Source organism: Nycticebus coucang, chromosome 1 (genome assembly GCF_027406575.1).
Source record: "Nycticebus coucang isolate mNycCou1 chromosome 1, mNycCou1.pri, whole genome shotgun sequence".
NCBI classification, from domain to species: domain Eukaryota; kingdom Metazoa; phylum Chordata; class Mammalia; order Primates; family Lorisidae; genus Nycticebus; species Nycticebus coucang.
The window spans coordinates 126371084-127400569 of NC_069780.1; the positions used below are offsets into that span (position 1 = coordinate 126371084).

Genomic DNA, 1029486 nt, shown 5'->3' on the forward strand with positions numbered 1-1029486 from the left:
GAAATTCTACCTTGCATCTTCTCAGACCACAAGGCACTAAAAGTGGAACTCAACTCCAACAAAAATGCTCAACCTCACACAAAGGTATGGAATTTAAACAACCTTATGCTGAATGACAGTTGGGTGTGGGAAGAAATAAAAAATTAACTTCCTTGAGTATAACAACAATGAAGACGCAAGTTATCAAAACCTATGGGATATAGCAAAAGCAGTCCTGAGAAGAAAATTTATCTCTTTAGAAGCCTACATTCGAAAAACAGAAAGAGAGCACACCAAGAAACTCACAAGCCATCTGACAGAATTGGAAAAAGAAGAACAATCTAAGCCTAAACCCAGCAAAAGAAAAGAAATATCCAAAATTAAATCAGAGATTAATGAAATTGAAAACAAAAGAATCATTCAGAAAATTAATGAAACAAGGAGTTGGTTTTTTGAAAAAATAAATAAAATAGATAAACCTTTGGCCAGACTAACTAGAAATAGAAAAGTAAAATCTCTACTAACCTCAATCAGAAATAACAAAAGGGAAATAACAACTGATGCCACATAGATACAAGAGATTATCTCTGAATACTACCGGAAACTTTATGCCCAGAAATTCGACAATGTGAAGGAAATGGATCAATATTTGGGATCACACCCTCTCTCTAGACTTACCCCAGATGAAATAGATCTGAACAGACCAATTTCAAACACTGAGATCAAAGAAACAATAAAAAATCTTCCAACGAAAAAATGCTCTGGTCCAGATGGCTTCACACCAGAATTTTATCAAACCTTCAAAGAAAATCTTACTCCTATATTTCAGAAATTATTCCAAAAAATTGAGAAGGAAGGAATCTTCCCCCAACACATTCTATGAAGCAAATATCACTCTGATACGAAAACCAGGAAAAGACCCAACTAAAAAGGAGAATTTCAGACCAATTTCACTAATGAATATAGATGCAAAAATTCTCAACAAAATCTTAGCCAACAGATTATAGCTTATCATCAAAAAAGTCATACATCATGATCAAGTAGGTTTCATCCCAGGGATGCAAGGCTGGTTTAATATACGCAAGTCTATGAATGTTATTCACCGTGTCAACAGAAGTAAAATTAAAAACTATATGATCCTCTCAATAGATGCAGAAAAAGCATTCGACAAAATCCAGCATCCTTTTCTAATTAGAACACTGAGGAGTATAGCCATAGGTGGCACATTTCTGAAACTGATCGAAGCTATTTATGATAAACCCATAGCTAATATTTTACTGAATGGAACCAAACTGAAAGCTTTTCCTCTTAGAACTGGAACCAGACAAGGTTGTCCTCTGTCACCATTACTATTCAACACAGTGCTGGAAGTTCTAGCCAATACAATTAGGCAACACAAGAAAATAAAGGGCATCAAATCGGAGGAGAGGAGGTAAAACTCTCCCTCTTTGCTGATGATATGATCTTATACTTAGAGAACCCTAAAGACTCAACCACAAGACTCTTGGAAGTCATTAAAAAATACAGTAATGTTTCAGGATATAAAATCAATGTCTACAAGTCAGTTGCTTTTGTATATGCCAACAACAGCCAAGATGAGATGTTAATTAAAGACACAACTCCCTGCACCATACCTCCAAAGAAAATGAAATACTTAGGAATATACCTAACAAAAGAGGTGAAGGACCTTTATAAAGAAAATTATGTAACCTTAAGAAAGGAAATAGCAGAGGACCTTAACAAATGGAAGAACATACCATGCTCATGGCTGGGAAGAATCAACATTGTTAAAATGTCTATACTTCCCAAAGCAATTTACCGATTCAACGCCATCCCTATTAAAATACCAACATCCTATTTTGAAGACTTGCAAAAAATGATTCTGCATTTTGTATGGAACCAGAAATAAACCCGTATTGCTAAGGCAGTTCTTAGCAATAAAAACAAAGCCAGGGGTATTACCATACCAGATGTTAGGCTGTATTACAAGGCTATAGTGGTCAAGACAGCATGGTACTGGCACAAAAATAGAGACACAGACATTTGGAATCAAATAGAAAACCAGGAAATGAAATCAACAACTTACAGCCACCTAATCTTTGATAAAGATTAGGGGGAAAAGATTCCCTATTCAATAAATGGTGCTGGGAGAATTGGATATCCACATGTAAAAGACTGAAACTGGACCCATACCTTTCTCCACTCATAAAAATTGATTCGAGATGGATAAAGGACTTAAATTTAAAGCACGAAACAATAAAAATCCTGACAGAAAGAATAGGAGAAACGCTGGAAGATACTGGCCTGAGGAAAGATTTTATGAGGAAGACTGCCATGGCAATAGCAACAATAGCAATAATAAACAAATAGGCTTTAATTAAATTGAAGAGTTTTTGTACAGCCAAGGAGACAACAACCAAAGCAAATAGACAACCTACCCAATGGGAAAGGATATTTGCATATTTTGTATTTTTTTTTATTAAATCATAGCTGTGTACATTGATATGATCATGGGGCATCATTCACTAGCTTCACAGACCGTTTACCAAGTTTCACATATACCCTTGTAAGATGCACCGCTGGTGTAATCCCACCAATCCCCTTCCCTCTACCCCCCTCCCCCCCCCCCTCCCTTTCCCCCTATTCCCCTATTCTTAGGTTGTAACTGGGTTATAGCTTTCATGTGAAAACCCTAAATTAGTCTCATAGTAGGGCTGAGTACATTGGGTACTTTCTCTTCCATTCTTCAGATACTTTACTAAGAACAATATGTTCCAGCTCCATCCATGTAAACATGAAAGAGGTAAAGTCTCCATCTTTCTTTAAGGCTGCATAATATTCCATGGTGTACATATACCACAATATATTAATCCATTCGTGGATCGATGGGCACCTGGGCTTCTTCCATGACTTAGCAATTATGAATTGGGCTGCAATAAACATTCTGGTACAAATATCTTTGTTATGACGTGATTTTTGGTCTTCTGGGTATATGCCCAGTAGAGGGATTACAGGATTGAATGGTAGATCTATTTTTAGATCTCTAAGTGTTCTCCATATCTCTTTCCAAAAGGAATGTATTAATTTGCATTCCCACCAGCAGTGCAAAAGTGTTCCCTTTTCTCCACATCCATGCCAACATCTCTGGTCTTGGGATTGTGTAATATAGGCTAGTCTCACTGGAGTTAGATGGTATCTCAAAGTAGTTTTGATTTGCATTTCTCTGATCATTAAAGATGATGAGCATTTTTTCATATGTCTGAAGGCCGCACGCCTGTCTTCTTCAGAGAAGTTTCTCTTCAAATCCCTTGCCCAGCCTGTGATAGGATCCCTTGTTCTATTCTTGCTAATGCGTTTGAGTTCTCTGTGGATTCTGGTTATTAAACCTTTGTCGGAGACATAACCTGCAAATATCTTCTCCCATTCTGAGGGCTGTTTGCTTGCTTTACTTACTGTGTTCTTGGCTGTGCAGAAGCTTTTTAGATTGATCAAGTCCCAGTAGTGTATTTTTGAAGCTGCTTCAATTGCCCGGGGGGTCCTCCTCATAAAATACTCCCCCATCCCGATTTCTTCAAGGGTTTTCCCTGCACTCTCCTCTAGTATTTTTATAGTTTCATGTCTTAAGTTTAAATCTTTGATCCAGTGAGAGTCTATCTTAGTTAATGGTGAAAGGTGTGGGTCCACTTTCAGTCTTTTACAGGTTGCCAGCCAGTTCACCCAGCACCATTTGTTAAATAGGGAATCTTTTTCCCACTGAATGTTTTTAATTGGCTTGTCAAAGATTAAATAAGGGTAAGTAGCTGGATTCATCTCTTGATTCTCTATTCTATTCCAGACATCTACCTCTCTGTTTTTGTGCCATTACCATGCTGTTTTGATCACTATTGATTTGTAGTATAGTCTGAGGTCTGGTAGCGTAATTCCTCCTGCTTTGTTTTTATTTCTGAGTAATGTCTTCACTATTCGAGGTTTTTTCTGATTCCATATAAAACGAAGTATTGTTTTTGCCAGATCTTTAAAGTATGACAGTGGACCTTTAATAGGGATTGCATTGAAATTATATATTGCTTTAGGTAGTATAGACATTTTAACTATGTTGATTCTTCCCAGCCATGAGCATCGTATGTTTTTCCATTTGTTAATATTTTCAGCTATTTCTTTTCTTAGAGTTTCATAGTTCTCTTTATAGAGATCTTTCACGTCCTTTGTTAGATAAATTCCCAAATATTTCATCTTCTTTGGCACTATTGTGAATGGGATAGAGTCCTTAACTGTTTTTTCAACTTGACTGTTGTTGGTATATATAAAGGCTACCGATTTATGAATGTTGATTTTGTAACCTGAGACGCTGCTGTATTCCTTGATCACTTCTAAGAGTTTTGTAGTAGAGTCCCTAGTGTTTTCCAGATATACTATCATATCATCCGCGAAGAGTGAAAGTTTGATCTCTTCTGACCCTATATGGATACCCTTCATCACCTTTTCTTCCCTAATTGCAGTGGCTAAAACTTCCATTACAATGTTAAAGAGCAATGGAGACAATGGGCAGCCTTGTCTGGTTCCTGATCTGAGTGGAAATGATTCCAATTTAACTCCATTCAATATGATATTGGCTGTGGGTTTGCTGTAGATGGTCTCTATCAGTTTAAGAAATGTCCCTTCTATACCGATTTTCTTAAGTGTTCTGATCATGAAGGGATGCTGGATATTATCAAAAGCTTTTTCTGCATCGATTGAGGGAATCATATGGTCTTTGTTTTTTAATTTGTTTATGTGCTGGATTACATTTATAGATTTACGTATATTGAACCAGCCTTGAGATCCTGGGATAAAATTGACTTGGTCATGATGTATAATTTGTTTGATGTGTTGCTGGATTCTGTTTGTTAGGATCTTGTTGAATATTTTTGCATCTATATTCATTAGTGATATCAGTCTATAATTTTCTTGTCTTGTTGGGTCTTTCCCTGGTTTGGGGATCAGGGTGATGTTTGCTTCATAGAACGTGTTGGGTAGTCTTCCTTCTTTTTCTACCTTTTGGAACAGGTTAAGTAATATAGGTACTAATTCCTCTTTAAAGGTTTGGTAGAATTCAGACGTGAAACCATCTGGTCCTGGGCTTTTCTTTTTAGGGAGGTTTTGTATGGTCGATTCTATTTCTGAACTTCATATGGGCCTGTTCAACATTTCCACATGATTCTGGCTAAGTCTTGGAAGGTGACGTGCTTCCAAGTATTGGTCAATTTCCTTCAGATTTTCATATTTCTGAGAATAAAGTTTCTTGTAATATTCATTAAGGAATATTTTTGGGTTTCTGAGGAGTCTGTTGTTATTTCGTCTTTGTTGTTTCTGATTGGTGAGATTAGAGATTTTACTCTTTTTTTCCTGATTAGGTTGGCCAAAGGTTTATCTATTTTATTGACCCTTTCGAAAACCAGCTTTTTGATTTATTGATCTGTTGTATTTTTCTTTTGTTTTCAATTTCATTTAATTCTGCTCTAATTTTGGTTATTTCTTTTCTTCTACTGGGTTTGGGGTTGGAATGTTCTTCCTTTTCCAGTTGCTTGAGATGTCCCATTAAGTTGTTAACTTCCTCTCTTTCCGTTCTCTTGAGGAAGGCTTGCAGTGCTATAAATTTCCCTCTTAGAACTGCCTTTGCGGTGTCCCAGAGGTTCTGATAGTTCGTGTCTTCATTGTTGTTTTGTTCCAAAAAATTGGTGATTTCTTTCTTAATCTCATCTCTGACCCAGCTATCATTCAGCATAAGGTTATTTAACTTCCATGTTTTTGTATGAGTATGCAGATTCCTATTGTTACTCAGCTCAAGTTTTATTCCATGGTGGTCCGAGAAGATGCATGGAATAATTTCTACTCCTCTAAATTTACTGAGGTTAGACTTGTGACCTAAGATGTGATCGATTTTGGAGTAAGTTCCATGGGCTGATGAGAAGTATGTGTATTCAGTTTTGTTGGGATGAAATGTTCCGTAGATGTCTGCTAAATCCAAATGTTGGATGGTTAGGTTTAAATCTAAGATTTCTTTGCTCAGCTTCTTGTTGGAGGATCGATCCAACACTGCCAAAGGAGTGTTGAAATCTCCGACGATGATGGAGCTGGAGGAAATCAAGTTGCTCATGTCTGTTAGAGTTTCTCTTATAAATTGAGGTGCATTCTGGTTGGGTGCATAGATATTAATAATTGAGATCTCATCATAGTGAGTATTACCCTTAACAAATATGAAGTGACCGTTCTTGTCCTTCCTTACTTTTGTTGGTTTAAAGCCTATTGTATCTGCAAATAAAATTGCAACACCTGCTTTTTTCTGATTACCATTTGCCTGAAATATGGATGACCATCCTTTCACCCTAAGTCTGTATTTGTCTTTTAGGTTAAGATGTGACTCTTGTATGCAACAGATATCTGGCCTGAGTTTTTGTATCCAGTCAGCTAACCTATGCCTCTTTAGAGGACAGTTTAAGCCGTTCACATTAATGGAGAATATTGATAAGTCTGGTGAAGTTTTGGGTATCGAGTTTTTCAAAAGTCCAGCAGCCATTTTTAATCCTTTCTCCAGTGTGGAAATTGGAGTTTGATCCGAAGTTTCTGAGTGAGTTTACTTTTGTGGTATAGGATTGGGTTGGTCATTATGGAGGATAGGTCTGAGAATATTCTGAAGAGCTGGTTTGGTTATGGCAAATTTCTTCAACATATGAATGTCATTGAAGTATTTAATTTCTCCATCATAAATGAAACTCAGTTTAGCTGGATACAAGATCCGGGGTTGAAAGTTATTTTGCTTTAGGAGATTAAAAGTCGGTGACCACCCTCTTCTGGCTTGAAAAGTTTCAGCAGAAAGATGTGCAGTCATTCTAGTATTCTTGCCTTTGAAGGTAATGGTTTTCTTTCTCCTGGCAGCTTTGAGGATTTTCTCCTTCATATTAACTTTAGTGAAGTTAATTATGATATGCCTTGGGGATGTCTTATTGGGGTTGAGTCGTGCTGGGGTTCTGAAGCTGTCTGCTATCTGAATTTCAGAATCTCTAGGCATGTCTGGAAAATTCTCTTTCATAATTTCATGCAGAAGGGCCTCTGTGCCCAGCGAGGCCACTTCATCTGTTTCTGGAACTCCTATGATTCGGATCTTTGCCTTCTTCAAATTATCCCAGAGCTCTCTGAGTGAGTGATCCGTTTTTGCTCTCCATTTCTCTTCCTCTTTGAGAGTTTGGGAGCATTCAAAGGCTTTATCTTCGATGTCAGAAATCCTTTCTTCTGCTTGCTCCATTCTGTTGCTGAGGGATTCTACTGTATTTTTCATATCTTTGAGGGCTGCAAATTCTTGCTTCAGTGTGTAAGTCTTTGGTGGTTTTGTCTTTAAATTCGTTAAATTCTTGAGACAACTTTTGAATTTCTCCTCGAATTCCTAATTCCACTTTGTTAATCTTGTCTGCAATCCAAATTCTGAATTCGATTTCTGACATCTCAGCCAGTTGTTTATGAATGGGATCTTCAATTGCATCTGCCATATCTTTCCTTGGGGGGGGGGTTGATCTATTCTGGTTATTCATGTTACCAGAGTTTTTCCGCTGATTCCGCCCCATGGTTGTTTTACTCCCTCTGATTTTTTCCCCTGGTGCTTTGTCGAGGGCCCGTACAGTGTTGTGGCCTGAGAAACTGGGGCCCTGTCTGGTGTGGTGGGGCTAAATGGTTCTGCCTTGTTTTCAGCTGGTTTCTGTTCCACCCTAGTGAAACAGATACTTTGGATTGAAGTCTCAGCTGTGGAGAAATATCAGCAATTAAGTCACCCCACCACCACCCCCGGCAAACAATTGGAAAAGAAAAATCAAACCTTCCTACCACTGTGCACCTAGGGCACCACCTGATTTGTCCTCAGGTGATTGGTTCAGTTCAAAAATGTCCAAATCAATTGTCTCAGTCTGCACCTGTCTCGGGTGAGAGAGTTTAAGAGGTCTCTGGGAAGTGGATCACAGGGGTCTGGTGACTACTCTGTTGTGGCTTGCTCCAGTGCTACGTGGAGTCAGGAGAAGCCACCCAGCCTATAAATCAGTCTGGGAAGGTTGCTGCCTCCTTCCCCACCTTGCACCACTTCACACCCAGTCACTGATAGCCCTGCAGTTGGCTGACCCAGTTGCCTGTAGTGAATCGGTACTCCAGGAGTTTGTACCTGCCTGAATCACAAGGAAGTCTGCCAGGCCACTGCGCTCTGCCTCTCTCCAGCAGGAGGAGGTGAGGCCTGACAACCTTGGGCGCTAGATGAAGGTTGAGGGGTTTTCACTCAGGTCCAGTCTCACCCCTGATTAATGTTACTGACAGAACAGAACAGAACAACTCTGCGTTTCCCCTGCAGAAGAGAAGCTGAATTGAGTTCCAAATCAGCTTGTCTTTGCTCTTGTATTGTCTATAGGCTGACGATCCCCAGAGGGCCAGGTGCATCTTAGGTTTAGTAAAGCGGACCTCTGGGTCAGCCCCACCCTGGGAGTTTCCCTGGTTTGCAAGTTTATGTTGCCTCAGGCAAACTCAGAGTCTCTGGTTGCCCAGGGAGACACGGGGTGTGGCTTCAGAATATTCTGTAGTGAGCCCTATTGCTAGCAAAAGAGGGCTGCTGCCTTATGGCTCAGGCGGTGTAGCTCCCCTCTGGCCAGTCGTCCTCTCTCAGCTCCATACCCCAGAGTCTGCACCGACAGGCTGCAGCCCAGCACTGTCTACACCCCTCGAGCAATCGCCCAAGAGTCTGGACCCCTGGGGGACAGGCCTCCAGACCTTAGAGCGAGAGCAGAGGGGAGCACGGAAAACGCTGGAAGCCTGGGGTTGCGGGCAGAGAACACACACAGCTTTACACAGTTTTATGCCTGGCCGTATTATCACCAAAAGATGGCTGTCGCACTGTGCCTCAGGGAACTGCCACTCTGGTGCAGTCCCCTCTCCGCCTACCAACTGGGACTGGCCTCCAGACCCCAGTGTGAGGGAAGGAGAGCGCTGGGAGCTCAGAATTCCAGGTAGAGACCATATACAGTTTTATGCCTGGCAGGAGGACGCCGTGTCACCCCAGTAGGGGAGGTAGGTCCAGTTTTTAGAGGGTCTCTCCCATGGAGTGTAGTGGGAGGACCTTTGAACTCTGCCCGGTTGTTTGTGGGGCACTCTGAGCCATTCTCATGGGGGAGGGGACTCCCATCTGCTTAGTGATGGATTTTGTACCTTTTGTTTGTATCCTTGTGGTCGCAGCTCGCCTCAGCGGGGTTGACGTGCGTTCTACAACCTTCTCTCTTAGTGCAGCTCAAATCCACCAGGTTACTTGCTGAATTTTTGTCCTTTAACTCTCCTTCTGAACTGGAGCCTCTGTGGAAAGCTGGCTTCAGTCAGCCATCTTGTCTCCAATATCCGATATTTGCATATTTTGAATCAAACACTTAATAACCAGAATCTATACAGAACTTCAATTAATTCACAAGAAAAAAACCAACAATCCCATACATCAATGGGGAAGAGAGATAAATAGAATCTTCTCCAAAGATGACTGATGAATGGCCAGCAATTATATGAAAAAATGCTCTTTATCCCTAATTATTAGAGAAATGCAGATTAAAACCACCCTGAGATATCACCTAACCCCAGCGAGAATGGCCCATATCACAAAATCTCAAAACTGCAGATGCTGGCACGGTTGTGGAGACAAAGGAACACTTTTACACTGCTGGTGGGACTGCAAACTAATACAACCTTTTTGGAAGGAAGTATGGAGAAACCTCAAAGAACTCAACCTAGACTCCCATTTGATCCTGCAATCCCATTACTGGGCATCTATCCAGAAGGAAAAAAAAGCCTTTTATTATAAAAACACCTGTACTAGGCGGTTTATCGCAGCGCAATTTACAATTGCCAAAATATGGAAACAACATAAATGTCCTTCAACCCAGGAATGGATTGGTAAGCTGTGGTATATGTATACAATGGAATATTATTCAGTCATTAAAAAACGGAGATTTTTCAGCATTTGTACTAACCTGGATGGAGGTGGAACACATTATTCTTAGTGAAGCATCACAGGAATGGAGAAGTATGAATCCTATGTACTCAATTTTGATTTGAAGACAATGACAATTAATGACATGGTGGGGAATGGGGAAAGGGGAGAGCAGACAGAGAAGGAGGGAAGGGCTGAGGGAGAGGAAAAGGAGAAAAATAAAAAAGAAAATAAAATGGTGACTAATTTTCACATAAGTTGGTTTTAATTTTGACCAAAGTATATTACTTAAACATTAATTTTTAACTCAACATGTTAATACGTTGTTTAGGATATTGTATCCTCATTTATAAGTGACATATGTTTGTAATTTCTCCTTTATAATAATATATTTTCTCCAACTTTAATATCAGGTGTACCCAGATCAAGTAGAATGATTTTGATGTACTTCTTCTTTTTCTACTGTCTATAAGATTTAGCATGATCTGTTTTTTGAAATTATCTTTTATTTATAAATATTAGTTGTCTATTTTTTGATACTTAAAAAAAATAAGAAGTTAACTGATGACTCCATACTGAATCTCAGAGTCAAAGCATTCTACAATAGACATACTCTTATTTGCTAATGTGAATGTTACTTTCTTTGCATTATTATTATTATTATCATTGCTGCATATTTCAATGCAGCAATTGTCTGATTCCTCTTCTGAATGTATTCATGTTCATTTGTTCTTTACAAGGTTTTTGTTTCTAATCCTTATCTTAAACATTGTTATTGTTATTAAATTTGAAGTCTTTTTAATTTTGTGAGGGCAAAAAAAGGAAACTTAATTAACATGTATATATAAAAATAAAAATTAAAATAAAAAAATACTGGTTACTAACACTTCTTTACAGATTGAGCAAATAACAATCGCAGACAAGGTGACCATTTAAGGAATATTTGTATAATACTTTGAATATTTTCCCATGCATTAACAATCACATGTTGTTCTCACAGAAACCCTATGAATTAGCTTGTTATTCCCAAATTAAAGATGAAGAAAGTAAGTCTCGCAGATGTGAAGAATTGCTCAAGATCCCTCTTATATTAGAGTAGAGCCATTTGTGAGTTTGACAAGAAGAGTGACACAATGACTATTGTTTAGTTACTATATGTAAAAATAATTGTTAATGTTTAAATATTTCCTATCTAGTTACTATGCCATACTTTGCTTGTTAAAACACACTACCTCACAATAAAATATTTATTGTATTTTCCTTATTCTGTATTATCTATTTGCACATACCCACACACATGCACACGCACACACACATTTGGAATAAAATCGAAATAATCTATCATTCCTGAGTTTGATTGTGGGAGAATAAGATTGATCATATTTATATCACTAATTTCATGGATGTGTAAATCCTGTATTTTAATTTTCATACATCTTACATTAAAAAGAATACATAAATCCATTTCTCAATCTCAATATCAAAAAGGGAAGGGAAGTTCTTGGCCTAGAAAAAAAATGACCATTAGTGCCCCAATGATGTCAGTATTTCTAGTATTACTGAATTAGGTTCATTTTTTTTTGCTATTTATAGTAAGTTGTATCTTTGAAGTATTTTTTCTAAACGTTCAGTACATTGTATATCAAATATTAGTTGTTGCAGACATTTGCTTCTGAGGGAAAAACAATCCATGTCAAATCCTGGTGAGATGAAATATGGCATAATATTGGTCTTATTAAAATAGCTGGCCAGAGAAACTTTTGGCACTCTTCATGTTGCAATTTCTAATCTCAAAAGGAGAATCTGAAGAAGAAGAAGAAAACAAAAGCCAAAAGAATAAAAGGTTAATTGCACAGTAAGACTTATCTCAAGAATATCAATTCTAGAATGAAGCCATCCACTCCTGTAATTGGGTGAGTACTACTTACCGCAAAGTCAAAAGCTTCCTAAATGATCGGGTAGGGCACTTGTTGGAAACTAATAAACAAGTAAGGTTTCAGCTCACTAAAGAGCAAAGCAAATTTTGCATCTGACAAGGGGGGAGGGGCAGCAAGGATGGGTCTAACAACAAAACATTAAATCCAGGCTTTGCTTTTTACCTTTGTCAGTCCACATTTCATTCACCCTGACAAAGTGGCTTCAGCATAACTCAGAGGTAGATTCAGCCCAACGACTGGCCCTATGATGCTCAGCCACGATGTGATATAGTTGACGTGCCTGTGAAACAAGTGAAAAACAGGCCATGCGAGTGTTTCCACTGTAGTCTTTGGATAAATGGTCGAAAATCAACAATATCAGAAACGAGGCTTTCTTTAAAGACGTGTGCCCACCACTTGGAGCCCCATCGTTTCTGAATGCCGGGCCCCTCCCTGCCCAGAGAGACTGTGAGCGTCATTCACTAAGGCAGGTGAAAGTGAAGTAAGGCACTGCGGCTCCTGACTTCCCCTGATGATTCTGATTTCACCCGTGAATTACATGGCCTTTAGTAAGGCAATGAGGTAAAGGTGCCTGGATTCCAATCCCAGTTCCACCACTTAACCAGCTGTGTGACCTTGGCCGAGTCACTCAACTCCTCTGTGCTTTAGCTTCCTCTTCTGTAAACCAGGTGAAATCATGATACTTAGCACATAGGGTGTTATAAAAATCCAATGTGTTAATCTATCTAAAACTCACCTAGCATACAGTAAAGATCAATAAGTGTTAGCCATTATTATCATTACCAAGAATATTTCCTTTTTTTGCATAGCTTTTACAGTCACATAAAAAGATTTACACCATTAAAATCAGAGAAGCCAATGCATCTTGCTGGTGTTTCTTACCTACTGATTTTCTGAGAATTCTTTAATATAGGAGTCATAAATTCATTCGTCTTGCAGGGATGAAGTACAAAAAAGGGCTGCCCGAGTAGTGGATGCTCCTGTAAGAATCACAGTGGGTCCAAGATTGAAAAAGTCAAAATAAATAATCCGGTTTACTCCTTTACAATCAATGTTTGTTTTAAATTCCAAGTTATTGAATTAATATGTAAGTCTATTTTGAAATATAATTTATAATCCGAACATGAGAAGAAGCTGGCATGCAGGAGCTATTCACTGATGAAGTGTTAATAGTATAGCTGAGTATAGTATAGTAAGGGGCATAGTTTAGCTTACATGATACAAACCACATATTTTATCATTCCCTCTGTTGGCTTGTAAGTATTATTCAGTTTTTCCTTCAAGGATGTTCACAGAGCCCAGTAGTCTGATCACCTGAACAGCGCACTTCATTCACCTCTTTGTCAATGGTAAAGGAACTAAAATCATTCGCATATTTTTTTACACAAATTTTGTCAACATGTTGTTTCAGGCATAATGTGTCTAGGACCAATAGGGACATGTTCAGTGAGTAGAAAGGGTGGGGCACAGTGTTATTCTACTGTCTCTCTCTCCCCAAGTTTCTCTTTTTGCCTGTTTCTCTCCTTCTGTCTTTCTCAATGCTCTAGGGCCATTTCTAAAAGTTAAGAGCTCCTATAACATAACTCCACTCCCTTTAAGGGAGTGACTGGATGGAAGGTATAGGTCAGACTGCTCCCAGATTAGGGATGGGGATGTCACTCAGCAAGCAATAGGGAGCCAGAGCAGGTTTCTAGGTAATGTGTCAAACTCTTCCAACACAAAAGCAATAATCAATGATACATTATTGATTATTTACATTGTGAATTAACCATTATGCCAGAAACTATAAACTCGAAGACCAGGAAGGTGAGCTAAGGGGTTAATGTCAGTTAAATACACCAGCAGGTGAAGGGGACCATGGGAAATTGGAGGGGGCCCATCTGCAGCCCTGCCTGCTACTCTGCTCCAGTCAACTGTGCCACATGGGAGTGCAAGTTCAGCACACCAGACCCGCCCACTTGCGAAAATAACCTAGAAGGCCCAAAGTTATTGTAAAACCTCCTAAATGTAAATGTTGGTTCATTTTTTTTAAACATGGGTAGGCCAAATATAACAGATTTCTAGGCTGGCTTTAGACTAGGGGCTGCTTAGTTTCTTCTCTTGGCTTCTGCTCCTGTAGCCAGCCCAAGGAGAAGCTGCACTCGGAGTTGGTCACAGGAAGAACTATGTGGCTGTCCCTGCTGCCTCACCCCTTGGTCTGTGCACACATCAGTGCACAAGACCCGGGAGGGGCAATTCCACTGTGTTGGTGACACTGCGTGTGGAGGTTGGGTGGGGGTGGGGTGAGGGAGGATTTACCCACTAGTTGCAGGTTGCTGTATGTATCTGGCATTTTTAGCACCATCTGCCATTTCTTTTCTCCCTGAGTGCCATCTCCAGTGTCTCTGCCCACTGACCTGACTCTTCTAGCAAGCATTCCTTTCATCTCTCCAGCTCTCTTCCCACCCTCATTCCCAGTCCTAACTGGGCCCCACAACACACCCAGATGGGCTGTGCCTACATGAAGTTCTCCTGTCCAACCTTGTCTGGTTTTCCTTGTCTGCTTTAAACTAATATTTATTAATTCAAGAGATATTCATAGATCATCAGCTTTCATGTGCCTCCCAGGAACAGTTCCAGTTATAGAGACTAGTGTACAGTTCAGATATGGATATAGAGACTATTGCATCACTAAGACAAACAGTTTCTGATCCTATGGACCTTAGATCTTAGAGCAGGAAACAGCCAATAAACACATAGAGCAAATAAACAAACACATAGAGCAAATAAACAAACAAACAAGATAATCCAGATCATAATAAGTGCTAGGAAGGAAACAAAACAGGGTGACAGGAATCTGGAGGGATGGTGGTGACGTTAGCTTTGGTGAGAACATTAGCTTTCACTGAAGAGGTGGCATGATGGACTGAATATGTCTTTAACTCCCCACCCCCAGAGTCATATGTTGAAATCCCATCTGGTATTAGAAGGTGGGGCACTTTGGAGGCACTAGGTCGTGGGGTAAAGCCTTTATGAACGGTAAAGCCCTTATAAAAGACACCCCAAAGATTTTCTCACCCTTTGCCCACCACAGGAAAGACACAGTGAGAAAACAGCATCTAGGAGACTGGAACCAGGCCCTCAGCAGACACTGGATCTGCCAGCAGATCCTGACCTTGGATTACACAATCTTCAGAACTGTAAGAAATAGTTGTCGTTTTAGCCTACCAGTTTGTGGCCCTTTTGCTATAGCAGCCAGACAGGACCAAGACAGGTGATATTTAATCAGAGATCAGAATAACAAGAAAAAAACCAACCATGAAGATTTCTGGGGACAGAATGTTGAGGCAGAAGACCCCAAGGGGAAACAAGCATAGGAAATGTGCAGGGAAAATGTGAAAAAAATTTAAATGTAGTCTAAGTTCTTTTTGGATAATGTACATACCCTGTTTCCCCAAAAATAAGACAGTGTCTTATTTTAAGGTGTGCTCCCAAAGATGCGCTAGGTCTTATTTTCAGGGGACGTCTTATCTTTCCTGTAAGTAGGTCTTATTTTTGGAGGATGTCTTGTTTTCAGGGAAACAGGGTAGCTACCAGTGGAAGGAATATAGAGCTATAACCCAATGTTAGTGATGTAAAGATGTGTTACCTTCTTTAATAAAATGAAACCCAGGCTTCTAATGCTGCATAGAATGGAAACATTCGTAATGAGAGGGATCAGTGCAATCTCAGAGCCTCCACTCTCTTCCAAACTCACTCACCTTTTGGTGTCTCATACCCAAGAGGTACATACACACTTAGAGTTCAGGGACCATTTTCTCAAAGCAGACTTAAGACCATGTCATGCTGTAGCTGCTCATTTGATGTTGCTAAGTAAAGACTTAAACTTCATTTTGTAAGTCACCTTTTGCTCATCCCACTGAGCAAATGGGTAAGAGCATGCATCACTGTTTGGGGTCAAGTCCTGTCCCATTGTTTAGCCAGTTGTGAGCTTTTGGGAAAACCATTCAGTCATTTTATGTCTCTGTTTCCTCATCTGGGGCTAAGGATAGCATCAGCCTCATGGATTGATTGTGATGTGTCAATGAGACAGTACCAGAAAAGTACATTGGACAGTGCCTGACACACAGCAAATACTTAGTTGGCTATTAATGTTCAACCTACTGATGTCTAAACAGACAAGGTAACAGCAAGACATTCAGAACATGATCTTACAATATCCTATAATAAAATCCACTATCAAAATCTAAAAGCAGAAAGTTCCTCTAGATTTTATAGCATATTAAGAACATCACTGATTAGTGTTTAAATGCTTAGAAATATTTTACAACTGATTATAATTGAAGGGAAGAGATGTCTGAATTAGTAAAAGGTCTAGGTCTATCTGACAACTAGAACTATCAATATATTTGTATTCAGGTTTAAAGCCAAATCAGTGGAAAATAATTTAAATGAATTTAAATTAAAATAAAAGCTTAGGCACTTCAAAAACACTTCAGTAATCTACCATATTTTAATATTCATTTTTCCTCAAACAACATAAAAACAGTGATATTAGCATTTGGGGTTATATTCCAATAAAATAAAATGCATGGTGATGCTCATGTGGAATACTTTTTAAAAGAATTGAGACTTTCATGCCCTAGGAGAGCTCTTAGAATAGCATGAGTATTTCTCTAATGCAGATTTAGGCATCTGAAAAAAAACTTTATCCTTTACTATATTGAGACCTTATGTTTATATTAAAAATGATGGTCTTTAAGAACCACACATTTAAATTTAAATTGGATTTTTAGAATTAAAATTACATTGTTTTGGTAAAATGCTTTTGGTTTAAAAGGATCAATCTATGATGTGTTGATTAGCTTAAAATAGGGATTATAAAATATACTTATGTAATCTTTTAAGAAAGATTTCTTCTATAAATAGCAGGAGTGGACTTCCAGCTGTGGCAGAATGAAGAGGTCGACAAATCCTCTCCCCAGAAACTAAGTATAAAACTGAACAAAATTGTCAAAAACAAAGCATTTCTGGGCTCTGGAAACCAACCAAGGGCAAATAAACCTCTGAGACGTGTTTAATTTATGATATGCTGCTAGAACTTCAAGTTAGAAACCAAGAGAATCTGCAGCCTTCTTGCCTAGAAATACTTCCATATCCCCCCACCCCGAACTCCAATCCCCACCCCACTCCCAGGTCCCATCAACAGTGAAGTTTTACCAGAGCAGGGCTGGCTGTAAGAACCAATACTTGTAATGCCAGAGGGGCTGACAGTGAAAGCTACTGCTAAACAGCACTGCCAATAAAAATAGCAAAACAGGTACTAAATGAAAAGGAAAAAAATAACACAGCTCTGCCTGCCAGAGGTTGAGGTCCCAATTGAGGCAAGCAGCACGCCAGCCAGAAGTTTCATGCGGAGATTCTGAAAATGAGATAGTCACAGAAGCTCTAGGTAAGTTCTCCAGGTATCCCTGGTTGATGGGAAAGGGATGAGCAGGGAAGATGTGATGGGAAGTAAAAGCTGAAGTCAACTTAAATAATGCCTGAATTTTGAGTTCCCAAACCACACATATGTCTATAAACAAGAGAAGGAAGCTTCACAGGCTTGAGGTATTTTCCGCTGTCCAATAATACCTCTGTTCAATTATTGGCTCACCTAAAAGCTATGCAGACATAGGTGAAAACCCTTGAGAAAGGTAGGTTAAAAAATAAAAATAAGAATAAAAAAATAGTAGAGATATCCGTGGCCACACTTACATAGGAGAAAATTATGCAGATAAAGCCTAGGGAAGTTATTAAAACAAATAATCAAAACAACAGCAGCAAGAAAAAGACAATCCTCAGGAGAAAAATTACAATCCTAAATTTCCACTCTATATTATACAAAATGTCTAGTTTTTAAAGAAACTTACGAGACATGCAAAGAAACCAAAAAGTATGATAATACAAGTACTAAGGGGGGAAGCAACTTTAATACAGACTGACCCCGAGATGGGCTCAACAGGAGATGAGTTAGTAATAGACAGAATTGCGGATTTAAAAAATATCAAGTATTTGTATCAGTAATTGTATCAGTATCAGTATTCCTATCTGAACAGAAACTATTCAATCTGAAGAAAAGAGAAAAATAAATGAAGAAAAATAATCTTCACAGACCTATGGATGGGACAACATTGCCTGTACTACATACATGTAGTAGGAGTCTGCAAAGGAGAGGAAAGAAAGGGAAAGGCAAAATATTTGAAGAAACAATATCTAAAATTTTCTAAACTTTAATGAAAAACAATCTACAGATCCAAAAAGTTCAATAAACTCTAAGTAGAAACAAAGAGAGATTCATGCCTAGACATATCATAGTTAAATGGTTAAATGACAGGCAAAGATAAGGAGAAAATCTTAAAAGCGGCAAGAGATAAATGACTCATCAAAAAAGAGGAATAATAATATCATAATGGCTGACTTCTCATTAGTCCAGATGGGAACAGAATGACATATTAAAAATACAAGGGGAAGAGAGGAACCCCACCAAAACTGTCAACCAAGAATTCTATATCCAGCAAAACCATCCTTCCGAAATGAAGAAAATATTAATATATTTCAAGGGAAACAAACGAAGAGAATTTCTTGCTGGTAGATTTGCCTTATAATATTACTAAAGAAAGTCCTTCAAGAAATAAAACCAGAGGTAACTCAAGTCCAGAGGAAAAATGAAAAGCCTCATAAATAATGAATATAAAAGACTGAATTTTTTGTTAATTTCTTTAAAAGATATAAGATGATATAAGCAAAAATCATTTCACTGTATTATTTGATTTGTAACATACATAAATATAATATACATGACACAATAGCATAAAGAAAGGGGGAAGAAATGGAAACATATTGAACAAAGTTGCTACATTTTAGGAGAATCAAGTCAGCATTAAGTTGTGCCTCTGCTGTTAGGATGTAAAGGTGTTTTTGAGAGTATTTGGAACCCCAAATCTCCTTCTTCTTGTGAAATAATTCCTTTAAATATGTTGTTAACCAGGACCACTCTTCTAGCAAAGTGTCAAAAATATCTGTAATAAACTAATACATGGTTAAATTATACAGGCTTCAACATCTAATACTTTTGAAAATGTATCAGTATCTCTTAGTTATGGCAAATTAGTCAAATCATTAATCACTTTTCAAATACAGATAGAAAATTAATTTTTAAAATAACAAATTCTTGTTTCTACATATATGGGACTACTGAATACAAGGCCTTGAGTTATAAAGAATGCAATAATGCATATATATATATATATATAATCCTTTATTCCTAATATGATTAGAATTTGTACATTCTCTCATTCATTCATTTAGCAAACATTAAATCTTCTTGTCTGATAATTTTAAATTGAATTAAGCCTAACTCAAAACAAAAGGTCTATAGTTCAAAAATGTGGTTAATCTTACAGAGAATAAGATCATGCTACACAACTTCCAGAATTCAAAGTTAAGTAGTGACCTGAGCTAAGTCTATTTTTTTCTGTCAATCTCAATTAGGTGAGCCTTCAAGCCCAGCAATTTGTATTCGGGTAGAGAATTTACAAATAATTTGAAGATGTGATCAGTGTAAACGATTGATCTGGATAATACCCTCCGAAAGCCATTTTTCTGCAATGGAGGTTTCTGAAGGCTTATACTATCAAGAGCGATTATCTGTGTTTTCTACTTTTTCCTTCGTCCAGAATGAGAGATGAAAGCAGTCTTTAGTTAGTTCAGGAATTATGTGTTAGAGTTGAAAAAAACATCTAAACTCCTACACCTTATTTTTTTTTAAAACACTTTTGTCAGAAGTGGAAGAACATCAAAACTGTCAGGATCTTTTTGGTGACATTTTTTAGATCAATTCAGGAGGTAAATTCGTGTGAAAGTGCTACCATCTGCTGTCAGTACTAATGAACTGAGCATATCTGCACTGAGAAAAATGCCCGTGATGAAATACATGCAGCTATAGGCTTACAGCTCAATAAACACTTCCACTGGAACAAAGTTCTGCTAAACGGTTTTCTGTGAAAATAGAAATGATGGGTCAGATTTCTATCTCTGTAACTCCAGAGAAGTTATATAGGCACATTTCCTTATGAAATTTAATTTAGCAATGGTTAAATGTCTCATAAAATAAGTCTGACATGAGTACTGTGAATTGGTTTTAGAACTATTAGATGTGACTATCACAAGGAAATGATAATACTATACCTTCATTCTTACATGCAATAAATATGATGAGTTACTTGGTTCATTTCTTAATTTTCTTGGCTCTCTGGGAGGGCACAAATATAATTTCACGTACTAAGCTTTCATCTAGTTTCATATTCAAGACTGATAAAATTTGCCTTCCACTCTGGGCACATTCCTTAGGAATAAAGCAGTATTTCCCTCATCCTGCCCCTCAAGCAGGGGATGGAAAATGACCACTGAGTCTCTCTATTAAGCACTGTACTAAGTGCTTTAAACGGCCACCCACCAGCCACAATATCCCTTTGGGGAAGGCTGTATTACAGCCACTTTGGAGAACAGGTTCAGAGAGATTTTGCTTGTTGCTGTCCAGGTAGCAAGAGGCAAAGCGTCACCTCCGATCATGGCTCGTGTGTGGGCTAGTTCCTGGCTTTCATAAATAAATCTATTTATTTACTTTAAAAAATATATGTTTTCTTAAAATTATAGTACAAAAAGTAACAGAAAAGAGCAAAGAATAAAAGCAGGATAATTCAAAATTGCTCAGCTCAGCTTTAACCATTGCCTAGTAAATTTCCTTTCAGACCTTTTTATATGTGGGAATTTATAGTTTCTGCTGCTTTTCATTCGCTGAGCAGATATTTATCGAGTGCCTACAATGTGCCATTCCCTGCCACGCGTCTTTTATTGATCCTCTCATTACCTTTGTTCTCTGTAACGAGAGAACTTTTTGCGCTCATCTTTATTGTTTGCCTACATATATGTTGTATGGATTTATTTTGTTGTTGCCATTTTTCTTAATGTTCCAGGGGCACTTAAAAAATTGTGCATAAAGAAATATGTCACATTAGATCAAGCTAATCATCTGTGCTGTCTGCATCCTCTCTGTCCTTGTTTGCTTGATCTATCAATGAGTAAGAGAAGTTCAGCTCTCCCCGCCGACCACTGATTCGCCCATTGCTGCTTATACTTTGTTGGTTTTTGCTTTCTATATCCTGAAGCTGCATTATTTAAATGCATAAACGTGTATCTTCCTAGGGAATTGAAATATTAATATGAAAGGATCACATTTATCTCTGATTATGTTTTCTGCCTCCCAAAAGGAGTCTTATCTGATCTTAATATAGCCACGTCAGCTTTCTATTTTCATTATGGATTTTATAAATTATTTGACTTTCAGTCTTTCTGTGTCCTATGTTTAAGGTATTTCCTGTAAAAAAGAACATGGATGGTTTTTTTTTTTATAATCCACCTTTACAATCTGTCTCTTACATGGAGTGTTTAGTTCATTTACAAGCTCAGTGATGTAATGTGGTTGCATTTCTTCCACCTTTTTGTGGACTTTTTACTCATTCTATTTTTCTTTCTTTTTTTAAATGTAGAGATACAGTGGAGAATTTTTCTTATTTCTTTTCCTTTTAATTGTTTGAAAATCATATGCTGTATTTCTAAACAAAGTTATCCTTACATTTCTAAGTAAGTATTTCACTCTAAAAATTTATAATTATTCAATATCTTTACTTCCCTCCCCCAAATTCATGTAAATTAGGGTGTTTAACTCTGATCATCTCTTCCAGATTTTTCTATCATGACTCAAATGTTTATTGAGATTTACTCATATTTTACTATTGTTTTTGCTCACCATTTCCCCCGCTATATCTATCTATAACAAATTTTTTTTTTTTTTTGAGACACAGTCTTACTTTGTCAGCCTGGGTAGAGTGCAGGAACCTTAAATTCTTGGGCTCAAGTGATCCTCCTGCCTCTGCCTCCCAACTAGCTGGGACTACAGGCGCCTACCACAATGTCGGGCTAGTTTTTCTATTTTTAGTAAGATGGGGTTTCACTCTTGCTTAGGCTGGTCTTGAACTCCTGAGCTCAAAGGACCCTTCCACATTGGCCTCCCAGAATGCTAGGATTAGGGTATGAGCTACCATTCCCAGAACGATATTCTTTATCATTGAAATATGTCCTTTAGAATACCGCTTAGTCTAGATCTGTACATAGTAAATGGTGCTATCCTGTGAATGTTTTATCTTGCTATCATTTTTTGAAAAATACATTTTTGTAGGTATAAAATTCTAAGTCACAATGATATTCTCTCAGCACTTGGATTGCATTATTCCATTTTCCTCTGGCTTCCCTTTTTTGGGGGGGTGGGACACAAATATAAGAGGGTCCTTATCTAACAAAAGCAATTAATGTAATCTGCTTCTGTGTACCCTCAATGAATCCCCAACAATAAAAAGAAAAAAATCAAAAAATAGAAATTTCCAAATTGTTATTTGTTTTTAAATGTGTTCATGATCATTTGAAAATGTGAAATGTAAGGTTAGATAATTAAATCTATAATTTCTCTCATTTGTTATTTCTTTTTAATGACTACATTATAGCTGAACATATTTATGGGTTACATGTGATATTTTGATATACAATGTGTAATAATCAAATCCAGGTGAGATATACATGACATTAAACATTAATCATTGCTGGGGCGGTGCCTGTGGCTCAGTGAGCAGGGCGCCCGCCCCATATACTGAGGGTGGTGGGTTCAAACCCCGCCCCGGCCAAACTGCAACAAAAAAAAAATAGCCGGGCGTTGTGGCAGGCGCCTATAGTCCCAGCTAATCGGGAGGCTGAGGCAAGAGAATCGCCTACGCCCAAGAGCTGGAGGTTGCTATGAACTGTGATGCCACAGCACTCTACCGAGGGTGACAAAGTGAGACTCTGTCTCTAAAAAAAATTAATCATTGCTTTGTGTGGGTAACATTCCAAATCTACAGCTCTAATTATTTTGAAATATATAATAAATTATTGTTAACTACAGTTGCCCACTGTGCTATGAAACACTACCTCTTATTCCTTCTATTTAACTGTATTTTTGTACTCATTAACTAATACCTCTTTATTTCCTACTCCTGTCCCAACCACTGGCATCCACCATTTTATTCTGTTCCTCCATGAGGTCAGTTTTTTTAGCTCCCACATATCACTAGAACACATTTGTCTTTCTGTGCCTCGTTTATTTCCTATAACATAATGTCCTCCAGTTCCATCCCTGTTGTTATAAATGATGGGATTTCATTTTTCTTTATGGAGGAATAATATTCCATTGTGTATACGTATCACATTTTCTTTATCCGTTCATCTGTCAACAGATGATTAGATTGATTCTATATCTTAGCTATTGTGAATAGTGCTGCAATAAACACGGCAGTGAAAACAACCCTTCAATATACTGATTTCTTTTCTTTTGGATATATACCCAAAGTAGAATTGCTGGATCATACAGTTATTTCTAGTTTTCTTGAAAAACTTCCATCTGTTTCCCATTGAGGCTGTGCTAATTTACATTCCCACCAGCAGTGTACAAGTATTCCCCCTTCTCCATGTCCTCACCAGCATTTATTATTTTCTGTCTTTCTGATAGTATTTTAACTGAGGCAAGCTGATATCTCATGGATTTGTATTTCCCTGATGATTGGTGATATTGAGCATTTCTGCATGTGTTTTTTGGTCATTTGTGTGTCTTCTTTTGAGGAATGTCTATTCAGATACTTTGCTCATTTTAACATTGGATCACTTATTTGATTGCCATTAAGTTGTTTGAGTTCCTTATATACTCTATATATTAATCCCTTGTCAGCTGAATAGTTTGCAAATATTTTTTCCCATTCTATAGGTTGGGGAACCTCCACTTTATTAACTGTCTCCTTTGCTGTGCAGAAGCTTTTTACCAATATTTACCTATAGTTTACCATTAAACTACTTGCTGTTCCCCAAACACACCATTCTTCCTCTCTCCAGGCTTTCGCACACGCTGTCCCCTCTGCCCAGAACATCCTCACTTCCTCCTTCGCCACAAATGCCCATTTCTTTCCTACAGATCTCAGCTTTCTTTTAACCCCCATTCTGCACCAATCAGCTCCCCTCTGTGTTCCCACTGCACCCATGCTTAAGCCTACTGCTAATTTCACACTGTTGTGTTGGGCATTTACTGTGTGCGAGAGTCTTCTTGTACTACTCCATAATTCCTTGAAAGTATTCTGATTACTCCTTTAATCTCAGCATCCAGGTCAGTGCCTTTTATCTAATAGGTACTCAGTAAATGTTTGTGGAAATAATACATAGACAAAGACAGCACACTGTGCCAAAGTAAATTATTACTGGCACATGCAGCCTACTTCATAAAGGGGAATATTTGTGTGTGGAAGGCACCAGTAGCCCCTAAGCCACTGTAAAGGCAGGAAAAGGACAGAACCAGTCTCTCTCCTTGGACAGCACCTCCTGTACATGTGTAGGAGTCCCCAGATAAGATAAAATAACAACATCAGTATAGCTGTTTTCTCAAACTTTCCTCCGAAGTATATTTAAGAACAAAGAAGAAGGTCTGTGGGCATGGTTAGGAATAATTCCCCCCTTGCCAGTTACTTTAAAAACTATCTATTGCAATTATGCAATATATTCTAAAATCTGTCTATTGATTTCCACATAAAATAGCACATTATTTTACTATTCAGAAAAGATTGATGCACCAAGATGCGTATTTTAATTCTATGAGTTAGCCTACCCTCTAATTTATCACTGTGTCCCCCCAAGGTATGTTACCCAAACTAAGAAGCAGAGTCAAACACTACTAAAAGATATAATAAACTTATACCTTCCACTTTTACTTATGCTTTTATTACTCCACGTGTTTTTAATTCATGCATTCAATAAACATCACTGAATACCTACTGTAGGTAAGAGACCATGCTAATCATCCATCCACCCACCTATCCATTTATTCAAGAGGTATTTATGGAATATGTTCTATGTGCCAGGCACTGTTCTAGGCACTGGAGATGTTAGTATACTAAACACAGAAGCATAGAGTTTACATTCTAGTCTCGAGTACTATGAAGATATAAAGTATCGACCCATTATCTCAACTCCTGGGCTTTATAGTCCAGTTTTACACCATTATGAAGAGTCCTGGATTGTACCTTGAGGGGAAAGGGTCCCCAAAAGTTTGTAATCACTCATTCCCCATCCCGTAGGATTTTTAAAGGAATGGAAATGCAGGTCCCTAGGGAGAGGAGCAGTTTCAGCTGGCCTCATGGTCAGGGGTGAGCAATAGGACTTCTAACTAGGAATAAGAAAAGCTAGTAAGAAAAATTCCATGGGAGGGATTTTTTTTCATCATTTAAACAAAGGTATGGAAAGGCTTCATACTTCCAAATATCATAGCAGTACTAGCAAAAAATGACACACTCCCCACTTGGTATAAGCGGAAGGCCCAAGGTGCCTGTAGGCCAGAGAGGGGCTCTCCAGTCAACTAAAGGGAAATCACGCGGCAGAGGTGGTCTAGGCCTGAGGCTTTGTGAGTGGAAAGATCCCTTCATCCTTGGCATGGCACTCATGGTGAGAGTTTCATGAGGGGATTCCTGGGACTTAATTCCTGTCTGTTCTTGGAAACACCACCCAATGCAGCAGGGTGTGTATGTATTTTCGTGAGATGTGAGAGAGCCTGAGTCCATTGATAGCTGCTTTCCTCTTTCCAGGCTTTGTCAGGGCATCTGCAATCCTAAAGGTTATGAAAATCACCATAACACATGATAGACCACTATTCTGGCCAATCAAAAGCCACAAATCCAGGAATACAGGAGTCTAAGAAAAGAGAGTTTACTTCTGATGGGAAGTGGGGTCAGCGAAGCCTTGTTAGAGATATAGTACTTAATCTCGTCCAGATCTTTAAAACCGGGCAGGACTCAGGGCAGGAGAACAGTGTGACCACAGTTTTCAGCCAGAAACAGTCTAGTCCAAGTTTAATGGAAAAGGATTTAAGTGAGAGACATATCGACTTCCACTTTTTAGGTAAAACCTAGAAGTTAGCAAATTTGGAGAAGAAAAATTATCAATTTTTGCTTGTTCTGTTTTATTTTGGTGTTGGTGTTGGTGTTAATTGATTGAGGCAATTCTTTTACAGTCCAACAATTCTCCAGAAATAATTAATAACTATACAAGACAAACAGGGAAGGTTTGGATGGCAAGTAATCCTATCTTACAGATTTGAAGAAAGAAGAAAAAGGGGAAAAGGAGTAAGCTCAGTCCAGATTTCTGTCCTTTATAGGTACATGAGGATATAAACAAAAAGACAGTTAGAACACATTTAAGGGAAAAAAATATGTGAGAAGTAAATGAAAGTCTCGCTCAAATACCCCAGAAGGTCAGCAAGTTTCTCCTCACTTCTGGGCCAAGCGGAGGAAGCCAAGTGAATCACACTCTTTGCTCCAGCTGCACCTGTCAACATCCTGTGGTCAATTAATTAAACAATGGAATTTGGGAAGGTGGTTTCAAAAACAAACAAAAATAAAAAACCCAAAAAACAGACCATCAAATTCATATGCCACACAGCCACGACCAGGCTTTCCAGGATTTTTATTAAAAATTACAGATATTGTACCAATAATGCTCAGATACCACCTCTTTTACTAACAAAACCTTTCTTTCACAGCACCAAAAAGAGGTCAGAAAGTTCTTCTCCCACCCCTGCATAAATCTACAAAGGGCTTCCTCCCTGGACTCCTGACAGTCCCAACCCCAGCCCCTCCTGAATTAGAGAGCAGAGTCTAAATAGATTTATAGAGTCAATATGGGTTGTTGCTTTAAGCAACACTATTAATATGCCAGAACTCAAAGTTCCCAAACTTATTCAGTTATCAATTTGTTGTACATAATTTAATCTCTCTGTATTTTGATACGCAAAATGGAAATAGCACTGCTGATACTTCACAGGGTGAAAAGGAGATAACCACCAAGACCGTTATAAAGCTTGCTGGGGGAAAAAGAGCTTATGTAAATGTCTATTAATTAAACAGTCACGGCTGCACAACTAGGTCAGGCATGATGATAAGAGTGAACAACCCACCCCAGTCACCAGCATCAAGAAGAATTTAATCTGAATAGCACTTGTTGCATTTTATAAAGAGTCTTAAATTGTAATATTCTGTAACATAACACAGAGCACCCATCTTCCAGACTGTCCTCAAAGAATTCTTTGATAGAGCATACACTTATTAGAGACAACAGCCAAAACAAAAACAGAAAGGGCAAGCCAATTACTAATGAAGAACTTGTAAAAAGCTAATCAAAGCTCTCATCCAGAGAAAATGAGAAAATCTGAGGCTCGGAATGATTTTGTATATTGATGAGATTTCATATAGTGTTACAGAAAGAAAAATAAAACAGATTTAAATGAAGACAAAAAGGACTCCTAGTCTCTGTTTAAAAGCCTCATTATGTTCTGTATCAATGTTTTTATTAAAATGTTCTGTTCTCATAAAAAAAAATACCCATTTTAAAAAAATACTTGATGGGAGGTGCTGTCAGGAGAGGTCACTGTCAGTTTCTCTCTTTCTCTGGTCAAAGCCGTGACAGGGATGGGGGAGAAGAGAAGACCTTTATTCAGTCCCACCTGAGGGTGACAGCAAAGATGTGCAATGGAAGACTCTTACCTGTTTTTCTCCACATCAAAGGAAAAAAAACAATTCTTTCGTTTCTTAGTTTGGTTTGAGAAAAGGAACCTAGTTTGAAGATGTGACAAGAAAATCCCAAGGAGAATGTCAGAGTAAAGATGAAGAAAGAAAAGAAAACTGTCAGGAGAAGTGAGGGATCTAAAGCAGAGCAGGCTCATCTAAGCGTGACCCCAGGACCGTGGGATGGCTTGGGGCTGCATGTCCACCACACAGAACTCTGCACTCCAAATGTGAGGTGGTGCCCAAGGTGCCCAGGCACAGCAAAGACTGAGCGCACCCGTGCCCCAAGGGGAGAAGACCAGCCTTCCCCACCAAGAACAGAGGGAGGGAAATAAGGTGTTACATCTGCAAAATGCAGATTTCTTGGGCCTCACAGGAATGTAGCTGCTATCTCATTAGCCCCCTTCTTTTTCTTCTCTCTGTATGCCTTTAAAATGCTAAATGTGGGCACTGTGGCTCATGCCTGTCATCCCAGCACTCTGAGAGGCCAAGGAAGGTGGATTGCCTGAGCTCAGGAGTTCCATACCAGCCTGAGCAAGAGCAAGACCAAGACCCTGTCTCTACCCCAAATTAAAAAATTAGCCAAGCGTTGTGGCAAGCACCTGTAGTCCCAGCTATTCAGGAGGCTGAGGCAGGAGGATCTCTTGAACCCAAGAGTTTGCTATGAGCTATGATGACACAGCACTCTACCCAGGGTAACAGAGTGAGACTGTGTCTCAAAATAAATAAATAAATAAATAAATAAATAAATAAAATAAAATAAAATGCTGAATGTTACAACCTTCCCTTTGACAAAAACAACTATAGCTTGTCTGTGGGCTTGTGATTTTTTTCTGGGTGCAAACTCAAAATCTTGGCTTAATAAACAAACCTCCATTGATTGAAGTTTTTGTCCCAGTCATTTATTTGGATTGACATTTTCCACTACATTACATAATGGTGACAATTTTGGCTTATTAAATCTATTTCTGAGATATACACTAAAACAGGAACATCACTTTTGAGCTAGGTATGTTGGTGAATATAGCAGTGAATTAGCAATTAGAAACTCAAGAATTTCAAGGACACATTTACAAAATGAGCCTAATTTATTGATAACCTGATATTAATGCCTGGTAACTATCACACAGGGAGTATTTATGGGCAATACAAATAAAATAGCAGTCCATTAGTATCATTACTTTTTAGAAGTGTGCCAAATCTAATTTTAAAGCAACAGAAAACCATACTGATGAACCTTCAAGATGATTTTTAAAAATACCATAATCCTACTCTTTAGATAAATATAATCAGTGTAAATATCTAATAAAAGAACTCCAGTTTACAGCCATAGCTCCTAACAGTTACATTTTTCTTTCCTCATTCTTACCAGCTTTGATAATAAAAAGATTTCTTTTACATAGTATTCCCAACAGATTTCCTAGTGATTTTGTTAAGCTAAAATTAGTTTTCCTCTTTAGAAGCTCTTTCAAAAGGAGCTCCATGAAGAAAATTCCTGGATGTGATAAACTCATTACAAAATCTGTGATTACTCTTCTAATAATGAAAAATGTTAGATCAAGATCTGACCTGTAAAAAGAACTGTGAGATATTTTCCCCACTTTCTGGAATGCTAATACTTTGAAGCTAAGTAACAAATAACAATGTGATACAGAGATAGATAGATTAGATTGATAGATAAATAGACATAACAGGCTATCTTAAGAAACCATACTTTTTAATGTATGTACATATAATAATAATACAATAGAATTTTCCAGACAATACTTATATTCTGGTATTTTGCAAGCAAGTATTAGCAAGAGGAATGAACTGACATATAAGGGCAAGAATGGCAATTTCTTATTTCTAAATATTATATTATGACTTTAAGCAATTTAATAATGTCAAGGTTAAAAATACACAGTTTAAACCCACTTCCTGATCATATCAATTTCTTACATTTCTCCTACTTCTGTTGGAATTTTATAGTTTGGATCAAGTTCAGTATTTTCTAGACAAGAAAGTCTAAGGGAGAGTCTAAGACACAGCAAGAAAACTAATACTAGGAAAGACAGCCTTTGCACATGAACTCCATGAGATGAACTTGAAGGTTGAGCTCCGGCCTTTCTGACCAATGATGTTCTATAAAGCTCACACCTGCTTCCCACCAGGTCACATTTGAGCTCTTTTTCCCTTCCTCTTAAAGGCTGAATTCTTCTCAAATTTTATATCTATCTATCTATCTGTCTGTCTATCTATCACAGTTATGTATAAGAAATACAGGGTTTCCTTAAAATTTAAATTTATGGACACCCTGTATATAATTCTGGAGTTCAATTTTTCCTGTTAACATTATTTTATATATACTTTCCTATATTTTGCAGAGTCCTCATATCTTTCTTTTTAGCTACATAGTTCTACACCTGGTTAATACATCATAATGGATTTAACATTATTTCACTGTTATACATTTAGATCATTTTCCAGTTTTATACTATTCTAAATTATGCACATATATATTCTTCCTTATGTATTATTTTCCTATAAAATTTCTAGAATGAGTAAAAACAGTAGGGATATTTATATGGCTATTGATCTGTATTATCATATTTCCCTCCAAAAAGATTAAACTAATTTATATTGCCACCACTACAAACTGCTTTACTCAGCCCTCACTGTCTTAATGTAAGAACTAAATCTCTTTTGAGGCCAGGCCCTATGGCTCATGCCTGTAATCCTAGCAGGCAGGTGGATCACCTGAGCTCAAAAGTTTGTGACTAGCCTAAGTAAGGTGAGACCCTGTCTCTAGTAAAAACAGAAAAACTAGCCTGGCGTTGTAGAGGGCGCCTGAAGTCCCAGCTACTCAGGAGCCTGAGGCAAAAGGATGGCTTGAGCCCAAGAATTTGAGGTTGCCGTGAGTTATGATGAAACCATGGCATTTCGCACAGCACCCTACCCAGCATGACAGAGTAAGACTCTGTCTCAAAATAAGTAAATAAACCCTCTTTTGAAATACTTCACAAAAACACTACATAGACGCCGTAAAGACTCTAGCCAACTAACACAGGCTTTATGCCACTTTTGATGTGACTGTGGGATGCAACTCTTGGGAATTACTGACTTAACACAGGAGAACGTATGGAGAAGAATTAGGGCTCAGAGTGGGGTTGGATGACTTTGTTGAATGCACATAGACATATTATGTCCCTGGAAGATGCTTTTCCAGGTTGGCCAGGGTAAAGGTTAGCAACTTTTCAAAAATAATTTGCCAAGGCTCAGGCCTGTGTTAGCTGATGTGTCTCCAAGACACTGGTACAATCGCCCTTTGGTATCCATGGGGATTGGTTCCACTACTCCCCACAGATTCCAAAAATCTACAGATGCTCAAGGCTGTGCTATGAAATGGTGTAATAGAGTCAGCTGACCGTGCTGGGGTCCCAAAGGGACCCATGAAAATAGGCCACAGCAAGTCTTATTAATTAAAGCTCGTCTTCTTGCTCAGAGTCTGCACCGGCTGGTATAAAAATGGTTACAGTTCTAACATTATCTCTCCTCCAAAAAGCTCCATTTTCCTTGGCTATGGTCTGAAAAATAATACGTGTATAAAGCAGCACACAAAATCATGTCTCTACGGTTACAACCATAGATATGTTGCTATGAAACCTGGCCAACTTGAAGCATGGCATGAAGTAAAAACGAAGTCAGAACTGTGCATGTCAAACTTGCATAAATACAATTAGCAGTAAACACACTTTAGGGCATGTACATTTTCTTCAACATTTTTTTTTAATAGAAAATGGTTCATTTCTAGCATGTTCCTCCTAAGAAGCCTATTTATTCTTCTTGTCCTAGCTGGGGCTCCTCCAGCCACAACAACTGCCACCTCCTCCATGAAGTGAAACTGACTGTATCCCCCACAGCAGCCCTGCCTTCCACTCCTGCCTCAGAGAGGGCCCCTCCCACATGCAGCTCAAAGGACAAATCCACCATCCTCTTCAAAGCCAAAGGCAAGGGCTCTCTCAGGAATTGCTAATCAGCTTGGGAGTAGGTGTGTTTGTTCGCCTGTTTGTTTAGTCAGAGGACAGTGGCCCAATCATAGCTCACTAAAGCCTTGAACTCCTGGGCTCAAGTGAACCTCTTGGCTCAGCCTCGCAAGTCACTGCCAATACAGGCATGAGTGACTGCACGTGGTAATACATGTGTTTTTTAGGTACTGACCTCTATGAAACTGGAGATATTTCAGTCAAGGCTGTCCACACAGAGACAAACCAACCTTCTGTCAAGGTAACCTCAGACTTATCTATAATATGCTTATTTTCCCAACTTGATAAGGAAAGTATTGTTCTTCAGCATAGCCACTACTCCGAAAACCATACATTATAAAGATAATTTTATACCTCTGCTTGCACTTACACCTTTACTCCTATAGTGTTTTACCCCCAAAGTCTTTGAACGTCCTTGCTTGAATACACATAAATTTTAAAAATACGTGTATCTATATACCCTAAGGCACAGAAGTTGATCTCTGATTTTTCATTAAATAGTTGCAGTACACTGTACATATTGGCAATTTTAAATACAACAATTATGTCATTCTTTTAAATGCATTAAATTGAAAATACCCACCACCACTCATTTAAAAATATATGAATGACTAGATATTTTACATTTTTCTACTGGCATTCATATCTCCCTCTGCTTCTCTCAAAGAACTTTATCCTAATGTATATTTTATGCATAAAAGATTTTTATTGATCATTTTCTTGTAACAACAAAAAATACACACACATATATAAGGAGTTTATGCTTTAAAATTTCCTGTGACCATTTTGTTCTAAGTATTAACTTAGACATCTGATTGAGTTGTCCTTGTAATTATCACTACACTTCAGTTAAAGATATAAATATATTATAAAATTTGATGAACAAATTAAAATGTTTTTGGAAATCAATAGTTAATAGCATATACTTTATAGTACATACTTTTTTCATACATGTATGAATCAACTTAATATTATAATGCCCTATTACTATTATTCTCATTTTATAGATTATAGGGAAACCTTAAATGACTCTTCAAGGTCACATAACTAGTAAGCTGCAGAACCTGGATCTACACACAAATTCTCCGGTCCACAGCCTGGGCACTTAACCACTACTATACATATTCCGACTTAAAAATATGGATTGGGATCTGGGGGTTCCAAATTGCTCCTTTGTTCAGTGCTGTGGTTAATATGTCACATTAAGGGATAGAAGTGAGATGTCCCTTTCTGTTGTATACTGGGAGAAAAACAAGTGGGGAGGTGAAAAAAGAAAATCTCAACCACAAGTGCCTTCTCAAGCAGGTGGATTTTTCTCAGAGGGTGACTACAGAAGTAGAAGACTCAAGCTGAGCAGTGGCTAACATTCATAGTCCTAGCTCTTTGGGAAGCCGAGATAGGAGGAGTGCTCGAGCCCAGGAGTTTAACAATGTAGTGAGCTATGATGATGCCACTGTGCTCCAACCTGGGCAACAGAGTGACAGCCAGGCTCTCAAAAGTCTTCATGAACACCCTAAAGTACACTATACTCTAGTTAGTCCACTCAGTGTCTTAATATGGGTACTATACAAATTAGAGGTCTTGTGAAGCATTTTTAATGCTTTTGGAGCAAAATTCAATTAAAATTTAAAGTATTTTAACCCTTGAATTTTATTTTAAAATGGCAGTTAATTTCAATATTTTGGAAGGACACAAATGTTAAAATGTAACAGGATAATAATAAGCATAACTCTAATCTACATGGTAGGTTTATAATGATTAGATGTAATGCATGAAAAGATACCAGGTCAGTATAATAGTGCCATGCATAAAATGCTTCTTTCAAAATCTTTATTTGCATTTCTATTACTGAAATCATTTCCTAATAATGAAGTTGCCATGGGAGAAACTCCATTACTAAGGAATCACTGTTATAGAAACAATGTTATTAAAGCATTGCTATGTACAGGAACTTTTATTAGGATGATACAAGTTATGTGTCATTGTAATAAAGCTTCTATTATAATCCTAATTGCATAAAGCTGTGTTTGAGTATAGCAATGCTAGAGCTGCAGGACTTTTAATAAAGTATCAAAATAATGCTTTGGTAATAGGATTGTTTAGAATACTAATACTTCAGGGAAGACTGAACTGACTAATGGATGATGTTTATTTCACTGATTATACACGCTCTTCCAAGAATTAAAAAGAGAAGGAGGAAAAGTAAAAAGAATTCTCACGTTATCTAGTAGCATGCAGTATGGAAATGTATGTGTTGAGGCATTTGTACCTCCTGCCTTAATATAACAACTCAGTATCTCCACTTACTAGGACAAGATAGCAAATCGCTAATATTGGCATTTATAAAAGCTTTCATGTTCAAATCCACAGAAAGCTTACAATCAAGAAGTTAACACAATTTGGCTAGGCACCTGTAGCTCAGTGGCTAGGGCACCAGCCACATACACCGGAGCTGGCAGGTTAGAATCTGGCCCGGGCCTGCCAAACAACCATGACAACTACAACTAAAAGTAGCTGGGTGTTGTGGCAGGTGCCTATACTCCCAGCTACTTGGTAGGTTGAGGCAAGAGAATTGCTTAAGCCCAAGAGTTTGAGGTTACTGTGTGTTGTGACATCATGGCACTCTACCAAGGGTGACAACTGGAGACTCTATCTCAAAGAAAAAAAAAAAAAAGGAAGTTAACACAGTTATACTATGCAAACATGCACACAGACGCATCATGGAAATTGTCTGTTAGAAAAAACATTAGAAAAATGTGAGGTTTTGCAAGTTGGTGGGGTGGGGGGATGAGAATAAATATGAAGTGACTTAGGGATTAATTCTTCCTCTTCCTCCACTAAAGGTTAGAAATTTAAATAGTATATGGACAAGTCACTCTAAAATGCTACTCTACGTTACATATAATGATCCTTCTGAGTTACAGCTAGAAATTAGTCTTGAACTTGGGTTCATGCTAGAGAATTTTAGTATATTTGTTCAAATGTTTGTTTTTGCATTTGCTCTAATGGATTCAGATATTCTACTGTTCCCTGTGGAAGCATATATAACGTTCACCACCAGAGACCGCCAGAGAGCCATCCATCACCCAGTAGGTGCAGAGACACTCATCAGACCTGCCACAGTGGGAACCAGAGGAAACAGTGTTCTCTGCCTCAGCTTCTGTGAAGGGCTTTGGCATGGGCTATGGCAACAGAGGCTATAACTTGTAGCTCTGATATTTTCCGACAGACAATGGGCCAAGACCATTTTAAATCTAAAGCTATTTCTGGCTTTCCTACATAGCAGCAGCTGGATTAACTTGGAATCTGCCTGGAAAGCAAAGCACTTTTACCTTGTGAGACAGCCGCTCCTTTCCATACTTCCTTCTTAAATTCTGCTTTGCAGATGTGATGATCTGCAAACAGCTGGGTGGGGTTAACTTAGAAACCAGGGAGTTCATCATCTCTCCTGACTCAGGTGATAAAGAGCAAATGTGAGCGTTCTATTTATTGGTCCCCGAATCTTTGTGTTACCCGAGAGGAGGTGGTAGGATTGCTTTGACTACACAGTCAGCTGGCCAAAGTTATTTTTCAGGATACTATTCTCTTTCATTAAATATGACTAACCCAAACTAATTTTCAATGACACAATGAAGATCTCTAATCATTTCCAGAACACCCACAAAACTTCAAATGTCTTTAAGTTGGGAATGTATTACATTGATAGAGTACAACAGCTTAATTATGTGATTGGTCCACTAAATATCTGCAAAACAAGGGCACCAAAAATATCTAAAGAAATTTCAACTTCCACAAATTGAACTATAAATTTAAAATCAGATAATTTTGAAAGAGACTTAATTTCAGCATTCCTAAGAGTTTGCAGTTTACAATACACAGATGTCCTTACTGTTAATATAAGGGGGCCAGGTGCTCCACGTGCCCCAATCTTTCTAATTAGGCCTTCCTTGTAACTTCCTAACTTCCTTTGTAACAGGAATAGTGTTCTTATATGAAAGTCTGACATTAAAGTAGTGAAGACGAAGAGGCTTGGATAAATAAACGCTGATTGAGAGGCTTCCCCTACTGATTCTACCTTCATAGCCCCTCATTCTTCCGCCTTCATCACAAGCATTTTCTTAGTATTCTCCCACCCTCAACACAGCTTTCCTTTAAACACCCTCTTTTCGCTGTCTGTCCTTGTGTCCCACAACAGGGCTCTCACAGCCTGACAGAGCCTCCTTCCCACTTTCCTTTGCTCCATTCTCTCCTGCCCCAGGCATGCCACTACCTGAGACTCATAGCCCCAGTTACCAATTTGATGTCATTCTCTTGCTCATAATTATTCTTAACTGCCCATTGGCTTATCAAGTACAGCTTAACCTTTGGGGGGCCTGGATCCCTTCAATATCCAGTGAGATCAGCTATGCAGCTTCACATAATGCACACAGGCTTTTGCTCATCCTTGTTCCACGGGGTTCACATAGTCCCCGAAGCCTGGAGATTTGCGACCCCTAGGTGAAAAACTCAAACATATGATAATGTTTAAACTGCATGGCCCTCTATTCAATTTCCATATTAGTTGGCGCTATTTTTCCAGCCTTATCATCTATCAGAGCACCTCTAATCACAGAAGAGTGAAGGCTTCATTAAGCACCTACCACGTGCCTAAGACTATTCTCAGCCTTAAATACACAGCAGGGAACATGACAACAAAGATTTTTGTGTTGTTCACATTCCATCTAGCCACAGTCGTCCTGTGTCTTTTCACATCCTTACCCGCTGCTGCTGTGTACCTCAAGGGTATGCAGGTCCCAGTTTTAGATGCTTCTCTGTGCTTGCATTTTATACCCTCCTCTTATTCTGGTTTGCTTCCTACTCCCAGTACACCTAGGGTTTCCTTACCTCTGTGCTGGCCCCCCATCTGGAATACTCTTTCATTTCTTTCCCCCTCTTCCAAATATTCTAAGATAATATCAAGCTTGCCAATCTCTCTCCCTAGCCCCCTTTTCTCCCTCTCTCAATCTTTCTAGGATTATTTCAGCTCACAATAAACAATCTCTCTTCTCATAATCTCTATCAGCAACCTATCACTTTATCATATACTGCTTGTAGCACCTATATAAAACTCTAAATACTGTCTTATTATATGACTTATCATTGGTTAATTCTTCTATGTAATCTGTGCATTACCGCCCCATCTTTGGAGAAAGGAGGCTATGTTCTCTAGATCTGTTTCTTGAATAGCGCTCTCTCTCTCATGGTGCCTTTTGTATACAGCACCACTACATCTCTATTTGTTGGCTATTGCTGATGAATTGCCAGAGATGATGCCACTGAGTGATGAAACTTATCTCCAACTTTCAGGGGTGATCCATAGAAATTTCAGAGAGTCTTTCTCTGCTTAGGGATTGATAATATGACCAAAGTGATGCACAACTTAGCAAACAAGCTAACCACTGTTATTCATCACTCTGACTATGAGACACAAGTGTGCAGACACTGGCATGTAGACAATATGTAACAAGACTGTTTATATTCCAAATAATCATTTTCTTTTGCCTAGATACTATAGAGATTGGATGCATTCTTATCTGACCCAACCTTCATGTTAATACCTGAATCGCAATCTTGGAAGGCAACAAGGGGCATCTTAAAATAAACACAAAACCAGATAGCAAATGATAATGGTAAACAAATGCAGCTTTGTTTGGTGCTATTAGTCACTGCAAATGTATCTGCTATCTCTTGTCTGCATCTGTAACTCTTGCCATCCTCTCCTCACAGAGTAAACAAATGTTGCTTATAAACTTCCCACATTGCTTGTCCTTGCAGGATTCTCTAACCTACAGACTTGCCTAAAAGAATTAAATGCCTTGTTAAAAGCAATTATGTGGCATACAAATTATCACATTTCTTCTTTGGATTGTGTCAGGGATAGTGTCTTAAGAATGATACATGTTTCCTTTGAAACCTAAAAGAACAGTATGCCCTGCTGGTTATCCCTCATGCACAGTTCCACTCCTCCCTCTTCAACCACACAGCTGACGCCTCTTTGAAATCCTCAAGCATGTCTTCTACCTTCCTGCACGGGGGGCAATCTCCATGTGGGTGGCTGCTTACTCTGGTGGCAGATGTCCACAAGGCTATCATCACGACCAGATGGTCTACCAAATCATGATTGTTGGATGGCAAAACAAATGAATCTATCTCCATTTAAATGTAACATTGTTTATTACTTGGAGCTTATATCTTCTACTGGCCACACAGTAGTGTTAAATGGTGACTACGTTTATTAACAACTTGATTATTAAGATTATTCATAATAGTAATAACTAATATTTGTTGTATGATAGCATACTATCACTATTATAAATAAATATTCTAAACTAAACAGTGTATATTTATTTATTGTATTTAATCCGTGCAACAACTTCATGAGGTTGTACTACTAGCATTACAACTTAACAGACGAGGAAAGAGAGGCACAGAAAGACTCGATACCTTGCTCCAGCTTTCACAACTAATTTGGAAAAGGCAAAATTTGATCTTGGAAGTTTGGCTCTAGATCAAATGCTCTTAACTATTATGTTATGCTACTTCTCATTTATTTAGTTCCCTTCTTAAATTGGGAAATTTGTGTATCACTAACTATATCCTGTCTTACCAGGACAGTGGAAAAATAGTGTCAAACATTTATCATGACTTCAATTATATGTTATTCAATGGGTTGGTTTAAAGGTAGGTCTGGTATTAATTAATTCTTGACTTTTCTTCCATGAATGCAGGGTACTTTTACCTTCACTACAAAATATGTTCCATGACATTGTATCACGGACTTTGTGATGACCAATAATCTACCTAAGTGTATCATTCCAGTTAAAACATGACAAAATCACCAAGAATGCTGCTGCTTTCTCTGTAACACTGGGGAAACAATATTCCCCAGATCAGCAGACATTTTTTTCTAACTTCTGTTTCTCTAACATAGGAAGAGATGCACCAATCAATATCACATTTTGACCTACTTCAAGCATGACCTCTAATGCAACTCTGAGCCAAGATTTTCTGTTAACACTTTCACTAAAAGACTAGCAAAATGTTTCTTTGGTTCATATTCTGATTACAGTGCAAAGTCAGGGATTCAGACTTGGAACAATGTCCTCAAAGGCTGCCAACCATCTGCATTCCCACTGTATTCCTCCAGCACACAACAGTGAGTCATTCATTCGGTACTTAGCATTTGCTTACTGCTACTGTTATTTTTACTAATTTCTAAATATATTTTTACATGCCTAAATCTCTCTCTCTCATTTTTGAGACAGAGTGCTAGAGGGCCAAGGTGTCATAGCTCAACCTCAAACTCTTGGGTTCAAGAGATCCTCTTGCCTCAGCCTCCTGAGTAGCTGAGTCTACAGGCACCCGCCACAGCACCCGGCTCGTTTTTCTAGTTTTAGGAGATGGGGTCTTGCTCTTGCTCAGGCTGGCCTCAAACTCCTGAGCTCAAGCAATCCTCCCGCCTCGGCATCCCAGAGTGCTAGTATTACGCTTGCCTGTATCTCACCTTGCCAACAGCTCATCCTTGAACCAACCCCACAGTGTGCATTCTGAGCCCTGTCAAATGGCCTGATGCTGCCCTAGCTCTTGGCTTCTCTGGCTGTTAGGAAAGATTCAGACTAAACAGATAGCGGCAACACCAAGATGTGTTGCCTGGGTCACGCTGTACCTATGATTATCTGATATCTGGTACCTAATCTGCAACCTGAAGGCAAAAACGTATATGCATGGTTTGGTTTCAAGTACTGTCAGATGCCCTTGGTTGCCTTCAAGGTGGTTAGTCCTCACTAATGGCAGAGATTACATGCTGCTAATGCATGTGACACAATACAATCCAAACCTAGCCCCTACCTGGACAGGAGGTTGCATTTCAGCCAGAGAGAACTATCCTGGAATAGCTTCTAGGCATGCCAAAGAGAGAAATGCAGAGACATCTCAAAGGCCCAGAAAACAGCCATGCTAGTGGGGACAGGGTAACCAGGACAGGTGGGAAGAGTATTCCAGACAGCGAGAACCACAGAAGCACAGGCCTGGAGGTGGGAAACAGCCTGGAGTATATAAGAGGATTTAAGAGAAAAGAGAGGAAGAAATTATGGGTATTGGGAGAGGCTTAGATCACACATTTCCTCAACCTGTACCAGCCCCTCCCAGTTCTTTTACCAAGACTTATAGATTTTTATCTCTTCTATTTCTCCCTAGTATTATTTCCCTCCTAATATTATTTCTTCTTCTCCATCCCTATCATTATTGGCTCACTGTTGTAGTCTTCTAACCAAAGAACAGGACTTCTACTATCTAAAAAGAAGTTGGAGAATCACTGCACATATAACAATAATAAAAAAAGTCACTGTGGTGTGTCCACTGCCCACCTATCCTGACCCACTCCCAGGTGCCCAGGCACGAGTATGAAGACTGAGTGGATAACATCCCCTGGCCATGCCTTTGGGACCCTGCCCACACTGCTTACTGCCTCTTCCCCTGCCCATGTGCATGACCCACAAACTCCCGTTCACCTGGAAGAGTCTTCCATCCACGAGGCCTTTGCTCATTCTTTTCCTAGCTCCTTATACACTATTTGGCTCTTATCCTACTATTTTGTAATTGCTTATTTATAGAGCAGAATATATGCTCTTTAAGGGCAAGGACCGTGTATGACCTGTGTTCTACTGCCAGCATTAAGCACAGCACTTACTCAGAATAGGTGCTCATGTAATGTCTGTGAATGAGAGAGAGAAAGAAGAAAACAATCTATCATTTCCACTCTCTCCCCAGATTTTAATATTAAGTGCAGAAGTAATAACACATGTAGATCCGTTAACAGTACAGTTAAAATCGGCTTGTCCACAAGTAATGTTAGTAATGGATGTGAGGCAAGCCTTCTCTCTGTGGCCGGTGGACCACAGCTAAAAGATTTTTGCTGGTGACTGTCCCAACAGTCCTCCTCAGAGGATGCGGGGGAGCCAGAGTTAGGCTGCTGGCCTGACTCCCAGCAACACGAGCCTCTGGAAAACTGGTTTGTGACAAATAAGAGAGAACTATTTACTATGAAGCTAATTTATAGCTTTCACATGAAGGCTATAACCCAACTATAGCACAAGACTATGGGGAAAGGGCCAAGAAAGGGGAAGGGAGCAGGGAGGTTAAGGTGGAGGGAGGGTAAGGGGTTGGGGCCACACCTACAGTGCATCTTAGAATGGATACAGGCAAAACCTACTAAATGCAGAATACAAATGTCTACATATAATAACTAAGAAAATGCCATGAAGGCTACGTTGAACAGTTTGATGAGAATATTTCAGATTGTATATGAAACCAGCACATTGTACCCCTTGATTGCACAAATGTACACAGCTATGATTTAACAATAAAAAATAAATTAATTAATTAATTTAAAAAAAGAAAAATAAAAAAGAGAGAGAACTATTTGGATTATAATAGCATTATATGCCATGATGATGTCTTTGTAGGACCTCGTAAACAGTCAGTGCCTATTAAATGTTTACTGTTAATACAGCTTTTCACTAAAAGAGAAGGGAATCAGTGAAACCACCTTACTAGCATACTAATTAATTCTCTGTGTGAAAAGCAGTGCTAATCTCCATTTTAAAGCATCAATCATGGAAAATAAACTGAAATGTGACCAGATTTTAAAATGCTACTTGTTCTAAAATCAGATATAAAAGAAAGCTTCCAGGATTCTGTAAGAGGAGATTGCAGTGTATACAGTAGTACAAAACCCCATTTAAACTCAATCTTCTAGAAAACTTTAAAATACTTTTTCTGGTTTGAAACCGTTCCCTAATATCACCCTTCATATGCTTCCCTTGTCTAAGAAGCTTTGCTCCATAGAAATTTCTCCCAATTTCTAAGCGAAATATTACAGAATTTCCCAGAAGCATTAGCGACGGTTCCTTAGCAACTGTTGATACGTCTCAAAACAACCTGAGACAATCTTCTCTGAGACATGTAGTCTCTCCCTCTCTCTAACAGAATTCCACAATATGGCACAAAAGATTCGTGCAGCTAAAAATAGCTTCCAACACACATTTTTAAAGTTGACGGAGTCTTAATGATTTAAGGCTTCCATATCACAATGTTGGTTAGGTGAGCCCCAACCACAGTATATCAAAGGGCTCTGTGCAGAGAGATTTTAGAATCTTTTTCTTTTTTAATCATACCATTAACACTTGTGACATGTCAGAAATAATGTTTATCGATTTTGGTGTTAGCACTCCCATAAATTAAGTGATGTAATGGACGGAATTATTGTGGTACTATAAAGAACGTGTCATTCAGATTGTTAACTACATATGAAAAAAGAACACAGAGACTCGGGATTCATGTAAAAATAGTCCCAGATCTGGATAGTAAATGGGAGATGAAGGAAACTGATATATTCCAGTGATGATGGGTCTATCTCTACCATTCCCTCCTGGCTGTTGAATCCAAAACAACTTGTTTAATAAGAGCAAGCTATTAATAAAATAGCAATGATCATTCTGTACAAAAAAAATGAAAATAATATTTATGAATTAAAGTTTATTCACCCCCAAAGAAATCAGTATAATAAAAAATATTAGGAATTGAGGGAAAAAAATTTTTGAATCTGTGACAGAAAAGAACCACATGGTACAGAAAGCCAAAATGGTTCCTAATCATCTGGGGGGGGTAGAAACTCCCATAAGGAACATGTTTCTGTCTCCAGCAGATGTGAGCCCGAGTCTAGCTAAAATCTGTGATTGTGGATTGGAGTAAGGATAGGTCGAGGTGAAATTACCACATAATAGGTTGAAAGAATTCCTCTGTATGTGAGCATGTGCGTGTGTGTGTGTGTGTTTGGCAAGAGAGGTAGATGTTCTGTTCTAACATTCCTTATGGGGATATTTTGAGAATTAAACAGGATAATGCATAAACTACTGCCAATAAATATTATGCCTTGTACGTATGTGGATGTGGATGTGTATACATATGTGTACATATATAGACACATACACATATATATTCCGCAATATGTCACAAAAGATTCATGTACTAAAAAATAGCTTCTGACACATACACATCTACTTCTGGTGGGTCATACGTGGAATAAGACTGTACTTATACCTCATCGTGTTATTATGTAATACATGAAGTAACATTACTATGTAATAAAAGTAGTGAACCAACTAATGCACATAAATAACACTAGTAAGTGATGAGTGCTTAGCAAATGTTAGCTGGGATTATCATCATCATCACCATCATTGTCATTACTATCATTCTTCCATTTTATACAGAAGGACATGAGTTTTCAGGGAAGTTAGGTAACCTACCCAAGGTCACACAGCTAGTAAGGGGCTGAGTAGAGAATGACATCTGTACCACTGCAAAGCTCACGACCTTCCCAATTTTACTATAGGTCTAAGCATTCTTACAGAGCAGTTGAGTATTCTCCATTCTTAGAGTTGTAGACTCAAATAAATCTAATGGAAACTCCTAATAGCACGAGTTTTATTGGTTAGACATATTGCAATAATGTATTGCTAGGCTAAGGTATTTCCTGGTCATAGGGCAAGTATCCAGAAGAGACTTTCGCTGCAGTGTTTCCAGTCTGTCATTGATCTCCTGTTCTACACATATCCAATTAGCATTCTTAAAGTCCCGCAAGTTGCTGAAGTGATTAATTTATGTTATAATATTTTAAAATAATAATATTACTGTAGATATTATTAATAATTCTACCATATCCTAACATCAAAATCCATTCATTAAAGAATCCATCAAATAAGTCTAGACATAAGTTAATAATATATGTCTATTCTCTGGTTTGGATAAGAAAAAAGAATGTTACTTGAAAATAAAAGGGCCAAAGATTTATTTTAGTTCATGATACATATAGTTAATAGTCGTAAGCCAGGGTGGCTCAGGGCCAGAGCAAAATTCACCAACTTGAACCTCTTTTGGTTGCCCTTCCTTTTCACTGTGAAGCAGACAAGGTAATAAGCAGTGGGGACATATCTAGGATCCAAAGGATATTTCTGCAGTTTCTATTTTCTAAATCATCAAGCTGTTCTTTAGTTTTATAAAGCAGTTTTTCAATTGTCAAAGATCTTTCTGCAGAAAGGCAATTTGATTTCTATCCTTGGCTCTTCGATTTTACATTCCATCATTGCTAAACATTGATTAAGCCTGCTGCAGAACACTCCCTTGTATTTGGGTCTTTGAATTCTCAGAAGGTCGTTATTTATTACAATGTAACATTCTGGAAATGTTTAAAAAATATGGCCAATGCAGGTGCTGTATTTATCAGTGTTAGTTAGCCTTTGCATTTTGTTTCAAGATAAAATGAGCTGATGTTTCTTACCAACAGGACATTTAGTTGAAATGTTTTTGTAAAACTATATAAAAATTAACATTCTTTTTCTAAGAATATCATCATTAAAAAACCTCAAGGTCTGGGAGCCAGCTTTCTAAAATGGCTCAGTAATCATTTGTGTGTATTCATTGCCTTGTACGATCTTGTCCCCTAGTGTGTGGGCTGGACCCAGTGACTTGCTTATAATAAACAGAATGTGGACAGAGTGATGGGACGTCATTTCCAAAGGCAGTGATGTCTACCTTACCAGCACTCTCTCTTGCTGACATTCTCTCTTGCTCTCACTTCCTGGTGCCAATGGAGCAAGCTACCATACTATAGAAGAATCTCATGTGGCAGCTTGAAAGGAACTGAAGCCCGCCAACCTTCCCAGGTAAGCCTTGAGATGACTTCACCCCAGAGAGAGACCTGGGACCAGAAGGACCCAACTAACCCCTGTCCAATTTCCTGGCCCACAGATGATAAATATTTTAAGCCACTAAATTTTGGTTAATTTTGTACACAAAAACACAGAAAAAATAAAAGTTCTAAAATAAATGTCATCATTCATGCTATTTAGCAAATATTTAACAAGAACCTCCACATGCAAGGCACTTATCTACATCCTGGGAACATAGTGGAGAATGAAACACACATGGTCCTTGTCTCCCAGGCCTAGCAGCAGATGGTCCTACACACTCTTGTCTGGCTAGCAGGTCTCACTGTTGTCCCACAGCTACTTTGACGAGTGGTAGCTGCCCTCAGACAAGAGAGCCCCTCCACCTTGAGAGATCCACTCTCCTGCAAGAAGGCCTTTAAAAAGCTGTAGCCTGGTCTGAAAAATTATTCCCTGTTCCAAGGGGCCTATAGTCCTCTTCTCAGACAAAAGAAGATCCTAGTCATATACTAGGTCTAACAATTAAGTTCACGAACTTGACACAGTGAGCTTACATTGGCAGCACTGTACAAACCACTCAGTAAGGCTTCATAACCTTGATATATCAGGGTCTCACAGCTGTGTTTGTGTCAACATGCTGCAGTGTCTTTCTGAGTGATGTTCATTATTGCTGTTGCGTGTTTTTATGTGCTGTTGCAAGAATGTCAGAGCTTAAATTAGAGCAATGAACAAACATTAAATTTCTTGTTAAACTTGGCAAGGGTGGAAGTGAAATCAGGAACACATTAGTCCTAGTTTCGGGGAATAATGCCATGAAGAAAACTACAGTTTACAAATGGATTAAACATTTTTTTGAGGGGAGAGAAAGAGTCACCGATGAAGAGAGGTCAGGGAGGCCAGTTATATGCAGAACTGATGAAAACATTCCAAAAATTCATTGAATTGTACATCAAAGTCATTGGCTGACTATGAGAAGCACAGTAGACCAAGTAAATGTTGACAGAAAAATAGGAAAATCTTAACTGAAAATATTGGCATGAGAAAGGTATATGCAAAAATGGTCCTGAAGAAGCTCACTGATGAACAAAAGCAAAGGAGAATTGAAGTTTGCCAAGAACTTTTGTAGTGACAAGACAATGGTTGGGGCCATATTATCACTGGTGATGAAACATGGGGGTACCAAAGTGACTCTGAAACAAAGTGTCAAAGTGCACAATGAATGTCAGCCAATTCTCTCTGACCAAAAATGTTCTGTCACTCCAAATCAAGACCTAAAACTATGTTGCTAACCTTTTTTGATATCGAGGAACTGTTAATTATAAATTTGTACCAACTGCAACTGGACAAACAGTTGACCAAGTTTTGTATTTGGAAACACTGAAGAAGCTGTGTGAAAAAGTTAGACAAAAAGGATCTAAACTTTCCACCAACAACTCACAGCTCTTGCATCACAACAATGCACCAGCTCACACGGCACTGTCTTTGAAGGAGTTTTAGCCAGTAAACCAATAACTCTATTGGAACACCCTTTCTACTCACCAGCCCCTGGACTTTTTTCTTTACCTAAAGAAAAGAAAATATTGAAAGGAAGGAATTTTGATGATATTCAGGATATCAAGGGTAATATGATAACAGCCCTAATGGCTATTTCAGAAAAAGAGTTCAAAAATTGCTTTGAAGGGTGGCCTGGACACTGGTTTTGGGGTATAGCTTCCCAAGAGAAATACTTCAAAGGTGTCCATAGTGATATTCAGCAATGAGGTATGTAGCATTTTTTTCTAAGAGGAGTTCATGAACTTAATTGTCAGGCCTCATATAGGCAGTGATACTGTAAACTCAAATTCTTCTACACATGGAGGTAAGAATGAGCTTTGAATACATTTTTCTTATATTAAAAAACCCTCATCCCATTAGCTTAATCATAATAGTAATTATAATTGGAAACCAATTATAATTGTTGCAACAACAATGCAACTGCAAATCTTTTGTAAATTAGTCGTCTTCATCTGCTTTTGCTAAATTATTCCTATCAAGCTTTCAAAATATCATGCATTTAGCTAATTATAATGCCTATTTTTTTATTCTAGCTTTACCTGCAAGAAAAGTTAACTATATTCACATCGCCTTCAGATTCTGTGGCACATTCAGTTAGAGGTAAATTTGTATTCTTGAAGATTGGTTATATTTTTTGAAAGGTCTTACATCATTCATATTTAAGTATTTGTGGATTGCGATATATTCTAAGTATCTGTACATTAGGAAAAGTTCAAAGATTATCACATGGAATTCTACACACTCGAGTAGACATTGTCCTCTTCTAGCTTCTGGCAGGACAATTAGGCAGAACACAGATACGGCAGGGAGGCAGAACTTCATAATTAAACTGGTGTTATCAATTCCAAATACTGGGAAGGTCCCTTAAAATACTACATCTATGGCACAAGGTAAAGAAAGAGCAACTCCGCTTTGAATAACCTTTAAAGAATGTGTCAACAGGAGTGAGAAATCAGCAGAGATCAGGGGAAAGTCCTCACGTAGCATAATCCAGGGCAGAGAATTCCTGGAGTATTCACCCCACACGTTAAGCACTTGATTTAATGGACAACATAAAAGACATCAACCCTATTCTCAGAAACCCTACGTTCTAGTAGACCAGATGATGAAGTGACTGTCTAATTGGCAGAAACACACATGGACTTGGCCACACCGGGTTGGATGCTACCTCTAAAATCATCTAACTCTTCTTACTGTGCTTCCAGACACACCAGATAATATTCCCATAATAAGGTGGCTGGTAATAATCTCTCTCAGTGCTGATCGGCTGACACAAGCTTTCCCATTCCTTTGGCAGTTACTATTTATAATTCTAAATTAATACATTGACATTCTAGTATTCTAGTCTTCCATATCAGTCAGTTAAGAGTTTGGTTAGCATTCTCTGGGTTTTGCCCAAGAAGCTATAAGATGGTCCCAGAAAAAGGCAAGTTACTCGCTAGGACTAGGAGAGGTAATTGAAAGCAGCTTTGGCAAGAAAGAGAGGAAAGGCCAAGACCATAGTCAGAAAGAACCAATTCTCAGTCCAGAAGATGATAATTGGCTTCAAGTCCAAAGGGTTAGTTTAAAACAGAAATCGGCATATGAGGAGCAAAGTCACTATCTTTGCATTAAACGAAGTTAAAAATGTCAGATGATATCTCAAAGTAGTTTTGATTTGCATTTCTCTGATGATTAAAGAGAGATATCATCTAACTCCAGTAAGACTAGCCTATATCACAAAATCCCAAGACCAGAGATGTTGGCATGGATGTGGAGAAAAGGGAACACTTCTACACTGCTGGTGGGAATGCAAATTAATATATTCCTTTTGGAAAGATGTATGGAGAACACTTAGAGATCTAAAAATAGATCTGCCATTCAATCCTATAATTCCTCTACTAGGCATATACCCAGAAGACCAAAAATCACATCACAACAAAGATATTTGTACCAGAATGTTTATTGCAGCCCTATTCATAATTGCTAAGTCATGGAAAAAGCCCAAGTGCCCATCGATCCACAAATAGATTAATAAATTGTGGTATATGTACACCATGGAATATTATGCAGCCTTAAAGAAAGATGGAGACTTTACCTCTTTCATGTTTACCTGGATGGAGCTAGAACATATTCTTCTTAGTAAAGTATCCCAAGAATGGAAGAAAAAGTATCCAATGTACTCAGCCCTACTATGAAACTAATTTATGGCTTTCACCTGAAAGCTATAACCCAGTTATAACCTAAGAATAGGAGGAAGGGGGAAGGGGAGGAGAGGGAAGGGTGAGGGCGGCAAAGGGAGGGTAATTGGTGGGATTACACCTGTGGTGCATCCTACAGGGGTATATGTGAAACTTAGTAAATGTGGAATGTAAATGTCTTAGCACAATAACTAAGAAAATGCCAGGAAGGCTATGTTAACCAGTGTGATGAAAATGTGTCAAACGGTCTATAAAACTAGTGTATGGTGCCCCATGATCACATTAATGTACACAGCTATGATTTAATTAAAAAAAAAAAGTCAAGAGGGGCGGCGCCTGTGGCTCGGTCGGTAGGGTGCCGGCCCCATATACCGAGGGTGGAGGGTTCAAGCCCGGCCCTGGCCAAACTGCAACCAAAAAAAAATAGCCGGGCGTTGTGGCGGGCGCCTATAGTCCCGCTACTTGGGAGGCTGAGGCAAGAGAATCGCTTAAACCCAGGAGTTGGAGGTTGCTGTGAGCTGTGTGAGGCCACGGCACTCTACCGAGGGCCATAAAGTGAGACTCTGTCTCTACAAAAAAATTAAAAAAAAAAAAAAAGTCAAGGAGTAAACAAAGGCAAAACATTCAGGGCTAAGTGAAATCAAAGACATTGCTAGTTTGGAGCCCTGAGAAGCTGGGAGGCCAGTGGGGGCCCAGTGAGAGTGGCAGAGGATAAGAAAAGGAGAAAAATCAACCCTATTTGGACCAATTTAAGTTTAAAAAATACCATCAAATTATCACATAGGCTGTTTAGATAAACTGGTCTGGAGTGCAAAGAGTTCCAGAGATGAATGCTTACCTTAGAGTCAGTGACATAAAAGGAATGACACTGAACCACCTAGGGAGAGAGAATGCACAGGAGAGACCAAGTGCAAAGACAGAGCCCTGGAACAGATCTGATAAAGAATCAAGAAAGGGGACTGTGAGGTCAAAGGGCATATGCATTTGCTGATTTTACCAATGAACTTCGTTGAGGTTGTATTATGTGTGTACATATTTACCCCCAGTAGCACAGTATGAGAGTGCCCTTCCCCCAAGCCATTCTCAATATATGAGCCTTCAAACTTTTATATATTTGCCAATATGGTAGGTTAAAAATGGCACTTCTGTGTAGTTCTAATTAGCATTACTCTTTTTTATGAGTGAGCTTGAGTGTCCTTTCTAATATTTAAGACACTTGTTGGTACCTGTCTGTGAACTGCCTGTTCATAATCCTTGAAGGGAAAGTAGCCAACAAAGGGGCTCCATCAGGGAGATACAACGGTGAGGAGAGAAGTTGTAAGCACAGGAGCCACGTCCTTGAGTGGGAAGGGTGTTTAGGACTCAGAATACAGGGGAGGGTTGGTGGTGGGAAGGGCAGGTCCTCTTTCCCCGTGTAGCAGTAGCACAGAAGGTGTAGGTACAGATGTCACAGGCTCTAGACCTGGTGCTGAGCAGACAAGGTGGCGTTCTTCTGATTATATCTACTCTCATTAGAAGGTATAAGTGGGGAAAGAAGAGCTTGGGCCCTGAGAGGGCAAGGTGTGAATATTGCCCCTGGAGAGTGGGAAGATGAATTTACTAGAGGAGTAAAATAGAATGGCTTGGCAGTTTTGTGTGTTCTTTATGATTGTGGTCATCTATTTGAAGGGCGCCTCCACAAGGAGGTCGTGTGATTCTTCTCCAGAGATGTTAAATTGCTTAGGAGATAGGCAAGGATACCAAGGGTTTGAAAGAGAATGACAATGAACGTGGGCCATGGAATCCAGACTAGGTGTGGAGGGAAGTGAGAAAGTAGAGGGGCAGAGGAGGTCCCAGTCAGAAGCAGAGGTTAACCCCTGGACTATAGGACTCAGAGAGGCTGGGGACTGCCAGCGTGGGAGGTGAGAGTGTAGGAATGGGGCAGCGCCTGAGAGCAACCAAGGGTGAGGGGCAGTTAGTCTAGCCTCAAAGGAGTTGGCGATTTTACACAAGGTTGAACTGCCCCTGAGCCTGAAATTGCAGGTGGAGATGTGTAGGAAGGGAAAGATGCGGGAGAAGCAGGATCCTCTAGACCCAGCCAGGGTTCAGCTGAGGACAACAGATCAAAGTCAATGAAAAGTCAGAGAGTGTAGGGAGCTTCTTCCCCAGGGCAAGGGAAAGTCAGAGAGTGTAGGGAGCTTCTTCCCCAGGGCAAGGGAAAGTCAGAGAGTGTAGGGAGCTTCTTCCCCAGGGCAAGGGATTGTAGAGAGCATAGCAAAAGTTCGGCAGAGAGGGGAGAAGTAGGAAACAGGATCAGGAGAGAGAAAGGACTACGGGAAAACTAGTAAGAACCCAGAACAATAGCTGGCTGAGTAGAGGCATTTACATCATAAGCAAAGAATGATCCAGAACCTGTAGAATATATATAATAAATAATAAAATCATAATGCAGTGTGCAATAAAAAGAAATGAGGCAGATTTCATAAAAGTGTACTATATAATGATCCACAGAATAGTAAATTCTTAGCAGATAATATTGCAACTGGTTCCCTTTGGACGTAGGTTTGTTTTAGAATCCCATTGTGCACTATGGAAATAAGTTGGTTCAGTGTTTTACAACTGGGAGCTATCTCACTGGAATTAAAACCCAGAAGTTTACTTTATGATGATAAGCCTCCTTATCTCTATAGGAAATTTTTAGTTCTAATTAAACTTGTAAATTAACCTAAATGGAAGCCCAGCTCATTTAATAGAATCCTAGAATTTCAAATTACATGCACACTCAGATGTCATCTAGTTCAACCAACCCTGTGAGAGACAGAGAGAGACAGGAGGGAGGAAGGAAGGGGAAGGGAGGGGAGGGAGGGAAGAAAGGAAATAAACTATATTAATCCTCCCCTCCTCCAAACTCGTCCATTTCCTCAGTCTCTTCTCAGCATGTATCCTTTACTCTTGTCCTGTCTAAAACCTGACAGCCCCTATGGACTCTGTTTCCCTTGAAGGTTTGTTAAATAGAAACTTGAGATGGGGCAGATGTTACCTCTTCCCACCTCCAATTCCAAAGCCCCACTCCCCCACTGCCTTCAAAAGCCCTGGCTTAAATGAGTTCCTGGTTCCTACCAGGAACTAGGACAGCAGGAAAAATTTTAACAAAATGTACTTGAAGGCATCCAGAGTTACAAAAACACTAGGGAATTGTAGGTCAAAAAATCAGGAGAAGAAGGAAGCCCAGAGAAGTGAGAGTCACATTTGGATGACTGCTGATTCTGTAAGTTCAGGGTCTACCCAGGAAGAAGGGCCCCAGTAAACACATAAGGATCTTGGATGGGATTTGGAAGGACGGCACTTCAAAATTAAGGGTACTGAAAACAGATTGGGCCTCTCAGGGAAAGAAACCCAGCTTTGAAACATCTCAATCCTCGGCTGGATTAACGTGATCAGAAATTGCTAGTGCCCCTAAGCTAGCTGCCTGCCTGAAGCAGAAGTAAATCTTTTCTGGAGAAAAAAATAACATTTCACAGAGCCTTAAATTATTTCTGTGAATTTTTTTATATGCACAACATCTGGCTCTATATAAAGAAAGCCATCAAGTATACTTATCTATGTGAAAAGTCTTGACTGAAACCCAAGAGAAAAAACAGACAATAGAAATAACACACAATCCAAATAAAGGAATTATCAGACATGGACTTTTTAACACTTTCATTTATGTGCTCAAGACAAGCTTGAGAATTTTGGTAGGGAACTAGAATTTTTAAAATGTACTAAATAAAAATCTTAGACCTGAAAATACTATATCTCAAGTTTAGAATTCAATGAGTCTTTCGGAGCATATTAGCAAAGATAAAATGAAAAGATTGGTCAGAAAAAGAAGTCCAGAAGGAAGCACAGAGAAATAAAAGTCAGTGAGGTGTGAGGGGCATAGCAGACATATGAGTTATGGGGAAGGGGTCTGACCTGTAATTGGAGTCACAAAAAGAGAGCATACTGAGACTAGGGCAGAAGCAGCATATTTAAAGATAGAAATGGGCCAGGCAAGGTGGCTCACACCAGTAATCCTAGCACTCTGGGAGGCTGAGGCAGGTGGATTGTCTGAGTTCAGGAATGAGAGATCAGCTTGAGCAAGAGCGAGACCCCATCTCTGCTAAAAATAGAAAAACTAGCCAGGTAGGTGTTGTGACAGGTGCCAGTAGTCCCAGCTACTCCAGGAGGTTGAGGGATGAGGATTGCCTAAGCCCAAGAGTTTGAGGTTGCTGTGAGCTATAATGATGCCATAGCACTCTACCCAGGGTGACAGAGTGAGACTCTGTCTCAAAAAAACAAACCCCCCCCCCAAAAATGGACACAAATTTTCAAAAACCAAGGAAAATTATCAAGCCACAGATTAAAAGGAAACTATACATGTCAGCAGGACACGTGGAAAGACCACAATTAAGAGGTATGTGTCTTAGACCTTTCAGACCCCTGTGACCAAAATGCCATAAGGAGGTGGTTTATAAACAACAGAAATTCATTTCTCATGGCTCTGGAGGCTGGGAAGTCTAAGATAAAGCTGAGGGCTTGCTTCCTGGTTCATAGACGGCTAGGTTTTTGCTATGTCTTCATAGCAGAAAAGATAGGCAGCTCTCTGAGGTCCCTTTTATTTAAGCTAAGGGCACTAATCCCATTGTGAGAGCTCTGTCCTCATGGCCCAATCACCTAAAGGCCTTGCCTTCAAATCCCGTCACAAGGGGGTTGTACAGGTATCAACACAATAACTTGGGCAGACACAAACATTCAGTCTATAGCAATATACAATAGTATTAAAAACCCAAGAAGTTAATCTTAAAAGCAGCCAGGAAAATAAAAAGAAGCAACCTTTAAAGAGGCCATAATTAGACAGATAGCTAGATATCTACTAAAGAAATCGAATTTCTTATTAAAAACCTTCCTGTGAAGAAAACTCCAGACCCAGATGGCTTCACTGATTAATTCTCTCAAACATTTAAAGAAGGAATAACACCAACAAAACATAAACTCCTCCAGAAAAAAGAAAAAGATCTCTTCCCAACTCATTTTGTGAAGGTAACATATGCTTGATAATCTAAAAGTGACAAGGACATTATAAGAAAAGAACATTGCAGGCCAGTTTCTCTTATGAATATGAATAAAAAAGTTGTCAGCAAAATGTTAACAAATGAAATCCAGGAATATATTAAAAGGATATTATATTATAAGCAAGTTGGCTTTTTTCCCCCAGAGGAATGCCTGTGGCTCAGTGGGTAGGGTGCCAGCCCCAAATACCAAGGGTGGCGGATTCGAACCTGGCCTTGGCCAAACTGCAACAACAACAAAAAATAAATAAATAAAATAAAATAAAATAAATCAGTGTAATTTACTGCATCAAAGGAGTAAAAAAGAAAAAATAATTAGATCATCTCAAAAGATGCAGATAGAGCATTTGATTTTTAAAAAAATCAACATCTCAAACACACTGAATAAACTAGGAATAGGAGAAAACTTTGTTCATCAGATAAAGAATACCTAGAAGAAAACCTAATGTACACTTCATACTTAAAATAGTGAAAGTCTTCCCTCTGAAATTGAGAGTGAGACAAAAAGGGGTGTAGCACACTTACGTGGATTCAGTAGTGCACTGGTGGCCCTGGACAAAACAAGGGCCTAAGAAAATACAACAGAAGATACACCAGTTTATATAAACAGAGTACTACAAAACAAGTTTAAAAATTTTTTTTTCTAAACTGAATTAATGGAAGGATATACTATAGCATATACTGGAAGAGTCAATTTTGCAGAAATTTCCACTCTGCTGAAACTGATCTCTAAATCTAAATTAAGAGTAAAGTCCTTATATGATTTTTGTGGAAATTAACAAGCTGCTTATAAAATTTAAGTGGAATTTTAAAGAGCCAAGAACAGGTAAGAAAAAGAAAAATTAAGATAGGAAATTTTCTCTAATTGCTTATCAAGACTTTTTATAAACCTGTAGTAGTAGAGATGGTATGGTATTGTCACAGGAGCAGAAAAATAAATGGACTAGAGAATCTGGAAACAGATCCAAGCATCTGTAGAAACTGTGTGAGTAGGGGACAGAGCAGTGTGGAAAGGACAATCTTTTTCATAAATAGTGCTGTGCCAATTGAATATCCATACAGAAAAAAATGAAATATGACCCATACTTCAGTTTTATGAACTAAAACCAGTTCCCAGTGGCTCATAGGTATAATTTGAATAACATAATAAGGCATCTAGGTAACAAAATTGTCCAATAGCATAATCAACAGCCACGTATACCTATTTTAAGTTATTAAAATTAAATAAAAATTAAAATCCAGTTCCTCATTCATACATTTCTAGGGCTCAATAAACACACATGGCTAGGGACCACTGCCCTGGACAGTGCAATGTAAACATTTACATCTCTGCAGAAAGTTCTATTGGACAGTGCTAGACACAGCCTATCCTCACAATTTGGGGGCAATTATCTCAAACACTCACCAAAACACAAACCACAGAGGAAGAGATTTATAAATCAGACTACATTAAAACAAAAGACTTTGGATAATCAAGGCACCATTAGGGAAATCAAAAATCCAACTACCATGTAGGAAAAATTATTTGCTATATATAAATCCATCAAAGAATTATACCCTAAATTTATGAAAAACTTCTATAAATCAGTGAAAAAGAAAAAAGACAGATCATCCAATAGAAAAAAAAAATGGTAGTAGGAACAAACAGTTTCTACATAATAAAACAGTATATCAACTTCATTAATTACCAGGGAAATAAAATTAAAACTATAATAACAGCAAAATAATCCAAAGGAGTGGCTAAATTTTGAAAGACTGACAATATCAAACAGTGGTCAAATAGGGAGCAAGTGAAACTCCTATACTGCTAAACGGAGCGCATATTGATAGAACAGTTTTAGAAAATTCTTTGGTTTTATCTAGTATACGTGCATGCTCTGTGATGCAGAAATTCTATTCTTGATACATACCCCCAGCAATGCATACATATATGTATCAAAAGACATGATCATAGAATGATCATAGCTAAAACTTGTGGCAGGGGACCCATGTGTCCATTAACAACAGAAAGATAAATTGTGGTGTAGTCATAAAATGGAATTCTATACTACATACCAGTAAAAATCAGTGAACTTCTGCTACATGCACCAACATGATTTTCACAAGCATAATATTGTATTTAACCAAAATTCAAAAGAATATAATACAAAGTATATGATTCCACCTGTATAAAGCTCAAAAAATAGGCAAATAATATAAGGCTCTAGACAGCAGGACAATGGTTACAGCTACAGAAAAAGAAGAGAAAGTGACTGGGAATCCTCTATTTCTTGACCTGCAAAGGTAGAATCATTCTGAGATTAGGATCTGTATACTTCTGACTTGTGTAATTTGGGGAGTATATATTATACTTCAATGAGAAAATGTTTTAAAAAATCAGCTCCTTTGAGGTACATGCCATCTGGCTGTGATACCTTCTTATTTTTTATTTGTTGTTATTTGTAGAGATAAAACTCACTGTCTCCCAGGCTGAAGTACAGCGCATGGTAATATATGTAGCTCACTGTAGCCTCAAACTCTTCAGTTTAAGCAACTATAGACATGCATCACCATGCCCAGCTTAATTATTTTATTTTATTTTTGTAGCTATAGGGTCTCATTATACTGCCCAAGCTGGTCTCTAACTCTCCTGGCCTCAACAATACTCTTATGTTGGCCTCCCCAGTACTGGGATTACAAGTGTCAGCCACCTTCCAATCCCCTCCCATTGCTATTATTTATTGTTCTAGCCTGTCCCCAAGATCATAGCTTTTGACTTGCACCCTTCTCTTCTACCGCATGCCCCACTATCATCCTAGGTGACTCCCCATGACCATGGGTGCCCCGTCCTTCACCACAGCCTCTCTGTCTTGACTTCCACTTCAGCTTAGCCCTCCAAGAGTCACACTCAGGAATGTATCAACCCCAGGGGTCACTCCCCCTCTAAGACCACTCTCAGACCAAATTATCCTATTTTCTCAGATCTTTTTAGTCAACTATTCTCTAGATTTCAATTCTTTGACTTCACGGGGACCTCTAGTCCATAATTTCTATGAGTTTACTTCCTCTTCTCCTTATTAAACATAGATTCTATACTTTGTCACCTCACCCACCTTGTTACCAATAGTCTCAACTTTCTCACCTACCATCTGTCCATCTTAAAACCTGGAAAATCCCCAATACCAGTGGACTCTTGATCTCGTCCATGCATTCAGGTTGCACTGCTTGAGAAAATCACATATCTTGTCATACCTCAAGTGGATCCTCCATGTCTCCTGCATGTCCAGATGTATTTCTATACTCTTCCATATCCCCATGGAAGGAAATCACTTTTTTTCATTCATTCTAAAACTCTGCAATCTCTCTCTGATAGCAGATGAGTTTCCAACTTTACAGAAAAAACATAAACCATAAAATGTTCTTCCTTGCCAAACTAAAAATACATCTAAATCCATAACCATGTTGTGTCCCTTTGGCCTTCCACTATTCCACCTTTTCTAGGTCTTTGCTCTTTCATTTCTTTTCCTCCCGTGTCTTCCCTCTCTACTTGCTTTTTCCTATCAATTTTTAAAATATTCAAGTCTTTTCCATCTTAAAAATATACAAATCAATTACAATGAAAAATAAAATTCTTTCTCTCCAAGCATCACCCTATCTTTCTCTCTTAATTCACGAAAAGATTATTTCTTCTGTATCTACTTCCTCATCTCCCCATTGAGGCATCAAACCACAACAATTTGCTTACTTAACACAAAAGACCGTGTTGTTGTTGAACCCAGTGAGCTATTTCAGTCTTCTTACCTGACTTCTCTGAAACACTGGACATGCTCACAGTGATAAAACCCACTCCTCCCTGGCTCTTCAATCTCCTGAGTTTCCCCCTACACTTGTGACCACCCTTTTTAGTACCTTTTGTAAGCCTTCTTCTTCTGTTCTTCTTTTAAATGATGGTAAAATTTTCATTTTACCTCTGCCTAGGGGACTGCATCTATTTCCATCGCTTGTATTACCATTTATTGCTAATAATTTCCAGCTCTCCATTTCTATTCCTGATATGTCTTATGAGGCTGTCTCAAGACACTTAGATGTCTTGCATGCTCTCTAAACTTGGGATCTTGAAAATCAAACTCATCCCATCCCTCATCTGTGAATTGTATCATCCATTGTCCAATTTCCCCAACACTGTCAAGTCCCCTCTTAAATGTACCTTTTTATTTCTAGTATCATTCTTCAGTCCAGCAACCCTCTACCCCCATCTAGGCCATTATCTTATTTTTCTTGGGTTATTTATTCTCTCTCCTAACTGGTCTCCTTGCTAACAGTCCTGTTCCCTTCCAATCTTCTCCATACTATAGCTAGAGGATACCATAAAGTTTGTTTTAAACACTTGTTTCCTCATTAAATGATAAGATTCAAGAGAACAGAGACTATGTTCATTTTGCTAACCTCAAAATTACTATAGTCTCTTGGAACATAGTAAAATTCAAAAAAGTAGATAAATAAATTGGCATTATTGACTCAATTTAATATGGATGTAATATAGAAATGGTTCCACAGACCTCTCAGGAATGCTGGGCCTCCTTTTGCTTTTCAGTGTATCCTAGAGTCTAGTACAAGTCTGATGGATATTATTGAATCAATGAGTGAAGATACAAACAAAATCTGAGGTAAAAGGGCTTTGGAAAGTGATACATAAAGTGCTACACAAATGAAATATACAAAAAATAGGATGGATGCAATGGCTCACGCCTAAAATCCCAGCACTCTGGGAGGCCAAGGCAGGTGGATTGTTTGAGCTCAGTAGTTTGAGACTAGCCTAAGTGAGAGCAAGACCCTGTCTCTAAAAATAGCCAGGTGTTATGGCAGGCACCTGTAGTCTCAGCTAGTAGGGAAGCTGAGGCAAGAGAATTGCTTGAGCCCAAAGAGTCTGAGGTTGCTATGAGCTATGACACCACAGTATTCTACCGGGGGCAAGAAAGTGAGACTCTGTCTCAAAAAAAGAAATACACACACAAAAAAGGTACTATTTCCCACAAGTAAAATAAGCCTAGTTTTCCACTTTAAAACTGTCACATCTACCCTACTGATTTTCTCTCTATCCGCTTCCCTGATTTATTTTTTCCGTAGTTCTTCTCCTGATCTGCTATACTATGTAATTATGTCCTTTGTTTATTGTTGTTGCCCCCATAAAGGGAGTAATTTTTATCTCTTCTGTTATAGAACACATAATAGGTGCTCAATATTATTAAATTAAATTGATTGTCCTGCTTGGTGCCCATAGCTCAGTGAGTGGTTAGGGCGCCGGCCACATACACTGGTGTTGGCAGGTTCGAACAGGCCTGCTCAACAACAATGACAACTGCAACAAAAATAGCCAGGTGTTGTGACAGGTGCCTGTAGTCCCAGCTACTTGGGAGGCTGAGGCAAGAAAATAGCTTAAGCCTGAGAGTTTGAGGTTGCTGTGAGCTGTGACGCCATAGCACTCTACCTAGGGCAACATAGTGAGACTCTATTTAAAAAAAAAAAAAAAAAATTGATTGTCCCTGGAACTGTGCTAGATAGTCAAATATTTATTTTATTTTTAGATCCCTTTATCTCCATTTTAGAAATTTTAGAAGGTGTTATAAAAGTTACATAATTTCCTTAAGATATAGCAGAATGTTGTCAGAAAGCTAAAAGACAGGAGAAACAAAAGCACAAGTAAGATGTATGAAAAAATTTGAAATATACCAGTTATCACAATAAAGGTAAACAGATTAAATTGCCAGGTTTAAAGACAAAAATATAGACTCTTAGGCCTTTTTAAGTATAATAGTATGAGCAAAAACTATATATATATCACTTAAAACTAAGGACATAAGACTTCTGGTGCTGGCTAACATGGAGTAAACCCACCAGAGCCTATCTCTCCCACCGACTAAAACTAAAAAAACAAAATTAAAAAAGTAACTACCCTACAACTGAAAATTTAACAATAGCAGACTGAGGAGAAAAGGCAAAACTCAAACAATCTCTTTGGAGAGTAAATTCTCTGGTTTTTCCTTTTTTATCTCCTGACTGACCCGAAGGCTGCCCCATTGTGGAACTGAGCAAGGAGTGCAGACAACAAAAATCCTGGAAGAGACCCCACTTCCAGCCAGAGAACCAGGAAAAGGGTTGAAGAGAGTGAAGAAGATCCCGTTTTCCTTTTGTTCTCTTTCTTCTTTCATAACTCTTCTCTGGGTGGGGGGCAGCTATAAAACCGCACTGCAATCAAAGCCTAAAACCTTGAGAAACACAAGTAAAACAAAATAAAACCAAACCAAAACCAAAACAAACAAACAAAAAACTAAAACTGTTTCTGTCTCAAAGGATTGGAAAAGGAAACCAAATAGCCTGAAGACTTTAGGAGAATGGCTTTCTTTTTTTTTTTTCCCTCTCTTTTTTCTTGTTGCTTTATCCAAAGGGTAGTCCTAGTCATAATGGAACTCATGCAGAATAGGAAGCTAAAACTCCAAGAAAAGCCCTTTCTTTCTAGCAAGAAGACCAGTAAGAGGAACTTCCGGGATGCAGAGAGTGTGAGAGAAATCCTGGGCAGCAGAGAGCTGGAGAGATGGATCCCCTAATTCTGGATACAGATACAAGTCCAGGCTTACCCCCAACCTGTGCCTGTGCAGAAGCTTTGTGTAATTAACTCCAATTTAAACTATTGTCCAAGTTTCGGTCGGACTAACCCCTGAGAAGTACATGCAAAGGAGAGATGCCAAGCAGTTTAGCAACTGTTCTGCAAATTGAACTGACTTTGGAAACACTACTCACAGAAGATGAGTCAGAATTTGCACTCTACACCTAAGTGGGTTGATGGCCTGCTACCACAAACAAACAAAATCAGCATTCTCTTTAGACTTTTAAAAGGACTCAGGGTCTAACAACCTGGTCAGTATGACCAGTATAGAATCCAAAATTACTTGGCAAAAAACAACCAGCAAGATCTGACCAATGCAAAGGAAAAGACAAGCAACAGATACCCATCCCATGCCCCACATGGTAAAGGTAAGCACTCTTGACATGAATGGAAAGCTAAAAGTTCACCACAAATACACAGAAACTTAAAAAAAAGGAACAAAATGGGAATTTTGAAAAATATGGTATCTTCAAAAAAAATCATTGGATGAGCTCAATAGCATAATGAGGATGACAAAGGAACCAGCCAGAAAATTTGAATATAGATCAGTAGAAATTATTCAATTTGAAAAAGAGAAAGAAAGATTGAAAAACTAAATGAGAAAAATTGTTGGGAATATATTAAAAAATCCAAGACTATTCATGTCTTCAAAAAAAAAAAACAAGGAAAAAAAATACAAACTATTGATCAGTATCTCTTATGAAAATGAATGCAAAGAGCCTCAACAAAATATCAGCAAATCAGAGCCAACACTATATTAGAAGTATACTATATTGTGAGCAACTAAGATTTATACCTGGCATGCAAGCCTTGTCCAATGTTCAAAAATTAATCAGTGCAATTCACAATATTAAGGTACTAGAGAACAATCATATGACCATTTCAATAGATGTATTAAAAAGCATTTGCCAAAATTCAAAATCTATTCATGATTTAAAAACGATTCTCAGAAAACTAGGAAAAAGGGGATTTTCTTTAAGGACATCTAGAAAAGTGTATCTAGAGCTAACATTATTTTAACAGGAAAAAACTGAACACTTTTCTTCTAAGAACAGGGAAAGATCAAGGAAAAAGAAAATCTCTAAATCTACACGTTTGTTTGAGGCAGAGTCTCACTCTATTGCACAGGCTAGAGTGCTATGGCATTGGCCTTGCTCACAGCAACCTCAAACTCCCAGGATCAAGTGATCCTCCTGCCTCAGCCTCCTGAGTCAGAGTGCCTGGCTAGTTTTTCTATTTTTAGTAGAGACAGGGTCTCATGCTTGCTCAGGCTGGTCTGGAACTCCTGAGCTCAAGTGATACCCCCGCCTCAGACTCCCAGATTGCCATGATTTCAGGCCCTAGTGAGCCATCCTGCCTGGCCATGTTTTTTTCTTCTTTTCTTTTGTTTTGCTGCTTTGTCTCAAGGGTAGTCTTAGTTGTATGGAACTCCACACAGAACAGGAAGCTACAACTGCAAGAGAAGCCCTGTCTTTCTAGAGAGAAGTCCTGGGAAAAGAGACTCTGGGATGCAGAAAGTGTGGGAGAATTGCTAGAGAGCTGAAGAAATGGATCTCTTAATTCTGTATACAGATGCAAGTCAGGCTCACCCTCCCCCAATATAGACATAGATATAGATATATAACGAGAGAAAAAGAGATGAGATTTATTTTAAGGACTTGGCTAACATGATTGTGGAGGCTTGGCAAGTCCAAAATCTGCAGGGTAGGCCGGCAGGGAAGAGTTGAATTTAGAGTCCAAAGAAAGTCTGCTAAAAGAATTCCCTCTTGCTCAGGGGAGGTCATTCAGTTTTGTTTTGTTTTTTTTCTTTTTTTGAGACACAGTTTCCCTCTGTTGCCCATGCTGAAGTGCAGTGGCATGACCATATCTTCCTGTAGCCTCAAACTCCTGGGCTCAAGCAATCCTAAACCTCATCTGAGTAGCTATGACTACAGGTGGGCACCACCACCTGGCTAATTTTTTTTAATGCTATTTAGAAATAGAGTTTTCCTAGGTTGTTCAAGCTGGTTTTGAACTCCTGGCCACAAGCAATACTCCTGCCTCAGCCTCCTCAGTCACCGGCATTACAGACCACGCCTGGAGAGGTCAGTCTTTTTCTCTTAGGCCTTCAGCTGATTGATGAGGCATAGCCACATTATGGAGGGTATCTGCTTTACTCAAAGTCTATTGGTTTGAATGTTAACCTCATCTAGAAAAGACCTCAAAGAAACAGCTATATAATATGTGAACAAATTTCTGGGTACATGGCCTAGTCATGCTGACACATTAAAAAAAAACTATCAGACTTCTCATCATTGCTATTTGCCATCATTCTGGAAGTCCTTGCTGGTGCAGTATGGCAAGAAAAGAAGGAAACAGAGTACAGGTTAGAAAGGAAGAAATAAACCTGTCTTTTTTCACAGATGGCAAGAGTGTTAATATAGAAACCCTGTCCTTGAAAACTACAGCAAAGGTCCTAGTACTAATAAGTGCGTTTAGTAAGGTCTCAGAAAACATGGACAATATATAAAAATTAATTGTATTTCTATATACCAGCAATGAACAATTGTAATTAGAAATTTTTAAAAATACTGAAAATCAAAAAAGATTGAAATATTTAGGTGAAAATGTAAGAAAATATACACAGGTTCTTTATGCTTAAAACTATAAAACATTAATGAAAGAAAGCAGATACACAAAAATGGAGAATTATATTTCGTTCACACATTGAAAGCCTTATTATTATTAAAATGTCAATTCTCCTCCAATTGACCATAGATCCAACACAGTCCCAATTAAAATCCCAGCAGGATTTTTTGAGGATGTTGGGAAGCTGATTTTAAAGTTTATATAGAAAGGCAAAGGGACTAGCAAAGGAATAGTTGACACAATTTTGAAATAGAACAAAGTTGGAAGACTTGTACTCTGATATCAAGATTTAATATAAAGCTACAATAAGCAAGACAAGGTGGTACAGGTGAAAGGATAGAAAAATAGATCAATGGAAAAACGGAGAGTCCAAAAATAGGCCCACTCAAATATGGTCAATTGATTTTTGACAAAGGTGCAAAGGCAACTCAATCAAAAAAGAACAGTCTTTTCAAAAAACAGTGCTAGACAAGTTGGACATTCATATGCAAAATAACAGGATAAAATGAACCTGAACTCATACTTCACAGCTTATATAAAAATTAACTCAAAATGAATCAAAGACATAAGCTTAAAAATAAAACTATAAAATGTCTAGAAAAAAATCTTTGTGATCTTGGATTAAGCAGAATTCTTAGATACAATAACAAAATTATAGTACATGAAAATAAATATTTTTAATCAATTGGACTTCACATAAATTAAAAACTTTTGCTCTTTGAAAAACACTGTTAAAAGAATAGAAAGAAGTCACATATGGGGAGAAAATATCTGTATATCACATATCTGGCAAAGGACTTATATCTAGAATATATAAAGAATTGTTAAAACCCAATAGTAAGAACATAAAATAATCTAGTTAAGAAATGTTCAAAAGATTTGAAAATACACTTCACCACAGAGAAGATACGAATGTCAAACAAGCTCACAAAAAGTCCATCATTGGTCTTTACGTAAATACAAAATAAAAACATACAATGAAATTTCTATACACCTATTGTTAAGTCTAAAATAAATAAATAAGCTACTAATATCAAGAGTGGGTGAGGATGTGGAGTAAATGGAACTATCAGAAATTTGCTGGTGAGTACATAAAATGGCTCAGTACTTTGAAAGATACTCTGGCATTTTCTTTAATTTACCATATGGACCAGTCATCTTACTCCTAAATATTTACCCAAGAGAAATGAAAACTTATGTTAATAAAAAAACCTGTGAATGAATGTTTATAGTAGTTTTATTCTTAATATCCCCAAACTGGAATCAACCCAAAGGTCTTTCAGCTAGTAAAAGGATAAACAAAATATTGTACGTTCATACAAAGGAATACTGCTCAGGAATAAAAAGTTACAAACTGTCCACATACATGGCAACACAAATGGACCTCACATGCTTCTGCTAAAGGAAAGAAGTCAGACTCCGAAGTCCACATACTGTGCACATCCCTGTCTGACGCTCTGGAAAAGCTAAAGCACAGGGACAGAGAACAAGGGTTTGGAATGGGAGAAAAAGCTGACTACGAGGGGTTGCACTAAGGAATTTGGGCAGAGGAGTGATGGAAGTGTTTTGTAGCTTGATTGTGGTGAATATTGCACAGCTGTGTGAATTTTTCAAAACTTCCTTACAGGAAGCTAAAGGTAAAATGATCATACACCAAACATTAAGTGATACCTCCACTGACAAAACAATGCTTTTCTTGGCATTCAGAAAAGTCAATGTGAAAAGTCAAGCAAAATAGCAATTAAGTAAGTTTCAAGCATGTCCCTACATCCCTAGTACTGTTCCTGTCGGGGAATTTTTCTTTTTTTTTTTTCTTTTTTTTTTCCCCTCTCTGCGAATTTTTCTATTAAAATATCTAACAAATAAATTTACACAAATAGCTAGAATTGGGCAGGTGAATTAAATGAAAATCTCCAGGGACATATACTACATTAACAGCTGAATCCCCTTAGTCAACATTTCCCAAGTCCAGTCTCTTCTTGGCTCCTAATTTTCCTCCTAATTTTCATTCTAAAATATGTAAAGACTTCTACTTTCCATGGATAGGCCATGTAACATCCTGCTTTAGCCAGGACCTGAGGAAAACAGTCATAGATCAAGAAATGGACTTTACTTCTTGTTAAACCCTAGCCCTTGGCAAAAGAGTTCTTAGGGCACAAGGACTCAGCTGAGATAAGTCACCTGAACTGCTGAAGGTGACATAGTAAAAAGACTCTGTACGGGTAGGCAAGTCATTTCATACACACACACACACATATACATATGAATTAAAGGGGCAGGGAGCCAAGGGGTTATCAAAGTAGAATGTAATTAATCTAGGAGAAGGTGGATGAACAGAAAATGGCTGAGAGTTTGAAGGGAAATAATCTAATTGGGATCAAATGACACATCTGAATGCCAAAGGATGGACATAGGCATAGGTCATATGCCCAGAACAAAAACCAAGCTTAGGTTGAAAGAAACTGAGAATCTTGATCTTGAACAAATTTCTTTTCATGATCCTGCTTGTATTCTCTGTGCCATCAAACTCAAGACTTACCATTTGTACCCATTTGTTGATAATCTTTAAAAATCCACAAAAAAAAAAAAAACAATTAGAGCTAGTGATTTTAGCAAGATTGTAGGATAGAAGATAAATAGACAAAAAATTAGTTGTATTTCTACACATTAGCAGTGAACAAACTGAAAATGAAATTAAGAAAATAATAGCACCAAAAGAACACAATACAAAGGAATGAATTTAATGGAAGAAATGTAAGAACAGTAACTGGAAAAACCATAAAACATTGTTGAAAGAAATTAAGAACAACTAAGTAAATAGAAAGACATTGTAATTCATGAGCTCATAGACTTAATCTTGTTAAGATGACAAAACTCCCCAAACTGATGTATAGCTCCAAGGCAAACCCATATAACAATTCCACCTACCTTTTGAGCAGAAATTGAGAAGCTGATCCTAAGATTCATATGGAAATGCAAGGGACTCAAACTAGCCTGAGTAGCTGGCACTATAGGCATACAATACCACACCCAGCTAATTTTTCTACTTTTAGTAGAGACAGAGTCTCACTCTTGCTCAGGCTGTTCTCCAACTCCTGACCTCAAGTGATCCTCCCATCACAGCCTCCCAGAGTGCTAGGATTACAAGTGTGAACTACCAAGCATGGCCTTGGTCAATTGATTTTTGACAAAGCTGCCAAGACAATTAAATGGGAAAAAGAATAGTCTTTATATATAATGGTTCTGAGACTACTAGATATTTACATGAAAAACAATGAATCTGAACTTCCTCATACCACATATAAAAATAAGGTAAAGTAGATCAAAGACCTAACTGCATTATAAAAGCTAAAACTATAAAACTCTAAGACTACATAGGGTTTAATCTTTGTGCCTTTAGGATAAGTAACGGTTTTACAGATAAGATACCTAAAGCAGAAAAATTAGATAAATTGTACTTCATCAACATTAAAACTTTTTTCCCATTTTTTATTAAGTCTTTTGTACATAGATCATAAATATATTTATGCCAATTTCAGTTGATTATTTGTACAAATTGGAGTGCTTATATCATACTAATCAGCTGTTGTGAAAATAAGAACACTATGAAGAAAGTAAAAGGACAGCCCATGGAGTGGGAGAAATTTTTCAAATCGTACATATGATAAGGGTCCACTCAACAATAAAAGATAAATAACGCAACTTAAAAATGGGCAAAGGACATGAATTCACATTTCTGCAGAGGATATATACAAATGGCCCATAAGAATATGTAATAACATAGAATTTGTAATAACATAATCTCTGCCTTCCAGTATGATCCCCTCCTGGAGCCCCCCTGGGACAGCCCTCACTAATCTATACTTCACTCCTTTAAAACTATCACACAATCACTGCTTTCTTTGAAATAGACCAGTTTAGGAAACCTCCTGTCTCAGTGACTGGTTGTTATGCTATACTTCAGATGCCTTCAGTCTTGTCTATTTTTGGCTGATAAGAGTTTGGGATGTTTAGGTAGGTCCTGCCAAGTTTGGAGATCGAGTGTTGTTTGTGGACAGAACAACAGGGGGAAATTTTTTTTCAAGGAACCAAGACTGAAAAGCCAGTGATGATGAGAGAGAGAGGAGGTTTGTGCGTCAAGAAGCCTTCACTCAAGTACCAAGGTCACGGGACCATAGGGGCCCACACAAGGGATACAGAGCAAGATGGCGTAAGTCCTTAAAATCAGGAAGGGATGCGACAAGAGTGAAAGCAGATTATGAACAAGCAAGGAAGAGGGGGCATCCTGGGTGACTTCCCTGAGCCACTGTGGTGTGCGTGCAGTTGTCCGTCCTTCTCTAAGGTACAAATGAGCTGGGTGAGCTAAAAGACCCAGAGCAAGGGAGTCACTGTCAGCAGCCCTAGACACCTCAGATCCTTCATTTTCAAAGTTAATGGGCACATTTTCTGGTTCTAGGGGAGTTCCAAAGCATACGTAGAGGGACAAGAGTCTGTATCCTATAAAGCGACAGAATGAGGAAATAAATTCAAATACCCACATCACTCTCTTCCTGGCCCCTACTGTTAGCTGCTAGAACTTGCCTCTGTTTTAAAGAATGAATCAACGGCTATGGGGTCTATGAACTACTTTTATTCAATCACTCAACAAAATAACTTTAGTAGATACAAAGGTAGGCCTGGCCACTTTAACTGATCTCAGTTAAGACCTGAAGTATTTTATTTTTTTCTGAGCAATTTGTTAGAACCTTATATGGACTTACTGATTCAGCTCTCTCAAAAGATATACCTGTTGGGACAGGAATATGTACACCTACATCTCGATAAAAAAATTCTCTTTGTTCAAGCCCCAATCAATGTTAGTTGCCTGTCTTTTCTAGGCAATATGCCTTCTAGATCAGCCATCTACAAACTTATTAAAGCAGCAGAACACATTTTGAAAATAAGACCTTTCAAGGAACCACAACTGTGTTTCTTCTTGCCCCACAGACCCTAACATATACCGTAACACACACAAAGAGCATCTCCAAGATACCTTTACTCACACACGGGGCTTTCCAGAACTCAAAATGATTCCAGATTAGCTGACAAAATAATTTCATGAGATGGCAGTACATGAAATGATAATGATTTGATCAAAGTTTCCTCAGTAGAAGACAGACCTATTATAAAAAGATTGGCTCCCCATGGTCCACACCTGTAGGGATAGTCCTCTTGATCAATGGGGAAAACATTCTGCTCAACTTGTATAAAGTTACTTCATAACTTAATTCTCCTAAAGCAAAGTCCAAAGGAGAAATTCACATATTCAAGAGACTGTCACTGTTGACCATTTAACCTTTCCTGGTGGTGATAAAGGCCCTAATGTCAAACATTCATATGAAGAAATTAAAATATAATTTTTTAAATGTGGGAAATAATTGCATTTTTGCTGATTATTTCTACCTGTGAAATAATCAAAAGAATCAAAAGTTATCATTTTACAGGACTCACCCTTAAACTTCACTTCTCCCTTGACAGTTGCTTGCAATTGGTTTGACTGCTTAAAGACTGGACCACAGACATGGGGGAGGAAAGCTTTAGGAAAGTTTAAATGGATTTCCATGAGCAACCTTCCAAGGCCTTGACTGTGCCAACTATTCTCTGGTAGAGGTTTTACACTGGCTGTATATAAACCAGTCTAAGTTTGAAAAACCTGAACTGCTATGCAAGGCTGTGAAGGATAGGCCACTGCAATCTCGGTTATTAAAGACTATTTGAATAAGGCCAAGAGCGGGAGTTGGGGAGAAAGCCTGGAAGAAAAAGAGCATATTGATTACAGGAAGCTACTTAGACATGTATTCAATTTAACTCCTTTCACCAACAAGTAGTTTAAAAAATTGAGTACAATCTTTATACTATTCAATTCTAGATGTACTGTAGGACTTGTTAAGATTTATTTCTATCTCAATGGGAAGCTGTAGGTTTACAGGCCACAGGGCCAATAACAACTACAGATTGCACAGCACAACTGCTAATGGTCTGGCTGGGAGAGTGGCTCAGTGGAGACCATTCTCACCACGGCCCAGATGGGCTACTTCTCCTGCGCGTGCAGTCTTGGGGCATACCTCCTGTGATTTGCAAACCCCATTCCATAATAAATAGTACATCCAGCCAGACAACTAAAAGTGAAGTCTGGAAGGAATTTTGCTACCAGAAAATTCCATTTTTTTTAATCCTCTTTTGAATAAGTATACAATTCTTTAATTAAGTAAATGTACTAAGTACTCTTTGTCAGCTTCCTCCTTAGTTAAGTTGTGGGTCTGGGCCCATGAATGCACTGGTCTAGGAAACATGAAGCTCAACAATTCTTGTATTGAACACTGAAGTGCTTTATTTTTTATACAAAACATAAATTATTTTTACTGCTTTTCCTTTCCTTAGTTTTGACAGCTCGTATTCATGATATCAACCATGTGCCTAGCACTATACCAAGCCTATAACATGCATTAACTCACTAATTCCCACAACAACCCAATGGAATAGTCCTCATAATGTTCCTCATGTGGAAATAATTTCCTATTTTGTAGAGCAGGAAGGTGAAAGGTCAAATAACTTGTCTTTGGTCACACTGCTAATAAAGAACCTGAATAAAGAAACCAAGAGTTTCTGACTTCAGAGCTAAACTCTCAACCTTTAGAAGAAACTCTCCTTGGGTCAAGCTATATAAAATGGTATCACTCAAGGTTAAGTTGTAAAAAACAATTAACTTTGTGTAGTTGAAGATCTCTGACTAGTTGAAACTCTCATTGGGAGGGCTGAATAAATAAATTCTAGATGATGTTCTAGGAAAAACTACCAAAGCAACACTGTAGAACTGGACACCATGGGATCTCCTGCCCCTGCTCAGGTCAGGAATCTGCCATTCTAGAATCACAGCCCACTCTCATGAACAAAAACCTGCCTCTTCTGCAGCCACGATCAGAGTCACACCACACCTGCTATTGATACAAATCACACCAGCACAAAGGATGCCCCCTCCTCTGCCTTTCACAGAGCTAGTGCCTGGACACGGCATCTCTGTGGAAGTCATGCAGACAACCTCCATGTCCACAGTGCTTCTAACAAAGTGCAGCTTCCACATACTTCTGCCTTCCAATTCCGCACAAATGCATCTAGTATGATGATTCTAAATCTAATTCAGACCCCCATTTGAGAGGGGCTGTGAGAACTGTGTGTTAGGTTTCCAGGAAGGGCACAGTGGGAGGGCAGAATGGAAGTTGAGTTTTAATCCAGGCTAGCCACAAATTCTAAGGATCTGGATGCCCTGCCAAGGACTGAGAGACTCCTGCTTAAAGGTACATTTTGTGCATCCACGAAAAGAGTCCAGAGTTTTCATCATATTCTCAAATGAGTTCAGGACTCAAAACTGGATCAGATCTGCTTTTATATAATGTCTTTAATATGCTATCCATTTTGAGAATAAGATTAGCATCAGGAGAGGAGGTAAAACATAGCAGTCCAGGACATGAGCTCCCAAACACAGCTATCTGAGTTTCAATCCTTAGATGTCTGACCTTTAGGACCTTACTTAATCTTTTTGTGTTTTGATTTCCCCTTCTCTAAAATGTAGAGACTAGAATTAACCTCATAAGGATGTTCAAAGATTAAGTGAATTAATATGTGTAAAGTACTGGGAAATGGTAGCCATCATTACTGGAATAATAACCTTTGGACAAGATAAATTCTATTCATAAGAGGTTATAAAAGACAGTTGCATTCTTGCCTAACATTTGTACATTTATTCACAAACAACTTCATAGGGCTTTTAAAAGGAGGGAAAACTTTTATTTCCTATGACAGCAAAGCATTCATCTTTATGGTGTGACCCGGTCTGCTTAAGGAATAAATTAGTCTCATGGCCAATTACTGCTGGGGGAACAGCTGAGACACAGCTCTGACAAATCCAAACTTGTCACTTTGGGGAGATATTTTTCAGGACCCCAAAATTTGTTCATAGTCCAAATAGTTGGAAAAAACTGTACTCACTATATATATATACATATATATATATATATATATATTTTTTTTTTTTTTTTTTTTTTTTGCAGTTTTTCGCTGGGGCTGGGTTTGAACCCACCACCTCTGGCATTTGGGGCCAGTGCCCTACTCCTTTGAGCCACAGGCAGTGCCCCCCAAATAGATATTTTTAAAGTATCTAAAATGTTTATTCTTCAAGTGTGTGGAGAGAGTACCATCACAGATACCTAATCCTGGCAGGTCTATTGAGATATAGTTTTAATCAAATACATCATTTTATCAGAATGTTGATGAGCAAAGAAAATGGATTCCTGGCCAGGGCTGCTGAGTGTGGGGAATTTGCACCATTATTCCCACATCTGTGTGGGCTTCTCTGGGGACTCTTGTTTCCCCATATCCCAGAGATGTGCACGTTAGTTTCACTGGGAGTCTAAATGGTTCCCACTGAGTGATGGAGGGTGTAAGAGTGAGTATGCCCTGCTATAGGGTGGCATCCAGGCCCCCAGGGCTGGTTCGCACCTGGGGCTCTGAGCTACTAGGAGAGGCTCCCTCTACTCATGACTCGCACCTAGAAAAAGGGGGTAAATAATTATTTTACTTCTTATCAATATTTCTTAAATGTATATATACCTCACACTTATTCAACATTCAATATCAGAAGTGTTTTGGTCCTTATTTAGAAGTTTGGTGATATTTTTGCTGCCAGAAATATGCCATACTGATATAAACTTAACTCTAGTTTATATCCACTAGCCTGTGGTAAAACCAGTTTTGTTATAAGTAATTTTGCTTAAAGTCACAGTTTCCTAAAACCTATCAAGAACATTAAGCGAAGACTTACTGAATTCTACACCAGTCTTACCTGAATAAGGTGGATGACTGGTAACTCCAGCCGACAAGAATCCTCCAATCCAAGACCCTACTTTCCATGCGTGAAGGAGAAGGACTTAAGGGCACCCATGGAATTCCGCTCTATCATTTATGCAAATCTAACCAATTTTACACAGTCCTCGTGGCAAATACTTCTGCAGGCCAATCTGGACAGCAAGAACAACACTCAGTATTGGTAAAAATATAAATCATACCCTTTAATTCTGACAATATGTCAACTTCCCCAGTGTCTAAAATGTGTGTGCCTCTTTCAGGTCGGGCTGGGTCCAGCTGGTTCCATGAGCGCCCAGCAGACTGAGGGAGAGAAAGAGGGAAAGAGGAGGGAAGGAGGAGGAGGATTCAGGGAGTAGGAGCTGGGAAGTGCTGCTGGGCCACAGCTGTCGGCCGCCACACACGATCAGCGCCTGCAGGACCTCCATAAGAGCTGCACCTGCCGGACCCCCCTGGAGGAGCTGCACCAGGACACACAATCGGCACCCAACCGACCTCCAGAAGAGCTGCGCCCACCCAGACCCTGGTAAGAGCTGGGCTGCAACCCATGACCCGTGCCTCCCGGGCCTCCCCACACCAGGACTAGAAACTCCGGGAGCCCGCAAACTGGCATCCTCCCTTCTGTACCCTCCCTGCCTCCACATGGGTGCTTGTCTGGCCAGGGACTCTGCTAGGCGCATGCCCTCCAGAGCCTTACCTGCCTCTGTGCGGAACCCTTCTCCTGGCCAGAGACTGCTGGAGACTTGGGCCCTCTGTGCCAAAGTCACTGGGCGCCAGACACTCCCAGAAACGTGTGCACCAACCCCTGCCCTGTTGCTGGATCTGGGTGTGTCACACTCTGGAGCTGCCCCCACAACCAGAACAACCTGGCTGGGGCAGCCCAAGAGGAGCTGCACAGGGTCACTCCCTACAAAGATCCAGCAACAATAGAGTGATCGCGCTGGGGTCTAATCTTGGAGAGACACCTCCCCAGCTGTGAAGATGGACAGAGGCAACTACAACGGAAATACTCTGGCAATATGAATTATCAGAGTAGATCAACACCCCCAAGAAACAATGGGGCAGAACAGCACAAGATCCCATGCACAAACAAATAGCTGAGATGTCAGAAATCGAATTCAGAATCTGCATAGCAAATAAGATCACATTAGAATTCCAAGCAGTAACCCAAAAGATGTCTCAAGAATTCAACTAATTCAAAGACCAAATGACCAAAGATTTTGACACATTGAGACAAGAAGCTACAGCCCTCAAAGATCTGAGAAACGCAGTCAAATCCCTCAGTAACAGAATGGAGCAAGCAGAAGAAAGGATTTCTGACATTGAAGACAAAGCTTTCAAATGCTCCCAAACTCTCAAAGAGGAAGAGAAATGGAGGGTAAAAACAGAACACTCTCTCAGAGAACTCTGGGATAATTTGAAAAAAAGCAATATTCGTTTTATAGGGATTCCCCAAAAGCGACAAAGTGGCTTCACAAGGCACAGAGTCCTTCTCCATGAGATTGTGAAAGTGAACTTTCCAGACATGCAAAGAGATTCTGAAATTCAGATAGTAGACAGTTTCAGAACTCCAGAATGACTCAACCTGAATAAGACATCCCCCAGACATATCATAATCAATTTCACTAAAGTTAATATGAAGGAGAAAATTCTGAAAGCAGCCAGACAAAAGAAAACCATTAATACAAGGGAAAGAATATTAGAATAACTGCAGATCTCTCTGCTGAAACCTTTCAAGCTAGAAGAGAATGGTCGTCGACTTTTAATCTCCTAAAACAAAATAAATTTCAACCCAGGATCCTATACCCAGCTAAACTGAGTTTCATTTATGACAGAGAAATTAAATACTTCAATGACATTCACATGTTGAAGAAATTTACCATAACTAAATCAGCTCTCCAGGATATTCGCAGACCTATCCTCCATAAAGACCAGCGTAATCCTCCACCACAAAAGTAAACCTACCCAGAAAATCTTGATCACATTCCAACTTCCACAGTCGCAAAAGGATTAAAAATGTCCACTGGACTCTCGAAAGGCTTATCAATATTCTCAATTAATGTAAATGGTTTAAATTGTCCTCTAAAGAGGCACAGGTTGGCTGACTGGATACAAAACTCAAGGCAGATATCTGCTGCATACAAGAATCTCACCTGACATTAAAAGACAAATATAGGATTCAAAAAATCCTTAAAGAATATTACAAGAAACTTTACTCTCAGAAATATGAAAATCTGAAAGAAATCAACCATACTTGGAAGTACGCCACCTACCAAGACTTAGCCAGAACGAAGTGGAAATTTGAACAGGCCTATCAAGTTCTGAAATAGCATCAACTATGTAAAATCTCCCTAAAAAGAAAGGCCCAGGACCAGATGACTTTACATCAGAATTCTACCAAACCTTTAAAGAAGAACTAGTACCTACATTACTAAACCTTTTCCAAAATATAGAAAAAGAAGGAATATTACCTAACACATTCTACAAAGGAAACATCACCTTGATCCCTAAAGCAGGGAAAGACCCAACAAGAAAAGAAAATTATAGACCAATATCACTAATGAATATTGATGCTAAAATACTCAATAAGATCCTAATAAACAGAATCCAACAACACATCAAAAAAATTATACACCATGACCAAGTGGGATTTATCCCAAGATCTCAAGGCTGGTTCAATATATGTAAATCTATAAATGTAATTCAGCACATAAACAAAGTAAAAAATAAAGACCATATGATTCTCTCAATTGATGCAGAAAAAGCCTTTGACAATATCCAGCATCCCTTCATGATCAGAACACTTAAGAAAATTGGTATAGAAGGGACATTTCTTAAACTAATAGAGGCCATCTACAGCAAACACACAGCCAACATTGTATTGAATGGAGTTAAATTGAAATCATTTCCAGTTAGATCAGGAAACAGGCAAGGTTGCCTATTGTCTCCATTGCTCTTTAACATTGTAATGGATGTTTTAGCCATTGTAATCAGGGAAGAAAAGGCGATCAAGGGTATCCACATAGGGTCAGAAGAGATCAAACTTTCACTCTTCGTAGATGACATGATCGTATATCTGGAAAACACTAGGGATTTTACTACAAAAATTTAGAAGTGATCAAGGAATACAGCAATGTCTCAGGCTACAAAATCAACACCCATAAATCTGTAGCCTTTATATATACCAACAATAATCAAGCCGAAAAAACAGTCAAGGACTCTATTCCTTTCAATATTTGGGAGTATACCTAACAAAGGACGTGAAAGGTCTCTATAAAGAGAACTATGAAACTTTAAGAAAAGAAATAGCTGAGGATGTTAACAAGTGGAAAAACATACCATGCTCATGGCTGGGAAGAATCAACATTATTGTTAAAATGTCTATAATACCCAAAGCAATATAGAATTTTAATGCAATTCCTATTAAAGCTCCATTGTCATACTTTAAAGATCTTGAAAAAATAATACTTCATTTTATATAGAATCAGAAAAAACTTCGAATAGCCAAAACATTACTCAGCAATAAAAACAAAGCAGGAGGAATCACGCTATCAGACCTGAGACTGTACTATAAATGGATAGTGATCAAAACAGCATGGTACTGGCACAAAAACAGAAAAGTAGATGTCTGGAACAGAATAGAGAACCAAGAGATGAATCCAGCTACTTACTGTTAGTTGATCTTTGACAAGCCAATTAAAAACATTCAGCCAATTAAAAAGATTCCCTATTTAACAAATGGTGCTGGGTGAACTGGCTGGCGATCTGTAAAAGACTGAAACTGGACCCACACCTTTCACCATTAACTAAGATAGACTCTCACTGGATAAAAGATTTAAACTTAAGACATGAAACTATAAAAATACTTGAAGAAAGTGCAGGGAAAACTCTTGAAGGAATCGGCCTGGGTGAATACTTTATGAGGATGACTCCCCAGGCAATTGAAGCAGTATCAAAAATACATTACTGGGACCTGATCAAACTAAAAAGCTTCTGCACAGCCAAGAACATAGTAAGTAAAACAAGCAGACAGCTCTCAGAATGGGAGAAAATATTTGCAGGTTATACCTCTGATAAAGGTCTAATAACCAGAATCCACAGAGAACTCAAACATATTAGTAAGAAAAGAACTAGTGATCCCATCTCAGTGTGGGTAAAGGACTTGAAGAGAAACTTCTCTAAAGAAGACAGACGCACGATCTACAAACACATGAAAAAAAACTCATCATCCTTAATCATCAGAGAAATGCAAATCAAAACTACTTTGAGATATCACCTAACCCCAGTAAGAGTAGCCCACATAACAAAATTTCAAAACCAGAGATGTTGGCGCAGATGTGGAGAAAAGGGAACACTTCTACACTGCTGTTGGGAAGGCACACTAATATGTTCCTTTTGGAAGGATGTTTGGAGAATACTTAGAGATCTAAAAATAGACCTGCCATTCTATCCTATAATTCCTTTACTAGGTATATACCCAGAAGACCAAAAATCACAATATAACAAAGACCTCTGTACCAGAATGTTTATTGCAGCCCCATTCATAATTGCTAAGTCATGGAAGAAGCCCAAGTGCCCATTGACCCACAAATGGACAAGCAAATTATGGTACATGTATACCATGGAATATTATGCAGCCTTAACAAAAGTTGGAGACTTTACCTCTTTCATGTTTACATAGATGGAGCTGGAACATATTCTTCTTAGCAAAGTATCTCAAGAATGGAAGACAAAGTATCCAATGTACTCAACCCTACTATGAAGCTAATTTATAGCTTTCATATGAAGGCTATAACCCAACTATAGCACAAGAATATGGAGAAAGGGCCAAGGGAAGGGAAGGGAGGGGGGAGGTTAGCATGGAGGGAGGGTAATAGGTAGGGTCACACCTACGGTGCATCTTAGAATGGGTACAGGGGAAACTCACTAAATACAGAATATAAATGTCTACATACAATAACCAAGAAAATGCCATGAAGGCTACGTTGAACAGTTTGATGAGAATATTTCAGATTGTATATGAAACCAGCACATTGTACCCCTTGATTGCATTAATGTACACAGCTATGATCTAAGAATAAAAAAATTAAATTAAAAAAAATAAAATGTACGTACCAATCAACTGCAAAACAAATGTACATTCCGGGTGGCGCCTGTGGCTCAGTGAGCAGGGCGCCGGCCCCATACGCCGAGGGTGGCAGGTTCAAACCCAGCCCCGGCCAAACTGCAACAAAAAAATAGCCGGGCGTTGTGGTGGGCGCCTGTAGTCCCAGCTACTCGGGAGGCTGAGGCAGGAGAATCGCCTAATCCCAGGAGTTGGAGGTTGCGTGAGCTGTGTGATGCCACGGCACTTTACCGAGGGCAATAAAGTGAAACTCTGTCTCTACAAAAAAAAAAAGTACATTCCAGCTATTCATCTGGAAATTTCAGTGTTAAATTGATATGTGACTCCAATCAGAAGCTTGATTGTCTGTAACACATTAAGAAAAATGACTGTGACCAGTGTCAGTGAGCATGTAGGGATATAGGTCTTTTAATTACTGGTAGGAAGAATTAGCATCCCTTTCTCTAAGATTGACATGGGAACATATAACAAAATCTTCTATAGGTGAATTCTCATTGACTCACCAATTCTACTTTTAAAAATTTATCCTCCCAAATAATTTGACAATTGCATAAGTTACATGTATAAGGATGTTCACTTAGAAATTTGTTCACAGTACAAATAGTTGGAAAGAACTCAGTGTTCACAGCATAAATTTGGTTAAACCAATTATGGCATGGCCTTATAATGGAATTCTACACACCTATTAAATGAAAATTTTATTTATTTATTTATTTATTTACTTATTTTTGGGATAGAGTCTCACTCTGTCACCTTGGATAGAGTGCTGTGGCATTCTAGCTCACAGCAACTTCAAACTCTCAGGCTCAAGAGATCCTCTTGCCTCAGCTTCCCAAGTAGCTGGGATGATGGGCATGTACAACTACACTCAGCCAGTTTTTCTGTTTTTGTTTTTTTGCAGTTTCTGGCCAGGGCTGGGTTTGAACCAGCCACCTCCGGCATATGGGGCTGGCGCCCTACCCCTTTGAGCCACAGGTACCGCCAGCCAGTTTTTTTCTTTTTAGTAGACTTGGGGTCTGGCTTTTGCTCAGGCTGGTCTCAATAAATGAAAAATTTAGACAATGGGATGAAACACTGGGATGAAAAGATGTCTGTGATGTAAATTTTGAAAACCAAGTGCATGCTTTGATTTCTTTGTGTATTGTCATATATGTGTATAATACATATGACATATGTATTATATATGAAGTTATATATTCATATATCTAACTTCTGTCAAACTATACACTGAAAGGTTAATAGTGTTAACTTTTATGTTTGGGATTATGAATAATTTTTATTTTCTTTATGACATTTTGTATTTGAGTAAAATTTTTTAGACTATATTGCTTTTTTATCACTCAGAAAAAAGTAAGAATGGAAGAAAAAGTACCCAATGTACTCACCCTTATTATGAAACTAATGTAGGACCTTCACGTGAAAGCTATAACCCAGTTACAATCTAAGAATAGGGAGAAGGGGGAAAGGGAGGGGAGGGAGGGGGGAGGTAGGTGAAGGGAGGGGGATTAATGGGATTACACCTGCGGTGCATCTTACAAGGGTATATGTGAATCCTAGTAAATGTGGAATGTAAAGGTCTTAGCAAAATAACTAAGAAAATGCTATGAAAGCTATGTTAACTAGTGTGATGAAAATGTGTCAAACGATCTATGAACCAAGTGTATGGTGCCCCATGATCATATTAATGTACACAGCTATGATTTAATAAAAATTAAAAAAAGAAAAAGAAATAAATAAAATAAAACCAACCCTGTGGAAAAAAAAAAAGTAATGGTTATAAAAACTTTTAAGCCCAGATGATACCACTTTTATTTGAGGACAGTCCAAGATAAGTACTGAGATTCATCTATTCAAATTATATAGAACCTCTAAGCTCCTTCTTTTGTATCTTGAATCAATGTAAGAATAGACAAACTCAAATGCCTTTTGAAGACAGGCAGGCAAAGTAAATATATAAAATAGACTCTATGAAGAACTAGAGCGAGGAGGCCATGATTAACTACAGAGCACACAGCCAGTCTAAAGGCATTCAAATTCAAAAATGTTTCAAAACACTCAAAATACATCTAGCGGCTGAATTTGAACAGTGAGCTGCCAGTAAGGACCTTTATAGTATAAACCTGTTTACCAGAGTACATTACTGTAATTCTCTCAAACAGCTACCACTGAACATCACCCCCCATCTCCTAGAATTGGTTTGAGTAGTATCTATAAAATAGATGCTTTTTCATATTTGTAGAATGATCTCCCTAGAATTTAATACAGGAAAAAAGTTTGTCCCTCCTGATGACCTTGTCTGCTTCCTTCCATAACAGAATGGAAGCAATGCACTTAATTGCCTTTCCCTTTTTATCATTTGTAATTCTAGAAAGCTGAAAAATTTCCTTAGACTAGTTTTCTGTTAAAATTGTCTTTTCCCCTCCCCTTTTAGTTCTTATTCTCTTGCTTTGAAGGTAATAGTGTGTATATATATATATATATATATATATATATATATATATATATATATATATATTCATGTATTATTAGTATATTAGAACATATATATATAGACTGCTTGAACTATTTTTTTTGAGACAGAGTCTCACTTTGTCACCCTCGGTAGAGTGTCATGCCATCATACCTCACATCAACCTCAAACTCTTGGGCTTAAGTGGTTCTCTTGCCTCAGCCTCCCAAGTAGCTGGTACTACAGGCGCCAGCCACAAGGCCTGGTTATTTTTAGAGATGAGGTCTCACTCTGGCTCAGGCTGGTCTCAAACCTGTGACCTCAGACAATCCACCTGCTTTGGCCTCCCAGAGTGCTAGGATTACAGGTGTGTGCCTTGAAATATTTTTGAAATTCAGTTTGGACAAAGGAATGCAGAACTAAATTAAATATTGAAAAAATAACATCAGCATATAAAAAATAATTGTAATGACTTGCACAAATACTTAATATATTTTGATATTATCTCTATTTGTTGACCAAATTTTTAACTATAAAATATGGACTACAAATATAAAATGAGGAGATTTGCAGCTGACAGGGAGAGAACCAGGGAATATTACAAGTAAAAAGAGAAGCTGAATGAGATAGAAAGTGGAAAGAAAAAAAAGTGCAATAATTTCCTGGTAGAATATATGTGTACAGCCAACTATTGCACCAAAACTAAAATATATGCTTAAGCATATACTCCATACTCGGGATCAAACCATACTTGAGTGGGTGATCAGCGGTGTCTGTGTTCAGTGTATCCTCTGGGACCTGGCCTGGCTTCTTCTGTCCCCCCAGGCTTTTCCGCCTGCCTCTAGTTTTACTGCCTACCTACCATTAACTTCTTTCTCAAAAACTGGAAATGAGAATATAAATATTCTTCAAACTTGAAGTTTTGGAACTAGATGTTTATTAAAAATTAAAAATTGATGGTAGGTAATTATCAAAATGAAATGTAATAAGATGAGTAATATTAAAATTAATTATTAAATATTTTAAATGGCATTTTATTTTTATATTTATAAGCTGGTCCTCTTTTAGAAATAGAAATTCTGAGGATCAATGAAATGCCAGGATATTCTTTAAAGAAGGCCTTTGTATAAATTCAAGGTATGTGCTGAGTCAAAATGTAACTTTGATGCTAAAAACTTAAGTATTCTTTTGCTCAGAGAGATATGCCTACAACAAAGAACACTAATCAGTCTTCTATTATTTAATGAAATAAACTTCAAATTAAACAAGTAAAACCCAAATATACCAGTATGTCCTGGTTATTTATAAGAAATCTATCTTGTTTAATTTAACTATGTATTTTCAACTCATTAAATTGAAATAAAACATCTTTAAAATTAATTTAATAAGATCAAAGGCATATAATAAATCTCCCCCTTTATTCAAATTCATTTAAATACTTAATTAGTGGTTAATAGTTAGAAAACTTTAGAAAGTAAAAGTGGGATGAGAAAAAACTGTTATGCCAATGCTTAAATAGCATTTAATATGCAGGTAGGACTTTCCACAAATACTGCAGGTTTTTAATGCCAAAAAAAATTAAGAAAAATAAATTACTCAGTGAAAGAATAATGAGAAAAAAGTTTCATGTACTTCTTTTCATTAAGTGAACTTGCTTAGCACTTCTGGTAATATGCACAGTTACTCCAAGATAAGCTGTTTTGTCTTTTTTTTTTTTCTTAAGAGACAGAGTCTCACTTTATCGCTCTCGGTAGAGTGCTGTAGCATCACAGCTCACAGCAACCTCCAATTCCTGGGCTTAGGTGATTCTCTTACATCAGCCTCCTGAGTAACTGGGACTACAGGCGCCCGCCAGTATGCCCAGCTAAGCTGTTTTGTCTTTTTAAGAGACAGGTCCTACTGGGTGCACTGGCTATGCCTATAAACCTAGCACTCTGAGAGGTCAAGGTGGGACGATGGCTTGAACTCAGGAGTTCAAAACAGCCTGAGCAAGAGTGAGACCCCATCTTTACTAAAAAGGGAGAGAAAAAAAAGAGAGAGGCATTATTGCAGGCATCTATAGTCCCAGCTAGTCAGGAGGCTGAGGCAGGAGGATTGTTTGAGCTCAGAAGTTTTAGGTTGCTGTGAGTGAGGCTGATGCCACAGTACTTTAGCCTAGGCGACAGAATGAGACTGTCTCAAAAAAAAAAAAAAAAAGAGAGAGAGAGAGAGACAAGCTCTTGCTATGTTGCCCGGGTTGGCCCTCCTGGGCTTGAGCAATCCTCCCTCCTCAGCCTCCTGACTAGCTGGAACCACAGCAAACACCACTGTTCCTGGTCATTCCACACATATTTGTTAATGAAAGGAACATCTAAGGAACAAAGAAAATCAATAAGATGTGGGGTTTTCCCCTAAACAGTAAAAGTGCAATGGAATATGAATGACAATGGACATTTCTAAATTGATAAAAAAAACAAATATGGAAAGTGAGATACTCTGACCATGTTTGGTACCCACAGCATCAGCACCCAATAAATATTGGAAGTACAATGCATGTATAGACTGACAATCATCCAATAATTACTAGTAGAGACAGAGCAAAATAGCACTGCAGGACACCAAGGTTAGGATAAAACAGAGAGCATACTCCTAAGACGAGAAAATGTGGTCGAATCACAGAATACGGTTAAAACATAAGAGGATTTCTACAAAAAGCCCACAAGACAGATACATTTACTGTGCTGCCATGAACCTGACCACTAAAGTGGCTGATTAATACCCAGAACTAATACCTAGAAATTCAGATTCAACAAATTAGCAGCAAATTACAGAGAAAACAATCACATGTTGTCTACAGTTCCATTTAAATAAAACTCTACCGTGAAAGAAGCCAGCAAAGGAGCTGGCAGTGATTCTGAAGAGGCAGCAGCAATCCATAAAGCCTTCTTAATTTTCTTGTCATTTAAGAATTAAACCACTTCCAGTTCACACCGATCCTACCAGGTGCACTAAATTGATGTCATTATGAGCCATCAGGAAATACCCACCGAGACCTATACCAACACTGAGAAGTTTTGTTAAACAGCTGTGTGTTTTAATTGATTTTTATTATTTAAAATAGGAACAGTTAAAAGTTAGTTATCGGATGTTGTGTAAAAGAGATGCCTAAAGACTCCAGGGAGACTGAGTTCAGAAGAAAGCCAATCACTGGAACTTCACTGGAGCACTTAACATTATTACTAGAGGAAGCACAATTAAATCATCAGTTTATCAGCCATCATTATAAATCACCAGGCAACAGATCAAGCTTCATTATTTAAAAATCCTTAACCAGTGACTTCCTGCATCATGGAGAGTCAAAAGCAATCTATCCACCAAAAGGTTCCTAAGGAGTTGATTTTTGTTGTGTTTTGATTTTTTTTATCCTGAGAAATTTATCATAGAAAGATCATGAAACTCAGTGAAATTAATTATCATATTTTTTCATGTTTTAGGCATGAGAAAATCTTTTAAAAATGAAATCAGTAGTATTTGGGATTTGCAAAATGTGTACTGCACAGGCTCCCCCCCCATTCCACTCCCTACAAATGTTAATGTGATTCTTGCACAGCACTCTCACAGTAGGATCAAATGAAGAATAATAATCAATGAGTTTCTTCCCACTTTTATCCATCCAGCCCTATTTATTAACTTGTACCTGCCTTCCCCAGACATATGGGATCAAAAACTAAATTACTGTAAAGTCTTGGTTTCCAAATTTAAGCATACACAGTTCAAGTGTTAAAAAGAACTTATTTAAAAGACCATAAGATACTGGTTGAGTTTCATACACAACTGTATCCCCTGAGTGCTGGGAAATGAAGCAGAGCTTGGAGAGAAGGCAACTCTGGAAAGACCGTTTCCCAGGAGGGGTGTGTGTGTGTGTGTGTGTGTGTACGTGCATGTGTCACACATGTGCATATATGTGCATAAAATAATGCAAGAGAATCTCTTGTGGTTTGAGAATTTGAGACTAGAGAGAAAATAGGTCTAGTACAGGGCCAGTCTCATTTTTTAAAAACATCTCTTCTATTATCATCATTTTTATGCAGCTGTAAAATATAGAAATGGCAGTGAGACTCATTTGGGCATAAAAGGACAGGAGACAGCTACCTGAGGTTTCTGTAGCCCTGTTGCGATGGCAGAAAAGAGCAGATGTAGCTAGCAAGGCCAGCTTGTTTATTAGAATAGGCACAGTGTCTAGGGTCTACCACATCTCTAGGAAGCCATGAAAATATTTTAAGTAATTTAAAAAAAAAAAAGAAAAGAACAAACTTTTAGGTTAAAGAAAACAATTTAATATGACTATAGTCAAATTTACAAAAGGCAGTTATAAAATACAAATTTTAATACTTTTTGATGGAAGAAAATGTGTCTGAGGCCCATAAAAGTCAGGATGTGGTCCCAAAATGCAAAAGATTGATATGAGAGAGAGAGGGAGGGAAAAGAGAGAAAGAAGAAAGGGCAGCAGAGGGCTGAGACGGAGACCTCGGGGTAGATGCACATGGGTAAGGTCTAGCAGTTTAGTATCTAGTCCAGAGTGAAAAAGGAGGATGGGTTAAAATCCTAAATCTGAAACAGTTTAATAGTCAATGGCTGAGAAAATCATTGAAGTGACTATGTATACATGAAAATAATAATGGTTATGACAATTACGCAACGTATTTACTTACTGCTTATTATGTGCTAGGAAATAGTCAAAGTGTTTTACATATATTGATTTATTTAGTCTCTTCACTGACTCTGTGTAGATGCAACCATTATCTCTAATGGAAAAACATATTAAGACAGAGACGCTGTAACCTGACCCAGAGCGTGCAGCTAGTGAGTGGTGGTGGCACACAGTCAAATCCACTCTGCCTGGCTCTTGCACTCACATACAGCCCTTCCATTTCCCAAAGGAACAAATCTTCCTTGGAAAATGGTTGACTCCAAGTCTGGGCCTGACTAGCACAACATAAATGTGCAATAACTTGTCACACCACAAAACAAGGAAGCCGTCGAAGCTACATGGGTCTACCAAAATGACTCAGGAGTCAACTGGTGAAGCAAATTAAATATCAATAAACATGATCATTACAATGAATTGAAATGCATAGGGCATTTATAAGGATACATTAAAAAAAAGTTCTTGGTCATTTTTGGAGGATGCTAGACAACCAACTCATTATCTTGAAAGCTGAGAATAGAAAAAATTAAGCAAATATCCAGTCTTTGCTATGCAATCTGTACTTCAGGTAAATAAGCTGCTGAGGGAAACTTTGTCATTATAGAAGTACTACAACTAATAATAAATAATAAATGACAGAATTAGAACATCACTATTGTGCATCCTCTAATGAATTAATAGGCCTAGGCAATGATCATTAACGGCTGCTAAGATTGCAACATAGAGTGACAACCAGATAGCATGTGCTTCCTGCTGCAAGTACCCAGAAACACGAAGTTTTCTTGCCACAAAACCAAACTTGAATTTGACTGAGCCTCAAAATCTAACTACCAGTTTATAAAAAAATACAGGGGGAAAAATACTGAACACACCACAGATATATGATTAGCCACATACATACATAAACACCTCCCTACACATACACATACCACATACACACAAAATCTAGAATGCAAAACACTACAGAATTAACAACCAGTTTCTTCAACAAAAAATTACCAGGAGGTGACGCCTGTGGCTCAGTGGGTAGGGCACCGGCCACCTACACCAAGGCTGGTGGGTTCGAACCCAGCCTGGGCCAGCTAAAACAACAATGACAACTGCAACAGCAACAACAAAAACAAATAGCTGGGTGTTGTGGCGGGCGCCTGTAGCCCCAACTACTTGGGAAACTGAGGCAAGAGAATCACTTAAGCCCAAGAGTTTGAGGTTGCTGTGAGCTGTGATACCATGGCACTCTACCCAGGGCGACAGCTTGAGACTCTGTCTCAAAAAAAAAAAAACAAATTACCAGGAAAAAAAGACAGGGAAAAATGATAATCTATATAGATTCAGTAAGTCTTAAGAGATGTTAAACATTTTAATATACAAATCTAATGGATTAAGACACAAATTATGAAAAATATGAACTGGGGAAATATAAACATCAATTGCCTATTTAATGATATTAAGAAATAATTAACAATTTTATTTCTGATAATAGAATTATGGAGCATTTTGAGTACTTTTTTTAATTAAACTTTTTATTTTGAGATAATTGTAGATTCACATTTAGTTGTAACAAATGATACAATGAGACACTTCATATCCTTTACTCGGTTTCCCCCAATGGTAACATTTTACAACCAAGATGTTGACACTGATTCAGTGAAGATCCAGAAAATTTTCACTGCCACAAGTTTCCCTCATGTTGCCTTTTATAGCCATACCCATTTCCCTCTCATGGATACCCCCTCTCTAACACTGGGCGATCACAAATTTGTTCTTTAATCTATAATTTTATCATTTCAAAATTGTTATAGAAGTGGAATCATACACTATGTAACCTTCTGGAATTTTCTTTTTGCACTCAGTATTATTCTCTGGGAGTCACTCAGGTTGTTAAGTGTATCAATAGCTGGCTCTTTTTTATTGCTGAGTACTATTCCAGAGTAAGAATGTACCACTGTCTGCTTAACCACCCATCCACTGAAGGTCATCTGGGCTATTTCTATCTGGGGCTATTATTATATGTAATAAAAGTGCTATAAAAATTCACACAGAACCCTTACCTTTTAAAGATACTTACTTAAGTATTTATGGATTAGATAAAATGATCTCTAGGATTTGCTTCAAAAAGCTCCAGACTGGGTAAGCCATGGAGAAAATAAGATTGCCATGAATTGATAAGTGCACTATTCTATTACCCCTACTTCCGTATGTGTTTAAAATTTTCCATGATACAAAGTTTTTAAAAGAAGTAATTAAAAAATCAAATCACTTATCTAATCATGCCACACCCACAAACACATACATCTTCAAGTAAAATTGAAAGTATGCTTTTTTATCTTGTGTCTTTAAGCCATGCAAAGATCACAGGAACTTTTGGCCTAAAAGAGACCAACATCTTGCAGTGATCATTATTATAATGTTCACTATACCAATTTAGGCAACCTAGGCATCTGTTAACTTTCTTTCAGAAGTTCTTTATTAGGCTGTAGGGTTGAGATAAAAGGTAGCCCATAATATTGCATAAAAGCAGGTAAGTAATCACTGTAATTAAATGTATGAGATTCAAGAGTGGCTCGTCTTCAAAATAGAGGGTTCATGTCTGACACGAACAGGTCCTTATCATCAAGACAAATGCCAAGAGAAAAGAAGTGTGATTACTAAATATGAAGAGCAACAAGCTATATGAGCACATTCAGGCTTGAAAATGAAGCAAAATGCATTTTATATTATGCAGAGGCTGCTTTTGTTTTTAAGCCACTCTGGAGGACAGGATATTATTATCATTTTCAGTCTGCAAGCTAATGACTCCTTAGTATAATTCTGCACAATGGGGTCTGCAATATGGCACCACCACCCCTGTCCCTTCAGCTTATTCTTCCCTAGTGCTGCTTTATATTCTGCCCTCTCCATCCCACTGAGGGCACATTATTTTTTCTCTACACAAGAGCTTACAAAAAATGAAGACCCACTCTCCTAAAGATCTCAAGTAAAGAAGAGGACATAAATACCAACTCACTAACCGATCTGAGATTAAGAGCCAAGACTTCCAAAGGAAATATTCACAATGACTTTCAAATGTCAAGTAGTACAATGGCCACAAACGAGTTTCCCTTGCTTGGTCTTTAATGACTCGACATGCACTGTGATGAGCAATTCTAAAGCTTAAATAAAGATTGTTATTAAAAGTGGGATGCCTGTCTATAAACAAAATCCCAATAAGACATATTCCAAAGAACCATCTAAATTATACAGTTGTGCACAGTGTGGTCATATCAAAATCCCTTCTATTACGTGACCCCGAGTCGTGGTGTTAGAAACAGTAATGTTTACTGTGATAGGAGTTAGTCTGTATTAGTCTGTACTACCAGACTATGACAGGTAGGAAAAACACAGTACCTAATGCGCTGTCTGTGTGACACTCGCATTCCTGTAAATTGAAAGACAATGAGTTCGAGGAGGCAGAGCAAGATGGCGGCTGTGTAACAGTTTCCTTGCATCTGGGCACTGTGAGTCTGGGGAGATAGGACTCCAGGCATCTCTGGCTGGTGGGATCTGCCTATCATCAGCCCTGTGAGGACACAGTGAGTCAGCGAGAGACTTCTGGACCCCAAGAGGAGGACTAAAACAGTGGAAAACCGGCAAGTGGTCGCGTGTGTTCAATCCGTCTAAACCCGCCCGCAACTTACACAGGCACGAGAACTTAAAGAGCAAGAGGAGGTGAAAGGAAAATTAGGGCAAGGAAACAGACAAAAGAAATCACTCATGAGGAAGAATCAGCAGAAAACTCCAGGCAACATGAAGAACCAGTCCAGAACAACCCCGCCAAGGGACCATGACGTAGATACTGCAGATGATTCCACCTGTAAAGAAACGTTAGGAATGACAGAAAGGGAATTTAGAATACACATGTTGAAAACAATGAAAGAAATGATGGAAACAATGAAGGAAATCGCTAATAAAGTGGAAAATAACCAAAAGGAAATCCAAAAACAGAATCAAATCAGAGATGAACAATATGAAGAATATAAAAAAGATATAGCAGAGCTGAAGGAACTGAAACAGTCAATTAGGGAACTTAAAGATGCAATGGAAAGTATCAGCAACAGGTTAGACCATGCAGAAGAAAGAATTTCAGAGGTAGAAGACAAAGTTCTTGAGATAACTCAGATAGTAAAAGAGGCAGAAAAGAAGAGAGAGAAAGCAGAACGTTCACTGTCAGAATTATGGGACTTTATGAAGCGTTCCAACATACGAGTTATAGGAATTCCAGAAGGGGAAGAAGAATGCCCGAGAGGAATGGAAGCCATACTAGAGAATATTATAAAAGAAAATTTCCCAAATATCACCAAAGATTCTGACACACTGCTTTCAGAGGGATATCGGACCCCAGGTCGCCTCAACTCTAACCGAGCTTCTCCAAGACACATTGTGATGAACCTGTCTAAAGTCAATACAAAAGAAAAGATTCTGCAAGCTGCCAGGAGTAAGCACCAGTTGACCTACAGGGGCAAATCCATCAGAGTGACCGCAGACTTCTCTAATGAAACTTTCCAAGCAAGAAGACAATGGTCATCTACCTTTAATCTACTTAAACAGAACAATTTCCAGCCCAGAATTCTGTACCCTGCTAAGCTAAGCTTCAAAATTGACGGAGAAATCAAATCATTTACGGATATACAAACATTGAGGAAATTCGCCACAACAAGACCAGCTCTACAGGAAATACTTTAACCTGTTCTGCACACTGACCACCACAATGGATCAGCAGCAAAGTAAGAACTCAGAAATTAAAGGACAGAACCTAACCTCCACACTGATGCAAAAAATAAAACTAAGCAATGGACTCTCACAAAATAAGATGAATAGAATACTACCACACTTATCAATTATCTCAATAAATGTTAATGGCTTGAATTCCCCACTGAAGAGGCATAGATTGGCTGACTGGATTAAAAAACACAAGCCATCCATTTGCTGTCTGCAAGAAACACACCTGGCTTCAAAAGACAAATTAAAGCTCCGAGTCAAGGGTTGGAAGACAATTTTTCAGGCAAATGGAATTCAGAAGAAAAGAGGAGTTGCAATCTTATTTTCAGATTCATGTGGATTTAAAGCAACTAAAGTCAAAAAAGACAAAGATGGTCACTTTATATTGGTCAAGGGAAAAATACAACAAGAAGACATTTCAATTCTAAATATTTATGCACCCAATTTAAATGCTCCCAGATTCTTGAAACAGACCTTACTCAGTCTGAGCAATATGATATCTGATAATACCATCGTAACAGGGGACTTTAACATTCCTCTTACAGAGCTGGACAGATCCTCTAAACAGAAATTAAACAGAGATATAAGAGATTTAAATGAGACCCTAGAACAACTGTGCTTGATAGACGCATATAGAACACTCCACCCCAAAGATAAAGAATATACATTCTTCTCATCACCCCATGGAACATTCTCCAAAATTGATCATATCCTGGGACACAAAACAAATATCAACAGAATCAAAAGAATTGAAATTTTACCTTGTATCTTCTCAGACCATAAGGCACTAAAGGTGGAACTCAAATCTAACAAAAATGCTCTACCCCACCCAAAGGCATGGAAATTAAACAATCTTCTGTTGAATAACAGATGGGTGCAGGAAGAAATAAAACAGGAAATCATTAACTTCCTTGAGCATAACAACAATGAAGACACAAACTACCAAAACCTGTGGGATACTGCAAAAGCGGTTTTGAGAGGAAAATTCATCGCTTTAGATGCCTACATTCGAAAAACAGAAAGAGAGCACATCAACAATCTCACAAGAGATCTTATGGAATTGGAAAAAGAAGAAAAATCTAAGCCTAAACGCAGTAGAAGAAAAGAAATATCCAAAATGAAATCAGAGATCAATGAAATTGAAAACAAAAGAATCATTCAGAAAATTAATGAAACAAGAAGTTGGTTTTTTGAAAAAATAAATAAAATAGATAAACCATTGGCCAGACTAACGAGGAATAGAAAAGTAAAATCTGTAGTAACCTCAATCAGAAATGATAAAGGGGAAATAACAACTGATCCCACAGAGATACAAGAGATCATCTCTGAATACTACCAGAAACTCTATGCCCAGAAATTTGACAATGTGAAGGAAATGGATCAATATTTGCAATCACACCCTCTCCCTAGACTCAGCCAGGAAGAAATAGACCTCCTGAACAGACCAATTTCAAGCACTGAGATCAAAGAAACAATAAAAAATCTTCCAACCAAAAAATGCCCTGGTCCACATGGCTTCACTCCAGAATTCTATCAAACCTTCAAGGAAAAGCTTATTCCTGTACTGCAGAAATTATTCCAAAAAATTGAGGAAGAAGGAATCTTCCCCAACACATTCTATGAAGCAAACATCACCCTGATACCAAAACCAGGAAAAGACCCAAACAAAAAGGAGAATTTCAGACCAATCTCACTCATGAATATAGATGCAAAAATTCTCAACAAAATCCTAGCCAATAGATTACAACTTATCATCAAAAAAGTCATTCATCATGATCAAGTAGGCTTCATCCCAGGGATGCAAGGCTGGTTTAACATGCGCAAGTCCATAAACGTTATCCACCATATTAACAGAGGCAAAAATAAAGATCACATGATCCTCTCAATAGATGCAGAAAAAGCATTTGATAAAATCCAGCATCCTTTTTTAATTAGAACACTGAAGAGTATAGGCATAGGTGGCACATTTCTAAAACTGATTGAAACTATCTATGACAAACCCACAGCCAATATTTTACTGAATGGAGTAAAACTGAAAGCTTTTCCTCTTAGAACTGGAACCAGACAAGGTTGTCCTCTGTGACCTTTACTATTCAACGTAGTGCTGGAAGTTCTAGCCAATACAATTAGGCAAGACAAGGAAATAAAGGGAATCCAAATGGGAGCAGAGGAGGTCAAACTCTCCCTCTTTGCTGACGACATGATCTTATACTTAGAGAACCCCAAAGACTCAACCACAAGACTCCTAGAAGTCATCAAAAAATACAGTAATGTGGGTGGCGCCTGTGGCTCAGTGAGTAGGGCGCCGGCCCCATATGCCGAAGGTGGCGGGTTCAAACCCAGTCCCGGCCAAACTGCAACAAAAAGATAGCCGGGCGTTGTGGTGGGCGCCTGTAGTCCCAGCTGCTCAGGAGGCTGAGGCAAGAGAATTGCGTAAGCCCAAGAGTTAGAGGTTGCTATGAGCCATGTGACGCCACGGCACTCTACCTGAGGGCGGTACAGTGAGACTCTGTCTCTACAAAAAAAAAAAAAAAATACAGTAATGTCTCAGGATAGACAATCAATGTCCACAGGTCAGTAGCCTTTGTATACACCAATAACAGTCAAGATGAGAAGCTAATTGAGGACACAACTCCCTTCACCATAGTTTCAAAGAAAATGAAATACCTAGGAATATACCTAACGAAGGAGGTGAAGGACCTCTATAAAGAAAACTATGAAATCCTCAGAAAGGAAATAGCAGAGGATATTAACAAATGGAAGAACATACCATGCTCATGGACGGGAAGAATCAACATTGTTAAAATGTCTATACTTCCCAAAGCAATCTACCTATTCAATGCCATTCCTATCAAAATACCAACATTGTACTTTCAAGATTTGGAAAAAATGATTCTGCATTTTGTATGGAACCGGAAAAAACCCCGTATAGCTAAGGCAGTTCTTAGTAACAAAAATAAAGCTGGGGGCATCAGCATACCAGATTTTACTCTGTACTACAAAGCCATAGTGCTCAAGACAGCATGGTACTGGCACAAAAACAGAGACATAGACACTTGGAATCGAACTGAAAACCAAGAAATGAAACTAACATCTTACAACCACCTAATCTTCGATAAACCAAACAAGAACATTCCTTGGGGGAAAGACTCCCTATTCAATAAATGGTGTTGGGAGAACTGGATGTCTACATGTAAAGGACTGAAACTGGACCCACACCTTTCCCCACTCACAAAAATTGATTCAAGATGGATAAAGGACTTAAATTTAAGGCATGAAACAATAAAAATCCTCCAAGAAAGCATAGGAAAAACACTGGAAGATATTGGCCTGGGAAAAGACTTCATGAAGAAGACTGCCATGGCAATTGAAACAACAACAAAAATAAACAAATGGAACTTCATTAAACTGAAAAGCTTCTGTAGAGCTAAGGAGACAATAACCAAAGCAAAGAGACAACCTACACAATGGGAAAGGATATTTGCATATTTTCAATCAGACAAAAGCTTGATAACTAGGATCTATAGAGAACTCAAATTAATCCACATAAAAAAAGCCAACAATCCCATATATCAATGGGCAAGAGACATGAATAGAACTTTCTCTAAAGATGACAGATGAATGGCTAACAAACACATGAAAAAATGTTCATCATCTCTATATATTAGAGAAATGCAAATCAAAACAACCCTGAGATATCATCTAACCCCAGTGAGAATGGCCCACATCACAAAATTTCAAAACTGCAGATGCTGGTGTGGATGTGGAAAGAAGGGAACACTTTTACACTGCTGGTGGGACTGCAAACTAGTACAACCTTTTTGGAAGGAAGTCTGGAGAAACCTCAAAGCACTCAAGCTAGACCTCCCATTTGATCCTGCAATCCCATTACTGGGCATCTACCCAGAAGGAAAAAAAATCCTTTTATCATAAGGACACTTGTACCAGACTGTTTACTGCAGCTCAATTTATAATCGCCAAAATGTGGAAACAGCCTAAATGCCCACCAACCTAGGAATGGATTAACAAACTGTGGTATATGTACACCATGGAATACTATTCAGCCATTAAAAAAAATGGAGACTTTACATCCTTCGTATTAACCTGGATGGAAGTGGAAGACATTATTCTTAGTAAAGCATCACAAGAATGGAGAAGCATGAATCCTATGTACTCAATTTTGATATGAGGACAATTAATGACAATTAAGGTTATGGGGGGGGAAGCAGAAAGAGGGACAGAGGGAGGGGGGTGGGGCCTTGGTGTGTGTCACACTTTATGGGGGCAAGACATGATTGCAAGAGGGACTTTACCTAACAATTGCAATCAGAGTGACCTGGCTTATTGTACCCTCAACGAATCCCCAACAATAAAAATAAATAAATAAATAAAATAAAATAAAATAAAAGAAAGACAATCAGTTCTATTAAAAACACTCAATGTACAGATTGGTTCATTTGGTTGTTTTAACAACTTAGGAGTTCTATCAGTGGAAAGAAATTGATTGGCAACATCAATTCTCTTAGGAAACTAAGAAAATTCAGCTAAATTCTAAATTTTATTCCTGTGTCATGAGTCAGAACAGAATTATAATACAGAAATGACACAGACCACCAGAAATTGAGCTATATAGGTTTGCATTTAGGAGATTAGTAATAGGACTGCTAGTGAAGGAAAAGGACTGGGCTCCAGTGCATAATGGAAAACGTTAATTGAGAAGGAGTTGAGAAAAAGCTGCAAAGTTAAGTATACATATATTTTTGGATTTTGGATACTGTCTTTCTCCATCTTTTGCCATCATCCCCGACTCTTACAACCAAACCTGGGTCCTGTGGATTTGTCTCTATAGCATACATTTTTGGACAGCTTGTGGTCATAAATAAGACAGTAGAAGTTGAAGTTCCTGCCATTTACCTTGACATACTTAAAGGTTAATCTAAAATAGTTTGCATTAAATAAAATGTTCTGGCCAAAAATCTTTAGGGCTGCTTTGCTTACATGTCCACATTACCTTTCTTCATAGCAACCACCTATGTCTGGTCCGCAGAACTTGGATTTCAAAGGAGGCCATTTTTGTGAGTTGAAATGGTTTCAGAGAAAGAAACACAGAAATGAATATGTAGGAAATATGCAGATAGAAAAAAGAGGGAAGGCATCAAACCTGGAACAAATTCCAAGAACACACTGCGCAAGGTACATACAGGGAGTGGATAGCCAAGTTTGGCAAGAGCAGTGTAGAATGGAGTAGAATAAAAAGGGAAAGTTGGAGCCAGGAAGTGGCAGCCACTCACGCCCAGGCAAGGCGCTCAGACCACATCCCCAGGGACCCTGGAAAGCTCTCGCAGGTCTGAGCATGGTAAGGAAGTACAGCAAGGGTTAAGAAGTATGACGAGAAGCAGGGAGGAAAGGAGCTGAAGATTGGCAATAGAGGCTTTACTAATTGTACCAGGGGAGGTCACAGGCTTCCTCTAGGAGGAAATAGTGGGAAGAGAAAGGAAAAGACTAATTTGAGAGGCAATGTGAAAGACACATACATACAAGTTGGTTTGTCCTCAATTAAAATCTAGAAAATGATCACTTGCAGTCAACTTATGAGAATTAAAACCTGGAAAATGGTCACTTGCAGTCAGTGTCAGAGAATTGCTTATGGGATGCTAAGAATTCTTATGTTGATTGGGAGGTAAACTATCATTACAATCAAACACATGAGAGGGCATAAAAATTCTAATGACTGACAGTCATTTTTAAAGGAAGTTTTCATTAAGCTTATTTGGAAAAAAATAAGATTTTTAATATAAGTAAAAATTTTTTTTAAGGAGATCATGATTGGTTGCAAGGTGATGAGTATTTTTAAATTTCTAAAATAATTAACTGCTGATTTTAGCAAGGGAGTAATGATGACTTATATGATTGATGGATCTATTTTCTCTATTTTTGCAAATCTACTTTTTCAGATCTATTTTTCTCTACTTTTGCAAATCACTATTGCAAACCTAGTATTAATCAAAAGTTCATTTTCTTTGCAAATGTACCTATGAGTAAAACTTGGAAACATTATAGATGACACAAGCTAAATCATGTATTTCTTAGTATATCTTGCCAACTCAGTTTATATTTTCCTTTACTTAATACATTTTTATTGAGCACCTACTCTCAGTTTTATACTGGTATGGGGTAGATAATGGAGAGAGAAACACAGTTTCCCTACATGGGGCAAACCCAAGAGATGATCCCAGACAAACGACGGTTCAACTCATGAATTTTCAACTTCACAATGGCACAACTGTGATACACCTGTTTCAGTAGAGACCATACTTCAAGCACCCATACAACCATTCTGGTTTTCAGTAGAGCATTCAATAAAGTATATGAGCTACTCAACACTTTATTATAAGATAGGCTTAGTGTTACGGGACTTTGCCCTACTGCAGGCTAATATAAGCATTCTGAGCATGTTTACGGTAAGACAACCTAAGCTATGATGTTTGGTAGGTTACTATATTTAATGCATTTTTGACTGAACAATATTTCCCACTTAACAATGAGTTTATCAGGATATAACCCCATCTTAAGTCAAGGAGCATCTATATAGCATAAAAGATAGACATTACTTTTAAAAAATCATCCAAATTTTAAATTATGGTAAGTGCTATCATAGGAAAATGACAGATACTATGAGAGCTTATAATAGGGAGAATAAGCCATGACTGGGCTGGGAAGGTGTTTTCAGGAAAATATCTTGAGCTGAAATCTGTAAGGATGTAGAGGAGTAAGAAACGAAAAAGTGAAGGAGAGGAAAACAGATGAAAAGATAAGCAGAGGGAAAGGACTGCACTCAATAAAATGAAAAACACTCTAACCTGCTGTGTGATAGTGTCCCACGGTCCCTGGAGCAGCCGTGTCTTATAGCACTCGTGGACTCCTTCCCATATGTCCTTCAGAGTTAAAGGTGTCCCATCTGTGAAAGTGCATGGTAAAGACCGAGTTAGTAATCCATGTGACACAATGTCAATCTATAACTCCTGGAAGAGTATTATAACTTTTAAAACAAATCTATACTACTTTGTATCTAAGGAATCCTATGTGAATTACGATTTTCTTCCTGAAGAGAGTTTAAAAATTTAGGCTTCTCTTCTTTGTATCTATCTAGCATTTAAATTATCTGCTCATTTATCACTTCTAGGAATTTTACAAAAAAATAACATCCAAAAGGTTTTAAAATGTGTTTTAGAGTGAACAGATAGACAGAAGCACAGGCAAAGGACCAGGCAAATAGACCCCCATCTTCACAGGGGAGCAGCAGGGCTGCCTCTGATGTCTTAGTGCTTCCTCTAGTCCTTAAAACAGGAGCCCCAACTCATACTTCCTTCCCTGTCTCGTGACTGAGCATCTGCAATGTCCAAATTGCTCCTGCAGGGTACCAGAGAGAATAGAAGGAAAACACACAATTTCCCCTACTAAAGAGCCTATCAGCACTGGGGAAACTATGACAAGAACATCAATAGCTAAAACACTAACTAGGTAGAGAGAGTGGTCTCTCCCCAAAGAAAAAACTGCACTTTGCTGACAGTCAAGAGGAGATATTAGCACCCAGTGTTAATGGGGCTATTGGGGGTGAAGGGACTTGAAAAGGACTTGGTGTGAAGAGATTAGTAAAAGCTTTGGTGAGGAATAATTCTCCTTTTATTGGTTTAAGTAGTTTTGATTATCCATCTCTATTTTGTAACCATCCAAATAATGGATTTTATGAAGACCACAATAGCACTTACAAAATACACAAGGTAAGTGGAAAACTAGGTATCTAAGATCTGAAAAAAAGCAGAGAGAGAGACAGAGTGCATGCTCATTACCTACAGATTTCAAACCACACACTAATGGAAAGAAGGTGTCTTCATGCTGGAATTTAGCACTACTTGGCCCATTGAGAGCTAAAAAGTCCTTAAGACTTAAGGTGTGCCTTTTCCTTAAGCAAATGGATATTACTCAAAGAAAACACATCAGTATACTGAATCACTAAATCCAAAGAAGTATTTGGTCATCAGATGCAAAAAAAAAACAAGATTGGGGGAATAATATATTCAAGAACTTCAAAAAGCCAAAAATCATTTTCTTTATTTAGACATATGGAGTTTAAGTAGAAATGTAGGGTGCCAGGGAAACAGCACTAGATTATCATTATTCATTAACTATTTTAAAAGCACTTGCAATGCCTCTGTCCACGCTGTTTAAATCCTGGTGTCGGTGCTTACTCTCTGCATGACTGCAAGTTACTTTGCGATTAACTTTACCTGAAAAAATGAAGATAACAATCCTTTTCAAATTTTGTTCTTGTGAGGCTAATGTAAATGAACAGGACCATGCTAGGTACACAATAAGAGCTTGGGAATTGTTAGGTTTCTTCTCCAAGTCCTCACTTCACTATTTCAGTAGTTCTCAAAGCTAAAAGATCCGTTTCTCGACTGTTATTTCTTAGAATTTCCCATGTTTCTATTCCATGCACATTGTCTTTGATACAGTAATATACAAACACCATACACAGGGCAGTCCTCATGTTTGACCTGAAAAATTGAACTTTTCCTCATCCTTTATTTTCAATAAATAGCCATAGAATATTTTGATACATTTTCAATAAGTATCTTCATCTTGGCATTTATCTGGTGGCAGGAGACCATTATCTTGTGATAAATAGTTTTATTCCATTGACATTTCCATGTCTGTAAAATGAACAAGATTTATTCATCCAATTAACATTTGAATGTCATGTTTAGCTACAAGTTAAAAACAAGCTGCCTTCAGTATGTGTGTTATATTGTTTTCTGAACACATTTACAGAATAAGGCCAAACTCTGTTCTTAACAGAAGCACTACGTATCTTCAAAATATGCTTGTGCGTGTGTGTGTACTAATGTTAGAAGAGGCAAATAAGATCTTACGTACTTCAGTGTCCAATAGCAAATTAAATAATCAAATTATAAAAAGATGACATGCTTTCAGAATGATTTTTATGTGTCAACGTTTGAAGAAATCAAATGCCTTTATTAGGATAATAAAATGTTAGAGCTTGTATAACTACTCATTTAATAAATAATCAACGAAGGTCTTGGGAAATATGTATCTGCCAAAATTCTGTAGCCAGTTAATGACTGAATTGAAGTCAGAAGCCAGATCTCAAAACTCACCAGTGCTCTCCTGCTATTCCGGGCTGCCTCTGAGGGCAGAGGCATTGCAAATGTGTTATAAATATTCACTGAATAATGACAAATGAAAGAATGCCTTCCTAAACTTTATTTCCTCTAAAAGAGAGAAAGCTTTGCAGACCTAGAAAAGAATGCTGGGTTTAATATCTGGTAATCAGTAATGATTTTAATTTTATTCCTTAAGATATTTCAGTCAACAATCTAAATATGGAGTAAATGGCTGGGATATTATCCACTGTCAAAAAACTGCACACTCTGCTGGAAACATTCATACAAAATGCAGTAATAAGCATCCTAGCAACAATGTGGAGAGACTCAGAACAAATGTTATAGAATTTTCATCAGATTTGATGCTAAAATTATGTGCAGTAAGTTTTCAGACAACACTGAATCTAGTGAAAAAATTGAACACCTTAGAGTATAGGAATTTAAAACCAATCTGGTCAACCCAATCTGTAGATTATCTTAAGGGAGTCAAAAATAATTTTCAAACATAAACATTGAATGTACTTCTACTTATGCCACAAAAATACATATTTCTTTTTATTTATTATTTTTTTGTGTGTGTGCTTTTTGGCCGGGGCTGGGTTTGAACCTGCCACCTCCGGCATATGGGACTGGTGCCCTACTCCTTGAGCCACAGGCGCCACCCACATATTTCTTAAATGACGGAGAATTTCTACAGTCTTCCCTTTTCTCATTGTTTATTTTTTTAAAAGACAATGCCACATTAGTAGTATTTAGGCTCTTTATGTCATTTAATAAAAACAGATCAATTAGTAGAAATGCATTTCTATGTATCATTGATTTTAACTTGATTCTAAAAATTATAGTAATAAAAATATTTTTAATAAATGATAAAAATGCACAACGAACTCATCATACTGATACTTTACCATGTGTTTTTTCTATTCCCTATACATGCTGCAAAACCAGAAACCCAAGAATCATTCTAGATGCCTCTTTTTTGACCTTCTATATTATGATGAAAAAAATGGCCCATTACTATATTCTAAATCTCTCTAGCAGCTGTGCTCTCCACTCCATTCCCACTGCACTGGAGTTTAAGATTCAAGCCTCCAACAGTAGCCTTTGTCAGGCCCATGTCCTCCAATGCTTGATCCTCATCCTTATTAGTTTCAAACATAAATCTGACCTAACTTTTCCCTTGTTGGGCACCATGCTCTATTCCTCCATGGGAAACATTTTGCAACTCCAGACCCTGGTGACTGACATGCTTTGCCATTCTTCCCCGCAAATCAGCCTTCGGTCAGACGGCAACTCGGTCCCACCACATGCTTGTACGAACCTTAATCCTTTGCCCTGTTGTACTTTTTTTATGACAAGTATCACCCTCTGAAATTATCTTGTTTATACATTAATCATTTCCAGCCTTTACAACTGGAATGCAAGCCTTGGCAAACTGTGATCACTGTGCAGGTACAGTGGCTCACCCCTGTAACCCCAGCTACTGGAGAGGGTGAGATGGAAGGATTGCTTGAGCCCAGGAATTTTAGTCCATCCTGAAATACAGGGTGTCCACAAAGTTTGTGTGCAATTTAAAATAGTAAACTATTGCTTTTAAATTACACACAAACTTTATGGACACATAAGAACACAGCAAGACCCCCATCTCTAAAAACAAAAAAAAACACAGATTATAGAAAAATTCATAAAAGTTATCATTATGGTTTTGCTGGTTATGTGATACTATACTAAGATGATGTACCATAATTTATTGGTTGGTCGCTAAATTATTATAAACTTTGAAATACCCTGTTTCCCCAAAAATAAGACAGTGTCTTATTTTAAGGTGTGCTCCCAAAGATGTGCTAGGTCTTATTTTCAGGGGACTTCTTATCTTTCCTGTAAGAGGTTTTATTTTCAGAGGATGCCTTATTTTGGGGGAAACAGGGTAATATCTGGCATAAGGTAGTAAAAGAGTAAGCCAAAACAATTTTTTTCCTTTGAATTATTTTCTTTTGATAAATTCCTTGGAGTGAAATTACTAAGTCAAAGTGAAAAATAACTGTTTTAATTCAAATCAAAAGAACTAATAATCCCCCCCCATATCAAAATTCTCTCTGGGGTAATGAGATAAAAAGTTAATTTTAGAAATAGATGTTTACATAATTTTGGCACCTACTATATGCCAGTTATTTTCTCTAAGCTTTCGTGACCAAAACAATGGTCCTTGATTTCCCGGAGGTGACGCTGTAGGAGGGGGTAGGCGGTAAACAATGAACATAGTACGTGAGTAAACTATATGTAAGTTGGGGGTGATACATACTATGGTGAAAAAGTAGAGCAGACTAGAGAATGCCAGCCAGGAGGGGACCTGCAATTTTAGACTTCAGTGAGAAAGTCACTGGGAGGCATAGTATTCCAGAGAAGAGGGACCAGCCAGTGGAAAGACCACAGAGGTGGGGAAGGGACGAGGGGTCACAAGCACTGTTTATCAGCTTTATCGGAATGTAATTCACATACATACAATCTACCCACTTAAAGTGTACAATTCAAAACTATTCAGAGTTGTACAGCCATCCCCACAATCAACTTTAGAACATTCTCATCAACCAAAAGAAAAAAACAAACCCAAATCCATGAGCAGCAGTCATTCCCCACTTCCATCCACCCAATGTCCTCAGTCCTAGGAAAGCACAAATTTACTTTCTGATATTATGAATCTATTTCCATTTGAAAGAAATGAAATCATTCAATACATGGTCTTTTGTAATTGGTTTCTTTCACTTAGCATAACGTTTTCAAGGTTCATCCATGTTGTAGCATGTATTTGTACTTCACTTCTTTTTATAGCCAAATTACATTTCATTGTGTTACAATAGCACATTGTATTTATCCACTCATCAACTGGTGGATATCTAGGTTGTTTCCACTTTGGGGCCATTATGAATAACAATGCTTATGAACATTTACCTACAAGTTTTTGCATGGACAAGTTATCTTCTTTTCCCTTGGGTATACACCTAAGCATGGAATTGATAGGTCTTATGGTAACTTTTTGTTTAACTTGTTGAGAAACTGCCAGACACTTTTTCCAAAATGGCTGCCCTATTTTACATCCCACCATCAGTTAAATAAGGATTCTGCTTTTTCTACATCTTTCCCAACCCTTAATATTATTTTTGCTTTTAAATTATATTCATCCTAGTATGTGTGAAGTGGCCTCTCATACTTTTGATTTGCATTTTCCTATTGCAAGTGATACTGAGTATATTTTCCTACTGTCTTTCATACTATTTTTCAAGATATTAGTCACTATCTTCTTTGGATAAGAGTTCAGTCAGATCCTTTGCTCCTTTTTTAACTGGGTTATTTATCTTATCATTGAGGTATAAGAGTTCTTTACATATTTTAGATACAAGTCCCTTATTAAATATATTTATTTGCAAATATTTTCTCCATTTCTGTTGGCTGTCTTTTCATTTTTGTGACAGTGTCCTTTAGGCACAAAAGTTTTTTTAATTTGATGTCGTCCAAGTTATCTATTTTTGTCTTTGGTTGCTTATGTGTTTGGTGTCCTGAAATCTTTGCCTAATCTGAGATCATGAAGAATTACTCCTATATTTTCTTCTGAGAAGGATGCTGACTTTTGAAATGAGCAATTATTGCAGGAATGTATGGGCAGTAAATGAGTGGTGTCATCTAAATTAGGTTTGACAAGAATTGAATTCTGTACCTCTCCCAAGAATCTGAAGAGAAAGAAAATTCTTATCGTCTTCATTGTATACAACATTTTCTGATGTTATTTTATTGTTTTCTTTATGTATCAGTTAGGGGTCTCACCCACCTCTAATGTGGACTTTGTGTGGGCAGGAACCTTGGCTGTTTGGTTCCCTCTATATTCCCAGGACCTAGGTCAATGCAGGAAATGCTGGACCTGTAAGATGGGGTAAGGTGGAGACGAAGCCTGGCATCATGGGAAGCCATAGCCATGTATAAGCTCAAGTTATGGGACACAGAAGTCAGAAGTCAGTAGCAGAAGCTGGCGGGCAGAGAGAGAAACATGTGGTTAGGTAGGGAAGGGCACAGACAAGAGACCAGGAAAGTATCTACCTTAGTGGAGTCCCTGACTGCAGTCCCAATTAGGCCTTGCCAAGCTTAATTTCTGTGAATTGCCTTTTTCTTCACAATAAGCCCTATTTTCCTCTCAACCCAATTTTATGAACCAACTTGAGGGCTTTTCTTATTCTTTTTAACCAGGGCATTGTTTTAAGAGTAAACTCTTCGAAAGAAGAAACTGATAGAAAAGTTGGTACATAACAGAGCATAACCCCCTGAAATGATACATCTAAAGCAGCTGTTCTCAGCCTGTGGGTCACGACCCCTTTGTAACAGTAAAAATACATCGCGTCATCACCACTGATAAAGGCTATTTTGCTTGAGATTGAGATGGCTTAACTGTATGGTTGTGACCTCCATGAGTAGCCTCTCTAAACTGGTCTGTGTCCCCAAATCTAGCCCACTTTGGAAAACAGAGGAAGGCAACAAGCAATTGTAATATCCTTGTCAAAATATATCCTCCCTTACAAGCCCATGTCTTGGCTCTGTCTCCAGGACCACTGCAAAATCTCTTTAGCATCTCTTTTCTCTTCTCTCCCCTCCTTTCTCCTCTCTCCTCCCCTTCTCCTCTTCTTTCCTCTCCATCATGCCCCACCTCTTCAGCATCTCTTGAGGGTCTGTGTTTGGCACCTCCTGCTAGTAGCATGCTAGGTCTTATGGGATTATAAGGTTGAAATTTTGAGTATTTAAAATTATATATAAAAACAGCACATTGTACCCCATGATTGCATTAATGTAAACAGCTGTGATTTAATTAAAAAAATGACCTTAAAGGGTACGATGTGTGTTCTCTTTCCCAAGACTCCATCACTGGTTTGCTAGTCATACTTCACACTTTCATGAGCAAACACAAGCACAAGATAGCTTTTGAGATGTTTTAAACAAAACGACTGACTTAATCAAGCAATGTCTTCAAAACCCTGCATGCATTATTGATACCTAAAATGCAATCAAATATGTTTGTGACTGTTAATTATTTCAAAAACAAAATAAAGTCTTTAGAAATCCCACTGAAGGGGTTGTACCTGTGGCTCAAAGGAGTAGGGCGCTGGCCCCATATGCCGGAGGTGGTGGGTTCAAACCCAGCCCTGGCTCAAAAAAAAAAAAAAAAAGAAATCCCACTGAAATAACTAAACTGGAATAGCCAAATACATAAAGAACCATCATATAGACACATACTGAAGACTTTTACACATTCCATCTATTTATAAAAACTGAAGACTCCAAACTTTAACCTCAAATTAAAATGTGGATATAAATACTTGGTGAAGCACCTGAAACACATTATTATTTGCCTACATGTTCACATCAAATTATCTTCAATCAGAAACTTTAAGCCATATTAAGAGAGTCTGTATTTTCTGTCTGGCCTCAGTCACAGGAGACATAAACATACTCAATCAACAATTCCCTAGTTTCAGACCCAAGATACTCGATGCACCAATTTTAACATGCTTAGAAATGTCATTACTCATGTTGAGGCTGAGAAGCTCAATAAAATCCTTTGATTACTTGAAAATCTGAAGTCAAAGCCAAAATAATTTTAGCAAGAACCTACAAAGTGAGCATGGCAACTGAGTTCATTTATTTACCAACTGTTTATTGAATACCTACTATGTGCCTACATTACCTGCAATGATAAAACACATTTAAGCTAAAGGAATGTTCTGTCAGGAATCTAAAATGTCAATGACAAAAGAGGAAGAGATATTAGGTGAAAAATAGAATAATTAAAAAGTACAATCTTTAGCAACTGCCAGTAGCATTTAATTTAACATTTTCATATAAAATCTCTCAATTGAATAATAACCCACATGTCAAGTAATCTATATATTACTCAAAATGTGCAGCTTTCTAAATTTAATTTCTCAGGGCTATTAGTTTTCATGAATCCAATAACAGCATGAGATATTGCACTAGCCACCACCTAACTCTAGTGTATGCACACTGAAATCACCTTTACCCTTATCATGCACAGTTTCACTAAAACTTTTTAACTCCTAAAATGAAGATCAGAAAGAGTATAAATTATTCAGAGTAAGTTTAAGAAGAATGTTCTGATGTGGTCCTAGGAAAGCGAGGATTTTTCACAATGAAATATGTTATTATTCAATATATTGTCTTCAATAGAGCTTTGAAGGATATAAAAATTCATGTCATACTCTACAGTAAGACAGAGATGGAGCTCCACCAAAGGAGAAAATTCATTTTTGCTTCACTGAGAAAATTATATTGTGATATGAAATGAGTGTAATTGTTCATGTACATTCATATTAGCTACCATCCTGGCTAATTCTGTTCATTTTTATTTATTCTTGCAAACATTTTAGCACTTTATATCTTTATTAATCTCAAGAAATCAAAATAAAATCCTCCAAATACAGATTTTTGGCAACTTCTCTTTACTTATATATAACACCAGTTAATTAATTTAACTCATGTATTTCTTAAATTTCAGTTATTTGGATGAAAGTGTTATGCAGTAAAAAATAGTCTATAGAGTTTGAGTTGCAGCTCCATAGTTTTCTCTGTCCCCTTGGATAAAGAATTTAAACCCTCTGAGTGCTCAGTGTTTCTGTCTGCACATCAGTTCCTACCTACTAATGTTATTATGGGGATCAAAGCACATAACTCAGCTAGCAGTACTGAAAGGAGCCACGTGCCATGCCGCATTTGATACATCAGCTCACAGTCCTCAAGACTCCATGAAACAGGTATTATTATTATCTCAATTATTTTTTTCAGATGGTGAATGAAAGAATAAAAACATAAAAGTTCAATAACCTTCCTAAGGTCACACAGTCAGTAAGGAGCAGAGCTAGGAGTCAGAACCAAGGCTTTCTAGTTCCAGATCCTGTGTTTTTCACCACTATGCTGTATGTGACTCTGCATATAGGCACTCTTTGTAAACTGTAAAGTGATACACACATGTTAACTGTGGTGGTGGTACTGGTGCTACAACTAGTCTCTACCAACACTACTTACCCTAAGAGTATCTAGAATTTTCTCCTTCCTGTTTTTCTCCCTAGGCCTGGCTTGCTCTGTCCCTCATCACTGCATGGTCAAATCCCATGTCCAGCCAAGGCTTTCTTGATCCTTCCAGGTCAAGGTAATCACAACTCTATGAGCCCTAGTGCCAATTTTTATCTTTCTTATTGGTCTTATCATACTGTACTTGTTACAGGGAATTTCAGACCTGTTTTGATACCTTACTAGACTGTAAGCTCCTTGAGAGCATCATGTATCTCTGATTTCCTTTATTGATTTCAGAAACATCTTCAAGCCTGTGCATAAATACAGTAGAATGTTTGTAAGTTGACCATTCAAGAGACTGTAACAAACTGGTCAACACACAAAGGTGAGCAACATGAGGAACCAGGCTACTGTACTGATATGCACAGGTGGGGTGCATGTCAATGAAAATTAGGTCAACTTAAAAAAGGTGGTCAGTGTAGGAAAGTGGTCAACAATGGAGGTTCTATTGTATTTTCTATTATTTTCAAATGGATGAATAGATGAAAAATCAACATTATTTCTAGACCAATTAGTACAATCTAAAGACTAAAGACTAAATAGTTACAATAAAATTCTTTGAATAAATGTTCTGCATTTATGTTTTTAAACACTCTCATAGTCATGTAAATCCATAGCATTAAATATACAGTGGATATTTGATTTCCCGGTATCCAAACAGGCTTCCAGTTTGGGAAAGAAATTTCAAAGGAAGTGGAAGGCAGAGCCCCAACTTCCCATCACTAAAGCTAAAGGGAGGCAGACATGCCCTCACCTTATCATTCCACTTCTATCAGTTGTCTACGATCTACCTTTTTCAGTAAATCCTTTTCTGTCGGTGATGGTCCAGTTAAATTTTTCCCAACCAAATAAACAGATAGTTTAAAAGTTGTGTTTAATAAGTATTTTCCAAATTTCATCCCTAATTTTTTTAAATGCTATATATTATCTAGTAATTTGGGGTAGAAAAGTTAACATAAGATGGTTTTTAATTACATGAGAAAGTATGTGTATTACAACCTATAACAGCACATGAGGGAGCAATTTTGAGTCATCTTAAACTGTCCCCACACTGTGTAATAATATGAGCAATGCTATAGCCTTTGCTTAAACACTTACCAAAGTAAAAGTACATATAAGACCATCTTGAGGAATCTCTGAATCAGAAACTGTTCCAAGAAAAGCAACATTGGGTCCACAAGATCCCTAAGACATCAACCCTGAGATTATTACTATTAATCAAGAAATCTGAAGACTATACCTCCAGACAGATATCTAAAGCCTAAGGTCTGCTGGTTCTGAAGAAGACACTATACTCTTAATCCTACCCATGGTATTCTGAAGTTTGAGCCTAACCTCTTGTCTGGTACTCCAGTACACAGACACTTGGACTCTTGGCTTCCCTCAAACTTCAATACCCCCCAAACATGGACCTATTACTTCTATACTAGCATTTTTATTATCCTTATTCCACCATCCAATTTGGTCCCCTTCCCCTGGAGAAGGTAGTCTTTGCCTTCTCAACACAGCACCTAACATACAGACTTTAATGACTTTAAAGGAAGAGAAAAGCAACAAATGAGGTATAAGTTGGGAGAGATTTGTTTCCAAATACCCATTGAATAGGGTAATGAGTTTGTGCTGTGCACACAGTAGGCACTCATGGATGTTTTAACGGATGTTTCAAATAGGAATAGTTTTGCTAATAATAAGCAAAGAGATGTTTCTACCCTAAGGAGGCACAAATATTCACCTATCCAGGGAAACTAAAATATAGCCTCTTACAAATTAAGAAAATAAATTTATTTACCTTTCATTTTTTTCTTCCAGGCCTCTGGGTCCATTTATAATCTCTTGCTTTTGTGTATGTAGTGTTTTTACTAACACAGGTTAGCATGAACCTTTTAGCTAATTAGCTATTTCTGTAGGTTTCTTGCACACTCCTTTAGTACCTTTCCTTTAGGACATTTTTAAACCAGGGCTTGATTTGTTCAATCAGATTCTTTTCCTATCACATGTTCTAACCCAGCATTCAACCTCTATCTTAACTACCCATAATGTTTCAAACATTTACATGGTTCAATAAATAATTCTCATTAAATTCCCTCTATTATTTAGACTTTTCAGTTTGAATATATTTGTATTAGTTAAATAATTTTTCATTATTTTTGTTAATAACTTTCACTGTTTGCTCATCATATCTCATTTCAATCTCTAGAATCTCTTTTTAATTCACCAAAATTCAAATTACAGTACATTGAGATTTTGGCTACATTTATTATCTATCTAAATATAAGTATAGTACAAATATAAATATATAAACTTTCTTAAAGACTCTTTACAATCAAGACTTTAAATTAAATTACATATCAAATTGTTCTCTATTTTCTTCTCATTGTAATAGTTAGCTAGAATCATTTTTGCCCCAGTCTTTAAGTCTCTCTGCTCCACTTTTTTCTTTCTGTGCAACAAGCTGCCCTAACTCTCACTGTATGGGGTCAATAGTAATTTTTCCTGAAAATACATTCTGCCAGCTCATTTTCTCTAAGAAGTTACTGTTTTTAGAATATAATAATGCTAGTAACAATAACTTTTAAAAAGCCAATTCCCTTTTTTCAAATTTCATTCTCATCATTCAATTATTCCTCTTTTCTTCTTGCTCAGTCATAACTTCTAGGAAATCCCTCCACTGGTTTCACGCACTTCTGCTCAATCGCCTTCACTTTTTCCTTAAATCCTCCAACCCCTTCTCACCCATTATCTCTTCCATAATTTGACCTCAATTTATCTTTTCAACCATTTCTTTTATAACCCATCCTAAGGGAACACCTACTCCAAACTAGCCTCTCACTTCTCAGAATATGTCATGCTCTTCCCAGCCCCTACAACTTGACACCCACCCTCCTCTCTTTTTACAGTCTTTTCTATCCTTTTTTATAGGACGTAATCCATGAACAGCCTTTGGACGTTGTTGGGCAGAGCTATGGATATTCTACTTTCAATCTTCACCTTCCTCCAATCCTCATTATTCCTGTTTTCCTATCACTGTTACTCCAAAGACTGCTTTTTGTTCCAAACCTTGAACAACCCTCTTCCTCCTGGATGTTTTATACAATGTCTTAACTCCAAACGTTCCATTATTCTGTCTTTCTCTTGGTTTGGTTCATGCTGCCTTTGAAAAGGAATTATTCTTTGATTATTTCTTTCACTCCTTTGGGCCTCTAACAAGTAGACAAATCTTTCACATGAAAAATGTGGGCTACGTTTTTAATTCTATACCCTGACTTTCTGGTCAATAATAGAATGGATCTCCAGAAAGGACATTCAGTTGCTAACTGGAAGAAATGCTTCCTTCCCTATTCCAAACCACCCTTTCTGACCAATTAAAGAAATATGTCAAAACAGTTCCCAAGAAGAACCCATACATCAGCCAAAGAATTAAATGTTTTGAAAATGAAAAGAACCACTGGTCCATTTTTTTCAGTAGAGAACAAAGGAAAACAAAAGATATAGGGAAGAGATAAATCAGAATTCAAGTAGAAATAAATATAGAAATCACTAGTTATAGTGTAAGGGGAGATTTTTAAGTCTAGGACTCTGGTGAAGCCAAAAGCCATTATGTGTATGCCAAAGGTTTTTACCGTATTTCTAACACCACCAGCTTTGCATCAAAGCTAAGACCCTAAAGGGAAAATGGGACGTAAAAGTGTTGTGGAATGATGAGAATGATGGAAAGTAGATAGAAGGCTTTTGTATGATATAAATAATTCTTTTTTTTTTTTTTTATTGTTGGGGATTCATTGAGGGTACAATAAGCCAGGTTACACTGATTGCAATTGTTAGGTAAAGTCCCTCTTGCAATCATGTCTTGACCCCATAAAGTGTGACACACACCAAGGCCCCACCCCTCTCCCCTTCCCTCTTTCTGCTTCCCCCCCCATAACCATAATTGTCATTAATTCTTTAATACAATGTGCTTTAAAAATAGTGACAGAGAAAAAAGCAGCATGCCCTTGAAGATGTCGATGCTCTGTGTGGAAATGGAGCTTCTAAACTACAAAGCACTATTCAGAGGCTGTTTACTATTATCCAGTGGAAGTGTGATCACCTCTCACCCACTGCTGGGAGGCAAATGGTATCAACCGTGTCCCACACGGAACAGAACATTGGGAAAGAAGGACTTCTTTCATCTCCTCTTTCTCTCCTTTTTAAGACAGAGTCTCACTCTGTTGCTCCAGGTAGAGTAGAATGCAGTAGTATCATCATAGCCCGAGCAACCTCATACTTCTGGGCTTAAGCAATCCTCCTACCTCAGCCTCTCAAGTAGCTGGGACAACAGACACCTGCCGCAATACCTAGCTAGTTTTTCTATTTTTATCCCCTCTAGAGATGGGGTCTTGCTCTTGCTCAGGATGGTCTCGAACTCCTGAGCCCAAGCAATCCTCCCCACTTGGCCTCCCAGAGTGCTAGGATGACAGGTGTAAGCCACAGCACTGGCCTTCTTCTCCTAAGTTCATGTCACTCCCTTGGGAACTAAGTGTAGAAATGAGAGGCAACCAGAAGCAGAATCTTGCCTCAACCTGGTTGTCTGCCTTCTAGGATCACATAAAAATATGTGTTTATAGAAGTGAAGCAGCTTCTCAGCTAGTTTGGATGCCCACTTGAGTCCTCAGGACATTCTATTTTTCATACTCCACTAACCCTACAGTTTCTAAAAAGTGTCAGACTAAAGAGTGAAGATATATAGATAGTTTAGGTGCTGGGTCTCCTGGAGACAACAGCATTACTTCTTCCTTAGAACTCATCAGGGCAGTTGGAACAGGCACCATCATATAGTCTCAGAGTTTGAGCTGTTTTCAAAATGGTGAGAAATTCCTCATTATTGGCTCATTTAATAAACACTCATTAAAGCTGTGTCACAGTTGAATAAGCTATATATGGCTTACCACCCACCGGGCCATAAACAATGCTTCTCATTTTGTAGATACTCAACATTAATTTCCTTTGCTTCTCCTTTTACCTTAAAGCCCTGCCTTCTATCTAACCATCTTATAGAAGACAAGAAAACAAGTAATTCTGATAGAGTGCAACTTGTGATACTGCAGACTGTGTGATATTATATGACATGACGTAGCAGTGAAAGGAACAAGGCATGTTAGCTAAATCTTGGGCAGTAGTTAACCTGGTGGACACTGGACCACATAGAGGAATAGGAGGAATTCATTGTCCAACGGATTTGCATCCCAAGAAATGAAATACAGATTTCTCCTGAAATCTAAACCAGCTGATACAAGAAAGAGTAATGTCTATTTAAATAGGAACTATTTGCTACTTAATTTGCTTTTGCTTTAAAAAAAAAAAAAAAAAGAGGGAGAGCACAGGAAGAAAATTCAGAATAAAGCACAGAAATTAATTTTTATTAACAATCAAATGCAAAAGAAATTCTAAATATCTGTCAAAAACAAGGCTAAGTGAACTATTTTTGAAGCAAAAAAAAAAAAGAAGACCCCTGGGCAAGAAATTTTACAGTCATCCTCTTTCTAGGTCGGAACTCTCTCAGAATGAGACAAAGAAAAATCTGGACCTGGAATAAGAGGAAGATATTAGGAATCCATTCACCATACTGACAAGAGATTTGTTTAACAAATAGATGATAGGCCAGAGTAATCAGATATCCCAGGAAAAGGCAATGGACTAAGGGGAATAAATGAAAAATTATGACTCCATAGTAAAGGGACATACATTTTTAGAATATTCATGAGGTTAAGTTTGGTAGAAGAAAAAGAAATTATTAGAATATATGATAAAGAAAAGAACCATTTTTCATGTTTCTCTACCAGAAAACATTTAATACTCTTTGCAAAAATTAAATTTGATTTTTTAATGTACCTGAACAAGAACTAAATGAATTCTGGACTGAAATGAATTTAAAAATTCCTAATGCCCATTCTGTACAACACAGAATGGAGGTGGGGGAATGAAGACTGCCTCATATAAATTTGGTTTTCCTTTACTAGACATAAATGAACAGCATCTTAAAATTATATAAACAAAATCTAAGAAGGCTAGTTTTCTTTTTTTTAAAGAATAGAAAATCATAAAGAAAGGATCACAGGAAGTATACTATCATTAAAACATAATTGGACTTGCAGGAACAATTACTGTGCTGTACTGTAAGGGGAGCTGTTGGCACATAAGAGCAAAGAACACGTATGAGCTCATCCGCCGGCCTTGGCAAGACCCACTTCCAGCTAGAAGCAGTCATGTTTCAACACCTCTGATTCCCTAATGCTGACAAGCTAAACAACTTGTTTTGTCTCTGGGAGCTCTTCTCTGGTGATTAACTGCTTATGGTGAATACTAATTATATGAAAGTACAGTATTGAAGAAGTGTCCTATTTCCTCTACCTGCAGCCACAACTTGTTTTTGAATCTAGAAGGTCCTAGTTAGAGCTATATTGCAACCAGAACCAAGAAAGACCTTTTCCTCCCCCTGCATAATAAATATAGCTCTTACTTTTTTGCACCCGCATAGTACATTTCACTGACAAGAAACCTCCTTTAACCTCTGGGCTCCAAACCAAATATAATTATAACACAATAAGTGTTTTTAAAGCTTGTTATTATATGGATAAATTTGCAGCAAGAGTTTCTGCATTAGTGAACTATCAGTGTCCTCAATTCCCCGTGTCCCATGTTGAAAATTTACCCTAAATTGTCAGTTCTTAAGAACTGCACCTCAGATTAAAATCTTCTCACTGGGGAGTCTATGAGAATTCGTTCTTGTGTTTTAAATCCTAAGTGCTTGTTAAACCGCCAACACTGCAAAATTAGAGACCATTAAACAATATAAGGCAGCAAGTGATTAAATCTACCAAATACACATTCAAAGCAGCTTAAGCTACTTTTTAATTAAAACTAAAATATCATTGGCTAAATTCAGATGTCTTAGCTATCCAGAAGAAGTTAGAAGGCTGTTCAAAATGCAAAATGCTACTGATAAGGCCAGACAGAAAAGGAGAAATAGGGCAGGGAGGAGGGCTGGACAGGGGGCTTATCGCAGGGCCCAGCCAGGGTGCCAGGGCGCCACAGCACTCACTGGGCTTAGGCAGTGGACTTTAGAGGGGAGTCGTGGCTTCACTGCAGGGGAGGATGCCATGTGGCTGCTGATTAAATAAGCTTTATTAGCAAAGGCCTCCAAGGAGACAGAGTGTTCCACCTTCTTGGCAGGAGAATGAGTTTAGTAACAGCATCGCAGGAAGCGAAAGCACTGGAGATGTATAGATGGCTGAAGGAAATGTTAGTGCTATTTTTAAATACAGCTTAAGCTAATTGATAAACATTTCTTGAAGTAATTATCAGCTATTGGGAAGGAGGCACGGGGGGCTTTTGAGTTAATGGGATCATTTGAGATTCAAAGAAATTTTTACTGTATAGTTAGAAGTAAATAAACATTGCAGCTTTAAGTTGTTCCTACTTGTTTGAAGTAAAGGAAAAAAAAGGGCCAGGGGGCTTAGTCAACTTCAGGCAGAAAGCCAAGAATCCGAAGATGAGACTTAAGGCTGGGATGATATCATTCACTCTGAAGTCTTGATACTCTTTCTGAAGCATGAGAAAATTTACTGGTAAAACCTTACCTCACCCACAGTTTTCTTATTTTTAACTCTATTTTTTTTTCCTCTAGAGAATAATTTTCCAAATATGCTTTCTGCCTTATATGTAAATGTTATGAATTTACTTTTAGCTTCAGACACAGTCTTACCTAAAAAGCTTGCCCTAAAGTAAAGTACAGGCACTTGGTAGCTACAGGAATATAAGACATGGTATTCATATTTAATCACTTTGGACGCCGCTGCTGCAGTCCCGGTCACTTCAAAATCATCGGAGGGTAGCTCTGAAGCCTCCTGCAAAAACAAAAGCAAAATGCGTTTGTCTATAAGAAAAGTATTAACATAGAGAGAAAAAAATGAGATTTTCTTCTTGCAAAATAACAGTTAAATAAACATTGGGCTATGAGGTAAGGAAAAGGGAGTTTCCCATATTAATGTTTAACATTTGAGTCCTGAGTAAATAGTAAAACCAGAAAACATTAGCATTAAGTAATTCCAGATTGTTTTTAAGAGACAAAGCAGCTCTGAGTAAAGAAACAGGAAAGGAAAAAAAAAAAAAAAAGCAAACAGATCTATTGCAACAACAACTCTGAAAAATCTTTACCATACAATTTTAGCAACAAGATGATAGCAATACATGCTACCTGTTTCCCTACCTGTGAAAGCTAAAAACATTCTAACAATTGAACAAGAGGCTGTGAAATGTCCCTAAAGATTCTATTGTACTTGCCAAAAGATGATTCATTGTGTGCTGAACAATTCCCAGTTCCACATTGAATAAGAAAGTTATTTTGCAAGAGGTCGAGTTTGTTAGGTATATTTTAAAACCTGAGATGATTCTGTTTTCTTTATTATTGTGCTATCATTGGTATATTTCTACAATAAATCTTGATTTATAACAGATTAGACGACAAATATTAATGTCAACTTAAACAGGGTTTTGTAAACAGAGATAATGATAGTCATCTCACTTCTCACCTTAATCATTCTTTACTGGTTGATTTTTTTTTTTTATAATGTGTGGGGTGTTTCAAAGAATGTATTTTAATGTTTAGAAGCAATTAATTGGACATGTTGAGTCAGAGTCTGGTTCTGTCCACATTCACTTAGTTACTGAGGTTGAACAATTTCCTTTGAAATTAGTACTAGCAGGAATGAAGCAGGTTGGTTTGGCTCGTTCTGATTCTCATTAAAACAGTAACAACAACAATGAACAATCAGAAAGAAGTACAGGAAAAATTTCAAACTTTATGAATATGAAATAAGGTTTCCTATGAAGATAAACAAAGCCACTGTCTACTTTCCAGATCTGTATCTCCTTTCCAGTTAATTTCTGTAATTCCCCACTCACAGTCAGTTCACTGGGAAGACATCACAAAGGATAAATCACAAGTAGAGATATTTACAAAATACTTTTCATTAAACTCCAGTAAACATTATCAATCAAACACAATCAAATAATCAGAGAGAAATCACTGAAATAAATATCAGGGAGAAATCACTGAAATAACAGTAGCAATAGAGAGGTTTTTCTGGGTTTTTTCTTGTTTGTTTTTAATTTTCATTAGGCAGAGATAATCTATCCCTTCTTTTACAGCAATTCTTTTAACCAAATTCCTTCTTTTTGGTCAATGGTTGAGTTGTTTGGCATTTATAATCTTTTTTCTTCTTCAACATTATGAAGGAATTATATCTTGGTGATAAAGTAGAATTACAAATACTGCAAAGTACATAAAAGAAAAAGTGAAATTCCCCTGATCCTAGCACTCCTGTACCTCAGATTTGTAACCACTTTTAGCAAGCCAATGTGCATTTTTCTAGACTTTTAAGTTTTTTTGGCACACGAACACATACACACCTCCTCCACACCCCCCTCCCCGTCTCAGATTAAATCCTGCTATATATACATATGCTCTCAGAGTGGATATTTCCACTCCTGGGCATCCTGCCACATGCTGCCATGTCAGTGCTATAGATTTAGCATCTTTTAATCCTTCACTATATTCCATTGTATGACTACATCATAGCTGCTTTTTGGTGTCTTTTTTTAACATTTCCATATTGCCAGATATTTTAGGTTCATTATAATTTTCTGCTACTACAAATAATGCCACAACGAATATCCTAGCACGTATGTCGACCTCTGTTTGCACACCATTATTTTTCTATGGTGCAGATTCCTAAAGGTAGACTCACTGTACCAAAAGGTATGTGCATTTTAAATTTCAAGAGAACTCAGAAAAAGGCCATATTAATTTATAATCCTCCCCACGAAAAAGTCTGAGAACACCCTTTTCCAATATCCAATAAATACTGAATACAATTTATTTCCAATGTTTGCCTGTTTGATATATTTTTAAATGTAGGTTTTTTTGGTTTTAATTTCTAGTTTCTTAATTACTAGTGAAGGTGAGGAATTATTCCTATATTCATTGATAATTTGTCTTTTCCCATAATTTGCTCATTCTTTACTTTCTGATACTTAGTTTGCCTTTTTCTTGTTGAATTATATAAACTCTTTGTATTTAGAAATAACTTACTATTAGAAAGAAATATCTATGTCTGCATCATAGAAGAACAGATGTACAAGGATATGTGTGACATATATACATACGTAATGAAAAACTTCTTTGTTTAGAGACAGAGTCTTACTCTGTCACCAGGCTGGAGGCTGGAGTGTAGTGGTCTACCCATAGCTCAAATGCCTGAACTCAATCAATCTTCCTGACTCAGCCTCCCGAGTAGCTGGGACTACAAGTAACTAATTCTTTTGTATTTTATAGAAATGGGGTTTCACTATGTGGCCCAGGCTGGTCTCAAACTCCTGGCTTCAAGAAATCTTCCCACCTGGGCCTCCCAAAGTTCAGGGATTACCACTGTGCCTGGCCTAACTTTTTCACTTAGTTTTCTTTCAACTCTGTTGATTGTACTTTTTATTACAATTTTTTGTTTTATGTAGTCAAATCTCTACACTTCTATTTATAACTTCTGGGTTACATATCTTCATTAGAAGGCCTCCTGCTATGCCCTACCTCCCTTTTAAAAATTATAAAAATGTTAAATTCCTTTATTATGTATAGACATATTTTTTAAATTAACATCTAGATCATTAATCCATCTGAATTTTGCTTTATGTATAGTGTGTGGTAAAACTTTTTCCCAATTTAAATAATCCATCTTTCCTCCATTGATTTTAAATATTGTCAATACCATAAATTAAGGGTGTGTGTCTGTGTGTGTCTGTCCGTGTGTGTTTATTCTCTATTCTTCTCTTGAGCTATTTTTCCTTTTAGACCATGATCACACTGCAATTCTTTAGTGTATATGAAATCTAAAAATTGGGTCATTAATTTCTGCAGAAAACTACATAAATAGACTGCCCAAGACCTTGTGCTGTTAGGGAAGATAAGATTTTGGGAAACAATATTCTTCACCCAAATTCCAATTAAGCACTCAGGAATGTGCTGGGTTGACCCCAGGTACTTGCAACTGGTGATCAATTAGACATAGTTATACGTTCTCCAATATAAGCAGGAGGTGTAAGAAATAAGGGGGAGGGGACAGAAAAAGGTTCTTGTAGAGCCGGTAAGAAGTCTTCTCTAGTCACTGTTCTTGCTGGCAGCTGAGTGCATTTGTGGCCTCTGAAAGCCAAGGGTGCTTGCCCTCTAATTAGGACTGCTACTGTGTCACCCAGTCTTGCTGTGGGCTCTGGGCAAACACATTTTTGTATCCAGTACTCATAGGAGATGAACCTGAATTCTTGACTTGTGTCTGCTAGGTTCTTTCCATCATTCTTAGTCACCTTCGTGATACTCATGCAAATATCATCCCTTAAAGTCATGCAATTTGGAAATCTCAGACTTGTATATATTTTCTGCTTCCCTTTACAGTTAAAAGTGCCAGATGGTTTTAGAACTTCAAGACTAAAGGTTATGTCTTACTCATTTTTTGTATTCTCAGAAACTCTAGTACAGAGCTGAGAACCCTAGTAAGCAACATGTTCTATTTCAGTCTGCTGTTTCCTCCCAATTAGGTATATTATAACAGACTACATGGGTAAATTCATCAGCAACCCTATTCCCACCCCAAAGTTTGAAAAGAAGTAAATGGAGAAGTAAAAATGCAAAATAAACATATATATGCAAAAGAAAATGCAAAAAGAACATATAAATGGCAAATAAGCACATGAAAATGACATCCAACATCATTAGCCATCAAGGAAATACAAATGCACAAATGTTCACAGCAGTTTTTTTCAGAAGAGCTAAAAACTTCAAATAGTTCTGGTGTCCTTCAACAAGTCAATGGTTAACCAAATTGTGGTCCATCCATACCATACTATTTAGCAATTAAAAGGAGCAAACTATTGATATACACAATAAACCGGATGAATCCGGATGAACCTGGGAATTATGCTAAGGGATAAAAGTCAACCCCAAAAGGTTATACAGCATATGATTCCACTTATATGAAATTTTTGAAATGAAGAAAGAGAGCAAATTAGCGTCAGAGGGTATGTGTACAGGAGGGGTAGAAGATCCAGTTATAAAGGAGCCATGTGGAAAATACTTGTGGTGATGGAATTATTCTGTATCTTGACGGCAGTGGTGGATACAAAGGCATACACATGTGATAAAATTGTACAGAAAGAAACACACACACACAAGTACAAGTAAAACCAGGGAAATCTGAACGATATCAGTGAATTCTATCAATTCACAAATATCATCCCTTAAATGATGATATCCTGGTGGTGATATTATACTGTAGTTCTGCGACAAGTTACCAATGGAAAAAATTGGGTAAAGGGCAGGTGGGACCTTTCTAACCATTTCTTATTACTGCATGTGACTCTATAGTTATCTCAAATTTTTTGTTTTAAAAATGGAGAGTGAAGAAACGGTGAGGCAATTTGAGGCTTGTTAAAAACTAAATAAAATTTCTAAGACCTAAGGGTGCTAGAGAATCTAATATCTGGGATTAATTTTAAAATAATACAGGAGAGGGGTAAGTGGATAGAAGTACAGAAAGGGAACACTGGTTGTACAGTGATGATTGCTGGGGTGGCTTGATGGGTCTCTGGGTGTTCACTATAGTGTTCTATCTACTTTGAGGAATATTTAAAATTTTCCAAAGTAAAAAAGTTTCTGATACCTTATTAGAGAATATAGAATCAAAGAACTCTAATAGTGAAAGAAACCTGAATCCTTCCACCTGGCCCAACACTCTTGTCTCGCAGATATAAACAAGGCCCAGAAATTTGGGGGTTTACCCAATGCCACGTAGGTAGGGTAGTACTCCCATATCTGCATATTCACTTTCTGTGGTTTCAGTTACCCATGGTAACCATGGTCTGAAAATATTAAGTAAAAAATTCCAGATATAAAATTCATGTTTTAAATTGTGTGACGTTCTGAATAGTGTGATGACATCTCCTGCTGTCCCTCCTGCCTGGACACGAATCATCCCTTCCTGCAATATAACCCATATCAAAGATGTTACCAGATCCTTAGTGACTTAGTAGCCAACTGGGTCATTAGCTCAACTGTTGCACTGTCACAGAGCTTGTGTTCAAGGAACTCTTAGTTTACTTAAAAATGGCCCCAAAGAGTACTGATGCTGGCAATTTAGATATACCAAAGGGAAGCTGTTAATCTCTTATTGTACCTAATTTATATATTAAAATTTATCATAGGCATGATAGCATAGGAAAAGACATATATGAGGTTCAGTACTGCCTGCATTTCTAAGAGTGAGGGTCTTGGGATAAATGCCCCATGGAAAACCAAGGGACTACTGTATTTAAGAGGCACAGGAAGGCGTGTAACTCATGTCTACTGACACTGAAATCATTGCTCTTTGCACTGCACTATGCCACTTCTTAGCTATTACTATACTTAATTTGGACTGATGTTCTGAACACCATTATGGTAACATTTGAGTTAGTTTGTTAATACTTTATATTTTTTCTTTTATTGTGTGATTTTTAAAAGATTTGGGTATATAGTAGTCCCTCAGTATCCATGGGAGACTGGTTCCAGTAGCCCCTAAAGGTACCAAAATCCCTGGATGCTCAAAATCCCTTGAGATGAAATGGCACAGTATTTGAATGTAACTTACACATGTTCTGCCATAAGTGACTGTCACACTTCATTTTTTTCTTACTGTATATTTTTCCAATTTATTTTCTATGACAGTGGAGGTCATGCTTTATGGGGGTGGGGGGTAAGTTCTGCCAAATATTTTAAATCATCCTGTATTACTTATAATACCTAAAAAATGTAAATTCTATATAGACAGTTGCTATACTGTATTACTTAAAGAATAATGATAAAGGAAAATGTCCGTACATGTTCAACATAAATGAAACCATTGAAAGCCTAACTACATTTTTGATCCCTGGTTGTTTGAATCCACAGATGCAGAACCCGTGGATACAGAGGGCCAGCTGTATTTAATTTGACATTAATTTGATATTAACAGGGAAGTCACAATACATTTATTTTCCTTAAAATGTTGCTATTTCATGAATATACCTGTGTTTAGAAAATTACATTCATTCAAGGAGCTAAAAGATTAAGTGCTTCACATTAATTATAGAAACCTTGATTTTATTGAATTCAATTAACAATAAGTTGACAGTGATCTCTCATTTAGAAAATCTGATATGAATTAAGCTTTACAACCAAATCCCATTAAATGGGAATCATGCTGAAGACACTTTATAGATATTTTATTGAAAGCAAACCAAATAGTGTATTGGGCTTTGGAAATGAGATCCATATCTCTATTTAACCCACAGGGAAAAGTAATTGAAGTTAGAAGAACTTTTCTTCTATCACTAATAATCTCTATAACTATTACTGAGCAAACATAAGTAATGAGCTTTATTCGAAATATCCCTTGAGGAAAAGAAAGTGGATTTTGTTTATCTTCTACAAGTCAGGTCTTTTAGTTCAAACCTCACAGTACTGGTCTAGAATTACAGCTAAAGAGCTGAACAGGGACAGAGGGGCAGGGCTGGTTCAGGGACAGTCCTTACCTGTGTCCATCGGTGGCCACGTAAACCATCTAGTCACGGTGAAGAGATAGGCCCAAACTTTTCAATTCTGGGGCAACAACCATTTAACCATGTCATTTAATGTTCGAAATTGATGAAGACTGATGAAGCCTTTTGATAAACCATTGAAAAAATCAATTCCTCAAGAAATAATTTTAATTATTAAAACATGTAAAGTGAATTATAAAAACCTGTGGAGCTTTAAGTAACCAGCTCCTTTTTTTGTTACATGGCTCATCATTTTACCCTGGGGATGGGGGATGGTCTTTTCACTGTCTTAATTCCTAGAATGACTTTTTTCATGATCTCTGTGGCTTCTGAGTAATTGTTTGTCACAAGAACCTTTGCAAACAGTATCATTCTCTCAGCAACTGTAAAGTTGTACCTGATACACAGAGAGGGCTGTCTGACAGCATCCAGGGCAATACTGGGACAACAAGGGGTGGTCACCAGATGACCCCAGGGATAGTATTGGTGAGGCTCCCCTTGTCCTGGTAATGTTATTGCTACTACTACTTATTTTTTTAAAGGGAAAAAAGAAGGTGCCATTCTTTGCTCTCCTTGCTAAATTGGAGGGGAGTGAATTAGCATCAGCATGGCCAATGTGGGTTCCCACTGAGAAGAATCTGTCGCCTGTGTGGAGACAGGATCCTCTTCTGCAGACTGGCATGCTCAAGGGCAAGGCAGGAGGGAGGGATGCAGAAGCCCGCCAGAGCACATCTGGCAGTTTTTCGGCATGTTTACAGCTGGCTCCCTTGTGCTTGTTATCCCTGTTTCTTTCAAAACCGCAGAGAAGATAGCAAGACAGCTAGTGCCTGAAGCTGGCAGCCAGCAAAGAGGCTGAGTGAGAGGTGGGACTGGACGAGGCCATCTCCTGCTGCACACCCCAGAGAACACAGCTTGTCTGGCTGGTTCCTACATCATAACAATATATGGAAAGCACTGTTTTCCTGGAAAAAATTGGAATGACTCAAAAGGACTTTTTAAAAGGCAAAGTGGTTCTTCTCAACTATTATACTTGTAAGATTTCTGCACAACTAAAAGCTAAAGAATAAAAATAAATAAAAATTAAATTTAAAAATTAAAAAAAATAAAAGCAAAAGACAACTAGCAGGACAAGGGACTTGACAATCAGAAATTCCTTACGTAAATCATGAGTAATGAATTTACTGGGTATTGTGAGCTGCAGAAATAAGTCAAATGTATTTTTCCAAAGTCACCCTTTATAATACACGTTACATAAGAAAACCAGCATCAGTTATAAGGTTTTATGGTTTTTCTAAGCCTATTCTTATGCATTATGTCATCTGTTCTTCCGCTCCAGAAGGAAAGCCCACGGTCACCCAGCAAGTTGGAGCCCAGGCACACACCTAAGCCTTCAGGCTCCAAGCCCAGGGTTCTTTCCACTCCACAACACCACTAGATTCTCAGAGGTGGGAAATGTTACGCAGATATATTCCTAAGCTCCAGCCCCAAAATGCTGATTCAGGAGTTCTGGGAAGTGTTTTAAGACTCCACCTTATAAACAGCTGTGAATCTGTGCGGGTGGTTAGCAGACCACTCCAAGAAGACTTGTCTCACATATACGTAAAGGGTGTACTTTGAGAGTCTTTACTTTTGTAGTGTATGAAACTATAAAACTAGGAAAGCTCAATCACCAAAACTGAAAATTATGCCAGTTTAGTCTGCCTTCGCTAGCTGCTTGTCTGTTTTCAGAGCACAGCCATCTCATTTGGGCTCCTCTTGGAGGAGCCTAACGCAGCTCCACTAACCTGGGACCTCAGTCATCACCCCGCTCTCAGCGCACTGCCTCTTACCTTTATCTCTCCCTATCCAAAAAATTCCTTCATTTCCTCCTTTTCCCTTCTATTGACTAATTAATCCTTGATAAAGTATTAAGGGCCACTGATAGCTTAGTATGTTACCCCTTTATCAATTATTATATTTGATAGCAGATTTGTGACTGATAAACCAAAACAAAAGGAATCTATTTTGTGTGTGTGTCAAAACCCAGGAAAAAAGCAGGGAAGTAATCTTTAATAGTGGGATTTGGGGTGCCAAAAGGAATAAATTTTGTGCTGTGTACATAACCATGAATGTGTAGGACTTGCCTTAGGGGGCATGCTAGATTACAACTCTGGGGCCAGACAATTCTTGTTATCTTGCTGCAGAGTAAATCAGTTTCCACTAGATTTATCCTTGCAGAAAACTAAAACCCAAGAGTCATCAGTTTTTATATAATATCCTTGCAAAAATACAAGTAAATTTATTGTCTTCAGATTTCTCTTCCCCATATTAAACAATCCTAGACCTTCTAATTTTTCCACAGATCTAGAAACTTTTTCCTAGAGGTCCAGCGAGTAAATATCTCAGGTTTTGGGAGCCATAAGGTCCTCGCAGTTGTGGCCTGAAAACCTCCACTGGCAACATGTAAACAAATGGTCATGGCTGTACTCCAATGAAATTTTATTTACAAAAACAAGCTGCAGCCTATAAACCCTAGTTTTCCTACCCCTGCACATCCATTTTAAGGCCTGCTTTAATTTCATTTTATTATATTTTTATAAGCAGTAAGTAGGAATTTTATTAAAGGACCTGTGTCTCCATTTGGTGAACACTTCTTTCCCCTCTTCCATTTTTTTTTTCCTATCTTAGGATGTTACATTAAATTTCCTGAGAGGATAAGAAATTCTGAACCTTAAAAGGGTGATGATAATTAAATCCAACGGGATGGAGTTTGGCTGAAGTCATTTTCTAAAGCAAGAGATAGCACTACACTAATTTAAACAAGTAAGATTTTTAAATGTCTTGATAAATAAACTGCAAATTCCTTCAGCATATGAATAAACTTCTACACTCAAATCCAAAAATAAGTAAATTTCACTGCCAAGGAGTGAAAATAGTGAGGTCCTGATAAATAGACCAAGAGGCAAGCGTTGCAGGCTTGTGGATCCTAAAGGACCAGCTCTCTCCCATGTGCACAAGAAACACCTCTCTAGGAATCAGCAAAGAGCTGCTCTGTTCCTTCCCTTTCCTCAAAACAGCCTTTGGATTACATGGATGTGAAAAGGAATTTATTTGTATGCTAGCTTGCTTTTCACCAAAAGAATCCCTTTAAGATTTCCTCAAGTACCTATCACGTGCCAAGCTCTACGCTCGGGCGGGGATGAAGATGTAGTTGTTGCTGTTAAATAACACCACATCAGCAGTTGTGAGAGCAAGATGAAGCTCTCATCTTCCTATTGGGATGCAAGAGGAAGCTCGAAAATCTCAAATAAAAACACCTGGATTTTATTTTATTTTTTTTTCCCTGATTTGAATACCCTTTTTTTTATCCTTTTTTTTTTTTATTAAATCATAGCTGTGTACATCAATATGATCATGGGGCACCATACACTTGATTCATAGAATATTTGACACATTTTCATCTCATTAGTTGACATAGCCCTCCTGGCATTTTCTTAGTTACTTTGCCAAGACATTTACATTCCACATTTGCCAAGGCTCACATGTACCCTTGTAAAATGCACCACAGGTGTGATCCTTTCAATCCCCCTCCATAGTATTAGTGAAAGTCAAAAACAGCACAGAATTTGGGGTGAAACTTGTGTTCAATTCCTGGCTCTGCCAGCGACAGGGTGGGCAGACCATTTAACTCTTCTGTGCCTCAGTTTCCTCACTTGTTAAATAAAGGCAATTTCACCTTACTTTTCTCTTGTAAAATGTGTTGTGTTAAATAAGATAATGTGTACAACCTACCTGGCACACAGTAAGTATTCTTTTTTTTTTTTCTTGAGATAGTCTCACTATTTCACCCTTGGTAGAGTGCCGTTGCGTCACAGCTCACAGCAACCTTAAACTCTTGGGCTTAAGCGATTCTCTTGCCTCAGCCTCCCAAGTAGCTGGAACTACAGGCACCTGCCACAATGCCCAGCTATTTTTGGGTTGTAGTTGTCATTGTTTGGCAGGCCCAGGCTAGATTTGAACCTGCCAGCTCCAGTGTATGTGGCTGGTGCTCTAGCCACTGAGCTATAGGCGCTGAGCCGAGTAAGTATTATAATTAATTCATTCTTTCATTCATCCAACAAATATTAAAGAGTAGGAGTGTGTGTAGGAGTGCCCAGAATAAGAGTTGTCTTGGGCCGCATATTAAATACACAAACACTAATGAAAATTAATTAGCAAATAAAAAAAGTGGTGTCATGATATCTGACACCACAGATAGCAAAAAAAGTCCCCACAAAATTAGCAGGCAGCCCACGGGCCACAGGTTGGACACCCTGCTTCAGACTGTAGACCAGGGAATTTTCAACTGGTGTGCCAAAAGAGGATCTTAGGTGTGCTGCATAGATTTTTAAACATCATTAATCAAATTGTTTTCAAAAAAGTTCAAAGCACAGTAAGTATATTCTTTTTTTTTTACTCTTTTTTTGAAACATAATTGAAGTGTGTCATGGAAGTTTGCCTGTTGATTCAAGTATGCTATGAGATAAAAAGGTTAAAAAACACTGATCTAGACCAAAAGTGCCCAAACACTTTTTAAAGGTCCAAAAGTAAATATTTCAGGCTTTGTGCATCATATACCTCTGGCAAAACCACTCAATTTTGCCAGTAGGTAGCACAACAGCTGCCTAGATAATACAGAAATTAATGAGTGTGGTTTTGTTCCAATAAAACATTATTTATGGACACTAAACTGAAATTATATATTATTTAAATGTCATGAAACAGTACTCTTTTGATTCTTTTTTAACCCTATAAAAAGTAAAAGCCATTCTTAGCTTGTGGGATATACAAAAATAAGCAGCACGCCATAGTTTGCCAACCCCTTTTCTAGACACCATCCTAGTGCCTGGGAACAGACAGTAGAACAATAACAGATATTATGCCCTGACGGGAGGAGATACGTGAAACAAATAATCACACAAAGAACTACAGAAAACGCACACAGTTCCCAGAGAATAGACAATTTTACCTCATCTATAAATTTGGTTTTTGAAATTTTGATTTTTTTGGCCAGCTCTTTCTAGTAAAAGCTACTTTTACTAATATTCTAATCACTCTTGACCAAGGTTTATTTTTAGTTCAAGGCTCATACCACCCACTCTGATAGAATTTTAGGAACTATTTTTGTCCAAGTTCACCAGAATTTGTCACCTCTGTCACTTCTGACCGCCCAAGCTTCTTCCTAGTAACTCTAGACCAGCCCACTAAAACATCTCTGCCCACACTTTGCTCTGTTCCCTATCTTCCCTTCTGCTTCCAGCAGTAACTTCCGTTTAAGAATGCCCCGCAGGTTTCTTTCTCAGGGTCACACATACTCATCTGTATATGTACATGCCCACTTGCATGCGTGCAGCCAACACAAATACACACTCATCCACCTAATTCTCACTGAGTTTCCGCTATGTGCCTGGCACAGTGCCAGCATTGGAGATGTGCTGGCAAACTGAGCACAGAGGATCCTTGCTCTCAAAGGATCACTGGAAAGATGGTGGGAGAAAAACAAATCATTACACAATTATTTGATCACAGAGTTCCATGTCCTATAAGATCAGAAGAATGCATCATAGGGGCCTTATCTGGCTGGGAGGTCATGGAAAGCTTTCTCCTACTATGGCACATACCTCTTAGAATGTCAGCAAGCGGGCAAGGTGGCACATGCCTGTAGTCCCAGCTACTCTGGAGGCTAAGGCAGAAGGATTGGTTTTGCTCAGGAGCTGGCACTGAGCCACAATAATGCCACTGCACTCCAGCCTGGGTGACAGAGCAAAACCCTGTTTCCAGAAAAAAGAGAACGTCAGCGAGGGCAAGGCTTGTGCACTCATGTATTGCAAGCATCGTGAAGAGTGCCTGGCAAGTACCAGGCATTCAACCAATATCTGCTGAATGAAATAAATAAATGGAATGAGTATAAACTACCTGTTGCCATTTCCATCCTATAGTATCAGAGGTCTCTAAACTTCTTCAATTATGATTCTAGGAGTCAAAAAATTTAAGCACTAATCCCTAATATGTATATATTTGCCTCTTGATCAATTATGAACATACATATTTCTCTAAAAGCTTGCAAACTCATCCTAATAAAGGTCCTACATACTTCTTCATTGCTAAGTATCACAGCCATCACCTTCCAACCACAGTTTCCCAAGGGGAACACCTCCAAGGTCACAGAGTGATATTCAGCAAGGAGGAAGGAGGAACACTACAAAAGTTTTGAGATACAAAAAAATTAAGAAACATAAAATAATTTTGATTACTATATTTTTTCAAAATAATTGCCAGAACATTCCATGCATTTTTGCCTTCTTGCAAACCATTTTTGAACACACTCTGTCTACTCATTTTGTTCAAGTTCTATAAGCTCATCTACAAGGCTTGAATCGCTTCTTCTGGGCTGGAGAACCTTCTGAGCATGGTGGCCAATTTTTGACCATAAGGAAGAAGAGATAATCCTATGGAGCCAGGTCAGGTCTACAGATGGATGGATGAGTCATAACTGTAACTTCTGTGGACTCCAGGAACTGAATGGTGATGTGGGCTGTGTGGGCAGATGCATTGTCATGGCGCAAGATGGTCCCCTGCAGTCCTGTCCTTGGCCACCATTCTGGAAGTTACTTAAAAACTTTCGGTAGGCGCACTATTGTGTGCCACTGAGCTGTGACAGTCCTTTGTTCTTCCAGAGGAACGGTTGCGACATGACCACTCTTGGAGAAGAAAGTCATCACCCTTTTCCTTCTTAGACTTCTGAGCCACTTCACTTTTGTTGGTAGTTTTTCATAAGGGGGAAAAATCCACACTCTTGACTGACACTTACTCTCTGGATCAAATTCAGGTTTCATCAGCAGCAATGATGTCAACAACGCATCTAGACTTGCCTCCATGGAACACCACCAGCATTTCTTCACATCCTTCACCACGAATGTGCTTTTGCTCACCTGTCAAGTGTGAGGCACCCATCAGGATGAAACTTTCCCGACTCAAAGATAGTGGTGAAGGATTTTGGATTCTGCTGGCAACCCATTCTATACAGCCACTTCAATGTCCTTACACATCACTGGCTTTAGTAAACCATTTTCTCCACCTTGGCGGTGTTTTCCTCAGTCACTGAGGACACCAGACACCTACTTCCCTCCTCATCTTTCAGTGAAGTTCAACCACCAAAAATTTGTAATGTGGGAAGGAATAAGGTCCCTGAAAGCAAGTTGGAAATGCTCAAGGCTTTGAGACTCCTTTTACCCACATATAGAATCATAGAAAATCACGGCATGGAAGTGCTCTCTTCCCAGGTCCATGGCTGACTCCGACTGAGTGCCCCCCAGACAGAAACAAATGAAGCTTCCTAGCAACATCAGGTGAATCTGCAAAGACATCATAGACTTGTGTTTTTTGAAAGCAAAATAATAGACCATAACAGTTCATCTTAAAACTTTTGTAGTGACCTTTGTATGTAACACTTTTTCTAGGATAAGTTCACTGACGTCATATATTATAAAACATGCTAAAATAGAAAAATGTAAACAATAAGACAAAGATGAAGGAAAAATATCTTGAAGGTCATTATTTAGGTTAGGGGATGAGCTTGAAGTAGCCCTCCCACCCAGCTCTTTGCTCTGAGCAGTAAAGGGTCCTTGGTTGGCCCTGGGCCTCAACTCCGCATTGGAGATTTTGTCCATTTTGCTCTCAGATTTCTGAGCCTGCAGTTGTAGTTGAATAAAGTTTCACAAATGTTAAGTTTATGGTACCACTGACAAATTAGGAGCTCAAAATGTTACAATGGAAGTAGCATGCCAATGAGCACACAGTCTCCTGGCTTTCCCTGGCTCCTGGCTCTAGAGTCAGTGCTGCTGAGCAGCCTCCAGTCCAAATCACAGCCTGGGAAACCAGATACCCAGACACCAAACGCCAGACCCCACCTCCAGGCCCAGCCCTGCCTTGGGCTCCAACCCTGGGAACAGTAGCCTTAATGCAAAGTAGACTCTCAAGAGCCAGAGGTAATTTTCTTTCTCTTCATGAAGAACCCCCATTCTAATCACACACAAGGTTCTAAATATGTAAATCTGATCTGTAAATAAAAGACTACAGAAATATAAATTCATTAATTATTGGTGTAGATAATTTTTTTTTTTTTGGCCAGTAATATTTTGTTGAGAGCAATTTGATTGAATATGCATTTTTGTTTGTTTCTTTTAAATCTTGATTGTGACATAGCATTTCAAAAGTTTGGCTTCACTTCTTTTTTCTCTTCTTTTGTTTTCTTTTTTCACTCTGTCACCTAGCTGGAGTGCAGTGGCATTATCATAGTTACAGCAACCTCAAACTTTCAGGCTCCAGCGATCATCCTACCTCAGTGTCCCAAGTAGCTGGGATTATAGGCGCCACATACCAGCATGCCAGCTTAATTTTTCTGTTTTTTATAGAGATGGGGGTTTACTCTTGCTCATGCAGGTCTCAAACTCCTGACCTCAAGCAATCCATCTGCCTCCACTCTCCCAAAGTGCCAGGATTACAGAATTCAGCAATAGTGCCTACCCTCCCCCCTCCCCATTGTTTTCTTTTTGATGGGTGATTTGAGTAGTTACAATGGATGAGAAAGATCTACAGGCCCACATGGAAGTTCATCACTGGCCATACTTAGTAAAAAATGACACTCATGTTTTAATCCTTTTCCTCTAGTGTGAACAGTTTGTTTTCACGTTCTGGATGATTTTCAGGGAGTTGCTTTTCAATGGTCACTTCATACTATCACTAGGCACAATTTCCACACAGGCTGAGGGTTACTGTTAATGACGTAAGAACAAATCCATATTACAAGTAACTTTCTTAATTTCAAATTTGGAGAGCCAAATTTTGAAAGATCTGAGTAGACTGCTGTTATTATACTCTACCATTTTTTTTTCTTCTGGAGTTTCCTTGCAGGAAGCTTTTAGAGCCCTTAGTCTGACAAGCATGTTATTATTCCAGTAAATACAGAGCACAGGTAAACGGTACGTGTAAGTTACACTGAGCTCCTTCCTATCATCTGGTACCCAGTTTCCTTTCAGATGCCTTCAGTAACACTTATGACAACTGATCTTCTGACAAATGAATGGAGGCGGAGATGCCAGCATGAATCCATATTTAAATGTTACTTAAGCTTAACTTTCCAAAAATCAAAGTAAATATAAATAGCACATCCAATGTTTTTCCCCACATCTCAGAGGATTGCTTTGCAAGCCCTCCGAAGGCGTCCCTCCACTTTAAAGACTATGCTGGTGACACAGACCTTTGTTAAACACAATTAAGAAGAGGGCAAAATTGATCTTTGGTATCCTCTGCATCTTGCTTTTCATAGCCTTGCTCTTCTCTTTCAACAGAAAGTCCTTAAATTCAGCCCGCTGATCTGATCTTTACAGGAAAGGGACCTGATAAACCCAAAACCAAATGTGACAGGCTGGATTTATTAATCCTACCAAGATTCTCTGGCTTTTAGGAGATGGTTCCTTGAACATGGAAATCTTAATGAGCATCACCAGCCAAGCAGTTTCTGTTACAGAGACCACAGCATAGAGGGAGGTGACAGTGGCACACACCCTGTGAGTGACAGCCTACATTTCTAAGGAAAGGCCAGCCCTGCTACTGACTGTGCAGCGAGGCTATGGACATCATCAGGGTCACATGATCTCTCTCAGAGGTGACAAATTACTCCTGGAAGGAGTGATATCTGATTTCCTAAGGCTGGACCCCCACGTCTCCATATTAGCAAGCTTGGGCATTCAACCACTTTTTCTACTTAAAATGCTAATGATAAATCAACATTCAACAGAAGTTTCCAAAGAAGAAAATAAAAGCAGTTTAGGCTGGTAATATTGAATTAATGTATTTTCCTGGTTACTTACAATGGCAAAGAATTATTTGCATAGCAAGAAAATATGCTAATTTTATTAAAATGCTCTTAGATAAGGCTTTTAGACTCACTTGCAGTACCCTAAAAATTACAGAGTGACTTGATTTGTTAGTTCTGACCTCTTTGGGATCATTTACTTGCACAGCTGCCACACTTTGGGGAGGGCAGGAACCAAATCCAGAACTGACTTGTTTCCTAAATGAATTGGGAAGTTGTTAAGAAGCATCTGCTACTTTATTGCGTTCATGTAAAAGCATTCCTGTGCCTCGATAACGGACTATTGAGCAGATGTTTTAGAGCACTATACCCACAGCAATACGTGTATCATAAAAAAGATAAGGAGCTACAACGTAATTAATGATTTCAGTTCTTACATAAATGAATTTTACTTTTTTAAAATTGGATTAAAAGTTGTGTCAAGAACTTCAACTTCTAACTCAAGCTTGCACGAAAGTGAATACAAAATCATTTACAATAATAAATACAAAAGCTCAGACTCAGCCTTAACACTCAACACGATGAAATCTGAGAGTACAAGAAAGACATCTCCAGACCAAATCATTCTCTCACTTTTCCATTGATCAGCCAAAGAATTTGCCACTGGAGATCAATTTCTTTGTGCCTTAAAGGCCTTCAAGCCAGGAGAATACGCATTTTCTAAGCGAATGAGGCAAACCCTTAAAATCATGATTAGCTAAATTTTTTTTTTTTTTTTTTTATTGTTGGGGATTCATTGAGGGTACAATAAGCCAGTTACACTGATTGCAATTGTTAGGTAAAGTCCCTCTTGCAATCATGTCTTGCCCCCATAAAGTGTGACACACACTAAGGCCCCACCCCCCTCCCTCCATCCCTCTTTCTGCTTCCCCCCCCATAACCTTGTCATTAATTGTCCTCATATCAAGATTGAGTACATAGGATTCATGCTTCTCCATTTTTGTGATGCTTAACTAAGAATAATGTCTTCCACGTCCATCCAGGTTAATACAAAAGATGTAAAGTCTCCATTTTTTTTAATGGCTGAATAGTATTCCATGGTATACATATACCACAGCTTGTTAATCCATTCCTGGGTTGGTGGGCATTTAGGCTGTTTCCACATTTTGGCAACGGTAAATTGAGCTGCAATAAACAGTCTAGTACAAGTGTCCTTATGATAAAAGGATTTTTTTCCTTCTGGGTAGATGCCCAGTAATGGGATTGCAGGATCAAATGGGAGGTCTAGGTTGAGTGCTTTGAGGTTTCTCCATACTTCCTTCCAGAAAGGTTGTACTACTTTGCAGTCCCACCAGCAGTGTAAAAGTGTTCCCTTCTCTCCACATCCACGCCAGCATCTGCAGTTTTGAGATTTTGTGATGTGGGCCATTCTCACTGGGGTTAGATGATATCTCAGGGTTGTTTTGATTTGCATTTCTCTAATATATAGAGATGATGAACATTTTTTCATGTGTTTGTTAGCCATTCGTCTGTCGTCTTTAGAGAAAGTTCTATTCATGTCTCTTGCCCATTGATATAAGGGATTGTTGGCTTTTTTCATGTGGATTAATTTGAGTTCTCTATAGATTCTGGTTATCAAGCTTTTGTCTGATTGAAAATATTTAGCTAAAATTTTTTAATCTTAGCCGAGATTTTTATACTGACAGCTCACAGCATGGGAGGCAGGGACAGGACCCTGGGTGGAGCAGTGAGAAGGAAAGACGTGTGCATCAGCATGAACAGTAGCAGTTACAAATTGGCAACACGTTCCTCTTACTCCAATAAAATGAACTACCCTAACATAGAATTTTAAAAGCATGAGAAAAGTGGTTAAATAAGCACATGGAAAGTCTACAAGAAGACTGTTCTTTAATCCAAGATCCAAGTTCTGTAATTAAAGGGCAGTGTCCATCATACTTAATGGTCTTAAGATTTACTATTTAAAATATTAAAACTTAGGGAGACTTCTAACTTGGGTCTTCCCCTTTGCCAGAAGCTCTGGTGCTTTTTACTCCTTCTGTATTCCTTTCTATCTAATAAAATTCTATCTTACCACCAAAAAATAAAATAAAATAAAATATTAAGACTCTACACCTTCCAAAACTCTCCTGGAAATCCAAAACCCAATCCAAGGTATTTTAAAGTATGAATATCTAAAGGTTTCAGTGTTTTTTTTAAAAGGTAGTCTCATTAAATTATCACACACACACACAAGTTCCACATCAGTCTCTCAAGCTCAGATGCTTCAGAAACCCAACCCAATAATTCTAACTGAGATCTACAATCACAAACATTAATTCATTCAATAAACATTTATTGAGCATACAGTAGACCTAGGACAGTGTACTGAGTAGATTAAAACATAACATGAAAAAGAAACTCCACAATCCCTTGTACAAGAATTGTGTAGTTGAGTAAGAAAGTTGTGTCATATAAATCATACCCACCAGTAACTATAACCCACAGCAGAATGTAGTGATGGCTGTCTGAGGTGGATACATGTCCCTGGGATTACAGATAAAGATCTCAATCCTAACTGAAAAGGACACAGGACATATCAGTTTAAAAGATGCCATTTAGCCTGAATAATGAACAATTCTAACTGACAGAAATGAACCACAGGTTATTCCAGGGAGAAGTAATGGCGAGACCTAAGGTGACGGACACTGACAGAAGCTCCTGGTCAACTTGGCAAGTCAACCTATTTGTCTAGAATGTAGCGTCATGTAGGAGAATTGAAATAGGATAGAATTGTTAGCCTGAAGTCAGATTGCAGAGAAGCAAAATATAGAATTTAAACTATATTTGACAGGAAGTGGGGATCCTAAAGAAGTAGTGGTGAGGCAGAATAGCCTCACAGATTAAGATGGCGGACTTTGGAGGCACTCCGTCTGGGGTTGGGAATTCACTGCATCATTTACTAGCTATGTAACATCACAAGATACTCAAACTCTCAAAGGTGGTTTTCTATTTGTTCACTGGAAAAGATAATGATAATGCCTGGTCCATGGAGTTGTTGATAGGGCTACATGACATAACCCATGTAAAACTCTGGTTAGCATGTGAGAAAAGATTAATGTTACATGATTATTATTAGTGGTATGGTAGAGTAACATGATTGATTAGAGCTTTGCTTTAGAAAGAATAATCTGGCAATTAACTGAGGCTTGATTGGGCATTAGAAAGAGATAACATAGTGAGATCAGTCAGAAGTCTATTTCAGTGAAATGACCCTAAAGAGAAGGAGTAAGAGTTTTTTGAAAAACTAAAATAAATGGGAGAGTATTGAGAAGAAAGAAATACATGAGAATAATGTTCCAAGAGAGTATTTATTTGTCTAAGCAAATTACTATTGCATGTAAAGGGCCAAAGAACAAGCCCATTAATTAGACGATACCATGGTTTGGGGCCTGGATACCTGGGAGAGGGTGGTGACATTCACAGTAAAAGGCACATTAGGGGCAGTACTATTTTGGAGATGCTGATTTAACACATACAGATCCTTTAGGGTACTGAATTTTTAAGTCAAAATTCTAAAGATAAAGACTATCGATATGGATTTAATAATATTTACCAGTATTTGAGCATTAACTGTGTGCTATATGTATACTGTAAACTATGCATGTCAACGTGATAAGCAAGTTTATAAGATAAGGCACTATTATTTTACCCAAACTGGGTCCTAAAGATCTTGGCTACACAACTTGTGTAAAGTCATGGTAAGAGGTAGAGCCAGATTTTTCTCCATGTATTTAAGTTAAAGCATTGATACATTTTAGATTTGACATCAGCATAAAAGGACTAACTGGAACAACTAAAGAAAATGAAATTTCTAATGAGAAAAGAAGATAAGCCCAAGGAAAAAACTTGAAGAATGCCATAGTTCAGAGATGGAAGAAGAGCCAGCAATGGGAAGAGCTCCACTGAGGAGAAAAAACAAACATGAAAATGACATGGAAATCACAGAAGGAAAGCTTAATTCAATAGACTCAGATGTCACTGAAAAATGAAATAAGATAGTCTAAAGAGGAAATCTGAATAGATGTTTCAGTGCTCATGTTTTCTTTCAAAAGAAAAATTTCAAAAACATGCTTGGAGAAAATGCAATATTGTAAAGAGTAGTATGAACTTGTGGTGAAGAAGTATTGAAAAGAGATAACTCTTGAGAAGTTACATAGAAAAACAGAAAGGTAACATACAGGTAGCTTGAGGGGATACAAACGTCAAATTAAGAGCTTTTAAAAATCTGGGTTTATCTGCATATTGAATAGAATGAGTTAAGTGGAGAAAAAGAAATCGAGGATGCTAAGAGATTCAGACTCAGTGATGCTCAGGAGATCAAGTAAGTGGCATAGGTGTACACAAAGGAGGGATGCTGCTTCTCCTGAGACAGGAGTGCTCGTACAGAGAAGCAATTCCAGACGATGTTCTAGTTTACGGTGCTAGTATGCTTAAAGGCAGCTGAAATAAAATCTAATCACTGAACCAGAGGTCAAATTGTCAGGTGAATTCTCCTTTTGATACAGAGCAGGGGTCAGCAAAGTTTCTCTGCAAAGGGGCCAATAATAAATATTTATTGAGTCTTTCTAGGCTTTGGTCTTTGTTACAACTGCTCTTCAATTCCACCATTACGGCATAAAAGTAGTCATAGACAATATATAACCACTTTTGTTGAGTTCCAATAAAACCTTACTAATAAAAACAAGCAGCTGGCTGGATTTAACACAGAATTTAGCTGACTCAGGGTGCAGAGAAGTGAGTTCCTTATAGACCAGTCCTCCTATAAATAACATATAAATTCTAGGGAGAAAACCTATTTGAGGGCTTTGGAGACTTAAGGTAGACAGATGTTGGAGAGAAATGAACACCTAGAGCAAATGGCTTTCATGCAGTTTGTTCCTGGAGGCAGCTGCAGTACCAGTGGTGGTGGCACTGGAACGGGGCGAGGTTGGGCAATGATAACTCTTGTCACCTTTCTGACTGGAAGTAACTGGGGGAAAGAGCCTAGAACTACGGCTGCTGGAGAGTCATGAGGAAGCCCAAGGAAAAAGAAAGAAAGAAAATACTATGGTTAAACTTAACCCACATCTCTGGCTAACTCCAGTACCATATATATGAGGGGCAATTTGAAAGTAGCTCGTAGCTAATGTTTGAAGAACTGATTTGAGATCTATGCCACTGCCCACTAAAGGCATGAGAATTTTGCAGTGTAAAGATTTTTGTTACACTCTTTAGAAGAATGTAACAAAATCAAGAAACTTGCCAACATAACAGCCACAGTATCCGAGATAAATTCTTCCTGTTGGGTAATTCCTCTACCTGACTAAAACCTCTGAGAAAAGATAACATAGATATCAGAAATACCAAACAAGTACTTTAAAACAGCTATTCAAGTATGTTTGGTAAGGAAAAGACATATATGTTCAGACTGACTTAAATATTGGACATGTCAGAGGACAACTAGGAAATGCAAAAAAAAGAATAGAAATTTTATAATTGAAAACTAGAAATATCTGAGATAAAAATCAGCAGATTTTTGTATCCTCATATTAACCTGAAATTTTTAAAAAGGTAAAAAAACTCAGTGGGTCTGATTAATAACAAACTGGAGATGACTGAGGAAAGAATAAACTACAGGATAGACGAATTGAAATCATCCCCCCTGAAGGAGAGAAAAAAACTAAAAGAAAATGAACAAAGTATTTTGGAATTGTGGGACAATTTGAAAATGTCAGAAATATAGACAATTGAAACCCCAGAAGAATAGCTGAGAGAAAGAGTGGGGCAGAAAATCAATATTTAAAGAAATGGTGGCAAAACTTCCCAAATCTGATAAAAGAAATACATTTGCTGACTCAAAAAGTTTAGAAAACCACAATATAAAAATATAAATAAATCAACACCTAGATACATCATAATCAAACTAACGAAAACCAAAAATAAAGAAAAAATATTGAAAGTAGCCATACAGTAGATGAGCTAATACAAGGGGAGGGATGGGGAATGAGGTAGCGGGGAGAAGGGAGGAGGGAAAGGAGTGGGGGAGGTCACAGTGTACGGCACACCTCTTGGGGGTGGGACACAATTATAAGAGGGACTTTATCTAACAAATGCAATCAGTATAACCTAATTCTTTGCACCCTCAATGAATCCCAAACAATAAATAAATAATAAATAAATAAGTAAATAAAGTAGCCATAAAAAATAATACATTACATATAGGGAAACAAGAATTAGAATTTTCTTTTTTTTTGAGACAGAGTCTCAAGCTACTGCCCTGGATAGAGTGCTGTGGTGTCATAGCTTGCAGCAACATCAAACTCTTAGGCTCAAAGGATCCTCTTGACTCAGTTTATCTATTTTTAGTAGAGACAGGCTCTCTCTTTTGCTCAGGTTGGTGTCGAACTCATGAGCTCAAGGAATCCACCCGCCTCGGCCTCCCAGAGTGCTAGGATTACAGACATGAGCCACTGTGCCCAGCCTAAGAATTAGAATTTTCATGGATTCCTCGTCAGAAACAATAAAGCCCAAATACTTCTCTACTTATTTTATGAGGCAATTGAATAATATCCTTAAAGAATCCTACATATGGTGAAAATATGCTTCAAGAATATAAATGAAACAAAGGTATTTTCTACTAAAGGAAAACTAAGGCAATTCATTACATCAGGCCTACACTATAGAAACAAGGAAGTTCCTCAAGCTGAAAAGAAATTATACCATAGGGAAATTCAGATGTCAATTTAGGAATAAGTTAAGAGCACTGGAAACAGTCAATATTTGGGTAAATATTAAAAACCATAATTTTATTTTACATTTTTAATTTTTTAATTAAAGATATGTATGACAGCTTAAAGCAATAATTATAAAAATGTTATAAAAAATTATAATAATGCATATGTATACTGACGTTTATAATACATATAACAACTATAATACAAAGGAAGGTGAGGAATATGATAAATGAACTAATATAACTGCAGGGTTTCTACATTTTAAATGAATTGGTATCAGATTAATTCTAAGTAGACTGCAAAAGTTAAGAATGTACATTGTAAAACATAAAGCAATCATTCATAAAATAATGCAAGGAATTATATCTAAAAATTCAAAGATAAATTAAAATGAAACTCTAAAAAATAATCCAAAAGAAAGCAGGAAAGGGGAAACAGGCAAACAGCAAATATAAAAAGACGGGGTAACATAAATTAATAATAAAATGATAGGCTTCAATTAATCATATTAATTATAACATTAAATGTTAATGCACTAAAATTTCAATTAAAAGGCAGAAGTTATCAGAATTGATTTTTTAAAACAAATCAGTCTTTCCCTACAAGAGAAAACTAAGTAGGTAGAAGAAGATAGATCATGTAAACAATAAGCATAAGAAGGTTGGAATAGATGTTAAAATCAGATAAAATAAGCGCTAAGATAAGGAATATTACTGAAGATAAAGAGGGATACTTCATAATGATAAAAAGGCAATTTTTCAAACAGACATCAATCATAAATGTATGTGCCTGAAAGAACCTAAAATTACTTGAAGCAAAAATTGACAGAATTAAAAGAAGAAGTAGATAAGTTCACAATCATACAAGAAATTTTAGTACCCCTCTCTTAATAGTTGATAGAAAAACAAAAGAAAGTTAGCCCAGACATAGAAGATTTATGATCTAATTTTTATCTATAAAATAGTATACTCCAAAACTGCAGAATATTGACTCTTGTTAAGTACACATGGTACATTAACCATGATAAACCATATGTTTGTCAATAAAATAAGTCTTATTAAATTTAAAAGAATTGAAATCTTACAAAGTAACTCTGACCAAAATGAAATTAAATTAGAAATCAGTGATAATGAGATATTTAGGAAAACCCTAAATGTTTTAAAATTTAAAAAAAATGCTTCTAATTTCTCTCTAAATGCTTATATTTAAAAACAAGGAAGGTCTAAAATTAGTGATTTAATTATAAACCTTGAAAAGAGCAAAATAAGGCGGCGCCTGTGGCTCAGTGAGTAGGGCGCAGGCCCCATATGCCGAGGGTGGCGGGTTCAAACCCAGCCCCGGCCAAACTGCAACAAAAAATAGCTGGGCGTTGTGGCAGGCGCCTGTAGTCCCAGCTGCTGGGGAGGCTGAGGCAAGAGAATCGCGTAAACCCAAGAGTTAGAGGTTGCTGTGAGGTGTGTGATGCCACGGCACTCTACCCGAGGGCAGTACAGTGAGACTCTGTCTCTACAAAAAAAAAAATAAATAAATAAATAAAAAAGAAAAGAGCAAAATAAACCCAAGGTAAATAAAAGGAAGGAAATAACAAAGATGTGAACTAAATCAACAAATAGAAAACAGACAAAGGAGAAAAAATAAATAAGAAAGCCAAAACTGATTTTTCAAAAAGATCAATGATAAACCTCTAGAAAGACTGATCAAAAAAAGAACAAAAATCACCAAACCAGAAATAAGAAAGGGATTACCATTAAAGATTCCATAGACATTAAAAGAATAAGAAAATGTTATGAACACTAGTACACCAAAAATTTAACAATTCAGATGAAATGGATAAATTCCATGAAAGAACAAGCTACCAAAGCTCACTAAAGAAATAATAGATACTCTAAATAGTTCTATATCTTTAAAGAAATTGGCTGTAGTTTAAACCCTCTCACAAAGCAAACTTCAGGCCCAGATGGCTTCACTGGTAAAACTCTATAGAATATTTAAAGAAAAAATATCAATTCTATACAAAATCTTTCCAAAAATAAAAGAGGTGTAAACTCTTCTTTATTCGTTTTCTGAGGACAAAATGACCTTGATAATGAAACCAGACAAAGAAAGTAGGAGAAAACTTTAAATCAATACCCCTCTCCCATCAACACATGTTAAGGCCCAGTCCCGAGTTGGCAGAAGCAAGCAGAGGGGAGGACAGTGATAAGGAGTTGGTTCCTACATTTGAGTTTCTCGCCTCCAATCTGCCTTTTACTCTCAGCATTTATGAAACATATTACAGTGCCTCCCATCTTTAAAGTTTACGAACTTTATTTCCCAAGGCCTTGTTTTCTCCACTAGCCACTGTCATAAGCCTATCCCTTTTTCACTCCATTCAGTGCCTGGACTTCCTCACCTCCTGTTCACTGCACAAGACAATCTGGCTTCCATCCTCAGCCCACAGACATGGCTCTCACTTTGGTAACCTCTCAGTTAGAACACATTCAAAGTATCAACCTGAAGGCATAACCCACTCTGCGGCCTTGCTCTCTGTGATATCATGCCCTCTTTCTCCCTCACTGAGTGTATCAAAAGTGTTGGGCCCCACAGGGAGTAGGCCTTGGTCCACCTCTCACCTACACACTCAGTAGGTGCTCTGTCCACTCCCACGTCTCTGACGTCACTTGGGTGCCAATGGGTCTTACTTCCCCCTCACTCACTCTCATGGCTCTGATGCTCCAATTCGGTGGAGTGGGTTTATTCACCAGCATTGTTCTGACAGCTCCCTGGGTGCTGAGTCTCATTCATCCTAATGTCTCTAACTTTCTGTGGTGATGGTCTCAGTCACTCGCAAGTCCCTTGATGATCACCTCTGTACACATGTTCTGACTTCATCTGGTAACTGATTCCCACACCTGTGAAGATGGTGCTCCCACACCTCTGGCTCTACCTCTGTGCTTCTGTTCTCACTCCTCACTCACCTCCATAACTGAGACAACCATTGTCTAGTCTGTCCACTAGACTATTGATCTCAGTCACTCCCTTGGCCCAAAGATTGCTCCTCCACCAAAAGATCTGACATTTCTAACTTTAACCCAGACCACTTCCTTGAATACCAGATCCAAACTAAACCAAACTTCCTATTTCATCAAGCAAGACTACTTGCCCCTCTCAATTCCATATTTTGACAATAGCTGGATGTCTAAGAATCACCCTAAATGTATTCCTTTCCCCTTTGACACCAGATTAATCACCAATTAAATGATTTTACCTCAAGTATTGCTGTAATCTATCTCCTCTTTCCATATTCACTGCTACTCCCCTATTTCAGCCCTTATTACCTCTTGCCTATAATATTAAAATAGTCTCCTTACAGATGTCCTAACTCACAACTCAATCACTTCCAATGTACCCTCCACACTGTCACCATAGTAATCTTTCTAACACATGAGAATGCAATTACACAAATGGAAATTCTTATTTCCAAGCATGGCATTTGATGCTCTTTGCTTGCAGAAGCCACCCTGCCCAGATGTGCACCCTATCTTCCACCTGTGTTACTAGCATACCTTGCTCCCATTCTGCACATACTTATAAGTTACCTTGCTCTCTCCTGACTACTGTGCTTTTACACATGAATCATCCCAATCAAGAAGAGCCCCCTCACCTCTCCACTTAGGAAATGCCTACCTACCCTTCCTGTCCAGGCCAAACCCCACCCATACTAGGAAACCTTCCAGACACTTTCTGGCAAACATGGACACTGCATCTCCCACACACTTATTGTACTAGTAAATATCTCCCTGACAGCAATTGTTTTATTGTATTTTCATTGTTTGCAAGTGAGTCTGTCCACTAGACTATTGGCTTCAGGAAAGAAATCGTGTCTCTAGTCTTCATAACTCCATACCTAATACCTGGCACACAGATGCTCAACAGATAACTATTGAATGAATATATGAACTAATTTAGGGGCTGGTTCCAACTCTCTCTTACTGAATCATCCATTTCTAAGCTCTATAAATTCCAGAATATGTACAGTAACAGTACATTCAGTTGTGGAGGGAGAATTATTTTGAAAGTGAAGGCATTAAAACTAAAAGAACTTATATTTTATGAATTTTAAGGTTCTCAACCACTGGGCTAAAGTTACAGGACAAGAAATTTGTAGAATCAGTGCATATACAAGTTGAGAAGATAACATGAGCCTATTCTGTGGCCAGTGCGGCTCAATGGGGATCATTGTGATTTTTTAAAAGGCCTTATGAGGTAGGGGTGTGTGTGTGTGTGTGTGTCTATAACTGAATCCCTTAGTTAGAATCTGTATTATTAAAAAAAATAAGAATGAGTCTCATTACTGCTCGGCCTTTTGTCCAAGATCAAGTGAAGAATGACCCTTAAAGCAAAAGAGACCACCCTGTGCAAAGGAAGAAAATTCCTGAATCCTATACATACATTTTATATACTCGTTACTATTTTCCTTTTCTTAGTCTAAAGTAAGCTATATTTGTTGGCATTTCTGGGCATTTTGCCCAGATTAGCTTTTTTTTTTCATCTGTTCAGTCTTTTCTGAGTATATTGTGACTGATACTTTTAAATGATAATTTAGCATTACCTCTTCATTTTTATGCCCCCTCCAAACTAGGATTATGACCGAGACCAAAAGAGGGTGTCAGGCAGGAAACATATTTTCTGTATAGTCTACAGATATTTTAAGTAAAAGACACATCAAAGTTAAATCCCAAAAAGCAATTTCCTTAATTAGCTTAATTAGTAATGACTGTGATCAAATCAAGTGTTATCAGTTCAAGAAACCCTTTAAACATGATAGGTTTCAATAACAAAAAAATGAATAACAGGTTATTAATTCCTATATCCCGCTCTGCTTTCAGTCCTCATTAGATGGCTTCAAGTCCTATTCTTACCAAAACAAATCCCAAGATTTAAATAGTAACACTGTTATTGATACTACTTTCTACAAACATGCCAAAAATATTTTTAACTGCTGGATATACTAAAAAGAATCCACAGAATATAAGGGGAATAAAACAAGAAGTAGATAGCCTATTTTTTTTTCATTATTTAAGACCTTTATTAACAGGTGCTTGCAGTTTGTTGACTTTTTTGAAAAAATCAAGTTGTAAACTTTTATTACAAATTAAAAATGAAATTCTTGAAAATCTCAACTTGACCAGATATGAAACAATTTAAAAACCTTTAAAGGCGTTATTGAGAAAAACCAGGCTTTTTTAAAAAACATGTTTGTTATTACCAAAAAAGACTTCTTTAGGTAAAAATAATAAAAACCCCATGCTGCATAGATAATGCAGATAGTTCTAGTTATCTGGTCAACGGCCAAAAAGCAAGCACTTAAGGTCTTCAGCTTCAATCTTTTGCTCATTTCTTATTGCTGGAATTTCATATTCGTTTCTTCTTGTTGGATGACTAAACCGGAGGATGGTAGAGATGGTAAGCCGGCATTTACTCAGCCCCGCCCTGCTCAGCCTCGGGAGCGGACGAATTCTCAGCTGGTGGATCGGCTGCTTTTGTCTCTTTGCCATCTTGTGGTTTAGGGTTTTCTGGGGGTCTGCGTCGGTAATTGAGGTTGCGACGGTACCAACGCTGAGGCGGCTGCTGACCTTGGGTCTCATCTCCTTGATTCTCTTTATCCTCTTCACTGCCCTCCTCTCTGGGCTGTCTTTGGCCAGGAGGGCCCCTGCGGAATCGTGGTCTATATCCCCGATACATATTCTGTCTTACTGGTCTACCTTGTTCTCCTGCACCCTGGTTGTCAGCACCCTCCATCACTTCTCCCTGCACAGGAGGGTTGGAGCACTGTGGTCGCTGCCCATAGGGTCTCCGCGTGTAGTAAGGTGGGAACCTTCGCCTGCGGCAGGGCCGGCGTTGTTGGGCCTGGCCTTCAGGAGCACGCTCCGATCCCTCGTTCTTTTCCCCACTCTCGCTATTCTGGTATTTCTGCCGGTAATTGCGTGGAGGACCCCTGCGACGTGGATAGCGCCTTATAATGGTTAAGGTCTGCTGCGTATTGACTGCCTTGAACTGGAATTCCACGAGGGCCTGTAACATTTGCTGCCTCCGCACCCTTTTCTCCTTCAACAACATCAAACTCCACAGTCTCTCCATCTCCTACACTGCCAAGGTACTTCCTGGGGTTATTCTTCTTTATGGCAGTCTGGTGTACAAATACATCTTCCTTGGTGTCATTCCTGTTGATGAAACCATATCCGTTTCTCACATTGAACCATTTTACTGTTCCCAAAACCTTCCTTGCGATGACCTTCTTGTCCCCGTGGGCAGGCGCCGCGGATGTGAGGCCGCCAGGGCCACCGCTCCCTGCGCCGCTGCCGGTAGTGCCGGGCTTGGTGTCGGCAGCGCTGAGGGCGGGGGCGGCGGGCGGCTGCTGGGTCTCCGCCTCGCTGCTCATGGTTGCGGTGATGGTGACTGGGGCCGGCTGCGGCAGCTCGGCTCCTCCCGATGTGTGATGGTAACTAGACCAGCGGTGGCGGTGGGGCTGCTCAGGGCTCTCCGGGGTCCGCTCTCCGCTCCCGCTACCGATCGAACTCTAGATAGCCTATTTTTAACCTAACCATTTCCTTTTGTTTTAATAGTGGTTTAAGGTTGGACTATTCTACAAGCTCCAACTTCTAATCGTAAAAAGCAGTCTTCTAAAATAAAGCAAAATATCTAACTTAAAAGAAAACTTAGACTACTTGAAAGCTTTGTAAATTATTTTAACTGTGAGCAGTTTGAAAATGTGTGAAGAGGACATGCATGTCCTATGTCACCTTCTTCATGGTTCCTAGAGAGGAACACAGGACTGAAGCTATCTATGACCACCACTGGGGTTCCAATAATCCCCCAAGTACAATGCCTTTTACTTAAAGCTGAGGAATTAACTATAAAAGAACTGGTAACATGGCCACTTAAAGAAAAAACACCCTAGGATTGTATAACCTTCATTCCTGGGTTCATGTTAGGGTAGTTAAATCCTACATTGCCGAATGTAATGTTATTTCACTCACTTAACAAATATTTTGAAGACAATATTTATAAGCAGAGTTCATAAGATTTCCAAATAAATGCAAAGCAATAAATATTAATCTTCCTGTACAAAATATTAGAACCTATTGTCTCCTGTCTTAAATCTTGGCTGAATAACAACCATTCCTTTAGGCCAAGTCCTTAGTCTTCTGGTCAGCCAAGCGAGACTGAAATGTTGCCTGGAAAGGAGAATATAATATCAACAAAGACAGTGAGATTTGTTAGACAAAGAAAATGGCTAGGGCTAAGAAAAATCAAACAGAAAAAAGTAAAAGCAGGACTTCTTTTTTTTTTCGGTTTGTTTGTTTGATTTTAATCTATCAGCAAAATTAATCCCTATCAAAAAAGCAGGGAAAGGGTTATTAGAACAATTCCCCTTAAATCACTTCCATCCTAGTCCAGGCAAGTTGGGCTAAATAAAAAATCTGAACAATTCTTTTAATAGTTTTTCCCCGCCTTTTAGTCCTAAACATATATGCAGTCCCAGCTAATCTGTGGCTTTTATTTTTTTCATGTATATCCCACAAGCTCTGAACTTTCTTCTGGGCTAATGGTGCCTGGGCAGATGATGACACTGTTGAAGATTTTCTTGGCACCTGGCGAAAAAACATGAGCGACTCTACCCTGACGACCAATGGGCCAGGGAAGTTTCTACTACACAAAACAACTGATGGGGAAGCAGAAGGTTAAAGATTTTATATGTAATTGCAATGAGTCAGTCGTTTTTGAAACATCAGGTAATTTCTAAATTTTGCTAATAATTAATCAACTAACCCAAATTTACTGATTATCTAGAGGGGATGCAGTACATACTGATGGAGTTTATTTACAAAGAAATCCATCATAGTCATGGGTTTCTATTTTCCAAGAAAGTTTCTTTTATCTGTCTTTTAATTCTTTTTTGCTAGTTGAATGTTAAGGAACCTAGTCTATTGCTAAAATAATTTGCTTTTCCAAAGAAAATGAGGAGAATAAAAGAAAGATTGTGATCTTTATTGTTGTTTTTAAAAATTCACGGGAATTCAAAATGCCTTACAAATCAAAGAATTACAGCTTCCCCATTCGATCACACACACAAGTATACACACAAATGTTATAATAATACCTTTTAATGCATTAACAATCATTTACAATGGCTAGAAATTCCCTTGTCTTTTAATTGCTTTAAAAGTGTTATCACTATTGAAAAGCAAAACTTATTCAAGTAAAAGGGGCAATGGACCATGAAAATGCTTAGAGAAAATAATTTAGGATACACACTTCATCTAAAAGTGAAAACTTATTTTCAAATTTTGTCTTCTCTTATAGTTCATAGTCCCGCAATATAATCTTAAGGCTTTATAAACTGAACCAGACTAGTAAAGAGGGAATTTTATTTGGATTTCATAGGCTTAAGATAGGAGGAAATCCCCACAGGTTAAAGTAATTTGACCATAGACATCTCAAACATAAATTCTGAGGCAAAAAAAAAAAAAAAGGATAATAAAAATTCCAGGAATCCCTGGCCTTTGTAAAACTCTTCTAGGGATTCAAATTTCCCAAATAATCTACCCTAAGACATACTCCTTGAACTCTCCCCCTTTCTTTCTGATGACAACACTATCCCCAGATTTTTCTCCTAAAACCTCAGTGGCTTTGATTTGCTCTTCTTTCACAATTTAGTTCTTAAATATTTGTATTTCCCAGAGTTGTCTTTAACCACTAATTAATCTCAAATTTCCATGGCTTCAGTTCCACTTATATTCTAAATCTGAATCTCTAAACAAGATCAAACTTGTGGAATTTAGACAGATGTATAGATCCAACTGGATGTCCCATGACATCTCAACTCAGTATGTCCAAAACACAATCCTTATCTTTTTACTGAAACTGCTCATCCCCATGCATTTTGTGTATTAGTTAAATGTATCAAAACTCATATAGAATAGTACCTGATTGTCAATAAAAATTTAGTAAATATGTTAAGATAGTTGGTAAACAACTATTAATTGAATATACATCCATATTAGTATAGGTGGACATGAGCCAGGTACCAGGGAAAGTAGATATAAACAAGAAAGAGAAAGTCTCTGCCTTTGTGGAGTTCAGTCTAATGAAAAAGCCAGACATTAAATGAATAATTGCAAGTGTAATTTTTTTTAACATTACAAGTGTAATTACAAACCCTGTTCAATCATCCAAACCAAAAAACTTGAAAATACCTTCAATATTTTTCTCTACTTCACCTTCAATTTCCAATTAACTCCCAAATCTTACTGGTTCCATTTATGAAATTTTTCTGATTTATTTCTTCTTCTCCATTATTATTGTTTTGCTCAGGGACTCATCATCTCTCTCCTTTAACTGGTCTCTCTGACTGCAATATCTCCTCCGTGTGCCCTGTCATGACACTGTTACCTTTCCATGGTACAGACATGATGGTGTCACATGCTCCTGAAAAACATTGGCCTGAAGAATAAACCCAAAATCCATATATTTATGGTTGTCACAGTCTAGCCTTCACTTGTGAATTTAATACATGCCCTGTACCCTAGTCTCTAGCCATATCACACCAGTATTCACTGAGACATTCCTTTCTAATACCCAGTCTCAGAAAAACAAAATTGGGTGAAAGACATTGGAGTCCTGATTGGAGTAAGATTGTGGAGGCCTGGTCAGATCATGTGAGGGAAACTCCTCTGGCCTAAGCTGCAATAGGTCAAGCACAGTGGTTGCAGTAGTAGTATACTGTGCGAGTGCCAGTAGATAGCTTAAAACCAGGCCAGTCATCCAAAATGGACCAGATATCAACCAGGATCCAAAGAACAAAGGCTACAGAACAAAAACATTTGAAACAGACAATGGAGAAATGAACCAGAAATAAACTTCAAAGTTAAGGACAGATGAATTGCATGGATTTTAAAAAATCTGGTTCTCACAGTTGCTAATATTAACATAACAGGAAATCTAATCAACCTTGATTTATTATCTGTTCTCAGTAAAAACTGTCTGTACCAAACCTCATTCTATCTCCTAACTAATGGTTTCTCCAGAATGTTCCCATTGTTCTTTGCATATGCTTCCATTATAACTGGCACACTCAATCCCACTCAGTTACATATCTGTTTACCACAATAAGAGCAGCACAATGTCTTATGCATCCTCTTATCCTCCATAAGAACATAAAATAAGTTATGAAATTAATTCTATAGGTAGTGACTTAATAAATGAACAAATGCATGTGGCAGTCCTAACTTGATGGTATCTGACAAATATAAGTACCTAAGTTATTAAACTTAGAAATTGGGAGGTTTTTGCTTTTGACTATAGAATAGTTTGGGTATAGGATGAGAAGCTTAACACTTTTTCTTGTTTTTAACTAAATTTTTCAGAAGTAGAACTTAATATTCAAATGGCCCAAAAAACATGCAAATAAATACGAGAAAAATGTTGCAATGCCAATATGATGTTTTAATAATGCTTTTTTTTTGTTTTGCTTCTATATAGTCATATCCTAGTGAGGTAATCATACAACACACATTCTACTGAACAGTTCATTCCTAAATACTAAAGGCTTATTTGCTAAAATTCTCTCTTCCCCCACTCCAGACATGAAATATAAAACATGAGTATATAAATATGAGTATTTGCAATATAAATGTAAAATGTATACTATGTGACCACTCATTTACTGATTGGAAAAATCTTGCTTAACAATAATCCTTATACTAGAAATGTAAGTGCAATACACATTAAGTGTAATAATATGTCATAAATTGTTTTATAAATCTTACTTTATAAATAAATAAAATTGTTTTTCTCTGCTTTTAACCAATAATCAACTGACTAGTTGTATTACTTAAATAATTATAACTATTATCTACCCATCTCTCAAAATTCTGAAACCCTACGGAACATAATTCAATGCCAACTACCATTTGGAAATGCGATATGAATTTGAAATATGTGGGTTGAATTAGATGACCTCAATAGCCCCTCTGGATAAAAGTTCTATGTTATTATAATTATTTTAGATTAAATAGAGATAATCAGACACAGTTGAACACGCATTTCACAATGAGATATGTTAATCTGGCCACATGCCAAGTCAGTTAAATTGTCCTTCAAGTATACAGCCATCTCCCAGCAAGAATTAACAGTCAACACCCTTAAAATTCTACACAAACTGTGTGTTCAGCCTTTATGCCTGTTGTCCTTTATGCCTTATCCACTCCAGACCTCTTAAAGAGCTTGATGCTTCTTTCTCTCTTCTTGAATCTGCTACTGCTGCCTCTCCTCAGGTTTCCTTCCCAAGCTACTGTTTTTCAGTCCTCAAATCTGGATCCAGTAAAATCCCACCCTGATCCAATTTGCCATAAAAGACCTTCCCCTCCACTGATCTATGTAGACATCTCGCCCACCAAATTTGGCCTTACCATAAAATAGGAAAATGTGCAAGATAACTTGTCAAAGTCATGGAGCAGGTAGAGTGTGGAACCAGGTGTCTAGAATATACAGTTTGATGTCATAGAAAATCAACAGAACTTAAAGCCAAGTGACTTGGATTTGAATCCTTTCTCTGCCATTTAATGGCTGAGTAAATGAGCTTGGACAGAAGGCTGCCTAAATGACCTACAAGGAGCTCTCTCAACACAATACTGTTTATTATGAAAACATTCTATCACACGCATAAGTATAAAACCAATACAATAAATCCCATAAGTCATCAGACAGTGCAAAAATTGTGACTGTTAGTCAAACCTGACTCATCTACTCTTTGGCCAATACTTTTTTCCTAAAGCAAACCCTAGTTATCATACTATTTCATCTGAAAACTTCACTGTTGTATTTTAATGATATGAACCTATTGATATTATCATACCAAAAAATTAACATTAATTCCATAAAATCACCTGCTACCCAATCCATGTTCAATTTTCAAGACTGTCTCAAAAATGTCTTTTAAACTTTTCATAGTGGTTTCCTCTAAACAGGACCCCTAAAAGTTCTATACATATCCTATGACTTTTTTATCAGATAAAAAAGGAGAAAGCTAATTCTGTGGTCAACTCTACTCAACATAAACCTCTAAAACAATGCTTTTCAATATAACAACTACTAGATACACCTGGCTATTTAAATGGAAATTTAAATTAATTAAAACTAAATAACATTAAAAATTCAGTTTCTCCGGCGGCGCCTGTGGCTCAGTCGGTAGGGCGCTGGCCCCATATACCGAGGGTGGTGGGTTCAAACCCGGCCCTGGCCAAACTGCAACCGAAACATAGCCGGGCGTTGTGGCGGGCACCTGTAGTCCCAGCTACTCGGGAAGCTGAGGCAAGAGAATCGCTTAAGCCCAGGAGTTGGAGGTTGCTGTGAGCTGGGTGAGGCCACAGCACTCTACGGAGGGCCATAAAGTGAGACTCTGTCTCTACAAAAAAAAAAAAAAAAAATTCAGTTTCTCGGTCACACTACCCACGATCCAAGTGCTCAACAGCCACCTGGGGCTAGTGATTACCATACTGGACTACAAAGATATAGAAAATTTTTCCCACCAAAAAAGGAACAGTCAAATTCATGTTGTCCCAAAAATCACCCTTAAAGTCACCATATAAAGGGAAAATAGAAAATTGTAGCTGAATATGCCTTTATTTACAAAATATTCTTTAAAAATTTTACAAAATATTCTCTATGTTGGCCACCTCTTTGTAGCAGTATATAATTTATTTAATTGCAGGAAATTCTAATGGCCAAGGCTCTTCTATTATAGATCCGAAAGAGACTTACTATGTACCACTCAGACTGCCTACTGCTTCACAGAACTTGGGAAACAAATCTCACTATAAACGCAAGCTGCAGGATCACTAGGGACTCAGAGTTATCTAAGACCAATTAGTCTATTCCTGGTCCTTAGGCATGGCTCCTAAAGAAGACTGACCAAACGGCCCCAACCTTCAAATGGGCTATGCTCCCAAAGTTTATTTGTAACCTATTTTGATCTTGAAACAATTCTATTCAGGTTCACAGACTACCCTTAAAACCCCAGTTAACTCAAACTATAACTGGAATTTTATACAATGAACAGTAGGAAAAAACTATTCTTGCTACTGTGGGCTACCCTTGAAGCTACATAATTATGCATAGTGTAATTTCTATGTACATGAAGTGTTCCTCAAGGTAGAGAAGAAAAGAGAGTCATTAGAAACGTGTTTAATTTCTCTCTCCCTTCTCCCCACATCTACCCTGGTAGAGAGTTGGTAGCAACAAGGAAAGCTGAAGGTTGAGGACACTTATGCTCCAGGAGAGCCCTCCCAGGCTTTTATTTGTAAGCCATTATAAATAAAAATCAGAGAACACCGAAGGTAATTCCCTATAACTTATTTAAGCAAACAACATAAAGGCTTTTCCTGATCATTAAAAAAGAGAGAGAGAGAAATATATATAATATAAGGCTGGTGTAAGTCCTTCAAATCTTAATAAAAAACCACAGAATAAAAAATTACTAGATTTGTCTATAATTAATTTTTAAATTATATATGCCAAACATACTGCAAACAAATTTAAGTACAAATAGATAAAATATTTGCAACATATAAAACAAAATACTAACGTTCTTTATGAAGAATCGTTCTTTGTAAGCGGTGAGCACCTTAAGAGAAAAATGGACAAAGAACAGGGATTAGCCATTTTTAGAAGAGGAAATATAAACGGCTAAATAAACAGGGGAATTCTCTAGTTTCACTGATAATCCAAGAAACACAAGTCAAAACAAAGAGATTATATTTCCTATCAAACAAACAAGAAGAAAGAAATTAATATGAACTGCCGATTTCTAGCACTCACTCTTGGGGGAGGCCTGCTAGAGTGAGCAGGGCCACTGGCACCTTTAAGGTACAGCTAGCATCTTTTCACCCCCAAGAGATAACTACAATACACTTGAAATAAGTCTTCATCCCACTGAAAGTGTGAACAGCATCCCATAAATGTAAAATATCATTCCCAGCAGATATAGTAGAGAATTTTATTAAGAGGATGGACATGAAAAACTGAGAATTTTGGTTTTGTATGTGATATTACTTTATTATGTTTTATATTAAGCTATTTTAAAGGCTTTTGAGACTGCGAGTCTGCGTCTTCTGTGCACTGCTTCTTAGCATTGACTCATTAAGTATTCCTCATCTGATTCAAAGCAAAATATGCTTCTGATCAAATATGCACTCACATGCTCTTTGGCAAGCTACAAACCAAATTAGAAAAATCATAAATCTGGTGCTAAATGTTCTGGAGGAATGGTATATGCTATACCTTCCCTATCAAAAAAGCACACATATGGATTGCAATATGTCAACAAACTGCATCTGTGACTTTTCTCACTCCTAATTTTAAAAATCATAGAAAGATCAATAAAATAAGCTATATTACTATATTTGGATTAATAACTAACAAACCTAGCTCTTCACTTCTCAAATGGAAATCACTTGAAAATACTTTGAAAGACACTCAAAATGTACTTGAAATGTACATTTTAATAACTATATCTGCATAAAAGTTAAAAATAAATACATCTGATACGCCAAGACTGATACCAATTTTAATATCACTAACCACTTACACAATATGGTTCTCCAAATGAAGTTTGCTATTAAATAGCCTATAAAACCAACCTATAGCTTTAAATATGTATGCACCTTGATTTAAGAAAATCTTCAGGTTTCCTATTTAAGTCAACATAACAAAAATGATCAGCCATCACTAACCTTTAACCATACATGTAAAGAGAATTTTCATGCCATAGTTTTGTCATTTCACATTACAATCATTTCAAGGGCTCTTAAGAATTACTGCATTAGTGCAATAAGTCATGTACATAAAACAAAATTTTTGTAATTCATAGAAATCAGAGTCTAAAAATGCAATTCTGTTTTGTTGTTATTGTTGTTGTTGTTTTGTTGGTGGTGGTGAGACAGTCTCGCACAGCCTGTGCCCTGAGCAGAGTGCAGTGGCGTCATCATAGCTCCTTGCAACCTCAGACTCGCATTTGGGCATCCTGCAGCCTTAGTCTCCTAGGTCACTGGGATTTTTTATTTTTTTGTTGAGTCAGGGTCTCACTATTGCTCAGACAAGTCTTGAACTCCTGAGTGCAAGCAATCCTCCCAACTCAGCCTCCTAAAGTGCTGAGATTATAGGCCTGAGCCACTGTACCCGGCTAAAAATGCAATTTTGTATATATGATTATTTAATAAAATTAATAAAATAGAGTTTTACAAAATGAGATTTAGGTACATATTTACCCTAAAAAAGAATAAATCTTTGAATTTCAAATTATAAAATACATTAATCAAAATACTAAACATAAGAAAAAACATTATAAATTACTCAAAAAAAATTGGGGGAAAAAAATCACAATCTTCATTAAGATTGAAACCATGGCCCAAGAGCAGTCTGCATAAGCAAGATGTCTACACAGGATAAATACAGCAGAAGATATCTGCAACATGAAATAGCTGCCAGGAGACCTTCCTGAAGAATTCTACTTAATGATGAAAACAAGACAATTAACATATGAATCAAAATTAAAATTCAGGGTTAGAAAATTCAGGGTAAAAATATCATGGTGAGGACTAATTCCAGTTAAATATATTCCAGTTAAATATAGAACTAGAATTAAAACAATTGTAGGACTTAGTTACAAAACTGAATGTAAATGTTATAGAGCTTGATAAGATAAAAATACTGTTAAAACAAACAAAAATAGTGAAGGGGCAGGAAGGTAAAGAATATGTAAGCATTTTTAAAAACAGATCCATGTACATGGTCTAAATAGAAACATGTGTGCTAAAATTATAACTCTAACCTCATTATTTTTATTATAATCCTTTTTTCTTAACTTTAAACAGATGTTCCAAACATATATACTATCTCTTGTGGTGAATAAACACTTATTTAGAAAATATATAATTCTTTTAGGTACCTTTAGCTTCTTTTGCTTTTTATAAATTAAAGTAAAAGGAAAATTTAAAGCTTTAAATTTAAAATAAGATAGTATGATCAGCAAATAGGAAGGAAAGAAGGGAGCACGGCAAGAAGGAATTAGAAAAGGGAGGAAATTATATTTCTGGTTATCTAATGTACTAAAGTGGTTATTTGTGGGCAATTTTAAAATTTCATTTATTATATATAGTGAATTTTAGTGAATTTTTTCTCTCACAAAAAAGTAGGCTCAGCGCCCGTAGCTCAGTAGTTAGGGCACCAGCCACATACACTGGTCTGGCGGGTTCAAACCTGGCCTAGGTCTGCTAAACAACAATGACAACTACAACAACAAAAAAGAATAGCTGGGCATTACAGTGGTTGCCTGTAGTCCCAGCTACTTGGGAGGCAGAGGCAAGAGAATCGCGTAAGCCCCAGAGTTAGAGTGATGCCATGGCCCTCTACAGAGGGTGACATAGTGAGACTCTGTCTCAAAAAAAAAAAAAAAAGTCTTGTAGTCTGACAAGATGCAAGGTAGAATTTCAATTCTTTTGATTCTGTTGAGGTTTGTTTTGTGTCCTGGGATATGATCAATTTTGGAGAAAGTTTCATGGGATGATGAGAAGAATGTATATTCTTTATCTTTGGGATGGAGTGTTCTATATACACCACAAAGCACTAAAAGTGGAACTCAACTCCAACAAAAATGCTCAACCTCACACAAAGGCATGGAAGTTAAACAACCTTATGCTGAATGACAGTTGGGTGTGGGAAGAAATAAAAAAAGAAATTATTAACTTCCTTGAATATAACAACAATGAAGACACAAGTTACCAAAACATGTGGGATACAGCAAAAGCAGTCCTGAGAGGAAAATTTATCTCTTTAGAAGCCTACATTCAAAAAACAGAAAGAGAACACATCAACAAACTCACAAGCTATCTGACGGAATTGGAAAAAGAAGAACAATCTAAGTCTAAACCCAGCAGAAGAAAAGAAATATCCAAAATTAAATCAGAGATTAATGAAATTGAAAACAAAAGAATCATTCAGAAAATTAATGAAACAAGGAGTTGGTTTTTTGAAAAAATAAATAAAATAGATAAACCTTTGGCTAGACTTAACTAGAAATAAAAAAGTAAAATCTGTAGTAACCTCAATCAGAAATGACTGAGGGATTGATGCCTGTGAATCAAATAGTGACTAATTCTCACATAAATTGGATTTAATTTTGACCAAAGTACATTATATTTAAACAATTTTTAATTCAACTTGTTAATATGTTGTTTAGGATATTGCATCCTCATTTATAAGTGATGTATGTTTGTAATTTCCCCTTTAAAATAATATATTTTCTTCAATTTTTAGATCAAGTAGAATGATTTTGAAGTATTTCTTCTTTTTCTATTGTCTATAAGATTTGGCATGATCTGTTTTTTTTTAAATTATCTGTTACTTTTATTTATAAATATTAGTTGTCTATTTTCTGAGACTTAAAAAAAATATAGGAAGAAGTTAACTGATGACTCCATACTGAACTTCAAAGTCAAAGCATTCTATAATAGACAGACTCTTATTTGACAATGTGAATGTTACTTTCTTTGCATTATTATTATTATTGCTTAATATTTCAATGTAGCAATTGTCTGATTCCTTTTCTGAATGTATTTATGTTTGTTCATTATTTATGAGGTTTTTGTTTCTAGTCCTCATTTTAAACGCTATTATTAAAATTTAAGCCCTTTTAATTTTGTGAAGGCAAAAAAATTAAACCTAATGAACACATGTATATGTAAAAATCTTTTAAAATTTTTAAAAAAGACAAAAAGAAAATAAGTGTTAGTGAGGAGATGGAGAAAAGGGCATCCTGTCAGGGAGAATGTAAAGTGGCACAGCCATTATGAAAAACAACATGGAGTTTCTTAATTAAAGATAGAACAACAATATGATCCAGCAATCCAAGACATACGGGACGACTGTCTGGAAAGGATCTAGCCCTGTTAATCCTATTTTTCCTATTCCAGAGAGCCTTCATGTATTCAAGGAAATAAAATCAGTATCTCCCCAGGAGCAGTGGCTCATGCCTGTAATCCCAGAACTCTGGGAGATGGAAATGGGAGGATCGCTTGAGGCCTGGTCAAACCCAGCCAGGGTAATATAGAAAGACCCCTTTTCTACAAAACATAACAAAAAATTAGTCAGGTATGATAGCAGGTGCCTAACTCCAGTTATTTGAGAGGCTGACATGGGAGCACAGCCTGAGCCCAGGAGTTAAAAAAAAAAAAAAAAGTAAAAAATAGCAATAAAGTAAAGATAAGTAATCAAGCTTACAAGGGACTTACATCTTTTGGAAATTATGAACATGAGTCTGATCCATAAACAATTTATCTGGATATCAACGTTATGGCTCAAACAGTTCAAGCTAAGAGGCTGATCTTTTGGGACCTTTTAACTTCTTACAAAAAGATTGCGTGTTGGAAGTGTACTTTGATTATAGTACACAACCAAAAGTTCTATGCATATTTAGGAAGTGTGATCCCCTGAGTCAACAAACTCAATGACCTCCCCTCAGTTCCCATCCTAAATTGTTGCCTGTAACAATTTACTCTGCTAAGGCACCCTTCTCTGCACTCTGGGTACAGGCTGTGCATCCTGCACACAGCAAGAATGCACGTATTTGCTGACGGATGAATGGGGCATTCTCCTACCCAGTCTCATCTCCGTCAGTGTCTGTGCAGGCTCCTTCCCACCCTTCTTCCCCTCCAATCTCCCACCTGTAAGCATCCCCCAATGGTAAGTCTCACTTCACTATCCCTCTTGGCCTATACATTTTCTCCAAAATATATCATCAACTCTCAAATTCTAGCTCTGGTTTCTCTTCTGCACTCCCAATCTAAAATTTGGAATATGTACCGGACATTTTTAGAAGAATGCCTTCCAACATAATCCAATTTGACATTACCAAATTGAATTACCTTTTTCCCCCAACCCTCCAGCTGTCTCCCATCCCACACCCCTTCCATCTCCCATGGGGGCAATGGCAACATCACTCCATTTTCTGGTCACATGGACTAAAAACCTGGGAGTTGTCTTCAACTTCTTCCTCTGCTTGTGTCCACATATTGTAAGCCTCCATAATGTCTCTTACGTGCATTGCATTCTTCCCATCAACACGGACACCATCTAATGCAAAAGCAGCACAGAATGTCGAAAGGAATTCACATTTGGACTCAGAAGACCTAGAATTTGAGGACCATCTCTGTTCTGAATTTGCTATGAGACTTTGTGCACATTACCTAACATCTTGAGTATAAATCTTTAAATCACAGGATTACCATGAAGAACAGGTATACATACATATATACATGTGAGATATATATGTTAAATATACATCTACATACATAACATATACACATATATAATGTATAAATATATTAAACATATTGTTGTATATACTATGTGTGTATATATGCACATATATAGGTAAGAAGGTGTCTGTATCTATACATACACACAAATATGTATATATGTGTGTGATAGGTATATACAGACATACAAATGAAAGGCATTTTATTGTTATTATTATTATTATTTGGGCTGTTATAATGTCTGACCTTATCTAGTATGAAAATGTCCAATCTTTATAACCTCTCAGTTCTCCAGGCAACCTTTCACACTGAAATAAGGATTATTTTCTTAAAACATCATTTTTGTCCTCCTAATGGTCTGCAATTTGCTCTGCTTTGCCAACAGAATAAAATCAAAAGTCCTCAGCATAGATTTTAAGATGCTCCGTTACTGAACTCTACCTTAGCTTTCTGACTTCACCTCCCACAGATTCCCTTTATCACCTCAGTCCCATCTAGCCTCAACCCTATAATTGCCTTTCCTTAAATACACCCTGTGTTTAAGCTGTCCCATACAGTCTAGAGTTTCCATTTTTGGAAACCTCTACTTCAAGGTCCAATTCAAATGTTACCTTCTCTAAATAATCTCTACTGGTTCTTGATTAAGAATTAAACCCCATTTTACCTTTATTATCCTTCTGTCTGATAAACACATCTTTACATTTCTTTCTCTCCCAACTAAATTATAAATTCTTGAGGAATAGAGACCGTGGAGATTCACCTTTGACTCTCCATTGTATATCCAGCCTTCTATACATTAAGCATTTAATGAATGTTTGTGGAATTGAACTGCATAAATAAGACCCTTTTAAGTCTTTTAATTTCAGAGAAGAAGCATATAGAAAATTAAAACTATACAGCAAAAATGTATAATCAATAAATGATGAGTTGTATCTTTTTAAATGCAAATGAAGGAAAGTGTTTTAAAAATACATTATTAAGCTTTAAAGTAAATAAAAATATTGTTTGGTGCTCCCTCTGCTGGCTTTGCCTCAGCATCTTAAGAATGTGGAACAATAACACCACAAAGACGTAAACAGATTCAGCTTATCTGTTCCCTTTACCTCCTGCAAATAGAGTAGAAATTTTCCACTGAATTCATTTGGAAATAATCTTATATGTAAAAAGGTTTATCTATGATATCTGTTTACAAAAAGACAAAACTGATCTTATAATTTTGATTATAATAATTCCAGACAGAATTCCTGTTTATACCTTTGTTTTCTAACTACTTACTTCATGTATAAACAATTTTAATTTCCAGCTAAAACTATTGAGAAACAAAGTAGGATAAGATCTTTTTGCTTTCTAATTAATCTATAAGCATTTTTTAAAACCTGATTAGGAACATAAGAGGTTAAATTCTCCTTGTGTTTCTAAACAGAGTTATTCTGAGTACCCTGAAGGCATTTAATTCCAAAACAGGAAGCCACAGAGAGGAACACTTGGTTACACTAATGTTATGCAGATCTTTTGGAGCATATTTCTCTAAACACTTGCTGAAAGAACCTTTTCTATACTGCATGCTACCATGTAAAGTTGGAGAAAGGTCTCACAATACTTCAGCCCACTTATTGCTCAAATTGCCCTTTATTACTTCTCTTTCATTCCTCCACTTTTCTTTCTTTAAAATGGTTTCCTGCCAAAGAGGTAAGAAAAATCAGTTTAGGGTTAGGAAATATTTATTCACACAGTATCATTAGGTTATTTTGCATCTATGTATGTAAGAGCTATGATGTGGATTATGACAGTTGCGTTTTTAATAAAATGATACAACAGTAAGATTAACTCAAGATCAAGAGAGGCTGTTAAAGATCAGTGTCTTTTCTGATAAATTCTGGTTTTACATGCTTTAAACTCCATTAGAAAACTTCTTTAATCTAAAGCATGTTAAATGAGATCTCACCCTTGTAGTTGAAACAAAGAACAGTAAACCACATGCAAGTGGAAAAGGCAGTAAAGTCTCAGTAACGAGGTGTGGATGCTGAAGCTACTCTGTTACTGAGCAAACCATACAACACTGTAGGCTCTGTTTCCTAACCTCTCAAGCAAAGATTCATACCACTGGTGATTAGCAAGCTGCTTTCCATGATACCCTAACTGAACAGGTGAACTTTAATTTACTAAAACATAAGAAGGTTAAAAAAAGAAAAGCAAACACTGCCAAAGTGGGTAAGCTTTTTACGTCCTATTTGATTTCATACACGTTAAATGCCATTTTTAAAAAGAGCTCTTTTTCTGAGTGTCTATCTTAGTTTATATTCAATTGTGTTTTAAAGAAAGTAAATGATTACTGAGCAATTATCCTTCTGTGCTGGAAATTAAGGTTTCATGCACATTCTTGATTATCCATAAAAATGAAGTACAATAATATTAAGAACAATAGACTAGTCAGAAGAAGCCAGATAGGAAAAATAGTCAATATATTTGGATCTGCTTATAGTTACTTTCAAAGAATTTTATGAAAATATTTATCCATTCTGAAGTTTCAAGCACTGAGAATTGGGCAGAAATCAGCTATGAGGTCAAAACAGTACCTTTAATCTATTCTGTATAGATAGCTTGGAGATTATTTTTCCTTAAGAAATCTCCATGAGAACAAGGATAAGGGTTTAGCCACTGTGGTGTGCTGCTACTGGCATTCTGTGCCAAAGTTCTTGACCATTAGCCTTCCAGTGACACATCAAAGACCGGTTGGTGAGTGGCTGCTCTGGGTCAGGTGGGTGACATAGAATAATGGCAGCCAGACACACAGGAGGGGGCAGCAGAGAGGAGAAGGATATACCTAGACTCACCCTGACTCATGCAGTACACGACAACCTCTAAAATGCTGAGTGTCTGTCTTTTGAGCAGAGCTGTCAAATCATTAGATTTGTTTTTGGAATTTCAACTCATGAATATGTCCTCTAATGTACAGAGGACATCCTCACTGAAAAGTACAATTCCATATATGACTGTGACAAAGAAATCCTTACATCCCAAAAGGTTAAATAGCAATTCTTCATCAAACCATGATTCATTTCTCTATTCCAAATAATAGAACAAGGTTTCAGAGCTGTAAATTAGCTGGCAGTTAGACAAAATCTTAAAAAGACATTTTGAAGTATGGGAGAAAATGTGATTCATTTTCAATTAACATAACATAAATTCAATGATGAATGAACACAAGAAACTTAAGAGGTGGTTTGTTGCAAAATGGGAACAGTAGTATTCAACAAAAGCTACACTGTTTACATTCCTAACAAGCTTACAGGCAATGTTAAGAAAAGCCATTTACCAGGCTCCACATTTGTTGATGTCATTATGTGCAAGTGACACTGACATTATTAGGTGTTACCATAATAACTCTATAGTATCAGTATATAACTTCTAGACTGATGCAGCATGAGTTCATCACAAAACCAATTCAGCTATTTTACTTTTATTTCAAAATCTCTACAGAATCAATAAATACTAGTAATTATTTTTTAATATTTAAATACTGTATTTTTTTAAATTTCAGATTAATATGAGCATACAAACAATTTTTTGTTTGCATTTGTTAGGTAGAGTCTCTATTGTAGTTGTGTTTGCATTTGTTAGGTACAGTCTCTATTGTAGTTGTGTTTCATACCCAGGAGATGTGCCATATGCCCTTACTTTGTGCCCAGAGAGAACACACAGATCCCCTGCCTCCTTCCCTCTCCCCCTTTCCTCCATCTTGAATTGAATTAAGTTTTTCTCTTGTGTAGGTATGTATTTGATCATCTACTGGCTTCATATTACTATTGAGTTCATTGGATACTTGCTTTTACGTTCTTGTGATACTTTACTAAGAAGAATGTGTTTCAATTCCATCCAGGTTTATACAAAAGATGTAAAGTCTCCATTTTTTACGGCTGAAGAGTATTCCATGGCATACATATAACACAGTTTATTAATATATTCCTAGTGTGGGTGCCCCGCTACGCCATGCCGACACCATGCGCAAGAAACAGCCGGGACACAGATTAGAAGTAAAATGCTTGCAACAGTTGGACTTCCCATAGGTGCAGGGAAGCCCCAAGTAACCTCTGCCATGGCCTTTTATTGAAACAGCATACAACAGGTGTGGGGGGCCCACATGCAAGGACTACATGCTTAATGATCCTAAGACTGATCTTATCTCATTAACGCATGCAGTTGCTTGAGGGCTTATCTCCAGGCTATAAAAAATCTCCATGGGGCGGGAGATTTTCTGCTCCCAGTGCCTCCCTCAAGAACCGCTGACTGCTCCTACTAGCCTGGTGCTCAGTCTCCTACACCTAGGTTGACAGGCATTTAGGTTGTTTCGCATCTTGGCAATTGTAAATTGAGCTCTGATAAAAATACTGGAAATTTTAAAACCAAAATACATCATATGAATATAACTTTATATTCCAGATGTTTCACCCCTAGAAAATCATGACAATAACAAAAGACCTTCTCTATGATAATTCAATATAAACTCATATATAGTTTCAACAAAAAAGCTTTTATTTGTCCCCCCTTTAGATCAAGAGAGATGAAAGAGTATTCTTTTTCAGATCCTTGCTGAAAAGTTAATTTAATGAAATTATATTTAAGAAAAAACTATGAGTTTTAAATTATTCTAACTCTTGGTTCTCTATCTTACCTTCAGCTAATTCCAATATGGCAACCAAAACTGTTACAGAATCTAGTCAGTTAACATTATTTCTTAGTTTAGCTGTAAAAACAAATGTTAAATCAGTTACATGAATGTTATACAGAAAAACAGATTACATGTATTAATTTTTATATTGATATTTTGCATAGAATTGCACAAAGTTTGATCCCAAAATGACAAAAATATTTTAGCACTACCTAAAAATCAACAGTTAATTTTGAAGAGAGGAAATGAGAAAATTTTTTTTTTTTTTTTTTTTTTTTTTGTAGAGACAGAGTCTCACTGTACCGCCCTCGGGTAGAGTGCCGTGGCGTCACACGGCTCACAGCAACCTCTTAACTCTTGGGCTTACGCGATTCTCTTGCCTCAGCCTCCCGAGCAGCTGGGACTACAGGCGCCTGCCACAACGCCCGGCTATTTTTTGGTTGCAGTTTGGCCGGGGCTGGGTTTGAACCCGCCACCCTCGGCATATGGGGCTGGCGCCCTACTCACTGAGCCACAGGCGCCGCCCAGAAAATTTTAATATAGAGTTCACCTACTTCACACTATGGAAAGACAACAGGCTCTTTCAAAATATTAGCAAGTAGGAAAATAATTATCACAATTACTGTAGAAAATTCTTTGGCACAATCTACTAAAGAGAAATATATATATATATATATATATATATATATATATACATACACATACAACAATGATCCAGCAATTCCACTCCCAGGTATAACCCAACCAGAATATATACAGATGTTCACCAAGAAAAAGACATAGAAGAATGTTCATAACAGTACTTCACACAATAACAAAAAAATGGAAAGAACTTAAGTACCTATCACAGTATGAACAAAATGTGGTATATTCACATGATGAAACTATACATAGAAAGCATAATGAACAAAAAACTACACACAACTTGGATGAATTTTACCAACAAAAGAGGTCAGACAAAAAAGAACATGCACTGTAGCAAAAATAATCTACAAATCAGTGAGTGGTGACTAGTGGTGAGGAGGTTGTGATCAAATGTGTCAAGAGGGAGAGAGTCCTAGGGTTCTGGCAAAGTTATGTTTCTTGATCTGGATACCAAATACAAGAGTGTAATCACTTTATGTAGGCTCACTGAGCTGTGTGTATGTGTGTGTGTGTATGTGCTTTCTCTTTTTTTAATTTTTTAATTATTATGTAATTATTATATATCTTTATAGGATACATGTGGTGTTCTGATACAGGCATACAAGGCGAATTAATCATATCAGAGTAACTGGGGTATCCATCACTTCAGGCAATTATCAGGTTGAGGCATGTTCCTTCTATGTGGAGTTTTTTGAGTATTTTATCATGAAGGGATGATAAATGCCTTTTTAGCATCAATTCAAATCATTATGAGGTTTTTGTCCTTTGTTCTGTTGATATGATCAGGCAGAAGTAACAGGAGAGCCACTGAAGCCCACCGCGGGCATACATTTGTAAGTTAGTAGTTTCAAAAGGAAAGGTAAATCCTGAGGGGGACAAGTAGGAAGCAGGCTAGGGAAGCCCACTGAGTTACGGACTTATAAAGCTACACATATGTGGTAGAAAAACAAGAGTCAGAGGGGCACGCAGGTTAATACACCAGAACCTCTGTAAGTTGACCACCTAAGGGACTATAACAAACTGTTAAATATACAAGGGGTCAACATAAGGAACTTGGCCTACTGTACTGATACAAACACATGATGCACATCTAGTCTATGACAGTTACGTCAACTGAAGGAGGTGGTTAATGTAGGAATGTAGTCAACTATAGAGGTATAACTTAAGAATCAATCCCTAAACCAAAGCCACAGAAAGAAGCAGCTAAACATAGAGGTTCATGGGATGAAGTGCTAAGACTTCTAAGTTTAATGGAATCCCTTCTATTTTAAGACTTCATTTCAGAATACAAAGGTAATCAACAATTGTTGATCTGTACATATCAGATATTGTACCAAAAGCTTTCCAAATAAATTTACATTTTACTAGATGGTGAACAAAGAAAGAGCTCAAACATATTTATTGAATTTAACTTGTCATAATCCTTACATGATAGATATTATTATCCTTATCTACAGATAAACGACTTGAGGCCTAGATGAGTTATTTTTACAAACTTTAAGAAATATAAATTGGCAGAAGGTTGGGCTTTATTTTCTTGGGAAAAGGTTGAAAAGACAGAAAGAAAAGAAGCAAGGATAATACCATCCTCCCATTTTAACATGGTTCCCTTCCTAAAACAAAACAAGTTGTTATCTTCAAAAAGCATGGTTCAATTAAGCTCCACAGTGCATATTATATTAGTTAAGAATTTCATCTGAGGATCAAATTAGGGTTCTTCAAAGTATTCATTTGAGTACAAAATGAAGCCAAGATCCCAAGAAAGAGGACTAACCAACTAGGATCCAAGGATTATTTCCACAAACAGCTGGTACTGTTCATGCTTAATATGTACTAAGTTAGGATATCCTCTGCACCTGGTGGTTTGGACATCATCTGCACCTGGTGGTTAGGACATCATCTGACCCTGGTGGTTAGGACATCATCTGACCCTGGTGGTTAGGACATCATTTGCACCTGGTGGTTAGGATATCATCTACACCTGGTGGTTAGTACATCCTCTATACCTGGTAGTTAGGACATCCTCTACACCTGGTGGTTAGGACATCATCTGCACCTGGTGGTTAGGACATCATCTACACCTGGTGAGAAGGATGCTCCCCGCCAAGACCTGCCCCAAACCTGTCACTTTATGTCTTGTACTATTAGAAAATTGAGTTTGGAGCAAAAATGCTTTCCAGAATTGTTCTCTATGAGTAACTAAAAGGAAAATACAGAAACAACAAAACTCATGTCTTTAAAATGTATACAGGACAATTTGTGTGGCTTGTATTTTTATGTGTTGGAAAAGTCATTTAAATCTTTAGAAGTAAAAAATTTAACAGTGTTTAACACTGCCTTGTTACTGATATTTGGTTTACCTATCTAGAATCTTGAAAATGAAGTTTCTTTTTTCTATGACTTTTTTTAATTTAGGAACAATAGATTTTCTCCTTCCATTCCTAATGAGTTAACATCCAATAACTATTGTTTTTAACTAACTAATGATATTATTCATGTCATAATATGACATAGGCCTATAAGTAGCAGAATATTTTCATTCCACTTCCTATAAACTTACGTTATGGGGAAACATGCTATAGTCAAAACTTACAAAAGAAAAATCCTAACACTAATAATGTCTATATCTATCTCTTAGTTATAGAATTGTGAATACAAATCCCAAATACACCCTATACCAACATCTGAAAACTTTCCAAAGAAACACATAATTCAAGCACCTCAGGAAAATTAAAATGTACCATAAAGTAAGACTAAAGCTATGCATTTCATGTGCCACAAATCTTAAAATGTTTCTGTCTTATAGCTATATTGAGTGAAATCTGGGTCAATCGATCAAATCTTTCATGTAACCAATTCAGTAATAAAAGTCATAAGGAACAGAACTTCATGTATCACAAAGACTGCTAAGTGTGTGACATCAGTATGTGTCCACGGAATCCTATTTCACTAGCGTCTTCCAATTAAAAGAATATGCTGGCACATTAAAACAAGTCTTATGGTACTAAGTGTTCACTTTAAGAAGCACTTGTCATTATTGATTGTAGTGAACAGAAATCATATTTTATCAAAATGTCTTATAAGAAAATTTAATCAAACTAAAACTCAGCATGGTCCCCCTCACATGTATATTAAAATAGTTTTGGAATATAGTATTGGAAAGAATCATACAAATCAGACCTCCCCCTAAATCCTCCCTGATTAGCAATTTCCTAGTGGCTTTTGTGTGTTCAATAACAGTGACATCAGTACCTCTAAAAAAAGCACATTCAATTTGGAGCAGATGAAACTATTAGGAAATTCTTCTCTATATTTAGTACAATGATACCTCTTTTTAACTTCTACCTACTGGTTCCATTCTGCCTTCTGAGTTTAGACACGATGCCTGCAGCTATTTGTTTCTTAATATCCACTGTCCTCCTTCTTCCCTAATTAAAAAAATCCTGGGCAATACACCTAACTGGAAAGCTACATTCCCAGCCAAAGGTGTAAGTAGAAACAGAAATTTTGGGAAGTCTTCTTAAAAAAGAATCAAGCTTTTCAGAATCCTTAAAAGTTCCAGAATAGAACTCAATATGATCCACTACATGTGATCTGACCAGTACAGAGAATAATTAACTTCCTTTTTTCCCCATGCCAAGACAGACTAATGTGTTAGGATCTTTAGCAGTCCTCATGACTAAGACTTATGCTGTGGTTAGAGGCAGCCACAAAAAATCTAATTTTTGTTTTGTTTTGTTTACCAAAAGTGCTATTAAACCAGACGTTCTCTGCCTTGTATGTGTTCAGTCATTTTCTTCTCTTTAACAAAAGCATCAAACTCAAGACTTCCTTCTATTACATTTTTTATAATAGTCTTTTTATTGTTCCACACAATGGAAATAAACTTTGAATCTCAATTACAGTATCAAATCTACTTAATTAACTTTCCCAGCTTTATCTTCTGCTTATTTGGTTAGCAAGTGTCCCACTAAGTCCTTGTCAAGGATGAAGACATGATCAAGGCAAAAGACAGAGCCTGTTAGTGATCCACAGAACATCTCTCTCCCAGTGTGCAGGGAGCATGTGGTCAATGCTCTGGGATGCTGGTTCAACCAACTAAGAGTTCCCAAAGCTCTCTTCCCTCTTCCAGGAATTCAGGGACAAGTAAAGGGCCACAGAAAGCCCGGGAGCAGAGTTTAGGAAGCCCCCTCCTCTACTACCACCATCTCTAGAGTGACTGGCGGTGTGAGTGGACACAACAAAGCTGGACAAGTATGCAGAAAAAAGGTGAGTGTGGGAAGGGAGCGAAAGTGATCATGCTCATTTATATAACACACATAGAAAAAAGAAATCATTGTCTTTTTAAAAAGAAAAAAAATCTCTTAGTACATTGAGCACAAGGTTGGGACTTGACTGGTGATTGATTGACAAAGCAGTGTAAATTCCATAACCATCTATTTGCATAGATATTGATTGCAGCGGGTTCAAAAGACTGATTATGCTGCTTTTCAGATTTGAAATGAATGGTCTTCTACCCTAGCCCTTCAGAAAAACCAAGATGGCAAATGTTAAAGGCCTTAAATATGCACATGTGAAAACATATTTACGATTCATGATAATTTATTGTGTGATGCTGTGCTAAATTAATATGCAGAGGAAGTCTGACTTGTGCTGATGGGATTATCTTCCTTATGATTATTATTGACTTTAGAAGAGCTACATAACTATTTTCTGAACAAAAGCCACAGTCTAACAATGCAAAACATTTGGACATTCATTACTGCTTAATTTCATGTAAGTTCAGTCACTATAAATAAGGGTCCTCTGTATTTACAAATGTCATTCTAAGTATTAAAAAGGATATACTGAAATATTTAAATATATATTTATTAATACTTATTTCTGATTAAAAATAATTATCCATAGTAACAAATACTTTATTATCAATTATGCCCACATCTCTCAAATAAGTTGTATCTTAGCTAAAATTATTCAATACTTAAACGATCAGATTAACTATTAAATATGTGTATCAATCTTTTATCCAATCAATGTACTTTTCAAATGTATCAAGCTACCATGAAATGGGGAACAGACTGCACCCATTCTTTTCCCTTAAGAGCTAAAGTTTTTTCCAATTGAATAACATAGTCCGGTTTGAATGAGTAATCTTGAGAAAATGTAAATGTAGATAAAGTTGCAGTATGAACCACGTTGATTGTTTTTTCTCTTCCTTTTGTTAGGGAAAGAAGAATTTGCAAATTAGTATGGTTTTGTCTACTTTTGGTTCATGGTTCATGTCAGTTCAAGTCCCTACTGAAATTTAAATGAAATTCAAGACATAATGCTATTTTATTGCTCTTATAAGGTTCATTTTTCTATTTAACTTCAATGCTGTCAACAAGTCTATATGTTGTGGTGAGCTGGACAAAGTCTCACGCAATTTGGTCAGGCTGACTTATTGGTAACCACTTAAAAGAGAACTATCTATTCAGTATTTGTGAACTCATATTGTTCTTGCAGCTGACTGACTGTTTCTATAAATCTTAATATTGAATGATCTGAAAAACTTTTATTGGTCTCACTAATAGTTATGTCTTTAGGTCAGATCAAGCATGGAAAGTCATAAACAATGATTGCTTCATATGCAGTGGCAGTTAAAACTAACATTTGCAAATAAACTTAAAAAGCTGGGTTCAATTTTTAAAAATTAAGTTCAAGAGTACCACATAGTCCATCTCTTCAGATCAGTGTTTTTCAATCTTTTTTATCACGCAGCACACTTGAACCTATAATTAAACTTCCATAGCATACTTAAATTAGGTTGATTTTTAAAAAAGCATTTAGATAAAAAGGATATACTTACTATGCTTTGAACTTCTTTCAAAAATAATTTAAATAATGATCTTTAAAAATTTTCACAGCACGCCTAAGATCCTCTCACAGTACACCAATTTGCCAAGGCACACTGGTTGAAAATCACCACTTTAGCTATTACGATATTAAGCTCAAGGAAAGATGTGACTTTCATTTTTATATGTTAAAGTTTATCAATTAATCTAAATAAAAATAACCACCGTCTTTACCCAGCTTTCACTTTTGAGAGCTGAGACTGTGTTGACCACTGTTAAATGAGACAGTCAGGATTATAGCAGAATCCAGACTCAATATCACAGTGGGATACAAGATTTCCTTGGAGCAACATTTCATCCTTTTCTATAGGGTATCTTTACTATTTGGGTATTTTTGTTGTCAAGCCAGTTTTAAAATGTCCGTTCTCTTCCTTCTAATTCTGCAGCTCCACACTCCAATTCCCTCCAAGGCCCATACCACTATGAACAGTTTCTTTCAGACAAATTGCTTTTGGGGTATGGTAAATGACACCCCAATTTATAAGATTGCTCTGGTTTTGTGAGCAATCTAAGCAATAATAAGAAAAAAATTCTGGGGCGGCACCTGTGGCTCAAGGAGTAGGGCGCCGGTCCCATATGCTGGAGGTGGCAGGTTCAAACCCAGCCCCGGCCAAAAAAAAAAAAAACTACAAAAAAAAAAAGAAAAAAATTCTGCTAAAGTAGAAATATATCCATTACTTTGCACCTTGCAAGACTGCCATCTTCAATTATTAAAATTGAGCTAATGGAAAATGACTTGAAGTATATTTTAAAATTAAATGAAGAAAATGATTCTGGTTTCTAGTTTGAGTTTAGTTTCTAAACATGGCTATTCCTGTTGCTGAGGTTAAAATCCTTGCAGCATGAACGTGTTGTGTGTTCTCCTGAGATTTCTTTGAGCAAATACTGTGTTATAATTTAAAGATGGTCTTAGACCTTTTGATAAACCTTTCCACATAATTTAAGCAATTGTAAAAAGGACTTTTTAAATACTTTGATATTTTACTACTGAATCATTTTAATTCTTTGACCTTTGATCTTTATTCAGGAATATTTGGGTTTGGCAAAAAAGAAGGTGTTTTTAAATATTAATACTAATATTTATAGGGATAAAGGTCATTACTATCCATAATAACAATAATAATACTTAGTATTTACAGAGCATTCTTCCTCAAGAAATAAAACTCCTTCCTTAACAACAACAAAAAAATCCATGGTAACTAAAAATTCTGTTATACAAAATTCATAAAAGATATTTTAGATATAACTGGCCATAATTTTGCAGGAGATTAAGTTTTGCTAAATTTAAAAATAGAATATATCATTGCTTCAAAAAGCATACAAAACTACTAAGTAAGTGGAGTTAATTTACCTTAACCTGAAGTAACATAGAAGACATTTTTTTGTAGGTAATTTGTAGGTGTATCTTTGTAAGTATTTCTTTGTAGGTAATTAAAGAAAAATGAATATAATAATATAAACATGAAAGATAATAATTAAAAGACAGAAGATAATTGAATAGATGATTTTACAAAAAGAAGACTAGGGCAGTGAAGAGGTGGCAGAACACACTGCCTTTCACATTTGGTGAAAGGCTATGGGATTACTAATTAATAATGATTTAGTTTGTTAAATAACGGCATTAGTGACGTGTTCATAGAAACTTTCACCTCATGATGAAATGCTAAATCACCAGGCTAGCTCACACTTCTCATCAGGATGCCAACAACAGCGAACAAATTTGACCACTGTGGACAGATGGGCCCCATTATAAACTCTCAAGACTTTACTAACAACGCTGGCTTAGTTAGTCCACAATCTATGAACCCCCTTCTTTCAACACCTCAGAGTCTGGCACAGGCTCTCATCAAGGAAATACAATAATGGAAGGTGAAGCCAAAAGGCCAGAGGGCAGCAAAAGAAATTGCAAAGGAGTGTGGATACCATGACTGGAAAAGATTGTGAAGCTGAAACAGCAATATTCCAATAAGGGAAAGGTTCCATTTTGAGCCCACCATGGATTTCAGTCATTTCACAGGAAACATGTATCTGAGAGACTTACAAGAGCTAACTTTTAAACTGTTCTACTAATAGCAAAAATGGTTTAAATTGACATCTGCAAAAAATTTAAACCAAAATCATCTGACAAAACAAATCTTAGAAATAGATCTGTGAGTGCACCTGCTTTCCTCACAGCAGTGCATAAAAATATTTCAAACTCAGACAGACTGTAGCACTGATGCTTTGAGTCTTTATTTGACTATAAAACAATATCTGTGTGATAACTGATGTGCCAGTGTTTTCATTTGAAAGATTAGTAATGTTCTTTGGTAACATGCTAGTTTCTGTTCTACAATATTAGTAGCAAGCAACTATATTCAATGCAAAGGAAAGAAGCTGGTGGAATTCCTACCTCTGTGAAGTCTCCAGAGCTAAGCTGGCACAGAGGTATAAAAGAGTATTGAGGCTGGGTGCAGTTGCTCACACCTGTATTCCCAGTACTCTGGGAGGCTGAGGCAGGCGGATCACTTGAGCTCAAGAGTTTGAGACCAGCCTGAGCAAGAGCAAGACCCTGTCTCTATTAAAAATAGAAAAACTAGCCAGTTGTTGTGGCTACTTGGGAGGCTGAGGCAAGAGAATTGCTAGAGTCTAAGAGTTTGAGGTTACTGTGAGCTATGATGAAGCCATAGCACTCTACTCAACATTTTTGAGTAAGACTCTGGCTCAAAAATAAATATATGAAGGAGTAATGAAATGCCTTCCTTTGAAGAGTTCAAGGTCATTAACACCTATTAATTTTCCTGCTAATAATAGCTCATTAAAAAAAAAAAGTAGTTTCTCTTGTTCTTCAAGGCCAGCTTATCCCTAGAAGTGAAGGGTGGTTAGAAACAAAAAAGCCTGAGAAATGCCTGTGAGGAAGTCACAATGTCGTAGCATGTGCAGTGAAACAAGCCTGTGCACCTGCCTGCATGAAGCCAGCCCTCCCCAGCCAGAACAGGGCTGTCAGCAGGAAAAGTGGTGGAACCAAACACACTGAGGGTAGAAAGGCCAAGAGGAACAATCAGCTCCAAGAACAGACACCACTCCCGGGTAAAATTAAATGAAACAAAATACTCTGTGATTCTCTTAATTGAAAATGAGGTTTAAGACAAAAATTGAGCTTAATTGAAATTAAAGATGGCAGCTTTCATACAGAGATAATTAGTATTTGCTAATTGTGCTATGATAATAATAAACTCATCCCATAAACCAAGCTGACTCTGTGCCTAGTAAAAACTATTCTTTCCTTTATTTAAAAAAATTTTTTTTCAAATAATCTATTCTTCATTGAGTGTTTATATTACTTGTGACATAAATGTAATAATCATATGATATGTTATTTGAACATAATTACTATAAGTCAAGACATTAAGTAATTTACCCAAGATTGCTCTCCCTATTATAAAAATACTTTTTCCCATTTTTCTGTTGGGATTATTTACCTTTTTCTTATTAACTTACAAGACTTGCTTTATATATTTGAGCTATTAATCCTCAGTCAGACACAATAATTGAAAATATTTCTCCATTTGTCATTTGTCTTTCAACATTGTTTATAGTGTCTTCTAAAGTATTTATAGTATTGTTATTTATTTTTAATATGGCAATATGCAAATATCACTTCCCAGCTAAAGTTATTAAGCATTTGAAGACTTCTATGCCCAGCAAAGAAGGAGAAATTGGGACTAGATTTATCTTGCCTCTTGAAACAACTAAAAACAAAAATACATGAAAGAATGATTTTTCAAGACATTGAACATCAAGCAACAAAGAACAGAGATTCCTAAGATATGAGAAACAAACAAGGTAAGTCCAGATTAGTACCTAGACAGTGTTCAGGACACAGTGTGGGAAGGCATAGCCTAGGCAGAGCCCATAGGGCTTCCTGAGTTGAGGAGACAGAGCTGGGAGGAGGTCTAGACAGCTGACAAAGAATCAGATGGAGGAGAGCTGCACAGAAAAAGAAGCCCCTCAAATATTCAGCTAAATACAGATTAGCTCATGTGTATAAGGAAAGGATCCAAGTCAAGAAAACAACTATCCACAAGAATTAGAGGAAACAATAGCTAAAACTTACTAATGCTGGGAATAATTGGGGTTCCCACCAGTCATAAATCATGGGGCAATGGGTAAAGTCCTCAGAAGATCTTTGCCTCAGTCATTGGGCAAAATTCCCCCTAGACAAAAGGCTGCTCTGGTCCCTCCTAATAAAGCTTAACAGCAAGACTTTTCTAAACAAACTGTATCCCAGAACAAAATTCAAAAATGTTTACAAGAATACAAAAATATCCGGCATTCAACAAGATAAAATCAACCAATGTCTGGCATCCAATAAGAAATTACCATGCATGCAAAGAAGCAGAAAATGAGCCATGATGAAGAAAAAAAATTATCAATTGGAACCAACCCAGAAATGCTTAAACAAAAGGGCATGGCTGTGTTCCAATAAAACTTTATTTACAAAAGTAGGAGGTAAGCCAGATTTGACTCATGGGCTATCAGTTGCCATCTCCTGAACTAGAGGAAAGGTTGAACATGTTAAGTAGAGACACGGAAGATTGTTTTTTAAAAAGAACCAAATGAAACTTCCAGAGATAAAAGCTATAATGTCTGAGAAAGGAATAAAGAAAAATTAGACATTGTAGAAGAAAAGCTTGGTGAATTTGAAGATGCAGTAAAAGCTATCCAAAATGAAACACAAGAGGAAAAAAAAGAGTAAAGAAATGAACAGAGCATCAGGGAGCAGAGGGGCAACATCAAATAGCCTAATACCTGTGGAACTGGAGTCTCCAAAGATTAATGGGGAAAGATAAATATGTTCAAAACTATAAGCCCGTATATATAACAAGTTCAAAAAATCCCAATAACAAGAAATTTGCAAAAAACTACACCAAGGCACATCATAAACAAATTTCTTAATGTCAGTAATAAAGCTATTACATTTCTGAGTTAGGATAGTACAAGTACAGTTACCCAGTTCAGACAAAGAGGTTATTACATAATCCAAATCTATCCAGATCTTCAGTTTCATGGAGCAAATAGCAAAAGGTTAGATAACAAAGGATTTATCTATAAATTTATCCAAATCTACTTGGTTCTTGTTTTTAGGCAGTGTTTGGATGTCAAAGCAATACTGAAGGAGACTGCTATGATAATAGTTTCCAAGGAATTATGCCTCACTATGTCTGCATTCCTTTGCAATGTGACATTGCTGCTCTAGAGATGGGATTTATTTATTCACCCTGGATATCTGGCTGACCTTGCAACTTGTTTTGATCAATAAAATGAGGCAGAAGTGAGTATAAGTTCTGGAGCACAGGCCTCCAGAAACCTTGTTGCTGTCTTCTGCCTTCAATCTTTTGGGACCCAGCCATCATGTAAAGAATGTTGGGCAAAACAACCGTAGGAGAAGATAATAACTTGGGAAAAGAGGTCACTGTCTCGTAAGCCCTCTGACCACCAACCCACCAGCAGCTTCAGAAGTGAGTCCAGGTGAGACCCACAGAGGAATTGTTTATCTAATCTACAGACTGTTAAGAAATAATAAATCACTGTTATTTCAAGTCATTAAGTTTTGGGATGGTTTGCTTCATAGCAACACATATCAGAAACATATTTTTGGGGGGTGGCACCTGTGGCTCAAAGGAGTAGGGCACTGACCCCATATACCAGAAGTGGTGGGTTCAAACCTGGCCCTGGCCAAAAGTTGCAAAAAAAAGTAAAAATAAAAAAAAATAAAAGAAACATATTTTTTGGTTATCAGTGCCATGCTTAAAAATCCCTGTTACTTCATATTATAAACATAGAAACTTATAATTTCTTCTGGTGCTTTTATACTTTAATTTTATACACTTAGCAGTTTAATTTGTTTTGGCATGTGAATGAATGTTGTATCTAATCTTGGAGTTATCCTAATAACATTTAATAAAAAACTATTCTTTCTCCCATTGATTTGAGTGTTACTTTTACCCTATATTAAATTCTGAAGACAGCTTACTGGGACAAATCCAAAAGAAAATGTTCAAACCGGAGGATGGGCAGAGGGAGGGTGATTGGTGGGATTACACCTGCAGTGCATCTTACAAGGGTACATGTGAAACTTAGTAAATGTAGAATATAAATGTCTTAACACAATAACTAAGAAAATGCCAGGAAGGCTATGTTAACCAGTGTGATGAAAATGTATCAAACGGTTTATAAAACCAGTGTATGGTGCCCCATGATCACATTAATGTACACAGCTATGATTTAATAATAAAAAAAGACAAAAAAAAGAAAGAAATACATATATATATACATAAAGAAATACATATATATATTCATATATATAATACATAAAGAAATACATATATATACATAAAGAAATACATATATATATTCATATATATAATACTGAAAAAAATAAAAAAAATTAAGTATGTTAAAAAAAGAAAATGTTCAAACCACCTTCAAATACAGGAAGTATTAATTAAATTAGTACTGTTTGTATAAAAATTCCATATTTCCATTTTAAGTATGTGTATGCATACTTTATTATACATGTTCTTCTTCCACATTTCAAGAAGAAAATCAGAAACATATGTTTTTCCAACATTTAGACATGGGAATAGTCTTATTATTCAGAAAGCTTTTTAGTACTGTGTTCACTGTAATATGATTTAACTGGTACTAATTAACCCTAGTCTTGTAATGTGGTTTCTACAGCTCCCTCACTATATATTAACCAAATGACCTTAAGTCAGCACTTACCCAACTGAAAATGCTTCTTGAAAAGCCTTCGCTATATAAGATAAAATTCAAGTCAAGTTTTTTTACATTGTAAAAACAGGGAAAATATTCTCATTAAATTCTAGGTAGGACTTTGTCAATATGCAGATCTCCTGTGAGTTTCTCAGACCTTTAATGTGAAATCTGTAAGGAGACATCTTAAGGAAATTACCATAATAGCAAGATCAAATCCTGTGCCCCTACCAACAAAGCATGCTCACGGTGTTTAAGACAATCTCTGTTAAAGGAGAAATCTAGGTCCTAACTTACAAGTATATACTCAAATGACTATTGTTGAATTGCCTCCTGATAGTTCTACCTCATTGTCCAATTTTCCCTTATTAGCATTATGGAAGCCATGGAATGGCAGGTGGGAAAGAAGCTTATAAAAGCAGAAATGGTAGATCGGAGTTGACTCTTAGACAGAGTCCCTAGAAAGGACAGCTTGCCAAATACAAATACCTCCTTACTCCTAGTATTGTTTCACAGGTGTGGACAGGTTGCCTGAAATCACATCAGAGATTCATTTCAGTCAGTAAGCTCTCTTTCTAAAATATACAAATATCTCTAAGATGTGTAGGAGCTCATCAAACATCATGGTTGTGTGAATTTATACTTTCACTGGAAATCACCTGTGTTGAACAAGTGAGATTTTCCTAATTATATTTTAAAAGCACCTCCATTCTCCTACTTGCTGGCTTTGAAATATAAAATCATTTTCAAATTAAACTTTTAATCTTGAGATAATTATGCAGAACACATGTAGGACACAGCATTTTGTAAGGGATAATACATATAGATCTGGCGCATCCTCTATCCAATATCCCCCAACGGTAACATCTTGCAATATTATAGTGCAAAATTATAAGGATGTTCATGTTGATAGTCAACATGCCCAGCATTTCCACCGTCACAAGACCCCTCTTGTTGCCCTTTTACAGCTACACCTTCCTCCCTCCTAATCTCGTCTCTTCTCCATCCCTGACCATCAGTAATCTGTCCTCCAATTTATTTATATTATCATTCTGAAATGTTATAGGAGTGTAAATGTAATCATTCACTGTGTTTCCTTCAAGATTGGCTTTATTCACTCAGCAAGGTTCTCTGGCAATTCATTCAGGTTATTGTATGTATCGATACTTTGTTCCTTTTTATTGCTGAACAGAATTCTATGGAATCAATGTGCCACATTTTATTTAACTACTCTCTCCTTAAAGGACATCTGCCTTTTTCCAGGTTTTGGCTATCTCAAATAAAACTCCTTTAAAAATCTGTGTTTAGGTTTTTGTATGAACATGAATTCTCATTTCTCTGGTACAAATGCCCAAGAGCATAACTGCTAGATCATATGGTAATTATATGTTTAGATTTTTAAGAAATGACCAAATAATTTTCCAGAGTGGCTATACCATTGTGCATTCCCAACATTCGAGTGATTTAGTTTCTCTGTATCCTTGCCAGCATTTGGTGCTATAACTGTTTTTATTTGGTTTGCTTTGGGTATAGTTTGGGGACTTTGTAGCCAATTTTGATAGGTATATATTATCTCATTATTGTTTTAATTTGCATTTCTCTAAAAGCTAATAATGCTGAAAACCTTTTCATGTACTTGTTATCTGCATATTCTTTTCAGTGACTCTTTTTGTCTTTTACACATTGCTGTATTGGACTGTTTCTTTTTATATTTTTAAGTTCTGAGAGCTCTTTATATATTGAATAAAAATATTCAATACTGGTCATTTGTGGCTTTTCCTTTCAACCTCTTAATAGGATCTTCTATAGATCAAAAGTTTTTAAGTTTGAGGTATTTGTGATTCTTTCCTTTAACGAACTATGCTTTTAGTCTCAAGCCTAAGAATTTTTTACCTAGCCCTAGATCCCATGATTCTCTCTTATTTTTTCTTACTGTAAGTTTTATAATTTTATATTTTATCTACGATCCACCTTGTGTTAATTTTCATATAAGATGTGAAACTGATGTCAGGGTTCATTTTTTCTTTATCCTGTGGATATCCATTTACTCCAACGCCACTTATTGAAATGGTCTCTTACCACAATTGGTTTTACGCGTTAGTAAAAAATCAGTTAGTCATATTTATGTGGGGCTATTTTGGGGTTCTCTATGTTATCTCACTGTTCTTTTTAGTCTATCACTAATCCCATAAAAGTTGATTGCTGTGGCTACATAATAAATCTTGGAATCAGGGAGAAAGATTCCTCCTACCTTATTTTTTTTTTTTTTTAGAAATGGTTCTAGTTATTTTGGTTCCTTTCTCTTTTCATAGAAATTTTAAGATCATGTTGTCTTTAAAAATTTTACAATAAATTTTATGGGGACTTTGATAGAAATTACATTAAACTTATATATCAATTTGGAAATGATGTCATTGCTCTGTTGGATATTCCAATCCATGAACACAGTGTGTACGCCGTTCATTTAGACCTCCTTTGATACTTTTATTAGCATTTCATCGTTTTCTGAATGTAAGTACTGTGCACATTTTGTTAGGCTCATACATTAAGTATTTTTGGCTTCTTTCTAGAAGCTAACTTTTTTTATTATTAAATCATATCTGGGTACATCAACGCAATCATAGGGTATAATGTGCTGGTTTTATATACAATTTGAATTATTTTCATCAATCTGATTAGCATAGCCTTCACGGCATTTTCTTAGTTATTGTGTTAAGACGTTTATATTCTACATTTAGTAAATATCACATATACCCTTCTAAGATGCACCATAGGTGTGGTCCCACCAATTACCCTCCCTTCACTCATCCTCCCCCTTTCCTCCCCTCCCCTCCCTCTTCCTCTTCCCCATATTCTTAGGTTATAACTGGGTTATAGCTTTCATACAAAAGACATAAATTGGTTTCATAGTAGGGCTGAGTACATTGGATACTTTTTCTTCCATTCTTGAGATACTTTGCTAAGAAGAATATGTTCCAGCTCCAGCCATGTAAACATGAAAGAGGTAAAGTCTCCATCTTTCTTTAAGGCTGCATAATATTCCATGTTGTACATATACCACAATTTATTAATCCATTTGTGGGTAATTGGGCACTTGGGCTTCTTCCATGACTTAGCAATTATGAATTGGGTTGCAATAAACATTCTGGTACAAATATCTTTGTTATAATGTGATTTTTGGTCTTCTGGATATATACCTAGTTGATAGAAGCTAACTTTTAATATTATTGTCTACATATTCATAGCTAGTGCACAAAAATATAATTGATTTTTGTATATTTTTCTTGCATCCCATGACCATATTAAACTAACTTATTAGTTGTGGAAGTTTTTTTGTAGGTTCCTTAGGAGGTTTTACATTTAAAATTCATGTCACATAATCTCAAAATAGGGACAGTTTTATTTCTTCTTTTCCACTCTGAACGTCTGTTATTTCCTTTTCTTGCCTTATTGCACTGGCTATACCTTCCATCATTATTTGAATATGAATGCTGAGATCTCCTTGACATTTTCCCAAATTTAGCGTAAAGAGTTCAGTCTTTTAACCATTAAGAATAATGTTAGATAGTTTTCCTCATCAAGTCGAAGAAACTTCCCTCTATTCTTATTTGTATCATGAACAGGTACTGAAATTTGTCAAACTCTCTTTCTGCATTGCTTACTATGATTATATGATTTTTCTCCTTTAGCCTGTTAATATGGTGAATTACATTGATTGATGTTTCCAATAGTGAACTAGCCACACATCCCTGGAATAAAGCACACTTGATCATGGTATATAATTATATTCTAATATGGCTGGATTCTATTTGCTAATATTTGTTCAGGATTTTTGCATCTATGCTCATGATGGATATAGGCCTATTCTTTTCTTTTCCTTTTTTTGTACTATCTTTGTCTTATTTTGGTATTAAAATTATATCATAATTGAAATATGATATTTTAATAATATCGCAATATAAATAATTGTGATATTTCATAAAATGAATTAGGAAATGTTTTCTTCTGTCTTCTTAAAGAGATTGTATAGAATTGGTACTAATTCTTTTTACGTTTAGTAGAATTCTCACTTTTGAATCCTCCTTTTTCCTTGCACCCTCAGGGTATTTCCCTAGGCCTTTCACTAAGCTTTCTTCAGGTTAGTCAACAGAAAAATGGAAATGATAAAACTTGCCCACATAGATATTTTAAGAATTAAAGACAGAGTGCTGGGAATAATACTTGTACATTACAGCAGGTGTCATTATTATTATGGTTACTCCCTCTATCCATCAGTCACCAAATCCTTCTAATTTTCCTTTCTACGTCATCTCTGGCATTGGGACTAAGATGAGGGAAGAGAGTCACCTAGGGCACAAAATTTAAGGAGGTACTCATTGTAGGTACATGTGCCTCTTTAGTCACACCCTAGTCCAAGCTCTGTTTTTCTCAATCACTTTTTTCTTCCCCAGCAAGTGCCTTAATTTAGTCCTTTATTCCTATATACTTGGATATTTCAACAACCTTCTAATTGTCGGTCTAACTGGAACCTTTCCCTACTCTAACACATCAATACATCTCCAAATCTTTTTGAAACAACTCTCTGTGTGTTCAAAAACAGTGAAGAGTAATATGATTGCTTAATATAATTAAAATACCTTAGGAGAAGACATAGGCATAGAATACTATATTAAGGTTGTTGCCTGCAAATAATAGAAACTGGTGCCAACTTGAGCAAAAAGTCTATTAAAAGTAGTAGCTCCCACAATTGAAGGAAAAACTAATCAACTATGCCTGGAAAGGAACCATGCCAGCTATGGGAACAGGGATGGAAGAAACTAATGTGTACTTCAGGGCACCACTATTGAAATGTATCAACGCTGACCATTATCTTTCTTTTTTCTTTATCTTTCTTTTCTTCCTCTCTTCCTTCCTTCTTTCCTCTTTCTTCTCTTTCTAAACCACTTTATTAAGGTATTATTGACATATTTTTAAAATATGTGCATATTTGATGAATACAACTTGATGAGTTTGAAAATAAGTATACATCCATGAAACCATCACCACACTGTACATCACAAACCTATCCAGCATCAGCCAAAGTTCCCCCAGCCCTCTTTTTCTATAATGATGATAAGAACACTTAACCTAAGATCTAACCTCTTAGCAAAATTTTAAGTATACCATCCCTGCACCACTCTGAGGTTAATCATGTGCTCACCCTAGGCCAGGGGAAGCCAGGGTGTTTTGACTATCTAACCAAAATAGTTTCCAGTTGGGGCAGAAAGAGGAAGATTCTGAGAAAAAGGGTTTTGATGGGTTCACCCCCTGTATCACCAGCATATAGAATAGTATCTGGAGTATTATATAAACTCAGTAAATATTTGCTGGGTGAATAACTGAGAAAATATTGACATGCATAATCAGAAAACTGGAAAATGAGTGCTAGACAGTAAAAAGCAACAAATGTCATCTACAAAAGCTCTCCACTATCTAGCCATACATAACATGGATCTGGTCCATTCAGTCAGATCCTCTAAGCCACATAAATAATAATTCCAATGCATAACACTTTTCAGTATTCTGAATACTTCAACATCACCCTTGGGCCTTTTATTCAATCAACATATAATCTATCCTTGGCAGTGCCTGTGGCTCAAAGGAGTAGAGAACCAGCCCCATATGCCGGAGGTGGTAGGTTCAAATCCAGCCCGGTCAAAAACTGCAAAATATATGTATATATATATCCTTCAGTCATTTGGGGTTTTGGTTTTGTTTGTTTTGTTTTTGAGACAAAGTCTCAGACAGACTGGGCTTGAACTCATGGGCTCAAGGGATCCTTTTGCTTCAGCCTTCTGAGCAGCTGAGACCACAGGCACATGCCACTGTGCCCAGCTACCATCCTTCAGTCTTCACCTTAGTATAAACCCTATCATAAAGCCTTCCTCAATAATTTAAAACCATGGTTTTATTTCCCTTCCTTGAAAATTTGTGTCACTACTGTGAATTTCCATTTGACTCTTGGTGTGTAAACCTTGTCTCAAAAACTAACATTGTTTTGAGTGCTGGTTCAAATACAGGATCTTATAACTCCCTAAATCTTTCCCCTAATGACTTAGACAAGCCCCTGACTCAGGGGATGCTCAACATTAACTCAAATGAAAGCAGTAGGCACTTATTTTAAAAAAATTTATTTTTTACATTGCAACTAAAACTCTTACAAATATTCAGCTGAAAGTATATTTTGGCTATATAGTCTTTGTACTTATAAAATGAATATGAATTTTAATTTTAAAAGTACACTGATACAGGGCGGCACCTGTGGCTCAGTGAGTAGGGCGCTGGCCCCATATACCGAGGGTGGTGGGTTCAAACCCAGCCCCTGCCAAACTGCAACAAAAAAATAGCCGGGCATTGTGGCGGGTGCCTGTAGTCCCAGCTACTCGGGAGGCTGAGGCAGGAGAATCGCCTAAGCCCAGGAGTTGGAGGTTGCTGTGAGCTGTGCGACGCCACAGCACTCTACCGAGGGCAATAAAATGAAACTCTGTCTCTACAAAAAAAAAAAAAAAAAAGTACACTGATACAAATATTACTAAATATCCAGTGAAAGGAGTATTATGTACTTATGAATGAATATTACACATTGTGGTAGCTAATCTCTTAGGATGCCTCTCCTTCCCTTTTCCCTCCTTGAGGGAACCCATGTGCATCCTGGTACACATGCCTTTGAATCCCAGTTTGTCCTGGGACTCACTTTTGACCAAGACAATGTGGCAAAAGGGATGCTGCATGATTTTCAAGGATAGATCATACAACACTCCGCAGCTGCCATCTGGGGCTCTCGAATCATGTGCTCTGAAGGATGAAGGCTACCAGCTAAGAAGCTCAACTGTCGTGAAGCCACTATGCCAGAGGAAGCACAATGGAGCCATATGGAGAGGCCAGGTAGAGAAAGAGAAACCCTACCAGCCTCAACCAGTCGTCCCAACTGAGATGCCAAATATATGAAGGAATAAGCCATCCTGGATGTCCACCCCAGTTGAGCCTTATGGTGACTCTAAGTCTCAGATTGTTATTTAAAGCCATTAAGTTTTGTAGGGGTTCTTTAGACAACACATACTTAAAACATAATTACTCAGGCACATGCAAAACGGAACTATAATAAACATATGTATTTTCTTTCAGTCACATCCCTAGAGATATTTACTATTTTATTCTTCTATTGTTGTTTTCATGGTATTATTTTGCTAATTTTATTGCCACTTTTAATTTTATTCCAGTATTTCATATTATAAATAATTGCCTTATTAACAGTAACCAGAAAACATTTCCTTTGTAGAATCCACTCAATTGTTCATTAAAATATGTAACATTTAAAACATTTCTGAAAATAGAAATAATATTTTGATTATTTTCTTTCTACATTAAGTAATACATAGTATTTATTCAATAAAGGTTGAGAATTGAATTGACAAGTGATGGGAAATCACCATTTGGCAAAAAATTCAATCACACATCTTTAACTGAATCCACCATCGACCTAGTTAAGAATTTTTTAAATATAGAAAGACTTCTTATTTGACATCTATTGTCATGGTTGTTTAAAATTCTTAAGCTTTTATTCTAATTCAATATTATCCATTCTAATCCGGTATGACTCCAAAATAGACCAATAATCAATTCACAAATCAAAATAAAAGTAATTTGGCATCTTAAATGCATTTTGAGGGCCTAATAGAAAATAATTAGAACTAAATGTAAGAATCCTTCGAATAGCTTTTAAACAAAAATGGAAAAACCTTTTCTAAAAGCCTTGTTCAAACTTTTTACCAAGTAAAAAAGCTTAACAGAGTAACAGTTTCTTAAAAAGTTTAGTGAGTACATATTGCAATTCTTTCATATGTACTATTAATATTTTAAAATTTTTTACTATATTGTTTATCTATTGTTAAACCCAGATTCTAAGAAAGCTTTGAATGTAATTATCTAAAACAATTATAAAATACATCTTTATTTACTACAACCCCAGTCTTCTTAATTTATTTCTATTTCATAAAAATAAACAGATTCTAACCATTTTGGTTAGTTTTCTTTTAAAAAATGAAACATTTACTAACAGATTAAAAAGTATTTTCATCTCAATGCATCATAGTATACTTTTAAAAGCAAAAAATCTAGAAGTCCATCAGCCAGAAAATATATTATTAAAGATATTTAGAATAAATTAAGCAGGCTCAAAGACTCTCAAGAGGGTCTTTAAAACGAAGCTGCCCATGAGACATAACGTTAATCAAGTAATTGAAAGAAAAAAAAAAAAACTCAGCCTGGCTAAGTGCCTGTTTACCAAGATATTTCTGGGTTCAACAAATTTTGAACATATAAGAAAATAGGTGTTTATGCATTCATGAATCACACTTCTGAAATTTTAACTACTTTCTTTAGACTTTCTCACACAGTTACTTCACTGAGTTCCAGAATATATGGACTATGATAAATCCTTATGGCTAGGGCATAGAAAAAAAAGCCAGTCTAATTTTATCTTTTTATCTTCATAAAACAGAAGTTTAGGGGCAAAGACTTAAAGTCTATCAAGAAAACTGAATCATTGGCTTAGTCCAGATATAAGTATAGAGCATCAACAAAATTGTGAAACAAAGCGAAAGAGACTGAGAATTTGAATTAAGTTATAAGAATGCAGTTAAAAACACATGAAGACTTACACAAGATGAAAGGCAAATAAAAGCAGAAAAGGGGGCCAAGTAAGGAGCAAAATTCAGAGTCCCCTTAGCAGGGACAGGTCAGAAATATCAAGTTCAGTTCCCAAAAGGTAAAGAGATTTGAATTTCCTGGATGGCAGAGCTCTTAAGACAGAAAGGGACTCTAAATGGTCTCTGCCAACTCACCAGGTTGCAATTGACAGGAGGTTCACCTTCCACCTTCACCTAACTGCAATGCCTGTATTACTCCCTAAACACCTCGCACCAAGGGTCATAATAGAGCTCTTACATACCTTCCAAGGCTTAGAATATCAAAGCAAATCATAATTGTGCATTTGTATGATAACTTCTTGTACAAAAAATAACTCCAAAAAGGTAAAATAATCATTTTATCTTCTAAGATTTCTGGTGTCTTCTTTGGATATAAAAATGTATACTAAAAGTCTTCACTGCATATTAAAGTAAAAAACAAAATGGAGAGAAACTATCACTCTAAGAAAGTACAGTAGATAGTGGCTAGACAAGAATGTATATCCTTTGTGTAATATAAATTCTAGAATCTCAGTATTAAAAAACCTTTGACCAACTGAGATACTTGGAAGATTATAATGGAAGAAAAATGAATGTAAAACACTTAAGTTAAAAAGTCAGTATTTTTCTATTGCTAAAACCCATGATCTCAAGGCAATAAGACCTTACTCCCCAATAATAATTTATCAAAAGAGAGTATTTCATTGCTTAGTTGTACTGCAGTCAGTGAAAGATCAGAACCTATAAGTACCTGCCAACAAAATACTCCAGATAAGTGCAAAATCTATGAAGTATAAAGAGTATATACCCCACAGTATAAAGAAAAGAAAATCTTACAGCTTTTTCTAAAGCATCAATCAAATCAGAAGGAAGTGCCACACAGGATTTTGCTTTATGAAGTGCTCGCTTCCTTCAAGGTCATTCATGATGGTGATGCAAAAATGTCTGCACTACTGTTGCTTTCAGACTCGGCGCGGGAGAACTGCCTAGGGTTCTCACTTAATGAGTTTACTAGCTGAGCTTCATCTTAATAGAAGCAGTTGAGTTCTGAAAAAAAAGAAAACGTTTTTTAAACTCAGCTCACTGCACTCTCTTTCATAGCTACAAAAAAAAAAGCAATACTAAGCAAAACTAATATATTATAATAAAAGCACTAATAAGCTCTTATTATAAAGCAATGGATACTAAGGTAAAATAAATGTGGCATGCTAAAAGCCACTAAATATTATTATTACAAATGCTAGTTTTTCTCATCATTCTGCTCAAAATCTATACAAAATATTTACCTTTCAACACTGAATCCCTATATTTGTTATTATTTTTTCTCACTGAAGACATCTATCATTTACTAAATCTCAAATCTTTAAAAGACAATCCAGGTGGCTGGGCACAGTGACGTATGCCTATAAACCTAGCACTCTGGGAGGCCATGGCAGGAGGACTGCTTGAACTCAAGAAACCAGCCTCTACTAAAAATAGAAAAATAAGCCTGGTATGTTATCACATGCCTATAGTTCTACTACTCAAGGATTGCTTAAGCTCAGGAGTTTGAGATTTCAGAGAACTGTGATGATGCTAGTGCATTCTACCCACAGCAATGGAAAAAGACTCTGTCTCAACAAAACAAAACAAAGTAAAAAAAAAAGATAATCAATTTACAAAGGCAAAACCAACGTAATGTAAAGCAGGATTAGAATTAGGCAGTCTGAAAATGTGGACTTAGCATATATTTTTGTAAAACAACCACAATGTACTTACACCTCAGCATTACAGAAAAAGGAGGACCATTGAGTATTCTTCATATATTTAATATATTATTCTGTTCTTTTGAGGGAATCCAATTTGGCCTATTCTGTGAATTTTGATAATATTGGCTAGCTTTCTAGTGTACCACTCATCACTGATGACATTCACATACAAGCGCTCTGGTTATACTTAAGTAATTCCATATTAAACTAGTTGCTCTGAGCATATTTCTATAATCAGAGGCCCTCAAAACTATTACCACAATTTATCTTTTCTTTGAAATCCTTTACACTCACAGGACAGGAACTACAAGGGCCACAATAAACCAAAGGTAAGTTTCAGAGAAGTTGCCAAAGGGGACTTCTGCATCCTCCTGTGACCCTGCAGGGTTCTAGAAGGAGACAAGAAATTATACTCCTCTCTTTAAGTATACTTCCACAAAAATAATCTAAATAATACTATCGAAAAGAATTTTATAATTTAAAAGGGCCATTAAAAATCTAAATAATAATACTCAATACAAATAATAATATTCAATACGTATAATTAAGAAGACCTAGAAAACCTAATACAAATCAGAAAATATCAGCAAAAATACTTTCAGTTTCCAACTCTCCTGAGAAGTGTGTCAGTATTTCCTAGGATGCTTTCCTTTATGCTTTGTAGTATCCTTAAGCACAGTACCTGATGTTGAACGCATGCTTAAAAATATCTGTTGAGTGAAGCAGTAAGGAAAAAAAAAGAAATTAAGAAAAATAGAGGCAGTAACTTCCTGAGTTAAACAGAGTATCATTCAGTCTGCAGAAATAATACCTTATAAATCACTTAAGTATATCCAGAAAGCTTAACAGTCCTCAAACTTTTTAAACAGGGGGCCAGTTCACTGTCCCTCAGACTGTTTGGAGGGCCGGACTATAGTTTAAGAAAAAAACTATGAAAAAATTCCTATACACACACTGCACATATCTTATTTTGAAGTAAAAAAACAAAATGGGAACAAATACAATCACATCACTGCATGTGGCCCATGGGCTGTAGTTTGAGGACCCCAGGCTAGCATATATGCAAAGATACGCAAAGACATTTCTGCTTTGAAAAAATATTTCAATAACAATATGTACTTTATTTATTCCATAGTCACATTTATTATTACTAAGTGATAAACTCTACAATAACATAAAGAGATATTTATAAATAAATATTGTTTATTAAAATAATTATAAATCTGCTAACTCTGATACACAATATGGTTCAAAACCTTCAGAACGCAAACAACTTATCTTGTATTTACCACTTAAATAACTTTTCTTAGTTAACCCAACCATATTGAAAACATTTAACTCCATGATTTAACATGAACGCTTGATGCTCATTCAAAATTTCCTTTACTTTCTCTTGCCTACATGTTTCCACGCACTGAATAATCCCCGCTCCACCCTCTCCTATGTCCTCCCAGCAAGCTCTTTATATCTTGCCCTCATGGTATTTTCCAACTGTCTGCCTTAAACAAAGAGTCCTTGCTGGCACTGGCTTGTTGCTAGTCAGTATTTAGCTCTCTCTTTCTGTAGCGAAGAGAGAGCAACCATCTGCTTCACACAGTTTTTCATTCCTATGATAGCTTTCTGCTCTTTCCTCTTCCAACTCAGAAACAGAAAGCCTGAGATAAAACAAAGCATCTTAGGTCCACATGAAGCCGCAGAACACCCAGGAGAGTTTCCTCCCAATCAGGAAAATGCTTCCGTAGCAACCAAGTTACTAAGGCCAATTAACCTCCCTCTTCTATCAATATTCGATTTACATGGAAGCCCTTTCGCTTAAGTCCTTCACTTTTACAAAGAGCTTTTTGGCAGAGAAAAAGGTGTTTCTGTCTTAAAGGAGCCAGGCCTTTTCTCCTGAATGTCTCTAAGTGTAATTTGAACGTAACATAGTGATTTCCTAACTCGATGTAACAGAAATAGGAATTTATAAGTAGCATTAAAATTAAGTGCAATCAACCAACACATACCTAAAGTGAGACTGAAACATTTCAGAGAGACCAGAGAGTGGATATCGCAAAGAAGAGATATGGAAAAGATGCTTTGTAGCTGCTGTTACTTCACGCTTGCCTTGCTGATTTACATCCTTCCATACGACCAACAAGGCCCAGGTAACCACTAAGTAAGCACAATCTCAGTAGAATCCCAAAGAAATGGTGAATGAAAGAGAGGAAACAGATAGTAACAAAATCAAGATTTCCTTTCAGGCAAGTCCAAAATTAAAACAAGTGAGGAACTAGCATTTCATAGTCGTGAACTATTTCAGAAGTAGTAAAAACTATAACACATTTAAAGAAAAAAGGAGGTTTTATAAAACTGTAGAAATGTGCAACAAAAAGTCCTGCCCCAAGGTTTCATACTATGATTTGGGGGTTACATTTTCCTAAGCCTCACAATTAAATTATTATACTATATTACAGTTAAGATAAAGAAAATTTGATGGAAATATTATACAAAAAGGTAATCATCTTCTGATGTTCATTTTCTAGGTCTTGATGAAGCAATGTTCTTTGTGGAATAATTTCAAAGTTTGTTTAGATTCCATATAGAATGTAACATGGAACTTCAAATGTATACTGTGATTTGTAATAGGCACTACAAGTCACCTGCAATAGTCTTGGTAGCAGCTTTCCAATATCAACATGCAATACTACCATATCTCAAAACAATTCTTGCTAACTATTACGATATGGAATTTCAAAACCAGTTTTGTCAGTTAACATTGGTAGGCCTCACTATGCCCTCCATCTGCCTTAAAGTTACACTAATCAAAAGGTACATTTGGAGAGAAGGGAACATTTTTGCATTGCTAATGGGACTGCAAACAACTACAACCTCTATGGAAAGAAGTATGAAGAAGTCTCAGAACCAAAGTAGACCTTCCATTTGATCCTGCAATCCCATCACTTAAGTATCTACCTAGAAGAAAAGAAATCATTTTACCACAAGGACATTTGCACTAGAATATTTATTGCAGCTCAATTCACAATCAGCAAGATGTGGAAGCAACTCATGTGCCCATCACCTTATGAATGGATTAACAAACTGTGGTGTATGTATGCCATGGAATACTATTCAGCCATAAAAAGTTGGAGACTCTACACCATTTGTATTTACCTGGATGGAGTTGAAACACATTCTTCTTAGTAAAATATCATAAGAATGCTAAGGCGCCAGCCACATATACCTGAGCTGGCAGGTTCGAATCCAGCCCGGGTCCGCCAAACAAAAAAATATCATAAGAATGGAAAGACAAGTATCCAATGTACTGATATAATATGAAACCAAAATATAAACAACAACACTCCCATACAAAAGAAAAACACAAGTACATTCTAGTGAGAGGAAGATGAGAGAAGGGAGAGGGGAGAGTGATTGGGGGTTCAAAACGGGAGGGTGTTCAGCACATCCCCTGGGTGAAGGGCTCAACTACAACTTGAACTTTACCTTAGAAATGAAAACAATGTAACATAAATGTGTAGCCTTCTATTAATTTAATATATTTTTTTTAAAAAGCTAGATAAGTAGGCTTGAAAATATGTAAAATAAGTATTCCAATAAGCTTTATATTAAAATAAACAGTCCTGGGGTCACAGTGTACTTCTTCAAATTTTTAACTTTTAATCTCTGATTGTATCAGGCTATAGAAATTAAATAAATAAATCTAACAAAAAAACAAAAATAAGATGCACATTTGTTATCTCTTGGATCCTATCATCTTATCTGACCCACCAAACCAGCCTGTGAGGATGGCATTGTAAACACATCCTCCTCCAGCTGTGGTGTCAGACTGAAAAAGAATTGGGAGAGGAAACGAAACTTGATCAAGCACCTACCACACATGTGTATTACTTTCTGGGCACTGGCCACGTGTTTTCTTTCATGATATTTAATGTACATCTGCACACGGCCCACCCATACCCTCAGCGCATAGTTTCTCACCTCCCAGGGCTTACAAGTATCCAGGGCCTCGCTTTACAGATGAATGATATGAGGCTCAAAGAGGTTCAGTAACATGTTCAAAGTCACACAGTTAAAATGAGGGAAAGTGGGGGTTTAAAGCCAAATTTGCCCAACTTTAAAGCTCTTGTTCTTTTAACTATGCCACACCACCTGCCACACAAAACGCCTGGCAGCCCCATTATGCTACGCTCCGAATCCCTTCCTCTGGTGTTAGCAGTTGCTAAGGGTCTAAGGTTATATTTCATGAACACAAATTATGAGCCATTACCAAATTCTGAAATCAACTGGTGGGCCTCAACCAGCATTTGCAAAAAACAAAATAGAGCAGAATATATTAACAGAGTAGATCAGAAAGAATAAGAATTTTTTCATGAACCTCAGCTTCAGGCATTATGTGTGCAAGGTACTCAGCCCTGATGTAAAATGGATTTCTTACTGTGGGTTTCTATCAAAAAATCTGAAAGCCACTTCAAGGGTGCTTTCGTACAGATCATGAGGAGACTTATCAAGGGCCTGGGAACTACTCAATGCTCGATTCTCTTTACTTAAATTTAGTATCAGAAAACACAAGACAGGAAGCCCCTTCTCAGGCAAGGCAGAAAAAGGTTTACCCAGAATCAGCACAGGAGGAAGATGCTGATTGTATAATTACACACCCCTTTGCAGCAGCTCCAGTCTATCAAATAGATGGTATGGTTTATTTTTTACAGCACTAATTATGTAATTATCCATAACATTAAATCAACTCCACCTGATTCAGTCTATCACAGATTTCCTGAAACAGTCATTTGTTTATTATTTTTAAAAAGCACACTAAACTACCAATCATATGTAAAAGTTTCAATGTGGGAGCTGGGTCAGATTTTTCTTGAAGAAGATCTTATGTCAAATATGATATTTTTAGTCTTTTCAGATAAATGGCAAATGAAGTTTCATTGTAATATCCCATGGAGCCTCTATAAACATCAGATTCAGAGAAGCATATTCTCAATATTTTCTTTGTTATTCGTAAAATATATATTATAGGACAGTAATGTCGCACATTGGACAGTTTCAATTTCTACAGAGTAAAACTCAGTTTTCTTTATAATACTCCTTCCAGTATGTCACTTATTCAGAATGATCCCCCTGAGAAAGCTGGGATCCCCCAAAGATACATGAGCTATGGATCTTGCACTCAAGGAGCAAGCCGTTAATTAGGGGAGATACAACCCTAGAGGATACAACTTCCACTCAGCTTCTTCCCAGCTTCATCTCGGATCAAAGCATTAACCCTCAGCCATCAACCACTGCCTGCAACAGATACGTAGCATTTGGAAAGACTCACCAGATATCCTCAAATAAGCAAGAGACAAAGAATACACAAACAAGGACCAGGACCAGGAGAAAGCATGCAAATTAGAGACACCATCTGCTTCTGCCAGTCCTACTACCTCACGGTTAACCCCTCAAACCCGTCTGACACAGTCAAGTACCACCCACCCACGAATGCAATGCAGATCCAACATGCTCCAAATTGGTCAGGGCAACTACCTAGGATCCTCCTCACTTTTCCCCCACCTAACCTCACTAAGGTCTCATCTCTGCCAGCATCAAATTCTCTGGGCACTTTTGGTGTTTAAATCTCAGCTTTCCTTCATGTCTTCTGACCTGGTCTGTCTTTCTGACTCTCAGAATTTGAAGAGGAATTCCAGATTCAGGAATATAACACACCAACACCTAACTAATTCCCCAGCTCAGCCAGCCTACTACTCCTCAGGAAGAACATCCAGATAAACCCTGCTGAAAACTCTGACCACTTAGCCCGATCTGAATTCTCAGCTCCGCATTCTTCGTGTTCTACCCACGGCACACGGCCCCAGGGATACCTTCTATTTCCCCCACCATGTACACTTCCTACAGCCATTCCCAAAAATGTAAGATGTAATATGTCATGGGAAAGGTACTACACCCTCCTGGCACTAAGGTTAATTCCAACACACCATGTCACCAAAAGAGTATGATTTGGAGGAGCACGGAGGAAGCTGGCATCCCACCTAAGAAAGCCAAGAATGTGCTGCTAACTCTCTCCTAACTCCTAACTCCTCAGAAGGAGAAGGCAGGACTGATTGATGGGTTCATAAGTCAGACAGAAGGACAGCTAGAGTCCACCCTTAGCCCCTAAGTTTCTTATTGCCAGATTCCAACCATGTGTTTTTCAGTTGATCCGATTTATGAGGATGTCAGCCAGGGCCCTCAGCTCTGTTGGAGGTAACTGCCCAAGACACTCTAATGATCAGCTCTATATTCACAGTTTCGGACGTGCTTTCTCATGCTCAGCCTCACATGTGCCCTTTGGATTCATCTTTATTTGCATGGGTTGACATCTGACATTCCCCCCAAAAGCCAATGAGGAGAGATTTTGTAACCATTACCACAGAATGATAGTTAAAATAACCTGTTAGAAAGGGGATAGTAAAAAGCATTTGTTGTCAACCATTTTTCAGAGACAAAAATAAGAGATCAGTTCAAGAAGAAAGAGCTTAATCCATAGCATTAAATGTTGCAATGTGGTCAGGGAGGATGGAGAAGTGATGATCACAAGGTAACTAGTAACTCACAAGGACATCATTCCATAGCTGGCCTTTGGTGAAATCAAAGGAAAGAGGTGAAGTTGTGGGAGTGACGAAACAGTGAAGGTACTATAGATCACTTCTTCATCAAATCAGGCAGTGAAGGAAAGGAGAGAGGGGAGATTATAGAAGAGGATTGGGAAATGACAATGTAGGTATAACATCAAGGTGTAGGGCCAGGTGCTATGGATGGAACTTGGTGGTGGTGTAGGCAATGCTGAAATAGCCAAAGTCAAGACCAGTGATACGGCAAGAGATATAAAAAAAAAAGGGGGCTGATGTCACTGAGGGCCTTAAGGCAAAAAAAGTATACATAGCATGTTTAGAGGAAGAGAAACATAGATAAAATAAGGAGGTTGTAACCGGAGAGGAAGATTTCAGAGTTTGAGATCACTGTTACCTTTTTCCCCTTTTGTTTCACATCTAACTTAAGGAAGGCTGAGGGTGAACTGTTTCATAAATAATTATTGGAGGGCATTTAACAACATCACTTTAGAAGAGGCAATAGTGACTTTTAACTACTTCATCTAAAAAAAAACTTGTTATTTTCAGATTAGTACTTTTCTTTTCCTTCATAATAAGCCAGGTTCAAGCAAATGAAACACGGAGACCAGATTTAGCTGCTGTTACCCTCTGACCCACCAGCCAAAAAGGTATTTTCCCAGGAAACCCTGCCAGCTTGACAGCCTTCCTACTCTTTTCAATGCATCCTGAACTGTAGTTGAAACAAACCTGTAATCTCTATCCTTAGGCTCCTATGAGGTTAGTTCCTATGAGGAACTCTCAATGCTTACCACAAATATCCATGACTAACAGTTTGCTAAGAGCAAACAATGCCTCTAAAATAGAAAATTTGCAAGTACCATATGGAAGAACATTATTAACATTCCCATATCCCATTTATGCAATAAAAAACAATATTGTTAAAACACTTTGATGTCTCCCTCTTAAAGACTTTTTCCTTTTGCTTTTTATTTTGAAATGTTTTACAATACAATCCTTGGTTATTTCTACTTACTTTAAGGTAAAATTATTATTCACCCTTAGGCACATAAATTCAGAAATAAGCTTTAAGAAAAGTAATAAGTAATTTCAATAAATAGAAAATAAACTGATAATGACAAAAATACTCATATTAATATTGCTAACTTTTAGTCAGGTTAGCAGTAGACAGGAGAGACGAAAAATTCCAGATAGCTCCAACCCAGAAAGATCAACAGACGTCTTCTGGCATTTATATGCCAGGCACTGTGCTAAACACTAAGGACACAGTGGTAAGGAAGTGATTTAACCATGTCAGCAAAGAGAGTCCAATGACAGCATTGAGAACTACTATTCCACTTGAAAATGTTTTGCTCCCTCCTCCTGAAATCATCTATTTGCATTTTTAATAAAAGCTGAGCATTTCAGTTATTAGCAGATGGAATGTTGAGGGCTATATATGGGCCACATATGACTTGTCCCTAGTTCTGGGCAATGGTTTATGGTAAAATAACACTCTTTGGAATGGCAAGTTTTCACCTGACAGTTAAAAAGAAAAAAAAGTTCTAATAAGTAGCTAACTTCATTCAACCTTCCAAAAAATTCAATAATTCTTTAACATCTGTAGATTGCAGTTTTTACCCTTAGACTCCATGTTTCTATTTTAACATTCAAATTCTTTAGATTATATAAGAAGATTGGTTTTGAACCCTGCATATAATATTATGCTAATAGATATTTCACTCCACAAATTTTATTTACTTATTTATTTATTTTAGATAGAGTCTACTCTATTGCCCTGGGTAGAAGGCATTATAGCTCAACACAACCTCAATTTCTTGGGTTCAAGCAACCCTCTTGCCTCAGCCTGCTGAGTAGCTGGGACTACAGGCACCCACCACATCACCCAGCTAATTTTTCTATTTTTAGTAGAGACAGGATCTCATTTTTGCGCAGGCTGGTGTCAAACTTCTGCGCTCAAGCAATCCACCTGCCTCAGTCTCCCAGAGTACTAGGATTACAGGCATGAGCCACTGAGCCCAGCCTCTATAAAATATTTTTTTTAATTGGCATTTTCAATTTAACTAAGAAAAATAATTTTAAATATGATTAATAAAATAATTTTGAAAACTCAAATATTTTAGATTCTATTTAATATTCTGTGAGATCAAATCTCATTGTAATATATTTTTTTTTTTTTTGTAGAGACAGAGTCTCACTTTATGGCCCTCGGTAGAGTGCCATGGCATCACACAGCTCACAGCAACCTCCAACTCCTGGGCTTAAGCGATTCTCTTGCCTCAGCCTCCCGAGTAGCTGGGACTACAGGCGCCCGCCACAACACCCAGCTATTTTTTGGTTGCAGTTCAGCCGGGGCAGGGTTTGAACCCGCCACCCTCGGTATATGGGGCCGGCGCCTTACCGACTGAGCCACAGGCGCCGCCCTTGTAATATATTTTAAGTTATGTATCTTTTTCCACATACAAGCTATCTAATTGGCTTAAAGAAAACAAGCCAAAGGGAGAGAAAAAAGGACTAAGTAGTGGCTTCACTTTCATTTATTTCAGATGTAATTATAAAATCAAGATATCCTGTTTAGAAATTCTCCATGGTAAAAGACCCACATAAAGTTTGAAACCCCCAATCAATCCATTAAGTGCCTTTTAAAAGCCATATCATGGGAAGCATCTCAAACTCATTAAAATAAATAGTTGGAATATATAATTAGGGCAATTAAAATAATGCACTAAATGACCTTCCTCAAAAGCAACTGATTCCTAATTTAGAGCTTTACAACTGGACATAAGTATTCCACATTGAAAGTTTGTGAGATTTCATACAGAATACCAGATCAGTATTCTCCCAAGGCTTTTCTACTAGCTTGATAAATAGAAAAAGAATTAATTTCCTATCTGGATTTATTCAACTTGATTTCTCTCAAAGAATAGATAATCTCTTTGTTTTGCTAAGAAGAAAAGAACACAGAGAATTTCAAAGATAGAAGTAACTTTAAGAAGCCACTGAGGTTATATACTCTCACTGAACCTAATACACTCTCTGAATTTTGCAAAGTGGTATTACTCAGGTTCCCGGGTCTTAAATAAGAAAAAACATTCAGTAGAATGTGAAGCATGCCCCTGTCTCTGTACAAGATTCCCTGGCTTCACAGCTGTACCCTAAATTGCATTAAGACCCCTAAGTCACAAATTCCACAAGACAATTCAAATAGTTTTAGTGCCACGTTTCTGTATTATGCTTTCTGACAAGTTCTAAGAAAGAGTAAACGAACACTTCTGTCACATTCTAATTAAGAAAATACAGTCTATATAATACATATTGTACCTAATGTAATAATTACCAATTTTTATTAGAATTGAAGATTTTAATCAGACATGACTTATTTTCAGAATACTCTATAACCTCCCCCATCAAACAGCATACCACCCTATAGTATGTATTTACACTTTATATTAAATAGACTTAAAATTTATTTTGTCTTTGAACCCTCTTATAACACTTTAAGAAACCCACAGAAGTGAGACTGGGGTCTGCCACAATTGATAATTATTTCCTTAAAAAATTCCATTTATCTATCATCATTAGAATCACCAATTTGATTAATAAATACTGAGAGAATACTACACATGCTTCCACTTGTATCTACACATGGAACATAACAGACTTTCTAGTATTTTAATGTTGCTTTAATAATTATATTCCCAAATACTAGAGGTAATCATGCTTCTTATTCATCCATTTACATTTATCAACATGTCTATACTTCAGTCTAAAAATAGCAGCTGCTTTACAGAGAAATTGTTAACACTTATTGAGAACTGTGGCTTGTCATTTATTCCATTATAAAAAAATAATATTCTGACATATGAGTCTATTTTGGACATACAAAATAGAATTTATCCTGGAAGCCACTTAATAAAATCCTTAGGGCAAATGAGTATATTCAAAGCCCTGGTTACCTCAGAAGATCATCATTCTCTGAATATGTTCTTTGGCAATTGAGATCATCTCCCGCTACTGAGTCTCTGTTTTATGCTCCAGGGAATTTACGATAGGGTGTTTTTTCATTGAGGTCCTGGATGTCTATAATATTCTACCTGCCCTTGTCTAAAGAAAGTCTCAGTTAGTGAACTACAAGGCCCTAGGACAAAAATCTTTTTTCCCATAGCGTACTATTGCTATTTTTATGACTCTATCATTTTCATAGTTTTTAAAAATGTAATCTGAAGGTGCAACCTGAGGCTCTAAAGTAACGAGGATAGTAAATGAATAAAGAAAATACTCTCAGTTGCCATCTCTGCTACTTCTGCAAAAGGTGGAACCATAGTAATCGAACTTCAGATAGAAGAACTCAAACTTCGATAATGTGAAAAAGATTGACCAACTTAACATAAATGAGTATGGGTATCTGAACTGTATCAATCAAAGGACAACATCTGGGCCACCTCTATTCTATGAAAATGATTAAAAATTTCATAAATAAAGAAGGTAGAGACAAAAAGGAAATGCTAAGTAATGCCATCTAGAACACTCATTATGTAGAAAAGACTTTCTCATACTTCTTTTTTCCAAACATTCATTAGTAACTTTTACTACTGTTAATAATCAATATCTATGTTGAATATTCATCCCACTGTTTCCTTTTATTGAGTGGATTGGTGCTAACATAATAGAAAACCTACAACTTAATACTTCACTTGAGTGTCTCTAGCCCTTATTAGCCAATAAGTTAATTTATTACAGAATCTTTATAAATATTTTTAAAGTTTAGCAATTATTTTGTTATATATATACATGTGAATTTTGAAGGTTAATGACCAATTTTTATCAAAAGGTTTTCTAATTGAAATATAGAGCTTGTGTTCCCATTTCTGTTCTCAAACCATCGTTTCATTCATATAAATAAGGCTTCTATAAGGACTATCCACAGTAAGCTTAATGTTCATTAAAACTGACCAATTTGTTTTGGTTCCACCCCACCCCCCCTTTCTTACTGCTGTTTAATATGAAGGTACAGAATCTTTGGTTACATTATTTGCATCTGTTAAGCAAAGTCCAAGTTGCGCCCTTTCCCCAGGAGGTGTGCCATATACCCTTCCATTGTGCCAGTTAACTGAGAGCATGTCAATCCTCATCCTCCTCCCCCCTCCTCTTACCCCCCAACTATGTTTAATTGTGTTGTTCTCTTGTGTGGGCATCTACTGGTTTCATATTAGTATTGAATACACTGGATACTTGTAAAGCAGACCAATTTTTAAATCATATTTTTCACTTCTGTTAGATGATATCTTAATTTCTCTAAGAATAGTCTTCAATTAAATCAAAAAAATCATAAATTAATAAAGTGACATAGTAGCACCAATGCCCATTTCTGAAAATAAGTGTCCCATAAAATAAGATATACCAAGAACCAGTGTTGATTATGTTTGCTTCTGTTGAAAATATTCACTAGGCCAGGCACAGTGGCTCGCACCTGTAATCCCAGCACTTTGGAAAGCTGAGGTGGGAGGATTGCTTAAGGCCAGGAGTTTTAGGTCAGCTTGGGTAACACAGCAAAAGTCCACCTCTACAAAAAAAAACAAAAACAAAACCTTAGTCTGTCATGATGGATAGCATGTGCCTATATTGCCAGCTACTTAGAAGGTTGAGACAGGAGGATCACCTGAACCCAAGATTTCAAGGTTACAATGAACTATAATCATGTCACGACTCTCCAGCCTAGATGACAGAGTAGTCCCTGTCCCTAAAAAAAAGGAAAAAAAAAAATCACTTATATTTATTTTAAAAATTTTAAATTGATATAATGGATTTCCTTTGGTCATTGATAAAGAAAAGATATTGTCCAAAAATTGCCAGGCTTGCTTCTTGCCTGTTATTTTACAAATTCAGAAGTGCCACAAGTAAAATCATACTAACTACTCTCAATAAATGTCTTATAAATGACTAACCTCTTAGAACTCCTGTTTCCCAAGGCCAGAACTAAAAGACAGCCCAATATTTTTAGTGGATTTCAGAGTATTATCTCATTCGTTTAACTACCATTTTAAATATCATTTAGAAAATCCAAAGAAGGTAGAGATTATGATTTTCACAAATGACTTCATTTTCCATTATATTTTGCTTTGATTTTTAAAATCCTATGATTACCTACATATCATTGCAGATAATCTCACAGGGATAAAAATCGTGAATCCAGCTATCTTTCTACGATCAAGACTGCTGGTTCAGGATAAAATAGGGAAGTCAGTTGATTTCCCACATCATTCAGGGCCAAATTTTTTTTAAAAAATTAAACAACTATTAGTTGAGGCATCCCTTTTGAATATCTTTAAGTAAGAAATGTGATGTATATATATGGAATTATTAGTCCTTAAATTCTAGAGACTTTTGAGGTCCCCTAACTCAGTCTTCTATACAATACAGGAATCCTTTCTCAGTACATAGTATATAAGGCCATAAGTTATAAACTGCTGGCCTAAGGACCATTTGTAGCTCATAGATATTATCTATCGGGCCTGCATGGGATTTATATTTTTTTACTTAAGTCAACACACAAAAGTCCAGATCTCTGCCTTCTCTTGAAAATTCAACTGGAACCACAAGCCTGCCAACCCTTTGCGGAAGGCTTACCTCTCTCCACTTCTCCACAGCCCCCTCCACTTCCATTGACCCACTTCACTCACTCATCATTTGCCTGTCTGCTTTGAGCAGCTGAGCATTGACGCCTACAACCAGTGTTCCACACAGAGGGTTATCCATGCTGTGGCTGAATGTCTCCACTGAAGTCAAGGATAAGACTTACAGCTTTGCAAGTTGACCAATTTCATTGTAGGCAACTCTAAATATTAGGGACATTTGTATAGAATAATTTCCAGACACTGGAACTAGTCCTATCCTCAGAAACATAGGATAGGATTTCCATAGGAAATTATTCTAGATACCTGAAGGCAACTAACCTTCCTTCCTCAGTTCTACTTTGACATCCCCAGAGCTCCAAAATATACCTCATAGTCATATGTTTTCAAGCATTCCCATTGCCATTGGAATGCTACTCTGCCTGGATGAATTCTATTTGTGATTTATTTTGTAACTATTATTTATGCATTAGAATAAACTAATGCATAAATGGATATCCGCAGCATGGATAACCTTCTGTGTGGAACACTGGTTGTAGGCGTCAATGCTCAGCTTCTCAAAGCAGACAGGCAGATGATGAATGAGTGAAGTGGGTCAATGGAAGTGGAGGGGGCTGTGGAGAAGTGGAGAGGCAAGCATTCCCCAAAGAGGTGGTAGAATAAACTAATGCATAAATAATAGTTACAAATTAAACCAATATTCTTCACATTTAATAATAATTTGGTTTCAGGACCACCTTTAAACTTTTAAAATTTATTGAAGATCCTAATAAACTTTATTTTAAGAGAGTTATAGCTATTGATATTTGTGGTATTAGGAATCAAAATTGAAAATTTAGAAATACTTAGTAATTCACTTCTGTTAACATAATAGCATATTTCTAGGAAAAATATAGTTTCTAAAATAAAACAGAGAAAAAAGTGGCAATGTTCATATTTTTTGCTTTTTAATTTTTTTATTTTCTATTTTAATAGATTTGGGGGGTGCAAATTGATGTCTGGCTTAACAGAAGACAGATGGACTTTGTACCTGCCTTTGCATTCAATCATTTGCAATACCTCACATCAGGTAGCCTCTGGAAAGCTTGAGGTGAATGAGAGTTAAAAATACAAACAACATCTCAACATTATTATAAAAATAGTTTTGACCTTGTGACCCCCTAAAAGGGCATCAGAGATCACCAGGGTTCCCAGACCATATTTGAGATCCACTTACTATTTGATCAATGTATTACAGCTTAAATTCCTAGTTTTTCCAGCATCTGTGGCATTCTTTCCACTTATCTTGAGTTTGTGGTTAATCAAAATCATAGCTCTTGCTTAAAAAGTTGTAATGAGGGAGTGGGGAGAGGGGAAGAGGGAGGAAGATGGGGGGTTATGGTGTATGGCATACTTCTTGGAGGTGGAACACAATTGTAAGAGGGACTTTACCTAACAAATGCAATCAGTGTAACCTAATTCTTTGTGCCTTCAATGAATCCCACACAATTTTTTTTAAAAAGTTGCTGTTAAGACAAGCCTACTCTTTTCATCTAAATTCAGACCTTACACATATATTTCTCCATAGATTGCATTTTGTTGGTTTCAGAGTATCTTTGATAGTGATGCTGTTGGTGACCTGACTAGATCCACCTTAAGGTGGGTGCACCCATCCAAACGCATCATGTGACTGTTGGCTAATAACTCTGAGCAGTGCCCTCCTCTGGGACATTACTCAGTAAAACCAGAGCCACCTAGTCTGGGAAGTGATGTGCACCAGCACTGCAGCTAACGACTGAGTAATAAGCCAACAATTGTCACAGAGTACAAATGGCAAGTCCCAGTGACACAAAATGAGACCAATTTTTTGGTACAGTGTGTGCTGTGGAGCATCCCAGAAGACCACACTAGCTGACAACACTTTTTCAACAGATTTTGTCCTTTTCTCTGTCCTGATTCCCCCACTTGGTATCACATAAGAACACACCCTCATAATTACTTGAACAGGAATCCCATCTTAAGTCTTTGCTTCTAGTAAACCCAACCCAAGATATTTTTATCCCATCAAGATGATTTCAGTATTGACTGGGGAGCATCATGCTAATCAATCTTTCAAAGTTGTTCAGCATCTTATTTATTCTGCACATTCTATTATCAAATAGTGTAGTCATTCTCAAAACACAGTACCTGGGCCAGCAAAATCAGCATTGTCTGGGAACTTGTTAGAACTGCAAAGTCTCAGGCCCTATTCCAAAAACCCTGAAATGGAGCCCCAGAAATTTGTTTTAACAGGTCCTCCAGGTGATTTTGGTGCTTACCAAAGCAATAACCTCATATAAACGTTAAGGTCATAAGCTCTGCAGTTAAACTTAATCACTTCCTAGCTGTTGTCCTCAGGCAAGCTTCTTAACTTCTGTGTCTCAGTTTCCTCATATGTAAAATGAAGATAATAAATGTATCTGTATTATAAAACACAATGAATTAATACATGCAAATCCCTTAGATCAACGCCCGAAGTTAGTGCTCAGTAAATTCAGGCTGATGTCTTTCCTATTACTGTTGCTATTCTTGTTATTATTACCAACTGTGTTTTCATCCACCTTCAGTAATCTTATCCATAAGTTAGGCATATTAATATCTCTTGTCATAGGGGTTTTGTGAGTAGCAAATGAGATAATAAAGCAACTGGCAAGATAAACTGGCACACAATACAGAGTCAATAATGGTCATTAGAAGTACTATTTTGTGAGAATTAAAATGTTAATACATGAAAGCATGAACACTGGCACAAGTGCTTGTTAAAAAGAATCTGTTAAAGTCATTGACAGAAATATCAATGTGAGCTAAGTACACAGAACTGCTGTATAACTTCACATAAGCCCCTGCCTCAGACTTGATATCCAATATCTACTCATTTGCTCACCTACATTCCTTTGGTATGGTTGTTCACTATCTACAAATACAATTAACTATCAACTTAATAGGAAAACATTAACAAATTAATGTAGCTCTTTGATCATCTTATTTTTAGGATCAAGAGACAAAGTATTTTACCTGAACTCAATTTTTATAATGCCAAAGACAGTAGTTACTAAAAGTTTATCACCCTTCAGTACAGAGTTGAAGAACTTTTGATAATTGATGGCTGAAAATGAAAAATAATGTTGTGGGAAATGGGCTGTGAGGAAGCAGGGCCCCAACATCCTAGGGAGATGTTCAAGGAATGACACCCCCCCGGCTGCTTCTCCTCCTTTAACAATATCCTTTTCACCTGCCAGAAGTCATATATCTCATGCATGCTTTCCTTATTAGAGGCAAGGACACTGCTTTTCCTCCATAAAGTTAATCTTTACCCGAGGTATTAAGATTTACCTTGTTAAAGGTACTTTATAAACAAAGTTGTTGCCACAGTTCGGTGCTGCTGCAGTCATCAGCTGCAGTCATCAGCTGCATCAGACCATCCCATCCTATCTTTTGTCTCTTGTCTTTCTTTCTCATTTCCACCATTTCCCACTCAGATTATTTCTCCATCTCCGTGCCGGTTCGAGAAATAATGTTGTTTTACACAATTGCTTAAAAGATCATGAAACTCACTAATTATCACAGAACTACTGGTAATTTTTTGTGACTGAGAGATTATAACCTATAAATACAATTATGGCTAAATTTGATAATTTTCACAACTCAGGGTTATACATCCCTTAGCTATTCTCAAACCACAAAAGGATGAGCACACTCAATCCTTTTCATGAAATTTGCTTAAATACCAAATTTTTATAATGTCAGACATCCATTGAATTTTTCAGACAAATAATAGGTGGCTGTTCATCATCTAATTACATTCTACCTAGAAAGGCATCTAAATTGTAATCATATTTTGTACCGATGTCACAAACTGTACTATTAAGATTAAAAAAATGAATTCTGAGGTATTTAAAAATGAAAAACTAACAAATCATCATACCTGTAATCATACTTCTAAATAAATAAAATTTATTAATAAATCTATAATGAAAAACAAACTTCAGAAAAAAATACAATTTTGTCCAATATTGATCTAGGAAAGTGAAACGTTCTAACAAGCACTGCAAATGAAATGCTTTAAATGCCCTAATTGGTCTACCACTATTTTTTAGAGTCATTCTCACACTCTCTGAGTTACTAGAGATAGTAGTTCAGTAATGGTTATCTTCCAAATTGGAGGTCATTCCCACTCTCTAAAGGGCAAGAACAGAATATGGTAAGAAAGGAAGTGTGACAGTCTCTGCTGCCCTCTTGCTCCTTCCTGTTTCTCCATTCACAACTTGCTTATTAAATTATTATGAGATAGCCATAAAAAGTCAATTTTATGAGCAATCTTATTAGTATTAATAATAACAGCACTTTATGTTTATGACATTCAACCAAAAGAAACTACCCTGTTTCCCTGAAATGTGCTCCCAAAGATGCACTAGGTCTTATTTTCAGGGGACGTCTTATCTTTCCTGTAAGTAGGTCTTATTTTCACAGGATGTCTTATTTTCGGGGAACCAGGGTAAGAAGTAGGGCCAGTATAAATGAAGTTTGCTCAAGGTTACTTTACTAGTAAGTGGCTGAAAGCACTACACAAAACAACTTCTAAATCCAAGTCTAGGACTCTCTCTTCTCATTATGATGTGGTTATAATCTGTGTAAATTAGGCAGTCTAAACTTACTGAATAACAAAATAATTAAAAACAAAACACTGGAGCTGACGGGAAGATGAAAGAAGGGCTTATCATTAGATTCCATTCTTGTGACAACTCAGAAATACAAACTACTAAAAACTCATTGCAAATGTCTCTTTTTAAAACATTGTTAGTTCTATGTTGTTAAAAAGAATGTTGTTTCGTAGAAACTAAACTCATTTGGAGTTTAAGTAATTCTAAGTAATTCACTTGATAACCCAGCTTATATCAAAACAAAGAGGTAGCTGATCTTTTAAGTGAGCTAGTTCTAAGAGTGATAAAATCTGGAGATTTAATCACATAATAGAAATTTCTTGGGGGGCAGAGACAAGATGGCTGACTGAGGCCAGCTTTCCACAGAGGCTCCCATCCAGAAGGAGAGTTAAAGGACAGAAATTTAGCAAGTAACCTGGTGGATTTGAGCTGCACAAAGAGAGAAGGTTGAAGAATGCACATCAACCACGCTGAGGTGAGCTGCGACCACAAGTATACAAACAAAACGTACAAAATCCATCACCAAGCAGACGGGAGCCCCTTCCCCCATAAGAACGGCTCACAGTGCCCCACAAACGAACGAGCAGTGTTCAAAGGTCCTCCCACTACACTCCACAGGAGAGGTCCTCTAAAAACTGGACCTACCTCCCCTACTAGGGTGCCATGGCATTCTCCTCCCAGGCATAAAACTGTATAAAACTGTATGTATTCTCTACCTACAACTTTGAGCTCCCAGCACCCCCCTCCACTCTCACTCTGAGGTCTGGAGGCCTGTCCCCGAGGAGTCCACATACTTGGGTGATTTCTCAACAGGTGTGGACAGTGACTAAACTGCAGCTGGTCAGTGCTGACTCTGGGGCATGGGAGTGAGGAGAGGACAGTCAGCTGAGAAAGAACCACATCAGAGCAGCAGTGCCCTGACGCGCAGAGCACTAGCTATCTTTAAGCAACAATAGGGCTCAATCCCGGATATTCTGAAGCCACACCTCCTGTCTCTCTGGGCAAACAGAGGAGGCGGGGCATCTACTCAGGTGGCAACCACCACAGAACAGATCTGGGAAGGAAAAGCAGGCCCCGTGAGTAAAGGGTTTGCCTGAGGCAGTACCAACATGGGTGGAGCACAAGGACTAGAAATGCACTCGCAGACCTGTGAAGTTCCCAGAGTGGGGCTGACCCAGAGGACCACTTTACTGAGCCTAAGACACACCCGGCCCTCAGGGGATCATCAGCCTATAGACAAAAGAAGACAGGAAGCTAAAACTGATAGGTAATCCAATACAAACCTGCAAGAGCAAACACAGGGCCTGAAGAGCAGGCCCTGGGAACTCAAAACAGCTTCACTTCTGCAGGAGAATATAGCAGGGACAGAAACAAATTCCCGCAAAATTGTTCTGTCCTGTCAGTAACATCAATCAGGGGCAGGGCTAGAACTCAGTGAACAACCCCAGCCTCCATCAAGCGCCCAAGGTTGTCAAGCCTCACCTCCTCCTGCTAGATAGATGCAGAACAGAGCGGCCTGGCTGAGCAAAAATAGATTTTATTGTCATTCAGGCAGGTGCAAACCCCAGGAGTATCGACAGGCAACTGGATAAGCCAAATGCGGCGCTAACAGTGAATGGGTGTGAAAGAGGTGCAAGGTGGGGAAGGAGGCATTTACATTCCCAGACTGATCTATTTGCCAGGTGGCTCCACCTGACTCCACGCAGCACTGGAGCAAGCCATATCAGAATAGTCAACAGACCCCTGTGATCCAGTTGCCAGAGACCTTTTAAACTCTCCCACCTGAGACAGGTGCTGACTGAGACAATTGATTTGGACCATTTGAACTGAGCCAATCGCCCGAGGACTATTCAGGTGGTGCCCTGGGTGTGCAGTTGTAAGAAGGTTCAATTTTCCTTTTCCAATTATTGCCTGTGGAAGGCAGGGTGACTTAATTGTTGGTATTTCTCCACAGCTGAGACTTCAACCCACAGTAACTGTTTCACTAGGATCGAACAGAGACCAGCTGAAAACAAAAAAGAGCCACTTAGCCCCAACACACCATAAAACAATCATGGGGCATAATCGGCAGAAAAACTCTGATAACATGAATAACCAAAATAGATCAACCCTCTGAAGGAACGATATGGCAGATGTAACTGAAGATCCCATTCATAAACAGCTGGCCGAGATGTCAGAAATCGAATTCAGAATTTGGATTGCAAACAAGATTTATAAAATGGAGGTAAATTTGGAATTAGAAATTCGAGCAGCAATTAAAAAGTAGGAATTAGAAATTCAAGGAGAAATTCAAAAGTTGTCTCAAGAATTTAACAAATTTAAAGACAAAACCACCAAAGATTTTGACGCACTGAAGCAAGAATTTGCAACCCTAAAAGATCAGAAAAATACAATAGAATCCCTCAGTAACAGAGTGGAACAAGCAGAAGAAAGGATTTCTGACATTGAAGACAAAGCTTTAGAATGCTCCCAAACTCTCAAAGAGAAAGAGAAATGGAGAGCAAAAACGGATCATAATCTCAGACAGCACTGGGATAATTCGAAAAAGGCTAATATCCGCCTCATTGGAATCCCTGAAAATGATGATGTGGCTTCGCTGGGCACAGAAGCCCTTCTCCATGAAATTATGAAAGAGAATTTCCCAGGCATGCCAAGATATTCTGAAATTCAGATAGCAGACAGTTTCAGAACCCCAGCATGACTCAATCTAGGTAAGACATCCGCAGGCATATCATAATTAACTTCACTAAAGTTAATATAAAGGAGAAAATTCTGAAAGCAGCCAGACGTCAGAAATGCATTACCTAAAAAGGGAAGAATATTAGAATGACTGAAAATCTCTCTGCTGAAACTTTTCAAGCCATATGTGGGAGGTCATCGACATTTAAACTCCTAAAGCAAAATAACTTTCAACCCCAAGTTCTGCATCCAGCTAAACTGAGTTTCATTTATGATGGAGAAATTAAATACTTTAATGACATTCATATGTTGAAGAAATTTCCCATACTGAAAGCAGCTCTTCAGGATATTCTCAGACCTATCCTCCATAATGACCAGCCAAATCCACTACCACAAAAGTAAACTCGCTCAGAAACTTTTGATCAACCTCCAACTTCCACAGTGGTGAAAGGATTATAAATGTCCACTGGACTTTAAAAACTCGATACCCAATATTTTAGCAGACCTATCAATATTCTCCATTAATGTAAATGGCTTAAACTGTCCTCTAAAGAGGCACAGGTTAGCTGACTGGATACAAAAACTCAGGCCAGATATTTGCTGCACACAAGAGTCATATCTTATCTTAAAAGATAAATATAGACTAGGGGTGAAAGGATGGTCGTGCATATTTCAGGCAAGTGGTAATCAGTAAAAAGCAGGTGTTGCAATTCTATTTGAAGACACAATATGCTTTAAACCAACAAAAGTAAGGAAGGATAAGAATGGTCACTTCATATCTGTTAAGAGTAATATTCAATATAAGATTTCAATTATTAATCTTTATGCACCCAACCAGAATGCACCTCAATTTATAAGAGAAACACTAACAGACATGAGCAATTTGATTTCCTCCAATTCCATAATAGTTGGAGATTTTAACACCCCTTTACCAGTGCTGGATAGATCCTCCAAAAAGAAGCTAAGCAAAGAAATTTTAGAATTAAACATAACCATTCAACATCTGGACTTAACAGACATCTACAGAACATTTCATCCCAAAAAAACTGAATACACATTCTTCTCATCAACCCATGAAACATACTCCAAAATTGAACACATCTTAGATCACAAGTCTGACCTCAGTAAATTTAAAGGAATAAAAATTATTCCTTCCATCTTCTCGGACCACCATGCAATAAAAGTTGAGTTCAGTAACAACAGGAATCTGCATACTCATACAAAAACATGGAAGCTAAATAACCTTATGCTGAATGATAGCTGGGTCAGAGATGAAATTAAGAAGGAAATTGCCAAATTTTTGGAACAAAACAACAAAGAAGACATGAATTATCAGAACCTCAGGGATATCGCAAAGGCAGTACTAAGAGGGAAATTTATAGCACTACAAGCCTTCCTCAAGAGAACGGAAAGAGAGGAAGTTAACAACTTAATGGGACATCTCAAGCAACTGGAAAAGCAACTTTAACCCCAAACCCAGTAGAAGAAAAGAAATAACCACAATTAGAGCAGAATTAAATGAAATTCAAAACAAAAGAATTATACGACAGATCATAAAATCAAAAACTTGGTTTTCTGAAAAGGTCAATAGAATAGATAAACCTTTGGCTAACCTAACCAGGAAAAAAAAGTAAAATCTCTAACCTCATCAATCAGAAACAACAAAGACGAAATAACAACAGACTCCTCAGAAATTCAAAAAATCCTTAATGAATATTACAAGAAACTTTATTCTCTGAAATATGAAAATCTGAAGGAAATTGACTTATACTTGGAAGCACGTCACCTTCCAAGACTTAGACAGAATCAAGTGGAAATGTTGAACAGGCCCATATCAAGTACTGAAATAGCAACAACCATACAAAATCTCCCTAAAAAGAAAAGCCCAATACCAGATGGCTACACATCAGAGTTCTACCAAACCGTTAAAGAGGAATTAGTACCTATATTACTCAACCAGTTCCAAAATGTAGAAAAAGAAGGAAGACTACCCAACACGTTCTATAAAGCAAACATCACCCTGATCCCCAAACCAGGAAAAGACCAAACGAGAAGAGAAAATTATAGACCAATATCACTAATGAATACAGATAAGAAAATATTCAACAAGATACTAACAAACAGAATCCAGCAACAAATCAAACAAATGATACATCATGACCAACTCGATTTTATTCCAGGGTCTCAAGGCTGGTTCCATATATGTAAATCTATAAGTATAATTCAGCACATAACAAATTAAAAAACAAAGACCATATGATTCTCTCAACTGATGCAGAAAAAGCTTTTGATAATATACATCCCTTCATGATCAGAACACTTAACAAAATTGGTATAGATAGAACATTTCTTAAACTAATACAGGCCATCTACAGCAAATCCACAGCCAATATCCTATTGAATGGAGTTAAATAGAAATCATTTCCACTCAGATCAGGAACCAGACAAGGCTGCCCATTGTCTCCACTTCCCTTTAACATTGTAATGGAAGTTTTAGCCACCAAAATTAGGGAAGAAAAGGCGATCAAGGGTATCCATATAGGGTCAGAAGAGATCAAATTCTCGCTCTTCACAGATGACATGATTATATATCTGGAAAACACCAGGATTCTACTACAAAACTCTTAAAAGTGATCAAGGATTACAGCAGCATCTCAGGTTACAAAATCAACATTCAAAAATCGGTAGCTTTTATATATACCCACTATAGTCAAGCTGAAAAAAACAGTTAAGGACTCTATTGCATTCACACTAGTGCCAAAGAAGAAAGCTGAAAAAAACAGTTAAGGACTCTATTGCATTCACACTAGTGCCAAAGAAGATGAAATATATGGGAGTTTATCTAACAAAGGACGTGAAAGATCTCTATAAAGAGAACTATGAAACTCTAAGAAAAGAAATAGTTGAAAATGTTAACAAACGGAAAAACATACCATGCTCATGGCTGGGAAGAATCAACATTGTTAAAATGTCCATACTACCCAAAGCAATATACAATTTTAATGCAATCCCTATTAAAGCTCCACTGTCATACTTAAAACATCTTGAAAAAACAATACTTTGTTTTATATGGAATCAGAAAAAACCTCGAATAGCCAAGACATTACTCAGAAATAAAAACAAAGCAGGAGGAATCACACTACCAGACTTCAGACTATACTACAAATCGAGTGATCAAAACAGCATGGTACTGGCACAAAAACAGAGAAGCAGATGTCTGGGACAGAATAGAGAACCAAGAGTTGAATCCAGCTACTTACCAGTATTTAATCTTTGACAAGCCACTGAAAAACATTCAGTGGGGAAAAGATTCCCTATTTAACAAATGGTGCTGTGTGTACTGGCTGGCAACCTGTAGAAGACTGAAACTGGACCCACACCTTTCACCATTAACTAAGATAGACTCTCCCTGGATTAAAGATTTAAACTTAAGACATGAAACTATAAAAATACTAGAAGACAGTGCAGGAAAAACCCTTTAAGAAATTGGTCTGGGCGAATATTTTATGAGGAGGACCCTCAGGGCAATTGAAGCAACCTCAAAAATACACTACTGGGACTTGATCAAACTAAAAAGCTTCTGCACAGTCAAAAACACTGTAAGTAAAGCAAGCAGACAGCCCTCAGAATGGGAGAAGATATTTGAAGGTTATGTCTCCGACAAAGGTTTAATAACCAGAATCCACAGAGAACACAAATGTATAAGCAAGAAAAGAACAAGTGATCCCATCGCAGGCTGGGCAAGGGACTTGAAGAGAAACTTCTCTAAAGAAGACAGGCTCACGGCCTACAGAACATATGAAAAAATGCTCATCATCTTTAATCATCAGAGAAATGCAAATCAAAACTACTTTGAGATATCATCTAACTCCTGTAAGATTAGCCCATATCACAAAATCCCAAGACCAGAGATGTTGGCGTCGATGTGGAGAAAAGGGAACATTTCTACACAGCTGTGAGAACGCAAATTAATACATTCCTTTTGGAAAGAGATATGGAGAACACTTAGAGATCTAAAAATAGATCTGCCATTCAATCCGATAATTCCTCTACTAGGCATATACCCAGAAGACCAAAAATCACATCATAACAAAGATATTTGTACCAGAATGTTTATTGCAGCCCAATTCATAATTGCTAAGTCATGGAAAAAGCCCAAGTGCCCACTGATCCACAAAGGGATTAATAAATTGTGGTATATGTACACCATGGAATGTTATGCAGCCTTAAAGAAAGATGGAGACTTTATCTCTTTCATGTTTACATGGATGGAGTTGGAACATATTCTTCTTAGTAAAGTGTCTCAAGAATGGAAGAAAAAGTATCCAATGTACTCAGCCCTACTATGAAACTAATTTATGGCTTTCACATGAAAGCTATAACCCAGTTATAACCCAAAAATAGGAAGAAGGGGGAAAGGAAAGGGAGGGAGGGGGGAAGTGGGCAGAGGGAGGGTGATTGGTGAGATTACACCTGCGGTGCATATTAAAAGGATTATGTGGAACTTCATAAATGTACAATGTAAATGTATTAACACAATAATTAAGAAAATGCCAGGAAGGCTATGTTAACCAGTGTGATGAAAATGTGCCAAACGGGCTATAAAACCAGTGTATGGTGCCCCATGATCGCATTAATGTACACAGCTATGATTTAATTAATAAAAAAATTTTTTTTGATTGAATAAAAAAAAAATAAGAATTTCTTAAGTTTTCCTACCTCCTTGGGGTTTACAGTCTAAGGAAGCGATCTGTTTAAAAACAATAAGCACAAGTCTGAGGAATTCTAAGAATGAAAAATAAAGACATACATTTCTAAAGCAAATCCTTGAAAAGAAAACAAAAGATGGGGGGAGGGGGCAAGATGGCCAACTGGAGCCAACCTTCCACAGAGGCTCCCATCCAGAAGGAGAGTTACAGGCCACAAGTTTAGCAAGCAAGCTGATGGTTTGGAGCATAGCCAAGAGAAAAGGTTGAAGAACACACATCAATCCTGCTGAGGCATGCTGTAACCCCAAGGAAACAAACAATAGGTACAAAATCCATCGCCAAGCTGACAGGAGTCGCCTCCCACATGAGAACAGCATGCAGTATACTTTCTACAAACAAACAATAAGAGTTCTGATATCCTCCTATTTTATACAATGGGAGCAACCCTCTAAAAACCAGAACTCCTTCCCCAGAGAATACCCACTAACAGTAGTGGCACTTTTCCACCAGGCATAGAACTGTATATTCTCTATCTACAGTTCTGAACTCCCAGCACTCCCCTCCACACTCACTCTGAGGTCTGGAAGCCTGTCCCACATGTAGTCCAGATTCTGGGGCGTTTTCTTGAGAGGTATGGACAAGGTGTGGGTGGTTGCAGGTCTGTGCTGATTCTGTGACACAGGGGTAAAGAGAGGACTGTGGACCGAGAGGGAGAGAGAAGCAGTGCCCTGCTGCACAAAGTGGCAGCAGCAGGAAAAATAGGGCTCTCACTCCTGGGGATATTTTGGAAAGACACTCCCCAATTCTCTTGGCAACCAGTGGCAGCCACTGGCAGAACAGATCTGTGATGGAAATGCAGGCCCTAGGAATAAAGGGTATGCCTGAGGCAGTAACTGTCCAGACAGTGCACGGCAGGGACGGAGGCTAGAATATGCACATAGAGACGGCATCCTTGGGGGGTAGGGGGCTGAGTCAGAAGTGCTGCTTTAGCAAATCTGAGAAGCACCCGGCCCCCAGGTAAACATAGTTGAGACAAAAGCAGGTGGAGCAACAGCACCAGCCCAGGGAGAAATAGACACTGAGAGGTGTGTGCAAATACCAGCCCAGGGAGAGACAGGAACTGAGAGCTGAGTGTGAGCTTTAACCAAACTTGTCCCAACACAGAGTGCAGCAGAGACAGAGACGCCAGCTCCATGAGGATTGGCACAACGGCCGTGGCATAGGGCGGGGTTGAGCCACAGTTTCTGTGAACTCAAACAGAGCCTGGCCCACAGGGGAATACAGCCAGGACAGAAACACTAATTCCGTGAGAATATAAGTGGCAGCAACATCAATCTGGAGCAGGGCTAGAACTGAGTAAATCACCCCAGGTTCCATTAAACACCCAAGGTTGTCAGGCTTCAGCTCTCCCTGCCAGCTAGTGACAGAGTGCAGCAGTCTGGCACAGGAAACATAGATCTACCTCTGACTCAGGCAGCCGCAACCCCCAAGAGCATCTGCTCATTGGAGGGAACTGGCTTACAGCCCTGCGGGGTTACCAGTGACTGGGTGTGAAGGAGGTGCTAGGTGGAGAAGGAGGCATCAACATTCCCAGACTAATTAATTTGCTGGGTGGGTCCTTCTGACTCCACAGAGCACTGAAGTGAGTCATACTAGAGCTGCCAGCAGAACCCTACCTAGTTGCTCGAGACCTTTTGAACTCCACCACTTGAGGCTGGGTGCTGACTGAGACAATTGATTTGGACCTCTTGAACTGGACCAATCAGCCAAGGACTATCCAAAGTGGTACTCTGAGTGTGTGGAGTGAAGTGGAAAGGTTTGATTTTCTTTTAACAGTTGTTGCCTTACTTGGGGACAGGGTGACTTACTTGCTGGTATTTCTCCACAGCTGAGACGTCAACCCAGAGTTAATGATTCACTAGGGTAGGACAGAGACCAACTGAAAACAAGACAGAGCAACTTTAGCCCCACCAAACGAAGCAGGTCCCCAGTGTCTCAGGCCGTAGCACTGTAAGGGTCCTTTGCAAAGCTCTAGAGGAAAAGGTAAAGACACCAGTCCCAGCTCTTGGGTAAATGGCTGATTAATCGCTACTCCAGGAGCCCCCAACCCAACTTCTCCTTATCTGCTAATCTAGCCAACAGTATAAAATAATCATAGGGCGGAATCAGCGGAAAAACTCCAATAACATGAATAACCAGAGTAGATCAACTCCCCCAAGGAACGATATTCATAAACAAATGACTAAGACATAAGAAATTGAATTCAGAATTTGGATTGCAAATAAGATTAATAGAATAGAGGTAAAGTTGGAATTAGAAATTCAAGGAGTATTTCAAACGTTGTCTCAAGAATTCAATGAATTCAAAGACAAAATCACCAAAGATTTTGACACATTGAGACAAGAACTTGCAGCCCTCAAAGATCTGAAAAATACAACAGAATCCCTCAGTAACAGAATGGAGCAAGCAGAAGAAAGAATTTCTGACATTGAAGACAAAGCTTTTGAACACTCCCAAATGCTCAAAGAGGAAGAGAAGTGGAGAGCAAAAATGGATCATTCTCTCAGAGAGCTCTGGGATAATTTGAAGAAAACTAATATTCACCTTATAGGAATTCCTGAAGGTGATGAGGTGGCTTCAAAAGGCACAGATTCTCTACTCCATGAGATAATCAAAGAGAACTTCCCAGACATGACAAGAGATTGTGAAATTCAGATAGCAGACAGTTTCAGAACCCCAGCACGACTCAACCTGAATAAGACATCTCCCAGACACCTTATAATTAACTTTGCCAAAGATAATATGAAGGAGAATATTCTGCAAGCAGCCAGACATAAGACAGCCATAACCTACAAAGGAAAGAATATTAGAATAACTGCAGATCTCTCTGTAGAAACCTTTCAAGCTAGAAGAGGGTGGTCATCAACTTATAATCTCATAACACAAAATAATTTTCAACACAGAATCCTGTATCCAGTTAAACTGAGTTTCAGAAAATAAATACTTTACGGATATATGCGTGTTGAAGAAATTTGCAACAACTAAACCAGCTCTCCAGAATATTCACAAACCTATTCTCCATAATGACCAGCAGAATCCTCTACCACCAAAGTAAACTCACTCAGAAATTTTTATCAAATTCTAACTTCCACACATGCAAAAGGATTAAAAATGTCCACTGGACTTTCAAAAAACTTGATACCCAAAATTCTACCAGGCTTATCAATATTCTCAATTAATGTGAATGGCTTAAATTGTTCTCTAAAGAGGCACAGGTTGGCTGACTGGATATAAAAACTCAGGCCCGATATATGCTGCATTCCAGAATCTCATCTTACTGTAAAAGATAAATATAGACTCAGGGTGAAGGGATGGTCATCTATATTTCAAGCAAATGGAAATCAGAAAAAAAGCAGGTGTTACAATTTTATTTGCAGATACAATAGGCTTTAAACCAACAAAAGTAAGGAAATAAAAGGATGATCACTTCATATTTGTTAAAGGTAACACTCAACATGATGAGATTTCAATTATTAACATTTATGCACCCAACCAGAATGCGCCTCAATTTATAAGAGCGAGACACTAACAGACATGAGCAAATTGATTTCCTCCAGCACCACAATGGTCAGAGATTTTAACACTGTTCTGGCTTTGTCGGATAGATCCTCCAATAAGAAAATAAGCAAAGAAATTTTAGATTTAAACATAATCATTCAACAATTAAATTTAAAAGACATCTACAAAATATTTCATCCTAACAGAAATAAATACATATTCTTCTCATCAGTTCAAGGAACATACTCCCAAAATTGATCACATCTTAGGTCACAAGTCTAACCTTGGCACATTTAAAAGAATAGAAATTATTCCTTGCATCTTCTCGGACCATCATGGAATAAAAATTGAACTCAGTGACAACAGGAATCTACATACTCACACAAAAACATGGAAACTAAATAATCTTATGCTGAACGATAGCTGGGTCATAGACGAGATTAAGAAGGAAACTGCCAAATTTTTGTAACAAAATGATAATGAAGACATGAATTACCAGAACCTCTGGGATACCACAAAGGCAGTCCTAAGAGGGAAATTTATAGCACTGCAAGCCTTCCTCAAGACAACAGAAAGATAGGAAGTTAACAACTTAATGGAACATCTTAAGCAACTGGAAAAGGAAGAACATTCCAACCCCAAAACCAGTAGAAGGAAAGAAATAACCAAAATTAGAGCAGAATTAAATGAAATTGAAAACAAAAGGATTATACAATAGATCAATAAATCAAAAAGTTGGTTTTCTAAAAAGGTCAATAAAATAGATAAACCTTTGGCTAACGTAACCAGGGGTAAAAGTTTAAAATCTCTAATTTCATCAATCAGAAATGACAAAGACAAAATAACAACAGACTCCTCAGAAATTCAAAAAATCCTTAATGAATATTACAAGAAACTCTTTCTCAAAAATATAAAAATTTGAAGAGAACAGACTAATACTTGGAAGCACGCCACCTTCCTAGACTTAGCCAGAATGAAGTGGAAATGTTGAACAGGCCTATATCAACTTCTGAAATAGCATCAACTATACAAAATCTCCCTAAAAAGAAAAGCCCAGGAGGGTGCCTATGGCTCAAAGGAGTAGGGTGCTGGCCCCATATGCTGGAGGTGGTGGGTTTAAACCCAGCCCAGCCAGAAACTGCAAAAGAAAAAAAAGAAACAAAGAAAAGCAAGGACCAAATAGCTTCACATCAGAATTCTACCAAACCTTTAAAGAGGAATTAGTACCTATATTACTCAAACTTTTCCAAAACATAGAAAAAGAAGGAATACTACCAACACATTATATGAAGCAAACATCACCTTGATCCCCAAATGAGGAAAAGACCCAACAAGAAAACTATAGACCAATATCACTAATGAATATTGATGCAAAAATATTCAACAAGATCCTAGCAAACAGAATCCAGCAACACATCAAACAAATTACACAACATGACCAAGTGAGTTTTATCCCAGGGTCTCAAGGCTGGTTCAATATACGTAAATCTATAAATATAATTCATCACATAAACAAAAAAAAAACAAAGAACATATGATTCCCTCAATTGATGCAGAAAAAGCTTTTGATAATATCCAGCATCCTTTCATGATCAGAACACTTAAGAAAATTGGTATATAAGGGACATTTCTTAAACTGATAGAGGCCATCCACAGCAAACCCACAGTCAATACTGTATTGAATGGAGTTAAATTGAAATCATTTCCACTCAGATCAGTAAATGGGGATGCCCATTGTCTCCACTGCTTTTCTACATTGTAATGGAAGTCTTAGCCATGGCAATTAGGCAAGAAAAGGTGATCGAGGGTATCCATATAGGGTCAGAGGAAAACAAACTTTCAATCTTCACAGATGATATGATTGTATAATTGTAAAATATTCCAGATATTGCATAGCTGGAAAACACCAGGGATTCTCCTACTAAACTCTTAGAAGTGATCGAGGAATACAGCAGTGTCTCAGGTTACAAAATCAACACTCATCAATCTGTAGCCTTTTATATACCAACCATAGTCAAGCTGAAAAAACAGTCAAGGACTTCTTCCTTTCACAGTAGATGAAGATGAAATATTTGTGATTTACCTAACAAAGGACATGAAGGATCTCTATGAAAAGAACTATGAAACTCTAAGAAAAGAAATAGCTTAAGATGTTAACAAATGGAAAAACATACCATGCTCATGGCTGGGAAGAATCAATGTTGTTAAAATGTCCATACTACCCAAAGCAATATACAATTTTAATGCAATCCCTATTAAAGGTCTACTGTCATACTTTAAAGATCTCGAAAAAATAATACTTCATTTTATATGGAATGAGAAAAAACCTCAAGTAGCCAAGACATTTCTCAGAAATAAAAACAAAGCAGGAGAAATCATACTACCAGACCTCAGACTATACTATAAATCAATACAGATCAAAACAGCATGGTACTGGCACAAAAACAGACATGTAGATGTATGGAACAGAATAGAGAACCAAGAGAACCAAAAATCAAATACTTACCAATATTTGATCTTTGACAAGCCAATTAAAAACATTCAGAGGGGAAATGATTCCCTATTTAACAAATGGTGCTGGGTCAACTGGCTGGCGACCTGTAAAAGACTGAAACTGGACCCACACTTCTCACCATTAACTAAGATAGACTCTCACTGGATTACATACAGATTTAAACTTAAGACATGAAACTATAAAAATACTAGAAGAAAGTGCAGGGAAAACTCTTGAAGAAATCGGCCTGGGTGAATATTTTATGAAGAAGAACCCAGGGGCAACTGAAGCAACACCAAAGTATAATACTGGGATTTGATCAAACTAAAAAGCTTCTGCACAGCCAAGAACACATTAAGTAAAGCAAGCAGACAGCCCTCAGAATGGGAGAAGATATTTGCAGGTTATGTCTCCCACAAAGATTTAACAACCAGAATCCACAGAGAACTTAAACGTATTAGCAAGAAAAGAACAAGTGTTTCCATCTCAGGGTGGGCAAGGGACTTTAAGAGAAACTTCTCTGAAGAAGACAGGTGCATGGCCTAGAGACACATGAAAAAATGCTCATCATCCTTAATTATCATATAAATGCAAATCAAAACCACTTTGAGGTATCATCTAACCCCAGTAAGATTAGCCCACATCACAAAATCCCCAAACCAGAAATGTTGGCATGGATGTGGAGAAAAGGGAACATGTCTACGCTGCTGGTGGGAATGCAAACTAATACGTTCCTTTTGGAAAGATGTTTGGAGACACTTAGAGATCTAAAAATAGACCTGCCATTCAATCCTACAATTCCTCTACTAGGTATATATCCAGAAGACCAAAAATCACATTATAACAAAGATATTTGTACCAGAATGTTTATTGCAGCACAATCCATAATTGCTAAATCTGGAAGAAGCCTAAGTGTCCATCAACCCACGAATGGATTAATAAATTGTGGTATATGTACATCACGGAATATTATGCAGCCTTAAAGAAAGATGGAGACTTTACCTCTTTCATGTTTACAAGAATGGAGCTGGAACATATTCTTCTTAGCAAAGTATCTCAAGAATGGAAGAAAAAGTATCCAGTGTACTCAGCCCTACCATGAAATGAAGGAGAGGGGGAAAGAAGAGCGGGAGGGGTGGGGGAGGATGAGTGGAGGGAGCGTAATGGTGAGACCATACCTAAAGTGTATTTTACAAGGGTGCATGTTAAATTTACTAAGTGTAGAGTATAAATGTCTGAACACAATAACTAAGAAAACGCAGTGAAGGCCATGTTAACCAGTTTGATGAAAATATTTCAAATGGTATATAAAACCAGCACATTGTACCCCAAGATTGTATAAGATTGCTATGATTTAATAAAAAAAAAAGAAAAGAAAAAGAATAAAAATTACTAAAAAGGAAAAAGAAAACAGCTAAGAAAATCTTAGCCCATTGGAAGGGGGAAATTACTTCTAGTAAGAAAGGAAAATTACATATACTTAGGTAAACATACATATGTGTTTGTATATGTAATCTTCCTTCCTTATATATGTATGTATATATGTATATATTTGTATTTGTAATCATTCAATTACTGTTTCTGCTATTCGGGGTGGAAGATACATCAAGATGGCATGTCTTATTGAACTGGACTGTCTTATTCTAAACTTTAAAATCTTCCTCTGTTGTTTGAAAAGAGAGACAGTGAGATGCATACAAGAGCTACAGCAGTAAAGGAAGCTTATGAGAATGGATGGGAACTCAAAATAAAATCACTGGACCAAGCAAAAATAATCCCAGGGATTTTAAAGGGGTGAGAGAAAAGGTATAAGTTACACTTTTTAGGAAAAAAGAAAAAAGAATAATGATTTAAAACCATAATAGTCAATAGATAGTTTGAAAAGTATTAACAATACTTGGATTCTATTGTTCATACCACATAATCTACCTTTTCACTTAATATGCACACTTAATCCTTGCAATTAAATAGATCATTTTTAATAGCTGCATCTATCATAAAGATGTGCCCGTAATTAACCAATTCATTGCTCTTGTGCATTTCAATTGTTTTCACTTTTTTCTATTATAAATAATGATGATATGAAAATACTTGCAGGTAAATCGCTGTTTGAATTTTTTATTATTTTCTGAGTGCCTGCAATTTACTTTGATGTAAAAACATTACATCAAAAAAGATGTATTGATAGACGGAGAGAGGGATTGATACATGATAAAGCAAGCACAGCATAATGTTGGGTAGTAAGTATATGGATATTCACTGCAAAATTCTTTCAATTTTTCCGTATGTTTGAAATTTGTTGGAAATAAAAAAATGTTGGAAAAACTTATACTTTAGGAGGCTAAATTTCTAGAATTGGAATAGATTATTTGTACTATGTGCACATCTTTAAACTTTGTGAAGTTAATACATCAATCAGAAAGTGTCAGTTCCCTCAAACCGTCAACACCACTTTTTAGTGCTTTTGAAATCTCTGCCAACTTGTGAGGCAAAACTGGTAATTCATCTTTTAAGTCATCATTTTTATGTTAATTTCTTTAAACTTTTCAAGTTAATATATAATGAATTGAAAAGCTTCCTAATATTCTTGGCTTCAGATTTGATGTTGGTTATTGGAACCATGAAGCAGTAATCAAGATTTAAGCGCTCAACTGGGGCCACTCAGCTTATCATCAAGCACAATTCCCTGGAGAATAACTTATAAACCAAATTACAGTAGAACTCTTATAAGTTGACCACCCAAGGGACTGTAACAAACTAGTCAACACACAGAGGGGGTCAACATAAGGAACTAGGCCAACTGTACTGATACACACATGTAGTGCATGTCCATCTGGTCTATAGAAATTAGGTCAACTTATAGAAATGGTCAGTGTAGGGAAGTGGTCAACTATGGAAGTTCTACTATTGTATATTGGTGAAAGTTACTGCCAGGCCAGAATTACACACAGGCAGAAACAGATGACACCCAATTGCTAAGTGAGCCTAATTTAATAGGTCCTGAGAAGAGCTCTTTCTGAAGTCACCTCTCCTATTTTATTAGGATGCTCAGAATTTAAGCATTCATAATTTCTTCTCTTTGGTATTGAAACAATTATGTCTCCACCAATCCTTTCAAAATTCAATTATTTTACTTCAATATGAGCTCCACATAATTATGGTGCTTCCACAGGACAGAATGCAATGAAACCATCAAAAAGAACTATGGAAATCTGCACTTATTGACATGAAAAGATGTTCACAATATACTTGGTCACTGCATAAAAAGCAAATGTGCATAAGTGTCTATGATACAAATGTATGAAAGGATATTTACTAAAATATTTGGTTATTTATTGAAGGGCAGAGATATGAGAGATTTTTTTTACCATTTTTATACATTTCTCTATTGTTTATTTTTACAATAGATATATACAATTTTTAACAATAAGTAATAAAATAAGACTATTTGCATTTTGATTAAAAAATTGAAAATACCCCATAAAATCACTAAGGCATTAGCATCTTAGTAAAATTTAATTTAGCAAGGTTTTCAAGTCAAGGTTAACATCCCCTAAGGAATGAAACCCAAACCAAACATATTTTCAAAGGGATAGATCAAAAATAAAGTTAGACTAGGCAAAAAGGTCTCCAGAAAAGTATTAAGCAGTCTAGGGATAGGTCTGTATGATCCTGAGGGAACATAACTGGGGGGAATAAATCAATAGGAAACAGAAGGCATCTGTGGTCTTCAGATCCAAGAAAAACCAAAAGTACAAAGACTCACTACAGTCTGAATAGACTCAGAGTGGATCTTTAACTTTGCCACAATTCCTGCTTTCCATATTACAAAAATAAATGCCTCCTTATCCCCCTACAACAGGCTCAGTATTCAATGGAAATTCTTTTTTTTTTTTTTTTTTTTTAGTGATCACTGATTTTATTTATTTTTATTTCAGATTAATATAAGGGTACATACAACTAGGTTACATTGTTTGCCTTTGTTAGGTAAAGTATAAGTTGTAGCTGAGCCCTTTACCTGGGAGGTGTGACATGTGCCACTGCCTACAGTGGCAATTTACTGTTAAAAATACTGGGCGGCACCTGTGACGCAGTGGGTAGGGCGCCAGCCCCATATACCGAGGGTGGTGGGTTCAAGCCCAGCCTCGGCCAAACTGCAACAAAAAAATAGCCAGGTATTGTGGTGGATGCCTGTAGTCCCAGCTACTCGGGAGGCTGAGGCAGAAGAATCGCCTAAACCCAGGAGTTGGAGGTTGCTGTGAGCTGTGTGACGCCACAGCACTCTACCGAGGGTGATAAAGTAAGACTCTGCCTCTACAAAAAAAAATAAAATAAAAAAAATACGTACTTCACAGATTTAAATTCTCAAACTTATACTTCATAAAACTGGAAAGGAGAACGTGAAGGGTCAAACTACTCACCTCCAAGGGAAGACAAGTCTGTCCATGTCCAGATGTCCCTGGATGTGACACCACAGTCCCATTTTTAATTTGAAAGTGTATTTTGTACATGTAGCCATCCGAACTGTCCTGTGTTCCATCACCAAAAAAAAAAAAAAAAAAAAGAGAGAGAGAGAGAAAGGCCAATTATTTTAAGAATTCATCATTTTAGAAACTACTTCTTCTTATAAGTTCCAAACTGAGCAATGAAAAGCTAAGTGTACTAAATCATGTGAGATAACGTGGATAAAGAGACTAGTATACTAATCTTTAATAGTATTTAAATAGCATTCAAACTTATATAAATATCTTGTCACATAATTAATATTGATATTTAGGGCATATACATAGAGAATCATTTTCAGAGGTTTTGTATCAGATCTTGAAACTGGAAGGGACTTTCCATTTCAATTTCTTTTCCAAGGCAAGATCTCAATGAAAACGTTTCTGAAAGGTCTGTACAGCATCTGCCTGAGCACTCCGAAGAACTGTAATTCTTTACCCCCTGGTGCAACAGCCACTTCCATTTTTGTGCACTATACATTGAAAAAGTATTGTCTTATAATGTATTGAAATATTTCCTGTTCATTTTAACTTACTGGTTCCAGCTCTGCCCTCTGAAGTCTAACCTCTTTCCCACAAGGCTGTCTGTTCTTCAAAGAGCTGAAGAAATGACCACCATTTGCAAATGTTCCTTCCAAGATAAGGTTTCTGAGCCCTTCACCAGTTGAACGTCTCTCCTGTTTCTTGCACTTGCTTTTAAATATACTAATGGATGATGCTCATCTGTGGTCAGCTCCATTTTTTTTTAACCTCCCCATGCACAAACATGCTCATATACCAATAAATAGTAATTTTCCACCCAATTGTCACAACATTTCTACATTTTAAAAGAATTAAAATAATAACAGGAAGAAGTGGTTACCTAATCTCCTTCTAAGAAGAGGAACATTTGGATACGGTGTCACAAAAACACAGAAGCGCAAGATGGAGATTGGAGTAGGCATGGACAAGCTAATGGAAGCCAAGGATCTCCATCAACCAGCAGAAGCTAGAAGAGGCAAGGGATGATTCTTTCCTGGAGACTATGACCCTTCAAGGCTACAAACCCACAAAGCATGTTGCTATATTAAATACTGTGGCAAGTGTAACATAATGATAAGTATTTGTGTATCTAAACATATCTAAACACAGAAAAAATACAGTAAAAATACCAGTATTATTTACTGGTAATTACTCTTATTATAACCATATATGGCATCTATGTGGTCTATCATTGACCAAAACATCGTTAGGCAGCTCATGAATGTATAATGAAACTATAATGGTATGTGTTTTCAAGAAAAATTATGGGCAGTCTACAATTTCAAAATAAATCTAGCAACAGAGATAAAAACAAAAACTCTAATGACATTCAAGAAAACAATTAGAGCTAAATTGTGTACACTAAATACAACTCATCAAATGATGATAACCACTCTATTTTGTATTTTCTATACCTGAGCACTGGTCATATAATTATATTAATATACAATTTAATAAAATTCTAATTATAATGCAAAAGTAGATCTCCTTTGATGTCAAAACAGATGAATCAAAGATTCCTGTGCACCTACATTATAAAATCTCAATAATCTGGTTTCTTTTACAGTGAGTTAAGAGAAAAATGTCATTTTCAATATTACTTATAATTCAAGAAATTTTTGTTTCCATTATAGATAATTTCTAATACTATTTATTATTATCTACAGAGAGGTGTACCAGGGATTTTGAGTCAGCCTATATTTGGTACTGACAATTTCCTTTTCAGTATCACTCTCTTAACAGTCAAGATTAGCCTCAAAAAATTAAATATAGAAAAAAGAGATTTTAGCATTTTGATTTCCCTTCAATCTTTTACTTCTACAGAAGTCGGTCCTTCTCCTATATTGTTTTAATTTAAGGCAGAAAAATATGTTTTGTTCTTCTCTTATGATCTTTTTTTAAAGACATGCAAACACAAAAGCAGGAGAACTGCTGCCCTATGTCAGCCCTACAGTCCATCCAGCCCAGTAAATGATGTTAACTCAAATCTCCCCTTGGCAATGAAATTTCCCGACTGCTCCGTTCAACACCCCTCTCTAACTTCCCTGCATTCTTTCTGTACTTACTGTAGCTTAAAATTGAACATTTACTCTTCTTTAATTTTTTTTTAACATTTGTGAGTTTTACTTTCCCCAATAGACCATAAGTAAGCACGTAGGCCCCAACTCCGGAGGGATGCCAGGTCTTAACTGCAGAATCCAGACCTCTGTTCCACATAAAAACCTGCGCCACACAGAGTCTGAAAACATCCTGGACTGGCCTGGAGGATGTAGAAACAAAGGGAACTATATAGTTCACGCAGCTTAACCCTCTCATTTTAGAGATAAGAAGGGGAAGGACTAAAGCAATTTTAAGAAGCCTATCTTACAACTAATTAATTAGGGGCAGGGCTGGTGTGAAAAGCAGATCTCTTGACCCAAGCATTATTTCTAGACACTAAGTAAATTGTGCCAAAGGGCAGGATGGTTGCAGAAACTTACCTTTTGACTCTCCTGGACTGCTATAGGCCAGAGCTTTGCACTTTGAGTAATAAGCTCAAGACACACAAGTGTGGCCTGGGGACCAACAGCCAGAGTATTAGCTGGGAGCTTGTTAGACTTGCAGAATCTCAAGTCCCACCCTAGACCTGTATTTAAATCCCCAGGTGATTTGTGTGTTCCTTTGGAAGCACTGAGGCATGTATTGTATCCCTGACTCAAAGAGATGGCAAATTGATGGTGTTAATTGTGGTTCTCAGTCCTAGCCACATATTAGAATCACATGGGGAGTTATCATAGGGCTGTTGTTGAGGTCTCACCTCAGATGGGTTAAGTCAGAAACCCCATAGCAGACTACAGTGCAGCAGCTGGGGTTGAGAACCACTTTTGAATTCAATGAAAAATAGAGTCAACCAAGGAATCTGTAGAAGCCTGAGCAGAAAAGACCACAAACAACTCAAGACTTCTTGAACACCATAGCTTACTTGGAGTTCGCCAAATGCTAAAATCACCTCTGTTGATGCTCATCTTGGAGCTTCAGCTATGCTGAGGCTGCCTTTTAAGGGGTCTTTACCACAACCTCAAACCCTACTTTCTGACAAATTGCCCAGTCTGGTCCACAGTAACTGCCATTAATCTTGTGACTTAAAATTGTTCCATGTTCAACTACACTTCAACTCTCTGGACTCCTTGCTGCCTATCAACACAAAGCATGTTGCTTCACTCTGTCATTACAAGAGAGAAATTAATAGGAAACATCCAGCTGTTATAACCCAGACACTAATAAAAAACAGAACACTTCATCACAGTCAAAACTCTTCCAGTTATCCAAATAGAAAATTCTTTACCTTATACCAAAATAAGGAATAAAGATTTAAATGAAAAAAAAATCATAAAAGTGCTAGATGAAAATAGTAGGGAACATATAGAACCCATACCTTTTTAAATATGATAAGAACCCAAAAGTCATAGAGATCAAAAAATTCTACTGCAGGAAAACAAATTCTTAATGCCATAAAGTCAAAACGCAAATATCAAAATTTGGGGAAAAAAGATGTATAGCTCATATCATAAAAAAGGATTAGTTTTCTCAATATGTAAGTAGCTTTAATTTCCTTAAAATATTAATAGTTCCGAGTTTATACCACTAACGTTTTGGGAGAAAGACCTAGCAGAGGTGCCACCTTATAGGACCAAACAGATTTCACACATTTTCCCTAATTCTTTAAGCTTGCTTTATATTTTGAACTAAGAGACAAAATTGACTTCTTTCAAGACAATAGTCACAGAATAAATGGCATTTTAAAGGTAAACATCTAGGAGCAGAATTGCTAGGTCGTGTAGTAGCAACATGATTGGAACTGAAGACCAGTATCCTATATGAAGTATCTCAAGAACATAAAAACACCACATGTAGCAGCGCCTGTACATCCGTAAGAGCTGCGCATGATCAGTGATCAGCACCCAGGTCTCCAACACGATCAGCGATCTGCCCCTGCCCAGACCCTGGTAAGAGATGCGCCTGCTGAGCCTTGGCACGCCCTGAACAGGAACTCCAGGAGCAATGCAACCCCGCGTCCTCCCTTCTATACCCTCCCTGCCTCCACACCAGCCTGCTCTTCTGGCTAGGGACTCTGGTAGCTGCGTGCACTCCGGAGCCCTCCTGCCTGTGTGCAGAGCCCTTCTCCTGGCCAGAGACCGCTGGAGCCTTGGGCTCTCTGAGCCAAAGTCCCTGGGCACCAGGTACTCCCAGAACTGTGTGCAGCACCCCCCTGTACTGTTGCTAGATCTGGGTGTGTCACACTCCGGGGCTGCTCCCACAACCAGAACACTCTGGCTGGGGCAGCTCCAGAGGAGCTACACAGGGTCACTCCCTACAAAGATCTAGCAACAATAGACTAATCCCGCTGGGGTCTAATCTTGAAGAGGCACCTCCCCAACTCTGAGGACAGTTAGAGGTAACGGTGAAAAAACAAACATGAGGTGAAATCAATGAATAAACTCTGACAATGTGAATACTCAGAGTAGATCAACTCCCCCAAGGATCAATGGGGCAGACACAGCACAAGATCCCATGCACAAAAATAGCTGAGATGTCAGAAATTGAATTCAGAATCTGGATAACAAATAACATCGAAATACAATTCCAAGCAGTAACCCAAAAGATGTCTCAAAAATTCAACGAATTCAAAGATCAAATGACCAAAGATTTTGACACATTGAGACAAGAAGGTGCAGCCCTCAAAGATCTAAGAAACAGTTGAATCCCTCAATAACAGACTTGAGCAAGCAGAAGAAAGAATCTCTGACATTGAAGACAAAGCTTTCTAATGCTCCCAAACTCTCAAAGAGGAAGAGAAATGGAGGGCAAAAATAGATCACTCTCTCAGAGAGCTCTGGGATAACTGGAAGAAAACCAATATTCACCTTATAGGGATCCCCGAAAGTGACGAAGTGGCTTCACAAGGCACAGAGTATCTTCTCCGTGAGATTATGAAAGACAACTTTCCAGACATGCCAAGAGATTCTGAAATTCAGATAGCAGACAGTTTCAGAACTCCAGCATGACTCAACTCAAATAAAACTTCCCCCAGACACATCATAATCAAGTTCACTAAAGTTAATATGAAGGAGAAAATTCTGAAAGTAGCCATATTAAAAAAAGCATCACCTACGAGGGGAAGAATATTAGAATAACTGCAGATCTCTCTGCTGAAACCTTTCAAGCTAGAAGAGGATGGTCATCGACTTTTAATCTCCTAAAACAAAATAACTTTCAACCCAGGATCCTGTATCCAGCTAAACTGAGTTTCATTTATGATGGCGACATTAAATACTTTAACAACATACACATGTTGAAGAAATTTGCCATAACTAAACCAGCTCTCCAGGATATTCTCACACCTATCCTCCATAAAGACCAGCGTAATCCTCTACCACAAAAGTAAACCCACACAGAAAATTTTGGTCAAATTCCAACTTCCACAGTCACGAAACAACTAAAAATGTCCACCAGACCATCAAAAGGCTTATCAATATTCTCAATTACTGTGAATGGTTTATATTGTCCTCTAAAGAGGCACAGGTTGGCTGACTGGATACATAAACTCAAGCCCGAAAATTGCTGCATACAGGAATCTCATCTTAGATTAAAAGACAAATATACACTCAAGGTGAAGGATGGTCATCTATACTCCAGACAAATAGAAAGCAGAAAAAAGCAGCTATTGCAATCCTACTTGCAGATGCAATAGGCTTTAAAACAACCAAAATAAGGAAGAATAAGAATGGATACTTCATACTTGTTAAAGGCAATACTCAATATGCTGGTTTCCTCCAGTTCCATAGTAGTTGGAGATTTTAACACCCCTTTAGCAGTGCTGGATAGATCCTCCAAAAAGAAGCTAAGCAAAGAAATTTTAGATTTAAACTTAACCATTCAACATCTGGACTTAACAGACATCTATAGAACATTTCATCCCAATAAAACTGAACACACATTCTTCTCATCAGCCCACAGAACATACTCCAAAATCGACCACATCCTAGGCCACAAACCCAACATCAGTAAATTTAAAAAATATAGAAATTATTCCTTCCATCTTCTGAGACCATTATGAAATAAAAGTTGAACTCAATAACAATAGGAATCTGCATATCCATACAAAAACATGGAAGCTAAATAACCTTATGCTGAAGGATAGATGGTTATAGACGAGATTAAGAAGGAAATCACCAAATTTTTGAAACAAAACAACAATGAAGACACAAATTATCAGAACGTCTGGCATACTGCAAAGGCAGTCCTTAGAGGGAAATTTATAGCAGTGCAAGCCTTCTGCAAGAAAACAGAAAGACAGGAAATTAATAACTTAATGGGACATCTCAAGCAACTGGAGAAGGAAGAACATTCCAACCCCAAACCCAGCAGAAGAAAAGAAACAACTAAAATCAGAGCAGAATTAAATGAAATTGAAAACAAAAGAATTATACAACAGATCAATAAATCCAAAAGTTGGTTTTCTGAAAAGATCAATAAAATAGATAAACCTTTGGCCAACCTAACCAGGAAGAAAAGAGTAAAATCTCTAATTTCATCAATCAGAAATGAAAACGATGAAATAACAACAGACCCCTCAGAAATTCAAAAAATCCTTAAAGAATATTACAAGAAACTCCACTCTCAGAAATACGAAAAACTAAAAGAAATCGACCAATACGTGGAAGTACGCCACCTACCAAGACTTAGCCTGAACGAGGTGGAAATGTTGAACAGGCCTATATCAAGTTCTGCAATAGCATCAACTACACAAAATCTCCCTAAAAAGAAAATCCCAGGACCAGATGGCTTTACGTCAGAATTCTACCAAACCTTTAAAGAAGAACTAGTACCTATATTACTAAATCTTTTCCAAAATATAGAAAAAGAAGGATAATACCCAACACATTCTACGAAGCTAACATCACCTTGATCCCTAAACCAGGGAAAGACCCAACAAGAAAAGAAAATTATAGACCAATATCACTAATGAATATTAATGCAAAAATACTCAATAAGATCCTAACAAACAAAATCCAACAACACATCAAAAAAATTATACACCATGACCAAGTGGGATTTATCCCAGGGTCTCAAGGGTGGTTCAACATACGTAAATCTATAAATGTAATTCAGCACATAAACAAACTAAAAGATAAGGACCATATGATTCTTTCAGTTGATACAGAAAAAGCTTTTGATAATAACCAGCATCCTTTCATGATCAGAACACTTAAGAAAATTGGTATACAAGGGACATTTCTTAAACTAATAGAGGCCATCTACAGCAAACACACAGCCAATATCGTATTGAATGGAGTTAAATCGAAATCATTTCCACTTAGATCAGGAACCAGGCAAGGTTGCCCATTGTCTCCGTTGCTCTTTAACATTGTAATGGAAGTTTTAGCCATTGCAATTAGGGAAGAAAAGGCTATCAAGGATATCCACAGAGGGTCAGAAGAGATCAAACTTTCGCTCCTCGCAGATGATATGATCATATATCTGGAAAACACTAGGGATTCTACTACAACTTTTAGAAGTGATCAAGGAATACAGCAATGTCTTAGGCTACAAAATCAACACCCATATATCTGTAGCCTTTATATATACCAACAATAACCAAGCCTAAAAAACAGTCAAGAACTCTATTCCTTTCACAGTAGTGCCAAAGAAGATGAAATATTTGGGAGTATACCTAACAAAGGACGTGAAAGATCTCCATAAAGAGAACTATGAAACTCTAAGAAAAGAAATAGCTGAAGCTGTTAACAAATGGAAAAAAATACCATGCTCATAGCTGGGAAGAATCAACATTGTTAAAATGTCTATACTACCCAAAGCAATATAGAATTTTAATGCAATTCCTATTAAAGCTCCACTGTCATATTATAAAGACGTTGAAAAAATAATACTTCGTTTTATATGGAATCAGAAAAAATCTAGAATAGCCAAAACATTACTCAGCAATAAAAACAAAGCAGGAGGAATCACGCTACCAGACCTCAGACTATACTATAAATCGATAGTGATCAAAACAGCATGGTACTGGTACAAAATCAGAGAAGTAGATGTCTGGAACAAAATAAAGAACCACGAGATGAATCCAGCCACTTACCGTTATTTGATCTTTGACAAGCTAATGAAAAACATTCAGTAGGGAAAAGATTCCCTATTTAACAAATAGTGCTGGGTGGCCTGGCTGGAGACCTGTAAAAGACTGAAACTGGACCCACATCTTTCACCATTAACTAAGATAGACTCTCACTGGATAAAAGATTTAAACTTAAGACATAAAACTATAAAAATACTTGAAGAAAGTGAGGGAAAACTCTTGAAGGAATCGGCCTGGGTGAATAATTTATGAGGAGGACTCCCCAGGCAACTGGAGCAGTATCAAAAATACATTACTGGGACCTGATCAAACTAAAAACACAGCCAAGGATATAGTAAGTAAAGCAAGCAGACAGCCCTCAGAATGGGAGAAAATATTTGCAAGTTATACCTCTGATAAAGGTTTAATAACCAGAATCCACAGAGAACTCAAACATATTAGCAAGAAAAGAACAAGTGATCCCATCTCAGGGTGGCCAAAGGACTTGAAGAGAAACTTCTCTAAAGAAGACAGACGCACGATCTACAAACACGTGAAAAAACGCTCATCATCCTTAATCATCAGAGAAATGCAAATCAAAACTACTTTGAGATATCACCTAACCCCAGTAAGAATAGCCCACATAACATAATCCCAAAACCAGAGATGTTAGCGAGGATGTGGAGAAAGGGCACACTTCTACACTGCTGGTGGGAATACACACTAATACGTTCCTTTTGGAAGGATGTTTGGAGAATACTTAGAGATCTAAAAATAGACCCACCATTCGATTGTATAATGCCTTTACTAGGTATATACCCAGAAGACCAAAATCACAATATAACAAAGACATCTGTACCAGAATGTTTATTGCAGCCCAATTCATAATCGCTAACACATGGAAGAAGCCCAAGTGCCCATCAACCCATGAATGGACTAGCAAATTGTGGTACATGTACACCATGGAATATTATGCAGCCTTAAAGAAAGATGGAGACTTTACCTCTTTCATGTTTACAGGGATGGAGGTGGAACGTATTCTTAGCAAAGTATCTCAGGAATGGAAGAAAAAGTATCCAACGTACTCAGCCCTACTATGAAGCTAATTTATAGCTTTCACATGAAGGCTATAACCCAACTATAGCCCAAGAATATGGGGAAAGGGCCAAAGGAGGGGAAGGGAGGGGGAAGGTTAGGGTGGAGGGAAGGTAATAGGTGGGGCCACACCTATGGTGCATATTAGAATGGGTACAGGCGAAACCTACTAAATGCAGAATACAAATGTCTACATACAATAACTAAGAAAATGCCATGAAGGCTACATTGAACAGTTTGATGAGATTATTTCAGATTGTATATGAAACCAGCACATTGTACCCCTTGATTGCACTAATGTACATAGCTATGATTTAACAATAAAAAATAATAAAAAAATATATAAATAGTTCCATCAACTCAATAACAAAAAGATCAATAAAAGACCAGAGAGGAAAATGAGCAAAGGATATACAGATAATTCACTAAAGTAGAAATACAAATGGATAAAAATATATTCAGTGTTAGCCATAAGAAAAATGCATATTTAAAACTCTGTGATAATATTTTTATCCTATCAGATTGGCAAACATCAAAAAGTATAAAATACACTGCTTAGATAAAGGTATAGATAAAAGAGGCAAACACTCTTACTCATTGTTAGGGTAGGGGAGTTTAAATTAGTATAACATCCCTGAAGAGCAAGTTGGCAAAACTATCAATATCTTGGTCCCAGAAATGTTGCTTCTAGGAATTTACCTTACAGATACAGTCACAGAGGTAGCAAATCAAATTCATGCAATGTTACGCACTAACGTATTATTTTAATAGTATAAGATGGGAAACAACCTAAATATCCACTAGTGAAGATTGGTTAAATTAATTACCACATAGGCAAATAATGGAATACTATGCAACCACAAAAATTCATGAGTTCTATAAGTATTGATACTGAATAACAACCAAGACAGACCATTACGTTTTAAAAAGTACCTAACAGTGTATATATGTATATATGTTGCCCTTTGTTGATGCTCACCTTGGAGCTTCAGCTATGCTGAGGCTGCCTTTTAAGTGGTCTTTACCACGACCTCAAACCCTACTTTCTGGCAACTTGCCCAGTCTGGTCCTCAATAACTGCCTAAATGTCCATTAGTGAAGATTGGTTAAATGAATCCAATCTTCATTGAGTGCACATGGTGTGTGTGCACCGAATCTGTCTATAAAGATACTCAAGCCCCTGGTATCAGTGGTAACCTCTGAAGGTTTGGGTGAGGAGAGTGGGAGGGTTAGAAAGGAGACCTTTTAAATGTAGATGCCCTTTTGCACTTGTAAATAAATAACCCTCCACTTTTTTTTTTTTTTTTTTAGAGACAGAGTTTCACTTTATTGCCCTCGGTAGAGTGCCGTGGCGTCACACAGCTCACAGCAACCTCCAACTCCTGGGCTTAGGCAATTCTCCTGCCTCAGCCTACCGAGTAGCTGGGACTCCAGGCGCCCGCCACAACACCCAGCTATTTTTTTGTTGCAGTTTGGCAGGGGCCGGGTTTGAACCCGCCACCCTCGGTATATGGGGCCGGGGCCCTGCTCATTGAGCCACAGGCGCCGCCCAATAACGCTCCACTTTAAATAAAAAAAATTAGTTGCCCTTTGCACATATGCCTCAGGCCATCACTTTGCTGCAATAGATTCCAATCTTGAACTTTTAGGGGGAAAAATGTCCAGTAGGCCTGATAGAACTCCAGAGAGACAAGCAAGGTTTTTCGTGTAGTGCTGACTGTGTTTGGATGGAGATCTAAGGATTTCCCAATAGAACATGTTTGGGTCTGCTTTCTTTTTTTTTTTTGTAGAGATGTAGAGACAGAGTCTCACTTTATGGCCCTCGGCCGTGGCCTCACACAGCTCACAGCAACTTCCAGCTCCTGGGCTTAAGCGATTCTCTTGCCTCAGCCTCCCGAGTAGCTGGGACTACAGGCGCCCGCCACAACGCCCGGCTATTTTTTGGTTGCAGTTTGGCCAGGGCCGGGTTTGAACCCACCACCCTCGGTATATGGGGCCGGCGCCTTAGCGACTGAGCCACAGGAGCCGCCCCTGGGTCTGCTTTCTTACAACTGTTGTAAGGCCCTGTCACCCAGAGAGCTATGTTATGCCTTCTGGAATATAGTTACCTAAATAATTGCAGAGTTTCTGTTGCTGAATTTTAATAAGCTCCTTAAAATCTTCTCTAGGAAAAACCAAAAGAAAATGGGTAGTCACCTAAGGATCTCAGCTCTACTTTGGAATAAAGCATTGCATATGCAACTTCAAGTCAAATGCCCAGGATGGTCAGCCGCAGGAAGGGCTTAGCAAGTCCATCCGGGAGGAAGACAAATGAAGTTCCTAGGTCACCTCCAGCACTGATCAAACAAGACCCTCACAGTCCGTGGAGCCCTGAGGACTATGCCAAACCTAGGCCACAGAGCTCAAGTGATTGTTCTTTGCCACCGTAGAAGATCAAACCAATACTACCAATAGCTACTCAAACTGATTAACCTTGAAGGTGAAAAAACGAAAGTAAAGCCTACTGCTGAGAAGCAAGGTTTCCACTGGTTCGGTCAGAAATCAAACTAAGATAGGTCCGTTTTGTAAAAATCCAAAGATAAGTAGTGCAGAAAGGTAATTGTTACAAATGTGGAAATCTCCAGAACACAGTCCTAAATATGCTACTATCTCTTGTCCCCACCCCACCCCAGTAGCACTGGTTTCAATTTCTGATATTACCTTCCAGATGCATATGTGATCCTGGCCAAGGCTGACTCTGATGCCTTTGGTTATGCTGTATACAAAGAGGCGTTAATACAAAGAGGGACCAGATCCAGTCAAAGTATTAATAATTCCTGGGTAACTGATGGCCCTCTGGCTCATTTAGATAAAAACTCAAAAGACCAAAAACTCAAGAAACAAAAAATTCAAAAGTGAAAGAAAATAAGGCTATATTATATCTCTCTTTTTTTAAATAAAACAATGTATTAAAATGGTGAACAATATAGATTAGGTGTGATGTTGGCATTTTTATTCTTCAAGCTTCTGATCAAGTTTGTCAGCGTATATAGCATAAATGTATTGAAGTAGTGGTTATATCTCATTTTTGGAAAAGAATTTTGTATCTCTCTAACTTTCCCCTGGTCCTATAGAATTTGGGGGTTTATTAAACATGACATACTTTCTGGGAAAGGGCTAGAGACACACCTTAGATAGTAAGCTCCACCTGAGGAAGTTGGACCTCTCCTGGGAAAGAATCAGATCTTCTGGATGTGCTCAGCCAGACAGAGGCTGGTCCTTTCTTGCTCCGCCATCTGTACAGTATAGGCATGATTGCTGCTTTCATTTATGTGACCTAACTTGTGAGTCCTCATTGAACACATTTATTCACTAGCTGGGAAATAAAACACACAAAACTATTATGATCATTAATCCTTCACTGGAGGTTCTCTGCCCCTATCCAATTTAAAAAATCTTTGTTGTTGTTGTTGAGACAGTTTGTCACCCTCTATAGAGTCTCCGTGGCATCACAGTTCACAGCAACCTCAAACTTCTGGGCTCAAGTGATCCTCTTGCTTCAGCCTCCCAAGTAGCTTGGACCACAGGTGCCCACCACAATGTCCAGCTATTTTTAGAGATGGGGTCTTACTTTTTCTCAGGCTGGTCTGGAGCTCCTGAGCTCCAGGCAATCCTCCTGCCTCGGCCTCCCAGAGTGCCAGGATTACAGGTGTGAGCCACCATGGCTGGCTAAAAGAGCTTTCTTAGTGTGGTCATGGTAGGAAATTAAAAGAGAATTTGTAGATTTTGACTCTGCCTAGCAGCAGTACAACAGAGGAGTATACTGCCTTCTATCACAACACTCAGTGCCACAGTGAATCCTGTTTATGAAAACGGGTTCATTACATACCATTATTGGGTTTAAATTGCTAATCAACCTATAAACAAAGTACAGAGGACTAAATCATAGTTAATGAGCAGAATCTAAATTATAAATCTTGATGATATAAAAATAATAATATAATTAATTTTAAAATCAGAAGAGAGATCAGGAAGATAGGTGGGAGGTAGAAATAATACACTAAATTCCACATCTATCATAGCAAGAATCAACAGCTGTTGTCCAAAAATGAGAACCTAGGAAGTACAAATGTGCTTAAAGTAAGGGACATAACCATGAAAATAACTAAGGGATTATTCACCATCAGTAGGGTTCCATTAAATAAATTAAAATCATCCATATAATGGAATACTTCATAGCTCTTAGAAATAATGAGATAATTCTGTACATCCTCACCAAGAAAGATGTCAATAATGTAACGTTAGGTGGAAAAAGTAAGTTAAAGAACAATGATCCATTTATGTAAATACTGTGCATGTGTGTATGTGTGTTTATATGTACACAAAAAACAAACTACAAAAGTGCGTCAGAGAAGAGGGAAAGAAATATTTTTCATCTTTATTTTATATATCTATGTATTGTTAAAATTTTTACAATGAAATCATATAATCAATCCTTGTAAAAATAAAATAAAATAAAGCCCAGCACAGTGGCTGATGCCTATAATCCCAGCTACTTGGGAGGCTGAGACAGGAGGACCATTTGAACCCAGCAGTTTGTGGTTACAGTCATCTATGATTGTGCCACTGCATTCCAGCCTGGGTAACAGAGTGAGAGAGTGGATCACAGAGATCCAATCTGCGATGAATAAGATTCTAACAACATGAAGTATTCTAACAAACAAAGCTAATTTTTCTTTTCATTTTCTCTCCTTTGGAACCCACCCTTTATTTGCTAAACCCAAACGACGTCAATACTTCTTTCCTAAGTTATTAACTAATTACAGCATACCTTCACTTTGTTGTTCAAGTAGACCTTGTTTGATACCACTTAGGGCTTTCAATTTCATTTGATAAAGACAAGCTGAGAACTCCAGCCCTGTCCTCATTTCTATAAGAAGTTAGTTTTCTTTTCTATTTATTATTTATTTATCTGTTTGTTTTTTGTAGATAGAGTCTCACTCTGTCACCCTGGATAGAGTACCGTGGCGTCATAGCTCAGCATCCTCGAACTCCTGGGCTCAAGTGATCCTCCTGTCTCTCAGCCTCCCGAATAGGTGGGACTACAGGTGCCCGCCACCATTCGCAGCTAATTTTTCTGTTTTTAGTAGAGATGAAGTCTTGTTCTTGCTGAGGCTGGTCTCGAACTCCGGAGCTCAAGGGATCCTCCTGCCTCAGCCTCCCAGAGTGCTGAGATTATAGGTGTGAGCCGCCATGTCCAGCAGAAGTTAGTTTTCTTACAATATTCCTGCTCTCTTTTCCTGGTAGGATTCTCAAATCTACCAAGTCACCCTTCTTTTCACCCCCAGCTGCTCCCTGACTTTCGAGGTGAGCAGTAGAACATAGTTTCCCCAACCCCTAATGCAGGACAAAGCACATCAAGAACAGTGGCCCCAAAGAGTAAAGAGCAAGGAAAACATCAGCTACTTCCACTGTCAGGCTAGAAAAGAAGGTTACCCAGGGCAATATGTGACCTCATTTGGGGAGAAGCCCACATGCGTGTATATTTACATACACTTGCACACCTGCTTATCAAACGCAAGCTTTTCAAGAATGATTATAGCTTAAATGACACTACATCCCTTCCCCTGCTTGCAGCCAAAGCATCAAAAGTAAGTTTAAAACACAATAGTTCCATTTTCCCTATTAACAATGTCAACAGATATTTCTATAACATTAAGTTTCTCTATTGAGCATTTTCTTTTCCCTCTTTCATTTTTTAATAATATTTTATTTTCAGGTTTTCCAACTTGCTCATTTTGAGTTTTCAATTTTCAGTTCACAGATGTGGGACCTCCATGTCTGCCCTCATACTTTTTATTATATTAAACAATTTGGTTTTGGCTCCCAGAACATTCCTACTTATTTGTGCCAGAGGAATGGCCAACGGATGTTATAACTTTTTGAAGGGAATGTGGGGGCCTGCTACAGAAAACTATCTTTTTTCTTTTTTTGTTCTTGCTGCCAATTTAAGTTTGCAGTGATTTCACGGTATTTTGTCTGTTTGCTCTCATTGAAATGTTCTCAAAGGTTTAGTTTTGCTTTTCCAATATTGTAGATAAAATAAGAAAAAAACTTACAGATGACCCAATTCTGACCTTCTCCAACATGATTTCTGGATTTAAAGCTACTTCAAATCCTTTTCCTTGTACATAAATAAATTATTGTTTTTTAAACCATTGGCTGTTATAAAAGAAATTACTCAAGAGAATTAAGAAAAGAAAGTAATTTTATGCTGTTATTAAATTGAAAGAAATCTGTGAGTACTGATGGTAGAAAAATTATCAGGGTAGCAAGTTGCCACTTTGATTTCAAAGCACTATCATTGCAAAGAAGCACAGATAATTTATTAACTTGTGCAGTTTTTAGGGAAATGAAAGGTCCTGAGCTTCAACAGTTGAGCTGCAGATAAGGATCCTGCTACAGGGTGGGAGGAAGGGAAGGGGAGGTGAGAAAGGCCTCCCCGAGTAGGCCACAGAAAGTTTTAAACCAGGTGGCTTAAAACAACAGAAAGTTATTCTTTACAGCTCTGAAGTCAGAGGTCTGGCGCCAAGGTGTTGGCAGGGTCATGCTCTCTCTTTAGGCTGCAGCAGAGAATCCTCCCTTGCCTCTGCCTAGATTTTAGTTGTTGACAATTTGTAAATACATCACTCAAATTTCTGCATCTGTCTTCCCATGGCCTTTTCCCATTTGTCTATATTTCTGTGCCCAAATCTCCCTCTTCTTATAATGATACCAGTCATTTTAAATTTAAGACTCACCCTAATCCAACATAACTTAATCTTTGATTATGTCTGTGAAGACTGTACTTCCAAATAAGGTCACACTCATAGGTTTCAGGTAGACATGAATTTAGACTTTATTTGACCCAGTACAGCTAGAGAGGCAGGAAGAGCTAGGAGAAAGGCAGCCTCACAGCGTCACCTGGAGACAGCTTAGTGGGGGGTAGGTGGGGTGGGATAAGGTAGGACAGAGTCCATGGTCAGTGTGTCAGAAGCTGTTCTAACTAAGGGCACTAAGCCAGATTCTCTGTGCTATTGCTGGAAACCAAAAGCACACTGACAAAAAAAAGAGGCAGAGGGTACCAACAGCTTTTAGAGAAGCCTGCATAGTAGAGTTATCACTGCTTGTTATCCGTGCAGCCTGGATAATGTGAGATTGATGGCTTTACTGAGGTCGTTCGGCTTGCCAAAAAGAGCATTCAGTATTCACCACTTGGATCAATACCAGCCACGTGGCAAACTCATACAATCGGCAGAGAGGAGGGACAGGGAGGGAAGACAAGGAGGGAGAGAGGGAGGATATAATCTGTTCAGCCTGTTTTATTAATGTAACAAAAGTTCTTGACATATTTCCCAGAATGAGTCACAATCTCTGCCCTCCTAAGTCATTTTCCTTCCAAGCCTGTACATGTTTAAAGAAGGCTCTTACCCTGAATTCCCTTTTTTTTTTCCTGTATTATCTGTCAGAACTCCTGCTTCCCATCGCTTGGCATTAATAAATCTCAGAAAAAGGAGGAAGCCTGTGGCCTATGCTTAGAGACAGGACCTATATGAAGCAAAAGCACACCACCCCACTGCACCCCCAGGCTGTCTCCTCTCTGTCTTTTCCATGAGTTAATCAAGTTCTCTCATTGTTGCATTCCTAAATTCAGGGTTGGAAATAGCCCAACTGAACTGATGATCATATATCTAATAACACCAGCTTTACATTTGTTAAAACTTTACATTTGTTAAATTTACATTTCACATAAATGAGGAAATGCACTAGTATCCTTCAAATATTTGTGTATTCTTCTAAATCAGTGTTTTCAACCTTTTTTATCTTATGGCACACTTGGATACATAAACTTCCCCTGCACACTTAAATTATGTTGATCGATCAAAGGAGTAGGTTGCCGGCCCCATATGCCAGAGGTGGTGGGTACACAGACCCGGCCAAAAACTGCAAAAAAAAAAAAAAAAAAGAAAAAGAAAAATTATGTTGATCAAAAAAAAAAAAAGAATTGAAAACCAAGAAATGAAACTAACATCTTACAACCACCTAATCTTTGATAAACCAAACAAGAACATAACCTTGGGGGAAAGACTCCCTATTCAATAAATGGTGTTGGGAGAACTGGATGTCTACATGTAAAAGACTGAAACTGGACCCACACCTTTCCCCACTCACAAAATTGATTCAAGATGGATAAAGGACTTAAATTTAAGGCATGAAACAATAAAAACCCTCAAAGAAAGCACAGGAAAAACACTGGAAGATATTGGCCTGGGGAAAGACTTCATGAAGAAGACTGCCATGGCAATTGCAACAACAACAAAAATAAACAAATGGGACTTCATTAAACTGAAAAGCTTCTGTACAGCTAAGGAGACAATAACCAAAGCAAAGAGACAACCTACACAATGGGAAAGGATATTTGCATATTTTCAATCAGATAAAAGCTTGATAACTAGGATCTATAGAGAACTCAAATTAATCCACATGAAAAAAGCCAATAATCCCATATATCAATGGGCAAGAGACATGAATAGAACTTTCTCTAAAGATGACAGACGAATGGCTAACAAACACATGAAAAAATGTTCATCATCTCTATATATTAGAGAAATGCAAATCAAAACAACCCTGAGATACCATCTAACCCCAGTAAGAATGGCCCACATCACAAAATCTCAAAACTGCAGATGCTGACGTGGATGTGGAGAGAAGGGAACACTTTTGCACTGCTGGTTGACGGCAAACTAGTACAACCTTTCTGGAAGGAAGTATGGAGAAACCTCAAAGCACTCAACCTAGACCACCCATTTGATCCTACAATCCCATTACTGGGCATCTACCCATAAGGAAAAAAATCCTTTTATCATAAGGACACTTGTACTACACTGTTTATTGCAGCTCAATTTACAATCGCCAAAATGTGGAAACAGCCTAAATGCCCACCAACCCAGGAATGGATTAACAAGCTGTGGTATATGTATACCATGGAATACTATTCAGCCATTAAAAAAAATGGAGACTTTACATCTTTCGTATTAACCTGGATGGAAGTGGAAGACACTATTCTTAGTAAAGCATCACAAGAATGGAGAAGCATGAATCCTATGTACTCAATTTTAATATGAGGACAATTAATGACAATTAAGGTTATTGGTGGGGGAAGCAGAAAGAGGGACGGAGGGAGGGGGGTGGGGCCTTGGTGTGTGTCACACTTTATGGGAGCAAGACAATATTGCAAAAGGGACTTTACCTAATAATTGCAATCAGTGTAACCTGGCTTATTGTACCCTCAATGAATCCCCAATAAAATGAATGCCCAACAATTAAAAAAAAGAGGAAAAAATTAACATACTTACTGTGCTTTGATCTTTTTCGAAAATAATTTAATTAATGATTTAAATTTTAATGAATTAATGAATTTAATGAATTAAATTTTAATTAATTTAATTAATTAAAATAATTTAATTAATAATTTAATTAACGGAGGGAAGTGGGTGGGGCCTTGGTGTGTGTCACACTTTATGGGGGCAAGACACAATTGCAAAAGGGACTTTACCTAACAATTGCAATCAGTGTAACCTGACTTATTGTACCCTCAATGAATCCCCAATAAAATGAATCCCCAACAATAAAAAAATAAAAAGAGGAAAAAATTAACATACTTACTGTGCTTTGACCTTTTTTTGAAAATAATTTCATTAATGATCTTTAAAATTTTTCACAACATACCTAAGATCCTCTCATGGCACACCAGTGTGCCATGGCGACCCAGTTGAAAATCACTGCTCTAAATGTTTCTTTGCCCCACAAGCCATAACAGAATAACAGACTGGATTCACACTCTCAACAACCCAAATAGAAAAACAAACCCCCCCCAAAAAAAAATGAAACAGGGATTTTCATGTAGGATAAAGCATAGGGTTAAAAGTGCTAGGCACTAGGGACAGAGTGATCTGGGAAAAAGCCAAGCATCACTGCTGGCCCCGAGTACTAAAAACAATACTCACTAGATACAGCACACTGTCCCAACCCTAAATTATATATTAGCAGTGATAAGATTAAAGCAAGACAGAAGTGCAGTAAACAGAGTATGTTAAGAGTTCAATCATGCAGCTAAAGATAAACTACTTTAACCTTTACTCTCTTTGAAGCTTTCTATTGTATTGTATTTTCTCATGCCTGTGATTTCAATAAACACCTGTGATGAACACTGGGAGGGACGGCACTCTTGTCCTTGTAGAGGGGTTACTGGTGTCAGCCTCCCCATGTCCCTCAGTTCAATGCAAATAGACCAAGTAGATGTTATTCATTTGCATGGAGTCACACTGGCATTTTCAGACATTGGACACAGGGTATACAGGACGGTAATGTCTGCAAGGATGGAAATAAATAAGTGAGCCTGACAAGTATCCCAGCTCCTCTCCTGAAGGAAGTTTCTAGACCGTAGTACTAGGATAAAGAATCCAAATAGAGCCCCTGTATCAGTGAGTGGAGAAGACAGAGTTCAGAATTTGGGAAAACAGAGAGACAATGCTCTACGGGCCTACGGGGCAGAATACAAGACAGGCACATAGCACAGAGAGAAAGAGTTCTGGAGATCCTAAGAGGACAGACAGCACCCTTGAGTCATTGACTAAGCAGTGATCTGCACATGTGTGTGAGGAACTACTGAGTCCTGGCAAGAAACAGTGAAAAGAAGTAGGCAGAAAAATCCTCTGAACCTTGCTCGGAATATCATCCTCCCACTAGTTAAGAGTAGGAAAACATCCTACTGTGCATAGCAGTGAGTGGCATCCTCAGAAAAGAAATGCATTAGTGATGATCCAGATTAGACCTAGTCGAAAGTCTGCTCAAGACCAGCCCCAAGAAATCAACTCTCGAAAAGAATCAAACTGATTCCAAGGATCTTAACTGCATTCCACAAAAAGCCTGAAAATAGTCCAAGGAGGAAAAAAACCCCTGTGTGCATAATGTTTGGCTATCAGTAAAAAAAATTACCAAGCATGAAAAGAAATAGGAAAATATGACTGACATCAAAAGAAAAAAAGAAATCAGTCAATGAAAACAGATTCAGAACTATGCAGATGATAGAATTAGAGGCCAAACATGAAAACAGCTATTATAAATATATTCTATATGTTATAGAAAGTAGAGAGAAACTGGAGAATAATGATCAGAGTAATCGAAGATATTAAAAAGACCCAAATCACACTGTTAGAAATTTAAAAAATACAATATCTGAACTAAAAATACACTGGATAGAATTAATAGCAGGCTAGAAATTCCAAAAGAAAAGCATAGTGAAGTTAGCAAGAGAAATCAACTGAAATGAAACAGAGAGAAAGAAATACCAACATTAAGAGACCTAAAAACCACATAATTGGAGTCCTAAGTATCATTCTGTAGTCCATCCAACTTTGAGCATAGTAAGAAATTTTGAAGCTTATTAACCCAAGAGCAACTCACATTTATTTTCATATTTCTAATAAGTGTTAGTAAAAATATTTTATTTACTATATAATTAGACCTATTTTTGTTTCTTTTCATGTGTCTTTATCTGTTTTATTGATTTTGAATATTTGAATATTTGTATATTTGAATATTTGTTACCCAATTACTGTAAGTTGCCTTACACTTGAAATATTTTAATGTTTTTCCTGATTTTCAGGTACTACTATTTTGACAAGAGGTAAATATGTGAAAAATATCTCAAAAACATAGTTCTTTATATAAATTCTAAGCTTATTGATTTATCCAAAAATACTTATTGAATGTTTATTATGTTTTTCAAACTAGTAAAGCCACAGTCAGCAAGAAACATAAAACCTCTGCCCTGGAAAGATCATTTTTTAATATGAAAAACAGAAAATGAATACATACACAATAAAATACATTATATAATTTAGGCAGTAATAATTAAAAGTCTCTGCCCTCATAGAACATGAGAGAAATGAAGGAAGATAGACAATAAATAAAGAAAAAATTATATAATATTATTTCATACTGATAAGTACCCTAAAGATGAAAATAGACCAGCTATTAGAAAGTTATGAAAATAAGTCTTCTTCTATAAATAATCAGAAAAAAATCTCCCATAAATGTTGGCATTTACATTAAACAAGGAGATCTAAATGAAATGAAGATACAAGCAACATAACTATCAAAGGGAAAGGAATTCTAGACAGAGAGAACAACTCTGCAAAGGTCCTGTGGCAGGAATGAGTTTGGTGTATTTGAAGAACAGTAAAAAGGCACTAGAGCCAGATCATGTAAGGCCTGGTGGCCATGACAAGAGGTTTATATTTTTATCCATTTTATTAAAAGTGTTTATTTTGAAATTATTCTAAAATTAAAACCTGGGTTATACAACATTGCTTTTTCTTCAACAAGTAAAACCACAGTGGGGAAAGATATAATCTGTAGTTTAATCATACAAAGACAAGTCCTGTTAAATTGTAATATATTTTCTTCTAGTGTATTTTTTACACATAGGAATTGTTTATACTTGGTCAGACTGTCAATATAACTTTGTAATCTTTTTTCAAATAAGAAAATGTTATAAAATTTTTCTATGTTATAGACTTCATGAATATCATTTTTAATGGCTATATAAAAGTGCATATGGATAGTTATAACAGTTCACAATAAGTGCATTCACTATTGTTAAAATTTTGATTCAAATAATGTGTTATCTAGTGAATAGTCTTTCCCCTCAGAATTCAAACAGTATAATTTTTGAGTCAAATATTGCTATTTTTAACCTTTTTAATGTATGTTGCCAAGATCTTTTCAAAATCTGCCTTTCAATGCCTCCATTAATGTATGACAATGCCTGTTTCACTGCACCCATGCCAGGACTGGTTTTATCATTCTGGCTGTTTTATAAATCAATACAGTTTGTTTTTATTCTTTGCTAACTTGAGGTGTGAAAAGCTGTATATCAATGTTGCCTTTATTTTGTATTTCTTTTATTAATAACTGTGGCAGATTAAAAAGAGCTACAAATTCTTTGACTCTCCTCCCATCAATAGACAAGGTATTTTGTCTCCCCTTGAAAATGGGCTGGCCCATAACTACTTAAAGTAATAAAATACAAGGGAAGTAACCCTCTGCCAGTTCCAGGCCTAGCTTTTAAAAAGGACTGCTTGGAGCCCTGAGAAACCACTAAGTCCATTTACTCTGCTAGAGTGGCTCAAACTTACAATCCTAGCACTTTGGGAGCCTGAGATGGGAGAATCACTTGAGCTCAGGAGTTTGAGACTAGCATGAACAAGAATGAGAACCCATGTCTTAAAAACGAAGAAAAAAATAACCATTGTGGCAGGTGCCTGTAGTCACAGTGACTGGGGAGACTGAGGAAGGAGGAATGGGAAGTTTGAGGTTGCTATGAGCTGGGCAGGCACCACGGCACTCTAGCTTGGACAATAGATTGAGATTTTGTCTCAAAAAACAAACAAAAGAGCCCTTGGACCCCATGTAAGACCCTAGTTCACCATGAATTGCTCTTTTCCCCATGTTTTCCCCATGCTCTTTTGGACATGTTACCAAAGCCTCATAGGCCCTCCAAAACAACCGGGCTGTTAAGTGAATGGCACAAAGTAACACCACATAAAGCAGAAGAATCATCCATTCAAGCCCTGGCTGAATTCCTGACCCATAAAAATCATATGATATAACAAAAATTAATTGTTGTTTAACGGGGTTTGTTTGAGGTTAGTTTGAAGAGATTCTGAAACATGAATTGCATATTCTCTTCTGTGATTTATCTGCTTCTGCAATATCTAGTCAGGTATTAATGTTTTTGATAATATATTTGAGTATCTAAAGAATAAACTATCTGTCATACTTTTTAATATATATTTCAAAGCATATATTTTCCTTTTGATTATAGCTTGATTATAAATATTTTAAGTGTTTTTAGCATTTCATTTCAAAGTTTATGACAGTCTTTTCTTATATCATTTCTGCAATTTATAATAGACCCATATAAATGTATTAACCTTTAAATCCATTTTGAAAGAATTTTCCTTATAGTTTATCAGAGGAAAAAATGTTATTAATACTTCAAATTTCTCTCTTTTTAATTCCCTGGTTCTTCCCTATTTTTATGACAAAGCATAGATAAAGTAGTCCACAGAATAAATGATATTGCTAATCTACGTAAAGTTCTATCCCTAATTACAAAGGAATGAATGCCCCCTTTTCTGAATATGACTGATTTTCCCCAAAATCTTGATAGTGCTTGTTTCCTGAGAATTAAAATGGGAGAGATCTTAGATAAACTAGGGTGTGGGGGGACAGGAACAACCTCATGATAACGAAAATAAAAAGCTAAAAATCCAATCAAACACATATGTTTTAATACAACATTAAGACCTAGTTAAATCATTAGACGGCTTTATGTGAAAGACCTATGCTTTCACAAATTTGGGAGGCAATATGGCAGCAACAACAAAAGCTTGTAACAATGTTACACCATAGCTCTTGTTTGGGACAGCTTAGAAAGATGGAACTGGAGGGTGGAGCAAGATGGCAGCCGAGTAACAGCTTCCTTGCATCTGGGCACCGTGAGTCTGGGGATATAGGACTCCAGGCATCTCTGGCTGGTGGGATCTGCCTATCATCACCCCTGAGAGGATACAGGGAGTCAGCGAGAGACTTCTGGACCCCAAGAGGAGGACTAAAACAGTGGAAAACCGGCAAGTGGTCGCGTGTGTTCAATCCGCCTAAACCCGCCCGCAACTGTAAGTTCAGTAGCAGCGAGACTGCAAACCAGAAAGGCCTTACCTGTGAACTGTTTTGGTGTCTTTGGACTTGGCACTCAGCTGAACTGCCTTGGGGAGAGCCTGAGCGGGAGTGCGGAGAACTCTGGCCTTTGTCTAGGGCCCCAGTCTGAGCCGCTGAGCCAGACGGAGCTAATAGAGTTTGGCTCTGGGTCACAGGCAGACATTGTGAGCGATCTGCCCTGGCAAGCTCCGCCCTCAGGGTCGCAGAGCTGGAATTGGGTGGGAGCTGGTAACCCAGCGACCAAGTAGCCTAAGGGCGGGGTCTGAGCCGCCTTGCAGCCCTAACCCTCGGGGGCAGAGGGAGACCAGTTTTGACACACAGGGTAAGTGGATAGCCACTTCAGCAGTGATTCCAGCAACAAGCACTTCCCTGAGAAAGCTTCTGCTCAGTAAGTGAACAAGTTCAAAGTGCCTTTTAAGTGGGCTGAAGAGAGATTTAGGGCATCTACCTGCTGGGGTTCGAGAAACTAGCAGCCTCCAGTCGTATCAGAACTGTGATTAACATCTCATACCCCAGAAGACCACGTGTTGCCCAGACAATATTCAATTCCATATACATACTGCTTTGTTTTTGGTTGCGTGTGTGTTTTTTTTTGTTTGTTTGTTTGGTTTTTTTTCTGGTTTGGTTTTTTTTTGTTTATTTTGACGTTCTAGATTGTTGTTTTGTTTTTTAAGTTCAACCTTTTCCATACAGATCCTTTTTCTTTCTCAATTTTTCTAGTTTAATTATAATTTCCCATTGCTGCCTATTTCAATAATCAGAACTTCATTTTTGTTAGTGTTTCTACCACTATTATTTGGTTTTTCCAGCCAATTTTATCCCGTAAAGCTTTCTGTTTGCTTGTTTTGGTTTGATTTATAGCATTTTTGTCTTTCCTCTCTACTTGGTGGAGGTGGGGTACTGTGTCTGATCAGGTTAGCACAGAGCTGCTGACCTCAAGTGAACCACCCCACTTGGCACTCCCAGAAGGTGTTTTTTTTTTTTTTTAAGGTTGTATCAAAGTACCCTACTGTACACCTATATTGCTCTGTCTCCCTCTTTCTGTACCTCTCTTCTTTTTGTCAATATTCCTTTCACCCAACCACTCTCCTTTCTCTATTTTTCTTTTTTTTCATTTTTTTTTTTTTCTTATCACTCGGTCCTCATTTCTTTCATCGCTTTTTTGCTCTTAAATCTTCTCACCCTCCTGGTCCTGTAACCCTTAGTCCACAGGCACAAGAACTTAAAGAGCAAGAGGAATTGAAAGGAAAATTAGGGCAAGTAAACAGATAAAAGAAATCACCCATGAGGAAGAATCAACAGAAAACTCCAGGCAACATGAAGAACCAGTCCAGAACTACCCCGCCAAGGGACCATGAGGTAGCTACTGCAGAGGATTCCACCTATACAGAAATGTTAGGAATGACAGAAAGGGAATTTAGAATACACATGTTGAAAACAATGAAGGAAATGATGGAAACAATGAAGGAAACTGTTAATAAAGTGGAAAATAACCAAAAGGAAATTCAAAAACAGAATCAAATAAGAGATGAACGATATGAAGAATATAAAAAGGATATAGCAGAGCTGAAGGAAATGAAACAGTCAATCAGGGAACTTAAAGATGCAATGGAAAGTATCAGCAACAGGTTAGACCATGCAGAAGAAAGAATTTCAGAGGTAGAAGACAAAGTTTTTGAGATAACTCAGATAGTAAAAGAGGCAGAAAAGAATAGAGAGAAAGCAGAACGTTCACTGTCAGAATTATGGGACTTTATGAAGCGTTCCAACATACGAGTTATAGGAATTCCAGAAGGGGAAGAAGAATGCCCCAGAGGAATGGAAGCCATACTAGAGAATATTATAAAAGAAAATTTCCCAAATATCACCAAAGATTCTGACACACTGCTTTCAGAGGGATATCGGACCCCAGGTCGCCTCAACTCTAACCGAGCTTCTCCAAGACATATTGTGATGAACCTCTCCAAAGTCAAGACCAAAGAAAAGATTCTGCAAGCTGCCAGGAGTAAGCGCCAGTTGACCTACAGGGGCAAATCCATCAGATTGACCTCAGACTTCTCTAATGAAACTTTCCAAGCAAGAAGACAATGGTCATCTACCTTTAATCTACTTAAACAGAACAATTTTCAGCCCAGAATTCTGTACCCTGCTAAGCTAAGCTTCAAAATTGACGGAGAAATCAAATCATTTACGGATATACAAACATTGAGGAAATTCGCCACAACAAGACCAGCTCTACAGGAAATACTTCAACCTGTTCTGCACACTGACCACCACAATGGATCAGCAGCAAAGTAAGAACTCAGAAATTAAAGGACAGAACCTAACCTCCACACTGATGCAAAAGATAAAACTAAGCAATGGACTCTCACAAAATAAGACGAATAGAATACTACCACACTTGTCAATTATCTCAATAAATGTTAATGGCTTGAATTCCCCACTGAAGAGACATAGATTGGTTGACTGGATTAAAAAACACAAGCCATCCATTTGCTGTCTGCAAGAAACACACCTGGCTTCAAAAGACAAATTAAAGCTCCGAGTCAAGGGTTGGAAGACAATTTTTCAGGCAAATGGAATTCAGAAGAAAAGAGGAGTTGCAATCTTATTTTCAGACACATGTGGATTTAAAGCAACTAAAGTCAAAAAAGACAAAGATGGTCACTTTATATTGGTCAAGGGAAAAATACAACAAGAAGACGTTTCAATTCTAAATATTTATGCACCCAATTTAAATGCTCCCAGATTCTTGAAGCAGACCTTACTCAGTCTGAGCAATATGATATCTGATAATACCATCATAACAGGGGACTTTAACACTCCTCTTACAGAGCTGGACAGATCCTCTAAACAGAAATTAAACAAGGATATAAGAGACTTAAATGAGACTCTAGAACAACTGTGCTTGATAGACGTATATAGAACACTCCACCCCAAAGATAAAGAATATACATTCTTCTCATCACCCCATGGAACATTCTCCAAAATTGATCATATCCTGGGACACAAAACAAATATCAACAGAATCAAAAGAATTGAAATTTTACCTTGTATCTTCTCAGACCATAAGGCACTAAAAGTGGAACTCAACTCTAACAAAAATGCTCGACCCCACCCAAAGGCATGGAAATTAAACAATCTTCTGTTGAATAACAGATGGGTGAAGGAAGAAATAAAACAGGAAATCATTAACTTCCTTGAGCATAACAACAATGAAGACACAAGCTACCAAAACATGTGGGATACTGCAAAAGCAGTTTTGAGAGGAAAATTCATCGCTTTAGATGCCTACATTCGAAAAACTGAAAGAGAGCACATCAACAATCTCACAAGAGATCTTATGGAATTGGAAAAAGAAGAACAATCTAAGTCTAAACTCAGTAGAAGAAAAGAAATCTCCAAAATCAAATCAGAGATCAATGAAATTGAAAACAAAAGAATCATTCAGAAAATTAATGAAACAAGGAGTTGGTTTTTTGAAAAAATAAATAAAATAGATAAACCATTGGCCAGACTAACGAGGAATAGAAAAGTAAAATCTCTAGTAACCTCAATCAGAAATGATAAAGGGGAAATAACAACTGATCCCACAGAGATACAAGAGATCATCTCTAAATACTACCAGAAACTCTATGCCCAGAAATTTGACAATGTGAAGGAAATGGATCAATATTTGGAATCACACCCTCTCCCTAGACTCAGCCAGGAAGAAATAGAGCTCCTGAACAGACCAATTTCAAGCACTGAGATCAAAGAAACAATAAAAAAGCTTCCAACCAAAAAATGCCCTGGTCCAGATGGCTTCACTCCAGAATTCTATCAAACCTTCAAGGAAGAGCTTATTCCTGTACTGCAGAAATTATTCCAAAAAATTGAGGAAGAAGGAATCTTCCCCAACACATTCTATGAAGCAAACATCACCCTGATACCAAAACCAGGAAAAGACCCAAACAAAAAGGAGAATTTCAGACCAATCTCACTCATGAACATAGACGCAAAAATTCTCAACAAAATCCTAGCCAATAGATTACAGCTTATCATCAAAAAAGTCATTCATCATGATCAAGTAGGCTTCATCCCAGGGATGCAAGGCTGGTTTAACATACGCAAGTCTATAAACGTTATCCACCATATTAACAGAGGCAAAAATAAAGATCACATGATCCTCTCAATAGATGCAGAAAAAGCATTTGATAAAATCCAGCATCCTTTTCTAATTAGAACACTGAAGAGTATAGGCATAGGTGGCACATTCCTAAAACTGATTGAAGCTATCTATGACAAACCCACAGCCAATATTTTACTGAATGGAGTAAAACTGAAAGCTTTTCCTCTTAGAACTGGAACCAGACAAGGTTGTCCTCTGTCACCTTTACTATTCAACATAGTGCTGGAAGTTCTAGCCAATACAATTAGGCAAGACAAGGAAATAAAGGGAATCCAAATGGGAGCAGAGGAGGTCAAACTCTCCCTCTTTGCTGACGACATGATCTTATACTTAGAGAACCCCAAAGACTCAACCACAAGACTCCTAGAAGTCATCAAAAAATACAGTAATGTTTCAGGATATAAAATCAATGTCCACAAGTCAGTAGCCTTTGTGTACACCAATAACAGTCAAGATGAGAAGCTAATTAAGGACACAACTCCCTTCACCATAGTTTCAAAGAAAATGAAATACCTAGGAATATACCTAACGAAGGAGGTGAAGGACCTCTATAAAGAAAACTATGAAATCCTCAGAAAGGAAATAGCAGAGGATATTAACAAATGGAAGAACTTACCATGCTCATGGATGGGAAGAATCAACATTGTTAAAATGTCCATACTTCCCAAAGCAATCTACCTATTCAATGCCATTCCTATCAAAATACCAACATCATACTTTCAAGATTTGGAAAAAATGATTCTGCGTTTTGTATGGAACCGGAAAAAACCCCGTATAGCTAAGGCAGTTCTCTGTAATAAAAATAAAGCTGGGGGCATCAGCATACCAGATTTTAGTCTGTACTACAAAGCCATAGTGCTCAAGACAGCATGGTACTGGCACAAAAACAGAGACATAGACACTTGGAATCGAATGGAAAACCAAGAAATGAAACTAACATCTTACAACCACCTAATCTTTGATAAACCAAACAAGAACATACCTTGGGGGAAAGACTCCCTATTCAATAAATGGTGTTGGGAGAACTGGATGTCTACATGTAAAAGACTGAAACTGGACCCACACCTTTCCCCACTCACAAAAATTGATTCAAGATGGATAAAGGACTTAAACTTAAGGCATGAAACAATAAAAACCCTCCAAGAAAGCATAGGAAAAACACTGGAAGATATTGGCCTGGGGAAAGACTTCATGAAGAAGACTGCCATGGCAATTGCAACAACAACAAAAATAAACAAATGGGACTTCATTAAACTGAAAAGCTTCTGTACTGCTAAGGAGACAATAACCAAAGCAAAGAGACAACCTACACAATGGGAAAGGATATTTGCATATTTTCAATCAGACAAAAGCTTGATAACTAGGATCTATAGAGAACTCAAAGTAATCCACATGAAAAAAGCCAACAATCCCTTATATCAATGGGCAAGAGACATGAATAGAACTTTCTCTAAAGACGACAGACGAATGGCTAACAAACACATGAAAAAATGTTCATCATCTCTATATATTAGAGAAATGCAAATCAAAACAACCCTGAGATATCATCTAACCCCAGTGAGAATGGCCCACATCACAAAATCTCAAAACTGCAGATGCTGGCATGGATGTGGAGAGAAGGGAACACTTTTACACTGCTGGTGGGACTGCAAACTAGTACAACCTTTCTGGAAGGAAGTATGGAGAATCCTCAAAGCACTCAAGCTAGACCTCCCATTTGATCCTGCAATCCCATTACTGGGCATCTACCCAGAAGGAAAAAAATCCTTTTATCATAAGAACACTTGTACTAGACTGTTTATTGCAGCTCAATTTACAGTCGCCAAAATGTGGAAACAGCCTAAATGCCCACCAACCCAGGAATGGATTAACAAGCTGTGGTATATGTATACCATGGAATACTATTCAGCCATTAAAAAAAATGGAGACTTTACATCCTTCGTATTAACCTGGATGGACGTGGAAGATATTATTCTTAGTAAAGCATCACAAGAATGGAGAAGCATGAATCCTATGTACTCAATTTTGATATGAGGACAATTAATGACAATTATGGTTATGGGGGGGGAAACAGAAAGAGGGAAGGAGGGAGGTGGGTGGGGCCTTGGTGTGTGTCACACTTTATGGGGGCAAGACATGATTGCAAGAGGGACTTTACCTAACAATTGCAATCAGTGTAACCTGGCTTATTGTACCCTCAATGAATCCCCAACAATAAAAAAAAAAAAAAAAAAAAAAAACATTTTTAAAATAAGCATTCAATCAAAAAAAAAAAAAAAAGAAAAAAAAAAAAAAGAAAGATGGAACTGGCCCAGGGAACTCCTATCAAGACTGCAAAGAGAATCCTGGTGTACTAGATACCTCTTGTGCACTATTTCAAACCTTTCAGCCCCACCTTTTATTTCAGCCACTCCTCCCAAAACCACTCCCTGGAGATTTTGACCAGCTCCATACAGGTGCAATTGGTCAATCTTCACCCCCTTATGTGGAGGTACTCTTACTCTGCACTCATGTGGTACATGTACACAGTATGGAATTGTGGGTAGTCAACACTGTGGGGCCACTTTTGACCAATGGGCCAAGGAAACCAATGGATAAATGCTCTCCCTTTCAGCTCATGAAAGGATAGCCATACCACAGTAGAATCTCTGTAAGTTGACCACCCAAGGGAGTGTAATAAACTAGTAAACATATGGAGGTGGTCAACATAAGGAACTAAGCCTACTATACTGATATATACATGTGATGCATGTCCAGTCTGTGAAAATTAGGTCAACTTAAGGAGATGGTCAACTACGGAGGATCTACTACATACGTCTCCTCAGAAGGCTCTGGAAGAATTGAGAACCAGGCACCAACCAGTAGGGACTCAATATCACATCTTCGTAGTGGTTTTTACTCCTCCTCTTCTTTACTCTCTCTGCCTAGTATTCTTCTTTCAAAAGAAGCACCTTCAAACACCTTTATCTCAGGCTTTCAAAGAAACTCAGGCTAAGATACTCTATATCCTGAAAATAAATCCCTATTTTTGCTGAGGTTAGCCAGAGTCTATTGCTTTGGCAATTAAAAGTAATTTAAGAACATAACTAAAACTAAAAAGAAAGAAAAATAAAAACTATATTTAAGAATGAGAGAAATGTACCAAAAAATCTTAAATGAGATATTGAATTAAATCTAGAAGTATATTAATGCATAATGTGTAATCTTGCCAAGTAAGATTTATAACAGAAACATTATAACCTAAGAATGGTTGAACATTAGGAAATCTGTCAACATAAACTCTATATTAATAAATCAAAGGGGGAAAGCTATATGATTACATTGATAGATGTTTGAAAAACATTCAATGAAATTCAATATTCAATCCCAATGGTTTTTAAAAGCTCTGGAAAAAACTACAATTATAAGACATTTCTCTTAATTTGATAAAGAATCTAATAAAAACATGATTAAATGTTATAAATATTTCCATTAAAGCAAAGAAAAATAGAATGCTCACTATCATGACTATAAATCATTGTACTATAAAACATTGTACTAGAATACGATTAGAGATGAAAAGTAAATTAAGTTATAGATGTTAGAACAGATAAAATTGTAGATGATCTAATTGTTTACCTAAATAATCTAAGAGACTGAACTGAAAAATTAATAAAGTAAGAGTACCAGAGAGTTGCTAGGAAAAGATAAACGTGTTAAAATCAATAGATTTTATAATTTTAACAATAATCAATTAAAATTATAAAGGTAATATATACCATGCCCAATAGAACAAAAGTTGTCAAATATCCAGAATAATACCTGTCATTATACAAGAAAACTGTACAACTTTACCGTAGGACATGAAAAACATTCCAAGATTTTTAGGGACACTGTAAAGTAATACTAAAATTTATCTGAAAAAGAAAATGTACAGGAATACATACAATTAAGAAAAAATGATGGGTACAATGATCAGATATCAAAATCAGTCAAAGAGCATTAATAACATAATTAAAACTTATGTCAATTGTGATGAGGGAAACCAGATCAGGGCTCTAGGCCCATTTATATATCAGTTAAGATTTTCCTGTTTCTCTATGAAGGTTTACTTGGTCTGCTATGCTTTGCACAGTCAGCTGACAATTTTGACACACAATTAGATGATTTCGGCAATGTTTTCATCAGTTCTGCTCATTACCAGCTGACCTCTCGTCAGTGACACTTTCTCTCCTCTCAGAAAAATGTTTAATCCATTGGTACACTGTCATTTTCTTCATGGCATTATCCCCATAAACTTGGATTAACATGTCCATGACTTCACTTCTACTCTTGCAAAGTTTAACAAGAAATTGAATATTTATTTGTTGCTCTAATTCAAGCTCTGACATTCTTGCAACAACACACAAAAACATGCAACAGCAATAACGAACCTCACTCACTCAACAAGACACTGCCACACATCAACATGAACACAGCTGTGAGATACTGATATACCAAGGTTATGAAACCTTTCCGAGTTGTTTGTACAGGGCTGTCAATGTAAGTGCACGGTGTCCAGTTCATGAACTTAATTGTCATACCTCATACAAGAGAGTATTTTCATAATTTGGAAGTGAAGAAGAATACCCCAAGCAAAACACCAATCCAGAGCCATAAAGCAAAAGACTGGCAGATTCACTAAAAATTAAAACTTGGGGGAAAAAATTGCAAAGCATATAGAAAATGAAGTGTTATGGTCATAATACATATTACTCTTAAAAATCAATACTTTGAAAATTCACAGCAAGACAAAAGACATAAACAAGGAAATTTCTAGAAGAAATACCAATGACCAATAATCATTCAAAAATATGGTCAACATCAGTAGTAAGGAAGAAAAGAAAATTTAAACAATGTATCATTTTGTATTATTTAGAATGAAAAGAGTAAAAAGATCACTAATATCCAATTTTGTAGAGCATTTGAGAAAATGGGAATTTTGTATACTTCTTGATAGGAGTACAAATAGGTACTGTTTGAAGGAAAATGTCCATTTTCTCATTCAGTAAATATCACTGAACACCTATTTCATGCAACATGCTGTACAAGGTCCTAGGAATACACCAGTAAACAAAACAGACAAAAGTTCATGCCCTCACAAAGCTTACATTCTAGAGGGCAGGGTGTAAGATGGAGAAGATAAACAATAATTAAATAGTAGAGCAAGTGGTTTTAACTACAACAAAAATTATCAGGGAATTGACAGTGATCATGTTGGGAAGATGCTATTTCATGTAGGGTGGGCAGGTGAGATCTCACTGATAAGGTGCCATCTGAGCAAAGACCTGAAGAAAGTGAAGGAGAAAGTCATAAAGCCATCTAGGGGAAGAACACACTAGATGCTAGGAAGGGCCAAGGCCCCAGGACACAGCAGGGATATCGGTATGGCTGGAACAGGGTAAGAAGTAGAAGGATAGATGATTAGAGAAGAAAGGAGGCAGGAACCATGTAAGGCCTTGGAAGCAATGTTCTAAAGCTTTGGATTTTAGTTGGACTAAAACAAAAAGTCATTGGAGGGTTTTTAGAAAAAGTATTACACGACCGAACTCACATTTTATGAATTTGCGTGTCATCCTTGTGCAGGGGCCATGCTAATCTTCTCTGTATTGTTCCAGTTTTAGTATATACACAGCCAAAGCGAGCACTGAGGTCATATTTTAAAAGGATTACTCTAGTTGTTATTTGGAGACCAGTTTCTAAATGGACACTAATTAGGAATCTATTTCAATAAGCCAGATAAAAAAGGATGGCAGCCCGGGCTAAGGTGGTACAGTAAAGGTGGTTAAGAAATGGTTGATTATTATGGATAGAATTTGAAGAGAGGCAGGGTGTAAGAGGATCACTGTCAATTTCCTGATTATTTTTGTTGTACTTAAAACCACTTGCTCTACTATTTAATTATTTGTTGTTTATCTTCTCCATCTTACACCCTGCCCTCTAGAATTAGGATTTACTAATGGATCACACATGGGACGTAAGAGAAAGAGACAGGTCAAGGGCAATACAAGGTTCTTGACCTGAGCAATTAGAACCTAATAATTACCAAGATAGGGAAGTATATGAAAGAAGCAGTTTGGAGAGTGGATAGTAAAAGTGAGTGAAATTTGCAACAGCTACTAGACATTCAAATGGAGGATCAATTAGGTCACCTAACATTCAGGAACACGATGGGTATTAAAAATAAAAACTCAAGGGCCATCAGTGTGTATATAGTATTTACAGCAAAAGATCTGGGTAAGATCCTCTCCAGCATAACTCTAACTGGAGAAGAGAAGTTCACCGAGCCATGGGGCACTCCAATATTTTAGCAGTTGGAATATGAGGAGGAACAAGCATAGAAAGCCAACAAAGAACAGCCATTGAAACAAGAGGAAACCAAGAGGGCAGCATCCCAGTTGCCAAGCACAGAGTGTTTCAAGAAGGGAGGGATAACTGTGCCAATTCCACATTATCTATTAAAATGTAAAGGAAGCATACTTTCTCACTCAGCAATTCTATTTTGAACTATTTTTCTACACAAATATATATGTACACATTGTAACTGTATATCATGGATACTTATTAAAGTATCATTTGTAATAGCAAATTAAATACCCTTCAACAGGAGAATGGTCATATTATGCTACATCTGAAAAAGGGAATAAAATGCAACAGTTTTTAAAAGCTGGCAGAAGATAGGTACAGCTATAGAATGATTTCTGAAATATTAAATGAAGAAAAAACTACTTGAAGAATAATCATATAGAAGGATTGATTCCAAATACATGGAAAAAAAAAAACATACATGTGTATGTTACCCTCAAAGCAGGCAGGGTGATGTGGTGAGAGAAAGCATGAGCTCCATCCAAAGCAGATTTCCTGGCATATAAATTTGGCATGCCACTTTGGACAAATTTCTAAACTTCTCTTGGCCTTCCCTTCCCTTTCTATAAAATCCCTCAAAGGGAGGTTCTTAGGACTAGATAAATTAATATACAAAAAAAGGTGTGACTCTGGCACATAAAAATTAGTAAGTGTTACACATTAATAATATCCTAATGGTGTATACTATAATCTATAACAACAACATGTAAAAGTGCACAGAAAGAGATTTTGAAGTTAAATTCCCAAACTGTTAACACTAGTTGTCTCTGAAGAGAAGTTTGGGATTGGAAGTTGGCAGACAGAATGAAAGGTGATGTACTTAAACATTTTACCATAGAAATATTACCTGGATTTTTAATAATATACTTATGGAAATTTTTTACAAAACTGTATGTGCTTTCCTTGCTAAACTTTAAACTTTTTTTTTCAATTTAGAGGAGAAAAAAATAGTAAAAGTTTATACATCTCAATGGCTATCCCTGGCAAGTTTTAGTCAATGACCTATGTTACAACAGACACCAAAAAGATCATTCTAATGAATATTGTGAAGGAGGCAATACAATGTTCTCTAGCCATTGCCAAGAAAAACACACAGACAGACCTGTGGCAATAAAAATAGAAAAGACAGAAAAGAAAAGCCTGAATAAAATGAAAGAAAAAAAAGAGAATGAAATTAAGCACAGATTCAGAGACTCTGAGTCTAACAAATTAGGCAAATAAAAATCCCCATCGATCACATTTGAGAGAAGTAGTCACCCAGCACAACCCACTGGACGCAGCAGTATGTATCACTAGTTGGTTACACTTTCTATCAACCACAGGCCCCAATCAGTCCTGCTCGACTCATCTAAAGCAACATAGAATTAAGTCTTCTCTCTCTTCATGAAGACAGACTTTTGGCTACATGCCCTGGTCCCACTAACTTGTCTGGGCAGGCCCAGCCCTGCCCAGTGTGGGCAGAGAGAGCACTCCAGGCAGCTGGCAGCTACAGTTGCACCAAACCTAAGCCAAAGGACATGGAAGATTCTTTCCATCTGGTGCTGCCAACAGGTAAAATCGTCCAGACAATGTGGATGAACAACTGCGTGACTTCTGACTGACTGAATTCTTTTGGAGAAACAAGTATGAACAGGACACAAGCGCTAGAGCGTGCTTTATGCAGACTCAACCCTTTACGCACAACTTGACGCCCTCCTTTCACCAGCTCTTTCTTTGTCTTCAGTGCAAAGCCTTGCCCAGCTCTTCTCAGACCTTCCCAAGGTGGAGCACACTACTCCATGTATGCCTCTGCCTCTAATTACTATTTACTGCATTTGCATGTGTTTTTTCTCATTATAATGTCATTAACATGCAAGGGAGCCCAGTTGCCAAGGCAACCAGGAGTGGCGAATGCAGGCATAGCCTTTAATGAAAACTTAAACCTATTTCTTTTAATTCCCACTGTGTTTTTTGGCTCATTTCACCTTTGTGGTCACAAAAATGGTAATATCCTACAGTGACCCCTTCTTTTGTGATGTTGCTCAAAGGTCTTGGTAACTTATGTGTGTTCCCCTGCATACATTCACACATTATATTTTTCATAACCAACCTTGTTAACTTCTCTCAATACAATAAATTTTCCTTTCTGATCAACACTACTCAGTCATAGTCCTTTAGACTATCTAAAATAATCTATTTTTCTCCAAATTAAATGCTGTCAGTTTCTTCAAATTTGATGTGATTTCTAGAGTCCTTACTCACTCATGACTGGCCCCCTCTAAAAGCACTCTAAATGATCTGGTTGAGATCAAACTCCCTACTTGCAGGGGTGTCCAACTTGAGGCCTGACAGCTGCATGCTGATTTTATGAGGACTTTTTGCTTACTGTAGTGTCAAGTATCATGAAAAGTACGCAAGATTCTTTTTTTCTAATCAGCTTTCATAATGTTTGGGTATTTACTTTGTGCCCAAGACAACTCTTATTCTTCCGATGTGTGGCAGAAACGAAGAATGGTTGGACACTCCTGTTTACAGCAGCCTGCCAGTCTGGTAACTCTCTCTCAAAAAAATAAGAGGTTAGTTTGACATGAATTATTTCCAGCCAATCTACAAAGGTATGTTTATAAAATCTGGCTAAAACAATAATAATGGTTTGGCAGGTGATTAAATTAAGATTTAATTTTTAAATAAAACAGTCAAATAGGCAAAAATGAGATGAGATGATAATGTGAAAAAAAAAAGTCCTAAATTTAAGCTAAAATAATCCATCTACACAAATACAGGAGCTCTTGCTAAACACTAATGTACAATTTTAAGACACAAGAGCTAAAGATGCTTTCAGAGTTCAATAAAAGCCAACGTGTGACAGGCTGTCAAGTAGTGACTATTTAGAACTCAGTTTGTAATTGTTACACTTGCAGGCACAGAAGAGGTGAGAAGAACATGGTTAACAGTACTGCAGAACTGTTTTTAAAAAAACAAATCTGATATGAACCAGCAACTAATCACCACCCCAAACCTATTGCCTTCCTATATCATTACCTTTCACAATATGAAGAAGGAAAGATCAGTGGGACCAATGAGAAGCAAGCCAACTTGAAGAATTAGAAGCCAATAAAAAATGAACTCTCACCTGTGATAGAGAAGCCTTGGAAAAGTAGACTGGTGAGAATACTGTTATCCAATAAAATCATTTGCAATGATGGAAATGTTCCTTGTACTATCCAAATGGAAGGCAGTAGCTGCTTGAAATGTGACAAATCCAAGTACAGAACCAAATTTTTTTTAATTTTACTTAATTTCAATTTCAATTTGAATAGCCACATGTGGCTAGTGGCTACCATATTGTAAAGCACAGCTAGCTACACAGATGAGTCTGCTGCAGAATAATTGTTCTGTCAGAACATTTTAAGATCAGACTATATTCTTCAACTTTCCAAAAAAAAAAAAAAAACTGAAATGGAGCCACCAATATCCAACCATCCATAGTCCATGAGGAGACCCTACTGTAGCAACCTACACAGATGAAGCCCCAGGCCATATGAAGTCTGCACTGAGTATAGCACAGAGTCAAGTACACAGACTATAAGGTTAAACTGCATGAGTTCAAACCCCAGCTCTACCACCAATAAGTGTGAACTCAGTTTCCTCATCTGTAAAATGTAAATTATAATGGGCACTATTACCAGTCAGTATGAAAGTAAACTCAGTTAATACATGCAAAACATTTAGAATAGATACTGGTATAGCCAGGCACAATGGCTCACACCTGTAATCCCAGCAGTTTAGGAGGCTGAGATGGGAGGATGGCTTGTGGCCAGGAGTTCAAGACAAGCCTGAACAACATGGTGAGACTTCGTCTCTACAAAAAATTAAAAAATAAAAATTCAGCAGGCTTGGTGGTGCACACCTGTACTACCAGCTACTCTGGAAGCTGAGGCAGAAGGACTGCTTGAGCCCAGGAGTTCAAGGTTGCAGTCACCTACGACTGCACCACTGCACTCCAGCCTGAATGACAGAACAAGACCCTGGTTTCCAAAAGAAAAAGAATAGCAATGGATACAAAGTTATTGCTAATGAGTGTTTTTTTCCCAAAAAATAGTTTCAAGAGTCAACTTATTTTAATCAATCCCACGAGTGAGTTATAGAGAGCCAGGATAATTGATTTCTCCTTCTGGACAGCTGTCGGCTTGGTCCCACTCAGACTGACCCTCCTATACCTCCCATCCCACTCCTACTGCCTGCCATGCCCTTAGCAATTATGGACAGCAAGAGGACAAAAGGATGCTCCGGGCCCTGCCCATCACATATGCTCAGCTTTTATGTTTATTTCCTGAAATACTTCTCTCTCTCTACCCTTGCTTTTTACTTCATTCTCTGAAATCTAGCTGCTGAACTTAGGATCTGTCATAGCTGACATTCTTGCCTCAGCCTTCCAGCTTGTCAAACCTTTCAGTCGAGTGCTTCCTAACCCCTTTCACATCACAGCACATGTAGAAGATCATGACAGGGTAAACTAGAGGGGATTGGTGATGCTTATATGGAACTTTCTGGAAAAAAACTTAACTACATTTTCCTTACATTGTATAATTATCACAGCCAATCCCCATTCCCACCCCTGCCCCAGGCAAGCACTAATCTACTTTCTGTCACTATAGAGAATATTTGTCACTTTTCTCCAAATGATAGAAATGGCTTTCTCAGCATTAACCAGAATTTGGATAATTCAAATCTAAATTGTACTTCAAAAGTGCCATTATTCAAGGTGTCAGTAAATCAAATAGACTTTCCTTTATGTTCATGGACAAAAGTAATGTAAAAATTTCTTATGATAATATGAATAAATTATGAGTATGATTAAAATTATACATTTCAATTCAATAAATGAAGGTTTTCTTTAAGTTGACAAGATGTTGTTCTACTTGTCTTAATAATTATTCTTTACTATTCAAACTGTGACACAGACTAAACAAAACTGCTATCATTTTTTTTAATTTTTTTATTGTTAAATCATAGCTGTGTACATTAGTGCAATCAAGGGGTACAATTTGCTGGTTTCATATACAATCTGAAATATTCTCCTCAAACTGTTCAACGTAGCCTTCATGGCATTTTCTTAGTTACTGTATATAAGCATTTGTATTCTGCCTTTAGTAAGTTTCACCTGTACCCATTCTAAGATGCAGGATAGGTGTGGCCCCACCCATTACCCTCCCTCCCTTCCCCTTCCTTGGCCCTTTCCACATAGTCTTCTGCTATAGTTGGGTTATAGACTTCATGTGAAAGCTATAAATTAGCTTCATAGTAGGGCTGCATACATTGGATATTTTTTCTTCCATTCCTGAGATACTTTGCTAAGAAGAATATGTTCCACCTCCATCCATGTAAAAATGAAAGAGGTAAAGTCTCCATCTTTCTTTAAGGCTGCATAATATTCCATGGTATACATGTACAACAATTTGCTAGTCCATTCGTGGGTCGATGGGCACTTGGGCTTCTTCCATGACTTAGCAATTATGAATTGGGCTGCAATAAACATTCTGGTACAGATGTCTTTGTTATATTGTGATTTTTGGTCTTCTGGGTATAAACCTAGTAAAGGAATTATAGGATCGAATGGCAGGTCTATTTTTAGGTCTCTAAGTATTCTCCAAACATCCTTCCAAAAGGAATGTATTAGTGTGCATTCCCACCAGCAGTGTAGAAGTCTGCCTGTTTCTCCACATCCACGCCAACATCTCTGGTTTTGAAATTTTGTTATGTGGGCTACTCTTACTGGGGTTAGATGATATCTCAAAGTAGTTTTGATTTGCATTTCTCTGATGATTAAGGATGATGAGCTTTTTTTCATGTGTTTGTAGATCATGCGTCTGTCTTCTTTAGAGAAGTTTCTCTTCAAGTCCCTTGCCCACCCTCAGATGGGATCACTTGTTCTTTTCTTGCTAATACATTTGAGTTCTCTGTGGATTCTGGTTATTAAACCTTTATCGGAGGTATAACTTGCAAATATTTTCTCCCATTCTGAGGGCTGTCAGCTTGCTTTACTTACAATGTCCTTGGCTGTGCAGAAGCTTTTTAGTTTGATCAGGGCCCAGTAAAGTATTTTTGATACTGCTTCAATTGTCTGGGGAGTCATCCTCATAAAATATTCACCCAGGCCGATTCCTTCAAGAGTTTTTCTTGCACTTTCTTCAGGTATTTTTATAGTTTTATGTCTTAAGTTTAAATCTTTTATCCAGTGAGAGTCTATCTTAGTTCATGGTGAAAGGTGTGGGTCCAGTTTCAGTCTTTTACAGATCGCCAGCCAGTTAACCCAGCACTATTTGTTAAATAGGGAATCTTTTCACCACTGAATGTTTTTCATTGGCTTGTCAAAGATCAAATAACGGTTAAGTGGCTGGATTCATCTCTTGGTTCTCTATTTTGTTCCAGACATCTACTTCTCTGATTTTGTGCCAATACCATGCTGTTTTGATCACTATCGATTTATAGTACAGTCTGAGGTCTGGTAGTGTGATTCCTTGTGCTTTGTTTTTACAGCTGAGTAATGTTTTGGCTATTCTACGTTTTTTCTGATTCCATATAAAACTAAGTATTATTTCTTCAAGATCTTTAAAATATGGCAATGGAGCTTTAATAGGAATTGCATTAAAATTCTATATTGCTTTGGGTAGTATAGACATTTTAACAATGTTGATTCTTCCCAGGAATGAGCATGATTCCATTCGTTAACATCTTCAGCTATTTCTTTTCTTAAAGTTTCATAGTTCTCTTTATAGAGATCTTTCACATCCTTTGTTAGGTATACTCCCAAATATTTCATCTTCTTTGGCACTACTGTGAAAGGAATAGAGTTCTTGACTGTTTTTTAGGCTTGGTTATTATTGGTATAAACAAAGGCTACCGATACATGGGTGTTGATTTTGTAGCCTGAGACATTGCTGTATTCCTTGATCACCTCTAAAAGTTTTGTAGTAGAATCCCTAGTGTTTTCCAGATATATGATCATATCATCTGCGAAGAGCGAAAGTTTGATCTCTTCTGACCCTATGTGGATACCCTTGATCGCCTTTTCTTCCCTAATTGTGGTGGCTAAAACTTGCATTACAATGTTAAAGAGCAATGGAGACAATGGGCAACCTTGCCTGGTTCCTGGTCTAAGTGGAAATAATTTCAGTTTAACTCCATTCAATATGATATTGGCTGTGGGTTTGCTGTAGATGCCCTCTATCAGTTTGAGAAATGTCCCTTCTATACCAATTTTCTTAAGTGTTCTGATCATAAAGCGATGCTGGATATTATCAAAAGCATTTTCTGTGTCAATTGAGAGAATCATATGGTCTTTATTTTTTAGTTTGTTTATGTGCTAAATTACATTTATAGATTTACATATATTGAACCAGCCTTGAGACCCTAGGATAATCCCACTTGGTCGTGGTGTATAATTTTTTGATGTGTTGTTGGATTCTGTTTGTTAGGATCTTATTGAGTATTTTTGCATCAATATTCATTAGTGATCTTGGTCTGTAATTTTCTTTTCTTGTTGGGTCTTTCCCTGGTTTGGGGATCAGGGTGATGTTTGGTTCATAGAATGTGTTGGGTAATAGTCCTTCTTTTTCTATATTTTGGAAAAGGTTTAGTAATATAGGTACTAGTTCTTCTTCAAAGGTTTGGTAGAATTCTGACGTAAAGCCATCTGGTCCTGGGATTTTCTTTTTAGGGAGATTTTGTATAGTTGATGCTATTGCAGAACTTGATATAGGCCTGTTCAACATTTCCACTTCATTCTGGCTAAGTCTTGGTAGGTGGCCTACTTCCACATTTTGGTCAATTTCTTTCAGAGTTTCGTATTTCTGAGAGTAGAGTTTCTTGTAGCATTCATTAAGGATATTTTGAATTTCTGAGGGGTCTGTTGTGATTTCATCGTTACCATTTCTGATTGATGAAATTGGAGATTTTACTCTTTTTTCCCGGTTAGGTTGGCCAAAGCTTTATCTATTTTATTGTTCTTTTCAAAAAAACCAACTTTTGGATTTATTGATCTGTTGTATAATTCTTTTGTTTTCTATTTCATTTAATTCTGCTATGATTTTGGTTATTTCTTTTCTTCTGCTGGGTTTGGGGTTGGAATGTTCTTCCTTCTCCAGTAGCTTGAGATGTTGCATTAAGTTATTAACTTCCTCTCTTTCCGTTCTCTTGAGGAATGGCTTGTAGTGCTATAAATTTCCCTCTTTGGACTGCCTTTGCAGTATCCTAGAGGTTCTGATAATTTGTGTCTTCATTGTGTTTTGTTCCAACAATTTGGTGATTTCCTTCTTAATCTCATCTATAACTCATCTATCCTTCAGCATAAGGTTGTTTAGCTTCCATGTTTTTGTATGGGTATGCAGATTCCTGTTGTTATTGAGTTCAACTTTTATTCCATGATGGTCTGAGAAGATGCAAGGAATAATTTCTATTTTTTTAAATTTGCTGAGGTTAGAGTTGTGGCCTAGGATGTGGTCGATTTTGGAGTATGTTCCGTGGGCTGATGAGAAGAATGTGTATTCAGTTTTGTTGGGATGAAATGTTCTATAGGTTAAGTCCAGATGTTGAATGGTTAAGTTTAAATCTAAATTTCTTTGCTTAGCTTCTTTTTGGAGGATCTATACAGCACTGCTAAAGGGGTGTTAAAATCTCCAACTACTATGGAACTGGAGGAAATCAAATTGCTCATGTCTGTTAGAGTTTCTCTTATAAATTGAGGTGCATTCTGGTTGGGTGCATAAATATTAATAATTGAGATCTCATCATATTGAGTATTACCTTTAACAAATATGAAGTGTCCATCCTTATCCTTCCTTATTTTGGTTGGTTTAAAGCCTATTGCGTCTGAGAATAGGATTGCAATGCCTGCTTTTTCCTGCTTTCCATTTGCCTGGAGTATAGATGACCATCCCTTCACCTTGAGTGTACATTTGTCTTTGAATGTAAGATGAGATTCTTGTATGCAGCAGATATCTGGTTTGAGTTTTTGTATCCAGTCAGCCAACCTGTGCCTCTTTAGAGGACAATTTAAACCATTCACATTAATGGAGAATATTGATAAGCCTTTCGAGAGTCCAGTGGACATTTTTAATCCTTTTGCAACTTTGGAAGTTGGAATTTGACCAAAATTTTCTGGGTGGGTTTACTTTTGTGGCGGAGGATTACACTGGTCTTTATGGAGGATAGGTCTGAGAATATACTGGAGAGCTGATTTAGTTGTGGCAAATTTATTCAACATATGAATATCATTGAAGTATTTAATTTCTCTGTCATAAATGAAACTCAGTTTAGCTGGGTACAGGATCTTGGGTTGAAAGTTATTTTGTTTTAGGAGATTAAAAGTCAATGACTATCCTCTTCTAGCTTGAAAGGTTTCAGCAGAGAGATCTGCAGTTATTCTAATATTCTTCCCCTTTTAGGTGATGGTTTTCTTACATCTGGCTGCTTTCCCAATTGTCTCCTTCATATTAACTTTAGTGAAGTTAATTATGGTGTGTCTGGGAGTTGTCTTATTCAGGTTGAGTCGTGCTGCAGTTCTGAAACTGTCTGCTATCTGAATTTCAGAATCTCTTGGCATATCTGGATTGTTCTCCTTCATTATCTCATGGAGAAGAGACTCTGTGCCTTGTGAAGCCACTTCGTTGCTTTTGGAGATCTCTATAAGACCAATATTAGTTTTCTTCGAATTATCCCAGAGCTCTCTGAGAGCGTGATCTGTTTTTGCCCTCCATTTCTCTTCTTCTTTGAGAGTTTGGGAGCATTCGAAAGCTTTGTCTTCAATGTCAGAAATCCTTTCTTCTGCTTGCTCCATTCTGTTACTGAGGGATTCTACTGTGTTTCTCAGATCTTTGAGGGCTGCAACTTCTTGTCTCAATGTGTCAAAATCTTTGGTCATTTGACCTTTGAATTTGTTGAATTCTTGAGATACCTTTTGGGTTACTGCTTGGAATTCTAATTAGATCTTATTTGCTATCCAGATTCTGAATTCGATTTCTGACATCTCAGCTATTTGTTTGTACATGGGATCTTGTGCTGTGTCTGCTCCATTGATCCTTGGGGGATTTGATCAACTCTGATTATTCATATTGCCATAGTTTATCTGTTGATTTCGCCTCATTATTGTTTTTCACCATTGCCTCTGGCTGTCCTCAGAGTTGGAGAGGTGTCTCTCCATGATTAGACCCCAGCGGGATCACCCTATTGTTGCTGGATATTTGTAGGGAGTGACCCTGTGTAGCTCCTCTGGGGCTGCCCCAGCCAGGGAGTTCTGGTTGTGGGAGCAACTCCGGAGTGTGACAAAGCCGGATCCATCAACAGGGCGGAGGTTGGTGCACACAGTTCTGGGAGTGCCTGGCGCCCAGTGACTTTGGCACAGACATCCAAGGCTTCAGCAGTCTCTCGCCAGAAGGGCTTCGCACAGAGGCAGGGAGGGCTCTGGAGGACACGTGGCTACCAGAGTCCCTGGCCAGATGAGTGGGCTGGTGTGGAGGCAGGGAGGGTACAGGAGGGAGGACATGGGGTTTCGCGGCTCCCTCAGTTCCTGGTCAGGGTGTGCAGAGGCCCAGCGGGTGCGGGTCGCAGGTCCGGGGCTGTGGCGCAGCTCTTACGGAGGTCCAGGTGGGTGCTTATCGCAGTCACAGCGCAACTCTTACGGAGGTCTGGGCAGGCGCCAATTGCAGTTGTGGGGCAATTCTTACAGAGGTCCAGGCAGCGCAGCTCTTACCAAGGTCCAGGCAGGCGACGATGGATATATTTTCTTTTATTACTTTGTATACATCTGGATGATGGCAGTGGTGGAAAACCAATTGGACTCAATGAAGTGGCATGGACTCAACACTCAAGCACACCATGTCTTACAATTCAGGAAACATTGGCAAAGCACACCAGGAAGGACTCTCATGGCAAGTGGCCAACTGCTATCATTTTAACCTCACATTCCCACAGTCGAATTTTTACCTTAAATCCATAAATGTTATCAGTGAATATGAAAACATTATTTCTATTAGGTTTATTTATTCAGTTAATTAAACTGATTTTAACCCAATAACTACCTTTTAACAAATCTTCTAAGTAAGTCTTACCAGAAGAGTTCTAGTTCTCCTTCTAGTTCATAAACTTTTGCCTAAACTCTTCCTTGGACAATTACTGCACTTTGGGAAGCAGTGGAAAGTTATCTTCCACTACATCCCATAAAGCTCAAAACAGCTGCAGGCTGTGGGTCAATCAGCTTCATCCCTATTTGACTGTCCATTTAGCTACACCAGAGTGTGGAACTATTACACAAGAGTTTCTTTGTGAGTGAAACATTGTACCACTTGCATCTCAGTGTTTTCACAGTACTCTTGATGTGAAGCCCACTTTCCTGTCACTACATCAATATACACATTCAAACCTGTTTCCATAATACCATTTTTGTTTCAAAGCATGAGTTTACCACCTTCAATAGCTCACCTCCAATAATTCATTTTGGGACTTCTTTACAGAGCACTGTATTCTTCCCAGCATTTTTTCTTGAGAAATTCTAACTTGTACTGCATTCAGGAGTTTCATACATTTAGTAGATTCCTCAATCTGAAGTGAAACCTATTTCATTTAATGACATGTATCAATGTTGTCTTTACTCCACATGACACAATATCAGTACACTTACTAGTATAATTTGAGAGTTTCACCTTTGCCATTCCTTTTCTTTACTGGCCTCAAACAATATCCACACTGAGTGGTAAAAATGAGGCATTTTTGGCTTCAGCTTAATGGCATGATCTTGTAACAGGTTTATCTGGCTTAATCTAACATTGTTGGAACCAATCTCTAAAAGAGCTCTGGTTTTTTGTGTTGCTTTTGCAGAACTCTAAAATGTTCGAACTTTTGCTGAGGAGTGTCTGCAGAGAGGTGCCAGTGCAGTGTGCTTGGTGCCTTATCTCTATCTCATAACTGCTCCCTGCCAGTATGACGTTTAGGCTGGGAAAAAAAGAGATACTAGGCACATACATCCAAATTTGAGATGATTGTCATTTCACCACCTAACCAGTGACTTTAACTTTTTTAATACTGTTTGTCTTATGAATATGATGAATTTCTAGCTTTAATGAGAATTATCTATTAAGATTGAAAAATAAGCACACTATAAAAATTATATCTTTTTTTAATATAAAGAATTAATGGGGCTTATAGGTTTTTCAATTACATGAAATCTATAGAAATGGAGACTCCTTTGCATTCATTAAAATGCTACAAAACTTTTGGGCGTTCAGCTTGGAGGAGGCCCAGGTGCAACTTTCCTCTCTCCTCTCAAATCTGAATTTTTCCAACACCAGCCACCTCCACTATACTGCCTAAGTTTGACCCCAAGGAGATCAAAGTTATGTTCCTCAGGTGCACAGATGGTAAAGTCAGTGCCAAGTCTGCCCTGACCCCCAAAATCGGGCCCAGGGTCTGTCTCCAAAAAGGATTGGTGATGTTAAGGATTAGTGATTACCTTGGTTACTGCCGAGGTAACCAGAATCAGGATGGGGTCTGAGGATTACAGTGAAACTGACTATCCAAAACAGGCACAAAGTGACGTGGCACCTTCTGTCTCTGCCCTCATCATCAAAGCCTTGAAAGTACCACTAAGAGACAGAAAGAAACAGAACACTATTGAACACTATAGAAATATCACTTTTGATGAGATTGCCAACATTGCCAGACAGATGTGACACAATCTTTAGCCTGAGAATTCTCTGGAATGGTTAAAGAGATCCTGGAGACTGCCCAGTCAGTGGGCTGCAATGTTGACGGCCACCACCCCATGACATCATAGAAGACACCAACAGTGGAGCCATGGATGGATGCATAGCTAGTTAAAAAGCACAAAGGGTCATTTGACACCTCCCCAATAAACAAAAATGTTTTAAAAACAAAAACTTTTTAAAAATAAATTTAATCCAACCTGAGCAAGCATGAGACCCCACCTCTACAAAAAATAGAAAAATTAGCCAGTCATGGTGGTGGGCACCTGTAGTCCCAGCTATTCCAGTGGGGGAGGCAGGAGGATCACTTGAGCCCATGAGCTGATGTTGAAATGAACTATGGTGATGCCACTACATTCTAGCCAGGGTGACAGTACAATCCTGTCTCAAAACAAAACAAACCCAAATTTCTTTCTTTCTTTTTTTTTTTATTAAATCATAGCTGTGTACATTGATATGATCATGGGGCATCATTCACTAGCTTCACAGACCGTTTGACACACTTTCATCACACTGGTTAACATAGCCTTCCTGGCATTCTCTCAGTTACTGTGCCAAGATACTTACACTCCACATTTACAAAGTTTCACATATACCCTTGTAAGATGCACCGCTGGTGTAATCCCACCAATCCTCTTCCCTCTACCCACATCCCCCCTCCCTCCCCTCCCTTTCCTCCTTCCCCCTATTCTTAGGTTGCAACTGGGTTATAGCTTTCATGTGAAAACCCTAAATTAGTTTCATAGTAGGGCTGAGTACATTGGATACTTTTTCTTCCATTCTTGAGATACTTTACTAAGAAGAATATGTTCCAGCTCCATCCATGTAAACATGAGAAAGGTAAAGTCTCCATCTTTCTTTAAGGCTGCATAATATTCCATGGTGTACATATACCACAATATATTAATCCATTCGTGGATCGATGGGCACTTGGGCTTTTTCCATGACTTAGCAATTATGAATTGGGCTGCAATAAACATTCTGGTACAAATATCTTTGTTATGATGTGATTTTTGGTCTTCTGGGTATATGCCCAGTAGAGGGATTACAGGATTGAATGGCAGATCTATTTTTAGATCTCTAAGTGTTCTCCATATCTCTTTCCAAAAGGAATGTATTAATTTGCATTCCCACCAGCAGTGCAAAAGTGTTCCCTTTTCTCCACATCCGCACCAACATCTCTGGTCTTGGGATTTTGTGATATAGGCTAGTCTCACTGGAGTTAGATGATATCTCAAAGTAGTTTTGATTTGCATTTCTCTGATGATTAAAGATGATGAGCATTTTTTCATATGTCTGAAGGCCGTGCGCCTGTCTTCTTCAGAGAAGTTTCTCTTCAAATCCCTTGCCCAGCCTGCAATGGGATCCCTTGTTCTATTCTTGCTAATGCGTTTGAGTTCTCTGTGGATTCTGGTTATTAAACCTTTGTCGGAGACATAACCTGCAAATATCTTCTCCCATTCTGAGGGCTGTCTGCTTGCTTTACTTACTGTGTTCTTGGCTGTGCAGAAGCTTTTTAGTTTGATCAAATCCCAGTAGTGTATTTTTGAAGCTGTTTCAATTGCCCCGGGGGGGGGGGTCCTCCTCATAAAATACTTGCCCAGACCGATTTCTTCAAGGGTTTTCCCTGCACTCTCTTCTAGTATTTTTATAGTTTCATGTCTTAAGTTTAAATCTTTAATCCAGGGAGAGTCTATCTTAGTTAATGGTGAAAGGTGTGGGTCCAGTTTCAGTCTTCTGCAGGTTGCCAGCCAGTTCACCCAGCACCATTTGTTAAATAGGGAATCTTTTCCCCACTGAATGTTTTTAATTGGCTTGTCAAAGATTAAATAACAGTAAGTAGCTGGATTCATCTCTTGGTTCTCTATTCTGTTCCAGACATCTACTTCTCTGTTTTTGTGCCAATACCATGCTGTTTTGATCACTATTGATTTGTTCATAATTCAAACAATCAATTTTTATTTACTTCGAACATTTAAACTTTGAATATTAAAAAACCTATATACTCAAGTGGTTTAAAATATTTTTATTAATTTATTTTCTGAGGTGAAAAGGCCTTTAATGAATTAATTTAATTAAATTTCATTCGGTTATTACTTGATTTTTTTTAGAAATACATTTTTTATTTTCCAAAAACAAATACTTCATTATGGAATTCTATCAAGAATGGAACTCTGGCTAATTGTTAACACCAAAAGCAAAAACTGTATCGGTAGAGTAAATAAGTTAATCAAGAAGTAGCAAAATCAGTGTTTTAGTTAGCAACACCTAATACCTGAAAATGGTAACAAAAGCCTGTTATCCCAGCCCTCTGGGAGGATGAGGCAGGCCTATTGCCTGAACTCAGGAGTTGGAAACCAGCCTGAGCTAGAGTAATACCTCAGCTCTAAAAATAGCCAGACATTGTGGAGAGTGCCTGTAGTCCCAGCTACTTGGGAGGCTGAGGCAAGGGGATCACTTGAGCTCAAGAGTTTGAGATTGCTGTGAGCTATGACACCACAGCAATCTACCAAGGGTAACAAAGTGAGATTCTGTCTCAAAAAAAAAAAAGTAATCATACAAGTGTTCTAAGTCAGCAAAATTATAAAAATTATAATAATAGGAAAACTAAATTGAAATAAAATACAAATATTTTACATTATTTTACATGCATTAAACAACAAAATTTTAAAAGATGGAAGCAACCCAAATATTCATCAACAGATGCATGGTAAAGAAAATGTGGCATACATACACAAAAAAATATTATTCAGTCTTAAAAAGGAAGGAAATTCTGACACATGCTATGGCATGAATGAACCTTGAGGATATTACACTAAGTGAAATAAGCCACTCACAAAAGGACAAATATTATATGATTCCATTTATATGAAGTACCAAGAGTAATCAAATTCATAGAGACAGACATTAAAACAGCAGTTGCCAGAGCTGTGGGGAAAAAGAACACAGGGGGAGTGGTTGTTTCATGGGTAGAGTTTCAAGGGAAGAGGAAAAGGTTATGGAGAAGGATGGTTGGTGACGGCTGCACAGCAATGTGAATGTAGTTAATGCTGCTGAACTGTATACATGGTAGAACCTCCATAGTTGACCACTGCACTACGTTTACCACCTCAAGTTAACCTAATGTTCATAGACCGGACTTGCACCACATGTATGTATCTGTACAGGTCTAGTTTCTTTTTCTTTTCTTTTCTTTTTTTTTGAGACAGAATCTCAAGCTGTCGCCCTGGGTACAGTATCATGGCATCATAGCTCACAGAAAGCTCCAACTCATGGACTCAAGTGATCCTCTTGCCTAAGTTTTTCAATTTTTAGTAGAGACTGGGTCTGGCTTTTGCACAGGCTAGTCTTGAACTTGTGAGCTCCTAGCACTTTGGCCTTCCAGAGTGATAGGATTACAGGCATGCGCCACCATGCCCGGCCAGGAGGCCTAGTTTCTTATGCTAACCACCTCCAAATGTTGACCAAGTTTGTTATAGTCCCTTGGATGGTCAACTTACATAGGCTCTACTGTACTTAAAAATAGTAACAATAAATTTTGATGTGTTTTTATCACAACTAAAGTTGTATTTTAAATTTACATTATTAAAATGGTCATATTTTAAGTTACGTATATTTTGTCACAATTTTTAAAATGTAAAAAAAAAACAGCAAAAAAACCTGACGATAGATATATCACAAGTGTATAATCAGACATACCTGGATGCTTTAAAGTCCAAGATCAGAGGAGATGCCATAAGTGGCTGCTACAGAAAATTTCCTGGCCACAGGCACTACACCTGAACCAAAGCTTTTTGGGTCAAAAACTAATGAATTTAGGAAGTTTATATAAGGAGCCCTTCAAATATTGTTCATTTCAATAATCATAACTTTCTGAATCATTGTACAAAACACTGCTAAGGAATTACGACCATTAGTATATTGAGCCCACCTGTTGCCTATTCATGACATAGCAGTGTGTCACAGCATGGCAATTAGAAACCACTTATATAATCCCCAACCTTCAGCTTTCTGCCTGATCAGCCTATCTCTCCCAAGCTCAGCAAAGTCTTGGACAATCATCTGGGTAAATCTCATCCTAACTCAACCATGATGTGGGACCTCTGCTTATTAAATGCTATACTAAAGGGCATTTCCTTTCCATTTTCCAGCACACCCCACCCTCATAAGCAATGCCCATATAGTGGCTGCAAAAAAGTTAATGCATTGTAAGCAGCCTCAATATAATAGAAGCAATATCTGGAACAAGGTGAATTATATGACCTTCTAACTCTAAACCTCAATTTCTATAACTTATGTACGTTTTTATGACCCAAAGTTATGTAACACATTAATCTCAGCTTTATCTTCTGATTGCTTGTCTGGGTATCTGCAATGAATAAAATACATATCAAAGAGGCATGCCTCATGATTTTTAGTAGCACTACAACATCCTAGGTAAAACTGAGATGTAAATGAAAGCTGTCTTTGATGCTCCCCTAGTTCTACTTCTGCTTTGTCATCAAAGCCTCCATTACATCCCATGTGGTCCAAACTTCCTAATTATCTTACATTACCCTTCACAAGTACCACAAAGTACACGACCCAGTTTTCCCTCTTCTTCCCTTTACTCGACCTAAAATCCAGCCCAAGTTTTTTAAATCTCAATTTTAAATTCTCAATAGTTCACCTCCATCCATTCAGGTAGGAATCCTGCTTGGACTTGCTAATTTTCAAATGAGAATGTCAACACCAATTCCCTTCTGTGGTCACTAGAGCAGATGGACCTGGCCTTGACAGGAAACACAGACTGTCTCTACTGCAGGTTCTACTACCCAACCCTGAGCATATTAATCATTCGGTGCCACCAAGCTGTTTTCTTAGGGTCCTGGAATTATAAATGATGTCCTCCTTTCTCTTACTAAAAGTTTAATGCTTCATGTTATGTTCGGGGCAAAGGGACATAAATCAACATTTGAAAATCTTATCCTAGACCAAATGCTTTTCAAACCATATGTAGTGAAAGATCAGGATTTTTATTTCCAATCTGTCATGGACACACTTTTGTGAAAAACACTAAAAATGAATTACTAGACAAAATAAAATTTAAAAGTCCCAAACATAAAATACAAGCCCCAATTCTTTTAGTAGATTCGACAGATATAAAAATTGTCAAATTGCTTAAAAATTTCTAGTCCCTTATTTTTTCATTTCTGTACCATCTCCTTGGACTAACCCCAGTCTAGCACCATACTTTGAGTAAGACTGCCTTAGAATACAGTTTCCCAGCCCAGCCCCAAAATCTACCTTCTCTCTGTCACCAAAGTGAAACAATTCACTCTAGGAAGAAGCTGAAAGACACAGCATGTTACATGCTATGATTCGTGAAAGAGCCATTGGGGTTATTTGTCATTGATAAATTTCTGTCATTAGAATCTGATTCTTTTTCATAAACTACTCACCAATCTAATACTTTGTGGTTTATGAGAGTAACAGGGTTAGTCTTATACATGTCTTTTCTTTTAAAACATTTCGGTTTTTTACGTTAGTTAAGCCCCTATTCTGGTTCTTGGTGATTTACATAATAAAGATCATTTCAATGCACATGCTCTACACCCTAGTAAAGCCAGCAGGAGGTGAACATGAAGATCAGAGTCCAAACTTCCCTGTGTGTGTGCAAAGCATGTCTCCATTGTGCACTTGGTCTACAAATAAGAAATAAACACTGGGTTTATAAGACTTGGAAGAAAAAGTTTATGGCTTTGACTGTTTTCCATTACTGGAAAATTTACATGCTGAAAAGTAGCAAAAAAAAAAAAAAAACAGTACTAAAGAATAAACAACGGGTGCACTTCAAGAGCCTGCTTCTTTCAAGGATCAGGAACAAAATTGGGTTTTATTAGCTGTTTCATTAAGTTTTACTTTGAAGAAAAACAAACAGTGAAAGCATATGTGCAACATCTGATGCAAAAAGGATTTTATTCTAAACAGTCTCAGTACAAAACTCATTAATGTAACATTAAATGTGAAGACTTGTCTAGCAATTTAAGGATAATTTTACTCATTTTAGTTTATTTATAATTTCTGACACAGTTTATTCAACATATTCTAAACTTTAAATCACCATGTGTACTAAACTAATATATTAAGTCTGTGTTTTCAATGATAGTTTGCAATAAATACCTACAGCATCTGTTAAAAGCAATTAGTATGTACTATATGAAGTTTTTATCAGTTAACACCTAAAGTAAGATAATACACCTGGCTATTGATTAACTTGGAAAACTCATCAAAACAGATCAGTTTTTCTTGCTAAAAACTCCTAATTGCAAATCCTTTCCTTATAGTAGAAGTATAACATGAATATATGTGCTAATATAATCCAATATGTGACATATAAGCACCTAATATGGTACTCAAAGTATTAAATAAAGGTATTTTTTCCTTAGAGAAAATTTAATTATACTGGATATTCATTCCCACTGGAAGAATTTGCCCAATATCTACTTTTTCATTTCAAGACTACATGTTGATAAGAAGCAACTAAAGTTTGTTAACAGAGGAGAAAAAAGAAAAAAAAGACATACATACATTCCACTTCCATTGTGTTGGCTACAAAGCAGTGGTATGGTATAGATTTAACTTCAGCTTGTAACTTAGTCAATGAATATTCAAATATTAAGCTATAGGTTAAAGGTTAAGATAACATTCTTTGGAGGCAGACACACCCCTATTCCAGTTTTGACCCTGCCTCAAACATAAAGACTATATAATCCTGGACAAGTCATTTAACTTCTCTAAGCCTATAAACCTTATCTACAGGAGAAGGAATAACAGATGGCTCATGGAGATATTGTGGGGGATCAAATTAAATGAGACATACATAAATAAGCACAATGATGGTGCTTTCAAAATGGATTTTCCTCTTTTAAAAAATTATTACTCATTTTAATCAAAGTAATATAGCAAATATAGTAATTAAATATAACAAATTAATATAGTAATTAAATATAGTGTATTTAATCAAACACAGTTTAAAAAGTAAATATGCACTAAATTGCACATATGCAGTTGGCCCTCCATATCCATAGGCTCTGCATTCAACCAACTCCAGATCAAAAATATTGTATATAAACCAGCACATTGTACCCCATGACTGCATTAATGTATACAGCTATGATTTAATAATATATATATATATTCAAAAATATTCAGCCACTAAAAAAGATGGAGACTATACATCTTTTGTACTAACTTGGATGCAGGTGGAACACATTCTTCTTAGTAAAGCCTCACAAGAATAGAGAAGTGAGAATCCAGTGTACTCAATTTTGATATGAGGACAATTGATGACCTAGTACATGGCGGGGGGTGGGAGAATGGCAGAGTGGAGAGAAGGGAGGAGGGTGTACAGTGTTTGGCACACGTCTTGGGGAAGGAACACATTTATAAAAGGGACTTTGCCTGACAAATCCAATTAGTGTAACCTGGTTCTTTGTACTTTCAATGAATCCCCCAAAATAAAAAATTCAAAAATAAAATTGCATCGTAGTAAACACACACTTGTTTCCTTGGCATTATTACCTAAACAATATAGCATAACAATTATTTATGTAGCATTTACACTGGCTTAGGTATAAGTCATCTAGATGTGATTTAAAGTACAGTACACTGGGAAGGACATGTGCAGATTATATGCAAAGACAGGAGTCCCAGTTATGAATGACCTGACTTATCAGTGTTAGTACTTATGAATGGGCTTCCAAGATTCCCCATAAGGATAATCTATAATTAAATAATTAAATTAATAATTTGGGAATTATTAATAGTTTCTTCCACGCATGTAAACAAACCTGCATGGTTTAAGTGGCTCACTGGGGCACTCAGACTCATTTATAGGGTCACATACATATAGCATCACTTTCATCTTAACTTCTTTATTCATTCGATTTAGTGAGTCTGTGTTTACACCTATTGACCATCCGTCCAAAGTGAAACTCACTAGAAGTCCAAGTATCCGGCAGAGGAGAGAAAGGTGATTACAATGGAAACAGGAAAGTAGAAATAATTAAGCATTTGGAAAAAGACCAGACACCATCATTCATTGGGATAGCATTAGGCTTCAGTCACTATCATAACAATTACAAAGGATAAAGTGAGAATAATGGAACATGTGAAAGGCAGTACTTCAATGAAAACATCAATTATTACTTAGCATTATTAAAATGGGAAGTTTATTCTTTGGGGTTAGAAAATCAAAATAAGTATAACTTTCTGATTAGTCTTCCATTGATGCAACATTAGGTGAATACTAACTTTTAATATTCTTTTTTGAAAGTTCTATCTTTTCTAAACTTTTTGTATGACTTTATTTTTATGTTGTTTGAATTAAAAGAAAAAGCACAATTGTTACTATAATTTATTATTATAGTACAGGGGTGTTGATATTACAGTGTCACACTGTATTATTACCACATATGAGACATTATAGTATTATTATTACTACTGTAAATGTGTTGTTCATAAGGAATTCGAGTTACAGAGAAATCCGACCTAAAGATGTTCTCAGGAATAAATCTTGTTCATAACTTGGGGACTGCCTATACTAAACCATTTTCTATCAGGGACTGGAGCATCCGCAGATCTTGGTAGAGAAGGGGAGTCCTGGAACTGACCCCCTAAGGATACTGAGGGACAACTGTACAACAAAAGTCACCAGCCCCTTCTTTACCCTTCTACTTACTCCAGTCTTCTCACTAAAAACTCACTCCTAATTGCAAATCCTTTCCTACACAGGCACAACCACTTGCAACTTTCCTTCTTTCTTCTACTATTCAATTTCAAACCCATACATTTTATGTCTATAGCTTTCTCTTGATTTATTGAATTATTACATAGATGACAAATATTTAAATTCAGTATGACCCTTGAATTTAAAAAAACAGGATCACCAAAAACATGACTTCTGTTAAATTCATACATTGGAAAGAATACATGTATTAAAAAAGAAGCAATCTCTATCTTAGGAATCGGAGAAGTATAATTCAATTATAACCTCTTTGCTAAGTGATCTCTACACAGAGTACAAACATGAAATGTTTGGGTTTGTTTTTTTGTTTTGTTTTGTTTTCCTTTGCTTTGTTTTGTTTTTTGAGACAGAGCCTCAAGCTGTTGCCCTGGGTAGAGTACCGTGGCATCAAAGCTCACAGCAACCTCAAACTCTTTGGGCTTAAGCTATCCGCTTGCCTCAGCTTCCCAAGTAGTTGGTACTACAGGCCCACCACAAGCCCAGCTATTTTTTTTGGTTATAGTTGTTATTGTTATTTGGCAGGCTCAGGCTAGATTCGAACCTGCCAGCTCTTGTGTATGTGGCTGGCACCTTAGCTGCTGGAGCTACAGGTGTTGAGCCTGGGTTTGTTTTTTTAATCCAATAATTGTCCTTTGTTTTCCTGTAATATTCCTTTACCACCTGGCAAGTATGGCACACTGATTAATGTAATGACCCCAATTTTTCACACCTCTCTATTTCCATGCCTTTTGGTGTTGCCTTCCCACACTGACTCTGAGCTTGGCCCCCATGAACAGCTCAAACAGAGATCTAAAAAAGTACTTGAGCATTTTTACTTCCTCCCTTGGATCCTTAACCACCATCATGAGAACGAGCTCAGGCTAGCCTTCTAGAACGACACAGAATCATCCCACCTGAGGCCATCCTCCAGCAGTCAGTCACCAGCCAACCCTCAGCTGACTGCATATGCACAGCAAGCCCTGTGGTCATAAATGAGTGTGTCACAGAGCAGCAAAACTGTCCAGCCAATCTGCAGACTTCTGAGAAATGGTTGATTTAAGTCACTAAGTTTGGAATGGCTTATTATGCAGCAATACCTAACTGATATACTAGGAATCCTCGATCAACAATATGGTCCCAGTCCAAAATGTTTTAGATGCTTTCAGTTATTAGAACTCTACCCTTCAGATAATGAAGATTCAGTCCTATTATAATTTTTGTTACTTGGAAGACTTAAGTTTCAAAATCAATTTAAAGCTCTTTTCTCCCTGTAGTTCAACCCACATCCTCAGCATCCTGGAATGGAGAAATGAAGGACCATCTTACTCAGCAAATCTTCCTGCTCTTCACTACTTCTTCCAGGAGCCCACACCTTGGGAACTGGCAGGAGGGGCAGCAACCCCTGGCTTAAACGAGTGCAGTCACAATCCTCTTCTTGTTTGCCATTGCTTCTCTAGCCAACACTGTCTGGGTGTCAGTATCCCTCCCTGTGTCAGGCTCCCTCATAGGGGGACTGTACAGTTCTTCAGAGGCTCCTGCTAGGAGAGGAGGAGCCTCTGAAGAACCCCCCGGCACATTTACCTAATCTAGGCAGCATACCCCCACCACTGTTAGGGACCCTTTACCTGTCAGCTTCTTGAGCAGGACAACAGAAAAACAGGTCAAGCCAGCTACTCTCTGAAGTGGCCGTATTAAATAGATCCAGCAGTTCTCAACCTGTGGGTTGCGACCCCTTTGTAACAATGAAAATACATCCTGCAGGGCGGCGCCTGTGGCTCAGTCGGTAAGGCGCCGGCCCCATATACCGAGGGTGGCGGGTTCAAACCCGGCCCCGGCTGAACTGCAACCAAAAAATAGCCGGGTGTTGTGGCGGGCGCCTGTAGTCCCAGCTACTCAGGAGGCTGAGGCAAGAGAATCGCTGAAGCCCAGGAGTTGGAGGTTGCTGTGAGCTGTGTGAGGCCACGGCACTCTACCGAGGGCCATAAAATGAGACTCTGTCTCTACAAAAAAAAAAAAAAAAGAAAATACATCCTGCATATCAGTTATTTACATTACAATTTGTAACAGTAGCAAAATTACAGTTATAAAGTAGCAATGAAAATAATTTTATGGTTGGGGTTCACTACAACATGAGGAACTATATTAAAGGGTGGCAGCATTACCAAGCATTAGGAAGGTTGAGAACCACTGGATTAGACAGTATTCCCGCCTTAGCCCCACTGTCTCTCTTAGCTCCCTTTAGCCCCACTCAGGCAGAAGAAGGGCAGATCCACTAATCCACAGCTAAGCAAACACCCAAGGAGGCAATGAAAAGACCACTCATTCCTCTGCCCCACACAGAGGTAGGCACCTCATATTTGTTACAAGTGGTTCTTGAAGGAAGGGAGGCTTTGGGATGACAGGGAATCATTTTCATTACGAACTCTGCATTCCACTGTGCGGAGAGACCATATCTGGGGTGAAAGATCCCAGTTCTTCAGTAATGGGTCCTCAGCCTGGTGTCTGCAGGCAGGTTTCTGGCCCCAGTGGCTAGGAGATTATGCATAGCAATCCAAATATAGAAAATTAGTTACTTAGAATCTTTTGTCTTCAGCTTGGGGCTTTAGTTGCAATTCTGGAACAAGATAAAAAGGTCCCACTCAACACACTGTTACATGGTTATTTTTAAATCTAAAGTATGCATTAAATTCTACTATACTGCATATCATTATAGAAAAATTCCATTTTTACAGAAATGCCAGTTTTATTAAAAAGACTGCCCTGAAGAGGTTATTTGAATGATATTTATTAGCTTTTTATGTAAATGTTATGGTGTTTTCATGGACCCTATTTATCAATTAAGGGATAAAAAAGGAACACTGGCATTTTTTTTAATTTCTCAAAATTTTTCAAATAAAACTTTCTGCTCAATAAAATTCTTAAAATTGTGAATTTTAATTTTTTCTGGAAAACCAGATAGTCAATCGTTCATTTAACAAATATTTATTTTCATGCTTACTTCATACCCAGGGATATTCTAGTTGCTTTGGGCATATTAGCAAAGAAAACAAAGATCCCTGCCCTCACAGACTGAGCAGGGAAAGAGAGACACATTAGACAATAAATGCAATAAAAAAGTAAATTACAGAACATATTAGAAAGTGAAAATAATACTGGCAAGAAAAAAATAGGGTAGGATAAGGAATATCAAGTGTCAGGAATGAGGCTGCCAGACAGGAGAACCAGGTGGTTCGAAACATTGAGTAGAGGGGGCAGGGAGGTCTCATTAAGAAGCGCTACATGAACAACGACGAGAAGGACCCTGAGTTAGCCGTATCTGGAAGAAGAGGGTCCTCGACAGATGGCACAGTCAGTTCAGAGGCCCCAAGGAGGGAGCATTTGCCATATATGAGGAACAGGAAGGAGGTCAATGTGTCTGGACAGGTTCAACAAAAGGAAGAAAAATCAGAGGGTGGTGTCAGAGAAGTAAGAAAGCTGGGGAAGGGAGCAGAATGCGCAGTTTGTAGGGCATCGTACACTTTACTTTGAGTGGAAACTGACACAGTATGACTTATGTTTTAAAAGGGTTATTGCCATAGGAAGGCAAGAATGAGAGCAGCCAAATCATTAGGAAGAGTTGGTGGTGGATTACACTGGGGTGGTAGCAGGCAGGATGATGAGAAATGGTTCAATTCTGAATGTTATGCAGGGGGAGAAAAAGGGATTTCCTAATGGATTAGATGGAGGCATGTGAGGAAGAGAAAAGTTAAAGATAATTCCATCTCCTTATGCAACTGGAAAGATGGAGTTGCTCTCAATTGAGTAGAGAAGGATAGTTTGGACAGCAGTAGGTGAGCAAATCTGGGAGGTAGAGACTGGGAGTTTAATTTTGGATGTGTTGACTTTGGAATCTGAGAGAAGACATCAAAATAGAAATGTCAGGTAGAAGTTGGCCTTATAAATTTGAATTCAGGAGCAAAGTCTGGGCAGGGGACAAACATTTGGGAGTAATTGGCATTTAGATGGTTTAGATGAAGAGACCTCTAGGCTCACGAGATAGCAAGAGATGAGAACAAGACTGTGTTGGGCACTGATATTATGAGACCAATGAAAAAAGAAGCAAACTGCAAAGGAAACTGGAAAGGAAAGAGTAGTACAGAAGGTGAACCAACAGAGTGAGGACACCCAATGAAGAAAGTTTATCAAGGAGGAAGGAATGATCCCTCCTGTCAAGTGATGACCCACAATCAAATAATTTACCAACGAGTTTGGCAGTCTACAGGGCTCTAATGACATTGCAGAATAATATTGGACCCAATGGCTCATCCCACTGAAAAAGGGATTTCACCATTTAATGAAAATTCTTCTACAACAAATAGGTTTGTAAGTGCCAGTCAATGACCCATTTATTTCAAACAATGTATTATACAAAGAAATAACATACAGTGGAATGTACTTACACAAATAAAAAAGCTTGATTGAACTCCTTGCAGTTTATATGATTTTAACTCAGTTAAGCAAACGAATATAAAGTGCTTTTACTAAGCTAAGCACCAAAGATAAAGAAATAAGGATATAGACACAAAACACAGTCCCTGCAGTCAAGGACCTCTCAGAGTACTACAGGGAATTAGGTGAGGATGTAGGTGACCAACACATGGAATTGTACCCCAACTACAAGAAATACAGAGGAGGCAAACTTGGGGGATCAAGGTGCAGCAGAATGCTTAAATTTAATCTCAAAGATATGTAGTTATTATAGGCAAAAGACTAATCCATACAAAGCACAAAAGAAAGTACCAAATAAATAATAAACATATGAAAGGGTGCTCAAAGGAACTAGTTTTTATAAAATGCACATTAAAATAATTGTGTGGCCTTAGGAAGCAGGACTATAAATGCTCTTTTTTAAAAAACAACTTTGAAACTGAAAAGAAATTGTTAAAAACAACCATTTCAGGGACCTAGAAATTAACCAAACGCAAATGAATTATTAAGCAGCACTTATTCATGAAAAACTGTTGCAATTCAGACAAGAACAGTGGAAATCTGTGACATTCCTTCCTGGGGCTACTCCCACCTTGCTCGGGTGGTCAGCATGCTGTTCCTCCCAGGACCACAGGCTGTGAAACCAGCAGCTTCATTGCAATTCAATGGACTGAAGCAGCTCAATGACTGAAGCTGAAGGTGAAAATATGCCAGCCAGCAGAGCATCACCTAAAAGTAGCAATGTCAGGAGTGAGCCTGAGGAAGGCATCCCACTTGGGACAAATAGCCAACCAGGGCCATAACCAGAAAACAGGGCAGTCCTAGAATTGAAAGATCCACAGAGGGGCTTTGACACTGCACACACACGGCTGCCTTCCACCCATGTGTGTGGGGGAGGCCATGGGACCCGAGATGGGGATGCTGTGCACAGGCACAGAGGGAGTACGCATGAGGAATTAAAAGGCAGGGCAGACCTGAACATGACCTGAACTTCGAATGTGCTCCCCCACCTGCACAGAAAAGGGCTGGTTATTGGCTCATAACCACTGATCAATCATTGATTGGTAGCTACAACATGCACAAAAGTAGTACTGAGAGAAAGAAGTCAGACTCAAAAGAGTGTATCTCTGAAGTGTAGCTCTGTGGTTCACTCCTCTTACCCTGGCACCCTGGGAGGCCAAGGCAGAGGATTGGTTGAAGTCAGCAATTTGAGACCAGCCTGAGCAAAAGTGAGACCCTGAGACTCTGTCTCTACTAAAAAATAGAAAAACTAGCTGGGTGTGGTGGTGTACACCTGTAGTCCCAGCTACTTTGGAGGCTGAGGCAAGAGGATCACTTAAGCCCAAAGTGTGAGGTTGCTATGAGCTATGATGGGGCCATGGAACTCAAGTCTGGTTAACAGAGTAAGACCCTGTTTGGGGTTTTGTTTTTTTTTTTTTCAAGTACATCTTTTTAGGCAAGAGTTTTTCATGCTTTGCTAAGAAGACTGAACTATATCTGGAATAAAGGCAAATCGCTAAAGCATTTTAACCAGAGACTGATGGATTGAAATTGCATTGTGTAAGATCACGTTGGCAGGCTGGTGGAGGACAAGATTAGAGACAAAAAGCAGAAATAATAACAGCATGAACAAAGACAGTGGTGATGGGCAAGGAGGGCAGAGGGGCCAGAGGTAAGCCAATTTGACAGATTTTTAAGGGTGAATAAATTGATGTAATGATCCATTAGGTACAGGTTTTAAGGGTCCAAGGAATGCAAAAACCTTCAGGTTCATGGCCTGAGGCAGAAGGATGGAAGAGGTATCTACTGAAACAAAGAGCTGAGAAAGAACTGGTACAGAGGGTAAAAATGAGGTGCTCAGCTTTGATGATGAGTTGGAGGTTTTTAGAACTCTAATCCATGAGATTACTTACATAATTAAATTTTGTGTACAATTTATTGTCTAGAAAAGTAGCATATGGAAATATGAGTTTGTAATGGTCCCAAGACCTGGATTCTTGTTGCATTTTTAGCTCAAACTTGGACAAGTCAATTGTTATCTTGGTGCTAAGTTTCTTCATTTATTTATCTTTATGCAAAATTAAGAAAATAAGACTGCTCTATATACTTACAGGAGTATTGTAAGCATGAAAAGTGAGCATGAAAAGAATGCCGTGAAGAGGAATGCACACACCCGCTGCTATAGGGCATAATTTGTCCGGGAAGTTATAACACAATATGATCAAAAAAAAGCCATAAATTTTGAAAAGAAGCCATATTTTCATTATGTCAGACAACATGAAGAGCACCAAAAAATTATTTTTACAGGTACTAAAACTAGCTTAGTAAGGCAACCAGTTACAAAATTTACCTACCAAAATCAGTGTCTTCTTTACATATTAGCAATAACATACAAGGACTTAGAATGGAAAAAAAACCTAGTCTCCCTAAATAAGGCTAGATCTAAGCTATTTAATCCTATGCGGGATCTACAAGAAAAAAATTTTAAACTTCACTTAAGACTTTTAAAAGTGCACTCATCGTGTTCCTAAAATGGAAGACAATGTAGATACGTAAGTTCACTCTAAATTTATAAATGTAAACGGACAATTATCAAAATCCCAGATGGAAAATAAAGGAACACTTGTTTATCTAATAAATTAAAATTTAGGTGTCTGTATATGTGATATTTATATATATAATCAGTCCTGTGACATGGTTTAATGTGGCTCCCTCTTTGGGAGACAGCTCCATGCTGTCCCACTCCATCTGAACCAGAAAACCTAAGGGCCAGATCCTGGGCTTAATAAACTCATTGCATCCAAGTGCTGGCTTTTTTGAAATATAGTCTGCTACCTTGCCCAGTGAACCAAACATCACTGTTAACTAAGCATATGCTCTTATTAAACTTGCACAGTAACTATCATCATTTAAATTTGAATTTATACATTTGCAAAGTATTATAACTTTCCTTTCTCAGATACTCTTTTGATAATCCTTAAAAACAGTGTTTGAAGTATTTAATTCACATTGATACAACCTGTTCTTCTCAAAATGATTGCTTAAGATTTGCATATGCTTAAGTGACAAATCATATCACAACACTCAATAAATTATGAATGAAAAAATGTAGTGTAACTGATTAGGATTCAATATTTATTACAAAAACATAGCGTACTGCTCCAAGTGCATTTATCTCCTACATCTCCAAAGATAAAACTAAAAAGAAAATTTACAGTAGTCTCATCAAGAAATTATATGAATGCAATATATTTAATCTTTATCTAGTGACAATAACTCACAGGAGATGTTTACACAGATACAGCATTATACTAAAAAAAATAGCAGTAAGATGCTCCTAACCCCCCTAAAAAGGATTATTAATAAAGAGAATATAGAAAAATCTACAAAGTAAACTGGAAGATGAAAGTCAATCAAAAATTAAGTATTTCAGGCTAGGTACAGTGGCTTATGCTTATAATAACAGCACTTTGAGAGGCCAAGGCAGGAAGATCACTTGAGGCCAGGAGTTTGTGACCAGCCTCGTCAACATAATGAGACCTCGTGTCTACAAAAATAAAAACAATTAGCTGGACACCCTGGCACATGCCTATAGCCCCAGCTACTGAAAGGCTGAAGCAGGAAGATCCCTTGAACCCAGAAGTTTAAGGCTGCAGTAGGCTATCATGACACCACTGCACTCTAGCATGGACAACAAAGCAAGACCCTATCTCAAAAATAAATAAATAAATAAAAGAGGCGGTGCCTATGGCTCAAAGGAGTAGGGCGGTTTCAAACCCAGCCCCGGCCAAAAACTGAAAAAAAAAAAAAAAAATTAAGTATTCCAAACCAACAAATGTATTTGTTACTCACATAAAGAAATATTATTCCAAAAAAACCTGTGGGAAATGTCTATTTCTTTTAGTGAACCTAAAAATTATCACTAAATTTTAGGAAAGAATCTAAGTATATTGTGTATATAGAGATTAAAATTTTAAATGGATACTTAATATTTCACTTTTCAAGCAAAAATCATTACTTCCAACAGTTTAATGTATATATAAATAACCCACAAATGAATAGGCGGGCAAAGGCAAAGTAACTATTTAAAATAGGAACTCTGGCTTGGCGCCCGTAGCTCAGTGAGTAGGGTGCCAGCCACATACACTGAGGCTGGTGGGTTTGAGCCCAGCCCAACTTATTAAACAATGACAACTGCAACCAAAAAAATAGCCAAATGTTGTGGCAGCCGCCTGTAGTCCCAGCTACTCAGGAGGCTGAGGCAAGAGAATCACTTAAGCCCAAGAGTTTGAAGTTGCTGTGAGCTATGATGCTATAGCACTCTACTGAGGGCGACATAGTGAAACTCTTGACTCAAAAAATATATATACATATATGAATTCCATTATTTACTCTCTAATTTGATTGTATTTTTGATAGAAATATCCGTATTCTCAGCAAATGTGAGATGTGGCAAAGTACTAGTCTTATCCGACACACATAGAAAGCATTTCTAATCTTCTTTAACAATGCACTTCAGAAATAAAAGAAATGCAGTCTCTTAACAAAATGAAGCTGTGTAATTCAAGAAGCTGATGTCTTAACAGAAATTCACTCCAAATTCTCTCTTTAGCTCTCTCCTTCACAAAATCCTAAATCAAAGTTTGTAAAAATAATGGATGAACCTTATAGACATTATACTAACCGAAACAAGCCAGTCAGTAAAAGACAGATACCCTATGATTCTACTTACATAAGATACCTAGAGTAGTCAAATTCATAAAGACAAAAAGGAGAGGGGTGGTTGCCAGGGCCACGAGGAATTCTGGAACTTGGATTTACAACAATGTGAACATGCTCAACACTACCAAACTGGACACTTGAAATGTTTAAGATTATAAATTGACGTTATATGTATTTTGCCAGTTTTTAAAAATACATAAATAATAATTTGTAGAAATAATATTTCATGTCTCTAGAGTCTTTTAACTTCATTCGTTAATTTTAATACATGATTAATAAATTTACAGAGCATACTTTAAGAACCCATAATTTTAAGACATATGGGGAAAACAAAGAAAGCTAAGTCAATTAAATTGAGATATATTACATCACTTCATATTTGCCACAGATTCTTTAAAACACTGTCTCTGGCTGTGAGTGGATAATTGTGGGAGCTAGGTGATGGGTACATGGGAATTCATTATACTATTCTCTTTACCTTTGTATGCTTGAAATATTTCATAATAAGATATTTAAAAATAAAGAGAGCTGTGCAAATAAACAAGGTATGAAATTCAGCAGAGCAGCAAAAACGATGAGAAAGGACATGGTGGGCCTCAGATAATGTTGAAAGATGCAATAAAGTAAAATATGGAAATATTTTAGGATCCATTTTGAAAATGTGAATTTGATGTAATTAGCATAATAGTGAAGGGTTTTAAGAAAAGCAATGTGAATTAACCACACGAAAGACTACTGAAAAGAAGGAATCATAAAATCAGTTTAAATTTATACTCAGAATAAAATAAAATTTAAAAATTTTACTCTATATAAATTAGGAAATAAGCCCTTTCAATATGCAGTTCCTAAGCTGGAATGGAGACAATCAAAATATTTCTGGTGCATTTCTATGAGTATTTCAAAATGTAACCAAGTAGGTTTAACTGAAGAAAGAAGAGAGGGGACATACTCTTTAGTTCTTCTTTAAGAGCAACATACCACATAATCTAGTATTAATTGTATAAAATACAATCTCAAGAAAGGAGGATATTTTGTTTTCAGTATCTGAATGTTCTTCTTCCTTTTCTGTTTTACAAAAGTGAGGGAAGAAGTTGAAAATCTATGGGAAATCATTTTATCAATAACTTGTGAAAGGTGGAATCACATGACTTAGAACTGAGATCCTAAACTAAAACACACACACACATACACATTCTAGAAAGCAATTTAGTCTGAATTTTTAATGTGGCACAAATCCCAAAAAGGGGTCTGCTGAATCCCAGATAAGGCTAAGAACATTTCTAATTATGACTGAAGTTTAGGGAATACGAGTAAATTGTGGTGAGGTAGAAAAAAAGGAAGCATACACAGGCAGTGCCAGTGCCTATGGCTCAAAGGAATAGGGCGCCAGCCCCATATGGCGGATTGGGTGGGTTCAAACCCAGCCCTGGCCAAAAACTGCAAAAAAAAAAAGGAAGCATACACATAACATACAAAGAAGTAGAGAGAACCATACCAAAATCAAGCCCATATGCCCATGACCCACGTTCAATAGACATGAAGATTTTGCCACCTGTGTATGTATCTATTCCCATTTTCTTTTTGTTAGGTTGGTTGGTTGGTTTTGTTTTGGCTTGCTAAGTTCCTGAGTATCATTTTATACCTTAGTCTGTAATCAAATATCCCCAATTATCTCAAAAAAGATCTTTTTACAGATGATGTATTTGAGCCAGGACCCAAATAAGGTTAACATATTACATCAGGGTATGTCTCTTGAATTTCTTTTACTTTAGAGTAGTGCTAAATGGCTTGAATTTGTGCCATTTCAAGAACTAATTGTTACCAGTCCACTGGGCCAAAAATTGTTTGTTAATGGTCCTCTAACTCTTTGTTTCAGGTCAACAGGATAAGTGCCGAAAGGGAAAGTGAGCACTTAGAAATGTTCCTACCAAGCTGACACCGTCAAGACATCCAAGTGCATAATGAGTGAACGCATCTCACTGAAGCAGCTGGTGTGGTGAGGCTCCCAAGGGAGCGGTACGTGCCCCAAGCTGCATGCTAGCCACATGCCCTGGGACCACTGACTTGTTGCTACCTGGATAAGATATTTTAAAAACAAATAAAAAAGTAAAAAACCTAGTGCTTAATCATAGACAGTCTGAGAGACAACCGTCCTCTTCACTTCTTTATCCTATTTACCACTGACTCTTTGAAGAAACTGGGTTGGTTGTCCTTTAAATTTATGGATTTTTCTGTTTGCTTCCTATGGCATCAATGAACTTGGTCCTCTATCACTTGATTTCCTATTATTGCTTGCATTCAGGTTCAACTTTTGGGGCACAAATACTTCATAGATGGTACCCTGTGATTCATGTTATAAGACTTCTAAAAATATTTAATATCTGGTTGCCCTATTTTTGGTAATACCAATATTAATGACATTGAGGTGATAACAGCTCAATATCTCCTTTGTAAATACCCCATCAACCTTTCATCAATTGTTTTGTCCACCAGTGATTGTTGCCTAACTCATTTCATTAGGGTTTGAAAAACGAAGATCTTCTATCATCCTATATTTATTATATTAAATTGTGAGGGGAGAGGACTTCTCTTCATCAAATTACACTATTTGAAATACAGTTAATATAGGCAAGATAAGATGGGTGCTTCTCTCTTTCTTTCTTTCTTTTTTTGAGACAGTCTCATTTTATCACCCTTGGTAGAGTACTGTACTGTGGCATCATAGCTCACAGCAACCTCAAACTCTTAGGCTCGAGTGATCCTCTTGCCTCTGCTTCCTAAGTAGCTGAAACTACAGGCACCTGTCACAATGAGTGGATAGTTTTAGATACAGGGTCTCACTCTTGCTCAGGCTGGTCTCTCCTGAGCTCAGGCAATCCACCTGCCTCAGCCTCCCAGAGTGCTAGGATTACAGGTGTGAGCCACTACACCCAGCCCTTATTTCTTTCTTTTTGACTACAAATTTTCAAACCAAGGACTTAATGTCCCAGATACTTCCAATAATGTTCAATGAGTTGAATTTGAAAGCTGTTCTGCTCCTCTCCCTCTCTAACATTGTGAACACATATTTTTTAAATATGTTTTATGTGTTTCAAACAATTGCATTATTATTTATGATGCTCAAATTGTCTCATCTTTGACCAACAGACACTTCTTAATGTTAACTCTTATGTCCTTTTGACAAGCTCTTACTAGCTACTAGTCTTTGATAACTTCTTTGCATTCTGGTCAGTCAACCACATTATTAGGCTAACCTTGTATACTTCTTCCTCCAGGCCTTGAATCAGCCATTTCTCCACAAAACCTTAGTATTTGTGAGGAATGGTTATTTATAGACCACTATCTTGACACTTCAATGAACAAAACTAAAAACTACAGTAGAACTTCTGTAACGTGACCACCCAAGGGACTATAACAAACTGGTCAACATAACGAACTAGGCCTACTGTACGGATAACACACAACTTTCTATTACTTTGTTATTAGAGATATGAAATAATACATAAAACAGTAAAATCATACATACAGTATCATAGAAAATCAATATATTTACTGTTTTCTCATGGTTTAATCATTCTTTCTGAAGAAAGAGTCAAGCGTGTTCTGTTTCTTATTCTTATCACAAGTGTAAGTGGAGAAAACACTCTCAATGCTGGCCACATCATTCAGCATCCCTGGGCATTTTTCCACAGCAAATAACTTCAACTGCATTACCAGATGCCTGACGTCCTCTACTTTTGGAGTCTCTGCAATTTCTATATCAGGCTCACTTGCTTATTCAACTTCATCAGTTGCTTCATGCATTTTTACACTGGTCTGTACGTCAGTCAATATCACTTGGAAAACTGCTTCTGAGTCAGGTTCATTACAGGTTGCCACCTCACCATCCATTGCAACAAAACCTTCAAAACCTCCTTCAAATTCTGCCATGGGAGATAAACTACCTGATGGGGCCAAATCATCCTGCTCGTGTCTGTGACAAATCCGACTTTTTTTTTTTGACACAGAGTCTCACTCTGTCACCCTGTGTAGAATGCCCTGGTGTCATAGCTCACAGCAACCTTAAACTCTTGAGCTTGAGCAATCCTCTTTCCTCAGCCTCCTGAGTAGCTACAACTACAGGCATGCCCAGCTAGCTTTTCTATTTTTAGTAGTGACAGGGGTCTCGCTTTGCTCAGGCTAGTCTCAAACTACTGAGCTCAAGCAAGAGGAATCCACCTGCTTTAGCCTCCCAGAATGCTAGGATTACAGGCATAAGCTACCGCACTCAGCCCAAATCCAATTTCTTGAAACACTTCTGTGTTATTTCTGATTGAACTTATCCCAAGCAGCACTGATCCAGAGAATAGCATCCAGAATGTTAACTGATGCAGCAAATGAAGTTGCTTCCACAGGCAGACCACAGGTTTGTATTTTAGTAATGACCCACTGCAGGAGCTCAGCTTGTGCATCTTAATTTTTTTTTCTTCATTTCAGGTTAACGTGAGAATACAAACAACCTTGAGTTTGTTAGGTAGAGTCCCTCTTGTAGTTGTGTCCCACACCCAAAAGGTGTACCCACTGTGCCCATTAAGTGGGAGCACCCCGAACTCCCCACCTCCCCTCTTCTTCTCTCTCATTCCCCCTCCCCCAACTTGAATTGAAATGAGTTTTTCTCCTATGTGGGAGTGAATTAGATCATCTACTGGCTTCTTACGGGTATTGAATACATTGGGTATTTGCTTTTCCATTCTTGTGATATTTTACTAAGAATAATGTGTTCTACCTCAATCCAGGTTAACACAAAAGATGTTAATGGTTGAATAGTAGTCCATGGTACACATGCACCACAGCTTGTTGATCCATTCCTGGGTTGGTGGGCATTTAGGTTGTTTCCACATTTTGGTGACTGTAAATTGAGCTGTGATAAACAATCTAGGGCAAATGTTCTTATGATAAAAGGATTTTTTTTTCCTTCTGGGCACATGCCCAGTAGTAGGAATGTGGGGTCAAATAGGAAATCTAAATTGAGTTCTTTGAGGATTCTCCATACTTCCTTCCAAAGAGGCTGTATTAGTATTAGATTCCCCTCTCTCCGTATCTGCACCAGCATCTGCAACTTTGGGACTTTGTGATGTGGGCCAATCTTATTGGAGTTAGGTGATATCTCAGGATGGTTTTGATTTGCATTTCTCTATGATTAAAGACAAAGTTAAATGTTTTGATGGAGCAGTGCCTGTGCTCAAAGGAGTAGAGTGCCAGGCACTGGCTCCATAACCAGAGGTGGTGGGTTCAAACCTGGCCCCAGCCAAAAACTGCAAAAAAGAAAAAAAAAAGTTTTGATGATGCCTTGGTAAAGAAATTGAAAGGTTGGAATTTGGGGGTCACGTCTGTAGGCAGAAATTTCAGTGTCATGGTTATGAGATGATTCACTTGCTAGTGGCTAGGACAGATGTCTACTTTCAGTAGAATAGACTGTTTATTCTTCATTTCTTGGTCTATATTCCTTACCCATTCATCAAATAGGGCACCAGTCATCCACACGCATTTGTTTGATCTCCACATGACAGAGAGGCATGTCTTTGGGCTTCAGGTTCTTCAATGTGTGTGGCTTTGCCAATTTACCAATCACCAAGGGCTTTAGTTTCTCTCCAGTTGAGCTAGCACAAAACAGCTGTAAAACGTCTTTTGGAAAGTTTTCCACTTTTACATTTGTCACCCTTCACAGCAAGGCTTATGCCAGGCATCACCTTAAAAAGACACCGTATTCATCAGCACTTAAGATATCATTTTTGAAGCCTCTGGTGAAATCTAAGAACTTTCATTATTTTCTGATTTTTTTTTTTTTTTGAGACAGTGTCTCAAAAATACCATAAGCCTGGTATCAGCACAGCTCACAGCAACCTCAAACGCCTGGTGTAAGCAATCCTCCTCCCTCAGCCTCCTGAGTAGCTGCGACTACAGGTGCCCATCACAAAGCCCAGAATTTTCTATTATTATTTTCTATTTTTAGTAGAGACAAGGTCTCACTCTTGCTTAGGCTGATCTTAAACACCTGAGCTCACGTGATCCTCTGACCTCAGCCTCCCAGAGTGCTATGATTACGCATGAGCCACCATGCCCAGCCCCACTTTTTTCTGATTAATATGAAGGGACAAATAACTAGGCCACATTTCTTTCATTCTTTTTTTTTTTTTTTTTTTTTGGCCGGGGCCAGGTTTGAACCCTCCACCTCCGGTATATGGGGCCAGTGCCACAAGCACCGCCTTTTTTTGTGTGTGTGTGACAGAGTCTCACTGTCACCCTTGGCAGAGTGCCGTGCGTCACAGCTCACAGCAACTTCAAACTCCTGGGCTTAAGCAATTCTCCTGCCTCAGCCTCCCAAGTAGCTGGAACTACAGGTACCCGCCACAGTGCCCAGGTATTTTTGGTTATAGTTGTCATTGTTGTTTGGAAGGCCCAGGCTGGGTTCGAACCTGCCAGCTCCAGTGTATGTGGCTGGCGCCCTAGCCGCTGAGCTACAGGCTCTGAGCCTAGGTCACATTTCTTGCATTTGTAAGGCAAAATCTAAGTTGTAGCTATGTCCCTCACACAGGAAGTGTGCCATACAAGCTCACATTGCTCCCTCTAGAAAGGAACTCGCCTACCTCCCTTCTTCTTGAATTCAATTGAAGTCAAGTCAGCACATTGTTGATAATCTGTAATTTTCAAATTAGTATGGAATACATGTTATGCCTGTCTTTCCATTCTTGTGATACTTTCTTCAGGAGAGTGTTCTCCAGATTCATCCAAGTTGTAACAAAGGATACAAAATCACCATCTTTTTATGGTTGAATAGTATTCCATGGTATACATATACCACAGTTTATTAATCCATTCATATTTTGAAGGATATTTGGGGGTTGTTTCCACATCTTTGCAATTATAGATTAGGCTGCTATCGATACTGCATATGTCCTTATGGTAAAATGACACTTTTTCTTTTGAGTGGAAAAGATATTTGCAAACTACTAATCTGACAAATGGCTAATAACTAGAATTCAAGCACATCAACAAAAAAAGAGCAAACAACCCCATTAAAATCTGGGCAAGAGACATGAGCAGAGTCTTTTCTCATTAGGACAAATGGCCAAGAAACTCATGAAAAAATGCTCATTGTCTCTATTCATTAGAGAAATGCAAATCAAAACCACTTTGAGATTATCACCTAACCCCAGTGAGAATGGTCCACATCACAAGGTCCCAAAACAATAGATGCTGGTGTGAGTGTGGAGAGAGGGAACACTCTTACACTGTTGGTGGGACTGCAAGCTAGTACAGTCTTTATGGAAAGAAGTATGAAGAGTTCCCAAACAACTAAAAGTAGACCTTCCATTATATCCAAAAATCCCATTACTAGGTATCTACCCCAAAGTCCAGGAACTTTTTGATGAACTCTTCCACAACTTCTACTGGAAGTTCATGGGATTCACCATACTAGACTTTCTAGGAGATCTCATATTGCAGTTTAAATTTCTTGAGCCAACCATTTGATGTTTGGAAATCTGTCCCAAATTCCCATCCCAATTTTTTAGCCACTTCTTGGATCATTAGCCCAGAGATTTTGGTGTTAACTCGCCTCAGATGTTTGAAGCAGCTTAATGTGGCTTGGTTGACTTCACCAAGGGAAGTTTTCCTCCTTTTCTGTATGTAGTAGGTCTCTGCTTTCCTTATTATATCTCTAAATATTCATGTTTACATTTTTGGATGCTGCTAACTGTGGCCTTGCTAACACCCAAATGTTCTGTTATCTTTCTTTGGTTGCTTCGTTCCAGAAAATGTAGAAGATCAACCTTTTTCTTTAATGTCAGCTCTTTGAGTTCTCTCCTTTGGGCCATCATGTGTCAATTAACTGTAAACTTTTTTGGTAATTATAGAATATACCTACAATTCAGACCAGTCCTTCACATTGAAAAATATCTTCCACTACCTGTGATAAACAATGGAATGTTAGGCCCAATCCAATACATGGTAATAATAAATCATGAAAAAAGAATTTATATTAAAGAAAAAATAATACAGGTAAGGGGCAAAGCCCACATTTTCTACCCCTTGGTATAGAGTGGACTCAACTGGTCAAGTTATAGAGGGTAAATTAATATTGTGTGTCATAGTCCAAGTGGTCAAGATACAACTTAAAGAAGTAGTTAATATATATACAGGTCAGTCTTCCACTGAGCACATGAAAATTAGGTCAACCTAAGGGGGTGTTAACTATGGAGATTCTACTGTATGTAGTTTGAAATCTTATTGATTTTCCAATACAAGTTAATATTATAGAATTTTTATTTAACATCTTTATTTTATATTAATCACTTTTATCTTACATTGTAAATCTTAGCTCCTGATGGCATTAACATAAGTATTTATTTGCATTATAATAAAATAGACATAAAATAATCATAAAAGCATAAAATATCAATAACGCTATCAATAATTAGACTATTAAAAACAAAGTTTAAGATTTCCTTATAGCACTATTTATCCTTCAATTATAGCTCATTAAGATGTACAGTAAAAATATTATGTTCTTAGGTAACTTGAAATAATTTTTTTCTTCTAATACTTCTATAAGCTAACATATATTGAACAATTCTTATATACCAGGTACTCTGCTAAGTACTTTTATATGCGTTTTCTCATTATCCTTATAATAATCTACTAAATATTATTATCCCCATTTAATAGATGTAGAAACAAAGTTTCTAAGAGAAAAAACAACTTGCCTAAGGATACAAGTCATACTTAAGATTTAACCCAGGTCTGAATAACTCCAAAGGCCAACATCTTAACCACTGTGATACTCTGCCTACAAATTTTACTTTCACTTGCAAACCTAATCTAGTCTTTAGCACATAATTGCCATTTGCTATTGAGCATATCCCCTTTGATGTGCCTCTATGCAAAGCAACCACTAAAGACCTTGTGGCCTGGAGTCTTAGAGCATAGGCCATCAATTAAGGACACCTAGGCAATGATTTTCGCACCACTAAAAATTTAGTAATGGCAACCCTATTCACAATGGAACTGTAGACTGGTGAAGGAGGTCTCATCAAGACTTGAAGCATTTAAGTGGATATAAAATTTTTAAAGTAATTTAGAGGAAAAAGTATAAAAGTTAAACAAAAAATAAGTAATTAGGTAAATTAAATTAAAATAAATTTATTTAGTAAAATAGATTAAATTAAATAATAAAATAAATATAAGCCATAGTAAATTTAGAATAAAAGTAGATATTTAACAATCATGGCAGAATTGAGGCTAGTTACCTAAGTCTCATCAAAGTCTCAGTTTATGAATACCCATTTTTATCATTATACCTTGCCACCTCTATACAATTTCTCCATAACGCAAATTATTCCAGAAATAAAATCCAACTATAAGTAATCCTCAACTTTTATACACTACACTTTTAAATAACCTAAACATTTGTTTATGAATTGTTACATTAAGATATGTAAATTGCTTTTCTTATGCCAAATTAAGACATGCCTTCCTCAGCTGATGACAGGTTTGTTCTGAGTTTCTATAGAGTGGTACTGCCTCCCAGCAGATCACTTTCACATGGGTCATCATTTTTATCTGTACTTTAGTGTTTATGTAATTATGTAAATATTTCAGTGCATTCTGCCTTTTTTTAATGAGCAGAAAACAAACAGAAAATGATGATACTTATGAAGTATAAGAGTAAATACAAGATGAGAAAAATCACAAGGCAGCCCAAAATAGCAAATCTTTTGCTTCAATTGATATATCGGACTTAAAGTGTTCAACTGTTTTCATTTGCATAGGTAAAAAACATTAAAAAAGCACAAGTAGGGGCGGCGCCTGTGGCTCAGCGGGTAGGGCGCCGGTCCCATATGCCGGAGGTGGCGGGTTCAAACCCAGCCCCGGCCAAATTAAAAAAAAAAAAAAAAGCACAAGTAAAATTTCTAAAAAAAAATCCTCAAAGGGTATATCTCAAAAGCAAGGTGAAATTTAACATTATACAATGTTTTTCAGCTCTCAGGAATAGAAGAAAGCAGGTTAATCTCAATATTTAATTTTCAGACACATATTTAAGAGTCCATGAATGCACAAAAACTACCTGGGATTCTTGGCACTTCTGTCCAGAGAAAGTTAGCAACTTGTTTATGCAATGTCAGGCTTCATGAACTAAAACAACAATCCAATGTATTTGAATAAAGATGCTTGTGTATTTTTACGACATATCATAATAAACATCCATTGACCATGTGGTTCCAGGGAGATCCTAAGGAGAACATTAATGACTCGCATATTTACTTCTGCCATTCTTTCCTAATACAAAAAAGGATGAAATCTGCAACAGCAAAGGCTACACTAAGAGTAAATCTTAAACATTACCTTGAACATTTACTCAAAAGTAAAACTGATTATCCAAAAATAAGTGGGGAAAGGCTTTATTTAAAGCTTGTTAGTTTATTTTTACTTCAAAGCAACTTTTAAAAGCAGAGAGAAAGGAACCTAGACTGATTGTGGGTCTGCAGTCTCTGAACGTGGAGCAGACTCCCTTCTTCCTCCCAGTCCTCTCTGCTCTCACCACATAGATCCTCTTACCCCTGCTTTTGGGGATCTGGTTTCCTTCTTCACTCCAATCTCATCTGCTTTCTGCCTTTCAGAAGTCCATCAAGATTTATTATCCTTTGAAGATACCTTTTTTGGTTTTTAGTCCTGATAAAAATTTACCTATTTATTTTTCAAAATAGTTTTTCCTTCATTTCTAGGAATTTTGAGAGAGAGTGAAAAGAAATCAGTTAGAGTGGACAATGAAACTGGAAGGGTAGCAGGAAGTCACTATGTGGGACCCTGGACATTTTATTATGAAGTTTCTATATTATTCTGTTATGAGACAGGGCTCAAATTGACAGCAAGGGAAAAAGGGACTTCATCAAAGGTCTTTGTTGTTTTGTTTTCGTTTGGTTTTTTGTTGAGACAGAGTTCCACCCTATGCCCAGAGCAGAGTACAATGGCGTCATAGCTCACTGCAACCTCAGACTCAGGCTGTGGGCATCCCGCTGCCTTAGCCTCCGGAAACTGCTGAGATTACAGGTGCTCACCGCGGTGCCTGGCTGGGTTTTTCATTTTTTTTAGGAGTTGGGGTCTCACTCTCACTCAGGCAAGTCTCAAACTCTTAATTTAACTTATGGCACCAATTTGTGGAATGAATAGAAGAGTGGGAAGGCTGCTGCAGAGGTTCAGGTGAGAAGCTGTACTTTCCTTTGCTAGGGCAGATGCAGCTGAGGTGAAGCACTGGGAGATTATGGGGGGCTAAAGAAAGGAGGATAAACATGTACTAAGGCCTCTCTTGACAGGGCAGGAGAGAATTCTCCTTCTGAGGCTCCTGTTCTTCTGTTCCCATCTTCTACTCCCCTTTCTTGGCCTTGAGAAATTCAGAACAATACACTACTAACCAGTATGCCATATTTGGTGCTAAAAAGCTTTTACGAAATTTTCTGAGAACCTAAGTACAACTTCATTAGTAGCATTACTTATGTAAAAACATACCCAGAAAAATTCAAATCACCAACTAAAAATTGTAACTGTAAGACGGCCAGTACGTGCCAGAAACTGTGCTAAACTCTTTGAATGAAAAATATCTTTTAATGGCTGGGCACAGTGTCTCACACCTATAATCCTAGCACTCTGGGAAGTCAAGGTGAACAGATGGCCTGAACTCAGGAGTTTGAGGACAGCCTAAGCAAAAGCAAGACCCTCCCCCACCCCCCATTCGTTTCCACTAAAAATAGAAAAACTAACCAGGCATTGTGGCAGGTTCCTGTAGTCCCAGCTATTCGGGAGGCTGAGGCAAAAAGATTGCTGAAGCCCAAGAGTTTAAGGTTGCTGTGAGCTATGATACCATGCCACTCTCCCCAAGGTGACAGAGTGAAACTCTGTCTAAAAAAAAAAAACAAGAAAAATATCTCTAGATCCACACTACAACCATATAAGGAGAATATTATTGTTTTTCCTACTTTATAAAGAAAATATACTTTAGAGACATTAAGTAACTTGCCTAAAATTGAGCTAGTAAATGGGAGAGCAGGTATTTGAACCCTGGTCTATCTGAGTGTAAAAGTCACAAACTTAACCAGTATTTTTTTGAGACAGAGCCTCAAGCTGTCGCCCTGTGTAGAGTACCAGAGCTTCACAGCTCACAGCAACCTCACTCCTGAGCTCAAGTGATTCTCCTGCCTCCACCTCCCAAGGAGCTGGGACTACAGGTGCCCATCACAACACCTGGGCGAGCCCAGGCTGGATTCAAACTCGCCAGCTCAGGTGTATATGGCTGGCACCTTAGCCGCTTGAGCCATAGGCGCTACTTCTAAATCAGTATTTTTCAGCGGGACTGGATGCTACTGACATCTAGTCAATAGAATAATTCTTATCCCATACCTCTGACTTTTCCAAACCCATCAAGAAGATGGTGTATTCATTGAGAACAATTATATTGTGATATTAACAAATCTCCCCATTCTGCAAAGCTCCAGATATAAAAATTAGGACTACTTTGACTAAGCAAAATTTTTAAATAATTTGCATGTTTCATTAACTCATACTTTTTTTCTCACCAAGTTTGCCTGAAAAGTGGTATTTTACCTTTCTATAAAGGTGAATTATACTGACGCTCTAAATTAGTAGTCAGGATTCTTCTATAATTGAAAAATAAAACCGATGGTGCCAAAGTGATCTAGAAACAAACCTGAAGGTAAGAGTGACAATATGTATCCTCTTCGAGGAAGCCTCTGGATGTAGGTATAAACAAGATTATCTTTAAAACTAACTTTCAGAAGCAAGACAGGGCAGATGACAGTATTTTAACTAAGGCAGGGGTATAATGAAACATTTTGGGGTGATGGATATGTTCACTTTCTTCATTGTAGTAAAAGTCCACAGGTGTATAGATGTATCACAACTTATCAAACCATACACTTTAAATAATGTCCAGTTTATTCTATACCAATTACACTTCAATTTTGTATTTAAAAAACAAAAATAAATTTCTAGGGCCTGAAAAGCAAAGCAATAATATAACTATTATCTCCAAAAAGTTCTAGAAAAAGATTAGGCTACTATGTAATATGATAGAAGGTTCGAAGAATATAATGAAGTGACTAATTCACAATTCCTTTCAAAAAAGCAGGGCAGGATTGCAGAAAGTAAGTGACAAAAATACTAACACACCCAAATTCAAAAGATGGGGATTTACTTTGCTCAGACCCCCTTTTCCCAATTCAGATCAACAGCAGGCAGTGAGGCAGGGCTAGAGTAGAAACCAGAGTTGTGCTATGCACACATCCAATCCCAGAGGTCAGAAACTGGACCCCTCCTGCCAGAATGATGTGCATGACTACGGACTGCCGTGTTTGGTTTGGTTCTCATTGTTTGAAAAATATCTTTTGAATTAGTTACCAACATTTAAAAATGCAGAGATTTTTCCCTCTGAATCTAGACTTTTTTTAACATTTGAGCCCATGTCTCAAACCTGGCCATAGGCCAAGCACTCTGGTCAGCCACAGACCCCTGGACTCAGTCTTCATATTGTCGTCTCTGGCAGCTCAACCTACTTACATTACCACCCCTATCCCCACCCCACCCCCACATCCACAGATGTTTGAGTTTGAAGTTCTTGCCCTAAGGCTGTAAAGATTTTCCCTAAGCTGCTGCTTTGTTTTGTTTTGATACTATCTATGCGCTTATCCCCCACATGAAAGTGAATTGTCCTTAATTAGAGGTGTAACTCTCACTACAAAGGATAGAGAAATTTCCTAACTAGGCAGCCAGTGGCAGCAAACAAGAAGCTAGACTTCACCATACCTTTTTTTTTTTTTTTTGTGGAGACAGAGTCTCACTTTATGGCCTTCGGTAGAGTGCCGTGGCCTCACACAGCTCACAGCAACCTCCAACTCCCGGGCTCAAGCGATTCTCCTGCCTCAGCCTCCCGAGCAGCTGGGACCACAGGCGCCCACCACAACGCCCGGCTATTTTTTGGTTGCAGTTTGGCCGGGGTGGGGCCCGAACCCGCCACCCTCGGCATATGGGGCCGGCGCCCTACCGACTGAGCCACAGGCGCCGCCCCACCATACCTTTTTAGAGACAGACTAATAATAAAAACAAATCCTGAAAACTGGTCCTTGGTACATTAGTTTACAACTTCAGTGAAGAAACTTCTGACATATAATTTCCCTCCTGAAGATCCTCGCCTGCTCCGGCCTCCTTGTCTCCCCCTACACACAAAGGGACACACAGTCCCTGCTCCCTTTCTAATCTTCTCCTCCCCCATTCTGCTAGGTCCCCGAAATGGTAATAGGAGATGAAGTCTTGCTATGTTGCCCAAACTGGTCTAGAAAATGCCTGGCCTCAAGTAATCCTGCCACCTAGGCCTCCCAAAGGGCTGAAACTACAAGCCAAGAACCACCACAGTGGCCCCTTTTACATGATTATTACCAAATAGAAGGAAAGGAAAAAATGTTCTGAAATTTGTTTAAATTATTAAGAAACTCCCAATTAACACAGTCCTCAATATTTCATAATTTGTGATTGTTTGATTGTGGTTTGGTTTTAAGATTATCTTCTTGCTCTCTAGACACAAGTAGTTTCCTAAGAAAATTAATAGTGTAAACAAATGATTTGAAGTACCAAGAAAGCATCTGTTTACATTCAGATAATTAATGTGCTAATTCTTATCTCTTAAATTAAAGCGGGGCACCTAAGGACTTTTCTAAATAATACTTCATTAGCCTAATAATGAGTATATATATTGAAATAATAAAATGGACATCTGTTTTAAAACATTCCTTCAATTTAAGCCCTTTATTAAATCAAACCAGTTTTCATACCTTAGTTTCAATTACTGAGGTTTTACACAGCAACCAAATAAAACAAACAAAAAAAATCCTTCATTGAAATATAAAACATACAAAACTTTCTATTCTTACCTTTGATGTTCTCCATTCCCAGCCATCACCAATTTGTTGCGAATGTTTAATGAATTCTGCACAATAATGCTGGAATGCTTTTTCTCCAAAAAACTCATCTCCTTCCATGTTCAGTGATAACTGCAATATAAAAGCTAAGTATTAGCATCAAATGTAGAATGAATATCAAAAGAAATTCTGCTGACTTATTCCTTCAAATAAACCAAAATTTGAGATGCAGAACGAAAAATAACCTCAGGGCCACTCCAAAAACTATTATTGTTTTTTCTATTTTTTCACTCTTTCCATGTTTTTTTATTCAGATGAAAATAGGATCAACATGAAAACTCAGAACCTAGATTTGTAACAAATATGTATATAGTTTTTTATAATGAAAGACTAATGTTGAATACAATAAAATTTTGTTATATTTTAGCAGGACATATATTTAGCAAAAAGTTTAGTTTGTCCATAAGTTTAGTATGAAAAGCTTAATTTTTCCTACTTCCTCTAAGTTAACGCTTCCATACAACCTCCTTAGAACTTCCTTCTCTACTTCCTACCTTAAGACCTATTTTAATAGTGTTACAGCAGTTAGTGTGGCAAAGCTATTCTTTACACTTTATTAGAAAGTTCAAGTCACTAACAAATGATGTTCTAAAGGCTCAAATTGTTTCTAGAGATATAAGGTTATCTTATAATAAATCACCTTTTAATTACTTGACCAAATCTACAAACATGGCATATCATGGAATATTTATGTATTTTTAATTCAAGTCTGTCAAAAATATGAAACATTATTTATAGAAAGAAAATTCCAGAGCAGAAAGGAAACACATAGATCACGTAATTCAGGCCTCTCAATGAGAAAATTCAGACCAAGTGAATCCCCACATTCCCTCAGTAAGGATAAGTGTCATCAGAACTACTGCTTATGTTGGACACTGTGCCCAACACTTTATGTCCTCACACAACCCACAGGGTGATGTTATTTCCATTCCTCAGTTGAAAATGAGAATGTAATCTGCTCAAGAATAGAAACAATAGAAAAATATATATATAAATAATACAAAAAAAATACAAACGAGAAAGGACTCAAATTCTCATTTGGCTCCAGGACCAAAGATCTGTCTATACTAACTGATTCGCAAACCAATGCTATTCTTGGTTATTCAAATTTGGTATAAGCTATAAAAGAATCTGTTTAGTTATCCAACAAATATATATGGATATCTATTAAGTAGTAGGCACTGTGCATGGGGAAAATTACAAAAATAAAAGCATATATAGTCCTTGCCTTGTAAGAGCTCATATTCTAATGAAAGAAGATAAGCAATACAAAATAATTACAATGGAAACTCTCTTTACCAACCTCCATGCAACCAACTTGCTAGATTAATAGACACAATGTCCAGTTCTTCTATAAAACACTGACATCTACGGCAAGTTGCCCATGAAGAACCTCTGCTCTATCAGTTCACTGTACATTTACAAACCAGATCCTTGCATCATAAATCTATACTTGAATTAAATGTTAAACAAACCGAGCCAATAAAATATAAGTAAAAAAGAAAGAGTACTGTTATTCCTATCATTGAATGTCTTGGAAAGACTCAAAGACTTTGTTTTCTCTGTAAGAAAAACAAACTGCTGTTGAACTAAGTATGGACAATGCAACTGAAAAGACTGGTAAGGAATGAGACACAGGTGAGAGAAAGATACAAACAGATTTCCTAGCTTTCTACCTTTATAGGTGGTGGTACACTGACTGAAGCTGAGCTCCCCGGAGGAAGAACAGATTGCAGGTTAAGAGATGGGTTTAGTTTGGCCATATTGAGTTTGAGTGAGAAACACCCAGGTAAACAGATCAAGCAGGTATTTTGAGAGGAGTCTTGAACTCAAAAAGAAATCTGAGTTGGAAATGTTGATTCTAAATGAGTATTACATAGATGGTAACAGAACCCACTTCATCATTCAGAGAGAGAATAGGAAGAGAAAAGTGAAATGGAGCAGCCAGATAAATAGTTTTTCCAACTGTATGACGATCCTAACATAACTTCAAGAGATAGATACTAAATTTTAAAAATTTACTTTAATTCATAAAGAATACTAACATGTTTAGGAATATTTTAAAAATTACAATAAACTCTTACTTAATAACAAAATTGAACTAAGTAAAAACTCTCCATTCCCTAAACCCTCCATTTACTTGAGGTTTACTGAACTATTGAAAATGTTAGTGGAAACATAAAATTTCATTCAATAGCCATAGCTTATCTAATTAACAGTACTGTGCTACTAGCAAGATGATTGAACATGAAAACACTAATTAATACTTGGTTGAATACTTTTTAAATTATCTAAGGACTAGGCTTTGCTGAAGGATGTTACATCCAATAATACAAACACTTACAGCTTGATTACAAAATTAGGAACTATGCTATATTAAAAAGATATCCATCTCAACTTGAATCATCATAATGTTCCATAATGAAATATCACGGAATAATTATTGTTTCTTTGCTCAAGAATATTTCAGCTCGGAAATGTAAATATAATTCAATCAACATTCTTATGTGCACTTGTGAAGTTGTAATACTCTCTGGTCCTCTAGCAGGTCCACACCTTAGTAGAGGAAGAAATTAGAATCTCAGAACTCCCTATTATAAGATAGCTGAAAATACGGTCAAAAACAGAAATAACCACAACTGTGGATTTTAAGCAATACTGGCAAGTCCTTATTTTGCACATGAAAAACCTAAGACACGTGAACTGCCTGTGTTTCCAGACAATAAGTTATTTTAAACTAAATTCAGACTAGAAGTGACAACAGAACATAGGTGAACTCTGGGTAAAAAGATGAATTTCAATTCTCAGCTCATCCTAAACAATGAACCTCTCATTTCTAATTATAAATTGAAGTCAGAAATGAGTCAAACTCCGTGTGTCATAAAGTATAAGTTGTTAATACATTTTGCTTGAGTATTACTCTGGCTCAACAGCTGTTTGATTTTTTTTTTATGTTCAATCAAAACTTTTTTTTAATGTCTTCAGCAGAGGCTAAAGATCACAAATACAGAATAATTTTCCTCACCAAGTAAAAGAAGTCTTTCCAAACTATCAAATAGCTCTCAGACTAGTCAGTATGAAGAAGCTTATTCCGCTGCTGCTCAAACCTATCTTTTCAGAAAAGCAGCCCTAGTGAATTCTAATACTGTGTATAATGATTGTTAAAATGATCTTTTTTAATTAAAAACAATTTTTTTTGCTACCACTCTCCACATGTTTATGTGGTTTTTAATATAATGTGTATGGAACTAATTTTTTGTGGGTTTTTTGGTCAGAGACATTTCTTTTGAGGAATCTATAATCAATGTGTGTCAGAGTCATAATGAAACTAAAACACTATGAGAAACATAACTAAATTTCCTGAAACTTAAGATCATGTACAAAAATGTGATTACCATAGAACATGCTCTGCATACATTTAAACGTTAAAAATCAGTTTTGACTATTAAAGTAGGCTGCTTCCTCTACTCTTGTTCCTCCTAGCAACAACTTCACATTATTTATGACTCTAAATATAGACTCTTTCCTTAAAAACATGCAATAACTAGCCAGGAGATACAAATGTCAACCTGTTACCTTTATGGCAATTTGCCTTGAATTCATTTATTAATCACTTACCTAGCAAGATCCTTGGACAGTGGTCCTCAAGTTTTAGACAGCAAGGAAGAACCCAGGGTGAAAATTTAAACGTGAAATTTTAGGCCCTGGCCAGAAAGATTATCTGATTCTGAACCCTTCAAAATTAGCACTTTTAATTACGGCCAGGGATTTTTTTGATGAGAAATCATGGTAGAAAACTGAGACAATAGATGAATCATTTTAAAAGAGTTGGTGAAAGACTTGAATCTCAAGGCATTTGGCAGCCTTAGTAGGGCACAGAAGGCATGGCCCTGGGCAAACCAACATATAGCACTAAGAAGCATCAAGAGAGGATGTCAGAGTCTTGACAGTAGCTGACCAGCTGGGCTCAGTTCTTTCTCCTTCCCCGTCCCATTGAAATATATATCCCAAATTAAAGTTTAAACAGAAGGCAACATTACATTTAGAATAGAAATGAGAGGTCTCTACTGGTAGCTAGTGCTTCTTTTGACTTCTGTAGCACCAGGTCCAGTTAGGAAAAGGGTAAGAAGGCATTTCGCTCTCCCCTATTCTGTATCCCCTTCAAAGAAACAGATCCTGAGTCCTGAGCTGCCTTACTGGTTTGTAGCACCCATTGGTAATTCTCTTTCAATGCAATATGAGGGGCCAGTGGGACACTAAACACTGCACAGTGAGTGATGGGCAGCTGCGGAACAGAATGAGCCCTCAGAACAGAGGGAACAGAGAAATGAACAGAAACTGGGGAAAAAATCAAATCAGTATTTTAGTGTATACACATGAGATGTTCTCCAAAGACACAGAAGAAAAAGGACCAAGTGGGAATGGTGCATATTGATTGAAAGGAAGGACAAAGAACACAATCCAACCTACAAATAACCATTGTTTTCGGAATGAAATCATAACTGAATGTACCATTGAAAAAATGTTCCTAAGCTGGAAAAAACAAAAAAGATTAATTAGATTTACCCACAAATTAAAAGGATTCACTGTTTCTGAAGAAAACTGTTGGAAAGTAACCTATGCCTAAACACAGCCTAGTAAAATATCTTCACTTGAAAACTAGAAAGAAAAAAGAAGAAACCAAAATCCAGGCAAAAAAACAAAAACAAAAAAAGTTGGGGTGGCACCTGTGGGTCAGTGGTTAGAGCACTGGCCCCATATACCAAGGATGGCAGGTTTGAACCTTGACCTGGCCAAACTGCAACAGCAACAAAAAAAAAAAAAATAGCCAGGCGTGGTGGGAGCCTGAGTCCCAGCTACTCGGGATGCTGAGGCAAGAGAATCGCCTAAACCCAAGACCTGGAGGTTGCTGTGAGCTGTGACCCTACAGCATTCTACTGGGGGCAACAAAGTGAAACTTTGTCTCTAAAAAAAAAAAAAAAAAAAAAAAGTTTACCTACAAAGGAACAAAACTCAGGATAGCATCTGCCATCTTTTCCCACAAAGTGAATGCCAGAAAATGACAGAGCAAGGTCTAGGATGTCTCAGTAAGTCAGTATCTTTGTATCTTAAAATCAGGAACAGGCATACCATAAACATTAAACTTATAATGAACAAAAGAAAAATTCAAAAATTAAATGACCTTATTCTACACATCTCTATCTCTTTATAGTACATAGTACCTTCCCTCAATTCAACTTTCAAGCCTATTCACCAATTGGACATTTTTTTTTAAGAGACAGGGTCTTGCCATGGTGCCCAGGCTGGACTCAAACTCCTGAACCAACTGGAGTTTCTCTTTTCCCACTCAAAGAGATTTAAATAACACTTAATCTTTTTTTTTTTTTGCAGTTTTGGCCAGGGCTGGGTCTGAACCCGCCACCTCTGGCTTATGGATCCGGCACCTTACTCCTTTGAGCCACAGGTGCCGCCCATAACACCTAATCTTTGTGGCACTAATATTATTACTTTTTATAAAAGATTTTTTTTTATATATAAAACAAGACTTATCTCCAAGCACATGAGAGAAACTGTTTCACCAGTAGGGATGACTCGAGCTGATCCACCAGCTCAAATTATTTTGCTGCCTTTGAATAGTGGAGACCAATAGAACAAACTCTGGTCAGCACATATGCTAATTAGCCCAGAACTAGGAGCTAATAGGGTATGACCTTGGCCAAAAATATCCAACAAATAAGAAGTTACAGAAAAAATCAGCATGCTATCAGAAGCTACAGACTCAGTGCCAGTCTGAATATAGATGACAGAGCAACGTGTCTTTAAAATATGGCCATGTGCCATTATGTTTCTTGGGGAAAAAAGTAAGTAGGCATTTTTGTAATGCAAAAGACATTCTCTTTACGTGTGTGTGCGCGCGCGCCGCACACGCACAAGTCTTTGTTCAGAGATTAGATTATTAAGCCTTCTATTTCCACAGGTTTTTCATTCATTCCCTCACCACCTACAACACTCTAAACTTGATATGTGTATCCTCCTAGGAAGGAATGTCAAACTCTTCCTGGGAAAATCAGAGAAGACTTCAAAAAAAGGAGTTCTGAAGACATGAATTCAATTCTTGAAGAACTTAATTTTGAAATTTGAATAAGGGCCTAGCAGATGGAGATAAAGACACTCCAAAAAGAAAACAAAGCAAGATGTTTTTTTAAATAGCAGTGGTGACACAGCCCGGCTGAAATGAGTATGGGCAAATAAGATCCAATTGTTCCAGACTTCGGGGGGACCCACTCTCCAATGGGGTTTTTAGGATTGTACTGCGTTGTCAAAAATAAAGAGTTACAGTTTCAATAGAGCCATTTAGTGCTACGGAACCAAGTATAATAAATGCCCTACTACGTTCAGGACAATCCCACACAATGAAAAGTTACCCATAAAAATGCTAGTAAAGCCCCCCTTTGGTGAAATACTGGTAAGTAGGTTTGGGATTAACAAAGCCTGGAGAATTTAGGGCTTCTCAGAGTATCCTTTTTAGTCTGCAATCACAACCAGCATTTCACTTACTAAATATTTATTTCCAAGTGCTAAAAGATAAACTTAAGGCACATTCAAATGTAAAAGTTCATTTGAACAGTGATTTTAATGAACTGGCAGCTCCAGAATGCAAGCAGTTTGAGGCTCTGAGAAAGGAGCACAAGGAGAAAGCTTTTGTAGAGTGAACAGAGAAGCAAAGCAAAGAAACTATTTGATTGGATAAAGTAGGTCAGTAGGCCTTGTTTGAATCATCCCAGGAGGAAGTCCACAGTTAGTTTCTGGTTTCTCATTGGTGACGCTTAAGTTTCTTTTTCCTAGAATATGACCATTTACACTGAGTTAGGTTTAAGTCTGCTTATGCAGGAACCCAGGGCCACTGAAGTCTCACCAGGCAATGGCCACCCAATTAATTATTTTAACACACGAAGATGTGTTTTTGGTGAGGAAGTTGTATGTTTCCTTCTTTCCTTTGACAATCATTGAAGCTCAGAACCTTGTGGCCTACCTTTAACAATTGTGTAACTTTTCACAGTATGTATTTCAGTATAAATTACCCTAATCTCATCTTTTTTAAGCTTCATATTTGATTAATTTATCTTTATTTTTATATGTTATCATGTATATAATATATAGTTTATAAGCTACCCCAAATACTTTTGGAACAAATAGAATCAAATTTAAATCTATATGCAACAGAAGTAAAATAAAAGTGGAAAGAAAACTAAGTAGTGATAGGAGAAAAACATACCTACATTATATGCTAAGCCCCTAGAATCATCCTGAGAGGTTTGAGAAACTTTTAAAAGAAGTATAATACATGGTCTTTCCCTTTAACAGTTTGCAATCAACTTTTTTTCAGAATATACATTCTCAAAATAATCAAATCTTTAAGACTCAAAGTTAAAAGAAATGAGAGAATAAAGATAGCAAAAAAATCAGTGTTTTGAGAATGACCACTGTTTCAATTAGCATGGATCAAAATAATACTTAAAATAGCAGTATTGAGCCCTTACTTTTTATCAAGTATTGTATAACTTAAATTCTTGTGATAATACTATGATACTACAATTACGATGATTTTCTCTATTTTATAGACAAGGAAATTGGGACAGAGAGATAAGTAACTCATCCAAGGTAACACAGCTGCTAAGTGTGGCAATTTTACCTAAGGCAATGTGGAATCCAAGTCTGTTCCCCACAGGAGCTAATTCAACTAATCCTTGAATTGTATGAGGATATAGAGAGGAAGAGATAGAACAGAAAAGGGGACAGAGGATGGGAGTGAACCTAGCACCAAGTTGAAATGGGGCAGAGCAGGTGGGTAAAAAACCTAACTGGAAAGTATAGATTGAAAAATACAGAAAAAGCTGGTGGCGGAGAACAATCCTTCAAATTCCAAGAAAGCTGGACATGGTGGCAGGAGCCATTAGTCCCAGAGATACTTGTAAAGCTGAGGCAGGAAGACAGCTTGAGGCCAGGAGTTTTGAGACTTCACGGTGCTAAACACAGGCCTGTGAATAGCCACAGCACTCCAGCCTGGGCAACATAGTGAGACTCTCTTAAAAATAAAATAAATATTAAACCTCAAAGGATACTCCATTTACATCAGTGAGCAAAAGGAAACCATTGTAGGGTTTGAGCTCATAACAGACAACAAAAAGCTTTCCTCAGAACGGTATTACATGGCAGTGGTAGGAGATAACTCTGACTTCAAAGCTAAACTATCAGTAAGTACTGTTCCTGGATCCTATATCCCATCAAGCACTTCAAGGTTTGGGGTGTCACACTGAACATTTGGAGAAGCCTCTGATTCTGCACAGTTTTCAGCTATTTTTTCCTAATGGAAATGCCTTTAGGGAAGGCGTGTTCTCCATTACCCCACATTCCAAATGTTTTAAACCCAGCAGGGACAGAGCCTTGGGGAGGGGAGTGCCAGAGACTCTCACAAACATTTTTTTGCCACGGATGATCACCAAATAATTTCTACGTTTTTCTTTTTTTATGGTTCCCTGCCTGTATTTATGATACAAACACATCTTCAGGCTTCAAATATAATGATCAAATCTGAAGTCTTGGGCAATCTTACTTAAACTTTACCCTCTTCTTTTTTCTAAGGGGTTGCTCACCTTTCTCAAATATTTACTGGGCATTAAGAACTCCTGTCAAGGTAGGGTTTGTCCCACAACATTTTATCTAACATGATTGATCCATGATGTAACAAAATCTTTATTAACCATATTAAATAAGGAACAGGGGAAACAATCTTGTAAACTTCCATCTCCAACTTTGTCTAGTTTAGAATCACTATTTCCGCTTGTTTCCTCAATGTAAAATATCAGTAACAACTTTAACTCTGCAGTTTACAAGACTTTAATTTTAATTTCTCAATATTCAATATTTTTTTTTCGCCTAGGTTTTCATTTTCTGAAGTTCGCTGTTTGGTCACTGACCCTTCAGAAGTAATGAGAAAGGACTACTTGGGGTCCTATGATGTATCTGAGTACTTACTACACAGGCCTATGTTCTCCCATCCTAAAAAGCATAAAATTAAGCTTTTCCCAGTAAAGAGGGGAAACCATTCTCCAATTATCCATTATAAAAGTTACAAACCTGATTCAAACAAAGTGAGCCTATGGCATAGATTGAACTCACAATGAAGGAGCAAGCTAAATGGTAAAATATGTTCAAAAGCATTTAGGGAACTGAGCATAAACACTGAAGAAAAAAATGATATAAAGATAGAAAAAAGATAAAAATTCAAAATAAATATTGAGAAACTAAAATTAAAGTCTTGTAAATTGCAGTTAAAATTGTATAAGGCAAAAAAAAGAAAAAATCCATAACCTTTAGGAGTACTGTTTTTTTTTTCTCCCAATCAGAAATAGTTTGCGTACTGATCTGTCAAAAAGATGTAAATGCAAATCTTGGGTCCTCATCAATATTACATCCAACAAAATATAGTCCCCTCGTTAACTAAATCATCTTCATGTGAGCCTGTTAGAGAAGGCTCCATTTTGACTTTGAAAGGACACGTAGCCATCCTTTTGCCTTATTTCCAAGATTTTTGTAGTTTCTACCACCAATTAAAGTGTTACTATAAATCAGTTAAGTATTCCTTTATCACCCTCCAGCCTCTGTGCTGCCAATTCATGACCTTATAGGATATTTGGAGGCTTAAAAAAAATTGCAGGCTATAAATAGCAAGTTTTTCCTCCTACTTCATGGATCTGAAGCCCCTTCAAATTACTTGGTGGTCGGCCACTGGAATCGCCAGTGACATCCTTTGTTTTAACGTTACAGGGACAAAGACTAGCTATCCATTTGCAGAGTTTAAACACAAGGGAGTAAAACACCCACGTCGAGGGCGAGGCCTTTGGGTTGTGTCCCAAGAGCGCAGAGGACACCAGCGGGTGCGCATGACACTAGCCCGAACCCCGGGGCAAAGGGGACGCGGCGCCCTCGCCCTGCCCGGCGCGGCTGCCAGCACACGGTTTGCAGCTCCCGGGCGGGAGCCCCGCTTCTCGGCCTTTTGTTCGGACCTGGGCTATTTCCCGCCCACCCGCGCCCGCGCTTCCTCCCTGTCCGAGGAGAGGGGTGAGGCCGGTGCGGGCAGCAGGCCCGGCAGGCGACGACCGGCCCGCGCTGTGGGAATACTCACCCCGCTCCGCTCGGCCCCTGACCCCGCAGCCCGGCCCGGCGGGGGCGGGGCGGCGGGGCGACGGAACCCGGGGCCGGGGAGGGGAGCGGGGAGAGGCGCCCGGGCACCGCGAGGCTAGCGCCGCGCCAGCGCCCTGAGGGGACAGCGACGGCGGCAGACGAGCGGAGCCGGGGCGCTCAGAGGACCACCACGAGCGACCGCCCCCTCCACCTCCACCGCCGCCGCCGCCGCCGCCGCCGCCTGCGAGCATGCGCACTGAGCTTTCCCGCGCACCGTGGAGCCGCCTAGCGCAGGCAGGTGACGTCTTCCCCGGCGCGCTCCGGCGCGGGGCCGACAGGGGACCGGGGCTGGGACTTGGGTTGGGACTGCAGGAGCTTGGAGGGGAGGGAGGCGACACCTCCGGCCGCCAAGGCCCCGCCTCTCGCTTCACGGGCGGCCCTTCCCCCAGCCACACGTGGGCGGTGCCCTCCGCGGAGCACAAAGGCGGCCCCTTGACTGGCGAGCAGAGGGCGGGCCGCAGCCTGGGAGAGGGTGGGTGCCAGGGTACCCTATACACTAATACAGATCGCCAGAAATCTGAAAAATGAAACCGTGATCGATGGAGAAAGAGTAGATCTAGAACAAGAACGAACGACCTGGTGCCACTGGCATCATCCCGAGAGGTGGGCGCGCCATGGCAGTTACACTCTGCAGAAAGTACGGTACACACCACGATTCAGCACAAGCATGGCTACTCCTTTAAAACTTAAGTATGGAGGGAGAAGTTAGGAACCCGAATATTGACAATAGTACCATCTGCGGCCCATATCTCAGTAGGAAAAAATGTAGCCGCAAAATTGAATTGGGAAATGATGGGAATAAAGACTAGAGAAAAATGTAGGAGTAACAAGGGTGATGGAACTGAAATAGCAGACATCTGAAGGAAAACTAGCATCTGCTCCTTTAAACAGCAAAATTAAATTTGTTGGAAATGCAAAGAGTAAATGCGGGCGAAGAAGTGAAAGGAAAACCTGCCTACAAATTACAGGGCACGGTTTTGATCTTGCAAGAGAGTTTTCTTGATCTTGCAAGAAAACTAAGTGACAGGTGCAGGGGACTATAGGTACTATAGGGACTAGGTACTATACTACCTTTGCAATTTTCTGTGACTCTGTGAACTTAAAAATAAAAGGTGTTTCTTATCTTTCTTTCTTTCTTTTTTTTTTTTTTCCTGAAGATAGGCTACTGATCAGTGGTGATGAAGGGCAAGGGCTGAGGGAACTCAATAGCCAGGAGTTGTGGTGGGCACCTGTCATCCCAGCTACTCAGGAGGCTGAGGCAAGGAAATCTATTGAGTCCAAGACTTTGAGGTTGTGAGCTGTGACACTACAGCACTCAACTGAGGGCGACATAGATGCTATCTAAATTAATTAATTAATTATATGTGTGCAATAGTTTGATTTCCCCTCCCATTTCCTTGAGTCCCTATATAGGGGAAATGAAACTATTGCACATCTCATTGTGGTGATCAAACCAGGTTTGTTTGTCAAAATTCAAAAAAAGGATAAACTTTACTGCATGTAAAATTAATTTAAAATTCAGTTTTTAAAAATATATTACACCTGACTAGAAAAAAAAATATATATATGTACTACTAATGAAAGTGAGCTTCCACTAACGTTTTTGAGCAACTATGGATATAATTTTTTTTTTAAGTACAAAGCAGTTGTTGCCACCCAGCCAGGTTCATCTGCCTGGTGCCCAGGAGAAAGCCAATGTCCAGAGACAGCAGGATTTAAAGCAGAGAAGTGGGGAGGGGAGGAATTTCTCAAACCTACTCCTCTTTTTTTTTTTTTTTTTTTAAGACAGTTTGGTGGATGAATGGTTAGCCAATCAGGGTCTGATAATTGTCTGGCTTCTGGTGGAATCACCGTTTGGGGGCTATTTTTTAAGACGGAATCTCACACGTGCTCTTGGCCAGGGTCTGGGTGGGTCAGCCAATACACTGGAATGCATTTCCTTTAGGGAGGGGATTTAATTGAGTCCGTTCTTGGCCTGCATTGGTCAGTCAATCCACTGGAATCGAGGATCCAGAAGATATCTCAATGACTACCCCTAGATTCTGAACAGATGTTTTCCAGAAAACATCTACACAGGAGAGTTAAGAATCTTTACAACTACCAGATGTGCCCTCTAGAGTAGCAATTATAGAGAAGCAAACAAGGGGACAATGACAAACTATTATCAAGCAAGCAAGGGGATGGCTGAATATTATCATTATGTTAGCTAGGCCTGTTCCTTCACAGAGTTTGGGGCCCTTACTCCAGCTCTTGCCTTGTCCCCCTTCATCAATTTGTAAGGGCAGTTTCACAGTGAGTTCTGAGTGAGAGCTTTAGTGGATGGGTGTCTCCTTCAACTTTAAGTATTTACCTTAAAAACACAAAAGCTTTCACAGGCAAAAATAAGAATGCACTGCTTACATTGTACTTAATATTTTAAAAACACTTCATGCACTAAATCTGCCATATTAAAATAACTTTTTTTTTTTTTTTTTTTTTGGTCAGGAGTGGCTTACACCTGTAATCCTTGCAGTTTGGAAGGACTAGGTGGAAGGATCACTTGAGGCCAAGAGCTTGAGACCAGTACCTGAGCAATGTCTAAAAAAAAAAAATTTTGAGACAAGAGTCTCACTTTGTTGCCCCCCCGAAGAAGTGCTGTGCCATCATAGCTCACAGCAACATCAAACTCTTGGGCTCAACCCATTCTCTTGCCTCAGTCTCTAGAGTAGTTAGGACTACAGGTGCCCACCACACGCCTGGCTATTTTTTAAGTCAGGATCTCGCTCTTGCTCAGGCTGGTCTTGAATCTGTGAGATTGGGCAATCTACCCTCCTGGGCCTCCTAGAGTGCTGGGATTACAGGCATGAGTCACTGTGCCTGGCCATCAAAAAAAATTTTTTTAATTAGCCAGATGTGGTGTGATGTGCCTATAGTCCTAGCTACTTGGGAGAATCCCTTGAGTCCAAGACTTCAGGGTTACAATAAGCTATGATAGCACCATTGTACTCCAGCCTGGGCAACAGAAGAAGACCCTGTCTCTAAAAATGTATACATATTTTTGCACTAGAAATGTTTTAAAGTTTCATAATTCATCTGCCAAAAACAAAGAAACTAAAAAAAATAAATAACTTCCATGTACTTCCTCTCTTCATATCACTCATGGCAAAGAATGGTACTGACCTGTTTATGTATTTACACTACGACACTATAACGTACTTTAGGGAAGCATCTATAATTATAGCATCCTTAACCTCAAGCAAGATTACTCACTAATAATGAGTATCTGTTGAAAGAAACAATGAATTGATGACAAAAAGAGGAAGGAAGCTAAAATTCATTGAATACCTACTATAGTCCAGAAGCTTTATAGCACATAATTGAACCATGATGACCTCATTTTATAGATGTGAAAACCAAGACAAGGGTCATGATATCCTAATTATTAAATACATTTTAGTACTTTATTAGAGTTCTGTGTTACATGTGTAAATGTTGCTTACTTCTAACAGGTCTTGCTTCTGTCAATTTGCATAAAACCACAGTTCCCTGATTCCCCTTCCAACTCTGGCTATTTCTCTTTCTTACTTTCATAGGCTTCATTACACTTTAAATATCCATGTTTCATACAGGGCCTCCTAGAAGTTGAACCTTCTGCTTTTTTGTGTTGTTTTGGCTTTTTGAGACTCATGTAAAATGAAAAATATTCAAAATAGGGTTATCCAAACTGTATTACATTCAATTTCAATTTGTTTTAACCAATGAATACTTTAACTACCAAAAGTTACAATGTAGTAAAATTGTGTCTTGTATGAGATAATTGCAGGATATATTTTTAAATTATTCATAATATCCTTTAGATAATGTGGTCCTATAATGGTAATGTCTTATTTTCTCAATCCTGTCAGTTTTTATTACTTATACATATCCTTTCTAGTCATATCCCCTAGGTCACACCTTGATACAAGGAAAGTAGGAAATGTAGTTTTTAGCTATGGGATCAGTCAAACCTCGACGGGGTGGGATTGTTTTATTATTAAAAGGAAGAAGAGAAGAAGAGAACAAATGGAACAAAAGCTACCTCTGCTGCAGCTTGTGATAGTCAGATCTCTTCCACCACCCTCCAGGAGGTCCCCAGGAAAAGGTAGATGATATAAAAGAGTTAGAGAAGGTAGTGTGATTGGATGGCAGAGATAAGAAACTTGTCTTGAAGCTTTGTAACGCATGAGGAAAAAAGAAAAACAATAGTTGGCAAAGCTATAGAGACAGTAAAAGGATCAGCGGTTACCAGAGTTTGGGGGAGGAAAGGCAAAGAGGGAAGGGATGAGTATGTGGAGAATAGGGCAATTTTTAGGGCAGTGAAACATAATGTATAATACTATAATGGTAGATATGCAGCACTGTACATTTGTCAAAATGGGTATCTCAAAGACAATGAACGAGTTTAGAATCTGATAACATGCATACACATGCATCCTCTTTGCATACCTCCCAGAGTAAAAGCACATAGTTCTCTCTCATCCAGTTCAGTGGGAAAACCAAACACCCTGATTAATATCAGACCACTGCCAGCATGATCCTTTCAGAACACTGAGTTCCCTTGATAAATTTAAAACACAAGTTATAGTTCTCGAATGTCCTCAAATGCTTGTAAGTTAAAAATGTCTAACTAAGAATATTAGAAAATATAGACAAAGCAAATATCAAAATACACTAAATTATTGCAATCCTCGTTCAGATCATTAAAAATTTCCTGAAATGTGCTCTACTTCTCACAGTACAAACTAGACCCTCAAGAATAAGACCCTTAAAACATAAGCACAGCTTGAATTCTATTGCTATGTATTCTTAGCTACAGCACATCATTGCTGCAATTTTGCACTACTGCACTGACGCCTTGCTAGCATCAAAAACTGTACAACTAATTTTCAGTAACCTTCAGAAAAATTTAAGAATTTTTGCTAAGCAAACATAATTATAGAATAATAGATTTTCATAAAAAATAATGATTCTCCATTCTCTATTTCCATACAAATATTTAAATCCTGAATGTCGTGCTACAGACCCCAATTTTACATACTGTAACTACATGTCTACTGTTAAAAATCAAATAAAACATAATAACTTCCAAACATGTTTAATTCTATAAAAAGCAACCAAATCCAGCAGCAAAGATTTTCCTAAATTAGAATTATCAATTAAGACAAGCTCTAACAAGAATTCAATGTACTCAATTCTAATATGAAGATAATAATGTATTAAAAGAAATAAAGTGATTATCTTAAAAAAAAAAAAAAGAAAATAGATGACCTAATACATGGTGAGGGGTAGGGGAATGAGGGAGAGGGGAAGAGAGAGGGGGCGGGGGTCACTTGTATGTCGTACCTCCTGGGGGCAGGACACAATTACAAGAGGGAATTTACCTAACAAATGTAATCACTGTAACCTAATTCTTTGTACCCTCAATGAATCCCAAACAATAAAAAAAATAAAATAAAGACAAGCTGTAAGCTAAGGAGGGTGATCAAAATAGAATACTCAGACAAATAAATTCTCAAGGTAAGCTTTCAATCCAAGCCTTGCTGTAGTATCCAGGACCACTAAAGGGAAGGGCAGTCCAGGATCTTTGAGGAAGAGGAGGACAGTTGCCCAGGAAAGTAAACCAAATCTTGACCAAAGTGTCCCTGAGTGGAGAATGGTGAAAAATGGTGAAGGGCCCAAGAACAAGTAAATGAGAAAGTATATAGATCAATAGCAAACTGTGATAAAATAATGTACAATAGCTTTGGACAACCCAAAAAAGAGTAGTCCAACGGAGTATTTGCAACACCCTCTATCCAGATTCATTGATTTGGAAAGCAATTGGTAGAAAATAAAGAATCTACAGGTAGTATAGAACTCCAAAATCTTATAAATTTGTTATTCAAGCACCCTGTGCTTTCTGGGCCCCAGGTTAGACTGCCTGGGGTTGGACTTCCTACTCACCATCCAGGGAAGAAAATACCATGAGGGTAATGAGACAAGATCAATGCATGTGCCCCAGGGACTGCCTCTTTTTAGTTAAGGCTTGAATATCCTTATTCAATAATGATGTTTTCTTGAATGGTATATGGCTTTGTTTACTAAACAGGAATTAATTCTGATTATGGGATTCAATTGCATATTGATATTGGTGTGTTATAATAATCTTTCGTATGAAGACAAGTTTAGTCTGCAAACCCAGGAGCCTTTGTGTGGATTTAATTTAGGAAGCTGCTCTAGATTCAGATTAGATCAAGACTTGCTCCTGAGGCAATCACTCCCTTTAAATTGTCTCTCAAAACAAATAACAGTAATATGCACTTGCCTGGCCCCTTTGTTCTGTATTATCTCATTAGTGAGACAGGATGCACACTTGGGAAAGGGCACCAATTGAGGGTCAGGAAGTCATAAGGCAAGCTGTCCACTTATGTGATACATAAATTTGGGGCAGTCACTTGCCTTCTCTGAGCCTCAGACCTATATTTGTATAAAAGGGAATTGGTAATAATCCCAGTTTTGCAGAGCTGTAAAGACAAAAAAATATTCACTTTCAAACTTATGGGATTTCTACATAGAGGTAATGGAATAATATCTACAACCATATAATGTGTATTTTTGTTTTTCCTTTTCTTTAAAGACAGGGTCTGGCATTGTTGCCCAGACTGCAGTGCAGTGGCACCGTCATAGCTCACTACAGCCTTGAACTCCTGGGCTCAAGCAATCCTCCTGCCTTGGCCCCCCAAAGTGCAGAGATCACAGGCCTAAACCACTAGGCCCAGAATAATCTGTGTTTACTAACATGGACAGATGATCAGGTACAAAAGAAGGTGTTAAAGAATGACCTCATGTGTGCTCCTGTAGAAAAATATTAAAAGATTATAACCATAAATGAATAAGGGCTGCTGCCAGGTGAGAAGATTATAGGTGATTGTTATTCTTCGCACTTCTTTGGTATTTGAGTTAAGAAAAATAAAGAATTCTATCTTCAATTTAAAACATTAAGATTGATATCTGTGATTTTAAATGGGAGCAAATTATTTATAATCCTAACTTTACTATGTATTTAACAGAAAGAAAGGACTGTTATCTGGATAAATTATAGTCTGTTGCTCTGTAAATGGAGAGACATGGAGAGAAAGAGGTCAATTTTAAAGAAAGAAAAGCCAAAATATGATGGCCAACAAAGGATAACAATGGGATATTACAAATATGCAATTTCTACAACCCAAAGTTGGCCATGGAGAATGTCCCTGCATGGTCAGTCTCATATGAAAGGCTGATAGTATCACTATGTAGGAATAGAGTGGAATGATAGAAAGAGACATCCTTCCGTATATACACAAAGCAGGCATAGTATCAGACGTGAATAATGATAGGGAGAAAGGAGGACATCGTGAAAGCTGTCCAGTCCCATTACAATTATATGTTGTTAGGATGCCTAATGTGGAGTGAAGCTGTCCACAGTTGGGTAGTTTTGCTACATATTTCATGTAATGTTTGGTTGTTCTGTACTGTGAGGATTTTAATTATTTATGCTGTTTGATGTGTGTTATAAAGAGGAGGTAAACTGTATTGCCATATAGACTTATCCATCATGTTGGCTCTTAATAGACTTTGCCTAAGTAGTCAGATGTTTCATCTGGTCAGTGGGGAAATGCTGAGATTTCACTTGGCTGACAGGTCCTAAGGTTGTCATGAGGATAACAGTGAATGGGTGAAGGGTGGCCTTGAGAAGACCAATAATGAATTTCATTGTTTTCCTAAATGCTTATGAATTCCACTGGTCTCGGTAAGGTGGTTCAGCCTGAGGTTCCTGGCTTGTGTGTGGTGTTTGGCCTCAGGGTTCTGCCAATCTGAAGCTGCCTGTGGCTCCCACCAAGCAGACTGGAGTGTGGGCAGCTGAACAGTGGTAGAGGACATCTGCCTGGAATAAGGGCCATCAGTCAAGATGATAGGCAAACACTCCCCATGTGAGTTGTACCACATCATATCACTGTACCCTTTCAATAAATGCGTTTGCTAAATGGAACATGGGTTATCTTATTTCTTCAGCTTTCAGAAATATAATTAAAACAATCTGTATTGGAATATCCAAAAGGAGATATCCACTAAGCAGTTTCACGTATAAGTCCAGAGCTCATGGATGAGGTCAGGCTAAAAATATATACAGTGGAGTTATCTCTCATACTTGCTTAACTTATGTTAACTCTACTGTATGCATTTGGCAAAAAACAAAAACATATTTTTCTTATAACATGGCCGCTAAATGCAAGCCAACAACTTCATCTGGCATTTAACTAAAGAAACAACCTTCTGTTCCAATAGCGGAGAAAAACTGGCTGTGTAGGATTTCTTGATTGATAGTATATACATTCAAAATCATGTACACAGTATTTTAGAGAAAAAAACTTAAAGATCTTCAAAGATAATTTTAACTCTGTTTTATTTTTGGCTTTCACACTGACTTTAGAACCTAACTCTCTCAGAACAAGTCCCTCCCTTGTATTTTAGTGTCATTGAGATAGAGGTGGATGCAGTTACGGTCACAGAGAAAACTATTCTAACGAGAGTATATGAAGTGAGAGAAGTGAACTGAGGGTGAAATGTTAGGAGACATCAATATTTTAAAAGCAGGCAGAAGAGTCCACAGGATTCTAAGAGAACTAAGAAGGGGATGAGGCACAACTAGTATAATAAACACACACACACACACCAAGAAGAGAGTTTCCAGAGAGCGACTCCTGGTATCAAAAATAAAAAAAATTCAAGGGGGCGGCGCCTGTGGCTCAACGGGTAGGGCGCCGGTCCCATATGCCGGAGGTGGCGGGTTCAAGCCCAGCCCCGGCCAAAAATAAAAAAATAAAAAAATAAAAATAATAAAAAAAAAAATAAAATAAAAAATTCAAGGGAGATAACAGAAAAAATGAGCATTATTTTTGGAAATTAAGACTGATACCTTGCTGCATACAAGAGTCACATCTTACCTTAAAAGATAAATATAGATTCAGGGTGAAAGGATGGTCATCCATATTTTAGGCAAATGGTAATCAGAAAAAAGCAGGTGTTGCAATTCTCTTTGCAGATAAAATAGGCTTTAAACCAACAAAGTAAAGAAGGATAAGAATGGTCACTTCGTATTTGTTAAGGGTAATACTCAATATGATGAGATTTCAATTATTTTTTTTGTTTGTTTGTTTTTGTTTTTGTTGTTTTTTTTTTTTTTTTTATTGTTGGGGATTCATTGAGGGTACAATAAGCCAGGTTACACTGATTGCAATTGTTAGGCAAAGTCCCTGTTGCAATCACGTCTTGCCCCCATAAAGTGTGACACACACCAAGGCCCCACCCACCTCCCTCCTTCCCTCTTTCTGTTCCCCCCACATAAACATAATTGTCATTAATTGTCCTCATATCAAAATTGAGTACATAGGATTCATGCTTCTCCATTCTTGTGATGCTTTACTAAGAATAATGTCTTCCACGTTCATCCAGGTTAATACGAAGGATGTAAAGTCTCCATTTTTTTTAATGGCTGAATAGTATTCCATGGTATACATATACCACAGCTTGTTAATCCATTCCTGGGTTGGTGGGCATTTAGGCTGTTGCCACATTTTGGCGATTGTAAATTGAGCTGCAATAAACAGTCTAGTACAAGTGTCCTTATGATAAAAGGATTTCTTTCCTTCTGGGTAGATGCCCAGTAATGGGATTGCAGGATCAAATGGGAGGTCTAGCTTGAGTGCTTTGAGGTTTCTCCATACTTCCTTCCAGAAAGGTTGTACTAGTTTGCAGTCCCACCAGCAGTGTAAAAGTGTTCCCTTCTCTCCACATCCACGCCAGCATCTGCAGTTTTGAGATTTTGTGATGTGGGCCATTCTCACTGGGGTTAGATGATATCTCAGGGTTGTTTTGATTTGCATTTCTCTAATATATAGAGATGGTGAACATTTTTTCATGTGTTTGTTAGCCATTCATCTGTCGTCTTTAGAGAAAGTTCTATTCATGTCTCTTCCCCATTGATATAAGGGATTGTTGGCTTTTTTCATGTGGATTAATTTGAGTTCTCTAGAGATCCTAGTTATCAAGCTTTTGTCTGATTGAAAATATGCAAATATCCTTTCCCATTGTGTAGGTTGTCTCTTTGCTTTGGTTATTGTCTCCTTAGCTGTACAGAAGCTTTTCAGTTTAATGAAGTCCCATTTCTTTATTTTTCTTGTTGTTGCAATTGCCATGACAGTCTTCTTCATGAAGTCTTTCCCCAGGCCAATATCTTCCAGTGTTTTTCCTATGCTTTCTTGGAGGATTTGTATTGTTTCATGCCTTAGGTTTAAGTCCTTTATCCATCTTGAATCAATTTTTGTGAGTGGGGAAAGGTGTGGGTCCAGTTTCAGTCTTTTACATGTAGACATCCAGTTCTCCCAACACCATTTATTGAATAGGGAGTCTTTCCCCCAAGGTATGTTCTTGTTTGGTTTATCAAAGATTAGGTGGTTGTACAATGTTACTTTCATTTGTTGGTTTTCAATTCGATTTGAAGTGTCTATGTCTCTGTTTTGTGCCAGTACCATGCTGTCTTGAGCACTATGGCTTTGTAGTACAGACTAAAATCTGGTATGCTGATGCCCCCAGCTTTATTTTTGTTACAGAGAACTGCCTTAGCTATACGGGGTTTTTTCCGGTTCCATACAAAACGCAGAATCATTTTTTCCAAATCTTGAAAGTACAATGTAGGTACTTTGGTAGGAATGGCATTGAATAGGTAGATTGCTTTGGGAAGTATAGACATTTTAACAATGTTGATTCTTCCCATCCATGAGCATGGTATGTTCTTCCATTTGTTAATATCCTCTGCTATTTCCTTTCTGAGGATTTCATAGTTTTCTTTATAAAGGTCCTTCACGTCCTTCATTAGGTATATTCCTAAGTATTTCATTTTCTTTGAAACTATGGTGAAGGGAGTTGTGTCCTTAATTAGCGTCTCATCTTGACTGTTATTCGTGTATACAAAGGCTACTGACTTGTGGACATTGATTTTATATCCTGAAACATTACTGTATTTTTTGATGACTTCTAGGAGTCTTGTGGTTGAGTCTTTGGGGTTCTCTAAGTATAAGATCATGTCATCAGCAAAGAGGGAGAGTTTGACCTCCTCTGCTCCCATTTGGATTCCCTTTATTTCCTTGTCTTGCCTAATTGTATTGGCTAGAACTTCCAGCACTACGTTGAATAGTAAAGGTCACAGAGGACAACCTTGTCTGGTTCCAGTTTTAAGAGGGAAAGCTTTCAGTTTTACTCCATTCAGTAAAATATTGGCTGTGAGTTTGTCATAGATAGCTTCAATCAGTTTTAGAAATGTGCCACCTATGCCTATACTCTTCAGTGTTCTAATTAGAAAAGGATGCTGGATTTTATCAAATGCTTTTTCTGCATCTATTGAGAGGATCATGTGATCTTTATTTTTGCCTCTGTTAATATGGTGGATAACGTTTATGGACTTGCGTATGTTAAACCAGCCTTGCATCCCTGGGATGAAGCCTACTTGATCATGATGAATGACTTTTTTGATGATAAACTGTAATCTATTGGCTAGGATTTTGTTGAGAATTTTTGCATCTATATTCATGAGTGAGATTGGTCTGAAATTCTCCTTTTTGTTTGGGTCTTTTCCTGGTTTTGGTATCAGGTGATGTTTGCTTCATAGAATGTGTTGGGGAAGATTCCTTCTTCCTCAGTTTTTTGGAATAATTTCTGCAGTACAGGAATAAGCTCTTCCTTGAAGGTTTGATAGAATTCTGGAGTGAAGCCATCTGGACGAGGGCATTTTTTAGTTGGAAGCTTTTTTATTGTTTCTTTGATCTCAGTGCTTGAAATTGGTCTGTTCAGGAGCTCTATTTCTTCCTGGCTAAGTCTAGGGAGAGGGTGTGATTCCAAATATTGATCCATTTCCTTCACATTGTCAAATTTCTGGGTATAGAGTTTCTGGTAGTATTCAGAGATGATCTCTTGTATCTCTGTGGGATCAGTTGTTATTTCCCCTTTATCATTTCTGATTGAGGTTACTAGAGATTTTACTTTTCTATTTCTAGTTAGTCTGGCCAATGGTTTATCTATTTTATTTATTTTTTCAAAAAACCAACTCCTTGTTTCATTAATTTTCTGAATGATTCTTTTGTTTTCAATTTCATTGATCTCTGATTTGATTTTGGAGATTTCTTTTCTTCTACTGAGTTTAGGCTTAGATTGTTCTTCTTTTTCCAATTCCATAAGATCTCTTGTGAGATTGTTGATGTGCTCTCTTTCTGTTTTTCGAATGTAGGCATCTAAAGCGATGAATTTTCCTCTCAAACCTGCTTTTGCAGTATCCCACAGGTTTTGGTAGCATGTGTCTTCATCGTTGTTATGCTCAAGGAAGTTAATGATTTCCTGTTTTATTTCTTCCTGCACCCATCTATTATTCAACAGAAGATTGTTTAATTTCCATGCCTTTGGGTGGGGTTGAGCATTTTTGTTAGAGTTGAGTTCCACCTTTAGTGCCTTATGGTCTGAAAAGATACAAGGTAAAATTTCAATTCTTTTGATTCTGTTGATATTTGTTTTGTGTCCCAGGATATGATCTATTTTGGAGAATGTTCCATGGGGTGATGAGAAGAATGTATATTCTTTATCTTTGGGGTGGAGTGTTCTATATGCGTCTATCAAGCATAGTTGTTCTAGGGTCTCATTTAAATCTCTTATATCTTTGTTTAATTTCTGTTTAGAGGATCTGTCCAGCTCTGTAAGAAGAGTGTTAAAGTCCCCTGTTATGATGGTATTATCAGATATCATATTGCTCAGACTGAGTAAGGTCTGCTTCAAGAATCTGGGAGCATTTAAATTGGGTGCATAAATATTTAGAATTGAAACGTCTTCTGGTTGTAGTTTTCCCTTGACCAATATAAAGTGACCATCTTTGTCTTTTTTGACTTTAGTCTCTTTAAGTCCACATGTATCTGAAAATAAGATTGCAACTCCTCTTTTCTTCTGAATTCCATTTGCCTGAAAAATTGTCTTCCAACCCTTGACTCAGAGCTTTCATTTGTCTTTTGAAGCCAGATGTGTTTCTTGCAGACAGCAAATGGATGGCTTGTGTTTTTGAATCCAGTCAGCCAATCTATGTCTCTTCTGTGGGGAATTCAAGCCATTAACATTTAGTGAGATAATTGATAAGTGTGGTAGTATTCTATTCGTCTTATTTGGTGAAAGTCCATTGCTTAGTTTTATCTTTTGCATCAGTGTGGAGGTTGGGTTCTGTCCTTTGATTTCTGAGTTCTTACTTTGCTGGTGATTCATTGTGGTGGTCAGTGTGCAGAACAGGTTGAAGTATTTCCTGTAGAGCTGGTCTTGTTGTGGCGAATTTCCTCAATGTTTGTATATCCGTAAATGATTTGATTTCTCCGTCAATTTTGAAGCTTAGCTTAGCAGGGTACAGAATTCTGGGCTGAAAATTGTTCTGTTTAAGTAGATTAAAGGTAGATGACCATTGTCTTCTTGCTTGGAAAGTTTCATTAGAGAAGTCTGTGGTCACTCTGATGGATTTTTTACGCTTACTCCTGGCAGCTTGCAGAATCTTTTCTTTTGTCTTGACTTTGGACAGGTTCATCACAATGTGTCTTGGAGAACCTCGGTTAGAGTTGAGGCGACCCAGGGTCCGATATCCCTCTGAAAGCAGTGTGTCAGAATCTTTGGTGATGTTTGGGAAATTTTCTTTTATAATATTCTCTAGTATGGCTTCCATTCCTCTGGGGCATTCTTCTTCCCCTTCTGGAATTCCTATAACTCGTATGTTGGAACGCTTCATAAAGTCCCATAATTCTGACAGTGAACTTTCTGCTTTCTCGCTCTTCTTTTCTGCCTCTTTTACTGTCTGAGTTATCTCAAGAACTTTGTCTTCTACCTCTGAAATTCTTTCTTCTGCATGGTCTAACCTGTTGTTGATACTTTCCATTGCATCTTTAAGTTCCCTAATTGACTGTTTCAGTTCCTTCAGGTCTGCTATATCCTTTTTATATTCTTCATATCGTTCATCTCTTATTTGATTCTGTTTTTGGATTTCCTTTTGGTTATTTTCCACTTTATTAGCAATTTCCTTCATTGTTTCCATCATTTCTTTCATTGTTTTCAACATGTGTATTCTAAATTCCCTTTCTGTCATTCCTAACATTTCTTTACAGGTGGAATCATCTGCAGTAGCTACCTCATGGTCCCTTGGTGGGGTTGTTCTAGACTGGTGCTTCATGTTGCCTGGAGTTTTCTGCCGATTCTTCCTCATGTGTGATTTCTTTTATCTGTTTCCTTGCCCTAATTTTCCTTTCACTTCCTCTTGCTCTTTAAGTTCTCGTGCCTGTGGACTAAGGGTTACAGGACCAGAAGGGTGAGAAGGTTGAAGAGCAAAAAAGGGATGAAAGAAAGGAGGACCGAGTGATAAGAAAAAAAAGAAAGATAGAGAAAGGAGAGGGGGTGGGTAAAAGGAATATTGACAAAAAGAAGAGAGGCACAGAAAGAGGGAGACAGGGCAATATAGATGTACAGTAGGGTACTTTGACACAACCTTAAAAAACCCACCTTCTGGGGGTGCCCAGTTGGGTGGTTCCCTTGAGGTCAGCAGCTCTTTGCTAACCTGATCAGACACAGTACCCCACCTCCACCAAGTAGAGAGGAAAGACAAAAATGCTATAAATCAAACCAAAACAAGCAAACAGAAAACTTTACGGGGATAAAATTGGGTGAAAAACCAAATGATAGCGGTAGAAACACTAGCAGAAATGAAGTTCTAGTTATTAAAAAAGGCAGCAATGGGAAATTATAATTAAACTAGAAAAATTGAGAAAGAAAAAGGGATCTGTATGGAGAAGATTGAAATTAAAAAACAAAAGAACATCAACAAGATCAAAATAAACAAAAAAAAACAACCAAACAAAAAAAAAAAAAGAAAAAATACACAACCAAAAACAAAGCAATTTGTATATGTTATTGAATATTGTCTGGGCAACACGTGGTCTTCTGGGGTATGAGATGTTAATCACAGTTCTGATACGACTGGAGGCTGCTGATTTCTCAAACCCCAGCAGGTAAACACCCTAAATCTCTCTTCAGCCCACTTAAAAGGCACTTTGAACTTGTTAACTTGCTGAGCAGAAGCTTTCCCAGCTTTCTCGCTGGAATCACTGCTGAAGTGGCTATCCACTTACCCATTGTGCCAAAACCAGTCTCACTCTGCCCCTGAGGGTTAGGGCTGCAAGGCGGCTCAGACCCCACCTTTAGGCTACTTAGTTGCTGGGTTACCAGCTCCCACCCATTTCTAGCTCTGTGACCCTGAGGGCGGAGCTTGCCGGGGCAGATCACTGACAATGGTTCCGTGTGACCCACTGCCAAACACTATTAGCTCCGTCTGGCTCAGCAGCTCAGACTGGGGCCCTAGACAATGGCCAAAGTTCTCCGCACTCCCGCTCAGGCCTTCCCCAAGGCAGTTCAACTCAGTGCCAAGTCCAAGGACACCAAAACAGTTCACAGGTAAGGCCTTTCTGGTTTGCAGTCTCGCTGCTACTGAACTTACAGTTGTGGGCGGGTTTAGACAGCTTAAACACACGCGACCACTTGCCGGTTTTCCACTGTTTTAATCCTCCTCTTGGGGTCCAGAAGTCTCTCGCTGACTCCCTGTATCCTCATAGGAGTGATGATAGGCAGATCCCACCAGCCAGAGATGCCTGGAGTCCTATCTCCCCAGACTCACGGTGCCCAGATGCAAGGAAGCTGTTACTTGGCCGCCATCTTGCTCCGCTTCCCTGAGATTTCAATTATTAATATTTATGCACCCAACCAGAATGCACCTCAATTTATAAGAGAAACTCTAACTCAAGACATGAGCAACTTGATTTCCTCCAGCTCCAAAATAGTCAGAGATTTCAACACTCCTTTGGCAGTGTTGGATAGATCCTCCAAGAAGAAGCTGAGCAAAGAAATTTTAGATTTAAACCTAACCATCCAACATTTGGATTTAGCAGATATCTACAGAACATTTCATCCCAACAAAACTGAATACACATACTTCTCATCAGCCCACGGAACATACTCCAAAATCGATCACATCTTAGGTCACAAGTCTAACCTCAGTAAATTTAAAAGAATAGAAATTATTCCTTGCATCTTCTCAGACCACAATGGAATAAAAGTTGAACTCAGTATCAACAGAAATCTGTATACTCATACAAAAACATGGAAGTTAAATAACCTTATGCTGAATGATAGCTGGGTCAGAGATGAGATTAAGAAGGAAATTGCCAAATTTTTGGAACAAAATGACAATGAAGACATGAATTGTCAGAACCTCTGGGATACCACAAAGGCAGTCCTAAGAGGGAAATTTATAGCACTGCAAGCCTTCCTCAAGAGAATGGAAAGAGAGGAAGTTAACAACTTAATGGGACATCTCAAGCAACTGGAAAAGGAAGAACATTCCAACCCCAAACCCAGTAGAAGAAAAGAAATAACCAAAATTAGAGCAGAATTAAATAAAATTGAAAACAAAAGAATTATACAACAGATCAATCAATCAAAAAGTTGGATTTTTAAAAAGGTCAATAAAATAGATAAACCTTTGGCTAACCTAACCAGGAAAAAAAGAATAAAATCTCTAATCTCATCAATCAGAAAGGACAAAGACAAAATAACAACAGACTCCTCAGAAATTCAAAAAATCCTTAATGAACATTACAAAAAACTTTATTCTCAGAAATATGAAAATCTGAAGGAAATTGACCAATACTTGGAAGCACATCACCAAACCCACAGCCAATATCGTACTGAATGGAGTTAAATTGAAATCATTTCCACTCAGATCAGGAACCAGACAAGGCTGCCCATTGTCTCCACTGCTCTTTAATATTGTAATGGAAGTTTTAGCCACCGCAAATAGGGAAGAAAAGGTGATCAAGGGTATCCATATGGGGTCAGAAGAGATCAAACTTTCGCTCTTCACAGATGATATGATTGTATATCTGGAAAACACCAGGGATTCTTCTACAAAACTCTTAGAAGTGATCAAGGATTACAGCAGCATCTCAAGTTACAAAATCAACATTCATAAATCGGTAACCTTTATATATACAAACAACAGTCAAGCTGAAAAAATAGTTAAGGACTCTATTCCATTCACAAAAGTGCCAAAGAAGATGAATATTTGGGAGTTTATCTAACAAAGGATGTGAAAGATCTCTATAAAGAGAACTATGAAACTCTAAGAAAAGAAATAGCTGAAAATGTTAACAAATGGAAAAACATATCATGCTCATGGCTGGAAGAATCAACATTGTTAAAATGTTCATACTACCCAAAGAAATATACAATTTTAATGCAATCCCTATTAAAGCTCCACTGTCATACTTTAAAGATCTTGAAAAAATAATATTTTATTTTATATGGAATCAGAAAAAAACTCGAATAGCCAAGACATTACTCAGAAATAAAAACAAAGCAGGAGGAATCACACTACCAGACCTTAGACTATACTATAAATCAATAGTGATCAAAACAGCATGGTACTGGCACAAAAACAGAGAAGTAGATGTCTGGAACAGAATAGAGAACCAAGAGATGAATCCAGCTACTTACCGTTATCTGATCTTTGACAAGCCAATTAAAAACATTCAGTGGGGAAAAGATTCCCTATTTAACAAATGGTGCTGGGTGAACTGGCTGGCAACCTGTAGAAGACTGAAACTGGACCCACACCTTTCACCATTAACTAAGATAGACTCTCACTGGATTAAAGATTTAATCTTAAGACATGAAACTATAAAAATACTAGAAGAGAGTGCAGGGAAAACCCTTGAAGAAATCGGTCTGGGCAAGTATTTTATGAGGAGGACCCCCTGGGCAATTGAAGCAGCTTTAAAAAGACATTACTGGGACCTGATCAAACTAAAAACCTTCTGCACAGCCAAAATCACAGTAAGTAAAGCAAGGAAACAGCCCTCAGAATGGGAGAAGATATTTGCAGGTTATATCTCCAACAAAAGTTTAATAACCAGAATCCACAGAGAACTCAAACATATAAGCAAGAAAAGAACAAGTGATCCCATCGCAGGCTGAACAAGGGACTTAAAGAGAAACTTCTCTGAAGATGACAGGCACATGGCCTGCAGACATATGAAAAAATGCTCATCATCTTTAATCATCAGAGAAATGCAAATCAAAACTACTTTGAGATATCATCTAACTCCTGTAAGATTAGCCCATATCACAAAATCCCAAGACCAGAGATGTTGGCGTGGATGTGCAGAAAAGGGAACACTTCTACACTGCTGGTGGGAATGCAAATTAATACATTCCTTTTGGAAAGATGTTTGGAGAACACTTAGAGATCTAAAAATAGATCTGCCATTCAATCCTATAATTCCTCTACTAGATATATACCCAGAAGACCAAAAATCACATTATAACAAAGATATTTGTACCAGAATGTTTCTTGCAGCCCAATTCATAATTGCTAAGTCAAGGAAAAAGCCCAAGTGCCCATCGATCCACGAATGGATTAATAAATTGTGGTATATATACACCATGGAATATTATGCAGCCTTAAAGAAAGATGGAGACTTTACCTCTTTCATGTTTACATGGATGGAGCTGGAACATATTCTTTTTTGTAAAGTATCTCAAGAATGGAAGAAAAAGTATCCAATGTACTTAGCCCTAATATGAAACTAATTTATGGCTTTCACATGAAAACTATAACCCAGTTATAACCTAGAAATAGGGGGAAGGGGGAGAGGGAGGAGAGGGAGGGGAGGGAGGGGGGAGGATGGGTGGAGGGAGGGTGATTGGTGGCATTACACCTGCGGTGCATCTTACAAGGGTACATGTGAAACTTAGTAAATGTAGAATATAAATATCTTAACACAATAACTAAGAAAATGCCAGAAAGGCTATGTTAACCAGTGTGATAAAAATGTGTCAAACGGTCTATAAAACCAGTGTATGGTGCCCCATGATCACATTAATGAACACAGCTATGATTTAATAATTAAAAAAAAAAAAGACTGATACCCTTAGCAAAAGCAGCTTTGTTGTTATGGTGATGGTCTAAGTTCATTTCAGATGAGTTACAAAGCAGATGGGACTCTTTAAAAATAAGTAAAAACAACAAAAACATGAAGGGGTGATGAGCAAGTAGGGACCTCAAGCTTTTCCATGAAAAGATGGAAAAAGATGGGGTAGCAGGTACAGAAGAATCAGAGCTGAGCTAGAGCACTTTGCTATTTCACCTTTCAGTGGCTGTGACTTGATTCAGGTTATAGGACAAGCATAAGAACCAAAGGAAAAAGGAGATAAGGGAGACCACTCAGCCCTGCAGACACAGGAGGCGAATCCCACATCCTAGTTTGCATTAACTGGAAGGAGGATGCCGAGTACCGATAGAAGTACTCAGAGAAGAACTGATAGAAGCACTCATGGAAGTAGAAACAGATGCCTCTGTGTCTGGGAGGAAAGAAGTGCCAAGGAGAAAAAGGGGTTGAAGGAGTTCAATTTCTGATAGCTTCCACTTTCTCTGTGAAATAGATAGTAAGCAGAGCTATTTTCTAAAAGTGAGGAAAGGGACTCTAAACACAAGCAAAAACATTTAACAGTCTTTAAAGGAGACGGAAGAAGCAGAGAACAGATATAAAAGATTTGGAAGTACAGCTGAGACTGGATTCCTATAATTGTAAATGTCCTAATTCCTTTATTTTATGTGTTTGGTTTTTTTTAGTACCACTCATCCTGGATGGATGAAAGTTTATAAAAGGCAGATAAGTGGTGAGTTCAGGACTGCAGGCTTAGAAGAGAGAAGAGAATTGAAAAGGTAGGGTAGAGTGAGCTTGTGTGTGGTAGAGTGAGCTTGTGGGTAGCAAAGTGATAGAGGCGAGAACCGTGGCAGCTGGACTGGATGGGGAGGAGGTGTGGCTGAGAGGGGAACTAACAGACTTGAAAGGAGAGCAATCAAGAGACTGAGGATAACTCAGGCATCCACCAAAGAGTTGACCTGAATGAGAGAACTGGCAGAATAGGAGGATATGCTTGGAGAGGAGGAGATTCCAGGGTGACATTGCAGGTATCAGTTAGCTCCAGGTGGTCACAGAGCCCGAGAGGTCAGTCGAAGGTTGCTGACACAGAATGAAAGCAATGGCCTTATGCATTGAATAGGCACAGAACTATGAGACTAAAGTGGTCGATGGATCTTTCATGAAGCCCTTGAGATGGGGTAGAGAAAAGGACAGTAACCTAAGTGACTGTGGAGGACCAAGAAAAAGATGGTGATGAGGAAGGTAAGAAGAGGTATTAATGGGTTTGTACAGAGCTCAACAGAAGAAAAATTTTACTTGGCAGGCCAAGAAAATGGTCTGGAATTGGCATTTTGAAGCCAGGAGAAGGCAAGCTATACCTTTAGGCTATGAGGAAGCGAGTCACGATAAAAACTAAAGTGAGGACCTCCAGGACAAATAGGTGTGTCTGTATCAGACTGGCTTCCTGGGTCCAAAGTGGAAGGTGGTAAGCTGATTAATATTCATCCATTCTTTTAACAAACACATCAAGAATATAATCTACGCCAGGCAGTGTGCTAAGTGCTACAAGTACCAAAAACACATTTGCACCAGAATGTTTATTGCAGTTCAATTCATAATTGCCAACTCGTGGAAGCAACCTAAGTGCCCATCAACCCATGAATGGATCGGCAAACTGTGGTGTATGTACACCATGGAATACTCTTCAGCCATTAAAAAAGATGGAGACTTTACATCTTTTACATTTACCTGAGTGGAGTTGAAATGCATTCTTCTTAGTAAAGTATCCCAAGAATGGAAAAATAAATCTCCAATGTACTCCATACTAATATGAAACCAATATATAAAAAATTACATGCTCATTATGAACAATAAAACACAAATATAGTCTAGAATGGGGGTAGAGAGAGGCGGGAGGGTGAGAGGGGAGGTGAGAGGATGATTGGCAGAAGAAGGAAGGGCATGAGGTGGGATCTCACCTACTGTGCCCCTTGTAAGGATGTATAACATGTCCCCTGGGTGAGGGGCTCTTTTACAAATGGAACTTTACCCTGGAAGTGAGAACAATGTAACCTAAAAATTTGTACCCTCATACTAATTTGAAATAAAAAAACAAATTAAAAAAAAACAAGCATTGCCCCTGTCTTAAAGGAGGTTAGAGTCTGTATTCATCAAGACCCAATACAACCAAACCCCCCAAAAAAATAATGGGGGAGGTGCCTGTGGCTCAAGGAGTAGGGTGCTGGCCCCATATACCTGGGGTGGTGGGTTCAAACCCAGCCCCGGCAAAAACTGCAAAAAAATAAAAAAAGTAATGGAACCTGAAGATGTTATGAGGCTGTGTAGGACTGTTAAAGGCTAAATCAACAACAGCTTTCTAAGAATAAAGATATGCATACAATCTGGCAGGCATTGATATTGATAATGTTGATAAACCTTTCCAGGTCTTTGAAAGTCACTGATAGAGCAATTTGCTAAAGAGCAAATACTAGTTTATTGTATTTTTAGGGGTTATTTACATTGTAACACGACACAGACTCTATTGATATGGAAATCAGTTAAGAATGCTTTTAGCAAAACAACCACAGACCCGCATAATGTTATTCCAAAACATAGTACCTAAGAACCACATGAAAGTTAAATTTAAATGTTATATGCATGCAGGATGGAAAATTTCCTAGACACTTTTAGAAACACTATCTTAGATTGCTGTTTTGAGTACCAAATGATAAGAGCAGTGAAAAGAATTACAGATGAATTATAGGTAGATAATATGTGACAACTACATGTAAATTACATGTAAGGTCATTGCTCCGTTGACTCTACTAAAGCTTAGCCCAATAATACTATTTTCAACTACAATTAGTACATTTCAGAGAGAAACATTCAACCATTTAGATACACTTTGAAAAAGTTTTCTTAAATTGGCATGTCTACAAATATACTCAAAATATTAATACATTTCTATTAAAAAACAGTAGTATCAGGAATACAAGACATAACAATATCAAGCTATCAGAGATAAAACTTTCCATAAATAAATGTACAAAATAATAAGGTATAAAATTGAAAACAAAAACATTATCAAAATCTTTAAAAATAGATAATATTGTGCTGTGGAGGAGGAAGGAGAATAAAAAGGAAGACCAAAGAGCGTGAAGCAACAATCACTTATCGCAATATACCATGTTCCTAGACTACAAGAATGCTGAAGCCTCAAATCCTGAAGCCAACAGTTCCTTTTAGCCTTCTTAGCACATCCTCAAAACCAGAGACTTCATAAAATATTCGCCCAGACTGATTTCTTCAAGGGTTTTCCCTGCACTCTCTTCTAGTATTTTTATAGTTTCATGTCTTAAGTTTAAATCTTTAATCCAGTGAGAGTCTATCTTAGTTAATGGTGAAAGGTGTGGGTCCAGTTTCAGTCTTCTACAGGTTGCCAGCCAGTTCACCCAGCACCATTTGTTAAATAGGGAATCTTTTCCCCACTGAATGTTTTTAATTGGCTTGTCAAAGATCAGATAACGGTAAGTAGCTGGATTCATCTCTTGGTTCTCTATTCTGTTCCAGACATCTACTTCTCTGTTTTTGTGCCAGTACCATGCTGTTTTGATCACTATCGATTTATAGTATAGTCTGAGGTCTGGTTAGTAAATGTAGAATATAATTGTCTTAACACAATAACTAAGAAAATGCCAGGAAGGCTATATAACCACTGTGATAAAAATGTGTCAAACTGTTTATAAAACCAATGTATGGTGCCCCATGATTGCATTAATGTACACAGCTATGATTTAAAATTAATAATAATAAAAAAACAAAACAGAGACGTGAACATAAGCTTTTAGGGCCCAGTAAAGCCTTTGGGAGGCTTGCCACCTGGAGTTTCACTGTGGATAAGGCTCAGTGAACAAATACCAGGCTGAAACACAAGCTGGCCTTCCCATAGGAGGAAGGATTTAGCTTAGGATAGGTTTAGGGATTTCTGTCCTGTGTTTGCTTCCCCGCACTCCATGTGATTGTGCCAGAGGCTCACTACCCTTCTGCTCTGCAAATTTTTTTATTGGAATCACTTGTCTTATAGAACATATACGCTTGAGGAAATGTTAATTAATATGTCATAAAATAGATTTTCTTCTGCTTTATATGAAATACAATCAAGGATATAGTCCCACAGAAAACATACTTGGGCAAGGTGTAAAAAATGATAGCCTCATAATCATTCAACAACTGCTTACTTGCTAACTACTAAATGCAAATTACTTTGAACGAAACAACATAACGATGAAGTTCTTGGTCACAAGCAATAGAAACTGACTGGTTAATTTTAGCAGGAAAGGAATTTATTGGCAGAATAACAAGTAGCTCATAGAATCAACGGGAAGATTAGAGAACCAGGCTTTAAAAAGAGAACAGGCAGGAGCCAAGAGTAATCATTAGGAACCACACAACAAGGTCACATCCAAGATTGGTTAGGATGCTTCTGTTGACCCCACCAAAGGTGAATATACTACCAGCCACCACATGGAAGCCACCAACCACAGGCAATATCTATTTTAATCAGTCTTTCTGGTTTGCATGATTGACTTCAGACTCAAAGCCTCAAGTCTGATTGGCCAAGCCTAGATTTCATGCCTGTTACCTAGCTGCTAGTGTTGGGAGAGGGACTATCTGGATAATTTGACTTTTGGAGACAGAGTTAGGGCCCTAATGCCCAGCAAGACTCCCATGATGGAGAATTTCCCTCAAAGGAGGAAAAGGGGTCAAGATGCTCAATGGCCAAAAAATTTTAAATGCCCACTTAATCCATAGTTGGATCAAGAGATGCTATGGCAATCCCTATTGAAATTGTCAGCATGCCGTATTTTTAATTTTATAAGGTCTCCCCTACCCAATCCAGGATTCCCTTGCCTTTAGCTGATTAAAGTTATTTATTTACCCAGTGAGGCACTCTTGCCTATACACATATATGATTGTAGGCATGGTTAAATAAGCAAGTATTCCAAGCATTCTTATTGTCCTTGATATGTGTAATTGCAATCAGTCATCCCATCTAAGACTTGTAATTTCTTTTTTTGCCCATTTACCCAGGATGAGAAGAGCCCCAAATGGCCTGGTGGAAACCTCAACTTCTTATTCCAGAAGAAACATTTTTTGTGTCCTCTGGAAGTTTTACTCGTCTTCTAAACCACAAATATCCAGAGTTGGGAGAACAGAAGCCGTGAGCATTGAATGGGCATTTGGAGTAATTGTGAGAATCGTCATGCTGATTTCAACCCTTGTTCACTTGACTCATTTATAGGAAAACATCATCATATATAGTTTCTGGCTCAGACCATACAGAAGAATCATAACTCAGCCTTACGAGGTCTTTCTCTCCCAGCTGGAGTTTGTAACTGAAAATAGGCTATTTGCGTTCTATAAGTAAACTCACGGCTTCTGTTGATGGGATATGTCACAAGACAAATCCTGTGGGCATGAACATATTGCCTAACTTTTTTCTTACTGTGAGATCTTTGTCAGTAACAAATGGGAATCAATGATAATTAATAAAGCATTCAATAAGTCCACAGTGATGATCCTGGCAGAGGTGTGGTGGGAAAGAAAGGCGAATTCATGATAGGTGTTTATTCCAATGAGGAAATTCATGCTTTCTTCATAATAAAGGTCCAAAACAGTCATTTTGCTACCAGGGAGCCTTTGGTCACCTCTCCCATTACCACCACATGGTTATGGTGCCACATCGGGGGGGTTAAGATTGATAGCCGTTGCTGACAAATGGGGACACTCACTATGGCCCCAATTAGGTCAGCCTTGGTGAGAGAATTCTTACCCAGGGAATTGAGTCAAAACATCACTTCTATCTCTACTGTGAACAGGCCATTTAGCTAGCTCTCGGCTGATTGGGGAAGAAGGTTTTCTGTTATCCTTAGAATAAATCATCTTGTCCATCTTCTAGGGATCTTTTGATGACCATTCATACAGGGGACAAAATAATAATATTATCTGAGCCCATTCCCAGAGATTCATCCATAAACATCTTTCTCAAGCTTTATTTCCAATCAAATAGGTTCCTGATCAAGCAACATAGCATGAAACAATGCAGTTCTTTACCCCAGTTAATAATTCCACATAGGTAAGCTGAGAGTGGGTCAGAGTAGAGTTGTGAAAATGTCAATATGACAATTTAAGTGACCTATTTTTTTTTTTTTTTCTTTTGTGGTTTTTGGCCAGGGCTGGGTTTGAACCCACCACCTCTGGCATATGGGACCAGTGCCCTACTCCTTGAGCCACAGGCGCCGCCCTTAAGTGACCTATTTAATACACTTGTGTATGCCTCATCACTTAATTCTAGAGTGCTGCTGAGCATCTTATGGCTTAGTATGTCAGACAAACCTTTTTCTACAATAGGCGGCTAAAAGCACATGATCATCTGATTTCCTAATGATCAGACTTTCTGCTTCTATCAGCAAGCTAACAGCCATTTCTCAGAAGGATAATAATAACTTGCAAAAGAGCTCCAAATCCTAGGGACTTCTGTTGTCATTCTTATTGGGATCCTTCCACAAGTTCTCTATAGTTTCTTAGGTGATTATATATATACCTTGTGTTAGATAAGTATATATACATATGTATTTGTGTTAGATATATATTTTTTACATATGGATGTCTGATTGTTCTAATACCATTTGTTGAAGAGATTATTCTTTCCCTCATTGACTTATCTTGGCAAAACAACCATATACAGATGCTCCTCAACTGGCAATGGCATACATCCTAATAAACCCACTATAAATTGAAAATAACAAGAGTTGAAATGCATTTATACACCTAACTTGCCAAACATCATAGCTTAGCCTAGCCTACTTTAAATGTGCTCAACACCTACATTAGCCTACAAATGGGCAAAATCATCTAAGATAAAGACTGTTTTACAATAAAGTGTTGAATGTCTTATGTAATGTATTGAATACTGTACTGAAGGTGAAAAACAGGATGGTTACATGGGTATTCAAAGTATGTTTTTTACTAAATAAATATCACTTTTGTACCATCATAAAGTCCAAAAATCATTAAGTTGAACTATCTTAAGACAGGAGCCAGTGGAACTTATGGGATTTAAGGACCTATGTGTGCATAGGCATGTTTTTGGACTTTCTAATCAGTTACACTAATACCACACTGTATTGATAACTGCTGCTTTATCATAAAACTTGAAATCAGGTAGGTTAAATACTCCAACTTTTTTCCTCTTATTCAAAATTGTTTTGGTGAGTCCAAGTGCCATGGTTCACATCAGTAAACCTAGCACTCTGGGAGGCCAAGGCAGGAGAATTGCTTGAACTTAGGAGTTCCAGACTAGACTGAGCAAAAGCAAGGCCTTGTCTCTGCTAAAAATAGAAAAATTAGCCAGTTGTCATGGTGCAATTCTGTAGTCAGAGCTACTCAGGAGGCTGAGGTAGGAGGATCACTTGAGCCCAGGAGTTTGAAGTTGCAATGAGCTAGGATGAGACACTGCACTCTAATCAGGCTAACAGAGGAAGACTTTGTCTAAAAAAAAAAAAAAAATTCTTTTGGCTAGTCTAGATTCTTTGAATTTCTATCCATATTCTAGAAATAGGCTATCAATTTCTATCACAAATGTTTGCCAAAACTTTTATCAGAAGAGTATTTTTTTTTTTTTTTTTTTTGAGACAAGGGTCTCACTATGGTGCCTGTGGAGAGTACTCTGGCATCACAGCTCACAGCAACTTCAAATTCTAGGGCTTAAGCGATTGTCTTACCTCAGCCTCCCAAATAGCTGGGACTACGGCAGGCATCCTCAATCTTTTTAAACAGGGGGCCAATTCACTGTCCCTCAGACCATAGGAGGGCCAGACTATAGTTTTAAAAAAAAAACAAAACTATGACCAAATTCCCATGCACACTGCACATATCTTATTTTGAAGTAAAAAAACAAAACGGGAACAAATACAATCACACTGCTTCATGTGGCCCATGGGCCGCAGTTTGAGGACCCCTGGACTACAGGCACCCGCCACAATGCCTGGCTATTTTGTGGTGGTTGTTGTTGCTGCAGTTATTGTTTTAACTGGCCCAGGCTGGGTTCAGTGTATGTGGCCAGTGCCCTAACCACTGAGCTATGGGCACCACCTATCAGAAGAGTATTAAATACATAGATGAATTTGGGGAGAATTTTGACATCTTAAAGATACTGTCTTCCATCAACAAACACGGTATATTTCTACATTTTTTAGTTCTTCTTTAATTTCTATTTTCAATATACAATTCATATACATCTTTTGTTAAATTTATACCTATTTATATTTTTTGATACTATTTTAAAAACACAACTAGGGTGGCACCTGTGGCTCAAAGGAGTAGGGCACTGGCCCCATATACTGGAGGTGGCGGGTTCAAACCCGGCCCCAGCCAAAAACTGAAAGAAAAAAAGAACACACACACACAATTAATTAGCCTCTCAGTCTTCATAGGCCCTGCTCGCCCACATCACAGAAGACCTCCCTTGTTTTCATCTTAGCAGTAAACTGCTCTCGCTTATTATTTAGTGCTCATAGTGGAGCTGGGTAGTTTCTTGGTTCTTTTCCAACCTCAGTCTTAGGTGGCCTTTGAAAACTTAAGCTTCAGGAGTGGGACTTTCCTAGTTTTCTCACCCTCCGTCAGCAGTGGACAACATTTCTCTTTTTCTTCACAGCCGAATCAAGCATGAGAATCTGTTTGTTAATGGGACAGAGTAGTGAACATCTCAGGCTTGAGTGTCATTCAGTCTCCATCACAACCATTCAACTCTTAGATCCAAACTGCAACCAAAAAATAGCCGGGCGTTGTGGCGGGCGCCTGTAGTCCCAGCTACTCGGGAGGCTGAGGCAAGAGAATCGCTTAAGCCCAGGAGTTGGAGGTTGCTGTGAGCTGTGTGAGGCCACGGCACTCTACCAAGGGCCATAAAGTGAGACTCTGTCTCTACAAAAAAAAAAAAAAAAAGCAGCCATAGACAATAAGTAAACAGATAAGTGTGGCTGTGTTTCAATAAAATTCTATTTTCAAAAATAGGAAACTAACCTACGATGACCAGGAGACTATAGTCTGCCAACTTCTATTATAGAGCATGGGGGAGTTTCCTGACCCTCTCCCATGTAGCAGCCAAACTCTGCTTTCTATCTTTTGGGGTCCTGGACATGAGCAAGTGTCCTACTTCTTCACCAGGAGCCGTAGATCTCTCTGCTTTGTACCATTGAAAGATGCTGGGCATGAGCAGGTTTCCTATCAGCAGCAGAGGGCTTTTGCTCAAAGAAGAGTCTGGGCACAGGCAATGTACATTCCTGCCTCCTGTCAGCAGCTGATCACCGCTGTACTCAAGTAAGGGCCAGCGTGTGGGTGGGCCTCCCACACTACTACTAGTGCATGCTCAAGTGGCAGTGCTTAGAACACCTGTGCTTCTCACAGAGCCTCTTTAACATCTCCTGCTTTCTTGTGCTTTTCATGTACAGTCTTCCCTGGGATCCCAGAGTGGACTCATGGAAAGAAACAGCTGGCTAGAAGATGCAGATTCCTCTTATGCGTGGAGCACCCAGCGAGTCTAAACTTGGTCTTTGAGAATTTGTTAAGATTTCACTTGTTTTCTCATTAGCCATTTTTATGAGTTATCCCTCTTTCTCTCCTGTTCTGTATCCCTCTTTCTCTCTTGTTCTATCAAAGATAAAACTGTTTGTGTGTCTCATCAAAGAGGCTTGTGACATTTTATAATTCAATTCAGCTGTTTTTTTAAAAAAGTTGGTTTTCTGATGGGCTCAAAAAAATTCTGATTTTTTCGATTATATAGTGCCTTTCCTTGTTGTTTGAATTGCAGTAACATTATTTTGTGGCTTTCTCCTCCTAAACCCAGCTGTTTTTTAAAAAATTGAAATGGAAAAAGATAGAATATAAAAGGAATATCACCAATAGTAAGGGTCTACAATTATTTGGGAAATACGAGATTGTGTATGTGTGTAATAAACTGTGGTGTAAAATTTATTTTTTTGAGTTGGTATCAGGTAAAACGCTACCAGAATAACAAACTTCCTCTACGCTTCTCGTCGCTGTGTGTTGACCAACTCTCCCTTACCCTCCCCATTTTACATTAGGTGTCATTTCCTTGAAGAAGCTAGTCTGGATCAGTACCACGCTGGATACTCCAATAGTATCTTATACAGTACTTTTCCTATTTTAGTCCTTTCCCCATATGCAACTTAGTTTAGTTTTCCTGCTCTCAGAGGACAGACCTAGGAAAAAATGGGAGAAAAATGGAGAGACCAACAACCAGGTTAAAAAATCACTAAAGAGGGTGGTAATGATATACCAGATAATATTTTCATAATTCCCTGGCTAATCCCTAGAATTTGGTCTATGTATATACAACTGCTGCTGATCTTGATGTTGAGTAATATTAAGGCACATGTTCTGTATCAACATCAGTATAAGAGGAAGGGTATTACAATTAGCTCATGTTTCTAGCAGCAAAAAGATCAAATAAAGAAAAAACTTTTTTTCAAGGTGATAAGAATATAATAGTCATCCATAGTGAAGAGACAGACCTAAATCATGCAACAAAAGGGTATTGGTGCTGGCACTCTATTAGAATTGCAGAGATGAATAAGATAGAGTCCTTGCCTTCCAAGAGTGTAGAGCAGTGATGCTCAACCTGTGGGTTGCGGCCCCTTTGGACTGTATTAAAGGTTCATGGCATTAGGAAGGTTGAGGACCACTGGCTTAAAGTGTAGCCAAGTGATAGATATTTGGACAAACCATTGACATACATGTAGGAATTACTATAACAGGAATATACAGAGTTTGATGGACACATGTGAAAAGAATCCTAATCTCAAGTGTAGGGGACAGGTGGTGGGGTGGAAGGGAAGGATCACTAGAGGATGTGAGGACATGACAACTTGAGCTGCCTTCTGAAGGCTGAGTAATAGTTAGCTTCTATCATGCAGGCATATTTTATAATCAAGAGCAATAAATCACTCAGACAGTGGTTATGTTGCATTTTTATTGAGAACGGTTCCAATAGTACCCTTTATTTCACCTATCATAACACTTATCATGCTATATTATAATTACCTATGTTCTATCTCTCTATCTCTCCACAAACCTGTGGAGACAAAACCACTTCAGTCCTGGTAATAGTTGTATTCTTAGGCATCTAGCACAATGCCTGGCACAGGGTGATAAATAAATGTATGGGGGGTTTTGTTTGTTTTTGAGACAGAGACTCACTCTGTTGCCCTGGGTAGAGTGCTGTGATATCATAGCTCACAGCAACCTCAAACTCTTCAGCTCAAATAATCCTCTTGCCTTAGCCTCCCAGGTAGTTGGGACTACAGGCACCTGCCACAATAACCAGCTAGTTTTCTATTTTAAGTGTGTGTGTGTGTGGGGGGGGGGTCTCACTCTTGCTCAGGCTGGTCTCTGACTCCTGAAGGCCTGTCTTAAACTCTAACCTGCCTTGAAGAAACAGCATCAACACACTTTACATGTAGACATTTGAAATGACTACTGCAAAACAATCTTGACAATTAGTTAAGAAACTGTTAAGCTTTAGTGGCAGCTTACATATACCAGTTAGTCAGTACTTGTGATGAAAATAATCATAAAACTGAAGTTATATCTTTGATCTGGTATAAAAGTTCAAAAGACTCACCTACTACTCAATAAAATGCAAAGAAACCAGGCTCAGTGGCTCATGCCTATAATCTTAGCACTCTGGAAAGCCAAGGCAGGTGGATAACTTAAGCTCAGTTCAAGAGGAGCTTGAGCAAGAGCAAGAGCATCAATATTAACTCTAGTTCTGTCTCTACCAAAAAATAAAAAATAAAATAGCCAGGCATTGTGGCAGCTCCTGTAGTCCCAGGTACTTGGGAGGCTGAGGCAAGAGGATCACTTGAGCCCAAGAGTTTGAGGCATGAGTCATGAGCTATGATGCCACAGCACTCTACCCAGGACAACAGAATAGGACTCTGTCAAAAACAGGGGGGAAAAAGAAAGGAGAAAAAGAGATTGAGTAATGGTGTTCTTACCTTTTTTACATGAAAAAGAAGGGTTAACTTTCAAACTTTTCACTTTCCCGTTAATTTAAATGATAAGGTGGACATCCACCTTCAACATTCTTAAATGAAACAATTTTCAGCCCAGAATCCTGTATCCCACTGAACTAAGCTTCAACATTGATGGAGAAATCAAATTTTTTGTGGATATATAAACACTGAGGAAATTTGCCACATCAAGACCAGTTCTACAAGAAATACTTAGACCTATTCTCAACACTGACCATCACAGTGGACCACTACCTAAGTAAACATTCAGAAGCCCAAGGTCAAAAACTTAGCGTCCCCAATGGTACAAAGGATAAATCTACACAACGAACTTCCACAAAATAGGATGAACTCCACCACACTTATTAATTCTCTCAGTAAATGTCAATGGACTGAATTCACCACTGAAGAGGCACAGGCTGACTGATTGGATAAAAAAGCATAAGCTATCCATATGCTGTATTCAGGAAACACAGCTAACCTTGAAGGACAAATCAAGACTCAGGGTTAAGGGATGGAAAACAGTATTCCAGGCAAATGGAAATCAGAAAAAAAGGAGGGGTTGCAATCTAATCTTAAGATGCAAGTGGATTTAAAGCAAGTAAAGTTAAAACAGACAAAGATGGACACTTTATACTCCTCAAAGGAACAATACAACAAGAAGACATTTCAATTTTAAATATTTATGCACTCAACTTAAATCCTCCCAGATTTATGAAACAGACCTTGATGAGTCTGAGCAACATGATATTCCATAACACCATAATAGCCAGGGACTTGAACACTCCCCTGACAGAATTGGGCAGATCCTTGAAACAGAAACTAAACAAAGATATAAAGAATTTAACTGTGACCCTAGAACAAAAGGGATCAATAGACATATACAGAACACACCATCCCAAAGCTAAGGAATATCCATTTTTCTCATCAGCCCATTTTACATACTCCAAAATCAGCCACATTCTAGGATACAAATCAAACCTCAGCAAAATTAAAAGAATAGAAATTATACCTTCTCAGACCACAAGGCAATAAAGGTGGAAGTCAACTCCAACAAAAACGTTCATTCCCACACTAAAACATGGAAATTAAACAACCTCATGCTGAATGATAATTGAGTTCAGGAAAAGACAAAAGAAGAAATCATTAAATTCCTCTAACATAAAACAATCAAGACACAAGTTACAAAAACCTGTGGGATACAGCAAAAGCAGTCTTATGAGGAAAATTTATCACATTCAATGCCTACATTCGAAAAACAGAAAGAGAGAATATCAACAAACTCATGAACCATCCTATGGAATTGGAAAAAGAAGAACAATCTAATCCCAAACCCAGCAGAAGAAAAGAAATAACAAAAATTAAATCAGCGATGAATAAAATTAAAAACAAAAGAATCATTCAGAAAATTAACAAAACAAAAAGTTGATTTTTTGAAAAAATAAATAAAATAAATAAACCTTTGTCCTGATTAACTAGAAACAGAAAAGTAAAATCTCTAATATTCCTATCATAAATGATAAAGAGGAGATAACAACAGATGCCACAGAGATACATGAGATCATCTCCGAGTACCACAAGAAACTCTATGCCCAGAAATTAGACAATGTGGAGGAAATGGATCAATACCTGGAATCACACTGGCTCCCTGGACTTAATCAAGAAGAACTAGATGTCTTGAATAGACCAATTTCAAGAACTGAGACTGAAGAAACAATAAAAAAATCTCCTATCAAAAAGATGCCATGGTCCAGATGGCTTCACACCAAAATTCTATCAAATCTTCAAATTCTATCAAATCTTCAAAGAAGAACTTAAAAAAATTGATTCAACCTTTTTATGGCTGCTTAGTATTTCATGGTATACATATACCACAATTTGTTAATCCAGTCATGGTTTGATGGGCATTTGGGCTGCTTCCATGACTTGGCAATTATAAATTGGGCTGCATAAAAAAGAATGGAGACTTTATAGCTTTTACATTTGCCTGGATGGAACTGAAACACATTCTTTTTCATAAAGTATCTTAAGAATAGAAAAGAAAGTATCCAATATACTCGATACTATTATGAAACCAATATATCATAAACTACACATCCATATGAATGATAAAACACGACTATAGTCCAGAAAGAAGGAGGGGAGAAGAGGGAAACTGGGGGGAGGACAGAACGAGGGTAGGGTATTTGGTGGGATCTTACCTATTGTGCACAATGCAATGGTATATTTCAAAACTACTGAGGGTATAGTATAAATGTCTTGCCACAACAAATAAGTAACTGAGATGATGGTTATGTTAGTTAGTCTGATTTAAGCATTCTACATTGTATATAAAATCAGCACATTGTACCCCATAATTGTACACAGTTATGATTTAATTAAAAATATTGATTCAAGATGGATAAAAGATTTAAATCTAAGGCATGAAACAATAAAAATCCTCAAAATAAGTGTGAAGAAAACACTTGAAGATATTGGCCTGGGGAAAGATTTTATGAAGAAGATTTCTGTGGCAATTGCAACAAATTAATTAATTAAACCAAAAAGCTTCTGTACAGCTAAGGAAACAACAACCAAAGCAATTAGACAACCTTCAGAATGGGAAAAGATATTTGCATATTATGATTCAGACAAAAGCTTGATAACTAGATCTACAGAGAACTCAAATTAATCAACAACAAAAAAGATGCAACAATCCCATCTGGGCAAGAAACATGAATAGAACCTTCTTTAAAGAAGACAGATGAATGGCTAACAAACATATGAAAAAATGCTCATCGGCCCTAATCATCAGAGAAATGCAAATCAAAACTATCCTGACATATCACCTAACCCAAGTGAGAATGGCCTGCCTCACAAAGTCTCTACGCTGCATATACTAGCATGGATGTGGAGAGAAGGGAACACTTTTACACTGCTGGTGGGACTGCAAACTAATACAATCTTTTTGGAAGAAGTATGGAGAATCCTGAAAGAACTCAAATTAGAGCTCCCATTTGTTCCTACAATCCCATTACTGAGCATCTACCCAGAAGAAAAAAATTCCTTTATCATAAGGACATTTGCACTAGACTATTTATCGCAGCTCAATTTACCATCACCAAAATGTGGAAACAGCCTAAATGCCTATCAACTCAGGAATGGATTAACAAGCTGTGGTATATGTATACCATGGAATACTATTCAGCCATTAAAAGAGATGGAGCCTTTTCATCTTTTATATTAACCTGGATGGAGGTGGAACACATTCTTCTTAGTAAAGCATCATAAGAATGGAGAAGCAAGTATCCAATGTACTCAATTCAAATATAAAGGCAGTAGATGATCTAATACAAGGGTATGGAGAGGGGAAGAGAGGGGGTTGGGGGTCATGGTGTATGGCACACCGCTTTGGGGCGTGACACAATTGTAAGAGGGACTTTCTCTAACAAATGCAATCAGTGTAACCTAATTCTTTGTACCCTCAATGAATCCCAAACAATTGAAAAAAAAAATTAAAGATATAGTTGCCTCCACAGTAGAGAACAAGAATTGACTAGGAAAACAGGAAGGAATGTTCTTAGATGATTAAATATTAAGTCTCTTAATAGATGTGTGTTACATGGCTGCATACATTGGTCAAAGCTCATTAAGCTGTACTCTTAAAAAAAAAATAAAGTTACCACAGAGGAAAACAGATTATCTACAAAGTCAGATGATAATACAGAAGTCAATGTAATAATTTTAAAGGTCTAAGATGAAATAACTTGCCACATAGATTCTATACCCAGCTAAAAAGTGCTTACAAGTTAAGATAACACTCCCACTGTCACCTCATGAAAGGATACCCCCACGCTCACTGTTATAGAGGGAGGTAGCATTCCTGCCTGTGGCCCAGACCAAGCTTGTCTCTTCACAGGTGCCAAGAGACAAAGGCACCTGTTACCTGCTGGCCACCTGTGCCAAGTGGTATTCATGCTGGGCCCTTTCCAAGGGAAACTCATAGTAGCCAAAGTTGAAAAGACAGCTTGAGTCAGTGGTGAGGAAGTACCACAGGCTACTCTGAGGGATCTGCCAACAAAAGGAGGTCAGAGGCTCCTGATTAATGGCAATGCATGAGATAAGAGAAGAAATCTTGAACTTCAGAAATGGAGATGGCTTGGCGCCTGTAGCTCAAGGTGCTAAGATGCCAGCCACATACACCAGAGCTGGCGGGTTCGAATTCAGCCCAGGCCTGCCAAACAACAACAACTACAACCAAAAAAAAAAAAGAAGGAAAAAATAGCTGCATGTTGTGGCGGGCACCTGTGGTCCCAGCTACTTAGGAGGCTGAGGCAAGAGAATCGCTTAAGCCCAGGAGTTGGAGGTTGCTGTGAGCTGTGAGGCCACGGCACTCTACCCAAGGCGACAGCTTGAGTCTCTGTCTCAAAAAAACAAAACAAAACAAAAAACAGAGAGTCAAAATTGAGGCCTTCACAAACATTAGCCAAGATCCTAGAAGGGCTAAAGTGGGAGGACGGGAGAGAAAAATATCTCTGATGGAAAAAAGATCCTTTAAAGGAAAGCTGACTCTCACAGACAGATCTTGTATGGAGTGAGGGAGAAAACAAATTGCCTGGTGAATTCATAAACACAAACCTGCCCGTGCGCTAATAATGGGCTTGGTATTCACATTAATTTGCATGGTCTAAGAAAGTTCTTGTCAGGTGCTTCTGCCCTAGGGCACCCACCCTGAACCTTCAATTCCGGCTTCACCATACTCAGTTCTACCACAAAAAATATAAATGCATCTGCATGCGTGTATGTATGTGTGTGTATATTTTACTGGTTTAAGTAAAAGATCTTTGTTATTTAAGCAGCTCAATTAGTGCTAAAATTGAATTACTTTCAGAATTCAGTAGTTGCCAGCCTACTTGTTCAGGTACATATTCCTGAAATTTGCTGTTCTACATTTATAAAGGCTTTATATGATGTTCAATGAACTCCTTCATTTTCAACAGTCAATGTTTGACATTCTAAAAGTTTAAGTCATTTGATCTGCAATTAGATTGTAATAAAATTATGCAACTCCCTGGATCTTTAATTATATACTTACCAAGCCATATATAGCCAATTCCTCCAAAAGGCTTCTTTTATTCAATATAATAACTTTCTTTTTAGTGTTTCCTCTACAACTACTGGCCTCTAATAGAAGTTGTCATGATTGTTGGGTTTTTAAAAATTATATTCTGATACACCCTTTAATACCTAACAGAGTGTGAATTATGTGATGAATTACTTCATGTCTTTGTGATTAGAAAAAAAGAAGGGAGGAGGAATTCAGAGTATGTATGGAAGTAGAGAGAGACTGGTGTTCTGGGGGTTAAGGATTAGCTCAGATCCTGAAATGTTTTGGAACTGTAAACCAAGCATCCTCAGGAATTCCCTATGCAGTTTGACCATTAACTTTTATAACTGTAGGACCACAGGGCCTTGCCAATGTTTCCCTCTGCCTCAAGTTGTTCTGGAACCCCTGTGGAAGTGTTTCAAATACATTCAAGAGCCCATGCTCTGCTACTCTCACACAAATCTCACCTCTACATCCACTGAGTCTGCAAACTTGCGGTGGGCCCTGAAGCCTCCCTGGGGTACTTCTGTGCTCCTCAGGAAGGAAGCTGCTCTGCCCAGGATCTGGTCTCTGGCAAAACCTTCAAGGTGTCACTGTGACACCTTCAATTCTTGCTTCTCTGGAGCTAAGCCTGTTAGATGCAGAAATGGGGACAATGACCTTCCCTTCATGGGGATTAGTCTTGGCCTCTGAGCAGGCCTGGTCAGGTGTCATCTTGTCCCTTTCACCTCATTGTTGTTTCAGTCCATAGCCTCAGATACAAAAAGGATTCTTTTCCCTCCATTGTTAAACTGATGTCTACATTCCAGTTCAGGTTTAACTGGGAAATCCAGCTACAAAATATGTTCTTTTCTTTCCTTTTCTTTCTATCTTTTTTTTTTTTCTTTTGAGATAGAGTCTCATTGTGTTGCCCTGGATGTGGTATCACAGCTCACAGCAACACCAAACTCTTGGGCTCAAAAGTTCCTCTTGCCTCAGCCTCCTGAGTAGCTGGACTACAGGTGCCAATCACAATACCTGGCTAGTTTGGGGGGCTTTTTGTTTGTTTCTATTTTTTTTAATAGAGGTGGGGGTCTCACTCTTACTCAGGTTGGTCTTGAACTCCTCAGCTCAAGCAGTGTACCCACCTTGGCCTCCCAGAGTGCTAGGATTACAGGGATGAACCACTGTGCCTGACCAAAACATTTTCTTACTCATTCAAAAGCATTATGTATACCTATTTTGTATAGGATGCTATGCTAGGAGCTGTGATAGACCCAAGAAGGAATTAGAGACAGCTATTCAGGCAGGCATGAGGTTTGACCTGTTTCCACCAGAAACAGATGGCCAAGGAGTCCAACTGCAGTATCTCCCCTCAAAGAACCTCATCAACCCTGCTACATTTTGAAATTTGACATTTAAAAATCTAACTTAGGATGATGGGAGACCAAGTCAAATAAGTGGTTCAGCGGGTAGGGTGCCTGCCCCATATGCCGAGGGTGGCGGGTTCAAACCCAGCCCTGGCCAAAACTGTAACAAAAAAATAGCCGGGCGTTGTGGCGGGCACCTGTAGTCCCGGCTACTTGGGAGGCTGAGTCAAGAAAATCGCCTAAGCCCAAGGATTTGGAGGTTGCTGTGAGTTGTGTGACACCATGGCACTCTACAGAGGGCGATAAGGTGAGACTCTGTCTCTACAAAAAAAAAGAAAAGACTAAATTTCTTCCAAAGGTTAATGAATTATGGTGAGGCCTATTATTCCAGAAGATGAATACAAATTCAAAGGAGTTTAAACTGGATACATTCTTGTCCATGAAGAGACATCATGCCCCGGAGCCAAAACTACCACCAAAATGTTAGACACTTTTGGAAGCTGCCTTAACTCTTCAGTAAGCCCCTGCCTTGGACCAGTAAATGGCTAGGACTAGAAGAATGTTAATGAGCATAACTTATCATCTGGTACTGTGACAGAAGATGACAAGTACACTAACAGTAGACAAATGAATGATTCATTTCAAATCTGACACCTGATCCACTGATTGTCAGGAGGAGCTTAAGTCATAACACTGACACCTAAAAGAGAGACACTTACTACCACGGGGAGAAAAAAAAAGAACAGAAATAGTTCCCTACTGTGTAAAAATGTATGCCAGATGGATACATTAAATGTGACAAAAAAATGAAATCTTCTATATCCTCTACATCCTAGATTTCTCTTCCAGCTCTGAAACTGTGGCCTCTGTACTCATATATGGATATTTCAGACCTATGCTGTCCAATACAGTGGCCACTAGCCACATGCAGCTACTAAGCATTTGAAATGTAGCTCGCTAGAATTGAGGTGTCCTGTAAGTATAAAATAGACATCATTTTTCAAAAATGTATTAAAATACCCGATTATAGAATTAAGACATTTGTGTTCTACACCTGATAGATCCAACTGGTACTTGCAATATGAGGTGAAGGCTATGTTGATTAGTAGCATGTAAGCACTCCAATTTGTACAAATAATAAACACATTGAATCCCATAATGGCATAAATGTATTTATGATCTATGTACAAATGACTTAATAGAAAAAAATAAAATTACCTTTTGCTCTATTTTCCACATGCTTAAAGAATAAAAGTTCTCAATAGTATCATTGTAACACACACACAAAAATTATTAAAATAAACAAAGTAAATGACCTCATTCATATTTTTTAATACTGATCACATGATGAAATCATAATATTTTGAATTAAATTAAATGTTTTAAAAATTATTTTTCCTTTTTCTTTATAATTTTTTAATGTGGCTACTAGAAAATTTAAACTTACGTTTATAACTTGCATTCTATTGGTCAGTTCTATTTTAGATGTAACTGTATTAAATCTATTTATAGATAATAACCTTGAACCAGCCCTTTTATGTTTAAATAAAATACCCACTAATACTACTTCTAATGTGGTTATGCTAATAAGTGAATGTCACTGTGCTTAGTGTTCTATGAGGCAGATAAATAGTAAATTGCACCATAAATAAGCCAACTTTCTACCATGGCACTAAAATTCAAAAGAAGACCACTTGCAAACAGTTTTACAGCCCTCTAACAATAGAACTTTTCATGGCTTCATCTACATGAGCAAGTATAAATAGTCAAATTAGATAAACTCTAGAGATACTCCCAAGAAGATCCTATGGCCACTAAGAACTAATATATGGCCCAATTTTTTTTTTTTTTTTTTTTTTTTTTAGGGGTTAGGAAACTTGCATTTAATGGATTAACTTGGCTTTTACACACTACATATGACAGATATTGCTTTGGCATATGGCCCAATTGGAAAGAAAAAATCTCCAGAAATAAATAGAATATGTTTGTGAATTCCTAGATTTAGAAGACTGAAAAACAAGGTCAATGGGATTGTAAACACCTTTGGTATGGACTGAATTATATCCTTCTTACCAATTTATATATTGAATCCTTAACTCCCAATGTGGCTGAATTTGGAGACAGAGTCTTAAAGGACATGATTAAGGTTAAATCAAGTCATAAGGATGGGGCCCTAATCTGAAAGATTGGTATCCTTATAAAAAGAGGAAGGGACATAGCTCTCTCTCTCTCCACGTAAGCACAGAGGCAAGGTAATGTGAGGATATAGCAAGAAAGTAGCCATTCACAAATCAGGAAGACAGTCCTCACCATAAACTAAATTTGCCAGCACCTTGTTCATGGATTTTAGTCTTCTAAATTGTGAGAAAATAAATATCATTGCTTAAGCCACTTAGTTTGTTGTCTTTTGTTTTGGCAGCCTAGAGCAAACTAATGCAATTATTTTTTGAAATATTTTATTGAGACAGGGTCTCACTTTATTGCCTGTGCTGCAATCTCAAACTCCTGGGCTCATGTGATCCTCCTGCCTCAGCCTCCCACAAGTAGCTATAACTCCAGGCCTACAGGTGCATGCCACCATGCCCAGCTCATTTTCTTAATTTTTGTGGAGATGGAGTTTTACTATGCTGTTCAAACTGGTCTTAAACTCCTGGCCTCAAGCAATCCTTCTGCCGTGGCCTCCCAAGGTGCTGGGATTACAGGTGTGAACTGCTAATACAATTCTTTAAAAGGATTCGGCAGAAATAATTTATAAAACCACTTTAGTGGGTTGTTAACCACCTTCCTTTTCTACTGGTGTGAAACCACCATGGAGTATGTATCCTGGTCTTAACAGTGACACAGACTGCTAAAGAAGTTAACACAGCCAACGTCTCAAGAATGGTAAATTTCCCAGCCCTGAGAGGATATAGTTTGAAAATTTTATATCGCTGTGACAAGACTGCTGAGATATGTTTCACGGGACCTTTCCAAAATTTTTTTGCTGAGAAAGTACCTCAGAAATTTCAAAAGCATAAAACCTTAGCTATAGATGTCATTCTAATGAATACCAAAGAGACTTTTATCTTGTTATTTTATCTTCTATTCAAGCCTGCCGTTAATTTAATACGTCTTTACTAAGTATTTCTCATTAATGAGAAAATACTTTAAAATCAGACTATTATCTATATGAAATTAATGCAGTGGAGCGTTTATTTTAATTCTAGGCAGGTGGATATCAAACTTTACTGGCACTAAGAATCATGTGTGGAGCTTGTTAAAAATACAGATTCTAGATTTCCACCTCTAGGGGTTTTGACCGGGGAGGTGTACGGGGTGAACTCAGACTCTGTATTTAAAATACACTGCTGGGGATTCTGATGGAGACCTCTAGACCACACTTTGAAAACACTATTCTAGGTTGCAAGCAAATTTGAAGAATAATTTATTCTGAATGTCAAATGGAAACATCCCTTATGTTATCTGCATGCTAACCATGGGTACAAGAACACTATAACATCTATGGGCTGCCATTTTCCACTCTCACTTATATCTTCAATCATGGCAATTTTAATAAAAAATATATGTGTGTTTATTTCATTTACTGTTTTACACTCCAAGTATGTGCTGAATAGCATAACACTCCATATGAAGGGGAATTCTTTCAAAGGTATAGAGAATATTTGCATTCCACAATAAGATTTGTTCTAAATTGAACAACAAAAGGAAAAGGTATGTGTATTCACTCATCCAACAAGTATATATTAGTGACGATGTTAGGGAAATGCATTCATTCAGGCAACAGCTATGGCTATTCATGTGTGATATCGAGCTTGTACGGTGGAATGACGGATGCGTTAGAGAGACGTGTTCTCACGAGGCTTACAGTCTAGTAAGAGAAGAAAGGCCTGGGCCTGATGATGGACACAGAAGAGAGGAAGTGACATGCCATGAGAACTAAAAGTGAAGTGCTGTGGGGATTCTGGGGAGGGGACATGCAGAATGATTTGCAGCAAAGACCAAATGTGGGGAAGTGGCTGAGACAAACAGGAGAGAAAGGACAGGGCCAGACCATGAAGGGTACTCTGTGCCATGGTGGTGGGTTTGATATCTATCCTGGGAGCTTTGGGGAGGCCCTGGCAGATTTTATGGAAGGAAGTGACACATATTCATTCCCTCAAGAACTACCAAACACTTGCTGTGTGCCCCACACTGGCTGAAACTGCCCACTAGAACCACCTGGGAAGCTGAGAAATGGGCTCTGAGCCCAGCCGCCACACAGACCTACCCAATCAGAACCCCAAGAGCTAGTGAACAGTACTATGTTTTTAAAAATCTCCCTTGGCTGGGCCCAGTGGTTCACACCTGTAATCCTAGCACTTTGGGAGCCCCGGGAGGGTAGATCGCCTGAGCTCAGGAGTTCAAGACCAGCCTGAGCAACAGCGAGACCCTCAGCTCTAAAAAATAGCCAGTTGTTTTGGTGGGTGCCTATAGTCCCAGCTACTTGGGAGGCTGAGGCAAGAAGATCTCTTGAGCCCAAGAGTTGGAGGTTGTTGTGAGCTATGACGCCACAGCACTCTCACCAAGGGTGACAGAGTAAAACTCTGTCTCAAACAAACAAACAAACAAAAACTCTCCCAGAGGGATTCTAATACCCAATCATGTTAGGCAATCACCATTGAAGGATGTATTTTAAAATACACACACACACATATATATATATAGCCAAGGTAGGAGGATCTCTTGAGGCCATAGGTTAGAGACCAGCCTGGGCAATATAGCGAGACTCCACCTCTACAAAAAATTTTAGAAGTTAGCTGGCATGTGGTACACACCTGTAGTCCCAGCCATGTGGGAGGCTGAGGCAGGAGGATTGCCTGAGCCCAGGAGTTCAAGGCTTCAGTGAGCTATGATCAGGCCATTGCACTCCAGCCCAGGCAACAGAGCAAGACCTTGTCTCAAAAGAGAAAAAAATTTAAAAATGTTTCTATATCTATGTATGAAAAACTCTTTTCTCTGAGGCATCTTCACAGGGAGAGCCATTTGAGCGAATGAACTGAGCTGGACAGAAAATCACTTATCCCTTCTGTGGTGAATGTTGCTAAAATCAACACGACGGGAAGGAAGCAGTGAAAGAAAAGCCAGACAGGTGAGGTGGGGCCGACCGACTGGGTCCATTCATTCTTGAACAAGGAAAAGACTCTCTGATAAAATGATCTTAGGATGTTTTTTGTGTGTGATGTCCAGAATAGCCTAGAAGAAGAAACTGGAGGCAGAGACACCAGGAAGAGCCAGACGCAGTAATCCAAGTACAGGATTATGGCAGATGGCTGAGGTGACAACTGAGGGGATGGAGAAAAGTGGATGAAACTGAATGACAGTGTTTTGAAACTGCCACATGGCTTATAATGTGTCACTAGTGAGAAAGGAGAAAAACACAGGGAGAGTGGGAAAAGGGAACAAGGCAGAACAGGAACAAAGTGGATGAGATAACAGGGATGAAATTGCCTCGTACGGAAGGGATGGCACCTGGAAATGGGAACTGCCACTTGTTTGTATAGAGCAGTGTTTCTCAACCTTTTTTTAATCTCCTAGCACACTTGTACCTATAAACTTCCATGGTACACTTAAATTATGTTAATAACAAAAAGATCAAAAAAGGGAATATACTTACTGCGCTTTGAACTTCTTTCAAAAATAATTAATGATCTTTAAAGATTTTCGCACCACACCGGTTGAAAATCACTGGCATGGAGCCTAGAATATAAAGTCTTTTAAATTGTACTGAAAGTTACCGTTTTGTAGATGGAAAACTTAAGAAGAAAGTGAAAGCATTCCAAAATGTCAAATCAGAGTGGCAAATTGTCTTGTGACTCAGACGTGGGTTTATTATAGGCATTATTTTTAAAATAAATACTGTAATTGCAGCCTTGTTACTATTTTATTTTTGAATTATCAATATGAATGGTCGCTATGTTACGTGTTACTTATTTAATTAAAAAACTAAAACTTCCTCTCCGTCCCCCAGCCCTTCCTTTGTCTAGGTGTCTCTCTTCACTTCCATGCCTTGGCCAGAAGTTATCAATTATGATAACAAGGGTGAAAGAGAATAAGAAGCCTATTGCCAGGGCCTCCTGCCAGGGACAGATGCACTTGCTCTCTGGTGCTTCGTGTGCACAAAGGACGCTTCAGCTTTAAACAGAAAGCTTGAAAGAAAGCCACAGGCATGCGTGTGCGCAGGCCGTGCACTGCACAGCTCCGAGTGTGCTCACCTCTATAGCTTTGTGCGTTTAATTTCTGGTAGATGGAAATCCAGCTTCTTGAGGAAGAGGTGCCTTGTTTCCAGTTTGCACTGCGGCACTGTGTGGGCTGGCAACGGTGCTGAAGGAAATCCCCTTTTTTCAATGTTTCCTAAGCCATGGTCTGGGGATTAGCTGCATTAGATCACTTTGGGAGCAATCTCAAAAATATAGATTTCTGAATCTTAGACTACTGAGGCGACTTTGGAATCTGCATTTTTCACACACTTCCACTAGGCAATTCTCCCATTCTGTTTAAACGTAATTTTTCTATTACTTGGGAAATAACCTCATCCTCCCTCAAGCAAGCATAATGGCATTAAGAAATATATCTATGTTATAGCCATTTTACTATAAAACAAAAGAAATGGCACACCAATTCTTAAATGAGTTTCTACTTTAGAATAAAAGTGTGGGAATAAAAATACAGATGTAGATGGGGAAGAGTGAGGTTACAACTTCAATGTCAGAGAAAAAAAAGGGTGCCTCCAAATGAAATAGGAAATGCCATACTAGGTCACCTGTTTGAATTGCCCAACCCAGAATGTCAGATGCATCCCTTCCCAGGACCTCAGAAGTCTACACCAGGAGTATTTTTCAAACATCCCTAATGCACCCATTATGGATCATTGATCAATGTTTACAAACTGTTACTGAGCATTTACCAGTAATTCATATTCTCAACTGCCTGCCCAGCAGTTCTTGGTTATTACCTAATGGGTGCATTATCACCTACCCTTCTCTGTCCCTACTGGAACCAGCATTGTGGTGCCCCATGGGGTCAGATGTGCCATTCACCCCACACCCCCTACTGCTTCTTGATTTCCAGGCCGCATTTTGAGCCCCAGTCAGGATGAAGATCCCCAGTCATTTCAGTTTGTTCTCAGGATGGGAACTGCCTTAGCCTTTAGTTGCTTGCAAGGATCTTTTTTTTTTTTAATCCACATTGTCTTTTTTAAGGCTCAGTAACCTGAAATGTACGCAGTTGACTGTATATATACACGCGTACCAACATTTTCTCACAAGTGCAAGGTCACACGTGTGTTGCTTCTAATATTATTTGTTATCATGACATCATTTTCTTGGCTTTTTAAACTATCATTTGAGATTTCCAAAGCAATCCCATAAATTAAAAGATCAGATTTACAAGTCTTTTTACCCAGGTAGAGGAGGCGCCAAGATGAATTAAATAACATCTGCCAGCTGTTTTCCCTGGAGCACCATCACCTCCCACCTTACCTAGGCTTACCCTGGGCTGCTTGGCTTCCAACCAAGTCCCCAGTTTGGTCAGGAACTGTCCAAGGCAGGAAACTGCACTGTGGGGACCCAATGAAAAGGATGTGTTTGACAAAGCATCATCTGTGCAGTCATGATACCCCTTCTCCACATGCCTCATGATTACTTACAGGATTCAGGCCTGACCTCCATAAGCATTCATCCTGTGACATGTGGTGAGGACACATTCTGCTTTTGGGGGGAAAAAGCAAATGGCCTAAAGATGAGCATAAAAAGCCCAAAGCCAGGTGTTTTTGAGTCTGTGAGGTACAGACTTAGGTGCTGTATTAGTCAGGGTTCTCTAGAGAAACATAACGTATGTACATGTGTGTGTATCATTTATATATACATATATAGAGAGGGACTTATTATTGGGATTGGCTCATGTGATTATGGAGGTCAGGAAGTCCTATAATCTGCTTCTGCAAGCTGGAGAACCAGGAAAGCTGGTTGTGTAGATTCCAGCTGAGTCTGAAAGCTCAAGAACCAGAATCATCAGCATCCCCAGGCAGGAAAAGAAATAGATGTCCCTCCATGGATTGGATGGTGACCATCCACACTGGTAAGGGTGAATCTTTTTTTACCCTGTCTGCTGATCCAAATACTAATTTCTTCTGGAAATATTCTCACAGACACACTCAGAAACAATGTTTTCCCAGCTATCTGGGTATCCCTTAGCCCAGTCAAGCTGATACATAAAAATAACCATCACAGATGCCGCGTGTGTTGGAGGTCACAGTGTGCCTGGCAGGCCCACGCAGATCAGCTGCAGGAGCAGCAATGTGTCCTGGATCTCTCCCCCTCTTCCTTCCAGTTTTCCCTTCCTCAACCTTCTCATCTAGGATTTTGGTTCTTCTGATTGGCTTCTTCTTGAATAAACCCTCTGGTTCTTTACTTGGTGTCAGGCCCCCATCTGGGATGTCTTGGGAACCCTTTTTATGTAAACACCCATGGAGAAACCTACTGCCTGCCCAAATCTCAAACAAAGCCTAAAGTGGAAAGACACACTACCCCCAGCCATATAGCAGGCTCTATTTGTTTTGGGCTTATTTGCTCCAGGATTTAAAAATTGGATACTCAAAACAGAAAGTTCAAAAACTTATCTAGAGAGTGAGGGGAGGCGAGGTAGTAGACAAAGTTAGGCAATTAAGCTCATGAACTTGTCCTAGAAAAAGTGCTTTGAAGGGTGGACTAGGCTCTGGTGTCAGTGCATGGCTTCCCATAGGGGTTCTTTGAAGGTGACCAGAGTGATAGTCACCAATGAAGTATGTAGCACTTTTTTCTAGGATAAGTCTGAATTTCCAACCTCATCATTAGAAATAAGAAGACACAAAAAGAGGTGAATGCACCCAGGAAGGGATTTAGATGATGGCAGAGGGAATGAGTAGGGATAAATGCGAGATGTTTTTTTGGAGGAAGACTCTAGGGAGGAGTCCCCTTGCCACACAAGTAGCATCTTTCAGGATTGGACCACAACCCTCCGCAGCCTGGCTTTCAGCCAGCTGTGCACCCTGCTTTCTCACCTGTTGCCAGTGTCTCCAGTGTCAGTCCCTCACCCCACCGTCTTCAGGCTCTCTCCTTCACACCTTGGATTTGACCCCTGAAGCTGCTGCTGTGCTTCTGACCCCTGACCTTCTCCATCACTATCATTCACATTGTCCCCTGGACAATGACGCTTGCCTCCCCCAGCCAGCCACGCATCTTCTCTGGGACCCCGGCTGCAGCCCGGACCACGTCCACCAGCATTCTCTCCAGGTGTTTGCTGGTTTCACAGAAGAGCTCAGTTGTCCAACATTGCTCAGGCGTAAGTGGAATAAGATGCCAGGAGGGAGGCTGTGATTCCAAGGTTTGGGATTAGGAGACTGGGGAGCTTCTCTATATGGAAATAAGAAGGTGAGAAAAAGCTGCCAGTCTGAGAGGCAAAGTGAGTGACCACTTTTGACGCAAATCAGAGGTGACAATGGGACATCCAAATTGGAATGTCCAACATGTGGTCTGACATGTAGGATAGAAAATCAGGAGAGAGGTCAGGGCCAGAATCACAGCAGACGGACATACAGGCCACCCACTGCTTCACTCCAGGGGTAGCGTTCACATAGACTAGAACGGAAATGCCTCCCCCTGGAGTTGCACAGGGCGGCGACCCTGGCCAGGGTGGGGAAATACCACGTGGAGGAAACAGATGAAGCCAGGTTGGCCTAAAACTAAGTGGAGAGAGAGCAAACCAGGAGAGGAGCACCGGGCTGGGGATGCACTTAGGGGAAAAGGAAGGGGAGGAAGCAACGCTTCATTATGAAAGGCTATAGAGGAATGAGGAAGTATCGTGAGTTAAGCAGGATTTCAAGGGGGAAATAATCAAGAATCTCAAATGCCACAGAAAGGTCAAGGAGGAGAGAACCTAGAAAATAATTTAAAGGAATGTAGTACAAAGAGGGCTGACCTGGAGGAGAGAAATCAGACGCCCAGTCTTGGCCTGGCCACTCTTTAAGCAAGATACCTCCCTGCAGGGAAACTTTTTCTCACCTGTGCAATGTAATTGTTATGGAGAAAACAATCATCTTTTAGGCTATGTGCCAGGCACCGCTAGAAGCACTATACATATTAACTCATTTATTCCCCCCAATAATTTCACTGAAAGAGTCCAACATTACCCCCACCCGACAGATAAAGAAACTGAAGTACAAAAAGCTCGGAAAGACAGGCTGAAGGGAAGGAATCCACCCATGAGGTGGCTTGCCTGGCTTAAGGGGACACACTAGCGTCAGCATTTAATATTATGTATACAAACTAGAAGGTTGCTAGTGACTTTCCAGGATACGTTTAGAATAGAAAGTGAGAGAGGAAAAAAAAATGTGCTGATAATGAAAGAAAGGAAGTTTGGCAGTAAAAAGACGGGGAAAAGGATCACAAGCATTAAAAGCAACAAGGTCACATAACGATTGTTTCAAGAAAGATGAGACCTGTGTATATTGTTGCTTGAGGGAAAAGAGGCAACAGAGAGGAAAAAATCGAAGATGGCGGAGAATAGAGCAGGGTCCCTGAGAAGGGGGGACACTGGAGGTGACACAGTGAGACCAGCATTTACAGGCAGAGAGTAGGAAAGATGGTCTTTGCCTTTGGGAAATAAGAATTTAAAAGGCCATCAGTTATCAGTTCAAAATAGACATAGATCCTACAGGGAATTTTTTCATATTTTTAGTATTTTATAGAAGTAGCATGTATTCACTATTAAAAAAAATTGGGAAAATTACAGAAAAGTCAAAACATCACCTAAGTTCCAGAAAGAAAAAACACACACACACACACACACACACAACACGCTAGAGTGTATTTCCTTCTAGACAGCTAGGCGCTCCCGGCTCCCTACACACACATATTAACACCAACAGTTGTAGTTATTATTTAGCTTTTACAAAGCTCATATGAAAATGCATTTAATTTTCCACTAAGTAGATGTGCTATAGTATACTTAGCCATTTCTCACACTTAAGCTGCTTCCAATTTTTTAGTATTTTAGAAATCAAGCTGCACTGAGCTTCTTTTGCATATAAAACTTGTTTTACATTTGGAATCACTTTCAAAAGGTAAAATCCCAAAGGTACAACTACCAAGTCAATTACTGAGCATAACTGCTGAATATCTTTAAGGCTTTTGATAGTTCATATAATATTTTACATTTTACCAGCAATGAATAAGAATAGTATTTTCCTACATCCTTGTTAGAATAGATTATTTATACACAAAAAACTCTACTAATTGGACAGATAAAAAACCAGTATCTTATTATGTGATATTACTACTACAAGTGAGGCAGAATAATATTTCATTTATTTGCTAATTGTTTTTTCTACTTTATAAGGTATCTATTTTTGTCTTTGGAACATGTCTTTTGGGAGCATAGTGTTTTATAATTTTACCAATTTTGTAAGTATTTATTTAATGAGGATATTAATATGTTGCCATTTTAAACTTTCTAACCACTATATTTTAATTTTGATTATTAGTTTCATAAAACATATTAATGAAAATAGCTTTTCTTAATATTGTAAGAATTAAGGTGTATTCTGAACCTGATTTTTTAATTCCCCTTTAATCAAATAAATGCCCCTATTTGCTTCCATTCATTTTCCTTTTGGCTTCTGTTGGTCAGAGTCAGTATCCGTGGATTGTAGCAAAGAACTCTGATAAACTCAGCAATAATCAATTAAGGAGCGCAATAAAAAGAAGCTGATATATGTTAGCAACCAGAACCATAAAGTATTTAGGAATAAACTTACAAGCAAGCATGCCAGACCTTCAGGAAGAAACTATAAATCTTTGCTGAGGACACAGGAATAAACCTGAATGGAAAGAGAGCATACCCTTCTCCGATGAAGGACTGAGTATTATGATGTTAATATTCCCTTAAACAACTATAAATTCAATGCCATTCCAATAGGGTTGTCTGGAATATGACAGGTTGGTGCAGATATAGAAAAATAATACATCAGAGCAGCCAGAAATTGTTTGAAAATTACAGTATAATGTAAGGCAGTGGTTGGTGCAGCACCTTGTCAATGCTCAGGGAAGAGCAGCCAAGCAGAGTGGAAGAGTCTGGAGATGAACCTGGAATAATATGGAAAAATATGATAATGTTGGCATTTCAGATTAGCAGAGAAAGGGATGGGTTACACAGTAAGCTGTATTTTGGAATCACTGCCTCATGATTTACAAGGCGCCACACTCTACCAGTTTTATCCCTACCTTGCTGGGTGCTCTCTCTCTTTCTGTCTCATTCTTTGTTCTTCATTTCCAACTAAGGGCACCAGAACGTGAACTTATTATTTTCTAGATCTCCCTCATCTAGGACTCTGGTTTTAACACCAGCTCTACCAATGAGTCCTAAAATACTGTGTCCAGTCTTTACCTAAGATTCTAGAATCCTACATTCAACTGCTCACTTGATATTCCACCTGAGATCTATAAAACTTAACATTTTTAAAACCTAACACAGACAGGTATCCCAAGGGTTGCCTGTAAAGTTACCATATATAGGGGTCTGGGAAATCGTATCTAAATGTACCTTTATTTACAAAATATTTATTACAAAATTTTACAAAGTTGGAGAGACTATTTTGTAAACATTTTGCAAAATTTTGTAATGAGCATTTCGTAAATTAAGGTACATTTAGCTACATTTCCCAGTTCCCTATGTATGGCAACTTTACAGGGGAGACATTAAACAAAACACAAGGTAATTTTAGATAGCTATATTTAAGCTATATGAAAATAGGAACAATGTTCATTTTTTACAGTTATAATTATAATATTTTAAAAGGTTCTGAGCACTCACCAGGGGTTTCATAATTTTATTGAATAAATTTTAATAAATTGGTGAGTTCCTGAATATATTTAGAAAAACAGGCTATTGGGTCTCTACCATATAGCTTAGATGAAGGTAATTTTGAATGAACTCTCTAAACATAAAAATTATAAAATGATCACACGAAAGAAAAATGTGAACAAATAGTTCCATGGGCTTGGAGAAGGAAGGGTCAGAGAGAAAAAAATACTACAAAGACATGGGGGAAAATACTAACCAACTTGTTTACATACAAGCTGGAAAAACTTGTAAAGCTAAAGACACAATGAGCAAAGGTAACTGGACAAATAGACCAAGAGAATAAATCTAAAAGATAAAAAGGCCTTATAAATACAGATACAAAAATTCTCAACAAAATACCAGCAAACAGGAGTGGGAGACAAGATGGCGGACTGAAGCCAGCTTTCAACAAAGGCTCCCGTCCAGAAGGAGAGTTAAGGGACAGGAATTTAGTAAGTATCCTGGTGGACTTGAGCCTCACCAAGAGAGAAGGCTGAAGAACGCACATCAACACCGCTGAGGCAAGTTGTGATCACAAGGACGCAAACAAAAGGTACAAAATCCACCACCAAGCGGACGGGAGTCCCCCTCCCCCATGAGACCGGCTCTAGAGCCCCACAATTGAACAAGCGGGCAGAAATTAAAGGCCCTCCCACTACACTCCACGGGAGAGACCTTCTAAAAACTGGACCTACCTCCCCTACTGGGGTGCCGTGGCGTTCTCCTGCCGGACATAGGGCTGAATAAAACTTTGGGAATCCTTTGCCGGCAACCCTGAATCCCCGGCGCTCCCCTCCCTCCCACTGAGGTCTGGAGGCCTGTCCCCCAGGACTTCGGATCCTTGGGTGATTTCTCAAGGGGAGTTGCGACTGGTCAGCATTGACTCTGAGGCTGAGTGAGGAGAGGGCACCGGGCTGAGGGGGAGTCACGCCTCGCGGCACTTCCCTGCGGTGCAGTGCAGCAACCCTCCCCGGGCATACGGGGCCCAAGACTGAATCAGACTCTGGCCTCCCCGCTGAGAGCTGAGAACCCCTACTCTCACTCGGGGTCTGAGGGCCTATCCCCCAGGAGTTCGGCTCCTTGGGTGATTTCTCGAGGGGAGTGCACAGTGCCTGAGCTGCGTCAGGTCAGCGCTGACTCTGGGACACGTGAGCGAGGAGAGGGCACTCTGCTGAGGGGAAATCAAGCCTTGGCGGCACTTCCCTGCGGTGCAGTGCAGGAGCCCTCCCCGGACCGTAGTATTGCATGAAACTGAATGAAACTCTAGCTTCCCCCCGCCCCACTCCCAATCGGGGTCTGGGGGCCCATCCCCCAAGAGTTCTGATTCTTGGGGGATCTCTTAAGGGGTGTGGACCCAGCACAAACTGCGGCCGCTCAGTGCTGACTCTGGGGCCCGGGACAGAGGAGAAAAGGGTCGCCTGAGTGCCCACACCAGAGCAGCAGTTCCCTGGAGGTAGATCAACAGCCGTTTTTTCTTTAACGGCAGAACGCTCACCTCTGGATATTCTGAGGCCACACCCCCTGTCTCCCTGGGCAACCAGAGGAGGCCACCGGTGACACGGCTCACAAACCCGGAAGCCTCCAGGGCGGGGCCGACCCAGAGAGGTGTTCAGACGCAATTCTCCAGCAGCAAAGACGTTTGAACTCAAAACAGCCCGTCTCCTGTAGGCGACGACAGGAACAGAGACAGAACCTCACAAAGTTGTCTGTTCTGTTCTGTTCTGTTCTGTTAGCAGCATGCATCAGGGACGGGGCTAAGCCTGAGTGAACACCTCCTTCCCATCACCTGCATCAAACACTCAAAGATGTCAGGCCCCATCTCCTCCTGCTAGATAGCGGCAGTCTGCGGGGGCCTGGCAGACTTCCTTGCGATTCAGGCAGGTGCAAACCCCTGGAGTGTCTGTTCACTGCAGGCAACTGGGTTAGCCATCTGCAGAGATACCAGTGACTGGGTCCGACGGAGGGGCAAAGTGGGGAAGGAGACGTCAACCTTCCCAGACTGCTCTGTTTGCTGGGTGGCTCCTCCTGACTCCACGCTGCACTGGGGTGAGCTGTGTCAGAGGAGTCACCAGGCCCCTGTGATCCAGTTCCCAGAGACCTCTTGAACCCTTCCACCTGAGACAAGTGCCGATTGAGACAGTTGATTCGGACCTTTTGAACTGGGCTAATAGACTGAGGACTCTTCAGGCGGTGCCCTGGGTGTGCGATTATAGGAAGGTTTGATTCTCCTTTTCCAACTGGGGCCAGAGGTGGGCAGGCGGGGTGACTTAATTGCTGATTTTTCCACACAGCTGAGACTTCAAGCCAGAGTAGAAGTTGCAATAGGATCGAACAGAAACCAGCTGAAAACAAGACAGAACCACTTTGCTCCACCACACCAGACAGGGCCCCAGTTTCTCAGGCCACAACACTGTACGGGCCCTCGATAAAACCCCAGGGGAAAAACCAAAGGGAGTAAACCATGGGGCGGAATCAGCGGAAAAACTCTGGTAACATGAATAACCAGAATAGATCAACCCCCCCCAAGAAAAGATACGGCAGATGTGATTGAAGATCCCATTCATAAACAACTGGCTGAGATGTCAGAAGTCGAATTCAGAATTTGGTTTGCAGACAAGATTAATAAAATGGAATTAGGAATTCGAGGAGAAATTCAAAAATTGTCTCAAGAATTTAACGAATTTAAAGACAAAACCACCAAAGACTTAGACACACTGAAACAAGAACTTACAGCCCTCAAAGATATGAAAAATACAGTAGAATCCCTCAGTAACAGAATGGAGCAAGCAGAAGAAAGGATTTCTGACATTGAAGATAAAGTCTTCGAACGCTCCCAATCTCTCAAAGAGGAAGAGAAATGGAGAGCAAAAATGGATCACTCACTCAGAGAGCTCTCAGATAATTCGAAAAAAAACAACATAAGGGTTATAGGAATTTCGGAGAATGATGAAGTGGCTGCCAAGGACACAGAGGCCCTTCTACATGAAATTATGAAAGAAAATTTTCCAGACATGCCTAGAGAATCTGAAATTCAGATAGCAGACAGCTTCAGAACCCCAGCACGATTCAACCCCAATAAGCCATCTCCCAGACATATCATAATTAGCTTCACTAAAGTTAACATGAAAGAGAAGATTCTCAAAGCAGCCCGGCGAAAGAAAACTATAACGTACAAAGGTAAGAATATTAGAATAACTGCAGATCTCTCTGCTGAAACTTTTCAAGCAAGAAGAGGCTGGTCATCAACTCTTAATCTCCTAAAGCAAAAAAACTTTCAACCCAGGATCTTGTATCCAGCTAAACTGAGTTTCATCTATGATGGAGAAATTAAATACTTCAATGACATTCATATGTTGAAAAAATTTGCCATAAGTAAACCAGCTCTTCAGGATGTTCTCAGACCTATCCTCCACAATGACCAACCCAATCCTATACCACAAAAGTAAACTCACTCAGAAACTTCGGATCAAACTCCAACTTCCACACTGGTGAAAGGATTAAAAATGGCCACTGGACCTTTGAAAAACTCGATACCCAAAATTCCACCAGACTTATCAATACTCTCCATCAATGTGAATGGCTTAAACTGTCCTCTAAAGAGGCATAGGTTAGCTGACTGGATACAAAAACTCAAGCCAGATATTTGTTGCATACAAGAGTCACATCTCAACTTAAAAGACAAATACAGACTCAGGGTGAAAGGATGGTCATCCATATTTCAGGCAAATGGTAATCAGAAAAAAGCAGGTGTTGCAATTTTATTTGCAGATACAGTAGGCTTTAAACCATCAAAAGTAAGGAAGGACAAGAATGGTCACTTCATATTTGTTAAGGGTAATACTCAATATGACGAGATCTCAATTATTAATATCTATGCACCCAACCAGAATGCACCTCAATTTATAAGAGAAACTCTAACAGACATGAGTAACTTGATTTCCTCCAGCTCCATAATCATTGGAGATTTCAACACTCCCTTGGCAGTGTTGGATCGATCCTCCAGAAAGAAGCTGAGCAAAGAAATCTTAGATTTAAACCTAACCATCCAATATTTAGATTTAGCAGACATCTACAGAACATTTCATCCCAACAAAACTGAATACACATACTTCTCATCAGCCCACGGAACTTACTCCAAAATTGATCACATTTTAGGTCACAAGTCTAACCTCAGTAAATTTAAAGGAATAGAAATTATTCCATGCATCTTCTCGGACCATCATGGAATAAAACTTGAATTGAGTAACAACAGGAATCTGCATACCCATACAAAAACATGGAAGTTAAATAACCTTATGCTGAATGATAGCTGGGTCAGAGATGAGATTAAGAAAGAAATCACCAATTTTTTGGAACAAAATGACAATGAAGACACAAGCTATCAGAACCTCTGGGACACTGCAAAGGCAGTTCTAAGAGGGAAATTTATAGCACTGCAAGCCTTCCTCAAGAGAACGGAAAGAGAGGAAGTTAACAACTTAATGGGACATCTCACGCAACTGGAAAAGGAAGAACATTCCAACCCCAAACCCAGTAGAAGAAAAGAAATAACCAAAATTAGAGCAGAATTAAATGAAATTGAAAACAAAAGAATAATACAACAGATCAATAAATCAAAAAGCTGGTTTTTTGAAAAGGTCAATAAAATAGATAAACCTCTGGCCAACCTAATCAGGAAAAAAAGAGTAAAATCTCTAATATCATCAATCAGAAACAACAAAGACGAAATAACCAAAGACTCATCAGAAATCCAAAAAATCCTTAATGAATATTACAAGAAACTTTATTCTCAGAAATATGAAAATCTGAAGGAAATAGACCGATACTTGGAAGCACGCCACCTTCCAAGACTTAACCAGAATCAAGTGGAAATGTTGAACAGACCCATATCAAGTTCAGAAATAGCATCAACTATACAAAACCTCCCTAAAAAGAAAAGCCCGGGACCAGATGGTTTCACGTCAGAATTCTACCAAACCTTTAAAGAGGAATTAGTACCTATATTACTCAACCTGTTCCAAAATGTAGAAAAAGAAGGAAGACTACCCAACACGTTCTATGAAGCAAATATCACCCTGATCCCCAAACCAGGAAAAGACCCAACAAGAAAAGAAAATTATAGACCAATATCACTAATGAATATAGATGCAAAAATATTCAACAAGATCCTAACAAACAGAATCCAACAACACATCAAACAAATTATACATCATGACCAAGTTGGTTTTATCCCAGGGTCTCAAGGCTGGTTCAATATACGTAAATCTATAAATGTAATTCAGCACATAAACAAATTAAAAAACAAAGACCATATGATTCTCTCAATTGATGCACAAAAAGCTTTTGATAATATCCAGCATCCCTTCATGATCAGAACACTCAAGAAAATTGGTCTAGAAGGGACTTTTCTTAAACTGATAGAGGCTATCTACAGCAAACCCACAGCCAATATCATATTGAATGGAGTTAAATTGGAATCATTTCCACTCAGATCAGGAACCAGACAAGGCTGCCCATTGTCTCCATTGCTTTTCAACATTGTAATGGAAGTTTTAGCCACCGCAATTAGGGAAGAAAAGGCGATCAAGGGTATCCATATAGGGTCAGAAGAGATCAAACTCTCGCTCTTCACAGATGATATGATTGTGTATCTGGAAAACACTAGGGACTCTACTACAAAACTCCTAGAAGTGATCAAGGAATACAGCAGCATCTCAGGTTACAAAATCAACATTCATAAATCGGTAGCCTTTATATACACCAACAACAGTCAAATTGAAAAAGCAGTTAAGGACTCTATCCCATTCATGGTAGTGCCAAAGAAGATGAAATATTTGGGAATTTACCTAACAAAAGACGTGAAAGATCTCTATAAAGAGAACTATGAAACTCTAAGAAAAGAAATAGCTGAAAATGTTAACAAATGGAAAAACATACCATGCTCATGGCTAGGAAGAATCAACATTATCAAAATGTCCATACTACCCAAAGCAATATATAATTTCAACGCACTCCCTATTAAAGCTCCACTGTCATATTTTAAAGATCTTGAAAAAACATTACTTCGTTTTATATGGAATCAGAAAAAACCTCGAATAGCCAAGACATTACTCAGAAATAAAAACAAAATAGGAGGAATCACACTACCAGACCTCAGACTTTACTACAAATCGATAGTGATCAAAACAGCATGGTATTGGCACAAAAACAGAGAAGTAGATATCTGGAATAGAATAGAGAACCAAGAGATGAATCCAGCTACTTACCGCTATTTGATTTTTGACAAGCCAATTAAAAACATTCAGTGGGGAAAAGATTCCCTATTTAACAAATGGTGCTGGGTGAACTGGCTGGCAACCTGCAGAAGACTGAAATTGGACCCACACCTTTCACCATTAACTAAGATAGACTCTCATTGGATTAAAGATTTAAACTTAAGACATGAAACTATAAAAATACTAGAGGAGAATGCAGGGAAAACCCTTGAAGAAATTGGTCTGGGTGAGTATTTCATGAGGAGAACCCCCCGGGCAATTGAAACAGCTTCAAAAATACACTACTGGGACCTGATCAAACTAAAAAGCTTCTGCACAGCTAAGAACACAGTAAGCAGAGCAAGCAGACAGCCCTCAGAATGGGAGAAGATATTTGCAGGGTATAACTCTGACAAAGGTTTAATAACCAGAATGCACAGAGAACTCAAACGCATCAGCAAGAAAAAAACAAGGGATCCCATCGCAGGCTGGGCAAGGGATTTGAAGAGAAACTTCTCTGAAGAAGACAGGCGCACGGCCTTCAGACATATGAAAAAATGCTCATCATCTTTAATCATCAGAGAAATGCAAATCAAAACTACTTTGAGATATCATCTAACTCCAATGAGACTAGCCTATATCACAAAATCTCAAGACCAGAGATGTTGGCGTGGATGCGGAGAAAAGGGAACACTTCTGCACTGCTGGTGGGAATGCAAATTAATACATTCCTTTTGGAAAGATATATGGAGAACACTCAGAGATCTAAAAATAGATCTGCCATTCAATCCTGTAATTCCTCTGCTGGGCATATACCCAGAAGACCAAAAATCACAACATAACAAAGATATTTGTACCAGAATGTTTATTGCAGCCCAATTCATAATAGCTAAGTCATGGAAAAAGCCCAAGTGCCCATCGATCCACGAATGGATTAATAAATTGTGGTATATGTATACCATGGAATACTATGCAGCCTTAAAGAAAGATGGAGACTTTACCTCTTTCATGTTTACATGGATGGAGCTGGAACATATTCTTCTTTGTAAAGTATCCCAAGAATGGAAGAAAAAATACCCAATGCACACAGCCCTACTATGAAACTAATTTGGGACTCTCACATGAAAGCTATAACCCAGCTACAACTTAACAATAGGGGGAAGTGGGAAAGGGGGTGGGTGGGTAGAGGGAGGGGGATCGGTGGGATCACACCTGTGGTGCATATTACAGGGGTATTTGTGAAACTTGGTAAATGTAGAATGTAAATGTTTTGGCACAGTAACTGAGATAACGCCGGAAAGGTTATGTTAACCACTGTGATAAAAATGTGTCAAATGTTTTATGAAGTGAGTGTATGATGCCCCATAATCATATCATTGTATACAGTTATGATTTAATAAAAAAATTAAAAAAAAAATACCAGCAAACAAAATCCAGCAACATATAAAAAGGATTATCTACCAAGACCAAGTGGAATTTACTCCAGGAACAAGAAGTTGGTTTAACATAAGAAAATCATTCAACCTAATACACAATATTAATAGAATAAAGGACAAAAACCACATAGTCAATTCAATAGACATAGAAAAATTATTTGAAGAAGTCCCAAAACCATTCATGATAAAAAAAAAACAAAACTTTAACAAAGTTGGAACAGAAGAAAATTTCCACAATCTAATAAAGGACATCTATGAAAACTCCACGACATACAAAAAACTAAACACATTTCTCCTCATTGGGAACAAGGCAGGGATATCTGCTCTTGTCTCTTCTGTTCAACATAAAATTGGAAGTTTTAGCCAGTAAAGTAAGGAAATAAATCAATAAATAAATAGAATCCAGATTGAAAAGGAAAGAATAAAACTATCTCCCTTTGGAAGTGAAGTATCTTGTATGCAGAAACCCTGAGGAGCGCACTAAAGGACTAATAAGTTCATCAAGGTTGCAGAATACAAAATCAATATACAGAAATTAATTGCACATCTATACATTAGCAATGAACAATCCAAAAATAAAATTGGCCTAGATAACCAAAAATCTATTTTCTGTCTTTATGGATTTGCCTATTCCAGATTTCATATATATGTGGTCTTTTGTGACTAATTTCTGTCACTTGTTTTCAAGGTTCTTCTAAGCTATTGCATGAGTCAGTTCTTCATTCTCTTTGATTACCAAACTCCTTTGTAAGTTGACAGCCCAAAGGACTATAACAAACTGGTCAACATAACATACAGACGTGTTTCTCAACATAAAGATCTAAGCCTACTGTATTGACACGTACAAGTATTTACTCTTTTCTATAGCTTTTATTTGAGAATATCACACAAAATCATACATAATCAAAACACAGTAAAATGTTACACATAGTGTCATACAGAATCAATACATTTACTGTTCTTTCATGATTTATTATTATTCTTTCTGAAAAAAGAGTCAGTCTTGGTCTGTTTCTTATTCTTATTACAAACGTTAAGTGGAGAAAGCACTCTCAAAGCTGACCACACCATTCAACATACCTGGGCATTTTTCCACAGCAAATGACTTCAACTTCATTATCAGATGCCTGACATCCTCTTCTTTTGGAGTCTCTGCAATTTCTGTGTCATCCTCATTTCCTTCTTCCACTTCATCAGCTGCTTCATGCACTTTTACATCGGTCTGTACTTTGGTCAGTATCACTTGGAAAATTGCCTGTGAATCAGGTTCATTACAGGTTGCCACGTCCGCATCCATTGCAACAAAACCTTCAAAATCTACTCCTTCAAATAATGCCACAAGAGATGGACTGTCTCATGGGGCCAAAACATTGTGCTCTTGGGTTGTGACAAATTCAACTTTCTTGAAATACTTCTGTTTCATTTCTGGCTGAACTTTACTCCAAGCAGAATTGATCCAGAGGACAGCATCCAGAGCATTAATTGATGCAGCAGATGAAGTTGCTTCCACAGGTAGACCACATGAGTATGTTTTAGTAACGACCTACCACAGGAGCCGGGCTTGGTAGTGCATTTTAGATGTTTTGATGATGTCTTGGTCAAGAGGTTGGACTCCTGAAGTCGTGTTTGTGGGCATTTCAGTGTCATGGTCTGAGATGATTTAAATTGCAGGTGACCAAGACAGACAGTTGTCTACTTTCAGCAGAATAGACCATTTCTTCCTCTTCATTTCTCAATATCCCTTATCCACTCTTCAAATAGGGCTCCATTCATCCATGCACATTTTTTTGATCTCCAAGTGACGGGGAGGTCTTTGGGCTTCAGCTTATTAAATGTGTGTGGCATTGCCAATTTACCAGTCATCAAGGGCTTTAGTTTCTTTCCAGTTGAGCTAGCACAAAGTAGAAAACGTTCTTTGGAATGTTTTCTGCTCTTACATTTGTCACCCTTCATGACAAGGCTCCTGCCAGGCATCACCTTGAAAAAGAGTCTGCACTTGTCAGTGTTAAAGATGTTATCATCTCTAAAACTGCTGGCGATGTCCAGGAACTTATTGGTGAATTCTTCCACAACTTCTACTGGAACTTCATTGCATTTGCCACACAAGACTTTTTAGGAGATCTTGTGTTGCAGTCTAAATTTCCCAAGCCAACTGCTTGATGCTTGAAAATCTGCCACCCTAAATTTCTGTGCAAATGTTTTAGCAACTTCTTGGACCATTGACCCAGAGATTCAGGCGACTACTCTCATTTGTTTGAACCAGCTTACTGTGGCTTCATTGACTTCATCAAGGGAAGTTTTTCCCCATTCCCATAGGAGGTCTCTGATTTCCTTACCATAACTCTGCACATTCTCATGTTTACATTTTTGGATGTTGCTAAACGTGGTCTTGCTAACACCCAAGTGTTCCGCTATCTTTCTTTGACAGCTACTTTCCAGAAAATGTAAATTAATGTCAGCTCTTTGAGTTCTTTCCTTTGGGCCATCAAGTCTTAATTAACCATAAACTATTTTACTAATCACAGAATGTGCCTACAATTCAGACCAGTGCCTCATATTGAAAAAAAATCTTCCACAACATGTGATAAACAATGGTATGTTAGGCCCATCCAGCATGTGCTAACAATAAAACATGAAAAAAGAACTTATATTAAAGAAAAAATTACATAGCTAAGGGGCAAAGCCCACACCTTCTACCCCTTGGTATAGAGTGGACCCAACTGGTCAAGTTACAGAGGGCAAATTAATTTTGTGTGTCACAGTACAAGTGGTCAAGATACAACTTACAGAGGTGGTCAATATATAGAGTTCAGTCTTCCACTGAGTACATGAAAATTAGGTCAACTTAAGGAGGGGTCAATGCAGGAGGTGATCAACAATGGAGATTGTATGGTAGTATTTCACTGTGCAAATATGCCACCTTTTGTTTATCCATTTATCAGCTGATAGACACTTGTATTGTTTCCCCTTTTTGACTATTATGAATAATGCTGCTATGAATATTCATGCACAATTTTTTGTGTGGACAGGCCATATATTTTCGATTCTTTTGTGTTCATACCAAGGAATAATTTCTGGGGTATATGGTAACTCTATGTTTAGCTCTGTGAAGATCTGCTGACCTGTTTTCCAAAGTGAATATACCATTTTGCATTTCCACCAGCAGTGTATGAAGATTCCAATTTCTTCACATTCTCATCAATACTTATTGTCTGTCTTCTTTATTACAGCTATCCTAGTCAGTGTGAAGTGGTATCTTGTTTTGGTTTTAATTGCATGTCCTGATTACTAATGACGTTGAACACTTTTTCATGTGTTTATCAGTCATTCTTGTATCTTCTTTGGAGAAATATTTATTCAGATCTTTTGCCCATTTTTAGATTGTCTTTTGGTTATTATAAAAATTCTTTATATAATATTTACTGAGAGTTTTTTGGTGCTGAAACCCAGGATCAAACATATATTATCAAACAGATGATTTGTTATTGTTTTTCTCCCACTATATGCATTGTTTCACTTTAGGATGGTATCCTTGGAAACATAAAAACTAAATTTTTATTAAATCTAATTTATGCATTTTTCTTTGGTTGATTATGCTTTTTGGCAAATCTGAAAAACCATTGCCTAATCCACAGACATAAATATTTGCTCCTATGTTTTCTTCTAAGAGTTTTTTGCTCTTCTGTTTAGCCCATAATCCATTTGGAATTAATTTTTGCACATCAGATGAAGTAGAGGTCGTTCTTTTGCATGTGGATATACAGTTGTCCAGACACCTTTTTCTGAAAAGACTATTTGTTCCCAATTGAAGTGTTTTGGCACTTGTTGAAAAAAAAAATCTCACTTTTAAAAATCTGATATTCTAATAAAAAGTAGTAGGATGACAATGAGCATCCTTTGGTTTCTTGGAAATTTTCTGACATAATTTTGGACAGTTGTCACAGGTGTCATTGATTTTTGCAGATGACTTTCATATACAGAAACTAATCCTACAACCCCTCCAACTGAAATGAGATTTTAAATGGGACTCTGTTAGGTTTTGGAGGGGGCTCTGAGGCAATCGATGCCTTTGTGCAAGTTACCCAAAAATCACCCTGGTGGGCAGATGGATTCAGTAAAATGCCCCTTCTGGCACTCTAGGTTGCTAAGGGAGCAAGGGCTGGAATTCAGCATTCACTCCTCCCTTTCCGGGCATCTTTGTATGGGACACACATTGCATGATCATCTGCAGTTGTCCTGGATTCCATCTATAGCAACATTCCAAAAAGAGTAATGAGACTATCTAAGCAGAACTTAGAAAAGAGTTGGAAAAAACTACCCAACTCTACCCTAAAAAAGAGAGATAGAAAGGCCAACAGAGAGGATATCTTCAGAGGGAGCCATGCTATAACCCCAACTCCTTTAAAGTGCTTAAAAGTAATGGGGTGGGTGTGTACTTCCTCTTTACTTCAAATGTCAGAGGCCTCTTTGGGGACCATCCAGAAAGTATCAAATGTGTTCTCTATCACACAGGGGCTGCAGTCTGACACGGGCCTTGATATACTGGCTCAAGCCACCCACAGTCACAGTTGACGTCAGGGTTTTGTGGACCCCCCTGAGCCATGAACAAGCAACTCCAGACTGGAGCTGTCTAAGGTCCTGCCTCACTTGGGAGGGTGAGGAGACCTCAGTACAAAGAGGTAAAAATGTTCTGCTGTATTCTCAGGGACTAACAGGGAAAACTCCAGCAGGAGCAGATACATTTTCATTTTTCAAAAGACTTTTCATTTGAGAGCTCGTCAATGATGCAGGAATCTCAAAAAACAAACAAACAAACAAACAAAAAACCCCATAGATATGTCCATGAGAGTTTGACAAGTCTGAAGAGTGCCAAGCCCAGGTTGGTCCTGCATCAGCCATGTGAAACCTTTGTTCCTTACTTCTTGTTTTCTCCCTCACCCACATCCCAGCTCCAGATGTGTTAGAAGTTACAGAGAGAAGAAGGCCGAGCAGAGAGAGAGGTAGCCAATTTCCCCCCATTTCCCAGTGGAGGCCTCAAATAGGAAAAGACTACCTTTAAGTCAATGCTTTGAGTTTGAACTATCACATGGAACTAGACCTTACTACTGGCCTAAGTCTCCTTTTATAATTCAATGTGTCAAAAAAGTGTTTTGTTTGCTAAGAATCGGTATGTCTGTATTTACATGCACCTCTGTGTATGTGTGTATACAATTGACCTTTGCACCAATCTCCTGCATGGTTGCAAATCTGTATACAACTTTGTATAACTTTGACTTCCCCAAAACAGCCTATTGTTGACCAGACACCTTACAGAGAACATAAACAGTTGATTAAGGCATATTCTGTGTGTTGTATGTATTACCTACTGTATTCTTACACTAACATAAGCTGGAGAAAAGAAAATGTTAATATGAAAATCATAAGGAAGAGAAAATGTATTTACTATTCAATAAGGGCAATGGATCATCAGAAAGGTCTTCATTTCCTTCACGTATGATGAGTAGGCTGAGGAGGAGAAGGAAGAAGAGGGGTTGGTCTTGCTGTCTCAGGAGTGGCAGAGGTGGAAAATAATCCATATATAAGTGGATGCTTTGAAGTTCAAACCTGTGTTCAAGTGTCGACTCGCGCACGTGTGTGTGTGTATGCACTAGTTGTATAAGATGAATTTGAACAGGCAGTGTGTGCAGTGTGTAGTGTGTGTGATAAGGAAGTAAAGTGGTATTTATCTGCCCTCTCAACAGCGTCACTTACTCAATGTTTCCATTCCTGAGCTATCAAAATCAATAAAACACAGCGTGAAAGGTAGCCATGTCTCTATAAATCAGATAATGTCATCTCAAGAATCTTAATAATGACAAGTTTGATTCAATTCAAATACACTTTAAGTAGTTTCCCTAAAGGAGTAATGACTGGGCTGTAATTTGGGCACTGATAGCTCTAACACAATTTAAACACAGCCTCACTCCTTCTACCTTAACATAATCCTAACCCGCTGGATCCCTCTGCACATTATTTTGAAGATCTTATCAGTACAGTTCTTTGAGATCAGTTTTAAGGAATCTACAACTAATGAAATGAACTCAGCATTGGGATATATTTTCAAAGAACTCTCCACGTAGTTATGAAGCCATCTTACACAATTCCATCCTACTTTATTAAAACATGAAGAGGAACAAAAAAAGCTAATCATGTCATGGAAGTAACTTCATGTCAAATAACGTCCATGAATAAGCCAATTCAGTAAACTGTGAATTTACTTACCTTATTTGAACATCCATAAGGGGACTTAGCAACAACAGTATTTCCATATGCCAGGTGAAACCCTCAGAGGGAATAGGCCTCAGTTTAATAATGAAAGAGAAGGGAAAGGACTGATAATTATTCTGTCTAAACAGTGTTTTGCGGCCTAACATTGATTGTGTCTTGAAATCTCCTTTGGGAATGGAGCAGGCAGCCTTGGCTTTGCTTTCACAAACCTCATGCAAATTATTTAAACATTTTTGCAATTATTTTCCTGAAATTGAGTTTTGGCCCAATGCCTAGAAACACTGAAAAGTGACATCACACTGCACCCAGCGATGCAGGTTCCAAAACATTCCCTAGGGATCCTTACAAGGAACTGTCTTAGAGGCTGATTTCCATATCACCATGTAAACATGTGAGTCTACTGGTACTTCTGCCTTTAGACAGGCTCAGATAAGGACTCACAAGTAAGCAAATGTTTAGGCAACTTAATTGTAGTCATCTTGCTCTAACTTAACTGTATGAGCAGTTTTTAAAATGTCCTTTCTAATTAAGCAAAAATTGTTTCTGTTGGCACTTTCTTAAATCCTTGACGTGTCTGCGACCCCCTGTTTTAATGTTAATCCCAGAAAGAAACCAGCTCCCCTTTTCCTATATTCCAGATCTTATATATGTAGTTATTCATGAGGATAATTTTATAATTGATGCAGATGACTGGCCTAAAAATGATAACCCTCTTTTGTACTATTACTTCATGCTAAGGACAAAGAGGATACAGGAAAATTACTCCTTGGCCCAGGAAGTTTATTAAAATGCTAAATGAAGGTCTGGCGGCAGCTCAAAGAACTTTAAATAACCTTGTGGTGGAAAACCTCCAAAACCTCTTTTTACCATCAGCTTAAACTAGGCTGGCTGTGACAAAGAGTAAGAAAATAAGTAGTTTCAAGAGTGCAAAAACACATCTATTTTTAAAAGGTAGGTCCATCCAATGGTTGCAGGCCAATGCGGTACAGCCTTCCAAGGGATAGTGATGACGATTTACGGGAATGCGGGTTTTCCTGGTCCACAGCCGGTCTTCAGCAGACTCAACACGCCAGGCATGGACACAGTTGTGCAGAAGGAAGTGTAATTACACTGTGGCTGACGCAGTGTTCTTTCTCGACAGTCAAGGCAAAACATGCCACTGACACATTCTGTGAATAATGTTCTCATGGTGAAAATTCTACGACATTAAAACACAAAGTTACACGAAGCAGAATGACAGTTTCTACTCCAATTCATTAACGTCCTCCTACCTGGGGGCTCTCCCTCCACGTGTGGCTTGGCTTTGGGTGGTTTGCTGGATACTTCAACACTAGACAAGTTGCAGATGCTTTGAAAGATAAGCGTCTCCAGGGCAAAGCAGTTGAGCTGTGGTACTTCTGAATTGTTGCTGGGATATCTATAACTCTTACTTACAGGAAACCCACGGGGATTAGAACATCATAAACAAATTGAACAGGAAGAGAAGCTAACATTTTAATGGCATCGCAGGGAAAGCAAAAGAGGTAGCTGTCCACAGCCACGGAAGAGCCAGGACCGGGGCACAGACAGGTGGCCACCTGTACCTGGGTCGGCCCTTCCCAGTCTGACTTCTGCGGCACAGCCTCAGCTGATAAAGCATGTCTCCTATGGCCTGCTTCTTCCAGCCCCTGAAACTGTCCTCCCTGGGGGAGCCCTGGATTCCTTCTGAAGCTGTTTCATAAGCCCCTTCCCACAGCAGATTTCCCCAGACCCAACCTTAGTCAGGAACGACTTAAACCCAGCAGCACTCCACCTGCCAGCTCACCTGTGGGATGGGTGCCTGAATCCGGAGACCTGGTCTCACAGCCCTTCCACCCTATCTGCCCATCTCCTAACTGCAGCCCTGCTTCCTTTCCTGCCCTTGTATCGGTGTCCTAGCCTCATACTAGGAGATGCCCACTTTGGCCATTTATTATGAATCCTTCTAAAACTAAAGCTGACCTTGTTCTTATTTTTTAGCCATTAGGCTGCCCCTGAAACTCAAGCCAAAGGCTGGAAATCTCAGTCTCAAATGTTAGCAGCATCGAGACTCTTCCCCAAGGCCGACTGCTTCACGTTCTAGTCAGGTGTTGGGTTCCTTTGCCCTTGGACTGAACTCCTGCCTGGCTCCTGCAGCTGCTCCTGAGCCTGCCCCTCCCAGGCTGCCCTGTCTCACTCGTTGCCTCTCAGGCTGTGCCCCAAGAGGCAAAGGCTGCAGCTCAAGAGACCCCCTCTCCCGGCTTAGTGCTGACCTCGGGGAGAGGAAGAATTCAGAACCCTCTGTACTGAGATATTGCTTCCGCCTTTGTGACACCTGTGCTTTTCAAGCCTTATTCGGGACAACTGGTGTAGCATAGGCTATTTACTGATAAACCGAGACTGTTACTACACAGTTATCAAAATACTTAATTTTGAAAAATATTCCATGTTTTAGGAAAATAGTCATGATTTAACATTTGAGGGGAAAGCAGGACACAGAGCTATTTAAGACTGTCTGAGCTCACTGTGGCAAACATCGCGTGGGATTTGGCTTCTCAGCGTCTAGACTCCCCAGGTTTGAGGAATTTCCATGTGGTTCTTCATGTGCAGCGAAGGCTCCTGGTTTTATAGAGGCAGGAAATTAAAAGAGTCTTTCCATCACCGCTTCCTTTTAGCTGGGCAGGCACCTGATCTGGACTTGACCAGACACCCAGACCCACCTGGGCTTGGACTTGACAGACAGTGACCCACAGAAGTAAGAGTGTCGGAAACCCCATCCCATCAGGGACAGTAACTATGTTTCCAGGGCAGTAGGGCTGGCAGAGCCAGTAGCAATGCCCGGTGTCCCAGCCAGTGGCAACAGAGGCACAAGCTTCACCCGAAAGGATTTCATGGTGGTATCCTGGGAGCCTCGCCAGAACAATTCTGCAGCACTACCCGGCCTCTGGCTCCCGCTTATATACCTCCATTAACCACTCCTATAGCCACTCTCTTCAAGGTTCTCCAGGATTCCCTGTGAATTTCTGAGCTACTAAGTATCTTTTCCTTTTTTCTTTTTTTTTTTTCCTTCTGATACAGTCTCAGCTCTGTCACCTGAGCCAGAGTGCCATGGCTTCAGCCTAGCTCAAGCAACCTCAAACTCCTGGGTTCAAGTGATCCTCCTGCCTTCGCCTCTCAAGTAATTGGGACTACAGGCACCTGCCACAGGGTCTGGATAATTTTTTATTTTTAGTAGAAATGGGGTCTTGCTCTTGCCCAGACTGGTCTTCCTTACTACTTAAAGGAGCAACAGCTCGTTCTGTTGCTTGCAGTTCAGATTTCTGACTAGTACACCAAAGTTATTTAAAATGCAAAGAGAAAAGATTTGGTGTACACCAAGTATTAATAATGATTATCTTATCTTCAGGTGTGGGGAGGACCACAGATCATTTTAATTTTCCTGTGTTTTCTTATCTACATTTGCTAAAAATTTGAATAAAATTGTGTAGTCAGAAAGGTAAATTTTAGTTTTAAAGATGTCTTTAGATCTATGATATCCTTAATTGTTGAGAAATACTTAACTGGATGACTTAAGTGAAATCCATTTTGCTTCTCTCAGAATAAGCTACCTGATAAATTCAACCTTGGCCTAGCATTGGGGTAAGAGAAATGACATTGTATTTTGGAAAAATAATAAAAAATCCTGACACTTATTCTTACCTCTTAAGCCTAATATTCACATATTTTTATTTTAGAGCTTGATAGTCTTTTGAAAATTAGTCTGAGAAAACTGGACTATGTTCGGGAAACTTTAACACAATCAAAAGAAATGAAGAATTTCAGGGTGGCGTCTGTGGCTCAAAGGAGTAGGGCGATGGCCCCATATACCAGAGGTGGCAGGTTCAAACCCGGCCCCAGCCAAAAACTGCAAAAAAAAAAAAAAAAAAAAAAAAGAAATGAAGACTTTCTTCTTAGCATTGATGCTGATAAAAATATGTATAAACACATGAATGCCAATCCTAGGGTTCTTTGTTGGATTCTCCTAACCAGACACCCCAATAGTTTTGTAAATACTAAGATTAATAGTCCAGAATACTAGGGTATTGAACTTATCATTAATTCCTGCAGTTGGCCTGAGTGGTAACCATGCTGGTGTGAGTAGCACAGTGGAAAATGTGTAATAATGTCCTTCCTTAGAATGAAATCCCAGCTATCAAGAAAAAACAAAGCCCACCATCGTTAGGAAGTGTGATAGTCTTGCTTGTCCCTCTGAGAGCATCTGGAGGGTTTTGGTACCCCAGCTTCACACGAGGAGACTGCCTGCTTTTGACCACGAGTGAGAGGGCCAAGTTACATGGCAGAACAGTCTTCCACCACTCCATAAACACTGCTGAAGTTAAGGGAGCGCTGAAGGTCTGAACCAATTGTGGTCACTGGGTTACTACAATGTTCAGAAGTGTTGCGACCGCATTGATCATGCTGATGGAAGCAGCAAAGCGTTGTGCAGTGGAAGAGGAATGGAGTTTAGTCAACAGACCTGGCGTCAAATCCCAGGCCAACTGTCCACCAGCAAAGGGCAAGAGTTACTTGGCCTGGCTGAGCTTCGGTTAGCTACCTACAGAATGCAGATAACAGACCCATCTCATGATGTTAAAAGATAATATATGAATAACTCCCAGCATCATTTCTGGCTTATCATGAGTCCTCAGTAAATATAAGTTCTTTTCCATCTATCTTATTTTTTTCTGGGAAAATCTTTATCTTACAAAGACTGACTTCAGAGAAAGTTTTTACAATAAGATAGTTAATTTTTTCTTTTTCTAATCTCTCAAATCTGGTAAAAGGCTATTGTTATCCTTTAATTATCCCCTGAAAAGAAATGCCTTGTCCAAACTACAAAAAATATTATTGATAAAGGGAAACATTCTCAATAAGCTGAGCAAATGTTTCATGTCAATATTGCATGTGACAAATGGATTGTCATTCGACATGTAAGAATCGGTATTAAAATTCAGGCAAAAAGTATTAGAGCTCTTGGGGTTGAACGGTTCAGCAAAGGAGTGACATTTGCTTGGTGAGCGTGCCAAGCTTCAACAGATAATCAACACTTTCTTCCATTTGTCGAATAAGGGAAATACTCTGTATTGACCAAAATGCCTTCCTAAATTGGTTGGGGGTGGGTAATTCGTTTGGACATTAAGATACAGCTTCCCATATCTTTCCAAACAGCATTTTTCTTTCCAACATATAAATGGGACTCCAGTCTCTGTTTGAGAAGGTGACACAAGAATACAAGTGCAGAAAAGAAGGAAAATCAAACGGGAAAAGAAGCTCTGTCAAAAAAAATCAATAATTTTGCTACTGAGAAATTGCTACCATCCTTATCCAAGAAGGGGTGGAAAGGTCAGACCAAGCTAACTTGTGTGATAAATGAGTTTATAAAGTAGCTTGTATGGGGAGACTAATTTAATTGGCTGCTTTAAGTGTGATAATATACCACACTTTCCAAGATTTCTTCCTTTATTAAAAATCTTAAAATTAAGCTGAGGGTGAAGCACGCCATATCTACCTAAAGATCCAAACAGCACCAACTGCTGCCAGGACACAAAAGCATTCATTATTATTATTACCAATATCCACCCCACATATTAAAAACAAAACCAGATATTTTTTTTTTCTCCTTCATGGTTTAGATGATTCCAAGTCCTACGAGGACAAAGAAAATAAATATTTGCTCTACTATCCCTCCAGGACATTTGAGCCCTCACTAAATGCTCTGTTGATGCTTTGAAATTACAAATTAAATAACCAAGCTAAGATTTCAATTAAGAATTTTTACCATACACATTTATAAACACCTGGATGTGCATTGTTGAGTTTAAAATTCAGCTTCCCTTATCTCTACTAGTGGAATGTTATCAACGTGGTTCATATTCCACTGGCTGCCCTTTCTATATTAACAGAAAGATAAAGTATTTGTGAGACAATGTTGATTTTTTTTTTTTTTTGAGACAGAGTCTCACTTTGTCTCCCTCAGTAGAGTGCAGTGGCATCATAGCTTACAGCAACCTCCAACTCTTGGGCTCAAGAGATTCTCTTGCCTCAGCCTCCCAAGTAGCTGGGACTACAGGTGACTGCCACAATGCTTGGCTATTTTTAGAGATGGGGTCTCACCCTTGCTCAATCTGGTCTTGAACATCTGCGCTCAAGCAATCCACCTGCTTCAGCCTCCCAGAGTGCTAGGATTTACAGTCATGAGCCACCACACCCGGCCTTGAAATCTTCAAATATGTAGCAATAATGTTAGAGTTCTTCTTGTTGACATATGAAAATGGGTAGCCTGATGACACTTTCCTGAATTTTCTAGGCTGTTTGTGGGTCTGTATTAAATGTTTCATTGTGGCTGTGTGCTTCTCCTCACATTCAATCCAACAGTATATCCTGTCGGCTCTACCTCCAAAGTCCATCCTAAATGCAACTCCTCACTGGCTTCTGGGATCACGTTGCTAGCCCAGGCCACCATCATCTTTCTCCTGTGTCGTTGCAAATCCCACCTCCCACATAAGTGGTCTCCGCCCCCTGTTTTACCTCCCTTTGGGCTATCTGATTCTTCCCGAAGCTCAAATCAGATGACATTTTCCCTCCAGAGGCCTCTTCTGCGCCCAGACATCTTGCCCTGCCCAGCACGGTCTGTCTTCTGCACTCCAGCTGCCCCTCCCCTTGCTCCAAGTGTGGGAGTCACCAAGGCTCCTTATGTCTCCACGTGGAACCAAGCTCCTTCTGCTCTCCCAGGGCCTTCTGCTGAGAATGATCTCTGTCAGGATCCCCATCTGACTTCCTAATTGTCATCATTCATATCACAGCATACACATCACCTACTCAGAGAGCTGTTCCCTGACCATCCATTTTAACTGAAAGAAGCTCCCCTCATTTAATCTTCCTGAAAAGATCATATTTATCTTTCAGCCTGTTTACCACCTCTCTCTCTCTCTTTACTAAAATAGAATTGCCTGATAAGGATTCTTACTCAGCTGTGTCCACAGTGCTTAGAATGAATCATAGCACACAGTAGGTGCTCAACAGATACTGGAAAGGGGAACAGAGAAAGGGAAGCTTAACTTTTTAACATTCTTTAAATTTCTTTTTAAAAATGTGTTATAAATTGAAAAATTATAATTATACATATTTATGGGGTACAAAGGGATATTGTATAGGAATACAGTGTGGTGGGAGAACTAAATCAAGCTAATTAACATATCTTTCAGCTCAAATATTTATTTTTTTTGTGTGATGAGGACATTCAAAATTTACTCCCAGCAATTTTGAAATGTATGACACACTATTATTAACTATACTCTCCATGCAGTCCAACAGGGCTCAAACCATCCCTTATTCCAGCCATCCAGCTGAGACTTTGACCATCGTCTCTCCCTTCTCTCCACGCCCCAGCCTTGGGAGCCGTCATTCCATTCTCTGCTTCTTTGAATTTGACTGTCTTGGATTCTACATGTAGGTAAGAACAGGTGGCATTTGTCTTTCTGTGTCTGGCTTATTTCACTCAGCAAAATGCTCTCTAGCTCCATCTATGTTGTCACAAATGACTGTTCTTTCTTTTTAAGGCTGTGTAGCATTCCATTGGGTACATACACCACAACTTCTTTATCCATTTATTTGCTGATGGGCGCTTAGCCTGACTGTATAACCTGACTCCAGGGAACTATGCGGCAGTGAACTTGAGAAGCAGACATGTCTCTGACAAACTAATTTCTGGGCACATACCCAGAAGTTGGATTGCTTGATCATAGGGTAATGCTATTTCTAGTTTTTGGAGGAACTTCCATACATCTTTGCATAGTGGCTGTACTAATTTATATTCTCACCAAGAACGGGACATTTATGGAGTACCTCAGATGACACAGTGCCAGAAGTCTGACCTTCCACGTAGATTGTCAGCTCTGTGTCATCCTCATTTTACAGAGAACAGGAATTAAGATTAAGAAAGATTAAGCAACTTGTTCAAAGTCTCACAGCAAGTTCCTTCCTCTATGTTACACCAATAATAAGCTGGGGCAAGGGTATCTACATCAAAAGTTTTACTTCATAATCCCCTAAAAACCTTAGCAATGCCAACTCCCCAAGCCCTAGTAACCGCTGCAGCAACAAAGTCTACAGCTTCGTTCTTGTTACTGCAAAACACATTCACATTGTATTTATCAGGCATTGTACTGTTCGGAATAAGTGAATTTTTCATGGAACTAAAGCTGACCTGTTAAATGTCAAAACTTTTCATTTACATCATGCTTGGAAGATGTTTTCAAAATATACTGTGTATTTCTCAGTCTTCTTAAAGAGAGTTTATTTAGCAGAGTTTAATGTTTTCTGAATAACACATGGTAATTTTTAGAAACATCAGTTATTATCCTGAACAAAAAGAATTTCCTATTCATCATAACAGAATTGGCTACATAATGTGCAGGGCCCACTGCACGATGACAATGAGGAGCCTCTTATTCAAAATTTATTAAGAATTTCAAGATGACAACAGCAGAGAATTAAACCACACACAGGGCCCTGTGTGATGGCTCAGGCCATGCACCTCGCACCATACGCATCATAACCTGCAGAGTGACTTGCCCATGGTAGGAACTCATAAGCACTTGCTAAATAATAACTGTAAGGCCTAGGAAGTGCTGTGGGGAGCATTTCTCTAAAGGAATTTGAATGTGATGAAAATAATAACAACATTAATTGAATTATGTGTCAATAGGACACACGTTGTCCTATGTGAGCCTCAGACAACCCTATTCATTTCATTTAGGATTTTATGTCTGCGTGTAACAAACTCATCTGAATGGCTTCAACCAAATGCAGGTTTTATTTTCATATACTTGATTAGGGTCTGGTATCCAAAACATCACGTAACCACAGGGAAAACTTCTGAGAAATTCTTTGTTAGGTGATTTCATTGTTGTCCAGACACTATAAAGACGTAGAGTGTACTCACACAAAACTCGATGTTATTGCCTTCTGTATACCTAGCCTAACGGCCTGTACAGGGTGTGACTGCACTGAACACTGTAAGCAATTATAAGGCAATGGTAAGTGTTTGTGTATCCAAATATACCTAAACACTGAAGACATATAATAAAAATAGAACATTCTAATCTTGGGACACCACCTTATCATGTAGCACATGACTATATATACCTAAAAGAAATAAAAACAGATGCTCATCTAAAAACAAATGTTTATAGCAGAGCTGTTAATAGCCAAAAGGCAGAAAAAATTCAAATGTCCATCAATTGAAGAATGGATTAAAAAACGTGATGTTGCCATACGACAGACTATCATTCCACTATAAAAGCAAGTTATGTGCTGATGCACGGAATCACAAGGGTGAGGCTTAAAAACATTCTATGTGAAATAAACCGAAGGCAAAAGGCCACCTAGTGTATGATTCTATTTACTGAAAATGTCCAGAAAGGGCAAATCTGTAGAGACAGAAAGTAGATTAGAGGTTTCCACAGGATTGGGGGATTGGGAAATAGGGAGTGACTGTTTAATAGATACAGAGTTTCCATTTGCAGTGATGGTGACAGTCTGGAACTAGATGGCGGTAATGGTTGCGCAACATTGTAAATGTACTTAATGACACTGAAACTATACCCTTTAAAATGGTTACAATGATAAATTTGTTATATGTGTTTTACCACAATTGAAAAAATGGAGTGAAGTACTAACATATGCTCCAACACGGATGAAACTTAAAAGCACTCTGCTAACTGAAAGAAAGCCAGTCACCAAAGGCCACATATTGTATGATTCTATTTATATGAAGTGTCCAAAATAGGCAAATCCATAGAGACCGAAAGTAGATTAGCAGTTGCCTGGGGCTGGGAGGAGAGGAGGATGGGGAGTGACTGCTAATGAGTTTGGAGTTTTTTGGGGGGGGGTGATGAAAATGTTCTGGAATTACATAGTGGCGATGTTTGCACAACAATGTATATATACTTAAAACTACTGAATTGAATGCTTAAAAAAACTGAACTTTAATATACATACATTATAATTCAGGAAAGCTGTTACACGAAAGAGTAAAGAGCTCAAACATCATGCATGACATTTGGAAAAGTTCTGGAGTTAAGTGGCTTTCTTTTGCTCAACTTCTGGGTACTACAAATATGCTAGTTGCTTGATATAACTGCGTAAGCAGCCTCCAGATAAATGAGCTATTTCTGAATAGAAGCAGGAAACTCAGACAGAAGGGCCAAGGGAAGAAGGAACAGTTCCTTTTGCTGGCGTCCTGGTATCTGCTTTTCTGGTTTCTGCAAGGCCCTCAGAACTCCCTATTGACCTTTCTAAGTCCTCAAATTCAATTTGAAAAACACTGGTCAAGGACACTCAGGTAGAGTCGAGAGAAAGTGTATCAATGCCTCATATTTAATCCAAGGGACTGTAACAGGTCATCTGCAAGTACTAGAAAGGGTCCAGCGTTGGTTGACACTTTTGTTAAAGACCTAGCGATGAAGAGAGACAAATGGAAAAATTTTTAATTGCCTAGAGGTGTTAAATGCTTTTGTAGATAAATATCTTTGCTCTACACTTTTAAAAGAAAGTGACCTGCAAACTCATTCACAAGATTCATATTGAAGAACCTGAATAAGCTGAAGCCCAGTGGTATTGCCACAGACTTATAGCAAATGAAGAAAGAGAAAAGCTCAAAGAAATGGACTCATTCCGGGAAAGGGCTCAGAAAGATCACTGCCTATAATGAGCGTAAGCTTCTATGCCAAAACCACGCTCATGGGAGAGGCTTACGTCATTGAGAAGAGAGGGGTTGCCTGGAAGAATTTTCTCCAGGAGGTTTACTCCTGAGGCCTCAGAAGGAGACGGTTGCTTCTGATACAGGGCAATTCTCATTTTTGCAAATTAGAATTAAGGTGATTTAAAGTTATGTCATATAAAATAATTAACAAAGTCTTCCTGGGCACGATGGAAAGAATGCAAATTCTGAAACTGCTTCTAAATGTATCAAGAATCTCAGTTTCAAAGCTGGTAGGGTAGTGCCACTGTCAGCTGATAAGTAGAAATACCTGTTCTTTTTTCTTTGGGTCATGATTAGGCTGGAATTAATGGAGCTTTGAATTACACAATCTCTTTTGAAGTTTCCCCTTCATGAAATGCTGCTGCCGTGTACCTCCAAGAAGAGACTGAACGTGGAGATTTCTAACTCCACAGATCATGACAAAACAAAGTTGGGAGAGGACCCTCAGCGACGACCACTTATCCAGCACAGTGAGGACTGGGGCTTGGCTGGTTAATGAAAAATGATAGTTAAAGAGGTGAATTGTGAGAAAATCACAGATACATATATCAAATGTTTATTTAATTTATATATTTATTTATTTTTGAGACAGAGTCACACTATGTCACCCTCAGTAGAGTGCTGTGACATCACAGCTCACAGCAACCTCAAATTATTATTATTATTATTATTATTTTGCAGTTTTTGGCCGGGGCTGGGTTTCAACCCAACACCTCTGGCATATGGGGCCAGTGCCCTACTCCTTTGAGCCATAGGCGCCACCTGCAACCTCAAATTCTTGAGCTTAAGCAATTCTCTTGCCTCAACCTCCCAAGTAGCTAGGACTACAGGTGCCTGCCACAAGGCCCGGCTATTTTTTGTTGTTATTGTTGCAGTTGTCATTGTTGTTTTAGCTGGCCCAGGCTGTTTTAGGTTTGAACCCACCAGCCTAGGCGTATGTGGCTGGTGCTGTAACTACTGTGCTACAGATGCCCTGCCCAAATGTTTATTTTAAATTAAAGTAACTGTACATTCTTTTGCCAAGTTTTGATGCAGACCTAGGCTTTTCATCTGTTTGTGAGTTGATCTGCATTCTGCCTCCTCTTCTTTGCATAAAGCACACCCATTACACATTCTTTACTATTTCTGATGATTTTTTCTTTAAAAGGAAGCAGAAACTTAAAGATACCTGTTGGACAAACTGAATTCAGAATCCTTCATCTTGCCAGTTAGCTACCCTGGACTTGGGGGTGCAAGCGTAAGGGTACAGTTTTTGAACTGAGGTAAAAACTAAAGGGAATGGGAATCTAAAGGACACATTGGGCTGGAAAATTCTTGAGAACCACTAATGTTAAGAAAGGAATCAAAATTCAAAATGATGTGTATAAAGTACAAAGACATTGGAAATAAATAGAAGTCATACGTTTCAGAATTTCAAAGCAGGAATAACAGATTTTGAGAAATAAAGTCAGTTGGAAAATGTGTTTGAAATAGTTAAATTGAAGCACCAGGTGATGGAGATCAGGGAGTCACCAAGTCAGGGGGTCCTGAGGGCCCCACACTGAAGCCCCCTCCAGGAAGAAAACGGCTTCTAGGACACAGGTGAGAGCTGTTTCGAGTTCAGGCTCCAGGGCCTCTTCCTGTGTTTTCCCTTTTCCATCTTTATCAAATCCTTTTCTTTTTCAAGACAACACCCCTTCTTCCATATCAAACCCTTTTCAAATGAGAGCATGATTTCTACATGGTCCCAGGACAGGCAGCATCTTACGTTGGCTTCATATTCATATTTGCCATTCATGTAACCAGAGAATGAATCTCCCAATTGCTTAGATATTTGTCCATCTTGAGGGAAAGTTTCTTCTTTTCCTGAAAAGTAAATAATGGCCCCCAGAGACCAGGCTGCCGAGGAGATGTTCAGGCCAGGTTTATTGAAAGGGAGGGGTGACCTACCTGGACAGTGCAAAGATGGTGTCTGCAGAGGGGAGGCGGTGTTACAGATCATTTTTATATGGGGGCTGGGGGGTGGGCACATTCCACAGCTTGCCTGTCAGGGTAGGGTGCTTTGGCATGAAATTCTGGGTGGTGGGCTAACCAGAGCCTTAGTTTCTTGGTCTTAGGAAGAGAGGAGGAGGGGGACAGGGTTTGTGTATGGCTGCATTAGACCCTCCAATATCTCAATCATTCTGATACTTATGAGCTACAAACTCCCTAGTCCGTTGCTCCTGGCAATACCCCAGTGAAAGTTCTGCTTTTGTCCCTGAGTGAAATTCCTCCAAAGGGTTTGCTGACAAGGCACTTCTCTCCCAGCCCATCTCTAGCTGGACTACATTCCTTGGGCCTCATTTGGTGTCTTTTAGGGACTCTCATAAATCTGCATAAACCTCTGTGATGTGTTGGAACAAAGAGATGTCCATTCTTTACCAGGTCCATACACCTGCAAATTCTCTGTTAATTATATAACTCACCTAGCAGCTGCCCCTCTGCTGGCATGGGTTAACTAAGTACCAGCTACACTGAGGAACTCTCAGCCCCTCCCTCTCTAGCTTCCAGGTGTCTGTCACTCCCACACTACACACGTGTGTGGTTTTGTTGGTAATTTGTGGAGAAGTGTCACATCACACAATGCTAGCTTCTCCCCAGAGACGTTGGTTTAGACCAGTGGCTCTTGACTTTCCTAATGCCGTAACCCTTTAATACAGTTTCTATGGGTTGCGACCCACAGGTTAAGAACCGCAGGTTTAGACACTTCTTTCCAAGCCCCAAGCCACTCTCAACAGCAACCAACAGAGTCTACCTCCTCCAGCACTGCCTACCCCCAGGCTTTTTCCAGTTCTCTCTGCTTATTATGCAGAAGAGTTTCCTTCTCCCCTAGAAAACCAGGCCCTGAGGCTCCTTCCACCACAATTTAGCAAAACATCCTCTCAAACAAGGCGGGGTCTCTTCCTACATAGAAATTCTCTCCTAGCAGGAGACAAACATGAAAGCTTTCTTCATTCAGCTCCTGTTGCCGCTCTGATTCCTACTGATAGGCTGACATCTCCTTTACCCTCAGGGTCCCATTTTTTTTGGGGGGGGCAGAGTCTCACTTTGCCACCCTCAGTAGACCTGTGGCCTCGTAGCTCACAGCAACCTCAAACTCTTAGGCTCAAGTGATCCTCCTGCCTCAGTCTCCCAAGTAGCTGGGACTACAGGCACCTGCTACAACATCTGGCCTGCTACTTCTTTTCTTGGAGACCAGGTCTTGCTTCTGGTTTTGAACTCCTGAGCTCAGGCAATCCACCTGCCTCAGCCCCCCAGAGTGCTGGGATTACAGGTATGAGCCACTGTGCCTGGCCCTAGTGTCTCATTCTTAACTGGCCCCTCCATCAGGTTCTACTGGGCCTTTTGCTGTAGCAACCTGCCTCCTCTGTGGACTTCTGATTTGGAGCAGCTTTCTGCTTTTATTCCAAGTCTACCTTAACCTCAACCCTAATGGTCTCATTCGCAACCTTAACAAATGCTCTGCTAAGAGTTATCAGCAATAAAAACTGTCTCTCAAACAAGACAGCAAAAAAACAACTGCAGGGTTGCTGTTCTTGGTGCAAAAAAAAAAAACAACAAAAAACAAAAAACGGAGATATTATTTATGGTATATTTTGCGATCACTGGCTTTCTCCTTCCACCATCATCCATGTTATCTCAAAAGTTTTCCAGGGCTATCTCCTGGGGTGGTCTGGTGCAGTTCTGGACTTCATCTCCGCACTCTTTATCAATTCTTTAATTACCTCAGATTCAATGCTGAACCCTTGACCATTACACATCCCCTTAGCAAACCCGTAATACGATTGTTCTTAAACTTTAGATTGCACAAGAACGTCCTGGAGAGTCTGTTTACAAAGCCACCCCTTCCCCCACGGTTCTGATCCAGTAGATATGGTATGGCCAAGGAATCTGCCTTCTTCTCTGGTCCAGGAAAGTGATTACGAAGCCAAAAAAGAAGGAGCATGTTTCCCAAAGTGGGTGATTCAGACTGCAGTGACCCAAGAGATTTTAGTAGTTATGAGCCTGATTTAATTTACACTGAAAGGAAAAAGCCCTGTAGAATAGCAAAGGCATGATTTCAGAGCTCTGACTTAGGAGGCCGAGTACAACTAGTGAGTGAACTTAAAGAATTGTTAAGTAGGGCGGCACCTGTGGCTCAGTCGGTAAGGCGCCGGCCCCATATACCGAGGGTCACGGGTTCAACCCCGGCCCCGGCTGAACTGCAACCAAAAAATAGCCGGGCGTTGTGGCGGGCGCCTATAGTCCCAGCTACTCTGGAGGCTGAGGCAAGAGAATCGCTTAAGCCCAGGAGTTGGAGGTTGCTGTGAGCTGTGTGATGCCACGGCACTCTACCGAGGGCCATAAAGTGAGACTCTGTCTCTAAAAAAAAAAAAAAAAAAAAAAAAAGAATTGTTAAGTAAATAATAGTGGCAGTCAAACTGTCACCGAGCTCACTAGGCAACAAATACAAAGGTGGCAGTCTATGATGAGGTTGGAGGAACAACGACTAAAGGACCAGGGTGGCTTCTATGAGCATTGTACACAGTTATTTTTATACGTCCAGAATATTTATTTTATATGCAACATTTCTTATTTTTTATTGTAGTAACTATAGTAACTATTAACTATAGTAACTACATTTTCATCACAGTAAACTTGAAAAGCATAAGCATAGGAAGAAGAAAATTAAAATTACTGAGAAACCATCACTGAGAGATTACCACTATTAACATCTGGTACATTATCTTGTTTATCTACCCTTTTGGGGGCTTGCTAATGCTTACCCCCCCCCCACCCTGCACCCCCATGAGTGCCCATGCTCTCACTCTCCTTTTCTCTTCATACTTTCTTTTATTATGATCAAGTGAAGTTTATTTCAGGAATACAAGGATGGTTTTCACACCCAATAATCAACTTGTAACCATATTAACAGAAAAAAAGAGGAAATATCCCAGCCAGATATTTATAGAAACTGGTAAGCCAATTCTAAATTTTTTTTTAATTTCAGGTACAGATACAGATAACCCATTTGGTAAAGTCCGCTACTTATTCATGATAAAAAAAACTCTCAGCAAGGGCGGCTCCTGTGGCTCATGGAGTAGGGCCCGGCCCCATATGCCAGGGGTGGCAGGTTCAAACCTGGCCCTAGCCAAAAACTGCAAAAAAATAAAAACTCTCAGCAAATTCAGAATAGATACTAACATTCTTAATCTGATAAAGAATATCTACAAAACCCCTACAACAAACACCATACTTAGTAGTGAATTATTAAAAGCTCCCTCCCGGAGGTCGGAAATAAGGTAAGGGTCTTATTTCTACTGTCACTTCTACTCAACACTGAATTGAAGATCTTACCAGTACAACAATGCAGGAAAAATAAAATTGTATAAAGATTAGAATAGAAGAAATAAAATGTCCATTATTTGCAAACATTATTTGACCACGAAATAGAAAATCTAAAGACACAGCACTCAAATTAATAAGTAAATTTACAAAGATTTCTCAAAATAAGATCAATATACAAAAACCAATTATAGACTACCAAAAACCAAAAAGGAAATGAAAATGGAAAACCTTGCTGTTTACAATACCATCAAAAACTGTAAAATACCTGGGAATAAATCTAATGAAAGATATATAAAATCATTACACTAAAACACACAAAATGTTACTGAGATAAATTAAAATAATCCTAAATAAAGGCATATATCATGTTCATGTAAAGATATCAGTTTTCCCCAATTGATCTATAGATTTAATGCAATCTCAATCAAAACCCCAGCTGGAAATTTCAGATTAATATAATAGTACAAATGATTAGGTTACATTATTTGGTTTGTTAAGTAAAGTCCAAGCTGTAGTTGAGCTTCACCCAGGTGTGTCATAAACCCTTACATTGTGCCTGTTAGGTGAGAGTGTACAAATTCTCCTCCCTCCTCCTCTCTTCTCCCTTCCCCTTCCCCCCCACTTGAATATAATTGTATTTTTCTCTTGTGTGGGTGTGTAGTTGTTCATCTACTGGTTTCATGTTAGTACTGAGTACACTGGATATTTGCTTTTCCATTCTTGTGATACTTTACTAAGAACGTTCTTCAACTCTATCCAGGTTAATACAAAAGATGTAAAGTCTCCATCTTTTTATGGCTGAATAGTATTCCATTGTATACATACACCACAGTTTTTTAATCTATTCATGGTTTGATGGGGCACTCGAGTTGATTCCACATCTTGGCAATAGTGAATTGAGCTGCAATAAACATTCTAGTGCAAATGTCCTTGTGGTCAAATGATTTATTTTATCTTGGGTAGATCAAATGGAAGATCTACTTTTTTAGCTCTTTGAGGATTCTTCATACTTCTTTTGAAAGAGGCTGCATTAGTTTGCAGTCCCACCAGCGACGTAAAAGTATTCCCTTCTCTTCACAACCACACTAGCACCTGCAGTTTTGGGACTTTGTGATTTTTCTTCATACTTTTAAAATTGAACATACTTCACATCCAGATTTGCCACTATTTTGACTTTTCTAATACTTTACCATGCCATTAAATAGTCTCCAAAAAGATCACTGTAATCATGGAATAACATTCCAGCATAGAGCAATAGAGGATGTGGGCCACCTGGTTTCAGACCCCAGCTCTGCCCTGGGTGGATTACTTAACTGCTCTGGGCCTCTGGTTCCCATCAGTAATACGGGATTAGCACGACCTAACTCATAGACTTGAACAGTCAGTGAGATTATTTGCTTACAACTGTGCCTGGCACAGAATAACTATTTGAAAAGTCTAGACATGATTATCTCATATGTATTACCACATTTAACGCATTTCTTTATTTTTTGAGATTTTATAATCTTTGGAATGTCAGTGGTGCCTGTAGGACTTGATTCTAGAAGCAGAAAATCCATAAAGTATAAAGAAGTAGGAACAGCAACAACTTATACATATTTTTACTAATTCCTATGGCCTGTCTACTTTGGCTTTGTGGTTTTTATAAGACTCCTAAAACTGACTTTTTTTGTTCTTGTGGTTCAAAATGTCTTCCCATTCTAGACTACTAAAGTCTGGCTCACATGTGACCACCCTCTCACCTCACTGCTGTGATCCTGTAATGACCGAACCCAACCGAGACGGGTAGGGATTATTTTCTTAAATATGATTTGGTATCTTCATCATTTATTTTATTTTCTTTTTTTTTTTACTGTGGCCTAAAGAAGTTTATGACCTTAGTTTGAAAAGGAAGAAAATTCCTCAACACAAACCTTGCTGAGCCCTAAGACAGTAACTCTCAAGCACCCTGTGTAAGAGCTGGACACATCTCATCCAACTCTCCAGGCAGACAGTTAGCCTTGGCCACTCTGTCGTCCGTCCTGCCTATGTGAATTTTCTGATCTCGTGACGTGGACCTTGCCTTGGTAGTTTTCCTGAATATCAGGACTCTCTTTCTTATACTGGTTGGATCTTGCTGGCAGGACTGTTTGTCAGATGAGTATGGAAAACACCTATGCTCTTTTCTTACAGCGATCACAGTCCCACAGCAGCAGCATCCCCCTCTGCTCACAGGAGGTGCGCCACCTTGGCCTCTGGCGGGTCCCAGGCTGGCCCTCCTGCTCCTGTCCACTGGAGGCTCCACCGGGAAATCTGCCACTGAGCAAGCTCTTTGCCTGCTTGCTCTTCTGGCCTGTTTTGTCAGACTCTACCTGAACTTTTGAGTCTTAATTGGTTCAGTGGTGACGATCATATGATTGCCATCTACCTTTGTTTTCTTATGGCAGGTTTTTGGCCTGTTTATTTCCCCCAATCTTCTCAACAATGTATATTTCAGGTTGAAATATTGCATGGGGAACCAAGGTGACAAGCTTAATATTATATGCAGTTAGTGGGGAATTCTGGCAAGTATTCCTCAAACAGTCTCAGAAGTGTGGCTCTTTACTATATCTTTTGCTATTACCAAGTTTCTTTAAAATCTGCATATAATCTATGTGAAGATGTCAAGGCTGTTTCTGCTTTATTTTGCAGGAGGCCATTTTTGGTTTCACAAGTTCTATGAATGATGGATATGGGAGAGACTGCACATCACAAGGAAAACCTATTTCTGGGTAATAGTCAGAGGACGATTTTGCAGACTCTGTACTTGATGGTCTAACATTGCAGACTGTGTAATTGCAAATTAGGAAAACCAGTACCTTGAGCTATAGATACGCCTTCATTTCCCTTCAGCTTTTATTTTGAAAGATTACTAAATTACAGAAAAGTTCCAAGAATAATATAATAAACAGTCGTGTAACCTTTATCTAAATGTTAACAATAGGAAATTGCTGTCTCTCTCCCTGTAGCACGTGTGTGTTTGTATACACATAGATAAACACACACATTATTTTGCTGACACTTTATCCCTAAGAATAAAAGCATTCTCTTATTCAGCCATGAGACGGGAAATTTAACACTGCTGTGACAACATCATCTATACATATACCATATTCAAATTTGCCCCCTTGTCTCCTCAGTCTCTTTTAACCTATGTCTTTCTCTCTCTTTTGCAATGTGGATGTACTTAGCTTGTTGTTGCTATTATTTTGTTTTGCAGACTATTTCTCAATTTGATTGGTTTGATTACTTTCTCATAATTAGCTTCCTGTTAAAGTGAGATGGGAAGGAGCAGGAACACTACATGAATGACATTTATGCATCATATTGGAGACCTCATCATGCCACTTTGTATCTCACCACTGTGGCTAAGCCTGGTGTCTTGGTGAAGGTGGTAGTCACCAGATTTGTCCCTTATTAAAGGTACGTTTCTCTAGATAATAAAGAGGAATCTATGGGATAAAGTTGTTTGATCATCCCATTCCATAGGGTTCTCTCGTCCTATGGTCTGATTTTTGGACTAAGTAGTTACTATGGTGATTGCGAAATAGTTTCCTATTTCTGTTGTTCCTTCTACATTTATCAGAAGTCTTCTTATCCTGTTCTCCCATCCAAGTACTAATCAGGCCCAACCCTGCTTAGCTTCCGAGATCAGACGAGATGGGGCGCGTTCAGGGTGATATGGCCGTAGACTGTATTCTGTTCTCAAAAGTCTGAATGTTGGACAGTTGTGGAGAGAGAGGGCTAAAGCTCATCAGCTCTGTGCTAGATGCTTTAGATGCATCATTTTACTAATTCTTGGAAAAGTACAGTAAATACTATCTACATTTTATTAATGTAATTAAAAATTCATATTCATGGCAATTCATATAAAAATATGGATACGTAGATACAATAGCACAAAGGCATTCAGGATAGAACAGTCAAGAATATGTACAATGAGAATGAAGTTCCCAGCAGGGCCAGAACCAACCCCTCCTTTATCTATACCTGATTAAAATTTTTTGCTTTGATGTACGTGTGTGTCTGTGTGTTTAACCAGTCCTTTAGTGATGCTAATCCAGATTGATACGGCACATTTTAGGTAGTTATATACACATAAACTAACCGCTTCGCCAACTTTTTTACAGAAGTTCTCAACTGGCTTCCACTAAACTAACTTGCCAGATTCACCAATGCTCTCCATTCCCCTTGTGAACCGAATTCGGATTTCTTTTTTTTTTTCTTTTTGGGTTTTTTTTTTTTTTTTTTTTGGCTGGGCTAGGTTTGAACCCACCACCTCCAGCCTATGGGACTGGCGCCCTACTCCTTGAGCCACAGGCGCTACCCAGCAGGCTGATTTCTTGAGGGCAGTAACCACTCTCCAGCATAACCCAAGGCCTCTTGCTCCCATTTCTGCTGTTGTTTACTAACCAAGAGTCAGTTGTAGCCTGTTTGGGTTAATTAGACTTGCGATTGCAGGATTTTAATTAATTTAATTAAGCATATTTTAATTAAATATTATGAAAATCATCAAACTTGAAGAGCAAAACGAATGCCATTGTTATTCTGAAACTAAGAGTTGAATGCTTGGGGAAAGTCTCAATGAAAAAGAAATTCCTGGCTTGGTGCCTATGGCTCAAGCGGCTAAGGCGCCAGCCACATACACCTGAGCTGGTGGGTTCAAATCCAGCCTGGGCCCGCCAAACAACAATGATGGCTGCAACCAAAAAATAGCTGGGCGTTGTGGCAGGTGCCTGTAGTCCCAGCTACTTGGGAGGCGGAGGCAGGAGAATCACTTGAGCCCAGGAGTTGGAGGTTGCTTTGAGCTGTAATGCCCTGGCACTCTGCCCAGGGTGACAGCTTGAGGCTCTGTCTCAGAAAAAAAAAAAAAAAAGAAAGAAAGAAAAAAAAAAAGAAATTCCTGTTACAATAGGTATGAGCAAGAAACATCTGAAAGACTGGAACAGGAATCATAAAAGGCCCACTAGGTTCTAGATTCAGCAGATTCGAGATTCAGAAATGTCTGCTTTGCTTTAGAAAAATTAAAATTGGAAATAGGTGCGTTACGCTGTGATTTATGCAAGAAAGACTCCAAATACAGATTTACATTGGAATGGAGAAAGATGGGAGGTCTTGACTTTAATCAAAGTATTGTCAAGTGAATATGAATGCTTTTAATATTGTAGTTCTTAGAATTTGGGGCTTTAACCAAATTTTTTGAAAAACTGACCCATTACTGTTTTGGATCTTTTGTTAAGATCTCATTCTATCAGAGTTCCAGTCATTCTTAACTAAGGTTTCTGTATCTTCAAAAAGTCTCTAATCTATCATGGAATTAGAGTTAAAAAAGAAGAAAAAGTCTCAAGTTAATGAACTATTTTTATGTTGAAACATCTTTTTTTTAACAGAGTTTCACTTTGTCACCCTTGGTAGAGTGCTCTGGCGTCACAACTCACAGCAACCTCAAACTCTTGGGCTTAAGTGATTCTCTTGCCTCAGCCTCCCGAGTAGCTGGGACTACAGGTGCCCGCCACAATGTCTGGCATTTTTTTTTTTTTTTTTTTGTGGAGACAGAGTCTCACTGTACCGCCCTCGGGTAGAGTGCCGTGGCGTCACACGGCTCACAGCAACCTCTTAACTCTTGGGCTTACGCGATTCTCTTGCCTCAGCCTCCCGAGCAGCTGGGACTACAGGCGCCCGCCACAACGCCCGGCTATTTTTTTGTTGCAGTTTGGCCGGGGCTGGGTTTGAACCCGCCACCCTCGGCATATGGGGCTGGCGCCCTACTCACTGAGCCACAGGCGCCGCCCTGTCTGGCATTTTTTAAAGATGAGGTCTTGCTCCGGCTCTGGCTCTGTCTGGCATTTTTTAAAGATGAGGTCTTGCTCCGGCTCTGGCTCTGGCTCTGGCTCTGGCTCTGACTCAGGCTGGTCTTGAACCCATGAGCTCAGACAATCCACCCACCTCAGCCTCCCAGAGTGCTAGGATTACAGGTGTGAGCCACTGCGCCTGGCCTAAAAAATCTTTTTAGTATGAAAAAATCTGTATATGAATAAAGAGGGCCCAGCTTACCTCTACCACGGACCAGTGAAGCACACAGCCCGGTAAGATGACGCCTAAACAAGGTCTATGTGTGCTGAGCATTATGCAAGAACAACAAAAAGAGTTCTGGAACTTTATGTGCTACCTTTACAGCATGTGTTAAATGGTGTATTATGTATGGGTTAAAGTTTCTAACTGAATTTCTGCGTTTCAGGAATGGCTATCACCTCTCCCGAATTTTCCTGAATGTTTAACACTGTTCCTGCTTTTCCTAAATTAGACCTTCAAAAAAAAAATAAACTTGGGAGATGATATATAACAGTGAGGCCTTACCCGGGCCCGGGTTCCGAAGCCTGTCTGCTGGGTGTATGTCCCCACCAGTTCTGACTCTGACCTGAGTTCCGGCTTGTATTTGGCTGGGGCTGGGACTGCTATTCTACCACTGGCAAAAGGTGAAATCGCCGCTGTGCATCTTGCAGGCATTTCACAAATATTTGTGAATAGTGATTTTTTTTCTTCACTTATGAAAAATATTCAGAAGTTCAAATGACATCTAAGTAGCCACAGACGCAGAGGCCACATTCGGCTCTAGAATGCCCCTCATGTGTGCAGGGAACACACCCACATGACCCCTGCCGTGCTGTGTCCTCTAAGGAAGTCTGCGGCATGTCACTAACCTCTCCCCACCCGGGGCTGCAGAGCCAGCCTGGCCCTTTCAGCAGGCGTAGGCAACAGAGTACAAAAGCATGGGCATCAGGGCATAAATGGAGCAGTGTCGCGTCACATCATGTCATATCGACTTCAGCACAGCCCTGCTGCTGACTGAATCCGGTCCTGATTCCTCAGGCTGACATCTTTGAGCCCAGAGACCCCATGGCTGCAGTCCCTCTTCCCAGCTTCAGTCCCATGACACCCAATACATCGTGTCCCACAAAACAGAACCTCTCTTTTCAAATAAACCCTGTCTTTATTCTGATTGCCTTCCTCACCCTCCACCCAGGTACCCTCATTTCTGCCTGTTGACATCCTACCCATCCATCAAGGATCCAGGTCAAATGTCACTTTTCTTTAAAGCCTTCCTTAACTTCTCTAATCCCTGGTCATCTCGCCCTCTTTGGAACCCGTAGGACAAGGAGCATATATAGTCTGATTCTGTGACATCAGTTTTTACTTACCTCCTGTGCTCTCCAGAGGCAGGCACCATGTTTTACACCTTGTGAACTACCTTGCCCAGTTAGGCCCTTGCACTTCAGAAGATGCTTAACCTTTAAATAGATGTTTGATAGCTGTTAGTGAAATTATATAAATTTTTGACTCTATAAGCAAACAGTGCAATACTGGAAGAGTTTAGGAAATATTTTTTGGAATGAAAAGGTACATAGACTTGGAATGAAAAATGTTCGACTCTAAACCATGAAAATTCTCTGAGCTGAAACATAATACTTAGAATTCAGATAGAATATTTGACTTCCAGAGATATTTCTTCTGTATGCTATAAATAGATTTAGTGTTTATTCAAAGGGAATTTTTATTTATGAAACATGAGGAAAGATATTATTTTGTTATTTTCTTGATACTTTCAAATCCCTGTCTTCAACATTTTGGACTCACCGTGTTAATTTAATTAATTACTAAAATCTCAATAGTCTTGAAAATTGATTTAAGATTGTGTCTAAATTTTTTGAGGGTATTGACTGGTCAAATAAACAACCCTGAAGATTGATACTTTCAAATAAATACAAGGAACTATTCCTTGGATAGAAGGCATTTCTGTAATTTATTATTGATATATTCTGTAATGATATATCTATTTTCTCCTTGCTTTTCTGCTGCAGAGTTGGGTGGCAGGCAGCTGTACAAGCATTAAAGAAGTTTGTCCATTAACTTTACTCTGCCGTTCAGGACGGATTGTGACATTGACAGCATTATAGATCACTCGGCACCCTCCCCGCCCCCTTATTTTTTCTAGTACTTTGGTCTCTTAGGGCTGAGGGACATTTCAAGGTGGGCTCAGTACATTAAATATGTGTGTGGTCTGACTACTGTACTGGGATGGTCTACACTAATGATCTCATTCCACATTCTGGCTTCATTTTTATCTCATGTGTGCGATGCACTCAACTAGATCATGATCAGCAGGCACATTCCCAATTCCACTCACCCTGCTAATTTGCTGAATTTGTTCCACATGTGCCATCCAGGCCAGTGTATCTTTTAGATTTGGGGGCAATTTCCCCTACATGTGGTCATCAAGCATCTGAAAATGAAACGAATGGTTTAAAACTGCAAAGGAGGCAAAGAATTACATTCTGTTGGCTTTAGAATTATAACTGGACTTCACTGCTTAAATGCAAAATTGCAGGTTTTGGGTGACAGTGCAAAATAACTTAGTTGCCTGTTTCCAAAATCCTGTCCCAACAGTCACCTATACAGGGAGATCCTGGTCTAGCCTCCCAAATGCGAACAAGTGACAAGGGTCTGAATGGTACAGAAGAGGTAATCAGTATTTGTTTGGCCCATTGCGCCTTCACATAAATATGAAATGAATAAAGCAGCTCGCAAAGATTGTCTCTATCTTCCTTGCTTTATTTTCCCCATAGCATTCACCACCCTCTGAACACTTGTGTATATTTTTATTTATATCTTGTCTTGCTCCACCACTTGAAGGTGGATGAAGACAAGAATTTTCAACAGTGTTATTCAGGGCTGTATCCCTGGGCCCTGGGAGATGCCCAGCATACAGTAAGTACTCAGAAAATATTTCTTAGACAAAAAGGAATGAACTTAGTCTTTCCCCCCGTTTCCTTATTTTCCCTAGACGTCTTTCCCAAACATAAAGCTGATTATGTCATTACGTCCCTCCCGTGCTTTTAAACTTTCAATAGCTCCCCATCACCTACAGAGTCAAGCTCAAATGCCTTAGTTTGGTATAAGAATCCCACCTCTTCAAACTTTCCTCTCAGCACTTCTCCTGTGTGCCCTGCAAGCCAGCCACGCTGAACCGCGTCAGCATAACCCAAACCTTCCTGCTCCTCACATCCTCCAGTTTGGGGCACAATGTTCTTTCCACCTATAGTGGCTTCTCGATCTTTCCACCTGGGCAACTCCTGACCATCCATCAGAACTTAGCTGAAACTTGAGCTCCTCTGGGAAACTTTCCTTCTCCATCCCAGGCAGAGTCGACTCATCTCTTCTCTTTGATTATGGGACTGATGACACAGGGGGTAGTTACTTATGCTTCTGTCTTCGACTAAACTGTGATGTTAGCCTTCACTTTACTTCATCCCAGTCATTAAGATTATGTATAGATTTGCACCATATTTAGGACATAGTTAGTGGATAATCCCCCTTCCTTCCTTCTATTATGCCCAGCCATGCCTCAAAACTGAGTCTGCTCCATTCATGACATAAGAACTCTTTGAGGGCTGGAAACATCATAATCTTCGAACCCTGCTGGATTCAATAGAGATTGACACTTTGCAAGATTTTTGAATGGAATGGTGAATGGATGATGGATGGATAGATAAATGACCCACCAGAGCCCAAAATTCCAGGTACTTTTCGGAGCACCATCTTCTTTTATAAAACACTGCTTTTATGTATAACTGCTTCATCACTATTCTTTCTCGTATGTACAGCTGTCCCCTCATGTGCCCAATTAGATGATTCCACATGACTTGGGGGATATAAATGATTAATTGAAAGCACAAGTGATTAACTTTGGGGACCTAAATTTTATGTGTAAAAAAAGGAGAATAAAAGAAAAGGTTTGTCTGAGGCCAGCATGAAAACATGGACAAAACAGTTAAAGGTATTGCATACAAAGGAACAGCTTGTAAGTTTTCAACTTCTGAATGTATTATTCAGTCTTCAGGGAATAAACAATGAGAAAAGAAAGTTTGAGTTGAATGCATTGAAAATTGTTTCATACTTGATTCCAAAAGGGATTAAAAAGACTTGACAAAGAATGGAGCGATTTTATCAAGGTAGAGGACACGGGGGAAGAAAGGTCATAGGATGTAGCTGAATACACAGGGATGCCATCAATCATGTGAGCAATCAACACACCCAGTGTTCTATGCCCACCAGCAGGGGCCTGCATCGAAAGGAAGGTGCAAATCCCCCATCCAACACCACGTTCTGCAATCCTATGCTGGAAAAAATCCTGTTCCTTTCTAAGCCCATCCAGGGGTCAGAATCTGACCCTGATAAATAGCCCCTATTTTATTCTACATATGACACACTTGGGATGGGAAGAGAGCAGCTTCCACAGAGCAGAGCCCCTCACGCGGGCTCCTGCCGACCACCTTGAACACAGAAGTCATTCTGTCTTCACTTCCCTCCTGCCTGCAGCACCCATCTTCTTGGTGACCTCCAGTATCTCACCTTGGAAAGACAGTAAGATGTTTTTGAAGAAGAATGCCCCAAGTTTTATCAGAGCACATAGCTGCACAAATTAAAGGCTATATTTTCTTGCCTACCTTGCAACAAGGTGTGACTTTGTGACTAAGTCCTGGCCGGTACAATGGGCTACGGACAGAAGCAGCACGTGAAACGTCTAAGCTGTTTTCACGAAAGCAAAGAGTTGCCACTTTGCTGCCCAGGATGTGGACATAGTGGTGAGTGTTCTTGTAGGATAATATTTAGAAATAAACATATCCTACACCAAGCACACAAAGTGAACTCAGTGTGAGTTTAAAATGACTTGCTATTCTTCCAGAGGCTTAAGGGACCTGGGCCCCCCTGGGACACACACAGAGTTGTTGGCTTGCCTGGAGTTGAAAATTCCACAAGCCCATTCTCTGAAGCTGTGCACCCCATGAAGCCTGAGATCAAAGGGCATGCCGCCTTTCCTCAGAGATACGGGCCAGAGGGTTGATGTACATTAACAACATATTGCGTGTCTCTGGTCACGCAACAGTTCTGAACCATGCAGGTGAGGGCAGAGCAACAAACTAAAAGAAGTTGGGCTTCTGTTAACGTCTCAGATCTGGGATGGCCACCAACTCAGCCTAAAATATGAGAGGGAAATAATTTTATTGTGTATAAGGCATTGTTATTTTAGATCTCTGTCACAGCAGTCAAATCGATAGCCTGATTTGTATACTCCTTCACAAAGGGTCCTGCCCACCAGACATATTTTTCTATCTCTGTTTTACAACTTCTTCCAAAACCCCATACTTTGTATTCAACTCTGTACACATGAAAACTTCCCGTATTTCCCCAAGCCATGCATTTCCTTGGATGGCCCTATCTGTATACGCTATTCCCTCAAGCATAAACATCTCCACTTATCAAACCTCATTCACCATCCAAGACTCATCTGAAATGTAGCATTGTTAACCTTTTTTTGGAATGATCTGTTCTATCTCTCTATGCCATGTATGGCCCTCTAAACCTACTGTCAGCTGATGGCAGTGGCTCACACCTTTAATCCCACCATTTTGGGACTCTGAGGCAGGAGGATTGCTTCAGGACAGGAGTTCAAGACCAGCCTAGGCAACATGGCAAGACCCTGTCTCTACAAAAAATTAAAAATTAGCCAGATTTTGGAGGGAGGGGGGTGGGGCCTTGGTCTGTGTCACACTTTATGGGGGCAAGACATGATTGCAAGAGGGACTTTACCTAACAATTGCAATCAGTGTAACCTGGCTTATTGTACCCTCAATGAATCCCCAACAATAAAAAAAAAAAATTAGCCAGATTTGACAGTGCATGCCTGTCGTTTGAGCTACTTGGAGACTGAGGCAATAGGATCACTTGAGGCTAGGAGTCTGAGGCTTCAGCGTGCTATGGTCCTGCCACTGCACTACAGCCTGGACAATAAAGTGAGATCCTGATTCTAAAAAAAATTAAAAATTTAATAAAAAATAAAAATAAATCCACTCTCTCGCCTTCTCACCTACTTTGTGCCCCAGGAGGCTGGTATCTATAGACCGTAGAGATCAGAGTCCCTTGTTCTCTAGCTTCCAGTTGCATTTGGCCAATGGAAGTCGGGGCGGAAAGTCGGGGGTGGGGGGGAGGTGTGAAGGGTATTTATTTTCCCAGCCCCCAACTCCGGCAGGCCTGCAGGCCTCTACAGAAGGCCACAGCCCCTCCAGGGCAGCCCTCCCCGTGGCTATAGGTCTCACCTGGCTGGGCAGTAACTGCCTGTTGTTGCTGATCTCTGGGTGCATTATCATATTCTGTGGTTTTCTTAATCCTACTCATTCATTTGAAAATGTTGCTATCATTGAATTCTCTTCAAATCTTCTAGAGTATGCCATCTGTTTTCTCCTGGGATCTGACCCGTACTATCTCTCATTAGACTGTCACTACTATAATAACCTCAAGGGCAAGGACCAAGACTGAGACATTTTCCATTTCAATGCCTATCTCAGTACCTAGATCAGAATTTTTGCCCAGTAAATTTTCATAGAGTAAAACCCATTTCTGTCCATTCGAGATTTTTTTCCTTCCTTCCCTTCCCTCCCTCCCTCCTTCCTTCCTTCTTTTCTTCCTTCTCTCTTTTGTCTCCCTCTTTCTTTTTTTTTCCTTCTTTTTATTTATTTTTTTCTTTTTTGAGACAGTCTCACTCTGTTCCCTGGGTTAGAGTGCCATGGCGCCAGGCTGGATAACAGCAACATCGGATTCCTGGGTTCAAGCAATCCTCCTGCCTCAGCCTCCCAAGTAGCTGGGACTACAGGTACCTGCCACAATGCCCAGCTAATTTTTTTCTATTTTCAATAGAGACAGGGTTGCACTCTTGCTCAGTCTGGTCTCGAACTCCTAAACCAAAATTCTTAGATAACTTCCCAAAGAAGAGGACTATTGACTTTTGGCATAATGTTTAATTTGCATACATCTACATTGTGAACTTAAACTCTCACTTTAATTTCAAATGAATATAAAATGTTTTCTGCTTTCTTACTTATTCAGTCATGTAACATCTTAATTTCACTCCAAATATTCACTTCATTCATTTCTTCTGGCTGTTTTCATTTGCTTATCTGATATCTTAGCTTATATCGATATCATTCAGTCATCTCTGTCTTCATTCAAATTTTTAACCAAAAGTACTTGGCCAAGGACCAAGGACTGAGATATGTGGGGTACCACTGAAGACTTTCTTCTGGCTGACACTAATCTATGAATCAACACTCTTTCTCTACTTCTGTTCCATTGCTTTGGTACTATTGTAAACAAGTCTACTATTGTTTTCATTTTTCAGTTTTGGATTAGTCAGGGCTAGTATGTAGAACTATGACTGATTCTTTTTATTGATCTTATATCCTACAACTTTGCTAAACTCCCTTATTCGTTCTAACAATTGTATGTGTGTTCCTTAGAATTTTCTACATACAAGATCATGCCATCCGCTAATGCAGTCTCTTCCTTTACAATCTGAATGACTTGAACCATCTTTTTGAATATACCAAGTAACTGGTATTGCTTCCAAAATGGACCAGAATGAAAGAGTTGGAACATAGTTTGCTACAAAATATTTATTTGATATTTTTCTGGAGGGGAAAACATCTCACAATGTTTTCCCAAATGCCCTTCCATTTACTTACACTCTTACTAGAGGAAAGCAGGGAATGCTCAAGAATATAATTGTCTAATAAATCATCAATGACTTTTTATACGGAATTTTAAAAGCCAGGCCAGATAATAAAGCTCCCATTATGCACAGAATAGTGGAAAGAGTAGGTTTAATGTGTGAATCCCATTTCTACCATCTTGTAGCTTTGTAACTTTGGGTCAAATAAGAGAAATAATACCTATCCCCCATGACTGCCATGAGAATAAAATAAAGATCATTTATATAAAGATTCTAAGACCCCGTGCACATCTGGATTGCAGTCTCCTACTTTTGTCTCCATTTATAAGACTAAATTATTCTTATTGAATTTGCATTCTCATACTCACAGTAGGTGAACTGCCAATGAGAAAATATGCTTCATTTACCTTTCAAGAAAGCCCAATTTATTCCTAAACCCCAACTCTACATTAAATGCAAACCCTAAGAATACCTATTCTCTAAGAAGGGAAATAAACTAGGACAATGTGGAATTATTAAGCAATCGCAAAATGTACAGGGAGAAAAGTGCTATCGAGAGCATCCAGGCCTTAACACATGTAACCTGAATAAGTCCTGGAGCTCCATGCGGCCCACTTCTGAACTCAGTTATATTTAAAGAAGCACAGTCTTGATGCCAAAAGGAATTTTTTCAAAATCTGCTCTTAATGGAGTAATCTAAATTTTCCAAAGGAGAATCACTTCTTAGTTTATAGAACCATGCTTCCAGATCTACTTCTCTTTCCTCTACAATTCTCTCACATCCTTCACCTTTCTAAAATCTTCCAGTCACCAAACCTTAAAACACCACTCCATGTGGGCCCACGAATGGCCTGTCCATTCCCACTCTCTTTATTAGATGGATCAACCTGACTTCCCTGTCTATGTCCTGCACCTTTATATCTTCCCCCCTGTTGAGTCTTCTTTCTTCCCCTGCATTCTCCAGATTCTGCAGGTCAAAAGATCCAGAAACCCCGCTGAGGAAGGTGAGAACACTCCACTCACACATTAATACATCTTGTCCCATTGCCTCCGCGTGAGGCTCTCTTACACCATCTTCCACCTATCTTGTCTCTTCTTGTATGTCCTTAAATAAAGTTATCTGAAAAAGTCACAAGTTAAGTTCCACCTTTAAATTTTGTTTATTGATTTATCCAAAAATATTTACTGAGCATTTACTATGTATCTTTCAAACACTCATGTCCAAGCCCTTGGAAGAAAGTTCCATAAGACATATAATCTAAGTTCTTCTATTTACCCTGTTTTTTCCCTTCCAGCTTCTTCTATGAGTATCTGAAGGCACCAATAGTTGATTATCAGTTAAATAATTGGGAAGAGGAATTTTCTCTCTCCTGTGCCTTGCTAGAAGAAGATGCATGATTTAATTGGAACTAAAACATGTTGGAAATTATTTATTTTACCTGTTACCTGATGCAGATTATAAACACCTAAGGATTATCTTTCGATTAATTTGCCTTTAATTCTCTATCAAAGCTGCCATTCACTTTCCCTATTTAAGTACTATGTTGATGTGAGGATTAATTTTGTGTCAACTTGACTGAGCCCAGGGGTGCCCAGATATTTGGCCAAACTTTATTTTGGGTGTGTCTATGAGTGTTTTCAGATAAGATTAACATTGGAAACAGTAAAGCAAATTGTATTCCCTAATATAGGTGACCTCCATCCAATCAGTTGAAGGCTTGAATAGAACAAAAAGACTGGTACTCCTGAGAATAAGAGGGAACTCAGCCTGTCTGACTGCTGACATGGAACATTAGGTTTTTCTTGATTTAGGTTTTGGGACTTGAGTCTCAAGCCTGCTGGCTTTCAGAGTGGGACCTACACCATCGGTTCTCCTAGATCTCTAGCTTGCTGGCTGTAGATCTTGGGACTTCACAGCCTCCATAATTATATAAGTCAATTTCATATTTTATATGTATCTTCTACTGATTCTGTTTCTATGGCAGACCCTGGCTAATACAGTCAATAGATATAGGCCTTTGTTTATTCTGGTCCATCAGAAGCTCTATAAGAAAATTTTAAAGGACGACCAATTAGCTCTCTGTCCTTGGAAAAGTGTTACCAGTAAGTTGTATATTTCGCGTGCTGGCCGGGATTCTCCCTAGGCACTGTTTTCAAACTTCACTATCTCTGGAGCCAGTGACCAGGGGAAAGAACCCGTGAGGAAGGTGCGTCCCGTGGGCCTCGCGGCTATAGAAGGAGGGAGCGGTGGCCGGAGCTGCTGGAGGATTGAAATCTGTCTGGACTGTTGTGGCCCTCACCATGATTTATGGATTCATATTCATTCTCATCTCTCCATCCCCAAAGCAGGATGTAAGAAGGTGGCAAGAAAAGAAGCATTGTTTTTAGGCATCAGCGTATGGAAATCGATGAACCAGTTCCTTCCTCTGAAGTCAGTTCACAGACAGTTCCCCACCAGATGATGCTTACATTGCAGATTTCCTGCAAGTGGCTGATAACAGAAGCTCCCATCCAGAAGGAGAGTTAAAGGACAGAAATTTAGCAAGTAACCTGGAGGATTAGAGCTGCGCCAAGAGAGAAGGTTGAAGAACGCACATCAACCCTGCTGAGGCGAGCTGCGACCCCAAGGATACAAACAAAAGGTACAAAATCCATTGCCAAGTGGCCAATATCAAGTTCCAAAAAAGCATCAACCATACAAAATCTCCCTAAAAAGAAAAGGCCGGAATGAGATGGCTTCACATCAGAATTCTACCAAACCTTTAAAGAGGAACTAGTACCTATATTACTCAACCTGTTCCAAAGTATAGAAAAAGAAGGAAGACTACCCACACGTTCTATGAAGCAAACATCACCCTGATCCCCAAATCAGGAAAAGACCCAACAGGAAAAGAAAATTATAGATCAATATCAGTAATGAATATAGATACAAAAATATTCAACAAGATCCTAACAAACAGAATCCAGCAACACATCAAACAAATTATACATCATGACCAAGTTGGTTTTATCCAAGGGTCTCAAGGCTAGTTCAATATACATAAATCTATAATTATAATTCAGCACATACAAATTAAAAAACAAAGACCATATGATTCTCTCAATTGATACAGAAAAAGCTTTTGATAATATCCAGCATCCTTTCATGATCAGAACATTTAAGAAAATTGATATAGAAGGGACAATTCTTAAACTGATAGAGGCCATCTACAGCAAACCCACAGCCAATATTGTATTGAATGGACTTAAACTGAAATCATTTCCACTCAGAATGGGACCCAGACAAGGCTGCCCATTGTCTCCACTGCTCTTTAACATTGTAATGGAAGTTTTAGCCATTGCAATTAGGGAAGAAAAGGCGATCAAGGGTATCCATATAGGGTCAGAAGAGATCGAACTTTCCCTCTTCACAGATGATATGATTGTATATCTAGAAAACACCAGGATTCTACTACAAAACTCTTAGAAGTGATCAAGGAATATAGCAGCGTCTCAGGTTACAAAATCAACATTCATAAATCAGTAGGCTTTATATATGCCAACAATACTCAAGCTGAAAAAAACAGTTAAGTACTCTATTCCATTCACACTAGTGCCAAAGAAGATGAAATATTTGGGAGTTTATCTAACAAAGGATGTGAAAGATCTCTATAAAGAGAACTATGAAACTCTAAGAAAAAAATAGCTGAAAATGTTAACAAATGAAAAAACTTACCATGCTCATGGCTGGGAAGAATCAACATTGTTAAAATGTCCATACTACCCAAAGCAATATACAATTTTAATGCAATCCCTATTAAAGCTCCACTGTCATACTTTAAAGATCTTGAAAAAATAATATTTTGTTTTATATGGAATCAGAAAAAACCTTGAATAGCCAAGACATTACTCAGAAATAAAAACAAAGCAGGAGGAATCACGCTACCAGACCTCAGACTATACTATAAATCAATAGTGATCAAAACAGCATGGTACTGGCACAAAAACACAGAGGTAGATGTATGGAACAGAATAGAGAACAAAGAGATAAACCCAGCTACTTACCATTATTTGATCTTTGACAAGCCAATTAAAAACATTCAGTGGGGAAAAGATTCCCTATTTAACAAATGGTGCTGGGTGAACTGGCTGGCAACCTGTAGAAGACTGAAACTGGACCCACACCTTTCACCATTAACTAAGATAGACACTCACTGGATAAAAGATTTAAACTTAAGACATGAAACTATAAAAATACTAGAAGAAAGTGAAGGGAAAACTCCTGAAGAAATCGGTCTGGGCAAATATTTTATGAGGAGGACCCCCCCGGGGAATTGAAGCAGTATCAAAAATACACTACTGGGACCTGATCAAACTAAAAAGCTTCTGCACAGCCAAGAACACAGTAAGTAAAGCAAGCAGACAGCCCTCGGAAGGGGAGAAGATATTTGCAGGTTATGTCTCTGACAAAGGTTTAATAACCAGAATCCACAGAGAACTCAAACATATAAGCAAGAAAAGAACAAGTGATCCCATCGCAGGCTGAGCAAGGGACTTGAAGAGAAACTTCTCTGAAGATGACAGGCACATGGCCTACAGACATATGAAAAAATGCTCATCATCTTTAATCATCAGAGAAATGCAAATCAAAACTACTTTGAGATATCATCTAACTCCAGTAAGATTAGCCCGTATCACAAAATCCCAAGACCAGAGATGTTGGCATGGATATGGAGAAAAGGGAACACTTCTACACTGCTGGTAGGAATGAAAATTAATATGTTCCTTTTGGAAAAATGTTTTGAGGACATTTAGAGATCTAAAAATAGACCTGCCATTTAATCCTACAATTCCTCTACTAGGTACATACCCAGAAGACCAAAAAGCACATTATAACAAAGATATTTGTACCAGAATGTTTATTGCAGCCCAATTCATAATTGCTAAATCATGGAAAAATCCCAAGTGCCCATCGATCCACGAATGGATTAATAAATTGTGGTATATGTACACCATGGAATATTATGCAGCCTTAAAGAAAGATGGAGACTTTACCTTTCTCATGTTTACATGGATGGAGCTGGAACATATTCTTCTTAGTAAAGTATCTCAAGAATGGAAGAAAAAGTATCCAATGTACTCAGCCCTACTATGAAACTAATTTATGGCTTTCACATGAAAGCTATAACCCAGTTATAACCTAAGAATATGGGGAGGGGGAGAGGGAGGAGAAGGAGGTGGGAGGATGGGCAGAGGGAGGGTGATTGGTGGGATTACACCTACGGTGCATCTTACAAGGGTATATGTGAAACTTAGTAAATGTAGAATATAAATGTCTGAACACAATAACTAAGAAAATGCCAGGAAGGCTGTGTTAACCAATGTGATGGAAATGTGTCAAACCGTTTATAAAACCAGTGTATGGTGCCCCGTGATCACATTAATGTACACAGCTATGATTTAATAAAAAAAAAAAGAAAGAAAGAAAGAAAGAAAAAAAAAGGTTCCAAAAAAGAAAAAGTTGTATATTTCATGGTTTCATGCTGGCAGAGACTAGAAACTATTGAAACTAGATCAATGGTTCTCAATGTTTGTCCCCATCAGCGGGGACAGTTTTAAACTCTCAATGCCCAGAGCTTACTCCAGACAAATAACATCATAATTTGGGGGGAGACTCAAGCATCAGTCTCAAGTGACAGTTGATTCCTAGTCTGAAGTTGAAAGAAGGAGAGTGGGCAGTTGAAAGTAGATAAAGAAGAATGATAACTCTTCATATCTCTTGCTTCAGAACTTGGTAGAATGATTAATCTTGCTTAAAGCTTTGAAAACTCCCAATGCCAGGGTGACAATATTTAAATGTAAGGAGAAAATACACTCCACTGTTTACTAATCTTGATTTTTGGCATGACTCTGAGTCTTTCATGGATAACATTGAGTTGAACCATGCAATTAACATCTTTCAGGATCCCACACAGGGAAAAAAAATAAAAAATACAGAGGCCACAAAGGAGGACCAGTCACCAAGTGCCCCGTTTTGTAAACAAGTAAAGTTTACCCTAAGGAGTGACTCGATACTTTGGAGACTTTTCATTCACTGTTTAAGACACACAGACCACTTCTCAGTGAGGCAACAGGCTCCAGATCCTGAGAGGTTTGTAAACTGAGTGGGGGAAAAGAGAAAGAAATTAAGAGAGAAAGAGAAGGAAGATGGGAGGTGCAGGGGGAGATATTGAGAAACATGAGATGGGAGGAAAAGAGAGAGAGGGAGGGCAAGACAGAAAGAGAACAGAGAGACAGAGAGACTTGGACTCACAGAGAGATGGAGGAGTACAGCTGTTGAGGGTCAGTGAAGGGTCAGTTCTTTTGCCATGTACCCCTCTCCCCATCAGCTCAGCTCTTTAAAAGACTTTTCTGATTTACAGGGCAGAGGAGGGGCTGTTCACTTCCTGTGTATTATTTCACTGCTTGCTAGTATCTGAACCAGACTGAGAGAGGATGTAAGCTAGATGGGAGGAAGACAGGCGGCAAGTAGTAACTGCATGAATTAATTCCTCTGGACATAGTTTTGTTTATTTCTTTTGCCCGTGGTCTCTGATACCTCATGTACAAAAATACTGTAGTCATTTATTTAAATTGTGAGGAAGGAAAAAGCAAGATTTCTTAATTTTTAAGTACCCAAAGAGGTAAGCCCTGGGACTCATTTTAAAACTTACTAGGAATCCAGAGTCTACAGAAATACACATTGTCATCCCCTTCCTGGGATGTCTCTCAGCTGAGGTTCCTCCTGACTCTAAAGTCCATTCCTAGAGGGTAGTCAGTGGAATCGTGAGATGGTCTGACTGCCAGATACAGCAGGAGTGGAAGAGAAAGCATTTATAAAAAAGCAATTTGTCACTACTTAGATCTAACTTCAACAGAACAGGGAATAAATAATATAAAGTCAGCTATCAATGAGATATCATATGAACAGAGGGAAAATTACAGCAGCCCTCATTTGAGTCAGCAGGTAGGTGGTGGTTCTCACTATTCTGTTTATATTACATCAAAGCCCAGCCAAGATTAGCAGCCACATTTTAAAATGGCTTAAGAGAAAAGGCTGATGGGCTGACCAGAACTGTATACTTTGTAATTAATCACAGAATTCATACTTGCATGCGTAGGAACTTGTTGACGAAAACATTAAAATAACCATTTCACTTGACTCAACTGATCCTCCTACCTCAGTCTCTGGAGTAGCAAATTACAGATGCCACCACCCCCATATACATTTTAATATTTGATAACCTCCTCATGAAAATAGAGTTTTCTTTCCATGAAATCTAATAATTATTACTTAAAAGTGTTAACTGGCCCGATGGCAATATTAATCAAGAACACTCACACTATTGCTGCTGTTTGCAGTCCTGGATCCTGACAGGTGTTCGTCTGAAAAGCTGGTACCAGGAACCCAGCAACATTGTTTCTGTGTTGATGAATGTCCATTGTTGTGTATTTTCTCTAAAAAAGTTATTTTTTATTGGACTTCAAATTTTACAAAGTGCTTTCACAGGTTAGTTCGATTGATTCTCACAACCACCTCAGGAAGCAGATATTATTTTTAGCTCTGTTTTACAGATAAGGAGAGCAAAACTGAGGAAAACTAAGTGAATTGCTCTTGCTAATTCAATTTATAACTGGAAGAACTTGGACATAGATCAAAGCTCGTGCTTTTTCTAAAATACTATGCCATGAAGAACAGTCACTTAGAGAACAGTAGGGCTCTTGCTTCCAATCTTCAGGTAATCAAGATGTATTTTTAGGGCGTGATAGGGAAATCTATAGAATTTAAAAATATATCTTAATTTGCCATATCCATAATAAATTCCTAGCCAAAATAACAAAAACAATATACACTATGGTGGAACTGGCTGAAAACAAATTTTGCAAATCCCTAAAAGAGCGCTGAAGTAATCCTCGGGGTGTTCCTTCTCCCAGGATGTTCACAGTAATGGTTCTTACTGCCTGTTAGTACCTGAGTCACAGAATTAATATGCAAGTTCATACAGGACACAGACTCTATCTTAGCTGTTTGTTTGTTTAAATAACACAGTGTCTGCCACAAAGTAGGCACTCTAAAATACTTACTAAATGAACAAATGAGTTATCGATCAAATTATTTATAGACACAGAAACACTCCCATTCATTCCCTCTTAAGCACATATAGCCTATTGTCTCAAAAAGTTGCTTTGGAGATCCAAGGCTCTGATGTTTCAAGGAAGAAACATTATTAGTAAAAGCAAGGTAAAGTTTCTTCACACTTTTTCCTTCTTGAACTGAAAGAAAGATCCAAAAAACGAGAGGAAAGCAATTAGTTTTTTTAGTAGTAATGGTAGTTTCTAGAAATAGCTTATCCATCTTCCTTTGAGAACTGTCTCCTTTCTAATCACTTTTCTCTGCAGGCTGGATTAGTTTAGAAACATTATTGCCAGTTTAGTGCATACCTTTGGTTTTTAATATTGCAACCACATCACCACAGGTAATGAAGGAAAACAACTGGATTGAGGAAAGATGTACACCTATTCAAGTGTCAAAAGAATGAAATTATAGCTTAGATAATATTACATTTCTGTGAAAGTTTTTTTTTTTAAGTTTCTTTAACTAAAATCCATGCTCCTGATGGTTTTGAAATGTGCTCTCATTTTCATGGACCTTAACTTCTCTAACAAAGGGAAGAGGCTTAGAGCCTGAGATCCAAAATGTTGGTGAATCATCACAGTCCAAATTAGGTTTGTCCCAATGGGGAAAACAACCACATCAAAAAATATATGTGTAGATAAGAACATTTTAGCTTTAATCATCTATTCAAACTTACTTGTTTATCAAATTAGTTTTTAGAATTAAGAGAAGATAAATGATCACTGAAAAATTTTAGGCACTAAATAATCTGAATTAACTTTGCAAACATCAGCTAACTAGAGACTCAGAAAGCTCATAGGAACTAAAATATAGGCCATTCCATGACCCAAAGAAGCGTGAATCGCTACAGTTATCATCATGTTACAGGAATCTTACTTTTTTTTTTTTTTTTTAGGAATCTTACTATTAATAGTAACATCCAAAAATGTAGGGAAATGTGTGCTGTTATTAATCTGATATCCATCAGTATTTGTATTCCTGGGGAAAAAATTCTTAAAGAATAGAGCTGTGAAAATAAATGTTCCTGCTACATAACAGTATGAACCTGATAGGCGTCTAGCTATTTATACACAACAATACATCATGCTCCCACCAAGTGAGGGCTGGGTAAGTTTATAGAAATCTAAACTTTCTTGGTTTTTTTATTTTATCTCGTGGCCTCTAATATACTTTATTTCTCATCATTTTGAGATACCTAAGCAGCATGCTGACAAAGTCAAGAAGACTATTGATTGTGAGTATAGCAAAGAGAAGAATTTATCTAGTTTTCTTACCCGAATCTTTATCTGTGGAAACCATTTATAACATATTTACTTAAAGAACCAACTTAAACAAAGGCATATGAAATGTAAATAATTTAGAACTTCGTACTAATATTGAGTGATTGCCATAGGGAAAATTTTTTGATTGCCATTTGGATGGATTTGGCACCAAATTTTAAAAATACATACATGTTAATACCAGGATCCTTTTTTCTAATTCAGATCTTTAAATGGAACCACAATATATAAAACATTTGAAAGCAGTGTGGGTCTAGTTGAAAGTGAGACAATCAACTGTCTTCCCTAAAATGGCCCAAAGACACTGCCACAGTCCTCTTAAGGCTGCTGGAAAGATGATTTGAAAACCACTGGGAAAGTTCCTGACCCTGAAACCAGACTCTAGATCTGGCTCCACCACTAGGGCTAGACAACCTGGGAAAGTGATTGTTCCCCCTTTGGGCTTCTATTCCTTCACTACAGAATGAATGATCTCTAAGAGTCCTTCTAGAACTAATATTTTATTCTGATTTCTAAATATAACTACTATATTAAGACCTTGCAAAGAAATTTACTGGGAGTAAAACATGAAAAAAGATGCCCATGATTTACATTAGCATTAAACGTATGTTGATTTGAAATATGATGCACTCATTTACTCTAGAAAAATACAATAAATACCATTCAAACCCTCAGGGTCACATCTATAATCACTGCCCTCTATCTTCAACTTAAATCACAGCACATCACTACACATCAGAGGGAATATTTGTTGCCTCGTATTTGCATACCTTGATATTTTAAGGTCTTTATGTATGTATTAGTAATATTTTTAACCTCTCATTAGCAAATTGTCAGGTATCTCTTTTTCACCTGGACAAGTTGCTATTATTATTATTCTATATGAATAGTTATATGGTTTAATCAGTGGTATGTGCTTGGTCAGATTACAACATAGTGAAATACACATTTTTATTCTAAAAAGTGTACAATAACCTTACAGAATTCTTCACACATTATTTTTTTTTGTTTCCCTGCACAGCTGTTCTATATTATGCAACTATGTTATGCAGTATTTGGCATATAAATAAGTGTTCAAGTATACCTGGTATAATTAGAAATTGCTGTGGGTGTTGAGGAAATTGTAAGGGCAATGCTGAAGTGATCGCTCAGGGTGGGCAAAAGATAAAAATAGTCAGAATTGGTGGAGTAGATAGAGAAAAGGAGAGGTGTCCAGGGATTTTACATCCCACTGTTATTTGAGAACAATGAGAAGGGTGGAACAATGCTCAAAGGAGAGGCCAAAAGTCCAGATCTCAGAGGCAGAGAAGGTCAAGGTATGAGTTCCAGGGATAGAAACTCAGGTGTGTTGTTAAATGAGGGTAAAGGAAGGGATTTATGAGTCAAGAGGACTCATGGATCACCTGAGAACTCCATGGATCACCAGGCAGACCTAAAGTGACTGAGGCAGAACTTCAGAGAGTCCACACATGAACACTTTGCTTCAGGTGTGTACTACCACGTCACCTAAAGTGTTCAAGCACAAGCTAGCGGCCACCAATCAGATGGGATTCCCACTTCACGTGGGCGGCTGATGGTGTAATTTCTGTAGCTCCACATTATTTCTAAAATGTGACTGTTTCCTCCAGGAAAACATACTAGTTAATTTGATCTTGCACAAGGCATAAGCACTGAGTCAAAATGATTCAGAGGACACAGCAAGTTAACTACAGTATGAATGAACCTTCAGAATGATAGACTTGTAAAGACCCTGACGTCCAGTTTCTCCATTACGCAGAAGAGAAAACTGAGGCCCAGGAAGAGCATGTGGTGTGCTTGAGGTCATGAGACTAATTTGATAGTTCTGGACTCTGGATTAATCACTTCTTTCCATTACATTGTGTTGCCTTTGAGCCATCTACTTTTGTGCTGACCTATGAATTGGAAATAATAGATGCCATTAGCTGGCCAGATCTGTGTGAACAAAGAGAATTGCAGATTTGAGACAACTGTGCAGATAACTCTTTTCCCTAAGATGCTAACAATGTATTAATGAAAACATCCAGATAATTGAAACCTGGTCATTTTATTTTAGAAGTTTTTAAAACTATATAATTACCTTATTCTCCATTTCACTTTACTAAGTGATCAATAAATGAAGATGAAGACACTTATCTCATCTCTCTGCGGTGCCTATAACTAATAATTCAGTTGATAAGTGTACCACGGAAAGAGAGAAAAGAGATCAAACTTAATATCACCAGTAATGGAGCAGCCTTCTCATGCTACGCATTGAGAAGAAAGCCACATGCTTATGTAGTATCCTTGCTAAAAATGATTAACCTGAATCTAACCATAGAGCAACACTCAGATATATATTGTAGGACAGTCTAAAAAATGACATGTCTGGATTCTTTCAAAATGTCATAAAAGTCTTTTCCTAAGTGGAGGGACTGTTTTAAACCAAGGAGACTTAAAGAAACATACTGAGTAAATGCAATGCCCAATTCTCCATGAGATTTGGGCAAGAAAAATAGCTTAAGGGTCAGAATTGGGGCAATTAGGGAAACTTGAATACAGACTGTATATTAGACAATTTTATTATATCAAAGCTAAATTTCTTGAGTCTGATGATAGAATAGCTGTATAGGAGAAAACCCATCTTCTTAGGAGAAACATGCTGAAGGATAAAGGTGTGACGTGATGAGGTCTGCAACTTATTTTCAGACTACTCGGCCAAAAAAGAAAAAGTGTGAGATTTGCATTCATGTCGAGGGGAAATGGAGGGGACAAAGGGAGAGAGAGCATCTATGGGAAAATGTCAATACTCGGTGATTCTAGGCAAAAGGTATGATGAGCTTTCATTGTACTTGAATTTTTTCAGAATAAAAAGTTAGAAGAAAAAATCAAAATTTCTGTGGTTTGTTGTTCTCTACATGAAATATACAGTAGAAATGGAATAAAATGGGAACCTTTATACCTTGTCTGGTATTAATACTTGCCCCATGCAAGGAATAATTGATAAGGCTCTCATGAAGCATTTCATAACACTTGAATAAAATGCTAAATAAATGACAAATCTGGTTTTGTGGGTTTCCTAGGAGAGTCTCTCTCCAGTTATTTAGAAGTTCAACTTTAGTAACTGCACATTTCAGAAATGACATATGTGGGATAATCCAACCTCTAGAATTACAGAAAACCAAGGTTCCTTAGCCACAACTAATCAGAGGAAATAAACGTGGCCTCTTCTTTCTTTTTTAAATAATCCCTCCATACCCAACTACATCTTCATTTAGCCGTAGCACATTTTTTGCCTCCCTAAACTGTATCCCTCCCCTGCCCACCTATCAACTAGAAAAAGAGAAATCTAGCACGGAGCGTGTACTGCGGGTGTCTGTAATACATCTGGTATGTAGCAGGAGTTGGGGTGGGCCAGGACGTCTTCCTAGAGAACGTGATACCTGAGACAGTGGAAGATAGAGATGGTAAAAGACTTCGCAAAATGTGGCAACAGAATGAATTAAAAGCAGCTTCTGGCTAATCGGTTTATACAAAATATAAAACAAGATGTACTATTCCCAGAATGTCTGTGGGTCTTTTTTCTCCCTCCCCACCCCACCCCTGCACCTTATAATTCCTATTGTTTTGTTTTCGTTCATTGTCAGCAATCTAATGACTGTTTTCCTCGTAGATGAGCCAAATATTTCTGTACAAATAGCTATTTCTGAGTTATTCTTTGACAAGAATTATCATGATTGACTTAGAGTAGACAAATCAAGACTTATTCTTTGGAGCTGGTGATGAGACCAATGGCACCTTTTCCTCACACACGTAACTTTGAAAATCATGTGGATACCTGAGCAAAATTTGAGTTTTGTTAGCCAGGAAGAAGAAAGGGGAAATATTTGCTGGGTGTGGACTTAGTTCCTGCTACAAGAAGGGAAGTCAACTTCACTAAGTATTTTAGAAGGTCAAAACATGTTGGGCGGTGAAAGAAGACAAAAATGATACTTGTGAATTTGGCTTGGATGGCTGAAACTGGGGTACTATGAGATAGCGAATACAGCAGGGAAAGCAGATTCGTGAGTAGGATAAATTATGTTTGCATTAAGTTGAATTTGAGGTGCCCTTGAAACATCAAGATATAAATATACAGCAAATATTTGAAGTTCCAGGTAGAAGACTGGATTTGATACATATAGATACAAGTGTCATCAGTACATGGTAAAAATTAAAACCTTGGAGGAATTAGATTATCCAAGGAGAGTGTGTAGCTTGATAAGAACAGTAGAGTGAACGGGTGAGGTGGCTTACACCTGTAATCCTAGCACACTTGGGAGGCCAAGGCAGGTGGATTGCATGAGTTCATGAGTTTGAGACTAATCTGAGCCAGAGTGAGACCCCATCTCTAAAAATAGCTGGGTGTGGGAGGCTGAGGCAGGTGGATTGCCTGAACTTACGGGTTGGAGACCAGCCTGAGCAAGAGCGAGACCCATTTCTAAAAAAAAAAAAAAGAAAGAAAAAATAGCCAGGCATTGTGGCAGACACCTGTAGTCCGAGCTACTCTGGAGGCTGAGGCAAGAGAATTGCTTCAGCCCAAAAGTTTGAGGCCGCTCTGAGCTATGACGCCAGGGCACTCTACCAAGGGCGACAAAATGAGACTCTGTCTCAAAAAAAAAAAGTAAAAACAGCCGGGTATTGTGGCAGGTGCCTGTAGTTCCAGCTACTTGGGAGGCTGAGGGCTGAGACAAGAGAATCACTTAAACCTAAGAGTTTGAGGTTGCTATGAGCTAAGATGCCATGGCACTCTACTGAAGGTGACAAAGTGAGACTCTATCTCAAAAAAAAAAAAAAAAAACAGAATAGTAGAGGAGAAACCTATAACAGAGATAGGGAAGGAGTGGCTAGGAAGATTTTAGGGAGGCTGGGAGAAAGCAGTGTCTTAAAACCTGGAAGAAGATAGGGAGCTTTAAGAAGTAAAATGACGGACATTGTCCAGTGTAAAAGAAAGGTCCAGTTAGTGTCAGTCCAGAGATGTCACTGGATTTGCCAATATCAACGTGAAAACAATAAATAGAGAAGGGAATGGAAGGTAAGGAAGTGACTAGAATGATGTAAAATAACACACCAAGTAGTTTGGATAAAAAGGTAAATGAGCACGTTTTGGGTTCACAGTAAAGGATATGTAGAAAGAGGACACTTGAAGATAGCAGAGTGAAAGATGTATCATGAGATGAAGTCTGGAAACTGCCCACAAGAGTGAGCTGGGTGCAAAGGAGCAGGGGCGAGCCTGGAAAAGGGGGTGGCACTCACTCTCTGAGTGAAGAAGAAATGATATGATCTGGAGAAATGTATGGACAGAATGGGCATCAAGGGAAACAATGATAATACCCTTCATTTTATCAGTGACTATGAGGCAAGGCGTATTTGTCATTTGTAAGTGATGGAAACCAAACTCAGGTTAAGCAGAAAAAGGAAATGCATTGGTGGACATCAATTAAAAGGATACCATTGTCAGTTGTAGTTAAAGCCAGATACTCAAGAGATGACATCAAGAATCTGTCCTTTCCTTGGCTCTGTTGTCCTCTGTTCATTTCATTTCACTTCCAAACAGACCACATCTTCGTTCTTTTTTACTACTACAGAGTCTCTTTCTCAGTCATACTTTCAAGGTCCTAGAAAAGATTTTGATTGGCTCATATTGGTTCAAATACCTATCCCTGAACAAATCACTATGGCCAAGAGTATGTGGGTGGTGATCCACCCAAACCACAGGCATGAAAATGGTACAGGGGTATATGGGTGGTAATATTACCAGAGTAAAAGAAGAATGGACGCAGAGAGCAAGCAACAAGAGATGGACAACACCAGGTCATTTGCTGACAACAAGGGCATTGGGAGCTCAGGAGAAGACTTGAGAAGAGTAAAGAAAATTGGAATAGGCCTCGAAAAATATATGGGAGCTTAACTTTCACAAGGAAAAAGATTGAAAGGCAGAAACATTAAAGATCAAGCTAAGATTGACTATTAGTGTAGGTAAGATTTCATCCAACTGTGCTAAGCTACTCAGGGGTAAATAAAAATATTATGCATAATGCTAGGCATTGTTTTTAGAGAGTGCACGTGCCAACTCATTTAATCCTCATCACAACTCCATGAGGGTGATGTGAAGGTTGCATTGTACAGGCGCAGAGAAAGCTGATCATGGCAGGAGAGTTCACTGATGGATGCTGTGCAAGTAGAGGACTAAGAAGGGATCAAGGCTTGGTGAAAGCTAGGGGCAGCAGCAGGGCTGGAAGGAAGCCAGTGGATAAGACAAGAAAAAGTTGGGGCTCTGAGGGTCTCTGTGATTGGGGTTGCAATGAGAGAAAGACCTAGAAGGACAGGAGGCTATAGTCAGAGAATAGGATATTGGAGTTCAGGGATTTGGGAAGATTTGGGGCTCACATCTGCCTTTTGTGCCTATCTCTAACACACAAAAATACAACTCCAAAGTCATCCAAATCAGAGTCTCTCAATGAGTTCCAGCTTTAGATGTGTAATCTTGAACAAGAAATTCTCTGAGTCTCCTGTTTATTTAACTGTGACTTAGAGATGATACAATGTCTACCTCATGGGTTGTTGTGTGAAAAGTAAATGAATTGATGAATCTAAGTCACCTACATTACACTCTATATGGTAGTGGTTCTCAACCTTTCTAATGCCTCCTAATGCCGTGACCCTTTAATACAGTTCCTCATGTTGTGGTGACCCCCAACCATTAAAATTGTTTTCGTTGCTACTTCATAACTGCATTTTTGCTACTGTTATGAATTGTATAAGGTAAATATCTGATATGAAGGATGTATTTTCATTGTTACAAAGGGGTCACACCCCACAGGTTGAGAACCGCTGCTATGTGGTGTACGATAGATGCTCAGTCTACTACACACATTATCGCTCTTACATTATTACTATATCAGCATTATTACCATTAGCTTATACATAGTTAAGAAAAGCTTGAAAAACAGCACAAGGGCAAGGCTCTGTGTCTCACTCATCAGGTTTCCGTAAGACTGAGCTCAATGAATGTTTGTGCAACACTAGTATCGGCCGCCTGCCATTTCAGAGGTCTCCTACACCCAGCATGTTTGGGGAAAACAGTTTTTTCTTTTATCCGCTTCTGATTCAATTCATACCAAAGTCTTCTTCTATGGCTGACTTTGCTGAACAATTATTTTTTGAGCCCCACTTTGCATCAGGCACTATGTTAGGAAGTGGGATATAATGGTGCAAAAATAGTGAAAGTCTTTGTCCTCATGGAGTTTACAATCACAAGAGAAGCAAAGATGAACCGGGTGATCTTACAATGTCAAATTGTAACTGTGGTGTCTGCTTTGAATCTTCACTCATTCTACCACTGGTCAGCACAGAACTATAAGACACCAGTTTCCTTGAAAAAAATGAAAGTAAGGAATGATCTTAATTCTCTTTACTTTCTCCCTTAATTCTCTGTGTATCATTAGCCCACTGCTGTAAAAAACAGAATTTTTATATAAAGTTGGGGAATGATAGAGGTGGAAACAGGGCATCATTCAGAACTAAGAATGACAGAAAATTGGGTAACAGATATTACTGGTCTTAAATGTTCCACGTCTATCTTCCTCTGCAAACTTAGGAAGAATGCTAAACCAAGGCCCTGTGCTCTGGGCTTCTACCTCTAGCAATGCAGTTGCAGTTACGGTTCTGGCCATAGTTTGATTTCTTTTACCTATCCCAGACTGTGGTTTTTTGTTTGTTTGTTTGTTTTCAGACCAAGTTGCATTCTGTTGCCCAGGTTAGAGTACCCTGGGGTCATCATAGCTCACAGCAACCTCAACTCTTAGGCTCAAGTGGTCCTCTTCTCTCAGTCTCCTGAGTAGCTGGGATTACAGGCGCCTCCCACCATGCCTGGCTAGTTTTTTTAGAGATAGAGTCTTGCTCTTAATCAGGCTGTTTTTGAACTCCCAAGCTCAAGCAATCCATCTGTATCAACCTCCCAGAGTGCTACGACTACAGGCATGAGCCCCCAGGCCTGGCCTCCTGGCTCATGTTGGTCAGCATGACTTCCTCCACTACAGATGAGAGCAGAGACATACTCTGTGCATCAAGGCAGATTCATTTCTTCCATCACAGTGAACAACCAAGAACTCCTAGGCTGGCCCACCAAAAACAAGATGACCTTGTACAATCAAATTTCCTTTAATTAAAAAAGCATATGCCACTTAAAACATTTTATTCATTTAATAAGCATTTATATAGCATTTGAAAGGTGCCATAGACTGGGCTGATTCATGACAAACAAAAAGATGAGTAAATCAAGGTTCCTGGAAGCACTCAGAGAACAACTCATTTCAATGTAATACTTTGTCACTGTGCTATATATATATCCAGTGTGACCCTGTGAGGAGAGTATATCTCCCTGGAGAATTGGGCTGAGGGGACTTCACATAGAAGGTAACATTTAAGATGTATCCTTGAAGAGTGAATTGGAACATTTCAGAAAGAGAGAGAAGGAGGACTATTCCAAGCACAGAGAACCGTCTATGCTCGAATTTCCCCATCTGTAAAGTAGGGATAATGTATCTAAACGCTCAGAAAATTGAGCAGCATAGTTTTTTTCTTGCTGTTATAATAACTAGTGGTCAAATCAAACCTCTTAGTAACCCTCTGCTGCCAAATGTCACCAATATAAAATCAACCCTATACAACCAGGAAGGAAAACATCCCACAAAATGATCACAATGCCTCTGAAAACAGCAGAGAACTGACTCTAGGTGAAGTCTTTAAACTGTGTGACTGGAGCTCTCAAAATGCAACCCTCTAAAAGACTCAAGGAGTAGGGCACCGGTCCCATATGCCGGAGGTGGCGGGTTCAAACCCAGCCCCGTCCAAAAACACACACACACACACATACACACACAAAAAAATGACTTATGAAATGTGTTGAAACTGAAAATTACTGAACATACTCTTTCCCCTCTCACCCAAGGTGCTGGTTCAGGATGTCTGAGATATGACGACTGAGTTTTATTGTCATGTCTTACTTAAACAGAGAAGTTTTTTGTTTTTTTTTTTCCTGTTAATGATCTGGGCCACCAGCTCAAATCCCCTACTCTTAACCTGAAGCCCATTCGGATTTCTGCAAATCCAAAGCTTTATTCTCTTTCTTGTTCGCTTGGCTCTAACCCAATGCGTGGGTTCCCCCAGGTCCAGAATTCTCTGAAACTCAGAACTATTTTGCCTTCCTCTAGGAATAGAGGACTGACTTTTCAACTTGGAACCCTTGAGAAATGGCTGCAGTGATTTAACATATCAAAAGCATGAGTATGCTAAGGGGCGGGGGTGTGGGGGGTGGGGGGTGGGGTGGGGAGGATATCTCCCAGCCTTACATTTTTCTTTTTCTTATAAAATTAGGGTAAGCACTAAAAAAGGAGAAATGAAATAAGAGGCTGAGGAAATCTTGCTCCTCCTTTTAGTCTTTCAAAGATACTTTTTGAGATAAATCCTGGGGCAAGGAAGTTCTAACTTTTTTTTTTTTTTTAGAGACAGAGTCTCACTTTATTGCCCTCAGTAGAGTGCTGTAGCCTCACAGCTCACAGCAACCTCCAACTCCTGGACTTAGGCGTTTTTCTTGACTCAGCCTCCTGAGTAGCTGAAACTACAGGCCTCTGCCACAACACCCAGCTATTTTTTTGTTGCAGTTTGGCCCAGGATGGGTTCAAACCTGCCACCCTCCGTATATGAGGCCAGCGCTAGAACTACGGGGAAGTTCTAACATTTTTAAAAAATTTTAAGGTATCAAGACTCACAAGGGAAAACTCTGTGCCTATCCCAGCACCCACTCTCACGCAGTGCCCATTCTCAGGGGCACTCCAGAGCCTAGACAGGGCTCACCTTGGAAGTCCTAAACTGATGACATTTGCCATGCCAAGCTTTCTCCCCAGTGGATTATAAGGCAGGCCTCTCCTGTGTGCCTGTCTGTGCTGGGTCCTCGTGTCCTGCACACGCCCTGGACTCAGTCCCACCCCACCCCCTCAACCCCCCGAGGCAGGAGGAAGCCCAGAGTCTGCTCTACCCCAGGTTGCCACTGACAACTCCAAACCCGAGTCCAGGGAGACAGCCTCCTGGGCAGCCTGTTTTTGCTTTTTCCCAATCTGTTCGACTCGGTTTCCTGCCGGCAAGAGTGTTCTCTTTTGCCAGCTCTGAATCACTGAGTGCCCTGGGCATGGGCCCGGCCTCTGGAGTCCTGCCCAGTGCTTGGCCCACTGCCCAGGAGTTGTCAAGTGTCTGGACAGGGTATCTGTCCCCTCAGCTGCCTGTCCTCCAGTCTTCTCCTTGGAATAGTGGGTTGGGAAACATCCATCCTTGTCATTTTTCCAAGCCTACCCAAAAGCTTCTTAATGCCCTTGTTAAGGGAATGGGCCCAATGTGGTTGCAAGCACCAACTAAATGGGGAGGGTTCTAGGACCTTTAAAGGCATTTAGGGATTCTTTCTGAGCCCTCCAGTGATCATAAAACATTTTAAAGGGCTTTTGGGCCCTGGGCTGTGGATTCTGCAGGAACCACAATCTGAATGCAGCCTAAGCTTACAAGCCTCTTCTAGAACTTCTGCATCCTCAAGATCTCTGGATAAAAATAGCTTTTTGGAGGGGGAGAATAAACCTGGCCAAGTTTAGCCTTAAAGAGCTTGTAAACGAGGCTGAACCTGTTCAATCTGTGCTCCTAGGGCAGGAATTTTCAACCGGTGTGCTGTGGCAAACGAGTGTTCCATGGGAGGGTCTTAGGGGTGCCGTGAAAAATTCTAAGGAGCATTAATTAAATTATTTTTGAAAGAAGTTCAAAGCACAGTAAGTATTCTTTTTTTTACTCTTTTTTTTTTGATCAACATAATTTAAGTGTGCTGTGGAAATTGAACTATAGGTTCAAGTGTACCGTGAGATTTAAAAAAAAGGCTGAAAAACACTGTTCTAGGGTGTTATCCATCCGTTTAACAGCTGCCTGAGAGAAGCCCAATGGGTCAAACTACAGGAGATGGCCAGGAGAGAGCGGAGTCACGTGTGTGGCAAGAGGAAGGAACAACCAACCATCAGGAAAGACTGACAAGGCTCCAGGCCCCTGCTAGGTTGGAATCAGAATTCCCACACCAGGCTTTTGAGCCATAGTAAATCTCCAGAGTCAAATGCCTTCAGAAAATTGTGAACAAGTGCTCATATGATTTAACCACTAGGTGGGTGGTCATCACGCTTGTTACATATCTGAAATTTTAAGTCAAGACAGCTTGAACCTTTCCTATCTAATTTCTGAGCTAGGTTAGTATTGTTTGTTAATAAAACCGAGGCTTTTCCCCATCCCCCCCCACCAAAATGACAGTTAGCCCTACAACATAAATAGGTATATTAACAAATACTGCTTTGTTTCTAAAATCATAAGCAAGAGAGCCAGATTTTTTTTTTTTTCTAATTCAGGCTTCTTTGTTTCCATATGTAAACAGAAAGAGATGCCCAGTCTGATTTTTAGAAAGCAAGTTGAGCTTGCAGAATAGCCCATTAGAAAAATCTCATTTGTACCTTCATATATAGCCCATTTGGAAAGAAAAGCACTTATGGACTAAAAAAATTATGGAATGCTAAAATGTAAGTGCCATGATGACTCTGACTATAGCCACAATTGAAAGATATTCTGAACTTTTAAACCCACAGTTTGATCGATAACTTTGTTTTCACGTCTACTCATTATACCAACAAGTCACAGAGTAAATGGTCATTTGGAGGGTTATTTATCGGATTCCCACATTTGCCATGAGCTGAAGACACTTTCCACATTTTCACTTCTAAAAAGTTACTAAAAATTCTTTGGGTCACAGGAGTAAAATTAAAATCCTGCCATGGATAATGGTAAGTGAAATTGCAATCTGTGGTCCTGGGTGTAAAGATTAGCTTCACACCAAAGCACTTCCAAAGCCAATAACTTCAAATTATAAACTTTTCTTTAATATTCCTTATGGACAAAGAGATTTCATAACAACTTCAGAAAAATAAAAAAAACAACTACTCTAGGCAGTATTGAAATGTTAAAACAATTTTATCTATAAAACTATAATTATGATCAAGGGTTTACTAACCCATTTAGGATTTTAGAATCTTGCCTGTCTAATCTTAGCATAGGGCACTTTTTGGCTAAACACATATACTCGTTATAATATCAACACAGAATTTTTAGCAGCAGTGGCAGCGGCACTCCTAAACATGTAAAAACATGTTACAGGTTATAATACAGCAATAGATTTCAAGAGCACTCCAAGTAATCTCATATTAAAACTAGGATTAAGTCCTATTAAGCACATTCACCTATCAAATAGCACTAAAGATGGGACTGGTTATTAAAAAACAAAGAAAACAGGAAGAGGACGTCAGAGTATAGTACAATATATACACAGAGAGAGTAGAGTGTGTATAGGTATTAAATATATATGTATATATATATTAATAGACAGAAAAATTCCAAGCAGCTCTATGGAAAGCTAAAATCTCATTTTCCTCTCTCATCTCCCTCTCCCAGAACTGCTTTCATTTTGACCCAAATTTGCTGGCTTACTTGAAATGATTTTACCTTTCTCATTACAAATTCATTTGAAGTAAAATTATAGAATCTTGAAATTTAGAGCACCAAAAATTATTTATCTTAAGGGAATGGATTCTGCCCTATTGTCACTTCATATACTATTTCTTTTCTTTTGTCATTTATTTGGTGTTAAATGTTGTAAATTTAGTCTAATGTCAACCAATGATCTGCCTGGGAAACTTGCCTTAGCAGGCAGATGTCCAGATCAAAAAATAGCCTAGTCTATCTTTATGGAAGAAATATACACAAACAATCACACATCAAACAAAACAAGGTTGAAATGGGTGGGGCCACTTGATTGACATCTATTTGTCACTTTCATTGGAAAATGTCATTGGCAGCTTCCAATATGCTCAGACAAATTTAGATGAATGGAAGTGCTGACTAATGATGCTATTATCTATACCAAATATAAATGAAGGCCCGAAAACCCTGAGTTGCTCTTGTGAACTACTATTATAAAATGAGGGGGCAGGGGAACTTAGAAAAATGAGAAAGATATGTGTTAAGATAGCAAATTAATGAAAAGAAATAGCATTCAGGTACAAAGATAAAATAGACTTAGTTTGGGGGAAGACATCTCAGACTAGTCAACAGGGCCAAGTCTTATGAATCACAAAATTATATTATCTACAATCTTTTCAGCAGTAAAATTATTTTAACCATCACTAACCAAAGGTTGTTATTTTAGGACAATGAAGTCAATACATTTGTTTTCCTGAGGCAGACCTGGGCAGTACTGTGCTATTCATGAACTTCATTAATATTCATTAATTTTTAAAGCAGTTTGGTTAGCTTTGGCTATTATCTATGCAGATATTTTGCCTTTAAATAAAAATAATTACAAGAACTTCATTATTTAAAAACGTAATAAGCATGAAATTCAAAACCTACGTTTTCACTAGTGGACATTATTTATTTGACAGAATGCATTTTTCAGAAGGGGTCTGCTTTAATTGAATTTTGGGGGTAAAATTGTAAAAATCACACTGATTAAAATAACCTAAATGTAAGCAAAATTAAATGGAAAATACAGTAAAAATTTTTTCAAATTAATCTCTACTTTAAAGAATACTGCTATAGTTGACCCAATTAGTTCTGCAAATGAATTCACTTGTTTGACATTCCCCAGCATTTCACAGTTGACTCTTTTCACTTGTCCAGCACCTTAGATCCCCAAAGATCCCTGTGCACAGTTTAGTGATATTTACCTTATGAAGTAACTAAATCCAGATGAGCATAGAGCTCACATCACGGTAAAAAGAAATTGTTTCCTCATGCTTACCACTCCCCTTCCAGAACTAGAAGCTGTAAACTCTGAAAATTAGCCTTATGCAAGTAAGAAATCTCCAACAGAAATGCCAAATAGTTTTATTTGTAAATAAGCCAACCATAGGAACCATATAATACCTTGCTCTAGAAAAGTCCTCCTGCCTTTGTAAATCAGACTTTTTACTCGGTGACAGATTAACAACCAGGGCAAATAATTCATGCACATGGAGTTGGAAATGGAATCCTCCACACCTTCTTCATTCACGTCCACGCTGAGGTACAACATGTTGAGTATTACTTTGCGGGTTGTAAGAAAATAAAGCAAAAAAGTCTGAACAATTCAGGGAAAATTTTGAGGCAGGGCCAGGGAGAAAACGCACTGTAGTAAACAGCTAAATTTTCAAGAGAACACATTTCTTTTTCATGCGTGTGTGTGTGTGTGTGTGTGTGTGTTTTAACAACTGCCTACTCCATGCTTGTATTTGTATTAGTTGGGTTTGTTTGTCAAAAGTACCTTCCAGTCCTGGTAATTTTTCTTTAGGGGTGTGTGTATGTGTGTGTGTAAAAGGTAAGATGGCCCTTGGGGTAGTACAATTTTCCTGCTTAGGGCAGTTTGAAAAGAGGGGGAAGCGTCCTGCTTCTTGTTGAAAATACATGACTGCAGACCTAATTTTTCTAAGAACATGGTCACTAACAGCTGACCAATAAGCAGAGTAAATTGAGTTCCCGGCTCCCTAAGTGGATTGAAGCTGCCTCCCCACTCCCACAATATCACAGTGGGATAACAAGTAATATTCTTTCCAGAGATGTTTTCTCAGTTTGAAGAGTAGGGAAGAATTTTGCTGCTCCCGCAAGTGGATAGCTATTGAACCCTCCCAACTGCCCCCAACTGACTTTACATCACTTGGGGAATACTGCAACCCCTTTCTGGTCTCCCTTGTTTTAATGTGGCATGGGACTTTGCAAAGTATACACGAAGTTCATTATCAGTGTCTGAAGTTCCAGCTCCTCCAGGAAAGCCCGTGGCCCCCAAGCGGCACTTCATGAAACCCTAGACTCCATAGTCTCAAGTCAGCAAGGCCCGCGTGGTCCTCTCCAGCATCTGAGCAGGATCGAACATTTCCGGGTAACGGTAAGGAAAAGAAGGGGTTAATCAGAGTCCTCCTCCCCAATCCCCCCCAGCACTGGGGAACGCCAGGAGCATCTCAGCGGGGGAGCAACTGGAAACCACAAACACCCAAACTAGGTGGCAGCAACTTGAACTAAACACCAAGACCTGGCTTAGGGAAAGAACTCAGTTCAGTTTAGATCAAATGATCTTAATTGAGGAATCAGAACAGACCTATTAAAGACAGAAAAGGTGGTACACCCTTGCCCTCAAATCCCATGGATTTCCTTTTATGTTGCAGTTTAAGTCTCAAAATACATTTTATGACCCCAGTGCCCTTCATTCCAAAAGATCCCGAGAGATGTCTGCAGAAATATCCTGCAGTTGTGTTGTAAATGCAGCCGGCGTGGGGGGGGGGGGGCCTGCAGGTCTGCTTCCAAATAACCTTTGCTGCAGGGTTGGGAGACGCAAAGCCACCTTCGCTCCGCGTGGGTGCACCCCACAAAATGAGCGGTAGCCAACAGGCTGCAGGACCAACTTGCCGGCCCCCGACCCAGCCCCTTCAGCACCCCCAACCCTGATTGCCCCTCACGCCCTCTCTGCTGCCAGGTCCCCCACTACCCACCCCGGGGTTGTCCCAGACCGCCACTCCCACCCCCAAACCCACAGGCACTCTCAAGAGCCCACCAGCAAATTCCTAACAGCCCCAGCCTTACAGGAAAGCAAAAAAAAAAAAAGACCATGACATCACGGGCAGGTTTATTTGGGTTTGTTTGTTTGCTTGTTGGCTCGATTAAATACTCGTGGAAGGTGAACGTACCCCACACAGGAGAAGTTTGATGTTGACAAACTTCTGGTGGCAGCGAGACTGTGTCAGCACAACTTCCGGGATAATGAGAGCTGCTTTGCAGGGAGCGCGGCAGCGGCGGCGGGAGGCAGCCGCAGGACGGAACAGCAAATGCTATTCAGCCCGAGCAGTTTCAAGCCGCCCGAGCTGGGGAATTACTGTAGTCGAGCTACGGCTCTTACCACCGGCGCTGGATCTGGGCGCGCGTTAGGGGGGGAAGCTGCAGGCACAGGGCGCCGAGAGGGGAGCTTTCAAGTTACTTTGCTCCATCCCTGCACCCGGCAGAGGCTTGCAGGCTGCATGGTAACTGCAAACATCTTGTTCCCTGCTTCTTTGGGCGGCCGCCCTGGAACCAACCAACTTTTCTCTCCCCCCAAACTCCCTCTTTGTTTCAAATAGGACTCTCCAAAATTTATTCTTGGGAAGACTGACAGCCGGGGTCAAGAAACAGCTGTTGAAGTTAATGTTTCTTCCTCCCACTTCGTCTGATGGTTGTGCCCTGCCAAGACAAAGTGAGAGGCACTGCCTGGTGGCTTCTTTAAACAGACATGCATTTAGCCAAAAGGAGGGTGGGGGGTATTTTCCTGCTTAACATACAATCTGATCAGAAATGCAACAGCATGTGCCTTTCAACTTGTGCTGATTACTTGCTGAAAAGATGCTACAGCTTTTAGTTTTGAACACTTTGAGCATTGAGGGTTGGAATGGGGGAGACTAGTGGTTGACACTTTTCCACATTTTGGAAAGGGGCAAAAATTTTAAACCTTCCTCCCTGGGATCCACCTCTGGCCCTCTGAGAAAGGTAGACTGGCTTGGGGGAGGAAGAGCAGAGTTGCATTCCTTTGCAAGGTTTAAGTCCTATTTCAAAATTCAAATCATTATGCAGAACAAGGGCTTGCACATACCTAAGCAATCTGTTTTTTCTTGGCCATAACCTGGGCCAAACCTGGAGGGTGCTGGTGGTGGCCTTCTCTAGATTAGGCCTGTCTCCTCTCACCTTTCCCAATCCAACTCTTTTGCCTTTACTTAAAGGGGATATCCTTGGGGGGGTGGGGGGGAACTGCTCTGTTCTTTGTGTTTCTCCAGGGTGAAGGCTGGTTTCAGCACAGCCCTTCATCTCCTTTGCTTTTTAGAGGGCCCTGTGGACTGCTGAGGGGCCCCGTGGGCTGTCCTCCTGAATCCCCATCCCTTGAGACTGAGTGCCTCCCCAGGCGTCCAGCCCTGTGTAGTGGGGGTGGGTGTATGGGAACTCTGCGTCTTCCCCATCAGAGAACATAACCTCTCTTCTAGCTGACCCATTCTCCTCTGGGAATGCTGGGCTCATTTGGCCTCTCAGATGAAATCATAGGAAGACATAAAAGGCCTTCCCTCCAGGGTGGCTAACCTTAACCACCAGGTTATCCTGTCACCACATCGCAATGCAGTGCCATCACAAAGTGATACTGCATCAGGTCCAAGGATATTTTAGGAAGCTCTCAAGCTGGGTCCAACAAGCCTCCCAAGGCTTCAGGACCACACTGCCAAAATCAGGGCCTCAGAGCTGCTAGGCAGGTGGCAGTGATGTCCTCTCTATTCTCAGCTCCTCTCTCGTCTCCTCTATTCTCTATCACCCACTTGTTCCCCCACCCCCAAGCAGGCAGTTCCCTTGGAGGCTTCCCAGCCCCTGTCTTTGCCTAGCCCCCAGATGCCCTTGCTTTTCCTCCTGTTTCTTTGCAAAGTGTTCCAGCCCACTTTCTGATGTATTTCCTGTTTTTCTGCCTACCCCGATCACTCATTGAGACCTCAATTCATATTCTCATATTAACTGTAAATCAACTGCTTTACTCTCACAGTTGCCCTACAGCAGGCCTCTCTGACATGTTGGACTTGGGCAAACTTCTCACTCCCTCAGCCACTGGATCTCCTGGCTTCGTTGGAGCAAGAGCAGTGGCCAAGAAAGAATCTGTGCACTACCCTCAGCAAGTATCCCCTTCACTGAGTCTGGCTAATGCAATCCAGTAGCCAATTGACTTAAATTCCTTCTGCTTCATTGTTCTCCATCCTCAGAGAGGCCAAGGCTCAGCATCTAGCAGGGCTGTGAGGCAGACCTCCTCTGATCCTGGAGTTGTAATTCCCCACTGCAGGCTCCTGCAGTTTTATTGCGGCCTCCTTTTTTCTGAGATTGACAGACATAAACCTCCAGTGTGCAGGCCTGCAACAGCACCCTTAAAGGCCTCTTTGTGTAGAAATGTAACCTCAGGGCAAAGCTGGCCTCTCTCCAGGAAAGGCATATTATCCTGCTACAGGGAAGTATGGTGCTGGGACAGATCTGGGGGTTTCTTCTAGTGGCTGGCTACCTGGGAGTCTACCAAGGACTATGCCTTCTTCCTCAGAGTAGAAGATAAGTTTGTCTGGGAGAGGGAGAGGGAGAGGGTGGGGTAAATTGAGGGAGAAGGAATGCTATAAGAGACTTGCAGTGACTGGTCAGGAACTGGACCTGCAATCAGAAGAAAACACATTGCCTTCTTTCAGTGACTAGGTCTCTAAATGTAACCACTCAAGAAGCCCCCCATGCACTGTCAGAGTCCAGACATCTCTTGATGGAAGCCCCCCATGCACTGTCAGAATCCCGGCATCTCTTGATGGCAAGGGAGTTAGCACCATTTGCTTCCCTTGGAGCTGGCACTACAATTTCCATTCCCAAAGACAATGAATGCCTTTGCAACACTTAAAGATCTGATCTATTTATGCAGGTGTTGGGTTAGACAAATTATTCCAAAAGTAAGAGTAAAAAGATAAGGAATCTTAATTTACCATGTAGGATTATAGTCAGATTTAAATCAGGTAGAATCATTAAGGGATTTAGAGCCAGAGTCTTTTTCCAAAAAAAAATGAAAGACTAAAGAATTTGGTTGATATGCAGTGAAGTCAGGCATATAGCATCTTACGTTTGTGGCTTTTGTCTCTACCTCTTAAATGTTTGTTTATGTTTTCAATCAGTCAAATAGAATAGTAATAGGAAATTAGAGTATCAGACATGTATGATTAGACATTAACTGTTTCGTGTAGATAAGTGGGGAAAAGGAGAGATAAGATGTGTACTTGTCATTACAGAAGGCTCCCTGTAGGAACTGGGACTGTGTCTGGGATAAGGGACACATGAGATGCAGCTAGTTAGAAAAGATGAATTTAGAATCAAGGAGAGGTAAGAAAGACACGAATGCAATTCCTATGCAACCTAGCAGCTATGTAGGTGTTTAGTCCTGTAGCTTCAGGACCCCAAGTTGTTGGGTATGGAGAGGTTAACAGTGCTCTAAGCCAATGTTTTTGAGACATGTCTCCTCACAGAGTCAAGAAACATGGACCGTGAGGGAATGGAAATGAGAAGATGTCTTTAGATGGTAGTTGAGATTACAGAATGTGGACAGAAATAAAAATACACATGCAATTATTGTCCCCTTCCTTTTTCCTCCTAAATCTAGATAGGAGTTTAACATTGGATTGAAAGACTCCCTGTTGTTTCTCTTCTAGTTTCTCCTCCTGTTACCCCATCCATACTCCACTTCTGGTTTTGGACAGAGCTACAATTGTCCTTTGTATGGAATTGCATGAAATCCTGTGCTGGTTTTCTAATGTGGGAAAATGTCTACCAGGGAGGCTAAGACCACCAAACTAGTTTCATTATGACCCAACGTATACTTACATCCAGCCTTTCAGTGGTGGGCAAATGGCCCAGCACACACTTCCTCTGTCGTGCTCATTAAAATGTTATTTACATTTTACAGTATGGTCCCAAGCCGTAAGTTGGGATTTTATCTTGGCAAATAGAATAGAATACTTTGGTGACATCTGGTCCTGTAAAGTTTTGACTTCTACAATGGACCTGCTGGTGATTTGCAAAACAAGATTGGAGCATTTGAGAAAGAGACCTTTGTCCCATTTCAATTCACAGGCATTTCAGGGAAGGGAAGAACAAATGAAAAACCCATGATCATGAAATTAAACTTATCAGCCAAATATACCTTAACTTTTACCTACCTCTTAAAAGTGGATTTAATGTTGGACAAAAGTACAAAATCAGCAGCTCTGAACACAGCACATTTAATACTTTGGCTCTGAACCTATAGCAAAGGTAGAAAGTCTTCCTAACTGGACTCATTCTCCTAGCCTTTACAGCTCGCATTCACGTGACCAGATTTATTCCAGATCAACAACAGTACCACTGATGCCATTCACTGTTCAGTCAACTGAACTGTCTGGATTCTAATCTCAACCAACCAAATTAAATTAACATTTCAATTATGTGTTTTTGGCGTTGTTCATGCTTCATAAAGAGTAACTTGCTTTCTTTTACTCAAGGCAACAAATCTATAAACAAGTGGTTCTAAAAAACAGATCTTTTCCAAGGCTGGAAATTTGATGTATTTGAGTTGTCCTGAGACAGCAGAGATTCTTTAGTGTCTGTAAGCCCAACTGTTCAGTGCTATCACCTTCCCGAGACAACCATTAAGAATTACAGCTAGAGGGTGGTGCCTGTGGCTCAAAGGAGTAGGGCACTGGCCCCATATGTCAGAGGTGGTGGGTTCAAACCTAGCCCTGGCCAAAAAAAAAAAAAAAAAAAAGTTCAAAAAAAAATAAATAAATAAAGAATTACAGCTAGAACCAGTTATAAGAATCAATTTTACAGGAACCTCATGAAGTCCAAATAAAAATCAGAGGCCATCTCCCAAATGGCAACAGGCCAAACATCTAAGACCTCTGAAGATGCTCAACATCTTGCCATGTGTCATCACAGTCAAATCCTGGGTAAAGTATTCTCGTCAGAGTTTCAGTGACTACCAGGAAGAGGTGTGGGCAGAATAATGTGTGGAACTCTCAACTGAAAACAAAGAGCCCTTTTTCAGCTGTAGAATGGTGAAGAACAAAGTCAACTGCAGAAGATTTTTTAAAAGAAAAACTTAGGAAAAAGCAAACCCTGCACTGACCCAAGAGAAATTTTATTGCCAAATAGCAACCTCAGACTCTAGCACTTACATAGTACATTTGGTTGACCAAAAGGGCTTTTCCTCCAAAGGATCACAGTAAGATAATATATTCTCTTTCTTCCTAACCAACAGGTGAAACCAGAAGGTACCTTGCCATTTCTGTTCAAAGAAGACATGTGCCAGGCTGCAGAGAAATGTCTCTGTATGCAGAGAGTCTTCAAGGTTTTAAGTATATTAAGAGGCTATCAACATCATTCATTTCATTGTAATCTGAATATAAATATAATCATGCCGATTAATAAGGCCATCACTTTTTAGCGCTAGTACTGGTGCTAGCAGTTGACTTTCTTTTCAGCGCCATTTTTCACAAAGAAGCAAAGCTATTATCTCTTCACAGGATTTAATGCAGATCAAGCCCAGATCTTGCTGGAGATGTGAATATCAGGGGAATGACTGGGCCCACTCACTGGTCAAGCGACTCATTCTCAGACAATAATGTTTAGGAGTCTGATGCTTGCCTCAGCAAAAATGCAAAATTTTTATTTTTTATCATAGAACTTTGACATGGTCCATAAATCACCGTGATGTTCAATGCTAAGTTCTCACATTCTCAGAAATAAAGAGGGCAAAGAAGGAGAAAAAGAATTTGTAACTAATTGTCTCTGTCCATTCCATGCTGTCATAACAGAATACCAGCTAAACACCAGAAGTGTGTTTGGCTGAAGGGGCTGCATCTGGTCAGGGCCTTCTTGCTGCTTCATAACAAGGTGGAAGACATCATGTGGGCAAGAGACAGTGAGAGGTCACACTTCCGGCCTCATGCCCTTCATAATTGGCACTAATTCATTCATGAAGGTGGAGCCCTTGTGATCTAAACATCTCCCATTAGACCTCTCTGAACAACACTGTTACATCGGGGATTGAGTTTCTAGCACATGCTTTTTAGGGAACGTAGTCAAACCACAGAATGTATTATCCATAAGGTATGTTCCTATTAATTGGGGATATTGAGAACACTTCTTAGAAACCTTTTAAGGGGGCCCAGTGCGGTGGCTCATGCTTATAATACCAGCAGTCTGGGAGGTGGAGCTGAGTAGATTGCTTCAACTCAGGAGTTCAAGACCAGCCTGAGCAAGAGCAAGACCCCCATCTCTACTAAAAACAGAAAAATTAACCAGGCACTGTGGCAGGTGCCTATACTCCCAGCTAGTCAGGAGGCTGAGGCAAGAGAATCGATTGAGCCCAGGAGTTTGAGGTTGCTGTTAGCTATGATGCCAGGTCACTCCATCGAGTTCAACAAAGTGAGACTCCATCTCAAAAAAAAAAAAGAAAAGACAAAACAAAACAAAACTTTTCAAGGCAGGCAGGGAGCTGTAGTTCATGCCTGTAATCTTTTAATCCCAGCACTCTGGGAGGCAGAGCTGGGTAGATAGCCTGAGCTCAGGAGTTTAAGACCAACCTGAGCAAGAGTGAGACCCCGTCTCTACTAAACAGAAAAACTAGCCTAGTCAAGGTTGCGGTGGGCACCTGTGGTCCCAGCAACTCGGGAGGCTGAGGCAGGAGGATCTCTTAAGCCCAGGAGTTTGAGGTTGCTATGAGCTATGATGATGCCACACTGTTCAACTCAGGGCAACAGAGTGAGACTCTGTCTCAAAAAAATAATTAAATAAATAAAAACTTTCCAAGGCAATGAGTCCTAGACATTACCTATAAAAGAAGAGGATTTTGCGTTTCATGTATGATACCAGCAGTGGAAATAAGAAGTAGTTTCTTTTCATCCTACAGCAAGAATAGAGGCAGAATAGAAAGTGTTACTCTGTTCATGTGCTTCAGCTCTGCCCTGAAGGGATTATTTCTAGGAGTGGAAAGGAGCACCAAATCTACAGAAATCTTGGCAACCTCTTATCCAGGAAGACACAGAGATTTCATAGATAGTGCTCTTGTTTGCCAGGAGGCATTGTCTTCCTCTGGAACCCATTCACACTGCTGGTTTCTTCTTTTCTTCTGAGGTAAATACAAGTTTGGTTAGTGCCATACTGAACATCTTTTCCCGGACAAGTACCATGTGGTCATCCTTTATTCTACAGTGATACAGGAGTGGGTCATAAAAATTAAGAGCTCTGGAATTAGAGGCTCTGGATTCAAATCCAGGTTTTGCTTTTAGCAACAGAGTACCCCCAAGATAATCTCAGGACCCTCATTTATAAAGGGGGGGCAGAGAAAAAATAAGACGTACAATAACGTTCACCATCTCGTTTCACGAGTATCCCCATCAAAAGCCCCCTGAAATTCTCATAACATCTGGAAGGAGCTCTAACTGGCCTTTGGATCAATCTGTGGATTTCTCTTCCCACGGAAGACCAAGAGTTACATTTTTCTTGGAAGGTAAATATCTTGTGCTTAGTCTTGACTCCTATCCAATGTTTGGACCCATAGAATCCTAGGCGATGGCCAAGACCCTGAGAAATCAGCTGGTCAATTTCTTTACTCTCACACAGTATACAATCTTACCCAGGCTGGTCACTGAAGGCCAGCTGCTGTTTCCTACCTCAAGTGAGGGTGTTCTTATCTTGTTAACTAAATTGTCAGCTTTTTGAGGAAAGGCTCTAGAAATCTCGTATATCCTCATATTCCTTTGAGCACTGAATGTAGCAGAGCACAATATCTTGATAACAGATTCTTTGCAAATATTTGCAGTATGATTATTTTGAAAATGAGCTCTGGGGTATTTATAACAAAATAGATTAATTTAAGGAATCCATTTACACTCCTTAAAAATGGGCAAATAAAAACTCTACAGTACCCTGTTTGGACACTAATCAAGTGACAGCCCGTTTTTCTCCTTCCCTCCCTCCCTCCCTCCCTTCTTTCCCTCCTTTCTTCTTCCCTCCCTCCCCCCTTCCTTCCTTTCTTCTTCTTTTATTTTTACTTTGGCCCTATCTCAGCTATACTGATTACAAATATTTTTATTGGCTTTTATCATATTCAAAAATATAGTAAACGCTCATTAAAAAATAAGGCCACCAAGTAAGGCTTTTCCCACTTCTCATACATCCTTCAGAAATGACTGCTAATAGTTGGCAATGTCTTCCATGGTTGTTTATTTGTATGTGTTTGTATGCACTTATTAACATTGTTATTATTTCATTGAAATGTGTTATATAATTCATTTGGAACTCGGTTTTTGAAAAATTGAACAATATATCCCGAATGTTTTTCCATGTCAACATATACATCATTCTTTTGAGTGCTGCAGAGAATAGAAGTTTCTTGTTAAAAAAAAAAAAAAGAAGTTTCTTGTTATCTAACTATTCATTATCATTATCTGAATCCCAGTACTTGCTAAGTTGTGTAGGGAAGCAGAAATTGGTCATAACAGGAAAATATCCACTAATGAACTGACCACTTACTAAATTAGTCCCCACTTAAATGGTCCTCCTAACTTAATATCAGCATCTATCCCCACTCAGCCAGTCAATTTTGCTGATTGTAGATGCTATAAACATACTGCAATACAATGTAAATAAAATGCATTTCAGTTGCTATGTAAAATTGCTAATCTTGCAAAAGATGTAGTACTTCATGAAGTCATTGAAAGTGATTGTGGAGAACTGTTCCATAAGCAAATGAATATCTGGAGGTGTTAGACCAGTTAACAATTAAAGATGAGAAAAACAACAAGGATGCTGAGGGTAAGTTCTGCAAAAGAAGAATTATTTGAATATCAAAGCATTAAGAGAGGTTCTCAGGAAAATTCATAAAGTCCTTACACCTTTCTTCAAAACGACTCCTACATTCCTCTATAAAAGTCAATGTGAGGGGTGTCAAAATTTGTTTTCAAATAATTTTGTTAGAAAAAGAGGCTTCGCCACCAAATCAACCTTGGATTCATTCTTCTTCTAAAAATTAGGGTGTTGTTACAATTGGAGCATAAGCTAAATTTTGTTTTTTATATATACATATATCTTCAAAAATAAATCATACTTAAATATAAATAATATACCCTTCACTTTTATTTTGTCAAAATAGACTCACCGGGCTCAATCAAACCTTTTTTTAAATCTTTATTTTACAGTGCTAGTCCCTATTTATTACTTTCGTAGCTTTCAACAGTCACATTATGGCCAACAGAAGCAACAGATGCTGAAAATAAGGCTCCTAATAGACTAATCACATTCTCTAGTTCTCCCTCCAGGAGGCATTTAGAAGCAGGACTGGCCGGGCTGATTTGCAAGGAGTTAAAGCCCCAGGGTGTTTGGACAATTCATGGGGAGGGAAGCAGCCTCAAGAACAGACAGGCAGTGGACTTCCTCTGAAGTCCTCTGGCACTAATCTGGCACATAGATGGTTGAGCCTAACATAATTTGTAAAAATAAAAAAGATGTAACCTCATTTGTGTCCAAGCTGGTAAAGCAAGTTACACCAGTTAAATGCATGTGTATCAGGATTTATTTTTAGCAGTTACCTTCTAACTGATATTTGGGTTGTTAACAAATTCTTGCTACTACAAGCCGTGTGGCAATGGACAACCATGTACAAACATATTTTGGAGCATTTGTACAAAAGTTTCTGTAAGAAAAATTTCTACAAATGAAACTCCTGTGTCAGGAATAGGGAATATTAAAAATGTTAACAGGTATTAAGCAAATTGTCCTGTTTAATGCCACCGATGGTATCTGAGAATGCCCGATCCTCCACACTTTTCCCAATGAGACTATTATCACTTTTTAGATGATCTGATAGCAAAAAATGTGATATAGTCTTTGTTGTTCTCATTTTCAATCACATATACTGTTGATCTGGATGATGAACTTTGTTCATTGCCTGCTTAGAATTTTTAGACTCTGGAAAATCTCCATGAAAGATACAGGGAGAGATCATCTTTTCCTGGCAATAGGTAGGAGCTAAAAAATTGAACTAAACATGCATTGTTTTGTTTTAAAAGCCTTCTTTGAAATTATTGTAGTTATTACTTATACAAAGTAAAGTGTTAATAGTTAGTAGTGGAAAATGGAGGTGATTATTTTTGGAAATTCCTGATTTCAGGACTGTGAGAGCCTTTACAGATTTCAAAATAAAGAAGAGATGGTGGGTAGGTCCCGAAACTGCCGGCCTTCATGTCCTTCACACCCACACTCTTTCCATCAAGATTTTGGCCCCAGAATTCTAATTGAAAAATTCTTAAATATATGAAGACCTAAATTAGAAAAAGAAAAAAAAAAAATCCATTAGAAGCGTCAGCAGATCCCAAACCAGTAATTGTACACCCAGGGTCACAGAGTTATTCACAACAGCCAAAGGCAGAAAAAATCTAAAGCTAAACTAAAAAACATTAAATCTTAGGGGGAAAAAACGTGGAAACAACTCAAGTGTCTAACAGATGAAGGAATAAAGAAAATGTGGTATGTACATACAGTGGAATATCATTCAGTCTTAAAAAGGAAGGAAAGTCTAACATATGCTACAGTGTGGATTATCCTTGAGGATATCATGCTAAGTGGGCCAGCAAGGTGGCTCATGGAGGCCTGTAATCCTAACGCTCTGGGATGCCAAGGCAGGAGGATCCCTTGCCCTCAGGAGCTCGAGACTAACCTGAACAAGAGTGAGACCCTATCTCTACTAAAAATAGAAAAAAAAAAAAAAATAGCCAGGCATTTTGACAGGCACCTGTATTCCTAGCTACTCAGGAGACTGAGGCAGGAAAATCACTTGAACCCAGGAGTTTGAGGTGGCTGTGAGCTAGGCTGATGCCACGGCACTCTAGCCTGGGCAACAGAGTGAGACTTTGTCTCAAAAAACATATTATGCTAAGTAAAATGAGCCAGTCATACAAATATTGTATGATTCTACTTATATGTTTATGCAGTGTCTAGAATGGTCAAATGCATAGAGATGGAGAGGAGAATGGCAGTTGCCAGGGGCTGAGAGGAGGGAAGAATGGGGAGTTAGTGACTAACAGGTACAGAGTTTCAGTTGGGGGAAAAGGTAAAAGTTCTGGAGATGGATGGTGATGATGGTTGTACAACAATGTGAACGTACTTAATGCTACAGAATTGTACACTTAAAATTGATTAAAATGAGAAACTTTATCTTTTGTATATTTTAGCATAATAAAAATTTTAAAACACCTAAACGAACATTTAACCTCGATGATATGAATGCTGAAGTGCTTGGGAGTAAAATGTCCTGATGTTTTCAACTTACTTTAAAATGGGTCAGAAAAGGAAGATGAACTGATAGATTGATTAAAAGAGGAATAAAAAAATGATAAAGTAAATATAGTAAATGTTCATTGAGGAATCTAGATGGTGAATGTGTGGGTGTTCACTGAGCCAGTCTTTCAACTTTTCTGTGTGTTTGAAAGAAATAAAATATTTTAAAATGACCTGAGGGAAAAATGAATTAGACTAAAAAATTACTAGTGAAGGAAAGACTTTTTACAACCAACTCATCTTTTGTTTTTGTTAATTGTGGGGTATAACTTTACTATGGAGTGATCTTCAAGTGTAGTTAAAGAAATAGGACCTATTTTTGTTTATTTTTAATAACTATCAAAAAGGAACATTTATTAGACAGGTATTGATTCTCAAGTGACTCCATGATATTAAAAATGAACTCAATATCACCAAAGTTGATAAGTATCTCTCCATATTTATCGAAGGGAAGGGTCATAGTTCAGGTTTTTTCTTCCAACTGCGGGATTTGAGCATGTGTGGAGAGAAAGAATCCCAGACTACTCAGCCAAATAGAAAAGATGATACAGATCGGTTGGCTGTGATGACATCCAACTTTAGACCATTTGAGAGACCGAAGGTCTTCTTGATAAATATTAGTCCATTGTAGAAGTGTAGTAGATTATAAATAGCAGCTCTTCATTTCCTCATAGGAAGATTTGGGAGAGCTCCACATTCTTTTTCTTTGGTTCATTAAAAAGGAAAAAGAGAAGGACAGCCTCCATTTCTGGGATGGCTACATTGCAGGCACGCAGGTAGTTTTTATAATTTTAGAAACATGTGATCATCCCATCCCAACAACACTCCTGTTGAATTAGAGTGAACATCCAGAGTTTCAGAGGCACAAAGTCAATGCCTAAAGGACAGGCAGTGACCCTAATGAGTGACACTGGCCAGTCCAAGTGGGGTTTGTGGCCTCCTAGAGAACCTCTACTCTGACTAGAGGGGTAATCTGTGACTCTGTGATAGCCAACTAGCCCGTAATAGCCAACCATGTCATTATTAAGAGCTATATGAAATCTGTATTTTTATGTGAAATCTTCCAAATTTCAATATGGGTGACTAATTTAAATGTTTTTCAAAAATGTTGTATGGACCAGTCAAATAAAACACCTTTATTGGAACACTGGTCTATGGGCTCCCCACATGTGGCCTCTGAGAGGATGGCATTCACATCCCACAGAATTCAGACCTAATATTGTTTCAACTCTTTGGGATTTTGTACTCACCTCCACTGTCCTCAGTTTCTCCCTTGTAACTGAGGAATGTGACTCATTTAGGCCTTTCTCACTTTAAATAAAAAATAAATATTTGATCACTGGAACATGTACAAAATTCCTTCGGTAACTATGTCTCAAAAGTCTAGTTTGGGTCATGACCTTTTTATATCCGCCCACCCCCCAAAAAGTGAATCAATAAAAATATATAATTCGTAGAGCTCTCACATTCTTCATAGGTAATGAGCCCAATGTGTATGTGTTTGGAACTAGGAAAACACTTGGCCGTAGGATGATGGCTACCATTGGACAAATGCTACCTCTGGGGCAGTCAGTGTTAGAGACCTCCCGCGTGTTTAGTTTCTTTAATTCTCAAGTCACTGTCCCAGCTTTACAGATGAGGAAACAGGCTCAGAACAGTGGCGTGACTTTGCCAAGGTAATAAATGTGAGAGCCAAGAATCAGACACGCATGAGGGTCAGGATCTAGGGCTCCGTGTTCTTTATCCTCCATCAGCACAGCACCACCAACTCACGGTGTTCCCTGGGGTGAAGACCCTTAGGACAGGTTACAAAATACACTTGAATCCAGAGCTCACTTACTTAACTATATTCCTAGTACTCTGCTTCCAAGAGAACCCCTAACCCCGTTAGGATTATGCTTCTTTTTTTTAACCTCCCTCACTTATCCGTAGGAGAAATATGTTTAATTACCTAAGTGATGCATGGATATATTCTCAGTACGGAATATCCAAACACAGTAGTCAACAGAGCAGGAATGAAAATTTCCCTCGGCTCTCTCCTCCACCCCTGCTCCCACTCCCCTTTCTATCTCTGGCTTTATGACTATTAACAGTTTGACTTGTTTCTTCCAGACTTTTTCTCTGCATCTACATACATTTATGTACATATATAAATATGCATGCAGCTATGTTTCTATGGTAAACGCATTCCGAATTCCACCTTGGGATGTCACACACTTTTCTGTTGCAGCATTGGCAATGTCCCAGCTCCAAGTCGATGTGGGAGGACCCTGGGGGTGGGAGGTGGGGGGTGAAGATGGCTGTATTAGTTATTTATTGCTACATAGCAAACAGCCCCACAATTTATCAGTGTTATGACAATGGACATTTATTATCTCACACAATTTCTGAGGGTCAGGAATCTGGAAGGAACTTAGCAGGATGGTTCTGGCATCAGGGTCTCTCCTGAGTTGGCATTCCAGGGTTTTAGGCATTTTAGGGATTGCCTGGGGCTGGAAAATTCACTTCCAACTTGGCTCACTCACACAGTGGTTATTTGCTGCAAAGCCTCAGCTCTTCCTTGGCTGTAGGTGGGGGGCTACAGTTCCTCTCCAGCGGGGGTTTGAGTGTTCTCAGGACATAGCAGCTATTTTCCCCCCAAAGGGAGAAATCCACAACTTGCAAGACAGGGAGAAGCTGCCAAGGTCTGTTAAGACCTAGTCTTAGAAGCCACAGACCATCACCACTGCGAAATTCTATTCACTACAAGGGAGTCACTACCGTGGGCAAGGGGAGTCAGGCTTCACTGTTGGAAAAGAGAAGTCTCCAAGAATTTGGGGACATCTTTTAAAACCATCACAAAGACCACCACAAGGGAACAAAGAAGGAAAGTGGTGGAGCAGGGTGTAATAATCTGAGTGACAGGGACGGAGAGGTACGGAGATAATGAGAGAACCGCAGAAGGAGAGGCTGGATAGCTGGCCATGTGGCTGCATGTTAGTAGAACCACCTGGGAAATTTAAAAAGTGCTGATGCCCTGGGCCCCACTGCAGATCAATTAGGTCAGTATTTCTGGGACTGAGAACAAGTATCAATATTGTTTAACAGCTCTCCGAGTGATTCTAATGTGTGGCCTGCGCTGTGACCTCTGTAACAGCAGAGACGCTGGAGTTGGGCTGTGTCTGGGCTCGGGTCTCATTTATGCCAGTTAAGTAGCTGTGTGTTCTTAGACAAGTGAATTTGTTTTGCTGTGCCTCACCTCTAAATCAGGGATATGAACAGTACCTCCTCCAAGGATTGTTGTGAGGATTACCTGGACTAAAACCCCACATAATTTGCTTGGACCTGTTCCGGGTGCAGTAAGTGCTGTTGAAATATGACTGTTGTAATTAGTAGTGGCACCAGGGGGACTTTTCCTCCCTCCTGCTCTCCTTCCCCAGTGTCCAAGCCTGGGGAGGAGCATGGCTATCTGGACCCTACCTCCCACCCTTTCCCTTGCGAAGAGGGTAGGCCCCCATGGACTCTCTTTTAGCAACCTGTTCAGTCTTTGCAAGCCCTGGCCAGCTCTGAGGCAGAGTCCAGATGAACTGAGAAGCTGACCTGCTGCCCAGGAAATGGCAGGCTTAGCTGCAGAAGGCGCAGCTGCATACTGGGAGAGGGAAGAGAATGGGCAGGGGGGTTCAGGAGGGGAGTGCACAGGCAGGCCTTGTGATTCCTTCAAGAACCCTCCCTGATCTCAATATCTCTGAACTCCTATAACAGCAACACGATCCCTAAGAGACCTGCTGCCTTTTATATTTATTTATTTATTTATCTTTGCTGTTTTCTCTCCTTCAGACAATAAGTTCTCTTGGTGGCCAAGACTATGTCTTCTTCTGGGAGAAGTACTATGGATCTGTGAAAGGAGGGAGGGGAAGTAGAAGGAATAAATGGGGGTCCTATTTGGATTTAGATAGCCCTTTAATCTCCAAACATTTATATATGTTAGTTGAATATGTACTCTGTTCTTTAACTTCTTCCCCTCTCCCCTCCCCATATCACTACCTCCCTAAAAGCACCCCTGCCCCTGACCACCATTTTCATGGACAAATAGCATGGAGGTTCTTTCTCCTGCTTTCACAACAGAGGTTAATAAATTGCCACCATTACAGGGTATTCCAGCTGCTATTGATGGGGCAGGTACAGAAATAAGCTAATGGGTTAGTTCCTATAGAGAAATGTGTTTCCCAAGCATAAAAGCACTACTTTGTAGGAAAGTAGATTTAGTTTTTTCAAGCCACTAGGATAGATGGGGGAGGGGGGTGAGGATAAAGAATAAAATGATAAACTATAAAACAATTGTTGTCAAGACTCCTATATGATTTTTTTCCCTGTTCTCTAACATCAAATTAATCATGATTTAAATAGGTTATAACTCAATTCTCTGCTATGAGTTTTTTTAATCCCTCTGTCCTTCAAGTTTATGATTTGATCCTAATAGTTAAAGATCTTTTTAGTAAAACGTATTAAGGAAAAACATATTTAAAGCCCCTGCTATTCATTAAGTGTGCTTTTACACTAAATGTGAGTGACTAAAGAGAACATAGTGTTAATAGATAAATGTATGACCACAACATGCCTCATTTTAATAGCATTTAGACTATTAGACTTAGTTTTAAAAGATAGAAATGAATATCATGGCTCAAAGTTCTGGGTAGGTCAAATCTGACCCACGTTTAGTAGTGGCACAAGCCTCAAGATGCTGAAAAGAGGTCATCTAGATTCTGATTTCTCCTGGCTGAGTTTGTTCGTTGATCCCAATGTAGGGAATCCTGAATGTTAAGCCTTATAAGCTAGAAATAAGATCAGCCCTAAAAATAAAAATTATTCTAGAAAATATAGCCTTAATGGCTGAAGTTAGAGTAACTGTTATTTGAATAAATAGCTGAGTATATCTGGTTAAATGATTCCCATGTGTCCTTCTGAAACTTTCTGCAGTCTTTCTTCACTGATGACCCTCTCAGCTATTAGAAAAGAAAAAAAATGACAAACTCAAGCTCCTCCATCGGTGAGCTCAGCCAGTAAGCCAACAGAGGGTTCAGTGGGCAGCACTGACCTTCCTGGGAAAGCTACCGGCATGAAAACTGGAGTAACATGGTACAGAGACACAGCAGTAAAATTCAAGAGACGAAAATAAACTCAGTGAGCCTGCCTGGTCGCTGAACGCTGAATACATTTAAGTGCTATTTTGACAAGAGAGCATGGCGGCTATTTAAGAATTTCATTTTTAAAACTCTAGTACAATTTTGTTCTTCTAACGGCATCATCCTGTGTCTGTGGTTGTTCCCAGTGAGGTCATTATTAAGTGAATTGAATTATTGTTCTGTTCAGATGACCTATGCATTCAACAATGTGTGCTGAGCTCCAGCAAGAAATGTTTTATGTATTATTGGGAGATGGCCATCTGTGGCACAAACCGGGCCTCCCAACATGCAGAAATGTTGGGAGATAGTTTATGTTCAGTTTTATCTATGATCTGAATTCCATTTATAAGCTTTTTTCATCCACTTGTCAACATGGTTCACTATAGCAACACTGAAAATGGCCAGACATGAACAGATTTATCAGAGCAATGTGAGGTCAGACTGTATGTTTCAATTATTGTATGTTGAATTTTTATCACGCATTTTAAATTTTGCCCATAAAAATAGTAACAATGTAATAAAAATGAAATTAGTTTTCTTTGATCAACTTCCAGTTATTATAAGTTAAAAAGTGAACAAGCTAGATTGCTTGATTTTTATTAGATAATGGGTCTCACATTATATATGTATATTTTAAATTTAACATTGGTTGCCCATGCCAAGAAACATGGATTAATTTTTTCAAGTCTGAAGAACACTGCTTTTCCCCTTCCTGCATATGTAATGGAACAGCATGGCGATATGTAAAATTAAATTTTAAAATTGTAGATTATATTTAAACCACACCCTCCCAACCTTTTCATATCGTTTTAAAGTAAAAATATGAGGGGCATGTTGGACTAAATGAATGATTTTATATAAGGTAAATATACTAAGATATTTATATTACAGAATGTAGAGATTTTTAGGTATCTTCTGGTGGTTTTGTTGTCCTGTTAGCTCAATTAGCAATAAGAATCTCCTTTATAGTAAATTATAAAATCTTATAAAGTTTACAAGTGAGAAGATCTCCCTCCCTCCTTCCCTCTCTTCTTCCTTCCTTCCTCCTTCCCTATCTAAAGTAAAAGCCTTCCACATTGTATAATACAATGTTCACTTTGGACATACCGCTTTACAATTTATTTAAATACATTTAGATTTTAATTTCATTTGTAAGTGGGGGATGTTTGTTAGAAAAATCAGCAAACATGTAGGGAGATAAGCTTTGTTCACAAATGTATCCCTGGAGTCATATTATACTCACTCACCTTGAAAGTATCATAATGAAAACGATGAGAATGATGATGGTGATGATACAGCAGTGATAACTAGCATTTAATGAGCACTTCGTCTGTGCTTAGAGGCCACAGGCCTTGCTACGTTCTCTCTTCACAACAACCCTATGAAAGCAGATAACTTCATCTTTAGATGAGGAAACTAAGGCTTTTAAAACAAAGAAACTTACCCCAAGTCACTTACTAGGACATCACCCTAGGTCTGTGTGACCCCTCAGTCCTTTTAGAATGATGTCAAGTCTACAGCCATCCACCCTGAACGCGCCCGATCTCGTCTAGAATGACATCAAAAGATAGAATATATGGGAACCATCCCAAATTTCCTCCAGTCAGATGGCAGGAGTCAGCCCGAGGAGAGGCTGGTGGCCTTTCTGTGGTTGAAGAGGGCCTTGAGCTCTTGAGTTGCTAAGTTCCCACCCAGGAACACTGCTTTTTTTTTTTTTTTTTTTGCAGTTTTTGGCCAGAGCTGGGTTTGAACCTGCCACTTCCAGCATATGGGGCCGGCGCCCTACTTCTTTGAGCCACAGGCGCCACCCACAACATTGCTTTTTCTAGGACCTGAAGCCCTTGGCCCTGAGCCAGACCAGTTTATCTGGTCCCTGTATCTTCTCTATACACATCCCTTTCTGGTACATTTTACTTTTTTTTTATTTATTTGGTGTGACTTTTTATTTATTTTGGTGTGACTTTTTTTGTATTTGTTTGCTATTTCATGCTGTGATTCTTTTTTCCTGGCGTTCTGGAACACACATCTTCTGCAACAGATACAATGGAGTGTCTGCCTCCTGCTAAATCCCCCAGCCTTTGTCATCGTTATTTAGGGGGCCCTGATAGAACTGGAGATGGTGCCTCATCCAAAGAGGTTAGCTGGCAACCCACAAAGGCCAAAAACAAAGGGCTCTGTACAATAGGACAGCAGTGTAATTAGCTGACCTCCTGGGATTTTGACTAGAAAATTGGGAGAGTATTGGCCAGACAGGAGTAAATGGAGACTGGGCCAGACACTCTGAGAAGCAGAGCACCTGAGGGAAGGTCTGAGAAAGACCCAGAGAGAACTGGTCCTGAGGCCCATCTCAGGTTTTTAGTGGTTTTCCACTAAATGTGTCCTTGCACTTTTTCTTGAGACACCTGAGTGAGGCTCTGCAGAAGCAAGAGCCCAACTTGTGAGTGCAAATGAGAGCGGCCACCAACAGCCTTTCATGTCTTCTCTCCCCCCCAACCCCACCCTGCTTGTCCTTGGTGGGTTTGATTACTAGAGGGTACTAGGCAGGATTCTTTCCTTTGCCAGTAGCAGGAACCAACTAAACATTTTAAGCAAAAAAAACTTTTAAAAAGTTAAGAGGGAGGGGTGGAGAAGGGTAACGTGGGGAGACGAGAGAGAAGTCGAAGTTGGGAAGATGCTGACGAAGAACACAGAATGGAAGAAATCATTGCAGAACCCAATGGCGCCGAGCCCTAGTGACTAGAAGCAGAGACGTACTGCAGGCATGGTTCAGTTCTGCTCCTTTTCCCGACTTTTGTCACATGGTCTATGTGGTGCAGGATGTGGCTGACAGCAGCTCTTAAACACCTCACTCAGGTGTCCCAAGAAAAAGCACAAGGACAAATTCTTAACAGCTTTGTGACCAGAAATGAATCAGAACTTTCCCCATCAATACATTTAGAAATTTTCTGGGGAAGAACGTTAATTGATGAGGCTTTGGTTAAGGGCCAAAGGAATATTTGCCAAGGGAATAAGGCCTAGTTCTAAGGCTGTGATTCTGGGTTCATCAGAAACTGTATAATTGGCGGGGAGAGCAGTTCCCCATGGGGGCAGGAACAAGCCCTTGAAAAGAGAGTAAGAGTTGGAGCTACAAGGCTTTCAGGCATCATTTACAAAGAAGCAGAAGAGAAAACCAGCTTTTGGTTCATTTCCCAGCGTCCTGGTAGAGATCTCTTCCAGGATCCCTGTTTCCCCTCAGACCGCAGGCTCATCTCAGGATCTTAGAATCACCTGCCGGAGGCCACGCACTCACTTCTAGTCAGTGGTCATCCCTGCCACTGAGCCCAGCAATCTGAATGGATTTGATACCTCCCAGGAGGACAGGGAGCTCCCTTTTCCATGGGATCTCTACATGTGACCCCTGGACTAGCATCATCAGCGTTACCTAGGAATTTGTTAGAAATACAAATTTGGAGGCTTCAGCTCAGATATGCCAAATCAGAAACTATGGGAATGAGGCCCATACATCCATGGTGATTCTGCTGCAGCTTAAAGTTTAAGAATTTCTGCTTTAAGCTTCCCTGTAAGAGTCCCTTGTTTAGAGTGTTCCCCCAAAGCAGGCCTGAGTGAAGACTGTTGGCCAGGAATGCTGGCTGATCACCACCGTGTCTTCTCAGCGGGCGTCTTGGAGTTGCCCCTCTGCATCCATCCATTGCCACAGGTTCCCCCATGTAGATCCTGGAGAGAGTTTGAAGGATAAACAGAGGATGGATGCAACTATTCAATAGGGTTCTTGAGGAGGTTCATTCATGGCAATGGACCTACCCCTGCAGTGAGTGCGACTGATTGTGTTAACCTGCCTGCCCCCACGTGCACAGACTAAACATTATTTCTGGGTGCATCTTCAAGGGTGAAATTGGCATTTGAATTGGCAAACCCAGTAAGGTAGGTCCCTCCCTCCCAGCGTGTGTGGGTGCCATTCAGTTTGTTAAGGATCTGAATAGAATAAAAAATGAAGGACAGAGGAATTCATGCCTTTTGCTTCCACCTGGCTGCTTGAGCTGACACATCAGTTTTCTCATGACACATCAGCTTTCCTGGGTGTTCAGCTCTACCGGTGGCTAATCATGGGACTTATCCATCCTCTGTAATTGTGAACCATTTCCTTATAAGTCTCTTTGTCTAGCACTATCCCTATAGCTCTATCTCTACTGCTATCTACCTCTCCCATCATCCCATCAGTTTTGTTTACACACTGAGAATGTCCACTTGTGTAGGCACAAACACATCCATCTAACTCGCCTTTGGGGTCAGCTTCATGGGCTCTGTGTGGCCCCAGAGACCTCAGGAGGGGTCTTTGGAGGAACCTCACCTTCCCCATGTATCTACAGAGACATGCTTAGGAGACCTTATGAGCAGAAAGAGGAAAAAATGGGTCCCAAGTGCCTTCCTACATTGTTTCCCGTTTTTTACTTTCAGAAATCTGAGATCGTGTTTTCTCCACACTATGAGCATCATCAGGCTATCTCAGAGCTGTGCATACGGTGGGTGCAGAGGAGATGGCAAACTGTGGTGGCCCCCACAGCTCTTGCTTCAAACCTCCAGTACTGGTTTCTGGCCCATTCATCCAAAAACAGATACTTTTCTCTGCATATCTAAAATTTTCTAACATCATCCCATTGACTACTCAACCAAAAAAAAAAAGTGTTTTTGGATTTCAAAAAGCTTTATATTTAGAATGTGAAATCATCTGATATATACAATATAGACTCATGTCTCAGACAAGTAAAATTATTCCAAACCCAAGATTATGAATCTTGAAAGCAAGTGAGTTTTAATTGTTGTTCTAAGAATCTTCTGGGTATAAGAACCTTTATACTGATCATCTAATCCACAACTTCACCTTTGAGCCGGAAGTGCTTTTGCCAGGAAGGAGTTCTTATTCCAAAGTAAAAGGACTTGTAAGCAAAGATTCATAATGGAAGTGCCATGTCAGCCTTATTGATGGGATTGCACAGTGATAATTTAATTTAATTACACTATAATTTAATATATCCTCTGTTTCCCTGCGAGTACTTTGAGGACAGTGTTTTGAGAGTGGCACCTAGGACTTTGTTAGAATGGTTATACTAGTGAAAGATGAGGTTGTATCCACCAGCACTAGCTAGATTTGTTTTTAATCCTAATCTTTGGAAATATTTAGTTCATGTTTTTTTTTTAACCATAAAATAACAACACTCTGTTTAAAAGTTATTCATTCGCATTCTTATAAACAGAGAGGACTTTCCAGAGAACAGTTGAGGGTTGATTTGCCTGACCATTGATTTCAGATTTCTTCTCCAAAATCGGAAGAAAAACAGCACAGACCAGCCATCTCCCCATTCCTCGGTTATATCACCAGTTCCCAACCCAGGCCCTAAGCTGCCTAGAAATCTGTTGTCTTGGCTTCTACAGTATTTCAGGGAGTAAAAGACAGATAGGACTTATGCCAGATTTCACTTTGTAGTGAATTATTTAAAATTGTTTAAAAGGATAAATATGCTGGAAATTAAATGTGACAGACTGTTAAAAATCGCCCAAGGCAATTTTTAGAAATCTTTAGATTTCTCTTCCACTACCTTGGTTAAGGAAAAATGGTGATGCTGATAACAAAGAGAGGAAAGTAAGAAGGGAAATTTAACTTGTGAAGAGGAAGGCTGAGTTTTAGTTCCCACAGGGTAAATTTGTGGTGTAATCCAGTGTTGTGTGTTCTTTGGTACCCAAAATTCCACACCCAGGACCAAGGCACTTATTCCCCAGCTATTATTAGGGTGTTACCTGTTGATGGCTTTTAGCTGAGTCCCTCTACAGGAATTATCCTTATATAAAAGGACTGTGTAGCCCAGAGTTATTTCTTTCCCCAGGGGCAGTCCGCATACAATGACCAGTGGAGGAAGGGTACAAAGTCCTATCTCTCTGGCCTCAATTCAGGGGGCCTGTCTACCCACAGATTCCCAGTGGGGACTGTCGCAACTGTGTCATGGTTCCATGTCTCCTTCTGTTGTTCCTGCATTCCCTACCCCGTAACAAGTGGTGTTTTCCACCGCACACCCCACTAAAATTCCTGCACACATATCTTCATTTTATTCTGTTTCCTAAGGAGTCAAACCTATGATGCTCAGGAACTTCAACAAAGATATTAATATAATGAGGGACTTACTGCTTTTTTAATTTTCATTTTATTGTGGTAAGAAGACTTAATACGAGATCTAACCTCTTAATAAATTTTAAGGGCACAGTATATTATGTTGACTGTAGACACAAGGTTGTATGGATCCATAGAATTTATTCATATTATTGAACTGAAACTTGATGCCTCTTAATATTAATCAATTGCACTTTCCCCTGAATCCCAGACAACTACCAGTCTAGTCTTTTATTTTGTGAATATGGATATTTTAGATACCTCATATGTAATATAAATAGAATATGCAGGCCAGGTGCAGTGGCTTACACATACAATCCTAGCACTCAAGTGGCCAAGGCAAGTGGATCACCTGAGCTCAGGAGTTCAAGACAAGCCTGAGCAAGAGTAAGACTCTATCTCTACCAAAAATAGAAAAACTAGCCAGGCGGGCATTGTGGCGTGTGCCTATAGTCCCAGGTACTTGGGAGGCTGAGGCAAAAGGATCTGTTGAGCACACAGGAGTTTGAGGTTGCTGTGAGCTACCAAGACACCATGACACTGTATCCAGGGTGATAGAGTGATACTTGGTATCAAAAAAAACACAAAAAACAGAATATCCAGTATTTGTCTTTCTATAACTGACTTATTTCACTTAGCATAATGTCCCCAAGGTCTGCCCATATTGTCATATGTTGCAGAACTTTCCTTCTTCTTTAAGGCTGAATAGTATTCCATCGTGTATGGAAGTACATACACACCACACATACACACCACACATACACGCCACACATACATGCCACACATACACACCACATTTTCTTCATACATTCCTCTGTTGATGGACATATTTAGGTTTTCTTAGCTATTAGGAATAGTGCTGCAATGAACATGGAAGTGCTGGTATCTTTTCAGATCCTGACATCAATTCACATACCCAGAGTTGGGATTCCTGGATTATATGATAGTTCAGGTTATAATTTTTTGAGGCCCCTCCATCCTATATTGCATAATAGCTGCACCATTTTGCATACTCAGCCACAGTGTGCAAGGGTTCCAATTTCACAGAGTTACTTCTTTAAGTCCACCTTAATATAAAGTAATTTTTTTAGGTTATAGGATTTTAATGTGAAGCATCCCTTAGGGCTGATTTGATATATTAATGTAAATAACACTGGCACAAATCAGTTAGTCATAGTATTCAGTACCCATAAGGTAACTTGTTTTTGACTGAAGATCCTTACGCATAGTACAATTTGTTTATGCACTTGATCTCACCAAAGGCCATGAAACAATGCACTTTGTTTACAACATAACCTGTGGCTACTTGTCTCAGGCTGAATGTGTTACCATAAAGAAATATCTGAGGCTAGGTAATTTATAAAGCAAAGAGGTTTATTCCACCGTTCTGCTGGCTGGAAGATGAGGCATCTGGTGAAGACCTCAGGCTGCTTCCACTCATAGTGGGAGTTGAAGGGGAGCCAGCGGTGCTGAGATCAGACAGCAAGACAGGGAGAAGGAGAGAGAGGGAAAAGGTGCCCAGCTCTTGTAACAGTAGCCTCCCTTGGTAACTAATAGAGTAAGTCATTACCGAGGACAGCACCAGCACCATTCATGAGAGATCCATCCCATAACCCAACACCTCCCATTAGGTCTCACCTCCCTCCAACACAGGGGATCAAATTTCAATGTGAGGTTTGGGGTGGGGGACAAACATCCAAACAATAGCAGTACTCCTTCGATGATTTTTCAGTGTTGGTGGTAGCAAGCTCATTTTCAAAAACTTCATGAATAGTGAGACTATGTGATTTCCAGGGCTTAACAGTGAGTTATTGACCCGGCGTAGACCTCATCTGATAGTTTCCCATAAGCAACCAGAGTCACATACAATTAGCTCCTCATGAAATCTATTAAAAATGTACTTTTGTTTTTTAATCACCTAATGGAACAGGTCAAAGTCCTCTGTGTAATGATTATACTCAGTGTGATCAAGACATTCAGCTCAGTTTAATAGATAATATTGCCAGAAGAGGCAAGAGGCTGAGTGCGGAGTCTCTCATCTCCACACCTCTGCCTCATTAACACTTGTCCAGGACCATAAGAGCTACCCTGATGTTCTACTGTTACCTCCACCACTGGGAGCCCAGTGCAGCTGGCCCAGTAAGAATAGACGAAGAAACACACAATCCCCAGATTTCCTTGTTATTTCAATTCTGGGAACTGACTTGAAAATCCGTGGTGCTTCCTGTATAATGCAGCACCTCTTAACCATGGCAGACCATATGTACTAGAATGTCGTAGAGAAATACATTGCACAGAAGATGAATTTCATCAGTCTCTCCCTCTCTCTCTTTCCGTAATTTGATATTAAAATAATGATCTAACATTTTAATGTGGCATAGTTGACAATGCAGTTTTGTACCATGAAAAGATAATTGCTATAACATTTTAAAATATTTCATTATGGCATTTTTTAATAATAAAAACAGTAAAATGCTTTTGCATTTTAGGCTCAGCCTAAACTTTAATAATCATTCTTATTCAAATGACAGGATGTAGAACACTTGAATGTTGGATACATACCCATAAATGATTTAGGGGAACTATGAAATTATATTAAATTCGAAGAATATAGTTTAGTGTAGGAGGGGTAAAGAAAATCCTAATGACTTCACAGAAGAAATATTTATTAGAATATCGTCTTACCTTTGTTTGTAGCATAATGGGCTCAGAGGGATCAGGAGAGATCGTTTTGATGGTAAATTTATTACCTAGTTTTTAGGGGCCTGGGCCTAAGGGATCTTGTTGAGAAGGGTTTTGTGATCCCAGAGGCTATGAGGAACTTTGGCCTCTCCCAGAGAGAGTCTCCAGAGTGAGCTGGTGTCCTTGGAGAAACAAAACAGATGCTGCCTAGGGGGGAGTAAATGTTTCAAGCTGGTGTCAGCTCACCAAGGAAGGGAGCAGACAGCACATATTTCACATCTGTCAGGCATGCAGTTATTTCCATTAAGAAAGTAACTCCAAAGCTTTCTTTCTTCCCTTCTCCTTAAAAGCTCAGGCTTAATATTGAACTACCTGAGCTGATTCTGGGTCTACCGTTTATTGGCCATTTAACCTTGGTCAAGTTACTTGACCCTCCTGAGACTATGTCTTCATCTGCAAAACAGGAATAGTAATAGGACGTACCTCTTAATGCTATTGTGAAGACTAATCGCAGCAATCAACAGGTAGCACTCAGCCGCATCCATAGCGCCTTGGCATACAAGTTAACTCTCCAACAATGGCAGCCATTATTATTACTGTAAATAACTTTTTTTTTTTTTTTTGAGATGGAGTCTCACTTTTCACCTTGAGTAGAGCATGGTGGAGTCATAGTTCATAGCAACCTCAAACTCTTGGGCTCAAATAATACTCTTGCCTCAGCTTCCCAATTAGCTGGGATTATAGGCACCAGCCACAACACCTGGCTATTTTTTAGAGATGAGGCCTCGCTCTTGCTCAGGGTGGTCTCGAACTCGTGAGCTCAAGCAATCCACCTGCCTCCCAAAGTGCTAACAACTATTTTTTTGAACACCATGTTTTGTCTGCATGTGTGTAAGAGGGATCCAATGAGGGCACGACTTGCAAAATAGGGTATGTATTTTAATGTCTCAAATTCCAGCTTCACTCTGGGGATCCACAGGTCTAAAAAGAGGGCCAGCGTGAGGCCAGAGGTGCACACTCTCATTTGTGGCCTCAGCATATCCCAGAGATTAAAAGGAGCCAAGCTACGACAGAGTCCCCAGGATAGCAGAGAGCCTTCCAGACTCTCCTCTCTCACTACTCACATCTGTAGTAGGGGCTCCAGGGAACCCAGGGATTCTGGACTGGACAGGCCACGGGCACAACGACTGTGTATCAGAATTGCTGAGAAAGAAAATGCTACTCTCCCAACTACATTTGCAAGAATCTGCCTGGCTCCTTGCCTCTATAGCTCTCTCCTACCACTTGACCCCTGCCTGCAAGCTTAGCCTCGCCTGTGATCTGTGGCCAATCTTGTCCTCAATCAGAGGGAGCTGAAGAATAATTTAACCACTTTAGTGATTCCACATCAGGACCACTTTGAGGCTTCTTCGGGCTCTGATTATTTATCTCAGTTTTAGTGGTAATAGTATTAACAGTATAGGGAAGATTTTAACACCTACTCTGTTCTAAGCACTTTGCGTACATCAATTCATTTGTTTTTCATATGAAAACAAGGTAGGCATAGTTATTATGCTCATTTTACAGATGAGGAAACTGCAGGCCAGAACGTGTAAATCACTTCACCAAAGTCACATAGGGAGTGAGAGACAGAATGGAGCATCGTCCCAGGAAGACTGGGACAGGCCACACCTTTAATCCCTGCTCTCCATCCCATAGGTTTCTCCTTTATTCCTCTGCCTCAGCCCCAGCTTCTTCTCTCATTCTAAACATCAAGTCTTTGGCTGGTTCTATCGGCTGATTGCTTGTGGCTACGAACTGCCTGGGCCCCCAGGCCCTCATCAGAGCCCTCCCCTGTGCCCTAGGCCAGCAGCCCTGCCACTTGCACCAAATTTCGGTCCTCTCTGCCCTGGATTCCTTCTGGGACTGTGGCCTGGTGCCTGTTTCCAAACGTTCCAGATGATACCTTTTTGGTGAGGGTCCCTCTGTCACCCGTGGGGACTTTCGTTTCTGAGCTTCTTGCTGGCCTGTACTGGGTGTCTCACAGGTGGGCTCCAGCTCCTCCAGGGGTAGCTCCGACCACAGTGGCCCACACTCTGCTCCTAATGGAGCTTGCTGGGACTTCTCTATGCTAGGGGAGCCCTGGTTGTGGAAGAACCGGCCACATTGTTTCCATCCCTGCTTCATTCTTCTTCCTCAGCTGTCCTTCCACAGCTGAGTCTGGGGGAGAGCCATAGACAGGAAGCCAGCACTTGGGCTTTCTTGAAATGTAAAAATGGGCAGGTGATATGGTTACCATTCTGTTCAACATGGATAGGCAGGCTTGTAAGCCTGCAGACAAGAAGCGCTAAATTGGCTGGGCCCCTCAAAGACCAGTAGAAAATACTCAAGTGTCCTTAAGGCTGTGCTGTATCTCTCTGAGTAGGCAAGAGAAACTTAAACTTACTGAAAATGAAGTATGAAAATGATCAACTAGATGTTTTTCAATTTAATGCCTGAGATATCAAAATGTCAAGTATCCCATGATACTAGGCCAATTGAAATTAACCGCATAATAAAATACATCAGTAGCAGTAGGAGAGTTAGGGGACTCCTGAGTCATGAAAACACATATTTGATGAACAGGTGAAAAAAACTCCCATCTGGAAGGCAGAATGTTAACCATTTCAAGAGGTAATAGATTCTAACCCAAAAGGAAATAAGGCCACCACCTAAGATAATCAGCCTCCAGAGCAGGATCACTACATGTCTCAGAGCCAAGGATATCTCTGACATGAGAGGGAGGCCCAGGACATCAGAGCTGTCTAAAAACTCAATGGATAGTTGTAAAGCCCTGATACAAGTGCAGACAATCCTTACAAAGAAAAAATGTAGGCCTCATTGGTTCATCTGGGAAAATGCAGGAAGGTAAGAGAGGGTAGCAGAGTTGTTAAGATCATAAATTGTAAATAAAAGTATTTTCAGTCTATACCCACCCTCCTAATTAATTTTTTTGTAAAGCTAAAAGCATCATAAGCAAAATTCACTTAAGCAACAGCTGGTTAGAAGGATCTCTGTCTCTGTTTCTCTCTCTGCCTACCTTCTGATTTCTCCTTTGCACCATGACACAGGATGCAGGCTGAGATGGGGACCCAGCCAATTGGACCCTCTGATCCAGGACTCTGACTCCACACAGAGGAGAGTCCATTTTTATGGCTTCAGCATCAAGTCTCCAGGGCCAGTGTGGGCAGAGGTGCCAGAAGTGGCTTTGGGAGTCCAGTGTCAGAATTTGCAGGATCCTCACCATACTGGTCCCATATTGTGTTTTGGGTTGTTGGTCTGCCCTTCTTTCTTTGGAACTGCTCTATTTTTTGAGTCTAGAGTTCTAGCTTTTCCAGTGATTCTGTATTCTTTCAAAATATTCTACTGGAATGAGCTAGTCACTTTCTGTTGCCTATAGCCAAGTACTCCTGACAGTGCACTCAGAAACCTACTTACAGTATTTTCAGGAAAAAAACCAAAATATTCTGCAAATAAAAACAGCCCTAAAAAAGTCAATAAGGAAAGATGCACAATCCAAAAGAGAACAGGGGAAAGGACATGCAGAGACAATTGATGGAGAGGGAAATACAAATAGCTAATAAACGCAGGGAAAAAAAATCTGCCCTCATACTTCCAAGACACAAGTTTTTCAAATATTTTTAAGAAATCATTTTTCCTGTATCATACTGACAAAAATTAAAGAAATTAATGCTCAGTGGTGGTGAACTTGTGAGGAACAAGCTATTGTTGGGTATATAATATGATATAACCTTTCTAGGGGCTGGGAGAAATCTGACACCATGTATCAAAATTGAAACTATTCCTATCGGGCCCCATAATTTTGCTTGTAGGAATTCATCCTGAAAAAGGCCATGACTCAGGAAGTTCAGTCCCCAAATTATATTTTGGAACAGTAGCCCCCAAACTTTTTGGCACCAGGGACTGTTTTCATGGAAGACAACTTTCCCTGGGCTGGGGTATGGACATTGAGGTTCTCATAAGGAGAGCTCAAACTGGATCCCTCGCAGGTGCACTTTACAGTAGGATTCACGCTGCTACGTGAGGAGAATCCAACGCTGTCGCTGATCTGACAGGAGGCAGAGCTCAGAAGTGATGCAAGTGATGGGAAGCAGCTGTAAATGCAGAGGAAGCTTCACTCACCAGCTTGACTGATTTCAGATTTCTGGCCTCCATAACTGTGAAAGTATCCATTTTTGTTCTTAGAGGAATGAGATTTTTTTTCTATTTTTGTTAGAGATGGGGTCTCATTCTTGCTCAGGCTTGTTTAGAACATCTGGCCTCAAGAGATGGCTCAGCCTTAGCCTCCCAGAGTGCTAAGATTACAGGTATGAGCCATCATGCCTGGGGGGTTTCTAAACTTTAAAGTTTAATCTTCGGTCCCTAGTGTCTAAACTCTTGGCTGGCTAATTCAGACCAAATCTTCACTCTTTCAGTGGGTTTTCCCTTTTCATTCCCAATCCAAATCTCAAGAACAGTATACAGAAATTAATTTTTTAGTTAGAAGGGGGGAAGTTGTATTAAATTCCTTTAAAGCATTGATGTAAAGTTAAATATAATATTTGCCAACTCTGCAGGTTTTTTCTTGCAGTTGTCCTTGCCGTTTTTATTTTAATCTTTAATGTATGCTATTATAGAAATTACCTCATTTGGATTTTCAAGTATTTTACAACAATGTTAAGTAGAGGAGGGAAAAATTAGTGTGTAGAGAAAGATTGCTTAGGTTGGATGGCCATTTTCGATTGGGTTGGAGTTTCATCACTACCACCTGGCATGTGGAGCCTAATAATAAGAGACACTCCTTGTGCAGGTAAATTCATGGTCTTAGAAAAACAACATAGTTAACTTTTTTAAATACCAAAATCTTTGATTTTCCAGACACTTAGCAAGCCATTTAAAGTTGTAAGGAATCTGAAATAGTTTAGAAACTGAGTATTTGACTCCCCAGTTCTGATATTGACAGATTTTTAACATGGATTCAGTTGGTTAATTCTGATGATTTGTTTACCATCTTTATGTCCCCCTGGGGCCTTATGAAGAGAGTTAAGGGAAAGCAAATATGCAGAAGTAATTTGTAAGCAGCAAGGGTGGTCTAATGTTATAATCTTGTAATCAATGCGGCATCATCACCACCACCACCTGTACCAGTGTCAGGTCCTATCCCAACTACTGCAAACTCATTTCCTTCCCCACTTGGCTTCACTTTGTTCAAAATCCTCTCCGCATCATTTTTCTCTTCCATCACTCCAGTCTTATTCTCCTCCTTCTTTAAACCCTTCCTCTGTCTTCCTGATGAAATAGCCTCACCTCTTTCCAAAAGATTCATTTTGTCCTCTAAGGTTTTTCCTTGACTATTACACCCATTGCAGAAATGACCAGCGTCAGCTATGACTGGTGACAGAAACTGATTTCTCTCTCTGTTGTCTGTTGACCCTGTCTTTCACACATCCCATTCTTCTCAGCATAAATGCCCTCTGTTTGAATTGAGACTTCCCGCAAAGACTGGCCTCCCTCACCTAATCCGTTATCCATATCCACAGCATCATTGCTGTTTATGGGTGAGGCCCAATAGGCCCTGACATGCTGGCTTCTTGCTCTAGAAAGGTGGCATTGGGGACTGACTCTCCTAGAGTGCCCATTGAGGTTGTTTTCCAAGTTAAAGGGGAATAGTGAAGAGCCATTGGCCATATTCTCCTATATTTTCTTGCCACAGGAATGCATTTGAGAAACAGGTATTGTAACTTCCCTCTGTCACCAAGGAATAGTGTTTTCCTTCAGCTTCTTTCCACATCTCTGCCTGTACCTCTTGGCTCCTCATAGGCTCCTCCTATGCCTACTACTAGGCACCCCATTTTCAGAAAGTGAATGGTTCTAACTTTTGACACCTGATACAAGTTGTGAGTGATCATCTAAACTCTAGGCACTTAATGTAAACGTTATTTATTTATCGACTTTTAAAAGCGGATCTCAATTCAGAGTTTTTTCAAGTCTTTTTGGCTATCCTTTCTTGCAATCTAAACCATAATGACTGGTACACAGCCACTGTGTACCAGGCTCTATGCTAGGGGCTTTATGTATATGTCTTTACAATAATTCTGCAACTTATGCTATCCCTATTTCACGGCTGAGGAAATTTGGCATTGGAAAGATTAAGAAATTGGCCCTAGGAAACAAAGCAAATGACTAAGCCCAGATTCAAATGCAGTCTTGCCGTTTCCCCCATACTTCTCTAAAGACCCCTCCCCACATCCAAATTTGGTGCCTCATACTAAAAAGGGTTTTTCTACTTCCCTAATTAATTTTCCTATTCCTTAAGTTTTAGATGCCAGAAAAAAAGGTTGCCTTACTAAATTAATGTATGCTAACATACCGATGACTTTTGCTCTTAAAAAAAGAATTTGTGAGCTCAAGTTAGTCATCAATTTGTGGAGTATGTAAAAAAATAAAAAATGCCAGTCTTGGCATTTGGAGGGGTGATTTCCTGTTCTTCCTTAGTTAAGCTCAAGTCACCGAAAGCTCCCCCACTCCAACACATGCACAGATTCATGAGCACGCGCGCGACTACATCCCTGAAGAATAAGAAGTTAACAATTTGAAATTTGCTTTGTGCTGACCCCAGATTTAGCCAATTGAGCTAAGTGGCTCAGTAAGTATTGACAAACTAAGACCTGGACCTTGGTTTATATATGGGACTCAAGGTTAATTTTAATATAGTCTACTCAAAAGCTACTGGTCTTTCCAATTAGCCAGAAAAAATAAGACACTTGATGTTCAATACTTTAAGGTTAACCACTGAAGAAAAATTATTTGAAAAGAGAACTGCTAAGGAAACTGACAGAAGGGATACTACCTGAAGGTATAGTCTTTCTTTCTCTCTCTCTTTCTATCTCTTTCTCTGAGACTTGTTGACTACCTTAGAAGTATGATATTGAAAGCCATATATGTTAAGACTATATAACCATATATCTAATCATATCCCTAAGTCTCTCTGAAAATTTTTTAATTTAAAATTATATAAGAAATGCATGATTAGGGGCGGCGCCTATGGCTCAGTGAGTAGGGCGCCGGCCCCATATACCAAGCGTGGCGGGTTCAAACCCGGCCCCAGCCAAACTGCAACAACAACAATGACAACAACAACAACAACAAAATGTTGTGGTGGGCACCTGTAATCCCAGCTATTCGGGAGGCTGAGGCAAGAGAATCGCCTAAGCTCAAGAGCTGGAGGTTGCTGTTAGCTGTGATGCCATGGCACTCTACTGAGGGCAACAAAGTGAGACTCTGTCTCAAAAAAAAAAAAAAAAGAAAGAAAAGAAATGCATGATTAGGGCGGCACCTGTGGCTCAGTAAGCAGGGCGCCAGCCCCATATACCAGAGGTGGTGGGTTCAAACCCGGCCCTGGCCAAAAACTACAAAAAAAAAAAAAAAAAAATGCATGATTAAAGGTTCACTATTAAAATTTTAAAACTGTATAGAAATATATACAGCAAAAAATAAAAATAGCTGATCATCTTCATTCCTATTTTATTCTTTTCTGCCAAATAAACCACTATTCATAATTGTACATCTGTCCGAACCATTTTCTATCCTTAACATAGAGTTAATTTATACATAGTTTTATTTTTTATGTGACTGAGTTTATGCTAAATGTAATCAAATTTACTTTGTTTAAGGTCCTTTTAAGATAGTTCCACATTCGTATATGTAGATACATACCTCATTCTTTTAAACAGCTGCATATTACTCTATTTTATAGTTGTGCAATAATTTATATAATCATCTTTTTTATTACGCGTTTCCAAATTTTCACTATCACTGGCATTACTAAATTAAACAGAGTATTTTGTGGGATAGACTCCTAGAAGTAAAATTTGTAGTTGAAGGATTCTGAAGCTTCTTTGAACAATTAGCTTATTTCCTACAAGCCAGTTCATTCAGAAAGTTTTACAGAAATGATTAGATGAGCTAAGGCCTAAATCCAGAAGAGAATAATCTTTTCAGTGTTGGAACAGTGATATGAAATAATGACTTTGGAATCTGATTATATCTTTGCATACACTATGCGCTGATACACTCCTAACTGAGGGATTTCATAGAAATAGAGCTCGTGTAACGTCAGAGTTGAGAGTTACCTTAGGTACAGTGCCAACGGCAATGTTCAGCAATGATGATAATAGCTAGCATTCATTGAGTACTTGGTTTGTTCCAGGCATTACTTTTTTACTTGGTTATTTACTTTCCTCTTCACAAACAACTCGGAAATGCTATTCTTTAGAAAGCTTATAAATTCTTGGGCAAGTTTTTTAATCTCCTTAGGCTCCAGGTTTTTTTCCGCTGTAAAAAGGAGAGGCTCACACTGGCTCTTGATGCCAATTGTGTTCATCTCTTCCAAATGGGTCCAGAGGTTGGTAGGCTGAAGTCAGCCGGAGCAGAGGTATTTGTACCCTGAAATTGGCAAATGCTACAAACCAGGGTTCCTTCAGGCCAGCAAGCTAACCCTATCCCCGACCATCTAAATTTCTAGGGTATGGCTGGCCCTAACCCCTCCCACGTCACTTCCACCATCAAGGTTCAGATTCAGGTTTGGTTCCTTCTCTCCTGCCGCATCAGTCCTCCTCCCTTACCCACCCCTTTATCTCACCAGACACCAGCTCTTTCCCTTACCCTCTCACATGCCCTGGGGTGGAAGAGGAGGAGAGCTGGAAATAGAAACCAGTAATGTAATGCCAACCACACTTCTGTATATATTTCACAGCATGCAGTAAGCAAATAATTTTATTAATTTAATAGAGTAGTGTATGGGGAAAGTGGGTACCTGAATGTGTATCCCAGGCCAAATTGCCATTCATCATGGGAAAGAAGTAATCAGGGTGCTCATATGTCCACACGGGCAGTGGATTAAACTGGTGTCATTCCTGGATTTCACGTCCCCTTCTGCAATATATATCACATCCACATGAGCATTTCGAACCTCTTCCTCCCAGGTTAAGTATTTACCAACACATCGCTGCTTGTTATGAAGATTCAATTAAATAATTTATGCACTGTGCCCAGTGCTTAGTAGGTATTCAACATGGTTGATTTTTTTGCTTATTTGAATAAGAAAGCTGTGGTCCAGAATAGTTTAGGGACTCACCCAAGGTTGCCCAGATGGTTACAGAGCAGAGGCCAGAATCTGGAAGGAAGATGTATCTCTATGAACCCAGTGATCCTCAAAGGTCAAGAATTCTTGGGCAAACCTTGCATTTTCCAACTACATATCTGTGAGATGTTGGGCTTTCTTTATTAACTTTAACCAAAACTGCATAGAACAATGTATTAAAAGCAGAAGTAGATAAGGAGACTCCTACCATCTTCTACCAAGTCAGCAATAGAGATTTTCAAAAAAACAATAAAAAAAGTCACACTTCTCACCCATTATGTTATTTTACATAAAAATATGTTATTTATGCTAACATATTTGTTAGCATTGTTATTTTGAAATAAATTCCTGAATAAATATTTTTAAAACGTCTCATTTTTTCGTTTCTAATATGATATGCATATTTCTCTAAAGCATCATATCTAGAGATGTGACCCACATAAATAAAAGCTTTCTTGCCGTCTTAATTTTTGAAAGTGCAAAAGGATTTTGAAAACAAAAAGGTGGAGAATGACCATACAAAACCATTCTGCTCTGCCCCCCAATAGGTTAGTGTGCTTCCGTGTGTCAAATAGGGAGAGGGAATTACAACCCTAAATAATCTTTAAAATCCTAAATAATTTAAAATGTGCTAGAATATAACATTTTGAATCTGGCAGGTTTGAAAGAATGCCAGAGTTGAAAAACAGTTTGGTTAATGTTAGTGTGCGGGGCCCGCTGTAGGCTGTCGCAATCCTGATGGTTAATTTTATGTGTCACCTTGCCTGGGCCATGGTGCCCAAATAGTTGGTCAAAACATTATTATGGATGTTTGTGTGAGACTATTTTTAAAACACATTTACTTTTTTCCTTTGTTGTGCTATCAAATATTGTTCATTTTACCTATTTATGTAACTATACTTTTGTATCCATTAAGCAACTCCACTTCATCAGCCCCCTCCCTGCTATTCTTCCCAGCCTCTGGTAACCATCATTCTACTCTACCCAGTGAGATCAATTGTCTTTTTTAATACCCCGTTTCCCCGAAAATAAGACAGTGTCTTATTTTAAGGTGTGCTCCCAAAGATGCGCTAGGTCTTATTTTCAGGGGACGTCTTATCTTTCCTGTAAGTAGGTCTTATTTTCGGAGGATGTCTTATTTTGGGGGAAACGGGGTATTTAGCTCCCACCTATGAGTGCGAATGTGCAAGATTTGTCTTTCCGTGCTTGGCTTATTACACTTAACATACTGTTCTCCAGTTCTATCTATGTTGTTGCAAATGGCAGGATTTTGTTCTTTTTTGTAGTTATACGATATCCTGTTGTGTACAGGCATCAAAATCTCTTTCTCCATTCATTCACTGATAGTCACTTAGGTTGATTCCATATATTGGCTACTGTGAATAGTGTTGCAATAAACTTGGGAGTGCAGAGATCTTTTTGATATACCAAATTACCCCTCCTTTTAAATATAGACCCAGCTGTGGGTTTGTTGGGTCCATACAATAGTTCTATTTTTAGTTGGACCTCCATACTGTTTTCCATAGTGGTTTTATTAATTTACATTCCAAAGATTTACATTTAAATTGTTGGTCTTTGAGGAAAGCAGATTGTCCTCCATCACCTGTGGGCCTCATTTAATCAGTTGAAGGCCTGAACAGAACAAAAGATTGACCTCCCCCAGGCAAGAAGGAATTCTGCCAGCGGGCTGCCTTCACCTGCAGCGTGGGCTCTTCTCTGGCCTACTCTACAGATTTTGGACTTGCCAGCCTCCATAAATGCATGAACCAATTCCTTAAAATAAATCTCTCTCTCTCTCCATATATATATGTATATGTCTCTATAAAAACAAAGCCAGTAGGGATATGTGTGTGTGTGTGTACACCAACACGTTAGTGAAATGGGAACAGATTAGGACATATTGACCTACAGATTGACCTTTCAGTATCTATTGGGCGGTCTGCTTAGTCCAGGGAGGATGGAGGCATCTTTCTCCTCGTCAGTTGCTTCAGTGACAGGTCAGAGGGTCTTCAGCTGGGAAGAACATGCCCTGTGGGCAGGCCAGACCCCGGGCCCTCTCTCCTGCCCACCCTTCTCCTCACCCACTATGCCACATTAAGAAGGATAAATTAAGATTCCTCATGTTCTTTATTTATTTTTTAGGGCAAAAAATTTATTTTATGTATATATCTCCCCACAGGAACACTTGAGTGGAAATGAATTTGGGTTAAAGTGTGAATTATTCTGCATGCCACTAGAATCTTCTGAGGGTGGTTCTGGGGGTGGGTTGTACCAGAAGCATGAGAACAAGCAAGTCCTCAACCAAGGGACTGTCATCAGGCCCTGAACTAGGGAGGGGGCCGGGCAGGTGGGAGGCTGATGAACAATTTTGCCACTCTCAAATTTGCTTAGGGCCAGTTAGCTCTGCCTATGTCCATGCCGTTGTAATTGGGTACAATAATTTTTTCCCAATCTGAATATGTGAGAACTAGTTTCCCGGGAAATTCAACAGTTGAGGTATCTTAGACTCTTGGCCATGGGCCATAAAATGCACTTGACTGAGTATGTTATAAATACCTTCCACTCCATTGACGTATTGATTTGTTTTCATTTTGCTGTCTCCACGCACCAAACACATCCATCTCCCAGCTAAGTTCCCTGAGAGCAAGGGCTGGCTTTGAGAAATTCTTTTTGAACAAGAGCCCAAAGAGGGAAAGATTTCATATTTATCTGGTACATCAACTATCACAGGCACTTAAATATTAAGCTTATCTGATCTTCACTACTCAAGAAACTGAGTCTCAGATAGGTTATGTATATGGTACGAAATATTATCCTTATTAATAAGAACCATTTGCTGCTGTTTTTGCTAACCTTGGTAAATTAAGGGCTCCGTTGTTGGTCTCCTTGAAGCTCTAAGGGCACTGAGAGGATGGATGCTGACTGCCCAAGGAGGGGAGGAGGAACATGGCCCAAGGGAAGAAGGAAGTAAAAGGGGAGGGAGAACGGACATGAAAACTCCCAGAATAGACGATTTGAAACTCAAAGATGCTGAGTAATGTCAAATGCACAATTTTTGTCTCTTTTCCTACTTCTGGGTGGGAGGGGGAGCTGGAAACTAAGTTATCAGTATTTTTCGAATTTCCTTGATCACACTGCCCGTGATGAACAATGCATTTGACATTACGACCAGTAAAACATATGTGCGTGTACTGTGTGTGTTCATATTGTGTGACTATAGGGTTTGCTGCACATGTACATGCCAGGCGCTTTGTTATCTTCTATTTCTTTTAAAACATGTCCGTTGATCCTGGCAATTAAATTCATAATCCATTTATGACCTACCCATCTCGGAAAAACACAGACTTATAGAAAAGTTATTTTTTGACTCATTTCTGTAACTTGCTTAAGGTCCTGAGGTATAAATGGTAGATGTGAGATTTACCCCACATTTATTATGCTGAGTGTGAATGAGCTCTAGGGAGAAGTCACCCGGCAGTCCGAGGCGCTTAAGATGCAATCGGTCCTTCATCTCACACTTTCCCAGTTCAAGGAGGCTACATCTCTCCCCTTCCTGCAGATGAGATCCCATCTGCTTTCAGCTACAAAATATTTCTTCCCAGACAAGTTGTGGAACGACAGAGCTGCAGGCAAAGTCTGAGGAACTTGACTCAGAAATTATTAAAGAGAATAAAGGAAAAGGACATTCTCCCCTCTGTAAGGGGAGCTTCCTATGTAAGTGTTCCTATGTTGGGATAGAAACACAACATGCACCAAGTTCAAGGAAGGCAGATGGTAAAAACCATCTTTCCTCTGGGCTGTCTAGTGCCCCACTCAGCCAGACCAGCCTGCCTTGGACGGGGGTGAAGGGGAAGCCATGAGCCAGGAGGAAAGAAAGGTAATTCTTTCTTTACCTACTTACTTCTCCACCTCCCCACACTCTGCACCATCTTGGTGGCTTTTTGTGCTCCCTGTTCATTTATTTCAGTTTTCCTGTTATCAATTGTACTTTGGCCTGGGTTATAATGTTGAAAGAAAAACAAAAAAGAAAACAAACATACAGAAAAATTCCCCTCTATTTCTACGAGGCGGGTTAATGATTCTTTTTGTGGGGAGAGAGAAGAAGGGTGGTGGTTGCCCAGGAATCTGACTCCCCAAACATCTCATTCGACCAAGTTGGAAGGCTTTATTTTCGATACATATATTCCTTTCCTTTCTGAGTATTTCTAGGCTGTAGTAGACCCTTTGGAGAAGGTTTAGAATAAACATGGTCTGAAATTTCCCTTGTACTTCCAGCTGCTTATTGGTTCTGCTATCTCACTTAGATTCCTTTCATTCCCCTGCTGGAATAGAAAGAGGGATTGGCCAGATGAAACTGTCAACGCCCTGAGCTACCAGCCCTGAGTGATCTGGGCCCTGCCTCTGTTGCTTTCTCTCTTGGGCTCGGAGCTCCAGTGACTTTGTTCTTGCAGGGCTTGTTCGTTTTTTCAGACTAAGCCCTCTCCTGCCTCAGGGCCTTTACATGTCCTTTTATAAAGCTCTTTCCTTGCTTCTTCACATAATTGGATTCTTATCATCATTTGGATCACATACTAAGGAGACTTTTCTCAGTAATACCCTCTAAAATAAGCCTTCTTTGTTAGGCCCTTTGTTTTCATGATACCAACTACAATGTGTTAATAGTTTACTGGACTTATTTTTTGCCTCTCCCACTACAATGAAAGTATCCAGAAAGCACAATCATTCTAGGAAACAGATAATGTTATCCCCTTTTTACACGTGGAGAAATCTCATTTGTCTTGTAACTAAGACTGTTGGTCTCAGCAGAGTGAGCCCTTTGCCAGGCTCTTCTTTCTCCCCTTCAAAATTTATTCATTTAATCCTTCACTCATTCACTCATTGAGTCAGTGGGTATTACTGAGCCCTTACTTGGCTGCTTTGCACCAGACACTCGCCTACAACAGTGAACAAGGCAGCTCTTGCTCACTTCACTCCAGGTTGCAGCCAGTCAGAATGAGGGTTCGAAAGTGCGTTTTTCTGCTATAAACCTTCCATGCTGAGCTCTACAGGGGGGCCTCTGTGACTGGCCCCTCTTCCTTCCCCAATCACATCTTTAGCTGCTCTTTTCCCACTCTAGGCTCTTCTGAGTAACTATAGGAGCTCTTTTGGAAGACAGAGAGCAACAACCAACGTCCCCTGGACCTGCTTTTGCTCCCACCACCACCACCCCCGGCTCTCTCCCCCACTCCCTGTTGTCTTCCTCTCTCTCTCTCTCTCTCTCTCTCTCACACACACACACACACACACACACACACACACACAGAGCCTGGGAAAATCTCTCACAACAGTGGCTTCTGGGTTGCTCACAGAGAATCTTAGCAGGTATACGTAGTATTTCTCTGCTGGTTGGTCAGCCAGCCTTTTGCTCCCACCTGCTGAGCTGTGAGCTTTTTATAACTGAGATCTCAATCCAGGTGCTGCAAGTCAGGAATTGACCCATAACTAGAGAGCAGGCCTCCATAAGGAAACCCCACTTCACCAGGTCACATTGTGGCTGGTGGTGTCAACAATGGCATGAACCTCCCTGGCACCAAGGGTGCTAAGTGTCCACAAAGTCCTGAAGAAGAGGATGTCAGGAGCTATGAACGTAAGACCTTTGTGTCAAGAGAGGCTGGTCCTCTCAGTGAGGCAGAACTTTGAGTTTGTATCTTATTAGAAGGGCCAGAGAGATGGGAAGGGAAGGCTCTGCAGTTTGTAAATATGAGTTTCTTACTTTCAATTCTACATCTCCTCTGGGCTGCTGCTGTAGACCTTCATAAAGTGTTCACCTGTTTACTTTGTGCTACACGGGCTTGCTTTTAATTCTTTTTTCTTTTCTTTTTTGGCAGTTTTTTGGCCAGGGCCGAGTTTGAACCCACCACCTCCAGTATATGGGGCCGGCGCCCAACTCCTTGAGCCACAGACGCTGCCCAATTCTTTTTTCATTTTTATTGGAGGAATATCATGAACAAAGGACCAAGGGAAGGAATTTCTTTAGTTTTTCTAGGAACTTGCAGTCTTTTAAATGCTTTATGCTTCAGTTTCTTCATCTATAAAATAGGGAATTAGCAAAATTAATGAACCTTTGTCTTTCATAAAATGTCTTATAGGATAGGTGCTGTGCAAGTAATATGCTATGGAATGATAGTGTTTTGTTAGTGTTTATAAACATAATTTGAATTTTCCATTAATTGGAATTAATCCTGTTTATTAGAAAAGACCTTTCCAATTAAATCACTGGTGTGCGACTTTGGGTGGCTGAAGCCTTTATTTTGCTTTCCTTCTAATAAAATGGGTTCCTACTCAAATTTGAGTAAATTCTTAATTTGCATCTTCCGTTGGCCAGTTTCAATGAAGCAGTTTCATCTTTTATTTAGTCTCTCCAAACATTCCTATTTGTATTAGAAAATTTTCTTTAATATTATGCCTCTTCTCATTATTGAAAATCACTTTACAGCTGAAGGTTAATAGCAGTGTTTATTCAAGGTAATGTTACAATGTGCTTTAAGATTTTAAAGTAAAAACAAATAACCTCTCATTAAACCACTATTTTAGTGAGTCATATTTTATTTTTATTTTGGATGCTTGATGTTCCTTTTCCTTATGAATGAAAATTATCTTGAACACCACAAACCCAAAATGGTAATGAATTACAAAGCTATTTACATTTTAGTTTTCTCATGGAAAATGGTTCTAACGTTGAGCTGTGTTTAATGTAATCCTTCCTTCCCACTTATATACTTTTTAACCCTGGCATAATTCTTTCTTTTTTAAAAAAGTGGATTTTTCTAAACAAGAAAGTCACTGAAGTCAAATGTATCAAATATTAAATTGGAATATCAATTTGTCTCTTTCTAAGTAGTGCCCATAAAATTAGCAGCCACAGAGGGCCAGAGTGTGTACTGATCTTTGGGAGACTTTGAATTTGAACCTGTTTTGCTTTGAATTCAGATAATACATTGTATTCTGGAACCACTCCCAAGCTGATTTCTTCTGACTCAGAAGGTTCTTGAATAAAAGAAAGTAAAATTAATTTATATTATGCCTCCCCCATCCTAAAATAAAGGGTTCCTAATAATTGGAGAGGCACTAGCTTTCCTCTGTGAACCTCTTCCTGTTCCCCAGGTACCAGGCTAACCTGATTAAAATCCTGGTGGCAGGTTTGAAGATGATATTTAAGGCATATAGTCTATAATTGTTAATTAGGAAGTTCATAAACAATAACTGCATTCTCCCATTGAATCTCTGTGACTGGTATAAACTTGAACTAAATCTTCCGGGATGTCTCTAAATCAAAATGATAGTTTAAACCCACTCTAGACAAGATTATTCCTCATGCCTCAAATATTCTGCTTACCAATAATCTTTATGACTGAGGTGCTAAGGAATAAGGCAATGATCTGGATGGCCCATAGGCAAGTAGGATTCCTTAGCCCCGTTATTTCTTGATAGATATCTATAGAAAAAATGTGAGGCTGAGGTTAACACATTCTAAGCGTTCAGCACGGTCCTGGGTCATAGATGCTGAACATACATACACGAGTGTTTATGTTCTTCCTTCTCAAGAAAGTTTGGAGTACAGGAAAGCTAGGAGCAATATTGCAAGACTTGGGCTCCAATTCAGGCAAAAAATATTTAGCTTCCTTCTCCCCTCAGAGAGCAGAAGAATCCCAGCCTACACACCTTTTGTGCCTAAGAAGGCTTCAACTTCAAAGCTGGCTGCTGTGCTGGACTGAACATGGGAGGAAGAGCAATGCTGGATCTGAAAGAGTCCCGGTGCAAAGTGCGGGGTGGTGCTGATCAGAGCTCCTGCAAAAAAATGTCTTAAGGATAAGACATTTAGTCTTAAGGATAAGTTGATAAGTTGAGAATTTTGAGCACTGATTTTCTGCACTCTGAGAATCAAAGCAGAATTGTTCTGTGAACGTGTTTACTTGCCCCTCAAAAGCATTCCGTATGGTCTCCACAGTCACCCTCACATCACTAAAAAACAGATAAACTCAAACCCAAAACATTGGTCAGTAATGTAAAATTTACCAAAGATTTTGGAAGGGAGATGAAAGATTTTCACTATGGGTGCCATAATCTCAGGAACCCTCTATTCAACAGGGCCTCTCTTCCCAAGCCTGCAGTAGACTCACGCCACAGCACAACCGCTTTCTTCCTCCCTCCCCTTGGAGTATAATGCTGAGCCTTCCAGACTCCACCCATCCTCCCCCAATCTCTTGCAATTCTCCAACTTCCCCTAAACGTGCAAACCCACATGCAGGGGCTCTGAACAAAACAGCTCTCCCAAGTAGCCCTTAGAAGGGAGAGGTTGTTATTCATGAAAAACAACCCCACCTCCGATTATTTCCCACCCACATTTTCCATTCATAAAACCTAAATTTATAATTATTGATTCATTCATTGATTGTATGAAATGACAAGTAGGTTAATGATTAAGGATCCTGAAGATTTCTCTTCTTCCCAGCTTGGTTGGTGGACAGGCTAGGATAGGTTTATAACCTCAAGATGTAACCAAGTGACCCAGATGATCTTGCTAAGTTCTGTCATCCAAGGAAAGAGGATAGATCTACGTGATCTAAAGAATACTTCCAGTTGCTGGAGGCTTCACATTATAGGCTCTTGGAAGCCCATAGAGAGATTAGGAATATAGTATACTTTGAAAAATGTGTAATATTTTGATATCAATATATTGATTTCTCTCTTTTCCTCTTTGAGCTTCCAAAATCACAAAACTCTTCTTTATACAAAGCATTAATTATCAAAGTAAAAAACCAAAGATAGACTAAGAGAAGATTTACTAGAATGGACTGAGGAAGAGGTTTCCATCACACAGCACATGGGAAATACTAAAGTCCCCACTGTGCGTTTCCTCCCAAATCCCTTTCTAGCTGGCCCATCTTTTCTTTGACTTCCTCCCCCCCGTTGTCCTTACACCTGCCTGCTTTCCCTCCTTTATCAGGCAGAGTCTTCTGCACAAAGCCCAGGCCCCAGCAGAACGCTTGCTCCCACTCCACAGCAGGCTTGTAAGAGTCTGTTAGAGCAGAGCAAGCCTCTTCCTACAAAGAATTCTTACACCAGCTGCCAAGAAAATAGAGTTTTCTCTATATGTTATATGTCCCTTATTACTTGAAAGGTAATACTGTATTTTGGCTTGAACTTAAGTGCATAGATTCATATTCATCTAGTCAACAGATAATTACTCCGGGTCTTTTGTATGCCAGGTAATGAGCTAGAAGCCAGGGCTACGACAGTGGGCACGACCTGGCGCTTGCCCTCGCCTCTGTGGGCTCACCGTCTGCAGTGCTTCTCAACCTTCCTAAGGCCGTGACCCTATAATACAGTTCCTCATGCTGTGGTGACCCCCAACCATAACATTATTTTCGTTGCTACTTCATAGTTGTCATTTTGCTACTGTGATAAATCTTAATGTAAATATCTGATAGCAGGATGTATCTTCATTGTTACAAAGGGATCGCGACCCTCAGGTTAAGAACCGCTCAGGTTAGAAGGCCAGGAAAGCAAGCACTTCAACTCCAAGTCTTAAGTGTGATATTGGGGTCTTGTTTGTTTTGAGAACACTTTAAAAGGCCAGCCCACCCGTTCTTGAAGGAGGAAGGTCTAGGAGGCTTTCCAGAGTAAGTGACATTGGCATCAGCTAAACAGATGACAGGGCTGGGGGACTGGGAGGGCGGGGGCAGCATTCCAGTGAGGAAACGGCAGGTCCAAGGCGTGGAGGGCAGAGGGACCACAGCCTGTCCCACGCTACAGCAGCTCACCGGGGTGAGGAGGGAAAGAGAAGGGAGCAGGGCCCATCATGTGTGGACGTGAAAGTATTTGAGGGCATTTTACCTGAAGTCAGTGGGAAAAATTTGGAGCTGGCTGATAGCCTAGATCTCACTTCCTTAGAAAAAATCTCAGTGGATATACTATAAACCAAAACAAAACGCAGTAAGGCAGATGTGTGATTAGTGCTGTGATGGCATTGTACACACAGTGCTGTGAAGGCCCGGAGTGGGCAGCTGCCTGCATGTGGCTGTGGCCCCCCAGGAGGGCCTTCCAGAGCAGGGAGCCTGGGTCAAGAGAGGGGCCACCTCAGCAGTACAGATGCCCACCTCCTAAATGTGTTGGTTTCATTCCAGTGATATCTTTTCATTCTTGAGAACTTTGGGGACAGTATTACTCAAGCACCTTCTAAAGCCCACAGTCCCATTTATTATTTATCTGAAGCTCCTGATGGCTTTCTTTCTTGTTAGAAATATGAATCTAAAGGAATTGTAGGGCCCTGATGATAACTTCTATGAATAAACTATTATTACAGATTTTTCAACTTCAGGGAAAATCATCAAACTACACTTTAAACTAATTTTGTTTAGTTAAGCACTTTAAACTAATTTTGGTGTTATTTCCTGTGTGGTCTACAAAAATCCTGTGAAAACTATTAAAGAATGAAGTTTGCGTGCTCATTACTTTAGCTCCTTTTCAAGAGAAAATAGATTCTCTCCTAAAAGGGATATGGGCATGTATCAAAAAGTAAGATAGTTTTTGTTTGTTTATTTGTTTGTTTTTGAGACAGATTCTCACTATGTTGCCCTTGGTAGAGTGCCATGGCATCATAGCTCACCCCAATTTCTAACTCCAGGGCTTAAGCAATTCTCTTGCTTCAGCCTCCCGAGTGGCTGGGACTACAGGCGCCCGCCACAACGCCCAGCTATTTTTCGGTTGTGGTTGTCCATTGTTGTCTGGCAGGCCCAGGCTGGATTTGAACCCGCCAGCTCCAGTGTATGTGGCTGGTGCCCTAGCCCTTGAGCTCCAGGCGCTGAGCCAGGAAGATAGTTTTTATAGAAATGGCTACCAAATTTTAGCTTGTCAAGAAAAAACTGTTAAAAATAACAAATAATGTTGAGCACTCACTGTGGCACAAGTGTGATTTTTGCATTTTTTTCATTTATTAGTCAAAATTAATACTGCATGCTGGTAACCACCATCCTCATTTTATTAACAAGGAAGCAGAGATTCAGAAAGATTCTATACCTTGCCTAAGGTCAAGGACTTATTAATACCAGAGCTGGGATTTGAATCTAAGTCTGTCTCCAGAGCTTATGTTTTATTCCACATTGTTGTGATCCCTCTTCTTAGAGATCTCAGGGACTGGCCCCTTCCTTTGGGCTACACATTGGACATCAGTTTTGGGTACTTCACCAGACATACAAATAGGAGACTAGAGCAGAAAATATAACTTGTACTTAATATTAATTTTAATATTAACCACCACAGCCTTCCTTTCTCTCAGTTCACCATCATCTTTCTTGAAGGATACAGGACATGGCCCTAAATTATTTGTACAATTTTGTACAATTTCACTCTACTGGATTATTTTCCATCCTTGTCAGTCTGTGGGCCACTACTGACCAGGTAGGACTGAATACTTCTTCCAGCATCAATTGTTTTCAGTTGTGGGAAGGCAGTTTTCTGTAGTGGGAGGAGGATAATACAGTGGTGAAAGCAGCACTGGCTTTGAATTCGAGCTCTACCACTTACCAGCTGTAGGTGCTAATGCAAATTAAATCCCAGCACTTCAGTTTCTTTATCTGTAAAATGGGGTAGTAATACTTAATGTTGTTAATGGTTAGAGTAGGTGATATCTCCAGATACATGTCAAGCGTTCAATAAAAAGTAGCTTTACTTAAAATGACATCTGCTTTCTCTAATGCTACCATATTAAAAATATTAGGCATCTACCCAGGAGGAAAAAAACCCTTTTATTATAAGGACACTTGTACTAGACTGTCTATCACAGCTCAATTTACAATCGCCAAAATGTGGAAACAGCCTAAATGCCCACCAATCCAGGAATGGATTAACAAGCTGTGGTATATGTATACCATGGAATACTATTCAGCTATTTAAAAAAATGGAGACTTTACATCCTTCGTATTAACCTGGATGGAAGTGGAAGACATTATTCTTAGTAAAGCATCACAAGAATGGAGAAGCATGAATCCTATGTACTCAATTTTGATATGAGGACAATTAATGACAATTAAGGTTATGGGGGGGAGGAAAAGCAGAGAGAGGAAAGGAGGAAGAAGGGTGGGGCCTTGGTGTGTGTCACACCTTCTGGGGGCAAGACATGATTGCAAGAGGGACTTTACCTAACAAATGCAATTAGTGTAACCTGGCTTATTGTACCCTCAATGAATCCCCAACAATAAAAAAATATATATAGTAAAATATGCCACAAGTTAAAACATCACAATAGGTTTCTCTGCCCTGACATAGTTTCTTCTCAAATATTTCCTCTTCCTTACATGGCATCGTACATTCAGCCTTTCTTTTTTTTTTTTTTTGTAGAGACAGAGTCTCACTTTATGGCCCTCGGTAGAGTGCCGTGGCCTCACACAGCTCAAAGCAACCTCCAACTCCTGGGCTTAAGCGATTCTCTTGCCTCAGCCTCCCGAGTAGCTGGGACTACAGGTGCCCGCCACAACGCCTGGCTATTTTTTGGTTGCAGTTTGGCCGGGGCCGGGTTTGAACCAGCCACCCTCGGTATATGGGGCCAGCGCCTTACCGACTGAGCCACAGGCACCGCCCCATTCAGCCTTTCTGAATAAATGTTTGAGTCTCAGATTGACAATTGATTCTAGTGGCAATGATGAGGGGTAAAGGTTCCCTGGCTCAAACTGCTGTCTATAAAATGTTGCCTTCAGAACCAGAAACTTGGCTCTGTTTCGTGCTCAGACCAGGTGGCTTTTTAATATAATAATATGTCATTTGCTAGAATCCTGGAGTCTCTTGTCTGTTCCCGCTCCTGCTCACAAGTCTGACTGCTGGCTTGAACTGATGGCACAGGCTCAAAGGTTATATCTGCTGTGAGAGCCCAGGAAATAGGGTTGGTTTTTAGGTATAAGGTCAAGGGTCTGAGGGCAACATGCACTTGAATTCACACAAATGACAAGTTTACCTTTCTGTTCTTTGGTTTATTGGTTGATTGATTTTTAGAACACAAGGCTTCTCTTGGAATCAGCCAGGACTCCTTCCCCGGCGATCTGTGGAACTGGTGGGTACCCTGGCCCATTCATAGTGTGGGACAGAGACATAAAAGACCTAGTGATTGCCTCACCTTTACCCCCCCACCCCAGCATTTTGAGATATAATTCACATACCATAAAATTCACCATTTTAAAGTGTATGATTCATTGTTAATATATTCTCAAAGTTGTCCAACCATCTCTACTAGACCTCATGATTCTTATTTTTTCAAAATACCCAAAGACAGAACAAAGTTTTTGCTTAATATTTACTCACCTTGGCTGGCCTCGGGCTCACACTTGTAATCCTAGCACTCTGGGAGGCCAAAGCAGGTGGATCCCTTGAGCTCAGGAGTTTCAGCCTAAGCAAGAGCAAGATAATACCCAACTCTTCCCACCCCCATCTCTACTAAAAATAGAAAAACTAGCTGGGCGTTGTGGCAGGCACCTGTAGTCCCAGCAGCTTTGGAAGCTGAGGTAAGAGGATCACTTGAGCCTAGGAGTTTGAGTTTGCTGTGAGCTGTGATGTCACAGCACTCTACCTAGGGCAATAGAGTGAGACTCTGTCTCCAACAACAACAAAAATCTACTTAGCTTCACATATGTTTCTGGCACCAAAAAAAAAAAAAAATCCAGAATTTGATTGCAAGTCATTATTCTTCAGGCCACTTTAAGTCTGTGTATTAAAGTGAGTTCATTAATATGAACTACAAGTATATTCCTTCTTATATAAGTGTTTTCTCCTCCACTTCCAACACTGAAAGAAATGACTGTGAAATACATAGAGCCGACACATGTTTAATTATTTTCTTCTCATACATTAAATCACTTGTCTGACTGAGCATGTACAGCATATACCCAGAAAAACATCATCCTCCAGGAGGGCAGCACTCAAGCTCCCCAACTCTGTCACCTTGCAATATTATCTTTTCTTTTCAAGTAAAGGTGAGAGTTTTAATCCTAATTGCTTCCTTTCCTTGATTCAGAGATGCTGCTCACATTGGTCAAAATATGGTTTGCTTGACATATTTAACTTTTTTTTCTGCATTTTTTTCCTCTTTTCAATTTCATTGATTTCTGCTTCTGCCTGTATTATCTATGTTTCCCTCTGCTCTTCTGCTTGCTTTGGGTTTATTGTGCTTTTTTTTTTTTTAACAGTTTCTCAGTAGGAAATTAGACATTGATTTGAGAACTTTCTTTTTTTTGAATGTAAACATTTATTACTATACATTTGCCTCATGGCACAGCCTGCATTGCATCCCACATATTTTGATAAATTTTGTTTTCATTCTTATTCCATTCTATGTATTTTAAATTTCTTTTGAGAATTATTTTTTGGACATGAAATATTTGAAAGTGTGTCTTTAATTCCCAAGTGTTTAGAAATGTCCCTATTCTCTTTCTAGTTACCATCCTGCTATGATCAGGGTACAGACACTGTATGATTTCAATTTACTTATATTTATTGAGGTTCATTTCCTAGCCCAGGATATATTATCTTAGTGAATGTTCCATGAGCTCTTAAAAAAAATGTGTATTCTGGGGTGGCACCTGTGACTCAAAGGAGTAGGGTTCAGGCTCCATATGCCGGAGGTGGTAGGTTCAAACCCAGCCCCGGCCAGAAACTGAAAAAAAATGTATATTCTGCTGTTGCTGGGTGGAATGTTCTATATATTTCAATTAGATGCCGCAGGTCCTATTGTCCATGCTTTCTACATCCTTGCTGGTTTTCTGGCTAATTGTTCTACCAGTAACTTGATGGGATAAGCAGTCCCCAGGTATAACTGTGGATTTGTTTATTCCTCCTTCAGCTTTATCTGTTATTAGTAATTAATAATCTTATTAATGCTTCACGGATTGGGGAGCCTCTTATTTCGTGTGTACATATTTTATCTTCCCCTTCATCATTGCATAATGTTCCCCTGCTTCAGGTAATTTCCTTTGTTCTGAAGTCTAATTTATTAGGTATTAACATAGTCACTTTTGCTTTCTTTTTTTTTGGTAACAGCTTCATTGAGATATAATTCATATAACATACAATTCACCCACTTAAAATGTACAATTCAATAGTTTTTAGGATAATTACAGTGTTCAAACATCATCACAATTGTAGAACATCCTTATTGCCCCCCAAAGAAATCTCATGCACGTTAGTTATCTTCCCCAATCCCTTCATTCCCCTCTTCAGCCCACCCCAGTCCGAGCCAACCAGTAATCTATTTTCTGTCTCTACAGATTTGCCTTCTGGACATAAATAAATGGAATGATATAATGTGTTGTCTTTTACGACTGATTTCCTTCACTTAGCATAATGTTTTCAAAGTTTATCCATATTGTAGCATGTTATCAATCCTTCATACTTTTTTTTTTTTTTTTTATTTTGGCCAGGGCTAGGTTTGAACCCACCACCTCTGGCATATGGGACCGGCACCCTACTCCTTGAGCCACAGGCACCACCCCCTTCATACTTTTTTATGGCTGAATAACATTGCATTACATTGAATAACATGTAGTGCAATGTTATTTAATCCATTCATCCATCGATAGATATTGAGTTGCTTCCACCATTAGGAATAATGCACCTATGAACGTTCATGCACAAGTTTTTGTGTGAACATGTTTTTATCCTCCTGGGAATAAACCTCGGACCATGATTGTTGTGTCAAAGGGGAATGCTATGCTTAATGTTTTGAGGAATTTACAGACTATTTTCCCAAGTGAGTGTAACATTTTACATTCTTAAGATCAGAGTATAAAGGTGCCAATTTATTCACATCCTTACTAATACTTGGTATTGTCTCACTTTTTGATTCTAGCCATTCTAGTGAGTATGAAGTGATATCTCACTGTGCTTTTGATTTGCATGTTCTCAATGACTAATAATTTTGATAATTTAAAAAAATGTGTTTATTGGCCATTTGTATATTTTCAAGAAATGTCTATTCCAACCCTTTTCTCATTTTTGTATTAGGTTATTTGTCTCTTTATCATTGAGTTGTGTTCTTTTTATCTTCTAGATGCAAATCCCTTATAAGATACATAATTTGCAAATATTTTCTTCCATTGAGTGATTTATCTTTTCACTTTCGTGATTAGTGTCCACTGAAAAGCAAACATTTTTATTTTGATGAACCGTATTTAACTTTGAATTTAAAATGTTTTACTTTCAGCGTAGCCACTCTCATATTATCTTTTAAAAGTGTAGATTTCCAAAAGATTAGGCAAGTTTGTGCTGTGGTTTATATATAAAGATAATCTGTGGACCAATGGTGTCCATGTAGAATTGTTTGCTATTCGGCTTGGCGTCTGTGGCTCAAGTGGCTAAGGCACCAGCCACCTATACCAGAGTTGGAGGGTTAGAATCTAGCCCGGGCCTACCAAACAACAATGACAACTACAACCAAAAAATAGCCAGGCTTTGTGGCAGGTGCCTGTAGTCCCAGCTACTTGGGAGGCTGAGGAAAGAGAACAACTTAAGCCCAAGAGCTGGAGGTTGCTGTGAGCTGTGATGCCACAGCGCTCTACCATGGGCAACAGCTTGAGGCTCTGTCTCAAAAAAAAAAAGAATTGTTTGCTATTACTAATAAAGCATGTTTATCCATGTTAAAATTACAGGGAGGCAAATATCACAGAAACAGGAGAAACCGGAAACCAGCCAGTTAATCTCAGTGCAGACAGAATCATGTTGGCAGAAATAGCACTTCTGTTACTGGCTAATATTAAGCTGGTTGGGTTTTGAAGGAAGACTTCATATCAAGGCTGCAGCTTCACACCTAATTCATTCAACTACTGATAAAAAATGATGATGAAAAATGAAGGCCATCCTGTTGCCATTCAATAATTCTAGGGAACTAGTTTCCATTTCACATCCAATTCTATCGTAAATTATTCACCTTTCTAGAGTTTATTAAGCATCTAGTATGTATGAAATGGCGTCAGGGATTATTTTGTTAGGGATCTTATGATCCACAGGAAGATCCCATGCAGTCTCACAAGGCAAAGAATATAGCTACAAAGTCAAATTCCTTTATAACAGAATTGAAGGCAGGTCCTAATTTTATTTCACTAAGACCTTATTGGATCGAATCTTTGAAATAAGTCAGTTATTGACTAAGGCTAGGAAACCTTTTTGTAACAGTGAGGTTTTCCTTATCATGGTATTTATCATAAGGGATCTGAACTGCAGTGTAATACAATTACAATCATAAATGTAAGCATGAGGTGTTAAGTGCTAAGAGAATCGAGAAGATTAATTAGAGACAGGTGGTTCTAGGGCCCCCTCCAAGGCTTCTGAGGGATTCGGGGAGAGATCTTGGTTTTCTCTAGATTTCTCCTTGCTCCCAGTGGAGCTTAGGGTGGAGGAGGAGAGGGTTTTTTCATCTGTCCCCAAATCAGAAGGATCTTTTGGCTTCGGCTTGTGAGTCTCATCTTATTTTTTTAAAATAACTAATGTTACTAAAAAATACTCAATCTATTAACAAACTTACCTTTTGAGACCTTTGATAATGGCTCCAGATTTGAAAAATAGCCTTTTCAAGTGAAGTGACATGCAGAGGACTGGGTTAAACCCCCAAACGCTGTTGAGGCAAGGCATGTTTAATAACGGGCCCCGTGAGTTATGAAACATTAATGGTTCCTGATGTGGCTGTCACGGGCACCCTGGTCACTCTCCTCTGGTCAGTCATGCATGAGGTCTTTCCTTCCCAATAGTAGGGATGAGATCACCCCACATCCTTTTGTCTTCCCATTCACCTACACATTTCATTGCTTTGCACATTAATAACACTGAGCAATGGGCCCACTGCTGGGTGTAAGATTTGTTTTGCAGTAAGCTATTTATTTGAGTGGATATAAACATTTTAACCAGCACCGACAGTGAAGACAACTTAAAAACAAACTCAGGGAAAATTAAGATAGCACCAGGTTTTGCTAGGCTCTCTCAGCACTCTGAGCCTAAGGATTCGTACATACAGCAAGCAGCAATTAGAGGTCACTGGATGACCTTCCCTGGACTGTCCTTTAAGTTATTTTAATGTGTCAGTACATATTTAATTGCCATCTATAAGAAGCGGAAACAAAGCTAGTCAAAGCCCAACTTAAATCAGAAACAAAATTTAAACTCCTAAGGTAATGTAATGAAGTGTGTTGTGCTGACCATCAGCTGTCCCTACTCCAGCTTGGTAACCACTCACTAACCCTGTGCTCCTTTAGTCTCCCAACTTGTGTCCCTTTAGCATGTATGCAAAACGCTTACAGAAGAAGTCTTTTTTAAATGATGCTTTCAAGCATCTGAGTGGGTACTAATTTTAAAGGAAAAGAAAAGAAACTTTTTAAAAAGAAGGCAAACTTCTAAGCCCAGGTTGATTTTACATCAGTACCAAATTACAGCATGTGGCTATATAAGGTTGGAGATCAGCAGTCAAGCAAAAGTGAAGTTCCAATAATCTACATTGTTCAAGTGCCAGCAAGGAAAAGGTAGCTTGTCATGTTTCTAAACAACTAGAAAGATGGGAGCAGGCTGAAGCAAGCAGCCGGGAAAACCTGAGGCTGTATGGAACAGTGCCCCAGGGTTAAGAGGAGGAGGTAAGGGTGAAGCTGGGATCCAGGGCTTAACAAAGTGGTTAATTGTCATCACATGATTCAAATATGTTTATTTCTTAAAGCTTCACTCCAGACTGAGGCTGACAAGGGGCCTCTTTCTAGTTACAGATTACTATTAACAAGGGACAGAGGGAAAGAGAGAAAAATAAAAGGAAAAAAATGATTTTCTACATTATAAACATGATCGACAATCAGTTCTTTAAAGGCTTAGAGAATGACATTTCAACATCATTTTCCAGCCACAGCTACCAGCAGAAAACTCCCTGTAGGAGGCTAACACCAGCTACACACAACAGGAAAGGAAGGTGCCTGCTACAGTCTCCTTCAGGACGACAGACAGCCAACAGAGCATTTCACCCTGAAGGTGTACGTGTGATTACACAGAACCTTCACTTGGTCATTTTTTAGGTGTCTTAATAATGCTGATGCAAAATAAGAGTAAAATTACAGGTGCCAGTCCCCATTGTCGAATGCTGATAAACAACAGACCATTTTGCAGTGGCTGGTCACATCTGGAGCCTTTTGGGATGCAAAAGTACTGGAAGGATTATTGCAAAACTTAAAGACACTTTTGCTGCCATTACTTTGTTTTTAACCTAAATTAGTGGGTTTGGGGGGGGAGGGAGGATGCTTTTTTAGAGAGTCTTTATGCTTATATCATAAACTCATTTAGTTAAAACCTAATCAAATAGCAAAATGGAAAAGGGAGTTAGATTTAGTGTAGTTGCTTGAAAACTTTTCCAAATTGACCTTAAGTAGACATAGGTTGATATAAAACTATGGATCAGTGGATTATGATTTATTAATTTTGATGCTATTCAATTTCTCAATTTAAATTATCTGCTTAAAGTTGATTTGTAATTGTCAATACTTCTGTTACAATGTTGAATTCGCATGTAATGTGCACAGCACAGTTTAAGAATGACACAGATAGAAATACATTGTTCTTATTCTTTATGGAGTTATGGTTTTCCATAAGTACAAAAGAAAATAGTGTATAGTTGCTATTTTGACTCGTTTTTAATAAAACTCTTCTTTTAGAATATATTTCTCTATACTTTATATCTGCTTTAAGGTTTTGGCATCAGAACGAGAAATAGATGGGTGCTTCACGATTCTTGTATGTTTTCCATCAGGTTGCTTGAGAAATCATTTTGCCTGCATGTAGCCAGTAGTGTGTGAACTCCTTGCCCTGGTCCCATTTTGTGCCCCCATTGAGAAGATGCAATCTAAATCCAAGGGTGCCAGCTATACATAGCCAGTGAAGTCTGGCTTCCAGGAGATTCTTTACAATATTTAGCATTTAGGAAATCAGACATTTTAGTGAATGCATGTGTTATTCTATACTGTTACGTGGACTGGTAGTGCTATGAAATGTCTGAAATGATTTGGACATTTCTTGCAGTCCTCCAGAAATTATTTCCTGTAATATCATGCAGTACATTTCTGCTAGGGCTTCCTCGTCAAGAATATTAGCTGTTTAAGCTAAATGATAACTTATGGAGCTAAATAGATTTTATTACTGAACATCGAAGCAGTGTGCCTGGCATGTGAAGCGTTCTAGCTTTCTTCCTGCAAATCAGCAGATATGCTTAACTAGTTGATCTTAAATATGTATTTGGTAGAAAAAAGCCACTCTGTCAGCTATGTGCTGTTAATACATGTAGACGCAAGCACACACCAGGTTGGACATGTACTAGCATCGGATGTTACTTCAAGGAGAAAGTAATCTGTTGACCAAAATATGATATGCATTACTGAATGAAAGGAGACCTTTGTGTGCTCTCTTCAACTCTAATTTGCTGTAGTCTGAATGTTTGCATCTCTCCAAAATTCACATATTGACATCTTAATATGCAAGGTGATAGTATTAGGAGGTGGATCTTTGGGAGGCAGAAAGAGCAGAGCCCCTATGGCTGAGATTAGTGCCCTTATAAAAGAGGCCCCAGAGAGCTCATCCCACCCCTCCTCCATGTGGGGACACAGTGAGAAGGTATCTCTGGGCCCTCTCCAGACACCAAGTCTGCAAACACCTTGATCTTGAACTTCTCAGCCTCTAGGACAGTGTGAGAAATAAATTTCTGTTGTTTATAAGCCACACAGACTATGGTATTTTATTACAGCAACCCAAGTGGACTGCGAAACAATCCCTTCTACCTAAAGTTTTATTCCCCTTTTTGACACTAATGTAGGAGAGTTTCTAGATGACTAGGTCAAGAAGTTGAAGAGCTTTTCTATTTTCTTATGTTTTTTTTTCCCAAACCTTCTTATTCATTTGGAGTGATATTCTGTGGTGGACTTTAAAATAATAGGACGCACATGGTAAGCAAAGGAAAGAAAGAGATTAACATTTCTTTCCATGGATTAGCTCATTGATTTCTTACAAATTGAGAGGGAAATATTATTATTTTTAATATATACATGAGGAAACTGAGGCTCACAGAGGTTAAATAACTTGGCCAAATCCCAGAGCCCATTTTTAGAGGAGCTAGATTTAAACAAAGTGTGTGGTATTTCCACTGTATTTTGCTATTTTCTCTGGATTCTGAAACTTCATATAGAGGGAGAGAATTCCTTTGCAGGAAAACACGTTGTTCAAATTACATTTCAAAACTAGTTAGCAATCTCGGCTCCTGTAGCTCAGCGGCTGGGGCACCAGCCACATGCACCGAAGCTGGCGGGTCTGAATCCAGCCCCAGCCTGCCAAACAACGATGACAACTACAACAAAAAAAATAGCCAGGCATGGTGGCAGACACCTGTAGTCCTAGCTACTTGGGAGGCTGAGGCAAGAGAATCACTTAAGCCCAAGAGTCGGAGGTAGCTGTGAGCTGTGATGCCACAGCACTCTATCCAGAGCGACATAGTGAGATTGTCTCAAAACAAACGAGCAACAACAACAAAAAAAAACTAGTTAGTAAATCTGTATGCTGCAAATTGAGCCTGGTCGTGCATCTTCTATAGCCTACTCTGCATTTTATACTTGGGAAAGTGTATCTGGAAAGAGTCTCATCTTGGTAGTACCAGGAATAGTCGGAAACTTTGCTTTTGGTACAATAAAATCTACCGTGTTCCTGGTAATGACCCTCTCAATTGTGGTATTATTGTTTTAGTCAAAGCTTTACTGGTTGTGAGGGGAAAAAAGCCGTTCCAGGGGAGTTTATTCTACAGTTAAAATGGTCCAACTTCTAAAATGGGCCACCCTTCTGGTCATCCTAGGACAAAAATCACTGTACAGCTCATGAACTAAATGTATTAAAGACTAAACCTAGAACCAAGGAACTTCCTCGGTCCTCTCGCCACCGTGTAATTTGCTTCCTGCCGTTCTCTGCGCATCCTCCTCTCTCCTTGCTTCTCTCTGTGCACCTGCTGCGTTGCCCCATTGCTTTCTGCCCACTCATCAGCACAATCATTCGTGGTTGAAGACGGCCCCATAGATCCTTATTTCTCATGATCAACAGACATTTCACTCTTGAATCACTTTAATTTCAAGGGACGATCTGATTGCTCATTGCTGTTGGGTGTCCTTGGACAGGTGTCCACCCCCAGTTCACCAGTGTCACTACCCCGGGAAGTGAGACACAGAGTTGCTATGCCTAATTCTTTAGCAAGGGTGATAGGCATGGGTAGGTCCTGGAGAAAGGAGCTCTGAGTAAAGCAGGCACTTTAAATACATCTCCAACCCAGACCAAAAGGTATAAATATAACTTTACAGTTTTTAAAGTGTTCTCACGTAATCTCCTTTGAGCTGGAATTATTTATCTCCCTTTTACACTTAAGGAACTAGTGAGTGGTCAGTTGCACAACTTGCTCAAGGTCGTTTGGCAAAATAAACGAGAGACCAAAGGCTGGATCTCTGAGGCTTGCCACCATACGAAGCTGCCTCTTTGTCCATAGAAGGGTACGCAATTTATGGAAGAGAGTTGTTTTGTTCTTTTAAATCTATAGTTGAGTTCACAATTAGCATTCATGAATGAGTTTGTGATTTGAAACCCGGTGGATTTTACTTTCCTTCATAGTGCCACATTCTATGTTGTACCTAACGATTTACACTGCACTCCACTGGAAGCTTGTGAATGCATGTTCTCATATTGGAGTGATACAAACTTACAAGAGCTAGGGATGCCACAAAAAGAATAAGCTGAATTTGTTTTGGACTGTAGAGTAATTATATTTCAATTTTGTACGGGTATTAGAGTAGGCCTTTAAAATGTCATGTGACAGTTTTGTGGCTCTAGGACCTTTTGGTTAAGGGAGGCACTGGCTCCATAAAGGCGGGGATGGCAGGACCATTTTAAAATGCATAGAGAAAGGAATCCCTAGTGGGAACTATACCCAGGCATACTTACGCCAGTTTTTATAATGACTCTGGAACCTCAAACCAAAGATCAAGAGAAAAAAAATTGAATGAAAATGCTTGGAGTTATTCTCTTTGTCCAGAGATAATGCAATGTCCCTTTACTAAATACAGTTACCTTTTCCAAAATTTAAAGAAGTGTTTTTTAAAGAATAAAAGGAATTTATTCATGTACTCAAGAAAAGAACAGTCTGGTATAATGGACAAACTGAAAGGAATCAAAATATAAAATATTTTTTTATTTCATTCCTAATGGATGTATCTGCTGGCAATGACCACCATGGTAAGAAACGGATGGCGATTTTTCACGTAGAAGCATTACAAATACATTTCTGTATGCTTGCAATGCCTGGAAAAGTCTCTAGAAATGGACCTTAACGTTAACGTTCACATTATCAAAGAACTTGGCAAAATAGAAACTGTTTAAATATTAAACACCAAATTTTCCTTCTTTCAAAGGACTAAGAACTTTGCAGTAAAATTGTTTTTGAATCTTGCCTTCATAAGGTTTCAGTCAGGCAGTGGATGTAAAATAAAAATTTGTAGACAGTTCCTATTTGAGCAAAATTAACAGCTGAGCAAAGAGGAATGAATTAGTAGATTGCCCCAAACTCACCTTGAACCAGACAATAGTCCACCTCCTTTGCAGCACAAGCTCCTCCTCTGTAGAGATGCCTGCAAAGAGAAACTGCCCAGGATCGATGCTGTCAGGGAAATGCCTCTGCCAGGAGGCAAGGCACTAATCAAGTTCTCTTGCAGCTGCTGACCTGACCCTCAACAGTTAAAGAAGAAACATGCAGCCATGAAAGGGAGCAGATGGGGGACAAAGAACTGGAGAAAGGGAAAAACCAAAGGAGGGATCCCTGGGCACGAAAACATGGGGGCCAATCCGACAATAAAAATCCCTTTGTCCACAGTGATCCGGAAACATTTCATTAAGGTGTTCTCAAATAGACTCACCCATGCAGGACAGGCAGAGGGTAAAACTTGACGTTGTAACACCTAAGGCTGTTCCTGGGTGCTTAGGCTCCAGTTCCCACCTGGAATCCCTGTTCCTGGACCAGACAGGAAGGCAAGTCCCAGTCCCCAGTAGCAGGAGTCACACCTGGGAGGAGTAGAAACTTAAAGAACATCAACCCATGTTTTTTGTACAGTCACGTGCCGTGTAACAACATTTTAGTCAACGACCATATATACCAAAAGATTATAGTGGAGCTGAAAAATTCCTATGGCTGAGTGCTGCTCAGACCATCACTTACATGCTTGTGGTGACGCTGGTATAGACAAACCTACCATGTTGCTAGTCATGTAAACATCTAGCACATACAATTATATATAGCACGTAATACTTGATAATGATAGTAAACAAATATGTTGTTGGTTTATGTATTTACCGTATTATACTTTTTATCATTATATAAAAATTATACAAAAATAACTTTTGTTATTTTAGAGTTTACTCCTTATTAAAAAAAAAAAAAGACAACTGTAAATCAGCCTCAGGCAGGTTCTTTGAGGACTGAGGTCCTCAGCCCCCAGCTGCAGATGGGTACTGGTCTGTGACCTGTTAGGAATCATCCTGCACAGCAGGGGGTGAGCAGCGAGCCAGCAAGTGAGGCATCATCTGTATTTACAGCCCCTCCCCATCACTGGCATCTACCTGTCAGATCAGAGGTGGCATTAGATTCTCATAGGAGAGCGAGCCCTCCTGTAAACTGCACATATGAGGGATCTAGGTTGCGGGCTCCCTATGAGAATCTCACGCCTGATGATCTCAGGTGGAGCTGAGGTTTAACTCTGGGACTGGCAAGTTACAGGCAAACAAGCTCAGGGTTCCCACTGATTCTGAATTATGGGGTCTTGTATAATTGTTTCATTATATATTACAGTGTTATAATAATAGAAATAAATTACACAATAAATATAATGCACTTGAATCATTCTGAAACCATTCCCACCCCCTAAGTCCTTGGAAAAATTGTCTTCCATGAAACTGGTCCCTGGTGCCAAAATGGTTAGGGGCCACTGCGTTAGGAGGCATTCCAGAAGACATTGTCATCATAGGAGATGATGGGTTCATGTATGTTACTGCCCCTGAAGACTTCTAAGTGGGACAAGATGTGGAAGTGGAAGACAGTGACATTAATAATTGTGGGCTGAGGCTAAGGTGTGTGTTTGTGTTTTAGTTTTGTTCTTTTTGAGACAGAGTTATCTCACTATGTCACCCTCAGTAGAGTGCTGTGGCATCACAGCTCATAGTAACCTCAAACTCTTGGACTTAAGCAATTCTCTTGCCTCAGCCTCCCAAGTAGCTGGGACTACAGGCGCCTGCCACAATGCCCAGCTGTTTTTTGTTGTTGTGTTATTGTTGTTTAGCAGGCCCAGGCCAGATTCAAACCCACCAGCCTGGGTGTATGTGGCCAGAGCCCTAACTACTGAGCTATGGGCACCTAGCCTGTGTCTTAGTTTTGGCCCAAAATTTTAAGAAATAATAAAAAAAATAAATTAATGTAAAAAGACTTATCAGGGCGGCACCTGTGGCTCAGTGAGCAGGGCGCCGGCCCCATATACCAGAGGGTGGCGGGTTCAAACCCAGCCCCGGCCAAACTGCAACAAAAAAATAGCCGGGCATTGTGGCGGGTGCCTGTAGTCCCAGCTACTCAGGAGGCTGAGGCAGGAGAATCGCCTAAGCCCAGGAGTTGGAGGTTGCTGTGAGCTGTGTGACGCCACGGCACTCTACCGAGGGCAATAAAGTGAAACTCTGTCTCTACAAAAAAAAAAAAAAAAAAAACCTAAAAACATATTTAAAAAAATAAATAAATAAAAAAAATAAAAATAAAAAGACTTATCAAATAAAGATATAAAGAAAAACAATTTTTGTACCATGTGTTTGTGTTTTAAACTAAGTGTTATTACAAGAGTCAAAAGGCAAAAAAAATAAGTTTATTCAGTAAAAAAGTTATGGTAAACTAAGGTTAATTTATTACTGAAGAAAAAGAAAATAATTTTTTAAATAATTTATCGTAGCCTAAGTGTGCGGTATTTATAAAGTCTACAGTGGTGTACTGTGTCGTCCTGGGCCTCACATCCACTCTCCGCTCACTTACTGACTTCAGGCCTGCAAGTTCATTCGTGGTAAGTGCCCTATACACATGTACCATTTTTATCTTTTGTACCTTGTTTTTATTGTACCTTTTCTATGCTTAGAAAGGTTTATGCACACAAATACTTGTCATCATGTAATGATCACCTACAGTGTTCAGAATAGTAAATAATATGGTGTACAGGTTAGTGCCTAGACCCAATAGGCAGTACCACCCAGCCAAGGTGTGGTGGGCTGTGCTATCCAGGTTTGTGCAAGTACACTCTGTGCGGTACCCTCTACGACAAAATCTCTTGATGATGCATTTCCTAGAACACGTCCCCATCATTAAGCCAGGTGTGACTGCATATTTTAATGTCTTTTTTTTTTTGGCCAGGGCTGGGTTTGAACCTGCCACCTTCGGCATATGGGGCCGGTGCCCTACTCCTTTGAGCCACAGCGCCGCCCCGTGACTATATATTTCAGAATCATGTGAATTTCTGCAAAAAAAAAAAAAGCCTCTTGGGATTTTGATTGAAATTGGAGTGAATCTATAGATCACTTTGGGAAGAATTGACATCTTGACGGTATGGAGTGCTTCAATCCATGAATGGCTTATTTATGTAGACCTTCCTTTCAATTTTCTCAGCAATATGGTATATTTTTTCAGCACAGAAGTGTTACACTTTTATTAAATTATTCCTCAGTATTTATAATGTTTTGGAATACTATTATAAATTTCTTTTTTTCAATCCTATTTTCTATTTTAAAAAATGAAAAAATCGCGGAGGCGGAGCAAGATGGCAGCCGAGTAACAGCTTCCTTGCATCTGGGCACCGTGAGTCTGGGGAGATAGGACTCCAGGCATCTCTGGCTGGTGGGAACTGCCTATCATCACTCCTATGAAGATACAGGGAGTCAGCGAGAGACTTCTGGACCCCAAGAGGAGGACTAAAACAGTGGAAAACCGGCAAGTGGTCGCGTGTGTTCAATCCGTCTAAACCCGCCCACAACTGTAAGTTCAGTAGCAGCGAGACTGCAAACCAGAAAGGCCTTACCTGTGAACTGTTTTGATGTCCTTGGACTTGGCACTGAGTTGAACTGCCTTGGGGAAGGCCTGAGCGGGAGCGTGGAGAACTTTGGCCGTTGTCTAGGGCCCCAGTCTGAGCTGCTGAGCCAGACGGAGCTAATAGTGTTTGGCGGTGGGTCACACGGATCCATGGTCAGTGATCTGCCCCGGCAAGCTCCGCCCTCAGGGTCGCAGAGCTGGAAACGGGTGGGAGCTGGTAACCCAGCAACCAAGTAGCCTAAGGGTGGGGTTTGAGCCACCTTGCAGCCCTAACCCTCAGGGGCAAAGTGAGACCGGTTTTGGCACAGTGGGTAAGTGGATAGCCACTTCAGCAGCAATTCCAGCGAGAAAGCTGGGAAAGCTTCCGCTCAGCAAGTTTACAAGTTCAAAGTGCCTTTTAAGTAGGCTGAAGAGAGATTTAGGGTGTCTACCTGCTGGGGTTTGAGAAATCAGCAGCCTCCAGTCGTATCAGAACTGTGACTAACATCTCATACCCCAGAAGACCACGTGTTGCCCAGACAATATTCAATAACATGTACAAACTGCTTTGTTTTTGGTTGTGTATTTTTTTCTTTCTTTTTTTGTTTGGTTGTTTCTTTTGTTTGTTTATTTTGACGTTGCTGATGTTCTTTTGTATTTTTAATTTCAATCTTTTCCACACAGATCCCTTTTTCTTTCTCAATTTTCCTAGTTTAATTATAATTTCCCATTGCTGCCTTTTTTAATAACTTCAACTTCATTTTTGCTAGTGTTTCTACCGATATAATTTGGTTTTTCACCCAATTTTATCCCCATAAAGTTTTCTGTTTGCTTCTTTTGGTTTGATTTATAGCATTTTTGTCTTTCCTCTCTACTTGGTGGAGGTGGGGTACTGTGTCTGATCAGGTTAGCAAAGAGCTGCTGACCTCAAGGGAACCACGCAACTGGGTACCCCCAGAAGGTGGGGTTTTTTAAGGTTGTGTCAAAGTACCCTACTGTACACCTATATTGCCCTGTCTCCCTCTTTCTGTGCCTCTCTTCTTTTTGTCAATATTCCTTATACCCACCCCCTCTCCTTTCTCTATCTTTCTTTTTTTCTTATCACTCGGTCCTCCTTTCTTTCATCCCCTTTTTTTGCTCTTCAACCTTCTCACCCTTCGGGTCCTGTAACCCTTAGTCCACAGGCACAAGAACTTAAAGAGCAAGAGGAAGTGAAAGGAAAATTAGGGCAAGGAAACAGATAAAAGAACTCACTCATGAGGAAGAATCAGCAGAAAACTCCAGGCAACATGAAGAACCCGTCTAGAACAACCCCACCAAGGGACCATGAGGTAGCTACTGCAGATGATTCCACCAGTATAGAAATGTTAGGAATGACAGAAAGGGAATTTAGAATACACATGTTGAAAACAATGAAAGAAATGATGGAAACAATGAAGGAAATTGCTAATAAAGTGGAAAATAACCAAAAGGAAATCCAAAAACAGAATCAAATAAGAGATGAACGATATGAAGAATATAAAAAGGATATAGCAGACCTGAAGGAACTGAAACAGTCAATTAGGGAACTTAAAAGTATCAGCAACAGGTTAGACCATGCAGAAGAAAGAATTTCAGAAGTAGAAGACAAAGTTCTTGAGATAACTCAGACAGTAAAAGAGGCAGAAAAGAAGAGAGAGAAAGCAGAACGTTCACTGTCAGAATTATGGGACTTTATGAAGCGTTCCAACATACGAGTTATAGGAATTCCAGAAGGGGAAGAAGAATGCCCCAGAGGAATGGAAGCCATACTAGAGAATATTATAAAAGAAAATTTCCCAAACATCACCAAAGAGTCTGACACACTGCTTTCAGAGGGATATCGGACCCTGGGTCGCCTCAACTCTAACCGAGCTTCTCCAAGACACATTGTGATGAACCTGTCCAAAGTCAAGACAAAAGAAAAGATTCTGCAAGCTGCCAGGAGTAAGCGCCAGTTGACCTACAGGGGCAAATCCATCAGAGTGACCGCAGACTTCTCTAATGAAACTTTCCAAGCAAGAATACAACGGTCATCTACCTTTAATCTACTTAAACAGAACAATTTTCAGCCCAGAATTCTGTACCCTGCTAAGCTAAGCTTAAAAATTGACGGAGAAATCAAATCATTTACGGATATACAAACATTGAGGAAATTCGCCACAACAAGATCAGCTCTACAGGAAATACTTCAACCTGTTCTGCACACTGACCACCACAATGGATCAGCAGCAAAGTAAGAACTCAGAAATCAAAGGACAGAACCTAACCTCCACACTGATGCAAAAGATAAAACTAAGCAATGGACTCTCACCAAATAAGACGAATAGAATACTGCCACACTTATCAATTATCTCAATAAATGTTAATGGCTTGAATTCCTCACTGAAGAGACATAGATTGGCTGACTGGATTAAACAACACAAGCCATCCATTTGTTGTCTGCAAGAAACACACCTGGCTTCAAAAGACAAATTAAAGCTCTGAGTCAAGGGTTGGAAGACAATTTTTCAGGCAAATAGAATTCAGAAGAAAAGAGGAGTTGCAATCTTATTTTCAGATACATGTGGATTTAAAGCAACTAAAGTCAAAAAAGACAAAGATGGTCACTTTATATTGGTCAAGGGAAAACTACAACAAGAAGACATTTCAATTCTAAATATTTATGCACCCAATTTAAATGCTCCCAGATTCTTGAAGCAGACCTTACTCGGTCTGAGCAATATGATATCTGATAATACCATCATAACAGGGGACTTTAACACTCCTCTTACAGAGCTGGACAGATCCTCTAAACAGAAATTAAACAAAGATGTAAGAGATTTAAATGAGACCCTAGAACATCTAAGCTTGATAGACGCATATAGAACACTCCACCCCAAAGATAAAGAATATACATTCTTCTCATCACCCCATGGAACATTCTCCAAAATTGATCATATCCTGGGACACAAAACAAATATCAACAGAATCAAAAGAATTGAAATTTTACCTTGTATCTTTTCAGACCATAAGGCACTAAAGGTGGAACTCAACTCTAACAAAAATGCTCGACCCCACCCAAAGGCATGGAAACTAAACAATCTTCTGTTGAATAACAGATGGGTGAAGGAAGAAATAAAACAGGAAATCATTAACTTCCTTGAGTATAACAACAATGAAGACACAAGCTACCAAAACCTGTGGGATACTGCAAAAGCAGTTTTGAGAGGAAAATTCATCGCTTTAGATGCCTACATTCGAAAAACAGAAAGAGAGCACATCAACAATCTCACAAGAGATCTTATGGAATTGGAAAAAGAAGAACAATCTAAGCCTAAACTCAGTAGAAGAAAAGAAATATCCAAAATCAAATCAGAGATCCATGAAATTGAAAACAAAAGAATCATTCAGAAAATTAATGAAACAAGGAGTTGGTTTTTTGAAAAAATAAATAAAATAGATAAACCATTGGCCAGACTAACTAGAAATAGAAAAGTAAAACCTCTAGTAACCTCAATCAGAAACGATAAAGGGGAAATAACAACTGATCCCACAGAGATAGAAGAGATCATCTCTGAATACTACCAGAAACTCTATGCCCAGAAATTTGACAATGTGAAGGAAATGGATCAATATTTGGAATCACACCCTCTCCCTAGACTTAGCCAGGATGAAATAGACCTCCTGAACAGACCAATTTCAAGCACTGAGATCAAAGAAACAATAAAAAAGCTTCCAACTAAAAAATGCCCTGGTCCAGATGGCTTCACTCCAGAATTCTATCAAACCTTCAAGGAAGAGCTTATTCCTGTACTGCAGAAATTATTCCAAAAAACTGAGGAAGAAGGAATCTTCCCCAACACATTCTATGAAGCAAACATCACCCTGATACCAAAACCAGGAAAAGACCCAAACAAAAAGGAAAATTTCAGACCAATCTCACTCATGAATATAAATGGAAAAATTCTCAACAAAATCCTAGCCAATAGATTACAGCTTATCATCAAAAAAGTCATTCATCATGATCAAGTAGGCTTCATCCCAGGGATGCAAGGCTGGTTTAACATACGCAAGTCCATAAACGTTATCCACCATATTAACAGAGGCAAAAATAAAGATCACATGATCCTCTCAATAGATGCAGAGAAAGCATTTGATAAAATCCAGCATCCTTTTCTAATTAGAACACTGAAGAGTATAGGCATAGGTGGCACATTTCTAAAACTGATTGAAGCTATCTATGACAAACCCACAGCCAATATTTTACTGAATGGAGTAAAACTGAAAGCTTTTCCTCTTAGAACTGGAACCAGACAAGGTTGTCCTCTGTCACCTTTACTATTCAACATAGTGCTGGAAGTTCTAGCCAATACAATTAGGCAAGACAAGGAAATAAAGGGAATCCAAATGGGAGCAGAGGAGGTCAAACTCACCTTCTTTGCTGATGACATGATCTTATACTTAGAGAACCCCAAAGACTCAACCACAAGACTCCTAGAAGTCATCAAAAAATACAGTAATGTTTCAGGATATAAAATCAATGTCCACAAGTCAGTAGCCTTTGTATACACCAATAACAGTCAAGATGAGAAGCTAATTAAGGACACAACTCCCTTCACCATAGTTTCAAAGAAAATGAAATACCTAGGAATATACCTAACGAAGGAGGTGAAGGACCTCTATAAAGAAAACTATGAAATCCTCAGAAAGGAAATAGCAGAGGATATTAACAAATGGAAGAACATACGAGGCTCATGGATGGGAAGAATCAACATTGTTAAAATGTCTATACTTCCCAAAGCAATCTACCTATTCAATGCCATTCCTATCAAAGTACCTACATCGTACTTTCAAGATTTGGAAAAAATGATTCTGCGTTTTGTATGGAACCGGAAAAATCCCCGTATAGCTAAGGCAGTTCTTAGTAACAAAAATAAAGCTGGGGGCATCAGCATACCAGATTTTAGTCTGTACTACAAAGCCATAGTGGTCAAGACAGCATGGTACTGGCACAAAAACAGAGACATAGACACTTGGAATCGAATTGAACACCAAGAAATGAAACTAACATCTTACAACCACCTAATCTTTGATAAACCAAACAAGAACTTACCTTGGGGGAAAGACTCCCTATTCAATAAATGGTGTTGGGAGAACTGGATGTCTACATGTAAAAGACTGAAACTGGACCCACACCTTTCCCCACTCACAAAAATTGATTCAAGATGGATAAAGGACTTAAATTTAAGGCATGAAACAATAAAAATCCTCAAAGAAAGCATAGGCAAAACACTGGAAGATATTGGCCTGGGGGAAGACTTCATGAAGAAGACTGCCATGGCAATTGCAACAACAACAAAAATAAACAAATGGGACTTCATTAAACTGAAAAGCTTCTGTACAGCTAAGGACACAATAACCAAAGCAAAGAGACAACCTACACAATGGGAAAGGATATTTGCATATTTTCAATCAGACAAAAGCTTGATAACTAGGATCTATAGAGAACTCAAATTAATCCACATGAAAAAAGCCAACAATCCCATATATCAATGGGCAAGAGACATGAATAGAACTTTCTCTAAAGATGACAGACGAATGGCTAACAAACACATGAAAAAATGTTCATCATCTCTATATATTAGAGAAATGCAAATCAAAACAACCCTGAGATATCATCTAACCCCAGTGAGAATGGCCCACATCACAAAATCTCAAAACTGCAGATGCTGGCGTGGATGTGGAGAGAAGGGAACACTTTTACACTGCTGGTGGGACTGCAAACTAGTACAACCTTTCTGGAAGGAAGTATGGAGAAACCTCAAAGCACTCAACCTAGACCTCCCATTTGATCCTGCAATCCCATTACTGGGCATCTACCCAGAAGGAAAAAAATCCTTTTATCATAAGGACACTTGTACTAGACTGTTTATAGCAGCTCAATTTACCATTGCCAAAATGTGGAAACAGCCTAAATGCCCACCGACCCAGGAATGGATTACAAGCTGTGGTATATGTATACCATGGAATACTATTCAGCTATTAAAAAAAATGGAGACTTTACATCCTTCGTATTAACCTGGATGGAAGTGGAAGACATTATTCTTAGTAAAGCATCACAAGAATTGAGAAGCATGAATCCTATGTACTCAATTTTGATATGAGGACAATTAATGACAATTAAGTTTATGGGGGGGGGAAGCAGAAAGAGGGATGGAGGGAGGAGGGTGGGGCCTTAGTGTGTGTCACACTTTATGGGGGCAAGACATGATTGCAAGAGGGACTTTGCCTAACAATTGCAATCAGTGTAACCTGGCTTATTGTACCCTCAATGAATCCCCAACAATAAAAAAAAAAAAAAGGTAAAAAAAAAAAAATGAAAAAATCTTTGTTTTCTTATTCTTGAAAATATGAAAACAGAGAAGAAAGCATCAGTTATATTATTAGCACTCAAAGATATCTATTGTTAACCTATTGGAGCATAACCAGTAGTCTCATTTACATACACATGCCTACATACACATATTTTTAAAATGTAAATGGTGAGTCTGCCCTTTGAAAATAAAAATAAAACCAAATCAATGCCACTATAACCTAAAAAGCATTGAATGACAATTCAAGAGATACTTTGAATTGTCTTTTTAAAAATCACTGTATATACTCATTTTGGGGAAATCAGAACGCGTTTTTTCTGTAGAAATAATGTTTAAAATGGTAGATTATAAATTCAGGCCAAAAAATAAAAACAACCTACAATGCTATTTAATCCGTAACGGCTAATATTCCTTTGACCTGAACTAACTTCTAAACCCTTCTAAGGGAGCCTTTATTCCCTATAAACCTTAGGCCTCATAAAACCTTATGAGGAGAGGGAAACAGGGTGGAGCCGGTGAAGAAGCCTTAGCAACAGCAGGAGACGGGAGATGGGCAGGGAGTCTTGTACCAACCCTGACACTAGGGTTCCTGTCAATGGTTCTGGCAGTGCACCTGACCTCAGTTTGTCTGTATTAGTCATTCCCAAAGTAACTCTACTAAGGCTAAAATTTGGAAGGTCCAAATTCAGGGTAGTCATGTTGTCTAGAAAATGGCCCAATACCTAAAAGATAACTTCAAAATAAATAATTTAAATCCTTTCTTTGCCTCTATCAAACACTGGATTACCAGTTTATAGTCCACAGAACTATTTTGTTTTAATCTGTTTTTGCACTCCAATAGGCTTCATCCTATAGTTTTCTAAGACTTCTCTTCTCTAAACCCTGAAAATGTTTTTTCCTAGCCATATCTCATGCACCTTTTCCCTTCTTTTCCTGCCCCCATTCTCCCAATTCTACATTCCCTGAGTCCAAAGAAGCCTCCCACGAGGGCAGAGCCCTCTCTGAGTACCTTGAGTACCCAAGGGGAAGGGAAATGCTGGGAAGGCCCCCACATTAACAACTTCCACCCAATGGCCCTGAATGGAAGGTTCCTAAATAAAGAAAAGACTGTCTGATTAACCTGGAAGACTTCTGGGAAATTCTAGAAGGTGGGGAAAGGTACAACTTCTTTATAAGAACGTATGATTCACTCTCATGTGTAAAGATAATAGACACATCAGAAGGTGCTTTAGAGGCAAGTCATTTTCAGGAACGTTTTATCCTGTCTGCTTTGAGCCTCCATTACTAAACTACACAACAAATTGGCTCTGCCCTGTGCCCCAGAAGGGCCTAGGTTAGGAATTCCTGGGAGTTGCAGGTCAGGAGGGAATGTTTTGGCTGTGCAAAACAGGGAAACTGGCACAGTGGCCGTCTGTGCTGTGTTGATCTTTTGATCTGATACTTGTTTTTAGTTTCACTTTCTTCTAATTATGGTCTATCCATATCTGACCTGAACAGTACCATTCTTTTGGTTTGTTAATTTTAATAATAACAGCGTGTTACCATTAAAGTGTTTTCTCAGGTCACAGTATATTGCAGAGAGCAGATTGTTAATTAAATGGTAATGTTTTCTGAATTTGGAAGTAATTTCTAAAGTTAATAGTTATTAGTTACCTTGAAATTGTAAAAAAACAAACAAAAAAAAAACTATCAGTGCATAAAATCCATCCATAATTATCAAGCTGTCCTCCAAGAAGCAGACCACATGACACTGTGTCCAAAAGGAGCAGCTTTGCTGACGAGGCACTGACATAGTTAAGAGAAACCATGAATCAAGCAGGGGCCGGGAAAATGGTGCTGCCCAGCTCACATTCAAAGGCAGCATAATTTATGAAGCTCTGAGGACAGTGGGAGGTAGGCTGTCAGAAATGCTAAGTTCTCTGTGGAATTATTACATTCCCTTTGAAAGATTCGATGTCATTGAAACGAGGTAATCTGGGGAAGCTTGGAGGTTCTGTGCAATTGGGAAAAGTGCAGATACTTGGAAATGAAGCCAAATTTCTTTAGTCCTTTTCCCACTGGAAATCAAGCCCAAGGTTTTATGAAAATAGACTTTCTTTTCAAGCATCGGGAGGAAATATTGCAAGAAGGATGCCATGCCACTTGGAAAGTTCCAGGTCCACCAAGCCCAGAAAAGTCAGAGATATGCAGAAGCTGCATGGACTATGCCTTTCAGAACTTGGTTTGCTTTATGCGTAAGCACACTCGTTTCAATTATTTAAGTTTGGATATTGTCTATGAGTTCAAGGAAAATACAGAATGTAAAAATTAGCAATACAGGGGTCATCTGGAAAGTATTCCACCGTGTACTATGAAAAGAGTATCAACAATGGCTGGATACTTTATAGACAGCCCTTGTGTGTGTTGATGATGTGAGCAAATTCATTACCAGTTATTACATTTATTATTGCTTTTAATGGGTAATTTCTAACATTTATCACTGAGCGCTAGGTGTTCAATATTTCTCATGGGATATAGTACTTAATCCGGCTGTAAATAGAAGAACCATTTTCAAGTTAGAAATGAGGAAACTGAGGCTTAGCGAGGACAGGCAACACAGCCAGCATCACCCAATTTTTCAGGGCTAGAGCCTGTAACTCAGTCAGTTTCTTTAGCTTTTATAAAAGTATGAAGTTTTAATCTAATAAAAAGATTAAAATGACTAAATCTACTTGACATTTTGTAATGGAATATGATTCACCTTGAAGAAGAGTGCTCTGGATTTTGGCATTGCAGACTGGCTATTTTTTTTTTGTCAGATAATTGTTATACAGTGCCTGTCTGGTCTATGATGGCTCCATGCTCGTCCTCTCTGAATATAGATGAAATCACTTCACAGATAATGCCTCAATGGAAGGTTCCCTCAATAGGAAAGTTGATTCAACTTTGGAAAATAGTATCTGCGCACTATTCCAAAACCAAATCAGACTACTGCCAGATTCTTCTTTTTCTTACCTGTTCACATACTCAGCTCATCCATTATGACTCAGCTCATAAAGAGATTTCTTCTAATGGGTTGTGGTATTTTCTGTCAAGCAGCCGTTTATTTCCTTGGAGATCCATTGTACCTTCTATCCATTTCCATGGGGATAGGTAGTCTGTTTCTGAGGTGTTCATAAGAAATTTTTATAACGGTTTCTATGGCAATAGAGGATGAGAACATTACTACAAGCCATTTAAAATGATAATTCACCAAAACAAGTACATATATTTTTGTTTACTACCTGGCCATCAAAAGGTATAGGGTAACTTGGTGGACAGTTTGAAGAACTCTGTTCCTCACTTCTTTGCATCAGGCAGCTTCTTGGTCAAAAAAATTGATTTAGAGAAACATGAATGGCCACAAGAGCAATTTTAGCAACAGTTTTAGCTGAACCTTTTACGGTAAACATTGCCATTTCCTGGGTGCAGAGTGATTGGACTTCAAAATGAACCATAAAGCCCACAGGCGAGCGCAGTATAGCAAGCAGGCCTGCTTTCCAGGCTAGTAGTTAAGATTTTTCTCTTCTGAATCAAATATCAGAAATAAGCCTTTCCTATTTGTGTCTGATACCAGAATAAATAGAGCTCCCTCACCGGGGAAGCATTTTGATTCAGCTCAGTTCAACAGATGGTTATGGGGACAGAGTGGCAGTGCAGAAGGAGATCAGGCTTTTGGCCCATCAAAACTGGATTCAAATCCCCTCTTTAGCTGTGAAGACCTGAGAAAATTAACTTGTCTTCTTTAAGGCTCTTTCTTCACTTGGAAATTAAAAACAATAATGCCTGTATTCTCAGAAATGATATTTATAGAATCTGGGACCTACATGGTCCTTCCTCTCTTGGAGAAGAAACAGAAGCTAGAAGCAGTAGAAGCAAAGCATGTCCTTTACTTGGGGTTCTCAAGGCACAAAAGCAGATCCTCTTTGTCATCTACGATAAACTTGTTTTAAGAGGCTCAGTGCCTGTATCACAGTGGTTACAGCGCTGGCCACATGCACGGAGGTTGATCAGTTCGAATCCGGCTGGGCCAGCTAAACAACAATGGCAACTGCAACAACAACAAAAATAGTCAGGTGTTGTGGTGGGCGCCTATAGTCCCAGTTACTTGGGAGAGTGAGGCAAGAGAATCTTGGACTTAAGCCCAAGAGTTTGAGGTTGCTGTGAGCTGTGACAGCACAGCACTCTACCGAGGGCAACATAGTAAGACTCTGTCTCAAAAAAAATACCCAAAAAACTTGTTTCGAGAAACATGAGTGCCCACACCTTTCCCCATTCTTCTCCCCAAAGTCTTGCGCCCATAGTGCTATCCTTTCTTTCCCTCCTCCTTCCCCCACCTCATCAGTTCTGTCTCTTAATTCTATATCACACATGTCTAGGAATCTGGTTAAAAAAAAAAGTCTGATTCTTCTCAGAGAGCGGAGAAGTAGAGAAGCTGCAGAGAGCAAAAGGGGTGTAGCAGAGGCTGAAAACACACACCACAAAGAAGTGTGCTGTGTCAGAACATGGCACGTATGACCCTCAACTCTGTGCCTGGAGCCTCGTAGGTGCTCAATAAAAAGGTCCTGAGTTAATGAGCACCTATGACCTGCCAGCCGCTTAGTTCATCAGGGTGCAGGTTCGAGCACACAGAGGAAGATCCCTACTTCAAGTTCACAGGGCAGCAGTTATTCTTGAATTTAGGTGTCTGTTTTAAGCAGCTACATTATCACTAAAACAATGAACAGGCACTCAGTTTTTTCCATCAAATATCCTAGGCTGAGCAAACATGTACATGCATGACATAAATGACAAATTAATATATTTATTATATCCCAGCAAACTACTCTCAAAGTGACCAAAGAACATTTCTTAAAAAAAAATAAAACCAGGCTCAGTGCCTGTAGCAAGTGGTTACGGTGCCAGCCACATACAAGGAGAGTGGCAGGTTCGAGACCGGCCCAGGCCAGATAATCAACAATAACAACTACAACAAAAAAATAGCCAGGCATTGTAGTGGGCGCCTGTAGTCCCAGCTACTTGGGAGGCTGAGGCAAGAGAATCTTTTAAGCCCAAGAGTTTGAGGTTGCTGTGAGCTGTGACACCACAGCATTCTACTGAGGGAGACATAGTGAGATTCTGTCTCAAAAAAAAAAAAAAAAAAAAGAAAGAAACGAAGGAAGGAAGGAAGGAAGGAAGGAAGGAAAGAAAGAAAGAAAGAAAACAACCAAAAAACAATGAAACGAACCAAAACAAAAACAACCAGCAAAAGCAAAGTATTTAAGATATGGGTTTGTTAGTTTTCTAATTAGCAAAAAAAAAAAAAAAATGCTATTTGGGAGTTGTACAATAATTAACATGTTATCAATGTGCATAAATTGTGTCATTGCTTTTATCACTTATGATATTCATGCTTTGAGGGCAGCGCCTGTGGCTCAGTGAGTAGGGCACGGGCCCCATATGCCGAGGGTGGCAGGTTCAAACCCAGCCCCGGCCAAACTGCAACCAAAAAATAGCCGGCGTTGTGGCGGGCGCCTGTAGTCCCAGCTGCTCGGGAGGCTGAGGCAAAAGAATCGCCTAAGCCCAGGAGCTGGAGGTTGCTGTGAGTTGTGACACCAGGTTACTCTACTGAGGGAGACAAAATGAGACTCCGTCTCTAAAAAAAAAAAAAAGATGATATCCATGCTTTGATTAGAATGATAAGCACATATACTTCATTCACCTCTTCTTCCCTCGTTTATAATGCTGCCCTATTCTAGCTTTACATGGGCTATGGGAGTTCTGAAATCAACTGCTTATTACCTGTATTTTGCAGTAAATTACTTAACTTCTCTAAGCTTCAGTTTCAAATCTGTTAAATGGTATTAAATGTAATAACAATAGGTACTTTATGGGGTTATTGCAGCAATTAAATAAAACAATGTATCCTCAGCATCTGAGATTTACAGTTGTCTGGCACAACTGTAAATACTCAACAAATGGTTGCCATTATTATTACTGCTACCATGATCATTATTGTTGCTTTCATATCAATTTATTATTTGCGCTGGACTGTATAAGGCACAAATAGGAAACAGTTTTAAATTACGTTGCCTTTAAACATATTTGGTCTTCCCTCCCTTTCCTGCTCCTGGATGATCGCTCAGGCAGATTCTGTATGTTTTCCTGTTCCATTAGGATATTAGACAACAGTCTCATTTTTAGAATTCAAAAAGTCTAGTCCAAACTAAATCAAAACTTTCATTTCCCTTCCAGTGTCAAGTTCTTCCCCTCCCCACAGCTCAGGCCTGGCCAGAGATTCTACAGCTCAGAGGCAGGAGCAGCACAGAAGCTGTTCCTTGGCCCTCCTTGTTCTGCTCTCTGTGTCAGCTGCTCCTGGCTCCTTTAAGGTTAAGGCTAGGGCGGAGGATGGAGGGTGCACAGAGCAAACCAGCGGAGATGGTGGCTGCTGCTCCTTCTTCTCTTTTAGCTCCCTCTTGATGGACTCTTTCAAATGGCCTCTGTCTGGCAACTGTCCACGGGAAGCCCTTTCTCTCATGGAGCACTTTTGCAGGTTCTTCTGAGGCTCTCACCCCTCCACCTCTTCACTGTCAAGAATGTTAAACACTGCACTCTTCTGCCAAGAAAGCAATACTCTGTCTGGCCCAGCATGCAGCTCTGGAACAGCTTCCTTCCATGTTATCTATATGGCTTATGGGAAATTCCTCCCCCTTTCCCTGTCAAATTCTGGAAAGGCCAGCTCCTCCATTGCTGTCCTCTCTATCCCTGCCCACTTCCAGGTAAGAATCAGACATCAGCCTGACTCTTCCCTTAAACTCCAGGGAACATCTGATTTCAGAGGCAAGAGAAATCATAGCACTCACCACTCTTGCAAATTCCCTTATGTACCAGAATCTTCTCTTTAGTGGTTCACTAACTTATCCTATATAGGACAGGGTATGATAGAATACCCAAAGATCCAGTTAACAAGTTTCGCACAGATGTGTGTTTAGACTCCTGCTGCCCTATTGTCTTCAAGCCCTGGTGCTTCAAGGGAAACTCTGAGACAACAGGAAAAGGCCCATCCAGCATCCTGTTACATTTTTATTGTGCCTGAACTGCTACCACAGTGTCTTAATTGTTTTTCCTGCTGCCTATTCGCCACTATTTTGTTCCATCTCAAATGTAACCATTAGATTTATCTTTGTCAGAAAGCTCTGATTCTTGTCATCTTTCTTTTCCTTTTCTTTTTCTTCTTCTTCTTTTTTTTTCTGAGACAAAGTCTCACTCTCTCACCCTGGGGAGAGTGCCATGGTGTCACAGCTCATGGCAACCTCAAACTTCTGGACTCCAGAGATCCTCTTGCCTCAGTCTCCAAAGTAGCTGGGACTACAGGTGCCCGCCACAAAACCTGGCCAGTTTTTCTGTTTTGGGTGGTGACCAGGTCTCCTGAGCTCTTGTTCAGATGGGTCCCCAACTTCTGAGCTCAAGTGATCCACCCATCTCAGCTTCCCAGAGTGCTAGGATTACACGTGTGGGCTACCATGCCCAGCCTTTCTCTTTTCAGTCGGTCACTTGGCTTCCACGGGTAGGCTCTGTTAAAAATACAGGGAAAAATACAGGGTCTCCAATTGAATGTAATCCCAGGAGATTAAGCCAGATATCACAGTAGTAGAGTTTCTCAAATCCCAAATGCTTATGTGACGCTGGTTGTTTCCAATTGCTTATTATGTCAAATAAACTCCCTCAGCTCCAGACACAAACTCTACTAATTCAATGAGGCATTTACAGTATGATCAGAGATCCCTAATGCACTAGGATGTATGTCTTTAATATCTATGTCACCCTAGTTTCATCATTTCATCAAAGTCCTCTAAATTTTTAGGAGTACTGGCTGAACATTACCCAAATTGCTTGGAGCTAATTTCTCCAAGAGCCAAATTCTACATCAAGAAAAGTATAAAGTGGCTCAGTGCCTATAGCTCAGCGGCTAGGGCACCAGCCACATATACCAGAGCTGATGGGTTCAAACCCAGCCCTGGCCTGGCAAACAACAATGACAACTACAACCAAAAAATAGCTGGCTGTTGTGGCAGGTGCTTGTAGTCCCAGCTACTTGGGAGGCTGAGGCAAGAGAATTGCTTAAGCCCAAGAGTTTGAGATTGCTGTGAGCTGTGATGCCACAGCACTCTACTGAGGGCAACATAGTGAGACTCTGTCTTGAAAGAAAGAAAGAAGAAAGGGAGGGAGGGAGAGAGAGAGAAAGAAAGAGAGAAAGAGAGAAAGAAAGAGAGAGAGAGAGGAAGGAAGAGAGAGAGAGGAAGGAAGGAAGGAAGGAAGGAAGGAAGGAAGGAAGGAAGGAAGGAAGGAAGGAAGGAAGGAAGGAAGGAAGGAAGGAAGGGAGGGAGGGAAAGAAAGAGTACAAATTCTAGCAAACTAGAATTTTGGAACTCAGAGAACACCTAAGTCAATTTTCTTATTTGTAACTTGCACGAAGTCACCATGTCATTGAGGCACGGTTTGAATCAGGACCTAGCTTTCTTAACTCCTGGACTCAGGCTGGTTTCACTATTTGAGATGGGAGAGTGCCTCTTACTTTCATTACTTTCTAAACCACTGTCCAATTGTCCCTGCACTACTGAAGTTCACCCCCCTATAATGGAAAGGGAATGCTCATTCTAAAAGTGTTCTTTAATAGCAGGTACAGAGAAGAATATTATCTACCAAAAAGAATTTAAATGGACAGTAGACACAGGATTTGTCTCAGAAGATGCTGATGAATTTTTTTGGTTATGAAAGGGAAGACCCAGGGTTTATCCTGGAAAGGAAAGACAAAGACAAAACAAGCCAATTGTTTTAAATAATAAAGTAACAGGAATTTTCCATTTCCAGTGAGAATTAGGAGAAAAGTATTTTGGCAGGCCCAGGGCTGAGAGAAGAAAGAATAAGGGAGAAGGAGAAAACAAATCCCTGGAGATGGAGAAAGTGAACAGATCAAAGGGAGAAATGGCTAAAAAAAAAAAAAAACTCCCTGAAGCCAAAAACTTGAGAAGCAAAGAGGTATTTAAATGTAAGTGCTTTTCTAGACTATACTGTAATCGTAGTCCACAAATCTTTAGTAAAAGTCTGCTATATACAATAACAGATATTAGTGGTCCTTGAGGAATAGGGATGAGGCAGTTTGCTCAGGCTGGAGACAAAGGGGTGTGAGAGAGTAAAAAAATCATGGATCATCCCTACAGCTACATTGCTACGCAGAATGACAGCACTCCAGTGTTGATGTTCATTTCCTAATCCTAGGAAGCTGAGTATGTTTTTTCACGGCAAGGGGGAATTAAAGGTGGGAGAGGCTCCTGAATTATCCTGGTGGGCCCAATATAATAAACAAGGGTTCTCAAAAGTCAGTGAGAAGGTCAGAGGGGAGAGATGGGAGATGGACCCCATCCATCATTGCTGTTTTTGAAGATAGAGGGCTGGGGCTATGAGCCAGGGAATGCAGGTGGCTTGTAGGAGCTCGAGAAGGCAAGGAAACATTCTCCCCTTGAAACTTTAGAGAAGTAAAAGCCCAGCTGAGGCCTTGATTTTAATCTGATGAGACTTATGTCAAGTTTCTAACCTACAGAACTGTAAGATAAGAAATTTGTGTTGTTTTAGGTCACTAAATCTGTGGCAATGCTTCATGGCAGCAATAGAAAGCTAACATGATTGCCTGATTTAGAGTTGATAAGAATGTTCATATTTATATTTAATTTAGCTGTTTCCAAGCCCCTCAGTTTTCTGACTTTAACCTTATGAAAGTGCATAGCTGAACCCAATATTTACAAAATTTTCCAGAGCAGTAAGGAGCTAATATTTTACTTGGTGGTTGTGCCAGGCTGCTTACTAACTATATAATCAAAGCTTTCAATAATTTCCTGAATTGATTCTAACTACTTAATTTATGTTGGCATTCAAGTTCCTGTACAGACCTGTCCCAGCTTAACTTTTCCAACTTCATCTCTCAGTCTCCCTCATTATGAATTCTCTCCTCCTGCCAGATTGGATCATTAGTACTCAAAACATACTTCACTTGAACTTTGTTGTTCTGTCCCCTGGAAAGGTCTATCTCCCTTTTCCTGGGCCCCAGTATTGTTAACAATCCCCCAATGCCTTATTGAAGCGTTATCAAGTCTCCAAAGCCTCCCACAGTCTCCTCTCCTGAGAACTCCCCTAGCATTTTGTTCTTACCTGCTGTATGCAACTGCAATGACTTTCTTGTGGCTTGGCCATATGAGCACATCTCCTAACTGTTGACTAGAAGCTCCTTTCCAGCACAGAGTATGTTGCTAATCTTTACAGCCCCCACAGTACCCAGCACAGTTTTCACACCACAGGTGCATGTACATATTTGCTGATGGGGACATGAAAACATTTTTTGTCTGAAAAACTTATTTGAAGTGGAATTCTTTGTAACTGACACTATCAATATATTCCTATTTATCTTTTCTTTTTCTGAATGCCATGGTTCACAGTTCAAAGATGAACAAGCATGGCTGGGTGCAGTGGCTCATGCCTATAATCCTAGCACTCTGGGAGGCTAAAACGGATGGATGCGTGGGCTCAGGAGTTAGAGACCAGCCTGAAGTAGAGTGAGACTCTGTCTCTAAAAATAGCCGGATGTTGTGGCAGGTGCCTGTAGTCCCAGCTACTCTAGAGCCTGAGGCAAGAGGATAGCTTGAGCCTAAGAGTTGAGGTTGCTGTGATCTATGATGCCCCAGGCACTCTACCAAGGGTGACATAGTAAGACTCTGACTCAAAAAACAAACAACAACAACAAAAAAAAACAAAGAACAGGTACTGTTCCCAAATAACTCCTGCATACTTTTGGATATCATTTAATATTGGATAAGTTGAATATACATCTTTTGTGTGCTTGAGATAGTCTCAGTTTACATCTATTGTCCTGGCATGGTGTCTCTTTCATCCCTAGAGTGTCCCTGTATGGATGATAAATGGGATGGTCACCTAACTATTGGAGGACAAAGGCTAGAAAGGCAGCCTCTGGCTCCCACCCTTTCCTGAACAGTCACTCCCCCCAGATATCTCCTTTGACTACCTCCTTCCACCGCAGCTGGGAATGCTTGGGTCCACCCCTCCTTGTCTCTGCTATGTCCCAACTTTCTACTCTTGGTTTGGTTTAGGGAAGTATCTGCAGGGTCTGAGAAGGGAGAAGAACTAGGAAGATGGGACAAATCTCCAAGCTAGCTGCTGTCTTGGCATTTTCACCATTTATGTGTCCCAAGCCCCATCAATGGTCTCGTCTCTGTGTTCCCATCATTCCCACCCGAAATTGTTCTGCTCTTTATCCTCCAATGCCTGGCTCTGCTTTTTATGTCCCAATACCTATCACCAACTTTAGTTCCTGGCCAATATCACAGGAACAATCATGAGTATCTCTCTTACCTTCAGGGTAACCCCCAGTCTCACAGAGGGGAGATGTTCCTGACATCTCAAATTGTAACACAACATATTTTCGTATAGCTACAATTTCCAAAATGTGTTTTGGGGAGCTGTAGTTTGGGGTGTTAATGTCTGTTATGCTATTAAAAGGTTGCAAAGTCAAAGAAGGTTGATGAATTCTCAATGGTATAATTTTAAACGGTTTTCTTTCCTTTAAAGCAAACTTGAAGTCTTTAATATGCAAATGTACATTATGAAGCTCAGAGAGATATACGATATGCTGTGTTTCCCAAACTTATTTGACCATGGAACTGTTTTTGCTTGAAACTTTCTTGAGGGAATATTGTTCTATGAAACATAACTCTGTGGATTAGGCATAGGTCCTTGTGGATTGACGCAGGAGTCTATGGAACATAGGCATGATTGTCCTAGTGGGATAATGTGCTGTAAGTCCTACAGCTGCATTTCTGGAGCATAGCAGGTTGTAAAGGGGACAACAGCATATAAGACCGTTCCAGCTAAGAACTGTGCGATGGTCTAGAGAGCAGAGGCAGAAGATCAAGCAGAAAGCATCTAGAACCACAGGCTATAGGGCTGGTCTCTAGTCTCAGCTTCCCACTGTTAGCTGGGTATTCCTGAGCGACATTCATTCAATCACACTTGCCCTCAGTCTCTTCATCCATACAAGGAGATGATTAATGATAATATTAAAAGAAAAATAAATAATACCTGCTCAATGTATTTCACAGGAATTTTAGGAAAGTTAAATGAAATAATTATATGAAAGAACTTTGAAAACAGTAAGGGTTTTTTTTAGTGAGTATATATAAAAATAATATATTATTTCTTAATTAACTTGGTTTTGCAACAGGGCTAAAGATGAAAACCCATGAATAAGCTTTGAACCTTATTATTATTATTATTTTTTTTTTTGCAAAATCCTTCAAATTGTTTTCCCCAACATAAAGCATACTTTGTGAATTTTAATTTTGCTTGTTTTTTCCTCTCTCTAGATCTTCTCTCTGGTGGAGGAGCAGAGCAGTGAGCAAGAGAAAGGTGAAATTGGGGGAGGAGAGAGAAACCTGACATTTAATAGACTGTATAATGCCCATAAGGTGGTCATGATTGTATTTGAGCTTCAGGTGGCATCTGACTGATTTGGGAACACACCATCAGGGCAAATTCTGTCCTTGTATTTCCTGACATCTATGGTTCCAAAGTGATTAGCTGTCACTTGACATCTCCATCAGACAGTCTGACTCTGTTGACAAAGCCTAAAATGTGGTCTGTGTCTTGGTAACATCATACGTGTTTCCTTGATTCTATAGAAGAGTGAGAAAAGAGCAGAATGAGCTGGAAACATCAGTTATCATACTTCTCCTTGGTCTCACTCATCTGATGGGGTCAAACATGTCACTGAACAACAGCAACAGGGCTCTATGTCGTGACCCCCTTTGCTCCAGTACTGGAGTCATCTATCAGACTAGCTCACAGCTTTCTGGGTGTCCTGGAACACTGTTCCACTTCTTTCATTCAAAAACTGATTAGAAGAAGGGAGATTCTGAGTAATCTGTTGAAGTGTCATTTATCTGGAAAATTCTGTTATGTTAAGCCTGAACCAACAATTAAGTTTAATTCTTTGCTATATTTGTTTGGAAAAAAAAAAAAAAAAAAAGAGGAATCTGTAGCAAAAGTGAATGAACTGTGCTGAAAGAGCATTTAAAAAATAATCTCCTTTGTTTATTGCTTTATTGGCACAAGTCATGGATGATGGTAGGGAAGTGAATTACACAGGCAAACATGGGAACGGAGAACTGCCTTATAATTCATTTAGGGTAAGGGGCTACTTGGAGAAGGGGAAATACTCCATAGATAACACAAATTAGCATCTAATTTAGAGACATTTTCTTTAAACCATCTGGTCGCTTTCCTTTACCAGAACCTGTAGTATGGGTATTCCTTTCCTTTTTTACTTTTATCATTTGATGTGAAAACAGTAACGTTTTATGAACAAGCATGGTTTACGTGGGTCTCTTTCCAATTTTTTTTATTTATACACGTATATCACTATGTTCATTTGTTATCTTTTTTTTTTTTTTAATAGAGGCAGAGCCTTACTTTATAGCCCTCCGTAGAGTGCTGTGGTATCACAGCTCACAGCAACCTCCAAGTCCTGGGTTTAGGCGATTCTCCTGCCTCAGCCTCCCAAGTAGCTGGGACTACAGGTGCCCGCCAGAACACCAGCTATTTTTTGTTGCAGTTTGGCCGGGCCTGGGTTCAAACCCGCCACCCTTGGCATATGGGGCTGGCTCCCTACCCACTGAGCCACAGGTGCCACGCTGTTATCTTTCTTTTTAAACAAAGGATCTCAAAATATATTGTGTGGCCATTATATATTAATCTGAATATACGAAGAATCACTTATTTACCACTTTATGGATGCAATTACTCTTAGTTTTACTTACGCATGATGATTCTGTGTTAAAAATGATAAGAGAGCCCACTACCTTTATTCCACTGCTTCAGGTTCCAGTTTGACTACTTAGCAGATGCCACCAATCGGAGGCATTACACTGAATTTTTCTTTTCTTTTTTTTTTTTTATTAAATCATAGCTGTGTACATTGATACACTGAATTTCTCAACAGTAAATTAATTAGCACACAATCTTCATTGTGGTGAGGAGGAGAGTCAATATTAGAGAATCAAGAATGAGAAGAGTTGGGGAGACACCTTATTTCATCCTTCAGAGATGAAGTTCTGTGGAAGGAAGTTTCTTGGTGCTCATTAGGAACACAAACAAACCTTCATACCTGCATGGAAGAATGAGGAGAAAAGGGGAATTTCAATTACTTTTTCATGAAATCTGACCCAGAGTTGAACAAAGAGAATTCCAAAGCTTTTGCATATGTCATTTTTAGGGGGGTACATCATTAATCTTTCCCCCCTTCTCTTGTGTTGTTTGAACAAAAAGAATTATTGAAACTGAACTTGTTCAGGGTTTTATAAATCAAGATGTCAACAAATACAAGCACTAGTCTAGTTACAATAAGAGACTGTGTAGTTTACAGAATAAAACTAACCCTGTTTTTTTCCTAAGCTCTACAAAGAACACATTGTTTATTCTCGTGTAAAAATGTCATGTTAAGAAGCTCTGTCAGGTATTCTATTTTCATTTAGTGGTTCTCATAACTCAATTATAATGTCCCCCTTTACCTAATAATTATATATAGTATAGTAATGAGGCTTATAAACCTCTTCTTTTCCCCACTGTGTGCCAGTCAAATTTCCAAATTGTTATGGAGAGCTAGTTGTGCCTGTGTAGGTGAGTTGCGCTGGCAACCTGCCCCTGCAGTGGCCGAGGGTCAGCTTGTGGAGAAAGACCCAGCCAGAGGCCTGAGCAGGGACTTCCTGCCATCTGGAACAAGCTGGAGCACACAGAAAGATGTCAGCAAGAAGTGTTCAAATGACTCCTCTGTAGCTCCCCCAGGAACACCAGTATTTCCCCTCAGTTCCATGACTAGGGAAATTTCACACCCATTACCAGTAATTTGATGCACAAGTTTTGAGATCTCTGGTTGCACTTCACGTTTAAAAATGCACGCCTAGGTCTGTGCAGCCACTTACCACCTTTTGAACATCCTTTTCTGTGTTCAGGAATTCCCCCTGCAGCTGGAGTCCTTCCTCTCCAAAGTATAAGCCTCAGATCACTTTCCCAGCTTCTCAGATATAACAAAGTTGCAAATTGTGAAGTAGGCTCAGCCAATACACCTTGCTCCTGGGAGAAATTGTTTTGGAAGAGAACAATGAGAGGAAGTAGGTGCCTCACAGGGTCCATGTTCTGGCAAAGAGGGCAGCGGAGGCTTCTGGCTGTGGGTGAAGACGACAGTGGAGTTCCCCAGAACACAGTGCTCAGCCTTGGAGCAGGAGGGAGGGCCACAGGGTCCTCCTGGTACAGTCATGATGAATAAGTGCCTCAGACCAAGATTATCTTTAAAAAAAATAAAAATAAAAAAATAGGTCTTTAATGGATTGTTTGTTAAACACATACTCTCTGAAAACCAAAGCATTTAACTTGATTTCTTGGAATTTTTAAAAGTTTTAGGGGCATTACTTTCCATACAGTAGTAATATAGCTTGTGATCAATAAACTGAAAGACCAAAGTCTTTGAGATATTGGGGGGGCAGATGTGGATTTTTGTTTATAATAGTTCAAATTATTCTGAGCTTCCTTCTCCCTCCTCACCCATTTTCATATCTGTTCTATTATACTAATCTGATTTTTCTAGGCCCGGATGGACAGCAGCTCTGGAAGACAGTATGCCTTGTAGGTAGAAATGCAGACACATCTTACTTGAGTTGGGGCAGGGGTTATAAAAGGAACAGTGATAAATCTCTTAGTGAGAAAGGAGAACAGGAAAACCCCATGCAAATCAGTGAAAAATAAATTTTTGAAGTAAATGCTATTTTATAATTTTTCAAATAATTTACATATTATAAAAAAAATAATGTTTGCTAAGAATAGCCCAATTCATTTTTAAAGTACGGTCATTATTTACTTCTGGTAGTGGATCAATGCTACCCTTGACACTGTGGACCTAGAATTTGAAGATATGCTTGTAGAAGATTAAGACTTCTTAATCTTCTTTTAAGACTATAATTTTCAGGGGGAAAATTGTTGTAAAATGTTTTCTCAGCCAGGATGACACATTACAACTGTGTTACTGTAACAGTACAAATTTATGGGATCTAAATCAATGAGTTTTAACCATAGAGATAAATTTTGAGGGATGAGGGATTTATGAACTCAGTACATAGTACCAAGTTACAGGAATCACAGTTAAAGACCTTCACTATTTTCTGTCTAGCTCTGTTGAAAAAGACTGATATTCTAAACTTGAATAAGACCGTCTTTGTGTAGTCATTCTGTTGGTTATTAAAATTATCTCCCCTTCCATCCTGTACCTTACGTCATAATTTCTACGTGATGATATTCCTGTTATGAGTACTCTTCAATTATTAGGGACTTAAGCAAAGGGAATTTAAAAATCTTGGTAAAGGTCCCTCAGGTGGGGCTGTAACTGACTGAATGGTAAGGAAGCCACAGTTTTCTGCTATAGCTCAGGAGGCTCAATATCACTTTCTAATGTTACCTCTAGTACCATGTATCTACATGATTGCTTGATATGTTTGATTTTGTGATTTCCTATAGATTTCCACTATAGAACACCAAAAAGTGTGAGTACAGTATCCCCATATCATTATTAATTTTTTTCCTGCTTTTTGTATAATTCTCGTGGATATTATTAATAAATGATTTTAAACTCAATTTTGAATTCTTTTCCCAACATAATTTCCATGTTTCTATAATTCCAAAATAGTACTTCTAAGTATAGGAGATATAGCCATCTGGCTGGAAGCAAGCTAGATATAGCTTTACCAAGGCCAAGTATATGCCCTGGTTCTATCTTTGAGCTCCATCCAAATAGAAGTATGCAGGTGTGGGAGACACAGAGATCCCCTTATAAAAAAGAACGTGCTAGCCTGCAGTGGGGAGTATCAGCATCTTCAAGGTCTGCCTCAGCTGCTAAGCACTGTTGTGCCCAGATCTCGAAATCCCCCACAAAGACCACCAGGGAGCAGAGTCCGATGCAAAAGCAAAAGGGCCTTTTATTGCAAGTTCGAACTTGGGCTCCCTGGGACTCCGCTGCAATGGATCCAAGCCAGGAGCCCCGAGCTCTGGAGCAGGGGGCTCTTATGGTCCCACGCAGCAGGTGGGCATGCACAGCTTGAAACAAAGGGGGAACTTCTGGATTGGTTAGGTGGGAGGTCCCTTATTGGTGGGCAGTTGTCTCATGATTTCAGGGAATTGCCTGGGCTTGTCTGGAAAGTGGAACTTACTGAGTGAAATGGCAGGGAAAGCGAAACTTAATTCTTAAAATGGTGCTGGTCTGGTTCTTTCAGCACCACCTCTAGAGAGAGGATACTTTCCGTGGGGCAGGCCACATCTGGTAAGCTAGGCCAGAATATAAAGACCAGGCCCCCTTTGGCCAAAGGACATTCTGATGAACAATACTTGTTCCAGAGATCTCTGCTAGATTGATTTAGGCTTTGTCAGGCCTGTATCGTTGTTGATTTCTTTCCCTATCCAATCTTACTTATTTTGTTTTCCTTTCACAGAGTTGATCCCTAATAAACATATTGTGTTCCAAACTCATTTCAGAGTCAGCTTTCCAAGAACCTAAGCTGAGATAGCAGACAAGCAGCATTGTACCTGAAGGTTTTTTTCAATCAAAGTCTAAATGATCTAAGTCAGAATTTTGAAATGCTTCTTCTTTTTTTTTCTCTGAGATAATATTTTTATTTACTTAATTGTGGATACATTTATACACTTATTTCATATTTATATTTCCTTGCTAAAAGAGCACGTCACTTGAATCTGCCAGAAAGCAAGAAGCAAGTTGAAATGCTTCTTATCTTGAATCTATCTATCCTTTTTTAAAATAATTTTTTCTTTGGTTGCTATTTTAATTTTTGTTTTTATGTTGTTTGTTTATTTGTTTGGAGGAAGAACAATAGGAAGCTCTTTCTACATTAGAAACCTGAAGAGACTAAAATGTTGATTTCCTCATCAACTGCCACTGTTACTGAAAAGTTGTATTCTGAAAAATATACTTGGTTCTGCCACATGAAATAATTTACAGTTCAAGGATGTACACATAAATTATAGGGAATAAACTCTTTCTGCCTATGTAAAATCTGTGGGTATTTAATTAATGTAATTTTGCAAAAAAACTGGTCATATAGATCTTCTTTGCCCGGTCTTTTGAAATGGCAACACAAGTTTTTGCTTTTCTCTAACTGCAGATCACAAATGACCCTTTCTTCTCCTTCGCTCCGCTGTACCCAGCCTGGGGCAGTACCTTCCTTGGTTCTCACTTGGATCCTGGTGAATTCTCCTTTGCTAACTTCCCGTTTCCCTTCTATCTCTCCTTCACACAACTTTCAAGAGTGGTTTTTGTAAATTGCAAATCTGATCATTTCACTTCTGTGCTTAAAATCATCCTTTGGCTCCCCAAGGCTATCCAAGGGTTTAAAACCTGAAGTCTTTTTCATGGTGCTCATAGAAAGATCTTCATGAATTAGTCTTTGCTTACTCTCCAACTTTATCTCCTCAACCGCCTCTAAAACACCCCGCTTCAGGCAAATTTCCTGTACCTTCCAGAATGTGCACATCTCTCTTCCCCTTTGACCTTTGTGTGCATTGCTCCCTTTGCTGAAATCTCCTTCCCCACTTTTATTATTGTTATTTTTTATTAAGGTAAGATCTATTCTTCCTTGGGGCTCCTCTCAAGCCTCCAGGTCGCTCTAGGTGGAGGTATTCCTCCGTGCCCCTGAGTACTCATTGCTTCTACCATCTTTCATAACACTCATCAGACTATAATTGAACATATAAGACTTTATACACCTCTCTAGACTGACCTCCTCAAACAAAAATTTTATCAGTGCACACCCAGCACTTAGCACAGTACCCAGCTCATGATAGGTCCCCAGTAAATTGCCTTTTTCTAAACTTCTTTATGGCAGCTGCTGCTTTTATAGATTTTTGCAACCCCTCCATTGCTTAGCAAAAACTAAGTTGCTCAGTGCTGCACAATGTAGGTTCTCAAGGAATATTTGTTGAGTGGAAGACTGAACTGCTATTGTTATATTTTCATTCTACCACCAATAAATGCTTAAAAGGTTCTAATTACCAGGAGTAGCTTAGAAAAATATTTGAAGTGTTGATTGACCAGTAGAAGTCTGTGAAGATATTTTTATTTCACTTCAGAGCAGTCACCTAAACCATGAACTACAAGCTAATAATATTCACAGGAGAGCGACTTTGTATGTTTGTCTAGACCATTTGTGATATTAGCTATGCAAATAAATATTTTGATTGTTCATTTGGGAGAAGAGGATTACTTACTTGATGACTGTCTTGAAGTATATGTGGGCTTATTATTAGGAGGAGGATGGCTAATTTTTCCCCCATTGCTACAGTTGATTCAATAAGGAAAAGTACTTATGTTATATCACTAAAGATAAGGAAGAATTTCTTCACTGGAATCCAGGGGCATTGTGGAAATGTCCTCTTTGCAGATGTGACTAGATGACATCAAAATTCCTGTTTTCACTCTTGAATCTGTGAAATTTGAAAAGATATCATTACCCTGACTGCTACCCATAATGAAGCTGTTGAATTAGGCATTACATTCACTATCATCTACATTTGCAAAAGAGTTAGCAGGCACATACTATGAGCATAAGACCACCTTGGGCACTGCTCTTATATTTCACTGGAGCAACAAGACAGAGGAAAAATTAAGTTTTAATGATAGGTAGTTTGTATATATGATATAGATACCATCCTGAACATACCCAACTTTGTCTGATACAGAGTGTAAGAGCAGAAAATGGTTTCCAAAGGAGTTGGAGGCAGAGGGGAGCAGGGAAGGGTATTCAAAGCAAGGAGAACTAAATGGGATGCAGTATTATTTGATGTACCCGGTATGTTTGTGTGTGGTTACAGACCCTATAGGTAGGTTATAAGCCTGTTCTACTGAGAAGAAAACATTCACAAATATTTACTAAGCACTTATGATACGCTAAGCCCAGTACATGAATTTGCTCATTTAATCCCTGTAACAATCCTAAAATAGAATTAATAATATCTCAGTTTGCAATTGATGAAGCTGAGACACAGAGGTTAAATGATTTGCCTAAGACCATACAGCTAATAATTGGTAGAGCAAAGATTCAACTCAGGTTGTCAGACTTTGGCAAATAGGACTAAAATTTAATTCTAGAAACATTGTATGTATCTCCTAAAGCCAACGCACAAACTGAAGTAGGAATTATGGGGCTTGAAAACAGGAAATGTCTTCCTCAACAAAGTAGTCTCCCATATCAAGGTCAACGTGAAGGTATACTACAAATGTCTGTAAACAAACAGGCTATTTTAAAAGAGTGCATACTCTAGTAGGGAAGACTGATGTGCCTAAGTAATGATAATGTACCAAAGGCTATAGGTGCTGATGGATGAGACTGGATAAAACGTTGAGGGCAAAGGAAGTTACCCTATACGCAATGGGGCGTCATTGGGGGTTCTGAGCAGGAGAGTGACATGATGAGAGCTCATTACTGAAAACTTCATCTGCTGACTGTGCACCCGTTTCCTTATTGTCAGCAACATTAAGCCACTCAGAACTCCAAGCAAGTTAGATCTGTGGTGATAGAAAAGAAGAGGAATTATTTCTCTCTCCTATGTCCTGCTCACCAAAATTCTGCTAAGTTGATTTATGTGCTGGAACAATAAATTGGAGTAAGAACTGAAGCCTAAAATCTAATGTGTGCTGGTGCTTTCTGTCTAATCACTGTAGTTTCTAAGGCTGTACAGAACCCCCAGGCTGGAGGGGGGGGTAGAGTAGAGGGCTGGAAAGACTGCATGTTACAAATACCTAAGAGAGCGAAGGCTTAAGGTCACCCATGATCGTTTTAGGGTTACACGCTTGTTCATTCATTCAGTCAATGACTATTCTTTACTGAGTGCCATTGTGTACCTGGTACTGTCCCAGGTGTTGGGACAGAGAAATCCAGTATGAGAAGAAGTAAAATAAGACTGGTGCCTTCATGGAGTGTGCAAGCTAGTGGGTAATTCAGACCATACACATTTCAGATAGTGATATGTGATTATAAAGAAAATAAAACAGAGCAACTGAGATGAGGGAGTCAGCACATTAGAAAGGACTCTCTGAGAAAATCTCTCTGTGGATTTGACATTCCAGAAGACATGACTAATGGAGAAAAGCCAGCCATTCAGAGAGCAGAGGGAAGAACATTCCAGGCAGAGGAAACAGCCAGGGCAAAGGCCCTGAGGCTGGAAGTTAGAAAAAGAGGCAGCAGGAACTATAGAGTTTTGTTGTTAGCCACATTCAGAACTTTGAAAAGCCCATCTGAAGTAATTCCTGTCAAATACTATGCTAGTGAAATCTTTTAAAAGTTAATAATTTCATGAGTCTCCTTCTTATAACTTTGTTCTTAATTATCAATTAAAATTTTCTATCTAAAAAATGAGTATTCCAAATAATTAATGTGGATATAAACTGACAAAAACACACCAAGTCTTCAGAAGATCACCTTGGGGAGGGTGGTGCTGGTGAGGGTTGGAAATGAACGGCTGAAAATCATGTACTATTTATTAATTTAATAAATCTGTCTTGATGTCAATGTAATCGAATGTTGCCACAAAATAATGGTCTCCTGCTGCTACATAAATGTTGAGGCCAAGCTCTGATGTTTATTTTCAAGACAGGAGACATTGATCCTTCACTAATAGAATATTACAAGTTTATTTCTATTATGCTAAGGAACCAAAGTTGATTTCATTGTTTGATTTGATGGATGTTGGTGCTGTCAAGAGTTCAGAATGGTCTGGGGCTAGAAGGCCAAGAGAATGAATTTTTTTTTTTTTCCTAATGAGGCATTCTTAAATTTCATTCTAGTATAAAATCAATACAGGAAAACTTTGGGATACTTAGTCTGGGATCTTTCTTCTGCTGCCCCACGGATTGGTACTATTTGGCATAAGATTGTTCTCCCCTAAGACTCTGGAGCCAGACAGTGAGTGAGCTGGATGGGGCCCCCTCGAACTGGAAAGCCAACAGGAAATGTGATGAGAGGAAAAAGACAGCTAAAACAATAGAAGGAGGAAGTGAAGCCAGAAAAACAAGAGAAGAAGAAAAAGTAACAGTGAGCTACGATAATCCAAGAGGAAAACCACACAGAAAAGAAAACAACATAACAAAAGAAAAGAAAAAAGCCCCCAAAGGAATTATACTTTGCTGATTTAGATGCCGAGGATCAGTTTTAGCAATTTCCAGAGGTAGGGGAGTTATGTACAGGGATCTAGTAAATAGATGGTACTGCCCAGGTTTCCCTTTTCCCAAGCAGAATGTGAATTAAAATAAAGATCTTTGTTTTCAGGTTTTTGTAGCACAGACCACACAGCTCCGCAGAAGTGGTACATGTGAACAACTGAAAGAGGAATGAACTTGGTGAAAATTGGAAAGAAGACATGAAGTGGCAAATTTAATAGAAGGGTAATATTTACCTCTTTTAAATACCCAACGAGAAATAGGTACACACCAAATCATGTCTCCTTTTCATACCCTCTAATGAGCAAAAGGATTCAATTTATGATCGTGAAAGTGGGAGGAAATAATGTTTCTCATAAAGCATGAGGCTCTAATAATGCAGGGTGTGCCTTGGTGTTTCTGATCCTGCCAGAGGGATTAGCTGCTTACCGCGCTAGTGCTGAAGTGATATTCCGCAAACTCTGTGCGAGTGGTCCCACCTGTATTTCATCCAACCTGAATTCACAGAGAATCATAATACAGGAAAGAGTAAACATTAAGGGGCAAGGGTGGTTGGAAGCATTTGTGTATCAGATTCCCAAAAGGGCCAGATGAGATAGTGTGATTGGGTGAATATTACTGTCCTGTTGTTTACTAGTTGTGTGAACCAGAAAATTGTGAAAATAATAATGCCTACCTCAAAGGATTGGTAGAGGCATTAAGTGAGGTACTCTATGTAAAACACTTAGTAACTGGAACATCGTAAGAACCTGATAAATGTTAGTTAAAGTCAACATGTTAACAGGTCTGCAGTGTGGGATGCAAGACTGAAATTCTCGGTGTGGTTGAACCATATAACGTGGCTAGCAGTCAACCATTTTTGACCTGCAAAAATAGTGATTTCACATATTTCAATGTAATGTGGTTCTCTAAACTCTCTTATTCTTTTTGCTTTTTTTTTTTTTGTCAGTGATTAAAGGGAAAGAAAAAAGAAAGAAAAAGCAGAAGAGAGAGGAAAAACAGAAAAAGAATGAGAAACTGGGAGTTTATGTGGTAAAATCCTTTCAGGCAACATACTTGAACTGGCAGCTAAGATGATAGGAGGTAGTCTTGTTCTCCACCCTACCCAGAATCCTTTGGTAAGTTCTCTAGTTTTTTAGAAAATTCTTGAGATATGGATGGAGTGGGCAAATGTTTCCTTGAGCCACAAATGATAAATGCTTCTTTAAAAGAAAGCAAAAACCCAAACCATAAAACAGAACTGGCATATCCAAAAAGAGCCAAGGCAAGAACAAAAGAAGCAGGATAGGAAAGTCAGAGCACAGGGACAACTCTTCCAGAGTGATAAGGGAATGTGCCCAGATCTGAGTTCTTCCCTGCCCATGCTGCTCCTCAGACCACCTAAATCCACCACCCACAGCATGGTCTTTGTCTGCCTCCCTCTGGAAACCAGACCAGGCAGACGCCTGGATAAATAGATATAGTGCTCCCCAGCTTCTAATTTCTGGATACCTTTCAAAAATACTACCAACAGAAGAATATACCACAAGTCAAAATTCCTGATAAAAACTATCTTTAATCTAGATCCTAGCAACAACTGTAGCCCTAAGTAGTATCCATAGGATGGTAGACCTAAGGAGTTTTTTTAAAAGCTGACAACGACATTATAAAATTATTTATCTATAGTCTTCTTAGTGAAGTATCGTAATGGAAAAGCAATGTACTCAACATGAATATGAAGGCAGTAGACAATCTTATACACACCCACATAGGAGAAAATGCAATTCAAGTTGTGGGGAGGGAGAACCAGGAGGAAGGGGAGACGGGAGGGCAGGTGATTGGGGTGCTCCCACTTAATGGGCACAGTGTAGGGTGTATGGCACACCTTTTAGGTGCAGGACGCAACTAGAGGAGGGACTCTACCTAACACATACAAATATTGTAACCTAGTTGTTTGTAACCTCACATTACCCTGAAATGAAAAAATAAAACTATGTATCTGATGAGTGGTCTGACTGTACGTGTACCACCTGATGGTACATGATGATGCTGGCAAGTAGCAGGTACCACCACAGGATACACATAAATCTTTAGGAACTGCTATCCTTACTGTATTACGATACAAAAAAAATGCAGCCCGATTGGGCTCAAGGACTTTTTTTTTCTGGCAGTTTTTGGCCAGGGCTGGGTTTGAACCTGCCACCTCCGGCATATAGGGCCAGCGCCCTACTCCTTTGAGACAAAGGCATCGCCTGGCTCAAAGACTTTTTGAACACTCCAAAATAAAATATCAAAAGTGCCCTCTATATCTTTGGCAAGTGTATATAACCATGATAAGAAAGTTTATATCTTATAGCTTAATGAGTGGCAATGGCAAGATTCAGACCTTGGCATAAAACACTTTTAACCCCTTATTTTTAAAACTGTATCAAGGTAAATAATGTGATAGTGGTATAATTTGTCATCTCCCTTTCCTGCCGTACTTGGTAAAGAGGACCCAATTATGTTGAAAAATTATGAAAAGCAAATGTAGTAGGTGCTTTTATTATTATTATTTTTTCCTATGTTTCCATTTCCATCAGAAGGAAATGACACCGCCTGGAATGTTGCATAGCCTCCCTCTTGAGACTGGAGCTTTTGTTAGCTCCAAGAGTGCAAAGACATCATATTGGCATAACCTTAGTAGGTGAAAAACCATTGTGAAGATTTAGGAATGCACTAAAAAAATATAGTAATACTTTTGAATAAAGAACACTCTTTGGCACACTTCCTATTACATAACTCTCAACATTTAATGACAAAAATCCAGCCAGTGAACACGGCAACACTTGGAATTTGTTTTGCAAAATGTGTTAAAGTGTATGAAATTGCCATACATGGTAGTCCTGTTTTTAAAATTTCTCTTCATCTTTGGCTTATGTACAAATCTTTGTATCAGGATAATTTTACTTTATTCCGAGTCAGTAAACTTCAAATTCTTGATAGAGCTAAAAATGACTGGGCTCTGCAGGGCTGGAACTCTTTGGAACTGGGAGATCTGCACACTATGTCTCCTAACACATCGGTAAGTGTTTATGAATATGTAAATTGGGATTTAAAAAACCCAGGGCAATAGGTTAAATAAACAGTCATTGCCTCAGATTAACTGATGCTAAACCAATAATAGTGTGTCAAAAATGTTAATTTGAGGCCCCATTTCATTTATTATTCTGGTATAAGTGACTAAATTGCACAGAATTATAGTTGCAATGACTATTCATTTCAATACTTTTGTACATGACATTTGAGCAGTTTGTGGATCTGAGCATGTTGGCCTGTTCTGCCTGAGACTGAAGTTTCATAAGGTAGTTTGAGTGACAAACATCTCAGAGCTTGCTCGCATTCCTCTGTGGAATAGTCACTTCTGAGAGAAAGAGGTGCGGCTTCGTGGTCTGGGAACAGGACTGTCAGCCAGGAACATGGAGTTCTTCTCCTGGATCTAGTTATGTTTTTTTTTTTTTTTTTTTATGGATCAGATCATGCTAATGGATACTTCTAGGACTCAGTTTACCCAGTTAAAAAAGCTGGTTAGGGAAATTTAATTAACTGGAGTGTATTGAGTATTAATGAATATCTATTAAATGATTTGAAATGAAAAGTGAGAAGAATGCAACTGAGTTGTTATTTTTATAAACTGATGAGTTCGACGAAAAAAAAAATAGATAATTGGCCTTTGGGAAAATTACCCCCAAACAAGAAAATTTATTTTAATGTTTAAATACTGTTTTTATTTAAAACATTTGCTATTTGAAATGATTTTCTTTATTAAGTTGACTTGTTTAGTATTCTATATAATACAATAATTAAATTCACGATTAGCTTCTATTTAAACAAAGTGATAGTCTCTTAGTTCTATATAACAGGGAAATCTTTTCTGAGGTTTCATGCACTGTAAGAATGTAGACATTATTAACCTTAACGTTTAGTTAGGAAAAAAATTAGGATCAAAGAAATGTATAATCAATGTAGAGCTTGTGCAGAGTGGCATAATGAATTGCCTATTTTAAAGTGATAAAGACTTCCAAGAATAAGATGCAGGGTCCAGAAAAAGAAAACTGTCTATGTGGTCAAACAAAATGGGGTCGTTGGTAGTGGAGAGACTTAATGATTGAGTAATTGTGATGTTCTATATCTGAAAGAAAAAAGTTAAAAAAAATCAACCTCAAATACAAATGTTCCATTCTGATGGTTAAGAGCAGTGGTTCTCAACCTTCCTAATGCCATGAACCTTTGATACAATCCCAAGGGGTTGCGACCCACAGGTTGCGAACCACTGGTTTAGAGGGTCAGCATTCCCCTACCCAAAATCGAGGCCTCCAAAGTTAATCAATCTCATATGTGGCTTAAAAAATAAAAAAAGCGACTTTAAAAATATACTATGATTCTTTACACTAGAAAGTTTTAAATCATGAATCTCTTCCTCCTTTTTAAAAAACAAAACTACACAAAACAATGGATCTTCAATTCTATGTCTGGGATCTCAAATTTGGCTCTGAATATGTGTTTCAAATCTCATTAATTACAATATTGGTCCCAGGAGATACAGTTGCTGATGCAAAGAACACCCTTTGTACTCAAAATAATTTGAACAAGGGCAAAGAAGCATTTTATTTACATGTGTAAACATTAAGAGGAAAATAAAACAGAGATGGTTTAGGTAGCTATTGAGATGTTTTAATGATAATTGATTTGATTACTTAAGCTTTAAGGTTAGCATATACCCGATACGTATACACAGAATAGTCATGTTTTTATTTTGTATATTTGTCAGATGATAACATTCTTGTAAAGGTAACTCTGACATTAACTTGGCCAGTTCTGAACTGAGACCTTTTAGCATTTTATTCTTTCCTAAGAGTAAGACCAGATTGTTCTAAATTCCATACCCCACTGGGCAGATCTATAATTTATTTATTTTTTAAATATCAGAAAATATGCCATTACCCATAGGACTTTTCCATGTAATAAATCTGTGTAAAAACCAATCAAATGAATAAATTATAGCAGTAGACAGCAAACAGCTCCTCCTGTTTTCTTTATTTTCCTTTCTCTGTAGGAAATAGGAAATTAAAGCATGGCTATTCATGGTCTTGTACCATGAGAACACATATGGTCATTATGTTTTTGTCCCATTAACAAGTTTGTTAGCTTAGTGGTAGAAAGTAAAGTACACTATAAAGTTGTCTTAATGCCTTACATGAGGAAGGGGGATCTGTTATGTACAGCCACAACATAAAAGTCTTGCTTTAAGCTCTGATGGTACCCATTGGCTGTCTTAAAATGGATACTAATGAGCTAAGGTAAACTGCCTGGTTACACATAAGAATTACTTGGAAATTATTAAAAATACAAGTGCCTGGGCCCATTCCCATGGTGGTTTCTGATTCAGTCAGTCTACAAAGAAACAAACCTCAACAACAAAAATAAAGGCAATTCTAAAATGCCAGTTCTGAGAACCATAGTTGAGAGAGACCCAACACCAGTGCAAAGATAATAACAAATCTGCTTTTTTGATGATGATACAAGGTCCACTCTTGGTTTTTCATGGAAACCTTCCTTTTTCCCAGCTACAAAGGTAGCTCAGTAGATACCGAAGCTCTCTCCTTGACAAATTACTCTGAGCAGAACTTTATAGGGTGTGTTCTATGGGTGACAGAGTCTTGAGATGATAAAAAATTTTTAGGTTAAAGCCAATGGAAATAGAACAATGAATTACATATATCTAACCTTCATGCTAAAAGATGTAAACTGTGGCAACCTTAGACACATTTAAGCTTTCTGAGTAGAAGTTCATTAAGCGAGGCTTACTGGCTCAGCCTCACTTCAGTCACCAAAGCATTGTATAGGTCATTAGTCAGCAACGGCAAATTACTTTTCTTGGAAATTAATCTACTTAAGCCAATATAATTTTTTCTCACTTTCTTTTATCCTTACTTCTTTTATTGGTTGAATTTTTTTATTTTTATATTTTATTTTTTTGCAGTTTTTGGCCGGGGCTGGGTTTGAACCCGCCACCTGCAGCATATGGGGCCGGTGCCCTACTCCTTTGCGCCACAGGCGCCACCCCTTTTATTGGTTGAATTTGTGTCTCAAAAAATTTTTGTTTTCTTTTTGTCATGTCCATCCTATTGTGTTTACATCATCTTTTGCTATAGCATTCTAAGACATTTTCATTTAATCCTGCTTCTACTATTCTTCTTTCTTATCTTTTTGCACTTCACTTTTCTCATTTAAAGTTTCTTTCCTTAGCATCAGCATAGTAGGTCTTACCTCTTCATTTTTCTTTGATTTGTTAGCTACCCCCTTTTTTGATTCTCTACCTCTCATTTTCACAAACTGCCCTTCTTTAACTTTCTGTTGATGTTTTACTCCTATCACTTGCTGTCAATGCTCACACAAACCCATTTCTTTCCATCTCTCTCTGTATATCCATATACATTTTTATGATTCTACTATTAAATGCTTAAAGCTGTTATGTATGGGCTGTACAGGTACTTTTCTCAATTTGAATCCTATTGCTTCTCCCCAACTACGGCTGTTCCTTGTTTATTCATCCTTTCCTGATGTTGCCCTGTCCCACCCACACCTGTGCTCTTCTTCCCAGTCACTCCCCATCTGATGCTCATCTCTTCTAACCTCATGTGCACCCTGTCTGATCTCGCAGTTAAGGATCTCTACAAGATGAATGATGGAGTTCTACTGGGGACCAGGTTGCTTGTGTTTCAAAAACTTTTGTGCATTTACTGAAATGGGATTAGAGATTTGGATCCAGAAATATTCTCAGGCAGCCTTTCAGCCCTGGCACAGTTTTGCTCACCTGGGAGCGGGGCTGAGGCCTATTCTGATGGGCAGACAGGGACGTCTTTCAAGGCCATCTCTGGGCCTTTTCCACACCAGGGGTCAGGATGAATAACAGGCACCACCGACCTAGTTAACCCAGGACGGATGGGAAACCTGTGCCCTTTTCTGAGGCAGATCTACCCAGGTGTGCAGTGCGCCGTCAAGGGGCTCCGTGCCTCTCCGAAGAGTAGGGGGCCGCTGCGGTCCGGCGAGTCACCCGGCCTTTTTGGGCGGTATGCTCACCTCTCAGAGAGGAGGCAGACCCGAGGCATGGTGCTCCCCTGGGGCGCGGGGCGCGGCCCCTGGCGCCTGGCGCCGCCACCCTAGAGGCGCCCAAGGCCGGAGATTCAGTCCCTCCCCAGGAGGGAAGGCAAGTCGTTCCCGGTCGCTCAGCCAGAAGGTCGAGGGAACAGCGCGGTATTCCTCGCCAGCCGGCCCTCTGGGAGCAGGGAGGGGGCGACACCCCAGGAGTAGGGCGGGGGACTGCAGAGATCAATCGTGGGTGCCGGCGCAGGGTCACAGACAGGAGAGGCATGGGAGAGGGGCGGGTGGGGGCCCCCAGGGCGGCTGGGGCCGTGAGTCTGTCTGTGTACTCGGCGGGCGCCCCGAAGTCTGGGGCCGCCGCGGCTCCAGTTCCGCCGGCTCCTGCCGGAGACTCCAGGCCGCACTTTCTCCTCCTCCCGGCGCCTTCTCTCCAGTGAGGAGCCGAGCGCGGGCGGTGCGGAGGGAGGGGTGGCGGCTGAGAGAACAGCCAGTTGTTTAAAATCCTTCTAGAGCAGTTTCTAATTCCCCCCTTGCGCCCGGGTTCGGAGGGGGAGGGGGGGAAGGAGAGCGGGTGGAGGGAGGAGGGCGGAGAGGGAAGGAGGGAGGGAGGGAACAGGGGAGGGAGGGAAGGAGGGAGGAGACTGCTGCTTAGGCTGTACCCGCCACAGCGCGCTTCGGAAGGCCGGAGGGAGGGAGAGGCCTGTCAGTCTCGCACGTTGCCTGGGAGAAAGGGGCGGAGCTTTGGCGTGGGGCGGCCAATAGTGGGGGTGGCTGCGTGGGTCGCCATGGGGACGGGGCTGTTCCCGGGGAGGCTGTGATGGGTTGACAGGTGCGTGACAGTGGGAGCTGCTCTCGGCACAAGCATGTACGGCAAAGGCAAGAGTAACAGCAGCGCCGTCCCGTCCGACAGCCAGGCCCGGGAGAAGTAAGTGTCTTCGCTTCTCACCCACCTCCGCCTTCACACGCGCGCACACTCACGCACGCACTCGCACACTCTCTCGGACACACACAAACACACAGACACTCTCCGCCCGGGGAGAGCCGGGGGTGGGCTCGCAGGGGGAGGGGTGCCCGAGGTGGGGGCGTGTGGTGTGGGGAGCGGCCGTTTCCTAGGAGGTGCTCGCGTGGGGCGGGCGGCCGTGGGGGGCTGTCGGAGGGAGGGAGCGAGTGTGTTGAGGGGCGGCGGTGGTGCTGGTGGTAAGGATGGAAACTTGTTTGGGTGGTTGAGGGAAATAACCCGCGGGTTCACCCCCTCACAAAGTAACTTTAGAGCTGGGGTCCAGGGCTCCGGGGACTCCGAGAGCTGACCAGGGTCGCGGGCGGGGGGCAGCTTTCTGGAGAAAGGCGCGCGGTGGGAATGTGGGTGTTTGGGGGGTCAGCTGGGGTCGGGGCGGGCAGCCCGAGGAGCGCAGTGGCGGGGGCCCGGGCGCTGGGGCTCGGGGCCGGAAGCGCCGGGCGAGGTGAAGGCGGCGGTGTCGGGCGCCCGGCGGGCGGAAGCCGGGCGCGGAGCGGCAGAGCGGGGCCCCGCGGGGCGCGGAGGGCGTGTGCGGGCGTGGGCCGGTGGGCGTCGGGGCTTTTCCCGGGTAGTCGGGAGACCCACAGCCCCCGGCGCTTCGCGGGGCTGGAGCTGAAGCCGGGCGGCGGCGGGTGGGCGTCTGGGTGTCGCTGAAGTTTGGGAGTCAGGGAAGGACCGAGTTCCCGGGGAGCAAAAGTGTGCTGGCGAGGAGCGAGATCTGGTGGCGGAGGCTGATGTTTCTGCCTCTCGCAGCACAGCTAACTCCGCAGCGGCGGCTGGAGAACTTTTGCAGAGACTTGCTGCATCCCAAATGTGTGGGGGCCGCGGCGGCGAGGGCGGTCCCCGCGGGGCGGTGGTCGGGGGCCGCGCGGAGGGCAAGTTGAGCGAGCCGCGGCCGGCGCAGCGAGAAGGGCCGTCTGCGGTGGTCGGGGGCAGTGGTCCGAAGGCTTTTGTGGGCAGGGGAGAGGCGTGGAGGTGGGAAGGAGCAGCTTGGTTGGGGTTGTGGGGTGATACAGGTGTGAACTTCGGTGGGAGCCCTCTCCTGGCGCAGGATGCCACCGTCACGGCACGCGGCGAAATAGGGTTGTTTGCTACTATTCTTATGTATTTGTAACGGTGATTTGGTAGTTACTAAAAATGACAGCAAATAGTTTCTGTGACCACTGAGAAAGAACCCCTCCCTTTTTTTTTCTGTGTAGCAGACCATTGATTCCCAGTCACTACCTCAACTCTAAGGGTCGAGCATATCTTCGTCATTGAACGCACCCTGTTCAGAGGGGGTCAGCCTGGGAAAAGTCTGAGAGCATCTCTCAAAGGTACTTTGGGTTACCTTGAGCTCAGAAATAGCTGCGTAAATATAAAACAGAATGCGCTGATGACTTAATTTCCCTCCTTGCTTTAGGTAGCTAAGTCTCCCCCTGAAAGTTTCTTGTGCCCTAGGGATGGAAGTATTTCCTAATCTTTGCGTTGGCAGTAACCCAGCTCCCATAGGATTTAGAGGTGGTAGGCCCTGATGTAGCAAAACAAAACAAAAAAATTATCAGATAATTTCTTTTCCTCTGAGATATTTTCTGAGGACCTACGTTCAGAGGATATTGTTGCTGTGACAAAGAATATATAAAAGACACAGAATGATACACCGGTTAGGAAACAGCAGTGACTAGAACTGAAGTTTTCAAAAGTGGCCTAATTTGTGTGCGTCAATCATTTGTTTGTAATATACTTGATAAAAACATGTAAAGGAGGATGTTTTAAGGATTACAGAATATTTGGCTTTCACATTACTGGGAGTAAAAGAATTGAAATACGTTGAGGAATAATTGAAGGTGACTGAATATGAGAGTCAAAGTTTTGGGATTTTAAGTGGATTTTCAGGAATAGGTTGAACTTTCATTGAATTTCATTTGTATCCTTATGACTTGGTAAAAAATTTTTTAAGTTTCTCAGATAGTAACAAAGACGTTGGAACTGGTAGGTCTGTGGTCCTTTCTAACTATAATTTTGTGATTCTTGGTCATGGGAACAAATAGTTGCCACTTTTACTGTCAAATCTCCCAAACTGAACACCAAGTAACAGTCTACTCTTCAGAGCAAAGTGATGAGGGCTCTGCTAGATGGTGCTATTTGATTTCAACATATTTCTTCCATTCATTACAATTGGCAGCAGAAATTCTTGACTGGCTTGCCTTATGAACTAAATGTAGGTGAAGAGGCCACTTTTGGAGAATTGACAATGAGTGTTTTGGGTTAATTATTGTTGCAACAATTTCTGAGTGAATGTTGTTTGAACCTAAGGCAAACGTTGTGGTAGGTTGTATTTTATAGAATGAACTTAGTTTCATTTTGGTAGGAGAGTTTATCTGATTGCTCAATTTTTACCTTTATGTTTGTTTAGGAATTTTTCTTTCTTTCTTTCTTTTTTTTTGAGACAGAGTTTCAGTTTGTCGCCCTTGGTAGAGTGTGACATCACAGCTCACAACAACCTCCAACTCCTGGGCTTAGGCAGTTCTCTTGCCTAAGCCTCCAAACGTCCAAGTAGCTGGGACTACAGGCACCCGCCACAATGCCTGGCTATTTTTTGTTGCAGTTTGGCCAGGGCTGTGTTCTAACCTGCCATCCTCTATATATGGGGCCGGCCCCCTACCCACTGAGCCAAAGGCGCTGCCCTATTTAGGAATTTAATAGCACTATTCCACAACAGTGTACTAACATCTGAAGATGGGAATCTTGAAGTTGTCTTTCTAGTAGATGTTACTAGTTTTTTTTTTTTTTTTTTAATTTTAAGGTGGCAGATTATAAAAGGTACCTGAGTGAAAAGGAATTCTTCTTTAGTAAGCAAAGTATAACTGTTCTGATCTTTAAAATCATAGAAATTAGCTGGGTATGGTAGATCATGTCTGTAATCCCAGCATTTTGGGAGCATGAGGTGGGAGGATTGTTTAAGGCTAGAAGTTTGAGATCAGCCTGGATAATAAAGCAAGATCCTCATTTCTATAAGAAATTTAAGAAAACAAATCATAGGATTTGTTTTTCAGTAATAAATAATACATACTTTATTTATTTTGCAGTTTAGCTGGGGTTGGGTTTTAACCCACCACCCTCAGTATATGGGGCCAGCACCCTACCCACTGAGCCACAGGCACCGCCCCAATAATACATACTTTAATAAAACATTCTGAAAGATGAGTCATTATTGTAAGTGCATGTACATGAAATAAGCTCATTGGTTTTATAATCTATTAACAAATGCTTTTTCTAACATGAGTTCATTGTAGTTTTACCTTTGTTTTCTCTTTCCTTCAGAAGTCACTGAATGAAATATTTGAAATAAATTTGTAGGTTTTACAGTTGCTATAATTTCAATATATAGTTCTGAACATAAAAATGGCCAGAGTCAGGTTAATTACTTTTGCCATTTTGAAAAACAGATCAAGTCTGTTCATAGGTTTCAATTAAGTTTAATTATAGAGAGAGCAATTGAAAACTCTTCAAGGGAAGTGAGATGTTTGCCTAGAAATTTAATTCTGATACCATTTAGGTTATTTCCTCCAATAGCAGGCTTTCTTGTTAACAGTAATCACAGTTGTAATTAAGTAACCATGTGTTTAGATGTTTAATATCTAGCTTTTCTAAAAATGTAAGTTTCTTGAGGGTAGGAAATAATTCTTCATATTTCTTCCCTGAGGTGTCTGTGACATTAAGGTGCCTTCTGATATGGAAAGTACCATTCAATTCTTGTTGATGAAAATGTTAGACTTAAAGGAATTTTTTCATTGTGAAATGTTTTTTCAACAACCTTCAAGATAAGGGACTTGTAAAGTTTGAGTTCCACATTCTCTAGTCAGTTATATTTCAGAAATACAAACAGCAATACAACAAAAGTAACTACTTTTCATTTGCCCTTCTGTGTATCATCACTATGTTCAGTGTTCTATGTATGTTTTCTCTAATGCTCCCTACAAATCTACAAGACAGGTAACCCCCCCCCCCATTAAAGAAATGAAAAAACAAACCTCTTACAGTTAAAAACTTACCCAGGGACACACTGCTGGAAAATAGGAAACCTGGGTTTCTAAACACAAATTCTCCAACTTTAGAACCTATGGTTGAAGCTGAAACATACATTTTTTTCAGTGTACCAGATTGTCTTCCTGATCTAGGATAGGATGCTACAGATTTAGGGAACAGCATTACATAATCAGACAAAATAGATTTTAAAGATTTGATCAGATACGCAGTCTTAACCATTGGTGCACCCTGGTGCTGATACCCTCACTTTTGGCGGACTGCAGGTATGTGTGTGATGTGGGGAATGGCGTGGAAATTTTAGGAGTGAAAGTTGGAAGCCTTAAAAAAATAATCCTTGTTTCTTAAGATTTTCCCTCTAGAAATTTTATTTGATTACTTAATGTTTTAAAATGAAACCTAATAGTTGTGAACCATCTCATTATGAAATATTACTGAACTTTATGCCACCCTACAACAGAAAGAGAATGGTAATGAAGAGATGAGTAGGGATACTAATTTTTTATTAAACTAATTTGATTATTTAAAAGCATACAAAGGTGAATCTGCTAGAAAGCAAAATTAGAAATAAGATAAACATAGTACATGGTGACATTTATTAGATAACCTGGTCAGAAACTGTAGTCATCAGACTGTATGTGTAACCTGTGTTCTTAAAAGTAGCGTTGACTTTTAAATTTTGAATCTTTTTGTTGCGTATACCAAGAAACAAATACCATATGCTCATTTTTGAGTGGTTATAATCTTATGGACATTTAAATACTAGTGCATATAAAAGAGAGGTTAGAGGGATTAGTATCTGTCAGCATCATCTTATCTCCCTTTCTATGATACCATGAAAGCACTGCCTTCCACAAAAAAAAATTATAAACCTTCCTTCCTTTTTGAAGGAAATAAGGCAAGTAAAATAATACAAATCTCTACAGAAACTTGTTTGACCAGCAACTCACCAAATTCAAGATTTCTAAAATTAATGAAGGATTATCTTTATGGAAATTACATTTTCTATAAGGTATTAAATTGTCTCCCTCTGAATCTTCAAGATATTTCTTCCAGAGTACTCCAAGTTGAATCCAAAATAACGTCTTAGCTGTGAGAGTTTTTCTTTTGATTGCTTTCTTTCTGTCATATTAGTATAAGTATCAGAAACTTTTTTGAGAGGAGGGGAAATAGATCTAAAGATGTATAAGATGACTAGTGTTAAATTTTAGTTCTTTTATTTTTTTTTTGCAGTTTTTGCCCAGGGCCAGGCTTGAACCCACCACCTCCAGTATATGGGGCTGGCGCCCCACTCCTTAATCTAGACATTTATTCTAATTCTTACAAGTAATGTTAATATTTTTTTTCTGAGCTGTGAAAGAAAACAATGAAAGGTTTATTCCCATACTTTAAAAGCCACTTTGCTACATAAAACCTATTCGGGATGAAAAAAATTATTAAATTTTAATTATTCTACAGTAGTAGACCAAATGTGTCTTATATCTTCAGTCACTATGAGAAAATGACTTATTTTACTTTCAAAATTAGAATATACTCTGGGGGGCAGGACCTGGAATATCCAAGTTGCAGTTTATTAAAATTTTACCTGAATAGTTTAGACTTAGAAGTAAAATTTGGGGAAAAAATAATAATTAGAATTTAGAATCTCCTTTCTTCCACCGATACAACCACCATTACATTAACATTGGGATGTAGAATTAGTAGAAAAGTTTTAGAGTTAAAGGACACAAAACTACTGCTGCAAATATATAGTTTAAAAATACGAATTGAAGATAAGTTTAAGTTTGTTTTAGAATAAAAGGGAATATTCTTTACTATTCTGTATACATTGTTGCTTTGACATTGGTGTGTGAATGACAGAGTAAATATTTGTGTGCTAGTGACATAACTGGTGATATGTGTACCTCTGTAAACATAAGCTAAAATATTTTATTAATAACTTGCTATTTCCAAAAGGATAGACTTAAAATAGCATTGGAGCAATAGAATAAGATGTATTTGTTGGGTGGTGCCTGTGGCTCAAAGAGTGTGGCTCCAGCCCATATACCGGAAGTGGCGGGTTCGAACCCAGCCCTGGCCAAAAACTGCAAAAAAAAAAAAAAAAAAAACAGTTCAGACACTGTTTAGAACACAGATTAAATGGTAATATTCAGATTTTAAATTTTATCAAATTTTATATGTATTTTACGTAAGGAACATCTATTAATGTAAGGTTTTGTTAACATATGTGTATAACCTAATATAACTATGAGAGTTGCATGACTCTTGGTGACCTGAAGGTGGTCCACCAAGATTAATATTCTGCCTATTTTCTGTAATGTTAGAGAAATGGCACAGGCTGTCCTTATTTTCCCTGAACTGTATATTTTATTCATTGTGTGAAGACATTGAAAAACAGGTAGAAATTGAGCCACCCAGGGAAGAAAAAAATTTTTCCAGGCAAGTTTTAAATTTATGCTTGGTCATAATGGGTAAATAGTTTTGTCAGAGTGGGTAGGTTATAGTTAAAAAGGTTTTTGAAAAGTGGAGCTATTAGTATTTTTGTAATAGTTATAGGACCAAGTAATTTCTAAAACTCAGATTAGCCTAAGTAGTCCCAATTTAATAGAGGAAGTAATACTCATTTTTTGTTCATCTTTATAAGACAAATTTCAGTTGGTACCATTTCTTTAGTAATGAAAAAAACTACGCTCATATTTTACATTAAGAATTTTGATGACACAAGGGTTTAAAAAAATTTTGACTGTTATGTTTCATATAGGGCCTTAAACAGCTTTCAGACAATAATGAGCCATCATAACATTTTAAATCACAATTCGTCTAGAGCAAGCTTGAACCAGTGACTTGGCAGTCTCTTATTTTTGAACTTCTGTGTTAATTTTGCTTCATAGGTATAATGTCAAACATGTAGTTCAGCACAGAAAAAATTGTTGAGACTGAAGTATATATATATTTGGCTTTTTATCTATTTTATAGGTTTTTTGGTAATTATAGATATTTAAGAACATAAATTTAATTATTTAGCTTCAATTTTTTATTAGTTTTTGATCTAAATCATACTAAAATATTGATAAACTATTTGTGAAGGCAAGAGCAGTAGATGAAAATTTTTTATGTGTTTCTGCCCAGGTAAGTTAAAAGGGGAGTTGATGGCAAAAAAAAGGACTTTTGTCTGAAATTAATGAGATTATTTTTCCTTAATGATTTGATATTTGCCTGATACTCCTTTTATTTAACTATTCCAAAAAACCCAGAAGCTACTTTATTGATGGAAGAAATCTAAGTAATGAATTACTCTATTCAACATTATCTTAAACAGGATTAAATAAATGTTTTCTATAAAATAACATCCTAAATATTATATAAAGAGCTTGTGGAGTTTTTGTCATGGAAAATTATTAATAGTGACAATAACAGCAATTCTGTCATTTGAGTATTTTGCTTATATTTGGCACTTCCATTATCTCATTTAATCCCCTCAAGAATCCTGTAGATTGTAGGTACTATTTTCTCTTAATGTTACAGAAGAAACACAGGCTTAAGTTATCCTGTTTTGCCTGGGCATTGTGGCTCACATCTATAATCACAGAACTTTGGAAAGCAGAGGTAGGAAGCTTCTCTTGAGGCCAGGAGTTCAAGCCAAATTGGGCAATGTAATGAGACCACAGAAAATTAAAAAATTAGTCTTTGTGGCATGTGATTGTAGTCCCCACTGTTCTGGAGGCTGAGGTGAGAGGATTGCTGGAGCCCAGGAGCTTGTGGCTGCAGTGAACCATGAACCTGCTATTGCACTCCAGCCTGAGCAACAGAGTGAGACCCTGCCTTTTAATAAACTTTTTTTTTTTTAACCAAGCTTTTGGCTGCCTGTGTTAAAACAGGAGATGGGAAATGGTGTAACTGTTCAAGTTAAAAATTAACCTCATGTAACAGGGTGCCTAAAAATGGTAGTTCCAGAGTTGATTCAGTAAATCTCGAATGTCATGATTCAGAATTAGCTTCCTGCCATCCTCATGGTCTTCCTTTCACGAATGCAACATGGGTGCTTCAGGTTTTCTGTGTTATTTCCTTGCACACTCCAGCGTGTAGTCAAGAGGAAGGGTAAGGTTTTTCCTTTGCTTGTCTCATCAGAGAAGAAAACCCTTTCTTAAAGTCACTTAGGACAGTGGTCCCAATCTTTTTGGCATCAGGGACCAGCTGCGTGGAAGACAACTCTTCCAGGATGTTCCAGGAGATGTGTGTGTGAGGGATTTGACAGGAGGCTGAGCTCCGGTGGGGATGCAAGTGATGGGGAGCAGCTGTAAATACAGATGAGACTTTGCTTGCTTGCTTTGCCTGCTGCTCACTTCCTGTTGTGTGTCTCAGTTCCAATACTGGTTCATGGCCTGGGGATAGGGAACCCCAGTCTTAGGTGATATCTTCTTATACCTTGTTAGAGAGTATTATAAAATTCCTTCCCCTAAACCAATCACGGGCAAAAGTAATGGGATTACCATAATTGGCTTAAATCAGTTATTGTTCATCCCTTGAGCTGGAAACATTGCTCCCCTGTACTTGAACTACCTAAACAAAAGTGGGGGTGATTAGTAAGGAAGATATGTATCTTAAGGATATGAGGAGAATGAAATGGTCTTTGTTTTCATGGAGTTTTTAAGTTTGAAGGAGATACATAATAAGAAAATAAATATACTTTTGCAACTTTAGTTACATATGCTATAAAACAAAAGAGGTTGATGTAATGTAGAGAATGACTGGGAGGCTATGTTAGATTGAGTAGTCAGGGTATGGTTCTTGGAAAAACTTAATGGGATGCTTTGGAGTAACACCATTTCAGACTGGTCTAAACCTCCACTGAGGAAATTTCTCAGTATGAGCATAATTGCTCAAGGATATGTAAAATATTAGGGAAAGTTGGGATGAAGAAGCTATGCATTTTGGTATTTTTTTTTTTTTTAACTGAACAATTGGATGGTGAGTTTATCTGGTCTTTGCAGGTAAGAGGGTAGATTACGTCTTATTTCCCAAAACTGGGGAAACAGTTGTTCCCAAGGAGGACAGTGGGGCTTTTATAATTATGTTGATGACAGAAATAGGTGGGATTTATTGAAAACCTTTTGGGTTAACAAAGGATGGTACAGCAGGCATAATTATTCCTCTTAAACCTTCCAGATTAGATTCGATGCTCTCATAGCAACTTCTGTTTTTTCCTTTTCACATCTATGTGTGTCTTAAATAACAAATGAATTATCTGTATTTCTTTATGAGGTTTTGTTTAATGCCTCATCTTCGAGTTGTATTGGAAGCTCCATGATGACAAGGACCATCATGTCTTTTTCACCCTTATATTCCCACTGCTTAGCACAGTACTTGGAATTGTGATGATATATTTGTGGAATAAATGAATGAAATAATCAGTTTCACAATAGTGTGTGTATATGTACACATTTTCTCCTCACTGTTCCTAGTATTTGGTAGCAGAAATAATGTGTAATTTCTGAAGTATATTTTCCTAGACTATAGAGTCCAGGCATCCTCAAACTTTTTAAACAGGGGACCAATTCTTAGTCCCTCAGATCGTTGGAGGGCCGGACTATAGTTAAAAAAAAAAGAAACTATGAACCAATTCCTATGCACACTGCACATATCTTATTTTGAAGTAAAAAAACAAAACGGGAGCAAATACAATCACACCACCTCATGTGGCCCGCGGGCCACAGTTTGAGGACCCCTGCGTAGTCTTTCTCTGAATTTGAAGACTATAGAGAGAGAAATTGCCTGCTTATTTTATGATGAAATATGTATATAAAAATCTCTGCTTATTTTATGATGAAATATGTGTATATTTTTAATATGAATTTTTTGTAGACTATTTTCTTTTCTGTGTGTATTAAATTTAATGGCATAAGGCGTAAGGCTCGACGCCTGTAGCTCAGCAGCTAGGGCACCAGCCACATACACCAGAGTTTGCTGGTTTGTACCCAGCCTGGGCCAGCTAAACAACAACGATACCGACAACAACAACAAAAATAGCCAGGCGTTGTGGCAGGTGCCAGCTACTTGGGAGGTTGAGGCAAGAGAATCTCTTAAGACCAAGAGTTTTAGGTTGCCGTGAGCTGTGATGCCATAGCACTCTACTGAGGGTGACATAGTGAGACTGTCTTAAAAAAAAAAATTAATAGCATAAATTAAACTGTACTTTATAGATTTTTTTTGGAGACAGCATCTTGCTTGTTGTTTTGGCTGGATTGCAGTGTCCTTATCATAGCCTACTGCAGCCTCAAACTCATGGTCCCAAGAGATCCCTTTGTCTTAGCCTCCTGAGTAGCTGGGATTACAGGCACACGTCACCATACCCAGCTAATTTTTAAATTTTTTGTACAGATAGGGTTTTGCTTTGTTGCTCAGGCTGGTCTCAAACTCTCGACCTAAAGCAATCCTCCCTTTCTTGGCCACCTAAAGTACTAGGATCACAGACATGATCCCCCATGTCTGCCTTCAAGATGTTTTAATATACACTGTTTTATTTCTTTTTTTTTTGTAGAGACAGAGTCTCACTTTATGGCCCTCGTAAAGTGCCATGGCCTCACACAGCTCACAGCAACCTCCAACTCCTGGGCTTAAGTGATTCTCTTGCCTCAGCCTCCCGAGGAGCTGGGACTACAGGCACCTGCCACAACGCCCGGCTATTTTTTGGTTGCAGTTCAGCCGGGGCCAGGTTTGAACCTGTCACCCTCGGTATATGGGGCTGGCGCCTTACCGACTGAGCCACAGGCGCGGCCCCATACACTGTTTTATTTCAAACTCACAATAATTTTGTGAAGTAGGTGGTATCTCCATTGGGTATTGAGATTTATAATTGGAAATGATTTACCTGTCCAGGTAATACAGATAATATGTGGCAGAGATGAGCCATATTTAATTTTTTTGGTTCTAAAGTGTTTTTCATTATACTGTAGCTACCCCTTTTAGAATAAGAAATTCACATATACCTTTATTCACATATACCTTAAACCTTTATGAAGGTTTAAGTGTGAATTTGATTCAACAAAGAATTATAGATTAGATGATTGTTCAAATTTGTGTCAGTGCTTTGATTAAATGAAGAATATTGTTATAGTGTATTTAACACAATTCTAAAAAATAATTAACTTCAAAAGTGCCACAACATGCATATAATCTGATTTTTGTTTGAAATTACTATGCTTTTGTTATATAAGTGGATATATATGAGGTTTAGGGTAGTTTTGGTTTCCAGTTTGTGAAGTCTTAGATTAATTTTTATTAATGAACTCTTTTCTATTCCTTTGCCAGTTAGCTTCAATTTGGAAGGGAAAGAAAAGGTGTTTTTTTTTTCCTTTTATACCTCTCCGTAATAAAGGAGGAAAAGTCTTTCTATATGAATTATTGCTAGAATAATCTTTTCTTTTTTATTGTGGTAAAATACGTAATAATAAAATTTATAATTTTAACCTTTTTTAGGCATACAATTCAGTACCATGTTCACATTATCATGCAGCCATTACCACTGTCCATCTCCAGAACTTTTTCGTCTTCCCAAACTGAAACTCTATACTCATTAAACAATAACTCCCTACTCTTCCTCTTTCCAGCCCCTGGCAACCACCATTCTATTTTCTGTCTCTGAATTCAGCTGTTCTCAATACCTTATGTAAGTGGGATCATATAGTATCTAGCTTCTTGTTTTTTTTTTTTTTTTGCTTGATCCCTATAGCAACTTCATAAAGTATATATAATCCCCCCTTTTATATATGGGGAAACTGAATCTCAGAGAGGTTATGTGTCTTGTTCAAGACCACTTAGTTGTCTAGTCTGGATTCAAATTCAGATTTCTGACTCTACCACTCATTTAAACCCTTTTGACTTATTGAATTTCATTGCTTAACATGGGAAGAAATTGTAATGGCCATTGGTGGGGGGTGGGCCGGGAATGCTTGGATTGTTTTCTTCATAGGTCTAACACTTTTAGTTGGGGTGGGAGGCAGTAGAGATAAGAGAGGTGAAGGAAATAATCTTAAACATTTCACAGCTGCTGAAAAGGTGGATAGAATGGAATTATAGGTAACAAAAGTGCTCCACAAATAGCCCCAAATTATTAGCTGATATCTGAAATTTAACAGTTTATATGTAACTGCTTATCAGAGAGGAAGATGCCAATTAGTAGCTCAGGTTATACTTACAGATAGAGCCTTTTCTTCATTGTTCTTTCTGTAACTGCAGGCAAAGTAAACTGGCATAAATTACTTGGTAAATTTAGGATTCAGGAATAAATAGAAGGGGAATGTGTAATATCTAGAAGAAAATTTTCTTCTGTAATTAAGAGTTTCCTCAACTTGTCTCTTCCAGACAGCATAGGACCTGCTTGTTTTTTTGTTCTTGTACTAGGGCACCTGGAAAGTTTCAGGTATTCTAGGAGCAGTAGCATAATCATATTGGGTGTAGTACTAATCATTCCTGTAATACTATTAGAAAAAGTATAAACAATTCATTTATTTTTTTCACAGCATCATGTGCTATTTGTCAGTTATAATTGGATTAAAATTATGTGATGATTATATATTATCAGTGCATTGAAGCAATAGCTATTATTAGGAAGTTATTAAGGTGTTTCAGTAAGCAGTTTTTAAATCCTAAATTAAACCTAGGGACTGATACTGTTATTCTGTCATTTAGAAACATTGAGTAAGGTTTCTTACCATAAACTATATTACACATACACACGAATCTGTATATGTGTATATAGATCTTGGGAATTGTTTTCAGATAGGAGCTCATCTTGGGAAATGACTGATTCATTTTTAATTCAAGTTGTACTAAGTAAATTATATAAGTGGGTTGGGCTTATAAATTCAAGGCCAGACCAATTAGGCCTATACAGGGTATGGAATTTGCAGCCTTGGGCCACATGTGACCCTCTAGATCTTGAGTACAGCCTTTTGACTGAATCCAAATTTTACAGTTGAAAGACCTCCCCCCACCCCCACCTTTTTGAGAGAATTTTGCTTTGTTGCCCTGGTTAGAGTGCAGTGGTGTCATCTTAGCTGACTGCAACCTCAAACTCCTGGGCTCAAGTGATCCTCCTGCTACAGCCTCCCTGGTAGCTGGGACTCTAGGTGCATGGTACCATGCAAAGCTAAGTTTCCTAGGTTTTGTAAAAATAGGTTCTTGCTTTTGCTTAGGCTGGTCTCCTACTTCTGGCCTCAGGTGATCCTTCTACCTTGGCCTACCAGGGTGTTAGGATTATATTACTAAAGGGATTTGTTCTGTGAAGTTTGGATTCAGTCTAGGGGCTGCACTTGAGCCTGTGAAGGGCCATCTGTGGCCTTGGCTGCAGGTTTCCTACCCTGAAGATTAAGTATTTACTGAAACATAAAAGGCTGTTGATGCTGCTCTATAAGATGGACGTAATACGTATTGACAGGGGAACTGATACTATGGCAAATAATGGTAAAATGCTACTAGTTGATAAAATGTTTTGTGTTTATATTAGTCAGGTCCCCAGCGGGATGGCTCCTGTAAATGAGTATTTAAAGAGAGTTTAGTAAAGTTACGTGCAGGACGTGCAGGATTAAAACCAACAAGAGTTGGAAGAACAACCATTAGCAGCAAGGGCAACTTTACAACCTCCCCCACCCTCCTGCCTCCACCACCAGTCTGGAACTCTGGTTAATAGAGAAATGCCAACTTCTGGAGCTGTATATTGAAGAGGACCACACCGTCCCTGTCAAAGCCACTATTAAACTTAGGCTAGAGGGAGAGGACCTTCTTCTCCTGCCCTCTGATAGGCTGGTGCCTCATTGGCAGAGAAACCAAGGGGAATTCAGGCCATATATAGACTATAGAGATTAGCCTCCCTGTTCACAGCAGGGCAGAATGAGTAAAGAGTACCCTGACAGGGCGAATGGAGATGATCTACCACAATGTTCAATTTTTATTTATTTTTAAAATTTGAAAGGCGTCTTCTAGTGCTTTATATAGACTAGCCTAAGGAAATAGAGTTGCTTTAAAATGCTGAGTTTTGCCAAAATAGCATTTCTAATTAGTTTTAAAATCTGTGTAACTATTTTATTATAGTATAAATTTATATATATTTTATAAGATGGAAATTATAGTCATTCTAATTTCTAGTATTCCCTATTCCTTTATTGATTTAAAAAATGTTAACTGTTACTTGTCAGTCTCTGTTGAGTCAGATCTTAATAACCTGATAGTCTCTGTCCATCAGGAACTCCTGACCTAGGGCAGCCTCCCTATCAGCCATTAGCACACTGTGTAACAAACACTCTAGTGGTTTTGCAGAAGATGCTTCGGGAGTTCTGAAAAGGGGCATTGAATTTAGCCTAGGGCTCTGAGAGTGTCAAGAGATCTTTCTAAGGTGTTTATTAGAACATCTTCTTAGATAGGTGGGACAAGTAAAGAGTTTTCTAGATTTTGGGGGCATACGCAGAACCATAGAGCCACAGGGAGGCATTAAGGATTGTGGTATGTTTGTGAACTGCAATGAAGTTGATATAACTTGGTGGTCAGTAGAGGATAAATCTGCTGGCAAGTTAAATAGGAACTATTTCAAGAACAACCTTGAATGACAGTTTGAACTGGGAGATAAGCAATTTTAAGCAGAAAAGTTACATCATCTCAGGTGCATTTTCGAAGAAACACTTTGAAAGTAATGTGGAGCGTGGGGTAGAGGGGGAGACAGCCATTGGGAGGCTGTTGTAATAAGGAACCTGCTGTAACAATACGAATGTTTAAGTATCATCTTTTTTCTACACCAGTGCAGTGAATATTTCAGTAGAAATATTGAGTAGAAAAGATGAGACCTCGTAGCCTAAATGTAAAAAACAAGATTTTTAAGATGGCTATAATTGTGAGTGAAAGTTTCAGTCACAGATTTTGAGGGAATACAAGAGAAGAAACAGGTAGGTATAAGGAGGAACATGAATTCAGTTTGAGGTGCCATTCAGATCTAGAGATGGAGCAGGAAATTAGATACATAGTTTTTGAGTTTGAAGGAGAAGTCTAGGCCAGAGATACAGTATTGAGAAAGGATGGGAACAGAGAAGGGACATTTATAAGCATAAGGGCCTGTGCTTCAAGCATTGTGACACACTTCTTACATGTTACATTTTATTTCATTTTCTGCAGTGCTGTGATGTAGGTACATGTATTATCATCTCAATTTTACTGATGTGGAAACTAAGTCCTTAATAGAATATGTAGTTTAGTCAAGTCATATAGGTCAGAGCTAAAATCTGAACTCAGGTGTAGCTTATTCTTTCTCTCTTTTTTGAAAAATAATCTTATGACATTCACACAAAAAAGAGCACATACCTTAAATGTATGGCTTGGTGAATTTTCTCAAACTGAACATAGCAGTTAGTGTAACAAGTGCGTACATCAAGAAGAACCATGCTGTCCACACTACAGAAGCATCACACGTGCTGTCCACCCTTGCCTCATTTAACAGCATAGTTTTGCTTGGTTTTGCCCCTTTTTATGGCCTGTTTTTCTTTGCATTGCATATTATTTGAAGCCAGGAGATGGGAATGAGGTCATTCTTCTTGAGAATGTGGAGGGAGAAAATGTGAAGAAATCAGCGATAGAACCTAAGGGAATATGTAAGGACCAGTGGAATAGAGTTTGAGATAAGACTGAGAACACCAGAGAGATACAAGGGAATCTCGTGAAGGATTGGCATCATGGAAGTCAGGAAAGGGGAGTTTTGAGAATTGGAGGTAAGAGTTACCATGCCAGATTTATGCAACAAATAAGGACCTTAACCAGGACTGAATTTTTAAATTAAGAAATCATCTAGACCTTAGGGAGAATAATTTCAGTGGAGTCAACTTAAGTTAGCATGCAGTGTTTTGAGAAGTGGATGTAAGGTGAGGTGATGGAGATGTCAAATATGGACAGCCTTCACTTGAGAAAAGGAAGCATAGAGAGAAAACTAAATAGAAGAGGATGCAGATTTTTATTTTTTAATTGGGAAATTTTCATGAGGGACATTAGTTGGGGGGAACACTGGTTTTATTATGCTGTGAAGAGTTTTGTCAACTATTTTATACCACTTTTTTCTTTTTTTAAAGAATGACAGTAATGGGACATGGTATAGGGGACATGGAAAGGAAAGAGAAGTCAATTGATAAAGTGATTTTTAGCTTTAGTAGGTGGATGTTTAAAGTGACTATGGGCATGTACTTTTTTTATTATTCTTTTGTTTGGGATTCATTGAATGTAAAGAGAACTAGGTTACACTGATTGCATTTGTTAGAGAAAGTCCCTCTTACAGTGTGTCCTGCCACCAAGAGGTGTGCTACACACTGTGACCCCCTGTCCGCTTCCCTCCTCCCATCTTTCTACTTGCTCATTCCACTACCCCTCCCATTAGCTTGTCTACTGCCTTCATACTAAAATAGAGTGCATTGGATTCCTGCTTCTCCATTCTTGTGATGCTTTACTAGGAAGAAGTGTTCCACCTCCATTCAGGTTGATACAAAAGATGTAAAAGTCTCCATAGTTTTTAGGGACTGAACAGTATTCCATGACGTACATATACCACAGCTTGTTAATCCATTCCTGGTTTGGTGGGCATTTAGGCTGTTTCCACATTTTGGTGATTGTAAGTTGAGCTGCAATAAACAGTCTAGTGCAAATGTCCTTAGGATAAAAGGATTTTTTTTTCTTTTGCCTGGTAATGGGATTGCAGGATCAAATGGGAGGTATAATTTGAGTTCTTATAGGACTCTGCATACTTCTTTGCAAGAAGGTTGTGTTAGTCTGCTGTCCTACCAGCAGTGTAAAAGTGTTCCCTTCTCTCCACATCAACACCAGTTTGTGCGGCATTGAGACTTTCTGATGTGGGCCATTCTCACTGGGGTTAGGTGTTATCTCAGGGTAGTTTTGATTTACATTTCTCTGATGATTAGTGACGATGAGCATTTTTTCATGTTTATTAGCCACTCATCTGTCTTTTATTAGAGAAGGTTCTATTCAGTCTCTTGCCCATAGTTGGATCTTTTTTTGTTGATTAATTTGAGTTGTCTGGATCCTAGTTACCAAGCATTTGTCCGATTCGTAATATGAAAATATCTTTTCCCGCTCTGAAGGTTGTCTTTTTGCTTTGGTTGTTGTTTCCTTTGCTGTACAGGCATGTGAATTTTTAAAAATAATTTTTAGGATGGGGTTACACTGCTAACTTTTGTTAACTGATTTTTTAAAAGTTTCAGGTTAATATGAGGGTACAGACGATTATGTTACATTGTTTGTCTTTGTTAGGTAAAGTCCAAGTTGTAGTTGTGCCCCTCACCCAGGAGGTGTGCTTATATCCCTACAGAGCACACCAATCCCCTCCTTCCTCTCTGACCTCTACTTGAGTTTGTGTTTTTCTCTTGTGTGGGCATGTATTTGTCCATCTACAGGTTTCATACCAGTATTGAGTACATTGGATACAAATTTTTCCATTCTTGTGATACTTTACTAAGTAGAATGTTCTCTAGCACCATCCAGGTTAATACAAAAGATGTTAACTGATTTTTAAAAGTTTTTTAAAGTCATAGATTAGAATAAAGAGATCATTTTCAAATGCTGTCTGGAAATGAATATGGTACACTTAAGGAAACAAATTAACTTTAGAAGTCCTTAAGGCTTCTATAAGGGCAGTGATTTTGATACCAAGTGCAAAGTAACCAGTAATTGATAGTAGAGGCAATGATGGATTGGGTTAAGAGTATAGCAGTCTCTCTTTAAACATTTTCCTCATAATTACTCTTTGAACATAGAAAAATCTTTCTTCGTAACAAATTCATGAGGCTTTGTAAATTCATTTTTCCTTGCTAGTTGATTATCCATATGATGTGTACTGGGATTTATGTTATGGATATACTTATTATTTTATTTTACTAATAACTACCAGTCAGTAGGCTATTAGTTTTTAAAGCAAAAGTTTGATGGAAAATTATTTTTTTAAATCTCATCTGGTTAGCCAACTCTAACTCCTGTCTGTAGAATAGTATCTCTAAATTTCTTTTCTGCTTTTTTAATTGATAGATGGGACAAATGAGAATAGTTGAGTAAACCCCCTATTTACAAAGTACAACTTGGGTTTATTTTATCAGCTTATGAGTAGTACTCTTTAAAATACTTTTTATTCTTTAATAAATATTTGAAGTAACAAAGTTAAAAATACAGATAAATAAAATGAAGAAAATGAAAATAACCATGTGTCCTTATAGACTTTTTATGTCTATATGTGCATGTAAAAATTTTGATATTATTTGATAAGAAAAACATCAAAGCCACTTGACCAAAAAATACCCTTTTAAATAACATTTGTGATCATTTATCGTTTTCCAAGTTTCTAATAAATACCTCCCTCAAAAGTAAAAGTTAAAAAAAAGTTTAAATTAACTCACTAGTCATTTATTCACTAGATACCTATTCAGCGTTCTGCTATGTGCCAGGCACTGTGCAAGTCAGTGAGGAGATAACAGTGAGCAAGGTAAACCCTGCCAGAGAAGTAAACTGGGGTTTTGGCATAAGAAACAATCTGTGTTTGGGAGAAGTTCAGAAGTGAGAGAGACTATGATCCTTTCTAGAAACAGAATAGAAAGTTCAGTAGTGCTGTAGTGTGTATGTTTCAGGGGGTGGGTGGGGGGGAAGTTTTTGGAAAGGTAATAGGAGCTACAAGGATAAGCAGTGGGCTCGTTCTTGAAAGTCAGGTTAAGAATTTCAAATTCATTCTGAGGCCAGTGGGACCTACTTTGAGGTTTTTAAGTAGGGAAGTGATTTGATCAGAGTTTACTTTCTATCATACTGAAACAGGAAACAAGTAATCTGAGATGTTAAAAAATATCATTTTCATTTTACCCAGATGCAATAAAACACAGATGAATTGATAAATAGCTTTTGTCATTTGTATCAAGCTTAATCTCATAGGAAAATAAATGTACATATAGAAATTATATAACGTGTGGTTTATTGATGTTTTATTTTTATTTAACATTTTATGATATATTTTGCTCTGCCAATAGGGAAGGTTATCAGATATATTATGAATTATTATTTGTAAAACACGAATTGAATTCTTTATTAATTAAGAATTATTTTATTATTTGGAAGTGTCAGTTGGCCCTGCATGTCTGCGGATTTCACATCTGTGGATTTAGCCATAGTTGATAAAAAATATTTGAAAATAAAAATGAATGGTTGTGGGCGGCGCCTGTGGCTCAGTAGGTAGGGCGCCGGCCCCATATACCGAGGGTGACGGGATCAAACCCGGCCCCGGCCAAACTGCAACAAAAAAATAGCCGGGCATTGTGGCGGGCGCCTGTAGTCCCAGCTGCTTGGGAGGCTGAGGCAAGAGAATCGCTGAAGCCCAGGAGTTGGAGGTTGCTGTGAGCTGTGTGAGGCCACGGCACTCTACTGAGGGCCATAAAGTGAGACTCTGTCTCTACAAAAAAAAAAAAAAAAAAAATGAACGGTTGCATCTGTGCTAAACCTGTAGAGACTTTCTTGTCATTATTCCCTAAACAATACAACATAACAACTATTTACATAGCATTTACACAGAGTTAGGTATTTTAAGTAATCTAGAAACACTCTGAAGTGTAGAGGTGGATATGCACAGGTTATGTGCAAGTGCTACACCGTTTTATATCAGGGACTGGGCATCCTTGGATTTTGGTGAAGCATGGGGGTAGTCTTGGAAACAATTCCTCATGGATGCAGATGGACAACTGTACTTACATTTAAAAATTTAAGGTGTAAGTTAGAAAAAGTCCTGTATAATACTTCATACACCATTAATAGCATCTGCCTTTTACACAAATCACATTGTCTGTTTTTGTTAAAACTTGGAAATGCAACTGACAGTGTTAGGGCTATCATTTAGTTTTTGTTGTATAGTTATAAAAGATACAATAAATTAAGCTTTATCAATGCATGTTTAATATAATTTGCAAAATTGAGCAAGCATGAGATGAATTAACTAAAGTTTATAACTATTGCTGTTCTAAGCAAAATTCTTAAAGTACTTTCATTTGATCATTAATTGGACATGCTTTATATTCATTTAAAATCAGCATTGAGGAGCATATGCAGGTCAATTTGATTTTTCTCTTGGGAACTTGAATAAAGTGGCATTTATTTGAAAAGTCTAGTTAGGGCGGTGATCTTGATATCAATTGCAAAATAACCAATTATTGGTATTAGAGGCAATGATGGCACTGGGTTAAGAGTATAGCATTCTATCTTTAAATATTTTCCTCATAATTACTCTTTGAATATAGAAAGAAAAATCTTTCTACTTGATAAATTCATGAGGCTTTATATGTCTGTTTTTCTTTGCTAGTTGATTATATGATGTGTACTGGGATTTATGTTACGGATATACTTATTAATTTTACATATCTTCTTGGCAAGGCTGGAAAGTTAAAAATATGTAAGAATTGTGTATGTGTTATACTGGCCTGCTGTCATTTAGAATAGTCATGAGAGAGGGAGGTTATTTGTGTCAAACTTCAAACTTAAATCAAGATGAAAAAATATAGGTTTTCCAGCCCTTTGAAATATTAAAGATTGCTTAGAGATACTGTGTTGTCTATTTTACTTATTACATTTTTTCTTACATATTCTTAGAATGAAAGTAATACAGCGAATTAAACAATGGCCTTTTTATCTGTATATTTAAGAAATTATAAAAGGCAGAGAAACAGGTATAGGTTGATGTCACTTTTCCACAATGTCTATCAGTTCACTTACGTAGCTTTAACCCAGATAAAACATAGGGTCTTCATCCTCAATTCTAATCAGAAATATCATCTTTTTGTCCCTCCTTTAAACAAATAGGTATTTATGGTACAACTTGCACATTTCTGATCATTTCTATAGTTATAATTGAAGTTTTTCAGACAATTGCAAGCCTGATGATGATGTTTTAAAACATTTCAGACTTCCTTTGACAGGGCAAAGAATAGTTTTAATATCTTCATAAATATCTGGACATTTAAGTAGTTGAAATAAGTGCTATTTAGTATTCAGGGCCCTATTCAGACAAAAATAGCCACTGTGGCTGAGGCTTATGGGAGAGCTTTCAGTTTCCTAAGTTATATTGCTACAGGCAGGGTACTGAGGAGGAAGTCCAGTGCTGTCTAATTATGGCATTTGGTCAGATCAAGCTGAGTTATATAGAAAGGAACAAGGTATCAGCAAACTATAGAGTTAATTTCTCAGATTTTTGTAACTGATAAGATTTGTCAGCAAAAGTAGAAGATTAAAGATGACAATTCTTGGGCCTGTTTGATTTTAAATAATCCAATCCGGGTAAATTATAATAAATTCTTATTATGTAAAATATATACAATATTGGTGAGAATATTTCAGTCATAAGACTAATGAGTTTTTTACCAGTGTGATTGTAATGGAGGGTTCTGACCTTTCTCTTCCAGGTATTGATATATTAATGAGAATGTCCACAACCATAATTTACTATATGACTAAGAGAGACTCATTTTTCTGTTGTTTGAAAGTTGTGGGAGCTCCTTCTAGTTCCTCTATGTTTATTACTACATGACAGGTTCTCTTCTCTGTCTGACTTCCAAGTTACGTTTTCATTTAGTTTAATCCTGAGATTATTGGGGCCTTCATATGTGTGTATATATGTACACACACACACACATACATACATATATCTATATATGTATATGTGTGTATGTATTTGTTGATGACTTATAGTATTTATCTTGCTGATTGATACTAAAATGAGCTTAAGACCTTTTTCTATTAATGGAGGATTATGGACATATTTTGCTTAACTAAGAAGGCTAGAATATTTAACCAATGAGTCTGTTGAAATATTTTAGAAATTTAACTCTTTAAAAATTATTTATGTTAAAAGAAAGATTTTATAACTTTGAATTGCTTTCTAAGATCTCTTTCCTTCTAATAATGGGACAATACTTATTTAGGTTTTTAAAAGACAGAAATTGAACCTTTTATGAATGTGCTGTTTTTTAATTGTGTAGAATAACAACAGATTACTTACCCCAGCAGTGCACAAGTTTTTAAAATAATTGAGGAAGGGGTGAGGAGATTGGAAGAGTGGTAGTAGCAGGGTAGGGTGGGTTTTTCTTTAACAATATAATAGGGCCTATGATACTCTGCTGCAGAAACTAATTTTTACTTGTTGTCAGGATTTCTTCTGTAAGAACCACCTAAAGTAACAAGGCTTCAGAGCATTAGATCAGAGATAAATAATAATTCAGGTTGCTTATTTTTTTTTATTAATTTGCATATGTTATTTATTGTACCTGTAAAAAAGGAAGTTCTTATAAAAAGCAACGAAACAGGAAAAACAAGCAAATTACCATTTCTTCTGATAGATTATGATTTATAGCTTTGTTCAAAATAATTTAAGTTTGAGAGATTCCATTTAATCTAGGAAGAATTTTGATAGAAAATTGAACACATAAAAGTAGTATAATTTTATTTAAAACATTAAGAACATTATTTAGAAGTTGTTGTGAGTAAATTTACAGAGTGTATTAGTGTTACTATTTATTGCATATGTTGGATTCTAGACTAAATTATTGTTAATCTGTTCTAAAAAGACTTAATTTTTAATACCTATTTATGTTGAATTATTCATATTATGGATTATGGATTGCTACTTTATTATGGAAAAGGTGAATTACAGAAACTGAAAAATATAATTAATAGTATTGAAAAAGCTGATAGTGAAACTTAGTAAATGTGGAATGTAAATGTCTTAGCACAATAACTAAGAAAATGCCAGGAAGGCTATGTTAACCAGTGTGATGAAAATGTGTCAAACGGTCTATGAAACTAGGGTATGGTGCCCCCATGGTCACATTAGTGTACATAGCTATGATTTAATTAAAAAAAAAAAAAAAAGGAAAAGCAGATAGTTTAACCTCATCTAACATTAATTTTTATATATTTGGTTTCTGAAATAAATTTATATCATGGTTCTGATTATGTTTTTTTTACTTTTAAGGTAGCATTTTAAGAATTACTACTAAGACTTTCTGATTCAGGTGGATGCTATTAGAGATAACCTTGATTTGATATAAGACATCAAATCAAAGACCATCTTATGAAGCCAATTTTAAGGCCTTGAAATCTAATGCTCTACTGCACTGCATTGATGAAACAGCAAAGATTGTGTTCTCCTGAGATGATAACTGAAGTAGAGATAGAACTTTTCAGTTCTCTATTTAAGTTAATATTATAATATACCTTACAATAAAATCTGTTATAATAAAAGAAAGTTCTATTTTGGGTTTTATCTTAGCACCTTCTTATCTACCATAACCAACAAGGAAGAGAGAAGCAATATCTTGCATATTCTTCCTCCCAAGGAATCTACAAATAAATAGTTCATTGTTCTGAAGGGAAAGGAAAAGGATATCTTCTCACGTGGATGATAATCTCTTCTATAGATGTGTTGAAACCTGGAAATTGATGAAAAGCATATTAATTGAGCTTTATTTGGGTAAAGTAATTGACTTACTTTTTTTAACGTTCTTTACTGGAATGATTACTGGAACACTTGAAGTGGATAAGCATTTTTGCCTGCAGCTTATTAAGGCAGCCAGGAAATCTTTCCTCTTACTTGGCATAAGTAAAGATATTTTTCCATAGGATATTGCCAGAGATTCATTTGGCTTGGCAATCACATGGACTATTTTGTGATTGCTTTTTGAGGGCAATAAGTCTACTTCATGAAAATATTAGTCATTCTTTTTTCATTTTTTAGAATAAAAAGGTGTAAGTTTGTCTTATATTGGAGAGAGGGAAGAGAAGAGGGGAGAGATGAGAAAGAAGAGAGCAGGGAGACTAGTTACTATTCTTTAAATCTGTAGTCACCTAAAAATGGTAAAGAGTCAATATATAATGTCTTAGTAAACTATTAACATACTTGAATGACCCAAGGAACATAATGATGTTAAGCTGATGACTTTATTCATCATCTTGTCCCAGTGAGGTAGATGTTGTACTATTATGTATTTTTCGGACAAGAAATCTGAGGCAAAAATCTTTAGCAACTTAAGGTCATACATTTCAGCATTTATAGAACCCATATTTGAACCCAGTTGTTTCCATTGAACATTTGTTGTTTAGTGTATATGGAATTTCAGTTTTGGAAGATGAAGAAGCTCTAGGTTTTACAACCATGTGAATACATGTAACATTGCTGAACTGTATACTTATAAATGGTTAAGATGGTAAATTTTATGGTATGTACATATATACAATTAAAAAAACAGCCCTATTAAAAGTGATTTTCTTTTTTCCTATTAAATAAATTTTTGCTTATTAAATACATTTTTAATATAAGAGTTAAAATGTTCATTTGGCTCATCTCTCATCTGGTATGAAACTGCTTAAATTTTATCACTTAAGAGGGACCTGAGTTTCTACTTAGGGTTAGTCTAAGCTATAAGAAGTCAAGTAGTTTAAGCTATAAGAAGTCAAGTATTCTTACTATCAGAAGATTGTATTTTTCTTTAAAATCTAGTTGATGGAAAGTTAAAAGATAAGATGTAAATCAGAATTATGGTACCAGAGAATAGGTGTATTTCAGTTTGTCACTTTGAGAATTCTACTTTTTTTATGAGAGAAAACTCAAGTCAACCTGCAGAGTTTTAGATGTTTTTGACTAAGGTTTCTTTTAAAGACACAGTTTTTTGGTAATTGTTTTCAGTAATGATAAAGCATTCGTTTTTAAAATAGGGTCAAAAGTGTGTATTTGACCAAGATTACACATTTGGATGATGTCAAGTTATTTGCGATACTTTTCCCCATACTTGGATAGAAATCTACCATTTCATCAGTTAAAAAATAACCAACCAATCTGGACTTTCTCTCTCTCCAAATCCGTGAAGATTTACTTTGTGTACATGTATTTTCTAAAATTATTACCCTTTATCTTTTATATTAAAAGAGAAATTAGTAATACACAAAATACATATATTGGGCCAATCTTTAGAATTAGGTTGGTTTTTTTTTTTTTTGCTGATTTTGGCTGAGGCTGGGTTTGAACCCGCCATCTCCTGTATATGGGGCTGGTGCCCTACTCCTGAGCCACAGTGCTGCCCACTTAGTTTTTTTTTGAGACAGTCTCACTATGTTGCCCTCCATAGAGTGCTGTGGCGTCACAGCTCACAGCAACCTCCAACTCTTGGGCTTAAGAGATTCTCTTGCCTTAGCCTCCCAAGTAGCTGGGACTAGAAGTGCCTGCCACAATGCCTGACTATTTTTTTGCTGCAGTTGTCATTGTTGTTTAGCAGACCTGGGCTGGGTTTGAACCTGCCAGCCCTGGTGTATGTGCTGTAAACACTGTGCCATGGGCCCTGAGCCTAGAATTAGGTATTTTAAATTATGAGTTTTAGCATATCTGTCTTTCTTTTTATCTATTTATGTGATATACTTACCTATCTATATAACTTTCTATTTATTTTGACCTACATAAATGTCATTTTTTTATAACTTGATATTCAGTAGATGTGGACTGATAACATAAAAGTTACTGTGAGAGTAAGCCTGTAAGTAAAATAGGGTCAAAATAGGGTTGTGGCGGGCACCTGTAGGTTTGAGATAGTAATACTCCCCAGTTCATTGCATGATATTATCACTGGTTCATGTCAGCTCTTTCTGCTGTTTAATTTACATTCATTTATTCACTAATCGGTTTAATCTGGTTTACCCCCATTCCCATTTCTTTTTTTCTTTCTTTTTGAGGCAGGGTCTTGCTGTATTGCTCAGGCTACTCTTGAAGTGATCTTCCTGCCTCCCCTCAGCCTCTTGAGTAGCTGGGATTACAGGTGGCGATTACAAGCGGCCACTATGTCTAGCTCCTCTTAATCAAACCCAGCCCCATAGTAAACCATTTAGGCCTATCCATCTTACTATATGTACATTCAGTCTGTATTTCTAACTGCTGCATGGGAGATTTACTATTATATGTTGTCTAACTGCTTGAGAATTCCTATCTTAAAGTTCTTTATTATTTTAACAAGAAAATCCTACCTATTTAAAGGCATACATTTTGAAGATAGGCTAGTTCAGGTGAACTATTTAAGGGCAAATATAACCTAATTCAGTGATCTATTAAAAGTGAGTATGTTTAACATTTTGAAAGCATTGAGAAATTTAGGAGAGTATATATATTAACTTCTTTAGCTCATTGACTTTTTAAATATTAATATATTTGCAAAATCATAATTGTATATTTTATACATTTATAGGGTACAGTGTAGTATTTTGATGTATGTATTGTGAAATGATTAAATCAAGCTAATTAATGTATCTATCACCTTAGTTACCCCCTCCTTTTTTTTTTTAAGATCTCTCTTTGTTGGCTGGGGCTAAAGAGTAGTAGCATCATGATAGCTCACTACATCCTCAAAACTCCTGGGATCAAGCAATCCTCCTGCTTCATCCTCTGGAATAACTGGAACTGTAGGTGCACACCATTATGCCTGGCTAATTAAAATGTTTTTTTAGAGATGGGGTCTTGCTGCGTTGCTTAGGCTGGTTTTGAACGCCTGGCGTCAGGTGAATCTCCTATGGCCAGCCTCTCAAAGTGCTAGGATTACAGGTGTAAATTACTGTGTGTGACCTGACTTGTTATTTTTTATGAAGAGACATTTAAAATTTGTTCTCTTACCCTGTTTCCCCGAAAATAAGACAGTGTCTTATTTTGGGCAGCGCCTGTGGCTCAAGGAGTAGGGCGCTAGTCCCATATGCCGGAGGTGGTGGGTTCAAACCCAGCCCTGGCCAAAAACCACAAAAAAAAAAAAAAAAAAAAAAATAGACAGTGTCTTATTTTAAGGTGTGCTCCCAAAGATGCGCTAGGTCTTATTTTCAGGGGACGTCTTATCTTTCCTGTAAGTAGGTCTTATTTTTGGGGAAACAGGTAGTTACTTTGAAATATACAATACTCATTGACTTTTCAAACTCTAATTAAAAAATAAACTTCATTCTCCATTAAACACCAAATTTAGGGTTTTTTTTTTTTTTGCTGTTGGCTGGAGCATTGCATAGGACCTCAGTTGTAGTAGGGATTCTTAAAAGTTTTGATTTCATTTAATGCCACATCTACCAATTTGTAAATTGGCTTAGACATTTGCAAAAGTTAATTCATGCTTGGATCTTTAATATTTCGATATGATTTGAACATCAAGCAAGCAACCAGAATTTCTTTATTACAAAAGCAATAAAAGATACAGGGTCTAGTTTACAACATAGGTGGTGACACTCCTTGCCTTCCCCCTAGATTGTCACTTTTGACCCACACTATTATCGTGTGTGATAAGCATGTCAGGTATTATGTCCATCTTAATAAAGAAGTTGAGACTGAAGGCAATAAATGGCTTTTGTACAAGGTTGCTTGGCTATTAAATCATGGCCAGGACTGTAACTGAAATTTTATGACGCCTAGACCAGTGTTTTTTATTTATCCTCATCTTTTAAAACTCTGTTATAGAAGGAATGAAGGAGGCAATATAGTATGAAATGAAGTGAGGACCTTAGAGGTCATCTTAGAGTTCCACCATCATTAATACTTTTATATAATGGGGTATAAGAAGTATTTTATTTTTATTAAAAGAGGTGCTGCTCCTTTTAGTAAAATGTTGAAAATCATTGCATTCTACTGTTGTTGCTTTTGTTTGGGGTGGAAGCTCTGAGTCAGATTTGTTACCAGTCAGGAGTTACCACAAAGAAATGAGAAATGAGAAAAATCTATGATTCCTGAAATACTTGGTGCATTTATATTATCTATCTTGGTATGCCACTTCCCATTAAATTTAGAATAAAACTCAAACTCTATAACTGTGGCCTGCACGATTGTGAATGATCTGACCCTTGCTTAATTCTCCACACACATCTCTTGCTATTTTCCCTTTTACTCAGGCATGATCCTGCTAGACTTCTTTCAGTCCTTGAGTATTCCAGCCCTTTGACACCGCAGGACAGTGTTTCCCTTCCCCAGCCCTTTCTGTGACCTACTCCTTTTGATCTATCAGCTCTCAGTGGCCTTCCCTAACCATCCTTCCTTATTCTCCATCCAGCACCTTGTTTGCTTCACTTGTATCCCGTAACACAAAGTGAAATTCTTTAATGACTAGTGATTGCAGGGAACATGTTTATCTTACCCCATTGTCATTTTGCACAAAGTTGGCCCTGGATAAATATTTATTGAATGTGTGAACATTAAATGAATTGTGAGTTATCAAGAAATGCTTAATTTATATTCACTGTCCTCTGAGAAAAATGTTTAAATATTTACATTTGATGAAGATTTCCATAAAAAATGATTTTAAAATGTTAGTGCATAAAGGTAGTTTGAGTATTTGCAGACATGATTTAAAGAATGTAGTACCAAATTCTTTACACGTGATTTCCTTAATACCCACAACAGCTTTGTGAAGTTAGTAGTATATCCCCACTGTACAGGTGGTGCAACAGACTTAGAGGGGTTTGTTGACACTTGCTCACAGACGTTTAACTAGCTAGTGGCAGAATTGGAATTTAAACCTGGGCCTGTCTGTAACTAAAGTCAGCACTACTTTACTCTACTTTGCTGCTTCGTAAATTAATGCTTAAGTTGTCTGGAAAATTTGCTTCTGATGAACACTTTCCTTTCCCAACGATGCTGGATAAATGAGGTGTTACTGTAATAAGGTGCTAATTGAATGGCATAGAGAGTAAGTGCAAAAGAAATTAAAGAAGGAAAAGGTGTGTGCTGAAGTCATTAGGGAAACTTCTTAGGGTAGCTGTGGGACTTTAGTTCATTCAGTTAATGGTATGACAGTGTTCTGAACAGTGGACCTTGTAGAATGTGCAGGATAGAAATAAATACAGAGGAGTAGAGAGTATTTAAGTTTGAAGAAAAGGCTTATTAGTGTTGTGGGCATCCTGAAAGAAGTAAGGACTTGTGTGACTGGATGAGAGAATTTACATTGGAGAAAAGTGAGATATTTGTTGAAGAAGTGGATGAGGATGATTGGGGAGAGTATATAAACCTGATAGGATTTAATTGTTTTTAGTGGCATTGTGGGATAAAATACTATTTTAGGAAGTTCAGTCTGGCAGCAGGGTGCAGGATTTAAATTATGGTAGGACAGCAATGGTACTATAATGAGTCTGGCCCTGGGCTTAAATTCCACTTTTTCCACTTGCTGGTTTGTAAGCTTGGAATATTATTTCACTTACTGTACTTAAATTTCTCCTCTGTGAAATGGAAATCAAACTGTATAGTACCTTTTGCCAAATATCAAAGATCATGATTCAGTGGGTCCAAGACATGGGGCAGGAATACTCACTCCTCCCAAATCAGAGTTGATTACCCCTCATCTCTGATCCCAGAGTGCTTTGCATTTGTTCAGTGTTTCTTTTTTGACCTCAGATTTAACAAGTTGAATTAATCAAACTCCTCAGATAATGAAACACTATCAGCTTTGGGAGTACAAGGCTCCTCTCTTCTTTTATTAAAAATAGTTCTCATTTATCCCCAGTTCCCATTCTAATCTCTGCCTAAGTAGACTTAATACTAACATTTTTGGATATGTTTGTATCTTTAAAAAATATGTAGTATTGTTTTATACACATTTATTTTTAATTTATATAAATGGTATTGTGCTAAAGATCTGTTTTCATTCCATAAGTAAAACATATGAAAGGTTTTGATAGAAAGGTTGTACTTCTCTCTCCACATTTGTATATCATAAAATAGTATGCAATTTTGTTCTGTTAGTCTTTCCATGTTTATTTGTATAATATGTTTTTTATGATGTACAAATGTGGAGAGAATAATATAACAAACTCATGTGTCCATCACCCGGCATTAACAATTATCAACTCATAGCCAGTCTTATTTCATAAATATTTTTAACCATTCCTTCCCTTGGTACCTACCTCCTCCCCACATCCTCACTTCTACAGACTATTATTTTAAAGTAAATCTAAGATTTTTTTCCTCTGTAAGCATTTCAGTGCTCAGTTGGATCTCTGTACTGTCTATTTCGTAACTTGTAACTACTGCAGATATTTCAGTGTATGTCCTTACCACATCTTATCTGATCCTCTGGTGATGGTCAGTTAGGTTGCCTGAAACTACAAACAACTCTGATTTCTATTTTCATGCATATCTTCTTCTGGGCTTTTGGTAGAACTTCACCTTTTCAGACTGGGATCTCTGGACAGTAGGGTATGCACATTCTTCATTTCACCAAGCACCGCCAACTTGGTCTCCAGAATGTCTGCACTGCTTTACATTCTCACTAGCAGTACATAAGCGTCCTCTTTGCCTCCCATTTCCACAGACGCTTGATAGTATCTTAGATTATACTTTTGCCAGTCTGATACTTAGAAAGTGATGTATCACCATTTAAAGTTTTATTTCTCTGATTATTATTGAGATGGTTATCTTTTCACATGTTTGTTATTTGTTATCCTTATGGTCTCCTGTTCTTGCATTTTTTTATTTTTTCCTGCCTGGAAAAATCTTTCCTTTTAGTAACATGGCTCATTCACTTCATTCAGTTATCTGTTGAGATGTCATGTTCCAGAGAGACTTTTCCTAACCATCTTTTCTAAAAGGGTATTCCATAACTTTATTCTGCTTTATCTTTTTTCATAGTATTTATCACAAAAATTATATTAATTATTTGTATTTGCTCAAGTTCTTTGAAGACAGGGACTTTATCTGTGTTGTTCATACCACTTCAAAAAGAAGATAATAAAAGTTCGTTGAATGAATGCATATGAATTGGCTATTTAGATCTTTTGCTCATTTTTCCTACTTTTTCTTTTTTGCAGTTTTTGGCCAGGGCTAGGTTTGAACTCGCCACCTCTGGCATATGGGGTCGGCGCCCTACTCCTTTGAGATACAGGCACCACCCATTTTCCCTACTTTTCAAGAGTTTCCTGAATATTCTAGATAATAATCCATGTTGATTTAAAGCATTGCAATCTGTTAATTTTGCATGTGATATCTGCCTTTTGTTAAAGAATCTTTAAATCACAACATATAAATCAAACAATGTGGTTTGTGTTTTGTGGTCTGAAGAAATCCTTTTGTAATCTGGTTTCATGAATCCCCCTATGTTTTCTTCTGTTTGCTTTACAATTTTATATTTTACATTTGAGTCCGTAATTCTTTAGGAGTTTGCCATTTGTTGTGTAAGTTGTGAGTAGTAGTGTTTGATTTTATTTTTCTTCCTACAGAATACAAGCAGTTTGTATTTTTCCTGCTGATTTGTGCTATGAGTTCTTTCTCATATTTCATCAGTTGTCTATTTCTGTCTAGTGTCAGTGTTTTTATTACAGTAGCTTTGCACAATGTCAAGTAGGGCAAGTCCTCCTTTTAAAAAATTGACTTCATAACGTTCATAATAGCAACAATTAAGTAACTAACCCTTAAAAGGAATGCACAGGACCAAGTGTTTCTGTCCTGTGGTGCACATTGTGCCAGGCCTTTTCATTTACATTGGTATTCTTTACCCTTCACCATATGAGGTTTATCTTAGCATGCTCATCGGATAAGGAAACAGGTTTAGAGAAATCAGGTGTCTGCTTAAGGTCATATAACTAGTGACTGGGGTTGTCTGTTACAGTAATCTCAGGATCTTCATTTGCTAGGTATTATCTGAGTGTTTTCAGAACAGTTAAGGTGATTACTGCTTTAAGTATTAAGCACAGACTCTGCCTTGATACCACAATTATTGGTAAGCCTTTTCTGACATTTAATGTTTAAGAGGGTTTGCAGATGACTGATGGAGGCTGTTGGCTATGCCCTCCATCCTCTACCTTCCTTCTCTCATATCTCCACTGCCTGTCTTCGTTCAGCAGGGTGTGCCATTCTTATGAAAGATTGCTACAGTTGTTAAATAGGAGAAAGGTAGGTCCCCTAGTTCAGAAAGGAGAATATAGTGGCAGGATTAGAATTGCTTCCTTGACTTTTATTTTCCATTAATGTTTGGCAAAATCTTAAAAAATTCCAGTGAGTGGGCAGCGCCTGTGGCTCAGTGGGTAGGGCGCTGGCCCCATATACTGAGGGTGGCGGGTTCAAACCCGGCCCCGGCCAAACTGCAACCAAAAATAGCTGGGCGTTGTGGCAGGCGCCTGTAGTCCCAGCTACTCGAGAGGCTGAGGCAAGAGAATCGCGTAAGCCCAGGAGTTGGAGGTTGCTGTGAGCTGTGTGACGCCACGGCACTCTACCCAAGGGCCATAAAGTGAAACTCTGTCTCTACAAAAAAAAAAAAAAAAAAATTCCAGTGAGTAAGACTTGGCTTATAGCATTTGCACAGAAGATGTTTGTTGAAGGAATGCTCCAATGTGTCAACAGCGTCAAGAACTGAGGGAAGGAGGATTTCTTTGCTTCCCCCCCCTCCGTGTTCAGATCATAACTTTAAGTGAGGATCAATGTGCCCAGGGGACCAGTGTAGGGATGGAGCAGCAGGAAAAGTATAAAGACCCTAATAAGGGTCATAATCTTCTAACAACCCTAACATCAGTTTATTGTCAGAGTCAAATTTTGTTGCAACAATTTCCATTTCCTATCAGTGTACTTGGAGATTTTTTGTTCTTTTTTACTGAGGTATTTGATTCCTTATAATGATGTTAATGAAATGGTTCAGCAAACCAAATGTCATGTCTGTGATCTTATAATCCATTAGACAATTCTGTTGTTTTTAGAGACTTTAATTTTTAATTTTTAATTTGCTACAGGATAGTAACTTTTTTTTTTTTTTAGAGACAGAGTCTCACTTTGTAGCCCTTGATAGAGTGCTGTGACGTCACAGCTCACAGCAACCTCCAGCTCTTGTGCTTAGCCGATTCTCTTGCCTCAGCCTCCCAAGTAGCTGGGACTATAGGCACCAGCCACAATGCCCAGCTATTTTTTTTTTGTTGTTGCAGTTTGGCCTGGGCCCTGGACCTCGGTATATGGGGCTGGCGCCCTACTCACTGAGCAACAGGTGCCACCAGTAACGTTTGACTGCCAATTTTCTAAATGGCTTTATGGCTGCCTAGGGTTCTTTTTTGTATGTTTGTTTGTTTGCTTTACAGTTTCCATATTGATTGGTTGTCATTAGATACTGAACTGTTAAATAATTAGATTTCTGTTAACAGCTTTTAGCTTTATAAAAATCTTTGGTTGTCTATAGTACTTGGATGGAACTTAACCTTAATTGTTTTCAGTTCTTTGTGTTTTGCTTGGTGTGTGAACTGGTTCATGATCTTTTTATTTGGGTGCTTTATGGGGCATCAATCCTAAGTAACTATTTTTAAGATTTTATTTGCTTGTTGCCTGAGTTGGAAGAGTTCTCTAGCAGTTTGTAAAGATATTTGGAACATTTTTAGGTCCTGTGATTTTTCAAGCCTGATCTAGAAGGATTAAATAGATGACTTCTTATGATTGGATTGCCATGTTCAGAAGCTGTGACTAAGCATCCCATCAAGTAATAGGCTTACTATTGTTTGTGGTATCCATCCAGACTTGATTAACAGTTGACAAATTTTAGGTTTCCTACTACTGCGACTGCTTTATAAAATCCCTGAAAATCATATTAAGCTTGGTGGTTAATAATGTACTAGAGAATTGGAACTGAGCCTGTCTGCCTATCTGGTTGCTTTATTTCTATTTCGTTTTGTTTTTAAACTAGTCTTTTTCCTAGTATTTTATGTTAATCATATTACCTAGCAAGCATGCCTGTGATCACAGAAAAAATATGTAGCAGAACCTCTGTAAGTTGACCACCCAAGCGACTGTAACACACTGGTCAACATACGAAGGTGGTCACCATAAGGAACTAGGCCTGCTGTACTGATACGTACATGTGGTACACGTCCAGTCTATGAAAATTATGTCAACTGAAGGAGGTGGTCAACTATGGAGGTTCTATTGTAATTAAAAGAAAACTTCTGATTATTGAAGTACTGCATTTGTGTGTGTACTTTAAACATACTTAGTTTAACTTTTACATGGAATAATCCGGAAAATGTGTGGAACAGTTCAACAGTGAAAAGAATCCTACCAGTTAAAAAAATCATATAAAGATTTAAGTTTTTCCTATGCCTAAATGTCTACTGCACTGAATGGTGGCTGTATCAAAATTGTGAATTCTCAAAGTGCATGACTGGTAGCATTTTAAAGTAGAGCAAAATTTTGCTGAGAAGCTTAGTAGTAGAGGGAAGGGAGATGCCTTGTTATTTATCTAGTCAGTCTTCCTGCTTTTCTTCTATAAAATGCTGAATGCTGGTGATGTTTTTGTATTCCTTTTGTTTAAATTTTATGCAAACATTTAAACAGTAGCCAGTGGTGTAGATTAAAAAGCTTATAAGCCTTTTTAGCACCTGAAGCTTGGGTGTTCTGAATGATTTCGACAGCAGTATTGAGACTTTTTCAAAACTTGTAGCAAAGGCCATGTCTTTTTTTTTTTTTTTAATGGACGAAGTATTTAAGTATTCCCAGGCTAGAATACAGGTGTGCAATCATAGTTCATTGTAACCTGGAACACCTGGCTCTAGTGATCTTCCTGCTTTAGCCTCCTGAGTAATATGGGACTATAGACGTGTGCCACCACATTTGGCTAATTTAAAAAATATATGTTCTGTAGAGACAGGATCTCACTACGTTGGCCAGGCCCGTCTTGAACTCCTGGTAATGGCTTTCCAGAGTGTTAGGATTACTGTTGGGAGCCATAGCACCCAGCCCATGTCATTATTTGATGAGTTGTGATACAGATTTCAAATTATGATATAAGTATGAAAACGTGGAGAGACCTTTTGGAATGAATACTTTGCTATATTTACCATCAGTGCATGATAGTGGTGACACAGGGTAGGGTTGGTAGTAGTGTTAGGGCTTTTAGTTTTGAGAATCTCTGGACCTGAGAATGGTTAGTGTTACCAAAGTTTATAAAGAAATAAAATCTGGTTGGGCTTTGAGCCCAGAATCACAATCTGGGCTGTTTTAATTGTGTTTTTTATTTTCTGTATTTTATGATGCTTTGACATCTTGGAGCCTTGCTGGCTGGTACAGACTGCTTCTCTAGGGCTACTAATTCCTAACGATAGCAAATGACTCCCCTGTGTGCATCTCTTTGCTACGTAAAACATCCAGTCAGAGTCCATACTGCTTACTACCTCCTTACTGAGCTCCCAAATTACCTTTTTCTGCCTAATACCACCCCAAGGCCAAGTACCAGGCAACTAGGGCAGTCCTGACACCCTGGAAACTACTGAAATTATTCAAACTAGCCAATCCTAAACTGCTTGCCCTGCCTTGCCTTGCCTTTTCTGTGAAACTCATAATAAAGACTTGGGTCATATTTTCCCCTCTTCTTCTGCCTCCTGACTGTGGTGCTTTCCCGTATGGTCCTGGGTATTGTGATGTACCCCCTTCTCCTGGAACTGTGAGTAATAAATTATTCTTTCAAAAACAGTTGTCTCTGTGTCTGTTGTTTTACCATAGCCTCCCCCAAACCAATCCTGGGTACATTTTAGAACATGGGTCAAGCCTCTTCTTGAAGTCCCTTTTAGTTGTCTTTGGCCAAGCTTCAATCAAGCTCATAATTAGTATGGGCAGGAAGACCTTGGACATCCACAAGTGATTCCGCTGTCATGGAACCACACGGGGTGTGATTCCTTAGTGCTCACACTGTGTTGTAGACATTGAGAAGTCCTTCTCTTGACATACAGGTTTGGCTGGTAAAGATAACTTCTCTCCTTCTCTGGGACTGGCTTTAGCTCTTGCAGAAAGTGGGGATGTGGAAGGGGGCAAGCAGGAGCAGGGTGGCTGTAAGTCCTGGAAAAGGGGAGGTAGATAACCTCAGAGGGAAGTATGTCAGCAGCTGCTCATCCCTGAAGAAGGCATGGAGCCAGATCACCCCAAGAACAACCCATGAATTTCTGTAGCAGGAGTTTATTATCATACCTTGCTTTGAAACCTATGGCAACATCTCCAGGATCCTAATGCATGAACAGGGATGCTTCAATAGAAACACTTAGGAATAAACACAAAAAATGTGTATAGAAGAAGGAGCAATATTACATAATTCTGCCAAAATTCCGTTCTTGTTTTTATAAATGTCTCAATAATGGAGAAACAATGGACAAATCTCCACAAATTTAGTGTTCAGTAAGTTTCAGTTATATTTTAAGTGAGATTGATGTATGAAGTCTATAGCAATATTTAGATTAGAAATGGCTTCAGAATTTACATTAGAATTTCTGTGGTCCTAACTGCCTCTCTTAGTGGCTACAGACTTACTTGCTGTGGTACTTACTACTTGAAGCTAACTGTTCGGGAAGACCCTAGTCAATGCATTTCTTGTTTTTTTTTTTTGGTTTTTTGGCCGGGGCTGGGTTTGAACCTGCCACCTCCGGCATATGGGACTGGCGCCCTACTCCTTGAGCCACAGGCGCTGCCCATCAATGCATTTCTTATTTAGATACTCCTAAGGAGGTAGTCTCATTGAATATTGACAAATTGACATTCTCTTTTCATGTATGACACTCTTGGGAATACCTGAAATATAAAATTTATATTCTTATCATAATTGTGCTAAAAAATTTAACTAATGTAGCACATTATCAGTTCATTGCTATCACTAGTATCTGCTATTTTTCTTAGCTTTTATATGGGTCAGTTACTATGGGTCTACTCAGCCCTCTGAATTCTATCTCTGGGGCAGATCTTAAGTACCTTATAGCCATAATGAAAAACCCTGCTAGTTACCTCATCTGTCCTGTTTCTTATGTCATTTCCTAGAACATATTTCCCTATTGATAATGTGAGCTATGCGTTTCTCTTCTTTGCCTGACATTTCCAAGAAATGTAATTCCTTATTTGCTTAATGTCTAGGAAGGTGTTAAGGCCTCGAATTGAAAAGAAAAACTTACAAATAAATGATGAAAAAACACATTTTGCATCCAGAGGCTGGTACAAAAGAGTTCTCAGAGGCATACAAAATTAGAGCTGAAGTCAGAAGAGATCCCAACATGCTCAGCCATATAGTAACAACATTTTTTATGTGGAGAGATGACAACCACATATACTCCATTGATTGGTTCTGGTGCCTTTCAGGTAGGCTTTGTGACTTGTTTAGGTGCAGATGTTATATGGTTGGAAAGATAAAATAGGAAAGGAAAACTCCATTTTAGGGAAAATATAGAATAAAATAGAGAAATGAAATACAAGTAGAAGAAGTTTGAAGTTTACCTGGTTGGGAGCAAAAGGATTGAAGCAGTATGGAAGGTTAAAATAAGCGGGTGGAAAATCTTAAAATGACAATAAGATGAATTTTGTACAGAACATGGATTTTTATATATTATGCCTATTTCAGATGGGTGGTAAGAAAGAAATAGCAGTATTATTCAGTAGTTTAATGTCATATATTTGATCCCTGGGGCCTGTGAATTGGTAAGAGTCAAGTTAATGGGACTGGGATGTGGTTTCACTTTATAAGTAAATTGTTACTGTTTCATGGATGCTGGTAGGAGATAGGAGATTCCTAGGTCAGAGACAGAGGAATTCATTAATCATGGCACAGCAAGCAGCATGGCCATTAGCATATTCACTTCATTTCTTACCCCTAAGTCCTAGGGGAGGTGACACAACATAGTGCAGGTAGATGCTGGATATATACTGGGTTGCAGCTAAGGTGTGCTGACACATGATAAATCCACTGCTTTTGTAGCAACCAAGACTGATCTTTCGCCTGGAGGGTGATTTTTACCTCATTCTTCAAGGTTGCTCACTGCAAACCCAGCCCTGACAAATGGCCCTGGTACAGAGTGATCAGGGTCTTTGATTCCTGCCATACTCAGTCATATGTTTAGGGCTAGGAGAAGATCCATCAAGGAATGTCTCCCAACAGACTGTAGAAAGAACCAATAAATACTACAGTTTTAAAACTGTGAACATAATATTTAAAGAATAATTATGGCTCGTTGCCCTATAGCTCTGTGGCTAGGGTGCCGGCCAAATGCACCAGGGCTGATGAGTTTGAACCCAGCCCAGGCCTGCCAAACAACGACAACTACAACAAAAAAAATAGCTGGGTGTTGTGGTGGGTGCCTGTTGTCCCAGCTACTTGGGAGGCTGAGGCAAGAGAATTGCTTAAGCTCAAGAGTTTGAGGTTGCTGTGAACTGTGATGCCAGGGCATTCTACTGAGGGTGATAAAGTGAGACTCTGTCTCAAAGAAAAGAAAAGAAAGAATAATTAAAGGAACTTTTAAAATGGAAAATTCTTCTGGTGAGGGTCAAGCTGTATATTTCCTTAATTAAAAATTATAAAGTTTATACTAAATTCCATACTTGCAGTAAGTCATTGTGTTAGGCAGCTCACTGTAAATAGTTTTTCTGTGCTTTTTATTTACTAGACCCCGATGATAGATTAAACAACACATAGCACTAACTTTTCTGTACATTTAGGATTAAATGGAGGGACAGACAGGATAAATTATGTTACAGTATAGTAGTAGTACAGCTGTAGTATTTCACATGTGGACAAGAGGTCATTGAAGATTTTAAGCATGGGAATGATAGGATAAAATTTGTTCTAGTTAGGAAAAAAGCCACTGGTGACACAGAAGTTAGAAGACAGGTGAGGTTGATCCTAGAGGCATGGGGACTCCCTTATTAAACCATTGTGGTAATTAGAATAAAATTTGGTAAGGGACTTAACTAAGACTGGCAAAATAGGTGGAGAAGAGGAGACCAATTCAAGAAATATTTGAGGAGCAGAATTGACAGGGTGCCATCTATGGGAAGACAACATGAGGAAAAGGTTGTAGGAGAGACTATATCTGATAATTCAGAAGAGAGCCTAACAGGCTTCATGCTCCATGTCCTATAGGTCCTGAATATGCAGAGGACCTACAGGACAGCTAGGTGGATTCAGAGGTTAGAAGAATTTTGGATGCCAAGATGGAGATTGGAGAATCATTTATTTGTTCAGTAAACATTGATAAATAAAGCATTATGCTATGTGCTTAAGACCTTACAAGATTTGCTCTCATGCCTTGTATAAGCTTATGAGGCACAGAATTAAACAGAAAAATTACAAATTCTTTTTTTCCACAAGACTAATATATCTTTTTTTTTTTTTTTTTTTTGTAGAGACAGAGTCTCACTGTACCGCCCTCGGGTAGAGTGCTGTGGCGTCACACGGCTCACAGCAACCTCTAACTCTTGGGCTTACACGATTCTCTTGCCTCAGCCTCCCGAGCAGCTGGGACTACAGGCGCCCGCCACAACGCCCGGCTATTTTTCTGTTGCAGTTTGGCCGGGGCTGGGTTTGAACCCGCCACCGTCGGCATATGGGGCCGGCGCCCTACTCACTGAGCCACAGGCGCCGCCCAAGACTAATATATCTTTAATATTAGAGAAGGAAGAACAGTGTAGGAATAGCAAAACGAAGGGCCAATTTCATTTAATGAGTGTAGATGCAACAAATCTCAGATAAATTATTAGCAAAGTAACTACAATGAAAAATTGAAAATGAATAATATTATAGGCATATAATGTATATGTGTACATACATATATTGTACTTTAGAAACAAAACCTAGCAAGGTACTTCCTTAATCAGATAACAGGTATTTATCAAAACCTTAAAATAATTTTTACACACTGATAAAGTATTAGAAGGATTTTCATTAAAGTTGGATGCGAGACAACTATGTCCATTTTTACTGTTGGTCTTCAAGAACTTGATAAAATTAGAACTACACACTGAAAATAAATATTCGTACTATTGAATATAATGTTATGGCTATATGAGAAAAATTATTTGTTACTATTCTTAATTTTATGTCTCTTGAACAATTTAGAAAAAATTTTTAAAGCACTGTCTATTAGATTCCTCAGCTCTAGTTGCTCAACTCCAGGGACACTAACTGTTCCCATAGAATACAATGAGCAACTTGAGGGTATTGTTCAGGATGAGTTGGAGTTAGCCAAGTACAGAGTTGGGGAAGGGAGGAAAGGATTATTGTAGGCAGATGAAATAGTATGTGTCAAGGCTCTGAGGCAAGAGATTAGTGTGGTTGAGGTGTAAAGAATCAGAGAGTGAGTGTGAGAAATGAACCTAGAAAGGTTGGCCAGATTATGTATGACCATATAGGCAAGGAAGCATTTTAGCATTTTATTCTAAAAATAACATTAAGCTATTGAAGGATTATAAGCAGGGTGCCATGAGACTATTATGGAGAGTGGACAGAAGTGGAATCTGGGAGATGAATTAGGATAGTAGGCTGGTGATAATGATGGCTTGGATTAGATGGTGATAGTAGAGATGGATGGAAGTTGGTAGATCCAAGTTAATTAAGAGGTAGAACTCACAGAACTTGGTGATTGTCATTTATCAGGGTATCATTTTGTTATTAGAGTGAGAAGAGAAAATGGGAAGGTGAAATCCCCATGGGTAGGAGAAGGGGAAGGATTCCATGAAGGAAAGGTAGAAATAACAAGGAGGAAGGGAATCAACAAGTCACAAAGAATGAAAGTTTGAGAAAGCAAAACCATGTTAACTATATAGCAAAGAATAAGTAGAAAAATAGTTAAATAAGTGATGTTGCTAAGGTGAAGTATTATGATGCTTTAAAAGACTATTTAAGGACATCAGAAAATATTAATGATAGTTGAAAAAAAGGCTTGTGTAAATTTTCATATTTGGCATGAGTCCCAAGTTTTTTTTTTTTTAATTCCATATCACAAGTATGTGTATATGCAGCAAAAATATTTTAAGGACAGTACAGCAATAAGTTTTATCTGAATGACAACTTTTTTTATTCTTTGTTTCTTTGTGCAGCTTTCAAATTATATGAGTATGTATTAATGTTATAATTAGGAAAATTATCTTTGTTGTGACTTAATTTTATCAATGTTTTATATGCATTTCATCAATATTTTGCAAGCACATTGTTTAAATAGTGCCAGTGAAATAGTTCTATGAGTTTGTAATGGAAGACTGCAGTTGTCTGTCACCCTTATCTCATTTCCTGTTTCTTAGAGAGAAACACCTTCAACTATTTTAGCTGATTCTTTTGTTATTGACTGTCATACCTCCCAATAGTAGCTTACATTGCTGCTACTTGATATTTTTTGACATTGACTAAAAATGTCTATTGACTTCCCACAGGGAAGATCAGAATTTTGTCCTTTTACTTGTGCCGTTCCTACAGTCACACATGTTTTTTGCCTTTCCATCTATATAGTTTTCTAATTTTGGTTGGATAGTATTTAATGTTTATCTTATTATGACTAAATAATATTCATAGCTTTGCTGTGTAATAGCTTTCTATGGTTACTTTTTCTTTCTTTTACACAGTTATATGTGCTTGTTAAAGGGTGGCTTAGTTACCTATGAACTTACTAGTGTTTATCCCCAAGCTCTATCCTGTTTTGTAAATATTCTCTTATTTATTCTATTGATTTCATTTTCTTGACAGTGTGGCTCTCAGATTCTTCTGAACCTGGTCTAATCTATACTGGTTGCTCTCTTGGGTTTTGCATAGTTGTTATCTTGGACTCTTCTTTTCTCATTGTCCATCATCCCAGGGATTCCTTTGCTTCTTTCTTTATTGCATTGGATCCCCTGTTCTTGATTTCCTTTTTTATTGGGTCTTTATTTTGGTGGAGCCTATTCTCCACCAGCATTCTGAGTACTTGGTGGCTTCTTTGGACCTGGAAAACTCATGCTCAGTTCTGGCAGTTTTGTTTAGTTCTTGGATTTCCTCCTTCCTTTGACATTTGTCCCTCCCTGTTTTAGAATTCCTGTAATCTTTGATGGGTAGGAATCAAAGAATATGGGAATTCTAAAACAGAAAGAAGTAGCAATCTGGACTGATCTTCTAATAATTATTTTATCTTTTTTCTTCAAGTATTTTCCACATCTCTTTTTGATTTTCCTTTATTAGAAGATTTCCTTAGTTTTATCTTCCAACCCTCTGTAGGTTAAAACAATTATCTTGTTATTGGACCTTAACCATTTCTTTCTAAAAAGAAATCAATCTGTTCTTATTTCATGGTTTATATTTTTATCTCTCTGAGGGTTATTACTGATACTTTTAGAAATTTTCTTCTCTTTACTATTATCTGTTTTTTCCAAGTTACTGTTTTTTGTTTGCTTGCTTTGATCTCTGTCTTTTCTATCAGGCTCTGTCCTTAAATGTGTGGTGGTTCTTATTCATGTACACATTCTAGAAAGAGTTCTAAAAAATTGACTAGTAACTCTTTGCCTCTGGATAACGTTTGTAGACTTAAGGGTTTCTGTTTATTTCTTTAAGATAATCTGGCTGAGCTGTTTTATTGGGGGAACCTCTGATGTTAGTATTTTTAGGTGTTTTATTTTAGGTTGGTCAGATTCCCTAGAGAAGACTATTTATTATATGCCTCGAGGGTATAAGCCTGTCCTGCAGTGCTTTGGAATCCAAACTGGGGCAGACACACATAAACTTTCTCTTATTACTTTATTTTTTTGGTGTGATACGTGTGTTCTAAACTTGCTTTATGTTATCTAGTACTAAGAGCATTTGAAAACTAGTTAAGTGGACGAGTAAGAATTTAGGTAGTCTGGCTCCAGAGCCTACATCCTTAACCATTGTGTAAACTACCTCCATATACTGTTGGGATTATTTCTTTTGTGTGAGATCAAGGTTTTAATTCTCTCTTCTCAGACAGAATGATCAATTTTATTTGTTCACTACAATTTACACAACTCCTTAGGTATTATTTACTCCTAAATATCTGCAGACTTAAAAATAATACTTTACTTTTGGTAATTTATCTCAAGATAAGTTGTTTGTCACCTTAGGCATGTCCTAAAAGGCTTAATTCATTCCTTTTTAAACAATTGGTATATTTCTGATGACCCTCTTTTATTGAATTATTGACTCTAACTTTTCAAAGATTATCTCCTGCTTATTATACCCTTATTCAAGCATAGGGCAAATTTCTGGCAAAGTGATGAGCTGTAGGAAAATGTCTCTTTTTCGGATAATGATCAAATACTAATTATCTTTGAAGGTGAATTGTCCGTATTTTGGTAAATTTGGAACAGATAATTTTGTTGAGCATTTATTGAGCAGAATCTGTTAGTTAGCTTAGTTTAGTTTTTATTTATTTATTGTTTATTTATTTATGCAGTTTTGGGCCGGGGCTGGGTTTGAACCTGCCACCTCTGGCATATGGGGCTGGCACACTACTCCTTTGAGCCACAGGCGCCGTCCAGTTTTTATTTATTTTTTATTGTTGGGGATTCTTGAGGGTACAAAGATCCAGGTTGCACTAATAGCGTTGGTCAAGCAAAGTCTCTGTTATAAATGTGTTCCTCCCCCAAGATGTGTGCCAAACACTGTGACCTTCCATCCCCACCCCCTTCATCTCTCCACTCCCCCAAACCCCCAGCTCCCACCATGTACTAGGTCATCAGTTGTCCTCATATCAAAATTGAGTACATTGGATTCTTGCTTCTCCATTCTTGTGATGCTTTACTAAGAAGAATGTGTTCCACCTCCATCCAAGTTACTAAAAAAGATAGTCTACATCTTTTTTAGTGGCTGAATAATATTTCATAGCATACAAATACCACAGTTTGTTAATCCATTCCTGGTTTGGTGGGCATTTAGGCTATTACATTTTGGGGATTGTAAATTGAGCTATAATAAACAGTCTAGTGTCAGTGTCCTTATAGCAAAAGGATTTTTTTTTCCTTCTGGGTAGATGCCCAGTAATGGGATTGCAAGATCAAATGGGAGGTCTAGTTTGAATTCTTTGAGAATTCTCCATACTTTATTCCAAAAAGGTTGTGTTAGTTTGCAGTCCTACCAGCAGTGTAAAAGTGTTCCCTTCTCTGCACATCCATACCAGTATCTGCAGCTTTGAGACTTGTGATGTGGGCCATTCTCACTGGGATTAGATGATATCTCAGGGTGGTTTTGATTTGCATTTCTCTAATAATTAGGGACCATGAGCATTTTTTCATGTTTGTTAGCCATTAGTCTGTCTTCTTTAGAGAAGTTCTATTCTTCTCTCTTGCCCATTGATATAAGGGATTGTTGTCTTTTTTAATGTTACTTAGTTTGAGTTCTCTGTAGATCCTAGTTATCAATCTTTTGTCTGAATCATAATATACAAATATATTTTCCCATTCCGATGACTATTTGCTTTGGTTGTTGTCTCCGTGGCTGTACAGAAGCTATTCAGTTTAATTAAGTCCCATTTGTTTATTTTTGCTTCTTTTGTATTTGTCACTGAAAATCTTCTTTGTAAAGTCTTTCCCCAGGCTGATACCTGCAAGTGTTTTTCCCCCACTTTCTTCAAGGATTTTTGTTTCATGTCTTAGATTTAGATCTTTTATCCATCTTGAATCGATTTCAATGGATGGCAAAAGGTGTGGGTCCAGTTTCAGTCTTTTACGTGTGGTTATCCAGTTCTCCTAGTATCATTTGCCGAATAGGGATTCTTTCCCCCAGTGTATGTTCTTGTTTGGCTTATCAAAGATTAGGTGGCTGTAAGATGTTAGCTTCATCTCATGGTTTTTTATTCAGTTCCAAGTATCTATGTCTCTATTTTTGTGCCAATACCATGCTGTTTTGATCACTGTGGCCTTGTAGTACAGCCTAATGTCTGGTAGGCTGATGACTCTGGCTTTGTTTTTATCACTAATTATTGTCTTAGCTATCCAGGTTTTTTTCTAGTTCCATACAAAATGAAGAATTATCTTTTGGAAGTCTTGAAAGTGTGATGTTCGTATTTTAAAGGGCATTGCATTGAATCTGTATAAAGCTTTTTGTTTCTTTTATTTTAATTCCAAGAAGAATGCTCTTAAAAAGACAAGTACCTAATTATTTAATTCCCTCCCTGCTTCAAGATATGAATAAACAACTCTATAGAGTTAAACTTGTTGTGCTTTAGTTTTTGTACTTACCCTCTTAACTATTTAAATTTTTTCCTGAAAGGGCAGAATTAGGTTTGTTATTTTTATTGTTATTAGATGGATTTTAAGAGCATTAGATATAGTAGTTATGTTGAAATGTAGATGCAAAAATATATTTCCATGCCTGGTTTCTTTAGGATTTGTTTAAAATGACATGTTAAAAATAATTACCTATCTATACACATATTAACAAATCTTAGAATCAGATTTATTTATTTTTACTTGATTTGCAGATTTCTTTTTTATTCTTGTTCCCATAACTATAATGTTCTTTTCTTTCTGCCAATTTTTGCCTGTTTCCTATATTAAAACAAAACTCTCTCACTTTTTTAGAATTCATCTATTCCTTATTCCAATTCACTCTTGTAAGAGTGATGCTTGGCATCCCCTCAGCACTCATGTATTCATTCATACTATATTGGAGGTAATGTTTTGTTTCTATGGACATGTGCTTTTTAGTTTCCTGTTTATAGTTTTGCACTTTTCAAGTAAAAATAAGTTGTTTTCAATTCAGGACCTCTACTTATTTCCATCTAGAAGACCCTCAGATTTTACTTAAAAAAGACGATGAATAAATGTTGACACAGTAATTTCATAGAAAATTGTAACTAAATTTTGTAACTATATAGGTCTTTATGCTATTTAAAAATTCATCATCATCTCCCCAGTTCTAATCAAGAGGAACACTAGCAATGCTAGTCTTGGTCACATAATTCGGTGTTTGAGATTCATTTAGAAAGTAAAACTGATGTAAGATGCAAAGGCATATTCAAATTAGAGAAGACTTCAAAGCAAGTACAGGCTTCCTGAAGAAACCACATTTTTCTTCCAACGTAGACAGTCTTCATTTACCTACCCCCCTTCCAACATAAGCAATCCTCATTTATCTACCCCCTGAATTACCTTTTACATCCCATTACAGTTGTGCCATAGTTACATTATATAATATAACCTTTCCAATTCACAGCAGATGGGATCAAGCGACATATTATCAACAGTTTGAATTTTTTTTAATAGAATTCATCTTCTTGAATTTTTCCTCTTCTAATTTAATAAAGAATAAGTTTGTTGAATTTGAGGACAGTGTGCAAGAACCATCTTTAATTGGATATTTTAATTTTGAGAGTAAAATTAAAAACACAATGGGCGGCGCCTGTGGCTCAGTGAGTAGGGCGCCAGCCCCATATGCCGAGGGTGGCAGGTTCAAACCCAGCCCCGGCCAAACTGCAACAACAACAAAAAAATAGCCGGGTGTTGTGGCGGGCGCCTGTAGTCCCAGCTGCTCGGGAGGCTGAGGCAAGAGAATCGCGTAAGCCCAGGAGTTAGAGGTTGCTGTGAGCCGTGTGACGCCACGGCACTCTACCCGAGGGCGGTACAGTGAGACTCTGTCTCTACAAAAAAAAAAAAAAAATTAAAAACACAAATAAAATAAGAATTTATCTAATTTTTCTCTTCCTTTTTGAAAAAAGGCTTATAAATAAACTGTTTAAAAATGGATATATTTTTTAAATCGCAGAAAGTGAAAAAAATCTATTAAGTTCTTGGAGATGACGGGTTATTTAGAAGACTATTTTTACCTTTCCATGTTTATGTTTGAATTCCTTAACTTCTTGGAGATCAAATTAGACATGAATGTCAATCCTCTAGAGTTTCTCTTTTTCCTCTTTGGTTACACTTTCATGTGTTTGTACTTCTTATGAGATAAGAACTAGATAAAGACTTGTTGATATTTAATGAGTTTTAATACATTATTATTTAAGACTTATTAGGAACTGTACATATTGGTAGAGAAGGCGGAGGAAACTGTATTTTGAAAGGTTTTTGCTTAACTACATTATAGAAGAGAAATCAGGAAAAGAGGAAGATGGTAAAATGTGGGGAAAAAAGGTGGACGAGATCAGGAGAAGAAAATGGAAAGAGAATTACCCGCATCGCTATTCTTGGTTGTGCTATATTGGCTTCTGTTTCTGTTTAGTTAATTTTATTCATTCTTTTCTCATTGAATTTTAAACTTCCAGAAAATGGGGGCCATTACTTCTACCATCTTTGAAACTCCCAGACTTTAATAGTGTCAGCTCAATTATCCAGTGAGAGATTATCTGCTTTGTGTTTTAGCCTTTGCAAACACAGCTTCCAAGCTCATTGTGGCAAAGTAAACAAAGACTTTTTGAGTCATTTCACTATTTCGTGCTTGCTTTTACATTCCTCTGTAGCTTGACTCTTAGATTAAACTACTTACAGTGAGCCTTTAACTTAGATTCAACATGGATGTTCTCATATATTTTTTCTTTAATAAAATCACAGTGAAAATGTTTATCTAATGGACTTAATTGTCTTTAAGTTGACTTTCAGCCCCTGCCTCTCTGTCCATCCTCCACCTAAGGAATAAAGATAAAGCCAGTATATTGTCTCTCCTGTAGTTAGTGATCCATGCCTGGATCACTGATACTCAGCTGACCCCTCAGGACTTGAAGAAATCATTAGCCATCAAAGACTTTAATTGGGATATATTACCCATGCATACAAACTAGAGAAGAAAAGTGTACATTTTAGAAGGATTTGCAGAAAGGGTCAAAACATTAAAATAATTAGTTTTCTCTTATGAAAATAAGAATCTAGCTAGCTAGCCTTAACTATTTTTTCCTCAGCATAAAGGAATGATAAAATACAAATGCAACAAATTCTTTAAAAAATAAAAAAGTTTTTGTTTTAAATTTGCCTTTTAAAAAATATGAGACATGAAGTTGTCTATCTCTAACATGAACCAATGGTCAGCAGAGTTAAGAAGGAAAATTTAATAACTTTTCAATTAATTCACTAAAGTATCGCCATAGTATATTGTCTAAAGCATTATCAGTTCCAGAACACTAAGTATTATTCAAATATATGTATGTATAAAACATATATCTGTTCTGATTTACTATGTGCATAACTTTGTCCTAGCTTATGTGAATCTTTATTTAATCAGTTCCAGAAGCTAAAGGACAAAACAGTTTCCACAGTGGTTCAAGGGATATAATTATTTAATCAATTCCTATTTCTTTTTCTGTAGAGAGAATTCCTTGAAGGCAGGAACTCTGTCTTTGAGCTTTTTAAGATTTAGCCAATTTCTGGAACATAACTAACAAAAAGGATATGCTAATTCAATTATTACATGAGCTATCATTAATAGTTATTTTTATTCTGTTTGTGTTTTCTTATTTGCTTTTTAAATGGAGGATTAAAGTTTTAAAAATTAACAGATAAGGAAATAATTGACCATGAGGTGCTTTAACTTGTGTGTATTTGATTTAGTGTTTAATTAATATCTGAAGTCATTAGCTTCTCATTTCTAAGGAGAAAACAATGAGATCACCTAAACCTTTTCGTACCTTTGCTATTTTTCTTACCTGGAAACAAGATATGTTAGTAAATTGTAGATATTAGATAACATCTTCTATTTGCTTAATATTTGTACTTACATAAGAATTTTCACACATAATTATTACGTGCTGTCCTCACAACAACCTGAAAGAAGTATAGGCAAATAAATTGAGGAAGGAATCTATGCCAAAGGCTACAAACTTAAAACCTAGAATCTAGGACTCTTGAATTTTTAGTTCAGTGCTATTTTGTGTTTATCTTACAACCATGCTTTTTAGACATTTCTTGTTGCTTACTATTAGTTTGCTAGGGCTGCCATAACAAAGTGCTACAAAGTAGCTGGCATAAACAACAGAAACTTACTGGCTCACAGTTCTGGTGACCGGAAGTCTAAAATGAAGATCTGGGCAGAATTGGTTCCTTCTGAGAGAAGGATTTATTCTAGGCATCTTTCCTTGCCTTATAGATGACTGACTTCTCCCTGTGCCTTCATATCATTTTCCCTCTATAAGTGTCTCTGTTGTCAAATTTCTCCTTTTTATAAGGGCACCCGTCATATTGGATTAGAGGCCTACTGTATAAATAATCATCTTAACTGATGACTTCATTGGTCAAAGGTCCCATTCTGAGGTGCTGAGGGCTAGGACTTCAATATCTTTTTTTGGGTGTGGGGGAGACATACAATTTAACCTATAATGTTTATCTTTTAGTAAATGAACACTTAACTGAAGGTGTTGACTTTTCTTTTCAAGAACTTAATAGAAACTCCTTATTTCATCCTGGCCTGTTCCATTACCTCTCAGAGGAAATTAATTTAGTAACAATGAAAGGCATTTTTTTTTGATAGCCCATTTCTGTTCTGGTCCTTAGGGCCACAGAGTTATCTAATGATTAGTTTGTGGAAATAATCCATATTTGTGATTTTATTTCCCTAGGATTTTCTTAAGTTAGAATATCCAAAGTTAACTGAGAACTAAGCTCCTCTCTTGGGGCTAATTTCTTAAAGTAAATCTGTGTGTCACCTCATGCTCCAGCTGTTCTCCTCGGCATGTAAATGGCCCACTTGCTTAGAGGACTTGAGCAGATGACAGAAGAGTCTCTAAAGGAAAGTTTAGATTAATTAGTCTATGGAATATCTAGCTCTGTTTTGTTTTGATGTAAAGGCTTCTTGAATGGTAAGATTCAGAGGGAGATAAGGAATTCATTACTTTTGCTTAAAGTTCTGATTAACTAGAACTTGCCTATTTAGTTGTATTTTCTTCCTTGTATCATACTTTAAAAGGAAGACATAACTTACAAACATAATAAAAGAAAGGCTATTCTGGGTTAGGAGACATTTAATCAGGTATCTATATATTATATATATTGCCAGGATCGGATAATGATTAATGTTGAAGAAAATGGTAATTTTGAGGCAACGCAAAGTTCCTGCTTATATACATAGGTAGGCTTTTTATACTTAACTAAACCTAGAAAGTGAATGAATGTATTTAAGGCTTAAGTATCTTTCTTTTAAAAAGGGCTAAAACAATACTTGATTAAATTGAAACATGGGTTCTTACCCTTATTCAGTTCCCAACTAATTGAATAACATTGGGCAAGTTATTTCACCTTTCTAGGCTTTCTTTTTCATCTGTAAAATAGGGTGTTTTTAGATTCTGCTATGAAATTTTATCATTCTGAGAAGTAACTTGTGTGCTTAATTCTATTCTCAATGTAGTTCAGGATTGAAAGAAGGAAAAGAAAGGTTCCCTGCGTTAAACAAGTTTATACTGTAGGTAGACAGAAAGCTGGAATATGTGAAGAGCTAACTAAAAGTATAAAGTAATAAGATATAAAGTAATACATGCTCTGAAAGATATGGACTATAAATACTATGAATTCTGAGGTGGATGAAATGAGTATTTGCAGGGTAAATCATTAGGAAATAACTGCACAGAATTTGGATTGAATTAATTTTAAGAGGCTGTGCTAGCAATGTACAGATGAAAGAAAAAGACGGGAATATCTCAAGCAGAAGTTTGGAGGCTGGTTCTATAGTAGTATTTGTTCATAACAAAGAAAGATTATTTCTGAATTACAGCACATACTTATCATGGGTGTTTTTGATTCCCAACCTGTTCAAATTAAAATGTTCCATCATTTTAAGTTTTATTTGATGTCAGTATTCATAGTCAAATGATTTTAGATTTTCTCTAAAATTTGCAGTATAAAAAGTTAGGAATAAGATTGGGGAACTAAAGAAGGAATTGACTTACAAAAACTCTGAGACACAGGCAAATAATTAGTTTTGTGTAATTGTTAATTAGTTGACATCTAATTAGGATATATTTGTTTTTATACCTTTTAAATTCTAAAGTATATATTCTAATTACTTTATACATTTTATACCTCTTAAATTCTAAAGTATATATTCTACCTAGAAGGATTAGGTAATTATTTTTTATTGCAGTTTTCTGAAAAATTATGTAGAATAAATATAACTTATTATTACCATTTAATATTAAAACACTTTCTGTAAAGTACATAATATTTTCTTAGTTTATCACTTATAATTTTTTAAAAATGTATTATTGCCATTTAATATTAAAACACTTTTTATAAAGTACATAATGTTTCCTTAGTTTATCATTTTTTAATTATCAGTTACATTTTCTATTAATGGATTTTAAAAAGAATTTTAATATATTAAGTGGCTTTTAACGAGCTGAAACATTATGTATGCAGATTAATAAGATAACAAAAAATGTGTTAAAACGTATTTACAAATTTATCTCCCTTATCACCAAGTGTATGACTATTTATATATATAGGCGCTGTATACATACATTATCTATTAGATGACTGGTAGAAAGGCAAATGAATGAGTGGATAAATTAATAAATTCCAGTTTGTTTTATTTTATATGTATTTATAATATATAAGCAAATATGTATATATTTGGTCTGTATTGAGTAGTTTGGTTAAGTGGTTTTTGAGGTGTATGTTAAAAAATGCTCAACAAGAAAGGTCTCTATAGCCAAATAGATTTGGAAATGTGGCATATTATGTTACTGTCAAGAAATTGTTGTTTTTCTTTTTTTGTAGAGACAGAGTCTCACTGTACCGCCCTCGGGTAGAGTGCTGTGGCGTCACACGGCTCACAGCAACCTCTAACTCTTGGGCTTACCGATTCTCTTGCCTCAGCCTCCCGAGCAGCTGGGACTACAGGCGCACGCCACAACGCCCGGCTATTTTTCTGTTGCAGTTTGGCCAGGGCTGGGTCCGAACCCGCCACCCTCGGCATATGGGGCCTGCGCCCTACTCACTGAGCCACAGGCGCCGCCCAAGAAATTGTTAGTATAGATTACCATATTAAATATTCTGAGTGGTCCAGAAGTAAAGAAACTCGCTTAAACTTAGCAAAGCATTTTGAAAATTAGTCTGTATAAGGAATGCTTTTTAAATCACTAAATGATGTGTGTGTGTGTAGTATGTGCGTATGTACGTGCAAAAGTTGGGGAACAGTGGTTTTTTATGTAAAGTAAGTGGTAAAACTGAACAGATATTGGTAGTATGGCAGGAAAATGAGAGCCACTGATGGTATTTCATAAGATTCATAGGTAACTTGGAAAGCATATGTAAGATTAGAGTTTTTACACTAATAGAGATAGTGAGAACCTGCTATACTCTTGACGAATTGTAATCATACCATCATTAATTATATACTGCAGTGGAAGGTTTGGAAAAAGAGAACAAATGAACACCAACTAATTAAGAACAATAATCCCCAATCCTCTACCTTATTGCTTAGGTCACACTGCTAGGGTCCTGCCCTGGGGGCAGGGTCTGTTAAGACCTGTGAATCTGGCTGAGATCAACTAGGGAAGTATAAGTTAGAATCAAGGAGAAACAAAGAGACAGGACACACAGAATAGAATTTTCAAAGGTGGGAGCACACAGGAGACCACCACCCATTTCTGGGGTTGTGGCTGGTGGTCCTGAGTATTTGTTCCACTCAGCTTTTTTTTTTTTCTTTTTGAGACAGAGCCTCAAGCTGTTGCCCTGGGTAGAGTGCTGTGGCATTACAGCTCACAGCAACTTCCAACTCCTGGGCTTAAGCAATTCTCTTGCCTCAGCCTCCCAAGTAGCTGGGAGTACAGGCATTTACCACAATGCCCGGTGGTCTTTTGGTTGTTTGGCAGGCTTGGGCTGGATTTGAACCTGCCAGCTCTAGTGTATGTGGCTGGAGCCTTAGCCACTTGAGCTACAAGTGCCGAGCCATCCACTCAGCTTTTATTGGAGGCTATTTGTTCATTATCCACAGGGTAAGCCGAGGAAGGGAACAAAGACACTAGCAGTTTCTCTGAGTGAGCATATCAGCTTCTGTTGTTTCTATAATCATTAACTTTAAAGGTCTGAGCAGTCTTGAGAAATCTGAAACCTTAGCCTTGTGTGAGGGCAGCCTCTTTTCTGTGGTCACAACACACAGATTCCTAGGTGGGTGTTAATACCTGCTAGTTCACTGTGGAGTAAAACACTACTGGAGTCGATCTCCTCTGAAGAATCAGTGGGAAAGAGGAATTTCCCTCTCATCACCACCACAGAGGGTCTTCCTTTGCCATAAGGGACACAAGCTCTCCTACCCATATTTCAAAGCCCTAGCTGTCCCTTGATCCTAGCCAAATACAAATCTCCACAATGGGTATTTGCTTTGACTGTTAACTAGGCAGGAGGCGGCCTAGTTAATGTTTCTTGCTAGGCCTTGCACACAGCTTCCTCTGTGGCCATTATTCCTTCAGAGTGCTTACAGACCCAGCAGGGGTATTAGTAAGCTGTATCCCCAACTGGCCAGGCTTCTAGGAAAAGCAGGAAACTTGCTCAGAGAAGGAATTTAGCAGCAGCTGGTTTAAAGGTTAACTAGGTGACTTTCCTTTGTTCTGCCTCACTTAACTTACTTTCTTATTTTACCCGTTTTCTGGGGGCGTTTTCCCTTGCCAAGAATGGGGTCTTGCAGCTCCCCATTATGCCTGCAAACACAAATGCCAGTGCAGCTCTGGATAGCAACAATCATATGACCATTCTACATGGCTCAGGTTGCCCCATTTCCTTAGCTCCAGGTTGTACTTCTCATGTCCAAGGAACTAAAGCAGCAGTGAAACTCTGTAGACAGGTATTTTGGACATTTATTCATTTTAGGTTACATAGTTCTGCCTCAGTTTCTTTATTATATAAGAAGATATAATAAGGGAACAAACTAAAATCTGTCAATAGATACAGTAAAAACTAGGCACCAAATTCTGGATCTGTGTATTGAAAAAACAAAACAGAACAACCAAAACTTGTTTAAAATAGCCTGAAAGATAATCTGAAATGAGTTGACGCTATTAGGCTCCTTTATGAGTTTTCTCTCTTAGGAGAAAGCTTTAGTGAACATTAATAAATCCAGTGTATTACTAGGAAAACAAGCACAAGGATTCACACTTAATATTTAACAATTAAGTGAAAGAGGAATTGAATTTAAACAATTGATTTGAAGAAATAGTTACTTTGACTTTTTTCCCTAGAAATCAGTACTGTTCCCATCTGGACCTCTTCAGATAACTTGATGTACTTCTCAAGGAAATCACTCTATCAATGCCAAATTTTGTGTGTCCACGTGACAGGCACTGCAGAGTATGGTTCAGCACGTCAGAGCTTTGGGGTACTCCTGGGCTTCTGGTGTTTCATGTATGTCCTATATGATTGCATATGTTATGTTCATGGCTTAGTATCTTAAGAATAAATTGTGTATTCTCAAAGCTCGCTTTTAAATCTAATTTTTAAATTTTTATTAAGTTATTTAATTAATTAGAAAAAGCTATGTAAACACTAAAGGTTATTATAATTTAATAAGCAAACTGCCTTACCATTGAATCCTTAATTAGATATTGAACCACTTTAACAAAGTAGCCACCACATGAAGAATACTGAATAAGATAATGTGTGAAAAGGAATGAAGAGAATAAAAAAGACAAAAATCTCTCATTGAAACGACCTGCTCGTCTGTTGTAGTAAAGCATGGGGAGTATATACATCAGCTCTTACATTGGTACTTGGGTCCATTAAGATTCATCCACAGCATGAGAAATCAAAGTTCTTCTGTTGTCCAGTAGTTCAATGTAAGACTTGATTGGCAACGTGGTGTAGGTCACAGATTCTTAGCTGGCTGGAGGCAATGAAGATATTATGTAGCTGTTTAAGGGGATATGGTAGAAAGCAGCAAAAATAAATTTCAATTTTATGCCCCTATAATGAAACGACAGAAAAATGTAGTGACCCAGTTTAAATTGGCATTTGGGTCATTGGACATAGGGATTCTGTCTATTGGGATTGAGCACTAGCAGAGAGCTCACACTCAAAAGTCTGGATGAAAGTATAAAATGATAAGCTTAGCTTAAAAAAATAGCATTCCTGCATTTTTTCAGAACTTACTGGCATTGTGTTTTTCAAATACTTTGTATTTTCAGATGCCTGTTTTGGACCTTCCATCCCTTTGCTTCTGTAGCTTTGCATGAGAGCCCTTACATAAGTGGGATTGAGTAGAAGGAAGAATCTAGCTTTAGTTTTTATCTCTTTTATATACTATAATTTTTTTTTTTGTTACTAAAAAGTTAATAGCATTGTCTTTCAGTGTGTGCTTTATTAGTCCCACGTAACTGTGTTTCAGATAATACTTAGTCATTATACAGTTGAACTTCAATAGTCTGTGAAAATATTAATACAGTGTTTTCCAAACATTTCATTAATTACTAAATAAACTTATATTCTAGGATAAAAGGATTCTGAGGTCAGATAGATCTATGGAATGGTGCATACTGATCTCTGCTTAGAGATTTATAATGTACATTATAATGCCAAAGACACAGAGTGTTGCCGAAGTAAATATAGTAGAATCTCCATAGTTGACCATCTTCTTACACTGACCACCTCCTTACGTTGACCTAATTTTCATAGACCAGACATGCACCATGTATATATATCAGTACAGTAGGCCTGGTTCCTTAGTTGACCACCTCTGTTCGTTGACCAGTTTATTACAGTCCTTTTGGTGATCAGCATACAGAGATCCTACTATAATTATATTTAGTCAGCAGTTTTCTTTGGGGCCCACAAATAGAATAAAATGGCAATGATGTCTGTTGCGTTGGTGCTTTTGTATTTTGGAGGGCTTGTTTTGATATAACTAAAATGAAAGACCTTATGAAATTAGGCTAGTCAAAAACATCTACTTCCTTTGAGACATCTTTAGTGGAATCATTTAGCACAGTGCTGGGCATATAGTACAGGCATACCTTGTTCAACTGTTCTTTGCTTTATTGTGTTTCTCAGATGTTAAACTTTTTACGGATCGAAGGTTTGCTGCAATCCTGAATCCAGCAAGTATGTTAGCACCATATTGCCAAGTACATGTGTTTACTTTGTGTCTCTGTGTCACATTTTGGAAATTCTTGGAGTATTTTAAGCTTTTCATTATTATTATATTTCTTATGGTAATTTATGATCAGTGAAATTTAATGTTACTATTGTAATTGTTCTGGAGTACAATGAACCTCACTCATGGGAGATGGCAAACTTAATTGATAAGTGTGTGCTAAAGACATAGCTTTGGCAGCAGTTATCACTGCTCCATGGACCAGCTGATCCTGTCTCTGCCTCTCCTCAAGCCTCCCTAATTCCTGAGACACAACAGTATTGAGTTTAGGCCAACATAATGGCTTCTAATTATTGAAGTGAAAGGAAGTCTATGTGTCTCTCACTTTAAATTAAAGCTGGAAATGATTAACCTTAGTGAGGAAGGTATGCCAAAAACTGAGATAGGCTGAAAGCTAGGCCTCTTACACCAAACAATTAGCCAAATTGTGAATGCAAAGGAAAATTGCTTGAAAAAAAATTGGAAGTGCAACTCCAGTGAGTATACCATGGTAAGAAAGTGAAATGGCCTTATTCCTGATAGGGAGATAATTTGAGTGGTTTGGATAGAAGAACAAACTAGCCACAACATTTGCTTAAACCAAAGTCTAAACCAGAGCAAGGCCCTAACTCTTTTCAAGTCTATGAAGCCTGAGCAAGATAAGGAGGTTGCAGAAGAAAAGTCTGAAGCTATCACGTTCATGAGGTTAAAGGAAAGAAGTCATTTCCAGAACATAAAATTGCAAAGTGAAGCAGCAAGTGTGATGTATAAGCTGTAGCAAGTTCTCCAGAAGATCTGGCTAAGATTATTGGTAAAGGTGGCTGTACTAAACAGCAGATTTTTAGTGTAGATGAAATAGTCTTCTATTGGAAGACCAGGCCTTCATAGCTAGAGAGGAGTTAGTGACTGGCTTTAAAGGACAGGCTGACTGTCTTGGTAAAGTCTAATGCAGCTCATTTACTATTCTGAAAATTCTCGAGAATTATGTTAAATCTACTCTGCTTGTCTGTAAGTGGAATAGCAAAGCCTGGAAGACAGCACATCTGTTTATAGCATGGTTTACTAAATATTTTAATCCTGCTGTTGAGACCTAATATTAAAAAAAAAAAAAAATTCCTTTCTTTTTTACTGCTCACTGACAGTGCAGCTAATCACCCGAGAGCTCTGATAGAGATGTACGAGGAGAGTGATGTTGTTTTCATGTGTACTAATCTGACAACATCCATTCTGCAGCCCATCAATCAAGCAGTCATTTTAACTTACAAGTCTTATTATTTAAGAATATATTTCATAAGGCTATATATGCCATAGGTAGTGATTCCTCTGATGGATCTGGGCAAAGCAAGTTGAAAACTTTCTGTAGAGGATACACTTTTCTAGTTGCTATTAAGAATATTTGTGATTTATGGGAGGAGGTCAAAATATCAACATTAGCAGGAATTTGGAAGAAGTTGATTACAACCCTCATAGATGACTTGGAGGGGTTCCATCTGGCTTGAATGGAAGATATCACTGCAGATGTGGTGGAAATAGTAAGAGAACTAGAATTAGAATTGTAGTCTAAAGGTGTGACCGAATTGTTGCATTTCAATGATAAAAGTTAAATAGATGAGGAGTTGCTTCCCGTGGCTGAGCAAAGAAAGTAGTTCTTGAAATGGAGTGTATTCCTGGTGAAGATGCTATGAAGATTGTTGAAATAACAAAGAATTTAGAATATTACATAAACTTAGTTGATAAAGTAGTGGCAGGTTTTCAGAGAATTGATTCCAACTTTGAAGTTCTCAGAGTAAAATGGCATTACATGCTTTAGAGAAATCTTTCATAAAAGGAAGAGTCAATCGATAAGGCAAACTTCATTTTTGCTTATTTTAAGAAATTGCCACAGCCACTCCAGCTTTCAGTAACCACAATCTTGATCAGTTAGAAGAGATGAACATTGAAGCAGGACTTTGTACCAGCAAAAAAATTATGACTTGCTAAAGACACAGATGATCATTAGTATTTAAAAAATAATAGCGTAGGGCAGTGCCTGTGGCTCAAGGAGTAGGGTGCCAGTCCCACATGCCAGAGGTGGTGGGTTCAAACCCAGCCCTGGCCAAAAACCAAAAAAAAAAAATAATAATAATAATGTATTTTTTAATTAAGAGATTACTTTTAAAAGATATAATGGTATGGTACACTTAACAGACTACAGTATAACGTAAGTATAACTTTTATATGCCCTGAAAAACCAAAAACTTCCTATAACTCGCTTTATTGTGATGTTCACTTTATTGCAGTGGTCTGGAATTAAACCCACAATATTTACAAGGTATGCCTGTAGATGTTAATAAAGAAGTAATTTTTATTTTTTATTTTTGGACACAGGCTTGCTGTTACCCAGGTTGGAGTGCAGTGGCCCAATGGTAGCTCATTGTAGTCTCAAAATCCTGGGCTCAGCTATCCTCCTGTCTCAGCCTCCCTAGTAGTTAGGACTACAAGTGCTACCAGGCCCAGCTAAGTTTTCTATTTCTTGTAGAGATGAGGTCTCACTATGTTGCTTAGTCTTAAAGAAATCTTTATGAAGATTTTGTTCAGATCAAGAGTGGGCAATGAAATAGAAAGACTTTAGAATTTTCCTATTGTGATGTTTAACATTCTCACTGAATCCCTTTTCCTTGATTGCCTTAGGAAATAGTTTCCCTAAATCATCCCTCTGGCTTTGTCTGGCTTCATTTAGTGGTCAGGGTGGTGGAGGTTAGGGAAACCAAGGATCCCGGCAACTCTGGAACCTTGAACACAGATGCCATAGAGGCTTGTAACAGAGTTTTTATCTAGGGCTAATTTTTCCTTCTGTCCTTATGCATGGGGTATTTTGTCTGTGGCTTTGTAGGGCTGAAGCTGAAGGTGCTGCTGGATTGGAATTGGGCCAATTGAATTTGCCACTATCCTGGTATTATTCTCCTATTTTGCTTTAGAAATCTTGAAGGCTTTCCTACTTTGGGTGGTAAAATTTCTGACACCTCAGTCCTACTTGAAGAATGAACTATACCTTCATAATGTGATTAAATTTATCTGTTTATTAATATTATAAAGTATGTATCACAATAATAATGATTACGATTTTAACCACAGTGTTCTAGGCATTGTGTTAGGCACTTTAAATAGATGATCTGTAGTCCTCACAACAACCCCATTGGGGTTGTTGCTATTTGTTAGTTCAATTTTAGAGGCAAGAAATGGTCTTTAAGAGGTTTATAGGTTTTTTTGGTTGTTGAAATTCTTCTCATAATGTTATCTGTAATTCATTTTTCTAAATTTAAACACCTTTAGTTAGTTTAAACTTAACACTTACCGTTAGGATCACAATAGATTACCGAGTAGCAATCGGGAAAGATCCATTTATTTCTCTTACAAACTCACCCTTATTTTAACTCATTTATGGATATTCCTTTTCCACTGATCCATTGGATTAGTCGTTTTTTGGCTGTTTTATATCTAAAGTAACCCTGTTAAAAACAGAAAGATGCTTTCTGAGACCACAGAGTAAATCTACTTCATTTCTACCTTGCTCCCATTGTTTTGATTCCCATGAGGGAGTGAGGCATAGACATAGCTTTGGCAGTTGTTGCAGAGATAAGGATTATCAAGGGCCTGTGAAGGCTGTGAGGATAGTGGGTGCAACAAGCATTTTAACTCCCTGTCCTGCTGCCATCTTGGGTAACAGTAGTGCATCAAAGAGCTGCCTGGGAGTCCTTAGTGATTTGTTTTAGTGGATTTTCTTTTTTGTTAGGTGGGAATTGAAGAATTGCTATCCAAAGTAACTCAGTTAAAAACTAGCATTCAGTAACAAAGACAAACATTTCTTCTTATGTTACACTTAGCAATTATTTATTTGGACTGTTGCAGTATTTTTTGTTTTGATCTCAACTTTTTTCAGTTTTCTATGAGTACTTCATAGTGTGTGGTGAATGATGACTTTGAGATTAGGTATTAGGCTAGGTTAGTTATTTAGGTAAGCTACTGGATACCAGTTTTATTCAAAGTGTCTAAATCTATTAAAGCTGAGTTCTTCTGTCACATTCTATAAACTTAAAGTACATGCCATTGCTCCTTCTGCTTTAGTATTCCTTAAACTTATTCCTGGCAGACTAACATAAACATTTGTTAGACCCTACTCTCAACCATTGGCTATTTTGTTTTTTTCACAAGTTGTAATATGGGGTTTAGCATTTATTATTTTATTGGAACCTGGGAAATGCGTGCACTGTTTATGTGAATGCCTCTTCTGCTCATATCTCTTTTTACCTCTAGCGCTTGTTTATTGCTGAAAATGAGTTATTTGTTTAAAATGGGAAAACTTTTGGTGTTTATTCTCTTACATTTTTGTTTTAAACTAAATGAGCCATTTTTTGAAACTGCTATAAATTAAGAAATGTGGAAATTGGTGAAACATTCAGATAAAAACTATTTATTAAGTACTTGTATCCATAGCATAATAGACAACATAAGGTTTCTTCTTCTGTTATTTATATGTGATGTAGAAGAATTAAGCTTGATATGCCAAAACTTAAAATTAATTTTTACTGTAATCTGATTTAACAGTGTTTTGATACATATGTATTTGTATAAATGTGTATTTATATCAATATAAATATATATATATACTTTTTTTTTTTTTTTTGGAGACTGGGTTTTGCTCTGTAGCCTAGACTGGTGTGCAGTTGTCTAATTTAGCTCACTGTAGCCTTGAACTCCTGGACTCAAGCAATCCTCCAGCTTCAGGTTTTACAGTAACTTGGACTCCAGATGTATATCACTATACCTGGCCAATTTTTTTAACTTTTTGTAGAGACAGGTCTTTCTCTCTAGATGACTATATTGCCCAGGCTGGTCTCAACCCCTTGGCCTCAAACTGTCCTCCAACCTTGGCCTCGTAAAGTGTTGGGATTACAGGTATGAGTCACTATGTCTAACCATAAAAATCTTCTACTTCCTATTTCCTTTGTAGTTCATTCATATTCTATATTAGTCATAGTCTGATTATTCTAAATGGTCACATAAATTTCTCAGTATCATCTTTAACATATGAGGAGATACTGTCTTAAAAGAGAAACTGAATACAAAAATTAGTTGGGATATGAAACAGTATAGAGAACCTATTTTTCAAAAGAATGTATGGATGAGATTTTAGAGAATATTATTTAGGCAGCAAATAATTGTAGTTATATTTTTATAATGTCAGTATTGTTTAGTTGAAACATTTCTTCTTCACCCACCATTTGAATATTCGAGTAATTATTACGGGATTCAGGGGCTTAATACTGAATGTAATATTTACTCAGCATTTTACCTTGCCTATTGGAGAACTTTATTTCTTCTTTAAGAGTTTTTAATGGTCTGCAGAAAATTAGATAGCAGAGCTGGAAGCCCAAGCCCTGCTTCACTTTGTTCTTCAAAATTTTCATCTAAGTGGCTCTAGAGAAACAAAGATTAAAAATATTTGAGCTGGTAATCATAATTATTAACTATTATATTTACTATTTTATGGTCTATTTCTTGAAACAATGGTTTGAATTCCATTGATGTGGATGTTAATTTGCTTGAAATAGAAAATCTGGTAATGTTTATTAAGAATCCCATAAATTCTAGTAGAAGCTATCATAGACTGTAGTGATAAAAACATCCTTAAGAATGTATTTATTTAAATAAAAAATAAGGAGTAAAGCTAAAAAACAACCACTTTGGAGAATCCACTCTGAAAGGGTTTCTACTACAGTGCACATCGTCTTTCTCCTGCTCCTCAGTTTTGTGCCAAAAACTCCCCTCAACTCTCCCATTTATTTTTCCAGCTGGTTAAGTTGAAAGCTTTTGTCACTTTATCTTGTAGTGTTACCTGTGAAAGATGACTTAACATCTTAAGTTCCAACTGTATAGACCTTATTTTTGACAGTCAGTCCTAGATAGATAAGGTTTTGGGCCATGGATAAATTAGAATTAGTTTAAAAAGAATCCCCACTTATCTCACATAACTTGAAAGATAAAGAATGCTGCCTTCTTTCTGGTCTCTGAAATGCCCTCTATTCTTTCCTTTCTGAAATGCACTCTATTCTTTCCGAGTCCATGGATGGGGTCTCATGGATGGTGGACTTCCCTCTGTCCCCAGCCTTCACCTATCTTCTTTCCCCACATTTATCAAGTGCTTAAATTGGTCAAATGCCAGATGAGGGATGTCATGCTGAAAAAGACCTGCTAGGTTGCTGTCATTCAGTACTTTATAGTTTTATCTCTTTATACTTTATATTTCTTAGTGTATGAATATACAGCGATTATAAGAGAAGATAAGCTCAAGTATCTAAAATCAACTTGCCGAAACTGAAAAAAAATGTCTGTGAAGTATCCATAAAGTAGCTGAACTCTAGAACTGACAGTTACGGTTTCCCATTGTCTTTGGGGATATGAATTCTAAAAGTAAATCTGAAATTAATCTTAAAGTAATCTAAAATTTGGAGAATCTATAAGGAATTCTAATAATTGGAAGAATGTTCTTTGTCTTCCATACTACCTGAGCAGCTGGGAGTTTTTTTCCATTTCTGCTCTCAGCCCATTGGCAGCAGAGGGGCTTTCTTCCTTCACCTCTGATGACTATAGCAGTGACAAGAGAGAAATGAGTGTCCTCTGTACCGACTGTGACAGGAAGAAGATAGGGGCTCTTGGGAATTAGAGAAATGGGTTGTGGTAGTTGTACTTGCAGACAATGTATGAAAGATCATTCTAAGAGTAGAGAATTCTCTAAGGAGTTGAGGGAAGTTTAGGGAAGATGGAATAGAATTGGGATAGGATAAGTTGACATTAAGAGTGAGGGTTGCATGGCTCAGTGGTTAGAGTGCTGGCCCCATGTAGCAGGGGTGGCAGGTTCAAAACTGGCCTAGGCCTGCTAAACAAATAAAATAAAAGATAAATAAATAAAATTTAAAAAAAAGAGTGAGGTTGAATGTAGGACAAGAAACTGGAGGGAAATGTTTAACAGTGGAGGCATTTAAGGGGGAACTGGAATCTGCAGTCATTTTAGCCGGGGGTGTGAATTTCTCAGATGCTGCAGGATGGACATTTGCAAGTTACCTTCTGCTTGTACTGTTTCTTTTTATTGATACTCCCTTTTTATTAGTAGTATTGTTAGGAAATATTTAAATGTCCATAGAGCATATGAGTCAGTTTTTGAAATGTTGCTTTTATACATTTTATTAAATTTTTTGTTGAATTATATAATCTTTGAGATCTTTTCAAAGATAAAAATTATATTACTTGCCAGAATTTAAAAACAGCATAAAATAAAAAATTTTTAAAGAAGAAAGCATAATGAAATAAAATATCCTAAACTTTAGAGCAAGGGAAACAAAGATCTAAAAATGAAACATGATTTACTTATGGATTACAGACAAGTTCAGAAAGTGATATTAATAATATTTATATTTTCAAAGTTTATTTCTGACACAAAAGGTAAATATTTAAGACTGATTCTTTAAAGATTAACCTAGAATAATTCTTCTTAACCACTTTTTTTGGTGTGATTTATTCCGCATTTGTTATGTAGTTACAGTTTCTTATTTCAGTATATATTTTGAAAATATAACCTTAGAATAAAGAATTTTTAAGTAGAAACATTGCAGACATTTTTCCCTCAGTTTTAGTAAGCTGATTTTAGGTATTTCAGATTATCCTTTCTTATAATTGGTTTGTATTTATATACTCAAGAATGAAATCTCACAACAGTACGTTTGTCCGTATTTTCCTAATTATCAAAATATGTTCCTTTGAACCTTCTTTCTTTCTTTTTTTTTTTTTTGAGACAGAGTCTCACTTTGTCACCCACGGTAGAGTGCTGTGGCATCACAACTCACAGCAACCTCCAATTCTTGGGCTTAAGCAATTTTCTTGCCTCAGCCTCCTGAGTAGCAGGGACTACAGGCGCCCGCCACAACACCTGGCTATTTTTTTTTAAGTTTTTGCAATTCTCATTGCTGTTTTAGCTGGCCAGGGCCAGGTTCAAACCCGCCACCCTCGGTATATGGGGCTGGCGCCCTACTCCACTGAGCTACAGGCACTGCCCTGAACCTAATTTCTAATTGACATACTGCAAAGTATATGATCTGTTATGTGAATTTTGAAAACTCGCTGTTACTTTAGGTTGGTGGTGATGCTAGGGATGGAGGATAGAGTTAGGGAGGAGGATAGGAGTTTTTAAAAATTTAAATAAACAGTAATTTTTATTGTGGATAGGAGAACTCATATAAAGTCAGTTTAATGAGGATAGCTAATATACAAAATTCAGTCCCCAAATTTATTTAGTGACTTTTTCAGCATTTATCAAGTAATTACTGTTTTTTAATTATGTCTTATGAAAATAAAACCTCAGAATAAAGAATTTTTAAATATAAAAAGGTATATTTCCTCAGGTTGTACAAGTTGATTTTTGATATTTGACATTCTCTCTTAAAGTTGGTTAATGTTTATAAAGTGAGATGCCATGTACATGTGTAAGTGCCATTAATTTAGTAAATATTACAGTTTATTTGGTAAATTTACAATATGAATTCGATTTACATTTAAAAATATCCAACAGATCTTCACTTGAGTTAATTGTAACTAGAATTAATTTTCATTTCATCTATAATGCATATATTATTTAAATTTGAAGTGATCATTTGGGTGACATTTAATGGGGGTATGGCTGATAAATATGGCTTTTTATTTTAAATGAATGACTAGTCAAATTAAATAGTGAGGCTTTCTGGATTCAATTACATATTGGGTGGCCTAGGCTGGAGGATCCCTTGAACCGAGGAGTCAGAGGTTAGGTTACAGTGAGCTAGTATCACACTAGTGCTCTCCAGCCTTAATGTCAGAGAGACACCCTGTCCCTTAAAAAAAAAAAGTGGATTTAAGTCTTCTTTTATTGAAGTTGATTCCTAGCTTTGTTACCTTTTAAAATTTTGGTAAAAATTTTGAGAAAAATGTCAAGATTTATCCAATGTTCTTTGAAGAACTTTATTCACTAAGAATCCAAAGAAGACTCTAGTTAATACTATTTGGGAATATTCATTGTGCATTATTTCCAAAACAAATGGAATATTTTCTAAATTAAGTTTAGGCAGATTAAATGTAATTTGTAATTTTATATAGTCTGTACTTTATATGTAGAGCGCCCAGTGGTTGAGAGTATCCGTGGCCCATCATACTGCAGACAGGATTCTTTATTGCTTAGGTAGTTAGAAATCCACTTGTTGGGGCTTTGGAATTGACTACCTGCTCAGTAAAGTTTTAGTTTCTCTCAATGAAGTGATGGAAACATCTGTGCTCCTTACCTCAAGAATAAAAGAAATAAATATTTCTCACTTGCAAGCTCTGTAAGTATTAACAGATAAGCCTCCCCTTCTCTAGTTCAACTCAACAGAGAAGAAAATGGCATTTAAGTTGTCTGAAGGACATTGAGGTGGATATGCCCAGTCAACAGTTTAATAAATAGATGTGCAGCTTTTAGCATTTGACTTGGAGATAGAGGTTTAGTAGATTAAATATTGATAGTTTTCTATTGCCTGCCTTAGTAGGTCTAAAGAAAATGTGTGGAGTGGGAAGAGGACCATCAAGTAACCTTAGGCAATTCTCATATTTTAGGTCTAGGTGGAAGAAGAAAAGCAGGTAGGAAAAACAAAGTAATGGTTTAAGATATGGGGGAGAACAAGTAGAGATAGATTTTGTGTGTTAAGTTTGAGGGAGCTATCACCAGAATCAAATATACTAAAGAAGTTAACTAAGACAAGGATTGCACAGTGAGCAGTTAAGGTAGAATCATTGGAAGTCATTATGTGAGACCGGAGAGTATGGCCCTGACTTATCGGCTAATATACTAGTTAGGATTTGATTAGGTTGCATAGATCAGAAAACTTTAAGTAGTAATAAAGATCAAAATTATTTCTCCTTAAATGAAAAAAGTCTGAAGGTTGAAATGGAAGTTCCATGATTGTCCAAAGATCTATACCCCTTGCATCTTTTTATTTTGTCATCTCTGAAGTGGTCTATTCTTGTGGTCCAAAATGGAGGCTGGAACTGGAGCCATCATACTTGTCTTACAAACTGGTAGGATGAAGGAATATAGAAGAGTTTACCCCCTTTTTCAAGTCTGCATCTCCTTAGCCAAATTTCAGGCAAGTGAACATACCCAGCTTTTTTTTTTTTTTTTTGTAGAGACAAAGTCTCACTTTATGGCCCTCGGTAGAGTGCCATGGCATCACACAGCTCACAGCAACCTCCAACTCCTGGGCTTAAGTGATTCTCTTGCCTCAGCCTCCCGAGTAGCTGGGACTACAGGCGCCCGCCACAACGCCCAGCTATTTTTTGGTTGCAGTTCAGCTGGGGCCGGGTTTGAACCCGCTACGCTCGGTATATGGGGCCAGCACCTTACCGACTGAGCCACAGGTGCTGTCCAAACATACCCAGCTTTAAGGGAGATAGGGAAGTGGTCTCTTTTAGCTGGGTAGTAATGTGTCTAGCAATGTGTTTTCATTATAGGGTAGATTAGGTTAAAAGGATTCAATGTGTCTAAAATTTTGATTTCTTATTACTCAATGGAGAGACCAAAGTTGGTCTCAAAGCTTCAGCAACTTAACAGTCTCTGCTATGGAAGGGGTTAAAATTGTGTGTGTAAACATGCATGTATGTTTGTTTGGGAGAGGAGAATAGCATAGTGAGGCTCTGTGCATTTGGTTAACTGCTGTTGTGGAGCTTCTTGGATGATACTTGGATAATCAAAAGGAAACTATAAAAGGATAGAGGGACAGACTACGCATGTGACAGTGCTTTCATCTACAAACCATTCTGCTTTCAAACACATTTAATTTACAAATATTTAGGGCAATCAATTAAGGAAGGCAAGCTGTTGCCAAAATATTTTACTTACGTTCTATAAATTACATTTTGATACCAAGAAAACCCTGAAATGGCATAGTAATCTGATTTAGTACCATGAACTTATTATAACACATTTTCTATTTAGATGACTTTGTAATTGTCAATATTAGTGTAATTTATCCCCTTGAACTGTTTTGGAATAAAAGTATGTTTTTTTCATTATAGGGTGGATTAGGTTAAAAGGATTCAATTAATATGGGATATAGAAATTATCTGTTTTTTGAAAAGCTAACATCTGGGAAAATTTGGAAGGACTAAATGTGTTTAGAAATTGCATATTCTTTTAGATAAGAGTTTTATAGTGATACACTTCTTACTGTTTGTTGACCGTAACTCTTTACTTGCTCCAAATTTGCTCATTGAACCAATTGAAATGTAGCCATTTGAATAAACTTTGATTGGGAGGGGCATATATTTCTGGTGGGTATAGGTAGCATGCTTTCGTCTGACCTTATTTTAGTTTGGAAACCTTGGAACACTGGCATATAGTGAACCATAGGGAACCATGCAAACTAATAGTGTGAAGAAACAGACTTCATTTTCCTAATGTTTGAGTAGGGGACCAGGGTTGTGGGGGTATTGGTGGCTGTGCTAGCATTTGCCTGAGGTTCAACTTGGGCAGGTGATCTTGCCACTTCTTGTTCCTTTACTTGGTCTCAAAGTGCTATTTCCTAGAAAAAAAACCCATGTATAATTTCTTCATGGAAGATATTAAACCCAATGTCTTACAATATTTTTCTAGATGCAGTGAGTCGTGCATCTTTATCTCAACTCCTCTGTACCTTTCCACTCACTAGTTCTGATGGTGGAAACCATTTATTCCTCTGGGCCAACTTTTAGTAATAACAGGATTCTATAATCATGTACTTAGGAGGTATTATAAAGGTCATCTGTTTAATGAATAAAACTCTTGCAGTATCCCCAGCTTCAACCTGTATCTTTGTTCTTTCAGCATGTGGACACTAATATTTCCTAACCCCCAAAGGGTTCACTTCTTAACCTATAACACTTTTGAATAGCTCTAGTGGTTACAAAAAAGGTCTTTGGTATGCAGTATTGTATTAATATTTGCCTTCATATTACTGTAACCCATTGGTTTAGTTCTACCCTCTTTAACCAAGTAAAATAAAACCAAGCTCTCTAATACCACCTTTTCTTTTTGTGGACTATGCATCACTGACGCTTTAAACCACTGCTCATGACCTGTCCTTTTTTCTTTCTCCTCTTTCTAGGACTATTATCTTTTCTTTCCTAGTTCTTATATTCTATTAATGCATTTTAAGATAAAATTAGCTCTTTGGTAGGGAAGTCAAGTACCCTTGACTTAATTCATCTTGAATTTGGAGTCAATTAAAACATATCTTTTCATATGGGCTGATGTTGGGTCATATTTGTCATCCTTTATAAGTGTTTTTTTTAAGCACCTTTGGTGGAGTGCTGCAGCAACATCGCAGCTCACAGCAAACACAAACTCCTGGGTTCAAGCCATCCTCTTGCCTCAGCTTCCTAAGTAGTGGGGACTATAGGCTCCTGCCACAGTGCTAGGCTAATTTTTCTGTGAGAGAAGGGGTCTTGCTCTTGCTCAGGGTGCTTTTGAACTCCTGAGCTTAAGCAGTCCTCCCACCTCAGCCTCCCAAAGTGCTAGGATTACAGGCATGGGCCACTGTGCCTGGCCTTTTTAAGTGTTTTGATTCAAACCAGGATTTTCCATTTAGTTTTGTTAAGTTCATCTTAAGAAATTTGGTGTAGTATTTCTCAAGAATCTAAATATATTACTTATCTCCTTAGTTTTACTTTCAGATTTGATGATTATGCTGTAATTGCTTATCTAGAAATCAAGGAATTAGTCTGATTATTTCCATCTGGACATAGCAAGTCAGGATCTCTTAGCTCACTCTCCTTTTGTTGATTTAGGTTTCCAGGGGTACTAAATGCTTCTTAGTGCAATTGATTAGAAATTAAATATCTGGAGATTAATTTAGTAGAGGTTCATGTCATGTTTAATCCTGTTTTTCTCTTTAATCTAGCGATTATTTTGGCTTCCTGTGTGGGGATACATTTAAAAAATTTATTTCAGATCCAAAAATAGCTGATGAATCAGAATAATTTTATCTAAAATTTGAAAAATACAGACTCCACTTTCTGATATTTAAAAAAATTTTGGGTTTTTGCTTAAGATTTTGGCTACTAAATCAGTTCCTGTGTTCTAGGGCTATTCATAGTACCCTAAGTTTTATTTAGGAAATGCCATATAGATGAACATTTTTTCAATCACAAGTGTATAGTAATAAGACTTATTTTACTATTAGTTGAAAAACAAAGAACTATGTGAAAAATTCTTAATAAAATAAAATTGTTATAAGCTGCTACTGAATAATTAAAAATTCACTTTCTTATGTGAAAGCAAATTTTATAAGCTACAAAACACTATAGCTATTAAGTTGCTATTACTATTTTGTAATAATTATGATGGAATAATTTTTTTCTATTGCATATTGATATTATAGAAATGTATCTTGATAGAACATTTTATGAAATCCTTTTATTACTTTCAGGTACATAGAGAATTTTATTTTGGCCACTATTGTCGCAGGTAGTATGGATAATTCTTTAATGCTGTAAAAATCCCCCTTTTTCTCTGCTTATCCCATTTCCCTTAATGCCTGGTTTAAGTGCCACTTCCTTTGTTAGTTAAAACCCTTTTGTAAAGAGTCTTATCCTGAGGTCTCTTTCTATTTGGAATTCTAGATCTTTTTATTGCCAGCATACCATTGTATGCTACTTTGTATTGATGATCTTATTTTTAATTATAAGTCTTGTCCCATTAACATGTCTGAAAATTACTCGAGGGCAAGATTTGTATCTTCATTTCCTTTTTGTCTGAGACTTGGAGCAGTAATAGACGCTGGTGATTAGCATAATAAATGTTTTATCTGTAGTGTATCTCAGGATGTTTGAAAATAGTTTTTATGTCTCATGTAAGATGTTTAGAATTATTCCTATGCTGTTAATGTTAAACTCTTTCTTGGAGTAAATATACATTCCCTGACCCCATTGCCACAAATTCAGCATTAGTGTGTCTTAAATTATTGATGTTTCATTGGTTCTTAAGTAGATGCTTTAGAGTTAACTAGTGAAGAAATAAATAAGTCACCTCAAAGATAAAATACTGTTGATTTTTAAAATATGCTGAAGTAGGGAATAAATTACCTCAAAGATAAAATGCTGTTGGTTCCTAAAATATATCAAACTAAGGCTAGGAAATGGCATAAACATGGTGGTGGGGGGAACCCTGTGATCCTGATTATTTTATTTATAGCTTTAAAAAAAATAGCTCCAAGTCATGATTTTAAAATATGATTACCATACATTTATATCCTCTAAAACGAGAGGGAAAAAATGATCCTGGGGTCTTCTTCGAACACCTGTCCACTTCTTTCTGTGGTAGTAGGTTTCTGGATATTGTGTCTATAGGTATATTCTTCTGAACATTTCTTTCCTCTTCTGCCTGTCCCTACCAAGTATAAGCCAGAGACATTGCTAAAATTTGCTATGAGAAAAGCTCTTCCAGAATTCCTTTAGGGAGAGTGGAAAATGGATTTTAAGCACTAGCCTCACATAATGGTGCATATTAATGTGGATACTTAAAAGTATGACAATGATGAAGAAAGTATAACTGAAGACATCACCAAATATTTTATAGGTAGATGAACATGGGGATTGGACTAAGATCGATGAAGGAATAGGGGAAACAAAAAAAGAAGCTGGCACATTGGTGCATGCATCTGCAGCCACTCAGGAGGCAGAGGCAGGATTGCTTGAGCCTCAGAGTTAAAGGCTACAGTAGGCTATGATGGTACCACTACCACTGTATTCCAGCCTGTAAAGCAAAATAGATCTAAATGTAAAGATGGCAACTGTAAAGATTAGAAAGGAGAATTAACAGGAGGGGTTAAGAAAAACAGTGGTAAATCCAGGAAGAAATTCTAAATAAGTTATTTTCAGTGCTTAGTTACCAGATGAAAAACATTAGAATATTTTAAAATTATTTTCTTAGAATATATAATTTGCATTATTTAGAAAGAAGATGTTTCCTTGTTCATTAATATATTCACTATTCATCTTGTACTTAAGGAAAATATTGCATGTCAATAATTTAAAGTAAGTTTGGAGATAAAGAATTTGGCTCAGTCGGTAAGGCGCCGGCCCCATATACTGAGGGTGGCGGGTTCAAACCCAGCCCTGGCCAAACTGCAACCAAAAAATAGCTGGGTGTTGTGGTGGGCGCCTGTAGTCCCAGCTACTCGGGAGGCTGAGGCAAGAGAATCGCTTAAGCCTAGGAGTTGGAGGTTGCTGTGAGCTGTGTGATGCCACGGCACTCTACTGAGGGCTGTAAAGTGAGACTATGTCTCTACCAAAAAAAAAAAAAGAGAATTCATGACTAAGTTTTAAAATATTTTGTCTTGATTATAGAAAATTTGCAAAATAGAAAAATGTATAAAGAAGACATTCTATTACACCTTATACTAACTTTTTAAAAATTGATTTTAATTTTTAGATTCATAACAAGTTGAGTGGAAGTATAGAGATTTCCCCTACATCTCCTGCCCTGACATAACCTTGGCTACCCCATTATCAAAACATCCCCTACTAGAGTGATATATTTCTGTAACAAAATGAACCTACATTATCCTCATTATTATCCAAAATTCATAGTTTACATTTGGATTCACTCTTAGTGGTATACATTCTACAAATTTGGACAAATATGTAATGATTTATGTTTGCCACTGTGGGGGAGTACAGAGAAGTTTCATTGCTCTAAAAATGCCAATTTCTCTGCCTAGACATTCCTCCAGATCCCTTAACTCCTGGTAATGTATTAATCTTTTTATTGTATCTTTAGATCTATCTTTTTCAGCATATCATATAGCCGGAACCATACAGTATATATCCTTTTCATATTGGCTTCTTTCACTTAGTAATACGCATTTAAGTTTAACTTTGTTTCTTTTCATGGCTTTTGATATCCCATTTCATTTTACTGCACATAATATTTAATTGTCTCGATGTAACACAGTTTATTTCTTTATTCATCTACTGAAGATCATGAGTTGGTTGCTTCCAAGTGTTGGCCATTATGAATAAAGCTAGAATGAGTATCTGTGTGCAGGTTTTTTTGTAGACATAAGTTTTTAGTTCATTTAGTAAATACCAAAGTGCACAATTGCTGGTTAAGAGTATACTTAACTTCTTTTTTTTTTTTTTGCGGTTTTTGGCCAGTGCCGGGTTTGAACTTGCCACCTCCAGTATATGGGGCTGGTGCCCTACTCCTTTGAGCCACAGGGGCCGCCCAGTACACTTAACTTCTTAAGAAATCACCAAACTGTCTTCCAAAGTGGCTGTATCATTTGTATTCCTATCAGCATTGAGTGAAAGCCTCTATTGTTACATATTCTACCTAGTATTTAGTGTTGTCAGGGTTCCTTATAATTACTTTGTAAAATTTTATTCTATGTATTTCCATTATTTGAAGCACACATGCAAATAGTGTTCCATAATTTAATGATTTCCATTTAGTTTGACTACAGATTATTTCTTTTTTCTTTTGATTGTTAGTAAAACTCTGCCATGAAAATAATTTATATAAACCCTTTTTGGAAGACTTTTTCTTTAAAATATATTCCAGAAGGACAGTTGTACTGTACTATAAAAAGTATATTCACATTTTAAAAGTTCCAAAGTTTTTATTTAAGATTGTCTTTGACTTAGCTAAAATTATTCCTTTGAGAAATAATTTACAAAGATAATTTTCTTTTATTTTTAAATTTTCTATACAAATGGTGAGGACTTTGAATAAATATGACATAAAATTTACTAAGACTTTCATTAAAAACCATAATTTCAAGTGAATATCCCATGAATTTTCTATGAAAAGACTTAATATCATTTGAGTGAATTTAGTAAACTTTCATGCTTTATTTACCTATTTTACCAATAAAGTTGAGGAAAGGACATGGAAGTATTAATTCTACTGCTTTAAAGTAACCAAAATTGGATATTAAGAAATATGAAATCAATTTTTTATGAATTATAAATTTCATAAATTTAACATGGTTAATTTCAAAAGTAAAAGTGGAATTTTACTATTACACTTTCTTTTATGTTTTAAAGGAAAATTTACTTTGGATTAAGATTAAATTAGGCTACATAAAATCTCATTCTAATCATTTTAAGCCACTTAAAAATAATTTGATTAAAGTCATTGTGCTTTGGCTCTTCATATTTGAATGCACGCAGAAATTAATTCTGTTGTGAAACTGATAAATGAAAATTTATTTGAAAAATGTTTCTTTTAAATTGTTCTTACACTGCTGTGTAATCTGTAGTATGGGACTATTGAATAATGCTGAATTGATGCATTGTATTTATTGGTTTACATTTAGTGCCTATGAAATTTCTGTCAATATTAATTGTATCTTAACCACTGTGTACTTCTAGCACAAAGCAGTGCTTATTTTCTCAATTTGGGAAAAATAATTACCAGTTACAGTCGTATTCTGTCAAGTGGAGAAAGTTATGTCTGTTTCACTGGCTTTATAATAAAACTACAAGTATCCTTTGATTGATAAAGTAACTATTCTGGTACGTCAGTTCAGGTCTTTAAATGAACCTTTTCCTCTTACATTGATCTTCAGAATCAGAGATAAATTTATAGAATAAAATTGTTTAATGGTAAGAAAAATTTTATTATGTTTGTTTTTCTTAGTGCTTCATATTGTCCTCTCTGTAGGTAATAATTCAATACCATTTTAGTAATTTGGCCAAGTATTCTGCCCACCTAGATGTCATTTTATTTATTTATTTTTTTAATTTTTATGTTTTGTAGAGACAGAGTCTCACTTTATGGCCCTCTGTAGAGTGCCATGGCCTCACACAGCTCACAGCAACCTCCAACTCCTGGGCTTAAGCGATTCTCTTGCCTCAACCTCCCGAGTAGCTGGGACTACAGGCACCCGTCACAACGCCTGGCTATTTTTTGGTTGCAGTTTGGCCGTGGCCAGGTTTGAACCCGCCACCCTCGGTATATGGGGCCGGCGCCTTACCGACTGAGCCACAGGCGCCGCCCTAGATGTCATTTTAGTATCTTTGACTTCATAACTAGTATAACTTTTTTTTTGGAGGGAGGGCTTATCTTTATTTAGTGTACTTTCTAGCCAAATCCGACTACTCTTATAACTTGTTAAAAACTTGGTTTGGGGTTAAAATTCCTCACCAGTGTTAGGGTAAGTCTCTAGTAGCTTTTACTCTAAGGCTCGTTCAGCCCCACCTCTGAAGTGTAACCCCGCGGGTCTCTGTGAATGCTCCTGGTGTTGGCTTCCAGTCCTGTGTGAGTACTGGTTCTTTGCCTGCTCTGGTGGGGTTTCACACGCCTGTGCACGAAGGAACCTCTATGTGGATTGTTAGAGCTTTTTTGTTTGTTTGTTTTCCCTGTATTTCTCTTTCACCTCTGGTTCACTGCCTCACAGATTCCAGCTGCCTCAACCTCTTCCAAGTTTGAGCTCTTGATCTCAACTTAAGAGACTGATGTTCTGTACTTGGGTTTCTCCTTCCTTGCACCGTTCTGGAATGTGCCTTGAAGCAGACACCTAATTTCTTCCCCTCCTTTCAAGTATCATAGGCATGTGCTGCCTTTTGTACAATGTCTAAAAACAGTTTCTTATATCCAGTTTTCTAGTTGCTTACAGCAGGAGAGCAAGTTGAGAACCATATTCTCCTCCATGGCATAAGTGGAAATTTGATGTCATGTGCTAATTGATGTTACATCAGTGAAATAGAGTGCAGAAAGATTTCCAAGGTTAGTCAACAAGTACTAAGAAGCTACTAATGTTCTGGGTGGATACTACATATGCAGGACAGTCTGCTGTCCGTGAGGGTAACACAGACAGAAAGTAAAGACTGTGACTTCATTTGTATATATCAAGTATATACAAGTATATAAACTAAAGACTGTGACTTCATTTGTATATATCAAGTATATACAAGTATATAAAGTAAAGACTGTGACTTCATTTGTATATATCAAGATTCTGTAGAAAGTGGGAGGCTGAGTATAAAGTATAATCTCAGAGGCTGGGTAAATTTAGTATTACTGTGTAGTTTCATAGAGTAGTTGACACTCTAAATCTCTTTGTTAGGTTAACTGTTAGGGATGAGGGACTAATGATGGCTCATACCTATAATCCTAGCACTCTGGAAGGCCGAGGAAGGAGGATTGGTTGAGTTCAGGGGTTAGACACTAGCCTGAGAAAGAGCAAGACCTGTGTTTACTAAAAATAGAAAAACTAGCTGGATGTTGTGGTGGGTGCCTGTGGTCCCAGCTACTTGAGAGGCTGGGGCAAGAGGATCATTTGAACCCAGGAGTTTGAGGTTTCTGTGAGCTGGGCTGATGCCATGGCTCTCTAGCCCTTCAATAGAGCCACACTCAGTCTAAAAAAAAAAAAAAAGACAATGTTAGAAGCAGATCTTCTGATCTTTCACACCTCCTTAACACCAGTTGTAAGTGCTGTTAAACATTTGATCAGGCTGATCTAGTTTCACTTCTAAAAACTACGTCTGTCTCATGAGCAGTCTTCTAGTGGCTGCCAAATGCTCCTTGCTACTCTTTAGTTAGCTATGATCCAGCTAACTATTGACATTTTATCACCTAGGAATCACATTTACACACTTATTATGTGTCATTGGTCAACACTGGAATTATACAGGAATAAGAGATGTCTCTGGATCCAACATGATTCTGAAGAACCATTAGGAGAATTTAATCTGTTCTAAGTTCTCGATAGCTAAGGCTTCTCTAGATACTGATATTGGGATTTAAGGGTAAAGCATGGGAAGTGGAATTCAGATGCAGGATTTTGGATATATACATATGTCAGGCTAATTAATGGCAACAGCTGGATCATTCTTTCTAAATACCACTCACACAGCCCTCCTCGGTAGAGTGCCATGGCGTCACACAGCTCACAGCAACCTCCAACTCCTGGGCTTACACGATTCTCTTGTCTCAGCCTCCTGAGCAGCTGGGAATACAGGCACCTGCCACAACGCCAGGCTATTTTTTTTTGTTGTTGTTGCAGTTTGGCCGGGGCTGGGTTTGAAACCCCCCACCCTCGGCATATGGGGCCGGCGCCCTACCTGCTGAGCCACAGGCGCCGCCCAGCCCTCTGTCTTTCTTTTATTTCTTATTCTCTGACCCTACTTTATTTTCTTTAAAAGTAAGTGAGGAGGAGAGAGGAGGGTTTAGTGAATCTTAAAACAACAACAACAAAAAATCAGCAAATAAAATAACTAAAATTTACCACGACAAGTGAGCCAATTTCTTTCTTTCTGGAAAATTACTCTTTGTATAAAGGAATCAGTGTGAATGAATCATTTTGGTGACTTTCACGTTGTTGAATAGTGTGACATTTTATTGAGAGGCTGAATCTTAATAATGAGAAGATGCTATGCTAAAACAGATAGGTAAAGGGAGATCTTGTATTTCTCCCTGGAATGCCTTTAATGGAAGAAACCACAGAATTCTACAAATGCCTTATAGCTGGCCTGAGAGAGTCGTTCTTTCATTCAAAAATGTTTATTGGTTATCTACTGTTTTGGTGCTAGAGATAGAAAGATAAATACCAGTACATTGTAGTAGTTTAATTTTAAGAGAAATTAGGAATAGCTGTTTTTCAAAGCTGTCATTCTATCCTGTTTCTTCTCTACTCCACCTTTGCACAAATAGTGAATTAAACAAAAGGATTTTAAAATTACAAGGGATACGTTAATTTTCAGATTTTATTTTTATTTGAATTCTTTTTTTTCCCCTTGTTAAATGTAAGAAAATGGCAATATGCTACCAAATCATTTTCCATCACTGAACTTTTGGTTAGATGGGTGTTTTCACATATTAAAACACTTGCTCACTCTTGCTTTTCACTTTCAATATTATATCTTTTTGGAATATTAAACATTAAGAGAATGTCTTGAAAAGGATATTTAGTCTTTAATAGGTAACAGAAGGACCTAACTGAAATGTAGATATAGGATATTATGATCAGGTTGACAAACATGGCCATTTATTGTTCATTGTCATAGGCACTTAATGATATTTGTGCATAGGTCATAACTCTCTCTACTGTATAGGAATATTGTGAGGCATAATTAGGTGTTATTTACAAGTGGCACACATTATAGTACAATTTCTTGAGAAGTTTTGTAAGTGTTAAGTCATATGATATAATTAGGATGTGTGATATAAAGGAAACTGGTGAATCCTGTTCACAAGGTTAAAAAAATCCTTTCTGTATTATAAAGTCATATCCACTTTAACTATTTTCCAAATTCAGATTTTAAAAATTAGGCCATTTTGGTTAGCTGAATTTTGTGAAATTATTTTATGATTTGTTTTATACAGTTGTATTAAATACTATACACATACATACATATGTAGAAAGAGAGTTAGGAATTAACTATGACGTATGGGCAGTAATTACCTTTAATTTATGTGTGGCTTGGTAAACCTGTTTGAAAATTAATAATATTTCTATTAAAAATGGAAGAAAACATCTATATTTATATCTTGCTCATTTTTATATTTTGCCATAGTGTAAATAGATTATAGAAAGGAGTGAAGTAAGATCTTTATTCCTTTCATTGACTGTACATTTATTCATTACAAGGGTAGTTGAGAATTTACTGTAATTAGATTCTTAAATGACAGTTTCTGCTATAGATGGCTAATTAGTTAATCTATCCTGGTACTGTTAGATAATACCTGTTGGCAAGCATATAATGGATTTCATTCATATGAATAATAAAAATCAAGGTTTTTTATTTGAAGTTACAATGTTCACAAGGTAAATTCGAAATAATTTTATTTGGTTGTATGATAATGACATTTTCTCAGATTTTTGAGGTTTATGGATTAAGGTGAGAGATGTCACTTAAGTTTCTTATTACATGAAAATATCTAAATTCTGGCAGCACCCATAGCTCAGTGGGTAGGGCACCAGCCACATACACCAAGGCTGGTGGGTTCGAATCCAGCCTGGGCCAGCTGAAGCAACAATGACAACTGCAACAGAAAAATAGCAGGGCGTTGTGGTGAGCACCTGTAGTCCCAGCTACTTGGCAGGCTCAGGCAAGAGAATCACTTAAGCCCAAGAATTTGAGGTTGCTGTGAGCTGTGATGCCATGGCATTCTACTGAGGGTGATATAGTGAGACTCTGTCTCAATAAATAAATAAATAAATAAAAATAAATGGGAGAAAATATTTGCAAACCAAGCTCTGATAAGGTGTTAATATTCAAAATATGTACAGAAACTCTACCAACTCAATAATAAGGAAACAACCCAATTAAAAAAAATGAGCAAAGGACCTTAATAGACATTTCTCAAAGGAAGACTAATCAAATGGCCAACAGATAATGTGAAAAAATGCTCAACATGACTAATTATCAGGAAACTGCAAATTAAAACCACAATGAGCTATCACCTCACAACTGTTAGAATGTCTGTGAGATAACAAGTGTTGGTGAGGATGTGGACAAAAGAGAACCTTTGTATACTTTTGGTTGGAATGTAAATTAGTACAGTCATTATGGAAAATAGTCTGGAGTTTCCTCAAAAAATTAAAAATACAAGTACCGTATAATTTAGCAATCCCACTATTAGGTATATATCTGAAGGAAATGAAATTAGTATGTCACAGAGATGTTTACTGCAGCATTATTCACAATAGCCAATATATGAAATTAACTGAAGTGTTTATCAATGGATGAATGGATAAAGAAAATGTGTTATATATGTGAATGAACCTGGAGGACATTGCTAAGTGAAAAGGCAGGCAGAGAAAGATACATACTACATAATCTCAGACAGCCCTCTGTATTTGGGTGTTCCAAAGCTGAGGATCAAAAATGTTTGAGAAGGAACCTCATAAAAAATAACTATGAACAATCAAAATAATACAAATAAAAAGTACAGTATAATGACTATATACATAGCATTTACATTGTAGTAGGCATTAAAGTAATCTAGAGATAATTTAAAGCACCATATTTTGCCATGTAAATTGTGTACTTTTTGCCCAAAATTTTGATGGAAAAATAAGGGTGCATATTATACATGGGTAGTGCTGTTTATTACTAGTACATAAAATTTCTTGTATCATAATATGTCAAAAAATAAATATGAAATTTCCTTATAATACAATAAACAAGTACCTCTATAAATAAATGCAAATTTGAATTAAAAAATTAAAAGGTTTTTTTCCTGAAAGATTAGACCAAAAATGTAGGTGTGCATTATTTGTGGGAGTGCATTATACATAGGAAAATATGGTATATAGGAGGAAGGGTTTAGGAATATGAAATAATATACCTTTCTATAGTGGGGATTTGGGTATCTGTGGGAGTCTTAGAACCAATACTCTGAGGATATTGAAGCATGGCTGTATTTTTGATCCCAGGTTGGTTGAATCCAAATGTGTGGAACTCTGAAAAGGTTGAACTCATAGAAGCAGGGTAGAATGGTGTTTACCAGAGACTGGTGAAGATTAGAGAGATGTTGGTTAAAGGATACAAAAGTTTAGTTAGATTTAAGGAAAAATTCTATTGTAAGTGTACAACATAGTGACTATAGTTAATAACTATGTATTATACATATATACTTGAAAATTGCCAAGAGAATAGATTTTAAATGTTCTCACCATAAAAACTGATAAATATGTGAGGGTAATGGTTATGTTAATTACTTGAATCAACTATTCCACAATGTATACATATATCAAAACATCCTATTGTATGCCATATACAATGCCAAATACAATATTTGTCAATTAAAAAATAAAATAAAATTGCCATTTCATTGTCAAAAAATAAACCTACCAAAACTAAAACTAAAGCTAGAGGTTTACAGATCCGATATAGTCACCATCAAATTACCAACAACATACTTCACAGATCTAGAAAAAATAATTCTATGTTTTGGAAGTAGAAAAGCCTGAATAGCCAAAGAAATTTTAAGCAAAAAGAACAAATCTGGAGGCATCACATTATCAGACTTCAAACTATACTGCAAGGCTATAGGAACCAAAACAGCATGGTATTGGTATAAAAATAGAGCCATGGATCAATGGAATAGCACAGAGAATCCAGATAAAAACCATCTACCTCCAACCAAGTGATTTTTGACAAGGCAAACAAAAATGTACCCAGGGGAAAAGAAGCCCTATTCAATAAATGGTGCTGGGAAAATTGGGTAGCCATGTAGAAAATGAAACAGGATGCCTCTCATTAGTCACAAATTAATTCAAGACAGATAAAAGACTTAAACCCAAAGCATGTAATTCTAAGAATTCTAGAGGCAGACATAGGAAATACTCTTATAGATATCTGCCTAGGCAAATAATTTATGACTAAGACCCCAAAGACAATATGGCAACAAGAAAAATTAATAAATAAATGGTATTTGATTAAACAACACAGCAAATAACCTACAGAATTAGAGAAAATATTCACAAACTACACATCTGATAAAGGGCTAATATCCAGAATTTACAAGGAACTCAAGCAAATCAGCAGTAAAAGAACAAACAGCCCTATTAAAAAGTGGACAAAAGACATGAACATAAGCTTTTCAAAGAAGAAAGATAAATTGCCAACAAACATATAAAAATACTCAACATCACTAATCACCAGGGAAATGCAAATTAAAACCACAATGAGATATCACTTTATATAACTTAGAACTGCTTTTATTAAAAAAATCCAAACACATTAGATGCTGGCATGGATGCAAAGAGAAAGGAATGCTTATATACTGTTGGTGGGACTACAAATTAGTACAACCCTTATGGAAAATGGTGTGGAGATTCTTCAAAGAATTGAAAGAGTACTTACCTTTCGATCCAGAAATCCCACTATTGGGTATCTACCCAAAGGAAAATAACAGTTTTCATCAAAAAGACATCTTCACTGAAGTGTTTATTGCAGCACAATTCCCAATTGCAAAGACATGGAATCAACCCAAATGCCCATCAATCAGGAGTGATTAATAAAACATGGTATCTGTATACCATGGAATACTACTTAGCCATATAAAGAGATGAATTAATACCTTTTGCAACAATCTGGCTGGAATTGGAGACCACTCTTCTAAGTGAAATATCTCAAGAATGGAAAAACACCACACATGCTCATTACTAAATTGGAACTAACTGATAATTATACGTGTGTACAGAGGGAAGTAAAACTCAGTGGAAGTCAACCAGGGGGTAGTGGGTAAAAAGGGAAGTATGAAAACCTACCTAACGGATACAGCGAACACTGGGTGATGGGCACACCTGTAGCTGGAACTCAAGCATTACAAAACGATCCATGTAACCTAAAACATTTGTATGTCCTTAATACTTTGGAAAAAAAAAAAAAAAAAAACTTAGCCAGGCATAGTGGTACATACCAGTAGTCGTAGCTACTTGGGAGGCTGAGGTGGGAGAATTGTTTGAACCCAGAAATTTGCGACTATCCTGGGCAACACAGTGAGACCCTGTCTCAAAAATCAAACAAAACAAGACAAAACCTATCAAAACTAAAACTAAATGTCTCTCCCCCCAAAGTTCTGACCAAAATTAAGTCAGAAAACAAACTTGGGAAAAATATTTGCACAAATTATATCAGAGGTTTAATATTTTTATGTAGACAAAAACTTTAGATATTTGTTAATTAGTATGAGTGCCACAAAGCTAAATCTTTGCTGGTGACACAAAGCTACTATTATGTATGCTGGTTAAGAGACCAGTGTTACAAAAAGAGTTGCTGTCAGGCCTTCTGTGAGAGGCATGGAGATGCTTACCCTTCCTGTAAGTAGGCTATACTGTTTCTACTGCTTTATTTAGTTTTTCTGCCCCATACTAGATAGATTTCATTTGCTGCTGCTTATTTTTTATTAATGTTTCTACCAGTTCCAGTAACACTCATACTAGTTAGACTTCATCTGTCACTTCTTACCTTTATTTTATTTATTTATTTATTTATTTATTTATTTTTTGAGACAGAGTCTCACTATGTCACCCTTGGTAGAGTGCTCTGGCGTCGCAGCTCACAGCAACATTCAGCTCTTGTGCATAGGCAATTCTCTTGCCTCACCCTCCAGAGTACAGGTGCCCACCACAACACCCAGTTATTTTTTGTTGTTGTTACAGTTTGGTCGGGACCGGGTTTGAACCTGCCACCCTCTTATGGGACCAGCGCCCTACCCACTGAGCCACAGGTGCCGCCCACTTCTTACTTTTATTAATGCTTCTACCCGTTGCAGTACCTCATATTTCCTCCTGTTGTTTTTCTACACACATTATATATATACTTATGGACTTTTAAATTTTAACAATGAATTACAAGCATTTCTTCATGCGATTAAACATTTTTCAAAAATATATTTTTCCATACTTCCCTGGCAGGGGAGATGCCATGTTCATGAAGGTGGTTTTCCCAGGGCGAGCCTTATCCATTGCACTACAGATATGTTGACCCCTGCAATTTCCCCAAAATATGGGAAACTCTACTGCATAATTTGTGGTAGTAGGGGACTGTGTTTGCGCTCTCCCCTAAAAAATAGTGTATATATACTTATGTCTGTGTGTATATATGTATATATATATATATATATATATATATGTTTTTTCCATCACATGTACATACCTTAATCTAATTATTCCTCTTTTATTAGATACTTAAGTTGTCAGGTTTTTTTTTTTTAAGACAGAGCTATAGCCCTGGGTACAGTGCTATGGCATCACAGCTCACAGCAACCTCATTGTTTGGCAGGCCCAGGCTGGATTTGAACCCGCCAGCTCTGGTGTATGTGTCTGGTGCCTTAGCCACTTGAGCTATAGGCACCGAGCCGATGTGGTAATATCTTAGCCAAAATCATAATCATAATTGTTACAATTTACTGTGTTCTTTTTTCAGTAATACAAGGAAAATATTATTTTCCCAATTTAACAAATGAGGAAACTGAGACTCAGAGAAATTGTGTTCCATTCAAAGTGAGCCAAGGTACTCACTTTGAGAGAAGAGTGAAATTAACTTTGGGCATTAACAATTTAAGAGAAATGTCTTGTCAGAAACTTGAAACAGTAATTTTGAGAAGCAAGTTTGGAGTGTGGGACAAAAGACAGGGCTCTAGGGATAGGCTTGGAAGTCCTATGCACAAAGGTGATAACTAAAACATTGGAGATTTGCCAGTCATGCATTATGGCATTATTGTGGTAGTAGAGTTATTTGTTTGCCCATGCATTGCCACCCTGCCACACTTTTTGGAGTGTGGAGAATATCTGATTGCCTGGAAAGCATTAATTTTTTTCAAAGGAGACTGTAGAAGATGGGTATATCAGGTAGCATTATAGATAGGTTTTCTCAGCTCTGTCCCCTTTCATCCTGTTGATAATGCTGACCTCCAACAGCCAGATTCCAAAGGCAGTGGGATGGGCATATACCCTTGGAAGGCCCTTAAGAATCTATAGTTATATGGTTTGAAATTTCCACACCCCCAATGATTCTGATCCCCTTCCTGTGTATTTTTTTAGAATTATTGTCCTAGACTCAGAGAAGCATGGATTATGGCTTTTTAAATTTACTTGTAAGGAGATACTCTTTTTGTTACTTAATTAGTAAGGAAAACATAGAAGAAATATATTAGCCCCTTTTAATGTTACAAAGAAGCGATTATAAAGTTATAAGGCAGTAACTCACTTAACTTGAAGAGATGGGTTTATTGAAAGGACACAGTGACAGTTGTGCTCTGGCCTTGGCTGTTCTGAGGTTTGTTCTCTCTCTCTCCACTACGGGGTCCGTGAGGGTACCTCTGCTTCACTCAGTGCCTATCACTTTCAAATTCCCCAAGCTTGGTGGAATGTCCTTATTGCTCAGGTTTTAACCTTTCACTTAGGTCTAGGTCTCTTGCTTAGTCTAGTCACTACTTTGCCTTTAGGCCCAAGGTTTTACAAGACACAGGGAATTACTTGAGGCTATATTTTAAGCTCTTGATCTTAAGCAACCTTCCTACCTTGGCCTCCCAAATTGCTGAGATTATTGGTGTGAGCTACCACACTTTCCCCCTGAGGCTAGGTTTCTGCTCACATTTGATAAAGGGCAGCACTGCCACTGGCAGGCAATTTTGAGGCTTCATAGTCTATCTAGGAAGATTTAACAGATATTCTCTTTGTTAAAGGCAAAATTTTTCATCATGGTCCGTGAAGTCATGTGATAGGGTTGGGAGTGGCTGGTAGAGGGAGAAGATGTGTAGGATATGTGTGTTTGAGGAATATCCCAGTTTCTATATCCTGTATATTGTGCTTGGGAGATGAGCTGCATTTCCACAGGGAGATACCGCTACTAAAAGGAGCACACTGTATCTTTCACATGTGTTAGGGTAGAAAAAAAGAGTTAAGAAGCACTGATTTATAAAGTATCCTTCAATTTGAAGATGATAGGAGATGTTTCTAAATTATATTCATACCCTTGCTGTCAGTAATGTATATTTTATCTGTAACTTTAAGGGATGTCTACTCTCTCAAGGTGCTTGGTAGCTATAGAATAATTTTAAGTATTGACAGTTTTGGATTAGGGAAATAATTAAATGGACAAAGCAACTGAATTTGTACAAGCTTTCTCTTTGCATGACAGATGCATGATAAGTTTTCATGAAAGTAAATATTCGCTGTTGCAAATGCCATCAATCTTTAACAGTCAAAAATTTGCTTGGCAAGAAAAGTATTGTAGAGCTATACAGAATTGTGGTTATTGTTTTATTACATTGTTTACTGTAAACCTGGTTCAATATTGGTAAACATAGTATAGCAGAAACTGAACTGTTGTGAGTATCTGGGCATTGGTCCAAGATATCATTAAAAATACTGCCTCAGACTAATTTGGCTTTATGAATAATATTTTGTTAACAGCTCAACTGAAATTGAGCCACATGGTGTAGCTTAAAAATTCTGAATCCACAAGATAATGAGAGAAGTATAAGTGTACTCTGCATACTCAATATTCTACATTTGAGTGATAAATTTATGTGTGATTTTGTGTTAACCTTTAAACTATAAGAACCCACATGCTTAGCATGATGTGATATCTTTAAAATTTACATAATGCTGTGGTTTGCTGTGAATGTGAATGCCTTATAAACTAAAACCTTATTGGTTTAATAATTAAGTGTAAAGAGTAAGGGGAGGTTGCCGAACAAATATTAAAATGGATATACAGCACAAGTTTTGGTGTAGTTCTTTAAACATCAAGGGCTTTGATTCACCAAAAAGTTTAAAGGACATTAAATTATTGTAAAAGTCTAATACATTAATTCATTTCTATTACTAATCAAAGGTAAAAATTATACCTTAAAATAGGATTTGGAGACTATTAATGTTTGGTTATAAATGATTTATATTAGGCATAACAAAGGGAAAGTGAGATGATTGACGAAAGTAATCCATAATTAGATATTTCTTGCCAAGAAGAGATACATTTGTCTTTTTCTTCACGTGTTTTTTCTAAGTAGATTCTTGCTGAATATATATTTATAAATTCCTACCAAAAGGGTGCGGAATGGGAAAGGGTTATTTTCTGTCACTATTAGTGTATAAGATGTTTTTGCAATGGAAAGATAAGTCATTATTTAAAGAATGAATTTTAATTAAACTTTAAGAAATAAAGAATGAATTTTAATATTCCTCTTCTCAATAAATGTTTTATTTGTTTTCCAGGTTAGCACTCTACGTTTATGAATATCTGCTTCATGTAGGAGCTCAGAAATCAGCCCAGACATTTTTATCAGAGGTTTGTTTTATGTATTTTCTGTATTACATTTTGATATCATATATAAATGAATAAAATATACTGTAACAATTACTTGGAAAAAATTGATTGCTGTATAACATATAGTGAATGCTCAGTTAGCAAGATATATAATATGGCTTTGTAGATTATGTGTAACAGTTTTAGTATCCCAAAATTGTGTCACTCAATCACCTTCTAGTCAACTTCATGGCCATTTTCTCCCCTTGGAAATGGAAAGTGATATTAGTATGGCAACAATAATCAAGAAAGCAAATCTGCTTTCAAAGGAAAAAACACACAACTCTCCATTTCTTTAATTCTAATGCTAATCATATTTAGGCATTATTCGTAATCTTGGAAAATTTGGTTTTTGTTTTTATCTTAAATGGATAACTGTTGATTGATCTCAGCTAGAAAACATTATGATAATCTTTGCTTTTTTCTTTTCTTTTTTTTTTGAGACAGAGTCTCACTTGTCTCCCTTGGTAGAGTGCCTTGGTGTCATAGTTCACAGCAACCGCAAACTCTTGGGCTCTAGCAATTCTCTTGTCTCAGCCTCCCAAGTAGCTGGGACTACAAGCACTTGCTACAGTGCCCACCTATTTTTAGAGACAGGGTCTCGCCCTGGCTCAGGCTGGTCTCAAACCTGTGAGCTCAGGGCAATCCACCTACCTCAGCCTTCTAAGTGCTCTGGGATTACAGGCATGAGACACCATGCCTAGCCTTCATTATGATAACCTTATTTCACATTTTTGTTTCTATTTCTGTTCTCCAGTTTTACTTTCTCAAATTTTGAATTTGAGCTTTCTTAACAGTGGTGGTTTTTCTTTTTCAATCTATAGAAAGATAATGAGGATGGTGATAATTTTATTGAGTTCTGTTATGTGTCAGACATGTAATGTACCAGGGCATTTTACATATATTATTTCTAATTCTTATAGAAATTTGCAAGGCAGGTCATCTTGTTCCTTTTTATTTGATGGGAACAACAGAGCCCAGAAAACTTACATATCTGGCTCCTGGTCACATATATGGATTTTGCCATATATGGATTTTTAAGTCCTTGAAATAAAGCTAATCTATTTGAGAAGTGTTACATGTGTGAAATGCACACTGGATTTTGAAGGCTTAGTATGAACAAAAGAATATAAAATATCACTAATAATTTTTAAATTTGGTCACGCATTGACATATTTTGGGTAAGATTGGGTAAAATAAAACGTATTACTAAAATTAATTTTACCTTCTTTTTATTTTTAATGTGGCTATTAAAAATTTTAAATTACACCATTCTTGGTAGCTCACACCAGTGATCCCAGCACTTTGGAAGGCCAAGGCAGGAGGATTGTTTGAGGTCAGGAGTTTGGGGCTGCAGTGAGCTATCGTTGTGATATCCTGTCTCTTAAAAAAAAAAAAAAATTGTGTATGTATCTCTTATTTGTGGTCCATGTTTATATTTCTTTTGGGAAGTGGTGCTTAAAAATCATATTATCTCTATTGATCTCACTATTTTGGCCCCCATCAGATCAGGGGCACAGCAGGCATCCATTACCCATAGTACCCTGCCTGAGGTATACCCTTCTTGAGAGTCAGCTACTCCCCAAATACATAAGTAAACACATACACACAGACCCCATCTTATTTCTAATTAATTAGTGTATGTCAATTATTAGGGCTTATTTGCAAAGAAAGAATTTTAGAAGTTTGATCAGACATGTAAGAACTCAGTTGTTTACCTTAGAAGGAATATAGGCAGTATAATGAAAATTTTGTTTTAAAAGTTTATTCAAATCAAAACAGAAGTTTGGTGTATCTGTGTTTCACTGAATCAGTAATTAGAAGACTTCAGGTTTGAAATAAGTTACGTTCGCTATTTGATATTACAGAGGAAATGATTGAGATTGTAAAAAGGGTATCCTTAATATTTATATTGTTAACCACTGTCAATTGATAGGGTATTTTAAAGACATTAAAGCTGGATATGGAGATTTTAAAAGTTTTGCTTTAGTACATAAACTTAATGCACTAAATGAAACTTGAGGAAACTTAAAGGATTTATTGATTTCCTTCCTTGTATCAAGGCCTATTTTGAGTGGCTCAGCTTGCTTAATTCTCAGGGGTTCCCAAGACTGTTTTCTTACCAATATTATATCAGATACAGTAGTTATTAAATTTCATCAAAAAAGAAAAATGTTGCTAACTCATTTAAGGAAGCTTAGGTATTTGTATTCAAATGGGTTATGTGGATTGAGCAGATAATTAGATACTATAGTCATAGATTTTGATCTCAGTGGAAAATGGATATCCAAAATTTCTAGGACTAATTGGTAGAAATGAAATTAGAATTTCAGATGAGGTTTACACGTGTTGACTAGTATTTACCATGATTTTATTTTCTCTGGTTATATTTGGAATATAAAACTGAGGATTTCTCTGAATTATTCATCTAGTTCATTTTCACAAGAGGAACCGGTTAAACCAAAAACAAACTATTTTCACCAAGAAAACACATTGTGGAGTTTGGAGATGACTGTATGTGATTCTCAGAACTACTCTTCACCTTCTAGGTTGCTAAACTCTGAGTGGTACTATGAAAACACATTCTCAATACCTAAGGAACCAATGCAAGGGAATGGCTAAATTAATTGAGATATAAGTTTTTCATAATGAAAGAGAATAAGTAAGATCTACTTGAACTAGGTGGACAGACTTCCAAAACCTTGTCTAGTAAACGAAGGAAGCTGAAGTATCTCATTAATATGGAAACCCTTGAACATAAAACAGTACTGTATACTTTTGTGGAGTACGTGTTTGTGCGTAGAAAATATACTAAAAGTTCTTAAAGAATATACTGCCAGTCTAGTTTGTTTCTGGGAGTAAGGATGTTAAAGGGATCAAAGGAGATTTTATGCTTAATTGTAGGATTTTTTAGAGACAAAGCGTACATATATTATTTGTATAATTATTTAAAAATAAAAATTGAAGGGAAAATACATTCTCTTAAATTATCTGAATTTAAAGATGGACCCTGGAGATAGATTTTTGCTGGCCTTTGCTGAGGACACCCTGGAGTTCTTGATAATTTCAGTTGGCTAAATTATAATAGCTTATTAATTTTCTCCATCACATTTTCAGTTCTATAGTGTCCAGCTCTTTGGGTTTGCCTGTATTAACAATGAGACTTCTGTCATCTGAGCTTTTACTCCATGGTGTATTCCTTCTGCCTAAACTCTCTTCCCCTCTCTCTACCTTGGAAGTAAGTTTCCTAGAAAGGCTTTTACAGGTCTTCATCTCTCTGAGCTGATAAGTGTGTTCTGCAGGGGCCTGTGCTTAAAGACCTTTGTGTACTATGCCAGAAAGTTTAGACCTTACCTTTGGCAAAAGAGAGCCTTTAGTTAAAAGAACGTCATTTGGTTTTTACTCTGGTGTCTATATGCCCTTCTTTTGTAACTATGGATAGTTATGGAAAAAAAAGAAAGCAAAAAAGAATAACATTTTAGAGCACTTTACCCTGATTATGGTTGGTTTCTCTCTTAGTTTCTCTTGGATCATGTGCAAAATTTAAGGCTGCTTGTAACTAGTTTGTGTAGTAAAAGACCCGTTTTATCTATAATCCTTCCTTGTCTATCCACAGGTTTTTACCTAATTCAAAACTGTTCCATAGGAACTTAATATAGGGAGACCTACTTATTTGGGTTAGATATTGTAATAAAAAGGGAATGATTAAAAAAACGAAGGAAATGATTGAAGTGGCACCAATTATTCAGATATCTAATATTCTCACTGTGGTTCCATGCGAAGTAGAATACTTCTTCCCATTTGGACATTCTCCCTCAGGATGAATGAGGCTATGAATGATTGTAATATTACTGAGTTCTTCAGAACCAGGATTTACTGTGCTGGGCCACCTCTTCCTTTGAACTGGCTTGTTCTTTTGGGGGAAGTTGTAAAGTCAAATTACAACTCCAAGTATGTGTGTATCTCAATAGCCGAATCTCTCCCTTGGGCTTGGCTTTTCTAAAAATGCCCTTGACCTGGGCCATAGAAATTTAACTGCTCTTAATGGCTTTTATCAGTCAGAACAGTGAGAGACATAATTATTATTAGCCCAGTTAATTTTTTCTAAATTTAGTGAGGCAGTATTGGACTAACAGTGGAAATCAAAACATTTTTAACTGCTCACAGTTCTCTCCCATTTCTCCCTTTCCTGAATCTTCCCAGATCTTCCTGAAAGATCACTAGCAATCTCCTATATTCTTGTTATGTAGAATATCAAGTATTTGTTTTCCTCTATGCAGTTCTTTCCTTTAAGACCACTCCTAGGGGCCTCTGTCTTTCTGGGTCAAAAACTAACAACAAAAATAGGAAGGAGTTTTTCCAACAAAAGGTAGTCCTCTTTAAGAGGTCTCTTTGTTCTTTCTAAAACAAAGCGGGATTGTCCAAGAAAGTTTTCTGTGATTATGGAAATGATCTCTAATCTGTGCTATCTCCTAAGGTAGCTACTAGTCACATGTGACTACTAAGCACTTGAAATGTTGCTAGTGCATCTGAGGAATATTCAGTTAATTTTAAATTTAAATAGGCACATGCAACTGTGGGCACCCTGTTGCACAGCATAGTTTTACATTATTTGCTTTAAAGAGTAGTCTTATTTTTTTTCTATTGGCTTTAATTTTTTTAATTTAAGTACAAAATGTTTTACTTTAATTTTTTTTTTTTAATATTTGGTTTGGGGTTTAGATACACCCACTTCTATAAATGGAAGATTGTAGAAAATTAGTGGGAACAGTAGCTTATATCTAAATTAAAAGTCTTAGGAATTTTGTCTGGAAACAATTTACATAAAATTATGTAAGTTGTTTTCTTAACACAAGAACTAGTTTTATCCTTAAATGATATTAAAAGTTGTTTTTGAATATTGGTTCAAATTCAAAAGTTATGAAAGGACTTAGGAATTCGGTGTAAACATGAGCATCAGACTTGCTGCTGCATTGTGGGAGATTATGGGAAAGCAGGTCTGGATCTGCTGAAGAGGCTCCACATTGACAAGGCTAGAACCTCCAAAAAGGTGCTGCTGACCTCCAGAATTTCCTTACCTCCACTGTTGCTGCCGCTGCTTCTACAGCAGCCTGCAACTGCCTCACTTTTGGAGCCAGAGGTCAGAAGCTTTTCTTCTTCTTCCTACCTCGATCTCTGGCTAATGTCTCCTGATGGCAGAACTTAACAGGAAGCCAAATGGCAAGGAGGCTAGGAAATGTCATTTCCAGAATCTTAGCTCCAAGTATAGAACAGAGTATAGAGGGTAGGTGTGGAGCTGAAAGATAACAGTTTAATGACCAATATGCCTTGCCATGAGCAAATAAGAAAGAAAAATTTAAGTGGATGTGTGTGTTTGCCTATGTATGTTCACGTATATATGTCTGTGTGTGTCATTTTTCCTTTGTTCGCATAAGTATCAGTTTATTACATATGCTACTCTGTGATTTAATTTTTGTTTCACTTGTTAGATTTTTGAAGTTTGTTATATTTATTAAATATTATAATTCTCCTTTTTATGGTACTTCATCATATGATGAAGCTCACCAGCCTCCTGCTGATGGACATCTAGATTGTTTCCAGTCTTTTGTACTTAGAAATAATGCTTCAATGAAAGTTTTTGTGTATTTTATAAATATATATAGGATTTATTCATATATATATATAATTTTGTATATGTAACCATATATACAGGATACATTTCTAGAAGAAGGCCTGTCTCAGTGTATAGTTTATTATTAAACCACCAGACCTATCTTGCCCCTGTTGATAGATCTTTTTTCATGATTTGGTGGTTTTTTTATAATAGAAATGCTGAAAATGTTAGATCATATGATAAATAAGGCCCTCAAATGCAGAATGTGGCAGGAGGAATGGGCCTTGATATTTATATGAATGTTGCAGGGGAATACAGACTAGCTAGTCAAATAATGGAAAGAAGAGAGGTGATTAATTAAACAGCAAAAAGCGTTAGGACTAGAGAAATGCACATTGAGAAATACAAATACATCATGGAAGAAGGAAAAACAGAATGAAGAGTATAGATCCCACCAAACACATGTGTAAGCCTGATGCCCATGAAACTCAATACAGCAAAAAATACCTCTTCACAGACAGCAGAAAAAATTGTTTTTAAAATAACTAATGACCATGTGGGGGTATATTTTGGCCATTCTTCAACACCTTTCCTCATTAATAAATACTGATTAAAAACATATCTAAACTACATAGTTATAAAGTGAAAGTCCTCTTTTATTCTTTTTCAAATAATTGTAAGTTTGGTGTGATTTCTTTCATATACATATACTCAAGTGTACATGTAAATATACACACTTTTTTTCAAACAGAAAGGTTTTATACTATAGGTACTGTTCTGTACCCTTCTAAATCTCCATCTTGAAAAATCAGTAGAGCATTGGCTGTCTTTCCAAATAGACATATCTCATTCTTTTTAATGATAGCACACTGATCTGTAGTTTATAAGTATTAAGTTTTATTTCACATTCACTATTGGTGAATGTTTCACAGGTAATTTTTAATTTTTAGGTTTTCTAACAGTGCTGCAACGTATTTGATTTAGTTTTATATAGTCAGTGGTCTGTCTTGCCTCTTCTCGAGCATCTTTTTATGTTTTCTCTGAAAAGATGGTATCTGGAACAGTGATTAGTTTGGAGGGAGCCATATCGTTCACTAAGTAAACATATTTTCTGTAGAACTTTCTCTTCCTTGGAAGTATCTAAAACACACTTTCAGTGACATTCATTCAGTAACTAGAAAGGACAGATTTTGTGTTAACTTCAATATAGTGGACCAAAGTTCTAGCTGCTTCTGGCATCGACTTGCAATTTGAAGTGAGAAGGATAAACTCTACTGAGTATATAGTAAAAAGTATTATGAAGATGGAAGTGATGTGCATATAAAGCCTTTAAAAATTTTTCTGAGGAATAATAAGATGTAACACCGCTTAAAATAGTTCCTCTCATAAAGACCCTATCAAATATAAACCATATAGGTGGTTTCCTAGAGGACCTTGTCTCCTGAGATGGTTGTAGAAGTGGTGGAAGTGTGGGAAGGAGGCTGCCTAGTATCTGATGTGGTGTATGGGACTGATGAGTCTAATCCTACCTTCAGCACACCTGGCCCCAAGATCTAGTCATACCACTTTAACTCCTCTGTAAGTCATCTCTCATTCTTCTCATTTAAATTCATTATAGTATTGTCTGCTTTATTTCATGGTCATGTTATATAAGGTCTGAATGTTATATAATTTTTATTTTTAAACTAAAAACTAAGGCTACATGTAAGATTATTTTAAATACTTTCTGGATCACCTTATTCAAAATTATAGCTCATAAAAAAATTTTAAAAATCCCCCAAATTGTAGCTCATTTCACTGTATTCCCGTACTTTCTATCCTCTTCCTGGCTTTCTTTTCCTCCATAGCATTTGTCACCTTCTAATATAAACTCAATTTACCTTTTTGTTTTGGTTTGCTTGTGGTCTACCCTACTGATGTGTAATCGAACTGAAGGAAGCTATTTTTTGTGTTTGCTGTTACAGAGTGTCTAGAAAAGACATTGTCTAAATATTCATTCAGATTTCCAATTTTCAAATTTATTTTGCAAAAGGTATTTAGTCATAACTTTGACTTCTTGAGAAATATTGACCTTGCTTTAAATTTGTACTATAGTGAACTCTAATTTATCTGAAATAGAAACAATTGGAAAATTAATGTCATCTTTAAAAAGCCCTTATTTTATGAAAGACATATACCTCAAACAGAAACTTATTAAATAACTAACCCTAAGGTATTATTTATAGTCTATATAGTAAACGCAATCTCTTGCAAATTTCTGGGTCAGTGGTGATAACTGATTTTCATACTGATAATAATGACAATTCTGATGTACCTTAGATCCTGATTCACCAAATGAAACAAAACAAAAAGAAAAACTTCAAAAGTTGAATTTTCTTTAGTATGGCATTTTTAATGGGCACTTGTTAAACTAAGTTTAACAGAACACTAATTCCCAAATAATTTCAAGTAAATAGAAGATTAATTTTTTGTTTAAATGATTTTTACTTCTCCCATTTATTCCAGGAGCATCGGCAATTCTTCCTTAGTTCCAACTCTGTTCTTTTTTCTTGGCCATATGTATAGTTTCTACCAAGGTGTTTTACACTATTCTGATTAGTGAGCTAAAATTGGTAGGTGCAACTATAAATATCTAATGTTTTTACGTGGAATATCACTGGAATTTTGTGAGTACTGGTGATAATTATGATGGAATACATTTTCAAGGAATGCTTTTCTAAGGAAAGGAAAAATAATGATAGCAGCTAGTAGTTACCAAACACTTACTGCATATTAGTCACTATTAAGTGTTTTTCTTGTACTAACCAGGTAATTTCTCATAACACCCTATAAGGTAGACAACTATTATTAGCTCCATTTTATAGATGAGGAAACTGAAGCACAGAAGACTTAAGTTTCCCAAGTTCTCCTAGCTAGTATGTAGGAAAGCTAAAGTTTATGCTCATACTCATCCTACTTTGAAGGAATACATTTTTAATATTCTTACTGTATGAGGGGTTTTGGGAGGTGATATGTCAGTCAGGATACAGGCACATTAATTAAAAGCACATTAAGTATTTAACGGAGGGAAATCACTGTACAGATTTGAAAAAAAGCAAAACAGAACACAGAAATTACATAAAATCAATAATTACAGTAAGCATTTGCTAAGACTGGGACACCAAAAAAAAGAACTTGTAGGAGGAGAACTCTCACAGAGCTGAGTCTAAGACATCTAAGGAGGGGGAGCTGTGTAGCTATGGTCCCTGAAGAGCTCAAAGGAGATTCGTGGAACTTCAGACCTCTGAGGGAGAGCATTGGCCAATTGTGCATACCTGGTTCTAGTTGTGCTGGAAAAAGCTAGAGGGGAACTAGCTGTTATCACTGGGATGAACTGCTGCTGCTGGGGAACCCTGACAGAAACAACAAGCTCACAGGAAATAAACCTCTTCTCCCCTCTTCCTACTTTCAGTAGAGCCTTTTTAGTTTACAGGACCTCATAAAAACCTTTATGTCCTTTAATGGAGGACAAAGGTGGTTCACAGATTCCAATGTCAGCAACTTAAAGAGCACAGAAAATGGATTTAGAACTAACTAAAAGTCAAAGCTTAATGATTGGTACAAAGGGAAGCAAATTCAAGAAATAATAGTGACATCTTTGGTTGAGTAATCCAGTCTACAAATCACTGTATAAAATGACTACTTGTAGTAAAACTTGGGTAAAGAATGATAGGAAAATGATGAAAAACTTATACATTAACATAGTATTTTAAATGCGAAAAATATTGCTTTGCATTATGTCTAGAAAAAATATTAGGAAAATATTTAATATCTCTTTTATTCATTTTAGATAAGATGGGAAAAAAACATCACGTTGGGGGAGCCACCAGGATTCTTACATTCTTGGTGGTGGTAAGTATCTTTCATTTCATTTCTCCTAGATTGATGATGCATTCCAGTAGGCTAGCACTAAACTTGTTTATGAGTTCGTGTTTCCTTTTTATTCTTTTTACTTTTCTTAAATTGTTTTCTGGAAGGTAGCACTTAAAAATATAAAACCTCAAAACTAGCATTTGTGTTATTTAATTTAAAGATACTACCATGAAGTCAGTCTGAAATTGGAACCAGTATGTGGAATCAGCAACTGTAAGTATGATTCTGTATTAGTCAGCTTGAGCTGCCATAACAGAAGACTATAAAATAGATGGTTTAAGCAACATAAATGTATTTTCTCATTGTTCTGTAAGCTGGTAATCCAAGATCGAGGTACCAGCATGGTAGGTTTCTGATGAGGGCTGTCTCCCTGGCTTGTAAACAGCTGTCTTCTCACTATGTCCTTACGTGGTGGGGAAAGATAAAGAAAGGGTAAGCTCTCTGTGTGTCTTCCTATATGGGCACTAATCACATCCTGAAGGTCCTATCCTCATGACCTCATCTAAACCTGATTATCTCCCAAAGGCCCTCTCTCTAAATACCATCACATTTGGGGGTTATGGCTTCAACATGTGAACTTGAGGGGTTACAGTTAATCCATAGCAGATTCCTTTCTCATCTTGCAGTGGAAAATGAGGATGGCACTTTTTCTTGGCTCTCTGATTGCTAAGCTAGTTACAGTATTGCTTTTTATAAAATGGGCTATCATGTTGTCAAGGCTAGACCACCATATATGTAATTATATGCTAGTATGCCATTCTAGTTCCTTGAACCCTTACTCTTCTCTTCAGAGTGGGAGATAATTTAATTGACATTTTTTTGTAATAGGCTAATCCTGTTTTAAAATAGCAGTTAATCATTAAACAAACAAACAAACAAAAAACTCCGAAGAACAAGAGGGGGATAAGTTATAAATGAATATAAGTTGGATGTACATATTTATGAGAAACAATTGCCTATATAGTGCTCACATATACTTAACTAATCAAATGGATATATATATTTTTTGCCTTGAGGAAATAACTTTCATACCTTTATGTTTCTTTGTATTTCTGCTATGTGGTAGTAGTATCCTTTTAAGTTTATTTATTTATAAGGATTTGAGTATATTTTCCCATGTAAACCTAGTTCATATGGTTTATACATTGCATCTGTCAACAAGTACTTACTGAGTGTCTTGTACATGCCAGGTGCTATGCTAGGCGCTATGGATACACTAATGAATACAACAAGCACAAATCCCTCCCCTCTTGCTTATGACAATCTATTGGGGAGAACAGCTAACTAAACAAGCAGTGAGAAAGAAGTATTTTATGGGGTACGTGCAGAGTACTAGATAGACATATACCAAATACATTTCACCTGGAGGAGCTAATGCATAAGTCAAGGCCGTAAGTGTATATAATAGTTGACGAGAGAGGAATGGAGAGAAAGAGAAGGGGAATGTTCTGAATTGATGATACCACGTGTAACAGCCTAGAGTTGAAAGGCGGAGAGAGCATAGCATGTGGAAATAATAGAAATTCACGATGTTAGAAATTGAGGTGATAGAGTGATTATGGATGAAGCTGGATTAATAAACTGGATATTTGAATTTGGTTATAAAGACAATATGATGCAATTAAGTTTTTTTTTTTTTTTTTTCTTTTTTTGGAGACAGAGTCTCAAGCTGTCACCCTGGGTAGAGTGCTGTGGCATCACAGCTCACAGCAACCTCAAACTCTTAGGCTTAAGTGATTCTCTTGCCTCAGCCTCCCAAGTAGCTGGGACAACAGTTGCCCACCCCAACGCCCAATTTTTTGGTTGCAGTTGTCATTGTTGCTTAGCAGGTCTGAGCTGGGTTCGAACCCGCCACCCTAGGTGTATGTGGCTGGTGCCCTGTTGACTGAGCTATGGGCACCGCCGATTGCAGTTAAGTTTATAAGCAGGAGAGTTATGATGCCAGCTTACATCTTAGCAATATCACTTGGGTTCTATGGAGAAGATAATGGCTGGAATAGGAATAAGTCTAGAAGCAGAGAAGCACTTTAGAAGACTTTTGGAATAAGGGGTAGGGAATGGCTACTTGAACTAGTGTATAATCAATGAAGAGGAAGATAATTGGATTGATTTGAGGGATGTAAATCTTAAGGTGGAAATGATAGGATTTGGTAAAGAGTTTTGCTTTTTAGCTATGCTGGAATTGAAGTACATGCTATTCAAGTGGAGATGTTGAGCAAACATCTGGTTAAATGGGTCTGTTATTCAAAGAAGAGGGGGTACAGCTGGGCATGATGGAACACACTTGTAGTCCAGGCTATGCAGGAGGCAGGGGCAGGAGAATCACTGGTGCCCAGGAGTTCAAGTCCAGTCTGGGCAACATAGTAAGCTCCCATCTCTAAAAAAGAGAGAGAAGGTTGAGTGATGTTGACTTGAGGGAGGAGGGCAGTGGGCCTCATGCAGAACCTTTGTAACTTTAACATTTAAGTTGTGAGGAGGAAGACAGGCTACAAAGGAGATAAGTCTGAGCGAAAGAGAAAAGTAGGAAAGTATAGCATCATAGAAACCAAGAATAAGGAAGAATTTTGAAAAGGAGGAAGAAAGGTGTCTCATGTCACTATAGCTGAAAGGTGAAGTCCTAGGAGTACGCGTATCTTTTCTGATTTAGTGAAAAGGCCATTGGTGAATTCTGTGAGCTGAGTAATGGGCTGAGAGTGTTTCTGGGTTGAGAAGTGACTGGGAAGGAAGTGGAAGATGGTAGATACCCAACCAATTCTTTCAAAAGGTTCATCCATCTTGAAGAAAGAATAAGGAGTAGTGACACTTGGAGGTGCACTGTAGATTTGAGAGAGAATTTTTTTTATTTTAGATGGGAGGGACATTGTTTAGTATTAAGAGGAAACAGTAGAGAGGCAGAGTCTGAAGATTCCAGGAGAAAGAGGATATTTAGTGGTGTAAAACCCCTGAGGAAGCCAGGGAGAAGACAAAGGCGTCTAAAGCACAAGTGTTTGGAAGTGTGAGAGGAGAGGACCACCTCCACCATTCTGGTGAGAGGAGATGCAGGGATGTTTGTATAGTTGATGGCAAGAAATTCATTTCTGATTCTAATGTCTTTCGTGTTCTCTGCAAAATAGAATATGAGGTTTTCTGCTGAGGGTACTGAGTGTAGTGGTAGTGGTGAATTTTTAGGAGAATGAAGAAAGTTAGAAATAATTCTGTATAGACCCAGAAGTAATTCTACATTTTGTAACTAGGGGCACACAAAAAAAAATGCTGGGCAGTTAAGTCCTAGTTGGTATCAGAGCTTATAAATTCACTGTGGCCCCAGTATGCCCAGGTATGTGACTTCTCTGCCATAGCACTTGGTAATCCAGGGGTTGCATGGACAAAGTAGACATTTCTTTTTTGCATTTCTTCTATTAGAAGCATTTTCTGTTTAGTACTGTATGCCCTCATCTCTTAGTGTCTTCTTTAAAAGAAAAAATAAGAGCTGTCTTCTAGTGGTTTCCTCAGTCTGTTAGTTCATACCATCATGTCTTTAATCTCTCTCCTGAAAGCATGCCTTATTAGAAGTCCCGTGGTGACTGTAACCACACTTGGTCAGTTGTGGTTGTGGGTTTCCCCTGTTTGTCTTATATACATATGGCAGGAACAGGTGCAGTCTTTGGTTCAGAGTTGTTCCTGTATTTGGAACAACGGTTCATTACAGTTAGGCACAATGATTGTGCTGTTTTCCTGAGGTTTAAGGCTGGATATTTTATATACTATTGTAAGTCAAACTCTAATTTTATATAGTGTATATTTTTGATATCTAGATCTGGACTATAAATACTTACTTTTTCTGAATATAATTGAATCTCCTCGCCTGTTGATAGCTTTTCATTTTGCACGTTTCCAGTTGGGACTACAAAGTAGCATAAGAAACCATTTTAGAAGTCTGTACCTGTTGGATCAGTGGGTTAACAAAGTGAGGATTTTAAAAGTTTTCCATTATAGTATTAATTTTGTTTCTTGTGCCTATTGTTTTTACTCTCTTTTTAATGAATTTAACCTATTCATATATTATAAATGTTTGCTTCTGTGAGAGTTTAACACTTTTATTCTCAGCTGTCAGAAAGCGCAGCTTTTAAATCTGCCGTTGCTCATTTTCTTCCTGTGGCTGTTAGATTCAGGAGAGCCTTTCCTCTGTGGCTTTGGTATTTTTAAGTACCTTAATATATACTTAGTTGGAGATATCAAATAAATGATAAATAGTGGTTATATAGATATTTTTAGATCATTTTTTCAATTTAAATCTAATACATGTAAAATGTATAGTACAGTATTTTTAATATTTTATTTAAATTTTCTCCCTCAGAACTACTAAAATAATCTTTGAGGTGTCTACTTCATCTGTATAAATCAGTGATTCTTAACAATTTTGAAGTCATGGGGTCCTCTGAGAACTGATAAAAGCTATGGGTCTCCTCTCTCCTCTTCCAAAAAAAAAGCCCTAATCCTGAGCTTTCCTTACTATTGTGTATAGCCAGCTATTACTGTGAGTTTTAACTCTTACGAATTGTACCCTGGGTTAGGAATTCAGGACTAATATGTTGCTTTTTTCTGTTGCCCTGGGATGCTGTTGCTGTTGTTCAGGTCTAAATGATTAAGTTAACATTTATTCTTCAAGAACTTTCTGCTTACTAACTTAAATTTAGAGTCACATTTGGATGTATGAAATATAATTTTATGACTTCTCAGTGCTATTCTTAATAGAATACTTGAAAAATTGGAATTGTTCTCATGTTCACAAATATTTGGTGAAGTGTCTTCACTAAATATTTACATTTTGAAATATTATGCTGTCCTCAAGGAAATCAGTAGTAGGAAACATAAACACTTAAAAACATACTTAACAATGGTATGTACTGGTTATAATAGCAATAGAAGCAATACTCACTTTAGCTTGGGAGAGTTAGGAAAGGCTCCATAGAGAACTGAATCTGAGCTGAATTGAAAGTTGAGTAAAGGAAGGATATTTTTGGCAAGGAATAGTATAAAATCTTGACTGGAGGATCATGCCCTCAAGGAATTAGGAGTAGTTTGGACCAATTGATCTGTAGGTGCAGTACTAGAAAGTAATAGAATATAAGGCTATAGACAAAAATGGGGGTTATATTATAAAGGCCTGAAATAAATTAAGGATTTTGGACTGTAGTCCAAAGATTTTATTTTATTATTTTAATTATAATTGATTTTTAGAACAGTTTTAGTTTAACAACAAGATTGAGCAGAAAGTACAAGGCCAGGTGTGGTGGCTCACACCTGTAATCCTAGCACTGTGGGAGGCTGAGGTGGATGGATTGCGTGGGCTCACAAGTTCAAGACTAGCCTGAGCAAAAGCGGGACATCATCTCTACTAAAAATGGAAAAACTGAGGCAAGAGGATCGCTTGAACTCAAGAGTTGGAGGTTGCTGTGAGCTATGATGCTACAGCACTCTAGGGCAACAGCTTAAGACTGTTTCAGGAAAAAGAACAAAAAGAAAAGAAAAAGTACAGAGAGTTCCAGGGTTTCTCTCACCTATACCTTGCAACTTCCTCTGCTGTCAATCCCACCAGGGTTCATTTGTTGCAATTTAGAAATGTGCATCGATATATCATTATTACCTATGATCCATCCTTTACATTAGGGTTTGTGCTGGTGCTGTACATTCAGAGGGTTTTGGCATATGTATAATACATACATCCACAATTAGAGTTTTATACAGATACTCTAATTTGCCTTCAAGGTTTTGCCTGTTCCAGAATGTTGTATAGTTGTAATCCTACAGTATGAAGCTTTTTCAGATTGATTTCTTTTATTTAGTAATATACATTTAAGTTTCTTCCATGTCTTGGGAAACACAAATATTTTAAACAAGGTGCATGACATAACTGGATTTGTGTTTTTAGATACTTACTTGGCATCAACATAAAAATGGATTAAAGAGGGTTGAGGACAGAAGTGCAGAGACTAATTTGTGAGGCAATTGTGATTTCCATATGAAAGCTGATAAGGAGAGAGCAATCCAAGATAACAGTGTGTCAAACAGTTTGGAGGTGACTGAAGAGGCTCCCAAGTTTTATATTTGAATAATGGAATGAACAGTGATGCTATTGATTGAGTAAAGGCATTAAGAGAGAATAGTAGACTTTGCAGAAAAGGTCATGATTTATCTTGAAAGGGTTAAATTTTGAGATGCCAATGTGATATTCACATGAAGATGCTCTGTAGAAAGAGGTCTGTGTCTATAGCTCTGAGATAGGTACATGATGGTTTGGGCGTTACTAGCACAGACCATATTGTAGTTGAAGAATGTTCACAAACAAAACTGCCCAGTATAAAAAGTGGGCCTATGAGGTGGAATCCTGGCAAAAAAAAAAATCCACATTTAAGAACGGGTGGATGAAGAAGAACCTCAAAGAAAAGCAAATGGAGAAGAAGAGTAATTGGGAGAGAATAATTTATGGGAAGCAGGAAAGACATTCGCAGGAGAGAGTGAGCATTCAACAGTTAAATTCAAATTCTTCAGCAAGTCTAAGTGGAAAAAAGATCTAAAGATTTTCCTGATTTGGGAAATAAGGTGAACTTCAGTGGTCTTGGGGAGAACAGTTTCGGTGGAGTAGTGAAAGTGAAATTTAGAAGCCTACTATAATTAGTATTTCCAGCCCTAGGGTTACTGAGTAGTCATAGTTTCAGGATTAATGTAGAAGAGGACCTAACAGTTTTGCTTTTAAAATTGAAGAGATTTGTGCATGTATATAGACTCGGGAAAAGAGGGGGAGAGGTTGAAGATTTATGAAAGAGAGATAGGCATACACCAACAAGTAGAATGAAGTACAGGACAGATGAGGCAGAGCCCTCCAGTGGGAGAGGAGAATTTCTACCTCTAGTGTAGGATGAAGGAAAGTATGTACCTCTACTTTCTGGAGCTTTTTTCTCTCGTTTGTGATTTCCCTAATCATTTATTTTTTCTTTCCCAGTTTGCACCATGCTCAACTCTATAGTATTTCCTGTGACCTGGTTTATAATAACTTCACCTGGATCAAATCTCCTTTGAAAACTTATTTGTTATTTGTTCTTTTTCATAAATCTTCACAACTTTTCCATTAATTTCAGAAATAAAAATGCCAAGAAACTTCCTCTGAGGTTAACATCTTCAACTTGTGCAATTTTGAAGTACAGGCTTTTTAAAACTTTGCATTTAAAGTTTTTGTTGCAGAAACTGGCTCATTTTTATTCAATTAAGTAAAAATATAAAACACCTTTTAAAATAACTTTTTTTATATCTTAAAATAAAATATATTTAACATTGCAGAGAAAGTAAGATAATCATAGGAATTCAGTTTCTTTCACCTGGTAGTGAGAAGTCATAATATTGTAGTATACAAGTAATGATTTTAAAATGTAATGGATGACATCAGGTCCAGCTAGGAATAACCAAACACCTACGTGAAAACAACAGCCTTGGCGGTATCAAGCCAACTGTACTAGAATGGTATGATATTTATAATTGGACGCTAAGTTCTTACTATTGTATTATATGTCTTGCCTGTAATAGGCATTACATAACTATTTATTTGAATTGAGTTAAGCTAAGCAACATGTAGGGCAATGTAGATGACAGTAGGTAAGAAGGAAGAAGACGGGGGGAAGGGAAGAAAAGTGTTAGCAAGAGAGAAAGCAAAGCAAAAAGGTGGTTAGGCCGTACAGAGGAAGAACAGCTTCAGTCTGAAGAGGAGGAAAAAATGTGAAATACAGAGGAAGAGTGGCTGAGGAGAAAGCATTATAAAAATCTGATAGAATCTTCCACTAAATGCAAAGGATTGGAAAGGAAAGTGAGGCAAATTTTACTCAGTTAGTCAGTTACTTCTGATTGTACTAACTAGATAAGTTTTTTAAAGAATTTTTTTAGTAACTTTGAACTTCTGAAGTACTGTTGCACAAATCATCTCTTTGTATGTATACAAAACCCTGTAAAATAGATAAAATATCTAAAATAGATATTTTCTATCTTTTTATATAAAGAAATTAAAAAATTAACTGCTCAAGGTCAAATTTAGAATTTGAATTGAAGTTTCCTGAATTGTAACCAGTGCTCATCTCAGTAACAGATAATATTTCTTAATCACAGAGCTGAATTCAGAGGCCCACTATTAATAAGACCTTAATTACATTTCCCTTCTGAGAATCGTGAGTGGCTAATTCCAGGCAGTGTGTAAAAATGGGACTCAGAAAAGTTTTCGCTTCTCAGTCCTGTCTATATTGAGGCATCCGTTGTTCACTGGCAGCTGCATGTGTGTGTGATGGGGGTGCGATAGGATGCTCAGAAAATAAGTTGGAATACGACGCTCAAAGGTAGGAAAACAAGTGCTTGCTTCCTCACCTGGGACGGGTATCTGTCATACTAATAGCTGATGCTTCTCAGACTATCGGAGCTATATAAACCTGCCTATAACCAGAATAAGGAGTCTTGAAAAGTGAACTTATAAAGCCATACTCAAATTAGAAGAAAAATAATATAATTAAAAAGCTCAAGCCAAGATCTGCTATTAACTCTGTGACCTTAGACAAATTAATCTCTCTAAGCCTCAATTCCCTCATCTCTAAAGGGGGGATAATAATTAAGTAGATTAAATGCTGAATATATAGCACTTATATATAGATGATACTTGAATTTAGTGTATACTCAATAAATGTTAACTATTTTTGATGACAGTTTAAAATATAAATTTGTCACTTTTGGTATTTAAAATACAAATTTGTATTATGAGAATTTTATAATAGTGGAACAAAGTTTATTGCTTACACTTTTTAAAGTATTGTGTAATCACTTTTTATTGTGTAAAAGTTCTAAGATGAACAAGTGCATTTCACATAAAACCATTTCTGGTCTTACGAATGGATAGTTTTCTTCAATAGGGATTATGAGTAACTAACCTTCACTGATACGTTTTTAGACCAATCAAAGAGAAATGTCTGCCTTAGCTATTAAGACTAGAACTTTTAGCAATGGCTTGCTCCCTAGAAAAATTGTTTTCTACAATGTTACTGTTTTATCTTTTAATTTTGTATTTTTTAAGCAGTCCTACATGTGCCAATGGCCCAGAAATTATATAATTATGCTCGCATCCCACCTGGGACACAGCTGTATGTTTATTCACCCTTGTTATGTCTCTTATAACCATTTTGCTTTCTGCGTTCCCTTGAGATATTAACAGCTGGCTAAGACACGTGGCTCACGTACTCATGGAAAACAATGTTTGAGAATCCTCAACTTGGGAATGCTGTGTTTTCCCTTGATTTATGCAGGGAAAATTATTAATAGTAATACATGATATGAGATCAAAGTCTTATACACTTTGTAAGTTTTGCTTCTCTGTGTTTAGTCTTTGTCTTCTTTATTTGTAAAATAAAGATGATTTTTACTTGTTTCTGCTTAGAAACAAAGAGACTGTATAAATCTAAAGCATTATTTGTGATGATGATTCCACTGCATTTCAAGGATAACTTTTGCTTTCAAGCTTGAGGGATGTAAGGATTAGAGGAACTGAAAGCTCCTTAGCCACTAGCATCTCACATTGTAGAATATGGAGTCTGCATCTGTGGAGGTTCAGAATTGTCTGCCCTTGGCCCTCTTGGGAATCAAGGAACAAATTCAGTGGGTCATCAGAATAGCTTACTAAAATAAAATACGTCAATAAAATCCTTCAAACTAAGGACCAATCAAGTATTGTTATGAACCTTTACCAACTAAAAAGCCAAATTCTTTCTCTAGGAGATGAGTCCACATTTTCACATGGTAATTGTCACATTTTCATATTAGCCAAAAACATTTGTCAAGAATATTTGTGATGGCGGCGCCTGTGGCTTAGTGCGTAGGGCGTCGGGCCCATATACCGATGGTGGTGGGTTTGAACCTGGCCCCAGCCAGCTAAAACAGCAATGGTAACTGCAACAAAAAATAGCTGGGCCTTGTGGTGGGTGCCTGTATTCCCAGCTACTTGGGAGGCTAAGGCAAGAGAATCGCTTAAGCCCAAGAGTTGGAGGTTGCTGTGAGCTGTGACGCTATAGCACTCTACCAAGGGCGACAGAGTGAGACTCTGTCTCAAAAAAAAAAAAGAATATTCGTGAAATTTAAATATATGAAATATAACTTCTACATTTAGGTGTTTTAGGCAAGTGTGCAATTTCCAGTTTAATTCATCATTAGTTTTGGAGCCACAGTCACATATGTGCCATGGATTATATATATTTTCATCTTCTTGCACAATATATGACATAGGATATTATAATATATAGACCAGGCATTTAATGAGTTTTTGAAATAGTACTAGAAGAAAATAATAGTTTTTAATTCATGAAAGGTTCATAGAAGTCTTCTAGTTTTAACCTCATTATTTTCTAAATTTCAAAATAAGGCTATAAAAGTTAAATGATTTGTCTGCTATTCTGCAAAGCCATGCATGGATTAATTGCAGAATGTGGACTACAATGATATAGTTTGGTCTTACTGCAGCTTTTATTGTTGTTGTTATGATCTAGCCAAGTGTTCTCAAATATTAGGATGGTACTGCAGCAGTCTCAGTACAGGCTCAGCATCTCTATTCTGAAAATCTGAAATGTGAAATGTTCCCAAATCAAAAATTGTTTGAGTGCTGATATGATGCTCAAAGCAGATACTTATTGGAGCATTTTTGACTTTTGATTTTTAGATTCAGGATGCTTAAACAAAAAGTATGATGCAAATATTCTGAAATCTGAGAAAAATCCTATAGCTGAAATACTTCTGGCCCCAGCCATTTTGGATAAGGGATACTTAGCCTATACTGTATGGCTCACATTATGAGGGTAAAAAACATGATAGAACTGTCTAGAAGTGGTAAAATTTTAAAATATCTTTACCACCAGTGATTCTTGGAGGTGAGACCATTCAGATGCTTAATAAAATAGATGAAGCATTTGTTAAAACAAGAATATCACAGCACTAAAAATAAATTTGGAGTTAATTTTTTAAATTAATTTTATACTTTACATTTCATAGCATATATCTTAGATTATGATAGACTTACTTGTGAAACTTTCCTGATGAGTAGGGCTTTGAAAATTGTAGATTAACTCTATTTTTAGAGTGTTCTTTAACCTTATTACTTTATCTCATACCCTTCTGGTGGCCCCCTTAGCTGTATGATCTTTAAAGTGATGGAATAGAGATTGTGATTGCACAGAAAAGAATACAAGTTTGACTGAGGCACTACCAAATGAAACCTAGAACCTGGCTTGCCATAAGTAAATGTTTTTAGAGGGTCTATTTCTTTACCTTTATTACATAAGATTATGTATAAGTAATATAGAATTCTCAGAAATACCACATATAAAATTATACTATTTTTAGCAACTTATCTTGCAAACTTTTGACTTCCCACTAAATCCATAAAGGCAAACTTAAAACTAGAATTAGAACAATGTCAACATTCTAAGGTACATAATTTAATTATATATTTGTAATTAATCATTTCTAGTATTTCTTTAATAATTTCAGGGCATACGTCAACAATAAATTAATAAATTATTTCTCACAGTTCATTGTGTAAAGCAACCTTTAAAAATAATACAATTGAATTATAAAAGTAATACTTTGATTAATTTTCAGAAGATGTCTTCTGATACTTGCTAGGAAATTAGGGAAGACGAGATATTAAATTGTTTGGCCAGGTATGGTAGGTCATATCTGTTATCCCAGGACTTTTGGAGGCCAAGGCAGAAGGATTGCTTGAAGCCAGGAGTTTAAGGCTGCAAAGAATTATTATTCTGCTATTGCATTTCAGTCTGTATGACAGAGTGAGACCCCACCTCAAATAAATAAATAAATAACTTGTCATAATATTATATATACTATTATATGATTAAACTAAATACAATTTAAAAACTACATTAGAACTTTTGGTTATAAGATCTTTGAAGTTTCTTATGAACATGAGTATAAGAGTAATTGCAATATACTATAATTCATAGCATAGCTGATCCAGGTGGAAAGCTTTCAGCTATATCCTTGTTTATCTGTGGTTCTTTTGCTGTCTCAGATATGTCCTGCTCCACTGCCTGTAGCCTTAACTACCTGTCTTAGTTTATAAAAAATTAATCATTATAATTGCCTTTTTTGATAGCCAATACTTTCAGACATTTGCTTTCCTGATTTTGGAATCCCTTACTCATGTTCATTGATAATTTGGTATAAATGGAAGGGTGACTAGACCCATATGTTTTTTAAGAAACATAATTTGTTTTCCCCAGCCAGTGTACTTTGCTTTAACATCCCACTGTTCTTGAATAGAAAGAAAAAGAAGAGTTAGAATCAATTATTTTATTTTCAAAATTACCAACCGATTTTGTCATTGCAGGGGAAAACAGGAGGATATTTTAAGAAAATATATTTGTTTGACCAATGTAATTTAAAAAATTATTAAACCACTTCATTCCATAATGACTAGAGTAAATTAGAATATTATTTACTATTTCTGTTTTTTTTTTTTTTGCGGGAAAATCATAAAAAGTATTGTAATTACTAAAATTACAATGTTTTAAATCATGTAAACAGCCAATTATAAGAATGATGGTTTTAAAATTACTGTTTTAAAAGTACTTTATCCTTTCATAAAATTCTTACTGAGCATTTTTGAAAGAACGTGAAATCGTACCCCATTATTGCATGTAGAATATTGCCTGAACTTAAATCTTTCAAAGAAAAATTTTATATAAAGAATAACGTGTCTTCTGCTTTTGTGATGATGATTACGTATATTGGTGTTATATGCCTTTCTTAATTTTCCCATCATTACTTTTTTTAGTGTATTTTGGGATCTCTACTGTGCAGCTCCAGAGAGACGGGAAACGTGTGAACACTCGAGTGAAGCAAAAGCCTTTCATGATTATGTAAGTTAACATGTAATTTTACAAAGTCATATTGTCAGTTTTCTTTTTAACCACTGCTCTTGAAAAATACATTGATCATTCTTTCTTTTTGTTTTCATATTTAATATTGGTTCTTTTGTCTTGAAAAATAAGCTCATAACTTTAAAAGTGAAACACAGAAAAGTGTCATTTGAGTCTTGTTGAAGCCTAGGATTAAAAAGTAGGCCTGACTCCAAGCTATTCAAGATATTTGATTTGAAATTTCTTTTTTTTCTTTTCTTTTTTTTTTTTTTAATGTTGGGGATTCATTGAGGGTACAATAAGCCAGTTACACTGATTACAATTGTTAGGTAAAGTCCCTCTTGCAATCTTGTCTTGCCCCCATAAAGTGTGACACACACTAAGGCCCCACCCCCTCCCTCCATCCCTCTTTCTGCTTCCCCCCCCCAATAACCTTAATTGTCATTAATTGTCCTCATATCAAGATTGAGTACATAGGATTCATGCTTCTCCATTCTTGTGATGCTTTACTAAGAATAATGTCTTCCACTTCCATCCAGGTTAATATGAAGGATGTAAAGTCTCCATTTTTTTTAATGGCTGAATAGTATTCCATGGTATACATATACCACAGCTCATTAATCCATTCCTGGGTTGGTGGGCATTTAGGCTCTTTCCACATTTTGGCGTTTGTAAATTGAGCTGCAATAAACAGTCTAGTACAAGTGTCCTTATGATAAAAGGATTTTTTTCCTTCTGGGTAGATGCCCAGTAATGGGATTGCAGGATCGAATGGGAGGTCTAGGTTGAGTGCTTTGAGGTTTCTCCATACTTCCTTCCAGAAAGGTTGTACTAGTTTGCAGTGCCACCAGCAGTGTAAAAGTGTTCCCTTCTCTCCACATCCACGCCAGCATCTGCAGTTTTGAGATTTTGTGATGTGGGCCATTCTCACTGGGGTTAGATGATATCTCAGGGATGTTTTGATTTGCATTTCTCTAATATATAGAGATGATGAACATTTTTTCATGTGTTTGTTAGCCATTCGTCTGTCGTCTTTAGAGAAAGTTCTATTCATGTCTCTTGCCCATTGATATAAGGGATTGTTGGCTTTTTTCATGTGGATTAATTTGAGTTCTCTAGAGATCCTGGTTATCAAGCTTTTGTCCGATTGAAAATATGCAAATATCCTTTCCCATTGTGTGGGTTGTCTCTTTGCTTTGGTTATTGTCTCCTTAGCTGTACAGAAGCTTTCAGTTTAATGAAGTCCCATTTGTTTATTTTTGTTGTTGTTGCAATTGCCATGGCAGTCTTCTTCATGAAGTCTTCCCCCAGGCCAATATCTTCCAGTGTTTTTCCTATGCTTTCTTGGAGGATTTTTATTGTTTCATGCCTTAAATTTAAGTCCTTTATCCATCTTGAGTCAATTTTTGTGAGTGGGGAAAGGTGTGGGTCCAGTTTCAGTCTTTTACATGTAGACATCCAGTTCTCCCAACACCATTTATTGAATAGGGAGTCTTTCCCCCAAGGTAAGTTCTTGTTTGGTTTATCGAAGATTAGGTGGTTGTAAGATGTTAGTTTCATTTCTTGGTTTTCAATTCGATTCCAAGTGTCTATGTCTCTGTTTTTGTGCCAGTACCATGCTGTCCTGAGCACTATGGCTTTGTAGTACAGACTAAAATCTGGTATGCTGATGCCCCCAGCTTTATTTTTGTTACTAAGAACTGCCTTAGCTATACGAGGTTTTTTCCGGTTCCATACAAAACGCAGAATCATTTTTTCCAAATCTTGAAAGCACGATGTAGGTACTTTGATAGGAATGGCACTGAATAGGTAGATTGCTTTGGGAAGTATAGACATTTTAACAATGTTGATTCTTCCCATCCATGAGCATGGTATGTTCTTCCATTTGTTAATATCCTCTGCTATTTCCTTTCTGAGGAGTTAATAGTTTTCTTTATAGAGGTCCTTCACGTCCTTCTTTAGGTATATTCCTAGGTATTTCATTTTCTTTGAAACTATGGTGAAGGGAGTTGTGTCCTTAATTAGCTTCTCATCTTGACTGTTATTGGTGTATACAAAGGCTACTGACTTGTGGACATTGATTTTATATCCTGAAACATTACTGTATTTTTTGATGACTTCTAGGAGTCTTGTGGTTGAGTCTTTGGGATTCTCTAAGTATAAGATCATGTCGTCAGCAAAGAGGGAGAGTTTGACCTCCTCTGCTCCCATTTGGATTCCCTTTATTTCCTTGTCTTGCCTAATTGTATTGGCTAGAACTTCCAGCACTATGTTGAATAGTAAAGGTGACAGAGGACAACCTTGTCTGGTTCCAGTTCTAAGAGGAAAAGCTTTCAGTTTTACTCCATTCAGTAAAATATTGGCTGTGGGTTTGTCATAGATAGCTTCAATCAGTTTTAGAAATGTGCCACCTATGCCTATACTCTTCAGTGTTCTAATTAGAAAAGGATGCTGGATTTTATCAAATGCTTTTTCTGCATCTATTGAGAGGATCATGTGATCTTTATTTTTGCCTCTGTTAATATGGTGGATAATGTTTATGGACTTGCGTATGTTAAACCAGCCTTGCATCCCTGGGATGAAGCCTACTTGATCATGATGAATGACTTTTTTGATGATAAGCTGTAATCTATTGGCTAGGATTTTGTTGAGAACTTTTCCATCTATATTCATGAGTGAGATTGGTCTGAAATTCTCCTTTTTGTTTGGGTCTTTTCCTGGTTTTGGTATCAGGGTGATGTTTGCTTCATAGAATGTGTTGGGGAAGATTCCTTCTTCCTCAGTTTTTTGGAATAATTTCTGCAGTACAGGAATAAGCTCTTCCTTGAAGGTTTGATAGAATTCTGGAGTGAAGCCATCTGGACCAGGGCATTTTTTAGTTGGGAGCTTTTTTATTGTTTCTTTGATCTCGGTGCTTGAAATTGGTCTGTTCAGGAGCTCTTATTTCTTCCTGGCTAAGTCTAGGGAGAGGGTGTGATTCCAGTATTGGTCCATTTCCTTCACATTGTCAAATTTCTGGGTATAGAGTTTCTGGTAGTATTCAGAGATGATCTCTTGTATCTGTGTGGGATCAGTTGTTATTTCCCCTTTATCGTTTCTGATTGAGGTTACTACAGATTTTACTTTTCTCTTTCTAGTTAGTCTGGCCAATGGTTTATCTATTTTATTTATTTTTTCAAAAAACCAACTCCTTGTTTCATTAATTTTCTGAATGATTCTTTTGTTTTCAATTTCATGGATCTCTGATTTGATTTTGGATATTTCTTTTCTTCTACTGAGTTTAGGCTTAGATTGTTCTTCTTTTTCCAATACCATAAGATCTCTTGTGAGATTGTTGATGTGCTCTCTTTCTGTTTTTCAAATGTAGGCATCTAAAGCGATGAATTTTCCTCTCAAAACTGCTTTTGCAGTATCCCACAGGTTTTGGTAGCTTGTGTCTTCATTGTTGTTATGCTCAAGGAAGGTAATGATTTCCTGTTTTATTTCTTCCTGCACCCATCTGTTATTCAACAGAAGATTGTTTAATTTCCATGCCTTTGGGTTGGGTCGAGCATTTTTGTTAGAGTTGAGTTCCACCTTTAGTGCCTTATGGTCTGAGAAGATACCAGGTAAAATTTCAATTCTTTTGATTCTGTTGATATTTGTTTTGTGTCCCAGGATATGATCAATTTTGGAGAATGTTCCATGGGGTGATGAGAAGAATGTATATTCTTTGTCTTTGGGGTGGAGTGTTCTATATGCGTCTATCAAGCATAGTTGTTCTAGGGTCTCATTTAAATCTCTTATATCTTTGTTTAATTTCTGTTTAGAGGATCTGTCTAGCTCTGTAAGAGGTGTGTTAAAGTCCCCTGTTATGATGGTATTATCAGATATCATATTGCTCAGACCGAGTAAGGTCTGCTTCAAGAATCTGGGAGCATTTAAATTGGGTGCATAAATATTTAGAATTGAAATGTCTTCTTGTTGTAGTTTTCCCTTGACCAATATAAAGTGACCATCTTTGTCTTTTTTGACTTTAGTTGCTTTAAATCCACATGTATCTGAAAATAAGATTGCAACTCCTCTTTTCTTCTGAATTCCATTTGCCTGAAAAATTGTCTTCCAACCCTTGACTCGGAGCTTTAATTTGTCTTTTGAAGCCAGGTGTGTTTCTTGCAGACAGCAAATGGATGGCTTGTGTTTTTTAATCCAGTCAGCCAATCTATGTCTCTTCAGTGGGGAATTCAAGCCATTAACATTTATTGAGATAATTGGTAAGTGTGGTAGTATTCTATTCGTCTTATTTGGTGAGAGTCCATTGCTTAGTTTTATCTTTTGCATCAGTGTGGAGGTTAGGTTCTGTCCTTTGATTTCTGAGTTCTTACTTTGTTGCTGATCCATTGTGGTGGTCAGTGTGCAGAACAGGTTGAAGTATTTCCTGTAGTGCCGGTCTTGTTGTGGCGACTTTCCTCAGTGTTTGTATATCCATAAATGATTTGATTTCTCCGTCAATTTTGAAGCTTAGCTTAGCAGGGTACAGAATTCTGGGCTGAAAATTGTTCTGTTTAAGTAGATTAAAGGTAGATGACCATTGTCTTCTTGCTTGGAAAGTTTCCTTAGGGAAGTCTGCGGTCACTCTGATTGATTTGCCCCTGTAGGTCAACTGGCGCTTACTCCTGGCAGCTTGCAGAATCTTTTCTTTTGTCTGGACTTTGGACAGGTTCATCACAATGTGTCTTGGAGAAGCTTTGAGTTGAGGCGACCTGGGGTCCGATATCCCTCTGAAAGCAGTGTGTCAGAATCTTTGGTGATGTTTGGGAAATTTTCTTTTATAATATTCTCTACTATGGCTTCCATTCCTCTGGGGTATTCTTCTTCCCTTTCTGGAATTCCTATAACTCGTATGTTGGAACGCTTCATAAAGTCCCATAATTCTGACAGTGAACGTTCTGCTTTCTCTCTCTTCTTTTCTGCCTCTTTTACTATCTGAGTTATCTCAAAAACTTTGTCTTCTACCTCTGAAATTCTTTCTTCTGCATGGTCTAACCTGTTGCTGATACTTTCCATTGCATCTTTAAGTTCCCTGATTGACTGTTTCATTTCCTTCAGCTCTGCTATATCCTTTTTATATTCTTCATATCGTTCATCTCTGATTTGATTTTTTTTTGGATTTCCTTTTGGTTATTTTCCACTTTATTAGCAGTTTCCTTCATTGTTTCCATCATTTCTTTCATTCTTTTCATCATGTGTATTCTAAATTCCCTTTCTGTCATTCCTAACATTTCTGTGTAGGTGGAATCCTCTGCAGTAGCTACTTCATGGTCCCTTGGCGGGGTTGTTCTGGACTGGTTCTTCATGTTGCCTGGAGTTTTCTGCTGATTCTTCCTCATGAGTGATTTCTTTTATCTGTTTCCTTGCCCTAATTTTCCTTTCACTTCCTCTTGCTCTTTAAGTTTTTGTGCCTGTGGACTAAGGGTTACAGGACCAGAAGGGTGAGAAGGTTGAGGAGCAAAAAAGGGATGAAAGAAAGGAGGACCGAGTGATAAGAAAAAAAAGAAAGATAGAGAAAAGAGAGGGGGTGGGGATAAGGAATACTGACAAAAAGAAGAGAGGTACAGAAAGAGGGAGACAGGGCAATATAGGTGTACAGTAGGGTACTTTGACACAACCTTAAAAAACCCCACCTTCTCGGGGTGCCCAGTTGGGTGGTTCCCTTGAGGTCAGCAGCTCTTTGCTAACCTGATCAGACACAGTACCCCACCTCCACCAAGTAGAGAGGAAAGACAAAAATGCTATAATTCAAACCAAAACAAGCAAACAGAAAACTTTACGGGGATATAATTGGGTGAAAAACCAAATGATAGCAGTAGAAACACTAGCAAAAATGAAGTTGTAGTTATTAAAAAAGGTAGCAATGGGAAATTATAATTAAACTAGAAAAATTGAGAAAGAAAAAGGGATCTGTGTGGAAAAGATTGAAATTAAAAAACAAAAGAACATCAACAACGTCAAAATAAACAAACAAACAAAAAAAACAACCAAACAAAAAAAAAGAAAAAAATACACAACCAAAAAGAAAGCAGTTTGTATATGTTATTGAATATTGTCTGGGCAACACGTGGTCTTCTCGGGTATGAGATGTTAGTCACAGTTCTGATATGACTGGAGGCTGCTGATTTCTCAAACCCCAGCAGGTAGACACCCTAAATCTCTCTTCAGCCCACTTAAAAGGCACTTTGAACTTGTAAACTTGCTGAGCAGAAGCTTTCCCAGCTTTCTCGTTGGAATCACTGCTGAAGTGGCTATCCACTTACCCAGTGTGCCAAAACCGGTCTCACTGTGCCCCTGAGGGTTAGGGCTGCAAGGCGGCTCAGACCCCACCCTTAGGCTACTTGGTTGCTGGGTTACAAGCCCCCACCCGTTTCTAGCTCTGCGATCCTGAGGGCGGAGCCTGCCGGGGCAGATCACTGGCAATGGTTCCGTGTGACCCACCGCCAAACACTATTAGCTCCGTCTGGCTCAGCGGCCCAGACTGGGGCCCTAGACAACGGCCAAAGTTCTCCGCACTCCCGCTCAGGCCCTCCCCAGGGCAGTTCAACTCAGTGCCAAGTCCAAGGACATCAAAACAGTTCACAGGTAAGGCCTTTCTGGTTTGCAGTCTCGCTGCTACTGAACTTACAGTTGTGGGCGGGTTTAGACGGATTGAACACACGCGACCACTTGCCGGTTTTCCACTGTTTTAGTCCTCCTCTTGGGGTCCAGAAGTCTCTCGCTGACTCCCTGTATCCTCATAGGAGTGATGATAGGCAGTTCCCACCAGCCAGAGATGCCTGGAGTCCTATCTCCCCAGACTCACGGTGCCCAGATGCAAGGAAGCTGTTACTCGGCTGCCATCTTGTTCCGCCCTCCTGATTTGTGAAATTTCAGATCTGCAAATCTGATTTTAGAGAGTTGATAATATCAGGTAGTAGAACTGTAAATGAAAAACAAAGAAAATTTTCTTTAAAGAAAAATTATATGTAAGAATGATAAGATGGTACTATGATGGGGCTGGGGAAACACTGTGTTTCTAGAATTGATCAGAAGGATAGATTGAGTTTGGAATGGTGAAAATCAAGTTTCCTTGATTGGGAAAACATAGAACTGGGGCTGGAGACTGAGGAAATACCTGTTGAGTACAGAAGACTTAAGCTGAGGGATACTGGTCAAGTAGCCTTAAAAAGCAGAATCAGGGCTCAAAAGGAAAAAGACCTGTGTTTCTAAAGGAAATAATTCGGCCTTAGACCAAAGATTAGAAATGACCAGAAGAATTATAACTGCCAAAATAGCACAAGGAAGAGAGTGCAGACTTAAGAGAAGTGAAAATCTTGGGCACCTGGAAGAAGTGTGCAATTCTTTAAATGTGTACTAATATGATTCAAGTGAGATTTCCCATGATTACCTCATCTGAAATTGATTGTACTCATAAAGCTTGATATGTACTAAACAATAGCTTTTGGGGACAAGGTGAGTGAAAGGGATGCTGTTGCACATAAAGATAAACAGAGAAAAGGCAGGGCCTAGGACATAGGATTTATATGAACAATCTGTTTCCTTTTTTACCCTTGGGTGATGGCAGAAAGTAAAGCAGAGACGCAGTCATGAGGAATATGAGGAATCTGTATAGTGGTGCACACCATCTCATCTATTACCGTATCAAAAAAGGCTTGCCTAGATTTGGCATATATACATTTGTATATAATTTATATAATTATATTAATTATGTGAATACTTTTACATTAGAAAGATGTACCCTATAGTTCACTATGGAAACCTTGTGGGAAATATAAACTAATTTGGCAGCTCTTTCTGGGAGGATTAGGTGAATCACCATCATTGTTGTCAGAGTCACTATGATCATCATCTTGCATTCATAAGGCACTTTGAGTATTGCAGAGTATTCACACTTATTAGCTTTAGAAATCCACTTAAATCCACTTAAATATTTTAAGATTTTTAAATATGAACATTAGTCAGAGGTAAGAATGAAATTATAGTAATTTTAAGGAAGAACAATTCTTTACCATGTAATTTGGTCCTACAAAATATACTTTAGGAAAAAATCACTATTTAGATTTTATAATTCACTGTATTAACATGTTTTATCAGATGTTTAATTTTATCTTAAATATTAGTTTTAAGAGATTCAATTTATTCTTAAGTGGAGTTTATTACATTTTTAACCCAATTTCTTTTCAGTGGTAATACATCTCCAATTTTTTTTTTAATTGGAGGTTGGTAAAAGGATACAGTTTGATTTACATAATTTCAGTCTACAAATGGATTTATGAAATACAAGTTTTCTGTAGCACACTTTTATGGTAATATTCATGAGTAGGATTTTCTGAATTCTTAATAGTAGACAATGTCTGAAAGTGATCAGCATAATTTCTGTCTAATGTGTAAATATAGAGGTTTGAAAGACTAAGGGAAGAAAATGGAAAGCATAGGAACAAATAATAAGATGTTGGTAAAATTCTTAAGTATTATATTCCTGCCTTAATTCTATTATAGAATCATTTCTATAATGGGCATTAATATGTTTACCTACTGAATTTTAAAGTAGTTCTTAAGGAACCATTCTGAAAAATATTTTCTTCAATAGCTGCATTTTTAGTGTAAAAATATTTGCACTAAAGTATTTAGTGTAAAATTCTGACGTGTTTAAAAACTAGTTTTGTTATTCTATAATTGCCTTTATCTGTAAGATTGAATGGATAATGACAGATAAGCTACTCTTTAAAGGAAATACTGGAAAAATAATGAGGTTAAAAAAACCATATTAATTAAAAATCGGCTAGAATGTTAAAGTGACTATCTTTTATTACTGAGATTATGTATGATTTTAATTTTTGTCTGTACATAATTCTATATTTTCCAATATTTGTAACTATGATTTCATATTGAGGAAAGTTACTTGAAAACAGATCAAATTGCATCTTTTAGTGAGTATTTATCTCTCTGAGTTTGGAAAATAACCTAGCAAAATAAAATTTAAATTTGAAGGAGGTTATTTATTTTCATATAACTATGTTATGCATTTAGAATGAAAGACATATGTTTTTTATATGTGTACATATTGAGAGACTATAAATTGAGTAGGAATAGTTTTGAGCCATCGTATAATTTATTTTTAACTACTGAGGTATGATTGACGTAACAAAACACTAAAGATATGTAATGTATACAACTTGATGTGTTTGGAGATAAGTATATATCCATGAAATCATCATCACAATCAATGCCATAAACGTACTTGTCACCTCCAAAAGTTTCTTCCTGCCCCTTGTTTGATTTTGTTTTGGTTATTGGTCTCCCCTTTTATGGTAAGAACACACAATATGTGTATAAGAAATAACCTCTCAGCAGACTTTGAAGTATACATTATAATATTGTTAATATTCCCTGTGTTGTACAGTAGGTCTCCAGAACTTATTTATCTTGCATGACAGGAACTTTGTACCCTTTGACCAACATTTTGCCATTTCTACCTCTCCTTGTCTCCTTGGCCACCACCGTTCCACTTTTTGTTTCTATGTGAGTACTTTGGATTCCACATATAAGTGAGGTGATTGCATTTTTCCTTGTGTGGCGGGCGTATTTCACTTGACATAATGTCCTCCAGGTTAATCCACGCTGTCACAAATGGCAGGATTTCCTGTTTAAAGGCTTAATAGTATTCCATTGTGTACATATACCACATTTTAAAAAATGTATTTATTGCCGGGTATGATGGGTCACACCATAATCCGAGCACTTTGGGAGGCCAAGTTGAGTGGATTGCCTAAGCTAAGACCAGCCTGAGCAAGAATGAGACCCTGTCTCTTCTAAATAGAAAAACTAGGCTAGGCATGGGGGCTCACGCCTATAATCCTAGGAAGCTAAGGCAGGTAGATTACCTGAGCTCAAAGTTTGAGACCAGCCTGAGCAAGTGCAAGATCCCGTCTCTACAAAATAGCCAGACGTTTTGATGGGCGCCTATAGTACTAGCTACTTGGGAGGCTGAGGCAGGAGAATAGCTTGAACCCGAGAGTTGGAGGTTGCTGTGAGCTGTGACACCATAGCACTCTACCTAGGGCAACATAGTGAGACTGTGTCTCAAGAAAAAAAAAAAAAAAGAATGAAAATCTAGCCGGGCACTGTGGCACCTTCCTGTAGTCCCAGCTACTCAGGAGGCTGAGGTAAGAGGATCACTTGAGTCCAACAGTTTGAGGTTGCTGTGAGCTAAAACACCACTACACAGGTGACAGAGTGAGACTGTCTTCAAAAAAACAAAAATATGTTTAGTATGGCATACTTAGGTTGATTTCATCTCCTGACTGTTATGAATAATGCTGCTTTGAACATAAGAGAGCAGATATTTTTTGGAAATTTGATTTTTTTTGGATATACAGTATACCCAGAGTGGGATGGCTAGATCAAATGGTAATTCTATTTTTATTTTTTTGAGGACCGTTTGTATGGTAATGGTTATATCAATTTACATTCCTACTAATATAGTATAAGGGTTACCTTTTCTCCAGAGTCATGTCAAAAGTTGTCCTTCGTTTTATAATTTTTAATAAGTTTTTTTGGTAAAAATTATCTCAGAAACATTTCCTAACTTTTAATTTTTTTGGTTTGTTTTTTAATCATTGCATGTTGGAGTGTGGATTTTTGTCACTTTATTATTTGATTTGCCCAAGGATTATAGATGTAGTAGTAATATCTTTTCTCTTGAAAAATCATCCTCTTCATACTTACTATAATAAAAGGAGAAAAAACATTTAAAATGAGTAAAACCTTGATCTTCTTGCATTTGTGTTTTAAAATACAGGAACTTAGATATTTAGCATCTGTATGCAATGTTAATATAAAATAAAAACACATTTATAAATGCATCGACAGTTAATAGTGTGTAGTGATGGCACTTTTGTATGCCACAGCTATAACATACACAGGGGAATATTTACTATACAAGTTAGAATAATGGTTACTTTTGGTTTCGGTGGGGAGAAGTGATGCTTGTGATGGCCTTAACAGAAGAGACTTCTGAGATAGGTTGCTAAGTTCTGTTTTTCTTGACCAGGATATTAGTTACATAATATAATACGGCTTTATAATACTTCTTAATGCCATAAATTTAGTGTAGCCTTTGATATTTGTTTTTTATTGTAAAATAATAAGATTTGAAAAACATAATTGGTATAGTTTACTTTAAAAAACATAATATGCAGGGTGGTGTCTGTGGCTCAGTGAGTAGGGCGCCGATCTCATATACTGAGGGTGGCGGGTTCAAACCCAGCCCCTGCTGAACTGCAACAAGAAGATAGCTGGGCATTGTGGCGGGCGCCTGTAGTCCCAGCTACTTGGGAGGCTGAGGCAAGAGAACTGCTTAAGTCCAGGAGTTGAAGGTTGCTGTGAGCTGTGACCCCACAGCACTCTACCCAGGGCCATAGCTTGAGGCTCTGTCTCAAAAAAAAAGTAATATGCAAAATGGTTTTGAATGCAGTTCCAAGCATTGCTCTGTTTCGTATTTGAGAACTGGTGACAGAAAATTTACTGATGATCCCAGACAAGCCTGGGTTGATTCCTCATCATTATGACACATATTGTAAAGTATATCTACCTGTTGATTTTCTAGGAGTGGAGAATAAGAATAAGAGTGGAGAATAAGGTCAGAAATATGAGAGGAAACTTTAATAATTAGTAATTTATTTTATAAGAGAATATAGAGATTTTTCTGTGGAACAATTATATTGCCACAGGGATGGGAGAAATCTAGCTTGGCCCTTTTTATTTTTATCCTGAGTTAAAGCCAGTTTCATCTAAGTTTTAAAATTATTGTTATGTATTTTGTTAAACTAAATTATTATGTCAAGTGTTTAAAATAATTATCTACTAACTTGTGAAGTTTATTGGACTAGCTTTTATTTTCTCCTCGTTAGGAGTGTTTTTAAAATTTTACTCTGAAATCACAAGAAATGTTTTTGTCTGGGGCTAATTAATATTTACTACATGTTTTTTCTGCAACAGCTTAATTTAGAATTATTTTATTTAACAATCTGTTTCTTATTTCATTTATTTCCAAAGTAATTAGGAAAAGTATTAGCATATACTACTAAACTTTTAATGAAAAAGAAATATACTGATTATAATTTTAGTTCTTTGGTGTGAGAGATTATGTAATTGTGCTAAAAGCAAAGATAGAGCTAAAATATATTACTGCTTTTGTGTGATGGTAATGAAATCAAGTTATTACGGTGAGCTCTTTTGAGAGCAGAGAATTAGATTTAGATACGTTCTTCCTCAGGGTCTATCAAATAATAGAGGTTCAATAACTATTAATAGAATGTAGTGGTCCATTAGTTGAGAAATTAGAAATGTTACCAATCTTTCAAACATTAGGTAAAGTGATAACTGATAGTGAGAAGTACCTGACTTTTGCATTCTTGCCTAGTAGAGTATTTGTAACAACCAGAAAGGATTGTGTTACCAGTTTTTATTAATGGATACTTTTAAAAAAGTGATTTATGAACACTTCTGATATTATGCAAGTAAAATAATAGAAGATAAATGTTTCCATAGACACCTCATGAAGATTTTTACAGGTAATCATATGTTATATTGGGAAACTATGACTATAGAAACTATTCCAGAGAGTTAAATGTCCCCTTTCTTAGGATCTTGTAACATATTCTGCATATATGTTATATCATCATCCCTGTGTATTAGATATCATCTGCGTATGTTCTTAATGTCCCTATTTGTTAGATTTTGTAATGGGATGTTTTTCCTTATAATTTATGAGCTGCCTCAGGGAATAGTCTTTGTCTTATTTCTCTTTTTCATCCTCTATGCTTAGCGTGGTGCCTGACATGAGATGTTCAAATATACTTTTGGTGTTTATATAATGAATTAATAATTAATGAATGATTAAATAAAATATTATATAATAGTGTTTTTCATTTTTCATTTTAATGTAACTGGATATGTAGTTACAAGGAGGTCATTTAATACTAATCTTATCACTTTGTGTTTTTCAATACAAATTTAGATAAGATAACTTATAAAGACAACAAGTGAATCAAAGCAGGTAGCAGAGGGGAATAGACTAATGAACAAGATGAATCTAGTTCCTCCCCTCACGGGCTTAGTCTAGCAAGAGACCTTTTCTCAAGTTTGATCTATCAAATAGTAAAATACATGTGGAGATACAACATAGTCTTGTATTGTTGGATTAGTCAAAATTTATAGATATGTAAGAATATGGAGAAAGATCAAAAATACAGTTGACCTCTGATGTATGTTTAGATTTTAGAATAAGGCATTCAGTATATGCTCAAATGAAAGGTGTCACACTGGGCTATGTACATAATGCTCCCTAAACAATCTATGTAAATCTCTGAGTTCTTAAAAGACTGAGAGCAAGTTAACATGAAGTTACATTTGAAATTGTTTAAGATGAGAAGACTTTTGCAGGTGTATATGTTTTTGTTTATCAGTCATCATATAGGCAGATCACTTCACCAAGGAGGGACATGAAGAGATACAGCGTTAGCCTTATTCTTATCTGCCATATTGTTTCTACCCCCATTTTCATTTCCCATAGGATCTGGTTTAATTTCTTTTGCCATATGTAAACCTTATAAACCACCTTATATTCTCTCTAGTACAAGGTAAGTTTGTTTATTCTTTTGTTTTGTTTTGGTGTAACCTGTGTTGAAGAAGAACATTCACGCACTTAACCTAGGCTGTGTGAGTGGCTCTGTTCCTAGCTTGTTTGTCGTTTTGGTCTGGGACTGCTTCTAGGTGGTTTCTAGGTTCTGCTAACTGTATCAGCTATTTTTCCTATTTCTTTTGATCCTGAGATTTCCTAGGGCAAAGTGTTATTTTAGTCATTTGATAGGAAATGTAAATAAAGGGAGATAACTGAGGAAACTATAAAGCACTGTGGAAGAATTCCCCTTTACTTCAACGTCTTTTACAGCATGGTTTCCATATAGACATTATGAAATCCATAAAGAAATAAAGAAGAAGCCAATTTAGAAGGGAGATAATTACAATTTGTTATACTGTAAAAAGTAATGTATTTTTTCAAGTATGTGTTTTAAAGGCACATCACAGGCCTCTTTCTCACTTAAATATATTTTTAAATTAAAACATAATTTCTGGGGCAGCGCCTGTGGCTCAGTTGGTAAGGCGCCAGCCCCATATACCGAGGGTGACAGGTTCAAACCCGGTCCCGGCCAAACTGCAACCAAAAAATAGCCGGGCGTTGTGGCGGGCGCCTGTAGTCCCAGCTACTCGGGAGGCTGAGGCAAGAGAATTGCTTAAGCCCAGGAGTTGGAGGTTGCTGTGAGCTGTGTGAGGCCACACGGCACTCTACCGAGGGCCATAAAGTGAGACCCTGTCTCTACAAAAAAACAAAAAAACAAAAAAAAAACATAATTTCTGGTCAATGATAAAAGATGATTATAGAAAAGATGGTGATGTGGGTACTGTCTGTGAATCTGCTGCCAGTAATGTCATAAAATGTTAAAAAAAAGATACTCTTTCAAAAGTAACATGCGTTTCCAACTTAATATTAGAGATATAAGATTCATAAATTTAAAAGCATAGAAAATAAGTTATTTTGAATATTTTTTAAAGAAAACATAGAAATATATTAAATACTTTAGCTCTCTAGAGTCACATTTTTATAGGCACTTTGCTTACTTTTTACTCTGTAACTTCATTTAACAGTCTTGTATTTGGGGCAACTTACAAAAGTGAAGATCTCTCTTTTATTCTTTTTCATTTTGATTTTATAGAACTAAAAATCATTTAGCAAACCTCATTTTTCACTTACCCCAACGTATAGATTTTAGCTAGTGTGTGTGTGTGTTTTAATTTTGGGAGGGATTGGTACTGACAAGGTTAGGAGTTTATACGTCTTTTTAAAATAAATAAGAGCTTCATAGTGTTAAATACTGCCTTTGACAGAATTTATATTAGAAGTTTAGACAGTAGTTACATAGCCAAGAAATAATGGAGAGGGTTATAATGATATGACACTCTTATTTTGTACTAATGAGAATGGATTATTTTTTCGTAGACTTCATGAAATGTCTATAAATTTGACTGCATTTATTTTGAGAATTAAGTTTCTTGTGTTCTGCATATATCTGGTCTGATAGTTTCCCTTGTCTCTTGGGTTTAAAAATCACAAACAGCTACTCCAATACAAGGAATTATTTGCAGCCAGCCACAGTAAATAAATCTTACCAGCTCCAAAGAATAGGTGCTAACTTTTAAATCTTTGAACTGGCTAAAAGGAAAGTCTCAGAATCTCTTGAAAAGGAAGGTATAGATAATTTTAAGGTGGTTGTTCAGTTTTCTTTACCAAAGTCAAAGTTAACCTTAAAAATGTATGTGATCCATTTATTAAAGTATCTACATTTTAAAAGAAGAATAGGATACAATTACTAACAAATGTAGCTATAACATGGAGAGGATTATCCTTGTGGGAAGGGATTTTGGTAGACATAGTTTAGAATCTTCCTTTTGTCATTTATTTACTCTTTTTTTGAGAGTCCGTTTAAGTTACTTAGAGTGAGGCCATGGGAGGTGCAAACATTTATAAAAAGTTTTCCTTTTAGGGGTTCATAATCTGGAGAGGTGTATGAGCTACAAGCTAATTTCTGTGAGTGTAATATAGATAATAATTGCTATACTGTATGGGTTTAAACACTGTAATGGGGCCCTGGCTTTTGAATAAAGACTAGGATTTGAATAAGAAGTTCTGGGGAAAGTATGTCAGAGAAATTCACTGAAGTTGGGGAAATATAAGGTGTATTTAAGGAACAGAAAGCAGAACTGTTTGACCCAAGTAGAAAAATCAAACCCAGGATCAATACTTAGCTAACAGATAGTAGAATTTTAAAATTGTAAGGAGACTATGAAATTATCCCACTGAAAAGAGGTTTCATGCTGCATTTCCTGAATCCTTGGTATATAGTGGAAGGACCATAGAAGGTGCTTAGGAATGAATGAGAAGGGGGAGGAGGAACACTCTACCAGAAAAGGTTCTTGGCCGCCTTCTGCTTTAACCAAAACAGCTTGTCTCCTATTATATAAAATCCTTCTATTTTTCTCTTTGGGACTAAACTGAATCTCCATATAACCAGTTACCCATGTCTAAATGAATCTTCCTTTTATCTTGTTTATTGATCTCCTTTACCTCTGTTCCATTGTCTAAATATTTCTTAAACATATTTAAGAATTATCCCATGCAGATGGCTCAGTTCAAGTCTCCTTTAAGTTCCCAAAACATTACAATAGCTATTTCTGCATTTGTTTCCACCCCCATTTAAGAATTCCTCTCAAAGTTTCTTGATACAACCCTTGAATAATCTACTATTTGAAAAATGTTTAATCCATAACAATCCAAAAATTTTATAGAAAAGTTTGAAAACTGCTTCCTTGATTCAACCTAGTCATTTTTATTGGATAAGAAACTTGCCACCTAGAGAAGGTAAGATATGCTACTGTGTAAAAATTAAGTGTTTTCTAGCCAAGAAAACTTAGGTTTTCCAAATTTTTATCTAGTACTTTTCCAACTATACTGGATGAAACTTTTGTTTCGTCTGTAACAGAGTCTTCTTTGAGCATATTAAAAGAATTGCAAGTTACATTTTAGGATGATTAATCTGAGAACACAGTGTAAGAGGAACTTAAGAGAGGAAAGGACTGATGCCCAGGACCAGGAGGCTGTTCTGATAGGGTCAGTGTGAGCTGAAAATCCCCTGAATTAGAGTGAAGTTGGCAAATGATGAATGAAAATGAACAATAAAAGAGATTATCTAATTGAACGAATTGAGGAAGAAAGAAAAATTAAAAATAATTTGTAGTTAACATGACTGATGAACTGATACTTGTTATACGATTAGCAGAAATCTGAAAGTTAGGAGAAAGAACATAAAGAAAATGGGTTAAGCTATAGGTGTGGGTTAAATTAATAAGTAAGTAAAGATAAAATAGGAATAGAGGCATAGAAATAGAAACTTGGTAACAATCCTCAAGTTGAGGGGGGGTGATAAGAAGGAAGGGACTAACATTAAGATGGGGCAACTTACAACTCAGTGAAAATACAACTCAGAAGTAATTATTGTAGAACCTCCATAGTTGACCACCTCCCTACATTGACCTAATTTTCATAGACTGGACATGTACCATATGTACGTATCAGTACTGTAGGCCTGGCTCCTTTTGTTGACCATGTCTGTATGTAACAGTGTCTAAGGTAGTCAACTTACAGAGGTTCTGCTGTGCTTACTACACTGGCTAGAAAAACTTTGTGTAACTGGTATATTCAGTAAGTCAGTATGTTTCCCAAATCTGTTCACTGTTTCAAGAAGTTTCCAACTTGAAGTCTATTTCCCAGGGCAACTAATAAAATGTATTTTCTATTAGCCTACTGTGCAGCAGTTCTCAACTTGTGGGTTGTGACCCTGGTTGTGGTTGTGACCCCTTTATAACAATGAAAATACATCCTGCATGTCAGATATTTATGTTACGATTCATAACAGTAGCAAAATTACAGTTATGAAGTAGCAACGAAAATAATTTTATGGTTGGGGGTCACCATAACATGAGGAACTGTATTAAAGGGTCATGGCATTAGGAGGCATTAGGAAGGTTGAGAACCACTGATTTAGAGTTTGTAAGATATTTAAAAGCTGTTTGTGATTGTTGAAGCAAGACTTAAGACTCAAACTATGTCAGCATATGAATGATTTTTATGGGCCATATTTTCATTTTAGAAGGTAGTCATGTCTTGGATAGGAAGACAAGTGGATTCAAATTTAGGAGGAAAACTAAATTTAAATGATCCATGGCTTCTTCCAGAAGTTTTTGAGGCTTAGCTTAATAGGTAGGGAAATCTCTCAATGTATTTAGCCCTCCTTCTTCATTTGCAACTGTATTTTAGCAAGTATGTATTGGATTGACAAGTTAAGAGGAGTGCAAAAAATTCCCATACCTTAGGAATGTAAGCATATTTAAAGACTGTCAAAAAATCATGTTCATTTTGATAATCTAGTGACTTATACTTAACTGGTATTCAATAAATATTTGTTAAAACAATCCTTGGATAAATGAAAGAATGTACCTTCTGCAGGCATGCTATTTCTGAACTAAAACTGATTTCTCAATTGTGCCCCCAATTCTGTGGGAACATTGTACCACTCTTCAGTGATCTATTCAGTATTATTTTCTCACACTTTTCTTTGATTATTATCTCGTCCTACTTATGACCTTATCCCTCTTTTCCATCATTGTCCTATTTTTCCATCCCTAAGATAGTTATGAAAAGAGAAAATAAAAATATTTTAGAGCCGAAGTTGTTATAATTTTTATTATAGACAAAAGCCCAGATACATAATGTAAATAGAAAGTCATCAGACATCACAAAATGGCTGTGTCTTCTTCATAATAGTACACCTCCATTTAAGGTATATATTGAAATTATGAAGATATTTTCCATATGAAATCTCATCATCACATAGCCACATATACCAGGCTAATGGTTTCCTTTTTGCTCTAACCTAGAATACCCTTGTGGAATAATATTGGAAACTTGCTATAAGTCAAATCTGTGGGACCTAGTCCATCAGAGGTCACTTGCCTATATACTCTTATCTTTTCTAGACCATGAATATAACCTTTGATCTTTTCTATCCATGTACCTTTCTTGGTTTTTCTCTCACAGAGCCTTTTATGTCTAGGATTTTAATTTCATTTACAACAAGGATATATGGGAGGTGACAGAAGTACTGGGAAGGCTGCAGAGAATTAGTAATCTTAACAATATTTTACATTTGAAATATAAATGGAACTTACCTGTTTTTGTCTCACATTCCTATTTATTTATTTAGAGGATTGAGGAGAGAGTTGAGTAGGTGGGGTATTGTCCATGTCTTATTTCAGAATCATTCTCTTTAACTCATATCTTGGCTGGATGATTGTTAAATATCTTTGGGTTCAGATCAACATAGGATTGAGCTGGCACCACTGCAAGGTCCAGTAGAAATTGTGTTCTTGGAACCCTCTCACTTTCTAAATGGTCTCTGTGGGAGGGCACAATGGATAAATGAGGATACTTTTCTAGTCGACCCTCAAAGATTCTACCAGCTATCTAGCTGCCTTTCACTGCTTAGTTTTTCATCAGCTTATTCATTTACTGAGATTTTCAAGCTAAATCTACTTTTGAGATAAACTAGGTTTGGTCTGTGTGTTTATTTCAAAATATTATGGAAGTACAAGTGTTTTGGTTACACGAATTGCTTTTGTACAGTTTGAGTCAAAGTTACAAGTGTGCCTATCATCTGGACGTGTGTATTGTATCCATTAGTTGTGTATTTGCCCTTCTCCTTCTGTCCCTTCCCCTACTTAATTTCTGTTGAGTTTTACTACCAAATGCTCACGTGGTTGTTGAACGATTAGCTCCAGTTTAATAGGGAGTACATGTGGTGTTTCTTTTTCCATTCTTTTTCTAAGTGACAAAGTGTCACTTTTCAAAGTGTCACTTAGAAAAATGGTCTCCAGTTCCATCAGGGTTGTAGCAAAAGGTATAAAAGGTTCAGCATATTTTTATGGTTGAGTAGTCCTCCATGGTATACATATACCACATTTTATTAATCTACACATGTTTTAGTGGGCGTTTGGGTTGGTTCCACATCTTTGCTATTGTGCTGCAGTAAGCATTCAAGTGCATGTGTCTTTTTGGTAAAATGACTTTTCCTTTGGGTAAATACCCAGTAGTGAGACTGCTGGATCAAATGGTAGGTCTACTTTCAGTTCTCCATACAACTTTTTGTAGAGGTTGTACTAGTTTGCAGTCCCACCAACAGTATTGAAGGGTTCCTTTCTCTGTGCAATCCTCAGCATCTGTTGTTTGGGCATTTTTTGATAAAACCATTCTTACTGGATTTAGGTGATACCGCATTGTGGTTTTGATTTGCATTTCTCTGATGATTAATGATGGTGAGCGTTTTTTTTTTTTTTTTTTTTGTGGTTTTTTTTTGGCCGGGGCTGGGTTTGAACCCGCCACCTCAGGCATATGGGACCGGCGCCCTACTCCTTGAGTCACAAATGTTTATTTTCCATTAGTCTATCTTCTTTTGAAAAGCTTCTGTTCATATCTTTTGCCCCTTTTTATGAGATTTAATTTTTTTTTTTTTTTTTTTTGCTGATTTGCTTGAGTTCGTTGTAGATTCTGATTATCAGCCTTTTATCAGATATATGGCAAGCAAATATTTTCTTCCATTCAGTAGGTTGTCTGTTCATTTTATTGATTGTTCCCTTGACTGTGCAGAAACCTTTGAATTTAATTAGGTCCCATTTGCTAATTTTTATGTTTGCTCTGATTGCCTTTGGTGACTTCTTCATAAATTCTTTGCCTAGGCCAATATCTATAAAAGTTTTTTCAACTTTTTCTTTTAGAATTCTTTTTTGTTTTTATAGTTTCATGCCTTAGGTTTAAGTCTCTTATCCATCATAAATTAATTTTTTTGAGTGGTGTTTTAGTCTTCTACATATGGCTATCCAGTTTTCCCAGTACCATTTATTGAAGAGGGCTTCTTTTTTCCCAGTGTATATTTTGTCTGCTTTGTCAAAGGCCAGATGGGAATATGAGGATGGTTTTATATCTGGGTTTTCTATTCTGATTCATTGGTCTGTGTTTCTGTTCTTGTGACAGTACCATGCTGTTTTTGTTACTATAGCCTTGTAGTATAACTTGAAGTCTGGTAAAGTGATGCCTCCCTATTTGTCCTTTTTGCTTAAGGTTGCTTTGACTATTTAGGCTCTTTTTCTGGTTCCATAGGAAGTTTAGAATTGTTTTTTCTAGATCTGTGAAAAATTACATTGGTATTTTAATAGGAATTGCGTTGAATCTGTAGATCATTTGGGTAGTATAGGTATTTTAACAGTGTTGATTCTGCTGACCCTGTGTATGATATATTTTTCCATTTGTTTACATTTTCGTAGAGGTCTTTTATCTCCTTGGTTAACAAACCAACAAAGAAAATAAAATATCTGGGAATGTATTTAGCCAAGGAGGTAAGAGACTTTTTGTTTAAAAGGCTTTTGTATTCTTAATCAATGTTGGGTTTTATTTCTTGAGTGTCCATTTGAAGTTTTAATAGCAGGTGTTACAGTGAAAAGGTGGAACTTTGCTGCTTTTAATACTAGTTTCTCTTAAGTGGAAGAAAAAAAAAACCTGCTCTTTAATTAAACTGGACCAGAATTTTAAAAGATAAATGAAAAGTAAATTTTTTTTTTAGGTTTCCAGGCTTGAGGGGGTTGTGATTAATGGATTTCTAAGCTAATATTTTCATTTGCAATGGAAAATACATTGAATAACATTACATATTCAATAATATCATTGATAATATTTGACCCCTCAGTGCCTTAAAGTGTATGGAATATTTATTTTTTAAAGTAGTTAAGATTTTTCATGTAAGTCTTTAATCCATTTTGAGTTTTTTTAATACATAGTAAGAGATAGGGATCCAGTTTCATTCTTTTGCATATGGCTATCCAATTTCCATCATTTATTCATTTATTGAATAGAGTGTTCTTTTCCAGTGTATGTTTTTGTCTGCTTTGTCAAAGACCAGTTATTTGTAGGTATATAGGATTATTGATGAATTCTCTATTCTGTTCATTTGATCTACGTGTCCAGTTTTATACCAGTACCATGCTATAGCCTTGTGGTATAATTGAAAGATTTTGTTCTGTACAATGGACTGAAACATTAAATTTCAAAGGTCTTTTATGCCAGTTTACCTGAAATTGAAATCATAGTAACCTTGTGGCAAAATTGAGATTATTTTACTTATTAAAACTATAAATAAGACTAGGCAAGCTGATGTGCCATGTTTGCATTTGACAGATATTTTGGCTTATAGAGTTGAAATGCCACACCTATCTCCTGCTCCCCCCAACCCCCAAAGAAAAAAAGATAGAAAAGATTTTTGTCTTGGACCATCTAACAATTTTTAGAATATAAAAAGATAGTCTGGAATTTGCTCTCCACTAGTCCTTTCTAATAATTTTAGAAATGGTTTTCATATTAAAACTGCTTTTCTCAGGGATTTCCCTACCATTACTTTAATATGGTCAGTGTAAAGCACACCACAATTTGCCTCCCTGATTTGGTGATATGGTAAGAAGGGATCTAAACATTTAAGAATTTCCTCTCAGGCTGAGGCAGAAGAATCGCTGAAGCCCAAGAGCTAGAGGTTGCTGTGAATCCAGTGACATCATGGCACTCTACTGAAGGCAATAAAGTGAGACTCTGTCTCTACAAAAAAAAAAAAGAATTTCCTCTCAGGTTATATGTCAAGGGTTTTCAAGGGGAAATCTTGTTCTTTTTTTTGCTGTATAAGCAAAAATCTTATTCTTTTGTTCTGTAGGCATGGTGCAAAAACAAGTAGATCATATTATTTATACTCTTGACTGATTGAAATGTGAAGGTTTTATATAAAACATCTTTCCTGATTATCAAAGAGTATAATATTTTATAAACTCTAGGAAATACTTTTAAAAATACACATATTTTAAACATTTCTGAAATCAGTATATATTTTATATTCAGCTAATAAGAAAGTTTCATGTTTAATGGTCTAATTACGTGGCAGTGTTTCCCCTTTTTATGGTACACAAAATACTTGTATGTTTTAAGATCAGGGACAGATTTGATAAAATATAGTTATGGTAAATATGCATCCTGCTCTTGATTTAGAATATATAGTAGTCTCTCTCTTCTCCTTCAGTGACGTGCAGGATTCCCAGTGGATGCCTGAAACCTCAGATAGCACCAAACTCTATATACACAGTTGATCCTTGGAACGATATAAGCTTTAGGAAGACTACTGCCCCCATATACACAGTTAAAAATCTGCATATAGGGCGGCGCCTGTGGCTCAGTGAGTAGGGTGCTAGCCCCATATACCGAGGGTGGTGGGTTCAAACCCAGCCCCGGCCAAACTGCAACAAAAAAATAGCTGGGCGTTGTGGCGGGTGCCTGTAGTCCCAGCTACTTGGGAGGCTGAGGCAAGAGAATCATGTAAGCCCAAGAGCTGGCGGTTGCTGTGAGCCGTGTGACGCCATGGCACTCTACTGAGGGCGGTAAAGTGAGACTCTGTCTCTACCAAAAAAAAAAAAAAAATCTGCATATAATTTCTGACTCTCTCAAAACTTAACTACTAGTAACCTACTGTTGACAAGAAGCCTCAGAGATAACATACGCAGTTAATACATATTTTGTATATTATATATATGTTATATGATTTATTCTTACAATAAAGTAGCGTAGAGGAAAAAAATCATAAAGAAGAGAATATATCTTTACTATTCATCAAGCACAAGTGTACCATTATACAGGGGTTCATTTATCTCTTTTATTCATGATAAAAAGGTATTTTGCAGAAAGTACAAGGTTTTTGTGCTTACTGGTATAGCTGCAGGGACAGCTTCCTGATTTTCTTTTCTTTTTTCACAATGGTCTTTATGTTGGATTCATTTATCTTGAAATGGTGTGCAAATGTAGCTGCAGACTTCAGTCTACCACACATATCAAACAATTTAACTCTTTTTGGTAATGTCATGACTTTACTTCTTGGGAGCAGTTTCAACGTCACTGGTGGTGCTTTTTATGGGTCCCATGGTGTTACTCAATGTTTGCAGTATTGCACTAAAGGTGATGAAAAATGTATGAGAAGTATGAGAAATTACTTTTTACATGATGTGCAATTTACTGGAGAGACAAAATGCTCATGAGGAGATAGTTAGCGTTACATGACATTATAAACCAATATTCACAACACATGAACTCATTGCAATAGCAACAAGACGTGGCTACAAAAGTATTGTAATAGTGTAGGGTTTGTAACAGTTAATTTTATGCAGTTATGTTCTCATACTGTATCTTTAGATTTGTTTATATTTCTCTCAACTGCAGGTGATGAAACTCCATGTATAGTCTGTGTTTGTGTGCATTTTATTGTAGTAAATGATAAAATAGACTGGTTCCTACATATATTTCATACACTCCTGATATGTCTTAAGTTTTTCTTAATTTTTTTCAATGTTTCTAAGCTATGAAGTTTGTTCAAAATTTTTTCAAATTGTTACACATCTTCAAAGATCTTAACAGTATATTTATTGAAAAAAATTCACATAAAAATGGACCTATACTGGTCAGACCTATATCATTCAAGGGTTATTTATACTGTGTTTTTCCTATACATACATACATACATACATACATACATACATACATACATACATACCTATGACAGAGTTTAAATTATAAATTAGGCACAGTAAAAAATTAACAGCAACAGTAATAAAATAGAGCAATGATAACAATATGCCAGTATCATGACTCTTGCTAAAATAAGAGGGACTTGAGCATAAGCATTGAAATATCTTGATAGCTGATCTGATAACTGAGATGGCTACTAAGGCTACTAAGTGACTTAATGTATGCAGCATGGATAAGCCGGATAAAGGGATGATTGACATCCTGAGGAGTATGGAGTGGGACAGCATGGGACTGTGAGAGATTTTATCATGCTAGTCAGAAGGGCACAAAATTTAAAACTTATGAATTGTTTATTTCTGGAATTTTTCATTTAATATTTTGGGACTGCTATTGACTGTGGGTGACCACGGGTAATAAAACTGTAGGTAGAGCAGACTACTGTATTGGTAAAAATTTTTGAAGTAGTCTTCTCATCTGTTATGCTTTTTACAGTATCAATAGCATGGAGTTTAATATAACATTTTTTTTCCTCATTGTGGTAAATTATTTTGAATGATTATACACACATTTTCATCATCAGGTTCATATTTTGTGTAAATTGGTGATTCAAAGCTATTCAAAAGGACATTCAGAACCTGATTTGTATATACTCATTTTACAAAATAGTATAATTTAATACAGGCTATAGATTTTAACATAAAAAACAATGAACTTGATGACAAGTTCCTTGCAGTTGTCATAATTTTCTAGTATTTAGTTTTTTGCAAAATGATTTTAGTAAAATACATTGTTTTTATTGTATATATTATTGTCACTTAAGAATACTTGTCATGGCTTGGCCTTGCTCCGAGAGGAGGGCACCAACCACATACACCGAGCCTGGCCCAGGCCTCCTGAACAACAATGACAACTGCAACAAAAAAAAATAGCCAGGCATCATGGCGGGTACCTGTAGTCCCAGCTACTTGGGACACTGAGGCAAGAGAATCACTTAAGCCCAAGAGTTTGAGGTTGCTGTGAACTGTGACACCACTGCACTCTACCAAGGGCGACATAGTGAGACTTTGTCTAAAAAAGAAGAATAGTTGTCATTAGTGAGGCAACACCCAATCAGTCATTTCATATCTTCTGTGGCTTTTTACATTTTCCAAGGATGGCAACAATGATGTCTCCCATCTCACATGCTCTTCTGCTGTGTGACCATGCCAATTTGCCATCAAGAGATGGAGTCAGACTTCTCTTTCCTGGAATCTAGCCTGACCTTAATGACTCACTTGTAATCAATAGAATGTAGTAGACATGTTGCTGTGTGACTTCTGGGGCTGCCTCAGAAGAATCCCTGCAACTTCTGTCTTGGTCTCTTGGAATGCTTGCTCTCTGGCTATTCGTTCTTGGGATGTTTTGAAACATATTCAGCATTCTATGATAAGCCCATCCCAACAAAAATGTTTCAGCCTTCCAGTCATCTGAACCTAGCCCTTCTAATTATGTGAGCCTAAGCACTAGCACTTGGAAGCTCCCAGTTATTTGAGTCTCTGCAACTGAGATCCAGATATTATAGTCTGCAGAGACACCCATTGTCACCATTTACTGTCTAAAGTCCGAGAACCCATGAGCATAATAAAAGATTGTTATTTTTTCTGCCACTGAGTTTGGGGTGGTTTGTTATGCAACAGTAGGTAATCAGAACACAGTTTAATATTAGAAGTAAGATACTGCTGTAATAAAACCCAAAGTACATGGGACCAGCTGATGGGTGGAAAAGACTGAGGAGGCCTGGAAGGGATTCAAGAAAACCGTTAATGAGGACTGAAAGAAAGTGATGACAATGTTATTTGAAGCTGGAAATAAGATCTTTGTTATGTAGTTTGGCAAAACTGTCACCTAGGGAAAATAGAAAATGAACCAATGGGCCACTAATGATGAATCTGGGAAAGGAGATTTCCAAGCAGAATGTTTAAAGTGTCAACTGTTTCTTTAAGCTCTATCTCATGAGATATGCATAGAGAGAACTGAGCTAAAAAAAGGAATTCTTATATCCAAGCAAAGGGTTCTTAAGGAAAGAAAGGGCCTCAGAAGGAAGATCAAATCCAGCGCAGGAAATGCGGTGTTGGAGTAAAGATAAAATTAAAGGATAATTACAAAGCCTTTGTTAAGTCCTAGAGGTGGTGCTTCCTAGTGGCTTACAGACGTATAAAACTTTCCAAATATCTTCAGGCTATGTCTGCTAGTTCTCTCTATTAAACAAAAAGGGCTTCTAAGAATTTTACGGCTTTATTCCACAGCAGCCTCACAAAGAGCCCAAGGCAGAGAAGGACTTCTGCCTGAATGAGTAGATTTATAAATTGATACTTGGAAACATGTAAATATTTTTAAAGAATTTTATCAGCCTGGATTGAGAATGACCAAGACAACACAAAGTGAAAAGAACCTTTTGGATCCCTGAACTTCTATAGGTAAGAAACAAACTGAGAAGAAAACTCAATTGCAAACATGGGCTAATTTGTAGTGGGAAAGGAAGCAGGACTCAGGTGGTGACCAAGGGGCTAGTGAACAGGACCTAGAACACAGAGAAATACTTAGTATTTCCACTTAGTAGGATCAAGATATTGATGATATGTACCCCCACAAACTTATTGAACATGTACATGCCTTCCATTTCTTACTTCTCCCCACACCCCCTACTGCAGTGAATGGGACTGTCTATTGTGATTATTACATCCCTGAGTACTGTGGATGTATGGGAGGCAGATAACTTGTCTCTGTAGTTGGCGGGTCTTCAGAGTGAGATGAATAGTTCTTCAGGTGTAGTACCCACGAAGTTAATTTGAATCTCAGCCTGATATCAGTGTTTAGATCTTGGACTTTGAACTAATGCTGTAATTAGGAAGAGACTTTGGTGATTGTGGGGAAGGGAGTAAGTTTACTTTGTATTGGGATGGATATGAATTATTGTGATCATGACACATATTGTGCCAGATTTTTTAATGAAACTTTTTACTTTGAGATAACTGTAGATTCACTTTAAGAAAAATTGTAGAGAGATTCCATGTGCCCTTTGCCTAGTTTTGCCCATGATAAAATCTCATAAAACTAGTATAATAACTGTACCAGAATGTTGACCTTGATAAAATCTACTGATCGAATTCAGATTTTCCCAGGTTTACTTATACTTGTAGATATGTGTTTAGTTTAGCTTTTTTAACCACAGGGATCCTTCCTGTTTCTCTTTTATATCTGCAGCCTCACCAAATCCATTTCTAACACCTTCTAGATTGATTTTTATTGTAGTATTAGCTTACATTATAAATGCAGGTATACTTAGAAGAAACTGATACTGTATTATACATAGGATTGTTTATTAAATTGAATCATGGAAACTACCCACAAAGTCCGCCATTTAGAAATATATAATGGCTGACTTTTCCAAATTCAGAATTTATCTACTCATAAAATAAACATCTATTATATTGTTAAAGGCCATTTTTAATTTAGCTTACTACATTTCATTGCTATCCAGGATGCTTTAAAGTTCTTCTATAAGTACTTTATCTACTTGTCAGTTCTGTAGATAGACTGGGTAATAGTGTATGTACTTTGCTTTTGTATTAAAAAAAAGTATACCCTGAATGATGAGATGTTTTCATTCTCTGTTATCTTATCCACTCAAAGGTAACCAGCTACAAATGGTTATAAGGAAGGCATTCCTAAAGAAAGAATTGCCTTTCTGTGCTACTTTAATATTTATTCTTTGTTATTTTGTTGCTATCGTAAGAAAACAGGCAAAATAATTTGTAAGGAATTTAGTGTTTTTCCTTTAGATGGTTTTTCTTTTAGAATTTTTGATTACCAAATTATTTCTGGCCTCCTCTCCCTTTTTTTGTTTTTCTTATATTTTCAGTTATTCTTTACAGTCTTTCCATGTGTTTCTGAATTATTTGTCACAATGCCATAATTACTGTGGAACATTGGTGTGAATTTTATTTTTTAACTAGGATTCATCTAGGAGCACTAAATTTGTAGTACTTTAATGTATTATATGATATACAGACACAAATTTTAAAAATTATTATTACATATGATTTATCTTCTTTCTAGCATTTAATCTACATCTTGTTTTATTTTTAACTAGGTATACTATCTTAACTCCCCCCCCCACCCTTTTTTTTTATTTAGCTCTTTCTTTAATCAAAATATGTTATTGACCTTGCCAGGCATAAGCTTTGATGCAGAAAAGCTAGACATTAAAGAGAGATCCAGCCCTTAAAGATCTCTAATAAGAAGACAAATTAACAGGTGATTACAATAAAATGTCCTGTATAGCAAAATTGTCACAGCCCACTCCTGACCATTTGTCAGAGCCCAGGACTGGCCAGGTCTCTGGCCAGCTTAACTAGGTTCTGGATGCAGACTGCTAAGCTACCTTGCTCAGGGACAATTTCTCTTAGGTGCCTGAGGGCTATCTACTTTAGCAGGAGAGAGAGGGAGTCTTAGAGTAAAGCAGTCTTAGAATAGATAAATCTTAGTCTTTAGTAGAGCTTGGTAATCTTCAGCAGAGAGACGCCGTGCTGGCGTTCTGCAGGCAGGAGAGGAGACAGAGAGTAAGCGGTCCGTGATAGAATGCGCATGCTCCTGACTGACTTTGCCAGCCTAATGTAAGGCTGATCTCATGCCGCTCAACACCACAGGTGTAGAGACTCCCAATTCACCACTGCTCTCATCTCGCCTGCTCTCATGCTTGTTAGGAGAGCTAAATCCCTCTCCCTGCCCTTTTCACCAAGGTGTTCCATTATTGAGCTATATAGGTATTTCTTTTCTTTTTATTTATTTATTTATTTTATTAAATCATAGCTGTGTACATTGATATGATCATGGGGCATCATTCACTAGCTTCACAGACCGTTTGACACACTTTCATCACACTGGTTAACATAGCCTTCCTGGCATTCTGTCAGTTACTGTGCCAAGACACTTACATTCCACATTTACCAAGTTTCACATATACCCTTGTAAGATGCACCGCTGGTGTAATCCCACCAATATACAGGTATTTCTTATAACTCTCACTCCTCCTAGCCATAGGCTATATGGGCTGCTACACAAAATAAAAAAGCATATTTTGGAAATACTTGGCAGGGGCCAGGGGGACATTAAACTTAGCCTGCAAAGGTAAGGGGAGGCTTCCAAGAGGAGTTTAGGAGGAATTTAGAATTTGTTAAGCTTCATGAGCACAGAAACATTGACACCCTCTTCCCCAACATCCTCATTACGTACTATAATGCCCAGAATATGGTGGCCCTCCATACATTTCTGAAAAAGCAGAAATATCTGAGTTGAATCTTGAAGGAGCATTGTAGAGTTAGTTGAGTAAAAGAACACGATTTTACACAGAGGGAGCAGCATGTGCAAAGGCACATGTCCTTGGTAAAAATCCCTCTGAGCCTGAGGCCTGAGACATCACCAAGGACAATCTGAAAACCAGTCCCCATTCCCGCCTTCCCTCTCCATCTCTGTCAGTCTGTCTGTCTTTCACCAACAAACTGTGGCAGTCTACTGTTTCTAAGCAAATTACCACTCAGATCTCTCTGACCCATCCCAGAAATTTGACAATAAAACATAATATTTTAAAAATATGTATGAAAAAACTCTCTTGGGCTAAAACTTACGCTTTTCTTGTTGAAGATGTTTCTATTGAAAATAGGGGAAATAGAAATTCGCTCTTTTTGGAGCTGAATAACATAAGAATGATGTGATTGGATTCACCATTAAATCTTAACTCACAGTGTTAAGGGAATTGTGGTTGGCTATCATTATTAGCCTACAGTTTCTGGCCTGGAGAAAAAAAAGTTAGACATTCTTTATCCTTCCCAATGGTCCCACTGGCCAAGGCTCAACTTCAACTATCACGTACTCCCTTTCCCATAAATCCCCAAATGCCAGTTTCGTTGTGGAATTCTGAGCTTTTAGATAATTTAACACTGTTACCTTTCTAAGAAGAATAAAAGCAGTGATGGTAATATTAGGTTATTGCTTGGCACCACATTGGGGAATAAAGGCAGACTGAGTTTTCTTTGCATTTTTCATGGGGTAGGGTTAACAGTTTTTGCAATTAAGAAATAAAGTAGAGTTTGTCCCAGAAGAAAGCATTTCTAATGCTGGTAAATCATAAACTAGTCTAGAACTAAGACTAAGTATGACACTTAAGAAATTTCGTGTAACTTGATGTGGTTAGAACAAAAGGTAAGCCGGAGAATCCTGTGAGATAAGACTGTATGAGTAGGCAGGGACAAGATCAGAGAGGATCTGAAGACTCAGTTAAGAAGTTTTTATTTTCTCTGAGGGCAAATTGGTGCCAATAGCCAATAGGAATTTTGACGTTACATAATCTGATTTGTGTTTTTTCAAAGTCCACTGAAGTGTCCACCATATGAAGGGTGGGTTGGAGGAAGCATAACTAGAGATAGGGCTATATAGACCATTATTCTACTTACTGTGTCTGTGTAACAAATTGCCCCCAAACAGTAATGGTACAGAGTAATCATTTATTATGTTCATGTGTTCTTTGGTCCAGTAATTCGACAGGATATAGTAGGGTGGCTTATCTCTGCCGTATGATATTTGATATCTCCATCTTTCTTCTACATTTTTGAAAGATGTTTTCCCTTGGTATAGAATTCTCGGTTGACTTCTTAATTTTATTTTCAACACTTTAGAGGTTATCAATTTATTGTTAGAATGGCAAATTTTATGATGTTTGTTGTTAATTCCTATCATTGTTCCTCTGTATGTAATATGCCTCTTTAAAAACAATTCTGGATGCCATCAAGATTTTCTTTTTCTCTTGGGATTTTATTATGATGTGGCTAGGTGTGATTCTTTTCTTCATTGATATTTTCAGGGCAGGTTGGATCTGGGGTTTGTTTTCTTTTAATTTTGGAAAATTCTCAGCTACACTGTTGTCACATAGTTTCTGGTCCTCTTCTTTCTCCCCTCTGTTAATTTTTTTATTTACAGTTATATTAGACTGACATTGTGCTATAACTGTTGGATGATCTGTTCTCTTTTATAATTCCCACTTTTTCCTTTGTGTTTCAGTCTGAATACTTTTTATTGACCTGTTTTCAGGTTCACTGATGTTTTCCTCACTGTAGCAGGTACTGATGAGCTTGTCAATGACAGTCTTCATCTCTGATACCGAGGTTTTTATTACTAGCATTTCAATTTGATTTTTTCTTTCATAGTTTCCATCTCTCTGCTGAAGTTTCCCATTTGTTAGCCTTTTCTACTAGAACTTTTAGTATGTCAGTCACAGATATATTAAATTTCCTGTCTGATACTTCCAATAACTTTGTCAAAACAGTGTTTATCTCTCTTTGTTGACGGGGTATAGTCTTCATTTCATATTTTTCTTGGTAAGTCTTGTATTTCTTGGTTGAAAGCTAAACATTTTTGTAGGGCATTAGAAACTAAGGGAATCTTTATTTATGCCTGGAAATTGGTGGGGTTGCTTCTTTTTTTGGTTCTTTAATGGGAGGAGAAAAGTTAATCTAGTCAGGGGTTGACCTGGGTGTAGGTTTTGTTGTTTCTTTGGTATCAGTGTACGACAGGCTTCAAATTTCTCTAGCACTGTTTTGTATTCAGGATGAAGCTGATTGCTTGAAGGTTTAAACAATGTCTGGTCTGGTCTTTCTTGAGCTCCAAGGTTTCTTTTCTGTTTCCATTATTTTTTGCTTTCAATAACTACCATGTCTTGGTTGAACTTTCTATTAGCTGAGTAATCGAACCAGGTCAACTGGGTTCAGGGAACAAGGACCACTGACCCCCAACACACACCCCCCTCTGAAGTTGAATGCTTTCCTTTTTGCTTGATTCTTGCTGGCCTGGTATTGTACGACAAGGGGTAACATTCTCTGTTAGCACACAAGGATTGCTTCCCTGGCTCTCAAGAGTATCACACTCTTAGTAACTCTGTCCTATCCCAGTGGTGGAGAAGGGCTTGGTTCAGGATGTTTTTCTACCTTTCTCCTGTGGTTAGAGAGTTTTCCCTACTCTCTTCCCCTAGCTTTAATGTGTCTTAACCTGTGCCCTGAAGGATTCCAGGTTTTTTTGCTCTTCTTTGGGTAGCTTAAGGGTTTTTGTGTGGGGGGGGGGGGAAGAGACTAGATGGAGCCTTGTGCATTCCTCACAATGGCTGCTTTCCCTCTCCCACAGACCTGGTCCTTGGGGGCTGGGGCGGGGGAGCGCTCCTCAGTCTCTTTCTGTCTTCTGATTTTTCTTGTGAGCACCTTGTGAGGTGCGAGGCAAAGAGCCTCTGAGTGGATGAGCATCCCCTGCTATTTCTGGCTCCCAGGGATTCTGTATTCTCATGCTACCTCATTCTCCGCCTTTAGCAATTTGTTAAGATTTTAGCTGAGTTCTTGCCAGCTTGTATTCCATCTGTTATCAGCTTAATCTAATCAACTGCTTGTGTCATGTTTTTCCTTGGATCTGTCTGTCTTTACTAAGATGAGATCTCTGATGGGGTCAAGAAAATTTGAGATTTTTTAGATAAACAACCTTCTTTTTTGTTACAAAGTTGAGAGTCATGCTGCTTCAAGTTTTTTGCCTCTTACATTGGAAGCATCTGAGTCAGCTGCTCAATATATAACACCATTAAACAGTGTTGCTTGTTGGGTTATGCTTTTGACATGAACGGTCTGCCATTCCCATTGTGGCTTTCTTACTGATAAATTCTTTTAAAATCTCTGACTACATCAAGATAGTTCTACTTTCAAACATACCCCTCCCCAACCCAAACATATCTTTAAGGTACATGTAATTTATGAGACACACGGTTTCAAATACACTAGCGGAGAAAGGAACTTCCATTTTTAAGAATTAGAAAGATCAGGCGGCGCCTGTGGCTCAGTGAGTAGGGCACCGGCCCCATATGCCGAGGGTGGCGGGTTCAAACCCAGCCCCGGCCAAACTGCAACAACAACAACAAAAAAATAGCCGGGTGCTGTGGCGGGCGCCTGTAGTTCCAGCTACTCGGGAGGCTGAGGCAAGAGAATCGCTTAAGCCCAGGAGCTGGAGGTTGCTGTGAGCTGTGTGATGCCACGGCACTCTACCGAGGGCCATAAAGTGAGACTCTGTCTCTACAAAAAAAAAAATAGAATTAGAAAGATCTGTGTTGTGACGTGCTCTGTTTTTAATGTATACCCCCAAAGCACTTGCTGAGAACATAAGCCTCAACACAACAGTGTTGCTAAGTCTTTAGTCTTGAGGGTGGATTAATGCTGATTATAAAAGGGCTTGAGGCTGCCAGTTTGCTCTCCCCTCTCTCACTCCATCCATGAAATGCCTTCTACTGTATTGTATACCAACAAGAAGCCCTCACCAGATGTAGCCCCTTAGTCTTGGACTTTTAGCCTCCAGAACTACTAGCTAAATAAATTTCTTTTCTTTATAAATTAACAGTCTCTGGCATTCTGTTATAGTAGCACAAAATGGACTAAGATGTGGGGTTAGCCCTTCTTTTACTAATGATTTATCTAGAATAGTGATTTTCAACTGGAGTGCCATGAAAAATTTTAAAGATAATTCATTAAATTATTTCTGAAAGCAGTTCAAAGCACAGTAAATATATTCTTTTTTTTTTTTTTTCAGATCAGTGTAATTTAAGTGAGCCATGGAAGTTTTAATTATAGGTTCAAATGTGCTGTGAGATTAAAAAAGATTGAAAAACACTGATCCATGTATCTAGTGGAACCTCTTTTTTTATTCCTACTTTAAAAAAGGGGAACCTAAGGTCTTCACTCCTCTGAAGGGTTGTTGTAGGGCTCATATGAGATATCCTGTGTTAAGAAACTAAAATGTTAAACTCTATACAAATTGTGATTTTTAAAGTTATCCTTTCTTTATATACATTTTGGCTTTTATTATAGGTTTAAAGTCTCTCAGTAAGGGCTTTAATTTTTGTTTGTTTGTTTGTTTGTTTATCTAACTTCTAATTTGACCCTTTCATGCTCTACTTCATAGACTTCCCTGTTTTTCTTTCGTGGGTAGAATTTTCTTACTTCATAATATGTCTTTTTTTACCTTTAAAGATCTCTTCTACTTTATTAGTTTTCCTTGTAAGAGTTGATTTCTACTTTTGATATTATTTAAGTTCTGATGTTTTATATATGATCCTCATTTCTTTTTTTTGTTTCTGGTAAATTTGTTGTAAAGTTTCCAGGTCTCTTGTCGTCAATTTTTATTTTATTTTATTTATTTTGTTTTATTTTTGTAGCTTTTGTCCGGGGCTGGATTTGAACCCACCACCTCCAGCATATGGGGCCAGCTCCCTACTCCCCAGAGCCACAGGTGCCACCCATTAATTTTTTTTAAAGTTTTTTTCCCCAAAATAACATTTTTCATAAGTTTTAAAAAATGTGGTGACTCTGTAGCTGTTTATGAGGAAGTTGAGCTCAATCATTTACTGAGTTTTCCCCCAGTTGTACTTGACACTCTAATTCTTTTATCAGATATAAACAGACATAACACCACCTCCAGTAAGTATCCAACCTTTTTGTATAAATGATTATGTTAAAGATTAAAAAAGATAGTATAAACATCTTGCCTGAATCCTCATAACCTTTGCTCCTATTTGGAATAATGGCAAGAACATATGCTTTAAAATCATGAAGACTTGAGTTCTTCAGGTATGTCTGTAATTTAGTAGTAATTTGGGGCAAGTTACTTTCTCAGTTTGTTTCATCGTCTATGAACTAAAAATAATACCTATTTAGCAAAATCATTGTGATATATATCATTATATAAGAAATAATATGTATGAAATGCCTAGAACATCGTGTAGGATATCAATAATAATAATAATAATAATTAACTAATAATAGTTAATAGCCAAGATTTTCTGTACCAGTATGGTGGCGAGCACAGAATGACTAGGCTTAATGTCTCCATCTACTACTGTCTTTACATAACTGTTATGCTCTAGGTTTCCTCCTTTACCTAACTTATATCAGGTTTCCTTCCTTTACCCTATATGCTTTTCCCAAATCAGATCTCAGTTTATTCTATTTCAAAACATTTTTTTTCCCCTCACATGTGCATGCTGACATCTATTTAACTTCTCTCCTTTTCTAAATGAGGCTTAGTTGTCATGGCAAAATCTTTCTCTTTTGTTCACCCTTTTATGTATAAAGAGCCTCAAAGAATTCCGATGAGAAAGAGAAGACTCAGAATGCTGTTACTAGTTTACTTATACTGAGGGTGGAATATTCATACATTTAATGGAAACAAGACAAAATGTAATAAGAGCCTGTGTCTGGGTTCCAAGACCATCCCTAGATTCAGGGATTTATTGTAAGGACTCACAGAACCCATAAACTTAGGTTATGTTGGGCAAAGGATACAAAATTTCAGTTGGACTGGAAGAATAAGTTCAGGAGCTCTTCTGTACAATGTGGTGAGTATATTTAATAACAATGTATTACATATTTGAAAGTAGATTCTAAGTGTTCTTACCACAAAAAAGTATGTAAAGTAATGGACATATTAAGTCCCTTGATTTAGCTATTCCACGATGTATGCATATATCAAAACATGTCATATGCCACAAATACATACATTTTTTATTTCTAAATTAAAATTTGTTTTGTTTTTACTAAAATTTTTTATGTGCTTTATGCAACAGCCTAGAATCTTGAAAAATTTTATAGCACATTTTCTTCTATAAAATTTCATTCCAATTCAAACAACTGATTTGCAAATGAAATTTTGAATAAAATCTAGATTTAGGATTATCTTATTCAGTATGCAGAAAAGGAAGGAATGAGAATAGATGGGATTTATACTAGAGAAGACTTTCAGGAGAAGACTAGAGTTGAATTTAAAGATGGGTAATGTAAGGAGAGGTAGAAAAAAAAGGACAAAGGATATGCTTGGGAAACGGGGTAGCATGACAAAGGGAGGACTGGGTATATGGTCGGCTGGAGGGGAGAAATAACTGTACATTATGACTCTGAAGCAAATGTAAACTTTTTTGTTGAGATTCAAATGCCTGATCCATATATTTTCTGCTTTTGTGTATTCTAAAACTATTTATAGGAAGACCTACTTTTCTTATGTAATAGTTTATATGAGGTGTAAGTATTAGATGTTCCCCTTTTGTTATATTTCTTCACCTTAAACCACTCAATTCACAGGATTAAGTGAGATAATATTATGAAAAAGCTTGTGAAGATTAAGAGAGATTATGTATGTGACAAAGCTATATAAAAGTACTTAAGCAGGGAGGCGCCTGTGGCTCAAAGGGGTAAGGTGCCGGCCTGATATGCTGGAGGTGACGGGTTCAAACCCAGCCCCGGCCAAAAACTGCAAAAAAAAAAAAAAAGTACTTAAGCCATAATTTAAAAAAAATTATAACCATCTTACCATACTGAGCTAGAATAGGCATATACTTGTAATTTTTATCATGTGTGGAATTTCTGCACACAGTAATATCATATATTTTCCTCAGTTTGCTCTTACCTATTATTCTCTCACTTTACTGACTATTCATAGGAGAAAGCTGTCTTACTGATAAAAATTATAGTTCTCTTATTTTTTCATAGTTCTCCTATTTTATAGGTTAGACTTCTGGCATTTATTTATACCTGTGTTGGTTCTGATTTTCTAGCTTCCTACGTATCACATAGAGTACTTGTTTGGCCTTTGTTTCCTGTGATACCACTGAACAATTGGGAGAGCAACTTTTATAGAAATGAATCTGCTGTGCTTTGTTTTCTTGCAACATTTTTAAAAATTAAAATTGAAGTTAAAAGGTTGTCAGGTTCAGGATAGCGAAGCTTTGTAACATAACTTCTTTGTATTTATAAGAAGTGAAAGTTATTTTATGAGTGTGTCTAACCTTTACCATAAAGGTGTCTAACATTGTAAGTATGTATAAGTATTTGTTTTAATATGAAAAATTAGGTATAATTTTTAATTCTTTCAAGGATAATGTATATTGTAATATACATTACAATACATTAGCTGTATTAGAAATTCAGCTAAATAATTATTGTCTGATAATAAAACAAATTAGAACACATCTAGATGAAACATTAAACATTTTAGACCAGATTTGAGCATTTCACTAGAAAAACCCCATATATGTATTAATGAATAGATTTATAATCAGTTGACTTAGTCTCTTTTTTGCAGATTTATGATGTATATGGAAACATCTTTAAAGCTTCTTAAGTGACATATATCAATGTTATACTCCTTAACTGTGATTAATCTCTATCAGAATAGTTTTTGAGTAGAGAAACAACTGTAATATAGTTCCTATATTTGGAAATACTATAAATATAAAATATAAATATATTTTAAAAGATCTATATGTTAAAAGAAGTTAGTAATTTCACTGATTATATGTGTCTAATTCTCAAATTTCAGTAATTATTACAGAATTTTTCTTTAGATTTGTGTCATTAACATGTCTTTTATAAATGAGAAATACATGTTAGAAAGTAATGTTTACTATATAGCACAAGTCCAATGCTAAAAGTGAGTTTATATGCAGTGGGTTCAGTATAAACTATTTTCAGAAGACTGCTTCCTTTCTGTGAATTTATGAGAATACTTATTGAACTAGTTAATTTTTAAAGACATTATTAAAATGCAAAAGTATGTTCTTTTGTATCCTGAATTTTTAAAAGTATGTATTTTACAAAAACAAAGCAAACTTAATTTATTAACTTTTATTTATTTCACATTTATTATTTCTTTAAAGTTTATTAAAAGGAAAAATAATAGCAGCTCATAAATGTCAATTCCAAACAAAGAGGAATACTTTTTGTTCTGTAAAGATGGCTTTTCTTAGACAAAGCAACCAGAGCTTTAACCTAATACTTAGACAAACTGAGCTTATGTACCAAGGGAAAAGCTATTTACTTTGAGGCTCAGTTTGTTAAGAAGTCTTTTGAAAAAGTGAGTAAAAGCAAAAGGCCTTAGCTTAGATAGAACTTGATAGTACTGATAAAGGCATTTCTATATTTTTATTTTAGTAAGCTTTAAGTCTAAATTTCTGCATTTCTTACTTTTTTTAGTTACAGTTATAATTAGAATTTATAGCTAGAATAAAGTTTAAATTAATCAAGGCATTTCTTTCTGAAGCAATTGTGTGATCTACTGCATTTTTCTACACATATCTTGCTTAAAGGTAGTGAGTCACATGGAAAATATTACGGAGACATGACACAGAGGCTCCATTATGAGAACAAGACTATCTTTCCTAGCTTTTCCTGTAAAATATAAAATTGATTTTATCTCCTAAACTCATATACTTTAAATAATTATTGTACTATGCTCAGTTTTAGGCATAGTAACAACAAGGAATTACAAGTGATAGATTCTCTCAGAAAAAATATTTTCCTCTGTTTTTTATGAGGAAAAGTCATCATTTTTAAAAGGTTGAAATATAATTTTCAAATTTAGAGTTACTCTTGTTCGTATTGGATCTTTCCTCTTGACTCTGCAGGTTTCTGTTAACATGATACAGCCTCCACAAAACTGTAAGGAATAAAGTACCAGATTTTTGGAGTTAAGAGTGACTTGGTATCATCTAGTCAAACGTCTTCAGGTTCGAGCCTTCTCTCCATCCCGTTGCCTCTTTAATACTGCAGCATATCCTTGGGGATTATATGCTCACAGTTATTTCCAGTTTAGAATTTGTGACCCATAAAGACTCTTGATGTTACAGCACACCTTGCCCCCTAGTCTTTTGTTCTTTGTTCCTCAGAGATCTAGGTAATAAAAGTTTGAATTATAATCAATTGGTACCTGTTGATAGAATATGATATATAGAGTAATATATAGAGTGAGTAAAGATTATATATACATATATAAAATCTTTAATCATTTATGTCTTTAACATAGAGTACTAAGATAATAGTGGAACCAGAATCTAAGCACTGTAAAAATCAGCATTTGGTTTTAACATATGGTGTGATTGTATGTCTTTGCCTTCTATTAGAAAAGCACTTTCTTCTCACCTACAGTGGGATTTTTTAGGAAGATCCCATTCAAAATGTTCTCCCTCTAAGTACCCTGACATTGAGCAGATACATACTTAATATAGTGTACTAGACCCAATTGTACTAGGACTCACAATAAGCTATGTCACTTCATTACAGAAAGGATTGCATAATAGGTCTAACACAAGGCAAACAAAAACAATCGAACGTGGGAATGTTAACACACAGGATTAGAAGACTAGACACAGTAATGCTCTTTTCCCAACCCCAAATTAAGATTTAGAAATTAACATAGAAAACCAGTAAGTATTTTGATTTTGCATTTGATATCTTTTGGTTGAATTGTCAACTTATTTATCTTTCTTCCTCAAATGTTCATGAGTTTCTTCCACCCACTAGTACAACCCATTTTTCTTCTCAGTTAAATCTCATCTAATTGCTATACAGTTTGTTTGATTTCTCTAAAGTTTTTTTAAACAATAATAAATTACTTCTATAGCTCTACCTTAACATCTTACATCATAAAAAACATAATTTAATAAAAATGCAGAAATTTTTATTCCACAGAAAAGCCTCTTTTTTCCAACGTCCCTCCATTCTGAGTAGAAACCAAGTGATGGCAATTATGTTTGTTTTACAGAATCTTTCTGCAAAGCTCATTGAAAAAGTATGTTTCCTTAATACATTAAATATCATTTATAGAACATTAATTGTTTAAGTGTAAGACTAAAGGGCAGATTAACTGCCAAATTAAGAATAATCAGAAATTAAGATAAAGCATCTCTTAAATTTTCAAATTATTTTTACTGCAACTTTTTGTAAATACATCTGTGGTGCAAAAGAAGTCTACTTGTAAAGCATGTTAGATGTGAATTTAATAACCATATGTTTTAATTAATTTGAAAACTATTGCTGGCAGTTGGTCCAGAGAGGAACTGGCAAACTTCATTCACCAGGTGGTATGTAGGGACTATTTAATAGCTTCTGTTCCCTGTTGTGAAAGCTTTTATCTGATTACCTAGTATATGTATGTGCTGATGGCTGAGTGCTGTTTTTACTGTCAGCCATTTGAAATTATACAGTAGAAACCATAGCTTTTATAACCAGAATATCTCCACTACTGTTTCTGTGGTGGATGAGGACAGAAGCAGCTAAGATTAATATTTTAACTCATCTTTAAATAATCCTGAACAAGGTCTGTACATTGGTATGTTATCTGTTTTTCCTCTTTTATTATCCTCTTTTTACATACTAATACTCAGAGCTACCGCTCTGCTCATTTTTCACTTTTGCCCTCATTATCCATTTCATCTTTACTGTGATGACTCCCCAGTCTCTTGAACTTTAGCCTGGCTTCTGCAGTTGGTCCATTGGACATTTGTACTTAGATGTCATTCTGCCACTTTAAATTCAATGTTTTAAAACTAACTAAAATCACCCCACCCCAGCAAAATTTAAACAAACAAAAACTTTATGAGAAAACAGTAAGAAACTTGTTTTTCTGCCTCTGGCTTTCAGAATTCTATTCCTGATATTATTTTTCTTCCATTCTTTCATGGCTTGAAACTTTGCTGTTTGGCTCCTCTCTCTCCCTGCCAGCATCCTCTGCGCTATCTTTTACCTCTTTCCACCTTCCTTGCTGCCAGACTAATAGTTCCTAAGTGCTGCTTTTATCAAGTACCAGGGGTCCTCAAACTATGGCCCGTGGGCCACGTGAGGCGGTGTGATTGTATTTGTTCCCGTTTTTTCTTTCTTTCTTTTTTTTTTTTTTACTTCAAAATAAGATATGTGCAGTATGCATAGGAATTTGTTCATATTATTTTCTTAAACAATAGTCCGGCCCTCCAATGGTCTGAGGATAGTCAACTGGCCCCCTGTTTAAAAAGTTTGAGGACCTTTGAATTTCTCTACTCAGAAATGCTTAATGATTTCTTTACCTGACATTCAGTTCCAGGATGATCTGCTTCTATTCTCTGTTTGTTTTTTTGGTACACTTACCTACTTTATCCTCCTTATTCTGTAAATATTTGTAGTGCATTAAAACTATACTCAAACCCATTTCTTTCCAAACCAATCTATTCCTTTCTTAATAGATTTATTTAGAAATGTTTCCATGTGGTTTTCTAGTGGTCAAATCCTGTCTCCCCTTTCAAATTTAATCTGTCCTTTGAGATCCTACCCTAGATACCATTTTCCTCATAAAGCCTTTACTGATCCACTAACGGGATCAATAAAGTCTATATGGAAGTTCTATATAGAACTTACCTTTTACCTCTCCATGTATGGCAATGACTATGTACAAAAATAAAATTTTAATTATTGATATAATTCATTACTATTAAATAGTTATAACCTTCCAGAGGACAATGGTATTGTTTCTATGCTTTATTTTTCTCACAGTGCCAGCACAGTGCTGAATGCTTTTTTCATATAAGCATTTATATTCTGAATGGAAGAGTGCAGGATAATCACCAAGACCAGACAGAGTCTTTGAGGTCAGACAGATGGATAGATCTGACACCTGCCCTGTGACCAAGTCACATAAGCAGGATGTTAATGAACATCTTTGAGGCTCATTTCCTAATTTTTAAGATAAAAAATGAACTTTTAGTCAAATATAATACATATCTACTAGTAAATACACCCATATGAATATTTGTAACTTTTTTGAAAAGATTATTTGTGTGCTTTAGTATCTGGAGCAAATTTATTACACCAAAATTGATTGGTTGGCCTCATTTCCATTGAGATACATGCTGAGGAGAAAGATGTAGAATCAGAGGAGGTACTCATTTCTTTGGAATCTATGACTTGCCAAGAATTGTTGGGAAGAACTTCATCCCAGGCCATAGTGTTTGTTATTCCTTACTGCCCCTTAGCTTTTCTTTCTTCCTGGCCAGGGTTGGTAAGTGGGTTATACATGGGAAAGTACTGTGTGAATTGGTTATTTTCTAAGATATTATGGTAATAAATGGTTGTTCATTTTTGCTAGCACCATGTAGAGTCTATTATGGATATCAGCCAGAATGTTTAGTGACCAGACTTCTTTTTCTTTTCTTTTTATCTCTCTTTCTTTAATTTTTTTTCTTTCAGTTTTTGGCTGGGGCCAGGCTCGAACCTACCACCTCTGGTCTATGGGCCTGGCACCCTACTCCTTGAGCCACAAGCACCACTCTTCTGTCTCTCTTTTTAAATATAAAAATCTATTGATAAATTACAGAGTTGATTCTACACATATACTCCATTGATATTAGATAGCACCTCTTTTGGTATGTTAAAATTTCCCCTCAATTTCTCAAAACTGAAGAGATATCCACACCTAGTTATAATGGCTAGAAGTCATTAAGTGTTACTTTGACCTTGTGATACAAAAAATTATTTCTTGTGGGCGGTGCCTGTGGCTCAAAGGAGTAGGGCGCCGGCCCCATATACTGGAGGTGGCAGGTTCAAACCCTGGCCAAAAACTGAAGAAAAAAAATTATTTTTGATAACTAGGAAGATAACTCAGACTAACTTAGTGGCTACTTTGACAGAATGGTTAAGCTATTCTTGAACACGTATGAAAAGGTGCTTTTTTAAAAAAGGAAGTTGTATTGTAAGTTGATCTATTTTCCTTGAACATATTTTCAGACCACCTCCAAGTTAATTTTAAAATATATTTATCTGATTGTGAATCAGTGGGTCTGTGAATATTCTCATGAAGGAGTGCTACTAATAATCAAATTTTCAATTTTCATTTACATTAAAACAAACACCAGTAATATTTTTAAGTGAGCTGTATTATCTCACACATTTGTTTAAAGTATCCTTTGGTTGAATTTGGGCTTACATTACATACAGTGATTAAAATCTTGTTATTAAGTTTGTTCTTAAGTAATAAATTCCAGCTTTTAGGAATTAGATAAAATGTAACTATGTAAATGAGTGTTAGCTTGGAAAAAGTGGGCAAGAAAGCATCATTCTTTTTGATTTTTTTTTTTTTTATGACAAATATATTATTGGCAGGTTGGAAAGAGCCTTCTCTTTGGCTATTTTAAGTAATGTGTTTAACTTTGAAAGAAAATATACTTTCTAATATTTTGTTGTAGAAGAACAATAAAAGGTGAATTATAATCTCTAAATAGGATAATTCCTGTGGTATAAACATGGCACTATGATTAGAAACTTGTTGATTTGCCTAAATTGATGATTTTGCTATTTCTTAGAACTCTTAAATTTAAAAACTTTTAATTAACTTTTTTATTATATTACCAATCAATTTCATTGAGGTAGAAGGGTTAGAAAGCATGGAAAATTATAAAAGTTTATTTTAAATTAAATGGGTTACCATGATTATTTGAAAAGCAGATTTATATTTTTTTCTAAGGTACTTTTCATTTGTAGTCTCACTAAAATATAAGTTCCTTTTAGTTTGTTAGAACTCTTATAAGAAAAGGTAGCCAGAAGAATAAGAAACATTTTCTATGAGATTTTCCGCCAAATAATGTTATTAAATATTCTAGTTCATTTTATTTATTCTTAGAATCTTTATGCTAATAACTAAAAAATGGAATCTTATGTACCTGATTGAATTTATCTATTGCATTTTTTAAAAATATGTAATCCATTTTAGCCAGTTATATGTAGTATAAAACCAATCCTATATGTAAGTTAAAAAATAAAATCTACAAATCTAGAAACTGCATAAACAGCAGCACCTTTAGGGAGAATATAACTTAGAGTTTTAGGTGATTACAATTGAATATATCACAATACTCCAGTACTATTAGAAGGAAGACTTCCATATTCTTTTGTTTTTGTTTTGATTTCATCTTAAATGTAAACTTTTAAGGAGAATGTTTACTAGCCTTGATCCCAGTAGGGAGTTTCAAAATATATTTTTTCCCTGCACTCCTTCCCCCAGTGCCTTGCTAAAGCCATCAAAAAGGGGGGAAGAAAAAGAAAGAGAGAAAAAAAAAATCACAGTATATGTTTAAAATCTATAAGTAGATGTGTGAAAGCTGGATTCATGGATTTTATGGCAAAAACTAAGCAAATGCTATAATTTTTCTTTGGAATAAGAACAGGTATAAGAGAGACAAAAATAATGTCACGTAAAAGCCAAGTAAAATTTTTGCTCTGCAAAAGAAACTTCAAGTTACCTCCCCTAACCTGTCCAATATAGGAATTCCAAATTCTACTGTCTAGAAATATGTCACATAGCAATGATTTAAAGGGATCTATCTTATTTGCAATGGAAAAGAGGAAGAAAAAGCATGTGATAGTTGTTTTAAAAAGTTTTTTAGAGATATGTAACGTAGAAGAGAAATACCAAAGGACAGAAGTTTCAGTTAAGCAAATTTGGCTTACCACAAAGAACTATCTATATTTGAGCTGACTCAAATATATGTTGGAATGCTGCATGATGGACTTCTCAAGGGCCATGTGGAGTGGCAGTGACCCAGGATTAATTCTGATTTTACCATTCTACCAGAGACCTTCCTCTGGTAATTCTTCATTGAGCTACTTTAATGACAATGCTTTCTTGAAACATTTTCAAGAAAATGTTTATAGTATTTTATACTTGCTATGGGTAGCCTGCAGGAACATGGCTTAATTACTAAAATAGATTCAAGTACAGGCTTTCCTGCTTCCTCAGCCCACTGCCCATGTGTGGAGACAATGTGCACACCTTAAACAACCATACACAGCCTGTCTGAACATTTGATGATCAGTGTATTTGCGGCACTTCTCTCTTGACTGATTTCAGGTGTAATGTGATATTGTCACAAATTTCTGATTGCTTGTCTTGTTAGAATAGTAGAAAATAAAACATAAATAAACATTATTACTCAGAGTTCTTCCCTCTGAATGAAGTCAAGTTTCTTTTAACAAAAGATCTATCATTTGTCTAATTTCAGATACCTCAAAGATTTAATTTTCAAGAATTCTGGCACTATTCATGTTACTAATCAACCAGAAAATATTAATTGAGTCATTGTGTTTGATTATAATATTTCTGACACCATTATAACATTAGCATTAGAGGTAGCTGCAGGAACTTCTTCCCTCCTGTGTGTGTGTGTGGTGGGTCTATGTATTGGTATATTATTTTTTAACTATTGGGAAATGTTTTATTGTTTTCAGCAGTTTTTCAGTAAAACTATAAAGTACAGTACCTAGCCTCTGAAGAGAAATTTGTCCTGTCTTGTTTCTCTATTAGACAAGTCGTATATCATTTAAATATGAGGCTTTTTTGTGAACTTATCGTCCTTTTTTAAATCAAAAGTTTTAAACATTTTAAAGTCATTATAGTTTCATTTTAAGATAGGATTTGAAACTAGCCAGTCAAGGGTGATACAATTGAAATATATTCTGAAGACTCAGACTTTAGGTTTTTCTAAACCACTTTACATTGCCGTGATTATTACCATAACAAGCTTTAATTTAGTGTCATTTTGAATTTAGGCCATGATATCAAACTGTGCTAAAGGAAATTCTCTAGTGACTGGAAATACTCAGCAACAGCTGTTGCTCTACCTGTGAGAAGATTTAAAAAAAATTGCCAGCAAAACAGTCTGATATGCCTTTTAAATTATTACTGTATTAGTTGATGCTTATATATGTTGAGGTTGAATTTAGTTGGTGGATTTTTTTTTAAGGGTATTGCTGATTTAATTCTGTGGAACAAAGTACATTTAGCATGAGCTTCTAGCAGTGGAAGCTCTCAGTATAGGAGAGCAATCAGATATTTAGAGAAAATCACTAGCCTGACTGTATTTTATTTTGCTTTCTGATATCATAGATATATGAAGTATTTCTCCTGAAATATATGTATGTATATAATATACTAAATACATGTGTGTGTATATATTACATGTACACATTGATATGTGTATATACACATACTTCTATGTAAATGATTTTTAACCCTCCTCTACTCCCCCGCTTACCCTTGTTAAACTATATCATTAACCCAAAGATAACTAAGCATAAAGGTTATGTTTGGAATAAGATTTAGGATGCAAAGGGAATTTAGGGGTGATAGAATTGTTTTGTATCTTTATCATGATGATGGTTACACTGTGCTTTTGTCAGAACTCATAGAAATGTATGCAACAAAAGTGAATTTTTTCTGTGATGTAATTTAAAAATAAAATTTAGAAATATAGCCGTTCTTTCTTTCCTTAGAAAATTAATTAAATAGTATTAAAGATACTTGGTACCCTTCCTGCCCTTTTCTTTTTTTGCTCTAAGATACAAATTAGTAATATGCCAGTGGAACCTTCACCAAGTCCTTTTTGTTCTAGAGGGCTTCAGAAGACTTCGATGTTTGGGCAAGACATCAGAAGCTCACCACTCAAGGAATCTGTCCTTCCTTCCACCCTCTCTCTCTTTTTCTCCTTCCCTCCCTCCTGCCCTTTTTCTTTTCCATTATCAACATTTTTCTACATACTACTGTTTATGGTATTTTCACATTTATATTTATAACATAGACTCTTCTACAAGCTACATATCTTATGATCATTTACACAAAACAAATAATCAACTCCAAATATTGGCTTGTTATTTAAAGAGAAAACTTTTGTCATATATGTCAAAGGGAAAATTTTAAATATTGCATTAAAAATATACACATGCTAATGACTCACTATTTTAAAAAAACTTAATTTACATTATTTGTATAATAGTTTTTTTTATTGCTTATTTTATTCTTATTTATTTTTATTTTTTGGGATTCCTTGAGAGTACAAAGAATTAGATTACACTGAATACATTTATTAGGTAAAGCTCCTCTTAGAATTGTGTCCCACCCCCAAGGGGTGTGCCCTACACCATGCCCGCGGCCCCCCCTACCACCCCGTCCCTTTTCCACCTCCCCTCTACTCACTTCCTCCTTCCCCTATCCCCCACCCTGTATTAGATCATCTACTACCTTCATATTAGAATATAATACCTGGGATTCTTGCTTCTTAGGATGCTTTACTAAAAAGAATGTGTTCCACCTCCATCCAGGTTAATACAAAAGATATAAAGTCTCTGTCTTTTTAAATGGCTGCATAGTATTTCATGGTATACACATACTATAGCTTGTTAATCCATTCCTGGATTGGTGGGCATTTAGGTTGTTTCCATGTTTTGGTGATTGTAAATTGAGCTGCAGTAAACAGTCTAGTGCAGACGTCCTTTGGTAGTGCTCTTTATACGTATGCAGCAACAATTTTTCATTTATTCTTCCTTCTAAACAACAGCATACATTTTCTGCATAAACTATAGGGTAAAATTATCTTGTTCTCATAAGGATTAAGTTCATAATCTGAATCTCATGTTACACTATTAACATTATAAAAACAATGTTATTTAGCACAATTGTTTATCAGAGTCTAAGCAGATTAATGAATTGAATGAAGATATGTTACTTCTTCCTGTCTTTAACAAATAATATAAAAGTTTTATCCACAGACTATTACTGTCAGTTGTTATAAACATGTACTAAGTGATCCAGGAATTTTCCTTTATTATGGTCTTCCCAGAGCCTGGTATGTTACAAGGTATTTGACTTCTTTGCTGAGTGATTAATGAAATGAAAACATTATTCTGAATTGAATATTTTTTAAAAATAGAAGTTGAATCTTAAATTGAGCCCTCCTTTTTTGCCAGATTAAGAAGGTAGTTGAGCGTGTTGACTGGAAACATCTCCTCTCTAAACATATGAGGAACTATAAGTTTAAGGCTCAGAAGTCCAAATTTAATTGTTGTACTAATATTTATATTGAAATACATATTTATTTCATTCATTATATCCTTTTTAAAGTGTCTACTCGGAGGTAAGCACTATTTTAAATGCTGAGGACTCCAAGATGAAATACATAACTGATTCTTTCTTGATGAGCTTATGGTCTATGAGAAGACAACCTCAAGTAACTGTAATATTTAATATAATTTGATACATCATGGGAACACAGACAAACATATAGTTAAGGATAGATTTAGCAGACAGTTTTAAAGCACTAAAAAACTGTACCTATATTATCTGTGTATTTTGGCACTTCAGAAAATCCCATGGGAACTTTGAAAAATTATCTTTAGATCTTAAATATTTTAAGCCAATTGTTGTATATTTGAGTCATATAAGAAAGTGAATTTATTACAGCTTTTAAGAATTATTTTTTCTATGTTCTGTAGTTTTAAAAAACAGTTTTAAAAATAGTTGCTATCATAAGACATTAACTTCTAGTTAAGTGACTTTGTCTGGATTTCTTTAAGAGAGGTTAATTCCAGATATTGTGCATCATTTTTGGACTATTGAAGAAAACCAGCCCCAATTTTTTATTTAGAAAATGTCCCTAAGTGTGGTAAATTATCACCCAGTGGGTATGTTGTATACTTCTTTGGTGAAGGACACTCCCACTTTGACTTTAACCTTACAAAAGAAAAGTATGTAACCTGATTATATTTACCTCCTTATTAATGTAAAATTTAAAAAAGAAATATATTCTTAGGAGAAGCAGAAGAGTTTAGTAAACTGCTCCTATTATATAGTAAAGAATCATTAAGCATCACATATGAAAAGGGATATTGAAAAGAAGAAATACATAGAAAACTATGTAGGTGGGGACTTTACCTAACAATTGTAATCAGTGTAACTGGCTTATTGTACCCTCAATGAATCCCCAACAATAAAAAAAATAAATAAATAAATAAAAATAAAAATAAAAAAATTAAAAAAAAAAAAAAAGAAAACTATGTAGGTGTATAACACTTTGTCCTCTTGCAAAGTATACTTTGGGATGGGGTGGGAATCATAGGAACTGATGTTTTGGAAGTCCCATGGCATTACTTTTGAAATATTGAGTAGTCAGGGAATACAAAGGTGGAAGGAGTTGTGCTTCTTTGGCAGCGGCTGTCAAGATGTTTCTAGAACTAATGTACTTGAAATGAAAGGATCTGGAAAAGTGATGCTTGACATTCAGAAGATGAGGAAATAAGAGAGCTTTTGTATATCAAAGCTTATAAATATCTGGCCCATTGTTTTGCCTAGCTTTCTTCTGATTACTGATACTTTATAACTTCATTTTGCATGGGACTTTGTCTCTCTATGATACTGATTACATGCCTAACTCTGTATTAATTTTAATTTTCAGCTAGAGAATCAACCATTGTCTGTATGAGTACAGGTAACTTGATTCACACTCTTGAGAGAATCTGAAGGGTAGGCTGTTTTGGACAGATTCTTCTTTTGGACTCATCAGTAATATATATGGTCCTTAGGGATGGCAATTCTAGGGAAAAGTTTTTCTGGAAGTAGTTAAGAGTAGAATAGCCAGTGAAACATTTTTATATGCTGTTTAAGAACAAGATTATTGTAAGGACTTATGAATTGTATAATAGAGCTGAAATAAGAAGACTATAAGATATCAAGGCAAGTCTAGTTTCTAAGTTCTTGCTTATCACCCAGCCATTTCATGTAGTCACTCTCCTAGCAATATGTTCTTTCTCCTTTCTTCCCTCCCTTTCTCCATCCTCCAGTACAAGGGTTTCGATTCTTTCACATCCTCACCAAGTTTTATTTAAAAAAAAAAAAATGCCATTCTGACAGGTGTAAGGTGATAGATCGTGATTTTGACTTGCATTTCCCTGATGCTTAGTGATGTTGAGTATCTTTTCATACACCTGTCAACCATTTTCATGTCTTCTGTGGAGAAATGTCTATTCAAATTCTTAGCTTAGTTTTTAATTGAGTTATTAGGTTCTTTTTATTTTGCTATTGAGTTGTAGAAGCTTCTCATATGATGGAGGGATCAGTCTCTTATTAAATAAGAAGTTTGCAAATATTTTCTCCCATCCTACAGGTTGCCTTTTCACTCATTGATCATTGCCTTTGCTGTGCAGTTTAGTTTAATGTACTTCGATTTGTTTATTTTTCCTTTTGTTGCTATATTATTGGTGTCATGTCCATGAAATTATTACTAAGATCAATGTCATGAATCTTTCTCCCCTATGTTTTCTTCTAGTAGTTTTATAAGCTCAGGTATTATTATATTTAAGTCTTTACTCCATTTTTACTTGATTTTTTGTGTATGGTGTAAGATAAGGGTTTAATTTCATTCTTTTGCATGTGGATATCTAGTTTCCCCAGCACCAGTTATAGAAGGGACTTCTTTTCCTGTTGTATATTCTTAGCACCTTTGTTAAAGACAAGTTGACCGTAAATGGCTGGGCTTATTTCTGGGCTTTCTATTTTGTTCCATTAGTTTATATGTCTCTTTGTGTCATTACCATGCCGTTTTATTTACAGTGTCCTCTAAAGAGCATACATTTTTACTTTTTTGGAGGGGATTATGTCAGCAACAATTTTATTATAGGTCATGATTTTACAGATCAGATAGTCAAGCAGGGGTTGCCTGGGTGATTTCTCTGTTTCATGGGGTGTTGACAGGATGTCTTAGCTGGCGGCTGATCTGGTTCCGTGGCTCCCAGATACCTTCATTCACATGAAGGTGTCTTGGTGAGGTGCCTAGAAGGTGGGACTTGGCTGATTGTTTTGCTTTCTGTAGTTTAAGGGTCTGTCCATGTGGTATCTTCAGCAAGGTGTTTGAATGATTGTAATGATTCAAGGAATCAAGAGACCATGGTAGAAGCTTCTCTCGTAAACCAGCACTGATAATGTCAAGGTGCCATGTCCACTAATATGTTATTGGTGAGCAGTTATAGGTCAATCTGAATTCATGAGGAAGAGAAATGGATATTATTCCTCCATGGGAAAAGTGTCAAAGAATTTGTGATCATCTTAGATACTCTGCATTTTTTAAAATTTCAAAATATTTGGGGGTACAAATGTTTTTGGTTACAAGTATTGGTTTTGTTATGCTTGAGTCAGGGTTGTAAGTGTCCCTACCACCCAGATAGTGTTCACTGTTCAGGTGGGTTTATACCCACTCCCTTTTGTTCCCTCCCCACTGCTTGATTTCCACTGAATTTTACTTCCCTCTGTGCACCTGTGTGCTCATCAGTTAGTTCCAGTTTAATAGCAACTACATGTGGTGTTTATTTTTCCATTCTTTGGATACTTCACTTAGCATAATGGTCTCCAATTCCATCCAAATTGTTGCAGAAGCCTTTAATTCATCCTTCTTCATGGCTGAGTAATATTCAAGAGTATACGTATACCACATTTTGTTAATCCAGTCATGAATCGACGGGCACTTGTGTTGATTCCACATCTTTGCAATTGTGAGTTGTGCGGCAATAAATATTTGCATGCAGATGTCATTTTGATAAAATGACTTATTTTCCGTTTTCCGAGTAGTTAATGGGATTGCTGGAACAAATGGTAGGTCTAAAGGAATCTTCATATTGTTTTCCATAGAGTGTACTAATTTGTAGTCCTACCATCAGTGTACGTGTATAAGCATTCCTTTCTCTCTGTATCCACATCAGTATCAATGGTTTTTGGACTTTTAATAAAAATCATTCAGTCTGGGGTAAGACGATATCTCATTGTGGTTTTAATTTGCATTTCTCTGATGATTAGTGATGTTCAACATTTTTTCATATGTTTATTAGCCATTTGAGAAGATATCACATCACCAGACTTCAAACTATCCTACAAGGCTGTAGGAACCAAAACAGCATGGTGTTGACACTAAAAGAGAGATGTATTTCTGAACAATGGACATATGACCCAGATATAAAACCATCCATGTACAGCCAATTGATCTTTGGCAAAAAGGCAACAATGTACACTGGGGAAAAGAAGCCCTATTCAATAAATAGAGCTGAGTAAATTGGACAGCCACGTGCAAAAGAGTGAAACAACATCCATATCCCTCACTACTCACAAAAGTTAATTCAAGGTGGATAGGATTCCAGAAGAAAATATTTGAAAAACTCTTCTAGATATTGGCCCAGGTAAATAATTTATGGCAAAGATACCAATGGCAATCACAGCAACAACAAAAAAAATGATATTTTATTAAATGAAAAAGCTTCTGCAAAACTAAAGAAATAACAGAGCAAATAGACACTACAGAATGGGAAAAAAACATTTGCAAGCTATATGTCTAACAAAGGACTAATAATAATAAAGAACTCAAGCAAATCAGCAAAAAGAGAACAATCCTATTAAAAAGCAGGCATAAGACATGAACAGAAGCCTTTCACAGGAAGATAGACATTCTTTCTTTTGATAAGTCCAATTTATCTTTTTTTTTCTTTTGGTGATTTATCTAAGGAGTTCTTGCCTAAACCAAAGTAAAAGATACTTTCCTCTGTGTTTTCTCTAGAAGTTTTATAATTTGTTTTTTCATTTTGTTCTGTGATCTGCTTTGAGTCTTTTATAAAGTCCAAGGTTTGGATTGGGGTTTCTACCTTTTTTTTTTTTTTGGTATTTTGTCATATGGATATTCGATTCTAGCACTGTTTATTGAAGACTCTTTTTCCTTTTGAATTTACCTTGTATCTATGTTAAAATCCCTATATGTATGTAGATTCTCTATTCTGTCTCATTTATCTGTTCTTTTTCCACGATTATGTTGTATTGATTGCTGTGCTTTATAGTAAATTTTGAAATCAGGTAGTGTGAAACCTTAAACTTTACTGCTGTTTTTCAAAATTGTTTTGGCTATTCTTTGTTATTTCTGGTATTCTATTTCAACAAAATAATTCTGTTGGAATGTTGATTGGAATTGTGTTAAGTTTACTGATAGTTTCAGGAAAATTAAAATAATAATAATGTCTTTGTCTTCATGAGTGCTGTATATGTCTCCATTTATTTAAATCTTCTTTAATACTCTGGCTCCTGGTTTATAGTTTTTAGCACACAGATCATGCATGTATTTTATTAGATCTATGCCAAACTATTTTACTGATGCTTGTAAAATTCAATATCTAATTGTTCATTGCCCACATATAGAAATTGGCTTTCTACCTTGTTAACTTCACTTTTCAGTTCTATTACCTTTTATGAATTTTTTTAGTTCTTATGTAGACAATATCTTTTAAGTTTTCAAGAAAGAGCATACTTTGTTTTATTCATGAGTTTCTTAGGACACGGATTGGTTGTTCTTACATACATGCCATATGATTAGATAGTTCTTATAGTTTGTTTGTATGGTTTCTGTTTTTAGTGTCAATAATTTGATAACAGGAACCAACTGATTTAGCTCATGGAATGCCATTCTCTTGCATAGTGATGATGCAGGTTTCCATGAAAAATAGCGTATAGAGAATTGACTGTTTCTTACAATCCTCTATGCTAATGCGATTTGAAAGAGTGTATTTCTTACTTATGGTAGGCAAATAAGATAAATAATAAAAATTGAAAGTATCTTTTTCTAGAATTAAACTTCTTTTCGTACTGCTTTGTCATAATAAGTACAAAAGGGTCTTAGCATTTTAATCATGTCTAAGGTTGCCTTCATGTTTTAAGTGATTTAAAAGTTGTGACATTGCTTTAGTGAGTTCTCAAGACCTTAAAAAATGAATCTTTAATTTCAACAGATTATGATGAATGAGAGGCATTTACGGTATACAATTGCTGTCTAGATGCAATTCTACTCTGTAGGGCTTTATTGATTTCTTTTCTCCTGCATTGCCAAAATCCAGAAAGTCTTATCAGTAACACAGACTCATTGAAAACAAAATGCAGGTGATTCTAGCTCCCTCCTTTTTTTTTAATCAAGCAAATTTTCTTACATTTAGAATTTTAGTAGAAAAGATTTATGTAATAGCTTTTCTCACTAATTTATTTGTTTATTTTAAACAATATTTTGGGGATACATAACCTAGGGCTACTGGTTTGGACTATAGAAGTAATTAAATAGGTTATATTTTAGGATTGATAAATGGAAAAGCACAGACCATATTTTTTTTCAGACACTGCATTGCCATCTCTTCCCTGAATAAGAAGACAAGATTTTTAAAGATACTTAATGACCATATTTTAGACATAATGTTCATTATTTTCTATGCTTTAAAAGACCACTAGCAGAATTTCCGCTTCCTTTTTCCTATTCTTAGCCTCTTCAATTATTATTTTTCTTGTTTAGTAACACAGGATGTTCCTATACTAAAGCAAAAAAGAAACATTATTGGGGAAGGATTTTTCAGGGAATTATATTATTTGTTGTGATATTTATAGTAGTCCTTTTAGACATTCATTTGTTGAAATAAATGAGAAAACTAATATCTGAAACATCAATTATAGAGACAGATTTCTAGAACTAGTGGAAATCCCTTTGATAATAGGACAGTGGTAAAGTCTGTGGAATTGGACACAAGCACCTTTTTTCTTGAGTTCTGTAGTATTGTAGTGGTGCTTAATAGTCCTATATACTTAAAACATGCCTAGACTTAATACTGTATTGTATAATTGCAGTTTGCTAAGAGAGTAGTTCTTACATATTAACACCATAATGTATATGTATATATCTAAATATCACATGTATACCTTAAATATATATTTATTACATATATTTTATTGTTAATTATACTGCAGTAAGGTTGGAAAAATATTGTTACTCATTGAAATACTTAGTGAAAGTAGAACGTACTTATGAACAGAATTTCAAAGTCATATGTACTAAAATGTATCTTTGTAATATCTAAAACTATTCATAGGCTTTTTAGTGATGCTTCTCTTTGGATGTGGTGTGAAGAGAATAAGGGGTAGTGGAGAATAGGAATGGGAAAATATGCACTGTGGTGGCTTTCTGTCCATAGGTATCTAGAAGAGTGCTGCTATTACCTGTGTGGCTTAACTAACCTCCCACTAGTCCCGCCCCCCCCAACCTGCCCCTCAATGCTTTGGCAATATGGAGTGTTTAGTCACAGCACTGTTCCTAACTAAGTAGAAAGCAAGACAGTGGAATAAAAAGACTTTCTGGTTGTTAATTGGAGGGGAGGGTTGATATTTTAAGACCCGTGAAAATTACCCGTACTCTTGAAATTTAAACACGATATTTTTTTCTTCAAATTGGAAATAACATGAGAATTGAGTAGCAACATGACTCTATTCCTCCCACCAAAATCAAATACAAAGTGTTATACTATTAACCATGGCACAGAGTAAAAGGCCCCCTTGATGTTATGTTGTTCTGTTACTTAATATAGTTTATTAAAGTTTTAATTTTCAGTGGAAATAATCAATTTTCTGATTCGATTATAGAGATTCTGTCATATGTGTTGAAATACAAAATAATTGAATGAAATTGCATATTAGTTTATGTAGTATTGTTTTACTTTCTTTAATAAGCAAATTAAAAACTTACTTAATAATTTTAAGTTAGTTATAGACAAATAAAACTAGATTTTCCACCTTATCTAATACTCAGTCAGAAGAGAAAGTCAACTGTTTTCTCACAATATTTTGTTTGGGATTTGCCGTAAGATTTGGACATGGGTTTACATATAGACATTTTTGTGGATGCACTGTCTAGAATATATAAAAGGCTGAATTATTACTATTCTAGTATGTATTAAAATGAAGGATACATGAACTTTATTTCTTAATATCTAAAAATGAAGGTTACATTTTAGAAATGAAAGGTGATATTTTAATAAGGCAAATTACTTGTAAGATTTAAAAACTCAGAGAATTTAAGGTAAGTATCTATTACTAGTTTGTTGTTCATTATAATTATTTCTTGCTTGTAACATTATAAATAAATTTAAATTTTAAAACATCTTCCTAAGCATGCTGAGGTTCTTAGACATTCCTCTAATAATTCCAGGAAACCCAACACTATTTTAGAGACCAGATGTCCTGTTCTGACAAACCATAATAAATATAAATACATACACCACCCTGTAGAATAATCTTTTTGCTTTGGCCATTAGTTTGATTTGGAGGCTTATGTCAAAGAGATAGGAAAGGAAGTAAATGATGTCTTAATACCAAGCTTTTATATTCAGATAATGCAGGCAGTTCTGATTTCCTAAAGAATAAAAGAACACCACTGTGTTTAGAAAGTCATGTGAGTTAGAAAAAGGTTAGTTCAATCTTAAGCCATGGAGTTCTGATATAAATCTGGTTTAAAAATCCAAAATTTTGTATTTTATACACATGTGTGTATGAATGTTTGTTTGTTCAAGAAGCACCAGCTAGTATTACCAGGACTGTGCTATGTGTTAGGAATGAAAAATATGCATCGCTTAAGTATGAATGCAGTATAGGGTTATGAACTGAAGTTTTGTGCACTAGCCCCACCCCCAAGTTTATATGTTGAAATTCTAAACCCTAATGTGGTGGTATTTGGAGGCACAGCCTCTGGCAGAAAATTAGGGTTATGTGAGGTCATGGAAGTGGGCCCCCCATTATACAATTAATGCCCTTAGAAATGGTGATATGGGCTTTCCACCATGTGAGGATACAATGAGAAGAGGGCCATCTGCAAACCAAGAAGAATGCCCTTTCCAGACACCAGATCTGCCAGCACCTTGATCTTTTTTAGTAGAGTGCTGTGGTATTACAGCTCACAACAGCCTCAAACTCTTGGGCTTAAGCAATTCTCTTGCCTCAGCCTCCCAAGTAGCTGGGGCTATAGACGCCTACCACAATGACCGGCTTTTTTTGTTGTTGTTATTGTTGTTGTTACTGTTTAACAGGCCTGGGCTGGGTTAAACCCACCAGCCCTGGTGCATGTGGCCAGACCATAACCACAGAGCTATGAGCACCAAGCCCAGCAACCTTGATCTTGACTTCCCAGTCCCCAGAACTGTGAGAAATAAAAGTTTATTTTGTAAGCCATCTAGTTTTTCACAATGTTATAGCAGCCCAAACTGACTAGGACAGAGCAAACTATGGAGAAAGAGCTATATATTAGGAAGACAACTAGATTAGCAATTTTAACGAAATGTGAGAGGTGCTTTGTTTAGGGAAAGAATGGGTATTATAAAAGTACATGGAAGAAAGAATGTGAATCCTCATAATAAGGCAGAGGTTTGGGTAGTGTACTCAGAAGGGCTTTGCTACAGCAGTGGGGAATCATTAGTCTCAGACTATTTGTTACTCTTGTCCCACCTAAAAGCAAGAACCAACCGCATCAAACTATTTCTAACTAACTTAACTGTGTCCCAGAACAAAGCTCAAGAATGTTTATAGAAATATAAAAATATGCAGCATTCAACAAGTAAATTCATGATGTCTGGCTTTCCATCAAACATTGTCATGCAAGGCAAAGAAGCTGTCAGATCTGACCCATAATGAGGAGCAGAAGGAATCAAAACCAATCCACAACAGTTACAGATGTTAGAATTAGCAAAGACTTTAAAACAGTTGTAATGTTTCAGTATTCAAAAAATGAGAAAAGATGTAATATATTAGGTAGAAAAATGGAATATGGGTGGCGCCTGTGGCTCAAAGGAGTAGGACGCCGGCCCCATATGCCAGAGGTGGCGGGTTCAAACCCAGCCCCGGCCAAAAAACGCAAAAAAAAAAAAGAAAGAAAGAAAGAAAAATGGAATATATGGAAGGAAACAAATCAAGATCTAGAGATGACACACTGATTGGGGTGGTGCCTGTGTCTCAGTGGGTAGGGCACTGGCCCCGTATACCACAGGTGGTGGGTTTGAACCTGGCCCCAACCAAACTGCAACAACAACAACAAAAGTAGCCAGGAGTTGTGGCGGGCACCTGTAGTCCCAGCTACTCAGGTGGCTGAGGTAAGAGAATCACCTAAGCCCAGGAGTTGGAGGTTACTGTGAGCTGTGATGCCATGGCACTCTGCCAAGGGAGGTAAAGTGAGACTCTGACTCTCAAAAAACATAAAATTAAATTAAAAAAGAAACAAAAATACACTGATGGAATTAATGGCAGATTAGCCATTTTTTGCAGAAGCAAAAATTAGTAATCTTGAAGACATAAAATAGCAACTATCCAGAATGAAACACAAAAAAGGAGAAGAGTAGAGCAGCAGTCAGCTTGGGGACATCCTACAGCATTCTTGGAATCACTCAAAGGAGAGGAGGGAAAGACAAAAAAAAAAAATCAGTTATGGAAATCATTGTCATAAGTTTTCCTAATTTGATAAAAACTATAAATTTAGAGATCCAGCACTATCAAAGAATCCAAGAAATAAAACATGAAGAAAAATACACTAATGTATGTGATAATCAAGTTGTTCAAGCCAGTGACAGAGAAAATCTTAAAAGCTGTCTGTAGAAAAATCGCATTATTAGAGAGGAAGAAAGATGAGGACTCCAGGAAATTTCTTGTGAAGGCAAAGCAAATGAGAAGACAGTGGAACAAGATCTTTAATATACTCAGGGAAACAAACAAACATCAATCTAGACTTCTCAAGAATAATAGAGACCAAGCCATGAAGACTTTTTATATCCATATTAAGGAATGCCAGAGTCTAACGGAAGCCGCACCTGGAAAGTGAGATCAAGAAGGATGTGTTGAGATGTAAGAAAAAAACAAAAAAAAAAAAACAGAGAATGTATTGCCATTGAATTTATGTAGAGCTTATTTTAAACTAGGTACTGATAAAAATAGTTCGCACATGGATTGATTGATTTAATTTTCATAATCCTTTCGGGTAGGTATTATTATATCCCAGTTTTGCAGTTGAGGAAAATGAGGTTTGGAGAAGTTGAGACTTACACAAGAAAATACATAGTGATGGAATCAAGACTTTCACTCATGCACTTTGGCAATAGAATTTGTACTCTTGAACATAGCACAGCATGCTGCCTTTTAAGCAAGGTGAGGGAAGAAAGTGATGTTTGGATTTAATAATAAGGATTTCACTGATAACTTTAATCAGACTTAGTGACTCAATTGAGCAAAACATGATTCAGAGTACAATGAAGAATAAATGAGAAAAAAGAAGTGTAGGCAATTCTGTCATGAAACTTGACTGTGGAAAGCCAGAGTGGGGACAGTGGGAAAGATTTCAGAGGGGCTTTTGAGATAGGCATATCCCAAGTAAATTTAAATGCCTCCCCAGTAGGGAGCAAGCAAATAATGAGAGAGCATGGCTGAAAACGCACATGAGAGGGAGAGAGAGGGATAAAAAAAAGAGATTCTGAGCCATAATGAAAAGGCAGTAGAAAATAGGATCCATACCAAAGGATATAAAGGGGCCATAGGAGCAGAAAGACCTCTTCCATTATCACATGGGGGAGTGGGAGAGCGTGGAGGTTTCCTGCTATCCCATCTCCTTCAATCTCAATTTCTGTCTCTTTCATGGATTTGAAACAGATGAAAATTTTTAGCATCAGTAAGTTACTAATCATTTAACTTGGACTTCTCTTGGCTCATGGAGAGAAGGAAGCAAAACACAGGTGTCTGATTTACCTACAGAGATGAGGAAGTCTTTCTGATACCCTTTCCCTATTACAGTAGCATGGGGGCTCAAGGTAGTTGCCTAAATAATTGAAAAGAGCTAGTAAAGTTTTAGCAAGAAAAGGAAATTTTATTAAAAACTTGCACAGCAAGCCAGCCCCTGCCTAGTGACTGCAGGCATGATGGAAAGTACAGTTTGGGGTTTCATACACAACTTTGAAGAGTATCAGCTGCTTCTTGGAAGTCTTCCAGGGTCTTAATTGACTCCTTTCTCAAAACAACACACCTGGGGCAGAGACAAGATGGCTGACTGAAGCCAGCTTTCCACAGAGGCGCCCGTCCAGAATGAGAGTTAAAGGACAGAAATTTAGCAAGTAACCTGGTGGATTAGAGCTGCACCAAGAGAGAAGGTTGAAGAACGCACATCAATCCCGCAGAGGCGACTTGCAACTCCAAGGATACAAACAAAAGGTACAAAATCCATCACCAAGCAGATGGGAGTCCCCTCCCTCATGAGAACGACTCGGAGTGCCCCACAAACAAATGAGCAGAGTTCAAACGTCCTCCCACTACATTCCACAGGAGAGACCCTCTAAAAACTGGACCTACCTCCCCTAGTAGGGTGCCATGGCGTTCTCCTGCCAGGCATAAAACTGTATAAAACTGTATATATTCCTACCTGCAAATCTGAGCTCCCAGCACTCCCCTCCACTCTCACTCTGAGGTCTGGAGGCCTGTCCCCCAGGAGTCCAAATTCTTGGGTGATTTCTCGAGGAGTGTGGACAGGGCCTAGACTGCAGCTGGTTGGTGCTGATTCTGTAGCACGGGAGTGAGGAGAGGACGGTCGGCTGAGAGGGAACCATGCCAGAGCGGCAGTGCCCTGAGGCGCAGAGCAGCAGCAATTTTTGGCAACAATCGGACTCACCCTGAATATTCCGAAGCTGCACCCCCTGTCTCCCTGGGCAACCAGAGGAGGCCAGGCATCTTCTCAGGTGGCAACCACCGGGAACAGATCTGGAACTGAAACGCAGGCCCAGTGAGTAAAGGGTTTGCCTGAGGTGGTACCGGCCTGGGTAGAGCGCGGGGACTAAAAAACGCACACACAGAGCCAGGAAATTCCCAGGGCAGGGGTGACCCAGAGGACCGCTTTACTGAGCCTAAGATGCACCCGGCCCTCAGGGGATCATCAGCCTATAGACAAAAGAAGGCAGGAGGCGAGAACTGACACCTAACCGTGCTGTGACTACAAACCTGCAGGAACAAAGACAGGGCCTGAGGTGCAGGTTCTGAGAACTCAAAACAGCTTCTCTTCTGCAGGGGAATTTAGCAGGGACAGAAACAAATTCCCGCAAAGTTGTTCTGTTCTGTCAGTAACATCAATCAGGAGCGGGGCTCGAACTGAGTAAACACACCCCAGCCTCCATCAAAGTGCCCAAGGTTGTCAGGCCTCACCTCCCCCTGCTGGATAGAGGCATACAGCAGTGGCCTGGCTGAGCAGACATAGATTTCCTTGTGATTCAGGCAGGTACAAACCCCTGGAGTATCTGCTCACTGGAGACAACTGGGTCACAGCTCTGCGGGGCTATCAGTGACTGGGTGTGACAGAGGTGTAAGGTGGGGAAGGAGGCATTAACCTTCCCAGACCAATCTATTTGCTGGGAGGGTTCTCCTGACTTCACAGAGCACAGGAGCAAGTCATATTTGAGTTGTCACCAGACCCCTGTGATCCACTTGCCAGAGACTTTTGAACTCTCCGAACTGAGACAGGTGCTGACTGAGACAATTGCTTTGGACCTTTTGAACTGAGCCAATCGCCTGAGGACTATTCAAGTGGTGCCCCAGGTGTGTGGTTGTGGGAAGGTTTGATTTTCCTTTTCCAATTGTTGCCTGTCGGGGGCGGGGTGACTTAATTGCTGGTATTTATCCACAGCTGAGATTTCAACCCAGAGTAACTGTTTCATTAGGGTCAGACAGACCAGATGAAAACAAGACAGAACCACTTAGCCCCACCATACCAAACAGGGCCTCAGTTTCTCAAGCTGTAGCACTGTTCAGGTCCTTGACAAAGCTCCAGGGGAAAAGTCAAATGGTGTAAAATAATTATGGGGTGGAATCAGTGGAAAAACTCTGGTAACATGAATAACCAGAATAGATGAACCCCCCCAAAGGAAAGATATGGCAGATGTAACTGAAGATCCAATTCATAAACAGCTGGCTGAGATGTCAGAAATCGAATTCAGAATTTGGATTGCAAACAAGATTAATAGAATGGAAGAAAATTTGGAATTAGACATTTGAGGAGCAATTCAAAAGTCGGAATTAGAAATTTGAGGAGCAATTCAACAGTTGTCTCAAGAATTTAACGGATTTAAAGACAAAACCACCAAAGATTTTGATGCACTGAAGCAAGAATTTGCAGTCCTCAAAGATCTGAAAACTACAGTAGAATCCCTCAGTAACAGTGGAGCAAGCAGAAGAAAGGATTTCTGACATTGAAGACAAAGCCTTTGAATGCTCCCAAACTCTCTCAGAGAGCTCTGGGATAATTTGAAGAAGGCTAATATCCGCCTCATTGGAATCCCTGAAAGTGATGAAGTGGCCTCGCAAGGCGCAGAGGCCCTTCTCCATGAAATTATGAAAGAGAACTTTCCAGACATGCCAAGAGATTCTGAAATTCAGATAGCAGACAGTATCAGAAACCCAGCACGACTCAATCCCAGTAAGACATCCCCCGGGCATATCATAATTAACTTCACTAAAGTTAATATGAAGGAGAAAATTCTGAAAGCCCCCAAATGTAAGAAATCCATTACCTACAAAGGGAAGAATATTAAAATGACTGTAGATCTCTCTGCTGAAACTTTTCAGGCCAGAAGAGGGTGGTCGACGACTTTTAATCTCCTAAAGCAAAATAACATTCAACCCTGGATTGTGTATCCAGCTAAACTGAGTTTCATGTATGATGGAGAAATTAAATACTTTAATGACATTCATGTGTTGAAGAAATTTCCCATAACCAAACAAGCTCTTCAGGATATTCTCAGACCTATCCTCCATAGTGACCATCCCAATCCTCTACCACAAAAGTAAACTCACTCAGAAACTTTTTTTTTTTTTTTTTTGGTTTTTGGCCGGGGCTGGGTTTGAACCCGCCACCTCTGGCATATGGGACCCGCGCCCTACTCCTTGAGCCACAGACACCGCCCTCAGAAACTTTTGATCAAACTCCAACTTCCACAGTGGCGAAGGGATTAAAAATGTCCACTGGACTTTCGAAAAACTCGATACCCAGAATTTTAGCAGACTTATCAGTATTCTCCATTAATGTGAATGGCTTAAACTGTCCCTCTAAAGAGGCACAGGTTGGCTGACTGGATATAAAAACTCAGGCCAGACATTTGCTGCATACAGGAGTCACATCTTACCTTAAAAGATAAATGTAGACTCAGGATGAAAGGATGGTCATCCATATTTCAGGCAAATGGTAATCAGAAAAAAGTGGATGTTGCAGTTCTATTTGCAGACACAATATGCTTTAAACCAAAAAAAGTAAGAAAGGATAAGAATGGTCACTTCATATTTGTTAAGGGTAATACTCAATATGATGAGATTTCAATTATTAATATTTATGCACCCAACCAGAATGCACCTCAATTTATAAGAGAAACTCTAACAGACATGAGCGACTTGATTTCCTCCAACTACATAATAGTCGGAGATTTCAACACTCCTTTGGCAGTGTTGGATAAATTCTCCAATAAGAAGCAGAGCAAAGATATTTTAGATTTAAACCTAACCATCCATCATTTGGATTTAGTAGACATCTACAGAACATTTCATCCCAACAAAACTGAATACACATACTTCTCATCAGCCCACAGAACATACTCCAAAATCGATCACATCTTAGGTCACAAATCTAACCTCAGTAAATTTAAAAGAATAGAAATTATTCCTTGCATCTTCTCGGACCACCATGGAATAAAAGTTGAACTCATTAACAATAGGAATCTGCATACGCATACAAAAACATGGAAGTTAAATAACTTTATGCTGAATGATAGCTGGGTCAGAGATGAGATTAAGAAGGGAAATGCCAAATTTTTGGAAGAAAATGACAGTGAAGACATGAATTATCAGAACCTTTGGGATACCGCAAAGGCAGTCCTAAGACGGAAATTTATAGCACTGCAAACCTTCCTCAAGAGAACGGATAGAGAGGAAGTTAACAACTTAATGGGACATCTCAAACAACTGGAAAAGGAAGAACATTCCAACCACAAACCCAATAGAAGAAAAGAAATAACCAATATTACAGCAGAATTAAATTATATTGAAAACAAAAGAATTATACAACAAATCAGTAAATCAAAAAGTTGGTTTTTTGAAAAGGTCAATAAAATCGATAATCCCTTGGCTAACCTAACCAGGAAAGAAAGAGTAAAATCTCTAATTTCGCCAATCAGAAACGAGAAAGACGAAATAACAACAGACTCCTCAGAAATTCAAAAAATCCCTAATGAATATTATAAGAAACTTTATTCTCAGAAATATGAAAATCTGAAGGAAATTGACCAATACTTGGAAGTACGTCACCTTCCAAGACTTAGCCAGAATCAAGTGGAAATCTTGAGCAGGCCAATATCAAGTTCTGAAAGCATCAACCATACAAAATCTCCCTAAAAAGAACAGCCCGGGACCAGATGGCTTCACATCAGAATTCTACCAAACCTTTAAAGAGGAACTAGTACCTATATTACTCAACCTGTTCCAAAATGTAGAAAAAGAAGGAAGACTGCCCAATACGTTCTATAAAGCAAACATCACCCTGATCCCCAAACCAGGAAAAGCCCAACAAGAAAACAAAATTATAGACCAATATCACTAATGAATATAGATGCAAAAATATTCAACAATATCCTAACAAACAGAATCCAGCAACACATCAAAGAAATTATACATCATGAGCAAGTCGGTTTTATCCCAGGGTCTCAAGGGTGGTTCCATATACGTAAATCTAGAAGCATAATTCAGCACATAAACAAATTAAAAAACAAAGACCGTTTGATTCTCTCAATTGATGCAGAAAAAGCTTTTGATAATATCCAGCATCCCTTCATGATCAGAACATTTAAGAAAATTGGTATGGAGGGGACATTTCTTAAATTGATAGAGGCCATCTACAGCAAACCCACAGCGAATATCGTATTGAATGGAGTTAAATTGAAATAATTTCCACTCAGATCAGGAACCAGACAAACCTGCCCATTGTCTCCACTGCTCTTTAACATTGTAATGGAAGTTTTAGCCATCGCAATTAGGGAAGAAAAGGCGATCAAGGGTATCCATGTAGGGTCAGAAGAGATCAAACTTTTGCTCTTCACAGATGATTGGATTGTGTATCTGGAAAACACCAGGGATTCTACTACAAAACTCTTACAAGTGATCAAGGAATACAACAGCGTCTCAGATTACAAAATCAACATTCATAAATCAGTAGCCTTTGTATATACCAACAATAGTCAAGCTGAAAAAACAGTTAAGGAATTTCATTCACAGTAGTGCCAAAGAAGATCAAATATTTGGGAGTGTATCTAACAAAGGACGTGAAAGATCTCTATAAAGAGAACTATGAAACTCTAAGAAAAGAAATAACTGAATATGTTAACAAATGGAAAAACATACCATGCTCATGGCTGGGAAGAATCAACATTGTTAAAATGTCCATACTACCCAAAGCAATACACAATGTTAATGCAATTCCTATTAAAGTTACACTGTCATACTTTAAAGATGTTGAAAAAATAATACTTCATTTTATATGGAATCAGAAAAAACCTCGAATAGCCAAGACGTTACTCAGAAATAAAAACAAAGAAGGAGGAATCACAATACCAGATCTCAGACTATAGTATAAATCAATAGTGATCAAAACAGCATGGTACTGGCACAAAACAGAGAAGTATGTCTGGAACATAGTAGAGAACCAAGAGATGAATCCGGGTACTGACTGTTATTTTATCTTTGACAAGGCAATTAAAAACATTCCTCTACTAGGTATATACCCAGAAGACCAAAAATCACATTATAACAAAGATATTTGTACCAGAATGTTTATTGCAGCCCAATTCATAATTGCTAAGTCATGGAAAAAGCCCAAGTGCCCATCGATCCACGAAGGGATTAATAAATTGCGGTATATGTACACCATGGAATATTATGCAGCCTTAAAGAAAGATGGAGACTTTACCTCTTTCATGTTTACATGGATGGAGGTCGAACATATTGTTCTTAGTAAAGTGTCTGAAGAATGGCAGAAAAAGTATCCAACGTACTCAGCCCTACTATGAAACTAATTTATGGCTTTTACATGAAAGCTGTAGCCTAGTTATAACCTAAGAATGGGGGGAGGGAGCGAGAGAGACAGGAGGGAGGGGGGAGGATGGGCAGAGGGAGGGTGATTGGTGGAATTACACCTGTGGTGCATCTTACACGGGTACATGTGAAACTTAGTAAACGTAGGATATAAGTGTCTTAACACAATAACTAAGAAAATGCCAGGAAGGCTATGTTACCTAGTGTGATGAAAATGTGTCTAATGGTCTATAAAACCAGTGCGTGGTGCCCCATGATTGCATTAATGTACACAGCTATGATTTAATAATAAAAAAAACTCACTTGCAAAGTCTTGTAAACAACCCACTTGCATGGTCTTAAATAGCCTCGTTCCCTAATAGCCCAAGTCAGCCTGATCCAAAATAGCCTAACCAAATTCATCATGCACGTTACTCGTATCTAGCTAACTACCTAACATCACCCTGGGGGATTTGAAGATTAACATTTGCAATTACCACTGGAAATGAACATAGTCCCTGGTATCTTGGGCTGGGGTGAGTCTGTGTTGATAGAAAAAATGGATGTTTTATAAATTTAATATGTGAAATTTTCAGCTAGACTGTGATAGTAATCATTCAATAAAAGCACCTGTTTAGAATATAGGTCAGCAAACCACTGCATGATTTTGTAAATTAAATTTCACTTGGAACTTTAGTAGAACATAAAATTTCAGTTTATTCCTGATATTCGTCAGTACCTGCTTTTACACTACAAATCAGAATGAAATGGCTACAGCAAAAACTATGAGGCCTACAAAGCCTAAAATGTTTAGCTGTCTGCTCATTTTTAGATGACATTTGTTGGCTTCCTATCTAAAACAATAAAGCAGTAAAGATATGGAAAAAATTTTTGAGAAAAAGAAGAGTACTAACAATGTGAAGAGAATTAGAGAACTAAAAGATATTTAGAACATATTGTAAGTGAAAAAAATCATTTTATAAAATGATACAGATTATAAAAAAATTCATTTTTATTTATAAGATTATATGAAAATGTTAAACGTGGTAAGATCTCGTCTCAAAAAATGTTAAAAGCCATGTTCTAAATGTTGAGGTCATACTTGCTTATTAATTTTCTTGTGTGTTTTCTTATGTTTTCTGGTTTTTGTATAATCAACATATGTTAAAGTCAACTAGTAGTAGAGCAGGATGAGAACATAAAACCAAAGCTATTTAGAAATTGAAGAGAATTTGTCAGTTTCAGACCCGGATGAGGCATCCTGGAAGACACATAAGGAGAATGCTCATTATTGGTTACCTGAGAAGTTGGAGAAATTTTTTGAGAATGCCACTAAAAAGAATTTTTGTTTCTTTAATTCTTTATATTTAACCAGCAGTGACCAACCCCCAAAACATAGTTTTCTACAAAAGAACAACCCAAATAGTGTTATATAAATAATAAATTACATTCAGGAGCATTTGGAAATGTTCCTCACTTCCAAAGGTATCAGTTCTTAAAATTTAATTTATTGGAGATATTTTTAGTTTTGTGAGTTTTAGATAGTTTATATTAGTGATTTATTTTTAACTAGAAAAATTGTTATTTTGCTATTTAAAAACCTATACTTTAATATATTATAGAAATAAAGGGCTTCGTTTTATAAGAAGTGACAATTATGCCTTCAAAAAAGCAAACAGATTTTATTTGGGCAAATGTAAGTCAGAAATTACAGAAAGCAGTCTTTTCAATGTCGTACTGTTATTAACCAGATGAAACTTAACAGTAGTTTCACTGCAGCATTCTATCACAACATCTGTATGGTGCCACTACCCAGACGTTCACTATAAAGTTCAGTGGCTCCTGACAGGCATTCAGCTGATTTCAGTGGGTGTACGATGTTAGGAATCATAGAAACAGAAGAGAAATAAGTTTCTACTAAATTTTATCTCTTAAGTCAACATTTTAATTTGAATTATCATCATGAATGGTATCTATTATCTCTATAATGAGCAAGTCAGTTGTTGAGAGCAAGTTCAAGGTTGAAGTTTAGAATGTAAACTATTGGCTTGCCCATAAATTGTCATGCAAAATAAACAGAAAACCAAAGCAAAACTTTTTAAAATAAAAGCCTTGTTTTATTTGTCCTTTAAATATTCATTATCTATAACTGAAATAATTTTCAGGAGAAATTTTTATGTAACCGTGTAATAAAAATTGTATCAGTAGAGAATGAGCCTCAGAACAAGAGTATGTGGATATACGTGTGCCTAGCGCTTTTTAAGTAAAATGTGAATTTTGTTTGTTTCATCAAATATACAATTATAGGAAATTAAATAAATGTAATCATATACTTAAAATTATATACACATACACAGATGTGTATGTGTGATTTTATCCATCCCTTCCACTAAATAATATAACCATGAATAATGAAGTGTTCTTAAAGGAGAACACTTCTGGCATAAGTATATATACAAGAAATTTCATGTTAATACAACCCATTATATTGTGGAATTATTTTAAAGGGAAGTGGTAGAAATCTACTTCTTATTGTTTAACAATGCACTAAAAATATCTATACAGTGCACTAAAAAATATTTGACTGTAAATGTTCATGGTGTCCTAATAGATCTGATCCGTATCTGATTTTTATGATTCAAATTGATTTTAGTCATAATGTAGACCAGAATTTGTTTTTGTTGCTTATGCAAGCCCCCCTTTTTGTAAAAAAAAAAAAATTATTCAGGAAGTCTTTAATGGCATTTGGGGGAGGGAAACTTATTAGTGTCTTTCCTGAGTACTACAGTTTTTCTTTTTCAGTAGAGTGCTGTGGCGTCACAGCTCACATAAGCCTCAAACTCTTGGGCCTAAGGGATTCTCTTGCCTCAGCCTCCCAAGTAGCTGGGACGACAGGCGTCCACCACAACACCCATCTATTTTTTTGTTGTAGTTGTCATTATTGTTTACTAGGCCTAGGCCAGGTTGAAACCCGCCAGCCCCAGAGTATACGGCCAGCGCCCTAAACACTGAGCTATGGGCGCCAAGCTAGGTTTTATTTCTTGTTAAAACTGTGGTCTCAGCCAAAAACCAATTTTGGACAGAGGAGGAGTAATTAAAGAGAATAGGAGAGAAAGGAGGCAGGAAAGGGTAGGAAAGGACAGTAAAAAAAAGAAGAAAAAAACAAGGAAAACAAAATTAACTACAGAGTATCCTACGTGACTCCATTCATACATACGAGGTCTAACAAGTTCACGAATTCATCCTGCAAAAAGTGCTGCAGACCTCATTGCTGAATGTCAATATGGTCACCTTTGAAGTACTCTCTTTGGGAAGCTAAGCACTGACACCAGGTCCTAGTCCACCCTTCAAAGCAGTTTTGGAACTCTTTTTCTGGAATGGCCATCAGAACTGTCATTATACCCCTGATGTTCTGAATGCCATCAAAATACCTTTCTTTCAATATTTCCTTTATCTTTGGGTAAAGAAAAAAAGTCATTGGGAGCCAGATTAGGTGAGTAGGATGAATGTTCCAATGCAGTTATTTATTTACTGATTAAAAACTCCGTCACAAGCAGTGCATGTGAGCTGGTGCATTGTCATGATGGAAGAGCCGGGAGTTGTTGGCCTAGATTTTCAGTTAATATTTTCCTATTTCTCTATCAACATTTACTTGATCTGCTATATTTCTCACAGTTAGCTGATGATTTTGATGTACAATTTGACAAATTTTTGCTGTTTTTGTCAGTTCTGCTCATTACTGTTTGCCCTGACCTCTTCATCAGTGACACTTTCTCTCTCCTCAGAAATCATTTTGTACATGCCATTTTCTTCATTGCGTTATCCCCACAAACTTGGACTAACATGTTCCTGACCTCATTTCCACTCTGCCAACTTTAAAAAGAAGTTTACAAAGTGTGTTTGTTTCTAATTCAAGTTTTGGACATTCTTAAGACGGCACACAAAAACACAGCAATAATGAGTATCACTCAGGAAGACACTGCCACACATCAACACAACATAGCTGGGAGACACTGATACACCAAGGTTGTGAAACCTTACCAAGTTGTTTGTACAGTGTTACCATTGTAAGCACACAGTGGCAAGTTTGCAAACCTAATTGTGTGGCCTAGTAGGAAGGGAAAATGGGAAACTATAGCAAAATGTTCTTTGTTTACAAAATTTTACAAAATATTAAAAAATATTTCTCTAATTATTGGTATATAAATATAAAAATATAAAATATAATATGACAATCTATTTTCCTATTTATGACAATCTTTGGGACATTCTGTATATAAACATTTAGCTTACTTGTGTAAAAATAGATAAATTATAAAATGCTCTCCTAAAACAGCAAAATCCTGTCATTGTCTCATTTCTACTCCCTGCTGCCTCTACTTCCTGCTTCCCTGATGAGTTCATTTTATTCACATAAATATATGAAACAATATGTATATTTTGATGATATTTCTGTTGCCAAATTTCTAAATATTTGAAGCATAAAGGAGAGTTATTCTAGTTACATTTTTTTCCCCTAAGTTTTTATATGACTGCTGGAAAATAGCCATTTCTATAACTTTGTCTAAGTTTAAATCAGTAATGACAATTTTTGGTGTTACAAGTGAAGAAAATGTTCTACTCAATTTTGAGTTTGGGGATTTGCCAGTAGGACAGTGCCTTTCAGAAAGGTGCAGGTGGAGTATATCCCAATCTTGCTGGAGAGAGCTTAGATGATTAAAGAGACATGTTTGATATAATCATTTTTCTTTTAAAAACTATAGAAAATAAAATTTAACAAAATCTTGACATATAGGGATACACAAAGGATAAAGTGAAAAGTCCCTTCAGGGAGATAGATTTTAATACTGAGAGGTATTAAAATAACACTTCCTTAATGATTCTTAGAGTTTTGAAAGGTAACCATTTGAGTAGTCGTTTCAAATTATTAAAATGCTATAAGTATTAGGTTGAATCCACTCTTCCTTTGTCAGAGATTAAGTGCTTGGCCCATTTCCAAAACTTTGTTTTGAAATTTTATTGTATATGAAGTGAGGGAAAAGTACAACCAATATTTTGTTTTTATATTAATACCATGTGCTAAGCAATTACGCTACAGGAGCACTCAACCAATATTTTGTAAAGTTTTCCTCACTTTTTCTATTTTCCCTTCCCTTCTAAGATAAGCCCTTTTAATGAAATATTCTAATTAATTTTATAATTAATCACTCAGTCTTTGTGATCATTGTAAATATTTAAGTTGTCTTAGAGGAAATAAAACCTAAGAGGTAGTTACAGAGACCAGGGTCATGAGTGAAGGAACGAGTTTTGTGTATTTCATTGGGGCAAACTCAATATTGCCGTTAGTCAAATCACTGAGTTTAGGTGACTCATCCAGTGCCACATAGACGTAAGAATGGGAATTTGTGCCTTCTTTTTGGATTCTCAGTAGTCGTGGTGTCTTTTCATCATTTCATAATCCAAGGGAGGGGGTCAGAGATAGACCCCAATGATGGGTCATTATGAAAGTTTTGAGATACAAAAAATAAAGAAATGTAAAATCCATGTGGGTGAAACAAATGAAGCCCTCCCAGGAACACTGATAAGCGAGCTAGTTGAAACTTGCATGGGTGGTAAATGAATCAGAAAGGACACTGTAGACTGTTTCTTAGAATAATGAGGGCTGGGTGCAGTGGCTCGCGTCTATAATCCTGGTACTCTGGGAGGCCGAGGCAGGTGGATTGCTTGAGCTCAGAGGTTTAAGACCAGCCTCAGCAAGACTAAGACTGCTTCTCTAAAAAATAGTGGAACGTTGTGGTGGGCACCTGTAGTCCCAGCCACTTGGGAGGCTGAGGCAAGAAGATCACTTGTGCCCAAGAGTTTGAGGTTGCTGTAAGCGATGATGCCACGGCATTCTACCCAGGGTGAGAAAACAAGACTCTCTCAAAATAAACATAAACATAAAAGAAGTGAAATAATGGACCATAACACAGTCTGTCTCAAAGCTTTCGTAGTGACCTGTGTATATTTGTTAATGTGGAACAAAAGAATATACAAAAAGAAAACTGGTGGGGTCAGCCCCTGATGTTACACTGCGGCCATGCCAGCAGTCCTCCTGGTAGTTTGTATCCTCCCTTAGAAGCTATGGCCTATTTTTTAATATTGCTTTTTGGGCAAAGAGATAATAATATTACATGCTGCATTTTATACATTGCTGTGCAAATGGATGAAGAAAAATATAAATTCTAAAGCTCTTTAAGGCCAGTTTCCATTTGAGTCATAGGTTAACTAAAAAAATTAATTATCCAAAACTATATTTTTGTTCTACCACCTCCTCCTCCATGTACATAGCTTTATCTTATTTTCTGTAAATCTTATTTTACTTTGTTTTGATGTATAGAGCTCTGATTTCTTAATACAGTTTCTAATAATAATTAAATATTAGATTTACTCTGCTTCCTAAGTATAGACATGTATTGTAGATATACAATCCGTGACCCCAACTGCCATATGAATTTGAGAACTAGTGTTGAACGTAATTGATGGACTAGTAAGTTTATATATCTCTCTATGTAAGAATTGGTGCAAATACTCACATATTCACTTATCCAGCTAAGGTTGTTAGCTTTATACAACAAAACAAAATAAAGTCAAATGGAATAGTTTCCTAATCCCAAGTAAGTATAACTGAAAAAGAAATATGAGTGGAATCACAGACAGGGAAATGTGAGTTGATATGCTTACACATTTTACTATTCTATTAATTGTTTTCTGAAAATAGCCTGCTACAAGTTCTTAGAAATTCCCTAAGAAATGTATAATGAGCATCGAAATGTATAAACACTTTAGATAAATTTAACAGTAATCAACATTTTAAAAGAATAGTCATGTATATACACACACACACACACACACAAACCCTACCAGGTCAATGACATAAAAATAAGCAAAGGTTATCATTGTATCTAGATTACACAAAGTATACATTTTTGCATTCTAGAAATTTACTTTTTTGTTTTTTTCAATATTAAAATATAATTTCTAAATCCTTTACTTGCCAGGTAACCAACAAAAAATTTAAGCAAGATTTAAGTTGAGAGCTTTAGAGAAGGAAATACTGTTATATTCCTTTATGTAAATACACATTTTTATTTAAATAAGTAACAAATACTTATAAATAATAGAATATAAGTGGAAACTTCCCTCTATAGAATCATTTGTTATTCAAGCTTTCTTATTGAGAAAGACTGATTGTAGACTGTTGAATTTTATAGGTTAACTGTTATAAAACCAACATTTATATTTCTAAAAGTCTTAAAATCCTTCATATAATAAAAATTCCAAAACTGGATACTTAACATGCTTCACTTGAAATACCATTAATTAGGAAACCTGTGCTTATGTTTATGTTAAATATCTTTGGAATATAAAATCATCAAATTTATTGTTACTAAGCAGATACATATACTTAAGAAAAATAAGGTCTTGTTTTTCTAATTCCTAAAACCAAATGTATCTTTAGTGTAATGAGATAGTACAAGAAAAAAATCTTAAAGACTAGATAATTATTTGTTTTAATAATGAAAATAAATTGATTCCTAGTTAATTATAATAATAACATGAGCTTTCTTTTTCTATGATTACTAAACTTCTTTTATAATAAAATATAATAATGCTTGTGTTTGGAGAGCTCTGAATTAGCTTGATAAGTTCTTATTCATGATTCCATATAATATAAACAAAAAGACAACTTCTGAAATAATATCTACATGATTAAGTCGAATAAATATTTATTGATCAATGTTGGGATTTATGTGGAGAATCAAGTTGTCCATTCAATTAAGTGCAGATCAACTAAGGGTTATTTTGAGAATTTTAGACCATTTGTGCAAAATCAATATAAAGGCCAAAGAATAGATGAGGGTGATTTTTTTTAAAGCCCCTCTCAAAATATTTTATACTGTTGGTTTTCGTTTTCTCATTAATAAAAGTGGTAAAAAATGTTTAGGTGATTTAACACTTTTATAATGCTGTGTATTCAACATCTAGTTATTAAGTCTAAGGTGCTAAATTAAGTTTTGTGAGATAACACAAAACCCTAAGACATGATGTGGTCCTCAAAGAATTCAGAATTTAGATAGAGAATGAAAAGTTAAACAAAGAAAGTTAATGTTAGATAATAACAGACATAAAATAGTATCAGAAGCATTGTTAACGTTTTCAAAATGTGAGAAAGTAGATTTTGAGTGTAAAATATAATTATTATTAATGTTTGTGTATAGCAACATAGGCTACAATGCAATTGCTTTTTAATCTTTAATCAGTTTAATCAGTTCATCAAATTAGACCTCCCGTTTGACCCCACAATCCCACTACTAGGCATCTACCCAGAAGGGAAAAAAATCATTTTATCATAAAGAGATTTGCACTAGATTGTTTCTTGCCTCTCAATTTACAATCGCCAAGATATGGAAATAACCTAAATGAGCTCAGGAATGGATTAACAAACTGTGCTATATTCATACCATGGAATATTACTCAGCCATAAAAACGATGGCAACTTTACATCTTTTGTATTAACCTGAATGAATGGAGCTGAAACACATTCTTCTTAATAAAGTATCACAGTAATAGAAAAGCAAATGTCCAATGTACTCACTACTAATATGAAACCACTAGATGATCTAATTCATACCCATATAGGAGAAAAACTCAGTTCAAGTTGGGGAGAAAGGGTTTTGGGGTGCTCCCAACTGAATGGGCACAATATAGGGGTATATGGCATGCTTTTTGGATGTGGGACACAACTACAACAGGGATTCTACCTAACAAATTCAAATATTGTGACCTAGTTGTTTGTACCCTCACATTAACCTGAAATTAAAAAAAAAAAATTATCAGTTCAGCAAGCAGAAGTACATCTATCAGAGATAGTCTTCCATTCTTCTGTTTCTCTGAGCCATGTATCTGAACATGTATCTTTAAGATGGAGGATGAGAGGAAGAGTATGGAAAAGTATAACACAAAAAAGGGGGGGCACAGGGTATCCTCTCAAGAGAAGATTGCTATCTAGAAAAACAGGGCACATGAGGAGAGAATGGATAACCAAAATCTAATTTACCTTAAAATTAGGACTATGGTACTTTAAAAAAAAAAAAGATCTTAATGTCATATTTAGAGGTAGTCAATCAGTAATTATGGCCTTGATGGTGATGGTTTCACAGGCGTGTACTTAACCCTGAACACATTGAATTGTATACATTAAATATGTACACCTTTTTACATATCAATCATATTTCAATAAAGTAGTTTTAAAATGATGGGTAAAATCATTGTCATAATAATAATGAGAGCCTATTAACTGGTCTAATTTTTGTGTGAATCATCCATTAATCCTTTCAGTAGATACTGTCAAACACCATTGTAGATGGTAAGTATCGAGGTAGGCACTGTTCTTCTTTCCAAAGGGCTTACAATTTTAGCTTGGGAAAGCAGCTGCATGTAAGATGACACTAAACTGGATTATAAGATAGGAGAAACATGTAAGGAGGTAGGAGAAGTAGGGCCTACAGACCGAGTTTGGAGTCAGAGCCTGCAGAGACTTCTTATAACATTAAGAAATGTAGAATTAGTTTATATAATTTGTATGGAAGATATTTGAATGTATCAGTGACAGGATCCCAGAAGAGATACTTGACAAAGTGACACAACATTGTCAGAACAGAATGAGGATTGACTGATGAAGAGAAAGATAAAAGCAGGAAGATAAATCAGATGCTGTTTATTTTGGTGGTACAGTTATTATAATGACTAACTAGGGCTTCAACATTACAGATGCAAAGGAGAAAGATGATCTTGAAAAATACGGAAGTTTACCTTTTTTAAGACTTGAAGCCAGATAATAGATATCAGAAGTTTATTTTGATAATTTAAAAACTGTGGTGCCTTACTTATAAAGCATTTAGGCTGCTCTTTCTCAGAGAAAAATAATCTAATGTCAAATATATACAAAAATTCCAGTTTATAAAATACAAAACTACCTTTCAGTATTATACATTTTTAAACATTTCATGGCCCGTATTAGTAAATTCACTGGAGTAAGAGGCAGGAAGGAACATTTTTGACTCATTTCACTTTGATTCATATAAATGTCATGAATTACTGTTTGGGCAAAGGTAACACACATTATATCCATAATTAGAACATTTTTCTTAAGAGCTGTAGGCCTGACATAGTGCTGTCTGAACATATATCTCTTTTAAAAAATAGACTTCATTTTTTAGAGAAGTTCACAGCAAAATAAGTAGAAAGTTCAGAGATTTTCCACATACCCTCTACCTGTTCCACACAACCTCCCTGGTTATTATCATCTTCTTTCAGAGTGGGGTGCAGTTGTTACAATGGACTGAACCCACATTAACATAACATTACCACCAAACGTCTATAGTTCATTTTAGGGTTCATTCTTGGTGTATTGTACTTTCTATGGTTTTGAACAAATACATGATAACAGGTATCTACCATCGCAGTATCATACAGAATAGTTTCACTACCCTAAAAACCTTTGTGTTCTTCCCTCCTTCCTCCCAATCCTTGGCAACCATTCATCTTTTTATTGTCTCCCCTTGCCCTTTTTGAGAATATCATATTGTTTGAATCATACAGTAGGTAGACTTTTCATATTGGCTTCTTTCTCTGTGTTTAAGTTTCCTCCCTGTCTTCATGGCTTGATTGATAGCTCATTTATTTTTAGTTCTGAATAATGTTCCATTGTCTGTGTGTAATACAGTTTATTTCTCTACTCAACTTTTAAGGACATCTTGGTTGCTTCCAGATATTGGCAGTGATAAATAAATCTGCCACATATATCCATGTGTAGATTTTGTTGGGGCATAAGTTTTCAACTCCTTGAGTAAGGACCATGGAGAGCATTTGCGGGATTACATAGTAAAAGTATGTTTAGTTGTGTAGGAAGCTGCCAGACTGTCCTCCAAAGTGACTGCACCCTTCTGTATTTCTACGAGCAAAGGATGAGAGTTCCTGTTGCTCCACATCCTCACCAGCATTTTGTGTTTTTAGTGTTCTGGATTTTGACACGAACATATATTTTTTGATGGACTCCTTTTTGGGGGAGGAGAAAGTATTGCAATTTACTATCATATAAAAACCCAAACAAGGTGTCCAGGTGAAAACTTCAAATGATCATTATTCTAATAAATTCTAAGAGAGTTCTTTGTGAGTGATTTTTTGAGAAAAAAAAAAAATTTTTATATATATAAAAAAATTCTTTTTTATAAAGAATTTTATAAAATATTCTATGACATTTATATTTAATGTTCATAGGACTGGCATTATATTAGCAGGCAAATGTCTTTTGAGAATTTTTTTTTTTTTATAGAACTGGTTGATCAAGAAATCTACTGATTTTTCAATTCTCTAGTAATCTGTCCAACAGTTACTATGGATTCATAATGTTTTACTAAAGCCAACAGAGAGGAAAAATGGAAATGAAACTTGTTCTGAGAAAAATAAGGCCTTTTTAACAGACTAGCATTTTTCTCTTTGGATATATATGAAGAATTTTTCTAATGAATAATCTTTTCCTTTAAACCTCAAAGACCTATTGTAAGTGTAACTTAAGTCTAAAAAGGATTAGCCCTCTTAAAAGTTAAGGTGAAATAATTCAAACATCTGAGAGTAGCAGCACTTTCTTTTCCTAGTTAGTACTCTGACAGAGGAAGGGAAAAAGACATTCTTTCTTTTTTTTGAGATAGAGTCTTACTGATGTTGCCCTTGGTAGAGTGCTATGGCATCATAGCTCACAGCAACCTCAAACTCTTGGGCTTAAACAATTCTCTTGCCTCAGCCTCCCAAGTAGCTGGGACTACAGGTGTCCCCCTCCTCCCCCCCCACCGCCAATGCCCACTATTTTTCTGTTGCAGTTGTCATTGTTGTTAAGCTGATCTGGGCTGGGTTTGAAAAACCTGCCACCCTCGGTGCATGTGGCTGGCACCGTAACCACTGTGCTATGGGCACTGAGCCAGGACGTTCTTAAATTTCACTTAAAAATTGACTTCTACATCAGTAAAATAACTCAAACTATATAAAGTATAGAACAGTCAACCTGTAAAGGATCATTATGCAGGACAGCTTAATCAAGAATGCAAGCTTTGGAATTAGAACTTAATTTAAAAATTATGATTTTGCTACTTTGTATCAAGTGACATAGGGCTTTGGGCAAGTTGTGTAGCATACCTGCTGCATAGCTTTCTTATTGTAAAGTGGGAGAGATAATGCCTATTATACTGATTAAGTGAGATTACATAAAGTACTCAGTATAATGCCTAACACCCAATAAGTGATCTGTAAATGGTAGCTATTATTCTTGTTTTTCATAAGATCAACAGGCTTATATGTAAACATTCCCTTTAAAGCTATTAAAGGAAAAAGGATGGGAAGAAAATTTTATCTGTCTGGCTCACTAAGAATGGAGTAGACGTTAGATTCTGGAAATATAAACTCATGAGAAAAAAATAAAAATAAAATAATCTCTGCCTTTGTACAAGTCAGTTTTTCTCTTCATGCTACTTCTGTAGCATCTTTTGTGGTGTCAGAATTAAATAATTTGCATTAATACCATTTTCCCTCCTAATTTCCCACATATCATTGTTTTTTTTTTTTTTCTTGTAGAGACAGACTCTCACTGTACCGCCCTCGGGTAGAGTGCCGTGGCGTCGCACGGCTCACAGCAACCTCTAACTCTTGGGCTTACGCAATTCTCTTGCCTCAGCCTCCCGAGCAGCTGGGACTACAGGTGCCCGCCACAACGCCCGGCTATTTTTTTGTTGCAGTTTGGCCGGGGCTGGGTTTGAACCCGCCACCCTCGGCATATGGGGCCGGCGCCCTACTCACTGAGCCACAGGCACCGCCCTACCATTGTTTTTTATGGTATAAAGGGTTAACATTTGTCTAAGCTGCCTTGCTGTGTCCCTGAAAGCACAAAATGTGTCTTATTCATCATTATATATTCCAGAGTATATTACACCCATATGTGCTCAACAAGTATCATAAATGAATTCCATGAATCTCAGTTGTTGCATATACCATACCTGAGAGTCAGATGTATTAATACTTAGTTATCAACTTAATCACAAATAAACTATGTGGTGATATTTTCAGACTTTATTCCCAAGCCTAATTATTTCTATTACCATTTCTTAAAATAATATTTTTATGTTTCATATTAGTCAAGATAGCTTATAAAAACAAGCCCAAATCTCAGTGCCTTAATACAATAAAAATTTATATCACAATATACTGTGGGTAGGATTGCCAGATAAAATATAAGATGTCCAGTTAAATTTGAATTTCAAATAAGCAGTGAACAATTTTTTAATATAAATATGTCCTACATGTTGTATGAACATATACATATGTCTCAAATAGTCCATCAGGCATACTAAAAAATTATTTGTTGTTTATCTGAAATTGAAATTAATATAGGCTCTCTATATACCAAAACTGCAACTCTAAAGTGTAGGTGAGTGGTGATGGATGGAAGAGGTGGGTGGCTGTACTTTATGAAGTCACTGAGAGTCCCATACTCCTTCCTTCACATAGTCCCACCATCCGTTGGGCCTTATCCTCCATATTCTGCCCATATGCAGAGAACAGTAGAGCATATAGGGGCGCTGTGGAGCATATGGGGGATTGTGTGGGAGATTTTATAGGTTATGCTTGGGAGCACCTTGTTATCACTTCCACCCACTTTGTACGTGTTTGTCATAACACAGTCCTGTGACCTCTGCTAACATAAAGGAGAACTGGGAAATGTGGTGTGGCTGTGTCCAAGAAGAAGGTTTAGTGAGCATCTAGTCTCTGCCACATTCTTTTGTTCATTAAATCAGTAACATTATGGTTTTAGTTTTGCAGTTTTACCCTTTGAACAAATGGAATATCAGCATATTCACTAAAAATTTTGTCCTCCCTCTTCAAAAAATAATTCCTTTTAAACATTTCTTCCTCATACATCTTTCTCCGGAATCACCAAAATGAGTTGAACTATTTCTCCAGAGAGGATCAATTAGACTTTAATAATACCGTGTTTAGGCAAAATTTAAAAAGAAGCAGACCTCTCCATTTCCTGTCCTGAAATAGGGTAAAAGGTGCCCAGTTATACCTGAAAAGATGCCTGGTTGCCTTCTAGGATCAAACAGCCTCCACTTGACAAGGAGAAATGAGGGGAGAAATTGAGTGTTTTGGCTAAGACCAAGAATTGCATCGGAAACATAGTATTTGAGCATGTAAATAGGTTATTATTTATAAATGTATAGTACTCATTCCAGTATTATACAGGGAGGATGTCACTATTATCCATTTTTATTTATATTAAATTATTTTAGTAAAGTCCTAGATATCTTTACCGAAGTTGTTAAATTTTGTTTAAAGGGTAGGAAAAAATTAGTAATTTGTATGTCTTATTTTGAATGATACTCATTTCTTCATTCTTTCACGCAGCAAGTGATTATTGAAAGCCTGCTGTTTGTAGAGTAGAACATGCATAATTGATTCTATGCATGGATATCCATAATCACTGTGAAGGTGATTATATTTGATTCTTGATTTTGAAAGGACTCAAATTTAATGTGGTGCTTTTTGAGTGATAGACCAGCATACCTCAGAGATTTGTAATTTGGTTGGAGACTATTGCAATAAAGTGAATATTGCAATAACATAAATACCACAATAAAGTGAGTCACATGAATTCTTGTTTCCCAGTACATATAAATTATGTTTATATTATGTAGTAGCTGGTTAAGTGTGATTAAAAATGTATATACCTTTATTTTAAAATACTTTATTTCTAAAATACACTTACGCTCATCTGAGCCTTCACTGAGTCATAATGTTTTTGCTGGTAGAGGGTCTTGCTTTCATGTTTATGGCTGCTGACTAATCAGCATGTTGGAGAGGCTATGGCAGTTTCTTAAAATAAGACAACAATGAACTTTGCCACATCGATGAAAGATTTCTCCATAGTATGTGGTACTATTTGATAGCATTTAACCCACAGAAGAACTTCTTTAAAAAGGGGTCAATCCTCTGAAACCCTGCCATTGTTTTATCAACTAAGTTTATGTAATATTCCAAATCCTTTGTTGTCATATCAACCATGTTCATAGCATCTTCACCAAGTAGATTCCATTTCAAGAAACCACTTTTGTTCCTTAACTGTAAGAAGCAACCCCTTACTCTTTAAAATTTTATCATGAGAGTACACCAGTTCATTCTTGTCTTTAGATCTTCAGGGTACACTTCTTCCATTCAAGTCTTGAGCCCTACCAAGTCTTCCAAAAGACCTACAATCAACTTCTTCCAAATTCCTGTTAATGTTGATATTTTGACCTCCTCACATGAATCTTGAATGTTTCTAATGGCATCTAGAATGGTGAATCCCTTCCAGAAGATTTTCAATGTACTTTTTCCAGATCCATCTGAGGAATCACTATCTATGTTAGCTATAGCTTTATGAAATGTATTTCTTGAATAATAAGACTTGAAAAGCAAAATTACTATTGAGGTGCGGCCCACAGAATGGATGTGTTAGAAGGTCTGAAAACAACATTAATCTCTTTGTATAGCTCTACTAGTTCTTGGGTAACTAGCCACATTGTTCATGAGCAATAGTATTTTGAAAAGAATCTTTTTGGGGGGCAGTTATGTCTCAACAGTGCTTAAAATATTCAGTAAATATTTGAACAAATACATTTGTTAACAGATGTGCTGTCTTCCCAGTTTTTTTATTACATTTATAGAGTACAGGCAGAGAGAGAGAGCCCGGTAAATGAGTATTGACTTCAACTTAGAGTCATCAACTACATTAGCCCCTAACAAGAGTCAGCCTGACCTGCGAAGCTGTGAAGCCAGTCATTAACTCATCCACTGTAGCTATGAAAATCCTAGATGACACCAGCCACAATGAAAATCTATTATTTAGTGTAGTCCTCCCTTCATCTTAGCTAGATTTTCTGGATAATTTGCTGCAGCTTCTACATCAGCACTTGCTGCTTCACCTTGAGAAGAAGCATTCTAGAGATGGCTTCTTTCCTTAAACCTCAGCCAACTTCTGCTAATTTTAGACTTTTCTTCTGCAATTTCTTCACCTCTCTCAGCCTTCATAGAATTAAAGACTTAGGACCCTGCTCTGGATTATGCTTTGGCTTAACGGAATGTGGTAGTTGGTTTGATCTATCCAGACCACTCAAACTTTCTTTGTACCAGCAAGAGGTTGTTTTGTTTCCTTAGCATTCGTTATGTTCACTGGAGTAGAACTTTAGTTTCCTTCAAGAAGAATCTTGAAAGAAATTTCTCTCAAGAACTTTCTTTTGCAATCACAGTTTGGCTAAGTGTTTGACACAAGGAGTCTACTTTGTGGCATATCTTGCCTTCCAACAATCCTTCCTCACTAAGCCTAATCATTTCTGTCTTTTGATTTATAGTGAGAGACATGTGACTCTTCCTTTCATTGGAACATTTTGAGGCCATTGTAAGGTAATTAGTTAGCCTAATTTCAATACTGTCATGTCTTAGGTCATAGGGAAGCCTGAAAAGAGGGATAGACATGGGGGTATGGCTGATTGGTGCAGCATTTGAAACACATACATTTGTTGATTAAATTCACTGTCATATATGGGTGTGGTTTGTTGCACCCCCCCCCAGATAATCATAGATTATCATAATATAATATTATAATAATGAAAAAGTTTGCCCAGGATGAGAAAATAAATGACAATGATCCTAATTTCAAAAAAATAAAAAGTTTGAAATACTGTAAGAATTACCAAGATGTGACACAGAGACACAAAGTGGCACATGGTACCAGTAGACTTGCTAGATACGGGGTTGCCACAGACCTTCAATTTGTAAAAAAACACAATACCTGTGAAGTGCAATAAAATGAGATGTGTCTGTATTTAATCATGATGCTTTTGTTTTAATTCCAAAATAGACTTTTTCCTGATTCTCATGGTGGTCACTGAAATTTCAAAATGTCTGCCCAGGGTTAAGTATCCTTCTGTGGCCCAATATTGCATAATAATATTATGCATAATTGCATAGTAGACTAATTCAATGAGAGAATTGGCTCTTAGATCTCACCAGCATATTCTTCTGTCCAACTAAGGAGCTTCCAGTAGGAAGAAAACTATGTTAATAGTTAAGATGATTTTTAGTTGACTTGTGGGTGTTGATCACAGAAATCCCATAATAAAATTTTGGTTTTTCTTAAGTAATAAGACAAGCCAAATGAGACTGGAGCATGTTAATCATAATCTGTCATTTCTTTAAAGAAAGGCAACAAATGAAATTTTTAAATGTTTCAAAATTCTTTTTCAGGAAAAGAATCTAATCTTTTCTAAGATAGATATCAAGTGCTATTGTTAAGATATAGTTTATATGTATTGTTCCAGTACCACGATATCTGAATAAAAAGGTAGTTTTTCATGCCCTGTAATATGAATTAAATACATAGATAAAATTTTAAAAGCATTTTGTTTGTTTCCAAGTGTTGACAATTATTAATAAAACTGCTATAAATATCTGTATGCTTTTTGTGTGTGTGCATATGTTTTCAAGTCCTTTGGGTAAATAAAAGAGAGCAATTATTGAATCATATGGTAAGAATATGCTTAGCTTTGTAAGAAGTTACTAAACTCTCTTCCAAAATTGCTATATCATTTACATTTCCATCAGTAACAAATGGGAGAGTTTCTATTGCTCCATACCACTCGCATTTTATATTGTCAATATTTTGGATCTCAGCCCTTCTAGTGTGTGTATAAAGGAATTTCATCTGTTTAATTTGCATTTCCCTAATAGCATATGATGTGGGGCATATTTTCTTACACTTATTTTCCATCTGTGTATCTTCTTTGGTGAGATGTCTGTGCAGGTCTTTGGCCCATTTTTTTTCTTTACTGGATTGTTTGTTATTGTTCCATTTTAAAGGGTTCTTTGTATATTATTGTAATGTTCCTTTACCAGATAAGTCTTTTGCAAATTTTCTCCAAGTCTGTAGTTTAACTTCTCATTCTCTTGACAGCATCTTTCACAGAGCAGAAAATTTTTCATTTCAATTTTAAGTGCATGTTATAAATTATTTTGTAGATTGTGTCTTTGGGGTTATATATGTAAAAGGTCACCTAGATTTTCTCTTATGTTATCATCTAGCAATTTTACAGTTTTGTATTTTATATTTAGGTTTGTGATCCATTTTGAGGTATTTTTTGTTAAGGGCATAAAGCCTATACCTAGATTTATTTATTTTTTACATGTGGATGTCCATTTGTTCCAATACAATTTGTTGAAAAACCTATCTTTTCTCTGTTTTGTCACTTTTGCTCCTTTGTCGAAGATCAGTTGACTATATTTATGTGAGTCTTTTTCTGGGCTCTATTCTGTTCCATTGATATATTTGTCATTTGTTTCTGCCAGTACCATATTATGATTCCTGTAGCCTTGGAAGTCAGGTAGTGTCCATCCTCCAAGTTTGCTCCTCGTTAATGCCATGCTGGCTATCCTGGGTCTTTTGTCTTTCCATATAATGTTAGAATTTGTTAATCAATAGCTACAAAATAGCTTGCTTGGATTTTTATTTGGATTATGTTGAATCTGTAGCTCAAGATGGGAAAACTGACATCTTGATAATATTGAGTCTTACTATTTAGGAACATGGAATATATCTTCATTTATTTAGTTCTTGGATTTCTTTCATCAGAGTTTTGTAGTTTTTCTTATATAGCTTTTGAACATATTTTGTTAGATTTATACCCAAATATTTTATCTTTTGGGGTACTAATGTAAATGGTATTGTGTCTTCAATGTCTAATTTCACCCATGTATTGGTGCTTTGTTGGAAAGCCAGTTGGCTTTTATATATTAACCTGTATCCTGACATCTATTACTGATCACTTATAATCTCTTCTTGATGATACGGTTTTTGAGAGTTTTGAACTTTGGTCTTTTATAAGTAAGGTGATGTGTTTGTGTGTGTGTGTTTTCCTTCTGGCTTATTTCAGGATTTTTTTCTTTACCTTCTGTTTTTACTTAGGCTGGGTATCAGAAATCTTTTGTTTTGTTTTTGTATTTATCCCACTTGGTGTTCTCTGTACTTCCTGGTTTCTGTAGTTTTGTGTCTGACATTAATTCGGAGAAATTCTTAGTCATATTTCTTTAAATATTCCTTTTATTCCTTTCTTTCCTCTTGTATCCCCATTATACATATTTTATAGTTTTTGCAGATGTTCCATAGTTCTTGGATATACTATTCTTTTTGTTTTTTATTTTAAGTCTTTTTTCTCTTTACTTTTCCATTTTGGAAGTTTCCATTGTCATGTACTCAAGCTCAGAGATTCTTTCCTTAGATATGTTATGTCTACTAATAAACCATAAAAGGTACTCTTTATATCATTGTTACTGTATTTTGTTACCGTGTTTTTGATCTTTAGCATTTCTTTTTGATTCTTTCTTAGAATTTCCAAATCTTTGCTTATGCTGTCCATATGCTCTTACAGTTTGTTTACTTGATCCATTAGAGTTCTTAGTATTCCATCAATTATAGCTGTTTTAAATTGCCAGGCTGATACTCCAACATCCTGGCCATATCAGAGTATGATTCTGGTGCTTGCTCTGTCTTTCCACACTGATTTTGCCCTTCAGTATGCCTTGTGATCCTCTCTTGATAACTGGACACTACATACTGGGTAAAAGGAACTGCTATAAATAGGCCTTCAGTAATGTGGTGGTCATAAGTTAGAAGAGGAGAAATGCTTTATAATCCTGTGATGAGAATTAGTATTTTAGGGAGCCTATGTCCCTGTGAAATTCACTAATACTTCTTTGTCTCTCTTATTCCCATCCTTTGCATAGGAAAGGATGGCTAGGTTGGGCTAGATTTGAGTATTTCCCTTGCCTCAGGCAATTAAACTCTAATAAAATCCCAGCAAAATTAGGCTCTGGTTAAATAGTTTCTCTTGAGGGCAGACCTTAGAAGAACAGAATGCTCTGGAATATTTCAAAATGGTTCTTTTTCCTTTTCATCTGTTAGAAGCAAAGAGACTTCTCTCCAGCATTTACTGTAAGAACCTGTTCAAGCCCCCAGATACAAAACTTATGAACATTTAGAGATTCCTCTATGACTAGGTTCCCCTGGTGTTTTTGACTCTCAATCTTGAAGAGAAGCTCCAACAGTTCATGAGTTACAGTACAGATTTTCTACCCCAGCAGTGACCTCAGCAGATGTTTATACTCATGAGCTTTTGCTCAGGTACATAAGCTGTGATTCTGTGTATCTGTTTATTTGTTTTTCCATTTTGGGGGACACTGGTTTGCTCTGTGACCTCATCTCTCTCATGGATTGGGAGAGTTGTTGGTTTTCAGTTTATTCAGTCTTTTGCTTTTTGTTACAACAAAGTGATGACTTCCAAGCTCCTTACATACAGACTAGAAGCCTGTTATCCTTTCTGTATGTTGTTGGTTTCTAATTTCCATATTTGGTTAAAGATATTTATGTCTACATTTATGAGAAGTATCGATTTGGATTTTCTTATATCTTCTTTGTCTGGTTTTGCTGTCAGAGTAGTACTGACCTCTGCCAGTATTTAGCTGTACCCCACAAATGTTGATATATTTTCATTATTCAGTATAAAATATTTTTTAATTTCCCATAATATTTTGTCTTTTATGTTGTTTAGAGAGTATTGCTTAATTTCCAAATATTTGGAGATTTTTTAGGTATATTTTAGTTTTGGTTGCTAATTTTATTGTAGTCAGATAACACACTTAATATGTTATCTTTTAAAATTTATTGAGACTTGTTTTACTGCACAGCATATGGTCTATTTTGGTGTATCCATCAAGAGTACACATTGAAAGAATGTGGATTCTGCTATTTATGAGCATAGTGTATTATAAATTCAATTAAATCTAGCGGGTTATAGATTTGTTCTAGTCTTTTATATCCTTACTAATTTTCTATGTACTTGTTCTATCAATTATTGAGAAAGAAATGTTAAAATCTCTACCTACAATTGTGAACTCGTCTATTTCTTTTTTCAGTTCTAACAATCTTTGTTTCGTATACTTTGAAGCTTATTAATAAGGTATAAAACATTAGAATTCCTTTGTCTTTTTGATCTGTTGACTCTTTTATTATTATAAAACTGTTTTTCTTTTTATCTATTATTCCTTAGCCTGAAGTCTAGTTTATCTGATATTTATATAGGTACTCCAGTTTTCTTACAATAATATTTGCAGATATACTCTTTTCTATGCCTTTACTTTTAACTTATATGTGTCTTCAAATGTAAAGTATATTTCTTGAGCAGCATGTATTGGATCTGGTTTTATTATCCAGTTTGCTCATCAGTTGATAACTTTCTTTTTTATCACATCTGTTTTAAATCTCTTCTTTACATTTTGCGCTCTATTCAGATTCTTCTAACAGCTGATGACTTCATATTCCTTTTGACAGAGAAGACTGAAATCATCTGGAATGAGATACTTGACACCCTGCTTTCACCTGAATTCCTGCTTTCTTCACCAACAGGTGGTGATTCTCTTACCCTCTTTGCTGTCTTAGAACAGATGCTCTTCTTCCTTTCCGATATACGTACCTCTTAGAACCATCTCTGAATTTCACTTTGTCTCCTAGTGAGCCTGATCTCCTTGTTTATCTTTCTTACATGCTTTCCCCTTCTGAGCAAAACCTCTGTTTGACTGTCTTGTGTTTTCCTCCTTTTGATTTCTTTACTATCTCTCCTATCCAGCATTTCCAAATGAGTAGTGTATTGCCACTACTTCTGTTTTTTAGCAACCCACTTTCTTCTTTCCATTCTTGCAGTCTAGCTTCCACAATAAACCCTCACAACAAATGCACTGTTTTGCCTGGTTAATTCATACTTAGCTTGAACACTAAATTCTAGAATATTAATTTCCTAGAAGCCTTCTCAAAACTTCTTCTTTTTTTTTTTTTTGTAGAGACAGAGTCTCACTTTATGGCCCTTGGTAGAGTGCCGTGGCCTCACACAGCTCACAGCAACCTCCAACTCCTGGGCTTAAGCGATTCTCTTGCCTCAGCCTCCTGAGTAGCTGGGACTACAGGCGCCCGCCACAACGCCCGGCTATTTTTTGGTTTTGCAGTTTGGCCGGGGCCGGGTTTGAACCTGTCACCCTTGGTATATGGGGCTGGCGCCTTACCGACTGAGCCTAAGATGGGCTTCTTATGAATATCTCTTTCTTTCTAGTTTGTGTTTAGTTTCCACTATAGACTATATTATCTCCTCTAGGGCTATAACCGTGTGTTATTTATGTTATTCTGCCAGTGTCTGATGTATAAGCTCACAATTAATTTTTTTTTAGTTTAACTGAAATTCAGTATCTTTTCCTGTCCTTAAATTTTTTGATCAGTATGTCCTTCAACATTTTTAATCTTCCTGTTGAAATTAACTTCTGTCTTAACTTCTAAACCTTTCTGTTTTTTTCCTTTAAAATTCTGTATAGGCTGAGTGCAGTGGCTCACACCTGTAATCCTAGCATTCTGGGAGGCTGAGACAGGTAGATTACTTGAGCTCAGGAGTTGGAGAACAGCCTGAGCAAGAGCATGACCCTGTCTCTAAAAATAGCTGGGCGTTGTGGGCACATGTAGTCCCAGCTACTCAAGAGGCTGAGACATGAGAATCTCTTCCTCCAAGAGTTTGAGGTTGCTGTGAGATATGATGCCACAGAACTCTACTGAGGGTGACAAGGTGAGACTCACTGTCTCTCTGTTTTTTATATATATATATATATAATATAATCAAAATCTTATTAAAAACCCATTTCTTACAAATGTTTGCTTGGTACCACAGCTGTTAGTGAAGGGATTATAATATCAACCATGTACCTAGGCACAGAAGATTCAGTGATTAAAAAGCCAAAGTTCCTTCAACTGAGAACTTCATTGACTCAAAGGAAAGAAAAACACTCAAAAGATTATATAATATAGGAGGAGAGCTTTCTTCATTTGTTTCAAAGTTTTCACATGAAAAAGTGGTTTGACCATATTCATGCTTATAAGGAGAATACTCTTAGCAGCTAAAATATAGACCTGAGTGGGTTAAAATAAGAGAGAGAAAAACAGAGGGCTCTTGAACTGTATGTAACATTATACTTCACTCAACTTGACAAGTCCCACATCGAAGGTAGAAAGAGTGTGTGAAAAGAAGATGTGTTTTCACTTTGGGGTACAGGGTATGATAAGTGTTCATTAAATCAAGCTTGTTAATTGTGGTCAGGTCTAATTGTTGATTTTATTATTGTATCTACTAATGCTTTTTACCTTAAATTTTATTTTGTTAAATAACGCATCTAATCTTACCTAGTTATATAATTACTGGGAGTGATTTCACAGTAAAAGAAATGATTATTGTATGGCTCCATTTTCAAAATGGTGCTTAAAATCATGTTAACAGCTATATGTGATTGGCAACCATATATTAGAACTTGATCTTAAAAATGAATTATGTTGGCTTCTTATAATAGTCAAATTAGTATTCAGATGAAAAGATAATGAAAGTCAGTTGATTTTTTTTCAGACGTGATGGAACCATTGATTCATATTCGTCACTTTCAGTGAATGCTAACATGAAGATAGTATAACATATTCCACTTCAGTGTCATTTAAAACTATCCAAGCCTTTTTAGAAAATAGTGAAGCAAGCATCAGTTACAAACTTCTGTCAGTTTGTCCTCTAAGAACTTGATACACTTATTTGAAATAAAATAGCATAAGTTACTTTAGATATAAGATAGTTAATTCTATAAACGACATGACATTTATTTTAGCCATAAACAAAACATGTCATCGTAACAGCTTGGGTTCATTTCAGCCACCTTTTACTGACCTCGTGCCAGGCATTGCTGAGCACTGCATACACAAAGGAAGAGAACAGAATTTCAATGCAATGTGGTAAACACTGCTATGCAAGAGTTAAAGAAAACACGCATTCCTACACAGAGCTACTGATGGTGATACTGTAATTATACATACCTAAAGAGGTAATCAGTTGTTTTTTCTGTAATATAGGAAAAATATAAAAGAGGGACTTAAATTAGAAGACGAGTTAAAAATACAAAGTCAATGCGGTTGTTAAATAAGTTGGAGGGAGTGGAATTGTCTTTCTGGAAATACTCTCTAATAACATGTTGTTAGTAAGTGTTCCTGCCAAATGTTTTACACATTCTAAATTGCACTTACGCTTCTCCCCTGCCTCTCTTCCGCTCCTTCCTACTGACGTAATCCACATTCAGTGTTACCTGGCTCATTACATCACTGCAATGCTTATGCCAGAAATCTGGGAACTGTGCCTAGTATGTCCTCCTTTCTCGGCCCCTTTTGATTGGCTTTCATCAAGTTCTGGTAGTTTTTAATTTGGAAACATATTTTGAGTCCATCCCCGTTTCTTCTCCCCTGCTGCCTACATCACCCAATATTTCATTCGTGCAACTCCAAGACAGCATTTGTCTTGCCCTGTCTCTTGTCTATTTGATTTTCCCAGAGTTATCTGTTTAAAATAATTGATCTGATAATTATATGCTCAAAATTCTTTGACTTCAGAGGGACTGTATGATAAAATCATCTCATGCCACACATTGGCATCACTGTGGTTCAGACACATTGACTTTTTTGTTTTGTTTTGTAATTTTATTTTATTTCAGTTTTTATTAAATCATAAAGAGGTAGGTCATGTATACATTAATACATTTATGGGGTATAATGTGCTGATTTCGTATACAATTTGGAGTGCGTACCCTTTTCTTAGTAGTTCAAGTATTCCATCAGCTTCCTGCTCACCCTAGGCTCTTCACTTTTTAACTCTTTTAATTTATATTACTTTAATTCTGTTGCTTTACTTTTTCCTTCTCTTTTGCCCCATTATCTTCAGGTCTCAGCTTAAATGTTATTACTAGGAAACCTTCTGTGACCCTCCAAAGAGCATTTTCCCCTTTCCCTTTCTTTTATCTCACTGGTGACTACATATATGAGTAATTTTCTATCTCTTCTTAAGATTATAAGTTCTTGATAACAAGAACAAGGTCTGCTTAGCACAGTTTCACATTTAGGTGCAAATATTTGTTGGATTAAAAAACTGCAATAATGAATGAAAATTATGAATTAATAAGGTTGATTTTAAGATATAAAAGCCTAAAACATCTCAGTTATCTTGCCCTTTAAAAACCTTGCATTTTTGCAATTCAAAGCCATTGTGAAATATGAAAAACTATCATATTTAAACTTTGTAAAGTCAAATCCTTTTATCCAGCCTTATTATTCACTATTTCCATATTACTATACCAAATGAATTTTGTCTGATTCCAAAAAGCAAACTAACACTGTAAGGATGAAGATTTCTTAGTTTGTAATTATCCAAAAGAATGTGGTATAATATCTTAAGGCAGATAGTTTCAAAAGAGGAATTCCAGGTGTTTTAAGGAGAGTGATACTGTAGTATAAATATACTCTAGAGCCCAGTGTGACTGCTTTTTTAAGGGAGTAGCACCTCTTTGTAATATAAAATTTGGTATGTTTTTTAAAGTCACATTAACTCTTTACGTTGAAACGGTAATTAACCATCTTTCTCTGATAACCACATGCATACCTTACAGGTTTTATTTCTGAATGTCAGTGATTTCTATAGAGCAGTGGTTTTCAACTTGTGGGTCGCGACCCACAGGAACGGTAGGGCTACAGCATCAGGAAGGTTGAGAACCACTGCTATAGAGCATTGTAGTTGATGGTTAGAAAAAATGGTGGATGAAGTTTGGCAAAATGTGTCTCAACTACAGTCCCATGAAAGTTTTATTTTTCTTTTGTTTCTTTAAGCACATCTCTAGTGTAATCATATTGTTCTTTGCTTCTCTCTTCTAACAGAAAGTATCAGTTATTTGCTGAATTTCTTGTGTTTTTAGTCTGATTATATTAAATGTAAAATATATTAAAATAATACCTATGTTTTTTGTAGGTATTATCTATAGGATATTTGTTAAGGTGTTTTTAGGTTATCTCCTAACCACAATAGTGTACACAGATGAAAGCACGCTTTTTAGGTGTTCCTTAAACTATGTTTATATGGGCTAGCATATAGTAATGTTCTGTTTTGCTTTATGGAACCAATTAAATAGTTTAAAACTTTAGTGATAAAATTAAACAGTTATTCCCAGGCGTGATGACACACACCTATCTATACTCCTAGCACTCTGGTAAGCCAAGGCTGGAGGATCCTTTGCACTCAGGAGTTCAAGACCAGCCAGAGCAAGAGTAAGACCCATTCTTTACTAAAAATATAAAAATTAGCTGGGCCTCATGGCAGGTGTCTGTATTTCTAGCTACTTGGGAGGCTGAAGCAGTAGGATTGCTTGAGCCCAGGAGTTTAAGGTTGTTGTGAGCTATCACACCACAGCACTCTAACCCAGGCAACAGAGTGAGACTGTCTCAAGAAAAAAAGAAACGAATTAAGCAGTTATATTCTATGACAACAAAGATTTAGAAAACTGGGTCAGTGGCTTAGCCCCTATTTCCGATTTGGAGCCAATCTAAACAAGTATTTTCAAGTATCCTTCTATTTCATTATGTACCTTTTTAAGCTACTTTATGCCACTTTTAAGGAAACAGTAACATCTTTTAAAACTAAGGAACAGTATTTCTGCTCAAGTTACTTTCAAGTTCCCTTTTTATCTGTAATGACTTTTTAGAATAAGAAATGTTTTAACTAAAGATGATTAAATTTTGGCACTTTAAATATTACTCAGTGATAGAAATCACTCTAAAATACTGTGATTTAACAAAAAAATTTTAAACTTCTGTTGTAAAACCATTAAAATTTCTGGCTAAGAATATTTAACAATTTGTTCTAGACAAAATTTAAGAACTTTTAGAAATTTGTTGTATTAGATGCATACTATTTCAGATCTGTGCTAGCAGTGGTGTTAAGGGAAAAATATCTCAGAATTATAGACTTTAAATTTCTTCCTATAAGTTTAATGTCAAAAGGAAAAAAGAGATTTCAAGGGAGACGTGCCTTTTTTCTGACATATAAGGCATATGATATTTTTAAACGATGAGTATATAATGATTTTGTTCTTCTTGGAAAAATCAACACACAACAGAAATTACAGTGACTCATGCTATTGAGGTAAACTTGTACCTCCATGATTATAATCTGTTCTGTGACAAAGATTTTAAAATGAATTTAAATAGAAGTTCTGTGTAGTGCATTTAGAACAAGTGTGCCTTGGATTCTAAGACAAGTCCAAGATGACAGAGTAAGCAGTGGAGGCAGGAAATAGATCTACCTTGAAGATCTGTAGACTGGTAGAGGTATGTGCAAGTAGTCATCATTAGGATAGTATAGAATGAATAATAGAAATGCTCTGCAGATAGAAAAAACTATGCACCTGGGGCACATGGCAATAAAAAAATGGGTGGTGATATAGACAGGTGAAATACTAACATCAAGGGAACCAACTACAGGCAGGAAAGACTCAGCTATGGAAATGGAAGTATATTCCGGTGGATGTATTCCCCCGGAATCAATATGAGGAAAGAATTCTACAGAATGTTAGCCCTAGGCTGTGAGATTTTTAGATACATGGTGAATGGGAAATGAGTGGGAATCTAGCAAATGGAAGTAAGAAATGGACTTTCTTTGGGCACAAGGATTAAGACTGGATCCTAGTTACTTTGAATCAAAGTGTAAGATCAATATAGAGACCAGCTGCAAAGTTGACCGAAATGGTGAATCCTAAATTATGGTTTTAGTTGTATTTATACTTTGCTTGCCCTAGCACCCAGCTTTGCTGGAGTCTAGGTGGGTTGATGGATCCTTCAGTTACTAGAGAAGGAGCCATTTCTTTGTGGCTAGGAGCAAGGCAGTGAGCAGTCTAGCAGACAATTATAGCTCAAGACAAGTTGCCATATGTGCCATTCTTCTTACTTCTCTGCATTTCCCCACTCGTAGCTGTGGAAGAGAAAAAAACTAAGTCACAGTGGGGCATGATTCAGAGTCACTAAGAGACTTTAAGAACTGTGAGACCAGGAGAACCACAACAGTAAGCTTTGTTAAACTTGGGATTTATATTTGTTTGCTTATTTTTAACCAGAAGGACAGATGATTTAATCGAAATGACAGGATTAGTGAGTACATACTCTGCAACAGACCAAGTACAATAACCTCTAAAGATCCATGTGAAATTGCTAGTTTCTAGATGCTCCATGAAAAATATTCTTCAAAACGAAATAGACAATTTGGAGGCAAAGGCATAGTAGTTTTCAGTTGCTGCCATAACAAATTATTCCAAGTTTGGTAGCTTAAAACAACACAAGTGTATTATCTCACAGTTCTGTGGGTCAGGAGTCTGGATGGCTGTGCTGAGTTCTCTGTTCAGGTTTCACAGGTTGAAATCAAGTTGTCCACCTGCTGAGATCTTATCACTGGGCTCTGGGAAGAATCCCTTTCAAGCTTATTTAGGCTGTTGGCAGAATTCACCCTCCTGTGGCTGTAGGAATCAGCAGGGGCTGCTCTGAGCTTCTGGAGGCCACCACATTCACAGGCTCTGGGCACTGGGCAGGGTATCTTTGAGGAACCAATCTCCCTACCCCAGAAAGAAAAAGAATTTTTAAGAAAGAGCTCTAATTATCCAATTTCCTCTTACTGGATACTACTAAGAATAGTTAAAATACCTAGACTCTCAAACAAGTAGGATGATTTAATACTGAATCAAATGAGTAACTGAAGAGAGACCAAAGGCTTCCATCTTTGAGGTAAAAAAAAAAAAAAAAAGAAAAAGTAGAGCAATGACCAGAATGTATAAAGATTAACAAGTTGTGAAAGAGGGCACAAGGTTGATATTTGTGATACATTTTCTTTGTGTTTGTCTTTAAATGATGGTATTTTGAAATATTATTTAAGATTATTTTATTTAGTGTTTGGCTAGATGTTATTTGTGTGTGGGGTGTGTAAAATATTTCATGTAGTTTGACATGCGGCCGAAATGTAAGCATATTGCTCTAGAGACAATTTACCCAAGCTCTGAAATTCTTAAGAGTACAAAAAATGCTTCTTGAGGACTGAAGTATGAATGTTAAAAAAATTTTCCATTTCATTTTTTCAAAGACAAAGGTTAGAATGAAGTGGTGCAATTATAGCTCACTACAGCCTCAAACAGGCTCAAGCGATCCTGCTGCCTCAGGCTCCCAAGTAGCTGAGACTACAAGCCACTGATGATTTATTTTTTTCTAGAGGTGGGATCTCACCATATTGCTTAGGCTGGTCTTGAACTCCAGGTCTCAAGTGATCCACCTGCTTTGACTACCCAAAGCATTTCATTTTATTTTTAAACAGAAAATATGATACTTAACTTTTCTTAGTAACTCATAGTAACCATTTGAAGAGGTAATAACAATAAATTTCAAATTTTCATGTGATCAAAATGAATCTATATGTCTTTGAACAGCCCATGCACATGGTAGGCACATGTACAGATGTGAAGATAATCACCTAGAAGTAACTTTATTGAAACAAATTACTTCTTCCTGTAATCTATCTTTTCTGCTAAATATAGAATGCAAGGGGCCAGATTTCTGAGCCATGAAACCTAACTGCTGTTCTGAAAATTAACAACTGAATAAAACACCACTTCCTAAATTATTTTTCATACTTTTTGTGAAATCGCCATTGTGATTATTGGGCCTTTTGCATTTCTCTTGCACTTAAAACATTTTTTTAGCCAAGAGTTGCTGCTTCTCTTCTATTACTTATCATAACCATGTTTCGTGGCTTTCATGTGAAAGGTTAGCATTTTGCAGAAATTATCAGCCAATCAGAGCACTGTCTTTTTCTTAGCCATGACAGATAATCAACTGTAATCTTATATCATCACCTCTTCAGCACTTTATATGTTTTTAGGTGCTTATGGGTTACTTCTTCACTGATAATTTTGTTTTTGACTTTGGGAACCCATGGGGTTAAGTACTATTCTGTGGAAAAATCATAGTTTTGTGGAAAAAAAAAACATGTAAGATATTTCTGTGCTAAAAACAGACCAAAAAAAAGTAACCCAACAGTCAATGATGCTAGTTCTTTAGACTGAGTAGGTGACAGAGTGGGGTAGACTAGCATGGAGTGTGTGGATAAAGATAAACTTGTGTACCCAACACAAACAAACGCCCAAGCATTATGTAAATGATTCGTAGGACCCAACTTCCCAAAATAGAAAAACTTGTTCTTCATAGTCTGAAAATTAAAATGTTACCTTATTGAAATCAGTTCTTTTTAAGTTAGGAATACCTATATTTTATTTAGCCTTTAATTTTAGGGATTAGGTTTATTTTAAATAAAGTTAATATTTGTTATCTTCTAGCTATTAATAAAACTGGCTGCACGTGAGAAAACTATAATAATTATTTATGTTATAAATAGAAATAAGATATTCCAGGAAGTTTATAAAAGTTATATTTAAAAAAAGCCGTTCACAGCTCAGCGCCTGTGGCTCAAGCGGCTAAGGTGCCAGCCACAAACACCTGAACTGGCGGGTTTGAATCCAGCCCGGGCCCACCAAACAACAATGATGTTTGCAACCAAAAAATAGCTGGGCATTGTGGTGGACACCTGTTGTCCCAGCTACTTGGGAGGCGGAGGCAGGAAAATCGCTTGAGCCCAAGAGTTGGAGGTTGCTGTGAGCTGTGATGCAACGGCACTCTACCCAAGGTGACAGCTTGAGGCACTGTATCAAAAAAAAAAAAAAAAATCATTCAGCTAAATCACTCTAAGTTAATACTATTTATTCACGTACAGTCTTTCATAAATTATTTTTACCATTTGCATAATTATAATCATGTTACACTCCATTCTGTATTTGACATGTTTCTTGAAAGCATTATGTACTAAAAAAGTTTTCATGTTTCTCAAATAATGCCATGTTATAACCATTATTTTTAATAGGTGAATCATATTTCATCACTTAAATATACTACATTTTTATTGCTGAATTTTTGGGTTACTTTGAATATTTCTTACTATAAAAATATTACAGTGACCTATTTTATGTGTACAGTTTGCCCATAGTTCAGAGTTGATGTTCAGATATCATGTGCCAAGCTGGGTCACTTAGTTAAAATTTGTTAATTTTTTCATAGTATGTATGCTTTCTACAAATATACTGGTTTCCCATGACACCAGTAATATGTGAAAATCTTTCTGACAAGGTTCTTAAGCATATTTCCCCAGTCATCAATAATATTGTAACTGTTTATCTAGTTGTTAATAACCTTTGGAAAAAAACGTCCACAGATCTTTCCTTTTATACCTATTAAATAAGTGATTTTCTCCCAACTTTTCAGCATAGAAAATAAAATAACCTAAGTATGAAGATTGTAAAGGTTCATGTCTTTTGAGGCACATAATTTAAAGAGATCAATACCTAAATACAGAATCAAAACATTTGAGAATCATTAAGTATGAGGAAAATGCCCTTCAAATCTTTAGAAGAGAAAAACAGATTATATTCCAAGGAACAGTAAATCAAGATGATATCAACTTAATACTGTACAGCAGTGGTAACTAATTTTGATGACAGTCAACAAAGACAATTGTATGTATGTAAAGATTTGGATGGCAATATACATACATTTTCTTTAGCTAACTAGGAAATGTATAAAAATTATAACTCAAAGATCACAAAGTTATGTTATTAAAAACTGATAAAGAAAAATAAAGTTATAAAAATCAGAATTAGTTGTTTTGTATTTTAAGAATATTATTACAAAACAATGTTAGAGGTCAAAAATTATTATTGAAGGAGAGATGATAAAAACAAAATGTTTATGGCTAAATAAACCAGATGTTTATAATAAGGACTAGGAAGTAGAAGAGGGAGAAGTAGAATATACAAAATAAGCTATCTTCTTCATTTGTCTATTTTTATTAAATCATAACTTTGTACATTGATACATTTATGGGGTTCAGTGTACTGCTTTGATATACAATGTGAAATGCTTACATTGAACTAAGTAACACATCCATCACAATTATACTCATTTCTTAATAGTTTTGAAATGTACCAATGCATCATGCACATTAGGTGAGGTCCCCCCAAATGCTCTTCCTTCTCCCCTAGGCTCCCTCCCCCTCTCTCCTATTCCCCTCTACTTTCTGGACTATGGTTATGTTATGCCATTCATATGAATATGTAGATGATTATATATTGATTTCATAGTAGTATTGAGTACATTGGATACTTTTTTTCCCCATTCTTGGGATACTTTACTAAGAATAATATGTAATAGCTTCATCCAGGTAAACATAAAAGATGTAAACTCTCCATCCTTTTTATGGCTGCATAGTATTCCATGGTGTACATATACCACAATTTGTTAATCCATTCATGGGTCAATGGGCACTTGGGCTGTTTCCTTGTCTTGGCAATTATGAATTGGGCTCAGTAAACATTCTGGTGCAAATGTCTTTGTTGTAAAATAATTTGTGATCATCTGGGTATATACCTACCCTGTTTCCCCGAAAATAAGACAGTGTCGTATTTTAAGGTGTGCTCCCAAAGACGCGCTAGGTCTTATTTTCAGGGGACATCTTATCTTTCCTGTAAGTAGGTCTTATTTTCGGAAGATGTCTTATTTTTGGGAAAACAGGGTAGTAGAGGAATTGCAGGATTGAACGGTAGGTCAACTTTTAGTTCCTTGAGTGTTTTGAGTGTTCTCCAAACTTCTTTCCCAAAAGTTCTTATTAGCTTGCATTCCCACCAGCAGTGTAGAAGTGTTCCCTTCTCTCCACATCCATACCAACATCTGTAGTTTGGGGATTTTGTGATGTGGGCTAATCTTACTGGAGTTAGATGATATCTCAAAGTAGTTTTGATTCGCATTTCTCTGATGATTAAGGATGATGAGCATTTTTTCATGTGTTTGTAGGCCATGCACCTGTCTTCATCAGAGAAGTTTCTGTTCAAGTCTCCTGCCCACATAAAAATGGGGTTATTTGTTCTTTTCTTATTGATTAGTTTGAGTTCTCTGTAGATTCTTATTATCAGACCTTTTTCAGAAGCATAACCTGCAAAAATCTTCTCCCACTCTGAAGGCTGTCTGTTTGCTTTACTTACTGTGCTCTTGGCTATGCAAAAGCATTTTAGTTTGATCAGCTCTCGGTAGTGTATTTTTGGTGTTGCTTCAATTGCCCGGGTGTTCCTCCTCATAAAATATTCTCCCAGGTCAATTTCTTCAAGTGTTTCCCCTGCATTCTCTTCTAGGATTTTTAAAGTTTCATGTCTTAAGTTTAAGTCTTTTACCAAGTGAGAGTCTATCTTAGTTAATGGTGAAAGGTGGAGGTCCAGTTTCAGTCTTCTGCAGGTCACCAGCCAGTTCACCCAGCACCATTTGTTAAATAGGAGTCTTTTCCCCCGCTGAATATTTTTGATAGGCTTGTCAAAAATCAAATGATGATAAGTAGCTGGGTTCGACTCTTGGTTTTCTATTCTGTTCTATAAATCTACCTCCCTGTTTTTGTGCCAGTACCATGCTGTTTTAATCACTGTAGCTTTATAGTATAGCCTGAAGTCTGGTAACATGATACCTCCTGATTTGTTCTTAGTTTTGAGTAATGTATTTGCTATTCGAGGTTTTTTCTGATTCCATATAAAACAAAGTACTATTTTTTCAAGTTCTTTAAAGTATTATAATGGTGCTTTGAAAGGGATTGCATTAAATCTGTAGATTGCTTTGGGTAGTATGGACATTTTAACCATGTTGATTCTTCCCAACCATGAGCATGTTATGTTTTTCCATTTGTTAACATCTTAAGCTATTTCTTTTCTCAGAGTTTCATAATTCTGTTTATTAGAGATCTTTCACATCCTTTGTTAGGTAAATTCTCAGATATTTCATCTTCTTTGGCACTACTGTAAAAGGAATAGAGTCCTTAACTATATTTTCAGCTTGACTATTGTTGGCATATATAAAAGCTACTGACTTGTAAGTATTGATTTTGTATCCTGAGACGCTGCTGTTTTCCTTGATCACTTCTAAGAGTTCTGAAGTTGAGTCACTGACATTTGCCAAGTATAGGATCATATCATCAGCAAAGAGTGAAAGTTTGATCTCCTCCTACCCTATTTAGATACCCTTGAATGTCTTCTCTTTCCTGATTGCTATGGCTAAAACTTCCATTGCTATGTTGAATAGCAGTGGAGACAGTGAGCATCCTTGCCTCATTCCTGATCTGAGTGGGAATGTTTTCTATTTTATACCATTCAATATGATACTGACTGTGGGTTTGCTGTAGATGGCCTCCATGAATTTAAGAAATGTCCCTTCTATGCCTATTTTCTTAAGTGTTCTGATTATGAAAGGATGCTAGACATTATCAAAGGCTTTTTCTGCAACAATAAGAGACTCATATGGTCTTTGTTTTTTATTTTATTGATTTTGGATGTATTATATTTATAGATTGCGTATGTTGAACTAACCCTGTAACCCTGGAATAAAACCAACTTGATCATGGTGTATAATTTTTTTTGACGAGTTGTTGAATTCTGTTTCTAAGATCTTATTGAATATTTTTGCGTTGATATTCATTAATGATTTAGGTCTATAATTTTCTTTCTTTGTTGGATCCTTTCCTGCTTTGGGGATCAGAGTGATATGATATTTGCTTCATAGAATGTGTTGGGAAGTATTCCTTCTTTTTCTATGCTTTGGAAAAGGTTGTATAATACAGGTACTAGTTCCTCTTGAAATGTTTGATAGAATTCAGATGTGAAGCCATCTGGTCCTGGACTTTTCTTTTTTGGGAGATTTGGTATTGTTGATGCTATTTCATTGATATAGGTCTGTTGACAATTTCTAATTCTTTCTGGTTGAGTCTAGGAAGGTGGTGAGCTTCCAGGTATTGGTCCATTTCCTTCATATTTTCATATTTCTGGTAATAGATATTTTTGTAGTAATCATTGAAGATTTTTTGAATTTCTGAGGTGTCTTATTATTTCTCCTTTATCATTTCTGATAGATGATATTAGAGATTTTACTTTTCTGTTTCTGGTTAGGTTGGCCAAAGGTTTATCAATTTTATTATTTTTTTCAAAAACAAACTTTTTGTTTCATTGATCTTCTGAATGATTCTTTTGTTTTCAATTTCATTTAATTCTGCCCTAATTTTGGTTATTTCTTTTCTTCTGCTTGGTTGGGGATTGGAATGTTCTTCATTTTCCAGTTGTTGAGATGATCCATTAAGTTGTTGGCTTCCTCTCTTTCTGTTTTCTTGATGAAGCTTCCAATGCTATGAATTTCCCTCTTAGGACTACCTTTGCAGTATCCCATAGGTTTTGATAATTAGTGTCTTCATTATCACTTTGTTCCAAAAATTTAGTGATTTCCTTCTTAATCTTGTCTTTGACCCAGCTATTATTCAGGCTAAGATTATTTAGTTTCTATGACTTTGTTTGAGTGTGAGGATTCCTGTTACTGTTGAGTACAACTTTTATTCTATGGTGGTCCGAAAAGATACAAGGAATAATTTCAATTCTTTTAAATTTTCTGAGGTTAAATTTGTATCCTAGGATATGCTCTATTTTGGAGGATGACCCAGGGGCTGATGAGAAGAATGTATATTCAGTTTTATTAGGATGAAATGTTCTGTAGAGGTCTGTAAAGTCCATTTGTTCTAGGGTCAGGTTTAAGACTAATAATTTCTTTGTTTAGTTTCTTCTTAGAGGATCTGTCCAAAACTGTCAAAGAGGTGTTAAAATCTCAAACTATTATAGTACAGGAAGATATCAAGTTGTTCATATCCATTAGGGTTTGCTTTATGAATTGAGGAGCATTCTGGTAGGGTGCATAAATGTTAATTATCAAAATCTCTTCATGTTGGGTGTTTCCCTGGACAAATATGTAGTGACCTTCCTTATCTTTCTTTATCTTTGTTAGTTTAAAGCCAATTGTATCTGCAACTAAAATTGCAACCCCTGCTTTTTTCTGGTTTCCATTTGCCTGTATTATAGAAGTCCATCCCTTCACCCTAAGTCTATTTTTATCCTTTAAGATAAGGTGAGATTCTTTTATACAGCAGCTATCCAGTCTGAGTTTTTGTATCCAGTCAGCCAACCTGTGCTTCTTAAGAGGAGGACAATTTAAGCCATTCACATTAATTGAGAGAATTGATAAGCCTGGTTGTGTTTTGGGTGTCATGATTTTCAGAAATCCAGTAGACATTTTTAATCCTTTTACTACTGTGGAAGTTGGGTTTTGTTCAAAAATTTCTGGGTGAGTTTACTTTGGAGGTAGAGGATTGCACTGGTCATTGTGGAGGATGGGTCTGAGAATATCCTGGAGAGCTGGTTTAGTTATGGCAGATTTCTTAAACATGTCTGTGTCATTAAACTATTTGATTTCTCCATCACAAATGAAACTCAGTTTAGCTGGATACAGGATCCTGAGCTGGAAGTTGTTTTGTTTTAGGAGATTGAAGGTTGATGACCATCCTCTTCTGGCTTGAAACGTTTCAGCTGAGAGATCTGCAGTTATTCTGCTATTTCTCCCTTTGTAGGTGATGCTTTTCTTACATCTGGCTGCTTGCAGAATTTCCTCCTTTGTCTTAACTTTGGCAAAGTTAATCACAATGTGTCTAGGAGATGGTTTATTTGGATTGAGTCTTGATGGGGTTCTGAACTTGTCAACTATCTGAAGTTCTGTATCTCTTGCAATGCTTGGAAAATTCTCCTCCAAGATCTCTTGGAATAGAGTATCTGTACCTTTAGGACCATTCTCTTCTCCTTCGGGGATTTCTATAAGATGAATGTTTGATATTTTGGATTGATCTCACAACTCTCTAAAGGAATGATCAATTTTTGCTCTCCATTTGTCTGCCTTTTTGTGTGTTTGGGAACATTCAAAAGCTTTGTCTTCAGTGTCAGAGATCCTTTCTTTTGCCTGGTCAACTCTATTACTAAGGGATTCTACTGGATTTTGAAGCTCCTCAATTAACTTTTTCATTTCCTTGAGCTCTGCTAACTCCTTTCTCATTATGTCCATATCTTTGGTGAGTTGGTCTTTGAATTCATTAATTTCTTGAGACAACTTTAGAACTACTCTGGAATTCAATTTCTATCTTTTCTTCCATTCTGTTTATCTTATTTGCTATCCATACTCTGAATTTGATTTCTGACTTTAGTGCCATTTGTTTAGGTATGGCATCTTCAGTTGTATCTGCTTTGTCACTCGTTGAGGGGGTTGATCTACTCTGGTTGTTCATGTTGCCAGAGTTCTTCTGTTGGGTCTGGACCATGCTTATTTTCCACTATTTGGTTATTAGAAATGGTAGGGTGAGATCGAATTAGGGTTCCCAGGTAGTAGAGATAGCCTTTTACCAAAGCCACTGGGCTTTGTAATTGTGGCTTATCTCCTACAACCTTACAAAGGCCCCTTTCAGAGTTTTGGCTGGAGACTTTAAGGACCTACTTGATGAGATAGTGCAAGCTAGCTCTGTTTTGATATCAGCGAACTTCTACCCTATCCTAAGAAGCCACAGTATTAGGTTTAAATTTCAGATGTGAAGAGATACAAACAGCTGTGGTGCCCAGCCCCCACCCTTCAGTTCTTTTCTGCTACAGAACTTCAAAGATCAACCTCAGAATGTCGCTGAGTGGACAGCCCCAGACACGAGTTCCAATTAAATCATCTCAACCGAGAGTGATTCAAGGGTTTCCAACAGCGTAATTGGAGCCAGGGATTCACACTCCTGCCCGCCTGAATCAGTCCACACTATTGTCCGCTTCTCTGCTCAGAGGCCCAGTTAGAGTCAGGGGCCCCGCCCCCACCCACTGGTCTCAGTCCACACCCAGTTAATCTCTGCTTGCCAGATCAGTTGGAGTCAGGGGAACATGCCCCGCCTGCAAGTCTCAGTCCACTGCCTGGCAAGCCTCTGTTCACAGGCTCTGTTGGAGTCAGGGCACCACACCCTGCCAGTTGGTCTCAATCCTTGCCCGGTAAGCCTCTGCTAACCAACCCTGCTGGAGACAGGGGAACACGCCCTTGCCCTCAGGTCTTGGTGCACACCCAGCAGACCTCTGCTTGAGGGTTCTGTTGGAGTCAGGGGAACACATCCTTACCCTCAGGTCTCAGTCCATGCCTGGTAAACCTTTGCTCACAGGACCAACAGGGGCTGGGGACCAGCTCTGCCTGCCAAACTCAGTCCATACAGGACAACCACTCTGCCGCTATGGGTGCCATCAAAGCCAGGGGTTCTGCACCCATCGCACCAGGCACAGCCTGAACCAAGGGTCAACACTACCACTTGCCGGGCATAGTCATAACCAGGGGATTGCTCCTCCTCCCACCAAGTATCCCTTTCTTCCCGCACCCTCTTTCTTTCCTGTTAGTCACACATTCTGTCCTGATGGTTGGCGGTCCACACTATGCCCAGATCTCTCAGGAAAAAAACAAACACTCAGTGCTCTGCAGAGGGCAGAACTTCAGACCACCATGCGAGAGGGGAGAGGTAGACTGGGAGTTTGGACTTGTGGAGGAAAATATCTGTTTAGTTTTATGCCTGACAGGGTGGTATCTAAGTTTGTAAGTGGGATCTCCCTGGAGAAAGAGACCTGGTGTTTAGTGGAGGTCTTTTGTTCCTTGCTTGCTTGCAGATAGCCTGTGGTGGGCCTCCTGCTTGGAGGAAAGGTCTCTCATCCTCTAGTCGATAGGCTTTGTATCTGTAATTTGTTTTCTTGAATGCCCTTCCTTGGAGTTACAGCTTGCCAAACTTCTTTCTTGGCTCAGCTCCCCACCTTTGGCTTCATAGAGTCCAATTCCGTCCAGTTTTTCTCCCTCTGGTCAGGAGCCTATGCTGAGGGTTACTACCAGTCGGCCATCTTCCCAGAAGTCTCCTATCTTCTTCATTTTTCATAGGGAAAGGCAAATATTATTTCCTTTAAAACTTGGGATAAAGAAATTGTTTCAGAATTTATTTATTTATTTTTTGAGACAGAGTCTCACTTTGTTGCCCTGGTAAAATGCCCTGGTTTCATAGCTCACAGCAACCTCAAACTCTCAGGCTCAAATGATTCTCTTGTGTCAGCTCTCTGTATAGCTGGGACTACAGGTGCCCGCCACAATGCTGGGCTATTGTTTTCTTTTCTTTTCTTTTCTTTTTTTTTTTTTTTATGGAGACGGGTCTCACACTTGCTCAGACTGGTCTCCAACCTGTAAGCTCAAGTAATCCACCCACCTTTGCCTCCCAGAGTACTTAGGATTACAGGCGTAAGCCACTGCACCTGGCCCCTTTCGGGTTTTACTTTATTTTTATTTATTTTGAGATATAGTCTTACTATGTGGCCCTCAGTGGAATGCCATGGCATCACAACTCACAGCAACCTCAAACTCTTGGGCTTAAGTGATTCTCTTGCCTTGGCCTCTCAAGTGGCTGGGACTACAGGCCCGCTACAACCTCCAGCTATTTTTTGTTGTTGGTTTTATAGTTGTCACTGTTTGGCAGGCCCTGGCAGGGTTCGAACCCGCCAGCCCCAGTGTATGTGGCCAATGCCCTAGCTGCTCAGCTACAGGTGCTGAGCTTCTCTTTTCTGATTTTAAAGGATACTTCATTAGATGCATTTTAGAGTACTTTTCTGTTAACAAGTGAACAGTTAAATAAAATAACAGCATACAGCTTAAAAATAAGTGAATAAGAGATGATTTATTATGCAAACACAGAAGGAAAGCTGAGCTTTCAATATTAATTTTGGATAAAATAGATTCAAGGCAGTGATTACTAAACATGAAAAAGAAAGTCACTTTCAGTAAAGGATAGAATCTACAATAAAGATAAACATTGTGCTAATGAACACAGAATTAAAGTATGTAAGACAAGCATTGATAGATGTACTAGAAGAGATGGACCAACAGCAGTTATGAAGGATTGTATGTGGTATATACATACACATGTGTCAAGGAGCAAGAGACAAAAATTAGAGACAATATGAAGATATTAAGCTAGTGGATAAAAATATAAGCAGCAGATATGGAAATAATTAAGTATTCATGGGAAATTATAAGCATTGATCATTGGTTAGACCACAACAAAATTGTTCAATATATTCTTAAATATGGAAATTGTATAATACATCTTGCCTGGACACAATTAGGAAGTTACTAAAAACAAATTAAAAAGTAAGACCTCCAACCATTTGTACAGTAAAGTATGTCTTTGATTACATCTGAAAGGTTTGATATTGATACTCTCATTTTTTTCCAGATCATCTAATCACTATAATTTTGGTTTGTATTTATATTCAATATCTTTTTGGAAAACAAAAATTAGAATAATTAAATGACTTAAGAAAAAATTATGAATACCAACATCAGACTTTGCAGATATAGCCAAAGATAAATTCACAAATTTTTAGTTTATATTCTTTTGTATTGTTTGTATTTTAAAAAGAAAAAAAAATTAGCTAATAATTTAATTAAGATGTTTGAAAAAAGAAAAACCTTTAAAAAACAGGAGAATGGAAATAATGTTTTTAAAAGAAGAAAACATATTAATGAAACAGAAGTAAACTAATAGACTAATTCCATGCAAAGATAATCATAAGAATGCTAATTGAAACACTTCTACACTGCTGGTGGGAATGCAAACTAATACGTACCTTTTGGAAAGATGTTTGGAGAACACTTAGAGATCTAAAAATAGACCTGCCATTTGATCCTACAATTCCTCTACTAGGTATATATCCAGAAGACCAAAAATGACATTATAACAAAGATATTTGCAGCCCAATTCATAATTGCTAAGTCATGGAAGAAGCCCAAGTGCCCATAGACCCACAAATGGATTAATAAATTGTGGTATATGTATACCATGGAATATTATGCAGCCTTAAAGAAAGATGGAGACTTTACCTCTTTCATGTTTACATGGATGGAGCTAGAACATATTCTTCTTAGCAAAGTATCTTGAGAACGGAAGAAAAGTATCCAGTGTACTCAGCCCTACTATGAAACTAATTTATAGCTTTCATATGAAAGCTATAACCAATTATAACCTAAGACTATGGGGAAAGGGAGGAGGGGGAGGTGGGTAATGAGTAGAAGAAGGGTAATTGGTGGGATTACACCTATGGTGCACCTTACAAGGGTACATGTGAAATTTACTAAATGTAGAATATAAATGTCTTAACACAATAACTAAGAAAATGCCAGGAAGGCTATGTTAACCAGTTTGATGAAAATATTTCAAATTGTATATAAAACCAGTGTATGGTGCCCCATGATTGCATTAATGTACACAGCTATGATTTAATAAATAAAAAAATAAAAAGCACGGGAAAAAAAAGAATGCTAATTGAGTTTAAAAGAGTCAAAACAAATCTTTTGTGTGAGGGCCAACAGTTGAGAAAGACAGTCCAGGGCAGGTAGGCTGACTCTACTCACAAAGTCATCCAGAAACTGAAACTAGTAAGTGCTCTGCCATTGTACAGGGCATTTTATTTTTATTTATTTATTTATTTATTTATTTATTTATTTATTTATTTATGTATTTATTTATGTATTTATTTATTTTGGTCTCCATGGCTGAAATTAGTTCTCTGAAACATTTGGGTTTTACACAATAGAATAGGGAAAGAAAGTAGAGTTTTCTAAATTGTTAAGACCGAGACCTAGAAATGACACATATCTCTTCTGCTTACATCCATCAGTAAGAACTTGAATCTTAACTGGGATGTCTTGTGCCTGGCTATGGTTCTTTTACCAAGAAAGAAAGGAAAATAAATTTTCTCTTCTGTCTTTTAGCGTATCTGTCACAGTTGCTTCGGTGCTAGTAGCATGTACATAGATAAAACTACATATCTCAATGTAATGAAGTGTTCTGGGAAAATTTAAATAAAATTGAATAAGTAGAAGCAGAAAATATACAAAGAACAATGGCCATAATTCTTTCCAAAATTGCTTTTGTAATCAGACAGTGTTACTGCTGTGTTCTTTAACTTTCAATGAGAAGATAAACACCATATAATACTAACTTCTTCAAAGCATAATTGAAGAACAATTTGCCATCAGTTCATTTTGAAAAGGTAGAATAATCTTGATACTCAAGTTTGAAAAAATTTAATGCAAGAAAGACCTGTCTCTTATAAAATATAGATGTAAAAACCCTCAATAAAATACTAGTAAATATAATTCAGTAGCCTATTAAAAAGCCTGTTGCATCACTGGTCAAACATGGCTTATCTCAGATATAAAATGTTGGTTTAAGTTTTAAAAAACTACTATGATTATTTGTATCATGCTTCCCAAAAGCAAAAATAAATAATACCAATCGAGAATGAAAAGGCAGGAGGCATCTTTTCTTACTCCTAATTTCTTTGAAAATTATTTTTACAGTACTAGGTAAAGAAATAATTTTTAGTATGATGAAAGGTGGTTATTTTTCATCAACCAATAGCCAAAATATTTAATTGTGTTTTGCATTAAAATTGTCAAGACATTCTTGTATCACCATTTTAAATGTCTCAAAAAAATACTACAGATGACTTATGTCTTAGTCCATTTTTATTGCTATAACAAAATACCCGAGACTGGGTAATTCATAAAGCACAGAAATTTATTTCTTACAGTTCTAGAGACTGGGAAGTCCAGGATCAAAGCACCAGCACCTGGTTTCTAACGAGGGCCTTCTTGCTTCATCCCTATAAGGCAGAAGGCCAAGAATGAACTCCTTCCTTCAAGTCCTTCCCTGAAGATACCTAATACCATTCACAAGGGAGGACCCCTAATGGCCTAATTCCCTCTTAAAGACCCCACCTGTTAATACTATCAAATTGGCAACACCTGAATTTTGGACGTGACACATTCAAATCATAACAGCTTAAAAATAACGGATGGTTGACTAATGAAAATCAGTAATCTGTTTTCCTGTTCACCCCTCCCTTTAATCTCCTTTTTGCTTTCTAGTAATCATAGCACTATTTCAGTTCCTTTATTACTACCTTCATATACTCAAAAATACTTTTCATATGGGTGGCACCTGTGGCTCAAGGAGTAGGGTGCTGGCCTCATATACCAGAGGTGGCGGGTTCAAATCTGACCCCAGCCAAAAACTGCAAAAAAAAAATATATATATATTTTTCTTATTACACCAAATAGACTTTATATCTTAATATCTTGATTCTCCACTATATAATTAGGCAACTGGTTCTCTGGCATTCTTAGTAAATAAAACTGTTAATGTGTAGAATCTTGATAAATGCAATCTGATTATGTTTAGTGATAAATTACATCCTAATTTTATTTTTAAACAAAATTTTATGCCTGTCCCTTTGAAATATTCATACAGAGGCTTATAATAATAATATTTTTCCATATCAGTGGCCACCAGTGATAATTACTATGTTTAAAATGAGAACTCTTTTAACTTTCCTTTTAGATTTTTACTTAAGAATAAAAATATAAGGCGGTGCCTGTGGCTCAGTGAGTAGGGTGCCAGCCCCATATACTGAGGGTGGCAAGTTCTAACTCAGCCACAGCCAAACTGCAACAAAAACAAACAAAAAAGAATAAAATAAAAAATAAAATAAAATAAATATGTAAAATTAAAGTATACTTCTCTATTCTTTAAAATCAGAAAATAGGGAATTAGTAAGAGAATAAAAATATTTTTAAAATTCAGTCATATAACAGCATTTCGAAGAAGGAAAAAATAAGAAATATAGTGGACACGTACAAGGGAAAACTAAATCTTATAAACAGATTGACTCATGCCTTCTTATTAAGAGATAGAAATATGTACACAAAGTTCCAGAGGAAAAAATAACCACACAAACTGAAAGAAAGGTACATACATACAAAGGTGAAGAAAGGTTTCATGGTAACTCTATATGTTCATTTGAAAATATATCCTTGAGAAAGCAATGTTCTATGATTTACCTGATTTGAGAAAATTTAAAATACTGGATTTATAAAAGTGGGTATTTATATTAGTGATTTGGGAAAATATAAAACAAAAAGTAAAATAGTCTCCATGAAAACTTGAAATTTAAAAAGATGATTTAAGAACAGTTAAAAAACACATTATTTGAAAGTGCTTATTGAAAGCATACAAATTAATCCAGTAGAAGAGACAAAATACTTTTAACGATAATTATATTTTTACATTGGCACTGAAGTATTCAGTTTAGTTATTTATGGTTTTCTTATTTAAGAGAGAGCTATAATAAAAAAAAATCCCTAAATAATCATGAATATATTACATAATAAAGGATTTTTCATAGTACTCCAGTGGGAATTCACATAAATCTAGTGAAACTAATGCTTTTTCGTAGTCATAATGTAATTACACTATTTGCTCTCGCGCTGTAATTTAATCACAACACCACAAAATAATACTTTATCCTGTGAGTTAGGCCCAACAACAACTTTCTTTGGATCCTTCCATCATGGATAAACTTATCTCATGAATTGGAAGTAAACTTGAGACGAGTCTCAGAAAATCCAGCAATGAAACCCGAGAAATTTGGTACATCTTCCTTCTACATAAAGCCCTAATCCTAAACACTCTTATTTAGCTTAAAGTTTAAAATCATGTATTTGTATGTATTTATATTACTGATGCATATAAATTAGCGAATTAGGCAGTTTGGAAAATAGACTTTTTTGCAGTGCTTGGAATACCAGTTAGGGTATTTCTTCTGTAGTGTTTCTTATCAAAATAGCATTTATTAATGATCAACATAGTCCAGCAAATCATACCCTAAGCTGAGTCTGCATAACATAGTAAAGGGGAGAATTACCCCATATCAGTAAATCTCAGAAGAGTGAGTGGATAATTTAGCTAAAGAATGTGGTACACAAAGTGAAGTTTGGGCCAAAATGATCAGAATAGTACTTAGTACTAAGTATACTGGATCATTACCAGTATTCTGTTCTCTTCATTTCACATCCTTAGGCCAAAGCTAGAAATTACTGTCAGACCAGATAACTAACTCATGCTGTGTACCACATACTATGAATCCTCTAACTATAAAATCTCTCTTTTCAAGACACTTTCATGTTGTGCCAAACTGTGCATATTAAGAAAGAATAATCTCCACAAAATTATTGTGACACTGTGAGGGAGTAGGTGCAAACTGTGAGAATTTGCTATGGCTTAAAAGGGAGATCCTCAACAGCAGAGTAAGACACATATTTAAGTCAGTTAGTAGTTAACTGTAACTGCATCCATTAGTTTGTTTGATTTGTTCATTCCTTGACTATCCTATTTAAAATTATAATTTATATCTGCTTTACTGGGACTTCTTTATTCCCTGCTATATTTTTCCTCCTAAGATCATGGATAAGTACATTTTGTTTGTGTTACTCATTGTCTTCCCTCCCTAGAATATTAGCTTTAGGCGGGTGAGGATTGCTTTTCCTTATTGTACTAACTGCTGTATTGCAGAGCTTAAAATAGTCTTTGACACTTTATAGAAAGAGAATAAATGGGGCAGTGCCTGTGGTTCAAAGGGGTGGGGCGCCGGCCCCATATGCCCGAGGTGGTGGGTTCAAACCCTGCCCCGGCCAAAAACTGAAAAAAAAAACTACCAGCTAGAAGGAGAATAAATTAAATATTGTGAGAACGAATTCAATATTTTTATTGAATTTATCAAATAATTTTAAATGCATAAAATGGAAATTTAGAAAGCATTTTAATGATTAAACTTAAATCTTCATCTGAATGATTTCCTTTTTTTTGTTTCATTTTTAAATAATAGCAGAAAAGAAACACAGAAAACATATGTAATGAAGACCTTTGAAGATAAAGCTAGCCTATTATACACCCTTAAATAATGTAATTTGCCAAAAGAGAAAAAGAAGTAAGCAATTAGCCAATAGTATTAAACTTTCGAGTTTTAGTTTAGAAGCAAGCGAACATTTCTTGATTTGAATAGGGAAAAACTTCTTTTATATACTTTTTAATGTAACAAGAATTAAGTAAAAAATATCTTTGAACTACACTAAGTTGCTATAATCAGTAAATTATGTTATTTTCTGAACATGTTTGATGTTATAAATATATATTTCTTTAAAATTGTAGGTGAATATGGGTCCTCAAGTTATCCTTTTTTATATAAATCTTTATTTGTAAAAGAATTTTCTATTCTGCAGTTATTAGAACAATAGTGATACCATTTATCTAGCTTTTAGTACTAAGAGCAACTTCTAACATGTTTATTTATTTATTTATTTTTGAGACAGAATCTCACTATGTTGCCCTAGGTAGAGTGCTGTGGCATCACAGCTTACAGCAACCTCCAACTCTTGGGCTTAAGCAATTCTCTTGCCTCAGCCTCCCAAGTAGCTGGGACTACAGGTGCCCACCACAACACCCAGCTAAGGAGCAACTTCTACATGACAGTACATGGCAGCTTTGAGAAAAATAGAGCAAATTATTCTTCCTGGATATGGCTTTTATCATACACAGTAGAACCTCCATAGTTGACCACCTCCTTAAGTTGACCTAATTTTCACAGACTAAACTTGTAGCACACGTACATATCACTGCAGGAGGCCTAGTTTCTTAGGTTGACCACTGCTGTATGTTGACCAGTTTGTTATGATCCCTTGGATGGTCAACTTACAGAGGTTCTACTGTATATTTAAACTAAGACGAAATGTTTGGTAATTCTCCCTTTTACTCAAACATTGTATGTTAAAATTTTATACAAATTTAGCTAAACTGTAAAAAGGCAATTTGTCTCTCATTTTTTGAAAACATGAACATTGCTATATAAAGCTAAATAGAACTATAACTGGCAAAACATAGGCATTCGATTAATGTATACTGAAGGAAATTGCATGTTTTTCTTAAAACAGAATAAAAGGTTAATGTTTCATCTTAATATCTAAGAAATACCATTTCTCCTTTTATACTCATGTGTTTTATCAGAAGTTTTAAATTTTGACATTAATAGGTAAGCAGCATATCAGATAAGCATACTTAAGTCTACACTTCTTCAGGAAATCATTGGCCTTAATTATTAATAGCCACCAGTATTATTGAATAAACAAACATGGTTAGTACTTTTAGCAATTTGTATACCAAATTATATATGTAAGTGTTACAAATGTGCTGAGATTTTATAACTTCTTATAGAATATTAATGTATGAATAAATACACTGATCTATAGGTAAAGAAAGTACAATGGATACACTAGCTAGAGACAGAATTTGTTTTGATTTCTTTTCTTAGCAGAACTACTTGATTCAAACTGATGTCTTCACCACATTTTTAGTTTCTTTTTTTTTTTTTTTTTTTTTGGTAGAGACACAGTCTCACTTTATTGCCTTCAGTAGAGTGCTATGGTGTCACACAGCTCACAGCAACCTCCAACTCCTGGGCTTAGGCGATTCTCTTGCCCCAGCCTCCTGAGTAGCTGGGACTACAGGTGCCTGCCACAACGCCCGGCTATTTTTTTGTTGCAGTTTGGCCAGGGCCGGGTTTGAACCCACCACCCTCGGTATATGGGGCTGGCACCTACCCACTGAACCACAGGTGCCGTCCCATTTCTAGTCCCTTTGGGACATACATATTCATAATATGTATACTCAAGTCAAAGGTTGAATCCATGGTTATAGAATAGTTGTATATATATCTGCCCAATATAAGTATTAAATCTATACCCTTAATTAGATTCTAAAGAGTCTAACTTGAAGTTTTTCATACTCTTCTATTTCATGAAATGCTGGGATTCCGTGAAATAATTTGAAAGTAAAGTAGACTTTGAAATTTTCAATTTTATTTTTTTCATAATTTGAGACTAATCTCTCCAAACTTATTTCTCTTATTTAATCTCCGATTTAATGTTTCATCCTCACCACCCTGTAATTATATTTTGGCTACAGTTATAGCATATTAGAAAGTATTTCCCCCCTAAGGCAGAAAATTCATTATACTTATTTCTGGCAGGAAAGCATAATCTAAAAAAAAGGAGTTCTTTTTTTTCAATTCCTACAACTACCATCTTCAGACTTTCTACCCGAATATTTACCTACTTGTTGTTTATGTTTCCAATTTAGGTATCTGTGCCTTAAAATGAAATTTGTTCATATTACTACTTGCATTTAATATATTATTCTGATATAGCATACTACTAAAGCTGTTTTACTTCACCAAGTTTAAAGAGACCTGCAAAAACCAACTACTTTAACCGAGCATATACTATACTAACTGTTATATCTTAGTTTACCTCCAGAGTGGGGAAAATTGCCAGTATTTGTTCCTGGGAATGAAAAAGCATCCCTTCCTACATCTATTATCGTTAGTCTTTGGTTTTGTGCCTTCTCTGTAATGATATAGGTTTGTTTCTCCTTTATTCTTTTCAGAGTGCTGCAGCAGCTCCCAGTCCAGTGCTAGGAAACATTCCCCCAGGAGATGGCATGCCAGTAGGTCCTGTACCACCAGGGTTCTTTCAGGTACTCAGAGAAACTGACTAGGAATGTTAAGGCATAGGAACTCCTGTTTGATTTTATTTACAGATACGAAGGAGTATAAGGCTATCTTAATTTTTAAGGTAAACATAACAATGTGCAGCCAACTCTTGGTTATTTGGATCGGTTATCATGTTGCCCTTTTGTCTTATGTTTGTTTTCTTTTTGGTTAAATTATTTATTAAGGTATTTTATTGTTGAGTTAAGAAATAAAAATAATTGAAATGCAAATTAGCCCATTAAATTAACTACAGTAAATATTCTGTGGGAGAAGGGTCTTCCCAGAGTTGAGGTTCTAGATAGAGATGGATTTTTAAAAATCAGGCTATCCATATCTCCACAGACTAAAGATAATCAAGATTTGGCTGCATTTTTAAAATATAGCTAAGTCATACTCTATAAATTTATTATAGGCTATTTCAAACTATTTTTGGGGTTTTAGGCTGGAATTTTTATTAATATCATTATATAACATTTTAAGATCAGATTTTCAAATATATGTTACTATTTTAAAATGTCAGCAAGACCCCTAATTTTAGAATATTGATGACTGTTTTAGAATTATGATACAGTATATCACTTTTTAAAATTTTATGACATCCACATCTTTGATAGTTTTCTAACTCAAATACACATAGATTCTGAAATTTATTTTTTAATACATAGTTAATTTTATAATCCTCTGAGAAAATTAAGAATTTAAGAGTTAGGAATTACAGTTAGAAGGCATTACATGAATTAATATAATATTCTATATTGTTAATGAATTATATCAGGCGATAAGGCGATTTTTCACTTTAGTTGTATTTTCAGACTTCTTGATAATTATTTGTTAGTTAATCCATACCATCACTGCAAGGTAGATTAATGTACTTATAAATGTAAAAATGGAGAAAATATAAATAATTTTCCAAAGCATATCAATTGAATAAAAAGGTCTTAATCAGAACATAGTTCCAACTTTAGTCCTTTAGGACATGCCTGTGTGCTCAGCTACAATGTATTAATACCCACAGAGCTTAGAGGATGCAAAAGTCTTCTTAGCACCCTCATTCTGTTTTGGGTCCTTTCTTATAATCTAGGAACAGATTATAATTCTCAACTATTAATTAAACAGCCACCATTTAAGATAATAATAATATCTGACACTGAATAACTGCTTACTATGTACTATGCTTCATTCTAGATGCTTTATAGAGATAAACCCTTAATCCTCACAGTAACCTTAGATGTGAAGTATGTTTTATTAACTTTCCCAGTATCCAGATGGAGAAACCAGGGCACTGACAGCTAAGTGATTTACACAAAATCAGAAAGTGACAGGGTTGAGATTTAAATCAAAGCAGTCTGGACTTTAGAAATGCATTTATTTTTTAAAGTTCATGATTTTTATTTATGAACTATTTCTAACTCATTTATTTATTTTTCTCACACTCTTATTTCTCTTACCAAAAATAGATTGGAGATAGGGAATAAATCAAAAGAGTTTATGAAGAGCTAGTAGGAGCTAAGCAGCACTTTTGCACATATATTGGGGAGGAAGCCAAATTCTTTTATTCTAGGGTTAAGCCAAGAAGTATTTTCATTTTCATGTTTTGTAGAATGAACCATTCTCCACATACCTATCTTTTGTCTCAAAATTTTGTTAAGACTAGTTGAAAGAGGATGAACTTTATTTTAATTATTCCAATGTGATAAATATTTGTGGCTTGGTGTCCATAGCTCAGTAATTAGGGGACCAGCACCCAAGGCAGGTGGGTTTGAACCTGGCCCAGGCCTGCTAAACAACAATGACAACCGCAACAAAAAAATAGCCAGGCATTGTGGTGGGCGCCTGTAGTCCCAGCTACTTGGGAGGCTGAGGCAAGAGAATCGCTTAAGCCCAAGAATTTGAGGTTGCTGTGAGCTGTGATGCCACAGCACTCTACCAAGATGACATATTGAGACTCCGTCTCTGGGCGGTGCCTGTGGCTCAAGGAGTAGGGCACCGGTCCCATATGCCGGAGGTGGCGGGTTCAAACCTAGCCCCAGCAAAAAAAAAAAAAAATGAATCTGTAGTATTTAAGATCGCACAAATCTTTCGCTTTTTACTAAAGATTTCCGTGGAGACTCTGTCTCAAATAAATAAATATTTGAGTATTACTGTATGCTGGGCACTGTGGCAGGCATCTAAAAATGAGCAGGTATAGTATGTGCCTTCCTGAAGCTTATTGTCTAGCCTGTGGGGCATTATTAAAAATAAATGACTGAAATACAGTGAGATATGTTGTACCAGAGTAAAATAAAAAGTTCTATGATGACCTAGAACAGCAGTTCTCAACCTGACCCACAGGAACTGTATTAAAGGGTTGCGGCATTAGGAAGGTTGAGAACCACTGACCTAGAAGAAAGAGTCATTAAATACACATGAGTTAGAGGAATGACATTTCAGAAAGCAGAAACAGGATAAGCAAAAGTGTGGTGGCATGCAAATGCCCCATGTGGAGAAGTGTTCAGAATAATACATATGAAAGGTAGAAGAGGGCTCTAAGCAGGAAACACAAAACTGGAAAGGTAATGCTCTAGCTTATTGAGAACGGTCTTATGTGCCATGTTAAGAACTCGAGCCTTTATTTGGAAAGAGCCATCAAAGATCTTTACAACAGGCAGTTGGCAGAATTCATACTATAGGGTAGATTCAGGCTTTCTTGAATAACTGTGATAGGGTTGTGTACAAAATCCCTGCCCTCACAAAGTCTACAGTGTGGTGAAGGAGTGAAGAGCTAATTAGAATATAGAAAGAAAATAGCTATTTTAAATGGGCGGAGTGTGTTGTTAGAGTAAATCTAAAGGCCACCAAACTGAATTTTGGGAGAGGCATAGTCAGGAAAGTATTGTCAAAATAGCAAATAAAATTCAAATTGGCATTTAAAGATGAATTAGGAGATAGATACAGGAAGCAGGGAGGAGGAGGAGAACATTCTAGGAAGAGGGAAAATAATTTACAAAGATTATGATGGGAAAGGAGAGAGACTGTATTTCAGGGAAACTGGAGCTTCATTAGCTAAAGAGAGAGTAGCTGGTAACAAGGCTTAAGAGGGCTGTATAGGTTAGTAAAGAGTTTGAACTTGATCTTAAGGGCAGTAATAAGCTGTTAAAGAATTTGAAGCATGAGAGAGATGTTCATATTTCTATTTTTTTAGAAAAATCACTCAAGCTACAGTGTGTTTCCAGAATTGCAGAGGAATAGGTCTGGAGTAGGGGTACTATTTAGGAGACGTAAAAAGTTTAAGTAATCCAGATGAGATTTAATTATGGCCTTTACTGAAACAGGGGCAAGTATAGAGAGATATGAATAGATTTGAGAAACAGAAATAAATGCTGGAGATTTTAATAAAAGAATTCAAGGATAACATGCTGATTACTTTCTCTAATCGGGACAGATGGAGGTATTATTTTCTGAGATAGGGACCGCAAAATGGGCAGTAGATTTGAGGTTGGGAACATGAGGTTCACTGAGTCCTCCAGTGAGAGATATTAAGCTGATGGACCTAGTTTTGAAGCCTAGGCCTAGGCCGGTGCTCTAGACTAAAGATACACACAGGGTGGATTAATTGTTTAGGGAGAAAATACAGAGTGAGAGGCTAAGAGCATGTACAATCAAACTACAAAAAACACTGACATTTAAAGGATAAACACAGCGAACAGAACTCATTACAGAGACTGGATGCAGAGGTATAGGTAGGTTGGACTATGATAGCAGCCAAAGGAAGAGCTTTCTGAATCTACTCCAGATCAGTGACACAAGGATTAGAAGGGAGAAATAGTTCATAGTTATGTTTGATGGGCCAAACATAAATTAACCAAATTAAGGGTAGAAGAGAAAAGAATTGGAGGAATCATGGATAATTCTGAAGTTCTTGCTGTGGGTTCTGGATAATTTTAGTGTTTTTTATCTGAGTTAAGGAAAGACAGGAAGTTGAAAGTTATAGATAAGTTTGAGTTTGATACACAGGTCTTTATCAATGCAGCCCAAGCTAATCCTAGATACTTTTTTCCTCCATTCAACATTTAAATGTCTCCCTAGAAATAACTTTTATGAAATTTGAGAAACTATCAAACTTTTAAAAAGAAATGCAATATTATTATCTTTTGGTGCATATGGTAATGTGATCCTATGACTCAAGCATTTCCTAGGTATCTGTGATTCGACTGTACTCGAGCATGATTCTGGCCACAGTAGTATAATGCATGTTGTTAATAAAGAGTGGCTGCCTTCCCTAGTAAGTAGGAGCAGACAACCATTATTCCAGGTCAAACACCAGTTTCTAATACAAAGAGATACGGAACTCTAAGAATGATCCCAGTCTGGAGAAGCTGTGATGGGGTATCATTTCATAGTTCATAAATTATAACCCCAAGATCAGGCACAATACTGATTATTAGTTCAATACAAGGCAAGGGGGATTAGAAGCAAGTGGGAAAGAGCTGGCTGTGGTTCCTCCAAGTGGATAGGTCCAGAGGATGGCTACCACAAAGACTCAGGCTCTCCAGGAAATCAGACTTAGATATCCGAGAATCCCTGATTCAAAAATAGTCATAGTCAAAAGGGTGCTAAGCAATCTTCCAGCATCTCAGCTTGGTTGCAGCTACTAAATTCTAAAGGGTACTTACCTCCCCTTCCCTTTGATCTTTAGGTAATGAGAAAATTATTTTATTTTTATATTCTTAGTAAATGCAAAGTTTATTTGGGATAGCTGAAACAGGACTAGACCCAAAATGGATTGAGCCTACTAGAATTAAATGAATAAAAAAGAATAATAATGTATAATTAGCACTTCAAGTACTAACTTAAGTAGTTCTCAGCACTCCTCACATTGTGATCATACTGTAAAAAATATGTTGAAACAGTTCTCCTAAATAGACATACTCCTTTTACATTCCAAAACAAGCTGCCTCTTTTCCCTTATAATATTAGTATGGACTTAAATTTATTGCCAAATAGGATTATCACAAACTTGAATTTATAACAACTACATTTGAAAAATCACAATTAGCTTAAATTCTAAAATAAGTAATTTTGGTATGTACTTCATATATTTACTAAATCCATTCTGAAAGACACTCTACAGATTAGTGTCTTTTTGTGACAGTGTTTATACTTGGAGGGGTTTTTTTTGTTTGTTTTTTGGGGGGTTTTTTTGTGGTTTTTGGCCAGAGCTGGGTTTGAACCAGCCACCTCTGGCATATGGGACCGGCACACTACTCCTTGAGCCACAGGCATCACCCATACTTTGAGGTTTTATTGAAATGAGAGAGCTTCTGTTGCTGAGTAGGAAACCAAATAAGTAAAATCAATAGGTCTAGTTGAACATGCAAAAGGAGGTATGAACTTAGTAAAATAAAGCCATTTAAAATAAGACATGTATTTATTTACTTGGAGCTTTTTTGTATCAGAAACCCTGTAAATCTTCAGAGTGACACTTACCATTGGAACTGATGAATGACTTTGGAGCAGCTGTCTTAAATAAGGAAGTGCTTTTTTAATCAGAGGGAAGACAGCAGAGTGGCCATTGATCTAACTAGAGTTTGGCAGTTCTGGTAGAATAAGATATGGTGTTATGATATGGTGTGAGTGCACATCCATCCCAGGCACCCAGAACTGAGTCTCTAACTCTCCCGTCTCTGTGCTACAGTCTTATTCAAAAGTATATTGTATGCTAAGAAATTTGAATTATAAAGCATCAGTCTGTTATTTATTCATTCTTATAAAAAGACAGGCAAAGGACTTTGATTCCTGCAATTTTATTGAAATAAGCAGCAGTATTTCTTAGACCAGATTTTCTTCTTGCTTATATATAATGTTCAAAATAATTTAGCAACATTCACTAAATCAAGCAAAGGAAAAGTATTCATTCTTTTGTGTTTTAAAAACTTAAAATGTTAACTCAGTTACCTTATAAAGTAAGGAGGAGGAGGAGTAAGTAACAAGGAATCTTCTCTCATTAATTTGCTATAACTTGTAGAATATTAAAGTAATTGACATTTTTTATTTGAACAAAAAAATGTTAAGAAGGGTGAAAATGCTTTATTTTTTCCTATTTTCTGCTCTTTGCCACAGAAAATTTTTAATAAAGAAACTATAACTTGGTTATTACTCTAATAACTAAACACATTTATATCTTTTATATAAAAACACAGTATTATTTTAATGAGTGTTCATGTAGATAATATTTTTGAATCTATAACTAATGTGGGATATAACTTGTAAATATCTAATTTTGAATTATATATAGGGTTTTGTTCATTTTACAGTGTATTTTGTTTTGATTTTTATCTTGGTACATTATGCATTCTAGCTTCCATTTTCTTAACCGAAATTCTTAAAAGCTAATATATTGATGTTGGGTTGTAAATTTAAGGTTTTGACATGAATTAAGATGCTGAAAATAAAGTATGCCAAGTAATTTAGTTTCAGACTGAAGTGGTTATCCATACTTTGAAATCTAAATAGATCAAAACTTTGATACCACAGCGTTGCAAATACATTACAACAGGTTTTTAAGTCACATTTTGTTTGCAAGCCTGATACCAGCAATGATAAAGGTTCCCTGCCATCTAGTGGTGGTTCACAGATGTCTCCACTTGTTCAGGGTCTTTTTTTCTAAGGGTTCTATTTTTAGCAAGACTGCACTGTAGCAGGCTGACCTAATCCTTTAGCATAGCAATAATGCAAAAAGGAAAAAAAGTAAGAAATTTTCTCTTTTCTCCATGGTATTATTATTGACTAGAGAAGGCTCAACATAGATGACATTCGTAAGGCAACAAAGACAAAAACAAAGCTTAGAACAATGCATTATTCTAGATATTTTAAAAGAAAAAGAACAAAATGAATAAAACAACGGTGAAAAATAATTATTCAGTCTAACACTGGAAACTGAAAAAGAAGAACCAGAGGAGTCCTGGGTAAATGTTTCAGGGAGGTAGATATTTATTTATTTATTTCCAGAAATAAGTCCTACATTTGAAGACACCTTAATGTCTGTGTTTATCTGCTCTGCTTTTTCTATTAAGACTTTCTGAATCCAACCATTTTATTGCAAGTAGCACCTGTTTTACCCTATTATTTACTCATATAGCTAAATAGTCTCAATGCTCTTTTATTATTAATATTGGTAGTATCTTCTTTTAATCGTTTGCATTTCTTATCTTTCCAGACCTTTTCTGATCATGGCTGTTTTAGAAATTATTGTTAGGATAGACTCTAAACCAAGGGAAATTCGCGTTCCCTCTCAAAGAAGCTGTGGTGTCAACTTATGTTTAATTAACCAAAACAATTCTTACTATATCCTTTCTTAATTTGACTGAGTACTGAAAATATCAAGTAAAAATTAGTTTATTAAACTGTGATGTCTAACATTATCAGTATATATAGTTTTTAAAATTCAAACATTAGAAATGGTATTTCTCAAAACTGAATACAGCAGGATTAGGATAGTGGAAGGTGGAGAAGGTTGCTTATTTATTAAAGTTCAAGAAATAAAAATTTCTTAAAAAATGTAATTCTGAATCTTTAAAGAACATATTCTAAATGTTGAAAATAGAGCAAGTCTTTCCCCGGTATAAAGATAAAAGCAACTGAAAGAGTAAAGGTGTCTGGCAGCTGCTGATTTTGATAATGCTTTCCTGCAGTTGTGGTAATAGTCTTTCTGTCCTCAACTATTAGGACAAATTAAAAGTTCCCAGCTAGAGTAACTACATTCAGACACTAAAGACCAAAGAAGGGAGTGTCATGTGTTAACAATCTTTATTTGGGCTTTCCAGTGAGAATGGAATGAAATAACTTTCCTGTTTTTTTGATTACTTGTTCGTCAATGTAAGTAGGAAAAGTTATGGTTGGCAATGTCAGATCAGTATTTTTCTTTCACTTTTATACTACTCCTGCAAATTAAAGATGTGCAAGACATTTAATATGAAATAATAAAATATATTTTAAAATTGCAACTGTGATAAGAGCTGAGCTGTTTTTCAGATTATTTGAAATTATAGTTTTTCTTCTGAAAATATTATTAAAATTTCTTCCCAGAGTGCTGCAGTTTTTATTAAAGCAAATTGCAAGCATGGAAAGTCTATATATAGCACAAATTTAGTATTTTATTTAATGTTGGTTACGTAAACAAAAATGGTTAGCATTCTTTGAGGAATTAAAGGTAAGGAATGGATTATTAAATATATTATTAATTCTCCATATACTTGCAGATTTTTATAAAATAACTTATCCGTAGGTGGTATTTAGTAATATTTTATCTTATGTTCTATATCAAGGGTCAACCAACTCTTTTTGTAAATGGCCAGATAGTAAATACATTAGACTTCGCAGGCCACATGCTCTCTGTCACAATTACTCAACTCTGTTGTAGGATAAAAGCAGCCATAAACACTATGTAAATTAATGAGCATGGCTATATTCCATTAAAACTTTATTTACAAAAACAGGTGGTAGGCCCACTCCTGTTTAGTATAAACATGGTAAGAGACAGACTGTAAAAGATCCAAAGGGTAGGGACCAATGTTTTTCGAAGTGAGTTCTGTGGACTATTAACACAAAAGTCCCGGGAGTCACCCAGCTCCTAGTATATTAGAATTCTTTGTGCTGGGAAGTGTGAAGCTAGAAATTCTATGGGTTTTTGTTGTTTGTTTGTCTTATAACTGATTTATTTTTATTTCAGTAGATTTAGAGGATGCAAGTCTATTGTCTGTATTTGTTGCATACTGGTGAATCTGGGCTTTTAGTGTATCTGTCACCTGAATAATACGCATTGTATCCAATAAGAAATTTTTTACAGATGAATTTTATAAACTAAAATTTGAGAACTGTTAGTTAAGATTAACAATGACATTGAGCAACAAATTTTCATTGCTACTTCCCATGCCAAAATCACTATAGTAAAAAAGATAAATGGAAATCCTTGCCCTTATAGAACATAGAGTCAACCAAGAGAAATGGTTCATAAAATAATAAAAATAAATTATTTCAAATAAATTATTTGAAATACATGGTATATTTGATAGTGGTAAGGGGTAGGAAGAAAAATAAAAGTAGAAAAGGAAAACAGGCAGCATCACAAAAGGTTTGGATAATGTAACCAGAGAAGGACTCATCATAAAGATGTCATTAAGTAAAGACTTGAAGGAAGCGAGGGAACAAACCATGTGGTATCTGGAGGGAAAGTGTTCTAGTTCTAGGCTAAGGGGCAAGCAAATGCAAAGGCCCTGAGTTCAATACATAACTTTTTTTTTTTCAAGGGACAGTTAAATGGTCTGGGTAGCTGAAGTGGAGTGTCAACTGGGAAGAATAGCTAGATTTGAAGTCATAGATAATAGAATGCTTTTGTAGGTTACTATAGGGATTTTGAGTTTTATTCTGAATGGAGGATTTTAATAGAGTTATTCTGGCTACATGTTAAGATCAGTATGTAGCAGGAAAGCAAGGAAACAAGAAGACCAGTTTGGATGTCAATACAAAATTTGGGCAAGTGATTATTACACTACCAAGGTGGTAGCTGTAGTGAGATGTGATTGCATTATATATTTTGAAGCTAGACCCAAAAGATTTGGTGGTAATTTAGGTTAGTGTTGGTGAGAGAAAGAGACAAGTCAAGGATTACTACAAGGCTTTTGGCCTATTGAGCTGAAAGAATGGAGTTGATATTTACTGATGCAGGTAAAAACTTCAGGAGGACATACGGGAGGGAATGTCAGATGCTTGACTGTGAACTTGTCAAGATTGAGATGGCTATCAGATATTCAAGAGGTGTTGAGCAAGGAACAGGATTTCACAGTCTGAACTTTTATGGTTGGGACTTGAGCTAGTGGTAAAACTTGTGGGAGTCATTAGCACATGGATTACATTTAAAGGTATGAGTCTGATGACATTACCAAGATAGAGATCATGGACGGAGACAAAAAGTTATACAATGATAGCTCCCAGGACACGCTAATGTTGAGTAATCAGGGACAAGCAGAGGAATGAGCAAAATGGAACAGCCTGTGAGATAGGAGGAAAACTAGACAGTGTGGTATGAAAATGTTTCAAGGCGGGAGAAGAAGGGTTAGCTATGTCAAGTGTTGCTGATAGATCAAATTAGGCAATGGCTGACAATTGACAATCAGATTTAACAAGGGGGTCATTAGTGGTCTTATTAAATGCATTAATGGGGTGAAAGCCTCATAAAGACTTGGATAAGCTGGGAAGAGAGGAATTGGAGGCAATGAGTGTGGCCAACTCTTTCAAGGAATTTTGCATGAAAGGAAAGTGAGAAATGAGGCAGTAGCAGGCGGGAGAAGCAAGAGGTCAGAGAAGTGCTGCTGGGAGTTTTGCTGTTATAAAGTGCTCATTCCTGCTCAAAGACAAAGAAAAAATAGCTTAGCTGGCAACAGTGGGAAGAGAGTATTGGCTGTGCCAGGTATCATCCGTTCTTCCAGGTAATCAGGTACCATCCTGAATATAAGAAATAATGCCTGGGAATAGAGTAATCAAATACCCTTTGTGCACAGTAAGATGCTTATCAAGAAAGAGTACAGAAGAATTAATTACTTAGAATTCTGTCATTCTTAGATTCTTTAAATGATCTCTGACATTACAAAGACCTTTGACATCAGTAAATATTTTTCCATTTGAATTTTTCTTATCAATTATATGTACTTGTATTTATTTAAGATACATGTTTCAAATTGCATATTTTAAATGGTATGCAGAAATAATTTCAATTTGTGCAATTTGAATTCTGCTCTTGCTTGTATTTATACTTTGAGCATTGGTGAAATTAGTAAGTTTTAGTTTCAAAACAGTAAGTTTTGAAATTAGTTTTCAAATTAGTAAGTTTTAGTTTCAAAACAAAAACTTTGGTGCAATAATAATTACTAAATTTTATACAGCATTCTGTAGAAATACTATCTTTTATAGTTTTTTCCACAAATTAGTGTACTCACTCAGAAACACTATCTTATATAATGTAGATACTAACTGAGTAGCTTTAAATATAGACTTCATGTTTACTGGTAAGTAACCAAATAACTATAAAAGTACTATTTCATTTCTAAAACAGTAAAAACATGTAATCAACTAGTTATATCAGAAGACCAAGGCAGGCCAGTTTCTTTTTTTTTTTATTGTTAAATCATAGCTGTGTACATTAGTGCAATCGCCTGTACCCATTCTAAAATGCACCATAGATGTGGCCCCACGCATGACCCTCCCTCCACCAAAACCTCCCCCCTCCCTTCCCCTTCCTTGGCCCTTTCCCCATAGTCTTGTGCTAAGGTTGGGTTATAGTCTTCATGTGAAAGCTGTAATTTAGCTTCATAGTAGGGCTGAGTACATTGGATACTTTTTCTTCCATTCCTGAGATACTTTGCTAAGAAGAATATGTTCCAGCTCTATCCATGTAAACACGAAAGAGGTGAAGTCTCCATCTTTCTTTAAGGCTGCATAGTATTCCATGGTATACATGTACCACAATTTTCTAGTCCATTTTTGGGTCGATGGGCACGTGGGCTTCTTCCATGACCTAGCAATTATGAATTGGGCTGCAATAAACATTCTGGTACAGATGTCTTTGTTATATTGTGACTTTTGGTCTTCTGGGTATAAACCTAGTAAAGGAATTATAGGATCGAATGGCAGGTCTATTTTTAGGTCTCTAAGTATTCTCCAAACATCCTTCCAGAAGGAACGTATTACTGTGCATTCCCACCAGCAGTGTAGAAGTGTGCCCTTTCCTCCACATCCACGCCAACATTTCTGGTTTTGGGATTTTGTTATGTGGGCTACTCTTACTGGGGTTAGGTGATATCTCAGAGTAGTTTTGATTTGCATTTCTCTGTTGATTAAGGATGATGAGCTTTTCTTCATGTGTTTGTAGATCTTGCGTCGGTCTTCTTTAGAGAAGTTTCTCTTCAAGTCCCTTGCCCACCCTGAGATGGGGTCACGTGTTCTTTTCTTGCTAATACGTTTGAGTTCTCTGTGGATTCTGGTTATTAGACCTTTATCGGAGGTATAACCTGCAAATATTTTCTCCCATTCTGAGGGCTGTCTGCTTACTTTACTCACTATGTTCTTGGCTGTGCAGAAGCTTTTTAGTTTGATCAGGTCCCAGTAGTGTATTTCTGATACTGCTTCAATTGCCTGGAGAGTCCTCCTCATAAAATATTCACCCAGGCCGATTCCTTCAAGAGTTTTCCCTGCACTTTCTTCAAGTATTTTTATAGTTTCATGTCTTAAGTTTAAATCTTTTATCCAGTGAGAGTCTATCTTAGTTAATGGTGAAAGGTGTGGGTCCAGTTTCAATCTTCTACAGGTTGCCAGCCAGTTTACCCAGCACCATTTGTTAAATAGGGTATCTTTTTCCCCTCTGAATGTTTTTAATTGGCTGGTCAAAGATCAAATAACAGTAAGTAGCTGGATCCATCTCTTGGTTCTCTATTCTGTTCCAGACATCTACTTCTCTGCTTTTGTGCCAGTACCATGCTGTTTTGATCACTATGGATTTATAGTACAGTCTCAGGTCTGGTAGCGTGATTCCTCCTACTTTATTTTATTGCTCAGTAATGTTTTGGCTATTCAAGGTTTTTTCTGATTCCATATAAAACGAAGTATTATTTTTTCAAGATCTTTAAAGTATGACAATGGAGCTTTAATAGGAATTGCATTAAAGTTATATATTCCTTTGGGCAGTATGGACATTTTAACAATGTTGATTCTTCCCAGCCATGAGCATGGTATTTTTCCATCTGTTAACATCTTCGGCTATTTCTTTTCTTAGAGTTTCATAGTTCTCTTTGTAGAGATCTTTCACATCCTTTGTTAGGTATACTCCCAAATATTTCATCTTCTTTGGCACTGCTGTGAAAGGAATAGAGTCCTTGACTGTTTTTTCGGCTTGCTTATTGTTGGTATATATAAAGGCTTCAGATTTATGGGTGTTGATTTTGTAGCCTGAGACATTGCTATATTCCTTGATCACTTCTAAAAGTTTTGTAGTAGAATCCCTAGTGTTTTCCAGATATATGATCATATCATCTGCGAAGAGTGAAAGTTTGATCTCTTCTGACCCTATGTGGATACCCTTGATCGCCTTTTCTTCCCTAATTGCAATGGCTAAAATTTCCATTACAATGTTAAAGAGCAATGGAGACAATGGGCAACCTTGCCTGGTTCCTGATCTAAGTGAAATGATTTCAATTTAACTCCATTCAATACGATATTGGGTGTGGCTTTGCTGTAGATGGCCTCTATTAGTTTAAGAAATGTCCCTTCTATACCAATTTTCTTAAGTGCTCTGATCGTGAAGGGATGCTGGATATTATCAAAAGCTTTTTCTGCATCAATTGAAAGAATCATATGGTCTTTATTTTTAAGTTTGTTTATGTGTTGAATTACATTTATAGATTTACGTATATTGAACCAGCCTTGAGACCCTGGGATAAATCCGACTTGGTCATGGTGTATAATTTTTTTGATGCGTTGTTGGATTCTGTTTGTTAGGATCTTACTGAGTATTTTAGCATCTATATTCATTAGTGATATTGGTCTATAATTTTCTTTTCTCGTTGGGTCTTTCCCTGGTTTGGGGATGAAGGTGATGTTTGCTTTGTAGAATGTGCTGGGTAATATTCCTTCTTTTTCTATATGTTGGAAGAGGTTTAGTAGTATAGGTACTAGTTCTTCTTTAAATGTTTGGTAGAATTCTGACATAAAGCCATCTGGTGCTGGGCTTTTCTTTTTAGGGAGATTTTGTATAGTTGATGCTATTTCAGAACTTGATATAGGCCTGTTCAACATTTCCACTTCGTTCTGGCTAAGTCTTGGTAGGTGGCGTGCTTCCAGGTATTGGTTGATTTCTTTCAGATTTTCATATTTGTGAGAGTAGAGTTTCTTGCAGTATTCGTTAAGGATTTTTTGAATTTCTGAGGGGTCTGTTGTTATTTCATCATTACCATTTCCGATTCATGAGATTAGAGATTTTACTCTTTTTTTCCTGGTTAGGTTGGCCAAAGGTTTATCTATTTTATTGATCTTTTCAAAAAACCAGCTTTTGGATTTATTGATCTGTTGTATAGTTCTTTTGTTTTCAATTTCATTTAATTCTAGTCTGATTTTGGTTATTTCTTTTCTTCTGCTGCGTTTGGGGTTGAAGTGTTCTTCTTTCTCCAGTTGCTTGAGATGTTCCATTAAGTTATTGACTTCCTCCCTTTCCGTTTTCTTGAGGAAGGCTTGCAGTGCTATAAATTTCCCTCTTAGGACTGCCTTTGCAGTATCCCAGAGGTTCTGGTAATTCGTGTCTTGATTGTTGTTTTGTTCCAAAAATATGGTGATTTCCTTCTTAATCTCGTCTATAACCCATGTATCCTTTAGCATAAGGTTATTTAGCTTCCATGTTTTTGTATGGGTATGCAGGTTCCTGTTGTTATTGAGTTCAACTTTTATTCCATGATGGTCTGAGAAGATGCAAGGAATAATTTCTATTTTTTTTAAATTTGCTGAGGTTAGATTTGTGGCCTAGGATGTAGTCGATTTTGGAGTATGTTCTGTGGGCTGATGAGAAGAATGTGTATTCAGTTTTGTTGGGATGAAATGTTCTGTAGATGTCTGTTAAGTCCAGATGTTGAATGGTTGAGTTTAAATCTAAAATTTCTTTGCTTAGCTTCTTTTTAGAGCATCTATCCAGCACTGCTAAAGGGGTGTTAAAATCTCCAACTACTATGGAACTGGAGGAAATTGAGTTGCTCATGTCTGTTAGAGTTTCTCTTATAAATTGAGGTGCATTGTGGTTGGTGCATAGAAATTTATAATTGAGATCTCATCATATTGAGTATTACCTTTTACAAATATGAAGTGTCCATCCTTATCTTTAATTATTTTGGTTGGTTTAAAGCCTATTGCGTCTGCGAACAGGATTGCAATGCCTGCTTTTTTCTGGTTTTCATTTGCCTGGAATATAGATGACCATCCCTTCACCTTGAGTCTATATCTGTCTTTTAATGTAAGATGTGATTCTTGTATGCAGCAGATATCTGGCTTGAGTTTTTGTATCCAGTTCGCCAACCTATGCCTCTTTAGAGGACAATTTAAACCATTCACATTAATTGAGAGTATTGATAAGCCTTTCGAGAGACCGAAAGGACATTTTTAGTCCTTTTGCGACTGTGGAAGTTGGAATTTGATCAAAAATTTTTGGGGTGGGTTTACTTTTGTGGTGGAGAATTACTCTGGTCTTTATGGAGGATAGGTCAAAGAATGTCCTGGAGAGCTGGTTTAGTTGTCGCAAATTTCTTCAACATATGAATGTCGTTGAAGTATTTAATTTCTTCGTCATAAATGAAGCTCAGTTTAGCTGGGTACAGGATCCTGGGTTGAAAGTTATTTTGTTTTAGGAGATTAAAAGTTGATGACCATCCTCTTCTAGCTTGAAAGGTTTCAGCAGAGAGATCTGCAGTTATTCTGATATTCTTCCCCTTGTAGGTAATGGTTTTCTTTTGTATGGCAGCTTTCAGAATTTTCTCCTTCATATTAACTTTAGTGAAATTGATTATGATGTGTCTAGGGGATGTCTTATTTGGGTTGAGTCTTGGTGGAGTTCTGAAACTGTCTGCTATCTGAATTTCGGAATCTCTTGGCATGTCTGGAAAGTTCTCCTTCATAATCTCATGGAGAAGAGACTGTGCCTTGTGAAGCCACTTGGTCACTTTCGGGGATCCGTATAAGACGAATATTGGTTTTCTTCAAATTATCCGAGAGCTCTCTGAGAGAGTGATCTGTTTTTGCTCTCCCTTTCTCTTCTTCTTTGAGGGTTTAGGAGCGTTCGAAAGCTTTGTCTTCAATGTCAGAAATCCTTTCTTCTGCTTGCTCTATTCTGTTACTGAGGGATTCTACTGTGTTTCTCAGATCTTTGAGGGATGCAACTTCTTGTCTCAATGTGTCGAAATCTTTGGTCCTTTGGTCTTTGAATCCGTTGAATTCTTGAGATAACTTTTGGAATTCTAATTCGATCTTATTTGCTATCCAGGTCCTGAGTTCAATTTCTGACATCTCAGGTATTTGTTTGTGCATGGGGTCTTGTGCTGTTTCTGCCCCATTGATCCTTGGGGGAGTTTATCTACTCTGATTATTCATATTGCCAGAGTTTTTCTGTTGATTTCGCCTCATGATTGTTTTTCACTGTTGCCTCTGGCTGTCCTCAGAGTTGGGGAGGTGTCTCTCCAAGATTAGACCCCAGCGGAATCACTCTATTGTTGCTGGATCTTTGTAGGGAGTGACCGTGTGTAGTTCCTCTGGGGCTGCTCTAGCTAGGGAGTTCTGGTTGTGGAAGCAGCTCCGGTTTGTGACACACCCAGATCCAGCAACAGGGCTGGGGGTGGTGCACATGGTTCTGGGAGTTCCAGGCACCCAGTGACTTTGGCACAGAGAGCCCAAGGCTCCAGCAGTCTCTGGCCAGGAGAAGAGCTCTGCACAGAGACAGGGAGAGCTCCAAAGGGCACGCAGCTACCAGTGTTCCTGTCCAGATGAATGGGCTAGTGTGGAAGCTGGTAGGACACAGGCGGGAGGACACAGGGTTGCGTGGCTCCCGCAGTTCCTTGTCAGGGGGTGCGGGTCACCAGTTGGGGGTCCTCACACAGCTCTTATGGAGGTCTGGGCAGTACCCAGCCCAGGAGTTTGAGGTTGCTATGAGCTGTGACTTCACGGCACTCCACCCAGGGCAATAGCCCAAGGCTCCAGTGTGCCAAAACCGTCTCACTCTGCCCCTAAGGATTAAGGCTGTAAGGCAGCTCAGTCCCCGCCTTTAGGCTGCTCAGTCAGTAGGTTACTTTGACCCGCCCATCCTTGCTCTGAGACCCTGAGGGCGGAGCTTGCCGGGGCAGTTCTTTCATAATGGCTTTCTGCACCCAGCTCAGCGGCTCAGTCTGGGGCCCCAGACAATGCCCAAAGTTCTCCACACTCCTGCTCAAGCTCTCCCCAAGGCAGTTCAACTGAGTGCCAAGTCCAAGAACACTGAAACAGTTCACAGGTAAGGCCTTTCCAGTTTGCAGTCTCACTGCTGCTTGTACTTACGGTTGCCGGCATGATTAGGTCAATCGAACACACTCAACCACTTGCCAGTTTTCCACTGTTTTTGTCCTCCTCTTGGGGTCCAGAAGTCCCTTGCTGGCTCCCTGTATCCTCAAAGGATGATTATAGGCAGATCCCACTGGCCAGAGATGCCTGGAGTCTTGTCTCCCCAGACTAGCTGTTCCCAGTTGCAGGGAAGCTGTTACTCGGCCGCCATCTTTAATCTCTCTCGTCAGTAGGCCAGTTTCTTGAACAAATGTTGTTATCTTTGCATGTACTTTGAAAGGACCACTGCTGAATCAGTAGAAACTTCCCTAGCATATTAATACTCAGAAGTATAAGAATCAAAGTGTCATGGTTTTCATTTTTTTATTTTGTTTGTGTTTTTGTTTTTGCGATAATACTTGTAAATAAATTGAAGTTCTTGTCTCACGCTCACTCAAGTCTGGAACAAGTTTACATGAAAGTGTGAATATACAGTAGGAAAAAGGGAAGAAAGAGGAATACTTTTTTATTCCTTAATGCAAAGTTAAGATGGTTTTTAAAAATTATTTATTAAGTTTCAGTTTTTTACCCTAAATTATAAATTTCAAATATTTATTTTTATACCCAAATTGATTTTTTTTTTTTATTTGCAGTTTTGGCCAGGGCTGGGTTTGAACCCGCCACCTCTGGCACATGGGGCCAGTGCCCTACCCCTTTGAGTCATAGGTGCTGCCCTGATTTTTTTTTTTTTTTTAATGTGGGTTGATTTGTTTCTGTTATCTTCATCAGTGAGAGGAAGCAGCCCAGGAGCAGAGTAGATACCAGCTACCTGTCTCAGACACCAAAAAACATGTGTATTTCTGAATCTAAATGGATTTAAACAAATTACGAAAGTTTTTCTAGAATTTTATTCAAACTTTCATAATTGATTACATCAGCAAACAGCATAGTATGCATTCACAATCCCGAAGTCTGTTTACACGTCTCTTTATCCAATAACTACATGGTAATGAAGGCGTCAGAAAAATTCTTCGTCTTCTTAAAAAAGTTTGTAATGTAAATGACCACTTTTGATGCTAGAATAAATCCATATCAAAAGAATAAACTTCCCTGTTACTCTGTGCTGTGTTGGGTAGCCTTGCGAAAATAACACTAAGGAAACTGGATCTGCTATTGCTCGACAGTTATTTTATGTGAATTATTTTAATTAAGTGTTGACGATGAGAGAATATCTAAGATGCATGGGAGATAAACTACAGACTTACGCTTATCAGCAGAATATGCCAGCACAAGTATGTCATTTTGTGAGCTAAATTAGTTTAGTACTAGTTGGAATTAAAATATGTTAATCAAGAATGTCTTATCCACTGGGGTGTCAGTGATGTCTGCCGGAGATGTTCATGAAAAAAGCAGAAAAGAATCTGGACAAATTAAGATATGTGAATTGTAAAGTGACTTTGACAAAATTCATTTGATGTATAATTTATGCATCATTACTTTTCTACAGTAAGCTCATGAAATATCTTACGGAATTATAAAAGTAAAAATATGTGAATATTCTAGGGTGGTGTCTGTGGCTCAAAGGGGTAGGACACCAGCCTCATATGCCGGAGGTGGTGGGTTCAAATCCAGCCCCAGCCAAAAAACTGCAAAAAAAAAAACAAAGTGAATATTCTTAACCAAATCAAAGATGTTTAAAGTGAAATAAGGAAGTCATAATATTCTGTAATGATTTTTCAAAATAATATTCTCAGTGTTATTTGTTTTTTTTTTTGTTTTTATTGTTGGGGATTCATTGAGGGTACAATAAGCCAGGTTACACTGATTGCAATTGTTGGGTAAAGTCCCTCTTGCAATCATGTCTTGCCCCCATAAAGTGTAACACACACCAAGGTCCCACCCACCTACCTCCTTCCCTCTTTCTGTTTCCCCCCCATAACCATAATTGTCATTAATTGTCCTCATATCAAAATTCAGTACATAGGATTCATGCTTCTCCATTCTTGTGATGCTTTACTAAGAATAATGTCTTCCACTTCCATCCAGGTTAATACAAAGGATGCAAAGTCTCCATTTTTTTTAATAGCTGAATAGTATTCCATGGTATACATATACCACAGCTCGTTAATCCATTCCTGGTTTGGTGGGCATTTAGGCTGTTTCCACATTTTGGCGATTGTAAATTGAGCTGCAATAAACAGTCTAGTACAAATGTCCTTATGATAAAAGGATTTCTTTCCTTCTGGGTAGATGCCCAGTTAATGGGATTGCAGGATCAAATGGGAGGTCTAGCTTGAGTGCTTTGAGGTTTCTCCATACTTCCTTCCAGAAAGGTTGTACTAGTTTGCAGTCCCACCAGCAGTGTAAAAGTGTTCCCTTCTCTCCACATCCACGCCAGCATCTGCAGTTTTGAGATTTTGTGATGTGGGCCATTCTCACTGGGGTTAGATGATATCTCAGGGTTGTTTTGATTTGTATTTCTCTAATACATAGAGATGATGAACATTTTTTCATGTGTTTGTTAGCCATTCGTCTGTCGTCTTTAGAGAAAGTTCTATTCATGTCTCTTGCCCATTGATATAAGGGATTGTTGGCTTTTTTCATGTGGATTAATTTGAGTTCTCTACAGATCCTAGTTATGAAGCTTTTGTCTGATTGAAAATATGCAAATATCCTTTCCCATTGTGTAGGTTGTCTCTTTGCTTTGGTTATTGTCTCCTTAGCTGTACAGAAGCTTTTCAGTTTAATGAAGTTCCATTTGTTTATTTTTGTTGTTGTTGCAATTGCCATGGCAGTCTTCTTCATGAAGTCTTTCCCCAGACCAATATCTTCCAGTGTTTTTCCTATGCTTTCTTGGAAGGTTTTTATTGTTTCATGCCTTAAATTTAAGTCCTTTATCCATCTAGAATCAATTTTTGTGAGTGGGGAAAGGTGTGGGTCCAGTTTCAGTCTTTTACATGTAGACATCCAGTTCTCCCAACACCATTTATTGAATAGGGAGTCTTTCCCCCAAGGTATGTTCTTGTTTGGTTTATCAAAGATTAGGTGGTTGTAAAATGTTAGTTTCATTTCTTGGTTTTCAATTCGATTCCAAGTGTCTATGTCTCTGTTTTTGTGCCAGTACCATGCTGTCTTGAGCACTATGGCTTTGTAGTACAGACTAAAATCTGGTATGCTGATGCCCCCAGCTTTATTTTTGTTACAGAGAACTGCCTTACCTATACAGGGTTTTTTCCAGTTCCATACAAAATGCAGAATCATTTTTTCCAAATCTTGAAAGTACGATGTTGGTATTTTGATAGGAATGGCATTGAATAGGTAGATTGCTTTGGGAAGTATAGACATTTTAACAATGTTGATTCTTCCCATCCATGAGCATGGTGTGTTCTTCCATTTGTTAATATCCTCTGCTATTTCCTTTCTGAGGATTTCATAGTTTTCTTTATAGAGGTCCTTCACCTCCTTCGTTAGGTATATTCCTAGGTATTTCATTTTCTTAGAAACTATGGTGAAGGGAGTTGTGTCCTTAATTAGCTTCTCATCTTGACTGGTATTGGTGTACACAAAGGCTACTGACTTGTGGACATTGATTTTATATCCTGAAACATTACTGTATTTTTTGATGACTTCTAGGAGTCTTGTGGTTGAGTCTTTGGGGTTCTCTAAGTATAAGATCATGTCGTCAGCAAAGAGGGAGAGTTTGACCTCCTCTGCTCCCATTTGGATTCCCTTTATTTCCTTGTCTTGCCTAATTGTATTGGCTAGAACTTCCAGCACTACGTTGAATACTAAAGGTGACAGAGGACAACCTTGTCTGGTTCCAGTTCTAAGAGGAAAAGCTTTCAGTTTTACTCCATTCAGTAAAATATTGGCTGTGGGTTTGTCATAGAGAGCTTCAATCAGTTTTAGAAATGTGCCACCTATGCCTATACTCTTCAGTATTCTAATTAGAAAAGGATGCTGGATTTTATCAAATGCTTTTTCTGCATCTATTGAGAGGATCATGTGATCTTTATTTTTGCCTCTGTTAATATGGTGGATAACGTTTATAGACTTGCATATGTTAAACCAGCCTTGCATCCCTGGGATGAAGCCTACTTGATCATGATGAATGACTTTTTTGATGATAAGCTGTAGTCTATTGGCTAGGATTTCGTTGAGAATTTTTGCGTCTATGTTCATGAGTGAGATTGGTCTGAAATTCTCCTTTTTGTTCGGGTCTTTTCCTGGTTTTGGTATCAGGGTGATGTTTGCTTCATAGAATGTGTTGGGGAAGATTCCTTCTTCCTCAATTTTTTGGAATAATTTCTGCAGTAGAGGAATAAGCTCTTCCTTGAAGGTTTGATAGAATTCTGGAGTGAAGCCATGTGGAGCAGGGCATTTTTTGGTTGGAAGCTTTTTTATTGTTTCTTTGATCTCAGTGCTTGAAATTGGTCTGTTCAGGAGCTCTATTTCTTCCTGGCTGAGTCTAGGGAGAGGGTGTGATTCCAAATATTGATCCATTTCCTTCACATTGTCAAATATCTGGGCATAGAGTTTCTGGTAGTATTCAGAGATGATCTCTTGTATCTCTGTGGGATCAGTTGTTATTTCCCCTTTATCTTTTCTGATTGAGGTTACTAGAGATATTACTTTTCTATTCCTCGTTAGTCTGGCCAATGGTTTATCTATTTTATTTATTTTTTCAAAAACCCAACTCCTTGTTTCATTAATTTTCTGAATGATTCTTTTGTTTTCAATTTCATGGATCTCTGATTTGATTTTGGATATTTCTTTTCTTCTACTGAGTTTAGGCTTAGATTGTTCTTCTTTTTCCAATTCCATAAGATCTCTTGTGAGATTGTTGATGTGCTCTCTTTCTGTTTTTCAACTGTAGGCATCTAAAGTGATGAATTTTCCTCTCAAAACTGCTTTTGCAGTATCCTGCAGGTTTTGGTAGCTTGTGTCTTCATTGTTGTTATACTCAAGGAAGTTAATGATTTCCTGTTTTATTTCTTCCTGCACCCATCTGTTATTCAACAGAAGATTGTTTAATTTCCATGCCTTTGGGTGGGGTCGAGCATTTTTGTTAGAGTTGAGTTCCACCTTTAGTGCCTTATGGTCTGAGAAGATACCAGGTAAAATTTCAATTCTTTTGATTCTGTTGATATTTGTTTTGTGTCCCAGGATATGATCAATTTTGGAGAATGTTCCATGGGGTGATGAGAAGAATGTATATTCTTTATCTTTGGGATGGAGTGTTCTATATGCGTCTATCAAGCACAGTTGTTCTAGGGTCTCATTTAAATCTCTTATATCTTTGTTTAATTTCTATTTAGAGGATCTGTCCAGCTCTGTAAGAGGAGTGTTAAGGTCCCCTGTTATTATGGTATTATCAGATACCATATTGTTCAGACTGAGTAAGGTCTGTTTCAAGAATCTGGGAGCATTTAAATTGGGTGCATAGATATTTAGAATTGAAATGTCTTCTTGTTGTATTTTTCTCTTGACCAATATAAAGTGACCATCTTTGTCTTTTTTGACTTTAGTTGCTTTAAATCCACATGTATCTGAAAATAAGATTGAAACTCCTCTTTTCTTCTGAATTCCATTTGCCTGAAAAATTGTCTTCCAACCCTTGACTTGGAGCTTTCATTTGGCTTTTGAAGCCAGGTGTGTTTCTTGCAGACAGCAAATGGATGGCTTGTGTTTTTTAATCCAGTCAACCAATCTATGTCTCTTCAGTGGGGAATTCAAGCCATTAACATTTATTGAGATAATTGATAAGTATGGTAGTATTCTATTCGTCTTATTTGGTGAGAGTCCATTGCTTAGTTTTATCTTTTGCATCAGTGTGGAGGTTAGGTTCTGTCCTTTAATTTCTGAGTTCTTACTTTGCTGCTGATCCATTGTGGTGGTCAGTGTGCAGAACAGGTTGAAGTATTTCCTGTAGAGCTGGTCTTGTTGTGGCGAATTTCCTCAATGTTTGTATATCCGTAAATGATTTGATTTCTCCGTCAATTTTGAAGCTTAGCTTAGCAGGGTACAGAATTCTGGGCTGGAAATTGTTCTGTTTAAGTAGATTAAAGGTAGATGACCATTGTCTTCTTGCTTGGAAAGTTTCATTAGAGAAGTCTGCAGTCACTCTGATGGATTTGCCCCTGTCGGTCAACTGGCGCTTACTCCTGGCAGCTTGCAGAATCTTTTCTTTTGTCTTGACTTTGGACAGGTTCATCACAATGTGTCTTGGAGAAGCTCCGTTAGAGTTGAGGCGACCTGGGGTCCGATAGCCCTCTGAAAGCAATGTTTCAGAATCTTTGGTGATATTTGGGAAATTTTCTTTTATAATATTCTCTAGTATGGCTTCCATTCCTCTGGGGCATTCTTCTTCCCCTTCTGGAATTCCTATAACTCGTATGTTGGAACGCTTCATAAAGTCCCATAATTCTGACAGTGAACGTTCTGCTTTCTCTCTCTTCTTTTCTGCCTCTTTTAGTATCTGAGTTATCTCAAAAACTTTGTCTTCTACCTCTAAAATTCTTTCTTCTGCATGGTCTAACCTGTTGCTGATACTTTCCATTGCATCTTTAAGTTCCCTGATTGACTGTTTCATTTCCTTCAGCTCTGCTATATCCTTTCTATATTCTTCATATCGTTCATCTCTTATTTGATTCTGTTTTTGAATTTCCTTTTGGTTATTTTCCACTTTATTAGCAGTTTCCTTCATTGTTTCCATCATTTCTTTCATTGTTTTCAACATGTGTATTCTAAATTCCCTTTCTGTCATTCCTAACATTTCTGTATAGGTGGAATCCTCTGCAGTAGCTACCTCATGGTCCCTTGGCGGGGTTGTTCTGGACTGGTTCTTCATGTTGCCTGGAGTTTTCTGCTGATTCTTCCTCATGAGTGATTTCTTTTATCTGTTTCCTTGTCCTAATTTTCCTTTCACTTCCTCTTGCTCTTTAAGTTCTCGTGCTTGTGGAAGTTGCGGGCGGGTTTAGACGGATTGAACACATGCGACCACTTGCCGGTTTTCCACTGTTTTAGTCCTCCTCTTGGGGTCCAGAAGTCTCTTGCTGACTCCCTGTATCCTCACAGGGGTGATGATAGGCAGATCCCACCAGCCAGAGATGCCTGGAGTCCTATCTCCCCCGACTCATGGTGCCCAGATGCAAGGAAGCTGTTACTCGGCTGCCATCTTGCTCCGCCTCCTTACTGAACCCATCATTGAAAAGGCAGTCAATAAGGTGAATCTCTGAAGCTGTCATAAGTGTAGGGGGCTTTTGTCCCCTATACTTAAGTCCTTTGAGGTGCCTGAGAGTTTTAAAACAGCTTTAATAAACTTAGAAGAAACACATACAAATCTGAACATACAGTGTGGTGATGATCTGGGCCTGCTTCTCACACGCAGGGTATTTCAGTCGCCCACACGGAGCAGCGTCTGGCACTCTCTTCCTCAGCTCCTCAGGAAGTGTGTTATTTGTTAATAATAGCACATGACTTCAAGGAAGTTAATATATGTAAGTAGTAAAAAAGGATTTGCTTGTAAGTAAAATGTAAGATAGCAAAATATGGGCTAGAATCTGCATTAAAAAATATATACGGTAAAAGGAATTAACTATAAATACAGACACATAATAAAAAGTAATAGTTTTTAAAAGACTTTATGCTTTTGGTTTAAATATGTTTTGGTGAACATATTTTTATTACCTTTCCAGGACAATGAATGAATAATTATACCTTGACATATTTATAATTTTCTAAAAGCATCGCTTTTCAGCCTTTGGGCTAAGATCAAGTGTTTAATTTTCTAAAAGAATGTTTTAGAGTCTAGAAAAACCTGATGTTATAGAATTGTATCTTGTATATCTGGTTAAAATAGTATGTTGAACTATACTGTTCAGTATTAGAGGAAAAGTTAAATCTATCTTTAAATCCAGTTCTTCACAGGACCAACTAAGAGAGATGTGTGGTCTTTATGTCATTAATGTAGTTACTGAAGATAACCCTTATTCTTCCAGCATGTATTTTACTTTGTACCTTGCATTTTTGCCTAAATGTTGAGTGAAGCAAATTACTTTTTTAGCAAATACCCCCTTCTTTTTTTTTAATATGACCAAGTGGGATTTATTCTTTTTTTCATATTTCTTTTTTTGTATTTATATTTTTATTTTATTATTATTTTTTATTAAATCATAATCTTGTACATTGATGCATTTATGGGGTTCAGTGTACTGCTTTGATAAACAATGTGAAATGTTTACACATCCATCACAATTATACCCATTTCTTAACAGTTTTGAAATGTACCATTGCATCATGCACATTCGGTGAGGTCTCCCCAAATACCTGCCCTCTTCCCTATCCCTCCTTCCCTCTCTCCTCTTCCCTTCTACTTTCTGGACTATAGTTATGTTTTGCCATTCATATGAATATGTAGATGATTATATATTGATTTCATAGTAGTATTGAGTACATTGGATACTTTTTTCCCCATTCTTGGGATACTTTACTGAGAAGAATATGTTACAGCTCTATCCTGGTAAACATAAAAGATGTGAAGTCTGTGTCCTTCTTTTGGCTGCGTAGTATTCCATGGTGTACATATACCACAATTTGTTAATCCATTCATGGGTCATTGGGCACTTGGGCAGTTTTCATGTCTTGGCAGTTATGAATTGGGCTGCAGTAAACATTCTGGTCCAAATGTCTTTGTTGTAAAATAATTTGTGATCATTTGGGTATATACCTAGTAGAGGAATTGCAGGATTGAACAGTAGGTCTACTTTTAGTTCCTTGAATGTTTTCCAAACTTCTTACCCAAAAGGTCATATTAGCTTGCATTCCCACCAGCAGTGTAGAAGTGTTCCCTTCTCTCCACATCCACGCCAACATCTGTAGTTTTGGGATTTTGTGATGTGTGGGTTAATCTTACTGGAGTTAGATGATATTTCAAAGTGGTTTTGATTTGCATTTCTCTGATGATTAAGGATGACGAGCATTTTTTCATGTGTTTGTTAGGCCTTGTGCCTGTCTTCATCAGAGAAGTTTCTGTTCAAGTCACTTGCCCGCATAGAAATGGGGTTATTTGTTCTTTTCTTATTGATTAGGTTGAGTTCTGTGTAGATTCTAGTTATCAGACCTTTGTCAGAAGCATAACCTGCAAAAATCTTCTCCCATTCTGAAGGCTGTCTGTTTGGTTTACTTACTATGCTCTTGGCTGTGCAAAAGCTTTTTAGTTTGATCAGATCTCAATAGTGTATTTTTGGTGTTACTTCAATTGCCTGGGGGTTCCTCTTTGTAAAATATTCTCCAAGCCAATTTCTTCAAGTGTTTTCCCTGCACTCTCTTCAAGTATTTTTTTTTGCAGTTTTGGTCAGAGCCAGGTTTGAACCCACCACCTCCAGTAGCTGGTGCCCTACTCCTTGAGCCACAGGCATCACCCTCTCTTCTACATTTTTATAGTTTCATGTCTTGAATTTAAGTCTTTTATCCAGTGAGAATCAATTTTTGTCAATGGTGAAAGGTGGGGGTCCAGTTTCAGTCTTCTACAGGTTGCCAGCCAGTTCACCCAGCACCATTTGTTAAATAGGGAGTCTTTCCCCCAGTGAATATTTTTGATAGGCTTGTCAAAGATCAAATGATGATAAGTAGCTGGGTTCATCTCTTGGTTCTTTATTCTGTTCCATAAACCTATCTTCCTGTTTTTGTGTCAGTACTATGCTATTTTGATCACTATAGATTTATAGTATAGCCTGAAGTATGGTAACATGATACCTCCTGATCAAATACCCATTTTCTTACAGATTTTTGATGGCAAGATGGATATATACTAAAGACAGTATGGTATTAAGAAAACAGAATGTTTGACATCTATAGTCAAAAACAGACTTTTCTTAATGGAAGGAAAATGCATAAGCTAAAACTTGTTGTTTTTGACATGACCTGAGGATTATTGTCTTTTAACATATTTTTTTCTGAAGAGATTAGGATTCCATGTATAAACATGGCACTGTATGACACGTAGGTCAGAGGTGAGCTATGACATGTATATAGAGTTGTTAGCAGTTCTTGTGGCTGGGTTATGCTTCAGAAAAAGATGAGTAAGTTACTACACTTTTCTTGCCAAATCATACATGAACTAACCTAAATCCTTTTATACCAAATACCTTTAGTATTTATACTAAATACTGCTACTGATACTCTATAAAACTGCCAAAGAATCATTCATTTTCAAACTGACACCCCAGAAATAGTGAGAGAAACTTGAAAGCAGCAAGAGGGAATAAAAGGCCTTATTAGTAATCTAAACTGTTAAGTTCTTTTTTGTGTAGTGGATATGGATATTATAATTATGATTCAGTATCTTGTTGGGGTCCCCAACTCTTTGTTCTTTACTTTTATTAGGTCCTTTGGGAGATATAATTTCCTAGGATTTTCCACTCTGGGCATATTTCATTAGTACTTTCTTCCTAGACAACCAGTTATGCTATACTAATAGTGTAATGTACTCTTCACAACATCAGTAGGTACTATTTTAAACAAGAGAAATGAATTGGTCAGGTGAGATTTTTTACAAGAGGTCCAAGCTTTATTACATCTTTGCTGGTTTTTAGAGAATTCCATCAGGGTTGTTGACTTGGTCCGTGAGCCAGCTGCTGAACCAGCCCAATAATTACTGAATGCTTGCTCTGTACATCTCTCAGAGATGGTGCTGTATGCTTCCTTACCTTCTTTGTGAAGCACATTTTAAGTCATCATGTGGTAATGATGACAATACTCAATGCCTCAATCATTTACCATGTTCTCCACTCACCTTCTATGCCCTGTCAGCATTTAACTTAAAAATACAAATAAATGACTAAAACTATACGTATTACCAAAACTCCACTAAAATGTTTCAAGAAGAGATAACAGACCTTTTATTTCATTTTATTTCAGTTGTTACATTTTTTAAAATTAAATCATAGCTGTGTACATTAATGCAATGATGGGGTACCATGCGCTGGTTTTATATACAATTTGAAATATTTTCATCAAACTGGTTAACATAGCCTTCCTGGCATTTTCTTAGTTATTGTGTTAAGACATTTATATTCTACATTTAGTAAATTTCACATGTACCCTTGTAAGATGCACCGTAGGTGTGATACCACCAATTACTCTCCCTCCACCCATCCTCCCTCCTTCCCTCCCCTCTCCCATATTCTTAGGCTACAATTGGGTTATAGCTTTCGTATGATAGCTGTAAATTAGTTTCATAGTAGGTCTGAGTACATTGGATACTTTTTCTTCCATTCTTGAGATACTTTTCTAAGAAGAATACGTTCCAGCTCCATCCATGTAAACATGAAAGAGGTAAAGTCTCCCTTTTTTTTTTTTTTGCAGTTTTTGGCCGGGGCTGGTTTGAACCTACCACCTCCGGCATATGGGGCCAGTGCCCTACTCGTTTAAGCCGCAGGAACTGCCCCAAGTTTCCCTCTTCCTTTAAGGCCGCATAATATTCCATGGTGTACATATACCACAATTTATTAATCCATTCGTGGATCGATGGGCACTTGGGCTTTTTCCATGACTTAGGAATTGTGAATTTGGCTGCAATAAACATTCTGGTACAAATATCTTTGTTATAATGTGATTTTTGGTCTTCTGGATATATACCTAGTAGAGGAATTGTAGGATCGAATGGCAGGTCTATTTTTAGATCTCTAAGTGTTCTCCAAACATCTTTCCAAAAGGAAGGTATTAGTTTGCATTTCCACCAGCAGTGTAGAAGTGTTTCCTTTTATCCACATCCATGCCAACATCTCTGGTTTGGGGGATTTTGTGATATGGGCTAATCTTACTGGAGTTAGATGATATCTCAAAGTAATTTTGATTTGCATTTCTCCTGACAATTAAGGATGATGAGCATTTTTCCATATTTTTACTCTGGTGAATCAGGAGCACATGCTAATTAGGGTTTTATAAGCAAATTAACTTGCTTACCTGGAGTACCACTGCCTTTTCACTTTTTATCATATTTGAGAAGTAGCCCTGGATGAGAATTCTGAATTAAGGAAATGGTTGCACAGTTGCTGGGAGCTCGAAAGAGAGTGCCAAGTCAGACAGTTTATTTATGGTCAGGTGGTCATAAGAATGAAGAGCGTGTGTGTATATACTTGCCATGATTCTAAAGGTGTTCTTATAGCAGAGTGTTATAAAGTGAGAAAACTAAAATGGCAGTTAAAAACGTTGGTCTTTGGTTTACTTTCACATAAAATAAGGAAATTGATCTAGTAAACTCTACAAAGTTAAACTTCCTTCTTTAATCATGTATTCACATAAAATTGCATAAGTCATATTTTATTATAAAATGTATAACAAAATTTGTAAAACTTAAAGTGAGTAATTTTGTGAGGAGATCATTTGTTAAATGGTTATTTGCCAGATTATTAAGTTCATATTTTTTTTTTTTGTAGAGACAGAGTCTCACTTTATGGCCCTCGGTAGAGTGCCGTGGCCACACACAGCTCACAGCAACCTCCAACTCCTGGGCTTAAGCGATTCTCTTGCCTCAGCCTCCCGAGTAGCTGGGACTACAGGCACCTGCCACAACGCCTGGCTATTTTTTGGTTTCGGTTTGGCCGGGGCCAGGTTTGAACCCGCCACCCTTGGTATATGGAGCCAGCGCCTTACCAACTGAGCCACAGGCGCCGCCCAAGTTCATATTTTCTTAAACTTGGTAATTTTGTATTTCTTTCAGTCATTCAAAAAATTTAAAAACGTCTGAGTTTTCAGACTTAGAAGTTAATGTCACATGAATAATTTTTCTTCAAAAACATTGTTACTTTAAATTAGATAAGTCCTGTATAATTGTGTGTTTTTTGAATATACCTCAGACTTCAAAGTTTGCTGACATGTAAACTGTCTTAAATTGTGAATTTTTCCATTTTAAAGAAGTTGATATTATGATTTTCTTTATCATTGATTTGTCTAAATCATGTTCATAAAATAAAATGTAGAATATAGAAAATGCTTAGTGATAGGCATTGTAAAAGAAGTAGTTTTACTTTTTAATGATTTTAGCTTTTATTTATTATCAGTTTATACTTCAAGACTAAGACTTAAAGAATTTTTAAAGTCCAGATGAAACATTTAAGATGAGCTATAAGGTGATTTACATGTTTAGGTGTTCGCTAGCTTTATTTTATGAATTAATTACCTTGACATTAAGGTAATTATCAACTGTGATGTTGCTTTGTGTTTTTTTCCTTTGAAGTGGAGTTCCTTCATATCTAAGTATACATTACACTGCATTGTGCTAAATCCTTAGTGATAAATGGTATAAGTACTCATCAAGTAAAAGGAAAGGAGCCTGTAGAAATTCTTTAAAGAGGAAGTGACATTTAAACTGGCTGTTGTGGAATTAATAGAAGTTTACTTGGCAGAGAAACAAGAGTGTATGGTAATCTAAAGGAATAGAGAATATTCTAATGTTGGTGAATCATATTTATATTTTTTAGGAACTGTTGACAATATTAGAAAATATTAACAAAATTAACATTTAAGCAGTGTATCATTTGAGATACACAGATTTATTATATATATTTTAAAAGAAGAGCATAAAATGGTTTCTATCACGTTTAATTTTAGTACTGGTAAATTATTTATAAAATAATTCTGAGGGGTCTGAGACCTTTAGAGAAGGTAGGAATTGAACTGAGCAATCTACTTTCAACTAGGATGGGGAAGGAAAAGAGCTGGTTCATTCTAATTCTTGGGGAATTGTAATAAAACACCATGGGCTTATGAAAGATTAAATAAGAAGAAGGTGACTACTATTTTCCCCAGCAGGCAGGGGACAGAATAAGGGAAAATCTCTGTTTAGGAAGACAGAAGTTTAAAATTTCATGAATAATTCTGACATCACAGAAAATAATAATAATCTTTTAAAATTTAATAGTATTCATCCAGAAATAAAATATAATTCTAAGTCAAATAACTTTTTCCCTGAAGACTACATGGAAGAAATGAGCTAGATACTTGGTTTGTATTTCTATTAAAGATTATTTTTTTCTTTCATTTTGTCACTAAATATTTATTAATTTTCTGACTTTGTGTATAATTTTATTTGGGTTATCCCATTCATTCTAGGCTGTATTAGTTCTGGCTGCTATAATAAAAAATACCATGAACTAGAAAAATAAATTCACAGAAATTTATTTCTCAGAGTTCTAAAGGCTGGGAAGTGTAAGATAAAGGTGCCAACCAATTGGTTTCTGGTGAGGGCACTCTTCCTGGTTCACAGATGGCCAGTATGGCTTAGACAGAAAGATTACCTCTCTTGTGCCTCCTTTTAGAAGGACACTCATCCCATTCAAGAGGGTTCCACCCTCATGAACTAATTACTTCCCAAAGGTCCCACTTCCAAATACCATCGCATTGAGGATTAGTGTTTCAGCGTAGGAATTTTGTGGGGACACAAACATTCCACACCATAGGCAAATAACTAAAACATGTAGAAATGAGAATTTGTGCCTATGAATGTAGATTCTATGTAAGTAAAGAGCCTTAGCTTGTGAGTTTTGTCAAATTTGGAAACTTTTTAAAAAAGCATAGCCTTGATTTTTCACTCATTTCATAGCACTACATGTTCTGTCAACTGGGGATGATGTAATATGTCTTGAAGGGAGACACCAGATTGAAATATTATTTTCTTTGGATTTTCATTGATACTTGCCATTTGGTGGAGAGAACATTCTATGTGTTCCAAATTAGTGGACTAATGTAGAAAACAATTTTTAAAAAAATTATTTCTCCTATTAATTATAAGATTATATTGAAAAGCAGAGGATAGTAATCTTTATCTGCTTTGTTCACTAATATATCTAGCCACCTGAAACACTGCTGCCTTTCTGGGTGTTTAAAAAGTATAAATTAAGCGAACAGCTTTCTAAAAATACCTTCATAGGTACAGCTTTTTTATTCTCCCAACTGACCTTTAATCTGACACAACAAAGAGCACCATTGTTTGTTGGAGTATTTCTTCTTTAGGTTTTCTTTGTTCTCTACAATACATGGTAATAATTTTCTCCAGCTCCTTAATAAAGATGGTTTCTTCCTAAAGATCATATCCCTTTATCCCTACTCCCCACCTCACCCACACCCACTCCAAGTGTTTGTAGCTATCTACATATGCAAATCTTTATATTTAAGGGTGATACTGAAAACAGTACAGAATCATGGGTTTCTTACTTTATAAGGGATATTAGAAATCACCTGGTTCAACTCCCTCATTTTAAGGTTGAAGAAACTAAAACCATGAAAAGTAACTATCTCAGTTCAGGATGCTAATTAATGATGGTTCAAAATCTAGAAGCTAGGTCTTTGACTCCCAAATGTTGTATCTGCACACATTGTAAATAACTCTTTCAAGGTCAAGGCTTTTTCTACTTAAAATACTGATTTTCCGTCATGATAACCTTCAGGCAAATATTTGATGCCAAAACTATTAAAAAAAAAAGATCATTACTTTAAATATAAAGTGCAAGCACACTTTAATAGCCAAGACTCTTTTGAAGAACCTGTTTTTCCCAGGTATTTAATGCACAGAGTACTGACACATCTGTCAGTGGATATAATTTATATTATCAGTAGGTGATCGCTTAGATTTGTATTTTGCAAAAAAAGAATTTACTTTTCTTTTAGTACTTAGAATTATGTTTGAAGCAGACTGACTTCTGAGTAGTGAAGTACGTATATTAGTGTTAGGGCAGTGCAGTGACGGCTAGAGGTATTTGTCAAAATAATTTAAAAAAGCAAGAGCAAGTGAAATTTTAGCAAGAAATGAAAAGTTAATTTTAACAGCTTGGTTAGTAAGTGGGGCCTTGTTCTAGCAACCGTGGGCATCATGGAGAGTGCAGTGCTGGATTTTATACATTTTTATTTTTTACATTTTATATACTTTTGGGGGTGTCAGCTACTTCTTAGAAGTTTCCAGGGTCTTAACTCTGTTCCCAAAACATGTTCCCATAACAACTTGTGTCTATATGTCCATGTCAGAAAATTCCCAGGACATTAATCAGTCCCCCAAAACAACCAGCTCCCTGAAACAACCCGCTGCAAGGGCTTGTACTTGCAAGGTCTCAGTTAGCGATTAACCCTGTTCCCACAATAGCCCAGGTCAACCCTCCCCAAACCAGTCCAAAGTAGCCTGACCACATCACCCGTTCACTCTCTTCACGTCTAACTAACTGCCTAATGTATCATTAGTGTAGAATATTCTTGGTTGCTAGTATACAACCTTTTGGGGTTCTGTTGCTATGTCTGTATAAGCTAATTCACTAGGCAGTTAAGGACTTAAGGTAGTTATCTAAACAATTTAAGGTAAGGATCAATTTGGATGTTAAGAGCATATGTTTTGAAGCACTAATTTTATATAATACATTAACCATAACAACTTTATATTTTATATTAAAGTGTAGATTTATGTAAATTAACTAGATTTTTGTCTTTTTATGCTTTAAGGTTTTATAAATAGTTTTCAATATTTTGGACTAAAAAACACAAACATTTGAACTTCTTGGAGGAGGACATACAAGTATAAGAACATATAAATAGATTAAAAACAGAATCTGCTTCTCTTTGAATCTTTTTGTATAAGAACCTGCAGGTTCCCAGCTAGGTCATGAATTGACTTTCCCTTACAGCAGTCCCTTGATAGGACCTCACAGTCATGGAGGAAGGTGGAGACAATTCTATTACCATATGTTCATTCCCAATGCCATCCATTAGGAAAAAAGATTCTCTTTTCAAAAATGTCATTAAATTGGGCAGTGCCTGTGGCTCAAAGGAGTAGGGCGCCAGCCCCATAGGCCAGAGGTGGCGGGTTCAAACCCAGTCCTGGCCAAAAACTGCAAAAAAAAAAAGAAAAGAAAAGAAAAAGTCATTAAATTTACACTATAATATTTTTTTACATTCATATAAACACGCAAATTTCAAATATTGTATTTTAAATAAGGCACTTTTAAGTATATATCTCAATGTTTGGTATTTAATAACATTTCACAAAATTTCTGTCTTGTATGCCATTTCAAAGAGATTTTATTATAGGCAGGAATTATTAGTAACTTATTTTTATTTCTCCATCTTTCAAAAAGTAAATGATATACTTTGAATATGTCATAAAACATCTTTTTGTAAAAGAAAGACAACGAATACAAAACCAGTGACACAATATTTAATTATCAAATTTTAAAAATGAGTCCAGAATTTAAAAGGCAATTTCTATACATGAAATTAGGTAATTTGAAAAGGAGAAGAAAAATGACAGAGAGGGTATGAATGTTAGGGTAAGTTTCTGATTGGTAGTTTATTATAGTGAATTTACTAATCCAATTTTGTTTAGTTTCAAAATGGTAAGAGAGAGACAACTTTGATCAAGTATATAAAAGCTAAGCATTTTAAAAATAAACTTTGTTAAAACTGGAAATCCTACGTAGGTTTTATCAGGCAGAGGTAACAATAGGACCTGAATAACCCACTGTTTCTGTCCATATAAAATGAACTCACGGGAACACATTTCTACCTAGGAGCACAGTGAGCGAAATACCAAATTGCTTGCTGAATTGTGAAGTTCCTCTTGTTGGTTTATCAAACTCTCCAGAAGATGCCATAGAAAAAAAATCTAGACAGCATAAATTAATTAGTATTTTATTTTTCAGAGGCTGTTTTTAAAACAGCCCTGGAAAACATGTATAGCCATGAGCTGCAGGCCTGCTTTCTAAAAATGTAAGAAATATATTGTAAATGTAGGATTTAATTCTGTAAAGTGCTATAAATTTGACTTGACTAAGCCTTTGACTGCTTACTATATGTTAAATGGATCTTAATTTATATTAGTCCATTTTAATATCTTAATAACATTCAACATTTAAGAGTGGATGATTTGCCTATATTACATATAAGGAATAATCTTCCATTTAAGTAATTATGTTTTAAGATATAACTAATCAAAATTATAATTTTGTTTCTAGAAAATATAATAAAAATATAATTTGAATAATTATAAACTTTAAAAAATGTGGTGCCTAAATCTAAGTGGACAAAAATATACTCCTTCTCAACATTAAACAGTCACTGCGATGATACCTGTAGGGTACTTCCTGAACTATTTCTGGACTGACACAGTCAACACATTTTAGGAGCCTTTGACTCCTCTAACAGCATAAATTAACTTGACTTTTAATATGAGACTGTATTTTTCTTTTGTTAAGAAAATACACATTTCATAACCTGCTAGGGTCAAAATATGCAAAGAAATGTCAACTTTACATTTTAGTCAGGTAGAGCATAGTGGCTCATACCTATAATCTTTGCATTTTGAGAAGCCCAGGCAGGAGGATTGCTTGAGGCCAGAGTTCTAGACCAGCATGGACAATACAGTGAGACCTTGTGTCTACAAAATTTTTTTTAAAAATTAGCTGGGTGCAATGCTAAGTACCTAGAGGCCTAGCTACTTGGTAGGCTGAGGCAGGAGGATCATTTGAGCCCAGAAGCCCAACATTGAAGTGAGCTGTGGTTGTGCCACTATACTCTGCATGGGTGGCAGAATGAGACAATGTCTCTTACCAAAAAAAAAAAAAAAACTTACAAAAAATAAATAGGCCAGCACCGTGGCTCATGCCTGTAATCCCAGCACTTTGGGAGGCCGAGGTGGGTGGATGGCCTGAGCTCACAAGTTTGAGACCAGCCTGAGCTAGTGCAAGACCCATCTCTAAAAATAACTGGGCTTTGTGGCAGGCACCTGTAGTCCCAGCTACTTGGGAAGATGAGGCAAGAGAATCGCTTGAGCCCAAGAGTTAAAGTTTGCCGTGAGCTATTATGCCAGGGCACTTTATTGGGGGCGACAAAGTGAAACTCTGTCTCAAAATAAAAAAATAAATTGAAAAAAATTAAATTTTGTCACTTTTTTTGTTGAAATGAGATTGTGATCTGTCTCCTAGGCTGGAGTGCAGTGTATATTTACAGGTGTAATCATGGAGTGCTACAGCCTCCAACTCCTGGGGTCAGATTCAAGCAATCCTTCTGACTCAGCCTTCTGAGTAGTTGGACTACCATGTCTAGATTAGTCAATTCTGAATTATAACACTCGCATGAGAGAAAGCCAAAGCATTTTTTGACAACAGTGCCCCTTGGAAAAGAATTTCCTTACTATTCTAAACAGAGCCATAAAAGAAAAAGTAAAATTTGGCAAGTTTAAAATTACTGAAGGACATTTTAACAATGTTGATTCTGCAGATTCATGAGTATGGTATGTTTTCCCATCTGTTTACATCCTCTGTTGTTTTCTTCTTCAGTGTTTCATAGTTCTCCCTCTATAGGTTTTTCACCTCCTTAGTTAAATATATTCCTAAGTATTTTATTTTCTTTGTTGCTATTGCAAGGCATAATTGAGTCTTTGATTTGGTTCTCAGCTTGACTATTGTTGATATATGTGAATGTCACTGATTTGTGTACATTGATTTTGTGTCCTCAGACTTTGCTTAATTTATTTATAAATTCCCAAAGGAAATTGATAACCAGACCTGATAATTCAGTTAAAATTATATATTAAGAACATATTTTATATGATGTGTAGCCAGTAAGCCCTCTCCTGAAGTCCTTGTTGAGATTTAGTTGCCTGTTTTTTAATCTTATTTTTTTCCAATTAGATATCATTATCTAAATAATAATTCATATTTAAAAATTTTTTTGCCATGGTTACTTTAGTCATCTTTGCTGTTTGGAAAATTTTTTTAAAAGCATTTATTCTACTGAAAGCAGCCACATAGGAAAGTAAACTGACCTGTGTTTTGTATAATTCTAAATTTTTTAATCAGTTTATTTTTAGATCTGTATTTTACATTGTGCTGTTTTTGTTTTGTTTTGTTTATTTGTTTCTTTTACTTCAATAGCCTTTTATGTCACCTCGGTACCCTGGAGGTCCAAGGCCCCCATTGAGGATACCTAATCAGGTAAGATTTATATGCTGCTTAAGTTTTTATAAGAATCAATAAAGACCTTGAAAATGCCACAAATATTTTTTAATCTTACAAAAATATGAAATTGTCTTTTCCTTATCTCATGTAATGGTACTTGTAGTAATATACAAACTACATGAAGGTTTGGCAAACTTCTGCTCATGGTTGGCTATTTTTATATATAAGGTTTCTTTGGAACATAGCTACACAGATACATTTATGTATTGTCTGTGGCTGCTTTTACACTACAGTACAGATAGGAGTCGTCAAGACAGAGACCATATGTGGTTTGTAACTCTAAAATATTTACTCTTTGGAACTCTATAAAAAAAAAGATTGCTCACCCTTGGACTCTACCTTATTCTTTATAACCTAATTTTTAAAATTTATATAATTTTGGTATACCTATTAGTCTCTATTTAAAGGATGGAAATAAAATTTTCTATAAACATACTTTGGTTTACTTTTGTGTAATATATAGTTTCAGTATCATGACTCTGCCTTCATATAAGTTTTGCCCAATTATAATGGCATATCAGGCAAAACAGCTGCTTCTAGAAAGGTTAGATCTATTAACAAATATTTAACAATAAATTTCCTTTTTTTTAGTTTTTATACAAGAACTCTAAAATTTCATAGTGTTTTATTCTCTTAATAGTTTTTTTCAAGATCCTAAGTATTTATTTGCTAAAGACCATAAAACACAATTCTTACTAACAAGGAATTTATAGTTGTAGGATGAACATGTATGTAACACAAGAAGTAATTAAATACTTAATTTTAGGTCATATTTGTGCCACTTTCTCTAATTCTATTAGTTGTATGCTCTAGCTTTAACTAAGATCCCTGTTATCACAATATATTCTCCTTTTCATTCTTATTTTCTTTTCATTTCCACTTCCTTCTCTAATAAAAATGGAACAAGAAAGTTACAGTCAACTAATTTACTGTATAGCAGCAGAATTCTGCTTCTTTCCCAACTCTTGCTGAAATTATTCTGTGTCTTTGAACTGTTCCAATTTGCTAGTGTTCTCTGCTTCTAGTACACAGCAGGAAGTGCCAGCACCCAGATTCACCCGCAGGGGAAAACTTTAAGCAGGAAGAAGTGCTAGGTCATTTCACAATTGTAGTGTTTGGCAGTCCTCACATTAGCAGCTGTAGCATTTTTCTGCTACAGCTTGAACATGCCTTCAGTACATAGGGCCAGAGAGGCATGGCATGAAATAGGAAAGAAGTGCATAGATGCCAAGTGTTCCAACAGATGGAAATTTTATTTTCTCTGTGGGTGAACCTATATATGTTGACAGTAAGATCTACTGCTATAGGTACCTGGATCTTTTAAATTTCTTTTTAAAGGGCAGAAATTTGCCGTTTTATTGGAGGCTTTATGCTTTTTCTGACATCTTATCTATAGCTTTGCATATTACATAGGTATAGAAGGTTTGTATATTACATATATTACAAATATACCTTTGTATATTACATATGTATAGGAAATCTTTTATTGGAAGCTGCATGGTTTTTCTAGCACTCCATCAATAGCTAGGTATAGGAGGTTTCTAAAAGTTTGAATTAGGGAAATGTGAAATTCTTTTTAAGTGTGTTATTAGAATTCCTTTAAAGCCATGTGTTATGTCATCAATGATGAAAATGTGATAAAATTATTAGAATCGCATTCATTTGACATATTGAAATGCCTGCCATGTATATGATACTATCCTATGTTCCTTATCTACAGAAAGTAACAAAATGTAAGACACTTTTAGGAAGAAGTTGGTGATGGGAATGTGAAATTATAAATCTAGATTTTTGAAACTTTTTAAAAACATGTATGTTTTAGGGCGGTGCCTGTGGCTCAAAGGAGTAGGACGCTGGAGGTGGCGGGTTCAAACCCAGCCCCGGCCAGAAACTGCAAAAAAAAAAAAAAACAAGTATGTTTTATACAGGCTCTTTTTCTTCAAGAATTTTAAACAGTTTTTGCCTAAAATATATTTTTTAAATAATTGTACTCTTAAGTGCTCAACTTTTGCTGTCCCTTCCCCTCCAACACATACACACATTTAAACTTCATTAACTCAGCTGTTTATCATCCAGATTTATAATTTACATTTATATTATTTTTTAAACAATTGCTTTAATATTATTATTTTAGGAAATGTTTAACCTATTTAGCAGGAGCTTTAAGCCACAGACATCTTCTGTTTCATTATGTAATCATTGGAGTTGGCAGAACTATTTTTGGTGATTAATTAGAATAATGTACATAAAAACAAAAATGTGTTAAAATATTTTTAATTTAGTTTTCATTGAAATTGATTAACGACATTTGGTTTCACTAATAGATTATATCTAAGAAAATAGAAAGTGAAATATTAACCTCTTCACTGGTTTTGACTAGTCATTTTGAACATGTAAAAGGCATTCTTTTACTAAATAAATTCTTCACATTTCATAATTACTAATTATTAGACTACAGATTTTACTTTAAGTTGTTTTGAAAATATTTTGTGGTTTTAGATTAAATCCATAATGATGTATGTTCTTTGTATATTTATAGGACTGGGTGTTTGGAATGTGGTATAATATCACTAGGCTAAAAAAATAAAGGAAGGGGTACAAAAATATGCAATATAGCAGGGAATCAACATATGTGAGGAAAGATATGAAATAGAAATTAAGTCCACAAAATATATTTAACTTTATGATTTTACACTGGAATTGCTTTAGCACTCAGAAGGGGTCCTTGGTGTTGAAACATCTGTAATAGAGCAGGTCTTTATCCTTCTCATGGATAAAATGTCTAATCAGAAAAGTTTACAGTATTCATTCGATGCTATGTTGGGGAAATTAAGCCTGTTAATGAGATGAATAACACCAAGAATAAACTGTTGATTTATTGATCCTGTACAGTTTTGAATATTTATACTCTTTCTTGTCAGCAGATAACTTGGATTGAAACCCTGTCAACAGATATATGAGTTGTATAGCACATTGATAATTCTGTTGTCTGTTTTAAACTCTAAAGTTGAATTTGGTATTCCAAAAGCACACTATATCTGATCAATCTACTGAAGCCCTCAAAGATATCTTTTTGTTAATAGATGAGTGGTTAAATAATGAGATATTTAAATAATGAAATAATATGCATGTATTAAAAGGCGTGCTGTAAAATTAAATTTATTCAGATGGTAAAGTGTTCATAATCTGTTACCAAATATAAAAAAGAAAGCACAAAACATGTTAGTATATTACCTCTCCTAGGCAAATGTACAAACTCAGAGCCTTTCCCTCACTAATCCCTCCCCCGATACTTACACTTGCACACATTTGTCAAAAAGACTGTAATGTCCCTATCCTTTATTTCTAGTTGATGGGATTATGAACTATTTTCCTTTCTAAAATTTTTATATTTTTAAAGTTTGCATTGAACAGGTATTCCATTTACAATTAGAAAAACATTAGTTAATTATATACATAGATAAATAAAATATAGATGTTTCATTATTCAATTATAATCAATATATAGGATTATCTTTTATTAATATTGAATGTATAATTCTTACAAGATGAATACATAATGAATGGTAAGTATAAGCAAATTAATTTTTTGAAGATTTTTTTCTATAACTTTTCAGATAGGGAAAATATCAACAGATACTAAGTCAGAAAAAAAGCTGAGACATTTACTTATATACTGAAAGTAAATTTACTATATTCTGTATAACCAAGGTCCCTATATTTCAAACAAACTTCATACTTTTTCTTACATATTCTCTCATTCAGGATAAATGCTACTTAGCATATTCTTTACCAACAATTTTCTATCTTTCTAAAATATTTTACATGGAGAATTTGACTTTTGTTTAATGATGAAATGAAAACATAAGAAATATTTCAGCTATACAGAGAGAAATATGTTCTATATTGGTAAATAATTGGACTCTTATAGCTGAAAGTGTAAGGAGGAGGACATTAGTGACTCTCCTCTTTAAAAATTGAATATTTAGCCGGGCGTTGTGGCGGGCGCCTATAGTCCCAGCTACTCGGGAGGCTAAGGCAAGAGAATCGCTTAAGCCCAGGAGTTGGATGTTGCTGTGAGCTGTGTGAGACTCTACCGAGGGCCATAAAATGAGACTCTGTCTCTACAAAAAATAAAAATAAATAAAATAATAAAAAAAATAAAAATTGAATATTTTATACCTTTTTAATATAAATTAGTGGTTAATGATGAAAAGCATAAAGTAGTTCTTTTTTGCCAGTTCAAAATAAGCCTTTCTATCATTGAGATTTTCTTATTTTTTTGTTATTATGTTAATTATACTAACGTTTACGTTATTATTTGAAATCCAACGAGATAGTATTAAAAATGTTATTTCCTTATGTTTTTGAATTTTGAGTTTATCCTGTGATAATGTGTCTGTTTTCCAGTTATTTTCTACCTCCTTAGGTAGAAAATTAACAAAGTTAATGTGTCTGACAAAAAAATTTTATTATCTTTCCCAAATCAAGAAAAGTTTACGTAGTGAATTCAGTATATCTTACCCAGTTTAAATTAAGTTAAATATGGTGGGTTTTCATACAGTATGCACTTCTTTTACCAAAACATACCTCTTATAGTCATTTTATCATAGATATGACCTTTTTAAATATAAGCCAATACAAAGAATTCATTGCCATATATTTGGTTAGAAACTTCATGGGGCTATATGAAATCTCTCTCAGAAATACTCCATCATCCAACAGATACTTGTTGAGATTTACTCTGTGCCAGGCATCATTGTAGATGTGAGGCTATGGCAGTGAATAAACGAACAGAAATCCCTCTTCTTATGGAGATGACATTCTAATGCAGCATTGTCCAATAGAACTTTTCTGGGATGATCAAAATGTTTTATACCTGCATTGTCAATATGCTGTAGCTTTAGTACTTAGATTGCTTTGAGCACTTGAAATGTGACTAGTGTGACTAAGGACCTGAATTTCATGACAAAGAGCTATTAGATTAAATAGTGCAGTTGCTATGATTCAGATATAAAGAAAAGAAAAATAAGTAAATAAGTAAATATGTAAGTCAAAAGGTGAGTTGTGCTATAGAAAAGAACATCAAACACCTTCCTACAGTAAATTTCATTCTTTGGTATTGATACTGCTATTTTTTTTTTTTTAAGGCAGAGTCTCTGTCATAGCTCAGGGTCTCTCATAGCCAGAAGTGTAGTGGCATGGTCATAGTTCACTGCAGTCTTGAACTCCTGGGCTCAAGCAATCCTCCTGCCTCAGCCTCCTGTAGCTGAGACTACAGGTGCATGCCACCACACCGAGCTTATTTTTCTATTTTGTATAGAGACAGGGTCTCTATGTATTGCTCAGGCTGGTCTCGAGCTCCTGGCCTCAGGCAATGCCCCCACCCCAGCCAACCAAAGTGTTAGGATTACAGGCAGGAGCCATTGTGCCAGGCCAGTAAGCCTTTTTAAAGAAACACAATGACAGTCGTATTGTTGCAAGGACATAAATATGTCCTAAAAAGCATCTTAGACCCCAAAACTAAAAATGCATTACTTTTAGCGTCACTTAGCCTTTCTTGGCTTTGGTTTTCTTACCTGTAAAATGAAAATAGACTCAGTATTTCTAACATTTCTTCTCACTCAATTATTCCTTGCTTATTTAATTCTGTTTCATTTTATATCAGTGGAGGGACCTAAGATAAATTAGTAGATCAAAATTATTAACTGACAGCTCGGCACCTGTAGCTCAGTGGCTAGGGTGTCAGCCACATACACCGGGGCTGGCTTGTTTGAACCCGGCCCAGGCCTGCCAAACAACAATGACAAAAAAACAAACAACCACAAAAAATTAGCTGGATGTTGTGGTGGGCACCTATAGTCCCAGCTACTGGGGAGGCTGAGACAAAACTAAAACTCTCTTTAGCCCAAGAGTTTGAGGTTGCTGTGAGCTGTGACACCATAGCACCCTATCGAGGGCAACATAGTAAGGCTCTATCTCAAAAAAAAATTTTTTTTAACTGAATTAAATCTTAAAATCATTGAGAAATTCACTCTTTTTCATCAGCAGTGGGCATTTAATATCTATGAATGGAATATATAATGATATTCAAGGAAATACACAGGTATAACTTATTTTGTTCTTCTCAAATATTGCATTTTTTAGAAATGGAAGACTTATGGGAGCCCTGTCTAAAGCAAGTTGATTGGTACCATTTATCCAACAGCATGTGTTCACTTTGTGTCTCTATTTTATTTTGGTAAATCCCACAATATTTCATACTTTTTCATTATTATTATATCTGTTATGGTGATCTGTGACCAGTGATCTTTGATGTTACTATTATAATATTTGTGGGGCCACATGAACTGACAAACTTAATAGATAATGGTAAACTTATCTTTAAGTTTGGCAAACTTAATAGATAAATGTAGTGTGTGTTTTGACTGCTGCATTAACCAGCTCTTCCTCCACTTCTTGACCTCTCCTCAGGCCACTGTATTTCCTGAGACACAACAATATTGAAATTAGGCCGATTAATTACCTACAATAGCCTCTAAGTCAGTGGTTCTCAACCTTCCTAATGCCTGGTGTATTTTCATTGTTACAAAGTAGTCACGACCCACACGTTGAGAACCGCTGCTCTATGTGTTCCAATGAAAGGAAGAATCACTCATCTGTCATTTTAAATCAAAAGCTAGAAATGATTAACCCTAGTGAAAAAAACATGTCAAAACCCGTGAGAGACCAAAAAAAGCAGGGCCTCTTTGTCCGAGTTAGCCAAAGTTGCAAAAGCAAAGCAAAAGTTCTTGAAAAAAATTGAAAGTGCTCCTCTAGTGAACACAAGGTAGTAAGGAAGCAAACAGACTTATTGCTGATACGAAGAAAATTGTAGTGGTCTAGATAGATCAAAACACAGCATTTCCTTACACCAAAGCCTCATCCAGAGGAAGCCCCTAACTCTTCAATTCTGTGAAGGCTGAGAAAGGTGAGGAAGCAGAACTTCTTTCAAAATTGAAGTTTTTTTTGCCATTGTTTTATCAACTTGCCACTGTTTTATCAACTAAGTTTATGTAATATTCTGAATCCTGTCTTGCCATATCAACAGCGTCCAAGGGATCTTCACCAGGTGATGCTAGAAACCAATTTGGTCACGTCTTCAGGTTCCACTTCCAATTTGAATTCTCTTGCTGTTTCCACCTCACCTGCAGTGACTTCCTCCAAAGTCTTGAACTTCTTAAAATCATCCATAAGACCTGGAATCAACTTCTTCCAAATTCCTGCTAATGTTGACATTTTGACCTCTTCTCATAAATCACAAATATTCCTCCTGGCATCTAGAATGGTGAATCCTTTCCAGAAGATTTTCAATGTACTTTTTTCAGATCCACCAGAGGAACCACTATGTCAGCAATAGCTTTATGAAATATATTTCTTAAGTAATGAGACTTGAAAGTCAAAATTACTCCTTGTTTTTAATGGTTGACATTTAATTGTTGATTGAAAAAATAATTAAAGAAGCAAAATAAGTAAGAAAATGCTACAAAAGCTATGTTACTAATGTGATGAAAATGTGTCAAACAATCTGTGAACCAAGTGTATGGTGCCCCACGATCATACTAATGTACACAGCTATGGTTTAATAAAAATAAATAAATATAAAAAAAGAAGTTTGTCATGGCTGGAAGTTAGAATATGAGTATGGCAATGGGAAGAAATTAGGCTGGAGAAGTGAGTAGAGAATAGATCATCTAGTAGGAACTCAATAAATATGTATTGGATGTGCTCGTAAGCAAAAAAATTCAAGAAATTACAAAATTGGCTTAAGAAATGTTAACTCTCTACTGCATTCCAAATGGTAACAATTAAGGAAACAATTCTGATCTGAATATGTAAGTTTTTTAATGTTAAATTTATTTTGAAATATTTGAATATTATAACTAACTATATAGGATTGTCCTGCCTTAAGTTAAATTAGTGAACTGTCAATCTTCATAAACATTCTCACCAGTTGTCAGGATTGTGTGTATATATGTATTCATACGTACTTAACAGATCAGCTTGTTTAAGTTGTTTACACTTTAATCCAGATCTAAATGCTGCTCAGGCAACTGTGAGAAACTTGTGATTCAGTATGTACCCTAGCATAAAACAAAACCTGTTAATATCCATCTTTTTAAAGTTCTGATTGCCTTTCCCATATAGCCAAATTGTTTGAACTTAATTGAAGTATTACTTTTCTAAATAGTTTCTTAGGGAAAATGTGACTACAAAAAAAAAAATCGGTTCTTTGGCATTTTAGTCTTGCTGCTATTATTGTAATCCCAAATGAGTAAAATATTCTGTAGAAGTAGAAAGTTTACATTTAAGAAGTAAAATTAGTTATTTCATATCCTTAGTAAATTAATTTTTGGAAAAGGCATTATATTTCTCAGGGAAAATAGGACAGTTTTTGCAAAGATTTTCGTTCCCCAAGATAGTTATTTTATTTGCCAAAAAATTGGACAAAGAGAATTGTTTTAAAACAAAAAACTTACACAAGGGCGGTGCCTGTGGCTCAAAGGAGTAGGGCACTGGCCCCATATGCTGGAGGTGGTAGGTTCAAACCCAGCCCCAGCCAAAAACAAACAAACAAAAATCTTACACAAGGCCAGGAGTGGTGGCTTGCACTTGTAATCCTAACACTCTGGGAGGCTGAGGCAGATGGATCCCTTGAGTTCAGGAGTTCAAGACCAGCCTGAGCAAAAGTGAGACCCTGTCGCTCCTAAAAACAGAAAAACTAGCCAGGCGTTATAGTGGGCACCTGCAGTCCCAGCTACTTGGGAGGCTGAGGCAAGGGGATCCCCTGAGCCCAAGAGTTTGAGGTTGCTGTGAGCTGTGATGAGGTCAACAGAGTGAGCTCTGTCTATTTAAATAAATAAATATTTATACATGGTATAGAGACCTAAAAATTTTTGAATGTGAAATATAAGAAATCTTGAGAAATACTCAAATGCTTTCTATAATTATAGAAATTTAAATAAGAATTGTTAAAGTGCTTATTTTTATGAAAGTTACAATGTTGCTTTTTATTTTGTTTTAATAAATTACTAGGCACTTGGTGGTGTCCCAGGAAGTCAGCCATTACTCCCCAGCGGAATGGACCCGACACGACAACAAGGTGACTCCTCTAAAATAAAGGAAAATGATGTATAAACCACAGAGGAATTGATTCATTTTTTAAGAAAAGTTTTGTTATATATATATATCTTTCATAATTAAACCTCTTGCATTTTTGCAGATAATCTGGTCCAATGACATTTGCATAGTAGTGTGGTGATAACATAAGAAACTGAATACATAAATATCAAAAATCCATATTTTAATTAATAACTTCTAAGACCTATTACATAGCTTCAACAAGTGGGAAGCTAAATAATTTTAATATATCACTTATGAGTTTCTCTGCCTTTTTCTGATAGAGAGGTTAGTCCACCTGAAAGAGGAGCAGAAGAAAAGAGGGTGCTAAGTAGCAAGCAACTTGATCACTTTAACTATCCCCCCAAATCAGGTCCTTCCTTAGAGATATTTGTTTAGGTACCACAGAGATGTAAGACTGTATTGCACTGTCCCATGGAAGGAGACACAAATGATGTGAAATAATTAATTCAACACAGAATAGGAAGAATATTTCAATAAAAACTTATGGAGACAGTGGGTAGGAGCTGAGAAGAGGTAGAAAAGTGGCCATGGACAACACCACTGTAACACCCCGCAGGCAGAGGGCCGCTAACCCCGGGCTTTAGCACTCCGGCTCATTTCATTGCTAATATCATCATCCTTCTTTTAGGACATCCAAATATGGGTGGACCAATGCAGAGAATGACTCCTCCAAGAGGAATGGTGCCCTTAGGACCACAGGTAAATAAAATAATTGGTGCAGAAAGCTAGATGCTGAGCTTTTTGCCTTCATCCTATATGAACAATGTTATTTGCCATCTTTGAGTAATACGCATAAAGTTTTGATAGAAGATCGTCTTGATAGAAGGTCGTCCTACACTCTGGAGGGCAGAACATCTGTGACATGTCTAAATTGATGTAACAACAAACCATATTTTAACAAGATGTTGTTGTATAAGCCTTTAGTTACTTTTCTGGAGAAAACAACAGTGTAGTGAAATACATTCTAGTAATTGTTACAAAGAAATAACTATTACCCTTTTCTTAGTTATGCTGAGGAAGTGGTTAAGTTAGATAAAACCCAGTTGATTGAAAATATTAAATAGGATAAGCATAAAATATATTTCTATGAATCTTTTAAAGAGTGCCATTGATAGTTTATTATATACAACCAAATTTCTTTATAGCACAGGAAAATAGCAGAAAATCATTTAGAAATAAACATTAAAAAGGATCTTACCGAACAGGCACAATGCTACCAGTATACATCAGATGTTAGCAGTTCTCTATCAAAATTTCCTAGAAGTATATACTAAAGGTGAACCTATCTTAACTGTTGGTGAAATTTTAAGCATTTTCTTCAAAGATATCATTTATTTTAGTTAAAACATCCTTTTTGACTCTCTTGAGAAAATTACTTGGAGTAGAAATTAATTTTATAATGTTTTTCAAAGAAACTAAGGTTAGCATGTCATAAGCCTGAATGAAAGAATGAATGTATTTATTTTTCCCTTCCAAGATGAGAACTATAAGTGACACTTTGAGGAACTTGTTTCATATATCTACTTTAAAAAAATTCGATTCATGTTCGATAGTGCTCCCAAAGGAGTCAAAGAATTAAGAATTCAACACGTAAATAGTGTGACTTAGACCTACACACAAACTTATGTTGTATTATGTGTTTGTATTGCATATATGTATTATATGTTTCTGACCAGCATACAATAATATATACTAACTGTATTGAAATATGAAGCTCATATAATCAAATTTTTCAGAAATTCTATATTATAAGGAAAAAAAACCCTATATACTACATAAATATGGTTCCAATGAAAGAGGAGCAAATGGGCCACATAAATACAAGTCGCAACCCCAAAGCCAGAATAAAACAATTTCTTTTATTTAGGCTCACTTCTTTACTGTATATTTTCTTAAGACCTTATAAAACTCTAATTTAGATATTTAAATTACTCTTCCCTACTTGTACACATATTAGGAATGATGATTATATATTAACCAACCATCATTAAGTTCTTAATAGCACTTAGAATATATAAGATCTCTATAGTACTTTTATTTTTTATTTATTTATTTATTTTTTAGTACTTTTAGTTTTATTAAACTAGGCCAACAGGTTTAGCTGTACAGAACTGCAAGGATTTTTTTCAAAAGATTTTCTTTAGATACATTTTAAATAGATTGTATATTAAAAAATTTATGAGGTTTGGTGCCTGTGGCTCAAGCGGCTAAGGCTCCAGCCACATAGACCGGAGCTGGTGGGTTCGAATCCAGCCCAGGCCTGCCAAACAACAATGACAGCTGCAACCAAAAAATAGCCGGGTGTTGTGGCGGGCACCTGTAGTCCCAGCTACTTGGGAGGTGGAGGCAGGAGAATTGCTTGAGCCCTGGAGTTGGAGGTTGCTGTGAGCTGTGATGCCACAGCGCTCTACCTATGGTGAGCTTGGCGCCCATAGCTCAATGGTTAGGGCGCTGGCCACATATACTGGGGTTGGCAGGTTAGAACCTGGCCCGGGCCTGCCAAACAACAATGACAACTACAACAGCAACAATAACAACAAAAAGATAGCCAGGCATTGTGGCAGATACCTATAGTCCCAGCTACTTGGGAGGCTGAGACAAGAGAATTGCTTAAGGCCAAAGTTTGAAGTTGCTGTGAGCTGTGATGCCACAGTACTCTACTGAGGGCAACATAGTGAAACTCTGTCTCAAAAAAAAAAAAAACTTCATGCCTATAATTTCATTATTATTTTTCACTCAGTTCACTTATTTTTTTAGCTAATAGCTCTTTAAACTTTAGTCATTCTCAGACTATTATTAGTATTAAATTTTAATACTTTAATAACTGTCTGATTTAAGAGTTAGTTTTGCATTATTTAAACGGGTATGCCAATGCTTACCTAAGCTGTGTGGACACTTAGAACTCACTTGAAAATGTAGAAATAAAAAGCATACACATTTTAGTAATTTATGTTATAAATAGTTATTTGTTTACATGTTTAATATTATAAGTAAATTATAGCAGAATATAAGAAACTTCTCTTTCTGTTGAGTTTTAATAACCAAGTTTGTAATTCTGAATTCTTAATTGGTATTTTTAAAGTTAAAGAAATTTTATTTATTCCATTTGGATTAGCAGTGTCCTTGCTATCGATTCTATATAATATGGAAACAAAGTGTTCTGGTATGAATTTACCTCAGAAACTACAACTACCTACAAAAGCTTTTTTAAATCATAATATAAAAAAATGAAAGGATTAAAGAAAATTATTTATACATATGCATTTAAATGGAAATAGGAATCATTCATATAAATGGTACAATAGGAAAAACATAAGGTAAAATCATTTGGAATGATGACATGTTTATTTCATAACACCTGGTATATAAAATACGTAAACATGAATTATAAACTGTGAAATTTATAATGAAGGTTCACTTTGTTTCTTGAAAGATAAAGGAAAAATCAACTTTCATAACAGACATTTAATCATATAGATAACCAGCAAAGAGCTGAAGTATCTGCCTTTTTAAGAAAAAGTCTCTGAATATTTTCTCCAGCTTTATGCACAAAGTATACATCTCTTTTTTTATCATAGATATTACCTCCATAATTTTTTGACAATAATGTAGTGAATAAAACCAGTAATTATCTATTAGAACAATTGAATTCCTAAAACAAAGAAATATATATATATAATATAATGATTTTGGGATTATGTTGATTTAGGCATAGTGTACAGATAGAACATAGTGAAATATGATTAACACTGTGTGGACGAAAAAATAAATTTGCCCAAATCCAGGCATATTTTCCCATGCCATAATTTATTTTAGATTTGAGCACAATGGTATTAGTGTCCTTTTAATAGAAAAGCAAAATTACCTATTTAGTGAAGAAAAGAATATATTTTCTTTTTTTTTTTTTTTTTTTTTTGTGGTTTTTGGCCGGGGGTGGGTTTGAACCCACCACCTCTGGCATATGGGACCGGCGCCCTACTCCTTGAGCCACAGGTGCCACCCAGAATATATTTTCTAATAACATATTTGAAGTTATTTTTCTAGTTGATTTTGTAATAAGATATACTTAGCTAACTTGTGTTCTTAAGCTCAACAAGTGCCATGTGATTAATGTAAAAATTCACCAAAACTACCCAGCTAGATCTAGTTTCTTTGGATATCTGAAGGGTAAATAATTTATAGACAAGTAGGAACATATGACTTCCAAATGAAATAATTAGGGCAGGGAAATGGTGAGGTTGAAATACATGATGGGCTGTCATGTAAAGAGAAAGTAAACTGATTCTGTATTTTCAAATCTAAGATGGACAGTAGAATTCAGTACAGGGAAGAACTTTCTAGAAATTAAACTGCCCAATCATGGAAAGACTTTATAAACTTTCCAAGCAGAGTCTGAACAGCCATTTTGTCAAGAACATTGCATTGGGAGAGAGATTAGACCAGATGGAATTGTGTAGTTGCAATCAGCTTTAACATTCAGTGATTCTAAATTAGCTCTTCCCATCCTGCCTTTGTTGATGCCGCTTGGAAAGCAAGTTGTTATTCTCTCTTATCTTTCTGATTTCTCTTTGTTTTAGATTATTCAGAAAATGAAAATATTTTGTAAATCCATCAAATATGTATTGAATAATTTCTTACTCATTTCCTTTGACAATTCAGTTTAATTAGTCCATCATTTATGGAGGGCCTACTATGTGCCAGACACTATATTCGAACCCTGGACACACAAATACTCAGCCTTCAAGGTATTGATTGTTGATAGGAGACACTGATACATAAAGGAAAATTATCACATAATGGGAAAAGTCTAAAAAGAAATACTCTTGTGTAATAAGAAAGTAATTCTGTTAGTGTTGAGGGTGCTAAGGAAACTAATGAGAAGAGGACTTGTTTAGTCACTTATAAACAGTGATTTAAAGAGTTAGTAGCTATAATTTTTTAGCACAAATACCATGCCTTTAACCAAATACTATGATAAGTGCTTTATATTTCATTTTATTCTCCAACAAGCCTAAAAGTGAGATAATATCACTCTAAGATAAGTAAATTAAGTTTAGGAAATCACTGGAAAAATTATTGGCCCAAGATCACACATACAGAAAGATAGAGTAAATAGGACAGTGGCAACAGAGATTCAAACCTATGTCTTTCTATGTCCAGAGTTGTAAGGAAAATTAATGTTTTCCTTGATAAAACACAGATCTTCTAAGACCAAAACTGAAGAGAGATTTTCCTTGTGAAGCATTTCTAGTATACTTTACCATTTAGATTTTGTTTCCAGTAGCTGTCTTTTTTCTCAGCGACCCAGTGCTAAACCACTGCTGCTCCCACCACCATACTTGATCCAGAGGTTAAAAGAATTAACTGTCCTGTAACCAGTGGCTCAGATATGGAGAGAAACCACTCTCCTATCCCATAGCTCACAAATCTAGACATGATAAATGAAACAATAAGGACAGCATATAATTAGGCAATTTCATTTATCAGCTGTGGTTTACTCTCTGAAGTTAACAGACTTTCTCTCATTGATTTATTTCCTTGTAATCTTAGTGCCTTCTACTCAATAGGCCAAGGAAGATGAGTTAACATGAGCATAAAAGTTCTTGTGTGTTCCTGAGAACTCCAGGAGGCAAAAGGGTATGGCATGGAGTGGGGAATGAAAGGTGAAAATTATAAGAAATTAGAACTGGAAAGATAGGCTGAGAATAATCACAGAAAGCCATGCCTAGGAATTTAGATTTATTTGATGGGCATAATAGATTTCAAGTGACTTGAATAAGACTGAGTTTTAGAAGGAGAGCTCTGTAAGCAGTGTGGAAAACAGAGTCAGAGCAGGAGAGACTTAATTAGAGAAACCACTTAAGAAATAACAGTAGTCTCAGTAAATGGCAAAGATTAATGATAGGAAAGAGCACTATTTTAAGAACTATTTCAAGTAGAATCTATAGACCATAGTAACTGAGTGGGAATTGAATAGAAAAGAATTCAGTGAATTCAGAATGGGAATTGAAAAAAAAGAGACATCAAAGAAGTCCTAGAAATTCTTAGCTTGAACTATTATGTAAAAGGTGATTGAGGAATGCAGTGTAAAAACTCAGTCACAAGATAGTAATATCAAGTTTACTTTAGTTGTGTTGAGTGTGGATAGCATCCAGATGGAAATAACCCCTGTGAAGTTCAACATAAGATTTATCTAGGAGCTTAGGAAAGTCATCAAGATAAAATATAAAGATTTGGGATTTCTAACATATAAATGGTTGTTGAACAAATGGTAACAGATAAGATCATCCATAAATATGTATTTACTGAAAAAATGTCACTAGAACTTGAAGCAAAGCAACATTTAAAGAGAGCCAGCAAAGGAAATTGAAAAAGAGTACTCAAAACAGTTGGCTCACAACTGTAATCCTAGCACTCTGGGAGGCTGAGGCAGGGGGATTGCTTGAGCTCAGGAGTTTGAGACTACCCTGAGCAAGAGCAAGACCCCATCTTTACCAAAAATAGAAAAATTAACTGGGCTCAAAGGTATATACCTGTAGTCACAGATACTAGGGAGGCAGGAAGACCACTTGAGCCTAGGAGTTTGACTTTGCGGTAAGCTAAAATGACACTGCTGCACTCTAGCCTGGGCAGCAGAGTAAGACCTTGTCTGGAAAAAAAAAAAAGTTGGACAAATAGTGGTATCAGAAAGGCAAACATGAAGGTTGTTGATAATGTCAAAATATATTATCATGATAATGATAAAACTGGCCTTTTGGTCCACATGGCAACTAAACTAATATGATGTGCAAAGTAAAACATTAATATATTTTTATCCTTTGAATGCACATAATATGTATTAACAGAAGTTTATGGAGTCGTGTAATTCATGTATACATATTTTGAGTATATTTTAGATTTAGTATATTTTTGTATATTTACATATATTATGCATTTCTGTGTTAGGTATGTTATTTTGTGAACTGAAGCTTATTATATTCAACTTTCTTGTGTCGGATTCACCTATTGTTGTTTTTTTCCCCAGACTTTATGTCATTATTCTAGGTCTGGCAATTTCAAACATGTTGAATAAATCTTTTCTTTAAAAACAGAATTTTGGATTATGAAATGTTTTATTTGTGAAAGTTCACTATTAAGATATTAGGAAGTTAATAAAGATATGTTGAATATTAATTATAGTTGCAACCATACCATAATCATTTAACATGCACCAATAATCTTACATATTAATGTAGTTTTTAAAAGACATAAGCCAAAATAATTGTTAAAATAGAAGCAAAAGTACAAGAATGGACCCCCTTCAGAGAATGAATTACACAGGCCTTATCCAGTCAGGAGTGATGTAGGGAAATCATTAACCTGCTCTCCTTTCTTTCCCCCCTCCTCTTTGGTTTTGTTTTTTTGTTTTGTGGTAGTCTGACCCTTGGTTATCATTACAGAACTATGGAGGTGCAATGAGACCCCCACTGAATGCTTTAGGTGGTCCTGGAATGCCTGGAATGAACATGTAAGCAAAATGATACATTATTCTGTTCAGTAAAGTGTGTTTTTCTGTCTTCTGAAACGACACTAATTTGTAAAACAGTTTGAGTGTCTCAATCTCTGTGTAGTATAAAAATGAACTAAACGTGAGCTATAGTGTTTGCTTCATTTATACAACATAATCTCATGTTTTTCTTCCTTTTCTTGTGAGCCTTAATTTTTTTTCCATTTTCAGGTATCATAAATAACAACTTTTGCCTATTTCTTTTTGATAAGTACATGGTCTCCATGTGGAATTTATAAAAAGTATGAAGATATTGACACCAGGACTTTGAATCAGCTCTACAGAAGTAGATAATTGAATATTGTTAACTTCATTTTAACATATACATAGTGACTCCTAAGAGTAGAGTGTGTGTGTGTGTAGAGAGAGAGAGAGAGATAAAGAAGAGTAGAGTTTTTATATGTATATCCTTAACTTTTGCTTTGTTGGGACCACTCTCGACACAGGAAGAATTCAAGAATTCTCTCTGGTAGTATCTTCTATATTAAAGAACTATCTATGGTTCAAGATGCACTTAGATAAAGAATAAATGAGAAGTTTTTCTTTTTGTTCATTTGTTTTTTAACTAAAAAGGCCTTTCCAAAACAAAGAAAGTAGTTTCTATTAGCCAATATAGTGCAGTTTATTAGGAATTTTTTTCATTATCCATCTTGCTCTCAAAGTCCCATATACAGCAGGTGCTTGATGGTGCTTTTCATTAATTCACCAGAGGATCAATTTCATGATATGGTCTAAAGAAAGTTTATAGAAAGAATGAAAGTGTTTAATGTGGGTTTGTGGATATCTCTTCAAATATGTTTTCTATCAGGCCATGTTTTAGTTATTGACATATCAAATTAAATAACTCTACCATCATTTAATGGCATTGAAGATATACTGTGAAAATAAGCTCTCTTGATGTAATAGGATTTTTTTTAAGTTTCTGAAACCATTTTCATGGAAAGCAAATTTGCCTGAAATAGAAAATAGGTTAATAGGTGGGTACCAGCTAGACTCGAAACTAACACAACGGGAGGAAAAAGTAGGTCAAATTTTCCTATTACGTCTTTTTACTTTGAAATCAAAAATGGATAGACATGAAACCTGACTCTTAAATTCCTCAAAGGCTTAGCCTTTTATTAAATGGTTGCTACAAAAAAAAAAGAGTGAGTGGTATTTTGTGCTTATGTCAAAAGCTGAAACTCTTACCAATAGGATGGAGTTATGTATAAATGTCACCTGAGATTCTCATTTTATAATGCAGTCAGTTTTACAGAGTATAATTTTGAATAGTATGATCAACCAGAATTAGCATTAAATGTTAAGAATATATCTAGTATCATCTTGTATGTTACTCTGCATTATAATTGGCCATATGGCCAACTTTAGATCAACCTAATTTTGTTGGTTCAGAAAAAAAAATTATTTTCCTTTGACCATTGAGAGACTCAAAATAGCTGCTCAAAATGTCTAGTTTCTTTCTCACATATGCTTAAGTATATATATATGAGAATATTTAATTTCCTTTACTACAGAGACAAAATTTTAACATGATTATTTTTGTTGATGCATGGGTTTGGGTTTTTTTATTAAAGATGCCCAGAAAATTTTAAACATACTTATTATATAATAGTATGATATTAGTATTATTTCTGCTTCTTAAAAAATCTCTAAGTCTTATAGACTCTGATTTCCATTATTTGTTACTATTTTCTTTTATTTGGAGTCTTATGCAATTTTAGATTGCATTAAATTCCTTCAAGAACAATGAAATGTAAATATTTATATTTTTACATTTGAAAATATTTTTCTCTAACAGGGAAACTTCTCAAGTATGGAAGAGCCATCTAGAGAGAATAATTATTATATCGATATTGGCTTCAACAAAACAAAAATGTGTATAAAGACACATGAAAAGTAAAATACATTATCTCCACTGCATGTAATAGAGTAATGCTTTATTGAAATTCATTTTATAATTTATTATCTTTCAAACAAAGTAAGTCTTAAAAAAAGGCAAAGTAAGTCTGACTGTTTGATGGCAAGCAAGCATTTCTAGCTGGTATTTGTGGCTTTCTTCATGTTATTTCTTTTGTATGTTGAGCTACTTAAAAATTTAAAGAAAATACATTAGAATGGTATCGCCTCAAGCTGTGTCTCAAACTAACTAATCTGTTTAAGTAACTAAAATATTTGTTGGACGTCAAGAAGGACCTGACAGAGACATATAGCTGGATGATTTTTCTTTTTCTTTTTTTTTTTCTTTTAATGTCTTTGTTGAGACTTTATCTTGATGAGGTGAAGGGTGAAAGCACCCACACTAGGAGTGTCTTTTCTTTCTTTTCTTCCTTTTTTTTTTTTTGAGACAGTCTTATTTTGTCACCCTTGGTAGAGTGCTGTGGTGTCATAGCTCACAGCAACATCCAACACTTGGGCTCAAGTGATTCTCTTGCCTCAGCCTCCCACGTAACCGGGACTGCAGGCGCCTGCCATAATGCTTGGCTATTTTTTTAGAGATGGGGTCTTGCTCAGGCTAGTCTCGAACCTGTAAGCTCAGGGCAGTCCACCCACCTCGGCCTCCCAGAGTGCCAGGATTACAGGCATGACACTGCACCTGGCTTGATTTTTCATTAGCTTGTCATTTTTTCTTGTTTTTCATGAAAGTATAATGGCAATGGAAAAATATCCAAACCTGGTAATCAAAGTTTAAGTACTGTATTCTAACTGGCAAAACTCTCTTTCTTTATTGTAAAGTAAAGCATTTGGAACTTTTTTGGAAAGCATTTGGAAAATTTTGACAACTCTGTTGTTTAAAAAAAATTGGCCATGTCCAAAGAAAATCGTTACTCAGATATAATCTTTACATTTTCATGCTCTAAACTCAGGATAAGTTACACAAAGTGTCATTTAGAATTAAAATAAAAGTTAACTTTCAATGTTGCTATAACTAGCATTATATATTTAGAAGTAAAAGCTTAATTTAACTCATTTAAAGTAGAATTTATAAACTCTGGCTAAAATGTGTTTTCAAATGCATTATAGGTTATTTAAGGAAACTAGAAAAGTGCTATATTTTTAAAGTAACTGCATTTTTAAATTTTCCAAAGAATTTAAGATTCAATATTATTAAAACAGTCCTAATTTAACTTTGTATACATTGCTATTTTATAAAAACTAAGAACAACAGGATTTCAAAGGGTCTTCTTGTTCTATATCATATCCTACAGAATTATAACTTTTGTATAATTATCTTGAAATAAAATGATTATCACAGAAGAAAAGAGGATTTTTCAATGTACTCAATACTACTATGAAATCAATATATAACCACCTACACACTCATACGAATGGCAAAACATAACTGTAGTCCAGAAAGTAGGGGAAGAGGAGAGAGAGGGGAGGAGAGGGGGGATATGGGAGCGGAGGGTATTAGGGGGGACCTCACCTAATGTGCATGATGCAATGGTACATTTCAAAACTATTAAGAAATGAGTATAACTGTGATGGATGTGTTACTTAGTTCAATGTAAGCATTTCACATTATATATCGAAGCAGTACCCTGAACCCCATAAATGCATCAATGTACAAAGTTAGGATTTAATAAAAAATAATTAATTTTTTTAAAAAAGAGGATTTTTCTCCTTGGTAGTCATAGTTTATTTCATTTATCAAAATCACCATCCTTACCAAAAAATACAGACTTCTTTCAATTTCATTTTTTTCTTTACTTTTAAATGATGCTAATTTGATTCTAATTCAGATAATACTTACAGAGAAATGTCCATGCAAAATAGTGTCTATGTTATACCTTATAGATTATTTACTTGATAAAACTGATGGCCCTCCGAAGGAGTGGGAATTACTTAAGTAGTTGTTCTAATAGAACTACTCACTACCATAACCTCCACTTTATTTAGCACTACTTGTGAAATGTAAAATATTTTCAAACACAATAGTAATATTGGAGGAAACTTAGTGTGTCAATATGAATTATTAATACTCAATCTCTTACAATATTAAAATGAAATTTTTATAAAATACATAGTATGCTGGGACTAGATTGGTATTTATTAAACAACTGAACTACATAAATATTTATATAATATAAATTTAACATTTAATTTGTTAGATGTAAAATGTTTATTTTAATGTCTAATTTAACATGTTAATTTAACATTAGACAAATTTGAAAATATTTCAAAATTATAAGATTATTCTGTACATACCATAATTGTATATAAATTATTGCCATGATTTGGATTTGTTACATTATGTTGTCATGTTTCTTGGTTTCTTTACTGTGTTTTATTTAGCATTAAATAAATCGTGTGGATAGGTCCTACCACCCTATCTATGTGTATTACTTGATCAACACATAACATATGTTTTCCCTTAGTTTCTGTCCATTAGGGCATTGTATTTTATATGTAAAATAATTTTGCTAGAACGTTGCAGTAATTAATTGCACAGTCATCATCATTATCATCTTGAAGAGGCATGGTTTTTAAAGACAAAACAAGTGCCCTTCACCTCCTTTCTCCCTATGCATAAGATTTCGATCAAGTTCCCACTGGCATCTTTATTTCTTCTTCTGTTCTTCAAGCTGGAATGGGCGTTCTTGATAGAACAAAAGGACGAGACTTAGGCCCTTCCCTATTACTTACATCCCTATGTAATCCCAAAACAAAATTAAATACAGTTTTAAATATTCCACACAAATATGGATAAAATAATGACTAAATTGGTCAGCCTCTTTACCTAATATTTAGAATGTTAGATTTAAGGTCCCTGTAATCAAGGGACAATTTTTTTTTAATTAAAAACTGTCACTGTCTTAGTGATTAGAGGAGAGGGGAATTTTGAATGACCCTAATTACAAAGGACCTACTGAACAGTAGTCTGCTTTTCATAAGGCAATATTTATTCTGGTATACTATTTAGTATTAAAACATGAGGACAAAAGACATTTTTTATTTAAATAATTGGGCATTAATTTTGTTAAAACAAAATGCTTTGTGACCTTATTGGTATACAAAACAGTCTCCTCTATCCTAAAATGAAGTAATATAATGGCATAGATTATCTACTAATTTTTCTAGGATTTACTCTGGCCACTGCCTTACAGAACAAGAAATATGATTCCCTTATTTAATAGTAAACTAAATCATCAGTAGCACTTAAAGATGGATTATTAGCATATAGATACATAAAGTAATGTGTGATCAACTGTGATTTTTTTGAAAAGGAGGCAACTTTACACACCCTTTATCTATAAGCTTAATAACAACTTTTTCAAATGTGGATATTTTACAAATAATTCCATGTTTGAATGAGATAAAAGTAGCTTATATTGATGTCACAAGATTACAGTGCTTTTTTACTCTAAAAGTGTATTTTATAATGATTTAGATATATGTATATATTTACTGCTATAGGTGATCACTGTTTTTGTTTATTACAATTTAATGTTAAAATAAAACTGGGCTTACTAAAAGTAGTTTTAATGGGGAAGAAAGCTGTTTTATGGAATGACAAAAATTTTTGGATTTAAGAAGTAAAAACATTGTTAAATAGAAAGTAATTTCAGTGCTGAACTCAAACTACATGGTAACCAAATTGCAAATGTTAATATTTTATGGGTTTTTGTTACTTATTGTGAAATATTCACAGCTGAAGTTTTATTTATCATTTTTTTGTAGGGGTCCAGGTGGCGGTAGACCTTGGCCAAACCCAACAAATGCCAATTCAGTGAGTATATATGTGTATTTTTTTTATTAATTTTTTTGCAGTTTCCAACATTCAACAAAAACAAAAGTATTTTGTTTTAGAAAGCCTTGCAATCAGTTGTATTAACTGTTTTTGAAGTAGTCATTCAAAAAAGAAGTTTTGTATATACTTTTAGGGAAATGTGCGTAATTTTGGAAATTATGTCATTTTTTTCACTTCAAGGTCTAATATAAACATGCATTTTATGTCGATTAACATTTTCAAAAATAAAAATAGAAATAGTATGATTTTAGTATGCACATATACTACCATAGCCTATGTATATTGTGATCTGTGTCCTAAAATGGTTTGATCTTCTAAAATAACTATAATAATCAGTAACTTACCAAATATAATGAATTTCTATTAGAGAAGACCAAATTATTATGATAATAATTAACTGAATTAATTGCATCTAGGTTTCCACCTTTGCCTTGTATCTGTTAGCTGAATTACTATTTTTGCACATCTCTCTATGTACCTGACATCTTGAGAATTCTCTTTATATTGTATATTTGTGGCAATGGTTTGCACAAATACTTTCCTTTCTTAATAATGTAACTATGTACATTATTGGTTGAGAGTTAAGCTATGAATTTCTGAATTAATATGATTTTAATTGTGTATCCCCGGGGATGTTTTTCCTTGTTGACTTTGAAATCTTGAGTTCTTCAGTATGTGAAGGAGGTCTGTTGTGTAAGTCTGAGTAGTGTGTACACTTCCCAAAGGCGCCTTGGTCAGAGGAGTCAGTAGAGAGCTGAAATACAGCTTGTGTTCCACTTGTAAACTCTGTGGCACCTGTCCAGAAGGGATGGCTTTTGCTAATGTGCCCAAAGGCCCCTTCTTTGGCTAATATGAAATAAAGTAGGATTTTTATTTTTAATTTTCTTGACTTGGAACATTATAGTATTGGTCTCAAGTTCTTATTTAGAAGTTTTATATTTAGCTTTTTCTTTTCTATCTTTTTTTTTTTTTTTTTGAGACAGAGCCTCCCTTTCTTGCCCTTGGCAGAATGGAATCGTGTCATATGGTGTCATAGCTCACAGCAATCTCAAACTCTTAGGCTCAAGTGATCTTTTTGCCTCAGCCTCTTGGGTAGCTGAGACTACAGGTGCCTGCCACAATGCCTGGCTATTTTTAGAGACGGAGTGTTGCTCTTGCTCAGCCTGTTCTCAAACTCCTGAGCTCAAGCAGTCCTCCCGCCTTGGCCTCCCAAAGTGCTAGGATTGCAGAAGTGAGCCACCTCGCCCAGACTCATTTTTATCTTTTACACAGGAATTGTTCATTTTGATGTGGCTATACAGCAAATTCTAACCATTAAGTATCAAGCATTTTTACTGAAAATAAACATCTCTGATTACAAAGTACAGGAAACCAACCAAACTAGACTTACGTTGAAAGAACATTACTGGACCATGCAGCTGAAAAGTCCAGGTGTATATTTGGTTCCAAGAGTTCAGATGTCATCAGGATCCAATCTTCATTTGTTCCTCATCTTTGTTCTCATCATTATATCAAGAAGTGTGTGTGAACTCTAGATGTATATCCTCCTAGCTCCCAGTTGGGCACAAAAGAATATATTCTTTGTCATTTAAACAAAAGTATTGGAAATACCTGACTGAACTGGGTTTGCTGGTCACAATCTCATTCATGAAACAATTCTGGCCAGGCTGTAAAATAGTTTATCCCCAAGCCTAGGTCACATGACTGCTCCCTGAGCCCACCTGAGGCACATGGAGTAAAAATAAGGAACGGCTCACTAAAGAAAATTAAAAGAGTTGTTAGTACAAAAGGGACTAGGCAAAACCAAAAGTGTTCAATATAGCATTGTATTCATCAGCTCAATAGACTGACAGGTAAAAGAAAGTGGAAAGTCCTTTAAGGGAAAAAAATGGGAATCTGTTCTACATAGTGATTAAGCCTAAGGGAAATACAGATATGTTATTCCAAACAGGCTCTGCTTTATACCAATAGATGCTCATTTTTTAAACAAGAACTAAAAGTAATAGAATATTTTCAACTTTACACTTGCAGAGATGATGACTTTATATTATTGTTCCTGGAAGTTTTGAACTTCACACTTAAAGGAAGGTACTTTGCTAAAAAAATGTTCCTAAGCATTTAAAACATAAAAAATGAAAGGCTTCCAGTTACTTCTCTGACCCCCACAGCAGCACCACAATTACGGATATTTAGGGCTCAAAACATTTTACACTATTTGGATTTTCATCACAGCTCTTGAATTATCTGTCTAGCTTAGCCAAACAATATATATGGCCCTTAATTTTCTTATCTGTCAATATTAAGTTCTTCTAATTCTATGATTCTGACCTTCTAAATGACTGATTTTGTTTATCTTCTACATCGTCATTTTTACCTTTCACTTCATCTTAATGGATATTTTGTATGAAGCTTGGAGTACTGTTAGAGGGAGGATTTAGGGGTAAAAAGAAGGAAAAAGTTGAAGGTGATTTATTTTAAACCTTTGGATCTAGGTATTTAGGAGAACAAGAGTAAATAATACAATTGAGCTAGGAGCTTAGAAAAAAGAAACAAGTCATCTTCCTTCTTGCCTCTGAAATAGAAATTTTCTTTTCTTTTTTTAATTTCAGCTTGCTTGTTCATTCTTCTTCGTTTGAAGTACTCTTTTATGTTGTTCATTTTCTTTCTTCTTTTTTTAAATGTTCTTCCTCTGGCGATGCTCTGTCCCATTGCCTCCCCAGTAGCTGGGATTATAGACACCCACCACAACGTCTGGCTGTTTCTGATGTTAGTAAAGACGGGGTCTTACTCTGGCTCACTGCTGCTCATACTGGTCTCAAACCTCTGAGCTCAGGCAATCCACCCACCTCGGCCTCCCACAGCGCTGGGACTACTGGCGGCATGAGCCACCACGCCCGGCTGGGATTTTCTTTTCTTTTCAATGCTAACTCTTCTGTTTGTTCTCTTTTGTCCACCTTTCGTTGCTTCCTTACATAGCCTACTCATTCACGGTTCCAAGTGAGTCTTCCTTCAATCCCTTTCTATCTGCTGGTACTCTCTGCTACTGCTATACCAATGAACAACATCCCAAGACAACCTTAAACGCCTATTTCTCTTCTCCTGAAGAGTTGGGAAGAGGTAGCTGATTGAAAACTTCTCTGTGCCCTTGCTTGGTATCAAACCACCATCCTGTGTCTCACACTCTCCCTCCCTCACCAACATTCTGCCAGATATGAATTCTTTGGCCTTCCTGTCTTTTTCATCACTACATGGTACTATAATCCTTGAAACATAGCAGGTAATGAATGAAGATGTATTGAATTGACCTCTCAATCCATTTCAATTCCCATGAAAGTCCTATTCTAAAGGACACCAGCCACCTCTTACCTCCTGCCTCTTACCAAACAAGCACAGTAGTTTATTTTCTGTCCTCATAATACCCGATGTCTGAGATTTGACTCCTTGGTTTTATTTTAAATGCCTGTTAATGTCATTTTTAGATTTTTTTTTGTATTTTCAAAAATATTTAACTTTCCATATTTTTATTAAAGTATTCTTTTTTTATAATTTATTTTTAAGTGTATCACAGAAAGGTTAAAAGCCTAGAGCCTGACAGGGTTCAAGAATAGGCCTGGATGTGCTTACTTCAGCAGCACATGTGCTAACAGAGTAAGTCTGGCTTAGACATTTTCTAACCAAACTGCATCCCCTCCCTGCTTCTTAAAAGTCTAGCTTGTTTGACTTTTTATAAGATAATGAACAAACAAAAACTTGTTCCTCAATTAGCAATGTTTTCTAACTGATAAACAAGAAAAACTGTCAATATTAAGTTCTTCTAATAACTTAATCCTAAGTTATTTATTGCAATGGTTTTTTATTCATTATAATGTTTTCATATGCTAACAACTATCACAAAATCTAGTCAAAGAAGACATTAAGTATTATGTCCAGCACAAAATGGAAATTCATTTAATTGAAGCTGTATCTTTAGAGGTAATAAGTTTATCTAGACCTATATTTCTAAATTTTTATTGGTCAGCTCTATCTTCATATATGTAATACTAATGCCTTCAAATTCAACACATCAGACATTTCCCCAAAATACCCCACTTCTGGAATCACCTATATAAAAATGTAGTACTGGGTATTACTATCATCTACTCACTCACCAAATTGAAAAACTAGTAATTACCTTAATTTCTTCCTTCCTTTGTATGCCATACCTAGTTTGTCACCCAGCCCTGCCAAGTAATTTGTGAAATGGCTCTCAAATTCTCTTGCTCCTGTTTAATCAGCCCTGCCTACAAAACTCTTCATCATCTATTACCTGGACTTATTGCAGTAGTCCTCTGACTTGTATTCATATTCCACGATGCTTGTAGACTTATCTTCCTAAAATATGAATTTGACTATGCCTCTCTAAAACCTGTGACTCATTTGCAATAGCATAACTTCATTCATAGTCTGAGCATGCACCCTCATCATTCACCACAATCTCAAGTCCCTCACTGCAGCAACTGTATAAAATTATTTTCCATTTCCCAAATAAACAGTATACTTGCATATTTCTTTCTTTCCTTTTTTTTTTTTTTTTTTTAATAACAATTCTCTCTGTCTTTCTGGTGGGTATCTACTCCCTGTAAGTCCCAGCTTCCCAGCTCAAATATATCTTCTGTACCCATATAGTACTTCTTTCTGTCTACATTGTTACATTTTATGTTCTTTACACTAGGCTGTCTTATCCTGCTGGGAACTTCCAAGAGTACAAGTTCAGTAAGCTCTAGGGATAGAAGCCCAAATACTGATTTTTAATAAGGGCATCAAAGAATATGAAGTAGAAACAGTATAAGCCAAAATTAAAGACCCCAACAGAGCAAAAAAGGGGGGGGGAACCTGAACTAAATGAGATAACATTTTTGAAAGTATTTTAAAGTGTTTATTATATTTAACTACCTTTGAAGGAGTCACAAAGAAAGAGAAATTAAAAATATAAAAGGAACCAGGACTTAGGAGAATGGGGTGGTTGGAAGAGGTAGGTTTGGAAACAAATAGAAAGTTTGTTTTTCTCTAACTGGCACGAATAGATGAAAATTTAAACCTATAAACAATGGAGTTTTGAGCTGAAAATGAAGGCAGAGCAAGAACTTGATGGTGTTAATGTATGACATGAGGGCAAAGTACCCACCCAGGTTTGAGTAATCACCATGAGGGCCTGCTCACAAGTGTCAATTGTTAAATATTTAGAAATTTTGTGAGCCTTGTTGTTAAACCATTGGTAGCTTAAAATCCAACATATAGGAATATTTATACCACAGAAATTGGCTAACCCTACAAATCAGAGATTTTTCCCCCCTCAAGTATACTGGATTTACTGACACATTGCTAGTAAGCTTCAGGGCTTCCATTAAGGGTAAGCCAAAATGCTTCCAGATCCTAGTAAAGACTGGGTGGAAGGTGAAGTACATGATTATATTTTGGACCTTGTCAACTTCGTTTTGTGTTTCCCTCCAAGAAATCTCTCCTATAAAACAGTTTGGCTAGGGAGTGATCAAAGAAATGAAAAATTTTAAAGTAGGCTTTAGGATAATGAATTTGAGATATTGGAAAGAGAAATAAAAGGCTGACAGTGGCAGGGAGAGAGAGAAACAATTTAGTCATAAACTAATAGATAAATAATGTACTCCAATTCTATGATAGTTGGAAGATAGAGTAATTTTTCTGAGTGTCAAGAAGAATAGGAAAGATGTTGGGCAAGGAGTTGTCCAGATCTCTGTGTAAAGAGTTCTAGAATATGGTCATACCCATAAATGGAAGAGAGAGGGCAGTAAAGTATACAGGGTGAAGTCAAAGAAGGCAATGAATTAAATTCCAAAGATCTAAGGGGTGGTTAGATTGTATCTTGAAGTTGCTTAAGAATGCTGGTAGACAATGCAGAGTGACAGAAGGACATGAGCCAGGTACCAAAGACATAGGAAGATGAAATCGGTCCTAGGAGCCAGTGGATAAGTTGATTTGGAAAAGGCAGGTGCACATCTTTAAATAGGGAAAAGCAGAGAATAAATGGTAGATCGTGAACTGAAAAGGGTCCAAGAGAGCAAAGTTATATTCATTCACCAAAGTTAGTAAATACTGCCACAAAAATCTCAGTACTTAGAATGGAAGTAATCCTCTTCACTAGTGATATTGGGTACCGTGGTAAGGGCCATCTGCATTGCCCAATTTCCCATGGACAGGCCAAGCCGGGGCCTCCAGGACATGTGGTCTGCGCTTGATGCAAAGTAAAAATACTAAACAATAAGGAGAAAATCTTCTCAAACAACTTAATACTAAATATTTCCAAAGAGGCAGCAAAGAATTTATAAAGGGGAAATCATAACTTTGTTGTACTTCCTTCAGCTTACTTTTTGTTTCTATATTTCTTTGATATTTAACTATATGACAGGTATTGGGATGTAGGGAGGGTTTAGGAAATACAATTTTTTTATTACTCTAAAGGTCCTATTCTGGCCCTGGCTGTCTGACTTCCAAGTAGACAGTAATTTATTGACTTTTTTTCAAAATAAGATATTGAAAAAAATTTTGAAAAAAGATATTTCAAAAATATCTTTTATAGATATATGGTATCTTCATGCAAGTGATCTTGTGTGACAAAGGAAATATTTGAATTTAACTCCCCCTACTAATATCTATACTCCAGAGCTTTTCATTTCCTAATTTATCACAACAATTTGGTATTAAATTTTTTCTTTTTTTTTTTGGTTGCATTTCAGCCGCCACCCTAGGTATATGGGGCCGGTGCCTTACCGACTGAGCCACAGGCGCCGCCCTTGGTATTAAATTTTCTAATCTTTAGAAGAGAGTTTAGTGTAAGAGCTTGATTTGAAGAAAAAGAAGGAATATGTTACTCATATCTGATCCCTCACAAATTAGTAGTCTTTGGAGATTCACATTTACAAACTTTTTGCATTTATTACATTATTTTCTAGTAGCTTATTAGAAAGGGAAAAGATAAGGCCTATAAATCAAGTATTGACCTACACTGCATGAATGTAGTAGCCTGAAACCTGTCTTTTTTAAAAAATGCACACAGCTTAGATGTTAAATTTGTAAAGTCTTCTAATTTGAAAAATTCTGGTTTCCCATTCTTTAGCGGCATAGATGTATATCTTTCTACTGACACAGTATGGCATTAGCATCAAGTAATGTGCAAGTGATATGAAACCAATATAACTTGAAGTGGTAATTGTCTACATTCCTCTTGACTAAAATACGCCTTCTTTTTTGTAAATCAAAAATGATACCGCAGTTGTTCAAGTTTCTAGCATTTCAGCAGATGCAAATTTCTTTATTATCCTTTATGATACATTTTAAAAGTTAATAACAGTCAGGAAATAAATTCCTTTTAAGTCAGTCTCCTTACTGCTACATGAATCAAAATATTTGTTTTTGTCCTGTTCATGTTCCAGATACCATACTCCTCAGCATCTCCTGGGAATTATGTAGTAAGTACAACTGGGTTTGTTTGCTCATAAGAATTGATGTTACGTTTTATTTGGGCAATGAAATAGTCGTCCAGATGTTAAGAAGAGCCCCTGTGTATTGGCCAAGAAGTGAACATCTTGAGTTGTTTCATCTGCCAACCTCAGTACATATGTTGATGTTCATTAGTGAAACAGTTATCAATCTGGCCAGAATTGCCCTGAGTACTGTGTTTTACTTCGGCATATGTTTCTAAAATCCAGTACCATACTCTCTGTCCAATCATGAAGAGAGTCATCCCCAGTTAACACGATATGCTTGACTATACAGTTCTCCAGGAAAAGCATTTACACCCCTCCTCATCCCCACATACCACACACAGACTCTAAGAACACATTCAAGTTTCTCCCAGTTATAAAGTAGATCGGACAGCTTTTGTCATTCTTAGAAATTGAGAACACTTACTTTTCTTATTATTTATTACATTTAAAATTTTCCAATAATTTATGAAGTCAAATTAGCAGGTTTTTTATGACTTTTTGAACTTACAAATAACCTTTTAAACTTCATCATGTTAAGATCCTTATTACATCTAAAGACCATCGCAGGGGAAAAGTGTTACAATATTTAGGCAGAAATGCCTAACAGAGAAGCAAGGATGAATGGGTAACAAAGAAATCTTTCCTAAAGAAATTTTCAGAGGTGGTGGTGAACTGGGGTAGGCAAAAAGGAATACATTAGAAGGGAATTGATGAGTATTTTACTCTCCATGGAAATGGAGTTTAGTTAACATAGTGAAAAGCGCACGTGCTTTGGATCTGTGAACTTAGTGTCCAGTGATCCTGTAAGTGATAACAAACTAAGGAAGTATAACTTTCTACACATTTTCTATGAAACAAAAATGAAAGTAAAAAAATTTGAGTGCAATCTATTTTTTATCAAAGTCATTAAGAGCAGGCCTAATACGTGATTTTATGAAGTTATAGTCCTTTATGTGAATTAGAATTTAAGTTTGATATTAAATAGCAAGTATAGATATTATTTGAAATGATTTATAGGCTATATCTACACAGTCAGAATGAAGTGAAAATTTAGCCACTTTCGAGTTAATTTGATCACTGAACATTGAGTATTCTGAAAATTTCCAAAACCTATTGCCTGAAGTATCTATGTTGGTTGTGTGAAATAATTGAATTAACTTTAGAATTACCTAATCTCCATTTCAGTTTGATTGTGTAGCTGCAGCCTTGGTAACCCACAGCATTAGTCAACATTGCTTCTCATTCGTAATTGATGTGATAACGGAAGGTACAGTGCTCCAAAAGTGTTAACAGTTGATGCTAACAGAAAAAAGAAATAGCATCAATGTATTTTTTTAAAACATAAATCTCTAAGCTAATATTTTCTGGTTTTCAAAAGATATTCTGTATGTAAATATCTTTTGGTTTCCTATAAAAACCAATGACATAAAATGTAAGAAAATTACAGTAAATGAAATAAAAAATACACATGAATTATTTCTACTTCATGGATTTGTAAAGACCCTATTAAATGGTTTCTCCTTAACCTCATTAAAAGTGATGTGATTGAGTCATGAATAATAAATGAGTGTTACAGGCTCATTGTTTTTGGAAACTTGTCAAAACAGTCTCAACATATTTAAGCTAAATTATCTTTTGCATAATATTGATTCTGCATTCAAAGAAAATAAATTATGGAGAAAATATATTTTTTCTTTTATTTTCAAATTGGATTATTATAGAGATAAGTCTAACTTTTCTTCTGTTTTTCCTTATGTTGTTTAATACAATGCCTTATTTTTATTGAAATTTTGTATAATTATTTAGGGTCCTCCAGGAGGTGGAGGGCCACCAGGAACACCCATCATGCCTAGTCCAGCAGGTATTGTAATCAAACTAGCCATGTGGGCATTTTATTATTAAAATAAAATCATAAAATATAGAAATGTTTATGCAATAAAGTTAATAGTATTCATTATTTCATGATGGCTAAAAACATAGCACAGAGGTAGCAGGTAGGAAGAAAGGATATTCTTAACTATTATCTGATTAAGCATTTAGAAAATCCATATTGCATGGCTAACATTTAATCAGGATGAACACTGCTGATCTATATGAATTGCACAATAATTTATCTAATTCAGAGATGCCTTGAAACAGAGAAAAGATCTAAATCTCACAAAGTAGAAAAATTACATGTCAGTAAAACATTAAATAATGGATCCATTAGGTTTAATGATAAAATCTATCCTATCATGAATAAAGATGTGCTTACAGTATTATTTACCATGTATGTCTGTAGGTATTTATTAATTAGATAATAAAATCACCATTATAACAAGAAAATTTTAAAACTCTTCTAAGTTAAAACATACTTCAGTGTTTTCATGATCATTTTATATAATTATTTTATGTAGCTTTATCCTTTCATTTTGAGCCAAACTATCAAGCATATCTTAGGTACATTAATTGGTGGGATCTTAAATTGGCCCAGCCAAGCATTTGACTTCATGATCTTAATATGGGAAATGATAGAGATATAATCCAAGATTTATGTAGAAAGATACTCATCTGTTATACTCAGACTAAACTGACAGACACAACCTTCAGAACTAATCCAATTTTAGTGAAATTATTAAATGAATTTTTATAGCATAAGATGTAATATAATATAGCCATTAAAGTTATTATCAAAGAATTTTTAAACAAGTGCTCATGATCAATTATAATACAATTTTATTTTAAAATATATGTAATAAAGAAATCTAAAAAGTAAAAAACAAATAGGCTAAAACTGTACCAATGATTAATTGTGGGTGATAAAATAGGAATATTTTATAATGAGAAATCATTTTTAATAGTTTCACAGTTAAATTCATTTGCTCTTAACTAGTTTTTTAAAATCTAAGCTATATAGAAGCTTGAAATTTAGTATCACCAATTATACTAACAATTAATGATTTTTTTAATTTTAATTTTTAATAATTTTTAATACTTTTCTATTTAGAAAAATCATCAATTTGGTAATAAATACAAAATTTTACTTTGCTTCACTAACTCTTTGGGTTGTATCCAGAAATATTTCATCTCTGTCCTCAAACATCTTAATTGAGAACGAAGCAATTCATTGAATATAGAATTACATGAATTGACCATCTAGCCCTCATTTACATTCTTTTTTTTTTTTGAGACAGAGTCTCATTATGTCACTTCTATAGGGTGCTGTGCTGTCATAGCTCACAGCAACCTCAAACTCTTGGGCTTAAGTGGTTCTCTTGCCTCAGCCTCCCAAGGAGCAGGGACTACAGGTGCCCACCAAAACGCCCGGCTATTGTTTGTTGCAGTTATCATTGTTGTTTAGCTGGCCTGGGCCAGTTTTGAACCTTCCAGTCTCGGTGTATATGGCTGGCGCTGTAACCACTGTGCCGTGGGTGCTGAGCCAGCATTTACATTCTTATATGGTGAATTTAATGTTTAATTTATGAAGCATGTGACTAATAAACACTTCACTATGAGACTAAAAAAATTTTTTTAAAGTAACATTGAAAGTGATAAGTAATCTTATCACTTCTTCCTTTCAAGCTAGAAATTGCCACCAGTGTATTTTCCCCAACTCCCCCACCACCACCAAGAGGTGCCAAAAGATTTGCTTTATTGTACATAAAAGGAAGTCAGACGTATCCTAACTGGAAGCAGGAGAGAAAAGGACAATAGAACATTAACTGCAATAGAAGGCAGAACTCAGCTGGGGCTGGGGGCTGGAGGACTCATACCCTTGGAACTAACAGAAAAAAAGTCATGGGATAGTGAAGATTTAAATGGTCCTTCAGTAGTAACTGGAATTTCAGTATGTGGAGATTGAAAAGATGTTTGGAAGAAGAAAGAACAAAATTATGGCAGTAGAAAGATTTGTCACATGCAGGAGAAAACTCAATTTACATCCTTATGTATGCTGAGACTCCTGACAGGAGTCTAACATGTCAGGAGTCTGACATGTCAGGAGTCTAACATACAGGAGTCATGAGTTCAACATGACAGGAGTCAAAGCATACATAAGGATGTAAAAAGAGTTAAAAGTCACAAAAGGAGGATGGAACCTCATTTAGTATAAACTTATAAATAAGGATTAACCTGGGATGGGCATTCTAACTCTTTCAAAATTTTTACGTATTCATTTAGAAATAAAATAAAATATTTAGATTATGGGTCACTGTTGGCAAAGAGCCAAAAAACTATCATGCCTACTCTGAAAGGTGGTGCACACTAAAATAATAAACTTACAGATGTCTAATAAGTAATCATACAGTAAGAGTGATGGGTAATTGCCGATTTCCCACTCTGTGGTGACTGCCACGAGAAAGCAAAGATCAGTACAAAAATTTTGAAATACATCTATTTTAAAAATAGAAAAGCCCAGGGCGGCGCCTGTGGCTCAAAGGGATAGGGCACCAGTCCCATATGCTGGAGGTGGTGGGTTCAAACCCAGCCTCAGCCAAAACCACAAAAAAAAAAAAAAAAAAACCTACTAGATTACATTTAAGAAAACTGCATAATCTGTAAAATAGAAAGCCATATTTTATAAGTGGTATTTCTGTAAGGTAAAATACTTAGTCTTTCATTCTAGGTTTTACATTCTGAAAGTACATATGCTCTGAGACTTAATTAGAATTAGCTAATGTGAACTATAAAGTTTTAAAATAACTATATAATCTCATATATATGAATGTACACCACAGTTATTTTTATTATAACATTAAGAATGAAATGAGTGAAAACAATTTTGAAAAGCTATGTCGGAGGAAGTTGGCATTTAGTTCAAGCAAGAGAATTTTTCATTTCAATTGTATAGTCTTGTTCTAATGACTTTCTTTTGAGATTAAGCCAGGATATTCTACCAGCTTTTACTAAAACAATTTTTAATAAAATTTTTAACTAAAAAGCTTTTTTAAAATTTATATGTCGAAAACCTCAGGAAATCATGAAAAGTTACTGAATCTGACTGAGAGCTTTTTGTTATATGTATACATATAATTGCTTGGAAAAGTAAAAAACTATCTGTGTTTTTTAAAAAAGAAAAACTTTACTGTAATTTTTTAGACTTTCAAATATTCTTTTGCCTCAATTATTGAAGTGATTATTCCTCTCAAGTAAATACCTAGTTTTTGTACTCAGAATAATAATTTTTAAGTCAGAAAAATGCCTGCCAGGTATTTGTTTCTGAACATTAAGTAATGATAGTGTCGAGTGCTGCAGCTGTCAACATGTGTGTTTCCTGGTCATCTTTATTACTTTGTGATGACAGGTGTAAATTCTGGAGGAAAAATGTTAATTTAGTAATATTTTGTTTCAGATTCAACCAACTCTGGAGATAACATGTATACTTTAATGAATGCAGTACCTCCTGGACCTAACAGACCTAATGTAAATATGACTTTTTATTTGGGGAGTATATTTGAAGACATTGTTTAAACTTCATATTTTATTTTATAGGAGCTTATTGAATACGAGAAAAATCAAATTATTTCTATGTTCTTGGCTGAAAAAGCATAATACACAACATATAACATATTTTACATCAATATAATTTAAATGTAAAACTGAATGAACCTAATCAGTTATAGAATGTGGATGTCATTTTATCTCAAATACTTAGAAATTTTACTGACTACTTGAAAATGACAGGTTTATGAATGGTCATTTATGTTGACCTCATTTTTAGCATCACTACATTTTCTTTACCGTGATTTTTTTTTCAGTCATGATAAACTTGAAAATAAATTAGGAAGCTAAATATTCTTATTTTTCTTTAGAATATGAAATCTAGGGTTTAAATAAGGAGCTAGAGCAGTTATACAGAAAGAATTTGAGTGTTCTTCATGATTTTTTCCACAAAAGCTCATAGGAAAATATTAGTAAAATATTTATGTAAAAAAATATTTGTAACAAATTATAGTTAATATACAATATGCTTATATACAAGGTAGCTGAAATCAAAGAAAAATCAAGAGATATGTATGTTATGTGCCAAACTGACCAAACCTACATTCTAGGTTTTACATTCTAAAAGTACATATGCAAAAGTAAACCCCAGATAAAAGACCAAACCAAGTAAGTTCACCAGTTTCTCAGCCCAGACTCAAACTGTGCCTTTAATAAAAGCTGAATGGCAACATTAAGTCCAAAATCAATCTCTTTGACTTACCAGTAAGGCATGTATATATTCCAAGTTATTTACTAAAAATCAATCCATGTGCTTTTAAGATCCTCAATTTTATAAAGCAAAAAATGACATTCTCTTCTGGGGAGATTTATAATATGCATGTGATTGGTATGTTCACAGTGATAGAAGATCGACATTTCCATTGGCAGGTATTTTTCCCCCAAAGCCATCACGATTAGTAGCTATAATCATTCTACACACCCATGTACACACAAAAAAACCACATTCAGTATTCTGTACCATAAAATATGCTAGAAATTTTTCTAGCATGGGAAATTTTAAAAGAAAGTGTTTCACTAGGTGTTAGATAATTATGGATAACTTGCCTTCAAATTGGGCACCAGATTTTCTCAGAAGTACCCCAGGGAGATTAGGGGAAGACCAGGGTACACCAGGGGCTCTATCATAGCACATCTATTCACATCTAGCTTGTACCATGCTTCTAATGTAAGATTTCACCTGGAGAAAAAGTACAAAAAATTCCACTGCTTTAAGAAATGTTAACTAGGACTGCCATACAGTAAATGACTGTTGAACTGATGAAGTTGAGACCGCCAACTATAGAATTAACTATATCCAGCTATCCCCTAGGAGCTAAACATATTTAACCTATAAGATGAAATTACTTATTATGTCCACTTGAACAAAGAAAGATATGTTGTCTGCTAAGAAAAATGTTAATGTTGCCATAATGATATTGTATTATTTTTATTAATAAATCAATTTCTTTGGCAGTTTCTAAAGAAACAACTTTGGATTTTAATAGAAAATTTGTCATTATCATAGAAGAGGATCCTCATTGTCTCATTTGCACTAGTTAAGGATATCTGAAGAAGAAAAATTTAGATAACAGTGAGGATTAGCCTAAACATTAAGGAACATAGAGAAGATGAGATGAGAGAATTAGGGCAGGCCAGTGAGTGAATCTATAAGGTTGACAAAAATCAAGTAAAAATTACCATAACTTGAAAATAAGTTATGGCTGTATCTTGTAACATTAAACATAGCTATTGTAACATTGAGATAACAGTTGTTTTCAGTGTAATTACAGTAATTTTCTTCATTTTTAAAATAGTTTCCAATGGGCCCTGGGTCAGATGGCCCCATGGGTGGATTAGGAGGAATGGAATCACATCACATGAATGGCTCTTTAGGTAAGGATTTTAAATCTGATACTTAAATTCAAAACAAATTCTTAACTCCATAGAATAGATGTTATGGTTTACAGTGTTCTTCCATAGCTAGCTAGTCATTTTGTAATTCTTAAACTTTTACATGAGACTGATAGCTTAATCAACAATTGGTTATTGTAACTAGAGGTCATTTGAAAATCAGAAGTGTGAAAATTGTTCTAGCCCATATTCACAACTATTTCCTTTAACCTATCAAAACCTGGTGATTCATAAAAGGAGACATCATTGCTTACAGCAAGTATCACACAGCCTAACCTACAGGACTGCAGGACTCTTCCACCTAATTTCTTTGTCTCTAGCAGTCTGTGGACAGTCTTTCGTTTTTGCTTTTGTGTTTTAATGTTCATTTCCTTTTAAAAATAAATAGGTAATCACATTCTAGATAATTCTCTTATAAATGAGAGCACTGCCTAGCTTGTCTTCAAGATAAAGATCATTTTTAGTATGTGACTAATGGTTACAAAAATACTTCATAATTATGCCTTCTTGGCTAATGAAGCCAAATATCTGCAAGGTGAATAAAAAGTTGTACAATAGTAAAAATAAAGACAAGAGGTACAAAACTGCCTAGGGTACACAACACACTGTGTTTATAGGCAGGCCAAATGCAAAACCAAAACAAAGACACTTTATGTTTGAATACGTTTAAGTAACATAAACTTTTAAGTAATTTAAAAATTGACATTGGGGATGGGGGAGTTGGTGTTAATTTTTTTTTCTTTTGAAATGAGTTCATCTTCTGCTGAAATTAGAGAAAATATAACCATGAGTAATTTAGGTAATATCCAGACTTCATTTCCCACCCAAATTTAGAAAATACCTCCCTCCTTCTGGTACCCTGAAAATCTGTATAATTTCAATAATCAAGAAATTATTTACAGCACATTAAGAGACCTTACATGCTTTTAAGAATTCATGTTATTTTCCTAGATTTCAAAGTTTGGTTTGCATTGTCCAATTATATTAGCTTCTAGCCAGGTGTGACTATTTAATTTTAAAAATTAAATAAAATTTAAAATTCAGTTCTTCATTTGCATTGCCACATAACAGGTGCACAGCAGACACATGGAGCTAATGGCTACCTTAACAGACGTCACAGAAACATTTCCAGCATTACACAGAGTTCTATTGGACAGCACCATTCTAGAATTTTTTTTTTGAGACAGAGTCTCACTATGTCGCCCTCAATAGAGTGCTGTGGCATCACAGCTCACAGCAACCTCAAATTCTTGGGCTTAAGCTATATTCTTGCCTCGGCCTCCTGAGTGGCTGGGACTACAGGCGCCCGCCATAATGCCTAGCTATTTTTTGGTTGCAATTGTCATTGTTGTTTAGCAGGCCCAGGCCGGGCTTGAACCGACCACCTTTGGTGTATGTGGCTGGTGCCCTATTCACTGAGCTACGAGTGCCAAGCCACCATTCTAGAATTTTATTCTCCAATTTATTGCAAAATAATTCACTCTTCAATCTTTTTACTTGTAGAATTATTCACAAAAAGATACTATTTGGCCATAGTTAGAAGGCTTTCAGTTATTCACTGTAATATAATTTTCAGAAGAGTTTCATATATGCTTGGTTTCTAATATTTTCTATAATGACCATTACTGTATAAATTAAAGGGAGGGGTGTGGGGTTTTGATGTGTGCCACACCTTTTGGGGGCAAGACACGATTGTAAGAGGGACTTTACCTAACAAATGCAATCAGTGTAACCTGGTTTCTTGTACACACAATGAATCCGCAACAATTTAAAAAAAAAATTGGATATATGTCTGTATATGATTGCATATATGCATTTAATATTTAAGAATTTGTTATATTATGTGTTTATTTGTAAATTAATCGTGTTAATAATAAGCCCTAATTTTGTGATGTTCACTAAATGTTGTACTATTATGTTACAATACAGACTGTCTCGAAAGTTGCCATACATAGGAAAAAAATTAATAAAACTTGTGTAACAAATGATATCTTGGAACATGTTCACCGTAAGTGGGAGATAAGACTTTATGTGTTTGGAGAAAGGTAGCCAACACATAGAGAAAATTTTGTAAAATTTTTTAATGAATATTTTGTAAATAAAGGTAATTTAGCTATAATTTCTCATTTTCTCTGTATATTGCAACTTTTTATTCCAGGAACATTAATTGTTTAAAATAGTATTCTTTGTTACCTAATGTATGATTCCACTTCATATGGAAGAAAAATTAATATTTACTGTTCATTTCTCTTAAGAATCAAAAATATAATTTAAAGACATTTTTAGTTTTGGATGGATTACTATAAATATTAGTTGCTGTCAGATTTTAAATAGTATTAAAAATGCTTTGCTTTGGGTTATTATGGTAAAAATGCTTCAGAATTTTGTCAAATATTGTTGGAAATATTCAGTTTATATTGTATCAGATTTACAGCATCATTTTCATAAAATACATGTAGAGACCGCTACATAGGTACATGCTTTATATACATTTTAAAGTTGTAATTGGGTAGTATATAGAGATGCTCTATCTAATATTTCTGCTATTGAGAAAAAATAAATGGGAACTAGAAGTGGAATTCCTCGTATTTACCATCAGATGATACTGATTCACTATACAGTATAAAAGAATAAGAATTTCTTAAGATTTAACCATTCAGGCGCTGTCACTGGAAAACACATGTAGTGTACTGGATTTATTTAAATTAAAGTAGTACTTAATCTTTAATCAAAATATTAATAAGGTTTTCCTGTCATATTTTGCTTCAGGCTCAGGAGATATGGACAGTATTTCCAAGGTGAGTACTGGGTGTTCTCTGTAATGTTTTTAATCTATTTTTTTATTTCACATGAAACTCTCATTAAAATTATTACAGTAACTTTATGAATTCTGTTTTTGAACAAGAGTTTGAAAGTAGAAGACCAAGTGTAGGTAATAGAAAGTTAAAAAATTAATGAATATAATCTGTAAGAAAGGATAAAATAAACGTTTTAAGAATGTTCCTAAACATGCTAAGATTAATTTATAGGATATACTGTTCATTATTATTTACTACCCAAGTAATAATCAATATAGTCACATTAAGATGTTACATATTTGTAAAATAAGCTGACAGAGTTTACATACTCTTTTGAAAAGTAAAGGTGTCAAAACAGAGAAGTAAATTTGAAAAAATTATTACATGTCATAAGGACATTATATTTATACATCCAGTCAGTCTTAAGTAGTATTGATTTCCATAATTATTAACTCTAGTCCCCAGAATAGAGTAAGAAAGTAATTAGAGGAAAATTATATTAGGACAGGCAGGAAAGTAGCCTTGTATTAGTTATGTCTGCATTTTTCCTCCTTTGAATATCTAAATTTAATCCCTTTCTTAAATACCTTATTTTTATAGAACAATACCTAAATACCTTTTAGGTTATGATGAATTTAAAATAGATTTCTACAAGTAAGTATATTTAAAATGAATAAGAATTAATTGTTACCACTAGAATGACTCTTTAATAAAATTCATTAAAGAATGACTGTATTTAATTCTATTTCTAATTTATATTCATGTATAATAATGTAAAATTCCTGATGCTGAAGAAAATAAGATTGAGCTACAAAACATTTTAAGTTACAACTTCAAACTAAAAAAAAAAATCAGTTTAGTAATTGGTACTCCAGCTTTATACCTCTAATAGGTATAGCTGCTCAGCTTCACAAATTTTATAGGCACTTTGGATGTCAATGTTTAGAAACAATCAGAAAGATCTTTTTCTATTCTAAGAATAGATACAAATTTATTATGGGCACTAGTATACCTCTGTGAGAAATAGTATTCATAAAGCCTGATTTCAAAATAAAATTTCCTATACAACTTTATTAGAACCTTTTCTCTTGAAGCATCTTTGCAAGTACAATAACCAGGGTATTTCTAAAAATTGGATTGGCTGAATTGTACTTAGTGGTTACCAATGAAATTTCTAATGTAGTAGTTGAGAAGCCATATTGCTTTAGGTCGTTTTCCTAAAATTTTCTTTCACAACCTATAATCTTTTACATTAAATAGATATAAACAAAATTGTACAGAGGGAAATACTATGTAATTTATAAAACCTTTAAAAACTATAGAGCCATAATGAATTCAGTGCCATCTTCTGACCTGTCCTCATGTCAGATGTATTGCTATTCTTCCTGTGTGAATTGTCCCATTCCTATTCTCGGAGACAAGGTTTTTCCACTATAATACTATGCCCACTGCTGATAGCATTCTCTTGCCTGATGATGTATTGCTTATTCTCTCAGCATTAACTGACCACCCAGTGAGTACTTTGTTTGCTGGGGATTGCATTGTGCACCATGGGGAGATAAAAATGACGTCTTTAACTGCAAACATAGTCACTGCCCTCAAGTCTCTTCTACTTGGGCAAGAATTTCTTCATTCAGTAAACCTTAATGCATCCAGGTTTTTTACTGGGCTCCAGAAGTCCAGAGATAAATAAGGTATGGTCTTCACTCTCAAGAAGTTGATTGTAACTGAAGAGACAAAACAAATACCATAAGGACCATTCTTTACAAAGTTCATATTCATTTAAATTCATATAAGATCCGTCCTTTAAGTGATAAACATGCCATTGAACAAGGTTCTGGCATTGACAGTTGCCTCTGCCTCTAACTGAGTGGCCACACAGCTCATTTCTGCACAGCCCCTGCGCTGGTTCCTTGGCTCTGGGCTCTAGCCTGGAGGAGGATGGTGTTGTTACACTGTAGCCACTTTTTCTCTCAGCAGTAGCAGCAGCAGCAGCAGCAGCATGTGTATGGTTTACCACCTGCCCCAACCTCTTTCTCCCTGCTTCTTTCCACTCAGCCTAATTTTTTCAGTTCATTACTCAGAGGTTTGCAGTCACTGACTCCATATCCCGCCTGCCTTCCTTTGCCTACACATGTCCCACTATCTCACTAAGATTTCTCCTCTCTTCTTTCTTTTTTCCTGAGGGTTCATTTATTTTCTTCCCATCTTTGTCTAGTTATTCTTGTTTATGAATCAAACAGCAACCTTGACCATTACTGCTTAGTAATTTTGTTCAAAATCCCTCTTTGGTCTCTAATGACATCATCCTAGTTCTCCAGTTAAAATTGTGTTTTGTCAAGCACCAGGATTGCATATTTTCTTTAAACTTCTGTTCCATTTTTAAATAGTATTTATTAGTACTTCTTTTTCTCCTTTTTTATTCTGGTATAAAAAAGAATAGTATTTATTAGTACTTCTTTTTCTCCTTTTTTATTCTGGTATATATCTGGGGTATATATGCTCTATTTTATCTATTTGATATGTACAGTAAATAAAGAGTACTAAACTGAGAATGAGAAATAAGGTTCTACTGTGGTCTTTACAAATTGTGCAAACATATTACTTCACCTCTCATAGGCTTAGTTTCCTTTGCTGCAAAATGTCCTTCATTCCCTGGTTACTTCAGAAAATTGTTTAGAATCAAGTGTGACCATATGCTAATGGCTGTGAAGTACTAGAGGCTCTAAATAACGTCCTTCTTGTTAGTCATACATCTTTTGTGGACAAGGCTAGATATCCTGTCAATTGCACTTTCACAGCACTGTTTCAGTGGCAAAATGCATTCAAGTTTCAAATGAAGTTTCCAAATTATTTCTTGTTCAGTTAAGGTTTACCTGGTGAGACTCATACATTTCTCTCCAAATGCAGGATTTGTCTTTAATTTAGAAGCTATTTAAATGAAATGTGAAATTCCTTTCATCCTGTTTCAACCTGGGAATCACCTAATCAATGAAACAAAATTGGTGGGGGGAGTTGTTTTAGAGATTGGGGGTGAAGAAAAGCATATAATTTGTTTTCCTAGAAGGAAAGCAACTAACTAAAGAAATTTGGCAGTTTACCTTAATATATTTCACATTATATTTGGGGGTTTAAAAAAAATCTTCTGAGAAATCAAAACCTGATTATATCGTGTTTAATAAATTATCACAGGAATCTTTTCAACCTCTAGCTTTCTGACCTCAAGCATCTTGGTTCCAGTTAGAGATCCCACACTGCTCACCAGGGAAGTTGACAAAGGTAGATCTCTGCTGTCAGTTCAGGAGTGCTGGCCTGAGTTGTAGCTCAGTTGTACTCAGAGAGAGAGCAGCTGGCAGTTTGTTCTTTCTGGAGGTCAACAGAGTCACAACAATACGCTATGAAACACATTGGCAGCCAGTGAGAAATCAATTCAAAATTCACTACCAAAGGGTTTGAATAATAATATTGTAATAAACAGAAACAAATTTTCTATAAGTGTTATTATTATTTTTTTTTTTTTTTGCAGTTTTTGGCTGGGGCTGGATTTGAACCTGCCACCTCCGGCATATGGGGCTGGCGCCCTAGCCCTTTGAGCCACAGGCACCACCCATAAGTGTTATTTTTTAATTTGAAATTTTACAAATTTAGAATTTAGAAAAGTTTGTAAAAGTTTGCAACAAGTTTTTATGGTGAAAGAAATAACAATAACTTACTATTTAAGAGAAGATAGAAAAGACTACGTACAAGGTAAAATCAGAAACCAGGGAGTGAAAGAGAGTTAAACGTGGCAGGGAGAGGAAATTGTGTGTGTGGTGTATTGTGCATATGTATAGGTATGCATATATATATCATTCCTATATGACATTATAGCTTAAAAACTTTCCAGCTTGAAGAGAAGGTAAATGGCAATGTAATAAAATCACTTAAAGATGGAATCCATATAATCCAATTTTTTCAAACTAAATTCTTAAAGTAGGGAATAAAGTACACACTAACTTAAATAAGAAATGTAACCAATGGGCCTAATGTAGCTAAAAGAACTCTTGTATTCTTTTGTGCTCCTTATTCCCTAATTATATGCTCAGTGTCTTTTTGACCAACCTAAATCCTTTCTGTACATTATAGTCTTGCCTTAATGATACAAGCTGCTGGAGACACAAATGTAACTACAGTTATGCTCTTTAGCCTGTATCTACCGTCATTATTTCGCTCAGTGATTATGGACAACAGAACTGTGAGACTCTCCATAGAAGAGCTCTTATTTTCACATGTTGCAACAATTATTTAAGGTTATATATATATATATATATTCCTGTCACTTCAAGGTTTTATATATATATATTTTCATTCCTGTCACTTCAAGGTTTTCAAATACAGTTCAGTAAGTTGGATAGGAATAACAACACACATATTCCTATATTCTCCTAATATCAGAGAACTGATATTATCTCAGTTTTGCATGCTAAATGTGTCCTTTTCATCTTCCTCTCAGAGTCCTTAAATACCACCACTCTCCAAAAAGCATATAATGCTGAGCCACCATGCTATGAGGAGAGTGCATGGAAATAGAAATAATAACACTGACCATATTTTAATATTAGCAACTTTCAAATTCTGAATATCTTAAAATCTACTTTTTGAATCAGGAATCAGATTTGAAGTTAACTAAACTTCCAAAATTATAAACCAAAAAATGATACATGGCAAAAGTGCCACAGAGATTTCAGCACCCCAGCTGAGTAGAGAGGTGTTGCTCCTCGAGGGACCCCATATGCTAGACGGGGTGGGAATGAAGAGGGCTCATTTCATTCTTCAATTTCACTGTATAAAATAGGCAGTTTCCAAGTGCATCCTAAAATTTTCTTACATATATGTTAGATTATATTTTATTCTGATACAACCAACTTCTCCATTATGTATAAAATGATAGAAGTATGCATTTACCAAAAAGACGTACAGATTTGGGGTAAATCTTACAACTTTTTAACATAAATTCAGTTTCCTTTTGAGCTAAGTTACCACTATCATTTTTGCTTTTAATGAATAGTTTATTATTTAATTAATAATTTTAATAGTCAATGAATTATAAAATAATATACTTTTTAAATTTTACTTAAACTTTCTTCTAGGAAATCAGGATATTTATGTTCATAGCAAAATACAGTTGCTTTTCTATATACTTAGGAAACTAACATTTTCAGAAAAAATTAATCAAAAAAAAATGGAATCCTCTTTGTTGTTTAAAGTATGGTGACTGAGTCCTTGGGGCTTACTGGTATATTGAGTGCCTGTGGACTTCAGAGGTTCCTTTTGCTTAGATCCTCCCTATGGGGTGCACAGCAAGACAAGATACAAGTGTATTTCCACCAGCTCATCTACCTGTATGTGCTTTACAGTTTAACCATATTCTTAAAAAGCACGTGTTCTTCTGGGAATAACTTATTTATGAAATTTTAATGTTTATGGAATAACTTGTTGTAGTTAAGTCAAAAACCTCTGAGCAGCGTTCTTTAAAAAATTCAGAAACCTACTGTAAAACAATATAAATTGCAATGAGTTAGGAAAACAATCTAAAATCTTTCTTCCATTTGAAATAACAAATGAAAATGTTTAACCCTGGAGGGTTTTTTTTCACTTGTCCATAAATTGGACCTTGGAAGACTTCCCTCAGTCACAGTCATAATACTATATAAACTTGGTTTACATGCAAATACCATTTTGTATTTCTTATCATTCTGGAGTATCACATATCCTGACATGGCTAAAATTGCACAGTAATAATGACATGAGCAAATTTAAATAGAATATGAAGCAATGCTATACTAACGTAATGTTTGATTGGATGCTAACAGCAGCCATTTTATCTGAAAAATAAATCTGCTGTTAACGACAGGAAAAGGTTCTAAGGCAGTTTACTTTTGAGCCTCCTTTCCTTCCAGAGAACATAACAAATTCTCTAGTCCTAAGGTGTCTCTCTTGTTCTTAACTAAAGTTATTGACTTCTTCCTTATGTTTCACATTGAAAATAATAAAAATTTAAATATTGTTATCTATACACTGCATATGAAATTAAAGGGAAATGTTTATTTAAAAAGTTACCTTTTACAGTTTGATTAGTGAAATTACTAAGGGAATTGTTGTTCCATCAGGCCTTATTGGTGGGTAGGATCCTTCATCACAGCCCTGCTGGGAGTGTTTTTTAAACCCCCCAGAGTTCTAGGAACACTATAACCTGAGAGTGAGAAATTGAATAAATATTGATTCTGAGACTAAGAAAATAGTTGTGATAGGTTATTTGGGGATTTTTGTTTGTTTTTAAATTTTCATTTGGAAAAGCATCAGTACTTGTCAAAGTTCAAAGAATGAACAAGAATACCTGGTAGAAATCTAAGATTAAAATTATAAGTATTCTTTGTGCTTAGAGATGCTGTTATAGATTCAATTTTTGAAACAGTACAATGTAAGAGGGAATTAAAAACTTCAGCAATGCCTTGTTTTCTAAATCTTGTTTACAGAATTCTCCCAATAATATGAGCCTGAGTAATCAACCCGGCACTCCAAGGGATGATGGTGAAATGGGGGGAAATTTCTTAAATCCTTTTCAAAGTGAAAGTGTAAGTATGCCCTTGACTATATTGTCATATCCAGATATTATTTCTGAAGTTCTACTATTTGAAGAAATGCATAAGTTCATTATTACTGCTGTTAATCTAGAATTCAATAGGTTGATCTTTTAAAAGTTAGAAGAATCTTTAAGTATAATTTCTTTGAAACAAATTTTAAAAGACAAACTTTTTCTTTTTTACTCCTATTCTATATGCATAGTTACAAAAAACATTTTATAACATCCACTGTCAAGGAGCAAACTGAAAATAAGTTGCCTATTTGCTGCTTCTTATAAGTTTTCATGTTACTAAAATGTCTCTAAATTCCAAAACCCAAACGAATTTCATCTTCCTAGGATTCATGCCATCATTTAAACTTATTATGGAGGATCTCTTAACCTACAGGTAACATCAGAAAACAAACTACCCTCATTTCGCCTAACTCAACCCTTACCAGAGTTGATATCATCAGAATCTGAAGCAGCAGCTAACAGTACATCTACTTTTGCACAGAGTAGCTGTGCCCCAAAACGGAACCCAAGATTGAGTGTTTGGTGGGCTCTTTTATTTCTGGGTATCAACCCAGAACCTCTGCAGGGACAAGACTTGTCTAGTTTTTAGACATTATTTCTGTTAAAACTAGAAATAAAATGATGCTTCTCTTTAGTTTGTTTTATTTGCAGGATGTATATGACTAGTGAGGACAAAGAAGATACACATTAAAATTTATATGAAACTTGAAAAGCTCAGCCCATCAGTGATGAGAAAAACATGAAGAGCTATGCAGTTTAAATCATCATGCTTAGATCAGGGGAATTATTTTTTAAGTCCTGGTTCTTACACTGGTTTGCTTCAGGGCAATGGACAAATGAGTTAATTTCCCTATGTTCACTTTTATCTAATTAGAGACATTTGTTTCTCTTTCTGCTAATTTTTCCAGCAAAAAATTGGTATAATTCAGTGAGGTTTATGATAATTCAGTTTAACATTTATTGAGCCTGCTAAATGTAAAGCACTAGGTTAAAGACAATATATTCTGAAATAAAAAGAACACACACCTACCCTCAAAAAATACAGTCCAATTGGAAAAATAGATGTTTACATAACTAAAATATGTCTGATTCATCACTGCTATAACCCATATAAGCCATATATTTTAAAAGTAAAAGGCAACAATTAATTTGTGGTTGGAAGAATGTTTTTTAGAAACAGTTCAGCTTCAGGGCGGCGCCTGTGGCTCAAGGAGTAGGGCGCTGGTCCCATATGCCGGAGGTGGCGGGTTCAAACCCAGCCCTGGCCAAAAAAAAGAAACAGTTCAGCTTCATATGACTTTAACTGTATGGGCAGGAACCCGAGAAGTCTCCCTTCTTTTTCCTTCCCAGATTTGTCATCGGTGACTTCCACCTTGTATAATAGTTGGAAGAGGGGGTACATTTCACAACAGGCATCAGAAAATCTTAACGGGGCAAAAATACAGATAAAACAGGACTTAGAGAACTTCTTTGCACAAAATAAGTACCAGCAAAACACCCTTCAGTCCCAAGGAGACCGTGCATGGGCAGGGAACAGGTCCTCTTATGAGGACTGTGAGTGCACTGAGAAGAGGGACGGCCAGAGCAGGGCTCCTCCTGGGGCCCAGCTTCTCTGCCCCTGAATCCACGAAGGAGCTTCAATGCCCGACTTCTGGCAGAATTAGCAGAAAACAGAAGCTCTCTGCTTCTCCTCCCTCTTTCCTTCCTGTCCAAACCAGAAAAGTTACAAAAGGAAAAATAATTGGATGGCAGAGTGAAAACCCACACCACTGCCCTGCAGGGTAGTACAGCCATGGAAGTGGGCCCCCACTGGCTACTCCCTTCTTTTGTCTGTCTAGTGAGAACTGACTGATTATGAGTGATGTCACGGTTTTCTTGGTTTTCTCTATCATATTACCACACATTCTTGTTAAGGCTTTTATCAGGTCAAGAAATGAAAAGAGAAGAGAGAAAGACAAAAGCGATTCAGTGCTGACAAATTAAGACTTTAAAGAATTAAATGAGTGAGATAGCTCCACTTGATTAGCTTTACTATAATCAAGGAAAAGCAAGAACTACTTAATGAATTGAAAAAGAAAACATTTTCCAATAAATTAACATGCAAATTGTAGTGTTTTTTTAATGCATGTAACTGTGAAAAGCACATATTTTGAGCAGTCTGACATTTGAGGTTTTCTCAATCTTTATCTTGAAGTTGAAATACAGAAGGAGGCCCCATAAAGAAATGAACATCTATTGAGTACTTACTATGTACCAATACTGTCCTAATCACCTCACACGATGCTTGATTTAATTAATACAGAAAAAAAAATGTCCAACCCAAAGTCATAAACCTTACAGTGACAACATACTTAACAAAACAAAGCATGAATCAAACACTACCCAGCTTTTTTTTGAATCACAAACAAGGTCCTTTATTTCAAGTAACAAAGATGCCCCCTGGTGTTCAAACTGTAAAATGTTTGTTTTTTGAAAGCAACAGAACACAAAGACCTCATGTAAAAAATAGTTTTTCATACTTTCTTCAAGTGAAGAAGGTGATTGGCTTATTTCCTGAATTAATTTACAAAGAAATATGTTCCCCTTGTATTGACTTTTAATCAACTGAGAAAACATGATACTCAATAGTATCAAGTAGGAATTACAAACAAGGCATAGATCATCTACTATGGCCCGTACCTCTCATTTTCTGCTATGGTAAAGAAATCACAACAGCCCTAATTTTTTTTATGGAATCACATACACTAAATTTATTTCACTTTAGGTCAAAGCAGAACTATTCTTTATTTCTTGGCATTAAGAAAATAAAATACTGATATGCTTAGACATAGAAACATCATGACGCCTTAAGTGTTCTTGACACGTGTAAACAGAGTAATTTATACACACCATTCAGAGATATCTTTGTTATTGGAGATGTTTGATGGATTTTATGGTACATGAAGTAGGTATAATAAATTTTAAAAACCACAAGTTCAAACTAAGGCATATCATCTCAAAAACAAATTTTGCATTAAATGGTAAAATAATTTGATTACCAAATGTTTGAGATGCGCAAGAGTCAAGAAACATAATATTGGCATGGATAGAAATAAACAAACCCACCTAACAACATCAAGAAAGCCCAACAAGTTAAAATCCGCACAGGTGAATAAGAAAGGATGCTGTTGAATGTGTTTCATGGAAGTGAAATAATGGACCATAACACACTGTGTCTCAGAACTTTCATAGTGATGCACGTTTGTTTAAAATAATATCCTTTTACATTTTTTGCTAAACCAAGCTATAATGCTGATGACAGCTTTGTAAGAGCCATTTTATCATCGTATTGAGAGCTAGACTCAGAATAGTTTTAAAACAGGGCAACCTGATAGCACAGCATTTTGGCACAAACATCACAGTATGTCATCACATATTGATGCAGCAGTACAGCAGAAACAGTGAAGTGTGGTCTCAGTACAGCACACCATGAATATTTTATGTTCCTAAATACAATACTCCATTTATCACCTACTCTTCCTTTACTTCTGGAAAATTGTAAGCTACTTCTCTATTACTTTGAAGGATAGAGACCAGTGACAGAAATTCCTTTTTGCCTGCTCATTCTGTGAGTTTTCTTAGAAATTTTGTGATTTCTCCCAATTGTATTCATTCAAAATAGTTTTAATAAATGCAGCTGAAGATGAGCAGTTCACAGCCTTAGGACTGAGAATAGCATATTGCTTGTGTAGACAAACAGGCATAAATACAAACTATTTTACGATACCAAAGACAGCATGTCATTTCACAGTTATTTCTACAATTCAAAAATTAAACTTTACCAGAGGCTTTCTAATTTTTCTGAGTGGTCTTGCTTGGAGCTGATGACTTCTTTCTTTATGCCTTAATCTGGTTCTTTTTTTTCTCTATTGCTAGACCCTGTTTTTTCACTCCTGAGAAAACCTAGTTTTCTTAACGTCCCAACAAATGAGTAACAACTTATAATTTTTCTGTTAATTTTGCTTGAAAGATTTGCAATATCATAGGGTCTAAAAATGTTGACAGTTGCTAGTGTTAAGAGATGATAGCAGCCAATAAAAATGTCTGCTAACTGACCACGTGCATATGGGTAAGCTTACGCAGACATGCCTGTAGTGCTGTGTATTAGCATGAAGGCTGCTGTGTACTTTTAACACTGTTTCCTAATAGTGCATGACACATGAATGAACTAGAGTAATACTTACAGAAAAAGGATTTCAGAATTTTTAAAATCCTGATTATTCAGAATGTACATTAAATGAGATGGTGTCTAGAGTTAACTAGAAACTTTCCAAAAAGCACATCTTTTGAGGTCCTATCTGAAATGCTTTAGTATCTTTTACTATTTTACATTATTGACAGAGAATACTCAATAAAGTCTTTGTTTTAAAGTAATAATTATCTAGCTGTGCTATTGAAAATTAATTAAAATTAGATACAACTACGTTTTTAGTTTTGAAATTGTACTGACTACATCTCAGTAGCTGTATGTGGCTGGTGGCCCTCATGCTGCCCGAAGGAGCACAGCACAGAACATCTCCACCATCACAGTAAATTCTGTAGGGCGGCACTGATTAGATCACCGATTCTTACTATAAATAACAGTTGCCATGGAAAGCATAGATTAAATTTTCTGTGCCCATTGTGCTATAGTCTGTATTTTTTTCCTGTTTCTAGTAAAACCTTGGTATCTGTTTATTTTCTTGTTTTTTATTCTTGCCCTTAAAAGTCATATGCCAAAATATAATTCTGCTTAGACAAAGGTTCGGCTTCACTGAAGTTTGCTGTCACTGTTCATAACGTAAGACTTTGCATGGCATCTTGTGATGAAATGGGGCCATATTCCCATTCTGGCGCAGGGTCAGGGGTGGGCTCCCTTTCATCAGCCCTTGTCTAAATATGTTTTGGGGGTTTGCTTTGGTTTTGCTCTGCTTTTCTGCTACCACAATCGAGTGTAAAAGGTAAGAGGAAGAATCCCCTTTCTCTTCTCTGGCAGTCTGTCCTCTTAACTCCCCATACTCAACTATAATCCAACATACACTATCAGTTCAAGTATGTAACTAAACTTTCCTGTATTGAAGCAAAACTGTAGCCTATTAAGTGATTTGCAAGTGGATTTTCCTTGATGTGACCTATGTTTAAAGGATTAATAATCCAATCCTCTCCATATGGTCCAGGGACCCTTTTACCAGGCCCAGTCACCCACCTTTCCCCAGGAACAGTACATATTCTCAATTGGAGCCCTCATGGCTTCTGTTCCAGATGTCTGCCAGTGGAGCTCTTGTCACTCTGTGCTCTTCCCTGGGGAATCCTACTTTCTCACTGTGATCCGTCCTTACCTCATGATTCACCTGTACCTCCTCTGATTTCTGCAGTCTGTCCCAGCATATCTGAAATTCACTTCACTCTGTCCTCTTTTTGATACCTTTTGAAAAAGTTCATGCTTCCCAACCCCATGATCATCACAGTTCCTGGTTAAGCCCCTGCAGCCAGCGTGGGACCTGTTCCTTTGACTATATCCACTTCTTTCCATGAAGCACAATTATTATTAGCATGTTGAAAGGGATTGCCTTTTGCCCTGGTCTTCACATATTTCCAATACAACATTTAATAATTAGGGGTCCATATTTACATTTTATTTTAGAAACTATCTTCTTCTAGGGACCATTACCATGTGGGAGTGGATACTTCTCCCCAGAGTTCAGATAGTCCAGAAGTGTGTTGTCCAAAATGGTGGCCACTAGCTATAAGTGTATATTTAAATTTAAATAAATTCCAATACCTAAAATTAAAAATTTAGTTCCTCAGTGGACTCTAGAACAGGTCCATTGTTGAAGGTTTTATTGGATGGTGCTACCCTAGAAATTTTGTGAGAATCTATTCTCTAAGAATATTAGGGTAGATTGGCATAATTATCGAAGCCATTGTCCTTTATTCTTCTCTAGATCATTTTTGAAACTACGTTTTCTAAATTTCTGGAAGTCTCACCTTTTACCTATCAAACTGACAAGTAAGCATGTAACAACAGTGTCCCTGCTCCCAACCAAAAATGATTGTGGATTGAGATTGCTGCCACAGATTAAGAGCAAGTGGCCTGTATGCTGACGTATATAAATCAGACTCTTTTTTTTCGGAGACAGAGTCTCACTCAGTCACCCTAGGGTTGAGTGCCATGGTGCCACAGCTCACAGCAACCTCAAACTCTTGGCTCAAGTGATTCTTCTGCCGTAGCCCCCTGAGTGGCTGGGAATACAGGGGCCCACTACAACACCTGGCTATGTTTTAAAGAGTCGGTCTTGCTCTGGCTCAGGCTGTTCTTGAACTCCTGAGCTCCGCCTCCCTTGTGCCTCCCAGAGTCCTGGGATTACAGGTGTGAGCCACCATGCCCGGCCCCAGACTCTTAAGTATTTTAAATGTTTTCATGAAAGCTTCTTATGGGCAGCTGGGAGTTTTTGTTTTGTGTTAATTCTTATAATAACATTTACTGAGCACTTTTTATGTATTCAATAAATGCATGGTTTTAAGGAATCATTGGTTTTATTGAATCAATCTTCCCAAAATGCTCTTAAGATGGATACTATTATTAAACTCATTTTACAAGTAGGGCAACAGAAGTCGACAGATGTTAGACAACTCCCTTGCCCACTAGTGTACATAGCTTAGATAGCAAAGACTGGTCCTAATCCTTTTTTCATTATCGTTCAACCTTGAGCTGAATTTACCCAAATTTGTTAACAAGTGCCTACAAAACATAAATCTGGCTGAAAAGAGAAGGCTGAGAGACTAGGTAATTATCAGCCTCCTACGTCCAAAGAGTGAGTAGGACTCATTGCTTCTTAGGGGAAATGTTAAAAATTTTAGAACTAAGTTAAGTTTATAGAAATTTACTCCTTTTCTTATTGTATATTATATGAGATTAAAAGCCCGAGCATAAAAGATCATAAGAAATTAAAGTTCATTGTCTCTGTTGTACCAAGAAGAACCTTGGTAAGTGGTCTGTAAAAGAATTGTTGTTAAAATATGGACTCTTCTTTCCTTCCAGTACTCCCCTAGCATGACAATGAGTGTGTGATCCATTACCACGTCTCCTCATGAAAACCACAGTGAGTCAGCCCTTCACAGAACTACTACAGAAGAAAATTACTCATCACAGTGTACAGTCAAAGGAATCTCAGTCACACCAAACCAACCTTTTTATTTCCTGCTCTCTCCCCTATTTTGTGAAGAAAGCGGGTCCAACCGTGATTCAAACAACTGTACGGAGCGGCATATTAGAAATTGCCCTAAACTGAACTGCAAATAAGTATGTGTGTATGTACATGTGTGGGGAAGAGAATGTGCTGTATATGTGTATGTTATAAGGACATATACACACACATACATCGACCCACCGGACATTGTAAAATATTATCACATGACATCTTCAGTAGAAATAAGTAGGGACTTTTATTCCATCCTTTTTTTCACGTTTACATTTTAATTATTAAAAGTTGCTCCTGCCCCCTCCCTGAACTATTTTGTGCTGTGTATATCACTGCTTTATATAAGTTATTTTTTAAGGTGAACTCAGATGTTATGGTTTTGTAAATGTCTGCAATCATGGATAGGAATAAAATCGCTTATTTGAGAGCTTTCATTAAATTGCGTCTGATGCAAGTTATCCTGTGAATCACAAGTGTACTGTCTCAAAAGGAGAAGAGAGTGTGTCTTCTTTATGTTGAATTACACAATTCCTCAGTTACTTTCATTGAAAATTATTTTTGTACTTTTTATTTGAGGAAAACACTTCCAGTCAACAAAAGCTTAAGTAGGGCCTCACACAGTATATTTCTGCAATAACTGCTTTAAATGGGGGTCTTATTTGTTTGTCTTAGATGATACAGAAGTCCATTAATTAGCTCAAATTACTTAGACCATAGCAATAAAGTGACAAGGGTTGTCAGATTTTTATCAACATGTTTTCTCTTTAACTTGATAAAGCCCAGAAGTGATAACAAAACTATTCACTTAAATTTACCTCTAGTATTCGCAGGACTCCTAGGACCCAGAGGTAAATTTTAATAATGTATTAATGTGAAATGGTATCTGATTTTTTTCAGACTGCTCATGAACATATTCACACAGACATTGCAAGCAGATACATTGAAATTACTGAGATTTTCAGCACAAAGGAGAAAAGAGTGACTACCACACCCGAGGGCCTCTGGAGCGCTGCTTTGCCATCCAGGTCTCCTGCCTGCTAGCAGCAGAACTGACTGAAATCTGTCCCCTCTGTGCACACCTTCCCCCTGGCAGCACAGCCCCTGCTGTGTTCCTGGGATATAGGGCTTTCATTCAGAGAGAAGCACCTTTAGTGGCTTTGCTTTCTCGGGTCATTGACTTCAGCAGGCCAAATCTACATTGTGTAACTGTTCAGAAAAAAAGTGAGTATATGTGGAAAAAAAAAAAAAAAACTACTTCCTGATGAAAGCACCTTGCTCTATGGCACTTGGCAGATATCTTGGGTTTCTGTGTTTAATTATACATACAAATACCCAAATCATAATATAAAGGTATGAAGATGTTCATTTTAGATTCTAAAATCTAAAATTAAATTTGGATTTATACAAGTGATGCTCATTTGTATAATTGTGATACAGTAACATGATAAACACCAGCTATATATCCAAACTCCAGAGACTTGGAAAAGCATCATTTAATCTTACGTAAGAATCTTCTCTTTCCTTAAGGGTTACGGTCACTAAAGTGAAAATTGGCAGTGTCCAGTCATGCTCCTCACAGTGACATTTTGGTCAACCACAGACCACATATAAAATGATGGTCCCAGAAGAATATAATACCACACTTTTACTGTACCTTTTCTCTGTTTAGATACACAAATACTGAGCATTGTGTTAAGGTTGCCTTCACCATTCTATTGAGTCACGTACTGTACAGGTGTGTGGCCTCAGAGGAGTAGGCCCTCCCACATAGCTAGGTGCACAGCAAGCTGTACTGTCCAGGTTTGTATAAGTAGACTCCACGATGCTGGCACAAGAACAAAACCACCTAAGGATGCATTTCTCGGAATGTGTCCCCATTGTTAAGCAAGGCGTGACTGTATTTGCTAGTTCCTGGTCCCAGATGACTTATTTCTCTCAAATTCATACTGATTTATTCCTTCTGAAAGCAAATATTTTGCCTATACATAACAAGAATGCTGGGCAGAAATACTGAAGGGAGAAAAAGAAGCTGAATTAAATGTATGTTGCAGATTTAAACTATAATAAAGCAAGCCACAGTTAATCGCACACACTGTTCAGAAGCCTGGGACTGCACACTGGAGAGCAGCCTCAGGCTCCCTCGTCAGAGATGTTTCATGAAAAATTTAGACTAAAAGGTCTTTGCCTCAAGCTAATGTAACCTGAAGATGCCACTGTGTACGGCCATCTGAATTTACCAAGAATACTTTTACTTTTCATTGCAGTTGTACAAAAATTGACGGTCCTCTGATTATGAAGCTAAATCTTATAATGCTAGAATTTTCAAATAATTTGTTGACTCTTTTCTCCATTGTTGCTGATTGTGAATTTATTTTATTTGCTTTCTGAGAAGGTATTATTTCTTTTCACAAGGAATCATCAATCTGATTTTACTTGCCCTTATTTTGGGGATAGTACTAGACTATGAATGGCATTGTGGACCCCATTATTTCTAACCTGTTTGGTAAAAAAAAAAAAAGGTAAATTTTGTTCTTTTTTAATGTATGGTAATCAATTCATCATATGTACTTCTCTTTCTTTCTTGGAACTCAGATTAAAAATAACTATTTCAGATTTAAAACTTTCCTGAAATAGGTGAAAAATTATTTTTGAGGAGAAAATCATATTCAAGAAAACCAGAATGTAAGGATATTTACTTGTTAAATCTAAATCTCTCATACACTGAATGGAAGATAGTATATCTGTATATTAATTTTCATTTGAGTTTTGAATCATTTAAACCTTACCCTCTTTTTCTTGTAACAAGACTAACCTTTTTCTCTTGTGTTTTCTTTCTCCATCACTGCATTGGTGTTGGTCTTGATATGTACAACCTGATCCTAGGGTGATTCCTACATATGCCACTTCACAGTAATAATAGCCACAAGTCTTGCCTACATCGAACATAAGAAATACACATGTAAAATGTGGAAAATAGATGGTAGATAAAAAAAATTCTTGTTACTCTGCTTCGCATTCTGCCTAACTCACTCCATTTGAATATGCATAGCATTCTTTCTAAGGTATGTATGATTCTTAATCAGCTGTCTTTCTTATAGCAGTTTCCCATGGGAACAACGGCTATGAGGTGCCATTGATCTGGTAATACACCACATATTGGATGAGTGAATCTAGCACTCCATTAAAAAATGTTCTAGTTTGAACTCAATTGTTGATGAATAGAAATTTCACAGATAGGAATAATCAGAAGTTAAGATTTCTGTATTGACAAAAGATTAACTAATTCTGCTCCCCCATGGAAAGTGCCCAAAATACCTCTTTTCCTCCATGAATAAAATAGGGAAAATGTCCATTTCTATTTTTGTGATTCTCTGAGCTATCTCAACTCCATTACATTTCATAGAGTCATTAGTTAACAGCCTTTCTGTAGTTTAAAAGACAGCAAATGAAAATAAGTCAGTTCACTTTAGGGCACTGAGAAAACCTACACTTGTCTACACCTTTTCTTCACCACATTATTCTGGGAACGTGCAGCAAAGCGTTCAGACCTGCTTACATGGTCCTTACTACTGTGAGGTCTTGATTACTTCTTCCATGGCTTGCTCCCAATTCCTGCACCCCCAATAGAAATGAGATACAGAAGGAATATTTTTACCTTCTCAGTCTTTACAATTTTCATCTTCCTACAGTATATAGTACTAATAGTAGTTTTCCTAGGATTAATAATTGTAACTTTTATTCTTGATTATCACTATTGATTAGAAGCGCTCACATAAATCATAGCTAGTTGGCTCTGGAATGCATTATTTTGTTTTTCCTTTTTTTATATTTTATGTACTATAGAATCTGCCCTCCATAAATGCAGGTTTTATATCCCTAGATTCAACCAACCACTGATGGAAATATTCTTATAATTTTAAAAGCTAAAAAAATTTAAAATACTAAGAAGAAATAATACAGTATAACAACTATAAACATAGCATTTACATTGTATTAGGTATTATAAGTAGAGCTGATTTAAAGTAAATGAGAGAAAGCACACAGGTTATTTGAAATACTGTGCCATTTTATATGAGGGACTTGAGCATCCACAGGTTTGGATATCTGCAAGGATCCTGGAAGCAGTCACCCTCCATATCAAGTGATGACTGACACTCTCTTTTGTTGAAAATGCTAAATGATAGAAGTAACCTGTGAGTGCACAGTATGGAAGGGAGAAGTCCAATATGGGGGGCAGGGGTGTTGCCATGTATTTTCCAAAAAGTAAGTTCAATCTTTTATTTACACTTTTCCCTCCTTGTGGAATAAGTTTCTTGTTTGCTGAAAGGTGCAGGAATTTGCCTTTGCTTAAAGCTGTGGTACTCTGTATTAAGCATGTGTAGGGATCTCCCGGGTCTGTGAACCACACCTGAGAAATACTGGAAAAGCAAAAGAATAACGCTTCTATTTTGCATACTGAATGTGTGTGTGTGTGTGTGCCTGTGTGCATGTGTTAGGATTAGTGTTATGAAGTTTCCTCACAAAACATTCCCACTGTGATTTGCATTATTTTATAGCACAACTGATAACTATTAGACATAATTTTCTTCAACTGCTTTTTCATTTCAATGGCAAAATAGCTGATAAAAGTGATTTGGAATGGAAAGTAGCGTATAAACAGAAGGAGTCTCCTATGCCCAGATACAACATAGTCACGTTAGCTCAAAACATTAGGCCTTATTATGAAGGTACTGTATCTGAAGATAAGGGCATAAATAATTATTTAACCCTTGTTACTTCACTCATAGTGCCAGGAATCATGCAATAATTATACTTTTTGATGTAGACACTGTTTATAAGAAATTGAATTGGCGCTATTAATTAATTTTACCAAAATGTTCATTTTACCCATGAACTGTAATTCAGATTTAAAAAGAGGTGAAAAACACACCTGAGACTTTTTAAATTACTTTTCTAAACTATATTCTAAAGACAAATCCTCAGTTGAATAAGTCTCCCAAGGAGAATTTCCTCTGTTAAGTTTCCCTGTTATTATAATTGGTTCTCCTGAACAGAAGAAGATTTTGTATAAGAAGTTTAAATGTGAATATTTTTGCTGTCTACATCTTTAAAAATGAAATACAGCACTATATACAAATTTTAAAGTGGGACTAGGTGTTTTATATAGAGAATTATAGTTTTCCTCTTCCCTCTTTACAGTTTGGCTATTATCACAATAAATGTTGGACTCATTTTGATGAGTCATTGAAATGTTATCTGTTTCTAAAAGATTTTGCATTTCATTCTTTAAGTGGGATGTTCTATTACCTATTAGTATTCCTGGAAAACAAATGAAATAAGGGATTTATTCCCAGTTAACAATAAAACTTTATTCCACCTTCTCTTTTTCACCAAATAGCCTCGGTGCATTGAAGAGGGAGTGAAATTTGGATTCCTCACAATATTCTCAGAACACAGTATGATTATCTGTCAGCTAAATTCCATCATGTCCTAGTAAAATTGCTTAGTTAAATTTAATTAACTGTTTATCAGAAAACAACAGTTCAAATAATCTGAATAGTTGATACAATTTGACAATACATCTACTTTAAATTTAGCAATACCTTAGAAATTTTCTTAATATGAACTACCAATTGTAATGTGTATATGCTTTCTATCAAATCATATTTCAAAATATTTTACTTTTCTTGCATTAAAACAATTAAAAATTCACACAAACTGTATGTTAAAGTGAGTAATTTAAAAGACAAGCTGTGCTTTCAAACATGAAAATGGAGAAGTCTTTATAGATAGAATTCTTTGCTTATAATAGCCATCAGCTTATTGAATTGTTTAATTTATCTAATTGTGATTTAAAGAGTTTTAAGATGTTTTCTTACTATATGCGTTAAATTGTAACCTGTAATGTCTTCCTGGAGAAATAGAGTTATTTGTAAGGTTTTTATAAATGCACAATTTATGTATAAATACAATTGGAATCTGGGATGACTCTTAATAATCTATTCTTAATTCAGCGATGACCACCAGCTACCTGACACATTTTGTAAATGTAGTATCTGTGTATGTGTGTGTATATGTGTGTGTGTGTGCGTGTGCACATTATTACATTTATTCTCAAATGGATTTGTTACTTAATGTATTTATACAAATACTTAAGCTATTCATGTAATGCAAAAAGGTGCCATAAAGAGGTACATAAATGCCCCTTAATTTGGCACATGTTCTCACATTTCATCTTGAAAATTACAGCTTTTCATTTACAGTTTCTACCCTGTCATTTCTAGCCTCTAATCCATTACTTATTGTAAAGGTAAAGGAAATTGTTCATATAAAGCCAACATCAATGTTTTCTGAATGACAAGTCAAATTATAACTAATGTGGACATCTGTGTATACAATTGAATTAGACATAATGCCTTATGTAAAATCCGGGAGTCTCTAGTATCAAAGGCTTTATGTACATGTAAGACAAGGCTATTATGAGGGGCAGGCTAGATAACTAAACTTTGAATGCCAAAAAATAACTGTTATTAACAGTAGATACATATTAATGGATTAAATTGTGGTATTTTATTCTAAATAGGACTACTTAAAACATGGAAATCTGAAGCAATTATGAAGATAATTTATGTAAAACTATGCTTCACCTAAATCATACTTCTCTTTCTGATGAATTATATACAGATCCTTGCCTCAGTTCCACAATGAAAATTGCCCAAATAAGTTTCTAAAGTAGGTTCTGCATACCCCTGTACATGTATAGATAATATAAGAATATAGGGCAGGGAGGGTAGGGTCTATAATTGAGCCTGGGGCTTCATCCTTACATATCAGTAGAAATAGATCAATCTTTTCTTCAATACATTCTTAAATACCAGTTCCATATGATTATTATTGCTGTGATCCAAATAGAATCTTCTTGTTCAGTGATGTAACATATTTGTATGTAATGATTAGAAAGGAAAATGTTATAAATTCCACTGGCCAGACGGAGCCAACGTTTCTGAAGGTGATTTTTGCAAGGTGTCTGGATTTCTGGGGCCTAGAGAACAGAAGTAGGCAACAATGGATCCCTGACTTTAAAGCAGTGAAGTTCTATAAGAGCTTTTCTGAGAGTTATTAAACTATTTCTAATTTGGCAAAAAATGATTATCAGGGAGGCAGCATTACATAGGTTCAGGGCAGGAACAGCACAGAAAAACAAAAGCCAGCAGAATCAGTTTAATGCTCCTCAGCTTCCCTTGGTGAATGAGGTAACAGTGAAACAGTCCAAAACAAAGGGGTAAGGGGATAAGAGGGTCTGTGTACCCACCCCCCTGAGTAATCAAGGGTTCAGTGTATGAGAAACAATTTATGTCAAAAGAGGTGTAAAAATTACATCAAGGAAATTCTGGAAGTTTTACTCTGTACACAAATTGGTGAGAACACTGTAGCTTTTTAGAAAAGTCTTATACAATAGACATTGAACATGCAAATGTTTGGTTGTCTCATTCAGGTTTTCAAAGCTTTCCGTGAAGTAAATGTTGGACTCTGCCTTTCTCAGTGAATGACTTCAAATTTTTCTCACAAAATTGTGTCTTTGCGTCTTACAGCCCGTAATTTTTGAGGGTAATAGGGACAGAACTCTTGATGTCTAGTCATGTCACATGAAAAAAAATTAAATTTTTTTTTAAGAAAATACTAGTGATCATGTTATTGTGTAAATTAGTGTGAGTGATATAAAGGAATTCAGCATCGCTTATGTAAATAGTGTTTCAAGAAAGTGGCTTATGAATTGAAAAGTTAAATGTCTTCTTTTTAAGTCGTACAGTGCTCACTGTTTTGTCATCAAGTTAGCCCTTATTCACATCTGACTGGAGGGGTTATTACATACACTCATTGGTCTCAAAATCGCTTTAACAGAATAGATGTATAAGTCATTGAAAGTGACTTTATTTTAACTTTTGAAAATTTAGCATGCTACTACAACAGTTACTAGCCTAATTTTCACATACAACAGTCATATCTAAGAAGTACTTACACAGACACATTTTTGATTCAATGAAAAACCCTCAGAAAGCTGAATTTAAATTCATTGAAAAATGATAATTCAATTAACATTTTAAAAAATATGTCACATATGAAAGTGTTAAATGAAAATAGAACTCCTAGCAATTGCAAGAGAGCCATCTCATGGTAAAAGTTCTCAAATTAATACCCAATTCAAAGTTAAAATGCTCTGTATAACAGTTACTGGTGAAGAAGAACTTTACTGAACTGAATTGCCAAAGTCAAAACCAACATAGCCATAATTTGCACCAAAGGTGGATTAGTAAATCCACTGCCAGTATCTGTACTTTAACTTGTCTGAAAAAATCAAAACCTAACCAGATTCTCAATACTGAATCATCAGAACTTTAAATTCAATCCGCTTAGCAAAACACCATTTGAAATAGGCAGTACAGTAGTCTCAGACTCTTCTCAAAAATTGTAATCTTGCTGAAAGATAGCTAGTTGCAAAATTACATGATCCAGAGAAGCTCAGCATAGAATGTAAAACATTCGAGGTCTAAATCCCTGGAGAACCTATATGTCATGAGTATCTCTAAAATGAGCCTCTTAAATCATTTCAGACGAGAAGTGGTCTGGGGTGAATAGAAGTCTGACAGGCTGTCTCTGGTTTCTTCACTTCCCACGTTATTTAAAACCTGTTTGGAAAGGTATTTACAGCTGCATTTTCAAGTACTAGAAAGATTTACCTGTTGTTCTATGAAGGAGTTACAGAACTATACATTTGCAAAAACGAATACCTAACAATGTTTTCGTCCTTGAGGTAACCAAAAATTTTGCTGTTTTGCTCATGCAGTAGGCATTTCAGAAAATATAAAATACAGATTGCAAAAGTATATATTCCAGAAAGCTTTCGTGTTCATTTGAAATTTGCGTTAAATAAACTGTCCTGTTTATTCGGCATCGCATTTATCGCGACTTGAGCGTCTACCTTGGGCCTAAAAACTTTAAGTTCTCTTTCAACTTTAGGTTCAAAACTTAAAGTCTCTTTAGTGTGACTTCAAGTGGCACTAGAAATATATAAACTTGTCCAAATGAAGAGGAGTTTTGGAGCAGACAGGTGATTAAATCAGAAATCTTTGCTGTTTAGTTACAAAAATAGATGTCCTTTATCCTAATGAGTAGGAATTGGCATTTACCAAGATTAATGATTAATCACTAAACTGCCACAGAAACTTTGAGTTCTGAAGTTAAATCCATACAGTTAATTCCTAACCTATTTGCTGAAGATGAAAATTTATACTATAGGCTTTATATTACAGATCCCTTTGTGTAATCTTGGTCTGCTTGCCAGAAACATGCTGCATGAATCCAACTGTTTTCAGATACAAATGACAATTAAAACCCTTCAAATCTATTTCTGGCAGAAAAACCTAACACAAAATATACATAGGGTTGGGAGAGTAGAGACTTTTTTAAAAATAATATAAATAGTTGATTAGAAAGTAGAGACTTATCCAAAGGTGAGTAGTAAAAAATACCTAAAAGTAATTTTGACATTGGAATGTTGGAAAGAGTACATATGTGTACAGTGATTTATTGATATGTTTCAACATTCAGGCTCTTTAGACTAAATGTCTTCCTATTTTACTAATTGAGTTTATATTTTCCCTTGGGTTTAAAAGATAATTTAAATATTCAGAATGTGCTTAAAGACATTAATTACTTAGTTAAGTGGCTACTTATTTTTATTCTCAGTGATTATGTTAAAAGAGTACATTATGGGCTGGGTGCAGCATCTCACACCTGTAATTCCAAGGCCTTTAGGAGTCCAAGGCAGGAGGATCACTGGAGGCCAGGAGTTTGAGGTTACAGTGAGCTATGATGACACCATTGTACTACACACTCCAGTCTGGGTGACTGAGTGAGACTCTGTCTCTTAAGAAAAACAAGAACAACAGAAGAAAACAGTATATTAATTTTTTCAGACTTATAAATGAGACAAGTCAGTGACATAAAAGAACTGGTTTCTGAGGATTTTTTTTTTTTTTTTGCAGTTGGACTTTTTTTTTTTTTTAATTGTTGGGGATTCATTGAGGGTACAATAAGCCAGGTTACATTGGTTGCAATTGTTAGGCAATGTCCCTCTTGCAATCATGTCTTGCCCCCATAAAGTGTGACACACACCAAAGCCCCAACCCCTCCCTCCATCCCTCTTTCTGCTTTTCCTCCCCCCCCATAACCTTAATTGTCATTAATTGTCCTCATATCAAAATTGAGTACACAGGGTTCATGCTTCTCCATTCTTGTGATGCTTTACTAAGAATAATGACTTCCACTTCCATCCAGGTTAATATGAAGGATGTAAAGTCTCCATTTTTTTTAATGGCTGAATAGTATTCCATGGTATACATATACCACACTTTGTTAATCCATTCCTGGGTTGGTGGGCATTTAGGCTGTTTCCACATTTTGGTGATTGTAAATTGAGCTGCAATAAACAGTCTAGTACAAGTGTCCTTATGATAAAAGGATTTTTTTCCTTCTGGGTAGATGCCCAGTAATGGGATTGCAGGATCAAATGGGAGGTCTTGCTTAAGTGCTTTGAGGTTTCTCCATACTTCCTTCCAGAAAGGTTGTACTAGTTTGCAGTCCCACCAGCAGTGTAAAAGTGTTCCCTTCTCTCCACATCCACGCCAGCATCTGCAGTTTTGAGATTTTGTGATGTGGGCCATTCTCACTGGGGTTAGATGATATCTCAGGATTGTTTTGATTTGCATTTCTCTAATATATAGAGATAATGAACATTTTTTCATGTGTTTGTTAGCCATTCCTCTGTCATCTTTAGAGAAGGTTCTATTCATGTCTCTTGCCCATTGATACATGGGATTGTTGGCTTTTTTCATGTGGATTAATTTGAGTTCTCTATAGATCCTAGTTATCAAGCTTTTGTCTGATTGAAAATATGCAAATATCCTTTCCCATTGTGTAGGTTGTCTCTTTGCTTTGGTTATTGTCTCCTTAGCTGTACAGAAGCTTTTCAGTTTAATGAAGTCCCATTTGTTTATTTTTGTTGTTGTTGCAATTGCCATGGCAGTCTTCTTCATGAAGTCTTTCCCCAGGCCAATATCTTCCAGTGTTTTTCCTATGCTTTCTTGGAGGATTTTTATTGTTTCATGCCTTAAATTTAAGTCCTTTATCCATTTTGAATCAATTTTTGTGAGTGGGGAAAGGTGTGGGTCCAGTTTCAGTCTTTTACATGTAGACATCCAGTTCTCCCAACACCATTTATTGAATAGGGAGTCTTTCCCCCAAGGTATGTTCTTGTTTGGTTTATCGAAGATTAGGTGGTTGTAAGATGTTAGTTTCATTTCTTGGTTTTCAATTCGATTCCAAGTGTCTATGACACTGTTTTTGTGCCAGTACCATGCTGCCTTGACCACTATGGCTTTGTAGTACAGACTAAAATCTGGTATGCTGATGCCCCCAGCTTTATTTTTATTGCTAAGAACTGCCTTAGCTATACAGGGTTTTTTCCGGTTCCATACAAAACGCAGAATCATTTTTTTCCAAATCTTGAAAGTACGATGTTGGTATTTTGATAGGAATGGCATTGAATAGGTAGATTGCTTTGGGAAGTATAGACATTTTAACAATGTTGATTCTTCTTCTGTCATCTTTAGAGAAGGTTCTATTCATGTGTCTTGCCCATTGATATATGGGATTGTTGGCTTCTGGTAGTACAGAGTTTCTGGTAGTATTCAGAGATGATCTCTTGTATCTCTGTGGGATCAGTTGTTATTTCCCCTTTATCATTTCTGATTGAGGTTACTAGAGATTTTACTTTTCTATTCCTCGTTAGTCTGGCCAATGGTTTATCTATTTTATTTATTTTTTCAAAAAACCAACTCCTTGTTTCATTAATTTTCTGAATGATTCTTTTGTTTTCAATTTCATTGATCTCTGATTTGATTTTGGATATTTCTTTTCTTCTACTGAGTTTAGGCTTAGATTGTTCTTCTTTTTCCAATTCCATAAGATGGCTTGTGAGATTGTTGATGTGCTCTCTTTCTGTTTTTCAAGTGTAGGCATCTAAAGCAATGAATTTTCCTCTCAAAACTGCTTTTGCAGTATCCCACAGGTTTTGGTAGCTTGTGTCTTCATTGTTGTTATGCTCCAGGAAGTTAATGATTTCCTGTTTTATTTCTTCCTGCACCCATCTGTTAGTCAACAGAAGATTGTTTAATTTCCATGCCATTGGGTGGAGTCGAGCGTTTTTGTTAGAGTTGAGTTCCACCTTTAGTGCCTTATGGTCTGAGAAGATACAAGGTAAAATTTCAATTCTTTTGATTCTGTTGATATTTGTTTTGTGTCCCAGGATATGATCAATTTTGGAGAGTGTTCCATGGGGTGATGAGAAGAATGTATATTCTTTATCTTTGGGATGGAGTGTTCTATATGCATCTATCAAGCACAGTTGTTCTACAGTCTCATTTAAATCTCTTATATCTTTGTTTAATTTCTGTTTAGAGAATCTGTCCAGCTCTGTAAGAGGAGTGTTAAAGTCCCCTGTTATTATGGTATTATCAGATATCATATTGCTCAGACTGAGTAAGGTCTGTTTCAAGAATCTGGGAGCATTTAAATTGGGTGCATAAATATTTAGAATTGAAACATCTTCTTGTTGTATTTTTCCCTTGACCAATATAAAGTGACCATCTTTGTCTTTTTTGACTTTAGTCGCTTTAAATCCACATGAATCTGAAAATAAGATTGCAACTCCTCTTTTCTTCTGGATGCCATTTGCCTGAAAAATTGTCTTCCAACCCTTGATTCAGAGCTTTAATTTGTCTTTTGAAGCCAGGTGTGTTTCTTGCAGACAGCAAATGGATGGCTTGTGTTTTTTAATCCAGTCAGCCAATCTATGTCTCTTCAGTGGGGAATTCGACCCATTAACATTTATTGAGATAATTGATAAATGTGGTAGTGTTCTATTAGTCTTATTTTGTGAGAGTCCATTGCTTAGTTTTATCTTTTGCATCAGTGTGGAGGTTAGATTCTGTCCTTTAATTTCTGAGTTCTTACTTTGCTGCTGATCCATTGTGGTGATCAGTGTGCAGAACAGGTTGAAGTATTTCCTGTAGAGCTGGTCTTGTTGTGGCGAATTTCCTCAATGTTTGTATATCCGTAAATGATTTGATTTCTCCGTCAATTTTGAAGCTTAGCTTAGCAGGGTACAGAATTCTGGGCCGGAAATTGTTCTGTTTAAGTAGATTAAAGGTAGATGACCATTGTCTTCTTGTTTGGAAAGTTTCATTAGAGAAGTCTGTGGTCACTCTGATAGATTTGCCCCTGTAGGTCAACTGGCGCTTACTCCTGGCAGCTTGCAGAATCTTTTCTTTTGTCTTGACTTTGGACAGGTTCATCACAATGTGTCTTGGAGAAGCTTGGTTAGAGTTGAGGCAACCTGGGGTCCGATATCCCTCTGAAAGCAGTGTGTCAGAATCTTTGGTGATATTTGGGAAATTTTCTTTTATAATATTCTCTAGTATGGCTTCCATTCCTCTGGGGCATTCTTCTTCCCCTTCTGGAATTCCTATAACTCGTATGTTGGAACGCTTCATAAAGTCCCATGATTCTGACAGTGAACGTTCTGCTTTCTCTCTCTTCTTTTCTGCCTCTTTTACTATCTGAGTTATCTCAAGAACTTTGTCTTCTACCTCTGAAATTCTTTCTTCTGCATGGTCTAACCTGTTGCTGATGCTTTCCATTGCATCTTTAAGTTCCCTGATTGACTGTTTCAGTTCCTTCAGCTCTGCTATATCCTTTTTATATTCTTCATATCGTTCATCTCTTATTTGATTCTGTTTTTGGATTTCCTTTTGGAAAATCCACTTTATTAGCAGTTTCCTTTATTGTTTCCAACATTTCTTTCATTGTTTTCATCATGTGTATTCTAAATTCCCTTTCTGTCATTCCTAACATTTCTTTATAGGTGGAATCCTCTGCAGTAGCTACCTCATGGTCCCTTGGCGAGGTTGTTCTGGACAGGTTCTTCATGTTGCCTGGAGTTTTCTGCTGATTCTTCCTCATGAGTGATTTCTTTTATCTGTTTCCTTGCCCTAATTTTCCTTTCACTTCCTCTTGCTCTTTAAGTTCTCGTGCCTGTGGACTAAGGGTTAGATGAGTCCTTTTGGTACAGGACCAGAAGGGTGAGAAGGTTGAAGAGCAAGAAAGGGATGAAAGAATGGAGGACCAAGTGAAAAGAAAAAAAAAAAATAGAAAAAGGAGAGGGGATGGGTAAAAGGAATATTGGCAAAAAGAAGAGAGGCACAGAAATAGGGAGACAGAGCAATATAAGTGTACAGTAGGGTACTTTGACACAACCTTAAAAAAAAAAAACCTACCTTCTGGGGGTGCCCAGTTGGGTGGTTCCCTTGAGGTCAGAAGCTCTTTGCTAACCTGATCAGACACAGTACCCCACCTCCACCAAGTAGAGAGGAAAGACCAAAATGCTATAAATCAAACCAAAACAAGCAAACAGAAAACTTTACGGGACAAAATTGCGTGAAAAACCAAATAATAGCGGTAGAAACAGTAGCAAAAATGAAGTTCTAGTTATTGAAAAAGGCAGCAATGGGAAATTATAATTAAACTAGAAAAATTGAGAAATAAAAAAGATCTGTACGGAAAAGGTTGAAATTAAAAAACAAAACAACATCAACAACATCAAAATAAACAAAAAAACAACCAAACCAAAAAAAAAAAACACAACCAAAAACAAAGCAGTATGTATATGTCGTTGAATATTGTCTGGGCAACACGTGGTCTTCTGCGGTATGAGATGTTAATCACAGTTCTGATACGACTGGAGGCTGCTGATTTTTCAAACCCCAGCAGGTAGACACCCTAAATCTCTCTTCAGCCCACTTAAAAGGCACTTTGAACTTGTAAACTTACTGAGCAGAAGCCTTCCCAGGAAAGTGCTTGTCGCTGGAATCACTGCTGAAGTGGCTATCCACTTATCCAGTGTGCCAAAACCGGTCTCACTCTGCCCCTGAGGGTTAGGGCTGCAAGGCGGCTCAGACCCCACCCTTAGGCTACTTGGTCACTGGGTTACCAGCTCCCACCCGATTCTAGCTCTGCGACCCTGAGGGCGGAGCTTGCCGGGGCAGATCGCTCACAATGGCTCCCTGTGGCCCACAGCCAAACACTATTAGCTCCATCTGGCTCAGCGGCTCAGACTGGGGTCCTAGACAACGGCCAAAGTTCTCCGCACTCCCGCTCAGGCTCTCCCCAAGGCAGCTCAACTGAGTGCCAAGTCCAAAGACACCAAAACAGTTCACAGGTAAGGCCTTTCCGGTTTGCAGTCTTGCTGCTACTGAACTTACAGTTGCGGGCGGGTTTAGACCGATTGAACACACGCGACCACTTGCCGGTTTTCCATTATTTTAGTCCTCCTCTTGGGGTCCAGAAGTCTCTCGCTGACTCTCTGTATCCTCACAAGGGTGATGATAGGCAGATCCCACCAGCCAGAGATGCCTGGAGTCCTATCTCCCCAGACTCACAGTGCCCAGATGCAAGGAAGCTGTTACTCGGCCGCCATCTTGCTCTCCTCTCCTCGGTTTCTGAGGATTTTTATGTGTAGATCTCTTTCAACTGGCATGCATAGTCTGCCATTCTGGAATGCAACCACAGATTATAAAATTAGTTTCTCACTAGGATATCTTTATTCTCCTGAGATATTTAGCTAGGGCACTGGGATGTGAGGGTGACTTGCATGCAGTGTGCTTTGACCTTTACATTCAAGAAAGAATGAGACCAGAAAAGGAGTCTCGCTGCAAAGGACCAAAAACGTAACTGTTTATTCACAGGGTTGGCTCCTCTGTCTTCCTTAGGAAAAAATCTCATTAGCTAACCCAAACCTGAGCACAGCACTCCTTTTCCAGCAGCTAAAAGTTTGACAAGCTGCATCACAAGGATTCTATTTTTCAAGCAATATGAAAGGAAAAGAGGTTTAATTAACATGGGGACATGAGATGGAAACTTCAAAAATGGGACAAAAGCCCACACTGCAAAGAATACATGGGAAACAAACTATAACAGGTAAGTGCAGAAATTCGTTATCCAATCATGCACTATGTTGACTAACCAAAACCTAACTCACTCAACAGGATGATAGGCAGATCCCAAAAAATTTTTGTGACTGAAAATTCTCTCTCTCATAATTAAGGTACTATGTAGAAGTTTGGAAGAGTTAACACACTTTCATAAGTAACTATTAGTTTTAAAGGACTAATGTGGCTCTTGAAACACCAACTTTGTCCCTTTAGGAGTAACTCAGGCACTGGTAAGAACAGAGTCCAATCATTTTTGGAACATTATTAGGGCTCCAGGAAAACAGGGGAGTAAAAGCCAAGTCAATACAGATCCTAAACTACTGTGGCAAGTAGTAATGGGATCTCAGTTATTATAATTTTTCCTGTAATGAAAAGATTACATTTGGGGCGGCGCCTGTGGCTCAGTTGGTAAGGCGCCAGCCCCATATACGGAGGGTGACGGGTTCAAACCTGGCCCTGGCCAAACTGCAACCAAAAAATAGCCAGGCGTTGTGGCGGGCTCCTGTAGTCCCAGCTACTCGGGAGGCTGAGGCAAGAGAATCGCTTAAGCCCAGAAGTTGGAGGTTGCTGTGAACTGTGTGAGGCCAAGGCACTCTACCGAGGGCCATAAAGTGAGACTCTGTCTCTACAAAAAAAAAAAAAAAAAAGAAAAGATTACATTTGACAAAAATTCCATTTTTTCATTAAACAATCTTGCAAGATGTTTTGCTTTTCTCTTTTTTTTTTATTTTTACTTGTCTGTATTTTAGCTATTTTTCTGGGAAGAAACAAAGTGTTCACTGACTGATAGAAAATGATAGTTCAACAACAAGCTGGTTTTCTTTTTTATTAAACATGATAACTGGTTTCTCCTGATAAATGTTAGGCATGTCATATTAGATCCTTGTAAATCTTGAAATTGCTTAGCTCTTTTATGTGACACAGCATTTTATAATACTGAGACAAGTGTCTATTAATACAATTTCACATTCTATAAATGTGTACTAACATTTTTAGTCAAACACTTTCCAATATTTAATGTTTTACAGTGGGAGGTGGGGAGGAAGGCAGCGTGGCCCTTCATCCTTAATTACTGGTCCTTTACACAAAGGAAATCTGACCTGGTTGTTTTATTGCCCACCTCTTCAATCAATAGTTCTCAAATATGGTTCACAGTAAGTGTAGTCAGGCTCCTAAGACTTATAAAAATATGTAATATAAACCTACTTTAGCTTTCATGCTCCTTTCATCTGTGAATTGTTTCTGTGAATTTATCGAAATACATTCATTCAGTTACTTCAACATCTGGTAGTGGGCTTGTGGAGAGGCACTCATACCTAGTTGTAACTGATAAATTGTATGGCTTTCACAAAATGATAATTAAGGGAAACAAATCAGCCAACATATTTCTGAAACCAGGGGCCGAGTGTGGTGGCTCATGCCTGTAATCCTGGCACTCTGGGAGGCCGAAGCAGGTGGATTGCCTGACCTCAGGAGTTCAAGACCAGCCTGAGCTAAACCCCCATCTCTAAAAAACCAAAATAGCCAGGTATTGTGGCAGGCCCCTGTAGTCTCAGCTACTTGGGAGACTGAGGCAAGAGGATCTCTTGAGCCCAAGAGTTTGAGGTTGCTGTGAGCTGTGATGCCAAGGCACTCTAAGGGAGGCTAAGTGAGACTTGGTCTCAAAAAAAAAAAGAAAACAAAAAGAACATATTTCTGAAAACTTTATTTGCCGATTGCTTGTAATACTTAACAGCTTACATTTCTGTTGTGTGGCCGGTTAACCCATAATGACCTTGCCTTGTGTGCTGTATGTGGGATATTTTTCTTATTTTATCCCACAGTTTTTGAGATAAGACTTGCTTCTTTGTAAAGAGCCCAATTAAATTAACTAGTGAGTTTACTAATTAAAATTACTGTGACTTTACTCTGTATCCCAAGTGATTCACATGAATGTGTACTCGAAGGCTAGGATTACAGAGGGAGGTGGTAGGTGGAGTGGCCAGGTTGGTGGACAGGGCTGCTGGGCAAGAATGAGTGTGCACACAGCCTTCTCTGGAAGAATCTTCTGCTCCCCAAAGCAGAAGGATGTATGTAAGCCTAAAGGGCTCCAGCAACCTCAGCACGAGGCTGTTGAAAGGGGATCATCACCATCACTGTTAGGAGTGGCAGCATTCTTAAAATTTTAAAGCCTGTATGTTTAACCTTCATGCCATGCCATATCTGTTAGTCCTCCTACATACAAAAAGTGAAATAAAACATAAAAATTTGAGTCACCTCAAACAGGAAGATGGAAATGTTTTTCTAATAAGGAATATGTCTAATTTCTGGGCAAAACAAAAAAAACTTCAGATATTGACTTTCAAAAAACTTTTATTTTGCTTAAGATACATTTTATTTTTAAAAAATAAGAAAAGGGCTTTTTTTAGAAGCAGCGTAGCGTCACAGAGTGACAAACTACAGTTAATCAGCAGACAGAAAATGTGGGTTCTGATCTCGCTGTCACTATGTGACTCTGAACAGGTTATTTGGGTTCTCCCTCAGCCTCGGTTTGTTCAGCCCCAAACTGAGAAAATTGATTTAAAAATCTCTTAAGCACCAAAACTTCTCAAGAAAGTAGTAATGATAAAATGCCACCTTTTTTGCAGTTGCAGTTGCCACTGCTGTTTTAGCTGGCTGGAGCCGGATTCAAACCCACCACCCTCAGTATATGGGCCAGCACCCTACCCATGCCACAGGCACCACCTGAAATATGTCTTAGTGCTGTCACATTTTGATAATAGTGACAATAACGCTGTTTCTAACACTGTCATGGTCAAGATGCGCAACATCTGAAAAACAGCTAGAAACTTTTATCAGTATAGAGAAACAATCAAAAATATTTAAATCTTATTTTTCTGCTAATGAAAACAAGTTTAAGGGTTTAATTTTCCATTGTTGAGTTCACTTTCCCTTAATAGTCAATTCTCATTGAAAATGCCACAAATCAATATATATCAATCTTCTCAGACAATTCCAGGATCCTAAAGAAATAAGCAACTAAGAGGAGAGGAGAGTTGCTAGCAATGTCATTAAATACGGCCACTGCCCAATGGAGGTCACTACGAAAGTTTTGAGACAGACTATGTTATGGTCCATTATTTCACTTCCAAGAAACACAGTCAGTAGCATCCTTTCTGATTCACTCATGCAAGTTTCATGTATCTAACAAGAATTTTTTTTAAAATGCATAGGTCTCTATTGGACTAACTTTTGTCGCTTTGATTGCATTTTGAGCTTCACTAAATCTAAGCTCTAAGACTCTGACCTGATGAGTTGTTAATAATCTTTCAAGGGTGGCACCGTGGCTCAGTGGGTAGGGCACCGGCCTCATATACCAAGGGTGGTGGGTTCAAACCCGGCCCCAGCCAAACTGCAGCAACAACAACAAAAAGAAATAGCTGGGCGTTGTGCAGGCGCCTATAGTCCCAGCTACTCGGGAGGCTGAGGCAAGAGAATCACCTAAGCCCAGGAATTGGAGGTTGTTGTGAGCTATGATGCCATGGCACTCTACCAAGGGCAATAAAGTGAGACTCTGTCTCTACAGAATTAACAAATAAATAAATAAAAATAATCTTTAAAGCAGAAAGAGAGACGGAGGGTGGGGGGTGGGGCCTTGGTGTGTGTCACACTTTATGGGGCAAGACATGACTGCAAGAGGACTTTACCTAACAATTGCAATCAGTGTAACCTGGTTTATTGTACCCTCAATGAATCCCCAACAATAAAAAAAAAAAAATCTTTCAAGAACAGAGGTATTAAAACATAAAAATGGGTTTTTATGAAATCATCTTGTTCTTATGAAGATTTTCTGCTATTTTTCTTTTTTCTTGAGGAGAAGTCTAAATGTCCACTTGAAGGACAAAAGCTGCCATAATATGCTGTTGATGTAGTAATGAGATTTTAGTACCTGAAATGTTTAGAATATGATTTTAGAAAAAGAAGAAGAAAGATATCACAGATAAGGAAGTATAGTGAAAAGATCTTAATTAAAATGCCTCAAGCCAAATAACCCATTCGATGGCTGAATATCAAACTTCATAGAACCTGATTTATTTTGGAAGTAGGGAAAGAAGGGAAGGAGGAAGCAGTTGCCAGATCAGACGGAAGATTTTGTAACTAAATCCTTTGACAGTAATTTTATAAAATCTTTGTTATTTTATGATTTGTTATGGACATTTTTCTTGGTTGTGCAATTTGTTCTGAATTATATTGCAGTTGATTTATGCCCTCTATATGTGCACAATTCATCAATCTACGCAGAGCATTGTGACAGTAACATGAAATTATACATACAAATAACTGTATACAATTCTAGCACAAAAATGTTTCTATAATTACTAATAATAACAAAGCCTAGTTATTCTCTTTTATAATTAGAAAATATTGAAAGGAAAAAACAACTCTTTGATTGATTCTGTTATAGGAACAAAATATTTAAGACTTACAAAAAAATCCCAAATGACGCATTCATATTTCCCTTAAAACCAAATAGACCTTTTTTTAATTGAAAAACTCAAGGTTCTGCTCTGAACTTCAGTCTAAGAACTTACTGATTCAGAGATTCTTTTATTTAAAATCTCACGACATCTATAGAATTGAATTTTTAAAAATATTTTCCAAGAATTATATTTTATTTTGATTTAGCTTTTTAAAAACTTACCTGGTTAAATTAAGTCTTTTATATTAAAATAAGTTATAGAAAAGCATTAACATCTCAAAGATTTCTAATTTTTTATTACTTGCTATTTTTATTTATTGCTGCTGTATAAGAGCAAGAACAAGAGAACTAGCAGATGTAAAAATTCTATTACAACAGTGCATTTTGTAGAATATCCATTTTGAATATTCTGGATTCAAGTCAGATTTGAAGCATATTCTTGATCTATATTCTGTGTATTGAAGTGCTGGAAAATCCAGATGTACAAATGAGTTTACATTTGTTACACTATTGACTATACCAGGGGTGGGGGATCTGCAGCCTTAAAGCCACAAAGTCATGTATAGCCCTCTAGGTGGCCTCTTAAGTGCAGTCTTTTGATGGAATTCGAATTTTACAGAACAAATCCTTGTACTTTTTATTAATATAGTAGAACCTCAGTTAATTGAGCATGCAAGGAGCTATAACAACCTGGTCAATATACAGAGGTGGTCAACATAGGAACGAGGCCTGCTGTACTGGTACATGAAAATTAGGTCAAGTGTTTGTAGATCATGAGCCTGTCTTCTTTAGAGAAGTTTCTCTTCAAGTCCCTTGCCCACCCAACTACTTTGAGATATCACCTAACCCCAGTAAGAGTAGCTCACATAACAAAGTCCCAAAACCAGAGATGTTGGCGTGGATGTGGAGAAAAGGGCACACTTCTACACTGCTGGTGGGAATGCACACTAATACGTTCCTTCTGGAAGGATGTTTGGAAAATACTTAGAGACCTAAAAATAGACCTGCCATTCGATACTATAATTCCTTTACTAGGTTTATACCCAGAAGACCAAAAATCACAATATAACAAAGACATCTGTACCAGAATGTTTATTGCAGCCCAATTCATAATTGCTAAGTCATGGAAGAAGCCCAAGTGCCCATCGACCCACGAATGGACTAGCAAATTGTGGTACATGTATACCATGGAATATTATGCAGCCTTAAAGAAAGATGGAGACTTTACCTCTTTCATGTTTACATGGATGGAGCTGGAACATATTCTTCTTAGCAAAGTATCTCAGGAATGGAAGAAAAAGTATCCAATGTACTCAGCTCTACTATAAAGCTAAATTATAGCTTTCACACGAAGGCTATAACCCAACTATAGCACAAGACTATGGGGAAAGGGCCAAGGAAGAAGAAGGGAGGGGGAGATTAAGGTGGAGGGAGGGTAATAGGTGGGGCCACACCTACAGTGCATCTTAGAATGGGTACGGGGAAACTTACTAAATGCAGAATACAAATGCCTACATACAGTAACTAAGAAAATGCCATGAAGGCTACGTTGAACAGTTTGATAAGAATATTTCAGATTGTACATGAAACCAGCACATTGTACCCCTTGATTGCACTAATGTACACAGCTATGATTTAACAATAAAAATAAATTAATTAATAAAAAAAAGAAAATTAGGTCAAGTTAAATGGCCAATGTAGGGAGGTGGTCAACTTTGGAGGTTGTACTGTACGTTTTTGCCTTATTTTATTTTATTTTTAAAGTTAACGTATTTAAAATTCCAAAGAATAAAATCAGTTTCAATGAAACAAGCCTTCCAGATTGACCAGCACAATTAGAACCTCAGTAAACTATAAGTGCTACACTGATGGCTGCTACACTCATGATTTAGTTCTAACTTCTCCCATCTGACTGGTACTGCTACCACACAAGCTTGTTGGTGAGATTTTATAGGGGTTCAGTATGCCAGTCTGCTATGAAGTATCAGTTTTTTACAATGGTGCACCATGTTTATCTTGGAAGTGGAATTTGTGAATAGTTTCACAGCTCAACAATGTTCATTAATTCTGTCTGCAGAATTAGCAGCCCATCATCACCACTGAAGGGAAAAAAAGACAGATTTTTTTAAGTAGGATTGGAAATTGCAACATTACCTTAAAGATAAGATATTTTGCTTGCTTTGTCATACTGCAACGTCTAAAGAAATTCAATGCTCATCATCATTACAACACTCATAAGGACCACAAATATTTTAAGTTAGAGGGAGAAGCATGAAAGGTTGTATTGCAGAAATTAAAAGATGAAAAGCAAAAGCAAAGATGATTCTTTCAAGCAGCAATAAAATCTGGAAATAATGCCACTGAAGCAACTCATAAAGTAGCCCATATACTCAGGAAAAGAGGGAAGCCATTCAGTGATGTAGAAATGATGAGAGAGTGCATTGTTGAAGTTGTAGGATGCCTAGAGCCCTGATAATGTTCCAAAGTACAAACAACTGCCTCTTTTAAGGAGATTTATAACTGATCAGCAGCATGAATTAGCCTTCAACGCCACGGAACAACTTCATGCAATACTTCAAAAGGAAAATATATAAAGTAGAACTTCCATAGTTGGCCGCCTCCCTGCATTGACGACACTTAAGCTGACCTAAATTTCATAGAGTGGACATACCTCTATCCGTACAGTAGGCCTCTTTCCTTATGTTGACCACCTCCATATGCTGACCAGTTTGTTACAATCTCGTGGATGGTCAGCTACAGAGGTTCTGCTCAATCACTTTGCATGAATCAATATTGACTCAGCGCAGGTTTTATATTTCATCTGAGTCCTAACAGAAGATTCTCTCTGCTATAAAAAAGTTACTTGCTTTGGTGACTCTTGCTAACAACATGGAAGTGTACGAACCCTTCCTCACCATGGCACAGTGCTGTCTGCAACAGCAAATGATTCCTGGGCCGCAGCATCAGGGTGGCGTTGAGGCTCTGGGAGAACCCTGCAGGCCGCAGCAGGTGGGTGATCTGCTCCCTCCGCAACACTGGGACTCGGTCCTCAGAGTGGGCTGACAGCCGCTTTGCTTTCTCTCCTTCCGTGGGCTTTTTGGTCCGAGCCTCGATGTTCTCCCAGCACGTCTTCAGCTGTTTGAAATCCCACAGTGATGCTGAGTTTTACTCTGGGCAAGCCCTTGCCAGGTACGTTGCTTGAGGACAATAGTTGGCGGATCACTTTTCTTACACTCCAGCACGTATTTGCAATTTTCTATTAAAGCAAGCAAAACGGGGGCGGCGGGGGGGGGAGAGACAAGATGGCAGACTGAAGCCAGCTTTCAACAGAGGCTCCCGACCAGAAGGAGAGTTAAGGGACAGGAATTTAGTAAGTATCCTGGTGGACTTGAGCCACACCAAGAGAGAAGGTTGAAGAACGCACATCAACACCGCTGAGGCAAGCTGTGATCACAAGGACGCAAACAAAAGGTACAAAATCCACCACCAAGCGGACGGGAGTCCCCCTCCCCCATGAGACCGGCTCAAGAGCCCCACAATTAAACAAATGGGCAGAAATTAAAGGCCCTCCCACTACACTCCACGGGAGAGACCTTCTAAAAACTGGACCTACCTCCCCTACTGGGGTGCAGTGGCGTTCTCCTGCCGGGCATAAAACTGAATAAAACTCCAGCTTCCCCGCTGAGCGCCCAGCACTCCCCCCCACTCTCACTTGGGGTTTGGAGGCCTGTCCCCCAGGAGTTCGGATCCTTGGGTGATTTCTCGAGGGGAGTGCACAGTGCCCGAGCTGCGTCAGGTCAGCGCCAACTCTGAGACATGCGAGCGAGGAGAGGGCACTCTGCTGAGGGGGAGTCAAGCCTTGGCGGCACTTCCCTGCGGTGCGGTGCAGCAGCCCTCCCCAGGCAACAATACCGCCGGGCACAAAACTGAACAAAACTCTAGCTTCCCCGCCGAGCACCCAGCACTCCCCCCCACTGTCACTCGGGGTCTGGAGGCCTATCCCCCAGGAGTTCGAATCCTTGGGCGATTTCTTGAGGGGAGTGCACAGTGCCTGAGCTGCGTCAGGTCGGCGCTGACTCTGAGACACATGAGCGAGGAGAGGGCACTCTGCTGAGTGGGAATCAAGCCTTGGCGGCACTTCCCTGTGGTGCAGTGCAGCAGCCCTCCCTGGGCAACAATATGGCCGGGCATAAAACTGAATAAAACTCTAGCTTCCCCCCCACTCCCACTCGGGGTCTGGGGGCCTGTCCCCCAAGAGTTCAGATTCTTGGGAGATCTCTCGAGGGGTGTGGACCCAGCATAAACTGTGGCCGCTCAGTGCTGACTCTGGGGCACGAGACAGAGGAGAAAAGGGTCTGCTGAGTGCCCACACCAGAGCGGTGGTTCCCTGGAGGCAGATCAACAGCCGTTTTTTCTTTAACGGCAGAACGGCTCACTTCTGCATATTCTGAGGCCACACCCCCTGTCTCCCTGGGCAACCAGAGGAGGCCACCGGTGAGCGGGGGATTTCCTGACACTGCTCACAAACCCGGGAAGCTTCCAGGGTGGGGCCAACCCAGAGAGGTGATCGGACACAAACTTCCAGCAGCAAAGAGGACACAAACCTCCAGCAGCAAAGACGTTTGAACTCAGAACAGCCCGCCTTCTGTAGGCAACTTTGGCAGGAACAGGGGCAGAACCCTGCAAAGTTGTCTGTTCTGTTCTGTTCTGTTAGCAGCATCAATCAGGGATGGGGCTAAGCCTGAGTGAACACCTCCTTCCCATCACCTGCATCAAGCACTCAAAGATGTCAGGCCCCATCTCCTCCTGCTAGATAGCGGCAGACTGCAGGGGCCTGGAAGACTTCCTTGCGATTCAGGCAGGTGCAAACCCCTGGAGTGTCTGTTCACTGCGGGCAACTGGGTTAGCCATCTGCAGAGATACCAGTGACTGGGTCCGACGGAGGGGCAAAGTGGGGAAGGAGACGTCAACCTTCCCAGACTGCTCTGTTTGCTGGGTGGCTCCTCCCGACTCGACGCTGCACTGGGGTGAGCCGTGTCAGAGGAGTCACCAGGCCCCTGTGATCCATTTCCCAGAGACCTCTTGAACTCTCCCACCCAAGACAGGTGCCGATTGAGACAGTTGATTTAGACCTTTTGAACTGGGCTAATAGACTGAGGACTTTTCAGGCGGTGCCCTGGATGTGCAGTTGTAGGAAGGTTTGATTCTCCTTTTCCAACTGGGGCCAGAGGTGGGCAGGCGGGGTGACTTAATTGCTGATTTTTCCACACAGCCAAGACTTCAAGCCAGAGTAGACGTTGCAATAGGATCGAACGGAAACCAGCTAAAAACAAGACAGAACCACTTAGCCCCACCACACAAGACAGGGCCCCAGTTCCTCAGGCCAAACACTGTACCGGCCCGTGATAAAGCCCCAGGGGAAAAATCAAAGGGAGTAAAATAACCATGGGGCAGAATCAGCGGAAAAACTCTGGTAACATGAATAACCAGAATAGATCAACCCCCCCAAGAAAAGATATGGCAGATATGATTGAAGATCCCATACATAAACAACTGGCTGAGATGTCAGAAATCGAATTCAGAATTTGGATTGCAGACAAGATTAATAAAATGGAATTAGGAATTTGAGGAGAAATTCAAAAGCTGTGTCAAGAATTTAACGAATTTAAAGACAAAACCACCAAAGACTTAGACACACTGAAGCAAGAATTTACAGCCCTCAAAGATATGAAAAATACAGTAGAATCCCTCAGCAACAGAATGGAGCAAGCAGAAGAAAGGATTTCTGACATTGAAGATAAAGTCTTCGAACGCTCCCAATCTCTCAAAGAGGAAGAGAAATGGAGAGCAAAAACGGATCACTCACTCAGAGAACTCTCAGATAATTCGAAAAAAAGCAATATACGAATTATTGGGATTTCTGAGAATGATGAAGTGGCCTCAAAGGGCACAGAGGCCTGTCTACCTGAAATTATGAAAGAAAATTTTCCAGACATGCCTAGAGAATGTGAAATTCAGATAGCAGACAGCTTCAGAACCCCAGCACGATTCAACCCCAATAAGTCATCCCCCAGACATATCATAATTAGCTTCACTAAAGTTAACATGAAAGAGAAGATTCTCAAAGCAGCCCGGCGAAAGAAAACTATTACATACAAAGGAAAGAATATTAGAATAACTGCAGATCTCTCTGCTGAAACTTTTCAAGCCAGAAGACGGTGGTCATCAACTTTTAATCTCCTAAAGCAAAATAACTTTCAACCCAGGATCTTGTATCCAGCTAAACTGAGTTTCATCTATGATGGAGAAATTAAATACTTCAATGACATTCATATGTTGAAAAAATTTGCCATAAGTAAACCAGCTCTTCAGGATATTCTCAGACCTATCCTCCACAATGACCAACCCAATCCTATACCACAAAAGTAAACTCACTCAGAAACTTCGGATCAAACTCCAACTTCCACACAGGCGAAAGGATTAAAAATGTCCACTGGACCTTTGAAAAACTCGATACCCAAAATTCCACCAGACTTATCAATACTCTCCATCAATGTGAATGGCTTAAACTGTCCTCTAAAGAGGCATAGGTTAGCTGACTGGATACAAAAACTCAAGCCAGATATTTGTTGCATACAAGAGTCACATCTTAACTTAAAAGACAAATACAGACTCAGGGTGAAAGGATGGTCATCCATATTTCAGGCAAATGGTAATCAGAAAAAAGCAGGTGTTGCAATTTTATTTGCAGATACAGTAGGCTTTAACCATCAAAAGTAAGGAAGGACAAGAATGGTCACTTCATATTTGTTAAGGGTAATACTCAATATGATGAGATCTCAATTATTAATATCTATGCACCCAACCAGAATGCACCTCAATTTATAAGAGAAACTCTAACAGACATGAGTAACTTGATTTCCTCCAGATCCATAATCGTCGGAGATTTCAACACTCCTTTGGCAGTGTTGGATCAATCCTCCAGCAAGAAGCTGAGCAAAGAAATCTTAGATTTAAACCTAACCATCCAATATTTAGATTTAGCAGACATCTACAGAACATTTCATCCCAACAAAACTGAATACACATACTTCTCATCAGCCCACGGAACTTACTCCAAAATTGACCACATTTTAGGTCACAAGTCTAACCTCAGTAAATTTAAAGGAATAGAAATTATTCCATGCATCTTCTCGGACCATCATGGAATAAAACTTGAATTGAGTAACAACAGGAATCTGCATACTCATACAAAAACATGGAAGTTAAATAACCTTATGCTGAATGATAGCTGGGTCAGAGATGAGATTAAGAAAGAAATCGCCAATTTTTTGGAACAAAACAACAATGAAGACACAAACTATCAGAACCTCTGGGACACCTCAAAGGCAGTTCTAAGAGGGAAATTTATAGCACTGCAAGCCTTCCTCAGGAGAACGGAAAGAGAGGAAGTTAACAACTTAATGGGATATCTCAAGCAACTGGAAAAGGAAGAACATTCCAACCCCAAACCCAGTAGAAGAAAAGAAATAACCAAAATTAGAGCAGAATTAAATGAAATTGAAAACAAAAGAATTATACAACAGATCAATAAATCAAAAAGCAGGTTTTTTGAAAAGGTCAATAAAATAGATAAACCTCTGGCCAAACTAATCAGAAAAAAAAGAGTAAAATCTCTAATATCATCAATCAGAAACAACAAAGACGAAATAACAACAGACTCATCAGAAATCCAAAAAATCCTTAATGAATATTACAAGAAACTTTATTCTTAGAAATATGAAAATCTGAAGGAAATTGACCGATACTTGGAAGCACGCCACCTTCCAAGACTTAACCAGAATCAAGTGGAAATGTTGAACAGACCCATATCAAGTTCAGAAATAGCGTCAACTATACAAAACCTCCGTAAAAAGAAAAGCCTGGGACCAGACGGTTTCACGTCAGAATTCTACCAAACCTTTAAAGAGGAATTAGTACCTATATTACTCAACCTGTTCCAAAATGTAGAAAAAGAAGGAAGACTACCCAACACGTTCTATGAAGCAAACATCACCCTGATCCCCAAACCAGGAAAAGACCCAATAAGAAAAGAAAATTATAGACCAATATCACCAATGAATATAGATGCAAAAATATTCAACAAGATCCTAACAAACAGAATCCAGCAACACATCAAACAAATTATACATCATGACCAAGTTGGTTTTATCCCAGGGTCTCAAGGCTGGTTCAATATACGTAAATGTATAAATGTAATTCAGCACATAAACAAATTAAAAAACAAAGACCATATGATTCTCTCAATTGATGCAGAAAAAGCTTTTGATAATATCCAGCATCCCTTCATGATCGGAACACTCAAGAAAATTGGTCTAGAAGGGACTTTTCTTAAACTGATAGAGGCCATCTACAGCAAACCCACAGCCAATATCATACTGAATGGAGTTAAATTGGAATCATTTCCACTCAGATCAGGAACCAGACAAGGCTGCCCATTGTCTCCACTGCTTTTCAACATTGTAATGGAAGTTTTAGCCACCGCAATTAGGGAAGAAAAGGCGATCAAGGGTATCCATATAGGGTCAGAAGAGATCAAACTTTTGCTCTTCGCAGGCGATATGATTGTGTATCTGGAAAACACTAGGGACTCTACTACAAAACTCCTAGAAGTGATCAAGGAATACAGCAGCGTCTTAGGTTACAAAATCAACATCCATAAATCGGTAGCCTTTATATACACCAACAACAGTCAAGTTGAAAAAACAGTTAAGGACTCTATCCCATTCACGGTAGTGCCAAAGTAGATGAAATATTTGGGAGTTTACCTAACAAAAGACGTGAAAGATCTCTATAAAGAGAACTATGAAACTCTAAGAAAAGAAATAGCTGAAAATGTTAACAAATGGAAAAACATACCATGCTCATGGCTGGGAAGAATCAACATTATCACAATGTCCATACTACCCAAAGCAATATATAATTTCAACGCACTCCCTATTAAAGCTCCACTGTCATATTTTAAAGATCTTGAAAAAACATTACTTCGTTTTATATGGAATCAGAAAAAACCTCGAATAGCCAAGACATTACTCAGAAATAAAAACAAAACAGGAGGAATCACACTACCAGACCTCAGACTTTACTACAAATCGATAGTGATCAAAACAGCATGGTTTTGGCACAAAAACAGAGAAGTAGATATCTGGAACAGAATAGAGAACCAAGAGATGAATCCAGCTACTTACCGCTATTTGATTTTTGACAATGCAATTAAAAACATTCAGTGGGGAAAAGATTCCCTATTTAACAAATGGTGCTGGGTGAACTGGCTGGCAACCTGCAGAAGACTGAAATTGGACCCACACCTTTCACCATTAACTAAGATAGACTCTCATTGGATTAAAGATTTAAACTTAAGACATGAAACTATAAAAATATTAGAGGAGAATGCAGGGAAAACCCTTGAAGAAATTGGTCTGGGTGAGTACTTCATGAGGAGAACCCCCCGGGCAATTGAAGCTGCTTCAAAAATACACTACTGGGACTTGATCAAACTAAAAAGCTTCTGCACCGCTAAGAACACTGTAAGTAAAGCAAACAAACAGCCCTCAGAATGGGAGAAGATATTTGCAGGGTATATCTCTGACAAAGGTTTAATAACCAGAATCCACAGAGAACTCAAACGCATCAGCAAGAAAAAAACAAGGGATCCCATCGCAGGCTGGGCAAGGGATTTGAAGAGAAACTTCTCTGAAGAAGACAGGCGCACGGCCTTCAGACATATGAAAAAATGCTCATCATCTTTAATCATCAGAGAAATGCAAATCAAAACTACTTTGAGATATCATCTAACTCCAGTGAGACTAGCCTATATCACAAAATCTCAAGACCAGAGATGTTGGCGTGGATGCGGAGAAAAGGGAACACTTCTGCACTGCTGGTGGGAATGCAAATTAATACATTCCTTTTGGAAAGATATATGGAGAACACTCAGAGATCTAAAAATAGATCTGCCATTCAATCCTGTAATTCCTCTGCTGGGCATATACCCAGAAGACCAAAAATCACAACATAACAAAGATATTTGTACCAGAATGTTTATTGCAGCCCAATTCATAATTGCTAAGTCATGGAAAAAGCCCAAGTGCCCATTGATCCACGAATGGATTAATAAATTGTGGTATATGTACACCATGGAATACTATGCAGCCTTAAAGAAAGATGGAGACTTTACCTCTTTCATGTTTACATGGATGGAGCTGGAACATATTCTTCTTAGTAAAGGATCTCAAGAATGGAAGAAAAAGTACCCAATGTACTCAGCCCTACTATGAAACTAATTTGGGGCTCTCACATGAAAGCTATAACCCAGTTACAACCTAACAATAGGGGGAAGTGGGAAAGGGAGGGGAGGGGGGTGGGTGGGTGGAGGGAGGGGGATCGGTGGGATCATACCTGTGGTGCATCTTACAGGGTTATTTGCGAAACTTGGTAAATGTAGAATGTAAATATTTTGGCACAGTAACTGAGATAACCCCGGAAAGGCTATGTTAACCATTGTGATAAAAATGGGTCAAATGGTCTATGAAGCGAGTGTATGATGCCCCATGATCATATCAATGTATACAGTTATGATTCAATAAAAAAAAATGTTGATGAAGAAAATTAAAGAAAACACAAATAAGCGGAATAAATAAATAAAGCAAGCAAAACGCTCTCTTCCAGTTCTGAGAAGTATTTGGCAGGTTTTGTTATGTTGTTGTTCTGCATTTCCCACTCGTTTCTCCTGGCAGTTAGCTATCCGAGGCCCATTGCTGCGTGCTCGGCCGCAGAGCGGGGGTCCCAGCGGCTCCGCGCAGACGCCCCCTCCCGCCCCCACCCCACTCCCCGGCGCCCGCGGCCCCCAGCACCCCAGCCCCACTGCTGCCCGCCTGAAATTCTTTACCTCCAATCCTGGATCTAGAGCAAAGCAGATCCAGGGACTGTTCCTAATTGCAAAAGCTGTGATAGGTGTCATTTGCTGGAGAATCTGCTCTAAATATCCAATCTGGTACCAGACTGTCCTTGGACTACAGGCACCAAACTGAGAGATGGATTTTTACATGAAGCTGTATTAAAGCTACTCCAGGAAGTTCAGATGAGACTTACTGTCCAGTTGCATTTATCCAGAGGAGCCTAACACTCTGGACCACTAAACTGATTTGATTCCCAGGACTCTTTCTCCTAACCCAACCTGTAAATCAAGTTCCTTGGTTAACAAACTCTTAGCAAAGGTTTGCATGCTGGAAGTTTGTTAGGGAGTGTTTTCCCTATAATACTGTAAGAGAATGGGGTATTCATTTCCTAGGTTGCTGGCAACAATTTACCACAAATTTAGAAGCTTAACACAGCACAATTTATCATCTTAATGTTCTAGACATCAGAAATCAAAGATGAGCTTCATTCCTCCAGGGAGCTCTAGGGGAGAATCTGTTTTCTTGCCTTTTTCAACTTGTAGGGCCACCTACATTCCTTGGCTCCTGGCCTCTTCCTCTGTTTTCAAATCCAGCAGCCCAGCCTCCTCTCTCTTCTCTGACTTCCTACCTCCCTCTTAATAAAGACCCTTGTGATTACATTTGGCCCACGAGGATCATCTCTCCCTCTCAAAACCTTTAACTGAATCACATCTGCAAAGTATCTTTGGCCAGGAAAGGTAACATATTCCCAGGTTCTGGGGAGTAGGATATGGGCATCTTCAAAGGCCATTATTCTACCACAGAAGGGGAGGGAGCAGACCTGGGCAGAGGGAGAAGCTGACCCACTGTTACACAGCTGCAACAGAGACTTCAGCTAATCCCACAAGCATCTGGACCACAATGTGCTTCAGAAATGTCCCAGATTAGGGCCAAGCTTTATACTCTCCAAATTAACCAGTTGGTGAATATAGATGTCCCCAAGGAGGGGACAAAAACCAAAGCCTGGATGTTGCCCTTTACCAAGGCCAATTCCTGGGGTGGTACCTAATGGTAGGTAACACGAAGGTGAGTGCCCCCAGCAGTGGGGGCATGAGGGTTTGAGTGCTGAGGAGGAGGGCATCTGGGCAGCACAAAGCCCACAGAAGCCCCGCCTGGCACTGCTCATTTCTACTTGCTCTGTACAGTCAGTCATGCCATGTGGGAATGGCTGCTCCAAGATTCTGGTCCCTCTTTTCCTGAGAACCTTGCAAGGGGGTGTTTAGTGGGACAAATGGTAGTCCCTCTTGCTGCAGCAGGACTGTGACCGACACTAGTGATCACTTTCCTTAGCTACGCTTTCCAGATTACTGTTGACTAGTGCCACTACTGAATTAGGCGGTTACCTTGTGGGGTGACCCAGACCCTCATACCTGGGAATCTGAGCCCTGGTCACATGGCACAGGCCATGACTGCTGCACACGTCTGTTTGTTACCAAAACTGGACAAGGAAGAACAAAGAGATGCCCCAATATTTTTGCCTCTCCAGAAATCCTGCTTCCTCCGAGGGATGAAGGCTAGTTCCCTGCCTGGATGGTGACATCTGCACAAGAGCCCCAAGTGCCTGCCGCCCCCCTTCCCCCTCAGCAGGGCCCCCTCGTGAGTGTGCTCTCGCTGGACTCCCAAGACCCAGAGTTGCAGGAACTAAATCACCCATCCTCCAAGAGGGTCACTGGAAGTCACGATGAGCGAATCCACTCCAAGACCCTTATGTTTTGTCTATTAGGGACATGGTATAATAATAGACCATGCTATTATATAACAATGTACCAAGACACAATAATCTACTAATCGGTGAGAGTTAGAGACTGGCTTTTCAGGAACTGGCTGCTCTCAACACAACAGCTGGAGTAAGCCTTTTGAAATGCAAATTATGTCATTCCTCCTCTCAAAAATCTCCAAAGATTCCCATTTCACTCAGAATAAAAAGCCAAAGTCCTTACAGTGACCTCCAAGTCCCCTTACAACGACCTCTCTCCGGCTTCGTTACTGTCTGACCTGGTCTCAGGACCCCCTGGGCACCCCTTGCTGCTCCTCAAACATGTCAACCTGAAGGCCTTTATGCTAGCTGTTCCCGCTGCTTACGGAACACTCCTGTGTCAGTCAGAATGACCTGGGCTATGTGGCAACAGCAAACAACCCCAGACCTCAGGCGGCAACAGTCTCCGTCAGTGTTATTCCGCCTGAGTGCAGCCTGAGGGCCTCTCCCACCTGGATCTCAGCCTGCTGAGGGGAGGGACCACCACCGTGGCAGTAACACCTGCTTCATAAAGCCCTTCACCCATCTCTGCTTACAGGTCACTGACCAAAGTGATTGCTATTCAGGGGACAGGAAAAGGCTATTCTACCATGTGGCCAGAAGGAGGAGGAGGATAGGAATGTTAATGACAGTCCTGAGGACTAAACTTTGCCCCAAGCAGGTCTCCCGCCTCACTCATTCACTTCCTTTAAACCCTCTGCTCAAAAGTGTTCTCAGTGAGACCTTTCCTGATCATTCTATGTAAAACTGCAACACTACCTACACACTGGTCCCTCCTTTTGCTTTATTTTTCTCCAAAACATCACCCACGCGTACACACACACTGTACCCGTATTTTTGGTCAATTACTGCCTCCCCTGTGGGAATGGTCAGCTGACAAGTGGGGGGTTCTGCTGATCGTGGTCACTTCTGTTTCCTTAGCCCCCTGAGCACTCACTATATGCTGAGAGAATCTTCGGGACCCTTTTAAATGCCTGTTCTCGTTCACATTAGGATTTTGAGAGAATAATTTATGGTTGTCATTTGGCTCCAAACTTCTTCTGACTTAACCGATGAGAACAGGGACAAAATAAAAATGACATGGCGGTCCATTTTTACATCCCTTTGATATCTGAGGCTTTATGTGATCCTATCTTGAAGAGAGTGTGCAGGAGAGTCTTAATTCTAACAGGTAGGAAGCATCATTTTTCAAAAATTTATTAAAATGTTTATCTTTATGTAAACCAACATTTTTCTAACCTTCAAATTTCTATCTGAAGTAATTTGTAAAGTTCTTTTTAATTAAATATGAATTGTTGAAATGTATTAAGGGAAATACTCAGTAGAAAATGATTCTCAAGACATTAAAATTTTACCAGTCACAGTCCTAGTGTTACTGGAATTTCTTTCTTCAGTGGGTCCTTGGCCTTGGGGATTTGAAGAATGAACCCACAGACCACAGATCAGTGGTAAGATAGGATTTTATTAGACAGAAAGGAATAAGAAGGAGTAAAAAGCACCAGAACTTCTGAACAGAAGGACTAAAAAGCACCAGAGCTTCTGGCAGAGGGAAAGACCCAAGTGGGGAGTCTCTATGTGGGCTCTTTGTCTAGAGGTATTGTGTCTTGAGAATTACAACTTGGCCAAGACTTGACAAATGGAAACACATTTTCAATGTTAATGAGTGTTATCTATGATAAACGGATGCAGTCCCTCCAGCTCAGGGAAAAAAGTCGTTCCCTTCATGAAATTGCTCAGGCCTAGGAAAACTGGGGTCCCCTGTCCAGCCTTGAATGGGGGAACCCTGTGTCACTAGTTAAGTGTACTCCTTACCAGGCTAAATGATGAGCACCGATTCTGATAAATTGCTGTGAACTGGCATTAGGTTACTTTCTCACATTTTCTCCTCTTCGTTTTCTCTGCATATGATAAAACTGAGAAAAAAAAAAAACCCTAAATGAAAAATCTGAGATGTCACTATCCACATTATAGAAAACATATTTTTTCTTTTCAAATGCTTTCTGGTAATTATTTAGAATATTACAAAAATGAATATGATTTTATCTAATTACAATTGCAAAAATGACAAATGTTGTTAATATTTGGTCATATGAATCAAAGAAAGTTACTCAGGAATTCGGATCTGATTACTAATTAGGTGAGTAACTGGGGATGAATCTCAAAATCTTAGCATTTCCATTTAAAAATTGTAATAATGTTAATGTCCAATCTTATGCAGGAAGGATCTCTTGGGAATTAATTGTTCTAAAGGCTCTTAGGATAATGGAAAATTATTAAAAGTTTGGTTACCCTTTTTAATCTCCTGTAAGGATAGCGACTGACCTAGATCTTGCTTGATGTTGCACTGTGGTCCCCACCAAGGGGAGGCGTGGTGGTGTCTGACCCACCCACCCCATCCAAGGACATTCCTGCATCTTCAGCACCATCAACTACACAGCCAAAAACTGATTTCAAACCTATAAGAAAAAGAAATATCCCCAATGTAATGTTAGCTTTGTTTTATTAGGATACATTAAAAGGTGCAACATCATTATAAAAATACACCACCTATCTGAGAGATACAATTTAAAAGTGTGATATTATTAATATGAATTGGATCAGTCATCTGCTCTGAGCTTTAAATAAACAATGCAAATGTCACTGAGATTAAAAATAACTAAAAATTATAGGAAATAAAAAGAAAATACATGAAGGACTGTACAATCTTATAAGAGCCTTCTTGGGGTATATCAGTTAGTTAGAAATATTTTGGTTATACATCACCAAATTCAAGTGGGCTTAGAGGGGGAAAAAAGAGAGAAGGCATAAGGTAGACTTACTTGTTCGTATAACTGTAAAGTTCCTAGGTCTTTAGGTTTCACGTAAGGTTTGAATCAGCAGTTCAACAATATTACCAAGGACTTCCCTTTACCTATATTCTGCTCTGTACCTGAGTGTCCTTGTAAGAGTCATTGGTAATTTTAAAATTTTTTCCAGCTTCCCTTTTCCATTTCCAATTAGAGCTCAATTTCCCTTTGGAGAATAATTTCTCCCCCACTGTGCTTAACCTTAGTAAGAAGGCAATTATTCCAGGCACCTGTCTCATCTTTACTGAAACTGAAAGAAACAGATTTCACCCCTCCCTGTGTCCTTCCCTTCCCAAGCTCCAGGGTCATAAGCAGACATATATATGACGTAAGCTAAGTTGGGCAAATGCTGTCTCCTGGACCTTCGCATCTTGACAGAATTCCACAAGATAGAAAGAACAAGGAAAGGCCATCTGGAATCTTCCTAATAAGCAACATTTGCTGTGCTCCCAGCCCTGCAGCATAACCTTTGCTCCCACCCACTGTCAGGCCTGCCTCTCCATACTGAGTCAACTCTGGGAGCCTTGAGAGCATTCTCCTTTGCTTAGTTTCTCCAGTGCTGCTACTTGATAGGGCAATGATGCTTTCTGGGGATGCCCATGCCAAGGACAGCCTCCCACTCCATGTTCCCATGGCACTGTGTCCCATATCTTCTGATGTGTCCTTATCAACAAAACATGACACTACTGGTTTCCCAATCTGTGTTTTCCACTGAGCTGAGAGCTCCCTGAGAACAGGGTCCTTATGCTTAGCCCAGTGTCTGGCTGATATCAGACATTTAGAAAAATCTGTTTAAGTGAGTGAATGAATGGGTGAATGAATGGGTGAATGAATGTCTTTAGAGAGCAGGAACATGCTTGTATAAAATAGTTCTGAAGTTTAAGGGAGGATATTATCAAGTACAAATGTAAGGGTTCTTAACTAAGTATCAAATTGCCATAGGGAATATTTTAGGCTATGTTATTAGGAATTATTGTGCATTCTTCCAGGCTCTATATACCTGTCAGAACTAAACTTGCTCTATCCTTGAAATTTAATCTGAGGGTCTCTCAAGGGCAGAATGAGCCCTACTAGGGGATAGATAGACTCCATTTTGACCCTGGGAAAGGCCTCTGATGTTTAGATGCATGCCTCTTCCTAAATAAAGTATCTAAATTTTCCCCAGAACCAAGAACTGGCTGATGACACCACATGAGTAAAAAGCTGTGCCAGGCACAGCAGTCTGTGTGGTGCCGCTGCTCCAGGGGCAGTGGAGTGGTGGAGGCACAGGCTCTCCCACCACTCTCTCCTTGAGAGACAGCCCTGCATACAGGGTCTGTGCACACACATTTCCCTTGGGCAATGGGCTTCCCCCGAGGCCAGGTTGCTGAGGGCGCAGGTGGGAGAGGCCTGGAGGGGGTGGGGTGCAGAAACTGGGCTGCCTTTCATTTTCCTCTCTACCCCTCTTCTTCTCCCAGGAGGGCTGCAAGTAAAGCCTTGAGGTGAGGCCAGGAAGCAGGTGTGCACAGCAGGGTTCTGAGCAGTGAGCCAGAGGAGGAGAGAGATCAGTGCCATGGGGAGAGGGAGCTGATCAAATAGTCAATCTAATAGTATAACAGAAGCCAGGGTTCTCATTCTCAGAAAAGAGAGTTAAAAATACGGGGAGGGTAGCTGGGTACCCTGCCTTCTCCCTTCCCAGAAGAGCCTTTTCTAACTAACTACCAAACACTACTCAAGTCTTTCAGATTTTTAACCGTGAAAGTCACTGTGTCAAATGGAGTGAGAAGCAATATGGCCTTGAGAAACAAAGTATAAAACAATAAAAGGTTGAGATCTCAACTTTGAAGAAATACAGCTGCACCACGACCCGCAACCAACCATCCACGACCTGCGTTGGCCTAGACTTCCATATGAGTGGCTCCGTGACCCGTGACCCGTGATCTGTGCCCACCAGGCCTCCGCACTCTGATGAGGAACTCCGGGAGCCACCGCGTCCTCCTTCCTGTACCCTCCCTGCCTCCACATCGGCACGCTTGACTGGCCAGGGACTCTGGTAGCTACGTGCAGTCTGGAGCCCTCCCTGCCTCTGGACAGAGCCCTTTTCCTGGCCAGAGACTGCTGGAGCCTTGGGCTCTCTGTGCCAAAGTCACTGGGTTCTAGGAACTCCCAGAACCATGTGCACCACCCCCCTCCCTGTTGCTGGATCTGGGTGTGTCACACTCCGAATCTGCTCCTACAACCAGAACTTCCTGGCTGGGGCAGCCCCAGAGGAGCTACATAGGGTCACTCCCTACAAAGATCCAGCAACAATACAGTGATCCCGCTGGGGTCTAGTCTTGGAGAGACACCTCCCAACTCTGAGGACGGCCAGAAGCAACAGTGAAAAACAATCATGAGACAAAATCAACAGAAAAACTCTGGCAATATGAATAATCAGAGTAGATTAACTCCCCCAAGGATAATGAGGCAGACACAGCACAAGATCCCATGCACAAACAAATAGCTGAGATGTCAGAAATCGAATTCAGAATCTGGATAGCAAATAAGATCAAATTAGAATTCCAAGCAGTAACCCAAAAGATGTCTCAAGAATTCAACGAATTCAAAGACCAAATGACCAAAGATTTTGACACATTGAGACAACAAGATACAGCCCTCAAAGATCTGAGAAACACAGTATAATCCCTCAGTAACAGAATGGAGCAAGCAGAAGAAAGGATTTCTGATATTGAAGACAAAGCTTTTGAACGCTCCCAAACTCTCAAAGAGGAAGAGAAATGGAGGGCAAAAACAGATCACTCTCTCAGAGAGCTCTGGGACAATTTGAAGAAAACCAATATTCATCTTATAGGGATCCCCAAAAGTGACAAGGTGGCTTCACAAGGCACAGAATCTCTACTCCTTGAGATTATGAAGGAGAACTTTCCAGACATGCCAAGAGATTCTAAAATTCAGATAGCAGACAGTTTCAAAACTCCAGCATGACTTAACCCAAATAAGACATCCCCCAGACACATCATAATCAATTTCACTAAAGTTAATATGAAGGAGAAAATTCTGAAAGCCAAATGAAAGAAAACCATAACCTATAAGGGGAAGAATATTAGAATAACTGCAGACCTCTGCTGAAACCTTCTAAGCTAGAAGAGGATGGTCATCGACTTTTAATCTCCTAAAACAGAATAACTTTCAACCCAGGATCCTGTACCGGCTAAACTGAGTTTCATTTATGACAGAGAAATTAAATACTTCAATGACATTCACATGTTGAAGAAATTTGCCATAACTAAACCATCACTCCAGGATATTCTCAGACCTATCCTCCATAAACATCAGCGTGATCTTCCACCACAAAAATAAACCCACCCAGAAAATTTTGATCAAATTCTAACTTCCACAGTCGCAAAAGTATTAAAAATGTCCACCAGACACTTGAAAGACTTATCAATATTCTCAATTAATGTGAATGGTTTAAATTGTCCTCTAAAGAGGCACAGGTTGGCTGACTGGATAAAAAAACTCAAGCCAGGTATCTGCTGCATACAAGAATCGCATCTTACATTAAAAGACAGATATAGACTCAAGGTGAAGGGATGGTCATCTATACTCCAGGCAAATGGAAAGCAGAAAAAAGTAGGCATTGCAATCCTATTCGCAGATGCAATAGGCTTTAAACCAACCAAAATAAAAAGGATAAGGATGGACAATTCATATTTGTTAAAGGTAATACTCAATACGATGAGATTTCAATTATTAATATTTACACACCCAACCAGAATGCACCTCAATTTATAAGAGAAACTCTAACAGACATGAACAACTTGATTTCCTCCAGTTCCATAGTAGTTGGAGATTTTAACACCCCTTTAGGAGTGCTGGATAGATCCTCCATAAAGAACCTAAGCAAATAAATTTTAGATATAAACTTAACCATTCAATGTCTGGACTTAACGGACATCTACAGAACATTTCATCCCAACAAAACTGAATATACATTCTTTTCATCAGCCCATGGAACATACTCCAAAATCAACCACATCCTGGGCCACAAATCTAACCTCAGCAAATTTTTAAAAAAGAGAAATTATTCCTTGCATCTTCTCAGAACATCATGGAATCAAAGTTGAACTCAATAATAAAAGGAATCTGCATACCCATACAAAAACATGGAAGCTAAATAACCTTATGCTGAAGGATAGATGGGTTATAGATGAGATTAAGAAGAAAATCAGCAAATTTTTGGAACAGAACAACAATGAAGACATGCATTATCAGAACCTCTGGGATACTGCAGAGGCAGTCCTAAGAGGGAAATTTATAGCACTGTAAGCCTTCCTCAAGAAAATGGAAAGAGATGAAGTTAATAACTTCATGGGACATCTCAAGCAACTGGAGAAGGAAGAACATTCCAATCCCAAACCCAGCAGAAGAAAAGAAATAAGCAAAATAAGAGCAGAATTAAATGAAATTGAAAAAAAATATATACAACAGATCAATAAATCCAAAAGTTGGTTTTTTGAAAAGATCAATAAAATAGATAAACCTTTGGCCAACCCAACCAGGAAAAAAAGAATAAAATCTCTAATTTCATCAATCAGAAATGGTAAAGATGAAATTACAACAGACCCCTCAGAAATTCAAAAAATCCTTAATGAATATTACAAGAAACTTTACTCTCAGAAATATGAAAATCTGAAAGAAATCGACCAATAGTTGGAAGTGGGCCACCTACCAAGGCTTAGCCAGAATGAAGTGGAAATGTTGAACAGGCCTATATCAAGTTCTAAAATAGCATCAACTACACAAAATCTCCCTAAAAAGAAAAGCCCGGACCAGATGGCTTATGTCAGAATTCTACCAAACCTTTGAAGAAGAACTAGTACCTATATTACTAAACCTCTTCCAAAATATAGAAAAAGAAGGAATACTACCCAACACATTCTACAAAGCAAACATCACCTTGATCCCTAAACCAGGGAAAGACCCAACAAGAAAAGAAAATTGTAGACCAATATCACTAATGAATATTGATGCAAAAATACTCTAAGATCCTAACAAACAGAATCCAACAACACATCAAAAAAATTATGCACCATGACTAAATGGTATTTATCCCAGGCTCTCAAGGCTGGTTCAATATATGAAAATCTATAAATGTATTTAAGCACATAAACAAACTAAAAAATGAAGATCATATGATTCTCTCAATTGATGCATAAAAAGCTTTTGATAATATCCAGCATCCCTTCATGATCAGAACACTTAAGAAAATTGTTATAGAAGGGACATTTCTTAAACTAATGGCCATCTCCAGCACACCCACAGCCAATATCGTATTGAATGGAGTTAAATTGAAATCATTTCCACTTAGATCAGGAATCAGGCAAGTTTGCCCATTGTCTCCATTGCTCTTTAACATTGTAATGGAAGTTTTAGTCATTGCAATTAGGGAAGAAAAGGCAATCAAGGGTATCCATATAGGGTCAGAAGAGATCAAATTTTACTCTTCACAGATGATATGATCGTATATCTGGAAAACATTATGGATTGTACTACAAAACTTTTAGAAGTGATCAAGGAATACAGCAATGTCTCAGGCTACAAAATCAACACCCATAAATCTGTAGCCTTTATATATACCAACAATAACCAAACTGAAAAAACAGTCAAGGACTCTATTCCTTTCATAGTAGTGCCAAAGAAGATGAAATATTTGGGAGTATACCTGACAAAGGACATGAAAGATCTCTATAAAGAAAACTATGAAACTCTAAGAAAAGAAATAGCTGAAGATGTTAACAAATGGAAAAACATACCATTCTCATGGCTTGGAAGAATCAACATTGTTAAAATGTCTATATTACCCAAAGCAATATATAATTTTAATGCAATTCCTACTAAAGCTCCATGTCATATTTTAAAGATCTTGAAAAAATAATACTTCATTTTATATGGAATCAGAAAAAACCTCGAATAGCCAAGACATTACTCAGCAATAAAAACAAAGCAGGAGGAATCATGTTACCAGACCTCAGACTGTACTATAAATCGATAGTGATCAAAACAGCATGGTATTGGCACAAAAACAGAGAAGTAGATGTCTGGAACAGAATAGACAACCAAGAGATGAATCCAGCTACTTACCGTTACTTGATCTTTGACAAGCCAATTAAAAACATTCACTGGGGAAAAGATTCCCTATTTAACAAATGGTGCTGGGTGAACTGGCTGGTGACCTATAAAAGACTGAAACTGGACCCACGCCTTTCACCATTAACTAAGATAGACTTTCACTGAATACAAGATTTAAACTTAAGACATGAAACTATAAAAATACTTGAAGAAAGTGCAAGGAAAACTCTTGAAGGAATCGGCTTAGGTGAATATTTTATGAGGAGGACTCCCCAGGCAATTGAAGCAGTATCAAAAATACATTACTGGGACCTGATCAAACTAAAAAGCTTCTGCACAGCCAAGAACATAATAAGTAAAGCAAGCAGACAGCCCTCAGAATGGGAGAAAATATTTGCAGGTTATACCTCTGATAAAGGTCTAATAACCAGAATCCACAGGGAACTCAAATGTATTAGCAAGAAAAGAACATGTGATCCCATCTCAGTGTGGGCAAGGGACTTGAAGAGAAACTTCTCTAAAGAAGACAGATGCACAATCTACAAACACATGAAAAAAAGCTCATCATCCTTAATCATCAGAGAATGCAAATCAAAACTACTTTGAGATATCACCTAACCCCAGTAAGAGTAGCCCACATAACAAAATCCCAAAACCAGAGATGTTGGTGTGGATGTGGAGAAAAGGGCGCACTTCTACACTGCTGGTGGGAATGCACACTAATACGTTCCTTCTGGAAGGATGTTGGAGAATACTTAGAGATCTAAAAACAGACCTGCCATTCGATCGTATAATGCCTTTACTAGGTATATACCCAGAAGACCAAAAACCACAATATAACAAAGACATCTGTACCAGAATGTTTATTGCAGCCCAATTCATAATTGCTAAGTCATGGAAGAAGCCCAAGTGCCCATCGACCCACGAATGGACTAGCAAATTGTGGTACATGTATACCATGGAATATTATGCAGCCTTAAAGAAAGATGGAGACTTTACCTCTTTCATGCTTACATGGATGGAGCTGGAACATATTCTTCTTAGCAAAATATCTCCGGAATGGAAGAAAAAGTATCCAATCTACTCAGCCCTACTATGAAGCTAATCTGTAGCTTTCATATGAAGGCTATAACCAAACTATAGCCCAAGAATATGGGCCAAGGGAGGGGAAGGAAAGTGGGAGGTTAGGGTGGAGGGAGGGTACTGGGTGGGGCCACACCTATGGTGCATCTTAGAATGGGTACAGGCGAAACTCACTAAATGCATAATACAAATGTCTACATACAATAACTAAGAAAATGTCATGAAGGCTACGTTGAACAATTTGATGAGAATATTTCAGATTGTATATGATACCAGCACATTGTACCCCTTGATTGCAGTATGATTTAAGAATTAAAAAAATATATGGGGAGGGTAAAAACTGTAATGAACCCTGCGAATGGGATTGGAATTGTACTTTAATCTAAACTTGCGATTTTATAGATAGTTATTGGCTTCCACCACAAACTTGGTGGCTTAAACAGCTAAGATTGAATTTCTTGTGGCTCTGAAGGCCAGATGTCAGAACTCAAGTTGCTGGCAGAGCCGCGATCCTTCCTAAAACTCCAGGGGAGAACCATTCCCTCCCTCTTCCAGCCTCTGGTAGCTCCAGAACACCATGCCCTGATGGGGCTGCCAGGATGGAAAATTTTTTATAATGTGTACTTTTTTAAATTTTCAGGTTAATGTGAGGGTACAAACAACTAGTTTACAATGTTTGCATTTGTTAGGTAGAGTCTCCCTTGTAATTGTGTCCCACACCCAAGGGGTGTGCTGTATACCCTTACATTGTGCCCATTAAGTGAGAGCACCATCAGACTCCCTCCTCTTCTCCCCTCCCCCTCCTTCAGTCCCCCTCCTCCCAACTTTAATTGAATTGATTTTTTCTCTTATTTGGGGTGTATTAGGTTATCTATGGGCTTCATATTAGTACTGAGTACATTGGATACTTGCTTTTCCATTCTTGTGATACTTTACTAAGAAGAACGTACTTCAGCTCCATCCAGATTACTAAAAAGATATAGAGCCTAAATAAAATTTAGAGTTTAACTCAGTAGGTCTGAGTTGGAGCCTGAGATTTTGGATTTCTAACAAGCTCCCAGGTGATGCTGATGTGGCTGGCCTGGGACCACATTTTGCTGCCCCTACCAGTGCTTTCTGTAGTTTACTCCCAAATAAACTGCCTGCTCTCTAATTCTTGTAAAAGGTCTGCTTCTGAGGGAAGCATCTTTTCTCTCTCTCTTCTCATATTCCACACTCCTTGTTCTCAGTTTTCACAATGTCCAACCACTAGCTCACAATGTGACCTGGAGGAAACACTTCATTCCCTCATCTCCAGAATAACACGGTCAGACTTCCAGTTTTCTTTCCCACTGTAACAGCCTAAATATTGTCTCATTATTCTAGTGATTATGGAACTTTCCACCCTCTCCTTGATGAGCTTTCTTGTTCTATGAACAACCTTTTAAATTCAGGCTGACTCCATAGTCTGCTCATCTCCAAGAGATGTCTCTAAACACAAATGAAAAATAGAAGCATTTTCTGAAAACATAATAGCAAAACTCCTTGACATCTGAGAGAAATGGAGATAACAAATGTTCACACATGCAGATGACATTTTCATTGTGACAGGGAGAAAGATACCCTTCAGAAAAATAGAAGAAAAGTAGTTTTGGGCAGACTGTATTAAAATTAAAATCAGCATGAAATCAACAGAAGATATAAAACCATAACCAAAAGACATCTAAACAGGAGATAATAAAGATAAAAAATACAATAGTCGTATTGTACACTGTGTCTACTTTTTGAGCAACTATCTCTAGGCATACAAACACATTCTGCCTCCTTCTAGATCAGTGGTTCTTAACCTTCCTAATGCTGCTGCCCTTTAAGACAGTTCCTGTGGGTCACGACCCACAGGTTGAGAACCGCTGTTCTAGATAATCATTTTTGAAAGCTATCCTCTTACAGCTAGGCTTAAACACTTTTTTTTTTTAATTTCTAAAGTCAATAAAAAGCCAACTATACAAGCATATGCCTAATCTAATATTATTGAGCCACCACATTTTACCCAGAATAATACAACCCAACCTAAATGCAAATTTTATATTTCTTTAATTTAATAAACTTTCTCAAATATATTCATGTAATTTTCAGTTATTGTTGCATAACAATTAACCCCCCAAGTCACATTGGCATACAACAATAGGTAGTTATGTCTCATTCAAGAATCTTCATGTCCGGGGAGGTGGAGCAAGATGGCAGACTAGAAACATGTCCCTACTAGCCTGCTCCTGACAAGGGAGGGAGGAAAAAAGCCCCAATCATCTCCAGCAAGGGGAACCTACTTGGAATCATCACTGCAGGGCACACTGAGGCAGTGGTGGACTACAGGAACCAGTGAGGATGACTGGAGCTGAGGACAGCTGGCACAAAAGGTGAGTGCATGAAAATGGGCAGGGACCAGCCAGCCAGACAGCTCTAACACAGAGGGTTGGCAACAGGCAGGCACCGTCCTGCAGATTTCTGATCTTGGGATTGGAACAGCCATGGAGGCCTTAGATAAGTGGGTGGACACAATGTTAAGCAGCTGAGTTTGCATACCAGGTGGTGTGGAACTCCCACCAGCTTGGCTGGTAGCTGGGTCACCATTGTTAGAAGGTCATGGCTGCTATCTGGGCCACCATTGTGGGAAGGTCATGGCTGCTAGCTGGACTGCCATTGTGGGATGGTCCTGTGGGAGAAACAGGTCTTCAGAGTCCTAGCACATGGCTGGCTCTGGCACATCTGCTGAGCTTGAGCATCCACTCTTGGGGTGAGCTGAGTGGTTCCCACATCCCAGAGAATTGTTGTCAGGGGCACTGTGACATGTGCCTCCTAAGGTTTCTGGAGAGAGCTTTGAGATCCCAACTCCATGGGGACTGAATGCTGATGACAAACAGGCACTGACTGAATGCAAGTAAGTCAAAAAGACAAGACCAAATCCCACTGGCAACTAAAGACTGGTTTCTGGCATGTGTCTCCTAACACCACAGCACCACCTGTTGTCCAGTTTTTTTTCCTTTCCTCTTTTTTATTGCTGGGGTTGCTGGTTGTTTTATTTATTTATTTTTTTCTTTTTTATTATTTGTTTTGGGTTTGATTGGGGTTTTCTTTATTTATTTGTTTTGTTTGGTTATTGGTATTCTTATCCAAATTATTTTATTCTCTCTTCTTTATTTAGCTCCTTTTTCTCTCTCTTGGATGAGATTTTTCTACTTTGCTCATCTTTCACACTTGAATTTCCCACGTGATAGCTGAGATATCCCTTTTGTTTCCTTTTTTTATCTTCTATAATTGTATTTTTAATTTTCTTTATCTATTTTTATTTTTGTCTTTTCTCTGAGTGCTGGGTGGTCACAGCATTGGTCTGGCTGGGAGGTCATGGCAGTGGTCTGTCTCAAGGAAGTCACCAGCTCATGGTCCATGATGTCCTTCCAGCTTTGGCCTTTGGAAGGTCAGTACTGGCGGGTCCCCACTATGACATGTGGCTGAGTTTTTCCTTCTTTTCTTTTCCTATAATTGGCAGGAGGGGGGTCTTGCTTTTTCCCAGACTGGCAAGGAAATCTGGATTTCAAAGGATGTACTAAGTTCAGCCCAGCACCTCAAATTCCTGGAGTTGTACTTGTGGCCATAGCACCCGACCAATCAACACCATTTTTCTTATAACTCTCTTTCTATGCTCATATCCTTCTTCTCTCTTTTTCTCCAATTCTTTTCTTTCTCCCTCCCCCTTTTTCCTTTCTTTCTCTCTTGTTTCTCACTGCTTGCTATTTACACTTCTCTTTCTTTTGAACTTAGACCAAGAGGCTACATCAACACCTAAGCTCTGAGAAAAGGCAGTGGGAAAGATAAAGTAGGGGAAGAAAGTGAACAAGAAGAAAATACACATGAGGAGGAACCAAAAGAAAAATCCTGGCACCATGAAAAACTAAAATAGAGTAACAACTCCCCCCCCCCAAGAGACCATGAGACAGCTACTGCAAAGGACTCCACCTATAAAGAAGTAGTAGAAATGACAGAAAGGGAACTTAAAATATGGATGGTAAAGGCAATACAGGAAATTGATGAGAAAGTGGGAAAACAGAACCAAAACATGGATGAAAGACATGAAAAATATAGAAAGGATATGGCAGAGCTTAAAGAAATGAAGGAGCCAATCAGGGAACTTAAAGATTCAATAGAAAGAATCAATAATAGATTAGACCATGGAGAAGAAAGAACCTCAGAACTAGAGGATAAAGTTCATGAGATGACGCAAGCAGTGAAAGAGGCAGAAAAGAAGAGAGAGAAAGCAGAATATTTGTTCAGAGAATTACAGGACTTCATGAAGCATTCAAACATATAAATTAAAGGTATTACTGAAGGGGAAGAAGAAGGTCCCAAAGGAATGGAACCCCTCCTGGAGGACATCATAAATGAAAACTTCCCAAGTTTCACTAAAGATTCCAAACTCTCCTTTCAGAGGGATATCAAACCCCATGTCATCTCAACAAGCAGAACATCTCCAAGACACATTGTAATTAACCTGTCCAAAGTCAAGACAAAAGAGAAAATTCTGCAAGCAGCCAGGAGTAAGTGCCAACTGACCTACAGGGGAAGATCCATGAAGGTGACAGCAAACTTCTCAACTGAAACTTTTCAAGGCAAAAGAGAATGGTCATCTACCTTTAGCCTTCTTAAACAAAACAACTTTCAGCCCAGAATTCTGTATCCTACTAAACTAAGCTTCAAAATGGATGGAGAAATCAAATCTTTTGCTGATATGCAAACATTGAGGAAATTTGCCACATCAAAACCAGTTCTATGGGTTACTACTTAGACATATTCTTAATATTGACCATCACAATGGTCATTCTACCAACAGAACGAACCCCCAGAAGCTACAGGTTAAAACTTAGTTTCCACAATGCCAGAAAAGATAAACCTAAGCAATGAACTCACACAAAATAAGATGAATAAGAACCCCACCACACTTAGCAATTCTCTCAATAAATGTTAATGGCTTCAATTCCCCACTAAAGAGCATAGGTTGGGTGGTTGGATTAAAAAGCACAAGCCATCCATATATGCCTCCAGGAAACACATCTCACCTCAAAGGACAAAGTAAGACTCAGTGTGAAGAGAAGGAAAACAGTATTTCAGGCAAATGGAGATCAGAAGAAAGGAAGGGTCACAATCTGATTTTCAGATACAAGTGGATTTAAAGCAACTGAATTCAAAAAAGACAAAGATAGGGCGGTGCCTGTGGCTCAGTTGGTAAGGCACCGGCCCTATATACTGAGGGTGGCGGGTTCAAACCCGGCCCCGGCCAAACTGCAACCAAAAAATAGCCAGGCGTTGTGGCAGGCGCCTGTAGTCCCAGCTACTCGGGAGGCTGAGGCAAGGGAATCGCTTGAGCTCAGGAGTTGGAGGTTGCTGTGAGCTGTGTGATGCCATGGCACTCTACCGAGGGCCATAAAGTGAGACTCTGTCTCTACAAAAAAAAAAAAAAAAGACAAAGATAGACACTTCCTATTGGTCAAGGGAGCAATACAACATGAGGACATTGCAATTCTAAATATTTATATACCCAACATAAATGCTCCCCAAATTATGAAACAGACCTTGATTGGTCTGAACAATATAATACCCCATAATACCATAATATCTCGGGACATTAACACCCCTCTGACAGAACTGGACAAATCTTCTGAACAGAAAATAAGCAATGATACAAAGGCCTTAAGTGTGACCCTAGAACAAATGGGCTTAATAGACATTTACAGAACACACATACCAAAGACAAAGAATATATATTCTTCTCATCAGCCCATGGAATATACTCCAAAATATCCAAAATAGATCATATACTAGAATACAAATCAAACCTGAGTAAAATTAAAAGAATCGAAATTATACCTTATATCTTCTCAGACCATAAGATTATTAAGGTGGGACTTAATCCAACAAAAACTGTCATCCCCACACAAAGGCATGGAAACTAAGCAACCTTATGCTGAATGACAATTGGGTCAAAGAAGAGATAAAGGAGGAAATTGTTAAATTCCTTGAACATAACAAAAATGAAGCTTCAAGTTACCAAAACATGTGGAATACTACAAAAGCAGTCTTGAGAGGGAAATTTATTACATTAGATGCCTACATCTGAAAAACAAAAAGAGAGCACCTCAACAAACTAATGAATCATCTTAAGGAAATGGAAAGGGAAGAATAATCTAATCCAAAACGTAGGAGAAAAAAAGAAATAACCAAAATTAAGTCAGAAATTAATGAAATTAAAAACAAAAGAATCATTCAGAAAATTAATGAAACAAAGAGCTGGTTCTTTAAATAAATAAATAAAATTGATAAACCATTGGCCAGACTAGCTAGAAATAGAAAAGCAAAATCTCTCATAACTTCAATCAGAAATGAAAAAGAACAAACAACAACAGATACCACAGAGATATAAGAGATTATCTCTGGCTACTACAAAAAACTCTATGCTCAGGAATTTGACAATGTGTAGGAAATGGGCCAATACTTGGAATACATGCTTATCCTTACCTTGAACTTAATCAAGAAGAAATAGATCTCTTGAACAGACTAATATCAAGCACTGAGATCAAAGAAACAATAAAAAAAAAAAAAAACTTTCAACAAAAAATGCCACAGACCAAATGGTTTCATGCAAGAATTCTGTCAAATCATCAATGAAGAGCTTATACCCATACTACAGAAACTATTCTAAAACATGGAGAAAGAAGGAATCTGCCCTGACATATTCTATGAAGCAAAGATCACCCTTATATCAAAACCAAGAAAAGAACCAACTAAAAAGAACTACAGACCAATTTCACTTAAGAAATTCCACAAAATTTTACCCAATAGATGAAAACTACACATTAAAAAAATTATACATCATGATCAAGTAGGCTTCATCCCAGGGATACAAGGCTGGTTTAACATACACAAATCCATGAACATAATTCACCATACCAACAACAAAAGCAAGAACAAGGACCATACAATACTCCCAATAGATGCATAAAAAGCATTTGATAAAATTCAGCATTGTTTTCTAATAAGAACACCTAAGAATATAGGCATATGTGGCACATTTCTTAAACTGCTTGCAGTTATCTACAACAAACCCATAGCTAATATCATACTGAATGGAGTAAAACTGAAAGCTTTTCCACATTGAACTGGAACTAGATAAAGATGTCCTCTATCATCACTACTATTCAACATCAACATAGTTCTAGAAGTTCTAGCCAATGCAATCAGACAAGAAAAGGATATAAAGGGCATCAAAATGGGGGCAGAGGAAGTCAAACTCTCTCTCCCTTTACCAATGATATGATCTTATACTTAAAAAAAAAACCAGAGATTCAAACACAAGACTCCTGGAAGTAATCAAGAAACACATTAATGACAAGACCGGAGATAAGATGGCTGACTGAGGCCAGCTTTCCACAGAGGCTCCTGTCCAGAAGGACAGTTGAAGGACAGAAATTTAGTGAGTAACCTGGTGGATTAGAGCTGCACCAAGAGAGAAGATTGAAGAATGCACATCAAACCCACTGAGGCGAGCTGCAACCACAAGGATACAAACAAAAGGTACAAACCCATTACCAAGCGGATGGGATTCCCCTCCCCCATGAGAATGGCTTGCAGTGCCCCACAAACAAGCAAGCAGAGTTCAAAGGTCCTCTGAATATACTCCATGGGAGATACCCTCTAAAAATTGGACCCAACTCCCCTACTAGGGTGCCATGGCGTTCTCCTGACAGGCATAAAATTGTGTAAAACTGTATATATTCACTACCTGCAATTCAGAGACCCCAGCACTGCCCTTCACTCTCACTCTGAGGTCTGGAGGCCTGTCCCACAGGAGTCCAGATTCATGGATGATTTCTTGAGGGATGTGGACAGAGTCAGGACAGCAGCTGGTCAGTGCTGATTTTGTGGCATTGGAGGGAGGAGAGGACAGTCAGCGGAGAGGGAACTATGCCAGAGTGGCAGTGCCCTGAGGGGCAGAGCAGCAGCTGTTTTTGGCAACAATAGGACTCACCCCCAGATATTCCAAAGTCACACCCACTGTCTCTCTGAGCAACCAGAGGAGGCTGGGCATCTTCTCAGGTGCCAACCACCGGCGGAACAGATCTGGGATGGAAACACAGGCCCGTGAGTAAAGGGTTTGCCTAGGGCGGTACTGGCCTGGGTGGAGCACAGGGACTAGAAAATGCACGTGCAGCAGAGCTGGGAGATTCCCAGGGCGGGGCTGACTCAGAAGACTACTTTACTGAGCCTAAGATGCACCTGGCCCTCATGGGATTGTCAGCCTATAGACAAATGAAGGCAGGAGGCTAGAACTGACAGCTAACCATGCTGCTAATACAAACCTGCAGGAGCAAAGACAAAGTCTGAGGCACAGGTTCTGAGAACTCAAAACAGCTTCTCTTCTTCAGGGGAATTTAGCAGGGACAGAAACAAATTCCCGCAAAGTTGTTCTGTCTGTCAGTAATCAATCAGGGGTGGGGCTGGAACTGAGTGAACACCCACCGGCCTCAATCAAGCACCCGAGTTTGTCAGGCCTCACCTCCCCCTGATGGATAGAGACAGAGAGCAGTGGCCTGGCTGAGCAGACATAGATTTCTTTATGATTCAGGCAGGAGCAAATGCCTGCAGTATCTGCTCATTTGAGGGAATTGAGTCACAGCCCTGCGGGGTTATCAGTGACTGGGTGTGACAGAGGGGCAAGGTGGGGAAGGAGACATCAACCTTCCCAGACTAATCTATTTGCTGGGTGTGTCCTCCAGACTTCACAGAGCACTGGAGCAAGTCATATTTGAGTTGTCAGCAGACCCCTGCGATCTAGTTGCCAGAGACCTTGTAAACTTTCCCAGCTGAGACAGGTGCTGACTGAGACAATTGATTTCGTCCTTTTGAACTGAGCCAATAACCCAAAGACTATCCAAGTGGTGCCCTGGGTGTGTGGTTGTAGGACGGTTTGATTTTCCTTTTCCAATTGTTACCTGTGGTAGGCGGGTGACTTAATTGCTGGTATTTCTCCACAGCTGAGACTTCAATGCAGAGTAACTGTTTCACTAGGGTCAGACAGAAACCAGATGAAAACAAGACAGAGCCACTTAGCCCCAACACACCAAACAGGTCCCCAGTTTCTCAGGCTGTAGCACTGTTTGGGCCCTCAACAAAGCTCCAGGGGAAAAGACAAATGGTGTAAAATAATAATGGGGTTGAATCAGCACAAAAACTCTGGTAACATAAATAACCAGAATAGATGAACCCCCCCCACCACCACCAAAGAAAGATATGGCAAATGTAACTGAAGATCCCATTCACAAACAGCTTGCAAGATGTCAGAAATCAAATTCAGAATTTGGATTGCAAACAAGACTAATAGAATGGAGGAAAATTTGGAATTAGAAATTGGAAAAGCAATTCAAAAGTTGGAATTAGAAATTCGAGGAGAAATTCAAAAGTTGTCTCAAGAATTTAATGAATTCAAAGACAAAACCACCAAAGATTTTGATGCACTGAAGCAAGAATTTGCAGCCCTAAAAGATCTGAAAAATACAGTAGAATCCATCAGTAACAGAGTGGAGCAAGCAGAAGAAAGGATTTCTGACATTGAAGACAAAGCTTTTGAATGCTCCCAAACTCTCAAAGAGGAAGAGAAATGGAGAGCAAAACGAATCATTCTCTCAGAGAGTTCTGGGATAATTCGAAGAAGGCTAATATCCACCTCATTGGAATCCCTGAAAGTGATGAATTGGCTTCGCAAGGCACAGAGGCCCTTCTCCATGAAATTATGAAAGAGAATTTTCCAGACATGCCAAGAGATTCTGAAATTCAGATAGCAGACAGTTTAAGAACCCCAGCAAGACTCAATCCAAATAAGTAATCCCCCAGGCATATCATAATTAACTTCACTAAAGTTAATATGAAGGAGAAAATTCTGAAAGCAGACAGATGTAAGAAATCCATTACCTACAAAGGGAAGAATATTAGAATGACTGCAGATCTCTCTGCTGAAACTTTTCAAGCCAGAAGAGCGTAGTCATCGACCTTTAATCTTCTAAAAGAAAATAACTTCAACCCCAGATCCTGTATCCGCTAAACTGAGTTTCATTTATGATGGAGAAATTAAATACTTTAATGACATTCATATGTTGAAGAAATTTGCTATAACCAAACCAGCTCTTCAGGATATTCCCAGACCTATCCTCCATAATGACCGGCCCAATCCTCTACCACAAAAGTAAATTCACTCAGAAACTTTTGATCAAACTCCAATTTCCACAATGGCAAAAGGATTAAAAATGTCAACTGGATTTTCAAAATACTCGATAACCAAAATTTTACCAGACTTATCAATATTCTCCATTAATGTGAACGGCTTAAACTGTCCTCTAAAGAAGCACAGGTTGGCTGACTGGATACAAAAACTCAGGCCAGATATTTGCTGCATACAAGAATCACATCTTACCTTAAAAGATAAATATAGACTCAGGGTGAAAGGACGGTCGTCGATATTTCAGGGAAATGGTAATCAGAAAAAGGCAGGTGTTGCAATTCTATTTGTGGGCACAAAAGTTTTAAACCAAAAAAAGTAAAAAAGGATAAGAATGGTCACTTCATATTTGTTAAGGGTAATACTCAATATAATGAGATTTCAATTATTAATATTTGTGCACCTAACCAGAATGCACCTTAGTTTATAAGAGAAACTCTAACGGACATGAGCAACTTGATTTCCTCCAGCTCCATAAGAGTCAGAGATTTCAACACTCCTTTGGCAGTGTTGGATAGATCCTCTAATAAGAAGCTGAGCAAAGAAATTTTTGATTTCTTTTTTTTTTCCTTAAAAGGTGAGTTTTATTAAATTGCTTAGTATCTTACACTAACTTTATGTTTTGAAACTTCTTTCCCATCTTGATCATTGTATTTTCCTTTTTATTTATTTATTTATTTTTATTAAACCATAGCTGTGTACATTAGTATGATCGTGGGGCATCATACACTTGGTTCATAGATCGTTTGACACATTTTCATCACATTAGTTAACATAGCTTTTGTAGCATTTTCTTAGTTATTTTGCTAAGACCTTTACATTCCACATTTACTAGGATTCACATATACCCTTATAAGATGCACCGCAGGTGTAATCCCATTAATCCCCCTCCTTCCCCCTCCCTCCCCTCCCATTCCCCTTTCTCCCTATTCTTAGGTTGTAACTGGGTTATAGCTTTCAGGTGAAGGTCCTACATTAGTTTCATAATAAGGGTGAGTACATTGGGTACTTTTTCTTCCATTCTTGAGACACTTTACTAAGAAGAATATGTTCCAGCTCCATCCACGTAAACATGAAAGAGGTAAAGTCTCCATCTTTCTTTAAGGCTGCATAATATTCCATGGTGTACATATACCACAATTTATTAATCCATTCATGGATCGATGGGCACTTGGGCTTTTTCCATGACTTAGCAATTATGAATAGGGCTGCAATAAATATTCTGATACAAATATCTTTGTTATGGTGTGATTTTTGGTCTTCTGGGTATATGCCCAGTAGGGGGATTACAGGATTGAATGGCAGATTTATTTTTAGATCTCTAAGTGTTCTCCATATCTCTTTCCAAAAGGAATGTATTAATTTGCATTCCCACCAGCAGTGCAAAAGTGTTCCCTTTTCTCCACATGCACACCAACATCTCTGGTCTTGGGATTTTGTGATATAGGCTAGTCTCACTGGAGTTAGATGATATCTCAAAGTAGTTTTGATTTGCATTTCTCTGATGATTAAAGATGATGAGCATTTTTTCATATGTCTGAAGGCCGTGTGCCTGTCTTCTTCAGAGAAGTTTCTCTTCAAGTCCCTTGCCCAGCCTGCGATGAGATCCCTTGTTCTTTTCTTGCTAATGCATTTCAGTTCTCTGTGGATTCTGGTTATTAAACCTTTGTCGGAGACATAACCCGCAAATATCTTCTCCCATTCTGAGGGCTGTTTGCTTGCTTTACTTACTGTGTTCTTGGCTGTGCAGAAGCTTTTTAGTTTGATCAAGTCCCAGTAGTGTATTTTTGAAGCAGCTTCAATTGCCCGGGGGGGCCCTTCTCATAAAAAACTCGCCCAACCCAATTTCTTCAAGGGTTTTCCCTAGACTCTCTTCTAGTATTTTTATAGTTTCATGTCTCAGGTTTAAATCTTTAAACCAGTGAGAGTCTATCTTGGTTAATGGTGAGAGGTGTGGGTCCAGTTTCAGTCTTCTACAGGTTGCCAGCCAGTTCACCCAGCACCATTTGTTAAATAGGGAATCTTTTTCCCACTGAATGTTTTTAATTGGCTTGTCAAAGATCAGATAATGGTAAGTAGCTGGATTCATCTCTTGGTTCTCTATTCTGTTCCAGACATCTACTTCTCTGTTTTTCTGCCAGTACCATGCTGTTTTGATCACTCTACTTTGATTTGTAGTATAGTCTGAGGTCTGGTAGTGTGATTCCTCCTGCTTTGTTTTTATTTTTGAGTAATGTCTTGGCTATTCGAGGTTTTTTCTGATTCCATATAAAACGAGGTATTATTTTTTCAAGATCTTTAAAGTATGACAGTGGAGCTTTAATGGGGATTGCGTTGAAATTATATATTGCTTTGGGTAGTATGGACATTTTAACAATGTTGATTCTTCCCAACCATGAGCATGGTATATTTTTCCATTTGTTAACATTCTCAGCTATCTCTTTTCTTAGAGTTTCATAGTTCTCTTTATATAGATCTTTCACGTCCTTTGTTAGATAAACTCCCAAATATTTCATCTTCTTTGGCACTACTGTGAATGGGATAGAGTCCTTAATTGTTTTTTCAACTTGACTATTGTTGGTATATATAAAGGCTACCGATTTATGAAGGTTGATTTTGTAACCTGAGACACTGCTGTATTCCTTAATCACTTCTAAGAGTTTTGTAGTAGAGTCCCTAGTATTTTCCAGATATACAATCATATCATCTGCGAAGTGCAAAATTTTGATATCTTCTGACCCTATGTGGATACCCTTGATCGCCTTTTCTTCCCTAATTACGGTGGCTAAAACTTCCATTACAATGTTAAAGAGCAATGGAGACAATGGGCAGCCTTGTCTGGTTCCAGATCTAAGTGGAAATGATTCCAATTTAACTCCATTCAATATGATATTGGCTATGGGTTTGCTGTAGATGGCTTCTATCAGTTTAAGAAATGTCCCTTCTATACCAGTTTTCTTAAGTGTTCTGATCATGAATGGATGTTGGATGTTATCAAAAGCTTTTTCTGCATCCATTGAGAGAATCATATGGTCTTTGTTTTTTAATTTGTTTATGTGCTGAATTACATTTATACATTTACGTATATTGAACCAGCCTTGAGACCCTGGGATAAAACCAACTTGGTCATGATGTATAATTTGTTTGATATGTTGCTGGATTCTGTTTGTTAGAATCTTGTTGAATATTTTTGCATCTATATTCATTAGTGATATTGGTCTATAATTTTCTTTTCTTGTTGGGTCTTTTCCTGGTTTGGGGATCAGGGTGATGTTTGCTTCATAGAACGTGTTGGGTAGTCTTCCTTCTTTTTCTACCTTTTGGAACAGGTTGAGTAGTATAGGTACTAATTCCTCTTTAAAGGTTTGGTAGAATTCTGACGTGAAACCATCTGGTCCCAGGCTTTTCTTTTTGGGGAGATTTTGTATGGTTGATGATATTTCTGAACTTGATATAGGCCTGTTCAACATTTCCACTTGTTTTTGATTAAGTCTTGGAAGGTGACGTGCTTCCAAGTAATGGTCAATTTCCTTCAGATTTTCGTGTTTCTGAGAGTAAAGTTTCTTGTAATATTCATTAAGGATTTTTTGGATTTCTGAGGAGTCTGTTGTTATTTCGTCTTTGTTATTTTTGATTGATGAGATTAGAGATTTTACCCTTTTTTTCCTGATTAGGTTGGCCAAAGGTTTATCTATTTTGTTGACCTTTTCAAAAAACCAGCTTTTGATATATTGATCTGTTGTATTATTCTTTTGTTTTCAATTTCATTTAGTTCTGCTCTGATTTTGGTTATTTCTTTTCTTTTACTAGATTTGCGGTTAGAGTGTTCTTCTATTTCCAGTCTCTTGAGATGTCCCATTAAGTTGCTTACTTCCTCTCTTTCTGTTCTCCCGAGGAAGGCTTGCAGTGCTATAAATTTCCCTCTTAGAACTGCCTTTGCTGTGTCCCAGAGGTTCTGATAGTTCGTGTCTTCATTGTCGTTTTGTTCCAGAAATTTGGCAATTTCCTTCTTGATCTCATCTCTGATCCAGCTATCATTGAACATAAGGTTATTTAACTTCCATGTTTTTGTATGTGTATGTAGATTCCTGTTGTTACTCATCTCAAGTTTTATTCCATGATGGTCCGAGAAGATGCATGGAATAATTTCTATTCCTTTAAATTTGCTGAGGTTAGACTTGTGACCTAAGATGTGATCGATTCTGGAGTAAGTTCCATGGGCTGATGAGAAGTATGTGTATTCAGTTTTGTTGGGATGAAATATTCTGTAGATGTCTGCTAAATATAAATGCTGGATGGTTAGATTTAAATCTAGAATTTCTTTACTCAGCTTTTTGTTGGAGGATCGATCCATCACTGCCAAAGGAGTGTTAAAATCTCCGACTATTATAGAGTTGGAGGAAATCAAGTTGCTCATGTCTGTTAGAGTTTCTCTTATAAATTGAGGCGCATTCTGGTTGGGTGCATAGATATTAATAATTGAAATCTCATCATATTGAGTCTTACCCTTAACAAATATGAAGTGACCATTTTTGTCCTTCCTTACTTTTGTTGGTTTAAAGCCTATTGTGTCCGCAAATAAAATTGCAACTCCTGCTTTTTTCTGGTTACCATTTGCCTGAAATATGGATGACCATCCTTTCACCTTGAGTCTGTATTTGTCTTTTAAGTTAAGGTGTGACTCTTGTATGCAACAAATGTCTGGCCTGAGTTTTTGTATCCAGTCAGCTAACCTATGTCTCTTTAGAGGGCAGTTTAAGCCATTCACATTAATGGAGAGTATTGATAAGTTTGGTGAAATTTGGGATATTGAGTTTTTTGAAAGTCCAGTGGGCATTTTTAATCCTTTTGCCATTGTGGAAGTTGGAGTTTGATCAGAAGTTTCTGAGTGAGTTTACTTTTGTAGTAGAGGATTGGGTTGGTTATTATGGAGGATAGGTCTGAGAATATCCTGAAGAGCTGGTTTGGTTATGGCAAATTTCTTTAGCATATGTATGTCATTATGTATTTAATTTCTCCGTCGTAAATGAAACTCAGTTTAGCTGGGTACAAGACCCGGGGTTGAAAGTTATTTTGCTTGAGGAGATTAAACGTTGATGACCACCCTCTTCTGGCTTGAAAAGTTTCAGCAGAGAGATCTGCAGTCATTCTAATGTTCTTCCCTTTGAAGGTAATAGATTTCTTTCGCCTGGCCGCTTTGAGAATTTTCTCCTTCATATTAACTTTAGTGAAGTTAATTATGATATGATTGGGGGATGTCTTGTTGGGGTTGAGTCGTGCTGGGGTTCTGAAGCTATCTGCTATCTGAATTTCAGGTTCTCTAGGCATGTCTGGAAAATTCTCTTTCATAATTTCATGCAGAAGGGCCTCTGCACCCAGTGAGGTCACTTCATCTGTTTCAGGAATTCCTATGAGACGGATATTTGCCTTCTTCGAGTTATCCCAGAGCTCTCTGAGTGAGTGATCCATTTTTGCTCTCCATTTCTCTTCCTCTTTAGAGTTTGGGAGCGTTCAAAGGCTTTATCTTCGATGTCGGAGATCCTTTCTTCTGCTTGGTCTGTTCTGTTGCTAAGAGATTCTACTGTATTTTTCATATCTTTGAGGGCTGCAAATTCTTGTTTCAGCGTGTCTAACTCTTTCGTGGTTTTGTCTTTAAATTCGTTAAATTCTTGAGACAGCTTTTGAATTTCTCCACGAATTCCTAATTCCATTTTGTTAATCTTGTTTGCCATCCAAATTCTGAATTCAATTTCTGACATCTCAGCCAGTTGTTTGTGAATGGGATCTTCAATTACATCTGCCGTATCTTTCCTTGGGGGGGGGGGTTGATCTATTCCGGTTATTCATGTTACCAGAGTTTTTCCGCTGATTCCACCCCATGATTGTTTTACTCCTTTTGATTTTCCTCTGGTGTTTTGTTGAGGACCCATACAGTGCTGTGGCCTGAGAAACTGGGGCCCTGTTTGGTGTAGAGGGGCTAAGTGGTTCTGATTTGTTTTCAGCTGGTTTTTATGTGACCCTAGTGAAACAGTTACTCTGGGTTGAAGTCTCAGCTGTGGAGAAATACCAGCAATTAAGTCACCCCACCCACCACAGGCAACAAATGGAAAAGGAAAATCAAACCTTCCTACAACCACACACCCAGGGCACCACCTGGATAGTCCCCAGGTGAGTGACTCAGTTCAAAAGGTCCAGGTCAATTGTCTCAGTCAGCAGCTGCCTTGGGTGGGAGAGTTCAAGAGGTCCTCGGAACTGGATCATAGGGGTCTGGTGACTGCTCTAAAATGGCTTGCTCCAGTGCTGCATGGAGTCAGGAAGAGCCACCAGTAAATAGATCAGTCTGGGAAGATTGATGCCTCCTTCCCCACCTTGCAGCTCTGTCACACCCAGTTGCTGCTAGCCCCACAGGGCTGTGACCCAGTCAGTTGTCTGCAGTAAGCAGATACTCCAGGGGTTTGCACCTGCTTAAGTCACAGGGTAGTCTGTGTCTGCTCGACTAGGCCACTATTCTCTGTCTTTATCCAGCAGGGAGTGGTGTGGCCTGTCAACCTCGGGCACTTGATGGAGGCTGGAGGTGTTCACTCAGTTCCAGCCCCACCCTTAGTTTATGTTACTGGGTGAAGGGAACAACCCTGTGGGAGTTTGTTTCTGACCTTGCCATATTCCTATGCAGAGGAGATGCTAATTTGAGTTCCCAGAACCTGTGTCTCAGGCCCTGTCTTTCGTCCTGCGGGTTTGTATTTGCAGCATGATCAGTTGTTGGCTGTAGCCTCTTGGCCTCCTTTGTCTATAGGATGGTGATCCCCTAAGGGGCAGGTGCGTCTTAGGCTCAGTAGAGCGGTTCTCTGGATCAACCCCACCCTAGGAGTTTCCTGGCTCTGCAGGTGTGTTTTCTAGTCCCCGTGTTCCACTCAGGTTGGTACTGTCTCAGGAAAACCCTTTACTCATGGGGCCTGTGTTTCAGTCCCAGGTCTGTTCCATGGTGGTTGCCATCTGAGAAGATGCTCGGCCTCATCTGGTTGCCCAGGAAGACAGGAGGAAATGCTATGGGATGTCTGGAGGTGGGCCTTGTTATTGCTGAAGACGGCTGTTGCTCTGCACCTCGGGGCACCACTGCTCCAGTGTAATTCCCTCTCAGCCGACCGTTGTCTTCTCACTCCTTTGCTACAGAGTCAGCACTGGCCAGCTGCAGTCCAGGTCCTGTCTACACCTCTTGAGAGTTCACCCAAGAATCTGGACTCCTGAGGGGGCAGGTCTCCAGATCACGGAGTGAGAGTGGAGGGGGCTGTTAGGAGCTCAGGGTTGCAGGTCGTAACACTAAGCTCATTGAGACCAAATGAACAAATAAACAGATACAAAGGTTACCAGGCACGGGCCCATAGATACAGAGACAGATGGAAACACATAAACATACAAGCAATAGCCACGACAACAGCAATATAAGAACAACTGCAATAAAAATAGTGATAATCGTAAAATAATTGAAAGAAGGGAAAAAAAGAGAGAAAAAAGTGGTGTTAGAAGGAATGTTAAGTGAGAAGAAAGAAGAAATTAAAATTAGAAGACATAGAAATAAAAAATATATCTATATAAAATGTAATAATAAAAAATTATCGAAATCTCTTCTAAGAAAATGGTGAGGAAAAATTAGACAAAAAGAAAACAACAGCAAAAAAAAAAAAACCCACGAAAACCAAAAAACAAAACAAAACAAAAAAAAAGGCACCAACTGCTGTAGGGATCAACTTTCGTAGGAATATATTCATACTGCAATATACTTTCTGGACACCAGGTGGCGCTGTGAGTGGTTTCGAGACTTATACCTGGTTTACAGTTTATACCGTTACCATGGTAACCACCTTCCATGGCCGATCGCCATTTCGGAGTTTCCGTAAAAGTTTGTCACCTAAGAATTGTGCAACCTCGGCTGTTCTTTTCCGGACAGCACTTGCAACCGACCTTCCCACTCAGTGCAGGTGTCCACGCTTCCTAAGTCCCTCCACTCTGTTCCCAGGTTCCCCCGCAAACTGGCAACTGCAATCGGCCATAAGGGGAGCGGTGTTGAGTTTGCACGGTATCTCCTGTAGCTGGTTCCCAGGGCTTCAGCAGCCAAAGCCAGTCCGCGGCTTCAGTAGCTTTGCGGCTCCAGAAGCCAAAGCCGGGTCCTAGGCTTCAAGCAGGTTCCCATGGTTGGAGCGCTCGGGGGATTTATTCTGAGTTTTATGGTTCAGAGTTTTGGATGGGTGTCTGCCAGTTCGCTGCGCAGCCTGAACCGCCAGCCCCCTCCAACACCTGGGGGAAAGGTGCCCGCCCTTTTGGGTAGTTCAAAATGTCTGTTTCCTGGGCAGGATCCCTTCCCTTCAATTGTCCAACAGTTTGCCCAGCTCCCTGTGGTTTTGAGTGGCTCTCCTTTCGGATGCCTCCCTCAGTTCAGGATTAATTACTTGTCAATTGGATTTTGTCAGCATTTACAAGCTGCTGACCTCCATGGGGGAGGGGCCTGCAGGCCGGCACTCCCGAGCAGGGAAGAATCTCTACAACAGAGTCTGTGATTTTAAATTACCCCTCATATATAGCAAACCGCCAGTTCGCTGGGTGTCTCCAGCTGTCTGTCCACTCCAATAATCCACACATAGGGAAGGTCCAGACCGCCTTTCCTTGTTCATTGTATTTTCAACTGAATTTTTAAGTTTACTTAATACATCTAAAATTTGTTTTTTTGTTATTTTTTTAACATTTTTTTCTTAATTGTTGGGGATTCATTGAGGGTACAATAAGCCAGGTTACACTGATTGCAATTGTTAGGTAAAGTCCCTCTTGCAATCATGTCATTCCCCCAGAAAGTGTGGCACACACCAAGGCCCCACCCATTCCCTCCATCCCTCTTTCTGCTTTTCCTCCCATCCCATAACCTTAATTGTCATTAATTGTCCTCATATCAAAATTGAGTACATAGGATTCATGCTTCTCCATTCTTGTGATGCTTTACTAAGAATAATGTCTTCCACTTCCATCCAGGTTAATATGAAAGATGTAAAGTCTCCATTTTTTTTTTTAATGGCTGAATAGTGTTCCCTGATATACATATACCACAGCTTTTTAATCCATTCCTGGGTTGGTGGTGATTTAGGCTGTTTCCACATTTTGGCAATTGTAAATTGAGCGGCAATAAACAGTCTAGTACAAGTGTCCTTATGATAAAAGGATTTTTTTCCTTATGGGTAGATGCCCAGTAATGGGATTGCAGGATCAAATGGGAGGTCTAACTTGAGTGCTTTGAGGTTTCTCCATACTTCCTTCCAGAAAGGTTGTACTAGTTTGCAGTCCCACCAGCAGTGTAAAAGTGTTCCCTTCTCTCCACATCCACGCCAGCATCTGCAGTTTTAAGATTTTGTGATGTGGGCCATTCTCACTGGGGTTAGATGGTATCTCAGGGTGGTTTTGATTTGCATTTCTCTAATATATAGGGATGATGAACATTTTTTCATATGTTTGTTAGCCATTCGTCTGTCTTCTTTAGAGAAGGTTCTATTCATGACTCTTGCCCATTGATATATGGGATTGTTGGCTTTTTTCATGTGGATTAATTTGAGTTATCTAAAATCCCCGTATAGCTAAGGCAGTTCCTAGTAATAAAAATAAAACTGGGGGCATCAGCATACCAGATTTTAGTCTGTACTACAAAGCCATAGTGGTCAAGACAGCATGGTACTGGCACAAAAACAGTGTCATAGACACTTGGAATCGAATTGAAAACCAAGAAATGAAACTAACATCTTACAACCACCTAATCTTCGATAAACCAAACAAGAACATACCTTGGGGGAAAGACTCCCTATTTAATAAATGGTGTTGGGAGAACTGGATGTCTACGTGTAAAAGACTGAAACTGGACCCACACCTTTCCCCACTCACAAAAATTGATTCGAGATGGATAAAGGACTTAAATTTAAGGCATGAAACAATAAAAATCCTCCAAGAAAGCATAGGAAAAACATGGAAGATATTGGCCTGGGGAAAGACTTCATGAAGAAGACTGCCATGGCAATTACAACAACAACAAAAATAAAGAAATGGGACTTCATTAAACTGAAAAGCTTCTGTATAGCTAAGGAGACAACAACCAAAGCAAAGAGACAACTTACACAATGGGAAAGGATATTTGCATATTTTGAATCAGAAATTTTAGATTTAAACCTAACCATCCAACATTTGGATTTAGCAGATATCTACAGAATGTTTCATCCCAACAAAACTGAATACACAGTCTTCTCATCAGCCCACAGAACATACTCCAAAATCGATCACATCTTAGGTTACAAATCTAACCTCAGTAAATTTAAAGGAATAGAAATTATTCCTTGCATCTTCTCAGACCACCATGGAATAAAAGTTGAACTCAGTAACAACAGAAATCTTCATACTCATACAAAAACATGAAAGTTAAATAACCTTATGCTGAATGATAGCTGGGTCATAGATGAGATTAAGAAGGAAATTGCCAAATTTTTGGACAAAAGGACAATGAAGATATGAATTATCTGGGATATCGCAAAGGCAGTCCTAAGAGGGAAATTTATAGCATTGCAAGCCTTCTGCAAGAGAACAGAAAGAGAGGAAGTTAACAACTTAATAGGACATATCAAGCAACTGAAAAAGGAAGAACATTCCAACCCAAAACCCAGTAGAAGAAAAGAAATAACCAATATTAGAGCAGAATTAAATGAAATCCAAAACAAAAGAATTATACAACAGATCAATAAATCAAAAACTTGGGTTTTTTGAAAAGGTCAATAAAATAGATAAACCTTTGTCTAACCTTACCAGGAAAAAAAGAATAAAATCTCTAATGTCATCAATCAGAAACTACAAAGATGAAATAATAACAGACTCCTCGGAAATTCAAAAAATCCTTAATGAATATTACAAGAAACTTTATTCTCAGAAATATGACAATCTGAAGGAAATTGACCAATATTTGGAAGCATGCCACCTTTCAAAACTTAGCCAGAATCAAGTGGAAATTTTGAACAGGCCAATATCAAGTTCTGAAATAGTATCATCCATACGAAATCTCCCTATAAAGAAAAGCCCAGGACCAGATGGCTTCACATCAGAATTCTACCAAACCTTTAAAGAGGAACTAACACCTATATTACTCAACCTGTTCCAAAATATAGAAAAAGAAAGATGATTACCCAACATGTTCTATGAAGCAAACATCACCCTTATCCCCAAACCAGGAAAAGGCCCAATAAGAAAAGAAAATTATAGACCAATATCACTAATGAATCTAGATGTGAAAATATTCAACAAGATCCTAACAAACAGAATCCAGCAACACATCAAACAAATTATACATCATGACCAAGTCGGTTTTATCCCAGGGTCTCAAGGCTGGTTCAATATACATAAATCTATAAGTATAATTCAGCACATAAACAAATTAAAAAACAAAGACCATATGATTCTCTCAATTGATGTAGAAAAAGCTTTTGATAATATCCAGCATCCCTTCATGATCAGAACATTTAAGAAAATTGGTATAGAAGGGACATTTCTTAAACTGATAGAGGCCATCTACAGCAAACACACAGCCAATATCCTATTGAATGGAGTTAAATTGAAATCATTTCCACTCAGATCAGGAAACAGACAAGGCTGCCCATTGTCTCCATTGCTCTTTAACATTGTAATGGAAGTTTTAGCCATCACAATTAGGGAAGAAAAGGTGATCAAGGGTATCCATATAGGGTCAGAAGAGATCAAACTTTCGCTCTTCGAAGATAATATAATTGTATATCTGGAAAACACCAGGGATTCTACTACAAAACTCTTAGAGGTGATCAAGGAATACAGCAGCGTCTCATTACAAAATCAACTTTCATAAATCGGTAGCCTTTATATGTACCAACAATAGTCAAGCTGAAAAAACAGTTAAGGTCTCTATTCCATTCACAGTAGTGCCAAAGAAGATGAAATATTTGGGAGTTTATCTAACAAAGGACGTGAAAGATCTCTATAAAGAGAACTATGAAACCCTAAGAAAAGAAATAGCTGGGTAGTGCCTGTGGCTCAGTGAGTAGGGCACCAGCCCCATATACTGAGGGTGGTGGGTTCAAACCCAGCCCTGGCCAAACTGCAACAAAAAAATAGCCGGTCGTTGTGGTGGGTGCCTGTTGTCCAGCTGCTCGGGAGGCTGAGGCAAGAGAATCGCGTAAACCCAAGAGCTGGAGGTTGCTGTGAGTCCTGTCACGTCATGGCACTCTACCTAGGGCAGTACAGTGAGACTCTGTCTCTACAAAAAAAAAAAGAAAAGAAAAAGAAAAGAAATAGCTGAAAATGTTAACAAATGGAAAAACATACCATACTCATGGCTGGGAAGAATCAACATTATTAAAATATCCATACTACCCAAAGCAATATACAATTTTAATGCAATCCCTATTAAAGTTCCACTGTCATACTTTAAAGATCTTGAAAAAATAATACTTTGTTTTATATGGAATCAGAAAAAACCTCAAATAGCCAAGACATTACTCAGAAATAAAAACAAAGCAGGAGGAATCACGCTACTGGACCTCATACTATGCTATAAATCGATAGTGATCAAAACAGCATGGTACTGGAACAAAGACAGAGAGGTAGAGTCTGGAACAGAATAGAGAACCAAGAGATGAACCAAGCTACTTACCATTATTTGATCTTTGACAAGCCAATTAAAAACATTCAGTGGGGAAAAGATTCCCTATTTAGCAAATGGTGCTGGGTGAACTGGCTGGCAACCTGTAGAAGACTGAAACTGGACCCACACTTTTCACCATTAACTAAGATAGACTCTCACTGGATTAAAGATTTAAACTCAAGACATGAAACTATAAAAATACTAGCAGAGAAAACTCTTGAAGAAATCGGTCTGGGCGAGTATTTTATGAGGAGGACCCCCTGGGCAATTGAAGCAGCTTCAAAAATACACTACTGGGACCTGATTAAACTAAAATCTTCTGCACAGCCAAGAACACAGTAAGTAAAGCAAGCAGACAGCCCTCAGAATGGGAGAAGATATTTGTGGGTTATGGCTCCGACAAACGTTTAATAACCAGAATCCACAGAGAACTCAAATGTATTAGCAAGAAAAGAATGAGTGATCCCATCGCAGGCTGGGCAAGGTACTTGAAGAGAAATTTCTCTGAAGAAGACAGGCGCATGGCCTAGAGACATATGAAAAAATGCTCATCATCTTTAATCATCAGAAAAATGCAAATCAAAACTACTTTGAGATATAATCTAACTCCTGTAAGATTAGCCCATATTACAAAATTCCAAGATGAGATTTTGGCGTGGATGTGGAGAAAAGGGAACACTTCTACACTGTTGGTGGGAATGCAAATTAATACATTCCTTTCGGAAAGATGTTTGGAGAACACTTAGAGATCTAAAAATAGATCTGCCATTCAATCCTATAATTCCTCTACTAGGTATATACCCAGAAGACCAAAAATCACATTATAACAAAGATATTTGTACCAGAATATTTATTGCAGCCCAATTCATAATTGCTAAGTCATGGAAAAAGCCCAAGTGCCCATTGGTCCATGAATGGATTAATAAATTATGGTATATGTATACCATGGAATATTATGCAACCTTAAAGAAAGATGGAGACTTTACCTCTTTCATGTTTACATGGATGGAGCTGGAACATATTCTTCTTAGTAAAGTATCTCAAGAATAGAAGAAAAAGTATCCAATGTACTGACCCCTACCATGAAACTAATGTATGGCTTTCATATGAAAGCTATAACCCAGTTATAACCTAAGAATATGGCGAGAGGGGAGAGAAAGGGGAGGGAGGGGGAAGGATGGGCAGAGAGAGGGTGATTGTGAAATTACACCTGCGGTGCATCTTACAAGGATACATGTGAAACTTAGTAAATGTAGAATATAAATGTCTTAACACAATAACTAAGAAAATGCCGGGAAGGCTATGTTAACCAGTGTGATGGAAATGTGTCAAACAGTCTATGAAACCAGTGTATGGTGCCCCATCATCTCATTAATCTACACAGCTATGATTTAATTAAAAAAAAGAAGAAAAAAAGAAATACATTAATATCTCAGGGTATAAAATTGACTGGTACCTTTCACCACTTATAAAAATTGATTCAAAATGAATAAAAGATTGAAATCTAAGTCAGGAAATGATTAAAATCCTAGAAAAGAGTATGGGAAAAACTCTTGAAGATGTCAGCCTGGGGAAAGATTTTATGAAGAAGACTTCTGTGGCAATTGCAACAACAATAAAAATTAACAAATGGGACTTAAACACAACACAAAATAACACAACAATCTAATAATTCAACAACCAAAGCAAATAGACAACCTTCAATATGGGAAAAGGTATTTGCATATTACAAATCTGATAAAGGTTTGATAATTAGGATCTGTAGGCAATGCAATTAATCAGCAAAAAAGGAACTAACAATCCCATCTATCTTTGGGTGAGAGACATGAACAGAACCTTCTCTGAAGAAGACAGATGAATGGCTAACAAACATGAAAAAAATGCTTATCATCCCTAATCATCAGAGAAATGCAAATCAAAACCACCTTGAGATATTACCTAACCCCAGTAAGATTAACCCACATCACAAAATCCCAAAGTTGCAGATGCTGGCATGGATGTAGAGAGAGGGGAACCCCTTTACATTGTTGGTGGGACTGTAAACTAATACAAGCCTCTTTGAAAAGAAGTATGGAGAATCCTCAAAGAATCCAAATTAGACTTCCCATTTGTCCCTGCAATCCCACTACTAGGCATCTAACCAGAAGAAAAAAAAATCATTTTATCATGAGGACATATGCACTAGGTTATTTACTGCAGCTGAAATTTACAATTGCCAAGATGTGGAAACAACCCAAATGTCCATCAACTCAGGAATGGATTATCAAACTGTAGTAAATGCACATCTTGGAATAGTATTCAGCCATAAAAAGATGGTGACTTCACATCTTTTGTGTTAACCTAAATGTAGTTGAAACACATTCTTTCTCAGTAAACTATCACAAGAATGGAAAAGCAATTATCCAATGTACTCAATACTAATATAAAGCCAGTAGATGATCTAATTCACACCCACATAGGAGTAAAACTCATTTCAATTCAATTTGGGGGGAGGGGGACTGAAATAGGGGGTTTGAGGTGCTCCCACTGAATGGGAGCAATGTAGGAGTGTATGGCACACTTTTGGCTTATAGGACATAGCTACAAGAGGGACTCTACCTAAGAAATTGTGATTTGGTGGTTTGTAACCTCACATTAACCTGAAAAAAAGAACAAAAGAAATCTTCATGGCTATTGGTTGCTTCTGTTTCAGGCTATGAATATGTAAATTCAGTCTGGTACCCAGAAGCTCATAGGCAGCTACTCAGGATATAATCTTCCTCATGGCAGAGGTCAGATGTTCCTGAGAACAGAAACACGTGGTGCCTCTAAGGGTGAAACTTAGAACTTGTACATTGACTGCTACTTCTTCACATTCCAAAGCAAATTACATGGCCAAGTCCAAGGTCAATAATTGCCTTCCACAGAATTATCAGCACACGGAGTGAATATTTGCTGAAAATTCTTATCCATCAATTTCTATATTACAATGACTTGTCAATAAAAAAGATATTAACAAGAGAGCATCAAGAACTCTTTGAGTGTAGAGAAGTGCCAAAAGTGATGTGGGTAATAACACTACTATTGAAATAAATATATAGCTTTACACGGAAACCATCTTGGATGCGCAACTTTTGTTTTAAAAAGTTACTGTCATGCTTTTTATAAAAGTCAAACTACATCCTTGCTTAACTGCATCCAATTCTTATTTATGGATGGCCCTGTCTGCAGAGGAACTATCCCCAGGTGCTCCTGAAAGATACCAAGTCAATGTTTCCTTATTTCTCCTCTTTCATAAAAAAAATCTTTTAAAGGGGAAGCACATTTACCAGAATCTCCATTCTGATATCTCCTAGCTGGGGCTCGGCAGCCCAGAGATACAAGGATGAAAAGGCACCATCAGTTTGTTAGAGTGAACTACTACAGGTTTCTTGGTAAGCGATTCTGGATAGTTGGGACTCCTGCCTGGTCCTGGTCCCTCAGCAGCTCCGGTCACCTCAGCTGTGTGCTGGACACAGGATTCCAGTTCTCCATGCATAAGTGAGCTTCCCAGTGCAACCGGCCCTGACAGCCCTGACGGTCAGGTGGCTGGGAATCTATAGTATGCCAAAGTTTTCTGTGTTGCTCTTTCCCCATTGACACTGCTTTATAAAGTCACCTATTGCAGCTCTGCAAAGTGTGACAACAGCTTTTATATGCTAAAGGCTGAGTACAAAAGCTCTCATTTAATGCTCTAGTTTTTGTTTCCCATAAAGAAGAGAACTTCTTGGGATTTGTGGGGACCTTTAGAAACAAGGTGACAGTCAGTTTTTAATCTTAAATTTGCTAGATTAAAATTAAAATGTTACTTTCTCTTGTTGGGTGATCCTGATGAATCTACACACATCAGCCTTTTCTTTTTTTTTTTTTTTTGGTAGATCTTAACAAAATGACCTTTGGCACCATTATAACCTCCTAAGAATCAGAAGATAGATTTTGAACCAGGGCTTGAGTCAACAACCAAGGAAAACAAACGAAGCAAAAGTCAGATCATTTTTCTAAAGCTACCGCTTTACATTCTCTGGAAGGCATTTAATCTCTTCTTACCGGTCCCGTCTCCTAAATTCTTCCCAGGGACCATGAGTGTATTTATTTACTTAGCAAACGCCCTATCCCCCTCAGCCGGGTCTTTCCTAGGAGCGCCCTACAACTGTCCACAGGGTCCTCAGAGAGAAGTGCTGTGATCCCTCTTTAGTGGTGAGAGGCCGGGGCTCTTCTGGGCTGTCCCTTAGCGACAGTCCTGGAGCGTCCCTGCGGGCGCTCACTCCTTCTCTCAAAGCACCTGGAGCCCAGAGGGACGGGGTTCGCGGCCCGGGCGGGCGGCGCGGGTGCCCTTTGGAGCGGGGCGGACCAGGAGGGCCGGATCAGGCGGGTAGGCCCGGCCCAGCCGGGCGCCCCGGGACTGGGGCTTGGCGCTGTGGCCCCATCATGGAGCTGCGGGCGCCCGGCGAGGTGCTGATGAGCCAGGCGGTCCAGCCGGCCCACGCCAACGCCCGCGGCGAGCTGAGCGCAGGGCAGCTGCTCCAGTGGATCGACATCACCGCCTGCCTGGCAGGTAGGCAGCGGCGGGGCGCGCCGGGCCGGGGGCCGGCACAGGCGGGCGCAGGGGACTAAGGGCTGGTTCGGGGCTGAGCTGGGACCTTTAGACCGGGAGCCTGGAGAGAGAAGGAAGGTGAGGAGGATGTTTACAGAGTCAGGTCCCTGTGCTTCAGAGACAGTGATAACACGACGGAGACAGCTCTTATGACAGTGAACTCTCAAGATTTTTGGTCTTGGGACACCATCCCGTGAAATAAACGAGGACCCCACGGACTTTTTGTTTATGTAGGTTATTTTTATATTCATATTTACATATGCAAAATTTAAAATTTTAATTCATTTATAAAAAAGAAATCCATTACGTGTTAACATAACGTATTTTTATTAAAAATAATTGCACTTTCAACAGTAACCAAAGTGTACTTAGGGGAGCAGTAATAGTTTACATGTTTGCAAATCTCCATCATAGGTCTGGTTTAGCAGAAGGTTGCTCACTTCCATATCTGCTTCTGGGTTCAACTTGTTGCTACCACACCCTTATGTAGTCTCTGGAAAACTCTACTGTATTCTTGTGAGAAAGCAAATTAAGAATGAAAATGGGGGTTGGGGGGAAATCACCATAGACTGAATTGCACCCTCTTGCAAGTCACGTGTTGAAGCCCTAACTCCCAGTGTGGTTGAATGTGGAGTAAGAAAGTAATTCAGGTTAAAAGAGGTCATAAGGGTGGAATCCCCATAGGACTATTGTCCTTGTAAGAAAAGACACAGAGAGCTTGATCTGTCTGCCACGTGAGAACACAGCAAGAAGGCTGCCATCTGCAGGCCAGGAAAAGAGCCCTCACTAGGACCTAAATTGGCAAGCACCTTGGTCTTGGACTTCCAGCCTCCAGAATTGGTTTTTTTTTGTTTTTTTTTTTTTCCAGTTTTTTAGCCAGGGCTGGATTTGAACCCACCACCCTTGGCATATAGGGCTAGCACCCTATTCTTTGAGCCACAGGTGCTTCCCCAGCCTCCAGAATTGTAAGAAGGAAATTTCTATTGTGTAAGCCACCCAGTTTATGGTATTCTGTTATGCCCCGCCCCCCAGCAGACAAAGACACCTTAGTATTAATATGGAAACAGTTTTTCCCTCTCCCACAGCACTGGGACCCTGACTTGGACTTACATCTAGGGATGGCAACCCTGCAGGGTAGGATGTAAATGATTTTCTAACTGAAAGGCTGGATGGGGCAGTATTTTTGAGACGTGGATCCCCTACGCCCTTTGCCTACTTCTCTCATCTTCAGATCAGTGATAAATACAATCTCTGGTTCTAGTAAGCCCTGCCATCCCTTTTGCCAGTTTCTGCAAAACTGCTTTTGGTTTCCCTTTCTGTATCCTACCTCCCCGGGATCTGTTCTTTGCACAGAGGCCACAGTGAACTTTAAATACAGAAATTACATCACACAACTCCCCAACTTAGAACCTCCCAGTGGCTTCTCATCATATTTAAATAAAATCAAAACCCTGTACCACTCCTTACAGATGCTAGTTAGAGTTAGAAACTCATATTCTCTGAGAGGCTGGCCAGGTAAACATAAAATGTGAGATGAGTCCAAAGCCAGTTTAGGACATCGGGGAGTGGAGGTTACCTGGTAAACTGGACATTAATAGTAACAAAAAGTATAACCTCATGCCACCCAGACAACACTGCACAGGGGGCAGGCCACAGGCATGGTTCCGGTCTCCCCTCCTGGGTCATCTGCCCCAACAATACCAGCCTTCAAATACTTCCCAGGACATACCCAGCTCTCTTCTGCTTGGGACCCTGGCGCCTGCTCCTGTTTGGCTTTTATACTCTTTCCCAGGCCGTTGGCATATATGACATCTCAGCATAAATGCCATTTCCTCAGAGAAGCCATTCCTGACCACCTGTTTACATTTTCACCCTTTGCCACTTTTCTCAAAATGCCCTTTCCAACTTCCTTCATATCACTTAGCACATTCTGTGATTATTTTGTATGTTAATCTGTTCGCTTATTTTCTGCCCGGCCAATTAGTGCATAAGCTAAAGCTCGTTCTCCAGAGCCTAGTAAGTGCTAAATAAAAAGCTTCTGTTTATATGAATGTGTGGGTGGATGGATGAATGGGTCCAGAACTTGGAATCTCATTTCCCAAAGGAAGCTAGACTCTGCCTAAGACACTTAATCGACTTGACAAGTATTCATTTGAAGGTAAAATACATTATGACAAAATATTAGATCTGGAAGGGGGTTTAAAAGATTGTGTATCCCAGAACTCTTGTTTTACAGATGGCAAATGTAAAGCTTAGGTGATTTCCTGCTTTTCTAAATGAGTGTTAATAGAGTTTCTAATCCCCTGTGTCTTAACCACCTGCAGTATTATAACAATAATTATTCAGTTGTGTATTCAAAGCCAATCTATTTATTTGTTTTCCGTTGATAGATGTGTTTGGTTTCTGTCTTAGTTTTTTTTAACAGTATTTGAGGTTGGTTATAATAACATAACAATGGAAACAAGAATGTAAAATTAATCCACATGTAGGAAAGAGAAACAAGTATAGAAACCACTGTCATTGCTAATAATCACGATGCCTGTTTCCAAGGCAACTGCATTTGTTATGAGACTACTGGAGTGATTTTTAAAGTTACCTTGCTGAGTGGCTCTGTCCTGTAATGGAGGAAGAGGTGCCCTCCTGCTATTCTCAATTGTTTCTATAGTTTGACATCTTCGGAAACTCAGGTAATCCATAGAGAGATCCAATTGACAATTGGCTACTCTGTACCTTGATATAGGTATGTTACTATTAGTAATAATAACTAATTAATAAAATTAATATTACTAATATTAAAGAGATATTTATGGTAAAGTTGGTTTGAGAAACATAGATAATGCCAGTGTTAAACACCCTATGGTGGGAAGAGCCACCACAGCAGCCTAGGACGTTATGTAACTGAGTAATACAAAACTGGAGTAATACAAAACTGATTTTTCTGACATTTTCTCAGTCAGAGTTTTTATAGACCAACACTTCTGTATAACCACATTGCTTTGATAAATAATGATCCCAGTCATGGCTCTAAGGCATTGCCATGACCCCTAAGCACTGCTAGATTCCAAAATGTCTTCTCAATATTTAAACAAAGATTAAATATCCTCACTATCTTTTTGACATTAAACCTCATTTCTGTAAATAGCCTCATTTTTCCAGTTCCTTAAGCCTAAAGGCTTGAAGCCACATGAGTCATTCTCTACTCCATATGTCCATTTCTTATTTTGAAATATCTCAAATGATAATTTTCCTCTCTATTTTATTTGTGAAACTTTTCAAGGGTTTGCCCACTCATGAGTGGCACTGCCACATCTAATTGTGGAATTCAAAAGTCTAGGAGTCATCCTTGACACTTCTCTCTACCTTGCTTCCCCCTCCACATACTCAATCCATGAACAACATCCAATCAAGGTCACCACCTAGACGAATCATTCAAATTCAACCACTTTGCCATGCCTCCAAGGCCACTATGTAGTCCAAACTGCCATCATCTTTCCTGTGAACTTCAGCAGTGGTTTCCAAACTATTTTTATCCATTCACTCTGATCTCTCCATGCTGTATCCAAAATAGTTTTGGAGGTGCTAATCTGATCATATCACATGTTTTGTTCATTTTCCCCATGGTCTTCTTTATCAAGAGCTACAAGGCTTCTTGATTGCACATTAAAGTATCTTCTATCAGGAAAAAAAATCTCCCACAGATAACAGCCATAAATTATGGACAAACATTTTTTAAAAGCAACTTAAGTAAACTGAAAAGTGAACAAAAGTAGGCTTAGAACACTTGGAAGTTAACACTTGGAAGAAGGGAATGGTACTGGCTGACTTTTTATTATTTTTTTTTTAATGACTTTAAGCCTGAAGGAAAACTCCAGTCTACTCCTAGCTATATTTCAGATGGAAAACTGGTAGGCTTGTTGGTTTGAAAAAGCCAAAGGACAGGGTTTGAGGGGGGAAACACAGGTACTGTAATGTGAACAGGAAAATTCCAGAAAGGAAAGAGTCAGAGAGGCAGAGTCCTAACATCTATCAATAATCTTTGCCCAGATATCCAGCAAACCTTGAGTCATGTGTACATAGGACAGATTCCAAACCTCCTAGCTAAGACCAAAATAATTGAAAAGACCTGAGCCTGCCTCTAGGGAGAGAGTTTTATAGTGTGACTTTAGTCAAGTTAATTGTCTGCTTAAAAAAACAAAAACAAAAAACACAGATTACTTTACAGAGAAATAGTTTCTACAATGAATCACTCATAATGGCTAGGAGACAATTCCAAATTACTAGACATACAAAGAAACAGGGGAACATGATCCATTCTTAAGAGAAAAGATAATCAGTGGAGAATAATCCCTATTTGAAACTGATACTGAAATTTGCCTTTGAGGATTTTAAAACAGTTATTATAACTATGCTCAAGGATTTAATGGAAATATGAAAGAAATGAAAAAAATAGTAAATTTCAGCAGAGAAAATAGAAACTATAAAAAGGTGGTAAATTTTAGCAAATAAATATAAACTATGAAAAAATAACCAGTGAAAATTCGTAACTAAAAAATACAGTATCTGAAATAAAAAACCCACTGGATAGGCTTAAAAGCAGAATTAAGATGATTGAGAATAGTGTCATCAAATGCAAAAAATAGATCAACAGAAATTATCCAATATTGAGAACAGCAAAAAGTGAATATGAAAAATAAACAAAATATTAGAGGTATGTGGGAAAAATACCCAAACTATACAAAGATTTTATATAGATGTACTTAAAGCACCAAAGAAAAAGAGACAAAGTAGGAGGCAAAACTCAATGTTTAAGAAATAATGACTGAAATTTTCCTAAATGTGGTGAAAGACATTACAGATCCAAGAAGATCATAGAACACTAAGGAAGATTAATACAAAGAATACATTTAGGCATATCATAGTCAAACTATGATGAAGAGAATATCTTGAAAATAGCCAAAGAAAAACACAATCTATACTCTACATAGGAGAACAATGATTAGAATTACCACTGACCTCATCGGAAACAGTGGAGATCAGAAGACAGTGAAGCAATATCTTTAATAACAATAAAATAACAATTACAAAAACTGCCAACCAAGAGCTTCAAGACCCTATGCATGGGCCTGTCCTCAGCCTTCCCTCCAGCTTCTTTCTACCCACACTCCCTCTTGCTGTCTTCACTACAGTCACAGAGGCCTTCACCCGGACTTTTGTAGTGACGGTTCCCTCTGCTCAGCATGTTCTCCCTCCCTTCCCCCCATCTATTTATTCTTGCTCATCTTTGAGCTCTTATCTGAAGCATCCCCTCCACATAGAAGCCTTCTTGGACATCCTACCTATGCCTGGCTTCTCAGTTACTGATTCTCATAAAATCTGTGTTGTCTTCAGAGCACCTAACTTGTTTTGCCATTATGCATCCATTTAATTCATCTCTAGCTCCTCCACTAGATGCCAGGCTATTTTTTTATTTCTAGCACCTCACGGAGAGGTGGCATAGCACAGGGGCTCAATCAGTACCATCTGGGAGAGTGAATGAATGAAAATTCACACTATCTTTACCAGCCATCATTTCATATCTGCTTATAATCACTTAGCTAGTCTACTATTGTTTTTCAGCTTCTCTGCATTTCCCCAGAAAATCAGAAACAGCTTTTGCGTTTTCCATTTTTATAACACACTGTATAATGGGTAGTCAAAATCAAGAACTAGAACAAGCTGGTCCTATTGAATTCATATCTGACTCACTTGTGAAAAAAAAGAAAAAGTTACATAATACAAGTAAAAGCTGTGGGCCCTATATTGGGCTCTCCTTATTTTATTTCATTTTTTATTTTTATAGTGACCATTGAGAGCTAAATGTAAACCATAGTATAAACCATGCCTATTGAACCCATGAAACTCATATTCAGCCAGGTCCTTCTCTGGCAGTGCTCCCTGGTTGGTCTTCTGTACTTTCTTGAAAGTTCCTGCTACTTCTATAGTCAAATCGCTATTTGGGACCATGTGTTTAACCATTCTAAGCCTAAAATTTCTCATTCATAAAATGGAATGGATAACAGTACCAACCTCATGCAATTGACATGCATATATACTTAGCTCAGTACCTGTCAATAACAAATGCTTAATACATGTAATTGTTATTATGATGATTTTGTTTCTTTTTAATCCCTCATGCAATCTAGTATAGTGCTATATACACATGATAGATACGCAAAATATACAATACAAATTTAATCTTGTGTTGATTACTGTGTTTTACTTATCATTTAAATCATTCAAAATTGATAGCTCATATTGTGTACATAATAACACTTTACCAGTACAAATAGTTCAATAACCTCAATATCCCATTCTCTCATGTTGTGTGATTGGAATTAATGTTTATTGGGAATGTTTATTGGGAATATTTATTAGGAATATTTACTAGTCAAAGTTATATAGTATATATTAGGAAGATTTCAGTAGTTCTCTAGAAAATTTAAAGCTCTAAAAGAGCTCAGATTATGGCTGGACATTTAACTGCCATTGTAGTGCCACTGATTGCTTGTAAGACAGGACTGATTCCTCTCAGTGTCTGGAAGTCAGCAAGAACTTAGCACATGTTTGGTACATTGGATGAAGTTGAGCCCATCCTGAGCCTTTCTAGAGGCTGGTGCTTCTGTGTTCCCCTCCTTTCAGTGAACTTTAGAACTAGAAAGCCCATCCTTCCCGCTCCCTCACTCATACACAGAGTTCTGTTTAGTTGTCTGATAACTCAGTTCATGTTATGAGCACATTTGGAAGAACATTTACTTACAACTAGTAGAATTAGAATGTCCAGTTCTCTGAAGAATCAGATCATAGAGAGGAACAAGGAATGTGTAAAATTTCTGGAGTATTTTCTCACCTCTCATTACCTGGGACTATCAATTAATATATATTGCAATTATGGTAATCCACTATGGATAAGGAATATGAATTCTGTATAATTCACCATCTCTTTCTTTTTCATAATACAGCAACAGTAGTGAAGTTTCCAAAACAAAAATGGGGTTAGAAGTTCTTACAGTCAATACAGTCTGTTTAGGTTTCAATTGACTACTTCTCAAAATCAAATATGGCAGAAACACATGTCAAAATCTTTCCCAAAGAGTTTAAGTTCTGGTATTTGGATATAAAGCAAGACCAACAATCAAAAAAGAGTTCTGGTCAAATTAAGAGCAGACACAGAACCTGGAAATAAACAAGGTCCACCCTAACTCTCTCCCTGCTACTCAATACTTTCTTCCTCTATCATAATTAATCCATAGTAAATTTGGTAGTAATAAATATTGGCTAAATGTCTCCTGTGTGCCTGTCTCTCTTTCCCTGATGCTAAAAGAAGATCCTCCTTGATTTGGAATATAATCGCATAGTTGCCATATTACTCAGTGTGTAGAGTGGTTAAATCAGTGGTTCTCAACCTTCCTAATGCTGTGACCCTTTAATACATTTCCTCATGTTGTGGTGACCCCAACCATAAAATTATTTTTGTTGCTACTTCCTAACTGTAATTTTGCTACCGCAAATGGGTTGTGACCCACAGGCTGAGAACCACTGGGTTAAATGATTTAAATATATTCTGCTACTAGTTAAGTGGGAAAGTGGACACAGATGTGATTCTTCATTTTTAAGACAAAGGCAGCACTGGGCATGGTGGCTCACCCCTATAATCCTATCACTTTGGGAGGATGATCAGGAGGATTGCTTGAGGCCAGAAGTTTGAGACCAGCCCGAATGAGAGGGAGACACTCCCCCCACACACCCTCTACTTCTCTACGAAAAGTAAAAAAATCAGCTACACACAGTGGCACACACCTGTGTCCCAGTTATTTGGGAGGCTGAGGCAGGAGGGTCACTTGAGCCCAAGAGTTTGTAGCTGCAGTGAACTATGATGGCTCCATGGCAGGATAGCCTGGGCAAAGTGAGATCCTGTCTAAAAAAAACAAACAAAAAAGAAAAGAAAAGAGAGAGAGAGAGAGAAAGAAAGAAGGAAAAAAGAAAAGAAAGAAAGAAGGGAGGGAGGGAAGGAGAAAGAAAGAGAGATAAGAAGGGTAACACCTGACAAGATATTTAAAGTCACTACCAACTTACTAAAATTTCTATCTAAACAGCTAGATGAGCTGGGTATTGGTATTGAATTTTAGATAAAAGATTGTGTAAATTAAAACGCAGGAGAGAGCACAGTTGCCACGCAGGAGAAACCACTTACAGAGTCAAGAAACTTTAATCAAGCCAGATGCACCAAAAAGTGTGGGCACAGTAGTGCTATCATGAAGGAGAGGATGAATTACTAAAATAACCCCACCTGAATTGTACTCCTTTCTTCTAACACTGAAACATTAAAACGTAACTATTAAATACTAATGCAGCATATTCTCACTTATTTTCTCAAGCTGAAAAACATGCTGGAGTTTCCTGCGTTACAGCCTCTGTGGATGACATACAGTTTGAAGAGACAGCTAGGTAAGTGGCACTGCACCATCACTCCTTTGTCCTGGCTGCATTGGCTCATTTGGAACCGTGAACGAGGTCAGACCATTAAGTTCGTGAACTCATCCTAGAAAAAGTGCTATCTATGTCATTGCTGAATTCACTATGGTCAACTTCAAAATACTGCCCTTGGGAAGCCATGCACCTATGCCCGCACCTAGTCTACCCTTCAAAGCCATGTCGGAACTCAGAGCTGTTGTAGTTGAGGTCTCCCAGTTACGTTCACAAACTTAAGGACTAGGCGCTGGTGTTGGGACATAGCGTCCCAACAGGGGTACCTGAAAGATGACCACAGTGATATTCAGCAGTGAGGTATGTGACACTTTTTCTAGGATGAGCTCACGAACTTAATTATCCAACTTCCATATTTGCCACACTTAAGCTTATTTGTTTGGAGTCGGTGATCCAGTTTTTTAATAAAATAAATAACATTTAATACAATGTAAATAAGTTGAAATATAATCATATGGCTGACTTTTAGTAAATTTTGTGGTCTCAATTTACTTAGAAATAGCTCTCAGTGTTAGATGCATTGTGGTGGAAGGCATAGCAGACTTTCTCTAGGCTAATTATTAACGTCTCCTTCCTCCACTAGAAGAATAACTAATGATAATAAATATCTCTACAATGGTTAATTTCATCATTAGATTTTTGAGTAAACACTAATTCATCTGAATAGAAAAATTCTGAAAACAATTTATGTGTGGGAGTGCTTACACTCTTTATCATCTCTTATTGTAAAAAATTTCAAGAAATACAAACATTTCAAACATACACACAAGTAGGGAGAATCATACAATGTATCCCAAGGATCCATCACCCAGCTACAACAATAATCAACCCTGGCTCAGCCCTGTAGCACAGTGGTTACAGCACTGACCACATGCACCCAGGTCGACAGATTCAAACCTGGCCTGGGCCAAGTAAACAATGGCAACTGCAACAAAAAAATAGCCAGGCTTTGTGGTGGGCATCTGTAGTCCCAGCTAGCTGGGAGGCTGAGGGAAGAGAATCGCTTAAGCCAAAGTTAGAGGTTGCTGCGAGCTGTGATGCCACAGCACTCTACTGAGGGTGACATAGTGACACCTGTCTCAAAAAAACAAAAAACAAACAATAATCAACCCAAAGTCATTTGTGTTTTATCAACACCCCTCTCAACTCCCTAACACCCCTAGATTATTCTAAAGAAAACCCCAGGCATTGTCTGTAAATGTTTCCATATGTATAGTCATGCATTGCTTAACAGTGGAGATACATTTAGAAAATGCATCATTAGGTGATTTCAGCATTGTTCGAACCTGTCAATGTACTTAAGCAAACCTAGATGGTACAGCCTGCTGCATGCCTAGGCTATAGGGCGTAGCCTACTGCTTCTAGGCTGCAAACCTGTACAGCATGGAACTGTGCTGACTACTTCAGGCAACTGCAGCACAACGGTAAGTGTTTATGTATCTAAACATAACTAAATATAGAAAAGGTACAGTAAACATATGGTAGAAAAGATAAAAGGGTACATAATATATGGCACTTAACATAAACACCTTTATGTTCACAAAGGCTCACCCTTGTGTTACAATTGCCTGCAGTATTCAGTACAGTCACAAGCTGTACTGGTTTGTAGCCTAGGAGCAATAGGCTGTACTGTACAACTTAGGTGTGCAGTGGGCTGTACCAGCCAGGTGTGTATTACACATGTTCTACGATGTTTGCACAATAATGAAATCAGAACACATCCCTGTCATTAAGTTATGCGTGACTGTAGATGACACTCATCATTCCCTGTAATAGCTGCATAGTGCGGATAGATGCACCAGTTTATTCAGTAGGTTCTCTGTTGATATGAACATTAAGATTGTTTCCAGTCTTGTACTGTCAAAATAACATTTCAAGGTGGAAGCTTGTGCATGTTTATATTTTTGACAACATATTTTTGGAGTAGATTCCACTCTTTAGGTAAACCCAACTGATTCATCTAGAAGACTATCTTTAATATACCTGAACAAGCCTCTCTATTATGATTAAAATAGTATTAATTGCTACTTTTCACTTGAAGCCTGAGTAGGGTAATTTTCTCAAAGGTCTTAGAACCAAATAAGACCAGGGTTTGAACTCTGGCCCTGCCAGTTGCTGGCTCTATCACCACCTAAGCCCATTTCTTGCAGGGAATGAAATGGGAATGATAATGCCTATATCACAAGATTATTGCTCAACAAATGACATGTTAGATTATGTTACAAAGCATTAGGTATAGTATACACAGCATTCAATAAAGAGTAGTCACTGTTGTTAATATGGCCAAACTGAGAAACAGTTCTTCATTGAATTAATGACAAGGATTTATTGTTAACGAATCATCAGTATTTCTTTTGTAATCTTTTGGACTTTATCTGTTTACATCCTGGTATCCCAAATAAAGACTGGTCTCCTTGAAGTCAGCAACCATGTCTTGTTCATCATGATTAGGCATAACTCGGTAGACGTGTATTAAAGGTGTGAGTTAGAAAAATAAATGAATATTTTAGGAACTTTGGAAATATAGAAGGGAAAAAAATTCTTGAGATTAAATAGTTCGGGAAAAAGACTGTAGAAAGAAGAAGCTTGAACATGTTCACAAGCTGATAGGGAAGGGACAGAGATGGAGACAGAGCTGACCAAGCAGGGCCCATGTTATAGGAGGAGGAAAGGACAATGGAAGGATGGGGCCAAGGGCACAGGGGAAGAAAGAGATTAGGGCAGGTGCCGTGGCTCATGCTTGTAATCCTAGTACTCTGGGAGGCCAAGGCAGGTGGCTTGCTTGAGCTCAGGAGCTCAAAAGGTCAGCCTGAGCAAGAGTGAGGCAACTGTCTCCATTAAAAATAGAAAAATTAGCTGGGCACGGTGGTGGGTGCCTGTAGTCCCAAGTACCTGGCAGGCTGAGGCAAGAGGATTGTTCAAGGCCAAGGGTTTAGGGTTGCTGTGAGCTATGATGCCAAGGCACTCTATACAGGGTGATAGAGGAAGACTCTAGGACAGGAAAGGAAAAGAAAGGAAAGGACAAAGGGCGGCGCCTGTGGCTCAAAGGAGTAAGGCATCAGGCCCATATGCTGGAGGTGGCGGGTTCAAACCCAGCGCCCACCAAATACTGCAAAAAAAAAAAAAAAAAAAAAGGAGAGGAGAGGAAAGAAAGGGGAGAAAGAGAAAGAGGTTAGGTCTTGAAGCGATCTACTTTCCCCTGAAACAGGAATGAGAAGAACAGAGAGAATGTACTTTGACTTTGAAGTTAAGGGAGAAAAACTGAGGGGTTTATATTGGGTAGATTAACTCTCTGCTAAGGTGAAGGGAGTCAAGGTGACAAAAGGGCCCAAACACAGAAGTTTTGGTTGGGTAACATGATCAAAGTTCAAGAAACAGTGGGGAGTGAATAGATCTAGCGGCGTTGAGAGCCCATGTGAACCTAGTGAAGCTGATCACTTTGCTTGCTTGCTTATTTGCTTATTTATTAACTATCATTTAAAAAGAAATATCCATTGTAGAGATTTGCTGGTATTATTTGTCTTAACTTCCCAAGGGGAAAACAGCTGCTAGACAAAGTATCTGTTGTAGACTTGGCATCATGTTGCAAAAGCCCTTTCCTGTTTGGTTAGAGGTGGTCACCTAGCGTCGTAAGCGTGGCTTACAATGACCGGCATTCACTGTCTTTTTACATTGTTATTAACCTGGGTTTTCCATGCATGAACATTATCGGTATGATGAGATGGAACTGCTTTATAGCACATATACTTCAGGAAATCTTTAAGTCTGAAATGAAATGTAGTAGCATTACTGAGATCTTTCTTTTTTCCTTTAGAGTTGGACAAGTTATAACCATCAGAGCCAAAGTTACTAGAGCCTTCAGCACAAGCATGGAGGTAAGAAGTGCTCTTTCGTGGCTCCTGCCTGTTGATGCTCCTTTTTTCATTAGATGCAGAGGGCAGAGGAGTCTAGAATGATACCTGGAGTTAATGAGATTCTGTATTTCACAATGCCCATGATCTGTAGTCAAACTCACAGGTAAATAAGGAGCCAGCATTTCCTAGTCAATCCTGCTACTAAAACTCAAGGTGAGACACACACTATTTTTACAGAGAAAGTGAATATACCAGGGAGAAAGGCATTCTCTTGGTTCTTTGCAAGATGTGGAGTTTATTTCTTAATTATTCTGAGTCTTCTATTATTCTAATTCTACTGTTCTTCATCTCCTCAACGCCAGTGGAAACGAGCACCATGTTTAGAAAGGTTGAATAACTGGACTTTGGTAAGAAAATAAGTCTTGGTGGTTTTTCTTCTGCATTTGCTTGGTTTTCTTTTTTTTTAACCGTTGTGAAGACAACATTCTCAGGGGCTTTTGCAGTCTCTATCCAGGTTAAATCAGCAGCACAGGAGTAGCTGGATTTCTTTGCAACTTCTAGGGTGGTCAGTGGCAGTCCCTTCGATCTGCACAAAAGACACAGAGGAACTCGGATTCATTTTTCTAGGGCTGCCACGAAGTTCACAGACTGGGCAGCTTAAGCAACGAAAATTTATTGTCTCCCAGTCTGGGGTTTAGAAGTCCTTTGTCAAGGTCAAGATGTTGGTAGGTTTGGGCTCTTGTGAGGTCTGTGCCTCCTTCCAGCTTCTGGTGGCTTTCTGTAATTGTCAGTATTTCCTGGCTTCTGCCACATCATGCGATCTCTGCCATCATCTTCACGTGTCTTCTCCCTGTGTGTGTGTCTGTGTTTGGTTTCCCTTTTTATAAGGATGTCAGTAGTGTTGGAGAAGAGGCCTGTCTGCAGTGTGGCTTCATCTTAATTAGTTACACCTGCAACAACCCTGTTTCCAAGTGAGTTCACACTCTGAGGTCCTATGGGGGAGGGCGGCACAGTTCAACCTATAACAACTGTCTGCGCAATAACCACGCCTGTGGTATTGGCTTTGCCCTGACTTCGTCACTTTATACCAGTATCCCAATAAGCAGAATACAAATGCTTGAAGAATACACAGGAAATACTCATGGGACAGCAAGCTACGTTGGTGAATGGCGCTCCCAAGGCACTGTTTTCTCAGCTGTGGGCTCTTTAGCTTTGCCACACAGCAGCCCCAGCTTGGCTTGTTTCTTGAGGGAAACACTCTGCTTTACACACTATCCAAGCATAGATAAAAGTCCCTTTGCTTTTATCATTTTCCTCCTATTCCCTGAGATAGGCTAGATTTTCTACAGGGGGAGGGGTTGACTAAAAGCTAAGAGGAAAAAAACTCAGTGAGTTTAAAAGAACAGATTTTTGGTCCTGAGGAAGGTCAATCCTGGCCTCAACTGGCTCACCAGGCTGGGGCCACTGGGGAGCCATTCTATTCTCTCCCATCCTCTGTGAATCATTGCCAGGGACCTCTAGGTTTTGCCTTAACTTCCTACCACCTGCTGGAAATTACTTTGTTCCCTAAATCTAGATGCCATCTAGACATTTTTATTTCTACTTCTTCACACCGGACACATCCTTAGGATCATCCTGTTCAGTTGCCAAGCAGAAATAAATGACTGCCTTCACCCTGAATGCAAAGCATTTAGGAACCTGCTCTGTGGCAGCCCCTCCGACTCTTCTACCCTGTTTCCCCGAAAATAAGACAGTGTTTTATTTTAAGGTGTGCTCCCAAAGATGCACTAGGTCTTATTTTCAGGGGACGTCTTATCTTTCCTGTAAGTAGGTCTTATTTTTGGAGGCTGTCTTATTTTTGGGGAAACAGGGTATTAACTGCCTCTCCCCTCCTCGGGAAGCTATGTGATGGCTCACTAGGTAATCCTGGCCCACTTGTGGGAAGAGTGCATTATGTAAGGACAAGTTTTCTTATTTGTAGTCCTTAGAGTATGTATTTTAAAATCACCTGTAATGAGATAAATTTACAACATGAAAACTCTCCCATTTTATTCATTTTGATGAGTTTCAACAAAGCTATAGAGTTGGAGCACTACTATTAGGACAGAGCAATAGAGAGGAACAACATTCCCATTACCACACCAAGTCCCCTCCTGCCCCTTTGTAACAGCTCCTTCAGCCCCCAGCCCTGGATAATTACTCATCCATTTTAGGTCAATATCTTTGTTTAAATTTAATTTTGTATGAATGGGATCACACGGCATATGTAATCATTTATGTCTAGTTTATTTCAGTTAGCATGATATTTTCATTTCTGCCCGTTGTTATTCTCAGTCTTTTGTTTTGGGGGGTTTACTTTGCCTTTATTTCTCTAGTGTCTTAGGATAGAGGCTTAGGAAATTGATCAGACTTTTGTTTTTTTCAGATGTAAGTATTTAAAGCTATAAATTTTCCTCAGAGCATTGCTTTACCTGCATCAAAATATGTTCTTAGTCTGGGCACAGTGGCTCACACCTGTAATTTCAGCACTTTGGAAGTCCCAGGCAAGAGGATCACTTGAGGCCAGGAGTTCCAGCCCAGCCTAGGAAAACATAGCGAGATCCCATCTCTACAAAAAATAAAAACATTACCTGGGCATGGTGGCGCACATGTGTAGTCAGGCAGGAGGATTGCTTGAGGCCAGGAGTTAAAGGTTACAGTGGGCCAGTTGGGCCACTGCACTCCAGCCTGGTCTCTGCACTTCACTTGATCTTAGTCAAAAGGCCGAGAAGTGATTCCAGCCTGGTCTCTGAGTGACAATAAGACCTATTTTTTAAAAAAATTGTATGTTTTTTCATTCTTGTAAATTCTTCCTTGATCCTTGGACTATTTAGATGTTTAATTTAATTTCCAAATCTTTGGTAATTGTCAACACCTTTATATTATTGATTTCTAATTTAATTCCTTTGTAGAAAGAGAATATAATTTGTATGATTTTAATTATTTTAAATTTATTGAGACTTGTTTTATGACCCCAGATATAGCCTATGGACTATTTTGGTAAATAATCTGTATGTATTGGTAAAGAACATGTATTCTGCTTACTATGGGTGAAGTACTCTCTACGCGTCAATTAGCCTAATTCAGTTCATAGCATTGTTCAGCTATTCCATATTCTTACTGGACTTTTGTGACATCAATCACTGGAAGGTATGATGAGCTGTACAGTTCTCAACATGTGTATTTTTCCTTTCAGTTCTATCAGTGTTTACTTCATGCATTTGAAACTTTGTTATTAAATACAAACACATCTAGGATTAAGTTTTCTTGATGTCTTGACCCTTTTATTATTATGAAATTGATCTTTTTATCTTTGATTTTTGTTTTGAAATCTACTTTGTCTGATATTAATGTAGCCATACTAGCTTTCTTCTGATCAGTGTATACATAATTATTTTCATTCTTTTTCTTTTAACCTCTCATTTGTATACTTAAGTGGATTTCTTATAGGTAGCATATATTTAGATGTTGCTTTTTATCAAGTTTAATAATCTCTGCCTTCTAATTCAAGTATTTAAAGTATTTACATTTAACACAATTTTCTATATAGTGGAGTTTAAATCTATATCTGGCATTTCTTTTCTATTTATTTCATATGTTCTTTGCTATTTTTACCCTACCTTTTCTTGCATTTTTTTTTAGAGTGGATTAGTTTTTAGTAATCCATTTTATCTCTGCTGTGGTGTTTTGAACATATGTCTTTGTTTTATTCTTCTAGTGCTTATTCTTAGATTTACAATATGTATGCTTAACTTATCTGAATCTACCTTCAAATAATATTACACCCCTTTAAGTGTACTTTAATAATCTTACGGTAATATATTTACCTTCTCATGTCCTGGCCTTTGTGCTATTATCATCATACCTTTTACCTCCACATATGTTATAATCCTCAAGATGTATTATTATTATGTTTTAGAGAGTCATTCATCTTTTAAGGAGATTTAAAATTAATAAATGTATATTTCCATGTACCCACATATTTCCCATTTCTGATGTTCTTTATTCTTTTATGTATCTCCAGATTTTCCCTTGGTGTCATTTTCCTTCTGTCTGAAGATAGTCCTTTAACTTTGCATTTTTAGCTTTTGTGTAAAAAATCTCTGCTTCACCTTCATGCTACCTTCATGCTAGGTGTAGAATTCTGTATCTCGTGGGGCTTCATCCACGAGGTATAGAATTCTAGCTTGACAGTGTTATTTCCTCCTGTTAGTATTATAATCTCTCCATTGCCTTTGGTCATGCATAATTCTCTGAGAAGTCTGCTGTTATTCTGACTTTTGCTCTTCTTGGTATATTTTCTCTTTCTTTGCCTATTTTTAATACTTTCATATCACGGTTCTCAGCAAATATTTTATGATGTGGCTTGTGATTCTTTTTTCACATTTATTTTCATTAGGGTTTTTCAAGCTACCATATCTGTGTATTTGCAGTTTTTAACAAATTTGGAGTTTTTTCAGCTATTATGGCTTCAAACTTATTTCCCATCCACTGTGTTCTCCCTTCTTCTGGATTTTAGAATTTTAGGCTGCTTGTTCATGTTCCACAGGACACTGATGCTCTGTTGGTTTTGTTCAGTCTTCTTTCCTCTCCGTGATTCATTTTTTATACCTTCTTTTGTTGTCTTCCTCATCATGGATTTCTTTCTGCAATATCTAACCTGATCTTAATCTTGTCTGGTACCTAGTATTTTTTTTAATTTCAGATATTATATTTTTCATCTCAGAAAGTCCCATTTGTGTACTTTTTATATTTTCCACTTATTTCCTCATTATGTTTATATAATGTTTAGGCATTAGCAAACTATGGCCATGTATCCAAAAAGCTTTAAAGATCACTAACTTTGCCCCTTAAGAAAATGTTTGCTGACTCCTGCCCTACCTCCTTGAGCTCATGGTGCAAATATTTGATTGTCATTTTAATATCCTTTTTGTTAATCCCATCATTTCTATCATTTGTTGTTCTATTTATGTAACTTTGTACCTAACAATTTTCCTGTGTCTAGTAATTTTTTATTGGATTCTGAACATTGTAAATTTTACATTCTTTAGTGCTGGCTTTACTTGTATTTCTTTAAGAGGATGTCAGGCTTTTCTTGGCAAGATTTTTGAGTTCTTCCATGGAAGATCTAAAAGAGTCTATTTTAGGGATAATTTAATCCCTCTTATAATTTGGAATCTTCTGTAGTCTCCATTAAAGTATTGTATATTTAGTGAAGTTTGTCAGGGGAGAAGTCAAAATATCCCTAGCTATGTGTAAGGCTTTGGAATTATCCATGTAACAGCTTTCCAGAAATTATTTGTTCCTTAGAAGCTATTCTTGTCTAGCCTTCTGAGGTTTCACCCTAGGCATGCTCAAATTGGTATCAACCAAAAACTCATATGCATGTTTCTGGAAATTTTTCTTTTTGTTGCTCCTTCTCTGGCACTGCCCCATAAGTTTTAGCTGCCTTGATCTCTCTGGTTTCCTCTCTGTGACCATCGTCTGGGAGTTGTCTTCAGTCTGAGAACCTGGGAAATACAGTGCTCCTCTCATTTGTTTTCTTTTCTTTAAGGATCACAGTCTGTGTTGCCTATTTTACTCTGTGAAAATAGATGTTTTCTATAGTTTGTCTAGTTTTCTACTTGTTTTCATATAATGTAATTCCAGTTTACCTACTCTCTTATGGCAGAATGAAATCCCCTGGCATAAGTTTTCAACACACTTTGTCATCAAACTTAACTAAGTTAACTGTTCCAGTATAAGACACTGTTCAGAATTTAAACCCCAGAAATGTTGCTTTGTTTTTACTATGAAATATTTTATTTTATTTTTCATTTACCTATTTCTCTAAAAGTAGAACACTGTTTGGAACACTGTTGTTGGTGGTTAGGAACAGATGGCTTAAATATGGCTAATTACCAGTTAAAATGGAAAATTTAGGATTTACCAGGAAAATACTAATTTGCATATATGAGTTAAATGACTTAAAATAAATCATGAATTATTGATTTTTTGGTACATGATGTACATAGTGAAGATATGAATATATAGCTATTCATTATCTTTGACGAACTTTCATTATCTTTAGAAAATAGTATTCTGGCCAGGCTCAATAGCCCAAACCTGTAATTCCAGGGCTTTAGGAACCAAAGCAGAAGGTTTGCTTGAGTCCAGGAATTCAAAACCAGCCTGGGCAACATAATGGGACCTCATCTCTACAAAAACATAAAAAAATTATCCAGGCATGGTGCACATACCTGTAGTCCCAGCTACACCCAGGAGGTTGAGGCAGGAGGATTCCTTGAGCCCAGGAGTTCGAGGATACAATTAGATATGATCATGCCACTGCACTCCAGCCTGGGAAACAGAGTAAGACTCTGTCTCTTAAAAAATAGAAAGAAGGAAGGAAGAAAGGGAGAGAGGGAGGGAGGGAAAAACGGAGAGAGGGGAAAGAGAGAAAGAAAGAAAAGGGAGAGAGAGAGAGGGAGGGAGATAAAAAGGGAGGGAAGGAAGAAATAAATATATAGTATTATTTATCTGTGATATGTGGGAAAGTGTTTATTAGCAAAATCTAAAAACAAGTTCCTGAGTTTACCAACACTTCTGCAAAGTACAATCCTGAGGCCCAAGCTTCAGAGCACTTCACACAGGGGGAAATCTAACTCATAATATCACTATAAAGTGCCTCTGCTACCTTCTTTCTAGCCCTGAAAAATTAATCATGGAAAAAAGACTGCAAGAACATAATTCAATTCTGTCCATGTTACTATAGTTATAAAATTCAGAGATTAAAGGCTAAAAAAAGTTATGAGAGAGTTACATCTCTCTGATGGGCTATCCACATCGAAGGCAGTCTTTAATACCTTGCTATCAAAGGCATATTTACTAATAATGGAAAGTACTTATCATATAATGCCAATTTTTAAAATTTAGAATATAAAACTATAAATACATTTTATGCACACCTAATTTTATGCAGACATAGATATGTATATACACACACATTTCACACATGTATGTATATAAAGCTGGAATAAACCTACCCAAAGTTTAATAATTATTATCTCTGGGTGATGATATTACTGATAATATTTACCCTAAGTAGTCAGATTCCATAAATTTTACATGGTAAATATATATTTTCTATAATCAAAGTTAGTTGTCCAATTTTATCATTAGAACATCACTGAAAGAGTAATAGTGCTTAAAAACAAAGTAAAATATTGGTTTCATTTAAGAACAAAAAGAAAGGCTTGGTGCCTGTAGCTCAGTGAGTTAAGTAGGGCTCTGGCCAGATACACAGAAGCTGGTGGGTTCGAGCTTCTTAGGCCTGCTAAGAAGCCTGCTAAACAACAATGAGAACTGCAACAAAAAATAGCCAGCCATTGTGGAGGGCACCTGTAGTCCCAGCTACTTGGGAGGCTAAGGCAAGAGAATCGCTTAAGCCCAAGAGTTTGAGGTTGCTGTGAGCTGTGACGCCATGGCACTCTACCAAGGGGGACATAGTGAGACTCTTTTGGAAAACAAACAAACAAAAAAAAAAACCCCAAGAACAAAAGGAAATAATGGTGATGTACATGTAACTGAATTTGGGTCCTACAGTCTAAGCTGTTATCTTGGCAGAATGTTTATTTATTTTTCTTTTCATTTAGATCAGTATCAAAGTCATGGTACAGGACGTGTTCACTGGCATTGAGAAGCTTGTTAGCGTGGCTTTTTCTACATTTGTAGCCAAACCAGTTGGAAAAGGAAAGGTAAATTTTACATGTGAAGAGGTCTCTAGCATGTCATTCAGGGACACATTAACCACAGCATCAGAATTATTATGTAAAAAAGAACATTTCTTCTCACCATAACATATACTTTCCCGAGATGTGCTATGTACCAATATTTATTGTAAAAGTTATCATTCTGTGATGATATCAGAGGATTAAGTAGCTTAGAGAAAAGCAAAAGTAGCTAGTTTGTGAAAGATTTAAAAAACAAAAACATTGTGTTTTGAATGATCTTAAGTTCATGTCAACTTCTCAAAAATATTGCTTACTGGTTTAGTTCTTTTCCTTTGTGATGATATAACTCAAAATTGAGTTAAAATAAAATTTCTTTTCAAAATGCAAGAGCAATTCAGCCTGCAGTTGCATGGTGTTGACAAATCATTTTTTTTTCACCTGAAGGACAATGTCAAAATTGCTGAGTTATTGAAGTTTAAAAATAAGCTTCGGAGCATCTCGGGTACAAACACCCTTAAACACAATGTGGAGGCCTGGCCCGTTGGCCAGATCCCCTATTTCTTGGCTTTCTTGGAATTTTTTTTTTTTTTTCAGTGTTAAAGTGTCTGGGGGAGGGTCCTTATTTAGTCTAAACATTTTTAAAATGTAATAATTCAATTTAGAATTTGAATCTTTGGCTCCAAGGATCACTCCAAAGGGGGGCACAGTGGCTTTGTCTCGCTCCACTTTGAATCAGCAAAGAATGCTTCTCTCTGCAAGTTTTCCTCAGATGGACTCCAAATTTAGAGCCGGGACAAAGCGATGTTCCCCAGTACCTGACAGAAGTGGCAGCAGAGCCACCCTTGCTGGCCACTCCTCCCTGGGGCCAGCAGGCACGGAGATGCTGGGACTGAGTCAGCCACCACGGGGCGGGGTGAGGGCGGCGGGTGTGCCCTAGGGCTCCTCTCCAGCGCTCCGCTCAGCAAGGCCTGCAAAGTAAACTCATATTGCCCATGGGTGCTGGTTCCAAATGGAAGTTCCTATCAGCTAATCATGTTACACATACATGCAGCTTTCTGGGCCATGTCTCCAACCTTCTAAATCGGAACCACTAGTATAGGAACTTGGAATCTGGCTCTGACAAAGCAGCCAGGGATCCCATGTTCACTAAAACCTAAGACGTTGAGATAGGTCTTGCCAATCATTCCATTGTACCTAGAATCTTCCCAGATCTCCAAACTGTTGAGAGTGAAAGCATATAGGGTGGGCACAGAGTTCCCATATCTGAGAGCACGTGACAGAAAGTGTGCCCCTCGCCATCCCATTCCTTCCCACGGAGGGCCATCCCTTCCCCCTCCTGCCTCAGACTCCTCATTCTGACTTTAGGGATGTCTGGGATGAAATTCAAGTACTTCACTGCAGTCCCGTCTCTGCTGAGACTGAAGAACTGGTTTCTGAAAGTGTGAAGTCAGATACTTTACGGTGCTGCCACAATTGTGAAGCACCTTTCCCAGGCTACCTTATTTTCCAGTTGGCAATATTCCTGGCACATCATGAAGAAAGCCATGGAAAATTAGTGGTTTGGTCTGAACCAATAGGACTACCTAGATCTCTATTCAAAGTGAGTTTATTCCAGGACAAATTCGGCAATGATTAACTAGACTCAGTTGGGTAATTGTGCAGACCAGATCACTGAAAGGCCTCGCAGGGTTCCGTGGGGTAGGCTCCTGTGAGGCTTTAGCTGATGCTGAAGCAGATGAGAGACAGCAGGAGCTGGCCAGCATCAGAGAGACTCAGGGCTTTGGGGGACAGCCAGCTCTCAGGGTTCTTCAGTTACATGAGATGGACTTTGTGGTCTCAGGAGAACCAAGGCACAAGTTTACCCAGTGGTATTTTATACCCTACTGGTCACCCAACTAAAACAGGACCACATATAGATTTAGACTGGTGCAAGCCATCCATTTACACATTCCTAAACAAATTAGATAAGTTAGTCTGAGGTAGTTTGGGACTTTAAGCAGCATCTTATAAATCATTAGCTAATTTCATCCTTATCTTGGTCAAAGGTTAACAGCAGACTTTAGTGTCCTGGAAATAAGCTTGGGCATACCCTAGTCCAGCTTCGCTGTGACCCTTCCTAACACATGCAGGGTCAGCAGATAGGCATTTTTCTTTTTTTTTGCAGTTTTTGGCTGGGGCTGGAACCCACCACCTCCAGCATATGGGGCCGGTGCCCTACTCCTTTGAACCACAGGCCCTGCCCCAGCAGATAGGCATTTATGGAGGAACTCGAGCTCCTGGTTCTGTGGTATCGTGTTTCCAAGTTTCTGGAGGATGGCGGAAGCTTTGATCCTTTCAATTTGCTTATTAGATAATGTTTTCACCGTGTGAAATAATTTCCAAACTGGGAATATCACTTAAAACAAGATCGCTTTCTCTAGGACATCTTTATTCCTTCCCTTTGATATCTTAATTTTGCAAAAGATAGAAAACATTTCTTGATAAGAATTCAGTGGAGCCAAAGTCTGTCTCCTCATTCATCAATTTGAAGAACTTCTTCTTTTGTAGTTCTGCTGAAAATTTTTAAAATAGGGAAAATTAAGACAAAACAATTAAGTACATATTTTCTCACATGAAGAAATAATTAAGCCTATTTTTATTATTTTAGTTTAAAAAATATTTTAAGAAAAAAATTGGGCCCCAGGCATGATAGCTTACACCTGTAATCCTAGCACTCTGGGAGGTATATGAAGAAATAATTAAGCCTATGTTTATTATTTTAGTTTAAAAAATATTTTAAGAAAAAAAATTAGGCCCCAGGCACGATAGCTGTAATCCTAGTACTCTGGGAGGTTGAGATGGGAGGATCACTTGAGCTCAGGAGTTTAAGACCAGCCTAGACAAGAGTGAGACTCCCATCTTTACCAAAAATAGAAAAATTAGTCAGGCACAGTGGTAAGTGCCTGTAGTCCCAGTTACTTGGAAGGCTGAGGCAGGAGGATTGCTTGAACTCAGGAGGTTGCAACAAGCTACATACAATCATGCCACTGTACTCCAGCCTGGGGCGATGGAGTGAGAGTCTGTCTCAACAAAAAAATGAAAGAAAGAAAAAAGGATTAGTCAGAACATATTTAGTAAAAGCACTCAGAAATGCTTTATTTACTTGAGTCAAAAAACCATGTAACATTTTTTCTTTTTGCAGAATTCATGTTGCACTTTTATAATTTAACAAGGCAATGAAAGATAAATTTTTTTCTTTCTCCAGATTCATTTAAAACCAGTCGCACTTCTGACTGAACAAGATCATGTGGAACATAATCTGGCTTCTGAGCGAAGGAAGGTTCGGTTACAGCATGAAGACACTTTTAACAATTTAATGAAGGAAAGTAGCAAGTTCGATGGTCAGTAAATCCACTTAAAGAAACTTTAATTATATGTCTGTGACAAGCAAAGGAGACTCTTCTTAGAGCCCTGTTGATTTCACTGTTTATTATAATTCAGTCCTGGTGATGCTGGGTATCTTTTTAACAATCCTGTAGTTGGAGGAGGGACTGGCCCTTGAGAGTGGAACTGCTGACACCTAAGACCTCTTTACATTGGAAGATCTCCATGCAAAGAGGTGGGACATCCAGGCCACAGTCATCCATTAGTAAGTGTATGCCCAGTCGTGGTTGATGAAGGCAGGATTAACGACAATGCTATACATTGGCAAGGGGCAGTTTCTTTCTTTCTTTCTTTCTTTCTTTTTTTTTTTGAGACAGAGCCTCAAGCTATCACCCTGGGTAGAGTGCTGTGGCATCACAGTTCACAGCAACCTCAAACTCCTGGGCTTAAGTGATTCTCTTGCCTCAGTCTCCCAAGTAGCTGGGACTACAGGCGTCCACCATAATGCCCGGCTATTTTGTGGTTGTAGTTATCATTGTTGTTTGGCAGGCCCGGGCTGGGTTCAAACCCACCAGCTCCGGTGTATGTGGCTGGCGCCTTAGCTGCTTGAGCTACAGATGCCACCAAGGGGCAGTTTCTTATCCACGATGACATATGGGCTGTGTATGATCTCAACAGAGCAGGAAACTGCAACTCTCAGCCAGGAAGAAACTTGCTAAAGTTTCTTTAGCATGACATTTGGGATGTGAATGGACGCGACAATGATTCTGCTCCTGTTTTCTGGCCCCTTCCATGTAACATGGTGCTTTAGGAGCCAACCCTTCTCAGTTCTCTGGCAGTGATTCCCTGGCTGTTTGAGGCCTCCTGGGGCCAGAGTGGCAGGGAAAGAAAGGCAGGGGGCCCTACCATCCTCCCCTGCCTTTCTTTTTAGTCTGACCCCACCCTCAACCCCAGTCCAGCTTCCAGGTGACCCTTCTTTACACAAAATGGGCACAGTGGGGAGGGAGGGAGAGGGACTACAGCACAGCACTGCCAGGAGGCAGGAGGGGTGCCCTTGGCTCCAAAGGAAGTCAGGAGGAGATTGGGGAGAAAAGGGGAGGTCAAGAACGGGTCAGAATAAGAATGTCAAAGAGCTGGGCATGGTGGCTAACACCTGTAATTCTAGCACTCTGGGAGGCCAAGGTGGGTGGATTGCTTGAGCTCAGGAGTCCAAGACTAGCGTGACCATGAGTGAGACCCCCATCTCTACTAAAAATAGAAAAAGTAGTTGTGTGCCATGGCAGGTCCCTGTAGTCCCAAATACTTGGGCGGCTGAGGCAACAGGATCACTTGAGCCCAAAAGACTGAGTAAGTTATAATGATGTCATGGCACTCTACCTAGGGCGACAGTAAGACTGTGTCTCAAAAAAAAAAAAAAAAGTCAAAAGTGAAGAAGGAGAAAGAATACACACAAAGGAGAGAGAAAAGGCAGAAGCCAGGGTCGCAGAAGTGAGGATGCTTTATTCCACCCCCCATGGCATCATCAAGGTCCTAGGATAACCCAGAGAAGACCTCTAAGGAGGAAAAGAGGTTTTATAAGGTTGCTATTCATTGCTGATCTTGTAAAGGGCAATACCCACTACCAAGTTATTTTTAAGGAAATGAAATTGTCATTATCAAATTACTGTGTTGAGAAGAGTGAGTCTCCCTTTGTAAAGCTGGTCTCAGTACCAAATATATTTTAAATGCATTTTGTTCCATTAATGGAAGTAGCTGAACCACGGGAATGACCCTAAGGCAGACTAGACAACCATTAATTAAAAAATCAAACCCAAAATAGCAATCAACTCCAAGCGCGCCCGCTGTCTTTTCACCCCTAAAATCCCAGGCAAGAAATGAAATAATAGATAAAATACTCACCAGTGGCCAAATCCTGACTGTGTTTAACAAGTAGATGTCTTAGAATATATTAGGAAAAGTCAAGCATTTAATATGGTGATTAATATCTGGTCATTACTCTGGTTTCACTGGCCTTCTTTTCTGCACAATTATGTTTTTTTAAAAAGCCTCCCGTCCTCATTGAAATTATGTGCGGATTGTAAGGAGAAAGTAGAAATAAGCTAGTACACAACCAGAAGTCTGATTGGTAAATCAGAACCAGTCTTTCTGAGGTCTGTGCATATCCACCCGAACTTCTTCCCCTCCCTCCAAATCGCCCCTCACCCGAATCACCTGTCTTCAGAGTATTCTTCACCTTCTACCCCAGAACTCTCTAGGGCTGTGTTTTTTAACCTTTTCTATTTCACAGCACACAGAAACCTTTGGTTGAAAATTCCACCGCACACTTAAATTATGTTGCTCAAAAGACAGGGTAAAAGAAGAATACACTTGCTATGCTTTGAACTTCTTTCCAAAATAATTTAAATAATGATCTTTAAAAGTTTTCATGGCAAAACTGTTTGAAAATCACTGCTCTGGAGCAAGCTGCTGCCACTTGGGAAGTGGTGACCCCATGCTGAGTGGGGCGTTAGACAAAGTGTCCTGTGCTTGCGGATAAGATCTTGTAGTCAGGAGGGGCTGCTACACCGACCCGCTTAGTTCCAGTTGATAAATATGCATTCAGTGGCTGCCATGTGCAGACTGCTTGCCATTAGAGGTATAGGATGAAAAATGCAGGGCCTTGATCTTGAGAAGCTTGTAGTTTAGTGCTGGTGACAGACACATCAGTTTCAAAACAATGTATAGAGTGAACAGAGAGATGCCGGTGCCAAGTACTGCTTGGGGAGCCAGAGGAAGAGCCCTCAGCAGGCTCAAAGAAGCCCGGCCTGGGGAGGAAGAAAGTTGGGAGGTGAGGTGGGCGAGGCCAGCAGGAGTGGAGGGTGCTGGCACAGAGAGGCACAGGAAAGCACCAGCACAGAGGGCTTCTGGGCAGAACACTCAAGATGGAAGGAGGCGGAGTGGAAACAGGCAGGACCCTGTCCTACAGGCTCTCGGGCAAGCTGAGAAGCTGGACCTTCCTGCGGTTCTCAGTGGGAACCCTGGGAGGGTTTTGAGCGGAGCTGTGGCGTGATTGGGTTTGTACCTAACACAGTTGGTCTGGTGGCATAGGGAGACCAGGCGGGAGGGGAGGAACCCCTGAACCCTGCAGTGACAGTGGGGAGGGAGAAGAGGGAAAGACTTAAGTCACATGGAAAGGACAGGGTCACTGATGAGTGAATGGCCAATAACTCTGGGGTTTCTGGTTTGAGCAGCTGGTTAATGGTGGTGCCATGAACTCAGGCGCTGCATCTGAGGGGCAGAGGAGGGGAGGTTTTGGTAGGGAAGGGGTGAAGGGTTCCTTTTGGGCATATGGAGTCTGGCAAGCATGAAACATCCGGAGGAAGAGACCAGGGATGGGCGCATGAAGGGAGAGGGCAGGGCTGGGGGTGTGAAGTGAGACCATTTTATCTCTACATTTGAATAATTATAGCAAGTGCCTGTTATTAATTAATTTAGAAGGTCTCTAGTGGACTATGGTATCAGTTTGTTAGGAAGTTGGTCAGATCAGATTTATATATCTGGTTCAATTTAGAATTATGGAGTTTTTAAAAATCTGCTTTTATCATTGGTTTTGTTACTCTGCCCTAAAACAGATTATTTTACATTTCTTTGCAGAAAATAACTTTTAAACTTACTCCATTGCTTCCATCTTCTTTTTGGAAATTTTACTAACTTTCGTGCCACCAAAGGTCCCACAGTACTTACAAGTAATTTCTCTTGCTGACTGTGAGAGCCAGACTCTGACGTTTAAAGTTGCTGTGGAGTATGTGGTTTTTCTACCTGCTGCTCCTTGGATATGATGGAGTTTGTTTTGAAACTGGACAAAGTGTTTTAAAAGAAGACAGCCTGATCATATCTGTTGTTAAACCCTGTTTTAGAAAACCAGAGGTTTGGGCGGCGCCTGTGGCTCAGTCAGTAAGGCGCCAGCCCCATATACCGAGGGTGGCGGGTTCAAACCCGGCCCCGGCCAAACTGCAACCAAAAAATAGCTGGGCGTTGTGGCGGGCGCCTGTAGTCCCAGCCACTCGGGAGGCTGAGGCAAGAGAATCGCTTAAGCCCAGGAGTTGGAGGTTGCTGTGAGCTGTGTGAGGCCACGGCACTCTACCAGAAGGCCATAAAGTGAGACTCTGTCTCTACAAAAAAAAAAAAAAAAAAAAGAAAACCAGAGGTTTACTTTGCTTATAATATCAAAAGTAAAAGACTGACATCTTTTTCAAGGTGTTGTACAAGGAAATGCATATCGTCAGAACAGTGAGAAGGTGAAGTCCACACCACAGGCTTTCAGAAGAAGAGAAAAACGATGAGCTTAGATAGTGTAAAAGCAGGACCTTTCTGAGGCATGCACTTGTACCCCTGGGGCATTGTTTGGAAAGCTAACATAAAGTGGAGAAACTTAAAATTAGAAGTATTTTAACTGTAATTTTTCAGTAGGAAAATGAGGTCTGAAGAGCATTTCACCCTGTTAGGATATGCAGAAAGAGAACCAGGGCTAGAATGACCTCATGTCAGGTCAAAGTTCCTCATTTAAAAGTGTGGAAGGAATGTAAAGTTGTCTAAGCAGGCTGATGACACAATGCTTTAGGAACATCCAAAGTGCAAAGTTCTAAACTTGACCCCAGGAAGCCTACAGAAAGGGTCAAGTCTGTTTATTCTGTTCAATCCAAACCAAAGCTGTGGAATGATTTGCTCTCTGAACCTGGGAAAACGCTGTGTTTCCATGATTGGCAGTTACTTGCGAGTAAGCAGACTGCTGCCCCAAAGCCACCTGTGCTCACCGTATCTCTGTGCACATTTCATAGGTGAGGTTTGAGCACCAGTGGGTGTGTCCGGACCACACCCATCTCTCTGTGTCCCAGGGTGTGCTGTGTACCTCTCCACAAAGGCTTTTCCTTTGAAATTATTGCTCAGAGAAGAAGGAGATGCCTTATATTTGAGTCTTTAAAATGTCTGTCATAAGGCCCTCTAGTGATTTTTTATTTTATAATTTTTTAAAAGTTGTTTTTAAATAAATAATATACACATAGGATAAAAAATTCAAAAGACATAAAAGGACAGACAGTTAGAAAGTAGTCTTCCTTCATCCCAGTTCTTACCTTAGACAACCACTGTTACACACATAAACACACTTACAACACACTTACTTGTGCACATACTGAAAGACTTGGGACAAGACCCCCACTCTGTCCGGGACTACGACGACTTCAATCAACCACAAGAAACGGCACTTGCTGCAATTAGCAAGAGGGTTTTATTCCAGCATGCTGGGGCTTAGCTCGTAACTCTCTCAGGAGCAGAGGAGTTAAGCCCCGAACAGCAGGTTTTACAAGCTTATAAAGGCAAAAACCACAAAGTAGGGAGGGGTAGCAGACATAGCAGGGGCTTTAACCATAAAGTAGGGAGGGGTAGCAGACATAGCAGGGGCTTTCTAGATAAGAAGAACTCTGGTTCATTACTCAACTGTCTTAAGACAAGATTAACAGTTAAACATTTGCTTAGCCCTTTTATCTGCTTCAGCTCGGGGCTATCTCCTGGAACAGTTACAAAAGGTCACATTCTCATGGTAGGGGGCGAGAGGTGGTCACATTCTTATGATAGGGGGCGAGAGGTGGTCACATTCTTATGGTAGTACTTTCCTTCAATACTGGTAGCACAAAGTTCAAACAGTTATGCACCCTGGTTTTTGTTTTTGTTTTTTTTACATATAAGAACATATTTTAGCCCAGTGCAGTAACACTCTTGGAGGCTACAGCAAGTGGATTGCTTGAGCTCAGGAGTTGGAGACCAGGCTGAGGAAGAGTGAAATCCTGGCTCTGTTAAAGATGGAAAACTTAGCCAGGAGTTGTGGTGGGCACCTGTAGTCCCAGCTACTCAGGAGGCTGAGGCAAGAGGATCGCTTGAACTCAGGAGTTTGAGGTTGCTGTGAGTTATGCCACCACGGCACTCTACCCAGGGTGACAGAATGACAGTCTGTCTCAAAAAAAAAAAAATAATTTAATTTAATTTTTAAAAACATATTTTAGAGATAGTTGATACTTATTTTGAATAAAAAAATATTGCAGTATACAATATTAGCCTTAAAAAACTCTCAATCAATACTAGTTTGGTATGTTCATAAAACATCTTCTAATAAAATCAATTTTAAAAAGAGAGAAGTTGACAGGGGTTAAGATTAAGTTGAGATTGTTAGGCAGCATCCAATTTTGGCAGACTTGCTGTCTTGCTGTCCAAATATTTTTTGGATAAATATTTACAAATACCTTTGCAAACACATCTCAGAAAGCAGAAAACTAAGAGAAAACCCAGAAGTCCAAAAATGGCTGCAAAACACAAATTCAGCAGGTTAAGAATGTGCTAGAGTTGGCACTTGTTCTGGAAGACCCTGCAGATGCCCAAAGAGGTAGCTTGGGTTTAATGAGCCTGTATGAACTCAGGGGACAAGGCCATGGGCCCGTGTTAGATGGAAGGTTAGATCAGGGAACCTTCATAAAGATGTAATTCCCAAAAGGTGAAATCCTCTGTGAGTCATTAGACAAACCGGCCATTCAGAGAGCTCTGTGGGAAGGATGCTTTTCCATCTCAGCCTTGGCCCTCAGTGGAATGGGGAAAGTATTTTTGCTTTGAGAATTCAATCACAGGTGCATCCTCGTGCAGATTTAGTGTCAGAATTCACACAACTTGTTTGGGCTGAAACAGACCAGGTGAACAGTAGTATAAATGCTACTATGTTGTACCACCCCAGGTGATCTGTGGCAGAAATGCAAATCCTTTGTGAAGAAATGACTTTAAACTCTGCTCTCAAGAATTTCTACAAAGATCCACGCAATATGAGCTGCTTGCAGGACAAAAATCATAAAAGACACAAATAAATAAGGCACTAAGATCTAGAGGTGATACCAGGCCCACAAAGTCTGAATGAGGCTACCCATATCAAATTTATTCAAGAATATGGAGTAAGATTGTTAATATGTTTTAAGAAATAGGAAGATACAGGGACAGAAAAGGACGACCTGGAAGGTTTAACAAAGAAACAAAGAAAATTTCCACAGAAAAAGAATATATAATAATTAAAATTTAAAACTCAATGGATGAATTAAACAGCAGATAAGATAGTGAAGTGAAAGACTGATCTGAAAGTGACCTTGCATTCATCAAAGTAGACCAAGAAATGGGAGCCATGTGAGACGTCAGGGGATGCTCAGAGTGGAGGGAGAAGGCTAACATGTCGAATCCAAGTTCCCAGAGTGGGAGAGAAGCAATATTTAAAGCAAATGACATGAAGAGACATTTCATTAAGAGGCAACAAGAATGTTTAATGTACATGTATAAAGATGTTGGACCTCATTAGTAGTCAGGAAATGCAAATCATAACTAACATCGAGATACTGTTTCATACCCACTAAATTGGAAATAATTGACTATCTGATAATAGTGTTTAAACAAAAACAGGGAACAGCAGGAACTTTCACAAACAGCAGACAGAAGGGTGAGAGCAACCATCCTGTTACCTAAAAACAATCCATTGAGAGTAAAAACAGTGAATGTAAAGCAAATCAGCAAGGTTAAGGTCATTCAGTCAGTCATGTAACAAGTATTTATTGAGCACCTGTGTTCAGGAATTATACTAGAATTTGAAAAGTTCATAATCCCTGCCCTAAAGAGCTTAGGATCTAGTGGGCCACATAACAAAAGATACACAAATAAACATACAACTACAGCCATAAAGAAAAGGCATGTGGAGAGCTCAGTGGGGGGGGGGGGACTGAGCTGTGGAGTTCAGTGAAAGCTTCCCTGGGCCAAGACAGAACAGAAGTGAGGTGGGAGACAGTGGTGGTGGCGGCCATTGGAATTGCTACAGACAGCAGGACATGGCGAATGACCATGACATTGATGACAACACTTGATCAGAAGAGCTGAAAAAAAGACCACTGTATGACTGGAGCAAAGGGAGATAGGGAGAGAAAATATTCTGGGAAAGCAGGGGTCTGGGTCTGGATAAGGAGGCTCAGGCAAAAGGGCTTCTAGGCCACTGGCAAGAATTCAGAGTTTAATTCTAGAACAATGGGACGTTACTGATATGCTTTAAGCTGGGCACTGAAATGATCAATAGAACAAAGGTAAAAAAAATAAAAGAAAAAGGACATTAACTAATTATAGTAGTTAATCTAAAAATTCCCTTAGGAAATGGAGTCAAAGGTTTCTGTGACCATGCATTTTGGTCACGTCCATGTGACGATGTCAAGAATACCAACACTAGCTGGGCATTTCTTTGCTCTCACCCTGCAAATTCAGCCTGCCTCTGAGACTAAAGCCTTGCTGGGGGTTTGCTTGGAGATGCAGGGAGCATAATTGAATGTATTTTACTGCTTTGCAGCCAGAGTAAATGATTTCTCCATCGTTGAGAGTAAAAACCAATTTGTCAGTAAATGAAGCAGATATGATTCCAAAGAAGCAGAAGGACATGGGAAGTGCTATGTATGACGGGTTATGCCTTTTCTGCCGCATTTGTTACGAGACAGTTTCCCCCAGAGACCCCCCTCCTCCTTCTGAAGTTTACGGTGTTCCAGACTCTCAGTATCTGTGTCTCTTCATAGCTCAGATTCCTTTACTTTTAACAACTTTATTGAGATATAAGTGACTAATGGTAAATGGCCCATACTTAAGGCATACAATTTTTTAAGTTTTGATGTAAGTTTACAGCAAAACCATCACCACAAGCAAGACAATTACATACACATCACTCCCAAAATCTCTGCCTGTCTTTGCTCTGATTTGCCCTTCCCTCACCACAAGCAACTCAAGTTTAATTGTAATCATTCTTTTAATCAAAATTCCAGTGGGCTTCTTAGATAGGTTGGAATATGATCTTTATTTATTTTACAGACAGAATCTCACTTTGTTGCCCTCGATAGAGTGCTGTGGCATCACAGCTCACAGCAACCTCCAGCTCCTGGGCTTAGGCCATTCTCTTGCCTCAGCCTCCTGGAGACGCAGGAGCATAATTGCCACAAGCCTGGCTATTTTTTTGTTGCTGTTTGGCCAGGGCCGTGTTCAAACCTTCCACTCTCAGTATATGGGGCTGGCTTCCTACTCACTGAGCCACAGTTGTCACCCCGAATTTGATCTTTAAAAGGCCCTTTCTGATCTGTTACATTAACCCAGGTCACTGTAAATATCCTCCATTAGGATAGAAGGTCCTTGGCGCCATCTGCTAACTTGCAGGTTTAAGTTTTTGAGAACAATTTAATTTTTCTAAAACTCCCAGAGTGGAGTATGCTACTGGGAAGGAACAGCCATAGCCCCAGGTCTTGGGCTGACTCCAGCATCATTAATGTTTACATGCACCTTTTAGATCCCATTTGTGAGGAAGAGGAAGGAACGGTTTCCACAAGGGGCACCTCGGTTCAGAGCATCGAACTTGTTCTCCCACCTCACGCAAACCATCATGGAAATACCTTTGGTGGCCAGATTATGGCTTGGATGGAGACAGTCGCTACTATTTCTGCAAGGTTCTTGGTTTTTACTTTTGGCATGTGATTCTGGGACCAGTCAGGAGAAAATAGAAAGGACCTGAGATAAGTTCGTAGGCTAGTCAAGGAAAGGACTGAGAAAAGTGTTGCCTTTTATCAAAGTGACGAAACTATATATTATTGACTTCCTTACCTTAGAACTAATCTCTCCTTTTGTTTGAAGGTGAATGTTTAAATTCTCAGTTCAGAAATAAAAATGAAGTGACAGTTCTAATACTTTATTCTAAATTATGAATACTGATTCTGTAACACTGAAACTCGTTCTGATGATCATTTATGACAAAGCAAACACGGAATAGAACTCAAAGACAGCACTCACGCTTGGAGATAGCCGGTCTGGGCACTCACGCTTGGAGATAGCCGGTCTGGGCACTCACGCTTGGAGATAGCCGCTCTGGTTACAAACCTTATAAAGACTATTTTACAAGTCAGTCTGCCCTTTGAAGGTACTGATTAAAAGCCATGGTAGCCAAAGAATTAACTAAAAAATAAGAAGAAAAAGAGAGAAATACTTGGAAGACTACTTTTAAAGGATCTTCAATTTCAAAAAGGGTATTTTATTCTTAATGGAATTGAGCAGCATTAGGGAACACCATGTCCCTTGAAAATGCATTTGAACAGGATCTGCCTTTCTGACAATTTTCACAACCTCTGAAAATTGTTAAGGTTTTGTTTTCACCAAATTAAAAGAAATTTATTATTAACATACCTAGAATTAGAAACCTGTAGTTATCCTTTCTATAAATTGTGCCCAAATAAGAGAGCTTGTTTTTAAAATAAGATCATCATTCTTCGTGACAATAAAGCCTCTGACCCTGTCCCATTGGGAAGGCTTACGATGTAATTAACTGTGAAGGAATCTGTTCCCTTAGTGTGGGCACAATTCTTTAGGGTAATTGAACGATGACAGTGGGAATCTAAAATGTGGAAGTAACCTTCTGAAATTAAATATTATTTATAACTATTTCAGAATTCCATACATGCAAAAATTGTAAAATGTATATCTCGTAGCCTGTCAGGCCTTGAGCAGCAATCCAGGTCATTTTTCTGTGGAGGATAATTTTGTCTTCTGTGCTGTGGGTGAATTGGTTACCTGTGAAGCTAGGGGATGGGTGTGAATGGTACCAGGGACTCCAACCTGGGATCACAACTTTCTGGGACTATAGTCATGAGCTGTCAGGAGGAATATAACTCTCAAATCAGAACAAAAGGCATTGCTTTGCTTTCTGGAGAGAGTTTGATAGGGAATAAGAAAGGAATGGTGCTGACGCCCTGAGGGCAGAAGCACCACCATCTTGGTAAAGCCCTCAGGATATTTCCCAGAATATTTGCAGGTGGTGAAGAACCACCCCCAACACACACAGTCCAGTTTATTTACTTCACTCAAGTTAAAAGAGATGTTCACTTAGGAACTGGTGGAGACTAGTCTACTGGACCCATTCAATGAATCAGCAGTTTGTGAAAATATTTTGGAAAATGATCACTTTTTTTTCTCTCCCTTTCTCTGTTTCTTTAGCCGCCTATGTCAGGCTCATCCCTTCCTGAGATCCGTGGATATGTTTAAGTTCCGGGGACCCTCTACAGTTGGAGACCGGCTTGTCTTCAATGCCATTGTTAACAATACGTTTCAGACCTGGTAAAGCATGCTCTTAGCTGCTACAAACCAACAACACTGTCTATTGTTTTGTTTCGTTTTGTTTTTGAGACAGTCTCACTCTGTCACCCTTGGTAGAATGCCCTGGTGTCACAGTTCACGGCAACCTCAAAGTCTTGGGCTTAAGCGATTCTCTTGCCTCAGCCTCCCTAGTAGCTGGGACTACAGGCGCCTGCCACAACACCCGGCTATTTTTGTTGTTGTTGCAGTTGTCATTGTTGTTTAGCAGGCCCCAGCCAGGTTCAAACCTGCCAGCCTCAGTGTATGTGGCCGGCGCCCTAACCACTGTGCTACAGGCGCCGAACCTTCACTGTCTATTTTTAATTTTTTGTTTTTATTTCTATCTGGAGGTAAATCTTGTTTACTTTAAAATAATGAAGTTGCTTCTAATTTTTTAAAAACCTTCGGTCATTCTTCAGGATCTGTAGACACAAACATTTTAGCGCTATGCTGCTTGTGCCCTCCTCTCACTGAACAAATCGTGATGGGCTGAACAGAACGTTCTGACTTCTGTGAACAGTTCCCAAATTTGTCCTAGTTGGCCCAAGATGGTCCTGGTCTGTACCTGTCATCCTGGCATAATTATTAACTTTTCATTCTCCAAAGCGTCCCCGTGACTAAATAGTAAACCAACTCATAAGGGAACTGTTATTAACCACCCTGAACTCCAAATCACTTCCCAGTTACTTTTATTATTCTTGAAACACAATGAGAAGATTTAGTTTAGTATTGTTTTGTTTTTGAATGTAAAAAAAAACAAGAGTATGTTTTCTGTCTAATTTGTGCTTGACTTTTTCTAATTACAGAACTACTATTTTTTTGAGGAAGAAAACTTGACTTTGGCACAATTTAACACCATCCCCATTGCTAAAATGTTTTCAAAAATATGTATAAAGGCCCAACTGGCCTTTTTCCCATTTGAAAATGGGAAAGTAAAGTGGTCTATACAAAGTGACCCATTGACCTGAAATAGATTTTTTAAGAGTTGTGCAGATTTGCTGATGATGAAGAAGAAAACCCAGGGCCCTCATTCCTGTGTGGCGTGGAGGAGATGGTGGTGGTAGTGGGCAGGGAAGCGAATGGCCACACTGTCTTTGCCCACCGCCCTGCGTTGTCCTTTGCAGTGTTGAAGTTGGAGTTCGCGTGGAGGCCTTTAACTGTCGGGAATGGGCCGAGGGCCAAGGCCGCCACATCAACAGCGCTTTTCTCATTTATAATGCTGTTGATGATAAAGAAGAGTCCATCACATTTCAAAGAATCAAGCCCATTTCAAAGGTCAGTTATCACGTGAGCTTTGATAATCAGACCTATGGTTTCAGAGCTCTACCCAGAATCTCCTCCCACCACTACCACCAACTTCTTTGGCTATTTCCCCTTGGTTTTCTTTCTGTTCTGCATCACAGAATAAAACGGACTTTTTCTATTTTGCCCCAAGTCACTCTGATCATTTGTTAGAATGATGGAGGCGCTGAAGATCCCACCTCTACTCATCTGCACGGCTGCTGGGAGGAGCATGTCGCCTCTGGCCGTTTCTGAATCTCTTTTCTGGCTTCCTTCCCTGCAGGTTTTCATGCTGCGCCACACTCATCAGACTATGTCTTTCCCTGTCCTGAAATTGCCTTATTGCCAACATTCACATTTTCTAAAAATTCCATACTGAGATTTATGTGCAGTTTTGATGACATCAGTTATAGTAATGGCCACTTAGTAACAGGAAGAAAATAGCTGTAAAGGTTGTACTTCTGTCCAGGCAGCTGCCCTTTCCAGATTCAACTCAGAGGTTCTGACTTGATGAGGAAATTCATATGGAGACAAGGCATCCCAATTAGCCCTTTCAACTAACTTAGGAGAAGGGTACTTAAGGATTATAGCCGGACAATGTTAGAAAGGTATTGATTTTACTCTGTTTCTGATTAAAGGATGATTTTAGACGCTACCGGGGCGCTATCGCACGCAAGAGAATTCGCCTAGGCAGGTAAGCAACAAAAGGTTTAGGGGCTTTATAGAATGTTCTCTGTGTGCTAAATGCAGAAGAAAGAGTTGTCATTTAACATTTTAATTTCTTTCCAGAAAATATGTTATTTCTCACAAAGAAGAGGTTCCACTGTGCACACACTGGGATATAAGCAAGCAGGTGACAGTCTATGATTTGGAGCTCTTCATTATAAAAGCCACATCAGTACAAAAACAGAAACCCCTCTGCCTAACTGATGCAGGTTGTGCCTACACAGGTTAGATGAAAGGGGAAATTATATCAACCAGTCATACCAGAATGAAACAAAGCCAAGCTCTCAGTTACTGGTTACCATGCAGGCCTCCTTGTCTTGTCTGACTCCTATGTACGGTTCCCAAACCATCAGGTACGACCCCACAGCACAGCACACCAGGATCCGGTGTCCCACCATGGTTCACGCTGCATGCCATGCCCCCAGCTTGTTATTTTATTTATTTATTTTTTTTGTAGAGACAGAGTCTCACTGTACCGCCCTCGGGTAGAGTGCCGTGGCGTCACACGGCTCACAGCAACCTCTAACTCTTGGGTTTACGCGATTCTCTTGCCTCAGCCTCCTGAGCAGCTGGGACTACAGGTGCCCGCCACAACGCCCGGCTATTTTTTTTTTTTGCAGTTTGGCCGGGGCTGGGTTTGAACCCGCCACCCTCGGCATATGGGGCCGGCGCCCTACTCACTGAGCCAGCTTGTTTTTTTATAAAATAATAACAAAAGTGCTAGTCATATGAGTGTTTTTGACCATAAAATGGAAAGAAATTCAAGTTTACTTATTACACATTGATTCTACTGAAAGGTGATCTGTCTTCAATCAGGACACCCATTAAAATGATACTTAGTTGTTAAATTATGGTTACCACGACTGGATTCTAAATCAAGAGTTTGATATGAAAATGTTATGTGGTCTGCATTTTAATTCTAAGCTCAACATGATCCCTTTGATTCAATCTAGACCTGCTCTAACAGTGCCCATTTTTTAAGCAGAAAAGATTTGATCCCATATCTATGCACTGAACTCACAGTTTTTTTAATATTTGTATTTTAGGCTTCGTTGAGTAATGGCAATGTGGAGGCTCTCAAAAAACTGGCGGCCAAAAAAGGCTGGGAGGTTACCAGCGCTGTAGGAAAGGTAGGAGGCATCCAGGTATTTGGGCAGCCTGTTGCTCAGCACAAGTGAAGGTTGTACCCTGGGGTGGTGGTGGTTCTGCTGCTTTCCCTGCTACTTTCAGGAAGATAAAAACATCTTTGGAGGAAACTGTTTCTAAGAGACAAGCATCTTTGCAGCCCCGTCCCTCATGCTGGTTGATTTAGAGTCCTTCATATATACCCCACGCCGTAAGCTTAGGTTCTTACATTCCATCTCTACTTCTCCCTCTACTCAAATCCAATCTGGTCTGTAAGATCCAGGACAAACCCTTCTCCATGAAGCCCCTCCTGCTGCCCCTGACTTACTGAACTTCTCCCTCTAGCAACTCTCTGGGTCACAACTCCTTTAACATAAACTTGTCAGTTAATTACACACTACCTTATGGCATTTCCTGCATGGCTTCCTCGAGGTGATATTTCATCCTTACAAAGCAAATTCACTTTTTACACATGATCATCTTACTGTTAAGTACATGATAAACTTTTGTAGAAAGAAACCTTGTTTGGATTTCTTTGTATCTCCCTTAGCACCTATTATCGTGTTTACATGTCTTCAGATTTAAATAAACATATATCATTAGGATTTTAATTTTATCTAATTTCAGAGGTTAATTGGGAGACCCTCTGAAGCTCACAACCACACTAACTAGACCAGTGTTTTTCAACCTTTTTTATCTTAGGGAACATTTGAACCTATAGTTAAATTTCTGCAACACACTTAAATTATGTTGATAAAAAAAAAAAAGTTAAAAAAAAAAGAAGGCTCAGCACCTGTAGCTCAAGCAGCTAAGGCGCCAGCCACATATACCTGAGCTGGTGAGTTCGAATCCAGCCCAGGCCTGCCAAATAACAATGACGGCTGCAACCAAAAAAATAGCCGGGCGTTGTGGTGGGCTCCTGGAGTCCTGGCTTCTTGGGAGGTGGAGGCAGAAGAATCGCTTGAGCCCAGGAGTTGGAGGTCACTGTGAGCTGTGATGCCATGGCACTCTACCCAGGGGGACACTTGAGGCTCTGTCTCAAAAATAAATAAATAAAAGAATATACTTACTGTGCTTTGAACTTCTTTCAAAAATAATTTAATTAATTATCTTTAAAAATTTTCACGGCACACTGGTTGAAAATCACTGAACTAGACTGTAAGCTCTCTGAAGGCCCATCTGCTCTCCACTAACCAGACCATAGCACTCGGGAAATATTCAGCACACTGGCTCTTTGTGCTCAGGTTTCAGTATGTACTGATTTCTATCAGTGAAGTGGTCACTTGTAAAATGGGATGACCACATGTCCTGATTTTCCTGGGACAGCTCTGGCTTACCCCCGAAGCCCCATCAAACAGTGTTTAGTGTTCCAGTTTGGATGATAAGTCATCTAGTCATTTCACCCTAAAATCAAAATAAAATCAGATGCTACTTTGTTGATTCAACTCTGACTTTACCCCCTTGTGGGTTTTGTTTTTATGACTTCTTGTCCTCACTGTAGAATCCTTAGGGTCTTCCTTACCCTTCCGAAGCCAGTCACGTTTCTGCTTCTGCTTGACTCAGTGACGTAGGAACACAGGGTCAGCAGCACCAAAGCCTTTGTTTCTCTTTCTCACAAAAGATGCTTCAAAACTTTGCTTTCTTCTACTAGTATAAAATCTGCTCCCTACATCATTGCTGACATCAGAGCAGTCATGAGCAGCAGTAGAAAATACAACTTTACGTCTGCAATGAAGCAAAAGAATGTATTTAGTGAAGTTGTATAATATATTAAAACTTCAGTTCTTTGGGAGGGTGTGAGCAGAAACAAACCCACACTAATAAATTTGCTAGTGTTGTACGGAGCCATAAAAGATTCTTAATTTTTATACAGATACTTATTAGTGGATTATGTATTATTAAAGAAACTTTCTTGTGGTATCACTATTGATCGATTTCAGAGTCTCACTTTGTCCCCCTTGGTAGAGTTCTGTGGCGTCACAGCCCACAGCAACCTCAAACTCTTAGGCTTTAGTGATTCTCCTGCCTCAGCTCCCAAGTAGCTGGAACTACAGTCGACCGTCATAATGCCCAGCTAGTTTTTCTATTTTTTTTAGTAGAGACGGGCTCTCGCTCTTGCTCCAGCTGGTCTTGAACTCCTAAGCTCAAACAATTCACCCACCTCAGCCTTCTAGAGTGCTGGGATTATAGGCATGAGCCACCATGCCTGGCCATCACTGTTGAATTTGAATCCCTTCCTTTTGAGATTATATTTATGATAAATGTTACATTTAAAAAAATCTTACAAAAATATTTTTTTCTGTCTGCGTTCTCCTCCTCTCTCTGAATTTGTATAGCTTGTATATATTTTTAATTTTAAACTGTGGTTCTATTTTTTAATGTCACCTTTTAGCTGAATAATTCTTACAACACAACTATCTATTGAGAATCATAATTCATGGTTTTTAAATAGATAATATTTTTGCTATAACTTAGATAGTAAAAGTCTAAGACTTTTCAAATTTGTAGTGAAATTGGACAGTATATATGGTTTTAACTCACATTTCATTTTCCGTGTATGAAGACAGAACTAATTTCAGTAGTAATACAAGGAGCAAAAGATATGTATTGGAAATTTCACACAAGTAAATGGGAGACTAAAGAATAATTGTCAGGTAGTTTATAAATAAATGAGAGACTGTAGGGCTTAAATTATCAAAGTCAGCTCTTAAGGCGTTTCAAAGTTTATTTACAGAGAACTTCAGAGAGGGGATGATTCTTAGCTTTTTAAAGACAGTGTAGGAGTAGGTTGCTGAAGGGGAAAGAGGGTTTGCCAGGCCGTGAGTAGCTTGAGCCAAGTCCTCCTGGTGGAAATTAGTATGAGTGCAGATTGGCTTGACAGCTTTTTATTTAAGGAGTAGGTGAGGATGAGGTGGGAAAATTCCATCTAAAGTCAGAATTATACAGACCGCCTAAAAACCTTAATGCAGGACAGAACCCCAGTGTAGGAAACAGAGCAGAGAGGGACTATTCTTGTGAGAGCTGGGGGAGAAGCTGGGCCCAGAACACCCCCTGCCCAGATCCCAGCCCCTGAGCCCCTGTGGTGATCTCCAGGTACCGCCAAACACTACTTTTGACCTTTGTCCCACAATGTAGTCTCAATAACATATTTGTGAACAGATGGTACAAAAATTCTAAAATTTGTAGTTATTTCCCCTTGTACGATTTGTGTAAGACATCCAAAGCCAAATCCAACCAGAATCTTACCTAAAAGATCTAAAAATTACTAATAAAATGTTAGCAAGCTCTAGCAGATTTTGAGCCTTACTTACATCAAGCTTCATTGTATAGAATAAAATCCTCTAACCACCAAATGATAAAGAAAACTTTAAGTCGATTACAAAGGAATTTTACCTCTATTCTCCTGAGCATGAAGAGGAACTTCTTTTCTTGGCGAATTGTTCCCAGAGGATTTTTTCACTAAGCAAAAGCTGGCCTTTCCTAGTAGGGGCCTGAGGGGATCAAACCCGCCTGCTGTATCTTCTCGTCCACTTTGCATAAATATTGTTGAGGTAGACAGCAGGGCAGAGGGACTGGCGGCTACCCTCACCTTGGGGGAAGTGTCAGAACCTCAGCCACCCATCCAATATGGTGCCTGCTGTTGGTTAAGGGCAGTGAGCTCCCATGGTAGAACTGAGTGGTGCTTGCTTTGGCTCCAGGGTGCAGCAGCAGCAGCATGCGACAGTAACCTTGGCAGCACCTCCCTGGAAAACGGGGTGGCTTAGACAATAAAAATCTATCATCTCACAACTCTGGAAGCGGGTAATTTGAGATCAAGATGCTGGCAGGGTTGGTTCCTTCTGGGGTTGTGAGGGAGGGCCTGTCCTCTGCTCCTCTGCTCCTGGAGGTTTGCTAACAGTATTTGGCGTTCCTAGGCTTGTAGATCACTGGGTCTCTGCTTCCTCTTCCTCTTCCTCCACATTCTCCCTGTGTGCCTGGTCTATGTCCAATTTCCCTATCTTTTTTTTTTTTTTTTTTTTGAGGCAGAGTCTCACTTTGTCGCTCTTGGTAGAGTGCCGTTGTGTCATAGCTCACAGCAACCTCCAACTCTTGGGTTCAAGCAATTCTCTTGCCTCAGCCTCCGGAGTAGCTGAGACTACAGGTGCTGTGTCACAACGCCCGGCTATTTTTAGAGATGAAGTTTCACTCTGGCTCAGGCTGGTCTTGAGCCTGTGAGTTCAGGCAATCCACCCACCTCGGCCTCCCAGAGTGCTGGGATTGCAGGTGTGATCCACCCTGACCAGCTTAATTTCCCCATCTCATAAGGATGTCGGTCATCTTGGATTATGGGCCCATCCTACTGCAGCGTGACCTCATCTTAACTAATTACACTTGCCATGACCCTATTTCCATATGGGGAATTTAGCATTCTGACTTAGGAATTTGGAGGCCAGGACACAATGTACATCTCACTCCGCCTCGTTCCACTAGAGAGGAGCACAGCTGCACCCAAGGCTGGAAGATGACCAGGGCTGTGGATCTTACACTGGCCACATGCCCTCAGCTTCTCTGAGATTGTACAGACCTAGAAGCCTGGCCTAGAGCCATCTGGCCACCAAGCAATAATCTAGTGACTAATAATCTGATGATCTCTCAGGATTTACACCAGGGCTGAGGTCAAGGGTAGGCATCCATGCTGTACAGGGCGAGTCTCACTAAACAACCAGAGCCCCACCCCTAGTTTTCTTTGTGTTTCACAGGAGTCCAAGGCCCAAGTCATGTCTTCCTTTGCTGGTTGAATTCAAAGACCAGCTTGGTCCCAACTCAATTGGAGAGGTCAAATGGCATATGCAAATAATCACTTTCTTTCTTTTTTTTGTCTTATATTTCTTTTTATTGAATCATAAACACATAGATCATGTATACATTAATGCATTTATGGGGTGCAATGTGATTTCATATAGAATTAGGAATGCTTACATCACACTGGTTAATATGTACCTCATCTTGTTTATGTAGTGATTATGTTAAGACATTTATACTCTATACTAGTAGAGCAACATGTACCCTTGCATTATGCACCATTGGTGTGATCCCACCATTCACCCTCCCTTCATCCGAACTCCCCCCCTCCCATCCCCCTTCCTCCCTCCTTCATCCTGGGCCATAGTTGTGATCTATTCTTCATAGGAAAGTGTGAGTGATTGTAAATTGGTTTCATAAAAGTACTGAGATGGGATTTTTTTCTTCCATTCTTGAGATACTTTACTAAGAAGGATATGTTCCAGCTTCATCCATGTAAACATAAAAGAGGTAAAGTCTCCATCTTTTTTAAGGCTGCATAATATTCCATGGTATATATATACCACCATTTACTAATCTAGTCACAGGTTGATGGGCAGTTGGGCTTCTTCCATGACTTGGCTATTATGAATTGAGCTGCAATGAACAATCTGGTGCAAATATCTTTGTTATAAAGTGATATTTGGTCTTTTGGATATACACCTACTAGAGGAATTGCAGGATCAAATGGCAGGTCCACTTTTAGATCCGTGAGTATTCTCCATATTTCTTTCCAAAAGGGATGTATTAGTTTGCACTCCCACTAGCAGTGCAGAAGTATTCCCTTTTCTCCAGATCCACGCCAACGTCTGTAGTTCTGGGATTTTGTTTTGTGGGCCAGTCTTACGGGAGTTAGATGATATCTCAAAGTGGTTTTGATTTGCATTTCTCTGATGATTAAAGATGATGAGCATTTTTTCATGTGTCTGTAGGCCATGCGCCTATCCCTTTCAGAGAAGCTTCTGTTCAAGTCCCTTGCCCACAATGAAATGGGATTACTTGTTCTTTTCTTATAATAAGTTTGAGTTTTCTGTGGATTGTGGTTATCAAACCTTTGTCAGAAGCATAACCTGCAAATATCCTCTCCCATTCTGAGGGCTGTTTGCTTGCTTTGCTTACTGTGTTCTTGGCTGTGCAGAAGCTTTTTAGTTTGATTAATCACCTTCTAGGTTGCTTTAAGTTAATTTCCCATTTCTTCATTCTCTTATTGATGATATTTGTGTTTCAATAACGATTTCTCCTTTGCAGCCTGATTTTTCTGTCTACTTGATTCCTGCAGTGAAGTCCTAACCCCATCTTTGTCTTCTCACAGCTCGTTGCTATGGGAATGGTTAAACGTTGGCAAATTTGAACACTAACTTTGAAGCATCCTGGGAGAGAGGGAGAAAATGAGCAGGCTAGAAGGGTGCTTTTACTGAATACACATTTCTGGTTGTTGTCAAAAACACAGTAGAAGGAAAGCTCAGAGTAGTGAGAACGCATGAATGTTTAGCCAGTGGTTCTCAACCACCCTAATGCCCTTTAATAGAGTTCCTGTGGGTCGCGACCCACAGTTTGAGAACCACTGGTTTAGGCGTATGTCACATGGCTCCCCAGGACAGGCTTCCTCTTACCTAAGGAGCAATATGGAGCACAAACTCAGGAATTGGCTTCCACAGAGGAGGAGCCCAGCTGATTCAGAAACAAGAATGCTTTGTGCTGAAAAACTATGGTGCTTCAGGAGCCCTGTTGAGAGGCTGAGTTACTTCTAGGGGTGGTTGGCTTGTTTCCTGGGTCCCCTGGGTGCACTTGAAGACATGCCTGACCCCCTGGGAAGGTTCCTTGGCTCTTCAGGGGGCTGAGACCCTGGCCTGCCCAGTAGTCTGGGGATATTTTCCATTGTTCTTAGGTAGAGGCAGAGAACCATCATAAAAAAAGATAAAGAGAGAAAGCTAATGTTTTTTATTTTTCATGAGAAAAATAGCATCATAATTAAATAACCCACCTTCAAGTCACACACTGTGTGGAGGACACAGGAGTATAGCATCCTGGGGACGTGTCTAGCCATCCAGGTATCAACATAAAATGCCCATTGTTTAGCTTCATTTTATCCAGGTAACAAAATGACCTCCCTAGCACAATCAGTCTATGTTGTTGGTGTTTCTTAAAGTAAAAACATCATTTTCTTTTGTAATTTAATTTTTTTGTCATTACCTTTTAGATAAAAATATATACTCTGGAAGAGCAGGATGTTATATCCGTGTGGGTTGAAAAGCACATGAAACGTCCAGCCCACTTGGCTTATCATCTCTTGTCTGACTTCACGAAGCGACCTTTGTGGGACCCCCATGTCATGTAAGACCAAATTTAGGAAACCTTTCTTAATCAACCCTGACATCATGTAGAAGATGACCTCCATATTGCAGTCCCTCTCTCTTGCTCAACCTATGGCCCACTGTTTTATTACTAAAGAGTATTTTGTACAGTTTGCTTTACACAGACTACAACATCAGGTGATGTGGACAGAAGCAAAACAAAAATGATTAGACCCACTGATTTGCCATCAAGATTGAGTTGACACACTTTACCCACATCTATTGTAATCCTACCAATAACTTCAAGGCTCATATGATTTCCATTTAGCAAGAGTTTCTGAGACTTGCTAAGATTGCACAGACAGCAAAGTGACCCAAATTGGAACTCTGGTCTTTCCACACATTACCTCGCTGCTCTTGAAGGAGTGACTGCTGAATCACCCTTCCCACTCTCCATATTTAATTGCCATTTCCTTCTTTTTCTGTGAACTGGCACTCCCTGGTGAGAAGCTCTGGTGAAAGGCACTCCTTCCTGCTCTCCCTGTCCCATCAACGTCTCAGCTCCTATCAGCCTACAACTCTCACTCTTAACTGCACACCTAATTCAATCTCCTTCACACCCCCTGCTTTCTTGGAACACAGTACAGAGCTCTGGACCCCGGCAAACTGCACTGAGGTCCAGCCACTTAGCCCCCTCAGGGCCTCACCCCTGTTGACGGGGAGAGATTAGTGAATGGACTTCCTATTATATTAAAAGTTACTGTTTACTTCCCAATCTTGACAAGACAGAGGTTCATCTTCAGAATTTCTAAAACTCACTGTGATTAATACCATGTAATAGATTATCTAACACCACTAAAGTGAAACATCTCTGGGGTCATGGGTTACGTTTGCATAGATGCCAGAATACTGCATCACGGTTAATGCTATCATAATAAAATATTCTGAGAGAAGAGGAAGTTTTAATTTTCTTGCATCAATTTTGTAGATACTCTATAAGCACAAAGCTTTTAGGAAGAACAATGCCTACACTTTGGTGTTAATTCTTTAAAAATATTTCTCCCACTATTCTCAATATCACTTGGCATTTCAGCCAAATTGAACTGGAATGAATGCGTTAATTCTAGTTCAACTAACTTTTCTTGTACATCTACCATGAGTCAGGCACTACACCAGGTGTTTTCACTTATTTTTTTTTCACATTAATATGAGGGTACAAATGGTTAGGTTACATTGCTTTCATTTCTAAGGTAAAGTTCAGGTTGTAGTTGAACCCTTCACCCAGGGGGTCGTGCTGAGCACCCTCCCATTGTGCACATTAGATGAGATCCTATCAGTCACCCTCCTTCCTCACCTCTCGCTGTCCTCTCTCCTCCCCCTCACTACACTGTATTTGTGTTTTCTTTCATGTGGGCGTGTAGTTGTTTATATATTAGTTTCATATTAGTATTGAGGGCATTGGATACTTTTTTTTCCATTCTTGAGATACTTTACTAAGAAAACTGTGTTTCAACTCAATCCAGGTAAACACAAAACGTGTAAAGTCTCCATTGTTTCTTATGGCTGACTAGTAAGTATTCCATGGTATACATATACCACAGTTTGTTAATCCATTCATGGGTTGTTGGGCACTTGGATTGCTTCTACATGTTGGCAACTGTGAATTGAGCTGCAATAAACCTTCTAATGCAAATGTCCTGTGGTAAAATGATGTTTTTTCTTCTGGGTAAATACCTCGTAATGGGATTGCAGGATCAAATGGGAGGCTAACTTTTAGTTCTTTGAGAATTCTCAATACTTCTTTAGAGAGAGGTTGTATCAGTTTGCAATCCTACCAGCAGTGCAAAAGTGTTCCCTTCTCTCCACATCCACACCAACATCTGCAGATTCAGGATTTTGTGATGTGGGATAATCTCACTGGAGTTAGGTGATATATCAGAGTGGTTTTGATTTGCATTTCTCTGATGATTAGGGACGATGAGCATTTTTTCACATGTTTGTTGGCCATTCACCTGTCTTCTTCAGAGAAATTTCTGTTCAAGTCTCTTGCCCACTTATTTAATTGAATCCTTACAATAACCCTATAGACATTGTTATCTACATTTTACAGATAAAAAAATGAAATGATTTGCTTAATGTAAATTGCAATCTAAGAGCCAAAAAAAGTTCTGTGATTTTCCAACATACATGTACTGTATTTCTTTACCTAATAGTCCTTCTTTGACTGCTTATGTAATTTACCACTCTAAAACATTCTCACTTGACCCTAGAGAAAAATGATTTTGTGGCAAACAGCTCAATACCGTTCTGAAATACTACGTATGAAGGACAATGAATTTGGAGTCAGATGGCCACCATCCTCTCTCCATTGCACACAGAATTATTCCTTCTGATCAAAGAGTTATTCTAAAGGCAGACTTTGAACCCTTTTGCCATTCTTCGATATACACAGGTCCTGTGAAGTCATAGACTGGGTGGGTGAAGATGATCGGATATATTACATCACCTGTCCTACAGTGAATGGTGACAAGCCCAAAGACTTGGTAGTGCTCGTATCACGCAAAAAGCCTGTCAGAGATGGGTGAGTATGTGCAGCCCCAGTGTCGTAGCAGTATTTTATAGTATAGGATAGAAAATAAAAGTTGATATGGAAAATAAGGAAGTCATTGTAGGTATTTCTGGTCTTGAATAATGTTTATTTGAATTGTTTCTAGGTGAATTTTTAGCTATCATTAAAAAATTTGGTAATAATCCATTGGGTACCATCTGTGTACAAAGCACTATGCAAGAATCCTAAAGCTATTCACTTTCCTATGTAGGTGTGAGACTTATGTTTAGTAAATCTTCAAAACATTCCATTATCGGTAAAAATGCAGTGAAAGCCAAATAAAGCACCAGGAATTGGTTTACAATGCACAAGGGCTCTACTGGGCTAACCATCCATCATGGCTGGCTGACAGGTTGAGGCTGTCCAGTGGAGTGCCCAAACACGGCTTTTCCCATGCACTGCATGCTCAGAGCATGGCATTTAGGTACTGAAGGGAGGTGTTCCAAATAGTCCTACACATGTGTGAGTATTAATAAATTTCAGTGTAGTATCATTTATTGCAGTGTTTTTTAACCTTTTTTGATCTCACAGCATACTTGAACCTATAGTTAGGCGGCACATTTAAATTACGTTGATCATAAAAAAGAGTAAAAATATATATATACTTACTGTGCTTGAACTTCTTTTGAAAATAATTTAATCTTTTAAAAATTTTGAGGCACACCAGTTGAAATCACTGATTTATTATGCCAACTGAAGTTTCGTCTTACAAATTATGGCAGATCCATACATGTAACAATCCTGGGCCATCATTAAAAAGGCTGAGGTAGCTATAGAGCCAATGGATATAGAAACACCACTAAAGATTTATTGCTAAATGAAAAATCAATTATAGACCAGTATTTGTACAATGATTTTATTTATATAAAATCTATACATGTACATTTGCCTATACAAATGTTACTTTTATACATTTATAAAAAGATTTAGAGGGCTACAAAACAAAATGTTAAGAGTAGTCTCCTCTAGGTTAGTGAACAGGATTGGAGTTAAAATGGAGTTAAAAGTATTCTTCCATTCTCTAGCCTATGAGGTTCTCTACTGTTTGAAGGTGGTTTTTTTTTTTTAATCAAAAAGGAGAGAAGATGGAACCTCTTTAGGGCACAGTAAAACTTTAATTTGGAGGGTAACTCCAGTTTTGTGGAGTTATACAAAGTACTGTATAAGTAATTCTTTTTTTCTTTTTTTTCTTTTTTGAGACAGAGTTTTACTCTGTCACCCAGGCTGTAGTGTAGTAGCATCATTGTAGCTCACAGCTACAAATCAGATCTTCAAACTCCTGGGCTCAAGTGATCCTCCTGCCTCAGCCTCCTGAGTAGCTGCGACTACAGGCTTATGTTATCATTCTTGGCTAATTTTTCTATTTTTTGTGGAGAAGGGGTCTCACTCTTGCTCAGGGTCTCAAACTCCTGGCCTCAAGTGATCCTCCCACTTTGGCCTCCCGAAGTTCTAGGACTACATGCGTGAGCCATTGTGCCTGGCCTGTATATGTAATTCCTGGGCAGAAAATGCCCTTACTACCCTTACTAGTGGCCCTTACTACCATCTCCTCTCTGGAATGCAGCCATAGAGAGTATTTTCTGATGCAGGCCACTCATCTTGAACATCTGCTCCTACCTGTATAAATCAAGTGCATTAACACTAGGAATTTATTTTTACCAACTGTTCTTCATTTCTCACAAGAACTTAGAAAGTGTCTTATCTTTCAGGAACACCTACATGGTGGCAGTGAAGTCAGTCATCTTGCCTTCCGTCCCACCATCTCCACAGTATATCAGAAGTGAAATTATATGCGCTGGATTTCTTATCCGCACCGTTGACAGCACTTCTTGCACCGTAAGTTTGATGAAACACCAGCAGTTGGCTCCGTCAGATACAGAAAAACCCCTTAGTCCACCCTAATTAATTGTAATCCTGTAATTTGTATCCACACTAGGAGAATCCGAAGGTGATCCCTTCAGATCATCCACTCCAGAAGGTCCCCAGTCATAGCCTCCTCTATACTAACAAGATTCAGATCCCTGCTTGAAAAAGCTCCAAGTCAGTAAGAAAGTAAAACATTGTATTTTCTTTTTCACACAGGTATCTTACTTTAACCAGGTTTCTGCTAGCATTCTGCCTTACTTTGCTGGAAATCTTGGCGGCTGGTCAAAATCCATTGAAGAAACAGCAGCCTCCTGTATACAGTTCATAGAGAATGCTACTGATGAGGGGTCTGCAAGCACATTTTAAATTGTCAACTTTCCATCATCTGTAATTTAATTTCCTGCTTTTAATTCCAAGCCCCTGTAGCCAAGACACTTAAGAGCTTTAAAACTCTGTTTTAGCTAATCCGAGGCTCTGCCTCTTTCAGGGGCACAGAAAATTGAAAATTACCTGTACATCCAATATTGCTTATTTTATAAAGTGGCACAAATTTAATTAAAATTATCATAAACATTTTTAAGTTACAGAGGTGAAATGTGTGTTCTGTTTGAAATTTTTAGAAATTGTGTGAGGTGTGAAATGACGATTTGCTAAGTTGAGTGGTTGATTAATGTGTGACATTGCTCCAGGGACAGCCGGGGTCTGTATGTCAGGACCATCTGCCAAGATATATTACCTAATAGTACATGTTCTAGAGCTTTAAATTAGGAAGGCATTAAAACATAATGGAATGCAATCAATTTTAGTAATTGGAACAACTTTACTAGTGTCATTAACATATTCCAGGTGGCTGACCAGTTTAGTATCTATTGCTATATAGACGCACACAGAGCACCTGCCAGTGCAACATCGCAGAGGAAGAGCACGTGGGTGGAGCCCTTCCTTCATAACCATTACATCAGTGCTCCATTCTCTAGGCGTCCACATTCATTGGTCTACTCTGGGATCTGTCCTAACTCCTAAGACAGACCAGAACATATCAAGTTAGCCTCCTCTGAAGGACAATTTTTAAAGGTTGGAGGAGTTTTTCATTAGAGGTTAAAGCACTTAATGGGTTAGATACATCCTGCTGTCTGTTTGCCAAATGTCCACCTGTGCTCCCCTGCCCAGCCCCTCCCCAGTCACGTGGTCGAAGCCTGGTTATAATTATTTTTATTTTTCTTGTTTCAGGAGATTTTCACTTATATAAACTTTGGAATGTTCTGCAACTTTATGAGTTAACATTAATACACAATAAAAAGTGGGGCCTTGGTGTGTGTCACACTTTATGGGGGCAAGACATGATTGCAAGAGGGACTTTACCTAACAATTGCAATCAGTGTAACCTGGCTTATTGTACCCTCAATGAATCCCCAGCAATAAAAAAAAATAATAATACACAATAAAAAGAGTGGATGTGTGGATTTAAATGATTATACTTTGTATTCCAGAATTTAAAAAACATTTGAGGACATTTTTGCCTTTAAAAAGGTGAACAAAATTAGTAATAAATATAATATTGTATGCTAAAATTTCAGACCTCGCCTACAAATTGAGATACCTCCTAAAAATGTCTGCCTAAAATAGGTCTTTGAATTTGTATTTTTTGAAACTTTTTCCTGACTAGGAACAGAAACACTGTGAGGCTGAAGGGGTATAGTGACTTCAGCTGGATCATTTTGAGATACAAAAGTGTTCCCCACTCTAACTTATAACGCAGTTGTGTTTGTATTCTTCAATATGGTAGCCACTAGCCACATGTGCTATTTAAATCAAAATGAACTAAAATTAAATAAATTTAAAAGATCAGTTTTTTTGCCACTCAACCCCCATTTCAAGTATCATTAGTCACATGTGGTCAGTGGCTACCATATTGAACAGTACAGATATAGAACATTTCCATGATCACAGAAATTTTAATTAAGGCCAGGGCTTATAATGCAGTGAGGTCCTATTGTTTTCCCATTTTCACCTGTCTTAGTACCAAACAATCCCTTCCACCCTTTCTAAAAGATTTCACGGCTTGGCACCTGTGGCTCAAGTGGCTAAGGCACCAGCCACATACACCTGAGCTGGCAGGTTAGCATCCAGCCCAGCCTGCCAAACAACGATAACTACAACCAAAAAATAGCCAGGCGTTGTGGCGGGTGCCTATAGTCCCAGCTACTTGGGAGGCGGAGGCAGGAGAATCGCTTGAGCCCAGGAGTTGGAGGTTGCTGTGAGCTGTGATGCCACAGCACTCTACCCAGGGTGACAGCTTGAGTCTCTGTCTCAAAAAAAATAAAAATAAATAAATAAATAAAATAAAAGATTTCACTTTTATGCTTCTGAACAAAAACACAGGACTCATCCACTGGTGGCTCTTTCTGGATTATTTGGCATAGTCTAAGTTGAAGTTCAAGACTATAGGACTTTAGTAACATATCCAGAAGACCAAATTTCACATCATAACAAAGATATTTGTACCAGAATGTTTACTGCAACCCAATTCATACTTGCTAAGTCATGGAAGAAGCCTAAGTGCCCATCGACCCACAAATGGATTAATAAATTGTGGTATATGTACACACCATGGAATATTATGCAGCCTTAAAGAAAGATGGAGACTTTACCTCTTTCATGTTTACATGGATGGAGCTGGAACATATTCTTCTTAGCAAAGTATCTCAAGAATGGAAGAAAAAGTATACAATGTACTTAGCCCTACTATGAAACCAATTTATAGCTTTCATAAGAAAGCCCAAGAAGAAGGGGAAAGTGGGGAGAAAGGTGAGGGGGGAGGATGGGCGGAGGGAGGGTAATGGGTGGGACCACACCTACGGTGCATCTTACAAGGGTACATGTGAAATTTAGTAGGCATAGAATATAAATGTCTTAACACAATAACTAAGAAAATGCCATGAAGGCTATGTTAACCAATTTGATGAAAATATTTCAAATTGTATATAAAACCAGCACATTGTACCCCATGATACACAGCTATGATTTAATAAAAAAAATAAATAAAAATAGAAAAAAAAAAAAAGGGCCACAGTCACAGTGGAGAAGAAAAGATAACAGGGCATCCAGGCTCTACTTAGGACATTTCAAAACATTTGAAATCTATTGTGTGAAACAATCCTACAATTAACCAAGGCATTCCAGTTGTAACATTCAATAATTGCCCTTTCCTGGGAATATGTCTGATCACTCTTTCATTCACTCAGTGAATACTGAGAGCTTACTTTGTCTAGACTCTTCCAGGCACTGTGGATATGACATGGAACAGAAGTGTACTGACTACATCCTAAAATACATACATACATACATACATACAAAGATATGTTATATGGAAAAACAAAGCAGAGTAATGATAATGAGTACCAGAGAGTGAGTGGGAGGTAGGGGTTGAATTTTCAGCAGAGTGGTCAGGGTAGGCTGCATTGAGAGGCATTTGACAAAAGGCAGAGAGGGAGAGAGCTCTGAGGATCTCTCAGGATGCAGCAAGCTTCCTGAAGAAGGACGAGTAAGGCAAGGCCCTCCAGGGGAGTGTTTCTGGCTGGTTCTAGGAACAAAGAGAAGCTGATGAGATTGCAATAGAGCAAGAGATAAAAAAAGACAGCTGAATTAAAGACCGCCTTCCCTACTCTCTTTGGTGCCTAGGCTTTAAGCAAACATGATTGCTGCAAGGCTAAGCCACTAACCTGGTTCATCAGCAGTCAGCCCTCTGGAAACTAAGGACAGAGGAAACTCAGAAAAATGTAGTCATGTTTATTTTTTCCTTTGGAGTGTCAGTGACCTTAAGGAACATTGAAGATTTCATGCCTTTTTTGATGGTAAGGGTTTTCATATGCTTCTAACAGGACTGAAAGCTTTTTGATTAAGAAAGGAAGCTCATTCCTATTAATTTTTCCCGGTTTTAATGCAACCTAGTTGCTTGTCTGCATTCAGTTTTTTTATTACCTTTGTTTTAGAAAAAAATCTAGCAAAAGAAATATGAAAATTGATCAGAATACAGTTTACCCTATACTCAAACATCTTTAGGCCATGATGAATAATTTTAATAAAAAATTGAAAGAAACTAGAATATTTTTATATATACCATCATATGGTTTTATTCATATTTCTTATTGCACATTTAAGAAATAACCTTGGAAATTTTTACTGGCATATTACAGTGGTACGTTTAAAAATGTATGTTGAAAAAGTATACATATATGAATATATTTTGTGGTTTAGAGTACATTATTAAAATGAGAACTATTAAATGTATTATTTATATTTGAAAGTAATATAACTATTGAGAGTGAGGTAGCTCACTCAAGCCCTGAGTGGTCTTAAAAATTCTTATGGTGTGTGCCAGGCTACAAGATTTGTCTGTCGCCTGATTGACAACAATTTTTGTAACTGGTCCTTTGAACAGCTAAGTAAGTGAAAGTGACCATAGCATGACTTCATTGTAATTGCTCACTCTCTGGACTCAGGGAGCCTGGCTTATTTACTACTATAGTACTTGCTACTTGCTCAAAATGTTCTGGGGTCTGGGTGCCTCAGTTGTGATACAAATCCACTATGTCTGAGGCATTCATCGAGGCCCATCTTGTCACCTCTGCAGGACCTCTGAATGCTGCTTGCTGTGTTACTAAGTAACAGTTCTTTGTCTCTGAACCAAGAATCTAGTGTCTTCTGCCAACACCCACAAAATATTAACAGACCAACTAATTAGCTTATTATTACAGCTCAATTCACAATCACCAAGAAGTAGTAATCAACCCAAGTGCCCAGCAACACATGAATAGATGAACCAACTATGGTATATGTATACCATGGAATATTACTCAGCCATTAAAAAGATGGAGGCTTTACATCTTTTGTATTTACCTGGGTGGAGTTGAAATACATTCTTCTTAGTAAAGCATCACAAGAATGGAAAAGCAAGTATCCAATATACTCAGTACTAATATGAAACCAACAGATAAATAACTACATACCCGCATGAGAGAAAAACACAACTGAATTCAAATGGCGAAGATGGGAGTGGAGGGAAAGGGAAGAGGGATGGAGATTGGTAAGCTCTCATCTAAAGCGCACAATGTAAGGGTATATGGCACACCTCCTGAGTGAAGTGCTCAACTACAACTTGAATTTCACCTAAGCAATGCAATCATACAACCCAATCACATGTACCCACATATTAATCTGAAATAATTTACATAAAAAAAAAGGAATCTCAGACCCTTCATAATTCTTTTTTTGTTTTGAGATACAGTCTTAAGCTGTCACCCTGGGTAGAATGCCGTGGCATCACAGCTCACAGCAACCTCAAACTCTTGGACTTAAGCGATTCTCCTGCCTCAGCCTCCCAAGTAGCTGGGATTACAGGTGCCCGCCACAACGTCTGGCTATTTTTTTTATTTTTATTTTTGTAGAGACAGAGTCTCACTTTATTGTGCTGTGGTGTCACACAGCTCACAGCAACCTCTAACTGCTGAGCTTAGGTGATTCTCTTGCCTCAGCCTCCTCAGTAGCTGGAACTACAGGCACCCATCACAACACCCGGCTATTTTTTTGTTGCAGTTTGGCCAGGGCTGGGTTTGACTCCGCCACCCTTGGTATATGGGGCCAGCACCCTACCCATTGAGCCACAGGCACGATGGCTTTTTTTTTTTTTTTTTTTTGTAGAGACAGAGTCTCACTGTACCGCCCTCGGGTAGAGTGCCATGGCATCACACGGCTCACAGCAACCTCTAACTCTTGCGTTTCCGCGATTCTCTTGCCTCAGTCTCTTGGACTACAGGCGCCCGCCACAACGCCCGGCTATTTTTTTGTTGCAGTTTAGCCAGGGCTGGGTTTGAACCCGCCACCCTCAGCATATGGGGCTGGCGCCCTACTCACTGAGCCACAGGCGCCGCCCACACAATGGCTATTTTTTTGTTGCAGTTGTCATTGTTGTTTTAGCTGGCCCGGACAGGGTTCAAACCTGCTAGCGTCGGCGTACGTGGCCGGTGCCCTACCCACTGAGCTACAGATGCCACCAGGCCCTTCATAATTCTTGAAGTAACCCATCTCCAGATTCAAAAGTCAGGGAAATATCAGATTAAAAATACCTTTCTCATTTTCTAATTCTCAGTTTATACCTGTAAGGATGAAGTACCATATAAAAATTACATACCTGATACCATCTTTCACTTTTCATTTAGTGATTTTCATGGCATTTAAAAGTAGAATATAAGGCTCAGCGCCTGTGGCTCAAGCAGCTAAGGTGCCAGCCACATACATCTGAGCTGGCGAGTTCGAATCCAGCCTGGGCCTGTCAAACAACAATGACGGCTGCAACCAAAAAATAGCCGGGCATTGTGGTGGCGGATGCCTACAGTCCCAGCTACTTGGGAGGTGGAGGCAGGAGAATCGCTTGAGCCCAGAAGTTGGCGGTTGCTGTGAGCTGTGATGCCACAGCACTCTACCCAAGGCGACAGCTTGAGGCTCTGTCTTATAAAAAAAAAAAATAGAATATAAAAGAAAATTGCTATCATTCATGCAATTCATTCCCCCTTTCCACGTTCTTCCTTCTTTCCTTGTCCAGCTTACATTCTGTAGCCCATGATTATAATCACTCCCTGGAAAACATTGTACCTTTCTCCATTCATTCAACTTTTCTGACAAAACCCAAACTGTGGTTAAATTATTAAACTGGGGTTAAATAATATTTCACTCCTGTGCTGAGCAGCTAAAAATTGTGTACTGGTTTTAATTTAAATGTATGACCAAAGTTTCTAAAGGATATTCAGGAGACTGATAATACTACTCCATTTCTCTGTATGATTATTATTTCACACTGCCTCGTCTTCCCTTAATCTTCTCACTCTCCTAGCCTGACTCAGTTCAAGAACTAGAGAAAATACAAGCCATTTGGCAGGAGTCCTCTCCTAGCCCCATCTACGCACCTTCCACTTCTTTGCTTCTCTCCTACTACAATGGGTGAAATATCTCTACACCTAGCAAGGAACTGTTTCTTTACTTTCTCTAGAGCATCCTTCCTTTGATTCTTTTTGTTCTCTGTTCTAGGAGTTTCTTTACCTCCATTGGATAATTTCCATAGTCACTGGTATCTCTTATAACAAAACAAAACAATAGAGTGGCAACTGTGGCTCAGTGGGTAGGGTGCTGGCCCCATATACCAAGGGTGGAGGGTTCAAACCCGGCCCCAGCCAAACTGCAACAAAAAATAGCTGGGTATTGTGATGGGCGCCTGTAGTCCCAGCTACTCAGTAGGCTGAGGCAAGAGAATCGCCTAAGCTTAGGAATTGGAGGTTGCTGTGAGCTGTGTGATGCCATGGCACTCTACTGAGGGCAATAAAGTAAAAAAAAAAAAAAAAAAAGGCAATACTTTGAGCTCCTTTCCTAAATCTCACCCCATTTCTATTCCAGTTACATGCAGGTGTGATCTTCATATCCTAATTTATCTATCTGACCACACTCTACCTCTGCTTCTCCACAAAGACCTCACTTATTAGGACAACCAATGTTCTCCCTATTGCCAAATCTATTAGCCTGTCCTTGACTTATTTAGCCTCTGAGCAGCCTTCGGTGAAGTTGACTTGTTTCTTCCTTTTGCCACGTTTCTCATTTTGGTTTCCATGAAGTCATATTCTTAGATTTCCTCCTATCTCACTTTGTAAAATAGTGTTTAGGTTTTTTATTTATTTTTTCTATGGTTTCTATTTTTAGCTCTTTGATATCTTTCCATAGAAGCTGTATGAATTTGCAGTCCCACCAACAGTATAAAAGTGTTCCCTTCTCTCCTCTTCTGGGACAGCACTGGCAGCTTTGGGACTTTGTGATAGAAGCTGTTCTCACTGGAGTTAAGTGATATCTCAGGGTGTTTTTGGCATTTCTCTGATGAACTAATCACATTTTTAAAGCCTCCTCTCGTTCTTCCTCCTCTATCAGACTATCCTAGGGTTCTGTCCTCCATTCTTCAGTGAGTCCACCCAGTATCTGGGTTTTAAAAGCCTCCTACTTACTAGTCACTCCCATATCTTTGTCTCTAGGCTTAACCTCTCTCGAATTCATACTTACTTGAATTTTTTTTTTTTGCAGTTTTTGGCCAGGGCTGGGCTTGAACCCGCCATCTCCAGCATATGGGGCCAGCGCCCTACTCCTTTGAGCCACAGGCGCTGCCTGCATACTTACTTGAAATTTACATTAAGACTATAGTCATCTCAAAATCAGCATCTACAAATGTTCGATCTAATGTTCTACAAACGATCGTTCTACAACCGATCTAATGTTCTGCCATCTTTCTCTCGATAGATTCCCTTTCCTTCAACAAATTCTATCAGTTCTACCTAAAAAATATAATCAGAACCTGACCACTTCTTTTTTTTTTTTTTTTTTTTTTTTTTTGTAGAGACAGAGTCTCACCGTACCACCCTCGGTAGAGGGCCGTGGCGTCACACGGCTCACAGCAACCTCCAGCTCTTGGGCTTACGTGATTCTCTTGCCTCAGCCTCCCGAGCAGCTGGGACTACAGGCGCCCGCCACAACGCCCGGCTATTTTTTTTTTTTGGTTGCAGTTTGGCCGGGGCTGGGTTCGAACCCGCCGCCCTCGGTATATGGGGCCGGCGCCCTGCTCACTGAGCCACAGGTGCCGCCCAGAACCTGACCACTTCTAATCAACTTCACCAATACAGCTCCAATCCAAAACACATCTTCTCTCATCTGGATTGTAATCTGTCTTCTCATTTCTGCTCTTGTTCCTCCCTTCACTCTATTCTCAATCCAGCTCCTGATCTTGTCACTTTTCTCCTCAAAACCCATTAACAATTTTGCACATCACACAGTAAAAACACTGAAGTCTAATAATGGTCTGTAAGGGTCTGTGTAGTACATTAGATTTTTGTTTAAAAAATCAACTCTCTGCCTTCCTCTGTGAATAGTGTACTTTTCTACTTTTGTCTCTGGGTTTGACCATGGAATATTAGCAGACATCAAACAACCAGAGGCTTGAAAAGTGTTTTCATAAATGGACTTTCCCTCTTACATTTCTGCCACTCCCATGAGAAAAAAATTCCCAGCTTAGCCTGTTGTTCCAGGAGAAGGAAAGAGAGTCACCGAAAACAAAACTGCTTCATTTGAGCCCAGCTTAGATCAGCCTACCCCAGGAAGGGAAGAGAGATTTGGGGAACAGAGCTGCTTCATGCAAACTACAGATGGATGTGATGAAGCCCAACTGAGATTCACAGAGCTGTGTAGGTAAGCAGTCTAGATCTCTTACTATAGGCATGAGCGAAGTCAATGCTTATTATCATTGTTTGCCACTGAAATTCTGTGATTGTTACTCAGCAGAAACTAACCCATGGAGTCTGTAAGACAGTGATTTTCAACCGTTGTGCTGTGGGAGTATTTTAGGTGTGCAGCAAAAAATTTTAAAGATCATTAATTAAATTGTTTTTGAAAGAAGTTCAAAGCACAGTAAATATATTCCTTTTTTTACTCTTTTTTTTTTTATCAACATAATTTAAGTGTGCTGTGGATGTTTAACTAGGTTCAAGTGTGCCGTGAGATAAAAAGGGTTGAAAAACACCGTTAGGAGATATGACCCTTCTTAACTGTCTGATCATCTACTCGTTGATCTCATACATTTTTCTAGCCATTTTGTCCTTTTTGTTGTTTTTTGTACTGTACAGGCCTGCTCCCTCCTCAGTGTAACTGCAGTTATCTCTCCTCTCACCACAGGATACCCAGGGCTCACTCCCTCACCATCTTCTGGTCTTTGCTCAAAGGTCATCTAAAAGAGACCTTTTCTAATCCTCCTGTTTAAAATTAACCCCCCAACTCCCTCTCCATCTTCTTTCTTCTTAATACTTATCAATATCTAGCACATTTATTTTACCTATTTTTTTGTCTGAGTCCTCAGTCAGAATGTAAGCCAAGATTTCTGTTTCATTCATTCCTGTATCCCCAGTATTACTGCTCTATCTGTCACATACTAGGTATGCAACCAATTGTCTTTGAATGAATAAAACTTCTGTTCTCCCTAAGCGACAGTCTAAAAGTTTATAGTTTATTTGTATCTTTCTTTTCTCTTCACAAGAACAATAAAGTAGAAAGATTTTATAATATTTTAACTCCATCTTCCAGCTTATATACTGTTGTCATCTACACTGAAGGGGTAGCCCTTTGTTCTCCGCTTTCCGCAAAGGTTACACAAAGGTCTTCATTCACACATCCCATGGCAAGTAGGCCCTCAGCAGCTTGAGGTTTTCCAAGTTCAGCAGGTGCCCTCAGCTACAAAGTAGACATTATTACATTTTTACCAATATATTTCAATTTATCTCCACATTTGCCTACAATTCTTTCTTGCATTTTAGAGCTTACATTTTATGACTTAACTTCTGCCCAAACTATAACACTAAGAATTTTCTTTAGTGAGGAGCTATTGAGGGTAAATTCTATTAACTTTCCAAGGACTTTATTTTTGTCTTTTTTTTTTTTTTAACAAGAGTCATGCTATGCTGCCCAGGCTGGCCTTGAACTCCTGGGCTCAACCAATCCTCTAACTTGAGCCCCTGGGGAGCTGGGACTATAGGCATACACCACCATGCTCAAATTTATCCTCTTTCTTTTTCTATTTTTTTTGCAGTTTTTGGCCGGGGCTGGGTTTGAACCCGCCACCTCTGGCATATGGGACCAGTGCCCTACTCCTTTGAGCCACAGGCACTGCCCCATATCCTCTTTCTTTAAGTATAGTTTCAGTGGGCACAGAACTCTAGGTTGAAAATTATTTTTCTTGGATCTCAAACTCCTTACTTCAAGCAATTCTCCCACCTTTGCTTCCCAAAGTGGTGGGATTACAGCTGCAGATCTGTTCCTGGTCCAGCTGCAGATGAGATTGCAGCACCAGCCAACCTCTTGATTGTAGGCTTGTGAGAAACCTGAACTGCTGATCCACAGGAACCGTGAAATGATAAATATGTGCTGTGTTCAACCTTGAAGTCTGTGGAAGTAAAATTATTTTTCTTTGCACATTGAAGATATTATACACTGTCTCCCAATTTTTGTTGTTGTTATTGTAAAAGAGAAAATTGTTACTCCTTTGTAGCTTATGTATTTCTCTATAAATGCTTTTAAATATTCTTTTTACTTTGCAGTTCTAAAAATGCATTATAATACCCAATTGTGTACATCTTTTTATTTAACCTTCTTAGAATATGTTGAGTTTCCTCAAAGAAAATAAAAAGCCTTAATAATTCTGGAAAATTCTAGGCCATTAAAAAAAATATTGCCTCTTTTCTATTCTAAATTTGTGCGATGTTCTTATTCTTTCCACAATGTCTATTTATCTTCTTTTACATATATTGATCTCCATGTCTCCCTGTGGTATATTTCAGATTTCTCTGGATTTATCTTCTAGTTCAATGATTCTATTCACCTTCTCATTTTTTGACCTAAAATTAAAATTTTAATTTTGACTGTTATATTTTTCAATTCTACAACTCCCAATTGCTTACCTTTCAAATCTATTTGTTGTTGTTTTTAAACTAATATCCTATTCATTGCTCCAATTTTCAATTTTTTTCTTGTTTTCTTTAAATATACGAAGTGCTATCTATGATATATTTATATCTTCCCCAAATTCATATGTTGAAATCTTAATCCTCCAAATGATGACAGTATTTTTGGTCCTTATAAAAGAGACTGAAGGAAGCTTGTTTGCCCCTTCCACTATCTATGAACGAGAGGGTAGGCCCTCATAGACGCTGAATCTGCTGGCACCCTGAGCTTGGACTTCTCGGCCTTTAGAACTGCAAGTAAAAAATTTATAAGCCACCTTGCTTATGGTATTTTGTTACCACAGCCCAAACAGAACAAGACATAAAGCATGCTTGTTAACATTTTGCGTTGCATAATTCCTAAATCTGAAATGTTTGTGGGGGTCACTTTTATTCCCTGTTGTTGCTGCTGGCTCTTATTCATGACATCTTATTTTCTTGTACGTTTTTGTGGGTTTTGTCATGAAGTCTAGTCCTTTAAACTTTGTGTGAATTCTTCATGGCCTAGATTAAAAGTTTAGGGCTGCCAGAAGGGACTGTGACATTTTTGCCAATTGCTGTCACCCTCGGTAGAGTGCGATGGCGTCACAGCTCACGGCAACCTCCAGCTCTTGGGCTTAGGTGATTCTCTTGCCTCAGCCTCCTGAGTAGCTGGGACTACAGGCGCCTGCCACAACGCCCGGCTATTTTTTGTTGCAGTTTGGCTGGGGCTGGGTTTGAACCCACCACCCTCCGTATATGGGGCCGGTGCCCTACTCACTGAGCCACAGGCGCCGCCCTCAGAATGATTTTTAAATTAAGATCTCAAGTTGAAGCCAACTTTGCCATATAAGCAGTAAGAATTAATACTGAAAACTCAGGTGATAACCCAGTTATGATTTAAAGTTCTCAAGAAGACATCTTCCACCCCCCCCACCCCCGCCACTCAATGCAAGGGGAGACAGGCAGTAAGTTTTCTTGCTGTCTTCTTCAGAACATGTTTTTTTCCATTCACTCTTACACTGAGGGGTAGCCCTTTGTTCTCTGCTTTACACAAAGGTTACGCAAAGGTCTTCATTCACACATCCCATGGCAAGGACGCCCTCAGTGCTTGAGGTTTTTCAAGTTCAGCAGGTACCCTCAGCTTCAGCAATGGCTTATCTTCCAGAGCTCTGGCATTTGCTTAATGCCTGGCTTCTGTTGATTCTCTACTTTATTATAAACCCAGTGATGCTTTTAAAGAGATTAAAAAGTGAATTTATTCTACAATTTTATGGGCTTATTTTCAGAGGTAAGACCAATGGCCAGAAATGAGATTTGTGTTCGTATCTCTTCATCTCTACTTTTGCTTTGACCACTTCAGTCTAAGACACAAAGGTCTCTTGTTACGAGAGTTTCTGAATTTCCTTGTGTGTGTTCACTCTTCCACTCCTACTATTTATTCTCCATACAGCAGCCACAGTGACATTTTAAACAAGGGCTTGTCAGAGCATGCCATGTCCTAGCTTAAAACTTCCCAATGGGGAGAGTAAGTAGATCTTTAGAGAAAGAAAGTAGAATTGTGGTTACTTAGGGCTGTAGTGGATGGGTGTTTGTGAGGACAGGAAGAATGAGTGACTGCTGATAGGTATGGGTTTCTTTGGGGGGTGATTAAAATACTCTAAAATTTATTATGGGTATAACTGCATAGCTCTGTGAATATACTAAAAATCATTGAATTATATACTTTAAATCATTGTAAATTGTATGATATGTGCCTTGTAGCTCCATAAACCTGTTATTTCAGAGACAGCAGCAACAGCTTTCCAATGGGGAGAGCACTTTCACAATGGTGAACGATAGACCTCTGAAAATCTGTTCCTTCCTAAAAATAACATCAGCAAAAATTTTCAAAATTAACTTTTCCAGAACTCTAGAACTAAAGGCTTATAACAATACAAGGAGTGTTTATAAAATACAAGGAGTGCTCACTAAAAACCCAAGTTGTATGGCATTTCAACTTGCCTTATTTCCATTACCCTTTCCACCAGGTCCTCTGGCACCCTGAAAATCCAGTCTCAGAATCACAGGAGCTGTGACTACCGGCAGCCTACCAGCCCCTGGAGGGGCCTTGGAACTCCCCTCAAAAATACCATTACCCCAAACTATCTACCACCGTGCGTACTGTCTGAAAGCTCCCTGGGAAAGCTGCTATTTCAGGCCTTGATCTTTTCTGATCCAGCTTAGTACTTGTCTAGTGCAAACAGCCCCAGCTTCGGAGTGTGTGTAGAGAATAATCAGCAGCAGCTGTTTAACTTCACAGCTGCCTGGTGCAGTGTTAGCAGTTGAGGCAATTGAGAAGCTTGCTAAAAATCTTAAGAGAAAACTATGACACCCTATGGTCATGGCTGAGGAGGTTTAATATTTTTAAGATGAAAATAGTCTCCAAATTCATCTACAGGTTGAACACAATCCCTATCAAAATTGAGGCTGGCCTTTTTGCAGAAATCAAAAAGCTGATCTCATCAGAAAATTCAAATGGAAATACTCTTTTGGCCCAGAATAGCCAAAACAGTCTTGAAAAGTTAGAAGACTCACACTTCCTGATTTCAAAACTTAGCAAAAAGCTGCAATAATCAAAACACTGGTACTGTATCTATGATACAAACAGAGATCAATAGAAGAAAGCTGAGAGTCCAGAAAAACACAGCTGTATTTGTGGTCAATTGATTTCAAAAAGGGAACCTCCCCACTTCCTCAAACCCCTCACTAGAGTTTAATTGTGTTTTTCCCTCATGTGGGCGTACAGTTGTTCATCTACTGGTTTCATATTAGTATTGTGTACATTAGATACTTGCTTTTCCATTTTAATAGGGAGAATGTGCTTCATCTCCATCTAGGTTAATACAAAAGATGTAAAGTCTCCATTTTTATGGGTACATAGTACTCCCTGGTATAATATACCACAGTTTATTAATCCATTCATGGGCTGATGGAAAATTTTAAACTTTTGTGCCTCAAAGAATACCACTAAGAAAGTAAAACAACAAACCACAGAATGAGAGAAAATATTTGCAAATCATAATTATGATAGGGCATTTGTATATATAAAGACCTCTAAAAACTCCACAATAAAATACCACAACCCAATTTTAATAGGAAAAGAATTTGAATGGACATTTCTTTTTTTTTTTTTTGTCTTGCTTTTTTTTTTTTTTTTAAGAGAGTCTCACTTTGTCACCCTTGGTAGAGTGCTAGGGCATCACAGCTCACAGCAACCTCCAGCTCTTGGGCTTAGGCAATTTTCTTGCCTCAGCCTCCTGAGTAGCTGGGACCACAGTTGCCTGCCTGCCACAATGCCCAGCTATTTTTTTGTTGCAGTTTGGCCGGGGCCAGGTTTGAACCTGCCACCCTCGGTATATGGGGCTGGCGCCCTACTCACTGAGCCACAGGCGCTGCCCTTGAATGGATATTTCTCCAGAGATAATGTACAAATGGCCAATAAGCCCATGAAAAGATGGTCAACATCATTAGTCATTAGAAAATGCAAATGAATATCACAACTCAATTCCTCTTTATACCCTGAGGGATGATGGAAATACAAAGGAGAAACAACAGCAAGTGTTAAGAATATGGAGAAATTGAAACTCACATATTGTTGGTAGGATTGCCAAATGGTGCAGCCACTTTGAAAAACAGTCTGGGTGCTTTCCAAATATATATATTTGGAGTATATTATATATACTCCTGGGTATATATATCTGAGAGAAATGAAAATATATGTCCACACAAGTTTATACATAAATGTTCACAGTAGCATTAACAAAAAAAGTGGAAACAACCCAAATGTCCAGCAACTGATGAATAAAACATAGTGTATCTATACAGTGAAATACTACAGATGAATCTTAAAAACACCAGGCTAACTGAAGGAAGCCAGCCACGAAAGCCCACATGTTGTGTGGTTCCACTTACATAAAGTGCACCAAGTGTCCAGAACAGGCAAATCTATAGAAACAGAAACAAAATTTGTGGTTGCCAAGGGCTGGGGAGAAGTAGGAATGGGACTGCCTACTCATACTGCCTCTGAGTATGGTGGTATTTGGGGGGGGTGATAAAATGTCCTAGGATTAGTGCCAATGGCTGCACAACTCTGAATATGTTAAAAGCCAGGTAGTTGTATACTTTAAAAGGTTGAATTTTGTATGTGAATTATATGTCAATAAATCTCTAAATTTCCCATTGTGATCCTCTTTTCGCTTTCTCTCTGACCTCATGTTGAATATGCTGACAAACACATATTGTTGGTCTACTATGTGCTGAGCACTATTTGAGGCATTAACGATATTATCAAACAGACAAAAATCCCTCTCTTGTGGAGATTATTATCTAGCAGGATGATAGGTCATCATAGATAAGTAAATGTTAAAAGTAAGTGCCACAGAAAAAGAGAAAGCAAAGTAAGGGTGACCAGGAGTGCTAGTGTGAGGAAGGGAGCCCAGAGTTTAAGGAGGGGCATCAAAATACCCCGGGGACAGCCTCTCCTTCCCTATGCTTTGGTTATATTTGTCTTCTGACATTTTTCCTAAATATCGTGTCTACTCTTCAGCCCCATTATAATGCATGTGACCTTATTTTTATCATTGACCATCACAATTCCAAGTACATAAAAAAGAGTGCTTGGGAAATATATAAGGAATGGATAAATAACCAACATCTACAGTTCAAGAAACACATCATCACCTAAGATCTCTCAGAATTTCTGTTTCGCACAGTCTACTTTTCACACTTTTAATGTTACATTTAACATCTCCAACTTCTAATGATTTCACTAATTTATAGGTCATTAAAATGTAAGCAACGTAATGTGAGGAGGATCCAGTAAACACTGAACAACTCAAAAGACTGTGCAGAAGGCATCAGACTGAACTTGCAGCTGACAGGCTTTGCACTTCAGAGCCTCATGCTCCTGAAGGGACAGGGGAGACAAATCTGGTTGTGTTCAGACTAAAGGAGGAAGGCAGCGTGGCTGTCCTTCTCCAGCTGCATGGCTTGTACAATTCCTTTTCAATGGCATTCATTTCCTTACACTCCGGGATGCTGAGCAGTATTTTGTCATCACATTTTCCTCTCACACTGAAAATAAAAGAACAGCTCCCATTAAGACTAGAACTGTTGAGTTGTACAGACATGAAAACAGAGAAAAGTGTTTCTTTTCTTATTTGGTAAATATTTTGCTTTCCAGGCATCAGTAACTAATCACAGCTGTTTCCATTAGTTACAAATGGATTCAATCAGGTAAAATTTCAAATGAAACACACAAACCACTAGAGTCATTCCATTATACAGTACAATGGCAGTGTTAAGCCTTGTGAAATATATGTATTAAGTATGCATGTATTCATCAAATCAAACAAAGAAGCTAATGGGTCTCTGATTAGTGTTCTAACTCTATTATGGTGATACTTCCATCTCACCCTGACTCATCTAAATCATGTGAACAAAATGCTGTTAAGTTTGATATAAAATCTATTATGTGCCATTATTTTGGTTCAATAACAAAAATTCAATTCTGGCTAGGATTTCTCTCTTGATAACCAAGGGCAAAAAAGGCTGTTCCTAAGGTGAGGTACCCTTCATTTTAACTTTAATAATTTGTAATTCTTTGTCAAAACAAAAATAAAAACTAACCAAATTCCTGTTTGTCCTCATTTAAGATTCATAAAAGATCTTGTTTCCAAAGGGACTGTTACATGGATATTGATGAACAACCGCTAGTTCAAATCTAGAATCAGGTGTTCAGAAAAATAAGCAAATAGTAAGTATGTTTTTATTTAGTATTTTAAAAATACAGACTTTGTAGCAACTTATAAATTTCCACCTTAACAACACATTGATACACTGAACCAAGAAAACAATACAACCAAAAATTCATTTCCAAAAACAAGCAATGCCCTTTATTAAGGGGTAGTTTACATTTATACATAATTTTGCTTTTTAAAAAGATGACTGTTACAATCAGGTATGTAATCACTTAGCTACCTCTAAGTTCTATCTGTTAAAAATACTTTCTTTTAGAAAATCCAATTTAATCATCTCATTCTTTTTTTCAGTAATTTTGTCCAAATAGTGATAGAAGTACTCTTTGATGGAGAGAATGAAGAAAACTGTTTTTGAGTATCCTCAGATCATATATCTATAATAAAGATTTGGCTCCAAGGAGCCTAGCTCTAATTAGTGAAGTAGGCCCAGTTTAGAAAGTGGCAATGAGGTGGTAACTAACAATTGGCAACTAACTAGTAAATCATTATCAAAAATTAACAATTTTAGGTATCTTTGTTTTGGGTTTCTGTGGTTTAGGTGCATCCAAAATTTCTTCATAGTCTGCACTCATTCCCTTTGCCCAGCGACCAACAGTGACCATTCGATCTGAAAAGCAATAGAAAAGTCAGAATATAAGAAAAACAGTAATCAAATGGATCCATGTAGATTGGTATTGGTTCAGGAAGGAAACTAGTTTTGACATGAATAATCACCAGGAGGGAAGACTCCATCACGAGAGGAAAGTGAGCAATTCTATAACTGATTATAACCCTTGATTTCGGAGTACCACACGCAATTTCTCATCCCAATTAGGGAAATGCAGCTACTACTTTGCAATGCACAAATTGATGAGAAAGCTCTTTCATTCTTTCCCAGAGTTCATCATTACAGAGTCAATGAATTCCAAGAGTCTGTAAACAGCAAGACTTATGAAGCATCAGTTTTAAATGCACAAGATTCCACCTGTGAAATTATACAACATCTGCTTGTCAGTCTTGTCATTTAGGAAGTGGCAATCCTCTCGGGAGGGAGAATTCAAATTCCACTTCATCATTTCAATCTCATTGCCTACAATGTAGTAAAGACCATCTTCTTCTAGATAAGATTATAAACAAGAACTCTTGGTTTTCAAATTTAAATGCAAGGGGTAGGAAGTAAGAATAGGCACATTTATTAGTGCAGTACTGTGACAGTATGAAATAAAAAGAAGTATGTTTCCTCCCTAAGAAGCACTACTGATCTACTGGGTTATCCTTCTGTCTTGCTTTCTTTCAAACAGGTTCACCATCATTGTAATGCAGGCAAACTAATGTAATAATAATGGTCTCCACTTACTCAAAAGTCTGCCACAGGTATAGTGAACATTTATGAAGTTTCTGATGAACCAGGCTAATAGTTCATCAGGAAGAAAAGTAACTCTGTGTGGAAAACACCTTTTTATTATTTTCAGCAGTTTTTGTAATGAACTCTGAATTCTTTAGGTACACACAAAGCAAAACATATATGAATTGTTTTGATTATGAACATATAATCAATTGTAAGAATGTTTAAAGTTATTTTCATATTTTTAATTTTCTCCTAGTGAATCAATACTTTTCTGTAAGTAACAGAATTGGCACTAATAATGTAATGAATTCATCAGTTAGCAAATATAAATGCTTATGAATGAGATGCTTTGAGAGTCCTCAAAGGCTTTTGGTCACTTTCTTCTAGCTGAGCACAGTCACTAATACTCAGTTACTAATGCTGTGTCTACTGCTGACAAAGAAGTGATTAAGTCATTGTTATTAATAACAAAATGCAACAAAAATACAAAAGTATACTAATCTCTCCCCTTCTAATGGGGAGGCCCAGGGATCTCACCTGAATTCTGACTTTCAGGGCAATCTTTCTTTAAGTGTTTCACAGAGCCACAAAGTTTGCAACCACCACCTATTAAGAGAACAAAGTCACTGAATGCCATTTCATACTTTTAGGTTTTGTTTTAAACATCTCAAAGCACTTCCATATCTTATTAATCCTCACATCCTTGTCGGCTGTAAAGAAAGCTGGAGCCAGGAACATAGGTAGGTTGCCAGATTCCTTTTAATAATTCATTCTCCATTCCTTTCAATCTCAAAGAGCAACAAAGTGCTTCTTGCACCTAGCCTTCAACGGAGACATGGAGAAGAGAAAAGAGAGGTGGTAGGAAGCCCTTGTCCAAGAGCCCATTGCACAGAAGCCCGGATAGTAAGCAGGGTGAACCCTTGGACCTGTAAACCAAAGTTGTATGCAGATGCAGTTTTCTGAAGAATTTGACTATTCTCAAATAATCAATGACCCTGCCCAAAAAATGCTGTGCTCTACTCTACAGGTCAGATGGGGACAAGCATTTGTAAAGGGAATGCAAATGACTTTTCAATGCCTTCCACCTGTTGGACAACCTAATCCTAATAAAAATGCCCATCTGCCTAGTTTAAGCAACATTTGAGGACTGTGAATTATAACACATGTGGTTTCTAAAATGGGTCTTTCACTTAATGGTCAAACACGTGTTTAATAGTAAATCATCATCATAATCCTGCCTATGATGTTAAACGGCTTAGTGAGAAAAATGATCCAGTAGATTCAAATCTGGCTGAATTCTCACATCTATGTCACCTGCTCTCCTCACTGCACTTTTTTTTTTTTTTATATCTAGTCATTTTAGTTAACCATCCAAAGCCATTCTGGTCATTCGTCATGTTATGTGACCAGTTTTATAAACTGAAACGCACCTCTGAGCATCTTCCAGGCCCAGGCCTCTTTACTGTTTTATATGCCACAGAGAAATAGAAGAGGTACTTGAATATATTTTAATCCTTGTAACCACTCTTCTAGGTAACTACTGTAATTTATCAAATCTAAGACATCATTGATAATAAGATGTGTCATTAATATGCCATAACAAAAGTTTTGAGACAGACTGTGTTATAACTGTTATTTCACTTTCAAGAAACACAGTGAACAGCACCCCTCCTGATTCACTTGTGCAAGTTTCAACTTGCTCAGCTTATCAGCGCTGCTGGATGGGTTTAATTTCATTCCATTGACGCAGATTTTATGTTTCTTGATTTTTGAATATCTCAAAACTTTCATAATGATCCAAGTATTTCACATACTTCTCAAAAAGAAAAAAGCAGTTAATTACGTAGAATTCAACAATGGTAAGATGCATTCTGATTTTGGAGATATTTAGATGTGGAAAAATGTGCATTTTAGAATCAATAAAATATAGTTTTATTATCTCCATTTTACAGGTGAGGAAACTGAGATGAGAGATGTTTAGTAACTTGCCAAAGTCCCACAACTAGTGAGTGGTGGTGACTGACTCCAAAAGCCATGCTTTCTCTCCAGACTTGCCAGGGGAGACCGTAGGACATGACACAAGAGGTGTCTAGAACCTGACGGCCACAGCCATAATATTAACTATTAACTGACAACCTCCTCCTCAAAGCTTTAGACAGCATAGATGTTAATGCAGGGAACTAAGACACTAACTGAGCTAAAGATTAAAAAGCTACATGATCCCATACCAGACAATTAGCTAAGAAAAAAATTCAGAAATAAAACTTACCACAATATTGAGTAGTGTAACACCAGCCCTTCTACCAAAATGGTATGGTGGGCTAAGATTAAATACACAACACTATTTTTAAAATCTTATATTAGCTTAAGATATAATCCCTTTGCTTCTGTTACATCTAAAAGGTGAAATGTATAACATATTCCCACAAATGATGTTGAACTAAACACAGTTTGAAATATATACCTTAGTTTCTTCTGATTTTTCTTAATAATGTATCAAGTTTTATTGCACAAAAAGCCCAAAACATAAATAGCACTTGATAAAAATCATGAAATTTTCAAGGTTTTGCTACTTATTCAAAAATTTATTCAAGAACTGATTAAGGGTATAAAATTAAATCATGACTCTGCATGCTAACTCTCTGTTTTTGAAATACAAGTGTAACAGCACTCACCATCAGCATAGAGTCCTTTGGGATTATCAGGACAAGATCTAGACAGGTGTCCCATTTCCCCACAAACAAAACATTTTGCAAAAGGAAATTCACCTGTAAGAATCAAAAGTTCCTATTAAGGTGATAATATACACAATAAGTCATATAACTCACATTGTTTTAAAATACTCAACAGAGTATTGAGTATTTAAACTTAAACTTGAATCTCACTTTGATTTCAAAACATTAAGTGGCACACTCCTAAAAAATTCTGTCAACATCAACAAAAATACCCACTTGGCTATTTATTGGCTACTTTCTCCACCAACCAAACAAAAAATGAAAGGGAAACATACCAACAGCTGGGTCTACTTTGGCCTTACACTTGGTTATTTCATGCTCTGTGGACCCACACCGGTAACATATTCCAGTGCCCATGTCTTGATTTTCAAGGGCGGCTGGGCAATCTGCAATTCCATGACCAGGTTTTCTACAATGGAAACATACCTGGGAAAAGAAATCATGAGTTGCCATACTGCAAAACTACACCAGTGATTTTATTAATTCTTGTTATAAAAAATACCCTTGAAACATTTCTCATCTTAGTTTTTCTTTTTTGAAATCTCAACATCTTATTTGTATAAAAAAAGTATTTCATACATTCTTCAACAATAAAAAATGTCATTTCCAACAAAGAGTCTCAATGCTTTTGAAAACCCTCAATTTGTTAATCTTTTGATCTCAGGAACAGTGTTAACATAGGACTTTGTAGAAAGCAATTGCTTAAATGAATTGAGTAAATATGGAGTATTCAATTCCTTAACAGAGATGTCTACAATAGAAATATGTAGTTTTCTGTAGAAGAGAGACAATGGCTGTCAAAATTAAAATTTATGTATAACTATTATGTACCCACAGTTTTTAAATAATTAATATTTGTGCTTTTAAAGTTCATATCATTGCATGAATTTGGGTCAAATGTTTCCATTTAAATTATGATTCAAATCATAAGATCTATTTCATAGCAAAATGTATATCCTTAATATACATTCTTTAATGTTCAGAGAGGATCCATTTTTAGAATATGTACACAATACTCTTAAAGGACTAATTTATTCTGAGATTAATTATATTTGGCTCCAAAGTAAAACTGAACAACATACAGTTATGTACATACTACTTAGCGATTTATAGAATTTTTTTTTTCTGCAGTGAATGAGAACATCGTCCGTAATCAAAGATGGCAGATATTGGCTGTCAATCTTCTTTTCTTTCTTCGAGATACCATGTCATTTTCTGCTCCTTTTCTCTCCTTCCACCCATCTTCCCCTCTCTCACTCTATGCTCTCTCTTATCTCTTCCCCCCTTCCCTTCCTCTAATATAAAAAAAATGTATACTTGTAGGTCCTAAAAAATGGCAGATAGGTAAATTATTTTATTTAAACAGGAAAAGGGTGCTACTACTTCAGTGGACTCAAAGAAAGAATAAATAAATGGGAAAAAGGTATGTATGTTTCTTAGGTAACAAATTGTTAATCTTTTTTTTCAAAATAAGCACAAGTTTTTTTTTTTTTTTTTTGTAGAGACAGAGTCTCACTTTATGGCCCTCAGTAGAGTGCCGTGGCGTCACACGGCTCACAGCTACCTCTAACTCCTGGGCTTAAGCGATTCTCCTGCCTCAGCCTCCCGAGTAGCTGGGACTACAGGCGCCCGCCACAACACCCGGCTATTTTTTGGTTGCAGTTTGGCCGGGGCCGGGTTTGAACCCGCCACCCTCGGTATATGGGGCCGGCGCCCTACTCACTGAGCCACAGGTGCCGCCCAAGCACAAGTTTTTTAAAAAGCAAATTTAATTGGCAAAATAAAACATATTTTGCAATTCTAAATTTTTCAGTAACTTTTACATTTAGAATGAGCTGCTCCAAACAAAGAAATTGCATTTATTCTCCAAATGCAGTAAAAGCTACTGCTAAAACCTTGATCACACCATAGGAAGTCATAGCTTCTTGATGAAGTCAAAGTGGTCTCTACTCAGCTGATAGTTTACTGCCTTGACCTTTAAAACTGAATCCTCACCAAATATACATCTCTTGAATTTAATGTAGATGGTATTGCAGAGAGCTGACTGGTAAATTTCTATAGCTTATTTAATGTATTAGCATTTAAGAATTGATGATTAGTATGAAGTATCAAAAAAATAGGAAGAAAATAATAAATTGCCATAGGTCACAACAAGCCATATACTATTTGTAAAGCATACCTTTGAACACACACACACACCCACCTCAACATCCTTCCCCCTTAATTACAAACATAAAGCTTTTCTTAAGAGGAAACAACAGTAAACTTTTCAAATGGTATGCAATTTACCATACTCCCCATGTCAACTAAATTACCTAAGTAAAATAAAGTTATTTGACTTAAATATTTTATAATAACCTTACAATTTAGACAAAACTCTACCTATCCCAATCTCAAAAGAAGAGATGTTTTTTCTATCCAGATTTATCCATACAGAACATTTTATCAGTATTATCTCAACATAATTATCTTTAAATATAACAATTCATAGAATTAATTTTGTATACACCCAGAAACCACATTTATGGAGGGTGTCACATTTCAACCTTGCATTGGTGCAAACTATGCAATTTAGTGATCTTAATAAAAAGTGAACGGGTAAGAACTGGCACCAAGTCTCATTCTTATGATGTATCCTGCTAGGGGACTTGGAAAATTCACTTAGAGAAGAAAAGAATTACACTACTAAGTATTTCATTTCCTGTGTTTGACACACTTTAAAACTGAGGCTAGGCACTACAGAAATAAACCTGCTGCCTCCAGCATTCCTATAAGCGCAATCTGGGGATGGAAGGAGCAATGAATAGGGAGCATCTCAAGGAGTTTTAACTCTGCTGTTACTAACTAGGGTGATTCATGTAGATCTCCTTCCTGAGCCACAGTTTTTCATGAATAAAGACAAAGAACATCCTTTGCAAGTAACAGGTACCATACACATTTAATCTGCTATAAATTATCTTCATTATTTTGACACTTTTTTAATGATTATTAGAAAAAGGGCTATTAGAAGGCAGAGGTAAAAACATAGGTTTTGACAGATAGGGTTTTTTTATTTCACCTCTGCTACTAGCTAAGTGGCTTTCAGCAAGTTACTCAAACTGTTTCCATCTGTAATACAGAATAGTGCTATCATTGTAGTATTGTTGTAAAAATAAACCAGTACATCAAGTGCCTAGCATATATATATATATATATATATATGCTTGAAAAAAAAAAAAAAAGAAAGAAAAAAAGAAAGGTACAAGCCCTGAAAAAGATGCTTTATATTCCTTCCTTTGGTCTTAGGGTGAAAAAGAAAACAAAAACTCAAACTTTATAAATCTAGGCCGTAAGAGCAATCAGCCCCTGCTAAGCCGTACATAAGTATAAGAACCATAGTTTCTAGCTAATAAAGTAAATAACATGGGCAAAGCAATGCTCTCACCATTGCATTTTTCTTTGCTGCTTGTCTTTTTACTCGTCGTCCTTCCCGTCGACTGTCTTTCTTTAAAGCAACTGCAATTTCTTCCCTTACTTTCTGAAGGTCTGATGCCATAATCTCCCCATTGTGAACCATCTGTGAATTCTGTCTTAGGTATTCCATGAATCCATTCACATCTTCATTTAAGTATTCTTTTTTCTTTTTGTTCTTTTTATGTTTTGCTTGGGGTGCATCATTTTTAAGGGACAGCTTCTTGGTTCCAACTTGTTTATGCTTTGGTAGGTTTTGGCTTGTTCCCTCACAGGACTGCTTCTTCATGTCCTCCCATGATGTTGCAGACAAGGGTCTCTTACTACGTGTGGTAGTAACGCGTGCCCACCTTGTCATAGCAGGATCAGATGTACCTCAGCAATCTGTAAGACAAGCATGGCTGGTTAGTCATCATTAAAAAAACAACTAAAGATACATGCTGTATTGTTGTATCTCACATATGTCCATATGTTAAACTTTCAATTACTGAAATACTTTTTCCTTCATTTAAATATTTATATACACATCTATTCTACAATATGCCTCTAACACAAATCTAGTACTTAGCACTTACCAGAGAATCTACCACACCAATTTTTAAAAGTGTATATAAATACTTGTTTAACATTGGAAAACAATTTAAGAAATGAATTATTTCGTAAAATATAAATCACATATATCTCTGAATACTACCAGAAACTCTATGCCCAGAAATTTGACAATGTGAAGGAAATGGATCAATATTTGGAATCACATCCTCTCCCTAGACTTAGTCAGGAGGAAATAGAGCTCCTGAACAGACCAATTTCAAGCACTGAGATTAAAGAAACAATAAAAAATCTTCCAACCAAAAAATGCCCTGGTCCAGATGGCTTCACACCAGAATTCTATCAAACCTTCAAGGAAGAGCTTATTCCTGTACTGCAGAAATTATTCCAAAAAATCGAGGAAGAAAGAATCTTCCCCAACACATTCTACGAAGCAAACATCACCCTGATACCAAAACCAGGAAAAGACCCAAACAAAAAGGAGAATTTCAGACTAATCTCACTCATGAATACAGATGCAAAAATTCTCAAACAAAATCCTAGCCAACAGATTACAACTTATCAGCAAAAAAGTCATTCATCATGATCAAGTAGGTTTCATCCCAGGGATGCAAGGCTGGTTTAACATATACTAGTCCATAAACATTATCCACCATATTAACAGAGGCAAAAATAAAGATCATATGATCCTCTCAATAGATGCAGAAAAAGCATTTGATAAAATCCAGCATCCTTTTCTAACTAGAACACTGAAGTGTATAGGCATAGGTGGCACATTTCTAAAACTGATTGAAGCTATCTATGACAAACCCACAGCTAATATTTTACTGAATGGAGTAAAACTGTAAGCTTTTCCTCTTAGAACTGGAACCAGACAAGGTTGTCCTCTGTCACCTTTACTATTCAACATAGTGCTGGAAGTTCTAGCCAATACAATTAGGCAAGACGAGGAAATAAAGGGAATCCAAATGGGAGCAGAGGAGGTCAAACTCTCCCTCTTTGCTGACAACATGATCCTATACTTAGAGAATCCCAAAGACTCAACCACAAGACTCCTAGAAGTGATCAAAAAATACAGTAATGTTTCAGGATATAAAATCAATGTCCATAAGTCAGTAGCCTTTGTATACATCAATAACAGTGAAGATGAGAAGCTAATTAAGGACACAACTCCCTTCACCATAGTTTCAAAGAAAATGAAATACCTAGGAATTACCTAACGAGGGAGGTGAAGGACCTCTATAAAGCAAATTATGAAATCCTCAGAAAGGAAATAGCAGAGGATATTAACAAATGGAAGAACATACCATGCTCATGGATGGGAAGACTCAACATTGTTAAAATGTCTATACTTCCCAAAGCAATCTGCCTATTCAATGCCATTCCTATCAAAATACCAACATCGTACTTTCAAGATTTGGAAAAAATGATTCTGCATTTTGTATGGAACCAGATAAAACCCCTCATAGGTAAGGCAGTTCTTAGTAATAAAAATAAAGCTAGGGGCATCAGCATACCAGATTTTAGTCTGTACTACAAAGCCATAGTGGTCAAGACAGCATGGTACTGGCACAAAAATAGAGACATAGACACTTGGAATCAAATAGAAAACCAAGAAATGAAACTAACATCTTAAACCACCTAATCTTCAATAAACCAAACAAGAACATACCTTGGGGGAAAGACTCCCTATTCAATAAATAGTGTTGGGAGAACTGGATATCTACATGTAAAAGACTGAAACTGGACCCACACCTTTCCCCACTCACAAAAAATGATTCAAGATGGATAAAGGACTTAAATTTAAGGCATGAAACAATAAAAATCCTCCAAGAAAGCATAGGAAAAACACTAGAAGATATTGGCCTGGGGAAAGACTTCATGAAGAAGACTGCCATGGCAATTGCAACAACAACAAAAATAAACAAATGGGACTTCATTAAACTGAAAAGCTTCTGTACAGCTAAGGAGACAACAACCAAAGCAAAGAGACAACCTACACAATGGGAAAGGATATTTGCATATTTTCAATCAGACAAAAGCTTGATAACTAGCATCTATAGAGAACTCTAATCCACATGAAAAAAGCCAACAATCCCATATATCAATGGGCAAGAGACATGAATAGAACCTTCTCCAAAGAAGACAGATGAATGGCTAACAAACATATGAAAAAATGTTCATCATCTCTATATATTAGAGAAATGCAAATCAAAACAACCCTGAGATATCATCTAACCCCAGTGAGACTGGCCCACATCACAAAATCTCAAAACTGCAGATGCTGGCGTGGATGTGGAGAGAAGGGAACACTTTTACACTGCTGGTGGGACTGCAAACTAGTACAACCTTTCTGGAAGGAAGTATGGAGAAACCTCAAAGCACTCAAGCTAGACCTCTCATTTGATCCTGCAATCCCATTACGGGGCATCTACCCATAAGGAAAAAAATCCTTTTATCATAAGGACACTTGTACTAGACTGTTTACTGCAGCTCAGTTTACAATCGCCAAAATGTGGAAACAGCCTAAATGCCCACCAACCCAGGAATGGATTAACAGGCTGTGGTATATGTATACCATGGAATACTATTCAGCTATTAAAAAAAATGGAGACTTTACATCCTTCGTGTTAACCTGGATGGAAGTGGAAGACATTATTCTTAGTAAAGCACCACAAGAATGGAGAAGCATGAATCCTATGTACTCAATTTTGATATGAGGACAATTAATGACAATTAAGGTTATGGGGGGGGGAGGAAAAGCAGAGAGAGGGAAGGAGGGAGGGGGTCAGGAACTTGGTGTGTGCCACACCTTCTGGGGGCAAGACATGATTGCAAGAGGGACTTTACCTAACAAATGCAATCAGTGTAACCTGGCTTACTGTACCCTCAATGAACCCCAACCATAAAAAAATAAATAAATAAATATAAATCACATAGTAATACAGTGAATGAAATTATTTTTTCCAAATTCTGCAGTTTTCCTGGTTGTTTATTTTCCTATCTCTAAGTCCCAGGGCTACTTTTTCCCAGTCTTCTTGATTAGCCTGCCATTTCAGTGCAACAATTTGCATAGCAGATTAGCAAATATGCAGAAATCTTGTCATTTAATGTCATGTTTGTCTTTATAACTCTTCCCAGCAGATTTATAAGTAAAACATGTATAAGTCACATGTGGTACTAGGTCTTCCTCTCTTATTAATCAGGGTATAAGCTACTTCCAGTGATATTAAATCATCTTCAATTCCATTTAAATAATGATTCAAATAATATATTTCTTACAAAAAAGTATCTTATTTTATACCTCTAATAAATATTCTTTAATATTCAGAAATAGGTTCCTATATAAGAGAAGTAATTTATTCTAAGATGAATTATTTGGCTCCAATATGAGTGTCCACTGATTTGGTTACTGTAGGGACAAGACTGACTTTATTTTTAAATACTAATCCACCTGACCAACTCTGAGTCTGGGAATGCCTCCAAAATGTCTAGTAGATATATTACTCTTTATGTAAGAAAAACTATTCATCATAACTTTCACCATTCCTCCAAAACAATCCTTGATGCTGACGCATTGCGATGCCAGCAACGTTTTCACAGCCACCTACATATTCCTCCACAGTATGTATGGTTTCTCCCAGATATGAGCCTGGGTCTGAGAGTTGTGGTGCAGAGATCTACCTGTCTTGTGGCCATGGAAGACCACACTTCTGCCTGTCAGTCTCTCTGATAAATAATCCTACATTGACAGACTGATCTTTGGTTTCTCGGCTCTTTCAGCATTTGGGGGTCGCTTTGCACATACAACCCTTTCACATAACAGTTACATTACATACTAGACAGTAATCAGGAGGGCTTTTTCCTGCAATAAGTGAGAACATCAGTCATAGTCAAAGATTAGCCGATTATGGTCAGATACTGTATAACAATGTTTAGGTTAATGCTGGGCCACATATATGCCAGCAGTCCCATTTGATTACAATAGAGCTGAAAAATTCCTATCACCTAGTAATGTGCCTGTCAAACCAGAGTGACACCATTCCTCACATGGTCATAGTGATGCTAGTATAAACAAACTTACTGTGCTGTTAGTCATATACAGTTTTGTACACTACATATATTTAATAATGAGTACATTACTGGTTTATGTATTTACCACTGGTTTATGCATTTACACTACACTTTTTATCACTATTTTCAAGTGGACACCTTCTACTTAAAGAAAAAAGTTCACTGTAAAACAGCCACAAAAGGTCCTTTGAAAGGTATTACAAAAGGCACTGTTAAAATAGGTGATGACAGCTCCCTGTGTTTATTGCCCCTGAAGACCTTCCTGTGGGACAAGAAGTAGAAGAGGAAGACAGTGATACTGATAATCATGACCCTGTGAAGGGTGGGTTTTGGTCTTAGTTTTTTTGGTTTTTTTGCAGTTTTTGGCCCGGGCTGGGTTTAACCCACCACCTCCAGAATATGGGGCCGGCACCCTACTCCTTTGAGCCACAGGCACTGCCCTTAGTTCTTTTTCTTTTAATTTTTATTTAAAAATTTTTTTTTTCTCAGAGGCAGAGTCTCACTTTATTGCCCTCAATAGAGTGTGTGGCGTCACAGCTCACAGCAACCTCCAACTCCTGAGCTTAGGCGATTCTCTTGCCTCAGCCTCCCGAAGAGCTGGAACTACAGGCATCCGCCACGATGCCCGGCTATTTTTTTGTTGCAGTTTGGCCAGAGCCAGGTTCGAACCTGCCACCCTTGGTATATGGGGCCGGCGTCCTATCCACTGAGCAACAGGTGCCACCCATTGGGCTTAGTTCTGTTTTTGTTTTTTTTTTGTAGAGACAGAGTCTCATTGTACCGCCCTCGGGTAGAGTGCCGTGGTGTCACACGGCTCACAGCAACCTCTAACTCTTGGGCTTACGCGATTCTCTTGCCTCAGTCTCCCGAGCAGCTGGGACTACAGGCGCCCACCACAACGCCCAGCTATTTTTTTTTGTTGCAGTTTGGCCGGGGCTGGGTTTGAACCCGCCACCCTCGGCATATGGGGCCGGCACCCTACTCACTGAGCCACAGGTGCCGCCCTGGGCTTAGTTTTTAACAAAAAAGCTTAAGAAGTAAAAAAAAAAAATTTAAAAGATTTAAATTTAAAAACAGAAAAAAATCTATAAAATAAGACATAATGAAAGAAAATATTTTTGTACAACTGTACAATGTGTTTAAGCTGTTATTACAAAAGTCGAAACTCTTTAAAAATTTAAGTTTATAAAGTAAAAATGTAACAGTAAATTAAGTGAATTTATTATTAAACAATGTTTAAAAATAAATGTCATGTAGCCTAAATGTATAGCGTTTATAAAATCCGTAGTAGTATACAATGATGGCCTACTAGACCTTTACATTCACTCACCACTCACTGACTCATCCAGAGCAACTTCCAGTCTTGCAAACTCTGGGCATCACGAGTTCCCTATAGAGGTGTACCCTTTTTTTTTTAGATAGCTCAAGCCAGGTTTGAACTCTCCAGTCTTGGTGCAGGTAGCAAGGGCCGATCCCAAATTTTCCCCTTTATGTATATATTTACAGTTGGTCTGATTAAATCAAGATCCAAAGAAGTTTCATATATTGCCTTTGTTTGGGTCTCTTAAGTTTCTCTCTCGACCTCCTTTCCTTTTTTTTTTTTCCCCCTTTCCTTTCCTTGCTGGATCTCACTGTTGCTCAGGCTGGAGTACAGTGGCATTATCATAGCTCAGAGCAACCTCAAACTCCTGGGCTCAACTGATCCTTCTGCCTTGGCCTTCCAAAGTGGTAGATTAGAGGTGTGAGCCACCACACTTGGCCTTCTTTATTCTTTATATTTCTGTCGTCTTTTAATTTTTCTTCCACTTTACTTGTTCCAGAAATTAAGTTGCTTATCTTAAAGAATTTTAGGGTGGGAGAGTAAAAAATACATATTCTAAGATCTCATGTAAGACTCAGTGGATCAGAATTTTCACCCCTAAGGCCCAGAAATATGGATTTTTTGTTTTCCACCGAGGAACACTCCAGCTAATCTGTATGTCCTCCTGGGGTCCCAACCAGTCTGACATTTCTTTAGTTAATATCCTCACTTTTCCAGATATGAAAAATGAAGCTCAACACTATTAAGCAATATAAAAGACGAAAGAAAGAACTGGAACTCAGCAATGGGTTCTAGTCTCTACTCTGTCATTATCTTGCTGCCTGGCTAAACAGCTTCTTGTGTCACTTATAGTTCTCTGATTGCCAGCAACAGAAAGCAATTTAGGCTAATTTATGCAAACAAGAAATTTATTGGAAGGATATGAAGGAGCTTTTAGAATCGAAAACACAGTCTCTGAAGAAACAAGAGACAGGGGAGCTGGATAGCTGGAACTCACAAGCCCAGCTGAGGACCCAAAATCGAGGTGTACTTTTAAAAAATATTCTGTACTTTATTTTTACTGTACTTATCCTATGTTTAGGTATACAAATACTTCCTGCTGTGAGACAATTGCCTACAGTATTCACGCTGTACAGATTTGCAGCCTAGAAGCAATATGTAGGCTATAATATCTAGGTTCGTGTCAGCACATGCTATGATGTCCGCACAACGAAATCGCCTAATGCATTTCGCAGATCTCTCTACCCCCATTGTTAAGCAAGGCATGACTGCATTAAACCGACACCTTTCGCATTCCTGTGCAGGCACCCTTAAACCCTCAGCTCCTGGCATCAGAAATGTCCTTCGACACAGGCTTAAGGGTGACCCCAATGACCGATGTGAGTTGCTCCACGCCACTTAGCACGCATACTCTTGTCGCCGAAGATCTTGTCACAGTGGGAACAGGGGCTGTTTAAAACAAAGTGGATTACCCTTCCCCTGAGCCCATGGGAAGGGGCAGACTGTTGGTATCAAGTGAGTCAGGTGCGGGACCCGGTGGTGCACCGCACCACAGCCTCCAGTGAGGAGGGACGTGCAGTTGCCAGCGCCCCACAGCTGAGGGCGGTCTCCGCCCCGGCCCCTACAGACAGGCCAGGCAGCCCGCGCTCCAGCCCCACCTGGCGCTGGGGGCTCTCGGGGACCCAGCAGCCAGCCCCTCCAACCTCCCACGCCTCCCACACCAGGCCCGCCGGGCTAAAGGAAACGAACCAGGGAAGCCTACGGCACGCGGGAAACTTAGAGGTTTCATCCTGCCGCGCGGTGCGGGGTGTTTCTTACCGCGCACGGATCCTCCAGAGCAGCTGAGTTTGCGAGCCAGAAAGGCCGCCCCGCTACGGCGGCGTCGGCGTGCGAGACCGTCACTGAGACGCGTCACTTCCGGCGTGCCAAAGCCCGGATGGCGCGAGGCGGAGGCGCAGACCGGTCCAGGCATCTTCTGGGTGGGTAAACGTGGCTGAGGATAAGTTTGTGGAGCGCCTGTTATTTCAAGGGCGATGTGCTGGACGCCGAGGACACAAAGAGTTTGGTCCTGTCTGTGAACTCACATCTTAGCGGGCGAGATAGACGAGAGGATCGGTGAGAGGGGATGTCGAACGGAAAGGCTTTGAGAAGGTGACGTCTGAATAAGAAACTAAAAATCTGGTGAAACTGTCGGCATAAGGGAGTTAGGACGTTTCAAGCAGATGTAAAGGTGCAGCTGGAGTAGGTCATTATGGTAGAAGTTTGAAAAAAGACATTTTGGGGCTCTCGGGTGGGAGGCGGTGCCCCAAGGTCCTCCTGCCCAATGCTACATTCAGTTGAATATCACACACTTTGTAGACAGAAAAAGTTTAAGAGGAACGCGTTAGACCCCTGGCCCCTTCCAAACGGATACAACGTACCAGTTGTGCCTAGTGAAAAAGCATTATCACATCCACTCTGTTCATTAGTACCGCTAATCCCATTATCATGCTCAGTCCATTTTACCTTTCAGTCTTTGTCCATTTCCTTTTATTTCTCCTGCCACCTCTCTTATCTGAGCTGTCATCATATCTCACCTGGCTTTCTGCTACTGGTTTAGCTTCCACTATTTCAAATCCATTTTCCGTACCATAGCCAAGGGTAGTTTTGGACAAGTATATCAGATTGCCAAATCACATTGTTTCTTTACTGCTTTAAACTCTTCATCGTTTCTCATTGTTTTTAGGATGAAGTTCAAACTCCTTAACATGGTGTTAAGTCCCTGACTGCTTCACTGGCCTCACCTTGCACAGTCTCCCTTTCTTCTTAAAGTTCCTTGCATGTGATTATTCGCTTTCTCAAAAGTCACAGGTACCTGGCTGTCGCCAAAGATATGCTGATCTCTTGCTATCATCTGAAGAGTTACTGATCTGTTTGGATGGTACTCCTTTTCTCCTTCCAAATACTTTCTACTCGCTCTTCAAGGCTTTCTCAAGTAAACTCCCCCTCTCATACTAGACCAGTCCTGTAGTTGTGTGTTCATGGCAGTTTATACATCTTTATGGCACTTTCCAAATTTGTAATTGCATAATGAATTGTGTGATAAATTGTTCGTTGTATCCCTGTTGCCTCTAATACATGGTGCTCACTTGTTAACTGAATAAAGAATAAATTCTTCGCACTGTTTGTTTAAAGTAAACTAGAAAGTGACCCAATTTTCATTAAGAGGAAAGAGTGAAGTCATTGTAGGAATTTTGGAATTTGGCATGATAAATAACAAATATCCTAGGTCATATGTTGGGGAAAGTTTTAGAAGACAAGTCTTCTGGCTCTTGAAGATAAGGAACTACTTAAAGGATGTTTGGTAGCGTTCCTCTTACCATAGGTATCTCAACCATCTGGCTTCAGGTTATATTTCATAAAGAGATTTTTTTATCTTTAAAGAGGTATATGCCAGGTACTTGCACTTAACATATACCACTAGAGGGCGCATTGAACTATAACTTGTTTTGTTAGTATTACACTGAATTTTAAACTGTAGCCTACCAGGGGGTCTTCAAACTTTTTAAACGGGGGGGGGGGGGGGGAGGGGCAGTTCACTATCCCTCAGACCGTTGGAGGGCCGGACTATAGTTTAAAAAAAAACTATGAACAAACTCCTATGCACACTGCACATATCTTATTTTGAAGTAAAAAAAAACAAAACGGGAACAAATACAATCACACCGCGGCGTAGTTTGAGGATCCCTGTCCTGGAAATGAAGGAATGTCTCAATTTGTTTATGTGGAGGGTATCAAGTAAAGATTACTAGTTGAATAAATAGGTCATAGAAGAAATCCTTTGGGGGGTTCAGAAGAAAGTGTAGCTAACTTCACTGAACATTTTATAGATGAAATAAAATAAAATTTTATTATGTTTAATGCTTTACATTCATTACCTAATTAGGTAGGCACCATTATTTTCTCCATTTTCAATGAAGAAACTAGTTCAGAGAGTTGAAATCCTTTATCATCTATCTATAAGAGATGGATCCAGGATTGGAAACAAGATCTCAATCCAAAGGCTGTATACCTTAAAATACTGCAGAGGATTGTTTGTCTGCTTGCTCCACGTTAAAACGTGTTTTACTAAGTTCTTGCCCATGTGAGTTGACTGTATTTAGTAGTTCAAGGGATTATCTTTTTATTCAGTTTTACCATTTACTTAATTGAAATACTGTAAATATGTTGTTTTCACAACATTATCAGCAAGGTAAATGTTAAGGAAGAAGCAAGGTTTTTTTTTAAATTTCAGAGTAATATAAGGGTACAAATGATTAAGTTACATTGTTTGCATTTACTATGTAAAGTCCAAGTTATAGCTGAGTCCCTCACCCAGGAGGTGTGCTATATACCCTTACTTCGTGCCCACTAGGTGAAAGTTTACCAATCCTTCTCCCTCCTCTACCGCCTCCTCGCTTCCCCCAAATTGTGTTTAGTTTTTCTCTTGTGTGGGCATATAGTTGTTCATCTGCTAATTTCATACTAGTTTTAAATACATTGGATGCTTGCTTTTTCGTTCTTGTGATACTTTACTAAGAAGAATGTGCTTCAACACCATCCAGGTTAATACAAAAGATGTAAAGTCTGCATCTTTTTTTATGGCTCAGAGTATTCCAGGGTTTACATATGCCACAGTTAATCCATTCATGGGTTGAGGATGAGCACTTGGGTTGGTTCCACATCTTGGCAATTGTGAATTGAGCTGGGTAGATACCAAGTAACAGAATCGTAGAATCAAATGAAGGTCTACTTTTTAGCTCTTTGAGGATTCTCCATACTTCTTTCCATAGAGATTGTTTTCATTTGCAATCTCAACTTTAGTTTACAAGATTTTGTTGAAGATTTTTTATAAAGGGCTGGTACCTTATTTTTTTAAAAAAATTGTGAAGTATCACATATACCAAAAAGGATATAAAGCTTATGAAGTAATTATGAAACACATATTCATGTAAACATTACCCAGTTTAAGAAACTGAACGTTACCAGATATTCCTTTTTAGTTATATTAATGTGATTTTTTTTGCATGTATTTTTTTGCATGTATTTTTATGTTTCAAACAAAATAGTTTTTATTTTAATATAAGCTTTCTTCATACTATCATCCTGATGATTTTGGACAAAAATGTACAAAACAACTATCTGAGAATTCTAAAGAGTAAAAAAAACAACTGTGGAGGGGAGTCAGAATTAGGCATTTAGCACATGGGTGACTGTCCCTTTGTGTTTGTGTGGTGGGGTCTTTGCCTGGAGGATAGGCGATCATCATAGAGTGGTACAGGATGAATAGTTAAAACTATAATAGAAAGCCCACCGCCATTGACCTGCCTGGAAGAACCAGGAAACTGGAAAGAGAATGGGGAATTCTGGAGTTCAGAGAGTCACAAAGGTGACTGTGTTCAGAGAGTCACAAAGGTGTTATGTCTGTATATGAATTCCACACAAGTCTCAAGCCGACCCCTGAGCCACACATGCACAAGACAAATTTGAGGCTTGAAGAAATGAACTGAGATTTGAATTGCCACTCACAAAAAGTGAGACAAAGCCCATGACCTATGCCATACACACTGCTTTCTCAGTCACTTTTTAGGTAGCCATCTCTGTTATCAGACTGAAAACAGAATAGGCTAGGTGCGGTGGCTTACATCTGTAATCCAGGCATTCTGTGAGGCTGAAGTGGGAGGGTTGCCTGAGCTTAGAAGTTCGAGACCAACCTGAAGCAAAGCAAGATCCTCGTCTCCACTAAAAATAGAAAAACTAGCCAGTCGTCATGGCAGGCACCTGTAGTCCACCTATTCAGGAGTTTGAGACAAGAGGATCTCTTGAGCCCAAGAGTTTGCTGTGAGCTATGATGCCACAGCACTCAATCCAAGATGACTCAGACTGTCTCAAAAATAAATAAAAAAACCAAAACCACAGAATATATATAGGCTTCAGTGCTATCCATATTTCAGGCATCCTCTGGGAGTCTTGGAAAGTATCCCCTGTGGATAACTAAAAATTACTATGTAGGCAATTGTGCCATGAAAGACTCGTCATTTTTCACATACACAAATATACCTGTATCAATTTTCAGGAGTTAAATTACTAGCTCAAAAAGTATGCATTTTAAGTTTTGATAGATATTGATCATTCTCCTCAGAGCTTGGATTAGTTTATATACCCAGCAGCAATGTAGTCATGTGAGAGCACTCGTTTCCCACACTTACCCAAAGAGTATAACACTCTGAGTTGTTGCCAAACTGCCAAACTGGTATACTGATATGGTTTAAAGTTTCAATTCTGTTACTATGAGTGAGATCGAGCATCTTTTTTATGTGTTTAGGAGTGATTTTCATTTCCTTTACTATGAACCAACAGTTTATATCATTTCCCCTTTCCCTATTGGTTTTTTTTTTCCTTATTGATTCTAGGAGCTCTATATAGTCATAATCAAATACTATTTATAAATATTAGATTAGGAATAGAAGGAATATAGAGCCCCTTTTATACTTCTGGCCTATAACTTAAGGTACTGCATTGCCTGTCTCCCCTGCTGGACTGTAATCACCAGTGCATCAGAATGATATGGATTCTATGTATCATGTTTGTGCTATTCATATCCTGTGTTACAGGATTGATACATAGAAGACACGGCATTTTTATTGAATGAATATAAGAAGAAAAGTAGGTGCTTTTATATTTCGCGAATGAGTGACTAGCAAATCACAGGGGTTTATGCATCAGGCACTTCAGTTTGGTATTTATGTACTTCAAAATAAAACTTTAGGGCAGTGGTTCTCAACCTTCCTAATGCCGCAGCCCTTTAATACAGTTCCTGTGGGTCGCGACCCACAGGTTGAGAACTACTGCTCTAGGAATTATATTTTGAAGTTAATTTTAAAACATAATAGTTAATGTTTATTTTTCCAGAAATTATCTAGGTTAATGGTATAGTCTGTTGAGAGGAGCTATAAAAAAAAAAAATTAGGAACCTGCAAAGATTGACCTTAATTCTACAAACAGGTTGAAAACCCTATTATAATATTAGCAATAATTTACATTGTTATAGGATCATAAGGTTTGAAAATTTATTTTTGCATGGGATTTTCAATTCTTTTATTTACTATACAAATATATTTCAGCTGGCTTGTATGTGCATTTTAAGGTACCTTATTGATGACTATTTAAATTCTTAATCTATAGATAATAAACATTAATTTGATAAATGAATTAATGAAAAGCTTGTTGAGAAGTCTTACCTGTGAGTCAAATACTTGAGTGAATGTTCTCTCTGCTCTTTCTAGCTTATGCTGCAGGAGTCTGGTACAACTCAGGAGATATGAAGGATTAGCTATATTTATTTTTGGGTATTTGAGAAGATAAGGGTTTGTGTAAGTAAAAGATCAGCTATTATACTCTCAATCTCTGTAAAAGTAGACTCTGAAAAAGAAAACTTGGCAAAGAGGATTTTTTTTTTTCCTGAAAATTGAACTCCATAAAATAGTACAACAGAGTAATTGCTTAACCCATGGCCTAGTTGTGGAAGATAGACTAGTGTTGTAAAGATAAATAAGTGTTTGTAAATATAGGAAGGTCTATCTTGTACTACAAGTTTTTACCAAAAAATCCTAAAACGCTATTTATCTAGAAGGTTATTTTCAGAATGTTATTCACCATCTGTATGGAATTTGTGAGTAGGGAGCCAACCAGAAGCAGACCAATGAAGATTTCTTATTGTGTAAAGATACTTTTTATATATTTTATAGAGTAGAGTTTGTGTTTGTTGTTTAGCTAAAATTCAAAATTTACACTCGTGGGTGGTGCCTGTGGCTCAAAGAAATAGGGTGCCAGCCCCATATGCCGGAAGTGGCGGGTTCAAACCCAGCCCTGGCCAAAAACTGCAAAATTTACACTCGAAGAGACAAAGTTATTTCATTTTCCTATGAGACAGTGTTTTTCTTTAATTGTAAGTCCCAGAATCCTCAGAGAGGGAAGGTCATTTTCTGATAACCCAGTAAAATCTTTGTCAGTTTGAGAGTTGATAGCATCGATGTGGGTACTAAGATAAGATTTGGCAGTTTATACTTTGTACATAGAAAGGTATTGAATTCTTTGAGTGCAGGGATTATCTTACTGCCTCTTAGTTCCCCTTGGTATTTTTTTTTTTTTTTTACCACATAGCATAAAGAAAACAAGAAAAGACAAAATAGAGGGTAAGGATGGATATCGGCTGAGAAAAGACAAAAAGCAGTGAACACTCTGTTGTCTGTAGAGTAGATGATCCTGGCCTTCTCCCAGGAATGTGAAGCAAGACCATGTATTCATGCATTTGAGATGGCTTTTTCTGTATGAAAACTCATTGTTAGATCACAGCTGTACTTCATCCAGTTATATTTTCTGTCCAAATTATCATGAGGAGATTTGAGGGAAAAAGCATAGTATTAATCTTAAATACTTAGTAGTATACTTCCAAAATATCCTACCATTTTATTATTTGTTTTCTCTTTATCCTCTCTCTTTTAAAATCATCTGTTTACCCTTCCTGACTTCTTTTTTGTTATTTAAACATTTTTAACATTTCACTTTAATGGTGTACATTTAACTGTTTTACCCTTTTATATTTTTGACTATTATAGCTCTTAATACAGTCTTTTAGGTAACTGATTTTAGGAATTAGAATACACGGCATGACTTTTCACACTCTACTTGGAATCAACATTTTACCACTGTAAGTACGATATAGAAACAATCATCTATCGATTATAGCTCCATCCATAGAAAATCTCACCAGAAAATGTTAACGAATTTTTTTTTAAACCATCAAATATTTCTTGAAAGAATTCATGAGGAAGAGATTATTGTATTTATTCAAATACGTATCATTCCTCTTCATTTTCCTTTATTCCTGATTGTGCATGTTTTCTTCTGGTATTATTTTTCTTCTGTATGAAGAATTTCCTTTAGTGATTCTTTTAAAGCAGGTCTGTTGATACAGTTTCTTTTTTTAAGTTTTCCTTCATCTGAGGTTGTCTTGGTATAATTTTCTTTTTTTTTTATTGTTAAATCATAGCTGTGTACATTAGTTCAATCAAGGGGTACAATGTGTTGGTTTCATATACAATCTGAGATAATCTCATAAAACTTTTCAACGTAGCCTTCATGGCATTTTCTTTTTTATTATTATTATTATTAAATCACAGCTGTGTACATTAATGCGATCATGGGGCACCATACACTGGATTTATAGACCGTTTGACACATTTTGATCACACTGCTTAACATAGCCTTCCTGGCATTTTCTTAGTTGTTGTGTTAAGACATTTACATTCTACATTTACTAAGTTTCACATATACCCTTATAAAATGCACCACAGGTGTAATCCCACCAATCACCCTCCCTCCGCCCACCTCCCCCTTCCCTCCCCTCCCTCACCCCCTTCCTCGAGCTTAGGTTATAACTCGGTTACGGCTTTCATGTCAAAGCCAAAATTAGTTTCATAGTAGGGCTGAGTACATTGCATACTTTTTCTTGAATTCTTGAGAAACTTTATTAAGAAGAATATGTTCCAGCTCCATCCATATAATCATGAAAGAGGTAAAGTCTCCATCTTTCTTTAAGGCTGCATAATATTCCATGGTATACATGTACCACAATTTGCTAGTCCATTCGTGGGTCGATGGGCACCTGGGCTTCTTCCATGACTTAGAAATTATGAATTGGGCTGCAATAAACATTCTGGTACAGATGTCTTTGTTATGTTGTGATTTTTGGTCTTCTGGGTATAAACCTAGAAAAGGAATTTTAGGATCGAATGGCAGGTCTATATTTAGGTCTCTAAGTATTCTCCAAACATCCTTCCAGAAGGAACATATTAGTGTGCATTCCCACCAGCAGTGTAGAAGTGTGCCCTTTTCTCCACATCCACGCCAACATCTCTGGTTTTGGGATTTTCTTATGTGGGCTACTCTTACTGGGGTTAGGTGATATCTCAAAGTAGTTTTGATTTGCATTTCCCTGATGATTAAGAATGATGAGCTTTTTTTCATGTGTTTGTAGATCATGTGTCTTCTTTAGAGAAGTTTCTCTTCAAGTCCCTTCCCTACCCTGAGATGCGATCACTCGTTCTTTTCTTGCTAATAAGTTTGAGTTCTGTGTGGATTCTGCTTATTAGACCTTTATCGGAGGTATAACCTGTAAATATTTTCTCCGATTCTGAGGGCTGTCTTTTTCCTTACTATGTTCTTGTCTGTGCAGAAGCTTTTTAGTTGGATCAGATCCCAGTAGTCTATTTTTGATACTGCTTCAATTGCCTGGGGAGTCCTCCTCATAAAATATTCACCCAGGCCGATTCCTTCAAGAGTTTTCCCTGCATTTTCTTCAAGTATTTTTATAGTTTCATGTCTTAAGTTTAAATCTTTTATCCAGGGAGAGTCTATCTTAGTTAATGGTGAAAGGTGTGGGTCCAGTTTCAATCTTCTACAGGTTACCAGCCAGTTCACCCAGCACCATTTGTGAAATAGGGAATCTTTTCCCCACTGGATGTTTTTAATTGGCTTGTCAAAGATCAAATAACAGTAAGTAGCTGGATTCACCTCTTGGTTCTCTATTCTGTTCCAGACATCTACTTCTCTGCTTTCGTGCCAGTACCATGCTTTTTTGATCACTATCGATTTATAGTATAGTCTCAGGTCTGGTAGCGTGATTCCTCCTGTTGTGTTTTTATTGCTGAGTAATGTTTTGGCTATTCAAGGTTTTTTCTGATTCCATATAAAGCAAAGTATTATTTTTTCAAGATCATTAAATATGACAATGGAGCTTTAATAGGAATTGCATTAAAATTATATCTTGCTTTGGGTAGTATAGACATTTTAACAATGTTGATTCTTCCCAGCCATGAGCATGGTATGTTTTTCCATTTGTTAACATCTTCAGCTATTTCTTTTCTTAAAGTTTCATAGTTCTCTTTGTAGAGATCTTTCACGTCCTTTGTTAGGTATACTCCAAACATTTCATCTTCTTTGGCACTACTGTGAAAGGAATGGAGTCCTTGACTGTTTTTTCCGGCTTGCTTATTGTTGGTATATATAAAGGCTACAGATTTATGGGCGTTGATTTTGTAGCCTGAGACATTGCTGTACTCCTTGATCACTTCTAAAAGTTTTGTAGTAGAATCCCTAGTGTTTTCCAGATATACGATCATATCATCTGTGAAGAGTGAAAGTTTGATCTCTTCTGACCCTATGTGGATACCCTTGATCACCTTTCCTTCCCTAATTGCAATGGCTAAAACTTCCATTACAATGTTAAAGAGCAATGGAGACAATGGGCAACCTTGCCTGGTTCCTGATCTAGGTGGAAATGATTTCAATTTAACTCCATTCAATACGATATTTGCTGTGGGTTTGCTGTAGATGGCCTCTATTAGTTTAAGAAATGTCCCTTCTATACCAATATTCTTAAGTGTTCTGATCTTGAAGGGATGCTGGATATTATCAGAAGCTTTTCTGCATCAATTGAAAGAATCATATGGTCCTTATTTTTTAGTTTGTTTATGTGCTGAATTACATCTATAGATTTACGTATATTGAACCAGCCTTGAGACCCTGGGATAGATCCCACTTGGTTGTGGTGTATAGTTTTTTTGATGTGTTGTTAGATTCTGTTTGTTAGGATCTTATTGAGTATTTTAGCATCAATATTTATTAGTGATATTGGTCTATAATTTTCTTTTCTTGTTGTGTCTTTCCCTGGTTTGGCGATAAAGGTGATGTTTGCTTTGTAGAAATGTGTTGGGTAATATTCCTTCTTTTTCTATATATTGGAAGAGGTTTAGTAATATAGGTACTAGTTCTTTAAAGGTTTGGTAGAATTCTGACATAAAGTCATCTGGTCCTGGGCTTTTTGTTTTTTAAGGAGATTTTGTATAGTTGATGCTATTTCAGAACTTGATATAGGCCTGTTCAACATTTCCACTTCATTCTGGCTAAGTCTTGGTAGGTGGTGTACTTCCAGGTATTGGTCAATTTCGTTCAGATTTTCATATTTCTGAGAGTTCGTTGAGGATTTTTTGAATTTCTGAGGGGTCTGTTGTTATTTCATCGTTACCATTTCTGATTGATGAAATTAGAGATTTTACTCTTTTTTTCTTGGTTAGGTTGGCCAAAGGTTTATCTATTTTATTGATCATTTCAAAAAACCAACTTTTGGATTTATTGATCTGTTGTATAATTCTTTTGTTTTCAATTTCATTTAATTCTGCTCTGATTTTGGTTATTTCTTTTCTTCTGCTGGGTTTGGGGTTGGAGTGTTCTTCCTTCTCCAGTTGCTTGAGATGTCCCATTAAGTTATAAGTTCCTCTCTTTTCATGTTCTTGAGGAAGGCTTGCAGTGCTATAAATTCCCTCTTCGGACTGCCTTTGCAGTATCCCAGAGGTTCTGGTAATTTATGTCTTGATTGTTGTTTTGTTCTAAAACTTTGGTGATTTCCTTCTTAATCTCATCTATAACCCATCTATCCTTCAGCATGAAGTTGTTTAGCTTCCATGTTTTTGTATGGGTATGCAGGTTCCTGTTGTTATTGAGTTCAGCTTTTATTCCATGATGGTCTGAGAAGATGCAAGGAATAATTTCTATTTTTTAAAATTTGCTGAGGTTAGATTTGTGGCCTAGGATGTGGTCGATTTTGGAGTATGTTCCGTGGGCTGATGAGAAGAATGTGTATTCAGTTTTGTTGGGATGAAATGTTGTGTAGATGTCTGTTAAGTCCAGATGTTGAATGGTTAAGTTTAAATCTAAAATTTCTTTGCTTAGCTTCTTTTTGGAGGATCTATCCAGCACTGCCAAAGGGATGTTAAAATCTCCAACTACTATGGAACTGGAGGAAATGAAGTTGCTCATGTCTGTTAGAGTTTCTCTTATAAATTGAGGTGCATTCTGGTTGGGTGCATAAATATTAATAATTGAAATCTCATCATATTGAGTATTACCTTTAACAAATATGAAGTGTCTATCCTTATCCTTCCTTATTTCGGTTGGTTTAAAGCCTATTGCATCTGTGACTAGGATTGCAACGCCTGCTTTTCTGCTTTCCATTTGCCTGGAATGTAGATGACCATCCCTTCACCTTGAGTCTATATTTGTCTTTTAATGTAAGATGCAATTCTTGTATGCGATATCTTCCTTGAGTTTTTGTATCCAGTCAGCCAATGTGTGCCTCTTTAGAGGACAATTTAAACCATTCACATTAATTGAGAATATTGATAAGCCTTTTGAGGGTCTGGTGGACATTTTTAATCCCTTTGCGACTGTGGAAGTTGGAATTTGGTCAACATTTTCTGGTTGGGTTTACTTTTGTGGTGGAGGATTACGCTGGTCTTTATGGAGGATAGATCTGAGAATATCCTAGAGAGCTGGTTTAGTTATGGCACATTTCTTCAACATGTGAATGTCATTGAAGTATTTAATTTCTCTGTCATAAATGAAGCTCATTTTAGCTGGGTAAAGGATCCTGGGTTGAAAGTTATTTTGTTTTAGGAGATTAAAAGTCGATGACCATCCTCTTCTAGCTTGAAAGGTTTCAGCAGAGAGATCTGCAGTTATTCTAATATTCTTGCCCTTGTAGGTGATGGTTTTCTTTTGTCTGGCTGCTTTCAGAATTTTCTCCTTCATATTAACTTTAGTGAAATTGATTATGATGTGTCTGGGGGATGGCTTATTTGGGTTGAGTCGTGCTGGAGTTCTGCAACTGTCTGCTATCTGAATTTCAGAATCTCTTGGCATGTCTGGAAAGTTCTTCATAATCTCATGAAGAAGAGAGTCTGTGCCACTTCATCGCTTTCAGGGATCCTTATAAGACGAATATTGGTTTTCTTTGAGTTATCCAAGAGCTCTCTGAGAGTGTGATCTGTTTTTGCCCTCCATTTCTTTTCCTTTTGAGAGTGGGAGCATTCAAAAGCTTTGTCTTCAGTGTCAAAAATCCTTTCTTCTGCTTGCTCCATTCTGTTTCTGAGGGATTCTACTGTGTTACTCAAATCTTTGAGGGCTGCAACTTCTTTTCTCAATGTGTCAAAATCTTTGGTCATTTGGTCTTTTAATTTGTTGAATTCTTGGGATATCTTTTAGGTTGCTGCTTGGAATTCTAATTCGATCTTACTTGCTATCCAGATTCTGAATTCGATTTTGACAGCTATTTGTTTGTGCATGGGATCTTGTGCTGTGTCTGCCCCATTGATCCTTAGGGGAGTTGATCTACTCTGATTATTCATATTGCCAGAGTTTTTCTGTTGATTTCGTCTCATGATTGTTTTTCACCGTTGCCTCTGGCCATCCTCAAAGTTGGAGAGGTGTCTCTCCAAGATTAGACCCCAGGGGGATCACTCTATTGTTGCTGGATCTTTGTAGGGAGTGACCCTGTGTAGTTCCTCTGGGGCTGCCCCAGCCAGGGAGTTCTGATTGTGGAAGCAGCTCCGGAGTGTGACACACACAGTTCCAGCAACAAGGCGGGAGGCTGTACACACAGTTCTGGCAGTGCCTGGCGTCTAGTGACTTTGGCACAGAGAACCTAAGGTTCCAGCGTTCTCTTGCCGGGAGAAGGGCTCTGCGCAGAGGCAAGGAAGGCTAAGGAGGGCATGCGGCTACCAGAGTCCCTGGCCAGACGAGCAGGTCAGTGTGGAGGCAGAGAGGGTGACCACAATTCCTGGTCAGAGCATGCGGAGGCCCGGCGGGCACGGGTCACGGGTTGCGGGTCGGGCAGCACCAAGCCCAGGAGTTTGAGGTTGCTATGAGCTGTGACGCCATGGCACTCTACCCAGGGCAACAGCCCGAGGCTCCAGTGTGCCAAAACAGGTCTCACTCTGCCCCTGAGGGTTAAGGCTGTAAGGCAGTTCAGTCCCCGCCTTTAGGCTGCTCAGTCACTAGTTACTAGCTCCAGCCGGATCCTTGCTCTGGGACCCTGGGGGCGGAGCTTGCTGGGACAGTTCTCTCACAATGGCTCCCTGTGGCCCACAGACGAACACTATTAGCTCCGTCCAGCTCAGTGGTTCAGTCTGGGGCCCTAGTCAATGCCCAAAGTTCTCTGCATTCCTGGTCTAGCTCTCCCCAAGGCAGTTCAACTGAGTGCTAAGTCCAAAAGCACCAAAACAGTTCACAGGTAAGGCCTTTCCAGTTTGCAGTCCTACTGTTACTTGTACTTACAGCTGCTGGTGGGATTAGGTCTATCGAACACACGCAACCGCTTGCCATTTTTCCACTGTTTTTGTCCTCCTCTTGGAGTCCAGAAGTCCCTTGCTGACTACCTGTATCCTCAAAGGGATGATTATAGGCAGATCCCAGCAGCCAGAGATGCCTGGAGTCTTATCTCCCCAGACTCACCATGCCCTGTTGCAGGGAAGCTGTTACTCGGCCACCATCTTGGATTCAATCATGTCTTGGTGTAATTTTTTCCCTGAAGGATATTTTCACTGGATATAGAAGTCTGGCTCTACAGTTCTTTTCTTTCAGCAGTGTATTAAGGTTCTACTTCCCGTTGGTCTCCATTGTTTCTGATGCAAAATCTGCAACCATCTGAATAGTTTTTCTCCTAGCAAAAATGTGTTATTTTCTGTGGTTGCCTTTAGACTATTTTCTTTCTTTTTTCTTTTTTTTTTTTTTTGAGAAAAGTCTGATTTTGTCACCCTCGTTAGAGCGCTTTTGTATCACAGCTTAGAGCGTTGTTGTATCACAGCTTACAGCAACCTCCAGCTCTTCAGCTTAGGTGATTCTTTTGCTTCAGCCTCCCGAGTGCTGGGACTACAGGCACCCGCCACATTTTTTCTTTTGCAGTTTTTGGCTAGGGCTGCATTTGAATCTACCACCTCAGGCATATGGGGCCAGCACCCTACTCCTTTAGCCACAGGCACTGCCCTGTTTGTTTGTTTTTTTATTGCAGTTTGTCCGGGGCCAGGTTTGAACCTGCCACCCTTGGTATATGGAGCCGGCACCCTACTCACTAAGCCACAGGCACCACCCAGAACTATTTTGTCTTTAATTTTCAGCAGTTTGATTGTAATATATTTGAGCAGGATTTCTCTGGGTGTATTCTGTTAGAATGCACTGAGCATCTTGAACCTGTAGGTGTTCATCAGACTTGGAAATTTCCAGACATTATTTCATGTACATTTTCTACCTTTTACTCTTCTTTCTTGGAATTTTGATACCATGATTGTTAGACTTTTTCTTATTTTTTCACAGGTATCTGGCATTGTGGGGTTTTTTTAATTTTCTTTTTTTCAGATTGAATAATTTTTATTGTTCTATCTTCAACTTCATAGTCTATCCTTTTGTCATCTCCATTCTACTCTTGAATCCATATAATGAGTTTTTAATTTGGGTTATGGTTTTTTTTAGCTCTAAAACTGCCACATGGTTGTTCTTTATGTTTTCTATTTCTTTGAAAAAGAAAATTGCTGAGATTTTCCATTCATTTTAAGAATACTTTCCTTTGTTGGAGCATTTTTCTTAAAGGCTGCTGTGAAATATTTGTCAGGTAAGTCTAAAGTCTGTGTCATCCAGGTGTTGGTGACTATTTCTTTCCATGTGAAATGAAGACTTTCCTGGTCCTTGGTGTGATAAGTAGATTGGTTCAAAATGTCCTGCATATTTTGAACACAGCGTTATCAGACTCTGGCTATTGTTTAAATCCAACAGAAAATGTTGACATTTGTGTTTTAATAGATAGTCAGCCTGGTTGTTCTAACCAGCTTTCCTCATGGATTGTGATTCCAATGTCACTTCAGCTTTCAAAGTCTTCGCAGTGTTATTTGGATCTGTCACACATTTATACTACCCAGTAGTGACCAGTCTGGGACATGTTCAGTTGTCCATCCCATAGTTTAGTTCTCAGAATCTACATGTGTTTATTTAGGGTCCATTCTATGCTTGCACAGACCTGAGATGAGTTCAGAGTTTTATAAACAACTTTCAGAGTCACTTTTCTGAGCTCCTTTTTTTCTGTAATCTTAGTACTTTTGGTTCCCTTCTTGGGGCTCCCTAGCCAGGAATTCGGGGCTTTAATTACCCTGTGTTGCTGCCCTCTTCATAAAATTCTGTCTATGTCTAGGGCCAAGTGGTAAGGGGAACTGAGAAAGGAAGAAAAAGTAACAGGGGTTTGCCCACCCTCCTGGGACGCAGATCCTCCAATCAGAAGAAGTTTCCTTGCCTCAGGCATGGCCCACCTGGTCAGAGGTACGGGCTGCACCAACTGTAGCACTAATAGATGCTACAGGATTGGGAGTGTCCGAGACCCAGGCTGGGTGGGCCGTGCCTGGAGTTGAATCTCACACTAAAGTGAGCAGCTTTAAGGCAGCCACTTTCACTACAAAGTGGTTGTGAAATGTGAATCTGGAAAGGAGGGCTGAATTAAAATGTTTTTTAATGTGAATTTAAAGTGTTCAAATTTTATCCTTTATAGAGCGTAAGCTTTGAAGAACTGGGATAGTTTTTTAGATGAAACAATAAATCTCATAGAATAGAGTCAGAATTATATATAGAAGAGCCCTTTACTTTATAAAGGGCTCAGCACCCTCTAGACACTTAATTTTACCACAAGTGAGAGGAATAGAATTAATAACCCTGCTGTTGAAAATAAAAATGAGATCCAGACCAGTGACATTTTAACATTTTCTTAAAATCTGTCAGTAATTTTTTTTTTAGTTGTTTCAGGACCCTTACAGTAAGGCCAATGAGTAATAGAATTATGAGATTTTTTTTCCTTTATATATCATTTTAGAAATGTTCTTCAATGAATTTATATTACATTTAGATACATTATTAAGAATTTTTTTAATCCATAGGGGTTTTGACACAGCCCATGGGAATTTCCAATTATATATCAATTCGTAGATATACATTTATATTTTAAAAGCCTACCTTGTTTCAGCTCATAGAGAAGTTGATTACTGTAGGACACAATGCTAGTGACAAAATATTTGGTTACCTACACGCACATAGAGATGGGCCTGCACTTTCATTTGCTTTGTTGGTTTTCTCGCTCAATAACAAAGTTACAGTGAGCACTGCTTTCCAAAGTGAAAGAAAATCTGTGTGAAGCGTCTAGCAGGTAAAGTCTGTTAGTAGAAGTTGTTTGAGATTACTAGGCAGTACGGAATAGAAATAATATAAACTTTGTGTTCTCCTCTGAAAATCTTAAATCTTTTTCATATTTTTGCTTAAACTTGGCCAACTATCGACTGGAATGCTAATCACAAAAATTATGTATCCTCCTGATCCTCTTCTGTTTTATCTCTCAAATTCAAATTCCTAATCATGCTTTTTAGTAGTTAGATTGTTAAGTGCTTTAAATGAATACTTAAACCTAAATTACAAGTAAGTGACAAGATTTGCAAGCTCTCTTGTAGTTTCTGGAATGAGCCATTCCTCCTCGTTATGTCTGAGGAAATGATACCTGACACGGGCCTTAGAGTGTCTATTCGAAGGGGAGGATAGGAGGTTCTGTAGTTACAAATGGAAATTCTATAAAGTGCAATAGGTGATGAAAAAGTGCTTCACCCTTCACCCCCAGACAGTGTCTCACTCTGTCAATCTGGGTAGAGTGCCATGCCATCATCATATCTCACAGCAACCTCAAACTCTTGGGCCCAAGTTATCCTCTTGCCTCGGCCTTCCAAGTAGCTGGGACTTCAGGTGCCCACCACAACGCCCAGCTAGTTTTTCTATTTTCAGTAGAAATGAGGTTTCACTCTTGCATGGGCTCATCTGGAACTCCTGCATTCAAGCAATCCTCCAGCCTCAGCCTCCCAGAGTGCTAGGATTACAGTCAAAGGCCACCATACCTGGCCTGGAAAAGTGGTTTTTTATTATCTCCCTTTTGCCAGTACCTTAAGGGTAGATCTATAGAAGTGACAGAGAGTCCTTACCTTTAAGCACACAACAGCCTGTGAAGGTAAGACATGCAGACTCCTAAACCACTAGTAAGGTGGTAAGTGTTAATGTGATAATCAGTGAACGAGGTACAGTGGTAGTACAGATTACAGACAAATTGCCGGACTTTTTTCTGGTGGGAGGGACTTGCCAATAGAATATGTTGCAGAAAACTGGAAGTAGGAATTAAAGAGATGGTGAGGAAGAGTCAATAAAAGAGAAATATATGTACCCAATCTAGCATCCTCTCCAATAAGCGAAATTGCTTCCGTAAATAAGCCTTACACATAATGCCACACACACAGAGAAGGATTTATGCTAATCCTTTATAAAAGGCCAAAGTGAACATAAAGTAGCCAAAATGTTTAGTACAGATTTAGTAACTGCTATGCAAAATAATCTACCTGTAAGTCTCTGGGTAAAAATAATAGAGTAATTAATGATTTAAGATTAACTACTTTAAAAGGACTGTGTAGGAGGAAGAAGGCAGCCTGCCAAAAACTGTGACATAACAATTAAATGATCATGGGAAGAGCAGTCCTATAGTATTTTAAGAAACATTTATGGGCCAGGAATGTACAAGGTCATATTTGTGTATTCATTACAAAAGTTTTGAGATACACAAAACTCAAGAAATGTGAAATCTGCACAGATAGACACAAATGAAGTCCTCCCAGCAATATGGATAGCCGAGCGAGTTGAAACTTGCTTGGGTGAATCAGAAAAGACTCTGTCAGCTGTTTCTTAGAAGTGAAATAATGAACCATAAAACAGTCTAAGAATCTTGTCACTCATGTATTCTGGAAGATGTGAGAGTGTGATGGTGAGCTGTGTAAAGAAGAACCGGACATGGTCCATACCCAAGAGGCATCTGTGATACAGTAGAGAAGATAGACAGGTGTACTAATAATTCCCCAAGGAGTGAATAAAGGAGGGCATTTGCAGAATTGTGCCCAGGGCTATGCAGTGTGGACATCATCAGCAAGTTTTTAAACAGGAACGTTAGCTATGCTGGGTACACATGGCTTTTAGATCTCTAAACAACAAGTCTTAGAGGGAGGATAGAGGGACTTCTTTTAAGACTTAATCCAAAGGTACAGTATTCAACCCAAATGTGCTGCCACTTTTCCTTTGGGTATTTGTTTTAAAAACTGATATTTAGAATAGTGATGATGATTACACAGCAGTGTGGACATGCTTTATGACACAGAATTATACACTTAAAATGATCGGAATGGTAAATTTTATGTATATATGTTTTATCACAATTTTTATTTTTTTTATTTTTTTGAAAAATAAATTCCTTTCAGGTAATGTCAGGGTACAAACAACCAGGTCAAAATATTTGATTTTGTTAGGTAGAGTCCGTCTTGTGTTTACCACAATCTTTAAAAAAAATTAAAAACCATTGTTTCACCTTTTTATGTATAGTATTTTCTTCATTCTCTTGAAGCTCAGTTTTACATCTTCATATTTAAGAAGTTCTTAAATTTAAGAATCAAAGTGTTATGCATACATAGTTTTTGTCTGGGATCTCTGAGCCCTCGAGCTATTCAGTGGACCTGGTTGGGTTGCTGAGTGAAACAAGCAAGTTTGGCTGAGTCAAAGTGAAAGCAAGGTATGGGGGAGTGGAAAATAAAGCAGCTGGGACTCTCCAGTGCAGCACAATAGAAGCAAATGTGGTTTGTCTCACTTTGTCACCCTTGGTAGAATGCCATTTTGTCACAGCTCACAGCAACCTCAAACTCCTGGTCTTAGCGATTCTCTTGCCTCAGTCTCCCTGGTAGCTAGGACTACAGGCGCCCACCACAATACCCAGCTATTTTTAGAGACGAGATCTCCTTCTGGCTCAGGCTAATCTTGAACCTGTGAGCTCAGGCAATCCACCTACCTCAGCCTTCCAAGTGCTGGGATTATAGGTGTGAGCCACCACTCCCGGCTCTGCAAATGTGTATTTAAAGTATAGATAAAGCATCGTCTTTTAAACATAAACTTTTCCAGAAAGATTGGAAAAGGGTCCCCTTGCAAAGGAGAAGTGACCCCACACAAAGGCAGTTCACAAGTGTAAGTATCTCGTCCCAGCTCCCCCAATAATTATAAGAGTTCTTCATTGGTTCCCTGAAGTCCTTAGGTATTCTTGTCTACTTATTGGTTATATAGGTTACCTCAGTTACCACATGTGCCCATCTTCCTTCTCTTTTTAGCCATAATTGCCACCTGTTATTTTCCTGGTAGTTGCATGGTGGTGTCTATTTGTCTTATGATGTTTGTGACATTTGCTGTGGGTACTGTTCTATTACCATCACTCCACTTTGTGTCACAAGGTTCTCAAAACTCATCATATGGCAGAGGCCAGAATTTTCTCCTGTTTCCCCTTGCTGTCCTTAATCAGTTTCCCAATCAATTTGAATTGGTAAGATCCATTACCAATTTGAATTTAGAACATTCTATTTATGGGACACAAAGTATTTTTTAATAATAACAATTTATTAAGCATCTTACGTTCTCACAGGTGTCCAACCTGTGGCCCATAGGCCTCATGCAGATTATTTGAGGACTGTTTTGCTTCTCTGTGGTGTTGGATATTGTGAAAAGTATGTAGGAATCTGTTTGTTTGTTTGTTTGTTTTGCTCGTCAACTTGTGTTAGTGTTTGTGTATTTAATGTGTGGCCCAAGACAATTCTTATTCTTCGGATGTGCAGCAGAAAAGAAAAAAGATCAGACACCCATGCAAGCTTCCCAAATACTTACAAATGGAAATATTTGTTGTATGCTAATACTCATGAACAATCCTTATTTGTACTTGGAGGAAACTAAGATGTGGACTGCATAACTAACTTTAAATTTATCAAAACTGGATCTAGAATTTAAAATGTCCTATCCCTTTCTTGTGCTCAGAGAAATAGCCATATTATTGTCCTGAGATTGTGTAATGTTTCATTCTATTTTTTGCCACACTAATATTAAAATACACATTGATGTCCTGACAAATATTCATGTTTCCCTCCCAATTTCTTATACTGCTGAGTCTCATAGTGGTTGTACTTGTTGGAGACTGTTGGAATTTTTCCCCACCCATTATGATGAATATATTCCTAGAAAGGATGAAAAACCAGGATTATTATTATTATTTTTTTTTTTTTTGTGGTTTTTGGCTGGGGCTGGGTTTGAACCCACCACCTCCAGCATATGGGACCGGCGCCCTACTCCTTGAGCCACAGGCACCACCCGAAAAACCGGGATTATATTGACTTGGAAACATGCTAGCAGTTTAAATGAGAGAAAAAAACAAATCACAGCATTATGATGAGAAAATTTGGGATCAGAGAGAGAGATTAGTTTCTGCTTCTAAACAACAGGTTAGCAAAAGACAGATAAATTGATCTGTTTTAATTAAGCTAAACCAATAGGCCCTTTAAATGAATTTTAAAAAGATGTGCCCAGGAGTATCTCGAATATAATGTGTTACAAATAAAACCTTGAATAACTAAAACTTTTACCTGTCTACCAAAGAGAGATGTGACTGCACTGTTAACCAAATTGTTGCCAAATGAGTAAAAGATATGTAAAAGATTTTAATACCAGCCCTCTTTTATTCATTAAAGTCTTCTTGTGCCTCATTAATCTTAATGGTGTAATCTAGTGCTGATTGAAGTGCACCTGAATGCAGTTAGTGCCTCATCAGTGCTGATGAGCTCCAAGTCAGTCAGGCCCTATCTGCAGAGTGCTCACAAATTATGTGTCCCTGTTTACATGTTTACCCATGCCTTCATTAGTGCACCTTTTACATTTCAGGAGCCCGATGTCTTCCTTTTTACCCTCACTTACATTATTTAAAAGAGTTTCCTATTTTAATAGCTGATCTTATGCTAACAATGAGTTTTATGCAAACCAAGATATTATGGAAATTCCAAAATCTTTCTTCTTCCAAATTGTCAGATTGAATATGGGTATGAGTCAACTGCATTTTTGAAGAACAGAGGGTTTGATGTATATAATAAAAATAAATGACTATCAGTTCATTGAATTTCTATTGTAACTACAGTTTTCATAAAACAATGTATTTTTAAAAAAACTGACTAAATGCTGCTTTAATTACATTCCTCAAACTAGATTTACTCATTGTCAGATATAGGTTATGTTTGTAGAATAGATGATTAGTTGTGGTGCACCTCTTTAATCCTTGATCTCTGGTGTGGGTATTTTCACGACACTCAGAGCTAAGTGACATGTTGAACATATGGGCCTGATGCAACCGCTGGGCAGTCTGACCCCATCCCCACCATCGGGATAAGCAAAAGGACTTGGATGTTAGTAACAGCTGAGTAGTTTTCTTCAGTGATACTAAAGTCTAACTCATCAGGTGTAATCTCTTAATCCCTCTTTCACAGGTTCCATGATAATCACTTCCCTTCTCCTTACGTAGTTTTTTTCTTTTTTTTCTTTTTTTGTAGAAAGTAAAATGAAGTTGATTTGGCTTCTTTTCTGAATAACGCAGTTCTAGTCTTGCCTCCTAGTTGTTCTTGGTTTACTTTTACAGATGGCTAGTCTCTATTTTGTGCAGATTTTTCTAGTTTAATTCTCAGGTGGAAGTCTTGTTTACCTTTTGTGATTGAGGGTCTTGAGTCTCCTACATATATGTTCTCTCTCCCAATATAGTTTTTAAATCCCTGGATAGTTCCCTGCATAATGAGAAATGGAATAAATATTTCTAATGTAGAATAGTTGTGATTATGCCATTTCTACCTTGCCTCTGAAATACAGTAGATATTCTGTAATTGATAACAAAGTTTTTCTCCATTGAAATTGAATAACAGCTATTTATCTCTGATTCACATTATAAAATTATACTTAGGATGGGCACTTTGGCTCACACTTGTAATCCTAGCACTCTTAGAGGCTGAGGTGGGTAGATTGGTTGAGCTCAGGAGTTTGAAACCAGCTTGAGCAAAAGTGAGACCTCATCTCTACTAAAAACAGGAAAATTAGCTGGACATTGTGGCCGGCACCTGTAGTCTCTATGTAGGAGGCTGAGGCGGGAGGATCACTGGAACCCAGGAGTCTGAGGTTGCTGTGAGTTAGGCTTACTCCACAGCACTCTAGCCTGTACAACAGAGTAAGACTATATCTCAAAATAAAAATAAATTATAGGGTGGTGCCTGTGGCTCAAAGAGTAGTGTGCCAGCCCCATACACCAGGAGTGATGGGTTCAAACACGGCCCCAGCCAAAAACTGCAAAAAAAAAAAAAAGAAAAGAAATTATGCTTTATTCAATTTTAAATTTTAAAAATGTGTTATAAAATATTTTTTATATTCACAAGGAATAAGACTTCTTGTGTGCCTCCTGTTATAAAACAGAGCAGGGAGGAATAGGTGAGGCACTTGGAGGCCTTCTGGTACTTACTGCCTTGACTCATTATAATTGAACAGATATATGATCCAACCTGGATCTGGGGAGAGGTAATTGCCAAGGCCTTAGTAATGAATATTTGGGTCACACACCAAGTTAAGCCACCAAGTTCTAACAAGGTATTTAGGATGAAAGGTGAAGAAAATGTAGAATGGCTAATGGAGGAGGTTAAAGATGAGTATCAGCAATGGGGGCTTTAGTTCACACCGTTAACCTCCCTCTTCTAAGGTTTTCCTTAGAAAGAGAGACCCATGAAACTCTCCCTCAGGAAGAGTTTCTCCTTGAGATGAATATTTGATGCATAGTGGACTATGGTGACTGTGAAAATATATCACTGAAATTTCCTCTTGCAAGGAGCATAATTGACTAACATCCCCAGTTATTGCTCCTCTGGGCGAACAATTGTGTTCACCCTAAGCCAGGTTTCCTGTTGTCTGCTTTAAGCTTATAACCATAGGACATTTTGCCCTAGGAAATGGAAAACTCTTCTAATAGGTGAGAAGGTCAGGTTGAACCTTTCTTGGTCCGGCACTTTTCCTCCCCATGCTTGCCTTCTTCCCTCTCAGTCTACTGTAACACTCCCTTTCTACAAACATCACTTTCATGTTAAATCCTGTCTTGGCACATGCTTCTTAGCAACTGCAAATACAATATTCTTGTTTAAGCCCTCTGGATTCTGTGGAATACTGATAAAGAGAGAGAAATGTATATTTGTGTATTTCCTCCTTTAGTTCTGTCGGTTTTGACTTCATGTATTTTGATCTTAAATCTTGTTATTGTATGAGCATGTATTTAGAATTTCTAAGTCATTTTAATTAATTGACATGGATATAACTATGAAATGCCCCACTTTGTCCTTTTTGCCTGAAGTCTACTTTAGTAATAATAGAATATTTCCTCTTTGTTTTCATGTTCTTTCATATGTCTTTTTTCTTTCTTTTACTTTTAACTTGTGTCTTTATATGGTTGAGTTTTTAAATTTTATCCCCTGGTCTGATAGTCTCTGCCTTTTAAGTGATTTGTGTAGAATTGGGATTCACAAAATGATTTTCTGTAAAAAGTCACATAGTAAATATTGTAGGTTTTGTGGAGTGTGTATTTTTTTGTTACAGTCACTCATATTTGTCATTGTCGTGCAAAAGCAGCTATAGACAATATAAATGAATGTATGGCTGTGTTTCAATAAAACTTATTCAAAAATAGATAGTGAGTCAGATTTGGCCCATTGCTGTAGTTTGTCAACTATTTATATTCAGTTTAACTATGGACATAGTTGACTTTCCACAAATATTGTAATTTATTGCACTTACCTCAATGATAAGAAATACTATTTTTCTTCGTTTGTGGTTTATTGAAGACTTTAAAGCTTTTTATAAGATTAATTTTCCCTCCCCTCTGCACTATTAAAATAGGATCAATTTTCCTTAAAAGTCCTGGGAGGAGTGAGTTCTACTTCTGTGGTGGAATGTGCTCCTGACAGACTCACTGTCCTGCAGACAAAATATACTCTGATTCAATTTTTAAAAGTAGACAAGAATTCTGGAGATTGAACAAAAGCAGGCAGATTTTCAAGGGTATTCAAATCTTTGAGGATGAGGTTGTAGAGTGTACATACTGAATTTTGTAGCATTGGCCTGCACAGGCCAGAGACATTGTATGACATGGAATAGCTAAGACTTTTGTGGCCTATTGAACCAGGAGATGAAGGCTTAGGCAATCATATCAGAGGGGCTAGTCTAGGGGAGACAGAGCTAGAGAAGTAGAGGTCCAAATTGTTTGGATGAACGCTGTGAAATCTTTGCTTGATCTAAACATGAATGAAACAGCTTCAGATTAACAGCTGAGTCTTAAAGAATTTAGCTGTGTGTTGAACCACCAGCCATTGCAGATGAGACTGAAGTTTGAGTCTAATCAAGGTAATTGCCCATTAAAACAAAAACCTCGGTCAGTTTTAGAAGACTACAGCCAAACTCAGAGTCTGTGAAATATAACATTCACAATGTCCTGGATACAATCAAAATTACTTGACATACAATGAACTAGCAATATATGTCAAGAAAAAAGACAATCAACAGAGGTTTACCTGGAGATGACCAAGATGGCCCAGAGATACAACACAGGGATTTAAAGCAGCTATTCTAACTGCTCAGTGAATAAAAGATGTTTACAATGAAAGGAAACTAGAATATCATAGTAGAGAAATAGGATATGTATAAAAAAGAACCAAGTAGAAAATTGAGAAATGAAAGGTACAATATCTGAATTTAAAATCAGTGGCAGAATAGAGAGGGCAGAGGAAAGAGTTAAGTAACTTAATGGTAGAACAATAGAAATTTTCCAATCTGAAGAAGAAAGAGAAAAAGTGATTAAACTGAAAAGGGAAAAAAATTATGAAAAGTAGACAGACAGTCAGGGTCCTGTGGAACAGTAGCAAAAGGCCCTGTATCCAGTTAGAATCCCAGGAGACAAATAGAAGAGGTGGCAGAAAAAATGTTTGAAGAAACAATGGCCAGAATCTTTCCACACTGGTAAAGGACATAAATCACCACATTTAAGAAGTATAATGAACCTCAAATAGGTATAAATATGTAAAAAAAAACACAAAAACCTAAGCACATTATACAAATTTCTAAAAATAATATTGAAGGGGTCATCAGAGAAAAATGACACATTACATATAGAACAATTATTTGTATTACCATGAACTTTTCATCAACATATATCGAGCTAAAAGACAGTGGAATAAAATACTTAAAGTGTTAAAAGGAACAGAAAAGAAGGAGAGAATTTAATGTTTATTGAGAGAATTAAGTCTGTGTTTTCCAAACTGAATTTTATCCCATTAATATGTTTTGACATCAATTTAGTGAAGTATAGTCGGGATTTTTTGAGCCACAGGCACTACCTAATAGTCGGGATTTTTTAAAACTGGAAGAAAATAAAATAATACAGAATAGAAAATTATCAAAGTACATTTCAAATAGTAAGGTTAAATTTTGTTACATGAAACTTTGATTTGCATTTTACATACATTAACTTACACATTCATATATGTTCATACTGAGTTCGTTTCTTCCCATAGTTATAGTAAAATAAAAAGTGTAAGACACTACTTTCAATGTTTTTTTAATTTTTTTTTTTGTTGTTGGGGATTCATTGAGGGTACAATAAACCAGATTACACTGATTGCATTTGTTAGGTAAAGTCCCTCTTGTAATCGTGTCTTGCCCCCAAAAGATGTGGCACACACCAAGGCCCCACCCCTCACTACTTCCCTCTCTCTGCTCTTCCTTTCCCCACCCCTCCCTCCTCCTCTCTCTGCTCTCCCCTTCCCCCGCCCCCACCATGACCTCGATTGTCATTAATTGTCCTCATATCAAAATTGAGTACATAGGATTCATGCTTCTCCATTCTTGTGATGCTTTACTAAGAATAATGTCTTCCACTTCCATCCAGGTTAATACAAAGGATGTAAAGTCTCCATTTTTTTTTTTTTTTTTAAGAGACAAAGTCTCACATTATTGCCCTCGGTAGAGTGCTGTGACGTCACAGCTCACAGCAACCTCCAGCTCTTGGGCTTAGGCAATTCTCTTGCCTCAACCTCCTGAGCAGCTGGAACTACAGGCGCCTGCCACAAAGCCCAGCTATTTTTTTTGTTGCAGTTTGGCCAGGACCGGTTTGAAGTTGCCACCCTTGGTATAGAGGGCCAGCACCCTACCCACTGAGCCACAGGTGACGCCCCAAGTCTCCATTTTTTTAATGGCTGAATAGTACTCCATGGTGTACATATACCACAGCTTGTTAATACATTCCTGGGTTGGTGGGCATTTAGGCTGTTTCCACATTTTGGCAGTTGTAAATTGAGCTGCAGTAAACAGTCTACTGCAAATGTCCTTATGATAAAAGGATCTTTTTCCTTCTGGGTAGATGCCCAGTAGTGGGATTGCAGGATCAAATGGGAGGTCTAGCTTGAGTGCTTTGAGGTTTCTCCATACTTCCTTCCAAAAAGGTTGTACTAGTTTGCAGTCCCACCAGCAGTGTAAAAGTATTCCTTTCTCTCCACATCCACGTCAGCATCTGCAGTTTTGAGATTTTATGATGTGGGCCATTCTCACTGGAGTTAGATGGTATCTCAGGGTGGTTTTGATTTGCATTTCTCTAATATATAGGGATGATGAACAATTTTTCATATGTTTGTTAGCCATTCGTCTGTCTTCTTTAGAGAAGGTTCTATTCATGTCTCTTGCCCATTGATATATGGGATTGTTGGCTTTTTTCATGTGGATTAATTTGAGTTCTCTATAGATCTTAGTTATCAAGCTTTTGTCTGATTCAAAATATGTGGCAAATATCCTTTCCCATTGTGTAGGTTGTCTATTTGCTTTGGATGTTGTCTCCTTAGCTGTACAGAGGCTTTTCAGTTTAATGAAGTCCCATTTGTTTATTTTTGTTGTTGTTGCAATTGCCATGGCAGTCTTCTTCATGAAGTCTTTCCCCAGGCCAATGTCTTCCAGTGTTTTTCCTATGCTTTCTTTGAGGATTTTTTATTGTTTCACACCTTAAATTGAAGTCTTTTATTCATTTTGAATCAATTTTTGTGAGTGGAGAAAGGTGTGGGTCCAGTTTCAGTCTTTTGCATGTGGATATCCAGTTCTCCCAACACCATTTATTGAATAGGGAGTCTTTCTCCCAAAGTATGTTTTTGTTTGGTTTATCGAAGATTAAGTGGTTGTAAGATGTTAGTTTCATTTCCTGGTTTTCTATTCGATTCCAAGTGTCTATGTCTCTATTTTTGTGCCAGTACCATGCTGTCTTGACCATTATGGCTTTGTAGTACAGCCTAACAGAGGTCCTCAAACTTTTTAAATAGGGGGTCAGTTCACTGTCCCTCAGACCATTGGAGGGCCAGACTATAGTTTAAAAAAACAACTATGAACAAATTCCTGTGCACACTGCACGTATCTTATTTTGAAGTAAAAAAAAGAAAATGGGAACAAATACAATCACACCACCTCATGTGGCCCGTGGGCCGTAGTTTGAGGACCCCAGGGTATGGTGATGCCCCTAGCTTTATTTTTATTACTAAGAACTGCCTCAGCTATACGGGTTTTTTTCTGGTTCCATACAAAACACCAAATCATTTTTTCCAAATCTTGAAAGTACAATATTGGTATTTTAATAGGAATGGCATTGAATAGGTAGATTGCTTTGGGAAATATAGACATTTTAACAATGTTGATTCTTCCCAGCCATGAGCAAAGTATGTTCTTCCATTTGTTAATATCCTCTGCTATTTCCTTTCTGAGGATTTCATACTTTTCTTTATAGAGGTCCTTCATCTCCTTTGTTAGGTATATTCCTAGGTATTGCTTTCGATTTTTTAATCAGTACAAAAACTTTGTAAGGCAGGAATTATCTCTATTTTGCAAATGAAACCAAGAATCTATTAAATAATTTGCCTGTGGTCATGCAGCTGGTTAGTGCCTGAACCTGAATTTAATGCAACTCTTTTGATCTCAAAACAACTTCTTTTGGCTGATTTCAAAACATTCAACATGCCCTTTTGTTATGCTTGACGTGAGGGAAGCATAGCTCAGTCTCCAGAAGCAGACTTACTGTGGCTGCCCAGCAGTCAAGATGACCCCTATTTCTCTGACCTCCTGAAAGAAAGCCAGATGATTTCCCAACCATCAAAGCCTGCTCTAGTGGCATCAGCCTCAGATACAAGGAAGACAGCAAATTTTAAAACAGCATGACTCAAAACCATGCTGTTCATATTATTGCTCAATGAGTAGTGATTGCCTTAGTAAGCAGCAACTATTTGCATGTATGTCTGTCTGCTTTGGATGCAAGTTAGGGTATTCACCTAGAATTTTGATTAGTAGTTAAAACTCTCCTTATCTCGTTCAGTGGACTCATCTTTCACATAAAAGATCTTTTTACTAACATTGCCAATGTGCTTTCTTGTAGAAATATTAAAACCTACCACGACTACTACAAACAGGCTATCACTCAAATGCTTAGCAGTGTTGGAGGTGAAAGGTTGTTCTTGTAACCAAGTTAAGTGCTGTTACATAATCTGAAAATTGTCTGAAGAGGTGTTAGGAAAGGATAGTTGATATGGAGAATTTCAAAGAAAAGCAAGGTGCAGGTCCAGTGTTTAGGGAACCATTGTAGACCTGATTTAAACGACTTTCTTTAGTTTACAAATATTTTGTTTTTAAAGGGTAAAGTCCTGCGTGAGTACATTTCCTGGTTATACACAAAAGATCAAACAGCCTTACAAATGAAGAGTTTCAAATGTAGATTTTTTTAAATTTTTTTTATTAAATCATAAACACATAAATCATGTATACATTAATGCATTTATGGGGTACAATGTGCTGATTTCATATAGAATTAAGAATGCTTATATCCCACTGCTTAATATATGCCTCATCTCGTTTACTTAATTATTGTGGTAAGACATTTATACTCTATACTCAAAAGATCCAACATGTGGCCTTGCAATATGCACCATAGGTGTGATCCCACCATTCACCCTCCCTCGATCTGACCTGCCCCCTCCCAATGTAGATAATTAAAGATTAAATACTAAAAACTTGTGAGCAACCCAATGTTGAATGCCAATGTCAGTGTGGTTATTTTTTTCTTTTTTTTTTTATTGTTAAATCATAGCTGTGTACATTAGTGCAATCAAGGGGTACAAGGTGCTGGTTTCATATACAATCTGAAATATTCTCATCAAACTGTTCAAAGTAGCCTTCATGGCATTTTCTTACTTATTGTATGTAAACATTTGTGTTCTGACTTTAGTAAGTTTCTCCTGTATCCATTCTAAGATGCACCGTAGGTGTGGCCCCACCCATTACCCTCCCTTCACCCTATCCTCCCCCCTCCCTTCCGCTTCCTTGGCCCTTTCCTCATAGTCTTGTGCTATAGTTGGGTTATAGTCTTCATGTGAAAGCTATAATGTAGCTTCATAGTAGGGCTGAGTACATTGGATACTTTTTCTTCCATTCCTGAGATACTTTGCTAAGAAGAATATGTTCCAGCTCCATCCACGTAAACATGAAAGAGGTAAAGTCTCCATCTTTCTTTAAGGCTGCATAATATTCCATGGTATACATGTACCACAATTTACTAGTCCATTCGTGGGTCGATGGGCACTTGGGCTTCTTCCATGACTTAGCAATTATGAATTGGGCTGCAATAAACATTCTAGTACAGATGTTTTTGTTATATTGTGATTTTTGGTCTTCTGGGTATAAACCTAGTAAAAGAATTATAGGATTGAATGGCAGGTCTATTTTTAGGTCTCTAAGTATTCTCCAAACATCCTTCCAGAAGGGACGTATTAGTGTGCATTCCCACCAGCAGTGTAGAAGTGTGCCCTTTTCTCCACATCCATGCCAACACCTCTGGTTTTGGGATTTTGTTATGTGAGCTACTCTTACTGGGGTTAGGTGATATCACAAAGTAGTTTTGATTTGCATTTCCTGATGATTAAGGATGATGAGCTTTTTTGCATGTGTTTGTAGATCGTGCATCTGTCTTCTTTAGAGAAGTTTCTCTTCAAGTCCCTTCACACCCTGACATGGGGTAACATGTTCTTTTCTTGCTAATACGTTTGAGTTCTCTGTGGATTCTGTTTATTAGACCTTTATTGAAGGTATAACCTGCAAATATTTTATCCCATTCTGAGGGCTGTCTGCTTGCTTTCTTACTATGTTCTTGGCTGTGCAGAAGCTTTTTAGTTTGATTAGGTCCCAGTAGTGTATTTTTGATACTGCTTCAATTGTTTGGGGAGTCCTCCTCACAAAATATTCACCCAGGCCAATTCCTTCAAGAGTTTTCCCTGCACTTTCTTCAAGTATTTTTATAGTTACATGTCTTAAGTTTAAATCTTTTATCCAGGGAGAGTCTATCTTAGTTAATGGTGAAAGATAGAGTTTCAATCTTCTACAGGTTGCCAGCCAGTTCACCCAGCACCATTTGTTAAATAGGGAATCTTTTCCCCACTGAATGTTTTTAATTGGCTTGTCAAAGATCAAATAACGGAAAGTACCTGGATTCATCTCTTGGTTCCTTATTCTATTCCAGACATCTGCTTCTCTGTTTTTGTGCCAATACCATGCTGTTTTGATCACTATCGATGTATAGTAGTCTCAGGTCTGGTAGCGTGATTCCTCCTGCTGTGTTTTTATTGCTGAGTAATGTTTTGGCTATTTGAGGTTTTTTTCTGATTCCATATAAAATGAAGTATTATTTTATCAAGATCTTTAAAATAGGACAATGGAGCTTTAATAGGAATTGCATTAAAATTATATCTTGCTTTGGGTAGTATAGACATTTTAACAATGTTGATTCTTCCCAGCCATGAGCATGGTATGTTTTTCCATTTGTTAACATTTTCAGCTATTTCTTTTCTTAAAGATTAGTAGTTCTTTTTGTAGAGATCTTTCACGTCCTTTGTTAGGTATACTCCCAAATATTTCATCTTCTTTGGCACTACTGTGAAAGGAATAGAGTCCTTGACTGTTTTTTCAGGTTGGTTATATTTGGTATATATAAAGGCTACAGATTTATGGGTGTTGATAGCCTAGGACATTACTGTATTCCTTGATCACTTCTAAGTTTTGTAGTAGAATCCCTGGTGTTTTCCAGATATACGATCATATCATCTGCAAAGAGTGAAAGTTTGATCTCTTCTGACCTTATGTGGTTACCCTTGATCGCCTTTTCTTCCCTAATTGCAATGACTAAAACTTCCATTACAATGTTAAAGAGCAATGGAGACAAGGGGCAACCTTGCCTGGTTCCTGATCTAAGTGGAAATGATTTCAATTTGACTCCATTCAATACGATATTGGCTGTGGGTTTGCCGTAGATGGCCTCTATTAGTTTAAGAAATGTCCCTTCTATACCAATTTTCTTAAGTGTTCTGATCATGAAGGGATACTGGATATTATCAAAAGCTTTTTTTGCATCAATTGAGAGAATCATAAGGTCTTTATTTTTTACTTTGTTTATGTGCTGAATTACATTTATAGATTGACGTATATGGAACCAGCCTTGAGACCCTGGGATAAATCCCAACTGGTCGTGGTGTATAATTTTTTAGATGTGTTGTTGGATTCTGTTTGTTAGGATCTTATTGAGTATTTTAGCATCAATATTCATTAGTGATATTGGTCTATAATTTTCTTTTCTTATTGTGTCTTTCCCTGGTTTGGGAATCAAGGTGATGTTTGCTTTGTAGAGTGTGTTGGGTAATATTCCTTCTTTTTCTATATTTTGGAAGAGGTTTAGTAATATAGGTACTAGTTCTTCTTTAAAGGTTTGGTAGAATTCTGATGTAAAGCCATCTTGTCCTGGGCTTTTCTTTTTAGGGAGATTTTGTATAGTTGATGCTATTTCAGAACTTGATATAGGCCTGTTCAACATTTCCACTTCATTCTGGCCAAGTCTTGGTAGGTGGCGTACTTCCAGGTATTGGTCTATTTCTTTCAGAATTTCATATTTGTGAGAGTAGAGTTTCTTATAGTATTTGTTAAGGATTTTTTGAATTTCTGAGGGGTCTGTTGTTATTTCATTGTTACCACTTCTGATTCATGAAATTAGAGATTTTACTCTTTTTTTTCCTAGTTAGGTTGGCCAAAGGTTTATCTATTTTATTGATCTTTTCAAATAACCAACTTTTGGATTTATTGATCTATTGTATAATTCTTTTGTTTTCAATTTCATTTAATTCTGCTCTTATTTTGGTTATTTCTTTTCTTCTGCTGAGTTTGGGGTTGGAGTGTTCTTCCTTCTCCAGTTGCTTGAGATGTCCCAGTAAGTTATTACCTTCCTCTTTCTGTTTTCTTGAGGAAGGCTTGCAGTGCTATAATTTCCCTTTTAGGACTGCCTTCGCAGTATCCCAAAAGTTCTGGTAACTCATGTCTTTATTGTTGTTTTGTTCCAAAAATTTGGTGATTTCCTTCTTAATCTCATCTATAACCCATCTATCCTTCAGCATAAGGTTGTTTAGCTTCCATGTTTTTGTATGGGTATGCAGGTTCCTGTTGTTACTGGTTCAACTTTTATTCCGTGATGGTCTGTGAAGATGTAAGGAATAATTTCTATTTTTTTAAATTTGCTGAGGTTAGATTTGTGGCTTAGGATGTGTTCGATTTTGGAGTATGTTCCATGGGCTGATGAGAAGAATGTGTATTCAGTTTTGTTGGGATGCAGTGTTCTGTAGATGTCTGTTAAGTTCAGATGTTGAATGGTTAAGTTAAAATCTAAAATTTCTTTGCTTAGCTTCTTTTTGGAGGATCTATCCAGCACTGCTAAAGGGGTGTTAAAATCTCCAACTACTATGGAACTGGAGGAAATCAAGTTGCTCATGTCTGTTAGTGTTTCTCTTATAAATTGAGGTGCATTCTGGTTGGGTGCATAAATGTTAATTGAAATCTCATCATATTGAGTATTACCTTTAACAAACATGAAATGTCCATCCTATCCTTCCTTATTTCAGTTGGGTTAAAGCCTATTGCATCTGCGAATAGGATTGCAACACCTGCTTTTTTCTGCTTTCCATTTGCCTGGAATATAGATGACCATCCCTTCACCTTGAGTCTATATTTGTCTTTTAATGTAAGATGCGATTCTTGTATGCAGCAGATATCTGGCTTGAGTTTTTGTATCCAGTCAGCAAACCTGTGCCTCTTTAGAGGACAGTTTAAACCATTCACATTAATTGAGAATATTGATAAGCCTTTTGAGAGTCCAGTGGACATTTTTAATCTTTTGCGACTGTGGAAGTTGGAATTTGATCAAAATTTTCTTGGTGGGTTTACTTTTGTGGTGGAGGATTACGCTGGTGTTTATGGAGGATAGGTCTGGGAATATCCTGGAGAGCTGGTTTAGTTATGACACATTTCTTCAACATGTGGATGTCATTGAAGTATTTAGTTTCTCCGTCATAAATGAAGCTCATTTTAGTTGGATACAGGATCTTGGGTTGAAAGTTATTTTGTTTTAGGAGATTAAAAGTCGATGACCATCCTCTTCTAGCTTGAAAGGTTTCAACAGAGAGATCTGCAGTTTTTTAAATATTCTTGCCCTTGTAGGTGATGTTTTTTTTTCGTCTGGCTGCTTCAAAATTTTCTCCTTCACATTAACTTTAGTGAAATTGATTATGATGTGTCTGGGGGATGTCTTATTTGGGTTGAGTCGTGCTGGAGTTCTGAACCTGTCTGCTACCTGAATTTCAGAATTTCTTGGCATGTCTGTAAAGTTCTCCTTCATAATCTCCTGGAGAAGAGACTCTGTGCCTTGTGAAGCCACTTTGTTGCTTTCGGGGATCCCTATGAGACGAATATTGATTTTTTCGAATTATCCCATAGCTCTCTGAGAGAGTGATCTGTTTTTGCCTTCCATTTCTCTTCTTCTTTGAGATTTTGAGAGTGTTTGAAAGCTTTGTCTTCAGTGTCAGAAATCCTTAGTGAGGCATTCTATTGCGTTTCTCAGATTTTTGAAGGCTGCAACTTCTTGTCTCAGTGTGTCAAAATCTTTGGTCATTTGGTCTTTGAATTTGTTGAATTCTTGAGAGATCTTTTGGGTTACTGCTTGGAATTCTAATTCAATCTTACTTGCTATCCAGATTCTGAATTCGATATCTGACATCTCAGCTATTTGTTTGTGCCTGGGATCTTGTGGTGTGTCTGCCCCATTGATCCTTAGGGGAGTTGATCTACTCTGATTATTCATATTGTTAGTGTTTTTCTGTTGATTTTGCCTCATGATTGTTTTTCACCGTTGCCTCTGGCCATCTTCAGAGTTGGAGAGGTGTCTCTCCAAGATTAGACCCCAGCAGGATCACTCTATTGTTGCTGGATCTTTGTAGGGAGTGACCCTGTGTAGTTCTCTGGGGCTGCCACAGCCAGGGAGTTCTGGTTTTGGAAGCAGCTCCGGAGTATGACACACCCAGATCCAGCAACCGGGCGGGAGGTGGTGCGCAAGGTTCTGGGAATTCCTGGCACCCAGTGACTTTGGCACAGAGAGACCACCACTCCAGCAGTTTCTAGCCAGGAGAAGGGCTCTGCACAGAGGTGTGGAGGGCTCTGGAGGGCACGTGGCTCCCAGAGTCCCTGGCCAGATGAGCCGGCCGGTGTGGAGGCAGGGAGGGTACAGGAGGGAGGATGCAGAATCCGCAACTCCCACAGTTCCTGGTCAGGGCATGCGGAGGCCTGGTGGGCATGGGTTGTGGATCAGATGGCACGGCGCAATTCTTATGGAGGTCCGGGCAGCACCAAGCCCAGGAGTTTGAGATTGGTATGAGCTGTGACGCCACGGTACTCTACCCAGGGCAACAGCCCAAG

At 37.8% G+C, this 1029486-nt stretch overlaps 4 protein-coding genes, 1 non-coding gene and 3 pseudogenes across 14 annotated transcripts; 4 read left to right on the top strand and 4 right to left on the bottom strand.

The window, feature by feature from the left end:
- Nucleotides 1–10836: 10836 nt before the first annotated feature.
- ATG10 (autophagy related 10) lies at nt 10837–310229 on the bottom strand. 3 transcript variants are annotated; one of them, XM_053587322.1, is made up of 9 exons: nt 310092–310229; nt 299858–299977; nt 219523–219630; nt 149571–149609; nt 112440–112581; nt 95246–95343; nt 12778–12875; nt 12058–12175; nt 10837–11761 (listed from the first exon to the last, which is right to left on the bottom strand). In XM_053587322.1, the coding sequence occupies exons 2-8, from the start codon at nt 299963–299965 to the stop codon at nt 12079–12081; spliced, it is 690 nt and encodes a 229-aa protein (XP_053443297.1). In that variant the 5' UTR covers nt 299966–299977; nt 310092–310229; the 3' UTR covers nt 10837–11761; nt 12058–12078. The 3 variants fall into 3 exon arrangements, with proteins under 3 accessions (XP_053443297.1, XP_053443292.1, XP_053443305.1); XM_053587317.1 differs by lacking the exon at nt 10837–11761 and having other exon boundaries at nt 12041–12175; XM_053587330.1 differs by lacking the exons at nt 10837–11761; nt 149571–149609 and having other exon boundaries at nt 12041–12175.
- On the bottom strand, nt 141012–142386 carry LOC128583220 (Y-box-binding protein 1-like; annotated as a pseudogene).
- LOC128592498 (uncharacterized) lies at nt 253353–253469 on the bottom strand (annotated as a pseudogene).
- A 15360-nt stretch (nt 310230–325589) lies between the features above and the next one.
- On the top strand, nt 325590–842054 carry SSBP2 (single stranded DNA binding protein 2). Of its 7 annotated transcripts, XM_053587295.1 has the most exons (18): nt 527598–527870; nt 602446–602573; nt 613522–613594; nt 623056–623117; nt 635986–636070; nt 750437–750526; nt 787529–787588; nt 796688–796754; nt 797424–797494; nt 804211–804302; nt 810021–810069; nt 817536–817571; nt 819396–819450; nt 822919–822989; nt 824864–824942; nt 827730–827758; nt 834274–834372; nt 841456–842054. In XM_053587295.1, the coding sequence occupies exons 6-18, from the start codon at nt 750491–750493 to the stop codon at nt 841483–841485; spliced, it is 774 nt and encodes a 257-aa protein (XP_053443270.1). In that variant the 5' UTR covers nt 527598–527870; nt 602446–602573; nt 613522–613594; nt 623056–623117; nt 635986–636070; nt 750437–750490; the 3' UTR covers nt 841486–842054. The 7 variants fall into 7 exon arrangements, with proteins under 7 accessions (XP_053443211.1, XP_053443270.1, XP_053443224.1 ...); XM_053587236.1 differs by lacking the exons at nt 527598–527870; nt 602446–602573 and adding an exon at nt 325590–325699 and having other exon boundaries at nt 804235–804302; XM_053587249.1 differs by lacking the exon at nt 602446–602573.
- On the top strand, nt 610201–610365 carry LOC128591625 (U1 spliceosomal RNA). Its single transcript, XR_008381599.1, has one exon. It is a non-coding gene; the product is annotated as a U1 spliceosomal RNA (small nuclear RNA).
- Nucleotides 752587–752696, top strand: LOC128591961 (uncharacterized; annotated as a pseudogene).
- A 70235-nt stretch (nt 842055–912289) lies between the features above and the next one.
- ACOT12 (acyl-CoA thioesterase 12) lies at nt 912290–963413 on the top strand. The gene is made up of 15 exons (XM_053587341.1): nt 912290–912534; nt 920988–921057; nt 924911–924971; nt 932624–932725; nt 935946–936081; nt 945432–945588; nt 947126–947245; nt 948388–948538; nt 949183–949238; nt 949334–949397; nt 950317–950400; nt 957417–957550; nt 959963–960091; nt 961828–961954; nt 962201–963413. The coding sequence occupies exons 1-15, from the start codon at nt 912408–912410 to the stop codon at nt 962348–962350; spliced, it is 1668 nt and encodes a 555-aa protein (XP_053443316.1). The 5' UTR covers nt 912290–912407; the 3' UTR covers nt 962351–963413.
- Nucleotides 963414–979349: 15936 nt separating this feature from the next.
- Nucleotides 979350–994680, bottom strand: ZCCHC9 (zinc finger CCHC-type containing 9). 2 transcript variants are annotated; one of them, XM_053587364.1, is made up of 6 exons: nt 994612–994680; nt 986824–987233; nt 983675–983825; nt 983340–983432; nt 981202–981270; nt 979350–979944 (listed from the first exon to the last, which is right to left on the bottom strand). In XM_053587364.1, the coding sequence occupies exons 2-6, from the start codon at nt 987205–987207 to the stop codon at nt 979826–979828; spliced, it is 816 nt and encodes a 271-aa protein (XP_053443339.1). In that variant the 5' UTR covers nt 987208–987233; nt 994612–994680; the 3' UTR covers nt 979350–979825. The 2 variants fall into 2 exon arrangements, with proteins under 2 accessions (XP_053443339.1, XP_053443330.1); XM_053587355.1 differs by having other exon boundaries at nt 994543–994652.
- Nucleotides 994681–1029486: the final 34806 nt, after the last annotated feature.

What these genes read in the sequence shown, in the direction of transcription:
- ATG10 (XM_053587322.1), bottom strand. Translation starts at nt 299,965, where the DNA reads ATGGAAGGAGATGAGTTTTTTGGAGAAAAAGCATTCCAGCATTATTGT. An exon ending in GGGAATGGAGAACATCAAAG is followed by an intron (nt 219,631 to 299,857) that starts GTAAGAATAGAA and finishes GATGGAACACAG; the next exon opens with GACAGTTCGGATGGCTACAT. An exon ending in AATTCTCAGAAAATCAGTAG is followed by an intron (nt 12,176 to 12,777) that starts GTAAGAAACACC and finishes CTTGTTTCACAG; the next exon opens with GCACGTCAACTATATCACAT.
- ZCCHC9 (XM_053587364.1), bottom strand. Translation starts at nt 987,207, where the DNA reads ATGACAAGGTGGGCACGCGTTACTACCACACGTAGTAAGAGACCCTTG. An exon ending in CAGCAAAGAAAAATGCAATG is followed by an intron (nt 983,826 to 986,823) that starts GTGAGAGCATTG and finishes TTCTTTTCCCAG; the next exon opens with GTATGTTTCCATTGTAGAAA. An exon ending in CCCTGAAAGTCAGAATTCAG is followed by an intron (nt 979,945 to 981,201) that starts GTGAGATCCCTG and finishes ATTGCTTTTCAG; the next exon opens with ATCGAATGGTCACTGTTGGT.
- SSBP2 (XM_053587236.1), top strand. Translation starts at nt 325,611, where the DNA reads ATGGCCAAAGTTCTCCGCACTCCCGCTCAGGCCTTCCCCAAGGCAGTT. An exon ending in CATCATGCCTAGTCCAGCAG is followed by an intron (nt 819,451 to 822,918) that starts GTATTGTAATCA and finishes ATTTTGTTTCAG; the next exon opens with ATTCAACCAACTCTGGAGAT. An exon ending in CTGGACCTAACAGACCTAAT is followed by an intron (nt 822,990 to 824,863) that starts GTAAATATGACT and finishes TTTTTAAAATAG; the next exon opens with TTTCCAATGGGCCCTGGGTC.
- ACOT12 (XM_053587341.1), top strand. Translation starts at nt 912,408, where the DNA reads ATGGAGCTGCGGGCGCCCGGCGAGGTGCTGATGAGCCAGGCGGTCCAG. An exon ending in CAGTTTGAAGAGACAGCTAG is followed by an intron (nt 921,058 to 924,910) that starts GTAAGTGGCACT and finishes TTTTTCCTTTAG; the next exon opens with AGTTGGACAAGTTATAACCA. An exon ending in TTGTGGGACCCCCATGTCAT is followed by an intron (nt 957,551 to 959,962) that starts GTAAGACCAAAT and finishes CGATATACACAG; the next exon opens with GTCCTGTGAAGTCATAGACT.